General features: G+C 41.4%; 10 protein-coding genes, 2 long non-coding RNA genes, 1 other non-coding gene and 1 pseudogene across 97 annotated transcripts; 7 read left to right on the top strand and 7 right to left on the bottom strand.

Moving 5' to 3' along the window:
- Window positions 1-2,981: 2,981 nt before the first annotated feature.
- DNTT (DNA nucleotidylexotransferase) lies at window positions 2,982-68,933 on the bottom strand. Of its 2 annotated transcripts, none has more exons than XM_004049860.5 (11): window positions 36,985-37,187; window positions 23,023-23,197; window positions 22,160-22,288; window positions 20,763-20,933; window positions 18,829-18,900; window positions 17,169-17,292; window positions 13,957-14,089; window positions 12,730-12,835; window positions 8,925-9,170; window positions 5,568-5,651; window positions 2,982-3,408 (listed from the first exon to the last, which is right to left on the bottom strand). In XM_004049860.5, exons 1-11 carry the CDS (start codon window positions 37,185-37,187, stop codon window positions 3,322-3,324), a joined length of 1,530 nt encoding a protein of 509 aa, XP_004049908.3. In that variant the 3' UTR covers window positions 2,982-3,321. The 2 variants fall into 2 exon arrangements, with proteins under 2 accessions (XP_004049908.3, XP_018890506.2); XM_019034961.4 differs by lacking the exon at window positions 36,985-37,187 and adding an exon at window positions 68,693-68,933 and having other exon boundaries at window positions 2,995-3,408.
- A 1,172-nt stretch (window positions 68,934-70,105) lies between these two features.
- Window positions 70,106-151,894, top strand: BLNK (B cell linker). 2 transcript variants are annotated; one of them, XM_004049850.4, is made up of 17 exons: window positions 70,106-70,331; window positions 94,619-94,684; window positions 98,884-98,933; window positions 110,722-110,762; window positions 113,990-114,146; window positions 117,557-117,720; window positions 124,826-124,907; window positions 126,159-126,227; window positions 131,642-131,711; window positions 133,670-133,697; window positions 134,516-134,558; window positions 136,950-137,034; window positions 137,478-137,509; window positions 140,515-140,591; window positions 141,411-141,494; window positions 144,497-144,652; window positions 149,158-151,894. In XM_004049850.4, exons 1-17 carry the CDS (start codon window positions 70,285-70,287, stop codon window positions 149,275-149,277), a joined length of 1,371 nt encoding a protein of 456 aa, XP_004049898.3. In that variant the 5' UTR covers window positions 70,106-70,284; the 3' UTR covers window positions 149,278-151,894. The 2 variants fall into 2 exon arrangements, with proteins under 2 accessions (XP_004049898.3, XP_004049899.3); XM_004049851.3 differs by lacking the exon at window positions 126,159-126,227.
- On the top strand, window positions 151,026-151,888 carry LOC101138745 (nucleophosmin-like; annotated as a pseudogene).
- Window positions 151,895-177,369: 25,475 nt separating the features above from the next.
- On the bottom strand, window positions 177,370-211,259 carry ZNF518A (zinc finger protein 518A). 4 transcript variants are annotated; one of them, XM_063710338.1, is made up of 7 exons: window positions 208,632-208,655; window positions 207,658-207,723; window positions 189,732-189,882; window positions 185,927-185,977; window positions 185,256-185,379; window positions 180,898-185,106; window positions 177,370-177,474 (listed from the first exon to the last, which is right to left on the bottom strand). In XM_063710338.1, exons 6-7 carry the CDS (start codon window positions 184,978-184,980, stop codon window positions 177,376-177,378), a joined length of 4,182 nt encoding a protein of 1,393 aa, XP_063566408.1. In that variant the 5' UTR covers window positions 184,981-185,106; window positions 185,256-185,379; window positions 185,927-185,977; window positions 189,732-189,882; window positions 207,658-207,723; window positions 208,632-208,655; the 3' UTR covers window positions 177,370-177,375. The 4 variants fall into 4 exon arrangements, with proteins under 4 accessions (XP_063566408.1, XP_055208588.2, XP_063566407.1 ...); XM_055352613.2 differs by lacking the exon at window positions 177,370-177,474 and adding an exon at window positions 210,563-211,013 and having other exon boundaries at window positions 178,531-185,106; window positions 208,632-208,716; XM_063710337.1 differs by lacking the exons at window positions 177,370-177,474; window positions 189,732-189,882 and adding an exon at window positions 211,197-211,259 and having other exon boundaries at window positions 178,531-185,106; window positions 208,632-208,716.
- Window positions 211,260-228,436: 17,177 nt separating this feature from the next.
- Window positions 228,437-228,541, bottom strand: LOC115936076 (U6 spliceosomal RNA). The gene has a single exon (XR_004071660.1). It is a non-coding gene; the product is annotated as a U6 spliceosomal RNA (small nuclear RNA).
- Window positions 228,542-251,134: 22,593 nt separating this feature from the next.
- On the top strand, window positions 251,135-281,655 carry LOC109028610 (uncharacterized). Of its 3 annotated transcripts, none has more exons than XR_010135272.1 (3): window positions 251,135-251,430; window positions 252,108-252,149; window positions 281,580-281,655. It is a non-coding gene; the product is annotated as an uncharacterized lncRNA (long non-coding RNA). The 3 variants fall into 3 exon arrangements; XR_008668951.1 differs by lacking the exon at window positions 281,580-281,655 and adding an exon at window positions 256,088-256,422; XR_010135271.1 differs by having other exon boundaries at window positions 251,195-251,800; window positions 281,580-281,636.
- Window positions 280,621-298,184, bottom strand: CCNJ (cyclin J). Of its 4 annotated transcripts, none has more exons than XM_004049847.5 (6): window positions 297,800-298,184; window positions 297,057-297,166; window positions 291,062-291,272; window positions 284,521-284,820; window positions 284,274-284,433; window positions 280,621-283,659 (listed from the first exon to the last, which is right to left on the bottom strand). In XM_004049847.5, the coding sequence occupies exons 2-6, from the start codon at window positions 297,123-297,125 to the stop codon at window positions 283,248-283,250; spliced, it is 1,152 nt and encodes a 383-aa protein (XP_004049895.1). In that variant the 5' UTR covers window positions 297,126-297,166; window positions 297,800-298,184; the 3' UTR covers window positions 280,621-283,247. The 4 variants fall into 4 exon arrangements, with proteins under 4 accessions (XP_004049895.1, XP_018890611.1, XP_055208587.1 ...); XM_019035066.4 differs by having other exon boundaries at window positions 284,274-284,397; window positions 297,800-298,124; XM_055352612.2 differs by having other exon boundaries at window positions 284,521-284,625; window positions 297,800-297,997.
- Window positions 298,185-307,753: 9,569 nt separating this feature from the next.
- CC2D2B (coiled-coil and C2 domain containing 2B) lies at window positions 307,754-432,538 on the bottom strand. Its single transcript, XM_019034433.4, is given in 35 exon segments — window positions 307,754-309,662; window positions 314,032-314,209; window positions 316,458-316,516; window positions 321,551-321,673; window positions 322,033-322,167; window positions 325,062-325,175; window positions 327,506-327,595; window positions 328,654-328,851; window positions 329,016-329,198; window positions 331,463-331,561; window positions 337,196-337,292; window positions 345,227-345,336; window positions 346,090-346,210; window positions 348,716-348,886; window positions 349,951-350,042; window positions 353,066-353,158; window positions 357,828-358,031; window positions 359,535-359,673; window positions 367,501-367,648; window positions 369,459-369,609; window positions 372,790-372,967; window positions 375,392-375,504; window positions 375,696-375,798; window positions 379,707-379,847; window positions 386,171-386,268; window positions 391,555-391,764; window positions 401,131-401,259; window positions 401,351-401,487; window positions 401,867-402,065; window positions 412,717-412,812; window positions 415,207-415,272; window positions 415,663-415,739; window positions 417,988-418,048; window positions 429,121-429,179; window positions 432,420-432,538. Coding segments are annotated over 34 exon segments (4,338 nt in total). The 5' UTR covers window positions 429,157-429,179; window positions 432,420-432,538; the 3' UTR covers window positions 307,754-309,473.
- On the top strand, window positions 432,307-468,349 carry LOC134759232 (uncharacterized). The gene is made up of 4 exons (XR_010135270.1): window positions 432,307-432,699; window positions 435,493-435,601; window positions 464,745-464,887; window positions 465,744-468,349. It is a non-coding gene; the product is annotated as an uncharacterized lncRNA (long non-coding RNA).
- Window positions 464,146-655,138, bottom strand: ENTPD1 (ectonucleoside triphosphate diphosphohydrolase 1). 21 transcript variants are annotated; one of them, XM_055352604.2, is made up of 13 exons: window positions 654,866-655,016; window positions 651,262-651,371; window positions 638,048-638,285; window positions 637,160-637,304; window positions 522,719-522,846; window positions 506,281-506,398; window positions 503,598-503,748; window positions 501,457-501,616; window positions 500,498-500,737; window positions 498,386-498,646; window positions 480,755-480,868; window positions 476,475-476,612; window positions 464,790-464,876 (listed from the first exon to the last, which is right to left on the bottom strand). In XM_055352604.2, the coding sequence occupies exons 4-13, from the start codon at window positions 637,194-637,196 to the stop codon at window positions 464,790-464,792; spliced, it is 1,434 nt and encodes a 477-aa protein (XP_055208579.1). In that variant the 5' UTR covers window positions 637,197-637,304; window positions 638,048-638,285; window positions 651,262-651,371; window positions 654,866-655,016. The 21 variants fall into 21 exon arrangements, with proteins under 21 accessions (XP_055208582.1, XP_055208579.1, XP_055208580.1 ...); XM_063710332.1 differs by lacking the exon at window positions 464,790-464,876 and adding an exon at window positions 470,250-470,567 and having other exon boundaries at window positions 654,866-655,015; XM_055352593.2 differs by lacking the exon at window positions 464,790-464,876 and adding an exon at window positions 473,425-475,161 and having other exon boundaries at window positions 654,866-655,098.
- Window positions 655,134-684,654, top strand: TCTN3 (tectonic family member 3). Of its 5 annotated transcripts, none has more exons than XM_019035346.4 (14): window positions 655,134-655,542; window positions 655,710-655,833; window positions 656,150-656,268; window positions 661,492-661,619; window positions 661,852-661,960; window positions 662,048-662,163; window positions 662,677-662,712; window positions 663,568-663,648; window positions 664,580-664,705; window positions 665,577-665,684; window positions 666,026-666,105; window positions 666,402-666,555; window positions 668,600-668,737; window positions 684,235-684,654. In XM_019035346.4, the coding sequence occupies exons 1-14, from the start codon at window positions 655,287-655,289 to the stop codon at window positions 684,466-684,468; spliced, it is 1,809 nt and encodes a 602-aa protein (XP_018890891.3). In that variant the 5' UTR covers window positions 655,134-655,286; the 3' UTR covers window positions 684,469-684,654. The 5 variants fall into 5 exon arrangements, with proteins under 5 accessions (XP_018890891.3, XP_018890890.3, XP_055208561.1 ...); XM_019035345.4 differs by having other exon boundaries at window positions 666,011-666,105; XM_055352586.2 differs by lacking the exon at window positions 684,235-684,654 and adding an exon at window positions 670,375-671,391.
- A 6,808-nt stretch (window positions 684,655-691,462) lies between these two features.
- ALDH18A1 (aldehyde dehydrogenase 18 family member A1) lies at window positions 691,463-742,496 on the top strand. Of its 2 annotated transcripts, none has more exons than XM_019035200.4 (18): window positions 691,463-691,774; window positions 695,010-695,125; window positions 705,203-705,417; window positions 710,960-711,109; window positions 711,199-711,303; window positions 714,774-714,932; window positions 715,374-715,464; window positions 719,930-720,054; window positions 720,833-720,977; window positions 721,643-721,716; window positions 722,963-723,056; window positions 727,156-727,376; window positions 731,799-731,936; window positions 734,275-734,470; window positions 734,573-734,694; window positions 736,997-737,183; window positions 738,146-738,241; window positions 741,497-742,496. In XM_019035200.4, exons 2-18 carry the CDS (start codon window positions 695,038-695,040, stop codon window positions 741,676-741,678), a joined length of 2,388 nt encoding a protein of 795 aa, XP_018890745.3. In that variant the 5' UTR covers window positions 691,463-691,774; window positions 695,010-695,037; the 3' UTR covers window positions 741,679-742,496. The 2 variants fall into 2 exon arrangements, with proteins under 2 accessions (XP_018890745.3, XP_004049887.3); XM_004049839.5 differs by having other exon boundaries at window positions 691,499-691,774; window positions 714,774-714,926.
- Window positions 742,497-753,165: 10,669 nt separating this feature from the next.
- Window positions 753,166-753,741, bottom strand: LOC101130553 (small ribosomal subunit protein eS1-like). Its single transcript, XM_055352582.2, has one exon. It carries the CDS (start codon window positions 753,739-753,741, stop codon window positions 753,508-753,510), a length of 234 nt encoding a protein of 77 aa, XP_055208557.1. The 3' UTR covers window positions 753,166-753,507.
- A 32,629-nt stretch (window positions 753,742-786,370) lies between these two features.
- SORBS1 (sorbin and SH3 domain containing 1) lies at window positions 786,371-1,036,281 on the top strand. Of its 50 annotated transcripts, XM_063710330.1 has the most exons (34): window positions 786,475-786,606; window positions 856,780-856,865; window positions 906,584-906,638; window positions 910,206-910,271; window positions 913,044-913,139; window positions 915,174-915,302; window positions 925,800-925,826; window positions 925,944-926,056; window positions 933,160-933,528; window positions 937,226-937,370; window positions 941,842-941,871; window positions 948,804-948,976; window positions 950,716-950,779; window positions 952,928-953,002; window positions 953,326-953,388; window positions 963,719-963,766; window positions 963,890-964,019; window positions 966,212-966,326; window positions 971,960-972,043; window positions 975,969-976,034; window positions 976,589-976,690; window positions 980,311-980,360; window positions 990,171-990,343; window positions 993,040-993,125; window positions 996,655-996,822; window positions 1,001,598-1,001,644; window positions 1,006,391-1,006,505; window positions 1,006,659-1,006,784; window positions 1,008,757-1,008,951; window positions 1,010,748-1,011,521; window positions 1,025,257-1,025,316; window positions 1,026,043-1,026,101; window positions 1,029,631-1,029,743; window positions 1,032,937-1,036,281. In XM_063710330.1, the coding sequence occupies exons 3-34, from the start codon at window positions 906,629-906,631 to the stop codon at window positions 1,033,002-1,033,004; spliced, it is 3,939 nt and encodes a 1,312-aa protein (XP_063566400.1). In that variant the 5' UTR covers window positions 786,475-786,606; window positions 856,780-856,865; window positions 906,584-906,628; the 3' UTR covers window positions 1,033,005-1,036,281. The 50 variants fall into 50 exon arrangements, with proteins under 50 accessions (XP_030870812.2, XP_055208529.1, XP_055208526.1 ...); XM_063710331.1 differs by lacking the exon at window positions 953,326-953,388 and having other exon boundaries at window positions 786,476-786,606; XM_031014940.3 differs by lacking the exon at window positions 1,025,257-1,025,316 and having other exon boundaries at window positions 786,476-786,606.
- The last annotated feature ends 598 nt before the right edge of the window (window positions 1,036,282-1,036,879 follow it).

The following is a 1,036,879-nucleotide window of genomic DNA, read 5'->3' as shown; positions in this document are numbered from 1 at the left end:
CCTCCTGCCACATGGGCCTTTTCTCTGACACCATGGTCCTTGCACCACATGGCTTTTGCACATGCTATTAGTGAGATAGAGCTGGAAGTCCATGGAGGCCAAGGTGAATAGAATTTGCAGGGCAGAGTACTGGAGAGAGAGTTGCACAGAGACAGAGGAGACCTCTTGATTATTCTATTGATCAGCATATGCATGTGAGAAAACTACCCAAGGCTGGAGAAAGAACCACACAAAGGGATTAGAGGGAACAATACCCTAAGATCTAATGGGCCAGGCCTCTCAGTGGGAGGCCAGAAACCGTGCCTGTTCCCGAACAGCCAGAGTAGAAAACACCATAATTCACCAGGCATCAGGCAGAACACTGAGAAAAGTATTGCCTCAGTAGTGGGGAAGAATATTAACCCTGGATTAGACTACGTTAGTGCTGCCTAACAAAGCTCAAAAGCAAGGTGAGGACACATCAAACTGTTTCCAAGTAAATTAACCACATCCTGGAACAAAGTTTAAGAATATTAACAGGAATACAAAAATATCCAGGAAAAAATTCACAATGTTCACAATGTCTAGAATCCAATATAGAATTACCAAGCTTGCAAAGAGGGAGGAAAATGTGACCCATAATGAGGAGAATATTCAGTTAATAGAAACTGACTCAAAATTGACACAGATGATATCATTAGTAGACAAGGACATTGAAACAGTTACACTATATTCCATGTATTTAATAAGCTAGAGGAAAAATTGAATATGTTAAATAGAAGCATGGAAGATAGTTTTTAAATCCTAACTCATACATCTAAAGATGAAAACTATAATGTGTGAGATAAAATACTGGAGAGGATTAATGAAACTAGACATTGCAGAAGAAAAGATTAGTAAACTTGAAGATACAGCAATAAAAACTACCCCAAATAAAACACAGATTTAAAAGGCTGGGGAAAAAGTGAACAAATAGAGCATCGGTGATCCATGGCTTCTTACATATAGTTCCAATGTTTTTAACAGATAATCTGCTTCCTACTTGATCTGCTATATCATACTGTGCTTGCCTCCAAGGGTTCTTCTGTCAGCCATCAGAGGGCGCTCTGCTGCCAAAGTAGGAGGCACTGGCGAAGGCTGAGTTCTGGTAACTAGTCACCACAATAATTGAAAAAAATTCTGGCCTACAGCAAAAAAAAAACCATATCCAGAACTGATAAAAATTCTGGCATACAGCAAAAAAGAAAAAAAAGACATGGCATTTGTGGAATCTCCAACAGGCCTTTTCAAATAAGGAAAGTAGCATTTAGAATCTGTGAGGTTCTCTGATGGGGAAACTCCTCCGGCATGGACCTCCTGGGGCTATTGTGTCGTGGGGACCCCCAGAGAACAGGGCTGGGGAGTTGTTCAGTGAAGGCGACAAGGCCACCTGCACATTTCCCAAATGTCAGCCACCTGCGTCCCTCTCTCCTCATTCTTGCCACACCCCCATTCCACTGGTAATATTTCCTAAATGATTTCCCTGACCTTGAGTCACTTTTCTTATATAAATAAACCTACTCCAAAAAGGAAGCTTTATATCACTACCATCAATAAGGAACCATTTTCTTAACATCTTTCGAACACAAATAAACACCTTTCTAGAACATAAGCTTTATGCTTATAATCATACAGGCAGAGATTTTTGACTGTTTTGTTATCTTTTCTATGCCCTGTGCCTAGAAAAATGACTGACATACTAAGCACTCAATAAATATTTATTGATTATATCAGTATGAAAATATTCATCTACTTACTACCCAGAATAATCTTGAGTGTCATAACTGGGAAACACTGGGCAGCAGAAAAGACTAGAATACTTTGTGGATTTGGGGATTTGAGGCCAGTGGGGGTGGCTGCTGTCCACCCTCTTGTTGTCCCCAGCTTTTTTTAGCCATCAACTCAAGATGTGACATGCATACACACCATCTGAGGCCCTTTCAGTGTGTTAGTTTCAGCCTGGACTGTCTGGGTTCCAGGATGGGCAAAAGTTTTCACCCGCCACTTCACACCCATTAAGACAGCTATTATAAAACAGATAATGCAGAAGATAACAAGTGTTGAGGATGTGGAGAAATTGGAACGCTTGAGCACTGTTGGTTAAGAATGTAATATGGTGCAGTTGTTATAGAAAACAGTACAGTGGTTCCACAAAGAGTTAAACATAGTATAGAATAGCCATTGAATCTAGTAATTTTATTACTAGGTCCCTACCAAAAGGATTGAAAGCAGGGACTCAAACAGATACTTGTAGGCCAACGTTCACAGCAGCATTAGTCACAATAGCCAAAAGGTATTGTATCTCCCAATATCCTCTTCCCAGAGGGACTGGAAGGAAGGGAAAACGGTTGTCATGGGCCTCCCAGCTCTTTAGCAGGCTGAAGACACGGAAGCAGCTGGAACAGATGACCTGTTAATTCCCTTCAAGGCAAAGGGTCTATGCCTCCTGGAGGAGGCAGGAGGAAAGAATGGGTCTGGAGCCTGGGAGTTCCAAAATTTCCCTCAGCCAGGGCTCCCTCCCTTCCCTTGGGTGCCCTCAGATGAAGAAGCCAAGAGAGACTGACTTCCTGAGAGAGACTGAGCCATAAGGTGTAGACAGAAGCTCCAAGATGGAAAAAAGAGGGAGATATTTCTTTGATGGTTTAGGACATTGTCTTTCCTTCAGCATGACGGCAGGGAGAATACATCCTTTACGTGGTCGTGTGCTGGGATGCTTAGGGAACCAGCTGTACGATGGCCGGGAAGGAGCAGGCACTGAGCCGAGCTGAGCCACTCCAGAGGCAGCACCCCTCCTCCACAAACTCCAGAAGGGACCCAAATCCCCTCTGGAATCTCTGCATGTTCTAATTAAACCTGTTTGTCCCCTTAAGACAAACTGTAAGCTCTTTATTCTTCCACTTGGTTACACTTGTGTTTTAAAATAGTTTATAATATTTGAGTGAAGAAAAACAGATTCCATCATCTTGTTTCCTCCTGTTTTTATTAGAGATAGACAGTATTTCAGCTACACTGTGAACAAAGTGGGCTTTGATGAGCTTCCCTGAATGAGCCACCAATGACAACATCATTTCTCTTGAAAAATGCATTGTGAATTCTATGCAACAGTCATAAACATGGCCTATTAGAACCTTACCCATTACCGGTGGCGCCTTCCCATGTTTCCAAAGTTATTTATTTCTAGTAGCAATCTGCATTTCAATAAGATCTAAATAACCCAAAACTCTCCTATGGCATCTTTTACTAATATGAAGCATAATTTATTTAACTTGAAGAGAATAGGAAAAAAATGTTGACAACATTTTCCTAGGCATTTCTTTCCCATGGTTCAATATAATCCAATCCCAGATGCGCAAAAATTTCTTCTTCGCTTTCTGCTTTGAGGAATATCCTCTGAAAACATAACAAGAAATATGTGCATTCAGATATTTTTCATAAGCACCATGGTGTGGACACAGTGGAAGTGTTACTTATAAAATTGCCTTGTCAGAATGAATTATAGCCCAAACATAATTCCCTGCTTCTGAGTATAAAAAGTCATTTTAACTGACTTTCCAAAACATGGTACTAAATGAATTAAAGTAAAATCATAACAGCTTTAACATATTCAGCAAAGGCCATTTGGATATTTTTCCTACGGGCTGTAGTTCTGAACCACAGCTGTTTATTAGAACAACCTGATGGAGTTTAAAAAATAAACATTGAAGCTTGAGCCATACCCCAGTCCAGTGAAATCAGAAGCTCAGGAGAGGTCTTATAATCAATCTATTTGAACGCACTGGGTAATTCTAACATGCAGTTATAATTTTGTACTGCTGGTAATTATAGGATAGTTGTATGTGTTGGGTTTTCCTTAGCTTTCCATGCTTGCCTCTAACCCCAGCAGGATCCCACCCTGTGATCTCTTTAAGACCAAGCAGCTCTTCTCCTCCATCCCTTCTTGTACATAGCACGGTGCTAGGCACATAGAAGGTACTTGCTTACATTGAACTATTTAGAATGTATTAATTTGTAAGTGTTCCTTCATTGTACTATGTGAATCTGCCTTCACCCACATGCTTAGCATCCGAGGCTTTCCTGCCGGCATCCACAGCCCCCTCTTCTGTGAGCAGCAGCTGGATTTTTCTATGGGAAACCACTCCTCTTGACTCTCAGTCCAGGAGGGTTAGGTGGAGCTGCTCCCAATTCCAAGAAGAAGCACATGACCCAAGTCTAGCCAATCAGAGCCACAGTAATGAGTTCAGGGATAGGCACATGACCCAGGCCTGGCCAATGAGCATCAGGTAGGATTCTTGGGGGAACTATTAGGAAACAGGCTCTTCTCTGTTGAAGTAGCTGGAAGAGTGGGACTTATGGGGAAACCTGCCTGAGAATAAAGGCAATACTGAGGGACGCCTGCCTGAGCACCCATATTCGGCTGCCCCTGAACACTTAGATATTGCAGTATATAACCCAAGTTCCCTTTTTTGTTTATGCCACTTTAGATTTGATTTCTAACATTTGTAACTGAGACAACTCTAACTGAATACATCTCATTTAGACTACAAGCTCCTAGAGGGAAATGATCATTACTTTTTTTTTTTTTTTCTGACACAGAGTCTCACTCTGTTGCCCAGGCTGGAGTGCAGTGGTGTGATCTCGGCTCACTGCAGCCTCTGCCTCCTGGGTTCAAGTGATTCTCCTGCCTCAGCCTCCCAAGTAGCTGGGTGTGTGCGAGCCGCCACACCTGGTTATTTTTTGTATTTTTAGTAGAGATGGGGTTTCACCATGTTGGCTGATCTTGAACTCCCGACCTCAAGTGATCCACCCGCCTCGGCCTCCCAAAGTGCTGGGATTACAGACGTGAGCCACTGCGCCTGGCCAGTACCATTACTTCTAGTTATTTTGAGTTTTCTTCCCCCCGGAGCCTATTTTGGTGTCCTTGATCACTGTAAGAAGAGTAGCCCTTAGTACTGTGGATTTAACAGTTGGATATTTAACTCTTCTAACTTCTACAGGCATCTATCGTTTTGCTGAGGGATGAATTGGATCATGACCACAGTAAGACTAGCACACCAAATGAGTGACATGGGTGGTCAATGAGACTAGCTGGATGCTCATTTATGTCTCAGGGCAGCTCTGTTGCTCTCTTTCTTGCAGGAGACTGTTGTTAATGGCCTACATGGCCACTCAAAATGCCACTGCCCCCTGCATTTGAGGGGTACACAAGTAGTATTTGTGATTTCTGGGGATCCCTGGTTTACTCTGGAGTTACTTATTGCCAACACCAAGGATATACCAAACCCAGTTAATGTTCACTGCTGGACTTGTTCTGGAAGCCCAATTAGCTCATCATGTTTCAGCCAAAAGCTCTCGAATTGCATTCTGGGCCGGGTGGAAACTGTGAGTCTGTGGAAATCTTTCTTGCTGCCCTCAACTATGATCAACTGGAAATAGAACACAGATAACAAAGGAAACCATACCTGGATACTAAAATCAGTTCATGAAAAGAGCTCAGGGGCCAGCCCTGGGGATGAGGATCAAAGTAGCCCCTTTTAGGAAGAGAACTGTACCTTGGTCTTGTCATATAAAGCATGGTTATCCAGAATCATCTTCCGCTCATGTGTGGCATAGCGCCGGAGGTCTCTCTCAAACTGCTGGATAGGAGATAGTTAAAATAAATTATTAACACGTCTAGAATGTCTTCAATATTAGGTGGCTACATCCCTCTAGTGAAATATCTAACTCCACTAAACATTCTCAAAGTGATTTTCCTCCCCCAGGGCCAAATTCTCTGGTGACAGAAGTCCGTGCTCCCATGAGCACACTAGAATGTAAGCTCTGTGAGAGCAGGAACCTGGTTTGTTCTGTCCACAACTGTATTCCCTCAAATAGTGCCTCGCATGTAGAAGATGTACAGCGAATGTTTTATTGAATGAATAAATGAATAGCGTGAGCGTTGTACCAGGATAATGCCTGGTCCAGAGTAAATGCTGGATAAATACTAGTTTGGTGGGTTTTAAATGATTTGGAATATTGTTATTGTAAAAGAGGATGGAGGAGTCAGGGAACCCATTCCAGCCTGGATATTGTCCCTACCTGGCTGTGCATCTCCTGTCAAGTCATCCAGACTCCCTGAGTCTTGGTTGAGTGAATGAAAGGATGGAGGAAGGACATGATTAAGACTCCCTCTGGCTTTAACCTCCTTTCACACTGAGATGCCATGAAACTGATCGTCTAAGTCAACTGCTCCTGGATGACATCTCCCACAGTCAGGAATGGGCTCTGAGACTGAAGGGAGCAATACATGAAGCCTAAGACAGAGGACAGGAACACCTTGGGAAAGGAGGGCAACGAATTGTCATGGAGACTAGTTTTCCTGAGAGAAACACAATCTAGAAATTTTGTCCTCTTCATGTGGGATTAGGGAGCAAGCCTGGGATACTGGTGCCCTCTAGTGGTAAGGAACAATTTGCTATTTTAGGAAAGCTAACCCGGGATGGTTGAGGAGATGGACTTTGCAATCAGAAGTCCTTTATATGTTTAAAGTCACCCAGCTAAAAAGCAAAAGAGCTTAGTGCTCTGCCAGTGCCTTGCAGAACCAACAGCAACAATTTCTGAGAACTCTGAGGAAACAGACTAGAATGTGTTGAAAATGGGCAAATGTCAACCACTTCAGCCAGTGATGCTTAACTGGCATGACATTGCATAACCAAGGACTTCTTTCTGGAACTTTCCCCTTTCTCAATCAACTATGTGTTCCCAAAGATTTATGTCTATCAGAAAAGTTGTATTTATGATATATTTTTTCTTTTCTTCCCCTTTTTTTAGGAATGAAAGAAGCATTCAGTTGTCAGTCAACATTTGTGATTAGAGTAAGAAATCCCAGTGCTAAGATGCTGTGCTGAATTAATTACAGTCCAAAGCAAAGACACCTGACATTTAACCCAAGGCTGAGAACAATTAATTTGTGTTATGTCATTCATCTGTATAAAAAACCCTCTACGAACTCATTTCACTCAAAGCAACAACCAGCTACCTGGGAAAACAGGAGAAACAGGGTGAGGTGTTTAGTTGGGAGGGTGGAACACATGTGAATGGGACTCAGATCACAGGTGTCCTCTCCTGTGAGTGACAGGATATGGAAGCTACTGCTTATCCAGTACTGGCCACGTGCTGGCTTGGTGCTGAAGCTTTGAGAACATCATGTCACCTAATGTCTCTGCAACTCAGGGAAGTAGCTAAGGTCATCGTCCTCATTTTCCTGATGGGAAAATTGAGTTTTACAGGATATAGGGAACTTGTCCAAGATCACCCAACAGTAAGAAGCAGAGCAGGAGCTTGCAACCAGGTCTGGGATGAACTCAACTTGTGCTCTTTCAGAAAAATTTTATAGCTTGATTTTATTTTTAATTAACATATAATAATTGTATGCATTTGTGGGTTATAATATGATATTTTGATACATCTATATACATTGCAGAATGATAAAATCAGACTAATTAGCATGTCCATCACCTCAAACATCTACCATTTCTTTGTGGTAAGAACATTAAAAATCCTCTCTTTTAGCTACTTTGAAATATACACTTTTATTAACTATAGTCACCATACTGTGCAATAGAACAGAGTTTATTCCACCTGTCTGACTGGAACTTTGTACTTGTTGACCCTTTTCCCTGTCCATTTTCTGTCCTCATCCCCCAGCCTCTGCTAACCACTATTCTACATTCTATTCTCTACTTCTACGAGTTTGACTGTTTTAGATTCTACATATACAGAAACGAGATCATACAGTATTTGTCTCTCTGTGCCTGACTTATTCCACTTAACATAATGTCCTCTAGGTGCAATCATGTCGTCTCAAATGACAGAATGTCCTGTTTTCAAAAGGCTGTGTCATACTCCACTGTGCATATACTACATTTTAAAAATCCATTCATCTGTTGTGGATGCTTAGGTTGTTTTTATATAATATCTTGGCTATTGTGTATCATGCTGCAATGAACATGGAAGTGCAGACCTCTCTTTGACATACTGAGTTCATTTCCTTTGGATATATACCCAGAAGTAAGATTGCTGGATCATATAGTAGCCCTGTTTTTAGTTTTTTGAGGAACTTCCATACTATTTTCCAAAATGTGTAATTTACAACACCACCAACAATATAAGAGGGTTCCCTTTTCTCCACAGCCTCACTAACACCTGCTGTCTTTCATGTTTTTGATAATAGCCAATCTGACGGATGTGAGATAACATCTTATTGTGGTTTTAATTTGCATTTCTCTGATGATTAGAGATGTTAAGCAAGATGGCAGTATCTGCTTGCCATTTTTATGTCTTTTTTGAGAAATATCTATTCAAGTCCTTTGCCCATTTTTAAATAGGGTTATTTGTTTTCTTGTTATTGAGTCTTTTGGTTTCCTTGTATATGCTGGATAATGGCCCTTATGTGATGTGTGATGTGCAGATATTTTTTCCCAATCTGTGAGTTGCCTCTCCACTTTATTAATTGTCTCCTATGTCAACCCCCTTGCTGGTTTCTGTACTTCAGTGGTTCTCCTACTTGAGCTGCATCAGAAACACCTAGAAGCCTTTTCCAAACACAAATTTCTGGGCTGAAATCCCCAGAGATGCTGATTTGATTCCATAGGTTTGGAGTGGGGTGAAGAATTTCCATGTCTAACCTGTTCCTGGGTAAGGTTGCTGCTGCTGATGTTGGGGACCACACACTGGGAATAACTGTTCTAAATTAATCTGTCATACTTGACCATGTGTGGACAGGATGCCTTGAATTAGAGGTTTCTGGGTACTGGCCCCTCCCCTGTCACCCAGCCTCTGTTGCCATAATCTCTCCCCTGGGCCCAGGTAGACTTGACCTACGTCTTTCAGAAAGCTAACATCATCCCATGGGTCCATGTAGCACTTACCCGGGAGCCAGTCCATCCCAACAGGGCGAAGGCACGACGCTCGTAGGGGCACAGAACTAAATCCACACGGATGGCCTTCCAGGTCTTTCCCTCCTGCCAGCTGGACTGGTCACTGTCCACTCTTTGACGAGGCAATTTGAAAATCAGAAAGCACTTTTGAAAATGATCCAAAGCATCAACCTTCCTGCTAGGCAACCTGAGCTTTTCAAATGTTGACTCCACAAGGTCATAATATAAAAGTAATCCCTGAAAAGAAACAGAATGGCATCAGGAAAAGGCCCTGATGAAGAAGATCTATGATTTAACACTGGATTCTTAATGAAATCTTTTCAGATTCGAGCAGAACATGGACATGTGTTTGGCCTTGCATTAAAGGCCCACCTGCAAACACTAGGAGAAAACACTAAGAAAGTGGCTGCATTATCTTCCCTTTACGGAAAAGGAGTTTAGCGATGAGAGAGGCTGAAGCAAAGCCACTTAATGGCAAAACTGCAAGAAAATCTCCCTCTCCACTTCTGAACCTCAGCTAGTGCTCTGGGCTCTCCTCAGTCCTTTAAAAACAAACCAACCATAAACAAAAAGCCACGCTGCAGGAATTTGAGACCAGCCTGGGTGACATAATAAGACCTCATCTCTACATAAAATTTTAAAATTAGCCAGGTATGATGGCACGTGTCTATAGTCCCAGCTACTCAGGAGGCTGAGGTGGAAGGATCCCTGGAGCCTGGGAGGTTGAGGCTTCAGTGAGCTATAATCACACCAGTGCACACTAGCCTGGGAGACAGAGCAAGACCCTGTCTCAAAAATAAATAAATAATAAAACTTAAAAAATCATATTGTTTCTGGGGAGCAGCTTTGAGTTAGTGTCTGCTATAGTTTGGATGTTTGTCCCCCTAAACCTTATGTAGAAATTTGATCCCCAATGTTGGAGGTGGGGCCTAATGGGAGGTCTTTGGGTCATAGGGGAAGATCTCTCATGAATGACTTGTGCCGTCCTCATCCTCATGGTAATGAGTGAGTTCTCACTTTGTTAGCTCCCATGAAAGCTGGGGGTTACAAAGAGCCTGGCCCCTCCCCACTCTGTCTTGCTTTCTCTCTCACCCTGTGACCTCTGCACCTGCCAGCTCTTCCTTGCCTTCTGCCATGAGTGTAAGCCCCCTGAGGCCGCACCAGAAGCAGATGCTTGGTGTCATGCTTCTTATACAGCCTGCAGAACCATGGGCCAAGTAAACGTCTTTTCTTTATAAATTACCCAGCCTCAGGTGTTCCTTTATAGCAATGTAAATGGACAAAGACAGTGTCCCTTTATAGTATACTGATGACCAGGTTTAACCAGCCGAAAGCGTTGTGGCTGGAGGCTGAGTCTAACTTTGGGGCAGGATGACTTGCTATTTCTAGGTAGCACTTGGGAGACTCTTTCTCATGAGAGTGTTAGTCCACCTGCCTTGGAGAAAGTGGGATAAAGTTAACGACACATGTTTCACCTAAAGTTGCCTATCCAGAAAGTGGACAAGTGATTCTAAGTTGTGCCCAATTGAGTTGCCATTCTTGGTGGGAGTTCCTGATGGCAGAGGGCAGATGTGGGGACGGGAGACAGAAACATGCTAGCAACCACTAAATCTGGCAACAAAAACAGCAAGTAACTCTCAAATAATGTCATCAAGCTACTGGGATGTGTGATTTGTTACCGTGTACTCTTTAGGTTAGATGTTTAAAAGCTCTATCATCAGAAGCAATTGGAAGGTTTGCTAAAGCTCAGTTTGCAGGGCTCTGTCCCCAGAGTGATGCAGGAGGGGCAGGGAGGGCATTTCTGACAGGTTCCCAGGCAATGCTGGTGTTCCCAGACCAGGGACCACACTTTGAGCGTCATTGGTAAATTGATTATTGTTAGGAATCATGCTTTGCATTTCTTCTACAAACCTGCACAAGACATTATTTCAATTCAAAAAGATACTTTTTATTTTGTTGACCTCAATAGAGGGCACTCTTCACCCTTCAACGCCTTGAAGAAAAAAACACCATTTGAAGGGGGAAGCACTAATGTTAGGAAGAACCTCTGGAGGAGGTGGTAGATGTTGCCGTAGTTAACCTCTAATCACCAGCTCAGGAAAACACAATTCCACTTTTTAAGGAAACTTGCTAAAACTAGTACAGAATAGCAGGCTTTTGTGTAAATTTCAATTATGTAAATTTGAAAAAGGAGATATAAAACATATGAACAAGTCTCACATGAAAGCCAAATTTGTAATAACACACCTTCCCTTAAAAAAAAAAAAAAAAAAAAAAAAAAAGCCCACAAAGCTGGATTCCTAACAGTAAACTGTTCTTGTGCTATTGCCACATGGTGGAGTCACTTGGTGGGTAAGAGAGAAATGGGCCATTCTTTATTGGGTTTTGTCTTGAATTTTGCAAGGTGTTTGAGAATGCATCCTTGAACGTAATGCTCCTGTCTGCATATTCAGAAGGTTGTCTGCAGCAGGCCACAGTTGTCAAACATGCACACAACCCCTGATGCCACCTCTAGATCTCCAGCCCCGGCTATCTACAGGGCAGCCCTCTGGGCTCTGGCTTCCCCATCAATACCCACTGGTTGACTGAATATTTACATCAGCATGTTCTTTTATTTTTCCTACTGGACACTGAGAAACTCCTGACTAGGAGGAGGCATTTCCCCACCTCTCCATCCCTCCCATCCTCCCCAGGGTACAGAGCGGCCAGTTCTCAGGAAGAGAGCTGTGGGGCAGGAGGGAGATGCACTCAGCTTGACCTCCCACAGGAAGGCTCCATTCAAATTTAGTCTCAGGTGCCTTCTGAGGAGGGTTGCAAGGCTGAGTGTGAGGCTCTCTAGCCAGGATCCCTTCCCTGCCCTTCGCTTCTAATTCCCTCCAACTCCTTCTGGGAAGACTCGATGCCCAGTATTCAAACTCATGTCAGTTTGGATCTGGTTCTAAAGTTGAGTCTTCACTTCCAGTGCCCCTGGCCCTAGGGTTGTGTTTCTAGCTTTTATTTTCACTTTATCTGAGGTTTTCCTTTTCTGGGATATCAGTAAGCTTGGTCCACACCCAACAGACGCAAACTACTCAGGAAGGAGGAAGCTGTGAGGAGAAACACCAGCCCACCCAGACCTATCTACAGGTCCCAAGGGTAGGACCCTCTGGTCTCTCTAGGAAGTGAGGCTCTCACTAGAGTTGTACAGGAGTCAGGGCCTGCATGTGGCTCTGGCTGCAGGGTTAGCTTAGCTTACTTTGGTTTCCTCCACCAGGCAATAGGCCTGTCACAAGTCTGATCTCTGCAATGTATGGGGGCTTCTGAGCCATGACCTCTGCAGGGCTCAGCTTGCCCTCATTAGTTTCCTTCATTCCATCTCAGCACGAAGTGCCTCGAATCTATCGAGGCACTATCAACACCTCTTAGACTGATTTTATCCCAGTCTTTGCAGTCCTGCCCCCTCACCCAAGCTTGCAGCTTTCCAGCTTACATTTCCCAGGTCTTCATAGTGCATACTTTTCACTTTGTTTGGGTGCTTTAACGCCTCTGCATGTCAAACACAAATGCATAGCCACCCTTGGCCCTGTTGGCAATAGGGTAAGTATAAATAAACAAGATACAGGACATATTCATAACATGTACTCTAGGACCCAAAACAGGAAAGTCTTATTATAGGTCATATGGCTTTGTATAAGCTGCCACAAATAATTGAGAATTGATTAGATGGTCATTACACAATTATAAGGCAAGTAATGTGCAAAATTCAAGTGTTAACATAATGTTTGAGTGTGCATGTATTTTTCATCTTTCTTCTCACCTTATTTTCCCATAAGTTCATCACTTTCTGTAAAAGTTGCTCTTCATCCTCTGTTGATCCTGGGCTGGTAATTAAAAAATCTACATCATGCCCCATCTTCTTACCCCTAATTTTCAAAAGCAGTATAAAATGGAAATCAATTAGATATTAGTCTTCATTTTTAAAAAATCACCTTTGTTTCTATGCCCTATGCTTAAGATTTGCAACATAGAAGGTTCTTGACTTTTTTTTAAGAAACAAAATATCCTTGGTTACACATCGCTGTTCCTTACAAAATAAATTTATGACACAGAAAAAGTCATATATAGCATGTATCTGATTATGTACATCAAGGCAAAAAATAACAAAAAAATTTATTCTACACACTCACACAAACCTACACGCACCCACACATACACACATGGAGACAAGCATGACAACAAGCAAACCAAGAATTGTATTCACATAATACAAGGTAGCGCTCTTGGAATTATGACATGGAGTAAAGGCGTTATCTTAGATTTGATCTTCTCTTACTTTCTTCCTTGCCCCAAACCTATTTTGTTAGAATGGCCAAAAGCCACCAGGTGAGAGGGCTGGAGAAAGAGGTAGAGGAGGCTGTGGGAGGAAAGAAATCCCTTTCTGAAATGTAGGCCTCAATATCCAACAACAACATACATCCTTGTGAAGCATTCACTCATTCATGAATTCATTCAGTCAGTCATTTATTGACTCAACCAAGATTTCTTGAGCACCTTCTTTGTGCTAGGCATCATGAACTAGTCTTGCTGAGAACTAAGCTCTACAAACTTAGTGGAGAAACCACACACAGGAACAAATCACTGTAACTCTGTGGGTCAAGGGCTTTGCAGGTATTCAGGGAGCATGGAAGAGGGGCACTAATCCAGCATGGAGAAAGAGGGAGTCAAGGAAGGCTTTCTGGAGGAGGTGCCATCTAAATTGAGTCTTAAAGAATGAGGGGAAGTCAGCCAAGCGACAATTTGAGGAATGGCAGTCAAAGCAGAAAAGTCTGAGTAAGCAAAGCAACAGGCAAGAAACAGCTCTGAATGTGCAGGGGATGACAAGCCATTTGGGGTTGCTGAAATGAAATGTGAGAGGCAGGAGATAAAGCTGTAGAAAGAAGCTGGCACCAGATCACAGCCTTTTGTGCCATTTCAGATGTCTGTCCGAGTCAGGGAGCCACTGAAGTATTCGGGCAGAGGAGGCAAAGCCACCCAAGTTATTTACCTCCGGAACCCTCCTGTCATGGTGACGAAAGCATCCGGAAGAAATGCCCAGACAGCCTCTTTAACCAGCACACTGACGGCCTCTGCTTCTGCCCTGGTCACACAGCTGACAAGGTCTTCATAATACAGAAATCCTGAGAGGCCATTTGACAGGTCAATGGAGAGAGTGACACGTGGGTGAAACAACCAGCCCTCGGTAGAAGGGGATTCTGTCCCCACAGTAGAGCTAACATGACTACAGGCATCAACACCAAACTCCATTCCCACAGAGACAGAATAATCCATGTGGTTCTCCTGGTTGTGAATTTTTCAGGGTAACAGTGGTTCTTTGCTTTCTAACCTAGAGGCTTACAATTTCCTGAGAAGGAGACAATATTTCACATCCCTCTGGAATCCAAACTGTTCAGATCTGACTTCCTACTGAAGAACCAGCCTTCTTGATCAATAAGCTGTGTCCTACTGTTTTTTAAAAGGTAACGCATAAAGAGTTGGGATGAGGAGATTTAGAGTTGGAAGGTGATGGATCCATTAAAAAATTAAAGTCAAGAATAGGAGCAGAGTAGATGTGTGTCTGAAGCAAGGCAGGAAATATCTTAGGTGGTTTAGCTTGTTGCTTCTTTGCCTGACCAGCATGAATTAATGAAAGTTCAGAGTTGTTATGATGAAAAGCTAACTTGTTGGTTCCCACAGAGCAGTGTGGAGGGAGATTTGGAAAGAAAGAGGAAAGGAGAAGGGAGGCTTATCTCCAAGGATTGGGGTGAAGTATTGGTGAGGAGATGAGCCTGGTGATTAGATCCATAGAGCCTGAGGGACATCAAATCATGCTTCAGCATCGCTGCTCTCCTATCTAGGGTCTCCAAGAGGGGGCCATTCAAACTTTGCTTGACTCTAATAATGGGGAACTCTGATACCTCCAGAGGAGCCTGTTTCCTAATTGTAAACTCTGTTGTGCCAGTTCTTTCTTTTGAAAAGCCTAAGTCTACTTCTTTGCGATTTCACCTACCACTGGCCCTCTGAAATGACAAGAGTAAATCTATTGGTCCTTGTTTCTCACCCTGGGATTGTGGAAGGGAGGCAGCAAGGTGGCCATTTGGCTTGCACACTCTGCCAAATTTCCCATGTTATCTCTAATGGGGACAGTCACAGAAACATGCTGGCAAGACCAAGAGAAAATGGTATTCATATGAATATACCTATAAACTGTGTCCAGTACCAAACCATGCCACTTGTGGAACACTACTTTCTTCATTTCAATATGATACTTATTTTTTATTTTTATTAAAAAGCCACATTTCTAAAAATTATTGCAACATGGCCATTTTTGTGAGCATGAGGAGTTTGATCTAAGAAGCAATGCTCTATTAGGCTCTAATACAGAAACTGTCATCATGACTAATATTCAAAGTACAACTCACTGGGTAACCACAAACACCTGTGCTTATGCAGTGATATACATGATCCAAAAGTCAGGATTCACAACTATTTCTTTAAGAAGATGTGCAGCTATCAGGAATGAACATGTAAGACTATGATGATTTGTTGACATCCATGAAAGTAATTTAATTGGCTTTCCTTTTTGGTATGGCAAGGCGACTAACTTATTACAGGAAACTTATCACACAGTATAAGGTTAAATATGTGCTGCTATAGTTCATAAACTGACTTTTCAAGACAAACGTGGCATGTGTATGCTCAAGCCTCAGGGAACTGCAATCAAGTGCAAATATAAGTAAAACTGGATCAGGTTATCCATCTGACCCATGAACTGTCCTTTCAATATGTTCAATTAGCTTACCCTTCACAGTATTCTAAGCTATTCCCATGGGCAATTCCATTCATTGTAGTGCTGCTCCAAGGGGTGCCTGTAACTACTTGTGGGGGTATAAGTATAATGGGAGGGCATTCCTTGATTTCTGCATAGAACTGGTAGCATTAAACAGTTAGATGGAAATCACTGATTGACTAAATGAATAAAGCTGTTTCATTCAAAGGGTTGGAAAAGCTCAACAGGAAGAGCAAAAATCCAGTTTACAAAGCTAGGAATTGGAAGCCCTTAGATCCTGAGAGCATTGGACGTCATTTGATAAGGGTTTCATCCAAATGAAACACTATATTGCCTCCCAATTTCTCTCTAAGCATTGAGAGTCTTTACTCATCATTCCAAACCATTTACTTGCTACTTATGTTTAATACTTATTTAAATTTCTTTTGAATGGCATCTTGAGAACTGGTGTAAATCATCCTTATTAAACGTGTGTTTTCAGGGTCCTGGAATATAAATACTGGATCTTTTTTTCTTAGACTCTTTTATTTCCTATGTGGCATTGTATTATTAGCAATCTTTCAAAGATTAGCAACTTTACAAAAAATGAGTAGGGACTGTGGCTGTGACTCCCTTTTGAATCACAACTGTATTGTATTTTTATTGCTTGTTAAAAGTAAACATTTTTTTAAACATACAATTTTTTTCACACTGTATTGACATTCCTTCATTTTTAAAAAACTTACTGGGAGCCTCATAAATGGAAGTGACCAGGCTACCTTCAACCTCTTAGAGGCCCTGCCAGGCTTTCAGGTGGGTGATGACAGCACTCATGTCCCACCACAGTCTTGTCTTAGGCTAAAGAGTCCTGGTTGGGTATATCAACCCTGTGCCTAGATTTCCACCAGTTCCCTTCTATTTTCCTGGTGTTTTACAGTTTCTAGGGCATCTTCACATTTGTGCCAGGCAACAACTCTGTTCAAGTATTCTTTAGCAGCCAACCCTTCTGTCTTTGACTCTTCACCCTCAACTCTTACCCAGGGAGACAGCCAGGACCCAATGTCCAGAAGAGTCGGTAAGGACCAGATCAGCAGCACAACCTGGCTTGACATTTGGGTGAAGGACCACGAACAGCCACAGTGGAGGGTGCCTTTGCTCTGTGTCAGACACAGTGCTGAGGCATTGCCTGCATTATCTGATTGACTTCTCAGCTAAGTATCAATGTTATCTCTCTTTCATAGATTAGGTAACTAAGGTTCAAAGGTTTTAACCAACTTGCTCAAGATCACATAGCTGGAAACTGCTGGAGCTAGGATTTAGATCCAAGCATCAATGGACATCAAAGAAGTGTCCCAGCTCTCTCAGATTGGAGTTGCAGTGTAACTGACTTAGAGCTCCACCACGACCCGACCAGCCCATAGCAACAATGACTTTTAGGAGAGACAATTTACCTGCTTTCTGCATTCGTGTAAATTTCAGGCTTTTGTCCGACCTTACTTTACTCAGAGTTCTGAAACCCATCCTGAACCACTTCTCAGAAGTCTTCAGCCCCACTCCAAATACAGAAGTAAAGAGCTAAAATGGAGGGAAAGGCATGCCATCAGTCTCTAAGATAATCATTATAGCATCCGATTCATGACCCTTTCTAGGTCTCAGGCAATGAAGAAAAAGTATAAGCAAATCTTTGACCTAGTTTCTCCTGAATATAACGAGCAGGTGGGTGATGGTTATTTTTAAGGGCATTTTTTATTTCAGGTGAGTCCTTTCTTGACATGTGGCATTACAAAATGAAACAGAAGTAACAAGCAGGTTCTGGCACCTGTGCAGGGCTAAGGTATAGTCTAATTGACAGCCTGCCTGTGCTGTCCATGAGTGATACGCTATCTCTACAGAGCTCTCCCTTTTGCTGGGTCTCTCACTGACATTCATGCTCTGCACAGGTACCCTCACATTTTGAAAAGAGATGCTCATGTAGGTTATATAGTTTCTCCACCATCATACAGGTGGGAAGTGGCACAGCCCAAACTTAAACCCCGGTCTATTTACACTCCAAGCCTGTGCTCCTGCTCATGGCCATATTTTAGGCCTGTACATCACTTTTGCTTTGAAGGGACTGGTGGAAGTCCCTTCCACCTGCAACTCTAAGGTAGGGAAAATTGGGAGGTAATAAACCCTGCTTCCAAGTAAATGGATATGCAGTAAGGAGATTTTCAGACACAAATCTGCTCTTTAAGAGCAGTTCCGTCCTGTCCCCACCAACCCCCCATGGTCCTCATGTCCCATGATGTTTGTACCCATGAGTGACAGACTCTTGGAGGGTAAGACAATTTGTACATCATGACAGCATGGCAATAATCTGGGCACCTGAATTTATTTAGGCATTTTCTTCCTAGACCAAAGCTATGGACGGAATTCCCCCTCCCAACCCATTTGTATGTTGAAGTCCTAATCCCCAGTATGACCGTATTTAAGACAGGGCCTTTGAGGTCATGAGAGTGGGGCTGTCATGATGGGATTAGTGTCTTTTTGTTTGTCTTGTTTTTGAGACAGTCTCACTCTATCACCCAGGCTGGAGTACAGTGGTGTGATCTCAGCTCACTGCAACCTCTGCCTCCCAGACTCAAGCGATTCTCATGCCTCAATCTCCCAAGTAGCTGGAATTACAGGCATGCCCCACCACACCTAATTTTTGTATTTTTGTAAAATGATGGGGTTTCACCATGTTGGCCAAGCTGGTCGAATTCCTGGCTTCAAGTGCACCCGCCTTGGCCTCCCAAAGTGCTTGGATTACAGGCATGAGCTATGGTGCCCGGCCCAGGATTAGTGTCTTTGTGACACCAGAAAGATTGCTTGTTCTCTCTGTCTCTCTCTCACCATGTGAGCAGGGGAGGATGTGAGGACACAGCAAGAAGCCAGAAAGAGAACCCTCACCAGAAACTGACCCTGCTGACGTCTTGATCCAGAATGGTGAGAAAATAAATTTCTGTTGTTTAAGCCACCCCATCTCTGTATTTTGTTATCGCAGCCCAAGCTGACTAATACAACCAGCCAGAATAAGTAATAAGATTAACTGAAAAACCATTTTCAATAAATATATGTAAAATCACTTACTTTGAAGGATTGATATCGTTCATCATTTAACACAGCTTTAACTTCAGAACTTTCTCCGTCTTCAATAATCTCCTAATGGACAGTTGAAAAATATTTTAAATTAGTGATGTTGGACAATTACTGTCTAAGACTCTCAAATTCACGGACCTAGTAGTTTGGTTTCTCATGAAATATGCATGCATCACATGCAGGGGTATTTCCCTAATTGATCTGGAGAAAACAAGACATTTCCCTACAATCTTGAAAATGCTAGCTCATCATATATCCAAGGACCCCTTTACGATCCTTAGGAACAAAGATACAAATGGTTAGGATCCAGATCTACAGAATCCCAAACCAAAATATTCACTGAAAAATGTATGTCCAAATATTGGTGATAATTTTCTCTTCAATGAATATGACCTTACTGAAATAAGAAGACTTTTCCATTGACAAGGTTAATTTTGGACCCACCAAAAAGCCAATCTACGTTCAAGCCCTTGTGATGTCTAGCTCAGAGCCCCCTTCCTCTGAGTAGAGTTGGGATAATTGTCCTTGAATAATATACCTTGCACTTGACTATACAGAAACTTACTAGCAGATGACCAACTTGCTTTGCTGGGGAATCCCTAAACACCGTTCAGTAAATAAGCACAACCTCTGGCGCTCTCCCTGGAGAGGTGTAGAACCACCTCCACTTCATGTCAAACGCACCACTGCTGTAAGGTGGCGCCCTCAGGTGGAACTGAGGGAAATCAGACCATTTCCCTGCTGTCAAGATTTAGGCCACTTGAGTCTTTCACTGTGATTAATAACAATATGGGAGAGTTCTGTTTCTACTAGCTGGTTCCATGTAGCTCCAGCTGTGATAATATTAGGGTATGGATTATAAATAACACGTCTCTATCTATTTATATGTTAAAGTAGGTAGCTAGTCAGGCATGAGCAGGGCAGGAGAGGGCTCCCCCCTTCAAACCAGGAATGTCAGGCGACCATCAGGTGATGGTCCAGGAGTTATCACACTGTCTCTCTAAAATGATAATTGATTGCAGCCAGTGCTAGAGAGAGGCAATTCCGTGATGGTCTGGCAGTTGTCACCCTATAAAATGATTAGTCACAACTGGCGCCAGGGAGAGGCAATTTCCTAATAGATAAAAACACTTGAAATTGGTAATCAGCAGCTTCCATTAAAATCTCAGGAATTGGGCGAGTGGGCATGAGCATGCACATTAAGAGACAAAATGGCAGAGTATGACTTTCCGGAGCATTCCACCGGAAAAGGGAAGAATGCCTCAGGTGAGCATGCATACAACTCCAGTAGACACACTGCGCATGCTCCCCTCCCAAGCACAAGGAGGGCACTGTGCACGCGGGTGGCTCACCCTAAGGGAAGAATCATGGGAAAAGTGACGCAGGACCCCAGAAGTATGCCAACGTATACCCCAAGTCAAAAGGTCAAACGCTGCACTTGTCCTCCAAGTTGCCCACTTGGGTCTCTTCCAAGTGTACTTTCCTTTCTCTCCTGCTCTAAAGCTTTTTAATAAACTTCCACTCCTGCTCTGGAACTTGCCTCAGTCTCTTTTTCTGCCTTATGCCCCCCAGTCGAATTCTTTCTTCTGCGGAAGCAATAATTGGGGTTGCTGCAGACCCGAACGGATTCACTATCAGTAACTCTGACACCTGCCACCACTAACGTATTTTGGTGCCATGTGACTAGGATATTCACAACCCCTAACATATATATATGTGTATGTGTGTGTGTGTATGTGTATAAAAATAAACACACAGAGAGAGAGAGAGAGAGACAGAGGAGAGAGAGAGGAATATGTATAAAGGAAAATTTGTGATGTACACCACCTCTACATAGTTGACAGGAAAATCTGTTAGCTACATCTCTCTCTCCCCCGTTCCCACCTACCTATTGGGAAGTGGGACAAATCCCATTTCACCCTTACCTCTATGATACCCTTCACCTTGGACCCCAGGCAGGGAATTCCTTCTGTGTCCTTCATACTGATGATTGTGAATGGCAGAGATTTCAATACAGAAGCTGCTCTCATAAATGTCACACAGGAGTCTTCATTTTCTCTAAACTCACAATTTTCAGCCAGTATATCAAAGGCATCCTGAAGGATAAAACCAGATAAGCAAGAGATTTGCTTCCAAGCCCCTGAGCCAGTGGTCACTCACAAATGCCTCTTGCTCTCCTTTAAATATTGGAATACCACTTGCGTGTTTCCTTCTAGGTCAGGATGGGGTCTCCCATACCCTTGTATTCCTCTCTGGTGTCATGGAGTAGAGTTGAATTGAAAAGACAGGTACCAGAGTGCATTATACGGAAACTTGGAGTACACTGCTATTAAACATTCACAGATGATTTAACTAAAAAATGCTTTGGTGCTCACAGCATCTTGCTAGTCATGACTCAGCATAATCCCTCCTTCTGTACTATCTTCCCACTAGCCTGTGGCTAGAATTCTGCCTTGATCACTGAGCATCCCCATAAAACACAGCACTTAACACAGGCTTGTTGAATGAATGAGTGTAGTCGCAGGTCACACAGACCCAGAGCCAGGATTATTTAAGGTAGGGCATGTTTGTATTTCTAGCACGGGAGGAAGCAGCTGTAGCTGTGTGATCTCATGTTCAGCATATCCAGTAGCTACAATTTCCTGGTCTTTCCAACACAGACATGGAGCTGGAAGTCTAGAAATGAGAAGCTCTGTATTGATCTACTACTACATGTTTCATCCAGCTAACCACTGACTCTAGGCTAGCAGACAAGCAGTTGTGGGTTTTAGGGCCATTCAAAACACAATTACCGATCTGAGGGCTGAGTGGAGTTTAGATATGATCCATCCAATTTCTTTTTGAATAGATGAGGAGACAGGCTCAGAGAGAGAAATTGACTTGCCCAAACTAGTGAATATCAGAAAGGCTGGAATCTAGGTTTGCTCAATTTTTTGGTTTCCCAGCAAAAGCTGTTGATGTATTGTTACCATTTCTATGTAATTTGCTCTTACTATGTTTTGGACTAATTCCAGTATTTGTTTTTTCAGAATATTTGCTTTTGACAAGTGTTGCGCCCATTAATGACAACTCTCTGTAAATAGTAATCCGCTGTCTCTAAAGAATATAACCTAAATGTATTTGTCCATTTCCAGGAAGGAAGGAGACCCAGCCTCGATAGAAAGAAGAAGGATAGAAGGATCAGAGATCAGGCTAGGGCTGCAGGTAGGTGGGAGGAAAACTTTCCCAGGTTTTCAGAAAAATTTATAATTTAATTTGCGGTCCACAGAAAGAAGCTGCAAGCCCTTCGTTTGCCTTGGGTGTTGATGTAAAGTCCCGTTACCGTGAATATCTGGTTACAGTTGTTTAACGTGGTTCTTCTCTGACACGCATACTGGGAGATCTTTTGTACAGCAATTGGTGGAGTCTTCGGGGGGCCTGGGTTGGTGCTATCTGAATAGTCTCTTCTCACCTAAACAAATGCATAAGCATCCATTTTCAATAAAAATTAATAGTAATAACAGATATGTATGGAAAAAATTTGGAAGTAGTTGTCTGTAGTTGGAGGATAACATTATAGGAGACTCAAAATTTATGTTATATACATCTCTAATATTTGAACTTGCTATTATCAACACGTATTATTTTTGAAATCAGAAAAAAAATGAAAAGACCTATCAATTAAATATCATCTTCCTTTTCTATGAACTTCTGCAGTTATGGTCCAAGCCTTCTTCCCAAAGATTCTAGCACAGTTGCTCAAATATTTGGAATTGAGAGCTTAACTTTTTGTTTTGTTTGTTTTGTTTTGTTTTGTTTTCTGAATGATCACAGTGAGAGAAAAAAAGGAATCTCCTGCTTTTCTGGCTGCTAGAATATCAAGGCTTAAATATTTTGAAAGATTTGTGTATAAATGTGTTCAGGAAAATAGCGACCACTGGTTAGATGCCTGCTATACTCAACACATTGTGTTCAGCGCTTTACATGTATGTTGTTCTAATCTTCATGACCATTTTGTGAGGCTGGCATTATTGTTATGTCATATTATAAAGGAAGAGACTGAAGCTCAGTAAAACTAAGTGACTTGCCCAAGGTCACACAGGAAGTAAGCAGAGAATTTAGGGTTCACCCCAGCTCCGTTGATCCTAAGCCTATGTTCTTAACCATCAAGCAAAGAACAGTGAAAATCACACCCATGACACTTACAACAAGCTGGTGCTTTCCTGTCATTTCCACCGGTTTCCCTGCTCCTATGCATTCTATCAGCCAGGAGACATCGAGGAGCTCAGGTTGTGAGCTGACTTGTATTTTCTGTACTTGAAGCCACTCCAGAACATCCGAACCCGAGTTGTTCTCTGCTACAATGTGGGTGACAGAATCACTGCAAAATGCAAGACAGAGTTACCAGCTGAAACATCTTTCAAAATCCAAAGCTCTCCTCTTTCCTCAAGGTTTCTGAGCATTCCATCTGATGGAGAAAGACACATGCTAGACCTAACCATAGGTGTGGAGAATTTAGGCCTCCATGCAAGGGAATTCTCTCTACATTAATTAGTATGGCAACAGTGGTCTGGGTTACATGTCAGATGCACGAAAAATAAAGACAACATTAGCAGGACTGAGGTGTTGATGGAAAACCAAGGTCCAGAAAAGATGGAAGATAAAACTGCTCTTAAAGTAGCACCTAGCATTCCACATGAGGTTTTGGCACGCTGCTCCATTTTTACTAGTGGAGGACTTTAATAATCCAATGGCCTTCAAACTTGTTTGACAGTGACCCACAGTTAGAAATACGTTTTATATTATGATCCAAAGTAGACATAGAAATAGGTACAGATGTAGCTATGCTTACACGGATTAAGCAACTGTCTTAATCCATTTAGGCTGCTATAACAAAATACCTTAGACTGAGTAATTTATAAACAACAGAAACTTATTGCTCACAGTTCTGGAGGCTGGAAAGTCCATGATCAAGGGGTCGGCAGATATGGTGTCCAGTGAAGGCCCATTCTTCATAGACGGCACCCACTGTGTGTCCTCACATAGCAGAAGGGGAAGGCAGCTCTCCTGGGCCTCTTTTTTAAGGACATTAATTTCTCATTCACTAGGTGGAGCCCTCATAACCTACTCACCTCCCAAAGGCCCCACCTTCTAATATCATCGCTTTAGGGATTAGGTTTCAATTTATGAATTTTGGGGTGACACAAATATTCAGACCATAGAAACACCCCATTAAATGATCTCACAGTTTATTATTAATAATAAATTAATTATTTATAACCAGCCTTCAAGAAATTTTGATTTACATGTTTTCGAAGCATGGACAGGGATCTTTTTCTTAACAGGTACTAAGCACTTACCATGTTTAAGCCATTGGCCATGTGCTTTACCTACATCATCTCATTTAGCTCCTCAATAAGTGTTACATCATTCACACTTCAAAAATGAGGAAACTGAGGAACAGAGAGGTCGAGTGACATTCTAAAAGTCACACAGCTGGTAAATGATACTCATCTTTCTTTTATTGTTTTTTCTGGGCCAGATATGTTATTTCTAGTTTTTAATAAGTCTTCACATTCAGCATTATATTATTGGACCCAGTGATTTTTAAGATCCTTTCAGTTCAAATAGTCTATAAATCTGAGCAATAGCATGGGCACACAGCATACCCAAGCATCGAAGAGAAAACAGCAATATTTTCTCTTTCTCCTCCTATTTTGTTTCCTTGATTTCCTCTTTCTCCATCTTCTTTTTTTGATAGAATCTGATTCATGAGGTATTTTTAAATTTGCTATTATATGCACAACCCTAGATTCCTTGTGATAGTGGTGGCAGTGATGGTAGTAGGAGGAGGTTGGGTACCAAAGAAGAAAAAGGAAGTTACTAGACACTAGTATGTTACACGAAACAGATGGCTTATGATGTGAATTATGACAAGACATGAGGCATGAAGATCTGCCATGTTCAGAGAAGGAAAAAAACATGGTGTAAGCTGGGAGAGGCAGCTGGTTGGTGGCAGAGCTGGGATTGTGTCTAGTCCTGAATGACACACCTAAAAGGCAGAACTTAGGGTTCTCCTGGAAGAAAAGGGTCAGGGGCCAGAAGGACAGGGAGGAGAATGGCCTGGGTTGGAGTGGAGAGTTTATATTGGGAAGTAATTGTAGAAGTGGCTGAATTCGTAGGGACAACTACATTCTAGAAGGTCTTAGAAGCCTGTTGAGGAGGTTTGATCTTATTTTCTGGGGTTGTGGGGCCAGCGAAGGCTTTTGTGAGCAGAACATTGATAGCACTACAGTGTTATTTTAAAAGACGAGTCTGGTACATACAGTGATTTGGAGGGGAGCGTAATGGGGTAGGGAGGGTTGGGGAACTACTTAGGAAGATGAAATGATAGTGTAAGTGTGAGATGATTTTAACCCAGTCTGGCACAGAAAAGCAGAGGAGAAATATGGTGGACATCTGCATCAGCTCACCTATGAAAGATGAAGTCAGGGAGGGAGTCAAATATTACTCCAGCATATTAATCACAGTAATGGCACTTTTGGTAGAAATCAGATTTAGGAAGTTGCGTCTCTTTGGGGGAAGGGGTGGAGCAGTGGAACTGAAGTTTATTTCAGGCATGCTGCATTTGAAGGACAGCAGGAGATCCAAATTAAAATATCTGGTTGACAGTTGGGATCTGAGGTTGGTGCTCAGAGAGAGGTGTGGGCTGGGGTCAGAGCTGAGACCATCTGGATGGCAGGATGTGCCCAAACAGAAATAAGTCATGGCAAAGCAACATTCCACAAGAATTAAAGGAAGATGGATAACCACTTCCCTATTGCAGATCCATATTATTTCAAAATTTATTTATAATAAAATTCCTGAAGGATTCTTTGGATCAAGGATTAATAGGAAGTGTTATTCCATCTATATTTTCCATCTATATTTCTGCCCTTTGGAGGGAAAAATTATTATTATATTATTATACTTATGATACATTATTATTTATTATAATATTATTACAATAAATAGAGTTTTACCTAACCCTGAGAGGGAGAAGGGTATGTTAAAGAGGAACCCTGGGACCCCTAACCACCTACACTCTTACCACTCCCCCTACTGCCTCTTCTCCTGGGATTCTCTGAGACAGTGTGAGAATGTCTGCGCTCACATTGTTGGGTGAGAACCATATGCATTTCTTAATTAATGCAAACAAATTTGTGGATGACAGGCTGTACGTCATATGAAGGAAGACTCTGATTTAAACTCCCACTTCCTGCTCATTAAGCAACTAGCAAACAAAACAAAATAGCGATAATAATCTTAAGCACACACAAAAACCAAAAAGTCAAACAAAACCTCTTAAGCCAATGCTACTCAGAGCTCAGTATTGGTTGCCTCTAGTTCCCAACAAGGTAAGTTCAGAAATTGTAAGTCAGCATTTAGAAACTTTAATTGTAATTTGACATCACCAGAATAGTTTTACTGTGGCTTAAAAAAAAAAAAAGAAGCATTGGTCTTCAACACATTTTTTGAAAACTGGTCCTTTGCCACAAATAATTTAAGAAATTTTGTTGACAGAATCTCTGTTGTGGCCCAGACTGTATTTCCCATCGTCTTGTGTTGCCTGAGTTCAGCTGATCCTCTGCATGTGGCCAGCTAGATCTGGGCTGTGATGTGCTTCCTCGTGTCGGGGTTGCCATCAGCCCCTCACAGGCAATTCACAGTCTCTGTGTGTTGTTCACTTTCAGCTCCGAGCCCTTACCGAGCAGTATTACTAAGGAGACCCATGGCCTCTAGTGTGCTCTGCTGATACTTTCTTATCACTATCTTGTGGCAGCTGTTTGTCTATTTGCTGGTACAGTGGTTTTCTCTCTGCTCTGAACACTCCAATACTGGAAATGTTAACAATATTAGAATATTACTATATGCTAGACACTCTGGTAGGCATACTTTATACATCATTTAATTATCAATAATGCCATGAGATAGATATGATCATCCCCATCTAAAAATGGGAAGAGAGGCGGGGCGCGGTGGCTCACGCCTGTAATCCCAGCACTTTGGGAGGCTGAGGCGGGCAGATCGTGAGGTCAGGAGATCAAGACCATCCTGGCTAACACGGTGAAACCCTGTCTCTACTAAAAATACAAAAAATTAGCTGGGCGTGGTGGAATGTGCCTGTAGTCCCAGCTACTCAGGAGGCTGAGGCAGAAGAATCACTTGAACCTGGGAGGCGGAGGTTGCAGTGAGTTGAGATTGTGCCACTACACTCCAGCCTGGGCGACAGAGCGAGACTCCATCTCAAAAAAAAAAAAAAAGGGGGGGGGGAAGAGATAGCCTTGGAGATGTTAAAAATTAAAAATTTCACCCAGCGAATAATTAGTAGGTGGAGCAGGGATTTGATCCTATGGCTGTTCTCATCAAAGTCTACGTGCTTGGCCATCCATGACTTTGTGTCCTTTGGAAAAGGAGGGAGCTGCTCACTTCCTCTTGTTGCAGAGGGAGTAACATCTGGATGGGTATCATAATAATAAGAAAACCGATTTCCTCCCAAGGGCAGAAATACAGATGGAATAGCACCTCCTATATAACAGCAGTAAACGTATTGCCTTGCTGCTGCCACATAGAATTTGTGTTTTGCTATTTTATGTACAATATTATATGGACTAAACTAGACTACAGGACATGTAGAACTGCCCCAGAAAACTTGAAAGAACAGTTGCCATAGCCACACATCAAGACGGAGCAGCCACAGGGAGGCTGTCAGGCTCTCTGGGCTCTGGGTTTTCCCTAAACCTCTGAGGGAGATGGACGTGTCAAGGGGGAGCCCTGGACTCATCGTCCAAATTCTGGCCTGTCACCATCCACTCCTACCCTGCTGCTCCATCGCCACCATTTCTCCACCTAGGATTCCTCTGGACACAGCCCTGCCTCTGATGGGGACATTAGAATGCTGGGGAGTACAGATGGGAGGGGGCTCAAGGAACTATTAAGTAACAAACAATAAATACTGGCATATAAAGGGAATCAGACTAGAAAGAAATACTTGTGACTATTAGCAAAGATTATGATAATGACATACACACGTGCAGATATTCTTACTTAATCCTCACAACAGCCTAGCACAGTAGGCAATATAATCACAGAGGAGAAAACCAAGCCTTGGGGAGCTTACATGAAGCCGAGGTTCAAACCCAGGTGTGCCTGACTCAAGCAACTATTAGCAACGATAATGATAATGACACACACACATATGCAGATATTCTTACTTAATCCTCACAACAGCCTAGCACAGTAGGCAATATAATCACAGAGGAGAAAACCAAGCCTGGGGGAGCTTACATGAAGCCGAGGTTCAAACCCAGGTGTGCCTGACTCAAGCAACCTCTTAACGTTCTGCTAGACTGTGGTTAGATGCCTGAGGGGGGCTTTGTTTGTGTGTTTGAAATGTTTTTCTTTATTTTCTCATTTTCTGTAATGAACTATCTATGGTCACTTTTCTACTTGGGGGAAAATATACATGAATGTCATTTTCAAGGGCAAATGAATCTGTGATTGAGGCTGAAGTTGTTTCTGCCTTGCCCACAGAGACCTTGGCTTCCTTCTTATAACAAAAGGTGACAGAAACCCTCTGGCAGCCAACCTCAACCTCAGAGATCCCACAGTTCTGCTGAGATGGCTATTTCCAAAATATCAGTGAATTCAATCTTCTCCTAATTTCTTGGCCATGACCAATTGTTAGTGCTTTGGACTAAGTTTGGGAGGTCTTGAACAAATTATAGCAATTCTGAGAGAACTGGCATTGGTCCCTCAGTCTCCTACAGGGAAGAAGATTCAGGGTCTCCTCCTTCAACTAGTGCTTCACTGTCAGGTGCCCAGCTTGGTCCTTGGTGTCCCTGAGAGCAGGGACAGTGGCATGGTCTCTGGGTTATGCCTGGAGCCCAGCACATGGCCAGATTTATAGTAATGGTAAAAAGATGATGGTAGACTGGATAGATGAATGAATGAATAGCTCTAAAGGAATGTCTCTCAAACTCTAGTGTCTACCAGAGACATCCAGGAAGCTAGGTTAAAATTCAGATTACTGGGTCCCATTATGAGACTTCAGAATCCCTGGGGAATTGCACCTGAGGCCCAGGAATATGCATTTTGACAAGCTCCATTGGTGATTCTGATATAGTCAGTCTGTTTTCGTTATCTACTGTTGCATAACCAGTGATCCCAAAATGTAATGACTTAAAAAGGCAACTATTTTATTATATCTCACAATTTCGTGGGTCAGGACTTCAGGCAGGCTTGGCTGGGTGATCTCTCTGCCCTGTATTGTTCTGCTGAGGTGCTGATGTTCCCTGTGGTTCTACATTCTGCCACCTTGGTGAGGATGGCTGGAAAGCTGGGCTCAGTGCAACATAGGGACTGGGGACCCAAGCAACTTTATGTGGTCTAAGAGGAGGCGCCAATGTCTTACATGAGGCTCTGGGGTCCCAGAGATTGTGTTCCAGGGAAAGACACAGTCTCACTTCCACTGTACCTTACTGGTTGAATCAGTCACCAGCAAGGTGCAAAGGACGGGGAAATTGCCCCTCCCTCTCCACAGGAGGACCTATGTTTTAAAACCACCCCACAGCCCAAGAACTCCACTTTGAGAAACACCACTGTAGAGAAAGATCTTTTCTATTGAACTGCCCCAGCCTAGATTTGACTCCCACTTGAGCCTTTGGCCTCAATGACAGCTGTGTTTTCCAACATGGTACTCGTTTCTCTGCAGGTACGTGACATAATTTTAGGAGGTACACAACTGAACATTTAAAAGGCTTATGTGTTTATTTATATCTGTATTTTAAATTATGCATCTCAGATCATAGGTTTTATGGATATTATTCCTTAGAACAAGGCTAATTTTATTTTAAATGAGTCAGTTTAGGGACAATTAAAAGAAACACACTGGCCAGGTGTGGTGGCTTTTGCCTATAATCCCAGCACTCTGGGAGGCCCAGGTGGGCGAAACACTTGAGGTCAAGAGTTCAAGACCAGCCTGGCTAATATGGTGAAACCCCGTCTCTACTAAAAATACAAAAATTAGCTGGGTGTGGTGGCACGTGCCTGTAATCCCAGCCACTCGGGAGGCTGAGGCACAAGAATCGCTTGAACCCAGGAGGTGGAGATTGTAGTGAGCTGAGATTGCACCACTGCACTCCAGCCTGGGTGATAGAGCAAGGCCCTGTCTCCCCCCAAACAAATAAACAAACAAAATAAACAGATTACGTATATATTATAATAACAGATGTGGTAAAAGATATTACAAGAATCGTGACTGTGGCACTCAGATGTCTGAAAAGCCCTGGGTTATGGAATTAACTCACGGACTTCAGTTCTGCATTTTTTTCCTCAGGCAACAATTTCCCTGTTCTTCCTGTCTTTCTTTTCCTAGTTGATCCTGCCTCTCATGAAGTATAATTAGAAAAACCGTCCACGAGGAAAGTGGCAGCTATTTTTATTTGCCTGGGTATAGACTCCTTCCCACCCTCTGTCTGACTTTCTGGATCCTCATGGATGGTCACCTGCTGTCTTCTTCCCAGGGAGAGGTCATTCCTGATTCTTCCCATCTGATATAGGACTTATTTTGTAAACAATGACTTAAATAGTCATTTACAGTTAAACTGACCTGTTTACAGTTTAAAAACCCTTCTACCAATTTCACTTAGCAACTGATCTGTTTCAGTATCCTTGGAACAGAAAGATCATGCAGTTTTGTTTGGTTTTATCGCAAACTCTTACTAGCACCTAGCACCACTAAGGACAGGTTTCTGTCTCCAGCCCTGCTGTACTTATGACTGAGATGATCTTGCCTCGATTTTTTTTGGCCCACCTTAAATGGGATTAAGAAAATTTTTATTAATTTAAAGCCGCAAATTTTGAAATACAAAGTAATTTGGATCAGAGCAAGAAAAAAGTTTATATCTCATGCTCATGCTCTTGAATTTATAAAAATAAAATATTTATTATGTTGCTGATTACAAAAGTAATACTCATGCATTGCAGAAAAAAAAATTCATTACAAAAATTACTCTTGGTAAACACAAGTTCCTTGGGCTGGTTTTATATTCACCAGATAAATCATTCTCTGAGCAAATATTTCTTGAGGCCTCCTATGTGAAACAAAATTGTCTAAGTCTGTAGATGAGGTCTACACGTGGCTTGTGGAGTCAGAGAGGGGTAATTGGATGAGATTAAGAGCCTTTGCTCATCAAAAGGAAAAGCTGGGAGCCCACCCTTGGCAGTGACTCCCACCAGCATTCTAGGGAGGAAAGCTTCTCTCTGGGGGCTTTCAGGAGTCTAAGGTCTGGGAAGCAGAGAGGTAAAGGGAGAAGGCACTCAAGGTGGTAGGGAAAGAGCAAGAAAAACTGTAAAGAAAACCAGGGAATCTGTGTTTGGATTCTGGGCCTGGCCTGGAGAGTGGCCAGTTCAACTTTTATTTTCTAGAGCAGGAAACTGACCTCCTTCAACTGATGTTCTGTTTATTTTGCAAACAATGACTTTGAATATTTTGATTTCAGACACCATAAATTTGAAGTGTAGAATAGAACATTGCCAAAGATTAACAAAGCTGGACACTAGTTAAAGTGGGAAGGATGGTTATATTCAGTCATAATGATGGCAATAGGAAAGAGGCCCCAGTGTGAAGTGAACTCAACTTTATGGGAACAAAAGGCATGAGACTTTTAAAAAACTGGGGTGTGCTGCTAGGGGAAGGGTGTGCCCCTGAGGGGTAGCAGGGGGGTTGGTCCCTGTGACTAGGCCATCTGGGTTTGTTAATTGGAGCTTTCCTGGAGGAGAAGCAAACTTTTGTGGTGTAAATTAGAAGAAGGTCCTCTGAAGTTAGGCCCTCCCTCCCACAGAATCTGAAAGTCAGAGTTACCTCCTTGAAGGGTTGCTTTTTTCAGATCCTTGGAAGGCAGTTCTGGATGGTTAGAAGATTTACATCTCAAAGGGACAGAGAAAGGATTTATCATTGCAACTTTCTAAAGTAACTGCTTTAAGAGAGGGTTCACGGGCCAGCTCCCTATTGCCTGCCTTTGGCTAGAATAAACAGGACATTCTCCTGGCAGTGATGAACTTTCTCAGGCAGGCATTTTAAAGGGGGCCATCCTAGGGACATGGCCTTAACTGCTAGAAGCCATGCTACAGTTTGGTCAAGGAGAGAGTCTTTACCAACATTCAGGTGGAAAAAAATAATGCATTTTACTACCATGAGATTGCCAGGGACTTTTGGAGGCGATGGTTTTGGGATAATGAGTGAGACAGAATCCACATGTCAAACATGATATAATGACTGAATGGAAAGGGCAAGCAGCCAGTTTAGATAAAACTAGACCAAAATAATACTAGAAGACTAAAAGTAAAAAATGAGCAGGCAAATGCTAACTTTTTTTTTTTAAAGAAAACTTGTTCAAACTTGGAATATATGCTATGCTACTTTTTTAATTCCAGGTGACAACAAAGGTACAATTCCTGACTTTCCTGTCTGACTGTAAACTCCTTGTTTGCAGGACTCATGTCTTCCACTATTTTGTGTCTCCACAACCTGACAAATACTGCACAGAGTAGGTACTAACAAAGCCCTTTATTGGTGATGACATGATGCTGCATCTTGCTTTCACTGAAGACAATGTCTTCCAGTGGCATCCTTGTAGATAAACTATGGAAGTCTAGGAAGGATGACAGTATCCTCTGGTGGGTGTCAAGCTGCTTGAACAATGGAACTTGGCAAGTGTTAAACGGCTAGGTAGATGCAAAGGTGGAGAGCCAACCTTCCTGGTCGTGCATTTTCTTCCTCAGCATCAATGATTTGGGTCAAGACACAGAGAGTAAGCTTAACTAATTGTCAGGCCTCTGAGCCCAAGCTAAGCCATCATATCCCCTGTGACCTGCACGTATACATCCAGATGGCCTGAAGCAACTGAAGATACACAAAAGAAGTGAAAATAGCCTTAACTGATGACTTTCCACCATTGTGATTTGTTTCTGCCTCACCCTAACGAATGTACTTTGTAATCTCCCCCAGCCTTAAGAAGGTTCTTTGTAATTCTCCCCACCTTTAAGAATGTACTTTGTTGAGATCCACCCCCTGCCCACAAAACATTGCTCCTAACTCCACCGCCTATCCCAAAACCTATAAGAACTAATGATAATCCCACTACCCTTTGCTGACTCTCTTTTCAGACTCAGCTCGCTTGCACCCAGGTGAAATAAACAGCCTTGTTGCTCACACAATGCCTGTTTGGTGGTCTCTTCACATGGACTCGAGTGACACTAATGTGTTTATGGAGGAGGGTTGATAACAGAATGAAATTTTAAAATAGCTCCATGTATTGGAACCCAGGATGAAATAAGAAAGTGACAAGCAGTAGGTTCTGATCCTTCTCCAGCTTGACCCGGGTGACAAATTGCTCTAAAATTTAGGAAGTTAGCCATGGAATAAAATTCAGTATTCTTTTCATAAATATGCAAAAATGCCTCAAGGGTTTTAATACTTTCCCTGATCTACATTTTAAGACCAGCTTCCTATGGCACATTGAATGGCACGTATTTTGCAATACAGCATAAATGTTAGCAAAGCTCCACCCAATTATGTTGCATGCATGTTGCAGAATGAAATAGCTCCAGACAGTGCAACACTTTGAGGTACACCATTTCTAATTTGTGTGTTCAGGCCCAGGTAAAGCAGGAATCAGGTTTCTTCTCTAATTTAATCCTCCTGACAGCCAAAGAATGTGTTAGGAACAATGAAAACTGTTGCCTATCAACTGAAAAAACAGCTTTCTTTGTTATTTTTATTTTTAAAATACATGCTTATTGTAGCCTGGGCACGGTGGCTCACACCTGTAATCCTTTGGGAGGTGAAGGCAGGAGCTAGGAGTCCGAGACCAGCCTGGGCAACATGGCGGAACCCCATCTCTACAAAAATTAGCCGGGCATGGTGGCCTGCATCTGTAGTCCCAGCTACTTGGGAGGCTGAGGTGAGAGGATCCGTTGAGTCTGGGAGACGGAGGTTGCAGTGAGCCGAGATGGCACCACTGCACTCCAGCCTGTGTGACAGAACAAGACCATGTCTCAAAAAAAAAAAAAAAATATATATATATATGCACACACACACATATATATATGCTTATATATATATATATACACACACACACACATGCATATATATATGCTTACTGTAAAAAATATACTGGAGGCCAGGCACGGTGCTCACGCTTGTAATCCCAGCATTTTGGGAGGCCAAGGCAGGCGGATCATGAGGTCAAGAGATCGAGACCATCCTGGCCAACATCGTGAAACCCCCAACTCTATTAAAAATAAAAAAGATTATCTGGGCGTGCTGATGCGTGCCTGTAGTCCCAGCTGTTCAGGAGGCTTAGGCAGGAGTATCGCTTGAACCTGGGAGGTGGAGGTTGCAGTGAGCCGAGATCGTGCCACTGCACTCCAGCCTGGGACAGAGCGAGACTCCGTCTCAAAAAAAAAAAAAAAAAAAAAAAAAAAAAATTGGAAAACCCAGAAAATAAAAACAGCCATAATCTCTCCCTACTAACCCCCACTCCCAAAAAACCAGTTATAACATGTTGACGGGTTTCCTTCCTGTCTTTGTTCTATTTGTTGATATCATTTGACCTTGTTCATATTGTGGAGGGAGAGCCCGTTCCTTAGGGTTTTGCTGTAAAGGTCAATGGATCCAGCAATTCACAAGAAAATAATTACACTTTACATTTGTCTAACTGTTTTAATTTATCAAAGCACATTGACATGCATTATCTCATTTGGTGATCACATCAGATAGGCCATTTATCAGGATATTAAAATCAATCGGGAGAGAGGGGACCTTGTCCCATACCCCATGGCTGGGGAGGCTCAGAGCCAGGATTTGAGGTTTCTAAATTTCGTATCTAGAGATTTGTCCCCTACAATAATTTTTATTTTTCTATCCAATTAAAGTCTATATATCTATGCACAGAAATTCCGTTTGAGACCTAGGACTTCTACTTCCTGTGGTTTATTTTGCGCCATAGAGCACATTTGTATTTAATGTGTCTTCTGAGCTACCAGCCTGGGAACTTTGCCATCATCACATGCACAGCGGCAGTTTGCTCACCATGCACCAGTTAGCTTCCTCCGCCGCCTGAGCAGCTGGGCTTGGTCCCTGGCAGCAGGCATCTGGGGCATGTAGCTGCCTCTTCAGCTGTCCTGCCAACAGAAGAAACTTACCTCCCATCATCTCCCTGAGTGCCTGCCTCAGCCGCCTTGTATGTATTCATTGCTGTGTCTATAATAAATCAGCGGGTCCTTGCTGGAAGCTTGGACGTTTCAATGGAGAGCTTTCCAGTAAGTGGTGCTTCTGGTTCTTTCCTTCTTGCCTAACCCTTGTCAAATTTCTTTACCATGAAAAGCAGTTCCATATCTGCTAAGGCTTTTAATTTCTTTTTTAAAAAATCTATTTTTGGCCAGACGTGGTGGCTCATGCCTGTAATCCCAGCACTTTGGGAGGCCAAGGCAGGCGGATTACAAAGTCAGGAGATAGAGACCATCCTGGTCAACATAGTGAAACCCCATCTCTACTAAAAACACAAAAATTAGCTGATTGTGGTGGCACGTGTCTGTAGTCCCAGCTACTTGGGAGGCTGAGGCAGGAGAATCACTTGCACCTGGGAGGCGGAGGTTGCAGTGAGCGGAGATTGTGCCACTGCACTCCAGCCTGGGCAACAGAGCAAGACTCTGTCTCAAAAAAAAAAAAAATCTATTTTTTTGGCTTCTTTACCTATATAATCTTCCTGTCTTCTCCAACTCTAGCCTTCTATGTAAGTCTGTAAGATCAGGCAGGCTTAACAGTTAGATGAAATCTAGGATTTTCTTGGAAAGGATGTTAGAAAATGAGATTCAGAGTGGCTGTAGGAGGTTACAAAGAGGCAGCAAGAGAGAAAAGGAGACCTTGCAAAGAGAAATCAGGTGGAAGAAAGACCATAGGAAATTCAGGAATTTCTGAATGGGGCATTTTAGCAAAAAATGAATGAAAAGTCAATGTCATATGAATCACAGTGTTGCGAACATTAACATATCTGAAAATGGACTTTTGAAATATGTCTCCTCAGCACTTGGAAGCTGACGTTTCTTCTGCATGACGTGCTCCTCAGTTTCATTTTCAAATATCAAAGACTATTTATACAATCAAAATGTCCTTTCACATAAAATTTTTATAGTTTTGCCTGAAAATTTGTGGTCAATTTATTTCTTGCACAGTCAAAGCGGTCAATTGCATAAATCATTACTCCTTCATTGCAAGCCCCTTAACAGTTTAATCCAGAACCATCACTTATGTCAAGGTTCTAATACTATTTGTTTCTGGATTTTGTTTGTTTTCTCTTCATCTATTTGAGATCAGTGAAGAGCTTACATAGAAGTTAGAAAAACAACAAGAATAATTGCTGTTCAAGGTAAGTGGATTAGTGAGTGAACCAATCTAGGTGGTCCAAATGCTTCTATCGCCTCCTTGCCTGGGCTCTGATTACATCTCACTCAGTGTGATGCCTGTCATCCCTGGACAGAGCTGTCTTAACAGTGAATACATCTTTACCTAGCATCTCTCTTTCTAAGAACCCCACTAGGACCGCTCTTTGGAAAAATGTGATCAAGGCCACATCGGGGTGCCTGTGGTAAGCTGGCTAGTCATCCTCTCCCACCACAGATGCTAGCTGCCTTAGCACGCCCAGATGTATAGGTAAGAACCAAGCAACCAAATCATCTTTCTGCATCAAAGTAGCCAAAACTTTTTTGTTGAACTCAGTGATACTTTGTTCAAATTGGTCAAGAATAGAATTGAGTGGTTCAGCATTAAATTTTCCAATTAGTGTTCTGCTTATCATCCCTAAATAACACATCTCATAGGAGTGAAAAGCAAAAAACAAAAAATTTATCTCATCTTTTGGTGTCAACTAGTTTCAATATAATTATATTCAGTCCCCACTTATCTCGTTTTCCTTAACTAGTTGTTCTTTGATTTCAAATCTGCTGTTCTCCCAGTGGGAAGATCACCTCTTCCACATGTGGAAGAAAACACAGGTTCCTTGGGTTCCCAAGAAGCTGTTCACAAAGCCTCTGCTTATTTACAAAGCAAGATCGATGCTGTCCTACCTGAGCTCATTTTCAACCCTGAACCCTTTCCTGCGGGCCAACTCCATGAGGAACGCTCTGCGGGTGGTTCCCATTTTCTTCTCCAAAATGAAGACGACCAAATCTTGAAATTTGATGTCTTGAGGAGAGGAGGCCATCAAGGCACCCGTCTGCCGGGGTCTCTTCTTCCGAGGGCTCAAGTGGGACGCTCGTGGTGGATCCATGGGAAGAGGCTGCTGCTGCCTCTGGCTGGCCCATCTGGTGGTGTCTCCAGAAGGGAGGGAGACTGCCACCCTCCTACACGAAGGGTTTTGATGTCATCTCACCAGCAGACTCTGAAGCCAGGCCAGGGCTTCACAGGTGCTGCCCTGGCAACAGCTTCCTGCCAAAGTGTGATGGGGAATTTTTATCTCTGTTCAGTTCATTTGTCCAATATGGAGATCATAATGAAGACAGTCAATTAACTTTTGTTTTCATACGCACAATCTCATTAGCTCCTCAGAGTAACCTCGTGAGGAAGGTAGGGAAGCATCATTGTTTGCATGTTATTTATGTCTAAATGTACTGAGGCCCTTCTGTGGTCTTTATTTATTGATCCCTTTTAAACCTCCCAACTCACTTGCATTCTCCTCCTTTTGTAGACAATCATTACACTGTACTGGATGTCTGTGATTTGCATGGGTGTTATATTCTGCTTGTGGTTGTTTTGACTTTACATAAATGGCATTGTTACATTTCTCATTTTGCCAATCACCTTTTTATTTCACTTGGAGCTATGTTTTCCAGGTCCGTATTCTAATTGCTCTGTCGCTTCTAACTGCTCCATAGTATTTCATGGTGGGTATTACCACCTGTTCACTTACATAGGTACATTTTATAAACAAGAGAACCAAGGCTCAGTTATTCAAGATCACAGAATAAGGGGCCAAGCCATATCTTGAATTCAGTTCTTTGGATTCCAAATGCTGTATGCATATATTAGTTTTTTAAGTGGATTAAGGTTGTCCAGAGAGTAGTCTGTTATAAATGCTAAAACATTTATGGCAGTGATGAGAATCACTGCCATAAGGAGACATTTTCATAACTTTATGTGCAAAATTAAATTTGTCTTTCACTAATACACTCTATAGATCTCATTTCCTGAGCAGCTACTACACGGCCAAGGCAAGCACCTACCAGCCTTAGCTGACAGGATCCTCACAATACCACTGTCAGGTGGTCCTACCTTTCTCATTTGGCTAAACAATTTGCCCAAGGTCACAGAGCTACTGAATTTTCACAACTGAGAAATGATTGAGCTAGGATTTGGACTCAGATCTGTCTGATTTTAAAAGACTACTCTTAACCACCAAGGAGCCTTCCTCTGTATTGTCTTCTCCAATAACCAATCTGAGCTCTGCTCACCCTTTGTCCTTTTTTTTTTTTTTTTTTTTTTTGGAGATGGAGTTTCGCTCTTATTGCCCAGGCTAGAGTGCAGTGACACAATCTCAGCTCACTGCAACCTCCACCTCCTGGGTTCAAGCGATCCTGCTACCTCAGCCTCCTGAATAGCTGGGATTACAGGCGCACGCCACCACGCCTGGCTAATTTTTGTATTTTTAGTAGAGATGGGGTTTCACCATGTTGGTCAGGCTGGTCTTGAACTCCTGACCTCAGGTGATCGGCCCACCTCGGCCTCCCAGAGTGCTGGGATTACAGGTGTGAGCCACCGTGGCTGGCCGTCTGTGCCATATTATTTGAGACTTTTGCTATCTCCAAAACATGTGAACACCTCACAACCGTATTAGGGGAAGAGTCATGTGACAGCTGCCTTAAGGCATGGGTAAAGCACTCTGTGTTGCTCAAGAAAGCAAAATCAGAAATCTTCAGGTGGAAATTGTAGAGTAATAGATTCCAGTTCTCCGCAAGTAAGACCTGTTTAGTAACTCAGCTGTCTAAAAATATACAGAGAGCAGCTTTATACAGTTGTGTGTTACAAGTCATGAAGAGTATTCAAACAGATGCTGGATAACTGTTTATTGAGCTGTAACAGAAGGGAATTCAGACATCTGGTAAGGGCCTATAATGCAGCCCTGAAATTCCTGGATGCTATGACTGTTTGCTAGAGATCAACTGGGAGATGAGAGTCTATTTTGACCCTGACTATTATGTGTTTGATTGCTGAAGAGCTGAATGCTTCATGTTAGAATGCAGTCTTAGCTACCAAATGGTGCTGCAGCAGGGAGTAAGTAAATGATTCTAGCAAGAGTCTGGGATTGTTGTGTTCGTTCCCAAGGTATAGCCACCTAATAGTAAAGGCGCACCATCTAAGCAGTAAAGGGAATGGGGAGGTAGTACTGAGATGTGGCTAACAGCTCAGGCTTCGTCAGGCTGCCCATAAAAATTCTGTCTCTATTGCTCTGAAGCTTCAAAGCAAGTTGCTTAACTTCTTTAAGCCTCAGCTTTACCCCATCTGTAAAATGAGGACTGAGATAGCCCACATAACCTGCTGGGCAGAGTGCTTGACACAAAGGTAGCACTTTCAATAAATGTCAGTTCGTAGTAATTTATGTTTTGTTTTTAGAGACATTCCAGTTCAATCTGAAATCGGATATATATGTTTTGTAAAACTACTAAATCATCAAAATATCATATTAACCAATGTCACATTTTAATTTGCTTTGAGTCACTGGTATTGAAAAGATTACCAACAAAAATTTCAAATGTACTGATGCCTGTCTGGTTATCAGGCTATCATCTCTCAGCTGCAAATCTACCTTTTTTCTGGTGGATTCCATGAGGTTGAGGCTGGGACTGAGCAAATTCTCTTTCTCATTTGCCAGCTGACTTTATGTCAGGCTCTGCCAATGGTGATACCAGAGGGAGACCGAAAGTCTAGATAGGAGGAAAGAGGTGACCTTTTTTGTTTGCTTGCTGCTACAAAGGTCAGGGTCCTTCGCAGTAATGGTTCTCTACTCAGACAGCAGTGGTTGGTTCCAGTCTTTAGCTTTTTTCTTTTTCTTTTTTTCTTTTCTGCACAACCAGACCCAGGCTTACTGTACACTTCAGAGGTATCAATACCACTTAGGTGACATCTCCTCAAAGGTCTGAGTCCCAGCTCTGCAGAGGTTTCCCTATGAAATTCTATGGCACCAGGGACGACAGGCAGCACTTCCTTATTAAAGATCTGTGTTCCAGCTCCATGGGAGCCCTGCTCCAAACTTCCAGTTTTCAACAATCCCAGCTCCATCCCTTTGTTGCTCCAGCCCAGTGGTGTAGCGTGCTTCTTGCAGTTTCTTTCTCTGAGTTACCTCAATGTCCTCTTTTTGCTTTTTCAGCAATTAATGTCTGTTAAACCAATCCCCTGTGGTGAAGGGAGGTGTGAAATAAGGTCCGAGAGCACAGATGTCTCATCGCCTTCTCAGGAACTAAATTAAATCGTGCTCATGAAGTGCCTTGAAAATAATAAAACACTATACAGAGTTCTCTTATGCTCTTTGGCATTGCTGCCAATAGCAGGAATTGATTTCTTCTTACTATACTATAATTTTCTGAAGCTCTTTGCATCAGATGTTGAGCACTCTCCTTGATCTACTAGATTGGTCAATAATCTCCAAATCTCAGTGTCTTAACAAAAGTTTATTTGTTTATGCTACTTGGTGGAGAATTCTGCTCCATTTAAGACTCTTCAATATGAACAAATAGAATACAGGTGTTAGGAGCCAGACTACCTGAATTCAAAACCTAACCTTTCTTTGCTTTATTTCCCTTATCTCTGCAATGGGGGTTAGAATGATTTCTATCTTACAGGTGGCTATGAGGACTAAAGCACTTCAAAGACCACTGGCATGCAAGTTCCAAGAACTGTCCATTGCTATTGTAATAGTGCAGGTTTCTCCTTGTTCCCCCTTCCCTTCCCTGTGTTCCCATATACTTTGTAGGTAATCCTGTCGCAGTCCTTCCCAATGGTCTTTTGCTTTTTCTAGACTCTTCCAAAAGTGGTGCCAGCCCGCTTAGGAAGAGTTGACACAGGAGGATCACTTGAGCCCAGTAGATCGAGGCTGCAAAGAGCCCTGTCCATGCCACTGCTCTCCAGCCTGGGTAACAGAGTGAGACCCTGTCTCAAAAAAGAAAACAAAACAAGACAAAAAAATAAAACAGACCTAAGACTCTAATGAGACCAGAGGGGTGTCCTGCAATGATTTATGGGAACACTGGTCCCATGAAGTGCTCCAGGCAAAACAAAAATTCTGCAGTGAATTAAGTGTAGGGAAACCAGAGAAACTCTATACAATGTATGTTAGAACATTAAAGGTTTGTAATAAACTGTGTTCACCCACTGTATTCTCAACATGCTTACCTTTTCTTTGTTTGTTTCGTAGAACACCTACAGCACCCTTTTGAATGCAACTGGAAGTATTGGTGCCTCAGGAGCTACACAAGCCTGAACCACCTGCTACTTACCAGATGTATGAGCTTGGGCCATTCCCTTACCCTGTGGGGTGTTCGCAGCTTCCAACATGTAAAATAGCAGTCATAGTGCCAACTTCTTCACATTGTAAGTGATGAATAAGATAGCATGACAACTGCCTGCCTGGTCCACATGGGAGCTGGGCCACTGTTCTGTCCTCCCTCTCATGCTGCCACTCCCATGATGCTGGCAGATGTGACCAATGCTCCTGCCTGTTCAGGTGATGATGGCTATGAGGAAACAAAGAACACAGCTGCTCACTGGCTTCCATGCTGATGCTCCCAGGCAGCCACTTCTCCCCTTAGTTCGGGATTATTTTTAAATTTTTTCCATTTTGGGTAATATTTAGTCTCCACATGATCATTCTTAGAGATCTTTATTGAGTACAAGTGTATGGGGCAGGAAACAATGGGGAGGATTTTAGGTTTTCCATGGTTCAGTGGAGAAGCAGCCCTCTTCCCATCAGCAAACACTATTTTTATCCTTAGGAGTCCTGTTGTTATTCTCTGTGCACGTTGGAGGAAGTCAGTTTGAGAGAGAAAACTTCTGTTTCCGGCACTTTCATTTTCTTTTATATCAAATATCTTGTATCTTCTATTCATTTCAAGGTGTAGATCTGGGACCTGTGCCATCCTCAAATGTGCGGGCAGGGTTTTGTTTTGGTTTGGTTTTTCACCGAGCACCAGCTTCCTCTGTTGCCTGAACAGCTGTGTTTGGTTCTTGGCAGCAAGTGTCTTCTGGAGCTTAGAACTGCCTTGCCAGGAGCATGTGTAGAGAGTCTTGAATGAAAAATAAACCTTGGAAAATTTGTTTCTTGCCATTAAGAAGCATTTGGTAGCTATATATGTTGGGTGCCTAACAAGTACAAGAAATTTCTATATTTTAGTTATAACAGGGGTTCACCTTCATCTACAACGTGAGACGTGATAGAACAATGGAACTGATGGACAACAGCAGCTTATTTGTGACTTCTAGTCTTTATTCCAAAATGTTTATTAAACTTAACTGTATACAAAATTATGGGTGACAGCATGAATATCAGGCATGGAGGGGAGAAAGTACAGGGATTTGCCTCAAGGACAAATTTGAATAGGACAGTTGGGATTTTATTTGCAAAGAGTTAGGAGCTGCTGAAAGTGTTTAAGCAAATACAGAAGGTGATCAAAATGGTGCCTTAGGGAAATTAATCAGGCAATAATGAATGGGGTGAATTGAAGAGGGAGAAAAAAGGGAAGGAATCAGGAGACAATTATAATAAGATATGACTTGGGGCCACTGGAGAGAATGAGAACAGAGCCTGGGTGAGATGATAGACGTTGTGCTGTGGATCAGTGGTTGGGGCCATGGCTCCTGGGTATCCGGGGGTAAAATCCTCCAGTCCTGCCAATATCCCATAACTTCCAAATCTTTATCTCTAGCCCATTTCTCTCTCTTCAGCACCAGGCCCGTTTACATTCCACTGAAAAATATTATTCAAAATGCCTGAAACAGAACTACTCATCATCACTCCCCAAACTGCTCCTTCACTTCTGTCACCAGATCCTTTTAATTCTTTTTCTTGACCGATAACGTCTCTAAGGTAAGCAGTTAAACACATCTTTCTCTCCTGCAGCTTATGAACTGACTGCAAAACAAGCATGGGTCAGTTGGCAGTGGGGTGCATGTGAATGTTTAGCAGCCGGCTCGCAGAGTTCCAGAACATTTAGCCATGGGTTCTTGTGAGCTGGCAGCAGCTGACTCCAGCACACCACTGTGACCAGAGTCACAAGATCAGCTTTATTACTGGTAAACTGGAGAATGTGGCTTGATGCTTTAGCTCCAACCTTCCAGACATCTATTACTGAATTGAGAAGTTTATGATACAATAATACTATCATGACATACTGGTAATAATAATCATCTCTAAAGATGTTAGGCTTCGTGAAATGCTTTACCATTTATCCTCACATTCTTCAGAAGGCCCTGGAAGATGTTTAACTTGCCCCCTTACACTCATCTGCTGGAGGAATTCAGAGGAGGGCAGGAAAGGGTGGCAGGAAGGGCACTCACATGAGAGGGAGCCTGTCAGGGGCCAGGAGGGCTGGAAGGATTTGAGCAGATGGGGGAAAAGGAGAGAAGTTAGGTTTGGAGCAGACCTCAGAGACCACCCAGAGCCTCAGTTGGCACTGAGAAGTCATGGGAGCTTCTGAGCAGGACAGTGGCAGGCTCGAGGCAGGGCCACAGAAGGCAGCCCTGCAGTGATGTGTATATACCGTGGTCCAAAACGGGATGCCTGGAAGGTGCAGAGAGCTGAAGCTGCTACTCCAGCTGGGTCACTATTGCAAATGGCCAGAAGAGAACCGTGAAAGCCTCAGCTGGGACCATTCATTCATTCAATGCATATTGACTGTGCCTACTATGTGCCAGGCACTTCTAGGCATTAATAATACAGAGTGAATAAAACAACCCCTGCCTCATGGGATTTACATACTTGTCTGTTACTAGAAGGAAACAGACAATAAATAAAATTATTCAAGAATCTCAAGCAGGCCAGATGGTGATAAATGCTGTAGAGAGAAATAAAGGGGACAGCGCATGCCAGGGGTGGGATGGCAGTCTAAGATTATCCAATTAGGCTTTATTGAGGAGGTGACATTTTAGCAAAGATCTGAAAGAAACTAATGATGGTAGCGATGGAAACAGGCATAAATGTGCCAGACCAAGGAGGCACATCATAAAGAAATCATTGTAAAAGGAGAGAGGATGGGTACATCAAAAATCTCAGAAATCACACCTAAACAACTTATCCATGTAACCAAACACCACTTGTTCCCCAAAAGCTACTGGAAAAAAAAAAGACTACCTTAAAAAAAAAATTGAGGCCAGGCTCATGCCTATAATCCCAGCATTTTGAGAGGCTGAGGTAGGAGGATCATTTGAGACCAGGAGTTCGAGACAAACCTGGGAAACAAAACAGGACCCCATCTCTACAAAAATAAAAGTAAAAAAATTAGTTGAGTGTGGTGGTGCACGCCTGTCTTCGCAGCTACTCAGAAGGCTGAAGCAGGAGGATTGCTTGAATACAGAAGGTTGAGGCTATAATGAGCCATGACTGTGCCATTGCACTCCAGCCTGGGCAACAGAGCCAGATCTGATTTCATAAATAAATAAATGAATAAATAAATAAAGAGAGAGACAGACAGAATCTCACAATTATTTAGACAGTGAATTGGAAAACAATAGTTTTGGGTTATAAAACCAAAATTGTAAAATAGAATTAAACTAAACTTGAAATGTGTTTGACCTTTATGGTTTGAAAAGAGTCAGCTAAATATTTCAGCTATTCTTTACTGGATCTTATGGAGGACATTTTATGCTATAGTAGTATTTGTAGTGTTTATAACACTAGGGGATTGAGATGGTCTTATCAGAGTGAAATGAATAGCAAATAGAGACTGATCATAACAATACGCTTCAGATTCCCCAGTTACTCCCAGTGCCTTAGTAATGTACCTTTTTCCCTCGTGCTATAAACATTTATCCTTGGCCCAGGCACAGTGGCTCACACCTGTAATCCCAGTACTTTGGGAGGCCGAGGCAGGAGGATCAACTGAGGTCAGGAGTTTGAGACCAGCCTGACCTACATGGTGAAACCCTGTCTCTACTAAAAATACAAAAATTAGCTGAGCATGATGGCACACACCTGTAATCTGAGCTACTCAGGAGGCTGAGGCAGGAGAATCACTTGAACCTGGGAGGCAGACGTTGCACTGAGCCGAGATCGCACTGCTGTACTCCAGCCTGAGCAACAGAGCAAGACTCCGTCTCAAAGAAAAAAAAGCAAAACAACAACAACCAAAAACACATTTATCTTCAAGGTCACAGATCTCCCTCTATAGTGGATGCTGTGGTGAGCTGCCCAGAGACCCCTTCAGGATGGAGTCACCATTCCTTTTGCTACTGACAATGGCAGAGCTGATGGCTCACTGACAAAGAGAGACACTTGCCTAAGGACAGACCCCTCCACTTATTGGTCAATGATCGGGGGAAGGTTACAAAGGTCAGGTAATCTCATTTCAAGGGGTGACAACTCTGAAGGGCCAGCCTAACTCCAGAGCATCCTATTAGATTGGCTGAGATCTGTACTACAATCATATAGTGGTTCAACTCTTTCTCTGCCCAATCTACTCCTTCATGCTCCCATAGATGATGATCCCAAGGGCATCCCCAATAGACTTCTGCACACAAATTCCCATCTCAGGGCTGGCTTCCTGGGAACTCACCTCAATAACACATTGTTGATACTTACCCTGTTTCAATTACCTTCTGCCCCTGACCACCTTCCTTTATGTAGACAAGTATGGCTCGTCTTCCCATTTAGAGTGTAACCTTCTTTGTATGTCTTAGAGGGCTTAGCACATGTCTTTGTACATAGATGACAGCCCAAAGTATAGGCTGTGAACACCATTCCTCTTCCATCCAGAGAGACCAGTGAGAATTCTGTCAGTGACACACCCCTAATGCATAGAAGGGGAGAGCTCAGGCCCACAAGTGTTTGTGCCAAACCATTTATCTAAAGCTGGTTTTGCTGGGGATGCAGCCAAAACCCTCTCTTATTCTTTGCCAGGAAGTGAAAGTCTTTCATCACCACCTGGGAGGAAAAAGGGGTTCAACGGCCCAGCAGAAACAATGTCACATCGTGAATTTGGTACCAAACTCAGCTCTCAATGCAACGAATTTGAGATTTATTTTAAACGTGTGTTTCTCAGAGAGAATAATTTGATGGGGGTAGGGGGAAGTAGGGACTCACTTTCAACATAGTAATCTTTTTTTATAAAGCTCTGTGAGTAATTGTTTACTTTTTAAAAATAACAAAATCTCATATTCAATATTTTTAAATTGTGGAGGTAATAGTTTATAATTGGGTGCTAAATGGTGTGATTATATTTAACTGAAATGTTTTAACTTGGTGAAAAAGGGCCTAGCTCCTTTCCAAAGCTTCTGAGAGAGCAGGTTACTTATTCTCAGCAGAAGTAAACCTATGTACTACTAGTAAATCTCAGCTCTATTAGAAAGGGCAGAAGAGTGTCCAACAGAAAGAACTTCTACTGGAGGAAGAGGTTTGCCTTAGATAACTTAGGAGGAGGGCACAGGGAGAGAAGGGGAAGAGTGCCAGGAAAATCCAAGAGGAGGCTGGCAGCTCTTAGAGGAAAACTAGGTAAATTCCACACATTGGAGTCTCCCAGATCACCAGGGTGTCTTAGTCACTTCGGGATGCTGTAACAAAATTACCAGAGAAGTTTATTTCTCTCCATTCTAGAGTCTGGGAAATTCAACATCAAAGTGCCAGCTGAAAAGTTTCCTGGGGAGGGCACTAGCTCTGGTTTGCAGATGGCCACCTTCTTGCTGTATCCTCACATGGTGGGGAATGAGATCATCTCTCTCGTGTTTCTTCCTTTAAGGGCACTAATCCCGTTCAGGAGGGCTCCACACTCATGTCCTAATTACTCCCAAAGGTATAACTCCAAATACACCTAATCTCAAATGGGAGATTAAGGCAAAAACATGTGAATTTGTGGATGAAACAAACATTCGGTCCAGAGCAATGGATACAAAGCAAAAACAAACAAACAAAAAACCGGTTTGCCTGTTACATGAATACATTGTTACATAAATATTTGTTCTCTATGTAGAACTTTGGTTCACAACCCTGGCTACACAATAAACTACCTGAGTTTTTAAAATATCAGTGAACAGGCTCCATTGCACACTAATAGAATCTGAATCCCAAAGGGTGGGGGTGGGGATGAGTATTCATGTTTTTTACAAACTCCATAGTTATCCTCCTGTGCCACCGACCTTGAAAAACCACTGGTTTAGAATATTTGTTGAGCACGGCTGAGATGGATAACTCCAGTTGTCCTCCTTCATGTAAAGCTAAAAAGATAGAGAGGCATAGACTCCTTCCCTACTCTCTATTGATATTTGGGTTTGTTAAATTAAACAACTACTTTTAATTGGTGGGGCATTTTCCTCTATAGTCTGGACAACTCAAACTTGCACCACCAAGCCCTTGCCAGATGGCAGAAAGCAGGGCATTGGAACGTATTTTCTCCCTGTTGAGTACCAGCTCCACTTCACCAGCCAACCCATGAGACAGTGTTCTACAATGCCACAAAGACAAATAGCCACATGCGTCTCCCATGTACCCGGATACCATCTTGAAGGGAAGGGACAGAACTTTGAAAGATATTACATTTCCTGAAGTTATCAAAGCAGAGAAAACTGAATTATCTGATGGGACAGTTAAAACTATTGAATTGGACTGAAATGGCAAGATGGAACTAAGCTTTAGTTCTTTTCCCACATCCCAGCAAGAAGAAAGTAAATCAGCTCTTCTATAGACAAAATAACAAAGCTCACATTTTCTCTGTATACATAAGGAAAGGTAAGGGATTTTGGGCCCTGAAACATGAGTTTATGAATATACACATGCATACATCCATTTGCATGTGCATATGTGGATATGCACATTCACGCACTGTAGACCAAGGCAGAGAAAACTAGGACTTAAGAGTGCAGCCAACAGTGGGCTGCACCTGGCGTGTTCTGGGATTCTGGTGGCAGAGAAGGAATACCAGCTTCTTGGGAGCAAATCCTGACATACAAGTGTGGGAAATGCGGCAAAATGAAACTTGTTGAGCGCTGTTGACAAGACAATTTTTCTGGGAACTAGTGCAGTCATTCAGTGAGCCGGCCAGACAGAGCAGAGTTCATTTCAGATGTTTCTATTGTCCCAGACATGGGAGTTCTACTTGTCACCATTTGGTGTCAGTATTTTCTATCCTAAAAGTCCTCTGGGTTATAAAGCAAAGGCCCTGTTGGAGAAAGTCTGGAGTATTTTACTGTGAATAACTAACTTTATTTCAGAAAATTTTAATATTCCTTTTAGCCTTCACTGCTTTGTTTTCTGCTTTGTAATTGTTTTTCTTTGTGCAGAAAAAAGGCAGCATTCTCTTTATCTGCAAAGGCAAACATCAGAATTACACCATTCATTCATTTGACCAACAAATCTTGAGGACCAGCATCTTGTAACACGAGTCCCTCCGCCTACAGAGCTTTTCGGATTCTAGAGGGCAGCATGCTCAGGGCAGAGGCAGCTGTTGGAGGCAGCAGTTCTGTAGAAAGAAAGGCTAGCCCTGGCTTTGAGCCTGGTTTTGCCACTTAGCAGCTATATGGCTGTGGGCAATAAACTTAACCTCTCTGAGCTGCAGTCTCTTCATACATAAAACATACATAATAAACACTTTTCTTCCAATTTTATCATGAAAATTAAAGAAGTTGAGGGATGTCTAGGCAGAGCACAGGGGATGTTTAGGGCAGTGAAACTACTCTGTATGACACTTATAATGGTCATTATACGTTTACCCAAACCCATAGAGCATACAACACCAAAAGCGAACCCTCCTGTGTAAACTACGGAATTTGGGTGGCAATGATGTATCAGCGTAGGTTCACCGATTGTAACAAATGTACCACTCTGGTGGGGGACGTTGGGAATGGGGGAGGCTATGCATTTGTAACGGCACAAGGTGTGTGAGATATCTCTTTACCTTCTGCTCAATTTTGCTGTGAGCCTAAAACTGCTCTAAAAAATAAGTCTGTTTTTAAAAATTGAATGTGTTACAATGGTATGTTTGTTGCAGAACTATTCACAACAGGAAAGATATGAAATCAACCTAAGTGTTCATCAACGGATGATTGGTTAAAGAAAATGTGATATATATAATATATACAACGGAATACTACTCAGCCACGAAAAAAAGAATGAAATTATGTCTCTTGCAGCAACATGGATGGAACTGGAAGCCACTATCTTAAGTGAATAACTCAGAAACAGAAAGTCAGATACTGCATGTTCTCACTTATAAGTGGGAGCTAAATCTTGTGTACACATGGACCTAAAGAGTGGAATAATAGACATTGGATACTTGGAAGGGTGTGGGACAGAGGGGGAGATATTATAAAATTACTGAATGAGTACAATATATACTATTTAGGTAATGGCTACACTAAAAGCCTGGACTTTTTATAACTATGCATTATATCCATGTAACAAAACAACACTTACACCCCCTAAATCTATAGAAAAATTTAAATATTAAAAATGGAAAATGTTATTTGCATTCATAGGTACATATTAAATAGCTGTTTAATGTGTAGGTAGAGGCTGCTCTGGTTGTGTAGTCTTCCAGCTCTGGACTGTGCCAATAGCATGGGGTTTGGAGTCAAATCCAAGTTCTATCATTTATACTTGATGGCTTTTGATGACAGATAATTTGCTTAAATCCTCTATATGTGCATTTAAGTTTGTATAGCTATTGCCAATCTGCAAATTGCTCTCCATTGACGATGTACCAGTTTACACTCAGATTACACACCGGAGAGGTGATGGGCCCGTTGTCTCACGCTCATCACACATGCTGTACTGTCAAACTTTGGGTTGCTTGCAAATATGAAATGTAGAAGAAGCTATCCCAGTGGAGTTTTCATTTGCTTTTTCTTCAATAAGAGTGAGGTTGTGCATCTTTTCAACTATTTAAGGGCTACGAGTATTTCTATAAACCATCCTTTCTATCTTTTGCATATTTTTTATTGGGTGTGTGTGTTTCCTTATTGATTTGTGTGATTTGCTTATATATGACAAAATTAGTCTTCTTCCTGCGTATAGGTTTCAAATACTTCCCCCGATTTGTTTTCTGACTTCTGACTTGGTTAATGGTGGTGCCTTTTAAACATGCAGATCTTTTAAATGTAGTCAAATATATCAATCTTATTCTTTATGGCTTCTCTGTTTGTGTCATACTTAGCCCTTTCCCACTCAGAGATTCTAAACCCTAAGCAGCAGCGGGTGGGATGGGGTGGAGTGGGATGGTGAGGGATGGGAATGATGTTCTCTTCTAGGTTTTTTAGGGATTTATTTTCACATTTAAATCTTTAATCCACTGGAATTTATTTTTGTGTAACAAGTGAGGTATTGGATCCAAGTTTCTCTTCCCCCAAGTAGCTTCCTACTTGTCCTAGATTCTTTTATTAAATAATCCATATTTTCTCCACTTATTTAAAACCTAGTTAACTTTTGAAAGAATACACGAAGGTCCATGACTTCTAAATTTGGCAGCAGGAGGATGTCTAAGCTGCAGAATGTTAGACGAGGCTCTTAGCTCTTTCTGAATTGTATCTGTTGTTATTTGGAAAAAGAAGAAATAAAAGTGCATTGATCTGAAAATTTAATTCAACAAATAGCTGTGTGGGAGAGTGGAAAGAACACAGGCTCTTAAGTTAGAAAACCTGACTTCACTTCTCATATTGACTAATTGTGGGGAAGTCATGCAACTGCTGTGTGCCTCAGCTTTCGCCTCTGTAAAAATGGACCTAATAATGGCATCTATGCCATAATATGCTGTGCAGTTAAAGTGCATTGGTGCTTTATAGACTGTACAGGACTACAGGCACATGAGCTGTTATCTGAATTTTTACAAGGTGGTACAGCATTGCCAGTTAACTTCTACAACACAATTCTAGATTTGTGAATGTTTCACCATTCTTGAAATCCTTTCAGCTTCTTTGAAGATGATTAGCTTCTTTCTCCTTGCTGGGGAGTATTCTAGGTTTGCTAGTTTTAGTTTGGTTAAATGTGTTTTCTGACAGCATCTGAGTGGCAGTGGGGGGTTGGTAGCAAAGGAAGAGGTGACCGGGAAGTTAGAATCATCCACTGGGTTTCGAGGGAAAGGGAGCTGAGGCCGCACCTGGAAGAATGATCTGGAAGGAGGTAGAAAATAGGAAACCATAGGGAGAGTGAATTAGCTTATTTAGAATCTTGTATATATAATGATTATCTAGTTAAACTTTTGTTTTATAATTTATAGCAAAGTTTTGTGGACAGTACAGAACAATGGTGAGAGTCAGTTAATGCAGTGATTGAATCACAATCCCTCTTCTTATTAATAGTTATTTAACCTCTCCAAAGCCTTTTTCTCATCTGTGCCCAAAGGATTATAAAGATTGAATGAGACAACACTCATTTCTCATGCTTATGTGACTCTAGATAGGAGGTTGGAGTGGGCAATTGAGAACAAAGTGTAAATTCATGATGGTGACTTGTGTTTGCCCTTGGGAGATGCAGTAGAAATTGTCTGCAATCGAGAGGTGCAACTGGAATCTGGACACTCACTCTTCCCCATCCCACAGACAAATGCTCTACCTCACTTCAAAGGCAACAGAAGCCTAGGAGGAAGAAGATGCCTCTAATACCCTGTCAAGTTTGCAAGAAAGGACATGGGATGATGACTCCATTATCACAGGGGAAGGAAAAGTGTCCAGGTGACAAGGGGTGGGGACAATGAGTGGGGGCTTAAGGGGGAGGGGGCATCCATGGGACCAGCAGAAGGATTGGGAGAAAGTGAAAACAGATATGGGTCACTAATTGAAGAAAAATGTGACTGTGATTTAATTTGTTGGAACCAGAAAAACCTGCTCTTCAGAGTTCTCTTCTGCAAGCCTGGCCTTATCAATACATCAATCTGGTCATCCATCCATAACATGGTGGCTGCTGTCAATCATGGTTCCCTGCGCTGGAGCCCTCCACACACAGTATTACAAATGCTCCCAGCCCTGAGGGAAAGGTGGCTCTAAAATTCCTTTTCTGTCGAGCACATTTTGCGTATGCTTATTAAGTTTTAAAAATTTGAAAACGAGTTACCCAAAACACCCCACTCATCAGTTGGTCCTGGTGCTGTAATGAATTACAACAATATTTTCTCTCTGTCAATGATGGTAAGTGAATTCTCAGGAAGTATACTGGAAACCAGCACAGGATACTTTAGCCTTTTTGATGGGGGTCACGTGATTTAATTTTCATGGTGAATTTTGGTTAATTCTATACTAGTCTAGAGAATTGTACGTGTGTCCGTGTGTGTGTGCTCTCATGAATAAAAACCCACCCACAGAGCCCGCTCCATGGACCTGGACCTGTGCAGTCACAGAGGGCCCTACATTCAGAAGACTCTCACCTTGTCTCACAATTTGAAGAAGGGGACTCACATCTTCATTTTACACTGGATCTCACAGCATACATAGCCAGTCCTGCTCTCCATGAAATATTGGACTTTGTTCAAAAACACAAGCAAGTTTTTATGTTTTAATTAAATTAAATTAATTAATTTATTTAGAGATGAAGTTTCACTGTGGAGTGCAGTGGCCTGATCTCGGCTCACTGCAACCTCTGCCTCCTGGGTTCAAGTGATTCTCCTGCCTCAGCCTCCCGAGTAGCTGGGATTACAGGCGCCTGCCACCAGGCCCGGCTTATTTTTTGTATTTTTAGTAAAGATGTGGTTTCATCATGTTGGCCAGGCTGGTCTCGAACTCTTAACCTCAGGTGATCCACCCACCTCGGCCTCCCAAAGTGCTGGGATTACAGGCATGAGCCACCATGCCTGGCCACAAGCAAGTTTTAAAAAATTTGATAGTTATCAGTATTATTAAAATACCTACCATTCAGGGATATAGAAAAATCATATACCAATGCATGCAGGGAAAAATGCTTCATCATGCCAGTATACACAAACATCATGAATCTTGAAAGAACAGCAGTAAAGAAATGGTTTTGTTTTGAAAGGATAAAAAAAACTATAGTTAATTTTTTTTTGTTTGGGAGTATTAATTCTCACTATATCATATCCTGCTGTTAGAGGAAGTGAGAGAGAAACGAAAAGACTGAGAACAGAAGATCAGTCAAGGGTGTAGAAAAGAAACAGGAATCAAGGAGTGGGAGATTGAAACGAATCAAGCACTAAGCCCTGTCGTCTTCTTTTGATGCAAAAAAGCAATTTGCATGGTCACTCCTTCTGATGGGGTCACCCTGATACTGATTTATCGGGGACACAGTTTATGTACTATCTTCACAGCGTGCTTTTAAAATTTTTGTTCATCTGGGCTTGCTTTGAAAGAGACTAGAAACCTCATCGTGGAGATCTCTTTGGGTTGCTGGACTCAAAGTAAAACCAAGCTGTGCAGGAGGCTTTGATCTCTGAACTTTCCCTATGGTTGCAGGCTTGCCTTAATCTGTAATAATAAAGTTTTAAAAATAAGTTAACCTCTTTTCTTATATTGTGCAAATATATCTTTCTCCACTAAAGTTTCAGTGTTGCTTTTCTTTTGTGGCCCCTGCCATTTCTTTCACCTTTTCTTTTAAACAGATACATGTTCACTAAAAAAAAAGACTCTGTTGCTTTAAGAAGAAAAAAGTTACACTCGGTCAGTCTGAAAATGCAACACCTGGCGCCCGTATTTAGAAATGTTAAAACACACACACATACATACACACACACATTAGCCTTTGGCACTGAACTGTGCAAAACATTACAGGAAGCTCATTGCTTAAGGGCAGTTGAGTTTAATCATTTATTTGTAAGTCAGTTGTTTGGTACTTAAAAGCACTTCTTCCCATAGAAGCAAAGCTATAAATGGTGTTTTGGTCCCCAGGCTCAAAAGACTGTTGGAGAAACGTCTGCCCTGGAGATGAAAATAGAAAATGATTCTGTGCTGATACAGTAATTGAGCCAAAAAGAAAAGCTAACAAAGCAAGGAATGGTTGGCCTTGAATGCTTATACTGGAAGAGGAATGGATTTCACCTGATGTCGTGGTGGAGGCAGCTGGGGATTTCCAAGGTGCCTGTGGGTCCTTCCAATGGCCCAGGCTCTTTGCGTGTTCAGTTTAAAGCCTGGGCATGTTCTTCATCCTCCACACCAGTCTGCATTCAGCAGTGCTTTTGTGTCGCTCCCATGTTTGGGTTCTATTTTGGCTCAGAATGGTAAAGAGAGTGAGAGAGGAAGGGAAATCTTTCTAGGGTGTCTAGGGTGTTGGAAAAAGGGTGGAGTAAAGGAACCCAGGTGACCTTGTCGTACCTTAGCTCTCTGAGTTCCTTTGGAATGGAACATCTTCTCTGTGCTCCTCTAGCCACACAGGAAACCTCCTATTTGGATGTAAAGGTCCAGCTCACTTATGTCCTCTTGTCTGGGAGTCTGTCCCTAATTTTCTGAACTTCCCCAGTGCAGCTTTTCCATATGTCTGTGAAAGCACACTTTACATCATTTGGTTATTATTTATTTGTATATGTCTCCTCCATTTGACTAGGAACCCCTCAAAAGGAAGAAATAAATTCATGTTTTAAAAAATCTCAGGAACCTACACAACCTATAAATGCATGCTCCATTCATCTAAGTTGGAGCCAAGCTGTGAGCATTAAAAAAAAACAGGCCTGAGGGAGAAGAGAGTGGGGACATCATCCCACCAAAAAGAGAGGTTGGGGGTTATGGGGAAGAGATCTGCACCAGAACCTGCCCATCTCACCCCATTTACCAGAGCTTCATTGGTCCAGAACCACATGCCTCTTATCAATGAGGAATGAAAGAAGGAGCCCTTGAGACCATGTGTAAGCTACTGCTTGACAACTATGGTGGATATACTTTGACGTTTCCCCAGCAGCCATTTTTCCCTTCTTCCAGTGACATCTCCTGATAGTCATGGAGTGATCACCCTAAATATATAGGCTTGGGTGTGTACTAACCTAGCTCTAGGATGGAGGATAGGGTATTACTTTCCCTCTGGCTTTGGTGTTTGGCTCAGAGATGGAAAGTCAGACAAAATATCCAATCAGGGTGAATCTCATTACTTTTGAGGGTGCCATCTCTATCCTGCTGTACTTGAACCTGAGGGGCTGTGAGTCCAGGGCAGCTGGAATGGTGGTGGTGAGTATTTAACAACTGGCTCTCAAAAAACAACTCTGATTTGTAGCATTTGCCAACTCGTGTGGTGGAAACACTTCCATCATGCTGATTTCAAGCTCTAACATAATGTTGATGACCATTATAGTATTTCCATTGTAGACATAAGTACAGTAGATGAAACTCACCTCAACAGCATAGAAAATATAAAATGTAAAATAGGAAGACATGAATTTTGCATATTTATAACATTTTAAAAATATAATTTATTGAATTATAATCTTATATAATTTATTGTTTTCAAATAATGGCTGTGTTAAAAATAGATTCACAAACTTTCTGAAAATTTAACAATTTTCTCTGAATAGTTGATATGAGCTAGATCCAGCAGCACACTGAGCCAGAGCCAGCTGGCCACCTTTAAGGAATAAATTAGCTACGACTCACAGAGAGTGAAAAAAATGGTCCTAGCCATAGCGTTTGGTTCCTAAACTCTGCAGCCTGCTCAGATGCAGCACATTTGGATATACCAACAATTTCCTTTCTTTTTTAATCCAGCCTGAGTTGGGCTTTCTGTTACTTGCAGTTAAAAGAGTCCTAAATGAAACACAAATATTTTTTATATGTTTGACATTTGTAAGTAAAACTACCATCTTACAGTATATAGCGGGTTTGATGCAGGACAGGCAAGCCCTCAAATTGGGGCTTAGCCTGGGAGCCTTCTTGGCATCACCTAGGAAAGAATTCAAGGGTGAGCCAGTGGTGTTAAACTGCAACTTTTATTGAAGCAGCGGTGTACAGCAGCAGCAGAGGTTCTACGCCATAGGCAGTGTGCCCAGAGCATCAGCTCAGAGATAGTGCAGCATTCATATTTATGCCCACTTTTAGGGGCGGTTTATGCAGAAATTTCTAGGATGAGGATGGTAACTTCCAGGTTGTCAGGTCATTGCCATGGAAAGGGGCAGTAACCTTTGAGTGTTGCCATGGCAACTGTAAACTGACACAGCACACTGTTGGGCGTGCCTTAGCGGGAGGTGCTTCTGCCACGCACCTGTTTTAGCTAGTCCCTCAATTTGGTCTGGTGTCAGAGCCCCGCCTCCAGAGTCCAGTCCCACTTCCTACCCCAGGTTGAATGATAGTCCTCCAAAAGATAAGTCTACTGCCTAACACTTAGAACCTGTGAATGTGACATTTTTTGGAAAGCGAGTATTTGCAGATTTGATTATATTAAGGATGCCAATTTGAGATTATCCTGGATTAAGTGGGTGGGCCCTAAATTCAGTAACAAATGTCCTGATAAGCAACACAGAGGAGAGACTTGGAAAGAAGTGAGAAGACCATGTGAAGACAGAGGCAGGGATTTGAGGTATGCAGCCACAAGCCAAGGAGTGGCTGGAGCCACAAGGAGCTGGAAGAGACAAAGAAGGATTCTTCTCCAGAGCCTTTGGAGGAAGCATGGCCCTACTGACACCTTGATTTCAGACTTCTGGTCTCCAGAACTGTGAGACAATAAATTTCTGTTTTTTTAAGTCACCATATCTGTGGTCATTTGTTATGGCAGCTGTAAGGAACTTATACAAAGCAGTTATATTTTACCTGTACACAAAGTATGTTTCCAATTTTTACTGTAATTTAAAAATAAATCCAAAGATCTTAAGATTTTAAGATTCTTTAAATTTAGGAACATTTTTTAAGTGGATATGATAATCACCCAGAGAGAATCACACTTAGACTTAATGTATCAGTGTGTTTTCCTTTGTGTTTGTGTGTGAGATTATAAAACCTGAATCAAACTATATGGACAGTTTCAGGCCCTGCCCTTTTTTTTTTTTTTTTTTTTGGGTCCATTGTGAAGATTTTCCTATATGGTTATAGATTATTTGAAAACACTGTTTTTAATGGCTGCAGAGCATTCCACTTATGGCTATATCATAATTTATGAAGTTATTATATTATTGTTGAATGTTTACATCGTTTCTAATTCTATACTGGTATAAATAATTCTACACTTAGGAAAAATTAATAAAATTTTATATTTTTCTTTTAAGCATATGAACATTTTAAGAATCCTGATACCTAGAACCAAACTGCCTTCTAGGAAGTTTCTATCAATTTGTTGTCCCGTCAGTGGCAAGAGCACCCATTTAACAATGCCTTTGCCAAACCTGAATTTTATAACTTTTTAAAAGCTTACTTTGGTAGGTTAAAAAATCAGTGGTATTTTATACTTGGTTTAATTTGCGTTTCTTTGGTTTAGTGGGATTGTGAGCTAGTTTATATTTTTATCAGCCATCTGGATCTCTTCTCTTGTGAATTAACCTTTTGTGTTCTTTGCTCATTTTTCTATTGGAATATTAGCCAGTTACTTATTGATTTGAAAGACAGTAATGTTATAGAATATCCAAAAAGATTTCTTCATAAAAAGTGGCTTTCTATAAATATTTGTTACACTTTATATACCGGGTCTTCTCATTTGTAAAAAAGCAGAACGTTGAAATCACACAGATTGGCAGTCGTGGTCTGGAAGGATGGTAGTGACGCATTCAGTTCCCTCGCTCCAGCTCCACATACATTCTTTGATATTTCCAGTCTGTCCAGTCTTTGGTTTGCCATTTCTTAAGAAGGAATTTGAATTATTCCACTCAGATAATCTCAGGTTGGAGATCTGAGAATTTCCTTAAGCCATTTCATCCTAGAGGCCCAAATTATTTGGCTAAATAATTAATAGAAAACATGTACAAAATTTTTTTTTCATGAGAAATTTGCTTCCTTGTACTGATTCAACACATCTTGACCACAGACATTGTTGTTTTTACACATACACACACAAAAAACATTATACATGGGTCAGGAGTAAGGAGATCTTAGTTCTTTCTGCTCCTGTTTTTTTCTGGCTTGGGGTTTTTCTCTAAAATGGACTTTTGCAAGTCAGTTCACTCTCTGGGCCTTGGTTTTCTCCTCGTGGTTTCCCAGATGAAGGACAGGACATTATGCAATATTTGGGATGTGCTTTTACTGAAAAAGCATTGTTTATCTAAAGTGTAACTAGGCATCCTGTATTCTTATTTGCTGAATCTGGCAGCTCTCTCTCGAAGGCCTATTCCAGATCTGTCAAATTATGACTGAATGCTGGGCATAAAATGTAGTCCAATATCACAGCACTTTGAAGCCGAGGGAATCTGGGTCCCATACTGCAGGGGATACCATCGTCCAATGGAGGCTGTTCCAGGGATGATAGTAAAGGAAATGCTGATGAAGCCTGGAGAGTCCAGGGATCCGTTTGGACAGTTAGGGGACTAGAAGTAGAGTTTGGAGGTAGGTAAGACGTGCAAGTGGAGTCAGAAAGACAATATGAAAGAGACCGTAGTACCGGCGTTAATGACAGATGGTGAGTTCTAGGAGATGGAAGTTTGATTCCTTACTCTTCTCTTTGGACAGTCTGACAAATACATTTCTGCTGGACTGTCTGCTCTGGGTACTTAGCAGTGACTTCCTGAACACGTTTTGAAAAGGACTCTTAGTTTATGACCAGGCTCAGTTGAAAGAAATACTGTGATTGGAAAGCAGGGCTTCCATGGCCATGTAGTTCTCCATTCGGCATAGGTAAACTATTAGAATTTCAATGATTTTCAACATCAATTCAGTTCCTGAGTTTGAAAAGTAGTTGCATCTCACAAGTATTTTTTTGTTGATGTTTTTAAATAACTTCCACATTTAATTCAGAACATATTTATTCTATACAAAGAATGGTCCAGTTTTGTGCTTGCCACAGAGAAAGACCAAAGAAATAGAATATAGTCGTTTCACGGGGATGTTTATAATTTTATCATGGTAACAGGATATATACTTATGAAAAATAAGTCAAAACTATGGTCAAAAGACAGGGAGATAGAGGAGATCAGAGTAGAGGCCCAAGTGGACTAGAAGGAAATAGGAAAAGCTTCCAAAAGAAAGTGGGCCTTGATGGTGAGTGAGATTTGGACAGGCCACGAGAAATAAGAAAATGGTCAAGATTGGCACAATATTTGGGAGATGAGATGACTATGACAGGAGGGCCCCAGCCAGGATTCTTCCTTGATGGAAAGAGCACTGATGAGGAGGCCTGGGGCACCAGGCAGTTCCAATATCCCAGATGGCTCTCTGGAAAGGGTTGAAGGTTAGAGACATTTCAAGTCCTGCCATTTTTAAAACTCTTACATGAAAATTTCAAATATGTAGCAAAGTTGAAAGACTGGTACAATGAATACCCTTACACTCATCACCCAACTTTGATCATTGCTAACATTTTTTTGAACCATTTGAAAATTAGTTGTAGACATCATGACACTTAAACCTTACATTCATCAGTGTGCACCTCCCAAAAGTATCCGAATAAGGATCTTCCTCTACATTATCATGGTACCATTACCATACCTAAGAACATTAACAATTCCCTAATACCATCTAGCATTCTTGGTCTTCTAACATTAAGAAGACCAAGTGTTAGTCTTGTAGAATTTCTACATCTGGATTTTTAAATTATTATAACTGTTTTCTCTTAATGCTGTTCAACGTGTTCCTGTATCCCCTTTATTTCCTATAAACCTAGCAGGATCTCACATTCCAGTTTGCCTAGGAATGTCCTCTCTGTTTACACCTGCAGTCCTGCTATAATTGTTGGTTAAGTCTTCTTTCACTCCCAGAGATGCCCTACTTTGGATGATTCATTATATGTTCACTCTGTATAAGCTGGAAGCTAGATTTAAAAGTTGATTAAATTGAGATATTTCATAGGTGAGATGTACTTCATTTTGCATCAGGAAGCAATATGGATAATGCTGAATTTGATCACGTGAGTACCAGTCAGCTGTCAACTCTGTAAAGGTCAGCTTTGCAATCAGCCAGCAGCCTCGGGCATGGGACTTTGATACCTTGTGATGTCATAAGGATATGATGCTCCCCAACAACATTTTACCTACTGGTTTTAGCATTAATTGATGATCCTTGCCTAAATAAATTCTTCATTTGGGGTTGCAAAATGGTAGTTTTCTAATTCTATCATTCATTCTACATTTATTAGCTAGCATTCTGTGAAAATTGAGGATTTTTAATTTCTCCTAAAAACATCAGGAAAATTGCTTTATTCTTCTTTAATTTCCAACTGATTTAATTTTTTACATTTTCAATTAAAAAGCTGACAGAATAGTTACCTTCAGTGTTGGCAAATGACTTTGTTTTTTGGTTATGTTTTTATGGACTAGTGGATTTTTATTTTTTCCATGTTTTAAAATAAATTACAGTCATTTTTTATAAATGCTCAAATTGTCCCAAAATTGTCTACTGGACTCTCTTTCAAGGATCTGCTCTTATGTGCCTCTTTCAAAGATCTGCACCACATTAGCTGGGCATGGTGGTGCGTGCCTGTGGTCCCAGCTACTCAGGTGCTGAGGTGGGAGGATTGCTTGAGCCCAGGAGATTGAGACTGAGGCTGCAGTGAGTCATGATGGCGCCACTGCACTCCAGCCAGAGTGACAAGTGAGAACTTGTCTTAAAAAAAATCCAGGGAATCTATCTAATTCCAATCACTTCTCCACTATTTCCAGCTCCTTTTGCTCCCATGGGTGACTACTTTTATGGCACAAGGTAGTCCAGGTTCACCTTCTATTTTCCCTGAAATCAACCCTTTCTTCAATGAGATCCTGGTTCCTTTTAGTGGAGAATCCTTTTCTTACTATATTTGTAATTGAACATATTTGATGCATGTAAAATTTGGACCGTCATTACTTCTATGACTTTTCAGTGTCCAGTGCTAGAAAAATCATAAGTTCAGATTGATATTTTCCATTAAATTTGAAATTACCACGTTTTTTCTTTGATTTTATATTTTTACTTTTTTCTCTTATACCAAAAATCTTCATTCCTACTAATTTTTCATACCATATACAAAATTTCACTTCAAACAGCAAAACCCATAGTTTTACTACTAAAAATAAAAATACTGAGTAAAGTTCAAGATTTCTTTGCAGTTATTTTTATTCTTAGAATAAGTTTCACAGAGAATGCTCAGAGGACTGTGTTCAAGAGTCACTTGAAATAATTCTCTCCTCTGTGATATGTTACCATCTAAGTTCATTTTTGTCCTTAAGATTTGCCTTTTTTTCTTTGCCTTAATTTTTTTTTTTGTTTATGTCAAACGGTTACCTAGTTTAAAAGACAAAACTTAATAAAAAGATAGATCCAGGCAGGGCACGGTGGCTCATGCCTGTAATCACACCTTTGGGAGGCCAAGGCGGGCAGATCACTTGAGCCCAGGAATTTGAGACCAGCCTGGGCAGCGTGGTGAGACCCAATCTCTACAAAAATCACAAACTAGTAGCTGGGCATGGTGGTGTCTGCCTGTGGTCCCAGCTACTCGGGCACTGAGGTAGGAAGATCACTTGAACCCAGGAGGTTGAGGCTGCAGTGAGCCTGATGCACTCCAGCCAGAGTGACAAATGAGACTCTGTCTCAAAAAAAAAAAAAAAAAAAAAGATAGATCCAGAGAATCTATCTAATCCCTATCACGTCCCCACTATTTCCAGCTCCCTTCTGCCTCCCATGAGTGACTACTTTCATTAGCTTCTGATTTACCCTTCCGGTGTTTATTGTTGCAATAACAAGTGCCTGTGTATGTGTGTATGTGAATACACAAAATGTATTCAACCAGTCTCCCATTGCTAGACATTTAGGTGTTTCTGATCTTTTGCTATTGCCAATAAAACTGCAATAAATGTGTGCAGATGTTGCATATGTAGGTGTATCTTCAGGATAGGTTCCTAGAATTGAGGTTGCTTGGGTCATAAGGTAAATTCAAGTAATTTTATTAGGTATTGCTGATGTAGGACAGACAAGCCCAAAATCGGGGCTTAGCTCCAGAGGGTCCTTGGCTTTGTCCAGGAAAGAATTCAAGGGCCAGCAATAGTGTTGAACAACAACTTGTATTGAAGCGGCAGCCTACAGCAGCAGCAGAAGTACTGCTCCTTGCAGAGCAGGACTACTTATAGACGGTGTGCACAGAGTAGCGGCTGAGAGGCAGAGCTACGCTCATATTTATATCCACTTTTAATTAGATGCAAATTAAGGGGTAGTTTATGCAGAAATTTCTAGGAAAAGGGTGGTAACTTCCAGGTTGTCAGGTCATTGCCAGAGAAAAGGGTGGTAACTTCTGGGTGTTGCCATGGCAATGGTAAACTGACATGGGAGGTGCTTCCAGCCTGACTTGTTTTATACAGTCCTCAATTTGGTCTGGTGTCCAAGCCCCACCTCCTACCTCATTGCCAAATCCCCTCCTAGGGGAGTACAACATTTTGCAAGCAAAGGGTGTCTTTTCCTCACAGCCTTAACAACAGCATCATCAGACTTTTAGATTTTTGCTTATCTGAAATATTTCTTCAGCATGATTATAATAATCATCTTTCTCTTAATAGGAGTGTGGTTAAGCATACTTTTCATCCATTTAAAGTCCTCCTGCCTTTCATGTTCATGGTTTTGCCCACTTTTTGTCTAGTTGGTTTTTTTTTTTTTTATCTCAAAGTTTAGGATCTCTACCTATTAAGGAGATACTAGCCTTTGGTTCTGTGATATATGATGCAACTCTTGACTCCCAATTTATCTTTTATCTTTTGATACTGCTTATGGTGTTTTTTGCTATGAAAAAATTTTTATGTTTCTCAGGTTAAATTTATTAAGATTTTCTTTTATTAGTTCTAGATTTTAAATCATAGATAAGGTTATAAAGAAATTTAACTGTGTTTTCTTCAGGTATATTATGGCTTCATGTTTTACATTTAGATTTTTGATCCATTGGGAGTTCACTCTTGCAAGTGATTTGAGGTATGAATCTAAGTTTTGTACTTTTCCCAATGGCTGTGCAATTGTACTGTTTATTGAAAAGCCTATTTTTCCTCATTAGATATGCCACATTCATAATATGCTTAATTTGCTTATAATCTTCTATTTATCTACATATTTTCTCATTACTTCCATTGGTCATGCAGCAATACCATGCTGTTTTTATTAGAGAGGCTTCATACTGTACTTTAATGTCTAGGAAGGCTAGTCCCTTCCCATTCCTTGATTTTCTTTTTCAAGGGTTTCTTGGCTATTCTTGCTTGTTTATTTTTATAAAGAAACATTAGAACCAAGTTGTCTAGATCTGGCTTGGGAGGAGGGAGAGGATCCCCTTGGTATTTTTATTGGGATCACGTTAAATTTATACATTGAATTGGAGATAAGGGAAATCTTTATGATATCTTTATGATGGGATTGGGATCACAAATATATATTGAATTGGAGACAATGGAATATTTAAGAACATAAAATATTTGCTCAAGTCTGCTCTGCTTTTGTTTGGGGACCCTTTGAATCCAGATGGACTGCCTAAGTAGAAAGACTGGGAGACTAGTTAAGCTTCATCAGATAAAAGGTAACAGAAAATGATAATCAACAGCCACAGCATTTGCTACTGAGGACATAGGGCAGATAGAGTGTATTAGTCCATTTTTACACTGCTGAAAAGACATACCTGAGACTGGGAAGAAAAGGAGGTTTAATTTAACTTATAATTCCACATGGCTGGGGAGGTCTCATAATAATGGCAGAGGGTGAAAGGCACTTCTTACACGGCAGCAGCAAGAGAGAATGAGGAAGAAGCAAAAGTGGAAACCCCTGATAAACCCATCAAATCTAGTGAGACTTATTCCCTACCGCAAGAATAGCACGGGAAAGACTAGCTCCCATGATTCAGTTACTTTCCCCTGGGTCTCACCCGCAACACATGGGAATTCTGAGAGATATAATTCAAGTTGAGATTTTGGTGGAGACACAGACAAACCATATCATAGACCCTCACCTCTTGGAGGCCATGAGTGTTATCTCAGCTTTCCACATCTCTGATACACCCATTCCTTGGACCGAAAACTGCCTCTCCACACTTGCCTGCTCTTTGGCTCCATAATGGCCCTGACTGATGAAAATTACCTGGACTCCTGATTTCCTAAGGCCTTGTGTATCTGCTTCTTCACTTCTGGGTGGTGGTTCTGACTAGCAGCTGGGCCATGTGACTGATGAGGAGAAAAGAGTGTTTGATGGCCCGTCTGACTAAAGGGATGGTCACCTGCTGGGACTTAGTGAGGAATAAGATGGACCATCAAGGAGACTCAGTCACAGTGAGGCATGAATGACATTGGTACTTGGTTCTAGAAGAAAGGAAATTTCTCTGAGGTCCTTAAGAAGGGTCAGTAGCTGGAGGCATGGGGATGAGATTGGGGGTGGATCTCACTACCGAGAAGTAGCAAGAGGCTGATCAGTGAACCAAGTGGGGGCCTTGGCTATAGTGACAGCAGGGTAAATGTGGAAATATTTCCAAGGAGAATCTTGGCAGATTGGCTCTGAGGACAGAAGGCAAGGGAGGAGGTAAAGATGACACATAGGCCATGAGTTGCCCATCCCAATATTAGGCTATTGTAATGTTCTTGCCAATAGAGGCTGGGCTGGATGCAATGAGTAAATGATGTTTTCATCTGAGTCATTCTCCTAATAAAACAGATGCCCACTCCATGCCAATCTGATGTATAGAATGTTGAGTTTACTGAACAGATAAAATAGGGAACCAATTTGTCTCACAGAAATAAAGCCTTGAGCCTAAAAGGGCCTTTGCCCATTTGCTCAAGTCTCAGATGTCTTCTCTTCTTCCTTCTTTCTCCCTTGTCTCCACAAAAAAGAAGAACAGAAAAACCACTGCCAGCACCTGCCACGCTTCCTTGTCTGTCTTTGCCTTTCCCTAGTCTCTTCTGCTGTTTTCCTCCACTGGTTTACCCAGCCTCCTTAGCTTCCTCCCAACCTTTTTCCCTCTGGCTCTTCACTGGCACTGGCTGAGAAAACCAGGCACGGGCCTGTCCATCTGCAAGCTCCTGACACTTTGGCCCGCGTGCGTGGGAAAGCTACTGGGTCTGTGATTGCTGCAGGATGCATCCCTGTCCCAACCCTGAGAAAGGGGGCCAGCACAAGAAAGGAAAGGAGGGTGAATGGTTTGGGGGCTAAAGGCCCTAGCTCTGATGTCAAGAAGATGGGTGGCCTTAAGTAAGTTTTGTCACCCTTCTGAGGATCAGACTTCACATCATAAAATGGGAATGACCATAGTACCCTTTGCCCCCATGGAGTTGTTGTGAAGCTGAGCCTCTTGGAAACAGGTTATAGTTCTGCATAGAACCAGACTGCATAGCACCAACATCACACCTTGCCAACTTCCTATGGCAGTTTGCCTAAACTGGCCCTGGCAAGAGAAAAGCCATCAGTGCGTGGGTAGCAGAGAAGATAGTGAACTGTGCCTGACTTTCCAGTCCCAGTGAGGACTTGGACTCCCTCCAAGGCACTGTAAACTGCCACAGCCACTGAGCACTTCTTTGGGAAGCAGTCTAGTAAAGAGAATTCAAGACTTCTCTTCTAAAAGCTCTGAGAATGTTTCCACTGGCACTAACCAGTTTCTGTGCACATTGGCAATGTCCAGATTCCAAGTCAGATGGAGCCCCAGCCCCTTTGAATCCCTTGCTCTAGAGGTAAGAAGTTGAGGTGAGGGAGACTAAAAGACTTGCCCAAGGTCATGGTTAAGTTGGTGCCTGATGCCAGAGCAGGCCTGTCTGCTGAATCACAGAAAATCTCTCTTGCAGTGGCAGAGTCTATGATTAGTAGCTTAGACTATGGAAACAGACTGGGGTTTGAATCCCAGCTTTTCCATTGATGAGTGGTGTAACTTTAGACGGGTTTACTTAGCCTCTCTCAGAATCAATTTTTTCACATGTAAAATGAATGTCATCATAGTAAAGGAAACACAGAAAGCATTCAATAAACATGGTGTTGTAGTTGTCATCCACAGATGCAAGTCAAAGAGCCCAAGAGAAACCAGGGCTGGTGGGGTCTCAACCCCAAGAAGCAGTACAATCCGTCTTCTTGTTCTCAAGTCTCATCATCTCACAGAGATGGTGGATCACCACCATCTGACTTAGGTTTAGGCATGCTATCTTGACTTTGCCCCATAATTCTAGACCAGATATTTTTTCTTTTTTTTTCTTTTCTTTTTGTTGTTATTACAACACAAGTTCAAAGATAGATCAGATCTTTTAAAATTTGTGTTAAATATATAATACCTACAATATGTATAAGATATAAAGAATAACAATAAAATGAACACTTATACCCACCATTCAACTTAAGAAATATACTACAATTGCTTGGAAGCCCTGCATGTCCCTTCGCTCCAATCCTGCTCCCTGGTGACTTATTCATTTTTCATTCCCTTGCTTGGTTTTACCATAGATGTACTTATCCTAAATAACATATTACTTAGTTTTACATGTCTTTAACCTTAATATAAAAGGGATCATACACTTCTTTAGCTTGCCTTTATTGCTCAAATTATTTTTGTTATTTATCCATACTGATGCAACTGGAGTTCACTCATTTTCACTGTTGAATAGTACTCCATTATGAAAAGATGTCACAATTAATTTAGTTGTTCTCCAGTTGATGGACAATTGGATTATTTCCAGGGCCATTTTCTTCCCCTATTAGAAGTGGTGGCTGGGCTTGGTGGCTAGGTCGGACGTGGTGGCTCATGCCTATAATCCCAGCACTTTGGGAGGCTGAGGTGGGTGGATCACCTGAGGTCAGGAGTTCGAGAGCAGCCTGACCAATATGGTGAAACCCCATTTCTACTAAAAATACAAAACTTAGCCAGACATGGTGGCATGCAATTCTATTCCCAGCTACAGGGGGGCTGAGACAGGAGAATTGCTTGAACCTGGGAGGCGGAGGTTGCAGTGAGCCAAGATCGCACCATTGCACTCCAGCCTGGGCAACAGTGTGCGACTCTGTCTTAAAAAAAAAAAAAAGAAGAAGAAGAAGAAAAGAAAAGAAATGGTGCTTCAGTGAAAATTCTAGCGCATGCTTTGATATACACAGTTAGGAGTGCTCCGCAATATCTGTGATCCATGCTGGGTCATAGGTATGCATGCCATCAAATTTATTGGAAAATACCAAACTGTTTCCAAACGATTGCACCTTATACTTTTAGCAACAGTGTATAGGCACTCCAAATTTTCTTTAAGGTTGGGATTGTCAATTTCTCATCTGTGAATCTAGTGATTCATTAATTTCCATGTCCACTGTGCTATGTAGACCGACCTTGAAGGCTTATCATGGTATATCGTTCTGTATGCGCTGTGGAACCACGTTGTGTGGTCTCATTCCTTTTATAAGTTACCAACTAAGACTTGGTATCATCAGTTTCCATCTTTGCATTAACCTTTTTGGTAATCCAGTTATGGGGCCTGTCATTTGTATTTTGACTTTCATTTATGGTGCATTTGTCACATAAAAGTTTAAATTTATATATATCTAGACTTACCACTGTTTTTCCTTTTTGTGTTTTGCTTAAAAAGGTTTTCCCCGGCCAGGTGTGGTGGCTCACATCTGTAATCCCAGCACTTTGGGAGGCCGAGGCGGGCGGATCACGAGGTCAGGAGACCGAGACCATCCTGGCTAACACGGTGAAACCCTGTCTCTACTAAAAAATACAAAAAATTAGCCGGGCATGGTGGCGGGTGCCTGTAGTCCCAGCTACTCAGGAAGCTGAGGCAGGAGAATGGTGCGAACCCAGGAGGCAGAGCTTGCAGTGAGCCAAGATCATGGCACTGCACTCCAGCCTGGGTGACAGCAAGACTCCGTCTCAAAAAAAAAAAAAAAAAAAGTTTTCCCCACTTCAAAATTAGAGTCAAATAATTTAAAATTTTCATTTAGTCATGGAGCAACTTAGAAGCCAAAGTAGTTGTGGCAGGCCTGGAACATTAGGCTGTCACACTGTATTTCACATGGGGTAAAATGTCCAGTCTGGAAACAGTCTCTCATTTTCACCATGTTAGACTAAATACAGTAAAAAGAAGAAAGACAAGTGGCTGTAAAAAGAAAAAGCAGAAGTGTAACCTTTGCCTCTGGTCTTTTTCTCTGGGGAAATATGAAGTTGTCAGCCAGGTGTTGAGCAAAGTTGTTGGTGGAGAGAAAAGTCAAGTGACTTATGGGGTGCATTTTACAATAATTCAGAAAGAACGAGCTGACTATTATCATCTCATTCAGTGAAGCCTGAATTTCCTGATCTTTGATGACATTATATGTGCCTTTACCATCCTAGTCTACTTGTTTCTTTCAGTTAGGAACTATGGGAGAAAAGGAGGCAGGGTCTAGAGCTCCTTCAGGATGCACTGCAAGAAAATTGAGCAGCCAGATTGGGGAAAATGAATGATGGCAGGAGACAAGCACTTGCATTTTTCTCATGCAACATTGTCTGCTCTCTTGCTGGCCTGGCCAAGTCAGCGGCATGGCCAAGTCAGTGTCCTGGCCAAGCAGAAGGGCCCCACCCTTCAACAGCTCTGAAGATTCTGCTCCTAAACATCTAGTCAAACCAGAAATTCATAGGCAGTGATGAATGTGAATAATCAAGGTTACCTGGAGGAAGACAGAACATCCATTTGTGCAAAGAAGAGGCACAGGAGGGAAGAAATCCATCCATGGTTTCCACCTCTACCATTGCCGCTGTTCCTTCTCCCCCTTCTCCTCTGTCTCCTCCTCCTCCGCTTCTTCCTCCTCCTCCTCCTCTTCCTCCACCTCCTTCTCCTCTTCTGTCTTCTCTTTCCCCACTGTCTTCAGCCAGATCTTGGGTCTGCAACAGGAGAGGTAACTGAGAGCTCTTTACTTTGTCCCGCTGTGTATTCTGACCCAGGAGAAGACTGGTTCCCTTGATAAATGTTGGAAACATGTACTTTTTTCCACAAGGGTGAGCAGGGCATTCTCAATGGCTGCAGAAAAGTGTGTCCAGGTACAAAAGGTCCCTTCCCTCCCATTTTCTTCCTCTCTGACCCTGGACTGTGGGCTGCTCTTTAAACAACAGATAAATCAGCATTTTTCAGATTAGGCAGAAGGAAATATAAAGTCTTCCAGGAGGGAAGTAGAGTTCTCTGAATAGGTTCAGCCCCTACAGGTATGGCTCCCTCCTCCCAGCCTCACCCCACCTGTCTGAGCTTGAGATGGCCTCGTGTCTGGCGTGTCACTGGGTGTGATGAGCAAGAGGTGGACAGGACAGAAAGAGGCAAATGCAAGGAGGGGAATGGCATTCTGCTTTTAGGACTTCAGAATGGCCTGATGTAGGAATTGCATTGTTGTGAAACTGTTAGATTTGTTCTCATCTGACTTTTGGGTACGTCGTGGTTTGTTTGAAAGCATCTGGCTATCGGCAAGGTAACTCCTGACTCTATCAGGCAATAAGGAGGCTGCACATCTGACGATGGAGTTCATCTCCCCTTTCCTGAGTCATCCATCCCTACCCCCAGATGAGCAGAGAATTGCCCATCCCATTTTAAATAGAGCTCCAGAAAAAGAGAGACTCTAATTCTCTGAGTAAACTGTTACCACCATGCCACTGACAACCTGATATTTATTTTTAAACGTATTGCCCGCATCGGGGGTTAAGAAAAAACACAAAAATGCCATTTTTATATAATGGTTCTATAAGTAGAAAAAGCTTATCCATGACTTTATGCAAATAAGCAGAAAATCTCCAAGAGAGGTTCAGATGGACTTGATTACTCTGCTTTTCCTTCAGCCCAGGAAGTTCCCAGTTATAGCATGCACCTGCTGGAAACGGACTATATGTGTTTGGGACAAACAGGAAGTAGTGACCAGCCAGAAACTTGTCCTAACCTGGTTACAAATCTGATTGTAAAAGAAAGCAGCTGGAAAGAAATTTGCCTGCCCAATAGGTTTCATTATTAAAGTTTACACAAAGTGGAGTAATCACCAACCTGGCTGGCTATCCAGATCACATGATTATGTAGAAACATGAAACTTGACTATGTGCTCGGGCAAGTTTTACTTCTCCCTAGAGCAGGGGTGTTTGCCAGCAGCCTGCACTCTCAGAAATCAGACTTGAGTGGCCGGAACACTTGAGACCGGAGGCTTACCATGCTGCTCCCTAGGAGGGCCAGGAACTGCTGAGGTGACCACCGGACAGTTATTCGTGTCTCTTACAATTACCAAACAGAATGGACAAGCTTAATAAAATAACCGTCCCCGCCAGTCAGAAGTTGAGGTAAGATTTTCCCCACCCGATACCCTTCTTCATCTCCTTTTTTTCCCCCCAATGCTCTTATGGCATCTCAGAAATACTGAAATCCTGGAATGCTTTGCTAGTTTCCAGTGGGTGGCACTTACTATAGGGAAGTGGACTGAGCTTTTAGGGAAAGCATTGGGTGGCACTTGCTATAGGGAAGTGGACTGAGTTCTTAAAGAAATGTGTAGAAACAAGAGAGACTTGCTTTAGCTGCCTCTTACAATAAAGTGTAAAGCTCTGGAAAGATAATAAAACAAATGCCAAGGGCTTAGATTCTACTGAAGGTCAACTTTTAGAATCTGAATGCAACCAACTTTTCTAAGGAAGGGTTTCTCTAAACTGAGTTCTCACCCATTTTATTGCAGGTTACTATTTAATTTTAAGGATAGCTGTAATCATTTGTTATTCATTGTTTTATTGTCTCATTTATTTTGTGGGTGTATATAACAAGTGTGTTTGGGGGGATTAGATCTGTCTTTCCAATGCCCTCATGTCAATGTAACAATATCTATAACAAGCCTCTCAAAAAGAATAAACCAGAAGGCCCATGGGCGTGAGTCAAGGAGCTATGGAAAAGACAACTTACCCAAATTTTGCTTTTGAAGGTCTTCTTTTTGTCTCATTGTAATGGCATCATGGCTTTCAGAGACTGGAACTTTTAAAGTTCTGGGAGTGCGTTTTTTTTTTTTCACATTTTTTAACAGTTTTTTTTATTATACTTTTAAGTTCTGGGGTACATGTGCAGAAGGTGCAGGTTTGTTACATAGGTATACACGTCCCATGGTGGTTTGCTGCACCCATCAACCTGTCATCTACATTAGGCATTTCTCCTAATTCTCTCCCTCCCCTAGTCCCCCACCTTGACAGGCCCCGGTGTGTGATGTTCCCCTCTGTTCAGGGAGTGTTTTCTATTCTTACTACATATTGGAACTTAGCCAAATGTTCAGGGGGTGATGTGACACATGTAGCAGACAAGTAATCACAGATAACAATGAGCCAGAGAATTGAAGCTTTTGAGACAATATTTAAGAGAAAGTCTGGAATTGGCAGAGGGACAACCCTTCACAGTAGAATACAGGTCTTATGCCTAGGAGGTGCTTGGTAAAAGGTAATGTGAAATGCATCAATGATCTGGGATCAGTAGGCAACATCAGCTGCGTTCAACCATTTCAAGAACATGCTGTTGAGTGCTGCTGTGTGATCAGCACTGACGGGACAAGAAGGCACCTCATTCTTGCCCTTGGTCTCAAATAGCTACACCCTCATAAGGAGCAGGGGTGATACAATGGAAGCTGTAAGCAACAGAAGGAATGTGAGAAGAGACTTAGAGTAGCAGGAGGAGGTTTCATAGAGAAGATACTTTTAAGAGGTAGGCTTTGAGAGGTGGGTAAAATTATAAAATACTGGAGAATTGGAGGAAACATGTTATGCGCTGGGAGGGAGGAAATACAGAGGCTGTCACTCAAAGCTTAACACAAGTACGGTCCATTTGTGGGATGGTGAGGAGAGTTTTCTGTCCAGCGGAAACTAAAGAGTAGGGAATGTGGGACCTGAAGGTCCTGGTATGATTGGACAAATAAGGTGGGTCCAGGTTGCAAAGGATGGTGAGTGCCCTGACCATAGGGAGTTGGAGAACAGGTTATGCTGTTAGCTGTTAGCAATGTCATGACAGTAGGCTTAAAGGAGCTTGGTAGGATGCGTTGGAGTGGGAGGGACACTGGAGGCAGGGATCTGGTGGGAGGGAGGAGCGCTTAAGTAACCCAAGCATCCAGGGTTGTAGGCCTGGACTTGGGACATGGCAGTGAGAAGGAAGAGGGAAAGAGAGGGCAGAAAGACATGGCAAAGAAACTAACTAGGCACCTTCCTCTGAATGAACAGGAGGATTCCAAATGTTTTTTTTTTTTCAGACATATTCCATAATGTAGAACTATACAGAAACGCATTCTCTTTCAGAGAATCCAGATGGGAATTTAAGTAAAGGTGCTAGAACTTAAATCATTTTATGATTCCTCCCTTTGGGACAAAGTCAAGCTTGATCACAGAGTAGCTGATGGGCAATATGCAACCATAGATTATGGGATAGAAAACCAAAATTATACCATGGATAATCATACACTACACTCATCTGCTTACATAAAAGTAAGCATCTGCTTACATAAAAGTAACTTTTTTTCCACTCGATTACTCAGTTGTCTTTATAGAATCATCCTGTTGTGGTAAAATGTACTGTTGACGTGGAACTTTTCAAAGAAATGAAATTGTAAACTCAATGGGCTTGAAGCACCATCTTAACTCTTTTCCATAATTAGATAGATGGGATGGTGAGGAGTCAATAGATGAAATACTTGCCTCCTGTGATTTGTGTCCTCTGTCCTGACTGGTTGACATCAATTCTGAAGGTTGATTAACCATGTAATTATTTGGCACCAGATGACCATAAAAGTGGACAGTTATGTTTATACTCTTAGGCTTAGGTGAGAATTTGCTCAAATTCTTAGCCACAAAAATAGAAGAACAGTGAGTGTCCATCCAAAGGACTGAAAGGAATGACCTTGATCCAGGGAGTATATTCCCAGGACTGAAAAGAGAGTGGAGCAGAAGGAATTACTAGGAGGAGAGGGGAAGCAGAGTCATCCAAGGAAAGGAGGGCATGCAGGATTGGAAGGAGACAAGGAATTCTCAAAATGAAGAAGAAAGGGAATGTTCTGGATGAACCCAGTGGGGATGGGTCATCACCTTGAGAGTTTCTGCTGTATAAGAATAGAGATAAGTGAGATGGCTAAGTTGCTTGCGACCACAGAGAGGTGTGAGCACAGATTCTCATGTTTTTGCTCCCACCGAGGCCTGCTAAAGTAGGCTTCTCTGTTAGTAGGAGTCCATAGACACTTAGGGTCTTTTAGTTGATTCCTAGCCATGATTTTCCCTTAATTGTATAAGGTAAAGATATGATCAGAAACCTGGCTAGAGCTGGGTTTCAATCGTTCCACAGTAAACATTCCTACGATCATAAAAATTTCACCTTTCTAGGGGAACATTTCAAAATTTACAATCCTGAATCACTTTGCAAACATCCCTTTTCAAATTAGTAAAACTAACTTGAAAATGAAATGTTTAGTTTTTAATAACCTCCCAATTGATTCATCATCTGTGCTTGTGTATTTTTCTTTGTAGCATAAACAAACACATACCTGCTCATTTTTACAACTAGAAAAGGTCTTTGACACAAGTGTGGTCAAATCGGGTCTCCCCAGTTATCTTATTGATTAAAGAGTATGGCATTTTTCCATTAGAAAAATCAAGATTTGTGTGATTTTAGGCAAGATTGCCTAATCTCCTTGGTTTCCTCACCTGTAAGATAAAGATAATAATAACAGTACCAATGTTGTAGGGCTATTGTAAGGTTTAAATAAATTTTTCTGTGAAGCAACTGGCACATAGTGATTATAGGACTTTTAAAATAGTAGCTATTAATATCATTACTGTTGTTATTCTAATTCTATAGTTGTGTAATTGATTTTCTGAAAATAAACAGGGACTTTCCATTGATCCCTGATAAGTTTCATATTGGTTCCATTTCTTCTTTCTGACTATTTTGACTATTTTGTCTATTGATTCTGACGTCTGTGACACTTGGCTTTGCATGGACTGCAGATGTGACAAACATTCCTTCTCTGCGTTCATCTAAGTGACTAATAATGTTAAGCATGACAGAACCCTGCCGTGGGTGTCTGGGTCTTCCTGGTAGGGGTCTCACTGAGACCTTATCTAATGGATTCTGAGACATGCCTTCTCTTCTCAGGGTTTGGAGTTTTCAACTGGAGTTTTTACTTCCTTGATTTTTCTGGTTCAGTTCTTCAGAAACAAATTCACCTTCTGTTCACCTTTCCACAACTAGCTGTCTCTCAGATCCTCCCTGTTTTGGTCGATGCTATCCTCGTCAGCCCTCACACTGACTCATCTTTCCCTCTCCACCTCAGCTGACACCCACTCACCTACCACACCCTGCAGGTTTGCTTTATGGCTCTTCCATATATGGCTTTTCTTTCCTTTTCTTCCACAACATCCCAGATAGGTTATTAGCTCCCCCATGTCCCCTATGTTTGTTTGGTTCAAACTACAAAATGAGAACATTTCCCAAAGTCCCTCTCAGCTCTGATGCTGTGATCCTTTAAGCACAGAGACCACATTTGACATATGTTACATTCTCGAAGTCTACCATTTTATCTCAGGACTCTCAGGAAATATTTCTTGATATATTTAGAAGGACCATGCCACTGGGGCCCAACAGGGCTGATTCTAATGGCCAGTTACTAGCTGAAGCCATTCAGTTTCTCTACACCTCAGTTTTCCCAGCTGCCAAACGAAGCTAGAGATGCCTTCCTCACAGGCTTGTGTGAAGACCAAATGAGACAACATGGACTGAAGTTCCCAGAAGAGTATTTGCCACTTAGTCAGTATACCAAGTCAATAAAAAGCAAACACAACCACCAGTACCTCAAACCACCCAAGCCGAGTGGCATTTGCTGTCTCTCTTGCTCTTCATATTTGTGGTTCCAACTCCTTTTAACTGGAGTGGCAAAGTTCAGGGGAGCTGCAGGCAGGAGGCACAGCATCTAGTGGTGGAGATTAGATCCACTTCCTGGACAGTCTGGTTTCCCATCCCCTCACACTGCCTACCTGCATCCCATTGGATGAGAAGCCACTTAACTGGACCATCTTGCGGCACACCAATGGATGGACTACCCAGAGCAGCTGAGAAGGGTTCTTTCTCCCTGTGGGCAAGCCACATGGGAGCCACGTTATCAGAAACTGGCTTAGTGCGAGTGGACTTCAGAGTCATCAGCCAAGAAAACTCAAGGCAACTTCCTCACCCACTCTGGGCATGGCTGTGCTAGGAAAACCCTAAACCAGAGTCCACATGTCCGAGGAACCTCTCTTCTGGACCCAATGATTGTGTACCATGGCTGAACAACACCTTCCTCTTCACACAACATGTTTCCAAATGGACTATGATACAATCGATTAGGTTTCCAAGGACCAAATCACAGTTATTTTCCAGCCCTGCCTCCTAGATTACTGGATTGAAAAGAACTGGGCTGGTGCCAAACTCTTCAGGCACGTATTTACAGACGATCTCTTGTTTTCTCCCTACAGGTGATTTAACCCCATCTGTTCTTGGGAGAATTTATCAGCTTGGTTCATTTTCAAAGAAGGTCTTACATGAGCAAGAAAAAAAGGGAGAGAAAAATTAAAGGATAGCTTGTTCTAGGGAAATTAAAACACTTTGCTTTCTTTGGCTTCTTAATAGATTCCACAGAAACATCCTTCCCCAGCCTCCCGCAAGACATAGCTGGATCATTTCAATCAATGGTTCTCCATCAGGGACAATTTTGTCCCCTAGGGAACATTTGGTTGTCACAACTGGGGAGTGTTACAGACACTAGTAGTTAGTCCCCAAGGATGCCGCTAAACATCCTACATTGTACAGGGCAGTCTCCACAACAAAGAATCATCTGGCCCAAAATGTCCGTATTGCCACTGTTGAGAAACCCTGATTCAGACTAAGAGAAATGTTCTCTTCAGAACAATAAGCAAGTATTCATTTCTATTTGCTTATAGTGACAACGTGTATTTAAAGTTCAGAATAGGCAATACATATCTTTGCCATTGTTGTGGTCTTTGCTCAGATCACACTGGTTTTCCTGTCTGGGATGGTTTGGATGAGGGATTGCCTAGAGGAGGGGCAATAAATCCTTAGGCCTGCATTTCAATTTGATGTTCCTTTTAAAAAGTTGTGTCAAACAAAACTAGATTCCATGAACTATATGCACCATTGAGGTATAAGTTGCTCTCTCCTGGGTAGAAAAGTGAGAGCAGGAAAAGATTTCCAGACATAAGGTCATCTTGGAATAAATAGTCTGTTTCTACTTCTTCAAGTAGACTGAGCAAATCTTGAGTGGAAATTCTTAATGTTGAGGGAAAAAGCATATTATGTGATAACACAGCCATTAAAAAGTTCAAGGGCTTGTGAGTCTGATCCAATGGCCAAATTCTGGCTGGGTGTAGAGAGTCATGCCTGCAATCCCAGCACTTTGGGAGGCTGAGGCAGGAGGATTGCTTGGAGCCAGAAGTTCAAGACCAGCCGGGTCAACATAATGAGACACCCATCTCTACAAAAATAAATAAATAAATAAATAAATAAATAAGTCTGGTGTGGTGGCATGCGTCTGCAGTCCCAGCTACTTAGGAGGCTGAAATGGGAGGATCGCCCAGGAGGTTGAGGCTGCAACGAGCCAAGATCATGCCACTGCACTCCAGCCTGGTGAAAGAATGAGACCATGTCTCAAAAATAATAATAATAATAAGGCCAAATCCTGGACAGAGGTGCACACACTGTGCTTATCCTAGAGCAGAATATGTTGCCTAAGGACATTGGATAAAAGACAAAGCAGCTGGTGGAGGAGAGATGAAATGCGTTTGCTTGTCCATCCTTTAATCTTCTTGGTTATATATGAAAATTCTGTGGCATTGTCCAAGAGGCATGTATTTGGAATAATCCTTCCATGAGCTGGGAGAGTTTCTGGAGCAGGATTCACCCTGTCTTGTCTGGTCTCCCTGTGGCCAGTGTGTATATATTTTTTTGAAACCGATGGGTAGGTTTTAAGGGTTCAATCTTTTTCATTAAAGACTTTTTTCCAGCTCTATTAAGCATTTCTATGTCTCCCCGCCCCCCTCCAAAATAACTCTTTAAATTGGTTTCGATTGTATCTGGATCTCAGGAAACACTTTGTGTGATTGTTCTGCATATTAGGAATGATGAGAGGAGGTCTATGTGAAGGACCCAGGTTCCTGTGCTCAGAAGAGTGCTGTCTGTTGTAATGTCAGATGCTCAAGGCTCTTGGGTAATCCTGCCTCCAGGCTTGCAGGGCTGTGGTGCTCTTGCCCACTGTAGACAGAGCCTCACTAAGGAGGCCTTTTAAGTCCACCTAACCAAGACTCCGTCTCTGCAGATTGGAGGTCAGAGAGGTACCGCTACTGCCTCCCATTGGACACCCTGTGTCTCTGGATTGGTGATTACATTCCATCAGGTCCCCCTTAAATCTCACAGACTTGGGGCCATTCTGCTTCTTGAGGGTGACCTTGCTTCTCTGTGTTTGCTCTGTCAGATGTTGAGGTTAAAGCGCTCAAAGGCAGCCTTAGTTTTTTCATTCCACGTTTATGCTGGGCTTCCTAGGCCCCTAGGAACCATGCACATTATTAGGAATTTAGAGTATGTTTCACCTGTTGCTCCAGAAATGGGCCTCACCTGCTGATGGGGTGGAATTCCAGCCCCCACCCAAGTCCCTGCTCCAGATCAAGGGAGCAGAGAACCCTGAAGCGTGATGCTGGCTGCCGTCCTCTAGGTCCCACATGACCTCGGGGTTCCCCAGCACAGCTGTAGGGAAGCAGCTTTTGTGTTGGGCTGACACTGGACACTGGCGTTGGCTGCTGCGGTGGAAATCCTCTCTCAGGAGGTTGCTCCTCTTCACTGTGTGTTGAACCTCCTCATTACTGGCGTATTTGTCTCCATCCAGCAATGAGCAAGAAAGTCTGACTTCACCTCCTTCCTCCCTGTGCTTTGTTCCAAAAAGAAAAGAGCCCTCCCCACAAGCCCCTCCTCCTCCTTATTTCACCACCTTTTCCTACCTGTCCTGCCTTCACCTCCCTTCTGAAAGGGAGTCCACCGGAAGCTACACCTGCAGCCTTTTTTTTTAACCTGATGTTTTCACAACCCTTTTGCAGCACTGTGGTCTAGGCCTCCAAACAGACCATTTCCCTCAGCCCAGCATGGCTATTTCAATGCTTATTTCAAAAGCAAGACAAAGAAGCCAGCTTGAGGGACATGTGGTGACTGTTTGCTGAGCCACACTTCTCTGTTGGCCAGTTTCCTAAGGAAGGCTCTCATTACCCCAGGAGCATCCCTGCCTCCCATGCTGGCTGGGGGCCCCAGACCTACTCCAGATTCCCTTCCTTCACACATTGTAGGGAACACGCAGCACAGGTCCCTAGCTTCCTGGGCGTGTGGCCATACAGTCACACAGGGTCCTGTGCTCAGAGCTTCTGCCTGGTTTAATGCTCTGCTGTTGCAGTCCTGAAATGCTTAACAATTTCGACCAAGGGGCCCTGCATTTTCATTTTACACTGGGCCCCAGAAATTATGCAGCCAGTGCTGGTCGGGGGTTCCATGAGGACTCAGGCCTTGCCTGCTTCTACAATGTGCAGAGACACAGGCTTCCATGGAGAAGCACAGAGATTCGCCTTGCGAGGACTGAAAGGACACCTCTCCAGCCCCTTTATTCCACAGGTGAGAAAGGTGAGGCCCAGAGAGGCCAGGTCACCTGTTCAAGCTCTAGACGACTCCTCCATGTCTGCCTGTGTAATTTATGGGCCAATGTAACATTCAGGCTTTGTTTTTCACTTTTCATAGACGTTTGTTTTAAAATTTAAAAAGCAGTCACTTACTAGTCAGAAAGCCTTCTGAGGATTCCTGCTGTCAGTATTTCAGACAATTGTGTGTTCCAGGCCCAAACTTGAATTCCACACTGACTCAGGTGTGTCTGGTATCCTACTGCTATATATTTTGCAAAGAATGCTCCCACAATCGTTCATGTAATCTGAGAGTGAGTTATAATTATGAAGAGCAGAGCTGGTCTTATATACAGACCAAGCACACAGCACCAACGTGGTATTTTAAGAGGTGCCCTTGGAAGGTGTTTTTGTCTTACTGAAAAGAAAGAATCAGGCAGATGTGGATTTGAACATTTGCTCTGCACTTACCAGCTTGTGGTCTTTGAGAAGATCACTGAATCCCTTTTAGCCTCAGGTTTTTCATCTGAAAAATGGGAATAATAATATCTCAATAATATATAACATAAAGCAGGGGTATTAGAACAGTACCTCTGTATACCGGAGAGTAAGAGCTCAATGAATGCCCCCTTCCTCCTGGTCTGTGCTTCCCTGATGCCCTGGATTGTGTTGTTAGAGAGGCATCTACTTGGGATATGGCAGTGTCTCAATGTTCTGGTTCAAAATTAAACATCATTAAGTGTAATAGGTTCAGGCACTGAGTCATCTGTCACTAGCACCCACGCAGGACTCATTTATCTGATAACCAACTCAGACCAAGGGGGCAGAGAGCTCTCCTACCCACTCACAGAGGTGGTTCAATCAACAGTCTAGCTGGATAAATGGAACATTGTTCAGGAACATGGTGATAAGAAGGAGGGAAAGGCCAGAGGTGGGAGACCACACCTAAGTAAACGGGAGTTCCCCAGAGGGAGGCTATGACCAAGGGTGCTTGGAGTAGAAGACAAGAAAGTCTGAGCTTGTACCTAGAGTGAAATGACCCCCAGCCCCATTCCATTTTTTACCCCTTCATTTTACAATCTTACTTGGTTCAAAGTATAAAAACTTCAGTATGAAAAATAATTTTTTAAGCATAAAAAGTGTATTAATGTCCCTACTCAATATTGAACATACTAGGAAGGAAAGAGTATTTCATTTTAGTGCAAATAACTATGAGAATCACATACAAACATGAGAACTATAATTTCAAAAAAGAAAATGGCAAATGTAATACAAAATCATTGAAAAAAATGAACTCTCTACATATATATGATTGTTTTGGCTTTTAGATGATCTTTACAGCCTGTTCAAGGTCAAAGTTCTCTTTTTTACCATGGCAGGACTTCAGATTTCACATCATCTTCATACTCGAAGATCATCACAGTTGCCAAACCAATCTTAGATGATTAGGCTTAATATACCCGATGCTACCTATTAGGGTAAATTCTGTTAACAACCTCTTAGCATGATGAAAACAAAAGCTATTCATGAAAATACCTCAAAAGTAAATTATTTTGAAAATCTGCTTTAAAATTGCTAATGACTGCTTCATGGGTCTGGGTTTTATTTAGGGGTGATGAAAATATTCTGGAACTAGGCAGTGGTGGTGATTGCACAATATTGTGAATTTACTAAATGCCACTGAGTTGTACAATTTGAAATGGGTGAAATGGTGAATTTTACATTATGTATGTTTTAACACAATTTAAAAATTGATAATTAAACAATTTCCTATATTTACCATAAACGAGTGTATTTTGGGGACCTATGATTATATATTTTTTTGACCCACTAGATATTGTTGGCCAGGCACAGTAGCTCATACCTGTAATCCCAGTACTTTGGGAGGCCGACGTGGACAAAGCCTTTGAGCTCAGGAGTTTGAGACCAGTCTGGGCAACATGGCGAAACCCTGTCTCTACAAAAAATACAAAAAATTAGCTGGGCATGATGGCACATGCCTGTAGTTCCAGCTACTCAGGAGGCTGAGGTGGGAGGATCACTTGAGCCAGGGAGGTTGAGGCTTTAGTGAGCCGAGATAATGCCACTATACCCCAGCCTGGGTGACAGAGTGAGACCCTGTCTCAAAAAAAAAAGATGAGACCCTGTCTCAAAAAAAAAAAAAGGTATTGTTTCAAAGTTTTTATTTAAATGTATTATTGACAAACATTTGTAGATGCTTTTAATGAATTACAATGCTTCCTTTCACCCCTACCCCTACATACAAGACACTCCCAATATCTTTGTTTTCTCAGAGCTAAGAAGAATTTAACTGGGTCAAACTTTTTCAATATATGAGTTCTTGAATGCCATCCCTCAAAATCACTCTTTACTTCCTGAAAATATCTTTGCTTTTACCTGCAGAAATGGATGCCAGGACAAGTAGATGACAATACTATATATATCATGCTGTGTAGATATAGCCAAAGTTCCTTTTTCCCCCATTAAGTTAATTTTTAAAAGAACATATTCAAATTCTTAAGACACTTTTATTTTCTGGAATTATGTAGAACTGCATTTTCAGAAACATGACTAGAACTACTTATCAGTCGCTTGGTTTTACAAACCTATTGGCAGCTGGTTCGATTTAAGAGACGTCAGTTTTGCATTTTTATGCTGGTAGAGGACAGACAGTGAACACATGCACAGTGCAGCTGTCAGCACCTCATCAGAACAATGAGCACATCAGAGTCAGACACAGTGAAGGGACTGAAGGACATGACCTCTTAGTGTTCTTCCAAACCCAAGAGTCTGTGTCATCTGTGAACACAGGAGTCTCCCTTAACTTTTTTGGTTTTTGCAATCTGCTTTTATGTAGTTTTATGAGGAAGTTTTCCTTTATTCAAGACCTCTGCCAGGTGGGTGGTGAGAGCAGAGTCCAGCAAGCATTCCAATGTGCTAAAGGAAAGAGAAGTGTTGTATCCCTGGAGGCCCCAAGGACCACTGGCCCCTAAAGTCAGAGAGGGGAAGGGCCATGCCAATTTCAGCTGTCAAATCAAGCGACAAAGCTTCTAAGAACTTCTTAAGGCAGGTATAGCATCATTTCCTTGCCATCTCATCAGTCTCAGGGTGGTGTGCCTGATGCATAACTGCCTCTGATAGGGTTTTGAAGGACACAGGGTATTAGTGGAATCATCCCTACTCCTGCTTGTGCCAAGTCAGCCCAATTTCTGACTGCTTATAACCAAGCTCAGCCGTTCAGACATGCCAAAGACTACCACAAAATATTTGCAGATCTCAGTAGGAAAAAAAAGAAACAAGCAAAAAAAAAAAAAAAAAAAGGTTGGGTGTGAACTGTTTGGAGAAACTTATAAATTACTTTATACGGTTAATAAGTGGATAGTAAGAAACAGCCCTGGCAGCAAGATGCTCGAGTGTAAGGGAACACAGCCCCTCCCCTCCAGGACCCTCAGGGGGTCTTTCTGCCTCGGGTGTTGAGAAAGGATGCACAGATTATGGTGGTGTCCTTCCAGCTGCTCTGTTCAGCCACCCTACTTCTGAGCACATTCCAGACCCCAGAGGGCTGCTACCGCATTCCCTCCTGCCTCCCACGTGCCTTACCCCCTCTCCTTCCCATTTCCCCTGACATCTGTCTCTTCCTCTTTTTACTCTCCCTCTTCCTCCCAAAGTCTGAAACAGGCCCTTAAGAGCTGATGCTCCCCTCTAGCAAAATGTCTAACCTTGGGGACCAATAGCAAGGCAGGGGTGGGGGCACATGTGTCACAGTAAACATTACTGGGTTGGTAGAGGGAATGGGTGCTGTCTCCAGGGACAGAGAGGAAGGTATCCAGAGAGGCACGTAGGTGCTGAAGCCAGTCGCCTGCCCTGGTGAGGGGCCAAGTTGAAACAAGTTAGCCTGTATCATCCAGAGTGAGTTGAGAGCATAGGCTCTGGAATCAGACCTGATTTTGAATTCCAGCTCTATCACTTATTTGTTGTAGGATCTGGGCAAATTATTTAACCTCTCTGAGTCAAATTTTCTCATCTATAAAAACAGGGATAACTACAACTATGTGAATATATTAATGCTATTGAACTGGATACTTAAAAATGGTTAAGGTGGTAAATTTTTTGTTATGTGTTTTTTATCACAATATAAACATGGGGATAATAGGACCTCCCTCACAGGGTAGTTGTGAGGGTTAATGAGATAATGCACACAAAGTACCTAGCACATAGTACATGCTCAATAAATGCTGGCTTTTACCGTTATTGATTTTCCAAGTCTGATCACTGGCATGCATGACGCTTCTTTCAGCAATGGCTTACTGGGCTTGTACTATAATCACAGCTCTGAACTATGGCATACAAAGGTGGGGGTTACTTCTGGCCATGGAGGTACCCCCCACCTTCTCTAGCAGGGGGCTTGAGTCTTATGTGGAAGGGAAAGGAACAGGTATGACTAAAAGAGTTGGAGGAGTCCTCAACTAAATTAATCTCAGGGCAATCACAAAATTTCCCTGGAATTTAATTTCCTCCCTTGGCATAAGAGGAGGTTGACACAGGATATTCCCAAAGTCTCTCTCACTTCCAAGTTTCTGTGACTACCTTAATTATAGGTAAAATTCGGAGTCAGCTGTATAGTCTGAGACACTCATGATCTCTGATCTCTTTGGGCTTCAGTATCTGCATCTGTGAAATGGAGGAGAAGGCCACTAACTCAACCTTGAGGGGCTTGTTCACATTATCACACTATGGAAGGGACTGCCAAAGCTGTCAAAACTCTGCCAGCTCCACCATGAGCTCACTCTCCAGAAGGAAGCAGCCTGCAGGGCTGAATTCGCAAATCTAAATATAATTCCTGTTATTTCATAGCAAGGCCAGGCTGGAGGAAGTGAGCATTAGGAAGCCGGTGCCAGAAATGGACAAGGCTTTAGAAAGAGTGGAGGGGGAGAAGTTGTCATAGGAGTCCTGCTGCATGCAAGTAGCAGGATAGTCACTAAAAAGTATCATGCTGCTTCAAAACGATGAGTTGGTGGCCGAAAACTTCAGCTTTAAGACAGAAGTGACCTGAGAGGAGGATGTTTTGTGTGAATCAGAGAATTCTCCGGTCTGCCTATATCTGTCCCCTGGCTTCACATAGGCCAGAAGGTTTCTGTCATGTGATAAGGTGGTGAAAGGGGCCCCTTTCCTGCATTACAAGAGGGTCGGGTTTGTGTTCAGGTTAGCTCTGTGGCCTGCATGTGCCATGCCCAGTGTGCAAACACTGAATATTTGTGGAATAAAACAAAACGAGTCATGTATAAAACAGCAAATCATGACATTAAATTTTAAGGGGTAACCCTCATTAATAAATTGATACAAATAGTATTTAATATAATATTTTAAAAATCCAAATGAATGCCCAAAAATCCATGATGAAGAAACTACTGGAATTTTAGATGAAGACAGAATCAGTCCTGCTGATTTACGTTGTCTCAGGCCCCAGTATGGCCAACATGGCACTTTGTCTCAGTAATGTCCTCTTTGAGAGTTGTTGGTCCTTTCGCACAGCTGAGGCCCACAGGGCACTCCTAGTGTTATTCCATTGCCTTTGGTACCATGCTGTCCGAGCTCGAGGCTTGGGCCTGGCACAGCTGCCTCCATACTGGTGTCCCAGCCACCACTGTCCCAGGCCGAGGTCCTCCTCCTTCTTCCACCCTCATCATGACACACCCCAAGGAAAGGTCTCCAAGGGCTTCCAGCAGGAAGCCTGTAACTCCCCATCTCCTTGGCCTAACAGGTCCCTTGACTATCTGTCTCTGTTCCCAGCGGTCTCATCCTTGTCTTGTAAACATCCTCTCAACACCTACTTTCCTGCCACTCTTAGCTGCTCACTGGACCCGAAACATCTCAGACAGTTTCACCTCTGAGCCTTTGCACTTGCTGTTCCTGATACCTGGCTGCTGTTCCTGATATCTGGCTGCTGTTCCTCACCCTTTTAATGTGACTAGAGATATGAGATGAAGAGTCAAAGAGAGAGAGAAAGGGTTAAAGAACATTCAGAAGTTTCAAGCCTGAAGATCCAAGGATGCCAGCTTATAAACTCCATTTGCTTCTTCTTCTGCTGCTTTTCTTTTTTTTTTTTTTTTGAGATGGAGTCTCACTCTGTCGCCCAGGCTGGAGTGCAGTGGTGCAATCTTGTCTCACTGCAACCTCTGCCTCCCGGGTTCAAGTGATTCTCAGGCCTCAGCCTCCCAAGTAGCTGGGATTACAGGCACACGCCACCACTGCCAGCCGATTTTTCTATTTTTAGTAGAGCAAGGGTTTCACTATGTTGGCCAGGCTGGTCTTGAACTCCTGACCTCAAGTGATCCACCCTCCTTGGCTTCCCAAAGTGCTGGGATTACAGGCATGAGCCACCATGCCCGGTCCTTTTTCTTTTTCTTATTGTCAGTTTTCAATTTTCTATCATATAGCTGTTTTAAAATTTAGTAACAAAAATAAAATATACTATATTAGTAGCATCTTAAAAAGAAACCCAGAGTCAATTATATTAAACACCTAAAAAAGGAGGAAGTCAACTAGAGAATCAGCAGACCTAATGATGAACATTAATTTTTTTATTTTTAAATTAAATGCATTTAAATGTATTTAAATTTTAAGTTTAAAAAAGTGTTTTTAAAAATCCATTCATAGTAAAAAGTATTCATGGATGCATTTTTGTTTCTATATATGCCAAGGAAAACATTACAGAGATTTCTACTCCAAATTGATTTTAGAAACATATAAATTGGAGATACCGGGTCAATTGCACCAGCACAGATGTTCTAAAGATACCCAAGTATATGTGGATAAAGCAAAGGGCTGAGCCAGCAGCCCCCAGGGGTTCTTGCAGTACTTGAACTCCTGACCTCAAGTGATCCACCCTCCTCAGCCTCCCAAAGTGCTGGGATTACAGGCATGAACCACCACGCCTGGCCCTTTTCCTTTTTCTTATTGGCAGTGTTCAATTTTCTATCATCGAGCTGTTTTAAAATTTAGTAACAAAAATAAAATTTCTATATGGGCATGGAGCTCAGGGTGAGACTGAGTGACTGAGCCATGACAAAAAGCTCAGGCTTGATTCAGTAGATACCGGGGAGCTGCTGCACTCTTGAGGAAGGAGTGATCGTTGAAATCCAGGTTTTAGAAACATTTGCTTAAAGAGGCCCTAACAAGCCCTCACAGCATGGATGGGAGGGCCCTGCTGCCAGCTGCTGCATTTTCCTGTTGTAAAGGGGAAAGTGTAGGCTTAGATCTTGGCTCAGAGAGGAGGACCAGCCTATGAACACTGAAAGGATGAAACTCAAGAACTGGACCTGAGGTTAAGATGCAGGGGATGAAGAAGGAAGGATTTATTTGTTCTGTTTGTTTACAAAGAGTCACTTTCACCTAAGACACTCTTTAATCCATTCCTACATGCAGATTAAACAGGGATTTTCTCTGATTAGCAATACTTTGCATTCCACCCTTTCTGAAAGACAAATGAAAAAAAAAATCCTGAAACCTGCCTATCATTGTCCTCTGTGACAGCACTAAAGAGCTACAAGGAAAACAAGATGTTTTATGATCTTCTTATTTCTACTAAACTTTTTAAAAAAGTACTTCTTACAGATAATATCATCTGTTAAATCATCTCCTGTATTTAATAAAAATTATTGGAAAAGTGTTTTTGTCAAATATGTAATTTCTTGGACACCTCTGGTGATCTGGCCAAAATATCTGCATGCAGCTGCCCTCCCCGTGCCCTCTTGGCCCTGGAAGAGCTCGCTGTCCTTAAACTCCATCCTTCCTGAACTTGTTTATCCTTCTATGTGCCTGGGGCTGTTCTCAGTCTGCAGATACCCTTCTGTGGATTCTCACTATGGATTCCTCTCCTTGTGCTCTCTTGGACAGACGATCTTCCCTGGGGTATGTACAAAGTTCTCCTATCCTGATAACACTGTCAGTGGTTCTTAACCTTGGCTGCACATTGGATCCCCTGAGAGTCAATGACTCTGGTTTAAATGGTCGGGGGCAAGGTCTGGGTGTCAAGATTATTAAAAGTCCCCTAAGTGATTCTAATGTGCAGCCAAAGTCAAGACGATTTCTTTAACCTACCTTTTCATCCAAGAAGGAGATGTAGAAAGACTGCCAATTGATGTAAAGTCTAAACTTCAATTCATAAAAGACTCATTGAAGGCGCCAGGTGTGGTGGCTCATGCCTGTAATCCCAGCAATTTGGGAGGCCGAGGTGGGCGGATTACCTGAAGTCAGAAGTTCGAGATCAGCCTGGCCAACATGGTGAAACCCCGTCTCTACTAAAAATACAAAAGTTAGCCCGGCGTGGTGGCAGGCGCCTGTAATCCCAGCTACTTGGGATGCTGAGGTAGGAGAATCGCTTGAACCTGGGAGGCGGAGGTTGCAGTGAGCTGAGATCGCGCTATTGCACTCCAGCCTGGGGGACAAGAGCGAGACTTCATCTCAAAAAAAAAAAAAAAAAAAGACTCATTGAAGAAGGCTGGGCTGTATACAGTCAGCTCCTGGGGTTAGAGTCCCTGCTGTGACACCAGGCTGCCTGGGAAGAGAAGGCAGGCAGGCTGGAAGCATCACTGTGCCGGACTTGTATTAATCTGAGTCCAAGTAAAGGTGAATGCCTGGCCATTGGCAACCACAGCTGATTCCTTCTGCTGTCTTCCCCTTGTTGAAAGCAGACGTCATACCACTGACTAAAATTCCATTGCCAGTGTCTTTCCTTTCCTGGGGAGAATGCCTGGGTAAGCCTTTGGCCACTCATTATGGAGAAAAGAGTAAGATTTGTTGTTAAAGCTATTCCAGGCTATGGTGGATGGGGGAAGATACTCTGGAGGTTGGGAAGTCGTCTCTTTTGCTCTTTCCATTTAAACTTAGCCTAGAAGGGGATAAACCTGGCCTAATCCTTTTTTTTCCCCCCTTTTTTTTTTTTTTGAGACAGAGTCTTGCTCTGTCGCTCAGGCTGGAGTGCAGTGGCACGATCTCGGCTCACTGCAAGTTCCACCTCCTGAGTCCATGCCATTCTCCTGCCTCAGCCTCCCGAGTAGCTGGGACTACAGGTGCCCGCCACCATGCCTGGCTAATTTTTTTTTTGTATTTTTAGTAGAGATGGGGTTTCACCGTGTTAGCCAAGATGGTCTCGATCTCCTGACCTCATGATTGGCCCGCCTCGGCCTCCCAAAGTGCTGGGATTACAGGCGTGAGCCACCGCACCCAGCCTGGCCTAATCCTTTAAAAATGGCTCTCAACCTTCTGTGTGCATAAGAGTCACCAGGCCTAGAAAATTTGTTAAAAAGCAGATTGCTGGGCTCTATCTGGAATTTTTATTCTATTGATATGGTTTAGGGTCCAGTGATCTGAATTTCTAACAAATAAATACAGGCAATCTTTAGACCTTACTCTAGAAAACACTGTTTCAGAGGGTGATCTGGAAGAGAGGCTGGGTTTGAAGGAACAAGAGGGAACCTGAGATTGTCCCCTCCCTCCCTGCCCCTGAGGTCCAAGCCTCTTGATCCCAGGCTCCCAGAAGCAAGGCATTCGGCACTTATTTTCACACAGCCTTTGCTTCTCCTGGTCTCAGATTGCCATGTGGTCTGGTCATCTCTCTGCTCCCTCAAGCTGAGGGGTCCTGATTCACTGCTTCTTGTCATGCCTACTTGGATCAGAGTTTCAGCTATTTAAAAGCCCCTCAGTTTGCAGAGGAAGGAAAGATGCAGATAAAGCCTAAGGATGGTGCTCACTTATGAAAATATTCACAATATAGTAAGTGGAACACACAGATTTCAAAATGTCAAGAGTGATCTTAGTTGTGTAAAATCTGTACATCTTATGCATGGGTAGTAAAAATTGGAAGGCTATTCAATGGGAATCCTTCTAGAAGATTCCTCTATTCAACCTGCAGCACAGGGACCAACAACCAGAAGGCCCCGGGAAGACAGGAAACATCACAGTACCAAGCCTGAGGCCTGCCTGCCACGTCCTCATTTTCTTACATCCTTTTTCTAGGTTGGAGTCTTTGCAGGATGAGTGACAGCAAAGACAGCCTATCCCCCACCAACAGGGATGAGGTCGAGTCTTAGTGCCACCGCCACTGCATTCTGTTAGTCACTTAGAGCACCATATTATAATAGCAATGGCAAAATGGTCCCGACCATGGCACTCTGCTCCAAGAAGGGCCAGTCCATTTTCCATTGTCACGCAAGGAGAGGGGCATGTTCTGCCTGCAGTCACTTCATCTACATTCTACAGTTTTGCAAACTGTGGCTCAAGAAGAAAGTACATGACTATAAAATAAATTAAAATATATAGGCAGAGGTTAGTCTGAATTCATACAGAGAAAAGCCAACAGTCCTGCAAAGAAGCTGCAGACTGAAAAGCACACACCCAAATCATGCTTCCAATTGACCACCCAATTTATTTGTCTGAAACTTTGCACTTGAGTTAATGAGAACTTAGTTTTTCCCCCAAACAGGTATTTGCTTTACTTGGGTACAACTAAAAGGCCCACAATAGAAAAAGGCATGATCTATCATAGTCATGCACAAAGGATGGTCTCCCAACTGGTAGCATCAGCACCACCTGGGAATTTGTTAGAAATGCAGGAGCTGGGCATGGTGGCTCATGCCTGTAATCCCAGCACTTTGGGAGGCCGGGGCAGGCAGATCATGAGGTCAGGAGTTCAAGACCAGCCTGGCCAACATAATGAAACCCCGTCTCTACTAAAAATACAAAAAATTAGCCCGGCATGGTGGCAGGTGCCTGTATTCTCAGCTACTCGGGAGGCTGAGGCAGGAGAATCGCTTGAATCTGGGAGGCGGAGGTTGCAGTGAGCCGAGATCACGCCATTGCACCCCAGCCTGGAAACAAGAGTGAGACTCTGTCTCAAAATAATAATAATAATAAAAATAAAAACATAAATGCAGATTTTCTGACGCACCACAGACAACCCAATGAGAATCTCCAGGGGTGAGGCCCAGCGAGTTGTGGTCCAATAGCCCTCTTGAGATCTATCGGATTCTAAAGTAAGGCACTTTAAAGGGAAGAAACTGCTGTAACTTTCAAATGGTGACTTTTCTACTCTCAGTGCTTCCTGGAATTTAAATCTCTCAAGATTCAGACTTACCCAGGGTCACACTACTACAGTGTGACTAAGTTACGTGTCTTAATTCAAAAGCTTGAAAATTAAAAACAAAAGAGAGAATATAAAATTTGATTTGGTTTACACAAGTATTATAATTATTTATATGACCTGCTCACCATTTTTAAATACCAAAATGCCATACTGCTTAAAATTACCATACTTATATATTTTAAAACATGTATTAGATAAGCTTTGTTCTTCATTTTATTTTGTTACATGAGCATGGCTCTCTCTCTATGACTTTAGAAGATTAGGACATTGTGACCTTATTATCCATCTCCCCACCATGGAAGGATATCTCTGAATGAGATAATCAAAGTGAAGCTGTTTTATGCCCTACCTATCTTTACCTACACACAACTCATCTCAGTAAAAGGATTGCTGTTTGAATCCAGAACAACCCCTCCTGGAACAGACCAGTTGTGCATTCTTTTGCTATGGCATGTGCTATAAGTTGTAATAAGGAGCAAAAAGCACTCCAAAATGAAATGGCCAATACTAGAGAGCAGCAGAGCTGTGCATCACCAGATGCGTGGACAGTTGACATAATGAGTTAACAGCATCACAGCAAATCTTGGTTTTGGGTCACTATGTCTTCCCAGATCACAGAAGTTTGGCAGCTGTAACAAAGCAGTCTATAGACATCAGAATTTGTGTGAACGAGATACAGAGAGAGAAGAAAACTTTAAAATATAAAAAGTGTAATTTATCTAGGGTGACTATAGTTAACTATAATTTATTGTATATTTCAAAACAGCTAGACGAAAAGATTTGGAATGTGTTCAGCACAAAGAAATGATAAATGTTTGAGGTGAGGTGATGGGTTTCCCAATTACCCTTATTTGATCATTACACATTGTATGCATGTATCAAAATATCACATGCATCCATAAATATCTACTGCTATTATGCATCAACTTTAAAAAGTATAGTTTATGTAACACTTCAGTAACTTACTGTAATTATATAGTTACATAGTATAATTGTTATTGTTATAATAATACACAATAAAAAGTAATTAGGAAATGCCAAGAAGCACCAAATGCCAAATTGAGCCAATGACAAAATTGCATCCAATTCTTTTGCAACATTTTGCATCTGTTTATTTACATCCATAGCAAAATCACTTATGCAAATTGGCCCCTGGTTCCCTATTACTCTGCCGGTGTCCCATTTTTGACACATTTCTGATAGGATTCTTCACTGCTGCCTCATTTTGCTCCTCATCCTGGTTAAGCATTAACTTAGCCTAAAGATACTCCATTCAGTTACAGTCAGCTTACAACCAGAGCTGCCCTCTGCCCTCCATATGAAATTATTGAATTTCCTTGCAGTCAATCCACTTCAACCTCTCTCTCTCTTTCTCTCTTCCTCTCTCTCTCTCTCTCTCTCTCCCCCTCTCTCTCTGTCTGTCTCTCAATCTCTCTTTCTCCCCACTGCCAGACCCCTTATTTTCATTTCCTTCTTTCCTCTATCTCGAAGATTCTCTACAGTTCCTCAGGAAAAGGAGAAAAGGGTTTGGCATAGAGTATATGTGAACAAATTCTAGAAAACTGTGAAGTTCTGAGGCAACTCAAGGGCCCATCTGAGGGACCCTCTGTGTGTCTCTCAACCATCCTTTTCTCTTTGCTACTGAGCCCATAATATGTGCCTGGCTCTTTCCTGAGTTCTTACACTTGTATCATCAGTGTGCCCGGCCTCCCTAGCTAGGGAGTATAAAATATGGTCTCATTTCCTTTGTTACTCAAATTACAATGACTTGGCACCAGACCCCTGACACATACATTTGAACGTGGGTCCCTCAGTGGGTCCCTCACTTATGTAGATAATTCTCCAAGATGCAGCCATACGGCTGTCCCAAAAGAAGTTTCTCCTATCCTTCTACTTCACACTCCAGCCTGTCCTCCCTCCACCCTTCCATGCCAGTGGAACACTCTCTTCCCCAAGGCCCAGCTGAGGCTGGGCTGCAGCTACTACAAGATCTTACTGAAGATTCAGGGACAGCAGAGAGGGATTATGCGGTTGAAAATAGCTAGCGATGGCTCTGGCTATGGCTTTTCTCAGAGCAGAGGCCCAGACCCAGCCTCAGATTCAGGGCTACCACCCCCCGCCATCGCCCAAACCCCCACCACTGAAAATCCCTCAGGTTTGTCTGTGCTCTTCAGCACTCTAGCGCCTAACAGCCATCAGCCCTAGAAGGAGAGAGATCTCCCCAAAATCCGCAGCCTAAGTTCCCATTTTACGTTTGAGCAATCTCCCTTTTCCCAATTCCCTATCCTGTAAATTTCACTCCACTCCCTAAGTGCTAGAGGCCTGCCCTCAATAGAGCAGACCCGGCAGAGCACCAGCATCGCTGCATTGTTTAGCTTTAAATTAACACTTGGTAGAGGACACCCACAGGCCCGCTCAGGCAGAGTTCTTCTGACAAGCTGTCCTCTTACCCTCTAAACTGCTCCACTGCTGCACCAAAAAGTAACCCTTCCGCCGCACGGGCATTCTAAATTCACAAAGGGCCAAGGTAGTATTTCTCCCAGATGTCCTCAACCAACAGTTTCCTAGACCTATGCTAAACTATTTCTATTACCTAACCCAAGGCCTAGCTCCCAGAGTCAGAGAAATCTGCTTTCAGGATTGTGGGGAAATCACCATTTCCTACAAGAACAATAGCTGTGTACAGTTCATTATCTAAAGGGTCCAGTCAAATAGTTTTCTCAGAACAAAGGAAGCATTTACCTGAAAGGTGAATTAAAACGTCCTACTCTTTCAGGGAAGAACCACGTGAAATTTTATTATACATTTTTTAAGTCAGAAAATTATTATGAGGAAAATATAACATGGCCCTATCCTCCCATTATAATATTTTTCTCCATATTTGTATATAACACAGATAATACAAATGATATCTACACATGCTATAAAAATTCAAATATTTTAAAACATCATAAAGTAATAATCCCCTTTTTAGAAGTAGAAGTTTCAGGCAACAATATAGATGTATATTCCTCTTTTTTTTAGGGGTCTGTGGCATTCCATTGCATGGATCTATCATAATTTATTTAACTAGTTCCCTTTTAATGATTAATGAGCATTGGGTTGTTTTCAGAGTTATGGTTGTGGGGAGGGCAGAAGAAGCAGGGAGAAGATTAGAGAGTTCTTACACATCACGCTGCAATAAACATGCTTATATGTATATACTGATATCATTTTGTGACCATTTTCATAAGACAAATTCTTAGCAGTCCAATTGCTGGGTCAAAAGTCACGGACGTTTTAAATCTTGACAGATTTGATTGTAACAATTTACTTTCTCAACACTGGATATTATCACACTTGTTATGTTTTGCCAGTCTGATAGGCGAAAAGACATCTCACTGTTGTTTAGATTTAGATTTGTTTAAATATAAGTGATGTTCAATATCTTTTCATTGGTCTATTGACCACTTGTATTTGTTTTCTGTTAGCTGTGTGTTCATATCTTTTGCTCATTTTTCTATTGAACTATTTCTCTTTTTCTTACTGAGTTGTAAGATTTCTTTGTAAATTGAGAAACGCTGGTGCAAAAATAATCGTAGTTTTTGCCATTACTTCCAGTGGCAAAAACCGTGATTACTTTTGCAGCAAACTAATATGTAGTTCTTATTATTATTACTATATGTTGCAAATATTTCTTTCAGCATGTCATTTATCTTTTGATTTTGTACATATTCTTACCAGTGGAGGGTCTTGATACATATTGTTACCAGTGGAGGGTCTTGACTATGAGTCTTCTAGGTTCTTGGCCTTTTGAACACAGAATTGGACAAAATGCACAAACAAAGTAACAGAAGAATGAAACAATGAAAGCATAGATTTACTGAAATGAAAGTACACTCCACAGAGTAGGAATGGGCTTGACCAAGTGGCTCAAGAGCACTGGTTACAGAATTTTCCTTCTAGGGGTTTCCCATTGGTTACTTGGTTACATCCTATGTAAATGAAGGAGTGGCCCACGACCAGTCTGATTGGTTGCAGAAGGTGATCAATCAGACGCTGAAGTTAAGGTACAAAGTTACACAGGAAGACCTGGCCTGGGACCAGTCTGATTGGTTACAGGAGGGGATCAATCAGAGGCACTTTCCATTTTTCATCTATAACGCAGTGCAAAGGTAGTAGCCTCTGATCCTTTTGTTACTTGTGCATGGAGAGGTGGGGTTTTCCATTTGATTCAGTTCTAGGAAGTCAGTGCAAATTGGCCTTAGGTTCCCTGCCTCCAGACCCTATTCTCCTGCCTCAATATTACTTTTTGTTCTACAGAAGTTTCAAATATCAGCCAGATTTAATAGTCATTTTCTTTATGACTCCTAGGTAGGAGTAACTTTTAAATGGAAGTTTTAATAGATGCTACCTACTAACATTTAATAAAAAAGAACCTTGGGCCTGATTGAAGCCTCTGCTATGTCCACAGAGTAGCATCTATCTTCGTAATGTAGATGCTCTAAGACAATGAGCAAGGAATCAGAATATCTTTCTTCACAGCCTGAGACTGGTCCAGACATCCCAACGGAGGGGGACACAGCCCAGTGACCATATTCCTTATAGAATCAGTCATGCTTCTCCTTTGCTAAAGTAGCAGATGGTCAATTTAATTAAATACAATATAATTCATCCTATTTGGAGGTTGTTTTGATAGAGTTTTTTCCCCTTTTTTGTATTCGAGAAGAGTAGAAGACTTTTTTTTAAAAAGTCAGACTGGTTATTAATATCTTATGTTTAATTTTGTTTTTTACAGGCAGCTTCAAAAGATGGTCCATGATATTAAAAACAATGAAGGTGGAATAATGAATAAAATCAAAAAGTAAGTTCACCTCTATTTAAATACTTAATTATATAAAATAAGTCAACATGTGCTACATGGAAGAAAACAAATTTCTCTGTTACCTGGATGAGAAGTTTCTACCTCTTTAGCACGTAACCCTTCTTTACTATTGGCTGGAATCCATGGTGGCCAGGTCTACATTCTGGAACAGGACAAGTGAGAGCAGTTGTACTCAGTGGACTTTGATTTTCCTTCTCACTGCAGGGAAGGTGAGCTATGCCCATTCAAGGTGCCTAACAAATGTCAAAGCAGGAAAATCATTTCTATAGCCATTTAGCTAAGGGCTATGAAAACATGTATGGAGAAATCCAAATGAAAAGTTACAAAACACAGCCCTAGCTTCTTCAAGATGCCATGTGAGTTTTCCTTTTTTTGGGGTTTTGTTTTTGTTTTTTTTTTTTGTTTTTTTGAGACGGAGTTTCGCTCTTGTTGCCCAGGCTGGAGTGCAATGGCACAATATCAGCTCACCGCAACCTCTGCCTCCTGGGTTCAAGCGATTCTCCTGCCTCGGCCCAGCGAATAGCTGGGATTACAGGCACGTGCCAGCATACCTGGCTAATTTTGTATTTTTAGTAGAGACAGGGTTTCTTCATGTTGGTCAGGCTGGTCTTGAACTCCTGACCTCAGGTGATCCGCCTGCCTCAGCCTCCCAAAGTGCTGGGATTACAGGCAAGAGCCACTGCGCTCAGCCAGTTTTCCATATTTTGATTTCTGCTTTTCAAATTATTACCTGAAAATGAACTTTTCAATTGGCACTTGGAGAGGGAAAGCTAGCATCTCAAAACTCCTTGTACATCAAAAACTCTTAAGCTTTTTTTTTAAAAGAGAATAAAAATTGTATATATCTGCATTTGCCACTCAAAATCTAAGGTAGACGTACCTTAGTAGGTCTTATATACCTTAGTAGGTAAGTCTCTTTCAAGAGAAAATGGGAAATGGTATTCTGTTAAGTCTTTAAATTTTTAAAATAAAACTAATACAGATTCACCAGGGAAAAAAAATCAAAGAGGCCAGAATTATATGATGTCAAAATCTCCCATTTCCCTATATCTCCATCTTAACCCACTCCCCAGAAAGGGACATTGTCATGGTAAGTTCAATGTGTGTATATATATGTATGTATGTGTGTATAAGTATGTATATATGTATGTATGTGTGTGCTTAAACACATACATACACACACTGACATTGTACATACTATACACATACATTTTTGTCATAAATGGTATCATAGTGCATACGCCATTCTACCAACTTGCTTTGTTGGTTTTACTTAAGCTATTTCATGGACATCTTTATTTGTTACTAAGTAAAAATTAACCATATTCTTTTCTGAACAGATGATTTAATAGTCTACCTTAAATATATTACAATTCAATTAACTAGCTATATATTGTTGGCCATCTTTAAGGGGGGATTTGAATTTAAACCGGTACAACATTTTTGGATAGCAATTTGATAATAGCAATCAAAATTCTCTGGTTGTTTCTTCCAATTTAAATGTCATGAATAATACTTTAATAAATGTTCATTGCAGACCTTGAATATACCAGTAGGCTAAATTCCTAAAATGAAATTTCCAAATGGAAGAAGTTGTGTCCTTAAAGTTTTAATTGCTATTACCAAATTTTTCTCCCCAAATTTTGGACCAAAAAATAGCTTATAGAAGTTCATTTCTCTATGCATTCAAAAGAGCATCCTTATTCTTTTTAATCTATGCTAAAATTAAAAATAAGAAATCACTTTTGGTGGTATTTCCAGACTATGAAATGTAAATGAGTCTCTATGCATAAGTGATCATCATAAAACATAAATGGCCTTCTGCTTGTGAGGTGGTGGTCATCTTACAGAGAAGGAGAATTTGGCTTCATGTTCTGTCTGATGAGTGGGAGAGGTGTGTGATGATTTTCGCTTATTATTTCTGCTACAGATAGAATCTCATTCTTTATGAGACAGTCCTTGTTACAATCACTAGCAATTCTAGTTGCCAGTTTTACAATTCACCAGTTCTCAATAGCATGAAGCCTCTGCATAAAATGTTTCTCTATTCCATGGCCCCCAGTTGCCAGTTTTACAATACACCAGTTCTCAATAACATGAAGCCTCTGCATAAAATGTCTCTCTATTCCATGGCCAGTCATATTTACAGCAGCTGTGGAGCACAAGTTTTTTCTAACAGCCTCTATTTCAAACATTCTGCCCACTGGATGACCAAAGCACTTTTACGTGACAAACCATGTTTCTTCTCAGCCTGGAAATTATGGCCACCATAGTCATTACCCTGGGTGACGTCAGGGGCCCTTTAGCTCAAAGTGACTTGCAGTTACACTTTTACTTGAAGCCAGGCCACAGGTGCTACCCTGAACGGAGGAAGCACACTTGAACACGCTGGTTCCCTAACACAAGACTGTGACAGAGTTTTCACTGGTCTATGGCTGCGTGAGAAAATAAGGACGATGAAGTGTTGGGGGTTGTGCGCAGCAGCCAGCTACAGAGCAAAGTTCAACTATGCCTTTTATTCCTAGTGTTGAGTGGCCAACAGTCCTTTAGTGAGTTTTTCCTTTATTCTGAGATGATTTGGGGATATTAAAATACCCTTCCTTTTCTTTTATGAAATGATAGTAATAATGGATAACAGGTGGTTTGTGCTTTTGGAAATTTTACTATTCCTTGAACCAACCTGGGCACCAGACCCAGTTTTGTTTTTGTTTTTCTTCCTTGCAACACCTTGGATGATCTCTGTCTCTATACCTCATCATGGGCCTAATGATAGTATCTTCCCAGCCCACCCTACTGGCTTGTGAGGAGAATTGAATGAAATAATAGATATTGAGAGCCTATGAGAAAAAGAAAACCAGAATTTCTATGTAAATATACGTATTGTTATTTTTGCAAATTACAATTTTGGTTTGTAAATTCTTTTTGTGTGCATTTTTTAATCAAACACAAATTTCTATGCTTTTTTTTTTCAAAACATGAAAAGTTTGTATATAATAGCAGTTATACTGCTTCTATAGAAGGATATGATATTTTAGTAAATAAAGGCTACTGGATATAAGTTTTATTTATGTATATTTTAAATTTCATTAAGCAAATAATTCTTAGTTAAAATGGGTAATAATTATTAAAAATAATTGACTATAAGCCTTACTCATTTCAAGTAGTGGAAAGGGAGGTATCAGAACTTACAAAACTTGGAATAGTTTTCTAAAATGTAATTTCAATTTTCTTCTTTTATTGAATGAAGAAGGATTGTGACTAGCACATTTCATATGTGCATAAAGGTACTAAAGCACCTTTACTTTAGTAAAGTTTTGAGAGTGCTTAAAACAAGTTGAATACTAAATATGCTAAGTCTCATAATCTCCAATCCTGAGACACTCACTGTTCACTTGTTCGGCTTTTTTTTCTTTTTAAAGACAGTGTCTCCCTCTGTCGCCCAAGCTGGAGTACAGGGGCGTGATCATGGCTCGCTGCAGCTTTGACCTCTGGGGCCCAAGTGATCCTCCCACCTTAGCCCCTCAAGTAGCTGGGACCACAGGTGCATGCCACCATGGCTGGCTCATTTTGTTTATTTTTTTGTAGAGATGAAGTCTCACTATGTTACCCAGGCTGGTTTTGAACTCCTAGGCACAAGTGATCCTCCTGCCTTGGCCTCCCAAAGTGCTGGGATTACAGAAATGAGCCAGTGTGTCTGGCTTATTTGCGTTTTTAAGATGGTGCAAACATAATTTTAGCCCAACCTACAACCAAAATGCTTATTGTAGCTGATTTTTTCCTGTTAAACATTTGTAAGTCATTAAAATATAGTTCATCTTATCTTACCTTCTTATCAACACTTACCTTACCAACCAATCAACATTTATCTTCCTTGAACCTCTGAACTCAGTGCTTACTATTATCATATTCTGACCTCTCTGAGCCCTTCTCCACCTGACTTCACCTTTGCCAAGTCATAGCCACATTGTGCATGCACTGGGGAGATGGGGAGAGGTGGAAAACCCCTGACTAAGGGATTCACTACATTTACAATACATCAAATCTGTCCAGTGATGGGTCCAAGAGAAGCCATTATGCTATTAGTTGTCTATCTATTCTGTCTATATCAGCTTCTAGCATCGGCTTTGACCATCATTGTTCTGCTCACTGACCTTTTGTCTCATGGTTGTTACTTCCAGGCTAAAAGTCAAAGCACCTCCAAGTGTTCCTCGAAGGGACTACGCTTCAGGTAAGGTATTTCTCAGATACTTTAACTGACTCTTGACTAATTTAATGTTCATATTTACATTTAGGCTTATGGAAAGGGAAATATGCTATCCTCATTTGAAAACAAAAGGTATCTTTTCTAATTTCAAGAATGACTAAATCTATTAGGCATTTTGACCACAATGGAGATGTAGTTTTTTTATCCATCCATCCACCCACCTATTTATTGGTCACTTATTAAACATATTCCATGTGCCAGGCACACACAGATCTGAGGCAGGAATACAGTGCTAAAAGTTAAAGATAGACTCTACATTTGAGGAATTTATAGTCCAGAAGGGAAGATAGATTATTGTATTAGTCTGTTTTCACACTGCTGATAAAGATATACCCGAGACTGGGTAATTTATAAAGAAAAAGAGGTTTAATGGACTCACAGTTCCACATGGCTGGGGGGGCCTCACAATCATAGTGGAAGGCAAAAGGCATGTCTTACATGGCGGCAGGCAAGGTAGAATGAGAGCCAAGAGAAAGGGGAAACCCTGGATAAAATCATCAGATTTTGTGAGACTTATTCACTGCCACCAGAACGGTATGGGGGAAACTGCACTCATGATTCAATTATCTCCTACAAGGTCCCTCCCACAACATGTGGGAATTATGGGAGCTACAATTCAAGATGAGATGTGGGGGGGTACACAGACAAACCATATCAATTATGTTAAAAGTAATTATAGGCCCAGGTGCAGTGGCTCACACCTGCAATCCTAGCATTTTGGGAGGCTGAGGAAGGCAGATTGCTTGAGCCCAGGAGTCTGAGATCAGCCTGGGCAACATGGCAAAACCCTGTCTCTACAAAAAATGCAAATTGTCCAGGTGTGGTGGCATGCAACTATAGTCCCAGCTACTCAGGAGGCTGAGGTGGGAGGATCACTGAGGTCAAGCCTGCAGTGAGATGTGATCATGCTACTGCAATCCAGCCAGGGCAACAGAGTGAGACCCTGTCTCAAAAAAGAAAGAAAGAAAAGAAAAGTAATTACAATTCAGTGATAGGGGAAGCACAAAGTTCTGTGGAATTCCACAGCAGCACTAATGAATCTAATCTGTGGCTGGGAGTGTGGGGTAAGTGGGGAGGAGACTACTTCCTCCATCAAAAGCTGTTTAAATTGATACTTGAGGATTGTTGAAGGGGTGGGGGTAATAAATTATTGCTGGCACATTGCTGACTCTCAGTCCTCTCCAAGTTTAGCCTGCAACCTCATTCCAACTAGGATCAACTTTGGCAGGAAAGAAGGGTTAGTTTTGAGATTTGTAGTGTTTCTGGCAGTGGTGAGCCAAGTAAAATATTCAATACACATTTCTTTATTAGAACAAATACGTTGGAGGATAGTTTTAAAATCTCTTTCTATAGCATTAATTATAAAGATTTCCTGAATATCCCTCAGTGAAAACCACAGAGCTACAGACATCATTGATGATTCTCAACAGGGCAACAGCCTAAAACCAAACCATAACCTTAAATGATGCTTACTATTTTATTTTATTTTTTCGGCCACTGATCAAGATAGCAATAAGTCAGATAGTGCAGTTCCTCCTAATGGTATCTTATCACACTGAGAAATGCTGACCAACCTGCCCAAGTCTGGTTACAGGCCTGTTGGACCACTCACTAATTCACAGAGTAGTTATTGGCATCACCCTGCCAATCAGTCAGCAAGTTTAGACAGTTGGTCAGGGGATAGCAGTACAGTCTGGCACTAAAAGAGGGACCTTGTTCTGGGCTTTAATATCTACCTAATCAATAAGTCGAGGAAGCTTCCTAGTTATATGAGAACAAACACATTCTTCCTTCCAAGTTCTAAATAAAGAAAAGAAACCAAAGCAGACTCAACCTGTTAAAGAACTAAATAAGTTTGATGGGAAAATTGTAAAATCATGGAGTCTCGGGTTTAAAAGGAACCCCAGAGGTCGTGTAGACCAATATCTGATCCAGGGCTTAACCCCTATCCCACCACCATTCACCTCCACATACAAGGCCCAGCTTCTGCTTGGACACTTCCTGTGATGGTTTCCCATGGTCTAGCAAGGGACAGGCAGCCCTGGCTGGATATAGATACAATCCATTTCCTTGTGACTTCCTATGTCTATCCTGATGGCCACACAGTTCAAGCCTTTAAGTATTAAGAAGAGTAGAGCCAGGCACAGGGGCTCACACCTGTTATCCCAGCACTTTGGGAGGCCAAGATGGGAGGATCGCTTGAGGCCAGGAGTTTAAGACCAGCTTGGTCAATATAGCGAGATCCCATCTCTTAAAATATAAGAAAAAAATATTAAGAAAAATAGAAATAGAGTTGTCCTGTGCAAATTCAAAGGAGAGAATTAAGAAGTTAGGCCATCTGAGTGGTTTCTTCTCTGGGATAAACATCTCCAGGTGCTTCAGCTGTTTCGCACATTTTCTGATTCATTCAACACATGTTTCATGAGTGTGTCCTGTGTGACTGCCACTGTGCTAGATCTGGAGTGGGGAACAACATAAAACCCCTGACCTTACAGTGCTGAATGACTAGTGGGGAGTCAGATAAGAAACAAGAAAGCAAACAGGTAAATATAAATTAGCAAACATGGTACCTGCTGTGAGGGAAGATGGAAGAGTGCAATGGTGGGGAATCAGTGTGGGGTAGGAGAAGAGCTTAGGTGGTATGGGAAGATCTGTCTGAGAAGGTGACATTTAATTTGAGGATTTGGGGACAAATGTGCAGGAACATTTGCCACTTTTAGATGAACCAACAGCATCAGAGATGCTGGACACAGATTCCAGGAGTTCAGAGTCAATTGTTGGAAACCTAAGTGGACTGACATATCTGATTTCAGGGTGGACCTCCCTCCTGATTGTCCCCTCACACTCACCTGTCTGCCTGCTGATCCACCCACCCAGGCCCTCTCCTTTCCCTCTATTTCTGCGTGGGGAAAAGGGAGGTAGCATCCATCTATTATTCATACTTTTGCCTAACCCGCACACTTGGGATCAACCTTGATGCCTCCTTTTCCCTCACCTTCTACAAAAATTAATCTCCAAATCTCATTGATTTGCTCTTAAATGCCTCTTAAATATTTTTTCCCTCTCTATTCCCATTGCTACAGCTAAGGCCTTCATCATCTCTTGCTTGTCCTAGGGTAGAAGGCTCTAAGTAATCTGCTTAATTCCTGATTGCATGTGGTCCTCTCAACTTCCACCAGAAAATTGTTCTGAAATAAAATTCTCTTTAAATCTTTTCATGGCTCTACATTGCTAACAAGAGGAACTGCAAACCACTGAGCCCACATACAAGGTCTTTCAGCTTAGCCACTAACTGGCTGTGTAATCTTGGGCATCTCATGCTCCTTTCCTCATCTATATTATGCAGGCCTGAACTAGAAGATCTGTCAGGTCCCCTCTAATACTAATTGTTCCGCACTCCTGCAGAAACACAGATCTCTGGGGCTCAGGGCCCAGTGATAAAGTGAGCCTCTCCTAACATTCCCTGGCTTTAGGCATTCACATCTTCCAATATCCCTGATGCTCTGAAGTGTTCTCTTTTTTGTCCTCAGACACCTGCTCCCTTTCCTGGAACCCTTCCAAATAGTCTTGATGTCAGAACATTTAATCTCTCCTGGAATGCAGAAGTGTGGCCCAACAGGATCTTCTAAGCCTTTGCAACACAAAGTTTGATTCCCAGCAAGACAGCATCAACCTCATCTGGAGCTTGTTAGAAATGCAGAATCTTGGCCCCACCCTAGAACTACTGGATCAGAATTTACATTTTAGCAAGATCTCCAGGGGATCTGAATGTAAATCATATTTAAGAAACACTGCTATAAACCACCATCTCTGTCCCTATTGCCTTTCCTGAACTGAAAGACAAGTAGATTTTATTCCCTCAATCCCTGACCCCTGCAAATCCATTGATGTTCCAGGGTCTCGGAAATGCATCTTATTGCTTTGCCAGATGACTGGGGCCTTGCCCAGTTTCCCCTGCTCTTACAGTCAATCCCCGGAAATGGTCCAAAACCACCATCACCACCTGCAGTTAGCATCCTCCCTTGCTGTTCTCTCCCCCACCCCAGTTCACATCCCAGGAGCATTTCCAGCTGCTTCCCCTGAGCCTTGAGGTTTCTGCACAGCTGCATGTCTGGGGCCTCAGAAATCAGCCCTGAGAGCTCCTCCTGAACCTGGGGAGTCTTTAGGATCTTGGAAACTGTAGTGTGTGGAGGCCAGAGCCCACCAGACCTCCTGAGCCTGGGAGGCCAATCACGTGCCCTGTGGAGCACTTGATCCACCAAAGGCTCCTGAAATGCTCCAGCCATTTTCCCCCCACACATTGGATTTATGTCCTCTTTCCAGTTCTGGAAACAAATGGCTTCCCAAAATCCTCTAAGCCAAGAGTGTGTTGACCTTGGTGATGCTGACCTTCAGAGAGCAGAGGATAGAAAGGACCAGCAACTGCCCCACAGGAGGTCAGTAAAAGAGTCACCATACCCTCTTCCCTAGTTAGAGTACAGAAGGACAAAGCTTGAATTACACAAAGAATGGAGACCTGGGTCTCCTCCAAGGATGCAGGTCAGGCCAGTGTGGAGCCTGCTGCCTTCAGTTCAGACCCAGCAATCCCAGTTCAGTCTTTCCCTGAGGAGGAAACATTGCCCCTAAGGAACTGCTGGCCCACTGGGCAGAATGCATTGCCCCAAGCAGCTGGCATTGCTGTGGGAAAGGAAGATATCCAAAATCTGTTGAGTATTGACTCTGTTCTGGGCATTAAGCTAAGCTCTTCACAGACATATCTCATTTAATCTTCTCATTAGCACCGTTATACAGAAATTACGATCTCGGTTTTGCAGATGAGGAAAATGTGTCTCAAGGACATTAAGTATCCTGTCCAAGGTGACTGCAGCCACTAAGAGGAAAACCCATCCCAGACTCCCATTTTGCAGCTCCTTGCTTTGACCCAAGCTCAAGTGTTCATGCTTTTGGGGGAACTTTTTTCTTATTCTGAAGGCACTAGAGCTCCTGACATTAATGCAAGAACTCGCTTCCCAGTTCCTGAGCTTTCACAGTTGAACAGCCTTTGGTATCTTTGAAGTCTGAGGTCTGGCTGGGGATGGAGGTCAGGGAGAGACCAGTCATGGTGCCCGAGAGTCTGCTGGGATCACTGCAGATGCCCCATTGGTTACCCTACAAGTCCTTGAGGAGTCAGAACTGAACAGAGCCCCTCTCTTGCACTCTTGGGCTCTGATGTCCAGGGCTCTGATGGGGTGGCATCCCTGGGAGGTCCACGTGTGACTCCTCTGGCTCTGCTATCATGCAGGGGGGAGATCAGAGCAAATATAGGGTAGAGGGGTGGCAAACTCACTTACATGGAAAAAATAAAAATCCAGAGCAAAGAAGGCACTTGGACAGGGATTCTTGGGTAAATGCCCACACAGAAGTATGGGGTATGCATAACGATCCTTTGTCCACTAAAGAAGTGAGATTTAACATTGCTTTTGTCATGGGCCTGGTGCTCCTAGTGGAGCCAGCATTTACCTGGTTTTCTGTCTCCCTGTCCATATTCCCCTGGAGGTACTGGTCTTATGCTGACATGGGAGAGCTGTATCCAACATCAGTCCTGCCATAGGGAACTAAGAATAGAGGAATGACACTTGGGCTCAAAGGTATTTTAAAGCTTAGAAAGTCCTGAAGGATTGCCCAACCCAAGCTTCTCATTTTAGGAATAACTGGAGACCAGAGAGGCAAAGTGACTCCTGAGGTCATGCAGTGAGGTGACAGCTGAGCCAGGACTATGTCCCCCATTGCTGTACCCCCACCCCTCTGTTAATGATCCTGTGAAGGGATGCATAGACATACAGACAAAGGGAGTTTCTACGATGATAAGTATTTCTTTTTTCTTTTTTTGAGACGGGGTCTCGCCCTGTCACCCAGGCTGGGGTCCAGGGGTACAATTATGGCTCACTGCAGCCTCAACCTCCTGGGCTCAAGTGATCCTCCTGCTTCAGCCTCCTGAGTAGCTGGGACCACAGGCATGTGCCACCATGCCTGGCTAATTTTCTAAAATCTTTTTTGTAGAGACAATGTCTCACTATGTTGTCCAGGGTGTTCTCAAATTCCCGGCCTCCAGTGATCCTCCTGCCCTGGCCTCCCAAAGTGCTGGGATTACAGGTGTGAGCCCACCATGCCTGGCCTAAGATGTTAAGTATTTAGACTCAGAACACCTCTCCCAGCCAGGCTGAATCTGGGTCTTGTCCTCAGTTCCCCACATTAAATCATGTCCCTTTCTCCTCTTAGGGCGGCACTGGTGGGACTGGCCACCCACCGCCTCCCCTGCAGCCTCTGTAGTTCTGCTTTCTGTTCCTTTTCGGTGTCTGTCCCCACCACCACAACCGGCCCACCCTCCCTCTTTCCTTCCTTCTGTGTCCTGCTGCGGTCTTCCCGCTGGCTCCCTGCATGCCACCACCTGCTCTGTTGGGGGAGAGATGGGCAGGGTCTGGCGGCCGGGTAGCCTCCAGAGCAGGATCAGGGCTGCAGCTGAAGCAGAATGTCAGACATGCTGTGATGCCACCAGCATCTGCCCCAGGGGCTCTGGTGCTCCTATGGACTCAGAACTGAGAGGCTGGATTCATACTCCCTTTGCCCCAGCCACCACCACAGAGTCCTGTACTGTCCTTCCAGCCATCCCTTCCCATTCCCAGACCCCCTGGTCTGGATCAGCTTTCGTCTTTCCATGCCTGAGTTCCTAAACACCAACCTCATCAGCTCCCCATCTCAGCTTGTCACTGGAGCCTGCGGTGTCCACTATGGCTGGAGCCCCCACTGGCCGGCAGCACATCAGATTTGTGTGAGCGCTCAGCAGAATCTCCTGTCCCTCTCCAGCCCAGCGCATTCATTCTGCACACATCTGCCTCTAAGCCCTGCTTCTGGGGCTGACACATAAGCCCCTCTCTCAGATGATGGAGGAAGACACACTCTTTCATCCTTATTCTCTCACCCAAATCCTGCTCATCCTTCAAGGCCCCATTCGGCCCCACCTCGGGCACATGGCCTCATGCAAGTTTTTGGCTGTCACTGGGCACAGCTTTCTCTGAACTTTCCCCACTCCTGGCAATGATTCCAGGTGTGGGGACATTTCTCAGAAAACTACATGGCTCTGAGTTGTCCTCAGTCTCATGTGGTCATTCTTCTGGCCCTTAGTCTTTATTTGTATTATGAAGTGTGGCTTGGTGAGAAGACCTTGGACTCTGAGGTCCTTTAGGCCTGGGTTGGAATCCTGGCTTTGCTCCCTAAGCACTGTGTGAACTTGGAACAGTTTTGTAATTTGAGTGAGCCTCCAATTTCTGACCTGGGGATAAGAATACCTATCCTTTAGATTGTTCTGAGAATTGCAGAGACTGTAAATTCATTGTAATAGCTAACATTCATTGAGCCCTTTACTCTATGTCAGATACTCTTCTAAGCATGATTAATAATGTCCATTTTAGCAAAGGGGAAGCTGAGGCCCAGAGGTGAAGCAATTCAGCTAAGATCTCACTCCTAGAAAATGGCAGAATAAGGATTCTAAGTTAGGCAGTCTGACCCCAGAGCTTAAGCCCAAATGTGGGCCGCTGTGGCCATTCTCACATCTCCTTGTGTCTGGTGCTGTGCCCACAGGCTGGGGAGGGCTACATGAATCTTAAAACCTGGGTCAGGCAAAGGGAGGAGTCCCTCTATTGTGTGGCATGGGATTATGACATGGTAAATGGAGCATAAGCCCCAAACCAGGTAAACCACACCATAGGAAAGGCTTTAACTGACAAGAGGGCCCACCCAGGATCTCAGCTTCCTGGCAGAGACCATGGAATCACACAAACAAAATCAAACCACCTGGCCCACATGAAGCTTGAACTTCTCCCCCAAATTTTACTCACTACAATAGAGGCTTTCTTGGATCCATGCCTTTGTGGTAGCCATAGTGTGTGATTGACGTGGGAGTAAATTAGAATCAGTGGTGTTTTGAGTGTTAATTGAGGCATTCTTTGCAATGCTCAAGATGACGGTAACATTACTAAAGCATTACTGTGTGCCAGGCTTTGCTAAGAGCTTCAGATGTATTTTATTATTTGATTCTCACAAAAACATGATACAGGCACTGTTTTTATCCTTGCTTTACAGGTGAGGAAATGAAGCTTTAAACAATATTAAATTATTGGTCCAAGACCAAGCAGCTTGTAAAGGTCAGAGCCAGGATTTGAACCTAGAAAGCCTGGCTCTAAACTACCACCTGTGCACTTTGGGAAGCTCCCTGAGATACTGGAAAACTGACTACTGTTTTGGACCTAATACCTTGGACTCCCATGCTTTTTAGTCTTGGCAATTGCCTGCAAGACTGTAACTTTATGAATATGATGCTGTGAGTTGCACTTGGGACCTGAAGTAGATAGTCTAGCTAGGAATCGATGGGGCACCAACAAACAACCTCTATCCCATACCGTATGATGCTTTTCTCTCTTTTCTGTCTCCATGTGCCAAGATGTCTGGATTGGGTCATTCTCGTTTCACCAAGGTTTTATCTAAGTGCTCAGCAGAGGGCTAAGTGGCTCACATGAGATTTCAGCTGCAGGAGCCAACACAGCCTGGCTTCCAACCCAGCTCCCAAACTCACTAGCCAAGTAGCCTCAGGCAGGTTTTACAACCTCTTTCAAAACCAAGTTTCTCCACTGTAAAATAGAGATAAAAATAACACCTACCACATAGTGCTGTTATAAGAATATACTTTTATAACACTTAGCCTGGCACCCAGCACATAGGAAGTGTTCAGTAAATGGAATCTATTGTTGCTATCCTAATGTTCCTTTGTTTGAGTCATTTATTAGTTCACACATTTATTAATACATTAATTACAAATGCAAAATTCTGTCCAGATGCAAAGATAAATTAGATAGGCCTTATTTTCAGTACAGAGAGACATGAACAACTTAAATCACAGCACAGGACAGAACGAAGTACATGTGACATCACGGTGCCACCAGCTTCCAAGAGGGCCCAGAAAAAGAAGTGATTGATTATGACAAGAGATGGTGGTAGACTTTGTGGAGCAGGAGTGATAGGGATTTCCATGGAAGAAAGAAGATGGGCTGCAGGAACGGCAAGAGCAGAGCAGAGAATCAGCAAAGTGCACAATGGGAGGAGGAAGCTGTCTGGTGTTACTCTTAGTGAGCGTGGGAGCCTGCCGCAAGAAGTCGGTGGTGGGACAGAAGGCGGAGGCATTGGAATGTGTTGCCACAGAACCTCTACTTGATTCCATAGGGAGTCACTGATGACTCTTAAGGAAAGGAACAGCATAATCCAAACTTTATTTTAATAAAATAACTACAAACAGTAGGATGGATGGATTGGAGAAGAAAGATAATGGAGACAGGGACACTAGTTAGATGGCTAATGCACTACTTTCACCAGTGACTGATCATAAAATAGGCCCCCACTCACTGAGAAAGGGTGGAGCAAATGCAGTTATCCAGGCAGGGAAGTGGGTTTCATAAAGCCATTTTATAAAGGTTTCTATTTAAATGGTTGTTACAAAAACTCTTGCCATCTTAAGTGTTGATCTTCAGTGATCCCCAGACTTAAGGTATTAGAAACATATTGACCAGATGCAGTGGCTTATGCCTGTAATCCCAGCACTTTTGAAGGCAGAGGCAGGTGAGTCATTTGAACCCAGGAGTTCAAGACCAGCCTGGGCAACATGGCAAAACCCCATCTCTACAAAAAATACAAAAGTTAGCTGGGCGTGGTGGCACGTGCCAGTTACTCAGGAGGCTGAGGTAGCAGGATCGCTTGCACCAAGGAGGTTGAGGCTGCAGTAAGGCATGATTGTACCACTGCACTCCCACCTGGGCAACAGAGTGAGACTCTGTCTCAAAAAAAAAAAAAAAAGACTAGAAAAGAAAAAGAAACGTACTCCCCCATTGTGCCAGGTAATCATATTGGGAAGAGGATTTATTCACCCAATCTTCTAGAGTTTCTTGGCCAACCCCAGTGATTGCAGTACACTCTAATTCAGCATTAGTCAACCCAAAGAATAATGTAAGAATTCTTTTCTGTTCACGTCAAAGTGTGACCCATGTTTGGCTTGTAGAGTGAGGCTCTTTCTTAGCACCTATCATGTTTTTCCCAAAAGAGGGTGCTGCTGCCGCCATTGCTTAAAATGTGGCCACTCCGATCCCACAGTATCCTTCCTGACCCCATTTCACCTCTGCAATTCCTTGCTGGTGCCTCTGGAGACCCCAAATGTTTGACTCTCTGGAGGCCGGTGGTCTGCTGTGGCAGGGGTAGAAATAGCAAAAACATAAAAATAAAACTAGAAAAGGTTCTGTTGAGGTTCTGGGGAATTTAGGAACATCCACTGGATCCTCTGTGGCAGTGGCTGCTCAGCGGGGCAGGAGGGAGCTGGGACCCTCTGTGGTGCTGTCATGGAGCCACTCTGCCACATGGGCCTGTGTCTGCTTGATTCCTACACAGCAGAGTGAATCCCGTTTAACCTCTAAGGTCAGTTTATGTGATAGGCTAGATGCTAAGTTTCTCATACTCTAAATGTGTTTTGGAGGGAAAGGGGTCAAATATTCGCCTGGGCTGTCATAATTCAGACTTATTTTATTCTACAAGCTCATAAACTACTTAAGGGCCACAACCTGTCATATCCATTTTTCTATGCCCATGCAGAGCCCAGGACGGCACGTCCTGCCCCTGGAGCGAGGCAGCACCATGTGGGGGCTCAGCGCATGCCCGTGGAAGGCAACCTGTAGGGTTCAACTCCTGGCTGTGCCATTTATTACACTATCCGACCTTGGGCATGTGACTTATCTGCTCTAGGCCTCAGTTTCCTCACAAGGTTTAGGTGATTTTTTTTTTTTTTTTTGAGACAGGGTCTTACTCTGTCATCCCAGCTAGAGTGCAATGGCACAATCACAGTTCACTGCAGCCTCGACCCCCTGGGCTCAAGCAACCCTCCCATCTCAGCCTGCTAAGTAGCTGGAACTACAGAAATGGACCACCACACCCAGCTAATTATTTTATTTTTTGTAGAGATGGGGCCTTGCCATGTTGTCCAGACTGGTCTTGAACTCCTGGGCTCAAGCAACCCTCCTGCCTTGGCCTCTCAAAGTGCTGGGACTACGGTGCTGGGATTACAGGCATAAGCCCCAACGCCCAGCCCCTCACAGCGTCTTTGAGAGGGCTAAAAGACGGCAAAGCTCTGATAATATTGCCTGGCACATACTAAGACATTGGATAATTTTTTTTAACAAGAAAAGTCAAAGTTAGAGCCAGAGATGATCACAGAAATGATCCCCTCATTGTATAGATCTGGAAACTGAGGCTCAGAGATGTTAGAGATCTTGCCCACACTCCAACGCATTCGGAGCAGAGCCTGGATAAGAACTTAGGTCTGTCTGATTCCCTGTCCTGTGCTGTTCCTACTACGCCATCCTCTGAGGTCCTTAGAAGCCACATAGTATGAATTGTAGGTCTCTACTGGGGGACCCAGAAATGTCCCTTAACAAAGCCCACACATGGATCAGACGCACATTGCTCTGCCCGGTGGGACTTCTCTCTATGCTTTGAGAATTAATATTTTTTAAAAAGTCAAAAGCAAGTGAACATATGATTGTAGTAACTAACCCAAGGTCAAGTATATGGCACCAGAAAGCCCAAAGGGAAGGGAAGGCAGGTGCGAAATGTGTGTGGATGGGCTGGGGCTGGCCAGCTGAGGCTCACACTTGTGCCTTCTGCTTCTCCCCTGCTGTTGCAGAGAGCCCCGCTGACGAAGAGGAGCAGTGGTCCGATGACTTTGTAAGTATTTGCTCCTGGGACCAGGAGGGCATCAGGGTCCCATGGGAGGCCTTTTGAAGATCTTATTTCTGAATTACATGCTGGTGGTCAGCCACACGTCCCAAGAGGGAAGACTTGGAAAGGTCACCTACAGGCAAGGCATACTGCATACCAGCTGACTTGACTGGCACTCAGTGTGCGCCTGGCTAAGAGCTTTCCACACATAACCTCATTTAAACCTTTGAGGTAGGTGTTCTTATGCCCAGCTTCAGTGCTGGTGTTCAGAGTACTCATCAGCACATCCAAAACAGGTGTAAAAATGTTTAAATGTTTCCATATCAGTTAGCAAATGCCTCTGCCCTAAACTCCCCAGTGCCCATCACTGCCTGACCCCTGCCCAGGAGCCCTAAACGAACCAACAACTAAAGAATAAGTGTCTGGCACATCAGGGGGCCTCCAGGACCAAGGTATAGAAAGTTTCAGTCACTTGCAGTTCCACAATTCAGACCCAGGCCCTCAGATCTCAGGACCAGGCTCTTTGCCACCAAGGTGCTTGCTGTGATCAAGAGAACATTAGCAGAGCTCCGGAGCCACAGAGAGAGGGACCTGGCCATGATGACACTGGGGATGTTGTATCAGAATTATCTCTTTGAGGTAGCTCTGAAATGTGCAAGGCCTGACATCCTAAAAACTTTTCTTCACAATAATTATTCCTCACTTATATCAAATTCATCCAGAATGTTAGCCTGCTCCAACCTGTGAGTTTTAGATCTGGAAGGGATCCAAGAAGCCTTCCATACAACCACATACCCATTTCACAGATAAGAAAACTGAGGCCAAGAGAATGAAAATCACCCAGTTCAGTGGAATGAGAACCCAGGACTCAGACCTCCAGTCCTGTGCCCAGCCCTGGGCTGTGCACACTACCTGGAGTTTATACAGAGTCTCAGAAGACAGGAGTTCCTCCTTCTTCAACTGCAGAAAAAGAAAAGAAAAATGAGGGGAAGGGGTGACTTTTCTGCCTATCTCTTGGTCATGGAGCTCCTCCTGGGGCCCAGCAGCCACAGCTCCCTGAGATGCACTGCAGCTGCGCCCCCTGCTGGCTGCGCACGCGCGTGCACACACAAACACACACACACACACACACACACACACACAGCCACATGTAAAGCAAAGAAATTGGTTGGTCCACATGCAGAGGTAAGAGAAGAAAACTGAGCAAGCTGGCTGGATGAAAAAGAGCACACAAGGGAACTTAGAAAGCACAAAATAAAATCAGCCTGGAGAGGAAGGAATTACTTGCCCCAAAATCAGACAACCAAAATGAAGATACCAGCTGTACTAAAGACTGAGTAAGCATTCACTCACAGCTCTTTTGACTTCAGTAGATGGATCCCCACTGCACGCAGAATGAAATCCAGGCTCGTTAATAAAGCCTCAAGGATTTCTTGATTTAAAAAAAAATCCTGCTATATGTTCTCATTCATTTGTGGGAGCTAAAAATTAAAACACTTGAACTCATAAAGACAGACAGTAGAATGATGTTTACCAGAGGCTGGGAAGGGTGGTCAAGGGAGCAGCAGGTGGGGGGAGGGAAATGGGGACAGTTAATGGGTGCAAAAATATAGTTAGGATGAATAAGACCTAGTGTTTGACAACAGGGTAACTACAGTCAACAATAATTTATTGTACATTTAAAAATAACTAAAAGAATATAATTGGAATGTTTATAACACACACAAAAAATGAATGCTTGAGTGATGGATACCCCATTTACCCAGATGTTATTACTACACATTGTATGCCTGTTTCAAAATATCTCATATACCCCATACATATATATACCTACTATGTACCCCTACAATTCTTTTTTTTAAAAGACCAACAGGAAAAGAAATCCTGCTATATAAAATTGCTTATGAAAGGCGACAGGCCAAAGAGCAAGTGGAAAGTCATGTACAGATCATGCAATGTGATAGGCAGAGTGTGGGGGCGGTGGACACAGAGGCCAGAGGACCTCTTATGGCCTGAGTCAAATATTTCCTCCACATGAATGTATGTACAAATGGTACATACATAAACTACCTCTGAAAAACATGCACAAGAAGCCTAGTAACTCTTTCTGCCTCTGCGGTGAGAAGCAGAGAGGCTGAGAAGGAGACTGCACTTTATATCCTTCTAAGCCATTTGGACTTCAGACCATGACAATGTATTTTCAGTGTGGACTTATATGAAATGTGGATTTTAAAAAAACAGGCCGGGCGCGGTGGCTCATGCCTGTAATCTCAGCGCTTTGGGAGGCCGAGGTTGGCAGATCACCTGAGGTCAGGAGTTTGAGACCAGCCTGGCCAACATGGTGAAACCCCATCTTTACTAAAAATACAAAAATTAGCTGAGCGTGGTGGTGCAATTTGTAATCCAAGCTACTCGAGAGACTGAGACAGGAGAATAACTTGAACCCAGGAAGTAGAGGTTGCAGTGAGCTGAGATCCTGCCACTGCACTCTAGCCTGGGCGACAAAGCAAGACTCGGTTTCAAAAAAAAATTAGCCAGGCACGGTGGTGCATGCCTGTAATCCCAGCTACTTGGGAGACTAGGGCAGGAGAATTGCTGGAACCAAGGAGGCAGAGGCTGCAGTGAGCTGAGATTGCGCCACTGCACTCCAGTCTGGGCAACAGAGTGAGACTCCATCTCAAAAAAAGAAAAAAAAAAAAAAAAAAAAAACAAAGACAGCGAACTCTGAGTCCATTTGAAGCCTTGACCCTGCAGCTTACCAACTCTGCTTGAAATTTTTAAAAAATCTCATCTGAAAGATATCTAGCTGGCCCTGTGTGTCTCCTCACCCTCTTCGTATTAAACCTATTTTCTCTTCAGTGATCAGCATTCATAATAGATAAAACCCATTGGTTATTCTATTTTATTGGGTCCTTTTCCTATCTTTTAAAAATATGTTTTATTATCTCCTCTTGTTATTCGTTGTGGATCTACAGAGTGTCAGCTCCCATTAGCGTTAAGTAGTTCCTGTGTCCCCCCAGGACAGCGCAGTGGTGGAGACGATAAACTTTGGAGGCAGAAAGGCCTGCTTCAAACCCCAGCTTTGCCTCTTACCGGCTGCCTAGCCTTGTGAAGTCAACCTCTCCAAGCCTTGTCTCCTGTCACTGCTCTGGCCTCCCAAGGCAGGAATGGTCCTGACGGCCAGGCAGCACAGATGGGGATGCTGAGCACAGTGTCTGCATCTGCACTTGCAGGACAGCGACTATGAAAATCCAGATGAGCACTCGGACTCAGAGATGTACGTGATGCCCGCCGAGGAGAACGCTGATGACAGCTACGAGCCGCCTCCAGTAGAGCAGGAAACCAGGCCGGTTCACCCAGCCCTGCCCTTCGCCAGAGGCGAGTATATAGGTGAGGTCCCCCGCAGACCTGGGCACTCGGCCTTCCAGGCCCATGGGGAGGTGGGGGTGTCCAAGATTGCAAGGTGGGGACAAACCTGGCTGCTGCTTGAGGGCCTCTGCCAGCCGCCCGCTCCTGCCACCTCCAAGCAGGGGATCTGGGCTCCGAGGTAAAGGATCCCAAGCTGTAGGGCTTTCCCATTCCAGGGGAAGAGGCATCTTTCCTAGATCGGGAACATTGAAAGCAGGCATAAACAAACAAACAAACAAACAAACAAAACCAGCATACCCTGATGGTTGCGCTCCCGCCCAACACTCCAAGGGAAAGCAACCCTGAGATTAGTCCCACTTTTAGGGCTTCGTGTGCTCAGGGTTCTGGGATTTCTCTTAAGAAGTCTGTACAAAACAATGACCTTCGAGGATCCCAGTGTCTGCCTCACCTTCCTCCCATGCCTAGTCCAGACTGTGGGGTTCTACCAGGGGATACAGGTGCTCAGGAGCCCCAAGCCTGGAATAAGCCTCATGGGTTAAATGGACACAGCTTGGGTCTGGCCGAGTATGCTTTTTTTTTTTTTTTTTTTTTTGAGACAGAGTCTCACTCTGTCACCCAGGCTGGAGTACAGTGGCATGAACTCGCTTCACTGCAACCTCTGCCTCCTGGGTCCAGCCTCCTGCCTCAGCCTCCCGAGTAGCTGGGTCCACAGGCACCCACCACCACACCTGGCTAACTTTTGTATTTTTAGTAGAGACAGGATTTCCTCATGTTGGCCAGGCTGGTCTCAAACTCCTGACCTCAAGTGATCCAACCGCCTCGGACTCCCAAAGTGCTGGGATTACAGGCATAAGCCACTGCGCCTGGCCCCAAGTATGCATTTTAATGCCCATCTTTGTTCCAGTCTTGGCAGGTGACTAAGTTCCCCAAAGGTTCAGAGAGCAAGTATGTCTGTGATGGTCATGGTGATGCCAGCATTTGTATGGACCGGCTCTACATGTAATATCTCACTGCCATTAACCCCCTCCTTACAGTGTACCAGGCACTGCTCCTTGCTTCACTGAATGAAAGTAAAGTGAAGGCCAGCTGGGCTTACTGGGTTGCCACAGTTGATCTTTTGAGCACCTGCCGTGCACCAGGACTATGCTAAGCACTGAGCATTCAGCTGCACTCAAGATGCACATACTCCCAGAGATCTAATTTACAGTTTAGTGCTTTCCCCTGGGGGTCTACTTAACCTCCTCGATAATCCTGAAAGAGGTCAGAGGAGTGAACTGACTGGGCCAAGATTCTCTAAGTGATGAAGCTGGGATACAAGCCAGGGCTCTCAGCTTCCGAAGCCCAGCTCATCACAACTCTGCTCTGTGCGCCACCCACCATACTTGGTGAATGATCTTTTTCAATTATCACAACAACCCTGGGGAGGAAAGGGCTACTGCAATTCAGGGTGGTTAAGTGGCTCATTCAAGAACACACTCTTGGCCAAGCGCGGTGGCTCACACCTGTAATCCCAGCACTTTGGGAGGCCACAGTGGATGGATCACCTGACGTCAGGAGTTCAAGACCAGCCTGGCCAACATGGCAGAACCCCGTCTCTATTAAAAATACAAAAAAATTAGCCGGGCATGGTGGTGCATGCCAGTAATCCCAGCTACTAGGGAGGCTGAGGCAGTAGAATCGCTTGAACCCGGGAGGCGGAGGTTGCAGTGAGCCAAGATCGCACCACTGCACTCCAGCCTGGGCAACAAGAGTGAAACTCTGTCTCAAAAAAAAAAAAAATCACACTCTTCAAAGCCTGTCTCCTGTGTTTTGCTACTTCTGATGGGCTTAAATATTACATTAAATATTTGTTTACTCAGAAATCTGAGTAAACTCCAGGAGCTGCAAATAAAACTGACAAGAGTTATAGGCACAGAAGGAAGGATGCCCTCACGCCTGAGTACAGCCACACCACCAGAAAGAGGCTTCTGAGGAGGCAGCGGAGGTGAAGTTAACCACATACCTTCAACAAGGAGTGAGGGCTGAGGGCAGGGGCAGGCACCAGGAGCATAGAGGCGGGGGCCTAACAGGCAAGGACAGCTGCACCAGGCGAGGTGGGGCTGTCACAGGAAGCAGCAGCAAGAGGCCAGTGATGCAATCCAGAGGCCAGTGCTAGCACCTGTGCTGTTCCCAGTATGAAGAACACGCCACGTTATTCCTATGCTAAGATTTTCCTAAAACACATCAGTCTGAATCTGCTCAGCTCACTGAATCACTGGGTAGACTTGAGGCCGCCTAACGCCTCTTTCACATGGCACAGGTGATATAAGTTCTACTTATTAGGCAGTCACACTGTACCTACTGCCTTCACTGCAATCTTCCTAATCCTCACAAGATCTCTAAGGTCGATATTATGATCCTCATTTTAAAAATGAAGAATGTTGGCCAGGCGTGGTGGCTCATGCCTGTAATCCTAACACTTCAGGAGGCTGAGGTGGGTGAATCACTTGAGGTCAGGAGTTCAAAACCAGCCTGGCCAACATGGTAAAACCCCATCTCTACTAAAAATACAAAAATTAGCCAGGCATGGTGGTGGGTGCCTGTAATCCCAGCTACTTCAGAGGCTGAGGCAGGAGAATCACTTGAACCTGGGAGGTGGAGGTTGCAGTAACCAGAGATCATGCCACTGCACTCCAGCCTGGGCAACAGAGCAAGACTTTGTCTCAAAAAAATAAAAAATTAAAAAATTAAAAATAACAATGAAGAATGTCAGTCCCAGAGAGGTTGAATAACCAGCCCCAAAGAGCACAGCTAGTGAGTGGCAGAGCAAGGGACAGAACTCAGATCCAGTTGGCCTTAGAGCCTGACTCCTTTTCTGATACCTGCTGAGAAGGACAGTCCTGGACCAAAGGGATCCCACAGATTCCCTGTGAATGGAGCGAAACCACTGAGGGAAGGAGCATGGACGTTGATCCACATGAGTAATCACCACCTGGATACACTTTAGCATAACCTGGGGAACTTTTCCAACCTGTAATGCCAGGCTCCTCCCGAGGAGTTCAAACATTGCCAGGCTGGGGTGGAGCCTAGGCCTTGGCATTTTTAAAAGCCAGGAGCACCTCACCCCCACCCTGTGCCCTCCAGTGCTGCTTCCATCCCCTCTGTGTGGCCAAGTGTTGGGTTGTTGGTTCTCCTGAACCTCTGGGTGTCCATCACTGCCCCGGAAGGATGTTTTTAATGAGGACATTCTTCCAGTTTTTGTCGTTTAAGTCAATAAGCAGTTGAAATTTTGGGCCTAACATTTCACTTTACTCTTTCAAGGAATGCCCCGTGGATCATTTGTGGCTACATAGACACCCGTGGTTTTATACTTTCTGGATCTCAATGGCTTCCACCCAGGAAATGATCCAGAGCCTCTTTTATGTTATGTTTTTTTGTTTGTTCCTTTCAAGACAATCGATCAAGCCAGAGGCATTCCCCACCCTTCAGCAAGACACTTCCCAGTAAGCCCAGCTGGCCTTCAGAGAAAGCAAGGCTCACCTCCACCCTGCCGGCCCTGACTGCTTTGCAGAAACCTCAAGTCCCACCCAAACCCAAAGGCCTCCTTGAGGATGAGGTAAAGTAAATCTGTGCCAAAGGCTTCCCAGGACACAGAGGGGAGTGGGGCAAGCGACCAGGACAGCCTGCCCGCTGGCTGTCCTCCTTCTTTACAACTTGCTATTGACTGCCCCCTCTAACTCTCCACTATTATACCAAAGGGACTTGGTTTTCTCCAAAATGGCTTATTGTAAATATGTCAGTTTACTAGAGGTGTATGGTAAAATATCAATACTGAGTCTGTGCCCCTCATATTATCCCCTGCTTCTTCCCTGGTGTTTCCTGTGAATCTCTTCTTTCCTTCCTAAGATGTTCTTCCTCTCTCTTTATTCTCCTTTGCTTCTCTGTCCTGTTGTTACTGACGGCAAATCCATATGGGTCTGCAGCAACCTCAATTCTTGCCTCCTGGGCGTAAGGCAGAAGGAGAGACCAAGGCAAGTTTCAGAGCAGGAATGAAAAGAAGTCAAGTACACTTAGAAGAGGGCCAAGCGGACGACTTGAGAGATCCAGTGCGCTGTTTGACCTTTGAGTTGGGGTTTTATACACTGGCGCACTTCCGGGGTCTTGTGTCCCTTCTCCCCTGATTCTTCCTTTGTGTGGGCTGTCCGCTTGTGCAGTGCCCTGCTAGCATTTGGGAGGTGAGCATGCGCAGTGTGCTTACCGGAGTTGTATGCACGATCCCTTGAAGCATTCTTGCCTTACCAGCTGAATGTTTCTAGAAGGTCAAGTACCAGTTAAACGCTGCCATTTTGCCTCTTAATGCGCATGCTTGAGCCCACTTGCCCAACTCCTGAGATCTTATCGGGAAACTGCTCATCACCAGTTTCAGGTTTTTTCTATCTGTTGGGAGACTGCCTTTCCCTGGCGCTGGCTGTAACCAACTATTATTTTAGAGAGACAATTAACAGCCACCTGACAATCACCTGATGGTCTCCTGACATTCCTGGGGCAGGGGAGCCCTCTCCTGCCCTGCTCATGCCTGACTAGCTATTATACCCACTGTAACACTGTCGCCACCTTGCTTTCTTTCCTCCACCTTCTTTTCTCTCTGCTCCTCCACTTCCCTCTTCTCAGATGCAGAGGGTGACATGGGCCAGGATGTACAATGGAGATAGCTAGTCTGTAAGGTACCCCGCACAACCTGTGGAGGAGCTAATCCCTCACTTCCCTTTGACAGCTCTTGCTTCTCACTTCCTCCCTCCCCACAGCTGCCCTGCCCCACCAGGTGTCCAGAGACCCACCTTTTCAGATGGCCCAGCATCCAACTCTGGGTTTACCTCCTCAATCTTCCCTGTCTCAGCACCTAGCCCTTTGTGTCGTTTTCCCTATGAAATAGCTCCTATTTGAAAATGAATAGGTAAACTCATCCAAGCTGTTGTAGTAACTGATAAAGCCTAATGTTTTATGGCTCCCAGAGGTCCCTGCATTTTAAATAAGGACAGAGACCAGCCTGCAGCTTCTCTAAGAAATAACTTGCCTGTACAGGATAAAACTTATGGCTTACACACATGTTGTGAAATGACCTTCATTCCGCCTTTATAAAATTTGCAGCCCAGCAGGAGATGGAAAAGATGGACTTTTAAATAAAAATAGATGCAGCATCTAGGCCCAAATTCCTGCTTTGGCCCTTCTAGGTGTATGATTTGGGGCAAGTTAGACAACTTCTATGAGTCTGTTTTTCATCTCTGTTATTTTGAGAATTTAATAAAAGAACATATGTACAGCACTAAATACAGTGCCTCACACACAGAGGGGTTTAATATATGTCGGATTCCTTTCTACCATATTCTAGAGCCTTGACAAAATCCAGTTTTCTAGTTTCTTCTGAAAACTGAAGATCTAGCAATACCAGGCCAGCCATGGCCTCAAAGCAACTGGGCCCCAGGGCATCCCCCTCTCTCTCAGCTGTGAATCCTGGTCTCTTTTTTGATTTGTCATAGCTCCCACAATGCATACAGTGCATGTACACACCCTCACCCTGCACACACTCCTTCTTACTATTACCTACCCATCTGAGAGGCGATGTTGTCCTTTCAAGGGTGGGAATAGGGTGGCAAAGAGAAGCTGAGCAGGGGAGGGGACAGGATGGGGAGACCAGCTGTTAGGGTCTCACTGTAAATTATTTCAGCATTTGGCAATTCCACATGAAGACACAAATTCAGATATAGAATGCAAATGAATACTGTGGGTTATGTAAGGCTCTTCATTTCTGTAAATAACTGAGAATGGACCCCAGGGAGGCAGGGCAGAGGTTTGCTAATAGCAGCCTTATGGAGGTGGCTCAGGCAAGTCTGCACCAGTGGGAAAAAGAGAAGTATGAAGGCGGGGGCGTTCTGGAATGGGCAGATAGAGAGCCAATATAAGAAAGAGGTGTAAAAACAAATAAACAAACAAACAGAAGCCAACATTAAGATATGGCTGAACCATTAGTTGGGAAAAGAAGAAGTCAAGTACAAGCATAAATAAAAGTGTTTAACCCTGCTCTACAGGTTATAGGCAAAATACAGAGATACAGGCTAAACAGAGAGCTGGAGGTGGGGCAAAGACATTTAGGAGGAAGGAGCATCTGTGCTATAATGAGAGAGGCTAACACTTGGTGAATGTTGTGTATCCACTGGTGTTCTGAGCACTTTGTATGCATTATCTCATTAAATCCTCACACTAACCCTATGAAGTCTATCATCAGCCCCACTTTACAGATGAGGAAACAAAGGTGTAAAGGGGCTAAAAAACCTGTCCAAGGCCACAGAGGGAATATATTTAGAGGGTATTTTTATAAGAATTCAATAAAATAATGTATGGAAAGCTTTTAAGTGCTTATATGAGTGGTAATGAGGATGCAGCTCATGTGGGCATTTAATAGCTAATCAAAATGACTCCTGCTAAGTAATAGGGTATGAGCTGATGGGAAAGTGAAAATAAGATAAATTCACGCTACTCCTATTTTTCAAATCTGTAGTCCTAGGGGGAGGCAAACATGTAAACACTTATGATAAGTGTCTTATTAATACTGAAACATCTAAACATTGGAGTTGATCTAAGATGATTTTTAATCTATTTTTAATTGTGAATCATGTCGTTGTAATAATTGAAGAAGGATTTCTAATACCTGTAGGTCATGGTGGTATAATAATCTACCTGGCTTCAAAAGACCAATCACTGATTCACTAAAGTCAAGTTTTTGTGTTTTGCTCATGAAATAAGGGGGTTGATATTAAAACACTGCAGCAATGTCAAAGTGGTCAATAAGACCACATTATGTCCTAATAAAGGATATAAAATGTGATGGTTCTTGGTCATTTACTTATTTCAGCAATAACAACGTTAAAGCATTGAATTGCAGTGCTGGGAATATACATTTTACATTCCTTCTCCTAAAACCCTATAAAGATGAGAAAGTTGGGCAGACACTACAAACAGCATTTGTTGAGACTGGATCGAGTCTTTTTTCCTATCATTCTTCTTTGGGAATACAAATGTCTCCATTCCAGAAATATCACTGAAGTGGCATCGTTGTCTGGGGTAAATACCTGGGGTTCGTCGTCTCGCACTGACAAGATTAATGACATGGACACGTGTGGGTGGGTTAAGGAGCAGAAAGTTTAATAGACAGAAGAAAGGAGAGAGGAGAGCATCTCTCTCTCTCTTGCAAGACAGTGGAATCTGAAGGGAAAACCAAGCCTGAGGTGGACCACAGCAGATTTTAGAGGCAGGCTTCAGGAGGTGATATCTGATTTATATAGGGTCCACAGATTGGTTTGATCAGGAGTGACATTTACATGGTGCAGAAGAGGCTGGTCACCCCACCCTAATCTTATTATACAAATGGGTTTTCTACTTGGCCAGTGCCATCTTGTCTGCTCCTTACTGTACAGGTGGCTGGCAAAGAGAGGGGAAGACAGAGCCACCATTTTGATCATGCCTAGTCACAGGTAGCATTTTCCTATTGGCACAACTGGCAGCATTCACCCATGCAAGCTTCCAGCTTGCTTCTCTATATCAGCAGCTTGATTTTACAGGCTGCTCTTTGTTAGAAAAGAAAATGATTTGGGGGCTGCTTTTTATTAAAAGGAAAACCTTACCAAGGACATCTTACCCTCACTATCTGTCTAAGTAATTTTTTCTTAACTCCTATATCATCATGACTCTAAACAGCTCAGATTCTAAACACTGCAGATAAAAACATTTTCTGTAATCAAGCACTGCTGAACAAAACAAGTACAAAATTAAGAATACAGAGGAAAGAATAAATTTTGAAGTGGTCAAGTAGGACTGGGTTAGGGCCTGGAGCTTCCAATTTCCCTATGTCCATTCAGGCATCATTGCCAAGTGTCAATACCAATATTCTGTGTTCAGACATAAGATATTTAAGGATTTTGTTGACTACAGGGTTTAAGAGGGTGGCATGCCTCCTGGGGGCTCAGCCTCTCCTTTTATAGGAACTAACGCCTAGAAGAGAAGTTGGGTTCTTATAAAGCATGTCACTCTGGCTACTAATGAATCCAAAAAGGTGAACCCATAGAACCAAAAAGGTCCTGCAGGGATACCGCAGCCACTCAACATCCCATTATTCAAAGCTGCTAAGTCAGCCCATCCCAGCCTTGGCTATTGGGTTAGGCAATTTCAATTCAATTCAGTGAGACACTTGACTGGCCAGGCACTGGAAACACAAACACAGAGAAGGAGAAGGCCCTGTCCTTCAGGAGTTCATAGTTTGACACTGTGGGGCCAGAGACGAAGCAGAGATGAGGACCAGGTTCCCTGTGCCACAGAGGAGCAAGTGCCCACCTCTGAATGGCAGAATCCAGGAGAACTTCCGATGATTCAGCAATTAACTCCCCCACAGGTCATACATCTAGAAAAGACCCAAGCACAGATTTCCTCCCAGGTCTGTATGATTCCAAAGACTCATCTCCCTCAGCCAGATCATCTCTAAATATAACTGCAGATTGAGATGTGTGAGTAGAACTCCCTGGTGCCTCTCTGCCAGCTTCAGAGGTAAAGAAAGAGATAAGAAATAGCAATTAAATAAAGAGAGGGTAGATAAGACAGAAAGAGGAGGGGGAGGATGGAAGGTACTAGAATGTGGTGGATAAAAGTATGGGTGCTAAATTATTGAACTGCTTGAGTTCAAATCCTGGATCTACCACTTTTTTTTTTTTTTTTTTTTTTTTGGAGACAAGGTCTCATTCTGTTGCCAAGCGCAATCACAACTCACTGCAGCCTCAGCTTCCTGGGCTCAAGCAACCTTCCCATCTCAGCCTCTGGAGTAGCTGGGACTACAGGTGCATACCAATATATTTGGCTAATTTTTCTATATTTTTTGTAGAGACAGGGTTTCACCATGTTGCCCAGGCTGGTTTTGAACTCCTGGACTCTTATCTATCCACCTGCCTCAGCCTCCCAAAGTTCTGGGATTACAGGCACGAGCCACTGTGCCCTTCTGGGTCTACCACTTTTAAACTTGACAACTTGAGCAAACTACTTAATTTTTCTGTGCCTCAGTTTCTTCATCTGGAAATGGAGCCAATGGTGATATCTCTCTTATTGTGTTGTTAGAAGGATTCAATGAGAAAAAAAACATGTAAAGTACTTAGAAGAACACCTGGCAATAAATTTTTGTTTTTGTTTCTCCTAGTACCCTTCTTGGCTGCCCACCAGGGCAGGTGGTAAAAACCAGTTTGGAGATCTGGTTACCTCATTTGTGTCTTGTCAATATAAAATCTCTCCCTCCCTGCATTTATTGTCATTTAATTATTAACAAAAGTGCTAAGACAATTCAATAGAGAAATACTTTTTTAAAACAAATAGTGCTAGGTAAATGGTGCTAGATGTATCCACAGGCAAAAGAATGAAACTGGACTTCTAATCTCGCACCATACACAAAAATTAACTGAAAATGTAGCATAGACCTAACTGTAAGAGCTAAAACTATAAAACTCTTAGAGGAAAACACAGATATGAGTCTTTATGGCTTTGGGTTAGGCAATGGTTTCTTGGATATGACATCAAAAGTACAAGCAATAAAAGAATAAATAAAACAGACTTCAAAATTTAAACATTTTGTGCCACCAATGATACCAATAAGAAAGTAAAAAAGCAACCTACAGAATGGAAGAAAAGTTTTATAAATTGTATATCTGATGAAGAACTTATAACTGGAATATATAGATAACTCTTATAACTCAATAAAAAGATAAACAACCCAATGAAAAATGGGCAAAGATTTGAATAGACATGTCTCCAAGGAATATTCAAAAATTGACAATAAGTATATAAAAAGATACTCAACATCATTAGTCTTCAGGGAAATGCAAATCAAAACTATAATGAAATATCATTTTGCACACACAAGGATGGCTGTAATAAAAAGGATGATAACAAGTGTTGGTGAGGATATGGAAAAACTGGAGCCCTCATACATTGCTGGCAGGAATGAAAAATGGTGCAACCTCTTTGGAAAACAGTTTGGCAGTTTCGCTGACTGTTAAACTTAGAGCTACCATATGACTCAACAATTTCACGTCTAGGATATTCCCAAGAGAAATGCATGTCTACACAAAAACTTGTACATGAATAGTCATGACACCATTATTCATTACAGCCAAAAAGTGGAAAAAAACTCAAATGTCCATCAGCTGATGAATGGATAAACAAATGTGGCATACTCATAAAATAGACTATTATTTGGCCATAAAAAGACTGGAGTTGTGATACATACTATACCACAGGAAAACCTTGAAAACATTATACTAAGTGAAAGAAGTCTCAAAAGACTACAGATTGTGTGATTCCGTGCATATTCAATGTCCAGAATGGGCAAAATCTATAGAGAAAGAAAGTAGATTTGTGGTCGACTAGGTCAAGGGAGCGGTGGATGGGGAGTGACTAATGGGTGCAAGGTTTCTTTTTGGGGTCATAAAAATGTCCTAAAATTAGATTGTGGTGATGGTTGTATATGTCTGTGAATAGTCTAAAACTCACCAAATTGTACAATTTACATAGTAGAATTTTATGGTATGTGAATTGCATCTCAATAATGCTTTTTAAAAAAATCACTCCCTCCCATACAGCCAACTATGAATGTACAGCATTCTTCTCATTCAGTTTTATATTTCTGTTAGGCTGATTATGTGGTCCCCGTGGAAGATAATGATGAAAACTATATTCATCCCACAGAAAGCAGTTCACCTCCACCTGAAAAAGGTAAGAGTTTGTCGCCTTAAGCACCTGAAAATTTTTAGCAGTTGATCAGGATGTACAAGAGTATTTGGTAGTAAGCACTAAGAGGCTCAGAAATGACAGTGCCCAGGACTTTCTCCCCTGGGCCACAGTGTGTGCTTCTTTGGCTGGTTGGGCAGACAGCATCAGTGACAACCCATCTCTGTGTATCATAGCCCTTCCCTGCCTTCCCCTTCCTCTTCCATGCTTTAATCTTCCCATCTCACATTATGAAAGCACCTGGGTAGTTCTCTTCAGCTGCCCTCGCTTCAAATGGATTTCTCATAAAACCTAATACAATGTCGCAAGCCACCATGTTGGCCTTGTAAACATTGCACCAAGAACAGTTTCTGCAGAGGAGTGAAAAAATGAAAGAGTGAAATATGCCCTGAGTCCTGGTTCTTTAAATTTAGTAGTATGATAGGCCTATGAAACATTTCATCCGTAAACCCTTCACAGAACAACAAATGCTATGACGAATGAATTACCTTAAAAAGCCAGTGCTACATAAGATTAGGCATGGAAACAGGGTATGTTTACTCTGAATATAGTCACTATGGAGAATATGATCCAGTACAAGTGATACCTCTTCAGGTAACATTACTCATCTACTACTCTCAACTCCATGGTAGCCATATTCAGGTTTCAGTCCGCCATCATGTAGCAACCCTCTCCCGTACTCCGTACCTATCACCAACAGCTTCAAGCCCCACCTGAATTCCCAAGCCACCCATTACCACAAAACAACAAATACACATTCCCTCCTTACCAACCCCTCTTTAAAAAAACAAAAAAGAAAAGAAAAAAACCCATGAAATCCCAGAGCAATGGTGTGTATTGCATCTGGTAGGGGAGGTGGAGCTATTAATTGGGCCCCTCCAGTAAAGGGTTCAATACACTCTTGATGAAAAACAAAAACAATAAAACTCCTTTATCTCTTAGACCTCCCACTTGGCAAATGAAATTCGAAGCCATTATTCACTTTAACAAGATCTCTATCATCAAATAATCAAATAATAATATATCAAATTATGAATCTGTCATTGATATTCCCATTCTAAAGATGTTTCTTCTAAGAAGACTTCTTTTATTGGTTTGTGTGTCTAATAAGTGTGTCTCCCATTCTTTGCAAATTCTCTGGTCTGGTCATCATTTTTCCCTGAGTGTGAATTTTCCTCAATGGCATGTATCTGTAATGGTTTTATGTATATATATATATACATTTCTGTGTTTAAGCTCCCATAGTGAATAGATCAACCAAGCCAAATTCCTCAACGCCCGCTTCTCCTCCAGGAACAGCTTCAGGTAAAGTGTATGTGTGATTTGGTTTGGTTTTATGTCTATTTCAAATAAGAAAAACAGATCAACTATGAAGAGTAATCACTTGTATTTCCAAATGTCTTAATAATGGGAACAGAAGGCCAGTCCTCATCCTCATGCACTGTCTGGTGGCACATGTGTGGAAGTGGCCATTTCCCCAGGCCTTTTGGCATCTGCTAGACAAGTTCCGGTTTTCACCCTACCTTCCTGGACACCTTGCTGGCTTCTCTGTGTCCCCTTCCTTGACTGAGGGGGTCCCAGAGTTTAGCCCTCAGCCCTCAACCCACAGTTCTTTCAGAACATCATGATGGTTACAAGCTTGGTTTTGAGCCAGACAGACCTCGGTTGGAACCCCAGTGTGCCCCGTTACCAGCTATGCCACCTTGGGCTTGTACTTCACCTCTCCAAGCATCAGATTTTCTTGTCTGTAAATGGTGCTCATAGCCCCTACTCTGTGACAGGAGAATTCTGCAAATGTGAATGCGAAACTCTTAATGAGTGCCTGGTACACACTAAGTGCTGAGGAGAGAGAATGATTTTTCATTTCTGTAGGGTTCATCAATTAATCTGGCTTCATGTCTCAAGTCTACACTGGTAACTCCCTGGCGTCCAACCCCGACCTGACTTCCCTTCTGAACACCTTGATGCTCCCACGCAGGACTCTAAACTCACTCCTCCCTCCCCTGCGGGCACCCCTGTTTCTCAATGTGTAGAGCCTCCAGGCCACATGCTCCAAATCCTGCTTTTTTTTCTCCTGAATTTGCTGTTCCATTTTAGCTGTGACCACCCTAGTCTGGGCTTTCGTTACTCAGCCACCTTGCACCTTCTTGTCCAGCAGCCACACCCCTGCCTCTTGGCTCTCTCCTCAGTGACAAGGACTGAGCCGCTGAACTCCTCCAGATGTTACCAGTTTCATCTCACCACAAAGCTAGTTTTTGCCATGTCACCCCTACCCCCAAACCATGAATGTTCCTGGTTGCTCCTATAGGTTTTGGCAACCCCCAAGGCTGAGCCCAAGACACTGAGGGGTGCCCATGACCCCCATTAACAGCACAGAGAGGTGTAGGAGCCTGCTCTCCAGCATTCTCACGGGCATTTCCTCTCCCTCTCTCCCCTCGTCCCTCTCCCCTAGGCACACATATGCGCGCGTGCACACACACACACACACACACACATTCATACACACACACTCTCTTCTCTCACAGAGCTGAACACAAGTCATTGAGAGGCTGAGCTCTGCTTCCAGAGACAGGCTCCTTCATACAAAATGAAAGAAGAGTCGAGTATTTTAAAAATCTTTTCCTGGACTCATGTCTTGTGAAATTAGTCACTTTCTTCACAAGTTCTGGTTTTACTTAACCTCTCCTCAGAACCCACAAGCGCTTTATAAGTGGGGAGTGGAGCTCAGAGCCATCTTAGCCAGCTCATCTTACCCTCTGGAGAGACAAAGGTCAAACATGCCAATCTAAAACATCGTGATCAGGTTGCTTAGGCCCCAGCAGAAATGGAGACTCCTAACTCCCGATAACTCAGGATGAGGGCTGTTGTTACTGGAATAGAAAACCTTTAGCAAATAAATAAATGAAGACCTCAACCCTCCTTTAGAGAAATAGATTACTAACATCTGGTGTTTACCTCTTACAAAGCTCTACTTGCCTTACAAGGACCTCCTCTTCCTAAAACACACTGCCTTACAAGCACCTCCTCTTCCTAAAACACACCCAGTACTCCAATCAGCCTGTATGTCACGGGTCTTGCTTCTTGGTCTTTGTGTTCTCACTTTTAGGACACCTAATCCTACCCATCCTTCAAGGCCCAGCTTGAGGCCTCCACCTCCAGGAAGACTCCTCTGGTTTCTGTAGCCCTCAGAGAGCTCTCCTTTGCAGGAAGTCTCTTCCCCCTTACACTTAGCCCATACTTATTCCCTAATTACTTTGTGTCTCAGTCTAATCGCTTCCTAAGTACATTGCAAGCTCCTTGGAGACCTTGCCTTCAATGTCATTGCTCAGGAGGCTTTACCTGGCCCCACGCTGGGACAGATCCCTCTAGTGCCCTGCACATGCCCTGAGATTTCTGTCTTTCTTTGCTCACAGCTGTTTCCAGGGCCTACCCCAGGATCTGGCTCAGGGGAGGTGCCGAGACTGTGGAGGGGTCAGTTGGTTGAGAGGGTGAATGAGTCCTCAAACACTGGTTGTATTAAATATTTAAAGAATCACCAACAGGGCATTAGCCAGCTGGATTTATTACTCATAAGTTTGCTATTAACCTGGTATAGCTGTATTTTAATACTAGAGTCATCAGATGAAGAAAGCAAATCTAAACAAGAAAATAATTTCCTGGTTATGTGATTATCACATACAGGTGGGAGTACCTACAGGAGGGGGGAAGAAGTGAAATAGTTTTGAAGGGACAAGCCTAAACAGCCCGAGTGAGCTTCCGAGTGTGCAAACAGTGAAACCTTCAGAGATTATTTTTACAAAAGAAATGATCAGACTACTAGCCTGTGTCTTTGAATAACCATCCATTCCCCTTTAAAGGCTTCAGATAGTCCCCCAGTGGGCATCACAAAAGTGTCCATCAGGTGCCTACTTGGTGTTTCTGTCAAAGCACCACACCACGTCCATTTCCTCTGGTCAATATTGCTCTTGGTCCTTTGATAGCCAGTAAGGTGCCTGCCGAGGGTGATACAGTAAATCTGGTGCAGTGACAGCCCCTGCCCTCCCCGTTGTGCTTGAGAAGCCAGTAGAATGGATTTAGCTGACTCCAAAGCCAGAGGTTTAGATCCTGGCTCTGACATTTGCTAGGTGCTGGACTTTGAACAAGTGAAGTCATCTCTGTTTCTTAGTTTCTTCCTCTGAAAAAATGGCACCTATGCCTAGGGGTATCATGAGTAGATATCATGAGAATTAAGTGACTCAATATAGATGACTTGCACTCATAAAATGCTAGTGCTTTGTTATTATTATTGTTATTATTCAGAATCCCTTGTTCAACCTGCCTTGATCCATGACCATTCTGGCAGATATTATCAGGGAACAATATTGTTTCATGGGTCACTGGCCCATGAAATAGAAAAGTCATGCTCCATCCTTCCCTAGAACTCTGTCTTCCTGAGGCAATACCATAGGCTTCCCACCAGTGTCCTCCATGACAGTGTTCCACCATGACAATCATGCTGTCCTCTGATTGTCAGAAGTTATTTATAGGGAAGGAAAGGAAAAGGAAGGTTTTGGCAGACTATTCTGAGATATGCAAGAAAAGGAAGCATAGTAGAAAAGCCAGGAGGAAGGTCTGACAAAGATAATATAGTGGCCAAAGGAGCCCTTAACATTTCAGAAGAGGGAAAACCCCTGGGATGAAATTCAGACTTAGACCTTCTTTCTACTTCCTTATTTTTCAGACAAGATTTTGTTCCACTTCCCTGAGATCTTCCATCAAATTCTATGGTAGTCAAGGGTACTTTAACAGTGTCAGTCTTAAGTATTCAATTTGATACACCAGTTACTTAGACACAGTGAGACTCCTACTACACATTCAGGTGACATTTCAGTTTATTGTTTTCATGTTGTCACATGAAATGTAAACATTCCAAATGCAATCTCTTTTCCAAAATGTTTCAAAAAATCAGACCCAGTTCAGGTACCGTGGAAGACAGCTGTCATGGAGGAGGCATTGCTTCCCAGGGTACTGGGGAAGGCTTCCAGGTACAATCCACACCACCCACTCTTTGCTGTTGCTCCCATCCTTGAGGGTTTAGGAAAAGAGTCAGTGGGCTCTGAGTGGAAGCCTGGGGCCTCTCTCCAGTGACATACATGGGAAGGAACTTCCTGAACTCTATTTCAATACTTTTTGAGGCCTTTTCTTTTTCTTGTTTGTGTTTGGATGAAATGATATGGGGGTGCACGTATCTTCCCTGTTATAAATTCTGAGAGGGCAGAGGCCTATGTCTGCTTCTTCACCTCTTCCTCAGCCCCTAACACGCGCCTTCATGTGCTTTACATGTACCAAGTCCTCGATAATCCTTGGTAATGGATTATTATTTCAATGCGTGCTTATCTGTGCTCTATCTCATAAACTTTCTTAAAGTACAGACTGAGGGCAGCAGGTCCAGCCTGTACTTACAGAGTATGCCCTGTAAATCCATTAGGAATTATAGGCCAGGCACCGTGGCTCATGCCTGTAATCCCAGCACTTTGGGAGACCAAGGCAGGTGGATGGATTGAGTCCAGGAGTTCAAGTCCAACCTGGGCAACATGGCAAAATCTCATCTCGACAAAAAATTAGCCAGGTGTGGTGGTGCATGCCTGTAGTCCCAGCTACTCAGGAGCTACTTAGTGGGGAGGATCACTTGAGTCCAGGAGTTTGAAGCCTCCAGTAAGCTGTGATCTTCCCACTGCACTCCAGCCTGGGTGACAGAACAAGACCCTGTCTCAAAAAACAAAACAAAACAAAACAAAACCGGAATTGTGGACTTGTATGTGTAGTAAGTTCTTAACAAAACATTTATTCAGTTCAGTTAAGTTAATGAAGAGCCTCATGAAGAGCCCCCTTGGTCTCACTGAGCAATGGTGTCCAAGCAGGTGAGCATCATGTCCGAGGCAGCCAGGGGATGCTGAGGGGGCTGGCTCATCTCTGGCCTCTCCCCTCCTGGCCTGCCCTCTGTCCCACAGTGAAGATCCATCCTGCTTCTCTCTCACTTCCTCCCTCATAACGATTGTCTGGCATCTATCTTCAGGTACAGGAAGGGAGGTTGGGTGCAGGGGACAAGACCCTTCGGGTCCCTTCTATGACTTGAGAAGTGAGATTTGGGCAGCAGCCTGCACTTGTCTCAATTTGTCCATTAAGGAAAACCTTGAGAACTCAGAGATGAATGAGTAAATATCCTCTGAATGTGAAGTTAGAGGTATTTACTGTATTTAAGTGTGCTTACAAAGGAGCACTGTCTGAGGTCTGTGTCAGGAGTGGTGGGTTGGAGCCTCTGTCTCTGGGCACCTCTGCCGTGCACATTTGTGCAGTGTGCACAGATGTAGGTGTGAGCTGTTGGCTCCCTTCCTGAAGGACCTCTGTGGGGGTCCTCACTGAGTCCTCAGAATCAGTGGGCTCAGGACTTGCCCCATGGGGCAGGGGGCGGGTAAGGAGAGGGTCCTTTAGAAATGTTAAGGTGGAGTCCCTAACCCCCATCCCAGCTCTGAGCTTATACACTGACACTTTTAAAATGTGTCATCACCTTTGCCCACAAGTTTTCCTTAATAGCTTCAATATAACTACCTATATGTGCTTAACTGAAAGCAACACAATATGTGCAAATATTTCTGAGCCTGCCAGAAAGGCCAGCCTCACTGTGAGCATCAGCCCCCGGTTCAGGACTTGGGGACTGAGTAGTGTATATGTTTGTGCAGGTCGAAACAGTGGGGCCTGGGAAACCAAGTCACCTTCACCAGCTGCACCATCTCCGTTGCCACGGGCCGGGTAAGTACCTGTTGCAGGAAGCAGCTTTTGAGGTCTGGGGAGTGAGGATGGTGATACCCCACTGCCCTGTTGACTTCATTAGAAGTTCTCCCCATGGCAGGCTGCAACTTGGACCAAGAGTAAGGAGCCCTGCTAACATCAAATGAGCCAGGCATGGTGGCTCAGGCCTGTCATCCCAGCACTTTGGGAGGCCAAGGCGGGCAGCTCACTTGAAGCCAGGAGTTCAAGACCAGCCTGGCCAACATGGCGAAACCCCGTCTCTACTAAAAATACAAAAATTAGCCAGGCATGGTGGCACACACCTGTAATCCCAGCTACTTGGGAGGCTGAGGCAGGAGGATCACTTGAACCTCTGCAGGTTGCAGTGAGCTGAGATCACAGCACTGCACTCCAGCCTGGGCAACAGAGCAAGACTCCATCTCAAATAAATAAATAGATAAATAAATAAATAAATAAATAAATAAATAAATAAATAAATCTAGGAGTATTTCCTCCTGTGAAGTTTTAGTTAAGTCTTGAGTTCACTAACTTACAGTGTTCCACAAGACACCCTGACTTTCAGAATCTCCAGCACCTGAATCATTTTCAGAGCCTCTAGCAGGTTTTGTCTTTACTTACTGCTGCTCAGTTTTATGGTCTGTAAATAAGTGTGTAGATATATACTATGTGCTGGTCATACCAGGGCACTCCCTCAAAGCCATACGACTGAAGTTCCTCTCGAAAGTGACAGTCATTCTTTCTTATTGAATTTAGAAGGGCTTTGTAAACAGTCAGGTGAGGATTGTAATGTGTTAATATTACAAACGTCACCCCGTAAAATTATGTTGGCTCAACAGGTTATTTGGAAAGCAAATTTAAATATGTCTAAAGCTGGCCTGAATGGCTCTAATCTTATTTCTGTCTCTGTGTAAACCAAAGAAAGCCTCCATGTTGAAGGTTTATTAACCAAAACTCTGCATACGTCTCTCTTAGTTCAGCTGTATCACTTTGGGCAAACTACTTCGTCTCTCTGAGCCTCAGTTTCCTCACCTTAAAATGTCACTGTAAGGTTTAAATAACATCTGAGGAGCCTAACCCAGTGCCAGGCATCTTACAGGTGCTCAGGAATTCTTAGTGTTCTTCCCCCACACTTCAGCTCTCAGCCAAAAACAAAGCGAGAGAGAGATATGGTGAGGGTTTTTAAATTAAGAAATTTAACACAGAAAAGGAGCATACAACCTTACCAATATTAGACTCCAGTCTCTATTGGAATCTTGAGTTCATTGACTTACAGTGTTCCACAAGACACCCCGACTTTCAGAAGCTCCAGCACCTGAGTCATTTTGCAAACTAGAATGTTAGTGCAGGCAAGTACCTTCAGGACCACACATCAGTGGTTTTCAAACTTGTTTTGGTTTCGGATCTCTCTGAAAGAAAGCCTGCACAGAAGACAGTGGAGAATAGTCCCTAGAGACAGGGAGGAAGCTGGAGTGGGCAAGTGCAGCTGCAACCTCACCTGCTGGACCACCCTTTTACCTCTACCCTCTGTCCTGGACAGTAACCCCCACAGGGAGCTGTTGGGGAAGAGGGGGTTCCACAGAAACACTGAAAATACTGATCCTGGTCCTCAATTGACAGGTGAGGAATCTAACCTCACACTCAAGACAAAGAGGCCCAAGGTCACCCGCCAAGTAATTAGTGCAACTGGTGCAAGAGTCCAGTTCTGCCGGTTCCCTGGCAACTGGTGCCCTACTTTATCCCCAGTTGACCCCTTCCCCATCTGTCAGCAGACTCCATCTGAGCCTAGGAGGATCATAACTAAATCCCACTTCCATCCCTCTCCACCCTGCAAGGATAGTCTTCTACACACTCGTATCGCTTTCATAATTCTAGCTTAAATTTGAGACTAAAATAATGGTAAATAGCTCCATTTTGTCTTCGTTATGTTTTAACAAAGCTCATCTCTTTTTATTCCCCAGGAAAAAACCAACGACACCACTGAAGACAGTAAGTTAATTTTGCATTTAAAAGTGCTTCATATTTCCTGCAGTGTTTATTCTTATCCATTTATTTAAAGTTGAAAATGCTTCCAGCTATGGTGAACACAGCAATCTTAGCAACTGACATTGCTGCCCAAGCAGTCCAAGGGAAGCTTCAGATCCTCAGGTAGCCAGGGAGGATGCTCCTCCCTGGAGCATAGAAGGAGCTCATCCTCACTTGATCCCAGCAGCTTCACTGCGTGTGCGCAGCAGATCAGAGGGGCAGCCAGGTTCCCTGCCCTCTCCACAGGAAGTGCCTGTGTCCACTCCCCACCACAGCTAATGGTAGACCATTGTGTATCAGGCACACATATGCCTCACTAAACTCAGATTCTGGCCAGAACATGGTGAACCTGGGCCACAACACTACATAAGGGAGCCCACCTGGACCTAGTCCCTACTGTGAAGGCTGACATTTACAATCATTTAGCAAACACACAGAAAGGGGGGGTCATGAGACCAAAGCAGATGCCAGATGCCTGCTGTACATGGGTTACTATGTGGCAGCTGCTGGGGGGTCATGATTTCCATCAACCCTGTTGACAAGGCAGGGAGGTTTCTGCACCACAGTGACATTGCTCCTTCATAGGACACTTCTGGCTGTTTGTTGCTTAATGCAAAGGTTGAACTAGGGACTGTGGGTTTGTAATTGTTGTCATGATTCAAAGAATAGCAATGCATCAAAGAAAAGTGCTGCCAAAATATTTATTTTAATAATATTGCTCTGATATTTATTTCCACATTCTGCTATATTGAATATCCTTGCCTTTTTTTTCTTTTATATAGACTCCAGTTGCCTCTCAACAGAATGCTTCAAGTGTTTGTGAAGGTAAAATCTATTATTTTGAAGGATGAGCATGTCCTCTAAAAGTTATTTTAATTAAGGATTTATATATACACATTTATTACATTATTTTTGGGGCAATTGTAAACATGAAACTCAATTTTCTAAACAAAATAGTTTTTGCAATGAGCAATGAACAGCAAAACTAGCTCAGAACCTCAGCATGTTTAGAGTAGGCTACAGAATGCATGCAAAAACCTGCCTGTTGGCAGACAGATATGACTTGCCAGGCAATAGTGCTAGGACCTTACATAGATGTGAAAACTAACGTACAGCCATTCACATGTTTTAGAACTAATAGCTTACTTAAAGTAATGAAAATTTTAAAAATCTGTTTATTTGAACAAGTTCTTTTGCTAAGTTTTCAAGATAATGTTTTCAAAGTTCAAATGTCTGTCTTAGTACATCTTCAATTGTTTTTCTTCCTTTTTTTTTTTTTTTGGAGTTAGGGTCTCACTTTGTAGCCCAGACTGGAGTGCAGTGGTGCATAATTATAGCTCACTGCAGCTTCAAATTCCTGGGCTCAAGTTGTCTTTCTGCCTCAGCCTCCTGAGTAATTTAGAATTTCTTCCTTTATCATCACTCAAAAGTCTTATATATATTTTTAGAAACTGCTCATGTTAAAAAAAATTGTGTTTGGAAATTACTGGAAAAAAATAGAAGAATCATCTATAATATCAGCACTTAAAACATTATATAGAAGTTCATGCCCTGTACCCATTTAATTCCATACTTGAAGATACCCAGGGTTAAAAATGTAGTGAGTATTCTCCCTCTTCCCTGAGTTGATGTGCGTATATCTACATAAAGCACTCTCCTTTCTCTGATGATGGACAGTGGATCTTTTCTGAGCATGCACTGCAACTCACCTCTCTGCTTTAATGACGCCATTAGGTTTTTTCATCCTGTCTCCCATATCTTGCTTCCCTAGGCTATTTCTGAGGCATCACCCCTTTTCTGCTGTATTGCTTTCTTCTGCCTTCCCTTTGAGGCTTTTGTCTTTTCTGTCCTTCCATTCCTTGCAGCCTCTCAGACCTGCTGAGTCCAGATTGTGGAGTGATAGTGACTTCAGGGGCTCTGAGCATCTGTAGGAAGTAAGTACAACCTGTGCAGACTTCATGGCTACAAGAGCCTCCAAAACCCAGGAAAGAAGCAGGGCCCAAGGCATGTCCACTGCTGCTTAGGTGTCCTCATTCTCAAAGGGTTCCCAGTACAGGAGCCTGCCAGGCATGCCCCCTCCTTTGTTATTTATTTCAAGAACATAGGCAATTACCATCCAAATGCAAAGTGAGTGAGTGGCCTCTACTAGCCTAGGAAGGAATCAGGATGGCGGAGGCAGAGCAGGTGTGGTCAAAGCTTATAGGCTGGCAAGACCTAAAGTGTTCATTGTTTCTCCTTCTGAAATTACCAAGTTTTAATGTCATGAGCAAAACATCTAACATAGAGGTTTGAAGTAGCTTGCCACAAATTCAAAATACAATCTTCAGAGGTTCAAGGTTTCCAAGCTTTAGTGCACCACTGAATGGTAAGAAACCCTGACGTCTATCTTACCATTTATTTGAATCTTTGAGTTCTTACTACTTTTATTTCTTTGGGGTTTCTGTAGTTCTCAGCCTTTCTTCCATGCAGACTCACACATGAACATACCAAGATTTTAACACACCCCACCCCCCAACGACAAATTTGAGGGAGAGTAAAGTATTAAAATAATTTGTGATCACATTTATTAATGGTTCAGCAGTAGAGTTCACTATGGGCTTCAACATAAATTTCTTACACTTCAGGTTTATGCTCATTTCCCACCCTTTCCTCTTCTGCTCAGGAAAACACTGAAATGCAAGTGAGATTTATATTATTATAGGGATAACCTTGAATTTGATCCAATTAATTTTGCAAAAAGAGATCATTTATGAACTCAGTAGTGTGCCTCTTATCAGTAACACACTGCTTATACCACGTCTTATGACTAATCAAGACCCACCAGGGTGTTGTCTCCACCTGTGTGGAGGCCACATGGCAAGTAGAGGGTGAGTTGTTTAGAGGGTGGCTAAAATGTTCTCATCTTCTGGCTTCCACCTATACTTACACACTTAAAGTTTCAGGGCTCGTGGGTTCAGTCTCTATGTACATTGCCAGTGGATGAACGCAGAAGTGGTAGGATGTACCTGTAACACTGCTGGGAGGGAGTCCTGGTCCTAATAGCACAACCACATCAACAGACTGGCAAGTGCACAGATCCATGACATCTCAGTAACTAAGACATGTTCCCGGGAAGACTTCTGATCACATTTGGTTCTTCTCAGCTGATGTTGCTGGGTTTTGGGATGAGAACAGACATTTCACTCTAATCCTAATATGATAATTTTCCTGATCCAGAAAAACCTATACCTGCTGAACGCCACCGAGGGTCAAGTCACAGACAAGAAGCTGTGCAGTCACCAGTGTTTCCTCCTGCCCAGAAGTAAGAATCCTTTCCTTTAAAGATCAGTTTCCTCTTGTTGCTGCAGGAATTAACATGTGCATTGTTTCACTGCACAGTGACACTGATTTGCAGTGCTAGGTAAAAATCCAACATTTCATTGTTTTGCAGTTACATGTTAAAAGGTGTTGAGCAACTTTAAAATAACTGTGTAGAGTTGCAGAGACCTACTAATTGGGTTAATTATTGAACTTGACTAAAATACAATACTTTAGTCAAGATTTCCTCCTTTTTCAAAACTAAAAGGAAGAGTCTTACTTATCTTTAAGGTTTTGGTGCCTCTTTTATCTTTAGATACATTTTATTGGCCATTTGTATTGATTTATTTGTGATGTGCCTGTTCACAGCATCATCAGTGTAAACAAAAAGTCAAACTTACTCATATTGTGCTTTGTCCTTTAATTATCTGAATTTCTTTCTTGCAGACAAATCCACCAAAAACCCATACCTCTGCCAAGTAAGTACAACGAAGCCATGTAGTATATCAGGGAGTGGTCGAGGCTGGATCCTAGAGTCTGATAGGCCTGGGTTCTAACACAGCACTGTCGCTTCCAGCTGCGTTATCCTGGCATCTTCTCCCACTTGTTTTCTTACCTGTAAAATGGGGCCAAGAATGTTTATTTCACAGAGTTGTTTTGAAAAGTAAATATATTTGAGGCAATTTTTAATTTTTTTAGTAGCGATTTAATATTTTACTGATCATGCATCCTTTTTTAACTTTTTTTTTTTTTACAAAAACAATACAGCTGTTTTCAAAATAATAAGATCAAGTAAAACAACATATGGGAAGCACCAGCTATAGTGTTTGGTTCTAAACAAATAATACCGATTTAAATTAAGTCAAAATACATTTTAAAGATCACAAAATATGTCTACAAAAGGTACCTTAAAAAGAAGATACGGCAAATATCTGGATAATTTTTCCAAGGCAAACATCACCCTAAAAATATATGAATCGGATAAGTCAGGCTCACAGAACGTAACTGCCCAAACCTTAATTTGCCTGTAACTCAATGTGGGAAAAAAGGAAGAAAAAAACTCTGCTTTACATAGATAATTTGGGATATATTCCAAAATAATAAAGCTTAAATCCATTTAAATAAACAGTAATTGTCCACATGCAAAATTTTTATGCATTTTTTTTACTAAACATAAATTGGCTTTTTAAATTTTTAATAATATTCATCTTAAATAAATGAAACTTTTACTAGTTTTTTAAAAAAATTCTGACAACACAAAGTGAAAATGACTTGGCTACAGAAATTTATTTTTCATTATTTAAAAAGGTTTATTATACCTTTTACCGTTTTTCAAACCAAGTCATTCATTCAGTTGTTAGTGACCATATGCCGTGAGCCAGGCATTGTTCTAGGCACAGGAGATACAAGGATGAACGAAACAAATAAAGACCCTGTCCTCATGAAGCTTATATTCTATTGAAGGAGACAGAGAGTAAAAATAAACGCACAAATAATATCATATCAGGTAAATGCTGAAGTGCTATAAAGAAAAATACAGCGCAGCAGCAGGGGTGGGTGGCAGAGAGTAACGGAGGCAGGGAGGGCTGCTGCTGTAGACAGGGTGGTCTGAGAAGGCCTGTTCCATAAAATGGGCATAATAGCTCATTCCACAAAGAGCTGGTGAAAGGACGAGATGCGCGCATGTTGAAAACAGAATAGGCCTAGCACATTCGGGTGTCAGAAAATATTAGCCATGGGTACTCTTCCAACTGCCAGAACTGCAGAAACCACCAACTGCCCTGCACTGTGCACCTAGGGAAAGTCTGTTCACTCACTCACCTTTGCTGCTCTCACCTGGGAGTGCTGTTCCCCTCCTATTAGAATACATCCTTCCTTTTGGCCCATCTTTGTTGGGCCTGCCAAGCCCTCACTGCCCCCTCCTCTTACAATGGTGGCTGCCTTCTCTAAACATCCAGGGCACTATTATCTGAAGCACTTAGTTTATCCAGAATTCTTTCTCCTGCAGATTTCCCCATCTTAATAAAGGACAACTCTGGTTGCTGTTGTCAAAAACCTTAGAGTCACCCTTGACTTCTCACTTGCTTTCTTCACACACCTTCCAGCTATTCCTTCAGAATAGATCCAGAATCCAACCACTCTCACTACTTCCACTGCTGTGATCTGTCCAAGTCACTGTCATCTCCTGCAAGAACACCAAACTGGCCTCCCCCACTCTGCTGTTGCCACCCTCTGTTTCCAGCCCAGCAGCTGGAATGACCCTGTTAAAAGATAGGCAGATCATGTTACCCCCCTGTTCAAAACCCTCCAAAAGCTTCCCTTATCATGTTCATTACAGCTCTTGAGTCATGTTAAGGGTCCACCAAGTCCTATAAATCTGGTCCCTTCATTGCCTCCTGTCTGACTGTATCTCTTACTCTTCTCCCCTTTTCTTACTGTACTCCAGGCACAGTGGCGCCCTTGCTGTTCCTTAGATATGCCAGGCCTTGCCTTCACAGCTCCCTCTACCCGGGACATTCTTTCCTGGGATGTCCAGTGCCTCCTCCCTCTCCACCTGCAGATCTCACCCAAATATTCTTCCTTTCCTGATTTATTTTTCTTCATAGCATTTATGACCCTCTAACATTATATATATATTTTTTACTTATGTCTTTATTACCCATCTCAATCCATTAAAATTTAAGTTCCAGGAGAGCAGGGCATTTTGCTGTTTTGTTAACTGCTGTATATCCCCAATGCCTTTGATCCATGGCAGAGAAACAAGAATGAATGAATGAATTAATGAATTAATGAATTAATGAATGCAGATAAGTCTTTTTCGTATTTCACATGTTTCCACATTTAGACTGTAAACTCTTTGAGGGAGTTGATGCCTGAAGTCAGCAATTCTCAGACATTTTGGTCTCAGAACCACTTTAACACTCTTAAAATAATTGTAGACCCAAAGAGCTTTGGTTTACATGTTTCTATTGATACCTAGTATTTTAAGAATTAAAATTGAGACTTTAAAACATTTATTAATCCATTTAAAAATAATATTAAACTCATTACATGTTGACATAAATAATATGTTTATGAAAAATAACTATATTTTCCAAACAAAAACAATTTAGGGAAAAGAGTGGCATTAGTTTACATTTTGTAAATCTCTTTAATGTATGTTACTGCAACATAACAGAGACTACTGGATTCTCATCTCTGTTTCTACATTTAATCTGTTGCAATGTTTTTCTGGTGGAACTACATGAAGAAAATTGGGTTTCATAGTGATAGGTAATTCGAAAAGAAAAGACCTCTTGAACCACCTGAAAGGATTTTCGGGATTTCCAGGGGTCCTTGGACCACACTTTTGGAACCATTGCCTTAAGGATTTTTTTTTGGTGCATGTGTCCCCGGCAGCACCTAGTACAGTGTTAGGGTATAGGCATAGAAAGAGTTCAAGAAATATGAAGATTAATTGAAGGACTTTTCTGATCCCTTTCAGGATTTACAGAAGGGGGAAACCCAACTGTGGATGGGCCCCTACCCAGCTTTTCATCTAATTCCACTATTTCAGAACAGGTATGAAATGAACTCTTGATGTCACTAAATTGTTACCAGGAAACTGCAGGAAAGAGCATGTCTTCTGAGAAGAAGACATTTGGAGTGAACCTTGAGAACAGAGACTGTATTTTACATCATTATGTGAACTGTCATTTGGTAATAGGGACAGAATACCCAGTTGTTTTTTTTCAATGACTAAGACATTGCTCCAGTTAATGTTTCCTCAAAACTAGCAAGGAAATGTGTTTTCATTATTCTTCCTCTCACATAGATTTTACTTAAACTTTGTAATTTCCTCCAAATAGATCTGTAGAGGCTGATGATATTAAATCACATATAACACAGCACAGTTTATAAAGGGACAGAGAAAGGACTCTGTGTGCCCTTGGGCAAGTCTTTCTAAGTTTCCGTAAAAATATATGTAAAAATGTAAAATACGGATAATAGCATGTGTCCTTCTTGCCTTCAAAGAAGGCATATATCCTTTCTTGCAAGAATCAAATAAAATAATATTTGTAAAAATGCTTTGGAAATTGTAAAGCACTCCACAAAGTAAGAGCAATAAGAGCACAATGGAAAGGGGGATTATTACTTATTTAGGAGAAAGAAAGAAATAATTCAGGAACCTAGCTAAGGCCAAATGAAAAAAAATACAAAAAACAAGTTAACTGTATAATCCTTGTGTTTGATCAAAGGAAAAATAAAACTCATCTTAAAATTATTGGTCTAAATGTAGAGGCCTGTCTTGATAATGCAAATGGGTCTTTGTTTCTAGTACACAGAAATTAGAGTTAAGTAGGGACCATCCCATGCTGACCAGTGCCCTCCATTTCACAGGAAGCTGGCGTTCTCTGCAAGCCATGGTATGCTGGAGCCTGTGATCGAAAGTCTGCTGAAGAGGCATTGCACAGATCAAACAAGGTCTGATCATTTTTATTATTTATTATTTTTATTTTATTTTATTTTATTTATTTGTTTTGAGATGCAGTTTCACTGGAGTGCAGTGGCTCGATCTCAGCTCACTGCAACCTCTGCCTCCCAAGTTCAAGTGATTCTCATGCCTCAGCCTCCCAAGCAGCTGGGATTACATGTGTGTGCCCCCAAGCCCGGCTAATTTTTGTATTTTTAGTAGAGACGGGGTTTTACCATGTTGGCCAGGCTGCCCTCGAACTCCTGACCTCAGTTGATCTGCCTGGCAGCCTTGGCCTCCCAAAGTGCTGGGATTACAGACGTGAGCCACCGCGCCCGGCCAAGGTCTGATCATTTTTAAATCACATGTTTTGCCCTCAGCCTGTAATAGACGCAGTTGTCGTCCTTATGATATGCTAATTAAATAATTGCAACAAGTGTAGATACAAGGATCTTTTTCCTTTACTTACTCAAGGGAAACTGCTATCCCCTCCTCTCTTTCAAGTTCCTCCATCTCATTTCTACTTGTCCTTTCATCTCCTCAAGGACCCACAGCCTCCACTGCCCTCCAAACAGTGGGAGACGAGAAGGCTCCAGGGGAGGTCTATGGAAGGCTTGGTGCTGCATGAGCTCCACTGAGGAGTGAACAGTGACAGGCTATTTTGGATCAATGTGCAGGATTAAAAATTTGAGTCAAGATGGCAAACAAACAAACAAACAAAAAATACCTGGAAGTAAATGTTTGGAGAGCCCAACTTCAATCATGTAGGAACACCAGGGACAGCTTGGACAATTCAAGATTAAAGTGACACTTCTTCTTTCTCTCTTCTCCTCCCATTTTCTTTTTCTTTGTTTTCTTGCACTCCACTTTGTCAGAATATATAGCATTTACATACTGTTCTTCCTCACCCTTGTTTTAGTCCTAGCTCTACAAGTAAATATATTAGTGTGTTCCGTCAGTCCTTTGGTGGACTTCCACCATTGTCTCTTTCCTTTGATGAAGTGAACCTGTAGTAGATTCTGAGGAAAAATCGTGTTTACATTATTCCCTGAGTTCTTTCATATTCAAAACTATTTTCTCAGCCAGGCGCAGTGGCTTATGCCTGTAATCCTAGCACTTTGGGGGGCCGAGGTGAGTGGATCACTTGAGGTCAGGAGTTTGAGACCAGCCTGGCCAAGATGGCAAAACCTCATCTCTACTGAAAATTTAAAAATTAGCCAGGCATGATGGCGGGCGCCTATAATCCCAGCTCCTCGGGAGGCTGAAGCAGGAGAATCGGTTGAGCCTAGGAGGCGGAGGTTGCAGTGAGCCGAGATCATGCCACTGCTCTCCAGCCTGGGCAACAAGAGTGAGACTGCTGTGGGGGAATAAAAAGAGAAAGAGAGTTAAAAAACTGTTTTCTCATATCCTAGTAGTTGAAAGAAATCTTGGCTGGCTATAAAATCCTTAATTTGAGTTTGAAAAGTGTTGCTCCACTAGATTGTGTTGTTCTGTATGAAGCTCTTGAGAAGTCTGATACCAATGTGACTTTCTTGCCCTTCTATGTAATTTGATACTTTAGTCTGGTGGCTCTGCAGACTTTTTGTTTTTAAAGTCTAATCATTTTACCAGAATATATCTCTGAGTTGATAATTCCAAATCAATTTTCTCAAGTAGACAGAAGCCCTTTCAATACGTAGATTTAAGTTTTCTCTTATATCCAATAAGTTTTCTTAGATCGTAGTCTTAAAGGGTTGTTCTGTTCCCTTATTTGTTTTTCTTCTGCAAGCACTCAATTTACATGCGTTTTGGATCTTTTTTTGTCATTTTTTCTCCCATCACTGTCTTTGATTCTATGGTACTTATTTTATTAAATCCCATTTTCTCTCCTGGTTGTTTCCACACCTTCCTTCAAGTGTCATTTCTTAAATCTTCATTTGAAGCTCTCGTCCCTTGCACATCTTATAATTTTTTCTTTGTTGAGATAGGCTTGTCTTTTTCTTCAGTTTCTTTCCTGAGTTTGATCAACTCTTGTTGCATTTCATTCTGCTTTTTGTCCATCTTTTGTTCGTAATTTTTTATTTTATGATTCTAAATATTTTTATTAAAAAATTTAATAAAATTTGAATTACTGTGTTACAGTTTGGGGATTTTTTTTTCTTTTTCTTTCTTTTTTTTTTTTTTTGATGTTGTCTCGCTCTGTCACCCAGGCTGGAGTGCAGTGGCACAGTCTTGGCTCACTGCAAACTCCGTCTCCTGGGTTCACGCCATTCTTCTGCCTCAGCCTCCCGAGTAGCTGGGACTACAGGTGCCCACCACCATGCCCGGCTAGGGATTTTTTTCTTATAAAAGTTCTTTGAGGACAGAATTTTCATAATGAGGTCAGTCTGACCCAAGATTTTAGTCCAGGGGCAAATATAAAATGAAAGTTTTGATTCCCAACCTCTGTTTTCTTCTTATAGTACTTATGAATGGAATTTGTTTGATACATTTTTTTTCATAGACAACTGGTGGCTATGGTTCCCAGTTCAAGAGAGTCCTCTAGATTTGATCTTAATGTGTCCCTTCACATATTTCTAAATTTTATAAACATAAAACCTTATTTAGCACATTAAAAAGCTAGCATTTAGCTGGGCATGGTGGTGCATGCCAGTAGTCCCAGGTACTCAGGAGGCTGAGGTGGGAGGATCACTTGAACTCAGGAGTTCCAGGCTGTAGTGAACTGTGATTGCACCACTGCACACCAGCCTGGGCAACAAAGTGAGACTGTTTCTAAAAATAATTAATTAATTATTACCTTTTTTTCAAAAAAGGCAAGCATTGATCTCACTCAGGATTTTCTATGAGTATATATTTTCCTGGACTATTTTCTTAGAAAATAAGAAGACAAGCGCTAATCAATAATAAAAATAATGTAGCTAAATAATTTACCTTTGGAATGTAATATAGGTGTTCTTCACAAAATGATTTTTTGAACCTGTAGAAATATAAGTAATACTAACCATAATTATGTTTTTTAAAAAAAATTAAACAGGATGGATCATTTCTTATTCGGAAAAGCTCTGGCCATGATTCCAAACAACCATATACACTAGTTGTATTCTTTAATAAGCGAGTATATAATATTCCTGTGCGATTTATTGAAGCAACGAAACAATATGCCTTGGGCAGAAAGAAAAATGGTGAAGAGGTCAGTGATTTCTTTTTAAATTCAATTATATAACTATGCATTGAGTATAATGACATCAAATACTGTATTAGATGCTAGAGATGAGGAGAAAGGATACAAAAGTACTTGTTCTAATGCTTGGATAAATGTCATAGAGAACAAGATAAAATACTATATTTAGGCAGTATATCCTATAAGAACACAGAAAAGGAAAAAGTCATGTGATGTACATGCTAGTCCTTTCATTCAGTTATTTAATGAGGTCAGTCTGACCCAAGATTTTAGTCCAGGGGCAAATATAAATCAAGGTTGAAATGTCAAGTTGAATTAAGGTTGTAAGAATTAGGGTCAAGTTCCAGACCTCCAAAGTCAAGACCTAAAATCTCAACTCAAGTACCAAGGTAGGTTACCAAGGAAGGATCCAGAAGAGATGCAGAAACTTGAGTTAAAACATTAGACTATAGCCCTTGTACCAGAATGAGCTTATGGGCCTGGAGCAAGAAAAAAAAATCACATGGGTCTTAAATATTAACCAAACATTAACTTTAATGCCTCTTTAATCTGGACCAAACTCAGTGCTTACCATATCTCAGTTTAGCCAGCCTGCTCCTATAAATGAACCCTGAAATATGAGCTGGAGTAACCCATGAATGGTCTAGAAATGCAGTGATACTTATTCTGGTTTTGAATTACGGGTTGAATTTAAATGGGTAGAATGTAAGTTGGAGGGAAGGAGAAGGAGAAAAATGGGAAGAACAATCTATGCAGAGAAAATAGCATAAACAAAATTCAAGGTAAGAAATATTTACTTTCAAGATTCCTTCAGAAAAAGGTACACCATTCCAAACCCAGCACCTGCTAGAAAATATTTGAATTGTTGGAAAGTGTCATGATTGCTGAAGTGTCTGTCTTCCCCACTACATGAAGCCAAGGACAATGTCTTTTCATCTCTGTATTTCCAGAATCAGAGCACAGTAACTGGCTTCAGTGTACACTTGATAAATAATTATTAAGCAACTGAATTGATTTGGTTGAGTGATTACAGGCAGGAAAATAGCATTTGCAAAACAAACTGAAAAAGTAATGTGTATTCTTTATTTTGACTTTTAGACAATTGTGGTTAAAAAACCACATATAAAATTTACCATCTTAATCATTTTAAGTGTACAGCTCAGTAATGTTAAGTATATTTACATTGTTGTGAAACAGATCTCCAGAACTTGTTCATCTTATAGAGCTAAAACCCTATACCCACTGAACAACAGTTTCCCTTTTCCCCCTCCCTTCAGCCCCTAGCAACCACGCTCTATTTTTATGAATTTGAATATTTTAGATACCTCATACAAGTGGAATCACACAGTATTTGTCCTTTATGACCAGCTTATTTAACTTAGCATGATGTCCTTGAGACTCATCCATGTTGTAGCATGTGTTAGGATTTCCTTCCTTTTTAAGGCTGCATAGTATCTCATTGTATCTATATACCACATTTTGTGTGTCTAACATCCATCAGTGGACATTTGTGTTGCTTCTACCTCTTGGCTATTGTGAATAGTGCTGCTATAAACACGGGTGTGCAAATCTCTCCAGGACACTGCTTTCAATTATTTGGGGGTATATACCCAGAAGTGGGATTGCTGGATGATATGGGTATTCTATTTTTAATTTTTTGAGAACCTCCCATACTTTTTTCCATAGCAGTTGCACCATTTTACAGTTCCACCAACAGCACACGAGGGTTTAACTTCTTCACATCCCCACCAGCACTTGTTATATTCTGAATTGTGTTGTTGTTTTACAGTAGCCGTCCAAATGGGTGTAAGGTAATAGATAGCTCATTGTGGTTTTAATTTGCATTTCTCTGATGATTAGTGATGTCGAACATTTTTCATATGCTTTTTTGGCTACTTGTAAGTCATCTTCAGAGAAATGTCTATTCCATTTTATAATCAGGTTATTTGATTTTTGTTGTTGCTGAGTTTTAGGAGTTCTTTATATTTCTGGATATTAACCCCTTATCAGATAAATGATTTGCAAATATTTTTCCCACTCCATAGGTTACCTTTCCACTCTGTTGATTGTGTTATTTGCTGAGCAAAAGCTTTTAAGCTTGATATTGTCTTGTCTATTTTTGCTTTTTTTGCCTATGCTTTTAATGTCATATCCAAAAAATCATTGCCAAATCCAGTGTCATGTTGTTTCCCCCCTACATTTTCTTCTAGAATTTTTATATTGGGGAATTTTATTTTGCTTTTAACAAAGTCTCAGATAATTTTAAAATGCAAAACTCTTGAATCTAAGGGCACTAATCAAGACCAATCTTTGGTTTTAAAATGTAGACTGCATTATCATTTAACATCCTAAAGCTTCTCCAGCAGTCTAGCTTTTCTATAAGAGGCTTAAGGGTGGGTGAAGAAGCTGTCCTGTTTCGAGGTCCTGAAATTCTCTCACAAATTTTGAACTCCCTGAGGGGCTCTGGATTTCGTTGTCCTGCTAGGAAACTCTGGTAAACAGGAATTCCTCTTGGCCTAATGAATCTTCATCTCCACTTTAGAATGAATAGACTAGAGCTTCACCTCACTTCCAACATATTCAGCCTATGGATTCCAAAATAAGTAATATATTACGGTAATAGCATCTGGAGGTACTGACAGTCAATTAAAACTCTTACTTAAAGTATCTATAATAAAAAGATTATGTCCCCTATACACTGAACATCTGAATGGAAAATTAAAGTGTTGGTTACTTGATGTCAATCATGTGGAGTTTTTTTGAAAGTCTGTGTGTATTTGTGTGTACATGGCTAGAAAAAGTAACCAATTCATCAACTATTTAACTGTTCATGCAGCTATTTTGGCATTGTGTGATACAATATTGAGTAATTTTACAGTTTTGACAACTGTCTGCTTTATCTTAGTGGCCAATACGTTGTTTTTCTGTCCACAAATACACTGAATGTATCTGTCTCAAATACACTGAATTAATAAAAACAGAAAAAAAGGAGAGTGAGGGGAAGCTGTAACTATGTTATGCCCAATTCTTTTTAAAATTAAATCACAAATATTCTTCAACTTCATTCCCTACTTCAAATGTTTCAACTCAGCTCAACTCCCTACTGCACACACTTCAATCCCCGAACACCACAACAAGGCAATACTCACAAATATTCAGGGACTAGAGGGACGGAATGAGATATTTGTTTGTGTAAGTACAGCAATCCTCTCCTATGCTTCCTAGGTTCAGGACACACTTTTTCCCTTGTAATCCACTTCAAAGAGATTGTGCTATTTCATTTTCTGGCCCTTGAGTCCATAACTTTAACTTTCAACTGCATTTGGTTTAGCAACATATTATGCCAAACAAGCAGAATGAATGTTTAATGGAATTTATAATGAAAGAATTTCTTTGGCAATTGCAAGATGGCTGAATGATTGAATAGGAAGTAAAGAATAAAGACTAAAGGTATTTGAAAGTCCCTGTCTCTTACCTCTCTCCCTGACTGAATATTCAGCTAGCCAATTATCTAAAAGACAACTGGTATTTCATTTGAAAATGTTGGCCAATATTCTGAATATTTTACTTTATTCAATATGTAGATACTTGGAAGTCATCCAAACAATTAATAAGCACTTAAAAATTTTACTGTGGATGTTTGTCTTTATCTAAAAAATCAAGAAAATAAAATCAATTGATAGTAACTGCTAAACTCATGGCACTGTTGTAAAGCAATCACCACTTTTAAAAAGTGATTCTAAATACATTTAATGAGTGTGAACTTGTAGCACTTTTGTATACTCAATGAATTTAATTTCATGATCTGTGTTACATTTGTTTTTATCTTTCCTTCAAAACTTTAACTATTTTTCAGAACAAAATTTGTGATAATTTTAAATTAAAACCCATAGACAACAAGGATCAAAATTTGCAAAAATAAGTATGTATGGAGAGAGCCTAGCATGAAATTTCATTATTAATTAGGCACTAAGTTAACTCTAAGCTTACCAGGAACCAAGTAAAAATGGAAATATGAAGGTTTATAAAGCTTTCTTTATTTGTTTAAAAAAGAAAACAAAACATAATTTTGTTTAGGAGATGACTATTTCCTTGTACTAAATTTCTAAGGTTAATTTATTACAACAATTCTTGTATTTCAGACTTGTGCAAAGTAAGAGATGATCTATGTTTTGTAAAGAATGTAGAAAAATGCGTTGTATGACAGTTTTACATTTAACAGTAAATAAAAAGCAATATACTATAGTATTTTATCATAACTCAGTGAAGTAATCTCTCTAAGTAGCTATGCTAATTGAGGCTATCAGTGTGTTTTTCTTCGTACTTAATACAGCAAAGTCCAAAGTCTGCCACCTTGAAGGTTACAGCCTTTGTTAAACTAGATTTTTTTGTGCAGAATGTCAGCTGGGGTGTAATAACTTTTACTAACTTGAGAATGAGAGAAGATGGGAGGAGTGGAGCTCAAAGTTAACACAAATGCCAATGTATAATTCATCTATGTTTTCTTCCTCTAGTACTTTGGAAGTGTTGCTGAAATCATCAAGAATCATCAACATAGTCCTTTGGTTCTTATTGACAGTCAGAATAACACCAAAGATTCCACCAGACTGAAGTATGCAGTTAAAGTTTCATAAAGGGAAAAAAAAGATCAATACCATTGCTTCAGACACTTTCCCAAAGTTTCTCCTTTTGAGAAAAAGTCCCAAAACTTCATATTTTGGATTATGAATCATCCAGTAATAAAATGGAAGATGGAGTCAGCTATTGAAGTGGTCATCCATTTCTTTTTAAGAAGCTCATGTGGACTTGTTCTACCTATTGCCTGACCTGATGAACTGTTAATATCTGGTGAGGTTGAGTTATCATGCTACTAATATTTTCCAAATAAATATTTTTATTTTTAAAAATAAGTGTAAAGTATATTATCAAAATAAGAAAATAATGCTCTTGCATAAAACAAAGTGGCTGGAAATTTAAACCTCCACAATGATCATTGGTACACTAATGTAGCTGGGCTCTCCACTGCCAATGCTTGACAATTAAGTCTTGGTTAAAATTTTAATTTGTAGAAAATAAGGTATTAAAGGTAATGTATGATATCTGTAAGTATAGGCAAGAAGGATGTAATGGTTCCTTTTTGTGAGCACTCTCAACCATGCGATATATATATGGATATGAACTTTCTGTAAGTTCTTGTCTAGGAGTATGCTGTTAGTTTTGCTTACTAAAGATAATTATACCCTCTTTGATCTACATGTCTATCAAATAGAACCTAAACTTGATATGAGGTTTGTATTAGTCCATTATCACGCTGCTAATAAAGACATACTCGAGACTGGGTGATTTACAAAAAAAAAAAAAAAAAAGAGGTTTAATGGACTCACAGTTCCACATGGCTGGGGAGGCCTCACAATCATGGCAGAAGGCGAAGAAGAAGCAAAGGTATGTTTTACATGGTGGCAGGCAAGATAGCATGTGCAGGGGAACTGCCCTTTATAAAACCATCAGATCTCATAAGACTTACTCACTATCACAACAACATGGGAAAACCTGCCCCCATGATTCAGTTACCTCCCACCAGGTCCCTCCCATGGCACGTGGGGATTATGGGAGCTACAATTCAAGATGAGATTTGGGTGAGGACACAGCCAAACCATATCAAGTTTCAAAGTGGAATGACAGCAAAGCTAGACTAAAAGCCAGTTCCTAGAGAAATATCCCACAAAACAAGAGCAGAAAAGCAGACATTGGTGAACGCCAAGGAATAAAAGAGATACCATCGTGGAGAATCAGGTCCAAGGTCTTAGATCATCCCAGAAATGTATCATACTTTGTCATATATTTCTACTGTGTACTTCAGACAGCAGTGAAATGATAAAGCAGCTAATTAAGTCTAATAATTAAATGGGGAACACACTTGGCCACTGCATAAGATAGCAATCTATGAAAGTATGTTGAAAGGCCAGAAGGTAATAATTTCAGGGTAACTCATGACTCACTTCTAAAGATAATTGTATATTTAAATGTCATAAGCTTTCATAATTGCCACCTATGTTACAGATTGAATTGTGGTCCCCCCAAAAAGATATGTTGAAGTCCTAATCCATAATGCCACATATCTCAGAATGTGACTTTATTTGGGAATGAGGTCTTTACAGATGTAGTCAAGGTAAGATGAGGTCAGTAGGGTGGGCCTTAATACAATGGCTGGTGTCCTTATAAAATTAGGAAATTTGGATGCAGGCACAGAGAGAAGACTATATGAAGAGACACACAGGAAGAATACTACTGGCGTGATTCCATCCTGTATGGCTGTTCTCTTGAGCAGTGGTCGTTTATCTCCGTCTGCTTTCTCTCCCACCAAAGTGTGTGCCGCCACCTGATGGAAGATTCGATGGACATGGACGTGAGCCCCCTGAGGCCCAGAACTATCTTTTCAGTTGTGAACTAAAGGCTGACAAAGATTATCACTTTAAGGTGGATAATGATGAAAATGAGCACCAGTTATCCTTAAGAATGGCCAGTTTAGGGGCTGGTGCAAAGGATGAATTGCATATTGTTGAAGCAGAGGCAATGAATTATGAAGGCAGTCCAATTAAATAACACTGGCACCTTTGAAAATGTCTGTACAGCCAACAGTTTCCCTTGGGGTCTTTGAAATAACACCACCAGTGCTTTTATGGTTGAAGTGTGGTTCAGGGCCAGTACATATTAGTGGACAGCATTTAGTAGCTGTGGAGGAAGATGCAGAGTCAGATGAAGAGGAGGAGGATATGAAACTCTTAAGGATATCTGGAAAGTGATCTGTCCCTGGAGGTGGTAGCAAGATTCCAGAGAATAAAAGTAAAACTTGCTGCTGATGAAGATGATGATGATGATGATGATGATGATGATGATGATGATGATTTTGATGATGAGGAAACTGAAGAAAAAGCACCATTGAAGAAATCTACATACTCCAGCCAAAAATGCACAAAAGTCAAATCAGAATGGAAAACACTCAAACCCATCATCAACACCAAGATCAAAAGGACAAGAATCCTTCAAAAAACAGGAAAAAACTCGTAAAACACCAAAAGGGCCTAGTTCTGTAGAAGACATTAAATCAAAAATGCAAGCAAGTATAGAAAAAGGTGGTTCTCTTCCCAAAGTGGAAGCCAAGTTCATCAATTATGTGAAGAATTGCTTCCGGACAACTGACCAGGAGGCTATTCAAGATCCTGGCAGTGGAGGAAGTCTCTTTAAGAAAATAGTTTAAACAATTTGTTAACATTTTTCCATCTTATTTCATTTCTGTAACAGTCAATATCTGGCTGTCCTTTCTATAATGCAGAGTGAGAACTTTCCCTACTGTGTTTAATAAATGTTGTCCAGGTTCCATTGCCAAGAATGTGTTGTCCAAAATGCCTGTTTCATTATTAAAGATGGAACTTCACCCTTTGCTTGGTTTTAAATATGTATGGAATGTTATGATACGACATAGTAGTAGCAGTGGTCAGAACATGGAAATGGTGGGGAGACAAAAATATACATGTGAACTAAAACTTGGCATTTTAATAAAGTAGCATGGTTTCTATTGAAAAAAAGATTACGACATGAAGATGAGGGACTGGAGTGATGCATCTGTAGGCCTGGGAGCACCAAAGATTGCCTGCAAACCATCAGAAGCTAGGAAGAGGCAAGAACAGACTTCCCTCCGGGTTTTAGAGGGAGCATGGCCCTGATGGCACCTTGATTTTGGACTTCAAGTGTCCGGTACTTGAAGACAATAAATTTCTGGCTTTTTAAGCCACCCAGTTTATTATGGCGGCCATAGAAACCTAATAAAATTTATATGCATTTTTTACATTCAGGTATATAGGGGTTTGGGAAATTTTGTATGGAAAGATTTTTTTTTCTCCTTTTAGGAAAACCATTGAATCATTTTGAATGTACTAGAAAGGATGACTCACAATTTAAACTGGGAAACTGGGGTAATTTTTTGGTAAAGCAAAGCATCTGTTTGTAGTATGTGGCATCAGCTCTCTAGCTTCAGTTTTCCTCAGTGTTACATGGAATTATTTTCTATTTAAGTAAATCCTCATTAATTCCCACTGCTACCACAGCAACCCTGGCTCTATAACAACCTCTTCTGCCTCATTCTTCCTCTCCTCCTCCAAGTGTCCTACTCCAGCTAGGTAATAGCATAGCTGTTAAGATTATACTAATCCTCAGTTGGTTGACATACAGTACTGCGTGGTGGATTTCTTGGAGCAGAGGCTGGGAGAATTTCTGAGAGATAGGCCATTCTCTGCTAAGGGCTCTACTCCTCCCCAAAGCTGGGAGAACTACCCAATCCAACATGCCAGTCTTTTCCCTCATCTTGCAGAAGAGTCCACTGAGGGTGATCCCACCTGCTTCTCTAAAGCCCACCTCTGCAGGTGGTATTCTTGATGAGATTAGAAAAGTCTTTAAGAGGCTGGGCATGGTGGCTTACACCTATAATCACAGTAGTTTGGCAGGCCGAAGCAGGTGGATCACTTGAGGCCAGGAGTTCAAGACCAACCTGGTCAACACAGGGAAACCCCATCTCTACTAAAACTAGAAAAAATTAACTGGGCATGGTGGCACTCGCCTGTAATTTCAGCTACTACTCAGGAGGCTGAGGCATGAGAATCACTTGAACCTGGGAGGCAGAGGTTGTAGTGAGCCAAGATCATGCCACTGCACTCTGGCCTGGGCCACAGAGTGAGACTCTGTCTCAAAATAAACAAATAAGAAATTTCAAAACACCTGTCTGTGATCTCAATGTCTCAATGGCTGACAAACAAATGGTTTTGCATAAAGAAATTTTCAGGCAAGCTAGGTGGTGGAATAGGAGACACTAGTCAAGAAGTACATGTGTAGCAGCTGAAGAAGGAAAAAAAAACCACACCCCAGTTCTTGTCTTCTGTTGCAAAGTAGATTGCAGCTATGGTAGTAGGAAAGATTTTCAAGATTGTTCAAAAGGACAATAGACATGAAAAAGCTACGCCTGTGTCCAGCACAAGCCTGATTGTGTTATCATAAGTTAGCCAGGGCAATGGTTTGGAGACCTTGCACTCTGGGAGCTAAACTACTCTTACTGTAGTAGCTGGGATAGTCTTGCCTAAAAGAAAGTCCCAGAGAACAGAATTCAGTAATGTGAGGCAAAACCAGCACTACCTGAGACATGTTCTTAAAAAAGGACTGAATTCCTCTCCTTCAAAATGGTCTTAAGACACCATATAACTCAGCCTCTATTTCTAGGTAAGGGTAAACAATATTTTTCCAGTAATGATTCAAGAGCTTAAAGTAAGCTAGTTGTGCCTGATAAACATTACCTCCTACTCCCCTAACCAAAATCTTCTTTGCAGACATAAAAAGTGATCTGTGGATAACTCTTTAAATGAACCCATCTATAAATATTTTAGAACACTTAGTAATTATAATTGTGTATTAGGAAAATCTCAAATATTTTCTCTACATCTGTGGTTCTTAATCTTTTAGTAGTTACAAAATTCTTTGAGAATCTGATGAGAACTATGGGTCTTTGGCCTGAGGAAAAATTCATTTATGTATATACACAGAAACTCACATCAAATATCATGAAATTCCTGGGCCTCTGGGGCCTATCCATGGACAAAAGAGCCAAACATCCAAGACTAAGGACTCAACATTTTTCTTAACCTTTGATGCATCAAGATGGACATATTATTCTACTAAATATGTGAATGACCCTAAAAGTAACTCCTCCATTAGACGAGAAGGATATTGCTATGGTTTAGCGCAAGTTATTTGGTGTAAGTTGCAATAATTCTAATCCCAGCTTTACCAATAACAGATTGTGTGAACTTGGGAAAGTTATTTGTTTTGGTTTCTCTATTTGTAAAATGAAGATAATAATGCAACCTAGGCCAGGCGCAGTGGCTCACACCTGTAATCCCAGCACTTTGGGAGGCCAAGGCGGGCGAATCATGAGGTCAAGAGATCAAGACCATCTTGGCCAACATGGTGAAACCCCGTCTCTACTACAAATACAAAAATTAGCTGGGCATGGTGGTACATGCCTGTAGTCCCAGCTACTCAGGAGGCTGAGGCAGAAGAATCAGTTGAACCCAGGAGGTGAAGGTTGCAGTGAGCCAAGATTGTGCCACTGCACTCCAGTCTGATGACAGAGAGAGACTCCGCCAAAAAAAAAAAAAAAAAAGCAACCTACTTTATGTTATTGTTCCATGAGCATATTAAAAATTTTAAAAGCTAGTTCATTCCAAGATGGCTGAATAGTAACAGCTCCGGTCTGCAGCTCCCAGTGTGATCGATGCAGAAGACAGGTGATTTCTGCATTTCCAATTGAGGTACCTGGTTCATCTCACTGCGACTGGTTGGAGTGCAGCCCATGGAGGGCGAGCCAAAGCAGGGTGGGGCATTGCCTCACCCAGGAAGTACAAGGGGTCAGGGGATTTCCCTTTCCTAGCCAAGGGAAGCTGTGACAGACTGTACCAGGAAAATCGGGACACTGCCATCCAAATAGTGCACTTTTCCAATGGTCTTAGCAAATGGAACACCAGGAGATTATATCCAGCGCATGGCTCAGCAGGTCCCACGCCCACGAAGCCTTGCTCACTGCTAGTGCAGCAGTCTGAGATTGAACTGCAAGGCAACAGCCTGGCTGGGGGAGAAGCGTCTGCCATTGCTGAGGCTTGAATAGGTAAATGAAGCAGACTGGAAGCTCGAACTGGGTGGAGCCCACAGCAGCTCAAGGAGGCCTGCCTGCCTCTGTAGACTCCACCCCTGGGGGCAGGGCATAGCTGAACAAAAGGCAGCAGAAACTTCTGCAGACTTAAATGTCCCCCCCTGTGTAGCCTAACTGGGAGACACCTCCCAGTAGGGGCCGACTGACACCTCATACAGCCGGGTGCCCATCTGAGACAAAGCTTCCAGAGGAAGGATCAGGCAGCAATATTTGCTGTTCTGCAGCCTCTGCTGGTGATACCCAGGCAAAGAGGGTCTGGAGTGGACCTCCAGCAAACTCCAGCAGACCAGCAGCTGAGGTGACTGACTGTTCAAGGAAAATAACAAACAGAAAGGAACAGCATCAGCATCAACAAAAAGAACATACACACCAAAACCCCATCTGTAGGTCACCATCATCAAAGACCAAAGGTAGATAAAACCACAAAGATGGGGAGAAACCAGAGCAGAAAAGCTGAAAATTTTGAAAGCCAGAGTGCCTCTTCTCCTCCAAAGGATTGCAGCTCCTCTCCTCGCCAGCAACGGAACAAAGCTGGATGGAGAATGACTTTGATGAACTGACAGAAGTAGGCTTCAGAAGGTCAGTAATAAAAACTTCTCTGAGCTAAAGGAAGATGTTCAAACCCATCACAAGGAAGCTAAAAACCTTGAAAAAAGATTAGACAAATGGCTAACTAGAATAAACAGTGTAGAGAAGACCTTAAATGACCTGATGGAGCTGAAAACCATGGCACGAGAACTACGTGATGCATGAACAGGCTTCAGCAGCTGATTCGATCAAGGGAAGAAAGGGTATCAGTGATTGAAGATGAAATTAATGAAATGAAGTGCGAAGAGAAGTTTAGAGAAAAAGAGTAAAAAGAAATGAACAAAGCCTCTAAGAAATATGGGACTATGTGAAAAGACCAAATCTACGTTTGATTGGTGTACCTGAAAGTGACAGGGAGAATGGAACCTAGCTGGACGACACTCTTCAGGATATTATCCAGGAGAACTTCCCCAACCTAGCAAGGCAGGCCAACATTCAAATTCAGGAAATACACGGAATGCCACAAAGATACTCCTCAAGAAGAGCAACCCCAAGACACATAATTGTCAGATTCACCAAGGTTGAAATGAAGGAAAAAAATGTTAAGGGCAGCCAGAGAGAAAGGTCGGGTTACCCACAAAGGGATGCCCATCAGACTAACAGCAGATCTCTCAGCAGAAACTCTACAAGCCAGAAGAGAGTGGGGGTCGATATTCAACATTCTTAAAGAAAAGAATTTTCAACCCAGAATTTCATATCCAGCCAAACTAAGCTTCATAAGTGAGGGAGAAATAAAATCCTTTACAGACAAGCACATGCTGAGAGATTTTGTCACCACCAGGCCTGCCTTACAAGAGCTCCTGAAGGAAGCACTAAACATGGAAAGGAACAACCAGTACCAGCCACTGCAAAAACATGCTAAATTGTAAAGACCATAGATGCTAGGAAGAAACTGCATCAATTAACGGGCAAAATAACCAGCTAACATCATAATGAAAGGATCAAATTCACACATAACAATATTAACCTTAAATGTAAATGGGCTAAATGCCCCAATTAAAAGACACAGACTGGCAAATTGGATAAAGAGTCAAGACCCATGAGTGTGCTGTATTCAGGAGACCCATCTCACGTGCAGAGACACACATAGGCTCAAAATAAAGGGATAGAGGAAGACCTACCAAGCAAATGGAAAGCAAAAAATGCAATCCTAGTCTGATAAAACAGACTTTAAACCAACAAAGATCAAAAGAGACAAAAAAGGCCATTAAATAATGGTAAAGGGATGAATTCAACAAGAAGAGCTAACTATCCTAAATCTATATGCACCCAATACAGGAGCACCCAGATTCATAAAGCAAGTCCTTAAAGACCTACAAAGAGATTTAGATACCCAACAATAATAATGGGAGAATTTAACACCCCATTGTCAATATTAGACAGATCAACGAGACAGAAGGTTAACAATGATATCCAGGACTTGAACTCAGCTCTGCACCAAGCAGACCTAATAGACATCTACAGAACTCTCCACCCCCAAATCAACAGAATATACATTATTCTCATCACCACATTGCACTTATTCCAAAATTGACCACATAGTTGGAAGTAAAGCACTCCTCAGCAAATGGAGAACAGAAATCACAACAAACTGTCTCTCAGACCACAGTGCAATCAAATTAGAACTCAGAATTAAGAAACTCACTCAAAACCGCTCAACTACATGGAAACTGAACGACCTGCTCCTGAATGACCACTGGGTAAATAACAAAATGAAGGCAGAAATAAAGATGTTCTTTGAAATGAATGAGAACAAAGACACAAAGTACCAGAATCTCTGTGACACATTTAAAGCAGTGCGTAGAGGGAAATTTATAGCACTAAATGCCCACAAGAGAAAGCAGGAAAGATCTAAAATTGACACCCTAACATCACAATTAAAAGAGCTAGAGAAGCAAGAGCAAACACATTCAAAAGCTAGCAGAAGGCAAGAAATAACTAAGATCAGAGCAGAACTGAAGGAGTTAGAGACACAAAAAAACCTTCAAAGAATCAATGAATCCAGGAGCTGTTTTTTTGAAAAGATCAACAAAATTGATAGAACACTAGCAAGACTAATAAAGAACAGAGAAGAATCAAACAGATGCAATAAAAAATGATAAAGGGGATATCACCACCGATCCCACAGAAACACAAAGTACCGTCAGAGAATACTATAAACACCTCTACACAAATAAACTAGAAAATCTAGAAGAAATGGATAAATTCCTGGACACATATACCCTCCCAAGACTAAACCAGGAAGAAGTGAATCCCTGAATAGACAAATAACAGGCTCTGAAATTGAGGCAATAATTAATAGCCTACCAACCAAAAGAAGTCCAGGACCAGACAGATTCACAGCCAGATTCTACCAGAGGTACAAAGAGGAGGTGGTACCATTCCTTCTGAAACTATTCCAATCAATAGAAAAAGAGGGAATCCTCCCTAACACTTTTTATGAGGCCAGCATCATCCTGATACCAAAGCCTGGCAGAGACACAACAAAAAGAATTTTAGAGCAATAGCCTTGATGAATATCGATGCAAAAATCCTCAATAAAATACTGGCAAGCCGAATCCAGCAGCACATCAAAAAGCTTATCCACCATGATCAAGTTGGCTTCATACATGGGATGCAAGGCTGGTTCAACATATGCAAATCAGCAAACATAATCCATCACATAAACAGAAGACAAAAATCACATGATTATCTCAATAGATGCAGAAAAGGCCTGCAACAAAATTCAACAGCCTTCATGCTAAAAACTCTCAATAAACTAGGTATTGATGGAACATATCTCAAAATAATAAGAGCTATTAATGACAAACCCACAGCCACCATCATATTGAATGGGCAAAAACTGGAAGCATTCCCTTTGAAAACTGGCAGAAGACAGGGATGCCCTCTTTCTCACCACTCCTATTCAACATAGTGTTGGAAGTTCTGGCCAGGGCAATCAGGCAAGGCAAAGAAATAAAGGGTATTCAATTAGGAAATGAGGAAGTCTAACTGTCCCTGTTTGCAGATGACATTATTGTATATCTAGAAAACCCTGTTGTATCAGCCCCAAATCTCCTTAAGCTGATAAGCAACTTCAGCAATGTCTCAGGATACAAAATCAATGTGCAAAAATCACAAGCATTCCTATACACCAATAACAGACAGAGAGGCAAATCATGAGTGAACTCCCATTCACAATTGCTTCAAAGAGAAGAAAATACCTAGGAATCCAACTTACAAGGGATGTGAAGGACCTCTTCAAGGAGAACTACAAACCACTGCTCAACGAAATAAAAGAGGACACAAACAAATGGAAGAACATTCCATGCTCACGGAGAGGAAGAATCAATATCATGAAAATGGCCATACTACCCAAGGTAATTTATAGATTCAATGCCATCCCCATCAAGCTACCAATGACTTTCTTCACAGAACTGGAAAAACTATTTTAAAGTTCATATGGAACCAAAAAAGAGCCCGCATTGCCAAGACAATCCTAATCAAAAAGAACAAAGCTGGAGGCATCACGCTACCTGACTTCAAACTATACTACAAGGCTACAGTAACCAAAACAGAATGGTACTGGTACCAAAACAGATAGACCAATGGAACAGAACAGAGGCCTCAGAAATAACACCACACATCTACAACCATGTGATCTTTGACACACCTGACAAAAACAAGAAATAGGGAAAGGATTCCCTAATTAACGGTGCTGGGAAAACTGGCGAGCCATATATAGAAAGCTGAAACTGGATCCCTTCCTTACACCTTATACAAAAATTAATTCAAGATGGATCAAAGACTTACATGTTAGACCTAAAACCATAAAAACCCTAGAAGAAAACCTAGGCAATACCATTCAGGACATAGGCATGGGCAAGGACTTCATGACTAAAACACCAAAAGCAATGGCAACAAAAGACAAAACTGACAAATGGGATCTAATTAAACTAAAGAGCTTCTGCACAGCAAAAGAAACTACCATCAGAGTGAACAGGCAACCTACAGAATGGGAGAAAACTTTTGCAATCTATCCATCTGACAAAGGTCTAATATCCAGAGTCTACAAAGAACTTAAACAAATTTACAAGAAAAAATCAAACAACCCCATCAAAAAGTGGGTGAAGGATAAGAATAGACACTTTTCAAAAGAAGACTTTTATGCAGCCAACAGACACATGAAAAAGTGCTCATCATCACTGGCCATCAGAGAAATGCAAATCAAAACCACAATGAGATACCATCTTACACCAGTTAGAATGGCAATCATTAAAAAGTCAGGAAACAACAGACGCTGGAGAGGATGTGGAGAAATAGGAACACTTTTACACTGTTGGTGGGAGTGTAAACTAGTTCAACCATTGTGGAAGACAGTGTGGCGATTCCTCAAGGATCTAGAACTAGAAATACCATTTGTCCCAGCCATCCCATTACTGGGTATATACCCAAAGAATTATAAATCATGCTGCTATAAAGACACATGCACATGTATGTTTATTGCGGCACTATTCACAATAGCAAAGATGTGGAACCAACCCAAATGTCCATCAGTGATAGACTGGATTAAGAAAATGTGGCACATATACACCATGGAATACTATGCAGCCATAAAAAAGGATGAGTTCATGTCCTTTGTAGGGACATGGATGAAGATGGAAACCATCATTCTGAGCAAACTATCGCAAGGACAGAAAACCTAACACCGCATGTTCTCACTCATAGGTGGGAAGTGAACAATGAGAACACTTGGACACAGGCAGGGAACACCACACACTGGGGCCTATTGTGGGGTGGGGGGAGGAGGGAGGGATAGCATTAGGAGAAATACCTAATGTAAATGACGAGTTAATGGGTGCAGCAAACCAACATGGCACATGTATACATATGTAACAAACCTGCCCGTTGTGCACATGTACCCTAGAACTTAAAGTATATATATAAAAAAAAGATGAAAAAATTGTGAAAGCTCAAGGCTGGGTACAGTGGCTCACACCTGTAATTATAGCACTTTGGGAGGCTAAGGCAGAGGATCACTTGAATTCAGGAATTTGAGACCAGGCTTAGCAACATAGCAACACTTCATCTCTATTAAAAAAAAAAAAAAAAAAAAAAAAGAGGCTGGAGCTGTGGTTCATGCCTGTAACCCCAGCATTTTGGGAGGCCAAGACAGGCAGATCACCTGAGGTCAGGAGTTTGAGATCAACCTGGCCAACAGGTTGAACCCTCTCTCTACTAAAAATACAAAAAATCAGCCAGGCGTGATGGCAGTTGCCTGTAATCCCAGGTACTCAGGAGGCCAAATAAGGAGAATTGCTTGAACCCAGGAGGCAGAGGTTGCAGTGAGCCGAGGTTGTGCCACTGCACTCCAGCCTGAGCTAGAGAGCGAGACTCCATGTCAAAAAAAAAAAATGAAAGAAAGAAAGAAGAAGAAAAAAAGAAGAAAAGAAGGAGGAGGAGGAGGAGAAGGAGAAAGAGAAGGAGGAGAGGAGGAGGAGGAGGGGGAAGAATAAGAAAAGGAAGAAGAAGAAGAAGAAGAATTGTAAAAGATTCAAAAGTGTTATTTTTTCATTCAACCAGTGAACATTTATTGAGCCTGCTGTATGTCTGTCAGTATGTATGTTAGGGTTTTGTGTGGAAGTTTCTGTGTTTTCATTCCTCTTAGAAAAAATATCTAGGAGTATAATCCTGGGTCACATAGAAAGTACATGTTTATAAGAAACTGCCAAAATGTTTATAAAGTGGGTGTACTTTGGATAAACTCTATGGGGACATCAGCAATGTATGAGAGTTCAGTTGCTTCACACCCTAATCAGTACTTGATATTGTCAGTTTTAATTTTAGCCATTCTACTAGCTGTGTAGTAGTATCTTATTGTGGCTTTAATTAGCAATTTTTTGATGATTAATGATACTGAGTATCTTTTCATGTGCCCATATATCCTCTTTTTTGAGGAATCTGTTCCTTTGTCTATTTTAAAAATTAGGTTGTCTTTTTATTAAATGGTAAAAATGTTATATTTTCTAGACATAAGTCCCTTGACAGACATATGTATTGTGAATATTTTATTTTTCTTGCCTGCAGTAAGCCCTATTTAACATACAGTATCCGTTTTATATATTGCTGGGTTTTTAATGCTAATACATTAAGGATTTTAACATAGACATCCATAGGGAACACTGGTCTGTAGTTTTCTTTACTTACAATGTCTTCATCAAATTTTAGTATCAGGATAGTGCTGGACTCATAAAATGACATAAAAATATTCCCCTATTTTTTGAAAGAATTTGTGCAGCATTGATATTATTTATTCCTAATACATTTGATAGAGTTCACCAATGAAGCCATCTGGGCTGGAGCTTTCTTCGTGTGAAGGTTTTCAATTATGATTTCAACTTTTTAACAGATATAGGCTATTGTGATTTTCTATTTTTGTTTTGTTAATTTGTCTCTCAAGGAATTTGTCCATTTCAACTAGGATACCAAATTTATTTGTATAACATAGTCTAATATATATTCTAATATAATGCTTTTAATATATGTCAGATCTGTAGTAATGTCCCCTCTTTAACATTTTTCTCGATTCATCTAGCTAAAGGTTTATCAATTTTATTGACCTTTGCAAAGAACCAAGTTTTCATTTCATTAATTTTCCCTATTGTTTGTCTGTTTTCTACTCATTGATTACCATAAATAATGTTATTATTTCCCTTCTTCTGCTTATTTTGGGTTTAATTTGCTCTTCTTTACATACTTTCTTAAGATGGAAGCTTACATAATTGACTATAAACCTTTATTGTTTTCTAATACAAGTATTTGAAGCTTAAAATGTCCCTCCAAACACTGGTTTAGTAACATTCAATGAATTGTAATATAGATTTCTCAATTTCATTCGCTTAAAAATATTTCTAAATTTCCCCTGTGACTTCTTCTTTAACTCATGGGTTAATCATAAAAGGGCTGTTTAATTTCCATGTATTCAGGAATTTTCCAAGGATTGTTCTGAGATTGATTTCTAATTGAATTCTGTTAAGGATATAACATACTCTGCATGAATTCAATCCTTTTAAATTTATTGAAACTTGTAAATTTAGTGGATGTTCTACATGGACTTGTGAAGAAGGCATAGTCTGCTAATTTCAGATGGAATGTTCTGTAAAATCATTTAGTTCAAGTTGACTGATAATATGGCTCGAGTCTTCTATGTCATTACTGATTTCTTTTTGCCTAGTTGTTCTATCAATTACTGAGAGAGGAGTATTGGAATAGCTAACTATAATTGTAGATTTGTCAATTTCTCTCTATAGTTCTGTCGCTTTTACTTCATGTATTTAGAAGCTTTGGTATTATATGCATAGACTTTTAGGATAGTTATGTCTTCTTAATGAATGGAACTCTTTATCATTGAGGTATTTCTTTTTATCCCTAGTATCATTTTTTTCTGGTCTACATATTTTTTATCCTGACAAATTTCTGCCTTTTAATTGGAGTGTTTATAACATTGATATAATTGGGTTTAAAGCTGCCATCTCTGTTTTCTATATTTTCCCACCAGTTTTTGTTTTCCATTTTGTGCCTTCTGTTGGCTTGAGGTTTTAAAATCTATTTTATCTTCAATATTCTCTTAGTAATTACATGTTTTTTACAATGGTTCCTCTAGGCTATACAATACACATATGTGACTTATCACAGTCTATCTTCAAATATGACAGTACTCCTCCATTTCCCCTTCCCTGCCTTTGTGCTACTGTTGTCATACATTTTACTTCTACATGTAATAAATCCTATAATATTATTTTTGCTTTCAATGATTTTCTTTAAAAGAAATTAAACAATGAGGGAAAAGTCCAGTGCTCTTAATTTCTTTGTGTAGATAAGATACCATTTTTCTTCTATCTAAAAAATTTCTCTTAATATTTAAGGTAGTGCAGTTGTGCTGAATTATCTCAGATTTCTCTTATGTTAAACTGTATTTGTTTTGTCTTCATTCTTGAAAGATGATTTCACTAGATATAGAGTTCTAGGATGACTTATTTTTCCCTTCAATATTTTAAAAATATCATTCCACTATCTTCTGGATTGCATAGTTTCTGATGTAAGTCTGCAGTAACTCTTATCTTTGTTTCTCAACACATATGTGTACTTTCTTCCTCTGGCTTCTGTTAAATTTTTTATAACTTGCTTTCAGAAATGTGATTTTTTTTTTTTTCTTTTTGAGACAGAGACTCACTCTGTTGCCCCGGCTGGAGTGCAGTGTGGCATGATCATGGCTCACTGCAGCCTCAACCTCATGGGCTCAAGTATCCTCCCACTGCAGCCACTGAAGTAGCTGGGACTACAGGCATGCACAACTACACCTAGCTAAGTTGTTTTTATTGCTTTTTGTTTGTTTGTTTTGAGACAGAGTCTCGCTCTGTCACCCAGGCTGGAATGCAGTGGCACGATCTCAGCTCACTGCAACCTCTGCCTCCTGGGTTCAAGTGATTCTCCTGCGTCAGCCTCCTGAGTAGCTGGGATGACAGGTGTCTGCCACCACGCCCAGCTAATTTTTGTATTTTTAGTATAGATGGAGTTTCACCATGTTGGTCAGGCTGGTCTCAAACTCCTGACCTCAGGTGATCTTCCTGCCTTGGCTTCCCAGTGTTGGGATTACAGGCATGAGCCACTGTGCCCACCCTTGTTTTGTTTTTTTGTAGAAACAAGGTCTCACTATGTTTCCCAGGGTAGTCTGAAACTCCTGGCTCAAGTGATCCTCCCATCTCAGCCTCCCAAAATGCTGGGATTATAGGCACTCAGCCAGAAATGTGATTATGTGTTTGGGATGGTTTTCTTCATGCTTTTCCCGCTTGGGCTTCATGTAGCTTCTTGGACCTTTAGGTTTATCATTTTCATAAAATTTAGGGAAAATTTTCAGTTATTATTGCTTCAAATATTTTTTTCTCCCTTTTCTCCTCCTTTTCTGGGACTCCAGTTACATAAATGTTTTACTACTCAATATTGCCCTATAGTGTGGCATTCATGGAGGTGTACAGCTTGGATCTCCCTTCAAGAAAAAATTTATAGGCTGAGTGTAGTGGCTCACATCTATAACACTGCTTTGGGAAGCCAAGGCAGGAGGTTCACTTGAGGCCAGGAGTCTGAGACCAGCCTGGGCAACATAGACCCTGTCTCTACAAAAACTTAAAAAATAATAACAACCAGGCAGGGTGCCATGCACCTGAAGTCCTAGCTACTCAGGAGGCAGGATTGCTTGAGCCCAGGAATTTGAGGTTACAATGATTGCACTGCACTCCAGCCTGAGAGATAGAGTAAGACCTATCTCTAAAAAACAAAAGAAAGGAAGGAGGAAAGAAAGGAAGGAAGGAAGGAAGGAAGGAAGGAAGGAAGGAAGGAAGGAAGGAAGGGAGGGAGGGAGAGAGGGAGGGAGGGAGGGAGGGAATACTTGTAATTCAGCTGCAAGGAGTGCAATTAGGTTGACAGCCACTAGCTATTAGGGCTTTCAGAATCTGTCTCAGGATTCAAGACAAATATATGGTCTTCCTGAGCACCCTTCAGTCTACATTTTTGCCCAACATGGAACTCTTCTAAAAGACAGACTTTGACCTGAAATACCCATTGGGTTGGCTGACTGTATATGAGATGCATGACAATCTGAGACTCTCTATAACCAATGCGGCTTCCACTCACCAACCCCTTTCTTTCTCCAGTTATCAGACCTGCCTTATGGTTTGCAGGCTTTTCTTAAACTCAATCCTCCTCCCTCTCCTTTAAATTTTCCCAAGCATTACTGCCCAATAAACTTCTTGCATTTCAAACTCCACATCAGCATCTTATCCAGAAGACCCAACTGACAGAGTTAGTACCTAAAGTAGTCCAAGAAAGCAGGAAGTAAAGATGAGGTTTTGGGACCAGATTACTCATCACCCAGCTGGCAATCAGGACCCATCCTGTGGGTATGTAAGGCATGAATTGCCCCAAGTACAAAGTGGTGGCCCAGATACTAATGTCTTGCAGTGACTTATTTTTATATGTCCCCAGGCTTGATTTACTAGTCTTTATTGCATCTATATTCATAAGGAAATTTTCTTTAGATGTCTTTGGCCTCATAGAATGAGCTGGGAAGTGTACATTTCTTAATCAGGTCTGGGTGCTATAACAAAAATATCATAGACTGAGTGGCTCAGACAACAGGCATTTATTTCCCACAGTTATGGAAGCTGAGAAGTTTGAGACCAGGCGGCCAGGATAGACGGGTTCTAGTGAGGCCCCAATTCCTGCCTTACAAATGGGGACTTCCTGTTGTATCCTCATGGCAGAGAAAAAAAATTATGCTGTCCCTTACTCTTCTTATAAGGGCAATAATTCCATTGTGAGGGCTCTATCTTCACGACCTCATCTAAACTTAAGTATCTCCCTAAGGCCCCACATCCTAATACCTTAATTGGAGGTTAAAGCACCAACATATGCATTTGGGGGAGTGGGGGACTCAAACATTCAATATATAACACCTATTCCATGTTTTGTAAGTTTGTAAAGAATTGCTATCTATCTATCTATCTATCTATAATTTTTTTGGTAGAGTTTACTAATGTATTCTGAAGCTAGCTAAACCTGGGTTTTTCTTACAATTTTTGTGGTATCATTTCAATACCTTACTCGTCATAGGTTTCTTCTGATTTTATATTTCCTCTTAAGCCATTTTTTAAAATAGTTTTTGTATCTTTCTAGGAATTTGTCAATTTCATCTAGGTCATCTAACTACTGGGCATTCAGTTGTTCATAGTATTCCCTTACATTCATTTTCATTTTGTAAGAGCAGTAGTATTGTCCACTCTTTCATTCTGTTTTTAGTAATTTGAGTCTTATTTTCTTGGCCAGTCTAGCTAAAGCTTGTCAATTTTGTTGACCTTTGATAAGAACCAAATTTTGGTTTCCTTAATGTTCTCTATTGTCTTTCTATTCTCAATGCAATTTCCTTTCATCTCATTTTTATGATTTTCTTCCTTTGGCTTGCTTTGGGTTTACTTTGCTCTTTTTTTTCTTGTTCCTTAAAGTATAAAGTTATGCTATTAATTTGAAATCTTTCTTCTTGTTTATTGTGGTAAGTATACATAAAAGTTACCATTTTAGCCATTTTTAAGTGTACAGTTCTGTTGCAGTAAGTTTATTTTTTAAATGTACTCACAGATATAAATTTCCCTCTAAGCACTGCTTTAGTCACATCTCACAAGATTTGGTAGGTTATGTTTTTTCTTTTATTAACCTCAAGAAAGTTTGTTACTTGATTCGTTGATTATTTATGAGTATTGTTCAATTGCCATATATTTATGAATTTTCAAAATTTCCTTTGTTTTTAAGTTCTAATTTAATTCTGTTGTGGTTGGAGAACACACTTTGTATCATTCCCATCCTCTCAAATTCACTGAGACTTTTTTAATATGGTATATCCTGGAGAATGTTCCATGTTCTTTGGAAAAGCATATCTGTTCTCCTGTTTTGGAGTGGATTTCATAGATGTAGTAGATCTAGTTTGTAGTGCTGTTCAAGTTTTCTATTTCCTTGCCAATCTTTTATTGTTATTTTATTCATTTATGTAAAGTGGAGTATCAAAGTGTCCACTTCTCCCTTCAATTCTTTACTTGTCTACTTCTCCCTTCAATTCTGTCAGTTTTTGCTTCATGGATTTTGTGGTTCTGTTATTAGGTGCATATATGTTTAAAATTGTTATAGCTTCCTGATGAGTTGACACTTTTACTGTTATAAAATTTCCCTCTTTATAGTTAGTAATGTTTTTTGAAAATAAATTCTTGTTGTTTCATCCCCTCAGTCTATGGTATTTTGTTATGGCAGCCCAAAATGACTGAGACAACATGTTTTTCCATTTTTAAAATTTCAACCTATTAATATCTTTGAGTCTAAAGTGTAGCTCCTGTAGACAGAATGATTTGTTCAGATTCATGGGACAAAAACTAGAACTGTGATCTCCACAGAGGGTGCTGGTGAAATCAGCTCTCTTGGTCAGGGGTTGTAAAAAGCCCTGGTTTGTATCTGTTGCCAATTTCCATAATATAAACAGTTGTCTCTTAGCCTCCATGGGGGACTGGTTCTAGAAGCTCTTGTGGAAACTAAAATTATGGATGTTCAAATCCCTTATGTAAAATGGCATAGTATTCACACATAACCTACAAATATCCTCCTGTATATTTTAATCTCCAGATTACTTATAATACCTAATACAATGCAAATGCTATCTAAATAGTTGTTATACTGTATTGTTTAGGGAATAAGAAAAAAAGTCTGTACATGTTCAGACACAACCATCATAAGCCTAACTACATTTTTGATCCATGATTGATTGAATCTGCAGATGTAGAACCCACAGATATGGAGAGTTTACTGCACATGAATCTTATTTATCCAGTCTGAAAATTTCTGCCTTTTGATTGGACTGTTTAATCCATTCACATTTAATGTTATATTAATATAGTTGGATTTATGTCTACCAGTGTGCTTTTGTTTTTTATAGGTTTCATTCCTTTTTTGTTAATTTGTTTCTCCTTTACTGTTTTCTTTGGCTATTTTAAAATAAATTTTAATCCCTTTAATGATGTTTTATTTTTGAGGAATTTTCTTAGTGGCTGCTCTAGGGCTTACAATATACATCTTTATCAGAATCTATTTCAGATAAATACAAACTTAATTCCAGTGAAATATCAAAACTTTACTACTATATGGCTCTGTTCCCTCCCCCACCTTATTGTTACACACAATAGGTTTACATATGTTACAAACCCAAGAATAAACTGTTATACTTAACTAATAATTTTGTGTCTTTTAAAGGTAATTAAAAAATAACAAGTATATATTTATAGAGTTTTTCATATGAGCCTTCTTATTTACTATTATGGTTCTTTTCACTTCTTCCCGTGGATTTGAGATACTATCTGGTGTCATTTCCTTACTGCAAAATAGCTTTATTCCCATCTACTTTCCTTGTGTTGTTATAACATTTCTGCTATTGGCCCCAAAATACAATTATATGCATAATGTTTTATTTGATTGCCTTTTAAGAGAAAGGAAAATAAAGATGCAATTATATTCTTTTATACTTAATTACTTTCATGTAATGTCTTTCTTTTTTCCTGTGAATTCAAATTATTCTCTGATGTCATTTGCTTTCAGTCTTAAGAACTTTTAGTATTTACTGAAAGGTAGGTTTGCAACCAATGAATTCTCATTTTGCTTATTTGAAATATCCATTTTGCCTTCAATTCTGAAAGACAGTTTTGTTTCTATTTCAAAACTTTGAATATGTTATCCACTTCCCTTTAGCCTTCTTGGTTTTGGGGAGAAGTCAGCTATTAATCTTATTGGGGGTTCCATGCATCATTTTTCTTATGATAATTTCAAGATTTTTTTTTTTGTCTTTCAACATTCTGACAATAACATGTCTACTTTTGAATCTCTTTGCATTTATCCTACTTGGAGTATGTTGAGCTTCTGAAAATATGTTTTTCACCAAACTTGGGAAGTTTCTAGTCATTGACTACTTAAAAAATTTTTCATTACACATATGTTGCCCTTAATGGTGTCCCACATTATACATGTGTCTATGTGTGCTTACTATCATTTGCATACCATATAATTCACACATATAAAATGTACACTTCAATGGTTTCTTAATGAATTCCCAGAATTACACAACAATCACAATTTTAGAACATTTTTATCACTCCTTGTCCTTTAGCAGTCCCCTCTGTATTTCCTTTAAACACCTTTAGCTTTAAGCAACCACTACTAATCTACTTTCATTCTTTGTAAATGTGCCTATTCTTGACATTTCATATGAATGGACTCATGGTTTTGTTACTGGCTTCTTTCACTTAACCTAATGTTTCCAACATTCATCCAAGTTGTAGCATAAATTACTATCTCATTTATTTTTATGATTGAATAATATTCAATTGTATAGATATACACATTTATTTATGCATTCATCAGTTGATGGACTTTGGGTTGTTTCCACTTTTAAGGCCACTATGAATAATACTGCTATTAACATCCTTGTATAAATTTTTGTGTGAACACCTGTTTTAAATTATTTGGGGTATATACTTAGGAGAAGCAGCTCTGGGCCACAGGGTAACATTACATGTAACCTATTGAGGAAGTCCCATACTGTTTTCCAAGATGGCTGTACCATTTTGCATTCCCACCAACAGTGTATGAGGGTTCCAAACTCTTCCTGGCCTCATCATCTGGGTTTTTTTTTTTTAGTACCCATCCAAGAGGGTATAAAGTGGTATCTCACATGGTTTTGGTTTTCATTTCCCTAATGACTAATGATGTTGAGCATCTTTTCACGTGCTTTTTGGCCATTTGTATATCTTCTTTAGAGAAATGCTATTCAGATCTTTTGCCCACTTTAAATTGGGTTACGTCTTCTAAGTTGTAAGGGTTCATTATTCTAAATTAAAATGCATAATCAGATATATGATATACAACATTTCTTCCCAATCTGTGGGTTGTCTTTTCACTTTCTTGATGATATCCATTGAAGCAATAATATTTTTCAAATTCCGATGAAGTTAAATTTATCTATAATGTGGTGTCAGTGAAAATAGCAAAGACTTTGAAATTCTGCCCTAACATAAAAGCAATTAAAAGTCTGGCAAACAAACTGTCACAATCAACTTTTCTGGAACTTTTTAAACTAATCAAAAGCTTTTAGCATCCCAGGAACTGCTTACCCAAGAAAAATGGCTGAATCTCAGAACAACAGCTTTGTGGTATTTTAAGTTACTCTAGTCTCATTCTCCACTCCTCACCTCAGCAACAGCACTGTAAATAACAGCCCTCATTCCCAGTACTAGAGGAAGAACAGCCTTCAATCACAAAATACCTTAACTATTTATACTGACCTGTCTGGTGGCTCCCTGGAAGTCCAGCTCAGAAGGCCTGTCTTTATTTTGCCTAACTTGGAGTTGGTCCAGAGCTAAAGTTGCTAACTAGGGGTAATGTTTAAAATATTAGCAGCCAAATGCTTTATTTGCTGCTGCCTGGGGTGACAGACAACAACTGGGGCAGGCAACAGACTAACCAAAAAGCTTGGAAGAAAAGCCTGGGAAATGAGATGTCCATAGGGACTTTGTAAAGCTTTAACATACTCCTGAGAATCTAGAAGGTCACACTCATGCCCAGGGCTGTATGTGTGCTTAGAAAAGATGTGAGAAGGCACTAAACTCTCACAATGGCCAACCTGGAGGCTGAAGGTGAAGGCAGAGTTGTAAGCCACCTGGCTGAATGTTGATGTGTCACAAAAACACACAAGTCCCTTAGCAAACACTGGAAGATTTATTCATTCCAGGTGTTTATCTCTGTCTACTTATTAGCTGACCATTAAACTCACAGAACAAAGACTTTCATGGCCACAAATGGCAAAGAATACAAGCATTACAAAACCAGTTCAGAAAAGTCACTAGACAAGTACAAAACACGGTAAGAATAACAAACCTGAGAGGTTGGAGGGGAGAATCTGATTTTCAGTTGTCACATTACAAAATTCATACTTTTAAATTCTTCAACAACAACAAAAAAAAAATGAGACATGCAAAGAGGAAAGTATGACCCATACATAGAGAAAAAAAGCATTCAGTATAAATTATCCCTAAGGCACTGTACATTTTGAACAAAGACTTCAACTCAGCTATCTTAAATATGTTCAAAGAACTAAAAGAAACCATGTTTAAAGAACTAAAGAGAATTACAGCTTAACCAAATAGAGAACATCAATAAAGGGACAGAAATTATTAAAAGAACCAAATTGAAATTCTACAGTTGAAAAGCAGAGTAACTGAAATAAAAATTCAATAAAGGGGCTCAACAGTAGATGTAAGCTAGCAAAACAAAGAATCTGTGAACTCTAAGATTGATCAGTTGACATACAGTCTGAGAAACAGAAAGAAAACCAAAAAACGAACAGAGCCTGAAAGACGTGTATGATACCATGAAGAATATCAGCATATGGCCAAACACAGTGGCTCACACCTGTAATCACAGTGTTTTGGGAGGCCAAGGAAGGAGGATTCCTTGAGGCCAAGAGTTCAAGACCAGACTGGGCAACACAGTAAGATTCTAACCCTATAAAAATTTTTTTTAAAAGTTAGCTGGGCTATTTGGGAGGTTGTGGTGGAAGGAATGCTTTAGTCTAGGAGTTCAATGCTGCAGTGAGCTATGACTGCATCACTGCACTCCAGCCTGGGCAACAGAGCAAGAACCAGCCTCTCTAAAATAAATAGATAAGTTAGTAATAATACCAGCATACCCATAGGATGAGTCTCAGAAAGAGAGAAAAAAGAGAATTCATCAGGGAGAATATTTGAATAACTGAAAACCTCTCAAATTTAATGAAATAAAAATGAGATTTAACGAAAATTAATCTACCATTCTACAAAGCTCCAGAATCTCCAAGTAACATAAACTCAAAGATATGGATACTGGCACATCATAGTCAAACTGTTGAAAGACAAGGACAAAAAGAGAATCTTGAAAGCAGCAAGACAGAAAGAAGTGAGTCACCACATCCAAAGGTCCTCAGTAGAATTAACAGCTGATTTCTCATCAGAAATCACGGAGGCCAGATGGCAATGGGATGACATATTAGAAGTGTTGAATGGAAAATTAAAAAGAAAACAAAACTGTCAACCAAAAATTCTATATCCAGCAAAGCTATTCTTTTAAACAGAAAAATTAAGATATTCATATAGACGAAAGCTGAGTTTGTTGCTAGCAGAATTGCTCTACAAGAAAAAAAAAAGCTAAAGGGAGTATAAAGCTAAAATGAAAGAACTCTAGACGGTAACTCGAACTCACATGAAGGAAAAAAAAAAAAAAACACTGGAAAGGTAAATATATTCACCAGCACAAATAAACATAAGACAATGTATTTTTTTTTTTAACTTGGAACACAAATGCTTCATTTAAGGGTGCATCACAATTCCCGTGTGGTGAGCAAAAAATAAAATAAAGGAGCAGATCGTAGCACACCATTCCCACTGGCCAAGTGGTTGAACCCTGCATCCAAGACCCAGTGAGTAGCCAAGTGAGGTGCAACCTCTGGGCCTCTCACTCATGACTCCAACAGAATTAGCACATCGCCCTTGTGCATGGGGCCTTTTACATTGCAGATTTTGGAGCAGCAAGACAATGTATATCTGTTCGTAACTCTTGTTCTTCCCTCCTGATTTTTAAAACTGCGTAATTATAAAACTATGTTGATGGACATATAATTATTATAAAGATGTAGTTTGTGACAACAGCATGGGCAGAATGAAGGCATATAGAGCAAATTTTTCATTACTGAAATTGAGATTAATCTGAAACAGATAGACTAGTTTTACAACCTCCTGTAATAAAAACGCTGTCTTTTAAAACAAATTTATCTATTGCACTTTTTTGTTTTTGGTGTCACAGCTATGAAAGCTTTGCCTAGAGAATTATCACAAATACTTACATTTTTTCTAAGTTTTACAGTTTTTGCTTGTATTTAGGTCTATGATCCATTTTGAGTTAATTTTTGTGTACATAGTGTGAAGAACACTTTTTCTTCAAACTTTTTGTTTCAGATTGCATATCCTCTATCAATCTGCAGGTTTGCTGATTCTTTCTTCTGCCATCTCAAATCTAGTATTGAGCCTTTCTAGTAACTTTTAAAATTGTAGTTATTGTACTTTTCAACTCCAGAATTTTCATTTAGTTCTTTAAAAAAAATTTCTATCTCTATGTTCTCTAGTTGGTGAGACATTAGAATACTTTCCTTAATTCTTTACATCTGGCTTCCTTTAGTTCTTTGGGTTTACTTATTTATTTTGAGGTGGAGTCTCGCTGCCTCCCAGGCTGGACAGCAATGGTGCAATCTCGGCTCACTGCAACCTCTGCCTCCTGAGTTCAAGCGATTCTCCTGCCTCAGCCTCCTGAGTAGCTGGGACTACAGGCGCCCACCACCATGCTTGGCCAATTTATTTTTAGTAGAGACGGGGTTTCACCATTTTGGCCAGGCTGGTCTCAAACTCCTGGCCTCAAGTGATCCACCCACCTCAGCCTCCCAAACTGCTGGCATTACAGGCATGAACCACTGCACCCAGCCTTTTGAACATATATTTGTAACAGCTGCTTAGCATTTATCCTAAATTTGGTATCCCTCAAAACTTTATATTTCCTACACTTCTCTGTCATATAGGACACATACTTTTCTGTTTCTTTGCATATCTCAATTTTTGTGTTGAAACTGGACATTTTAGGTAACACAGATCTCTACATACTGATCATCTTCCTTTAGTGACTTGGCTTGACTAATTAATGTATGGCTTGAAGACTGCTTTCACTACTTAGGGAGTTTACAAGTTTGCCCTTCATTTGGCCAGGAACTTGTAGTTTAGAAGTTCTCTCTGGTCAGTCCTCTGAGATGGCAGCCTTCAGCATGCACAGTCTTCCTGATCACAAGGGATGTCTGTAGTTTTATCTAGGTTGTCTCTTTCCCTGATCCTTTCTTTCTTTTTGAGACAGTCTCGCTCTGTCGCCTAGGCTGGAGTGCAGTGGTGCGATCTCGGCTCACTGCAAGTTCCGCCTCCCGGGTTCACACCATCCTCTTGCCTCAGACTCTCGAGTAGCTGGGACTACAGGTGCACGCTGCCACGCCTGGCTATTTTTTTGTATTTTTAGGAGGGACGCAGTTTCACCGTGTTAGCCAGGATGGTCTCGATCTCCTGACCTTGTGATCTGCCCGTCTCGGCCTCCCAGAGTGCTGGGATTACAGGCGTGAGCTACCGTGCCTGGCCTCCCTGATCCTTTCTTTAAGCTTCTGGTTATCTATTGGAATGACCTGGCAACTGTTGAACCTCCACTGTTACTGACTGCTCTACTGTTTTCTACAATACTCTGAAGTCTGTTACAAATAAAGTCAGGCCCTGTGACAGTTAATTTTCAGTGTCAATTTGAATGCATTAAGGAATACCTAGACAACTGGTAAAACATTATTTCTGGATGTGTCTGTGAGGGTGTTTTCAGAGACTGGTATGTGAGCCATTACACTGAATGGGGAAGATTTGCCCACAATCTGATTGAGGCACAATCCAAACAGCTAGGAGCCTGGACAGAAGGAAAAGAGAAAAAGCTAATTCTCTCTCCACTAACTTCCTCCCCCCACGCCTAACGCCATACCCCAGGAGCTGAGACAGCTTTATTTTCATGCCCTTGGACATCAGAACTCCAGGCTTTCAGGCCTTTGGATTCGAGGACTTAACACCCGTGGCCCCTTGGTTCTCAGGCCTTCTATCTCAGTCTGAGAGTTACACCACCAGTTTTCCTGGTTCTGAGGCTTCTGGACTTCGACTGAGTCATGCTACCACCATCACTACGTCTCTAGCTTGCAGACAGCCTAGTGTGGGACTTCCTAGCCTCCATAATTACATAACCTAATTCCCTCAAGACATGCCCTCTTATATTGGTTCTGTATCTCTGAAAAACCCTAATTCAGGCCTCTTGTAATAATGTGTTGTCAGTTTTTGAAGCTTACTCCAACCCTCCACTGAACAGAACCTCTGTACCTTTATGCTATGGAACAGCTGGAGGATAGAAAGAATGGGAAATCAGCTCTTTAATGAATGCCCAAACCACAATCCTCCCTGTAGAGCAGCTCTGTTGGAGGAAGAGGGTAATGGGGGTAGGGGTGGGGGACAAAGTTCTAAAAATGTAATCTGCTAAGCGGGTATATTTAGTCTTCCACTCAGAAATACTATGTATCTCCCAGGTACATCTTACAGGTTTGGTTTGGTGTCTGGTTTTTTTTTTTTTTTTTTTTTGGTTGTTGTTGTTTTTTGGCAGGCTTGTATTATTTTGTGCCTCTTATTATAGACGGGTCTTACTGGCTGGGCATGGTGGCTCATGCCTATAATCCCAGACTTTGGGAGGCCAAGGCAGGTGAATCACTTGAGGTCAGGAGTTCAAGACCAGCCTAGCCAACATGGTGAAACCCCATCGCTACTAAAAATATGAAAATTACCTGGGTATCATGGTGGGCACCTGTAATCCCACTACAGGAGTGGCACTTGAACCCGGGAGGCAGAGGCTGCAGTGAGCCAAGACTGTGCCACTGCACTCCAGCCTGGGGAACAGAGTGAGACTCCATCTCGAAAAATAAATAAATGGGTCTTCTTTTATTGTTTCCCAGTTGATTACTGTTAATTGTTCAGGAAAGTAACTAATTTTCAGTGTACTCCTTTAAACTTCCAAGATATTAAAAGCAAGTCATCTACAAGAGTATTTTGGTCTCTCTCCCAAATTTAACTTTCATTTTGCTTTCCTATTCTTTGACATTAGCAATAGCTTATGATGTAATTGATGATCGCAGGCAACATTTCACTCCTTAATTGAAAGATGTATTTCATGAGTTGCCACACAAACATAACCCTTACTTTTGGTTTAAGCACTTTGAAGTATATGGAAAAATTCTTATTTTAACACATTAGAAATGTCTTTACTAGGAAAAAGTATTTAAATTAAGCACATTCTTGGCATCTCCTAAATTCATGACTTCTAAAATTGATGTACATTATATTTTTTCCACACTATTTACTTGAAAGTTTCCACTCTTGTAACAATTATTCTCGTTTTAAAAAGATTCCTAAATTTGGAGGCATTAACAGAAGCTTTGTTAAACTAGTCAAAAAGCACCTCAAAGATGACTTCATGAAATACTTCCTCCAAGATACTAATTACTTCTCAATTCTCCAGTTATTGAGAGGCATACATAAATTAATAAACATCAAACTCAACCATTTCAACTCTCCATTACAGGAAAAAGTTTCCACTAATGCCATACTCTGCTAACTAGCAACAAATACCACCCTGAAAAATCCCCCCAGTAAGTTTTGCTAGATGAGATCCTCAATGGGTCAAGGTAGTATGCTGAGAGCAAGGATCCTAACAAGTTGCTAAGGCAAAGAACAGAGCCAACGCCCCAAATGGCTCTGTTAAGAAAGTTAAGGAAGGAAGTAGATGTCAATGGTGAAAAGGAATCTTATTTTTAAAAAATCAAGATAAGCTGTATGGAATTAATATATAATATTCTGTTTTTAATTCACCTCCATTTTCTCCCACCCCAAGAACTTCTATTACTTTTTCTTAACGGCTATTTCAAATCACTGAAAGAATATCTAAGTCCTTTTCCCATCTAACCTGGACATAAATTCTCACAGCATTTCTGCTCTATCTCATTTTTAATCCCTTCATAAGTTGCACTACTCTTAGCACACAAATGACCTATTTTACCCACTAACCATTTTCATTACATTTACAGTCTCTTCACTGTTACACAAATACATCTATACTAGAAACTTTATATACATACATTTTAGTTCGTACTTTGTAGCTCTTTTACACAGGTGAGGTACATCACGAAACTTATCAAGCTTGTGTTTTTTAAATAAAAATCCCATTCTGAAAGCAGACTCTAGGGAATTAAAGCAACAGTTAGTAAACTATGTCTGGTGGGCCAAATTCAGCCCACTTCCTGTTTCTATAAATTGTTTTATTAAAACATAGCCACACTAATTCATTTACATATTGTCTATGGTTTTTTTCTGCATTATGAGAATTGAGTAGTTAGGACAGAAACTAGAAGGCCTACGAAGCTTATTTATCTGACCCTTTATTGAAAAAATTTGCTAACCCCCCAATGAAAATATTTTCCATTAAAAAAACTATTACATTTCAATTTGTGTTACTGAATACTTAGCAAGATAAATTCTTTGAAAAGTGAATTATGTTTTTTAAGTACTTGCCAAATAGTAAGAAACCCATTTCAGTGGAGATGGACAAACTGGAAAAAATAAAACAAATTCCTCACCCAGAAATTCAACTGCAAAACTAAAACTAACTCTTCAATTGTAATAAGAACCTCGAACTACTGAATATCATATTTTGGAAAGCCCTCTTTGGAAAGTCACACACAAAAAATAAAGGATACAGGCTTTTGTTTTGGATTTTCTGCAATGGCAATAATGAAACTCTAAGCAGGTCTGCCTCCCTCAGAATAACTTAACAAAATCAGAAAAAGTTCCAACTAGAATATCTGGAGCACAAAGCTTACTTTAAATGGCTGTTAAAACTTTAAGGCAAGAAGTACATATCTCGACATTATTTTCCTGATATGGCTATTCTGAAATGTAATTTTATAGTGCTGCGAATATTAGCAGGAAAGTTCCTTCTCTCTCCTTGCTATTTACAGCAGATGATGCCTCCTAACAGATCTATATGTAACAAACAGAGCATTTTAATTTTATTGCTGTTAGGGTACTGAAGACTATAAGCCTCTCTATGGCTCACCTTGCCAGCATAACCATAGTAAAATTATGGTATATGTTACCTTTCTTAAACAATATATCATCTATGATTTTGGGAAGAAAAAAAATCCCACACTTTTATCTATCTTGTAGAGTTAACTAGCATTGAAAAAACACATACACTTTAAAATCTGTATTTCCTAGAGAACAAAATTTCCATTAGATTTTAGCACAGTAAAAAAATTATTGTGTAAACACAAACAAGATAAATTTAATTGAAAATGTTCATTACAGAAATTAACAATGCTTACCATTCTTTAAACACCATATACATTATTAATATATACTGTATATTTCCAATTAACTCCATTCTTAGGCTCAATTTAAGAAACACAATTGTAACATTTTATACAAAAAATACTTCACTAAGAAAGTAGACAAACTGCACAAAACAGTACAAGTATAATGTGCATAGCAAGATAGCTTGAAGCATTCTATGTATGGCTTTTTTTAAAATAAAACTATTAGGGGAATGGGCCCATTTGGGACCTACTGTTACAGTTGACATATGTAAACTGTTTCACATCTTTTTTAGGCACTTGCTAACAATAGTGTTCAATCCCTGAAGAACGAATTTACCTCAAAAACAAAATCTACATCTGAAATAAAAACCAAGAAAATAACATGGGTAAAGTCTTATATATTCCTTTTAAATTAAACAACCAGTTTTATTAGTGCATGCACTGAACTAAACTGAAAGAAAATAAACTTATGCCAAAAATTTCTGTGCAAAATTTACATAAAAGGTACAAAAATATGTACAGACTTAATTTGTTATATACAGAAAAGAAGCCCTGAAGTTTTCGTCCATTAATGAAAATGTCATTAACACTTGTAACAATGTAACAAAAAATCATATAGCACGTAATTTTTTAACACAAGAACTCCATTATCCAAAGATCCAGCAAAATTTGATCCAAACTTACAAGGTGAAAAATCTAAATCTATGATTCTGTTGTCATCATGAAAACATCCATTTTAAAACTCTGTTGGGCATGTCCCTTAGGAATCGGAATCTATCCTAAGGTTTTATGCACTGCCTCTGGGTCCACTATTGATGCTTCCTTTTTCAAATGCCAACAATCTGTATATATGTTTTGGGTTGTCAGTCACACTGAGAAGCAGCTAACAGAAATGCTTTGTCCTAATTTGGACATGTTCAAATAATAAAGTGAATACAGACAAAAATATGATCTTGCTTCAAAATACTGTTTTGGTAAAAAATTTTAACTTTCAAGAAAAGCCACTCCCTTGGAAGTGCTCCTATGTTCCATTCTTTTTAAAGGGATGGGAACCAAGAAGAAAAAAATGGCCATTTGTTTATGGAGGACAAACAAATGAGATAAGCATAGTTCTGTGCAAGGGGATCATCAGATAATATAATCAAATTTAGAAATATGTTCAAGTTCTTTAACCAAACTTTCAATGAGACAAAGAGTTTAAATTCTTCTCTTGAAGCTGCCCATCTACTGCAACGTTTGACACAGTCACTCAGCAAAAGAAAATCACCTTGGGAGAGTGTTCCCAATCTCTAACAAGTGAGAGTTCAACTGGAAAAAAAAATTTACTTGCCAAAAACTCTTCAAGCATTGTATGAGGTGTAACTGTAGTGAGTTAAATGTACTTTCAAGGAGCCTAATATCCTTCAAAATAACTATATTTAGCAGATATAGAGTGACTTCTTTACCCAGGTTCTCTCAAAGTATCTTCACAAATGTGAGAAACTCCTTCAGTTCTATGATGAAAGAGCTCTCCATCGCCAGAGGAGCTACACTTAGATGCATAAGGCTGGTGGAAGAAGAGAGGGAATGGGGGTGTCAGCCATTACCCTCTACTAAGAGTCACTAAAGAACTAAAGTGGGAAAATTGTTTTATCAAAATTTTCTTTAGCCCTAACTTCCCGAGAACACATGTTTAAAAAATTAAATCAAGGTACTTCTGTGCTGTGATTAGTTTCTTTCAAAACTTTTGAGTGCAGGGATAGCATTTTCAAATATCATACATACAACTTTTACTCTTCCACAGAAATACAATCAACTTTTAAAATGTTCGATTTCAGGTACTATACTGAAGTAGAAAATGTCTGCATTATGGTAATTGAACCCATTGTTTTCTTCTAAGGTAATTTTACTTTTCTTTTCCTTGGTAATTATGGTAAACTATTCTAACATGTTCCAATCCCGAGTAGCTTCCATTAAATGTCTCTGCCCATGACCAGCCCAAGTATCCTGATTGTCAAATACTCTACCACAAAACCAACAGTTAAATTTAGCCTTCAAAATATTTTCAGAGGTAGTCTTCACAATCTGGTAATTGTTTTTGCTTGTCTTTTTGAGTGTTAATTTTAGCACAAATCTTTCTTTCACAGAACTAACAGGTTTAAATGTTTTGTGCCTCTTGGAAAAATCATCATAAGTTGTTTTAGGAGGGTTATAACAAACTGGTTTCAGTAAAGCATTTATAGTTCTTTTTGACAATGAAACCTTAAGTACATGTCCATTAAATTTAGCAATAGTTTTCATTACACTTACTACTTCTGGTGCATCTGCGTCAGGATGATTCAAAACTACAACTGGTTGGTTTCTCCTAGGACATTTCACAAGCTGTTTAGAACTAAAAGGGAAAAGCCGCAAAGTTCTGATGGAATCTTTTGAAAGCCTAGGTCTGCTAAATCCAAATGTTTCACGGACATCTTCAGGTTTTGCCTTTTCTTTACACTTTCTATGCAATGTTGCTTTTCTTCTTGGAGGTTCTTGGTAACTATCCCTACACTTTCGTTTACAGTTTCTGTTTCTAGATACAAAGGCAGTTTCAGAGTCTTTACTTCCATGAGTTTTTGTTTTTGAAAAAATTTTTTTGGAAGTCTTTTTTCTATTGAAGTTCCTCTCAATTGTACAATTTGTTTTACACCTTAATACCCTGGACTCTGAACAGTCACTGACACATATTGGTTCCTCAGAAGATTCTGGGCATGTTGCAGTAGAAGTTATCACAATTTCATTTGCTGGCATTAAGTCATCTAGTAAGAAGGGTAAGGCATCTCTAGAAGATTCTGGCTCTTTCTGCTCTCCTCCTATAATCTGATTAGATGGTATGTTGTCTTTTTGCAATGAGGATGCAGAGTTGCTTACTGACAGATTATTAGCAGCAGTCACATTTAAAACAGGGTTAAAAATTTTCAGCAATATTCTTTGTGGTGTTCCTTCAGGTTTCTTTGGCTGTATATTTTGATAAGTACTATTTTGGACTAATTTGGGCTTAAGCAGCTCAGTTTTATTTGGCATCACACACTTTAAAAAAACAGCTTGTTTGCCATCAGGCAAGAAGGTATAAAGAGGTGGTTTTGGAAAAATCTCATTCTGCTGTTTTACTGAATCGGAGATATTCAACTTAGTGCTCTGTTGCTCAGATAGCATGTTAGGAATAAGAACAGCTTTCACAGAACTCGTTGGTTTCAAAATGTAAGGGCCTTTTAATGGCAAAGCATTTTCTGAGCTACTTTTCATGCTCAAACAACTGCCAATGCTGGAACAAAGTCCAGGTGTAAGACAATTATTGTTTGGTTCTACCTTCAAAATAGGTGTTTTGCAAGGCTCCTTAGTCACAGTTCCACAAGCTGGGGCACCCTCGGCTTTAACAGCGGAAACACCTTCAAGTTTCCCATTATTAAGTGTTAAAATCATCCCAGGTTTCTTGTTTACAAAAAGAGAAGCAGGGATACCTTGTGAATTAACCAATGGAAGTGCATTTCCAGGAATAACCGGTAGCCCAGGCTTGTTAGCAATGTTCAATGGTATTAAGAATCCTTTTGAAGTCTGAACAATTATAGTTTTTTTTTGTTCTGAATTTAAAAGTGGACTCTGCATATAAAAAGAACCTAAATTTTGTGTGGTGGCTCGTAGTTTGTCTTTTACAAGCTGCTGTGTTATTATCGCATCTGACTGAGTCTTAAGTAATGTGCCAAAACCTGAAATTCTAGGCATCTTCTCTGAATCTCTCACATCTTGTGGTATTGATGACACTTGTTTTTCTTTACCAAATTTCAAATTCAAATCATTTGTAGGCACATTAATACCCACACTGCCAGGTGGAACTGGGAAGATGCCTTGCACTTTGAAATCTTTCGAAGATTCAACAATTTTGCCTTCTCTCTCGTGTTTTTGAAATGACTGGTCACAATGAAGTGGCAAGCCTTTATTTGGAGTGTTACTAGAGTCTTGTTTTACATCAGGTTTTATTTTCAATACATCCTGAAGCAATTGGTTTACTTCAGGTGGCAGAAATTCTGATGCCTGTTGGCTCTGGAGAGAGAAAACAGATGTGATTCTAGGCATCATAGGTGAATCGACATTAGAAAAGTCTTCCCATTTAGATTTTTCAGTCGCACACTCTAAATTTTGATTTTCATTACTGTACAGGTTTTGTCCATCAATGTTTTGTCCTTTTTCTAAAACATACTGTTCTTCAATTTCAGATTTTGCTTTTAAAGTTCCATCTTTATCATTTAAAAGGCTAATAGATGCTAACAGGCTATCTGGTTTTGAGCTCTCCTGCCTCACTAGTGATAAAAATGATTCACTAATTGGTTGTTGGACAACTGTTTTGCTGGATGAAGATTCTCTTTGAGGGTTTTCATACACTGCTGTTCCTGAAAACCTACGACGTTTATTAGAATTATTCACTTTTGAGTAATTATGAAAAGGTAATGATCCTTGGTTGGAGGATTCAACAGGTAACTCAGAGTTGCCATAATTAATGCAATAATTATGCATATCTCCACTGTTGTATGCATTTGGTTTGGCAACACAGTTGACTTTATCTGGACTTTTAATGGTGGTACCTAATACCTCGGGGTGACTCTGAGTGGGATGATTTCCCCAGAAGTCAACATTATCTCTTGTTTCAAATTTTGTGGTCAAATTCACTGATGCTGTAACCAATTCTGATGTTGCTGACAAAGAAGATACACTTTTCTCATAATCCATTGTTTGAACCATATTATTCCTTTGAGATATCAAAGTCATTTCTTTTTCTGAACTTGCTTTCCCTGAAAGTATAGAAGATGAACATGAAAATGGAGTAGCTGCTTTCATATAAACTGTGTCATTTAACTCAGTTGTTACTCCTGTTAAAAATCCATTAGTGTCCAAAGTCTGGGGCTGCAAATTAGCAGTACTGTCCTTTGCAGCACCTGACTGTGAGCCTGGTGAACATACATTTTGTTTGATAGGCACCAATTTTAATACAATATGCTGTTTTCCATCCATCATCTTGAAGCCCATAAACTTAGCATTATAGTTAGGGGAAACTGCTAGTTTATTATTTTTCATCATTACATTTTTCATTGTAGGTCCTAGTACAGCAGTCTTCATGAAACCTGAACTAGCGTTTGGTCCCTCTTCAGCTCTATTACCTTGCCCAGTGGACAGAGGAGTTGGCTTCTCTGACTCTGATTCAGGGGCTTTATCATTATTCTCACAGTGTAGTCTTTCATCCTTTTCTTCACTTAAATGCTCTTGAACAACATGGCTCTGGTCTTCAGATTTAGTCTGTGTTTTGTTCATTTTCTTAAGCACTTGAGTGTTCTTTTCTATACTTCTGTCACTTCCACTGTTAATTTTCTTACGTTTCCAGAACGTCTTCCTTGATGCACCTATTTTATATCTTTTCAGTATTAGCTTAAGTCCTGCAGAAGTCTTTGCCATTCTTTTTTCATATTTGTCTTTTTCCAGTTTTTCTTTTGCATATAAATGTTCTTTGTGCAAAGTTATAACATGTCTTACAAGGTGTTCTCTCCTGGTGGCACCATAGCTACAATATTGACAAGTGAAGGGAAAAGTACCAGAATGAATATGAAGGTGCTTCTGAAGCTCTCCTTTGGTAAAACATACATGATGACATTTACCACACTTATAATGAATTTCATTATGTCTATGAATGTGCTGAACAAATGTGCCAACATCCTGGGTGGAGAACTTACACTTTTCACATTGAAAATTACCATTAACACAATGTGTGGATGTGAAATGCTTTGTCAAGTTCAGTAAAGTATATACACTCTCATTGTTACAAATGTCACATTTTACTAAAGTGCTTCTATGGGTTCGTCTGTGTTGTTTAAATACCTGAAAGTCATTTGCTGAAAAGTTGCACATTTCACAAGGATATGAAGGTAATTCGCCATGGTGCCACATTTGAAAGTGTTTCTGCAAATCATTTGGGCTATATCGAGTGTTGTCTCGGCATTTTAAACAGCTGAAATTGAGTATTTTTGCAGACATTTTTACACCCTCTTCTTCAGCTCTCTCAGACTTATGAAGCAATGTACACTCCTCTACACAGCTTACAGTCTTTATACTGATAGATTTTCTTGCAGTCTGCTGTTTACTCTGAAATAATTTTCTGTATTTGTCAACTTCATGTTTCAATAGGACTTCATTTGGAATATTTATTTTTGGCAAATCAATTTTCACATTTTTTAGTTCATAATGAATACTTTCTGAAATTTTTGGTTTAGGTGCCGACCTATCAACTATCTCATTTTTCACATCATAATCTTTTTTTAAAGTAGTTTGTTTTTCATCACAAAATAACCGTTTCTGTTCAGATGGCATGATTTAACCAAAAAAGTCCCAATTTCTTTTTTTCTGAAAACTCTTGAAGTTATCTGTAATTTAAACAGGAAACGATACTGTGTAGAGACATCTTCAATATACAGGATTTTTCCCACAATAACTCACCTAAAATTAAACAAAGAATTGAAATTCTCATCACAAAAATAATAGTAAATTTCGATCTGTAAGTTCATTTTGGCACAAAGTAGGAATGTTAATCAAAAACATAAATTAAATATACAAAAGACTTTTTAAGTATTTTAAGAACAGCTTACCAAGAAGTAATAGTTTGAAGTAAAAATAACACTAATTTGGAAGTCAGGAAATGCAAGCTCTAGTTCCAGCTCTGCTGTGTGACCTTGGGAAAACTTCAACTTCTCTGGACCTCAGTTTCCTCATCTAAAGAAAACCACAGTTGGGTAAGTACGCTCAAGCGCTAAGATTTTTATATTAAGGTGATAATACAGTTTTTAAACAAGATTTTAAAAATCTTAGAATCCTAAAAAGTTCCAATTACACACATGTGGTTTATCCATATACTATTAACTTTTTCATTTGCTTAGCTGATCTAATAGCTATTCCCTGTGAGAATCCCAACAGACTTCTCTCCAGATTTTCTATTTCCTTAGTTCCTCAGGGATAATCTACAGTTAAAACAAAAGCTTCATTCATCTAACAGAAACAACCAAAGACGGTATCTGCTTATCATTACTAACAAGTTAGAAACCAAACAAAAAGAACAAAAAGGAAGAAATTAAAAAGAACAGCAGCACCATTTCCCTAGTGTAGTCCTAAAGTCCATCTACTCATTACCTTTCTGGTTCCCTACCATTTTGGCTATATGAATTTATATCCTCAGAACTCAAGCCAGATGACAGCAAGGAAAAGCCCTTGGCAGATTAGAACATACCCATCACTACCTACCTGCATTAATTCAAGCACTTACTGGTCATGTTACTTTAGACAAGTCTCAACCTCTGTGTCTCAGTTCCTTCATCTGTAAAATGGGGGGAAAAATTAGTACTTCCCCTATGTCTTTCACAAGGTTGTTGTGAAGATAAAATGAGAAAATATATGTAAAAATATCCTTTAAAGTGCCATATAAATCACAGCTACCACTATTACTCTATGTGATTACCATGTATGGGACATAACAATATATTGTTGAGACAGGAATCTGAGTACTGAAGGTTCAGTCATTAATATATCAAACTGTATTATTAGAAAAATTACATGTTTTTAATTTTGTGCTTTATATATATATATATGAATAGACAAAATCAGATAAGCTAAACAAAACATAGTATAAATCACATTAAGCTCCTCATCCATAATGTCTATCCAAAGGTCTCAGCTTTAAACTTCAATTAATCTAAATACCTACAAACTTTACTGTTTTAGAAATCCTTTACTGAGAGAATCATTAAAAGTTGAATTACTTACTTATTAAGAGATCTATAATAAATTAATTAGAAGGGTACCAATTATTGAATTGTTTTACATGCCATGACTAATACAGTAAAATGTGAATCCAGAATGGGATGTTTGTCATAAAACTTTAGTATTACAAAGAAAAGGTAATACAAGATGAAGGCCTCATGAAGGGTTTTTAGGGCCCTAAAAGAAGAAAAGCTGAAAAAGTAACTGGAACTGTCAGGAAACCAGGAGAAAAGGCTGAGAAGAATTATCTGATGGCTATTCTTAAACTAAGATGGGGCTTACAGATGATTTCAGAATGACTAGCCAAGCAGAGCACTTGTCTTTCTAGGAGAATGAACTAGACACTAATTGAAGGCTCTACAATCCAACAGTCAGGTTTTAACTCACTGCTTTGTTAAGAGAAAAGAAAAGAAAAAAAAGAAAAGAAGGCAGGAAGGAAGGAAAAAAAAAGAAAAGAAGGAAGGAGGGAGGGAGGAGAAAGAAACGAAAGAAGGAAGGAAAGGAAGAAAGAAACAGAGAAAGAGAAAGAAAGAAAAGATTGATGACAGGGTCTCACTCTGTCGCTCAGGCTGCAGTGCAGTGGCACCATCACGGCTCACTGCAGGCTTGACCTCCCCAGGCTCAGGTGATCCTCCCACCTCAGCCTCCTGAGAGCAGCAGGGACTACAGGCATGCGCCACCATACCCAACTAATGTTCTGTATTTTTTGTAGAGATGAGGTTTCGCCATGTTGCCCAGGCTGGGTGTAGAAAGAATTATATGAGTTGATTAAAAAGAAAATAGTATTACTAAATCATGTGTTCAGTTCTCCTTCAGGGACTAGGGCAAGAGTGGGGAAATGGAATATATGAAGAGGTAGGAAATCAAACTGTCTAATCTCGTAAGATACTCTAATATGTGACTCAGGAGTCAAAATGGTTGTGAAAACATAACAGACAGCTTTTCCTTCTCTAATAATGCCTCACTTAGACCTTGAGAATAGGATTATTAAAATGTAATACATACTTTTTCTGTTTCTGGGTATCAAAAGATTTTAGGTGTCTAGGAGATGGAAACTCAGTATTTCCACTGCTTATGTCCTATTTCACACTTGACACCTCTTCTGTCCTACTCGAGTTTTCATGTGTTTTCACTAGTTTCAACTTCAAATACAAGGGGTTCAAAAGCTTCATTGGGAACATTTTTGTAAGTCAAAAAAATGGCATAACAATAAGGATAAAAGAGACCATCTTATTAAGAAATCCACTTAGCCCTTACTTAAGCTTGGTAACTGTTAAATAAAGCTGAATGTCAATCTTTTTTGTATTTAATGTATGGCATATACAATATGGCATTAGAGGAGTTTGTATTTTAGGTAGTTTGGGGTTTGTTATTTGCCCTCAAATTTTAAGTTTCTCTAGAGAGTCTACTATGTCTTCAATTATGTTCAACTTGTTGCATGGGGAAGCAATCTGTGATGGTTAATTTTAGGTATCAACTTGACTGGATTAAGGAATACCTAGAAAACCAGTAAAACATTACTTCTGGGTTTGTCTGTGAGGGTGTTTCCAGAGACCAGGATGTGAGTCAGTAGACTGAGTGGGGCAGATTTGCCTCAGTGTGGGTGGGCACCATCCAACCGGCCAGGGGCCTTGACAGAACAAAAAAGGAGAGAAAAGGATTTCCCCTGCCTCTCTCTTGGAGCAAGGATACTCTCTTCCTCCTGCCCTTGGGCATCAGAACTCCAGGCTCTCTAGCCTTAGGACTCCAGGACTTAGCCCAGCAGCCCTGCTTTAGCCAGGCCTTTAACCTCAGACTGAGAATTGGACCATTGGGTTCTCTGGTTCTGAGGCGTTTGGACTTGGACTGAATCATACTACCAGCATCCCAGGGTCTCTAGTTTGCAGACAACCTCTTACAGGATTTCTCAGCCCCCATAATCACATGAGTCAATTCCCCTAATAAATCCCCTCTCATGTATTTATATATCTATCAATCAATCTATATATAGTCACATGCTGCATAATTATGTTTTGGCCAACAATGAACCAAATAAACAAATGTGGTCCCATGAGATTATAATACTGTAATTTTGCTGCATCTTTTCTACATTTAGATACACAAATACTCATCACTGTGTTACATTTGCATACACTATTCAGTACAGTAATACGCTATACAGGTAGCCTAGAAGCAACAGGCTATACCATATAGCCAAAGTGTGTAACAGGTTTACCATCTAGGTTTGTGTAAGTGCACTCTGATGTTCACACAATGACAAAATAACCTCATGACTCATTTCTCAGAACGTATTCCCATCGTTAAACAAGGTATGACTGTGTATGTATCTTTCTGGTTCTGCATCTCTGGAGAACTCTTGACTAATACACAAACATGATATCTGACAGCAATTTATACTAAGGTTGCCACGTATGGACAAAAAATGTTGGCATGTTGTGAACGTCTGAACATAAAAAAAGAAAAATTTTATTACAATTGTAATCCTCCAACCTATGAGCTAATGCTCTTTTTACTACAGTCCAATCTCTACCCACCAACAAAGATTGCTGGTTTTACTTATTTATTTTGAGACAGGGTCTCGCTGTCGCCCAGCCTGGAGTGCAGTGGCGTGATCTCAGCTCACTGCAGCCTCAACCTCCTGGGCTCAAGTAATCCTCCCACTTCAGCCTCCCAAGTAACAGGGACTACAGGTATACACCATCACAGTCCGCTAATTTTTGTATTTTTCTGCATAGATGAGGTTTTGCCATGTCGCCCAGGCTGGTGTTGAACTTCTGAGCTCAAGCGATCCACTCGCCTTGGCCTCCCAAAGTGTTGAGATTATAGGTGTGTGCCACAACGTCCAGCCCAGATTACTGGTTTTAAATGTGCTATTTAAACTACTGCCTTCTATATATGTATTATTACAGCATAAGACTTGACCAACATCTCAATAAGTCTTGAAATAATACAATTTTGTAAAAGTATTAAAATAATCTGTAGTTTCCTATATGAACATGGCAACTGAAAACATCTGACTTCCTCCTTCTCCTAACTGCCCATTGAAACAACCAAAAAATATAATTTAAAAACTCCTACAAAATGGCTAGGAACTAGAAAAACATTCCATATACATATGGCAAGGTGTCTGACAGGAAACAGTCTGGTGAGAGGGGAGTAAAAACAAATGCCGACCCACTGCCAAACACCATTTTTAAAAAGGGAGTTCACTAGGAACATTCATCCAATCAATATTTAATGAGGATCTGCCCATTATGCCCAAGTAAGGAAGTGAGAGACATACTTCTGCCTACAACTTCCCCTAAACATACCTTGGAAGATAAAGTGAGGCCTGAGTGAAAAACCAGCTGGAGCCCTTTGGGTGACAGAAGGCTCAGGCTGAGGTACAAGGAAGAAGGAAATGAATCCAGAACTTCAAGCTAGATCCAGAGGCCAGACAGAGTAGGGGATTGCTAGCACCAACTGTTAGGAGAGATGCAAAGAGGACATTATTTCTGAACAAAGACGAATCTTCCTACACCCATGGCTATCTTCCTCTGCTTAAGAGCCCTGTCCTTTCGCCACATAACTGAATTATCTCTACACTGTAAGAAAAATAAATGAGGTTAACTCTCAACTTCCCCTTCTCCTAACAAAAACACTGAGAAAATCTTGACGTATTCTTTAGGAATTCATCCCACCCAACAATGCCAACAAAAAAGATAAGTAGGCAGAAACATCACTGGATGCAGCAGCTCTAAAAAGAGAAAATAATCTGAACCCTAAGAGAAACCTCTCCCCTGTTCTCCCATCCAGCAGTGACCATAATGAAAGTTACTGCAGTAAGGCTGGGAGTGCTGGCTCACACCTGTAATCCCAGCACTTTGGGAGGCCGAGGGGGGCAGATCACCTGAGGTCAGGAGTTTGAGACCAGCCTGACCAACATGGTGAAACCCCGTCTCTACTAAAAATACAAAAATTAGTCAGGCATGGTGGTGGGTGCCTGCAATCCCAGCTCTTCAGGAGGCTGAGGCTCAAGAATTGTTTGAACCTGGGACGTGGAGGTGGAGACTGCAGTGAGCCGAGATCACGCCACTGCACTCCAGGCTGGGTGACACAGTGAGACTCTGTCTCCAAAAAAAAAAAAGAAAGAAAGAAAGTTGCTGCAATAAAAAAAAAGAAAACTTAAAAAAAAATCAAGTAATAACTAGCAACCTCAGTAAGATCTAGCATATTGAAAAAAAGAGCATACTGACTGTCATAAAAGAGAGAACAAAGTAGATGCGGGAGGAATAATGATTTTGAAAATGAGAAAAAATTGTACCTAGGTTTTTTTTTTTCCAAAAAGATCTGAATTTTTAAAATCAAACTCTCTCCAAATACCAGGCAAGATTAGAAGCTCAGTATCTACAACTTATTCTTGTAAAAATTTTTAGCTTAAAAGATAAAAATGAAATGCTATCCAAAAAGGTGGTAATAGTTACCTTAAAAAAGGGATTTTTCATCAGAACACCACCTTTAATCAGACACCAATTTTTTTTTTTCCGAAATGGAGTCTCACTCTGTCACCCAGGCTGGAGTGCAGTGGTGCAATCTCGGCTCACTGCAAGCTCCGCCTCCCAGGTTCACACCATTCTCCTGCCTCAGCCTCCCGAATAGCTGGGACTACAGGAGCCCACCACCACGCCTGGTTAATTTTTTTTTTTTTTTTTTGTATTTTTAGTAGAGACGGGGTTTCACTGTGTTAGCCAGGATGGTCTCGATCTCCTGACCTCGTGATCTGCCCGTCTCAGACTCCCAAAGTGCTCAGATTACAGCCGTGAGCCACCACGCCCGGCCCAGACACCAATATTAATCAGACATTTTATTCACAACTCTAAACACGAGAAGACAATGGAGTAACATTTATATAGAGTTCTGAGGTAACCCAAGATTAATTTCACATCCAGAAAAGCTCCCATATGTGAGGGAAAAGCACAATTTTAGATATGCAAAGATTCAGAAAATATACTACATATGTACTCTTTGAGGAAAATATATACATTGAATATAAACATTGTTATTAATATAGTTAAAAAAGCAGAAAAGACTGGATGGAGAAAAAGAACACCTGTGACATCAAATATTTAGAATCCCTTACAGCAAAATTCACAATGGAAAACAGAAGAGGGAGCAATAGCAACAAAATTTTGGATACTGAAAAGCAGATAAATGACCTTGCAGACAGTTGGGAAAGCTAGGAACTAACACATTTTACATTCAATCTTTACGGAGGCCTAAGAACTGCCAGCTTGTGGGAGGAAGGAGGAAGGGGGAAGCTAAAACAGAAAGAAATTTGGAGAAAGTTAGTTGACTTATAGTTGGATGCTAAGATTCTCTTCCCCACTCTATCATGCTATTGGTTACTGTTGTTTCCCCACTACAGAAGTCTAGAGGCTTACTCTCTACAGTGGGTAAAACGAATCTTTGTTTTAGGGGAGACCAGGCACAGGGGAGAGAGTAGGCACTATGCCAAAACCAAGAGGATTAAACGACCATATACATGAGACACAAACCCTCACCTCATATCCCCTTTTTTTCTGCTTCTAAGTTGGCTCCTAGGCGACAGCAATGCTCCTTAAACTATGGTCTGCTGATGGTCCATAAGCCATCTATCACCAGTCCATGACAAGGTAAGTACCAAAACCGAAAATAAACATTTATAAACTTTTCAGAGTTAGACTTATCTGTCGAATCTAATAATAAAAATATGTACTTATGTTTTGTATGTCTTCATTTTTAAAATTTCATTATTCTGGCAATTTATTTTTATTATGCTTTAAAATTATCAGCTGTAACAGACTGAGGTAAAAGAAAAAAAAAAATCAGGCCAGGCACGGTGGCTCACGCCTGTAATCCCAGCACTTTGGGAGGCCGAGGCGGGCAGATCACCAGGTCAGGAGATCAAGACCATCCTGGCTAACACGGTGAAACCCCGTCTTTACTAAAAATACAAAAAATTAGCCAGGTGTGGTGGTGGGCGCCTGTAGTCCCAGCTACTCGGGAGGCTGAGGCAGGAGAATGGTGTGAACCTGGGAGGCGGAGCTTGCAGTGAGCCGAGACCATGCCACTGCACTCCAGCCTGGGCGACAGGGCGAGACTCCGTCTCAAAAAAAATCCTGGAGCTTCACTAGTTGGAGAAGCACTGGGCTAGATTCTGGTGCCTGGCCCAGCCCAAAGAGCTCCCCACAGTGGGAGTCAAAACCTTGTGTTACAAGCCCTTCTGTGGGTTCAGACAGGGCTTTCCATGAGCTTCTGAGACACAAGCAGACAGCCAAGGATTACTGGACATCTGAGAAAACCCTCTAATATTAGTTCAAGATCCAGACCAATTAAATTAAAAAAAAGTAATTTGTTACAAACTGAGACTATGTACTAAGACAAAACATTTTTTTTCTTGAGACGGAGTTCCACTCTTGTTGCCCAGGCTGGAGTGCAATGGCACGATCTCGGCTCACCGCAACCTCCACCTCCCAGGTTCAAGCGATTCTCCTGCCTCAGCCTCCCTAGTAGCTGGGATTATAGGCATGTGCCACCACACCAGGCTAATTTTGTATTTTTAGTAGAGACATGGTTTCTCCATGTTGGTCAGGCTGGTTATCGAACTCCCGACCTCAGGTGATCCACCCACCTCGGCCTCCCAAAGTGCTGGGATTACAGGCGTGAGCCACCGCGCCCGGCCAAGACAAAACATTTAAAACTCATTGATTTCTAGGGATATAAGAAATAAGAACAGGATGCCACAAAAAGGGAACATCAAAAGAACAAAAAGAACTCTAAGAAATAAGAAAACATAACTAAAAAGGGGCAACAGAAGGGCTATAAGGTAAAGGTGAAATAACCTCTCAGAAAAAAACAAAACACAAGAGATGAAAAATAGGAGAAACAAGGTAAGAAAGAGGAGCAATCTAGGAGGTCTAACATTTGACTAACAGGAGGGCAGGAAGAGAGTACAAAGGGGAAGGAAATCATCAATAAAATAACTTTTTAAAGTACTGAGCTGTAGGAAATCAGTTTCCAGGATGATAATGTCCACCAAGTGCTCAGTGTAAGGTACGCAGGCATATCATTGCAAAGATTCCTAACAGTAGAGACAAAATCCAGTTTCTAAATAGAAACAAAAAAGGTCAGAAAACAAAGGATTAGAAATCAAATGACTTTAGATTTCTCAGCAACAATAACAGATGGACAAAGACAAAGGGGCAATACCTTCGAATTCTGGCATAAAGCTTTCAACTGAGAATTCTACATTTTGCCAAGGGTCTAGGTATAAGGGTAAAATGAAGACATGCAAAATCTCAAAATTTACCTGCCAGACATCCTTCCCCAAGTTGTTACTATAAGATATACTCCAGCAAAATGAAAGAATAAACAGAGAGAGAGAAAGACATGACATAATACGCATTGGGAGATCAAATGGAGGAGAGAGAAGTAAATAATATCCCCAAGATGACAGTAAAGGGAAATACCAGGATAACAAACAGTTGGACCACAGATCACATGCTCCTGTCAGTCCAAAGACAAGACATCTTTGACATCAAAAGACACACTGAGGACTTCCATCACCAAAAACGTCACTGACACTGTACCATCTTTTCAACCATTGGACAGAATCCCCAGGTAAGCCTGGCCCAGATTCTCATCTGTATTTGGCTTGTATTGACATAAACTCATGATGTTCCTGCTTTTCCCTCCATACCTTTATATCCAGATCAACTGCATGGTGAGCTTAGAAACCAAAATTACAGAGCAGCCTCTCTCAGACATCCACTATCTGGTCTATACTCTGAGCCTGCCAGATTCTCTGCTTACAGTGGGCCCTAAGGTTGCTAGGATTCACTCATGATTTACCTAGACTTCCCCAAAAGTGGCTCTGATAAACTCCAGAGAAGCTAAAACCAGACTATGATCCAGGTATGCTGTTACCTTAACTTCTCCTGGGAGCCTTCATCTACTAGTGGCACTGTTACCTTTTCACTGTATAGCCAGATTTAGGCTTGCTACCAAATTTTCAAAACTAAACAATTTGTTGTTTATAGTCACCAAAATACCAAAAGTCAGAATGGTAGTTTCATATTCGTTAGGAGCAGAGAGGAGAATATGACCAGAGAGAACACAATGAGGGTAGAGGAAAGGAGCTTCTGTTTCTTAAATAGTTGGTATGCAGGTATTTGTTTTATCTTTAAACCACATACATAGTGTGCATTTTGTCCATAAACACATTTCATAATAAAAATAAAAACAAGTTACAAACTAGGCAAAAGACCCAAAGAAGAAAGTCACAGAGGAATATAAGTGAAAACATGCCCAACTTCACTAGAATTCAAAACAAATAAAAACAAGAAAACTTCTGCCAATCAGATTGCAAAAGATGTTACATATTTCTAATACCTAGTGTTGGTCAGTGAGGGAAAAAAGGCACAATGATATACTAATGATGGAGATAAAAGCTGGCATGACCTTTATAAAGAACAGTTTGCAATACATACATAAAAAGTCTGGAGAAAAGGCATACAACTTCTGATTCACTTCTAGAAATGCATCCTAAAGCTAATAATCAGAAATATTATTTGTGCCATCGTTTATAAAATCACAAAATTAAAAATAAGTGTCCACCAATAAATAATGATTAAATCAATTACAGTATTTTAAGGGAATATTATGCAATTTAAAAACCAATACTGTAAACTCACATTTATTAACACAATGATATATAACATACCTTAAGTGAAAAAAAAATAAACAGCAGACATATAGAGTTTAATTTGTTCAAATACTGATAGATGGATAGAAAATGGATAAACAAATGCGTAAAAAGTTAAAAGTCAAGAAGAATACACATACAAAAATGTTCCTAGTGATCACTGGTTACTCTTAGGTCAGTGTTTCATAAAATGCTGTCTTAGATCACCATGGCCTCCACACTGGCATACTACCTTATGATAGCACAAGCAAACACCTTACATTTGGACTTTGTGAGAACAGCAATCTTTTTGTCTCTAGACTGCAATTTTATGAAACTTTATGAAAAAGTGGCATGATGCAAATTCTCAAACAAAGCAAGTGATTTCTGTGGTAAACCAACTGAGTTTTTCTTAAACTCAAAATAATATACTTGCTGCCAGTATAAAACAGATCAATGTTGACACTAAAGGTGAAGAAGAGATCAAAACAATATAGGTATCATTCAATTCTGTGTTCTCCATATCAACACACACGTACCCAGTCATACCACTGCAGAGAACACTTTAACACAAGCGTCAAAGTTAATGGTAAACACTCAAGAGAATGATGAATTATGTTACTGAATTTCATTCATGCTATATAAATTCATGCTATAAGAGAAGTGTTTTTAGTCGGTTTATTTAACAATTAATTTGTGAGGAATGAGGCTACCTAAAAAGTAATGGGAATTAATACAACCAGAATAGCAGTTATGTATGCAGTGTTGTTACATAAATAAAAAGATGCGGCCAGGAGCAGTGGCTCACGCCTTTAATCCCAACACTTTGGGAGGCCAAGGTGGGAGGATCACCCGAGGTCAGGAGTTCAAGACCAGCCTGACCAACATGGTGAAACCCCATCTCTACTAAAAATACAAAAATCAGCCGGGTGTGGTAGCGCATGTCTGTAATCCCAGCTACTCGGGAGGCTGAGGCAGGAAAATCGCTTGAACCCAGGAGGTGGAGGTTGCAGTAAGCTGAGATTACGCCACTGCACTCCAGCCTAGGCGACAGAGCGAGACTCCATCTCAACAACAACAACAACAACAACAAAAAACATACATGTATTTTATACGAAAACAAATGGTATTCAACTAATAATATGTTTCCTGATCTTGATACTGTTAAAAGAAATACTAAAAATTGTAACACCAACCTAATTTTGCCTATATATTTATTTCTATATGCTATACAAAGAAATGAATAGCAACTATAATGTTGAACTATTTTTGCAATATGCAGCATATTATTCTTTAATAAAGTGCTGAATTTCATCTGACAAAGTGTTATTTAGAATTTTTTTTTTTTTTTGCCATCTATAACAGTTTTGGTAGTGGTATTACAGAGGATTTGTAAAATGGATTGGAGTACTTACCACTATTTCATCTGCTCTGAAATAGTTCACTAACCAAACTACTGACAACAGTTTAATTTTTGTTCTTTCCTTAAAATTATACAGACTGCACCAAGAACACCATATGGACCTAGTAACACTTCAGATTTTTAGACCTTACAACCTTTGCAAGTTCTTCTATGATTCTGGGCTCTTTAGATTTTCTACTGCTTGAGTCACTTTGGTAATTTATATTTTCCTTGAAAATACTCAATTTTGTATACTCACAAAAACCTCACTTTTAAGAATATCCTCCCCCTCAACCAAAAAAGCATAACATATAAATATGGATATATCAGTATCACTTAAATGCCCAGAATAGGAAAATTATAAAATTACAGAACATCCACATGAAATTATACAGAAAGAAGTATGTGTATTGAATTGACTTGGAACAGTATTTATTCCAAGCAATTCTTTTTTTAATTTTTAAAAAGGAAGTTGTAGGCTGGGCATGGTGACTCATGCCTATAATCCTAGCACTTTGGGAAGCCAAGGTGGGTGGATGGCTTGAGCTGAGGAGTTCAAGACCAGCCTGGAAAACATGGCAAAACCCCATTTCTACAAAAAATACAAAAATTAGCTGAGCATGGTGGCATGCACCTGTAGTCCCAGCTACTCGGGAGGCTGAGATGGAAGCATTGCTTGAGCTTGGGAGGTCAAGGCTGCAGTGAGCCGTGATCATGCTACTGCACTCCAGCCTAGGTGACACAGCGAGACCTGTCTAAAAAAACAACAACAAAGGAAGCTGCAGACTGAGGCACAGAATACATTTTTAAATTCGGAGAAACGATCCTTGTTTTCATGCTAAGAGGAAAGATCTTATAAGCATACGTGCGTATAAGCACAGATCTGCAGAAGGATATCCTCCAAACTACTGACAATAGTTTAATTTTTTTTAAAGAAATGACAGCATGGTATAGCAAAAAACAAACCAGAAAACCAAATCAATAGGAGAAAAATCATCAGCTCTCCTAAGAACCCTGACTGAAACCAAGAGGGCAATGTCACCACCACAAGCCTTTATGAGGTCTACCTATATATTCCTACTCTTGAATTCCAGGAAATCCTGTATCCTTAAAATAATCCCCCCTTTCAACATAAGCTAGTTCACATTGGTTTCTACTGCTTGTAATCAAAGGCTTCTTACGTACTACAGAAAGTTGACAAATCAACGATGACTGTGTTTACTTCACAGAAAGGTAGGTTTTGTGAGGACCCTTTAAAGAGTAGCAGGACTTAAAACATGTAAGAAAGGAGCAAAGGCAATCTAAACCACAAGAACAGAATAAAGAAACAATGGAAGAAAAGTATTTTTCTCCTAAGGTACCACAGGGTCTAGATGAAAAAGAGAATGCACGATGGGGAGGTTAAGTGAGAACAGACTATAGAGGACAGATCTGAACTGGAAATGAAAGGTAAACAGAAGCAATTAATTTAAGAACAGAAAAAAGTTATAAAAGCAGTACATTAGAAATATTAGAAGGGTACTAGACAGCAAGATAAACTGGAGAAAGAGTAAAAATAGAAATGAGGAAATTAAGCGACTAGAGTGACAATCCAAATAAAAAGTGAGGAGCCAAGGAACTGGTAATGTTAACATACATAGGTCAGAAATCACGGCTGGGAGCGGTGGCTCATGCTTGTAATCCCAACACTTTGCGAGGCCAAAGCGGGCGGATCACCTGAGGTTAGGAGTTCAAGAACAGCCTGGCCAACATGGCGAAACCCCATCTGTACTAAAAATACAAAAAGTTAGCCGGGCATGGTTGCGGGTGCCTGTAATCCCAGCTACTCAGGAGGCTGAGACATGAGAATCACTTGAACCCGGGTGGCAGAGGTTGGCAGTGAGCCGGGATCACGCCACTGTACTTCAGCTTGGGCGACACAGCGAGACTCTGTCACAATAAAAAAAAAAAAAAGAAATCACACATTGGGTCCGGAAAGATTTTTAAAAGATAATTCCCAAAGTAAAATGCCAAAGATAAGGAAGATTTGAAGAGTTCATCAAAAGGCAACATTCCTAGACAGTTATATTTGCTTTCTAAAATAATTAAAAGTCAAAGGCATTCTACAGAGTCTAAAAAGGAAGAATCTATCTGCTACTTAACTATATTCAAGTTGCTTAAACACCAAAAAAAACTAAAAACTCTAGTTTTAGCTTAGCTATATTCATGACTCAGCATGTAGCTCTGTAAGTTGTCTCATCACATAAAAAACTACTGCATTCCTTAAGTCATTCAATCCTTTTTCTGCAGATACAGGCAAAACAGTCATATGAATGAATATATGAGCGGTGATCAAACCAAAGAGGCATGTAACAGTAAAAGCTTACTGAAAAATATAAGGTTCTGCTAAAAGGAATCTAGAAACACACACACACACACACACACACACACACACACACCCTAAGAATATTACTTTCAAAGCAGAATCTATTTTAGTGCCCTCAAAATAACTATTATCTATTCATGACTTGAAACAAACATTTTGGGCTTACTTTTTTTTGCAGCTGTTTTAAGTTTTCAAAAAGTTTACCTGAGAGACTAATGCCTATCACATTTTAAGAGTGCAAGAAATGGTTGTATACAGTTTACATATGTAACCAAAGCCAGCTCCTTCCAAATCACTGTGGTCTAACGAACAACTTAAGCATAGAAAAAGAAATGTAGGCTGGGCATGGTGGCTCAGGCCTATAATCCGAGCACTTTGGGAGGCAGAGGCAGGAGAACTGCTTGAGTCCAGGAGTTCAAGACCAGCCTGAGCAATATAGCGAGACCTCATCTCTACAAAAGTATTTTAAAAATTAGGCAAGTGTGGTGGCATGTGCCTGTATTCTCAGGCACTCAGGAGGCTGAGGTGGGAGGACCCCTTAAACCTGGGTGGCAGAGGTTGCAGCAAGCCAAGCACCACTGCACTCCAGACCAACAGAGCTAGACCCTGTCTCAAAAAAAAAAAAAAAAAATGAAGAAGAAAAAAAGAAACGTAGGGTTAAATATGCAAAAGTAATTAAATATGCAAAAGTAATTAAATACAGATCTAGAAATGTTCAAAATTCTAGTGTATCTGTGAGTCACATACCATTCTGGTATGCAATTGATATTGGTATACAATTATAAAGGAGTTTAAAATTAAAAATTAAAATACAGAAGCAGTTCTTGGTTCAGGTAAACCTTATTCTTTATTACTCCCTGAAACTATGACTTCTCACTGTGCCCAATATAAAAGATGCTTACCCACACATACACCTTTATTTACCTTTGTTCTGTTCATATAGTTTTCGGTCACCAGGCATGGCATCTCCTTCCTTCTATCTAAATTCAACACTATTCAAACTTCCTTTCAAATTCTGCTTCCTATAGGGACATGTAACCTTTTACAATACACACTAAATCTCTCCGTTCTCTGAGTATCCACTTAAAGAGTAGCCAGTGCTCACCATTTATTACACATTGCTTTATACTATTACATAATTTCATTATTTAAGTTTTACCTCCCCAGATAATTTATAAGCTTCCTAAATGCAAGTTTTACTTACTATTTCTCATTTTTCCCTCACAAAAACCAGAAGGCTAGGTACACAAGTGCCTAACCCATATATTTTTAAGCTATTCATTCTCTCATTTTCAAATCAAATATATGACTATGATTTTAGATTAAATCACTTTCTAGCAAACTTCAAAGAGCATGTAAACTTTTTTGCTGCAATAATTTGGAACTTGGTTTAAAACACAGAGTCAGAAATCACTCCCACAACCCCCCATCATTTTTTTTGAGACAGGGTCTTACTCTGTCTCCCAGGCTGAAGTGCTGCAATGGCACAATTACGGCTCATTACAGCCTCGCCCTTCTGGGCTCAACTGATTCTCCCATCTCAATTTCCCAAGTAGCTGGGACTATAGGTATGCACCACCATGCCCAGCTAATTTTTCCATTTTTTTTTTTTTTTTTTAAGAGATGGGGTTTCACCATGTTGCCCAGGTTGGTCTTGACCTCCTGGTCTCAAGCAATTTGCCTACCTCAGCCTCCCAAAGTGCTGAGACTATAGACATAAGCCACCACACCCTGGCAGAAATCACCTTTTTAATAGGTAGGAATTGGGAGAAAAATCTGAACTAATTTGTCCAAAGTGACATAAGGACCATTGAATTCAGTACAGAAAAGGGATTATTTTCATCTTTTGCTCTTTTCTTTTTCTGTTTGTCATTTTGCTGCGACAGTGATTTAGAATAGGCAGATTTTGATTTGGAATACATGAGGGGAGGGAAGAAAATCAAAAGATGTACTGCTATTTGCTGGGAGAACATGTTATCATGTGATCCATTCTTACTCAGCTTCAGAAAATAATATAAATGGTTTAATTTTTCTCTAGGTCTATACAGCACCTGCCTCCATGATTAGAAGTTACACTCCCTGGATGTCCCCATCTTACTATATGGCACTAAAATTCATACAGTTCCACAACCCAGAAATCAAGACTCATCCTTGATTCCTCCATCCCTTACTCCCCACATTAATCCATAAGCAAGCCTGGTCAATTTCATCTCAAAACCAGATCTTGGGCCGGGCAAGGTGGCTCACGCCTGTAATCCTAGCACTCTGCGAGGCTGAGGCAGGTGGATCACCTGAGGTCGGGAGTTTGAGACCAGCCTGACCAACACAGAGAAACCCCGCCACTACTAAAAACACAAAATTAGCCAGATATGGTGGTGCATGCCTGTAATCCCGGCTACTCAGGAGGCTGAGGCAGGAGAATCATTTGAACCCGGGAGGTGGAGGTTGCAGTCAGCCGAGATCACACCATTGCACTCCAGCCTGGGCAACAAAAGCAAAACTCCGTCTCGAAAAAACAAAAACAAAAACAAAACCAACAGATCTTGTATTTATTTCCCTTCCTCTCTTCCTATCCACTGTCATCATCTTAGTCCAGGCCACCATCATTTCTAACATGAATGAAAACGTCCTCCTAACTGGCATCCATGCTTCCACCTTGTCCACCACCCTCCTCTGAGTCCATCCTCCACACAGGAGCAAATGTTCTTCTTAAAATAAAACATATCACAAAGCTCCCCTGCTTAAAGCTCCTTGGTGGTTTCCCAAGTGTCTTACTCTGTTCCGGCTGCTGTAACAGAGTACCATAGACTGGGTGACTTATTTCTCACAATTCTGAAGCCTAGGAAGTCTAAGATCAAGGCACTGGCGATTTGGTGTCTGGGGAGGGCCTACTTCCTGGTTCACAGGTGGCCATCTTCTCACTGTGTCCTCACATGACAAAATAGAGCTCTCTGGGGTCTCTTTTATAAGGGTACTAATTCCATTCATAAGGACTCTGCCCTTATGACCTAATCACCTCTTAAAAAGGCCCCACTTCCAAATGCCATCACACTGGAGAATAGGTTTCAATATATCAATTTGAGGATGGGGAAGGGGGACATAAACATTCAGCCTACAGCAACAAGGCACTTAAAATAAAATTTAATCTCTTTACAAAGGCCTGCAAGAAACAGCGGTATCTGGTCTTGGGTCTTTTTCTTCAACTTCATCTCACACCACTCTCCCCATTGTACATATACTCCAACAAGCTGCCACAGATTCTCAGCTCCTCAAATATTCTTCCTATCCATCCTATCTCAGGCCTTTGCACCTGCTGTTCCCTACTTGAAATGTGCTTTCTTCCATTCTTCAAAAGGCTACATCCTTCTCACCTTTTAGGCCTCAGCTCAAATGCTACCACCTCAGAAGCGCCCTTCCCTATAAACCATCCCTTCCTCAAAAAAAAAAAAAAAAAATTCGCCACTTTATCCTTTTCTATTTCTTTTTTGTAACACTTAATATCTCTGGCAATATTTTATTTATTTGCCCATTTATTTTCTATCTGTCTCTACCACTGGAATATAAGTTGCGTAAGGGTGAGAACTACATCTGTAATGTTCTTTACTACATCACCAGCATGTGGGATGCTGCCAGACTTGTAGCTAGCACCACATCTACGTTCTAAGCATTGGGAATATGGCAGTAAACCAAACAGACAAAAATCCCTCCCCTCACGGAGGTAACATTTTACTGATTATTTAGGTAATAAACAAAGTAAGTAAATTATAAAGTATATTCAAAGGCAACAATTGCTACAGAGAAAAATAAAGCAAAGACAGAAAGGCAGAATCAGAGTGTTGTAATTTTACATATTAAGTCAGGGAGCCCTCACTTGAAAAGGTCTTATTGGAGTCAGTATCTTAAAGAGCTGAGGAAGCCAACAATCCAAGAAAACAAAAGTTAGTGACATGACCCTGAGTGTGCAATGTGCCTAACACATTTGGGGAACAGCAAGAAAATCAGTATGACCACAACAGAAAGCATTAGAGGGAAAGCTAGAAGATGAGGTCAGAGAAGTAACAAGGGGACAGAAACAGGCCCTGATAGAAACTGTAAAGGCTTTGGTTTTATTCTGAATCAGAGAGGAAGCTACTGGAGCATTGTAGGCAGAGAATTACCATGAGTCGAATTACTTCTATCACTTGGGCTGCTATGCTAAGAACAGAGTATTCAGGAGGGATTAAGAGTAAAGACAAAGACTACACAGTACAATTATCCAAGTAAGAGTTGATGGTGGTTTGGCTGAGACAATGAGGCATGGTCAGATTGAATATATTTTGAAGCTAGCACCTACAAGATATCCTGACATGCTTTCTCTGAAAGAAAGAGACATGTCAAGGATAACTCTAGAAGTTCTGACAGCATTGGAAAGAACTGAGTTGCTATTCACCGAGATATAAAAGATTGTTAAAGTAATAGGAAAGTTTATCAAAAGTTCCATTTTAGGCATGTAACATCTGAGATGTCTATCTGACATCCAAGAGGAAATGTGGACTGTGTGGCTGGATATAGAATACAGAGGACTAGGTGGATGATGAAATTGGGGGAGTTATCGGTGTGTGTATATGTACATATGTACTTTCAAGTACTTGGAGCAGGATGAAATCACCAGGGGGAATAAACAAAAAGAGCAGTCCAAGGCCTGAGCCTCAAGATTCTATAACACATCCAACAGAAAGAGATTAAAAAGAACCAGCAAGTGAGACAGAAAAGAAATGACCAATAAGAGTTAAGGTAAATCAAGAATGTGGTATCCTCAAAGCAAAATGAAGAAAATGTTTACTGGATAAGGGATTGAACAACTCTGTCAAGTAAGAAGATGACTAACTAGACTTAATGTGAAGATCACTGGTACCATGGATTAGAACAGTTTCAGTGGAGTTATAGAGGAGAAAGGCTGACAAGCTTGGATGTAAGGCAAAATGGGAAGAGAGGAAGTAGTGATGTAGTGCAGACAACTCTTTCAAGGAGTTTTAAGATAAAGGAGTTGTTTTGTTTTGTTTCAATTTATTTTTTGTTTTTTAAAGGTGGGAGGAATTACAGTATGACTGCACGCTTATTAAAATGATCTAGTAAAAATAAAAAAATTGATGATAAAGGATAGGAAAGAAATGCAGCAGTGAAGTCCTTCAGGTTAGAACGGACGGAATCTAGTGAACGAGCTGAAGAGGTGAACTTAGAAAGGAGCAAACATGATCCATCTATAGTAACTAGAGGGGAGGATAAATAAAGATGCTAGCAGGTGCGCAGATGTGACTGAGAGAGTTTGTGGAATGAAATGACAGCCTGTGGGCCAAATCTGGCCTGCTGCCTGTTTTTGTAAATTAAGTTTCACTGGAATACAGCCACACTCACTCATTTACATATTGCCTATGGCTTCTTTTGTGTTACAATAGTTGCATCAGAAACCATATGGCCCACAAAGCCTAAAATATTTACTATCTGGCCATTTACAGCAAAAGCTTGCCAACCTTGGTATAATGGAATAATCCAACTGCTACTCTCTGAGTTGAGGGCCAGATGCGAGGCTATGAGGAAAGAAGGTAGGCAAGGACATAGGAAACTACAGCATTTAATGAGACAATGACACAACAATAAATTCTACATCATTCCTAGTTCTGGAGCCCAAAATGAACGTTCTATGAGCAATCAATCATCACTTTAAGTCTGTTCCTTATCTTTAAAAACATTTTTTTTTAAATAGAGATGGGGTCTCACTATGTTGCCCTGGCTAGTCTTGAACTCCTGGGCTCAAGCGATCCTCCCAGCTCAGCTGCTCAATGTGCTGGGACTACAGGCATAAGCCACCTCATTAAAAAGCCACATTAAAACGCCTTTAAATGTTTTTACATCTATTGCTACATTCGTTTCAAACTGGCTTTCTCACTAAGGAATAGGGTATGGCTTTGACTATTACTAAGAGATCTCTCAAAAAGGGAAAGGTAAGAAGAAATAAATAAATATATATAACATTTCTTCTTACCTTTCCCTTTTTGAGAAAGGTTATATATACATATTTATAAATCGGCATTCCAAGTTAATTGCTATTTTTAAAAAATCTTCAAGACAGATGAATAAAACAAAGGTTTTTGCCAAAATGAGTAATTTTACAGTATTTCATCACACTTAATTCATATTTTAGCATACAAAAATGAAATTATATGAAAAGAAATATACATTTTTTCAAAGAAATCTCCATCTTAGTAGAAAGGGCCAAAATTTCTGCTTGGCTTTCCAAATGCCTCATACATAGATTTACCTAAAACAGTCACCTTATTTTCCACTACCTCATTTCCAAAGAACACATATTGTTACAGTGAAACCAATCTCCACTCCAACCTGGATCAGCCTATAATCATTTTTAACTCCATCCTTTCTTCAGTTATTCTCTGTGCGTATCAAAGCCACATTCATAAGCAGAAATACATTTAAAGTTGTATATTCTTCAGGAAATCTTCCTAAATGGGCCAACCTGCTCACTTCCTTCCCATCAAAATTCACTTAAAATACAACTGTGCATTCATTTATCTGTTTTTTCTGTTGTGTTTGCTGTATATTAATACGAATTCCTTAACTAGAAGCACTTCCAAGACAAGGAATTCTTCTTGTTCTTACATTATTACTTAGATACCAAGCACCACAGTCATTATTCTCAACACACGCTTATTAATCTGTGCACCAGAAATAAATAAAAATATGCTATATATCCACCATCCACTCAGTCTAGTACATATAATCTTGCCTATCCAGGCAGTTGCACATACTTGTACATAGTGGACACTCAAAAAAATGTTTGTAGGTTGAGTGAAAGTAGATTGAATGCATGCACAAATGATGAATAAATAAAGGGAACTCTTTATAAGGTATAGGAAAGTGGCGAACTACAGAACGATGTGAATGATCAATCTGAAACTTTAGACCTTAAATTCATAAGGGCCATATATTCATCAGAACACTTTCTGCTGCAATCCAATTCAAACCAATTTACACAAAAAATTTTGGCACAAGGACTGAGAAGGACACCAGGATAGTTCACAAAATCAAAAGAAAAGTAGGTACCACTTACCATGTTCCCTGAGATTGAAACTGGCACTACCACCATCCATCTCCCATCTCCTTATGGCTTCACTTTCTCCCACTACACAGATGCGCTTTTCATACACGTGGTAAAGAATGTCACCAGCACCTTCCCAGATTAACAATTTCAGAGAAAAGGTAGTATCTTTGTCCTAGCATTCAACCATAAATTTCAAAAAAAGGATTCTGACTGGCTCTGCATGAGTAACAGCAATCACTGTTGCAATAGGGATGACCAAGCTCAGGTTATAAGACAGTAAGACTGACGGACAGCCCACCAACCACTCAGAATAGGGGAGGGGTGGTTCTCTAAATGAAGAGATACTGAGTTGACAAAAACAATATATGACACGTCTTTTACCAGCCACAACCTTCAACAAACCATTGTTAATCAGGAATTGACGATAAGCTTACTACATTTTGAAATTATTTGACTTTCCTCATGAAATGAGACCTATGTGAAGCCCACTTAATTTTCTGAAACTTCACATCATGTACCTTCATTCTAATATTCTGACACTTGTTTCATGCAGCCATACCAGTCACAACTTTAAATTTTTAGTCAGACTTTGCTCACAAGTTTTCAAGATAAATTAATACAAATCGTTTTGGTCAGTCATCACACAGCAGTCTCCTATTTACTTCACTACAACTACAGCTTTCATTCTTCATTACATTACTTTTTCTGAGTAGTCTGGCTCAAATAGTACAAACCGAATATTCCTTAACCAAAATGCTTGGAAGTAGGCCGGGAGCAGTGGCTCATGCCTGTAATCCAGTGGCTCACCCCTGTAATCCCAGCACTTTGGGAGGCCAAAGCAGACAGATCACTCGAGGTCAGGAGTTCTAGACCAGCCTGGCCAACATGGCGAAGCTTCGTCACCACTAAAAATAAAAAAAAAATTAGCCAGCCATGGTGGCATGCGCCTATAGTCCCAGCTACTCGGGAGGCTGAGGCAGAAGAATTGCTTGCACCCGGGAGGCCGAGGTTGTAGTGAGCCGAGATCACGCCACTGCACTCCAGCCTGGGTGGCAGAGTGAGACTCCGTCTCAAAAAAACAAAACAAAACAAAACAAAAAAGCTTGGAAATAGAAGTGTTTCAGATTTCAGATTTTTGTGGATTTTGGAATATTTGCATTACTTACTGGCTGAAATATCCAAAATCCAAAATGTTCCAGTGATGATTGCCTTTGAGCTTCATGTCAGCACTCAAAAAGTTTCAGATTTTGGAGTATTTTAGATTTCAGGCTTTTAGATTTGGGATGCTCAACCTTTAGGAAAATTCTTAGCATTCAGAATTACTTTATCTCTTCAGGAATAACACAGTACCCATGTGAATCTCGTGGTAGGAAGTCAAACAAATATTATATAGGAAAAAGTTACTTAATGACATAAACGATAACGTGGTACCTCAACTCAGCTCTACTGCTCTCTACTCAATGTACATTATTTTCTGACAAAATAAAAATTCATGTCTTTGTAAAAAAATGGCCCTGAACAGAAATCCATTTGCTGGTGAAGTTCAGGGAAGAACACGGTTATTATGATAATTAAAGCAATACTGTAAGGTGGTATAGTCTACGTCAGCTATTTCAGCAGTTACATAAATAATCTTATTCCTAATTTACAGCTATACTTATGTGTATACTTACTGCATTTAGAGGAATTTTATGATACTGTGGTATCCAAGAATCTTAGCATTTCAAAGATCCCAGGACCTATCCAACACAAACAGTAAGAGACATCTGTGTTTTGAGGGTAGAAAAAACATGTTTTTTTACATGGGTACAATATTTTCCACTACATTTCCAAAGCTTTCCTTATAATACCATAGATTTGTTGGCATATTTTTCCTCCTTTTTTGTCTACACCCAGACATTCACATGATTGTCTTCAAGAAACCAATCATAACACTACAGTGATTCCCAAGTCCCTTTCCTGATTCATAATGAAGATGCTATTAGTCATAATATAAACACATATCAGATAATTTTTCTTTAGGTACATTGCTTTGCACTTACTGGACCAAAACCACAATCTTCTGGCCATTCATATAGCTTTGAAACATCTATCTACCACCTTTATCTCCACTGTTCATTACCCAGAAGACTTTAATGCCACTTTTCTATTTAGAAGGATGATACAGTTAAAGTTATATTTGGATTCCTAATAAAATGTTAAGTAATAAACTATGAAACCAAAAATTACTTTTTTTGCTTAGATTAAAATGAAAACTCATGTTTAAGTATTTTATTTTAGCCAAAAAATAAAACTATAACTTATATAACTTATGAAAACTCATGTGTATGTAAACTACAGGTTGAGTGTCTCTTATTTGAAATGCTTGGGAACAGAAGAGTTTCATTCTTTTTTTCTTTTTCTTTTTTAGGATTTTAGAATATTTGCATTATACCAGTTGAGCATCTCAAATCCAAAAATTCAAAATCCAAAATGTTCCAAAGAGCATTTCCTTTGACCATCATGTCAGCACTCAAAAAATTTTGCATTTTGGATTTTTGGATTTGGGATACTTAACCTATATTTTACTTTATTTAGTCCAATATTAAAACATACCAACTTACTACTTAATAGACTATATACTCCAATATTTCAATCTTTACCATACCTCTTTCTTCAGGAACAAAAGGCACACAATTTAACACTTGCACAATGTCACAATCAGGAACAGTGATCAAAAGAAGAGATGATATCTGGAAATGAAGACCAAGATTTTAAAACTTTTGACGACAAAAACTGTTCAATTACACTTCACATTCAACTTAGGTGTATAAAGAATGTAAAAAAAAAAAAAACAAAAAACTAAGAAAAAACTTCTATACACTTAAGCATACATCATTGATGACCAGTGATAACATGTCACAAATTTGCAAAAGTCACAACCTAAAGCTTAGAATCAATCTAACTCAGTATCTTCATTTATTACAAGAAAAAGAAAATGAGCCTTGCCCAAAGTCACAAAACTAGAAATAATATCTGGATCCGGTTCCAATTCAGTTATCTTACCACCACAATACTAACCCTTAATACTCATTTCTGGTATCTAATATGCCATGAAAACTGTTCACCATGAGAAGCCAATACCCCATATAGAACTGAAATACTCACAGCCTACACACCTGGGACCAGATAATAAATAAAAATTTCAAGACGGTGTTAAAACCTTTTTCTTCTGCTAATAGCACTTTGCCACAAAACCTTCAGTAGCATACCTGAAGGAATGTGGGCAAGATTCAAGTCTCCTATCATTAAAAAAAAAAAAAAAAAAAAAAAAAAAGTAGTATTAAGTGCTCTAAAGTATGCAATGTCACAATGCCTCAATGAGAACAATTCTAAACAACTATAAACAGAAAAGTAAACAACAAAAATACACTTAAAGGGTATTTAAAGCATATCCTGAAGTCAAATTATAGATCTAGGCTAAAGTATAGTCCCTCTGTAATATTTCAAAATATAGAAACTTCTGGGATTACAGCATACTATTACCAGAGAGACTAGAACAGAATCCGAAGTGTGACCATGGCAAAAAATTGAAGCATTTAAAAGTTCACACATTATCAATGCACACAGTGGGTGTTCATTGTGGTTACTGTCTTTTGTCCTTCCATAAAACCAGATATAAAACGTTTTAATTGGTAATTATACTTATTTTCACTGCAACAAACAGGAAACATTTGGTTGTGTAACATACCTACATTTTATTCTCCCCCTTTTGTTGGCAATTTTCTGTATCTAGGGATGATCTAACTTACAGTTTCTATGGCAAAAATCAACATCGTTTACTATGCTTACCTTCCCCAGGAAATCCCAACACCCTCAAAGTGTTAACAGAACGCAATGTCTCTTTATAAATTTCAGAAAAGACAATTTTGCTGAAAGGTAGTGAATGCATTTCTATAAATTTGCAGTTAAACTCAAAAAATGTTAGGAAATTTCACTGAATCAATTTAAATGTTTTAAATTAAACCTGAGGATATCAACCTTAGAGTACACTCAAATCAGACCCCTTGCTGCAGAAAAAGCAATTCAACAATTACCAGTAACTAGATCTAACATGCACACTTTCAAGTTAATAGAATTCCTATCCTGACAGTTTGGTGTCTTCATGTTTTATCACTGTGACAACTGTACAAATTCCAACATTCTTATGAATTCCTTGAACATTGACTTATTTTATTTTTCTAGGGTTTTTTAGACGTTTGACAACATACTCAACAATGTTTGCACTAAAACAGCTCACATACACTACTTGCTCTCAAATTTAAACCTAAAAAGAAAACTGAGTCTTAACTGTTGTATTCTGAACTTTAAAGCTACATCTGTTTGATCGGTCCACTTAAGAGTTAAAACATTTTTCCTTAAATACATTTCGCTCTATGTACTTTTCAATTACCACAGCCACCTAGGAAGAGACTGTCTACTTGACAAAGAGGACACCATGTAAAGAATAGAGTCAAAATGAACCCTACATGTGAGAAAGCCAGTTACAAAGAAATCCAACTGCCACTGGGTGTGGTTAGGGTCTGCGGGGAAGAGCACCTTTGGCCAACTCTGGAGAAGAGCGAGCGCGTCAGGGAGCAGGGCATCTCTGCAAGAAATGGCCCCCAATGACCATACGCTGGGCCAGCAATAGGGACGCCGTCGAGTCGGGCCTGCGAACCTATAGCTCGAGGGGTGCGGTCTGCGGGGCGCCCTTGCTGTCTCCACCAACCACGAAACCCGCCGAGTGAGTGCTTCGAGCGCCGCGCGCCCAGCTGCGCCCCAAACACCGCGCCCGATCCGCCCCTTCCTCCGGGGTTCGGCTGCCCCGCGGGGAGCGCGGAGGCACACCGTCTCCTACTCCCACCCAGCTCCTAGAATGTAGGAGAGTGTAGAGTTCAAAAAGCCCGGACGTAAAACAACCCCAGGTTAAGAAAGTAAGGGTAAGCTCTAGCAGTCGGCAAAAGCGCTCGGCAAAAAAACCCCGACTTCTCCAGAAAAACTTTGCGGCAAGTTAAGCGGAAGCGCTGAATGGCCGGGACTATTTAACTCGCGCTTCCTCTCACAAGAGGCGGATCCCTGGACCTGTTTGGGGGACCCTGACGGTCCACAAACTCGCCATTTGCCTGCTGGGTGGCCCTCTAGAAGTTCTGACATCCTAAAAAGTCTGGGCAGTCCCGCTGACGGGGAATACCTGTCGTAGTCCCCATTGCCTGCGAGTCCCTGATGGCGGCCATTACACTTCCATCCGGGTATTGCCGAAAAGCTGATCGCAGCGCTACCGGGAACGCACGCTGCGGCGGAGGGATCTGCGCTTTACCTGAGACAAGCGGAAGAGAACGGAGGCCGGCAGGGTCCGCGCTCGGTCTGACGAGACTAGGCCATGGAGCTGGGTTCGCCGCTGACCTCTCCATCTAGCGCGCGGCCCCGGCGCCCACCAGTCCAGTGACCCACTACTACCTCTTTGCTCACCAGCAGCTGCTGATCCTACTGCCGGTGAAATGGCAGACAAACGTCTACTCTGTGCTCTTCAGAGTAGACACCAGGAGCAGGAACTGTATGCACTTCCCAAGCCCTTGCTGACTGGGAATGGTCTCCACCCTGAGATTTTAACCAGTTCCGGTTTAGCAAATGGCGCCTCCCCATCTCTGGCTTCTGGCACGCAGGTTTTAGCAACCATTGTAGCCCACGTCAACGAAAGAAGCTGCCGCCAGTAGTTCTAGAAGACATACTGAACTCCAAACCTGTACATGTTGAATAATTGATCAAAAACTATCTTTACAATGAGGGAGGCTCACATCTCCCTCAAACGAATACTTCCTCTACCTGACAACAGGGCTGGACAGTTAATATGGTTGGCTTTACCCCAAAGGCCATTGTGGCTCCTCTTCTGTTCTTTATAAATCCAACCTACTAATTGATACCTCACTTTCTACATAATTCTACATAAATTATCTTCATTTTAAAATGTGGGGAGGGAATAAGTGGCGGCAAACGTTTAAGCAACAACAAAAAACCTTGGCGCAGAAGGATATACCAATAAATTGAAAGTGAAACTATGATCAGATTTTTCATTTTTTAATGTTCCGTGTTTTCTTAAGTAGCATGTATGACATTTATAATTTTTTTAAAAATTTTAAAATATGTGTATGATACATATTTTTCATTGTCTTAGGGTAGGCTTTTGAAAATGTCAACCTGTAGCCAAATGCAAGATTTTCTCCATCCTTTAATAAAAAGCACACTGAGAAATCCTCACTTTGTCTTTAGGAAGCCTTCTTTATTATTGTGTTTATTGGGCTACACAATTCCACCTAGAAAAGGCGAATGAGCGGAAATTCACATTAGTCATACTTATGCTTGTGTAAAACACACAAGGAGAAATCTTCTGTAAATACCAAAGGGGATGCCATTATGGAATGAAGAACATGTTTACAAAGTGGATTTTATTCCGCATCGTACATCACCCACCTCTCTTCAGGTCCTCATTTCTGTGCAAGCCAGACATGCACACACATCACAGCAGAAAGAGAGAGAACGAGATTTTTCTTTTAATAACAAAAAACGATGATAGTTTGGAAAAATGGACAGAGTTTTTTTGTTCTGTGTTTTGATGTAGTTTTTGTTTTTTAGATTAAGATATTGCATCCCCCCCCACAGTATTCACATTATAACTTTATTTTTACTTCTACATATACATTCACCTACAAAACCTTGCAAACCTGCATTTATGTTATAGAAGAATTGGAGAAAGTTAAAATAAATTAAAATATTAGTCAGACTTACCTTATCTCTTCCCCTTTCTCTTCCACCATTCATATCACCTCTTCCACCATTCATATCACCTTTTTTTTCTTGCTAACCTCTGTGTTCAAAACCTGAAAGGTTTCTCTTGATCTCCTTTCAGGTTTTGAACATATTGGTTAGCAAGAAAAAAAAAAGTGGAAGTGGGGTGGTGAGGGAGGAGAGGAGAGAGGAGAGTGAATCAAGAAGGAAGGGAAGATGATTAAAAGGGAGAAAAAGATACAAAGGGGAGAAGGCTAAATCATAGCTTAGGAAAGGATTCTGGAATACTTTTTTACTTGAGAAGGATAGTTATGGGGATAGGACATCTAGATTAATGCTTTAAATAGTTGATCCCTCTGAAGACCTTACTACTGCTTACTAGCTGACAGCATTTAACCTCTGAGCTTCTCAGAGCTGTGCAACATATAACTAACACGTTATATATTGTTTAATAGACTGAAGAGAGTACTCAACGCCATTGCACCAAGAGTGTAATGGAAATGATAAAAGTGATGATGGTGGTGATAGTAATGAAGTTTCTATCTTGATTACAAACCTCTTTCTGCTTTTCAATATACAACTGATGCCAGGTGCAGTGGCTTGTGCCTATAATCCCAGCGATTCAGGAGGCTGAGGTGGAAGGATAAAAAAAAAATATGCGTACGATTCATGGACACTGTGTCATAAAGCAGCTCACTTTAAGACAGTGAAATTTTCTCCTAAAAATAATATATAAATGGAAATTCATTTCTCTCTAAGGATTCTCACCTGTAAATCATACTTAAATCAAACTTATATTTGTTCTTACAACAATGTAGACATACTTTTAAGACATAGATAAGTTGGTACATCATAAGCACTATGATAATAAAAGATTAAATGATATTAATTTGGATAGTAAGAGTCTCTAAAAATGTCTCTCTTCTTTTTGCTGATCTATGAACTCAAGCCCAGGTTCTCTACCCCCAACAATATAATCAAGTGCAATCAGAATTGGGAAAAAAAAAAAAAAAGAGATACGAAGAGGCTGGGTGATACAGCATAAAGTGGTTACACATCTTGGTCAAAGATATGGCTTAATTACTTGTGGCAATCTATCATACAAGTGTTAGTTGATCTTTAAGTATTATTCTTCTCAATGTTCTTTTCAATTTTGTTGTTTAATATTTATTCAGCAGACATTTTCTTGAATACCTATTATGTGCCAGAAACTGCTAGCAATAAATAAGACATGATTTCTCATGGAGGGCCATCAGTTCAATGAAATTTTCTTGAATATTTGAAAGATTTTATGATCCAACAAAGCAATTCTAAAGATGAGATTTCAGACACTGTAACACAGGATGAGAAAGATTTTTCTTTAGGTTGGCATCCCTGACAGTTCCCTTTCAATTCACACTTCTTAGATGACCAAGACATTTTTATTAAGTTTTAATGAAAGATATAGTCCCTCTTTCTTAGTTCTTTTCATGGATACTATATTCAAACAGAAAGAACATTAAAATGAACTGTATAAACTATATTGGTCTTACCTAAGTATTTTAGGGTACCTCTCCCCACCCCTAATCACATCAAATTCTTCCTAAGACTGTCTGCATCCTGAGCGTAATGTAATAGATAGCACAGTTAATTCAAGTCCTTAGAAAAAGAAAAAAGAATTCAGTGGAATACTTGTTAATTACATTTAAGAACAAACCTGGTACACATATATGTTATATATACTCCTTTATTTCTCTTGTATATGCATAGAACATTTCATTATTTAAAGTTTTAAAAGAATAAAAATGTATAGGGTTTTTCTTTTCTTTTTTGTTAGTGCAGATTAATTTGTTTTTTTGTCTAAAGTAGTTTAAAAGATAAATTTGATTTCTGAGATCAATGCCATATGGACTATGTTAATACCAATAAATTATACTTGAGAACTTGTAAAAGTAGATTATTATGGCTCATTACATCTTAAGGCAAACTTTTAGTAAAAGTTTGATGGTTCATGGGGTGTCCAGCAACAGACATAATGAAAAAAAAAAAAAACTCACCCCTGATACATTATAATGAAATTGAAGAATATCAAAGACAAAGCGGAACTTCTAAAAGTTTCCAGAGATAAAAAGATCACTTATACAGAACAAGAATCAGATTGAGATCATGTGGCTATCACAGCACCAGGCATTGTATCCTCCCTCAGCAGTATATTAAGCAGGAAGAAGTGAGAAAAAGCAAAAAAAAAAAAAAAAAAAAAAAAAAAAAAAGATCTTCTCACACTCTTTCAAATTTTACTGGAGAGAACAACCTTTTCTAATGAACTTCTTATATTTCATTTGCCAACATGGAATCACATACTCATCTCTAGAACAAATTGATGGTAAAGAAAAACAGCATTGTTGTAATTGACTCAAACCAATCATGATTTATACCCTGGGACTGGGCAAATTGACAACTGAGCAAAATAGTAGTTCTGACTAGCAAGGAGGAAGGATGAATAACTTTTGGTTGGCATATAAAAATGTTTGACATCTGTCAATATCACAAAAAAATGGGAGAAAACCAGTCATTATGGGAAAACAAGAGTGCCTATAGTATTACCAATTCACAGGAATTACAGAGGTCAGTGGAACATACTAAACTACACAATGAGCACAATCAACTTTGTGAAACTGTGTAAGACAAATGACCTGTTTTTTCAACCAAACAAAAAGTTGCACAGAAAAAAGAGATGAGAGAGAAAACCTATAGATTAAAAGAGACTTAAATTGTATATCAATCAATCATCATGTGTGGAAGTTACTTGGATTCTGATTCAAGCAAATAGACAAAAACACATTTATGACATGTATGAGACAACTGGAAATTTGAAAACAGGATATTTGATTATATTAAGTTGTTTTGTTAATTTTTAGATGTAATATATTTGCTGTTATGTCTTCAAAGTTTATCATTTAGAGATACATGCTGAAATATTTACTGATGAAATAGAAGACCACATTTCATGTATGTCCACAAGTTATAGGTCCTCACTTTAACTGATCCTGTCACCAAGATGACCGATGTTCTTTAAAGACAAGAAAGCAGAGATATGGCAAAACGAACTGACCCTCTGGACAAAATGCAGAGATTCAACAGATTTAAATGAAAAATGCCCCTACGTAGACAGAAATTACCTCACTCCCTTTTTTTTTTCCCATCTCCCCAACCTCCTCAGGCAGCTGAGTAACTGAAAAATAGAAACTATCAACATCCAGCTCCTAGCTTAAAGTCTGACACAATAATTCAAACAGTTGCTAGATAAACAGGAAAGGGAGTTAAGAGGACTGGGCCTATACAATTATTGACACAGAAAGATTAATTTAAAAAATAATAATAAAAATCACTAATAAAACTCATGGGGTACAGATAAATAAAATTTCTTCCCCTCCAAAAAACAAAACCAAACCAAAAAGACTTAAGAAGAAACGTTTTTAGGAGAGGATTCTGGGAAGATGGCAACATAGGAAGCAGCAGGAATCTATCAACAAGTGGTACTGGCAGGATATGTCTGATGTAACAATTTTGGAACTCTGACATCTATAGAAGGCTTGCAAGGTAAATTGCAGTTTCTGTCAATTTCAGCTCTTAGCTCCGCAATAGCTACCATCCCCCACCCTGTAGCCTCCAGCCAGGCAGCTGTGCACTTCTTCCTGGAGTCCCTTGCTTGCAGTTTGCTGGGCTTGGGTGGCAATAAGGAGCAAGTACTCATCCTCCAAATACTGGGGATCTGTGTTCTGACTGCTGATTGCTACTTCTGATCCTAGGAGTGTCCGCACAGAGGTGGACAGCCATTGTTGCACCACCACCACCCAACCCCTCCTCCAAGGTGGCAGGCAAGTCCCTCCCCCTCAGGCTGAAGCAACTGCCAGGAGACTTAAAGGGCCAGCGCCTTTTTCCTCTCCTTCATTTGCCTTTTTGCCCTTTTGGAAGCCAAACATTAAAGACTAGGACATTCAAAGGCAACTGCATATCCAGGGGAAATAAGAAAGTCACCACACATGCCCAGGAAAAGACACAGGCTCAGAAAACACCTGAGGAGACCCTAGGTTTACACCTTAGGTTGATCCTTGGCTTGGCATGAGTACAGGCTACAACAACCAAAACTCAAACAACAAAAAACAGCAAACCCTGTGGGAATGTGGAGGACTTTGACTACCAGCTGCCACATTATTAGATTCCAACTTTCAACAAAGAAATCACAAGGCATACAAAGATATAGGAAAGTATGACACAATCACAGGGAAGAAATAAACAAAACAAAAATTGCTCTGCAAGAAATGCTAAAGAGAGTTCCTGCAGTTTGACATAAAAGGACACTAGACAGTAACTCAAAGTTACATGAAAACATAAAGCTCTTAATGAAGATAAATATATGGGCAATTATTAAAGCTAGTTTTATGGTAACAATAACTTGGTTTTTTGTTGGTTTGTTTTTTAAGACCAGGTCTCGCTCTGTGGCCCAGGCTGGAGTGCAGTGGCGTGATCTCAGCTCACTGCAACCTTGACCTCAGGCTCAGGTGATCCTCCCACCTCAGTCTCCAGAGTAGCTGGGACCGCAGGCATGTGCCACCATGCCTGGCTAATTTTTTGTATTTTTTGTAGAGATGGAGTTTCACCATGTTGCCCAGGCCGGTCCCAAATTCCTGGGCTCAAGCTACCTGCCCGCCTCAGCCTCCTAAAGTACTGGGATTACAGCCATGAGCCACCACGCCAGGCCAACGGTGACTTGTAATTCGACTTTTTTTTTTTTTTTTTAAGACCGAGTCTCGCTCTGTCGCACAGGCTGGAGTACAGTGGCGCGATCTCTGCTCACTGCAACCTCTGCCTCCCGGCTTCAAGCGATTCTCCTGCCTCAGCCTCCCAAGTAGCTGGGAGTACAGGTGCCCACCACCATACCTGGCTAATTTTTGTATTTTTAGTAGAGAAGGAGTTTCACCATATTGGCCAGGCTGGTCTCGAACTCTTGACCTTGTGATCCGCCCGCCTCAGCCTCCAGAGTGCTGGGATTATAGGTGTGAGTCACCGCGCCCAGCGTAACTCCACTTTTTGTTTTCTATGTGATTTAAGAGACTAATAAATTAAAAAACAATTATTGGTCTAAAAGCTAGTATTCTTATAACTTTGGTTTGTAAATCCATATTTCATTTTCTACATAATGTAAGAGACTACTGAATTTTAAAAACCAGTGACTAGTTTATGTTTTCGGATGCACAATATATAAAGATGTAATTTTGTGACATCAATAATAAAAAGAGGTGGACATGGAGCTGTAAAGGAGCAGACTTTTTGTATGCTATTGGAAGTTAATCTGGTATAAATTCACATTAGAGTGTTATAACTTTAAGATGTTAAATATAATCCCCATGGTAACCACAAAAATAATTATAGAATATACACAAAAAGAAATGAGAAGGGAATTAAAACATTTCACTATAAAAAGTCAACTAAAGATAAAAGAAAACTGTAAGGCAGGAAATGAGAGACAAGAAAGTTATGAGTCATATAGAAAACAAAGCAAAATGACATCACAAAGTCCCTCCTTATCAGTAATTACTTTAAATATAAATAAATTAAACTCTCTAATTAAAAGACAGAAATTGGAAGAATAGATAAAAATACATGATCCAACTGAATGCTGTCCACAAGAGACTCACTTTAGATTCAAAGACACAAATAGGTTGAATGTGAAAAGATGGAAAAATACATTTCATGCAAATAGTAAAAATAGAATTACCATATGATCTAGCAATTTCACTTCTGAGTATATACCTAAAAGAATTAACAACAGAATCCTGAGGAGATATTTGTATACTGTGTTCATAGCAGCATTATTCACTATAACTAACAGAAAACATAAAAAAGTAAAACCTAACATCCAGGTAATAGGAGCCCCTCTTTTCCATGAAGAGAAATGAGAAGAAATTATTAAACAAATACAATAAAATGCCCTAGAACTGGAGGATATCACTTTCCATACTGAATTTCACACTGAATGTCACCAAAATGACAACGCTAAGATACATCACTATAGATTTTAGAACATCAGGATATAAAGAGCCTAAAATCTTACAGAGAGAAAAGAGAGGTCACATGCAAAAGATTGTAAATAAAAATAAAATCAGATTTCTCAACAATTACACAAATAACTAGACAACAATGGAGTAATACCTTTAAATTCTAAGGCAAATTGAACAATTAAACATAAGAGTAGAATCAAGACGTTTTTAGGAAGGGAAATGCTCTAAAACAGCTTTCTTGCACTTTTTCCCAAAAAGGTAATGCTTCACTAAAATTCAGGGAGTAAATCAAGAAAGAGTAAAACTCAGAAATCAGATAATAGGAAGTGTAAGTCAGGAGAAAGTGTAAGAAAATCTCAGAATAATAGAAAAAGGAAGTACCAGGAACAAAACAAAATTATCCACTGGCTCTCCAGGGAACTGTGTTAGCCTCAATTTACTCTAGAACAGAGGCCTGTCATCTGTAATATAAAATCTTGTTTCACCCTGAGGGACTGGGGTAGGCTAAGAAAGACAACTTAAAAATAATTAAATGAGGGCCGGGCGCGGTGGCTCACGCCTGTAATCCCAGCACTTTGGGAGGCCGAGGCGGGCGGATCACGAGGTTAGGAGATCGAGACCGTCCTGGCTAACACAGTGAAACCCCATCTCTACTAAAAATACAAAAAATTAGCCGGACGTGGTTGCAGGCGCCTGTAGTCCCAGCAACTCGGGAGGCTGAGGCAGGAGAATGGCGTGAACCCGGGAGGCGGAGCTTGCAGTGAGCTGAGACCGTGCCACTGCACTCCAGCCTGGGCGGCAGAGCGAGACTCCGTCTCAAAAAAAATAATAATAATAATTAAATGAGGAAGAGTGAGCAGAGAGCAAGAGTGAGAGAGAGAAAGAAAGAATGCCCGGGCGGGGTGGCTCACGCCTGTAATCCCAGCACTTTGGGAGGCCGAGGCAGGCGGATCACAAGGTCAGGAGTTCAAGACAAGCCTAGCCAAGATGGTGAAACCTCGTCTCTACTAAAAATACAAAAAAATTAGCCGGGCGTGGTGGCGGGCGCCTGTAATCCCAGCTACTCAGGAGGCTGAGACGGAGAATTGCTGGAACCCTGGAGGCGGAGGTTGCAGTGAACTGAGATGGCGTCACTGCACTCCAACCTGGGCAACAGAGTGAGACTCTGTCACAAAAAAAAAAAGAAAGAAAGAAAAGAAGAAAGAAAGGAAGAAAGAGAGAGAGAGAGAGGAAGGAAGGAAGGAAGGAAGAAAGGATAAACTTCCTACACAAATTGACTCTGCAAATTTAACTCCAAACCCCATAAAGTAATCTAATGCTATGAAAGTAGCCAATAAATCAAACTTCAGAATGTAAGTTCACTCCAGAAGAAACTAAACTGTCTTACAAAAAGGTAAATGAAAAAATGGTGTTATTAAAAACAGCAAGCAATGAATTAATAAGCAGGCAGAAATGAAGCACAAGTAGAGTGATATTTTAACAGAATGTATTAGAATTATAATTAGAAATCTTGGAAATAAAAAATATAGCCATTGAAATATTATAAGTTAACAGATGGAATAAAGCCTACAGTGGTTATAATAAAGAGAATCAATGTGAAAATAGCCCTGAGGAAATGCAGTAAGGAGAAACAAACACATTGAAACACATGAAAGAGCTTTTAATAGACATGGAGAATAGATTGAGTGTTTTCAACATACACCTGTTATAGGAGTGCATGCAAGTGTGTTAATGGAAGAAAAGCAGTATTGGAACAGATAAAGGCTAAGCATGTTTCTGAATTGGAGAAAACACAAGATTCCTCTGGGGTGGGCGGCAGGGATGGCAGGGAGGTGGGGATAGTTAATGGGTACAAAAAAAATTGTGAGAAAGAATGAACAAGACCTAGTATTTGACAGCACAACAGGAGGACTATAGTCAATAATAACTTAACTGTACATTTTAAAATAACTAAAAGTATAATTGGATTGGTTGTAACACAAAGGAAAATGCTTGAGGAGATGGACACCCCAATTTCCATGATGTAATTACGAATTGCATGCCTGTATCAAAATATATACATGTACTATGTTCCCACAAAAATTAAAAATTAAAAAAAGAATAAATTGTAACAAAAAACATAAAAAGAAAAGAATCCCCATTTGAAAATGTGCTACAAGCACTGGGTAGGATAAATAAAAGCATACCTGGATACACCATAGTAAAATTACAAAAATAAAAAAAGTAAAGAGAATTCTTTTTTAAGTCACCAGCAAGAAAAGACAGATTAAATACAAAAGAATTAGACTAAAAACAGAATTTTTCAATACCTCATAGATATTATAAGACAACATCATAATTTTTTTAAGTGGTGAGAGAAGATGACTGTATATAGGATATCATACCTAGCTGAACTATTGTTATAAGGGCAATTTTAAAGATATTTGCCACCACATTTAAGGAGTAAGTAAATTTACCTCCAAATATTCTCTGCAAAGGAATATTAAATAATGAACTTCAGCCAGAAGGTAAGTAAATCAAGAGGAAAGTATAAAATATAGCAAAAATGTTGAGTTCTGAAACTTACAAAATATGTGAGACAATTAATGGATTCTTCAAGAAAACATTTTCTAATCTTCGAGAAAAGTTGAAGCTAAAGTGCTATGCAACAATTACAAGGTTTAGAGTTGGTCTTGATGCTCAGTGGATAAAAGTCATGTGGTATTCAGAAGAAAGATAGAAATATTGGGTAATCACATGTTGGCTCACACCTGTAATCCCAGCACTTAGGGAGGCCGAGGCCGGCGGATTACTTGAGGTTAGGAGTTCAACCATCCTGGCCCACGTGGTGAAACCCCGTCTCTACCGAAAATACAAAAATTAGCCAGGCGTGGTGGCACACACCTGTAATCCCAGCTACTTGGGAAGCTGAGGCGGTAGAATCACTTGAACCCAGGAGGCAGAGGTTGCAGTGAGCCGAGATCAAGCCACTGTATTCCAGCCTGGGCAACAGAGCGAGACACTCTCAAAAAATAAAATAAAATAATAAAATAAAAATTGAGTAATTACAGACATTGTTAGAAAAATTTATATGTAGTTATGTACATCAAATATTAAGGGTTCCTGTTAAAAGAACAGAAATATATTCTATAGCTTCTAAGCCAAGAGAGGAATCAAAAGGCAATACATTTTGTTTCTCAATCCAATCTAAGGAAGGAAAAAATAAAGACACAGTGATAAAAGATGGTAAACAGAAAATGTAAATGTAAATATTATGATAAACATAAGTTCATCAATCATTTTAACACAGTAAGCTTACATATTGAGACAGATAGATCCTCAGAATATATCTCAAAAACAAATTCCATCACTGTGTTGCTTACAAGAGAAAATAAAAAAACTATAAAGTTTGAAAGTAAAAGTTAGGTAGATACACCAAGAAAATATTAAACTAATGGAAAACGGCGTTACCAGACCAAACCGGGCTAGTTTGCCTGTGCAACACAAAGCCAAACACGGAAGCACCAGGTTTTTGCAACGTGAAAGGGTTATTGTGACTGGACTGGCAAGTAGACGGGAGGAGGAAACACTCAAACCTGTTTCCCCAAGCTGGGGGTTGGGCCAGGTTTTTGTTTTGTTTTGTTTTGTTTTTTGTTTTGTTGTTGTTTTTCAGACGGGGTCTCGCTCTGTCGCCCAGGCTGAAGTGACACTCCCAACTAGCTGGGATTACAGGAGCATGCCACCACGCCCCGCTAATTTTTGTATTTTTTTGTAGAGCCGGGTTTCACCACATTGTCCAGGCTGGTCTAGAACTCCAGGGTTCCAGCGATGCACCCACCGCGGCTTCCCAAAGTGCTGAGATTACAGGCATGAGTCCCCAGCGCCCAGCCTCGGTCGGGTTTTTTTAAGTATAGGATAATGAGAGGTGATCCGATTGGATCTTGCAATGAGTTGCTGCTGGGGGTCATGATGTCAGTGGTGTCTGCTTCTTAATTTAGTCCCTGTTCCTTGGTCTGAGCATTTAGGTTCCACCAGTGGTTGCACACTTGGTTCATCTGCGCATGCTCAGGTTACATGACTTTGAACCTGGGAGGTCCATAGCAACTGAAAAGCAATTCACAACCTCGTTACATAAAAGTTGAACCCAATTGGTCTGGTTCAGTTACAATAGGTTAAAAATACTAGTATGAGTCCAAAATATCATTTAAAGACAAAAGCTTTAATAAGGATTGAAAATAGTCACTGCATAGTAATAATAAAAGGAGCTATTAATGAATAAGGTATCATAATCCTCAACTTATAATTAACAATATAAGATTGGAATTTATAAAGTAAAATCTAACAAAAGAAAAAAATTGAGACATCTACAATCATAGAGGAAGATTTTAATACACCTTTTTTAGAAACTGATAGGGCAAGCAGATTAAAAAATTTGTGAGGATATAGAAGATTTCAACAACAAAATCAGTAAGCTTAAACTAATTTATATACTCCTGCACTTAAGCTGACAATAGATAAATGGAATATTTACAAAACTTGAACACTTTTTTTCAACACCTTTCCTAGAATCAACACCATGCAAACTAGAGATTGTAAAACTAGGACAAAATAACAATATAGAAAGAGTTGTGTCTTATTTCATATAGTATTGAAATATTAGTGAAGATGGGTGTTTTCTTTAAAATTTCCAAGATTAATAAAATTTTTAAAATAGAAAAGCTAAATATTAAGCACATTTCAAACATAACTTGAAAACATATAAAACAGCATTGCAAAACACATTTTTAAACATGCCTATCACTCAAATAAAATTTTTAAAGCAATAACTAAAAATAACGCATTAAAATACTGAAGCACTACCCCAAAATGGATAAAAGTTTATTTAAAATGAAAGGTAAAAAATGAAGTAATATTTGATGATTTTTAAAAAATGCAATCTTCAAAACAAAGTGTGTGTCAATAGTGTGTCAACGGTAACATCCTTGAGTTGCAAATATATTTTGCATACATTTATTCTGGCTGTTTCTTCTCTTTTTTTTTTTTAAAAAAAAACCCCTCATATCCTAGGACCAGGTATTTCTTCTTGTGTCTATTTTATTGTTATATTTTCCTAGATTTTGTCCAGTTTTTCTTAAATGGCAAATTTACTGACAATACAATTTAATCATTTTCCCATCTGTAGGATATATTTTGATATCCCCTTACACATTGCTGATATTATTTGTGATTTCTCTGTCTTTCAAAATCATTATCCCAGAGATATTTCTTTTTCTTTTTTTTTCTTTAAGTCATTTTAAATAACCAAGCTTTTGGGTAAGTTGATCTTCTATATTTAATATTTGTTTTCTATTTTATTCACTTCTGCTATTTATATTATTTCTTCTTTGTATATCCTTTGGTTTAATTTGTTACTTGGTACCTAGCTTCTTGAGAGGAATCTCTAACTGATTTCAGTCATTCTCCTTTCTTACGCATGCAAAGTTATAAATTTCCCTCCAACACTACTTTAGCTATATCCTACAGTTTTTGATTTGCAGTATTTTAATTAACATTGAATTCAAACTATTTTTAAATTTCCATCGTGATTTCTTTTTAACATGGGCTATTTTGATATGTATGGTTTAATTTCTAAACACATGGTGTTTTTTTCCTTTTTCTCTTCTACTGTTTACTTCTGTGTGTTGTTTTTGTATTGATCTCAAACTCAGTTCCCTTGTGATCAGGAAACATGTATTCCACAATTTCAATTCTTTGAACTGTATTGAGATTTGTTTTATAGCCTTGGATATATGGTCAATATTTATAAATATTTCATGTGCTCTTGAAAAGAATGTGTATTCCATGGTAATGGGTGTAGTGTTCTGTGCATGTCTCTTGGGTGCATTTAAATCATTGTTTTCACTCCTATATCTTCATTGGTTTTCAAAAATTTTTTGTCTGTTTATTTTTTCACTTACTGAGAGAAGTATCTTTAAAACTCCCAGTATGATTGTTGATGTGTCTCTTTTTCCTTGTTGTTCTGTTATTTTGCTTTATGTGTTTTCAGACAATGTTATTTATGCACATATAATTTTAAAATTATTATATCTTCCTGATAAATTAGTTTTATCTTAATGAAATAGGACTGTATTTCTAGTCAGACATTTTTTTCTTGAATTTTACTTTATCTGAGAGTGATATATATCTATACCAGTTCTCTTTAAGTTAGTGTTTACATGACATGACCTTTTATCTTTAAGCTTTTCTTTCATTACAGTTTGTCTCTTACAAACAGCAGATCATAGTTTCTCTTCCTAAGAAAATGGTTTGCTCCTAGCTGGACAATACAGATCATTTATACTTAATATAATTAGGTAGGGATATATGTGAACTTAAATCTACTATCTATTTTTTTGTTTTTTCTACCTCTTCCACGATCATTTTTCTCCTTTTCTTCTTTTGGATTGATTAGATGTTTTATTATTCCTTTTATCAGTTTTGTAGTAATCTCTTCTTTACTTGCCTTTAAGTGCTTTATTATAGTTTATATTATTTACCCATGGCTTATTAATAGCTAATGTACATCAGTACTTTTTCTTTTTTCTTGTCAATGAAGAGAACATTTTAACTCAGTTTAATCCCATCTTTCCTACTTTATGTGCTATTGTTCATAAATTTTAATTTTCTCTCTATCATAAGCCCCAATAGACATTGTTACTACTGCTTTGCATAGACATAATTGCATAATTGATTCAGATTTACTTCTACATGCTTTCCTAATATCTTGCAACTCCAAGCTTCCATCTGGGATCCTTTCTCTTCTGCTTGCAGGGGTGAGGGGGGAAACACTTGATCTTTTAGTGTGGGTTTGCTGGTGATAAAGCTTTTTGTTTGTGTTTTCTTGAAATGTACTTATTTCACCTTCATTACTGAAAGATAGTTTCGTCTGTTATGGAATTCTAGGTTGGCAGTTATTCTCTTGTACCACATTGAAGATAACTTTATGGTGCCTCTGACTTTCATTGTTTCTCTTGAGGAGTCACAGCTATCTATTCAATTTTTGTTCTGTTGAAGATAATATGTGTCTTTTATCTTTATATGAACAGAATTTTGCTTTTAAAAATTTCCCTGTCTTTGATTTTAGCAGTTTGGTTCTTATGTCATTTCATATATTTATCCTTCATGTTGTTTTTCAGAGAAAAACCCCCTCGGTTTTGGAAAAAAATTATGTTATTAGCTATCTATAGCTGCATTTAAAAATTACCTTCAAAGCTTAGCAGGTAAAACCAATAAACATTTATTATCAAGCTGGGCACTGTGATGTATGCCTGTAGTCCCAGCTGCTCAGGAGGCTGGGGCAGGAAGATCGCTGAGCCTAGGAGTTCAAGGCCAGCCTGGGCAACATATACTCCGTCTCTTAAAAAAATAAAAATACATTTATTATCTCATAGCGTTTATGTTGGAGGGACCTAGAAGCAGCTTAGCTAGGTGTTTCTGACACAGAGTCTCACATGAGATAGCAGTCAAGATGCTTGCTAAGACTGCAGTCATTTAAAGGCTTGACTAAGGTTGAAGATCCACTTCCAGGGTGTCTGATTCAGTGCTGACTATTAGCAGGTGGTCTCAATGCAATGTCACATGGACTTCTCCGTTGGGCTGGTTGAGTATACCCCTAGCATGGCAGTTGATTTCTACCAAAGCAAGTGATCTAAAAGAACACAAGATGGAAGCCACATTGTCTTTTATTATATTGTCTCAGAAGTATGAGTTACAGAGGTCAGCTGTATTCGGAATGAGAGGGGACTACCCAAGAGTTTAATACCAAGAAACAAAAATCACTGGAGGTCATCTTGGTGGGTAGCTACCACATTCCACCTTCTCTAACCCAATTATTCATGTCCCTCTCATATGAAAAAATAGTCACCCTCAAAAGTTTTAATCCATTACAGCACGAGCTCAAAGTACAAAACTTTATATCGGGTCCAGATATGGGTAAGTCTTCTTGGGTGTAGTTCTTTCATAAAAGCTCAAGTATGGTTCCTTTCAATCTGAAGTCATATGAACTAAAGTGACAAGTTATTAGTGTCTCCCATGTCAAACAGTATGGTGGCACAGGCAAAGGATAACTGCTATAGATGCTCCTCTTTAAAAGGATGGGGGAAGTCCACAGCAATTCTGAAATTCACCTGGACAAATTTTTAAAGTCCTTGATTGGAATTCACTGCTAATCCTGCACAGGAACAATTCTCCATATCTCTTGGCTCTACCATCTGGGCTCTTGATTCTTTTCTTTGAGTTATTCTTCCTTTTTCATGAAAACACTATCATTGGTTTTGGTTGCATGATTTTCTTGGCCTATTTCATGCCTATAAATGTTTCCAAATCCAAGGACTTATTTTCCTTTTTGCTATTTCTGACCCATTAAGTCCAAGCTAGTGGTGTTTCCACCAATATAAGTATCTTTAAAACTTTGTGGGTATTCTGTGAAAGTTCTTGGATTTACTCTACTAAGCAAAAGCCACACCCACAAATCTCATTGAAGTGATCCCTTTTCTACACTGGGCTTCCACTGATGCTGCTGGGGACAGCACACCTAAGAGTCACATAACCTTTATTCTCTGATTAAAAGTATCTAAAGCGTCACCTTGGATCCTTCTGAGATCTTTAAAAGGATTTTACAGGCACACTCTCAGCTTCATCTGTTAGACCAGGTTTTTCTCAAAGTGCCTTAAATTTGACTTTTGTCTGGAAGCCATTTGTTAATTTCAGCATTCTGTGTCATTTGGAGAGGCTGAGAATGTTCAAATCCAGTGATTTCTGGCTTCTCTCACTCAACTTTTTAAAAACAATTCTATTTTTTGCTTATTCTCGCCTTTCACATTTTACTATAAGCAAAATGAAGAATCAAGGAGGCACACAATACTTTGCCTGAAAATTCTTTTTAGCTAGATCATGTAGCTCATCTGGTATGTTTGCTACTTTCCATGTTACTGCAGGTACTAGTTTTGCTAAACTTTGTTTTTACATAAGGAAGATTTCCTTTCCTCCAATATTCTGCAAAATTTACCTCCCTTTCATTTTAAGTCCTCACCTGCAGTCTCCTAAAATGCCATCAGGTTTCTGCTAACAAACACCTAAAGGCTCTTCAAGGTTTTCACCATTTTATGTTCCATATATTGCCTAGTTCCAAAGCCATTACATTTTAGGTTTCTGTTACAGCAGCACTCCAACTCCAGGCCTCAAAAATCTGTATTTGTTATTTGTCACTGCATGCAAATTAGCCCGGACTTAGTGGCATAAGACAATCAACAGTTACTATCTCCTACAGTTTATTTAGGGTGAAAAACCTGGGAGTGGCTTAATGATTATGGCTGTGACTCAGGGTCTCTCTCTTTTTTTTATTTTCATAATTGAGATTTTATTGGTTGAGAATCAGTACAGACATTTCAATTTGTACACAATTCTTAACATACGTAATGAAATTTTAAAAAGCCATGTATTGTAATTCTTTTTAAAAGTTATTCCAGTGACTTTCCAGCTTAAAATTTGGAAGCAAATTTTCCTTAAGAGGCTATCAAGTACCAGTATCTTCACATGTTGGTCAGCTGTTACATACGGCCCACCAGTTCACAACTGAATAGCACATACTAAAAATATGGAACGCTTCACGAATTTGCGTGTCATCCTTGCTCAGGGGCCATGCCAATCTCTGTATCGTTCCAAGTTTTAGTATATGTGCTGCCGAAGCGAGCGTGACTCAGGGTCTCTCTTAAGGTTGAATACCAGAAGACAGCTAAGAATGCAGTTATCTGAAAGTTTGACTGGGCCTGGAAGATCTGCTTCCAACATAGCTTACTCAATTGGCTGCCAAGTTAGTACTGTTTTTTGGCGATAGGTCTCAATTCCTGCCACATGGATCTCTCCACTGGGCTACCTGAATGTCTTCATGACATGGCAGTTAGCTTCTCTGAGAAAGTGATCTGAGAGAGCAAGATGGAAGGTGAAATATCCTTTATGCCTGGCCTTGGAAAGCACACTCCATCCTTTCTGCACTCTTTTATTGGTTATACAGATTAGCCCTCTGCAATGTGGGAGAAAACTATATATGAGGAGAGAATACCAGGAGGCGAAAATCACTGTGGAAATCTCTGAGCCTGGAGATCGCTTTTCAGTTTTAGGAAAATCTCAGCCATTATGTCTTCAAACATTATTTCTGTACCATTCTCTTGCTCCTCCTTTTCTGGGACTCCAATACAAACATGTTATACAATATGCAATGCCTTTTCATTTTATTCCCTAGCCTCTTAAACTTTTCTAAATATTTTCTTTTTTCTCTTGGTATCTTATTCTTCTGATGTTTTTCTCTGACATATCTTAACGTTTACTAGTTAATTTACTAATTATTTTCTTCTTTTGGATGACTCAAGTATTTTTATTTTATTTCCCCTTATTAGTTTATTATGCAGTCCTAGTATTTACATTATATATTCTTGACTTGTTAGAGCCCCTATGAAATTAGTAATTTTATCTCTTCACAAACAATGAAAGAGCTTTACAAATTTTAAATCCATTTACCCCCCCAGTTTGTCCTACTGTTGTCATAGATTTCATTTTATAAATATTTTAAGCCCAAGGCATTATTTTTGTCATTTGATAAAGTCAATATTCACTCTAATATACCTACATATTTACTCTTCACAGCACTCTTTATTTCTTTTTCTATTCTGTACTTCCACCTGGGACCATTTCTTTTCTCTTTGAACAACTCCCTTTAATATTTCCCTTAGTGAAAATCTGCTGGCAATATATTCTTTCAACTTCTTTGCCTGAAAATATCGTTATTTTGCTTTTTAATTTTTTTAATTGTGAAGAATTTTTTTGCCAGTTGTAGAATTCTAGCTTTATGGATAGTTTGTTCCAACAACTTAAAGACATTGCTCTACTGTTTTCTGCCTTCCGTTGATCCTATTGAAAAGTCATTTATCTGGCTCCCCTCACTCAACTGCCCATTTGAAAGAAACATCTCATTTTTCTCAGGTTGCTTTCATAATTTGCTTGTCTTTGACTATGCTGATCCCAAGTGTGATTGTATTTATCTTACCTATGGTTGTTAGAGAGATTTTCAAATCTGTGGTTTGATATATTTCAGCAGTAGAAAAATATTCTCAGCCAACATATTCTGAAATACTGCTACTATTCTATTCTCTCTCCTCCTATTCTGTGATTTATACACAAGTCAGAAGATGTCACCATGTTCTATATATTCTTAACTTTGTTATGTATTTTCCATCCTTTTTTCTCTGTGCTTTAATCTTGATAATTTCTAGTCATATGTCTTCCAGTAAAAATATCCTGTTTTGATATGTCAAATCTGCTATTAAACACATCAACTTATTTCTTAATTTTAGTTATAGATTATTTTCAATTCTAAAACTTCCATTTGACCTTTTAAGTAGATTCCAAGTGTCAGCTGAAATTCCGTCTTTCCCTTTGTTCTACTGACTATCTTAATCATTTTTAGAAACATTTTTTCTCTTTTTTCTTTTTGATCAGCAATTAAACATGGATCATTATTATTTTAAAGTCTCTGTCTGCTTGAAATTCCGTCTTTCCCTTTGTTCTACTGACTATCTTAATCATTTTTAGAAACATTTTTTCTCTTTTTTCTTTTTGATCAGCAATTAAACATGGATCATTATTATTTTAAAGTCTCTGTCTGCTAACTTCAATATCTGAATCACTGTGAGGATATTTCTACCATCTGTTTTAAATTTGTTTTTTCGTTATGTGGTCCTTCTTATAGCATGCCTCATAATTTTTACTGAATGCCAGACCTTGTGTATTAAAACTGTAAAATGTTTAAATAATGTTTTCTCCTTCCTAAGTCAGTTTTCTTCTGACAGATGGGACAGATTATCTTAATTCTATATAGGCCTGGTTTTAGGCTTTGTAAAAGATTATTCAGTTTTTTGTTTTGTTTTGTTTTTTGCCCTTACTCCTAGGATATGGCTTTCTGTGGTATCTTCTAAAAGTCTGTGGTATTTATATAGTTTTTCCACCTTTGCCAATCTTTTTAACTTGAACCTCTGTGTCCCTACCACCCCAAAGCTACTGAAATCCCTGTTCAGCTCTTTAGCCTCAAAGATGCTTCTTTATCTGGATTTCTTGAACTTTCATCTTGTGCATGTAAAGCTTAGCAACTGGCAAATGTCTTGAGGGAAGATGACATGCAAGTTTTGGATATACTTGCCTTGATTTTCTCTGCTCTGATATTTTGTCTCTCAATTTCTATTTGTTTGTCTCCTCAGCCCAGTGGCACTAGTACTTTTTGTTTGAATCTATCTTGTCTAATCATCTATGTTAAAAATTGCAAATTTCCCTCAGGTAAAATTCCAAGAGTCTATCAAAACTGGCCAGAGAAGTTAACAAAGTACCAGGTAGAATTTCCAAAAAACAAAAACATAGTAATTGAAAATTAAAACTCAGGAACTGGACTAAACTAAGTATTAAAAACACATGAAAAAGTAAGTGAAAGATAGATCTGGAAACATTTCCTGAATGCAGCATTGAAAGTCAAAGGGATGAGAATAATGAAAAGGATGTAAAATACATAGAAGAAAGACTGGGAATTTCAACACCTGTCTAATCAGAGTTCTAGTAGGAAAAAAAAAATGCTGGAGAGGCAGTATTTGAAGAAATAACCACTAAAAATCTCTATCATTGATTTAAAGGTACCATGACCAAGTGGGATTTATACAAACTATGCAAGGCTGATTCAGTATTTGAAAATCAATTACTGTTATATCCATCAAATCAACAGGCTAAAAAAGAAAAATTATATAGTCTTATCAATAGATGCAGAAAAAACATCTGACAAAATCCAATACCTATTCATGATAAAAACTCTCAGCAAACTAGGATAGAAAGGAACTTCTCAACTTGATAAAGAACATCTACAAATACCATAGCTGACATCATACTTAATGATGGTAAAGTAGATGCTTTTCACTAAAATTAGGAATGAAGCAAAATTGTTCCCTCTCACCACTTCTGTTCAATATTATATTGAAAATCCTAGGTAATTCAGTAGGTCAAAGAAAGAAAAGAAAAAAATATACAGATTGAGAAGGAAGTAATAAAGTTTTCTTTGCTTACAGATAACGTATTTATCTATGTATAAAATCTCAAATAATTGACCAAAAAATGCTAGAACTAATAAGTGATTATAGCAAGGTTATAGGATACAATGTTAATTTACAAAAGTCAATTGCTTTCCTATATACCAGCAGTGAACAATTGAAATGTGAAATTAATAACACAATACTAACTTATACCAACCACACTCTTGGACCACAGCACAATAAAAATAGAAATCAATACTGAAATAATCACTCAAAACCACACAGTTACATAGAAATTAAACAACCTTAAGACTGTTCTAAGAAACTTCTAAAAATATGTCGCACTTAAAGGAATGGCCATTTTCTCTGAAAGAAACTGCTTTGATAGCCATGATCTTATTGCTAGCTGCTTTTACCAAAAGTCTTTTGTTAAAACTACCACCTACACTCTTTAAACAAGTAAAAACTGAAACCTCTTGCTAAAAAAAGGAAAAAAAAAAAGGAAAGAAAGAAAAAGAGAAGAAATTAAACAATCTGCTCCTGAATGACTTTGGGGTAAGTGATGAAATTAAAGCAGAAATAAAGAAATTCTTTGAAACAAATAAGAACAAAGATACAACATACAAGAATCTCTGAGACACAGCTAAGGCAGTGTTAAGAGGGAAGTTTATAGCACTAAACACCCACATCAAAAAGTTAGAAAGAGCTCAAATTAACTACCTAACATCAAAATTAGAAGAACTAGAGAAACAAGAGCAAACAAACCCCAAAGCTAGCAGAAGACAAGAAACAACCAAAATCAGAGCTGAAAAAGGAAACTGAGATGCGAAAAACCATACAAAAGATCAACAAATTCAGGAGTTGGCTTTTTGAAAAAAATAATAAGATAGTTAGACTGCTATCTAGACTAATAAAGAAAAAAGAAGATCCAAATAAACACAATCAGAAATGATGAAGGGGACATTACCACTGACCCCACAGAAATACGAAAACCTTCAGAGACACCTACGAACAACTCTATGCACACAAACTAGAAAACCTAGAAGAAACTGATAAATTCCTGGATGCATACAACCTCCCAAGACAGAACTAGGAAGAAACTGAATCCCTGAACAGACCAATAATGAGTTCCAAAATTGAATCAGTATAAAAAGCCTGCCAACCAAAAAAAATGTCTAGGACCAGATGGATTCATAGCTGGGTTCTAGCAGATGTATAAAGAAGATCTGGTACCATTCGTATTGAAACTATTCCCAAAAACTGAAGAGGAACTCCTCCCTAACTCATTCTATGATGCCAGCATCATCCTGATACTAAAACCTAGCAGAGACACAACAGAAAACAGAAAACTTCAGGCCAATATCCTTGATGAACATAGACGCAAAAATCCTCAACAAAATACTAGCAAACCAAAACCAGCAGCGCATCAAAAGCTAATCCACCAGCTTTATCACTGTGATCCAAGATTGGTACAACACATGCAAATCAATAAATGTGATTCATCAAATAAATAGAACTAAAAGCAAAATCCACATGATTATCTCAATAGATGCAGAATAGGCTTTTGATAAAATTCAACATCCCTTTGTCAGAGGCATTCAAACCAGATTGACTCCATCTTGAATAGGGGCTGGGTAAAATAAGGCTGAAACCTACTGGGTTGCATTCCCAGGAGGTTAGGCATTCTAAGTCACAGGAAGAGATAGGAGGTCGACACAACATAAAGGTCATTAAGTCCTTGCTGATAAAACAGTTGCAGTAAAGAAGCTAGCTAAAACCCACCAAAACAAAGATAGTGATGAGAGTGACCTCTGGAAGTCCTCACTGCTCATTATATGCTAATTATAATGCATTAGCATGCTAAAAGACACTCCCACTAGTGCAATGACAGTTTACAAATGCAATGGCAACATCAGGAAGTTACTCTAGATTGTCTAAAAAGGAAAGGAATCCTCAGTTCCTGGAATTGCCCACCCCTTTCCCAGAAAACTCATAAATAATCCACCCCTTGTTTAGCATATAATCAAGAAGTAACAATAAGTATCCTTAGTTGAGCAGCTCAAGCACTGCTCTGCCTGTGGAGTAGCCATTCTTTGTTTCTTTACTTTCTTAATAAACTTGTTTCACTTTACTCTATGGACTTGCCCGGAATTCTTTCTTGCATGAAATCCAAGAACCATCTCTTGGAGTCTGGATCAGGACCCCTTTCTGCTAACATTTTCATGTTAAAAACCCTCAACAAACTAGGCATTGAAGGAACATACTTCAAAAGAATAAGAGCCATCTATTACAAACCCACAGCCAACATCACACTGAATGGGCAAAAGCTGGAAGCATTCCCCTTGCAAACCAGAAGAAGACAAGGATGCCCTCTCTCACCACTCCTATTCAACATAGTACTGGAAGTCCGGCCAGAGTAATCATGCAAGATAGAGAAATAAAAGGCATCCAGCTAGGAAAAGAGGAAATCAAACTATTCCTGTTTGCAGACAACATGATTCTATACCTAAAAATTCCCATAGTCTCTGCCCAAAAGCTCCGTAAGCTAATAAACAACTTCAAAGTTTCAGGATACAAAATCAATGTACAATAATCAGTAGCATTCTTATACACCAAAAATATTCAAGCTAAGAACCAAATCAGTAATGTAATCCCATTCACAATAGCAACAAAAAAGAATAAAATACCTAGGAATACAGCTGAGAGGTGAAAGATCTCTACAAGGAGAATTTCAAAATGCTGCTCAAATAAATCAGAAATGACACAAACAAATGGAAAAACATTCCATGCTCATGGATAAGAAGAATCAATATATTGTTAAAATGGCCATACTGCCCAAAGCAATTTACAGATTCAATGCTATCCTTGTCAATCTACCAATGACATTCTTCACAGAATTAGCACAAACTATTTTAAAATCCATATGGAACCAAAAATGAGCCCAAATAGCCAAAGCAATCCTAGGCAAAAAAAAAAACCAAAAAAAAAAAAAACAGAAAACAAAAAACAAACAAACAAACAAACAAAGCTGGAGGCATCATGCTACCCAACTTCAAACAATACTACAAGGCTACAGCAACCAAAACAGCATGGTACTGGTATAAAAACAGACACATAGGCCAATGGAACAGAACAGAGAACCCAGAAATAATGCTGCACCCGCACAATCATCTGATCTTTGACAAAGTTGACAAAAATAAGCAATGGGGAAAGAACTCTCTATTCAATAAATGGTGCTGGGATAACTGGCTAGCTATTTACAGAAGATGTTTGGTTTTCCCAACTTTATAGATTCAATGTAATACAAATAAAAAGCCCAGCAAGCTATTTTGTGGATATCAACAAATTCAAATTTATATGGACAGCCAAGAGACCCAAAATAGCCAACACAATACTGATAAGGCAGAATAAACTGGAAGAATTAACACTACTTGACTTCAAGGCTTAGCATAAACGTATAGTAATCAAGAAAGTGTAGTATTGGTAAAAGAATAGACAAATTGATCAATGGAACATAATAGGGAGCCCAGAAATAGATCTATACAAATATACTCACCTGATCTTTGACAAAGGAGCAAAGGAGATTCAACGGAGAAAGGCTAGTCTTCTCAACAATTGCTCCTGGAACAACTGGCCATCCACATGTTAAAACAATATATATAGACACTGACTTCACACATTTCACAACTCATAATTCAAAACAGATTATATACCTAAATGTAAAGTGCAAAACTAAAACTTCTAGAAGATAACATAAGAGAAAATCTAGGTGACCTTGTGTTTGGTGATAACTTTTTAGATACTACACCAAAAGCACAATTCACGAAAGAAAAAATTGGTAATCTGGACTTCACTTAAAGTTAAAACTTTTGCTCTGTGAAATACACTGTTAAGAACATTAAAAGACAAGCCACAGACTGGGAGAAAATATTTGCAGAATACATATCTGACAAAGAACTTGTATTCAAATATACAAAGAAGTCTTGAAACTCAATAATAAGAAAACTAAGAACTCGATTTAAAAAATAAGCTAAAAATCTGAAAAACACCTCCTCAAAGGAAATACACAGATGGCAAATAAACATATGAGACCACATACACCATACACCATATACCTAATGACATAATAACACCTTATGTCATTAGGGAAATGCGAATTAAAACAAGATACCACCACACGCCTATTAGAATGGCTCAAATCCAAAAACTGACAATACCAAATACTGGGGAGAATGTGGAGCAATGCAAACTCTCATTTATTACTGGTGGAAATGCACAGTGGTATAGCCACTTTAGAATACTGTTTGGCAGTTTCTTACAAAGTTAAATATAGTCTTACCATAGAGCTCAGGAATTGCACTCGTAGGTATTTGCCCAAATGAGTTGAAAATTTACGTTCACATAAAATCTGCTAGGAATGTTTATTACAGCTTTGTTCATAATTGCCAAAGACTGGAAGCACCAAGAAGTCCTTCCAAAAGGTGAATGGATAAACAAATTGTAGTATATCTATCCATGCGGTGAAATATTATTTAGTATTTAGCCATTAAAGGAAATGAGCCTATCAAGCCGCAAGACCTGGAACAAACTTAAGTACATATTGCTTGATAAAAGAAGCCAATCTGGGCTGGGCGAGGTGCCTCACACCTGTAATCCTAGCACTTTGAGAGGCTGAGGTGGGTGGATTGCCTGAATTCAGGAGTTCGAGACCAACCTGGGGAACATGGTGAAACCCCATCTCTACTAAAATACAAAAAATTGGCCGCGCATGGTGGCACACGCCTGTGGTCTCAGCTACTCGGGAGGCTGAGGCAGGAAAATTGCTTTAACTCAGGAGGCGGAGGTTGCAGTGAGCCGAGATCACGCCACCGTGCTCCAGCCAAAAAAATAAAATAAAATAAAATAAAATAAGAAGCCAATCTGAACATGTCTAAGGTCTCCAATGTAATCTTGAGTAGTAATGGTAATAGAAAATATCCATGCATCTATATAACATCCTAACTTTTATAAAAATGCTTCTAAATGTAACCATTAATATGTGTTTATGGGTTTTGCATTGATGTCAATCATGACATTAAGAGGTGTCTTTCTTTTCCTCTTTTGCTAAGAAGTTTTTGTTTGTTGTTGTTTTTTAAGAATCATGAATAGATTTTAAATATCATCAAACAGATTTTCCTTATCCACTGACCATTAAAATGGCCACATTTTAAAATTTGATTCCTTAATATGGAATATGAGTTACAATGATATAATTTTAGTTGTTGAACCACTGTTGTGTTTCTGATGTAAAGTTGTCACAGTCTATTTTTTAATATGTTGTTTGATTCAACTTGTTGATATATTTACTGTGTTTACATCCATGTTCATAAGTGAAATGTGGCTATAATTTTTTTTTCCTTGTTCTTCTATGGTCTCAAAAAATTAATAGGTCGTGTTTCCTCTTTTTTTTTTTTTTTCTTTTTTTTGAGACAGAGTCTTGCTGTGTTGCCCAGGTTGGACTGGGAGTGCAGTGGCACGATCTTGGCTCACTGGAACCTCCACCTCCCAGGTTCAAGTGATTCTCTTGCCTCAGCCTCCTGAGTAGCTGGGATTACAGACACCCACCACCACGCCCGGCTAATTTTTGTATTTTTGGTAGAGATGGCATTTCACCATGTTGGCCAGGGTGGTCTCAAACTCCTGGTCCCAAGTGATCTGGCTGCCTTGGCCTACCAAAGTGCTGGGATTACAAGTGTGAGCCACCATGCCTGGCTATGTTTCCTTTTAAAAGAAATTTTTTTTAATAACCTTTTAGCAGTTTGTGTAAGATGGGGTTTAGTTGTTTCTTGAACATTTGTTAAGACTGCCTATAAATCTATATACAGATAACATCTTTATTGTAGAAGGTAGACATTTTAATATTATTATTTTTGAATGATTATTTGCTCAGATTTTCTAAGCTTTATTGGTGACTTATATTTTCATAGAAAATAATCTATTTCATCTAGGTTTTACAAATTTATTGAATATGGCTATTCAAATTATCTTTCTAAGGCTTTTTAAGTCTCTACTATAGCTGTTTTTCTTGTTTTGATCCTTTATGTTTTCCTTCTTTTTGTCTCTATCTTTATATTGGTCTGTTTATTATTATTCTAAAATATAAAAAACTTTTGGAGGTATTATCTCTTTTTCTGTTATTTTGTTTTCTAAATAATTAAATTCTACTCTCATGTTTATTTTCTTCTATATTATCTGAGTTCATTCTATCTTATTTTTAACTTCATGAATTAAGTGCTCGGTTTATTTATTGTTTTTTATTTATTGTATTCTAAAATGTAAAGCCTATCAAGTTCCCTCTAAGTTCCATTTTAGCTGCACTGCACCTGTTGTTTATCTGGAGTGATTTCACTATCTTTTGATTTCTTAGTTGGACCTTGAGTTGTTCGGAAGTAAGGTTTTGTTTTCACAACTAATTTTTAACTATTTGCATTGATTTTTAATTTTATTTCACGTTTGTCAGAGAACATTGTTCCTATAATATCAGCTTTAAAAAAAAATAGAGACGGATTCTCACTCTGTCACCCAGGCTGAAGTACAGTGGCATAATCACAGCTCGCTGCAGCCTTGAACTCCTAGGATCAAGCAATCCTCCTGCCTTAACCTCCTGGGTAGCTGGGATAACAGTCATGTGTTACCATGCCCTGCCAATTTCTTACTTTTTTTTTTTTTTTTTAAGAGATGGGGGTCTCTCTATGTTGCCCAGGCTGGCCTTGAACTCCTGGCCTCAAGTCATCCTCCTGCAGGTTTGTTTCATGGTTGTGTGATGCTGAGGTTTGGGGTATGATTGAAGCCGTCACTCAGATAGCGAGCATAGTAACCAACAGGTAGTTTTTCAACCTTTTCTCTCTCCTTCCTTTCCCACTCCTGTAGTCCCCAGTCTCAACTGTTCCCATCTTTATGTCTAATCTTATTTTTTTAAATAAGCATACTTTTATTTGCTGACGCCATTACACAAACTGATTACATTAGCAACAAAAAAAGTGTTTTCTTGAGTTGAAGTCAGAGGCAGTTACTTCCCAAAATGTTGAGTAAAACAGGGTACGTACCCAATGTTTAGCTTCCATATATAAGTGAAAATGTGGTATTTGGTTTTTGGTTTCTGCATTAATTTCCTTAGGATAATGGTCTCCAACTGCATCCATGTTACTGCAAAGAACATAATTTCATTCTTTCTTATGGCTGCATAGTATTCTATAGTGTACATGTACCACATTTACTATTTTTAATTGAATCTAAAAATTTTTTTAAATGCTTTCAATTAAATTGTGACATGCCCTTTTATCAAGATTTTTATTGTGTGCTTACTGAAATATACCTTTTTGATTTACTTAGACATGTACTCAACTATGTATAATTTTTGTTCATACAAAAAGAAATATGTAAGCAAAACAAATCATTTAAGGTATTTCTAAAATTTCTTCACATTTACATTTGTGTTCAGTCACTTTAACTCAGTGGCACAAATATCTATTTTTCTATCCAGTATCATCCCATGTACCATAAAGAAAGTTTGTGATGCAGCATTTTTAAAAAGTGCTTCATTATTAACCTCTGGGATTTTCTTACAAATTGCTGACACTGGCTCAACAGGTTTTAATGCTGGCTATGACTAAGGGAAAAGAGTAAATTAGTATTGATTCTGCATAGGTATGGATCTAGATAAAATTTGGGGCTCTGTGTGCATAGAAGGGGAAAGAGGATACTGGGGGACAACTGGCAGTCTCAAGAAAAATGGTAGTCATTTCCATATTATATACACAAGGTAAATGAAGCCCAGAGAAGTAGACTAATTTGCCCAATGATGCACAATTACTGCCACAGAGCCAGGATGAAGTCCAAATATATGCAGCTCAGCAATCCTACCTGAAACATAAATCTAGAGTTAATAAGTAATAACAAGTGTTGGGTAACCCCAACACTTTGGCAGACTAAGTGAGGAGGATCGCTTGAGCCCAGGAGTTCAAGACTAGCCTGGGCAACACAGGGAGATCCCGCCTTTGCAAAAAATTAAAAATTAGTGGGGCACAGTGGTGCGTGCCTGTAGTTCCAACTACTCGGGAGGCTGAGGTGGGAGGATCACTTGAGCCTGGGAGGTAGAAGCTCTAGTGAGCCATGATTGCACCACTGCACTCTAGCCTGGGCAACAAGAGTGAGACCCTGTCTTAAAAAAATATGTAAATGTGCTTCTCCTTAAACTCAACTGTTCCTCTGGAATTTAGTCTAAAAATACCAGTACAAATGTGCAAACACATATAGGATCTACATGAGGGAGTCACTCTGCAGACTTTAAATTGGAAACTAGTGTCGTAAATAAGGGTGGAGGGTAAGGTGGCAGATACATGGAAATTGAAGAGTCAGCAGTAGCAGTATCATTATTGGTGCAAGCAATAGCATATATAACCAGCAAGCACAGTAGTGATGTTCCCACTAGACCAGTTCCACAGTGTGATTTTGGGAATTTGCCTTGGTAGGCCAGTCTCCAAGATGGTTCTTTGCCATCCCAGAGATTCTGTGAGTTGCTAAGCATCTTTCAATAAATTCTCTTCCTGCTTAAACTGTTATATTGGTTTCCATTGATTGCAAGAAGTCTAACTGATACACTGGCCACCTCTAGACCAGTTCCACAGTGTGATTTTGGGAATTTGTCTTGGTAGGCCAGTATCCAAGATGGTTCTTTGCCATCTCGGAGATTCTGTGAGCTGCCAAGTATCTGTCAATAAATTATATTCCTGCTTCAACTGTTATATTGGTTTCCACTGATTGCAAGAAGTCTAACACATACACTGGCCACCTCTCTTTTCCTCCAAACTGCCAAGTTGTTACCGCCTTAGGATCTTTGCTTTCCATGTTCGTCTGCCTTGATCACACAGGGCCCATTTCTTTGTATCATTCAGGATTTAGGCCAAATATCACCCACCTTGCAGCAGAAACGACCCAGATCCTCCTCCTTTTTTTTTTTTTTCTTTTTATTATTATTATTATTTTTTGAGATGGAGTTTCGCCCTGTCGCCCAGGCTGGAGTGCAGTGGCGCGATCTCGGCTCACTGCAAGCTTCGCCTCCCGGTTTTTTTTTTTTTTTTTTAAAGAGACAGGGTTTCCTTCTGTAGCTCAGGCTGGGGTGGCACGATCATGGTTCACTATAGTCTCCATCTCCTGGGCCGGGCATCAAACAATTCTCCCACCTCAGCCTCCTGAACTCCTGAATATCTGGGACTAGAGGAGCATGCCATCATACCCAGCTAATTTTTTTATTTTTAAATTTTGGAGAGACAGAGTCTTGCTATGTTGTCCAGGTTGTTCTCAAACTCCTGCACTCAAGTGATCCTCCCCGCTTAGCTCCTCAAGCACTGGGACTCCATTGGTGTGAGCCACTGCTTACCTCCCCAGGTCCCCTTCTGAAGAAGTTCTACACCCACATCTTTCCCTTTGTATGAAATCTCCCTGTTTTATTTGTCTTCACAGAACTTATCACTAGATGAAATTATTTAGTTCACATGTATTTTTCTTGTTTATTTCTTCCCCTCTCTACCAATAGAAGCTTGAAAAATTACTTGCCAAGAAAATTGTCTGGCACGTAATATGGGCAATGTATTTCTGTTGAAATAACAAATGAAGCAAAGAATTTTATATCTTTGTTTGGTAATACCACTAAATTGGGAACATCTTTTGAATATCTATCAATAGGAAATTAGTTACACAGATAGGGGTACAACCATACAACACATCTACTAAAAAGGTAAAAGTGTATTTTCTGTATCTTGACACAGAATTCTGCAATATAACGCTGAGTGAAACAGTGATGAAAGTAGTTTATAAATATATAATTTCACATGTGTAATATACATAGAAAGAACACGGAAAGATATTAAGAACACTGTGGTGAGAAGTTAATACTATAATGAGAACAGTAAGGTAGAAGGAGAGGAGAAAATCCTGCTTTTTGCTTGATAATTTTTTGTATTTTTTTTTGCAACAATCATGTATGCATTGAGACTTCCTTATGGTTGCAAACAAACTAGGCTGAAAATATAAATATACTGAAAAAATATCAAGGTATGATATTCTTCATAATGAAATGAAGGGTTGAATACACAGTTACTGAAACGGTACACGTAACACTGGGTCTCAGGAGATCCCAGAAACAGTGATATAAAAATTTTCAGATTTCTTCCCATCAATCTCCTATCTCAGCTTCTCTTTACATGTCAGCTTTATCTCACTGCAAAAAATTTTTTGTCCTGATAGTAAAGAATGTTATTGTTTCTAAGTCTTCCATGTGATCTCATCTACCCTCATTTCTCTACCAGTTGAGAAAGACTAATCTGTCTTTTCCAGGCCCAGATTGAAAAATCCCAAACTTTTGGCTGGGCACCATGGCTTAAGCCTATAACCCCAGAACTTTGGGAGGCTGAGGTGGGCAGATTGCTTGAGTCCAGGAGTTTGAGGCCAGCCTGGGCAACATGGCAAAACCCCATCTCTACAAAAAATACAAAAAAATTAGCTGGGTGTGGTGATGCAACCTGTAGTCCCAGCTACTCAGGAAGCTGAGATGGGAGAATCATCTGAGTCTGAGAGTTTGAGGCTGCAGCAATTGCACCACTGCACTTCAGCCTGGGTGTCAAAGTAAGACCCTATCTGAAAAAAAGAAAGAAAAGAAAAGAAAGAGAAAAGAGAAGGATTCAAGCGATTCTCCTGCTTCAGCCTCCCGAGTAGCTGGGACTACAGGCGCGTGCCACCACACCCGGCTAAATTTTTTTTGTATTTTTAGTAGAGACGGGGTTTCACTATGTTGGCCAGGCTGGTCTCAAACTCCTGACCTCGGGATCCGCCCACCTCGGCCTCCCAAAGTGCTGGGATTATAGGCGTGAGCCACCATGCCCGGCAGACATTAACACCATTTCTATTCAACATTATATTTTGTGTCTTCACTGGTACATAAAGCAAGAAAAATAAATAAAACCATAAAGATTAGAAAAGAAGAATTCACAGATGACACAATTTGGGATATAGAAAATTAAACAGAACCTATATATAGATGATTAAAAGTAATATGAAAGTTTAGCAAAGTTGCTGGATATACAAAATCAACATATAAAAAGTGTTGCACTCCAATCAAATAGTTAAAAATTAAAAACTTAAAGATGATGCCATTTATTATATCATTAAAATATGAAATACTAGGAATAGATGTTTAAACAGTATGTAAAATATTTGTAGATAAAACTATGATACTTCAGTAAAAGACACTAAAGAACAACGAAATAAAAGGAGAAATATACAATATTCATGAACTGGAAGACGCAAAGTTGTAAAGATGTATTTATGCCTAGTTGTTGGGTAAGCAGGAGGGTACAGGCAAGCTCACACTGGTAGGTGGGTGTTAGGCAGGAAGTCAAGTGCACAGAACAAGATAGAGCACCACTGTGGATGCTGCTGGAAATGGGAGCTACAGGAAACTAGTGCTTCTGCGTGTGGCTTGGACAAGGGCAGCTCTGGGCAGCTGCACAGGCAAAGCTTGGGTGGCTGGCTCACTAGAGCCAGGGTAGCGTTGCTTGCAGGGCTCCTCACAGCCAGCTTGCAGGGCTCCAGGCATGTACACATTGTGGGTCTGAAGAATGGGCGAAGAGAGCAGTGACCTGGGAAGGCACAAATTCATGCCATTCTCCTGGCTATGCCTCTGCCACCCAAGTCTAGAGATTGACACAGTGGCCACTAGAGAAATCTGCCTCCTTTAGGTACCTCATACAGGAGAAAACTACACAGGCCAAGCTATAGAAAATAAAAGCAATAGAGAATAGAGGCCAAGCAATAGAGAATAAAAGCCACCAGGACCAGGAAGGAAAACTTCCTCCTCCTGCAATGTCTCTCCAGCTCCCACTTCTTAAGAAGATTAACATCATGCCCACTGGCTAAGGAAAAATATTTCAAGGACCCAGGTCCATGTTTACTGATCAGGCAAAAAGGTAAATTTGGGGCTGAGAGCCAATCAGTTGATAACTGGCATAGCTGCTTGATAAATACTGCCTAACAATGAGTCATCTTATAGTAGAAGGTATATCTCAATAAAACATTTAGAAAAGCAATGAGAAGTAGAACATCTGGATGCCTAATGCTTTTACAGTATGTCACTCATGGTAGGAGAAAAATACTAGTACGCAGGGGGCCTTCCTCAGGCTAGGTAGCATTTAATCTACCAGAAGGGAACCAAATATGTTCTTAGGGGCATCATTGAAGACTTCTTAGAACCATTTACAGAGCCTGTGCAGTTATCTGTGGTTTGTCCTAGGTGAAGGAGGAAGTGATTTCTAAAGGAGGAGGGAAATGATTTCTAAAGAACCAATATGTGGCATTCAAATTAATACCATGAGTTCTTTTGCCTCACTGGACACACATTTGAATAATACAAATGATGTGAGATTTCAGTGATAGACATTTACAGTGACAACTTTTATATCTTCATCAGGGTAATTGCTTCTGTCCTCTAGATCATCCACATTTTTATGTTCACACAATCTCTAGGTAATTCATCTTTAAACATTGCTTCGAAGAATTCCACAAACTGGATATGGAAACTAGTATGTGATCCTTTGAATAGGTACCACCAATAGCTATACTACTATAGTATTTCTCATGATGACCTTGGTTAAATCTTAATCACATTTATTCAGATGATTGATATTTTATGCCATATTTTTTGCCCAAATTAGCCAGGCCCATCAAAATCCATAAGGAAATATTTTAAGGCTGTAGATGTATTAAAGTAGGCTACCTGCTATTTTTGTTTTTGTTTTACTTTCGTATTTTAACAGAATAAAGGATTATTGCTTTTTCATGTCCCGGTCCAATATGGGTTAACAGACATAATGAAAGGGTTCTACTCCATGCAGTCATTCAGGGACCTAAGTTTTTAATATCTAGTAGCTCCACCTTCCCCAAGAAGCAGAGTCCTCTGAATTCTCCACACCTGGCCTTCAGAAAAGGAAAGTAGAAAAATAAGTCAATGTCCATATTTAACCACTACAATCATGACAACCATCACTTCTCACATTCCACTGGTGACATCTAGTCACATAATCCTATCTAAGTACAAGGGGATCTGGGAAATATAGTCTAGCTGTGTGCCCAAAAATAACAGGAGGAAACTGATATTGGTTGTCACTACTGATTTCTATCACAGTTGATAGAAAGTTGTATTTTTCAAGTGTTTATTTCTAATAGCCACCTCCTTTTGGCATGAATAATGTCATGGCTGTACAACTGTTTTAGCAGGTTCACATTCTGTATTAGTTGCAAGTTGCCTTTGTTTGCAAGTATCAGAGACCTAATGCAAAATAGCTCAAATAAAAAGGAGGATTGGCTGGAGTGGTGGCTCACGCCTGTAATCCCAGCACTTTGAGAGGCCAAGGTGGGCAGATCACCTGAGGTCAGGAGTTCAAGACCAGCCTGGCCAACATGGCGAAACCCCGTCTCTATTAAAAATACAAAAATTAGCTGGGCATGGTGGCACGTGCCTATAATCCCAGCTACTCAGGAGGCTAAGGTAGGAGAATCACTTGAACCTGGGAGGAGGAGGTTGCAGGGAGCCAAGATCATGCCACTACACTCCAGCCTGGGTGACAGAGTGAGACTCTGTCACAAAAAAAAAAAAAAAAAAAGAGGATTTATTCGCTCACATAATAATCAAACCTCAGATAGGAGAGGGATAGAGCAAATCTTAGGGACAACCAGAATAACAATGGGATTCTCTCTCTTTCTGATCTATTATTTTTTCCCTGCATATATTTATTTATTTAAAATATAGGAGATATGCATTCAGATACAAACATGTTTCTGAAGGTGGGAAATTGGTGCAGTCACATTGGAAAATAGTCTAGTAGTTTCTGAAACGGTTAAACATACTTTTACCACAAGACCCAGTAATTTTACTCCTAGGAATATACCCAAGAGAAATGAAAACATATGTCCACAAAAAAATGTGTACATGAATGTTTATAGAAGCATTATTCACAATAGATGAAAGGAAGAAACAACCCAAATGTCCATCAACTGATGAATGAATAAACACCCAGTGGTATATCCTTTAATGGAATATCTGGCCACAGAAAGAAATGGAGTACTGATACATGCTACAGTATGGATGAATCTTGAAAACATTATGCTAAGTGAAAGAAGCTAGACACAAAAGACCCAAATTATTGTATGATTCCACTTACATGAAAAGTCCAAAGTAGGCAAATCTATACAGACAGAAAGATTATGGGTAGCAGATATGGGGGATTGGAGAGATACCTAAAGGTCGTGGGGTTTTTCAGGACAATGGAAATGTTTTAGACTTGATTGTGGTGATAGATGCATAATTCTGTGAATGCTAATAGCCACTGAATTTTACACTTTAAGTGGGCAAATTGTATAATGTGAATTATGTCAATAAAATCATTTAAAAGAACATGTAGACATGGACGACAGGTAAAATGAGCATGGCTGTGTTCCAATAACATTTTATTTATAAAAACAGGCAACTCGCCAATTGGCCACCATTTGCTGACCCTTGTTATACAGTAATAAAAACTAATTTTTTAGCTGGGCACTGGCTTACCAGAAAATAAAATACCACCTTTTCCACATGTCTTGCAGAGGATTGTGTGTAACATTTGGGAACTATCCTGAAATGAAACAATTGTGCTTTTCTTTGAATCCCCTAGTCTTTCCTGTTCACTGGAATGGCTACAGCTCTAACAGCCATCTTAGATCATGAAATTACCTTGGAAAATGGACACCACAGATAGTGGAGCAACAAGATAGGAGGAGCCTGGAATCCTCACCCCAAGAATAACTGTACGAACTCTAAATTGATTTCATCTAGACGTCTTAAAAGAAAAAAAATTAATTGATGTCATGTTTAAATAAACTTATTTTGAAAATTTCTATTACTTCCTCATAGCTGAACATAATTCCAACTATTATACCCCTTAAGGAATTAAAAAAACAGCTATACCTCCTGGAAGGATCAAGTGGATGCTAAAGGAAGCTCAAATCTATGTCTGTCTTTTTTTTGTTTTGTTTTGTTTAACAGCAATTCATTGTTAATATACTGGCCTTTTAAGCTGGAGTCTTACAACTACTTGAGTTCATATTTGTAAAAAAGATGTAAGAGGATATATTCTCTGATTAGCCAATCCTGTGTTAACTTTAAAAAAATCAAATTTCATAAATAGAAGCAGTAACATATCCCTTATCAGAACAGTTCCACTGTTTACTAAGTCCCTGTAGCTAAGTACAAGCCCCAGGGCTTAGCCCAAGTCTTGATCACTATGTACACAGAGTCTGTTGTGGGTTTCCTCATGAGTTCAGTAGTGTGAACATTAGCGTGTGACATCCTCTGCTCTGCAGAACACAAAAATAACAGGGTCCTCTGGGTATCCAACTTTCCTTGACAAGATTAAAGTAATGTCTAAAGAGCTCTAAAAGTGTCACAAACGATCTATAGACATCATATTTACATTTGTTCATAAAGATACATGGCTGCAAAGTCACCATAGCATAACTTCTCCTTAAGAGTGTGAGACATAAACACAGACCTAATGTTCTCATGACCGCCCCTACCCAAAAAAGGTATCTCTGTGTTGCAGAGTTACACTCTGTGATGGATTGAACGTTTGTGTGCCCTTCAAATTCATACGGTAAAGCCCTAATCCCCGCTGTGGCTATATCTGGAGATGGGGCCTCTAAGGAAGTAATTAAGATGAAATGAGGTCATAAGGGTGGGTCCCTGATCTGACAGAATTAGTGTCTTATAAGAAGATACACCAGAAAGTTCTCTCTCTTTCTCTTCCATGCCTCTTCATCTTGAGTATGTACCGAGGAAAGGCCATATGAGGATATTGTGAGAAGGCAGCCAGCTGCAACCCAGGAAGAATGCCCCTCACCAGAAAGCAAATTGGTCAAAACCCTGGTTTTGAACTTTGAGCTTCCAGAACAGTGAGAAAATAAATCTCTGTGTGTAAGCCACTCAGTCTATGGTATTTTGGCTGTGTCAACAGACTAATACACACTCCAAAAAAAGAGTGTGAAGAAATTTTTGTTTCAGCGTCATTTTCCAACTGTCCTCTGCTAAAATCTACTTTAATCCCGGCATGGTCATAAGCTGGTTTTACACTCTAGACCTGCTTGAAACTTAAACTTGGCTCACTCTCACGGGTGATTTTTAGGTTCATTGGATGCTGCAACTCCTATGACACACAGAATGATCAAACATGGATTCCTGGGACTTGGGACTTTTGGTACTAAAGCAGGGAAAGTCCAAGGACACTGGACAAGTTGGTCACTCTAGATAGGCAATACATTCTGTTCCTCCAGCTATTGCTCCATCTACAGCTATGGCTTCTCTAATAATCCATACCATACAGATTCTCTCCATACACAACAGTCAAAAAGGTCTCAGGCCAACTTTCTCTTTTTTTCACGTGGCCCACATCTGCTGCACAAGAAACACTCAGGCATCATTTGCCTTGACAAACTACGGCAGTGACTACAGATCCCAACATAGCAACTTTCCTTCACTCTTATGCCAAAATTCTCACTGGCCCATCTCTCCTACCCCTGGGATTTCCCAGATGTGAGTCACGATACTACTGTACCTCTCAAAACCCAGGGAATGCATGTCAAGTTCTCTGAGTATTGCTATTGAAGCCCCCTTCACTAGACTTGAAGGTGACTGGGGAAGCATATAACAATGGCTCTCCCCAAAACTTCTCCTCATAACATCTCTTTCAACATCTTCTTTTAACCCATGAAACTGGTGAAAGGTTCCAATAGCGGCAAAACCAGTTTTTGGACTGTGGCTGCCAATACAGGGAGCAAAACTGATCAAGGGCTCTAGATGCTTGCTGCACTCTGAATTCCCTGGCCACATTTTCACCCATGGGCTGCTCCAGCCGGTGACTGAGAGCAGCACAGATAATAAGGCAGGCTGGCTCCTGAAAGAAGGACTCCTCTGACAGGTGATTTTGGCTTGAGGATTTCCAATAGCCTTTCTAAATCTTGCTTAGACTGTTTGGCAGTCCAGGAAACTTCCACCACCCTTCCCTCTCTCTCTGCTTTACTCAATTTCAGGCTTGCAGCCTCTCCCAGCCTTGCTTGGCTCCCTCCCATTCTCTCTCACAGGTGTTTCCTCTAATAAAATTGTTGCACATTTAATCCCATCATAACAACTTCTCATCAGAGCCAGGCTAATGTAAAGACATTTCTTTGGAAAACATGCATCTTGTCAGCACCTCACTTTGGCGTTTCATAGTTGTTGCTTTATAATGCTGCAGGCAAAACTTCCAGTTTATAGTTATACTACTAACCACAGGACGAATGAATGACATGGTAAGATAAAAAAACAGGACAAATGATGGGATTTTACTTTACATTTCTTGTTGTTCAACCCCTCCATTTTTGTTAAAATATATGTCTAATTTGAATGCGCATCAGGATGAATTTTTAGTAAGACTTATCACTGTGGGTGCTGAGTATGTGAGCAGGAACATCACAGATGCTAATTTACCTTTTAGTAGGCAACCAGGCCTGTGCCAGGACTTGGATAAGAAGGCTGTTACATGCTACCCTGGAGTTCCAAAGTAACCCCAACCCCAATATCACCATCTGTCTTTTGTTCCTCCACATTTTCTTCTTCCCGTGATCCCTTCTCATTTTTCCTTTCTATCTTCTTTTACTTGTTTTGTCACTGCTTTAGAAGTCACTAATAAGCAATAGTGGGAAGTAGAGTATGTGAATAAAGAATGAAGCTTTCTTTGGCAGTCTGCAATAAATTGCTTAAAACTGTACCCCAAAGCAGCCAGAATAAAAATAGCTTTTTATATTTGTTCTCCAGCATTTCAAGTACCCAAACACCCCACATGACTTGACCCCTGCAACTTTGTTTTAGGGAAGACTTTTGGTGGTAGCATACTCTCATACGAAAGTGTGTGAAAAACATCAATTTGCTTTTTTACTTTTCCTGTGAGGATTATAGAACCAAAACAAAATATTGAAAATTTTGAGAATACACTGACTCACAAAAATCCAATGCTTTTCTAGTCAAACAGGATTTCTCTACGTGATTTGTATCAAGGACGGTCATTTATCAAAATGTGACAACATGCCTTTGCCGTCATTATAACGGCAGGCAATTAAAAATGTTTTTACCATAGCCAGTTTGCTTATTTTTCTATTTTAAAAGGGTTTTATAGCAGATATGCAAAAGAGAAAGCAGAGAGAAAAAAATAAAATCACTCTCTATTCAAACACTATCACTGTTAATTTTGATGTATTTCTTGTGTTTTTCTAGGCTTAATTTGTTTTTACAAAAACATAGCCTTAGTGGCTAGTCCCACTTTATTATGTGAGTACTGGTCAATGCAGAAAGAAGACTAAACAAACGACAGATTGGTTTTCAGTCATATTCTAAAGAAACAGAAGCCAAACAAACACTTGGTCTGGTGGAAAGTCCAAGATTATGGTCCTTGGCCCTCTGTTAAGGCCAGCTAGAGTATCTGGTGATGGTGAGAGGCCTCCAACTGTCTTAGTCCTGGATTTAAAAGGGCCTAAACGGAGCTAAAATGTTCCCCAGAGCCCAGCAATCATTGACAGTTTCCTCAGGTAACCAGCGCTGCAGACGGAGAATGCTGCAAAGGCAAGGTGTCAGAAACCAAGTGAAATCCGAAGTTCAGCCAAGGGCACCCAGGCACACAGGTGGGCCTTGTGTTCACCATAAAGAGCATACTGGCTACAAGTTGGCCCCTCTCTGGGCAACAGACTGCCTAACTTAAAGGGGCTTACGAGGATGCCATGCGCCAACAGCTCTGGTTTTACAAAATGGAGTCACCAGGGAGAACGCGGTGTCTGGGTTAGACCACGTTCACCAAGTACCAGCTATACGATCTCGGACAAATTTACTTGCCCTCTCTTAACCTTAGTTTCCCCATATATAAAATGTAAGTGATACATTTCTGACTGCTGGGATTGTAAGGAAGGGATTAAATGGCTTGCCAATGAAGTGTTCAGCACAATGCCTGCCTAACACGTAAAACGTGTTGGGGTTGGTTGGTTGTAAGACCCACAACCTCTCTCCCCACTCTACCCCCGCCCCGCCACCAGCAGCCCAGCTGCAGCCGCTTCCGGGAACCACTTCGCTTCGGTCTCCCACAGCCGAACGCGGATCCCTCCGCGTTGCGTCACTTCCGGGAGACTCTGGCCGTGGCGATTCAATATATCCGGAAGCAACTGTCATGGCTGCTGTCAGTGAGGGCCCGTAATGGAGATCGAGTCAAGGGTTGCCCAGGGACACTTAAGAGCCTTCGGCTTCAAGGAGGCCTCTCAAAGGACAAAGGATGAGACTGCCTGGCGGCAGAGTGCCCCCCACAATCGTAGGAACTGTGTCGCCGCGCTTCCCGTTAACTTGCCGCTAAGTTTTTCTAGAAAAGTCGCCCTTCTTGCCAGGGTGGGACCTCACTTCTGACCCAGCCTTTCTTTGTGTACCAAGTTTTTGTTTCCGTCATTTCCCGCAGCCCGGGAGCTCGGCGGGCGATCCTGTGGTAGCCTGGGAGGAAGGGGCGGGCCGGATGCTGGAACCGAGAGAGGTGGGGCTCGTCGAGGAGTCACGGGCGGCCGAGGCTGGAGTCTCCTGAATGCAACCTTGAGCTGTTCCACCCTTTGGTGCTTGGTCTGTTAGCTCGAGGTGCTCCTCACCGTGGAGGCGTTTAGAGCTGGTCATAAGGCTCTTACCTGCTGACCCAACCACCCTCAACCACAGCTTGCCCTGCTCCAGATAGACTTTGATCCTAGAAAATATCTAAGATGGGCGTAGTGCAGTATGTTATTGTTTTAAGTCTCAAACATAAGCAAACTATTATTAAAAGTTGTAGAATTAATAGGCAGAGTTCACATATTGGATCGTGTTATTGTTTTAAGGTTTAAATTTAGATAACATGTTAGTACTTGTTGAGATTTTAACAAAAGCATTAAAAAAAACATGAGAAAATAGATTAATCTTTAGAATATTTTAAGTTTGCTACTGCGCAGTGGTAACATGAAGACACCTCATAATAAGTCTTTGATTACCAGAAGCTTCTGAAAGTAAAATTATGGATATATTAATGTGAGTTTTCCTCTCTGCAGGGTGTCCTATAGACTTTGTCATGGAGTGAAACAGAAACAAATGTGAGTTAATCATTAACATTTCCTAGTGGTTAAAATTACTTTTTAAGCGCTTAACTGTGTATTTTTTAGATTGAAGATTTCAAATGAAATTTTGATTTGACTGAAATATTTAATATGTGATGAGTTGATATTAAAATACAGAAGATTACTATTTTTATAGAAACAATGTAGAAACTAATATTTGAAGCAGGTTTACTCCACATACTGTGTTATAATTTAAATTTTCACTTAAACTCTCAAAATCAGAAGAGCTGACCTAGTAAGGCTTAAACCTCTAAAACTTGTGGTTTTAACGAGGCTTAATATATGTAGTTATAATAGTTTTTAAAAAAATTGTTATCAAGTTCCTCAGGTGATTCTGATATAGTATTTTAAAGAAAGCAAAGAGAAATGATCTGTTTATACATTTTAAATATTTTGTTCCTTATTTATGTGTTGAGACTGTGCTTATAAATGCATTCACACGCATTGAAGTACATAATTTGATCGTCATGCCAGCCTGGAATCTTGCTTTTTGTATGGTTTCTTGCAGGTAGGTCTATTGGGTTCTTGGCATAGTACCTGGACAAAACATTGTTAAGGTGGAAATTTTCATTGTATTTATCACTTCAAACATTTGACCAGTTTATTTAGTTTTCAAGTGCTTTAGACAACTATATGTGGGCTTGACTTAGTGTATAATAAATGTAAAGTTTGATCTCAAGTAGTTGATATTTATGGAGTATTTACCATATGCCAATCTTTGTGATAATTGCTAGACATATTTTATTTAATGCTTACAGCAGTACTGTGAGTTAGGTTTGTTAAATCCCTGTTTTAATAGATGGAGAAACTGAGGCAAGGACAGATTAAGTTACAAATCCGTCTTTGTAACTTAGAGCCATCTTCTTACCTACTTGTTTTGTATGACACCCTTTTCCTCCATATAACTGAACACTGGTAGAAGAGTGAATGACTGTAGAAAACAGACCTGGACTCTATTCTACCTGTCCAGCTTTGTAAATTAGGGCAAGTTGTGTGACCACTCTGAATTTCACTTTCCTCACCTATAATAAATGAAAACTTTGAACTATTATGTTTTATTGAATCTTGAATCATCAGAAATCCTTAAGGCTGGGTGTGGTGCTTCACGCCTGTAATCCCACCACTTTGGGAAGCCCAGATGGGAGGATTGCTTGAGGCCAGGAGTTTGAGACCAGCCTGGTCAGTCAGCATAGCGATATCCCATCTCTACCACAAAAAAAAAAAAAAAAAAAAAAAAAAAAAAAAATTCCTTAAAATGGTGCCTTTACCATTGAACCTGGGATTTTCTTCCAAGCCCCTCGTGCTCATTCTGAGTTTTGAAGTTTTGATGCACGTGTAGGCAGTGCCAACTCCATCTCCATTGCTGTGTAGTCTAATCACATTGTAAGATGTGACTGATTTCAGAGATGTCAAAATGTAAAATAATGTGCATCTTGGAATTAATGAGCTCTTTTTCAACCCTGACTCTGTAACATCTGTGACTTTTTAACATTTTATTGCAGGATTAAGTATTTTTGAATGTAAATGATTCAAGATAACACATAGATTCATTTGATCACATCTGCAAAATAAATTTTTAAAAAATTTGGGCTTCATGATAATGGAAAAGTAGAAACCATGTTTGTCTTTATCACCTGTGAATCCCCCATATTGAGAACATGCCTGGCACATAGTGAGTGTTCAGTAAACATTTACTCAATGAAGTAAACAAGTCTTCATTTCTTTTTTCTTTGTTTGAGACAGAATCTCACTCTGTTGCTCATGCTGGAGTGCAGTGACGCGATCTTGGCTCACTGCAACCTCTGCCTCCAAGGCTCAAGTGATCCTCCCGCCTCAGCCTCCCAAGTAGCTAGGACTACAGGCACACACCACCGCACCAGTTAAGTTTTGAATTTTTTTGTAGAGACAGGGTCTTACCATATTTCCCAGGCTGGTCTTGAACTTCTGGGCTCAAGCGATCTGCCTGCCTCAGCCTCCCAAAGTTCTAGGATTACAGGCATCAGCCACAGTGCCCTGCCACGTCTTCATTTCATATTACAAATACAACATTAAAAAATTGTGTTTGACTTGAATTAGACATAAAATACACAGTCATGCATCGCTTAATGACAGGGATACATTCTGAGAAATGTGTTGGGCGATTTTGTTATTGTGCGTGTACTTACATAAATCTACATGGTATGGGCTACTACATATCTGTATGGTATGGCGTATTGCTCCTAGGTTTCAAACCTGTATAGCATGTTACTGTACTGGATACCATAGGTGGTTGTAACACAATGGTATTTGCATATGTAAACATGTCTAGACATAGAAAAGGTACAGTAAAAATATTATAACTTTATGGGACCATCAGTGAAATGTCATTATGTAGCACATGACTGCAATAGTATTAATAGTGCAAAAATATTTTGCACTGAAATTTTTTGCATTTAGAAGTTCACTGTTGTAAACTGTCTTTCTTTCCAAATATCTTTTCTTCTGCTGATTATTGTTGATTGTCATCAAGTATGGGGTATATTTTGTTCCTTGAAGAGTTAATGTAAAAATTGAAATGCTGGCTTATAGACTTTCCAACAAAGAATCTGATTTATTTTTAAAGTGGCCAAAGTATAGGAACATTATTTAATTTTTAGAAATCTTGATTGTAAAAAAAGTTTTAAAAATGTGATTTGGTAGCTTATTTAATTTTTGTGAGTATTCTGGAGGTGATTAGGCATACTATCTTTCCTAGTATACAAATAATATTGAATATTTCTGAGTTATGAACAATAAAAATAAACTACAATTGAAATTATGTCATAATTGAAATTATGTCAGTGGGCAGAAAAGTGTTCCAAGTTTTCGGGTGGGCAAGTGTAAGAATAATGTTAACAGGAGAAATTATTCCAACCATAATTATGGATGTCTAATAGTCTGTACTTTCGGTTAGAACCAGGAAGGTGGCACAGGAATAATTATAGAGTTGTAGACTGTTCTCTGTAGATAATCAGCTGAGTTTTGTGCTGTGGCCAGAAAAGCCAGTGTGTGAGGTATCATCAGGAAGGGATTTGGGAAAATTAACAAAAAAAATTTTACCCTCAAATAACACAGTGTTTTAACTAAACATGAGATACAATAAATTATTTTATATTCATAATCCAGATGTTAAAAATCGTTTCAATTGTTAAATGTGATTATGGCTATAATTTTACTTACATAATTCTGTAAAGGGTATATGCCTGTATATTCAATTTTTAAAGACCAAATATAGGAGTAAAATCATTTACATAATTACAAAAATTCCTGCCACTAAAATAAAACTCTGTACCACATGATAGCACTTCATTACTGAGTGAACATTGACCATGAACATCTTGGAATTTTCACTATCAATTTCCTTTTCTCAGAGTCCTTTTTTACAGAAAACACAAAGTTTTTATTCTTTAGTTATGCCTGTGCAGTAATGAGGAGGGAATAGTATTCACTTCTGTTAGTACTTACTTCCTTGCATAAACTTTGTAATGTATACTTTACTGAGTTCTCCAAACCCAAAGGAGAATAAGGCCAAGGGCCTATAATAAATTATTTTGTGAGTCCAAAAAAGTAATTCATTTTATGATGTTTTCACAGAAGTTTATGCTTATTAATCAAAGATTTCAAGTTTAAAGAACTGAAGGAGAAGTGATATCATTAAATTTGGAGCAAATATGTTCTTTCAATAATTTTTTAAGTACCTAAGGATTGTTTTGTACTACCCTGAAAATTGTTTTCCTTTAAAATTTTTATTATTTCCACACCGTTTTTCTCCATCTTTTTGTTTTCCTGTAAACGAATAACAGTAAACCCCCCACCCTAACAAAATGTGAATTCACCTAGGCTGAAATCGTAAGATATATTCACTTTGTTTTCCCTACTTTTTCTACGTGTTCAAGAATTTATATCAAATACGGATTAATTTGAAAATTTGACATTTGGAGATAATCTCAGTGACTAAAAAGAATAAAACAGGCATGGGACACTTGCAAGGAGGAACAGAAACAAAATTTTAAAACCCTCTCATTACTTAACCTACAGCAAAGATGAATTTATAAGCATCTCATTTAAACTCTAGGGTAAGTAAATTTTTAAAAAGTTTTTAGAGAATGAGGAATACAAAGGGATTTTGCTAATTTAAGACGTCGTCGTTTTTAGTTTAGTGTACTGGGTAAAGGATTTTCCAAGTTAACTAACAACTTTATTCTCCAAATCCTGAGTTTTTACTTTTAGGTGTCAGCCATGACTTCTTCTCATCAGGAGTATTTAAAAATGTTATCCTACCAGTTGGTGAAAAAATATCACACCTCCTTTCTAATCTTTATTGGAAAATCTCCTTTTCTTTTCTTTTTTCTTTTCTGTTGAGGCCTGGTCTCGCTCTGTTGCCCAGGCTGGAGTGCAGTGGCGCAGTCTCTGCTCACTGTACCCTCTGCCTCCCAGGTTCAAGCGATTCTCCTGCCTCGGCCTCCCGGGTAGAGGGGATTACAGGCACCCGTCACCACACCCAGCTAAGTTTTGTATTTTTTCAGTAGAGACAGAGTTTCGCCTGGTCTCGAATTCCTGACTTCAAGTGATCCACCCTCCTCGGCCTCCCAAAGTGCTGGGATTATAGGCATGAGCCACCGTGCCCAGCCAGAAAAAAATCATTCTTTATAGTCAAAGCTTAAATGCTTCATGACCCATCTTCATAGGAGAGTATTCTTTTTATGCTCTGTTCCCTGATTTGGTGACTGTGAGAACTCTTTTATAACATTTATGAAGTGCTTACACAGCATTAAGAGATAGGCATGAAAAGATGACTACATCTTGCCTCAGCCCTGCGAGTACCTATGGGAGAGTGACATTTAAATGTATACATGTAGCTAGGTGTGGTGGCTCATGCCTATAATCCTAGCACTTTGTGAGGCTGAGACAGGAGGATCGCTTGAGGCCAGGAGTTCAGACCACTGTGGGCAACATAGGGATCTCATCTCTACAAAAAATAAAAAAAATTAGCCAGGTGTGGTGGTTTGCAACTGTAGTCCTGGCTGTTCAGGAGGCTGAGGTGGGAAGATCACTTGAGCTTAGGAGGTCAAGGCTTCAGTGAGCTGTGATTTTGCCACTGCATTCTAGCCTGGTGACAGAGTGAGACCTTGTCTCCAGTCGATCAATCAATCAATCAATAAAAAAAAATACATAAAGTATGAGCCATACTGTGGTGGACGTATGTGTAGGGGTAGAGAGAGGACACAAATGATCCTTCGAAAGGGCTTCAGAGATGCCATGACATGTGAAATAGCCAGGCTTCTTTGAGAAGGCACTCTAAACAGTTTGATGGCTATATTTCTCAGCAGGAGCGGTAGTAACATTTTGGATAGGTCAGTTTGCTATATTGTCATTATACTCTCTTAAGCATTGCAAGATATTTAGCAGCCTTGGGTCTGTGGTCTTTTCCCACCAGCTAGCATCAGTTGGATCTGGGGAGAGCAGCTGGCATCCTTCTTTAGATGTGCTTATACAATATGACTTTATTATTTTCTGAACTTCCTGTCCCTGCCATTCCCATTCATTTCATTTCATTCACTGAAGACTTTGGCACCTGGCTTATAGTTGCCCTCTTCTCCCCAAGTCCCATCCTTATGACGGTCACTTCAAATTCCATGTGGTTAACTAAACCAACATCCTGGCTCTCAACTGCTTGACCTCAAATTTAGTGACCTTTACCTTTTCATGAAGCCACCCAGTCTCTGAATCTTATAATTATTTATGTCAGCAGCTACACCCTTAAAAACTTAAAAAACTCTTCTGCTCTTTGCCCATTTTTCTAGCTTTTTAGCTGAATGACTTCCAGTGCATCTGTACTTCAGCTTCAAGAACTCCAATCCCTTGGCTGTTCTCTCTCCCAGTCAGCTTCCATCACTTCAACCATTACACTCTTGCACCCTTTTCCCTCTGTTAGATCTACCCAGTAAAACACAACCCTAGGTCAGAAATTATATTAATAGCTAACATACACTGAGTGCTTATTGTATTCCAGACACTCTTCTAAGTTTACCTGGTTTGTCTCCTTTAATATTCTCAATGGCGCTGTTATCTCCATTTTGTGCGTGAGGAAAGTAAAGCTCAATTTTCTGTCTACTGTAGTAGGATATAAACCCTAGAAGTTTGCTCTTAGAAAATGTGCATTTAACTTATTTAGACTGCGTTTCAAAACAGCTGTCTTCTCTGCTTCCCCACTTGGACTGCTGTACTGTTTTCAGGACAGAGTAGGTTTGGCTAGGTGGAGAGTGTTGAAAGCACTCATCTTAAACTTTGGCTGTGTAACTAACCCTTTTGGTAGGCCTCTAGCCAAGCCAGAAAACAGATAAAGAGGGAAGTAACAGTGATTAGGTATTCAATGTCACCAGCTGCTTCTGGGTGTCTGTAGACAGAGGGAGAAGAAAAGCTAAAGAGAATAGGCATCAGTTTGGGGATTGAGTGTGATGTCACCTTTGCCTGATGACCTACTGAACATTAGAGACTGAACTGACTTAAAATTGGTAGAATAGGCATGAGAGAGTCCTCCATTTGTTTGTTTGTTGTTTTTAATTTTAGGTGAGTCTGAGTGATTATGTCATGTATATGTATGTCTTGGCTGATGGGCTGAGGACCTCCATTGCCCTCTCCGAGGCTTGGCTCAGCTGGCCTGGAGAGATGTGCTGGGGAACATGCACCCTCTTGTTACCTTCCATCTCTATCTGTTTTGAGAAAACCACTCTAACTAGTCTTTGCTGTGGATTTCTCTCTCTAGATGTCCTTCCTTTTGTTCTGGATTTGTTGACGCTGACATTGTCACTTGAAGTGACAGGGTAAAGCTTTTGAGAGCTGATTGCTTCAGTTATTAGGTCACCTGTGGGACTCTCTAAGTACCGTCATGCATCACTTGACTGTGGTGATATGTTCTGAGAAATGTGTCATTAGGTGAATTCACCATCATGTTTATTTACACACACATAGCTGGTGTAGCCTACTACACACCTAGATTGTATGGTATAGCCTGTTACTCCTAAGCTACAACCCTGTGCAGCATGTTGCTATACTAAATACTGGAGGCAATTGTAGCACAATGGTGAATATTTGCATTTCTAAACATATCTAAACATGGAAATGGCACAGTAAAAATACAGTATAAAAGTTGTTTTTGTTTTTTAATACACCTATATAGTGCAGCTCCATTTTAATCTTATGGGACCAGCAGTGTATATACTGTTCATTGTTGACTGAAACATTGTTATGTAGTGCATGATGACTGTAATTAATTTAGGGCTTTGTTTTGACAATGGTTTTGTTTGTTTGTTTGTTTTTGAGAAGAGTCTGGCTCTGTTGCCCAGGCTGGAGTGCAATGGCGTGATCTTGGCTCATGGCAACCTCCGCCTCCTGCGTTCAAGCGATTCTCCTGCCTCAGCCTCCTGAGTAGCTGGGGCCACAGGCGTGCACCACCACACTGGGCTAATTTTTGTATTTTTAGTAGGGACGGAGTTTCACCACATTGCCCAGGCTGGTCTTGAACTCCTGTTTTCAGGTGATCTGCCTGCCTCAGCCTCCCAAAGTGCTGGGATTACAGGTGTTAGCCATTGCACTGGCCTTGACAATGGTTTTCATTTCCCTGTACACAGAAACTTTCCTGTCACCATTCTTAGTCCCTTAAAGAGGCAAACTTTTATTTTCTAGGTATTTAAAATAATACCAATAACTTCCTATAATTTTCAGATTCACCATAATTTCTGCATGTGATACTCACATAAATGTATTTCCACCACAATTTTGAATGTGAATTTAAGTCACTCGACTTTATTCTCACTCACAAGAGATAAGGCAGCCTCTGGTGGCAGGGATTTTTCTTAGAAACCCCTTTCTGCTCGAAAGACTTCTTAGAGAGAAATCACACATTGGTGAAAACTAATAGCATGACATTTATGTTCATGACTTTGCCTGGCAATTCTTCTCTTTCCCATTCTCCACAGGAGCTGATTTAAACTTCTGCTGACCTTAGACCCTTCCCTGTGTGCTCACTAGATCTCCTACTTTTTCATTCTCAGCAGATTATTTTACCTCCCGTTTTCTCAGAGAAAACAGAAAACGTAAGATGGCAACTTTAGCAAATTAGTGCTACCAAACCTTCAAACTTACTTCATTGATAACCCATTTTTGTTCTTTTTTTTTTTTTTTTTGTCCTTTTCTCCTTGCACAGTGGAAAAGGTGATCCTCTTCTGGTCCAAGCCTCTGGATCTCTTCCCATTCATTCCTACTGTTTAGGATTTTTCTCGTTTACTTAGGTATGGCTCCTTCCCACTGGCATTTAGGCATTCTCACATCTTTTCTGTCTTAGAAGAAAAAAATAAAACCATCCTACACCAATTTGCCCCTCTCTCTTCTGTTTCATACCTCTCTGTCCACAGACAAGTGTTCATGAAAAAGTTGTCTTTACTCACTGTTTATTTCCGTGAACTTCCTGTTTATTCTTCAACCAACTGCAACATTTTATCTTAGCTGAAATTACCAGTTTTAAAGGTCACTAACTACCACTTCATTTCTAAATCCACTGGGTATTTCTCAGACCCTATCTGACTTGACCTCTGTTCAGTCCAGTGTGACAGTTTATCCACTTTCTTCTTGAAACCTTCTTTTCCTTGGGCTTCACTGACACCAATGTTTCCTGGTATTAAATAATTTACTTCTGTGGTCATTCTTTTGAATGTCTTTAGAGCTTTGCCTTCATTCATTCTCTCATCCTTTTATTTGTGTATTTATAAAGCATTTATTACATGCCAGGCAGCATACTAAGTATTGGAGACTGAGAATCTGAAGCAATACCTGGACTCTTTCTTCAGAAAAATATACTCCCAAACATACACTGAAAATTTGGCACACATTTTCAAGCCTCTCACACAGTGTTAAATACATGCATATCACTCTAGAATCTTGCTTCAGGGCCTCCGAATTATCTTAGCAGAAAGTTGTTTTTTTTTTTGAGATGGGGTCTCACTCTGTCACCCAGGCTAGAGTGCAATGGCACAATCTTGGCTCACTGCAACCTCCGCCTCCTGGGCTCAAACGATTCTGCTGTCTCAGCCTCCCAAGGAGCTGGGATTACAGGCATGTGCCATCACGCCCAGGTAATTTTTGTATTTTTAGTAGAGATAGGGTTTCACCATGTTGCCCAGGTTGGTCTTGAACTCCTGACCTCAGGTGATCCACCCGCCTCAGCCTCCCAGAGTGCTGGGATTACAGGTATGAGCCACCACGCTTAGCCAGAAACTTTTATAGAAATATTTTTTAAAACTGCCCCAAGAGGCTTAAATTTTCTTTTAAAGCCCATGGAAAGTGAAAATGAAAACAATTTTTCCCAGAAAAAGATTTTGCTACCGTTAGAAATTTTCTTCAAGGCATTAAGACTAAACAAGTTCTTTCAAGCTAACATTTGTGAACAATCTACTTTTCCCCTTCTCCCTCCAACCCCTACTCCCATATGCTTTGATTGGTGTCATAAGAATACAATTCAGGAAAGAGACTTAACCCATCCATGAAAAGGAGAAAATGGAATTATAAGAGCTGATATCTTTACTTGAGAGTAGATTGAATAGGGTTCTCACATCTACCAGGGTTCAAATGGTGGATAGGATACCAACTTCAGAGAAGGGGTGGAGGCAAGAGGTTGAGTAATTCCTCATTTGATGAAGTTATTTTCATGTCAAGAGAAGGAAATGGTCCTGGTGTTGATATCTTGTGGTTACAGGTAATAGAATATCTGCATTCTGGGCACTATCCCTTTATGTCATCTATGCTTTACAACCCTCTTCCAAAATGGGTGGGTGCTAAGAAGATCCAGCCCCATCTTCCTCATGTAACATATATTTTAAAAAAGAATATTCTAGCCAGAGACTTGTTATTGGGGTTCTTTCGATCGCTGGAAACAACTAGGGAAAAAAGATGGTGAAATTCATGTTGCTTTGGGGGCTATTTTGTAGGAGATAAAACATTTGCCAATGTTTTCACCCAGTGAATACATATTGAGCATCTACTCCAACAGAGGGCTTGTAAATGGTGAGTAAAAGCAGGTAAAACCCTTGTCCATAAAGCTGATGGTTTAATGTTACAGATCACCAGTAGCCAGATAATCACAAATACAAAAATGCAAATGTAACAGGTGTTAGGAAGAAGCACAAGTTTCTATAGATCACCAGTAACCAGATAATCACAAATATAAAAATGCAAATATAACAGGTATTACAAAGAAGCACAAGTTTCTATGAGAGTCTGTAACAAGAGAATTTGATTTTGTTAGATCAGGGAAGTCTCCCTAAAGTGATGCTCAAGCAGAAATCTGAAGACATGAATAAATGTTAACAAATGAAGAGGGAAGGAATGTGTGCCCCTGATAAAAGGGCTAATATATGCAAAGGACCTGTGGTAGGAAAGAACATTCAAATATAGGTATCAGAAGAAAGGCCAGTGGTCAGAGGGGAGAGAACGGGGAGGAGATGACACGTGAGACCAGGTTTGAGTTTTGAGAAGATCTCCGTGGCCGCAATTGGAGCAAGGATTAGAGTGGGGCAGAGTAGACCTAAGACCAGTCATCCAAGCATGAGATAATGGTAACTAGGACACAGGTAGTGGGGATGGAAATTTAAGACATTGATTGTATTTAATACTTGGTAATTGGTTTTGAATATTAGATTAGATTATATATAATTGTTTGCTAGTATTTAGCAGAAACAGTTTGACTCTTTTGGTATTGAAATAAGAATTACTGGTTTAAAAAAGTGTGTGTATGTATGTGTGTATATATAAAAGTATATATACTTTTTTTTACCTTTTGAATATTGCTATATGTATTTATTACCTATTCAAAACATTCTTAGTTCTAAAACCTTTTGTAAATATTAATTCAGGGATTCTCGTTGAATTGGTTAAGAGCAGAGACAAATGCTAAGCAAATAAATCAATTCATAATTTCCAAGTAGAATTCTACCAAACCATAGATCTAATTGGTCATTGCAGCAAAGTTTCTTCTTTTTATTTGGGAAGAGCCTAAAAATATTCTTCCCATATACCAAAGGACAAGGGGCAGTCAGTGAAGACACCTCCACTGCCCTCCACACAATCTTCAAAAGTGCCTAGAGAAGGATTTTGTTATACAAAAAGAATCAGAAACTATAAAACATGGTGTGTCGAAGTCTTAACCCCCGTTCTGCTGTCATGAAGATTTAGAGGAATGGGGTTGACTTAAGAGAGGTGGGGCAGGCCTCCAACTCTCCGGATTAAGGAAAAGTGTTGTAGGTTGAGGTTGCTGTGAAAGAGACTGTGAGACAGTGATTTGGCTATAGGTGGCTTAATGAGGAGGATTCTTGGGTGTAATATGAGTGAGGGAGTAAAGGAAGCAGAATTAGGCAAAAGAAGGAGTTAGTTGAGCTGTGATGCAGTCACAACAAAGATGTAAGGGGATCCTACAAGGGCACTCCGGAGTTGGGATGGCCCTTCAGAGTTGTTGCAAGTTGGGGCAAGGGCACAAAAGTACACGTACTTTTAAAAAGTCATAGAAGACTGTACACTGACGCACAAGCCAGTCCCTCCTTGAAGCCTATTACATCCATCAAATATGAATAACTAAGCCTTACTTTTGAGAAAATTGAGTCTTGGACCTTTGAGAATCAATCTTCAAACTAAAAAGTACCTCTGTGATTTTAAAAGCAATTTTTATAACCAGGGTTGAGATTATTTAGCTTGTTTAGATGGGCTAATGGAACAGTCTTTTGTTAGTATTCTGCATGATTCCCTCCCTTACTGACATTCATTTTATAACCGTACCCAACTCTAATTCAAATGCAGATTTAGATGTGATACTTAAAGACCTGTGGTAAAATTGCAGGAAGAGGGTGTTTGTCTTTCTCAGTGTGTTTTCTATAATAGTGAAGGTTTATTGGTTTCTCACTTGCGTGCCACCAGCATGCTTTGAATAACAAGACTGCTTACTATCTCTATACATATGGCTGAATTTCTAAGGTGTGCAGCTTCTTCATATTAATTGGTTTAGGACATTCATAAATTACAGCACCCAGGTGGGTAGGTATAATTAGCTAAAATTTTATTTTTTGCTTCAAAAATCATGGTTCAGTAGCATTCACAACCTTAAGAGCACTAGCAGCTGTAGCGCAGGAGTCACGAATATAACACATCTCAAAAGACATGGGAAGTATGAACATCTTAACCTTAAGAAAAGTAAAGAGGGGTGTCTGTGTATGTGTGTGTGTCTGCGTGTATTTATGCATGTGTGTAAAATATCAGAATATTCCCAGAAATCCAAAAGGTAGCATTTTGAGGAGGGCACAATAAAATGTACACATATCTGACCGTATTGGAGAAGAATACAGGAAACTATACAAAGATGTCTGTATCAGTTACAATGCTTTTGGCAGCAAGTAACAAATCCAGACTCCAAGAAGATTAAATAGTAAAATTAACTCATTGATGACAGGAACTCCAGCTATAGGGTAGGCTTTGCGGCTTGGTTGCCTTTATTCACTGGCACAGTAATGTCATCAAGGGCACAGGTTCTTTGCAACTCTCTGTCATATTTTATGTTACAATTGGTTGGTGAAAGTATGTAATCATGACTTCAACCTCAAGCTGTAGCAAGACAGCTGCAGCAGTTCCAGGCATCACATCCAGAGCTGGCAACATTTGCTCACATTGTTAGAAAACTTCTAGAATCCTCCCAGCAGAGTTCTTCAGTGTGTCCTATTGGCCAGATTCTAAATGTGCCCATTTCCTTTTTTGCTTTTAGAGACAAGGTCTCGCTCGGTTGCCCAGGCTGGAGTGCAGTGGCATGATTATGGCTCACTGTGATCTCAAACTCCTGGGCTCAAGCAGGGTAGCTGGGAATACTGGCATGAGCCACTATACCCAGCTAATTTTAAAAAATTTTTTTGTGTGTAGAGACAAGGTCTTGCTATGTTGACCAGGCTGGTCTTGAACTGCTTGCCTCAATTGATACTCCCACCTTGGCTTCCCAAAACGCTGGGATTACAGGCATGAGTTAACGCACCTGGCCTTGTGCCAGTTTCTTGAACCAAGCACTGGCAAAGAAAATGAATTACTTTTAGTTTTCTAAGTCCTCTCCCTGTAATTGAGGGCAGGTTCAGCTTCCAGTGTTGATGTGGGGGCGGGGGAAGGGCACATGACAAATCAAGCTTCTGTTAGAAGGAAAAAAGGAGAAATGGATGCTAGGGTAGGCAAACTGCATCTTCTGTAATACATCTATTGTCTTCAAAGCTCTTTGATTAGAACAGTGCACACCAAAAGTAGGGGGGCAATGAATGAGAAAGCTGCTTCATATTCTACCAGTGGACCACAGAGTTAGAAAGCTACTGACCTAATAGGCTCATTAAGAAGTCATTCTTTTGTCAGGTAGCATTTAACAATATATTTGACAAAGAAGGTTAAAGGAGCGTGGATTGGCTGCTAGTAGAAGAAACTAGAGCTGTTTTGGAGTTGATGAAAGTTCACCTCATCCCTTTAGCAGTGGTTCTTAAAATATGGACCTCCCAAAATCTGAATCAGAATTTCCCAGGGTAATTATTAAAAAATGCAGATTCATAGGCACTGTCCCAGACTTACCTTACGAAGTTGGGATAGGGTGTTAGGAGCCTGCATTAATTAGCTCTTTGATTAATGCACACTGGCATTTAAGATTCACTGCTCTGTAGACTAGTATCATATATAACAATAATGAACTTCTTTCCACTGTGCTACAAATAAACCATTCATGCTGGATTGTTCAAACAAAATCAATTTGTAACATATTTGAAGACCAGTGCCATGAGCTAAAGGGTCACTCTAAGCAAGGAGCCCAGATCCTGAAATAAACTTATATACTGTACCACTGAAAGATTCTGGCAATGGCTTTCTCTAACACCCCTCCCCCAAATCTCCCTGCATTTTAAATCTCCAGATAGCTGACTGTCTCTGTCATTCAAGCTAGCATTTTACCTCATCCAAATAATATGTTCTGTATGTATATAGGTTAGCATGAATGAAATCTCTACTACTTAGCTAATGAAGGGGCTGTGAGATCTTACTTTTTAGAGGAACTTTCCAGAGTCATCTTCACATTTAATGTTCTTATTGTTGCCCTATTCCTTAAAAAAAAAAAAATCCACTTAGTGACCAAACAGTTTTAGGGTATTTGTAAACAGAAGTGTTAGAGGAACTGTTTCTCTTGTTTCCATAGTGGGTATGAGTTTCTACTCCAGTCCGTAGGGAGAAAGAGGAGTGAGAAATACTTTCGGCCACTTCCCCTCCTCAGGGTAGGAGGGAGACTATATGATCTGTGAGTTGAGGTTAAGGAAATAGGCATGTTTGGCTTCTCTCCCCTTCTGATCTTCACATTGGCAGAGGGGGACATGTCTGGTTTACTCATACATGCAGGAAGTTTATTGCAGTAAGCCTATTCTGGTAGGGAAGGCCTACAGTTGTCCTGCCCTGCCTGTGCCTGGTTGGGAATACTGAATTATGTGGTAAAGTATCTGTTAGGTCACCCACTGAGATAACACATCTAAGGCATGCCCTTTGAGGTAGGTTTTATTAGTTCTAAAGCTGATACTTTGATCTTCATTCCCATTTTTATCTGTGCATTGATCTGACTTTTCTCCCTTTTTGGGGAGGAGAAGAAAAGGGTGATATTTATTAGCCCCCTGGAACCTAGAATAGAATCATGATCAAATTTCCTTGTCTCCAGGGGCACACATGAGGTGAGGGAGCACGATGGGGAATAAGGCTCAAGGAAGATGATATGACTCTGGCTTCCCCTGAGAAATTGTGCTTTACTCAAGCTTTGGAGCTTGAGGGTGCCTTTTGGCAGGGACTGCAAAAGTTATCTGTCTTTATCTTGTCTTATAATTAGTGGGAGAAAGTTCATAATTATGATTTTATGAGCATGAATCCATTTGTTAACAAAAGTAAACGTCCCAATTGTGTATGATATTTTTGGAAGTCTCCAAAGATCTTACTTAGTGTGGGCTAGGGAAGGTTGTACCCATCTAGTGGAATGCTTTTTCCATTCTCCACTTTATTACTCACATTGCCCTGTCTGTGCCAGAGTCATCCCGAGGCTCCCTGCAGACATCATCATGAGAAGCCATGGTAGACACAGCATACATATTGCCTACCCAGTATGTATTTATTCCATCTTTCTTGTTATTGAAACCTCAATTTCGCTTGGGATAACAATTGCCAGCCTCAGTCTATGAGTCATGATTCATATGTGTCAGTCATAACCATCTTATTTCATTTTGCAAGACCCTCATTGGCCTTCTTGCAGATGTGGATGGTTATGTGACCCAGTTCTGGTGGATGAATCATAAGAGGAAATCTGCCGGAGGCTTCTGGGAAGATTTTCTTTTCTGATAACAGTGACAGATGTTTCTTAGCTCTTCCTATCTTGAACATGGACATACTATCTTGGCTGCGCCATCTTACCTCATTCTTATGACGGAACAAAATAAACTATTCATGAAGTCTGCAAAGAACATTGAGACACTGGGTGCCCAGCCATGTAAGTTTAACACTGCCCCATACAGTTTTCACATAGATAAGTAGGGCTACTATTGAATATTACACAGAATAATCTTTTTTCCCAGGATCAAAATTAGGTACATGATCCCAGAACCAACTGTGCAGCTTACATTTAACCAATGGCTGACACATTGCCTGATACATAAAAGGCAATACTACAACAGAATTTGTGGAATGAGAGAAAAATGAATCATTGAAAATATGTATGGGTGAATGAAGTAACTAATGAGCCCAAATACCATTTATCATGAATTTCTAATATGATGTAGTTTGGTTTCGTTCACTGCTGAGTACAAACAAAATAGTACTGTACTCAGCACTAAAAACAAACAACATGGATGAACCTTAAAAACAGTATGCCAAATGAAAGAAGTCACACCCAAAAGAGAACATCGTGTATAATTCTGTTTGTTTGAAACTATAGGAAAGGCAGACTTATTCCACATTGGTAAATCTTCATCTCATGGGTGTTTCTCTCAGTGGTTGCCAGGGCCAGGGGCTTGGATACAGGGAGGATGGAGTGGGAGGGGCACAAAGAATCCTTTTAGGATAATGGAAATGTTCTGTATCTTGGTTGTGGTGGTGGTTGCATAGGTGTCAAAAGTTACTGAGTATGTGCATTTTATTGTGTGTAAATTATACCTCAATAAATTTGAATTTTCAAAAGAAAGCTCACTTCTTCAGGACCAATAGTAGGGAGAGGCACTGATGCTGAGTGTGACTCGTAATTCATGCAGCCGTGAGAGATCCTCATAGAACAGGAGGACAGAGGTGAAAAGGTTATCTGCCAGACAAATTTTTCTGAGTCTACAAGGAAATGGCCTTAGACCAGGTCATTTTTGTAGGTTCCCTGCATCTTTGTAGGCTCCTTTGTAGGCTTCTCTCTACTTGAGCCAGAAAAGGCCCAAATTTTGTTGTATATCAAGAGTTAGAAGGTTCTCTTGGAATGAGGTCTTTAATACTTGAACCATTTTATTTTTTAAAACCGAAAAAAACAATATCTGCACAAATACCTACTAAGGCTTTTATCTAGAACCTGCTCTAAGATATAATGAAATCAGTCTACTTTTTGATCTAAGAAGCTTTTTTTTCCTAAAAAAGATATATTTTCTCAATTGTAAAAGTAATCCATAATTACAGTAAGAAAAGTTAGAAAACACAAATTTGCAAAGGCAAAAATAAAAATCATCCATTTTCACTACCCAGCAATAACTATGATGACCCTTTGACAGACATCCTTTCAGATTATCAAATTAAATTAGTTGTCTTTGAATCAGTTAAACATACCCATTAAGCTACCAGGAAGTGGCTTGTGAATAAGGGAGGGCTTTCAGCCTCTCTGTAATCAAAGACTACTTTCACTTAGTACCTTACTAGAAGACATATCTGTAAAATGTGAGTCTTACTAAATGTACCAGTTGCTAATATGGTAGCACATACCCTAACAATCCTTTTAATATATATTTCTCAGTGCTATTTCTTGGAGAGCATGGTTTCTAGGATTCTAGATTTAACTTTTATTTTTCCATGCCTTGATATGAGACCCACAGAGGCCATAGTCCTTAAAAGACATGAACAGTGTTTCCCTCAGGTATGTGAAGGAAGAGAAGTGTGAAATTGGAGGATATGGTCACCTTATCTCAGGCTCTGACAGGCCCCCTCCCTGGTGTCTAAAACCCATGAGGTACCTCTGCCAAAAGGAAAGACAAAGAACCTTTGCTGAGCTATTTATTGCCTTCTGTGTGTTGGGAGAGGGGGTAGTGTTGGTGGCTGAGTGTGAAAACTCCTGGGACAGTCATCTTTTTATTTCCACTAGTGCCCACCACAGTGCCTGAAATGCAGTAGGTTAGTGGTGTATTGAATGAAGGTATTAACAATTGTGTTAATAATCAAGGTCAAAGAGAACTCAGGTCATATGAGGTCATATGTTGATACCAGCTCACTTCTGATGACTCTTAACTGTGTAAAAGACCCAGACCTTAGCCATGGCTGTTACCCTTCCAGGACCTGTCCCTAGCCCGGTAACCCAGTGGAGTGGAGGTCGGTACAGGAATAATCTGCAGACCATTACAAGAACATGGCTGCATTCTCTAGGCCCATGCCATCCAGTCCTGCACTTCTGTACTGGGGTGGCTTTCCATGGCAAAAGTTTGTCACTCGCTATCTTGGGAACCTTTTAGAGAAGGACATGCATGTATATGGAGCATAGTTTTTCAAGTAGGCCTCAAGACTTTCTCTATTAGAATCACCTGTAATGTCTTTTAAAAATATAGATTCTTGATTCTTATTCAAGATTTACTGAATTGGAATCTTTTGGTCCTGAGATGCAGATGATTCTTATGTACCCCATTTGAGAACCCAGGACTAAGTAGTGTATTTCAAGCTTTTTGGACTCTGACCTAGAGTTAGAAATAAGTTTAGTAAAAACAATATTTGTACTTACTAGAGCAGTGTAATCTTACAGTTTCTATTTGCTGTTTTTTTTTTTTTTTTTGTTTTGTTTTGTTTTGTTTTGTTTTGTTTTCTGTTTAATTTGCTGGCTGCGACCCAGTAATTTCTTTTCTTTTTTTTTTTTTTTGAGACCGAGTCTTGCTCTGTTGCCCAGGCTGGAGTGCAGTAGCGTGGTCTTGGCTCACTGCAACCTCCGCCTCCCGAGTTCACACCTTTCTTCTGCCTCAGCCTCCCGAGTAGCTGGGACTACAGCCGCCCGCCACCATGCCCGGCTAATTTTTTGTATTTTTAGTAGAGATGGGGTTTAACTGTATTAGCCAGAATGGTCTCGATCTCCTGACCTCGTGATCCGCCCGCCTCAGCCTCCCAAAGTGCTGGGATTACAGGCATGAGCCACTGCGCCCAGCTCTGTGCTTATTCTCATCTACATGTTTAAATATAAGCATGTATTCATGTACTGTTAGTGTACTTAAAAACACCTTGAAAGTAAAATATGGTTCTAAAACATAAGTCATCTTTTTATATATGCAAACAATAACCAGATAAAATACAGTGGAAAAACAAATTTCATTCACAGTTGTGGTAATTTTTTTTTTTTTTTGAGAAGGAGTCTCGCCCTGTCACCCAGGCTGGAGTGTAGTGGCACGATCTCAGCTCACTGCAACCTCCACCTCCTGGGTTCAACTGATTCTCCTGCCTTGAGTAGCTGGGATTACAGGCGCCCGCCACCATGCCCAGCTAATTTTTGTATTCTTAGTAGAGATCGGGTTTCACCATGTTGGTCAGGCTGGTCTCGAACTCCTGACGTCGTGATCCGCCCACCTCACTCTCCCAATGTGCTGGGATTACAGGCGTAAGCCACCGTGTCCAGCCGGTAATTATTTTCAAAGGGTAAGATACCCAGAAGTAAACTTAAGAAATGTGTAAGATCTATATGAAGAAAACGTAAAGATTGTACTGAGGGTCATTCAAGAAGATTTCAATACACAGATATATCTTGTCACACTCGGGCACTCCAGCCTGGGCGACAGAGTGAGGGGAGAGACCCTGTCTCAAGAAAAAAAGAAAAAGGAAGATATATTTTGATAGGAACATGTCCCCCCTACAGTACAAGCAAGGGTAAAAAAAATGTTAACTGGTAAAAATATTTGTAACAGGTAAAATAGCTAATGGGCTAATTTCTGACTATTTGGAGTGCTTTTTAAAACCAAGAACTAACAACCAAAGGAAAATTGGTAAAGGAATGAACAGCTATTTCATCAAATAAGTATAAGTAGTCAGTACACTCACGCAAAAATGGTCATCTCTACTGAGAATTTAAGAAATGCTAATAAAAACAAAAATGAGATATTTTTACCTGATATATTTACAAAGATGAAATCGTTTGATAATAATGTCTGTTGTTGAAGAAGTGTGGTAAAAATATGTATTTATTAGAGCATATTTAAATCATTTCAAAACATTAGAAAATGATTAAAATATATTCTATTCATATAATTCGTATGGCCAACCCTTCCAAAATATTCTTTGGATATATTTTAATTTCATGAAAAAATATTGTTGCTGATATATTGTGAAGTACAAAAAATATAATACAAAATTACATATTTAATATGCAGTCCATGTAGAAATAATATATGTGTGTACAGGAAAGATCCTCAAAGCAAATGATTAGTTATGCCCCCTTTTTTTTGTTTTTTTGGGAGAGGGTCTCACTTTGTAGCCCAGGCTGGAGTGCAGTGGTGCAATTTCGGCTCACTGCAACCTCTGCCTCCCAAGCTCAAGCGATCCTGCCACCTCAGCCTCCTGATCCCGAGTAGCTGGGACTATAGGCATGTGCCACCATGCCTAGCTAATTTTTTTTTGTATTTTGGTAGAGACGAAGTTTCTCCATGTTGGTCAGACCGGTCTTGAACTCCTGAGCTCTAGTGATCTACCTGTCTTGGCCTCCCAAAGTGCTGGGATTACAGGCATGAGCCACCATGCCTGGCCCGTTATGCCCTTTTGCTTTATATTCGTTTTTCAAATTTTCTTTTTTTTTTTAGACGGAGTCTCGCTCCGTGCCCAGGCTGGAGTGCAGTGGCACGATATCGGCTCACTGCAACCTCCACCTCCCTGGTTCAAGCAATTCGCCTGCCTCAGCATCCCAAGTAGCTGGGATTACAGGTGCATGCCACCACGTCCAGCTAATTTTTTTGTATTTTTATTAGAGACGGAGTTTCACCATTTGGTCAGACTGGTCTCAAACTCCTGACTCAGGCAATCTGCTCGCCTCAGCCTCCCAAAGTGCTGGAATTACAGATGTGAGCCACCGCACCCGGCCCATTTTTCAAATTTTCTATGTTGACCAGTCAGAAACAAACAGTGAAAATTAATAAATAAAAAAAAAGAGACCTCATGTGATCCTGTAAGCATTGGTGTAATGGTAGCATACTCTGTACTCTGATATGTCTTGGATATCATCCATACCAATGAGTATAGAGAAATATTTTGTTCTTTTAATGCCATTATAATAGCAAAACAGAGTCCCTATGGATGACCATTTAAGTTGTTTCTCATCTTTGCTCTTATCAGTAATGGTGAAATAAATAATTTGTACCTATCCCATTTCACATGTATATAACTCTTACCTGTAGAGTACATTCCTAGAAGTGGAATTTCTGGGTCAAAAGATTTTTGCTTTTGTAACTTTGATATATATTGCCAAATTACCTTTCATAGAATTCGACCTATCAGACACTCATAAGTAATGTAGAATAATGCCTACACCCTCACCAACACTGTTACCAAACTCTAAGATGAGGCTGAATATCTTTTCTTCAGAGACATTTGTATTTCTTTTTCTGGGAACTGCCTGTTCATATATTTCCATCTTTATATGTTAAGGAAATTATCCCTTTGTCTGGAGATTAATTGCAAATACTTGACCTATGTTGTTATTTGTCTTTTGACTTTGATTATGATGATTTTTGCCTTGTAGAAAATTTTGAAAAATTTATATAAATTTTATTGCATTGGTATTCTTTTTTTTTTTTTTTTTTTTCTGAGATGGAGTCTCACTTTGTCGTCCAGGCTGGAGTGCAGTGGTGTGATCTTGGCTCACTGTAACCTCTGCCTCCTGGGTTCAAGTGATTCTCCTGCCTCAGCCTTCTGAGTAGCTGGGATTATAGGCACATGACACCACACCCAGCTAATTTTTGTGTTTTTGGTAGAGTCAGGGTTTCGCCAGGCTGGTCTCGAACTCCTCATCTCAGGTGATCCACCCACCTTGGCCTCCCAATGTGCTGGGATTACAGGCAGCCACTACACCCAGCCTGCATTTGTATTCTTACACATTCTGTCTTTGAGGTTATAAAATAATTCTTCCATGGTTTCTTTTTGGTCAGAATTTAAGTGTTTTATTTGTTTATTTAATTTTGTTTTAAGAGATGAGGTCTCACTCTGTTGCCCAGGCTGGAGTGCAATGGTGAGATCATAGCTCACTGTAATTTCCAACTTCTGGGCTCAAGCGATCCTCCCACCTCAGCCTCCCTAGTAGTTGGGACTACAGGCATGCACCATCATGCTTGGCTAATTTTTAAATTTTTTTGTAGGGATGGGATCTCACTGTGTTGCTCAAGCTTGTCTTGAACTCCTGGATTCAAGTGATCCTCCCACCTCAGCCTCCATAGTAGCTAGAACTACAGACACGTACCACTACACCTGGCTAATTTTTGTATTTTTTACAGAAACGAGAGTCTCGCTATATCACCCAGGCTGGTCTCAAACTCCCGGCCTCAAACAATCCTCCCACCTCAGCCTCCTAAAATGCTGGGATTACAAGCATAAGCCACTGTGCCCAGCCTAAAACTTAAATTTTTTGAGGTGTGGAATCCAAATTTGTTTTTCTAGGTGGCTACCCAGTTGACCTAACTCAATTTATTGAATAATATTTATTTTCCTCTACTAATTTAAGATACCACCTTTATTATATAATAAATTCTAAATATGTTTATTTTGGGAATTTCTGTTCTGTTTCACAGAATTGTGTGTCAACTCATTTGCCAGTACCATTGTGTTTTATTTTTTATAGATTTGTAATATATTTTAATATGTCATGGGGCTTTTCTATATTCATTATTCTTTATTTAGGTAATTTAAAAAAATTACCTTGTTAGAGTGTGTTAAATTTATAGATTAAGGACAATTGACATCTTTATAAAGTTTACACTTTCTATAAAAGTATATGGTATGCCTTGTGCAACTTTCTTTTGTGTCATAAGTATTTTAGAGTTTTCTTTATGTAGATCTTGTGCATGTCTTGTATTTATTGCCATTTTGTCTTATTTTGGTGGCCATTATAATTGAGTATATCTTGCATTAAATCTAATTGGTTGTTGTTTGTATATATGAGAGCTATTTTAATTGTGTAGCCAGCCAATTTACTAAATTTCCTTATCACGTGTGATAGTTTTTCAGTTGATTACCTTGCATTTCCAGGTATACATTGATTCTGCAAATAGTTGTAATTTTACCTCCTCCTTCCCAATGTTTAAACTGTATTTTATTTTCTCTTGTTTAGTTGTATTGCATGTATAGGTAGGTATTAGTTTTTTTCTTTTTCCCTTTTATAATTCATTTTTACTGCTTTTGTCTTATTTCTTTCCTCCTGCTTTTGTTTGGTTTCTTGTTCTTAAGACTTTTTCAGTTGGATGTTAATTTTATTCTGAGCATTGCTTTAGTTTTATCCCAGAGCTCATGATATGTAGAATTTTTGTTACAAGTGATTTTCTAGATAATTTGAAATTTCAGTTTCGATTTCTTATTTGACCTAAAGATTATTTGAGTTCTTTGGTCCTATTACATATTTCTTTTTAGTCACATTTTCATCAGAATATGTCTTCTGTAGTAATTCTACTTTTTGGAATTGTTGCAGTTTTTTGGTGGATTAATACATAGTCAAGTTTTGTAAAACCTCACATTAGAGTTTGATATTATCCAAGAAAACTTACAGAAATATAGTCAGTTATTAGTATACTGTTGTGTAAAGTGAAATCCAGTAATGGATTGACCTCATCTAACAAAGGCAAAAGTGGAAGTGTTTTTGCAGTTTGGAAACCATGAATTTTATTTTCTCTAGATAAGCTGCAGATTAGCTGGTAGCTAGCAAAGAGGCCAGTAAGGATATTCTGATCTCAGGCACCTAGATGGGTCAACAAAGAAAGCAATTTCAGTTATCTAAGGACTCTTTAGAAGACAGAATTTTGCTGTTGGCATGCGTGACAGGCTATCTCTGTACATCTGGTGGTGTACTTTGTTTTCTCTGCCATCTTTGTTATTCCAGGTCTGCACCATTTCCTTCTCAGAATATCTAATATGTGTCCATTAGATGAACCATAATGGTGTGTTGGGGTTTTGTATATCCTTGCTTTTTTTTTTTTTTTTTTTTTAATGTTACTGATCTGTCATGGACTTAGAGAAATAAATTAGTTTCTTACCTACCATCTTTTTTTTTTTTTTTTTGAGACGGAGTCTTGCTCTGTCACCCAGGCTGGAGTGCAGTGGCGCCATCTCGGCTTACTGCAAGCTCTGCCTCCTGGAGCTTTCTTCTGCTTCAGCCTCTGGAGTAGCTGGGACTACAGGCGCCCGCCACCACACCCGGCTAACTTTTTGTATTTTTGGTAGAGACGGAGTTTCACCATGTTAGCCAGGATGGTCTCGATCTCCTGACCTCGTGATTCGCCCGCCTCAGCCTCCCAAAGTGCTGGGATTACAGGCGTGAGCCACCGCACCCTGCCCCATGTTTTTATTTCTCCGTAAAACCTTTATAGTTTTTGCATAATATTGCTACAGTTATTTGATCCAGAAGTATTAATAACTTCATCCTTATCATGAACTGTAACCTTTAGCATTATAAAGTGCCCTTTTTAAAATCTGGTTTAATACACTTTGGCCAAAATTCAGCCTTGTCTGTTATTAAGATCTTGATCCTTGCTTTTTGTTTTTTTCTGGTATCTCTACTTTTTCATTGATCTTCAACCTTTCTTAATCATTTTATTTTAGACCTGTCTCTCATACAACATAGATTTGAGTTTCACTTTGTGATTCAGTCTGAAGTTCTTTTTCTCTTAATAGTTGAGTTTGTTTTCATTTATTGATTTGATATGTTTGGACTTAGTTCTGTCAGATTATTTTGTTATTACTTTTGCTATTTATACCTTTAAAGTATATTTTACTATATGGAAAGTTTGCTTTGTTTTATTCCTTCTTTTAATAATTAGAAAGCTTTGTGTTTTTGTTCCTGTAGTTAACTTTGTAATACCGATTGTATAATCAGTATTTCTGTTTTCTATTTAGCCGGTATCTCAGTATCTGTAATTCACTTTTATAAGTAATAACAGAATTAGTATATTTCCTTTCCTTTATTCTATCCCTCAATTCTATCAATTTTGTTTTCTTTCTTAGGGTTTACCTTTGTACCATTAAATATCCATGTACCATTCTTACTCAATTTGTCATTATTGCAGAAAGCTTTCTGACTCCCATTTTCTCTTACTAACCTACCCTGATACTGTCAGATCATTCTTCCTAAAACCACCATTTTCTAAAATCATTATTCTTTCTAAAACCAATCTTCCTAAAATCATCATTCTTCCTAAAATCACCAGTATCATATCACAAATTCTCAGCGATATCTCTGACCCCACAAAGTCTGTATTCTCTTCTGGCTTTCAAAACTCCATAACTCAACCTCATTCTACTCACTCAACTTTATTTCCTCTACAACTTCTCAATGAGTCTGCCCTCACTGTCCAACAATTGAGCTGAGAATATAAGAAGGGAAGGGCTTCAGCCAGGCTAGTGCAGTCTGCTTTGTGCCAACACTGGGGTGATGACTGCCCTAGTCTAGCTGAAGCTTGTCCCTTCTTTCTACACCCAGCTCAAGTCCCAGGTCCATAAAACCTTTAGAAACTCTTCAGAAACTCTTTAGAGCTTCAGAAGCTCTTGAGAATTGGAAGATGTTTACACCCAAGTTCAAGGATTACTTCCATTCCATTTCTGGTCTATGTCAGGGGCCTCTGTTAACTAGGAACTCAGGAACTCTCAAAGCAGCACTACTCTGTTTGTAACATTCTGGCTTATTATTCATTGAAATGTGAGAAACTTTGGACCACTGACTTAATTCTGCCCTTTGCAGTAATAGGACTTCTCACATCTGGGAAGACAAGCATTTTACCTTTCCTTAGGCTTCCCCAGGTGAAAACACCACCAGTTCCTTCACTTGTTACTCATATAACATGATTCCTGGACCCATCACCAGCTTGTGGCAAAACTTGGGTTTATCACCATTCCACTTAAAATTCAGTTCACAAGATTTTTGTAGATACGATCTAACCAGTGCTGAATCTGATGGGACTGTGCCTTCCTATGATCAGAGTACTCTACTTTTTAAATCAACCTAAGGCAGCATTTGTTTATTAGTCACTGCCTACTTTTACACTGTATTTTTGTTGTTGTTGTTTTGTTTTGGTTGTTGTTGTTTTGAGACAGGGTCTCACTTTGTCACCCAGGCTGGAGTATAGTGGCACAAACATGGCTCACTGCAGCCTCGACCTCCTGGGCTCAAGCAGTCCTCCTGCTTCAGCCCCACAAGTAGCTGAGACTACAGGCACACACCACCACGCCCAGCTAGTTTTTTTATTTTTTGTAGAGATGGGGTTTTGCCATGTTGGCCAGGCTGGTCTTGAACTCCTGAGCTCAAGTGATCCACCCACCTTGGCCTCCAGAAGTGCTGGCATTACCGGTGTGAGCCACCGTGCTGGCCAATTTTTTGTTATCTACATCCCAAGAGCCTATGATGTGCTATCATACATCAGATCCCTATCACACACAGGGGCGTAAGATGAGTAAGACAAAATCCCTGCTCTCAAGAAACATATGTTCATTCTATGAAATACCTAACTGCGATTTTCAGAACTGTCGAGGTCATCACAGACAAAGTCTGAGTAACTGTCACAACCCAGAGTTGCCTAAGACCTGAGTGCTAAAGGTAATGTGATATCCTGCATAGGAATCTGGGAGAGAAAAAGGATATTAGGGAAAAACTAAGGAAATTTGGATAAAGCATGGATTTCTGTTAGTAATAGTACATCAGTACTGGTGCATTGTGACAAATGTACCATCTCAATATATTAATAAGAGAGACTGGCTGTGGGATATATGGGGACTCTCTGTACTATCTTAGTAATAATTCTGTACATCTAAGCTGTTCTAAAATTAAAAATCTTAAGAAAAAAAAAGGACAGCCTGGGTAACATGGCAAACCCCCACCTCTACAAAAAATTGTAAAAATTAGCCAGGCATGTGGTGGTGTGTGCCTACGATCCTAGCTACTCAGGAGGCTGAAGTGGGAGAATTTTTTGAGCCCAGGAGGTCGAGGCTGCAGTGGGCCATAATGGCAACACTGCGCTCCAGCCTGGCACACAGAGGGAAGATATGTTTGACATAGTTTAGATATTTGTCCCCACCCAAATCCATGTTGAAATGTAATCCCCAGTGTTGGAGGTGGGGCCTAGTGGGAGGTGTTTATGTCATGGGGGCGGATCCCTCATGGCTTGGTGCTGTCCTTGTGATAGTGAGTTCACTTCATGTGAGATCTGGTTAAAGTGTGTGGCACCTTCGCCTACCCCCACTTGCTCCCACCATGTGAGATTCCTGCTCCTGCTTACCCTTCTGCCGTAAGTTTCTTGAGGCCTCCCAGAAGCCAAGCAGATGCCAGCTCCATGCTCCCTGTACAGCCTACAGAAGCATGAGCCAGTTAAACCTCTCTTCTTTATAAATTACCCAGTCCTGAGTATTTCTTTATAGCAATGCGAGAACGGCCTAACACAAGGTTCTAGTAGGGAGAAACTAGAAAGTAAATGGATACAGGACAGTCACTCTTACATTTTTAATTACAGGTCCCTTTGAGTAGACAAAACTTTAAGAATAGGGGAAATCATTACATGTAAATTGCATACCATGTCAAGGCTTCATGGACTTAAGAACTAACAAATTCAGGGTGGTGATGCTTACCTGGGAGGCAGAGGGTGTTATGGGAGGAAAGAGAGTGGTAGTCAGGCAAGGATAGGGTAGCAGGTGTCCTTCCCATATGATCCCTGAGCCTGGTCTTTATGCTGTCAACTGACTGTACTTGCTACTTTAAAATCTAAGGGATTGAAAAATGAATGTTGAGTGATTCCTAAACTAACACGATATTAAACCGAGTTCCAGACTACACCAGCCTAATTTTATTTAGTGGCAGACTCTAGCTCTGTTGCCCAGGCTGGAGTGCAGTGGTGTGATCTCAGCTTATTGCAGTCTCCACCTCCTGAGTTCAAGTGATTCCTGTGCCTCAGTCTCCCAAGTAGCTGGGACTACAGGTACGTGCCACCACACCCAGCTAGTTTTTGTACTTTTAGTAGAGACAGGGTTTCACCATGTTGCCCAGGCTGGCTTCAAACTCCTGGCCTCAAGTGATCCGCTGGCCTCAGCCACCCAAAATGCTGGGATTACAGGCATGAGCCACCGTGCGGGCCTCTACTAGCCTAATCGCTGCAAGTGTGCTAGTCTTCAAGTGTGCTAGTTGTATTTATCAAACTAGATGTAAGCTGCTTGAGGCTAGGGAGGCTTTTACCACGTGCCTGAGAGGCAGTTGTTGGTTATAAACTTGCCACATGGGGCTCAGATCACCTCAAGGCAAAGCTACCTGGCCTGGTTTGGAATGCTTGTTCTTTTTCTTAAAGTCAGCCCTAAAGAACATGGTATATTAACTCTTGAGGGCTGCTAAACCCTGGCACTGTGCCAGAACAAGTGACGATACGATAGTTTTGAGACTAATTTCAAAAATGTTTTTTAAAAAGGCAGTGTAAATTCCTAACCCGCTTGTACAAACCTGTTAAATTTTACTTTTCAAAACAAATTCCATCTGCTAAGGTTTGAGTTGAATTAAGTAGCAAATGATATTTATACTCAGGTAAATAGACCATTCTCACTCACTGTAGACCCTATATTCCTTCCCATAGCTTTAACCACTTTCTGTGTCCCTACTTTTGACATCAAACTTCAGATATTCTGATGCTTGCATGATTGTTGAATAAATTAGAATCTATAGTTGCTAACATACTAACAAACAACTGATTTTAAGCTCAAAAAGGCAACAGTGGTGTCCAATATACTTTTGTGGGCTTTAATGCTCAGTATGGAATACGTAATGAACGGATGTTTTATGCCACATTATAATGGCTATATTCTACATCTTGATGGCTTTTAGTAAATAAAATCATGATTCCAAGTCTGAATTACATGATGAGATGGTTCACTAGAGCTGCAAATATACAAGTTTGTATTTAAAACAAAAATACCAAAGCCATTTTACTGAAAACTAGTTTTATTTTAAAATTAAGTGCATAGCACTCATCTAATTCCATTGGTGTAGACTTTAGCACCATACTTGCTATTTGCAATTAATGTCGTAACACAGATACATTTTGGTTTGCAGTCTGTACTTGAGTAGTGTTTATTTAGTGGACTTTGGTAAAGCCCTTCATACATATTAATCTCTTCACAGTACACATTTAATGATGGTCCAGTATTCTCAAAAAAAAAAAAGCCTACTTTAAAGACTAATCAATAAATTAAACAAAACAAAACCCACACAATGTTCCCCCACCCCCCAAAGCTAGCAGTTGTGAGTTGTATTTATATTGAAACCTAATGTTTTAAAAATAGTTCTGGTTCTCCAACCACCCCATCCCACCCCGGGTATGCAGCAATAGTAATCAATTATTTTATTCTACCCTCCCAAAAGATTATTAATCCAGTGTTCTTTAGCTTTTTAAAATATAAATTGGGAAAGTGTTATTAATAAGCTTTTTTAAAAGGCATATTCTTCTATAACAAGAATGGCATATAAACCAATCAATAAAAGTATTTGACAAGACATTAAGTTACCACAGGCACTGGCTGTTGTTTCAAGTTGGGATCTCTATCCCAATATCTTACATTCATAGCATTATTGAGGTAGTTAAAATACTGAAAATTGGACTCCAGGTTGCTGGGTTCTGAATGTGAATGTGAAAGATATATTCTCTTTTGAGCCTACTTTCCCCCAAATAATTCAAGTTTTCTTGAGGTAAGAACTACCAAAATCCAATTAGCAGCCTTCTTTAAAAAGGAAAAGTGATGATACTTTCAGAAAACAATTTTCATGTTTAAAAACTGCCATGAGTGAGTGTTCTTACCTGAGTGGTTTTTCATTTTATCTACCAGACTAATAAATCCACATCATGCCCTATGTACTCTAAATATAAAAGTTATTTTCTTTTTAAGGAAAGGATATTTCTCTAAGCATTCATACTGACAGAAGCTATCCGCCCACATTCATCCCCGGGAGCCATCTGGATCAGTCCATCACTGTGTTGAGCCCCTTCCCTTCCTGACAAAGGCCATTGGTTTGATTACTGAGACTCCTGCTGCATACCCACAACATCTTTATAGTAAGTTAGTCTTCAATGCATATTGTGGCAGTCACATATCTGCCATGCAGTTTTCCCTTCTATTCAAGTGCTATCTTAAAAAAACCAAAAGGACACACCTTACTAATTTTTAAACCAGAAAGCTTCCCTCCACCAAATCTTTCTTCTCCCACAGAAAGGAGCACAATGTATACAGTTTATCAGTTATTACAATGACTTTTTAACTTTTTAAGGTTATTCCTCTAAAATGCTTTACCTCCAAACTGCCCTTGCTGTAATGACAATTATTGCTGTTTGCAGTTAATACCGGTACAGTGAAATGTCCCAGGGCAGCTGTAGGGTCAATCCAATGAAAGTAGCTGCTGAAATTTAGTCATCAGTTACCTTTGCCTGCTTAGACTGACTAGAGCTGGATTCAAAGGTTGCTTAAAAAACCTGTCTTCCACATAACAAAGTGCTGCTCTAGCACAACCTGAGAACTACCCTGGCCACAGTCCCTTCCAAAATAAACCTACAGGACTTTATTCTAGCACTGACCTCTTACAGTTATGCCATCCCTTGAAATAACTTTTTAAGAATGTCGATTCTGAGTATAAATCACGGATTGCACTGAGATATGCAAAACCTACATATGTATTATGAATCACAGGAACTACCACTTCATTCTGAGCTATAATATTATGTTCTCATTTGAAAACATACCCTAGCAAGCGTATTTTAACCTATGTTATAAAGGTAGTTCACACTATAACATTCCCAAGGCATGTTGCATTACAGTTAAGTGTTTCCAAGTAGTACAAATTCCCTGAGTTAAATGTATTTTAATTCTAAAAATTTGAGGTTGATCACTTAGGGAAAAAAAGAAAAATTATGACCATGATTTAAAAAATAAGATCTTCTCCACCCTTAATTTTAGTATATAAACCCAGATACCTACACTATTTGTGAGACGAAGTTATATAGAATCATCTAAAAAAATTGTTTTTACTGCACAGATTGGTATAGCATAACAATTCATGAGTTTAAACTTAGTCAAAAATTCATGTGTAGAACAAAAATAAAAAATTGCAGAATAAAAAAAACCTTTTCAAAAATTAATACTGTAACTTTCCTTCATAAAAGACTGGCAAGTCCATAGATGAGATAAACATTTAGTCTTTGACTTAGAAGCCAACATTAGGCCCAGATGCTACCACAGGTCAAATCTCAAAATGGCAAATTGAAGTCTGTCCAAATTTTCTGTTGTACTGAATATTTTTGAAATATTTGGACCATCAGCCAGGACTTGAACATTTTTGTCATACAGGGATTTGTTGTAACAGAATTTGACATACTGTTAATTTGCTTAGTTCTCCCAGGATTCATGGTGCATTAAAAGGGATATTCAGTCTTCCTGGTGCTGGTACCTGAAGAGTTCTGATGTCATTTAGATCCCTTTCCTTTTGAACAGAAGTTTACAAAACGCTTACCCATAGCTTCATGTCACAAAGCAGTCTGAGTCGGTTATCAGCTTCACACATAATCACCTTTCAAAACATGGAGTAATACAAGGGTAATGTTCATTTATCTGATAACTCCGGTTATAAGAAACACTCAGACAGGGCTTAACTTCTACTGGTATTGCCAGTGACATCCCAACACCAGTCTGCATGTGCCCAAGGCCCTGAACACTAGTTTGGAAGCCAGCAGGACATGTCTGTAGTGTGTAAGATGAGGTGTGTGTGGTCGATACAATCTGCTGACAGCTTGGTTGTTCTGACGTAGGATGGCGATACTGCAGTGAGGTCTGATGTGTCTGATGGAGATACTGAGGTTGCTGAAAGTGAACTGGCCGTGATGGCTGGGAGGCTGTCTGAAATACACTTAGTTGCGCTGACTGAGGTCCTGCTTGCCCTCTCTGTTTGTTTGCTTCTTTCACATCATTATCATGAGCGCTGAAACGTGGAGAGAAAGGAAACTATTAAAAATATTACTTGAGAAGAATCTGCAAGAAAATCATGCCCCATCCCCAACTCAACAGCTTCTTCCACCACCACTACCCAGGTAGCAGTCACTGCACCATAATTCCAACAACAGTGAGACCTCGCTTGTGTCCTTCTAAAGCTATTTCCCTTGATGTGACCCTTCCTGGTAGCTTTGAGGATTATTTCCAGTTTGGGAGATGTGTCCATAATAAGCACGTAAGTGTGGCTGCCAATTTGGTAACATCCTGGTGGCCCCCAAAATTCAATGATGTTAGGAATGGGGCAAGGCTGGCCTGGACTGATCTCAGTGTTACAGACTTACAGACACACACAAGCAGCTCCTTTCCTTATCGTGTGCCCAGAATTATTCTAACAATGACACCTTCTAACTGGTTAATGGCCAAAAGAGACTCTCCTTCCCTAGAGTTCTGCTCATACATGGGCTTGCTCATGGCAGCAAGTAACTGCTGCCAAAAGCAAATAACCTAGGAACTCTGTGCCTTTCAGAAGCTGTTTTCAGGGCACCTCATACATGAAGAAAACTGTTAATGAGAAAGTACAAACACAAGAATAAAAAGGCTTACATCAACAGTCGTTCAATACACTGCACTAAGAAATCCCAAGAGTAGGCAGTAAGACGATGTAGTCTTGTAGGCCACGTTGGAGAAAGACGAAGTATAATCCTCGAAGAAGCCACACATGCAGCAGCTACTAAAGAAGGTGCATAATTTAGAAAGGCATAATCTGTGGAGACACCAAAAATGAACTTAAGGAACAGAATACACGAGTCACAAGTGCACAAGTCACTTACTGGTATTCACAACAACCCACCTTGCAAAGATACTTCCAGGAAGTAATCTGCATATTTGGCCATGTAGAGTTTAGTCTTTTCCAAGCAAATCATTGGCCAGCCGTCATGAAGATCTGTTTCGTGTACTGCTTCAGAGAGATAATACTCAATGAAATGGGCAGCTGTTGGAAGGCAGAGATTCCACTGAAAGGTTTCTAATAATAATAGTTCCATATGTAGCAAATTTTGTTTTGTTAATACTAGATTCATATTAGTCATACAACCCAGGCTGTTGAGCTGCTCCAGCTTAGGCACACTGTCTTCTTTTTCTTCAAATTTACCTTATAAGAAAAGGGGATGGGAGGGGAGAGAAAATGTTAGGCAAGTGATCATTATTGGTCTAGTCAGTAAAATGGGATTTGCTGTCTTATTGCCAGGATTTAGATCCAAAGACGTACTTACCTTACACAGATACAATTGTGCCAGAACCCTGTGTTTTCTTTCCCAGTGCCACCATCCCCAACCTTTCCCCAATCCCCTAAAAAAAAAAATGCTTGAAATACATAAACATTTTGATCTGTGTTCTAGTATAGAATGGAAATAGTCATGTGCCAGTGAAAAAAATAACTCAAATCTCATCAGCTGAATATTTTCAGGAAATTTTTTTTGCAGGTGGGTGGTAGCTGGTAAAATAAATTATTTGATTTTAGAGTAGAAGATAGTTTTGTTTTTTTTTTTTTTTTTGAGGAGTCTTGCTCTGTTGCCCAGGCTGGAGTGCAGTGGTGTGATCTCGGCTCACTGCAAGCTCCACCTCCCGGGTTCACGCCATTCTCCTGCCTCAGCCTCCCGAGTAGCTGGGACTACAGGCGCCCGCCACCACGCCTGGCTAATTTTTTGTATTTTTAGTAGAGACGGGGTTTCACCATATTAGCCAGGATGGTCTTGATCTCTTGACCTTGTGATCTGCCTGCCTCGGCCTCCCGAAGTGCTGGGATTACAGGCGTGAGCCACTGCGCCCGGCCAAGAGGAGAAGATAGTTTTAACAATTTAATGTCATAGCTTTATCTGAAGTAAAAAATAGTTAAGCTCCAATTGTTTCATCTTGGCATCAACATAATCTCAATTCCAGAGAGAGACTGGAGGGAAAAACTGGGTGAACATTTAACACAAGCACTATCATTCCACGAAAAGCCCCATCCCCCACTTCTTCTGAATTCAAAACAAAAATCTAGTCTGTTAAAGAAAAAAGGGGCATGGGGGAGATAGTTTATATCTGCTTTTAAATTCCCTTACTGAAAGCAGAATAGGAGTAAAGACAATATGATGGCTGAACATTATTCAAAGGGATTAATTTCTTTTCTGGAAATACCCATCTATAAGGTTTCAGCTATGCACAGCTGAAGAATAAGATTCTCTTTCCAGCCCCAGAATGTTTCTATAGATTATGTACCATCTTACACTTCACTTTCCAAACATGCATTTTACTGTCTCTCTATATAAAGGCTTCATTTTAGTAAGTATTTCTAGAATTGATGGCTGGAGAACATTTACAAACTATTAAGTACTACTATGATTTTCCAGATGCAGCAACAGAACCAGAGTTGTCATCAAGCCTCTTTGGGTCTTTGTTCCATGGTGGTCCACAGAAGAAAGGAAATTATAACTAAAGCTCCTATTACTGTGTTCTATTTTAGATTTAAGGTTTAAAACCATCATATTATGCCTATGCCAGGAGATTCTAAGCTCATGTGTTGTGAAGAATCTAAGCCCAAGGAAGCAGGAGTGATGGCAGAGAGGTGAACTTCCTTAGATATAAACCACTCTAAATATTGCTGCAGGTAGAAGTTGATCCCAAACTTAGGTAATTCAGACTTGAATCTAGATAGCCCTTCCTAATTAAAATCACATAAAGATCAATTTAACAAGTTTTGCCAATAGCAAATACTTAAAGTTGAAAGCACTAAAGTGGTCTGTATGACATAGTTATCCAGCTTATTGCCTGAAAAAAGAAGAGGAAACCAGTGTTCCTAGTATGAAGTGAAATTCTTCAGAAGGAGAATGACCTAGGAATTTAGTTCAGTGTCTCTGGATGAATCATTACAGCTTTCAAGCACCCTGCCATTTGTGAAGCAACAGCAATACTGGCAGAATACTTCAAAGGAATACTGTAGAAATTAATGAGTTTATTTATATTATGCTTAAAGTTCCTTTGAAGAAATTAATACATCATAATTCAAAGAGCAAGAATGTTTCATATTATCTCCTTGAAATCTTCAACATTGGGAAAAAAAATTGCATATGATCAATTTCACTGCTCAAAAACCAAGGTAGTGAGGTTGGCCAATCCATTTAAGGTCAGATAAGTGAAATCAAACCAAAAATGGAAGCCAAAAGGAAAATTTATGTTTGAATTTCCAAATTTGCACTTCTAGACCAGAACTGACAGATTTCTGTATTATTAAGCATCTATGGGATGTTTATATTTATAAAATATTTGGCTACTACAAGTGTGAAAGACTTTGCATATTATCTTGCAAAGTTAAGAATAATCTGATTCTGAATAAATAACCATACTTGGGGTTTTAATTCAGGGTTCAAATTTTTTGGAACTTTTCCATTATGTATAGTAATAAATATTCAGATACATGGATATTAAAAGATTTTAAAAAGTGTGATAACGTCAATTGAGTACCTGCATTCCTATCTATAGTTTTTGTTGTGCTCACTGCTATGCATATGTTCATTTTAAGTTTACTTATCCACATTACCACACACAGTTCACAAAGAACAGTTTCTTCAATTGAAAGGAAATAACAGAAGCCATGTGATTATATTGATAAAGGCCCCAAATAGGAAATAAGGGCACAGGAAATTCATATCTGCTTCCCAGAAAATAAAGAATTAGAGGCCACAGAAACAAAAACACTGGGTTGTCTTTCCTTTGTAGGATGTGTTCATATCAGCCATGGAAACCAACACATTTTCAAAGCCAGCAGTGAATAGTAGGTATGTGGTAGAGAAGATTTATATACTGAATAGGGCACGGATCAGATGTCACCGAGTGCTCTGCCAACCCACATTCTATTTTTTTATTACTAAGTAGGGGGAAAAAAGTCATCCCTAACATACACTAAGAATTATCACAAATTTATAAAATGAATCTAATATAAAAATGGGCAAAGAAAAGAAAAAGGTAATTCATAGAAAAAAATTCTGAGCTCATTAAAAATTGAGATGTAAATTAAACCAACTGTGAGATATAAATTTTCACAGATCAGTAAAAAGCTTTGCTAACCCAGTGTTGGTTGGCAAGGGGAAACAAGCACTTGTTACAAATTGTTACTACTAAAAGCCTCGTCTCACTTTTCACTTTGTCTTGACTCCAAGATCATTTCTTAGTTATGTAAGATCTTGAGCAAATTATGAGAAATCTTATCTCCAAGATTACTTCCACATGCTCCATAAATGTAATGTTGGTCACAGAAGCCAAGGGAAGCCAGGGCATACATGTGAAAGAGTTGGAATAGGAGAAATTCCCTGGACAAATTAGGGTCCAGTTTGAAATAGGTCAAAACCTTTAGGGTAAAGGAGGCAGGCTAAAGGTAACAGAGCAACTTATGGAGGAATTAATAATTACCATGCTAATCTTTTAATGTTTCCATTTCCTACATGCTTTTAAACATATTACCCCCACTTGATCCCAGAACAACTTTGTAAGGCATCTTTATTTCCATCTTATAAAGAAATAACCTGAGATTCAGGGGTTGTTGAAATTCATATTGCTGATGAGATTCCAACCCAGGGAATCCATCACTATGGTCATTGCTCCAAAACACTACACATAGCTCTCCAATCAGAGATAATCTGTAGGCCCTTTCTTCTTCTAATAATGTAGACATAAGCATTTGCTTCTAGAACTTACAAGGTATGCTCCATCTTTGGCCAAACCACCTACAGCTTCCCATTACAATGAACTCCACAAATTTAAAACAGGAATCAGACACTGAAAATAGTTTATCAGTTTATAAGAATCCTAAACTCTTCTGCTGTAAAGTTACAGACTAGGGTTGGGGGGCAAGGGTAGAGAGACTGCTGCCTACTAAGGGCTAACCTCTTCAATTCCTGACCCTGGTGTAGAGCTGATAGCTCAAACTCTTTTGAACAACTTGCTACTTGGGAGGAGCAGAAATCCTGAAGAATACCTCACATACATTCCTACTCTCCAGTGCAAAAGGAAGAATGTAAAAGCAATTCTTCCCTCAAGGAAAGGGAAATCAGGAGGCATCAGCAGAAAAAGGAGGGAGGTATCCAGTTCTTTCAGTAACAGGTGATAATTCATATTTGAACCCCAGCAAATACAGATCCTAATGCCTAATTACTGGAAAGAGTCACAAATAACTACATCTTACCACTGATATTAATCCAAATAGTTCAATAAAATAAATTGTTCATGACCTTAAACTAACAGAAATACACAATTTAAAAATAAGAACAATTGAAAACTCCATTCCAACCAACCTAAGATGGTACACAAAGATGAGCTTCCCACTTGGCCCACGCTACACTTTAAAAATCACAGGCATAGAGCAGGTGGTAGTGTTAAAATGACAGTGATGGCCACACAGTTACTTTCCATTAATGATATCAAGTTTTTAAAATAATCTAACTTGCATGTCTGATTTCCAGTGACACTCTACTGTAAACTGATTCTATAATAAACATTCTGTACAATAACAAAAATCCATTTTATTTGTGGACTCACACATCTAAACTGTCAAGTGTGAGCTTTTCCAATCTCATACAAACTATTAAACCCCAAAGGGCTTCACAGCCAGTGATTAAACACATACAGTATTACACACATGATTACTTATGAGCATGAAACTTTAATTAGAGGCTAAATTAAAGGTTAATTATAAATGTTCAAGCATTACCTCTCTGGCTCCTGGGTAGGGGGATGAGGGATGAGTGAAGTGTCTGAATTTTAGAGAACAGTAGATTAAGGGGAAATGTAGATATTCAGGAAGTAAATGGTATTCTAAGAATTTTGCTCAACGTACATGGGGATGAGACTGGAAAGGTGGCTGGGTCCAGATGAAAGATTCTAAACACTACATTAAGCAGTTTCCACCTTAACATATAGGCAGTGGGAAGTCATGCTGCAGCTGTGTTTTATTTACATTCAGCCTGGTTCTACAATGGATCTGAAATAACTTACAAAGGGACATTCCGGGGACAAAATAAGTAGTTGAGGTCATCAGATCAAAGGAAGAATAAAGGTCAGAAAATAAAATCTGAGAAGAGATTAGTACCAGAAATGATACTACATAGGACTACATTTGGTTTTAGATTTATAAGCAGCCAAGCACAGAAGTGCTAAAGAACTCTGGTGGCATGGATATAGGGGGAATGTTCCTTATTTCATCCCAGCCATATTTGACCCCAAAACCTCAAGGGAGAGTTAGAGGTGAAGGTTATCAGTATATCTACATACTACTTGAAGATTCTATTATAATGACATGGATAATACAGAAACTACATTACTGATTTAACTTCAATATCAAATACAATCTTTATCCCTCAAGTGAGAGTTAAAAGTGAAGGTTATCAATACATCTACATACTATAAATTTCATTGTAATAACATGAATATAGAAACTATATTACTGACTCAACTTCCATATCAAATACAATCTTCCACATTATTAAAAGAAAAAAACACAATTTCAATTCCTTTACGTGCCCTATCTTCAGTGAGAGTACCAACGAGCAATGAAATGAGGTATAGGAAGATGTAAAGAGAAAGAGGGGCCAAAAGATCCACCAGTATATTCTGTACTAAGTAACAAATATGGTTGTATCAGATTGTATCTTGGAGCCTACTACACAGTTGGTCTAATGCATAAGCAAAAGTTTTCACATTTATAGTAGTTGCACATTAACTTTTAGTTCATTAAGCCAACTCATTATTTAGTCAGTAGAAAGTATTCTAATATAAGAATATGGTACTTTTAAGACAGTTTCTCAACTTTAGCTCCATTGATGTTTTGGGACAGATAATTCTGTTATGGGAAACTGTCCTGTACACTACCGGATGTTTAACAGCATCCCAGGCCTCTATGTACTAGATGCTAAAAAAGCATCTCCCACTTTATCACCAGATGTGACAACCAAAACGTCTGTACACGTTGCCAAGTGTTCCCTGTGGGACAAAACTGCTCCTGGTTTAGAACCACTGCTTTAAGACAATGGTTCTCAGTTGGAAAGGTAAATCAAAATCACCTTTGGAACTTTTTCAAAAAGTTAAAAAATACCCAGTACCCATTATGTAGATTTTGTCTTAGTAGATCTGGAGTGGCCGAGAATGTACGGCTTAGGCACATGTTTTTAACAGGCTCCAAAGCCATTTTTCAATGTCTGGTTAAGAATTATTACACTGAGAAGCACTTTTAACATAAGCTTCTTGATACTAGTGAACTGGAATGAATGGGATTTGATGATATTTCACTGAGTTCTACATAAATTTATTTTATTATATAAACATCAGAAATTTCCAGTCATGTAAATCAGATTCATACTTACTTGCTAGAAGCAGGCAGGAAAGCGCAACTAAATGCAGCTGCTGGATAGAGATGTCATAGCGGTCCATAAACAGGTCCAGTAAATAGACAGCAAGATGGCGGGCAGAAGGGCAGAGTGTGAAGCGATTGCTCACAATGGCAATCAAGTCAGCAAAATACCGTCTGAGACTTAACTGAGGGGACTGGCCTTTATAGGAGGGCAACGTCAGCTCCTAAGTCAAAAGGAACAACATTTAGTCTGACCTATCTGTAGGCGTATCCCCATAAGGCAATGACTTAACATTGTTTTTCCAATATATTAGTATTACAAGTGCCTAAAACATACTTTTCTTGACTGGAATACAAAAATGAAAAAGTTAAGTGGAGGGATAATGAATGACATTTAAAACCAAATTTTTCTCCTTACTCTTAACCACTTCTGATGTGAACAATTATAGGTGTTCTTGTTTCTTGCTTTCTAGAATGGATACATCCTACAAAGATTTTTAATAAGAGAATCCTGTTTTCCCTACCAGGTGTTTTCAGAAAAACATCCCTGACAAACCAACCACATACCACACACACGCCCCTACACCTCTCCAAGATGCTCAGAACTTTTGGTTAGAAGGTAATAGATAAATGGATATGCTGCATACAGTATTATACTTGCAATAGTGTAGAAACCAGTACCTTTCCTCTAGTATCTTCTAATTTTGTTTCCCTTTTAACAGTTTTATGATCTGCCCTTTCCCATCATCCTCTCATACATCTAAAATCACTTCAATCTCAGGACTATATCAACTTGTTTTTTAAAAACTGGAAAAATTCTATAATATTAAAATATTTCCAGAGCATAGAGAAAGATGGAAAGCTTCCAAATTCATTTTATAAGATCAGCATAATACTGATACTAAACCCAACAGGTATCACAATAGAAGAAGTAACAGGGATACGATACCAAAAGCAGAACTTCCCCTACCCTGCAAAAAAAAAAGAAAAAGAAAAAGAAAAGAGAAATGGGATTTTAACAAAATTAAAAACTTTTGTTTAACAAAAGATGCTATCAACAGAGTAAAAGGGCAACCCGCAGAATGGATGAAAATATTTATAATCATATCTGATAAGGGGTAAATAGCTAGATTATATAAATAACTTATACAACTGGATAACAACCAAAAAACTTAATTATAAAAATGGGCAAAGGATTTGAATAGACATTTCTCCAAAGAAGATACACACAAATGCCCAACAAATATCATAAAACATGAAAAAGATGTTTGTTCAGCATCACTAATTATTAGGAAATGCAAATCAAAACCACTAACAGCACTTCACACCTAGTTGGATTGCTATTATCAAAAAACAAAACAAAACAAAACCAGAAAATCATAAGTGTTAGCTTGAATGTGGAGAAACTGGAATCCTTGTGCATTCCTGGTGGGAATGTAAAATGATGTAGTTGTTACAGATAACAGTATGGCAATCCCTCAATAAATTAAACAGAGTTACCACATGATCCAGCAATTCCATGTTTAGGTACATACTCAAAAGAACTGAGAGCAGGGACTTGAAGAGAGATTTGTACACACATGTTCAAAACAGGATTACTCACAATAACCAAAAGGTGGAAACAATGCAAATGCCCACCAGCAGATGAATGGATAAACAAAATGTGGTATATACATGGAGTATTATTCAGCCTTAGAAAATTCTTATAATATACTACATGGTTGAACCTTGGAGACAGTATGCTAAATGAAAAAAGTCATGAAAGAACATTTATTGTATGATTCCACTTAATGAGTTACCTAGAATAGTCCTATTTACAGGGACAAAGTAGAATAGTGGTTATCAGAAGCTAGAGGGTGGGAAATTGGGGAGTAATCGTTCAATGGGTATGGAGTTTCAGTTTGGGAAGATGAAAAAGTTCTAAAGATAGATAGTGGTGACAACAATGCAAATGTACCTAATGTCACTGAACTGTACAGTTAAAAATGGTTAGAATGGTAAGTTTTATGTTATGACAGCTGCTGGCAAGGTTGTGGAGAAAAAAGGAACGCTTTTACACTGTTGGTGGGAGTGTAAATTAGTTCAACCATTGTGGAAGACAGTGTGGTGATTCCTCAAAGACCTAGAGGCAGAAATACCCTTTTACCTAGCAATCTCATTACTGGGTATATAACCAAAGGAATATAAATCATTCTACTATAAAGACACATGCATGTGTATGTTCACTGAAGCACTATTCACAAGAGCAAAGACATGGAATCAACCTAAATGCCCATCAATGATAGACTGGATAAAGAAAATGTGGTACATAACATACAGACCATGGAATACTGTGCAGCCATGAAAAGGAACAAGATCACGTCCTTTGCAGAGAGATGGATGGAGCTGGAGGCCATTATCCTTAGCAAACTAATGCAGGAAAAGAAAACCAAATACCGCATGTTCTCACTTATAAGTGGGAGCTAAATGATGAGAACACATGGACACATGTTGGGGGGAACAACACACACTGGGGCCTGTCGGAGGGTGGGGGTGGGAGGAGGAAGAGGATCAGGAAGAACAGCTAGTGGATGCTGGGATTAATACCTAGGTGATGGGATGATCTGTGCAGTAAGCCACCATGGCAAACGTTTACCTATGTAACAAACCTGCACATCCTGCACACGTACCCCTGAACTTAAAAGTTGGGGAAAAAAAGTTTTATGTTGATACATTTTACGATAAACAAAAAAGGGAAGTTATATATTTACCTAACTTAATATTACCTAAGATAAATGGATAAAATAGTCAATGTAATTTAGTAGTGTAGCCAAAGAATACATCAATTGTTGTTTTTTGAGACAGGGTCTCCTGTAGCCCGGGCTGGAGTACAGTGGTGCCATCTTGGCTCACTGCACCCTCCGCCTCCCAGGCTCAAGCAATCCAACCACCTCAACCTCTGGAGTAGCTGGGACTACAGGCGCTCACTGCCACGCCCAGTTAGTTTCTGTACAACAGGGTCTCGCTATGTTGCCCAGGCTGGTCTCCAGCTCATGGACTCAAGTGATCCACCTGCTTTCAGCCTCCCAAAGTGTTGAGATTACAGGTGTGAGCCACTATGCCTGGCCAAAAAAATTTTTTTTTTCCACATAAAGGGAAGATGCCGATTTCTCATGTAGTTCCTAGGATTTTTCTTTTCTCCTTAACTGTTTCTTTGGATCTTTACAATGGTGTAAGTGAGTTGCAACTTTACCTTTGCTGCCACCATGTGACATTTATTGAGCATCTCCCATGTAGCAGACACTATACTAACCCAGGCATAAAAGCTGGAAAAACAGTCTCAAGCCTATCTCTAGCAGGTGAATCAAATACAGAGCTTATCACACAATATAGTCATCACAGGTTATTATGGCAACACCTAGGAAGAAAATCTAACTTAGCTCAGGGATTAGGGAGTTGGGGAAAAAAGGCAAAACCAGAGCAGGTTTTCCCAAAAAGTGGCCTGAACATGGTGTTAAGGACTCCCTGGGAAACACCTGGAAAACACTGATGGACTTCACTTTCTTAATGTTTCTCACAAAGCTAGAATTGTTCCCATTTGTCATTAAGGCTCCTAAAAACTTTCCCAAACAGCCTATGACACTAACTATACACAGCAAAATAATGAGAAGAAAGGAGACAAAAGGGTGTAAGGTGACAGCTGCTTTGTAGGGGTTTTTTGAGGGAGTGGATAGTTGGCATGATTTCCATTCATTGTCATTTTCACTCTTCCCTAGTAAACACAATGCTAGTCACACCAAATATTTCTCCACAAACCTAGGGCCTAAACATAGAATACCTTCCGCAGTATCTCAATGGCAACTGCCCAAAGGAAGACCTAAATGTGGATGCTCTAAATTATAGATAAGGTTAGACTATGAAGGCAAGGATCATGTCTTGTTCACTGTTATTGCTCTAACACCTGGCATGATATCATGTATGTCATAAATAATCAACATGTTGAAGAAAAACAGATGACTATCCGACTGAATCACCAATTAATAGCCTGGAATTACCACGTCTTTTCTAGGAGAAAAGTCCATTTTAAGTTTCCTTCAGTGTATTACAAACAGTGGTCTCTCCAGTTCCACAAGTTTAAGTTTTACAGATTAATGTAAATTCTTGTATAAAGTGTTGCCAGTTAAGAACCATGGTTTGCATAATACTTAAACATAAAGACAACCCAGGGCAGTAGGCCATAGGTGGCTCAATAAAACTTTCAGTGGCATTCCTTCACACCCTGTGCTACCTTGTCCTCTGATAGTTCATAAGCAACTTGAGTGAGTATAAGGTTGGGTCTTATGCCTTGGATGCTCCAGAAACTAATCCACAAAAGCCTTCAACAAATCTAAATCTAGGAGAAAAAACAAAAAAACAAAGAACCCATGTCCAAACTCAATTGACAAAATGCAGATAATCACTCGCGAATTAAAATGATCTACACATAAAATGATTGAAAAGTATGGAAATTACCAAGAAAAACCTTTTAAGTTTCATGCCAATTAAAAAATATACTCTTGGCTGGGCGCAGTGGCTCATGCCTGTAATCCCAGCACTTTAGGAGGCCGAGGCAGGTGGATCACCTGAGGTCAGGTGAAACTCCAACTGAAAAAAAAAGTACTCTTAATATCAACTAATTAATTTCACTACATACCAGAGGGATAAAAAGGCTGACACTTAAAACACTTTTCAAAATATGTGCAACTATATTAATTTTTTTAAAAAAGAAAACATTTCACATTGAAAGATGACATCTGCCAAAAAAAAAAGACCAAAAGTGTATCTGGACAATTTTCCAAGAAACTGCAACTCTTTCCTAACTAACACTCCAGAGATCCCATTAGTTAGAATTTTTATGTGGTATAAACCATCTCCTAGGGGGCTGAACTGTATTTTAGTGAATCTAAGAGACTGAATGTCAGAATTAGTAAGTAGCATTTAGAAATCTCAGGCCTAGAAAAGGGTAACAATTTAAGTCAGAATTAGGTTTTCCAATCTACTTGACCTGGTCAGAAACTCAAGATAAAAGTTCATTATCATTCCAGGATCTCAACCCCAAGAGTCAGAATCCTTTTTATTGAAAGAGTCAGCTGTTTTGCTTCTTTCTCAATTTTCTACATTTAACAAATGGCTTTCTTTATCCAAGGTGAAACTGAGTTAAGCTAGAGATCATTTTGGATCTGGTCTCTCTTTTGGTTATCGAAGAGGCAGAAATGTCTCATTAATCTGCCCTGCCACATGCAGAGTAAAACCGTTACTTAATAGCAACAATACACAGACTTTGCTTTGTGTTGGAAAAGTATTTTTTTCCAATATCTATTAAGTCTACTTTCTGCCTTTGATATCAGCAGGAAGGGGCAGCCAACTCCCTCCACTTTAGGGCTTTTGAACAGCCCAAATCCTGAGGGGTAAGTGATAAGAAGTTAACACTTAGTGCTTACTATATACCAAGAGCAGTTTCTAAGCACATGTACAGTACTAACTTAAGTTTCACAATCGCCAGAATCATAAGGCACACTCATTACTCCTCATTTTACAGATGAGGAAATCAAGAAACAGAAATTTCACTTGTCCACGTCTCACGGCAAGTTAGCGGAAAGGCTGAGGAATTTATGTACAAAAGCGACTTAAACTGGCTGCATGCAACGGCAACTCTCGAACAAAGAGGGCTGTTCTGCCCAACAAAAATTCAGTGTATATATCTTTTAAAATACAAGATCAAATTCATGACCCACCTGGAAGTCAGAACGCCCCTTTCCACCTTCCCTGGCCCAACTACCATCTCCCTACTCATTCAGGTTGCAGGTTCTTTTGATACATCCCAGAGAAGGAGCCAAGAAGTTAATTAACCTTGAGCAATCGAGCAAACTCGCCTTTTCTGGCCCGGAAGGTAGTGAGTAAAGAACCTGACTAGACCTTCTAGAGAGCCGAGATTCAGAACAACTGGCGCGAGACACAGAAGGAGAAGGCAGGCCGGGCCTCGGAGTTACCTTGTAGCGAAGCGCTTGGTGAATATCGGCGGCCAGCTGTCCTCGCCACCACTGCCCCTCCAGCTCCATGGGACCCGGCGGCGCGCCCAGCCCGACGCGGCAACTCGAGTCTGTAAGACACACCCCAGGCGCGGTCACTGCCGGCTCCCCCGCGACCCTCTGCGCCCCCTCCCCGGGGGGTGTGACCTCAGGCCACCCGGTGTGGCTGCTCATCTTCACTTGACTCTTCCTCAACCCAGCCCGACCCGAGTCGTTTCCCCCAACGCCACACGCGAAGCCGGGTCTGCCCCCGCAGGAAGAGCCGAAGGACTCTGAGACTCACTGCTCGACTGTGTGTCGGGCAAAAGGGGATACACTCGGGCCCTGAGTTGCCAAAGCGCGGAGCCAGGTGCGAGCTCGGGAAGAGCTGGGGGAGGCCCGGCTGGGGCTCCCTGCGTCCGGGGCTGGAGCTCTCCCGCCCTCCCTGAGGAGCGGGGAGAGGTGACACGCTCATAGCCCCGCTGAGGGGAAACGCTCCCATGGCAAAGCCCGGGGGTGAGCGTCTGCCTGGCCGCGGGTCTCCGCGTAGACGTCGGGAGCCTGCTCCTCCCCGGGAGCCCCGAGAAACGCACGTTCCGCGCGGCCTCAGAAAGGGGAACAAAAGGCCGAGCCAGCCAGGCTCTGCGCCTCACCCCGGGAGGGTCCGCTGCCCCACGCCTACCCCAGGCCTGCCGGGCCGCCCGGCCCAACGCTGGCTCCCTTACCCGGAACCGCGGCCCTCACAGCCCCAGCCCCGCCGGCGTGCGGCGGACGCCGGCCCCGCTCATGCTGCGGACAGTCGGCAGCTAAGCGCCGGCCTCAGCTAGAGCCCAGCGCCTGGACGCTCGCGCCGCCCATTGTTAAAGGACCGGCAGGCGGCTCCGCATACAAAGCCAGCGCGGGGGCACTTGAGGCCCCGCCGCTGCCAATCTCGTCTCGCGATACAGCGGGGTCGCCCCGAGCCGTCCAATCGGCGGCCGGGCCGGGCCCAGGTGCAGCGCCAGGCGGCGGCGCGGCGGCTCCCGCCTGGGTAGGGTCAGCATCCCGCACGGCGCGGCGTGGCCTGGGCTGGCCTGGCGCTTCGGTTGCCGGGGCGCTCAGCCGCCACCTACTGCGAAGCCGGCCTGATCGCCGGCTGAGGTCGGCAGAGAGCGCCGGAGAAATTGTAAGGTGGATCACTGCAGTGACCAATCCAGTTAGGCCACTCACCTGCTGAGAACCTTCGATGGCTCCTCGATGCCCGCGGAGCAAAGTTCCGACGCCTCAGTTTGGCGTTTAAAAGTCTTCATGGCATGGATTCGGTTTGCCTTACTTCACGTTGCACCAACTGCTTCCATCCCAGGGGCTGCTCCGTGGATCATCAAGCCCTCCAAATGTGCTTTAGCTGTTTCTGCAGCCCCTGAAGCGTTTTTTTTTTTCCTGTGAAATTATGCTTTTTAAGTTCCACCTCAAACTCCACCTTTCTTCTAGAAACCTAATTAATCTCTTCCCCCTCCTTATTTTCGTTGCTGTAGGGATTCCCAAGAGCTTTGAATGAAGACATTTAAGATTACTTCTAGTAACCTTGCTTGTCAAACCCATGGTGGATGTAATTAACCATCTGTGCTCGTAAATCAGGAAACTGCAAAACTGTGAGAACACTCCGACGTCAATTGAGGTGATATGGGGGCTGAAATGTGATTAGAGGAAACCTAATCAATTGTATTTTAACCTCTTTGGTGGATTATCACAAAAGAGGTGGATGGTAACCCTAGGACAGTGAGACTGCCCACTTTTCTGAGACTGGAGATCAATCTCTTAATAGTAAAACGTAAATATTTTTAAAACTTCACCCCTTTTACTTTGAATCCTTTGTCCAAAAAGATACATGATGATAAAGAACTACTACAAAGTGATAAATACATGTTATGTGATTCTGGGTGGCATCTTCATTTGAAGATCATCAGCAGACATGTATATGAGCCGTACCCTATCCATAGACGATGCTTAACCCAGGAGAGCAGGCCCGCAGGAACCAAAGGCAAGAAAAGGGAAACTCAGCTGAAGTTGGCAGATCCTGGCCTAACCCGACATAGTCCAGGGAGAAGGCTGCCCTGGCCTGTCTCTCAGTTGCAGGGTCCTCTAGAGTGAAGGTAGACACATCAGGCTAAAAGTTTCATGCCAGGCATTTAAATAGTGTCTACATCCTTGGGTTCCATTTCATGACTATTAAACAACTTTATGATAATTTGGCTTCTAAATAACTGTCCAGGGCCTATTTAAGAACACTTTCAGAAAAATGGGGCACAGACTGTAATCATTAGTATAAGAAGTAGACTGTATTTATTGCTTCTACTTCGAAAATAGTGTTCACTGGGATATATTTGTTCAGAAATCATTATTGTTTTCTGGACTTGCCTTGTGATGAGAAGACTTTAATGTCCATTTCCTTTTATGGATTAATGTTCATTTTACACATATATTTTGCCATAGTGTGTCTTAGATAGTAAATCCTTAAAATGCAAAGTTCAGACTTACTATGATTTATTTAATTCCTGTAGAGCAAGGTGGACACAGTTAAGGTATTTACTTAACTCCTAAAGTCTCTGCTCTCATAGAGTTTTTATTCCACTAGAAATAGAGATACAATGAACAACAACAAAAAAACATATCACATGGTGACAAGTGATGTGAAGAAAAATAAACAAAAAAAGGCTAGAAAGTGACCATGGGTGGGCTGGGTGTGGTGGCTCATGCCTGTAATCCCATCACTTTGGGAGGCTGAGGCCAGCAGATTACCTAAGGTCGAGAGTTCGAGAACAGCCTGGCCAACATGGTGAAACCCCGTATCTACTAAAAATACAAAAATTAGCCAGGTGTGGTGGTGGGCGCCTATAATCCCAGCTACTCGGTAGGCTGAGGCAGAATTGCTTGAGCCCGGGAGGTGGTGGTTGCAGTGAGCCGAGATTGCGCCACTATACTCCAGCCTGGGTGACAGAGCCAGACTGTGTCTCGGAAAAAAAAAAAAAAGAAAGAAATGGGTGGACTTTGTTTCATGATAAGGTAAGGCATGCAAAGGCCTGAGGGAAGTGAGAGAGTAGGTACGTATCAGGTGGCTGAGCATTCCAGGCCGAGGGAATTGGTACACGCAAAGACTCTAAAGTGAAGGCATGTTTGGAATGAAAATAGAGGCCACTGTATGTCTGGAGTGAAGAGGAGATAGGAAAGACGTTCTAAGTCAAGGAAGCACTGATCACCAACGGTATGAAAGAATGGAAGTAAAAAAGGCAGAACATCTATATAAAGGGCAGAATAGGGAAACTGCAGAGTCCATTGTGACTGCAGCATAAGGCACAGGTAGATTTGACAAGAGATGAGGTGGGACCAGATTCTCTGGAAAGCTTCTGTAACTCACAGAACTTTACGCCATGGAGAAGCACTGATTTTTAATTGTTTAAGTTTTTTAAATGAATGCATGAAAAAGCTAGAAGATTTCAGGCCATAGAAGACTATACAGTGACTAGCAAGTTTCTTTCCCTCCCTGGTCCCAGTTTTTTCCAGAGGTGACACCATTACTCTTTTCTTTTGTAGCCTTCCAGGGATATCCAGGTATTTATAACCATGTATATATATATATATGAAACTCCCTTGCCTCATTTTATGTACAAATGGTAGTATGTTACATGCTCTGTTGTGTACCTAGATTTTGTCATACAGAATATTCCGGTGAACATTCCATAACAGGACATCCAGGATTTCTTTTAATGGCAGCAGCATATTCTACTGGATGCAAAGGCCTGGAAGCCAAAAGCCCTGGGCTCTGGTTCCCGGTTCTTGATTTGTTGCTATTTGTAGTATTCAACTCATTGCAACTACTATTCATATCCACCATCTCTCAGTTACACTTGTACAGTAGTCTCTTAACTGGTCTTATTGCAACTACTCCTGTCCTTCTTGAAAATATTCATCACCTAGTAGTTGGAGTGGTCATAAAAAGGTAAATCACATCTGAGCTTGATAGTCAAGAGTTCCTAGATCACATTTCCAAACTGTTTTAGCATATTGAACAATGTTAAGGATAGTTTTTAAGTCTACTTTATAAAAAATTAGTTCCAGGTATTTGTAATCACAGATATTTGTAATCTGTAATTTATGAAAAATATTCCAAATTTTAAAATGCTATATAAGATTCTATTTCTGGATAAGATGAATGTGACAGTTAATTTTATGTGTCAACTTGACTGGGCCAAGATTGGGTGCGAGATATTTGGTCAAATATTATTCTGGGTCTGTCTGTGAGAGTGTTCTTGGATGTGATAAACATTTGAATCATGGAGTAAGTAAAGTGGATTGCCCTCCCTAATGTGAGTGGTCCTCATCCAATCAGTTTAAGGCCTGAATAGAATAAAAAGATTGACCCTTTGTCGAGGAAGAGAGAATTCCTGCTGCCCAACTTATTTGAGCTGGGACATCGGTCTTTCCTGGCCTTCAGACTCAAACTGAAACATCAGCTCTTCTTGCATCTTGAGCCTGCTGGTTTTCAGACTGGAACTACCTGTCAACTCTCCTGGTCTCCAGCTCCTGACAGCAGATCTTGGGACTCCTCAGCCTTTATGATCATGTAAGATATAGATATATAACTATAGATATAGATATAATTCCTTAGTTTATATATCTGTATCTCTGTGTATATGCATATACACATATACACACATATATATGCAGATAGATAGGTAAATACATATGCACATGCACATTCTGTTGGTTCTGTTTCTCTGGAGAACCCTAACACAATGGATTAAGCCAGCTTCACCCTGTCTCTCCCACCGAATGTAACTATAAAATCTGGACAGACTGCATGAGCAGCTATTTGAAGACAATGTAAAGTAAATAGTAGCAGGCAACTGGGGAGGAAGACCTTAATTTGAAATATCAGCAAACTGGTAGTGAGTTACCCCTTCTTCCTCCAGGATCCCCCAGCCTGGATTCAGGAAGCCTGAAATCTAGAAATGGGCACCAGGGCACAGAAAGGGAGAGCCCTAGGAGAATCCCTTTTGTTATAAGGAACAGCAAAGGAGTCTCCTAATGATCAGAGTGAGGCAATTCCCATTTATTTATTTTTTCTTTCTTTCTTTTCTCTCTCTCCTGCTGTAGCCCCCAGGCATTCTTCAGCACATTGGTGGTAGCCACAACAGTGGTAATAGGGGCCAACAGGTGCCGAAAACTTAGGAAAGGAAAGCCTCTTATCTGATCAGAACAGCTGTGGTTGTTTGTTTTCCTTTGTCTTCCCACTGCCTTACTCTGGATGGAGGTACAATAATGGGAAGTGTGGGCAAAGAGGTGTAACTAAAAACCACAGCTTTATGGCTGGAGAACTGAAAAAGGGAGGCCCAGGGAACTGAAAAGTACTGGGGAGACTGTGGAGAGGGAGGAGCAGCTTTGGAAAATGATCCCACAAAGTGCTTATGAACAACTGGGCTTACCTCTGAGTTGTGCATACATAGATCCACTCTGAAAAGACTAAAAACTCAGAACTGCCCAGAGCAGTGGCTGGCCACTAAGCAGCACACATATGTGACAGATCTGAGTAGCACAGAAAGACTTTGAAAATGGACCTGACATCGAAACCACAACCCACAAAAGGCTAGCCAGAACTTGCAGCCTGAACTCAACCAGATTGGTTCCTGGCTACAACAAAAAACATCAACATTCTCCAAAAGATTTAAGTAAGACGTAGATCTCCTAACATACAGCATATTCAAATTGCCCTGGATACAACCCAAATTACTCAGCCTATGAAGAACAAAAACAAATCTCAAATTCTCATGGGAAAGACAATCAACAAACACACTAAGATGACAGAGAATTATTTGACAAGACTTTAAAATAGCTATTATAGTAATGCTCCAAGAAGAGAAAACTTTCTTGAAATGAATGGAAAGATAAGAAGTTTCAGCAAATAAATAGAATACATAAAGAAGAAATTAGATGGAAAATTTATAACTAAAAAGATAGAAAAAAACAAAAAAACACTCATGGGATGGGCTCATTAGAATGGAGATGTCAGAGTAGTCAGTGAACTTCAAGGTAGATCAATAGAAATAGTACAACCTGAAAAAAAGTTGGAAACAAATGAACAGAGACTTGGAGACCTGTGGGATAATACCCAGTGGTCTAATGCTTATGTCATTGGAGTCTCTGAAGGAAAGGAGAAAGAATATGGTACAGAAATATTTGGGAGAATAATGGCTGAAAATTCCTCTAATTTGAGAAAAGACAAAAACAGATTCAGAAAGTCACGTGATGCTAACAAGGATAAACCCAAAGAAATCTATACCCACACACATAATAAAACTGCTAAAAACTAGGCTGGGCACAGTCGCTCAAACCTGTAATACCAGCACTTTGGGAGGCCAAGGTGAGTGGATCACTTGAGGCCAGGAGTTTGAGACCAGCCTGGACAACATGGTGAAACCCCATCTCTACTAAAAATACAAAAATTAGCTGGGCGTGGTGAGGTGCACCTGTTTTCCCAGCTACTTGGGAGGCTGAGGCAGGAGAACTGCTGGAACGTAGGAGGTGGAGGTTGCAGTGAGCCAAGATTAAGCCATTGCACTCCATCCTGGGTGACAGAGCAAGACTCTGTCTCAAAAACAAAAACACACACAAAAAACCCTTCTAAAAAACTAGAGAAAAAAATTGAAAACAACCAGAGAGAAACAAAACATTACTTATAGGGGAAGAATGAAAAATTCAACATATGGTGGGTCCCTCACCAGAAACCAAGAAGACCAGAGAGAAATAGAACAAAATTTTTTAAATGCTGAGGTGCCACAGAAAAGAATGAAATCATGTCCTCTGCAGCAACATGGTTGTAGCTGGAGACCATTATCCTAAGTGAATTAATGCAGGAACAGAAAATCAAATATCACATTCTCACAAGTGGGAGCAAAACATTGGGTACTCATGGACATAAAGATGGCAACAATAGACACAGTGTACTACTAGAGCAGGGAGGGAGAGAAGGGGGGAAGGACTGAAAAACTAACTGTTGGTTACTATCCTCACTACCTGAGTGATGGGCTCATTCATATCTGCAACCTCAGCATCATTCAATATATCCATGTAACAAACCTACACATATGCCCCCTTAATCTAAAATAAAGGTTGAAATTTGTTTTTAAGTCCTGAGAGAAAAGAACTGTCAGGCCCAGAATTCTATATCCTGCAAAAATATCATTCAGAAATGAAATTAAAGACATTTGAAGATGAAAGAAAACAAAGACTTGTTGTCAGTAAACCTGCTCTAAAAGAATTGCTAAAGGACATTTTTTAAACAGAAGGGAAATAATACCAGAAGGAAACTTAGCACATCAGGAATGAAGGAAGAACAACAGAGTGATAAATGTTTGTGTAAACATTCTTTTCCACTTGAGTTCTTTAAAATACATTTGATGGTTAAAAGCAAAAATGTGAACATTGTCTTCTAGTGTTTTCAGCATATACTTCAACAGATACAATATATTAGACAATTATACCATAAAGGCAGAAGTACAAAAGAATATGTGGTAAGATTTCTACATTCCACTTAAAAGTGGTAAAAAGTAGATTCTGTATAGGCTGTGAAAAGTTAAATGTGTATTAGGATAATCCCTAGAAAAACTTAAAAAAAATATACAAAAACATATAGTCAAAAATATAATAGATACATTAAAATGAAATACTAAGAAATGTTCAAATAACCTGAGAAAGCAGGAAAGAGGAAACAGTGGAACTGAAACAGAGCAAATGAAATGCAAATAATGAAATGATAGACCTAAGTCCAAACATACCAACAATTACATTAAGTGTAAATTGTCTAAACACACCAATTAAAAAAGATTATCAGAGGGTATAAAAAATATCATAGGCCGGGCATAGTGGCTCACGCCTGTAATCCCAGCACTTTGGGAGCCTGAGGTGGGCAGATCATGAGGTCAGGAGATCAAGACCATCCTGGTCAACATGGTGAAACCCCAGCTCTACTAAAAATACAAAAAATCAGCTGGGCACGGTGGTGCACACCTGTAATCCCAGGTACTTGGGAGGCTGAGCAGGAGAATTGCTTGAACCCAGGAGTCGGAGGTTGCAGTGAGCCGAAATTGCACCACTGCACTCCAGCCTGGCGACAGAGCGAGACTTCATCTCAAAACAAAACAAAAAAATACCGTAACTCAGGTATATGCTGTCTACAAGAAACTCATTTCAACTATAATTATATAGGTATGTTAAAAATAAAAAAATGAAAATATGTATACCACACAAACCCTAATCAAAAGAAAGCTGGAGTAGCTACATTAACATCAGACAAAACAGACTTCAGAGCAAAGAAAATTACTAAGACTAAAGAGGGACATTGTGTAATGATAAAAGAGTTAATTCATTAAGGAGACATAAATCCTAAATGTGTGTCCATCTAACAATAGAACTTAAAATACATTAAACAAAAACTAACAAAACTGAAAGAAGAAATAAACTCCCTGGCCAACATGGTGAAACCTCATCTCTACTAAAAGTACAAACATCAGCCAGGCATCGTGGCAGGCGCCTGTAGTCCCAGCTACTCAGGAGGCTGAGGCAGGAGAATCGCTTAAACCTGGGAGGTGCAGGTTGCAGTGAGTTGAGATTGTGCCACTGAACTCCAACCTGAGTGGCAGAATGAGACTCCTTCTCAAAAAAAAAGAAATAGAGGAACTTACAATTACAGTTGGTAACTTCAACACTCCTCTTTCAGTAATAGAACTCATAGACACAAAAGTAGCAAGGATATAGGAAAAATAAACAACATGTCAACCAAATGGACTAAAAGAAATTCCCATCAGTAGGGGAATGGTTTGAATAAGCTGTAATAAATAACATTTACAACCAAGGTTTCTACATACTACACAACTCTAGGGGTCTTTGCACATAAACTTTCGAGTCATGTGGTGCATAACCTCCTTAAGTGTATGCAGTGGTCCTGCCCACACTGTAGAATGTTATGCATCCTTTAGGAAACATAAATAGTTCACTTGGAGGTGTTTTACTATTTTTGAAGGAAAAAAACAATATGCAGAAAAACATACATCATGTCATCTCATTTTTCTAAGACAGTAACAGATGCATATATGTGCATATGTGTGTGTGTCGGCATATGAATATTTGAGAATGTTGGTGAAGTGAAAGGATACATGCAACATGGTTGGTAAGAAGGTAGAAGAAGTGAACAATGTGGGTGGGGAGAGGAGAGCAGTGGACAGAGACTCAAGCGAAAAAAAGAAAAATAAAACCTGCATTTCAAAAAACATGATGACATTTATGCACTTATATAAAATAATGAGTATCTGTAAAAAAGTTTTTAAAGTAATTTCAAATATAAAAAAGAAAAATATTATTTTATTCAGTTGCTTAAAACTTTTCAATGATTTCCTGTTGCACTGTAAATAAAATCCAAACTCTTTACCAAGACCTACGTGATCTGGTCCTATCTACCTCTCCAGACTTATGTGCTACTACTCTCCCCTCCCCAGGCAAGACTCTTTTTGGACTGAAGGACTTCACAGTCGCAGTTCCCTCTACCTCAAATGCTTTTTGCCACTGTTCTTTGCATGACTGGCTTCCTCTCATCTGTGGCAGACTCTGATTTGCCTACCCAACAGCCACCCTCTCCTCCTTCCTTACCAATAGGATACTGACTTTAGTTGGGAGAGCAATATGTCCATTTAAAATACTTGATCTCCCAGGCTCCCTTATGGCTAGGAGTGATACAGTTCTGGCCAAAGGGATATAAGTAGAAGTTACTGGCATGGCTTCTTGGCAAGCTTTCTTAAAAGAATGGAACCAGTTGGCATCCTCTGTCTTCCCTTCCTTTTCTACATTTTTAAGCCATGAAAATGGTTGTGAAGCTAGAACTGAGGTTCTCAAAGTGTGGTCCCCAGATCAGCCGTCTCAGCATCACCAGGGAACTTACATGTGCAAATTATCAGGCATCACCCTGATAATTTCTGAATCAGAAACCCTGGGGGTGGGGCCCAGCAATCTGTGTTTCAACAAGCCCTTCAGGTGATTTTTATACCTGCTGAAATTTGAAAGCCACTGGGCTAGAAAATAGAAGTCTCTTTAGAGATCGCAAAGAAATTGGATGAAGTTAGTAGGCCTCTTGCACCAAACTTGGACTGCCTCCTCTGGACTTGGAGATATGTGAAAAATAATCCCTATTTCGTTAAGCTACTGTGGTTAGGTTTTTGTTACACGCAACTGAATGCAATTCTAATGTTAAATCATTTTTAAAATATCAGCTTAAATGTTATCTCCTTAGGCCTTCCCTGACTGCTCTGCTTATACCCTTCATCCCCACCAAAGTCCTTCTCTATCATCCCATCCTATTTGTTTCCTTTAGAGCACTCATCACACCCTGAAATCTTCTCACTTACTTGCTGTGGTTTGTTTCCCCTTTAAAAATGTAAGCCTCACACTGGTAGAGTCTTTGTCTTTTCACCACTGTGCTCCAGCACATTATTAAATAGATAATACACAGTATCTGGCATGTAGTGGATGCCCTGTAATTATTTATGGAATGATATAAAGAACTTTGCAATTATACATTCCACTTAAAATCATGTATTTTTCAAATGTTTTCATGAAAAAAAGATTCATTACAGATAATTTCATGATTTTCAGGAAAAAATTTAATTGAAAAAGTAACACTCGTGTAAAAACGATACAATATAAAAAGGTCCTCCATGCTTTCCTATGAACACTTGCTATCCTACTCTTAAGCAGCCTGTCAATTCTAAAAACCCTGAACAACGAATAAAATAGCTATGTAAATATTCAAAGCTGTACAGAAATGAGTTGCATGAATTCAGTCTGTCTTTGGCATCCTCATCTTTCCATCAGCATCATTTTGTGCTAAATCAAAGTGGGGGACTTGTTTAATAATAAAACTTCACATTAAATTTAAACAAAAACATTCAAATAAAAGTAAAAATTCTGATCAGTTTTCTTATGCATGCCACAAGACACATACAGTTAGGTTTCAACCTGGGAGAAAAAAACATTCCTTCACCCATGTCCCTACTTTGCCTCTTCTAGTAATCTCAAGCTTGGTCCAAGACTAACATCACCAGAAATAAGTGAGGCCTTTTCTGGCACCAGCCCATGCACATTTAGGAAACAGATACAGATTGGGTATTCCCTGCAGATACATTTGGGGTCTCTGCTCTCTGCTTGTGGGAGTGAACCAAGAAACCTCAGTGGTTCTTCAATGGGAGAGGTGAATGTTCTTTTATCTTTACCTCATACAAAACTGCTCTGGTCAACCTTTGGAAATCCATACTCCTTGATTATTTCTTTTTGATAAGTTATTTTGTCATATGTAAGTAAATTATATAAACACATTTCTTTTAATGAAGGACAAAACAATCAACTAGAAGAAAGTATAGTGCTTCCTACTTAGACCCCTGTCCAGTCTTTCTTGAGGGGCTCTTAGGATCTAGATAAGCCACTACTGAGAACGAAAAGCAGCAAAAAGTGCCAGAGGCAGAGTTGGGGGCTGCTCACTAAGGAAAAAAAGAGTCCTGAGATTTGTCAAGACCATTTCCTCCCTCACAGAATTGGGAGAAATTAGAGTTTCCTGGGAGTTCCTTCCAAATACTTGGAGCTGTAAGAATTTCATGTCAGTAGCATCCGAAGTGCAAACTTTTGAGAAGCTTCCAGAAGCCAACATCAGCCCAACATGGTAGATTTTATTTTTTTTTCTTTACCAGTGAAATAACATTTTATCCATGAGAGGCAATGACCTTAGTTTTCCACTTGAGCAGCTTCCATCTGAAATTGTATCAGACCCAGCATCAAACGTACCAGCCTTAGTTTAGTAGTGACAACATTCTATAAGGCTGGGCTCTCCCTCATAACAGTGCATCAGAATTATCTGGGGAGCCTGTTGAAAATAATGCAGAGTCTGTAGCTTCACTCCCAGAGGTGCTGATTCAGTGGGTCTTGAGGAGGATCTAGTAATCTGCATTTTCAACAAGGCTCTCCAGATGATTCAAATGGAGGTGGTGTGTATTCTACAATTTGAGAAACATTGGTCTTAGGAGAAGAGGCCAAAATTGCTTCTTTCCCAGAATAAGACCTACTGCAGACAGTGACCCAAGAAAGCCAGACTATCCAAAGGTCCTCCCTGGAGAGGTCTCTGGTGAGAAGCTCATCTAGACTCCTCCTCAAAGACTCACTCAGGGGTGCGAGTCTCCATAGTGCCCAGCTCTGTAAGTGAATCAAAAATTGGGCCCAGCACTTAGCTGGACTTGAGAATAAACAGCAAAATCTCAAGGTACCAGAAAAGTTTTTGTTGGTACTAGAGGACTATAGTACAATCTTTTACTTTGCTCTGCTTCCTTTTCATTGATGTTGAACTAAGGAAGCCAAATAGACCCACACAGATAATATGTTGTTTGGGTATGGGTGAATGTATACAGCTAAAGCAAATTCTGTCTGGGGAAATTCAGCAGAGTGAATTCCAGTTTGATAAACAGCATCAATAATTGACTGTACATCAATGTATGGCATCTGGATGGGAAATCCCGTGACCTGGATCAAAGACAGAACAGCACATAAACCCACATTACAACTGGGTAATCTGGAATTACTGTATGCAAAAAGATCACAAAAGCCTCAAAGAAATAGTACTCATAAAATACTATAATAGTTGTCTGTGGGTGCCAAATTATGTTCTAGGTACAGCTAAATGCTTCACATATATATTTAATCCTCAAACAACCCTATGAGGTAGGTATTACTATAATCCTTACTTTACAGATAGGAGCACAACCAGGTCTGAGTCCAAAGCCTGCACATGTAACATTCCACAAACTTTCTAGAGAGCAAACTGCTGGTGAGAAAATTACTTGATTCTACATATGGGGGATTTAAGTGAGAATTTCAGAACAATTTATTCAACATCGATTCAGTTTATGTTTACTAAGTGACTACTATGTGATGGGATTAAAGGATTGTGGAACATGGTCCCATCGAAAATTACCTGTTTAATAATACATAGATGACAACCATTCTTTCACACTGTAATTGCTTAGCTCAGGAGGATTTTCCTGATCCTTAAATCTGTTCACACGCTCTTCCCATGTAGTCGTGTAGCACACTGTCCTTCCTTGAGCTTACTTAATAAAATATATTGCAATTACCTGTTTTCTGGTCTCTCTCTAACTAACCCATAATCTCTGCATATGTACAAGACTGTATCTGTCCTGTGTACTACTATAACTCCAGTGCCCAGCATAATGCCTGGCACATAGAAGAAAAAAAATAGATAGCATTTACTAAATACTTACTAGGTGTTGGCTGCCATGGTAATTACTAACTCACATAATCCTCAAGACAATGATAAAATGATAACTTTTTTTTTTTAAATTCCTGTTTTCTAATGGAGTAGAGGGTATAGAGAGATTCGGTCACTTGCCCTAGGTCAAAGCTACTGAGTAGTTAAACTAGGATTTGAGCATGGGCTGCAGGGTTTAGTCCAGTTTTATTGTAGACTATGTATTACTAAATTGATTATTTTACATAGGTACTCCACATTTTAAACCTTGGCTTATATTTAACTATGCTTTATTATCTGTTTATCTCCTAATTCTACTAAAAACAAAGCAAAACCTACCTTACTTCTTCTACCATATGAGGAAACAGCAAGAAGGTGTATTATATATACAAGAACCCCTTTTCTGCCAGCACTTTGATCTTGGAATTCCCAGCTTCCAGAACCATGAGAAATAAATTTCTATTGTTTATAAGCTTTAAAATAAAGCAAAGCAAAGCAAAGCAAAAACAACTTCCTCCCTATTCATGAGTGAATAGTGCCTGTAGATCCCTCCCTCCCCACCTAAGTACTCAACTCCCAATAGATTCCTTACTTCATCTCAGAGAGTTCCCTAGCAGACACCCTCTAGTCTATTGCATGGTAAGGGGAAGGAGTCTCACTCTTGGGAGGCTGAGGTTTTCAAAAACCCACTGGGCCAGTTTATAGGGAAGAAGAGGTGAAAGGATGCCCAGAGCTTGGGGTAGAGTAGGAGAAGGAAAGGAGCACCCTAACAATATACTAGATGCCCACCATGTTTGTTTATGGACTTGCTGAGTTTGAGATGTCTTTTTACCATCCAAAAAGATGTCAGTGGCCTGGCTGAATGTATAAATTTGGAAGTACGGTTGGTCCTTCACATCCATGGGTTTCGCATTTGAGGATTCAACCAACCACAAATTGAAAATATCCAGAAAAAAATAAAAAATAGCAGGCTGGGCACAGTGGCTCATTCCGTAATCCCAGCAGTTTGGGAGGCTAAGGCTGGAGGATCATTTGAGCCCAGCAGTTCAAGACCAGTCTGGGCAATATAGTGAAACCCCATCTTTACAAAAATATTTTAAAAATTAGCCAGGCATGGTGGCAAGTACCTGTAGCCCCAGCTACTCAGAAGGCTGAAGCAGGAGGATTGCTTGAGCACAGGAGTTTGAGGCTACAGTGAACTATGATCACACCACTATACTCCAGCCTGGGTGACAAAGTGAGACCTCGTTGCAAAAAAAAACCAAAGCAACAATAAAAAATAATACAAATAGAAAACAATATAATGTAACTATTTATAATTATTACTTATAATACCTAACTATTGTGTGAGGTTTTACATAGATTATATGCAAAGACTATGGCATTTTATATAAGGGACTTGAGCATCTCTGGATTGTGGTATTTGTGGGGGTCCTGAGATAAATCTAATGATACCAAGGGACCACTGTAATTTGCATGTAGAAGATATTGAAGCTTGCCTGGAGTCCTCTTGCCCAGAACAAATAACAGGGAATTGATCTACTACTAGAGGTTTTTTTTAGTTTTTTAGTTGCAGAGTGGTTTCCTTTTGGACATCTCTTTGCAAAACCTGTAATTTATACATCATAAAACATATAACTGGTTCCAAGTTAATGCCATGCAACATGGTCCTAGTAATAATTCTTCAACACATTTGAAGTTTCTTGGTTTATAAGTAAATGCATTTTTAAAAATTTTTAATTTTTGTGGGCACATAGTACATATATAGATATACATATATATATATATGGTACATGAAAAGATATTTTGATATGGGCATGCAATGATGCAATGCATAGTAGTCACATAATGGAAAATGGGCTATTCATCCCCCCAAGCATTTATCCTTTGTGTTATAAACAATTCAATTATACACTTTTAGTTATTTTTAAATGTACACCATAGTTACCCTGTTGTGCTATCAAATACTAGGTCTTATTCATTCTATTTTTTGTATCCATTACCCATTCCCCACCTCCCTCTGAACTCCCACTCCCCTTCCCAGCCTCTGGTAAGCTTCTACTCTCTATCTCCATGAGTTTGATTGTTTTGCTTTTTAGATCCCACAAATAAGTGAGAACATGTGATGTTTGTCTTTCTGTGCCTATCTAATTTCACTTAACATAATGACCTCCAGTTCCATCCATGTTGATGCAAATGACAGGATCTCATCCTTTCTATGGCTGAACTGTACTCCATTGTGTATATCCACCACATTTTCCTTATCTGTTCATCTATTGATGGACACTTAGGTTGCTTGCAAATCTTGGCTCTTGTGAACAGTGCTGCAACAAACATGGGAGTGCAGGCATGTCTTCAATATACTGATGTCCTTTCTTTTGGGTATATACCCAGCAGTGGGATTGCTGGATCCTATGGTAGCTCTATTTTTAGTTTTTTGAGGAACCTCTAAACTATTCTCGATAGTGGTTGTACTAATTTACATTCCCACTAATGGTGTACAAAGGTTTCCTTTTCTCCACATCCTCTCCAGCATTTGTTATTGTCTGTCTTTTGAATAAAAGTCATTTTAATTGGGGTGAGATGATACCTTATTTAGTTTTGATTTGCATTTCTCTGATGATCAATGATGTTGAGCACCTTTTCATATGCCTGTTTGTCAATTGTATGTCTTCTTTTGAAAAATGTCTATTCAAGTCTTTTGCCCATTTAAAAAATCAGATTATTATATTTTTTTCTTATAGTTGTTTGGGCCCCTTATACATTCTGGTTATTAATCCCTTGTCAGATTGGTAGTTTCCGAATATTTTCTCTCAGTCTTTTCACTTTGTTGATTGCTTCCTTTGCTGTGCCGAAGGTTTTTAACTTGATGTGATCCCATTTGTCCATTTTTTCTTTGGTTGCCTGTGCTTGTGGGGTATTACTCAAGAAATTTTTGCTCAGACCAATGTCCTGGAGGCATTCCCCAATGTTTTCTTGTAGCAATTTCATAGTTTGAGGCCTTAAATTAACTCTTTAGTCCAGCTTGATTGGATTTTGCATAAAGTGACATATGGGGGCCTAGTTTCCTTCTTCTGCATATGAATATCCAGTTTTCCCAGCATCATTTATTGAAGAGACTGTATTTTCCCCAGTGTATGTTCTTGGGGCCTTTGCTGAAAATGAGTTCACTTAGGTGTGTGGATTTGTTTCCGGGTTCTCTATTCTGTTCCATTGGTCTATGTTTTGATGCCAGTACCATACTATTTTAGTTACTAAAGCTCTATAGTATAATTTGAAGTCAGGTAATGTGATTCATGCAGTTTTGTGTTTTTTTTTGCTTAGGATAGCTTTGACTATTCTGAGTCTTTTGTGGTTCCACATAAATTTTAGGATTGTTTTTTCTATTTCTGTGAAGAATGTCATTAGTATTTTAATAGGGATTGCATTGAATCTGTAGATTGCTTTGGGTAGTATGGACATTTTAACAATGTTGATTCTTCAGTAAGTGTATTTTAATGCTATAGCATCTATCTTTAAGGATCAAGATAAAAGGCCTTTCAGAAATATTTAAGACTGCTATTATTTAGCAATTAACAACATATATAAAACAAATGTCATTAATGCATTAAATCATATACAAACCCAATAAAATTGTAGTATTCTTTCAAATTCATTATCTCCTTCAGATGAAACAAAGCTTCCTATGCCAAATTCCAGCTTAGGAAGGATTTGTCGCAAAATAAAAGTACACTGTCGATTCCAATGTGTTGGGTGTTTAGGTCGCCATTCCATCACTTTACTCTTCAGAGTCCTTTCGATCCTAAGGTAAGAATCCAAAGGTAATTTTATGACAAGTTATAACTCATTTGGTAAATGTAATAAGAGTTTTGTGACTTTTTTTTTTTTTGAGACGAAGTCTCGCTCTTGTCCCCCAGGAGTGCAATGGTGAGATCTTGGCTCACTGAAACCTCTGCCTCCCGGGTTCAAGTGATTCTCCTGCCTCAGCCTCCCGATTAGCTGGGATTACAGGCACCTGCCACCACACGTGGCTAATTTTTGTATTTTTAGTAGAGACAGGGTTTCACCATGTTGACCAGGCTGGTCTCAAACTCCTGACCTCAGGTGATCCGTCCTCCTCGGTCTCCCAAAGTGCTGGGATTACAGGTGTAAGCCACCGTGCCCAGCCTGTGACTTTTATTCAAGTATGAGAATGATACTTTTTGGACTTAGGAGGAAACCAGACCTCTATAGCTAGAGGTGTCTGCCACCATTCACATTAATGAAGCTGGGGAGAGGCAGGCTCTTACTTGGCTTGGGAAGACAAGAAGCCTCTTGGGGATAGCCAGCAATTAACTCTCCAAGGCACATCTCTTTTCCAGTTACCCGTGTGTAGGCAGCTGCCTACTGGGTGTGATTTGACAACACCTACCATCCGATTACTGGGTTGACATTCCTACTCTTCAAGACCCTCCCTTGACTTGGACATTTTGTTTCCAAGAAACTGCCCTTATGAAAGTCCAGACATCTGGTCTGGGATGATGTTAGCAGGGATGGGATTATTACATGAGTTAATTTGGCAAGCAGAGTTGGGAGGAAACAAGGCATTGAACAGGTAAGTTTGGTGATCAGCTTCCCCCTATTTGAATGTAAGCTCCATAAGGGCAGGCATTGTTACCCATATATATCCACCCCCTAGAACAGTGCCTGGGGATGAATATGCCAGGGAGGCGAGAGAGGGGACACAGTGTGGGTTGGTTGATGGGGCTCTCCTGAAAAGCCTCTCTGTGCAGGATGATTGTGTGGCATTGATTCTCTAACTGCAGTGTATGTTATAGAAGAAGGTGCTGGAGGTCTCTTCTTAGCTGAGTTTATAGTGCAACTAAGTAGTTTGGAGTTTGTAGAGGGTCTCAATAGCGGCTATGCATCAGAATCACCTGTAGCGCCTTATCAAAATGTTTCACCTCCAGATATTGATCCAGGGATGCTCACACCTGTATTTTTAAATAGTTCTATAAGCGATTCTAATGAAAATCAGTTGGGAACCATTTCCCTATTGCATTTCTTCCTTTTTTGTTAAGAACTGGGAAATGAGGAGTAAGAATGACAGCTGGGGGGCTGGGGGGAGATGTGTGCTAGTGAGAAAGGGAGTGGTAAAATTGCTTTGGTCATGCTCTGTGTTGCTTGCTTTGTAGTGGCTTCCATGACAGCCTGCTATGTGAGTGTGAGCCACTGGAGGCAGTCAGATCTAGAAGCCTCTGACACACATGGCCTGAGAGCCAGTCCTGCTGCAAAGCCTGTGGCCCTTTGGGCTTGACTGACTGACTTCCTCAGGCACTTACGTGTAGGTGCTTGGGAGGCTGGGAGTGTCCAGCTGTGGCAGTACTGCCGTTTCTACTGCCTAACTGGGACATTTTTACCAGATGTCAAGTCACGGGTCATTTACCTTCATGTCCTTTCAAGAAGTGTTGGCTACTGCATTATTATTACTATAGGCTCAACAGGCATCTATGTTGAGAACTTTCCAGTGGTGGCCCACAATGTTTCCAGAGTTAACTTAGTCTGTCCTATCAAAGAATGCCCTGGGTGGCAGAGGGGCCACTTTTCCATGGATGTACCAAGAACCAGGTGGTTCAATGGAACTTTTTTTTTTTTTTTTTTTGCAAGGCCTCACTCTGTTGCCCAGGCTGAAACGCAGTGGTGTGTTGTGTGATCATACCTCATTGCAGCCTCAAAATCCTGGGCTCAAGCGATCCTCCCCCTCTTAGTCACTGAGATTACAGGTATATGCCATCATGCCCAGCTATATATATACATTTTTTTTTTTTTTTTTTTTAGTAGAGATGACATCTCCCTATGTTGCCCAGGCTGGTCTCAAACTCCTGGGCTCAAGTGATCCTCCCACCTTGGCTTCCCAGAGAACTGGGATTATAGGTGTGAGCCACTGGGCCAGCTGGAAATATTATAAACTCCTTTTTCATGTTTCTGTTGCTGATCTAGCAGGTATTTTGAATGGGTGGGTCAGAAGACTGAAAGGTAACCCAACAAGAGATTAGGGGAAAACACAGTACCTATTCCTTAGATCTTCTACCATGCTTTTATCAGTTTCAAAATAAATTATTTCTTCAGGCTGAAATAGACAACCAAAGTTAGAATAGATTCTAGAGACCATGTTTACATCACAGTCACTCCTGGAATGCCAGCTATAATAGGAGGAAGACAAACCAGGCTTCTGTGGCAAAAACACTCAATTCCATAGGTAACATGCAGACCACAGCATTTTCTTTTATTTTCACACTGCTTCACGAGAATAGGGGATGGGGGATGGGTTTACAAAAGATATATTTTCATGGGTAAAACAGACCTGGCGCCCCAATTCATTTTTCAAACAGGCATTTGACACGCTATGGATGCTACTACCAAATAATCTTTGGCAGCTGCACTGGTGTCTTCCACTGTGACCTTGGCGAAGTCTTCACCTCTCTGTTCTGAGTCTTTAAGATAGGGATAATAATAGTGCCTACTGCTCTAGGGTTTTGTGAAGATTTTAAAATAAAGTAATACATGTAAAGCCTGGCACATATGGAATACTCAACAAACATCAGATATTATTATTATTCTAACATGGTTGATCATCTTCCTTCTTTGATTATTTGTTTCTTTCAGCTGGAAGAAGCCAGTTCTTTGTGTATGTATGCACACATGTGCATGCATACACACACACACACACACACACACACATGCACATACACAGAATCCATTTCAACCTCCCCTGTCTCCAAGCCTTTGCCTGGAACAGTGCTATTCCATGTTTCTTCCAGTTCCCTTCCTGGGCAGGATTTTCTGGGAGGAGAGGACTTCTCAAGTTCCTTGCCAACCCAACCCTCAACTCCTTGCAGGTCTCACGTGGACAAGAGTGAGGGGCTGGGTTTAGACAGTTTTTACTTTGGGTATTCCTGAGCTGAGGAAGAGGCAGCTGTAGGGACAGGGACAGATGTTCCCCCCTCGTGAGTGGAATGAGGGTTGTGTAAAAAGGAGGCAACATTTGATAGGCCTCTAGGTTCCTAAGTGTGGCCTCCAGACTGGCAACCTCACATCCGGGAACTTGTTCGAAACACAAATTCTTGGCCCTCACCTGAGATCTACTGAATCAGGAACTCTGGGGGTGAGGCCCAGCAACCTGTGTTTCAACAAGCTCCCCTTCCGCTGGCTCTGATGCCTGCCATGGTGGAGGAGCACTGGATTAGAGATGGTCCCAGGCACAGGGAGGAGCCCCACAGTACAGCATGGTAGGAGACGGGAGATACTGAGGAAGGGAAGGATGACTTTGTGTCATCTTGCAGGAGCCGGCAGCTATCTCACACAGGATAGGTGGACGGAATTCCCTGATTACTGTCACCAACGGCTGTCTACTCCTCACTGGGCAACTCCTGTGGATTAGTTAGGCCACCTTCAGGCCTGAAAAAGAGGCCTGGTTTATGCTGACTTGAGAAGTTTATGGTGTGTTTATCCTTTCCTTTTCTGGCAAAGGCCTCTTTCTTTCTGGGCACTCATGTCCTTCAAAACTTCAAGGGGATTTCCCTGTTAACACCACTTCTGAGTACCCACATTCTCCTCATGCACATTCAAATTTGTGTTCACAATTGTGTGTAATAGTGTTCACTCTAGATAGTGGTTTATTCTGGGATGTATGTGGCAAGGCAGAAGATGGAGGGCCATGAACCCACAGGAAAGAAGTAGAGATACAAGCTAAACACAACTATGAGTTTTATATTTATAGATTCAACTTGGCAGAAGGCTTTAGTTTCAGCCCTAAGTCAGAGTAGCTTTTACAAATACAATTTTGATCACAGCAGCCCTTGCCTTAGAGATGCTGGCTTCTGTCTGCCCTGAGGACAAAGGCCCAAACTCTCACCAGGACTGTCCACCCCAGCATTGGCCAGCCTGGCCTTTCAGCTCCTGGACAGATATCTCCTCGTCACTAAAGGTCTTCCCATTCGCTGTTCCTGCTATCTGTCGGGACCATTCTCATTCCTGACTTTTATCTAGGCCAGCTCCTGCTCACCCTTCCTCACTCATGTTTCTCATCACTCTTTCCCAGGAAGCCCCTACAACTCCCCTCCCTCAGGGCCTCCTGCTGTGCACTCCCCAAAGCACCATCATATCTTCTGTAACAGCATTCATTGCTCTGTACTGCACTTGCTTGTTCCCTTCTGTTTCTTCCTCTAGAATCCAAGTTCTAAGAACACTGAGATATGTCTTTTTTCTTGTAGTATCTACATCTAACGTAACACTGGCTCATAGTGGGAAATCAATAAATATCACCTGAATGAACAAGAGAATGATTATGTATTAAACAAACAAGAGCCTCATCTTGAAATAGATTATTCTCCCCCTAGGAGGCATCAATGCTTTGGTCACAGCTTTGGGATGGGCAAAGCAAGGTATGGGCTGTAGAGGCTTTAAATGTGGCTTGCTCAAGAGAGAGAAGCACTTTTCCCTTTCTTTAAAATGACTTTTCAAGTAGGAAATATAAAAATACCTACCTATGCTTGCATCTGCATGGAGAATGTTAGAAGGATGCACAAGAAACTACTGACAGTGACTTCTTTGAGAGCGGGAAAGAGATATTGAATAAGAAAGAAACCCATCACTTTTTTTTTTCTTCGACAGAGTCTCACTCTGTTGCCCAGACTGGAGTGCAGTGGTGCAATTTCAACTCACTGCAACCTCTGCCACTCTGGGCTCAAGTGATTCTCCTGCCTCAGCCTCCTGAGTAACTGGGATTACAGGTGTGCACCACAACATTCAGCTAAATTTTTTTGTATTTTCAGTACAGATGGGATTTCATCATGTTGGCCAGGCTGGTCTCAAACTCCAGACCTCAAGTGATCCACCTGCCTCAGCCTCAACAAAGTGCTGGGATTACAGGTGTGAGCCACCGCACCCAGCCAGAAATCCATCACTTTATACGCTTGGGCCCTCTTTGATTTCTTCCCCCACAGCCACCATGCATTCTTTTTGATAGTGTGAATTGCCTTGAATCTATACAAGCAAACATAGAGAATAATGTAATGAACATCCACCTAGCATACCTACCACCTAGCTACATCTGATCTTTGCATTCTTCCATATTTGTTTTAGACTTTTAAAAAATAAGTAAGATACTACAGACAGACTTGAAGTACTCTGTATACTGCTCCTTGATCCCATTCCTTTTTTTTCTCTCCCCAAAAGTAACCTCTAATCTGAATTTGGTATTTATCATTCCCATGAATGCTTTTCTACATCACCACATATCTATGTATACATAAACCATGTACAGCTTTCAAACTCCACATAAATGGTTTTGTACTGTATGTGTCATTTCGTGTCTTTTTATTTTGCTCAGCATTACATTTTTTATATTCTTTCACGTAGATATGCATGACTTTTGGCCAGTGATTCTCAACCTCGGCTGCACATTGGCATCAACTGGGGAACCTTCAAAGCTCCTGGCATGTGGGTTCCACCCTCAGAGATTGTGATGTAATGCACTGACAGTCAAATTGGGAACAACTGTAAATTGGCTCAGTTCATTCATCTTTTACTGCTGTACAGAAGATTTCATTGTATAAGTACTTCACAACTCATGTACTGATTTCTAGTTGATGAACTGTTTCAAATTTTTGTTATTTCAAGCAATTCTCTAATGAATGTTGTTGTACTTGTCTCCCCGTGAATGTTCCTCTGGGGTATATACTGAGAAGTTTGAATTGGCAGATCAAAGGTTGAGCATCTTCACCTTTACCAGGTATTATCAACATATTGTTTTCCAAAGCATTTACAGAAATGTGTGCTCCCACCACTTCTCTGCCTCTTTGACAACACTCAGTATGATCACACATTTTTTTTTGACAATTTTATGCATGTGAAATAATTTTATTGTTTTAGTTGTTTATTTATCTTAGAGAAAAGGTCTTGCAGTAGGCTCCTAGGGTGGAGTGCAGTGGTGTGATCATAGCTCACTGTAACCTCAACCTCCTGGGCTCAAACAGTCCTCTCACCTAAGCGTCCTGAGTAGCTGGGACTACACTTGAGCATCATCACCATGCCCGGGTAGTTCTTTTGTTTTTATTTTTAGAGACAGGGTCTTGCTATGCTGCCCAGGCTGGTCTCGAACTCCTGGCCTCAAGTGATCCTCATGGCTTGACCGCCCCAAGTGTTGGGATTACAGGCATAAGCCACCATGTCCAGCAATGGTTTTATTGTTTTAAATTGTATTTACTTGATTATGAGTGAGGTTTAGCATGTAAGTTACTGCTTCTATGAATTGTCTTTTCCCTAATTTTTCTATAGTTCTTTTGCTCTCTCTTATCCTTTCTCTCTCTCTCCCTCCCTCCCTCTGGGCTCCTGTCTCCTCATTTGTGGACTGTGCAATTGCCGACACCCTGCAACAGCTTGGCCCTCAATCCAGAAACAGCTGTTGACATGGTATTTCTAGTGCCTTCCCAAAGTAATACTGAGTACATCACAGATCCATTAGCCAACCCATGTAGAGATTGAGTTACTTCTTGGTCTCCTGTACCCTGAGCCCCAGACAGTGAGTCTACAGCTTTCCTTCTAATCTCCTTTCAAAAATAGGGAAGTAAAGTAGCCCCACCACAGTCCCTGTCTTTAAAAAGTGATGCTTGCTCTGGTTCTCTGGCTTTCATGAGCATTTTCAGATCTTGCTGCCATCCCTGCTCCAGCCTACTCACTGCTAGGGTTTCTGTCCTGTTTCTATTCCATGAGACAACTATCATGGTTGGGAGTCCAGAAAGCTTTTTGTCAATTTTTCTACTTGATCCTTACCATAGATATGGCGCAGGAGGGCTAGGTCAGAGTTAGAACTTAGTACACATCTTGAACATTATATGTTATGTTTTATGATGAAAAAATTTTAAATTCTATTTTAGCATCTAAATTTGCATTTGAGATGTCACTTTCTTCTCAATTTATTTTTTCTGCAAGTAGGGGAAAGAGCCCGTGAGCTGGATGGCAGAGAAAACTAGTTTTTAAATTAATATTGCCAAATATTTCAGTAACCAACCAACTATAAAACATAATAAGAGCTGTCACAATTAGTAAAGATTAGAAGCAATGGTAACTCTCATACAGACACCCCTGGGAAAATATGATTTACCTGTATGCTTTGTATTTTTGTTCCTTGAACGTTTTTTGGAAGCAAATGCTTCCAGAAACTTTCCTTTGAATAGTCAAAAAATACAGCCATTGGTGTATTATTTTGTTGAATATTAAACCAGACCTATGAAAACATTAACATAACATTAGTGTAGGTCCATAGGAACACAAGGCCCATTGTTGGTAAGGAAGGAGCAAAATTTTACAGTTACTCAATGAAGTGGCAGAATCCCAGCGGGGTTCTGAGGCAGGAGAAAAAGAGATTCTAGGGTTTCATGATCATTAGACTACCTCAATGGTTCTCATCCTTGAAGGCACTACACAATCACCTGGAGGAGCTTTAGTGATAAAAGATTGCCCCGGCCCCATGCCCTAGGGAATCTGATAGACGATCTATATTTGAAGTTCCCCAGGTGATTCTAGTGTGTAGCCAGGGTGACTCTTGAGGAGATAACTCAAGATTTTTTTTCCCCATATACTTACATTTCTATCATCAAACAAACAATCTACACTTTTTAAGGGACAAAACGGGTCAAACTGCTTATAACATTGGCCAGTTGATGGATTCCAAAGCAAATATTCATTAGTTTCTTGAGTTACTACATAAGCCACATGCCCCTGTATGAGAAAAAAGAAAGTAATTTTTGGTGGATTTAAATAATTTCTATATATGGAAATTATACTGTGATGATTCTGATTTTTAAAGCCTTTTTTAGTGGAGTGTGGTGGCTTATGCCTGTAATCCCGGCTCTTTGGGAGGCTGAGGTGGGAGGATCACTTGATCCCAGGAGTTTGAGACCAGCCTGGGCAACATAAGGAAACCCTGTATCTATCACAAAAAAATTTTTTTTAAATTTGCTGGGCACAGCGGCACACACACCTGTAGTCTCAGCTACTTGGGAGGCTAAGGTGGGAGGATCGCGTGAGCCTGAGGAGTCGAGACTGCAATGAGCTGTGATAATGCCACTGCCCTACAGCTTGGGTGACAGAGTGAGATCCTGTCTCAATAACAAACAAACAACGAAAATAAATAAAAGCCTTTTTGAGGGCTTTTACATTTTCTTTGAAATAAAAAAAAAAGAAAAAGAAAAAGAAAAAACAAACCAAAGCTCCAGAAATCCTCAGCCCCAGGTTAGCATGAGGATTCAGATGAAAGAACTTGTGAGCCAGTGCTGTCATGTATGGTCCTGCAGAGTGTGCCCTGATGGCAACACAGCTGCTGTTTTAACAAATCAGTGCATTACAAGGGTTTCCCAACAGATAGTACTGCAGTGTTTTGAGGTAGGGCACTTTTGTCTAATTCATACAAGATGCTATATGGACTATCCCTGCTTTGGTTAGAATATATTTGGAGACTGAGGGTGAATACCAGGCAGAGATAGGAAATGGAAACTGGCTTAAGGCTCTGACAAAACCAAGTAAAGTTAAAAAGCCATTAAATTAAATTTGGGAACAAGATTTGCAATTAGAAGCTAAAGGGAAGTATGCAGGAAACCAGTCTGAGGAATAAAAAGTAGTTATTATGTTGTTATTATTTTACTCTGAAAGATAAGACCTTTTGTAGTGTAAGCCTATCCTACCAAAGAATAAAAATTTTTAGGTAATAATAATAATGAGACTATTTAATTTATTGAGTATTTATGTGCATCAGATATTATGCTAAGAATTAACACTAACTTTGTCACTTTCATTCACTCCAGATTCTGGGAGGAAGGGTTGATTATTATGCCCATCTTTCGTATAAAGAATCAGAGGTTAAGAGCCTTGTCAAAAGAGCCTGTGAGTGGCATTACTCCTGTCTCATGAGGAGGTAACTGAGGCTCAGAGAAGTAAACAAGGCTGAGATCATACAGTTAGTGGCATTGCTGGGTTTTTTGTCTGTGTGTGTGACAGGGTCTTGCTCTGTTGCCCAGGTTGGAGTGCAGTGGTGCCATTATAGCTCACGGCAGCCTCGACCTCCCAGGCTCAAGCGATCTTCCCTCCTCAGTCTAAGTATGTGGGACCACAGGTATGTGTCACTATGCCTGGCTTATTTATTTATTTATTTATTTATTTATTTATAGAGGTGGGGTCTCCCTGTGTTATCCAGTCTGATCTTGAACTCCTGAGCTCAAGCAATCCTCCCTCCTCAGCCTCCCAAAGTGCTGGGATCATAGGCATGAGCCACCATGCTCAGCAATTGCTGCATTTTAAACCTGTGACTGACTGTCCCCCAAACCCATATTATTAAAACTACGCTGTGCAGCCTGCTCTCCTCAACTTTACAGCCATTGCTCTTGGTCACTGTGCTCATCATCTTTATAGTAAAGAGGAGGCTTTACCTTAACCCCATGGCTGAGGTGAAACTGTGCAGGGCTACCTCCTGCAGTGCTGGTCCACAGGTACTAACGCAAATAGTTGCCAAAATATTGTTGACTGTTTACTGCCATCTAGTGGCACTTACAACTACGGCAGGAGATCATATAGAGGGAATGAACTTCTATTGATAGTTAACAAGCTTGGCAATGAAATAATAAATAATGCCGAGAGGATACAGGGAAATAAATCATCATGACAAAAACCATAAGGCAAGACTGTAAATACTGACACTTAGCAAGATACTCATGGTAGGGCTAGAAACAGTTCAGAAATGATAGCTTTCTGGTGGTACAAATGTAGAAGAAGCATATAAATTAAGCTGTAAACATTTCAGATAGGGAAACATTAATTCCTGGCTCACTTCTTATAAGATCAAAACCTCAGCAATGGAGCATGAGGAGAAGTGTTTTTTTTAGAGATCTTAAAATACACTTATTAGAAACATATGATGGGCTGGGCACAGTGGCTCATGCCTGTAATCCCAGCACTTTGGGAGACCAAGGCGGGTGGATCACCTGAGGTCAGGAGTCAAGACCAGCCTGGCCAACATGATGAAACCCCATCTCTACTAAAAATACAAAAAATTAGCCGGGCATGGTGGGTGCCTGTAATCCCAGCTACTCGGGAGGTTGAGGCAGAAAAATCACTAGAACCCGGGAGGCAGAGGTTGTAGTGAGGCGAGATCACGCCATTGCCCTCCAGCCTGGGCAGCAAGAGCGAAACTCCATCTCAAAAAACAAAAATAAAAACAAAAACCATATGATGATCATGGTGGTAAGGATGGATAACAGCTGCCACAACTACACTTTAACTATTACTACATTACCACCACCATCACCACCACCTTTATTGAGTCCAGGTGCTGCTCTCAGTCACTTAATATGTACTAAGTAATTTAATATTCCCAGTAACCCTATGATGTAGCACTATTTTTAGTACTCTTTTACAAAGGAGAAAAGCAAAAGGAAATCAGTCTTTACATTGTAGAAATTTTGATGAACCAACATTATCCTCTTAACTAATCATTGCTTGCCCATGAAATTCCAAATTAGTTTGTGAAGAGATGGAAACCTGGGTTTGAAGTCTTCTAAACTTGCAGCTGAAATCTGATTTCCTTTTGCTTACATTATTTCAATATGAACTCCAGCACTTACTTCTAACACTGATGTTCCCAAGAGGACCAGTGCCTTCTTTCCAAAATACAGAAAGAAATTACAGAGAAGGATGGCATGCTCCTCCTTATTTCCGATAGCTAAACTGATGCAGTGCTAAGACAAAACAAAAGCAATAGGAACAAAAAAAGAAAAGAGCGGGAAAGTTGAGTAACGCAAGCATCCAACTGATGCGGAGCACCTGTACTCACTCCAGTTCCAAACACATTTATTTTTACCAAGTTGCTAAGTTGACAGCAGAGCAGACAGCTCCGGCTTTGCTAGGGCATTAGAGGAAGAGAACATTGACTTGGAGCATTGGGGCCACCTTTATTATAGAACACTTAATGTAGATATTGTATAGAGTGACCAGATAATTTATACCCAAAATGGGATGTTTTTGTTTAGGACAAATATTAAAGTGCCCTGGGCAAGCAGGGACATATGGACTGGTATTTCGAGGAATCTTATCTGATAGGGAATCATATAGTGTTTGTAAGAAGTGATCCTTTGGGCTGTGGAGCTACATTCTGTCCTGTACCAATACAGTACTGTCAACTCAAAGAAAGGAAGAAATCTGAGTTGGATGTTAATCAGGAAAAGTGACTGAAACGTCTTCAACTCAAAGAGCTGAACAGCTGAGCAGGGTGTAACAGATCAAATAGAGAGTGCCCAGTAAAGCACAGCAATATAGCAGGGGAGAAAAAGTATAGCAGAAGTAGCCAACCGGTGGTCTATGACTTAGTTCTAGTCTACAGGTGTGTTTTGTTTGGCTCCCAGAACGTCAAAAAAAGAGAGAACATTTTCTTAGAAAACTCTAGATTTCTGGATTTTGTTGAAAAAACAAAAACAAAAACAAAAAAACTCTAGCAAAGACTTAGGTCCAAATGCTCAGATGGCAACAATCTGTTGCTGACTAGTGGCTACACCATTTAAATGAGGCGTATGGCCAGGCGCGGTGGCTCATGCTTGTAATCCCAGCACTTTGGGAGGCTGAGGCGGCCAGATCACGAGGTCAGGAGATTGAGACCATCCTGGCCAACATGGTGAAACCCCATCTCTGCTAAAATACAAAAAAAAAAAAAAAAAAAAATTAGCTGGGCCTGGTGGTGCATGCCTGTAATTCCAGCTACTCAGGAGGCTGAGGCAGGAGAATTGCTTGAACTAGGGAGTTAGAGGTTGCAGTGAGTCGAGATCGTGCCACTGCACTCCAGCCTGGCGACAGAGCAAGACTCCATTTAAAAAAAAAAATAATGTGACATGCACTTTCCAGTTCAATACAGTCCCTGAGAAGGGGCTGTGGGGGCCAGGGAGGTGGGGGTAAGGGGTGGGGAGGTATAGAGCTCATGGCAATGACTATTTACCAATCATTATGGAAGCATTGCAATGTTTTAACAACTGATATGGCCCTATCAGTGTGCATTGGCTGAACCTGATGGTGAAGGATGGGGGTTAGGGAGGATAGTTAAGGAGGCCCTTCTGAAAGAACAGTGTGAACAGGTGAGCTAAGGGCAGAATAACAATAGTCTTCACTGTCAGGTCAAGGAGGTTCTGGATTTTATAAGAGGAGTAGGGAGAGGATGACAGTAGGGAACTAAGTTTTCCTGAGGTCCAGATGCTTTGCATGTTACTACATTTAGTCTTTTTAAAACTCCTCTATGACATAGACAAGGAAATTGAGGTCCAAAGAGGTTCACTTATCTTAGGTCACACATCTACTAAGTCTTTGAACTAGGATTTGAACCAAGGTTGTTTGTTTGTTTTACTCCAAAGACTGTGTGTTAGGTGAGAGAAAATAATTCTTTTCTTGTAAAACTGAATCAGTCATACACTCATGGTTTATGACACAAACATGATTTAAGCTGAAATGGAAGAAATATTCTAAATACTCTACTTAGGGTTGCCAGACTTGAAAAGAAGTTATAGGATGCCCAGTTAGATTTGAATTTCAGATAAACAACAAATAATTTATTACTAAAAGTATGTCCTGAATATTGCATGGGGCCTGTATTTTATTTGGCAATCAGACTAAAGAGGACTTTAATCTAAGTGCTAAGGAAGAGCACTGTTCTACGAGCTCTTCACTCAGATGGGGGTGATGGGGGAAAGCTTTTGGGAAGTGACAGTGCTTGCACAAGACTTCAGGGTCTGACCAACTCCATAGTGACAAGTCACACTGCTCTCTGGAGAATGGCATAATATTATACTCCTGGAATTCCCGTTGAGTCAAAATATTCATGAGCTACCACTTAGAATGTTGAAAAGATTTTTGGTATTCATGAATTATTTCCATAGATTGTTATGGAGCTGAAGATGATGTATAAAATTATCAAATACTTTTAAATTTCACAAGGCAAAGTAATACATAAATACATAATATTTTTAAAAGGTTTCCTTAAAAGAAATACTATATATTTCAATTATATATATAAAATGTAATCTATTACCTCTGATGTCATCCATATATCAGAGCCATCATTTTCATCTGGTGTATTAGGCACAAAAGGAATCAAAGATACAAATCGAGCAATGAGGTCCTAGAATAATATTCACATTTATTGAGTGTGTGCTATATGTCCATCGCTTAGCACAATGCTTTACATGCACTGTCTCATTTAGCATATAATCTAAGCCTATAAAAGTAGACACTATTATTATTCTAGTATTACAGAAGAGGAAATAAGCTTGGAGTAATAAAATAACTTGCCCTGGGTTCCATGGCTAATACAATATGTGAAGTCTCTGGGAAACTGAGCCCAAGTTGGGCTGACTGCACAGGGTGCATGTAACCATTATATTTTATTTATATTTATTTATTTAGTAATTATTTATTTAATTTATTACTAAAATTTTAAATATTACAATAATATGTTTCCACATTAAACATGTACTTTAAAGTACAACGGTTAAAAAATTTTAAGATATTGAAGAATAGCAAAGGTTTTTTTTTGGTTCAAAATCTATCACAATTATTTCTGTGAATATAACTTTATTATAAGCTGCTGCAGCAGGGAGATATTAGGGTAGTACAATGTGCTTTCTCAAACAATAGAAGTTATACTATGGATTTTTCCCCTATAGTGCTGGAGACAAAGACTCAGACTAATCTAGGAAAGGAGAAAGGGGTGCAAATAAACAATGTATTAACATAGAAAGTTCATGAACTGATGTTGAATAGCTGCCATTTATGTGCCATTATGACCCTCTACACTGGTGACTTCATGCAATTAATAAACAAGACTCACAATCCTTGACAAGCAAAGGAGCTCAGATTTGTACATAGTTTTTAAAAGATAAAGATAGCCTTTGAAATAGATCTGAGAGCACTATTACCTCCTTGGATATTGGGTGTCAGGACACACAGGCAGAAAGAAACCCATGATGGAAAAGCGGTGTAGCAATAGGCAATCTAGATTAGAACTTTTGATTTTAGCTTAAAGAGTCCAGCTAAGGAAGCTTTATGACTCACAAACAGTACAAATATTTTGAGGACAGACAACTCACTAGATTGAACCCAAATACACAAAAGGTAAAAGTGATTCTTCACAGATGCCCTTTAATCACAATGAAGATGTTAAAAATAATTATAACTTACAAATGTTGCATTAGAATTGTGAAGAAATATATCCAGAAGTTGCTGAGGTGGATTTAATGCCTTGATATATCTTGTGACTAAGAACTGTATCCCTTCATCATTAAAAACAGTAGTTACGATTCTTCGGTTGGGAAACATTGCCTTACAATTCTTTTTAAAAATCTGTGCTCTCTGCAAGACCTCTGTTTGATCTAAAAACTACAATAAAATGTAAAGTATTTCAGAATTGTACTATATTGTTCTCACAAGAAAATATCAAGAACCAATGTTTATTTTTGCCATCTTTGAAATTATTACTGGTTTTTAAAATAGTTCATACTTCTTTGATGGTATATATAAAAGAAATTCAATGTAAAACCTACCTTATCTAGTGTTGGATTACAGGTGACATATGATATTTGAGGTTCAATGGTAGCAAAAATATTTAAGAATGTACATTCTTTTAAATTCTGCTCATTGGAATCTTCTTTAGGAAATACATAAGTATTACTCCAAGTATACCCGAGCAAAACTGGTGGAATAGTCACTTGAAATGTTCCACTAATCTGAAAGAGTATATCAGTATAATGGATTATGCATGATGAAAATAAACATCAGTCAAATATTAAGGCCCAGCAGAGTCCACTCCATCACAGAAAGCTTGCTTGCTTGCGTGAATGGGCTTCTACTCATTTGCACTTGCCCAAGAATGAGCAGGTTCTCTGTGGTGATGTGTTCATAGGCACCCTTGACACCTTGGGTCCCTGCCTAATATGTACTATGTAGAGAGGGTAGGAGTAAGAAAGGAATGGAACAAAGAAGCAAGTTACGATACCAGCGATAAAGCTCTTAGAAAATCTAATGCAGGCTCAGAGAAGAAGCTAAAAGATCATGTTACATTTTGTATTGGGTCCAGAAAGAGAAAATATGTAACAGCAAGAAAGACAACCCTGAGGTCCACAGTAGGAGAAATTGTGTGTGTGTGTGTGTGTGTGTGTATGTGTGTGTGCGTGTGTGTAAGAGGTAAATAATAATAAATATTAGCTGGGAGTGGTGGTGCACACCTGTGGTCCCAGCTACTTAGGAGGATGAGGTGGGAGGATCACTTGGGCTTGGGAGGCTGAGGCTGCAATAAGCCATGATTGTCCCACTGCATTCCAGCCTGGGCAACGCAGTGAGATGCTGTCTCAAAAAAATGCATAATAGCTAATAGTTACTGAGTGCTTACTAATGTGCAAGACCCTGTGCCAAGTGCTTGATATAGATCGTATCATTCAATGGAGTAGACACTGCCCTTATCTCCATTTCACAGATAAGCAAACTGAGGGTCAGAGAATTGAAGTATTTGTGCAAGATCACAAAAGTAATGAGTCAGTGGAGCCAGGATTACAACCCAGATGTGTCCACCTTTGAAGCCCACACTCTTACCTACCACTGTATCCTGCAGTCTGGCCTGAGACTGAGCAGTGTCCACAGGGACTTAAAAACATAGGAATCCCTGTAGCTGTACCTCCAACAATGTCTATTCCTATTGCCAGTCTTTGCAACACGTGCCGTCATGACTTCATGTGATTGCACATTGTGCAGGCACCTCTACTCTCCTACCTGATATTCGTTCTTTCCCACTTCCTTACCAATAGCTTCAGTTGGTAACATGACAGCCAGGTAGTAGGAACAGAAAGTTCATTAACACTTTAATTAGTATACGATGGCAGCCATTTATGTACTACTATGACACTGTACAGTGGTGACTTCGTGCAATTAATAAACAAAGCTTACAATCCTTGACAAGCAAAGGAGCTAGGATTTGTATATATTTTTTAAATGATTGTCTCTGAAATAAATCTGAGAGCACTGTTATCTCCTTGGAAATTGGGTGTCAGGACACATAGGCAGGAAGAAACCCACGATGGAAAAGCAGGGTAGCAAAAGGCAATCTAAATTAAGCCCTTATTTGCTTGACCAATTTGTCAAGCCCTTATTTTCTTGACAAATTCATCTTTAAGGACTTAATTCAAAAGTTATCGCCTATGTTAAGTTTTCTTTGATCTTTGATTCTCCTCCTTAGTCTCCTCTTAACTACCAAACTCTCTGAACCACTCCCCCGGCATTTCCACTTGCAACCCAGGAAGAGTAAAGTACTCCCTACTGTATGTTCCCATGTACCTATCTCATACCTTTATTAAAGCACTACAGCATTATCACATTGTACTGAAATGTTAGTTTTATTCCACAGACAGTGAACTCATTGAGGTAGAAAATTCATTTCTGAATTTTCACATTTCCAGTGTCTGGCATGGCGTCGAGATGTCAAGTGCCTTGCCTATCATCACTTAGTGAAGAAGTAACAGTGGAGTCTGGGCTGGGGCTTTTCTACTTTGCTAGTCATGTAGGCATTTTCCTGCTACATAATAACCCAACAGCAGAGCCCTCTGAGGGTCTCACAGAGACTAGTGCAAATCATAGGTCTTACCATTGTCAATAAACAGTGTTGACAAGCTGAAACTCCTGGTACCCATGATTACAAAGAAACATCATTAATCAGAATGTTTCATGAATCTGATCTTATAGAACTCTTATATGCAAATATAAATGTTGTTTTAAGACCTAAGACTAGTTTTCCTATTCTTTGTTAGTTAACACTCTAAAGAACTGTCCAGAGACAGTTCAAATCTTCAAACACTTCAAAAGCCCAGAACATTCTAATACAGGATCATCTTAACTGACCTACCAGCCTGCCAATCACAGAGTCTGATTCAAAGACAACAGAAAGTTTTTCTATTAGCCAGAGGTCAAAACTTAGAATGAGCAAAGAAGCATTTTCTCTTACCTCAGATTGTTGCAGAAGAGCAGAAAAAGGGAAGACAATGGATCCAAGCCAATTCTTTCTTATATATGAGTGACCACTACAGCTCTTGAGACAGTGATCCTATGAAAATAAATAATTTTTTATTACTTACTTAATATCATGTGATGAATAGTTTTATAAACTCACAGGTAAATATAAAAAGTCATTCTCTTTCTTTTAAAAAAGAAATCAAAAGGTAAATAGAAATGATCTGTTTTTCTTGCTTTTTAATTTCTTTGAAAGGTAACTATTTAAAGCAAAAATAATAGTCTGAGAGAAAATTATCTGTTGTGGAGTTTATGACTTGTGTAAAGTAGAATGTATGACAACACTAGCACAATGCAAGGAAGGGGAAATGGAGGCATTATATTATAGTATCCTGCTCTTACACTATATGTGAAGTGGTACTGTATTATGTACAGATAGTCTGTGGCAAATTAAAGAGAATATTGTAAACCTGAGAGCAACAGTTAAGAAAACAAACAATTATAGCTAATAAGCCAATAGTGGAGATAAAATGAAATCATAAAAGTATTCCATCAATCCACAAGAAGGCAGGAAAAAAGAATACAGAACAGTTGGGATAAGCAGAAGATAGATAGGAAGATGGTACACAGCCAGGTTAATAATTATGCAAAATGTAAATGGTCATACATTCAAAGGCAGAGATTGTCAGAGTGGATTAAAAAGCAAGACTCAACTGTATGCTGTCTAGAGTAAACCCATTTTAAATATAAAGACACAGCTTAAAAGAAAATAAAAAGATATGTTATACAAACACTAATGAAAAGAAAGCTGAGTCACTATATTTATAACAGTCAAACCATATTTAAAAACAAGAAATATAATCAGGAATAAAGAGAGATATTTTATACTGATACAGGAATCTATTCATCAAAAAGAAATATGTATGTAATATGTAATATATATCTAACATGTATGAACCTAGAAACAGAGTTGCAAAATACAGAGCTAAAAAACATGACATCAAAAGCAAGCTGATAAATTTGACTTCATTGAAATTAAAAACCTTGCTCTTCAAAACACGCTGCTAAGAAAATAAAAAGATAAACTACATATTGGGAGAAAATATCTGCAAATCATGTATCTGACAAAAGACTTGAATACAAAGAACTCCCAAAATTCAATAAGAAAATAACCCAATTTTAAAAATAGACAAAAGACTTGAACAGACACCTCACCAAAAAAGATATATAGATGGCAAATAAATATTTACATGGAAGGGTGCCTAACACCATTAGTCATTAGGAAATGCAAATTAGAGCTACAATGAGAAACCACCACACAACTATTAGAGTGGCTAAAGTTTAAAAGTTTGACCAAGTGTTTGTAAGAAAGTGAAAGAACTGGAAGTCTCCTACATTATTGGTGGGCATAAAAAGTGGTACAATCACTTTGGAAAACAGTTTAGCAGTTTCTTATTCATTTACCATCATATCCAGCTATTTTTATTTACTAAGAGAAATGAAAGCATTTGTCTATAAAAGGACTTTACACAAATGTTCATAGCAGCTTTATTTATAATAGTCAAAAAATGAAAACAACCTAAATGTCCATCAACAGGTGAATATATAAACAAGCAATGAAATGCAATTTTATCAATGGAACACTGCTATATAATAAAAAGAAATGAACTATTTGATAAAACTACAACATGAATGAATCTGAAAATAATTTTTCTGAGTAAAAGAAGCAAAACCAAAAAAAAAAAAAAAAAGAACACATACCATAGGATTCCATTTTCGATAAAATTCTAGAAAATAGAAACGATAGTGACAGAACACAAATCACTGGTTGTGGGCAGGAGGTAGATAGGCCAACAGAGCAGGGGGATACTTTTGAGGGTAATGGATATGTTTATTATCTTAATTGTGATGCCAGTTTCATTGGTATACACATATATCAAAATGTCAACTTATACACTTTAAATATGTGCAGATTATTGCATGCTAATCATTCCTCAATAACACCATTTCCAAAATTAGAGGAAGTATTCATAGTAGGGAGAAGCAGGGATTAGGCATAAAAGGGATTGGCATTCACTACCACCACCACCCCTCCCATTGGCAGCACCCTATGATCTACTCCACTTTTGGCGACTTATATTTTTCATTTCATCAACAAAAGGCCAGAGAATCTAGGGAAAGTGAAAGAAAATAGCTGAAGTTTGAAAAAAGCTGCTAAAACCCCGATTCCTGCCTTTAGTTAATAACCACTGCTTTGGACATTAGGAGCCCTTCCAACTTTTTGCACTTAAGAAGTTACCCCATCCACTTACCAGACAATATGAGAAGTGTCTTTTAAATCCAGAGGCTAACCAGCAACAACAGAGCTGAGCAAGATGGACTGTGCTGCTCTAGTCTAAAAAGTAATAGGCACACTTAGGTAGCTTTGTAGGAATCAAGTCCTTGGAATTCTGACTGATGTGCTCTCAACTGCATTAATCTTTCCATCCTAAGTCCCAGGGATGCTGGAGGCTTCTTAGGTCTACCTTGCCTTAGGCTATTTATTATAGCTCTATCAAGGTTCACTTTAGAATTAGTTCCCTACATGGATGGAGCTGGAGGCCATTATCCTTAGCAAACTAACACAGGAAAAGAAAACCAAATACCACATGCTCTCACTTATAAGTGGGAGCTAAACGATGAGAACACATGGACACATAGAGAGGGATAACACACACTGAGGCCTATTGGAGTGTGGAGGGTGGGAGGTGGGAAAGGATCAGGAAAAATAGCTAATGGATACTAGGCTTAATACCTGGGTGATGAAATAATCTGTACAACAAACCCCCGTGACACAAGTTTACCTGTATAACAAACTTGCATGTGTACCCCTGAACTTCAAAGTCAAATAAAAATAAAAAGTATGTAAAATTAGTTCCTTATGCATCCTCTCTGAGAAGCAATGAAGGAATTTTAAGATCAACAATATGAATTATATATGAAGCAACCTTTAAGGAATCTATTAGTATAGGAACTGTATGTATCAAGTAATAAAAAGAAGACTTAATATCTGGAGCTATAATGTGTATGTGGTGAGTCTGCATATCCTGGTGTAAGTTGAAGCAGGGCCAGGCACTCTGATGGTTAAATGGTGGAAGAGGTGCTGCTATGATTGGACCATCTCTTTAAATAACTCATATAAATAAAACTCAGATATCTGTATATTTAGTCTCTCAATCCCTTGTAAATCAAACGAACCCCTTCATCTTTGTCCTGGAAGATAATTTCTTTGTGAGCAACATAGCTTGTCCAATAGGGTCCCTTATCTTGTCATCAGGAGGAACATCTTTGTATGTTAATCAGCAGTCATAGAGTTGGGACAGTGGCTTGACTAAATGAACCATGGACTAAAGGCTCAAATGTACAGCATGACTTCCACAAGGTAATAAAACTGAAATTTAAAATCAAAAGTTTACACAAAAGCCTTTCAAACATTTGACAATGCGAAGATACAGTATTAGAAGACTGTTAGGCCAAGCAAGAAAATGTTATATATATATATATATGTGTGTGTGTGTGTGTGTGTGTGTGTGTGTGTGTGTGTATATATATAACAAGCAAGAAATGTTATATATATATAAATTCTATGTATATAATATATATTACATATATAAAATAAAAAATAAGTCACTAAATATAAAATACATAGTCTAAGATGTTTACCGAGATAAATTTATAGTCTCAGAATGTTTCTATTATTCATGAGAAGGCAAGAGATCAAACGAACTAGGCATGCAATACATTTGGCCAAAGTAAGTACAAAAATTGTAGTCCTGGAGGAATAGGGAGAAAAAAATAATTAAAATACAAGTGGAAATAAATGAATCAGAAAACCAAAAAAGTGAAAAGTAAAAACAATTTCAGTAGTTGGTTCTTTAAAGAATAGGCAAACATCTTCCAAATTAAATAATTTTTTAAAAAATTGAAAGACATGGTTGGATAAAGTTAGAAACCAGATGAGAGTAGATAATAGCAAGTCAAAAATTATGAGACTATGATGAAAATTTATATGCTAATAAATTTTAAAATCTCGAAAATAACTATTTTTTTTTAAAAGTATTTAAACCAATATCTGAGTTTTGGGTTAGTTTAAGGTCTTTCTGTGGCTACTGGGATTTTTGTTAGAGTTTCAGTTAACCTAAGTTTTAAATCTGGAGTATGCATGGGGCTTGCTCTGCCTGTTCCAAAGGCAGTTCAGTCCATTTCTTTCATGCCAAGCGTTAGAAATAGGCTACGTGTCTGTAAGAGTTCCAATTCTTCAGCTTTCTGCTAATACATAACTGAAGAAAGGGAGATCTGTGGGAAGTAAGAAAACAGTTGATAGCAGGAAGAAAATATACAGGAGGGGCACAGAGAAAAAAAGAGGAAAAATGAAACATTTCTAGACAAAATAATGTTCAGTGATAACTTAAAACCTTCTTTCAATTGTGTGGCTATCTTGGGGCTCAGCCTAGCTCTAGTCATTTAGAAGACAATGGAATGTTTTGGCCCATAGCTACCCTAAAACCTTGTCCATGAGAGGAGGACAAGAATGCAAGGCCCTTTCCTTTTTTAAAGAGCATGCCAATATTGTCACAAACAAGTCTGATACCTAAAGCATGTGGATCTCATTCCAATAACAACAATCTCACTCTAATAACAATGCAAAGCACTTTCAAGGGTTCAGTTGTTAATCAACTGCTATTCAATTCTGATCAAATTAGTCTTTGAGATAATTCACTTTTGAGAGAAAAAATTTGTTAGACATTCTTTTGGGTTTTCTAAGCTTTACCCGTTACCAATTTCGATCATCAGAACACTACTCAGTTTAACTCCTTGGAGAAAAGCTATCATCAAATTATTGCTCAATATTTTACCTTCAGCATTTATCATGGTTGATTTAAAGTTTCTTTAATAAGAATGTGTGTTGTATCTCCTGGAAAACTGGGTTGGAAAACATAGCCAGTATGATTTGCAGTGGTTTTTACAGAAGGCTCGTTCCTGAACCTTTCTCTTCAAGGTCTTGTTCAACTTCTCTGACATGGATCCCCAGGACCTCCAGGTAGAATTAATTGCTCCTTCAGTAGCATTGCCATAGAATTTGGAAAACGTTTCTATTAAAGCATTTAATCTACATACTTTAAAAGAGTAGATACTGTGGGTATGCATCTTTATATTTTTAGTAGCAAGTTCAATAGGGAGGAAACTAACGTTTATTTTGGAGCTTGCTAGGGTGCTGGGCATTGTGCTAGGAACTTTTACACATCTATGAGGATGACAGTCAGTAATTTTAGAAATTAGATTAAGTAGAACTGAATTTTAGCCTTAGGAATAATTTGATCTCTTTTGCAGGAGTGGTATATTTTCTTTGATCAGATAATGAGATATATGTAACCTATTTCTGTTTATATTTCTGTATTGGCTACAGGAAGCTTACATTTAATTGTAATGTTCAATTGCAGAAACCTACTTCTCCCAAGTTCTTGATATATTTATTCCTCCTCCTCCTGTATGTGGTTTATGATCTCTGCTATTTTTGAACTGACTTGTTATATGTCTGATTTTATTGCAAATTGCCTCAAATCCTTTCAAGAAAATGTTGGATGTAGACATTGCATCTAAAAGCATATTTACAAACATGTTAGTAGACTTCATTCAGTTTGACCTTAGAATTATTTCATCATTGGCTATTGTAATTATTCTACTTTACCTCATGTTTTTCAGTCATCATTTCATCAAAAATGTTGATATATATGTTATCTTTTATTTTAGATAAGCTTGAGAAGCTATAATCATGTCCTGGTGAGCTGCAAATAAGAAAAATATATTCAAATGCTTAATTTTCTCAAAATCGACTTATTTCCTAAGAGCACTATTCATAAAGAACTATAAAATTACCTGTGTTGTTTTCTTTTATGAAGTATAAACTAAGAAAAAGCTCTAGGTTCTGAAGACTGGCTGCTACCTTTCATTAGAGCCAGCATGTGCTTTGTAATTTACATGTCTCTTAAGATGAAAAATAAAAATGTTTAAGTGTTGAACAGAAAGGCTTTCACTATAGCTATCAATTGCAAAGATTCTTTGAAGTATTGTATAGATTTTTCAACTATCTTAAATTCTGATAGTTTCTGCTAGTTGACACATAGAGATAAAATGCTCTTTTATTCCCAGTTAATAGATATGACTTTAAATACAGAATTTACGGCCCGGCACGGTGGCTCACGCCTGTAATCCCAGCACTTTGGGAGGCCAAGGTGGGTAGATCACCTGAGGTCAGGAGTTCGAGGCAAGCCTGGCTAACATGGCGAAACCCTGTCTCTACTAAAAATACACACACACACACACACACACACACACACACACACAATTAGCCGGGCCTGGTGGCAGGCGGTTGTAATCCCAGCTACTCAGGAGGCTGAGGCAGGAGAATCGCTTGAACCCGGGAGGCGGAGGTTGCAGTGAGTCGAGATCACGCCACTGCACTCCAGCCTGGGTAACAAGAGCAGAACTCCATCTCAAAATAAATAAATACATAAATAAATAACAGAAATTATTCTCTTTCCCATGTTAATTTTCTCCAAGCAGAAACTGGGATAATGGAGTGCATTTAATTTTGCAAGCTGTCTGCTGATGGCATTCTTGATTAGGTACATTTTGGAGGTAGTTGAAAGGGTAGTGTATATCATGAGCAATGAACTTTCACTCTCAGCTCCAGTTTGTGCACTGAATCTCCATCAAACATTTAACAGTGATGGAAATCTCAATCCTGTACAATAGGTTACTTTACACAGAGAAACTGAAGCTCACAGAAGTTAAATAACTTACTCAAGGTAATGCCACCAGCAAATCACAGAGCCTGATCTGGACATAGCTTTTCTTCTTTTTAATATTTTTATTTAGTTTATTTCTTTATTTATATATTTTATATACATATATATATATATATATATATATATATATTTTTTTTTTTTTTTTTTTGAGACAGGGTCTATCTTTCCCAGGCTGATCTTGAACTCCTGGGCTCAAGTGATCCTCCTACCTCAGCTTCTCAAGTAGCTGGGCCTACAGGTTGTACCACCACACTTGGCTGGACCCGGTTCTAACAAACTCCAAAGACCAGGTCTTTTCATTATACAGCTGCCACTGACATTACTTGTTGAATCTTGTTGCTTAAGGAAGCAACCACTATTTCAAAGGATCTTCAACAGCTTCTCTAACTTTCTGAAGCCTACAAGCAATGATGATTGAAAAATGCTAGTTGAGTTTAGAGAACAATTTTAAGTGGAAGTTTCCTTATATTTCCTAGTGATAAAATAACTAGCTGACTCCCCTACTTTGTTCCTCAAGGATTTCCTTTCATGTTGCCAGAATCTAAGAAAGGGCGGGGGAGGCAATATTTATTTACAACATTGCGCTAGCAGGAGAAAGGACAACTGTCATCCTTACAACATTTTTTAGCTTGTTAACTTAGTATATTCCTGACATCACTTAAGTCCTTCTGCATTATTTTGCATTCTGTATTCTGTTAAAATGTTCTTCAGATGTTACCATAATTCTTCCTCCAGAAAGGGCTCATGGAGCTAATTATTTAATATTATTTATTACTTATAAATATTATTTATTATGACTACTTATCCATTTGCTTGTGGTTTTTATTCACTAAAATGTCACAAGAAGAGGGGAGCTGGGGTCTTGTATCAGAGGCAACAAAAAGTAGTAGCTGGATGGTTTTGCCTTATCCAAAGCCTCTGATCCACTTGGTTGTACTCCACATTGTTCTTGGCCTATTTCACTGCTATAATTGCAAGGATGTAAACACTCCCAAGTCTTCTCATTAGTTCACTTATAAGTTTATGTATCTTATTGACTGTTTTATGTTCTCCTAAATTTATTTAATACAGTATATTTCTTCTAACTCTAATGTCTACATTAATATTCCAAATATTTGCAAACACACATGACCACACATTTTACATTTACAAACTTTTCAAACAAATACATTTTATATGTTAATTATTTAACTTGATATTATACAATATTATATAACAGATTTCCCTTTAAGTCAATAATTTCCTTCACACACAAAGAATAAATAGTTCAAGAAAGCAAGTGTCAGAAAACAAGGCAAAGTGAGAGGTACAAGATTCAGACAGGCAGCCAAATAACAAGAATATCTGTTTAGGAACTCTGGCCAACGACTCTGAAAATATAATTGAGCCTATGTTGAATCTGGAAGAACAAATTTTATTTCTGCTAATAGCAGAAGTTCCATAGTATCTAAGCTAACAAAATTCTAAGGCGTGCTTCCTTATAGTTCCCCTACCCCTAATTTGAAATAATGGCATAAACAGGGTCTCCCTTTCCTTGCAAATCCTGTTTAGGATCTGAAGCCTTTCACTTTCAGAAGGGGTGGCTGGGATGTGAATGTTTATATAGCCTCCAAGATGTCATCACATATATGCAAGTGATTATGTCGGTTCTTCTGAGTTCCTTTAGCCTTTGTTAGTGGGGGATATACATTAACATAGGCTTCAGATAAAGCATAGAAATCCTATAAAATCACATAAATGATGAAAACATGAAATATAAAATATTCGTAGGAAATTATAGAAAATAAATTATATAAAAAAAAGATGGCTAATCCACAACAATCCTGCTCTATGTGTATGAATAAGAAGTCAATTTTCCCACCTTTCAAAATAAAAAGAAACATATTATTTGAAAAAATGTTTAGATGTTTAATAGCTACACATACCTGCTCATGAGAGAAATTTATACCCAGCAGTAAAGCATAGCAATACTAAAGGAAGTGGCAATGGAATTAGATCCATTTTACTGGGCCTGTGTGTGTGTGTATGTGTGTGTTCCTAAACACCATGTAAAGGATTATTCTAGTCTATATCTGTTTTATTCCTTCTTGGTAGCAAGCAGGAACATAGGTGTATATTTATTTTTGGATTTAAAAATCTGATTTATTAACTATTTTAATTAAAAATACTTTTATATACAGGAATATTATTGAAAAAGATATCCTCACTCATTCTTCAGAAAATGCAATGGTCTAAAATTTTAATGCAAGTTGACATATGTTCTAAAGTAAGGAAAGTAAAGGAAGACCACTATTTATTAAAGAAGATTTTTTTTAAAAGGACATACCATAAAGGAAAGGACTGGTACAGTTTAAAACTTCTTTTCATCAAAATACATCATAAAGAAAATGAAAAGTCAAGCCATTAGGGAAAGATAGTTTTAACACATATAACTGACAAAGGGCTGGTATCCATAATATATAGAGAATTGCTTTAAAAAAAATAAAGACAGGCCGGGCACGGTGGCTCACACCTGTAATCCCAGCACTTTGGGAGGCCGAGGCGGGATGATCATGAGGTCAGGAGATCAATACCATCCTGACTAACATGGTGAAACCCTGTCTCTATCAAAAATACAAAGAAATTAGCTGGGCGTGGTGGCAGGCACCTGTAGTCCCAGCTACTCGGGAGGCAGGAGAATGGTTCGAACCTGGGAGGCAGAGCTTGCAGTGAGCCCAGATCGCGCCACTGCACTCCAGCCTGGGTGACAGAGCAAGACTCCGCCTCAAAGATAAATATATAAATACATTTTATTTATTTATTTATTTATTTATTTATTTATTTATTATACATAAATAAAGACAGACGAACAATAGAAAAATAGAGAAAAGTATCCTTTCGGCTGGAGCAGCCATCTTCCAGTAATTCGCCAAAATAATGAACGCAAAGGAAAAGAAGAAAGGCACCTGATGTATGTTCTCTAGGCCTTTTAGAAAACATGGAGTTGTTCCTTTGGCCATGTATATGCGAATCTATAAGAAAGGTGATATTGTAGACATCAAGAGAATGGATATTGTTTAAAAAGGAATGCCCACAAGTGTCACCACGGCAAAACTGGAAGAGTCTACAATGTTACCCAACATGCTGTTGGCATTGTTGTAAACAAAGAAGGGCAAGATTCTTGCCAAGAGAATTAATGTGCGTATTGAGCACATAAGCGCTCTAAGAGCTGAGATAGCTTCCCGAAACACGTGAAGGAAAATGATCAGAAAAAGAAGCCAGAGAGAAAGGTACCTGGGTTCAACTGAAGCGCCAGCCTGCTTCACCCAGAGAAGCACCCTTTGTAAGACCCAATGGGAAGGAGCCTGAGCTGCTGGAACCTATTCCCTATAAAGTCATGGCATAATTGGTGTTAAAAAAAAAAAAAAAAAGACCTCTGGACTGTAAAAATGTTTCTCTTCATTGAGAAGAAGTGTGGTGTCCTCTCTCTCAAATAAATATTTAAAGCAAATTTTAATTGTGTCCTAATTCATTATATAATGTCTTTACTAGTCAAATTTAATGTATTTCTTGCTTAGATGTGAGGTGGCTTATTGTGCAACAAATTACTCAATTGGTTAGAAAACAGTCAGATATTATTTATGAAATATTTGTACTGGTTTGAAGATAGTCCCTCTAAATCATCATGGAAGAAATAAAATAATTTCCAAAAAGAAAAAAAAAGAAAAATAGACAAAAGTAATGAAAGGTCATTTCACAGAAAAGAAAATACCAATGACCAATGAACCTATGGAAAGAAGCTCAATGTGGATAAATAAGTAAACTGTGATACATCCATATAATAGAATATTATGCAGGGGTAAAAAGAAGTAAGCAATCAAGCTATAAAAAGACATGGAGAAAACTTGACAGGCATGTTTTTCATGGAAGAAAGCCAATCTGAAATGGCTCCATACTGTATGATTCCAACTATATGACTATGATGGCTAATTTTATGTGTCAACTGGGCTGAGCCACAGTTTCTAGATATTTGGTCAAACATTATTCTAGATGTTTCTCTGAAGGTTTTTTTGTTTGTTTTTTGTTTTTTTCTTTGAGACGGAGTCTCCTTCTGTCACCCAGGCTGGAGTGCAGTGGCGCGATCTCTGTTCACTGCAACCTCCTCTTCCTGAGTTCAAGCGATTCTCCTGCCTCAGCCTCCCAAGTAGCTGGGATTACAGGCATCCACCAGCACAGCTCACCATCTTGGCCAGGCTGGTCTCAAACTCTTGACCTCTAGTGATCCACCCGCCTCGACCTCCCAAAGTGCTGGGATTACAGATGTGAGGCACTGCACCTGGCCTCTGAAGGTATTTTTTAGGTACAGTTTAAGCCAGTCAACTTTGAGTAAAGCAGATCACCCTCCATAATAAGGGTGGACCTTATCCAATCAGTTGAAGGCCTTAATAGACAAAAGACTGACCTCCCCTGTAGAAGAGGGAATTCTGCCAGCAGATTTCCTTCAGACTTAAACTGCAGCTCTTTCCCAAGTCTCCAGCTTGCCATCCTACCCTGCACATTGTGGACTTGCCAGCCTCCACAATCATGTGATCCAATTCCTTAAAATAAATTTCTCTCTCTCTCTCTCTCTCTCTCTCTGTCTACATCCTATTGTTTCTGTTTCTCTGGAGAACCTTGATGTACACAATGACATTCTTTAAAAGGCAAAACTGCGAAGGCAGGAAAAAGATCAGTGGTTGGCAAGGTTCCAGGGGGAGGGAGGGATGAATAGACAGAGCACACAGGATGTTTAGGGGAGTGTAACCATTCTGTGTGATACTATAATGGTAGATACATGTCACTGTACATTTGTCAAAACCTATAGAATGTACAACACCAAGAGTGAACCCTAACGTTCAATATGGACTATGGTTGATAATGATGTATCAATGTTGGTTCATTGATTGTAACAAATATCACACAATGCAGATGTTGATGCTGAGGGAGCTGTGTGTGTGCTGTGGTGAGGGCGTTTGTGGGAACTCTGTACTTCCCATCCAATTTTCTTGTGAGCCTAAAATTGCTCTAAAAATAAAGTCTCTTAATTTAAAAAAAAATTGAAAAAAACCTGCCTCTTTAAAAAGAAATTATAAATTAAACCACAATGAGAATATAATTTTAGATCCACCATATTGAGAAAAATAATTTTTAAAACACAAAATATTATGAAGACATGGCACAAAAGGAAATTGTATATACTACTGTTGGGAGTGTATATTGATATAATCACTTTAGAAAAGAGTTTGGCATTGTCTAGTAAAGTTGAAGCTAACTTCAGCTACAACCTAGCAATTCCACTTTTGAACACATATCCTAGAAAACAGGTTCTCAAAGTGTCACCTGACTAGTAGCATTAGAACCACTGGGAACTTGCTAAAGATGGAATTATCAGACCCTACCCCAGACCTACTGAATTAGAAACTACAGAAGTGGGCTTACCAATCTGTGTTTTAAGAAGCAGGCCAGGTGTGGTGGCTCATGCCTGTAATCCCAGCACTCTGGGAGGCCAGGCAGGAGGATCATTTGAGCCCAGGAGTTTTACACCAGCCTGGGCAACATAATGAGACCCTAGTGCTACAAAAATAAAAATAAATTAGCTGGGTGTGGTGGTACATTCCTGTAGTCTCGGCTACTTGGGAGGCTGAGGCAGGAGAATCACTTAAGCCCAGGAGTTTGAGGCAGTGAGCTATGATTATACAACTGCACTTCAGCCTGGGCAACAGAGTGAGATCCTGTCCTAATTAAAAAAAAAAGCTGTCTAGATGATTTGAATACATAAAAAAGTCTGAGAGCCACTGTCTTAAAAAGAAACTCTTGCACATGTGCTCCAGAAGACAAGTACAAGAATGTTCAAGGCAATATTGCTTGCAATGGCAAAAATTAGAAAAAAGACAAATGTTCATCAACAGAAAAAAGTATAAATAAATTATGGCATTTTTATACAACAGAATACAATATAGAAGTAAAAATAAATAAATAACAATGTCTTAGTTCATTTTGTGCTGCCATAACAGAGTATCTGAGACTAGGTAATTTATAAAGAACAGAAATTTATTTCCTACAATTATGGAGGCTGCAAAGTTCAAAATCAAGATGTCAGCATCTGGTGTCTGGTGAGGGCCTTCTTGCTGTGTCTTCACATAGTGGAAGGTGGAAGGGAAAAAGGAGACAAATGCTGTGTCCTCACATGGCGGAAGAGTAGAAGAAAGTAAACCCACACTGCAAGCCCTTTTTATAATGACATTAATCTATTCATAAGGGTGGAGCTCTCATGGCCTCAAATACCTCCCATTAGGCCTCACTTCCCAACAGTGGGAGTTAAGTTTTCAACACATGAATTTTGGGGAGCACATTTAGGCCACAGCAAACAGCTACAAGCATGAACATGGATGAATCTTTCAAAATAATTAAAGAAACAAGATTGCAGAAGAATAAACAAATATAACTCAATTTATATAAAGTTGAAAACATACATAAGTAAATAATACATACTTAGGGATGAATACCTATGAAGTAAAGTCATACAGGAGAGAAAGAATGATAAACACAAATTCATGGTTATTACCTCTGGGGAGAAAGAAAGAAGATGCCGTTAGTAATGGCACAAAGGGCCTTCTAAGGTGTTGGTAATATTACATGTTTTTAAGCTGGATGGTAAATACATAGATATTCATTTTATACTTTTCTTTAGAACTTATGTTTATATACACATATAGATTATATATTATGCTAAACAGTATACATTATGTATTAGTTTATGTGCATGAAATATTTCAAAATTTAAAAGCTTAAATAAAGCCTATTTCAATAATTATTTTCAATAAGTGGCTCAAGAAAATAATTTTATTATTGCTCTTTTTTTAGGAGCTATGGAAAAATGAACTCCAACTTACACAAAATCTACTTTAATTTCTTCATTCCAGCATGGATGAGATCCACTTGCTGTATTGGTTTTGTATACAGTGTGCTGGAAAGAAACTTCCACGAATGGATGTACAGTATCCTGAAACACATAATAAACATTGACTAGATTTTGAAATACTGTATATAGTTGATAAAGGTAGAGGCCTAGGAAATTACTTGGCAAATGTATGGCTTAAGTTTTCTAGTTTTTCAAATGACCATTATTTATTTATTTATTGAATAAACATCTACTGGGTCTATTCTATATCAGGTACTTTTCTAGGATCTAAAGATAAACAGAACTTTCTCTTAAGGATTTTAAAGTCTATCAGGGGAAAATATACAGGTAAATAAACAAGTGCAATGAAATGTGAGAAATAAGAGAAACATCTTTAAGGTATGAAAATTATTCAGGAAAAGGAATGATTAACTTTTGGGGGTGACAATAAGGAGAGCATCATGGAGAAAACATTGCTTGAGCGTGTGCTTTGAAACTTTAAGTCGTAGATCCTTTGGACAATAACATGGATATGCGTCGAGGCCATTCCAGGCAAAGGAAACAACTAGTAGAGGCCTCGTAGAACAAGGAGTAGCATGATATGCCTATGGGATAGAAAGAGATGAGGCTGATTGTAGGCATGGGCCAGATGCCTGAAGATTTTGTAGCCATTTTAAGGAGCTTATACCTTATCATATAGACCCTGAGAGCAGGGAATGAAATAGTTAGAATTACATTTTATAAAGGCCACCTTTACTGTGTCATGGCAAATAAACTGGAAGCCAAAGAAAATATAGATGGAGAGATGAATTAATAGTCAATTGTAATTCAGAACAAACATAATCAATATTATACTTTATAGAAGTGTTAAATACTTATCTCATGTAAGATCTCATCTGAGGCTACTGATTTGATTGTTTCTCTATGTCTGAGGCAAGATATAGATGATTTCGAACAAGTAGGCATATCCAAGGCTCTTCAGGAAAAACAATAGAGAGACATACACCTTAATTAGTTTTAATATTAGTTTTGGTAGGAGTGGGTGGGTTTTTCCTGTGCTTATGAAGATATATAAGTCAGTTTCTCTGGTTCTTACTGAGTTTGCTTTGAATTGCCTTATCATGTGTGGTTACAGCTAAACATTTGATAATTACTACTCTGGAAGCACAACTCCTAAATATTGAACTATGGATTAGATCTCGTCTATGATAAAATATTCACAGGTATTCAGAAAAAGGGGAAGAAAAGGCAAGTTATTCACGATGGATGTCAATTAAAATATATATTGTGGGTGGAGGATTACCCAGGTGCTGAGGCAAGAGACTGAAGGCACAAACTGTTGCAGTGTAATAAGGAAAATAGTTAAAATAAGAATAGTTATAATACAGATTAGATATAGAGATGATCATGGACATTATCAGTCATTAGTATAAACATTAATAATTAGCTTTTAATATTACTCTTTTTGTATTACTAATATAACCAAGGAATAACCGGCGGGTATAGGGTCAGATGCTGAAGGGACATTGTGAGAAGTGACCTAGAAAGGAAGAGGTGAGCCCTCTGTCACACCCGCATAAGGGCCGCTTGAGGGCTCCTTGGTCAAGCGGTAACGCCAGTGCCTGGGAAGGCACCCGTTACTTAGCAGACCGTGAAAGGGAGTCTCCTTTCCTTGGAGGAGTCAGGCAACTCGCTCTACCAGCTTCTTGTGGAAGGCTGGATATTATCCAGGCCTGCCTGCAGTCTTCCGGAGGCCTAAACCCCTCCCTGTGGCACTGTGCTTCAATGGTCATGCGCCTTGTCCGCTTTCATGTTCCTCCCATACTCCTGGTTCCTCTTTGAAGTTCTTAGAAGATAGCAGTAGAAGAAATAGTGAAAGTCTTAAAGTCTTTGATCTTTCTTACAAGTGCATAGAAGAAAACACTGATGTATGCTGCCTTCCCTGTCTGCTTTGGCTACCTAAAAGGGAAGGGCCCCCTGTCCCATGATCAGGTGACTTGCTTGACCTTATAATCACTTGGACGACTCACCCTCCTTACCCTGCCCCCTTTCTTGTATGCAATAAATATCAGTGCGCCCAGCCATTCGAGGCCACTACCGGTCTCCGCATCTTGGTGGTAGTGGTCCCCTGGGCCCAGTGGTTTTCTCTTTATCTCTTTGTCTTGTGTCTTTATTTCTTACTATCTCTCGTCTCTGCACACAGGGAGAACACCTGCTAAGCCCCGTAGGGCTGGACTGTACTATATATATATATACACACACACACACACATTCTCTCTCTCTCTATATATATACACTCTCTCTCTCTCTCTATATATATACACTCTTTATATATACACTATATATATTCTCTATATATACACTCTGTATATATACACACTCTTTCTATATATATATATGACAAGTTATACTTTAAGAATATATCCCTCCTACTTTTTTGGTGTTACAATATTCTTTTTTTTTTTTTTAGCAGCATGATGCTTATAGAAAATGGTGGTGATTTTATATGTCTTTATTTCACAAAACAGCCTTTGAAATATGCATTTGTTTTGAGCATACTTAATTCTTTTAGATGAACAAGGCTGTAATTTGTAAGACACTGGCAAAACCTTTAACAGATGTTAACTATAGATTAGTAGCCAGTAAGCAAAGCATTTGTTTTTCATAGGAAGAATTCATGAGCTGTGGTAGGCATAAATGTAAGCAAGCAGGGCACATGTATTGAACACAGACAGAGGGGAATGCCTAACATTCTTAAGGCATTTGGGTATAAATATTAGTAATATATAAATCATACTGACACTACATATATGAGACACTAAATATCCAGGATACACTAAATACACGTGGGCACTTAATATTCATGATGCTGTACTTTGCCCACCCACTGGTGATGTCTACTCTGGCCCCATGTATCCTCTGCCCCCAAAACACAAATAAAACCCAATGGGGCACATACAATTTGTAGATGTTACCTAAAAATAACAGGTCTAAAACAGAGCAGGGTGTAACTGTAGCAATTCTGATTTTACACACCATTCCACATTTGCTTCACAGCTTTCCTGGGGCATTTCCCAAAACAAAATTAATGTCCCACTCATTTTCTCCAGCTTTCTGCTTCCAGTACTGAGAGAGTCAGTGGCATGGAATAGGGCAGTTGACGGCAGAAGCTTCAGAATTTTCACAACAGGGAATAGAGACAAAGGAATTTACTTGATACAGTATGAGAAGGTGAGCATGCAGCTAATACCCTCAAAATATACATGTTAAAGTTACTCTGGGAATCTTGAACCTCAGAAAACTCTTAATACATGGCATTGACAGTAGGTATGACTATGCAAATGAAGATTTCAATTTTCATTCATTTTATGTATATGGAGCATTAACAAAGTGCAAAGGTTTACAAATAGAACAGCATGGAGAATTCTCACATTTAAAATAGACCTTTTGCAACTCTAAAAATTGGGGCATATTGCCTTACCCATTAATTGTTGTTTTTCTGGTAGGAATATTATAGGCCCTCACTATTCGGACAAGAATCTTAATATCTCCGTCAGAGATCGTCTGCACTGTGACTTTTTTCCTTTCTTTCCTCTGAGGTTTTAACTTTCTCCGTGGTTCAACAAACTTACAAACTGCATCTGTCAATTGGCTAAAGAGTAAAAAATGATCATTAGCCTTGTTTACGTTTTCTTGGTTTTAAAAGATAACAGTCTTTTGAGTAATTGAAATGAGACCATTATTCTAAACCATATTCTGTGCATTATGGAGGGGAGACAGAATTGTCTTAAACTCAAGGAGAAATATTTTTCTTAGCATAGGAAGGAAGAGATGCTATGTTCCTTCATGTTGACAGAGACTGTGATTGCTCCTTGCCCCTTGGGTACATGGTCCAAACAGATACGTGGACATGGAGAGGTAAAGCCATGAAACATGATGATCTTTTGGAAGATCATTCATTGTTCAGGAATCATTCTCTTGAAAGTGCCCGAATATTAACATTTTATCCATGGCTCTGAAACTAGAATTAGTTATATATGCCGCCAACCCAGGCAACACAAATCCATAGAATTATAGTTTTATGGTCACACTCATTTTCCCCTCAAGGACTGAAAAGTAAAACACAATAGAGTTCAGCATCCTAAACCCGTTAAAACCTTACTGATCATTCCAGGAGTCTGCATGTGGCCTCCAGGGAGTTTTCCCAGAGACAGCCCTGTTCCTACCCTTAGTTCACAGATAGGACAGTATGAGAATTGAGTTACTTCAGCAAACGCTCCCCCAACTGCTGCCTGTGGATCTCAGTACCTTTGTATAGCTGAGGATTCTCTGTTTTGCAAAGGGGTGATTACAGGCTTAGCATGGTGCTAGCAGCAACAACTTTTCCTATAGCAGTCTCAGGACAGGAAATCTTATGGCGAAACTAATTTGGGACAAAGGTGTTTCTTTTATTTTTCTTTCTTGCCCTGAAACCTGTCTAAGGAGAGGGCAAAAAACTGCCCCCAAATACTATATAATTGAAAATATATCATGTAGAGATCCCAAAATGCAACTTTAAATTGACCAAATATTTTAAATCATTATATTTCATGTTATGATCTGAAACTGCATCTTTTGACATATGGCTTAATTAAAATAAAAATAGAGAACTTAGAGGATTTTAAAGATATTATCTTAAAGGTTTATATTTCATACTTAATAGTTTTTAGCAATTACCTTGTAGATACAATTTCTTCATAATCAGTCACAATATCTGACAAGTTACATTTGCTAATTTTAACAATTCTCTTCATTATCAACCTTCTCACCTAAAAAAAATTTAGAATTTAATAAAAAATGTATTGTTTATATTTTAAGGTTAAGTATTTACAATGCTACCGGTGCCAGTGTATTTTACTCCTAATTTTTGCAAGCAATGAATGGAGTAGGAGACTAGACAAGTGAAAATACTCTTCTGTTTGCTGCCATTATTAATTTCCAACTTTGACACTGTCACACCAAAGCTAGTTTATTTCCACTTTTTTTTGTCTTTCTACATCCAGTTCATCTCATCCTAAACTCTTTGCTCTCTTATTTTTTTCAACTAACTCACAGTGTATGTGGCCAGAACTAGTTTTCACCAAAGGAGACAATTGCCCTATGAATCCACTTCTACAATAGCCACTAGTAATGGATATGAGTCTTGATCTACAAACCCAAGGAATTTTGATCCCATTTCTGTATTTCCTTCAAGTCAATCCTATTCTGACTTTAAGACCTCATTCTGGCAGCCTGGCAAGAAAGTCAGTGCTTGAAGGAAGCCATCTCCCTCTTCCTACTTGGAGAACCCACAGATCTTAGTTCCTCCAAGGACTCTGAACATCTCCTTTTTAGTCTGAGGAAATCCTTCCCTTTCTCCTCTTACCCTGTCTTTAGTTTTTCAGATATGAAACCAGGCAGAAGCATGTCTGGAGGCAATTTTCTGCTTTCTGTCCTGTCAAAGATCATTCTGGAGACAATGTAATCTAGACCCTAGTTAGCTTCTTGAAGCGGGTAGGGAAATGGAGTGGTGAGAGATGAATGGGAAAAACATAACTCCTAAAAATTATCCTGCCACACGGACAACAAATTGTTTCCCTTGAAGGTGAACAAGACCCCGGTGGCCCCTTCACTGGCCACTCTCTCTCTTCTCCCACTTTCCCTTGGCACGATGCAGGCTGAGCTCCTGGCTGTTCCTCCCACAGGCCAGGTGTGCTTCTACGCCGAGTTTTCTATGCTGGGTTCCATCAGCCTAGAATATTCTTTCCCTAAACTTCCATGGCTAGCTTCCTTGTCTCCTTTAGGTCTTTTGCAGAAGTGTTACCTTCTTACTGGATTCTTTGACCACTTCTATTTAAAATCGTGCCCTTACTCACCCCAACCCCTCCCCTCCACCCAGAACTCCTGTTCTCTCTTCCTACTTTATTTTTCATAGCACCTTTCACTCTGTAACATACTAATAATGTGTTTCCAATTATCTGACTTATAGAATATATACTCAAGGAACTCAGGGATTATAATAGGTGCTCAATAAATATTTGTTGAATAAATTAATGAAATGGACAGACTGAAGAGATGTGCTACCCTCTTAGAGAAAACGTTTCAGTAAAAACTTTAGTAATATTTGAGACTACTGGGACCTCATTCTGTACTGCTGTAATCCTGGCCTCAGCCATCACTGACTCCAGTAACACAGCAGGAAATGTAATGCACATAACTCACAGTTCCATGAGTTCCTCTCATAGAAGGATTTAGGTACCTATGGCCGTAATAGGCCTCCAGAAGCAAACTTTTCCAGTATCTTTGATTATAGTAATTATCCCATGAAACTACCAAACCTGTAGTTTCATTTTATTTTATTTTTCAAATCTGTAGTTTTAAACTGTCCTCAGCAAAGAAGTCTTCACAAGGAGTTAAAATCTAAACACAAAATGTTTGGAAAGTGCCTTTCAGGGATTCCTGTAGGAAGTTCAAGCATACTCAGATATTTGCTCTCTTACATCCTTCCTAACCCTCATGCTACCCTCCCTCCTGGGCTTCTCCTTACATAAAAAAGAAGAAACAGGATAAGGAGGATATGTGTTCTCTTTTCTTATAAGCAAGAACACTTCTTTATTTCCCAAGACCACAAACTCACTATTAAAGCACATCCCAACTTAAAACATACAGCAAGCTAGTAAAGAAGTAAGAGAGGCAGGGGATGAGTGGGAAAAACAGCTGCCAGTGATAAAGGGGGCTGTCTTATGCATGGGAGAGCTACAGCGGTCCACATTCCATCTCACAGTTATGGTGTACGAACTAGAAGAACACTTGCGGTTTGATCTCGTTTGCCCCTCACATTGGATGTAAAGCAAAGCAAGCATTAATATTGTCCGTTTTTGTAAAAAATAAAGTGGGACTCAGTGATTTGGTTACTTGCCAGTGACACACAGGGTAGTAAGAACAGGTCTTCAGACACCTGCCTGGGGCTCTACTAGCTATACATGGTTGCCTCTCACCTGTCCCCATGAGGGATCTGGAATGTATCTCTTAGATCTTTCCATAGCTTTCCTTGCTTCTTTTCAAATTACCCTGCAAGGCTGCACTGGTGCTCTACAGCAAAGAAGATGTAGGTGGGTAAGAGTCTACTTTTGTAGGAGTTGTAGAAACCACCTCAACTCCCATCCTTTAATTCATTAATTTCTCAAACATTTATCAGCATTTTCTCAGCGTAAGATACTATGCTAGGCACTAAGGATCTGTAGATGTCGCCCCTGCACTAAGCTTCTAAGTCTAGTGGCATGATGAGGGGTTGATAGAAATCAGGCATGAAATCCAGTGAAGGATTCCACTCAAACCTGGTTAAGACTCTACTAGAGTGTTTTGTAAATATTCACTATTTGGCTTTGTTTCAAAGCATATCTATTTTTCTAATACTGTCTGTGTGCCTCTGGTAGCTCCTTCATCCCTTCGTCTCCTGAATTGCTATAGTCCTTGACATCATGAGGCACCAGTAAATATGAGTTCTGGCAAAATGCTGGGGTATCTCTCAAGGTGAACTTTTAGAGTCAAAGAAGAGATGGGAAGTCTTTAAAATTTATGTTTAAACAGAAAAGGTTGGGATGTGCTTTAATAATGAGTTCACTGTCAATGAAGTAACCTAACTCTCAAAAAGAGGTCTGAAAAGAACAGAAAACTCCTCAGTGATCTGAAAGAGGTGACGAGTGAGTGGATTCGTCCATCTGACTCTCTGGAAGGACTATAATACCATGGATCTAGCAGACCAGTTTTCACAAAAACAAATGCAAATATATTGATAATACTGTGTTGTTACCTTTTTCAGAAAATTGGCAGAATTAATCCTTTGTGCTGTAATAGAATTTACATCTGAAATGGATACCTCCTTCTCTTTCTGACTTTCATACTCCTAAATACAGAATTGTTAGTTTCACTTCTTGAATGTAACAAAGAGTTCACATATGACACATTGCAATAAATATCACTAGTCACTTCAGTCCATGTGTAAGACACTGGAAACATTCTGAGACTGACAGAAGAAAACATTTCTTTTAGATTCTCCCACTGAGGATAGGCTAAAAACCAGTTTCTAACTATATTCTGTTTGGGTCTAGATTGAAGTCCATTCATCTTTTAAATTAGAGTAATGATTAAGAACAAGATTTGTGACTGAGAAAATGATTTTTTAAAAAAGTGAAGAGGATTGAGAAAAGATTCTTCATGTATGCATTTGCCCTGTATCACTAAAAACAAAATAAGTGGTTAAGAGCATGGGCAGTGGAGGCAGACAGTCCTAGGTTCAAGTTGGCCCTGGCATTTACTAACTGTGTGGTTTGGAAAAGTTGATTAACTGCTCCAGACCCCACTTTCCTCTTCAATAATAATAATAATACCTCTGTCACAAGATTGTTTGTGAGACTTAATTGAAATAATATCTGTAAAGTGCCTGGCATATACTAAGTAGTTAATGTGTGTTGACTATAATAAATAATTTTAATATTACATATATAGTCAGTATAAGATTGTCACGATGCTTCATCTAAATAAAGTAAATTTGCATTTGTTATTTATGCATTTTCAGTATTATATATCCCCAATGCACTTGGAAATGATTTTATATTATAGATATTATTAAAGACTATACAAAAATAATGAAGTAAATACTTTAGAATCTTCAGCCATGAAACAACGCATGCTCATTATCTGAAGGTAAGTTACTTGTCCTTCTAATTATCCATAAGAAATCCTGAAATTAATTCTTTTGCAAGTAACAACTTTTATTTAACAAAATATTATATTGCCATTTCATATCACGTTATTTACATTTTTTTTTTTGAGACAGAGTCTCACTCTGTCACCCAGGCTGTAGTACAGTGGCACGATCTCAGTTCACTGCAACCTCTGCCTCCTGGGTTCAAGTGATTCTCCTGCCTCAGCCTCCCAAGTAGCTGGGATTACAGGTGTGTGCCACCACACCTGGCTAATTTTTGTATTTTTAGTAGAGACGAGGGTCTCACCATGTTGGTCAGGCTGGTCTTGAACCCCTGACCTTGTGATCTGCCCACCTCAGCCTCCCAAAGGGCTGGGATTACAGGTGTGAGCCACCATACCCAGCCTCATATCACTTTATTTACTTTTAAAGTATTACGTTTTAGGAGTTAACACAATACTCTGGATATTAATATTTTAATTTTATATATGTTGGGAATAACTTTTCTAATCTGTAGGTTTTTAATTTTAATGTTATAAAATTTATTAATCTGGCCAGGCACTGTGGCTCATGCCTGTAATCCTAACACTGTGGGAGGCCGAGGCGGGCGGATCACTTAAAGTTAGGAGTTTAAGACCAGTCTGGGAAACATGACAAAACCCTGTCTCTACTAAAAATACAAAAATTAGCCAGGCGTGACGGCGCACACCTGTAGGCTGAGGAACAAGAATCACTTGAACCCAGGAGGTGGAGGTTGCACTGAGCCTAGATCACGCCATTGCACTCCAACCTGTGCAACAAAGTGAGACTCCATCTCAAAGAAAAACTAATTAATCTTCTTTATAATTTATACTTTTCATGTCTTATTTAAGAAATACCTTTGTATCCCAAAATTGAAATGCCCGTTTCAAGTTTTGCTTTTCACAAGTAATCTTCACTACACATGGTATTTATTTCTTTTCTGACGTCTGAATCTAATTTTATTTCTTTCCACATGTATGAATAACAATTCCAGAACCAGTTAATGCATCCTTCATTCTTTTCCAACTGATTTGTTATCAGGGGAACCCACTCCCGATAATTCTACATGGGTTCTTTTCTATTTCCCTAAGTGTTGGCCAGTCTGAGAAATAAAGGGAAAGAGTACAAAAGAGAGAAATTTTAAAGCTGGGTGTTCGGGGGAGACATCACATGTCAGCAGGTTCCGTGATGCCCAGCTTTAAAGTTTCTCTCTTTTGTACTCTTTCCCTTTATTTCTCAGACCGGCCAACGCTTAGGGAAGTAGAAAAGAGCCCATGTTGAATTATCAGGGGAACCCGCCCCCAATAATTCAACGTTATTTCACGTAGGTTCTTTTCTATTTCCCTAAGTGTTGGCCGGTCTAAGAAATAAAGGGAAAGAGTACAAAAGAGAGAAAATTTAAAGCTGGATGTCTGGGGGAGACATCACATGTTGGCAGGTTCCGTGATGCCCCCTGAGCCGTAAAACCAGCAAGTTTTTATTAGTGATTTTCAAAAGGGGAGGGAGTGTACGAATAGGGTGTGGGTCACAGAGATCACATGCTTCACAAGGTAATAAAATATCACAAGGCAAATGGAGGCAGGGCGAGATCACAGGACCGGGGCGAAATTAAAATTGCTAATGAAGTTTCGGGCACGCATTGTCATTGATAACATCTTATCAGGAGACAGGGTTTGAGAACAGACAACCGGTCTGACCAAAATTTATTAGGCAGGAATTTCCTTGTCCTAATAAGCCTGGGAGCACTACGGGAGACCGGGGCTTATTTCATCCTGTATCCACAACTGTAAAAGACAGATGTCCCTAGAGCGGCCATTTTAGAAGCCTACCCCTAGGCACACATTCTCTTTCTCAGGGCTGTTCCTTGCTGAGAAAAAGAATTCAGTGATATTTCTCCTATTTGCTTTTGAAAGAAGAGAAATATGGCTCTGTTCTGCCTGGCTCTCAGGCAGCCAGACCTAATGGTTATCTCCCTTGTTCCCTGAACATTGCTGTTGTCCTGTTCTTTTTTCAAGGTGCCAGATTTCATATTGTTTAAACAATTTGTGCAGTTAACACAATCATCACAGGGTCCTAGGGCGACATTCATCCTCAGCTTATGAAGATGACAGGATTAAGAGATTAAAGTAAAGACAGGCATAGGAAATCACAAGAATATTGACTGGGGAAGTGATAAGCGTTCATGAAATCTTCACAATTTATGTTCAGAGATTGCAGTAAAGACAGGCGTAAGAAATTATAAAAGTATTAGTTTGGGGAACTAATAAATGTCCATGAAATCTTCACAATTTATGTTCTTCTGCCATGGCTTCAGCTGGTCCCTCCGTTCGGGGTCCCTGACTTCCCACAACAATTTGTAATGACAATGCTGTCAAATATAAAATTTCCACATATGCATAATAAGTCTATTCTATTTCTTTGGTTGGGAATTGCATTTCTATATTTACAGTTTAATATGGGTAGAATTGGCAGTTTACAATGTTGACTCTTCCTGTCAATGAACATTTACTCAGATTCTTTCGTATATCATTCAAAAATATTCCAAAATGTTATCTGTTGAGTTTTTGCATAACTTTTGTCAAATATATTCCTATGTATCTTACAGTTTTTATTGCTCTTACAAGTGATATATTTGTTAAATTACATTTTTAGTGGGTTTTTACTGGTATATTAGATGCTATTTATTTTTGTTTAAAATTTTTTCGAATTTTCAAACATATAGAAAAGTAGAAATATATATACACACACATGTGTATGTAGGTGTGTCTGTAATTTTTTTTTTTTTTAAAGACAGGGTCTCACTCTGTCACCCAGATTGGAGTGCAGTGGCAGGAGCTCAGCTCACTGTAGCCTTGACCTCAAGTGATCCTCCCACCTCAGCCTCCAAGTAGCTGGCACTACAGGTGTGCTCCACCATGCCCAGCTAATTTTGTTTATTTTTTTGTAGAGATGAGGTCTCACTATTTTGCCCAGGTTGGTGTCAAACTCCTGGACTCAAACTATCCTTCTGCCTCAGCTCCCCAGAGTGCCGAGATTACAGGCATGAGTCACTGCACCTGGCTGAAAAAAAGAAATTTTAAAATCCATATCTCTACCCCATTGATTAAATAATTAATATTTTATCATATTTGTTTTATCTGTTTTTATTTATTTTATTTTTGGCTAACATATTCTCAATTACAGTCATGATGACACTTTAAGCATCTCTAGATAAATACTTCAGCATGAATCTCCAAAGACTAAAGACATGCTTCTACATAACCACAATGCCGTAAGCACCACAAGCAATTCTCCAATATTATCTAATATTTGATCCATATCCAAATCTCACCAAGTAGCAAACTTAAAGCAACTAATATGAAAAGCTAGCCTTATTTGATAGTGTGCTAGACCTGGCTGGCACCAGCTAGTGAGAAACTATTGTGCATCCCAGCTTTTGTTTTCTTTTAGAAATATTTTAAAGATTCTAACATTGAGATGGGCCTTATAATTAATGTTTAAGTTTACTGTGGTAGTGTCTCTCCCCCTTACTCCCAAAGCCGCTTTTAAATTGGTGATACATTTTATGATAACAAAAATATAATAGTTACATAAATTTAGAATATGCCTAAAGGATTTTGGCTGCTGAATACTGAATAGACTGTTTGGACAACACTAAATTGTAAAGTCAAGCTGAAGAATTTCTGGAATTTGGGAGATACGTATATTTTTAATGCCTAAAGAGAAGGGAGGAAATCTGTCTACAGATTATTAGCTTAAAAAAAAAGAAATAAATTAAGATAGGGTTAAAGCAGCAAAACGTTAACTTTATCATACAATAAGCCATATTCAAATAGAAACAAAATACCTGGAAGACTAAATCTGGAATCTCTGTATCATGGAGGGGCATTTGCTGTAGAAGGAAATTATCTAATTGACCTGCATTTCTAAGTTGCAATAGCTGGAAACGTTTACTCTTTGCCATTTCCTCTTCAGAAACGAAGTTAAATTCATCTTGCAACTGTTCAAGACGAAAATACTTTGGAATATCCTGCCCCTTAAGTCTCATGTACTGTAAAACATAAAAATGCAAAGTCTTTAGTTAAAATATTAATTTTTTTTAATTCAGGAATTACTTCAAAAGACTTTTTCCCCAACTGTGAGATCTGAGTGGCAATATAAGTAGGAAATGGAACAACTGAATTTGTAGTCTAGAACATACAAAAAACAAAACAAAACAAAATAAAATCCAGCCTTTGTGGCTTTCCAACCTTTTCCCAGTCATGACTTACAAAGAAAACGAAAATATTCGCACTGAACACTGAATTTTGTATTGTACACTGATAGGGCAGATGAGACTGTTCGTATCTGGTCGTCCTGAGTTGAGAGAGGATCAATACTTCTGTATACCTATAACCAGTTCTGCACCTCAGCTGAGAAGCTCTAATCTAGGGAGTTTACTTGCAGCAATCTAATCTATGGGTTGTTTTATTCAACAAATGCAAATATGAGTGCATAGTACACACAAGGAATAGTGCTAGCTGCCATCAGAGAGACACAGATTTCTTAGCTGTAGTTCCACAAGGAAAAATAAAATATATGAATGAATAACTACAGTAGGCTGGGCGCAGTGGCTCACGCCTGTAATCCCAGCACTTTGGGAGGCCATGGCAGGTGGATCACCTGAGTTCAGGAGTTCAAGACCAGCTTGGCCAACATGGTAAAACCCCCTCTCTACTAAAAATACAAAAATTAGCTGGGCGCAGTGGCGCATGCCTGTAATCCCAGCTACACGGGAGGCTGAGGCAAGAGAATCGCTGGAACCTGGGAGGCGGAGGTTGTAGTGACCCGAGATCGCACCACTGTACTCCAGCCTGGCAACAGAACGAGATTCCATCTAAAAAAAACAAACAACAATAACAACAAAAAACAAAAAAAACCTATAGTAAAAGGCAGAATGAATTAGAGTCATAAGTTGATTTTTTAAAAAAGAAGAAGAAAGGTTAACAGGAAAGCAAGGAAAGAAAATGTGGTGCCTAACTGAGGTTACGAGGGAAGCATTTATTAGACTTGCAGGGTGAATAAGATAACCACTATGGATACCCTTCTAGGCAGAGCAGTGGCATGAATAAAGGTATGAAGAAAGCATGTGTGAGGTACATAGAGCAGTTCAGTTGGCTATAAAGAAGAGTAGAGGTGACCATATAATGGAGTCTGAGAGAAGGAGTGTGTTTATAAATCATCTCGGTATCTTCAGTGTCTAATACCATGGCTGGCACATGGTAACTGCCCAATAGATGTTAGCATAAAAGACTGTCGGATGTGCAGTGGCTGCTAAGTAGTGGCAGAGGACCATCCAACAGGCCTAAAGGAGGAATTATCTCAGTTGCTGAGTTTCTAATTGTCTTTACAGTCTTGTACACTGGTTGAAAATGGTCTCTGTCCTCAGATTTACTTTTACATAACCACAAGAGCCTAGAAAAATATACAGCAAACTATGGGGGAAACTATACTTTCCTAAGTAGAGCTTAGGAAATAGAATATGTTTACAGTATTGATATTTGCTTTAACTTACTGTAACAGATTCCATTAAATCAGAATATTCTGGATTATTGGGATCAATTCTGACTTCATTTGCCCATTCAAAAAGCTTCTGTTCATTCATGAGCCTTGGAATTCCAGGAACACTTCTTGCATCTACATTCCTTAACATACTAACATAGAGAAAATATTTTGTGAACTTGCATACAATATAAAATATATGTATTATATATAATACACTGTAATATAGGGTAAAAACATACCCATTCTGGGTATTTGAAGATAAAATTTATCCATCCTCTGTATTTATGGATAGAATAGAAAGTTGAGATGTGATATCTCTCCTAGTTTTCACTCTAACTTGTATCACAGCTTTTTGATAAATGTTTATAAGAGACAATAACCTTATTAAGAATAGTCTGTAAATATTCATCTTTGCCATCTATATTGTATGTAACAGCTAAAATACTGTAGATGCTTAAATGAATGGTGCTTATGGGATGTATTATGTAAACCCTAAGCATAGTAACTTATTAAATGTTTTCTTTTCACAGGATGCACAATATTGAAATTTAATCAAAATATTCACTTAAGCAAAATTAAGAAAGCACAGAAAATAAAAACCACATTTAGGCTACATATTTACAGTGGAAACATAATAGAAAGTAATGCAATTAACTGGGTAAGTATGTGCCAGAGGACCATCCTTGGTCATATGAGATAATCTTTTTTTTTTTTTTTTTTTTTTGAGACGGAGTCTCACTCTGTAGCCAGTTGCCAGGCTGGAGTGCAGTGGCGCGATCCCGGCTCACTGCAACCTCTGCCTCCCAGGTTCAAAGCGATTCTCATGCCTCAGCCTCCCGAGTAGCTGAGACTACAGGCACGTGCTACCACGCCTGGCTAACTTGTGTATTTTTAGTAGAGAGGGCATTTCACCATGTTGGCCAGGATGGTTTCAATCTCCTGACCTAGTGATTCGCCCCCCTCAGCCTCCCAAAGTGCTGGGATTACAGGTATGAGCCACTGTGCCCTGCCATGAGATAATCTTAAAAGTTGGAAAGCTGTAAAAGATAGGCTAGACTCATAATATATTCTTAGTGACCTTAGCTATAGACTAAGTGCAAAAGGAATTCAACCCTAATGAGTAAGGATTTCTTTAGAGCCATCAATTATCCCAGCTATTTAATCTGTCTCTTCATAGAGAATTTGTCTTATCATGTGTAACTAGAGGAATTTGGACTACAATCCAAATTTCTACAATCCTTTCTATAAAGTAGTCCAGAAAGGTTCCTGTCTATAAATTGGGATTCCAGAAATACAGTTCTGACACGGATTCAACAATGTCTTAGCCCAAACACGAGCACACATTTTATACTGTCTCCTTCCCATTTGTTCATATTTCTTTGATGATTCTTCTGAGGCTATTGCTGCAAAAGCCAATGTGTGGTATGGTAAGATGTAAGGAAAATTACAAACAGGTGAAGTTTGCATATTCTTCTTTTCTTTTGCTTCCCATGTCTGCCCTCATTTTGAACTGTTTTGATATCTATGTCGTAAGAGATCGCTAGGACCTGACACCCTTGACACCATCATGTAATAAATTTTCCTTCTGAAACAGTCTTAGCCCAGATCACCTAGAAGACAGCCTCAGGTAAAGCTTAAATCTTAACGAATAGATTAGAAACTTTTCCCATTATATCCTTTAACAACAACAACAACAACAACAAACAACAAAGAAAGTTGTAATTGAATTTCAACATAGTCCCATGGTTTCTGCCTCAGAGAAAGTAATAAAAATCTCAGAGCCTTGCTACAATGATTCCCCCAGCTGCTCCTATACACGTTTAGCTGTAGGCTATGGCTCACAGCAGTGCTGTTCTTGGGTCAAAACCAGTCAAATGATTGAAGATTTTTCCCTCCCTCCTTCCCTCCCTCCCTCCCTTCCTCTCTTCCTTCCTTCCTTCCTTCCTCCTCCCTCCCTCTTCTTTTCGATTGAAGATTTCTACTTTGGTGATGGAGAGCTGGAAGCAGTACTTTATAAAAGGCATGGGAAACTCTTTGATTGCTGTCTATCTAATGCAGCCCTGACATTTACATCTTGTTTCTGACAAAAGAATCAAAGTATAGCATGGCCCCAAGAAAGAGGCGAGCTTTAATTCTAGCAGGCCCCAAGACCTTGGCTTATACACCCAAATGCAAGGCCACAGCCACCACGTTTGTAAATTGAGGTAAAATATACATAACATTTACCACTTTATTTTAAAATACACAATTCAGTGGCATTAAGTACACTCACAATGTTGTGCAACCATCACCACCATCCATTTCCAGATTGTAATGATGGTTGTACAAGCCTGTGAATATATTAAAACCATTGCATTGCATGTTTTAATTGGCTGAATTTTATGGTTTGTGAATTGTATCTCAATAAAGATGTTAAAAAATAGTTAAAAATATAACTGTGCTGAGAGCTAAGATAAACATTCCTGTGAACCAGAAATGGAAAAGAAAGGCAGAGTGGTGAGTGGGGATAGCACTGTGGGCTTGCTGGGCTTCAGGCCTAGGAGCAGTCCATGGTGGTTGTGGGCTCAGTTCCTGAGACAGGGAACTAGCACCAGGCTTATCATTTTAAGCCAAAGATTTGGGGGGAACTTTACTTAAATAAAGAGACCTTTAAAAAAATACTGACCACTGCATGGGGCCATGGCTTTTAGAAAGCTATGAGTCTAGAGAGGGAAAAGGACACAGACACTGCCCCATAATGAGGAACTGAACCAGGCTCACAGCTCACCAGATACCTAGATCTGTGATGACTCCAATAGCAACCCAGTATAACAACCCAATCTCCCAACCTACCCAGTAAGTAGGCTTACAGCCCACTTCTGGATTTAGGAGGACAGATGAAGTCAAATTCAGAACCATTAGGTAAGGAGGGGTAGATACAGAAGGAGAGAGAGGAAAAAATAAAAAATAAAAAACACCAAAAACCCAGAAACCTACAAATCAAAATCACCCAAAAGTTCTCCAAGTCAAAATGACACTGCTAACCAAAACTTCTGAGCAAAGAAGCCATGCTCAGAAAAATAATCAACAGTATCAACTATCAGAACATAAATTAATTCTAGTTGAAATTCATTTTATGAAAGTCTGCCAAACGCATTTTAATGAAGTATGCTTAAGATGTAAAAGCAAATGAAAACTAATAATTCACTTTTAAATGCAAGAAATAATGGAACAAAATGCCGAAATGAAATAAGAAAATGTAGATATGAAAGAGAATCAAACAGAAAACTTGGTAGCAGAAAATAAAAGTAAAAATTATAACATAAAAATCAAATAAACCTTATACTGGACAAAGTTGAATAATGAATTAAGGAACTAAAAAATAGTACCCAGAAATTCACCCAGGATGCAGATGAAATAAAAACATAAAAATGTGAAATAATAGGTAAGAGATGTGGCTAATAGGCTGAGGCTTGGCTGGGCTCAGTGGCTTAGGCCTGTAATCCTAGCACTTTGTGAGGCCAAGGTGAAAGGATCACTTGAGCCCAGGAGTTTATCAGCCTGGGCAACATAGCAAGACCTCCTCATCTCTTAAAAAGAAAACAAAGAAAGCAAGAAAAAAATTAGCTGGATGTGGTGGCACCTGCCTACAGTCTCAGCTACTCGGGAGGCTGAGGCAGGAGAGTTGTTGAGCTCTGGAGTTTGAGGCTGCTATGATTACACCACTACATGCCAGCCTGAGTGACAGAGTGAGACCCTGTCTCAAAAATAAATAAATGAATAACAGACCAAGAGGCTCCAATACAAATTCAATAAGAAATCCTGAAGGAGAGAAGAGTGGGAATGGTGAAGAAGTAATATTTGAAGAAATGGTGGCTGAGAAGTTTCGGTAATTGATGAAAGATGTGAGGCTTTAAACATGAAATTTATTCTGCTAAGCAGGAAGAAGAATAATGATAAATCCACACATATACAGTATAGTAAAATTTCAGTACTTTAAGGATACAGCAAAATTTTTTTCATGGCTCAAATGGCAGTTTCTTCCTTTTTTATTAAGGTTAAAGATACATAATATAAAATTTACCACCATTTTAAAGTGTACGATTCAGTAGTATTACGTATACTCATGGTACTGTATAACCATCATCATTACCTATTTCCAGAATTTTTTTCTTCATCCCAAACTGAAACTGTACACATTAAACAATAACTCCTCATTTCTCCCTTCCCCATCCCTGGTAACCTTTATTCCACTTTCTGTCTCTGAATTAAAGTGAAATATTTCAACATTATCAGAGAGAAAAGATAGCCTATAAAAGCCCAACATTTAGACCAATAGCAGACTTATAAATAGCAATGATAAATCCCACAAGATAATGCAGTACTGTAACAGCTTCAAAGTGCTAAAGGGAAATAAATAACATCCTCAAATTTTCTACTCACCTAAACTATTAAGAATGAGGGCAAAATAAAGACATTTTTAGATCTAGAAAGGCTAAAGAATTTTGCTATGCATAGAAACTAACTGAAAGAATCATTAAAAGAGCATGCTTTCAGCATGAAAAGTAAATCGAGAATGAAGGATGGGAAATAAGAAATAAGGTAAACATAAAAGTCAATGAACTATGTTAAAAATTTCATTAACTAGTGTGTGTAAGAAAAACTGTTTCATGTTTAAAAATGAAAACTCTAGACAACGATCATTTAGGTTAGAGAGGTGTGGTGTTTTGTTTTTTTGTTTGTTTGTTTTTGGTTTTCTGATTTGTTTGTTTATTGAGACAGAGTCTCACTCTGTCACCAGGCTGGAGTGCAATGGCATGATCTTGGCTCACTGCAATCACCGCTTCCCAGGTTCAAGCGATTCTCCTGCCTCAGCCTCCTGGGTAGCTGGGACTACATGCGTGTGCCACCATGCCCAGCTAATTTTTGTATTTTTAGTAGAGATGGGGTTCCACCATGTTGGCCAGGCTGGTCTCAAACTCCTGACTTCAGGTGATCTGACCACCTTGGCCTCCCAAAGTGCTGGGATTACAGGCGTGAGCCACCACGCCCAGCTGGAGAGGTGTGTTTAATGTGGTATTAAAGCACTAAAGCTGGGCTGGGTGCGGTGGCTCATGCCTGTAATCCCAACACTTTGGGAGGTGGAGCCAGGCGGATCACCTGAGTTCAGCAGTTTGACACTAGCCTGACCAACATGGAGAGACCCCGTCTCTACTAAAAATACCAAAAATTAGCTGAGCTTGGTAGCGCATGCCTGTAATCCCAGCTACTCTGGAGGCTGAGGCAGGAGAACTGCTTGAACCAGGGAGGCAGAGGTTGCAGTGAGCCGAGATCGCACCATTGCACTCCAGCCTGGGCAACAAGAGCGAAGCTCTGTCTTAAAAAAAAAAAAAGCATCAAAGCTTTCTGAGACTCTCTTTCGGTTCACTACTTTATCTCCAGTTCAGTCAGTGTTTGATGAATGAGTAAGTGAATGAATGAGTAACAAAACTGCCTTTCAGCTCTCCTTTGGCTTCATTCTCTGACTTCCACAAGTCAGTCCTGCCCTCTGGAGCACCCATCCCAATTCCTAGAGCCTACTGCTCAGAGCCAGTCCTTGAGCTGCCACAACAAAACTGTGGGAAAGTTCTGTAACTTCCTCTAATTGTAAAGTTTGACTTAGAGAGGGCCCTGGACTTTGAAAACCTCTTTTGCAATTTACTTCCTGCTGAAACCTGTTATCTGTCCCACTCTTGCATGTAACTGTTTTCAATCTTTTGTAAGCTTGAGTTTCCAAGTAATAGGAATTGTAAGACAACGGAGACAAGCCAATGAATATGGCTTGAAAGTCACTTGCTGGTAACCTTCAGTGACAAGTGGGTAGGGTTAGGAAGGGAATGGGTGAACAGAAAGTGGAGGGAATGTATGCAGACCAGTAGGCCACACATAGGAGAACTCTGGCAGGAAAAAATCTAGCGAAAATGGGCTTCAGGATTTAATCAGGTGCTTGAGTTTTTGCTTGTTTGTTTTAAAACAAAGAAGGCTTTTGGTACAAAAGACCAACAGCCTAGGGAGATGGACAAGTTGAAGATAATGGAAGAAAAAGATATAAATGCATCTGTAGAATTGTAAAAGAGAGTTGCAAATTACCTGCATAAAAGTTAGCCTCAGAGTGAGGAGGACAAACATCTCACTCCAAGAAAAATGCAAACAATATTATGATGAGGCAAAGATTAGGAATAGCTGCTGTGGAGACTATGCTAGAGAAATATTAAGAAATATAACAAAATAATAGTTCTAGGTATTAAAAACTTTTCCACTGGCTCCAAAATGAATTACCTTTAATAACTGTAAGATTTGCTCTTAAAATGACCTTCTCCAGGTCTCTAAGAAGATGACCTCATTTACTTAGCAAAACAAGGACATCCATCAAAGTTCCATTTCTGTTTTCATAGTGATGACTGTCCCATTCCCTGAGTTGAGGAAGAGAGAGTTTCTCTTCTCCAGAACCATAGTTATTCACTTGGGTTCTGGTTTGATACCTTCCTGACTCTGAAGGACCTTATACTCTTTCCAATATATTGGGTCTTTTTCCCCACTGATTTCAATCTTTTGTAAGCTCATCACTTTTAATCACTTCTTTTAAGAAGATAAATATGGCCCCAATTTTTAAGAAATCTGTACCTTGATTCTTTTGTCTTCTGTTATTTTTTAGCATTTTTTTATTGTCAAACTCCTTGGTAAGTAAACTACCCCCACTACGTCAGTTTCCTCCATACCAACGATCTCCTTGTGCTACTGCCATTTAGCTTTTTTCTCTTTCAGTTTCTTACATACCGAAGAAAAGCATTTATGAACTCTTACTATGACTCTGGCCATATGCTACTGGTTTTTATATATAATGTTCTCCCTGTTCTTTTTTAAACAGTCTCTAATTTCAGTTTTGATTTTCCGTTTAATCCAGTTATGTGTAACAATTTTCAAAACTATAATATTTTTAAAACACAATTTTTTAGAGAAGTTTTAGATTTGCAGCAAAATTGAACAAAAGGCACAGAGAGTTCCCATGTACCCCATCCCCATAAACATGCACAGCCTCCCCAGCTGTTAACATCCCTCGCTGGAGTGGTACCTTTTTTTTACAATCCATGAACCTACATTGACACATCATTGTCACTCAAAGTCCATAGTTTACATTAGGGTTCACCCTTGGTCTTGTAAATTCTGTGGGTTTTGACAACTGTGTAATGACATGTATCCACCATTATAATGTTATGCAAAATAGTTTCACTACTCTAAAAATCCCGTGTGCTCCAACTATTCATTCTTATCTCCCCCTGGAACCTCTGGCAACCACTGATCTTTCTACTGTCTCCATAGTTTTGCCCTTTCTAGAATGCCATAAGTTGTATGAAGCTTTTCATTTCCGTTTATTTTTAAAAATATGTGTTAAGATGGGGAGGGGAGAGGATATCTTTTTGTTATCATTGTTCATTATTTTAAGTGATGAAATAAGCTTTTTCCTTTATATTTACCATTTCCCTCAAACATAGCACATTATAGAAGCCAGCATTATCATCATTTTCATAGAATTTACTGTACTTATTTCTAGTAATCCCACAAATAATTAATCTGAAAATTAACCCCAACCCTTCTGGGAACTCCCAGAATGATGATAATGCATAAATGATTCTTTGCTAATCCAGAATGACTGGGAGATATACAGGCCCCAGAAATAAAGTCTCTGGGAGTTTGACCTTTGCCTACAAGCGAGGGACTCTGGAAATGCCTCTCTCATCATCTGTGTGGCTATAATTCCAAGTATTGAAGGGACACATTCTCTTACATATAAATACACATACTGCCTTAGTAGAGTGATTTAAATAAAAGATAAATCAACATTCAAATAAACTAAACTCTTCCTATTGCTGCTCAAGTTTTCTCTTTTACACATAATATGTTTTGTGTGATGCTTTGCTGAGACCTGGCATTATTTTTCAAAGATAAAAGTTTATTACCTGCAGTAAGAAGATCTTAATGACTGTGACATAGGTATCAGAGGAAGACCATTTTCATCTAAGCTCCATGATAGAGAATAACTAAGTTTTCCTGATGTCAAAAGACAGAGTTCTTCAGTTCCATTTCCCTCAAGACGAAAAGGCACATCTGTTTATAAAAGGCATTAAAAACATATGAATTGTTTTAAGTGCAGTTGAAGCACATTGTGGGTTTTTTCCTGAGTTTTACTTGTGGAACTCTAGGAACACAAAGGAAGATCTGTGCTAACCCCACTCTTTTTTTTTTTTTTTTTTTTTGAGACAGAGTTTCGCTCTTGTTGCCCAGGCTGGAGTAAAGTGGGGCAATCTCGGCTCCCTGCAACCTCCACCTCCTGGGTTCAAATGATTCTCCTGCCTCAGGCTCCCAAGTAGCTGGGATTACAGGTGTCAACCACCACGCCTGGCTAATTTTTTGTATTTTTTAGTAGAGATGGGGTTTTACCATGTTGGCCAGGCTGGTCTCGAACTCCTGACCTGAGGTGATCCACCTGCCTGGGCCTCCCAAAGTGCTAGGATTACAGGTGTGAGCCACCATGCCCGGCCCTAACCCCACTCTTATCTTAGTGCTCTCCCTCATCTCCTCTCTAAGATCCTTCAAGGACTACAAAAGAGAAGGTAAAGATTGAGATGAATATGTAGGGATGAATATGTAGGGATGAATATCACGATTTTCTTCCTTTTATGCCTGGAGGCTTCTTAACCATTCTCTGTGGGAGTGGGTTCCAGCAAGAAAGGACCATTGGCAGCAGAAAAAGAGGCCAGCAAGCTGTTCTTTCTCCTCTTTCCTTACATTCCCAAGTCTTCTGCATCTAATCTCCAAAGAGTTTAACAATACTTCTTAAAACTTTTGCTGAGTGCCCAGTGTTCCCTAAATTTTTTGAGTCCTGAGTCTTTTGTCCCGGGTATCCATAAGCTTATTTTTCTGCTTCATCTGGACTTGAAGCAAACTCCGTTCTTCCCTCATTCTCTGCTCATTTTTTTCCTCCCTCTCTCCTCCTTGCTCACTTGTTCATACTTCCTTACTTTTCACCAAATAGGCCCAAGTAGTTTCCAAACCCCTGGGAAGGTGAAAGAAAGGAATAATGGGGAGAAGGAGAGGAATGACAGTGATCTCAGAGACGCACTAACTTACATTTAACCGTATAAGAGGAGTAAAATCAATTGAAAAACAACTAACAGAAACATCCCTTCTTTCTTCTCTCCTTTTCTCTGTCCCTCCCTCTTTCCTTCCCTCCCTCATTTTCTTCTTCCCTTCCCTATACAGTTCAAAGACAAACCCATATGTCTGCGAGCACCTGTAGGTTCACTAAAGGAGAGGTCGAGGCAGAGCAGCCAGCCCACTCAAAAGCAGAGCTTGCTTTCCAGACAGCATTCTGTCCTTGCCTTGGATGGCCTACAAAAAGCGTGGGTGCTAACTGCTCATTTGGAATTTCCCAAAAATCTGACCCAAGACAAAACTTTAAACAATCTAGTTTAACATCTGAATGAATAATTTAATTCATTTTTAACAGAATAAACACAGGGCCAGGTGTGGTGGCTCACGCCTGTAATCCCAGCACTTTGGGAGGCTGAGGGGGGCAGATCACCTGAGATCAGGAGTTTGAGACCAGCCTGGTTAAAATGGTGAAACCCTGTCTCTACTAAAAATACAAAAATTAGATGGGCATGGTGGCAGGGATCTGTAATCCCAGCTACTGGAGGCACGAGAATTGCTTGAACCCGGGAGGTGGAGGTTGCAGTGATCTGAGATTGAGCCACTGCACTTTATCCTGGGTGAGATTCTGTCTCAAACAAACAAACAAACAAAAAAGAATATTGTAAATACAGGATTTTGTACTTATGTGAGTGAGCCAGGGTCACTTAGGAATATGGTACTCAGGAAGAAAATAGGGGGAATGTAATATTTTTAATAAACTCACTGCTTCCTACTTCTCCATCGGCAGGCATGACCAGCTTATCAGAGCTAAACTCTACATATTGCAAAACGGTTTTGCCTTTCAGCTCTGTGTAGTTAGGTAAAGGTAAATACAGTTTTGCCAGTAAGCTTGTCCTTTTACTTTTTTCATAAACCTAAATATAAAAGAAATGGCTGATAGATCACTAAAAATACAACATAGAAAAAGGAAAAAATAAGCACCCTTAACAACATATATATTTTTTTAAATACCAGAATATAAAATAAGTATTGCTCTATAGCATTTCATCCACATGATTATGAGAAAAGCAGCCAGTCATGTCCTTGAAAGTGTACTGCCTTTTACTGGCTCCATAGAAAATGAATTGAATACAAGGGATTATGAATACAGTTCTGAGAATAAATATATGAGGTACATATAACATAATATCATAGCAATTTTGAATAGCACTTTAAAAATTATTTATCTCATGTAAATCTGATAAAAATTATAGGAAATAAATATTATTCTCATTTTATAAGTGAGGAAATGGAAGCTGTATATGAAAATATGTTTGTTTTTATTATAAGTGGTTGAGACTCAGGTTGAATTGCTTAGGAAAAAGGTAGTGATTGGTCATGAAATTCAAGGATGAGTTAAACAAGCTATGGGAGTGGTGAGGGAGGAAAAGCTCCAGAAGAAAGGAAAAGGGGGTGCTGAGTAGACAGTCCCATAGAGGTTCACTGAGCATGAAACCCAGGTCTTCTAATTCTATATGGTGTGTTTTTTACTACAATTCCATGTAAGTTTACTGCCATAACTATAACTTTTTTTTCTTTCTTTCTTTCTTTTTTCTTTGAGGTTGAGTCTTGCTCTGTTGCCCAGGCTGGATTGTAGTGGTGCAATCACTGCTCACTGCAACCTCCGCCTCCTGGGTTCAAGCAATTCTCCTGCCTCAGCCTCCCAAGTACCAGGGATTACAGGCGCCCACCACCACGCCTGGCTAATTTTTGTATTTTTAGTAGAGACAGGATTTCATCATTTTGGCCGGGCTGAACTCGAACTCCTGACCTCAGGTGATCCGCCTGCCTTGGCCTCCCAAAGTGCTAGGATTACAGGTGTGAGCCACTGCACCCAGTCTAAGCAAACTTTTTTCAATAAAAAATCTTATTTTGACCTATACTGTGTTGTCAGTGCTTGGGAAAACAGTGATATGAGCTCTAAGAAGGAAATCAGAGGGGAAAATTGCTCCTTGAAAGATAAGAAAGAATGTGCCAATCAAAGTGATGACTTATTAGCCAAGAAAGCAAAGAAAAAGGAAAGTCAAAGAGGCACATATTTTTTCTAGTTATTTGGTTTTACTTCCTTGTAAGAGAGAATTTAAGACACCACACTGGTCCCTTTGACAAAGGCATCCCTACTGCAGAAAGGTTTGTAGGAGTTGTAGCTCTGTGAAATAAGTTTCTTATTGTAAATCAGTAAATGGGTTAACTTTCAGAGAACATGAACTGATAAATATATTCAAATGTTGAGATGGCATTTACACTTCAGCCTTGTGAATTTGCTTAGGGTATGTAGGATGCATTCTCAGTGGAATGTCAAACCCAGGTTCTTGGACTACAGGCTGGAGGCCAGCCCCTGGACAGCAAGGTAAGTGTACTGAGATAGAGAATTTTATCAGTTGAGAGTTCCTAGGAGCCAGTCTTGTCCCCTGATGACAACTGTCAACACCATGATGCAGATGAGATTGAGCATCTTAAAAGTGGTCAGAATGAAAATGGGTGTTTTTAAATGGAGCAGCTAACATGTACAAAAGCTTAGAGGTAGGAAATTACAAGCACGTGTGGGAAAAGACAAGCAGCTCAGTTTGGCTGAAGTGATGAATGAATAAGGAGGAGTAGTAAGAAATGAACTAAAGGCGGGGCATGTTGGTTCATGCCTGCAATCCCAGCACTTTGGGAGGCTGAGGCAGGCAGATCACTTGAGGACAGGAGTTCGAGACCAGCCTGGCCAACGTGGTGAAGTCCTGTCTCTACTAAAGATACAAAAATTAGCTGGGCATGGTGGTGGGCATCTGTATCCCAGCTACTTGGCAGGCTGAGGAAGGAGAATTGCTTGAACCCAGGAGGTGGAGGTTGTGGTGGCTGGGATCGCGCCACTGCACTCCAGCCTGGGCAACAGGGTGAGACTTCATCTCAGAAAAAAAAAAAAAGAAGAATTTAAAATGTAGGTTAAAGTCTGTTAGGCTAGGGCATATCGATTTATTTTGCAATTTTTGCATTTGCTAATGGTGAATTTATCTCTTAACTAGATTCCTCTCCCTCCCTGCCTCTTAGTTTGTTAGGCTCATATGCTAAGTGATAGGATGATAAAGGACTCAAAATACACATTTACCTATTTGGGAAGGCAGATTTTAAACTTCAAGTGATTGGATTATTATATCACAATTTACTTTAGGGACAACAGTAGGAAAGTATAGTTCTTTTTTTTTTTTTTGTATTAAGAATTCAGTGTGGAAAGTAGGCATATTTTTAATGTAGGAATTTCAACAGAGGGACATTGTAAGAGAGTGGAAACCTGAATACATGAATAATGAATAGAACATCTATCAGGAGAGAATAAAATTATTCTCGACATTATAAAAATAATTGTGATTTATATTTGTAACTACAATTCTCTCCCTACTCCTCAAGTGCCTCCCTTCTTACACACAAATCTTTATTCCCTCCTAATTTTGTTTTTCAAGTCTAGCTTTAAGTTTAACCCCATTTTTAGCCACCAGGACTTCTTGTCTAGACTCCTTTGTTGTCTCTCATTTTTCTCCATCATCCTATTTTCTTCTTCCATTAGTGTGGGGGTTCTTACAGTGGGATCTTTGCACAGAGACTGGGGGTCTTTTGTGTGTATGTTCTTTCATCTGATTCTTAGAGGGCTCTAAAAATCCAAAAAAGGAGGAAGAACAAATACAGCAAGAAACTGAAGCCACCAAGTCAGGAATGTGGAAGTTCGTATTATAGAAATCATTCAACACTTAAAATAGCTATGCTACTCATTATCCTGTAAACAGCACTTTTCCACCTCATTGCAATGAATAGTAGTGCTGCATATCCAGGGGTGCAGAAATTTTAGCAGGAGACGAGTATTTGGAACACTACAAATCAAATAACTTTGTACTTACAGCATAAAAGACTAGTGGTGAATTATACATTTATAAATATCTTATCATCTACACATAAAGATCAGTCCATCTCTTAAAATCAAAGAAATTACTTATCACATATAACTGTAGCTAACAAAAATTTTTAAATTATGTATGGCATAAAATCAGATACAAAAGTAAATGACAATGGCATACCTCCAAACAAATCACTTCAGGCCAATACATTAACTGAATATTGAAAATTTGCTGAAACATGACTTTAAAATCAAACTGTAGGGGAGATACTGAAGTACAAGAAACCTGTTTATTGTTGTAAAATATTTTAATAAAGTATTTGAGCTTCTGAATTTTGGCTCTTCTTTTTTGTTCATGCCTAAAAATTAAACAAACCTTGAAATCACCCTTAAAAAGTACAATAGACATAACATATGTTCTTTCAAAATGTATATTAGCATGTTAAACAGAAGATAATTTCAGAGGACAAATGTTTTTACATCAAAAAACACTTGTCTACATGCGGATAAAAATTTCTTCTTCCCAGTCAAATGTTTTTAATGAAAGAGATGTACTCAACATATGTATTCAAAAATAGAAGAACTAAAATCAAGGTCCTATAAATCATTCAGCTCTTATTTTACTAAATTACAATTTAAAGAGATTACAGCACATATCTACCAGATGTCTTATGAGAGGAAAAAACTGAGGGGCTTGGGAATGGGGAAGGGAGGTTGAATCAAGAATTTAAAAATATTTCCTAACTTTAAAAAGACACACACATAGACTATATACACAAACACACAACCCTCCACACACCATGTTGTCAATAACTTCAAAGATGTGGCTCTAAGGCAACAGGCTTGCTGTGTCCTCTTAAAGGTCTTTGTAAATCACCTTAAGCTTTAGGCTGTGTACCCCTTTTCTCCAGGACAGTGGGGAAGCCACCCTATCTCTGAACCCAAAGATCAAAGGAGCAAGCCAGGTTACTTCCCTGGGGGAAACACTTGTTGAGGCATAAGTTGATCCCTTGACTGATATAAAACTCCTAGAGTCTTTCATTCGTTGTTTAATTCACTCAACCAACGTTTATTGAATATTTTCTTAGCGGCAAGAGAAATGATCTAATGATGTTTAAGACTTGACACTCTTTTTCAGAAGGGAGAAGGCTGGGTGGAAGATAAACCCTAAGTTGAAACATAAAATCCCCTTCTGCTCCCCAATCTAATCACCCTGTGGGCCCAGTATGTCCCTGCCCTATTATCTGTCCATCTCTGTAACCTTCTCAAAGAGTTAGGGGACAAAAGATTACCTATTCTTATCTCCCTGTTGGCCCCTTTCGACCATATTCCCAATTACCTTTCAAGAAATATCTAAGTAAAAGTTACCCTTTCTGTTGCCCTCTAAAAGTATTGATTTTAAAAATTTGAATTTGATTTTAAAAATTTGTTGAATTGATTTTAAAAATTTGTTTATTCAGGGTTATAATTATCTTCAGGAAATCTTGCCTTTCTCTTCACCTGTAAACTCTTTTTAATTTTTCTCTAATCTCTGTATTCTTTTCACTTCTATCCTCTATATCGACATATTATTCTTTTCTGGAGAATTAGTTTTTATTCAACTGGGTGTGTTATTAAATAGATGACAGCAATGCTATCAGATGGCAATGGCTTTGCAAAGATATAAAACACCATACATCCTTTTGCCTTGACTTCCACTAAGTTTTAGTCTAGGTTTTCCAGCACAAATATCTTCTTCCTCCTCTTTCTTCTCTCTCCCTCCAACTTTCATTTTATGGCTCCTGTATTCTTCCCCTTGTTTAGATAGTCTTTTTATATGGGTGTCCTACATAATAAAGTATCTCAGGCCCTTTTTGGAAGAAGGTACAGAACAAATAAAGGATTTCTCCACTGCCGCACTTCTCTGGTCAGAAAGTGGGTGGTGATAATTGTGACTTTGTGTCTGCTGCTCTTTTGGTTGTTAATGTAAGCATCCATTCATTCACTTAATATATATAAACATTTATTGATTACCCAGTATGTTCCAACACTGCTGAATGATGCACATTCCCAATACTCAATGATGGACTGGTACCAAGTGTGCCATGGGATAGAGATGTTGAAAAATTAGACCTAGCACTCTAAGTTGCCATATCCTCTTTAAGGGAGATGGGATCCATAGGCCTAGTAGATGGAGAAATGGGGTTACCTATGATGTCTGTTTTTGCATAATGTTCTAGGCATAGAGAGAAAACATTACAGCTCAAGGAAGAAATCACAACTGTGAAGTAAAGAAGTTTGTAATGTCAAAGAAGAAAATTGTTTAGGGGGCCCTCTTGATGTGAAGTAGTTTTTATGAGAGCCAGAGTTCCTTTAACAAGCAAAGACAATGGTATATTACTTTTTACAGTGCCTTTATATCTCACCTATTTATACCTGAACGAAAATTACTAACATAGCAAAACAAAACAAAAAAACCCTGCAAATTATCAATATATGAAGACTAGCAGTGAAGATATCACAGTTTCTATAGAACACCAAACTGGTTTATGTCCCACCTCAGGCATGTATTAGATGTGTGAACCTGGGCAATTTAACTGCCCATAAGCTACATTCCTTCTTTAAGATGAGGATAATATGGAACTCTATAGAGTTATGGTGACAATTGAATATGAAAATGTGTTTTTAAAAACTTAAGAGTGCCTGGCATATGGTACTCACCCAAGAAATCCCACTTTATTATTAAAAACAATCCAATTAATAGACAATATATAATAAAGAAATAATTATTTAAACATGCTTACAATGAACACTTGGATAAGCTTGTTAATTCTGCAGTGAAAGAAAGTTGTGGCCTCAGGGTAATTGGCTTTATTCTTTCAATTTCTGTTTCGTCTGAAGCTAGATATGAGAGGCTCTAGAAATCAAAAAATAAATATATGATTTGCCATGTACATCCCTGTGTAGGACATTTATTCTTAAAATTCATTTATTTCTTGTATTTGTCATTTTGTTGGATAACTTTTAGAAATACCAAGATTTCACATTCTATCAAAAAATAAAATATTATAACTAGTTGAGTTTAATGTTATTTTGCGATATAAATACCTCCTGTTTTTTCCCATTCTTAAGTTCTTTTCCTTCATTTTTCTTCTCAGTTTCAGACATTTCTGAGATTTGCTCTTGTTTATCACATTTATTCATTTTAATCCTAATTAATAATAAACAGAATTATTGAAAGCAGAAATAATGGAGGTATTTGAGAGTTGTTCGAGTTTTTGCCAACACACACACACACACACACACACACACAAAACCAATGTCTTACAAGTAATTTTACATTCTAAGGAAATTACCAATTTGATAAATATTTTAAAAACTTTATAAGCTTGTTCTCGGCTTTCAGATATTTCTCCCTACTCAGTAAATTTACCATTAGTGTTTACAGCCCTTTCTAAGGGCATCAAGAAACCTTTCCTCTGGTGAGAATAAGTAACAGGGGAATGGGGAGATAAATATTCAAGGACACATACCCTGTTTCCTCTCATTTTTCTTTCTCTCATATTTTTTAAGCTGTGAGAACCTGAGCAGGTATAAGGGCAGGTGATCATGGTGATATTAAGTAGTAAATCATAGCTGGTGTTTATGCATAAACAGTAAACAGTTCATGGCATTAGCACTATTGCCACTGCTGCTGCTACTACTACTACTATTACTACTACTACTAGCTAATCCTTATATAGTACTTACTAAGTATGTGCCAGGCAATAGTGTAAGTACTTTACATGTATTGACTGATTTAATTATCACAACCCTATGAAGTAAGTACTATTATTCCTCTTTTATTAGTAGTTCAATAAAATCTCAGTTATCTGAACAGTGTCAGAAAATTATTGATGTAGAGTCAAGTTTTTCTGATAATGTAAAAATTTCTTGTTTTCAGTATAAGGTTTTGTTTTCCATTTTAATCATTTAAGAAGGAAATCCTTTCGTAAAATATTACATGCTCTGTTGGGAATGTAAAATGGTGCAGCTGTTTTGGAAAACAGTCTGGCAGTTCCTCAAAAATGTTAACTACAGAGTTACCATATGACCCAGCAATTCCACTCATATACCCAAAAGAAAGAAAAGCCTATGTCTGCACATGTGAGGAGTGACTGCTAATGGGAAGATGGTTTCTTTTGGAGGTGACAAAAACATCCTAAGATTAAATTGCGGTGATTGTTGCACAATTCTGGGAATTTATTAAAAACCACTGAACTGGAGACTCTGAATGGGTGAACCATATGGTATGTGAATTATATCTCAAGAGAGCTGTTTAAAAGCTATTATATGCTTTTTGCCTTCTGAAATAGAATATAGGGGACTAAGTGCAGATATCATCTATATGGTAGTATCCTGGGCTGAAAACCCAGCCCCATTAATGGCACTGCAGAATCTGGGTAAATTACTTAAGAACTCTATGCCTCACTTTCCTCATCTGAAAATTAGGTTGTTGTGAGGATTAAATGCACTAATTTAAGTAAAGTGCTCAGCCCAGGACTTGGAGTAAAACAAACACTTAATAAATGTTATTATTATTTTCTTCAGATTCAGGGCAATCAATATGACATCAGTAAACTTGCTGTTCTTTAATACAATAGCTTTTAACCTTTGTTACATATTAAAATCACCAGGGAAGCATTTTAAAACTCATGATGTCCAGACCATACCCCATACTAATTAAATTAGAACAGTCATTTTTAGAAATTCCTAACTGATTTCAGTCTATAATAATTTGGGGAATAAGTGTTACGAGTAACTTAGACAATAGGTGTTATACCCAGATTTTCTTCTGAGGGAAACTATTGAAGCAGGGTCTATAGCTTCCTCCTTTCTATTCTGAGCCAAATGACTCTGGGAAATGATGAAGGTCCTGATGCTATTTTATCAAATGTTGTTGCATTTCCTGCTTGCATAGCTTGCACTTTCTTTCTCATTTTAAGTTTCTTTGGCAGTTATCTGAATCTTCTCCAGGTAGGCAGTGCCAAACAGAGAGCACAAGTGAAGACAATATAAGAAATCTGGATTCTCTGTGTTATTTGCCAGTGCTGTGGTTTGGGTTCAGGGGCAGAAGAAAATACAATCTATCATCTATAGCGACTGACCCACCCAGTCTCTCTAAGCTGAACGCAGTGTTGCTAACAGTTAACAAGGAGAGTTTGCCACCTGAACGAGAAGACAGGGCTATCTCCTCAACTTCCTGTTACCTCATTTCTGCCGCTGTAACTTTATAAAACTTGCTCTAGCTGAGATTATCAATAACCTCCATGTCAGGAAATCCAGTGAACATTTTTAGTAGTGAACTTAACTGATAATAACTGCTAACCACTTCCTTCTACTTAAAATACTCCCGTTTCCTTGCCTCTGGGGCAAAATACTCTAACGGGTGCTTCTCTGTCCCTCCTCTGGTTTCTCCTCCTCTACCATGCCATTCAAAGCAATTTCTCAAGACTCAGTGCTTGGGGTCTCTCCTCATCTTATTCTCTGCCTTCTCCCTAGGCAGTTTCATGCACACCCATGGCTTCAATTATGCTTATTTACTGTGTCACAGACCATGCACCTAGCTGCCCACTCAATTGCCTTATTTACAGATATCTCAAAGGCATATCAACTTCAAAATGCCCCAAACCAAATACATGATGAAATGATAACCTGAGCTCAGTGTCTAGGTACCAGGCCTTCATCATGAGTACTATCTTTCCAGGAAGCCTAGCTACAAGTTTATTCAGTTAGGGCTCACAAGTACCAGTTATGTTGTGAGGTCAATAGTGGTAAAGTTGGCCAGGAAACAGTTCCGAGGAACATCTTCAAACAGATAGCTTCTCCAATTGATCAGAATGATATTTTTAACTGCTTAAACTAAATGCCCCAATTTAGGATCGCTGGGGCTACCCCAGCTGGGGCCAGCCTGGTGACTGACAGTGTGGTATTTAGCTGAGAGGCAGTCTGGAGAGACGAACTGAAGCCAAAGTCAGCTGGAAAAGTTGAATGTCAGGAAGAACAAACGCAGAGGGCCTCAGGTGGGACTGGAGTTCAGAATAGTGGCAACAAGAGTTAGTGGTGAGCAGGCAATATGGGTCCAGAGCCATTGTTCTGGGTAACCCTACGACATCTGTGTCTCCTCTTTGTTGCTCAGGGATTCATGATGCATGGGTGTGTCAGGTTGGTTTAAAGGATTAGAAGCAAGTCATTACATTTACATTAATTTAGGAGTCTAAGATAAAGTTCAATGCTGGGTTTAGGTTTAGAAACTGTCCAGAGCACTTTTGGTAAAATAAAAAAAAAAAAAAAACTACTGCAGCAGGAAAAAAAATCAACAAAATAAACATTTTTCTTATTTGCCTGAAATTATACTAACCTTTCATACTTTTGAAAACCAAAAGACGCAGGACAATGGGTTGTGGGGAGAAAATTAGTTATTTCCCTGTGAATTCACAAACAGCTTAAGTGTTTGGGTTTGAATTATTTCCTCCATAAGACATGGTTTTATGATTTTATCAAATTATCTAAAATGCATTTCATCTAAAGTATGATTGCTGGCTCCACATTTAACTTTATAAGAATGTGCCAAACTGTTTCCAAAGTGGCTGTACCATTTTGCATTCCCATCAGCAATGAATAAGTTTCTATTGCTCAGCATCCTTTCCAGCATTTGTTAATGTCTTGTCTTTTCTTTCCTTTAGTTTTGGATTTTAGCCATTCTAATAGGTGTGTAGCACTGTTTCTTTCTGGTTTTAATTTGCATTTCTCTATTGACAAATCAATAGAGAATGACATGACAATATTGAGCATCTTTTCATGTGTTCATTTCCCATCCATACACATTCTTGAGTGAAGTGTCTGTTCAAATCATTTCCCCATGTTTAATTGGGTTTTCTTAAGTTGTAAGAATTCCACTTTATATATTCAACATATATATGCATATATATATGTTTATGTATTTAAGATACAAATTCTTTGTTCACTACATGGAATAGTTGCCTAGCTTCTGGATGTCTTCCTAGTCACTGTGAATTTCCAGTTATTCATGAGCAGTTCCTCAGGAGACCAATAAGAGCAAATAGAGCAGCCACTTACCTCTGAACCTGTAACTTTATTGGGGTGCTTGTAAACCCTTGCCCATGTCGAAGAGATTTAATCTGTTTCCAAGTTCGTAATATACTGTGTAGTAGGGAGAGGTCCTTTCCCCTTTCTAAGTCATACATCTGTTTTGTATTACTACAACAAAAATGGCAGAGCAAAAATTTGTCAGTGGCTTACAACTAAAAGCCTTCAAAAGTGGCATGGAAGACTGTATTGCAATAACTCTTCTGAACTCCCTCCCCACCTTATTCTTTTCATTTTATACACATCTGAACCCCATCTTACTATATTTTATGTTACCCACTGCAATTCCATTAGAAATTTGTTCCTTTATGACTTAATGGCTTTTCACTATTCAAAAGTGCCCTGCTAAAATGCAAATGCTTCTGAGAAAGGAAATAGCCTAGCTAGAATTCTACGAGATTTTTTTTTCTTTTTTGAGAGAGTCTCGCTCTGTTGCCCAGGCTGGAGTGCTATGGCACGATCTCAGCTCACTGCAACCTCCATCTCCTGGGTTCAAGTGATTCTCCTGCCTCAGTCTCCCAAGTAGCTGGGACCATAGGCATGTGCCACCATGCCTGGCTAATTGTTATATTTTAGTAGAGATGGAGTTTTACCATGTTGGGCACCCTGGTCTCAAACTTCTGACCTCAAGTGATCTGCCTGCCTCAGCCTCCTAAAGCACTGGGGTTATAAGCGTGAGCCACTGAGCCCTGCCAGAACGCTACAAGATTCTGAAGTACCAAAGAGAGAAGAGCAATGGTGGAAGAAAGGAGCAATAAAAGAAAGGGAGTGGAAAGCTCCTACGTTTGGATAATTGTGCTTGCTATCTATTCAGGATTTAGTTAATTTCTGGTTGGCACTTCGCTATTTACAAAAAAGAAGATGCAAACCAGCTACTGCATGTCCCTTCCAATACTTTGGTGCAGTATGATGCTCCCACAACTTTTATTTTGCCACCTAAGTTCTATTTGGATGGTTCCAAAGCCACTGGTGAGGGATTGGCTTAGATTAAGGATGCCAAAATCTCAAGAGGTCTTGATGGGAAAGGATGGTGGTAGCCTAGCACCATAGAGTTTGAGTCACTCTAAGAAAGTGCTGCGGAGGGATTCTTATTTAGTTAAAGTGCATGAAGATAGAAAATATGCATTTCAAGGCTGAGCATGGTGGTGCATGCCTATAATCTCAGCATTTTAGAGGCCAAGGTGGGGTGGATCACTTGACCCCAGAAGTTGAAGACCAGCCTGGGCAACATGGTGAAACCCTGTCTCTACAAAAGTTACAAAAACTAGCCAGGCATGATGGTGCACACTTGTAGTCCCAGCTACTCAGGAGACTGAGGTGGGAGGACCACTTGAGACTAGAAGGTTGAGACTGCAGTGAGCTGTGATTGTGCCACTGAGCTCCAGTCCAGGCAACAGAGGGAGACCTTGTCTCAAAAAAAAGAAAAAAAGAAAATACGTATTTCAAAACTCAGTTTATATCACTTCCTCAGTACAGCCTTGCTTGAAAACCCCCACAACAAAATTAATATATCTCTTCATGCTTTTCCTTTTAAATATTCATCACACTTGTAATAAGTCATTCAACATCTGTTTCCCCGTGTGATTTCAAGGTTCAGGGTACTTCAGGACAACAGGTGTATATTGTAAATGTTACCAACATTTTTTGTAAGCCTCCATTACCTCCCAATCCACTCACATAGCTGAAGTGTGAAACAAGAATACTTAAAGGAGTGTGGTCATTTTGAGTAAATGCCATAAGAAGTGTGATGCAGTAGAAAGGATAGCAAGATACTTGGAGTCAGACAAGCCCAGTGTTAACTGTGGTTCTCCAACTTACTTAAGAAAACTGCTTAAGTGTTCTGGGTCTTCACATGCTCAATTTTTCTTCAACCTCCTGACACCTATTTGAATGAAGTACCTCTAAACTGAAAGCAATGGATCAAATTATTAATCAGAAAATAATAAAATAAATACACTATTCTCCGTATATTTCCAGATTTTCTGGAAATTGTATAATGTATTTGTTACACTTTTTTCAGGTTAACAATTAGAATATTGCTTCAAATTTAGAGGTACTTTGCCTAATAGGCTAATAATCATATTTTTAGAATATTGAAGTAACATACTGTTTTAAAAAAGTGTCTTCTGTGTTTCATAACTTTGCAAACACATTATATTAGTATGTTAAATTACACTAATCAACACATTGTATTAGTATGTTAAGTTACACTAATTAATTTCTAATGTTGAACCATCCTTGCATTCCTTGGATTATTCCAAATTGGAATAATCCAAATTTGGTTATAATGTATGGAATAACCAAATTTGGTTATAATGTATTATTTGATAAAATTCTGTTTAGTACATTAGTATCTACGCTCATGAGTGAAATTCAGTTGCAATATTTTGATACGGTTGCCAGGTTTTAATTTCAAGGATACTGTAACCTCATTAAACGAGCTGAAAATGTAGCCTCTTTTTCTTTTATTTGAAACAGTTTGTGAAGAATAGTAGTTATCGTTAAATAAGAGGTTGTGAAACTTTTTTGTGCATCAGAATCACCTGGAGGGCTTGCTAAACACAGATTACCAGGCCCTACCTGTAGAGTTCCCGATTCAGTGGTCTGTGGTAGACCTGATAATGTGCATTTCTAACAAACTCCCAGGGGAAGGTGATGACACTGGTCTGGGGACCATACTTTGAGACCCACTGCTTTAAACGTTCTAGAAAGTACTCTAGTCATCTGAGCCTGGAGTTTTCTTTGCAGAAAGGTTTCAAATTAATGGTTTGATTTCTTTAACAATTATTGAATTACTTAAGGTTTTTTTTTCTTGTCTTTCACTTCTTGAATATGTTTGATTAGTTGTATTTTGTGTAGATTTGTCTTTTCCATATAAATGTTTACATTCTTTAGCATAGTTATTTAAAATATACAGCATCTATAGTAATGTTCCTTTTACTTTCCTGACATTGTATATTTGTGCTGTTTCACTTTTTCCACTTGATCAGCTTTCCCAGAGTTTATCAATTTTTATCCAACTTTTGAGTGTATTGATTTTCTCTATTATGGTTTTATTATTAATTTCTGTGTATCTCTTTGTTATTTCATTCCTCTTACCCTTTATCCTAATTTCTTTTCTTTCTCTCTATCTTCTCCTTTTGAATCTCCTCCACTGAATATGTTGGTCCACTTAATGGTGTTCCACAGGTCTCTTAGGCTCTGTTTGTGTTTCTTCAATATTTTTTTCTTTCTGTTGCTCAAATTCAATGATTTACATTGTCCTATCTACAAGATCACTAATTCTTTCTTCTGCCTGCTGTAATCTGCCTTTGAATCTCTCTAGTGACTTTTTCATTTCAGTTATACTTTTCAGCTTCATTCTCTTTTTCAATTTTCTATCTCTTTATTGTTACTTCCATTTTGTTTATATGTGGTTTAATTAATTAATTAATTTATTTATTTATTTACTGAGACAGAGTCTCACTCTGTCACCCAGGCTGGAATGCAGTGGCACAATCTCAGCTCACTGCAAGCTCTGCCTCCCAGGTTGAAGCAATTCTCCCACCTTAGCCTCCAGAGTAGCTGGGACTACAGGTGCACACCATGACACTTGGCTAATTTTTGTATTTTTAGTACAGTTGGAGTTTCACCATGTTAACTAGGCTGGTCTTGAACTCCTGGCCTCAAGAAATCTGCTCACCTCAGCCTCTCAAAGTGCTGGGATTACAGGCTTGGAGCCAACACGCCTGGCCTATTTTGTTTATGCATGGTTTAATGTACGGTTTTCTTGACTTTCTTGACATCTTTCTTTAGTTCTTTGAGCATCTTTATGACAGTTGTTTTCAAGTATTTATCTGGTAGATCTGCCATTGAGTAGGTCTTTATCTAGTAGGGTTTTTTTTTGGCATAGTTTCTGTTGATTTATTCTTTTCCTTTGGGTTGGCCATACTTTCCTGTTTCTTTGTACACCTTTGTGTTTTTTTGTTGTTGAAAACTGGACATTTGAATCTAATAATGTGGTAACTCTAGAAATCACATTGTCCTCCTTTCCCAGGGCTTGCTGTTTTTTGTTATTGTTATTTTTTTTTTTTTTAAATCATGGCCAGGTGTGGTGGCTCACACCTGTAATCCCAGGAATTTGGGAGGCCAAGGCAGGTGGATCACCTGAGGTCAGGAGTTCGAGACCAGCCTGGCTAATATGGTGAACCCCCATCTCTACTAAAAATACAAAAATTAGCCAGGCGTGGTGGCACACACCTGTAGTCCCAGCTACTCAGGAGGCTGAGGCAGGAGAATTGCTTGAACCTGGGAAGTGGAGGTCGCAGTGAGCCGAGATTGTGTCACTGCACTCTAGTCTGGGTGACAGAGCAAGACTCTGTCTCAAAAAAAAAAAAAAAATCATTGTCAGCTGTCTCTGTGCCCAGGATCAGGCTGAGGTATAAACACAAGGTCCTCTCCAGTCTTTTCTGAGTTGATGCCTTTCCCTGGGTATGTGTGGTCACTTTCTAATTTTCCCTGTATATGCAGTTGCTTTTAAATGTCGTAGTCTTTAATATCTGGCTCCCAAAAGAGGAAAAAGAAACAATGAAGGGGAGGGGAAGGGGCACCAGCCTTTTAAATCCTCTGGAAGTCACTTTATCCAGAGATAGAGGGGCTTGCAACAATGGGGAAAAGTACAACAATAATGGTCCCCCTCTCATTGCACCTCTGTGGTTAGAAGTAAGCAGTGATCAGAGCACAGGTCCTCAATATTTGTAGGATAAGGTCCTTTTTGCTTACCTTGGGCTCCTGAAAAATGTGTGTGGATTACTCTAGGAACATGTACACAGCTGCCTGCCATGGGGCTGAGGGTCAGGGGTGGGGGGATAGCTGCTACTGTGCTAAGAGCTGACATTGACCAAAATTAACCCCAATTTACCACCCAAGCCTTCCTCTGGATGCTGCAAGCCTTCAATAGACTCCAGAGTTCCAAAATATAGGCTTTTCATATCCATGAGTTCTGCATCTATAGATTAACCAATCTCAGATTTAAAACATTTTTTAAAAAGCCAATAAAAATAACAATACAAGAGTAAAAAATAATGTGAATAAACAAATACAGTAGAACAACTATGTACATAGCATTTACATTGTAGTGGGTATTATAAATAATCTAGAAGCGATTTAAAGTATATGAGAGGATGTGCATAAGTTATATGCAAATACTATGTCCTTTTATACAAGGGACTTGAACATCCATGAATTTTGGTATGTGTAGGAGGTTCTGGAACCAATCCCTTGCAGATACTGAGGGACAATTGCAGTTACATCAGACAGGTTCTCTGCTAGTACAACTGTTGTCTGGGTGGGCAGATTAATTCCTAGTGCTTCTTCTTCTTCCATCTTCCTAGAAACTCCTTCCATTGAATTTTTTAATTTTCATTTTATATTTTTCAATTCTATAAATTCTCTTTTGTTCTTCTTATATAAAAATAGCTCAAGAAGTACTGAATTATTTACTATATCTTGTTTGTAGATCATATTTTCAAGCTTGTCTTTTATTTTTAAATCATATTTTAAAAGGTATTTTCTATATTTGATAATTCTATTTTCTTAAGCTTTTGCTTGTATGAGCCTTCTATTATTTCTGCTGGCTCTTATTCATGCTGTCTTTGTGTGTGTGTGATAGAAGAGGTTGTAAACTGTAAGCTCATGTTCCTTAAAATGTTATATCTTTGAATAATCTCTGAGCTAGGATTAAAATTGTGCTCTTTCAGAAAAAAATATGTATTTGCTTTGCCAGTTGTTTGGTGCCAGTGCCAATCTGGGACTACTTTAAGTTAAATTCTAAATCTGAGATAGATTTTAGGCTAAATAAGTTGTATAAATTCATGTCAGAAGTCTGAATGAAGGCTGTCTTCTGATTATGAATACCTTCCAGTGAATTTTCCTGCTTTTAGAGATTCTGTGACACATGAATATGTTTTGTCTTGGAATTACTTTCCCAGTTATTTAATACTTTCATAACTTCACTTTCCAGTCTATAAGCCAATGGCTCCCAACTTGTAGACCATGCTTTTTACAGGGGTCCTTAAATTCACTACTTGTGAAATATTGTCTTTAGACTGAAATAATAATATATCTTGCACATGTGTAAATGTGCACTAATTCTCAAATATATACTAACACTTCAGATCAATATAATCCAAGTCAATTTCAAAGTACTCATGAACTCATAGTTCTTCAACTTTTTAAAACAAATCAATGGATGTTAAAACCAGAACTATTTTCACATGGCACCCCTGTGAAATATTTTTACAAACGTGGGTCTTAAAAAAGATTGAAACCATTTCTGTAATCGCCTAAAAAGTAAGGATTGTGTACTTTTCTTTATCTTCCATAGCAAGTGCAGTACTTTGTCTAAAGAAGTTACTTAATGAATGCTTGATGAACATGAATGGCTCAAAACCTACCTTATTTGCCAATAATAATCTTGTAAAGATTTTCTGGTCAGCTGGTTTATTTCTGAATTTTCATTTGACAATTTGGTAGCATCTGTCAGTGCTTTCAGCTATAACAAAAAAAAAGAGCTCTTTGGTATATTTTATCTGCCTGTTACCATTGATCCAGTTCACCTGTAGGTCAAGGTGTGTGCAGCAGCAGAACAAATGTATAACTTTGTGTGTATTATTGGCTTATCTTCCACAATATATTTCATATAAGCACCTTGGGGAGGAACTGAGAAAGGCCTCAATATCTATGTAGGCAATAAACATCAATTTAGTATCTAATAACATCTAGTATCTTGAACATTACTAGACAATTGATATAAAGAAATGCCATTAGATCAAGAAGGCATACTGAGCACAGGTATCAATCTTATCTTTCACCTAAAATCCCATAGTTACAGAAAAAATATGTCTGTCTTTATCCACATTCATTGCCATCACATTCATATCTACATACATATATTGATAACTATCTTTATGGATAAGTGCATAATGTAGGAAAACAAGAAGAATAAAATCAAGAAAACAAGATGTACTGCAGAAGGTATAAAACAGAGTAACATCCATAGAGCAATAGAACTGGAGGAAACTAGGCCCTAAAACACATAAAGGAGACGTCTGTCACAGTTGGAGGTAATTTGTGGGAACTTCAAGACTAGAGTCAATTGATATAAACTTTTACTGGAAGACACACAAGAAGACCTAAACATAGGAAAACAAACTATATTCCTGGAAGAGGAAACCCAATTTTTATGAGGATCAAATTTCTTTCAAAATTAATGTAACAGTACAACACAATCACAATAAAGATGGTAACAGGGTTTTAAAAATAGAAGGTGACAAGCTAATTCTAAGGTTCATGTAGAAGATAAAATCTATGGGGTATCCAAAAACATTCTAGAAAAGAACAACGAGGAGGCACTTGTGCTATGACATATAATTTAATAATTAAATATGGTAATGAAACAGTACGGAACTAGACAAATATGTCATATGAGGAACAGACAGTCCTCAAGCAAACCTATATATTAATAAATATGTGCAGCTGGTATAGGATTAAGTTAGTATTTTAAATCAATAGGGAAATAAATGATGGTATTTGGATATTAGGCTGCTCTTTTGGGAGAAAGAGTGGAGTTGGAGCCCAGTCTCACCTGAGACACAGATATAAACTCTAGATAGAAAAGGCTAGAAATAATACACACACATGCCCTTTGACACACACACATATACTCACAAATCCATATGTATACACATACACAAATACATATATAATATATACCATAAGGATATATAAAAGGAAGTCTTTATAATTTTGGTCTGTCAGACACTATTCATTGCCCTTAAAGGATCATTTTTCTTTGTTGGCAGAACACCAATTTTGTTCAATTGCTCAATCATTTTCCATGTGTTTTTGAGGTAAACTGATTAGTGCAGCTATTTGCAGCAATTTCATTCTTGCCAATGAATGGTTTAGGCATTATCATGCAAAATAATTCTAGTCAATGAAATATCAGGGGAAATCTGCTGCAGGGCAGGAGAGAGATTGGAGAAGGCTCTCAATGTGAGACACTACGCTGCATATTTTGTGTCTGACCAGCATGCCTTCAACTGGAGCAGCCACTTGGTTAGCTTCCATAAGTAGAGCTAACCGCAAGTCAACTTGCTGAAGATGAAGAGAAGGACAGAAAAGGCTAGGGTTGTTGATAATATCGTCGAGACACCAAATTAACCAAACCTAGAGCTGCCCTAACTTGGACAATATAAGGTAATGCCTTTTCCTTATTGTCTGAAGTAACTGAGATGAAGTTCTCCATGAATTGCAAACAAAAATATGCTAATTGATAAACTTGGGGTAGAGAAGGTCTTAGGAAGCTTAGGAAGCAAACAAGAAAATCTAAAATTCACAAGGGAAAAGATGAACAGATTTGACGTCGTAAAAATGTAAAATGCTTGCCAAGCTCAGTGGCTCATGCCTGTAATCCCAACTCAGGGAGCTGAGGTACGAGGATTGCTTGAGGCCAAGATTTCAAGGTCACTCTGGCAATACAGCAAGACCTTGTTTCTTAAAATTTTTCTAAAAATGACCTGGGTGTTGTGGCATGTACCTGTAGCCCCAGCTACTTGGGAGGCTGAGTGAGAGCATCACTTGAGCCCAGGAGTTAGAGGCTGCAGTGAGTTATAATTGCACTCTGGGGGACAGAGTGAGACCTTTCTCAAAAAAGAATTTTTTTTAATTTAAAATGTTTGCCAAAATATATAATAGTTTAGAAGCAAGTAACAGAATAGGACAAAAATATACAAAACATATTTAAAAGACATACTTCTTTTATGGACTTACATCTAGAAAAATATATATATTCTTTTTTAACTTGTGAATTAATTAAAAATAAAGCTAGAGAAAAATACTGAATATTGGTGAAGGCTCTACGAAGTGGGCTCTTTCCTGCCTTGCCAGTGGAAATTCAAATTGGAAAAACATTTGGGAAAGGCATTTTATCACTTTCTAATAAAATTTAAACTGCATATACCCTTACCTTTGACCAGGCAACTTCACTTCTATGGATCTATCCTATAGAAGTTTTCATATATGTGTTCAAATATATAGGTACAAGGATATTCACTGCTTCATTATTAATCATAAAGAAATGACCTAAGTGCCATTGAATGGGAGTCATTAAATATATTAAAATAAACCTATATTATGGACCTGTATATATATATAGTGATACATAAAAAGTTCCAAGATAGAGTATTAATTTCAGAAAACCAGCTGGGCATGGTGGTGCACACCTGTAGTCTCACCTACTTGGGAGGCTGAGGTGGGAGGATTGCTTGAGCCCAGGAGTTTGAGTCCAGCCTGGGCAACATAACAAGATGCTGTATCTAAAAAAAACCAAGTTGCCAAATAATACATATGGTAAGATCCAATTTATGTTAAAAACAATCATGGCATACATACATATAGAAATACAGGGAGAGGAGAACTTTAAGGATGTACTCGAAGAACTAAAGGATGTCCAAACCATGAGGTGAAGAACGAAGTAGGGCTTTCACATCTTGACACTTCTACAATTAATTTTTTCCAGTGAGAACATATTCCAGTATTACTTGTACAATTTTTTAAAGCTAGAGGGAAAAAGAGCAGAAGTCTGCATAGCTGAGCATCCTTTCTACTCTCTCATACTATCAACAACATCCCTCTTTGTTCTTTAAGTGGAAGTCATACTCATATAAAGGAGCATATTTCAGTTTAAGAATTCCTTGGATGCCAATGACTCTTCCACTACTCTGAATTGGTTTGAAAACACTGGGAACACGCAAAGCCATACATTTCACACCCAGGGACTAAATTATCCATGTTTAAGAAATTAATCTTTTAGTGGGAGGCCAATGAACATGCTCTGCACCACCTGGCCTTTTCTTCTCTTCGCCACTGCTCTTCTCTACCTCAGAAGAGAAGATTATGCACACTTCCAAGCACGTTTCTCTTTTCACAATTTACTGGGAGTTAGAGAAAATGTTTACATTCACATAAGAGAATAAATTGAAAAAAAGCAAAAATCCGCTAAGAAATTACATTTGGCTCCTAATACAATAATAATACTGAAACATATTGCAAATAATAACCCCAAAAGTTTTTATTTTATGCAGAGAGCCATGCATATACATGAAAAATAAACCCAGAGTCTATATATACTTTAATAGATGGTACTCCAATAAACTAAAATTGATATTGCTAAATCAGATTTTAAAGATTCTATAATATTGTGGGAAAAAAATTCTATAAAGCATAAATCTGTAGATCAAATCACTTTTTAAATGATCTGCATTTTAATCTGAGTTGTTTCCTTCATTCATTTAAAAAATGGCCATATTTTACTAAAAGTTAGAATATTCAATATTTATTTTAGGAAATATTCTGATATTGCTAATGCATGGTGTTCATCTATTAAGTTCTCCCACACAATTGCTTCATCAAATCAAATAGATTAACTCCTGGCTGGGCATGGTGGCTCACACCTGTAATCCCACCATATAAGGAGGCCGAGGCAGGCAAATTGCTTGAGCCCAGGAGTTCAAGAGCAGCCTGGGCAACATGGCAAAAACCTGTCTCTATGAAAAAGAAAAAAACTTTAGCTGGGTGTGATGGTGCACATCTGTAGTTCCAGCTACTTAGGAGGCTGAAGTGGGAGGGCAGCTTGAGCCTGGGTTGAGGCTGCAGTGAGCCATGATTGAGCCACTGCATTGCAGCCTGAATGAGACCTTATCTCAAAAAAAAAAAAAAAAATGGATTAAGTCCTGTGGGTTTTAAACTTATATTTTAAAAAGCACATATTAGCCAGGCATGGTGGCTCATGCCTGTAATCTCAGCACTTTGGGAGGCCGAGTTAGGCAGATCACCTGAGGTCAGAAGTTCGAGAACAGCCCGGCCAACATGGCAAAACCCCATCTCTACTGAAAATACAAAAATTAGCCATGCATGTGGTGGGCACCTGCAGTCCCAGCTACTCAGGAGGCTGAGGCAAGAGAATCGCTTGAACTCGGGAGGTGGAGGTTGCAGTGAGCCAAGATCACGCCACTGCACTCTAGCCTGGGCGACAGAGCAAGACTCCATCTCAAAAAGAAAAAAAAAAGCAGATATTTATGAAGGTTCATAACAGATATTTATGAAGGTTCATAATTAGTTCACGTCCAGTTTATTGAGACGGCTTTGTGGCTCCATCAGGATTGAATGTTTCATTAAATAGCTTAGAGGGGATTTGATTTCAAATGTATTCATTAGTTGAATGAGACATACTATCAAAATACCTTTCCCAAGAGAACACTAGTCAACAAAATGCTCATATATCAGAAAACTAGCAGAGAGTTTAAATGAGGCACAAGTTTATAAAAGTAATCAGTGGGTACTCCTTCTATTTCTCTTCAGACTTCATATACCCCTCATGATGTCATGAGATGACTGTTTGGATTAATCATCTTCAGACCAAGACTCTTCAGGTTTGTTATGAGATTCAAGATTTCTAATATTTTAATTAAAATACTTTAAGACTTAAAACAGCCACATGGCTCTTTTCAGTAATAATCATTTCAAATACTCTTCTTGAGTTATAGGACCAAGAATACCATTGATTAGTAAACCATTTGTGGTAAATAAATATCCCATAGGATATATTTAAAGCTTTCTCCCCAGCCAGTCAATTCCTACAGTTTCTTTTTAGAGAAACTGAAATTGAACCATTGTTCTACTTAAATATTTAGAAAATGTTCTGATAATTTGCTCTGCACAAGGAATTTTTTCTTTTTCAATATTAAATGTTTAGCTTTATAATGAAAGCCATTCTCACCTTCTCATAAAGCAGCTGAGATACATTCTGTTGCTGCCTGTCCTGAAAACATTCATAAAGTTGGAGAAGCCTTGCGCATAATACTTGTTCTTGATTGAAGAGATGATGATGGCTGAATTGCAAACCCACAATGTTGAGGTCTAACTGGTATATTTCCCTTGAATCTTCCATTTTATTCATAAATGAACTTCCCAGGTCATATTTTACTGCCTTTTAAAGAAAAATAAGTGCACGATGTTAATTTGATTCAGTTTCTTTTGAAATTATAAGTAACTTTTCCTTACAAAAGTAACATTTCAATTGTAGGAAAATCAAGAGATATAGAAAAACAAAAAATAATAATTTGATTCCTTTTCCTTAAATTATGGCCCTTAATTTCATCAAATATATTTATATTACAGCATTTTAATCATCTTGCTATTAACTATTGTAATCTATCTCACTATTGTGTGCTGGTGGAGTGGAAGTTGGACTTTCAAGTTATAAAACCAAAAATAATTTCCTATAGAAACACTATGACAAATGGTGTTTAGAACCGTGGGCCAGAGTTAAATGAGAATTACTTATTAAAACATTGTTTATAAATGAATACACTGGTGATCCTCTGGGAAATTATCTTCAGGAGCCTGGGCCCTCTAAGCAATTCCTATAAGAAGAGCACCTGTTTTTGTACATGAGATTGTCTCCATTTGGATACCATATTGTCCTTAAATTTCTGAAGTCTGTAGGCCTTAGATCATATGGAAGATGATTCATCTGTTTTAGTCCATCTTTTTTTTTTTTATTTTTTGAGACGGAGTCTCACTCTGTCTGGAATGCAGTGTGCAGTGGCGTGATCTCAGCTCACTGCAACCTCCACCACCCAGGTTCAAGCGATGCTCCTGCCTCAGCCTCCCAAGTAGCTGGGACTACAGGCGCATGCCACCACACCCAGCTAATGTTTGTATTTTTAGTAGAGACGGTGTTTCACCATTTTGGCCAGGATAGTCTTGATCTCCTGACCTCGTGATCTGCCCACCTCGGCCTCCCAAAGTGCTGGGATTACAAGTGTGAGCCACTGCACCTGACCACCTTTTTTTTAAGTAAAAGCAAGTTTATTAAGAAAGTAAAGGAATAGGCTGAGTGTGGTGGCTCATACTTGTGTAATCCCAGCATTTTGGGAGGCCGAGGCAGGTGGACCACCTGAGGTCAAGAGTTCGAGACCAGCCTGGCCAACATGGCAAAACCCCATATCTACTAAAAATACAAAAATTAGCCGGGCGTGGTGATGGGTGCCTGTAATCCCGACTACTTGGGAGGCTGAGGCAGGAGAATCGCTAGAACCCAGGAGGCGGAGGTTGCAGTGAGCTGAGATCACACCATTGTACTCTAGCCTGGGTGACAGAGCGATACTTTGTCTCAAAATATATATATATATATTTTTTTTTGAGTCCACTATTTTGAATTTATGCACATGTTTGAATATGCATGTGCTCAATATCATTGGTTTCAGTAATGCAATTTATGAGGGTTGGTGAGTTACTTAGCATATGCAGCCTGATTCATCAATGCCTAGCCACTCCTGATAAAAGCCATGAATGCATCAACCCAAATAGGAGCACACTGAGCCCACTCTCTGGATCAGTCTGGTGTAATACGATATGCTCGTCAGTCTGTGCCATTGCTGTTACACCTAATGTTGTCCCACCCCTAACCTGGTGTGGCAGACCCAATGCTCCTCAAGGACTGAAAGCCATCTGTATGGTGCCTAAATCTCTGCCTCCTTATTTTTTCCTGAGTTAGGAACCTTTCCTTCTTCCTTACTGGGTTTCAGGGAGGCAGACAAACAGCAATAAAGCTTGTTTATGGCTGGTAAGTCTTTGTTCTCTATGTAAGAGCCAACCCATAAAAGGGGAAACCTGCTCTTGATTTCACCTGAGAGATTTAGACAATTGGTAATAAGTTGGTAAATTGGCCATTAAACAGGAAAGAAAACACCAAGGAAAAATCATTTTCCATTTAAAACAACTAAATTGTAAATGAACTTTTGAAAATTAAAGTTCCTAAGCTAGAGAATCCTCTCTTGTTAAGCAGATCCAGCACTGGTTGAATAACTGTGTTGCTCAGTTGCTTTGGGTTTCTAATGGAGTGACACAAGCCTCTGCCCTTGGTCCTGTCCTCTTCAGCACCTACTGACTACAGTGCTAAGAAGCTACAGGAGGATAAATGAGGTGGTGGAATATCTAACAACAACCAAAGGAGGCAATTTAGACTGGAGAGCAAAAACTAAAGGTGGAAGTGACAGTAGGCTTCAAACATTTGAGGAGGTGTCACATAGATGAAGTACTTTATGTGTTCCTTATGGCCAAAAAAGGTCAAATAAGTAGAAGTGACCTGGAGACAGACTTTAACAACAGAAAACAAAGAACAATTAGAACTGTCCGCTGGGCGTGGTGGCTCATGCCTGTAATCCTAGCACTTTGGGAGGCTGGGCGGGCAGGTCTTCTGAGGTCAAGAGTTCAAGAGCAGCCTGGCCAACATGGCAAAACCCCATCTCTACTAAAAATACAAAAATTAGCCAGGTGTGGTGGTGCACACCTGTAATCCCAGCTACTCGGGAGGCTAAGGCAGGAGAATTACTTGAACCTGGGAGGCAGAGGTTGCAGCGAGCTGAGACTGTGCCATTGCACTCCAGCCTGGGCAAAAAGAGTGAAACTCCATCTCAAAAAAAAAAAAAAAAAAAGTCCAACATTAGAATGAATTCTTTTGAGAGGTAGCAAACTCCCTGACACATTGGTTAAAAGCAGCACTTGACCGAGTAAGTTAAGTAGGCTTCTAGAACTAGGTAAGTGTGTTGTACCAAAAGCATAAAGATTTGGGCAACAATGAATCAAAGGCTACATAAAAGCACAAAAATATCCAAGCTGGTTGACATATAAAAATCTATGTAAATATATAAAAAAAGTGCTAGAAATGGGAGCAGAGGGAAGGTCATAGTCAAATGGTCAGACGAAACTAATCAGTAAATAGCAGGCAAATAGGGTACCTGGGATAGTAGAGGTACAACAAGCTGTTAAAGTACCTGGCAGAGGCAGAAGCAAAGACAGGACTCTGATATGCATACAACTATTATATCTACCTTGGTTGCCCTTATATTTATTCTGGTGAGAGACCGTAAATCAGCTTTTCCTTCAAGGCTGGCTGGGCAACACGAAAAATGTGAAGAAGATAGAAGAGAAAGGCAGGTAGAGGCATTTGTCTGACACAAAATCTAGAACATGATCTGTTAAGGATGCTACTGTCTTAGTCAATTTGTTCTACTATAACAGAGTACCTGAGGCTAGGTAAGTTACAAAGAAAAGAAATTTTTTCCACAGTTCTGGAGGCTGGGAAATCCAAGATTAAGACACCACATCTCATGTCTAGTGTGGACCTTTTTGCTGTGTCCACTGGAAGGGAGGAATGCTGTGTCCGCACATGGCAGATGGTGGAAGGGCAAAAGCCCCTTTATAAGGGCACCTAATCCATTGACAGTAGTGGAGGGGCCTTAATGGCCTAATTGCCTTTTATAGGTCCTACCCCTTAATGCTATCACATTGAAAAAACCTGAATTTTAGAGGAGACACATTCAAATCACAGCAGCTGCAAGAAAGAATTTTAAAACTCAATTTAGACAGTTGGTGAGATGGCCTTTACATTTTTTCCAAATTATAGCAGTCGTGAAGTCCTGTAATTGTGTTTGGATGAAGCTAGAACAGATGCACTAAAAGAAAGTTACTTGTTCAGCCCAGTGGTTTCCAACTTGGGATTCTAGATTATTACAAAGGTTAACCTGAATGGTGGTTAATATTTCTTCAATAATTGTAAATTATGCATTTACTTTTTATGATGCATTTGTTCATTTATTCATTCATTCAACAAATTGTCGTTGTTTCAAAGGCCTCTCTCCTAAAAGCAATGATCCCAGATAATTACACCAAAATATCTCTGCTATATCTGGAGCAAAATTTAGATAAAATGCATTGTCACTATAAAGTCTAGAAATTATGCCACATAATATCAAAGAATAAGATAAATAGCAGGGCTTTTCCCTCCTCTTTTATTCTTTTATGTTTTTATATTTTAATGGTGATAGATTCTTTTATAGTAAGCCAACTGGGAAAATACATGAAGATATTGTAATGTTTGGTATGGTGGTACCATTTATAAAATCTTGACAACTGTGTTCCACTATGAATTAGGATGGGGCAGAGACATTGCTAGTCTCTCATGGTATGATAAGCACCTTGTAGGAAATAACATTTTCTAAGATTATGCCAGTGAACTTCTTCTGTCAGTCTTTATCTTCTAAATTATATTAGGACCCTAAAAGCATACAGTGACTGAGGTGATGAGTTCTATTACAAATAATATAAGCATTCGTTCAATGCTAGGCATTTGGGTAGGTGTTAGCAATAAATTATAAAACAAGCCAATAAAACAAAACAAAAACCCTGCCCTGCTTGCAGTCAAGCAGAGAAAATACTAGGTAAACGGAAAATATAGATACAGAATGAGCCTTAACAAAACTGTAATTCAGTCTTTAAATCAGTTAAGTCCCTGGTTGGATGAAGATGATCATCCTCAATACGCTTAACAAAGCAAAGGATGGAACATTTCTGGTGGAAGATAACATCATCTTGGGCTTCTATAATTTTTCATATATAATAATGTAGAATACAATTTTAAAAATCGCCTATCATAATAAGAGGCAAGACTAAATGAGCAAAACCAAGAGAAAAAATAGATAATAAAAAGATTCATAGTGATCCAAATATTGGAGTTACCAGATATGAACTTTAAAGTAGCTATTATTACTGTATTAAAAATAGCAGCAAAAACCCATGAAAAGACTAAATATATCTCAAGAAAATTAGAATATTTACAGAAGAATTAAATGTCAAATGAACACTTTCAAGCAAAAAATGTATTGAAAATATGTAAAATTAAGAAGTCAGCAGATGGGCTGCTCTGAAAATATGGTGGCAGTACAGTTTTAGATCTTCCCAAATTCCTATATTAAAAGAGGCAGAGCAACTAGACAGCAAAACCAAAAATCCATGGACAAGATTTATAATAGAAGTAGTTCTCAAGAAATGCCTCATGAAATCCAAAACACAAGTGAGTGAAGACAAATCATCAATATTCAGAAGGTCTGAATAGCATTGGCAATTGTGTGGGAGATAGCAGAGAGAAGCAATGGAACATCTGATAGACCTGACGAGAGTCCAAAAGAGCCAACAGAAATGCACCAGAAAGTACAGCAGGCCAACTTAAAAACAGCAGCTAAAATTGGAACAGGTTTTGTCTACTCCAGTTGTGGATGGTCGGGTTAAGGACTGAAGGAGCTGCAGGAATCTAGTTCCCAGGAATTTTCAGAATGAGGCTTCACACTGAATAGAAACTACTGGGAGTGAAATCGAAACTAAGAAGTACGGGGACCACAGGAATTAAGGAAAGAGGAGGTCCAGAAAAAAATCTGGGGGAGGGAATAGAGCCAAGACATTTCAGAAATCCAGCCACAATATATTTTAACACGACACAAAAACAACAGGTCTGTGAAAATAGAAAAGTTATTTGAACTGAGCCTTTTTATAAAAGTTTAGGAAAAATAATTTTATATAAAAATAAGCAGTAGAAAAGGATCAAGATTAAATCCATCAAAGTTTCTATAAGAAAAAAGAATAAACAGCAAAATAACAGCCTACAGGAAATCAAAGCACACCAGAAAGGTATCCAAAACCAGATAAAAATAGAAATGTGGTTTTCACAGTGAGCTGAATTTATATGGAAGTTATATGACATTTAAAAACATAAATCAGAATTAAACTCAGAAATTAGGTGAAAGAAAATGGCGAAAAATTTAAAATTTAGAAATTAAGCCTATACTAGAAAGAACACAAGGGCAAATAAACACTACCAAATCTTTTTCTTAAGGTGAAGAAGAGGATATTTTAAACATATAAAAGAAATAAAGGGAAAGAACTCATTGGGTGGATTTAACTGGAGATAAAATATGGCAGAAAATTATATAAGTGAATGGTTAAGACAGGTCAATAGAATATATGCAAACTAAAATTCAGAGAGAAAAAAGAATTTTTTAAAAAGCAAAAGTAGAAGACAAATTAGAGAAAATATAAAATCTGAATGGTCCTATTTTTTGTGGTAAAAAATACAAAACATGAGATCTACCCTCAACAAATGTTTAAGTTTACAGTACTATTAACTATAAGCACAATGTTGTACCATAGATCCCTAGGGCTTTTTCATCTTGCATGACTGAAATTCTATACCCTTTGAACAGCAACTCCCTATTTCTCTCTTCCCCAAGCCCTGGCAACCGCCATTCTACCTTCTGCTTCTGTGAAGCTGAACTACTTTGGATACCTCATATAAGCAGAATCATGCAGAATTTGTTCTTCTGTGATTGACTTATTTCATTTAGTATAACATCTTCAAGCTTCACCCATGTTTTAGCATATGACAAGATTTATTATTTATGGCTACATACACCATGTTTTCTTTATTCAACTGTCAATGAACAGCTAGGTTGTTTCCACCTCTTGGCTATTGTGAATAATGCTGCAATGAACATGGGAATGCAAATATCACTTCAAAATCTTAAATTTAATTTTTCTGGATAAATACCCAGAAGTGAGATTGTTGGATCATATTACAGTTCTATTTTAAATTTGCAGAGGAACTCCATACCATTTTCCATAGTGGTCGCACCATTTTACATTCCCACCAACAGTGTACAAGGGTTCTAATTTCTCCACATTGTTGCCAACACTTGTTATTTTCAGGGGATTTTTTTTTTTTAAATAATGACCATCCTAACAGGTGAGAAGTGATATCTTATTACGGTTTTGATTTGCATTTCTCTGACAATTAGTGATGTTAGGCATGTTTTATATGTCTGTTGGCCATTTGTATGCATCTTTGGTTTTTTCTGGAGAAATGTCTATTCGAGTCTTTTTCCCATTTTTTAATTTATTACTGAGTTAAATAAGTTCCTTATATATTTTGGATTTCAATCTCTTATCAGATATATGGTTTGCAAATATTTTCTCCCATTCCATAGGTTGCCTTCTGTCTCTGGTAATTGTTTCCTTTACTGCAACAGATGCATTTTAGTTTGTTGTAGTCTCACTTCTCTATTTTTGTTTTGTTGCCTACGCTTTTGGTGTCATATCCAGGAAACCACTGCCAAGAACGATGTTATAAAGGCTTTCCTCCACGTTCTCATCTAGGAGTTTTATAGTTTCAGGTCTTGTTTTTAAGTCTTTACTCCATCTCGAGTTGATGTTTGTGTATGATGTAAGATAAAGGTCTGATTTCATTCTGTTGCAAGTGGATGTCCAGTCTTTCCTGCACCATTTGTTGAAGAGACTATCTTTTCCCCATTGTGTAGTCTTGGCACCCTCTTGAAGATCATTTGACTGTATATACGTGAGTTTATTTCTGGGCTCTTCATTCTGTTCCATTGGTCCATATATCTGTCTTTATGCCAGTACCATCCTGTTTTGATTAATGTAGCTTTGTAATATATTTTGAAGTCAGGAATATAAAGCTTCTACCTTGAAGGTCCTTTGTGGTTCCTTATTAATTATTGGATTTTTTTTCCATTTCTGTAAAAAAATGTCATTGGGAGTTTGAAATGGATTGCTCTAAGTCTGCAGATCAGTTTGGGTAGTATGGATATTTTTAACAATATTAAGTCCTCTAACCCATGAACATGGGATGTCTTTCCATTGACTAGTCCTTTATTTTTAAAGACATAGATGGTCAGCTGACTAATGTCAAAGATGACAATGAATTATAATGAGAAAAGGTTTATTGATTTTTTTCAATAAATGGTACTAAGTCAATTGGATATCCATGTGGATGAAATGAAATATGACCCCCTACCTACCACTATACATAGAAAGTACTTTCCAGATGGGTGGTAACTCTAAATGAGAAAGGTACAACAATAAACTTTTTAGAATAAAAACAGAAGAATACTTTTGGGACCTGGAGTAAGCACACTTTCTTAAACAGGCTATAAAAGGTGCTAACCCTAAAGAAAAAGAAAATGGTAAATTATACTACATTAAAATTAAGAATATCCCATCAAAAAGCACAATTAAGAGTGATATGGTTTGGATCTGTGTCTCCACCCAAATCTCATGTTGAGTTGTAACCCCCAATGTTGGAGGTGGGGCTTGGTACAAAGTGATGGGATCATGGGGGTGGGTCCTTCATGAATGGTTTAACACCATCCCCTTGGGGTTGTTCTGGTGACAGAGTTCTCATGAGATCTAGTCATTCAAAAGTGGGTGGCACCTCCCCTCTTCTCTTTCTTCTTCCTACTCTGGCCTCGTGAAGTGCCAGCTCCCTCTTTGCCCTCCACCATGATTGCAAGTTTCCTGAGGCCTCCCAGAAGTTTCTTGAGGCCTCCCCAGAAGCCAAGCAGATGCCAGCATCATGCTTCCTGTACAGCCTGTAGAATCATGAGCCAATTACACCTCTTTTATTTATAAATTACCCAGTCTCAGGTATTTCTTTATAGTAATGTGAGAATGGACTAATACAGACAGTGAGAAAATTAGCCATAGAGTACATTATATGAGGGCTCACATCCAGAAATCAACACATCAATAAGAAAAAGCAGGCAATCCAATAAGAAAAAAATGGTAAAAGTCTTAACCAAGCTTTCATAAAAAAGGCTGTCCTAATAACCAACAGACATGAAAAGGTGTTCAGTTTCATTAGTCATTAGGGAAATGCAGATTAAAACTTCAATGAAATACAATTTATGTACAATTTATGATTTAAAAGACAGATAATACCAAATGTTGACAGGAATATAAAGCAGCTGAAACTCTCACACACTTCTTAGTTTGTGTATAGTTTGGTACAACCACTTTAGAAAATCATTTGGCACTACATAGTAAAACTAAACATATACAAACCTATAACCCAGCATTTCTACTCTGAGATACTTACCAATAGAAAATGCATACACACACAGTTATCAGAAGATGTGCAAATTTTCATGGTAGTGTTATTAGTAATAGTCAAAACTGGATGTAACTTATATCCATCAATAAAAGAATGGTTAATAAATAAACGTATTTTTCATACTATGGAGTTCTATACAGCAACAGAAATGAACAAGCTATTGCTGTACACAACAATATAGAGTACCTATTCTATTATTCCATTTATATAAAATAGGTAAAACTAACAGACAAGAGTAATGTAGTGGTAGAAGTTATAATAGTGGCTACCTTGAGTATCATTCATTTATTCATTATTTTTGTAAAATTAGCACCATACATAATTTTGCATTCTGCTTTTTTCACTTCAGATTTTATTTTGAGCATTTCCCCATATCATTCAATATTCCCTGAAACTATAATTTTAAGGGCTATTTAACATTTCATCATGATTTAGACATTATATTAGTAGACTTAGTATCTTTAAAGGATAAATCAACACCATAAAACCACCAGCTATAATTGATATTACAAGAATTTTAACCATAATTACAAATAAATTGTTGTTGGTTACCTTCCTGTATATGGTCTTAAGTAATGGATTTAAAGGTTCCTTCCTTACGTTTAGTCTGAAATTCCATGACTGTTTAATAGGTGTAGGTAATGACATTATTTCTCCACTTTCTCCAAACCAACATTTTCCCTATCAAAAATATTTAAGTATAGTAATTAAATATTTTGCTAAATAAGTCACATAGTAGCCAGTGTTTTAACTTGTTAGGTAGTGCACTTGCCTCTTCTAGTTTAAGCAGGCGATTTTCCATTTTGTTGCAGGTCTTTTTATATATTTCTGGCTTTCTCTGAATATAGAATCCTTCATCTTCTAAAATACGTGGCATCATATCTTTTGGCAGTTTGCGCTGGTTGACCACTTAATAACAATAAAACTTAGATATTACTTTAAAGTCCAAAATATTAAATGGATATTGACCAAATAAGTAGTACAAACAACTATAATTACACCCTACTACTGAAGTCTAGCAGAAAGCCTCTCTCTCACTTTCTCTCACTTTCTCGCTCTCTCTCTCTCTATATATATAAATACATATGCCTATATATGTACATTTTTTAAATGAAGAATGAGTTCTCTTAATCAGTTCCCTTAATTCACGGAAGTCATGAAAAACAAATATAGAAAAGTTACTATAATTTTAGATCAGTACTTTTTATTTATCCAGCATACAGTAAAGCTATTATCCCATAACATAATTCATTAATGACTTGAATATTTTACTGGGAAAGAATGTTACCTGGAGAACTACTTGGTACAAAAATATTTGCCTTCTGTTTTTTTATTTGTTCTTGATCATCTTCATAGTCAGCAGCTTTTACTTTGAGTATATCTGTCAAAATGAATTCTTTCATAAACTCTTCCTCTTCACTCTCAGCAACATTTTGTAAATTAACACCAAGTGAAAAGCATTTGGGATAACTATGGTTTACTGGTCTCTGTTGAATACCAAAAAGGAAAATAAGTTTACATGCTTGTCTCCAATGATTAATATGCAAATAAATGAAATGTACTGGAACCTTACTGTGAACTGTGCGTCTGATCCTGCCACCCACAGAACAAGTTCCAGTTGAACTTGTGTTACAATGAAATTTCACTGAATTTAGAACTCATTTAAGGTTTAGTATTACACAATATGATTTTTCTATAGCCCATCTTTGCAATTCTTCACTGAAAGACTGCTGAAATAGCCTTTCCTCCCCTATGGAAAATATTCTGAGATACTCAACTGTAATATTTCAACTACTGAGAATACACAGTGTAGGGCAGGGTCCAAAGATATCAGACCATGTGACCCTAAATCCTTTTTTTCCCCATCATTCAGAAAACAGTACCACCTAAAGTGCTGTAGAGTAGGCATGCTTTTTTCTACAAGGTATTCATGAAAAAAAAAAAAGAAAGAAGAAAGAAAAGTAAAGATTCAGCATAGAAGTCTAGTAGAGTGATTATAGTGAAATTCTGATATATGATATACATAAAGGTTATAAACAATTTGAACATAGGTGTGGAAACAGATACATTACTAAATATTAAAATGAATATATCATACTCATAAATTTAATATGAGTCTATTCATGAAAGCAAAATCATTATTTTGGATGATTTTATCTGTCTAATTTGAAATATACACATACTGAACAACAGAGACAGTGTATGAGTCAGACAAAAATCCCTCAATTTTCAAAAACACACATTTAGGGTAAATAATAAAATTTAAAAAGTTAATCACAGAATTCCTTTGACTAGATAATCTCTACATGGCCTCGATCAATACTGACAAAGTTAAATAAGTAATGTCATTAAACATCAACTAGGTTCATATAAAATCATATCATCATACCCTCCCTCCTATATCCCTGCCATGAAATCAGGATAATATTTTATATCCAGAAATCTTCATGATATCCTTTTCAGAATTTAAATAAAGTATGCCAACATCTAGGAGCAAGATTTGGCGGATCTCCACATGGGGGCTCTCTTTGAAGATCCCAGTTGTAGACTACAAAGCCTCTTTGCTCCAACTGGAGCTCTCATAACCAAGCTTCCTTTATAACACCCCTTGTGTGGGCCAGGGCTTTCCACCTGCCTTCAGAGCTAAGGTCTGCCCTGATGGTAGACTATGTTGGGCTCTCATCTTGGACTCTAGCCTCTGAGTTATGACTCTGTGGGTCTTTTTTTATGAGCCCTACCCAATCTGCCTATATTTTTAGCTTGAGACAAGCTGTGATCTGGACCAATACAAGTCCTACCTGCTCAACTGTTCCTCACTTAGTCTGAGTCCAGCTGCTATCCCAGATCACTTTCTTGGTCTTCACTAGGAAGCTCACAGCAGAGCAATGTGTGTGCTGTTGGCTATTGTGTGATAGGGTGAATGGGGTCAGAAGATATAAGTCTAGATGGATACAAGTGAGTTTTGTGCAGTAAAAAAGGGGTAGTGTCCCTGCCCCTTCTCACAGGAACATGCCTTGTTAACTGTGGTGTGACAAGCAGAACCTTCTGAAAGTAACCCCAGGCCTCACTCTGGGTTGCCCAGATGAGATATCTGGAACGAGGGCTCCCCTTTCTCCCAGCAGGAAGGTGCCACACTCAAACTCAGCCTCTTACAAAAGAAGTAGCATTCTCCTTTCTGTGATGGGGACAGTAGTCACTAGCTGCAGGGCAGATAGCTTTTCCAAACAACTTCTCTAAACAGCTCACATCTAAACCTTGACTTCCTCATACCCAAGAAGCCCATTTGCCCCACTCTTTACTCCTACTGACCTAATATCTTTATGCTTGCCCTACAAGAAGGAAAAGTGGCCACAGCCACAGCACCTAGCCCTGGCATACTCTGCTGGGTGGGAGGATCAGAGACACGGCCTACTTTTGTTTTTCCAGAAAAGCCTATCTTAACCCAAATTGTGGGATGCTGGGAAGTCAGATGACTGATTAAGAGCATAGGAAAGTTTGATACCCATTTAATCAATATTCATTCAAATATTCATTGTGTGCCTAACATATTCCAGGAAGAAAATAAACAAATAGACACAGAAATATACGTTAAGTGGTGATAAGTGTTATGAAGAAAAATAAAGCAGGGTAAGATGATAGAGAATGCTGGGCTGGGTAGGTTGGGGGTACTATTTTAGACAGGGTTGTCAGGCATAGCATCTATAATAATATGTCATTTGAACAGAAATCCAAAGTTAGCGGAGGACACAGCTTACGGAAAAGGAAAGGGCTTTCTAGGCAGACACCTTGGTACAAAGGCCCTGAGGCAGGAGCTTGCTGTAAATGAGAAACAGGAAGGAAGCCAATGTGGCTGGTGTTAGACGACAGACGGGAGAGTAGTGAAAAATGAAATAAAGTCAGAGAGGTGCTAAGGGGACCAGGTCCCCCCTGTAAGGACTTTTATTGTCAATGAGGTAGGAAACCATTAGAAAGTGTAAGCAAAAAAAAAAAAAAAATCTGTCTCAGATTTTAACAAGGTCACTGTGATGACTGTATGGTATGGAAAATGGACTACAGGGACAATAGTGAATACAGAGGGAGACAGTGGCAGTGATTCTGATGAGAGGCTATGGTGAAGTACCAGAAAGGCTGGTGAAAAGTGGGTCCGATTTGGGAATACTTTGAAGGCAGAACCAACAGGGTTTGTAAGAAATTGGATTTGAAGCATTTGAGTAAAAGGAAATCTGAGGATGAGACCAAGGTTCAACTGAGCAACTGGAAAAATGGAATTGCCATTTACTACTGTGATTCTGTTTATATAAAACTGTGTGGCCAGATGTGGTGGCTCACGCCTGTAATCCCAACACTTTGGAAGGCCGAGGTGGGCAGATCACCTGAGGTCAGGAGTTTGAGACCAGCCTGGCCAACACAGCGAAACCCCATCTCTACTAAAAATACAAAAATTAGCCAGGTGTGGTGGCACACTCCTGTAATCCTAGCTACTTGGGAGGCTGAGGCAAGAGAATCGGTTGAAGCCAGGAAACAGAGGTTGCAGTGAGCTGAGGTCATGCCACTGCACTCCAGCCTGGGTGACAGACCAAGACTCCATCTCAAAACAAAACAAAACAAAACAAACAAACAAAAAACTCTGTGGCTGGCAAGATGGTGGAATAGGAACAGCTCCAGTCTGCAGCTCCCAGCAAGACTAACGCAGAAGGCCGGTGATGTCTACATTTCCAACTGAGGTACCTGGCTTATCGCACTGGGACTGATTAGACAGTGGGTGCAGCCCACAGAGGGTGAGCAGAAGCAGGGTGGGGCAACGCCTCACCCAGGAAGCATAAGGGGTTGGGGAACTCCCTCCCCTAGCCAAGGGAAGCCCTGAGGGACTGTGCCATGAGGAACACTTCTCCCATGGTCTTCTCAACCTGCAGACCAGGAGATTCCCTTGGGGGCCTACGTCACCAGGGCCCTGGGTTTCAATACAAAACTGGGTGGCTGTTTGGCAGACACTGAGCTAGCTTCAAGAGGTTTTTTTGTTTGTTTTTTGTTTTTTGTTTTTTTTTCATACTCCAGTGGTGCCTGGAACGCCAACAAGACAGAACCGACAGAACCGTTCACTCCCCTGGAAAGGGGGCTGAAGCCAGGGAGCCATGTGGTCTAGCTTTGTGGATCCCACCCCGACGGAGCCCCGCAAGCTAAGATCAACTGGCTTGAAATTCTCACTGCCAGCACAGCAGTCTGAAGTCGAGCTGGGACGCTCAAGCTTGGTGGGGAAGGGGCGTCCGCCATTACTGAGGCTTGGGTAGGCGGGTTTTCCCCTTACAGTGTAAACAAAGCCACGGGGAAGTTCAAACTGGGCAGAGCCCACCACAGCTTGGCAAAGCTGCTGTAGCCAAACTGCCTCTTTAGACTCCTCCTCTCTGGCCAGGGCATCTCTGAAAGGAAGGCAGTAGCCCCAGTCAGGAGCTTATAGATAAAACTCCCATCTCCTGGGACAGAGCACCTGGGGAAGGGGTGGCTGTGGGCACAGCTTCAGCAGATTAAACGTTCCTGCCTGCCAGCTCTGAAGAGAGCAGCAGATCTTCCAGCACAGTGCTCGAGCTCTGCTAAGGGACAGACTCCCTCCTCAAGTGGTTCCCTGACCCCTGTGCCTCCTGACTGGGAGACACTTCCCAGGAAAGGTCGACAGACACCTCATACAGGAGAGCTCCGCTGGCATCTGGTGGGTGCCCCTCTGGGACGAAGCTTCCAGAGGAAGGAAGAGGCAGCAATCTTTGCTGTTCTGTAGCCTCTGCTGGTGATACCCAGGCAAAGAGGGTCTGGAGTGGACCTCCAGCAAACTCCAGTAGACCTGCAGCAGAGGGGTCTCTTACAAGGAAAACTAACAAACAGAAAGGAATAGCATCAACATCAACAAAAAGGATGTCCACACAGAAACCCCATCCGAAGGTCACCAACATCAAAGACCAAAGGTAGATAAATCCATGAAGATGAGGGAAAAACGGCAGAAAAAGGCTGAAAATTTCAAAAACCAGAACGCCTCTTTTCCTCCAAAGGATCACAACTCCTCACCAGCAAGGGAACAAAACTGGACAGAGAATAAATTTGATGAATTGACAGAAGTAGGCTTCAGAAGGTGGGTAATAACAAACTCCTCTGAGCTAAAAGAGCATGTTCTAACCTAATGCAAGGAAGCTAAGAACCTTGAAAAAAAGTTAGAGGAACTGCTAACTAGAACAACCAGTTTAAAGAACATAAATGACCAGATGGAGCTGAAAAACACAGCACAAGAACTTCGTGAAGCATACAAAAGTACCAACAGCTGAATCGATCAAGCAGAAGAAAAGATACCAGAGATTGAAGATCAACTTAATGAAATAAAGCATGAAGATAAGATTAGAGAAAAAAGAATGAAAAGAAATGAACAAAGCCTCTAAGAAATATGGGACTATGTGAAAAGATCAAACCTACATTTGATTGGTGTACCTGAAAGTGACAAGGAGAATGGAACTGAGTTGGAAAACACTCTTCAGGATATTATCCAAGAGAACTTCCCCAACTTAGCAAGACAGGTCAACATTCAAATTCAGGAAATACAGAGAATACCACAAAGATACTCCTCGAGAAGAGCAACCCCAAGAAACATAATCGCCAGAGTCACCAAGGTTGAAATGAAGGAAAAAATGTTAAGGGCAGCCAGAGAGAAAGGTCAAGTTACCCACAAAGGGAAGTCCATCAGACTAACAGTGGATCTCTATGCAGAAATCCTACAAGCCAGAAAAGAGTGGGGGCCAATGTTCAACATTCTTAAAGAAAAGAATTTTCAATCCAGAATTTCATATTCAGCCAAACTAAACTTCATAAACTAAGGAGAAATAAAATCCTTTACAGACAAGCAAATGCTGAGAGATTTTGTTACCACCAGGCCTGACTTACAAGAGCTCCTGAAAAAAGTACTAAATATGGAAAGGAAAAACCAGTGCCAGCCACTGCAAAAACATACCAAATTATAAAGACCATTGACACTATGAAGAAATTGAATCAACTAATGGGCAAAATAACCAGCTAACATCATAACGACAGGATCAGATTCACACAGAACAATATTAACCTTAAATGTAAATGGGCTAAATGCCCCAGTTAAAAGATACAGACTGGCAAATTGGATAACGAGTCAAGACCCATTGGTGTGCTGTATTCAGGAGACCCATCTCACATGCAAAGACACACATAGGCTCAAAATAAAGGGATGGAGGAAGATTTGCCAAGCAAATGGAAAGCAAAAAAAAGCAGGGGTTGCCATCCTAGTCTCTGATAAAACAGACTTTAAACCAACAAAGATGAAAAAAGACAAAGAAGGGCATTACATAATGGTAAAGGATTGATGCAACAAGAAGAGCTAACTATCGTAAATATATATATGCATCCAACACTGGGGCACCCAGATTCATAAAGCAAGTCCTTAGAGACCTACAAAGAGACTTAGACTCCTACACAATAATAATGGGAGACTTTAACATCCCACTGTCAATATTAGACAGATGAATGAGACAGAAAATTAACAAGGATATTCAGGACTTGAACTCAGCTCTGGACCAAGTGGACCTAACAGACATCTACAGAACTCTCCACCCCAAATCAACAGAATATACATTCTTTTTAGCACCACATTGCACTTATTCTAAAATTGACCACATAATTGGAAGTAAAACACTCCTCAGCAAATGCAAAAGAATGGAAATCGTAACAGTCTCTCAGACCACAGTGCAATCAAATTAGAACTCAGGATTAAGAAACTCACTCAAAACTGCACAACTACATGGAAACTGAACAACCTGCTCCTGAATGACTACTGGGTAAGTAACAAAATTAAGGCAGAAATAAATAAGTTATTTGAAACCAAAGAAAACAAAGACACAATGTACCAGAATCTCTGGGACACAGTTAAAGCAGTGTTTAGAGGGAAATTTATAGCACAAAAAGCCCACAGGAAAAAGTGGGAAAGATCTAAAATCAACACCCTAACATCACAATTAAAATAACTGGAGAAGCATGAGCAAACAAATTCAAAAGCTAGCAGAAGACAAGAAATAACTAAGATCAGAGCAGAACTGAAGGAGATAGAGACACAAAAAACTCTTCAAAAAATCAATGAATCCAGGAGCTGGTTTTTTGAAAAGATTAACAAAATAGACCACTAGCCAGACTAATAAAGAAGAAAAGAGAGGAGAATCAAATAGACACAATAAAAAACGATAAAGGGGATGTCACCACTGATCCCACAGAAATACAAACTACCATCAGAGAATGCTATTAACACCTCTACACAAATAAACTAGAAAATCTAGAAGAAATGGATAAATTCCTGTACACATACACCCTCCCAAGACTAAACCAGGAAGAAGTCGAATCCCTGAATAGACCAATAACAAATTCTGAAATTAAGGCAATAATTAATAGCCTACCAACCATAAAAAGCCCAGGATCAGACAGATTCACAGCCGAATTCTACCAGAGATACAAAGAGGAGCTGATACCAATTCCCTCTGAAACCATTCCAAACAATAGAAAAAGAGAGACTCCTCGCTAACTCATTTTATGAGGCCAGCATCATCCTGATACCAAAACCTGTCAGAGACACAACAAAAAAAGAAAATTTCAGGCCAATATTTCTTATGAACATCGATGCAAAAATCCTCAATAAAATACTGGCAAACCAAGTCCAACACCACCTCAAAAAGCTTATCCACCACAATCAGTGGGCTTCATCCCGGGAAGCAAGGCTGATTCCACATATGAAAATCAATAAACATAATCCATCACGTAAACAGAACCAATGACAAAAACCATATGACTATCTCAATAGATGCAGAAAAGACCTTTGATAAAATTCAACACCCTTTCATGCTAAAAACTCCCAATAAACTAGGTATTGATGGAATGTATATAAGAGCTATTCAGGACAAACCCACAGCCAATATCAAACTGAATGGGCAGAAGCTGGAAGCATTCCCTTTGAAAACTGGCACAAGACAAGGATGCCCTCTCTCACCACTCCTATTCAACATAGTATTGGAAGTTCTGACCAGGGAAATCAGGCAAGAGAAAGAAATAAAGGGTATTCAAATAGGAAGAGAAGAAGTCAAATTGTCTCTGTTTGCAGATGACATGATTGCATATTTAGAAAACCCCATCGTCTCAGCCCAAAACCTCCTTAAGCTGATAAGCAACTTCGGGAAAGTCTCAGGATACAAAATCAATGTGCAAAAATCACAGGCATTCTTATACACCAATAACAGACAAACAGAGAGCCAAATCATGAGTGAACTCCCATTCACAATTGCTACACAGAGAATAAAATACCTAGGAATACAACTTATAAGGGATGTAAAGGACCTCTTCAAGGAGAACTATAAGCCACTGCTCAATTAAATAAAAGAGGACACAAACAAATGGAAATATATTCCATGCTCATGGATAGGAAGAATCAATATCGTGAAAATGGCCATACTGCCCAAAGTAATTTATAGATTCAATGCTATCCCCATCAAGCTACCATTGACTTTCTTCACAGAATTAGAAAAAAATACTTTAAAGTTCATATGGAACCAAAAAAGAGCCTGGATAGCCAAGACAATACTAAGCAAAAAGAACAAAGCTGGAGGCATCACGCTACCTGACTTCAAACTATACTACAAGGCTACAGTAACCAAACAGCATGGTACTGGTACCAAAATAGATATATAGACTAATGGAACAGAACAGAAGCCTCAGAAATAATGCTACACATCTACAACCATCTTATCTTTGATAAACCTGACAAAAACAAGCAATGGGGTAAAGATTCCCTATTTAATCAATGGTGTTGGGAAAACTGGTTAGCCATATGCCGAAAACTGAAACTGGACCCCTTCCTTACACCTTATACAAAAATTAACTTGAGATGGATTAAAGACTTAAATGTAAGACCTAAAACCATAAAAACCCTAGAAGAAAACCTAGGCAATAATATTCAGGACATAGGCATGGGCAAAGGATTTATAACTAAAACACCAAAAGCAATGGCAACAAAAGCCAAAATTGACAAATGGGATCTAATTAAACTAAAGAGCTTCTGCACAGCAAAAGAAACTATCACGAGAGTGAACAGGCAACCTACAGAATGGGAGAAAATTTTTGCAATCTACTCATCTGAAAAGGGCTAATATCCAGAATCTACAAATAACTTAAACAAATTTACAAGAAAAAACAACCCCATCAAAAAGTGAGCGAAGGATATGAACAGACACTTCTCAGAAGAAGACATTTATGCAGCCAGCAAACATATGAAAAAAAAGCTCACCATCACTGGTCATTAGAGAAATGCAAATCAAAGCCACAATGAGATACCATCTCACACCAGTTAGAATGGCGATCGTTAAAAAGTCAGGAAACAATGGATGCTGGAGAGGATGGGGAGAAATAGGAATGCTTTTACACTGTTGGTGGGAGTGTCTTCCACCATTGTGGAAGACAGTGTGGCAATTCCCTAAGGATCTAGAACCAGAAATACCATTTGACCAAGCAATCTCATTACTGGGTATATACCCAAAGGATTATAAATCATGCTACTATAAAGACACATGCACACGTATGTTTACTACAGCACTGCTCACAATAGCAAAGACTTGGAATCAACCCAAATGCCCATCAATGATAGACTGAATAAAAAAAAATGTGGCACATATACACCATGGAATACTATGGAGACATAAAAAAGGATGAGTTCGTGTCCTTTGCAGGGACATGGATGAAGCTGGAAACAATCATTCTCAGGAAACTAACACAGGAACAGAAAACCAAACACCGCATGTTCTCACTAATAAGTAGGAGGTGAACAATGAGAACACATGGATACAGGGAAGGGAACATCACACACCAGGGCCTGTCGGGGTGGGGGCGAGGGGAGGCATAGCATTAGGAGAATACCTAATGTAGATGACGGGTTGATGGGTGCAAGCAAACCACCATGGCACCTGTATACCTATGTAACCAACCTGCAAGTTCAGCACATGTATCCCAGAACTTAAAGTATAACAGTAATAAAAACGTGTGTGTGCATGTACAGGGCTAAGCATAGAGAAAAGTATGAAAAAATGATAATAGTGACTATCTTAGGGCAGTGGGATTTCAGATGATTTTTATTTTCTTCCTTGTGTCTTTCTGCATTACATTTTTATACTGTGTATGTTTTACTTGTTCAAAATTTTAAGAGTTTTTTTTTTAATTGTGCGAAAAACAACAATAACAAAATGAGAATGAAAGGACTGGAGCAGAATGCAAAGAAAGGAGACTGGAAGAGACTGGGAGGTGGAAGTAGGAAGGCAAATGGGGGTCCCAGAGGGACTTGACAGGGGGACCTGAGGGATCTGGAGGGACCAAGAAGTGTCAAAAGACATTATGTAGAACTACTGAGAATAAGAGGTACTGGGTAGCAGGGGGCTCAAGAAAACTGTAGGGAGACTGGAAGGTACACAGGAATTGAAGAAAGTGTCCAGGAACAAGAGCAGATAGGGAGACAAGTCAGGAGGAAATGGGAAAGACCAGTGAGGCTAAGTAGGACTGGAGGAAAGGGCAACCCCAGGGAAACAGGGAGACTACACAGTTTGAGGGGGACTGAGAGGGACTGACTAGAAGGAGGGCTTGGGATTGGATTAGGAGAAATGAAGAATGAGGAGACCATGAGGAGTAGTAGAGATTGTGGAGAACAATGTAGGGCCCTTGGAAAGGATAGGAACAAAAAAAAAAAAAGAAAGAAAGAAAAAAGAAAACACAGGCTTTTGAGCTGACAGCCTAGACTTTCCAGCTGTATCAAGGCTTAACCCTCTTTGCTTGATTTTCGTTACCTGTAAAGATAAGCATAATGCCTGCCTCACAGGGTTAAGATGAGGATTGAATGCTACAATCCGCGTTAAAAACTTAGTAATCACTGGGCATTCAGAGTGCACTCAATAAATGCTAGGTTTTATTATTATGAACAGCTTCTTAATTCAAAGAGAAGATGAAGGCACAATAATAAAACTTCATCTCCCGTCCAAGTATTTCATTCTGCACTTTTAATATAGAATCATTTTTTCCTGAGAGCGAGATGGTGGGAGGGAGGCAAACAAATCCAACCTGCTCTGAAGACTTGCCCAAAGCTGAACCTTCTTCACCACTCAGAATGAAAAATGAAAGACTTTCATCCAATGAGACTTCAGTCTGTGGAGACAACTATGATAAACCAGTATTTAGTGTTGAAATAAACACTCTTTCTGCTTATAAGTAAAGGAAATAGTTTTCTGTAGTATGGTAAACATAATTGTTATCTCTCTAGCAAACAGGGAGCACCAAGGCAAACAATATCAAGGTATATTTAGCTTTGAGTCTGTTTGGTTCATGAGTTTTTATTTTTGTTTTGTGTCTAATGTTATGGTAACTGCAAGAAAAGCCAGAATATACAGCCAGAATCTTCTCCATCTTCCCAAACTATCTCCTCACTCTAGTCTGGGTGATAAGAGTTTGACCAAAATGCTGGCTCCAGTGGAACTTTCTTTTCTCTCCTTGTTTTTGGTGCTGTCCTGTTGAGGCGTGCGCACACACACACACACACACACACACACACACACACACAGAGCCACCTCAGCCCACAATCTTTCATGGAGTTAGAAGCAATTAAAAGTCTGAAAAGTGGTATATTCTTGGTTGTAAACCCGCTGACAAAGAAGCTCTCATTTTTCACTCTTGTCTGACTCTTTGAATTGATAAATCACTTCTTTCTCACACACATATATTAAAATGAAATGTTTTAAGGAAGGCTTGGGAAAGGAATCAATTCTATAATAAGTAAAACTCATAGTTACTAGGAATGAAAGAATTTAAAATATGTAAAATATAAAATTATAAGATATAACTTTATATAATTTTATAAAATATAAAATTATAAGATTTTATCAAATATAAAATTATAAGATTTTATCTTGTAAGATAAAAGCTTATCTTTATATTGTCTGTATCTACACTGTAGCCATCATATTAACTTAAAAGTTATTCACCTTGTAACAATGCTGCTTATATGAATTGTCAGTATATACTTTTACCCCCCATCACCTCTGCACATCTCAAAATCACTTGCTAAAATCTTCTGCTTCCTGAGCAAATATCCCTGTGTGGTAATTGGGATCGTGTTTCTTAGAAGCCAATTTCTCTTCCTTTTAACCCCTTTTCCTGATACTCAATGGATTGACCTTGACAAACTTTGTAACTCTTTATAGTTTTTACTACTCGTAGTGAAATTAAATCCAATTTAGGCATGTTTTAATTCATGTGTTGAGTGAATAACATGCACATAAACATCACTTTTTAGTCTGCTTTTACCTTTACATTTAATTAAAATAATTTTTATTAAGCACCTAAGAGGGGCTCTGTGGAGGAGCCAAAGATAAATTAAAAAAAAAAACCCTTGCATTTTAAAATTTGCAGTTAAATACTCTAGGTCCTTGTGGCAGAAACTATTAGTTGCTCATTACAGTCTTTTCTCCCATCTCTAATAGTAGAACCTAGACACTTCTTCCACATTCATTTGGTGGAAATGATATGATATGCAGTTTCCTGGTCTTGTCCCCTAAAAGATCAACCTAAAATCCTTTGGTTCTTTCTTCCCCACTTCCCTTTTGCTAGCAAATGGAAAACTACAGCTTTGCCATTGGACTTACGGATGGAAACCACATATTGGAGATGGCAAAACTCTCCTGTCAGCCCCGATTGCTGATTTGTTACATTAGAGAAAAAGGAAACTTCTATCTTAATGAAAACACTTTACTTTGAATCTTTTTGTTACAGCTACTTAGCTTGTCCTCTAAATAATATAACTCTCTAAAAATATGAGTTGTTTTGTCATTTCAAGTTCCAAATATGTGATTACACATTGAATTTTCAAATATTGATTACACATTAAATTAAAAATCTGTAAGTTGGATTAAAATCTGTAAGTTGGATATCACCTATAACATTGTTAAAATAATTAATTGGGAGGCTATTAGACTGAAGCAGCTCTAGGGCCCTGAGTTCCTATGTAAGCAAACCAAACCCAACTCAGTGTGAATGGTCCTATCCAAGGAAACTGTAACTTTAGTTTTACCAATCAGAAACTGCCAACTAATCTGTAACTAGGATCTTTAAGGCTACTGCTCCGTTCTAGTCAATCAATGTTTTCTTTGCCTTGCTTCCGCATGCACCGTTTAAAAGTTTTCCCTGCATGCCCCTTCGGTAGAGCCCTAACCATCTGCACAGTGGTACTCCTCAATTCATGGATTGTTGCCTGTTCAAATAAACTCTTTAAACTTTTAATATTCCTAAGTTTATCTTTTAACAATATTTTATTATAATTTTTTTAGGATAAAAATTATAGAATAAGTAAGAATAGAGGGTGATTGCAAATGGGCAATCACTGATAAAGAGGAATCTTTTTTGGGTGATAAAAACTAAACTGTGGTATTGATTGAACAATTCTGTAAATTAACTAGAAATCATTGAGTCATATACACTTTAAATGGGTGAAGTTTTGCTATGTAAACTATACTTCCATAAAGCTGTTTTAAAAAGTAAAAAAAGAGAAAAGTTATTCACCTTGGACCTTTGATATATTTTGCTATCAATAAGCTGCTCAGTTGAAGATTTTTCACCTTTATTAATCTGAAACACAACATAAATAAATCTTTACAGAAATAGACATAATTGTGCTCATAAGTCTTTTGTCCAAAATTTATAAATATCAATACTTTGCAATGTTTTTCTTTTAAAAAGTGTGGTATGTGTACATGAAATATCAGCAGACATACTGAAATGTCATTTATAATTACCATGACCAAATCACCTAGCTCTTCTTGGCTTTAGGTTTGACATTATAAGGATGTTATGAGACAAAAGGAAAATATATATATATAGAGAGAGAGGAAGACTTTAGGAATTAAGGAGCTATATTAACACTGAATTTCAGCTCTCTTTTGACAAAGAAAACTTTATTGTGTTAAATGTCTCATTTAAATAGTAAATTTGAAAACAGGAAATTTTAAAAAGCATTACCTTAGAAATTTTTAGCTTTTCTCTCACTTTGCCTCTCAATGTCTTTACTACATTTTGATTTTCTTCTGCATCTAAATCTATCAGGAAACCAACATAATAAAGAGTTTATGACACTTTATTATAATTAAACAACAATAGCAGCAAAAGTATTTATTAAATTCTTTAATTGCATGCATTTCTAAGCCTCATGACAATTATGAAAACTAGGTTATTATCTTATGAGAGCTTAGAATCTAAGACCAATAGATGTCCTTTCCCCTTTTCCATCTGGAATAAATACTTTCACCCATTCAGGACTGATTTTTGTTTTTCTTTGTGACAACTTTTCTATCCTCTATCACCTTCTTTTTTATTTTTTTTATTTTTTTTGAGACAGAGTTTTGCTCTTGTCACCCAGGCTGGAGTGCAGTGACACCATCTTGGCTCACTGCAACCTCCCCCTCCCGGGTTCAAGCGATTCTCCTGCCTCAGCCTCCTGAGTAGCTGGGATTATAGGCGTGTGCCACCACACCCTGCTAACTTTCTTTTTTGTATTTTTAGTAGAGATGGGGTTTCGCCATGTTGGCCAGGCTGGTCTGTTTCCTGACCTCAGGTGATCCACCCACCTCAGCCTCCCAAAGTCCTGGGATTACAGGCATGAGCCACCGCGCCCAGCCCTCTTTTTTAAATTTTTAATTATCATGGGTACGTAGTAGGTCTCTCTCACCTTCTTTTGTTGCTTCCTCAGCTACTGGCCAGAGCCCTTCTTTGGCCAAAAACAAAACAAAACAAAACAAAAACAAAGCTCAGATTTTAAAAATCTGTGAGACATCTCTGTGAAGTATACTAATACAAAAATATCAAAGCCTGGTTACTTGAATTTTATTAAACTGAAAAGACAGGAATCTAAAAAAGAAGAGTGATAAGTCTCTGGATACCCATTTTAATTATGATAGTTTTGTAAAATCATTATAACACTTCTGACCCCTACTTTTTCCAGCTATTAGAGAAAAGGAAAGTTTTGAGGGTATAAAGGAGGCTTATGCCTGCAATCTCAGCATTTTGGGAGGCCAAGGCAGGAGGATTGCTTGAGGCCAGGAGTTTGAGACCAGCTTGCGCAACATAGCAAGACCCTGTCTCCACACACACACACACACACACAAATTTGGGGGCCGGGCACAGTGGCTCACACCTGTAATCCCAGCACTTTGGGAAGCCGAGGCAGGCATGTCAGGAGTTCGAGACCAGCCTGACCAACATGGAGAAACCCCATCTCTACTAAAAATACAAAATTAACTGGGCGTGGTGGCATATGCCTGTAATCCCAGCTATTCGGGAGGCTGAGGCAGGAGAATTGCTTGAACCCGGGAGGTGGAGGTTGCGGTGAGCCGAGATCACGCCATTGCACTCCAGTCTGAGCAATAAGAGCAAAACTCCATCTCAAAAAAAAAAAAAAATAACATACATGCCTATAGTCCCAGCTACTTGAGAGGCTGAGGTGGGACCACCGCTTGAGCCCAGAAGTCTGAGGCTGCAGTGAGCTATGATCGCACTACTTCACTCCAGCCTTAGGCAACAGAGCAAGACTCTGTTTCTCAAAAAAAAAAAAAAAAAAAAAAAAAAAGTCTCAAGCCCTTGTGTGTACTCTAAGCCATGTGTTATTTTCTGCTCGTTTGCTGGATGGAATGAAAGAGATCATGCAAGATCATGCAATCCTAGGTACAGTAAAAAATTGAGGACCTATTGATCACTTTGCCTTGCTTTTTACTTTTTCTATTCCCTGCCTTTGAGTGCTTAAAGGTTACATAGAAGTTTGTAGAAGTAAAGGGTAAGCATAAAGCTAAATAACTAACTATAGGTCATGAGAATCTTCATGTTTAACCACAGTATTCCTTGGTAAAATTTAAAAATTACTAGTTGGTTTTGTTTATACTCTATTCCCATAACTTAGAATGGCAGATGGCATATAATACATGCTCAATAAATATTTGCTTGATGAATGAACCAGAGCTCAAACATTATTTATGTATTTTCCTCCCTGAGATTTGAAGTTTGCTGAAGCAGGTTCTGCACCTATGTATCTTTGTGGTCTAAAACAGTCTCACCGCCAGTGGAATCTCCATGTTTGCAGTGACAAAAAGAAAATGAAATTCAGGTTTATTACATCCATTGACTTTTCTATTTCCTTATGCCCATCTTGTTTTATTTAGGAAGTTTAATTTCTCTTTAAACTGATTCCTTAGGAAATTTGTGTTCCCAGCTGAAACCCTGGCACAGGGTTAATCATTTACATCTTTTAAAAATAAAAATGAAGAGTATCAGAGTTATGGTATACTTATTGAGAACCTTTTTGGAGATGCTTGTCTATAATTTCTTCAGCTGTAATATTATCCATCTCTTCTGACATCTGCAAAAAAAGCAGGGAGGGTTAAACTTGCATCTTGTTTTGTCATTGAACATCTTTTATTATTATTATTATTATACTTTAAGTCCTAGGGTACATGTGCACAACATGCAGGTTTGTTACATAGGTATACATGTGCCATGTTGGTTGCTGCACCCATCAACTCGTCATTTACATTAGGTATATCTCCTAATGCTATCCCTCCCTCCCCCAGCCCCCCACCCCATCACAGGCCCTGGTGTGTGATGTGCCCCGCCCTGTGTCTACGTGTTCTCGTTACTGAACATCTTTTCAAATATTCGTCAGCCCTTTGAACATCATCTCCTTTAAAATGCCAGTTCACAGATTTTGCTTGTTTTCTTAAATTTCACCTTTTTATCAATTTGTATGAGCTCTTTATATATTGTGAAATTACTCTCTCTTACGAGGTAAAGCAAGGTGGCTGGATAGAATCCTCCAGCAATCATCTGCACTGCAGGAACAACAAATTGAACAACTATCCACATAAGAAGCACCTTCACAAGAACCAAAAATCAGGTGAGCAATCATAGTGCCTGGTTTTAACATCATGTCAAGGAAAGAGGCACTGAAGAGAGTAGGAAAGACGATCTTGAATTGCCTATACCACCTCTCTCTCATCCCCAGGCAGCATGGCAGGAAGAGAGAATCTGTGCACTTGGGGGAGGGAGAGTTAAGTGACTGGGGGACTTTGCATTGGAACTCACTGCTCCCCTAACATAGCGGAAAGCAACACAGGGCAGAATTTGGCCAGCGCCCACAGAGGGAGCATTTAGACAAGCCCTAGCCAGAGGGGAACTGTCCATCCCAGCAGTCAGAACCTGACTTCCAGCTAGCCCCACCACCATTGGCTAAAGCACTCTGGGGTCCTAATAAATTTGAAAGGCAGTCTAGCCCACAAGGACCACAATTCCTGGACAAGTCCTGGTACTGTGCAGGGCTCACAGCCAGTGGACTCAGGGTGACATGATCCAGTGAGACACCAGCTGGGGCAGCCAAGGGAGTGCTTGCATCACCCCTCCCCCAACTTCAGGCAGTACAGCTCACAGCTCCAGGAAAAGAGGGAAGAGCAAAGAGTACTTTGTCTTGCAACTTGGATACCAGCTCAGCCACAGTAAAAGCACCAAGCAGAGTCCTAAAGCCCCTACTCCTGGCACTATCTCCCAGATAATATTTTTAGATGGACACCGGGCCAGAAGAGAACCCACTGCCCTGAAGGAAAGGTTGCAATCCTGGCAGAATTCACCATCTGCTGACTAAAGAACCCTTGGGCCTTGAATAAACATCAGTGGTAGCCAGTCAATAGTCACCACGACCTTGGGCGAGACCCAGTATTGTGCTGGCTTCAGGTGTGACCCAGCACATTTCCACCTGTGGCGGCCACAGTGAGAGACACCTTCTGCTTGAGGAAAGGAGGAGGAAGAGTAAAATGACTTTGTTTTGCAACTTGGTGATATGATTAGGCTTTGTGTTCCCACCCAAATCTCATCTTGAATTGTAATCCCCAGGTGTTGAGGGCGAGACCGAGTGGGAGGTGATTGGATCATGGGGGTGGTTTCCCCCATGCTGTTCTCATGATAGTGAGTGAGTTTTCACGAGATCTGATGGTTTTACAAGCGACTGGTATTTGCCCGGCTTGCATTTCTCTCTCCTGCCGCCATGTGAAGAAGGTCCTTGCTTCCCCTTCACCTTCCACCATGATTCTAAGTTTCCTGAGGCCTTCCCAACCATGTGGAACTGTGAGTCAATTAAACCTCTTTCCTTTATAAATTACTTTTTAAAGGGTACTATCTTTATAGCAGTGCAAGAATGGACTACACACTTGGGTATCCAGCTCAGCCACAGTCAAATAAAGTGTATCAAGCAGACTCCTGAAGTCTCTGATTCCAGACCTTAGGTCTTGGTGGGCATTTCTAGACCCATCCTGGGCCAGAAAGGAACCTGCAGCTCTGGTGGGAGAGAACCAGGCTTGGTAGGACTCACCAACTGCTGATTAAAAACCCCTTGGGCCTTGAATAAACATCAGTGGTAGTCAGGGTATAGTCACCACTGGCCTGGTGCAGTGGTGCCCATAAGCAGATAGCCCTTCTGCTTGAGGAAAGAAAAGGGAAAAGCAGAGAGGACTTAGTCTTACAACCTGGGTACCAGTTCAGCCCCAGTAAAATAAAGCACCAAACAAATTCCTAAAACCCCTGACCCCAGGCCCTCACCCTTCAGTGGCATTTCTAAACCCACCCTGGGCCAGAAGGGAACATGCTTCACTGGAAGGAACCTGCTTCACTGAAGGGGAAGACCTAGTCCTGGCAGGATTCATCATTTGCTCACTAAATAGCCCTTGGGGCTTGAATAAACATCAAGACTCTCAGGACTCTCACCAACAGGCCTTGGGTGAGACCTAGCACTATGCTGGCTTCAGGTATGACCCAGCACAGTCCCAGTGGTGGTGGCCATGGGAGTGTCTGCATCACTCCTTCCCCAACTCCAGGCAGCTCAGCATGGAGAGAGAAAGACACTTTGTTTGGGGAAAAGGGAATAGAACAAGAAACCCTGCCTGGTAATCCAGGGAATTCTCCCTGATCTCCTTGGTCTTCTCCCAAGACCACCAAGGCAGTACCTCTACAAGTCTGCAAGAGTCAGCACATTACTGGACTTGGGGTGCCCCTTAATGCATTTATGGTTGCATGACCAAACAACTGGATCACAACACTCAAAATTATCTTTGAATACTTACTAATCCTTCTCTAGAAAGTTGGGTACAAACAAACCCAGACTGCAAATATTAGAATAAATATCTAACTATTCAATGCCCTGACACTGATGAAACCCACAAGCTTCAAGACCATCCAGGAAAACATGACTTCTCCAAATAAACTAAATAAGGCACCAGTGACCAATTCTGGAGTAACAGAAATATGTGATCTTTCAGGCAGTGAATTCAAAGTAACTGTTTTGAAGAAGCTCAGTGAAATCCAAGGTAAGACAGAGAAAGAATTCAGAATGTTATGAGACAAATTTAACAAAGAGATAGAAATAATTAAAAAGAATCAAGCAGAAATTCCGGAGCTGAAAAAATCAATTGAAAAAATGAAGAATGCATCAGAGTCTCCCAACATTAGAACTGATCAAGCAGAAGAAAGAATCAGTAAGCTTGAAGACAGGCTATTTGAAAATACACAGTCAGAGGAGACAAAAGAAAAAGAATAGAAAATAATGAAGCATGCCTATGGTAGCTAGAAAAAAAGCCTCAAAAGGGAAAATCTAAGAGTTATTGGCCTTAAAGAGGTAGAGAGAGAGACTGGAGTAGAAAGTTTATTCAAAAGATAATAACACTTTCCAACCTAAAGAAAGATGTTAATATTCAAATACAAGAAGGCTTTAGAAAATTGAGCATATTTAACCCAATGAGACTACCTCAAGATATTTAATAATCAAACTCCCAAAGGTCAAAGATAAAGAAATAATCCTAAAAGCAGCAAGGGAAAAGAAAAATAATAACATAAATTGGAACTCCAATACATCTGGCAGCACATTTCTCAGTGAAAACCTTACAGGCTAAAAGAAAGTGACAGAATCTATTTAACGTGCTGAAGGAAAAAATTTTTATCCTAGAAAATTGTATCCAGTGAAAATATCGTCAAAGATGAAGGAGAAATTGAGACTTTCCAAGACAAACAAAAGCTGAGGGATTTTGTCAACACCAAATCTGTTCTGCAAGAAATGTTAAAGGGACTTCTTCAATCTGAAAGAAAAGGACATTAATGAACAGTAAGAAATCATCTGAAGGTACAAAACTCTCTTGTAATTAGGTATACAGACAAATACAGAATATTATAACACCATAATTGTGGTGTGTAAACTACTCATATCTTGAATGGGAATACTGAAAGTTGAATCTATCAAAAATAATAACTACAACAACTTTTAGGCTGGGCACGGTGGCTCACACCTGTAATCCCAGCACTTTGGGAGGCTGAGGTAGGCGGAACACTTGAGGTCAAGAGTTCAAGATCCACCTGGCCAATATGGTGAAACCCCGTCTCTACTTAAAAATACAAAAATTAGCCAGGTGTGGTGGTGTGCGTCTGTAACCCAGCTACTTGGGAGGCTGAGGCAGGAAAATCATCTGAATCCAGAGGTGGAGGCTGCAGTGAGCCGAGACCATGCTGCTGCACTCCAGCCTGTGTGACAGGGCAAGACTGTCTCAAAAATAATAACTGCAATAACTTTTTAAGACACAGACAGTATAAGAAGATATAAATAGAAACAAAAAGTTAAAAAGCAGGGGGGATAAAGTTAAAGGGTAGAGTTTTAATTAGTTTTCTCCTTGTTTGTTTGTTTGTTTTTGCAATAAGAGTTAAGTTGTCATGAATTTGAAATAATGGGTTGTAAGATGTTGTTTGTAGGCCTCATTGTAACATCAAACAAAAAACCTACCACAGATACACAAAAAATATAAAGCAAGGAGTTAAAACATACCACCAGAGAAAACTGCTTTCACCAAAAACAGAAGACAGATGGACGGATGGACGGACGGAAGGAAGGAAGGAAGGAAGGAAGGAAGACAGAACAACCAGAAAACAAACAACAAAATGGCAATAGTAAAGTCCTTGCTTATCAACAACAACATTGAATATAAATGGACTAAACTCTCTAATCAAAAGACATAGAGTGGCTGAATGGATAAAAAAATCAAGACTCAATGACCTGTTGCCCATAAGAAACACATTTCACCTATAAAAACACATAAACACTGAAAAGGATGAAAAAAGATAGTCCATGCAAATGGAAACCAAAAAAGAGCAGGAATAGCTATAATTATATCAGATAAAATAAATTTCAAGACAAAAACAGACAAAGAAGGTCATGATATAAAAGGGATCAATTCATCAAGAGGATGTCATAATTGTACATACATATGCTCCCAACACTGAAGCACCCAGATACATAAAACGAATATTATTAGAGCTAAACAGAGAGATAGACAACCAATGCAGCAATAGTTGGAGACTTCAACAGCCCACTTTCAACACTGAACAGATCATCCAGACAGAAAATCAACCAAAAAATATCAGACCTTATCTACACTAAAGACCAAATGGACCTAACAGATATTTATAGAATGTTTCATCCGATGGCTGAAGAATATACATTCTTCTCTTCACCACATGGATCATTCTCATGAATAGACCATATGTTAGGCCACAAAATACATCTTTAAAAATTCAAAAACTTTGAAATCATATCAAGTATCTTCTCTGATTACAATGGAATAAAATCAAAAGTCAATAACAAGAGGAACTTTGGAAACTATACAAACACATGGAAATTACACAATATGCCTCTGAATGACCAGTGGCTCAATGAAGAAATTAAGAAAATTCCTTGAAACAAATGAAAATTGAAACACAACATACCAAAACCTATGGGATACAGCAAAAGCAGTACTAAGAGGAAAGTTTACAGCAATAAGTGTCTATGTCAAAAAATTTTTTAAAAGAAAAAAATTAAAATAACCTAATGATGCGTCTTAAAGAACTAGAAAAGCAAGAGCAAATCAAACCCAAAATTCATAGAAGAAATAGTAAAAACAAGAGCAGGAAATAAATCACATTAAAATAAAAAAATACAAAACACCAATGAAACAAAAAGTTGTTTTTTTGAAAAGTTAAACAAAATTGACAAATCATTAGCCAGACTCACTAAGACAAAGAGAGAGAAAACCCAAATAAATAAAATCAGAAATGAAAAAGGAGACATTATAACTGATACTGCAGAAATTCAAAGGATCCATTAGAGGCTACTATGAGAAATTATATGCCAATAAATTTAAAAACCTAGAAGAAATGAATAAATTCCTAGACACATACAACCTACCAAGATTGAACCATGAAGAAATCCAAAACTTGAACAGACCAATAATAAGTAACAAGATCAAAGCCATAATAAAAAGTCTCCAAGCAAAGAAAAGCCTGGGACCTGATGGCTTCACTGCTAAATTTTGGCAAACATTTAAAGAACTAATATCAATCCTACTCAAACTGTTTCAAAAAATAGAGGACAAGGGAATACTTCCAAACTCATTCTACAAGGCCAATATTACCCTGATACTAAAACCAGACAAAGTGACATCAAAAAAAGAAAACTACAGGCCAATGTATCTGATGAACATTGATGCAAAAATCCTCAACAAAATACTAGCAAGCCGAATTCAACATCATATTAAAGAGATCATTCATCGTGACCAAATGAGATTCATCACAGGGATACAAGGGTGGTTCAACATACACAAATCAATCAATGTGATACATCATACCAACAGAATGAGAGACAAAAACCATATGATTATTTCAATTGATGCTGAAAAAGCATTTGATAAAATTCAACATCGCTTCATGAGAAAACCTTCAAAAACTGGGTATATAAGAAACATACCCCAACGCACTAAAAGCCATATGTGACAGACCCACAGCTAATGTTATACCAAACAGGGAAAAACTGAAAGCCTGTCCTCTAAGATCTGGAACAAGACAAGGATGCCTACTTTCACCACTGTTGTTCAACATGTACTGAAAGTCCTAGCTAGAGCAATCAGATGAAAGAAATAAAGGGCATCCAAATTGGAAAGAAAGAACTCAAGTTATCCTTGTTTGGAGATGATATAATTATGTATTTAGAAAAACATAAAGACCACAAAAAAACAATTAGAAATGATGAACAAATTCAGCAAAGTTGCAGGATACAAAATTGATACACAAAAGTCAGTAGCATTTCTATATGCCAACAGCAAACAATCTGAAAAAGAAATCTAGAAAATAATCCCACTTACAATAGTTACAAATCAAATTAAATAACCAGGAATTAACTTAATCAAATAAGTAAAAGATGTCCACAATGAGAACTATAAAATGCAAGAAACTGAAGAGGATACACAAAAAATGGAAAGATATTTCATGTTCATAGATTGGAAGAATCAATATTGTTAAAATGTCCATTCTATTCAAAGCAATCTACGTATTCAATCCAATCCCTATCAAAATACCAAGAATGTTCTTCACAAAAATAGAAAAAGTAATCCTAAAATTTATAGGGAACCTAAAAAGACTCATAATAGCCAGAGCTATCCTGAGCAGGAAAACACAAGACTCGAGAAATCACATTACCTGACTTTATTAGTCCATTCTCACGCTGTTATGAAGAAATACCTGAGATTGGGTAATTTATAAAGGAAAGAAGTTTAATTGACTCACAGTTCCGCATTGCTGGGGAGGCCTCAGGAAACTTGCAATCATGGCAGAAGGCAAAGGAGAAGCAGGCACCTTCTTTACAGGGCAGCAGGACAGAGTGAGTGCAAGCAGGGGAAATGCCAAACACCTATAAAACCATCAGATCTTGTGAGACTCACTCACTCACTATAACAAGAACAGCATGGGGGAAACCACTCCCGTGATCCAATTCCCTCCATCTGGTCCCCCCATTGACACTTGGGGATTATGGGGGTTATAATTCCAGATGAGATTTTGGATGGGGACACAGCCAAACCATATCACTGACTTCAAATTGTACTACAAAGCTATACTAAAAGCCAAACCATAACACTGACTTCAAATTGTACTACAAAGCTATACTAAAAGCCAAACCATACCACTGACTTCAAATTGTGCTACAGAGCTGTACTAAACAAAACAGCATGGCACTGGCATTAAAATACACACACACACACACACACACACATCAATGGAACAAAATAAAGAAACCAAAAATAAATCTATACATCTACAATGAAATCATTTTCAACAAGGTGCCAAAAATACACATTGGGAAAAGACAATCTCTTTAATAAAGGGGGCTGGGAAAGCTGGATATCCATATGCAGAAGAATGAAACTGGACCCCTATCTCTCACCATATACAAAAATCAAATCAAAATGAATTAAAGACTTAAATCTAAGATCTGAAAGTATAAAACTACTAAAAGAAAAATTGGGGAAACTCTCCAGGACATTGGTCTGGGGAAAGATTTCTTAAGTAATACCCCAAAAGCACAGGCAATCAAAGCAAAAAATGGACAAATGGTATCACATCAAGTTAAAAAGCTTCTGCAAAGTAAAGGAAACAATCAACAAAGAAACAGCCCTTAGAATGGGAGAAAATATACGCAAACTATGTATCTGATAAGGGATTAATAACCAAAATATACAAGGAGCTCAAACAACTCAATAGGAAAATGTCTAATAATCTGATTTTAAAATGGGCAAAAGATCTACATAGATATTTCTCAAAAGAAGACATACAAATGGCAAACAGGTATATGAAAAGATGCTCAACATCATTGACCATTAGAGAAATGCAAATCAAAACTACAATGAGACATCATCTCACTCACTTAAAATGGCTTTTAACCAAAAGACAGGCAATAATGAATGCTGGCAAAAGCATTGAGAAAGGGCAACCCTAATACACTGTTGGTGGGAATGTAAATTAGTACAGCCACTACGGAGAACAGTATGGGGTTCCTCAAAAAACTGAAGATATAGCTACCATATGATCCAGCAATTCCACTGCTGGGTATATACTCAAAGGAAAGAAAATCAGTATATTGAAGACATACCTGCACTCCCATGTTTGTTGCAGCACTGTTCACAAGAGCCAAGATTTGGAAGCAACCTAAGTGTCCATCAACAGATAAATGGATAAAGAAAATGTGGTATATATATATATGCAATGGAGTACTATTCTGCCATAAAAAAAGAATGAGATCCTATCACTTGCAACATCTTGGATGGAACTGGAGGTCATTATGTTAAGTGAAATAAGTCAGGCACAGAAAGAAAAACTTTGCATATTCTCACTCATTTGTGAGAACTGAAAATTAAAACAATTGAACTCACGGAAATAGAGAGTATAATGATGGTTTCCAGAGACTGGGAAAGGTATTGGGTGGGGGGCAGGGAATGGGGAAGGTTAATAAGTACAATGCAATGAATACGATCTAGTATTTTACAGCACAAAGGGGTGGCTATGGTCAACAATAATTTATAGTACATTTTAGAATAACTGAAAGAATACAATTGGAATGTTTATAACACAAAGAAATGATAAAAATGCTTGAGGTAATGAATAACCCATTTACCCTGATGTGATTATTACACATGGTATGCCTGTATAAAAATATCTCATGTACCCCATACCTATATATACCTACTGTGTATCCATAAAAATTAAAAATTTCCAAAATGAAATTGTTCTCTGGAATATAAAAAAAGGCCTTTTAATGATAAAATCCAACAGTTAGTTCTTAGTGTTCATGTATTACCACTTCATGTACCTTTTAAGAAGGTCAAGTGAGATCAGACATATATGAAAATACTTTGAAAATTCAATGCTATACTAGTTTTAGCTATTACTTGATTTATTACCCTGCAGCGTGTGGCAACGTTCAGCAACCTTATTTTTTGAAAACTTTATATATCCTTGCCCTCTACCCTTCTACCTCTGTGGCCACTTATTTCTGTATCCTTCAATGGTCATACCTCTTCATATCCTAAATGTTGGGTACATTCCAAAGCTTTGGAGGGTGCATATATTCCCATGGATTCCCAAATCTGTGTCTCCAGCCTTCACTCTCCTAAGCATCAAAATCATATTTCTAGCTGACTTCTGGTAATTCTAGTTGAATGTTGTATCATCAACAAAAATTCAGTATGTTAAAATAAGCATTTCTTTTCCAGTTTTTATAAACCTCAATATTCTATAGGTAAACTATTCTAGCAGTGTTAAACCCTTTTCAGAATGATATGGTTATAAGTTTCTTTTTAATTTTAATGCTAAAAAATATAATAGCAAAGACTCCTGAAATAACAACTGTACATGCTAACCAAACTAATGCGCAGTTGGAAATCTCAAGCTTTCTAATCACAGTAAAAACATGAATTTGTGTCAAAAACCAAAGCAGGCTATTGACATGATCACAGTTAAAACATCATAAAAAGAGCCCAGTCTATAAACTTTCCGAAAAAACTTCAAAATCTACTATTCGTTCTTGTACCACTATTAAAAACTACCGAATAAGGTCAACACAGACTACAATGTTCCCTTACATCTTATTCAACCTTCAGTACCTGCCTCAAGACAATAAAAAATACCTAATTCTACTCTTGACCAGGGGATAGCAACCCTTAAGGTATGATAGAACAATTCTGGCAAGTAATTGATAGAGGGTCTCCCTTATTAGTTCCCAAATATCTTGCCCACCATTCCCAGAATCATGTATACTTTTTCATAAGTTCTCATTTCCATCTAGAAGGTAGGGATAAAATATGAATCTTAATTGCAGTTACTCTCAGCGACATGTAAATATTGCTCCTATATAGATTTAACTCACTGACAAACATCTTTTTTTTTAATTTTAAATTTTATTATAGAGTTAACAAGTTTTGAATTTTTTATATAGGAAAAGCCTAGTCAATTCAGATGCTTTCTAGAAAAATTAACATTAAAAAACAAATAGAAATCCATGACTAAAGGGGGAAAATAACTTTCAAAAGTTACCAAAATTCTAATCATATCAGAGACCATTATAAATTTCAAACAGTAGAACTCTTTAAGGTAATCCTTTGGGATAAAGGATCCTGGGAAGTTCTCTCAGGTAAAGAAAGCTTACAGCAGATTTGTAATATATGTCTGGAGAGCTATTTATAAGAAATTTAAGAGGATTGTTTTGTTTTCCTTTATTAAAGATTTAAGCCTTTTTACTTGACAAACATCTTTTTTAACAAAGCAGGGAATGGCTTGTTGGCTAGGTGAGAGAACATATACACAAATAGATATTGAAGTAAGAGATTAAATAAATACATATATAAATAATTCATCTTATTAAATAACTTACAGACCAAATAAGAATACAATTCATCCCTAAACTCTCCTATTGTTTCTTTTTTTACATATGAATTTATGATTTGTATATAGAAACAAATGTATCACATTTATCAGGATTATCCCCCATTTACAACAGGGCTATTTGGGATAATCAAAATATTATAAACTCCATTAATACCTTACCTTTTTAAAAATATCTTCTCTTTGAGATTTTTTCATGATGGTCCTTTTATTTCAACTTTCTAAATAAATAAGAAATATTATTGAGAATGACATATAAAAAAACTGACTTGTGATACTTGAGGTTAAAAGTATGCTTTTTAAATTTTTTAATTTAACAAGAGACAAAACAGATATACTATCACTTTTACTATTTCATATTTGTATTTGGTCACCTTCAGTATTTAATAGAAATCCCGGTTAATGCAATAAGATGTGCAAAAGAAGGAAGTAAGAGGTGTAACTCTTAGAAGACAAAAACAAAATTATCATTGTTTGTAGATGATAGGTTTTTATACATGAAAAACCCAAAAGACTAAATAAAGTTTAGACATAATTAGAAAATTGGAATTGGCAGAATACAAGAGAATATATGTAAAAGTCAGTATCTTCCCTACATGCTAATGTACTAGAAAAAAATCACTTTCACAAAAAGGGTACTGAAAAAAACTTCAAAATACTAAGGAATTATTTTAATTAAAATATGTATGAATTCCCTTCCCCCAAAAAGTATAAAACTTTGCAGTAAGAAAAAAAAAGGATCTGATTAAATATACATTTGATCTTAGCCAAAAGGCCAAGAAGCAATGATTAAATATAGATATTCTATGGAGGCAGGGAAATTGATTAAAAGGCTATTAATAGATACTAGAGATCCATTTGGATGTTTGTCTCCTCCAAATCTCATGTTGAAATGTGATTCCCAATAATGGACATGTGGCCTGGTGGGAAGTGATTGGATTGTGGGGGTGGATACCTCATGGTTGGCTTAGCACCATCCCCTTCATAATGAGTGAGTTCTTGCTCAGTTAGTTCACATGAGATCTAGTTGTTTAAAAGTGTCTGTCTAGGACCTCCCCTCTCCTTCCTTTATTTCGTCTCTTGCCATGTGACATGCTGGCTCCCCTTCCCTTCCACCATGATTGTAAGCTCCCTGATGCCCTCACCAGAAGCAGATGTTAGAGCCATGCTTATATAGCCTGCAGAACTGTGAGCCAATTAAAACTCTTTTCTTTATAAATTACCCAGTATTCTTCTATTGCAACGCAAGAATGGCCTAATACAAGAGTATCATTCAACATGACGGTTAAATGCAAGTTCATGCAATTCCCCAGACATTTGTAGAAACTAGAATGCCACACAAGTTTTTGTTTATCTGTTTGTTTTTTAGAGACAGGGTCTCACTCTTTCACCCAGGCTGAAGTGCAGTGGCAGGATGACAGCTCATTACAGCCTCGAACTCCTGGGCTCAAGCGATCCACCTGCTTCCACCTCTTGAGTAGCTAGGACTACAGGCATGTGTCTCTAAGGCTCGGCTAATTATTATTATTGTTATTATTATGTACAGACAGGGTCTCGCTATGTTGCTCAGGCTGGTCTCAAACTCTTGGCCTCAAGCAATCCTCCTGCCTCAGCCTCCCAAAGCACTGGAATTATAGGCATGAGCCACTGCGCTTTGCCTAAACAAATTTCTAAATCAATTCTGCGGGCACAAGACTATGTGGATCCCTGAATCAGCACAGACTTCTTTTTGGCACAATTTTCAGTCACCTTGGTTACCTCTGTCACAGGCCATTTGGTTTCAGGAGTGCTAGCAAAATAAAACCACAGAAAAACCTCTAGCATGTGGAAATGGTTACACAATGCATATCTTAGTAAATAGTAACATATCTTTAATTGTGATCCAATCAGAAAATTGGTTCCCTTTAATCTTCCCCTGGCTCTTGTTAGAAATATTTCTAAATGTATTAATGCACTTTCCTTCCTTAGCAGATCTGAATTCAGACCAAAATCCAATTTTATCTTTATCTTAGTTCATCTATTGTCACATAGTATGATGACACCTTTCTGAACTCTCTTACAGCAATGTTTCTTAAATGATGCCTTCCAGACTTAATTTGAATTAGGATGCTATGTCCAGAATTAAGGTCTCATTCACAGTTACGATGTAATTAAGGCAACAATAGCATTTTGTAAAAATAATCTATTAAATATATGGCACCAGCTACCCTTTATTGTTATTAGGATATGGAAGAAGTGGAATTTAACTTAATTCTTTACTTAGTTAAGTGGAATATAGCAGTATTTCACAGTGTTCTACAAAAAACATTGACTTCCATGTATTGCATTAACTGGCAAGTTTAAAAATTAACTTAACTGTTATCTTGTTTTCCAAAATCAAAACCTAGGAACAAATGGCGTGACAAAAGATTTTCTGATCTGTGAATTTATTTAAGTCTTCGAAAGGCAACAAAACTAAATCACCCACTGCTCTCAGGACCAGTTCCCAAGTCATCATGTCCTGCTCCTGTAGATCAAGAAAGATTCGGGCCCACTTCTCTATCTTGGGACTTCTGGTACATGAAAACTAATGTGGAAACAGGTTACAAAAACTATCATATTATATTTTGAAAATTTACATCTAACACACACCATGCAACGTAGTTTTGCTACTCAAAGGTGAATTACAAGATTTATAAAAATGTATTAATTCTTAGAGCAACCACTGGCCAGGAGGCCCAGAAGCTCTAAACAAGTACTGTAATGTTTTTTATTCAAACCTGAAGATGTATCTCTGTGTCTATACTTATAGCCTCAATTAGAGAGAAAGTCAACCAGGAGGCCCTTTCTGAAAGTGAAGCCAAAAAACCCTCACATCACTTCCCCATCTAAGCCGCAGTGACCACTCTCCAACATTGACCACTCTCCAACATAACCCCTCAACTATAGCTGGATGGAGTTCTTGTTTATTCTCCCTGGCATCTCCATCCTTTAATTTTTACAACTTCCCCGCAAATGGATAGCATTCCGTGTTTCTAAGGCTGATTCAAACTCCACGTCTTTCAGGAAGTTTTTTCTAACTCTGTCTCTTGATCTCCAACAGCATTTGTAGTTCATAATGCGAATTTTTGTTCATTACATTCTACCTTGCAAGTTCATCTTTCTGCTTATCCTAATGTGAAGATCAGGACTAAGGCAAGGTGTTCAGCACACACAGTAGGCACTGAATTAATAACATGCCGACCCGTATTTGATGCAAATCAAACACTGCTCTCGAGTGATTTTCAATTCTACTCATTCCCGAATTGGCTAACGAACGGGTCGGCCAGGCCCCCGAACTACAAGTCCCAGCGGCCTGCGCGGCCCCGGCTCCGGTTATCCCAGCCCAACTAATTCTGCCCACGGAGCAGAGCTCCACAAAAGTGCGGGAATGTCTGACAGGGAAGAATCAGAGAAAGCTTCACCAGCAGCCCGACATTCACCTGGACGGACAGTGCACTTTTCTTACGTCTGGACAGCGAAGGCAGGGCGCACCATCTACCGCAGGCTAGGATGATCACCAACCGCCCCACCGCACCCTGCGCCAGCCCTACGGCGCCCGCGGACTGCAAGTCGCGGCGACCCAGGAGCATGCGCGCTGCCGCCCCTGGCCTGCCAGGACCCAGAGGGAGCGGAGCACGCGCCTTCGGGAATCTTCGGTGCGCCGAGTCTGTTCGCCGCCGGGGTCTGTCACCCCCGCCCCTCGCCTCTGCCCGTGAGCGTGTGAGTTGTAGCGTCCCCTGGGGTCTGTTCTGGAGGAGGCCTGAGAGGGGGGTTGCCTGGGCGTGGGTCTCTCATCCCTCTCGTCCTGGTGAAGAAGAAGAGTATACCCAGCGGGTGAGTACTGGCCGCGAGCTCCCGGCTGAGCGGGCGTCCCCGGGGACGCTGCGGGGCGCCGCTGTGGCAAGAGCGGTCGCCCGCGCAGGGCATGGAGGCGCGAGGCCGGGGGACGCCAGCCGGCAAGTTGCACGGGTTGCAGCGCCCCGGGACCTACTTTCTCTTTGCCGTCGTCCCTGCTTTGCTAGGAAAAGAGGGGAGCTTTGACTTCAGGTGATTTCCTTTGTGGCTTCCAAAAGAGCCCCCTAAATATGCAAGCGGTTCCTTTTATTTCCAGAGCTTGCCGTTAGCGTACTAATGTACTATGTTTAAAGTCTTAAATAGGGAATGTCAGACACGCTCACCCATGTGTCGTCATTCATCGCTTAATAAACAGAGTACGGTTCTCATTGTTTTTCTTTTTCCCATTGCCTCGCTCCGAGTTAAAATAACGAGATAAACTAAACGTGATGCGGTTGGGAACTTGTTCAGGGAAACCGGCTGGGGCGAACTTCGGAAACTTGCTAGTGTAGAGAGCCGCACGGTGGTGGTTTGTATGCTTTCACTCATTCAAGCTTTCCACAGTGTTTAACTGCGTTCTGTGTCAGGCATTATGCCCCAACAGTCGTCTTGTGTAAGCCTTCCATGCATTTTTAAGCTTTGCTTTTATTTTCTAAATGTACATGTTAATAGAGAATAAACATTATTAACCTCTTTATTCTGATATTAATTGCTTAAGTTTCGTAGGATTGTCTTTATTTTTTAATAGTATGGTGACCAAAAGTAATACTAGTGTTTAACCTTAGTAAGCAAAATAAAGTCCCAGTGTCTCTGACAGCTTGGCACAGTTTCATTTGAGACCGTAAATCCCACCCTGTCTATAGTCTCTATCATACTTGGTAACAACCCAGATAATTTATCCCTTCTCGCAGCCTCATTCCCACACCTTCTCCATCTGCTAATCGTCTCACCAGCTGCCTTCTTCTGGAAACTGCAAACTCTTTTTCTAGACTCCCCATATGTAAACCCCTCTATATCTTTTTAAAATTTTTTTATATATATATTTTATCATACTTTAAGTTCCAGGGTACATGCACACAACGTGCAGGTTTGTTACATATGTATACATGTGCCATGTTGGTGTGCTGCACCCATTAACTCGTCATTTACATTAGGTATATCTCCTAATGCTATCCCTCCCCCTCCCCCCATTCCACAACAGGCCCCGGTGTGTGATGTTCCCCTTCCTGTGTCCAAGTGTTCTCATTGTTCAATTCCCATATGAAATACTATGCAGCCATAAAAAATGATGAGTTCATGTCATTTGTAGGGACATGGATGAAGCTGGAAACCATCATTCTCAGCGAACTATGGCAAGGACAAAAAACCAAACACCACATGTTCTCACCCTTCTATGTCTCTATATCTTCTTGTTCACAAAACATTCTTCCTTGTGATATTGGGTACCTGGCTCTCTCCTGAAGACACTGCTTTCCCAGCAATTCACCACAGCGAAAGCCGTGCCTGCCCACGCCCCCCGCCCCCCAGAGGTGGTATCTGTATTCGCCATCTCCTCACGGCCATTGCTAGGCCATTCCATCCCACCCCAGGACCCGGAGCTGGTATCTGTGTTCGCCATCTCCTCATGGCCATTGCTACGCCATTCCATTCCACCCTTGTAAAACTTACCAGAGACCCTTCTCTAATGAGCCGTTTTCCCTCTCCTCACTGTTATTTACCAGCTGCCTGGTCACTCATGTTCATTAAGGAATTTAGTACCCAACTCAAGTCTTTTTTTTTTTTTTTTTTTTTGAGACGGAGTCTCTGTCAGCCCAGTTTGGAGTGCAGTGGTGTGATCTCAACTTACTGCAACCTCTGCCTCCCAGGTTCAAGTGATTCTCCTGCCTCAGCCTCCCAAGTAGCTGGGACTACAGGCGTGCACCACCATGCCCAGCTAATTGTATTTTTAGGAGAGACCGGGTTTCACCATGTTGGCCAGGCTGGTCTTGAATTCCTGACCGCAGGTGATCCACCCGCCTCGGCCTCCCAAAGTGCTGGGATTACAGGCATGAGCCACTGTGCCTGGCCAGTCTTTCTTTCATACTCAATTGCTACAAGGTTCTGGGGGGACTAAAGCAGTCATGTGCATCACAGGTCCAGCACCCCATATTCCCTTAACTTACTGCCATGACTGACTGACTGCAGGACCATGATATCTAAGACTGTTCCATATTAACAATCACGAACTCTAGTATTCTCCTCTCATCTTCCTGTTTCTTTCATCTCTTCCTCTCCCTTATTCTTCTATACTTAATCCCTGACCTCATGAAGACGCTGTCCCTTGGTGACTATTTTGTCATCATCAGCCTCTACCTCCATTGACTTTCTTCCTTGTCTAGCCCACACTCCTTGTTTTATTATTTACCCACATCAGTATCCACAATTTCTTTGCCTTTTGTGTTTCTTCCACTTTTGTCCAGCATACCTATTATTCTAGTTTAGTCTAGCCATTTGCTTTCTCTCCTCATATTAGAAAGGTAATTGTATTAGTGAAAATCATGTAACCAGATTATTGCCATGATGATATGGCACGGTCCATAATGTAGCTCAGCCATTCTTTTCCTTTCTCACCCACAGCTACTATTCTAACTTTTATCGTTCCTTAAACCTTCTACTCTACTTTTGACCTTGTACTTTCAGCAGCTGGCTTGGCTTTTTCAGAGGAAACAGAGACTCTCAGACATGAATACTGTGACACTGACCACCAGGCCAACTTAACATCAGCAGATATCCTGTCTCAGATGAAGAGGTATGTTTGGTTTATTTCTTTTTTTTTTTTTTCTATCTACAGATGATCCAATATATGTCCTAGATCCCATTCATTCTGTCTCGTCTAGGGCCTTATTTCATCATTTAACCCTCCCTTTTTATCTTCAGTATACCCTTTTCCCACCTCCCTCCCCTGGCTTTATCTGCCCTATCCAACAAAACAAAAACAAAAAGAAAAACCATCCACTGGGATTATTCTCAGATTTCTTCTCTCTCTCCTTTTTTACAGCCACATTTAGAGAAAAAGGTAATCTTTTTTTCCCTTCCCTTACTTGTTAACTCTTCTACCCACAGAGTTCTGGCTTCCACCACCTAATCATGCCACCAAGGACTTTGTGATTGCCAAACCCAAAATATCTTCTTAGGCTTCTTTTCTGCACTTGGCTCTGTAGACCATTTCCCAGTCTTGAACTTTCCTTGTTTCATTGTTTTCGCAAACATCAGTTTCTACCATTCTTCTCCCACCTCTTAGGTTATTTTAAATTTGCAGTACCAGTTCCTCTGGGATCTTGCTCTAATGTGGGGTATCCAATTTTTTGGCATCCCTGGGCCATATTGGAAGAAGAAGAAATGTTTTGGGCCATACATAAAATACACTAACGATAGCTGATGAGCTCAAAAAATAAAAAGCTGCAAAGAACTCTCAAAATGTTTTAAGAAAGTTTACAAATTTGTCTTGGGCCACATTCAAAGCAGTCCAGGGCCACATGGAGCCTGTGGGCTGCAGGTTGGACAAGCTTGCTCTAATACCTTTTCTATGCTTTTGTAGTCATTTTCTTCTCCTTGGCATCTAAACATGTTGAAGTTTGTCATAAAAATAAACAAACCTTTTCCTCTGTCCCCCTTCCCGCAGTTGTTGCTCTGTAAGGTTTTGTCCTTGATCTTTTTCTCTTTTCAGTTTCTATTGTTCCCTGTGAGTAATCTCATAGCTTCAACCACCAGTTTAGGGAAATGACCTCCAAATCTCTCTTTAGCCTGGACTTCTTACCTGAGCTCCTGACGGTGACACCCTTACCCCAGTACCCAAAGTACCCGAAGTGTATAGAGTTCAAAACCAACCTTCCCTCCCCTGACTTATTCCCTGTGTTTCCTGTTTCGTGAATGAGGCCAGTATCTGTTCAGTCACCCCAGTGAAAACTAAGAACAATCCTGAAATTCCATTTTTTAAAGTCATTCCACACACATTCAGCAGGTTAATTCTGCTGCCTGAATAGCTGTTCTTTGGAGCCTGTCTTTGTCCTCATGGCTGTGCTTTAGCAGCCAGCATCTCTTGACATTCACTGACTAACTGACTTGTCTCCCAGTTATCTCCTTCTTGTTTCTTTCATTATATTATCACCAGAACTATGTTCCTAAAGTGCAGACCTGATCCCCTGCTTCAGTTCCTCCATATAGTAAAATCTGAGCTCTCTGCCTGACATATATGAACTAGCTCCTTTCTTCCAAAACTTTGTTTTTCTGCCATTCTCCAGCATGCACACTGTGCTAAAACCATGCCAAACCATTAACTGTATCCTGGTCACAGCATGTAGTTTTCTTTGCACAAGCCATTCCTTGCTGGAATCCTGTCAACTTTTCCCCATAAAGTTTCTGCTCAAGCATTACTTTCTTTGTGATGCCACCACTAATTCCTTCTGTATGGCACTGTATAGTAATTACTCATCTGTCTCTCTCTCCACCAGACTAAAAACTGAGGGCTGACACTGAATTTCTTCATTTGTTTGTTGAATAAATGAGTAGCAATTAGCACAGTATCATCTGTGAACAGTGAACCATGATTCCTGTGTACTTTAGGTGATCAAATATTAACTTTGGGAAGGACCTCAAAAACAATGTAGGTCAGCTCTTCTTTTATCAGATGCAGAAACTGAGGACCAGCAAAGTTAAGGACCTTAAGCACCTGTTCCTCAGGCACATGATGGACATTGATGCCATCATGCCTTTACTTCTGTTCTCTGCCTAGAATGGACCGTTCCACCTGGCAAAACACTACTCTACTTATCCATGCACCTTGCTTTTTCAGTGTTGTTCTTGGACTACCAGCATCAAAGTTATTAGGAGTGTTTATTTAAAATGCAGATTCCTGAACTCCATCACAGAGTTTTTGAACCAATCTCTGGAAGGGAATCCAGGAAGTCCATTTTAAGTGGAGTTTCACTGTTTTAACCTAAAAAAAGAACGGTCTCTACTTCCCGCTCTGCTTTCTCCTGCAAAACAAACACACAAGAAGAGAGAGACAGATGGTCAGGGATGGGGGCTGGTAGAAAAGAATAAATACTGATTCCAAAATGAGAAAGGAACTGTCTTTGCATCTAGGTTTTAGTATATGCTGCCATAAACAGCTTTCAGTAAATCTTTTGTGATTTTCATCTTTGTTACTTACAAAATGAACTGACTCAAAATTATATAGCAATAGCACAAAAAGTAATTGAAGCTTAAATTTATTATTGCTCATTCTTTAGCAAAACCTCACTCCAAAAAAATACTATTCAGTTCAGCATTCATTTTCAAAAGTTGGGGGGTGATTTTCAAAGGGATTCTTTTACATTTAGTGGTTGAGGGTAAGACCATTCTGAGACCCCAAAAGAGAACAAGGCCCAGCTTATTGCTGACATTTTACCATGGAATTGTAGGTGTCCTAAAGGGTAGTTGATGCCCCCTCACCTAACTTAAGACAAAGGTGTGAACAGGGTTGCTGTCTGCTGCATAAGTGAATGTTAGTTTGACTCATTCTTCCAGCTCAAATCAGTAGCAAGCAGCTGAGTTTTCCTTAAACCCAGGTTCTTTCCTGGCAAGAAGAATGTGGCTTAAAGAAATTTATACTGTCATCAATTAATGGTTTGGAGTTGAACAAAGTATTTACCTCCCCAATTTTAGCAACTGTATATTCTTGGTAGTACCTGCTTTTGATACATTTTTAAAAGTGTGTGGCTTATAGAGCTTTTATGTTAAGTTGCTCTGTAATTGGATCTTGATTCTCTGCATAAATCTGACTTTTCATATTATGAATAGTTGCAAAATAATCTGAGGAATTTTTATGTTCCTCAGATTAAATTTAGACCCTGATATTTACCAGTGTTGCCCAGTAAAACACTATTTTGCTTGCTTCTCAATTCACTTTATCTTAATGAAAAGCAAGTGAGATTCAAATATAGCCATACTATTGACCTATAAATCAATCTATAGATCAGTTTTCTTGATCTATAGATTTATAGAGCAGTAGTATACCTATTTTGTGGGAAGTTCTGTCAAATTTAATATTTTGTTATGCACAGCTTACATTGACCTTTGTTTTAGTAGACAGTAACTAGTTATAAGTCGCATAAACTTAATATATACTTCAGTTAACTGATGTTTCTATAAAACCTGCATTTTTCTTTTTTTTAAAATTATACTTTTTAAGTTCTGGGATACATGTGCACAATGTGCAGGTTTGTTACATAGGTATACATGTGCCATGTTAGTTTGCTACACCCATCAACTCGTCATTTACATTAGGTATTTCTCCTAATGCTATCCCTCCCCCAGCCCCCACCCCCCCACAGGCCCCGGTGTGTGATGTTCCCCTCCCTGTGTCCATGTGTTCTCATTGTTCAACTCTCACTAACGAGTGAGAACATGCCGTGTTTGGTTTTCTCTTCTTGTGTTACTTTGCTGAGAATGATGAAAACCTGCATTTTAATAACACTACAGATAGCAGATATCTTGGCAGATTAAATACATGTTTTTAAAAGTGCAAAATAAGACTATCCTGGATTCCTTTCAATGTGAATCTAACCATTTACAGCTTTTAAATGAACTGTGTGCATACTCCTGCGTAATTATCTTCAGTACACTGATAACATACTTTTACTTTGCAAATTAGGAGTGGCCTCAAGGGGCAGTTAGGATTGGTGATATATAAAAGTTCTCTAGTATCAAGTCTTCCTCTAGATGGAACTCTTCTATCTAGGTAAGAGTTCTAGTTTCTTATCTTGCTCAGTAAGATGCCAGCCTTATTGTCTAATTGGCTTTAAGAAAAAATAGTGACTGCTTACCAAGTGCTACATACTGTGGGTTTGCTCTTCATATCTGTGGGCCTCTAATTTGTATGGATCCATTCTTAAGCAATATAAAACACCAGCACATCAGATTCTTGTGAGAGAGTAGAATCTAGAATTGTCCTTCCTAACTTTTTCTCAAAAGTTTGGCTGAAAGAAGTATTATTGCAGAAGGTCATTTAAAGACTGTGCAGTCCGTTCATCACTCCCTATGGATCAAGCTGGACCACTCAGACTTATGTACTTGGACTATATTACCTTAATTACTTAAAGCATTAGTTTCAGTGAGTCATGCCAGTCATGTTAAATGTCATGTCCAGTCACATGAATGGTATCTTTTAGGATTCAGTAGTAAAAAATGCTTTATTTTGGATATTTAAATATTGTGTGATATATAAATGATTTCCCTTTTTAAATTTTTTATTTTTTTGCTTTTGCTTCTTGGACGCTGAGAGGTGAATGTGAAATTCAGTTAACATCCAGACTGGTCTTTATGATCTGTATTTTTTTAATGTTTACATGTTCTTTATTTACTACTTAAATTTTATTTGTATTTTAAGTGGCTTTAAATTCTTTTTGAAATAAGTAAAATATATGCTAAATTGAGTCAAATGTCTGGCATTTCAGTTCACTGTAATAGGAAGTTATTACTACAGTGTTAAATAACGCTTTGATCGCCAGATTATAGAGTGGGATGGGAAGTAGAATGAAGTCCTATGTTTGAAATTGCTTTCAATAAATGAAGAAAAATGCAGTTAAGATTTTATGCCTCTCTCTCATTATTCACTTGAATAGTTAAGTTACCACATTAGCTGACAAGTTAATTTTCAGTTCCTTAGGAGCTTTAAAAATTCATAATATTCTGAAGATATCAGAGTATATTATACTGCTTGGAAATTTTAGTAAATGATATATGTTCTGACCTAGATTATTTCAATTATAAAGCTATGTACATGCAATCTAGTTCTATTGGAACCTATAGCCAAGAAACATTGAAAAAAAATTCGTCATTCAAACAAATAACCACTTCATATAGGTTTAGAAAAGGGAGAGATGGCTATGGGTTATGTTGGCTGGAGGTTTCTTATAGGATTTGAGTTGGGGTTTGAAGTGAGAGTAGGAGTTAGATCTAATTTGTATGGATCCATTCTTAAGCAATACAAAACACCAGTACATCAGATTCTTATGAGAGAGTAGAATCTAGAATTGTCCTTCCTAACTTTTTCTCAGAAGTTTGGCTGAAAGAAGTATTATTGCAGAATGTCATTTAAAGACTGTGCAGTCCATTCATCACTCCCTATGGATCAAGCTGGACCACTCAGACTTACGTACTTGGACTATATTACATTAATTACTTAAAGCATTAGTTTCAGTGAGTCATGCCAGGGTGATTTTGTCCACCAGGAGACATTTGACAATGTCTGGAGACATGTTTGATTGTCATAACTTGGAGGGTTTGGGGAGGGGGTGCTATTGGCATTCAGTATGCAGGGGCCAGGGATGCTGCTAAATGTCCCACAATGCACAGGACAGCCCCACAACAATTTTTCACCCCAAATATTAGTGCCCAGTTGAGAAACCCTGATTTAGATGGTCAAGGAGCCTAAGGAAAGGTACAAGACACAGAAAGAGGAATGAACTTAATGTATTTGTTGGACTCTAAGGAGAGCTGCTGGACTGGAGAATGTTTCCAGGTGGGATCTGTGGTGAAAGGTAAGACTCAATATATGGATAAGTCTGTGTGTATACGGCCTTAAAGAATCACAGTAGATTTGAAGTTTATCCTGTAATGACAGTAGCATTTACAGAAAGTTTCTGTTGGAAATAGAAAAAAATGGAAAACATATGAGTATAGAAGAAAAACAATTGAAATTCCACTTTTAAAATAGTGATATATTTTCTTTCTCCCTACCCCTTCAAAAATAAATCAGAATAACACTATATGTAAAAGTTTTGTGATGTGATCTTTATGTAACATTTTGAGGATTTTTCCTTATTGAATAGTCTTTGTGGCTAGGCATGGTGGCTGGTGCCTGTAATCCAAGGACTTTGGGAGGCCAAGGTGGGAGGATCACTTGAGGCCAGAAGTTTAAGACCAGCCTGGGCAACAACATAGCAAGACCCTGTCTCCAAAAAAAAAAAAAAAAAAAAAAAAAAACCTGGGTAGGGTAGTGCCTACCTGTAGTCCTAGCTACTTGGGAGGCTGAGGAAGGAGGATCCCTTGAGCCCAAGAGTTCAAGGATACAGTGAGCTATGATAGCACCATTACACCACATCCTAGGTGACAGAGTGAGACCTCATTTAAAAAAATAATAATCAATTAGCCAGGCGTGGTGGTGGGCACCTGTAGTCCCAGCTACTCGGGAGACTGAGGCAGGAGAATGGCGTGAACCCGGGAGGCGGAGCTTGCAGTGAGCCGAGATTGCGCCACTGCACTCCAGCCTGGGTGACAGAGTGAGACTCTGTCTCATAATAATAATCATAATAATTTTGATAAATGTGATTTTTAACAGCAACATGATATTCCAATGTGTTTCTATTATACATAATGTTGCAGTGAATGTTACGCCCAAACTCTTTTTCCCCAATATTTCTGATACTTGCCTTAGGATAATTTCCAAGACATGAAATCACTGAGGCAAAGGATGTGAATATGTTTAGGCAATTTGTACAGCTCTAGTTAGTTAAAAGCTTGTCAATATTCTTATGCTATGACATTTTCACCAAGTCTTTTTATTGTCTTATGTTTTTTCTCTTCCTTGTTCCATGTTTAATGTTAACATTTTATCTGTATTTTATAACCTTATTTTTCATTTTTCATCATGGACAGTTAATCAGAGACTTACTCCAACCCAGAAGTTTATATCAAAAGACTTGATTAGCGCAATAAAAGCACTAAATGAGGAGCTCGGGTTAATTATTGATTTAACATACACCACAAGATATTATGAAGTTAAGGTAAAGTTGCAAATGTATATTGTTATCATGGGTAGGTCTTAAAATAGAAAATTTGTTTTTTGTTTTGTTGTTATTTTGTTTTTTTAAGACAGAGTCCTGCTCTGTCACTCGGGTTGGAGTGCAGTGGCGTGATCTCGGCCCACTGCAACCTCCGCTTCCTGGGTTCAAGTGATTCTCCTGCCTCAGCCTTCTGAGTAGCTGGGATTACAGGCGCCCGCCACCACGCCTGGCTAATTTTTATATTTTTAGTAGAGGTGGGGTTTCGCCATGTTGGCCAGGCTAGTTTCAAACTCCTGACCTCAGATGATCTGCCCACCTCAGCCTCCCAAAGTGCTGGGATTACAGGCGTGAGGCACCACACCTGGCAAGAATTTTTTTTTTTAATACTGCACTTGGAAAGTGAATTAAGATATTCTCTTGGTTATTTTAATATTAATTTCAGAATTGCCCATGAATAATCTCTTAGCAATGTTTTTAGTCCTTCATATACTCATACAATATTCTTTTTCTAAAAACCATTGGTTGTGCAAAGAGGAAAAAAAACACTGAACTTATCCTTTTAAAAAAGCAAAATAACTAGAAGGAAATATAGTTGCAAATAGGAAAAGTGAAAAAGGGACAGAGAAACAAAAGGAGGGAAAGACAGCAATATGATGAAAACAGAAGAAATAAAAACGTAAGTGAGATGGGTATTACAACAGCAGTTTTTGAACTTTAACAGAGAAATCTTTCAATTAAATCTTGCTCCGAAGCCCGTTATATAAAGCAGATACGGTAAGTGGGGAGTTGGGTTGGTTGAAGCAGGGGATTGAGGATCCAGACTCAGTCCACTTGACATCATAATTATTCTCCTTCCTTCACTTTCCACCCACAGACTAAGGGGCAGAAGGACACTTCGAAGAGCAGAATTTTAAAACCCTGCTCTAGAGGAAAATAATTCTTAGACCTTATGAAAAAACTAAAAATTGCAGTGACAAGATATGAAAGCATCTGTCTTAGCAGTTCACATGAAAAAGTGGAATTTTACTAGATGCAGTATGATGCCGGTGATTAAAAAGCTAATGCACTTTTAAAGTCTGATATTTTAAAGTTCCAGATTTAAGTCAAAGGAAATAGTAGTTTTACTATACATGTGGATGGTTCTACCATTTTTCAAGTGTTGAGTTCAATGGTAATACTAAATTTTCTTTCTTTTTTTTTTTTTTTTGAGATGAAGTCTCGCACTGTCTCCCCGGTTGGAGTGTAATGGTGCGATCTCGGCTCACTGCAAGCTCTGCCTCCCGGGTTCATGCCATTCTCCTGCCTCAGCCTCCTGAGTAGCTGGAACTACATACAGGTGCCTGCCACCACGCCCGGCTAATTTTTTGTGTGTATTTTTAGTAGAGACAAGGTTTCACCGTGTTAGCCAGGATGGTCTCGATCTTCTGACCTCGTTATCCACCCGCCTCAGCCTCCCAAAGTGCTGGGATTGCAGGCGTGAGCCACCGCACCCGGCCTATAATACTACATTTTAAATCACTAAAAATTCAAGATGGATAATGACTGAGTCTCATGTCTCCTATAATATAGTAGTAAGACAGTTAAATTCTTTCAAGACTTCAGTTTTTGACCTCCACAAAGACAGCAATTAGAAATTGATTTTCTGAGGTCCCCTTTGGCTCCAAAATGCAATGATTAAAGTTTTCATTGACCCTGCTTACTGCCTTTATAGAAATAATTCCCAATACGTGGAAAGGGAATGCGGAGAATCTTGAATGGGACATAATCACTACAGTTGTTTGTATTTGGAGTATATAGAATTAGGGCCAATGACAACAAGGTGGATTTTTTTTTTATTGTTTAGTTTAATACTTTTACAACCTTAATTTTAAGGGATAAGAGACCATTTTCAGCTTAGGTGTTGATAGTGCTAGAGTTTCAAAGTGTGGAATATGTGATAAAGGATTTTTATGTAAAATTAGACATAGTATTAAAACCAGAGCTAGACAGTAAAGAAAGCAGTAAAAAATAGATTTTACTCAGGAACTATTGCAGTAAAGTAAGGGACTTGAGTATAGAACTGTGCTCAGTTCTGAAAAGAAGAAGAATAAGGGGGGATTCATACCAAGGAACAGAGTGGGGTCAGTGGATGGAAAATTCCTAGGAGGAAACATCAAGGTAAGAGGTAATTCTGGTTAAACAGACCTAACAGGATTCTTGCTGAAGGCAGGCCAGGATGATCAGACAACACCTGGGGGGCAATGGAGGATGAGGAATTTGATCAGATACTGAGGGAGGTCAGATATGAGGATGGGATTCTTACAAAACTGACTTAACAGGATTCTTGCTCTTGAGGACAAGGCCCAAGTACCGGGCCTAGTAGAAAATGGGCTCAAAGGAACCTGACTAAATTTTGCTTAAGGAGAGTCTTTGTCAGTAGTCATCATACTTAAATTGTTTATTTTTGCCAAGTACCTCTTAGCAAAGCTTTATAAGCATTTAATTGTGCTTCTCATTATGAGAACAGATAAAAGAAAAGGCTATTAAAAGAAAAGGAATTGTTATTAGCCAATTCATAAAGTAGGAGAGAGTTGTTAGACCCAAGATTTCAGAGTAAGAAAAAAAAAATGACACCACTGGGACTTCTGCTTTCAGATAAGAGGAAGTAACAGGGACCAGATTAACCCTCCCACCTGAAACAACAAAAAAAAAAAAAGTGAAGAAAATATATGAAACAACAATTTCCAAGAAGTTGGATATCAAGCAGTGAAGGACAGTGATCTCTGAGAAATGTCCCAGCTTGCTGCCTTGAGAGAGTTTCCAGGTCATGGTGCAGAAAGTGGGAATCATGATGGAGCAAGTCACTGCCAAGTTAAGGGGACAGAACTGAGACGCCTGGGAAACCAAGGCAGCTAGCACTGGACAAGAGAGTACTGCCCAGGGAGAGTATTCTAGGGTACGCTTTACTAACCCTCAGATACTTTCCTGGAATGCAGAAGGTTTCCCTGCATTTCAGGAAAGTACCTGAGGCTGGAGAAAGAGCTACTCTAGAAGGTTAGAAGGAACAGTACTTGGAGCTCACATAGGGCTGGCAATAGGGACTTTTCCCACCAGCCATTATGAGGTTATGGAAAACCTCATAATTCACAGGATACTGGGTAGCATTCAGAAGAGCCTTGTCTCAATAGTGGGAAATAATGAGCCCTAGACTAAACACTACTCTGATCTATGGAAAACCTCATAATTCACAGGATACTGGGTAGAGTTCAGAAGGGCCTTGTCTCAATAGTGGGGAATGATGAACTCTAGACTAAACACTACTCTGATCTTACCTAATAAGTCTTAACAGCGAGACCTGAAAGGATCAAACTGTTTCCAAGTAACTGCCTCCTGAAACAAAGCTTAAGAGTATTTATAGGAATCCAAAAAAGATACAGTCCTATGAGTTTGGGTTACTTTTCTCCTTCTAATTTTTCTGTTTCTGTTCTGAAAATGTGGGAGGTTGCATGGGATAATGAAAAAAGTATTAGATTCGAAATCAGGAGAGCTGAGTTTTTGTCTAGTTCTGCTACCGACTTACCATGTGACCATGGTCAAGGTTTTCTTTTTTCTTGTCACAAGTGACCCCAGTACATGGAGGGATTTGGATCAAACAAATTCTGAAGAATTCTTAAACTCTAAAATGAAATTGTCTTCAGGCCTTCTATATTTGCTCAAAAGAATCAGGAACACTAAAATGCAGAAAAGATTACTTGATTCTACTTAGTTTTACTAATTGTTTTATCAAGCATAAGGGATTCTAATTTGTTAACAAAAATTTAAATCATTTAAAATCAATTTGTGAATTTCTCTTAAAGTTAGTCATTTACTGGATAAACCAAATTATATATGATGTTTATTCATTTTAATATTTTTTATTTCAATAGTTTTTGGGGAACAGGTGATGTTTGCTTACGTGCAGAAGTTCTTTAGTGGTGATTTCTGAGATATTGGTGCACCCATCACCCAAGCAGTGTACACTGTACCCAATGTATAGTCTTTTATCCCTCATCCCCTCTCCCAGCCTTTCCCCCAAGTCCCCAAAGTTCATTGTATCATTCTTATGCCTTTGTGTCCTCATAGCTTAGCTCCCACTTATGAGTGAGAACATACGATATTTGGTTTTCCATTCCTGAGTTACTTCACTTAGAATAATGGTCTCCAGTTCCATCCAGGTTGCTACAAATGCCATTATTTCATTCCTTGTTGTGGCTGAGTGGTATTCCCTCGTGTGTGTGTGTGTGTGTGTTTGTGTGTGTGTGTGTATACACACCACATTTTCTTTATCCACTCGATTGATGGGCATTTGTACTGGTTCCATATTTTTGCAGATTTTGCAATTGTGAATTGTGCTGCTGTAAACAAGTGTGTGTAAGTATCTTTTTTGTATAATGACTTCTTTTCCTCTGGGTAGATACCCAGTAGTGGGATTGCTGGATCAAATGTAGTTCTACTTTTAGTTCTTTAAGGAATCTCCACACTGTTTTTCATAGTGGTTGTACTAATTTACATTCCCACCAGCAGTGTAAAAGTGTTCCCTTTTCACCACATCCACACCAACATCTATTTATTTTTATTTTTTTGATTATGGCTATTCTTGCAGGAGGAAGGTAGTATTGCATTGTGGTTTTGATTTGCATTTCCCTGATAATCAGTGATGTTGAGCATTTTTTCATATGTTTGTTGGCCATTTGTATATCTTATTTTGAGAATTGTCTATTCATGTCCTTAGCCCACTTTTTGATGGGACTGTTTGTTTTTTTCTTGCTAATTTGTTTGAGTTCCTGTAGATTCTGGATATTAGTCCTTCATTGGATGCATAGATTGCAAAGATTTTCTCCCACTCTGTGGGTTGTCTGTTTACTCTGCTGATTATTATTATTATTATTATTATTATTATTATTATCTTGCTGTGCAGAAGCTTTTTAGTTTAATTAAGTCCCATCTATTTATCTTTGTTACATTTGCTTTTGGGTTCTTGGTTATGAAGTCTTCGCCTAAGCCGATGTCTAAAAGGGTTTTTCCAATGTTATCTTCTAGAATTTGTATGGTTTTAGGTCTTAGATTTAAGTCTTTTATCCATCTTGAATTGATTTTTGTATAAGGTAAGAGATGAGGATCCAGTTTCATTCTTCTACATGTGGCTTGCCAATTATCCCAGCACAATTTGTTGAATAGGGTATCCTTTCCCCACTTTATGTTTTTGTTTGCTTTGTTGAAGATCAGTTGGCTGTAAGTGTTTGACTTTATTTCTGGGTTCTCTATTCTATTCCATTGGTCTATGTGCCTCTTTTTATACCAGTGCCATGCTGTTTTGGTTATTATGGCCTTATAGTATGAAGTCGGGTAATGTGATATCTCCAGATTTGTTCTTTTTGCTTAGTCTTGCTTTGACTATGTGGGCTCTTTTTTGGTTCCATATGCATCTTAGGATTGTTTTTTCTAGTTCTGTGAAGAATGACAGTGGTATTTTGATGGGAATGCATTGAATTTACAGATTGCTTTTGGCGGTATGGCCATTTTCACAATATTGAATCTACCCATCCATGTACATGGGATGTGTTTCCATTTGTTTGTTGCTTAGGTATTTAACATACCATATAATTCACCAACTTCAAGCATACAATTTAATGATTTTTATTAAATTTACCTATTTATGCATCTATTACTGTACATCAGTTTTAAAACACTTCTATCTCCCTAATAAGAACCTTCATGTTCATGAATTGTTCATTCCTATTCCCCCACCCCAGGCAACAATTAATGTAGTTTCTGTCTCTAGAGATTTGTCTCATGTGGACATTTCATATAAATGGAATCATACAATATTGGTCTCTTGTGTTTGGCTTCTTTCGTTTATCATAATGTTTTTGAGGTTTGTCCATGATATACAGCATATATCAGTAGTTCATTTGTGTTTTTGCTGAATAATAGTACATTATATGGATATACCACATTTTGTCTACCTATTCATCAGTAGGTGGTGTGAAAGGAAAATTAATCTTGGGGCCCCAAAATCACTAAGCTAAAGGGAAAAGTCAAGCCTGGACTGCTTAGGGCAAACCGGCCTCCCATTGTATTCAAAGTCACCCCTCTACTCACTGAGCTAAATGCATATCTGATTGCTTCATTTGGAGAGGCTAATCAGAAACTCAAAAGAATGCAGCCATTTGTCTCTTATCTACTTATGACCTGGAAGCCCCCTCCCAGCTTTGAGTTGTCCCACCTTTCCAGACAAAACCAGTGTTCATCTTATATATTTGATTTATGTCTCATGTCTCCCTAAAATGTATGAAAGCAAACTGTGCTGCATCTTGGCCACATGTCATCAGGACCTCCTGAGGCTGTCTCACAGGCACATGTCCTCAACTTTGGCAAAATAAACTTTCTAAATTAACTGAGACCTATCTCAGATATTCAGGGTTCACAGTGGACATTTCAGTTGTTTCCCATTTTTGGCTACTGTTAATAAGGTTGCTAAGAACATTCATATGGAGGTCTTTGTATGGATATATGTTTTCATTTCTCATGGATTGATATCTAGGAGTGAAATTTCTGGGTCATATGGTAAATTTATATTTAACTTTTAAACAAATTGCCCAACTATTTTCCAAAGCGAGTTTTAGCCTTGCCAATATTTGTTATTGTCTATCATTTTTATTTATTATTTTAGTGGGTTTGAAAGGGTATGTCATTGTGCTTTTAATTTGCATTTCCCTATTTATAATTTGCATTTTGTATTCCTGAGTGGCTTTCTGCCATTATCCCATTTAGATTGATTCTTTACAATAAAGCTTAAGATTATTGGCAATAGAATTTAATTATCACTATAAGAATAGATCACTACCCCATTTCCCTTGTTATTAGTCTTTGCCTTATTCTTAGAAAAATTTTCCTTTTTTTTTTTAAAGAAAAAAATCTTTCATTTCTACAGAATGTGATTCCTTTTTAGCTCTAGGATCTCACTGTCCCTATCACTTTCCTCTCTGGCATCTTAAATCTCCCTTGCCGCTTTCCTCTTGCTTTCAAATATACCTAGAAGTATTCTGTTGGTTTCCATTCTCTTGTATGAACTACTATTCCACTTTCTTGTTGTGCCTATTGTCAAACATTTGAAAACACCTTGTCTGTGATCACCACCTCCATTTCTTTACTGTCCCATTCTCTTCTTAAATGTGTGGTTTGTTTTCACCACTTAATGAAATTGCCTTCTCAGAAATCACCAACAATCTAGCCAAATCCTGCAGCCTTTTCTTTGCAGCATCTGGCATCTACACATACAGATTGAGAATGCCAAATCCAAATATCTGAAAATTGAAATGCTCCGAAATATGGAACTTTTTGAGCACCAAACTGACACTCAAAGGAAATGATCATTAGAGCATTTCAGATTTCAGATTTTGGGATTATGGATGCTCAACTGGCATAGTGCAAATATGCCAAAATCCACAAAAATCTGAAATCTGAAACACTTCTGGGCATTATGGATGAGGGATCCTCAACCTGTACTTACATTTTTTTTTATTTTGAACACAGTAATTATCCAGGTTTGCCTCTTTTCTGATAGCTCTCAATCACTTTGGTTGTCTCCTATTCTTCTCACTGTAGAGGTTTTATAAAACTCTTTCTTTGGCTTTGCTTTTATTCCCATTCTCTTGTCACTTTGGCTGTCATGTCTGCCAGATGACCCCTAAATGTTTCTCATACCTCAGTTATGTACAAAATCCCCACTTCTCTAAGGAACACTTTCTTTTCAAATCACAGGTCTTTGGGATAGTTTATATAGCTCATAAAAAGAATGAATGTTTTATGTATATTTGTTTCTTTGACACCATATCTGTTTTGTTTGCATTATGGTCTTTCAGTGTTTCATAAGCTAAATAAAATCAAACCAGAAACTGAATTTTGCCTGAAAGCTAGGGATTTCCTTCTCAGTATTTATTCAGGTATTCTGGGAGGAAAATTTATTGGTTACTAATTTCTTATAAGAGCTGCTTGATTAAATGTTCTCTCCTTATAGTCTTCTTCCCTTGGCAACCTTTTACTTGTGCTTGTTTTTAGTCCCTACCTAAAGAAATGTTCTTCCCAATAGATGACATCTGAAAATTAACAATACCAGAAAATTAACTCTGGGGATCTTTTACTAGAATTCATATAAGTCATTTTCTGAGCTCATGTCAACATTAATATCCATCTAAAGTTGTGATTGCTATTTATAGATACTAATATATAATTTTTCCCTGAGAAGATTGCTTTTATAACATGCCTGGATGTCAGTTTTCTACTTTATGAAACTAAACAACACTGGAACAATTCAAAAATCTTAGTGTCTTTTAGCCTAAACTCAGTGGCATATTCCTAAAGAATACTTTCCATTTCATTTTATCTTCTCTAATGAAGATAATGGTATTCATGCAACATCTTTTATATGCTGTATGGTACTCAAGCAACATCTTTTATATGCTGCTTAGCAACTCTGTTAAGCACCTTTATGTGCCAGGCATACAGCTCAGCACTAGACCTACAGAGGTCAGAAGGAGCCCTTGCCCTCAAGGAGATAGGTAAGTAAACCAGCAAATAGACACTTTATCCATTCCACAAGTGTTTATGGAATACCTACTGTGTCCTGGCACTCTGCTTAGCTCTGAGGATTCAGCAATGAATAAGACAGGTGTGAAAATAAGTAATTCAAAATCTAAGCTGTTGGAACTCCAAACTATTTTGAGCCTTAAAGAAATGTGATTATGGGGCCTGAGTCACGTTACAAGCAGCTGTAACCTGGGAAGCTGTTATCTTTGTTTCTATGATTATAGATTAACCTTCCTCCTTGCTTACATTGTTGTACAAAATGTTACAAATGACTAAAGGGCTCCAGGAAAGACCCCTTCCCTGTTACTGTTGATTTTTATTATAGATTAACTTCCCTTTTAGTTTCTCACCCAAAGGTTTCATGGCTATCACACCATGTTAAGATGGAGTGTTAAATACCTCTTTTAAATCAGAAAGGAAATGAAAACCAACTATAAAGAAAACAAGCCATACAGAAAAGAAACTCATAAACTAGCCTTCTAGAAAATGTTATAAACCTACTAAACTTCTTTGTTTTCTGCCTATATATGCAATGATTTAACTTTGAACTTTGGAACACTGACTCTATTTCTCTGGAGTCTGTGTCTCCCAGCTGGCTATTCCCAGCTTTTTACTTGAATAATCTCGACTGGATTTTGATCCTTTTGATTATTTCAGGTTAACCCAGACCAGGCCATGAAGATTGTAAATCTGTGTGGGCTTGCAAGGCCTTACATGATGGGATTTTGCACTTGCTGTTTCCTCTGCCTGGAATGCTTTATCTTTGCATGGCTCGGTTCAAATGTCACCTTCTCAGAGGGCCAGCCTTCCATGACTGTCTTATTTAGTGCTGTTCCTTTCTTCTAGTCACTGTTGATTGTATGATCTTGATTTCCTTCAAAGTACTTATTACTATCAGAAATGATGTGTGTACTTGCTTTTGGTCTGTCCCTCTTGAGGACAGGGACTTTGATTGATTTGGTATCTCTAAGTGTTTAAACGGTATCTGGAATATTTTGGGCACCTAAAACACATTTGATGATGGGATGAAACAACAGATGTGTGGATGGTGCTGGAGAAAGGCATTCAACAAATAAGGCAATTTCAGATAGTGAAAGTATGGGTACTCAGAGAAGGTTAATGGAGAAGTGGAGTCAGTATTCTGATGTCTGAGCAGAAATGTAAAGGAAGAGTTGGCTACGCAAAGAAAACAATGTAAGCTGGATCACAGAGGTGTGAAAGCATGGCGCATGGGGGATTCACAAGTAGTGAGAATGCCTAGATTATAGGTTCACCTAGGGGCAGATAGCAAGGGTGAGAGCTCCAAGGAGCTGACTTGTCTTATGAAGATTTGAATTGCAGCCTAAAGGCAAAATGTAGTCACAGAGGCATTTTATGTAGAAGTCACATAATAAGTTATGTATCTTAGATCACTCTGGCACCAGAGAGTAAGATAGATTCGAACAGATAGGTTACATGTAGGAAAAAAGGTGTTTTCCCTGCTCTCACACAGCTACTCAACACTTCTGACTCCAGATGTGTGGGGATTTTCCCACAAACATCAAGCAGTTCTGCTATGTACACCATCTGGGTGTCCGCTAATTCAATTCTGTTGACACTATCTACCTGGAGATAGCATCAGATCCCATAGGTTGAGGACTTAGTCTTACAAAACTGTCCCCCACTTCAGATGCCAATCACAAGCCCCAGGTTGCAGTCTGTACTTCTAACAACTATAAATCAGAGTTCCCACAACCCCTCCTAAATCATTCTATTAATTTCCTAGAGTGCCTCAGTATGCGGGGAAACACTTATGTTTACCCATTCATTGAAAAGGACATTGCAAAGGATACAGAGGAACAACCAGACAAGAGATGCACAGGGCAAAGTACGCGGGAAGGGGAGCCAGGCTTCCATGCCCTTTCCAGGCAAGCCACCTTCTAGGAACCTCCACATGTTCAGCTATCCAGAAGTTGTCCAAACCCAAGCCTTTTGTATTTTTATGGAAGCTTCGTTAGGTAGGATGATGGATTAAATCACTGGCCATTGGCGAGGAGATTAACCTACAGCCTTTCTCCCCTCCCCAAAGGTTGGGGGATAGAGCTGAAAGTCCCAACACTTTAGTCCTGCCTTGGTTTTTCTGAGGACCAGTCCCCGTGCTGAGGCTATCAGGGGCCCCAATCACCAGTCATCTCAGTAGTATACAAAAGGCACTCTTACTACTCTGGAGATTCCAAGGGTTTTGGGAGTTGTATGTCAGGAAATGGACTATGACCAAATATATGTTTCACAGTATCGAAGAATGGAAGTAGGTTGGGGGCACAGAGATTAGTGTGAGAACAATTACGGAAATTAAAGGAAAAATTAATTAGGGGCCTAATCTAAGGCAGTGGCAGAAGAGATGGTGAGGAAAACAGTTGAAGATTTTTAAAGAGAGACTTATTAAAATAATGGCAAAGAGATGTAGGTGAGTGAGTTGGGGGGAGGAATGGGTTGATTCCCAGGTTTCTCACTTGGTAGCAATCACCCAGGTTGATGCATTATGTAGAGAGGAGATATTTAGCTTCACCAGCTCTCAAAGTCATTGAACTGCTGGGGCACAGGTGCCTGCAGTTGTGTACGTAGTCCTTTGGCTAAAATCTGAAGGATAACTCTTGTAATGCTTTAATGAAACACAGCTTTGCTCATCTTGGCAACCTGTGCTGACTGCTGTCTATAAAACTTCTAGCTGTACCAATTTGGGTGTAAGGATATGGTGTTTGTCTTGTAAGAAATCTTAGCTACTGGCCAGGCACAGTGGCTCACACCTGTGATCCCAGCACTTTGGCTGAGCCAGGAGGATCACTTGAGCCCAGGAGTTCAAGACCAGCTTGGGCAACATAGGAAGATCCCACCTCTACAAAAAATAAAAATTTAGCTGGGTGTGGTAGTGTGTACCTTGGTCCAAGCTACTTGGGAGGTTGAGGCAGGAGGATCACTTGAGCCTGGGAGGTTGAGGGTGCAGTGAGCCATGGTGGTGCCACTGTACTCCAGCCTGGGTGACAGAGTGAGACTCTGTCTCTCAAAAAAAGAAAAAGTCCTGGGTACCTATTAGAGAACAAAGTTATTCCCTCAACAGGCAATTCAGATGCTTATTTTCTTTTGTTCCTAGAGTTTTGAATTTAATTATACATTAGAATTTATCATGACTTTTTTTTAACCTGATGTCTGGTCCCACCTAAGAGCAATTACATCAAAATTAAAAAGTGATCATTTCATGTACCCAAGTCTGAGAACCTTCTAGATTCACTGCCCTCATGAATCAGAGTTCTATTTTACATCCCTACTTTTTGGGTTGATACTTGGACCAGAGAGGAAATTGGAAATTTGAGTTTGTGATCAGTGCCAATGGGTTGATTTTCCATTGCTGCTATTACAAATTATTGCAAATTTAGTGGCTTAAAAAACCTTACAGTTCCGTAGGTTAGAAGTCCAATGAGGGTCTCAGTGGGCTAAAATCAGGTGTCACCAGGCCTGCATTCTTTCCTGGAGGCCCTACAGGGGATTTGTTTCCTTGCCTTTTGCAGTTTCTAGATGCCACCCACACTTCGTGGATATTGGCCCCTTCCTTCATCTTCAAAGTCAACAACTTTGCATCTCTGTGTAACTTTCACCCATAGTCACATCTCCACAGCCAGAAAGGTTCTCCAGTTTTAAGAGCCTATGTAATTAGATTGTAAATATGGACCAGCTTTGACTAGCCCTTTTAGATCAAATACTACTTCTGTTCTTCATAAATATTTGTTGGACTGAATTGAAAATATGAGGTTTAAGCGTTTGTTTGTCTAGTTTAAAAGGATGACACTGGTCTTGGGGACCCACAAATGACTACTTTTGTTGTTTTCCCACTGTCTATCTTTAAGTGATCTGTCTTTTCTGGGAGACATTTTTTTTTTTTTTTTGAGACAGAGTCTCACCCTGTCACCCAGGCTGGAGGATAGTGGCACGATTTCGGCTCACTGCAACCTCCACCTGGGTTCAAGCGATTCTCCTGCCTCTGCCTCCCAAGTAGCTGGGACTACAGGCACACACCACCATGCCTGGCAAATGTTTTTTTTGTATTTTTAGTAGAGACAGGGTTTCACCATGTTGGCCAGGCTGGTCTCAACCTCCTCACCTCAGGTGATCCACCCACCTCGACTTCTCAAAGTGCTGGGATTACAGGCATGAGCCACAACACCTGGCCCACTTTTCTTATCTATAAAATGAAAAATTTGGATTTGATGATTGCAAGGTCCCATGAACATTTAAAATACGCTTGGGTAATTCTAGGACCCAAATATTGGTTACATACTACTGCTTACATGATTTTGATTTTCTGTGAGGCTGTAGAGCTAACATGAAAATAAACTGCCTGAAAATTTTAAGAAACACCTACCAGGTCTGGGTTCCAGTGAATGATAGCTGAAAAGGAAATTCAGGTGTCTAGGTAAGCTACAGCTCAGAAAGAGGAAAGGCTTGTAGAGGGTGAGTATCAAGATATTTCAGACTAGGGCTGGATGCAGTGGTTCATGCCTGTAATCCCAGCACTTTGGGAGGCCGAGGTGGGTGGATCACCTGAGGTCAGCAGTTCCAGACTAGCCTGGCCAACATGGTGAAACCCTGTCTCTGCTAAAAATACAAAAGTTAGCCGGGCATGGTGGCAGGCGCCTGTAATCCCAGCTACTTAGGAGGCTGAGGCAGGAGAATCGCTTGAAGCTGGGAGGCAGAGCTTGCAGTGAGCCAAGATCATGCCATTTGCACTCCAGCCTGGGCAACAAGAGCGAAACTCTGTCTCAAAAAAAACAAAAAACAAAAAAAAACAGATATTTCAGAGTAAATGTAGTCCTCAGAAAAAGGCAGGTCCTGCTCAAGTAATTTAGAGGTCAGTATTGGAAAGAAAACTAGAGTTATCTGGGAGGATTTATTCAAACCAGCCAGAAATAATTTGAATTAGGAATAGATTAGACTTAAGTAAAATTTTCCTGAACTCATGTTGACTCATGTACTAAATAGAACAGGGCTGGCCACTGCTTTGTACTTAAAATCAATTACCTCCTTGGAAAGAGGCAATATAACTTTTTGGCTGTCTTAGTGAAGACTGCTGTTAACAAAAATACCATACACTGGGTAGTTTAAACAACAGAAATTTATTCCTTACAGTTCTGACAGCTGGGAAGTTCAAGATCAAGGTGCCAGCTCATTCAGTTCCTGGTGAAGGCTGTCTTCCTGGTTTGCAAACAGACACCTTCTTGCTGTATCCTCACATATCCAAGAAAGAGATCATCTCTTTTATGTCTCTTCTTATAAGAGCACTATTCCCATTCACGAGAGCTCCACCCTCATGACCTAATTACTCCTCAAAGTCTCCACATTTAAATACCATCACACTTGAGGATTAGGACTTCAACATATAAATTTTAGGGGCACACAAACATTCAATCCATAGCATTAACTAAGAACATGGGCTGCACAGCCAGAAAGCCTATGTTTAAATTTCACTGCTTCCACTTTATGATTTTTGTACTGCAGTTTTCTGAACTATAATATGGAGATAATACCTCACAGGTTGTTGTAAGAATTAAATGAGTTAATACAAGTAAAGCTCTTAGCACAGTGCCAAATATGGTAGGAGCTCAATAAGTGTTAGCTATTAGCTCTGAGATTTATACCTCAAATAGTCATTGCTTATGTACTAAAGGACTGTACAGGAATCCCTATCCAGCTAAAATTCCTTTTAAACAAAATTATAATATGCATAATTTTTTCTGTAGAATTTCAGATTGATTATATGCATCTTATAAGTGATGAAGTAAAAACATGTTTAAAGTCATGGGATACTTGTGTATTATCTACAACAAGAAAAAAAGGGAATTTATAACCATCTATTGAAGCAAGAGTTCTTGAAAAGTCTCTAGTGAAGAGAGGAATAGCAAGCAAAATTAGTACTAAATTTCCACTATTAAAGATATTAAAATGCCATTATTATCTTGTATACTGTTTTGATTATATTTTGGCAAAGCTAAAAATACTTATAAGGGCTCATTAGTTAATTCAGTACTTCAGTACCCATAACCTATTTCCCACTTCCTCTCTATCTCTTCCTTTAAACTTTCCTCATAGTGCCTATTCTTTAAACCCCTAATAATTTTTATGCTCTCTTGGCCACAGGAGAAAATGGGTATATCCTAACAATTGAAAATACTCTCTAAAATTGTGCTCGATGATGTATTATTCTTGTTTCCGCTACGACAAATGGCAACATATCTATAGATTCCCAAGATATGAATGGTGTATAGATTTGCCTTTTTCTTATTTTGTGTTCAACTTACGTTTCTAAAAGCCTATGACTGTTTCTGATTGAATTTTAAGCTTCTGTTGTTTGTTGATATTTTTCTTCTAGTAATCTTGGAATGGGTGTCTGGGGTTCAGATGAAGATGCAAATCCCCCAACCAATAATTCTATGGAAGAATCCAGAGAATAGCCTCCAAATAAAGACTTTCATGGCATTAGTAACATGATTTTAAATGAATATTTTATAAAAATTATGAAACATTTTTTAAATAATAGCAGAGTAGTGGGGGAAATCCATAGGATTGGGGATCAGGAAATTTGGATTCAAATCTTAGCTCTGCCACTTGTTAATTGTATGTGACCTAGAGTAAGTGATAACTTTTTTAGGCCACAGATATTTAATTTATAACATACAGGAGTTGGACCAGATCAGTTAGCTATTCTTATGCTGTATTCTAAAAACATAGTGTTTCATGAGATATTGTTAGTTTTACAGGAATAAAAAGTATTTTTTTAAGTCAAATAAGTTTGGGAAATGCAGCCCACTATGATCATGAACATTCACTCATTAAAAGCATTAGAAATCCTGAAGAAATTTATTAAATTGTATTTAGCCCAGCATTTTCCCAACTTATTTAAGCACAGAACTCACTTTTTTTCCCCACAGAACAAGCATTATGATATGGGACAGTAATGTTCTCCAAACTGGGAAATGTTGAAATAGATAATCTCTATGCTCTTCAAAATCTAAAATGCTATGATTCTTAGTAATAACTTGTATTTATTCTACCAATATATCAGAAACTGAATTAAGGTTTATCAAATGGTACTAGAATCTCTTCTATGACTTTCACATGTAATGTCTGTGTGTGTGTATTTATAAACTGATAGAGACAATAGAAAAAAATCTTGCAGTCTTCCTTATCTTTGAAAAGTTTTTGCACTCTGATGGCATTTTTCTCTATAAAACTAATTTCACAATACACAGTACTAGTTTAAATGTAAGAAATAGTTTGTGTTTGTCTTTGGTTTGATTTTTTGAGAAAAAAATGAAATATAACTTATTTTTTTATTATTATTATACTTTAAGTTTTAGGGTACATGTGTACAATGTGCAGGTTAGTTACATATGTGTACATGTGCCATGCTGGTGTGCTGCACCCATTAACTTGTCATTTAGCATTAGGTATATCTCCTAATGCTATCCCTCCCCCCTCCCCCACCCCACAACAGTCCCCAGAGTGTGGTGTTCCCCTTCCTGTGTCCATGTGTTCTCAATGTTCAGTTCCCATCTATGAGTGAGAACATGCGGTGTTTGGTTTTTTGTCCTTGCGATAGTTTACTGAGAATGATGATTTCCAATTTCATCCATGTCCCTACAAAGGACATGAACTCATCATTTTTTATGGCTGCATAGTATTCCATGGTGTATATGTGCCACATATATAACTTATTTTCAATACACTGAGACTATCTACTGTGAACTGATTTAATACAAGTTAGAACAGACACAATTCTGAATTTTCTGTTTCCCAGGAGAAGGAGCACTTGAGCAATGCCAGGCACTGTTAGGCATTAGCCTCACAGGACATAACATGCAGGAAGGGTGTACAGAGCTCAACTTCCCACAGCACTTCATATTGCCTTGACACAGTTCCTTTCCCTCACACAATCTCTGCTCTCCCATTCCAAGGAAGCATTTATCTTCAACATTGAAAATAACTATTATATTCCTGTTTCTTATAAATCCTTGGGAAAATCCCTCTTAGGAGTTAGTGCCAGAGGCCAGGCGTGGTGGCTCACACCTGTAATCCCAACACTTTGGGTGGCCAAGGAGGGCAGATCACGAGGTCAGGAGATTGAGACCATCCTGGCTAACACGGTGAAACCCTGTCTCTACTAAAAATATAAAAAGTTAGCTGGGCGTGGTGGTGGGCACTTGTAGTCCCAGCTACTCGGGAGGCTGAGGCAGGAGAATGGTGTGAACCCGGAAGGCGGAGCTTGCAGTGAGCCGAGATCGTGCCACTGTACTCCCAACCTGGGCAATAGAGCAAGACTCCGTCTCAAAAAAAAAAAAAAAAAAAAAAAAGTTAGTGCCAGAAATCGGTTGGCTTGTTTTAAGGTGATATTGTGGGGCTTGGAGGGTTATTTTTGTTTAGGTTAGGTTTTGTTTTGTTTTTTAATGAAACTTTCCTTTATGTTCTTGTTGCTAGGAAGCACAGTTCTAATTTGTGGTCAGTTATAGTATCTTATCCTAGGTCTTTAAAAGTTATCTTTTTTCATTCTAACTGATATCTATTCTTTTTTATCTCTATTTCAAGTTGGAGTGTTTTTTGTTATAAAACAGTTTAGCAGTTCCTTATAAAAATAGAAACAGACTTAGCATATGACCCAACAGTTTCACTCTTGGGCATTTATCCCAGAGAAATGAAAACTTTTGTTCACTCATAAATCTGATATGAATGTTCATAGCAGCTTTATTTATAGTAACTAAGAACAAGAAACAGCCCAAATATGTTATTTATATAATAAATATTTTATGTTATCAGCTGAATGTCTTTAGGAGTAAGTTATATTTTGATTGCTTCTTCTGACATGAAGTCAGTACAATAAACCAGCATGTCATCAGCCATATTTGTAAGATTACTTCTTTAATGCATCAAATTATAGTAAAAGTGACCTGGTTATGACACATTCCTTTAAATGAAAAGATGCCGGGAAATGTGTTCACCAGTTTTTACTAAAAATTTATTGTTTAACACCAAAACAAGTTTGGAATTTTTAAAGCTTATAGTTATAGGCTGATAGCTGATAGTGATACAGGAGATAGAGATTATTTAGGCAGATAGTGAGGGCAAAAGAGTCCTTGGCAGACCCCTCTCTGTAGCAGAGAGCTATTCTTTCACCTGTTAAATTTCTGATCTTAACCTCACTCTTTGTGTGTCTGCATCCTTGATCTCTGTGGCCGTCAGACAGCAAACCTCAGGTGTCACCCCAGACAACGAGGCTGCTTCAGTGGGAGGGTGTTTTGGGCTCACAAGTAGATAAACAGGAGAAATGAAAATGAGGCATAACCCAATTTAGGACACATCACACCAAAGTCATCTTGTGTCCTGCTGAATTGGGTAAAGGGAGATACTGCTAATACCATAGCATTTATCTTTTATTTATTGTTAAAATACTGGGAATTTATAGCATATTTCCCCTGCCACACATGGTCTGGGAAAAAGTCAAGGCTTCTTAATGATCAATACCCTCAAAATGGTATAAAGATAAAGAACTATGATTATGCCAACAATGAACCTGTCCAAAGGCATAGGGATTTTGATGAATACCAGTGTAGTGATAGCATAGCAGAAAAGAGACACTTGAGAGACTGGGATTTTGCTAGCAAGGGACTAGGATCAAGATGTTCATTTTTTTTTTTTTGCTAATCATCAGTGTTACAATGTCTCCCAAGAGGAGATGGAGTTCATTAACCGGGTGCCTAGAACAAAACCAAGACCATTTAATGATCACCAGCCTCACAGTGACCTCCATGAACCAGACCCTGGAGATGATTTTGATTTTGTTAGCAAAGCTTGTAGACAAAAGATGCATACTGTTCATAACCAGGCCTATAGTAACTTTCAGGAACACTTCCAATGAAAGATTTTGGTTTTGTTAACAGAGGCTGGAGATAAAAACAACTCTTCCATATAGCTGTGAGTACTCACCTCATGGGGATTTTCAGAACCAGTTACCTGGACAAGGTTTTCATTACTTCAGTTGAAGTGGTTTGCAAAGGTAAAGACCTTTCCACCAACAATATTCTTATGATGAAATGAATTTGGAAGATTTAGAATGTACTGATGAAGTATCAGGTCATACACTGGGACCTTTATATGATCATTCCAACAGTGATTTTTCAGAGAAAATGCCCTTGAAAAAATGTGTTAATAGTGGTTGTGGACAAAGATTGCCACCTTCTCAAAAATTTCAAAAACAAATGGAGTTAAGAAATTTTGTTTTCAACAATGGAACTGGACCAAGGCAAATATTTTACTATTACCACCCACCTAGTGAGCCACAAGAATAAATGCCATCAGAAGACTTGGACTTTGACCAAGAAACATTCTTTTTTTTTTTTTTATGAGACGGAGTCTCGCTCTTTCGCCCAGGCCAGACTGCAGTGGCGCTATCTCGGCTTACTGCAAACTCCACTTCCCGGGTTCACGCCATTCTTCTGCCTCAGCCTCCTGAGTAGCTGGGACTACAGGCACCCGCCACCACGCCCGGCTAATTTTTTGTATTTTTAGTAGAGACCGGGTTTCACCATGTTAGCCAGGATGGTCTCAGATCTCCTGACCTCGTGATCCACCCGCCTCGGCCTCCCAAAGTGCTGGGATTACAGGCGTGACCACCGCGCCCAGCCCCAAGAAACATTCTTAAAACGACCAAGATCTTTTCAGGACCACCGACTTCCTGTTAACATAAATCTTGATTGGTATTTAAACAAGTCAGTCATTTTGTTCTCTACACTAAGGAATGGTATTTTATTTCAATGAAACACTCAAACTTCTTTCAAATTAGGGCATTTGTATAAACATTCAAAAGTGGTATAAAATTATCACTCAATATTTGTTGCGCTATAGATTCAATTTACAACCGAGGTTATTTCTGATTGCTATGAATTGAAAATACCCCATTAAGTTATTTCTTAGGATTGAAGTAAATATAACTTATATTTAAATAGTTTAATTCTTGACCATAAAGAATATCAGAAACAGGCCAGGCGCAGTGGCTAACATCTGTAATCCCAGCACTTTGGAAGGCCAAGGCGGGCAGATCACCTGAGGTCAGAAGTTTGAGACCAGCCTGGCCAACAATGCAAAACTCTGTCTCTACTAAAAATACAAAAATTAGCTGGGCGTGGTGGCAGGCGCCCGTAATCCCAGCTACTTGGGAGGCTGAGGCAGGAGAGTCACTTGAACCCGGGAGGCAGAAGTTGCAGTGAGCCAAGATTGCGCCACTGCACTCCGGCCTGGGTAACAGAGTGAGAGACTCCATCTCAAAAAAAAAAAAAAAATCAGAAACATAAATGTAAAGGCCATGATTTTTAGACAAGGGTCTTAAAAATATTCCTTATAGATGTGCTACAAAAAATATTTTTGACATACACAACCCAGTAGTCCTTTCTTCTATCATTCAGTAGTTTTTAAATCTGTATCACTTAGGTGAGAGCATTAGCAGATCACTGCCCTCAGAAATTGAAGTGCAAGGCAAGGAGAAAAGTAAAGCATGACACCCTAAAGGGAAAGAACAAGAGAAGGAAGGATATAAAAAGGTATAGAAATCAAAAGAAAAGTCAGGAAAAGAGAAGTGCTGGAATAGAAAAACTGGAATAGAAAATAAGGCCACAGAAGAGAGAAAAGGTTGAAGGGACACAAAGAGGTGTATAGATTTACAGTATATTTTCTCCAGTTATCTATGACATTATTCTGTATATACCTGGTTAGATGTTAACTGCTGCCTGAACCTAGTATGGGTTATTTTGGTATTTCTTCAGAGACTACTCAGTTTTTCTCTCATAACTTTTCTACTAATATCTCATCTATCTTCCTCACCTTCTTCACTTGACAGGAATCTTGGTACCAATAATTGCAGAGGTAGAAGTCAGAGGTAAATATTGATTTAGCTATGGGATAATCTTTCTCAACCCTATCCCTAATCACTCCCATTGATATGTAAACATGTTAGAAAACAAGTGTTTCATGAATTCACACATATTCAGGGTTTAGATACAACCTCTACAGAGGTTGGCCAGGACCTCTTGAAATGACTGTCACTTCTCCTTCATGGCTTGGGGTTGCAAAACTGATCAGTTTATCTGTACCTAGGTTTCCAGTAGCTAGCAGTTGGTACCAGTTAAACCAGAAATTGTTTCATTTCCCTTATGATAATATAGCTCTATTCCATAATTATAATTTTACACCCTAACTCCAACCCACTGTCTTCCATTGAACAAGATAAAAGACAATGCTGGTCAATAAAAATTCCTTGCTTCTCTTAGGAAAACCTCTCTATTACTGATGGTGGGTTGGGTTAGGAATTTTATAGTATTCCAAAGAGAACATGTAAAAAGGCCTTTTCTCAAAAGCCTTCCTTTTTCTTCCCTCTTGTCACTCAGTACCAGATATGGGGTTGGGGTTACAAGTACACTATATGAAAGAATGAGTTTCAATATAAATGGATATTCCATGTTGAACTAAGCTACTCTATTAAAATCAGATTCAAGTTTTTGTTTCAAATTACCAAGTTTTTCATACTTCCCTAATTTCTTCATCTACTATTGACAGGATTAAAATGACTCAAAGGTATTCCAATCAAGTGGAGAAACCTAAAGGAAAAATTTAGTTAGCCTAAAAAGCCTTGGCCTAAGAAAAAATAAGGCAGATGACAGCCAGGACAGGATTCCTCCTACCCTCTTCCTTTTAACTAACCTACTACTGACAGATCCATACAATACAGCATGTTAGAAATTTGGGTTAAGAAGGGATTGCAGTTGGAAAAAAATAGAGTTCTCTATAAACACTATGAAACAGTTACATTTAAAATATACTAGAATTGTCCCACAAATGTATATTTCAGAAGAAGTTTATTAAGAGGTTTTAGGCTTTAAGCATATGTGAAAAGCAAAAATTACATTTTAAAGTATATAATTTGTTTGCATTTTCCACCTTCTCAATGCCAATGAAATATTCTAGGAGACTCTATAAGATAACCAATTGATTTTCTACTACTCCCAGATTTTAACTTTGTAATTTAAAGAGGAATAGGCAAATAGAGCTGCTGTGGTTCTGGTTCTCCCTGCAGGATGAAGGGGGCCTGCAAAATGTCTCCTACTTCCATTCTAGTCATTCAGGAAGGTGCCTTCCTCTGGATGCACTGTCTGTATACTTTTGCCATGTTGCATCACATAATGATTCTGCCCACCTTCACCATTTGACTGTCAGTAAAAGAATGTATGTGCTCATTTCTTCTTTTATTATAGCGCAGTGCTCTTCATGAAGTCTGAATCTTGTTTCATTTGTGATTGTAATCAGCACTTGCTTCTTCAAGACTGGCTGAATGATGATAATCAGTGAAGTTCTGTGATGGGCACATGGATGTGTATTATATTTTTCTACTTTGGTTAATATTTGAATATTCCAATAAGTTTTAAAATAACTTGTTTCTGTTATTAGAATGGCCTGTCCAGAAGACAGCCAAATACATCCTTCAAACAGACTTCACTGCAGGAGACAGAGTGGATTCATCCCGTATTCTCCACGTAGACTTCCATCTTCATGAATACTCCAAGAAGATGGTTCAGTTGACTATTGCAAAGGTAAAAATCCAAGAGATACAGATACAGAATAGGACAGAGAGACATATTTTTAAGCTATTGATTACAATTATGGTATGCCTATAGATTGCAGAACCGAGGAGAAAGGGAACATTATGATTTACCATCAAGAAAAACTTAGAATTGGTGCTGAGTAGTTCATTCTAAGAATTATCATTTATCTGTATTTGCCTCCATTTTCATTGTTACTAGGCCAAAAGTCATTTCATAATTAATAAAATAAGTTGGATGTCAAAATCAACTTTTGCTATTATAAAATTAGCAATCTACATTATGTGTTTCTTTACATTTTTATAGGAGTATTTATAAATATACCTAAGAAAACTGACAATGTGGAGTACAAATGTTGCATTTTCAAAACTGGGAATCTGTTTATTGAGGCTCTATTTTTAGTTATGTATGATAATAGATTGAATTTCAGGTTTCAAACCTTGTAAAAATAATTTCCTTATGATATGTTTACTCATTTTGCAAATAATTATTGTGGCATATAGCAAGAGATTGTACTTCCATTCAGCTGGTTAAAGTACAAAATCATTGATATGGTTTGGCTGTGTGCCCACCTAAATCTCAACTTGAATTGTACCTTCCAGAATTCCCACAGGACCCAGGGGGAGGTAATTGAATCAAGGGGGCTGGTCTTTCCCATGCTATTCTTGTGATAGTGAATAAGTCTCACGAGATCTGATGGGTTTATCAGGGGTTTCTGCTTTTGCTGCCTCTTCATTTTTCTCTTGCTGCTGCCATGTAAGAAATGCCTTTCACCTACTGCCATGATTCTGAGGCCTCCCCAGCCAGGTGGAACTATAAGTCCAATTAAACCTCTTTTTGTTTCCAGTCTCAGGTATGTCTTTATTAGCAGCATGAAAATGGACTAATAGTACCAGCAGAGTGGGGCATTGCTGAAAAGATACCCGAAAATGTGGAAGCAACTTTGGAACTGGGTGTTGAAATAATCTGGAGGGCTCAGAAGAAGATAGGAAAATGTGGGAAAGTTTGGAACCTCCTAGAGACTGTGAATGGCATTGACAAAAATACTGATAGTGATATGAACAATAAGGTCCAGGCTGAGGTGATCTCAGATGGAGATGAAGACCTTGTTGGGAACTGAAGTAAAGGTGACCCTTGTTATGTTTTAGCAAGGAGACTGGCAGCATTTCACCCCTGCCCTAGAGATTTGTGGAACTTAGAGCTTGAGAGAGATGACTTAGGGTATCTGGTAGAATAAATTTCTAAGCAGCAAAGCATTCAAAAGGTGACTTGGGTGCTGTTAAAAACATTCTGTTTTAAAAGGGAAACAAGAGCATAAATGTGGAAAATCTGCAGCCTGATGATGCAGTAGAAAAGAAAAACCCATTTTTTTTTAAGGAGAAATTCAAGCTGGCTGCAGAAATTTGCATAAGCAGCAAGGAGCCTAATGTTAATCCCCAAGACCATGGGGAAAATGTCTCCAGGTCATGTCAGAGACCTTCATGGCAGCCCCTCCCATCACGGCCCAGAGGCCCAGGAGGAAAAAGTGGTTTTGTGGGCTGGTCCCAGGGTCTCTGTGCTGTGTGCAGCCTAGGGACTTGGTGCCGTGTCCCAGCTGCTCCAGCCATGGCTGAAAGGAGCCAACATAGAGCTTGGGCTGTGGCTTCAGAGGGTAGAGGCCCCAAGCATTGGCAGCTTCCATGTGATGTTGAGCCTGTGGGTGCAGAGATGTCAAGAATTGAGATTTGGGAACCTCTGCCTAGATTTCAGAAGATATATGGAAACACCTGGATGTCCAGGCAAAAATTTGCTGCAGGGGCAGAACCCTCATGGAGAACCTCTCCTAGGGCAGCGTGGAAGGGAAATGTGGGGCAGAGCCCCCACACAGAGTCTCTATTGGGGCACTGCCTAGTGGAGCTGTGAGAAGAAGGCCACAGTCCCAGAATGGTAGACCCCAGAATGGTAGATCAACCACCAGCTTGCATCTTGTGCCTGGAAAATCTACAGACACTCAACATCAGCCTGAGAAAGCAGCCAGGAGGGAGGCTGTACTCTGCAAAGCCACAGGGGCGGAGCTGCGCAAGACCATGGGAACCTATCTCTTACATCAGCGTGACCTGAATGTGAGACATGGAGTCAAAGGAGATCATTATGGAGCTTTAAAAATTGACTGCCCCACTGGATTTCAGACTTGCATGGACCCTGTAACCCCTTTGTTTTGGCCAATTTCTCTCATTTGGAACAGCTGTATTTACCCAATACCTGTACCCCCCATTGTATCTAGGAGGTAACTAGCTTGCTTTTACAGGCTTGTAAGTGGAAGGGACTTGCCTTGTCTCAGATGAGACTTTGGACTGTGGACTTTGGGTTAATGCTGAAATGAGTTAAGACTTTGGGGAACTGTTGGGAAGGAATGATTGGTTTTGAAATGTGAGGATTATGAAATTTGGAGGAGCCCAGGGAGGAATGATATGGTTTGGCTGTGTCCCCACCCAAATCTCAACTTGAATTGTATCTCCCAGGATTCCCACATGTTGTGGGAGGGACCCAGGGGGAGGTAATTGAATCACGGAGGCCAGTCTTTTCTGTGCTATTCTCATGATAATAAGTCCCACAAGATCTGATGGGTTTATGAAGAGTTTCTTTTTGCTTCTTCCTTATTTTTCTCTTGATGTCACCACGTAAGAAGTACCTTTTGCCTCCCACCTGATTTTGAGGCCTCCCCAGCCATGTGGAACTGTAAGTCCAATTAAACCCTTTTTGTTCCCAGTCTCAGATATGTCTTTATCAGCAGCATGGAAACGAACTAATGCAATCATAGTTTTTAAAAACCAATCTAAATGTAACTCTTGAACATGATTAGCTGTTTCATCCCTAGTAGAGTGACAGAAGGAAACATCCATAGACAGGAATAATAAGAAACCAGCTAAACTTCTAAACCATTTTTAAAGGATGCGTGTGAGCTGGCATAACCTACCTACTCTTTCCTATGGGCCTCTACTGAGAGCATGGAGGTAATACACCTAATACACTGAAGACCAGGGCAAGAGAGCTGGAAGAAATCCCTCTTAAGCACTCCAGGCCTTCACTGAGTATGAGGTGCTGGTCTCCAAAGGCAGAGGGCAAGGCAAGGCAGAGAGGGATCTCCTGGGGCACAGACAACTGACAAAAGAAACACTTGGATTGTTGTATAAGAGGAGTGAGCTTTGTAAATGCCACGTTAGCTGGCCCGCTGTGGAACAGACTGCCTATGAATGACAGCAGTCACGTAGTGGATGAACACTGATCTGAGAGCCTGTAAAAGAAACTCTTTGGAATGATAATGTCATCTAGACCTTTGATACTCAAAGTGTGATTCCTGGACAGATGTATTGGCTTTACCTGGCAGCTTGTTGGAAATGTAAAACCTCAGGCCTCACCCCAGACCTACTGAATTATTTATATTAATTAAAATTAATTTTTATTTCAACAAAATCCCTGGGTAATTTGTATTTACATTAAATTTTGAGACGCATGATCTTTTAAGGTTCATTCTAATCCTTAAAATTCTGTTTTAATAATGTGTACAATGAAGTGCTGCATGGCAAACTACACAGAAACTAAAGGCATGTTCCAAAAAGGAAAAGTTCCATGTGGCTAGAGGAATAAAAGCTTCATCAGGGAACCAGGAGTTGGGCTGGTTCTTAAAACCTGGAGGAAGAAGATGGTTACATCAAGAGATAAATAGAGTGAAGCAGAACTAGTGGTGCGGACCAGCTCGCCAGCAACAGAAGGGTTTGTAGTCAGCCTGGCAGTGGACAGGGAGGTTGGCTAGAACTATTACCTTAGGTCCTGCTAAAATATCCCTGAATCCAACTTTTCAGAAAGAAATAGGTAACATATTTTGCACCAAGAAGCTTCACCCAGACACTGAACAGAATGGTCTCAGTGCACTAATGGAGGCTCAGGTAAAGGGTTGTGGTAGCACAAGGAAGAGACATTCTGACTTGGAAATTTGGAGAAGGCTTCACAAATGAAGGGGCATTTGAACTGAGCTTTGAAGGTGCAAGAGTATTCCAAGTTGAGAAGACAACCTGAGTGGTGTTGGGTGAACAGTCATTCTACCTGGCTGTAGTGTAGTATAGTGTAGTGTAGTGTAGGAAACATCAGAGGATTGGAGTGGGATATGAGCCTGGAGAGAGCTGGCAGCCATGGATCATTGAAAGCCTTGAATGTCTGATGGGGAGGTTGACTTTATTTTGTAGGCAATGGAAAGCCACCAGTGGTTTTAGTTGAGCAGCAATGAAATTAAGCCTGTGCTTTGCAAAGATTAATCTAGCAGCAACAGATTGGAAGCAACACCACCATTCCTGGTATCAGTCCAGGTGAAATATATTACAGCTCTTTACTGGAGCAATAACAGTAATATTAGAAGGAGAAATAAAAAAGAAAAATATTGCACAGGCAGAATGGGGAGGTCCCAGTGATGGAGCTGATCTTGGTTCATTGAGGCAGGGGTGGCATTAATCATGTAAAACACAGGAGGAGGAACTGGGTTAGGAGTAATGGTAGAGTTCAGTTTAGGTAATTGCAAATACACACTATTCCCTGACTAGCTCCCAAGACTTTTTCTTCCCTCTCTTAGAACTTCATTAGAAGAGGTGATGTTATTTCTTAGATGAGAGTATCTTACTTACCACTGACTAATACATGTTCTCTGATGAACTTTGCTATTCAACATACATGCAAAGGGGTTATAAAAACAAAAAGTCAACTCTAGTGCTGATGAGGGTGATCATCATCACTGATCATGGTGTCAGTTGATTATAGTGTCAATTTATAACTTAATTTATCTAAAATAGAGCAATGCAAAAGCCATAGCAATCTTCACTTCAAATGAAGAGTCTTGAATGCCACTTTTCTAAAGAGAAGGCTCATGGAGGCACCTCCTCACTATTGAAAAATCCATTATACCTGTGATAAAACTGATTGTGTTCAGTTGTATTAGACTTGTATGCAAATAAAAAGTTGGGTAATTAGCTATACATTGTCCTAAACGTATAAAATAAGAAAAATACATAGATGTATGGTTTCCTAGGACATCTACCAGTTTAGAATGCGAGGCTAATGTGGGAGCTGCCAGAGCATCCTGATTAAGGCTATGGAAAGAAGTTGCAGACTGATGATGTCTTAGAAGTAATGACATTTTTTAAAGATAATATTTCTTTGGTGAGATAAGCAGATTATATTTTACAGTAAACATTTTATATTTCAGTTAATAAGACATTGTATATTAAATAATTGCATTTAATGCTTTACTTTTTTCCTGTGTTAAAATTAATCACTCATGGCCTTGGCCATATGACTTTGCCATTCCTCCCACTGTTTATCTGACTTGTTTATATTTTATTGAGCTTGTTCATATGACTTACAATAGCCTGTGACAGAAGTGACAGGAGACCCCATCCTGACCAAGACCTTAAGAGGCATCCTAGTTTCCTCTCACTTTCACGAGCCTCTGCGGGGTTCATCATGAGAACATATCCCTAGAAACCACTGGACAAGGAGAACAAGAGGTATATGGAATAGGTCTGATCCACCCTTACCACCTGAAGTAGAGCTGCCCAGCTGGCTTGCAGACTCACAAACATGAAAATCAATGTTTACTGCAGCAATTCATGAAACTTTGAGGCTGTTATAAAAAGTAAAGGACCTAATACAAATGGAAAGAAACATGGTTAGTAAGCAAAGCTAGTTATGAGCAACTGTCATGTTCTAACAGTTGGAATTTGAATCAGAGCAACTATTGGTATTTGAATTAGAGACGGGCCAGACCAATTTGGGTGAAACTCAGTTCATCTTTTAAACGGACAATAAAGGGAATATATTTTCATAGTAATTTTATCATTATGTGGCAAACTTTGTTCTGTGAGCTATTAAAATATTCATCTTGGCCAGGTGCAGTGGCTTATGCCTGTAATCTCAACACTTTGGGAGGCCAAGGCAGGAGGATTGCTTGAGGGCAGGAGTTCGAGACCAGCCTGGACAACACAGGAAGACCTTGTCTCTACAGAAAAAAAAATAGCTAGACATGGTGGTGCACACCTGTAGTCCTAGCTACTTAGGTGCACACCTGTAGCCTTGCTTGAGCCTGGGAGGTCGAGGCTGCAGTGAGCCATGATCATGCCACTGCATTCCAGCCTGGGCAACAGAGCAAGACTAGCTCCAAAAAAAAAATCATCTTTATTTTAATATTCATATTTACATTTTGAGTATGGAATGTAAGCATCAAGAATTAATCTTTAAATCCAGATGAAACTTTCCCAAGGTCTCTCGTCATGCATCTTGGACTGAATAACAGGCATCCCTGCCTTCACATCTTCACGGGAAGGCAACAAAACCTGAGGAATACAACCTAGGATCTCAAAAGCTTTTTTAGGAATAATGTCATGTATAATAAATAATAGCAAGAATGTTACAGCATCTATAGCTCTTTAAACTACCTCCCAAGGGAAAGACAATGAGGGCTTAGTTCCTGTGTCTTTTAAACTTTAACTTTACGTGTATTTTTCTGGACATGTGCTGTCCAGTATGGTAGCTACAAGCCACATGTGAGATGAACACACAGCTAGTCCTAATTAAGATGTGCTGTAAATGTAATATACACAAAATATTTTGAAAACTTAGTATGAGAAAAATATTAACAATTTTTATATTGATTCCTTGATAGTATTTTGGATTTAGTTGCTTTCTGAAAACTCTCCTGTGTTACCCAGTTTGAGTGTACCATACCATCCATCTCTTGCAGGGACCTTGACTGATACAACATTAAAATGAAGTGTAATTTTAAAAAATTTTATTTATGTATTTCTTATTAAGAATTGGATGAATTGAAACTTTTATATTTTCTTTCTCTTTCTTGTCACACAGAAAGCCTGATTAAATAGCATTATTCTTTTGTCTACAGAAGTAACCACTTCTGGCCAGGCATGGTGGCTCACTCCTGTAATCCCAGCACTTTGGGAGCCCGAGGCAAGTGGATCACCTGAGATTGGGAGTTGGAGACCAGCCTGGCCAACATGGTGAAACCCTGTCTTTACTAAAAATACAAAAATTAGCCGGGCGTGGTGGTGGGCACCTGCAATCACAGCTACTCGGGAGGCTGAGGCAGGAGAATTGCTTGAACCCAGGAGGTGGAGGTTGCAGTGAGCCGAGATAGCACCACTGCACTCCAGCCTGGGCAATGGAGTGAGACTCTGTCTCAAAAAAAAAAAAAAAAGTAACGACTTCTGCTGATCTTTTTTCTCCCCTATAGGTTCATAGAAAAAAAACTCCCACCTTATAAAGGAACAGGGTTAGCAGAACCAAGTTTTGAGTCCTGGGTGAAAATCCAGGGGAGAATGGTAATCAGTGATAACCAATGGCCAATCCAATATTAAAATTAGTTAACAGTGACCAATCTTATTTCACCTACCCCACCCAGAGTGGCCCAAAGCAGATTGCTGGATCTGCCTCTAAACCAACCTTCCCGCCAAAATAATTGGGGTTAGGTTGTGTCTGCTGATTGTCTCCATAATTTGAGATTTTAACAAGTGGAGTTTGGCTCCCAAATACCTTAAAGGATTTTTTTTTGGCGTCTCTGGGGAGGGGCAGATTGGACGTAGGCAACCAAACAGGAATGGAATAAGAAAAGATTTGTGTTCTCTGAAGGACACTTGTGAAGTCTAATTCCAACTTGCTGAGGGAAAGTGCTTAGAAAAGAAAAAGCAATAGGCTTTTCATAGACATGAGTTGGAGTATCTGCTGTGCCATGTAGTAGTTTGTGTGATCCTCATTTGTAAAATGGAAGTACTATTTACACCCTTATGGGTTGTTGTGAGGGTCAGAATAGATTGTGTGCATGACAGTGCTTTGTATACGCAGACAGAAGGAAAAAAGGGGCTGTTATTGGCTCAACTTATTTGACCTTTATTTTCATCATCATCGGCCACTATTTGATGTCAATCTACTATGCTGTGAGCAAACATTAAAATTAGGAAGCCAGGGGTATGGGAACCACTGATTAGCATCATATGCCAGATGTGCTTCCATCCAAAGCACATGAACAGAATGATATTAAATTACAAGCCTATCAGGAACAGACCAGCTTTCTGCCTCCCTTTCTATGAATACCATGTCCCATGAACCTTGTATTCATGTGGAGTTTTAAGTGCATGCTTGGAAGTTATGAGGAGACAGCCTGGTATGTTCGGGAAAGAAAATAAAGGTTAGGTACATGGCAGGCTTTGGCTCAGCCATTTGGGCAAATGACTTAACCTCTCTGAACCTCAGTTTCTGTTTCTATGAAGTGGGAGTGGTAATACCTACCTTCTTCGGATTGTTGTGAGGATTAAATGAGAAGATGAATGTAATACCCTTGAGCACACAGCATGGTACACCACAAATGCTCAACCAACAGCAGCGATGACAGTATAGGCAACTACCACAAGAAAGAATTCCCAATTCGAATTTTGATTACTAATCAAGATCTAGTGAATTTAACTCTAAGTAGCAGAAAAGAAGATTAAGAGTTCCTTTCCACAGCTTTATTAAGTTTTTATATTCACCTGGCTTTTGTCAAAAGTGACTTGATCATTCAAGAGATATGGGGACATTTGGCTTCTGGTTGTGTGAGAGTTTTTCTTTCCCCATCAGCTCAACAGTCAGTCCCCAGATCTAGAGATGGAGAGCTTGGGACAAGGTCAGAATGAAACATCACCAGTCAATCCTGCTCAACAGGTAACTCTTGCAGCAATCCTTAAGGAAAGGGGTACAGGGTCTCTTCATGTTTCCATGGTAAGGTCCATAGCTGCTGCTTCATGGAATAAGCAAACAAAGCCCATGTTGTGTGACGGGTGGCAACACTTTCAGACTTGGATCCTGCACATTCTGATGTGTAAATTCCATGATAGGGCAAAAGCATGCCACTCCACACTAATGCTGCCCTCTCACTAAATTAAACCTTGGAAAAATAAGATGTGGCTTGGCTTTAAAACTCAGTGAACTATCTTTATGGTACAGTTGGTTTCCATAGCTGTAAACACAAAAGATCTATGGTTTCTGCCTACCCAGGATAGTCTTGTCTCTAGACAATTTCTTGATGATGCAAATGTTCTGGAACTAAATAGTGGTGATGGTGGCACAACACTGTGAATGTACTAAATGTCACTGATTTGTACGTATTTAATATGAATTAAATGTTAAAATGGTGAATTATATTTATGTATATTTTACCATAATAAAAATATGCATTGGAAGATGCATTTTTTGTGACCCTGAGTTGTAACTGTATTTTTCTTTGTGACATGTATATACCACCTACCTCATAGTAAGCCCTGATGTTTGAATGCATATATTTACATCTGCTTTTTGCAAATCTCAGGTCTGAGTGTTCCACTCTGTAGCATTTGGGTATCACCTAGGAATATGTGATTTATTGACATCCCTGCTTTGGGTGGGATTGAGAACTGTATTGACTGCATGAGCACATATATTTCCTTATAAAACTCTTTGGCTTTAGCACATACTTGCCTACTGTAGAAAATTCTCCTACCCACAGAGCAGGCTGGGAATGGAATGTGTGTCTGCCTTCTCCAAAGGCATCATATGGCTTTCTTAATGGATGGCAAACAGGAGAGAGAAAGGGGTTCTTAAAGAGTACAACTGAACCAGTTCCTGAGATTCTTCTTTCAGCCAGCTCAGCCTCCTATCACAGGACTCAAGACTCTCAGTTCTTCTAGACAAAGTCAATATTGTTCTTTTATAAAGCAAAGATTATGAAAGGTGTCAGGTCTTTAAAACCTATACAAGCACAAAGTACAAAGGAGAAAGGTGTAGCTGGGAAAAACTCATGAAAGAGACAGTATCTGCCGGAAGTCCTTGAGGCAGAGGATGTTGAATACCTCCAAAAGAAAGGCTTCAGTAAAAGCCAAGGAAGCTTCACACTCGTCAAGACTGGCCCTGGCAGACAGGGAAGGATGGCCTTGAACACTGCGATGGAGGAAAATGCTCCCTGGACGATTTTTTTCCTCACTCCAGCCAGCATATTTCAGCTGCTTTTGCTATACCATATCTTTCCAGAAATACGAAGGCTTGTGAAAGATAAGCAAGCCTATGATGGCCACTGTGAAAAGGACCAGGGAGAATAGAACCATGAGGAAGACATAGGTGGAGTGGGAGAGAGGTGTGGACAATGGTTGCTCAGCTGGGATCATGTTGGTCAGGTTCAGCATGTAGCCCAAAGTCCAGCCGGCGTCGCTGCCCTGGATCTGCAAACAGGGAAAGTCTGTTGTTTGTGGTTGGAGGAGTTAGAGGAGTTATCACCTAGGGCTTAGAATTATTGGATCATGCACTGGAAGAGTTCAAACAATATAAATCACTGGCTGGGCACAGTGGCTCATGCCTGTAATCTCAGCACTTTGGGAGGCCAAGGAGGGAGGATCACTTGAGGCCAGGAGTTTGAGACTAGCCTGGGCAACATAGTGAGACCCTGTCTCTCCAAAAAATAAAATTAGCTGGGCACGGTGGAACATGTCTGTAGTCTCAGCTACTTGGGAGCCTGGGTGGGGAGGATCATTTAATCCCAGGAGTTTGAGGCTTCAGTGAGCTGTGATCATACCACTGCACTCCAGCCTGGGTGACAGCGTGAGACCATGTCTCTTAAAAAAAAGTATATACACACACATACATCATGACTACCTCGTGTGTCAGTCCTAAATTTGACATAGGTATAATCTTTCAAACAAAATAAACTGCTGGAATTAAAGGAAGTCTGGAATATTATAACAAGGAAAAGATTTAAGTTTGAATTAGCAAGATCAGCACTGACAAGAGTGTAAGGACACTGTTATCCTCAGGCCTGCTATAGCCCTCTGTCTCAATGCTTTGTTTTGCTTGAAATCACCATATTTAATACAGGGGGTAAAATGTTTTCCCCACTAGTGAGCATGGGCTTAAAAAGGTAGAGACACACTGCTCTGGGTATTTTTGGTCAAGCATGAGTCGCTCAGCTGGGTTCTCTATTCCTGGATACCTGCAGGTGGTGCTATGGTAAAGCACAGCATTGAGGTTGCTTCTCCCGGACTCAGGCTAAGCCTGGCTTCTAAACAACGGTCTCATCATTCACAGCCACTCAGTCCCCTTCTTCACACAGAGCTTTCAGATTGGTCAACCTTGAAGTAATAACCAACAAGGATGATGAAACCATGATCATACTTTCCCAGCTTATGGAAGGGGCCTTTCAGAGGGCTGCTGAAGTCAGCACACAGAATCACTGTAGCTGCTGAAATGCTGTTACTTTAATATATCTCGTTTTGTGTTTTGTTTTGTAAGCAATTAGTCACTGTTATGTGGGAAGGTGCAACTGAAAATGCAAGTAGCCGTCCTTAGAGAGGATGCTCACAGTGGGCCAACAGACCCAGGAGGGCTTGACACAGAATGCCAGGGTTCGAAGCAGAATGGCAGAACAGGACATCAAGCCAAAGCTACACCAGGCTGACTCCCCCTTTTTCAAGCCCCAAACTGCTTCAGTCACTACCACCGAACCCCAACCTCCCCCCAGCCCAATAGGCCCCCAAATTACCTTGCCAATGAAATGGATGTGCTCCCAGGAATCAGCTGTGAAATGATAGCCTTGCAGAAGGAGGGAGAGAATGTAGGTACCAGAAAAGCAGTATTCACTCAGGTACTTCTCCTTTACTCCAGCGTAAGATGTTTTTATCTAGAAGTGAAGTGAGGGGGAGATCATACTCGTATGATAGGCACCTCTCTGTGGCCCTCTTTTTCTCTACTAGCCCTGATGAAGAGAGGGGAAAGCCCCAGCTTCAGTGCACCTGAAGGTTGGCCTCTTCCAGAGGGCTTTGGGGGTGGTGCTGCACTCCTTCAGTGGGAGCAGGGTTTTATAGTTTAGGGTCTCTTAAGGAAGCTTTTCCTGCACAGGCTTCTATGAGATAATAACAGGTACTCCAGGAAAAAAGTAGTTCCTGTGGTCTAGTAGGTTCTGAAACACTAAATTTCAGTACCTCTGTTCATGCCCTAGACTTTGTTTAATCTGAGTTTTCTATATGCTCTTGACCAGAGCCTTTGGCCCACAGCCATAAAAAGCCTTACCACTCACTTTAGTCCCTGGACTGGCAGCATCAGCATCACTTGGGAGCTGGTTAGTCCTCACCTTAAAACTACCAATTCAGAATCTGCATCCCAATATGATTCCCAGGTGATTCACGTGCACAGTAAAGTTTGAGAAACACAGCTCTGGACACAGTTTAGGCAGCATTTTGCTGAGGACTGCTAGCACTGCCAACATCTCACCTTCTATCTTCTGTCTTAATGTCTTTTTTTGCATCTGAGTCATGCAAAGTGGTTGTTTCCTTGAGTCCTTCCTATGTTTACTCATCCTACTCCCTACTAAAAATATTAAGAGCTGCTTGCCATCCCTTGCCCTTACCTAGCCTAGCTGTTGTGAATATACACCCAGATACCCACAGCCTGCTCTGCAACTCTCCTGCCCTCAATTTGAGGACAACAGGCCAGGACCTCTCTAGTTCAGCCTGGACTTCTGTCTGCTGCCCCATTCCTCAGCCCTTCAGATAGGCATTCCCTCCTGGACACCCTTGGCAGAGAGAGAACATTTGTTATGCATGCATCATGTACCATCTGGAACTATGCCAGATATTTTATATGTAGTATCTCCTTGATGCCTAAACCACACCCCTCTTTTCCCAGATTTCTCTCCCTTCCGTGGGTCCTAACCCATATGCAAATCCTAACCGCTGGCTGGGGTCTGTTTCTCACTTGGTTCTTGCCTGTCCCCAGTTTCTGGAAGGATAAGTCCATAACTAGACTGCCTTGTCTTGCTCTGATGAAATTCTCAGAATGACCCAGCTTGGAGCTTGTCTTTTCAGCACAGTTCTGGAAATTATCCTTTGATTGATTCCTCTGCATATGACATCCTCTTGAGACCTTGGTGTGGACATCAGTTGGCATTGCCTGTCCAGGTTCCTATCCCTTCCTTTCAGTCACTGCATTCTGCTTTCCCTTTGTGAAAAGACCTCCTCCCCTACTGAAGTAGTCTTGGGCCTGTCAATTGAAGGATGCCTATGGGACACAAAATCCCAAGAATCTACTTAGGTCCAACTTGAAAGTGCTGAGCCCCTGTAGGTCCTTGAAGGCTGGCCTATCCCTTGTGGGGGGCTGGGAGATGCCATTTTGGCCTAATTTCCCTGAATTCTTTAATACTCCTATTCCCCTCCTCCTTCTGGAAATCTGTACATTGGCTATGCAGTCTGGCCTCCTGAAGGTTATGATAGTAGCCAAAAATATAGAAGCCAAAAAGGCATCCACCTTCTTCATCAATCCAGAATTGATCATGCTTATGCCTGTGGGTGGATCACTATGTGCTCTCCAAATTGGGAGGGGAAGTCTACTCTCCTCTCTCCTCTCTCTCTCACCTTCCCCTCTCTCGTCTCTCCTTTCTATTCCCAGGGCAGTGGAACATGATGAGGTTCTTTTCCCTTCATGGATATCCTCTTTCTGCCCTCCACATAAAGGGGCATTGATGGATCTTCAAGAATGGGATGCCTTTCCCTAGAAAGGCTAAATATTCATGAGGCTGAATGTGAGGATCCAGAGTACACTGAAATATAACTGGTCATCGGTACACATAGAATCTGATCACATTGTTCACTTGGGCTGACCAGATCTTGGATGACCAGATTTTCAGAGTAGAAAATTGGCTGTGTTCTGGCTGCTGAAAGATTCTACTAGCCCTCTAATGAAGCTGCCAGAAGACAACCGTGGAGTCTCCCTTCTACTCACTCTCCTGGTCTCTCCACTTCAGAGACCCAATGGCTTCAGGCACCTGACTGAGTGTCAGCAGGCGTGGTTTGCATTTTATTTCCCTTGCCAAAGCAGGGGAAGGCAGCATGATAGGATATGCATGAAGCACAGCAAGCAAATGTCCACCACTGTCAACACATAGTACATGCTTAAACATTGTTAATTATCTCTCTACCAAAGGTGTTCAGGAGGAACATTCCCAAACACAAGCCATACTGGAGTAGCAGTCCATGATGAAGTTAGGAGGGAAAGAAGAAAGAGTCACCTTCTAACAATGTACTTGACAAAACTATGCTTTCTACCTGGGTGGACGGTGCAGCTTGGGAAAGTGAACCCTGGGTCATAACATCCACCTCAATGCTGTAGGCTCTGGGTGAAGACAGGGGTCTAACCCTGCAACCCCTTCCCCAAATGCTTCAGGAATTCTCCCAAATGCAGGCCCTTCTTAGCTTACTTCCAGGGCCTCTGAACAACTCCCCACATGACTTACCTGAGCAGAACTACAGGTCTAAATATAAGCATTCCCAGCCTAACATAATCTTATGAAGTAAAAAATGAGATGTGGATAAGAGAGGAAACCTGACAGAACTTTTTTTTTTTTTTTAAATTTTTGAGATGGAGTCCTGCTCTGTCACCCAGGCTGGAGTGCAGTGGCACAATCTCGGCTCACTGCAAGCTCCGCCTCCTGGGTTCATGCCATTCTCCTGCCTCAGCCTCCCAAGTAGCTGGGACTACAGGTACCCACCACCACGCCCGGCTAATTTTTTTTGTATTTTTAGTAGAGACGGGGTTTCACCGTGTTAGCCAGGATGAGAACTTTTAATCTAAACCAGAAGTAATTTTTTTTCAAAGAGCAGCCTAAATCTGCTTCCTCAGCAGCCACATGTAGGCCTGGTCTCAAATTGCCTCCACTCTAACATGCTTATCTTCCTCCACAGATCACCGCCAGATGCAAAAAACCACCGCTAAGCATTTTGTAAAACGCTGAGACATATTTGAGCAACTCTTGATGAAGTCCCTGACCACATTTCTTTCATGTTCTAGACAAAATACCTGGAGAGAATGGCAAGCTTCCAGGCTCTTGCTCAGCCTTTCTTCCCCCTTGTCAGTGCAGTCAGGGATAAGCATCTATTTTTAATTAATAGTATTTCTTAAGAATGAAAACACCATTCACTTTTGCAACTGTCAACTTAAGTACAGCTGCTGTTTTGAGCTATGTCTTTTATAATCGGAGTGGATTCCATACCTCTCATCCCTGGATTTTCATCTTGTGGCACTGGATGTTGAATGGCTCAGTGCCTCTGATAAGAAAAAAATTGTGCTTCAAGTTTATGAATAAGTAGGAGATATCTTGGACCTGGGAAATGGAGAGGATTTTACCACAGTCGTATCTGTGGCAGACTCTGCAAATTGCCTGCTTTCTTGCTAACAGAACTCTGATTTGGGGACTGAAGTAGAAGAGTGGGCCACAATGTGCCCAGCTCGAGGCAGTGGCTCATGATAGGTCTAAGCTCTAAGCTGCTCACAAAATTCTGCACCTGGTTTTCCCAGTCAATCCTGGCCATTGAGATATAAGGGGAAGACTGCTGAGTCTGGGATAGCTTTTGCTTTCCTGTAAAAAGGAACAGATGTATCTGGTTCTACCCCTTTGCTGACCTTTCTGAACATGGCTGTGATGCCTGAAGCCACAGCCACCATCTTGTGTCCATGAAGAAACAGGCACAACAGCAGAGCTGAAGAAGCAATGGCTGAGATAGAGCAGAGCTGCTGACCCCATGCCAGCAGCTGCCTACTGCCAGACTTTGTATTAGGTGAGAAAAAAATAAGATCTTATTTAAGCCACTGGATGTCAAGTTATCAAGGAATGCTGATAAATTCATTCCTGAGTCCACCATCTGGTCTTCTCTAACACATTTGCTGGATCTTGGCCAAACCAGCAGGAGTTTCAGAGCAGACTCACATCCTCTGCATCAGCAAGGACACAGGGCACTCATGCTGTTAGAGCTGCTGTGCCTAGTCACTTACCTCCTCCCAAGGCTGAGCACAGAACTTTTTCATCATCTCAGTCACCTTTTCCTGAGAGACTTTCTCTGATGTCAAGTTTAAAAACTTCATCACAAAGTAAAAAGCTGAAAATGCCTACAAGAGAAAATTGCAGTTTTAGGCTGTGTTCCACACAGAGGGATGCCAACTTGCTCTCCTAAAGGCAGCATCCCTTGTGCAGGTGCCTGGAAAGTTCTGCTGAGTAAATTAACACACAAAGTGATATTGCAGGCCCAAGAGCTGTTTCCTTCCTGGAAGAGGAGCCACTTTGCTGCTGACACACATTTCTAAGCCACCTGGCAGTTACTTTTCTCCATAATTGTAATAGAAGAGTCAGGGAGAAAGAAAAATGGGGAAAGAGAATAAGAAAAGAGAGAGAAAGGGGTTGCAAAAATCCCATTTAAAAATACTATGTACTACATATGAATGTTTAATAAATATAAAAAACTGGAAAATTCTATACAACACTATTGAGTTATCTCTGAGTAGCGAAATTGGTTTTTTCCCCTTGTGCTTATTTTTTGCCTATTTTCTATAATGAATATGTACTGCTTTCCTTTAAAAAATCCATCTTTATTCAACAAATATTTATTACAGGTCTACTATGGGCTAGGTACTACTTTAGACACAAGTGAAATTTTTTAAAAATCATTATCATCATCAAACATAAGAACTATAAAAAAAGTTAAAAGTTCAAATCAGTAAAACAAAAAAAATTCTATTAAAATGACCTCTAAATTCTACTACTTAGTGACAACTGCTATTAAATATAGTATATAGGCTTCTAGCATTTTTCTCATTCTATGATACATATATAATGTTTATTATACTTCATACCACCCTATAACTGCCTTTTTTACCCTTTTAATAGAGCATAATTTAAAGGGGAAAAAATAATTGAGCAGAGCTTGCTAGATGAGGCAATTCAAACCCCAACTCTAGTGCTTTTCCTCTTTCCTACCCAAAAAGGTGCCAGTTTTTAGGGGGAAATCATGTTGGATATTAAAGGAGCACATCATTTGTTCATTCAGCAAACACACTGAGCTCTGTTTGCTAGACACTGTGCTGAGTCATAGTTTACTGAGATTATTTGAGGGGGGCATAAAGTTTTCCCTGTGGCAAACACGGTTAGATTGGGGATTATAATTTGCCTTCTGTAAAATTACTTAACTAGAAGTGAATGTAGAAAGCAAATGTGATTCCCAAAGTGTAATTCGCATAGGCAAAGAAACAGAGTTTTGGTAGGCAAAGAAACAGGAGGTAGCAGAGATCCCATTGGGGGCTCACTGTGACTCAGAGATGAGGAAAAATATCCTCCACCAGGCAATTTCCTGCTGCAAACAGGCCGTATGCCTCAGTTCCAATTGACATAAACCCAGTGCCAGCTTCTTAAAAGTTGCATTTTTCAATATTCTTATACATATATATCTAATAACATAAGTGTGAGCATATTAGTCCTTTTTAATAAATTTTCCTTTTTTTGGCTTGATTTTTTTTCTTCCACTTTCAGTCCCAACAGGAGTTCATACTAACAACTTAATATGAAGCCTTCCATTTTTCCCATGCTCCTATAATCATATACAAACACACACATATAAAGGGTTTGTTTTAGAAATGAAATTTTAAACAGATTCTTCATCTTGCTTTTCTTAACAATCCTTTATAGAAATCCCTCCAAGTCAGCTGGGGCCACTCTAATGGCCACATAAGAGTCTACGGTGTAGATGTATCTTAATTTATTCAACAACTCTCTACTGGTAGATATTCTCCTGATTTCCAGCAATTTATAAATACATTTAGCCTCTGAACTGGTATGCTCATTCCTCTAGGAAGTCGAGCTCTGCAGAAACTGGAGAGCCACCATATGCCCTGAACTCAGGAATTCCAGCACTTCCATTATCATTGTATCCCAGGTGCAGAAAAAGATCGTGGTATGGTCCTATTTCTGCCCTCTTAACCCAAGCCACTATCATCTCGTGTGGATACTGCAATGGCCTCTTAATTAGTCTCCACATTAGCTTTCTGGTTCTAGTCCAACCCATCCTACAAACAGCAGTCACAGGAATCTTTTAAAAACAAATCTGATCATATCACTCCCCTGCTTAAAACCTTTGGTGGCTCCTAATTATACTTAGAATAAAAATCAAATCCTACAAGGTCTCCCAGGCATGTTCTAGCCCTGCCCCCATGCCCACCATACCCAGCACCCTGGCTTTCAATCCCCGCCAAGCCTTTCCTCCCCTAGAACCTGTACACTTGCAATTCCCTCTGCTGGAATTCCCTGGACTTCCACTTCCCCTCCTTAGAGGGGTCTCTAGGACCCTCTGTTATCTGCTTTCACAGGACTGTCTCTTTCTTCCCAGCAGTTACTTTTTTTTTTTTTTTTTTTTTGAGATGGAGTCTTGCTCTGTCGCCCAGGCTGGAGTGCAGTGGCGTGATCTCGGCTCACTGCAAGCTCTGCGTCCGGGTTCACGCCATTCTCCTGCCTCAGCCTCCCGAGTAGCTGGGATTACAGGCGCCTGCCACCACGCCCGGCTAATTTGTATTTTTAGTAGAGACGGGGTTTCACCGCGTTAGCCAGGATGGTCTCGATCTCCTAACCTCGTGATCCGCCCGCGTCGGCCTCCCAAAGTGCTGGGATTACAGGCGTAAGCCACCGCGACCGGCCCCAGCAGTTCCTTTTGATTTGCAGCAGTCGGATTTGCCTTCGTTTGTGTTTCTGGTCTCATGTCTGCCTGCTTTCTAGAATGCCAACTCTGTGATGGCAGGCACGGAATTTCCCTTGTTCTTGGTTGAATCTGCCCTCACTAACATGGCACTTGGCATATGTGAGTGCTCCGTAAATAAGTGGCAGAAAACTGCTCTCTCTCTAGTTCCTAAGGCACAACAATCTCTGTTAAATCTGGATAAATTTATATATGCTTGGATTCGCATAGCTAATGCCTGGAAAAGTTCTTCCTGTTTATTACAACTATTCCTCATTTTTCCTCTAGTGAACTGATGGTGGGGTGAGAGGGAGAAGAGACCTTTTAGTTTTTACTTTAAGCTTTTTGTACAGTTTTTTTTTTTTATAATGAGCATGTAATAAAGCACTAATAAATATATATTTTTTTTTTTTTTTTTTGAGACGGAGTCTCGCTCTGTCACCCAGGCTGGAGTGCAGTGGTGCAATCTCGGCTCACTGCAAGCTCCGCCTCCCGGGTTCACGCCATTCTCCTGCCTCAGCCTCCCGAGTAGCTGGGACTACAGGCGCCCGCCACTGCGCCCGGCTAATTTTTTGTATTTTTAGTAGAGATGGGGTTTCACCGTGGTCTCGATCTCCTGACCTCGTGATCCGCCCACCTCGGCCTCCCAAAGTGCTGGGATTACAGGCGTGAGCCACCACGCCTGGCCAATATTTTCTTAAATTGTTACATTTCAAAAGACTTTCTGAAATTAATCCTAGAGCTTATTCTATTAGCAAAAGTCTCAATGAGGTAAGCATCTAGAAACTCTCTTGCTTTTGCTAAGTAGTGACATTTGCTTTATAAAGAAAGTACAAATTATAAAAAACAGATCAACAAACAAAAAATTTCTATGAGGTAGATTTAGCAACATATTCAGCCTTCAGTAGGATACATAGAGATCAAGTCAGCAGGGCCTCCTGGTCCATGCCACCTCCAACCCCCCAAGACACTACATGCCATGGGCTCTTGAAAAATTTCCCATGACCTTCAGAAGCCTCCCTCTGGCATCTCAGAATCTTGCTCTTATTTATTTCTCAACACATGAAGTTTCCCTATTCATTTCTTTTCCTTCAAAATAGAAATGTCTTTAAAATGCTGGCTTATTCAAAAAAAGACATGTTTATTATATAGAATTTAAATAATACAAGTTAAAAATGGAAGTCCCTCCTTAATCTAACCATCCTCTAGAGATGCACACTTTTTAACAATTTACTGTTTAATATCTATAGCAAATAGATATGTAATAGAAAATAGTGAATACATATTTATATAATTATATATGTGTATATGTATATATATAACCTAAATATGATGATACTAGACAAATTTTTTATAATACTGCTTTGTTTTACTTAATACATCATGTGTCCTTGATGCAAATGCCATGATTTCATTCCTTTTTATGGCTGAGTAGTATTCCATAGTGTGTGTATATACATTTATGTGTGTGTATATATATATATGTATACATATATATATTTACCACATTTTCTTTGTCCACTTGTTGATTGATGGGCATTTGGACTGGTTCCGTATTTTTGCAATTGCGAATTGTGTTGCTGTGAACATGTGTGTGCAAGTGTCTTTTTCATACAATGACTTATTTTCCTCTGGGTAGATATCCAGTAGTGGGATTGCTGGATCAAACAGTAGTTCTACTTTTAGTTCCTTAAGGAGTCTCTATACTGTTTTCCATAGTGGTTGTACTGGTTTACATTCCCACCAGCAGTGCAAAAGTGTTCCCTTTACACCACATCCATGCCAACATCTATTATTTTTTGATTTTTAAATTATGGCCATTCTTGCAGGAGAGTAAGGTAGTGTCTCACTGTGGTTTTAATTTGCATTTCCCTGATAATTAGTGATGTTGAGCATTTTTTCATGTTTGTTGGCCATTTGTATATCTTCTTTTAAGAATGGTCTAGCGAAATGAATGAATTGAAGTGAGAAGAGAAGTTTAGAGAAAAAAGAATAAAAAGAAACGGACAAAGCCTCCAAGAAATATGGGACTATGTGAAAAGACCAAATCTATGTCTGATTGGTGTACCTGAAAGTGACGGGGAGAACGGAACCAAGTTGGAAAACACTCTGCAGGATATTATCCAGGAGAACTTCCCCAATCTAGCAAGGCAAGCCAACATTCAAATTAAGGAAATACAGAGAACGCCACAAAGATACTCCTCGAGAAGAGCAACTCCAAGACACATAATTATCAGATTCACCAAAGTTGAAATGAAGGAAAAAATGTTAAGGGCAGCCAGAGAGAAAGGTTGGGTTACCCACAAAGGGAAGCCCATCAGACTAACAGCAGATCTCTCGGCAGAAACTCTATAAGCCAGAAGAGAGTGGTGGCCAATATTCAACATTCTTAAAGAAAAGAATTTTCAACCCAGAATTTCATGTCCAGCCAAACTAAGCTTCATAAGTGAAGAAGAAATAAAATACTTTACAGACGAGCAAACACTGAGAGATTTTGTCACCACCAGGCCTGCCCTAAAAGAGCTCCTGAAGGAAGCACTAAACATGGAAAGGAACAACTGGTACCAGCCACTGCAAAAACATGCCAAATTGTAAAGACCATCAAGGCTAGGAAGAAACTGCATCAACTCACGAGCAAAATAACCAGCTAACATCATAATGACAGGATCAAATTCACACATAACAATATTCACCTTAAATGTAAATGGGCTAAATGCTCCAATTAAAAGACACAGACTGGCAAATTGGATAAAGAGTCAAGACCCATCAGTGTGCTGTATTCAGGAAACCCATCTCACGTGCAGAGACACACACAGGCTCAAAATAAAGGGATGGAGGAAGATCTATCAAGCAAATAGAAAACAAAAAAAGGCAGGGGTTGCAATCCTAGTCTCAGATAAAACAGACTTTAAACCAACAAAGATCAAAAGAGACAAAGAAGGCCATTACATAATGGTAAAGGGATCAATTCAACAAGAAGAGCTAAGTATCCTAAATATATATGCACCCAATACAGGAGCACCCAAATTCATAAAGCAAGTCCTTAGTGACCTACAAAGAGACTTAGACTCCCACACAATAATAATGGGAGACGTTAACACCCCACTGTCAACATTAGACAGATCAATGAGACAGAAAGTTAACAAGGATATCCAGGAATTGAACTCAGCTCTGCACCAAGTGGACCTAATAGACATCTACAGAACTCTCCACCACAAATCAACAGAATATACATTCTTTTCAGCGCCACACCACACTTATTCCAAAATTGACCACATAGTTGGAAGTAAAGCACTCCTCAGCAAATGCAAAAGAACAGAAATTATAACAAACTGTCTCTCAGACCACAGTGCAATCAAACTAGAACTCAGGATTAAGAAACTCACACAAAACTGCTCAACTACATGGAAACTGAACAACCTGCTCCTGAATGACTACTGGGTATGTAACGAAATGAAGGCAGAAATAAAGATGTTCTTTGAAACCAACGAGAACAAAGACACAACATACCAGAATCTCTGGGACACATTCAAAGCAGTATGTAGAGGGAAATTTATAGCACTAAATGCCCACAAGAGAAAGCAGGAAAGATCTAAAATTGACACCCTAACATCACAATTAAAAGAACTAGAGAAGCAAGAGCAAACATATTCAAAAGCTAGCAGAAGGCAAGAAATAACTAAGATCACAGCAGAACTGAAGGAAATAGAGACACAAAAAGCCCTTCAACAAATCAGTGAATCCAGGAGCTGGTTTTTGAAAAGATCAACAAAACTGATAGACTGCTAGCAAGACTAATAAAGAAGAAAACAGGGAAGAATCAAACAGATGCAATAAAAAAATGGTAAAGGGGTATCACCACCGATCCCACAGAAATACAAACTACCATCAGAGAATACTATAAACACCTCTATGCAAATAAACTAGAAAATCTAGAAGAAATAGATAAATTCCTCGACACACACACCCTCCCAAGACTAAACGAGGAAGAAGTTGAATCTCTGAATAGACCAATAACAGGCTCTGAAATTGAGGCAATAATTAATAGCTTACCAACCAAAAAAAGTCCAGGACCAGATGGATTCACAGCTGAATTCTACCAGAGATACAAGGAGGAGCTGGTACCATTCCTTCTGAAACTATTCCAATCAATAGAAAAAGAGGGAATCTGCCCTAACTCATTTTATGAGGCCAGCATCATCCTGATACCAAAGCTTGGCAGAGACACAACAAAAAAAGAGAATTTTAGACCAATATCCTTGATGAACATTGATGCAAAAATCCCCAATAAAATACTGGCAAACCAAATCCAGCAGCACATCAAAAAGCTTATCCACCATGATCAAGTGGGTTTCATCCCTGGGATGGAAGGCTGGATCAACATACGAAAATCAATAAACATGATCCAGCATATAAACAGAACCAAAGACAAAAGCCACATGATTATCTCAATAGATGCAGAAAAGGCCTTTGACAAAATTCAACAACTCTTCATGCTAAAAACTCTCAATAAATTAGGTAATGATGGGACATATCTCAAAATAATAAGAGCTATCTATGACAAACCCACAGCCAATATCATACTGAATGGGCAAAAACTGAAAGCATTCCCTTTGAAAACTGGCACAAGACAGGGATGCCCTCTCTCACCACTCCTATTCGACATAGTGTTGGAAGTTCTGGCCAGGGCAGTCAGGCAGGAGAAGGAAATAAAGGGCATTCAATTAGGAAAAGAGGAAGTCAAATTGTCCCTGTTTGCAGATGACATGATTGTATATCCAGAAAACCCCATCGTCTCAGCCCAAAATCTCCTTAAGCTGATAAACAACTTCAGCAAAGTCTCAGGATACAAAATCAATGTGCAAAAACCACAAGCGTTCTTATACACCAATAACAGACAAACAGAGAGCCAAATCATGAGTGAACTCCCATTCGCAATTGCTTCAAAGAGAATAAAATACCTGGGAGTCCAACTTACAAGGGATGTGAAGGACCTCTTCAAGGAGAACTACAAACCACTGCTCAATGAAATAAAAGAGGATACAAACAAACGGAAGAACATTTCATGCTCATGGGTAGGAAGAATCAATGTCGTGAAAATGGCCATACTGCCCAAGGTAATTTATAGATTCAATGCCATCCCCATCAAGCTACCAATAACTTTCTTCACAGAATTGGAAAAAAATACTTTAAAGTTCATATGGAACCAAAAAAGAGCCTGCATTGCCAAGTCAATCCTAAGCCAAAAGAACAAAGCTGAAGGCATCACGCTACCTGACTTCAAACTATACTACAAGGCTACAGTAACCAAAACAGCATGGTACTGGTACCAAAACAGAGATACAGACCAATGGAACAGAACAGAGCCCTCAGAAATAATGCTGCATATCTACAACTATCTGATCTTTGACAAACCTGAGAAAAACAAGCAATGGGGAAAGGATTCCCTATTTAATAAATGGTGCTGGGAAAACTGGCCAGCCATATGTAGAAAGCTGAAACTGGATCCCTTCCTTACACCTTAGACAAAAATTAATTCAAGATGGATTAAAGACTTACATGTTAGACCCAAAACCATAAAAACCCTAGAAGAAAACCTAGGCAATACTATTCAGGACATGGGCATGGGCAAAGACTTCATGTCTAATACACCAAAAGCAATGGCAACAAAAGCCAAAATTGACAAAAGGGATCTAATTAAAATAAAGAGCTTCTGCACAGCAAAAGAAACTACCATCAGAGTGAACAGGCAACCTACAGAATGGGAGAAAATTTTTGCAACCTAATCATCTGACAAAGGGCTAATATCCAGAATCTACAATGAACTCAAACAAATTTACAAGAAAAAAACAAACAACCCCATCGAAAAGTGGGTGAAGGATATGAACAGACACTTCTCAAAAGAAGACATTTATGCAGCCAAAAAACACATGAAAAAATGCTCATCATCACTGGCCATCAGAGAAATGCAAATCAAAACCACAATGAGATACCATCTCACACCAGTTAGAATGGCGATCATTAAAAAATCAGGAAACAATAGGTGCTGGAGAGGATGTGGAGAAATAGGAACACTTTTACACTGTTGGTGGGACTGTAAACTAGTTCAACCATCGTGGAAGTCAGTGTGGCGATTCCTCAGGGATCTAGAACTAGAAATATCATTTGACCCAGCCATCCCATTACTGGGTATATACCCAAAGGATTATAAAGCATGCTGTTATAAAGACACATGCACACGTATGTTTATTGCAGCACTATTCACAATAGGAAAGACTTGGGACCAACCCATATGTCCAACAATGATAGACTGGATTAAGAAAATGTGGCACATATACACCATGGAATACTATGCAGCCATAAAAAATGATGAGTTCATGTCCTTTGCAGGGACATGGATGGAGCTGGAAACCATCATTCTCAGCAAACTATCGCAGGGACAAAAAAAACAAACACCGCATGTTCTCACTCATAGGTGGGAATTGAACAATGAGAACACATGGACACAGGAAGGGGAACATCACACACCAGGGCCTGTCATGGGGTGGGGGGAGTGGGGAGGGATAGCATTAGGAGATATACCAAATGCTAAATGACGAGGTAATGGGTGCAGCACACTAACATGGCACATGTATACATATGTAACAAACCTGCACGTTGTGCACATGTACCCTAAAACTTAAAGTATAATAATAATAAAATTAAAAAAAGAAGTAACTACAGACAAAAATTGAAAATAAATACAATAAATTAAAAAGCTTAAAAAAAAAGAATGGTCTAGATCATCAGAGTGAACAGGCAGCCTACAGAATGGGAGAAAAATTTTGCAAGCTACCCATTTGACAAAGGTCTAACATCCAGAATCTATAAGGAACTTAAACAGATTTACAAGAAAAAAAAAAAACCATCAAAAAGTGGGCAAAGGATATGAACAGACACTTCTCAAAAGAAGACATTTATGCAGCTAACAAACATATGAAAGAAAGCTCATCATCACTGGTCATTAGAGAAATGCAAATCAAAACCACAATGAGATACCATCTCCCACCAGTTAGAATGGCAGTTATTAAAAAGTCAGGAAACAACAGATGCTGACGAGGCTGTGGAGAAACAGGAACACTTTTACACTGTTGGTGGGAGTATAAATTAGTTCAACCATTGTGGAAGATGTGTGGCAATTTCTCAAGGATCTAGAACCAGAAATACCATTTGACCCAGCAATCCTGTTACTGGGTATATATCCAAAGGATTATAAGTCATTCTACTATAAAGACACATGCACACCTATGTTTATTGCAGCAGTATTTACAATAGCAAAGACTTGGAACCAACCCAAGTGCCCATCAGTGACAGACTGGATAAAGAAAATGTGGCACATATACACCATGGAATACTATGCAGCCATAAAAAAAGAATGAGTTTATGTCCTTTGCAGGGACATGGATGAAGCTGGAAGCCATCATTCTCAGCAAACTAACACAGAACAGAAAACCAAACACTGCATGTTCTCACTCATAAGTAAGAGTTGAACAATGAGAACACATGGACACAGGGAGGGGAACATCACACACTGGGGCCTGTCAGGGGGTTAGGGGCTAGGGGAAGGAGAGCATTAGGACAAATTCCTAATGCAAGTGGAGTGTAAAACCTAGTAGACAGGTTGATAGGTGCAGCAAACCACCATGGCACATGTATACCTATATAACAAACCTGCACATTCTGTACATGTATCCCAGAACTTAAAATAAAAATAAAAATTAAAAAAAGAATGGTCTAGAATACTTCCATTTTTAATCCCAAGAATTATACTGAAGAACAAAAACTATCTTCTTTTAATACCCCAGGAAAATACATTGCTCAAAATCAGATGGTTCAAGGTCACATCACCAAGTTCCTTCCTGTGACCGAGGTGGATGACTCTTTTTAAAAGTCTTTAGGAATCATCCTGATCCTGTTTTTAGGGTAAGGTTTTAGGGATTCAATCCCACAGGTGTTCTTTTGCCAGAATGGACCCAAAGCCAACTCTTGAGGGAAATACTGACTCAGCTCTACGAATTCCCGAGTTTGCCTTTAGATGTCAACGAGATGCTCCACCACTGAAGTCAACATCTGTGGTCAGCTCCTTAATGTCCATACTAGAAGTCACCCTTACTTGATAATCCTTACTTGATTGGTATCTATAACCCATGGGTACGTATTAGGTTCATGCAAAAGGAACCATGGTTTTTGCATTGTTGGAATTTGCCCTTCGATGCTGGAATACATTCTTAAATAAAGTGGTTATGTTATACATCATTTTAATGGGCATCTCTTGCTTTATGCTTTTTTGCTAATGAGTTATTATTTGCTGTTTATTTTAGATTATGGAAATAATGTTAGGCAAAAAGCAAATCTGAGCGATTTTCTTATTCGAGTTCAAAATGGGTTGTAAAGTAGCAGACAACTCACAACATCAACAAAGCATTTGGCCCAGGAACTGCTAACAAATGTACAGTGCAGTGGTAGTTCAAGAAGTTTTGCAAAGAAGACAAGAGCCTTGAAGATGAGGCGCATAGAGGCCGACCATCGGAAGTTGACAATGACCAACTGGGAGCAATTATCGAAGCTGATCCTCTTACAGCTGCACGAGAAGTTTCTGAAGAACTCAAAGTCGACCATTCTACAGTTGTTCGGCATTTGAAGCAAATTGGAAAGGTGAAAAAGCTTGATGAATGGGTGCCTCATGAGCTGATCAAAAAAAAAAAAAATGTTGTTTTGAAGTGTCATCTTCTCTTATTCTACGCAACAACGAACCATTTCTCAATTGGATTGTGACATACAATGAAAAGTGGATTTTATACAACTGGTGATTACCAGCTCAGTGGTTGGACCAAGAAGATGCTCCAAACTATATCCCAAAGCCAAACTTGTACCAAAAAAAGGGTCATGGTCACTATTTGGTGGTCTGCTGCCGGTGTGATCCACTACAGCTTTCTGAATACCGGCAAAACCATTATATCTGAGAAGTATGCTCAGCAAATCGATGAGATGCAACGAAAACTGCAACACACCTGCAGCTGGCACTGGTCAACAGAAAGGGCCCAATTCGTCTCCATGACAATGCCCTACCACATGTCACACAACCAGTACTTCAAAAGTTGAATGGATTGAGCTATGAAGTTTTGCTTCATCCACCACATTCATCTGACCGCTCTCCAAATGACTACCACTTCTTCAAGCATCTCGACAACTTTTTGCAAGGAAAACACTTCCACAACCAGCAGGGTGTGCAGAAAATGCTCTCCAACAGTTCATTAAATCCCGAAGCACAGATTTTCATGCTACAGGAATAAACTTATTTCTTGTTGGCAAAAATGTGTTGATTGTAGTGGTTCCCATTATGATTAATAAAGATGTGTTTCAGCCTAGTTATAATGATTTAAAATTCATGGTCTGCAAAGAGAATAAAATACCTAGGAATCCAGCTTACAAGGGATGTGAAGGACCTCTTCAAGGAGAACTACAAACCACTGCTCGATGAAATAAAAGAGGGCACAAACAAATGGAAGAACATTCCGTGCTCATGGATAAGGAAGAATCAGTGTCATGAAAATGGCCATACTTCCCAAGGTAATTTATAGATTCAATGCCATCCCCATCAAGCTACCAGTGACTTTCTTCACAGAATTGGGAAAAAATACTTTAAAGTTCATATGGAACCAAAAAAGGGCCAGCATTGCCAAGACAATCCTAAGCCAAAAGAACAAAGCTGGAGGCATCACACTACCTGACTTCAAACTATACTACAAGGCTATAGTAAGCAAAACAGCATGGTAGGGGTACCAAAACAGAGATCTAGACCAATGGAACAGAACAGAGCCCTCAGAAATAATACCACACATCTACAACCATCTGATCTTTGACAAACCTGACAAAAACAAGAAATGGGGAAAGGATTCCTTATTTAATAAATGGTGCTGGGAAAACTGGCTAGCCATATGTAGAAAGCTGAAACTGGATCCCTTCCTTACACCTTATACAAAAATTAATTTAAGATGGATTAAAGACTTACCTGTTAGACCTAAAACCATAAAAACCCTAGAAGAAAACCTAGGCAATACCATTCAGGACATAGGCATGGGCCAGGACTTCATGTCTAATACACCAAAAGCAATGGCAACAAAAGCCAAAATTGACAAATGGGATCTAATTAAACTAAAGAGCTTCTGCACAGCAAAAGAAACTACCATCAGAGTGAACAGGCAACCTACAGAATGGGAGAAGATTTTTGCAATCTACTCATCTGACAAAGGGCTAATATCCACAATCTACAAAGAACTCAAACAAATTTACAAGAAAAAAACAAAAAACCCCATCACAAAGTGGGCGAAGGACCTGAATAGACACTTCTCAAAAGAAGACATTTTTGCAGCCAACAGACACATGAAAAAATGCTCATCATCACTGGCCATCAGAGAAATGCAAATCAAAACCACAATGAGATACCATCTCACACCAGTTAAAATGGTAATCATTAAAAAGTCAGGAAACGACAGGTGCTGGAGAGGATGTGGAGAAATAGGAACACTTTTACACTGTTGGTGGGACTGTAAACTAGTTCAACCATTATGGAAGACAGTGTGGCGATTCCTCAAGGATCTAGAACTAGAAATACCATTTGACCCAGCCATCCCATTACTGGGTATATACCCAAAGGATTATAAATCATGCTGCTATAAAGACACATGCACACGTATGTTTACTGCGGCACTATTCACAATAGCAAAGACTTGGAACCAACCCAAATGTCAATCAATGATAGACTGGATTAAGAAAATGTGGCACATATACACCATGGAATACTATGCAGCCATAAAAAATGATGAGTTCATGTCCTTTGCAGGGACATGGATGAAGCTGGAAACCATCACTCTCAGCAAGCTATCACAAGGACAAAAAACCAAACACCACATGTTCTCACTCATAGGTGGGAATTGAACAATGAGAACACTTGGACACAGGAAGGGGAACATTCACACACCAGGGCCTGTCATGGGGTGGGGGGAGGGGGGAGGGATAGCATTAGGAGATATACCTAATGTAAATGACGAGTTAATGGGTGCAGCACACCAACATGGCGTATGTATACGTATTTAACAAACCTGCATGTTGTGTACATGTACCCTAGAACTTAAAGTATAATTAAAAAAAAAAGATCATCCAACCTAGATTAATGTATTGTTAAGTTTTTGGGGATTTTATTGGTGTTATTTTCTCTCCTTTGTTGAACTTGTGAATATTTATATATTTAGTACTTTTCAAAAAAATTAAAAAAATAAAATTCATGGTCTGAAACCACAATTACTTTTGTACCAACAAAAATATAAATATAAATAAATATAAATATAAATATACACACATTTATGTATACATATGTAAACAAATATGTTTTTAATGTTAATTCCAGTTTCCTATTGAACTTGTTTCTTCCCTTTCTTATTTATATAAACAGCACAATGTGATCTTTAAAAATAATTTCTAAATTACCTCATAAGTAATTCCCTACAGATGTTCCCTCTTTCTTGTTAGTGTTTCTAATTTGCCCACAACATTGGATTCTGTTTAGCAACCAAGGCTACAGTGTAGCCAGACTGACTAAAGCAATGACAATTTTTAATACCATATTTACCAACTAAGAATCAGATCATCAGTGCTGAATGCAACTGTGGCAAAAACTCTCTCCCCAACAAATTCTCTGTGGCTTGAGCACACCCAGGCTAACTAGATCTGGAAAGAATGGGAATGAAACTGGATTTCTGTGTTGCACGTAGCTATGCTTCAAGAGGCAGGACTCGATAACAGGAACTCCCTGCAGGAAGGACAGCATAGAATGAAGACTGCTAGGATAAAGACCTAACCTTTTTAAGGGTGGTGCTGGGGTATGCCCACTTTTTGCTATTCACAGTGGTGTGCTGGAGCTGACTCTTTCTTATGTACTCACAAGAGCTGATTCTTAAAATTTCCAGATTTTTGTGAGCCAGTTGATATGTTGATAGCTTGAAATAGGCTGTGGTAGAACTACTTACACCATGGAAACTGGTAAGTGCTACAAATCAGCTCCCCATTCCCCGAGAGTTGGTTGTTAGACATTTCCCAGACCATCTCTGCTTGTCTGGCTCACAACTATCAATGAGGTAGATATTACTGTCCCCATTGTACAGATGAGGAAACAGACAAAAAAACTTTGGGTCTTAGGGATACATTACAGAGGGCATAAAACAAAACAAAACAAAAAACATCAAAAATCTGAAGCAGAAGGAAACTGCCAATGCAGAAATCAGGACAGGACAGTCCTGACCCTGAGGGCTGTATCTAGAGGAGAAAGATCCTACATAGAGGCAGGCAATGCGATAGTCTCAGGAACTGCCAAACTGAGGTTCAGAAGGCTGGGAGAACAATCTCAATGAGGAACTAAGGGATCAAACAGAAAAGCCTCCAGGGGGAGTTCAAGACTCCTCCACCCTTTTCCAGCCCCTATCTCTCCCTGCTTTGGTTGGATGAATCACATTCAAAGGCAAGAAATTCCAGTCCCCTAAGGAGGAAAGTTTTGCTCAAGCTTGAAGGCAGGAATTGGCCATGTTTCCCAGGAAGTGAAACTTTCTGAGAAGTTACAAACTCAAGACACAAGGGTATGTTCATTGACTTTAGATTTACATCCTCGCAGTGACTGGAATGAAAAAGGCCCTTGGACAAGGTGGCACCCTCCTTCCTCTTCAAGGAGTTCAATCTAAGGCAAGGGCCCTGGCCCAAAAAAAGTCCAAGGTGAAGAGCCAGTGCCAGCTCAGCCACAGGGCATTCAAGTGAGGTTCAGTTTCTTCTGAATTTGGGTTTGCAGCCAACTAATAACCAAATATTACTCTGCCAGTCATTGTCTTGTCATGTATTTCCCTCAGGAACCTTGAGGGGAGGGTAGACTGTGGTTTGGACCATGGTTAAGGTAAGTCCGGATCTATGGCATTACCTATTGTTTTCTCAGAGACCAAGAAAATGAAGAGCTCATACAGTTCATAAGAAGCCAGAAGTAGAATCAGATCTGATTACGACAGTGCCTATGTTCTCTTCTAGAGCTCTGTCTTGGGCCAAGCCAGGTGACCTTAGGAGAAACTCTCTTGCTGGGATCCTGGAGGGGAGGAGCTGAACCTCCCTTCTTACATGCTGATCTGTTTTCTGAAAAGGGAGAAAGCATGAAGGCAGGCAAAAGCCTTGTTTCTTTGAATATCTTGAATCAATAAATGAGATAATATACATATAGTGCTTAGTCAATAATTGGCATTTGACAGATGGTAGCTAATTTTTCAATATGCTACTAAACTATGATTATAATAATGCTCAGCCTCTGGGACCAAAATAAGAAATTTGAAGACTGAGTCAATTAAGAGCCATCTCTTCTGCCTCTGCTCAAATATTTTATCTTATTCTGGAGTTATTAAGAAAATAAGGAATTTGGAGCTAGGATTCAAATAATCCCCCAACTCTTCAAAACATAATGACAATGATGTTATCTTCAATGTTTCTTTGGGATTTCCTGAGTTTCTACTTCCTAAATGTCTTTATAGAGGAAAACCCTCAGCCGTGTCATCTAACTGCTGCTCCTCCTCCTTCTAACATTTGAGAAGCCACCTATGGCAAACTCTAACAGGCACATACCCCATAGCTAGCCCCCTTCTTCCTCGCTTATGAAGTGCTGATTTTACCCAAGTAGAGGAAAGCAATATCCTCAAAAACGACTCCTCAGGTGATAAACAATAATTAGTCTAAACTATATTAATCCATTTCTCTTTATCACAGATTGGTTTAGAGTATATATTTCACCAAGTTCTGGCCAGCAGGATCTGAAAAGATGTCAGTTGGCACTTCTGCAAAATGTGTGTGTGCAAGAGATGTGTGCAAGGAAAACCTTAAACATCTTTCCTGCTTTGGCTTTGCATGTGAAAGAAAATATGATGCTTGGATGTCTGATTCCAAAATGGCGGCATGGAAGCAAGCTGGCTTCATGCCCTCCAACCACAGACAACCAGAAACAAATGTACAGCACTGAGATTATCACCAGCAATATCCCAGAAATCAAATATGAAGATGAGACAGTTCCTGGGGCCACAAAGAAGTGAAAAAACTCCAAGCAGATGGGAAGATAATCAAACTTCCACATCCATGTCACCTCTCCCCCGATTCTGCCTGACACCAAGCTTGTGGAAAATTTCCCCCAAACTCACAATTTCTACACTGGAAAAAGTGAGATCAAGGTGGACAATCAGCTTCCCCATGATCCTGGGTTCCCTAGCAGGAAACCTGTCTTTGTCTTAACCCACAGTAAGCATCGTGACATCCTGAAGGGAGATATCCCTGGGGACAGGCAGAGACAAGGAAGAGGCAGATTTAGCATCCCCAGCCCTGGGAAGTCTGCTCTGTCACTTGGCCAAAGGAGATGCCACATCAGAGTGGCTGTTCTGTGGCTGTAGGAGGTCTGTCCCACAAGGTCCCCTGGGCACAACCCCCTAGTCAGTTTTCCCACACTGCTAGGGCTAACCTCTTTGGGACCTCCCCCATTCCGGAAAGGCAGTACTCTTATTGTTGACTAGAATGGAGATGAACCTGGGCTTAAGGTGCTGCCTAGAGCCAAAAAGGAGGCAGTGACCTAGTGATATGGTGCTTGGAGCAGTAACATACCTTAACACAAAAAGATCACAAAGATAGTGGGAAAAACTGATCCCAAGTTCTGACATAGTTGAGCTGAAGAACCAACCCCTAATCATCTACCTCAAGACATTATGTAAGAGAAAAATGCATCCTATTATTTAAATCTTTTGTAGGCACATATTCTATAACTTGTAAACAAGACATCCTATACCTCATCATTTCACAAACTTACCCCAAAATCCCCCTGGAGTGGTGGCAAGAAGATCCCATTGAAGGCACACTGGGAGTAAGGGCAGTAACTGGTGTTGAAGAGCTCCAGGATTCTTTGATGGCATTGTTGATAGTTTCCAATACCCTGGATTTCAAACTGCTGGAATGGAAGAGTCATCTCAAATCTCTTGGTGCAGGGGGTCTTGTAAAGGTCACTTACGTTCACTACCTTCTTATATCCAGGATGAAAGCATGGGTCCCTGAGAATTTCATTACTTGAAACCTGAATGGAAAAATCACTTGAAAGCATCATGTGTGAACGCTTTGGATACAAAAGGCACAGTCTGACTTAATCAATATGTAGGCACTGTACAACATCCCACCACTTGGTATTGGCATCAATATGTCCTGCCCTGCCTTTTTACCCTTAGGAATAAATATGAAAAATGGATTTGTGTAACAGGCACCAGAAGTGGTATCAGATATAAATGTATTTGGCTAGTCAAAGAATGCTGATGTAGTTAAAACTGGGCCCAGAAATGCCATTAGTTTGAAATGTCCCTGAGTGCTTAGTCCTAATCATCTAGGTCAGGAGCAAATTCACAAGGAAACTCTCAAGGTTGTCAGAAATTTGGGCCTGGGGGTAGTTCTCCAGGAGCCTACATAATTTAAAAATTATTTAAAAAATTTTTTTTTCTTCTTCAAGCATTCTCCTATCCAAGAAAAATAATTTTTTTTTTTTGAGATGGAGTCTTGCTCTGTTGCCCAGGCTGGAGTAAAATGGCGCAATCTCAGCTCACTGCAACCTCAGCCTCCCAGGTTCAAGCGATTCTCCTGCCTCAGACTCCTTAGTAGCTGGGATTACAGGTGTGTGCCACCACACCCAGCTAATTTTTTGTATTTTTAGTAGAGACGGGGTGTCGCCATGTTGGTCAGGCTGGTCTCGAACTCCGGACCTCAAGTGATCCACCCGCCTCCGCCTCCCAAAGTGCTGGGATTACAGGTGTGAGCCACCGCGCCTGGCCCCAAAAAAAGTAATTTCTAACCCACAACCTACTAGGGAAGAAAGGAGGCTGCTGTGGATAAGAAGGTTAGTGGAGCTTTGAGGCTCAGTGGATGTCTCTCAGCGCCCCCTACTCCCAGGACCATCTTATTGGTAGTGGTTTTGAAAACCAGAGAGAATGCTTTGGAGGAGAGCAGAGAACTTGTTATCCTTTCAGTGGAGACAGGGAACAGCTGGATATGACATCCTGGCTTTGTGTTTACTTGTCAGGGTGTGCCTGGTACTCACATGATGTTGAGTATGTTTAACTTTTGTTTTCTTTTTCTTTTTATTTTCTTTTTTTTTCTTTTTGAGATGGAGTCTTGCTCTGTGGCCCAGGCTGGAGTGCAGTGGCACAATCTCGGCTCACTGCAACCTCCACCTCCCAGTTCAAGTGATTCTCCTTTCTCAGCCTCCCAAGTAGCTGGGATTACAGGTATGTGCCACCATGCCCGGCTAATTTTTTTTCTTTTTTTGTATTTTTAGTAGAGATGGGGTTTCACCATGTTGGCCAGGCTGGTCTCCAACTCCTGACCTCAAGTGATCCACCCACCTCAGCCTCCCAAAGTGTGTTTAACTTTTCTTGTCTTCAAAATGCAGAAAGCATCTGGGGACAAGATGACAAGATTTGAAGTGTCAATTGATACATTTTGTGTTTCTCCTGAAGTGTTTTTTTTTTTTCCTTCTCCTCTCCAGGTCATTTCTAACAACTCTGTTTTTTTGTAGTTTGTAGGAAAGGGAGCTTTAAAAAGTGGTCTAAAAGAGCTTATAAATTGCAATTCCCCCTCCAACAAACAATATTCTACCACATAATTTTCATTATCAACCCCACGAAGGGGAGAAATTATTTCCTGAGAGAAGATCTCAGTTGTGTCTGTGGAGATAACGCAGTAAACAAACATGGGAGGGGATGTCTGACTGAAACAATGTATAGGGGTCAACCAGATGTAGTTCAATATCCTGCCTAAAAAGGTTTGGAAAGTACAATAACCACGTTCAGACAAACTACTGAATTTGAAACAGAAAACAACAGGATGTGGGGGCTGGAGGTGCAGATGTGAAGAGGGCAGGTCTGGATTGAGTTATACTTGCCTGAATGTCCTTGGCCAGTTTCTGCCAGAGTGCCTGATCCTTCCCATAGCACAAGAAGCTATGTGTGTAGACATTGTAGTCCTTGCCATAGAGGCGAAATTGCAGAGCATTATCTGGGGACTCGATAGTCTGGTTTTGGGGTACAAAAGTGATTTGTGTAGAGGCTCCCCCAAGGTCCAAAGCTCCAAAGGTTTCCTGATTATTGGTTTCATATGGGACTATGCTGAACCACCTTGTTTTCTGAAAGACAGTACAGTTACCAGTGCTAGAAGTCTCTGGACACCCTGCTTTTCATACTATCTATTGGAGTCAGGGATTTCCTAAGGCAAAGAAACAGGGGCATAAAGGTGAGGCAAAGCTCACTAGAGGCTCCTGATCTACAACAGATTATCAGCAAGAAAAGAGGGGCTTCAAAGACATAGCTCAGACTGCCGGACATAGAAGCAGTGTAACTGGTGTTTAAAAACAAGAGGTCTGAGGCCAGACACATTCAAGTTCAAATTCTCACTCAGTCGCTTGTTAGCTGTACAGCCATGGGCAGACTAATTACCCTCTCTAGGCATCGATATGGGGCTCTAAAATGGGGATGATGTAGTACCTCATACTGTTGTTCTAAGGATGAAATCAGAGAAAACATGAAAAGTGCTGAGCACAGTGGGAGACACATAGCAGAAGGCAAATGTTAGCTATTCTAATTTTTAATGATAAATTTTTAATTTCCTTTATGCCTCCCTAAGGTCCTAAGACATGTCCTTATTCTCCCAATAGTAGAAGGTCTTGTAAAAGAATTATACCTCTGGTGACCCTTACAAATGTGAGAGTAAATTCATTCATCCAGTCATCCATCCATCCATCCATCATTCATTCATTCATTCTGGCTAGCGACCCAAGTACTGCCTGAGATAGCAATGGCATTGGCCTCCAGAGAGCCACCTCCATGGATGCTGTGAGATATTCACCTGACTGAATTTGCCCAGCAGATAGTTGATAGTAATCCAGCCATAGGCACCTTCCTCTTGGCCAGTAATGATCCTGGCGCCCTGGAAGTCAAAGGGGTAGTTGCTGAGGCTCCTCTCCACCACATCCAGAACCCTGTCTGCCAACTCTTCACTTTCCATCCTGTACAAAGGAAGAGCTGAGGTTATCATTTTTGTTTTAATAATTATATTACATTACCCATTTCAGCTACAGCATCCACACAGTGCTACTAAGAAGTGAACCATAATACCCTGGAATAAATGAAGAGATGGGGATCTTCACACATAGCTGTCCAAGAAACTCCTTTTTTGGATGAGGCAGAATTAATATTTTGTTCATCTCTCTCCAAATCCACATCCTTCCAATCCTTTCATAGGTTGGTTTTCCTTAAAATACCACTTTTGTTCTGAAGTTCCCTGGCTCAAAAAGTTATCAAAGGCTCTTAAAATTACTGTGGTGGTGATAGCTGGGTATGGTTTGATGACCATACCTGAAGCTGATGTGTGCTATATTAACCACTGTGGGTGGCTCCTAGCTGGTTACATGGCCAGACTCTGCTCCAGGTTTTTAATTAGGGTTCTAGTAGAAACCAGGTGGCAAATGACCTGGAATAGACATCCAATCTCCTCTGCTGCCAGACTGGGAAAAATCTTCCTCATATTACAGCTCAGTTCTTGGGTCTGTTTGAGACCTTGAGACCTAAAGAAGGAATCTTCCAGGGTTGTCTTAATGAAGCTGGGATGCAATTGCTTCCAAGATCTAGGCTACCCAACACTGGGAGTCTCTGAGCGAGAGGATGCTACCTTCCAGCTGGCATTAGGCCCCTGTCATCTCTCATCTAAATGGCGTCCACACCTACTAACTGCCTTCCTTTTATCCCCAGCTTTTCTCCTCTCCAATCCATCTTCTCTACCAGTGTCACCAGTTGTGTAGCATCCTTTAATGGCTTCCTACTATCTCTAAGATAAACTCCAAACTCCCTAGCATGGCCCCATAGGGCACTTTGTGACCTGGACCCTTCCTTTTCAGAATCCCACTCAGAATCCTGGCTCCACCACTTCCCAGGTGTGTGACCTTGGGTGAGTTACTTAACATTTGTAAGCCACAGCTTCCTTATCTTGTTAATAATTGTTAATTTCATAGAGTTGTTATGACAGTGCAATTAAGTGCTTAGCGTAGTGCCAAGAACATAGGAAGGGCTCAATAAATACGAGCTGCTACTATTATTATCATTATTATTTTACACTACTTACCTATCTTCTATCTATGCAGAACTACTTACAGTCCTCTGAATATGCCTCTCACACTTCCCTACCTTTGCACATCCGGTAGAACACAAGCTCCATGAAGTCAGAGACTTTGTCCTGTTCACTGTTGTATCCTCAGTACTTAGAACAGTGCCTGACATATAATAGGTGCTGAATAAACATCAGTTACTGAATGTATGCTGTCTGTTCTGCTGATAAAGCTGTTCCCCGATCCTCCAACTCATTTTTCATGATTCAGTTCAGGCATCCCTTCCTCTAAGTCTTCCTGACCTCCTCTCACCCTGGGCAGGGCCAAATGTGCTCCCATAGCAGCTCTGAGCACTCCTCTATTAAAACACTGATCACCCTGCATTGAAACTGATTTCCTTGAGGGTTGAGTTTTCATATTCTGGATAGAGCAGGCACTATATGCTGAATGAATGAACAAGTGAACAAATAATTCACACAGGTATCAAGTGATATAAAGATGTGCTAGTTGTGAATATTTATGACCTGGGATGTCTATGAGTCTCCTCTTATCCTCTTCCTCCCAGATATTGAATAGTTAAATCTGTAGCCCCAAACCCCAGAGTATACGGGCCCAGTCTTTCTCTCCCTGTGCCCCTTCCCCCTTGAATCCCCCATAGGGAGATGCACAAGGGGGCTTTTTTTTTTAACATACATAAAATCCTACCCCTATATATACTAAGAGTTTGAACATTTTATTCACTTACTGAAATATCCTTTCTTAATTATGGACTTGGGTGTGTAGAACTTGGGGTATTAGGGAGTGTGGCCCTTTCCCATAACTTCAGAGGCTGTTTCACTGCCAAGCCTAACTCCCAGATACTCTTGGTCCCTACATGCTGCTATACCTGAGCAACCGCATGCCTGCCGTGGCTCCCAGGTAAACGGGTGTCTCTTGGTGCTGGGACCTTGGAATCACTTCCCTAGCTCTTTCCATGCAATCAGTCAGGTAAATGCCTATTTCATTTACTTTCTGAACAAATTTTGAGATTCCAGGACCTAGGAAAAGATGTAGAAGATAACAATCTTTTAAAAAAAATTATAAAACATACCTTGACAATAGTAGATCAAAATATGGTGTTTTGAAAAAAATACAAGAAAACAATTTCCTGATGTACTATACGTTAGGTTATTGTACTTAGAGGGTAATTCACTGGACCTAGCCTTCAGAGGATTTAATTTCCAGACTTTAAGTTGGGTCTGTCCAGTGTTCAATAATTCTGCCACTGGATGGCGCAATTTCATATTCAACTGCATAACATTCTCAGACTTTAATGGGGATCTTATAGATAGCTACTGTTAGCTGCTTTTTGATATTTCCTCCGGAACACTGTAATTAATGACACTAGTTCCTAAAAGACCTAAAGATAACACTTAGAATAAAAATTAAGCAGCAGACAAATTGGCTTTTACTAAAAAGATGGAAGCTGCCACTAACTAGTTATCTGATCCTGGCCAGCACCTTAAAGTTTCTGAGGTGGAGTTGCTTCCTGTTACAAGAAAGAGGAACAGAATCTATGTCTCTTCAGTGACTTTTCCACTCCGATATCCTGCCTCCCTAGCAAAACTGTTTTTCCAGTTTTAGAGCAAAACTGACTGTTGCTATGGAGGATTAGAGCCAAGATTCCTTAAGCTTTTTGAAGTTATAACAACACTTTCATCTCACATTAAGATAAATATCTACACTATCAGTGCTTCATAGCAGAGTAATTGCTTTAAGGATAATTATTCAAATAGGTTATCCAGATCATTCACAGGTTTTCAAACAGCCTAATAACCATGAGAAAATCAGCTCTAAGTTACCAGCTAATTGTTTTGATTCAGAAAATTCGGTGTTAAATATTTGATTAACTAGAGAACGCTCTCTTTTGAGAGGGAAGAATCCTTCATTGTTAGGCCAAACGCTCATGGGATAAGTCTCAGAAGAAGGACATCTGCTAGATTTTTTTTTTTGAGACAGAGTCTTGCTCTGTCGCCCAGGCTGGAGTGTAGTGGCGCGATCTCGGCTAACTGCAACCTCCGCCTCCCGGGTTCAAGTGATTCTCCTGCCTCAGCCTCCCTAGTAGCTGGGACTACAGGCATGCACCACCATGCCCAGCTAATTTTTTTGTATTTTTAGTAGATACAGGGTTTCACCGTGTTAGCCAGGATGGTCTCCATCTCCTGACCTTGTGATCCGCCCACCTCAGCCTCCCAAAGTGCTGGGATTACAGGCATGAGCCACCGTGCTTGGCCATTAAAATAACTTTTAAAAATGGAAGGCAGTGTGTTAAATAAAAGCCAATAAAATGAGGCATTTGGGCTTTAAGAAAGGCCAGAAGTACTGTCTCAGATGGGGCCAAAGTGTCAGTATTGATGGGGCTACTGGGTAGAATGACTTGCTCTCTTGGAAATATCTCCTCTCTACTACTTTCTTGACGACCTATGAAAATTAGTGGATTCTACAGGCTATCAAACTGAAAATCAATTATCTTCTAGGATCTAGGCTATCAGTCTGACTAAAAATAAACAGTGGGTTCCCAGCTCAAAAGGCTAAGAGAGATAAAAGTCAGAGAGATTGTGGTATAATGGTGCATGGTAGGGTACTGGGTAAAGGGAGTGAAAGCTGAATGTCAACCACTCTAACATATTATGACCTTAAAAGAAAAAAATTATTGATATATAATGCAGCAGCTCAGAGTAGCAGGAAACCTAGAGTGTAATTAGGAGACCTAGATTCTTGTCTCTATTCTGTTGCTACTTTCAAGGCACTAATCCTCCAGGTTTTTGTTTCCTTCTCTGTGAAACAAAATTTAAACGATCTGTAAGTTCCTTTTCCCAGCCCTAAGAGCCTATAATTTGGTCTTTCCTGCCTACACAGAAGCTGAAAGCTTTGAAAAATGTCTTCCAAGCTGTAGATCAGGGTACAAAGATTAAGAGAGCAATAAATCTCTGAACCAGACAGATTAGCATCACCTAGGAACTTCTTAGAAATACAAATTCTCAGGCTTCATTCCAGATCTGCTGACTCAGAAACTCTAGGGGATGGGACCCATCATCTGTGTTTTTAACAAGCTCATGCAAGTTTGAGAAGCACTGGCTAAGATGTAGACTTGAAGTCGGGCAGAACTTGGTTTGAACCGCAGCTCCATCACTTACTAGCTTGAGTAACAAACAAGTGGTATAACCTCTCTCAACCTCAGTGCCCTCATTTTTAAAAAATTAGTATAATAATGCATACCTCAAAGGGAGATTATGAGGGTATACTGAAGTAACCCATGTTCAGTACTAAGTACATAGCATGCAGAAGTGTTCTGTTGATGGGAGCTACTATTAATTATATTTATGTGTGTTTATTCTTAGGTTTTGATCATTAACGACTGATTTCAATATGTTTTCTGTAACGATAACATAACAACAGCAGCTGCACTGTTTTCTTCACTTGGCTTCCTATGCGTGGGACTCCTTTTTCTCTTGTGTTCTACTGGTCATACACCTCTCATGTTCTCATGCCCCACTGTTGGCCTCCCCTTCCCTTGGTCTTCATCTTACCTTTAACCCTGCATTCTTCTACTTGATGCACCACCCCTGTGTCATTCTCCTTTTCTGCTGGCCACTTATAGATGTATAAACTTGTGTGAGAAGAACCCGCATCCAGCACAATCCCATACTGAAAGCAACACAGACCAAAAACTTATCAGTATCACATCACTCATCTCCATATTAGGCTTGCAAGAGAAAGGACTGGAATTTTCAAAAACATGAGGAGAAAGTATTTGAGAGGAACATTGAGGGGATGGCACTGGAGTCACTCCGATCACAAGATCTACCAGGACAACAACCCTGCTAGAACGGGGCTCTTCATGCTGTTTGCATGTTAGAAATATTCAGACCTTATGCAGAACAGGGCCCAAGAAGCAGTATTGTTTAGAAGCTTCTTAGGTGATTCTAATGTGCAGCCAAGATTCAGAACCACATGCTGAAGTAGCTGAGACACTATGGAAGGAATAGAAAGCCATTAATCTATAGTCCCCAAACTTGTCTACACATTGGAATCATACGGGAATCACCTGGAAAGCTTCAATGGCTACTGATGCTTGTGTCCTAGACCCAGGTATTGTGATCTAATTGATGTGGTATTGTGTCCTGGGCTTTGGAATTTTTATAAGGTCCCACATGATTCTAATGTGCAGATAAATTTGGGAACCACTGAGTTACTCCATTGAGTGCCAGTAAGACGTAATAAATATGTTCATCTAATTTTAGTTCAATAAATGCAGAGTTTGTTTTAAGGAGAGGTGTAAAAAACACTAAATACACTCACTTTTAAATTATGAATATAACTGTAAAATTGCATTTAATATATTTTACAATATATGTACTTAAACTTCATGTTTTTAGCTTTACGAGTAGGGGGAGATGAAAAGAAGAAAAAAAGGAGGAAAGAAAGTCAGCAGAGGAGAAGAAGGACAGATGACAGCAGGAGAAAGAACTAGAAACAGAAACTATACACAGAAACATAGAAGCAAGGGCTGGGCAATAATTTTCAAATTGGTGCCCCCTTTTAAGGACATTAAATGAGGGGTAGCTACAGTAAAGTGTGCAAATACTAGGCATACACCTCAATAACTTTTTGCATATGTGCACATCCATATAACCACCACCCAGATCAAGATACAGAACACATTCTAGCCCTCATAAGGCTTCTCAGTGCCCCTCTCAGTCAGTTACCACTGTCTTAACTTCTACCACCATGTATGAGTTCTGCCTGTTTTTGAACTGCAATGTATGAACTCACATAGTATGCCTCCTTTATGTCTAACTTCTTTCACTTTACACTATGTAAGATGAACTCAAACTGTGTGTATCAGTAGTTCATCTTTTTCCATCACTGCAGAGTATTTCATTATACGGATATACTATATTTTTATCCATTCAACTGTTGATGGACATTCGGGTTATTTCCAGTTTGGGGCTACTGGAAATATAGCTGCCAGAAACATTCATATGCATTTCATTTTGTTGAAATAGGCTCTCATTTCTTTGGGGGTATCTACCCAGGAGTAAACTGCTCAATGCCCATTTTGATCAACTGATAGTCATCTTTGGTTATATCTCTGGGCTTACTCAGGATTAAAAAATTCCATGATTGATTAATGACATCTGACATGAACTTGGGAAAAGAGCATGATGGCACATGTGCTTTTAAATCTTCCTTAGAGAAGAAACATAGAGGGAAGTAAATGGGGAAGCGAAAGGAAGAGAAGAAGGAGACGCTTGTCACGTGGCTGCTTATTTAAGCTGCAGACCTCAAAGTATGGTCTGCCACTTTAAAAATGCTTAATTTAGCTGTGTGTGTGGGTGTGTGTGTGGGTGTGGTGTGTGTGTATGTGTGTGTGTGTGAATCTCCCTACGTATATAAGCTAGGTTGCATGAACAGAAGCAGTGGTCTGGAAAGAGGAACAGTAGAAATGACCTTGTTTGGTTCATGGAGACACCAATGAGGGGCCCCAGTGAAGACCTGAAAATGTAGGTGGCAATGGGTATATATATCATCTGCTATGAATCTAAGAGACTCCAGGGAGAAAAGAAGATAAGAAATAGGATTTAAGAGACCTCCCTGGACCACTAGGAAAAGCTAAAAGTAGAGCCTATTGAGTGTCAAACTCTAATCCATTTCACTAGACCAGGGAGTACCACCGTGCAGACCTTGTGAGGACCCTTGACCTGCCATAACCTCCACAGTGTTCTCTTCCTAGTTACACACAGTGGGGATTCCCTCCAGTAATTAGCATTATGCCTTTAGAAAGAAAAGGGCCTGTATGCTGGCTTTGGGCACAGCAAGGAAGCAAGCTGGACAGACTTCTCTGCAGCTAGGCTTGCAGTGAAAGGAATCCAAGAAATGGCTTAGGTGGTGGCCATTGTGGGCAGAGAGGAACACTGACTAAGGTCTGGGGCCACTGGACCCTTGAGAAACCTCCCAGAGTGGAGAAAGAGGCTCAGGAATTACATGGCAGAAAATTCTGTTGTTTCCTAACAGGGCCCCTGATTTCTTCCTGCCAGAAAATGTTCCAACCACAGCAGCATACGACAAAAACTGGCGAGGTAGAATCAGCAAGCAGCATTTATCTGGGATCAGGACATTTTATTCTAACATTGTTGATATGAAAGTCATTCTTCCCATAGAGCCAAAGAACCAGGCTTGCTTCTGTCAGCTTGTTTTCTCTAAGGCCTTACTTACACAGTGAGGTAGTTGAGAAACAAAAGCTTTTACTACGTTTCATTTGACAAGTGTTTGAGAAGGGGGTAAAGCATATTTTAACACAAATTGAAGACATTTCATCTTGTGTACACAGTACACTAGCATGCTAACCTGTGCAACTGTGCCAAACATTTTGTCTTCTAAAATGGCTTGCAGAATAAAAAACTGGCATTGTTTGCTGCTTGAGAGACAGATAAAGCTTGACTGAAAGTTCAATTTGAGCATTTGGGGAGTTTGCCTTTCTTTGTTACAACATCCATCAGAGCCCAGGTAGCCACAACGTTTTGTTCTCTTTCCACCACACCAGCATTTTCCAATGCACAAGAGTACGAGGCCTACAAGGGCTTCAGTAAATAAAGCTTCCCAGAAGTCTGGAGAATGTTCATGTTCTCTCTGCCTCCTGGGCTCAAAAGTCCATTAGCTAGTGAATGCCTCAAAGTCTGGCAGTGGAGAAACCCAACATTTCTCTGTAGCTTATATTTAAATATTTCCAAAAGTCCCTATGAGTATATCCTTTAAAGAAAACAGTAAGATTTAGGTGGTAAGGAAGAGATCTGACACTCCCTTGGGATTATTTCAATATTATTTTATATTTTAAGAGTACTAAAAGTTTCTTAAATATCACTTATAAAATGAAGTAAAAAAAAGATGTTTAAGATTCTACTAATTAGATATCACTTTTATTTTTATTTATTTCCTTCCAAGTCTTTTTTGAATGCGTAGTATTGCCCAAAGAAATCAAAGAATTAGAAAAAAATCTACTCTAAAATTCATACAGACCAGAAAAGAGCCCAAATAGCCAAGGCAATCCTAAGCAAAAAGGATAAAGCCAGAGGCATCACATAACCTAACTTTAAACCACAAAGTTATGATAACTAAAACAGCATGGTACTGGTACAGAAATAGATACATAGATCAATGGAACAGAATAGAGACCCTGAAATAAAGCCATACACTTACAACCAACTGATCTTTGACAAAGCTGACAAAAATAAACAATGGGAAAAGGACTTCCTATTTAATAAATGGTGGTTGGAAAACTGGCTAACCATATGTAGAAGTATGAAACTACACCCCTACCTCTCACCATATACAAAAATTAACTCAAGGTAGAATAAACACATAACTGTAAGACCCTCAAACTATAAAAGTCATAAAAGAAAACCTAGGAAATACCCTTCCAGACACTGGCCTCAGGAAAGAATTTATGACTAAGTCCTCAAAAGCAAATGCAGTTAAAACAAAAAGCGACAACTGGGACCTAATTAAACTAAAGAGCTTCTGCACAGCAAAAAAAACCAGTGACAGAGTAAACACACAAAAAGTGGGTCAAAGACATAAATAGACACTTCTCAAGAGAAGACATACAAGTGGCCAATACACTTTTGAAAAAATGCTCATCATCACTGGTCATCAGAGAGATGAATGTTAAAACCACAATGAGATACCATCTTATACCAGTCAGAATGGCTATTAAGAAGTCAGAAAATAACAGATGCTGGCAAGATTGTGCATACAAGAGAATGCTTACACACTGTTGGTGGGAATGCAAATTTATTCAGCCCTGTGAAAAGAAGGTTAGAGATTTCTCAAAGAACTAAAAATAGAATTGCCATTTGACCCAGCAATCCCATTACTAGGTATATACCCAAAGGAAAACAAATTATTCCACCAAAAAGACACCTGCACTTGTATATTTATCACAGCACTATTCATAATAGCAAAGACATAGAATCAACCCAGGTGTCCATCAATGATGAATTGTATAAAGAAAATGTGGTACATATGCACCATGGAATACTATGCAGCCATAAAAAAGAATGAAATCATGTCCTTTGCAGCAACATGAATGCAGCTGGAGGCCACTACCCTAAGCGAATTAACACAGGAACAGAAAACCAAATACTGCATGTTCTTATAAGTGGAAGCTAAACGTTGGGTACACATGAACACAAAGATGGGAACAATAAACACTAGGGATTCCAAAAGAGGGGAGGTGGGGAGGAGGTCAAAGGTTGAAAAACTACCTGTCAGGTTCTATGTTCACTACTTGGGTGACAGGATCATTAGAAGCCCAAACCTCAGCATCATGCAATATACCCATGAAACAAATCTGCACATGTGCCCCATGAGTCTAAAAATAAATTAAATTTTTAAATTTTTTTTTTTTTTGAGACGGAGTCTCACTCTGTCACCCAGGCTGGAGTGCAGTGATCACATGAAGATCATAACCGATCTTCATGAGCTAGGTTTCATGGATAGAAGTGCTGGTCTGGAAAGAGGAACAGTAGAAGTGACCTTGCTTGGTTCATGGAAACACCAATGCAGGGGCCTTGGTGAAGACCTGGAAATGTAGGCACAACAGACCCTAAGCTCACTGAGACTGGAGGCCATATAGACATGGGGCAGATATCTCCTTAGGATGGAAACAATTCTACCTACACAAATGTCATAGTACCAGGCTTCTGGGTAAGTCTATTTAGAAGCAGAAAGAAAGAGAAACTAGAGCATCAGACAGCCTGCTTCCTGGCTCCACAGAAGTAGAATATTTCACCCTCTTCTAATTCAGAAAACACCTCTGGTGGAACTGGCCTGCTTGCAGTTGCCCATAGGTCTCATGGTTTCTGCTCCAGGGACTTTACCGAGAAAGCTCTTCACTTGACATCTCAGCCTTCTCTGACCTCCTGAGTTTAGATCCTACCCTCCTGATCAGAATGCCTGTATTTTCCCTCTAAAGACGGTACTGGCCACATGGTGTAATTACATATTTATGCAGCTATTTGGTTAATATCTATCTTTATTATTAGATTGTAAGCTACATGAGGGCAGGTCTACTTTGTTTACCACAGTATATACAGCATCCACGATGGTATATCCTACTATACATTAGGCACAGAGAAAGAATTCACCAGATCATTATTGAATCAAATGGATAAATGAGGGGGTTGGAACTGGATGGTTCCTAAATTCCTTCCAGCCCTAAAAGAGGTTAATATTCATTGTCTAATATAAAGTAGTACCACTGGAGTTGTCCTACACCATCCCCAAAAAGCTCATAAGACAGATGCTGTGGTTTGACTGTTTTCCTCTCCAAAACTCATGTGTTGAAAACTTCATCACCAATGCATCAGCATCAGGAGGTGAGCCCTAGTGGGAGGTATTCAGGTATTCAAGTACTCTGCCCTCTTAAATGGATTAATGCCACAATTAAATGGGGTTTGGGGAGTGAGTTTGCTATCTCCTACTCTTTTGCCATTGTGAGGAACAGCATTCCTCCCTCCAGAGGATGCAGAGTTCAAGGCATCATCTTGGAAGCAGAGACCAGGCCCTTACCAGACACCAAGCCTGCCAGCACCTTGATCTTGGGCTTCTTGGCCTCCAGAACTGTGAGAAAAGTAATTTCTGTTCTTTATATTAATAAATTACCAAGTTTGTCACATTCTGTTACAGCCACACAAAACAGACTAAGACATCTGGTAACACAGGCAAGTATGATCATTAACTTTTCATGGTCCCTTCAGACACAGTGTGTCTTCAAAATCTTTCTTAAAAGTTCCTGTAGCTTTAATGGTAACTTCAGCAGCCTCATCAGTCTGTCTCAGTGAGCTTGGGTTTATAAACAAAGCTTATAATTTTAGTAAGACTCTAGTACTCTATAAACAAACCAGATTAGCTACAGAGATGCTAGTAGGGCCTATAAACATTTAGAGACCATTTTCTTCCTTTCCTTTTTCTTTAATTAGAGTTACTAGATCTTTAATACAAACCACAGTTCTGTTATTGTCTTATTTTTTAATTGCTGTAAAACACACATAACATAAAAGTTACCATTGTAACCATTTTTAAGTGCAGTTTTGTGGTATTAAGGATATTCATATTGTTGTGCAACACCATCTATCTGCAGATGTTGTTTTCTAAAACACACATTAAAATCCAATAGAGTAAAAATAATACAGATATTTCCAAGCGTATTCGAGGTTGGAAATCAGAGCAAATCTTTCCAAAGTCTCCATAAAAAGATAAAATCACAAATGCTTATCTAAGAACAGCACTTTTGTTCATTTTGAAAAAGCAGATGCATGAGGAAAGGTCATTACCCTTTAACAGAAGCTGGAAATCCTGCAGAGTACTGGTTCAGTGACCATAATACACTAATAGCTAAGGGCCTTCCATAGGACATATCTTCATTAAAGCAGGTAGTCTCCATTGAGGACCTCTGATGTGTTCATCACTCTGACAATTAAGTCACTTGTATTATTCCATTTAATTCTCACAACCATATTCTAAGTAGGTACTATTACTATCTTGATTTTACATATAAGGGGAGGCATAGAGAGAATTTCTTGCCCAAAGTCTCGGCTAGAAAGTAGCATATCTGGGATTAAAATCAAAGTGGTCTGGTCCCTGAGCCTGCATTCACAGAAGAGGCAGCGTTTAATGAAGGCTAATTGTTTGGCATTGGGTCAGTCTGGTGCTTGTGTGACAGAGACTCAGTGTGTGCCGAAATGTGGAATGTTTGTGCTAAAAGGAATATCTGACAACCACTAACTGCCACTGTTCAGTTATGAGTAGACAAGGAAGTGGGGAACCAAGCAGACGTCAAAGCTACCGCCCCACCTAGGTCCACCAGAACAAAGGTACTTTCCCAGGGGGAGTCTTGGGTACAGCTAATGACTCTTCAGTTCATTAAGGCTATTTTTTTTTAAGTTCTCATTGTGTCTCACAGGCAGTGGTTCACAGACTTCAGTGGCATGAGAACACCCCAGGATGCCTGCTAACACATGTAGCTTCTGAGGCCCTGCACTCTGGAGGTTCAAACTGAGAAGGCTCTGAGGGTAAGAGTGGGGAACTAGGATCTCTAGAGAACTCTGAGGCAGAGGTCTGCTTCCCTCACTGACACTGCCTGGCTACCAGGTTGGTCCTGGGTTCTTCACATACAAGGAGGGAACGGTTTTATCTGTTCAAGGTGCTTACTCTATTCAGAGTCAGCAAACTTCTCTGGAGCAACTACCCAAATCAGATGTTGTGCTGGCTGTAATTTAACATTTATTTTATGATTATTTGATTAATGATTATCTCCCTCATTATACTGTAAGTTCAAAACAAGGGTATAATAAGTTTGCCCATCTTGCTCACTAATATATGCCAGGGCCTACAATAGAGTTGATGTTCAATGGCTATTTGTTAAATGAATGAATGGAGTCAATGAATAAATAAAATGCAAACAAAGATAAATGAAATCCATTCCCTGTCCTCAATGTGCTTATAACCTTTTAGGTAGCTGGGCAAGTAAACATTTCAGAACAATAAAGAGTTCTTGCTGTGTTATGCCACATGTGGCCCAGGCATGAGGGCACTATCTCCCCAGCAGGGCTGAACCCAAACTAGGTCAGGCAGGAAGATGACAAGACTGGATCATCAGCATGGGTGGGCTGACCTGAAATGGGCTAGACAAGGGCAAGTCAGATGGGGAACAGTGGGAATAAAATAAAGATAACTGTCAATTTGTCACTAAGGCAGGTAAGCTGCAAAAATGATAAGACATGAGTTATCAATCACTGAGTGTCTGCAGTGGGCCAGGCCTTCTGCTCTGGACTCATATTTGCATGTACTTTATCCCACTGAATTCTCACAGTAATCTTACAAGAGAAGAAGCATCAGTTCCATCATATAAGTGGAGAAACTAAGGCTTAGAGAGGTTAACTCCTGTGACCCTAAGAGCACAGCGAAGATTCAAACCCAAGGCAGTGTGAGTCCATGGCCCATGTTGTGTTGTACTCTAGGCAGGCAGAATAATGATCCCTGCAAGAGGACAGGGATGACAAATCAGAGGAAGTGAGTACAGGACAGCTGAAAGTCTTCCCATGTATGAAGTTGCACCAACAGAGGCTTGTGGCCACCACCCTCTTTAAACAGAAGCATTCGGAGTTTCTCTCAGCATTAACCGTCCCAAGGTACCTGTTCCATCTTAATCTTAAAAGGTCCTCAAAGGAATTTTGTCACAAAGATCTGGTCAACCCAAGTGTCTTTCACATTATCCCCTCCCCTTACCCCACAGACAATGCCTTAATTCTGGCCTCGCCTGCCTTGCCTAGACCATGGCAGGAGCATGCTAACTGGTCTCTCCTCTAATCTGCTCTCCAGCCAAAAGGAATCTTGGGAACACAAATCTGGGCATCACTTCCTTGTATGAAACCCTTCAAAGCAGTGGTCTTCAATCAAAACTACTCATTAGAATCACATGGAAGATTTTAGAACGTATCAGTCCCTGGGCTTTTTTTTCTTTTTTTTGAGACAGAGTCTCGCTCTGTTGCCCAGGCTGGAGTGCAGTGGCGTGATCTCAGCTCACTGCAACCTCTGCCTCCCGGGTTCAAGCAATTCTCTTGCCTCAGCCTCCCAAGTAGCTGGGATTACAGGCACCTGACAACATGTCCAGCTAATTTTTGTATTTTTAGTAGAGACTATTCACCATGTTGGCCAGGCTGGTGTCGAACTCCTGACCTCAAGTGATCTGCCGGCCTCAGCCTCCCAAAATGCTGGGATTACAGGAGTGAGCCACCACGCCCGGTGATCTACAATATTTTGAACCATTTTTATTTAACTGTAACCTCCAAAGATGATTTAATTGACCTGATATGGGGCCCAGCCATATTTTTGAAAAGCTCCTCAGGTGCTTCTAACATGGATCCAAGCTTGAACACCACTGCAGTTTAATGGATGAGATGCCCACTTTTAAGCCAAAAATACTAAGCTCAGACTTGGACCTCCTCTTCCACCTCTCCTTCCTGCCCCCATATTCAACAATCTAACCATACTGAGCTGCTGATTCCCCAGGGATTGCATATGATTTCAAGCTGTCACTCTTCAACACATGATATAATCTTTGTCTGGAACATGTCCTATCCCACTTTCTAGAAAACTCCTTACCATTTGTCTTAGTCCATTCTCTGTTGCTATCACTGAATACTTGATACTGGGTAATTTATTTAAAAAATAAATGTATTTCTTACAGTTCTAGAAGCTATGAAGTCCAAGGTCAAGAGGCAACATCTCAGGAGGGCCTTCTTGCTGGTGGGGACTCTCTGCAGAGTCCCGAGGTGGCACAGGGCATCACATGGCAAAGGGGGCATACTGAGAGCCAAACTAGCTTTTAAAACAGACTTATTCTAATAATAACTAACCCACCCTGTGATAACTCAATCCATTTATCCATGAATGGATTAATCCGTTCATGAGGTCAGAGCCCTCATGACCCACCACCTCTTAAAGGCCCTGCCTCTTAATACTATTATACTGGGGATTAAGTTTCAACATGAGTTTTGGAGGGATCAAACATTCAAGCCATAGCACTTAAGACTCAGCTCCAAGGCTACCTTCTCTGTGAAGCCTCCATGTAAACAGGCACAATTAGCAGCTTCTTTCTCTGGGCTTCCATAGCACTGTCTCTGCATGAATATATCTCTATTATATTGAAATTATTTGTACGAAGAACCCTCACCTCCACAAAAATCAGGAGGTGCAATGATACTTCAGATACCTCTTGTGACCATTTTACATCTTGGCCAACTTTTTACTCCAGCCCCAGCAGTATCTCCTTATCTCTCTATTTCTGCCCAGCAGCTTCTCTCCTGCTGCCTAAGTTGTCACCTGTGGTACCCACATGGCCCCTCTGACACACGTGCAAACCTGGAAGTGACAGGGACTTAACACCAGATGGGAGCAACCCTTGACCAACAGATAATGAGAACCAGGGGATAAATCCCCAGGGCAGACAATTCTAAAGTTCACTCTCCACAGCTCTTGAGAGGGTCCCTGGGAGGATCAAGCCTCAGTGGCCCAATGTGGTAATTTGCTCCTAACTCTCTCTTTCCCTCCTTCCTTGTTTCCTTGGAATCACTTCCCAAAATAAACATCCTGCATGCAATTTCTGTTAATAGGATGTACTGTTTGGAAAAACTCACTAAGACAAATGGAAAGAACATTAGTCTTTGGATCAGAAAACTGGATTCTAGTTTTAGCTCCCCCTCTGCCTTGGGTGAGAGAACATCTAAGGCTTTGATTTTGTTATCTATAAAATGGGGATGGCCAGGCGCGATGGCTCATGCCTGTAATCCCAGCACTTTGGGAGGCCGAGGCAGGCGGATCAACTGAGGTCGGGAGTTCAAGACCAGCCTGACCAACATGGAGAAACCCCGTCTCTAGTAAAAATACAAAAATTAGCCGGGTGTGGTGGCGTGTGCCTATAATCCTAGCTACTCAGCAGGCTGAGGCAGGAGAATTGCTTGAACCTGGGAGGCAGAGATTGCGGTGAGCCGAGATCATGCCACTGCGCTCCAGCCTGGGCAACAAGAGCAAAACTCCGTCTCAAAAAAAAAAAAAAAAATGGGGATAACCTTCCATTATTCACAGTATTCACGGGAAGAAGAAATGGAAATGCATGTGGAAATGATTTATAACTGCAAAGCACTAAATAATGTTATCATTATGCTTTAGGAGGAATTCTTTCCCTCTTCACCCTTTAAATCAGTGGTCTCCAACCTTTTTGACACCAGGGACCAGTTTCTTGGAGGACAATTTTTCCACAGACCCAGAGGTGGTGAGGAGGGGGAAATGGTTTTGGGATGATTCAAGTGCATTACACTTATTGTGAACTACCTTATTTCTATTTTTATTACATTGTAATACATAATGAAATAATTACACAACTCACCATAATGTAGAATCAATAGGAGCCCTGAGCTTGTTTTCCTGCAACTAGACAGTCCCATATGGGGGTAACGGGAGACAGTGACAGATCATCCGGCATTAGATTCTCACAAGGAACACGCAATCCCGATCCTACATATGTGCAATTCGCAATAGGGTTCGTGGTCCTGTAAGAATCTAATGCTGGCACTAATCTGACAGGAGATGGAGCTCAGGCAGTAATGTGGACGATGGGGAGCAGCTGTAAATACAGAAGAAGCTTTGCTCGCTCGCCTGCTGCTCACCTCCTGCTGTACTGGTCCATGGCCTGGGGGTTGGGGACCCCTGCTTTAAATGATAGAGCTTCTCAGGACTTGGACCTTGACTCTCTTCTCATTTTATAACCCCATCCTAGATGACCTCATCCATTTCTAAGGCTTCAGTCAATCAATGCCATCAGAGACATAGCTTTAATCTAGGCCTGTGCTATTTAACCAGGGTAACAAATAGCTGTCAATTGAGCACTTGAAATGTGACTAGTTGGAATTGAGATATGCCATAAGCTAAAATTTGAAGATAGTATGAAAAAAGAATGTAACATATCTCATTAACAATTTTTTCTTGGCCGGGCATAGTGGTGGCTCATGCCTGTAATCCCAACACTTTGGGAGGCCAAGGTGGGCAGATCCTGAGGTCAAGAGATGGAGACCATCCTGGCCAACATGGTGAAACCCCGTCTCTACTAAATACAAAAATTAGCTGGGCATGGTGGCACATGCCTGTAGTCCCAGCTACTCAGGAGGCTGAGGCAGGAGAATTGCTTGAACCCGAGAGGCAGAGGTTGTAGTGAGCTGAGATCGCACCACTGCACTCCAGCCTGTGCTACAGAGCAAAACTCCGTCTCAAAAAACAAACAAAACAAAACAAAAACGAATTTTTTTTTTTTTTGAGACAGAGTCTTGCTGTGTCACCCAGGCTAGAGTGTAGTGGCGTGATCTTGGCTCACTGCAACCTTCACCTCCCAGGTTCAAGGGATTCTCCTGCCTCAGCCTCCCAAGTAGTTGGGACTACAGGTGCCCACCACCACGCCCGGCTAATTTTTTTTGTATTTTTAGTAGAGACGGGATTTCACTATGTTGGCCAGGCTGGTCTTGAACTCCTGACCTCGTGATCCACCCGCCTCAGCCTCCCAAAGTGCTGGGATTACAAGTGTGAGCCACCGCGCCCAGCCAACAATTATTTATTTTGATGAAATGTTGAGATAATATTTTGGATGCATTGGGCCACATAAAATATATTATTAAAATTAATTTCACCTCTTTTCTTCTACTTTCTAAAATGTAGCTCTTTGAAAATTTAAAATTTGGCTTGTTTTATATTTTTATTGAGCACAGCAGTAGATATCTGCTTAGAAAAGAAAGGTCCAAATCTGATTTTCCAACTGCTTTCTTGACATTTCCCATTGGCTTTCCAACACTCAAAACAATTCTTCAAAAACTGAACCCAAAGGCTCCCCCTCCTTCCACATTTTTCTTGTAGCCTCTTCATGGTATCCTCCTACATCTCATCCTCCTCTAATTCATTGAAATCAGAGTGATCTTTGCAAAAACAAATCTGATCATACCACTAGCTTCCCACTACTCTTAGGATTAAAACTGAAATCCTTAACCTGTCTTGCAGGGCCTGCACCACGTACCTCCCCATCTTTATATAACACGTGGCCCACTCCTGCTCTCCAACTAGTTCCTAGGAGATATCCAACTCCTTCTTGTTTCAGGACTCTTGCACCTGCTTTCCTTCTGCCTGGAATTTTTTTTTTTTTTTTTTTTTGAGTTGGAGTCTCACTCTGTAGCCCAAGCTAGAGTGCAGTGGCAGATCTTGGCTCACTGCAACCTCCGCCTCTGGGGCCCAAGTGATTCTCGCACCTCAGCTTCCCGAGTAGCTAGGATTACAAGTACGCGCCACCATACCAAGCTAATTTTTTGTATTTTAGTAGAGATGGGGTTTCACCATGTTGCCCAGGGTGGTCTCAAGCTCCTGAGCTCAGGCAATCTGCCCACCTCGGCCTCCCAAACTGCTGGGATTACAGGCATGAGCCACCGTGCTCGGCCCTGCCTGGACTACCCTTTACCTACGTCTTTCCCAGCTAACTTCCAATCATTCTTCAGATATTATTTTAGTATCATTTTTTCAGGGAAGACTTGCCTGGCCCCAAAACTTTCATTTGGTGGCAATTTATCACAATTACAATTAATAATTTGTGTTATTAAATATGTTTGCTTCCCCAGATGGTAAGCTCAGTCATATCTATATACTGGCTTCCCTATTGTGTAGCCCAGTGCCTAACACAGACAATGAATATTTTTTATTTTACTTTCTTTGAGACAGAGTCTTACTCTGTCAGCCAGGCTGGAGTGTAATAAATAATTGTTGATGCATAAATTTATAAAAAATGAATGAAGAACTGCTGAATGAAGTATGGTCATAAAGTCATGTCATTGTGTGCTCTCAAAACACATGTATCAGCCGGGCACGGTGGCTCACGCCTGTAATCCCAGCACTCTGGGAGGCTGAGGCAGGCAGATCACAAGGTCAGGAGATCGAGACTATCCTGGCTAACATGGTGAAACCCCGTCTCTACTAAAAATACAAAAAAATTAGCCGGGTGTGATGGCGGGCACCTGTAGTCCCAGCTACTTGGGAGGCTGAGGCAGGAGAACGACGTGAACCCAGGAGGTGGAGCTTTCAGTGAGCCGAGATCGTGCCACTGCACTCCAGCCTGGGCGACAGAGCGAGACTCCGTCTCGAAAAAGAAACAAACAAACAAAAACCCCAAACAAAGAAACAAAAAACAAACAAACAAACAAAAAAACATGTATCAGTACAAATATCCAAATAAGTGTTATCTTTAAAATGGTCATTTTTGGAAGCAAATACATTTATTTCAATAAACTACTCAAACCAGTTTAGTAGCCCATGATATTTGGGATGATCCTGGTACTAGTTTCCAAACCATGCAAGAAAAAAAGTTTTTTTGTTTCTTATTCTAGATTTTATAAAATGTTTTATCATACACCCTATTCATTAAACTTAGTTTTGAATGACTTCAGAGTTATCATTCAAGAGTATGCTTTAAAGTGGCAATGTCCAATAGAACTTTCTACAGCAAGGCAATATTCTATATCTGTGTTGTCCAATACAGTAGCCACCAGCCATGTGTGGCTATTGAGCACTTGAAATGTGGCTAGTGCAACAGAGGGACAGAATTTTTAATTTTATTTAATTTTAATCGACAAGCGTAAAGAGCTGCATGTTGCTAGTGGCTATCAAACTGGACAGCACATCTGGTTTAAAGCCATCACCAGAATACAAGTTCCTGAAATATTTTGCCCCCAATATATGTCAGGAATCTTACTAAAATTATTGTATAACCTCAACAAATGGCTAGTTTGCATATATAAAACTATCTTTGTATAAAATAAATCAGTGATATTATTAAAAAGATTCACTTCAGATGCCAATGACTGCTCTTCAATACTCCTACCTTTTATTTAAAGAATGCCAAAGACCTTGTTCCATTTTGCCAGGCCCATATAACAATGCAGAAGCACAAGAGACTTAAAGGAGACCACTGTGAATGAGGGAAGGTCGTCCATGACCACACATATTCTTGGGAACATAACTCAAGTTTTGTCATGGATTTTGCCTCCTAGGCATCCCTCTCTCCAATGATGCAATACTGAACATGTAAAAAGGTCAAATTAAGAAGGCAACCATGTATTTTTGGAGCTGGTAAACAAATAATGGAACCAAGATGCCATGAGGCTTCAACTGTGAGTGAAGTTTTGCCAAGGAAACAACATCAGTCAACATTAAAAGGCAAGCGACCCTTAACAATGAGATAGTATCAGCCTTCTGTCTTGACAAAGGGACTGCTGTACACAGCACCACTGGGTTGAACTTGACAAAAAGATGCCAGTGTGACACCCACGCCTCTGCTATACAGTGATTTGGGTGGATGGCAAAAGTTTCAGAGGCCTGGCATACGCAACCATCCTTCCAGGCTCCCATTCAGCATCTTCAAATACAAGAGAATATACTTCTACACATGTATTCCCAGGCCTCCATGGTCAAGTTAACTTCTAGATATATTACTGCCCATGTGTACATACATGCTTATTAGCATATTGGTATCATCTGGGACCTTATATATTTGTCGACTATAATTTCAGTGAAAGTTTAAAATGGTGTATTTATAGTATAAATTTTTATTTACCACATGCTTTTTAATTAACAGATTAAAAAATATAATGACCATATTACAAAGTACTTGTGAGATATTCATGTCTGAAATTTTACTTTGATGAACTGGAAAGAAAACATAAATAAATTAAAGTTAATGATCCTAATGATCTTTAATGATATTAACTAGTTGTTCAAATGTAGAAATGTCACAAGAAATCTGCCTATCCATGAATTCATTTCAAATGACTATACCTGATACATGTATATGTTTTCTGATTTGCTTTTATTGATTTTGTTGATTCTTTACTATATCTAGAGATAAGAAACATGTCTTCTCCTCAATCTCTGACTTCCAAAGTACTTTATACAGAGTTATATAATAAACGTTATTGTTTTGGTGATAGTGATAATAATGAAGTAAAAAGAACAAAGTGCAGTATTGTGATTCACCCATGATGAAGAAGTGGAAATACACTAGAATATAGAATCTTGGCATAGTATTACACAGATCTGGATAAGGTGAATAAAGCATTCATCTCTGCTAGCGTATCAATTTAATGAGTTTACTAAACAATCATAAAGGCAATTAACTTCCCACCACTAATGATTCAAGGCATTTACTCTTCTAGAATGAGCATCTATTTCCATTTTACTCCCCTAATCCAGTGGAAATTGACTTGTTCCTGGGCTGTTAGAACCTCAACTCGTCCCCTATGCTCTATATACCTTAACCCTCCTCACCCTGTCCCACCCAGATCCCCTCTTACACACACAAACACACACACATATTTGACTTACCTTAACGTTTTCTGGCAATGCTTTGTTCTGGGTCAACCCCACAGCAAGCAAAGCTATCACAGCTATGATAGAGGAGAAGCCAAGGATGGCTAGGATATTCTTGGAGCAAAATGTCTTCACGTTAGACTCTAAAACCAAAAGCAGAAGAAAAAAATACCAACAAGAAATCAAAAACACTGATTTTCCTCCCCTTTCTGTCTGGTCTTGTAATGGCTACCTGGAGACATCAGAGACAGATTAAAAGCCAATCTTTTTTATCAATGAGGTACTTACAAAGTAATTGGGAAATAATTCAAGAACAAAAGGATTTGTTTGTACTTTGACAAAGGCCAAGACTGAGTTAGTGTCTGTGGCAAGGACAAAACTAGGTCAGTGATCAGATATGGAATGAGGAGTGAGAAGAGCCCCAAATTGGCTGTTTAACAGTTCACACAGATCTATCAAGGTAGAAGTAACAAATAACAAAAAACAAGAATACCCCTCCTCATTTTTGAAATCTACCACAAAATGTTTATGATGTTAAAAAGTATTAAGAATGTATCATCAAACAACAAATCCCACTATTCCATGACATTTCCTGGCTTGACATATATACCCCTTCCATTTAAACCACCCTTACATAGTAAGCAATTGGTAATGGCATAGAGGCTGAGGAGTCTTGAACATTTTGGATCATAATTCATATTATCTTATTTATTTCGTCTTTAGTCTCATTCTGTCATGGGACATTAGAAAAGCTCCAATAGTAGAATTATATAAAAGGCAAAAGTGGCCGGACACGGCAGCTCACACCTGTAGTCCCAGCACTTTGGGAGGCTGAGGCAGATGGATCTCAAGGCCAGCAGTTCAAGACCAGCCAGGTCAATATGGTGAAACACCATCTCTACTAAAAATACAAAAATTAGCCAGGCATGGTGGTGGGCACCTGTAATCCCAGCTACTCGGGAGGCTGAGGCAGGAGAATCGCTTGAACCCTGGAGGCAGAGGTTGCGGTGAGCCAAGATCGCACCACTGCACTCCAGGCTGGGCGACAGAACAAGACTCCATCTCGAAAAAATAATAACCAAAAACGGGTGCCGTGGCTCACGCTTGTAATCCCAGCACTTTGGGAGGCTGAGGCAGGTGGATCACGAGGTCAACAGATCGAGACTATCCTGGCCAACATGGTGAAACCCCGTCTCTACTAAAAATACAAAAATTAGATGGGCATGGTGGCGTCCACCTGCCATCCCAGCTACTCAGGAGGCTGAGGCAGAAGAATCACTTGAACCCAGGAGGCGGAGGTTGCTGTGAGCCAAGATCGCACCACTGTGCTCTAGCCTGGAGACAGAGCAAAACTCCCTCTCAAAAAAAAAAAAAAAAAAAAAGGCAAAAGCTACTTTGGTCAGATGTAAACAGACTGCATAGAGGAAGTGAACAGGAAATGAAATGGTTGCACCATTCCCTCCATTTTGACAACTCAACCTGCTCCTGTCTCAACTCCCCAAACTATTCCCAAACGTAGAAGCTGGCTGGGCACTGAAATGGGAGCTCTCTCTGAAGCTCTTGAGCAGAAGCTTAAACTTAATCCAAGTCTAAGCTTGGATTAAGGTATGGGTCTCCAATCCACCTCAATCCCCAGAATCTTGAGGCAGTCTTTACCCATCATACCAAACAATACAAAATTTAGGAGAAAAAGTTTTAGCAACATCATTATCTATTGCTTCCAAACAAGGAAGAGCAGATGAAATATACAGCACTTCCCTGCTTCTCCCTTCCCAAAAGAACCTCCATTTTGTTCAGATGCTTGCCTTTCCCCCAAGCTCAGGGATGGACTTGTCTGTGTAATTTCATTCCCTCACCAGTGACTGGTTTAATAATGAGTATGCCACCTAATTATGGCCCATGTGACCCTGGAGGAAGTCTTCTGGGGCAAGTCTAGGGAAAAAAGAAAACATTCTCTCTTCATCCTCAAACATTGTCTTGCCTGGAAGGGATGGCATCCAATGATGGCAGAGCAGAGAGATGTAGAGAACGTGAGTCCTTGATGGCATTTTAAGCTGCTAAATCAACAAATGCTGAGCTCATCCTTCCATAAAACTTATTCTTTGACCCAATTAGAGTCAGGATTTTAACTACTTGAAGCTAAAACGTCTGGATAAAACTGGTATGGGGGAGATGTCCTCTTTGATGCCAGTGTTCTGGAATCTGGAAAAGAACCCTCTAAGGGCACCCCACTTTGGTTCCCAACGTTGTGATGTTGACAAACACAGCCCTAAGCAGCATGTCCTTTAGATAAGCAATTATAAATAAAACAACCAATTATAAATATAACAACAAACAAACTGTAGCAATGTTTCTACCATAATAAAATTTTGAATGTTTTACTCCCTCAAGCTATTCAACAAGGTCTACTTGTTAACTTCTTTTGTTTTTGTAAATATGACAATCTTGCAATCTCATTTTCCTTCCATGGCCATTTCAGGCACTATTCTTAGCATCCAAGTTACTACAATAAAAAAAGAAAAACTGATAAGGCCCCTGCTCTTTGGAATTTACAATCTAGTTAGCAAGACAGATAAACCAGAAAAGCAGCACATAAATAGGTGATTTCAGGTCACAATATGTGCTAAGAAGAAACTCAAACCAAGGAACGTGATAGAGTGACTTGCGGTAGAATTGGGAATGAAGGGAAAGGTATCAGATTGAGGGTCAAGAAAGCCTCTCTCAGAAGATGACACTTGAGCCGAGACCTTGAAGGTGACATTTGAGGAGAAAACACCAGCCTGGAGAGGGAGTAAGAACATAAGAGGAAGAAGGAACAGAAACTGCAAGAACCCAGAGGTGGGAACCAACTTGATGTGACTATAATTATTTCTTCCTTTTCCTAACGAGAAAGTTTACTAACTTCTTCTTGTCATTGAGGAGTTAGATGTACACTTTTCCACATTTTCCCAGCTTTTGCAATGATATCCAGGTTACCAGAATATATGCAAGCCTTTCATCCTACTCTTATTTCTTATTAAAGATATAAGAAGAAAAAGATTTTTAGGTCAGAGAGAAAATTTAGGAATTTTTCATACATGATTTTTCAAATGTTTTTATTACCAAAAGAACCCACAATGGTTAAGTTTGTTTTTCATGTAACTGACTACATTACCCAGAGAGCAGTCATTAAAATGCTATCTTCCATGGACTATATGTCAGCCAGTTTTCAAAAGCCCTGACCACATCCAGGAAGCAGGAGAGTCATCTCAGAAGTGGTGCCAAAGAAGAGGTGCTAGAGGTGGGGTGCAGGTTGACATATCTTGGATGTGTTCATAAAAAGAGAATTACTTAGGTAACTGCCCCTTCTTCTTAGACCCCCAGAGTGCTTTCAGATCCCATGACTGCCACAGTCAAGCTCTATTATGGAAAATTCACATTGATTGTCTTCCCCCTGAAAAGCCCTTAATTTGCCTTGTGGATAACAGAAATGTGGTTTCTGTCATACAATGTGAAATGGTATTTCGAAACAGAATTTCAACAAATGATTTTACCAAAATATCCAATGGCAAAGTGTTGTCATTGTTTTCCCTTTGAATTGGCTTACTGTACTGGAGAATTTAAGACGGCCACTTCCTTTGCATTTTTTTGTTTTCATGTGATGTGACAAGGGAGGGGAATTTTCGGCTTAAAGTGAGAGAGCAAGGTAATATTAACTTCAACTCTTCACCTGACAGAGAGATAAAACTGAAGGAAACCCAAGCTTTGAAAAAACACAGGGTGATTTCAAGCCAATTAGCTGTGTCAGAGGAAAAATACCTTCAAGACTTTTATAAGAATCGAAGGAAGCAAAGGTTCTTTTGATTCTTATAGAAACAGCCATCATGATGTCCTGTTATAATCATACTAAGGTGAAAATCAAAATTATTTAATGTCGGCAGGGTGCAGTGGCTCACACCTGTAATCTCAGCACTTTGGGAGGCAAAGGTGGGTGGATCACTTGAGTCCAGGAGTTTGAGACTGGGGGGTAACATGGTGAAAATCTGTCCTACAAAAAAAAATACAAAAATTAGCCAGGCGTGGTGGCATATGCCTGTAGTCCCAGCTATTTGGGAGGCTGAGGTGAGAGGATTGCTTGAGCCCAGGACACCAAGGTTGTAGTGAGCCAAGATCACACCACTGCACTCTAGCCTGGGCAACAGAGTGAGATCTTGTCTCCAAAACAAACAAACAAATTATTTAATTTTGTCCATAGTCAAAATTCTGTTGTACAGAGAAATCCCAGCATTGCTACTCTGTGATAACAAAAATATAACATCTTAAAATTTTACTCCATTAATAAACAGATTTGGGGTGTTGACAGATGTGGTGGATTTCAGGCAAAAACAAGTTTTGCTTTGCAGATCCAATGTGACTGACTAGATTCAAATTGTTTCCAATTTGTTATGAGTCACATCTGGACTAAACTTTTCTTGTCATATAGAGAACAAAACAGCAAATGTGGACAAGCATTGGTGAGCAAACATCCAAGGAATGTTGTGGTCCTTCCTGTGTTTACATAGCCTAATGATGGAACAATCACTGAAGCTCAGAAGACTGGTCCTAATCTGGCGTTGTCATTCCTCCAACTCACAGAGTCAAAGTCTCCACACCACCCCTGCTACCTTCCTTCTTCTCCATCAGGGAACTCTTCTTGAGGATACATATGTAGGTTGTTCTCACACTCAGGGGCTTGAAGATCCTCTCTCAGTTATTTCATCCCAAGCCCCTTAGACCCACCTTCTTCTGTAGTGATATCCACATCCCCTGATTCCAGTCACCCTTACCTCATATCTGATCTTCTACAATGGCCCTTTCTGGTGACTCCCACACTTCCTAATTCTCTTCCCTATCAGAATCCCTCCTTCATGTGGCTATAGAAATCTTCCACAATTGACGTTCCTAAGACTCTACCTTATCAAGAACCTATGTCCTGCTGTGTGCCAGATGAAAGCTACACTGGTCTACCTAGACCTCCAAGCCCTTCAGAAATTTCAGCCCTTCTCATTTTACCATTCCAACCAACAGATCTGTTTGGGTCCAAGATGAGAATTCTTGACATTATGACTACTAGAATGTAAGCTCCTTAGGGCAGGGACTTTTTTCTGGCTTGTTCATTGGTATATCCCATGTTGTATGAATGAATGAATGAATGAATGAATGAATGAATGAATTTTGGATTCTCTGAACTTTTTTCAGTGTGGGACTGCCTTCATTTGTAATTCCATTCCCCTCATTCTCCAAGTCTTTTTGTCTCCTTCAAAATCAAGCTCAGTTGGAAGCTATGCTCCCCCTATACTCTACAAAGCTCAGTTATGTCAGTAGTCCTTTTCATGTGCTACCTCTAGATATAGCTTGAACCATTTCAGTTTGGGAGTGCTATAGTTGTTGGAGAGGGGACTATGCCTCATTCATTTTTTCAATTGGTCACTCAATAATTACTTATTGAACACATTATTACTATGAACTAGACCTGCCCTAGGCTCTGAGCTACAGCAATAACCCAAAGTGAGAAATGTCCCTATCCTCATGGTGCTTATATTCTAGTTGGGAGAAAAATACAATAAGCAAGATAAACAAATAAAATTTACAGTGTATTACATAATTTTAAGTGCTGAGGAGGAAGAAAAAGCAAGGAAGGTAAAAAGGAAGGATGCAGTGATTAGGACTGGCCTGAGAAGGTGATTTCTATCACAGGGAGAAAGCCTGCATACCTCTGAGGCAAGAGCTTTACAGCATCTGGAACTGTACACAGAAAGGCCCTGAGGGGAGAGTAGTAGGAACTGGTCAGAGGATCAATGGGGTCCCCTGCTCATAAGGCCTTGAGGGCACTAGTGAGGGCTTTGCCTTATTCTGAGTGATGTGACTTACTTCTAAAGTCATTCATATAATCTGTGCTCAGCAACTTAGGGGTGAACAAGGAACCACTGGGGGCTGTTGAAGTCACTGGAGACAGAGGGTGTGGCCTTTTAGGGTGGCACATCCCTGCCTCTTGTGGTAATGATGTGCTGAGGCTACTCAAATGAGGTCAGGCCACACAGCCAAGTGTGGACAGAGCCTGGCTCCATCAGAGCAGAGCTTGTGCCAAAACCAGGTCTGGGCAGACGCATCCAGGAGGAGTAAACATAATCACATGAGACAGCCTTCTCAATGCCTTCTAGACTTCTTAATGGCTCAGCACTGGAGAGTCTTTTCTGAGAGACCATCATCAGGAAGGGTCACCAAGCCAACAATCATCAGGATCCATCAGCAGTTAGTCAAACTCCGCAGACTTCTGGGGGATGGTTCAAGCTAGAGCAGAGTTCAGATAAGCTTACCTTTGCTTAGTCTCTGTAAGCCTCCATTTCCTCATGGGCAGAATGGGAGTCACAATAGTATCTGCTTCATAGGGTTGCTATGTAAGGTTCAATGAGCTAACAACACGTCATAGCCTACACTAAAGAGTTCTTACTATAGTCCAGATTCTACTCTTAGCACTTTAAATGCAGCCATTAATTTAGCCTTTACTACGATCCTATAAGGTGCACGTAATACTATCATCTTCTCTATAAAATCTGTATTAGTTTTTTAGGGCTGCCACAACAAGTTACCATGAACTTGCTGGCTTCAAACAGAAATGTATTCTTTCATAAATCTGGAGGCCAGAAGTCCAAAAGTTAAGGTATCAGCAGGGGCATGCTCCCTTTGAAAGTTCTGGAGAAGATGTCTTTCTTGTCTTTTTCAGCTTCTTAGCATTCCTTGGCTTGTGGCTGCATCACTCCAATCTCCACCTCTGTCTTCACATGGCCTTTCCCCCTGTTGCTCTTTGTGTCAAGTTTCCTTCTCCTTTCTCTCATAAGGACACCAGTCATCAGATTTAGGGCCCACCCTAAATTCAAGATGATTTCATCTCAAGATCCTTAGCTTAATTGCATCTCTGAACACCCTACTATATTTCCAAATAAAGTCACACTCACAGTCACTATTATAATTATCATTATTGTTAGTTTACAGATGAGGAAACTGAGTCACAGAGAGATTAAGTAACTTCCCAAAGTTACACTGATGTAAATGTTGCGCTGTTACATGTAGTTAGACAGACATGGCAGGAAAGGGCTCTTCTCCCCCACCAACTAGAAATGTCAGGTGATGGTTTGACAATTATCACATTGCCTCTCTAAAAATGATAATTTGGCAGCTGGAGCCAGGGAGAGAAAATCTGCTGATCCACAGCTGTAACATTAAAGTGTTAATTGAATTCAAGCACCAGGGAGAAGCAACTTCCTGGGCATGCACATTAAGAGACAAAAGGTGGAAGATGACTTGCTGGGAGCACTCCACCGGAAAAGGAAAGAAAGCCTCAGATGAGCATGCACACAACTTCCTAAACACACTGTGTGCTCAAGGAGGTAAGGAGGGCACTGTGCGTGCAGGCAGCCCACCCTAAGGGAAGAATCACGGGAAAAGGGCTCAAGATGGCAGCCTATAAAGTCCTAGGATCACAGCTGAACATGTTGTTTGTTCTCCAAGTTGCCCACTTGGATCTCTTCCAAGGGTTCTTTCCTTTCTTTCCTGTTCTAAAGCCTTTTCAGTAAACTTCCAGTCCTGCTCTGAAACTTGACTCAGTCTCTTTTTCTACTTTATATCCCTCAAATTCTTTCTTCTGATGAGGCAAGAATTGAGGTTACTGCAGACCCGTATGGATACACTGCCAGTAACTCAGATAGCTGCCACTGGTAACAGGGCCAGGAATTAAACACGGGCATTCTGGCTTCAAGGTCCAGGCTTTTAACCAGCACCCTACCCTACAATACATGACTGAGGCTCATACAGTGTCTGGGCTGTGCAACCAGTACTGTTATGTGGTAGCCAATCTCATTATCCAGAAATAAAAAGTGACCAACATTGAGGATTTGGCTGGAAGGGTTGTCTGGACTGTTCTCACTGAGGACACCAATGTCCTACCTTTTGAAATCATGAATCTCATCCCTGACAGTCAGAAGCTTACAGTTAAGTGACAAAAGGCTGAGATTGTGTTTCTCAGGAAGCTTAAGGGACTTGCCCAAGTCATGCACCTTGCACGTGGCAGAACAGGGATTTGATCCAAGTGTCTCAGTTCCACTTCAATGCCTTAAATCATTGTCCTGCATTAGAGACGCGTAGAAATTTTTCAGTTTTATTCTTTCTCAGCTGACCCAATGCAAAAGCACTAGTCCAAAATTCTATCTAAATGGAAAGGTCTTATTCTACCCCAACCCCATATTTCTCCAATTAACCAATCCAGAGTCACATTCAAGGATAAAGCAGTTTAATTTAGCGGGCTTTTTCCTGCCTATATTTTACTTAAAGAAGTCAGCACAAACATCAATAGAAACACAACTGCTAAAGACAAACTTTGATCCTAAAGATCTCAATGATAACCAGTTAGTTAAAGGGCAAAAGGCAAAAAAGAAGGAGGAAAAATAAGATGGACATTGGGTTGGGAGACAGGTAAGAAAATAGAGCCAGGAAATAAGAAGGAAGGGAAGGGGTGGGGGTGAGAATGAAAAGAAAGGTAGAAAGACAAGGTAATTCAGTAAATAACCCATGTCCTGTTCCACTGATCTCTTGAACCACAGACGTCAGAGGAAGTTACTGGCTCTTTTTAATGCTATTTTATTTCCACTCTTTGAACTTTTAATTAGCCAATTATTCTCAGTTCACAGCTTCTTAGTTAGAAAACAATTGCATTTATCTTAACAATGTAGCCTGGCTGATACTGAGTGACCCCTTGAGATTCAGCTTTGGGTGGGGAGAGCCTATTTGGTGACATCCAAATAGTGTAGATGTGGGTGGGGGTGCAGAACAAGCTCTTCCTGCAAATCAGATTCAGCCAACCTGAGGCTCCCCACCCACAGTTCTTGGGCAACACACTCTTCTCAGATTAGCAGCACGTAACTAACAAAACTGACTTTGCACTTGGTTATACCTGACTCTAAAAATGTTAATGATCGCAAAAATCAAATGCTGACAGAGGCTCTATGTGTGGGAAATGAGGAAGCAAAGGAGTCCTCTTCCCTGATTCTTCTCACTTCCTCCAACCAAACCATCCATTCTCTCTTGCCCCCACCCCTTCTAGCCTCCCTCAAATTCTTTTGCCCATAGATTGCATTGAGAATAATAGGCCTTTGTGGTCAATGTGGAATCCCATGTTTAAGTGTAGGTTGGCAGGGAGGAAGGCTGTTTCCGGCAAAGTGATGTCACTGACACTGCAGACAGGAATTCCCTGTGTCCCAGCCAAAAGGCGTAACAATCTGGTGTATTGATGGCCTCAGCAATAAGCACATTGCTTCCACTAAACGAGTCTTCTTCCACATCTGAAATCGAAAAATTGTGCCCTGGGGACTCTACCCTTTCTCAAAGCAGCTGCATTTGTCAACAAGCCTTGGTTATTTGCAGATGGTGAGAATAAGCAAGAAAATCTGTATTGGCCATGCATCGCTAGTGTTGGATAATAGTGGAAGCAGGGTGAACTGACTCAACCAGGGTGCCTAGCCTTATAGTCTTGTCTTGTATACCTTGCCTTTATAAACTCTCTCATTTATACCGCCTTATTTTTGCACCAATGAGGTACAAAATTTAGAGGTTACATACAAATATTACTATAGAAAAATGTGCTATAAGCTATACAAAATAAAATTCTAAGCCCCCCAACTGACCAGACCATCTTTTGGCCAAGGGGACCCCAGAGAAACCTAGAAAACTGCGTTCTCGGCCAAGATGGAATGGAGGGTAGGAGGGGCTCAGACCCTCTCCCTTGCTAACCAGGAGTAGGCTTTCCTTCTCAAGGGCCTAACAGAAACCAGCCCTTTCAAAAGGCTCCACCACTGATATCAACTGACTCCCTGATGCTGCCCCATCTTTTCTGCCTGATAAGAGACCACTAACTATGGGGTGGTTCTGGCCGGTCTATGAAGAATAGGCAGCTAGTGTTTTCACATCCTCTGCTTCATGTTTTGATGTCAGAGGGCCAAAAACTCCACCTAAGATCACCACCATTTTTTGAACATGGAGAAGCAGAAGGCTCAATTACACATGCAGATGGTTCTCCCTTCATAAATATTCATGACTCCTTCTATAGCTTATTGAATATGTATATTTGGCCACCAGCTCTGTGTAAATTCCTGTTCCCTTTGCCCCTCCCTCCAAGTATGTTTCTGGCTTCTGACTGGAGGCTATACTTCCCAACCTGTCAAAATGGCCATCCTGCACGCTGTAACCTTTTATAAGAAATAAAGTCTCCTCTTCTCTTCAAAATTTGTAAATTGTATTTCTGTAAGTTAACAAATCAAAGTAAAAAATGACAAAAAAAGTTTGCAACAATTATGAAATAGTTGGATTCACTAATATATAAGCATCATTTTAAAATCATTAAGAAAATGATCAGCTCACCTAATAGAAAAATGGCAAAGAAGATGAATAGGCAATTCAAAGAAAAAGAAATATGTGTTATCAACATATTAAATGTATTCTAACTACCCTTAATTAAAGAAATGTAAATAAAAAAATAATTTTCAGAATAGCAACATTTTTAAAGTTTGATAAATACATAATATTCACTACACACTTATTAGAATGGCCAAAATTTTTTAAATATTGACAATATGAAATGTTGGTAAGAATGCAGAGCAACTGAAACACTTGTGCCTTGCTGCTAGGGATGGGAAATAACAAAGCCACTTTGAGAAAGTGTTTGGCAGTTTCTTATAAAGTTAAATAAAAACTCACCATAAAATTGAGCAATCCCACACTGAGGTATTTACCTGAGAAAAGCAAAGACCTATGTCCACACAAAGACATGTACCTAGATATTTCTAACTGCTTTATTCATAATTGCCAAAACCTCAAAACAATCCAAATGCTAGCAACTGGCAAATGTATACAAATTGGGAACAATCATACAATGAAATTCTACTCAGCAATAAAGAAAAAGAATAAACTACTGATAAATGTAACAATATGTATGAATCTCAAAAGCATTATGCTAAGTAAAAGAAACCAGACTCAAACAGGCTATTTACTTTGTGCTTTCATTGATATAATATTCTGGAAAAGGCAAAACTAAGAACAGAAATTAGATCAGTAGGCAAAGGCTCAGGATGGGCACAGAGGATTGACTACAAAGGGCCACAAAGGAGCTTTTGGAAATAATAGAAATATTCTAGATTTTGATTGTGATGGTGGTTAAATGACTTTATATGTTTGTCAAAATTCATAGAACTTTACACCTTAAAAAGGTGAATTTTACTGTAAATTCAGTAAAGAAATTATATATGTTGACAAAGATGTGGGAAAACAGATACTTCTTGTATGTTTGTAGGAGTAAAAATTTGTAGAACCTCTTTGATGGGGAGGCAATTGAGTAACATCTATCAAAGGGTAAAGCACATATATCCTTTGACTGAAGAATTCTAATTCTAGAAATTTAACCTGCTGATATACTTATGAATATGTGAAAAAATGGTGCATAGACAGCGACATTCAGTGCAGCATTGTTTGTAATGGCAAAAGACTAAAAATGACTAAAAGTCCATCAACTGATGTCTGGATATATACATTCTACCACATTCATAATACATAATTCTATGCAGACGTGAAAAAGACTAAGCTAGATCTATGAATGTTGACACAAACTGTCTTCAAAACATTTCATTATGTGAAAAGCAAGATGTGGGGCCAGGCGTGGTGGGTCATAACCCCAGTGCTTTGGGAGGCCGAGGCAGAGGCAGAATAATCACTTGAGCCCAGGAGTTCGAGACTAACCTGGGCAACATAGGGAGAGACCCTATCTCTACAAAAAATTTAAAAATTATCCAGGTATGGTGGCGTGTGCTTGTGGTCCCAGCTACTCAGGAGGCTGAGGCAGGAGGGGACTGCTTGAGCTCGAGAGTTCTAAAGGCTTTGAATTAAAGAGGAAAAAATGTACAGAGGGTTTCCAGTTCAGAGTAAAGTGGCAAAGATGATAGGAGCTGGGAAGGTGAACATTGGGTACATAGGAAGTTGTGCGCTGGTGGTTTAATGTTGACTTTGCCCACTCTAGCACCCTGTCAGCCACTCACCAACCTGATTAACTCAAGCAGCTACCTTTGGGTTCCCATTCATTCTTTCTTGCCAGATCAATGTAATTTCTGTACTCTTTGGGCAGAATTGTAAAGTCTCACTTGGTAGACTTTGGGTGGACTCAAAGTTCTATTTTGAGGGAAATTTGACATCTCTCCCTCTGCCCCTCCGGGGTTATGTATCAGTGTAAGCGAGAAATGCCATCTGGATAAGATATGGTCATGCAATTAAATGTCTATGGTAACACTGTCACAGATCATCTGACACCTAACCAGCTGGCTTTCTCTTTAACCATCAACACAGAGTATCTCCACTTTAGATACATGAAAACTCAATCTTATAAATTGATTAGTATCTAGTTCCTGTCAAAATGTGACAGATACTACTGATATTTCAGAATGACAATATCAGGGTCCTCTGCGTTTTTTTCTAAGCATATTTTCTGTACCCATTTAGTGAGGAGGAAGGTAGGTGGAGTTAGAGAAAGGTTCCTTTACCTTGGAAACAGGAACTTCCTCTGAAAGCAAAACTAGTAAGATGAATATATAATAGATGAGAGTAGCTTTTAGCCAAATCACCCACAGTTTAAAAGTTCTTTCAGTCTTGTGGCTTCAGTATCTCCTCAAATCCAGCATATGACTCAGAAAGTGGTGTCCTACTCAATTTTGTACCTGAGTGAAGAAGGAATATGTGAATATGGTGGGGATGGGGTCATCTACACAGAATAAAAAAGGCAACTAAACCCCGTCTGGGAAGTGAGGAGCGCCTCTGCCCGGCCGCCCCGTCCAGGAAGTGAGGAGCCCCTCTGCCTGGCCGCCCCATCCGGGAGGTGAGGAGCGCCTCTGCCCGACCATGACCCCGTCTGGGAGGTGAGGAGCGCCTCTGCCCGGCCACCCCATCTGGGAACTGAGGAGCGCCTCTGCCCGGCCGCCACCCCATCTGGGAGGTGAGAAGCGTCTCTGCCCAGCCGCCACCCTGTCTGGGAAGTGAGGAGCACCTCTGCCTGGCCACCACCCCGTCTGAGATGTGAGGAGCGCCTCTGCCTGGCCGCCCCGTCCGGGAAGAGAGGAGCGCCTCTGCCCGGCCGCCCCGTCCGGGAGGTGAGGAGCACCTCTGCCCGGCCGCCCCGTCCAGGAGGTGAGGAGCGCCTCTGCCCGACCGTGACCCTGTCTGGGAAGTGAGGAGGGCCTCTGCCCGGCCGCCCCGTCTGAGAAGTGACGAGCGCCTCTGCCTGGCAGCTGCCCCGTCTGGGAAGTGAGGAGTGCCTCTGCCCGGCCGCTGCCCCGTCTGGGAAGTGAGGAGCGTCTCAGCCCGGCCGCTGCCCCGTCTGGGAAGTGGGGAGTGCCTCTGCCCCGCCGCCCCGTCTGGGAGGTGGGGAGCGCCTCTGCCTGGCGGCCGCCCCGTCTGGGAGGTGGGGAGCGCCTCTGCCCGGCGGCCGCCCCGTCTGGGAGGTGGGGAGCGCCTCTGCCTGGCCGCCCCATCTGGGTGGTGGGGGGCGCCTCTGCCCGGCATCCACCCCGTCTGGGAGGTGGGGGACGCCTCTGCCCGGCATCCGCCCCGTCTGGGAGGTGGGGGGCGCCTCTGCCCGGCCGCCCCGTCAGGGAGGTGGGGGGCGCCTCTGCCCGGCCGCCCCGTCTGGGAGGTGGGGGGCGCCTCTGCCCGGCCGCCCCGTCAGGGAGGTGGGGGGCGCCTCTGCCCGGCCGCCCCGTCTGGGAGGTGGGGGGCGCCTCTGCCCGGCCGCCCCGTCTGGGAGGTGGGAGGTGCCTCTGCCCGGCCGCCCCGTCTGGGATGTGGGGGGCGCCTCTGCCCGGCCGCCCCATCTGGGAAGTGAGGGGCCCTTCTGCCTGGCCACCACCCCATCTGGGAGGTGTACCCAACAGCTCATTGAGAACGGGCCATGATGACGATGGCGGTTTTGTCGAAAAGAAAAGGGGGAAATGTGGGGAAAAGAAAGAGAGATCAGATTGTTACTGTGTCTGTGTAGAAAGAAGTAGACATAGGAGACTCCATTTTGTTCTGTACTAAGAAAAATTCTTCTGCCTTGGGATACTGTTAATCTATAACCTTACCCCCAACCCCGTGCTCTCTGAAACATGTGCTGTGTCAACTCAGGGTTAAATGGATTAAGGGCGGTGCAAGATGTGCTTTGTTAAACAGATCCTTGAAGGCAGCATGCTCGTTAAGAGTCATCACCACTCCCTAATCTCAAGTACCCAGGGACACAAACACTGCGGAAGGCCGCAGGGTCCTCTGCCTAGGAAAACCAGAGACCTTTGTTCACGTGTTTATCTGCTGACCTTCTCTCCACTATTGTCCTATTACCCTGCCACATCCCCCTCTCTGAGAAACACCCAAGAATGATCAATAAAATTATTTAAAAAAAAAAAAAGCAACTAAAATAATCTGTCAAAGTATCTCTAGCATGGTCTGGGGAAAGAAGGTGCCTTGGCATGTGGACTCAAGTATACCATTTCCTTGAAAGTTTTTTTCCCCTACGGTGATGAAGAATGCCTCCTCTAAGATAATCAAACTAACTCCCCCACTTCTGATTTCATGTCTACCAAGCTATCTTGCCATGTCAATTTTTCTACAAGGTAAAAAATGAAGACCTGGTATCATTCCTGCTGAAACTATTCCCAGAATAGAGGAGGAGGGACTTCACCCTAACTCATTCTACGAGGCATATGAGCATCATCCTGATACCAAAACCTGGCAGAGATGCAACAAGAAATGAAAACTTCAGGCCAATATCCTTGATGAACATGGATGCAAATATCCTCAACAAAATACTGGCAAACCAAATCCAGGAGCACATCAAAAAGTTTATCCACCACAATCAAGTAGCCTTTATCCCTGGGATGTAAGGTTGGTTCAACATAAGCAAATCAATAAATGTGATTCATCCTGCAAACAGAATTAAAGACAAAAACCACATGATTATCTCAATAGACACAGAAAAGGATTTCTATAAAATTCAACGCCTCTTCATGTTAAAAACTCCCTGTAAATTAGGTATTGAGGGAACATCCCTCAAAATAATAAGAGCCATCTATGCCAAACCCACAGCCAACATCATACTAAATGGCAAGACCTGGAAGCATTCCCCTTGAAAACTGGCACAAGGCAAGGATGTCCTCTGTCACTACTCCTATTTAACATAGTATTGGATGTCCTGGCTAGGGCAATCAGGCAAGAGAAGGAAATAAAGGGCATCCAAATAGGAAGAGAAGAAGTCAAACTATCCCTATTTGCAGACAACATGATCCTATATCTAGAAAACCCCATGGTCTCAGCCCCAAAGCTCCTTAAGCTGATTAACAACTTCAACAAAGTCTCAGAATACAAAATCAATGTGCAAAACTCCCTAACACTCCATACACCAACATCAGTCAAGCTCAGAGCCAAAGCAGGAAGAGCTCTCCAAGGAGAACTACAAAACACTGCTCAAAAAAGTCAGAGGAAGATCCATTCCAAGATGGCTGAATAGGAACAGCTCCAGTCTGCAGCTCCCAGTGTGATTGACCCAGAAGACGGGTGATTTCTGCATTTCCAATTGAGGTACCTGGTTCAACTCAATGGGACTGGTTGGACAACGGGTGCAGCCCACAGAGGGTGAGCTGAAGCAGGGCGGGGCATCGCCTCACCTGGGAAGCACAAAGGGTTGGGGGATTTCCCTTTCCTAGCCAAGGGAAGCTGTGACAGATTACACGTGAAAAACAGGACACTCCCACCCAAATACTGTGCATTTCTCAAGGTCTTGGCAACTGGCAGACAAGGAGATTCTCTCCCGTGCCTGGCTTGGTGGGTCACACACCCACGGAGCCTTGTTCACTGAAAGTGCAGCAGTCTGAGATTGAACCGCAAGGTGGAAGCCTGGCTGGGGGAGGGGCATCCACTATTGCTGAGGCTTGAGTAGGTAAACAAAGTGGCCTGGAAGTGCGAACTGGGCGGAGCCCACCACAGCTCAGCAAGGCCTACTGCCTCTACACTCCACCTCTGTGGGCAGGACTTAGCTGAACAAAAGGCAGCAGACAACTTCGGCAGACTTAAACATCCCTGTCTGACAGCTCTGAAGAGAGCAGTGGTTCTCCCAGCATGGTGTTTGAGCTCTGAAAATGGACAGATTGCCCCCTCAAGTGGGTCTCTGACCCCCACGTAGCCTAACTGGGAGACACCTCCCAGTAGGGGCCAGCAGACACCTCATATAGGCGGGTCCCCTTTTGGGACGAAGCTTCCAGAGGAAGGATCAGGCAGCAATATTTGCTGTTGTGCAATATTTGCTGTTCTGCAGCCTCCGCTGGTGATACCCAGACAAACAGGGTCTGGAGTGGACCTCCAGCAAACTCCAACAGACCTGCAGCAGAGGGGCCTGACTGTTAGAAGGAAAACTAACAAACAGAAGGAAATAGCATCAACATCAACAAAAAGGACACCTACACCAGAATCCCATCTGTAGGTCACCAATGTCAAAGACCAAAAGTAGATAAAACCACAAAGATGGGGAGAAACCAGAGCAGGAAAGCTGAAAATTCTAAAAACCAGAGCACCTCTTCTCCTCCAAAGGATCGCAGCTCCTTGCCAGCAATGGAACAAAGCTGGACGGAGAATGACTTTGACGAGTTGACAGAAGTAGGCTTCAGAAGGTTGGTAATAACAAACTTCTCTGAACTAAAGGAGCATGTTCAAACCCATCACAAGGAAGCTAAAAACCTTAGGTTAGATAAATGGCTAACTAGAATAAACAGTGTAGAAAAGACTTTGAATGACCTGATGGAGCTGAAAACCATGGCACAAGAACTATGTGACACATGCACAAGCTTCATTAGCCGATTCGATCAAGTGGAAGAAAGGGTATCAATGATTGAAGATCAAATTAATGAAATAAAGTGAGAAGAGAACTTTAAAGAAAAAAGAGTAAAAAGAAATGAACAAAGCCTCCAAGAAATGTGGGACTATGTGAAAAGACCAAATCTATGTCTGATTGGTGTACCTGAAAGTGACAGGGAGAATGGAACCAAGTTGGAAAACACTCTTCAGGATATTATCCAGGAGAACTTCCCCAACCTAGCAAGGCAGGCCAACATTCAAATTCAGGAAATACAGGGAACACCACAAAGATATTCCTTGAGAAGAGCAACCCCAAGACATATAATTGTCAGATTCACCAAGGTTGAAATGAAGGAAAAAATGTTAAGGGCAGCCAGAGAGAAAGTTCGGGTTACCCACAAAGGGAAGCCCATCAGTCTTACAGCGGATCTCTGGGCAGAAACTCTACAAGCCAGAAGAGAATGGGGGCCAATATTCAACATTCTTAAAGAAAAGAATTTTCGACCTAGAATTTCCTGTCCAGCCAAACTAAGCTTCATAAGTGAAGGAGAAATAAAATCCTTTACAGACAAGCAAACGCTGAGAGATTTTGTCACCACCAGGCTTGCCTTACAATAGCTCCTGAAGGAAGCACTAAAAATGGAAAGGAACAACCAGTACCAGCCACTGCAAAAACATGCCAAATTGTAAAGACCATCGATGCGAGAAAGAAACTGCATCAGCTAGCGGGCAAAATAACCAGCTAACATCATAATGACAGGATCAAATTCACACATAACAATATTAACCTTAAAAATAAATGGGCCAAATGCCCCAATTAAAAGACATAGACTGGCAAATTGGATAAAGAGTCAAGACCCATCAGTGTGCTATATTCAGGAGACCCATCTCATGTGCAACGAATGCACATAGGCTCAAAATAAATGGATGGAGGAAGATCTAACAAGCAAATGGAAAGCAAAAAAAAGGAGGGGTTGCAATCCTAGTCTCTGATAAAACAGACTTTAAACCAACAAAGATCAAAAGAGACAAAGAAGGCCATTACATAATGATAAAGGGATCAATTCAACAAGAAGAGCTAATTATCCTAAGTATACATGCACCCAATACAGGAGCACCCAGATTCATAAAGCAAGTCCTTAGAGACCTACAAACAGACTTAGACTCCCACACAATAATAATGGGAGATTTTAACACCCCACTGTCAATATTAGACAGATCAACGAGACAGAAGGTTAACAAGGATATCCAGGACTTGAACTCAGCTCTGCACCAAGCAGACCTAATAGACATCTACAGAACTCTCCACCCAAATCAACAGAATATACCAAAGACAAAAACCATATGATTATCTCAATAGAGGCAGAAAAGGTCTTCGACAAAATTCAACAGCCCTTCATGCTAAAAATTCTCAATAAACTAGGTATTGATGGAATGTATCTCAAAATAATAAGAGCTATCTATGACAAACCCACAGCCAATATCATACTGAATGGGCAAAAACTGGAAGCATTCCCTTTGAAAACTGGCACAAGACAGGGATGCCCTCTCTCACCACTCCTATTCAACATAGTGTTGGAAGTTCTGGACAGGGCAATCAGGCCAGAGAAAGAAGTATCAATTAGGAAAAGACAAAGTCAAATTGTCCCTGTTTGCAGATGACATGATTGTATATTTAGAAAACCCCATCGTCTCAGCCCAAAATCTCCTTAAGCTGATAAGCAACTTCAGCAAAGTCACGGGAAACAAATTTAATGTGCAAAAATCATAAGCATTCTTATACACCAATAACAGACAAACAGAGAGCCAAATCATGAGTGAACTCCTATTCACAATTGTTTCAAAGAGAATAAAATACCTAGGAATCCAACTTACAAGGGATGTGAAGGACCTCTTCAAGAGAACTACAATCCACTGCTCAATGAAATAAGAGGACACAAACAAATGGAAGAGCATTCCATGCTCATGGATAGGAAGAATCAATACTGCCCAAGGTAATTTGTAGATTCAAAGCCATCCCCACCAAGCTACCAATGACTTTCTTCACAGAATTGGAAGAAAACCACTTTAAAGTTCCTATGGAACCAAAAGAAAGCCCACATTGCCAAGACAATCCTAAGCAAAAAGAACAAAGCTGGAGGCATCACGCTACCTGACTTCAAACTATACTACAAGGCTACAGTAACTGAAACAGCATGGTACTGGTACCAAAACAGAGAGATGGACCAATGGAACAGAACAGTGGCCTCAGAAATAACACCACACATCTACAACCACCTGATCTTTGACAAACCTGACAAAAACAAGAAATGGGGAAAGGATTCCCTATTTAATGAATGGTCCTGGGAAAACTGGCTAGCCATATGTAGAAAGCTGAAACTGGATCCCTTCCTTACACCTTATACAAAAATTAATTCAAGAAGGATTAAAGACTTAAATGTTAGACCTAAAACCATAAAAACCCTAGAAGAAAACCTAGGCAATGCCATTCAGGACATAGGCATGGGCAAGGACTTCATGACTAAAACACCAAAAGCAATGGCAACAAAAGCCAAAATGGACAAATGGGATCTAATTAAACTAAAAAGTTTGCACAGCAAAAGAAACTACCATCAGAGTGAACAGGCAACCTACAGAATGGGAGAAAATTTTTGTGATCTACCCATCTGACAAAGAGCTAATATTCAGAATCTACAAAGAACTTAAACAAATTTACAAGAAAAAAACAACCCCATCAAAAAGTGGGCAAAGGATATGAACAGACACTTCTCAAAAGAGGACATCTATGCAGCCAACAGACACATTAAAAAATGCTCATCACCACTGGTCATCAGAGAAATGCAAATCAAAACCACAATGAGATATCACCTCACATCAGTTAGAATGGCAATTACTAAAAAGTCAGGAAATGACAGATGCTGACGAGGCTGTAGAGAAACAGGAATGCTTTTACACTGTTGGTGGGAGTGTAAACTAGTTCAACCATTGTGGAAGACAGTGTGGTGATCCAAGGATCTAGAACTAGAAATACCATTTGACCCAGCAATCTAAAAAGCCAAAGATGAGACAAACAAATGGAAAAACATTCCATGCTCATGGATAGGAAGATTCCATATCGTTAAAATGGCCATACTGCCCAAAGCAATTTATAGATTCAATGCTATTCCTATTAAGCTACCATTGAGATTCTTCACAGAACTAGAACAAACTATTTTAAAATTCATATGGAACCAAGAAAGAGCCCAGACAACCAAGGCAATCCTAAGCAAAAAGAACAAAGCTGGAGGCATCATGCTATCTGACCTCAAACTATACCAGCAATACCCAAAGGATTATAAAGCATGCTACTATAAAGACGTATGCATACGTATGTTTATTGCGGCACTATTCACAATAGCAAAGACTTGGAACCAACCCAAATGTCCATCAGTGATGGATTAAAAAAATGTGGCACATATACACCATGGAATACTATGCAGCCATAAAAAAGGATGAGTTCATGTCCTTTGCGGAGACATGGATGAAGCTGGAAACTATCATCCTCAGCAAACTATCAGAAGGACAAAAAACCAAACACCACATGTTCTCACTCATAGGTGGGAATTGAACAATGAGATCACTTGGACACAGGGCAGGGAACATCACACACCGGGGCCTGTCATGGTGTGGGGGGTTTGGAGAGGGATAGCATTAGGAGAAATACCTAATGTGAATGATGAATTGATGGGTGCAGCAAACCAACATGGCACATGTATACCTATGTATCAAACCTGCATGTTCTGCACATGTACCCTAGAACTTAACGTATAATTTTTAAAAAAGAAGGTGGGAAATAAATCATTCAAAACAGAAAAAAAAAAATTTCATGGATATGCTAATTACCCTGAAAAAAGAAAAGAAAAGAAACTTTTTACAACCTGCTCTCTCTCTCTGAGGTGTGCTATCTGAGAGCTTCCTTTGCACAATAAAACTTGGTCTCCACAATCATTTATCTTTAACCTGAACATTCCTTTTTATAGATCTCAGGTCTTTTGACAAACTCAAGCAATTGTCAAACAGAAAACATTTAAATGTACCTATAGCCTGGTAGCCCTCACTTTGAGTTCTCCTACCTTTCTGAAACAAACCAATGTATTTCTTAAATGTATTTGATTGATGTCTCATGCCTCTCTAAAATATATAAAACCAAGCTGTACCCCGATCACCTTGGGCACATGTTCTCAGGACCTCCCGCGGGCTGACAGGCCATGGTCACTCACATTTGGATCAGAATAAATCTAAAAAGTCAGAGATGACACAAACAAATGGAAAAACATTCTATGCTCATGGATAGGAAGAATCCATATCATTAAAATGGCCATACTGCCCAAAGCAATTTATAGGTTCAGTGCTATTCCTATTAAACTACCATTGAGATTCTTCACAGAACTAGAACAAACTATTTTAAAATTCATATGGAACCAAGAAAGAGCCCAAATAACCAAGGCAATCCTAAGCAAAAAGAACAAAGCTGGAGGCATCACACTATCTGACCTCAAACTATACTACAGGGTTACAGTAACCAAAACAGCTTGGTACTGGTACAAAATCAGACACATAGACCAATGGAACAGAATAGAGAACCCAGAGGCAGAGGTTACAATAAGCAGAGATCACACCATTGCACTCCAGCCTTGGCAACAAAAGCAAATCTCTGTCTCAAAAATAAATAAATAAAAATAAAAAATAAATAAAAATAAAAAGAATAGAGGACCCAGAAATAAGGCCACACATCTACAACCACCTGATCTTGGATAAACCTGACAAAAACAAACAATGGGGAAAGGATTCCCTATTCAATAAATGGTGCTGGGATAACTGGCTAGACATATGCATAAGACTGAAGCTGGACTCCTTCCTTATACCATATACAAAAGTTAACTCAGGATGGATTAAAGACCTAAATGTAAAACCCAAAACCATAAAAATCCTGGAAGACAACCTAGACAATACCATTCCAGACATAGGAATGGGCAAAGATTTCATGAGGAAGACACCAAAAGCAATAGCAACAAAAGCAAAAATTGACAAATGGTATCTAATGGAACCAAAAAGCTTCTGCACAGCTGTTGCGGGAAGTCAGGGACCCCAAACAGAGGACCGGCTGGAGCCAAGGCAGAAGAACATAAATTGTGAAGATTTCATGGACATTTATCAGTTCCCAAAATTAATACTTTTATAATTTCTTATGCCTGTCTTTACTGCAATCTCTGAACATAAATTGTGAAGATTTCATGGACATTTACCACTTCCCCAATCAATACTCTTATAATTTCTTATGCCTGTCTTTACTTTAATCTCTTAATCCTGTCATTTTCTTAAGCTGAGGATGTATGTCACCTCAGGACCCTGTGATGATTGTGTTAACTGCACAAATTGTTTGTAAAACATGTGTGTTTAAACAATGTAGGGGTGGGTTGCCCCTACACACCTGTGGGTCTTTCTCGTAAGGTGGAACGAGAGACTTAGGAAAGAAAAAGACACAGAGACAAAGTATAGAGAAAGAAATAAGGGGACCCGGGGGACCAGCGTTCAGCATATGGAGGATCCCGCCAGCCTCTGAGTTCCCTTAGTATTTATTGATCATTCGTGGGTGCTTCTCGAAAAGGGGGTTGTGTCAGGGTCACAAGACAATAGTGGGGAGAGGGTCAGCAGACAAACACGTGAACAAAGGTCTTTGCATCATAGACAATGTAAAGGATTAAGTGCTGTGCTTTTAGATATGCATACACATAAACATCTCAATGCTTTACAAAGCAGTATTGCTGCCCGCAGGTCCCACCTCCAGCCCTAAGGCGGTTTTTCCCTATCTCAGTAGATGGAGCATACAGTTGGGTTTTATACCAAGACATTCCATTGCCCAGGGACAGGCAGGAGACAGATGCCTTCCTCTTGTCTCAACTGCAAGAGGCATGCCTTCCTCTTATACTAATCCTCCTCAGCACAGACCCTTTACGGGTGTCGGGCTGGGGGACGGTCAGGTCTTTCCCTTCCCACGAGGCCATATTTCAGACTATCACATGGGGAGAAACCTTGGACAATACCTGGCTTTCCTAGGCAGAGGTCCCTGCGGCCTTCCGCAGTTTTTGTGTCCCTGGGTACTTGAGATTAGGGAGTGGTGATGACTCTTAAGGAGCATGCTGCCTTCAAGCATCTGTTTAACAAAGCACATCTTGCACCGCCCTTAATCCATTTAACTCTGAGTTGACACAGCACATGTTTCAGAGAGCAGGGGGTTGGGGGTAAGGTTATAGATTAACAGAATCTCAAGGCAGAGGAATTTTTCTTAGTACAGAACAAAATGGAGTCTCCTATGTCTACTTCTTTCTATACAGACACAGTAACAATCTGATCTCTCTTGCTTTTCCCCACAAAACAATATAAAATCAGTGCACCCTGAAAAATAACAGAATTAACAGCTATTTTCAGGGAACGAGGAAAGATAACCATAAGGTCTGACTGCCTGTGGGGTCGGACAGAATACAGCCATATTTTTCTTCTTGCAGAAAGCCTATAGACAGATGTGTGAGTAGGAGAAATATCGCTGAATTCTTTTCCCAGCAAGGAGTAACCCTGGGGAAGGAATGCATTCCTGGGGGTAGGTCTATAGACAGCCACTCTGGGAATGTCTGTCTTATGTATGCAGTTGAGATAAGGACTGAAATACGCCCTGGTCTCCTGTAGTACCCTCAGGCTTACTAGGATTGGGAAATTCCAGCCTGGCAAATTCTAGTCATACTGGTTGTCTGCTCTCAAACCCTGTTTCCTGTTAAGATGTTTATCAAGACAATGCATGCACAGCGGGACATAGGACCTCATCAGTAATTCTAATTTTGCATTGCCTTGTGACCTTTATTACTCTTTGAAGCATGTGATCTTTGTGATTTACTCCCTGTTCATACACCCCCTCCCCTTTCAAAATCCCTAATAAAAACTTGCTGGTTTTGCAGTTCAGGGTCGTCATCACAGTCCTACCAATATGTGATGACATCCCTGGAAGACCAGCTGTAAAATTTCTCTCTTTGTACTCTTTCTCTTTATTTCTCAGACCGGCCAACACTTAGGGAAAATAGAAAGAACGTATGTTGAAATATTGGGGGCTGGTTCCCCCGATACACAGCAAAATAAACTATCAACAGAGTAAGCAGACAACCTACAGAATGGGAGAAAATTTTTGCAACTTATGCATCCAACAAAGATATAATATCTGACATCCATAAGAAATTTAAACAAATGTACAAGAAAAAACAACCCCATTAAAAAGTGGGCAAAGGACATGAACAGACACTCTTCAGAATAAAGCATACATGTGGCCAAAAATCATATAAAAAAAGCTCAACATCACTGATCATTAGAGGAATGCAAAACCACAGTAAGATACCATCTCACACCAGTCAGAATGGCTATCATTAAAAAGTAAAAAATAACAGATGCTGGCAAGGTTGTGGAGAAAAAAGAATGCTTATACACAATTGGTGGTAGTGTAAATTAGTTTAACCATTTTGGAAGACAGTGCAGTGATTCCTCAAAGACCTAAAAACAGAAATAACATTTGACCCAGAAATCCCATTACTGGATATATACCCAAAGGAATATAAATCATTCTATCATAAAAACACATATGTTCACTGCAGCACTATTCACAATAGCAGAGACATGGAATCAACTTAAATGCCCATCAATCATAGACCAGATAAAGAAAATGTGGTACATACAATTCAACAACCCTTCATGCTAAAAACTCTCAATAAATTAGGTATTGATGGGACGTATCTCAAAGTAATAAGAGCTATCTATGACAAACCCACAGCCAATATCATACTGAATGGGCAAAAACTGGAAGCATTCCCTTTGAAAACTGGCACAAGACAGGGATGCCCTCTCTCACCACTCCTATTCAACATAGTGTTGGAAGTTCTGGCCAGGGCAATTAGGCAGGAGAAGGAAATAAAGGGTATTCAATTAGGAAAAGAGGAAGTCAAATTGTCCCTGTTTGCAGATGACATGATTGTATATCTAGAAAACCCCATCGTCTCAGCCCAAAATCTCCTTAAGCTGATAAGCAACTTCAGCAAAGTCTCAGGATACAACATCAATGTACAAAAATCACAAGCATTCTTATACACCAACAACAGACAAACAGAGAGCCAAATCATGAGTGAACTCCCATTCACAATTGTTTCAAAGAGAATAAAATACCTAGGAATCCAACTTACAAGGGATGTGAAGGACCTCTTCAAGGAGAACTACAAACCACTGCTCAAGGAAATAAAAGAGGATACAAACAAATGGAAGAACATTCCATGCTCATGGGTAGGAAGAATCAATATCGTGAAAATGGCCATACTGCCCAAGGTAATTTACAGATTCAATGCCATCCCCATCAAGCTACCAATGCCTTTCTTCACAGAATTGGAAAAAACTACTTTAAAGTTCATATGGAACCAAAAAAGAGCCCGTATTGCCAAGTCAATCCTAAGCCAAAAGAACAAAGCTGGAGGCATCACACTACCTGACTTCAAACTATACTACAAGGCTACAGTAACCAAAACAGCAGGGTACTGGTACCAAAACAGAGATATAGATCAATGGAACAGAACAGAGCCCTCAGAAATAATGCCGCATATCTACAACTATCTGATCTTGAACAAACCTGAGAAAAACAAGCAATGGGGAAAGGATTCCCTATTTAATAAATGGTGCTGGGAAAACTGGCTAGCCATATGTAGAAAGCTGAAACTGGATCCCTTCCTTACACCTTATACAAAAATCAATTCAAGATGGATTAAAGACTTAAACGTTAGACCTAAAACCATAAAAACCCTAGAAGAAAACCTAGGCATTACCATTCAGGACATAGGCATGGGCAAGGACTTCATGTCTAAAACACCAAAAGCAATGGCAACAAAAGACAAAATTGACAAATGGGATCTAATTAAACTAAAGAGCTTCTGCACAGCAAAAGAAACTACCATCAGAGTGAACAGGCAACCTATAAAATGGGAGAAAATTTTCGCAACCTACTCATCTGACAAAGGGCTAATATCCAGAATCTACAATGAACTCAAACAGATTTACAAGAAAAAAACAAACAACCCCATCAAAAAGTGGGCAAAGGACATGAACAGACACTTCTCAAAAGAAGACATTTATGCAGCCAAAAAACACATGAAAAAATGCTCATCATCACTGGCCATCACAGAAATGCAAATCAAAACCACAATGAGATACCATCTCACACCAGTTAGAATGGCAATCATTAAAAAGTCAGGAAACAACAGGTGCTGGAGAGGATGTGGAGAAATAGGAACACTTTTACACTGTTGGTGGGACTGTAAACTAGTTCAACCATCGTGGAAGTCAGTGTGGTGATTCCTCAGGGATCTAGAACTAGAAATACCATTTGATCCAGCCATCCCATTACTGGGTATATACCCAAATAACTCTAAATCATGCTGCTATAAAGACACATGCACATGTATGTTTATTGCGGCATTATTCACAATAGCAAAGACTTGGAACCAACCCAAATGCCCAACAATGATAGACTGGATTAAGAAAATGTGGCACATATACACCATGGAATACTATGCAGCCATAAAAAATGATGAGTTCATGTCCTTTGTAGGGACATGGATGAAATTGGAAAGCATCATTCTCAGTAAACTATCGCAAGAACAAAAAACCAAACACCGCATATTCTCACTCATAGGTGGGAATTGAACAATGAGATCACATGGACACAGGAAGGGGAATATCACACTCTGGAGACTGTGGTGGGGTGGGGGGAGAGGGGAGGGATAGCATTGGGAGATATACCTAATGCTAGATGATGAGTTAGTGGGTGCAGCGCACCAGCATGGCACATGTATACATATGTAACTAACCTGCACAATGTGCACATGTACCCTAAAACTTAAAGTATAATAATAATTTTTAAAAAATGTGGTACATACACACCACGGAATACTATACAGCCAAAAAAAAGAATGAGATCATGTCCTTTGCAGGAACAGGCATGGAGCTGGAGGCCATTATCCTTAGCAAATTAATGCAGGAACAAAAAACCAAATGCCACATATTCTCACTTATAAGTGAGAGCCAAATGATGAGAATACATGGATATATAAAGTGGCATAACACACACTAGGGCTTATTGGAGGGTGGAAGGTGGGAGGAGAGAGAGGATAAGGAAAAATAACCAATGAGAACTAGGCTTAATACCCGGGTGATCAAATAATCTGTACAATAAACTCCCATGACAGAAGTTTGCCTATATAACAGACCTGCACATGTACCCCTGAACTTAAAAGTTTAAAAAATGAGCTGATATTGTTAATCCCTAAATGGGTATTATGCCTTACACACCCATCTCTTATGTGTTCGGTTTCACATGATTCTTATTCTTTTCATTCCATCAGGTGAAATAGATTGTCTGTCTGTATAAAACCGGGCTACCTATAGAACACAGAAGCAATGTGAAGACCACTGAAGCCACATACTCAGCAAAATCTGTGTGCTTCTTGCTCACATGCAGGTGGTCTGTTTTCTTATTTGCTCAGATTCACAGAAGTAGGAGTAGTGCAGCCACAGAAGGAAGGCCAATGCAGACAATAGTAATTCCACATGCCTTTTCTCCTTCAGAGTTACAACAATGTTCTGAGTGAAGGAAAATGTGTCTCTACCTTAACAAAAGCTTGAGATACCAAACTGAAGGAAGAATATATTATGGTACTTGGAAATGACTTGTAAAATATTTGAAATTCTTTGTAGAAATTCCTAAAAACCCAAAGACTCTGGGGAACACATGAGTTAATGAGGAAAATTTTACCCCACCTTCTGGGAAGGTCTTGTTGCCTGGAACTGACCTCTGGGAATGGCTTGTCCCATCTTTAGGGAAAGGATAGCTGGTAAAGACAATATTTGGATAACAAGACAATATTAGGCCTACCCTCCACCCATTCTCTCAGGATTGGGTGGGGTGAAGCCACATCCTCTCTTCTCAGAGCTTTTTATAGTGTTTATTCCACTTCTCTCCCCTTCGGTTCTCTCCCTCTGGCATTCCCAGAGAGCTGATCCATGCCACACTAGTTCTTATTACTTGACTTTCTCTAACTTGCTTTTTTTTTAAATTCTCCTGGCAATAAGTGCCTTTCTAAACTCCACCTCCCTACTTGCTGAACCCACTGTATCTGGCTCCTGACCCCATTCCACTAAAGCTGTTCACACAAATATCACCAACAACCTCATAGTGCCAAATCCAGTGGACACATCTCAGTATCTACATTTCTTGTGCAATCTGACATTTGACATCTTAGTACATAAGCACTCTCCTTTCCTGGCTCCCATGACACCAGGTTTTTCCAATAACCATCCTACTTCCTTTACTTTGCCAGCTTCTCTTTTACACCATACCCTTTAAATATGAATGATCCACAGCGTTCCATCTTGGGATGTTGGTTCATCTCATTTTATCTACATATGCCAACTGAATGGTGATGACTCCCTACTCACTATGAGGATGGCAAGTCCTTAATCTCTATGAGGACAACTCCCCAACCTCTATAGGAATGACATCCTATCCTACTCTCTATGGCGATGATGCACAGTCTGGATGTTTTCCTCCTCCAAATCTCATGTTAAAATGTGACCTTCAATGTTGAAGGTGGGCCTAGTGGCAAGTTTTTGCGTCACAGGGGTGGATCCCTCATGAATGGCATGGTGTCCTCTCCATAGTAATGAGCAAGTTCTCGTTCTGTTAGTTCACACAAGAGCTGGTTGTTTAAAAGAGCCTGGCACCTCCTCCTTTCTCTCTTGCTCCATCACCATGTGATATGCCCATTGCCTTCTGCCACAATTGTAAGCTCCCTGAGGCCCTCACCAGAAGCAGATGTTGGCACTATACTGCTTGTGTACAAGCGCCATGTTACAGGCTGAACCTGCAGGACCATAAGCCAAATAAACCTCTTTTCTTTATAAATTACCCAGTCTCAGGCATTCCTTTAAAGAATGCAAACAGACTAACACAATGCCCTAGTCTGTATGAGGATAACTTCCTAATCTCTATGATGACAAGTCCCCAGTCTTTATGGCCGTGATTCCCTGATCTGTATTTCCAGCCTAGGCCTTTCTCTTGAGCTCAAAATTTATAATGCTAGTCACCTACTGGACATATCTGCTTGGATGTTCTATGGCCAAACTCACCATGTCTAAAATTTAACTTTTTACCCACTCTAAATTAATCTTTTTGCATAATCGGCTAAGTAAACATCACCACTTTCCCTCTAAGTCCCCCTATATTCCCACTTCTCCCTCAAATCTCCAAGTTTTGTTGATTCCACCCACTAAATATCTCTCAAATCTATTTGTTTATCTCCTTATTTTGTTTTTGTGTTTTTTTCAGATAGAGTCTTGCTCTGTAACCCAGGCTGGAGTGCAGTGGCATAATTATAGCTCACTAAAGCCTTGAACTCCTGGACTCAAGTGATTCTCCTGTCTCAGCCTCCTGAGTAGCTAGGGACTACGGGCGTGCACCACCGCACCTGGCTAATTTTTTTGTAGAGACAGGGTCTCAATATGTTGCCCAGGCTGGTCTCAAACTCCTGGCCTCAAGTGACCCTCCTTCCATAGCCTCCCAAATAATTGGGATTACCAGTATGAGCCACCATGCCCAGTCCATTTCTCTCTGTATTTCTTCCCTGGACTCCTACAATAACTTCTGTAGAGTCCTCCCCACCTCTAGGTACTTCCCCTTCCAACCCATCACTACTTAAAAGCTAACATAGTCGTCCTAAAAATGCAAACCTCAGTATGTGGCCCTAACCAGTATGAAGTTCTTCAATTATGCCTTTATGTCCCTCAAAAGCCAAACTCCAGCAACAATTTTAAGGCCATGCTAACCATCTAACCACACAACCCATGTGTATTAAGGTGTTGGTCTCTAAATGGGGTCTTTTTTTCCTATCCTCCTGCCTTATAGTAAAATGTTCCTGTTTCTTTCTTGTACCTGAAACAGTATTCTTTCCTCTCTTATTTATCTAACTAACTCTACCTTATGAAGAAATTGAGGCTCAAATTGTTAGTTTATGTGTTACCACTTCCAGGAAGTCTTTCTGAGAAAGGCTTTCCCCTTCTCTAATGATGGACGAAATACCCTCCTTTGCAATCCTCTCATAGCACCCTTCTCACAATGCTATAATAGCCTTTAACTTGTGTCAGTCTCCCCTGTGAGACAGAGCACCTTAAGAACAAGGAGTGCCTCTCCAGAGCCCAGCAAAGGGTCTGGCCTGTAGCAGTGTTACATATGTCAGTTGAATGAGTGAAATGGATTTAGACTTTTAGTACACAATGTTTTCCATCAAAAAAGTGGAGGTATATATTTGACTACTTCAAACGTGTTTTAACTTCTCAATTCCATGGTTCTCACTATTTTTAGTAAGCTTCCAGGCAACCTCAACTTCAGTTTCCATGTTTTCTAGGAAGCAAGGGGACAGATGTTTGGGCAGTAAACCCAAAATCTGGATCTCAGAGTTTAATCATAAACTCCATGGGATATTTTTTCACTGACTTTCCAAGAATAGTAGACTCAAATGCCATGTTTATAATGGAAGAAAATATACACTCAGCTGGTCATTGGTCATTCCTTAGCAAACATGGTTAACTCTCCATTGTATCTGAGAATCAGTCATTCTGATTAAGGAAATGCAGTATGACTAGGTACTGAGGCATCTCCTATGAAATGGGATCTCAACCCTGCCTCTTACTAGCTGCATGACCTGGGGAAGTTATTTAACCTGTATAAATTTTCATGTTCTAGATAAAATTTTAAAGACGTAACTTATTTAGGTAAGTTGACATGAAGACGCAGTGAGCTCTGTATGAAAAAATGATTAGAGTGATCTCACCGGACCCCATGGTCTTAGTTACTGTCCATATGTGGGAAATACTCTATATTTGGTCCAGACATATGTATTATTGAACTTTCAGCTGCCTCCTTCACCTTTTAACTTGGATATCTCACAGGCACCTTAAACCTATTGTGCCCAAACAGAATTCATGCTCTCCTTTCCTCTGCAAAACTGTTTCTCCTGCAGCTTTCTATAGCTCAATATTCACAGCTCAGTGAACATCACCACTCATCCAGTTACTGACACCAAGAACAGCGGCATCATCCTGTATTCCTTCCCCACCCTCACCCTTTATATCCAAGCAACTCACTAATTCAGCAAATGTCCCTGAGGCCTTGTACCAAGTCTTGGAATCTCCCAAAAATTCAATGCCATGTAACCCTCTCCATCACTCTAATGTCTTCTTAGTCCCATCATCATGCCCTCCCACAGAAGACTCCTAACTGGTCCCTCTGCATCCACTCTTACCTATCATCAATCTGCTTTCCAACTACGGCCAGAGTAATCTTCTCAAAGGGTGTATATAATCACATCATCCACTAGTTACTTAGAATACTTCATAGCTTCCCATTACTCTTATAAGAAAGAACACAATCCTTTATCTAGCCCGTATGTCCTGTATGTTCTGGCCCCTCCCTGGGTCTCCACTTCTCTAATCACCATATTTCCTTCACTGTTTGCCCCCTTTCAGCCCCCATTTCCCTATGCTGTCCTCACCCAGAGCCCTAGCACAATTTATGTACTCTGCCTAGAACATTCTCTTCCCATCCTCTTTGCTTAGCTATTTCCTATTTACCCTTCAGATCCCAACAGAAAGTCACTTCCTCAAGGATGCCTCAGAAAACTCTACCCTGAACCCCACACTAACTGGTACCCTTCACAACACTCTGAGCTTTTTCTTCATAGCACTTAAGGCTATTATAATGAATTGTTTACATATGTAAGTCTTTCACCAGAGCAGTCCTTAATTCCGGATATATACATTAGGTTCACTGGAGACCTCTGTAAAAATGCCAACGCTGGGGTCCCATCTCAAAGCAATTAAATCAGAATCCCTCGGGGGCTGGGGGCCTGGCACTGACATTTTTTAATGGCTCCCTGGTGCCAAGTGCAGCCAGGGTTGGGAATCACTGGGTAGGAGGGCAAGGACCATGTCTGCCGCTTATCCATGACTTCATCCCCCATGCTGAGCACTCAGCAGTGTCTGCACAGAGTAGGCACTCGATAAATGGCAACTGTACTTATGATTGTTGTTTTTGTTATGGTTGATAGGGTTATGATTACAAAGATCATTAAGCCATATGACTTTTTTTTCACATTTTTGGCCTCTGTGATTCTTTGCTACAGAACTCTAAAAAATAATAATAATAAAACTGTAGTAGCCAAATCATCTTTTTAAAATTCAATGAGTTTCTATTTTCCTGTCAACATAGAGCTTCAATTAAGGATTGACTAGAACCTACTGGACATGTTTTTACTAAAAGCTATGTCTCCAAAATGAAACAAAATACTGTATACTTAAAAATCCAATTCATATCATACAATGCCCTTTTATGCAGATATATATTAGAAATTAGTCATTAGTGACTTTCTAATTTTGTAATGATATGAATTAATTGGATTGACCACTGTAACATCATTCTGATCCTATCTGATTTCACAATTCTCTGTTCATTTTTCTTTCCTGTCACATTAACTGTCTTGTCACATAAATGTCAAACCACCACCCACCATGGCTCAGTGGTTAGTTCTGGTTTCTTCTGCTTGCTGCTTTCCTGTTCAGCCCTATGTCAGAGGGTAGGCCCTGGACTTCTCTTTTAAAGAAGCTTCTAAAAACATAGTTTCTCTAATCCAATTCTTAACCATAAACCTGCATCAGAATCACCTGGAAGGCTTATTACAACTGCTTGACCCCATCCTCAGAGTTTCTGATTCAGTAGGTCTGAGGTAAGGCTAGGGCATCTGCATTTCTAACAAGTTGCTAGGTGATGCTCTGCTGCAGGTCCAGGGACTACACTTTGAGAACCACTGCTTTAATTCATAACACACATAAGTAACCTCCTAATTAATGGCGGATGAGAAGGGGAGAAAGAGACTGAAGAGCAATTGTGAGGCCTTTTAGGGATACAGTGGGTGAAGATTACCCAAGTTATTCTCTATACTTAAAGCCCAACAAGGGGCCTTTTCCCCATAATTTTAGGGGGATTTTCCCTTCATTATTTTTTATAAACAACTCAACATATCCCATCCATACTTCTCTTTTTATAAGGAAGAGATTATGTAGGGGCAGCATGCCTCCCGTCTATTCCTTATTAGGCAATTCCCTCAGTCACTATCAGCTTGCTTTTTAGAAGCAGTCCTAGTTCACCATCCTTGAAGTCAGCCAGTTTAATGAAATTGCTTTGGCACTGTTTAGCACAATGGTGGGAGGGGAACTGAAATAGCAGTGAGGAAATTGCTAAGAAGCTATTCAAAGAAACAAGCTTCAAAATCACTTCAGGAGGTTTCAGCTGGTGTTGGGAGGAAGCAATGACGTAAGGAATCCCAAGGCACCCCAAAGAAAGCATAGTAAGCCCAAGACCAGCACCCTGGCAAGATGCTGGACACACAAGCATGGTACTATGAGTGGAATACGTGGCCAGAGTGAACATGACATTTCAGCTTTTGCAGTTATGCACACCAAAGCCATGAATTCAGATGAATGCAGAGCACATCTTTACTCTGCAGGAAGAGTGACTAGGATAACAAATGCTTTCCCATGCTGCCTTCATTTATGGGTGTTCAACAAAAATTATAGGAGGTCACTGTTTTGGACTAAACCCCTGCACTAGGCCCCAACAGACCAGCCTAAAAACCAAAATAGAGTCACTTATCTAAGGTTCTGCTTCTCCAAACCTTGAGTTTGTTATCTGGTCTTCCATGAAATCAGGAGAGAGAGGCAACAGCCTAATTTCCCAACAGGCCAGTTTCAGTCTTCAACTGGCAATCATGAAGTTCCCTCTGTTTTAATTCTTACAACAGAGTAACCTGATGTTAACCAATCAGTTATCTTTCCATCTTTCTATCTCCCTATGCCCACAATGAAAGTAACTTTGAAATGTCCAATCTACTTTTTGTTCTTTGTTTCTGCTTTCTTCAGCCCTTTCTCTGTCTAGAAAGCCTGCTGCCTCTGGTCAACTCATTGGAACACTTACTCTATTTTATGGAATGAAGTGTTGCCCAATTCTAAAATTGCAATAAAGCCTATTGAGATCTTTAAACTAAATTTGTTGTAATTTTGTCTTTTGACAGGGGCTTATGGGGCACTCGGGTGACCAACCATCCCAGTTTGCCTGGAATTGTCCTGGTTTTAACACTGAAAGTGCTGTATCCCAAGAAACCTCTCAGTCCCAGGCAAAGCAGGGTGGGTTGTCTGATGGACACTCCTGTCTTCTTCAGCCACGCTCTCTTCTCCTAATACCATTCCCACTCAGTCTCACTTTTTTTGATGTTTTTTTTTTAACTATGCAAGGCACCCTCTCCTCTAAGCTTCTCTGTCTCCTGGTAAACTCTGGCACTTTTAGTCTCTCTTAAGCAATTCTCTTTACTCCCCTGAGTTCAGTTTTGTGCCTGACTTCACTGTCATCTTCAGGTTTTCCACCATGCTGACTTCTAAAATATCCCCCATGAACATGATTTCTCCTTTTCAAACCAAAAAAAAATCTCAAAGTTAAAGGATCCTTAGAGTTCATACACTCCAGAGTTCCCTGGGGACTCTCTGTAGTCTCACCTGGGACAATTACATCAGAATCTCTCGCATGGGGCCCAGGCACTGTTCACTTTTAACACGTCCACCCCCAGCTGGGTGATTCTAATGTACAGCCAAAGTTCTCCCTTGTGAACCTCTAACTTAGTCCAACTCCTTCCAAGTGGCAATCCTGTTTAAAAGATGGTATTTACCCTCTGCAGTAAAATTCTCCACTGATGGGACAGAAGTGCATATCCAGGTAGTCTAAGCCATTGCCAGACATGTCTAACTGTTAGCAATCTATCTCGACCTAAGTTCAGTTTCATTCTAACTTCCACTCTCTGATCCCAGCTCGAAGCTACAAAGCAAATTAGAATTTGTTTACTTCATTAAAAATTTGTTTTTCAAGTCCTCTTGGGTTGCCAGTATATAAACCCCATCCTCAAGTCCCCTATTCTCCAGGCTAAATAGCTCCAGTTCCATTTACCATTCTTTACATATCATGATTTTCAGATTTTATGTCACCCTAATTACCCTCCACTAGATGCCCTTCAGTTTGTAATGTCCTTCTCAAAATACATTGCTCTGAACTGAATATAGCAGATACAGTGAAGTTATTATAGCCCTTCACCTGGAAACTAAACATTAACACTGTTTAAATATGACTCATCATTTTAGATACTCATCCTGAGGGCTATGGGTCTAGTAAAACCTACAGATCTTCACATGAACTACCTCCAAGTCAGGAATCTCACCTTGTGTGTATCAATTAAATGTCAACCTATGGTTTCAGCTCATTTTTCCAGCCTGATGATACTTGATGCTTTTATGTAATACATTGCAGTCTCACTAAAAGCTATGTATTGTTAGCAAATCTGCTAAGCGTGCTTTGTAAATTTTCGGCCATATCATTGATAAATCGTGCCATATAAGACAACAACAAGGACAGAATCTTGTAGTATATTTCCCTACCACCTTTCTTCAAGGTAGATTTCAAACTATTTATCAACATGATTTGGCCATGGTTTATGTTAGTACCAATCCTTTTAGTTCATTCTTATCCAATCTCTATTTCTCCAACTCATCTTTGGGCATATCATGAAAGACTCTGCTATACATTTTTTTCATACTGAAGTACTTACAAGTAAAATGATATAATATCTGAGATTTGCTTAAAATATTCCAAAAACAGCAAAAAGGTATGGTTGGGAGGAAAGTGACAGATGAAACAAAAAAAAAACTCAGAATATTGATAGTTTGTGATGATGGGTAATAAGTATACAGTGGTTTATTATATTACTCTCTTCATCTTGTATTTGTTTGAAATTTTCTACAACTAAAAAACATTTTAAACTCTTGATGAAATAAACTTCAGTTAGACCTTGAACAACATGGAAGTTGGGGGTACTGACCTCCACGGAGTTGAAAATCTGCATGTAACTTTTGACTCCCCAAAAACTTAACTAATAGTCTGTTGACCAATAACACACACAGTCAATTTACACATATTTTCTATTTTACATGTATTATATGCTGTATTCTTACAATAAAGTAAGCTACATAAAAGAAAATGTTATTAAGAAAATCAAAAAGAAGAGAAAATACATTTATAACCCTGTACTGTATTTATCGATATGGTAAGTTTGCAAGATCCCCATCTATGAGATGAATCATCTGTCTGAAGTGGTGGGCAACCACCGCTGCAGACATCAACCTACAGTTCATATGAAGCAATTCAACTTTTTCTTGTAATGTCATGAGTCATGACTTTTCTCTGCTTCTTGAGAGCACTTCCAATATCACTCGTGGTACTTTGAATGGGTCCCATGGTGTTATTCAAAGTTTACAGTGTTGTACTAAACACAATGAAAAATACTCAAAATACTTGAGAACCATTAGAGATCACTTTTTACTGCAATATGCAATTTATGGCATTCTAGGCAGATACATGCAACACCTGAGCTCACTGTAATAGCAAGAGGAGGTGGCTACAAAATTATTACAGTAGCATAGTATGTAATGCAGTTATGACTTAATACTGCATCTTTATATTTGTTTAAATTTCTGTCAACTGTAAGTGGTGTCATGCATGGTCTGCAATTGTGTAAGCTTTGATAAATGTTAACTTTTTATAATAGATTTGTGTATATTTCATGGTAGTAATGATAGATTAATATCTACACATACTTTATGCATTCATGACATACCTTTTACCTATTTTTTTTTCAGTTTTTCTAGGCTATATGGTTCATCTTTGAGTTTTTCCAATTGTTGCAAAGTGGACCCATATAATTCAAACCTGTGTTGTGCAAGGGTCAAATGTACACTGTTTCTATGAATTTGAGAGACTGCCAAAATTTTTAACCCTAGAGCCCTTCTAAATATTTTACAAATAAGAGTAATTTGATATAAGTTGATTCAATAAATGCATGCCATTTTCAAGTGACTGCAGCTTTCTTTTTCAGGTGTTAACAAATCTTCCATATTTAAGACTTTGCCACGTATCAACTCATACAGAGTTTCCTGGATCCATTCTCTTTCATCTTTTGCTATTTAGATTACCAATTCCAATAATTTAAAGAGCATATCTCTCTAAAATTCTTTAAACTCATTTAGAAAAGTCAAGGGCTCTCAATAAATTCTCATCCATTTCAATTACTTCTTAATTGTGTATGTTTTACTTTGTACTGACTGAATTCCATTTTTCTAGATGGAAGCAAAATAGAAGTTCAGAGGTTCCAATTCCTTTGCATCATCCATGATCACTATGCATCCCTCTTCCTGTTCATGTTCTTGCACTGAACTGTAACCAAAATAACTTTTGTTATCTTTAGCATTTTTTCCTCCATGCCTCATCGCCAACAGATATTTAGTCCAAGTGATGCTACTTTTAAAAGAATTCTCCTAGCTTCTAAACATTCTTCTCGATTACTTGCTATCCCTTTCTCTATTGTACAAATCCTCGGGGGAAAACTGTTTATTTTATAAAAGCCATAGTCACCATAGAGATTTTTAGAAAATAGAGAAAATAATATATAAGAAAATTAAACTCACCCATACTTTCCCACCTCCTCGTAAAGTTCCTCTGATCAAATAAGTGTTTTAACTGCTTTTCGCTTTTCTCATCCATTATGATTATTTATTATTGTATAATCAGATTTCTCATTTAGTTATTTCTTTTTTAGACTCGCTTTTTTCTTTTTTTTGGACAGAGTCTCACTCTGTCGCCCAGGCTGCAGTGCAGTGGTGCAATCTCAGCTCACTGCAACCTCCACCTCCCATGTTCAAGCGATCTCCTGCCTCAGCCTCCAACGTATCTGGGATTACAGGCACCCACCACCACGCCCAGCTAATGTTTGTATTTTTAGTAGAGATAGGGTTTCACCATGTTGGCCAGGCTGGTCTCGAACTCCTGACCTCAAATGATCCCCCAATTCAGCCTCCCAAAGTGCTGGGATTACAGGCGTGAGCCACTATGCCTGGCCTAGACTCATCTTTTAAAGCCATATTATTTTTAGTAAATTTGATCATGAGAATTCGTCTATCATTTTTTCTGGTTTTGTTTTAAAATTTTATTTATGCATGTATTTATTTTTAAATCTGCCTTCTTAAAAAATTGAGGCCATGTGTCTGGTTGCCTTACAGTTCCCTCTTTTAGGACTATTAATGCCTAAATGAACTAGTCAGTCATTTCTCCTACCTTGTCAATCATATCTTTCTTTTGAATTAAAATTAAACTAAGGAAGACAGGCACTAATATCTTCCTCTAACTTGCAAAGGTATCTCCAAGGAAAAATCAAGAATTCTTCACATGTTCTACTTTTCGAAAAGTAGATATCCAATAAATATATAGGTAAAGTTACAGTGTTTCAGAATTTTCATAACTGAAAGTAATTTGGGGGTGGGGGTTGATGGAGGAAAGTGTTGCCATAACCACTGCAGCCTTCTTTATGACAAGCACTGTAGTAGGCACTTCACATACTTTTTCTTGTTAATAGTCTCAAAGATTACATATGGTAAGAACTGTACTGTTTTAGTCCCATTTTGCAAATAAGAAAAATGCAAATAATATAGGTTAAGCAACTTCCCCAAGATGGAAGAATATCTTTAAACAATAATAATTTACATATCCAGTGTGCAAACTCCCCTCAAGATACTGCATCAACAGTCTACATTGCTTCTGTCCCAGCTCTGTCATTTGTAATAGAAATACTTCATCCAGAGCCTGCACTTAACTGGAGTGGTTTATCTTATATTCATACAACAATGTCTTTCTCACTTTCTCTCCTTTGTATTCTCTCACCCAAAGCCCTCCACAGAGCTGCCAGTCTCATACTTCTATATTTTCATACAGCCAAATACTATCTTTAACATCCCCTCTTCTTCCTAAAACATCTATATCTTTAAATAAAAAAATAGACTTTGTTGCTCTGTACCAATTAGTAGGCCCATCCTTCCAAGCCCTCTTGTAATATGTGGAGCTTCATGTTTACACAGAGTAAAAGAAGCATGTGTATTTTAACAGATTAAACTTTGGTTTGAAAATGATCAAAATAAAGCTTGGAATACTACGCTGATCAAATTTCCCTAAAAGTTGTATCAATAAATCATATTCCCCCTTTTTTTTCCCTCAACTCTTTTCCTGGAAATTAATATATCTTATTATGCTTTATTGGAAGATGCAAAGACCATGGCCCAGCACCTTTCTATGCATCATTCTAATGTTGGTAGCTCATTACCTAAATTGAAAACAAAACCAAAGAGCAAAACAAAACCTTGAGGTTACTAGCTCTGGGATCTTGAGTAAGTCACCTTTTCCACCTTGTTTCCTCAGCTGTAAAATGAGGATTAATGGTAATACCTACTTGACAGAGTTAAGAGGATTAAAGTAAATTGAATAATGTATAAGAAACTGCCATATGAACCATAAATTCAATGATTATAATGATGATTATAATGGTTTGCAAGGCCACAACTCCGTTTGTAATCAACATACAAAATCAAATATCTAAATGTGCAACACTCAAGTAACCAGAGGCTTTTTATATTTATAAATGGTGTTGAAAATTTTAAGTTTCCCAGATTTCCAGGTTTCATCTTTTTCCCATGGCAGAAAAGTCTAGGTTGGATAAGGTGGTTTCTGTCATTTTAACATATGCTGAAACTTTTTCTCACTAGATTTGGTGCTTTCTCTGCTGACAGTGGGCACAAAGAGCCAGAATCTAGGACTGCACTTGGCTTGGTGGGAACCAGTCCTGAGCTGCCTTCCTCCTTGGGGAACAACATTAGTCTCAGATTCTAACACCAGGGTTCGCTTTCTCAGGCAAAGGACGGTAGTGCAATACGGAAGCTAGGGATATGCATTCCTTCTCCCTCCCCTACTGAACCTGCCTCTCCTTCAACCTTGTCTTTCAGGCTCCTTTTCAGGGCAACATGGAAGTCTCTGTGCTCAAAGTACCCTCCATCCTCCATTGCTTATTGCTCCACTAATTTCCAATTTGGTGGAGTTAAAAAGAAATACCTCTGGTGGCCTTAAAGTCAAAGGAAGCTGTGTGGTCCTTCTCACCAAAACCTGGCTGTGGCAAAGCTGAACAGAATGAACAGAAGTTTTGAGTCATTATGGGAAGGGGAGGGGCAAACCATCCCTAGGGAGTTTGGAACAAAGTGCTTTAAGCAGCACCCAAGCACTGGGTAGCAGGGTGGGAGGACATAAGGGGTCAGGAGGTAGAAGTGAGGCTCAGATATGAGGCCGGCCCTCAGATAAACACATCTCTTTCACCTGCATCCAGTTTTACCAAGTGCCCACTCTTGTCTCCTTCCTGCCTCCTTAGATAACAAGAGCAGCACCACCAGATGCTAGGCCAAGAAAAACGCCTGCCATCCTCACAATCATCCTCTTCCCCATTTGTTATGTTCTTACTGGGTAGCAGGCACTGTGCTAAGCACTTTATACTCATTGTTCATCAAATTATCACAACACCATAGATATCATTAGCCTATTTTGCACTTGAGAAAACTAGGGTCCAAAAGTTTGATAACATATTCATGGTCACACAAATGGTAAGCACAGAGCTGGAATTTGAGGACAAGCCTGTCTGACTCCAGGGATTCTAAGCTTTTAATTATTAGGAGGCATTGACACTCATTTAACTCTTCTCTTTTATTTCCCCCACCTATCCACCTCCCAACTTCCTTCAGCCAAATGAGGCCAGTTTACATAGCCACCTTCTGAGAAAAGTTACCACAGATGGTTTCTGCTTCATAAGTTGCTGGGTTGGTTTTGTGGCCAACCTTGTGTCCTGAGACCTTATGATCTTGGCCACAATAGATTGTTCCAACAACTGCTGCTTAAGCCAAAGTCAACTATAGGCTGGACTTGCATTATCTCATTTAATCCTCATAACAAAGCTTTAAATTAGGTACTAATACCAACTGCATTTTACAAGCGGGAAAACTGACATTCAGATAAGTTAACTTACTTGCCTAAGGTGGGACAGCTAGTAAGAAGCAGAACTATGATTGGAAGGTAGGTTTATCTGAATGCTTGAACACTGTTCTACCTCCCATTTTTTCAGAGATCAATAGAGTTGGCCTGGAACAAGAGATGCCCTTGAATGCAAGTTGTAACAGCTGAGAGAAATTGCCCAGACACTGCAACAGGAGATGCCGACAAAGTAACAGAGTCAGAGAAGAGCTGAGTCTTGGGAATGAAAAAGTGATGAGGGGATGACTTCCACAGTGGCTATCCGGTCATTTGGGCTGCTGCTCTGCCCTCATCAAAGGGATTTCCACTCCGTGAGTCTCTGATATGCAGCTATAGAACCTGTTGCCTGTTTCCTGATTTATCCATGTGGGCCTGTCACCCTCATCACCTCAGGTAACAAAGTCCAGTCCTTATTACTTTGTGCCTCACACATACACTCCCTTAGGCCTAAACTCTCTGCAACGCCACTCCCGCCAAACCCCCATGATTGTCCTGGCCTGATGGAGTGAAGTAATGAGAGACTTGAAGCTTTGTAGACCTGAATGCTCATATCTTGCCACTACCCCAGCCTCCAGCTTTACTTCCTCCTCCAATGGGTAGCTCTCTCTCCTCCTTCCTCATTGTCTGCCAGCCTGAGGGAAAAGAGTACTGAGGCCGATAGGTGTTTTCCAAAAGGCTCTGGGTGCACTGGATGTACACCAGATGTTTCCTGCGACAACAGCAAGACAAAGGCAGTGGGCATGCAGAAAGCCATATAGCAATTGGTCTCTGGAACTGCTACTTCCTGGGTCCACAAGGTCTTGGGGTGACTAGGAAACACAGCCTGAGTTTTTCTCCCTAGGCCTTCACACTCTACAGTTAGCCCCATTCTCTACACAAGACAATGGAGCTCATAGGAGTCCCCATGTCTCTGAGCTTGGCTAGGGCAAACAGTTAGAGAGTGGCTGCTGGTGAGAGACAGTGCTGAAAATGCTGGCAGCAAGCCATATAAGACATTTTTAGTGGCCCCATAATGTCTATATACTCTAAGGAACTTGTATTTGTGAGCAGCTGGTGCTACATCATTAGATGTCATATGTGACAGGCTGTTCCAAGAAAGATCCAGGAATACAAGAAGCTGGATTTCCTGACTTCAGTGTCCCTGGGTTTTTAATGCCTACCCTATCTTATGGGTAATTTGGCAAATGGTCAAATTGCTACGCTGATCTTTTCTACAATCAAAAAAAAAAAAAGAACAAGCAAAGCCCCTGATTATACAAAGCATCTTACTACATTCCTCCTGCAGGAAGGCAGGATATAGTAATAGAAAGAGACAAAAGAAAAAAAATGACTAGGAACCTACATTTTTGCATAGATTTTCTACCTGCTTTCACCCCCACCTCTTCCCAGGCCACCTGCTATTCTAGTTCTTGGTCACCAATTTTGCCTCATCTTAAAATTTGTTCCTCTTTCCCATAATCAGTAGTAACTAGAAGCTGAGTTCCCCAGGCAACCATAAATACTTGTTATTCTTTTTGCCATGTGACTTGCCCTAAAAATAAATTCAAATATTTTTCCTACCATCAAAATGCCAGGAAGAATTGGATACTGTCTTGAAGAAGTGGACACTGTTTTTTTTTTTTATGCCTACCTGTGAAATAGAGAAGGCCTAATGCTACTTAGCCAAAATTTTTAGGAATCCTAAGAAAGTCCTAACACAGAAGGTAATATAAAAACCTGGGTGTTATCCTATCTTGAAAATGGGACAAGCAAAGAAGGGGTTGGGAAAAGAGAATTAGAACAAGCTGATACACACATGCTCACACAACCCAGACCAGTATAATTTGTTTTTCTTTTTAGAAAGAGAGTAGCAAAGAAAAGAGTGCGTGTTTGCTCTGAAGTTTAGTCAAGATTTTGCCACTTTCTTTGAAATGCCCCCTTGATGTGCCAGCCAAGGACCCTTAGAGACCTCCATTTGAAGCTGAAAGTACTTGAAGCCAATTAACGAAAAAGATTTGCTTTCTAGTCTCATGTGACTCTGGGGTGGATGACCTTTTGGAAATCATGGACAAAGTCTCCATTTAGAGCTCCTACAGAGTGATGACCCCACTACACAAATCATTGTGAATTAGGGAGCTTCCAAATTAAACTAGATTCAGCAAATAGAACAGCGACAATGGTAACAATGATACTCATAAAACTACATTTAGATGCTCTGAAAAACAGTTTACAAAATTCATTTTTGTCCACTCTTTTTGATCCTCAAAGAAACTCCCTAGGAGACAACGGATACATACACACACACAAACACACACACACACTGCTTCCATTTTATAGGTGTGCAAAAGCTGAAGCTAAAGAGCAAAGCAACTTGCCCAACCTGTATGTTGCTGAGTGTAAAATTCAACCAAGGCTTCTACTTCTAGCTCAGTATCTTTTTAACCCAGACATTCTCCTCCCATGCCTCCATCCCATTATCCCCAAGAATCCTGAAACCAGTAGTTATCCAGATGACCAGGAGCTGAAAACGCAGCCTTAGCACTTTTAGAGAATCAATTCAAAAATAGATAAAAGAATAGAAAAACTGTTGGGGTTGGGGGAACAACAGGAAGAGCTGAGATGAACTAATGCAGGATGGAATCAATAAGGCAAGGGGGAAAATTCTCTCTCTTCTTTTTCCTTCACATCTTCCCTGTTCATCACCACCTAGCCTAGGCGCCAGGACTTCCTCAAATGGCCCTAACTCTTTTGCCCAATACTGGGTTGTTTTTACCAGGTTCACGTGATAGGCTCTGAAAATATTTTAGCTAAACCTTCTGATTAGCCAGGAGCATGTTTCCAATTTTTTCTTGGAACTACTAGCCCCAGTCATATTCATTTTTACTACCTCCTTTGACACATGTTCCTTATATGACATAGTCTCTGCATCCTTCCTCATTCTGGACATACCCACCCAGTTTGACAATGTCTCACTTCAGATGTGATACAAAAAAGGAAATATACTACCCATAAAGTGATTTTCAGTTCTTCACTCAATAAATCAACCAAAAAGTAAATAAATATATACTGAATCACAGGAAACATTTTAGAATGATAGAATGCTCTATATCTTAATAGGGCAATTTAAAAATTGTTGTTGTAGGGGTAAACAAGGTGGTGAAAGTCAAGCACTTAACACAGAGCCTGGCACATTAGTCCTTTATAGATCACTGCAAACCAATGCCTTCATGGCACTCTATCTGCAGTATTATCTTCAGCTCAGAGCAGTGTATTTTGGAAGTGGCATTAACAAACTGGAGGCAGAAGTTCTAAAGAAGAGAAAGGAGTTTCTACTCACAGAACTCTCATCAATAATTTGTCCCTTTCTGTTCACCCTTATCCAGCTCTGCCCTGCCTTGGTGAAGGCATAACAGGCTTGTTTCCTGAGGCTCTGTCTCACCTAATTCCTGGAATATATTATGGACATTTTTGCGTTAGTGGGAGAGCACCTGAAAACCCACCATCAATCCCATGCCTGGGGTCAAGTGTCCTGGAAGGAATTTAACATCACCTATGGGAGAATCTGGGCAAACCTCCTTGGCTAAATCCATTTCAGAGTATATAACACAATTGTGAACTTTGGTCTGGCTACCAAGGTCCTGGCCCTCTTTTCGTTTCCACCCTTAAGACTACAACCTGACCTAAACTGTTGACCAGATTAGTAGGAGACTGGCTCCCTATGCTGATTTTATTTTTATTTTTTTATTTTTAATTTTTATGGGTACACGGTAGGTATCTATATTTATGAGGTACTTGAGATATTTTGTTACAGGCATGCAATGCGTAATAATCACATCAGGATAAATGAGGTATCCATCACCTCAAGCATTTATCTTTTGTATTACAATCCAATTATACTCTTTTAGTTATTTTCAAATGTTCAATTAAATTATTATTGTCTATAGTCACCCTATTGCAAACCAAGGCAATAGGTTTGATAGCACCCTGTTGCGCTATCAAATACTAGGTCTTATTCATTTTTTCTAATTATTTTTTGTACTCACTACCCATCCCCTTTTCCATTCTACCCAGCCCCCACTACCCTTCCCAGCCTCTAGTAACCATCCTTCTACTCTCTCTCAGTTCAATTATTTTAATTTTTAGCTCCCACAAATAAGTGAGAACAAGTGAAGTTTGTCTTTCTGTGCCTGACTTATTTCACTTAACATAATGACTTCCAGTTCTATCCATGTTATTGCAAATAACAGGATTTTATTATGTTTATGGCTGAATAGCAGTCCATTGTGTATATGTACCACATTTTATCCATTCATCTGTCGATGGACACTTAGGTTGCTTCCAAATCTTAGCTATTGTGAATAATGCTGCAATGAACATGGGAGGGCAGATATCTCTTCTATGTACAGATTTTCTTTCTTTTGGGTGTATACCTAGCCATGGAATTGCTGGATCATATGCATGCACTGGTTTTAGTCCACTCCTGTCACATAAGATCTGAATTCAGTTTCCCATGTCTCCATGGTGCTAAGACAGACTTCCCTGACCAAGGACTTGGACACAGACCAAGAATGTACTTCCCTGATGCCCCTACAGCTGGACCCCACACCTGGGATCAAAGCCCTTGAATACAGTCATGACCTGGATCAAACATGAGTTTGTTCCTCTCTTGGACACAATGATCTGAATTGCCTGGGGCAACTTCCTTTTAGTCTTCCATTTGCAAAGAACTTCAGGCACATTTCATGTCCATAGATATTCTATTTACAATGACAGGGAGAAGGGAAAAAATTACAAAAAGCAGACACATAGACTCATAAAGCAAAACAGTTTATAAAAGATTTAGTGTAGTGGCAAGTAGTTCTAAAAACTTTAATAGACCTTGAGGTCATTGCTGTTTTATAACTTCATTGATTCATTCATGTACTCATTCAATACACATGTGTGCAGTGATTTGAATCACAGTTGCCTATAATATGCTTGGCACTGTCTATACAAATATAAATAAGATTCATATTTATAGGGCCACATATTTATTCTTACTTAAAGGGCCACAAAAATTAATGTTCGATGGACAGTTAGGTTGCTTCCAAATCTTAGCTATTGTGAATAGTGCTACAATGAACATGGGAGGACAGATGTTCAATATCATCACCTCAACCTATCAAATAAAAGTTTTTATGTTTGGTATGTTCTGTTAAAGATGAGAAGTATGCAATACACCTCAGCAGATTATATAATTCCTTCCAACAACATCAGCTATAATTGGCATAAAATACAATATGTGAGCTTCATTTCTGTGGATAACAGCAGTATTAGTCTTGAGTCTGGTATGTTTAGTTCTGCAATACACCTCTGGTCCTCCTAGTTGTATCGAACTAGCCACACCTCCTCACATCTAAATTGAGAATAACAGCAGTTCTCACCTCATAATGCTGTTATAAAAGCCAAATGAAATAATATATACCAAGTGCTTAACATGGTGCCTGAAAAGCCCCCATTTACATTGTATTTTACTTCTCAAATATGCACGATAGTGTTTGTTTGTGCAATTTAAATTAAGATATTTCCATTTTTCAAATCACCTTAGCACCTCCACTTGGGCTTAATAGCTAAGGTTAAGTGAAAATGGCCTTGAAAAAAAGACCCTAGGAGGTAAAAGCAGTAACCAGTAAGGACAACACACACACACAACCCTAACTAAAAAGGAGTAAGTAGAAGTAGGCAGCTCAGAGTCCTAGAAATTATAATTTGTGAGAAACATCAAAAGTATTACTTTCTAGGAAAAGAAGTTGCAGCACATGAAACTCCTCAAATTGAAACTAAGCCAACTCCAGCATACATTAATAAAATGACAGTATCCCATTTGAGGTTAAGTCTTTCAGAGCATATCTAGACCCTATGTTAAGTTATAGACACACACTTAAAGTGAGACTTTGACAGAACATGGTCCAAAGCGTTCCAAAAATGTTAGCCAAGCAGAATTTCACAAAGGTGCAGAATAAAGTAGGCAGAACCAGGCCTCTTCAGGCTGGGGAATGGCAGATGTGGAGGAATCATGACATTATCATTTCAAATATTTGAGGGACTATCTCCTATGGAAGGAGATATAGAAATGGGAGAGGATCTCTATGGTCTACAAGGCAGAACTAGTTCTAATGACAGTGGAAAGGTAAAGGGAAGGAGAAAGACTTTAATTCAACTTGGAAAAAATTCTAACAAAGTTGCCTAATATAATGAGACAAGTGTTGGGGTTAGGGAGGTGGTGAGGAGAGATTTTAAGGATTCAACAGAGAATCCAACTAGATTAAGAAGCTGGACTGTGGATTTGGCTGGTCTGTGACCAGTACTTTTGGTCTATGACCAACAATTTTTTCAGCTGCCCATGGTAAGAGAAATAAAACAATGATACACTCTCTAAGACTCATTAACTATAAAACAAGGATAATAATATTAACCTGATAGAACTGAGTGAAGATTAAGTAAGATAATATGTGAAAAGTTCTTCAACATGAAAGACATAAATGAAAAGTTAAAAACACAGTTAAAAAAACAGAGGAAACAAAGAAGAAAACATTAATTACTATCATCAGAGAGAGGAGAAAATATTGCATCCATGATACCAAAAAGTGTACAATTTTATTTAAATAAACTATCAGAAAATAAAAACAAGCTTTTAGAAATTTAAACAGTAATAACCAAAATAAGAAATTTTAACAAAAAGGTTAAAAGATAAGGTTGAGGACATATCCTAAAAAGTACAGCAAAATGTCAAATTTTATCCATTGCATTCTAGCCAACAGTTAGGGAATATTAGTTTCCTCACATCTTCAACAACACTGGATATTAAGAAAAAAAACTTTGCTTTTAGGTATGTGAAAAATAGTACCTCATTGTTTTAGTTTACTTTGTTTGCCTACCAGTGAAGTTGGATATTTTCTCGTATCTTTTAGCCACTGACACTTCCTCAACTACAAACCACCTGTTGAGCTCTAACAAGAGTCAAGTCAACTGCCTGGGTCTTGTCAGTTTTCTTTTCCCTGTCTGTCATTAGAAACATCTTGGTTCCAAGATGGCCGAATGGGAACAGCTCCAGTCTGCAGCTCCCAGCATGACTGACAAAGAAGACAGGTGATTTTTGCATTTCCAACTGAGGTACCTGGTTCATCTCATTGGGACTGGTTGGACAGTGGGTGCAGCCCACGGAGGACGAGCTGAAGCAGGGCGGGACATCGCCTCACCCAGAAAGCGCAAGGGATCAGGGGATTTCCCTTTCCTAGCCAAGGGAAGCCATGACAGATGGTACCTGGAAAAACAGGACACTCCTGCCCTAATACTGTGCTTTTCCAACAGTTTCAGCAAACGGCACACCAGGAGATTATATCCCACACATGGTTCAGTGGATCCCATGCCCACAAAGCCTTGCTCACTTCTAGTGCAGCAGTCTGAGATCAACCTGCGAGGCAGCAGCCTGGCAGGCGGAGGGGCATCCGCCATTGCCGAGGTTTGAGTAGGTAAACAAAGTGGCCTGGAAGCTCGAACTGGGCAGAGCCCACCGCAGCTCAGCAAGGCCTACTGCCTCTGTAGTCTCCACCTCTGGGGGCAGGGCATAGCTGAACAAAAGGCAGCAGACAACTTCTGCAGATGTAAACGTCCCTGTCTAACAGCTCTGAAGAGAGCAGTGGTTCTCCCAGCATGGCGTTTGAGCTCAGAGAACAGACAGACTGCCTACTCAAGTGGGTCTCTGACCCCCATGTAGCCTAACTGGGAGACACCTCCCAGTAGGGGCCAACTGACTCTTCATACAGGCGGGCACCCCTCTGGGACAAAGCTTCCAGAGGAAGGATCAGGCAGCAATATTTGCTGTTCTGCAATATTTGCTGTTCTGCAGCCTCTGCTGGTGATACCCAGAAAAACAGGGTCTGGAGTGGACCTCCAGCGAACTCCAACAGACCTGCAGTTAAGGGACCTGACTGTTAGAAGGAAAACTAACAAACAGAAAGGAATAGCATCAACATCAACAAAAAGGACATCCACACTAAAACCCCATCTGTAGGTCACCAACATCAAAGACCAAAGGTAGATTAAAACCACAAAGATGGGGAGAAACCAGAGCAGAAAAGCAGAAAATTCTAAAAACCAGAGGGCCTCTTTTCCTCCAAAGGATCACAGCTCCTCGCCAGCAAAGAAACAAAGCTGGATGGAGAATGACTTTGATGAGCTGACAGAAGTAGGCTTCAGAAGGTCGGTAATGACAAATTTCTCCAAGCTAAAGGAGGATGTTCGAACCCATCGCAAGGAAGCTAAAAACCTTGAAAAACGATTAGACAAATGGCTAACTAGAATAAACAGGGTAGAGAACACCTTAAATGACCAAGCTGAAAACCATGGCATGAGAACTATGTGACTCATGCACAAGCTTCATTAGTCAATTTGATCAAATGGAAGAAAGGGTATCAGTGATGGAAGATCAAATGAATGAAATGAAGGGAGAAGAGAAGTTTAGAGAAAAAAGAGTAAAAAGAAATGAACAAAGCCTCCAAGAAATATGGGACTATGTGAAAAGACCAAATCTACATTTGATTGGTGTACCTAAAAGTGATGGGGAGAATGGGACCAAGTTGGAAAACACTCTTCAGGATGTTATCCACGAGAACTTCCCCAACCTAGCAAGGCAGGCCAATATTCAAATTCTGGAAACACAGAGAACACCACAAAGATACTCCTTGAGAAGAGCAACCCCAAGACACATAATTGTCAGATTCACCAAGGTTGAAATGAAGGAAAAAATGTTAAGGGCAACCAAAGAGAAAGGTTGGGTTACCCACAAAGGGAAGCCCATCAGACTCACAGTGGATCTCTGGGCAGAAACTCTACAAGCCAGAAGAGAGTGGGGGCCAATATTCAACATTCTTAAAGAAAAGAATTTTCAACCCAGAATTTCATATCCAGCCAAACTAAGCTTCATAAGTGAAGGAGAAATAAAATCCTTTACAGACAAGCAAACGCTGAGAGATTTTGTCACCACCAGGCCTGCCTTACAAGAGCTCCTGAAGGAAGCACTAAACATGGAAAGGAACAACCGGTAGCAACTACTGCAAAAACATGCCAAATCATAAAGACCGTCGATGCTAGGAAGAAACTGCATCAACTAATGGGTAAAATAACCAGCTAACATCATAATGACAGGATCAAATTCACACATAACAATATGAACCTTAAATGTAAATGGGCTAAATGCTCCAATTAAAAGACACAGACTGGCAAATTGGATATAGTCAAGACCCATCAGTCTGCTGTATTCAGGAGACCCATCTCATGTGCAAGGAACGCACATAGGCTCAAAATAAATGGATGGAGGAAGATCTAACAAGCAAATGGAAAGCAAAAAAAAGGAGGGGTTGCAATCCTAGTCTCTGATAAAACAGACTTTAAACCAACAAAGATCAAAAGAGACAAAGAAGGCCATTACATAATGGTAAAGGGAGCAATTCAACAAGAAAAGCTAGCTATCCTAAATATATATGCACCCAATACAGGAGCACCCAGATTCATAAAGCAAGTCCTTAGAGACCTACAAACAGACTTAGACTCCCACACAATAATAATGGGAGATTTTAACACCCCACTGTCAATATTAGACAGATCAACGAGACAGAAGGTTAACAAGGATATCCAGGACTTGAACTCAGCTCTGCACCACGCAGACCTAATAGACATCTACAGAACTCTCCACCCAAATCAACAGAATATACCAAAGACAAAAACCATATGATTATCTCAATAGAGGCAGAAAAGGTCTTCGACAAAATTCAACAGCCCCTCATGCTAAAAATTCTCAATAAACTAGGTATTGATGGAATGTATCTCAAAATAATAAGAGCTGTTTATGACAAACCCACAGCCAATATCATACTGAATGGGCAAAAACTAGAAGCATTCCCTTTGAAAACTGGCACAAGACAGGGATGCCCTCTCTCTCACCACTCCTATTCAACATAGTGTTGGAAGTTCTGGCCAGGGCAATCAGGCAAGAGAAAGAAATAAAGGGTATTCGATTAGGAAAAGAGGAAGTCAAATTGTCCCTGTTTGCAGATGACCTGATTGTACATTTAGAAAACCCCATTGTCTCAGCCCAAAATCTCCTTAAGCTGATAAGCAACTTCAGCAAAGTCTCAGGATACAAAATTAATATGCGAAAATCACCAGCATTCTTATACACCAATAACAAACAGAAAGCCAGATGATGAATGAACTCCCATTCACAATTGCTTCAAAGAGAATAAAATACCTAAGAATCCAACTCACAAGGGATGTAAAGGACCCCTTAAAGGAGAACTACAAACCACTGCTCAACAAAATAAAAAAGGACACAAACAAATGGAAGAACATTCCATGCTCATGGATAGGAAGAATCAATATCGTGAAAATGGCCATACTGCCCAAGGTAATTTGTAGATTCAATGCCATCTCCATGAAGCTACCAATGACTTTCTTCACAGAATTGGAAAAAAACTACTTTAAAGTTCCTATGGAACCAAAAAAGAGCCCACATTGCCAAGACAATCCTAAGCAAAAAGAACAAAGCTGGAAGCATCACACTACCTGACTTCAAACTATACTACAAGGCTACAGTAACCAAAACAGCATGGTACTCGTACCAAAACAGAGAGATAGACCAGTGGAACAGAACAGAGGCCTCAGAAATAACACCACACATCTACAACCATCTGATCTTTGACAAACCTGATAAAAACAAGAAATGGGGAAATGATTCTCTTTTTAATAAATGGTCCTGGGAAAACTGGCTAGACATATGTAGAAAGCTGAAACTGGATCCCTTCCTTACACCTTATACAAAAATTAATTCAAGAAGGATTAAAGACTTAAATGTTAGACCTAAAACCAGGAAAACCCTAGAAGAAAACCTAGGCAATGCCATTTAGGACATAGGTATGGGCAAGGACTTCATGACTAAAACACCAAAAGCAATGGCAACAAAAGCCAAAATAGACAAATGGGATCTAATTAAACTAAAGAGCTTCTGCACAGCAAAAGAAACTACCATCAGAGTGAACAGGCAACCTACAGAATGGGAGAAAATTTTTGCAATCTACCTATTTGACAAAGGGCTAATATCCAGAATCTACAAAGAACTTAAACAAATTTACAAGAAAAAAACAACCCCATCAAAAAGTGGGCAAAGGATATGAACAGACACTTCTCAAAAGAAGACATCTATGCAGCCAACAGACACATGAAAAAATGCTCATCATCACTGGTCATCAGAGAAATGCAAATCAAAACCACAATGAGATACCATCTCACAGCAGTTAGAATGGCAATCATTAAAAAGTCAGGAAACAACAGACGCTGGAGAGGATGTGGAGAAACAGGAACGCTTTTACACTGTTGGTGGGAGTGTGAACTAGTTCAACCATTGTGGAAGACAGTGTGGCAACTCCTCAAGGACCTAGAACTAGAAATACCATTTGACCCAGCAATCCCATTACTGGGTATCTACCCAAAGGATTATAAATCATGCTACTATAAAGACACATGCACATGTATGTTTATTGCAGCACTATTCACAATAGCAAAGACTTGGAACCAACCCAAATGTTCATCAGTGATAGACTGGATTAAGAAAATGTGGCACATATACACCATGGAATACTATGCAGCCATAAAAAAGGATGGCTTCAAAGCTTCAAAGGACAGGATGACTGTCTTGTTAAGGGATAATGAAGCTAGTGACTTTAAGTTTAAGCCATTATTAATTGACCATTCTGAAAATCCTAGGGCCTTTAAGAATTATGTTAAATCTGCTCTGCCTGTGCTCTATAAATGGAACAAAAAAGGCTGGATGACCATAAATCTGTTTACAGTAAGGTTTACTGAATATTTTAAGCCCACTGTTGATGTCTGCTTCTCATAAAAAAAAATTCCTTCCAAAATATTACTGTCCATTGACAATGCACCTGGTCATCCAAGAGCTCTGATGAAGATATACAAGAAGATAATGTTTTCATGCCTGCTAATACAACATCCATTGTGCAGGCTATGGATCAAGGAGTGCTACGGTTTGGATATTTGTCTCCTCCAAGCCTCATACTGAAATTTTATCCCCAGTGTTAGTGGTGGGGCCAAATGGGAGGTGTTTGGTCATGGGGGCAGATCCCTCATGCATAGATCAATGACCTTCTTTGGGGGTGAGTGAATTCTTACTCTATTCATTCCCATGAGAGCGGTTGTTAAAAAGAGGCTAGCACCGGCCTCTCTATACCTTGCTTCCTCTCCTACCATGTGATCTCTGCACACTCTGGCTTCCCTTCACCTTCCTCTAAGAGTGGAAGCAGCCTGAAACCCTCGCCAGATGCCCAATCTTGACCTTTCAAGCCATCAGAATTGTAAGCCAAATAAACTTTTCTTTCCTTATAAGTTTCCCTGTCTCTGGTATTCCTTTATAGCAACACAAAACAAAGTAATTTTGACTTTCAAGTCTCATTTAAGAAATATATTTAGTAAGGCTATAGCTATCATACATAATGATTTTTCTGTTGGACCTGGGCAAAGTAAATTGAAAGCCTTCTGGACAAAAATTACCATTCTAGGTGCCATTAAGAACATTCATGATTCATGGGAGGAGGTCAGAATACCAATATTAACAGGAGTTTGGAAGAAGTTGACTCCAACCCTCATGAATGACTTGGAGGGGCTCAAGACTTCACTGGAGAAAGTGACTGTAGAAGTGATGGAAACAGCAGGAGAACTAGAATTAGTAGTGGAGCCTGAAGATGTGAATGAATGGCTGCAATCTCATGATGAAACTTGAACAGTTGTGGAGTTGCTTCTTATGGATGAACAGAGAAAGTGGTTTCTTGAGATGGAATCTACTCTTGGGGAAGATACTGTGAACATTGTTGAAATGACAGCAAAGGATTTAGAATATTATGTAAACTTGCTCAATGAAACAGCAGGAGTGCTGGAGGAGGATTGACTCCAATTTTGAAAGAAGTTCTACTGTTAGTAAAATGTTATCAAACAGCACCACATGCTACAGAGAAATCTGTCATGAAAGGAAGAGTCATTCAATGTGGCAAACATCATTGTTGTCTTCTTTTAATAAATTGCCACGGCCACTCCAACCTTCAGCAACCAACTCCTGATAAGTCAGCAACATAAACATCAAGGCAAGACTCTCCACCAACAAAAAGAGTACCACTCACTGAAGGTTCAGATGATTGTTAGCATTTTTTTAGCAATAAAGTATTTTTAATTAAGGTGCATTGTTTTAAACATAATGCTATTGTACACTTAATAGATACAGTATAGTGTAAACATAACTTTTATATGCACTGGGAAACCAAAAATTCATACTACTCTTTTAATCATGTTACTTCCTTTGTAGCAGTCTGGAACAAAACTTGCAATAACTTTAAAGTATGTCTGTACTACAGTGAGTAAGATTTGAGAGAGAAAATATATGACCAGTAAAGCTAAAAAGAAGTCAGGAAAACTCCAGGAAGCCTTTGGATACATGAAGGAATATCTAATGGGTGGCAGTTCTTGACTAATGGGAAAACATTTGTACCCCTAAAGAGAAAATGTATCTGAGAAGTGTACATCTTCTCTCATGAAAAAGGACATCTCTAATTGTTCAGAGTTCATGCCAAGAGATACACTGGGGGACTAGTTTGGGATAAGTGAGAGCCAAGAGTTTTCAGGAAAAGGTTAAATGTCATCAAGGTCCAAGGAGTCATACAGGACATCACTAAAAGGAGGCTGAAATGCTATAGAAAGCATGGTAGGAAGAAAAGGAGAGGGGCTCTTTCAAAAAGGCAAGGGAACTGGGCACACTCAGCCACCAACCAGTTGTGCAACATGAGCACATTCCTTCCCACCTCAGGACTTCAATGTTTCTATCACTCTTACACTGCTGAAATTTGGAAAGAAGTTTGGAAATTCCGCTTTTAGGAATTGATCCTAAAGAAACTGTCAAAGATGTAAAATGAGATTAATCCACAGAAGTTATAATATAATTATGTATTTGGAAAATAACTTGCAAATGTTTTTGAAAAATAATTTGGAAAGTAACTGGAGGTTTCTCAAATGTTTCCCAAAAGGAAATGGTTAAATAGACATATGGTACATGTTCAAATGATGGAATATTATATGCAGCCATTAAAAGATCATATGGTAAAAGCCATTCAATTGTCACGACAAACTGTAAAGTAAAATTGAGGATTACAATTGGTATGCATAACATGGATCCAAATTTGTAGAAAATAAATACTAAAAAACAATAAAAAGTAAGCCAAAGAGAGGGAACAAGAGAAAGACTAAAAAGTCATATGACAGAGTTATGAGTAGTAAACTTGCACAAATTTTTATTTTCTTATTTATTCCTTATATATTCTAAATTTTGTTATAAACTTGTATTATTTTTGTAATTAAAACAGCAAATGCAATTGATTTCATTTTAATTAAGAGATTTGAGGATATTTAAGTCTCTTCTAGCACTAAAATCCACTGAGTCTTTTTAAAATGCCAAATGCATAGATACCTACACCATATTTGAAATGTGATCTTCTACTCCTCCCCAGCCCTAATCCTCCATTAGTTTTGCAAACAGATCTGCTCTCTGAAGCCATAAGGCAGTTCTGGGAAGAGTAACAGTAGGTAGGGGCCTGGAGTTTGGGCTGTCTTCACAATGTGAATCTTAGAGCAAGCTTTTTGAGAAAAACACAATTGAAAAAGACCATACTTCCTGGCCCTGAAAGGCCTCTGGCTTTTCTTTCACAGAAAATGTCTGCAGTCTGGATGGACATCAGCACCAGGAAGTTACACACCTCTCTGTAAATATTTCCATCCCTAAAAGACTTCCTCTACCTGTGAAATCTTTACTAACAATCTTCAACATTCACTGTGCCAAATGCCAGGGTCAATTCTCAGTTTCATCTTATTTTACCCATGAGCAGCATTAGACCCAGTTAGACCCAGCTGAAACACTTTTCTCTGATGGCTCCCAGGACACCATACTCACCTACCTAGTTTATCCCCCTTCCACCACTCCAACACACACACACACACACACACACACACACACACACACACACTCACTCTCTCTCTCTCTCTCTCTCTCTCAATCTTCTTGGACGGTTTCTCTTCCTATCCCCAACCTTTAAAGTTGGAGCATCCGGCTCAGTCCTTAGAGCATTGTCGTGTTTTTTTTTTCTAGTTACACTCACTTACCCAGTCTCATTGGACTTAAATCCTCTCTCACTCAGTTTAAACACCATCTGATGACCTAAATTTATATCTCAAGTCCAGTCTTCTTCCCCAAACTCCAAATTTGTATATCCATCTGCTCTATTTGAAAGACCCATGTCAAATAGGCATCGGAACATTAACACACCCAAAACCGAGATCCTGATCTTCCCACTCAAAACTATTCCTCCTACAGTCTTCTCATCTCAAGGCAACTCCATCCTTCTAGTTTCTTGGAAGGCCCAAAACCTTGGAGTCAAGTTTCCTTCTCTCTTGTTTCCCATCCAAATCCAACTAGGAGATTTTATTGGCTCTATTAGATCCCAAATCCAATCACTTTTCACCATGTCCACTGCTACTACCTGGAAATGGACACCATCATCTTTTACCTGTATTACTGCAGTAGTCTCCCAACTAGTCTCTCTTCTGCTTATATCCCTTTATGTCTGTTCTCTGTAATGCAGCCAGAGTGATCCTATTAAAACGTGAATTGGATAAAGTCACTCCTGTGCTCAACACTCACAGTGGTTTCCCATTGCTCTATAAGTAAAAGCCAGAGGCTATACAGTGGCCTGCAGGATGCTAGACATTCTGTTTAGGCCAAACCTACCTCTCAGCTCTCACCTCCTTGCTTTCTTCACTCCAACCACACTGGATTCTTTGTTGTTTCTTAAACACTTAATTTCTCCTCAGGACTTTGTACATGTTGGTTCCTCTGCGTGGAATGTTCTTCACAGAAACAGCCACACTAGCAGCCATATGTTACCACAAGTCTAAAGAGATCTTAGAAATGATATCCAAAAAAGCCTGAGGAAAACTGCTAAGCAGTGGAACAGGAGCTCACTCCCTAATTCAACAGAGGTTTGCTCTCAGTGGGGAAGGAGCAAAGGCTCCTTCCTGAATGAGTTTATGCCTCTGGACAACCATATTGACAGAACTCTGACAGCCCTAGTCACTCTATCTTCTGGAACATGACTACTGTACATGGCGAGAAGACTTTTGCCTTCTTTCCTGGGTCTGAGTGAACTTTTCTGCCTGGAGGATTTAGATGTCTTCTCATACTTAGATGGGGATCTAGCATTTGGTGATTGCATTTTTCCAAGACCTGAACGGAACCTAAGGGAGCCATGGGCAGACTATGCATTCCATCCATATCAACATTAGACTGGGATAAATCTCCCCTAATACATCCTTAAATACTTTTTAGAATAAGGTGAAAAACACATTCATCCATCCATACATACAAAAGGAATCTCTTTTCTTTCAAGGATAAGGCCTTAGATTAAATAAATTTTGCAAGAAAATAGAACAATGAAGGAAAAGCTTGCCTCTAAAATAGATATGAAGCAGGAATAGATGGAAATCATTTGTTTTTTTGAACTCTGTACAAGAGGATGTTGCCATAAACAAGCTAAAATAAAAGATTTCATGGAAGCCAAAAACACTGTAACTGAATGAAAGTTTATACGGGAGATAGTTAAGGAAAATTGAATCAGTGATATAGAGGAAATTCTTAGGAAAATAGTCTCAGAATGCAATGAAAAATAAATGAAGAAAATGAAAGGAATAAAGAAGGAAGGAGAAAGAGAGAGAAAGAAAGAAAGAAAGAAAAAAGAAAAGAAAGAAAGAAGAAAGAAAGAGAGGGAAAGAGAAAGAAAGAGGGAAGGAGGCAGGCAGGCCACAGGCAGGCAATTTAGAGATAAGAGATCCAAATAATAGGTCCCTGAAGAAGAAAAAAAACAAACAAACAAAACAGGAGCATTAATCAAAGTTGTGACAGAAGAAATCTTTCTTGCTCCTAAATAAGTCCTAAATTTGGAAATCAAGAGGGTTTACCATATCCCAGGCAAAAATTTTTGAAAGGAAGTCTATACCCAGTTATCTTATTGTGAAAGTTGTAAATTTCAGAAATGGGGAACAAAAACCATTCAGGCTAAAAAACAGTTGTCCTCAACTTCTGAGTCTGTTTTGTGCTGCTACAACAGACTGAGTCATTTATAAACAACAGAAGTTTATTTGGCTTACAGTTCTGGAGGCTGGGAAGTTCCAGATCAAGGGGCCAGCATCTGGCAAGGGCCTTCTTGCTGTGTCATCCCATGGCAGAAAGCAAAGGGCAAGAGAGCATAAGAGCAAGAGAACAAACTCACGGCTTCAAGTCCTTTTATTATTGGCATTGATCCATTCATCAGGGTGGAGCCCTCATGACCCAAGCACCTCCCAGTAGGTCTTGCCTCCCAACATTGTTATACTGGGTATTAAGTTTTGAACATATGCTTTTGGGGGAACATATTCAAACTATAGCCAACTTCTTTACAGCATCAAACTTCTCAAGACAATGGAGGAATATTTCCAATAACTTGAGGGGGAAAGATTGCTATATTTAAGAGAAGTTGTCTCTCTTTTATAACACTGATCCCCTTTCTAAAAAATTAATATGCTTACTAGATCATTACGAAAGGAATCAAGATTGGGGACCCAAGAATGGGGAAAGGCATAGTGAGATAAGAACTATATTAAAATTCATTAAATTCATGGATGGATGAATTTGATTATTAATATCCAAATAAAGAGAAAAAATCCTGTGAAATAAGCGACTAACATAATTTTTACTATTTGAATTTATAACATTATCAAATTAAATATTTAAAATAAGAAAAAGGAGGACACAGGGACACAAAAACTCTTAATCCTTCTCTCATAATGGGGTCAAAAATTACTAATTTCACTTTGATGTTAAGATAAATTTAAGCTCAGGAATGCTTTGCTTTCCTTTTTTCTTTTCTTTTTTTTTTTTTTTTTTTTTTTTGAGATGGAGTCTCGCTCTGTCTCCCAGGCTGGAGTGCAGTGGTATGATCTCGGCTCACTCAAGCTCTGCCTCCCAGGTTCACGCCATTCTCCTGCCTCAGCCTCCCGAGTAGCTGGGACTATAGGCGCCCACCACCACGCCCGGCTAATTTTTTTTTTGTATTTTTAGTAGAGATGGGGTTTCACCATGTTAGCCAGGATGGAATGCTTTTCTTTTATTTCCACAGCCTGGGCAACATAACAAGACCCTGTTTCTACAAAAAAAAAAAAAAAAAAAATCAGCTGCGTATGGTGGTGCACGCCTGTAGCCCTAGCTACTCGGAAGGCTGAGGCAGGAGGATCACCTGAGCCCAGGAGTTCAAGGTTACATTGAGCTATGATTATGCTACTGCACTCCAGCCTAGGTTACAGAGCAAGACCCTGCCTCAAAAAAAAAAAAAAAAAGATTGCTACAAGTACAATTAAAAGTAAGGTGTCCGTTATTCACAACTTTGTGGAAATATAAAAACAAATAGCAAAGTCCAGCGTCTGTATAGCAAAAAGCATAACAGAAAAAAACATTAAACACTAAAGAGAATAAAATGAGAAAAGGCAGATAAAATAAATGTGAACTGTTTACATTCCTTTATTAAAACAGAGAATCAAATTGGATTTAGAAAGATTAAAAATAAAGATGGACAAAATATATCAGCCAAATGAGAAGGGGGAACAGAATTTAGGACTAAAAAAGTAGATAAAAAGAGTTATTTCAATATTTTATCAAAATATGAACTGCAAAAACATACAAAATATGAGTAGAGGTAAATAGACAACAATTGTATTGAATTAAATGAATCTTAATTGCATTAAGAGCATGAAGTCATTATTATTTGAAGCACTGTTAAAGAATCTAAGAACTTATGAGGAATATAGTATTGAGCATAATTGAGGTTAAAAGTAAATCTATGATAACAATTGTTTGACCAATTAACAAAATTTGATTATGGACTACAACTGAAAGTATTCTATCAGTGTTAGATTTCCTGAGTTTGACTACTGTACTGTGGTTATATAAGAGAATATCTTTGTTCTTAGGAAATACATACTGAAATATTTAGGGGTAAAGGAACATAATATATACAACTTATTCTCAAATGGTTCAGGAACAATACTATATGTGACTGTTGTGTGTGGGAGAGATATAAAAGGGAAGAGAGAATGATAAATGTGGCAGAATTTTTTAAATTGGTGAATACTTGTGAAATGCTCTTTGAATTGTTCTTGTAACTTTTCTGTAATTTTGAAGTCATTTTAAAATAAAAAAATCAATACAACAACAAAAAAAGTAAATCTATGATAACAAACCAAAAATGAAATTTTAAAACAATTATATTTATAATAGCATCAAAAAGAAAATCATACTTAGGAATAAATTTAACAAAAGAAATACAAAAGTTACACTCTGAAAACTACAAAATATTACTTAAGGAAATTAAGTAAGACCTACATACACAGAAAGACATCATATGTTCATGGATTAGAAGATTTAATATTTTTAAGATGGCAATATTCTCTAAATAGATTTACAGAGTTGATGCAATCTTATCAAAATCTCAGCTGGCTTCCTTGCAGAAGGTGACAACCTGATTTTAAAATTCATATGGAAGTTAATGGGACCCATAATACCCAAAACAATATTTAAAAAATAAAATGAAATTGGAGGACTCACACTGCCTGATTTCAAAACTTACTACCAAGCTGTAGTATCAAGAAATGTGGGATTGACGTAGGGCTAGATATATAAAGAAATGGAATATAACTGAGAGTCTAGAAAAAAACGCTCACACTTATGGGAAATTGATTTTCAACAGGGTGCCAAAACAATTCACTGGAGAAAATAATAATCTTTTCAACAAATGGTGCTGGAACAACTAGATATTCACACACAAAAACATGAAGTTTGGCCCCTACCTCATAACATATACAAAAACTAACTCAAAGTGGATTAAAAACCTAAATGCAAGGGCTAAAACTATGTAGCTCTTTGAAGAAAATATAGATGTATATCTTTATGACTTTGGATTAGGCAATAGTTTCTTAGATAGGACAACAAAAGCATAAGAACCAAAGAAACTATAGATTGAATATCATCAAAATTTAAAACTTTTAAATTTTGTGCTGCAAACAACACTATCAAGAAAGTGAAAAGACAACCCACAGAATGGGAGAAAATTTTTGGAAATCATATATCTGAAAAGGGAATATATAAGGAATCATTGCAACTCAATCATAAAAAGGTAAACCTATTTAAAAAATGGGCAAAGAGGCCAGGCGTGGTGGCTCACGCCTGTAATCCCAGCACTTTGGGAGGCCAAGGCAGGTGGATCACCTGAGGTCAGGAGTTCAAGACCAGCCTGGCCAACATGGTGAAAGCCCGTCTCTACTAAAAATACAAAATTAGCCGGGTGTGGTGGCACATGCCTGTAATCCCAGCTACTCCGGAGGCTGAGGCAGGAGAACTGCTTGAACTCAGGAGGTGGAGGTTGCAGTGAGCCAAAATCACGGCATCACACTCCAGCCTGAGCAACAAGAGCAAAACTCCACCTCAAAAAAAAAAAAAAAAATGGGCAAAGGATCTGAACAGGAATTTTTCCAAAAAAGATCCACAAATGCCCACTAAACACCTGAATAGATTTTCAAAACCATCAGCCATTAGGGAAATACAAATCAAAACCTCAATGAGATACTACTTCACACTCATTAGGAAGGCTATAATAAAAGATAGGTAATAAAAAGTGTTGGCAAGGATGTGGAGAAATTGGAATCACCATATATTGCTGGTGGAAATGTAAATGGTCCAGCTACTTTGGAAAACAGTCTGGCAGTTCATCAAATGGTTAAACATAGACATACAAGTGACCCAGCAATTTTGCTCCTAGGTATATAACCAAAAGAAATTAAAAACAAGTCCACACCAACACTTGTCCATGAATGCTCACAGCAGCATTATTCATAATGTCAGAAAGTAAAAACAATCCAAATATTCATCAACTGATGAATAAAATGTGGTATATACATTCAATGGGATATATGCGATGAAATGAATGTCCAGAATTGGCAAAACTGTGGGGACAGAAAGTAGATTGGTGTTTTCCTAGGACTCAGAACGGTGGGGGCCATGCAGGGAGGAAATGGGGTGCCCATTAATAGGTATGAGGTTTCTTTTCAGGGTGATAAAATGTTCCAAAATTGATTGTGGTGGTGGTACACAATCCTGTGAATATACTAAAACCACTGAATTGTCGACTTTAAGTTGGCGAATCGTATGATATGTGAATTGTGTCTCCAGATAATAAGATCAACAACTATGGATTTGAATCTCAACTTCAACACTTACCAACTGAGAGACTTCAACAATTGAGTTATTTAACAGTAAATAATACCAACCTCCTAGGATTGTTGGAGAACTGAATTAACATCTGTAAGGTGATTAGAATAGTGTGTGAACCAATGTCCACTATAAGCCTGTGTGTTAACTAACTAAAGCCACCAGCACTTCCTTTCATTAAACACTTACCGTATTCGTTTTCTTTGCCTGCTATAACAAATTACCATAAAAAACTCAGTGGTTTAAAACAACACACATTTATTCTCTTACAGTTCTGGAAGTCTGAAGCCTGAAATCAGTTTCACTGGACTGAAATCAAGGTGTTGGTAGGACTAAGCTCCTCTCTACCCATCAGAGAATATTATGGTTGGAGATAAATTACCATATAATTGAAAAGACTGGATTGATTAATAAATATCCAATTTTATATCCCAAAAACATACAGCTTTTTCACAAGTGTTCATAGATTTACACAAACCCACCATATGCTTAGTTACAAGGAAACCTCAGAAATTATAAAGCCATATTCTCTAACCATCATGGAAAAAATGAAAAATTAATTATAATGGCAAACAAAAATAAAAATCATTTACAATCTTTTAAAAGTAATATTCTGAGCTACAGAGAATAAAAATGTGATGTCAAACTATTTAGAAAACGATGACATCACATATAAAAATGTGTTGGATCTATTCACAGTAAGAACAGATTCAGAAAAACTATCAGAGGCCGGGTGTAGTGGCTCACACCTGTAATCCCAGCATTTTGGGAGGCCTAGGCAGGCAGATCACTTGAGTCCAGGAGTTTGAGACCAGCCTGGGCAACATGGTGAAACCCCGTCATAACAAAAATAAATAAATAAATAAATAAATAAATACAGAAAAACTATTATAAGTATGGCAGGAAAACTTGAATACCTTTATATGATAAAGCATGCACATAAGTTGATTAAAAACATCAAATCCAAATAAGTATTATAATAAACAGGAAAAGGATGTAAAAAGTATACAAAAGAAGTATATCATGTGAAAAATGTCAAATTTACTGTAATTGAGAAATACAAACTAAAACAATCTAAAAATTGATAAAATTATTTAAAAACAAAAACACCAAAGCTGTTAGGGATGCCGCAAAACAGGAACTGCTTTTGAGAGCATGAAGGACCCAACCTTTGGGAATGCAACCTGGCAACAGTAATCAAGAACTTTAAAAAGCATTAACAAGTTTCAATCTAGTAAGTCTATTTCTGGGATCCTGTCCTCAGAGTGCAATCCTACATATGGAAAAAACTTCCTGCACGAAGACATTTATTGGAAATGGAAACATCCTCAATATTCAATAACAGGAGAACTGTTAAATAAACTATGTGACTATAAAAATTACGCTAACAAAGACCACGCTATAAAATGGAAAATACATGTGCTTCACTGCTACAGTAAAACCAGGCTTTAAAACTGCATATATAGCCTAATGATCATGGTGCCATCTCATAACTTTTCAAGGTCCTATTCAAGTGAATGCCAAATGAGAGAAACAACCCAGGCATAGTAAAAAAAAAAACTGCCAGGAAATGGCACCAAAATATTACAAGTGATTGTTTTTCTTCCCTACTGTAATCTATAGCATCATGTTTTCTTTAATGGGCATGTGCTATGTTACTTGTATCCTCACGGACATAAAGCAATGCTTTACATCCTTCCTATGAATCAAAAGGAAACACTTCTTTTTTTTTTTTTTTTTTTTTTTTTTTTGCTTCTTTTTAAATTTTTTTAAACCAAGCAGTGGTTATGGAAGGAAACACCTCTTTGTGTAACAGGGCATGTACTGCCATTGTCGGTCTCTAAAGTCACTTTGATATTCTAACAAAAACAGCATGTTTCATACATGTTAGACAACTTCTACTCTGGATTTTTTTCTCCAACAACTTATTTTCTCTTCACAACCCCCTCAAGTTTTCAAGCCTAAAGAAATTCCATCGGTTCTCTCTGCACCCACTTTCCTTGCTTTGCTCCTAGAATTATTCCCACCTTTCTTCTGCAGAGCGTAGACAATGCCTCAGGCACACTGTTGCCAGTCTCAGAGCCCTGAGTCCCTGCTACCTCTAGCTCCCTGGGACTCCAACACCCAGCACAAGATTCTGCAGGCAGCCACACATTCTGCTCCAGTACTTCTCAAGTTGAAGGCAGAGAATAAGGGAAGTTTAGGGAAGCTTGGAGCCATGGAGAAAAGGTGGAGACGTGTAGGAAATCTAACACAAGGCCTTTTTGTGTAACAGTAGTTTTTGTGTGCTGAAGATTCCAGTTTCTAGGATTTGGCAAATTGGGAGCCTCAATTTCCTGTTCTAGGGCATACATTTGCTGAATGAATAAATGAATTAGGCTTCCCATCATCCTGCAATGACAGCTGACCAGTGACTAGAAGTGGCAGCTTGGTGAGGGAGTAGAGGGTGGGAAGAGCTTGGTCATTTAGTACCAAAATAAGCCCTGAGACTAAGGCATGCGATGACCCTGCCACATTGCCAGTCAAAGTGTGGTCTGTGGAGGGGCAGCATTATCATCGCCTGGGAACTTGTTAGAAATGTAGACCTACTTCAGAGCTATTGGATCAGAATCTGCATTTTTAACAAGTTCTCTAATGATACATATCCATGCTAAAGTTTGAGAAGCACTGCTTCAGAACATACGCACACACACATGCACACACACACCAAAATCACCAAGACAAACAAGTGACTCCACTCTTGCACACTTCACCAAACCATCAAGACATTTAGTGATTGTTCACCACAGGGGCTGCCCTTGATTTTGGCCTTCCTCCAAAGTACTTAAAAGAATAGACTCTATGGCTGGGCGCGGTGGCTCACGCTTGTAATCCCAGCACTCTGGGAGGCCGAGACGGGCGGATCATGAGGTCAGGAGATCGAGACCATCCTGGCTAACACAGTGAAACCCCGTCTCTACTAAAAATTACAAAAAATTAGCCGGGTGTAGTGGCAGGCGCCTGTAGTCCCAGCTACTCGGGAGGCTGAGGCAGGAGAATGGCGTGAACCTGGGAGGCGGAGCTTGCAGTGAGCTGAGATCGCGCCACTGCACTCCAGCCTGGGCGACAAAGCGAGACTCCGTCTCAAAAAAAAAAAAAAAAAAAAAAAGAATAAACTCTATGTAATTTACTCCAGGCCTCACCTTCACTCTACACAGATGGAACCCATCACCTCTGGACAGTAGTTGGTGCGATTAAACACTAGTGCCCTTGAGCACCATTACCAGTTATAAAGAGCGGAGAAACAACCAAAAAGACAACACAAGAGGGAAAGCACTCTCAAAATGCAATTTGACCAAGTAAAGGCAATACCAATCACAATGATTTATAAAAACTGTTTACCAGATGTATGTTATTACCCCGCAGTGCAATCATGATTAAGGAAATCATTTAATGTGCAGCTGATTGCTTTGTAAAGGCTTATTTGATTACACGACCCATAGTGAAGGATAAACTCTGTACTTCTGCCTTCAAATCTCCAAGATGAACATGTAAGTAGGTTGACTGCTCAGAGCTTGGGAAAAAAGGGGGCTTTTTACTCTTAAATCTACACTATAGTTAAGGTAAAAGAGAGAAAAGATCTTCAAGCACTGCTGGGAGGGTGAAGGGGCTTGCCATGGGCACCAGATTCTACTCATCTTTCTAGATCCAACTGAAGTGTCCCATCCTTTGAGAAGTTTCTCCAGAAGCCATCGCTCCCTATTCTGCTTCTCATGGCACTTTCTCTTGTATTATCATTTTTTATTTTTATTTTGTTAGAGACAAAGTCTCATCATGTTGCTCAGGCTGGAGTGCAGTGGTTATTCACGGGTGCAAATATAGCACATTACAGCCTCAAACTCCTGGGCCCAAGCTATCCTCCTGCCTCAACCTCCTGAGTAGCTGGAACTACAAGCGTGCACCACTGTGTCATGGCACTTTGTTTAGACTTACATTACAGCTCTTGAGGAGGTAGAACGTATCCATTAGGATCCCAGACTTTGCAGCCTAACCACATCAGTCAAAATTTTCCCTCTGCCTATTATTAGCTGTGTGACCTTAACCAAATGACCTCCTTCCACAGCTGGAAGATGCAGAAACCAATATCATGGAATTTTTGTAAAGATTACATGAGACAACACACATTACAATGTTTGGCACATAATAAATAATCAATGTTAGCTATTATTATTAGCACTTCCCAGCTATTATTATTAGGCTTCCCCACTAGACCGTGAGCAAACTGTTTATCCAAGGATCTGTGTGGCATGGGAACTTACAAATGGTAGACACACAATAATATTTGTCAAAATGGTTTGAAGGTATGCCAGGAAGAGGAAAGGGAGGGCACTGGAAAAAACCATAGCGTACTTTATGATTTTTCCCAGGGCCAACTTCTGTAGTGTTTGTTTTTATTTCATTACCAGAGTACATTATCTCAGACAGCAAGGTTGCTATAAAGTAGGGCTAGAAGGACACTATTTATGGAACCAGATGTTCTGTTCAGAGAAAGCAAAGTTGGCTATGAGGCATCTGAAATCTCCAGTTTGGCCCTTGGCTGAGCAGGGAGTAGGGGCTGAAGTTCAGCCAGAGCTTCACTAGCCCAACAGCGTGCCCTGGCATGGGGTTACATTAGCTCTGAAAATCATCCACCCAGAGGGATGCATTTTGTTTTTCAGTGTATCCACATAGAGGGACGTCTTTACAGATTGTGCCAAAGATCTATATGTACCAGTGGGGAACCCTACTGCAAACTCAAAGGTCCCCTTTTAAACAAGCCTCTTGAAGGTCTCAAATGAGCATCAGCTAAAATAATAATGCTTCACTTACTAAATATTTATTGAGTTCCCATTAGGGAACTCAAGGTGCTAATGGCTGACAAGGACCTTTTGGACTTGCACAAGAGCCTGGTGTGTACCACCTTCTAAGGAAAGCTTGGGATGTTCTCTGAGAGGAACACCAAATTCAAGAACCTGTCCCGGGGCTGATGAATGTGGCTGCCAAGCTGACCCACAATAAGTACGTCAGAGGACCTCACAGACCTCATGGAGAAGTTCATTGAAACCTGACACCTTAACCATTGGTTGCTGAATGACATGTGCTCTTCCTGAATCAGTACTCAGCATCTGTCCACTTCCTGTGTGGCTTCTGGCCCTCTATGACTGCTATATGGTCATCCTCTGTGGCTACCTCCTGTACCCCTATCATGACTGAGGCCCCTCCCCCACCACTCTGCCCACACTGATGAGAAAGTTGCCATAAGTTTAGAGACTAAAAATAAAATTGCACTAGACACTGCAGATCTAAAGGTGAATACAGAAAATATAATTGGAAGGGAGAGAAGGTGATGCAGAGGGCAGGAGCATGGACAAGTATGATGAGTGCCACCTTAGGCATAACTGATGAGGTACTATAGAAGCATCCAAGATGGGGGCTAATCTAGACTTGAAGGATTAGAGAAGGCTTAAAGGGGAATAACACCCAATATGAGGCTTCAAGCAGTGATAGCAAATGTTAATATTTATTTAGCAATACTATACATCAGGCCCTGTTCTAAAAACTTTGCATGAATCCCTCATTCAGTCCTTACCACAACCCTGTAAGATAGATGTTACTGTTATTCTCTTCATGTTACAGATGATGAAACTAAGGCACACAGTAAATGGTGGAGCTGAAATTCAAACCCAGGCAGCTCGGCTCCAGACTAAAGGGGAAGCAGAGTACCAGATAGGCCCTTAAAACAGAAGAAAGCGCCTAGCTGCAGTCTGAGGAAAGATGCAGTTCCTTTGGGGAACTGAAAGCAACTCAATGAGGCGCAGCTTGGGGTGGGGACAGACGTTCAGAGATGACTGGGTCTGCTCTGTAGGTTGGAAGAAAAACCAGAAGCAGAGGGTTTCAGATCCAGTCCAAACCTTTTTTTTTTTTTTTTTTTTTGAGACAGTGTCTCACTCTCGCCCAGGCTGGAGTGCAGTGGTGCAACCTCAGCTCACTGCAACCTCCGCCTCCCGGGTTCAGGTGATTCTCCTACCTCAGCCTTCCAAGTGGCTGGGACTACAGGCGCACACCACCACACCCAGCTAATTTTTGTATTTTTAGTAGAGACAGGGTTTCATCATGTTGGCCAGGCCGATCTCGAATTCCTGACCTCAGGTGATCCGCCCACCTCGGCCTCCCAAAGTGCTGGGATTACAGGTGCGAGCCACCACATCCAGCCCCCCAGTCCAGACTTTTGACAACTAGCTGTGACTGGTGTCACCAAACTAACCCCTTCTGACCTCGGTTTCTCCTTTTTGCAAAAGACCATAATAACAATACCTGCTTCTCATAGAGAATGGCCATGAGCACCAAATGAGGAAAATGTATGTGAACTTGAGTGCAAAGTACAAATTCCTTCACAGACTTAAGATTTTACCAGTATCACTTCCCCAGTAGCTTCAAGGATTTGCAAACCTGAAATCTACAATGTCAGGGCACCAGAAAAAGCAGAGAAACAGTATTGGGGAGTGGAAAAGCCCACCAGCCCTGCCTCAGACCACCTCCATCCACACTCAGCCCTTACTAACTATGAGATCTCAAGGCGAGTTATCCTCTCAGTACCTCAATTATGCCATCTGGAAAATGGGAATGTCAATGATAGCACTTGTAAGGTTCATGTGACAAGTAAGTAGCACATGTAATATGCTAGGTGCAGCTCCCAACACAGAATAAAGACTTAGTCAACATTAACAGCTATCATTATTGTAAGTATTAAGAAATATGTTGGCTACTCATGCTATTCTTCCATGTTCTATACGGCATAAGAATGTGGGAATGTTAGAAGTTAGAGATGATAAAGAAGGAGGAGAAGGAGGTTTACAACCCTATACTCCCTCACTGCTGCAGAGATTCTTCCTGGCTCTCACACGCTGGCAAGCAGCTGGCTCTCCGTCCTGGCAGAAAATGCCCAAAAGAGGTAAAAGATAGAGACTGCACACCATCTGTGCAAACCAGGCTGCTCTTGTAGTTTTTAGACAAAATCTAAATGTAGTCAGATGTGACCTGCCCTTTTAAGATAGAATTATTCTATTTCCTCCCTCTACCCGTCCCCGTCCCCCACTCTGTCCCGCACATAAAACTCCCCCACATATCTCAAGAAACTTTCAGCATTTTGAAAGACATACTCTGGGGTCCTGTTGTGACAGCCTTGTGCCACATTAACTTCTGTGTCTTGTTCCCAGCAAAGAAGCCTTTGCTAATTTCACAACAGGAAAGCATGCAAGAAATTCGAGAACAAAACAAATACACGCAGAGCCCAGCATCTTCAAGCAAACACCCTGAGGTACAGACCCGAGGCTAGATGAGTCCGGACTGCAGATGAGGCAGCTGCCTCTTAAACTGCAAAGGGACTGAAAAAGTCATTTGCCTCTAAAAAACCAACTCTGAATACAAATTGATAATGAATATTCATGAGCCCCTCCAGCTTGCTCTAGAGCCACCCTTGGCTGCAACCCTGGACTCTGCTTCCTAAAAAGTTTCCCAAAGCTCTTTCTCTGCCTCCTCTCAGAAGGAAGAGGGTGGGAAAGTTCATTCAGGGCTTTTTGCCTCCAGCTTTCAAGTACTTGCTTTTTGGTCTGGGCTTTTATTTTTCCTTCTGTTTTTTTTTTCTTAAGGATTCAGATCAAATCAATTTTGGTCTTACCCTTTGTATCTTCCATAAGTAGCAGCTTTTGTTTTCCTCCTCTTTCCTCGTCTTTTCCCCCCCCAGCCTCTGCTTGCTGTGGTCCGTCTCCGTGAGAGAGGTCCTCAAGGAAACAGAGATATAACAGACCCTTGGGCTCGTGGGAGGGGCTAAATTAGCCGGCCCCGTTTCGGAAGGAACCTCAAACCCTGTCTTTTTCATTGACTAGAAAGGACAGATTGACTGAGGAGTCCAGCAGCTCATTTTCCTAAAGTTACTCGAAGCCTTTTCCAGGTTGTAATTTTTTGCATCCTTGAAGCAATGTATATTCAAATCTCTCTCTCTCTTTCTCCCTTCTTCCCTCTCTCCCTTACTCCCTCCCTCTTCATCTCTCTCTCCCTCTCTTCGTTATAGAAATCCCTTTTTCTCCCTTGAAAAAGTCATCTCAGCTGCAAGCAAAAAAAGCTATTTCCTTACTGCAATTATGAAGCTAGATAATAAGAAAGTTGTTACCTTGAAACCCGCTCGAAAAACTGAAAGTCAAGAACAATTCTTCCCTCCCCATAAAGCCTCTGGTCCCATGACCAGCAATCCTTTCTCAAGGCTCATTAGAGCAAAGAGCAACAGGTGACCCAAGCGATGAGTTTCCTGCAGGAGACGCTGCGTTATTGGTTGGAAGGCTGGGTGGAACCACAGAGGAGCTGCTCAATGGGAACCGCTGCCTGGCTATGAATTGATGAAAGTCATCCACCGTTTCCCAACTTTGACTTCCTACCTTTGAAGTCTAATGAGCATGAATTGCCACATCCAGACCGTCAAGATTACCCCAATGTAGATGAGAGCCTGACCAAATTACTTTTAAACTGTGTAACAAAATTATTTTGAAATCAAAACAAGGGCTAATCCTTTGAAAGGAAGGTAAGTCCTCAAGTCCCAAGGCGACTTGGCAGCTTCTCCCTCCACAAGGCTGTTGCAAACCGTAGCATTTCAGGTCTGAAAGATACCTCAGACATCGAGTCTAAAAGAGGTTAGAGATGTGGAGAGGTTAAGCCACCTGCTCATGCTCACATACATGGTCTCTCTTATTTGCTACCATGTTCCCCAGCACCTAATAGAGTTTCTCTCACAGCATGGGCTCTCAATAAATATTTGATGAATGGTTGAAAAAAATGAATGAATTGCAGCAAAGCAGAAATGTAGATCTGTTTTCCTGTTTCCTAGTTCTTGATTTTTCTACATTGCTTGTCTGGCATGTAAATTTGTATCTAAAGCCAGTTATACCATATAAATCATTAAATTTGTGAGCCCGAAGGACTGTTTTGACTCTATGTAGAAACTATATTCTCCAGCGAGCTTTCAGTCATACTTTAATAAGGACAAAGGATAACCTTTTAGTTTAGGCATCTCTGTTACTTTGCACGGTGCCACATGGTATATACTCAATAGGTTTTTTATACTTTAATAAATTTGGAGCTGTTTAACAATACTTTATTTCCGAAATGCTTTATAGTTATAGGATTTTGCATGTATGATAACAACTAATTACACTGAATGAAAGACTCAATGGATGTCTTCTCTCGAGTCAGTTTAGACTACATCTCTAATAATGAATATCGGTCTGATATTCATCCTGTTATGATAAAACTGGTTTTTGGTGATATGATGGGATTTTTTGTAAAAACCAACAATATAATTGGTTTATGACTGCCTTTGTACTATTGTTTTGGAGAGAAATTTGAAAAGAGCATGTCCACAAAATAGTGTGCGAATTACAGAATGGAAACCAAAACATCAAAGCTAGAAAGAGAAAAGAATGATCAAAGGGAAGATCCAGAGTGGCTGAGGGGTAGGCAGGAGAAACAGACAAACAAGTACCTGAGCTTGTCAATGAGAGACACACTTTGGTGGGTGCTGTGGCAACGGTTCTCTACTTTATTACATTAGGATATTAGGTTCTTTTTTTTTTTTTTTTTTTTGAGACAAGAGTTTTGCTCTTGTCTCCCAGGCTGGAGTGCAATGGAGCCATCTCAGCTTACTGCACCCTCTGCCTCCCGGGTTCGAGTGATTCTCCTGCCTCTGCCTCCAAGTAGCTGGGATTACAGGCGCCCGCCACCTTGCCCAGCTAATTTATGTATTTTTAGTAGAGATGGGGTTTCATCATATTGGTCAGGCTGGTCTCGAACTCCTGACCTCAGGTGATCCGCCCGCCTCAGCCTCCCAAAGTGCTGGGATTACAGGCGTGAGCCACCATGCCCGGCCTATTTTACTACATTCTTACATTCTTTTTTTTGAGACAGAGCCTCACTCTGTCATCCGGGCTGGAGCGCAGTGGCGTGATCTTGGCTCACTGCAACCTCTGCCTCCCAGGTTCAAGTGATTCTTGTGCCTCAGCCTCCCGAGTAACTGGGATTATAGATGCGCATCACTAAGCCCGGCTAATTTTTGTATTTTTAGTAGAGATTGGGTTTCACCATGTTGTCCAGGCTGGTCTCAAACTCCTGGCCTCAAGTGATCCACTTGCCTTGGCCTCCCAAAGTGCTAGGATTACAGGTGTGAGCCACAGTGCCTGGCCACAGTTCTCTATTTTAAACAAAATTAAAATTCAAAGTCACTTCAGTCATGTTGTATCAGACGTTGTCGACAAAAGGTTACTTTGACAATTGTCTCATTCTCTTTACATTTCATCAGGGAGAGAAAGAGTTAGTAAAAAGTAAATTGTTCTAGTACCCAACTTCTGGTTTAACCAGGAGAGGTAAAATCTCATTATAGTAACTAGCACTTCATAAATATTTGAAGTTCATCCAAACTGAATATGGAGTAATAGAAACATAGTTTTAACCCCTAATTCATATTACATGAGCCTTTTGACAACATTTAATGCTTTTTATGGTAATATGCTCTGTGCTACAATTTTAATCACGTTGTCCAGGTTCGCACCCTCCTCAGCATCATGAAAATACTATGGTTAAGTATATATTATCACCAATTCATACAAGAATAATTATAAAAGAGATGGGAGTTTGTGTGTATCTTTCTAAAGGCCTCAGAATTTATCTTAAAAAATAAATCGTCTTTCTCAACAAAAAATTATCATCAATTTTATTTTTTTTGTAATAGAAAGTAGAAAATTAAAACTGCACTCAGAAAGATGGAAGGAGTTGTTAGAAAGGGGTAAAGATATTTGTCTGTCTTTTAATGATGAAATGGTCTTATAAAGTTCTTAGAATGTTAGAATTTTCATTTTTCCTACACCTTCATCCTCTTTCACTGTACCGGTTCATCCCCCTATGCATATAAAATATTTAAGTGATTCTCATTCTTAAAAACAAATTCTGTTGTTTAATGGTATGGATTATTAGTGTTGCAAGATGAATACATTCTTGAGATTGGCAGCACAACAATGTGAATGTACTTAAAAATACTTAAGTATACTGTTAAAAATGATTAATATGGGCCAGGTGCATTGGTTCACCGTGTAATCCCAGCATTTTGGGAGGCTGAAGCAGTAGGTTGTCTGGAGGCCTGGAGTTTGAGACCAGCCTAGGCAACATAACAAGACCCCATCTCTACAAAAATAAAAATAAATTTTAAATGATTAGTATGGTAACTTTTTTTTTGAGACAGAGTTTCGCTCTTATTGCCCAGGCTGGAGTGCAATGTCGCGATCTCAGCATCTCGACTCACCGCAACCCCTGCCTCCTGGGTGCAAGTGATTCTCCTGCCTCAGCCTCCCGAGTAGCTGGGATTACAGGCATGCACCACCACACCCAGCTAATTTTGTGTTTTTAGTAGAGACAGGGTTTCTCCATGTTGGTCAGGTGGCTGGTCTCGAACTCCTGACCTCAGGTGATCTGCCCGCCTCGGCCTCCCAAAGTGCTGGGATTACAGGCGTGAGACACTGGGCCCAGCAATATACTAACTTTTATGTCTATTTTATCACAATTTTTAAAAAATTAATTAAAACAAAAACAGCTCCTTCACAAACAAGCTACTTGAGACCATGGTCTACCTTTGCCTTCCTTCATCACCTCCATTCTCTCCTCGTTCATTTACTCCTCCTTCCATTGCATTCCCGTTTCTCACTGCACCATGCCAATGAAACTGCCCTAAGATTGCCAATGGCCTGTAAAGCAAAGACCAATTTTTGTGTTTTATCTTCTTGGATCTCTGTAGCATGGGCCATTGTTGGCCTTCCTTCTTTCTTGAAAATTGATCTCTCCTTATTTTCCAGAACCCCCCTCATGTCTGATTTTCCTCCTCCATCTGTGTATGATGGCTCCTTTTCAGTCAACTTTTGTGTCTTGTAAATGTTGGTATTCCCTAGACCTTCACCCTTTGCCTTCTCTCCCTACTTCACTTATTCTACCTAGGTCATAACTTCTTATGCCTTTACATTTCTGCCAAGTCCACTCCCATGAGCGCCAGATCCATATTTCCATCCACCTACTGGGTGTCAAGAGAATATCCCACAAGCAGCTCAAACTTAGCATCCAAACTGTACTCTGTATCTTTACTTCCAAATCTGCTCCCATCCAGTACCAGTATTCCCTACTTTTTTTTTTTTTTTTGAGACAGTGTCTCACTCTGTCACCCAGGCTGGAGTGCAGTGGCACGATCTTGACTCACTGCAACCTCTGCCTCCCAGGTTCAAGCGATTCTTGTGCCTCCGCCTCCCGAGTAGCTGGGATTGCAGGTGCACACCACCATGCCTGGCTAATTTTGTGTTAGGAGAGACAGGGTTTTGCCATGTGGTCCAGCCTGGTCTCGAACTCCTGACCTCAGGTGATAGGCTGCCTCGGCCTCCCAAAGTCCTGGGATTACAGGCGTGAGCCACTGCGCCCAACCCCTACATTAGATAATGGCACTACCATCCACCTAGTCACATAACCCAGCCACCTCAGGGTCCTCCTAGACCCCTCCCCACATCCCACATCTTATTGTTTACCAAATCCAATTGTTTCCATACCTTAAGATCTCTCAAATTCATCTCCTCTCTCCATTCCCGTCACTTCTGCCATAGTGCATACTCTCTCATCTTTCTGAAATCGATATCTGATAATGTCATTGGCAGACTTTAAAAATTCTAGTCTCCTTATCATGCATAAAATAAAATTTAAATTCCTGTCATAGAATATGTAAGGACTCTCTCTACCTCTCTAAACTCATTTCCTGTTACAGGCTTCCTGCACTCCAAAAACCGAATCTAATTCCAGGACCCATAATCCTTGTAAAACTCCGAATTTTTGTTTTGTTTTGTTCTGAGATGGAGTCTCGCTCTGTCACCCAGGCTGGAGTCCAGTGATGCTATCTTGGCTCACTGCAACCTCCGCCTCCCAGGTTCAAGCAATTCTCCTGCCTCAGCCTCCCAAGTAGCTGGGACTACAGGTGCGTGCCACCACGGCCGGCTAATTTTTGTATTTTTAGTGGAGATGGGGTTTCACCATATTGGCCAGGCTGGTCTCGAACTCCTGACCTCGTGATCTGCCCGCCTTGGCCTCCCAAAGTGCTGGGATTACAGGCGTGAGCCACCGCGCCTGGCCACAACTCTGAATGTATACAAGCTATTACCCTGCTCAGAATGCTCTTTCCCCTCTTATCCACCTGGTCCTCCTATATATCTTTCATGACTCAAATATCTGGTCCCCTGTGTCAGGCCATTTTTGCATTGCAATAAAGAAATACCTGAGACTGGGTAATTTATAAAGAGAGGTAATTGGCTCATGGCTCTGCAGTCTGTGCAAGAAGCATGGCACCAGCATCCGCTTCTGGTGAGGACCTCAAGAAACTTACAATCATGGCAGAAGGTGAAGGGGGAGCTGGTACATCACATAGCAAAAGAGGGAGCACGAGAGAGAAAGGGGAGGTGCCAGACTCTTAAACAACCAGATTTCAAATGAACTCATTTTCACCAAGTCATTCATGAGGGATCTGCCCCCAGGACCAAAACACCTCCCACCAGGTCCCACCTCCAACATTGGGGATCACATTTCAACATGAAATTTGGAAGTGACAAATATCCAAACCACATCATCCCCTGTGAAGTTTTGCCTGACCCATCCCCGCTCCTTTCCCACAGACACAAACACTGTGCTGACCCACAAAAGAGATGCCACTCGTGTTATCATGTTTTATAATTTCATTTACATCTCAGGCCTTAAACCTTGGAGTCCCATTTGAATCCTCTTTCCTTACAATCCAAGTCTAATCCTTTAGCAAATTCAGCGGGTCCTATCTTCCAGATACATCCAGGACCTGACCTCTTCTCATTACTTCTACTGCTACCACACTGATCCAAGCCACATCATCTCTCACCTGTATCCTGTATTATTGTGATAGCCTCCTCACTGGTCTCCTCCCAGATTCTACTCTTCAAACTCTTCAGCCTATTTTCAACCCAGAACCCATAATAATTCAGTTAAAAATTAAACAAAACAAGATTATGGAACTCTTTTGCTCAAAATTTATAAAAGGCTCCATCTCACCCCAAGAAAAGCCAAAGTCCTTCCAACTTCCCACCAGGAAGTTGGTCACCTCTATTTCTTTCCTACTACTGTCCTCTTCTTGCTCCCTCAGCTCTAGCCTCCAAGTCTTTGCATATGCTGTTCTTTCTGCCTGGAATGCTGTCCTCCCGAATATCCACATGGCTCATTCCCTCCTTCCCTATAGGTTTTTACTAAATCATTACCTTCTATCCCAGCACCAAGATGGCTATTTCTAAATGCTATTTTCTACTAAAATGGCCTAAGACCCTTTGGAAAAATAGCTAACCAAGTCTGGGGCAGGAGGTATACCAGAAAGCAAGGACACTATCTAAAATTACTAGGGTTGTGTCAAAAGGATTCAGGAGCTAACTTTAAGTGGCTCCTACTGGCCAAAGTAGAAGAAAAGAAGACATTTGAGCAGCAATAAAAAGAATAACTGCAATGGATTGAAATGTATCAGATATATTGAGATCCACATAGTCATAATGACCCTATGAAGAAATCACTGTTCACCTTTAGAACGAATTCATTATTGTGAAAACACACAAGGCGGATAATAGCAACACTCAACCTCCCTTTGCTGCACAAACTGTACCCCAGGACAACAAAATCATTGATGGGGAAAAGTGTCTTTAAAGTATTCCAGATAATGAAAGACTAAAATTGGTAGCATTTGGGTATCACCATCTTGCAATACCTCACAAAGGAATGAATATAAACAATAATCATCAATGACTGTTCACATAACAAAAGGGGGTATAAACATTCATTCTCTGCCTTCTGATGGAAGCACACATCACATCCTCTGAAGCTGTCTTCCCAAAAATGGAAGCTTCTAAACCTAATACCACTTTGTGGGGAAAAGAGGGCACGGATAAACACGTTAAAAAAATACAACAGGAATGCAATCAGTAAAATCCAGTTTGTAGGAGACTAGATTAAAACAATCAATAAAACAACTCAACTTCTTGAACAAATAAACTGCAGAGAAGAAAAAAGAGAATGAGTTACCTATAAATTAAAAGAGATTTAAAAGATATACCAATAAAATTAATACCAGGACCTTGAAATTCTGATTCAAACCAATGTAAAAGAAACTTAAAGAAAATCAAAGAAATTTGAAAACTGACTAGATATTTTATAATATTATAGAACTGTTAACTTTTAAGGTATGATAGTAGTATTGTGGCTATAATTTTTCCAAAGCCCTTATCTGCTGGAGACACACACAGAAATATGTACAGATGAAATCTGAGATTAGTTTCAAAAAGAGGAGGAATGGGTGAGGTACAGATAAAACAAGATTAGGGATGACATTATAACTGCTGAAGCTGGATGGTATGTGGGGATATGTTTTATTATTCTCTCTACTTTCTATGTTTGAAATTTTTTGCAATAAAAGGCAAAAAAGAATCCTGGTGAAAAAGTGGGAGATTATTTGATGATATGCAGTGGTTATATGGGGTATTATTACTGTTATTTAAGGAATGTAACTGAATGTTTCCTGAGTCAGTAGACATATGCAAAATGGACTTGGGTAGTTAAAAATAATGCTATAATTTGGCAAGATGATACTCACAAAATAGGCTATTTCACTTTAGGGGCAAATAGAAAAAAGAAATAATTTGGGCCGGGTGCGGTGGCTCATGCTTGTAATCCCAGCACTTTGGGAGGCCGAGGCAGGCGGATCACGAGGTCAGGAGATCAAGGCCACCCGGGCTAACACAGTGAAATCCCGTCTCTACCAAAAATACAAAAAAAATTAGCCCGGCATGGTGGTGCATGCCTGTAATCCCAGCTACTTGGGAGGCTGAGGTGACAGAATGGTGTGAACCCAGGAGGCAGAGCTTGCAGTGAGCCGAGATGGCGCCACTGCACTCCAGCCTGGGTGACAGAGCGAGACTCCGCTTCAAAAAAAAAAAAAATCATTTGCCAGAAAAATATAAGTAATTGAACAATAAACTGATCAAAGCCAAAAAAAAACTGTTAAACCAGTGTAAGCAAGAAAAGTATATTCACCGTGCAATTTGTCTGTAGTGTAATAATCAGGCAGCAATATCAAGGTTTCCTTAGATTTCCCTGTGGAACTTAACATCAGATGTAGAAATCAGGAAGGACCATACACAATGTCCAATATGCAATATGCTATTGTGGTTTGATGGTTTAAGGCACACTCCATAAACCCAACAGTGACCAAGCAGGAACCACATAAATTGGACTAAGTAGTAATGGTAGTTTCTGCATCACTAGGGGCCAGATAGGGGGGACAGAAAGGACAGAGCTAGTCGGATAGGGTGGAAGATGAGCATTCTGTTCTCTATATTGTTTCCAGTTCTCCATTAAAACAGAATTCTATTGATAAAACTCATGAGAGGTGGTACTCTGGTTTTACATATCCTAAAATAAATGCTCAAGGTAACTATTGTACGAAATGACATGTTTTGCCAATTCCAAGAATGCCTGTGTTTATGTATTCAACTTTAGTTATAGATGAATATATGAAGAGGTTCTTCATAACGTATGTCAAAGTGTTCAAAATATTATGACATTTGAACATTTTGATTTGAATCAAAATATTATGATGCTCATGGTCAATTTCAAGGTTAAAAGCAGACTGTAAAATAATGAATTTTTATAATTGAGATGCCATAGATATGGTAAATCGCAATACTTCAATAATCTTGGGGTAAAATGTTACATGTTATATGGCAATCAACAAATCTAATCTCGGGAATTCAAAATTATTTTCCTACCAGCAATAGATCCATGCCCCATCTTTTTTATGATCCCTACAAACCAAGATAATAAGTCAGTACTATTTGGTGTTGGTGAATGCATATTCAACAAACCAAAGTTGTCAACAAATTTGGAAAACTGTATCAAATTTTCTTGACACTACTTGACATTGTGCTTTGACAGTCTATCAGCACTACATATATGTGTTTTATCAAAAGAGGAATGCTGATTAAATTAATTCAATTGAATTTGTATTTCTCCACTATCAATAACAACCTCTCTCCTCATTCCATCTGCTTACTTACAGATATCCAGAGATGAAAAGGACACTGTGGTGCAGGGTAGGAGGAGCAGAGAAAAAGGGATGGATCTGAAAGTGTTCCAAGAGTATTTAGAATGCACACTCGTTCAAAAAATGCCCCGTCCCTTCTTGTGGAAAGTAGTAGGAGTGGCACTGCCTCTTTAGTCAGAGCCATGGTTCTCAACTTCAGCTGCACACTATAATCACTTGGCCCAATTATAAAAAATACTAATGCCCATCCCAACCCTCAGAGATTGGAATTTAATTGGGTTTGGGGTAGGTTTCAGCCACGTTTTTTTTTAAAGGCCAAGATGATTTTAGAGTGCTGCCAGAGCATTAAGAAGATCTGGATTCAATTCTTTTTGTATGATCTTAGACAAGTTAGTGAGCCCTTCTGAACCCCAATGTATCCATAAAATAAAGGTCTTTTTTTAAATCTACTTCACAAAGCCATGTTGGAGGTAAAAAAGAGAATAAATATGTGAGAACTCCCAACACAGACTCTGGCACATAGGTGGCACTCAGTAAGGGTGAGTTCTCTTCCTCTTCACTATGCGCTAATCTATGTTCAGATTAAACAAAACATTGCCTTTTGTACTTGTGTCTCTTGCTTTTTCCCCCTCTGATATCTTCCACTTATTTTTCAGAAGTAACCTAACGGTACTTGAAGGAAATGAGAGTCAAAGTCCTTTCCCTTCTATAGCACAAAGGGCCTCTCCACCCCTTTTCCCAAAGTTAAGTGATTCTATGTATTCAACCAGCAGCTGTGGGACTGAGGCCATGTTGGGAGAGGGAGTGAAGTATGACATGAGATCACCCATGTCTTCCTATTTCCAGGTAGTCAGGGAGGAATGCCCTAACTGAGCTTGGGGAAGCCCTTGAATGTGGCAGAATGGCCAACTCTTCCAAAGTGAAAGTTTACAACTCAACATGGCAGCAGGAGAAGGTAAGCCTAGAGTACACAGCACAGCAGCTTCAAGCACAGCAGACATTCAATGAGAGTTTGCTGAACTGAAATGAAGATCCTATGCTACGGCAAATATCTAACCCAATGCTAGTACTCAATGAAGTCAGTGCTGTGTAGGCATTACCTTAGTTTTTTTAGCTATAACTACTACCTCTCTCTTGCCTTGCATGAGTGGATTCTCTTACATAAATGTTCTGTTGAAATATCCCCTTTAACTCCTTTATCCTACTCCCCACATCAAGTGCCTCAATTTGTCTAAATGTCTCAAAGGTCTGCAGAGATAATAAGTGACTGTCACTTCATCAAAAATGGTAAGATTGGCCAGGTGCAGTGGCTCAAACCTGTAATCCCAGCACTTTGGGAGGCCAATTCAGGAGGATTGCTTGAGGCCAGGAGACCAGCCTGGACAACATAATGGATCTCGTCTTTAAAAAATGAAAATTAAAAAATTAGCTGGGCATGGTGGCTCATGTCTATATCTCATCTACTTAGGAGGCTGAGGCAAAAGGATCACTTGAGCCCAGGAGTTCAAGGCTGCAGTGAGCTATGATTGTGCCACTGCACTCCAACCTGAGAAAGAGAGCAAGACCTTATTTCTAAAAATAAAAAACATTTAAAAAAAGTAAGATGTTATTGCTGCTTCAAAACACAAATCCAAATCTGTGAATTGCAAGTATAACTGATAAAAGCTATAATTTCTTTAAGGTCAAAGATACTCATTTTCAAACAAAGTACTCATTACCGATGAAAGACCAATCAACTTATTAGAGCTCCAAAACTTAAAAATATTTTTAAAAATTTAAATTTTTTAAAAAACTGCTAAATTTAAAGAGAGACAATAAATAGATGAGTGATTACCAAAGATTCATCAGGGTAGGGAAAGGTTGAATAAGTAAAGCAGAGGGGATATTTTCAGATTGATAAAATTTTTCAGTATGATACTGTAATGATGGATACATGACAATATGCATTTGTCAAAATCTACAGAAATTTAAATCACAAAGAATGAACCTTAACCCATACAAAGTTTTCAAAAATTATTCAGGAAGTCAAGGGAGCCCAGAATGAAATTTAAATTCTGACAAAATAATGGAACTGTATTACAAATGTGTGAAAAAACCTCACAGAGGGAGGTAGAGGAAAAGGGTGCTGACCTAGTCACTTTTTTTTTTTTTTTTTTTTGAGACAGTCTTACTCTGCCACAGAGGCTGGAGTTCAGTAGCATGATCTTGGCTCACTGCAACCTCTGCCTCCCTGGTTCAAGCAACTCTTGTGCCTCAGCCTCCCAAGTAGCACACCACCAAGCCTGGCTAATTTTTGTATTTTTAGTTGAGATGGGGTTTCACCATGTTGGTCAGGCTGGTCTTGAACTCCTGGCCTCAAGCAATCCACCTGCCTTGGCCTCCCAAAGTGCTAGGATTACAGGCATGAGTCCCCACTCCCGGCCCCAAGTCACTTTAGATGTGAGTAAAGTCTACAGGACCAAAGGCAAAAGGAACTGTATAAAAGTACATTACTCTGTCTCCCAAGATTCATAATTCTGAAACCACTATACATGTATACTGGAATCAGAAATTACGTAAATGGATGACAGACAATAGGAGTCAGGCTTCTCACTGTTGGAGTGGAAGGTTATAGACAAGTAAGGGGAAATGGCTAGAATGATCCATGTGGTAATGGATTAACGTTAGAGACATCAGTATGAACTCAGGTTTAGCTTAATAGGGATACATATAAATAAATGTAGAACTATTTACAGTTGTGCATATATATATATATGGTTTAAAATACATCTATATTTTCTTGCTCTGTCAGCAGAGTGGGCCTATAAGCAATGATACTGCAGTAGCAATAAGCACATCTAACCCCCAGATTTTTGTTTCTATAACCGTCCTCCAGTAAAAGGAACCAGAATTCCCCTGATAAATAGGTGACTCTAGGCTGGGGACAGGAAATATTACAAGGTAATCCTGGAGTATCTTATGGGGCCAGAAAGTAATTAAGAAAAAAAAAGCTTACAATGATGGGGTGTGTCAAAGTGACACAGGAGCCAATAGAGCTTCCAATAGCCAAAATTAGAATAATTTGAACAATAAAATAGAACCATATTCAAAGATAATCCAAAGTATAAAATAAATATCCACGAGTCTATACTGAAATAGACTATTAGTGTATTTATGAAATAGAATATTTAACAAATGAATTATTAAATAAACAAATGGGAGAGAATAGACAAATCCATACAGGATAATTTCAAATGAGTTACATAAATACTCCACTCTCTAGGAGGTAAAGCATAACTCCTCACTCCTTAAGTATGGCCTGCATAGTGACTTCTTTCCAAAGAGTGCAGCAGAGAAAAAGAGTAAGAAAGAGTGACTTTACAGTGGAAAAACCTGACAAACACTACCTCAGCAAGGCCATCTAGATTAACATCAACAGTGATAAATCATGTTGATAACACATATCTTTGGTATGATGTGATGAAAATGGCACTATGTGGTCTTCCTCCAAAAAGTGCATAACTCGAGCCTAATCATGAGAAAGATATCAGACAAATCCCAATTGAAGGACATTATACAAAATTTCTGACCAGTATTTCTCAAAACTGCTACGGTCATCAAAAATAAAAAGTCTGAGAAATTCTCACAGCCAAGAGGAGCCTAAGGAGTCATGAAGATTAAATGTAATTTGGAATCTTGGAACAGAAAAGAACATTGGGTAAAAACTAAAGAAATCTGAATAAAGTATGGACTTTAGTCGATACTAAGGTATCAATATTGGTTCATTTATTGTATCAAATGTACCACACTAATGTAAGATGTTAATAATCAGGGAACTGGGTAGAGAGTACCTGGTAACTTTCTGTACTATCTTCATAACTTTTCTGTAAATTGAAAACTATTCTATAATTAAAAGCTTATTTTAAAAAATATGTTAACAGTGTACAGATATTTAACTGCAGCTGTTGTACCGGAAACCCCTTGTGAAGCCCATCTTTATTAAAGTAACTGCTTTAATGACGACATGATTTTGCAAAAGCATTTGTTACACATGATTTCTTGTTCAAACAGAATTCATTGTATCCACATCAAGCAAAGCAAAGTTAACTCAGGCTGTGTGCCAAGACACGGAAATGGCCTTGTTACATTGAATTCAATGTGCAAACACAGTAGTATTCAAATCTTTCCATCCACGACACACAATATTCCCATTGGTCTAAAAAAAAAAAAAAGAAGAAAAAGAAGAAGAAGAAAAAGAAAAAGAAAGTTTCTAAGTTGATTTTCTAGTATCTTAAAAAGTTTCCAAATACATGTCACTGGAGAGTAGTCAGCAACTCTAGGGGGAGGACAGGAAGGAGTAGCGACTGCTGGTTGCAGCACTTGAAAAAAAAAATAACTAAAGGAAGGAAAAGGCCTAGGCTTCTCCAGACGGGGTTACCCTTATTTGGGAACATTGCCAGACAACTTAAAGTAGCTCTGAGATGCAGAAAAGCTAGTGTTAAGCAAAATTTACTATACTAACCAACCGTTAAGTGCCCCAGAATTGTATTAATACTTGCCAAGCAATCAAGACTCCAAACAGCATAAATCTCTGTCTTCTACTTCTGGACCTTGCTGGGCCTAAGAGTCAGTGGAAAGTTTTGAAGAACACATGGCCCTTAGACTAATGCCGATGACCTTATCAGCATGGCCCACACACCCAGCTTTTGAGGACAATAATATCCCACAATACCAGAACAGTCTATAGCAGGAAGCTCCTATGTTGCTGTTAACGCCTCCGCCTTTGCAGAGATCAGCCAGGGGTGACAAATCTTTGAGGTAATGCCAAAATCAGGCCTCCTATTCTCCTTTACATTAGGCCCTTCATCCTCTGGGGGCAGCAAAGTCTGAAGAAATAGGAAAACAGAAAAAGATAATAGTAATAGCAATTTTTATACTTTTGAGATCATTACTTAACCTAAGATGATTGTCTCAGCTCATCCTTCAGGGTCTGGCTCAAACCTTAAATCTTTCAAGTCTTCCAGTTAACCCTCTCTCCTCCAAATTCTAAGAGACTTTCATAAGTGCCAAGCAACCTGGGAACTGCTTAATGCCTCACACTGCTGATTTTTCATATTCTATGTTTCTTACAGGCATACACCACTTGCTTGTGCTTGGCTTTATTGTGTTTCACAGACGTTGCAATTTTTACAAATTGAAGGTTTGTAGCAACCCTGCATTGAACAAGTCTATCAGTGCCATTATTGCAGTACCATGTGCTCACTTCATGTCTCTGTATCACATCTTGGTAATCCTTGCAATATTTAAAATTTTTCATTATTATTATACTTCTTATGATGATCTGGGATCAGTGATGTTTGATATTAAAGTTGTAACTGTTTTGGGGCACCATGAACCATGCCCATATAAGATGATGAACTTAATTGATAACTGCTGTTTGTGGTCTGATTGTTCCACTCACTGTCTGTCCCACTATCTCCCCCTCTCCTTGGGCTTCCCTATTCCTTGAGACACAATATATTGAAATTAGGCCAATTAATAACCTTACAATGGCCTGTAAGTGTTCAAGTAAAAGGAAAAGTCACACATCTCTCACTGGAAATCAAAAGTTAGAAATGATTAAGCTTAGCAAGGAAGGCATGTCGAAAGCTGAGACAGGCTAAAAGCTAAGCTGCTTGCAGAAAACAGCCAAGTTATGAATGCAAAGAAAATTTCTTTAAAAAAAGTAAACACAGTACTCCAGTGAACACACAAATGATAAGAAAGAGAAACAGCCTTATTACTAACATGGAGAATGTCTGAAAGGTCTGGATAGAAGATCAACCCAGCCACAACATTCCTTTGAGCCAAAACCTAATCCAGAGCAAGACCTTAACTCTCTTCAGTTCTGTGAAGGCTGAGAAAGGTGAGAAAGCTGCAGAAGAAAAGTCAGAAGCCAGGAGAGGTTGGTTCATGAGGTTTAAGAAAGTAAGCCACCTCCGTAATGTAAAAGCGCAAGGTGAAGCAGCAAGTGCTGATGGAGAAGCTGCAGTGAGGTATCCAGAAGAGCATGCTAAGATCATTGATGAAAGTGGCTACACAAAACAACAGATTTTCAATGTAGATGAAATAGCCTTCTTTTGGAAGAGGATGCCATCTTGGATGCCACATTAGGCCCTTCATCCTCTGAGGGCCAGTAGAGTTTTTCATAGCTAGAGAGGAGAAGTCAATACCTGGCTTCAAATCTTCAAAAGAGAGGATGACACTCTTGTTAGGGCCTAATGAAGCTGGTGACTTTAAGTTAAAGCCACTGTTAATTGACCATTCTGAAAATCCTAGGGCCTTTAAGAATTACGTTAAATGGGCCGGGTGCAGTGGCTCACGCCTGTAATCCCAGGACTTTGGGAGGCCAAGGCAAGCAGATCACCTGAGGTTAGGAGTTCGAGCCCAGCCTGGCCAACATGGTAAAACCCCATCTCTAAAAATGCAAAAGAATTAGGAGGGCTTGGTGGTGCGTGTCTGTAGTCCCAGCTATTCGGGAGGCCGAGGCATGAGAATCACTTGAACCTAAAAGGTGGAGGTAGCACTGAGCCAAGATCATGCCACTGCACTCTAGCCTGGGTGACAGAGACTCCATCTCAAAAACAAAAAGGATTATGTTAAAGCTACTCTGCCTGTGCTCTGTAACTGGAATAAAAAAGCCTGGATGACCGTAAATCTGTTTACAGCATGGTTTACTGAATATTTTAAGCTAACTGTTGATGGCTGCTGCTCAGAAAAAATATTCCTTTCAAAATATTACTGTTCATTGACAATGCACTTGATCACCCAGGAGCTCTGATGGAAATGTACAAGATGAATGTTATTTTTATGCATGCTAACACAACATTTATTCTGCAGCCCATGGATCAAGAAGTAATTTCAAGTCTTATTACTTAAGAAATACATTTCATAAGTCTGTAGCCACCATAGATAGTTCCTCTGCTGGATCTGGGCAAAGTAAATCAAAAATTTTCTGGAGAGAATTCACCATTCTAGATACCATTAAGAACATTCGTGATTCATGGGAGGAGGTGAAAATATCAACATTAACAAGAATTTGGAAGAAGTCAATTTCAGCCCTTATAGATGACTTGGAGGGGTTCAAGACTTCAGTGAAGGAAGTAACTGCAGATGTGGTGGAAATAGCAAGAAAACTAGAATTAGAAGTGGAGTCTAAATGTGTGACTGAGTTGCTACATCTCATGATACAAATGGAGCAGATGAGGACTTGCTTCTTATGCATAAGCAAAGAAACTGGTTTCTTGAGATGGAATCTATTCCTGGGGAAGATGCAGTGAACATCATTGAAATGACAGCAAAGGATTTAAAATGTTACATAAACTTACTTGATAAAGCAGCAGCAGGGCTTGAGAGGACTGACACCAATTTTGAAAGTCCTACTGTGGGTAAAATGCTATCAAACAGCATCACATGCTACAGAGAAATTGTCATTAAAGGAAGAGTCAATTGATGTGGCAAACTTCACTGTTGTCTTCTTTTAAGAAATTGCCACAGCCACCCCAACCTTCGGCAACCACCACGCTGATCAGTCAGCAACTATTAACATAGAGGTAAAATCCTCCAACAGCAAAAAGATTACAACTCACAGAAGGTTTAGATGATCATTAGCATTTTTAACAATAAAGTATTTTTAATCAAGGTATATACATTGTACTTTTGCAAATAATGCTATTGCACACTTTATAGACTATAATATAATGTAAACATAATTTTTATATGCCCTGGGAAACCAAAAAATTTGTGTAACTTGCTTTATTGTGGTGGTCTGGAACTGAACTTGCAATATCTCTGAAGTATACCTGTGTATACAATCCAAAGTGTGACTTCAAATTCTCGAGTCTGAGTGTAAATTCTTTTTCTCTCCTCCTCATCTAAATCCTTCAACATCCCACAGCACCTAAACCAGAGTGTGCCTATGTGCTTAATAAATAGGTAATCTTCTTTGGCTATTGTGATCTGCCTCTAATTGTCATTTTAAAAAGTGTAAATTAGATCTCTTTTCTCATCTTACCCTTCTGGCAAGCTACTCAAAATAGTCAGGAGATCATCATGATTATGTATAGCCTATTTATGGTGAGTCTTGGTTTGAGGTGAGAAGGAATATGTCTTCTCCATCTCACCAACAGGGTATGCATTTCTCTGACGAATTTTGCCTTTCTTGACCCTGACCACACACAACTCCTTGGCTCCCTGCTGACTGCCCACTATATCCAGCTTTGGTGCAGGAAAATGATGGGATCTAAGCCTCTGGACAGTGACTCCTGATCTGGCCAAGCAAGGGGCCTCCCTCACTTCAGTTTTGGCCCTAGGTTTGCCTACTGCCGTACTTCATTAATATCTGACAATTACCCCATCCTGGGAAAAGCTGGTTCATATTCTTATCTGAGCCCTTACCATCTAGAAATCAAGGCAGGCACAGGACATTACCAATCTAATCACCAGACTACCATGCACACATAGAGATTCCAGGGGCTAATACAAAACAGTGTTTTCCACCTATGAGGCTGCTGAGCAGTCCATGTGCAATATATCCCTGCTGAGCATCATTCATGCAATCCTTTATTCAATAAATATTTACTGGACACCTACCATGTGCCACAGACTTTTCCAGAACATTGGGATCCTCTCCTGGTCTCCTTCGTCTTCCCTCCCTTCCTTTCTCCCTACCCCAGAAGTCCCAGCCCTCAACTGATTTGTTCCACCAGGTTTTCCTCTTACAGAGTGGTGGTGGTGGTGGTGGGATTCAGATGCTCCAGGTACCCCAGCATGATACATTTATAAGTCAAACATTTTTCCAGCTAATTTGGCCACCTATCATAGTTATAGATTTTCTGTTGTTCCATCATAAGGGTTTGAGAGGAATTCTGCAACAAAGGTGGCTGTTCCACAGTCATTGCAAGTTAGAGCAAAACTCAATTCCAAGTCTATTCAATTCAAATAAATACAAAACAAAATTCTTTAGAATGAATTTTAGGGCTGTGTAAATAATTTAAACATTGGGGAAAAGTTTTAATTTTTAGGCCAGTTGCAGCAGCTCAAGCCTGTAATCCCAGCACTTTGGGAGGCCGAAGCAGGTGGATCACCTGAGGTCAGGAGTTTGAGACCATCCTGGACAACATGGTGAAACCCTGTCTCTACTAAAAACACAAAAAAATTAGCCAGGAGTGGTGGCAGCCACCTGTAATCCCAGCTACTCAGGAGGCTGAGGCAGAATAATTGCTCAAACCCAGGAAGCAGAGTTTGCAGTGAGCTGAGATCACACCACTGTACTCCAGCTTGGGGGACAGAGCAAGATTCCATCTCAAAAAAAAAAAAAAAAAAAAAAGTTTTAATTTTTTTTTCTACTGTCAATTCTCCAGAGAGGTTTTTCCATTTCTAAATTAGGCCCCCAATTAACTCTCACAGAGCACCTTCTATTCACTCTTCATAGCACTTATTCAATTTGCAAAAATTTACATATGACATCATTGCTTAATATCTTACTCCCCCACTAGACGAGCTCCACAAGGGCAGGAACCATTTCTGTTTTGTCCTGCACTGAATAGTAGACTGTACACAGAGCCTGCACATAGTAGGAAAACAGTAAATACTTGTTGAGAGGACAAAGATTCATTTGCCTAGCCCCCCATAAATCCTTCTTCATGCTTCTAGCTCCACTACTTTATCTCAATATTGTAGAAAGTGGCTTAGTTCAACTTCAGTAGACTCAAGTGGAGGCTCTCTTTCATGCACACACACAGACAAAATTACTTTTGGTAAATATATAGAATATATTACACAGTTTTATATTATAGCATTGTTTTTAGTGTCAAAAAGCAAAACAAAGCTGAGAAACTACCTGGAGTAATTGACTAAATTATACTGATGAGGGGTCAAGAGCTGAAGCTTATATTTTTGCACCTATCAGTCATTAGTTAAGGGTTGGGGGGTGGAAGCATAAATTCAAAGGCACTTATGGCCCCCGATGTGCATAAATGAAGCACATTCCAGTAACCTGAGGGTCACTTGCTCATAAAGTGATGCAGGGCTGGGCTCTTGGGAGGATAACTACACCAGGAGTTGGAGTGCACAGAAATAGTGAAGATATCTGAGGGGGTGTGCGTGCAACCATCATTGCTACATTTTAACAAAAACCTATATATGCACATCATGCAAGAGCATGAAAAAAGATGAACAAGAATCCTCTGAGGGAGGAACAGAAGAGAAAATGGCTGGAGGGGTGGGAAAGGGGTTTATTAACTTTTTCTTTATGTATTTTCATATTATTTCTATTAAATATTAAACATTTTAATAAACATTTTAGGGGAAAAGGTTAGCTAGAAACTTTTAATAGATGTACCATTCCCAAGCAAAACTCCTCCTCAGCACACGAATTGGTCACACACATTGCTCAAAACTTTGAAAATTTTCTAGCTGGGCACGACAGCTCATATCTGTAATCCCAGCACTTTGGGAGGCCAAGGCAGGTGGATCACTTGAGGCCAGGAGTTTTCAGAGCAGCCTGGGCAACTTGGGGAAACCCCATCTCTACTAAAAATACAAAAATTAGCCTAGCATGGTGGCATAAGCCTGTAATCCCAGCTACTCTGGAGGCTGAGGCAGGAGAATTCCTTGAACTAGGGAGGCAGATGTTGCAGTGAGCTGAGGTCATGCCACTGCACTCCCATCTGGGCAACAGAGTGAGACTCTGTCTCAAAAAAAAAAAAAAAAAAAAACTTTGAAAATGTTCTAAAATTGACCAAAGTATGTAACAACTCCTATTGTTTTAAAATTCATTGTTCAGCTAAAACAGGCAATCTTCCATATTAAAAACTAAAGTCAGCCGGGGGCAGTGGCTCATGCCTGTAATCCCAACCCTTTGGGAGGCCAAGGTGGGTGGATCACCTGAGGTCAGGAGTTAGAGACCAGCCTGGACAACATGGTGAAACACTGTCTCTACTAAAGATAAAAAAAATTAGCCGAGCATGGTGGTGCACACCTGTAATCCCAGCTACTCAGGAGGCTGAGGCAGGAGAATCACTTGAACCCGGGAGGTGGAGGTTGCAGTGAGCCAAGATCGCACCATTGCACTCCAGCCTGGGCAACAGGGCGAGACTCCATCTCATACAAACAAACAAACAAATAAATAAATAAATAATTGTATTAAATATTTAAAAGGTTTTAAAAGCCAATTGGAGGTCTAGAATTAAATTAAAATTTACCTGCATCAACTACTGTTACAAATAACTTATCTACTTTGGTGATCAGATTAAATGATATCTTCTATGAAATACTACACATACTTGTGCACAATGACAAACACAGCATAACTTGAGATTCTCTGGAAACAAATAGATTTCTTTTGATTTTGACTGAAAGACACATCTTGATTTCCAAACACTAAAAATCTATTTTTGCCAGGCGTGATGGCTCACATCTATAATCCCAGTCGAGGCGGGAGAATCACCTGAGGTCAGGAGTTCGAGAACAGCCTGACCAACATGGTGAAACCCCATCTCTACTAAAAATACAAAATTGGCCAGGTGTGGTGGCACACGCCTGTAGTCCTAGTTACTCAGGAGGCTGAAGCAAGAGAATCGCTTGAACCCTGGAGGTGGAGGCTGCAGTGAGCCAAGATTGTGCCACTGCACTCCAGCCTGGGCAAGACAGAGCAAGACTCTGTCTAAAAAAAAAAAAAAAAAAAAAAAAATCTATTTTCATCAAGTGCTTTGGAATCCAGGAAATACAGATTCAATGTAGAAAATGCCTGTAACCCTACCCACCCAACTGTAATTTCTCCCACGAAAAACAGAAATTGCACAGAGGTCTCTGCTCTGAAGTCTGCACAATGACAAAGGAGTCTGTGAGATGGAGAACTAAAAGAGCGAAGGGATCTTCACCCTGTGTGCCATGATGCCTTGACACTGACACCAAACAATGTTGTGTCTGTCTCTATAATCCAGAGGATGGGCAATATGGATTTTGTGACATAAAAATCAGTGTGACATATGACTACCATAAAACAAGGAATTAACAGACTAAGTATTTTCTTCATACTTGACTAATAAACATTTACTACATGTACAGTTACTTGTTACTGTACTTTATGTTATGAAATCGGAGCAAGCAAGAAAAGAATCCAAGAGAAAATCATTCCTTCCCCCTTCTCCATTTAATTGTTCTTTCCTCTGCCCAGCTGGAAGAAGCTCTGTGGAGAAGAGCCTGCAAGGTTTCCAAATTGCAAATAACATGTCATGATTTATTATAGCTACATTCCATTGCTTAGCCTCCCCTAGAGCCCTCGCCATATTCTGCCCTTTTTGTCTCTGTTTTTTATGCATGGAGCAAGTTCCATCTTAATCCATCACATATAGGTGTCCAAAAAATTCTGCTCTTTATTTTCTTTATATCAACTTAAATTCATCTCAAGTCTCTGGCTCTCTGAGCTGGCAAGAAATTCAATCTGTCATTACTGGAGTCCTCTTACCTCCTTGGCTTACACCAGAATCTGGGGAAAGTGCATCTATAGAAACTGGGAGAAGGGTTTCTAATCTCACACCTAGCTTGATCCTGTCTGATATTCTCACTGCCCAACCTTTCTTTCCCCATGCTAAGTAGGAAAGGGGGAGTGTGGTGAGAGGACTTTGCCTCAGCTGGACACCCTGGTGCTTGGAGTGGAGCATCTCTGAGACACCATGCAGCTGTCCTTTCTGACGTATTACCCAGCAGGACATGACCACAGAACAGGCAAGAGTCCCCATTACCCATAGACCCACGAACCTTCATCCCTTCCCAGTGACCCAAAACTTCCACTCTTTCTTGGTCTTCAAAGGTACCCCTTTATTCTTCCCTATTACCTTATTGCTTTAGGGAAGCTTGCATAATTTTGACAATGAGCCAGGGTAGGACTGGGAACCCACAATAATTAACATCTTAACAAAGAATTCTGCCACTCACACTTATGTTATCATTTCTTCCCACACAGAATTTCTCTTCACTCCTCACCCCATCCTCCATTACTACCAAACCTGGAGTTCCAGAGAGAATGTTGTGGGAAGTCAGGGACCCAGAAAAGAGGGACTGGCTGAAGCCATGGCAGGAGAACATAAATTGTGAAGATTTCATGGACATTTATTAGTTCTCCAAATTAATACTTTTATAATTTCTTACAACTGTCTTTACTGCAATCTGTGAACATAAATTGTGAAGATTTCATGGACATTTATCACTTCCCCAATCAATAGTCTTGTGATTTCCTATACCTGTCTTTAATCTCTTAATCCCGTCATCTTCATAAGCTGAGGATGTATGTCCACTCAGGATCCTGTCATGATTGCGTTAACTGCAAAAATTGTTTGTAACCATGTGTGTTTAAACAATATGAAATCTGGGCACCTTGAAAAAAGAACAGGATAACAGCGATGTTCAGGGAACAAGGGCGATAACCATTAGGTCTGGCTGCCTGAGAGCCAGGTGGAACAGAGCCATATTTCTCTTCTTTCAAAAGCAAATAGGAGAAATATCACTGAATTCCTTTTCTCAGCAAGGAACAGCCCTGAGAAAGAGAATGCATTCCCAGGGGTAGGCCTCTAAAATGGCTGCTCTGGGAATGTCTGTCTTTTATGGTTGCAGATAAGGAATGAAATAAGCCCTGGTCTCCGGTAGCGCTCCCAGGCCTATTAGGGCGAGTAAATTCTCACCTAGTAAATTTTTAGTCAGACTGGTTGTCTGCTCTCAAACCCTGTCTCCTGATAAGATGTTATTAATGACAATGCGTGCCTGAAACTTCATTAGCAATTTTAATTTCGCCCCCGTCCTGTGATCTCGCCCTGCCTCCATTTGACTTGTAATATTTTATTACCTTGTGAAGCATGTGATCTCTGTGACCCATACCCTATTCATACACTCCCTCCCCTTTTGAAAATCACTAATAAAAACTTGCTAGTTTTGCGGCTTGGGGGGCATCATGGAACCTGCCGACATGTGTGTGTCTCCCGCGGATACCCAGCTTTAAAATTTCTCTCTTTTGTACTCTTTCCCTTTATTTCTCCGACTGACCAACACTTAGGGAAATAGAAAAGAACCTACGTGAAATAACGTTGAATTATTGGGGGCGGGTTCCCCTGATAAGGGAAGAGTCTGTTTTATCTTACTTATCTGTTTACTTATTTTATCTTTCCTAAAATACCTAACATGGGGATTCACGACCACTGCATTTGAGAGAGCAAATCCCTCCCAGCAGCACCTACAAATTTTCATTGATATGTAAAAAGAAAATTTTTATTTTTGCTACAACTGAGTGTAAATATTGTCACAGTAATGCCTGAGATGAGAAACAAAGTAGGTTAGATGGCTGGGTGTGGAATAGCTTTGTTGTAACTAAGACGTACATGGTTAGTGTGTCATCAGGTTGGCACTACAGAAAAATTGCAAGAACTTCGCCTCCATGAAGAATACAGCTAGGGCAGAACAAGCTGTTCTCTAACAGCCACCATCCTGACAGCCACCAATAACCCCAACCTTGTACTGGCATTATGGTGGCAATAGCACTGTAATCATTGCTGGCCTAATTAGTATTGTTGTCAATCATTTAATTATCTCATGTGTCTCAAAAAAGCATAGTATTCAAAGCATGCCTCTGTTGCAGTTACTAAAGGATGTCCACTCTGGCCGGACACAGTGGCTCACACCTGTAATCCCAGCACTTTGGGAGGCCAAGGCAGTTGGATCACCTGAGGTCAGGAGTTCAAGGTCAACCTGACCAACATGGTGAAACCCCATCTCTACTAAAAATACAAAAATTAGCCGGGTATGGTAGCAGGTGCCTATAATCGCAGCTACTCGGGAAACTGAGACATCAGAATAGCTTGAACCCAGGAGGCGGAGGTTGCAGTGAGCCAAGATCACACCACTGTATTCCAGCCTGGGCGACAGAGCAAGACTCTATCAAAAAAAAAAAAAAAAAAAAAGGATGTCCACTCCTCTAATTCTTACCTTCTTCCTAACTAAAAGAATATCCAATGTTAGCCACACTCGGCATTTGGGGCTCTGTCTTGATAGGGACCCCCTGGGAAACAGCTGTAAAATACAGCTCATAGCTGTTCCAACTCAGGGGAACAGAAACAGAGATATTTATCCATCAGTTCCTACACATCATTCATTAAGGGGTGTTCCCTGGAGAAAGCAACTATCCAGAACCTCTGGCCGGTCCTGTGCATGGGCTAAGCATGTTTCTATGGCCAGAAAAAGCCATCAGGCAGAGAGTGGCAGGTATTTTCAAAAGAAGAAGCCACCACCATTCATAAGGAACGGTGAGGGCTGAGGGTACATGGGTAGGGGGCCCAGAAGGTCGGCTACATCTTCAGTTAAAGAGTACAGCCACTACTCATCCATGGCCCAGCAGGTAAGGAGCTGAGGAATAAATACCAGATCTTGCTCTGCTCCCAGCCTCCAATCTCCTGCTGAACCTAACCAGAAGCCCCCTGATGTAGTTCACTCTGGCCGGTCTCCCAGGACCCAGAGCAGGGTGGAGGAGAATGGAGAATGAATACAGAATATCCAGCACACTAGCCTTCAGGCATTCTCAAGTCTCAAGATTTAAAATCTCAGACAGCACTGTTTGGCTATAAAAATATTATGACATGTTTATATATTAGCTAAAACTAGTGAAACTGGAAAAGATCTTGGAAAAGTTACCTGAGAGTCCAAAGAGTTGAAGAAAAATCCTAAATAAGAGGAGACTTGAATTCTAGTTCTGGTGCTGATAATTATTAATGATGCTACTTTAGGCAAGCCCTTAGCAGCATGGGCTGTTTCCTCACCTTCATAGTAGAGTAAGATCTATTGACCTAATGAAGCTATTATGAAAATCAAAAGAATGGGAAAATGCTCTGTAATTACAAAGGTTATACAAGTATGAGGTATTAGTATACCTTCACTTTTCCAGACAGATAGGAAGCAATTCCATTGTTAAACACAACACTGTTAAAAAGAAATGCCATTATTTTTGTTTCATTGTGTTTTTCAATTAGGAAGACATTTACATAAATATTTACCACCACATATCTTTTTAAAAATAAGAATGGCTATAAATAAATAACACATATTTACTTACAATTATTTTCTTACCACTAATCCCTCACCAAAAATCTGCATTCTAATTATATATCAGTTTCTAATAAAGTCATAGTTTTTTCCCCATTATTTCCTTTTATTTTTCACCGTACTTTACTTTTTCAGCCACTTCCTCTTTTGTCCTTATATGCTTTAACATTTCTGATGACCCAGTAATTATGCCCAAGATTATGATTGATTCTTTGTCCTTTCTCTTTTCACTTCCCTTTTAATGTAGAAATATAAGCCAAATGGTAGTGGCACCACTTGATTATAGTGGGAAATACTGGCGCAGTGGCTCACACCTGTAATCCCAGCATTTCAGGAGGCTGAGACAGGAAGATCACTTGAGCTCAGGAGTTTGAGAACAGCCTGGGCAACATGGCGGGACCTTGTCTGTAACAACAACAACAAAAAACACAGAAATTAATGAGGCGTGGTGGCACACATACCTGCAGTCCCAGCTACTCAGGAGGCTGAGGTGGGAAGATCACTTGAGCCTGGGAGATTGAGGCTGTAATGAGCTGTAATCGTGTCACTGCACTCCGGTCTGGGTAACAGAGTGAGAACCTATCTCAAAAAGAAAGAAAGAAATACTGGGAAGAATGGCTTCTGTGTGCAATAATCAAATCCAGTGAATTAGGAAAAATATTATTAATGTTCCTAAGTGGAGATTTCAGTGTTTCTGACTTGCTACAAATCAGGAATCAAGACATCACTAAGTTAGAGAAATTCATGAAACAAAAGGCAATTATTTCCTCTAGGGCTATCTCGCTGTTACTGTCTTAAGATCCTCCCAATGTAAAGTCACTCTTTTGGCTGGAATAAAGTTTTTGAAAAGGAACGTTAGGGGAAGGGAGATTGTTTTTAAATGTACCACTACTAGGAAAATAAGCATTTGTCAATTCTTACCTACCCAAGACAACATAGAGTGAGGTAGAGACTTAAGGAAACAAAATTAGAAACTTCATAAAAGGGAACATAAAGTTGCCATTCTTATTGCTGACTCTATTGTTTCAAGTCTTTGCAGTGGGTGGGAGTAGGAAATTTTTCTGGGAAGGAAAAGGTTTTGCCCGCTTCCTTAAAGCAAGTCTACTCTATTTTAATTAGCTTTCTAGCTGTTATCTCTTTACTTCACATAAGGAACACTGCCAACACTCCATTTTGACACCATCCTGAGGAAACAGATAGTGCCCTCCTGAACTTTGGTAAGAAGCATAACACATACAGCAGCTTAAGACTGACTACTCCAGGAAACAAAGTTTTTGAGTAGAACCTCCTTCCCAATAAAGTTAAAGGAAATTACTTTCTAAAAATCTCTATGAAGTGATAAGCCACTTTCCATATAGGTACTTTTCACGCTTCATACTGTGTTTCTCTGAATATAATTTGTAGGAACTCCATTTAAAATGTTAGGATATTTGATGTGTTTAAGGACAGAAATAGAAAGGCTGGAGAGAATTCAAGTACTTTTGAACAACTCAAGTTTGAACTTTGAGAGTCCACTTACATGTGGATTTCAAAAAATATATATATATTTTAAAATTTTTAGAAATTTGCAACAATTTGAAAAAACATGCAGATGAACCATGCAGCCTAGAAATATTGAAAATACTAAGAAAAAGTTAGGTATGTCATGAATGCATAAAATATATGTAGATATTAGTCTATTTTATCATTTACTAACATAAAATATATGTAACTCTATTATAAAAAGTTAAAATTTATCAAAACTTACACAAACACAGACTATACATAGTGCCATTTGCACTTGAGAGAAATGGAAATAAACATAAAGATGCAGTATTAAATCATAACTTCATAAAATTCACTGTAGAACATACTGTACTATTGTAATGATTTCATAGCTACCTTCTGTTGCCATTGTTGGGAGCTCAAGTGTTGCAAGAATCTGCTTAAAACACTGTGTGACGATCATCATCTCTGTGTGAGCAGTTCATCTTTCCAGTAAATTGTGTGTCACAGTAAAAACTGATCTCTCATGGCTCTCACATATTTTTCATTGTGTTTAGTGCAATACTAGAAACCTCGAATAACACCGTGGGATCCATATAAAGTGCCACTAGTGATGCTGGAAGTGCTCCCAACAAGCAGAGAAAAGTCATGCCATTACAAGAAAAAGATGAATTGCTTGATATGTACCATAAATTGAGGTTTGCGGCTGCAGCTGCCCACCATTTCAGATGGACAATTCACCTTATAAACAGACAGCATAAACTTACAGTATCCATAAATACAGTATAGTACTGTAAATATATTTTCTCTTCCCTACAATTTTCTTAATAATCTTTTCTTTACTTAGCTTACTTTATTATAAAAATACAAAATATAATACATATGACATACAAAATATGTATTAATCAACTGTTTATGTTATCAGTAAGGCTTCTGGCCAATAGTAGGCTATTAATAGATAAGTTTTGGGGAAGGCAACAGTTACATGCTAATTTTTGATGAGGCTCAGCGCCTATAGCCCCCACATTGTTCAAGGGTGAACTGAAATATGAAACAAATTCAATAGTTAGATAGCCTAAATAAGCTATTATTTTCGTATTCCCAAACTTGCTAAAGATTGCTCCAGTTTGTAATAACTAAAACTACAATGAAGTTGTCTTAGAATTTAAAAAATATTTTGGATGGGAAGGATAATAACTTAATAATAAACTTAGATAATTTAACTTATACAAAATATTTATGTGAATACTGTGATGTTTGTACAACTGTCACTCCACATATAAAAATTCTAGATTTGTTTAGATTTTGGCATCAGACTGCTAGGAGTAACCATTTAGGTAGATGATATCATTGCAGCATTATTTTTAACATGCTGCTAAGAGAACTTCTATTAAACAACGTCTATCACTTGCCTGCTGACATCTTAAATTTTTTTAAACATGGCTAAATTCATTTACTCCACAATTAGTTGTAAATAACCATGAGAAAAGTAATGCAAGCATATATCATTTCTAGGTTAAAATAATAAAAAAATACATGTGCTTAAAGGAGTTAAAACATTGATCTCACAAGCAAATGGTGGGATTGGAGGTAGAGAGATTGCATTCTTCCCACGGCACATCTTGAGTCCTTATAACTGATTGACAAGTGAGGGAATTCTTTCCACAAAGAAATGGGTAATAAATGAAACAAATCTTTATGATTGAAAAATATGAATCACATATAAGTTATCAAAGGGATTTCCTAGACAACTTCCAAACAGGAGGTAGAGACCTTGAGGTCATCTGTAGACTGAATTTTGACCACCATTCTCAGATACAGAGAAAAAATTTCTAGAGAATAAATATGAATGGAAGCCTTATGCTTGGGAGGTTGTCTAGGCTTGTTAATAATACAAGAGTTGGTCTTGATTAAATGAGTCTCTCCTTTCCTTTTCCTCAAATAAATGGGAAAATTCAGTGTACCAAAACTATGACTCAAATCGAGAGGTCACACTGTGAATCTCGAAATGTTAGAGCTCCATGTTTTGTCCAAACAAATCTCATAACCTGACTAAACTGCTTGGACTACATGGAACAAATTGGCATTTCATCAACTTCTGACCCTGAGCTGGGGCATAATTTACTGTGGAAACACTGACGAAGGAGCTTCATGTTCTTGGGAGCTCTCTGGATTTTAAATTCTAAACTGGAGATAGCAGTGAGCCAGTGACCCTAACCCGAGTTTGAAGGTGGTGCCACTTCTCTGGGAGCACAAAGTTCAAAAGGATGAATTTGGGAAAAAGCATCACTTCTGGTGGGCACTTCTGTCACTCAGGACCCAGTGTGCAGAGATGATACTGGGAACTAAAACACCTAAAAATTCAAGAAACTGAGTGAACCCTCTCATAGATAAACCCCCCAAAATGCACCAAAACACATCAATCATCAAACTTTTGAAAATTAAAGACAAATAAAATATCTTGAAAGTAAAGAGAGAGAAACAACACTTTACTTTTAGAAGGAAAATAATTTGACTTACAGTAGCTTTCTCATCAGAAACCACAGAGCCCAGAGAAAATAGCACAGTATTTTTCAACTACTAAAATAAAAGAATTGTCAACACAGAATCCTATATCTAGCACAAATATTCTTGAGGAATGAAAGGAAAAGTAAGACAGTCTTGGATGAAGGAAAATGAACAGAATCTATCACCAGCATATATACCCTAAAAGAATAGTTACAGGACTTTTCTATGCAGAAAAGAAATGTTAAATAAGAATTTTTGGAAGACAAGAAGAAAGGAAGAACACAACAAAAATATGAATAATTATAAAAAGCTTTCCTTCTCTTTAGTTTTTAAAATTATATTTGATGAAAGAAGCAAAAGTTATAACACTTTCACTATGGTTCTAGTATATGTAGATGATATATTTATGAACATTATAAATAGAAGAGGGTAAAGTGATCTAAAGGGAGGTAAGGTTTCTATTATCAAACACAGCCATTTCAGTGCACCAGAAATTGAGCAAAGGCAGACAACAAGTTGAAAAGCATTTATTCATGAAAAGTCTCCAAAACTTTGGGTAACAACAATGGGAAACTATGACCTGCTTGCCAGGGATGACTCCCCTTTAGTCTCTACCCATAACATGGACACAGCTTGGCAAGATAGTAGTTCAGCCATGAAAACCAGCAGCTTTCCTCCAGAGAGGGCAGGCTTAACCCAAGGTGGGAAGAGAAAACCACTTTTGCCAGCTAGATGTGAACAGGGAAAACCCCACGGTTTTGTAGTTCCAGTTGGGATGTGAAGTGGACCAACCAAAAATTTAATGGAATTATCTGAGAAGATATAAGCATTCCACATCTCTCTCTCTGACCTGTGTGTAGTGGAAATCCAAGACAGGCTAGCAAAAAGTGAAAGCCAGAGATTTGAGAACTGGCTATAACTTTGAAAGCATTCCCTAACTCACAAACAGATTGAGCAGGAGGGGGTGGAATCCCTGTGGACTCAGTTTTTTTAACACAACCTCTCCTAAAGTGTAGGCTGTCCACTAAACTAAAGTAGACATGAGGGCAACTTGCAGAAAGCCAGGCTAAAAATTAAGAATAAAAAGCTGAGCAGAGGTATCAGTAGCTACACACCACAGAGAAGAGAATCTGCAATTTAATCCCAGACAAATTGGTAGAAAACAACAATCCTCAGAAAAATAAAACAGAATCCCGAGTTGCTATATTAGTTCATATGTCCAGTATTTAATTAAAAATCACTAGATATGCAAAGAACTATAAGAGTATAACCCATACTCACAGAGGGGGAATAAAGAAGTCAGTATAAACTGACTTTGAATGGGGCCAGATATATAGGATTTAGCAGAGATTTCAAGAAGTTATTATGATGTTCAAAAATCAAAGAAAAATATGATAATGATTCAGCGATAGGAAATATCAATAAGAAACAAAAGCCATAGCAAAGAATCAAATAAAAATTCTAGAGAAGAAAAGCAAAATAACTGATATGAAAAATTCACTAGATGGGCCCAAAAGTATAATAGATTGAAGGTATCAGAATAAGGAATCAGTTAATTTAACAGTATATCAATAGAAAGGATCTGATTCAAGTAACAGAGAGGAAATAGATTGATGAAAAATAAAAAGAGCCTCGGAGATCTATGGGACCATTTCAAGTGTCCCAACACACATGTAAGAGGTGTCCCAGACAAAGAGGAGAGAGAAAAAATGAGCAGAAAATGTACTGGAAGAAATAAAGGCCCAAAACTTCTCAAATTTTACCTTTAAAAATTAACCTGGGCAACCCCCTTTGGGTCCCCTCCCATTTTATGGGAGCTCTGTTTTCACTCTATTAAATCTTGCAACTGCACACTCTTCTGGTCCATGTTTGTTATGGCTTGAGCTGAGCTTTCGGTTGCCATCCACCACTGCTGTTTGCCACCATCACAGACCCATCACTGACTTCCACCCCTCTGGATCCAGCAGGGTGTCTGCTGCACTCCTGATCCAGCGAGGTGCCCATTGCCACTCCCAATCAGGCTAAAGGCTCGCCATTGTTCCTGCATGGCTAAGTGCCCAGGTTTGTCCTAGTTGAGCTGAACACTAGTCGCTGGGTTCCATGGTTCTCTTCCATGACCCACGGCTTCTAATAGAGCTATAACACTCACCACATGGTCCAAGATTCCATTCCTTGGAATCCGTGAGGCCAAGAGCCCCAGGTCAGAGAACAAGAGGCTTGCCACCATCTTGGAAGTGGCCCACCATCTTGGGAGCTCTAAGAACAAGGACCACCCCGCCCCGGTAACATTTTGGTGACCACGAAGGGACATCCAAAGTGGTAATATTGGACCACTTTCACTTGCTATTCTGTCCTATCCTTCCTTAGAATTGGAGGAAAATACCAGGCACCTGTTGGCCAGTTAAAAATGATTAGCCTGGCCGCTGGACTTAAGTCTCAGGTGTGAAGCTATCTGGGAAAGGGCTTTTTTTTTTTTTTTTTTGAGACAGAGTCTTGCTCTGTCACCCAGGCTGGAGTGCAGTGGTGCAATCTTGGCTCACTGAAAGCTCCACCTCCCAGGTTCACACCATTCTCCTGCCTCAGCTTCCCCAGCAGCTGGGACTACAGGTGCCCACCACAACACTCAGCTAATTTTTTTGTATTTTTAATAGAGATGGGGTTTCACCGTGTTAGCCAAGATGGTCTCGACCTCCTGACTTCGTGATCCGCCCACCTCAGCCTCCCAAAGTGCTGGGATTACAGGCGTGAGCCACCTTGCCTGTCCTGGGAAAGGGCTTTCTAACAACCCCCAATCCTTGTGGGTTGGGAGTGTTGGTCTGCCTAGAACCAGCTTCTGCTTTCAATTTTCCTGGGGAAGCCGAGGGCCAACTAGAGGCAGAAAGCTGTTGTCCCAAACTCCCAGCATTAGCTGGTTCAGATCATGGCACAGCCAGAAGTCTCTACTCAACAGGTGCCCATGTGTGTGCCCCTACCTTTCCTTCTGACCCATACCTCCTAGGTCCCAACCACGACTTTCTTGAAAGTGCAGCCCCAAAATTCTCCTTACCTCTGAATCTACTTCCTCCCATCCCTGCCTCCTAGGTACTAATGGTTCAGAGTTTCATTTCCTCTAGCAAGTTGTATCTCCAAAGGGATCTAAGGGAGCTCTACACTGCATCCTTAGGCCCCTAGGCTATGAATCCAGAGAGTCTTGTCCCTGGTATCCCTCCCAATTTAGGTATACAGCTCTCGACATGGACAGTTATGTGAGACCCATTCCCCACCACCCTTGCCAGGGACCCAAGTTTGTAAAGGGCTAGGAGAAAAGAGAGAGAAAGAGAGAGACAGAGGGGAGAGAAAGAAAGAGAGACAAAGAGGGAGTCAAAGAGAGAAAGAAAGAGAAAGAAGTAGTAAAGAAAAAACAGTGTGCCCTATTCCTTTAAATGCCAGGGTAAATTTAAAACCTATAATTGATCATGGAAGGTCTTCTCCATGACCCTATAACACTCCAATACTACCTTGTTGTCAGTGTAAACAAGAGCATAACAGCCTGAAAACACTGAGACCACTGACAGTGTTCCCATCAAAAATCTTTAACCCAGTAACCCGCAGATGGCCCAAATGCATTCAATCTGTAGTGGCAACTGCTTTGCTAACAGAAGAAAGTAGAAAAATAACTTTTAGAGGAAACCTCATTGTGAGCACACCTCACCAGTTCAGAATTATCGTAAGTCAAAAAAGCAAAATGGTAGCTTACTAACTCAAATCTTACTCGTATGGAGCTATTCTGTTAGAAAAGGGTGATTTAACCTTAACCACTGAAAATTCCCTTAACCCAGCAGATTTCCTAAGAGGGGATTTAAATCTTAATTACCATACAGAGGTCCGACCAGACCTAGGAGGAACTCCCTTCAGGACAGGATGATAGATGGTTCCTCCCAGGTGATTGAGAAAAAAACCACAATGGTATATCTCCCAATGCTAACCCTCCCCCCTCGCCCCAACCCACAACAGTCCCCAGAGTGTGATGTTCCCCTACCTGTGTCCATGTGTTCTCATTGTTCAATTCCCACCTATGAATGAGAATATGCAGTGTTTGGTTTTTTGTTCTTGCAATAGTTTACTGAGAATGATGATTTCCAATTTCATCCATGTCCCTACAAAGGACATGAACTCATCATTTTTTATGGCTGCATAGTATTCCATGGTCTATATATGCCACATTTTCTTAATCCAGTCTATCACTGTTGGACATTTGGGTGGGTGCAGTGCACCAGCATGGCACATGTATACATATGTAACTAACCTGCACATTGTGCACATGTACCCTAAAACTTAAAGTATAATAATAATAAATAAATAATTTAAAAATTAAAAAAAAACAAAAAAACAATGAACTTGAGATAATAATAATAAAAAAAAACCACAATGGGTATTCAGTAATTGATAGGGAGACTCCTGTGGAAGCAGAGTTAGGAGAATTGCATAATAATTGGTTTGCTCAAACGTTCGAGCTGTTTTCACTCAGCCAAGTCTTAAAGCACTTACAGAATCAAAAAAATCTATCTCAATCCTGACTCAAAATGTTACCTACACCCTCTCTGACACAAATTTGCATAAGAACTGTTTTATTTATTGGAATGTATCTTGATGGGGCAACTAGGTTGTTATGAAATACTCAGGAAACCAGCCCAGCTCTACAACTCACCCCTGAGCACAAAGGCAATGTTGGGCATGCTGTAAAGGACCACTAGAATACAGCAGCCTGGACCCTTTTCTTTGTGGTCAAGAAAGGCAGGAAAAGGGGTGCAGGACTGCTACTCGGTAAGTGTAACTAACCCGATAAGCAGAGGTCCATGGGTGGTTACGCACCCTGGAAAGGAATAAGCATTAGGACCATAGAGGATGCTCTAGGACTAATGCTCATCGGAGAATGGCTAGGGGTGCTGGCATCCCTGTGTTTTTTTTTTTTTTTTTTTTCAGATAGGAAACATTACCCCTAAGGCAAAAACGCCCCTAAGATGTATTCTGGAGAATTCGGCCCAGTCAGAGTGTATGTACCTTTTTCCCTGTCAGACTTAAAGCAAATTAAAATAGACCTAGGTAAATTCTCAAATAACCCTGATGGCTATATTGATGTTTTACAAGGGTTAGGACAATCCTTTAATCTGACATGGAGAAATATAATGTTACTGCTAAATCAGACACTAACCCCAAATGAGAGAAGTGCCACCATAACTGCAGCCTGAGAGTTTGGCGATCTCTGGTATCTCAGTCAGGTCAATGATAGGATGACAACAGAGGAAAGAGAATGATTCCCCACAGGCCAGCAGGCAGTTCCCAGTGTAAACCCTCATTGGGATGCAGAATCAGAACATGGAGATTGGTGCCGCAGACATTTGCTAACTTATGTGCTAGAAGGACTAGGGAAACCTAGGAAGAAGCCTATAAATTATTCAATGATGTCCACTATAACACAGGGAAAGGAAGAAAATCCTACTGCCTTTCTGGAGAGACTAAGGGAGGCACTGAGGAAGCATACCTCTCTGTCACCTGACTCTACTGAAGGCCAACTAGTCTTAAAGGATAACTTTATCACTCAGTCAGCTGCAGACACAAAAAAAACACTTCAAAAGTCCACCTTAGGCATGGAGCAAAACTTAAAAAACCCTATTGAACTTGGCAACCTCGGTTTTTTATAATAGAGATCAGGAGGAGCAGGCGGAACTGGACTAACGAGATAAGAAAAAGGCCACCGCTTTAGTCATGGCCCTCAGGCAAGTGGACTTTGGAGGCTCTGGAACACAGAAAGGCTGAGCAAATCGAATGCCTAATAGGGCTTGCTTCCAGTGTGGTCTACAAGGACACTTTAAAGCAGATTGTCCAAACAGAAATAAGCTGCCCCCTCGTCCATGCCCCTTATGTCAAGGGAATCACTGGAAGGCCCACTGCCCCAGGGGACGAAGGTCCTCTGAGTCAGAAGCCACTAACCAGATGATCCAGCAGCAGGAATGAGGGTGCCTGTGGCAAGCACCAGCCCATGCCATCACCCTCACAGAGCCCCGGGTATGTTTGACCATTGAGGGCCAGGAGGTTAACTGTCTCCTGGACACTGGCACGGCCTTCTCAGTCTTACTCTCTTGTCCCGGAAAACTGTCCTCCAGATCTGTCACTATCCGAGGGGTCCTAGGACAGCCAGTCACTAGATATTTCTCCCAACCACTAAGTTGTGACTGGGGAACATTACTCTTTCACATGCTTTTCTAATTATGCCTGAAAGCCCCACTCCCTTGTTAGGGAGAGACATTCTAGCAAAAGCAGGGGCCATTATACACCTGAACACAGGAAAAGGAACACCCATTTGTTGCCCTCTGCTTGAGGAAGGAATTAATCCTGAAGTCTGGGCAACAGACAGACAATATGGACGAGCAAAGAATGCCTGTTCTATTCAAGTTAAACTAAAGGATTCTGCCTCCTTTCCCTACCAAAGGCGGTACCCCCTTACACCCGAGGCCCAACAAGGACTCCAAAAGATTGTAAAGAAACTAAAAGCCCAAGGCCTAGTAAAACCATGCAATAGCCCCTGCAATACTCCAATTTTAGGAGTACAGAAACCCAATGGACAGTGGAGGTTAGTGCAAGATCTCAGGATTATCAGTGAGGCCATTGTCCCTCCATACCCAGCTGTACCTAACCCTTATACTCTGCTTTCCCAAATACCAGAGGAAGCAGAGTGGTTTACAGTCCTGGACCTTAAGGATGCCTTTTTCTGCATCCCTGTACATCCTGACTCTCAATTCTTGTTTGCCTTTGAAGATCCTTCGAACCCAATGTCTCAACTCACCTGGACTGTTTTACCCCAAGGGTTCAGGGATAGCCCCCATCTATTTGGCCAAGCATTAGCCCAAGAGTTGAGCCAGTTCTCATACCTGGACACTCTTGTCCTTTGGTACGTGGATGATTTACTTTTAGCCGCCCGTTCAGAAACCTTGTGCCATCAAGCCACCCAAACGCTCTTAAATTTCCTCGCCACCTGTGGCTACAAGTTTTCCAAACCAAAGGCTGAGCTCTGCTCACAGCAGGTTAAATACTTAGGGCTAAAATTATCCAAAGGCACCAGGGCCTTCAGTAAGGAACGTATCCAGCCTATACTGGCTTATCCTCATCCCAAAACCCTAAAGCAACTACGAGGGTTCCTTGGCATAACAGGCTTCTACCAAATATGGATTCCCAGGTACGGCAAAATAGCCAGGCCATTATATACACTAATTAAGGAAACTCAGAAAGCCAATACCCATTTAGTAAGAAGGACACCTGAAGCAGAAGCGGCTTTCCAGGCCCTAAAGAAGGCCCTAACCCAAGCCCCAGTGTTAAGCTTGCCAACGGAGCGAGACTTTTCTTTATATGTCACAGAAAAGAGAGGAATAGCTCTAGGAATCCTTACACAGGTCTGAGAGACCAGCTTGCAACCCATGGCTTACCTAAGTAAGGAAATTGATGTAGTGGCAAAAGGTTGGCCTCATTGTTTACAGGTAGTGGTGGCAGTAGCAGTCTTAGTATCTGAAGCAGTTAAAATAATACAGGGAAGAGATCTTACCGTGTGGACATCTCATGATGTGAACGGCATACTCACTGCTAAAGGAGACTTGTGGCTGTCAGGCAACCATTTGCTTAAATATCAGGCTCTATTACTTAAAGGGCCAGTGCTGCAACTGCACACTTGTGCAACTCTTAACTGAGCCACATTTCTTCCAAATAATAAAGAAAAGATAGAACATAACTGTCAACAGGTGATTGCTCAAACCTACGCCACTCGAGGGGATCTTCTAGAGGTTCCCTTAACTGATCCCAACCTCAACTTGTATACTAATGGAAGTTCCTTTGTAGATAAAGGACTTCGAAAAGTGGGGTATGCAGTGGTCAGTAATAATGGAATACTTGAAAGTAATCCCCTCACTCCAGGAACTAGTGCTCAGCTGGCAGAACTAATAGCCCTCACTCGGGCACTAGAATTAGAAGAAGGAAAAAGGGTAAATATATATATACAGACTCTAAGTATGCTCACCTAGTTCTCCATGCCCACGCAGCAATATGGAGAGAAAGGAAATTCCTAACTTCTGAGGGAACACCTATCAAACATCAGGAAGCCATTAGGAGATTATTCTTGGCTGTACAGAGAAACCTAAAGAGGTGGCAGTCTTACACTGCTGGGGTCACCAGAAAGGAAAGGAAAGGGAAATAAAAGGGAACCACCAAGAGGATATTGAAGCCAGAAGAGCTGCAAGGCATGACCCCCTCCATTAGAAATGCTTATAGAAGGACCCCTAGTATGGGGTAATCCCCTCCAGGAAACCAAGCCCCAGTACTCAGCAGAAGACATAGAATGGGGAACCTCACAAGGACATAGTTTCCTCCCCTCAGGATGGCTAGCCACCGAAGAAGGAAAAATACTTTTGCCTGCAGCCAACCAGTGGAAATTACTTAAAACCCTTCACCAAAACTTTCACTCTCACTGCACCTCCTCCATGCCACTGTACTACCAGTAGCTCCCCTTACCAAGAGCTTCCATGGAGAATGCAGCTTCCTGGAAATATTGATGCCCCATCGTATAGGAGTTTTTCTAAAGGAAACCCCACTTTCACCGCCCACACCCATATATGCCCCTGCACTTCAGGCCATACATTTCAATCCCTGTATGTTTAAGCTCCTTGTTAAGTTTGCCTCTTCCAGAATCGAAGCTGTAAAATTACAAATCGTTCTTCAAATGGAGCCCCAGATGCTGTCCATGACTAAGATCTACTGCAGACCCCTGGACTGGCCTGCTAGCCCATGCTCTGATGTTAATGACATTGAAGGCACCCCTCCTGAGGAAATCTCAACTGCACGACCCCTACTATGCCCCAATTCAGCAGGAAGCAGTTAAGAGCGGTCGTCGGCCAACCTCCCCAACAGCACTTGGGTTTTCCTGTTGACAGGGGGACTGAGAGACAGGACTAGCTGGATTTCCTAGGCCGACTAAGAATTCCTAAACCTAGCTGGGAAAGGTGACCGCACCCACCTTTAAACACGGGGCTTGTAACTCAGCTCACACCTGACCAACCAGGTAGTAAAGAGGGCTCACTAGAATACAAATTAGGCTAAAGCAGGAGGTAAAGAAATAGTCAAATCATATATCGCCTGAGAGCACAGGTGGAGGGACAATGATCAGGACATAAACCCAGGCATTTGAGCAGGGAGCGGCAACCCCCTTTGGGTCCCCTCCCATTTTATGGGAGCTCTGTTTTCCCTCTATTAAATCCTGCAACTGCAAAAAAAAAAAAAAAAAAAAAAAAAAAAAAAAACCCTGCAGATCCAAGAACCTCAATGAACTTCAATGAACAATGTGTGTAAGATAAACACAAAGAGAACCACATCTAGGTAGCTAGGCGAATTGCTGAAAACAAATTTAAAAGGTGAAGGATTTGGGATTGTAGCTTACTTAAAGCTTACAGTTATCCTGACACTGTCTCATGGAAACAGGCAGAAGACACAAGATTCCTGCATCATAAACAAAAGACTTTATTACTCACAGAACAGCAAGAAGAATGCACATCAACATATTTGCCTAAGTTCCTTATGCCTAAATCCCACAGGGCCCATGCCTACCCACACAGTGGGTTGCAACCCAGGCAAAGGGCCCAACACTTTTTGAGCAAGCAGCAAATCAGTTTCCCTGCCTCTCCTTAGGTAGTGAGCAGGGACACAGTACCACTCTATGGTCACCTTGACCAGCTAGTTGACTATATGACTAGCTACAGAAATGGCTCAGTGTCAGAAGATGAATAAAGCTTGCCATCTGTCACGCTCAGCAAGAATATGCATGTTTTAGTTCATTTTACATTGCTATAATGGAATACCTGAGACTGGGTAATTGATTTTAAAAAGAAGTTTATTTAGCTCATGGTTCTGGAGACTGGGAAGTTTAAGACTGGGAAGCCACATCCGACAAGGGCCTCACGTTGCATCATAACATAGCAGATGGCATCACATGGCAGGAGCACACATGACAGTGGCAAGCAAGCATGTGCAAAAGAGACAAAACATGAGAGGAAACTTCACTTTATAACCACCTGCTCTCTCAGTAATTAATCCAGTACTGCAAGAGACAGAACTCACTCACTCCCACAATATGGCATTAATCCTTTCATAAGAGCAGATCTTTCATGACTCAAATACCTTTTAAAGTCTTACCACCTCTCAACCCGTTACACTGGGGACCAAGCCTCAACATGAGTTTTGGTGGGGACAAACCATATTCAAACCACAGCAATGCAGGAACAAATAGGAACCAAAGGACTGCCTTTCACAACCAAAACCAAAAGGAGAGAACTGAGCTATAGTGGAGCAAAGTTGCCATATCTTATCACAGGTAAACCACCATTAACCTGAAGTGGATTTTAAGTTAAAGTTATGAAGTTCAAGAAAAATAAAAATCCCTAGAGTAACCACTGAAAAATGAACTTTAAAAATATACTTAAAAATGAGCTGGGCACAGTGGTTCATACCTGCAATACCAACACTTTGGGAGGCCAAGGCAGAAGGATTGCTAGAGACCAAGACTTTAAGACCAGCATGGGCCACATAGTGGGACCCCCGACTGCACAAATTTTTTTTAAATTAGCTGGATGTGGTGTCACACATCTGTAGTCCCGGCTACTCAGGAGGCTGAGGTGGAAGGATTGCTTGAGCCTGGGAGGTCAAGGCTGCAGTGATCCATGATCACACCACTGCACTTCAGCCTGAGTGACAGAATGAAACCCTGTCTCAAACAAGCAAACAAAAATACAAATATAAATAAGTAGTTGTCAGGGGATGAGGGAGAGGGAAATGAGAGTGGCTGCTTATAGATACAGGATTTCTTTTAGGAGTAATTAAAATGTTCTGAAATTAGATAATGACTCTATAAATATACTAAAAACCACTGAATTGCACACTTTAAAGGGGTGAATTTAAAGGTATGTGAATTATATCTCACTAAATGAATTAAAATATTGATTTAAAACAAAAGAAGGCAGTAAAAGGGGAACAGAGGAAAAAGAAGAAATAAGACATATAGAACAGAAATAGCAAAATAGACAAATCCAAACATACCAATAACTACACTGAATGTGAATGAACTAAACAGTTCAATCAAAAGACAAAAATTGTAAGGATGTATTTAAAAAAAAAAAACAAGATCTAACTACATGTTGCCTAAAAGAAACACAGTTTAGATTAAAATATACAGTAGGTTGAATAGCATGCATAAATAGCTGCTATGAAAGAGCTGGAATGGCTATATGAATATAAGACGAAATAGACTTTATGACAAGGCACATTAAAAAAAGGAAGGACATCTAATCATAATAAAAAGGTTAATACATCTGAAAATATAACAATTATACACATATAACACCTAACCACAGAGCCCCAAAATACATGAAGCAAATACTGACAGAATTGAAAGGAGAAAGAGACAAGAGGGTATGACTCAGTTATCTGAAATGACTCCTGATTAAGTAAAGTTCACAAAAAATAAATATTGTTATCGTGAAGTTCCAGGAGAAATCAAAAAGGCAAAACAAGAATCATTGCATAAACCTTTTATTTAAACAAGTTTATAAACTATAACGTTTCCAGATTCCAGGGATAACCAAGGAGAATAACTCTCTCCAGTGAAAACTTAACGATTCTTTTCATTCCCGTCGTCCTTTTGCAAAACAATTCCAAGGCCTACTGAAACAGTAAGATAGTATCCAGAATGTACATTCTCACAAGATGTAAGAAAGCAGACCTGAAAATACTATTTTGATAATATGTGGGCTAATCTTATTCTTAAACTGTTGTTGCTGCTGCTGTTGTAGTTTTACAAACACTGCATATTCTAAAAAAAAAATTTTTGAAACTCTGTTTGAAAAATAAATAAATAAATGATAAATATATTCCTTCCATGAAGTAAAGTAATGCACAAATGAATAAATAAATGATAGCATTTGTGCAAAGGTTAAGAGGTTGTAAACTTATTTAGTTTCATCTCTGTTTGGTATAATATATAATATCATAAAGTGTTATAAGCTATTCTATCTTTCAACATAATCTTAAACTCAAGAAAAAATTAGCTTCTTTACTGCTAGACTGCAAGTTGGCAACAAACACATGGTTTAGTAGACAAAATAATACATTTATTAAGGCACTATGCCTCCAAAAGAGAACAGTGGTTAGTTACAATCCAAAACTGAGACCTGAAAAGAAGTAATGTATTACTAATTAAATAAGAAAAATAACTGGTAAATTAAGTTTTCAAACTTTAACGTTTATTTATTTATTTATGTAAATTTTATTTTTATTCCTTTTTTGAGACAGGGTCTCATTCTATTGCCCAAGCTGCAGTAGTAGTGGTGCAATCATAGTTCACTGCAGCCTTGTCCTCCCAGGCTCAAGGGATTCTCCCACCTCAGCCTCCCAAGTAGCCAGGACCACAGGCCCATGGCACCACATCCGGCTAATTTTTGTATTTTTTGTAGAGATGGGGTTTCACTATGTTGCCCAGGCTGGTCTTGAACTCCTGAGCTCAAGCAATCTGCCCACCTCTGCCTCCCAAAGTGCTGGGATTACAGGAGTGAGCCATCATGCCCAGGCCTCAAACTTTAACTTAAGAAAAATGTAGATGTCATTTCTGTGATAATGGTGCCATTATTCTAGACTGTAAATAAATAAAATAGAGACTTACTACACTTTGATCTGTACAAAAATTTGGACTTATGCCAAAATAGCTGTAACTATTTAAATTGATGAATGGATGGATGGCTATATGGATGGATATAAAAATAGTTGATAGATTTTTTTTTCCTTTCTGCTGCTGCTTCATGGTAGAGCTAACCCACCCCTTGTCTCTCACTCCAGCTGCAGTGGATATCCTGTCTACCTTTTTTGTGGACATTTGTCCATCAATAACAAATGGGTACCCCAAAAGTCAAGAGTCACACAAATATTAAACCAAGTTTTATAAATGTTTGTGCTGTTGAGTTAAAGAGCTTACAAGTACTACAGGGACTGATTCTCTGACAAGGAAGCAAACCCAGGCCACAGGTGTGAAAGCACAGAATCTTAGCCACTGCACCACAAGGTGGAATGCCTTATTTGTAAATCCCACAGGGAATTCAAAGCAGGCAGTTTGAGTGTACAAAGGATTTTAATTTTGTTTTGGGTTAGATTTTTGCATTTTAATTTTGTCAAGACAATTTCTAAGCCAAGACACTATTGTGTCTTTCTTTAATTTGATTGTCCCATAAATACAAGTAAGACAATTGTTTAGAATGAGAGATCTCCAAAATCTTCTTTTTAAGAAAAAAAAATTAAAGTTCTTTCTAATTTAAAGGATCCATCTTTTGGCCACTGATGATTAGAATTTCCAATGGTTTACAAATTCCAGTAGTGACTCAACAATAAGCCTCTTCATGAAAAGTCCAGGAGATAATTTTCCAGGTTTAGAATAAGTTTTTACTATATAAACAAGAGGTGTTCCTTGAGAGCATATGGAGGAGACAGTCTCCATGATCCCCGAAAATTCACTCAGAAGTAGACTTAAGATAACAAAGACTCTTGCCGCCACAGCCTATTTTTTTTTTTTTTTTTTTTTAAGACAGAGTCTCGCTCTGTCGCCCAGGCTGGAGTGCAGTGGCGCAATCTCTGCTCGCTGCAAGCTCCGCCTCCCAGGTTCACGCCATTCTCCTGCCTCAGCCTCTCGAGTAGTTGGGACCACAGGCGCCCGCCACCACACCCGGCTAATTTTTTGTATTTTTAGTAGAGATGGGGTTTCATTGTGTTGGCCAGGATGGTCTCAATCTCCTGACCTCGTGATCGGCCCACCTTGGCCTCCCAAAGTGCTGGGATTACAGGCGGGAGCCACAGCGCCCAGCCCACCACAGACTACTAAGGCTGGTGTTTGTGCATATGGTGCCACTAGTAACCAACAAATTTGCCAGGGACCACCAGTCACAGACCCGTTAATCCACTGGCACCAGGTAGGCCCTCCTGGGATTAGAATTTTCCCAGCCTAACCAGGCAACAGGAGCCCCTTACAGATGGAACTTAAGACAAACTCCCCTGAGAGCTTGACATAGTTGGAACAAAAAGTATACTGCTTAAAATCTTATGTGACCAGCCATTTTTAGACTGGTCACCTAATGTGACCTGAAAACCATGCTCCCTAAAATCGCAAGGACCAAGAGAAAATGCTCTCAAAAGTCAAGGTCTTATACGGACATGAAATAAGACAATAGGAGAACTTCATCTGGTTTTTATTTTGGGGACTACAGCAAAGTTTATAGACACAGGTCTAGTCAGAACCGCAAAACCGATCAGTCTGCAGTGCCAGCTCAAATAGAGAGTTTATGGGGGTTTAGGCCCATGTCCTACCCTATGGCATCCTTCTTTATGACACAACAACACGGAAAGACAAAGACTATTTCTGGAAGGAAAGGGACCGAACAATGTGAATATTCATACCAAAAAAGGACACCAGAGTCGCTACACCCAAAACTAGTCACACAAATCCTTTTTTCCCATTAATCAAGGTTTTGGAGATGAAAATGAGACAAACAGTGATTTTTACCATCGGCTCTACCAGATTCCACAGAGGGAGAGAGGCCGGGAGCCTGACTGGTAAGAATTTCTTACCCTTCTGCTGGCTTGTCAGGTCCTTGGTTCCCTTCATTGCAGCTTCCAGAAGAACAGAGCAGCTTTGGTATCCTGTTCACAGCACCAAACCTGGAGGGGCCAAGGAAAACTTCCCCTTTGCCCTCTGAAGTTTCACTGACAATTGCTGACAAAAAAGGCAGGTTAATAGGAGAAAAGGCATACAAATTTATTTGATCATAATTTTACACGTACACAGGAGACTGCAGAATGAAGACCTGAAGGGGAGGCTGGGCACAGTGTCACATGCCTGTGACCTCAGCACTTTGGGAGGCTGAGGAGGGAGTATGCCTTGGGGCCAAGAGTTTAAGGTCAGCCTTAGGAACAAAGCAAGATTCCATCTGTACAAAAAATTTTAAAATTAGCCAGGTATGCTGGGCCCAGGAGTTTGAGGCTGCATGAGCTGTGATTGTGCCACCGAGCTCCAGCTCGAGTGACAGTGTGAGACCCTGTCCCTAAAAAAAGTGAAAATAAATAAAATAAATAAAAGATACAGGGGAAATTGTCCACTTTTATGCTTAGGTTCAACCAAGTATGAACAGCCATGTAGAAATATGACGGGATAAAAAAAGAGTGTGATCTAATGCTATAGACTGAGTGGGAGAAACTCAGCAATGCTGTCTATCTAGATTCTTCTTGACCTGTGTGCCTTCCTTCCTTCTGGATGTGGGACAGGACCCACTCTGCAATGGGATTCAACAGTCTAAATGTGGGGTAGAAGCCTCTCCAGAATGGGTTTCAACAATCTGGAACAGTCAAACGAGGCAGGTCAGATCATTTCTTTATGGCCAGTTTTTATACAGAAAGGCTGGGAGAAAGAGAAAGTTAAAGTGATATTTTTAGGTTTTGTTGCTGGCTTCTATGACCCACCTGGGGGAAGAGGAATTCTAGTTTCCATGCCTCGGGGGAGAATGAGAGGCCAGAGACAGAAGGGCACGAGAAAGTCCGAGAGGGCACCAGCACAGTAAAGATCCAGGGCAGTTCTGCTTCAGAGGCCTTCATTTGTGGCTATCATTTTCTGGGATCCTGGAATAGCCACAGCTATCTGCGAAAGTGGCTGGGCAATGTCATCTTTTGGCTATATTGTGCTCAGTAAAAAGCTGGGGCTCTGTTTATTTGAGAGAAGAGAGAACAAATATATAGTCAGCAATAAACCGTTTCTGCCATAGAGTCAAAATTACACAGATTCAGAACTGGACAAAATGTGGGACTATAGACAGTCTCCAAGGGATGAAATGAGGAAGAAGAGCAAAGAAAAAAAGAAAAGGAGTAGAAACCCCTCTTCCCTTGTTATTAATACTACTTCCCTTGTTATTAATACTAAATGGCTAAAGAAAAATTTTTAAAAAGGTTTCAAAGTGAAAACATACTTCTTTCCTCTACAATGTATTCATTGTTTATTAATCTCTTAAAAAGCAAGGAGATGAATTCTGCCAGAGCTACTAAACATTTGTTTTCTGCTAAACATGTAGACACCGTTTATTCAATTTACTTAGATAAATGCTTGTGAACAATAATTTAGATAAATTACATAGTTATTTTAATCATGAGTATCATTAAAAAAATTTTTTTTAAACGGTCTGGCTCTGTTGCCCAAGCTGGAATGCAGTGGTGTAATCTCTGCTCACTGCAACCTCCACCTCCTCTGTTCAAGTGATTCTCCTGCATCAGCCTCCTGAGTAGCTGGGATTACAGGACGGCACCACCACACCCGGCTAATTTTTGTATTTTTAGTACAGACAGGGTTTCACCATATTGGCCAAGCTAGTCTGGAACTCCTGACCTCAAGTGATCTGTCCGCCTCCGTCTCCCAAAGTGCTGGGATTACAGGCATGAGCCACCGTGCCTGGCCTATCATGGTTATTATAAAAATTAATGATGGTTTAAAATTACGTTTTGGGGGCTGTGCACAGTGGCTTACGCCTGTAATCCCAGCACTTTGGGAGGCCGAGGGGGGGGGTGGATCACCTAAGGTCAGGAGTTCGAGACCAGCCTGGTCAACATGGTGAAACCCTCTCTACTAAAAATACAAAAACTAGCTGGGCGTGGTGGCACATGCCTGTAATCCCAGCTACTGGTGGGGGCGGGGCCGGGACTGAGGCAGGAGAATTGCCTGAACCTAGGAGGTGGTGGTTGCAGTGATCTGAGATGGTACCACTGCACTCCAGCCTGGACAACAGAGGGAGACTCAGTCTCAAAAACAAACAAACAAACAAACAAACAACAAAAAAAAACACTGCATCTTGGGGAGCAGGAGTGGGAAAAGAAAGGTGGGTTTGGTTATGAAAAGACAAGAGGCCCGGGCACGGTGGCTCAGGCCTGTAATCCCAGCACTTGGGAGGCCAAGGCCGGCGGATTGCCTGAGGTCATGAGTTTGAGACCAGCCTGACCAACATGGTGAAACTTCGTCTCTACTAAAAATACAAAAATTAGCCGGGCGTGGTGGCAGGCACCTGTAATCCCAGGTACTCGGGAGGCTGAGGCAGAAGAATCGCTTGAACCCGGGAGGCGGAGGTTGCAGTGAGCCGAGACCAGGCCATTGCACTCCAGCCTGGGCAACAAAAGCGAAACTTCGTCTCAAAAAAACAAAGAAAAAACAAACAAACAGAAAAAAAAATAAGGAAAAGAGGAGAGATTTTCAGGGAGACAGAACTGCTCTGTATCTTTACTGTGGTGGTGGAAACATGAAACTACACATGCATTAAAATTTCATGAACTAAATATACACACACACACAAATAAAACTGGGGAAATCTTGAAGATTGGTGGGTTGTATCAATGCCATTATTCCACTTGTGATATTGTATGATAGTTTTTGAAGTGTTACCTTTGAGGGTACACAGGATTGCTCTGAGTACTTTCAATTTCCTATAACTTCATGCATCTACCTGAAGGTTGTAGGTTGCATTACCTACAACTTCATCTATCATGAAATAGAAAATTTAATTTTAAAAAGTCTCAGCTGATGAAAATGATTCTACAGGTACTCAGTTAAGTTTTTAAAAATGAAGAAATGCTCAATTTGTAATTATTGTATTGAGAGAGCTCTCACCACTGTTCTTTTGCTACCAGAGCAGAATTTTTTTCACGAAATTATTATTAACTGTTTTTCAAAATCTAAATACCACACAACATACATACTACCACACAAACATTGTTTAACTTTTTATTAGACACTGGGTTAAGAGTTTAAATGTGCCTTTTTTAGTGTAAATGATAGTATGCTCTGTGTACTGTTCTGTAACTTGGTTTTTTCATGTATTTGTCTTGGAGATATTTCCATTTCACTAAATAAAGAACTACCTCATTCTTGCTGTTGCAGAGTATTCCATAACGAATGCATCATAGTTTATTTATCCACTCTGCTACTGATAGACATTTACATTGTTTCCAATATATATGCTTCTATTTGCCTCTTCTACACTTGTGTGGATTTCTCCGGAATAGCTATCAAGAAGTTAAATCTCTGGGCCAGGCGCAGCAGATCATGCCTGTAATCCCAGCACTTTGGGAGGCCGAGGCAGGCGGATCACAAGGTCAGGAGATTGAGACCATCCAGGCCAACATAGTGAAACCCTGTCTCTACTAAAAATACAAAAATTAGCTGGGCGTGATGGCACATGCCTGTAATCCCAGCTACTCGGGAGGCTGAGGCAGAAGAATCACTTGAACCAGGGAGTCGGAGGTTGTAGTGAGCCGAGGTCACGGCACTGCACTCCAGCCTAGGGACAGAGTGAGACTCTGTCTCAAAAAAAAAAAATAAAATAAAAAGAAATAAAAATTAAAAAAAGAAGTTAAATCCCTGAATAAAGGGGCATACGCATATAAAAACTTAATAGATACTGACCTATGGCCCTCCAAAAAAGGCTATAACAGTTTACATTCCTAATGCAGTATGCCCATTTTTTTATATCATCATTTGATGTCATCAAACTTTTTCATTGTTGACAATCTAACTTGGAAAAATCTAGTATCTTTTTTTAAGTAAACTTTTTTGTTGAAGTATAAACATGAATACAGAACAATGCATAAATCAAATGTATATATGGCTCCACTAATTTTTACAAAGTGATGGCTAGGAGAGGTGGCTCACACCTGTAATCCCAGCACTTTGGGATGCCGAGGTGGGCAGATCACTTGAGGTCAGGAGTTCAAGACTAGCCTGGCTAGCATGGTGAAACTCCATTTCTATTAAAAATACAATAATTAGCTGGGCATAGTGGCACATGCCTATAATCCTAGCTACTCAGGAGGCTGAAGCACGAGAATCGCTTGAAGGCAGGAAGTGGAGGTTGTAGTGAGCCAAGATTGCACCACTGTACTCCAGCCTGAGACACAGAGCAAGACTCTGTCTCAAAAAACAAAACAAAACAAACAAACAACAAAAAAAGTGAGCCTGCCCATGTAACCCTAGCCCATTTGAAGACATGATTACCACCAGCTCAGAAATATCCATTGTATTCCTACCCAGTCACTACTCCTCTCAAACTTAACTGATGGCAGCGGATGCTACCATCACACTAGCTGCAGCAGGGAGGCCCCGCTGGGCCTGGGCACTCCATGGAGCCGGTGGGAGGCCTGCCCTTTCTGAATTGGGGTGGGAGCTACCCAGGTACCACTGCAGCCCCCCCAAACTGCGGCTGCAGACCCAGGCCTCATGCTCTATGGAGCAGGTAGAAGCTCCACCCTCCTGGGCAGGGCGGCAGCCGCCCAAACCATGGCTGTGCATCTGAGCCTCCCTGTGCTCTTGGAGGAGGCCAGGAGCAGGCAGGATCTGCCCTCCCGGGTGCAGCTGCAGCCCCCACGACCAATAGCTGCAGACCAGGTCCCCGCTGCATGGAGCAGGCAGGAGTTGGGAACAAGCGGGATCCCTGAGTTGGCAGGGCGGGAGCTCCCAGGTACAGCTGTGGCCACCCTCCCAGGCACAGGACCCGGGCATCTCTGCAGCCTGCACCCTCGGGTGCCCAGGAAGGCGCCCCCCTCAGTCCCTGCAGGCTTAGGAGTGTCTGCTCCCACTGCCTGACCTCTCTTCTCTCCCAGCGCCTGCTCAGATCTCTCCAAGTGGGGTTGGGCTGAACACCCGGGCCATGAATGGCAGCGGGAGGCAGACAGGTTGCTGGGCAGAAGGGGGTGGGGTCCCCAGTAAGGCACCACCTTCAGGCCATGGAGGGCCTGAAAGCTGAGGGCCAGGCCACGAGTCCCACACACCAGAGTGGGGACTCCCTGCTGCCTATGGCCACCCATGGACCAATCTGCATGTACTTACTACCCTATGAGCCACAGGACTAGAGAGGATGGCCAGAGCAGGACAGAGGATGCAGAGGACAGAGATGAGGGGACGACCAGCTGCAGAGAAGAGCTACCATCTGCTGACAGTTTGAGAGGCCTGCAGAGACCTCCAAACAACCTGTCTGCAGAGAAGAGCCACCCTCTCCAGGGCCTCCTGTCTGCTGAGAGCAGCAGATGATGGGACGACCAGCGGGCAGAGAGGAGCTACCCTCCCCAGGGCCTCCTCTATGCTGAGAGCTGAACACTTGACTGGAGGATCTGCAGAGAGGAGCCACCCACTGAGGGTCTCCTCTGAGCTGTTCTAACACTTAATAAAGTTTATCTTTGCCTTGTTCATCCTTCACTTGTCTGTGTACCTCATTCTTCCTGGACGCAGGACAAGAACTTGAACAAAGGCGCTACTGGCCACAGAGGTTTCTAGGAAGAAAATTGACAACCCAAAGATCCCATAACATAACCACTGTCCAACATTCTAATAATATAAGGCAGTTTTGCCTATTTTTTGAATTTTATACAAATGAAATAATATAATATGTTCTTTTGTGTATCTTGCTTTAGATCAACATTATATTTGTTTTTGTTTTTGTTTTTGTTTTGAGACAAGGTCTCACTCACTCACCCAGGCAGGAATGCAGTGGCATGATCACTGCTCACTGCAGCCTTGACCTCCCAGGCTCAAGTGAACTTCCCACCTCAGTTTCCCAAGTGGCTGGAACTATAGGTGCATGCCATCACACCCAACTAAATTTTTAAATTTTTCATAGAGACGAGGTCTCACTACATCGCCCAGGCTGGTCTCAAACTCCTGAGCTAAAGCAAATTCAACCACCTTGGCCTCCCAAAGTGCCATGAGCCACCATGCCTGGCCAAATCAACACGATTATCATTTAGATTGTCTAAGTTGGCCTGGCGCAGTGGCTTATGCCTGTAATCCCAGCACTTTGGGAGGCCAAGGTGGGCAGATCACCTGAGGTCAGAAATTCAAGACCAGCCTGGCCAAAATGGCGAAACCCCATCTCTACTAAAAATACAAAAATTAGCCAGGTGTGGTGGCAGGCGCCTGTAATCCCAGGTACTCAGGAGGCTGAGGCAGGAGAATCGCTTGAACCCGGGAGGTGGAGGTTGCAGTGAGCCGAGTTCACGCCATTGCACTCCAGCCTGGGTGACAGACTTACACTCTGTCTCAAAAAACAACAACAACAAAAAAAATTGTTGTGTGGCAGTACTTTGTTCATTTTCATTGCAATATTATTATTCCATTGTATGAGTATACTACAATTTATATACATTTTGCTTTTGATGGATAATAAGGTTGATTGTAGTTTGGTGCTATTTTAAATCATGCTGCTATAAATGTTGTCATACAAGTCTTTTGTTAAATATATGTATTTACCATACACACACACACACACACACACGCACACACATTTTCTACTGGGTATACACCTAAAAGTGTATATTTTGCTGGGTCATAGGGTATGTATATGTTTAGCTTTATTATATGAAGCCCAACAGTAAATGGTAGCCCCAATTTATACCCCTATCAGTAGCAAATGAAATATCCAGTAACTCCATATCCTCCACCTTCAAAAAGTTTAACCACTTTAAAAGATATGGAATTCTATCTTATTATTGTCTTCATTTGAACTTCTTTGATAATGATGTTGAGTTTCTCTTTTATGTTTATTACTCATTTATATATCCTCCTTTATAAAAAGTCTGGTCAAAATTTTGGTCAATTTTTTGGGGGATTGTACATGGATTCTTTACGTATTCTGGGTACAAATCCTTCTTTTTATATGTGTGTATGTGTATATTTACATATATATACATATATATATATAATATTTTACCATTGAGTAGCTTGCCTTTTTACTCTCTTAATACTGTCTTTTTATTAAGAGAAATTCTCAATGTTAACAAGACACAATTAAACAATCTTCTTCTTTATTGTCAGTGATTTTTGTCCAGCTTAAAAACCCTTTGCCTACCTCAGGATTGTATTATCTTACATCATGTTCTAGAAGCTTTATTTTTTCCCTAAGTGTAAAATCTATGTAAAATTGATGTTTGGGTATAGGTAAGGTAGGAGTACAGATACACTGTCATCCCTATAAATATCCAATTGGTACAGCACAGTTTATTGACAAAATCACCCTTTCCTCACTGTACTGTAATATTACCTTTGTCACAAATCAAGTGACTACATATGTGTGGGTCTTTTTCTGGACACTATTCTTTTCCAAATCTATTTGTTGATCTTGGAGCCAAAGCGATACCATTTTATTCTAACAATTATTTTATCTTAATAATAAGATGTGATATCTAGTAGGTAGAGGCCTTCTAGCCTTGTTCTTCAAGATTCTCTTGGCATTTTTGACCTTTTGAAATTACACGTAAATTTGAAATCAGCATGTCAATTTTCACCCAAAAATGCTGAAATTTTTACTGGACTGTATGAATCTATACATGAATTTGGGAAGACTTCACATGTTTTCATTAATAAGTCTTTCTAGCCATGAATTTGGTGCAGCTCTCCATTTATTTAGGTTTTCTATTATTCCTCTCAGAAATATTATATATTTTGATATGTAGTTTTGTTTTGTTTTGTTTTTTTGACAGAGTCTTGCTCTGTTGCCAGGCTGGAGTGCAGTGGCGTGATCTCAGCTCACTGCAATCTCTGCCTCCTGGGTTCAAGCAATTCCCCTGCCTCAGCCTCCTGAGTAGCTGAGACTACAGGCATGAACCACCATGCCTGGCTAATTTTTTGTATTTTAGTAGAGATGGGGTTTCACCATGTTGTCCAGGCTGGTCATGAACTCCTGACCTCAGGGGATCCACCTGCCTCAGCCTTGCAAAGTGCTGGGATTACAGGTGTGAGCCACTGCGCCCAGCCAGATCTTTTTTTTTTTTTTTTTTGAGACAGAGTCTCGCTCTGTCGCCTAGGCTGGAGTGCAGTGGCACGATCTCAGCTCACTGCAATCTCTGCCTCCTGGGTTCAAGTGATTCTCCTGCCTCAGCCTCCCGAGTGGCTGGGATTACAGGCGCCTGCCACCACGCCTGGCTAATTTTTGTATTTTCAGTAGAGACAGCGTTTCACCATGTTAGCCAGGCTGGCCTCAAACTCCTAACCTCAAGAGATCCACCTGCCTTGGCCTCCCAAAGTGCTTGGATTACAGGCGTGAGCCACTGCGCCCAGTGATATGTAGAGATCTTATACTATTTCAGATTTATTCCTGTGTATTTAGTGTTTCTTCAGGTAATTGTACATTTTATCATCTAAAAGTTTTACTTTATTATGGCTATAACATAGGAATACAATTGAACTTTCTATATTGACGTTATATTTATTCTTTCCATTGCTCTTCATTTATTTCTGCATTTCCGTGCATCCATCTGAGATCATTTTTTCTTTAGCATGAAGAATTCCCTTTAGCAATTCTTTGTGTGGGTCTGTTAGTGGTAATTTTTCCCTCAGTTTTTGGTTTATAAATACATTTTTATCTTATCTTCATTTTTGAGGAATCTTTTGCTGGGTATACAATTTTAGGTTAGCTTCCTTAAAGATATTCGACTTTTTATAACTTCCATTATTTTTGTTGAAAAGTCAGGTGTAGGCCGGGCGCGGTGGCTCACGCCTGTAATCCCAGCACTTTGGGAGCCCGAGGCGGGTGGATCACGAGGTGAGGAATTCAAAACCAGCCTGGCCAAGACGGTGAAACCCCATCTGTACTAAAAATAAAAAAAAAAAATTTAGCCTGGCGTGGTGGCAGGTGCCTGTCATCCCAGCTACTCTGGAGGCTGAGGCAGAGAATTGTGTGAACCCAGAGGCGGAGTTTGCAGTGAACTGAGATCGCACCATTGCACTCCAGCATGGGCGACAGAGTGAGACTCTGTTTCAAGAAAAGTCAGGTGTTATTGTTGCTGTTTCGAAGGTAATATGTCTTTTTAAGCTATACATTTTAAAGATTTTCTCTTTGTCAATTTTTGGGATTTGAGTAAGATATCCCCATGTATTATTTTCTTTTAAATTTATCTTGTTTGGGTTTTGTAGAGCTGGAATCTACAGATTGATAACATTCATTTATTTGGGAAAATATTCAGCCAAAATATCCTAATATATTGCTGTGTCTACCCCATTATCTCTCTCCTTTCCTTCTGGGGCCCAATTACATATCAGTATTTCTACCACTCTCCCCACATTGTCTCTTACATTCTTTTCTGAATTTTCAACACATTTTCCCATGTTTTATACTAGATCTTAACAAATAATCTAGTTTTTCAGTTCACTAATCTTGCCCTCTGCTGTGTTTAATCCACTGTTAAACCAATCTAAGGGTTCTCAATTTCCATTATTGTACTTTTCAGTTCTAGGATTTACATTTGATGCATTTTCATAGGTTTCAGTCTCTGGTGAAATTCTCCATCTTGTCAGCTATTTTACTGAATATATATTAATCATATATATATTTTAAGTCTATACCAATAGTTATGACCTCTTATTGGGACCTAATATTATTAATTTGTGTTTTTTAATTTGATCTTCTAAACATTTGTCTGTTTATCTTTTCACATAACCAACTATTGGTTTTATCAATTACTGATTTTTTATTTGTTTTTAATTTTTAATTTCCTCTATTATCTTTATGAATTCTCTTCTTTATCTTTTAATTTGTAATTTGTTTGCTTACTAAATTGTAAGATTAAGTTTAGGATTATTTTAAATATTTCTTTTTAAAAAATAAAAGTACTTGAAAATATAAAAGTTCTCTAAGTTCTATTGGCTTTGTTCTATGTATTCTAGTTGTTTAACTTTCATTTTTAATTAGTTTGTAATTTTTGTGTTTATTTTCTTTTAACTCAAGATTTATTCAAAAATGTGATTTTTTCCCTTAATTTCCAAGAGGTTATTTTTGCTGTCCTTTTATGTTAATTTCTAATTTTAATGCATTGTGGCAAGCAGAATGTACTATAAAATCTTTGCCTTTTTTCTCTTCATTGAGATTTCATTGTGGCATGGTCAATTTTTGTCAATGCTCCAAGTATGATTGAAAATAATTAGTACTATTTGCTTATTAGGTTCAAGTTCTACACCATCTATAGATAAATTGAGAATTTTAAAATCACTTATTTAAATCTTTTTCTCTATTTTTATTATTTAATCTATCTATTTATGGAAGAGGTATGATAAAAATCTTTTACTCTGATGGTGGATTTACCTAGTCTACTCTTTCCACTAGTTATTTGCTTTTATATTTTAAAAATGTCTTTAGATCCACAGCGATTCATTAATTTAACATCTTCTAGGTAGTCTGTAACTTTTATAAAGATGAAATATATATTGCCCTTAAATATAATTCACTTAGAATTTTATTTTTATCTTTATATTTTTAGGATAAGGTCTCACTATGTTGCCCAGCTGGTCTTGAACTCCTGGTCTCAAGCAGTCCTTCTGCTTCAACTTCCCTTCCTGAGTAGCTGAAATTACAGGCACAAGCCACTGCACTAGGCTGGAATTCTATTTTGACTGTCATTACTATTACCACATCTGTTTCCTCCTTATTAGCATTTGCCTATTAAGATTTTATTTCTGGATGGGCACGGTGGCTCAGGCCTGTAATCCCAGCACTTTGGGAGGCTGAGGCGGACAGATCACCTGAGGCCAGGAGTTCGAGACCAGCCTGGCCAACATGGCAAAACCTCATCTCTACTAAAAATACAAAACATTAGCCAGGCGTGGTGGTGGGCACCTGTAATCCCAGCTACTTGGGAAGCTGAGGCAGGAGAATTGCTTGAGCCAGGGAGGTGGAGGCTGCAGTGAGCCGAGATCACGCCACTGCACTCCAGCCTGGGCAACAAGAGCGAAACTTGGTCTCAAAAAAAAAAAAAAAGAATATACTTCTTAATAGATGAATTAAACTTACTCATATTTATTGTAATTATTTATATATTTGGACTTATTTGTTTTATTGTTTTTCCATTTTCTTTTCTTTTTAATAGAGACAGAGATTTGCTCTATTGTCCAGGCTGGAGTGCAGTGCCGTGATCATAGGTCACTATAACCTCAGTTTCCTGGGTGCAAGCGATCTTCCCAACTCAGCCTCTTGTGCAGCTAGGACTATAGGCACGTGCCACCATGCCCAGGTATTTTTTTTCATTTCTTGTAGGAACGGGGTCTCACTATGTTGCCCAGGTTGATCTCAAACTCCTGGCCTCAAGTGATCCTCCAGCCTCAAGCGATCCTCCTGCCTCAGCCTCTCAAAGTGCTGAGACTACAGGTGTGAGTTCCTAATATTTCTTTAACCAATTTAATTCTTCCATTTTCTTTTTTTTCCTGGAACTCATATTAATCAAACATTGGACTTGTAGATTTAATCCTCAGTGTCTCATATTTTCTATTTATTTATCTTTTTGTTCAATAGATTAGATGTCCTTATATTTATCTTCCAAAATTTTAAACAAAAAAGTTAAGGTCAGTAATCATATTAATAGTTTTAATTTCCAAGAGCTCTCTCTTATTCTGATTGCTCCTTTGCCAAATATTCTGCTCTCATGAATGTTTTATTGATTACTTCTCAAATCTCTCTGATATTAACTAAAGAGTGTATCAATTTCTAGAAAGAATTCTCTATTTTTTCCTCAAAGAAAATATCTAGTTATAGGTCCTTTTGAGTACAAAGGCAAACTATTCCATATACCATATAGACCTTCGATGTATTTTCTTGATTTCCATCAACTTTACCTTTTATCTTCTCTCTTACTTGCTATCGCTAGTTCTGGCTACTCTGTGGTATTCTGCTGGAAGGCAGCTGTCTCCTTTCGCTGCAGTGCCTTTCCATGGATATTCTAGGCTGCTGCTTCTTCAGTCAATATCCTTCCAATTTCTTCAAAAATGTATGAAAAATCTTCCATACTGACCATGCTGATGGTCAACCACACCTCCTACTTTTTGTTTTTATAAATATATACCCTTTTAAGTCTTTTAACAGGTATTTTAATAAAATTTCAAAAAAGGGGTCAAATGTGCATCTTTCTTTCCTTCTTACCTCCTTTCTTTTCTTCTCTCTTTCTCTCAATCTCTCTCTTTCTTTTTTTTTCTTTTTTTTGGACAGGATTTTGCTCTGTCACCCAGGCTGGAGTGCAGTGGCACAATCAAGGCTCGCTGCAGCCTCAACCTCTTGGGCTCAAGTGATCCTCCCACCTCAGCCTCCTGGGTAGCTGGAACTACAGGTGTGCACTACCACACCTGGCTAATTTTTATTTTTTGTAGAGACAGGGTTTCACCATGTTGCCCAAGCTGGTCTTTAACTCCTGAACTTAGGCGATCACCCTGCCTCAGCCTCCCAAATTGCTGGGATTATAGGCATGAGCCACCACACTTGGCCCAAATGTGCATTTTTCTTCCATCTTTAATCACAATTCCTAGTTGATTCCTCTCTAATAGATGCAAAATTCTCATGTCTCTCTATAAATGTTAATTATATTTGTTCTAAACTATTTTTCTAACTTGTCCTTTTTAAATTTTTTTTCCTTTTTCCTTTACTTAGAGACTTTGTCACCCAGGGCAGAGTGCACTGGTGTGATCATGGCTCACTGCAGCCTCAACCTCCCTGGCTCAAGCGATCCTCCTGCTTCTGCTTCCCAAATGCTAGGATAACAGGTGTGAGCCACTGTACTTGGCCTTGGGTTTTGATGTTTCTTGAATATTATACCCTTTTTTTTGTTTGCTGGGTTTTTTCTTTTTCAAATGTAGATCTTTTGAGTGTGTGTCCACCTTGGTAACTGAGATTCCCTGTTAGCCTATGCACAGGTGGGATCTGCTTATTGCATTCCACCTGCAGGATTTTTGAAGAAGAAAATGGTAGATGTGGAGTTTGACAAGGTGTGTATCTTAGTCCATTTTCTGTTGCTTATAACAGAATACCTAAAAATGGGTAATTTATAAAGAAAAAAATTTATTTCTTACAGTTATGAAGCCTGGGAAGTCCAAAGTCAAAGAGGCATACCTGGTGAGAGCCATCTTGCTGGTGGGACTCCCTTGAGGTGGCCCTGGGCAGTGAGCCTGTGGAGAGTACCCTGATCTGTCCTCTGAAACTATTCTGTCCTCCTATGCCTCTGGGCCTGTGATGGGAGGGGCACCCTCTAAGATCTTTGAAATGCCTTTGGGATCTTTCTTCCCTTGTCTAAAGGAATGGTATCTGTCTCCCTTTTATCCAAACTAATCTCTTTAGCAAACAGTCACTGGGCTGCACCCTTGGTTTCCTCTGCTGAACATGCTTTTTTACTCTTCATGTGGTCAGGCTGAGAGTTATCCAAATCCTTCCACTCTGCTTCCCTTTTCATGATAAATTCTACCTTTAAATTATTCCTTTGCTCCTGAATATCAGCATAAGTTGTCAAATGTAATCATGTAGCTCCTTCTATATTTGGCTTAGGAATTTCTTTTGCCAGATACCCTAGTTCATTAATCTCAAGTTTGGCCCTCCACAATGCCCTCAGGCATGGACACAGTTCAGCCAAGTTCTTTGCCAATTTATAACAAGGATGGCCTTTACTCCATTTTCCAATACCACCTTCCTCAGTTCCATCTCAAATCTCAGTAGAATGGCCTTTACTGTCCATATTTCTATCCGTATTCTAGTTACAATCATTTAACAAATCTCTAAGAAGTTCCAAATGTTCCCTTGTCTTTTTGTTTTCTGAGTCTCGCCAGAATCACCCTTAATACTCCATTCACTGAAATACAGTCACTTTATAGCCTGCTCCTTCAAACTCTTCCAGCCCCTGCTCATTACCTAGCTCCAAAGCTGCTTCCCCATTTTCAGGTATTCGTCATCAGCAAAATCCCACTTCTTGGTTCCAATTTTCTGTCTTCGTTCATTCTCTGTTGCTTATAACAGAATGCCTGAAACAGGATAAGTTATAAAGAAAAGGAATTCATTTCTTACAGTTGTGGAGGCTGGGAAGCCCAAGGTCAAGGGGGCATCTCTTAAGAACCTTCTTGCTGCTGGCAACTCTCTGCAGCATCCCAAGGCGGCACAGGGCATCACATGGTGAGGAAGCTGAGCGTGTTAACTTGCTAACTCAGGTCTCTGTTCCTCTTCTTGTAAAGCCACCAGTTCCTCTCTCATGACAACACATTAATCCATTAACCCGTGAATGGATTAGTCCATTCATGAAGGCAGAGACCTCATGATCAAATCACCTCTTAAAGGTCCCACCTCTCAATACTGCACATTGGGGATTAAGTTTTGAAATGAATTTTGGAGGAGACACGCAAACCTAGTAGTGGGCTAGGACCAGTCTCAACGTGTGGGGCCTCTCTCTTCCTCCTAAATGTCAGAAGCCATCCAGGGCACTGTCCTGCCTTTTCAGTAAAAGTATACATGGACTGCCTCCCGCCACCCCCACCACCACCTTTAGGGGAAAATTCTTCTGCTATCCACTGCAAGCACAAGTAGGGATAAGCTTGAGAGGCTGACCTAGCTCTTCCTAAAGTGGTACTTCAATCAGTAACTCATAGAATTGTCTAAGGGCCACTGTTGATAACAAATACCTTCTTTCTGTGTACTTAGAGCACTCCAAGAGTCACTTCCATTTCTGTATAAGGCCTTTATTATGCAACTGTTGTTTGTCCACCTTCAATTCCATCCCATGTGCCTTCTATTTTTCAAGTATTCTTATAATGTCTGGCCCATGAGAGCACATCTTCATGTATTTCAATTCTGGGCATGTTCATGTATGCACAAGTGTGTGTGTATCTAAGTTTTCTGTAATTTTCAGAGATTTTTGGAAAAGGGGGGAGAAGTGGGAAAAGGACAGAACTTGTTCTTTGTCTGCCATCTCAATATAATCTCCTTGCTAAATTTCCAATTACATATTAAACTCTTTTAATCCCAAACACAGACAACTGCTAGTATCATATGATCTAATTTGGAAATCTCTGCTTCTGAGATGATATCAAATGATCTCAATTTAAGACCTGGTCCCCATACTAAACCTGACATCTGCATGACACATGTGAATAAATTTCATTCTTCATCCACAAAATTATCTTTCAGATTTTAATACTGGATCTCAAAAGTATTGAGAGTTCTATATTACAAAGATTCTTACAAATACAAAACAGCAATACATGCCAGGCACGGTGGCTCATGCCTGTAATCCCAACACTTCGGGAGGCTGAGGCAGGCAGATCACTTGAGGTCAGGAGTTGAGACCAGCCTAGCCTTGTAGCCTACTACAAGTGCAAAAATTAGCTGGGTGTGGTGGGTACACCTGTAGTCCCAGCTACTAGGGAGGCTGAGGCAGGAAAGTTGCTTGAACCTGGGAGGTGGAGGTTGCAGTGAGCCAAGATGGCGCCGCTGCACTCCAGCCTGGGTGACAGGGCAAGACTCTCTCAAATAAGTTAATTAATTAATTAATTAATTAAATCAATAAATAAAACAAGTATAAAAAACAGCAATACAAATAATCTTTTTGCTTAACTATAACAAAAGAGAAAAAAATAACTTTTCTAAAAAAAAGTTCTGTTAAAATTCAAAAATAAGAAAAAGCAACTCAAAAAGATCCGGAAACATTACTTCCTTATCACTCATCTCTAAAATTACTTCAACCAACAGTCTTTTGCCAACGCTAATAAATTCAGAAATAATTTAACACTATTTGAGAGTTGCCATTTAAATTCCAAACTTTGAAATCTAAAATAGCCTCTGATCAGATGTACAATGGAAATTTTATAGAAAGATCATTACATGGTAAATTGGTTGCAAAAAGAAGAAATTTTATAGAAAGAAATACAATCCTGAAATAAAATAAACTAAAAATATTCCTAAGGATTAATTCTAAAGAGTTCAACAAAACAATTTTTAATATATTTTTAAAATATTTAATGCACATCTAACATGTCCCAGACACTGTTCTAGGCATGGGGATATTTCAATGAACAAAACAGACAAAACTCACTATTTTTGGAATTTACATTCTAGTATATACATATGATCATATAATCTGAATAATATGAACTTGGCCTTTTCCTATAGAAATTACTAATAAGGTAAATAAATGTTTTAAGACCAAACACATATCTCCCATAGCTGTCTATCACACAACAACATAAAAACATATTTGAAAATATTTATAACACAGAGAGACTTTTAGCTACTGACTTCAAAACATTAGAAAATAAAGATCTTGTAAGAGAATGCAAGTAAAGTCAAATGTCCTAAAACTTACCTGAGTTAAATGATTCACTTGTAAAGGGAGGTATTGACCAGATTTTAGGTAAGTGTACTAGATTTTAGATAACTCTTAACAGATGTTAATTTATATACTAAAACTAAATATCCAAAATAATCCAGATGTCAGAACCGTGGACATAGGAAAATACTGGGTCTAGGAGGAGCAAGATTTTGATCATCTACAGTCCCACTGTACAATATGGTAGCTACTCACGTCTGTGGTTAACTTTGAATTAATTACAATTTAAAAATTAAAAATTCAGGCCAGGCACAGCGACTCACAGCTGTAATCCCAGAACTTTAGGAGGCCAAGGCGGGCGGGTCACTTGAGGTCAGGAGTTCGAGACTAGCCTGGACAACATGGTGAAACCCCATCTCTACTAAAAATAAAAATAAAAATAAAAATAAAAATAAAAATAAAATTAGCCGGGCGTGGTGGCACGTGCCTGTCATCCCAGCTACTCAGGAGGCTGAAACAGAAGAATCACCTGAATCCTGGAGGCAGAGGTTGCAGTGAGCTGAGATCACACCACTGCACTCCAGCCTGAGCGACAGAGCAAAACACCGTCTCAAAAAAAAAAAAAAAAAAAATCAGCTCCTCAGTCAGGCTAGCCACATTTCAAGCGCACAATTGCCACATAAGGCCGGTGACTACCATGCTGGACAGTGCAGCTACGGTACATTTCCAATACTGCAGGAAAGTCCCATGGCCCGCGCTGCTGTGGGGAATCAGAAGAGGCACGCCATTCCCGGGAAGAACAAAAACCTCCTAGAGAGGCTTAAAAAATTTGCCATTAACACGGGGAAAAAATCTTCTACTTCCATTCCTCCATCTTATTTTCTCACCTCCTAGACAATGTTTCTTTTTTTTATTATTTCTCTCCCTATTTTCTCACATTTTTCCTACACTTTTTTCTTATTTTTCTCTCACTGCTTTTTCTAACAACAAACATGCAGTCCATATTTAATGATTTGATGCATTTCTTTAGGGTTTTCAAAATTTCTCAATGTTAAAATGTAAGGAGCTGAATGAACATTATTTCTAATGTGTCTAAAAAAAAAAAGCCATATTTAGAGGAGACTGTTTTTTTAGGTATGTGACCTTAGGTGTGTTTCCCCCACCTGAGAACATTATTCTTCCACAGAAAGGGTTTCTCACCGTTGGAATCCGGGGTGAAAAAAAATTTGCAATTCTAGTTCCGGCCTCTGGGGTTTCCTTGCACCGGAGGCCGGGCTCAGTCCTCTGGGCCGCGAAGTGGGCGCGGAACCTCTCCGTCCGCCGAACTCCTACCGCCACCTAGCGGAAGGAAGGCGCAAGGGCTCCTTCGTCACTGACGGTTGCCAGGCAACGGAGGCACGGCCCGGCCCGCGTTAAGGAGGAGGGCGCAGACCGAAGGACACCGAAAGATCTGTAACAACCCCACTTTCGATTGGCTGAAGAGCTCTCAGCCTTCTCATGAGCCAATGAGAAGAGGCACGCGGATGGCGTCAGACGCTATGCGACTCCTCCCACCCACGCTCTGGCAACGCGTCTGGAGACCGCGGAGGCTTACGTCGGACCCGGAGGGCCTGAATGCCCCATGGGCGCCCCACAGCTCGCGCTCCTGCAAGTGTTCTTTCTGATGTTCCCCGATGGCGTCCGGCCTCAGCCCTCTTCCTCCCCATCAGGGGCAGTGCCCACGTCTTTGGAGGTGCAGCGAGGGACGGATGGCGGAACCCTCCAGTCCCCTTCAGAGGCAACTGCAACTCGCCCGGCCGTGCCTGGACTCTCTACAGTGGTCCCTACTCTCGTGACTCCCTCGGCCCCTGGGAATAGGACTGTGGACCTCTTCCCAGGTGAGGGAAAACGTTGTGGGGGTGGAAACTTACTTCTGAGATCTAAAATTCTGTGAGCAAAGTTGAGCTGCCACAAAGCAGGAGTGGGGCTGTCGGAAGAAGGAGGGTGAGCACTTGGGAGAGTTTGGGGATCTTCATCCCACTCACTCTGTGTCGTACTTTCATAGTCTTACCGATCTGTGTCTGTGACTTGACTCCTGGAGCCTGCGATATAAATTGCTGCTGCGACAGGGACTGCTATCTTCTCCATCCGAGGACAGTTTTCTCCTTCTGCCTTCCAGGCAGCGTAAGGTGAGCTTCGTTGCTCAGACTGAATCCTAAAGGGGATTGGGGCCTACAATGGGTAACATTTGGATGTAAGAAGAGTTAGTCTTTGTGCCTCCCACCCGTACTTCCACTCCTAGGACATTCCCTTGGTTTCTCCTAGGAATTGCCTTTTCTGATTCTCTAGAGCAGGGCTGGCCAGTAGAATAAGACCTTCGTGTCGTCCTGTAGGTGCTCAAGGAGTCCTCTCTTTGGCATCATCTGGCCGATATTGCTGGGACACTCTTTTTTGGACCTGCCCCGCCCCTTCTAAATATATCTTCTCCCTCCTCTTTCCTCAAAGGTCTTCAAGCTGGGTTTGTGTAGACAACTCTCTTATCTTCCGGAGTAATTCCCCATTTCCTTCAAGAGTTTTCATGGATTCTAATGGAATCAGGCAGTTTTGTGTCCATGTGAACAACTGTGAGTAGAAACATGTTGGTTGTTCTCATTTTCTAACACAGGAGTGTTATCTTTTGTCTTCCCTGGCCCACATTGGAAGAAGAATTGTCTTGGGCCACACGTAAAATACACTAACGATAGCTGATGAGTTAAAAACAACAACAACAAAAAGAAAGCAAAAAAAATGTCATAATGTTTTAAGAAAGTTTACAAATTTGTGTTGTTGGGCTGCATTCATAAGCCGTCCTGGGCTCCATGCGGCCGGTGGGTTGCAGGTTGGACAAGCTTGGTCTAACATTTATTGAGAATTGGCTTTTATTCTGGCCTTTTTTCCATTTCTTTTTTTTAAACTTTTTTTTTTTTTGTCCTTTGAATCTCTACGCCTCTTTCTGCCTCTTCTCTCTTATTACGGAATACATTTGCATTTTTTTTTTTTTTTTTTTTTTTTTTGAGACGGAGCCTCCGCCTGTTGCCAGGAGTGCAGTGCAGTGGCACGATCTCAGCTCACTGCAACCTCCACCTCCCGGATTCAGGTGATTCTCCTGCCTTAGCTTCCCGAGTAGCTGGGACTACGGGTGCGTGCCACCATGACCAGCTAATTTTTGTATTTTTAGTAGAGACGGGGTTTTGCAATGTTGGCCAGGATGGTCTTGATCTCTTGACCTCATGGTCCACCCACCTCGACCTCCCAAAGCGCTGGGATTACAGGTGTGAGCCACCGCGCCTGGCCACATTTACAGCTTTTTATGTTCTGTTGGCTGTGGATCAGAAAACTCATAAAGAACTTTAATTTCAATCCTTTTAATCATTCCTTTTAACTCAGATAATCACAGATAGACTATATTCCCCACTTACTACAATCTCCATGAGGGTACTAACTGAATCCCCAGTGCCTAACACATAGTAAGCACCAAATAATGTTTGAATGAACATCTTTGATAAATGAGTCTATGCCAACCTTATTTTCATTTCATGAGGCAACAGTGTGGGAGGAGCATTAGATTAGGATCTCAGTCCTGCCATTTCCTTACCAGCTATACAGACTTGGGCAAATCCCTTAGCATTTCCAGGCTCGTTTCTTCAACTGTAAAGTGAGAAATAATATCATTGGCTTTGTATATGAAAGTGCTCTACAACTGTAGAGTACAGTAAAGATTAGAGGTTATTATTATTGGGGATGGTTAGTGGACTTAGAAATTTGCTGGTGATGGCTATAACATTTCTAAAGATATGAAGCTAATCTATCTTTTTAAAATGTCTATGAAGCAAAATAATGTTCCTGCACAAAATGGATTTAAATGTCTCTTGCATCCTGGAAGTCACCTCATCCTGATTTCATCTGACTTAATAAGAATTGCAAAACTATATTTGTCTCAGAAAACAACCAGTTTTTGGTTTTGGGGGACTTGAATTTGAAAGCAGTTATCAGAAGCCTTGTGGTTACTTAGATGGTAATAGGGTAAAGGGAACAAGATGAATACTTCATTTTCAGATAAGGTTGTGGCCTGACGCGGTGGCTCACTCCTGTAATCTCAGCACTTGGGAGGCTGAGGTGGGCAGATCACTTGAGGTCAGGAGTTTGAGACCAGCCTAACCAACATGGTGAAACCCTGTCTCTACTAAAAAAACAAAAAATTATCCAGGCATCGTAGTGGGCACCTGTAATCTCAGCTAGTTGGGAGGCTGAGGCAGGAGAATCATGTGAGCCTGGGAGGCTGAGATTGCACCACTGCACTCCAACCTGGGTAACAGAACGAGAGTCTGTCTCAAAAAAAGATAAAGTTGTCTCTTCTTTTCCAAACATTTTACTGCCTTTTAAATCCAGCCTTATGATCATGCTCCAGGGTTATTGCAATGGCACCTACCTGGTGCTCCCTGCTTTTGATCCCCACTCCTGCTCCCCACACCATCCTGCACACTCCTTCAGGATCAGTGGATCTGAACTTTCTTTAAACACCTGAGGGAGGAATATGGCCACTTCCAATAGTAGTTATGGTTCATTACATCAATGAACTTTTCCCTGAACGAGGGTGGGGTGTACATTCATGTTTAGTATGAAAAAGGCAAAAATTTCCCTTTGGTTCTGATTATTTACCTACCTTCCTCACATATACACACATAGCATATACACACAGTATACACAGTTGTGGAGAATCACTTCACTAGATAAATCTTTCCATAACATTGCATTATGTTGCTTCCTTACTGAGAAACCTCCATTACTTCCCACTATCCATAAAATAACATCCAACTTCTTAGCCAGCCAGTCAAATCTCCTATTTGATCCAACTTAGTGTTCCTGGCTCTTTTAGCATTACTCTGTACTTGACCCTCTGCTTTGGCTGAACTCATCTACTCGTCCTCAAGATATGCCCTGTATTTTTCCCAAGTTTGTATTTGCTTTTCTTTCTGACTCTATAGTTCCTTTTTCTCTTTGCATTTTGAAATACCTGTATTTTCCACGAGTGTTTTCTTGCTTATCTTTTGGAAGTAAGCCCATCCTCAGAAGTTCTAAAGCATTTATTGTTTGAGTCACCGTCTTAGAACCTATAGGATTTCTTATATTGTTATTAGTTTATGTAAACATCATGTCTTTCCAGGTAAATTGTCAACACCATGAAAGGATGGACCATATCTTTGTTTCCCCATGGTGCTTAGTATCTATTGGTGCAGCCAGGCATGGTGGCTCATACCTGTAATCCAGCACTTTGGGAGGTCAGGGCAGGAGGATCGCATGAGCCCAGGAGTTCGAGACCAATCCTGGCAACATAGCAAGACCCAGTCTTTACAAAAAATAGGAAAATTAGCTGGGTGTGGTGGTGCATGCCTGTAGTGCCAGCTACTTGGGAGGCTGAGGTAGGAGGATTGCTTGAGCCCAGGAGTTTGAGGCATGCAGTGATCATGCTACTATACTGCAGCCTGGGCAACAGAGTGAGATCCTATCTCAAAATAAAATAAAATTCAAAAAAATATGTATCTACTGATAATGATCATCAGTAAATTATGTTTTTAGTCAAAGTCTGTACAGCATGATGGAATGGGGAAAAAACACCAGGAATAGGAGATCTGCAATCTACTCTTGGCTCTGCAAGCTGGCCCTCTGGCTTTTTGCTACCCTTTTACCTCTGAGGATCCAAATTTCCTCATGGGATTAGGTCAGATGGTCTGTAGGCTTCCTTTGACATCCAAAATTGTAATAGAAATCTAAATACCTTTAAGCTCTTTTAGGTGTAATATATCATCTGTGATGGTAGAAATTTTAGGCAAAAATTCTACTTAGCCTATATTTACCATCACTACCGCCAATATCTTTGCACTGAAGTGAGAGACAAAATGTAAACTTTCTCTTATTCATTTAAGCCATGAAAAAATAGCCAGATAGATATTTTGCCATCTCAGTTCACCTTCTTTCTTAGCTTAACTTTAACTTTTATTTCATGTATAAAGATACAAATAACTGCATTTTACATGAGGTAAATATCTCCTCCATGTGGTTTTCAGGGTATGAGTTCTGAAGGAAATGTTTAAATAGCTCTTGGAAGCGTTAGGGTTTGAAGATTTCAGATCAGAGGTGGAAAGTGGCCCACAGAACAGCAGCATCAACATCACCTGTTTCAGAGCAATGCTTTTCAAATTCTAATATGCATACACATTACCTGGAGATCTTGTTAACATGAAGGTGTTGACTGAGGTCTGCGGAGTGGCCTGAGAGTCTACATTTCTGAGAAGCTCCCAGGTGATGCTGGAGCTACTAATGTGTGTACCCCACTTTGAATAAGAAGGATCTAGGAGATGTGTGGAGAGTGAGTAGTCTGAAAGGCCCCAGAATTGAGAACTCCATTCATGCTGACTTTTCAGCAGCTGAAAAGTTAGGTAATTAAGATGTTATCCATTATCACAGAGGGTAAAGGTCAGGTTCATTTAACGTGGACTCCTCATTTGCTTTCAATGATGCAGGTATTGTAACCTCTTTTACTCTGTACAAATGACCATTACTTATATGAAGAATGAAACTGGCAAGGGGCATGTTTCCCTATGTTCTTTTTTCAATTTAGCAGACTTGGAGTAGTAAAGCAGACAGAGTGTTGTCAATCACCTGCCATCCTCTGGGCAGGGGACAGCATCACAGCCCTTTTCCTACATCTCTCTATTGGTTCTGAAGTGCCATAAAGAGATGACTGCAGGAGTTTCGGTAGATTTATACATTGCTATCATAGAAATTAGAGAATTCTTCCAGAAAATACCCTTTTGAAGTATCTAAAATCTTGAATGGAGGAATTATAAGGCTTAAGGAATAAAATGCAACAAATCTCTAAACTTGAGAGATGGCAACATTGTTAGGACTCGTCAGTTGTTGTTAGGACTTGTCAGTTGAAGTGTAGAGGAAACAGGAAGATTTGGAAAGGACAGATCAAATAATTGTCATAATTGTCTCTAATTGTCCCATGTTCCTATGGAAATAGTGCGATTCTGTTAGAGACTCATCTGGTATGGGGCAGACATGAGCATTATCGAGCTTCCTATTTTCTTTTTTTTTTTTTTTTGAGACAGAGTTTCGCTCTTGTTGCCCAGGCTGGAGTGCAGTGGTGCGACCTCGGCTCACTGCAACCTCTGCCTCCCAGGTTCAAGTGATTCTTCTGCCTTAGCCTCCTGAGTAGCTGGGATTACAGGCGCCTGCCACCATGCCCGGCTAATTTTTTGTATTTTTAGTAGAGATGGGGTTTCAGTATGTTGGCCAGGCTGATCTCGAACTCCTGACCTCAGGTGATCCACCTGCCTCGGCCTCCCAAAGTGCTGGGATTATAGGCCTGAGCCACCACGCCTGGCTGAGCTTCCTGTTTTCATTACAAATTGCTGATCATACACATTCTTGACCATCAATGACTTGAAACTGACTGGTATTCATGACCATATTCTTATCTCAGATCTTCATATTAAAACAATAATTCAGTTAGTAGATTGTGAATAAATTAAGAAGTGATGGAAATCAGAATTGTTATTTCTGGAGATGGAGTATTGATTGGGATCCTTCTGGGGAAATATGATTGGGAGCCTTCTGGGGAAATACTCTTTAACTTGATCTGGGTAGTGGTAATACAAGTATATAAATTTGTAAAAATTCTTTGAGTTTACACTGAAGATTTGCATCTTGGATATTATGCTTCAATAAAAATATTTTTTAAAATTAGTTACTTGGCATGTTTTTCTTTTATCTAAACGCTTTTTCTTTTAAAAAAATTTTAGCAAACTTAAACTATTTCCAGAAGCTTCAAAAGGTCAATGCAACCAACTTCCAGGCCCTGGCTGCAGAGTTTGGAGGCGAATCATTCACTTCAACATTCCAAACTCGATCACCACCATCTTTTTACAGGGTGAGCCTGGGGAAGGGGATGGGATTGTTTGGTTTGGTTTTTACTCTCATAGCAGACAGCTGACAAGGTAACTTTGCAGCACTACCCTGCAGCTAGCTAAACCATTGTCAGCTCTTTGGAGGGCAGTACTGTCCACGTAATCATGCCCTTGAGTTAACCTTGTTTCTACTCTTTTCTGTTGTAGTTTAGTCCAGTCTCACTGTGAACAAAGTTTCTTTTATATTTTATTCAGGCTGGGGACCCCATTCTTACTTACTTCCCCAAGTGGTCTGTAATAAGCTTGCTGAGACAACCTGCAGGAGTTGGAGCTGGGGGACTCTGTGCTGAAAGCAATCCTGCAGGTGAATCCAGAGCAAAAGTACCAACCTTTTCATTCAATTTAAAACAGGCTTTCTCATTTACCACTCTCTTAATTATTTGTGTTTAAGGTTTCCTAGAGAGTAAAAGTACAACTTGCACTCGTTTTTTCAAGAACCTGGCTAGTAGCTGTACCGTGGATTCAGCCCTCAATGCTGCCTCTTACTATAACTTCACAGTCTTAAAGGTAGGTGTCCTTTCTCTCCCTACACTGTCACTACTATGAAGTTGAAGTGAACATGCTTCTCACTGTTGTGGGTTGTGGAAAGAGCATTGAATAAAAGTCAGAATCCCCAGGAGCCACGTAAAAGACAGAGGGCCTGGAAACCACATCTGAAGACAAATGAAATAATTGGGGATATATATGCAGGATAAGAGATCATCACCCTTCTCACTAATGGGATTGGCTTGCGAGGGTGGAAGGGGGAAAACACCCATTTCACCAAACTTCTTGCTTTTGCTATTCAGTAGAGCCCTGTCAGAGTAAATAGGCATCACAGTCTGTCACCCTCCTGCCAGGCTCCACTTCCTGGCATTTTAGTGTAAAGAAGAGTCAGGTGGAATAGAGGAAGTAAATAATTCTAATATATTGACTCCCCTGCCTGCCAAACCAAAGCCTATTGGTAGTAATATGAAACCACAAGCTCCTGGTGATTTTTGGTAAGGTATATGCACATTCATGTCCCTGCTGTTCTCCTAGGTTCCAAGAGGCATGACTGATCCACAGAATATGGAGGTATGATGCTGTTGTACCAGGAAAAAAAAAGAATATTTGGCTCCTCTGCATCTGAGGCAATTTTAGTCTAAGTTGTACTGTTGAAAGATAAATTTAAGCGTGATGTAGCAAACAATTAAGTAGGGATCTAAAACGGTGCCTTTGCAAGTACGTCCTATACAGTTAATAGCCTCGTATGAAACCAGGATCCATAAGGTGTTAGATAAGTTTGTAAACATTGGGTTAAATAAACTATATTTAGGGTGGGCTTCTTAATTTTTTTTAGAGACAGGGTCTTGCTCTGTCACCCAGGCTGAAGTGCAGTGGCACGGTCACAGTTCACTGCAGCCTAAACCTCCTGGGCTCAACTAATCCTTCTACCTCAGCCTCCCAAGTAGCTGGGACTATAGACATGTGCCACCATGCCCAGCTAATTTTTTAATATTTTGTAGAGATGGGGATCTTGCTATGTTGTCCAGGCTGGTCTTGAACTCCTGACCTCAAGCAATTCTCCTGACTTGGCTTCCCAAAGTATTGGGATTATAGGCATGAGCCATCTCACCCCTCCTGGAGTCTTTAATTTGCTAGAGGGCCTTATTAATCTCTAAGGGGAATACTGAATATAGTATTTCTAACAATTATTTGACTATGGAACCCTTGTTTTATATTTAATAGAACTAGTGTTCTGAGAAATAAGTTTTGAGAAGTGCTCGTTTAGAAAGACTTGAATTTAAGTTGTTGGCTGGCAGTGGAAGAAGAGAGAGAGAGGGTGGTCAAGGGGAAGGAAAAATACTCATCTTAGCATGATATCTATTAATAGATACAAGACAAAATACCGCCTTCAGTTTTAGTTAATTTGCTTCTTTTCGTTGCTAGTTCCAGGTTCCTGTAATACTTACCTCACAGGCTAATGCTCCTCTGTTGGCTGGAAACACTTGTCAGAATGTAGTTTCTCAGGTAGGGATACTGACCTCAGATTCTGGACTGATGTGTGTTGATCAACACTGCCAGAGGTGCCTCATCTTCCACTAAGTATCAGACTGACGCAACTGAATTTTGTTTGCATTCTCAAACAATGTTGGGAATGCAAACTTGTTGTATTGGTAGATTCTTGGTTGTAATCCTTGGTAAAAGTAGCATATTGTGAATTTCAACAATTCCCAACAAGTTTGAAATTAAACTTGTCAATAATTGAGCCCATTATCCTCCCTACCACGTTTCAGTTATTTCCATCACCACCATCCTCCAGTATTTCAGGTCCAGGACATTAAAATTATTTCTGACACCTCTTCCGTTGCCCACTTGCAGTCTGTTACTGATTCTTACTGACTGACCACATTTTATTCTCTTGACACAGTATCATCTGAAACTCTGAAGTAGAATAATCAACTTCTATTCCTCTGTTCTCTAAACAGTCTAACCTTAAAAAGTAAGAATTATCTTAAAGCATCTTCTTAAAGACTATGCTCAGAAATTTAAGGTTACTTTCAATTGCCTGCAACTTGTATCCCCAGCAATGATCTTTATTAATTCTCAAACATTGTGAGAGCCAAGTAAACCAGATTTCTGTTCCATGCTCACCTCTGCCTGTTTCTACTTGCCCTCCTCTGTCCCTAATCAACTTATTTTTCTTCCCTTTCAATTCCTACCAAAAACTCACGTACCCGTGAACCCTTTTAAAGAGCTCTATCCAGTTTCTTTTTCATATACAAATATAATATGAAATCATCTTTATCTTTCATAGTATTTGTGTTTGGCATTTTTAACATTACTGTTTCAGTCTGCCTCATTTAGTTATAATAACACCCTTGAAGACAGAAAATCTTCTGTCCTAAACATATTCGGCCCAATAACTACTTTTTATTAATTGATTCTTTTTGCATTTCAGGTCACCTATGAGATAGAGACCAATGGGACTTTTGGAATCCAGAAGGTTTCTGTCAGTTTGGGACAAACCAACCTGACTGTTGAGCCAGGCACTTCCTTACAGCAACACTTCATCCTTCGCTTCAGGGTTAGGGCCCTTCTCTTATAGGGGATTTACAGGGGAAGAAATATTGGGTTAGAAATAATTTCTTTGCTTCTGTAATACATGTGAAATAGAATAAGAATATGAAGGCCTAGTTCAGTCTGTCGATTGAGGCCTCAACATTTAATGTTCCATAATTTTACTACAAGTTGTGGTTATTCTACAAGTGTTTACTCATTAAAATTTTCTCCAATTCTCTATCTGGCCCCCAACAAAGCAGGACTTCAATCTAAAATCAAAACTTTTTTTATAGTCATTTTGAATCATAAATTCAGCCAACACCTACAAAAATTCTTTAACTAGCTGTTCTCATATTTCTGGGCAGTCAGCATTTTACTCATTTCCCACTTAATCTGAGTGTTCACTCTTAACCACTGCCATTTGGCTTTCTGCTACTTCTTTCCTCTTTTTGAACCCAGCATAGATTTTCTCAACTCTACCCTCAGGTGATCAACCAACTGCTGTGTCTCTCAGAGCTCATCTCTGGAACATCTATAGTTAATTAAAATATATATATTTTTAATTACATTTAAATTCTTCAGATTTTAACCAGGCTGTTGTTATTATTGCTAAATTGCTAGTAATTTTTAAGGGATCCTTAGTAGATTCTTGGTTGTAATCCTTGGTAAAAGTAGCGTATTGTGAATTTCAATATTCAGATCATGAAGGATTTATTTTAGTAAATTAAAAAAAGTGAAAGAAGCAAAATGCTGCACTGTGGAAAGAAGCCAGATTGTTCAGTGTAGCTCACTTATTGCATTTCCTTGCCTTAAGGAAGGGTACGGTGAAGCCAAGCAGTGGGAGGTGGGAAAGTATGCTTACCTCCATAATTGACTTCTCTTCCCTCTTTCTGCAGGCTTTTCAACAGAGCACAGCTGCTTCTCTCACCAGTCCTAGAAGTGGGAATCCTGGCTATATAGTTGGGAAGCCACTCTTGGCTCTGACTGATGATATAAGTTACTCAGTATCCTTTTTAGAGCTGGGTGGCTTGTTGCAGCCTAATGAGAAAAGCTGCAAAGGCTTTCAAACTTATGTTAGACTAGCCAAAGGTGAGGAATTTTTTGTTCATTATAATGAGGTACTTATATACTAATATATGGTTAATCATTTTTGGAATCTAGTTGTCTCTCTGTGGTTTTCTGAGGAAAAAAATCACAAATTTGTGACTCGAACATTATGATAGTGATACAAAATAAATAGCATTAAAGGAGAATGAGAACATAAATTTTGCAATGCTGCCTCCTTTTTTTTTCTGTTATGATGTCCTTGATCATCACTTTTCCACCTTGGATGACCCTCTTACAGAGCCAGGGTAATGGAATTTGCTCTGTTAAAAGACATGAAGTACAGTTTGGAGTGAATGCGATATCTGGATGCAAGCTCAGGTAGTTCTTTGCTTCCGCATCATTTCCTGCAATTTCGGGAATATGTAGGGAATATGTTGATATGGTAACTTTTATATTTTTAATGACAGTTCGGAAAATGCTAGTCAGGAATAGTCTTTTAGTCTAAATAGTGTTGATATTGCTAAGAGTTTTCTGGCAATCATTAATACCTACTAAGGATTATACCCTCTGGTCTATTTTATATTATTTCCAATGTTTGGTTTAACATACCGTACTAATATAGGTATATTATTATGTTAGCATTGGACTGCAGCCTCCATGGTGTTTAATTATAGGTTGAAGAAGGCAGACTGCAGCCACTTGCAGCAGGAGATTTATCAGACTCTTCATGGAAGGCCCAGACCAGAGTATGTTGCCATCTTTGGTAATGCTGACCCAGCCCAGAAAGGAGGGTGGACCAGGATCCTCAACAGGCACTGCAGCATTTCAGTAAGGAGAGAAATATACTTTCTGATGAAGACTCATTTTTACCCCTTTGTAAATCTTGGATAGTAAGTTTAAAACCAGCCTTGTCTCCATAGATAATGCATTTGTCATAGAAGGAAGAGTATAAGAAATCATGCCCACTTGAAGCCTTTTTTTTTTTTTTGAGATGGAGTCTTGCTGTGTTGCCCTGGCTCGAGTGTGGTGGCATGATCTCGGTTCACTGCAACCTCCACCCACCAGGTTCAAGGGATTCTCCTGCCTCACTCAGCCTCCCGAGTAGCTGGGACTGCAGGCACCTGCCACCACACCCGGCTAATTTCTGTATTTTTAGTAGAGACGAGGTTTCACCATATTGACCAGGCTGGTCTTGAACTCCTGACCTTGTGATCCGCCTGCCTCGGCCTCCCAAAGTGCTGGGATTACAGGCGTGAGCCACCGCGCCTGGCCTTTTTTTTTTTTTTTCTAAGTCAAGATCTTGACCTCTTACCTAGGCTGGAGTGCAGTGGCACGATCATGGCTCATTGCATTCTCAACCTTCTGGGCCCAAGCTATCCTCCCACCTCAGCCCCTCGAGTAGCTGGGACCACAGGCACATGCCCGCATGCCTAGATAATTTTTTGATTTTTTTGTAGAGACAGGGTCTCAGTATGTTGTCCAGATGGTCTCAAACTCCTGGGCTCAAGTGATCCTCCTGCCTTGGCCTCCCAAAGTGCTGGGATTACAGGCATAAGCCACTGTTCCCAGCCTGAAGTAGTTATTTCAGGTTAGGTTTAAAATACCTAATGTATTTTCCCTACTTAGAAAAAAATTTGAAGGCAGATAATCTACAGATTTCTGTTGTTCAAAAATCTCATATATTTCAAATATTTTATATTCTTGAATATTTGGTCAGCACAGAGTTTCATGAGGTTAAAATTGTGCTCTTTCTATTGTAATTATAAAAATTTACTTTTTTACAATTATTTACATGAAAATGCATTATCTGGTTAAAAATCAAAACCATATAGAATGATATGCCTTTCTGCATTTTGCGATTAATCCTCCTGGAGTACTGCATTAGGTATACCATATTTCTATTCCAGAAACTTTCGAGGCTCTCTGATGGCTTCCAGACTACTTGGATGCACTTCATAATCTAACCCTTAGGTATCATCTTCTTTGACTTTACACTGCTCCTGTATTCAAATCCTTTACTTTAGCCACATGATCTGCTCAAGCCAGTGCCTACTAAGCACCTCACACATAGGAGATACTCAGTAACTGTTATTTAAATTAATCAATGAAGCCAGGTGCCATGGATCACACCTGTAATCCCAGCACTTTGGAAGGCCGAGGCGAGCAGATCACTTGAGGTCAGGAGTTTGAGACCAGACTGACCAACATGGTGAAACTCTGTCTACTAAAAATACAAAAATTAGCCAGGCATAGTGGTGGGCATCTGTAATCCCAGCTACTGGGGAGGCTGAGGCAGGAGAATCGCTTGAGTCCAGGAGGCGGAGGTTGCAGTGAACTGAAATCACACCACTGTACTCCAGCCTGGGCAACAGAGTGAGACTCCATCTCAAAAAAAAAAGATCAGAGGTCGGGTGTGGTGGGTCTCGCCTGTAATCCCAGCACTTTGGGAGGCCGAGGCAGGCAAATCACAAGGTCAGGAGTTCAAGACCAGCCTGGCCAACATGGTGAAACCCTGTCTGTACTAAAAATACAAAAATAAAAATTAGGTGTGGTGGGCGCCTGTAATCCCAGCTACTTGAGAGGCTGAGGCAGGAGAATCGCTTGAACCTGGGAGGCAAAGGTTGCAGTGAGCCGAGATCGTGCCCCTGCACTCCAGCCTGGGTGACAGTGCGAGACTTCGTCTCAAAAAAAAAAAAAAAAAAAGATCAGGAATAATAACATAGTCTTATTGTGAACTTTTGTGTTCTTCCACTAAGCTACATTGCCTTCCTTATTACTGAATAATGCTTAAGAAACAATGGCTTAGTACTTGGTGATTGACTATAGGCAACCATCAGGCAATTCAAGCAGATGCTTCTTTACCCTTCTGCAGGCTATAAACTGTACTTCCTGCTGTCTCATACCAGTTTCCCTGGAGATCCAGGTATTGTGGGCATATGTAGGTCTCCTGTCCAACCCGCAAGCTCATGTATCAGGAGTTCGATTCCTATACCAGTGCCAGTCCATACAGGTAAGTCATGGCTCATAAAGGATCACTAAACCTTGCAAAGCCTAGATTGTCTTATCAGTCATTTGTTAACCAAATAATTTTTTACCTTCCAAGAGCTAATTTATGTTAGCAACCAATGTTTGTTTAAAGTGAGCTGACATAATTTGTCAAGTCTATTCACCCTGCCTGATTACTGAAATTAACATGATGTCATGAATACCACTTATATCCTTTTTTAAAAAAAATCTGACCCCAGATTATAGTACAGGTTAATTTCTTTTCAGTGATCCTACCATTATTACTATTCTGATTGATTCAACCACAGAAAACACCTTCCATAATTGTTCAGTCTGTCAGCCACACAGTTATATGTGAGTCCCTGAGCCTGTTGATTGTGATTAAAGTTACCGCTGTGACTAGTTTATAGTTACCAGCTCTTGGTTGTATCTGCTCCATTAAATGAACACTTTAAATCTGTAGCAAACATATACCTATTGTTTATTATGCGCCTTAGGAGAGCTTTAGCATCTGCCTTGGTGTTTAAACCAATCTTTAGCTATAGAAGTTTAAAAACATGGTATTTTCATATTACTTAGAAATGACTAGGTCCTAGTGAAATTATTCACATATAAACTGGCATGCCAATTTAGTAACTTATAATGAAAATCAAACAGATTTAAATTCTTACCTGTTGCACTGTACTTACATCCCAGAAATAAAGTAAACTTGAGACTACATTTAGGTCAGAAGTAAAATACCTTTGGGTCTCCCTCACAACAGGGTTGGGCAAGTTATTTCTCTTTGCCTAGAAATGGGGTCAACACTCAGGTTACCAGAAACTGTATTAATGAGAACATTCAATTGTATTTTTTAGTTACTGTGTTGTTTGGAAAGATACCCACAGGACTGTTCACTGTGTATTTCCACATCTCTGGTTCCTTTAGGCGTTGAAGTCACTCAGTACCTTTTTTTTGTCTGGGTATTTTAACTGATAGCTTTTTCTAGTATTTAGCAGAAGTTAGCTTTTCAGGTTAGTTTGTCCCCTCTACAAAACCACACTACAGTCATTCACTTTAACTGGCCTAAGTGGGCGAGAGTTGAGAATTTTAGCTGTGCTTCATTCATACATAATTGAAGAAACATTATCTGTTCCAATTATTAAGTAAAAATTAATTGTTTGAATGTATTAAGATGTGGTATGATATACACAAAACCACGTTCCTTTACTAAGTGTGATTTGAGGGATTTGCAAAGGTAATTTTGTGTAAAAATTTTCACTTTATGGGCTAACCAGCTCATCCCCATGAAAGACGCTATGCTCCTATAAAAGTATAAGGAGTTATGAAATGATACTTATAGTGCTTACAATAAGCTTATAATAAAACATCTTAAAAGTATCATTTCATACTTATATGAAACTTATATCATAAAAGTTTATCAAATGCAAGCATTTCCTTCTATAATAAATTTTTTTTACCTCTTCAATCTTGAATGCAAATTTTCTCCAGAAGTCAGATAAACATACTCACTTTTTCTTTATGCATTTATGATTATTTGTCCTTAACTTGAAATCATTTCTCTATCCACACAGGCTTTTGTCTAGGACATCTTGTGAAATTTTTTTTTTTTTGAGACAGTGTTTCACTCTTGTTTCCCAGCCTGGAGTACAGTGGCGTGATCTCGGCTCACTGCAACCTTCGCCTCCCAGGTTCAAGTGATTCTCCTGCCTCAGCCTTCCGAGTAGCTGGGACTACAGGCACCTGCAACCACGCCCAGCTAATTTTTTGTATTTTTAGTAAAGACAGAGTTTCACCATGTTGGCCAGGCTAGTCTCGAACTCCTGACCTCAGGTGATCCACCCGCCTCAACCTCCCAAAGTGCTGGGATTACAGGTGTGAGCCACCACGCCCAGCCTCTTGTGAAATTTTTTTCTCAGAATAGCAATAGCTTATCCAAAGAAAGCTAGTGTACATCTTCCAGAGCTTTTAAAATAAAAAAGAGGAGGAGTTACACTTGCAGAATGTATATCTTCTGGGATGCTTCTCCCTACTCCACTGGACACCGTTTGAAAGTTTGTAGTTTATAATATTCTTACCTAGGCTGTGTTGGTCAGCTTGGAATATCTAAGTGATAGGATAAAACTAAAGCTGAGTGGCAAACTGCCAGTCTATGTACTGCATTTAGTCTATAGACTTGTTTTGTTTGGCCCACAAAGCATTTTATTATTTAAGTTTATGCCAACATTTAAGAATCAAGAATTTGCCCAGACATTCAGATTTCTGACTTCAATTGAAAATCTGACAGTATAAACCCTATTATATTCCTGCATGGCATAAAATCTTCAGTTGCTGAATGGTGATATCCACTTTTAGAAAGAGTACTCTACCCTGTTCTGCATTCATACAACCTAAGCCAACCCACCCTTCACCATCCCACTTCTCTTTCAGGTTATCTGCTTAGGCTGGTAGGCATTTGTGTTTATAAACCTTGAACTCAAGCTGCTAGATGGTCAGTTGCATTGTGAACTGAACTATCTGAATGATTTTTCATTGTAAATATATAGCTATAGAAACACTTTAAATTCCTCTTTCTATAAAAAGTGAAGTAGCAAAATTTTTGGACCATTCCCAAGGACAAACAATAAAATAGAGGGAAAATACAGCCAAAAAAAAAAACTGTGTAGACTTCACTATCTTCTTGTATGATTATTATAATATATAAACATTTATTGAACATTTACTGTGTGACCGATACTAGTAGTATTTTTAATCAGTGTTTTTTGTAAGTGTTGAATTCTCACAACAAACCCATGAGGTAAACAGCATTTGTTTATATGGTATTCTGCCACTTACAATTTTATACTATTTAGGGTTCTAAAGGGATCTTTAAATTTGAGAATTAATAAAACACATCATATGTCATGTCTACATATAAACCCTTTAAATTAAAAAATATATCTCTAGGAAGAAACAACTAGTTTTAAGGAATATGCAGTATCAGTTGAAACCAAAACAATAAGTGAATTTAAAGGACAATGTAGCATCACAGGACCATGGCTCTAAACCTTTCTAAAATTATAATATTTGATTTGTGTTTATCACCAAGTGAATCATCTACTCTTTAGATTATCTAGGAGATCCATTGTCTGCAGTTTATATGGTAAGCATGGGCTTTGAGTCAGACAGACCTAGGTCTAAATCAAGTTATTTTACTTCTCTAAATCTGTTTTCTCTTCTATAAAATGGAAATTAATAATACTCATTGGGTTGTACAGATTAAGTGAGATCATTAAAGTAAAACAGCACAGTTCCTGGTACGTAGTATATATTCAGTAAATATTACTCTTGATATCATTATTATCAATTTTATCATCATTAACTTTTTTGGTTCCAAGCTTCTATAGAAGTAGCGTATCAAGAAGTTTTGAGGCAAAACAGAAAAGAGAAAAGCAGGTATTAAAGCAATGTTTTTCAGCCTTTGTTGACTATCACCCATGGTAAGAAAATATATTTTATATCATGACCGAGTTTGCAACACACATGTAAATAAAATAGACACAAAAGTTTTATGAAACAATGCCCTTACTATACCCAGTGCACCCACAATTTGTGATTTTCAGTATCACAACAGAAAATGTGATATTTTCTGGCCAGGCACAGTGACTCACACCTGTAATCCTAGCACTTTGGGAGGCCAAGGTGGGCAGATCCCTTAAGTTCAGGAGTTCGAGACCAAGTCTGGCCAACATGGTGAAACCCTGTCTCTACTAAAAATACAAAAATTACCTGGAAATTACTCAAACCCGTGAGACGGAGGTTGCAGTGAGCAAAGATCCTGCCACTGCACTCCAGCCTGGGCGACAGAGCAAGACTTTTTCTCAAAAAAAAAAAAAAAAAAAAAAGATATTTTCTATTCTGGTTTATTCTGGTTTGTTTTTGTATTTTAAATGCTAGACAAAACCCACTAGTGGGTCACAATTTGCAAGTTGAAAAACACTTTCAGAGGATACATCTCTGACTATATTTCATAACTGTTTTAATAAACATCTTTTATTTATTATAATTGAAAGTTGGCTATGTTTTATACCACAGTCAAATAACATATGCTAGAAAAATTGCCAATCTAGCTGTCTGTCGTAGTGGTTCTGAATCTTATGGACCCCACTGAGAGAATCTATTTAACACTATTGACTTACTAGAAGAATGCAGACATGCAACATTCCTTATATTGTTCCAGGGATTATTGATTTTTCGAAGCCAGGCTAAGAACCTCTGCCACAATCTTGTAATTAAACAGGCAGCATACTAGGAAAGATAAGGAACAATAATTAAGAGTAATTCAACATTAGATTTTAGAAATAATTGCTACAGTAGAAAGGACTAGGAAGTGACAGGATTAGTAAGAAGGGATTCTCTTTCTCTTTTTTGTTAATGTCTTGGAGAATACTAACTGACTTCTCTTTCAATAAGGGACAGTTGCAGCACCACCAGTAGACTTAATAACTATGACTCAGTAGTTTCTGTCACTGAAATCTTTCTTTCACAAGGATCAATCAACCACTATTTGCTTTTATCTCTTAATGAACTATTAGACTATAGAAGTACTTTGCCTCCTTCTGTGGTTTCCTAATAGCTAGCATTGAAGAAACTGACCTAGTTCATTCAGCTGGGGTTTATTTTTTAATTATTTTATTACCTTTTTTTTAAAAGAACTTTTCAAAGTTTGCTTAATGTTTCCTATGTTAAAATATATAACCGGCCAGGCATGGTGGGTCACACCTGTAATCCCAGCACTTTGGAAGCCGAGACAGATGGATCACTTAAGGTCAGGAGTTTGAGACCGGTCTGGCCAAAACGGCAAAACCCTGTCTCTATTGAAAATACAAAAATTAGCCGGGCATGGTGGCACACGCGTGTAATCCCTGCTACTCCGGAGGCTGAGACAGGAGAATTGCTTGAAGCCGAGAGGCGGAGGTTGCAGTGAGCCGAGATCGCGCCACTGAACTCCAACCTGGGTAACAGAGCGAGACCCTGTTTCAAATAAAATAAAACATATAACCACTTGAAATCTCTCCCTGATACATGACATTTAACCACCTTTATCCTGTAACATACTCATTCTCAATGACTCCTTTGAAAATTTGGATAACTTCATTGACATCTTTAAAATAAGTTAGGGAATTTAAAGATTTTCAGTAGCTTCTCTCTCAAATATGTTTATCCCTAAGGAAAAAAAAATGGAGATATTTAAAGAAAAATTACCTTTCCATGGACATTTACAACACGCTTTATTTATTGATTTATTCATTCATTCATTCATTCATTCTAGAGATGGGGTCTCGCTCTGTCACTCTGGCTGGAGTGGCAATATGCTTTATTAAATAAAGTCTAACATTCATAATAGAAATCACCATATCTGATTGTGTTAAATTAAAAGAGACTTGTAGATATAACATACAGATACAGTTTATGTTTTTGGATAGGAGTCTGATTTGGACAAAGAAATGTAAAGCACCTTTTGGGATAGTTAAGGAAACTTGAATATGGACTATATTTTAGATAGAAATGTTATTGACATGAAAAGGTAGACACTATTTTTTTAAAGCAGATTACAAAACAGCCTGTACAGTATGATCTCGTGGTTAAAAATATACATATGGATATCCGTGTGTATAGATAAAATATAGATATTAATAATGGTATTCTTAGCGGTAGAAATATGGTTTTATTATTTTTATTTATATTCTTTAACTTTATTATTTACTGCTTTTGTAAAATTAAACTTAAAGTCACTAGGAAACTCTAAAAATAACTAGATGTTATTTAAAAATGAATTTATTCAGTTTCATTTACAATACCATGGAAAAATTACTTAGGAACAATTTAGCAAAAAGATGCAAGACCTCTTCACTATAAAACGTTACTGAGATAAAGGAGATCTAAATAAATGGTTCATGAAGAGGACTTAACATTAAGATTTCTATCCTCAAATGGATCTATAGATTTAATGCAGACCCAATAAAATCCTAGAAGGCATTTTTGTAGAAATTGATGAGCTGATTCTAAAATTTAAATGGAAATGCTAAGGGCTTAGAATAGCCAAAACAATTTTGAAAAAGAACAAAGTTGGAGGACTTACAGTACTTGATTTAAAGACTTACTCTAAATCTCAGACAGAGTGGTACTCTAGTATAAAGATAGACAGACCAATGGGACAGAAGAGAGTTCAAAAATAGGTTCATAAATCACATCAATTCAATGGGAAAAGTTTTAAAAAGTATTTATCTATTTAATTCTTAGAGACAGGGTCTTAAATTGTGTTACAGCCCAGGCTGGAGTGAAGTGGTGCCATGATAGTTCACTGCAGCCTTGAATTCCTAGGCTCAAGTGATCCTCCTGCCTCAGCCTCCCGAGGTAGCTAGGACTCCAGGCACATGCCACCATGCCCAACTATTTAATATTTTGTTGAGACGAAGTCTCACTATGTTGCCCAGGATGGTCTCAAACTCCTGGTCTCAAGTGTTCCTCCAACCTTAGCCTCTCAAAGTTCTGGGATTACAGGCATGAGCCACCTGCCGTGAAAAAAAAAAAGTTTCTTTTTTTTTTTAACAATTGGTGCTGCTGAAATCTCAGAATTCGCTATTAAAGAGCTCATCCCTGTAACCAAAAACCATCTGTACCTCAAAAACTATTGAAATTTTTTAAAAGTTGGTGCTGGAACAACTGGATGAATCTGGAACTACTGGGTAAACATATGGGGGAAAAATGAACTCTAACTTGTATCTCAGTCCATACATAGAGTACTTATGTCTGGATCATAGACCAATACATAAAATCCAGAATTATAAAGCTTCTAAAAGAAACATAAGAGACTGTAAGTTTGAAGAAAGCAAAGATTTCTTAGACAAGAAACAAAAAAATCATTGACTATAAACTTTAAAATTGATAAATTGGACTTTAGCAAAATTAAAAATCTCTGCTCACCAAAAGATACCATTATGAAAACGAGAAAACAGGCTAGTTTGGGAGAAAAAGTTTCTCAATAGTTTATCTGACAAAAGACTCATATCTAGAATATAAAAAGACCTTTTACAAATAAACAATACAATGACAAACTAAAAATGGGCAAAAGATTTGAACAGATACTTCAGCCTGGTGCAGTGGCTCACACCTGTAATCCCAGCACTTTGAGAAGCTGAGATGAGCGGATCACTTGAGGTCAAGAGTTTGACACCAGCCTGGCCAACATGGTGAAACTCCATCTCTACTAAAAACACAAAAATTTGCTGGGCATGGCGACGCATGCCTGTAGTCCCAGCTACTTCAGAGGCTGAGGCATGAGAATTGCTTGAACCTGGGAGGCAGAGATTGCAGTGAGCCGAGATCATGCCACTGCGCTCCAGTCTGGGCGACAGAGCAAGACTCCTTCTTAAAAAAAAAAAAAAAAAAAAAAGATTTGAACAGATACTTCACAAATGGAGATAAACAATTGATCATTAAACATAGAAAGGTATTCAACATCATTAATCATTAGAGATATGCAAATTAAAACCGTGCGCTACTACTTCATGCTCACAAGAATGGCTAAAACAAAAAAGACTGACAATCATGTTCCAAGAATGTAGAACAACTGGAATTCTCATACATTGCTAGTAGATATGAAAATTGGTCTAAACTTTTACAAATGCATCTTCCTTATGAATCCGCAATTTTACTCCTAGGTGTTTACCCAAGAGACATTAAAACATATGCCCCAAAAAAGGCTTGTGCAAGGAAGTTTATAACAGCCCTATTCATAATCACTCAAAACTGGAAACAACCCGAATATCCATCTTGAGGAGAATGGGCAAATTATGATATATTCACACAATGGAATACTACTTAGCAGTAAAACAGAATGAATTACTGATACACAAAACAACATAGATGAACGTCAGAAACATTTATCTTTAGTGAAAGAAGCCAGACACACACACACACACAATAATAATAATTAATTTTTAATGATGAAAGTCAGAAAGTGGTTACTTCTGGGAAAGGGACACGAAGGAGCTCTGAAATGATGGACATACTCCAGACCTTGCTTTGGGTATTGGCTATAAAGCATATATAATTGGCAAAACTCATTGAACTAAATACTTAAAATGTATATATTTTATTGTTTATAAATTATACCTCAACAAAAATATTAAAACCAAACAAAAAAACATTTAAAAAAACATGAGAGACCAGGCACAGTGGCTCACGCCTGTAATCCCAGCACTTTGGGAGACCAAGGCGGGCGGATCACCTGAGATTGGGAGTTTGAGACCAGCCTGACCAACATGGTGAAACCGTGTCTCTACTAAAAAAAAATAACAAAAAATTAGCTGGGCGAGGTGGCACATGCCTGAGTCTGTAATATATGTGTCTGATAAAGTTCTTGTATATGTAAAATAAGGAACTCTTACAGCTCATTAATGAGTTACACACTTGTACCAAAGATGAATTTGTTCTAGTTGATAGTCTGAATGCAGCTACAAAAACACACCTAAAAGTTAGTATCCACAATTTTTTCTTTAATAGTTTTTATTTGTACTGATTTTACGTAGGGTATTAGCATATAATGGTTTAAAAATCGTGATCATACAGATGTAATGTATAGGGTGTACTTGTTATTACCAAAGCCTAACGTAACCTAATCCAAGCTCTTCATGTTGTTACGAAGTAAATCTTATTTTGGGACAAAGGATTTTATTGTACTGTAAATTGAATTGAAGCAAATAACCCCCCAAACTTTACAAAGTGTTAAAACAAAATTGCTGGTGGCAATTTCTTAAGTAAACATCATGAAATATAGCTTAAAGTAGAAATAAATTAAGTCAACCATACATAACAGAACTGGACCCACAGTAAATGAAGTGTGCTGACTGGGCTATGTATCTTTTGTCTGTCTTGATAAAAGAAATGAGGTGACCAGATTTTGAGGGAGTTATTTTTCCCCAGTGCTCTTCCTGTTGCACACACTAAATAAACAGTGAATTCTCTAATTTTGCCTATCTATAACTTTTAAAACACAAATGGAAAAATTTAGACTTGAGAATCAAAATAAAACACACTGAATATACTCAAAGAACCTTGTTCTTCATGTGATACTAAAACTCAAATTCTAAAATGGGTCAATAGGCTGGTGCAGTGGTGCACACCTGTAATCTCAGCACTTTGGCAGGCTGAGGTGGGAGGATCACTTGAGCCTAGGAATTCAAGACCAGCCCAGGCAACATAGTGAGACCCCATCTCTACAAAACATCAAAAAATTAGCTGGGCATGGTGGCAGGCACGTGTATTCCTAGCTACTCAGGAGGCTGAGGTGGGAGGATTGCTTGATTCTAAGAGGTCGAGGGTACAGTGAGCCGTGTTTGTACCACTGCACTCCAGCTTGGGTGACACAGTGAGACCCTGTTTCAAAAAATAAAATAGGCCAGGCATGATGGCTCATACTTGTAATTCCAGCATTTTGGGAGGCAGAGGCGGATGGATTGCCTGAGTCCAGGAATTTGAGACCAGCCTGGGTAACATGGCAAAACCCCATCTCTACTAAAAAAAAAAAAAAAATACAAAAAATTAGCTGTGCAAGGTGGCACACGCCTGAGCCTCAGCTACTTGGGAGGCTGAGGTGGGAGAATCACCTGAGCCAGAAGAGGTCAAGGCTGCAGTGAGCCAAGATTGTACCACTGCACTCCAGCCTGGGCAATCAGAGTGAGACCCTGTCTTAATAAATAAATAAAAATAAAATAAAGTAGGTCAATAACATTTGGTATTATCTGGTTACCTAGTAAGTGCAATGTAAGCTCCTTTTAATTGGAGTATCTACTAGGCTGCATTTACTCCAAACTTCTATACAATTATGGAGGCAATTTTAAAAATAAATGCAGAATAAACATTTCATTTGAAACATTTGTTAATAAATACATTAATTAAGCACAACCATTAAGATCCTAATTACCATGTGATGGGAAGGAAAAAGGGTCAAATAGATCTGTAACTGCTAACTCTTAAATAGCTGTGACATAGTTTCTACTTTGTGATTTATTAATCTCTTATTATGTTAGTTCCCTACCTCCAAAAAAAATCTCCACTCATTTGTTTAAAAAAAAAAATCTTTATTGAGTGCTTACTCTGTGCCAAGTACTATGCCTGGAACTAGTTATAGAGAGGTGAAGCAGATAGACATCATCCATGGAAGGTCTGAGACACCCCTGAGGTGAACAGTTCTAATCTGTGTAGAAATTCACCAGCAGATACTGAAGGCCTGAACTTGGGTGGGAGTTTGGAGGGCTTTGAGAAGTGACAGAATTCAGATTTAGAGATGCCACAGGTTAGACTTGGCTATGTATATGTGGAGGTTGAGGGGGAAGGAGTCAAGGATCCATGTGTTGTTATTTTGATAAATTCATACACTATGTGATGATCAAATCGGTATTTAGGATACCCATCACCTTGAACATTTGTCATTTCTTTGTGGTTGGGAACATTTAAAATCTGCTCTTCTAGCTATTTTGAAATACACAATATATTGTTATTAATACAGTCACCCTACTATGCTGTTGAACACTTACTTATCCTTGACTTACCTGTTTCACAGATAATGTATTGACTTTCTATTTTTGTAGGTCGGTTATTTTCCTCCTACCCCTCCCACTACTCTGCCAGTGTATTTGCATCAAATTATTAAATCAGTATTCAATGTTTCATCATGATGTTTATGTAAATATGCATGCTGCGGCAAGTATTCAATTTTTGTGGAACTTTTTATTTTTCTGAAATTAATAATTACCTATTTCACTCTTAGTTTTCTTTGAGCTAATAGCTAAGGCTTCTCACACTCTTCAACAGCTCTGTAAAATTTCTGTCAATGCAGTTTTTCAAACAGTTGAACTTGCCATATTATCTATCAGTTCCACATTTTCCTGCATATTTTCTTCATGGAGACCTCCATAACCCCATAACCTGATGTAGTGTGGACTAGTTGCTGCCCCGCAGTGGTCGTGGGACTTTCTTGTACTGCCATCTAGGGAATTATTCTTACTTGTCTTAGATTCACTGTTTACTGGACACTACTTCGTCCTTTTTCTTGGTTTATTCTCTTGTATTTATGGAGCTTAGAGTCTAATAATTTGGGGGGGGGAAGATGCATGTAAAGTATTTTTTTTCTTTAGTTCACATTGTCTGAAAATATCTTTATTCAATCATCATCATCCATCGTCATTATGCTTAAATGATCATTTGGTTAGATAGAACATTCTAGATTGAAAACTATTTTCACTCACAATTTTGAAGGCATTCTTTCATTGTCTTCTAGTTTCCAATATTGCTGTTCAGAAGCCATTTTAAGATCTTTTTATTCTTAATAGTCTGAAGTTTTCAAAAGTTTATGCCTTCAGTAGATCTTTTCTTCATTCATTATACCAAATTTTTTACTCTGAAACTCAGTTCTGAGAATTTTCTATTATTATTACATGATTAACAATTTCCTTCCCACTCTTTTCTCTGATAATCTTTTTTTTTTTTGGCACTCCTATTAATCTGTTAGGGTGTCGCTAGATTGAATCTCTATTTCTTTTTCTTTTCTCTCGTTGTCTATCTCCTTATCTTTTTGTTCTTCCTAAAAAAGATTCTCAACTTTATCTTTTAACTTTTTTACTGAATTTTTTATTTTGGCCATCAGATTTTTAATACCTAAGGTCTGTCTTATTCTGTTTCTTTTCATAATATCTTTTTTCATGTATCTCTGAAGATACTAACAACTTTGCATCTTCATCTTTCATTGTCTGTGTTTCCTCAGAGTTGTTTATTCTGTTCATTTGGTACAGTTTTTCTCTTTATTGTGAGAAACTTTCCGCATGTTTGTCAATCTTCAACTCTCAATCCAAAATAAGAGTAAGCTGTTAAGCTGACTGAAAGCTCTGTGATTGTGGGTGACACTGACTGACTTGTGGCCTTCACTGTGGAGCAGTTAGTATCTTTGTGTCTTTGCTGGAACTGTTAATTTTTTCCAGAGAAAACTCTCTAGTCTCCTGACTGAAGGGTATGGGTGTAAAACCATCTTCATCTAAAATGAAGTAAGCATTTTAGAGCTAAATTAGAGAAGGGATAATTCCCCATTTTTCGTTACATGCTTCACTCTGTCCTTCTTTATGCCCAATGTCCCTGAGTCCAGAATTTCTCTGGCTTAAGTGGTTTAGTCTCTTGTTGAGGGGGAGAAGGAATAGTTGCCTGATTGCATTGAAGGGATATCATTCAGTAATGATTTTCCATCTGCCCCTCATCCCTTCCTCTGTTACCTCCTGTCACTGAGTCTTTAGAGTTCCACAGAGAAAATCTGCTTGTGTCTAGTCTCTGAAAACTTTCAGGTTTGGCCTTCTTTCTCTCTGTTAAACCTTGCTGCCATCTGCTTTCTGTTTTTGCATATTATGATGTCTCCCCATTCCAGTGAACATGGAGTTTTTGTATCTGTTTCTTGTTGGATTGGAGTGGTTTTAAGATATAGAGGGAGAAGACATATCTTTATGCTGCTGTCTTCAAATCTAGTAGTAGCTCTTAATGAGCACATATTCTGGGTGACTCTGAAAGAACAACTCAGTTCGAACAATTTTTGTCATATGGGGTTTCTCAGCCACTGAAACACCACTAGAAAGATATTAATATATATACTTGAGCAGACATTGGCCTAAAGTTTGCCTTCTTGGGTTAATAGTTATATTAGAGTTCAATTCTGGGTATGGGATGACCTCAAGGATACAGAAATTCCCTGATTTGGGAGTTTGAGGAGGCTAATGATACTCTTTTTCCCTGCCTAAGTTTGAAACCAATTAAAAGGAGTCAGATAAAGATAATCAAATATCAGTTTTATTACTAATTAATGCTAGGTGGATATGATTTGGGTGTATAGCAGTGTTCAATACCACACTCTTCCATCATGAGACCACTATCCCAATTCCAACCACAGCTCCTTTGGGAATTCTCCTGGGACTGCTAGTGGGCAGTTTCAAATCTGCCCCCCTCCTAAAAGCTCTGAAATAACTTAGAATAACACATTGATTCAATCAACTTCTAGACGACACTGACCCATAGCTGAAAAATCATTCCCTATTCCGTTTCCCATCCCAAAGTATTTCTCACCATTTCAGCCAGTATAGGTCACCAGGCATTTTGCAGTGAGTTTACATAACAATATTAACATGCTTCAATAATGTCAGCTATAAAGATTTGCTCCAAAAATTGAATATATGTCCTCTCCCCATTATAAAATTCCTGAAGGAAAACTAAAGTCCTAATAGTAAATCCTTTTGTAAGTTTAAGTCAAAAGAAAGTTTATTATTTATTCATAGGTAATACGTTCTTATCCATTTTCTTTCTCTGATTAGTCTCAGCCAGTCTTCGATGCCTGGCTGGAGTTAGGAATCCCTCGGCAGCTTCAGCCCGGGCTGGCCATCCTTGTAATGTATGTGGTTCTTTCAGTGCCTCAGAAGTTATATTTATCCTATGCCAAGTCCCTCATGAGCCTCACTATGTTAAAAAAAAAAAAAAAAAAAAAAGGCTGGGCGTGGTGGCTCACACCTGTAATCCCAGCACTTTGGGAGGCCGAGGCGGGCGGATCACTAGGTCAGGAGATCGAGACCATCCTGGCTGACACTGTGAAATCCTGTCTCTACCAAAAATACAAAAAATTAGCCAGGTGTGATGGCGGGCACATGTAGTCCCAGTTACTCGGGAGGCTGAGGCAGGAGAATGGCGTGAACCTGGGAGGCAGAGCTTGCAGCGAGCCGAGATCGCGCCACTGCACTCCAGCCTGGGCGACAGAGCAAGACTCCATCTCAAAAAAAAAAAAAAAAAACTAAAGAATTAATTTGAATGCAAGATTAGCACAGGACTGAGTCAATACCCATTTAAAAACAAACTTTGGGAAGCTGAGGCAGGAGGCTCACTTGAGGCCAGGTGTTTGAGATCAGCCTGGGCAACATAGCAAGATTAACATGGAAATTTTCCTAGGACTATAAACAGCTATTTTGTTAAACTTGAAGATTTTCTTCATTCACCCTCCTTCATTCTGATGCACATATTATGCATCAGAGAGGGCAGTTTCAAATATACCCTCCTAAAGGCTCTGAAATGAGTTAGAATAGCACATTTATTAAATCAACTTATAGACAACACTAACAACTGCCTCTACAAAAAAAATAATAATAAAAATTAGCCAGGCCGGGCGCAGTGGCTCACACCTGTAATCCCAGCACTTTGGGAGGCCGAACTGGGCGGATCACTTGAGGTCAGGAGTTCGAGACCAGCCCAGCCAACATGGTGAAACCCCGTCTCTACTAAAAATACAAAAAAATTAGCTAGGCATGGTGATGGGTGCCTGTAATCCCAGCTACTCGGGAGGCTGAGGCATGAGAATCACTTGAACCCGGGAGGCAGAGGTTGCAGTGAGCCAAGATTGTGTCACTGCACTTCAGCCTGGGTGACAGAGTGAGACTCCATCTCACACACACACACACACAAAATTTAGCCAGGTGTGGTTGTGCACTCGTATAGTCTTAGCTACTCAGGAGGCTGAGGCAGGAGGATCACTTGAGCCCAGGAGGTCAAGGCTGCAGTGAGTGATGATTGCACCACTCCACTCCAGTCTGGGTGACAGAGCAAGACCCTGTCTCTAAAAACAAACAATCAAGTGACAGTCCCTAGGAGAGTTATTCCAGGCAAAATTATGTTCCCAGAGCTTGGTACTTACTGTTGCCAAAGACCACAGCAAATGCATAATATGTTCATCAGAGTGAAGGAGGGTGAAAGAAGAAAATCTTCAAGTTTAACAAAATAATTATTTACTGTCCAAAAATTATAATCAAAAGTTTGCTTGTTGAGCTGAGTCAAAACAAAGGGAATTCATTTTAGATAAACATGATTCCAGACATCATCAGGCTGCAGCCATATCTACCAAAGCTACATCTGTTAGGTCAGATACTTGAGTCAGTCTGACAAGATCCCTTCTTCTAGGAACATCTGTTTTATTTGGCATGAATTGGTGGGTGGTGGAAGGATCCTTCCAACCCTGAGAGTCTGTGAGTGACCTTTCTTTCTGCCATTGGAGAAGGAATAGAATTGCTACTACTACTTCTACTTGTACATATGTACTGTTTCAGAGCCTGGAGCCTTCTGATAGAGTAGAGCTGCTAAGCACCTAAGAGCAGCAGTTTTGCCATGTGGCCTCTCTGATATCAGGCAGCTCCCCAGCTAGGGGAAGCTAGAGTCAGGGTTTAGGTAGGTGTAACTGTTCAGTTCTGCTATCATTGACTATTGCTAAGATATTCATTTCCTTGTGTCTCACTGAAAGAGAACTACATAGGACCAATATGAGATAAAGGTATATCTTGCTTAGAATAATTCATTTCTCTCTTCAGGGAAAGTAATAATAACAGCCAAGTTAGAGTGCTATATGAATGGGTACCAAGCGCTGACCTGTCATTGACTTTCTTCCCGTAGGATTCTCAGCAAGTTACAGAAGTATCTTTGACAACTCTTGTGAACTTTGTGGACATTACCCAGAAGCCAGAGCCTCCAAGGGGCCAACCCAAAATGGACTGGAAATTGCCATTTGACTTCTTTCCCTTCAAAGTGGCATTCAGCAGAGGAGTATTCTCTCAAAAATGCTCAGTCTCTCCCATCCTTTTCCTGTGCCTCTTACTACTTGGAGTTCTCAACCTAGAGACTACGTGAAGAAAAGAAAATAATCAGATTTCAGTTTTCCCTATGGGAAACTCTGAGGCAGCCACTTATCTTGGCTAAATAGATCCTCACCTGCTCATGACCAGAGAGCATTTAGGATAATAGAGGACCTAACTGAAGGAATCCTTGTATATGAAAGGAGTTATTTTAGAAAAGCAATAAAAATATTTTATTCATCATAGGTCTCTGCTTTGGGCTCTGCAGGCCACCAGATACACATGAGGCCCCTACTTCTCAAGCTGGGAAGGCCAAGAGCCTTCCTTCAGCCTTTCTGGTTATGTTACACCTAGCTGAATGTTTACAGGGTCTGGATCCATCAGCCCTCAGGCACAGTTGGGCCAAGCAGAAAGAGAGAAACACTTCTGCTGTCACCTTGAGTGAACTCAGGAATAGCTTCCCTCTGGACTGTAGAGGAGCTAACTGTTTGGAACAGAAAACTGCTGGCTGTTGATTTTGTCTGGTTCCTTTGCCAACATCTGGGCACACCCTTTGCCCAGACACGAGTGGGGAAAGCAGTTCTTTTTCCTCAGTTTCCAAAGTAAATGGGGAATCCCATCTTTCTTTTCTACTAGCAAATGACCCTACCATTTATTTCTGCCTTTTTCTTCCGTTCATTGTGAGGAAAAATAAAACTGGTTGAGAGCTTTGTTGTACTAATTCCAGCAGCATGGTAGAAGGCAGCTGACCTGTGGTCTGCCTCCTGATTATGCTTCTATGTGTGTGAGGTTTGGGGAAAAAAAGTCCGGGTAGAGTGGCTCATTCCTGTAATCCCAGCACTTTGGGAGGCTGAGGCAAGAGGATTGCTTGAAGTCAGGAGTTCGAGACCAGCCTGAGCAATGTAGCAAGACTCCATCTCTACAAAAAATGAAAAGCTGGCCGGGCACAGTGGCTCACACCTGTAATCCCAGCACTTTGGGAGGTCAAGGTGGATGGAGCATGAGGTCAGGAGTTCAACACCAGCCTGGCCAACATGGTGAAACCCCATCTCTAATAAAAATACAAAAATTAGCCAGGTATGGTGGTGGGTGCCTGTAATCCCAGCTACTCAGGAAGCTGAGGCAGGAGAATCGCTTGAACCAGGGAGGCAGAGGTTGCAGTGAGCCGAGACTGCACCATTGCACTTCAGCTTGGGCAACAAGAGCGAAACTCCGTCTAAAAAAAAGAAAAGCTTAGCCAGGCATGGTGGCACACACTTGTGGTCCCAGCTACTCAGGAAGCTGAGGTGGGAGGATCACTTGAGCCCAGGGAGTCAAGGCTGCAGGAAGCCGTGATCATGCCACTGTACTCCAGCCTGGGCAACAGAGCAAGACTGTCTCAAAAAAAGGGTGGGGGGTATGCAGGGAGGGATGAAACTTTCATAAATACACCATAGCATTTAAATCAGGGGACTTGGATTCTTTTCCTTGGAGATATACTCTGAAGACCCCAGTATTGTGACTGATATTAGTGAGTTCAGCATAAAATTATTTTTTTTTAGCACCAGGCAGTGGCAGCTTACAAAGGGCCTTGCCTGCCCTGCCAATTCAGAGATTCTGGCTTGCAGAGAAAACAAGGTAATTTCCTATTATTCTTGGGCGGGTAGGAATTGGTTGGGAACTATGATAGAAAACATTAAAAGGTTTAGGCCTGGAGCAGAATTATGCTAGCCTTGTAATTAAGGCAAATTTTTGGTGGACGATATCAAATGTACTTGTTTTAAACTTTAAATCCATTTTACAAAGAATTGAATCTAAAGAATAGAATGTACTAGAACAACTTCAGTGAAACTCTGAAATGTGGAATTGTAAAGTGCAGCTCCTCAGTGACCCAACAACTCAGTGGGGGAAGATTGACGTAACACAGGAGACTACATTTGTTCAGAAAAGCAAACAATCAGTGTGGCCTAGACTAGTGAGGGGCAAGTTTGGAACTAACATGGCAGGATGTAGAGGATTGGGAGAGTGAGTGGGAGGGAGGTGATCCCAGGAGCCTAGAACAACCCTCATGAAGGCCCAGGGTTTTTCATGGGCAGGAGGGTTCAGGGCCTGAAGTGACTGTAGTAGAAACACTGAATGGGCCAAACAGCCAAGATAAGCAGGATGGCAGCTCCTTTTGTGGGGACTTGAAAGTCAGACAGAATTGGGAGATAGTTTGGTTTTCTTCACAGCATATTAATGCTCTGAAATTAAAATTGCCTTTTAACACAGCATATACTTAGTTATAATCCTGCTTCATGAGAAGAAAATGCTCATTTGTAAAGTCATCTCTGACTGGTTTATCATTTTGCCCTTTTCCAAAACACTTGGAAAGTAACCAGTTTCCCCGAAAGAAAAGGCAAAGTTTTGAGCAGTTGTTATTAAATTAGAGGAGGTGCTTCTGTACAAGGGGAAGTCGGTAGCTGGGAAGCTGATAGCACAGATCCCACCATAGTCCATTTCATAGACATTTAATTCAGTAACCCTGCCTCCGAGGAGACCTGTAGTAAAACTGACCACAAAGCTAATGGAATATTTAAGTTTGGGCTTCTTAAAGGAAAAAATATGTGACAACTCATCCTCATCTATGGGGCAGCAGACATCCAGTCCACTGCTGACAGACTACCTGCCCCTTTCAGAATCCGGTCTCTCTTACTCCCTGATTCAGATCCTTAGCCTCATTCCGAAGTGCTTTGAGACCATTCTGTGCCTTTAGACAAATTATATGTCAAGTATAATTCACATACCATAAAATTCATCCTCTTAAAGTGTACAATTCAGTGGTTTTAAATGTATTCACAGAGTTACACAACCATCACCAGAACATTTGCAGTCCCAGCTATTTGTGAGATGGAAGTAGGAAGATCGCTTGAGCCCAGGAGGTTGAGGCTGCAGTGAACCATGATCATGCCACTGCACTCCAGCCTGGGTAACAGAGTGAGACCCTGTTTCAAAAACAAACAAACAAACAAACAAACAAAAAACTCAACTTCTTGTGTATTGTATGTAATACTCTATGAGTAACTTCCCTTTTTTATCATTGTATTTGTTTGTTCAGTATTCTGGGTCTTTTAAAGCAGTGGTTCCCAAAGGTTAGTCACAAAGTAATCTTTTAGGGTGCTTTATAAAAATACTGATTCCTGGGCCCTACTCCTAGAGATTCTGAATCACTGGTGGAAGAGGCAGATCTAGGAAGTGGGGACTCCAAGATCTGTATTTTGTAAAGTTTTCTAGGTGCTTCTGATGTGCAGCTTGGTTTGTGAAACTATGTGATGTTGCATAGTGTGGCTGAAACTGGTTTCATTTAAGGGTCCCATCATTGCCAACTCCTGAATATGTCCACTATTTCTCTGAGAATTCCAACTGCTCAGAACTTTGCTTAAGGAGGGGAGGGGACAGCCTCCGTCTTTCCATTACATGCATGACTGGACCAAGAATGGAGTCCTGAACCAGTCTAGGCCAGTACAATTTTCTCTCCCAGGAACTTGGAATTTAGACCAAGATTTGAAATGAGTCACGAGTGGGTACTAACTGGAAAGATTTTTTAGAGCTAGGGAAGCCATTTTCCACCAAATGTTCACTAATGGAGACTATATCTTAAAGGAAAAGTGGAGAAAAGGAAACAGATGGGCAAAGAAAAGTGTCAGAAAGAGACTTAGAGATAGAGAACCATCTTGATTACTTACTTTCCAGTTTTCTTGTCCCTGCCCCTTGTGAGACCCAATTTTACCTCCTGCCTTTGGAGACTATAAGTTACTGCTTCTAGTAAATTGTCTTGTTTGAATGAGTTTCTGTTTTTACAATTAAATAACTTGAGATGAAGGTAAGTTAAGCCTAAAACAATTTAGATGGCATCTAAAGAAGCACTTCTCAATCCTGCATTCTTATAGACCAATACTAAATGTCCCACTTCCTATGTGACTGTCTGGTCATGTCCAGCCTTATTTCTAATTGCTGAGACAAAAGTTAAACCCCTCCAGTCAAAAAAAGAATCAGTCTTTTTATCATACACAGGAAAAATATCATAGCTGAATTACTTCCTTGACTTCTATGGAGGGAAAAACTAGCTCATATGTCCGGAATTTAATTTTTCCTAATCCATAGTTACATATCCCACTACTTTCTCCTTATTGATGGAATAGAATATTAGTAATAAAATAGTAATAAAAATAAGAGTGATAAATAAAATAGAAAATGTCTGTACAATGTTAAAGGATTTTCATTTTTTATACTCTTCACAACCCTATGGGATAGACAAGGATGGTGTCATTATCCCAATTTCTTAATTTGAGAAAACTAAACCAAAAGTAGTTCATTTTATTTATTTATCGAATATCTATTGAATATTTCTTATGTTCCATGAATATACTTCCCTGTTCTCAGGAGCTTATCTTTTAGCAGGGAAGGCAGATAAGCTATTACCATAAGGTAATCTGTGAGTTAAGAGAAGAACCAGAACAGGCCTTCTAAAGTGAAGGCCCCTGTCCCTTGGCTCTAGCTATACCCACAGTCATCTAATTCATTCTAAGTACGTGATGAGAATCTTAAAAGATGAGGTACCAGATATAACTTACTTGAGGGAAATTTAATTTCTTTTGTTTTTTTCTACCCTACTGCAAATTCAAAATGCTCCACATTTAACACATTTCGTATTCTCATTCCTCACGCAAAAGAACTGTTGTTCCCCATTCACAGTTCCACATGGCTGGGGAGGTCTCAGGAAACTTACAATCATGGTGGAAGGGGAAGAGGCACGTCTTACATGGCAGCAGGCGTGAGAGAGCAAACCAGTGAAGGGGGAAGAGTTCCTTATAAAACCATCAGATCTCATGAGAACTCACCTCATAGATTTCCTGATTCATGGTATTGCAGCACCATCAGATTCCCAAGCACTGCTCTTCTCTCACTCTCCCACTTTGAATAAGTGCTGTCAGCTCTCCCTCCTTTTTGTTCCCCATTCCTCTGCTGGAGCCTTTTTTGGGCCACCATTTCTTACCTGGGCCTTTGCAATAGGCTAACCAACATTCCAGCTCTAGGCCTCTTTACTGATTTCTGGCACAAAAATCGGATCATACCATTCCAGCACTTAAAAAGTCATGTTTCTCTGTTTTTAAGGATTATAAAATTCAAAATCTTTAGCATACCACAAAAAACCCTTTGTAAGTTTAGGATACCAGCCAGACCCCTCTCCTGTCATGTCCTACTGCAAGTAGCCTCTTTTCATGGGGTGTCTCACACCTCTGCATATATCATTCCCTTATTCCCTCTTCCTCATATGATCCTGTACTCCTATCCTCTTTTAGGTAAACTCCTTACTTCTAGTGCTTCAAAGCACAATTTGAATATCAACTCTTTTTAAAGCCATTGTATTAGTCTGTTTTCACACTGTTACAAAGACATACCCAAGACTGGGTAATTTATAAAGAAAAGAGATTTAGATGATTCACAGTTCCACACGGCTGGGGAGGTTTCAGGAAACTTACAATCATGGTGGAAGGGGAAGAGGCAAGTCTTACATGGTGGCAGGCAGGAGAAAGCAAACCAGTGAAGGGGGAAGAGTCCCTTATAAAACCACCAGATCTCATAAGAACTCACTATCACGAGAACAGCATGGGGAAAACAGTCCCATGATCCAATCACCTCCCATCAGGTCCCACCCTCCATAGGTGGGGATTATGGGAATTACAATTCAAGGTGAGATTTGGGTGGGGACACAAAGTCAAACCATTTCAGCCATCCCTGAATGTCTGGCCATCCCATTCTTTAGTATTTATCACATGGTATTGTAATTATTTGCTCATATATCTCTCTCTTCCATAAGGCTGTGAACTCAACTATGTCTTCTTCCACACCCAGGGAATGCTTGGCTGTCTCAGTCCATTTTGTGCTACTAAAACACAATAACACAGACTGGATAATTTTTAAATAATAGAAATTTATTTCTCACAGTTCTAGAGGCTAGGAAGTCCAAGATCAAGGTGCCAGCATCTGGTGAGGGCTTTCTTGCTGTATCCTCACATGGTGGAAGGGCAGAACAGAAGAGAACACCCACCTCCACAAACCTTTTGATAGCAGCATTAATCTATTCATGAGGGTCACTCTATTCATAAAGGTGGAGCACTCTTGACCCAAATACCTCCCATTAGGCCCCACCTCCCAATATTCTTGCATTGGGAATTAAGTTTCCAACATATGAATTTTGGGGGACATATTCAGACCATAGCAGTAGCCAGTGTTTAATAAACAAGAAAATGAATAAATAGGCTTAGTAGTGTTATCAGGGACAACAGAAGGGCATGATGCCTTTCTGTGCCCAACCTCCTATCAAGTGCTGCCCTCCCACCACCCAGCACTACGTGCCTATGCAGGAATGTGTCCTTTGAGCAAAATACAGCAAGGAAAGAGGGAGAAAAATCTGTGTTTTCACTTTTTTTCTTTTTCTTTTTAAGAGGTGGGGTCTTGCTGTGTTGTCCAGGCTGGATTTGAACTCCTGGGCTCAGGTGGTTCTCCTGCCTCCACCTACGAGTAGCTGGGACTACAGGCACACACCACAATGCCAGGTTTTTGTGGTCTCTCTTTAAAGGTGAGTCTGCATTCACCTTTGGAATAGTTCTAGTTGTCAGAGATTGAATATCCTATTTGAAAATGCAATATTCTTACAACTGCCTTTGATGAAAGGGAGTTGAGATGGGACCATTGGGGAAACCTCCAGATGACTAGGGGGCAAGTAATTTGATTGCAGTGCCAAAATGCTTCCATTTAAGGAGCCAAAGTTTGCAAATGTGTGTAAACTGATCCAGTCTATTCCCAGGATGTGCCTGGAGTAACTAACATATGTAAGTTGATCCAACCTATTTCCGAGGTGTGCCTGGGATATAAATGGTTAACATTGACAAACACACCTTATGAAATCTACCAGCAGCTGAGGGTGCCAGGTACCTCTTCTACCTCCCTGGAAGGCCCAGTGGGGCGGCGTTTCGAAGCTGTCTTCGCCCCTGTCCCCGGCCCCTGTCCCCTCCCGGGACGTGGGCGTTCCCCCTGAACTCGAGTCCCGCCTCTTCCAGGCTGCCGGGGCCTGGTGGGCTGGCCCGCCACGTGGAGCGCTGGCCTGATTCTCGAAAGGGGCCTACGCCATTGCCGCGCCGCAGCTCCAGGACAGGCCCTCGCCCCACGTCAACAGCGTAGGGCCGGCTGCCCAGGTTTACTCTTACGCCACTGACGTAACGTCATCGTGCGGGACGTGGACGGAAGAAAAAAGAGAGTGAGCGAGCGCCGGAATCAGCCCGGCGTGGAGTGCGGACCCGCGGTAGTGCCAGGCGGCGAAGGCGGCGGTGGTGAGGAAGGTACGCGGCGAGCGGCGGGCGGCGGGGATGGCTAGGTGCCCGCGTCTCTGCGGAAGCTGTTGCGCGCCCAGGCTCAAGCGCGAGGGGCGTGAGCGCCGGGCCGCTGGAGCGGGGACGCTGCCGGAGCAGGTGCCGGGGCCCGGGGATCTGGCCCATGGGTAGGTGTGGGCCTCGGCCGAGGGATGGCGGCTGCATCGGGCCGCCCAGGGCGCGCTGCAAGACCGTGGCGCGCTCCCATATGCCGGTGCGCGGCGGCCCCGGGATCTACGGATGGCTACGGGCCCTGACCTCCCCGGCCTCCCCTGGGTACACCATGTGAGGAACTGGGCCAAGTGGAGACTTCAGGCATCCGCGGGCCCCTTCTTTCCAAGAGTATGGAGCCTGCACTGGTGGATGGCGTGGGTGGCGGTGGTGGCAGCGCCGGGATGCCGCGGGTTTTAGCTGGCCGCACGCCGACTCTCAGGGGCCTGGGTCCCTAGTTCCCCGCGGCGCTCCAGGCGTTCGTCATCCCCTCCTCAAAGCCAGACTCCCTTTGCAGTATGGCATTCTCTGTATGCTGGGGTCTTCCTGTTACAGGAGGACGCACCTACATACCCCACCTCATCCTTCCCCCATCATTGTCCCCTGCCCTCTGAGGTGGTGAGGCCCATCGGATCTTTGTATTTAAGTGGTGAGCCATATACCGAGCATGTGTTTGTGGGTGAACCATGCTGGGACTGAGGTTCACTTCTCTGTTCAAATCAGTTAGATAAGGGCTTTCTGTTTAGTCTGTAAAGAGATACTTGAGAAATGTCTTGAGTCAAAACGTGAAAACTTTCTTCAACTGATGATATGGAGTCTAAACACACACACAGAGTCTAGACACCGTCACACGGATCTAGACACGAGTCTAGATACACACACACACACACACACACTCACACTCTCTTTGCTCCTTGGGATCAACTGTGTGCTTCTCGAGGGCGTAATACACTCCGGCAGGGTGAGCTATCCATTGCAGTGACAGAGTAGATGTAACCTCCGAGGTCAGTCAGAGATGGTGGTACAGGGAAGAGGTCAGGAGGCTTGGTTTCTACGTCAGTCTTCAATCTCTATTTCAGTGACCGTAAGTGTTCAGAGCTTTCAATGACTCTTGGTTAATAGAGAGGTAAACAGTCAGTCAATATATGTGTGTGATTGTATCTAATAGTGAATATTCGTTGAATTCTTTGTTCCCGTGATGGGTCTTGAAGGAAATTAAGGAAAAAATAATTGTAAGGCATCATTAGTGCCTAAAAGACAAAAGGAGGAAAACTGACATTTACTGACCATTTGTTGTACCCAAGCACTTTCCACGCATTATCTCTTTTAATTCTCACTATAATTTCATGAGGTCCATAGTGTTAGTATCCCTGATTTATAAGTGAGGAAACAGAGGCTTAGAAAAATTGGGTAACTCTTACATATGTAACTAACCTGCACATTGTGCACATGTACCCTAAAACTTAAAGTATAATAATAATAATAAAAAAAGAAAAATTGGGTAACTCTCCACAAGACACACAGCAAGTGCAGAGCTCGAACCCAAATCTGACCAATTTCAAAGGCCTTGTTCCTCATCGTTTTTGCCATATTGTCAATGGAAAGTTTGTAATCCAGATGGGAAAAGCAGTAGTCATGAGCTATTTAAAAGCTAACCTATGGAATTATATCCAGCTGTGAAGACTAGCCTTGCTGGGGAAGGTTTCTTAGGGAGGTGGAACTGGAATTTGATTGTTTTACCCTTTGGCTCTTCTGTAGTTATTTTGGAGAATTCACAAGTAAATAATTGTTTAGCAGCCATTATTGAAGGAATTTATATAAGCAGCAAACTTAGATCACGTGCTAAAATCATACTTCAGTGTTATGAAAAAATTGAAATAACAAAGATCAATTAATACTTTCTGTTGCCTACTAGATGCCATATGTTTTAGAACAGCTGTATCCTGCCATTCTCTTCTCTGTCCCATTTCGGTGCCTTTGTGCAGTATAAATTGTAAAGCAATAACACCATTCCTAATTTTTCTTCACTATGGGGCTAAATGCTAGTCTTCTGAGGCACATTTAAGAGGGCTGGGATATATCCACCAATCCATGGAACAAAAGTTAAAAGGAGGCCCACAAACAAAGAAAGTGAAGTGTTTTTCTTACCTTGTGAAAATAGCAGTGTCTCTGTAGCATAAAAAGAGCTACAATATTGGGAGGCCGAGGTGAGTGGATCACAAGGTCAGGAGATCGAGACCATCCTGGCCAACATGGTGAAACCCCGTCTCTACTAAAATACAAAAAATTAGCCAGGCATGGTAGTGCGTGCCTGTAGTCCCAGCTACTCAGGAGGCTGAGGCAGGGGAATCGCTTGAACCCGGGAGACAGAGGTTGCAGTGAGCCGAGATCGCTCCACTGTACTCCAGCCTGGCAACAGAGCAAGACTCCATCTTAAAAAAAAAAAAAAAAAGCTACAATAATGAATGGCTTGTTCTCCCTGTACATATAGGAAGAAGTTCCCTACTTTTTTGTGAAATAAACTATTCTTTGTCTAAAGTCTCAAATTTGACCCAGGGTGAGGAAATGCCCATAACTGCCTTATGTTCTCAACCGAGATTTGTAGCCATATTCTCTTCCTCCACAGGATTAAGATGTTAGCCAGTTGTAGGCATTGCCACTGCCTTCCAGGGGTACAAGAGTTATTTTGTAATCCTGTGGGCATCAGGAAGAAAGACATGGCAGCAGCCTCTGGCCTTTCCTCTTGCTTTTCATGGCTGGCTGGCAAGGATCAAGCTGACATTTCAAATAGGTGCATTTCCTGGTTCTGTTGGGAGATGTTAGCAGAAAGGTGGACATGATTGCTTTAGGATGTTGGATCTGTTACAGGAATTATATGAAGATTTAGTATTAACACATAAGCATTGCACCTGAAAGATTGTTTTTTAAATTTGGAAGATACCAAAAAGAGCAGGTGTCTTTTGTGTCTCAAAATATTCCTAACCCTGCATTATTATTTGCTTACATAAAAACTAAGATGGTTGAGGCCTAGAAAGGAGCCAATTACTTTTTCTCTCTTTTCTATAATATAGAGGAGGTGGGAGTTTCCCTAATACAGAGGAGTTTGGAGCAGGAGAGTCAGATTTTTACTCCGAGGGTAAGGGGAAGTAGAGGGAAATAAAATGAATTGTCCAGTATTTTTCCTTACTCACTTTTTAAAAAATGTATTCTGCAGATACTTTGGTCAGTGACCACATCGCAGCATGTTGAGTCAAGTTTACCGCTGTGGGTTCCAGCCCTTCAACCAACATCGCCTGCCCTGGGTCAAGTGTACAACCGTCATCAGATCTCGTATGTACCATAGAAAACTTATGAGTATGTGGGAAGTTTGATAGTCAAAGTATGTTTCAACAAGGTTTTCAAAGAGAAAAAAGATGTTTGTTTGTTTGGAGACAGGGTCTCATTTTGTCACCCAGGCTGGATTGCAGTGGCACAAACATAGCTCCATACAGTCCAGACCTCTTGGACTCAAGCAATCCTCCTGCCTCAGCCCACCAAGTACTTGGGACTACAGGCACACACCACCACGCTGACTCTAACTTTTCTATTTTTTGTCCAGATGCGATTTTGCCGTGTTGCCCAGGCTGGTCTTGAACTCTTGAGATCAAACAATCTGCCTGCCTTGGCGTCCCAAAGTGCTGGGATTACAGGCGTGAGCCATCGTGCCCAGCCAAGAAAAAAGGTTTAAAAGAGAGAGAGAGAAAAAAAAGATGTAATTTGGCAGAATTGGACAAAATTCTGCCAAATAGCAAGGAGGCAAAGAGGTAGTCTCCTGGTGAAATGTTCTCAGTGTTTGTGTCAATAAAGTTGACCCCCAAATAAATTTTTACATGCTTTTTTTTTTTTTCTTGAGTCTCACTGTGTCTCCCAGGCTGGAGTGCAGTGGTGTAATCTCAGCTCACTGCAACCTCTGCTTCCCAGGTTCAAGCGATTCTCCTGCCTCAGCCTCCCAATTAGCTGGGATTACAGGTGTGCATCACCACACCCAGCTAATTTTGTATTTTTAGTAGAAATAGGGTTTTGCCATGTTGGCCAGGCTGGTCTCAAACTCCTGACCTCAGGTGATCTGCCTGCCTTGGCCTCCCTCCCAAAGTGTTGGGATTACAGGCGTTAGCCACTGTGCCCGGCCCCATGCTATTTTTGTTCATTACTCTTTTTTTGTAATTAAGTTTTAGATTTTGAGCTAATTATAAATTCACTTGCAATTTTAAGAAATAGTACAAAAAGGTCCCTTATACCCTTTACCCAATTTCACCCAGTATCTGAACCAAGGTATTGACATTGATACTATCAAGATACAGAACATTTCAATCACCACAGGATTTTTTATTTCTCTTTAACAGCCACTGTCCTCTTCCCTGTTACTAACCCCTGGCCAACATTAATCTGGTCTACATTTTTATAATTTTGTCCTTATAAAAATGTTATATAAATGGAATCATCCAGTATGTGACCTTTTGGGATTCTGTTTTCTTCAGCATAATTCTCTGGAGATTCATTCAAGTTGCTGTGTGTATCAGTTAGTTCCTTTTTATTACTGAGAAGTATTTAATGCTATGAGTATATCACAGTTAGTGTAACCATTCACCCATTAAAGGACATCTGGGTTGCTCTCATTTTTTGGCTGTTACGAATAAGGCTGGTATGAACATTGACGTACAGGATTTTGTGTGAACATAGTTTTCATTTCTGTGGGATAAATGCCTAAGAGTGTAGTTGTTGGGTCAGATTGTAGCTACATGTTTAGTTTTTTACATAGTTTGAATGTATGTCCCTACCAAATCTCATATTGAATTGTAATCCCCAGTGTTGGAGGTGGGGCCTGTGGGAGGTGTTTGAGTCATGGGGGTGAATCCCTCATGCTTTGATGCTGTCCTTGAGATAGTGAGTGACTTCTCACAAGATCTGGTTAAGTGTGTGACACCACCCCCTCACTCTCTCTTCTTGTTCCCTCTCTCGCTATTGGAGATGCCTGCTTCCCCTTTGCCTTCTGCCATGATTATAAGCTTCCTGAGGCCTCACCAGATGCTGAGCAGATGCCAGCACCATGCTTCCTGTACAGCCCACAGAACTATGAGCCAGTTAAACCTCTTTTCTTTATAAATTACCTAGCCTCAGGTATTTCTTTACAGCAATGCAAGAATGGCCTAACACAGTTTTATAAGAAACTGTCAAACTGTCTTTGCAGAGTGACAGTACCATTTTACATTCCTACTAGCACTGTATGAGTGATGCACTTTCTCTGCATCTTTACTGTCATTTGATGTGGTCACTCTTTTTTATTTTAGCCATTTTGATAGGTATGTAGTGATAATCACATTGTGGCTTTAATGTGCCTTTCCCTAATAGCTAATGATATTGAACATCTTTTCATGTGTTTATATCCTCTTCAGTGAAATGTTAGTTCATGTCTTTAGCTCATTCTTTTTGTTTTTTTTTGTTTTTTGAGATGGAGTCTTGCCCTGTCACCCAGGCTGGAGTGTAGTGGCGCAATCTCAGCTCACTGCAACCTCTGCCTCCCGGGTTCAAGCGATTCTCCTGCCTCAGTTCCTGAGTAGCTGGGATTACAGGTGCCCACGACCATGCCCAGCTAGTTTTTGTATTTTTAGTAGAAACAGGGTTTTACCATGTTGGCCAGGCTGGTGTCAAACTCCTGACCTCAAGTGATCCCCCCACCTCAGCCTCCCAAAGTCCTGAGGCATGAGCCTCCACACCTAGCCTTCAGCTCAGTTTGAATTGGAAAGTTGTTTTTTTTTTTAAACTATTGAATTTTGAGAATTCTCTATATCTTCCTGTCTTAGTCAATTTTTATTGCTATAAAGGAATATCTGAGGCTGGGTAATGTATAAAGAAAAGAGGTTTATTTGTCATGGTTCTGCAGGCTGCACAAAAAGCATGGCACCAAAAACTGCACTGGGCGAATGCCTCAGGCTGCTTCTGCTCTTGGAAGAGGATGAAGGGGAGCTGTTGTGTGCAAAATCAGATGGCCAGAGAGGAAGCAAGAGAGAGAAAAGAAAGGGCCAGGCTCTTTTTAACAACCATGTCTCATGGGAACTAAGAGTGAGGACTCATGCATTCCCTCTGAGAATGGCACCAGGCTGTTCATCAGGGATCTGCCCCCGTAATTCAAACACTTCCTACCAGGCCCCACCTCCAACACTGGGGATCAGATTTCAACCTGAGACTTGGAAGGGCCAAAACATATCCAAACCATAGCACTTCCAGGTATTAGTCCTTTGTTGGATAGGTGGTTTGCAAATGTTTTCTCCCAGTCTCATAGCTTGTCATTTTATTCTCTTAACAGGGTCTTTCATATAGGAAAAGTTTTTCTTTTGATGACGTCAAATTTATCAGCTTTTGTTTTTATGGATTGTACTTTTGGGGTCAAGTCTAAGAACTCTTTGTATAACCCTATATTCTGAAGATTTTCTCGTATGTTTTTTTCCCGAAAGTTCGATAGTTTTATATTTTATACTTAAATCCATGATCCATTTTTTTTTGTTTTCTTGAGACAAGATCTTGCTCTGTTGTTACCCAGGGCTGGAGCATAGTGGCACGATCAAGGCTTACTGCAGCCTCAACCTCCAGGGCTCAAGTGATCCTCCTATGTCAGCCTCCCAGGTAGCTAGGACTATAGGTGTGCACCACCACACCTAGCTAATTTTTTTCTTTGGTTTTTTTATTTTTTATTTTTGTGACAGGGTATTGCTCTGTCACCCACGCTGGAGAGCAGTGGTGCAGTCATTACTCACTGCAGCCTCAATGTCCCAGGCTCAAGTGATTCTCCTGCCTCAGCCTCCCAAGTAGCTGGGACTATAGGCGTGCACCACCACATCCAGCTAATTTTTATATTTTTTGTTGAGACAGGGTTTTGCCATGTTGCCCAGTCTTGGCACATTTAATTTTTTAAAAAATTTTTCGGTTGGGCCTGGTGGCTCACACCTGTAATCCCAGCACTTTGGGAGGCTGAGGCGGGCAGATCACGAGGTCAGGATATCGAGACCATCCTGACTAACACAGTGAAACCCCGTCTGTACTAAAAAACACAAAAAATTAGCCGGGTGTGGTGGCAGGTGCCTGTAGTCCCAGCTGCTCGGGAGGCTGAGGCAGGAGAATGGCATTAACCCGGGAGGAGGAGCTTGCAGTGAGCCAAGATAGCGCCACTGCACTCTAGCCTGGGCGACAGAGTGAGACTCCGTTTCAAAAAAAAAAAAAAATCTGTAAAAATGGAGTCTATGTTGCTCTGGCTGGTCTCGAACTTCTGGGCTCAAAAGATCCTCCCACCTTGACCTCTCAACGTGCAGGAATTACAGGTGTGAGCCACTGCACCCAACTTCATGATCCATTTTGAGTTAATTTTTGTATAAGGTGTGAGGTTTAGGTCAATGTTCATCTTTCAACTTTTAATATTAGTTTTTCCAGCATCATTTGTTGAAAGGCTGTTTGTGATGTTTTGAGTTGGCTAGCTCCTTGATATCACCTAAATCTTATCAGTAGTCCATTTCCAAGCTTCATTGCAAGATGACTTGCCAATCAACTAATCAAGCTTGTCATTAGACAGAAAAATCTCTTTCCTATTCATGTAGAGTATAAGGGCTGAAAGTTCAGGTTTTGGAACCAGTTCCTGGGTTTTTAAAACTAGCCCTTCTCCTTATGAAGTAACTTCGTAGCTTAAAACAACTGTCTGTTTAGGTCACAATTCTGTGGGATGGTATTTTGGACTGGGCTCAGCTGCACAGTGGTTCTGTGTCTGTGTCAGGTCTCAGATTGACTTAGGGCTGATTGTTGGGGATGAAGGGGCCTCTGCTGGGATGATACATCATGTACATTCCATGTGGCTTCTCATTCTCCAGCAGGCTGTTCATTGCTTCTTTGCATGATGCTTGCAGGGTTCCCAAGAACAGGAAGCATGGTAGCTACAAGTCCTCTTGAGATGTAAACTCAGAATTTATACACTGTTCCTTCTGCCACATTTGTCAAAGCAAGTTACGGGACCAGCTCAAATTTAAGAAGTTTGGAAGATTGACTCACCTGTTAATGGAGAAGCTGCAAAAGGATTGTGGCCATTTTTGTAATCTGGCAATGCTGGTAAATTACTCAGTTACTCTGAGCATCAGTTTCCTTATTTATAAAATGGGGATAATAATAATAATGAACTCATAATAATACCTAACTTATGAGGCTTAATTCATGAGAATTCAGTAAGATGATGATGATGATGATGATGATGATGATGATGATGATGATGAAGGTAGAATATGGAAAAGCTCAAACTATTTTTCCTCTGCTCTCACTCCATAACAACAATCAACACAGAAGACTTCTGTGACCAAATGTATGGGGGTTGCAGTGGACATCAGTTGGGTATCCTCCAATTCAATTCTGACACTGTCTCCCTGAGGACAGCCCACAGGTTGAGGGCTCAGTCCCACAAGATCATCCCCATCTTCCTAGTAGTCCTGAGTCCAGGCTTCTGGAACTTCTGACTGACTGGCTTCAAGTTGGGGTTCCCACAGTGCCCTCTTTGGGCTTGATTGATTTGCTAGAGTGATGCAGAGAACTCAGGGAAACACTTAGATTTACCAATTTATTACAAAGGAAACAGATGAAGAGATACGTAGGGTGAGGTGTGAGGTAAGAGGCACAGATCTTCCATGCCCTTCCGGGGCACGCCACCCTCCAGGAACCTCCACATGTTCAGCCGTCTGGAAGCTCTCCGAACCTTGTCCCCTTGGACCTCTTATGGAGACTTATTGGATAGGCATGATTGAAGTATGGGCAACTGTGTCGAAATGTGATTGAACAAAAAGAATGTGACCTGATACTAATAGACTGAGTGGGGTAACCCAGCAAGGCCTGTCTGTTCAGATTTTGTCTTGGTCTTCCTGTGCAATATTTCTTCCTCCAAGGTATGGGCAGGACCCTCTCTGGATTGAGGGTCTTACAACCCACAATCAAATTAGAGTCCTGCCTTGAGTAGGTGAAAGGAGTTCAGGAGAATATCAGAGAGATTCTGTTTCCTTACACCAACATTGTAACAAAAGACTGTAAAAAGGATTATTAGAGTTATAAGCCAGGGACCATGGATATATATGTCATGTCACAGTAAGTAACACTTTTTTTACAGTACCAGTTAATATTCATTGAGTATTTTGTGCCAATCTCTGTTCATGCATGAACTTGTTTTATCCACCCTACCAACCTTATGAGATAGTTAAGGAGACAGCAAGTAAGTGAAGGGGTTGAGATTTCACTCAGGCAGTCTGGCTCCAGAGCCAACACTTGTCCTTTTTACTCCTGTAGAAGGTGTATGAATACTTAGCACAACTCCTGGTATACAGTAAGTGTTCACTTCAGTATTTTTATTATTGATACTTATCCTCATTAGACTCATTCACAGAAGGAGGCACTTTCTAATTGTTTCCCTAGGTTTTTGAATTTGGGGATTTGGATTTTTCTGGAACGTGGAGCTCTTTCACTGACCATGATAAGCAGAATAGCAGAGGGAAAAAAAAAGAAAAGAAAGGCAAAATGAGAACGCTTGTGGAGACAAACAGAGAAGGCAATGGAAGGCCAGAGAGAAAAAGAGTAGTCATGTCAGGGTCCCTTCTTGTTGAGGCCTGGAACACAGCCTCATTGGTTACTGGGCATAAGGACTCTGATGCTGAAGAAGTAAAGGGTTCTCCTCTGTCAGAGTGGTAAGAGTATAATCCGTGGCCCTTAAGAAGAACATGGACAACCCCTCCCATCCCCCACCATGCCACATCTGTACATACATACACCTCAGTATGCCCTCATACCTACTAAGAGGGGACAGATTTTCTTTGGAACTTAGAGCCTCAAAGTTCCTTAGAAGATGGGAAATGATTATTTCTCTAGAAGCCTTGAATTTTCCTAACTAATCAAGGCCTTCTCAGTTTTCAATATGGACCCTAACAAGTATAATACATTGTAGAACATTAAAAAAAATACCCCCAAGAAAGGTAGGGTCAGCCTTGGAAGGTAAAAGGCGTTGTTCAATAGGAAACCCAACAAGCCCTGAGTCCCCTGAAGCTCTCCTTTGTGCTAGAACCTCTGGATTTGACTGAGTCAACTGCATGAAACCTTGTTGTTAGTGGTGACCTCCTCTTGAACCCTAACAGGCCTTATCTACTGCTGTTACCCTATTGTCTCCAGCCAGAATGACCCTTGACTACCTGGCACTGAGCCATGCGACCCACCCTCTTCTCCTGATACAGACTGTGGGTTAGCCTCCTTCATGCTAGCCTGGCTGCTGGATTCTGATTGGCTTCTACCATTTGATCACCTGGACAGACATGCATGCCACTGCCTGTGTCCCTGAGGTACCCTCTCAGGCTGCTCCACCCATGCTCACCACCCTTCCAGGTCAGGATAGGCCCTCCAGCAGACAGGAGAGAAAGCCAGAAAGCCTAGATCTGACAGCTACCAAAAGGATAATACATGATACTTGGCATAGCTCTAAGCTCTGCAAACAGCCTCTGATGATCCCTGGTCCAAACCCTAGGGGAGTAAGCCTGTCCCTCCACCACCCTTCTCTCTGGCAGATCAGTAAGACCAAACCATTAGGCATACAACTTTTAAACTTAAGACTTAGTTGTACATATTGCTTAGGATAATATTCCTGAAAGCAGAGTAGGGTACCTATATTATTAATAATTAACCCAGTGAAGGAAAGTAGCACTCCATAAAACTTAGCCTCAACAACAAACCAGTCTTTTAGTCCCAGGGACTCCCACAGCAGGAAGAGACCGTGCACCTGTGGATCCAGCAATGTCATCGGAATCCCAGTTCCATCCCAGATGATGGCTTACCAAGCAGCTCTGTGCCAGGATCTAGATGCCAAGCCTGTTGTGAAAAAAAATCATATTATCTTTCTTATATCTCCACAAACCTGAAACATAGTCACTTGAAAAATGGTTATTTAAGGAAAGGCAAAAATGACTATTACTTTGTTAGAAATGTTCTTTCTAAGATTTGTGTGTGAAGGAGGCAGGAAGGGAGGAAAACCCATAGTCGCCTTCCCATTCATGAGAATAAGGTCCTGCCTGCTTTACCCACCATCAGTAGATTGTGATTAGGGAGTGAGTTAGTGGCCAGGAGATAGAGTCAGAAGGTCTAAAGAAATTTTGAGAAAATTGCCTGTAATTTATAGACAGACAGTATAAAGGGAAGTGATAATGGTTCAAGTGAAGTTAGTTAACTCTCTAATAAAGTTATAGAACAGTGGTTCGAAAGGTGGCTTGAAATGATAATTTTAGTAATTCATTCAAATATTTATGAGTTGCTTGTAATGAGATATAGAAAAGTCTTTCCAGGGAATTGCTTAAAGCTTAGTCCTGCTGAGAACCTATGTTACCCACCTTGTCTTGCTTCTTGCTATCAGGGAGGAACGTCTATTTGCTTAAGTGCTCCTCTACCCCCCACTGATTGACAGCATCTTATCTCCCATGTAGGCCTCACACAGTCCATCTGCCTATGCACTCATTGTCCTTCTGTGTCAGTTACAATTATGTGCATGTAGCAGGAAACTCAGAATATTCATGGCTCAAACAGGATAGAAATGTTTTTCTCTCTTTCTCCTGAAGGAAGGCTAGCAGCCCTGCAAGAAGGTAGGCAGTCCAGGGCTTCCAGAATAGCACTGTGAAATCCATCAGGGATCCCTGCTCGTTCTTTCTTGTTGCTTCACAGTTCCTTCTAGTCCAAAATGAATGAATGAGCTCCAGCCTTCATACCCATGTTCCAAGCAGCAGTGGGGATGAAGGGAAGAAAGCATGTCTCTTTTAAGTTCCTAGAAATCCCACATAACATTTTCACATGTATCTTGTTAGCCAGACTTGGTCACATTGTCCTGTCTACCTGAGCAAGAAAGGCTGGGAAATGTAGTCTTTCGACTGGTGGCAGTGTGCCTGGCTAATACTTGGGGATCTGGTAATTGTGTGAGAAAGGGCGAATGGGTAAGTAGTAAGCAGCTAAGCAGGAGGTGTTGGGCCCATAAGAAGTATTGAAGGGGTTCTGTGCCTGACATTCAGCTTTTACTCTTTTACTTTTGGCTTTATGCAGGTATCTATTTGGCTTTTAATGAAGATTTTTTTCCTCCTTAGAAATCTTGTAGAATTTTTGTTTGTTTGTTCATCTGTACAAATTATCTGTAATCTTGTACAGCGTTACAAGAAAAAGAATCAGGAAAGAATTGGTTAGAGGCAGATGTCCAAGGGGATAGAAAGTATCTGACTCTAACATTGCTTTTCCTTCAGAAAGCTCTCTGGTTTCTTTGATCATTGTTACAGGCATCTGGATTCATCAAAGAGAGAAATTGTAGGTAGACTAGTTGAGATTTTGTATTATTCATACACTTACTTTGTTCTTTACTGTCTTTGCTAATCAGGCTCTTCCCTCTTTTTTTGTTTTTTTTGAGAAGGAGTCTTGCTCTGTTGCCCGGGCTGGAGTGCAGTGGCACGATCTTGGCTCACTGCAACCTCTGCCTCCCGGGTTCAAGCGATTCTCCTGCCTCAGCCACCTGAGTAGCTGGGATTATAGGTGCCCACCACCATGGTCGGCTAAGTTTTGCATTTTAGTAGAGACGGGGTTTCACCATGTTGTCCAGGCTGGTCTCGAACTCCTGACCTCAGGTGATCCTTCTGCCTCGGCCTCCCAAAGTGCTGGGATTATAGGCATGAGCCGCCATGCCCGGCCGGCTTTTTCCTCTTTTTATAGTAATATGGTTTCTTTAGAAACACCCATATTTTTCTGATTATGAAAAAAAATGCATCTTTACTGCGTAAACTTGGAAAATCTAAGAAAGAACAAAGAAGAAAATTTAAAATTGCTTATAATCCTATCAAGAGATAAAATATTAATTTTTCATTAATTTTATCCATCTATGTGTTTATACATGTATATGAAATTAACATGTATTTTTCTACATTATTAAAAATTCTAAAAATGTTAATCTTTTTCCCTTTATCTAACATTTACTCTGCTTCTGATTTTTCTGATAATAAATAACAGTGATGAATAGCTTTCTGATAAATCTCTTTTTTAGAGAACTTTTTTAAGGCTTTCGATAAATTTGCCAACCTGTCTTCAAGAGAGATTAATTTGTTTGTACTCTTCACCAACAGCATTTGAGCGTGCCTATGACCTGCATACTGGGTGTAAACTCCATACAATACTAAAATAAGAATACGCTAGATAGAGCTTTTGATATACTGTGCTAGTTTTACACAGTTGATAATGATAATGCTATTTTTTGGTATCTAAACTGGTTAATACTGAGCATGTATATTTTTATTGAAAAACTATATTGAGTATTTCTTTTTTTCTTGCATTTGACTTTGATGGCTACAGATTGTATCCAGCCTTCAGTCATCAGACATGTTCGTTCTTGGAGCAACATCCCGTTTATCACTGTACCCCTCAGTCGTACACATGGCAAGTCCTTCGCCCACCGCAGTGAGCTGAAGCATGCCAAGAGAATCGTGGTGAAGCTCGGCAGTGCCGTGGTGACCCGAGGGGATGAATGTGGCCTGGCCCTGGGGCGCTTGGCATCTATTGTTGAGCAGGTGATTGCCAAGATAGAAATTATGCTGTACTAAAATTGGGTTTTTAAGTCGCTATTTCAGATTAGGTTTAAGTTGCTCATCAACTTAAAAAAATAATTGTGATTTCAGTGCAGTAGATTTAACCCAATGTGAAAACTGTTTCCCATTGTAGACGCCAGTGAGAGACGACATCTTAGGGCAAGAAAAGGAGATGTTAAGGAGTAGGGGTGGTTTCATGCAGTTCATGTCTCAGACTTCTTAGTGATAAAGAGCTGTTTCTGTCACAGATTCTTAGTTCTGACTACGCAGTAGAATCATCTTGGGCCTGGAGATGCCTGGGCTTCACACCTAGCCATTTAAGAGGTATCTCTGGGATGAAGCAGCTGTGTTTGTTTGTTTTGAGAGGATCTCACTCTGTCACCCAGGCTGGACTGTTGTGGCATGATCATGGCTCACTGCAGCCTGGACCTATCGAGCTCAAGTGATACTCCCACCTCAGCCTCCCGAGTAGCTGCAGCTACAGGCACAAACCATTATGCCCAGCAAATTTTTGTATTTTTCGTAGAGACAGGGGTCTTGCTATGTTGCTCAGGCTGGTTTCCAACTGCTGGGCTCAAGTGATCCTCCCACCTTGGCCTCCCAAAGTGCTGGGCCTGCAAACTTTTTCTGCAAGAGGCCAGATAGTAAATATTTTAGTTTCGTAGGTTATATGGTCTTTGTCTCAACTACACAGCTCTGCAGAAGCAACCATAGATAATATGTAAATGAATGAGCATGGCCGTGAGCTGATAAAATTTCATTTACAAAAACCAACAGCATGCCAGATTTGGCCAAAAGTAAAAATCCAGACATCCAAGCATCCCACAGATAAAGCAAGAGCTCTTCCATGGCAGCTGAAATCTTACACTACCTTGTAATTAAATTTTCAGTTTTTAAAAAACAATTTCCTGAGGCGTTAATATTGGGAAATTGCTAACCTGAAACTTGATACAATTTTTTTCTTATATTTTCTATTCTAAACAATTATCAAGCCTGAGCAACAAAGTGAGACCCTGTCTCTACAAAAATAAAATCGGTTGGGCGTTGTGACTTGTGCCTGTAATCCCAGCGCTTTGGAAGGCTGAAGCAGAAGGATTGCTTGAGCCCAGGAGTTCGAGACCAGCCTAAGCCACATAGTGAGACCCCCCATCTCTACAAAAAATTTTTTAAAAATTAGCCAGGCATGTGGCACGTTCCTGTGGCCCCGGCTACTCGGGAGGCTGAGGTAGGAGGATTGCTTGAGCCTGGGAGATTGAGGCTGCAATGAGCTATGATCACGCGACTGCACTCCAGCCTTGGTGACAGAGCAAGACCCTGTCTCAAAAAGTTCTGACTTCTTGGTAGGCTGAGACAAGGGGATTGCTTGAGCCCAGGAGCTCAAGGTTGCAGTGAACTATGATAAAGTCTCTGCACTACAACCTGGGCAACAGAGCAAAACCCTGACCACCCCCCACCCGCCCCTGCAGAAAAAAAAAAAAAAAAACACCCAAAACAACAGCAATGATCAAACCCACCTCCCAGATTGAGTCCATCAGATAAATTTTAAAAATATTTATCAAGAGACTACACTGTGAGGGGCACTAGCCTCTCTACCCTCTCTACCTTAGAAACATAACAGTCTTTACCCTTTGCGAGCCAGAACTGGGACTCCCCACACATTAAGGTGACTGTTCAGGGCAGTAAATATCCAAATAAGTGGGCCCAAATGACAGTGAGCGATGGGTCCAGAGGTGGGAAACTCAGATGAGAGTATGGTTGTTCCTGGGGCTTCCTAGGAGAGCTGGAACTCAGCCTGGGCCTTGACAACTGATGGGATTTGCACAAACAGGGGAAAAGTTCCATGCTGCTAAGTACACAGTGTGACTGGTGCCCCTGCAGTTGTGCAATCCAGTGGTTCTGGGGAAGGGACAGGCTCTAGGAGTGTATTCCAGATAGAGGACAGGCAGGAATGAGTATGGCATGCTGTGGGCCAGGGAGGAGACAAGCTGGAAAGCAGAGGTGGTGGTCTCATTAGGAAGAATGAAAAATAAAGTGGATCATTCCATTAGGCAGAGCTCTGAAGCCAACTAGGTGAGTTGGAGTTCAGTCTCAAAAGCAGACTGAAGATTTTGAACGGAGGAGAAACTTGATGAAAACGGTAGGAAAATCCTGGTAAAGGTTTGCGTAGGTTACCAGCTTTCTTTCTAGGGCTGCGTGTGGACCTAATGGAAGAGCTGTCTCCATCAGGGCCTGCCTAATAGACATCTTATCATGTCAGATGGACTCAGGAGCCAACTTAAAGTGGCTTCCACTGGCCATAAATGGGATGATATAAACATCAAGAAAGGGAATCACAGCTGGGCACAGTGGCTTACACCTGTTAATCCCAACACCTTGGGAGGCCAAGGCGGGCAGATCACCTGAGGTCAGGAGTTCAAGACTAGCCTGGCCAACATGGTGAAACCTCATCTCTACTAAAGATACAAAAATTAGCCAGGAATGGTGGCACCTGCCTGTAATCCTAGCTACTTGGTAGGCTGAAGCAGTAGAATTGCTTGAACCTGGGAGGCGGAGGTTGCAGTGAGACAAGATTGCACCACTGCACTTCAGCCTGGGCGAGAGTGAGACTCAGTCTCAAAAAAAAAAAAAAAAAAAAAGGAATCACTGCACAATACAACAAAATATGTTTAAATCCATGAGTTCATAATTATACTTAAAAAAAAACTTCATTGGCCATTTTTGGAGGCCACCAGAGAAGCTACTCATATTGAAAATGGATGAGTAAAGGGGAAGAGACACACATTTGTCCTGCTTTTCACAGACAAACTGTACCTCAGGGTAACCAAATAGTTGGTAAAGGAGAGTTTCCCTTTTGGAATTATTCCAGATTATAAATGAAGAAGGAATCATTGAGTTAGAGTGTCAGCATTTTGCATCTCCTAATGGAATAATGGATCTTGGCAATGATCATCAACAGATGCTAACATCACAAAAAGAAAGATAACCAGGCATTATGTATGCGCTTGATGAACATGTACACCACAACTTATAAAGACTTGTTGGGGAAAAAAAAAAAAGCCTTCATACCAAACAGCAGTTTATAGGGTATACAGAGAGCAGTATTAATACCATAAGGACACAATTGGGAAAATGTAGGCTGGGAAATCCTAAAGAATAAACAACTCAGTTTAACAAAAAATTACAAGGGGGAAAACTGATGGAGAAGGGAACCCATGAATGAAAGAGACTTGAGAGACACTTCAATTAATTTGTAATGCAGGGTTTAATTTGCATCTCAATTTGAGCAAGCTAAAAAAAATTGGAAAAATATGAACACTGTCTATTTGATATGAAGGAAATCATTGAAATATTCCAGATAATGGATTTGTGGAGAGAGAAAGACATATAATTATATATTATATATAATATATATGATTATCTTTTAGCAGTTATTACTGAGCTATTTACAGATGAAATAACATGTCTGTTGCCTGGAATTTGTATTAAAACAATGGTGAGGGTATAGAGGGGTTATTGGAGAGTGGGAAGTTGGCCATGAGAGATAGTTGGTGAAACTGGGTGGTATGTACATGGGGATTTATAATACTATTCTCAGCACTTTGGTTAAGTATTAAATTTTCTTTTTATTTTTATTTTTATTTATTTTAGAGAGAGGGTCTTGCTCTGTCACCTAGACTGGAATGCAGTGGTGTAATCATAGTTCACTGCAGCCCTGAACTCCAGGGCTCAGTTGGGATCCTTCTTCAGCCTCCTGAGTAGCTGGGACTACAGGCACATGCTACTTGGCTATTATTTTTTTTAATTTTTCATAGATATGGGGTCTTACTATTTTGCTCAGGCTGGTTTCGAATTCCTGGCCTCAAGCAATCGTCCCACCTCAGCCAGCTGAAACTTTCTGTGATAAAATATTATTGTCGGGGCCAGGCACAGTGGCTCACACCTGTAATCCCAGCACTTTGGGAAGCCAAGGTGGCTACTCAAGGGGCTGAGGTCAGGGGGTTGCTTGAGTCCTGGAGGTCAGGGCTGCAGTGAGCCATGATTGTGCCACTGTCCTCCAGCGTGGGTGACAAAGCAAGACTGTGTTTCAAAAAAAAAAAAAAGTTATTATTGTTTTAAATCATGGTTTATCATAGCTGTCTGTGAGTTCCTGGACCAGTTAAAAGGTCTCAGACATCAGAAGGAAAGGACAGTTTAGGAATATTGACTTTATTGCATCTTGAGTCTTTAATTTTTTCATGTAGGTCTGCTTAAGGTAGGAAACAAAGTGACCGCATTTGGTCCTGGGCAGACAGAGCAGAACAAGGTCAGCATGTGCCCCTGGTGTAGGCAGAGGCAACCCATAGGATTAGACATGCCACCAGAACAGCCTCCTTTACCCGGGTTAAGCCTTAGAACCTGAGAAGCCATCTACTGAGTCTGTGTTGCATTTCCTACCTGCGGACTTTTATTCTGGGCTTCATTTCTTGGAGCAACTAGGCCTTCTGCATTACACGCTCCCTGCAAATATTAGGTTGGCACAAAAGTAATTGTGGTTTTTGCCATTACTGTCAATGGTAAAACTGCAATTACTTTTGCACCAACCTAATACAGTCAAGTCCTATAGATGTCAAACTTGGCTACACACCAGAATTTCCTTATTAAAAATGTCTTACTTAGGCCGGGCATGGTGGCTCATGTCTGTAATCCCAATGCTTTGGGAGGCCGTGGCAGGAGGATGGATTAAGACCAGAAGTTTGAGGCCAGCCTGGGCAACATAGTGAGACTCTGTTTCTACAAAAATGTGTTAAAAAAGAAAAATTAGCTGGGCATGGTGGTATGAGCCTGTAGTTCTAGCTACTTGTGAGGCTGAGGCAGGAGAATCACTTGAGCCTAGGCAGCCAAGGCTGCAGTGAGCCACATTCATGCCACGGCACTCCAGCCTGGGCGACAGAGCAAGACTCTGCCTTAAAAAATTTTTTTCATAGGGTTTTTTTTTGTTGTTGTTGTTGTTGTTTTTGAGACAGCATCTCTCTCATTCTATTGCCCAGGTTGGAGTGTGGTGGTGCGATCATGGGTTACTGCAGTCTTAACCTCCCTGAGCTCAGGTGATCCTCCTACCTCAGCCTTCCAAGTAGCTGGCATGCACCACCATGCCTGGCTAAATTTTGTACTTTTTGTAGAGATTGGGTCTTGCCATGTTGCCTGGGTGGTCTTGAACCTCCTGGGCTCAGGCATTGTGCCTGCCTTGGCCTCCCAAAGTGCTGGGATTACAGGCACGAGCCACCATGCCCAGCCAATTGTTTTAATTAAAAAATAAATTAAAATGTCTGATTTTTATCTGCCACCTGCTAAATAGAAATTTGAGACAGGATGTAGGAATCTGTGTTTTTACCAATCTGGCTGATTCTTCCAGAGTCAGCCACATGCTGGTTCATAAACCAGCATTTGGGATCTACTCGATAGTCCACCCTACCTCCATCCCTTGTGAAGAGATGAAAGAGACAGTACAGTGACTTACGGTCCCCTTTCCTTTCTCAATGCCCAGGTATCAGTGCTGCAGAATCAGGGCAGAGAGATGATGCTGGTGACCAGTGGAGCCGTAGCCTTTGGCAAACAACGCTTGCGCCATGAGATCCTTCTGTCTCAGAGCGTGCGGCAGGCCCTCCACTCGGGGCAGAACCAGCTGAAAGAAATGGTGAGTGCTGCTTCCCCACACATTGAAATGGATCTTCAGGTCTTCTTCCCTCATTCCCTACCACACCTTGTCTCATTGGTATATTGCAGGCAATTCCAGTCTTAGAGGCACGAGCCTGTGCAGCTGCCGGACAGAGTGGGCTGATGGCCTTGTATGAGGCTATGTTTACCCAGTACAGCATCTGTGCTGCCCAGGTGAGAGGCTGGGCTTTGAAATGGGTGTGGGACCTGTGAGGGTGGTTGTTGTGGAACAAAGGGGTCTGGAGCCAGACTATTGGAATATGGTGTCAGCTTCATCACTTGCTACTTGAGATCTGAAGAAAGTTTCTTATCTAATCTTTTTGTGCCTCAGCTTCCTCATCTGAAAATGGGGATGATATCAGTGCCTATTTCAGATAATTTTTGGAAGGGCTCAGTGAGAAAATATATGAAAAGCATTTAGTATAGTGTTTGGTACATAATACACTGTCAGTAAATACCAGCTCTTGTTACACTAATAACTTAGGATTCCAAGTGCTAACACTTCTGAAGACAGAGAAGTTAAAATGTCTTTATTTCACTGGCTTCTTTGATTTCAGGTGGCTTGCTTCTCTTTGCACCTGGTTGGTTGCCTTTTATAGCAGATATTTATTAAGCTTTGAAGGGAAAGAGGAATGCTGGTGATTGGTTGGGTTTTCACTCATTTAGCAAATATTTATTGAGCACCTATGGTGTACCTAGCAGTCTTGGGCATTGGGGATACTGTGGTGAACAAATCAGACATGATTCCAGTCCTCATGGGACTTACGAATTTTTGGTGGCTACCCCTAAATGTTCTGGAACCTTCTTTCTACATTGTTTCATTTTTACCTGAATCTCCTGAATTTTTTTGAATTATATTCTTAATCAACTGTACAACTACACACTAGAGACATCTCAATAACAGTCACTTCAGGAAACAACTGAAAAAAAAAAATCTAACTCCCAAATTATTTTATTTTGAAATTCCTTTACCTGTAAAGATGTAAAATAGCTGTTATTTTATATTATGGATATTATTTTACATGTACACTACATGCACAGATGTTATTTTACACAGGTGATATTGTTATATATACATATATTGTTTCAGGTTTTGCTTCTTCATTTCCTGTTACTTTTTTTTGTTTCTCCATCATTTGCCTGTTTGTACCCACAGTGATGTTCTGGTATTACACCAGAGTGTCCTCAAGTCAGTGAGGTAAAACAGAAAGGCACGGACTTGTCCCATTGCCTATGGCTGGGGACCCCACTTTCTGTAGTCTTAGCTTTTTTTCTGTTAGTATAAATACAGTATAAATCTCTATTTATATCACTCTAATTTATTATTTGGTTTCTCTTCACAGTCCAATGACAATTTTGGTCTTTAATTTTTTTAAAGTGCCTGGAGCCAGGTGAGGAAGCTCAAGTCAGGGAGCTATGGTTTTGCTTTGGTTTGGTTTTTCCCAGGGATGAAACCTTTTGAGAGTTTGTTTTTTTATTTTGTTTTGAATGACGGTAGCATTAAGAGTCCATGCAGCATCAGCCATTGTTTCCATTTACATTGAGTGAAAGAAGAGCCCTGCCCCCTCCAGTTCCCAACAAGCTTCAATCCCTGGGCTCTTTCCTCTCACACCTGTGTCTTCCCCCAAGGCCATCATATCTAGAGAAAATATTTGCCCTTTGTACCTTTTCCTGTGGTTCCTTATTTTCTTCAGTAATCCTACATAGAAGACCATTATCAGTGGCTTTTGAAAATTTCCAGTAGGTGGTTTGCCAGGTTAAAGACTTAAACACTTAAAACAGCTTGTTTTTTCTTCGTAGAAGGGAAACTGATTTTCCCTCAACAGATTGCGCTTGTCTAAACACGTACTTTTCCCTCTTGGGACTCTTTATCTCCTACCTTCATGCTGAGATCCCCAGGCCATGTTTGTGAAGCTATTTTGGTGACAGGTATTTTTCCTGGACCTTTAGACCTCCTGCTTGTCTCTCCTACACACGGGTTTATATTAATTGTTTGCTCTTTCACCATCGTGACTAGAATCTATATGTTCAGCTTTGACCTAGTCCTGTGTCCAACAGCACTAAGCTTTTCTGAAAAGGAGTTCATGATCTTCCCTTTCAAAAATATGCTCCATTTTATTTTTCCCCAAGACATCAACATTCTTATTCTCCATTCCAGCGGCTAGACCCTGGCATTTCAGAGGTACTCAACAAATTTTTTATCGAGTGAGTGAATTATTTTTCTATATGTATGTTTCCTGTGTTTTATATACCATTAAGGCTACTGTTTTATTGCTATATTCTTCTCAGTTACCATAGCCAGACCCTTAACCATCCTCACTTTGACTGTTTCAGTGCCTGCTTTCTTTACTATTTGCTTCCAGCTTTCCCTACCTCATCCTGCCCTACACAGCAAGAACGCTCTTCCGTAAACATTAGAGATTACATTATTTATTGTTGAGCCTCAAGGTTTGTTGCCATTTAGTTTCTTGCTATCTCCATTCACCCATTTATCTTTTTCTCCTAAACATTGCATAAAATTCTGATTCAAGCTAGAAAGCAGAGCTGTTTACCAGCCCACACACCAGCTCTCCATTCTACCTTTGAGCACCTTATGCTCATCTCCTCCCTTGAACCAAGCTGTGTTCTGCCCCTCTTTCAGCTTGTGACCAAAGACTAACTTCCATAAATTTCTCAGACTAACCCCACATGCTCACACACAATCTTAGTTAACTCCAGTAATAGTCTGCTTCAGAGCAAGAGCAGTGACAACACAGCCCTATTCCATTTTGTCTAACACACTTTTCTAAGCAGGGTAAATAATTTATTCACTCACTCGCCAAATATTTAAGGGCCTACTATGGCCAGGCCCTGAATCAGATCCTAGAATACAGAGATATTTTAGAAATTGCTGGGGCACAGCGGTGTGCATCTTTACTCCCAGTTACTCAGGAGGCTGAGGTGCGAGGATCACTTGAGAGTAGGAGTTCAAGTCCAGCGTGGACAACAGAGTAAGACCCTCTCTATAAAAAAAGAAAAGAAATTAATGGATAATCACTGATTCCCCCAGTATCCCTCTAAAATAGATACATTAATTTTCTTAATTTTGTAAATGGATGAGATTTTGGAATTTGGTAGCTCTTTGAGGATTAAAGTACTTTTGCAAGAAGTCTTGAACATTCTTAAATAAATCTTTCAGATTATTGTAATTTTTTTTATCTCTACAAAAATTGGGGCCAGGTGCAGTGGATCACACCTGTAATCCCATCACTTGAGGCCAGGAGTTCGAGACCAGCCTGGCCAATATGGCGAAACGCTGTCTCTACTAAAAATACAAAAATTAGCTGCGTGTGCCTGTAATCCTAGCTACTTGGAAAGCTGAGGCATGAGAATTGCTTGAACCCAGGAGGTGGAGGTTGCAGTGAGCAGAGATTATGCCACTGCATTACGGCCTGAGCGACAGAATGAGACCCTGTCTCAAAAAAAAAAAAAAAAAAAAAAAGAATTGGATAGCACCCAGATATGTGTATTTCATTCTAATCTTCTAATCTGTATGGGGCCCCAGAAACCTAAAGTTTAACTCCCTTGCTCTTAGCATCTTTTGTATACTGGGAAGTTTAGCATTTTTCTCCCTCATGCATTTTCCATCTATTTAATCCTTTTAGATTTTGGTGACCAATTTGGATTTCCATGATGAGCAGAAGCGCCGGAACCTCAATGGAACACTTCATGAACTCCTTAGAATGAACATTGTCCCCATTGTCAACACAAATGATGCTGTTGTCCCCCCAGCTGAACCCAACAGTGACCTGCAGGGGGTAAATGTGGGTAAAGTATTTCTAAGGGTTTAGCATGCTGGAGACACTAACACCATGCTATGCTGCATGCACTAACACCGGAAGTTTGGCATAAACAAGATGGAAAAGTTGTGAGAGAAACTTGTCATGGAGCAGTGACTGCATAAGCTCTTCTGAACTCGTGGTTGCATTCAACAGGGTGAGGTGCTATAGTCACTTAAGATGGTGCGATGAGCATGGCTTGTATATTTCAGTGGCTAGAAGACTGCATGTTTGGAAGAGGGATTGCCAGTAGACGGTGTGTTTTGCAGACAGAAGGGGCCTGCAAGAGCCGTCATCTACATATTTGGGTTCATTGGTTTTGCCTGATCCTAGCTTGGTTTTGCCTGAGCTTGGCTGCGTTCTTCCATGAATTTCTTTTTGGACTGCTTAGCTCACTCACTTATGACTTTTTAATCTGCATTCTAGGTTATTAGTGTTAAAGATAATGATAGCCTGGCTGCCCGACTGGCTGTGGAAATGAAAACTGATCTCTTGATTGTTCTTTCAGATGTAGAAGGTACAAAGTAATGCTTTTTTCCTTTATCTGCCCTTTGTTTTAAATGCTACATATGTGAGCACATGAGTTTCCCTCTTTCTTTGAGTCCCTGTGATGTTTTTTTGCTATAGATCATGAGCCATATGTTCTGACAAAGGACTTTTATGACTCAAAACAGGGTGGGTGAGTCTAAGAGATGTCATTTGAATCCTGAAATGTTACTTCCAGGTGCTTTCAGTTGTTTTTCTTAAATAACAGCTTTATGGAGACGTAATTCACATACCATACAATTCACTTATTTGAAGTTTACAATTCTGTCCTGGCGTGGTGGCTCACACCTATAATCCCAACACTTTGGGAGGCCAAAGCGGGAGGATCACTTGAGCCCAGGAGTTCAAGATCAACCTGGGTAATATAGTGAGTCCCTGTTTCTACAAAAAATAGAAAAGTCAGCTGGACATGGTGGTATGCGCCTGCGGTTCCAGCTACTCGGGGCTGAAGCAGAAGGTTCACTTGGAGCTGGGAGTTCCAGACTGCAGTGAGCTGTTATCGTGCCACTGCACTCCAGCCTGGGTGACAGAGCGAGACCCTATCTCAAAAATAAATAAATAAATAAATAAAAGTTTACAATTCAGTGATTTTTAGTGTATTCACATAATTGTGCAACCAAAACCACAGTCATTTGTAGAACACTTTCCCTTTCATCACCCAAATAAGAAATTCCATAACCATTAGCAGTCACTCCCCACTTCTACCCAAACTCCCCATCCCTAGGCAGTCTCCAGTATATTTTCTGTTTCTATGGATTAACCTGTTCTGGAAATTTTGTTTAAATGGCACCATATACTATGGTGGCCCTTTGTGACCGGCTTTTTTCACTTAGCATGTTTTCAAGGTTCATCCATTTTACAGCATGTATCAATACTTCATTTATTTTTATTGCTGAATAATATTCCACTCTGTGGATGTACCATGTTTTATTTATCAGTTCATCAATTGATGGAGATTAGCTATGAACATTCATGACACATTTTTGTGTGAACATGTTTTTATTTCATCTAAGAGTGGAATTGCAGGGTCATATGGTAACTCTGTTTAAAAGACTTTTGAGGAACTACTAGACTGTTTTCCAAAGTAAGGCCCCTTGTACCATTTCACATTCTCACCGGCATTGTATGAAGGTTCTAATGTGTTTACATCATTGCTGTTATTCAGTTGTTGTTTTTTTTTTTTTTTGAGGCAGAGTCTTATCCTGTCACCCAGGCAGGAGTGTAGTGGCACAATATCGGCTCACCACAACCTCCACTTCCCGGGTTCAAGCGATTCTCCTGCCTCAGCCTCCCGAGTAACTGGGATTATAGGCACCTGCCACCACACCTGGCTAATTTTTGTATATTTAGTAGAGATGGGGTTTCACCATTTGGGCCAGGCTGGTTTTGAACTCCTGACCTTGTGATCCACCTGCCTCAGCCTCCCAAAGTGCTGGTATTACAGGTGTGAGCCACTGCGCCCGGCCTATTCAGTTGTTTTTATCTGCCTTTTTTATTATAGCCATCCTAATGAGTGTGAAGTAATATCTTATTGTGGTTTTGATTACTTTCAGTTTTTAATGTAAACCATAGGACAGACTGTGGATTTTTTTTGTTTTTGTTTTTCCTTTGTTGGGACAGATTGTTTTAAGTTGGAGCCACTGTAGAAGTCTAGGCTATCTGGGTACCATATTCGTATATGTTACTCTGTTCTTCTCTGCTGTTCCCTTCTTCCTGGAGGGGCCACTCTTGGCTCTAATATGTCTTTCCATTCACTCTTCTCAAGCTTTCTTAAGCTATTTCCATTTCACAGTCTGACCCATAAGAAATATAGTAGCTGTGTCCAAAATCTAGGATTCCAAAAGTCCCCTGTTAACATTCCCAGAAGGTTAGAAAACCTCTACTTAATTCCCAGCCCACACCAAGGCAGGTTAACATGGCAGGACCTGTTCTCTGTTTTACGCTCAAGCAGTTGTGAGGTAAGGGCAGGGACTACCTAGTGGAGGCAGGGGCAGACATAGATGAATTGATCTGTCTCTGCCCATGTGAAAAGTCAGAGATACGACACCTACATGTCAATATCTTTACCTGTAAGAAGTCTTAGTCCTGTGTTATCCACAGTAATTTGAAGTCCCAGGATAGGAACAGGTAAGTTGGGGTAAGTGTGAGCCACCCTGGAGAAAAAAGGCATTTTGGTTCATCAACAGGTTTTCTATTTATTCATTCCCCCCACCCCCCCGAGATGGAGTCTTGCTCTGTCACCCAGGCTGGAGTGCAGTAGCATGATCTCGGCTCACTGCAACCTCTGCCTCCTGGGTTCAAGCGATTCTCCTGTCTCAGCCTCCCTAGTAGCTGGGATTACAGGTGCGTGCTATCACGCCTGGCTAATTTTTGTATTTTTAGTAGAGAAGGGGTTTCACCGTGTTGGCCAGGCTGGTCTTGAACTCCTCACCTCGTGATCCTCCTGCCTTGGCCTCCCAAAGCACTGGGATTACAGGCATGAGCCACGGCGCCTGGCCAATCAGCAGGTTTTTATTGAATTTCTAGCATGAGCACATAGTGTGCTAGGTGCTTGATAAATGTAATTTATTCAATCTTTATAGCAACCCTACAAAGTAGGTAGTAGGTAGGCTAACCCAGTTTTACAGATGAAGAAATTAAAAATTAGGTTCAAGCTGGGCACGGTGGCACATGCCTGTAATCCCAGCTACTTGGGAGGGCTGAGGCAGTAAGATCACTTGAGCCCAGGAAGTTGACGCTGCCGTCAACTATGATCATGCCACCGCACTGCAGCCTGAGTGACAGAAACAGAGACCCTGTCGGGAGAGGAGGGGGGAAAGAAGAAGAAATAATTTTTTTTAGTTTAATTTAAAATTAAATTCAGATCTATTAAATGGTGTATCTAAAGTCACATAGCAAGTGCTTGACAGAGGCCAGTTTCAAATCTGAGTCTGTTCAATTAAAAAAGCTACACTCTTCCTTCTCTCTTATACTGCTTGACAAGGTAAAAAAAAAATGTAAGGTTTTGAGATTAATTTATAAAACCCAGTTTGAACAAGACTCTAGCAAATCGTTTTGATGCAGCTTCAAGCACCAAAATCGGGTCATTGGTAGACTGGCATTCTTATTGTGATTATCCTAATTCATTTTCTACTGAGTGTTGATTTTTTAGAACAGTATCTGAATTTTAACTATGCTCTTGGTGGGGTAAGGGGAAAAGAGGAGTAGGCACATTATCAGAATGCTGGGAACCCCTCACTGTCTTTGGAGAAGGTTTGGCTAGAATTGTCCAATCTTTCCTATGCTAATATATGAAACTGAAACAGCTTCCAAATCTAAATCTGTGATCTCATAGCACTGTATCTTCTGGGAAGATCCTAACCCTAAATCCTGGAGAGTTGTGGAGTAGTAGGTTGAGACTGACAGATTGTGAAAGGTTATTTTTTCTTTTCCTGTAATAATTTGCACTGCTTATAGTTGTCACTGCTTTGCTCTACAATGGGCATTGATTTCCTCACTTCCCTGATTCACTTACTCCTGCAGAGAGGTAGTATGTAGCAAGATTGTCTTAAAGATTTGGAATAATAGAGGGGAGAGGTATATTATAGCACAGGAAAAGCAGTAACTTGAAACCAGAAAAATCACTGCCCAAAATGTCCTTCAGCCAGTCCCCAGCCTCCCCATCTGTGTCCACTTTAGGTCTTGATTTAACTCTAGTTTCTCAGCCCTTTCTTACCCCCACTTTTTCTTGTCCAAGCTCCTACTTACTCTTTTTCAGAGTGAAATTGTGAGGATTTTTCATCTTGGATTGTATGCATGTAACATTTCAGGTAACTATTTTATGTCACTCCACTTAGTTATAAAAGGGACATACACGTTATGGTAATAAATCCAGACTGAATGCCAAGAGTCATGCACTCTCCTGCTGACTCAGCCTAACCTCTACAGTGACTCACTCATAAAACTGGGAGTGTAGATTAGTGACTGTTTCAAAGGGTACTGTGAGAGTTAATGAGTACCTCTGTTGCATTTCATCCTGCTTGGAAACAGTCACATTAAACAGTATATGGCTGCTATGCTGTTTCTGCAATAGCCACCCTTCTTTTTCAGTTCTGTCCTTAAAGCACAGCATCATAAGTAGCAATGGCAGAATTAAGGACACCTTGCCAGGAATATGGGCAGGGCTAATAAATGTTGTGCCGAGGATATGGCCATGGTCTGATGTTGGGAAACATTTATTTATTAAGCCAGGTTATAGAAATATGTAAGGTGAGTCTTCCTGGAGCTGTTTGTCAGTGTCGAATCCCTTGTTCTCTTTTTCTGGTTAAAGCAGGTGGTAGTGCAGTGGAATTCATTTGGATGAGTAAAGTACAGAGTGATTGGCAGGTGCCCTGGGGAGACCTGTCTTGGAGACACTTCCATCAAAGCAGTGTTACTGACTCTTGTCTATTTTTTAGGCCTTTTTGACAGCCCCCCAGGGTCAGATGATGCAAAGCTTATTGATATATTTTATCCCGGAGATCAGCAGTCTGTGACATTTGGAACCAAGTCTAGAGTGGGAATGGGTGGCATGGAAGCCAAGGTAAGAATCTGGCGCCTTAACTGCCTATAACAATTTTAAAGCCCAAACTATATTGTATCCTTTTTACCTTTGTAATTATTTGGGGGTTAATGGTTCAGATAATAGGCACATACACACTTAAATATGTACATACCTAAATACAGATTTAATGAGTGTTGCATTCCAACATTTGGTTATGTCTGTGTATGTGGGTTTTCTCATTAATATATGAACAGTGTGTTCATGTTGTAAACTCTGCAAGGGCAGGGCCTATATATTTTTCATAATTCATAAATCTCTCATTTATCAGTTCAAATATTTCTTGATGAAATCTTTCAAAAATTGTGTCCCATTAATTGTTCTTAGAAGTTATACCCGTAAGGTACAGCATCACATGTATCAACAGCACAGATGAGGACAAGACCCCCACTTAGAAAAGCCAGAAGTACTCAAGATCAGACTCTGGTCAAACTCCAGCCTGTTGGTCTACTTAGTTGTTTCTAAGTTGAGGCACAGTAAATCAAATGTCAAAGTTATGAGTCCCATACTAGAGAGACTGAAGAGAGAACAGACTGGAAACAAAGGATAGGTTGGTTTACCTTTAAGTAACACATGCCAAGGTTGAGCTGGAAAGTGTGTGAGCTGTTATGTGTTTTCAGAGCTTCTAAGCTTTTAAAAACATTCTCTCATATACTTAAGTTGTTCAATATCAACTTGTATTTTATATCTTTTTGCAAGTTTAAAATGTGGGTGAATAGGTCTGAATCTCATCTTTATTGGATCTAACCTGTCTCATTAGGTGAAAGCAGCCCTCTGGGCTTTGCAAGGTGGCACTTCTGTTGTTATTGCCAATGGAACCCACCCAAAGGTGTCTGGGCACGTCATCACAGACATTGTGGAGGGGAAGAAAGTTGGTACCTTCTTTTCAGAAGTAAAGCCTGCAGGTAAATAGTTCTTCATAAGGTCCCAAGGCCTGTGATGTGAACTAGTGACACCTGGCTTAGTTAGAGATCACAAAATTGATATGCTAATATTATGAAATATGGCATTGTTTTGAACGCTATTTGCAAAATCGGATTTTGCTTTGCTTTTGTGAAATTCTATCTAACCTGCCTATCTAGACCTATTCTCTGCAAAATCACTCGGTTAAAATATATAAGCATTGATTTTCTCAAGAAACATTTGCTAGGCCTATGTTAGATGCCAAGTGCTAAATAAGCACTAGAGATGCAAAGATGCATATGATACAGTATGTGCTCTCGAGTGTTCACAAAGGACAGAATTGCCTCATAATCTGCATTCAGAAGTGTAAACACATTAAAAAATATCGCCAAAGTGGAATTCAGAAGAATTCTAGAAAACAAAGTATATTGTCTGCCCCAGAAATACAGGCAAGTTCTTATGTTTATACCTGAGTGAATCTGGCACATTCTTTTGCTATTTTATTGGTCATGGTGATCCCCTCTGTGAAACAAGCATACCAAGACATCATGTGTTCCTTCTGTGGGCGTGATGAGCTTGTGCATGTGCTGGTAGTTCTCTCTCTAGTAGTAGAACTAGAGAGAGAACTAAGGTGACCATGACCTGATATTTGCACATATTCTTGCAGGCCCTACTGTTGAGCAGCAGGGAGAAATGGCTCGATCTGGAGGAAGGATGTTGGCCACCTTGGAACCTGAGCAGGTAATAACTTTAGGTGATAATATTGTTATAGTTTTCAGAGTGAGTCATGCTGTATGGTTACAGGAGTCAAACCTGCTGACTCCATCTTTATTCCTAGTGAGCCACAGAGTTATCTGAGTTACAAGTCTGATTCAAATTTGCTCTGCCTTTTTTCTTTTTCTTAATTTTATTTTCCGTTTTATCTTTTATAGACAGAGGCCCAAGATAACTTTTCATCACTATGATGTTTTGATCAAGAGCATCATAAAAATGATGAGATTAGGAAGGTTACCTAATTCTGCCACATACTGGGCATGGAAATGTGGGAAGATTACTTATCCCACACCATTCCAAATCCCCTGACTTGCCTAGAAGATGGGAAGCTCGAGAGCCTGCTCCATAGTTGGTAGCCCTGACCTGTCTGGCTTGAATTAGTCTAAGTAGCAGACATGATGAGGCTGGAAGTGGTGAGGAGGTCAAGTAGAAGCTGGGAGCTAGTCCCCCAGGGGTTATGTTGTCAAGGACGGATTTGAGAGTGAAGATGTATGTGGGTTTATACTAGTGAATCCTTTGGCCTGAGAAAAGAAAAAGTAACTCCAACGGCAGAGAAAGGAAAGCAAAGGAGGAGCCTAGCTTCCCTTTCAAACCACTTCCCTCTGCTCCTCCAATAATCAGCATACTGATTTGCCACATTTCCTCATCTAGCAGGGTCAGGTTTGGGGTGTCTTCAAGTACCTAGGACTGAATTTTTTCACTTTGATTAAATGCATTAAATAAATAATTTACAAGGAAGAACCAGATGTAAAAACTTACCTGGAAATAAACTAACTAATGATATTAAATATGTAAGACTCTATGTAACATGTTAATTCAAAGTACTGGCCCCTGTACAGTTACATAATCTCCTACAGATTATACAGTCTCCTACAGATTGTATCCATCATGCCCCTTCCCTCCCCTTTTTTTTCTTATGACTCCTGATTATTATTATTAGCCATGGTTTGCTAATTATAATAATCAGGAGTCATAAGAAAAAAAAAGGAGGAAAAGTAAGAAGTGACCTAGAGGTTGGCAGTGAGAGAGGAAGGAAGAAATAAGGGGAGCAGTGGTGGGAATAAGTGATGGGAAGTCAGGAGATTTCAACTGGTGATGACCGTGGAGGTGGGAGCAAGGCCTGGCACTCTCAGAAGAGTAGGTTTAAAAACTGTGGTGTGCATTCTTCTTGGATTAACATCTCTGTTTTTTTAATGGTGTACCTTTCTTCTAGAGAGCAGAAATTATCCATCATCTGGCTGATCTGTTGACGGACCAGCGTGATGAGATCCTCTTAGCCAACAAAAAAGACTTGGAGGAGGCAGAGGGTAAAGACCAGGCAATTTAAAGTCAATGTTGTGGAGGGGTGTGCATTATTTTGGTTTTTAGTTTTACTGATAATTCTTATGTCTGCCTAAAGATAAGGATTTTTATAAAAGAAATTGTACATTGTATATGAGGGTAGGTGGGTGGCTGGTATTCTCCTTCCCCAGATACTTTAGTACAACCCCCAGAGGAGCTTTTTTCATTCCCCACAGGTCACAAGCTGTGGCTACTATGGCGGTCAGGACAAAAAAGAACAAGATTGAGAACCCCACTGCTTAAGACATTCAGCTAATAGCTAACATTTATTGAGGCCTTTCTCTATTGACAGGCACTGTGCTAACGGCTATGCAGTCAGGATGTCATTTAATCTTCATAACATAGTGCCTCTGAGATAGCTACTACTTATTATCCCCATTTGACAGAGAAGGAAACTGAAGCTCAGAGAAGTTGTCACTTGCCCAAATCCACATGGTCAGTGATGGACCAGGATTTAAACACAGATGGACTGTACACGTGAAAGAGCTGTAGAAATAGTTTGTGCAGCCTGTGAAGAAAGATAGCTTGTTTCTTAGTTAATTAACCAGTCTTTTGTCTTCCCTGAGTTAGCACCAGGTGCCATCCAGAAATACCCTAGAGGTGCTAATGGTAAAGTAAGATGTTGAATTCACATTGTGAACACCTAGACATGTAGAGAGTCAGGGCCCTGACTCTTTCTCCTCTTTTTCTTAATTCTGTCTTTTCCCCCTTAAAATAATAGGGATTGATTTTATGGGGTTTTGAATTTCCTTTGCATTATCTTGAACATCCATATTAATGGTGTTTCTTTCAAAGAAATTTTGCAAGGTTCAACAACGTTACTTTCATTCCTTAAAACATTTTTGAACCATTGTTTTAGAACTTCCTCTAGAATTTACATCTCATTTTTATAGTATTACAAAATGTAAAATAGATTTTCAGAACTGGAAGAAATCTTTGATACTATCCACTCATTAATTTAAAGTAAAAGAATTAAGACCCACAGAGGGTAAACCTGTTGTTGCCCAAGGTTCCACAGCTTGTTGTTGGCAGAAGACTCCTGATCCCAGCTATACCTCTCTGAACATGCATAAGGACACATAGTGGGTTAAGAACAAAGCCGTGGGTATACATGAGTGTGGCTTAGCAATCCCAGTTCGGGGAATTTATCCTCAAAAACTATTTCTAAAGAAAATAGGTCTTTAGGCCAGGCACGGTGGCTCATGCCCGTAATCCCAGCACTTTGAGAGGCCAAGGTGGGCAGATCACCTGAGGTCTGAGTTCAAGACCAGCCTGGCCAACATGGTGAAACCTTGTCTCTAATAAAAATACAAAAATTACAGCTGGGCGCAGTGGCTCATGCCTGTAATCCCAGCACTTTGAGAGGCCAAGGTGGGCGGATCAGCTGAGGTCATGAGTTCGAGACCAGCCTGGCCAACATGGTGAAACCTCGTCTCTATAAAAATACAAAAATTACAGCTGGGCGCAGTGGCTCACGCCTGTAATCCCAACACTTTCGGAGGCCTAGGTGGGCGGATCACCTGAGGTTGGGAGCTCAAGACCAGCCTGACCAACATAGAGAAACCTCATCTCTACTAAAAATACAAAATTAGCCGGGCTTGGTGGCGCATGCCTGTAATCCTAGCTACTCAGGAGGCTGAGGCAGGAGAATCGCTTGAACTCGGGAGGCAGAGGTTGCCATGAGCCGAGGTGGCACCACTGCACTCCAGTCTGGGCAACAAGAGCAAAACTCCATCTCAAAAAAAAAAAGCCGGCCGTGGTAGCTCACATTTGTAATCCCAGCTACTCGGGCAGCTGAGGCAGGAGAATCGCTTGAACCTAGGAGGCAGAGGTTGCAGTGAGCCGAGATTGCACTACTGCACTCCAGCCTGAGCGGCAGAGCAAGACTTCATCTCAAAAAAAAAAGAAAGAAAGAAAGAAAAGAAAATAGCTCTTTATCTAAGGATTCTTAGAGCAAGATTTATCACACTGAAAAACTGGAAACAAGCTGAGCATTTAATAACATAGGTGTGGTTAAGTGCGTTCAGCTGTATCAAATTAATGGAATATTTAGTAGTAATTAAGATAATTTTTGCAACATGGAAAATATACTCGCATTGTGAGGTGAAAAGCTAGGATGTAACGTTTAACATATACTATAATTAAAACTTGTTTTTTAGCATATGGGGAAAAGTAAAGAAAATTAATTAATTTGTATAATTGGTTGGTAGAAAGATGGTTTAATTTTTTTTTCTTAATATAAGGTCAGTTGCTTCCCCCCAAGGCAGAAATCTTTTTATTATTTTATCTTGATGGCTATGACTGTAAAAAAAGGAAAGGGAAAATTTTTGTAATCTCAACATTGACCACAGTAATGATTTGTGATATATGATTTCAAATGGTCTTCCTGAGTATATACATGTATATATATGAATATGTACGTACATGTTTGTGTGTGGAGAGAGGGAATCACATCATGCATACTACTGTTTTTAAAATTCTGGGCCGGGTGCGGTGTCTCATGCCTGTAATCCCAGCACTTTGGGAGGCCGAGGTGGGCAGATCACAAGGTCAGGAGATGGAGACCATCCTGGCTAACACGGTGAAACCCCGTCTCTACTAAAAATACAAAAAATTAGCCGGGTGTGGTGGCGGGCGCCTGTAGTCCCAGCTACTTGGAAGGCTGAGGCAGGAGAATGGCTTGAACTCTGGAGGTGGAGCTTGCAGTGAGCCGAGATTGCACGACTGCACTCCAGCCTGGGCGACAGAGCGAGACTCTGTCTCAAAAAAATATAGAAAATTCTGCGTATGAGCTTGCCATAATCCTATTTTTTTTCAGCCAAGCATGGTCGCTCATACCCGTAATCCCAGCACTTTGGGAAGTGGAGACAGAAGAATCACTTTAGCCCAGGAGTTCGAGACCAGCCTGGGCAACATAGTGAGACCCCTATCTCTACAAAATATGTTTTAAAATTAGCCAGCCATGGTGATACGTGCCTGTAGTCCTAGCTACTCTGGAGACTGAAGCAGGAGGATCACTTGAGCCCCAGAGTTCAAGGCTTCAATGAGCTATGATTGCACCACTGCAGTCTAGCCTGGGTGGCACACTGAGACCCTGTCTCTAAAAGAAAAAAAGGAAAAAAGTTTTCTTTTTTAAAATTCTGTTCTCCTTCCCAAAATATTTAACATTTTATTTTAGAAGAAAACATCTTTGTTGGTTCTGATTATAAAAATAATTCACTCATTATAAAAAAAATAGAAAGATTATTACTATTCTGGATGCGTTCCAGATTTCTTCCCATGCACACATATATGTGCAGTGTTTGATAAATAGGATCATATCATACATGCTGTTTTATAGTTTGCCTTTTTCGTAGACTATATCCTAGACAGCTCTCCATGTCAGTGAACCTAGATATATTATTTATAATAACTGAATTATAAACCATTGTCTGAATATTTAGGTAGAATTCAATTTCTCAGCATTACAAAAATGCCATGGTAAGTATCCTTATTACATGCCTTTCTGTTCATACAAATGATAAATTTCTGGAACTGAAATTGCTGGGACAAAGGGTATCAGGGTACACAGCTTTACATGATGCTATGTACTACCAAATGGACCCCCAAGAAAGACAGTTTAAGTGGCATGTCATTGTCTTCCCAAGTCTGTTCCTAATGCAGTCCCACATGTTCAGTAAAACATCAAGACACATCAGTTGGGCCAGGCATGGTGGCTCGCACTTGTAATCCCAGCACTTTGGGAGGTCGAGGCAGGTGGATCACTTGAGTTGAGGAGTTCGAGATCAACCTGGCCAACCTGATGAAACCCCATCTCTACAAAAATAAGCCAGGCCTGGTGGTGCATGCCTGTAGTCCCAGCTACTAAGGAGGCTGAGGTGGGAGAATCGCTTGAACCCAGGAGGCAGAGGTTGCATTGGGCCTAGATCATGCCACTGCACTCCAGCCTGGGCGTCAGAGTGAGACCCTGTCTCAAAAAAAAAAAAAAAAAAAAAAGACACATCGGTTGGTAGCTGTAGCCTGCCAGGTCTGCTACTTTATCATATCCTCTTAATGGCTTTTCAGGGAGACTTGCAGCTCCTCTGCTGAAACGTTTAAGCCTCTCCACATCCAAATTGAACAGCCTGGCCATCGGTCTGCGACAGATCGCAGCCTCCTCCCAGGACAGCGTGGGACGTGTTTTGCGCCGCACCCGAATCGCCAAAAACCTGGAACTGGAACAAGTGACTGTCCCAATTGGAGTTCTGCTGGTGATCTTTGAATCTCGTCCTGACTGTCTACCCCAGGTGTGTATATACCCCAGGAGAATAAATACCCTGCCACTGGGGGCTGGTGTGGATATTGGAGGAAGAATATATTTTCTTTTCTTTTTTTTTCTTTTAAGTTCTAGGGTACATGTGCACAACGTGCAGGTTTGTTACATAGGTATACATGTGCCATATTGGTTTGCTGCACCCATCAACTCGTCATTTACATTAGTTATTTCTCCTAATGCTATCCCTCCCCCAGTCCCCCACCCCCCGACAGGCCCCGGTGTGTGATGTTCCCCACCCTGTGTCCAAGTGTTCTCCTTGTTCAGTTCCCACCTATGAGTGAGAACATGCATTGTTTGGTTTTCTGTGCTTGTGAGAGTTTGCTGAGATTCTCTCCAGAGAATCATGCAGCTTCATCCATGTCCCTGCAAAGGACATGAACTTACCCTTTTTTATGGCTGCATAGTATTCCATGGTATATATGTGCCACATTTTCTTAATCCAGTCTATCATTGATGGACGTTTGGGTTGGTTCCAAGTCTTTGCTATTGTGAATAGTGCCACAATAAACATACGTGTGCATGTATGTGTCTTTACAGTAGCATGATTTATAATCCTTTGGGTATATACCCAGTAATGGGATGGCTGGGTCAAATGGTATTTCTAGTTCTAGATCCTTGAGGAATCGCCACACTGTCTTCCACAATGGTTGAACTAGTTTACAGTCCCACCAACAGTGTAAAAGCGTTCCTGTTTCTCCACATCCTCTCCAGCATCTTGTTTCCTGACTTTTTAATGAATGCCATTCTAACAGGCATGAGATGGTATCTCATTGTGGTTTTGATTTGCATTTCTCTGATGACCAGTGACGATGAGCATTTTTTCATGTGTCTGTTGGCTGCATAAATGTCTTCTTTTGAGAAGTGTCTGTTCATATCCTTTGCCCACTTTTTGATGGGGTTGTTTTTTTCTCGTAAATTTGTTTGAGTTATTTGAAGATTCTGGATATTAGCCCTTTGTCAAATAGGTAGATTGCAAAAATTTTCTCCCATTCTGTAGATTGCCTGTTCACTCTCAGGGTAGTTTCTTTTGCCGTGCAGAAGCTCTTTAGTTTAATTAGATCCCATTTGTCTATTTTGGCTTTTGCTGTCATTGCTTTTGGTGTTTTAGTCATGCCCATGCCTATGTCCTGAATGATATTGCCTAGGTTTTCTTCTAGGGTTTTTATGGTTTTAGGTCTAACATTTAAGTTTTTAATCCATCTTGAATTAATTTTTGTATAAGGTGTAAGGAAGGGATCCATTTTCAGCTTTCTACATATGGCTAGCCAGTTTTCCCAGCACCATTTATTAAATAGGGAATCCTTTCCCCATTTCTTTTTTTTGTCAGGTTTGTCAAAAATCAGATGGTTGTAGATGTGTGGTGTTATTTCTGAGGCCTCTGTTCTGTTCCATTGGTCTATCTCTCTGTTTTGGTACCAGTACCATGCTGTTTTGGTTACTGTAGCCTTGTAGTGTAGTTTGAAGTCAGGTAGCATGATGCCTCCAGCTTTGTTCTTTTTGCTTAGGATTGTCTTGGCAATGCGGGCTCTTTTTTGGTTCTGTATGAACTTTAAAGTAGTTTTTCCAATTCTGTGAAGAAAGTCATTGGTAGCTTGATGGGGATGGCATCGAATCTATAAATTACCTTGGGCAGTATGGCCATTTTCATGATATTGATTCTTCCTATCCATGAGCATGGAATGTTCTTCCATCTGTTTGTGTCCTCTTTTATTTCGTGGAGCAGTGGTTTGTAGTTCCCCTTGAAGAGGTCCTTCACATTCCTTGTAAGTTGGATTCCTAGGTATTTTATTCTCTTTGTAGCAATTGTGAATGGGAGTTCACTCATGATTTGGCTGTTTGTCTGTTATTGATGTATAGGAATGCTTGTGATTTTTGCACATTGATTTTGTATCCTGAAGAATATATTTTCAATACTGGAGATAGGTTTCCCAAAGACAGCTGTGTGTGTATGAAGGTCTTTTAACCAAAAAAAAGATAATTTTTGAGACTTTATTCTCAGGTTGTTCTTGAGGTAATATACGTTCTTGATTCCTCCAGTATCCTAAAGTAGTTGTTCATATGTCCATTTTAGAGCTGGAGAAACTGAACCTCATAGAAGGTAATATTCCTGTCACACCTGTAAGGTGCAACTGGGACTGTTACCCAAATCAACCTACCATACCACAGTGCAGGAGCAAATTTCCAAATATCTTAGCCTGTGGTTCACTTTGTTCTCTGACCACAAGTCTCTGTTAGCCTGCTGCTGTCGTTCATGAATAACTGGCTTGGCCCATGTGAAAAGGACCCCTTTATTGTCAGTGTCACTGATGGCTTCCTATAAGTACATCTGTTAGGAAAAAGAACTTTCAGTAGTTAATGGAAATTAGAATGCAACCCTCGGCTGGGCACAGTGGCTCACACCTGTAATCCCAGCACTTTGGGAGCCCCAGGCAGGTGGATCACAAGGTCAAGAGATTGAGACCATCCTGGCCAACATGGTGAAACCTTGCCTCTACTAAAAAATACAAAATTAGTTGGCATGGTGGGACCTGTAGTCCCAGCTACTCGGGAGGCTGAGACAGGAGAATCACTTGAACCCAGGAGGCAGAGGTTGCAGTGAGTTGAGATCGCGCCACTGCATTCCAGCCTTGCAACAGGGCGAGATTCCATCTCAAAAAAGAGAAAAGAATGCAACCCTCTTTAAGCAAGTTGACATATCACAGCCTCTGGTTGAGAAAGCATGCGTTAAAGTTCTTGCCAAGCAGCCATGCTGGGAAATACAAGGTATCATTAGAGAGTGGCCCCACTTTATTACCCTAAACTGCCTCCCAGAATTCTGGGAGCATTTCCCCCACTGGACTGTCCTATAGGATACCAGCTATTCCTTTGCACTAGCCCCAAAGTCTCAAAGGGAAATTCTATTGTAAAAACAAAAAACTAGCACCTCTTTACTATAAGACATAGGTGACTGTGGAATCTGGAATGCTCTGTGAAGGGTACTCTCTGACATCCCCTAAAACCAGTGTGTTCACCAAGGGACTCCCATACCACTGAGGCCTATCCTCAGTCCCTGGCTGATGCTGGCACACTACCTCTCTGGCCACATACCTGTCTTGCAGAAATGCCCCAGTGATGACTGCCAAACTCACCTCTGCTAGTAGAAATGGGCCTAAGTCTCTCTGTGGACTGTATCCGTGAATTTTCTTTGCTACCACTCATCCATACCAGCTGATACCTCACAAGGAGCTGATACCTCATTAGCTAACTACAGCTAAGGCTCCTCATCTGGACTCAGCCCTGGATGGTTTCACAGAATCCATGAATCCTAAAAATTGTGTGCAATATTCTGTGTGTTTATGTCTGGAGAAAGTTTACTTAACTTTTATAAGAGGTAGAATGATCAGGTCAGTGTCACTCACTCTTTGCTCTAACAAGGCAACTAGCCCTCCTCCTGGATGGTTTACGTTTTCCTCCCCAGACAGGCATGTGGGAAAAAGACTCTGTTCTCAGCAGTCTCTACCACAGCTGTCCAGGGGCTGGCAGGAGCTCTGGTCTTCTCCAGGTTCTTAGCACCAAGCACTTAGAGCTTTCAGAACAATTCCAAGGCCAGAGTAGGATGTGGCCAGAGGAGCTGCCCAGCCTCAGCCTGATCAGATGAAGCAAATGCTTCCTTACAGAGGTGGCTGAAGACCCTGTTCTCCACGGTGGAGGGTGCTGTGTGGCCCTGGCCACTTCACTCAGTTCTCTTTGCTTTATTTGTTTGTTTGTTTGTTTGTTTGTTTGAGACGGAGTCTCACTCTGTTGCCCAGGCTGGAGTGAAGTGGTGTAATCTCGGCTGACTGCAGCCTCCGCCTCCCAGGCTCAAGAAAGTCTCTTGCCTCAGCCTCCTGGGTAGCTGGGGCTACAGGCACCTGCCACCATGCCCAGCTAATTTTTGTATTTATAGTAGAGATGGGGTTTCACCATGTTGGTCAGGCTGGTATCAAACTCCTGACCTCGGGTGATCCACCCACCTCGGCCTCCCAAATTGCTGAGGTTACAGGCGTGAGCCACCGTACCTGGCCAACTCAGTTCTCTTTGCTAATGGTCCTAAGGAAGCCATATAGTTTAGTTGCTAAAATCCAGTGGTTTGTTCTGGAGTCAAACCACCTCAGTCTGGCTCCCAACCCTGTTATTTATAAGCTGTGTGACTTCGGGGAGTCATCAACCTCTCTGGGCTTCAGTGCCCTTATCTGTAAAGTAGGGGATAAAACAGGCACTTAATTCACTGCAGTGTTGTAAAGATGAAACAGCATAGACCTTATAAAATGATGAACACAGTGCTTAGCACAGAAGGAGTGCTTATGAATGCTAACATCACTGTTGCTATTACTGTTTGTCTCCTTTGATCCACTGCTCTCCCTTTGATCTGCAGGTGGCAGCTTTGGCTATCGCAAGTGGTAACGGCTTATTACTCAAAGGAGGGAAGGAGGCTGCACACAGCAACCGGATTCTTCACCTCCTGACCCAGGAGGCTCTCTCAATCCATGGAGTCAAGGAGGCCGTGCAACTGGTAGGTCCCTGGGAATGCACCAAGTCAGGCCCAGAGGGGCCAGATCAGGTGTTTGGGAATTTAAAGCAAAACGTAGGCCACATAGAGCCAAGACACTACTACAAGCAGACTTGACACTCCAGCAGGCCTGTGAGCCTACAGACTTTAGGCCATTCTGCAGAGCCAGATGGGTCCTCAGTGGCTTAGGAGGCTTAGGAAGGCCCCTCCCTTATAGCTGCGTCTTGGCACTATTTATTTACAAGAACGTCAATTAGACCTTCATTCTTTGGGTCACAAGGCAGCAGGAGTACCAGACCTAGAGTGTGAGGCCTAGGTTCCCGTCATTGGCAGAGTGATCTAGGGTAAGTCAGATGAGAAACTTTACAAAAGTTTGTCATAAACTGTCATGCGGTATGTTGAGTATGAGATCATGCTGTTATCACTATTATTATTAAGGTCATTACTTTAACTGACCATTTCTCATTCTCCTCAACTGTCAAATGAAGTTTGATAATAATAGCTACTACTTGTTGAGTACCTACTATGTGCAAGGCTCATTTTATCCGTTAACTCATTTGATCGTCACAGCAGTCCCATAAGGAAAATATCATTAATTATTAGACTCATTTTCTACATTGGGAAAAAACAGATTCAGAGGTAAAGTAATTCCCCAAGAGTCACATGGTGTGTGATAGAGTTTAGATTTGGACCTAGGCTGACTCCAGATTCTTTTTTTTTTTTTTTTTTGGCTCATTTGCTCCAACATTCCAGGATTCTGTTGGCTACTGGGAGGATGTCTACAAACCTGCTCATTACACACTCAGTGACCAGATCTGGTTTTTTTCTTATGCCAACATAGTGGTTGGAAAGAGCGCAGATTTTAGGGATTCAAATCCCAGCCCCACCACTTCCTAGCTTACACAGGTGCCCTCCCTCCTTTTCTTCCTATTGATGTGTAACATACGTACAGTAAAGTACACAGATCCTGTGAACCACTCTGTGACTGTTCACACACACACATGTATAACCACCAGCCATATCAAGATACAGAACAGTCCAACATCCTGGAGGGCCCCCTTGTGCCCTTCCCAGTCAATATGTAGCCCCCTTCCCCACAAACTACTTTTTTGACTTCTGTCACATTAAATTACTTTTGCCTTTTTTTTTTTTTTTTTGAGACATGGTCTTGCTCTGTTGCCCAGACTGGAATTCAGTGGCACAATCTCGGCTCTCGGCTCACTGCAGCCTCGGCCTCCTAGGCTGAAGCAGTCCACCCACCTCAGCTTTCCTAGTAGTTGGGACTACAGGTGTGTGCCTCCAGACCTGGCTAACTTTTGTGGTTTTTTTGTTTTTTGTTTTTTGTAGAGACAGGGTTTCACCATGTTGCCCAGGCTGGTCTCGAACTCCTGAGCTCAGGCAGTCTGCCTGCCTCAGCCTCCCAAAGTGCTGGGAATGTGCCACCACGCCCTGCCTTTTGCCTATTCTTGAAATTTATATAAATGAGATCAAACAAAACACACGCTTATGTTGCCTGTCATTTGTTCGTTATGTCTGTGGCATTCATTCCCATTGTTGCATCTAGCAGTAGTTTTCTCATTTAATTGCTGGGTAGTGTTCCATTTACCTGCATATACTACAGTTCATCTTTTCTTCTCTTGATGAATATTTAGATTGTTTCCAGTTTTGGGCTATGTGGAATAAAGTTGCTGTGAACATTCTGGCACACATATATATTTGTTATAAAAGTAATATGACCATATGGAGAAAAATTAAAAATCAAGAGAAAACAAAATGTCCATAATCTCAGTATCCTCACGCAGGCTCTTTAAGTCATTCCAATCCACATCCCAGGGTAGAAGTTGCCATCAGAAGTCATGAGAACCATGACTCCCTAGCAAGACCAACCCAACATTTCCTCAATGCTGTGAATAGAAAATCAACAGAGAAGCCACTCCCTTTTGTGATCTTCATGGCCTGGAGTAGTGTACTGCATTTAACCTCCATAGATACCCCTTTGTGCTGCTTCTGGCATTTTAAAAATTGTCTGCCCTATATTATGGCTAGCAGTACCCTAGTGCTGCCTTCCCTACTTGATGCTGAGCTCTTTGATGGCATGCAGTGTCCTGCGTGATATGTGATGTGGAGCACAGCACCGAATATATAGTGTTTGATAAGCATTTGCTGGACAACTTTTTGATTCCCATGATCGGGAACTTAATTTTGTTTTTAGAATAAGTTTTCGCAGTGTCTCACTTAGTTCTCAGAGTATACAGATGTTTATCTGTAAAAGGGAAGCTGCTGTTTTTATATTTTGTGTGGTCAGATGTCATCTTTATCTTTTTCTTCTTTCCTTCTAAAGGTGAATACCAGAGAAGAAGTTGAAGATCTTTGCCGCCTAGACAAAATGATAGATCTGATCATTCCACGTGGCTCTTCCCAGCTGGTCAGAGACATCCAGAAAGCTGCTAAGGGGATTCCAGTGATGGGGCACAGTGAAGGGATCTGTCACATGTATGTGGATTCCGAGGCCAGTGTCGATAAGGTCACCAGGCTAGGTGAGCTGGATGGGGTCTTCTCTTTCACAAGGGAGAAATATTACATCCTCTGCAGCTCTGGATCGTGTCAATGGAAACAATTCTTTGCTCATCTTCTTTCAGTCAGAGACTCTAAATGTGAATATCCAGCTGCCTGTAATGCTTTGGAGACTTTGTTAATCCACCGGGATCTGCTCAGGACACCATTATTTGACCAGATCATTGATATGCTGAGAGTGGAACAGGTAAGAGCTCCATAGGACTAGTACATTACTTCCTGTCTTAGAAGCCTGTGGAATTAGACCAGGCACAGCCATACCATATAAGGCAGTTTAAGAAACAATATTTTTTAATATCTTCTGTGTACAAAGTTCCATGCTAAGTAAAGTGTGAGTAAAACACACCCCTGCCCTCTAGTAGTCGAACCAAACCAATACACAAATAGCTTTATTACAAAGTGGAATGTGTTGTGTGCTAAGGAGGGTTCAAAGGTAAGACAGACCACATGGCACTATGCTGACTGAACTGTTTCTGGCAACCTTTTATTCACGTGTCGAGGTGTTCCCAAGCATATATTATTTTTTGGATTTGATTTGAAAAGATGGTGCAGAAACGTTTCAAACCAAAAACTTACGTACATTCACTGCCTGCCCCCAGTGTCTTTGGTTACCAATATTAGTGTACTTAATGCAGTGATATTTGGGATTCAGTAATTTTTAGAATGTCTCCCTGGATTATGTTTTTACTATATTGTTAAGGTTGTAAACAAACCAAAAGCCAGTAAGTTTCAAATATAAAGTTGTGCTGTGTCCTAAATTCATGCCTGCAAGAAAATATAATAGATGCCCTCAAGGCAAAAATGGGCAATCTGTTAAACTCTCTGCATGGATGCATTTTAAGCTTTAATTTCTGATGTCATAGTACACTTTCAGAATTATATAAACCAGCATGGCAGTAGAGAAGGTGCTTGTTGGCCTTGGTTGCTTTGACTCTGAACATGTGTCTCTTCCCTTCCATCCTTTGACTGGAAAGGAAGGCTCCAGTTAGCTTATAAATGTGGCATGGTCCCAGTGAGAACTGGAAAGAATTGTTTTAAAAATGAAACTGTACTCCATGGATTACAAGGAAGTTAGATCACATGGTCATTCATGTTCGGGGACCTTACTTTACTTTGGTAAGGAAGCCTGTCGATTGGGCACCTGTGTTTGCCAAGCACCACAGTGAACTGGATTAGACAGGAGGAAAGCTCTCCTTTAGCCAGGACTAAATCCCTCCCCAGACCTAATTTGAACACACCAGTGGTATCCTCAGTCATTAAAATGAGGATGGCCTTGAAATTCCAAATCAAAATGAGTCAGTGTGTGTACTTCGTACAGCACTTTTGGATGGCAGAAAGTAAAGCTAGAAGGATGACTTGCACAGGGATGGGGTTCCAGTCCCCAAGGAACACGGAAGAAGTGAGATCCCAGATAGGAAACAATGGCAGGGCCTCGGGAATCATGAGGATAAGGCAGACACCACTTATAACTTGAGCCAAGGCAAAAGCTTGATCCCAAAGAATCAAGGCATGAACCCTGTCCTGGGGATGTCTCAGAGAACAAGGTTTAAGTGGGATCCAGCTTGTGATTGGGATCCTCGGTGACCAGCCTCAGAATCCTTAAATTCCTCTAACCAGCAGCAGGATTAGAGCCAGAGCCTGGGGCTGAGCTGAACCTAGAGGTGGGGCCAGACTGACACAGTTGGAAATCAAACGAGTAGCCACAGTTTGAGGTGCTGAAAGCACCTGACCGAGTACTGCTTACCTCTAAAGCAAACCTGGGACTTCGCTAGGGTACAGGGAGTAGGAATGTTTATGTGGCACCTCCCTTTTTCCACACGAGTCTAGTGCCTAGGTACCATATGCAGGAACTGGGATCTTTATTGTCAAGTATTCATTTTAGTAAAATGCCAGAAGTCAAGCCCTTGTGTTGATAGCCCACTAAACGCCTTGCACATTCTTTTTTATTCTTTTTTTTTTCTTTGAGACGGAGTCTTGCTCTGTGCCCCAGGCTGGAGTGCAGTGGCACAATCTTGGCTCACTGCAACCTCTGCCTTCCAGGTTCAAGCAGTTCTCCTCCTGCTTGAACCTCCCAAGTAGCTGAGATTACAGGCACCTGCCACCATGCCCTGCTAATTTTTTTAATAAAGACGGGGTTTCACCATGTTGGCCAGGTTGGTTTCGAACTCCTGACCTCAAGTTATCCACCCGTCTCAGCCTCCCAAAGTGCTGGGATTACAGGCGTGAGCCACCACGCCCGGCCCACCTTGCACATCCTTAACGTTCAAGGCTTCCTGCTTCAATCCCTGTTCCAACTGTCTTGAGGGCCCATTGCTGGCAAGTGGCCAGTCAGATCATGCTGGAGGGAGGAAAGTAGGACTAGTTCAGTTGTCGAGGCTACAGGAGCCACTTTGGGCTGTGGTTTTACAGGCTCACCTTTCTGTTCTATCCTAGAACTTGCTTATTTCAGTTGTTTTTATGTTGTTGCCCCTGGACTTCCTCTGTTCCAGGTAAAAATTCATGCAGGCCCCAAATTTGCCTCCTATCTGACCTTCAGCCCCTCTGAAGTGAAGTCACTCCGAACTGAGTATGGGGACCTGGAATTATGCATTGAAGTAGTGGACAACGTTCAGGATGCCATTGACCACATCCACAAGTATGGCAGCTCCCACACGGATGTCATCGTCACAGAGGACGGTCAGTGTCCAGATGCTTCCCGCATACAGTGTCTGCCTTTGCTGCTTTCTGATCCTGCTCCTCTTAGCCCCCCTTGGGCTGCAGAAAAACATCATTTGAGTAGGCTTATGGTAATGTTTAGTAGTGGTTGCATTTGGTACTTTGATGAGTGCTTTCACATCACTTTATTATTTGTCACAGCCGGAGGAGGAGGGGCAGGGATGATTAGCTCTGCTTCGAAGATGACTAACCCTGTCAGAGGCACTATCATTTAATGCGTGCAGCAAATCTTACAAGGTAGTTAAAATAAACCCATTTTACAGCTGAGGAAACCAAGGCAGAACCAACTCTGCACATTCATTCATTCATTCATTTATTCCACAAATATGTATGCAGGGACACTCCTGGGTGTCAGATACTGGAGCCTCAATGGTGGAGGATGCCAGTAGGGCCCCAATGAGGAATTTACAGTCAGCTAATTAGGGCACCAGAGCAGTACCACCCGTATTAACAGCCAACATTTACCAAGCACTCACTGTGTGCTAGGCACTAGGATGAGTACTCCCCAGGTGTTTCATCCTCTCTACAACCCTATCAGCTAGGTCATGTTGTAAGTCCCTTTTGACCCAGACACAGAGAGTTTTGTACACCTGCAGAAGGTCACAAAGCTAGCAGGTGTACAGCTGGAGTTCAGGCCTAGGCAGTCTGGCTCTGGAGCCCATAAGTAGGAAGTTTAGGCAGGTCACCTGCATGGGAGGTCTGGATTCCAACTCAGTCTTTCCACAACACTGTGATTGATGAAGCTAACTTGTCTTCTTCCTGTTGAGATTTTTCACAAGCCTGAGTATTTAATATGTGAGAACACATGGAGAGGCCCCAGTGGGGACCCAGACCCTGCCCTGATCTGTCACCAGTCAATGGCTGGAAACAGGGATGTTCTCTGGGTATCATCCTAACTTGGTTTCTCCTTCTTTACCCTGCAGAAAACACAGCAGAGTTCTTCCTGCAGCACGTAGACAGTGCCTGTGTGTTCTGGAATGCCAGCACTCGCTTTTCTGATGGTTACCGCTTTGGACTGGGTAAGAAAGACTCTGGTTGGGAAGAAAGAAGTTCCTTGTGAAGCACTGTTTGGTCCAGGGGTATGTTGAGGTGGGGAAGACACCTCGCCTTGACTGTCAGTCACATGCTTGGTCAAGATAAGAGAGAAACAGGCTGGGTGCGGTGGCTCACGCCTGTAATCCCAGCACTTTGGGAGGCCGAGGTGGGTGGATCACCTGAGGTCAGGAGTTCGAGACCAGCGTGGCCAACATGGTGAAACCCTGTCTCTACTAAAAATACAAAAAATTAGCCAGGTGTGGTGGTGCATGCCTGTAATCCCAGCTACTCAGGAGGCTGAGGCAGGAGAATTGCTTGAACCCGGGAGGCAGAGGTTGCGGTGAGCCCGAGATTACGCTACTGCACTCCAGCCTGGAGGACAGAGTGAGACACCATCTCAAAAAAAAAAAAAAGAGACAGATTTCTGGCAAGGTAGGATTATCAGGGAGAATAATTAATGAAACCTCCCATGAGTTGGTGGAAGGCCTACCTTCTAAGCATTTCACATGCTAAGAAGGCAGGTACTTGTATTCATTTTTCATAGAGGGAGAATGAGATTCAGAGAAGTATAGTAACTTGCCCAAAGTCCCACAGCTGGCATTTAGACCCAAACTTGAGCAAGTCCAAAGCCTGGGTTCTCCCGCTACAGCGTGGGCAACCACAGCCTGCCTTTTTACACAGGCTGCGCCAGAGGTACATGCTGTGTCCCTTGAGAGCACTCCTTTTACAGACTTATTTCGTCAAAATGGCACAGCCAGGTTGCCTCGGAGATAGGAAACCCCACAACGGTAGGACAAAAGAAGGTGCCGTGGGCCTAAGTACCAGCATCAAAACAAACAGGCCAGCCAGAAGTACAAGGTTACCTTCTACAGCAGACCTTGAAATAAAAAGCTTCAGAAGGGCACTTCTGTCCCTTTCCATTAGGTATAAAATTTCGAGCCCTCTGTCGTGTTGGGGTTATTTGGACAGTCTCTCGTTTTCAGGGGTACCAGTATATAAAACTCCAGAATGGGCGCAGTGGCTCACGCCTATAATTCCAGCACTTTGGGAGGCCAAGGCGGGCAGATCACCTGAGGTCGGGAGTTCGAGATCAGCGTGACCAACATAGAGAAACCCCATCTCTACTAAGAATACAAAATTAGCTGAGCATGGTGGCACTTGCCTGTAATCCCAGCTACTCGGGAGGCTGAGGCAGGAGAATCGCTTGAACCTGGGAGGCAGAGGTTGCAGTGAGCTGAGACCGCACCATTGCACTCTAGCCTGGGCAACAAGAGCTAAACTCCATCTCAAAAAAAAAAAACAGACAAAAAACCTCCAATAATACATTTATGACATGTTTTCTGAATATTTGAGAATTATTTCAACCACTCAAAACATTTTAGGCCACGGGCAGTGGCTCACACCTGTAATCCCGGCACTTTGAGAGGCTGAAGCAGGAGGATCTCATGAGTCGGGGAGTTCGAGACCAGCCTGGGCAACGCAGCAAGACCTCCTCTCTACAGAGATGAAAAAATTATCCAGGTGTGGTGGCGTGAGCCTGTAGTCCCAGTTACTCAGGAGGCTGAGGCAAGAGGATCCCTTGAGCCCAGGAGTTCGAGGCTGCAGTGAGCTAAGATGATGCCATTGTACTCCAGCCTGGGAGAGAGTGAGGCCCTATCTGTATAACAAAACAAAACAGAAAGACATACATTTTAATCCTTCTGAACTTTTTGAGTAGATGATCTGCCTGGAGAAATAATTCTCACCAAATTGTTAAAAGGTTATGAAAGGGAATTTAACTCAGTTATTCTTAATCATGATACTCTTTGTTTTTAGTTCCCCATTTGTATTATGTTGGGATTTTGATGTAATTATCACATCACTTGCATTGATCTTTATACTCTCCATGTACTTGAAAAAGAAATAGCAACATATTTTTAAGGGCTGGGGCACCCAGCATTCAAATGAAAATCCAGGATGAAGGAAGAACAAAAGATCATTTCATTGTCCTTCCAACACCAGCTCAGAGTGAAAGCTGGTTGAGTTAAATTCCTTGTGAAATGCATTAATGACAGTAACAGATTTTACTGAGCATTTACTACATTCCCAGCACTGTGCTAAATGTGTCGCAAGCATGCTCTCACTTCATTCTACAAAATGAATTCTCATTTTCCAGATGAAGAAACCGAGGCATGAGACATAAAGTTAGGTAGTATGTTCAAAGTCATGTGGTCTCTATGCTATTGAACCAGAATTTGAATCCTGCTGGTTTCACTCTCCTTGCCAACCACTACCCCAAGCACATCCCGCCCCTACTGTGTCTCGTACTTGCTCTTCTCTCTGCCTGCAGCACCTCTGTCTGGTTTTCTCCAGCCAGCTCCTTCTCACTGTTCAGGTCCCAACCAAAAGGCACTTCCTTAGGGAGGCTTTCCCTGACCATCCTACCCAGCGTGTCCCCAGCTCCACCACACAACCTCTGTCATAGCACCCATCACTGCACTTGAGCACCACAGGAGACTGTTTACTCACCTGTCCTTCGGCTGCCTCGCCTGCTATAATATCAGCTCCACAAAAACAGGGCCTTGTATCTATTATTCACCACTTTATCCCCAGGGCTCAACACAGTGCCTAGTACATAGTACATGCTCAGTAAAGTTGTGATGATTGAGGGAACCCTGCCTCCACTGTATACAGTGCAGAACACCAAGCCAGGCCCAGGAAAACCCCTGACGTTCCCTAGGTCTGAGCTGGGAGCAAGAGGAAAGGGAATGAACAATAACCCTTTGATGTATTCAGTAACTGTCTAATGAGTCCCTTGTGCTAAGACTTCTAGGGGATACCAAGAACATGTCCCTTTCTTTCTAAGATTTAAAGAGTATTTGAGGAGGTGAAACCATCATGGTAAACATTGTCGTACCCCTCAAAACATGCCCAAATGTCAAAATATGGTATGCAATTCAGATGCTAAACTGATAAAAGAGACAGCACTTGTATTAATAGCATTGTCAAAATGCACTGGGGATAAAATACAGAAGAGGAGTCCACACACTGTTTCACGAGAAGGAGTGTATCATGATTTGTAGTAACCGAAGAACATGTTTATGGGAACAGGGTGACTCAGCTCTCCTGGGGAGGATGGATGAGGAGTTAGCAGGAAGAGAGGGTACCAAGTAAGGGGAAAGCAGCAGGGTGGGTCTGGGGCATGGACAGGAAGGCAGAGGCTGGGAAAAGCTACATCTTTTATTCATGCTTTTTCACAGGAGCTGAAGTGGGAATCAGTACATCGAGAATCCACGCCCGGGGACCAGTAGGACTTGAGGGACTGCTTACTACTAAGTGGCTGCTGCGAGGGAAGGACCACGTGGTCTCAGATTTCTCAGAGCATGGAAGTTTAAAATATCTTCATGAGAACCTCCCTATTCCTCAGAGAAACACCAACTGAAAAGAGCCAGGAAAACCCGGGAATGTTCCAAAAGGTCTTCACTTGTCTTATCTCAGGAGAGAGCCCGCTCTTGTCTCCCAGTTCCTGGTAGGGTCTGCCTGTTGGAAAGTGTACCTGGATGCTTCTGGGCTCCGTTTGGCAATAGCAATCTTGGCTGATGTGCACAGTCTGGCTCCCAGCTCACCCTTTTTTTTTTAAAGTAAGAAAATAATTGCTACCAATAGGGACTTTGCCAAGTCCAATTATCTTCTAGGATTGAAAGGTGCATTTTCCCCATAAAAAAGGCGAGGAAAACCCATGGCTGCTTTGTATCACCTCAGTGACTTACAGTCCCCCTTGGCATTTAGTTGGTACTAGAGCCAGTCATCCTTAACAAATCTTTTCACATTTTATTTCTTTCACATGTAGTCATCTTCAAAAAGGAAAGATTTGGAATTTTAGAAAAGGGGCAACTCTTCTTTTTAGCATTCTCATCAGAAAGTCACAAAAATCGATGGAATCGTTTCCACTGGGAAGATTGACCTTTTGTATTTATTTGTGGGGTAAATTAATAAGCATTCCAGATGCTTGCAGCTTCCTGCATCCAGGAGATGCTGTGTTCCCCGTGATGCAGCTGGAACCCAAGCTGCAGCAGGAGGTGCAAGTTTCAGGATGTTCCCCACTGAGTCGGAGAAATATCTACAGCAGTGATGCCTGAAATTTTTGTATGAATTATTTTGTCGTCCTACCCTTTTCCTCCAAAACAAAAATTAGAGGATTATTTTAATACTTTGGATTCTTCCCCCTTTTCTGAGAAATAAAGTTTTTTATGAAAAGCCTGTGCATGATTGAAGTTTTCTCCCTTAATTGTTGTTACCGCCTTCCTTTTACTCTCTTGTGACCCTCGTGCCCTGCTTGCGGGCATGGTCTCTTCTCAGGAAGCTGTCTGGGGAGACAAGACATCTGCCTCAACAGTGTTTGTTGGTGGAAGCAACATAGGCAGACCGCACAGAGGGACTCAGATGGGGAGACAGGAAAGGAAAACAGGAGATTAAGCCCCAACAGCTTGAAGACTAAAAGTGCGGTGAAAGTCTGAAGTTGCTGGGGTCCGACCTGAGCGAGCTCCCGCGGTGGCACATAGCCCCAGCTGACATCCTTAGTTCACTGCATCCCCCCAGCTCCTCCCTGCCAGTCCTGTTGCCTCAGGATCACCTGACAGCTCGGACCCTCCCCACTCTCCCTCCATCTCTAGCTCCTGTCCTTAGGGCCCCTGGTGCCTGACAGTCTGCAGTTGAAACATTTCATGGGGGCCTCCTAAAGAAATAAGCACTCGCTTACGATGCTGCTGCTTTTCCTCTGAGGATGTTTTACCAGCACAAGAATGATGGTGTCGTGTGGAACATGTTCCCAGGCTGGCTGCACAACCTGCCTCTCCTCCAGACCCTTACATGGTCTGGCAAGTCACCCTGACTGCCCTGCCCTCTGGATGAGGAGTTCTGGCATAGCTTGCCTGAAAAGGCTATAAACAGTCCTGCCTGAAACTGTCACAAATACCACAATGAGCTCCCAACCAGACAACAAATGCCCAGGAATCTTAAATAGAAGGCAGCCCAAGAGAGCTGGGGCCCTTGGGGAAGACCACTGAGAAGGCAGGCCTGCATCTGGGCCCTGAGAAAGACCACTATCATCATCAGACAGAAACCCCAAGCTTCACTCATTAAACTGGCCTGCATCAATCATTGCTATAAATGCACACATTGAGTTGAACTGCATGCCACAGAAACTTCAAAGAATTGGGGCTTGAACTTGATCATTCCTTTTTCTCTCATGTAAAAAGAGCTCTGGAGGTAGGCAACTTCAAGGCTGACTTAATGCCTCCATGAAGGCCATCAGGCACTGGGGCTGCTTTTGATTTATGCTCTTCTGTCCTAGGGTAAGGCTGTTGTCCACATGTTAGTGGCATTCCAACCATCAGGACTGCATTCCAGCCAGCAGGAAGAAGGAAAAACCATAGGCAGAAGAGTGTCTGCCAGCTGCCCCTTCTAAGTGACATTCCAGGAAGACCCCCCTGCCCAGTGGCTTGACCAAAACTAGCTCATGGCCTACCCTCTCTAAAAGGGATCTGGGAGGTGTAGCTTTTTTATTTGGGCACATTGCAGCTCCAAGAAAGTAAGGGTTCTATTGGTAAGGGAGGAGGAAAATGGGATAGGGGAAGAAGATTATCCTAATTGATTCATGGAGCTGAGAGCAGGATTCATTCACCTAAACAGTAGGGCTGCTGGAGAATAAAAGAGGGCTGGGATGGTGGCCAGAGAGGTAGCCACAATGTCCCACTGCACTGCCTGACAGAGGAAATGGGAGGGAGAGGTGAGCAGACACTAAAGTTTCATGGTGCTCTTTGCAGCCCAGTGTAATGGAGGGAGCACTGAACTGGGACTCCAGAATTTTTTTTCCAGCTCTGTCACTGACTGGCATTGTGACCTTGGGTAACTACTTCAACATTTTTGCCTCAGTTTCCACACTCATGAAATGGGAGCTTGGATAAGCTTTCTAGTTAGATGGAGGTGTGGGAAGCTCTTCATCACTAAATTGCAAATTAGCTGAACAAGGTGTTTTTTATATCTGACATCCACAGCTGGCCAAGTCTTTGGTAGGCATTGAAAGCAAAACCCAACATCACTGACCCGCTCTTCACACACACACACACACACACACACACACACACACACACACACACACACACACACACACACCCCTCTGCTATTTGCTGTATATGTGGGCCTCAGACTACTTCAAACTGTGGTTCAAGGATCATTGTAACAGAATGACCACAGGGCCTAGCTAAAACTAGATTCCCGCACCCAGACCTGCTGAGCCAAAATTTCTGAGGGTGGGGCAAAGAATTGGAAATTTTAGCCCCTTATATGATTTATCTCAGCATTACCACTACTGTAAGTAACCTGAGAGTTTTGTTTTTCTTCCATAATGAGAAGTCCAGAAGTAGCTCAAGACAACAGGGCAACTCTGTGAGGCCATTAGGAACCCAGACTCTTTCCAACTTTCAGCCCTGACATTCTTAACTCCGCAGCTTCCCTTGCACCGTGATGGCTGTTCCATCTCCACACCTGTGTTCCATCTATGTCCCAGTCAGGAAGAAGGGCAGGGGAAAGAGGCATGCACAGCTGAGTTCGCCCAACACACCCACATTTAAAGAGCTCTCCTGGAAGCCCCAGTCAGTGACTTCCCTTACATCTCATCAGGAGGAACTGTTTATTGTGGCCACATGAGCAACTATAGCTGCGAGGACTGGGAAGTAGAGTTTTACAGCTGGGTACATTCCTGCTCAAACAAAAATCAAGATCCTCTTTGTGAGGAAGAGGAGAAGATAAAAATCGGGTAAGCTACTACATTAGGGGGTAGCGATGTTAGGTACAGTTACCCCTAGTGACTTTCCAAAGAGATTTTCTTGGAAGGCTCTTTTGTTCCCTTGAACTCATTGATGAGTTTTGTAATGCGGGTTTATATGGGAAAGCTGAAGTGCTCTATAAGAGGTGGAGAAAAGACAAAATTCCCAGGCAGTTTTGGAGAGGAAAGAGTGAGTTGTAGGCCGGTGCAGTGGCTCATGCCTGTAATCCCAGCACTTTGGGAGACCAAGGCGGATGGATCACCTGAGGTCAGCAGTTCAAGACCAGCCTGGCCAACATGGTGAAACCTTGTCTCTACTAAAAACACAAAAATTAGCCAAGCTTGGTGGCAGGCACCTGTAATCCCAGCTACTCGGGAGGCTGAGGCAGGAGAATCTCTTGAACTGGGAGATGGGGGTTGCAGTGAGATGAGATCGTGCCATTGCAGTCCAGCCTGGGTGACAAGAGTGAAACTCCGTCTCAAAAAAAAAAAAAAAGTGAGTTGTAGACTTGCCCTAGGCAGAGGCTACAGACTAAGGGTCAGTAGGAAATGAGGCTAGAGAAAGCTAAATGTAAGAAACAAAGTATAGGAAAAGCCATCTATTTTTAAACTGATGGCTTGTTGGGGGTTGTTATGGACTAAATGTTTGTGCCCTTCCCAAATTCCTTCGTTGAAGCCCTACCCGTCAATGTGATGGTGTTTGGAGACGGGGCCTTTGGGAGGTAATTAGGGTTAGATGAGGTCGTGAGGGATGGGGCCCTCATGGTGGGATTGGTGCTTTCGTAAGAGATGCCACGTCTCTCAACAAACTGTTGAGTAAAAAGTAAAATAAGAGACTCTAGAGACATTGACCTCCTGCCCTTCATGTGAGGACACAGTGAGAAGACAAAACAGTCTCCTGCAAGCTAGGAAGCAGGGCCCTCACCAGGAACCGAACTGGCCAGCACCTTGATCTTGGACTTCCCAATCTCCAGACTGAAAAATAAATTTCTGTTGTTTGATCCACCTAGTCTATGATATTTTGTTATGGCAGCCCAAGCAGACAAAAACAGGAATAATTGTCTTGGAGATACCTGCATTTTAGAAAAGGATTCCTAATATTTCAAAGAATTGCCGAGTGGCATAGTGGAAAGAGTATGGATTTGGGAGTCATATGACTTGCACTCCCATCTATAAATTGTGGGAATTTGCAGGATTTTTTTTTTGCTGCAATGAGCCTCAATTTCCCTATTTGGAAAAAAGTAGACAGTTAATACTTACTTTGAAGATTCCTGTCAGTAAATAATCAGATAATGGACTGGACACCTAGCTCATGGAAGAAGCACCATCCATGTTGGCCACAATTAGCCACATCTGGCATATCTGTCTTTGTATCCCCCACTGAGCCCAGCAAAGTGCAATGCACACAGATGCTCCTGAGTAGCTTTGAAACAGGCTACTTGGGCAGAGCTATAGAGATGGAGGGGGCTTTCTCTGAGATCCATGGACCATTAGGGACACTGGTATGAGGCTGGCAGTCTAAGACAATCAAGTCGTCCCTGACCCCAACTTATTTCTAAACCACTGAAGAGTGTCATTGTTCTCTCTTCCTTATGAAAGTGTCCTGTGGAGTCTCCTGTAGTAGAATTGAGTTAAATGTTACAATGTCTTTTCCACTAGCACTTCTGGCAAAAATCGATGAATAACTTCATAACTACCTTAAGGGCACCTCATTTAAGTTTGCAGATCTCTGCTATTTTAAAGAACTCTGCTATTAGTGAGAATGAGATTTTAAAGCCTCATTCAGTATCCAGTGAGCACCCACTACGTGCCAGATGCTGGGGATAAGAGACATTCCCTCCACCTGATGGTCCAAACGTTGATCTGTCTGAGAATTGCTGCTCTAAACTCAGGTAATTCTTATCCTTAAGTCCCGCCCTTTACAGCCTATTTTACCCTAATCCCTAGGAGAAACCCTTTGGCCAATAGGAAAACACCAAACTAGACAGATATGATCCCATGCTGAAGGCAGGAGGATTCACCATAACCTAAGAAAACCAACTTGCTCTTTATTCCATCTGGCCCCAGGATTCCTCTAACGCTAGAGGGCAGTCGGGTCCCATGGACCTAAGGAAGTCGGCCTGCTCTTCCTCAATGCCCAGCAAATTATCCCCTCCCGATCCTCAGGCTGCTCTCCTGGAAATGAAGTGCTGGATCAGTAAAATAACTTCCAGAGATCCTCTTACCTACAGGGTAAGAGCACAGGCCTTTTCAGTTTAGAGGCAGAATAGGGTTTGGACCTTGATTCTAACACCTACTAGTTGTTTGACCTGGGGAAAGTGTCTTAACTTCTCTGAATTTTGATAATACGTATCCATAAATGGTTTTGCGAGAGTAAATGTAAAGCACTCAGCACAGTATTCAGCATATGGTTAACCTTTAATAACTATTGGCTGTTACTGTTTACGATTCTAAGGAATGGCTTTCTCTTAGTTTTCAACATTGCTTTTTTTTCCCCCTTTGAGACAGGGGTCTCACTGTCACCCAGACTGGTCTCAAACTCAACTCCTGGACTCAAGCAATCCTTCTGTCTCAGCTCCTGAATAGTTAGGATTACAAGTGCATGCCACCGCACCAGGCCCTACGTTTCTCTTTTATTTAAAGTCCAAGCATCAATTCCTAGGACATAAAGTGAGGACATTCTTAGGACAGATCTACTATGTACTAAGCACCATGTACTAAGCATCATAGTAAGGGGGCTAGATGAATTATGCATGATGACACAATAATCTGAGTAGGGGAATTGTTACCCCTATTTTACAGGTATAGAACCTAAAGATCAGTAAATTCCCCAAGATCACACTGTAGTGGAGGAACCTGGATTTGAACCCAAGACAACAGAGCTTCAAAACTCTTCACCACCACAGGGGGCATAGCAGTAGTGTTTTCCCAGAAGCTTCTTGTACCTTATCCCAAAGGCAAGTTGTAAGGCTGAAGAAGGAGGTTGCCATAGCTACTAACTGGACCCCTTTTCACGTAATCAGATCCTCAGTCTGCCCCAGTTTTGCAAGAGGAGCTGCTTGTCTGGAAACTCTCCTCAACACCTGCCCCTGGAGGGAGCCGACTGTGCCTGAATTATTTAGAGAGTCTCTAGACACTTGATATAATGAGCAGGTGTGGATGCTTCTCTGACTTCCCCCACATGCCTTTACTTACCTCCTTTCCCCTCCCCCCAGTTGCCTATGAGGAAAAAGGAGGCATCATCTTTTTCCTCACTGTAGATGTGTCTGCCTCATCTTCATTTTTCATCCCGAAGTCTACTTGTAAGAAGTGGACCATTTTCTTTGCAAATATCAAAAATCATACTGATTTCCATTGAAATTGGTGGTGTAAATTGACCCTAACTAGTAAATTCATAACTTGGCCAGGAGTGGTGGCTCATGCCTGTAATTCCAGCATCTTGGGAGGCCAAGGCAGGAGGATCACTTGAGCCCAGGAGTCTGAGACCAGTCTAGGCAATATAGTGAGACCCTGTATCTAATTTTTAATATTTTTTATTTTTTTTGAGACTGAGTCTCGCTCTCTTGCCCAGGCTGGAGTGCAGTATCACGATCTCGACTCACTGCAACATCTGCCTCCCGGGTTCAAGCGACTCCTCTGGCTCAGCCTCCTGAGTAGCTGGGACTACAGGTGCGCGCCACCATGCTCAGCTAATTTTTGTGTTTTTAGTAGAGACGGGGTTTCTCTATGTTGGCCAGGTTGGTCTTGAGCTCCCAGCCTCATGATCGGCCTACCTCAGATTCCCAAAGTGCTGGGATTACAGGCGTGAGCCACCGCACCCAGCCAAAATTCTTGTTTTTGAAGAATATTTACTGACGTGGAGAAGAGACGCACTAGAAAATATTGAATAGGAAAAAACTAAGCTATAAAACAGTATAATTAAAATTTCTCAATTATATATATTTAGTTAGAAAAAGACTGGAAGACAATGTATCAAATAATATTGTGCGCTGGGCACAGTGGCTCACAACTGTAATCACAGCACTTTGGGAAGCTGAGGCTGGAGTATCACTTGAGGACAGGGGTTCAAGAGAAACCTAGGCAACATATCAAGACCCTATGTCTACAAAATTGTTTTTTTACTTAGCCAGGCATGTTATGTGTATCTGTAGTCCCGGCTACTTAGGAGGCTGAGGCGGGAGGGTCTCCTGAGCCCAGGAGGTCGAAGCTGCAGTGAGCAATAATCAAGCCATTGCACTTCAGCCTGGGTGACAGAGTGAGACCCTATCTCAAAAAAAAAAAAAAGATATGTATATATATAGATAGAGAGAGAGAGAGAGAGAGAGACTCTCGCTCTGTTTTCCAGGCTGGAGTGTAGCGGCGCGATCTCGGCTCACCACAACCTCTGCCTCCCGGGTTCAAGTGACTCTCCTGCCTCAGCCTCATGAGTAGCTGGAACTACAGGCACACACCACCATGCTCGGCTAATGAGTGATTTCTACTGAGCAGTGAGACAAGTGAGTTTTATTTGTCATTATACTTTTCTAAGTTTTCTACTTTATTTTAAAATTTTCATAGCTATTAATATTTCTTTCTATGGGAAATTATTGGTGCAGACCAGGCATGGTGGCTCACACCTGTAATCCCAGCACTGGGAAGCCTAGGCAGAGGATTGCTTGAGCCCAGGAGTTTGAGACTAGCCTGGGCAATATGGTGAGACCCTGTCTCTACAAAAAGAAAAATAATACAAAAAGTAGCTGAGGATGGGCCGGGCGCGGTGGCTCATGCCTATAATCCCAGCACTTTGGGAGACTGAAGCGGGTGGATCACAAGGTCAGGAATTTGAGACCAGCCTGGCCAACATGGTGAAACCCAGTCTCTCCTAAAAAAATACAAAAATTAGCCGGGCATGGTGGCATACACCTGTAGTCCCAGCTACTCGAGAGGCTGAGGCAGGAGAATTGCTTGAACCTGTGAGGCGGAGGTTGCAGTGAGCTGAGATCGTGCCACTGCACCCCAGCCTGGGCGAAAGAGCAAGACTCTGTCTCAAAAAAAAAAAAAAAAAAGTAGCCAAGCATGGTGGTGCACATCCATGATCCTAGCTACTAGCTACTAGGGAGGCTGAGGTGGAAGGATTGCTTGAGCTCAGGAGTTTGAGACTGCAGTGGGCCAAGATCGTGCCACTGCACTCCAGCTTGGGCCACAGAGTGAGACCTTGTCTTGAAAAAAAAAAAAAAGAAAGAAAAAAAGAGAGAGAGGAAGGAAGGAAGGAAGGACGGACAGAAGGAAGGAAGGAGAGAGAGAGTCAAGAAAGAAAAAGAAGAAAGAAAGAAAGAGAAAGAAAGAAAAGGAAAAGAAAGAAGAAATTATTGGTACAATGGTGAAAATAAAATTTGTGATAATAATTTTTTAAATTTATAGACAGGTTTATTTTCCATTCCATCCTTCTTTGTATTCTATCCTTTACAGATGAAGAAATCAAGGTTCAGGTGACATAGCCAGTTGAGGGGAAAGTACAGACTAGACGCCAGACCGCTACACTGGAGGGAGAGAGTGACCTCAAATGGGAGACTGGACTAGTGACTTCTAAGGTCCCTTCCAGCCTGAGGCTGTCTTTCTCTTTGCTGCTGTGCTGGTTTCACCCCCTGCATTCACAGCCCTCCCAAGGTAAGAGAACTTCAGAAACTCATGAAGTGCTTCTGCCTCAGGTACTTCACTGAACTCTAGTTTTCTTTCTGTAACTTGCAAATAGGGCTACAACTCTGACTCTGTGTTTCCAGATTCTGTTTCAATGCAGACAATTAGATGGTAAATAATTCAAGAGAACGGAAACTGGCAAAGTGGTGTGTGATGTCCAAACAGCTATCTTATTTATTCTCTGGTGTAAACTTCAGGCTCATCTGCAACTCGGGAGCCCCAGGAGTAAGTGAAATGTACGAACACAGGAATCTCACCTGTTTCCATTCCCCCCATTTTTTAATATTGTCTGGGGGTGGGAATGCAGTTTACTTTAATCAAAGATTAAGGTAAGACGGGTTGGCTTTGGACGGCAGATTCAGACAACTTCTTAGGCATATCTGAATTTCTTCCCATGGTGGAGTAGAGTGATCAGAATCTAGAGGCATCAGTTTCTCCTTGGCCTGAGGATTCGTGATCCAAAGTTGTGGTCTCAGAAATATCACCATTCATCCTCTTTCTCTTCCTTCTGTGCAATGAGGGAGACACATTTCACCGGACCCTTCTAAACCTGCCCCACCATTAAAGAAGTAGTCTTAGTTAAGACTCGTTGAATTACAGGTAACATAAACCACCTCTGCCCTGCCTAAGAAGAAAAGGATAATGTATTATATAGACATAGGGGTGTCTTATAAAGCCCAAGGGCAAAGAAAATAGAGATGGTCCAGCCTCTCAAGAAACTGGAGCTAGAGGCATCATGTTACAGGACTTCAAAATATATTACAAGGCTATAGTAACCAAAACAGCATGGTATTGGTATAAAAATAGACACATAGATCAATGGAACAGACTAGAGAACACAGTCAACTGATCTTCAACAAAGGTGCCAAGAGCTTACACTGGGGAAAGGACACCCTCTTCCATAAAGGGTGCTGGGAAAATTGGATAGCCACATGTAGAAGAATGAAACTGGATCCTTCTCTCTCACCATATGTGAAAGTAAATTCAAAATGGATTAAAGACTGAAACATAAGATCTAAAACTATAAAAATACTAAGAAAAACTCTCTTGGACATTGGCCCAGGCAAAGAATTATGACTAAGACCTCAAAAGCATAGGCAACAAAAACAAAAATAGACAAACGGAACTATAGTAAACTAAAAATCTTCTGAACAGCAGTTGATTGTTTCAATCAACAGAATGAAGGGACAACTTGTTGAAAGGGAGAAAATATTTGCAAACTATTAATTCAACAAGGGACTAATATCCAGAATATAAAAGGAACTCAAAAATCTCAAAAAGGAAAAAACAAATAATCCCATTAAAAAGTGGGCAAAGGACATAAATAGACATTTCTTAAAAGAAGACATGTAAATGGCCAACAGGTATATGAAAAATGTTCACCATCACTAATCATTAGAGAAATAAAAATCAAAACCACAATGAGATCTTACTCCAATCAGAATGGCTTTTATTAAAAAGATAAAAAAATAGCATCTTGGTGAGGATATGGAAAAAGGGGAACTCTTTTACACTGTTGGTGGGAATGTAAACTAGTACAACCACTATGGAAAACAGTATGGAGATTTCTTTTTTTTTTTTTTTTGGAGACGGAGTCTCACTCTGTTGCCCAGGCTGGAGTACAGTGGTGCAATCTCAACTCATTGCAACCTCTGCCTCCCGGGTTCAAGTGACTGTCCTGCCTCAGCCTCCTGAGTAGCTTGGATTACAGGCACCCGCCATCATGCCTGGTTAATTTTTGTATTTTTATTAGAGACGGGTTTTCACCATGTTGGCGAGGTGAGTCCCGAACTCCTGATCTCATGTGATCCACCTGCCTTGGCCTCCCAAAATGCTGGAATTACAGGCATGAGCCACTGTGCTTGGCCAGAGATTTCTTAAAAAAACTAAAAGTAGAATTACCATTTGATTCAGCAATCCTACTAATGGGCATCTACCCAAAGGAAAAGAAATCAATATATCAAAAGGATATCTGCAAACTTGCATGTTTATTGCAGCACTATGGACAATAGCTAAGATATGGAATCAATCTAAGTGTCCATAGATGGTAGAATAAAGAACATGTGGTATATATACGCAATGGAATACTGTTTAGCCATAAAACGAATGCAATCATGTCATTTGCAGCAACATGGATGGAACTGGAGATTATCATTATTTTTTTTCATCACAAATAGGACTTTTTATTTGCCACTATTATAAGTCTGAACTTTAAACAGATTCTTGGACTGGTCATTCATATCCATCAGCTCATTCGACTTTAGCACCTGTCTTGTCCCCAGTGGCTTTTTCAGAACTACTGCCTTCACCATGAAGCTCCATGAGTTTTCCCAATTCAAACTTGAGCTTCTTCAGCATTTTTACTTTTCTAACAAAGACACCGTGGAGAGGGTAAATAGATTGGCAAGCCTTTTCTATGTGTTTTCCAATGCTGTCTAGAATCAATTTATTGACCACTTCTTTCAAGTCATTTGTCTGCACCTCTTGGGTCATGATTTCCATCATCTTCTGGATTTGGCGGATCTGTTGGTGCTGAGCATAAGAGGTCTTCCGTATCTGATTGTTGCTTTTTTTAGTAAAACCAATACAGAACAGACAAAGCAAGTAACCATGAGTAGTCTTAACATCAACGTGAGCTTCAATCATTGTCTGCCATTTTTTGACCATGGAACACATTTTGTCACGAATAAGATCCATGCCATGGAAGTTAGTCAGGCAGTTTTTGCCCTGAACATCTTCAGTAATCAGCTTGAATTTTCTAAATGCAACTTAATCATTCTGCAAATCAACAAGACTCACTTCAAACACACGACCCTCGAGGCCATCGGATGCAATTTTGGTTCCTTGGGTCCTGGTGACTAGTGTCTTTCCAATATTTCTTATATTGAACGTAGCAGCTGCTTTCACATTATACCAATCTTTCTTAGAAAATGGATCCATCACTTTCTTCTTGGCTCCCTTTTTGCTGCCTTTTGTAAGGTGCTTGTTCTTGCCAACCACCATGGTGCTGCTCAGAGAGCCACAAGGCCTGGAGGTTATTCTCTTAAGTGGAAAAAGCCAGGCACAGAAAGACAAATATTGCATGTTCTCACTTATATGTAGGAGCTAAAAAAATTGACCACATGGAGCTAAAGAATGGAAAAACAGATAATAGAGATGGAAGGGACAGTGGTGGGGGGCAGGCGGATAAAGAGAAGTGTTAAAACATACAAATATACAGTAAAATAAAAGGAATAAATTCAATATTCCACAGCAGAGTAGGATGACTAAACTTAACAAAAATGTGTTGTACTCACATGACAGACACCCCGAATGCCGCTTCTTGATCACTATGTATTATATACATATAACAGATTTTCTCATGTACCCCATAAATATACACAAATAAATTTTTAAAAAAATAAACTGGAACTAGCTTAGGAAGAAAAGGGAAGTATGTGGCTCAGGTAACCAAACCACAGCAGGAGCAAGTGACTGGAATCAGGGACTCCAACATCCCCTGGGTGCTCCCAATGCCTCTCCTTTCCGTGGAAGGGCTTCATTTCCTCCTGCTGGAGACTGGCCTCTTCCATGAGCATGGGGCATAGCCATTGGAAGCTTCCAGACTTATTCTCACAGCTTTGTCAGACTTTCCACCCACTGTAAAAATAAAAAGGCTCATGGTCCCCAGTTTCACTGCAAAAAGACTTTAGTCTGCTTGGGCCACCTGTCCTCACTGTAGTAGAGGTGTGGAGCAGGGGCCATGGTATGCTCTGGGTTGATTCAGCCGTATATACCTGGATGACCTCACCATGGTTAAACGTTGAAAGGATTTCAGAGGGCTTCCTCTTCTGGATAGGATGTATATGTAGGAACAATCCAACACTCCTGCTGAAGCAACTAGAAAAAACAGAGTAAGTTACAGAAATCACCTTTTTAAGACACTGCAGAGTTGTGCCATCAATGAGGACTAATGAACTGAAATTGTGGAGAGGAAAGAGCCCTTTCCTTTTTTTTTTTTTTTTTTTTTTTTGAGACGGAGTTTCACTCTTGTTGCCCAGGCTGGAGTGTAATGGCACGATCTAGGCTCACCGCAACCTCTGCCTCCTGGGTTCAAGTGATTCTTCTGTCTCAGCCTCCCGAGTAGTTGGTATTGCAGGCATGTGCCACCACACCCAGCTAATTTTGTATTTTTATTAGAGACAGGGTTTCACCATGTTGGTCAGGCTGGTCTCAAACTCCTGACCTCAGGTGATCTGCCCGCCTTGGCCTCCCAAAGTGCTGGGACTACAGGCATGAGCCACTGCGCCCGGCCGGAAAGAGCCCTTTCTAAATGTGCTGATTGTCTCTGACCATTTTCTTCCCAGGGGGTATTTGCCAAATCTGTGCACAGGCCAAGGATAGGACTTGACCCAGGCATAGGGTCTCTACTGGGGCAAAGAGAAGCTGGTAGAGTTTTTGATGATCAATGTTATCTGGTGTAATGTTAGAATCTAGAGCTAAGCTGGAGCTCCTAAGAACAGAGCTGAATTTTCCATAGGCTTTCAGGGATGAGAAGACAGAGACATGCCAATGAAAAGCTTGAGTGGGCTCCATCCAAGGAATAGTGATGACGCAGAGGTGGACTGGGACTAACCAAGACTGCAACCCAGCCTCAACCCAGCTGAATTCTTGACTAGGTTAAGGTGATCAGTCCCTCACCCCATCTGCTAACAGAAGAAAAAGAGATTCATCACTGGAGGAAAATAATGTCATCTTTTGCCTCTGTTTTCTTTTATATAATTATAAGGCATGCAAAGAGCAGGAAAATGTGACTGATAAGGAAAATAAGCAGGGGCCGGGCGCGGTGGCTCATGCCTGTAATCCCAGCACTTTGGGAGGCCGAGGTGGGTGGATCACCTGAGGTCAAGAGTTTGAGACCAGCCTGGCCAACATGGCGAAACCCCGTCTCTACTAAAAATACAAAAATTAGCCAGGCGTGGGGGTGGACACCTGTCATCCCAGCTACTCAGGAGGCTGAGGCAGGAGAATCGCTTGAACCCGGGAGACGGAAGTTGCAGTGAGCCAAAATCGCACCATTGCACTCCAGCCTGGGTGACAAGAGTGAGACTCTGTCTCAAAAAAAAAAAAGAGAAAAAGGAAAAAAGCAGGCTGGGTGCAGTGGCTCATGCCTGTAATCCCAGCACTTTGGGAGGCTGAGGTGGGTGAATCACTTGAGCTCGGGAGTTTGAGACCAGCCTGGGCAACATGGCAAAATCCCATCTCTACTAAAAATAGAAAAATTAGCCAGGTGTGGTGGCACATGCCTGTAGTCCCAGCTACTTGGGAGGCTGAGGTGGGAAAATCACTTGAATCTGGGAGGCAGAGGTTGCAGTGAGTAAAGATCGCACCACTGCACACCAGCCTGGGTGATAGAGCGAGATTCTGTCTCAAAAAAAAAAAAGAAGTTAAAAAATTACCTGGGTGGCCGGGCACGGTGGCTCACGCCTGTAATCCCAGCACTTTGGGAGGCCAAGGCGGTTGGATCATGAGGTCAGGAGATCGAGACCATCCTGGCTAACACAGTGAAACCCCTGTCTCTACTAAAAATACAAAAAAAATTATCCAGGCGTGGTGGTGGGAGCCTGTAGTCCCAGCTACTCAGGAGGCTGAGGCAGGAGAATGGCATGAACCCAGGAGGTGGAGCTTGCAGTGAACCAAGACTGTGCCACTGCACTTCAGCCTGGGGCGACAGAGCCAGACTCCGTCTCAAACAAACAAACAAACAAACAAACAAAATTACCTGGGCTTAGTCACAATACCTGTAGTCCCAGCTACTTGGGAGGTTGAGGAGGGAGGATTGTTTAACCCCAGGAGGTCAAGGTTGCAGTGACCCATGATTGCACCACCATACGCCAGCCTGGGCAACAGAGCAAGAACCTGCCTCAGTAAAAAAAAAATAAAAGTAGAGAAAGAGCAGGCAATAGAAGCAGACCCACAAATGATTCTGATATTTGAGTTAGCAGACGAGGACTTTATAATAAGTATTATAAACATGGTAAATAGAGAAAATAGTACAATAGATGAAAAATAAAGAATTTCTACAGAGCATTCGAATCTATAAAAAAAGAACCAAATGGGCATTCTAGAACTGAAACATGCAATATTTGTAATTAAGAACGCACTAAGTGAAATATTTCCATAGCTGTTGGTAAATACCTACTGGCCCAAGACTCCTAAGTTCCCTGTCCTCATCTCCTGGCCATCCTGGACCTCCTTGGGACACCCTGGACTTCCCCATGGCCCAACAACTAAGAGTTAACGGCTAGCCCAGCCAGGGGCATTCAGGAGCCTGCTTTGCCACTGCTGCAAGTGTCCCTTGTGATTGGTTGGTGTCTGTGCTTTCCCATTGTTTAACTATTTTGATTTTAATGTCACCTCTGACTAATTGATTGACTGATAGAGTCGAGGGTTTTTTTGTTTTTTGTTTTTAGACTGAGTCTCGCTCTGTCACCAGGCTGGAGTGCAGTGGCGTGATCTCGGCTCACTGCAACCTCCGACTCCTTGGTTCAAGCGATTCTCCTGCCTCGGCCTCCTGAGTAGCTGGGATTACAGGCATGCACTACCACGCCCGGCTAATTTTTGTACTTTTTGTAGAGACGGGTTTCACCATGTTGGCCAGGAAGGTCTTGATCTCCTGACCTCGTGATCCACCCGCCGCAGCCTCCCAAAGTGCTGGGATTACAGGCATGAGCCACTGCGCCTGGCCTGAGATGAGATTTTACTGTGTTGCCCACGCTGGTCTCAAACTCCTGGGCTCAAGTGATCATCCTGTCTCGGCCTCCTGAATAGCTGGGACTTGATGTCTTGGTACTGTCACTGGAAGTCCCTATCAGAACCAAATAAATGAAATTGGGTAGAAAGAATTCCCCAAAGGTGGCAATACCAATAAGAGGAGATGTGGAAGGACACAGAAAGGATATTTGTTCACTTACGATGCCCACTCCGAAAGCCAGATATCTAAGACTGAAGCCTGCTGTTTGCTGAATTGAGCTTCTTGTAAGTTTCCTCACCGCTGTATTTGAGGAGACTTGAGTGAGCCAGTGGGGAACAGATTCAGTGAGGCTAGATAAGTTTGCTATGTGGCTTAGTCTCCTGAATATGATCTGTTTGTAGCTCCTACACCAGTTATTTTCATGAAATAATCACGACAGCGTTAGCAACTTGAGTTTCTCAAAGGCAAAAGAATTTAGTGTGGACTAACTGCCTCCCAGAATACAGGTTGAAAGAATAGATTTTAGAGATGGACAGTTCCGGATTCAGACTCCATATATGCAATTAACTGGTTGTTTGACCTTGGGCAAATCACTCTACCCCTCTGAATTACTCATGTGTATCTCGAAGTTTTGCAGCAGACACTGTTGGTTAACTACCGAATGGGTTCCTCCCCTTTTCTTTGCTGAAAAATATTTTTTTTTTTTTTTTTGAGCGGAGTCTAGCTCTGTCACCAGGCTGGAGTGCAGTGGCGCGATCTTGGCTCACTGTAATATCCGCCTCCCTGGTTCAAGCGATTCTCCTGCCTCAACCTCCCAAGAAGCTGGGATTACAGGCACGCGCTGCCACGCCCAGCTAATTTTTGTGTTTTTAGTAGAGAGGGGGTTTCACCATGTTGGTCAGGATGGTCTTGATCTCCTGACCTCATGATCCGCCAACTTCAGCCTCCCAAAGTGCTGGGATTACAGGCGTGAGCCACTGCGCCTGGCCAGATCTCATTTTTCTTTTTTTTTTTCAGAGTGTTTTATCTCTTCCTCTCTCAACTCAGGGGTGAATTATGCTTGGTGTAGGCCCATTGCAATAATACCACTTTTGGGTCAATGGTTGGATTAAGCATGCATGTATGACCCAGTTCTGGCCACTGAGATGAGAGGGGTGATCAACTAGAGGCTTCTTAGAAAGCTTTTCTTGTACTTAAAAAAGATACAAGGAAGAGATCGTCCCTCTGCTAAATACTGTCATGTCCAGATGGGATGCCTGGAAGTGTAACAGCCATTTTGTGGTCACGAGGGTACCCAGGCTGATGATCCAAGCCAACTAAGGATGGCAGAGTGAAAAGATGGCAAGAACTGGGGTGCCTAATGACATCATCAAGCTTCTAATTTAACCAACCCTAAAGCTACCCCTGGTAGGGACTTATTATTACATAGAAAATAACTCATTTCCTCACGTTTAAGCTATTTTTATTTGGGATTTCTCTTACATGGAGTCAAAAGCATCCTAACAAACCCAGAGTTGTTTATGAGGATTTGATTCAATAAAATGATTTATGTAAAGCACTTAACACAATTCCTGGTATAAAAGGTGCTCAAAAAATAAGTATTATTATCATCATCATCATTTTTTTCTCATTTTTATTTCCCCTTATTGCCTTGGTTCTGGCTGTAAGCAGAGGATAATGAGTCTGGGATTTAAAGACATGATGACGGGGATGGGGGAGTCAGAGGGAAAGGGATGAATTTAGGTGCCTGGGCTCTTCATCCAGAGCACCGTTGAACAGTAATTTTAGTTAAGGGTTTTTCATCTGTGTGTGGATGCAGACAACAGAAACTGACTTAAGTTAGCTCGAATGAGCAAAAAGCCATGTTTTTTGAAGGGTATGGAGTGTGTCACATAATTGAAGGAAAAGATGAACAGCAAAGATTTAGGGAAGGAAGGAATTAAGTTTCGGAAATTCTCATCCTCGGAACATCCCTCTCTCTTTGGAGCTCTCAGATAAGGAAATTTGGGCAAGGTGTCTGCACTGTGTTAATCAGCTTTGATCAAGGGGCAGGGGCATACGGTTGTGGTAATTGAGAGGGACTATCCTTGGCTATCAGGACCTTTCTGAAAGAAGGAAGAACCCAAGATGTATCTCTTGCTCCTAGATGCTTTTCCAAAACTGCAGGTTTCCCCTAACTTTACACAAAAAGCGGCAGCCCCAAGCCAAATTCTGGACATGCTCAGAATTCGGTAATGCCAAAGGTGGTCTGTTTTCCATGGTGACTGGGAAAGGAAAAGAAAAAGCTGGACAAGGGACTAGCTTGGACCATGAAGTCTAACCAGACGTCCTCACTTGGGGCATCCAAACACTCACTTGAAATGCCCAAGCCAGAAGGACCAACACTGCCCCGGTGTTTGCAAAAGTGCAAATATTGTCCCATGTGACAAATGTCTAAGTGCTTAAAAGCTATAAATCGAGTTATGCCCACCTCTATCTGACATTCCCAACCAGGCTTTTCCCTCTCACAAAGCTCACTTCTTTGAGTCTTGGAAGCTAAAGGAGACAGATTCTGTCTGTGTCATTCCTTCCACCTGGATGCTTGAGTTGTCATACCCTGGTTATGCAGGGACAGGGCAGGGCAGTGCAGAAGCTGGCCTCAGGCCCAGGACTCTTGGGTGGTGACTGGATCCACCCAGTCTTGGGATAGGGACTGACTCAGTCAAGCTCTCTTTTTTGCCAGGGTGGCCAGGTTACCTTCCTCACACCTTACTTTTCCAACTTAGGATCTCCAGGCATTTTTATGTGCCTCCCCAAACTACACTACCCTAACTGAAGAGCAGGGAGTGGGGAAGAGAGGGTCGGCAGGAAAGTAGTTACAGGGAATCAGTTCTGTCAAGACATGCACTTGGGTTGATTTGAGGAGATGACTTGAAATTGAAGCAACCACTCTCTCCCTTATTTCCCAGGACAGAGCTGTTATTCTGTCCCCCTACTCCCCACCCCCACCGCACTTTCACTGACAGCCTCAGGCCTCCTCCTCTAGCCTGAGGAGATGAGTTGGGTTTACACACACCCTCTTCCTCCTACCTTTCATAAATCTTTCCTGTAAGACCCAAGAAGAAAATAACCTTTGTGTCTCAATGTGTATACTATATGAGGCCAAGGATGGGCTCTATTGTTTGCTTGATCTGAGGGCAGGACTAAGAAGGACCTTAGAGATTATCTCAGAAGTTGAGTTCACAGAAAGTAAGAACCTATCAAACACCATGGAGTTGGGTCAAGAGGGCTCAGGAGCAAATTAAGAGATCCCCACAGTCCCACTGGCCAATGGTAGAAGAGTCAATGAGGATTATAATTTCATTGATCTCAAACTCATTAAATATATTAAACCCATGAATTTTTAATGACACTTGGAAAAAAAACAGCCTCATTTGTCATCTTTTGAAGGATGCTAGGAAATCAACCTATTATTTTGAAACTGACAAGGAAGGAAAAGAAACAGCATTGATTCTGCCTTTTCCAACTGTGTGTCATGATAACCAAATAGTTGATAAGAAGATGATTTTCTTTATAGAAACATTCTAGCTAATAAATGAAGAAGAAAAGAAGCTAAGAAATGTTAGCATATCAACATTTTGCATATCGAAATTTTGCAACTCTTAATGAAATAATGGAGCTAGGCAATGATCATCAATAGCTGCTAACATCAAAAAAAGAAAGATAACTGGGCATTATGTGCCTCCTGATGGAAACACAAAAAGCTGGACCGGGTGCAGTGGCTCATGCCTGTAACCCCAGCACTTTGGGAGGCTGAGGCGGGCGGATCACTTGAAGTTAGGAGCTCGAGACCAGTCTGGCCAACATGGCGAAACCCTGTCTCTACTAAAAATACAAAAATTAGCAGGCATGATAGCGCATGCCTGTAATCCCAGCTATTCGGGAGGCTGAGGCAGGAGAATCGCTTGAACCAGAGTGGCAGAGGTTGCAGTGAGCCAAGATCGTGCCACTGCACTCCAGCCTGGGTGAACAGAGTGAGACCCTGTCTCAAAAAAAAAAAAAAATTGTATGACGCCATCCGTGAAATTTGAACATGCAATTAACATTAAATGATATTTGACGAGGCTGGGCATGGTGGCTCATGCCTGTAATCCCAGGACTTTGAGAGGCAGAGGCGGGAAGATCACTTGAGCCCAGGAATTCAAGACCAGCCTGGGCAACAAAGTGAGACCCCGCTGTCTACAAAAAATAGAAAAAAAAAAATTAGCTGGGGCATGGTGGTGTGTACCTTTAGGCTGAGTTGGGAGGATCGCTTGAACCCAGGAGGTTGAGGCTACATGCCACTATACTCTAGCCTGGGTGACAGAGCTGGGCCCTATCTCAAAAAATATCATAATGATAAAAAATGATATTTAAGGAAGTATTATTAACATTTTAGGTCTGATAATGATTTTGTGGCTATATTTACATATTACTTATCTCAGAGTGACATACTGAAATATTTGTAGGTGAAATTATATGATTTTGGCACTTGCTTCAAAATAGTCTTTGGGATATTTAGAGGTCAGCTGATGGGAGCATAGAAAAGCTAGACTGGGCTTGAGGGATGATTCTTGGGGCTGGGTAATGGGTGCATGGGAGTCTACTATGTGTCCTTTTCATGTGTGTGTTTGAAACATAATGAGCACTTCATGGGTGTGTGTGGTAAGAAGGCACTGTGTTAAGGATTCTAAAATGATGCATCACCATCCCTGCTCTAGAGTGACTTCAGTCTGGTTCCCAAACTCTTATCACTGAGCACCTATTTTATTTTTCTTTTCCCTCATGAGTCCTGTGTTTGGGAGATTCTCATCACCTAATAAATGTATTTATTTATTTATAAGGCAGAGTCTCACTCTGTTGCCCAGGCTGCAGTGCAGTGGTGTGATCTCGACTCACTGCAACCTCCACCTCCCAGGTTCAAGTGATTCTCGTGCCTCAGCCTCCCAAGTAGCTCGGATTACAGGCACATGCTGCCACACCCAGCTAATTTTTGTATTTTTAGTAGAGATAGGGTTTCTCCATGCTGGCCAGGCTGGTTTCAAACTCCTGGCCTCAAGTGATCTGTCCTCCTCGGCCTCCCAAAGTGCTGAGATTACAGGAATGAACCACTACGCCCAGCCAATGCATTTATTATGTAATAATTTAAAAGTACTCTTTGTGGTGTGTCCAAACATTTCTTCTTTTGTGAAGTCTTAAGGGAAGACTGGGAACCCCAAAGTGGCCCAGCCTTTTAATTTTACAGAGACAGAAATTGAGGCCTAGACAGGGAGACTGCCCAGGCCACACACATTGGCAGAGGTGAGGCTGGAGTCCAGTTCTAGAACTCACTCTTCTGCTTGTCCAGTGCACCACCACTGGCTGAGCACAGATGGTGTTTTGGAGTGTGTAGCTGATCTAGTTTACAAACTAGAAACAGTCACTATATTAGCCTGTCAGCTTCTGTTTTTAAGACTCATTGATGCCAATTTCTTCACCTTTTCTTTTTAAATTTTTTTTCTTAATTTTTTTTTTTTTTTTTTTTTTTTGTAGAGACAGGATTTCCCTTTGTTGCACAGGCTGGTCTCAAACTCCTGGGCTCAAGTGATCCTCCCACCACGGCTTCCCATAATGCTGGGATTACAGGTGTGAGCCACCACACCCAGCCCAACTTTTCTTTATAGATTTTCTTTACTTTCCACCTTCTGAGACTATCCCAAAGCTGTCTGACACATTGTGTCAATTTAAATTTTCTCTTTATGACGGGTTCCTGAGGACTTATTTTCTTCACCCCCTGTAGTGAAGAAGGGAGCTAGAAAAGAAATCAAGCACAGTGAACTCCTGGTTATCCCAGGGCAGGATGGCCAATTTTCCATCAATCATGCTGAAAACAAAACAAATGCAACTACATGATACGGGTAGAATAGCAATCAGTACATGCCACACTGGGTAACATTTTTTTTTTAAGACTGGTGAAGCGCAGTAGTGAGAAGGTGGGGAAGGAGTAGAACAAGGAGTATGGGCCAGGCGTGGTGGCTCACACCTGTAATCCCAGCACTTTGGGAGGCAGAGGCGGGTGGATCACGAGGTCAGCAGATCGAGACCATCCTGGCCAACATGGTGAAACTCTGATAAGCCAACCTACTTATCACCCTGCTTCCCTGACTTTCAGTGCTCGATTTCCCACCTAGAAACTCTAGTCTAATAACCACAACTACATATTATATAAGCTTAGCAAACTAAAACTAAAAATACAAAAAATTAGCTGGGCATGGTGGTGCATGCCTGTAATCTCAGCTACTTGGGAGACTGAGGCAGGAGAATCCCTTGAACAAGGGAGTCGGAAGTTGCAGTGAGCCGAGATCATGCCATCGCACTCCAGCCTGGGGTACAAGAGCAAGACTTCGTCTTAAAAACAAAAAACAAAAAAAGAACAAGGATTTCGATCTGTAACTGACTGAACAATCAATTGAGTTACCCCACTACCTTTGTACCAGCCCACATTGTGAAGCTTTGATGTTAGAATGTCCATCCTTTCACCAGTCCCACAGTATGTGCAGGTTGGTTTACTGAGAGATGCTTATATCTGAGTGTTTAGTGCTTTATTTTGGATGCTTATCACAAACACTTTTACTGAGATGTTTCCAGTGTTAAGTGCACCTCATTAATGTTTCATCTGCAACCTCCTCTCCCTCAGAACAATTTTCATGTCCTCCTTCCCAGCCTCTCATCAAGCTGACAATGTACTGTAAGCAACCAACCTCACTTGCCAACATTCTCACATGCAAGATTGAAATCTTTAAAAGCCCTTTTGGATGGTACTGTGGTCAACGCTTGTCTCCATTGGGAATTATTTGGTTTCCTTCCTGAATTTCCATCAGGGAGAAAAAGAAGCTCGATCTGCCCATAGCAAGAACAAGAAGTAGCTTTCACAGCGCTGATTGGAATGGAAAACCAGCATCAGATCCACCTCCAAAAAAGCTTTCACTTGAAAAGGGATGTAGTTTCAGTTATTTGCTCCAATTTTTACCAAAAATCTCCTGGAAAATCCAGAGTTGCTTATATAAATTAATAAAAGAAGAAGCAAGAACTATAACTAGAGCTTCGTTTTGTCATTACTACACTCAAGGGTCACCTGAAATCTGAATTGCAACATCTCAGTTAGTTTATGAGCAGTGACTATCGGCACCATGACAGTCCCTCAGGACAGGATTCTCCATGCCCCAGCCTGCCCACTTGGCCTCAATTCTTTCTTCTGATATTCCCAGCCCAGGATACCTCCTATGCCAACCTCCTTATCACCCTGCTGCCCTGACTTTCAGTGCTCGAATTTCTACCTAGAAACTCTAGTTTAATAATCACAACTACATATTATATAAGCTTAGCTAACTAGGCACAGAAGAGATCTCCCCCCAATTGGATAAAGACTGTTTGGTACAAAACCTAGAAAGAAACATAATTAATGGCAAAAGATTAAAGGCATTTCCATTAAAGTTAGAACAAGATAGACAGCTATAACTGTAGTGGAGATCTTTGCTATTACAACAGGTAAGAAATCAGAATCATTCATATAGGTGAAAGGGAAAGAGAGTTTTCTGGTTCTTCTCTGTCCTCACTGCTGACTGCTTCCCTTCCAACCTGGATTTTTACCTTTCCATCTGTGGCAAGGAGCAGATGAAAAATGGCCTGCAGCTTAAGATGCCTAAGTGATGAGAAAATGAGCATTTACTAGCCAGGTGCAGTGGCTCAAGCCTGTAATCCCAGCACTTTGGGAGGCCGAGGTGGGCAGATCTCGAGGTCAGGAGACCGAGACCATCCTGGCTAACATGGTGAAACCCCGTCTCTACTAAAAATACAAAAAATTAGCTGGGCATGGTGGCGGGCGCCTGTAGTCCCAGCTACTCGGGAGGCTGAGGCAGGAGAATGGCGTGAACCTGGAAGGCGGAGCTTGCAGTGGGCCGAGATCGTGCCACTGCACTCCAGCCTGGGCGACAGAGCAAGACTCCGTCTCAAAAAAAAAAAAAAAAAAAAAGAAAATGAGCATTTACTGATTTTACTGTTACCATGTTGATTATTTCCTCTCAGCTATCTGCAGCCAAGGTAGAAGGCAGAATAGAAGGGGAGAATTTTTTTTTATGATCTTACTGATTAGAGTTTTCATGCTATAAAGAAAGATGAGAGGAAAGAAAATAAACAAGAGAGAATTAACTGAGCAAGAAAGACACATAAAAGAGAAAGGGAGAATGGCTATGTGGTGGATACATGAATGAGTAGTAATGAGGAAAGCGGAGAGGTAGGTGGAAAATGAAATGAGAAAATGGGAAGAAAAATAGTCAGGAAATCACCTAGAAGCTTATCATGACTGAAAAAGTGTGGAGGTGGGCCAGGCGCGGTGGCTCACACCTGTAATCCCAGCACTTTGGGAGGCTGAGGCAGGTGGATCACCTGAGGTCAGCAGTTCGAGACCAGCCTGGCCAATATGGTGAAACCCCGTCTCTGCTAAACATATAAAAATTAGCTGGGCATGGTAGTGGGTGCCTGTAATCCCAGCCATTCGGGAGGCTGAGGCAAGAGAATTGCTTGAACCCAGGAGGCGGAAGTTGCAGTGAGCCAAGATTGCACCATTGCACTCCAGTCTGGGCAACAAGAGCAAAACTCCGTATAGAAAAAAAAAAAAGTCTGGAGGTGTCCAAGACAGAGCTGGGGGGTTAACAGGAAGATTTTTTTTTTTTGACAGTCTGACTCTGCTGCCCAGGCTGGAATGCAATGGTGTGATCTCTGTTCACTGCAACCTCCGCCTTCCGGGTTCCAGTGATTCTCCTGCCCCAGCCTCCCTAGTAGCTGGGATTACAGGCACCCGCCACCATGCCTGGCTAATTTTTGTATTTTTAGTAGAAACATGTTGGCCAGGCTGGTCTTGAACTCCTGACCTCAGGTGATCCTCCTGCCTCAGCCTCCCAAAGTGCTGGGATTACAGGCGTGAGCCACCGCACCCGGCCAACAAGAAGATTTGACTGGGAAAAATGGAGCTTATAGGGGCATGGAGAGCCATTTAGGTTAGAGGTAAAGTTTGCGGAAGCTCTGAGTCCTTAAAGCTGTGGCAGGCACTCTGCTAAAAGTGGTTTGCATTTCTTGTCTTATTTAACTCTTAGAATAACTCTGTAATATGGATGCCCTTATTTTTCCCATTGTACAGAAGAAGAAACTAAGGTTCAGAGAAAGTAAGCATTTTGCCCAGGATCAGTCTTTCAATAGCAAGTGGGGCTGAGATTCAGTTGTGCTTGGATCTGCTGACTCTAGAGCTCTGGCTGGGTTATCTCAGCTTCCCTCCTCCAAATTCTTGTCGCACTTGACCCAGTTTCTCTTCCAAGATAGGGTGTATTCAGGGTAATATGGGAGGGATTGCTATGCATTTTATGGGGACGTAAAAACTTATGGATGCCAATGGGTACAAAATCCATGTCAAGTAAGGAAACTTTGGAGGAGCTAGAGTTGATTAGTCTGGATGAGAGAAAGTTGGGACATTGGATAGCCGAAGCACAGACATAGAAGAAACAATAATCTCCTGAGTTGTTCCAGAGAGATCAGTTGGTGCAAATGACAGGGAAGTGGATTACAATTCAGTCTTGGGACTGAACTTCAATTAAGGCTTTCTGAAAATGGATGAGCTGCTACATGCTGTAGAAGCTCCCAATCACTGAAAGTGTCCAAATCAAGGTCCCATCATTCATTCATTGATTCATTCATTCATTCCTACAAATTTTTGTGGAAGATCCACAATATGTCACCTCTGTTCTAGGGACTGGGGTACAAAAGGCAACAAGACAAGCACTACTTCCTGGAGGTTTTAGTGGGGACAAACAAGGATAGAGACAAATAATTACACGAATTACTTGTAAACCATGACGTGTTCTATAAAGGAAATGAACAAGGGTCTGAGATAAGAAATAAGGGAGGGAACTGGAGTTGATCCTGTTGGTTGATGCTCTGCTGAGGTTTTCTTGAATCGCTTTTGCAGTTTTGATGTGCTGGTTCCCCAGCTTCTGTGTGCTTTCATTTTTAAGGGCTGGGCACATACAGTTTTGTTCCAAGGGTAGCCCTTCAGCTACCAGAGCTCTTTGCTTACATGCACAGAAAGCCTCCTTAGCCAAGCACTCAGCTAGTCAGGTGAAGGCACGAAAGCCCAGCCCCATTATGTTTAGGAGGAACAAGTTCTGGCTGCAATTTATTCTGCAGTTTTCCTGAGGAATCAGGCTGAGGCTGGGTCTGGGCCTGAAATCCAGGCTTCCAGACTTTTCCTTGCCTGATGTATTCCACTTCCCTGTCCAGCTTTCCCTACTTTCTTACCAGTTTCTGCCTGGGGCTCTTTTTAAATAAAACACTTGCTCATGAATTTCTGTGTCAGGGTCTGCTTCTGGGAACCCAGCCTAGGATAGAGAGAGAGTCATGATCTGATTTACATTTTTAGAAAGTACCCTGGTTCCTGGGGAAGAATAGCCAGTAGGTCTATTAGGGACTAGCTGCCTACGTGTGGGGTGAAGGAGGCTTACTCTAGGAGAGTGCCAATGGTGCTAGCAGGAGAGGAGAGATCTAAGATCTTTTTTGAACATAGAAACAAGGTTTGCTTGGGAGTGGCCGAAGGAAAGGGAGGAATCCAGGATATCCCCTAGATTAGACGAGGACATGTAGAGGTGTTTTGCACAGAAATCCCCTCATTGGTGGGAAGTAGAACTAGGTGACTTCAAAGGCCATGTATCCATTTGAAAATCCATCTGCAATGGCTGGATTCAGCAACCGAAAAAAAGGTAGGAGCTAGAGGTGGTTACACATGAGAACAAACATGAACACAGAGGACATACATATAGGCTGGCAGATAGCTTGCAAAAATCATTAAAGTTGCCCAAATTCCTTTTGAGTTATCTAATGGGGTGTTCCTATTTTCTGCTCCTACAGTGCCCCACCCACTTGAATCCAGGCATGCCTGCCTTGGTGAAATGTGCTGGGCTTTTCTCTAGGTGGGAGTGTCAGTGTGAGACTCATGCTGATCTTCTTGGCTTGGCTATCTTATGCTCTCAGTGACTACTTTCCTTTTTAAAAGAACAGGTGCTAAGCTTTATTATCACTATCACCATTATTATTGCTAGCATTTACCAAGCACTCACTAAGTGCCAAGTACTTTGCACATATAATCTCACTTAACCATCACAACAACTTTTATATTCCCCCTTCTGGGGTTGAGCCATCATGGCTTAGCCATTTGCCCAAAGCCAAATAGCCAGAGAGTGATTGAGTGGGGTTTTGAACCAGAAGTCCCATACTAGATCCCAAGTTCTCAACCAGTGTGATAAACTGACTAAAAAGAGTAAATGCTCTCAGAGGAGCCTGCGGACTTCCTCCATCTACATAAAACTCCAGCCCCTCATGGCTACTGGGCTTCAGGGCAGTAGTGCTGGGCTCTCACTTTCCCACCCTCCAGATTCTCTGAGCAGACACACCCACTGCCCACTGTCCCCACCCAGTCTGTCATCCCAGTTCTTCATAGCGTCTGTCTTGCTCTGCTCCACAAAACAGGGCACCCTCTTACCACTCTGGTGTCTTTCTTAGTTCCTAGTGTACGGTACCAGCTCTTAAGGAGTCAGCACCCTGTGTGGCTTGAGAATTTCCTTAGAGGTGACTCCAAAGTGACTTGTTGCAGGGCAAGTTGGATCCATTCCACCGTGTTCATCAATACCTGCTCCATGTGTTTGGCAATGAGGGGAGAAGTGGTTGACAATGTCCTTGACTGCCGAGAACTCACACTTAATGTCAAGCATGTCATACAGGTGACACATATCTAGAAAGGTATTTCCAATAGCCTTATATCCCCCCTTCTCTGGAGACTTCAAGGGCCTTTTCTAGTTTAAGAGGGGATCCTCAAAGCCAGGAAAACTTCATGCCATAGGTGAAAGCCTAATAGTCTGAAAGTAAAGGATCGGTTAGCTCACTAATTTAATCCACATCGTGAAACATTCTTGTAGACTTTAAAAAAAAAAAAAAAGAAGAAAACTCCTGAATTACGTAGTTTCATACTATGTTGTTAAGTGGAAAAGAAAGGCAGTATAATATTTTGCACACTATGATCCCATTTACATGAAAAAAGTAAATCGTGTGTATGGTTAATAGTGATTATCTTGAAATAATGAAGTTTCTGATGATTTTTGTTTTCTTCATTGTGGTTGGCTTTCAATTTTTGATTTAAAAAATAAATGATTCAGGAGCCTATCTGAAAAGACACACTGTGTGATTCCAAGTATGTGACATTCTGGAAAAGGCAAAACTGGAGAAAGTGGAAAGATCAGTGGTTTCTAGGTGTTTGGGTGGACGGAGGGATGAATAGGTGGCACACGGAGGATTTTTAGGGCAGTGAAACTACTCTGTATGACACTCTTATGGTGGATCTATGTCATTATACATTTGTCAAAATCCATAGAATGCATAATACAAAGAGTGAATCCTAATGAAAACTGTGGACTTTAGCTAATAATAAGGTATCAATATTGGTTGTACAATCATCGGTTGTAACAAATGACCCACAGTAATGCAAGATGATAATAACAGAGGAAACTGTGAGGTGGGAATTTAAGAAGAAACTCCCTGTACTTTCTGCTCAACTTTTCTGTAAACCTAAAACTTCTCTAAAAAATGAATACTACTAATTTGAAAAATAATGATGTCTATATTTCAAACATGCAGAAAAATACAGACTATAAAGAACACATTTATTCATCACAGATTTAATACATTTTAAGGTTTTGCTATATTTGTTTTAAATCTTTTTAAAAGAAATAGCAGGCTGGGCGCAGTGGCTCGCACCTGTCATCCCAGCACTTTGGGAAGCCAGGGTGGAGGATCTCTTGAACTCAGGAGTTCAAAACTAGCCTGGGCAACATGGCGAAACCCTGTCTCTACAAAAAATACAAAAATTAGCCTGGCATGGTGGTGCATGCCTGTAACCCCAGCTACTCAGGAAGCTGAGGTGGGAGGATGGCTTGAGACTGGCAGGCAGAGGTTGCAGTGAGCCAAGATAGTGCTACTGTACTCCAGCCTGAGAGATAGAGCCAGACCTTGTTTCAAAAAAAAAAAAAAACCAAAAAAACAAATTACAGAAACAATCAAAGCTCCTTTATACTCCTCCTTAATTTCAACCTGTTTCCTCTTTCCCTGCAGAAAATTTTTCCCATACATTTTCTATACTTTTTTTTTTTTTTTTTTTTTTGAGACAGAGTCTTGCTCTGTCGCCCAGGCTGGAGTGCAGTGGCGCAATCTCGGCTTACCGCAAGATCTGCCTCCCGGGTTCACGCCATTCTCCTGCCTCAGCCTCCCGAGTAGCTGGGACTACAGGCACCCGCCACCACGCCCGGCTAATTTTTTTTGTATTTTTAGTAGAGACGGGGTTTCACCATGTTAGCCAGGATGGTCTCGATCTCCTGACCTCGTGATCCGCCCGCCTTGGCCTCCCAAAGTGCTGGGATTACAGGCGTGAGCCACCGCGCCTGGCCCAGATTTTTTTTTTTTTTTTTTTTTTTTTTTGAGATAGAGTTGCCATTTTGCCCAGGCTGGAGTGCAGTGGCACAATCATGGCTCACTGCAGCCTCTGTCTCTCAGGCTAAAGCAATCCTCCCACCTCAGCCTCTGGAGTAGCTGTGACTACACCAGCTAATTTTTATATTTTGGTGGAGACAGAGTTTTACCATGTTGCCCAGGCTGATCTCAAACTCCTGGGCTCAAGCGATCCATAGGCCTTGGCCTTGAAAAGTGCTGGGATTACAGATGTGAGCCACTGCTTCTGGCCTTAGAGCTTTTAACTTCTCAAAAATGACATTGAATTATATATTAATACCTGGCTCTGCAAATTACCTTTTTATTAACCTTATATTAACAATTATTTGTGTTGCTACATGAAGCTCTAGTTTATTCATTTTAACGGCTATATAGTATTCCGTTTCATAAAAATACTACAGAAAAAGGTTTTAAAATAATGTTTTGTGGTTTTTTTTGTTACCTTCTTCCCCCTGAAATGCCACAGTAAAATAATGTTTTGGAATATATCTTAACAATATGAGGAAATATGATATTAAATGAAATAAACAAGATGTAGAATGTTATTTACAGTATGACACAAAACACATATATGCAAAGTAAAATACTATAACAACAAATTATAAAATGTTAGCAAGCAATGCTTTTTTTTTTTGAGACAGAGCTTCGCTTTTGTTGCCCAGACTGGAGTGCAATGGTGCGATCTCAGATCACTGCAACCTCTGCCTCCCAGATTCAAGTGATTCTCCTGCCTCAGCCTCCCGAGTAGCTGGGACTACTGGTGTGCACCACCACACTTGGCTAATTTTTTGGTATTTTTAGTAGTAACGGGGTTTCACCATGTTGGCCAGGCTGGTCTCGAACTCCTGACCTCAGGTGATCCACTCGCCTTGGGCTCCCAAAGTGTTAGGTTTATAGGCATAAGCCACTGTGCCCGGCCACTTTTTTTTTTTTTTTTATAGGGTCTTGCCCTGTTGCCCAGGCTACAGTGCAGGGCACTAGCATGGTTCACTGCAGCCTTGAACTCCTGGGCTGAAGAGATCCTTCCATCTCAGCCTCCTGAGTAGCTGAGGCTGCAGGTGCATGTCACCATGCCTGGCTATTTACTTTTATTTACTTCTATAGAGGCAGACAGGGTCTCACTATGCTGCCTGGGGTGGTCCTCAATGCCTGGCCTCAAGCCATCCTTCCACCTTGGCCTCTCAAAGTGCCGAGATTACAAGCATAAGCCACCATACCAGCAACAATGCTATTTTTGGATTGTGGGATTATAGACACTTTCCCATATTTCCTAAACCTTGTACAATGAATAAGCATTGATTTTATAATTTCTTAAAAGTTACAAATAAAAGCAGGCAGTACTACTGAAACTGGAGTTTGAGCTATGTAATCTGTGAAATTATCACGTCCCTCTTCACCACCATTGGCAGAGCCCCTCCATAATCTCTAAATAGCCCCGCCCTACTTCTGCCCAGGGGTCTCTCAGGGGCAGCAGCTGCCTCTACAGCTCCCATATCTCCCTGGTCTCTCTGTGGCACTTTGGATTGGTTTTTCTGATGCCTGATACCCGCAGCACAATTGCAGGATTGGCTATAATTATGCCTGCAGTGATATTATGGGATTGGATATAAATATTCTTGCTACATGTGAACAGGATTTATTTCTGTCCACAGTTTACCATCTGGTTGCAGCACACCCTTTTCTAGCTGGGACGGAGGGAGAAGAGCACTTTTCAATCCAGAGGTGAAACGGGAGTTGGATTAGAGGTTTTAAGTAATCAGCTTCCGAAAAATCATCTCAACATGTGTGATGCTGATGGGGCCATCGTGTCAGGAATCACAGGAAAGAGGCAGAAGTTCGTATCAGGTTTATATTGCACCTAATGTAGAGGGGGCAGGCAAAGAGATCTCCATTTCTGTTCCTGCTCTGAGCTTGGCATAAAGCTCAGTCAGGTTGGCTCAGAGCTTCCTAAGTCACAGTGCTCCTGTGGAGGTGACGCTCCCCTGTGCACAGAGGTACCCACATCTCAACCTTCTGTCTTGACCTCCCTCTCCAGGTCAAGTCCTACATTTTCTCCTGCCTGCTGGATAGTTCCATCTGCCTGCCCTGCTGTACCGTCAAACTAGATTCGGAATTATTTGTTCTTAGATGCCCAAACTAGTTTTTTCTCCTGACTTTGCTATTTCTCTTAACAGCAACACCATGGTCTTTGGTCACCTTCAGCTAGGACCTGGTATTCCAGCAGAAGGCAAGCCGTGCCACACCTTCCTTGATGAACCTAGTGGCTGATCTAGTAGAGTTCCTGGTTGTCAGTGATTAACAAATGCTTGTTGGATGAATGAATAAGTTGATGAATGAAATGTCTCTTCCTTTCCATTCTTCATGGTCACCTCCCTCATTCCAGCCCTTATTACTTCACACATGGACTATTGCAGCAACCTCTCAACTGGTTGTTCTGCCTCTGATCTTTCTCAGTTCCAGTTCCTCCTGCTTCTGCCACCAGGCAGGTTGTCCTTATGCATGACCTGCATCTCACCAGTTCCCTGTTTAAAAACCTTGGTGACTCCTCACTGGCTACCACATAAATTCAAAGTCATGAGCTTAGCTTTCAAAGCCACTGCACTCCAGCCCCAATTAATATCTCTAGTGTGTGACTAAAATTACTCACATTCCTGACCCTGTTTCTGTTCTCACACATCTTTCACTTGACCATCTCCGTGGCTATGCTCAGGCCATTCTCTTAGTTTGAACTGATGTTGCCATTTCCATCTGTTCTCCAAAGCTTCCCATCTTTCAGAACCCAGCTTACATTCCTTCCCTTCCACCAAGTTTGCTCAGGTTATCCCACCCCTGAATTCTTGGCCTAGGACTTACTGTCTATGCTATTGTTGGAAAATTAATCATGTTCTGCCTTGTGCCATGTTTAAATAAACTTATTGTTTATTCCTTGTTTTTGTTTTACCCTTTTCTATGCTTGTCTTAGTTTTCTAACTAGATCATACAATCCTTGCAGGGGAGACTGTGCTGTCTTAGGGACATTTTTGTTTGGGTGCTTTTGTGCTTTATCCATCCCCTCCTCCATGTCCATTTCCCACCGTGACATGTGACCTGGACCAGACATTCATAGTACCCAATCCCCTTGTCACATTGATTATTCCAGGGATGACTCATCATGGTCCATGACCCCAACTCATCCAACCCTGGTCTTTTCCCAGTATTTGTCTCACTGAAGCTAGTGGGGAAAGACATCTCACCTCTGGGTTCCCAGAAGTGGAAAAGTATGAATCTGGGACCACCAAGTTCCCCTTCAAGTGGAAAAAGGTGGAGGTATCCTGGTTTGCAGTAGGAGAGGATAGGGCCAACACCCAAAGAAAGGCAGTCAGAACTGAAAAGAGAGAGCTCTGACAATGGCTCTTGGATTGCTGGATCAAATTTTGCCTAAAGCTGGATTTACCCTTAACATTTTAATTACCAAGCCAGCAAATATCCTATAGAGGCTAATGCACCTTACTGAATGAAAAAAAAAAAAGGGGGGGGGCTTTTTAAGTTGATTACATATGTGCCATTTTACTACTTTATGTATTTTTATTAAAATTTTCTGAGGATAAGTGTGCTGTTAATAATTTTAGACAGTTTTGAGTGCAGAAAAGTTTAAAGAAAAAAACGATAATCATCCATAACCCCACCAGCCAAAGTTACTGCTGTCTATATTTGGCATGCTTTTTAAAATTTAATCCTTTTTTCTATGTATATTTTTTGTAAAGCAATGTCATTGTACTGTATGTTTGGTTTTATATTCTGCTTTTCTTTCTAATCACTATATTGTAAGTAGTTCAGCATTCACTGTTTTATAAACTAGTCTTCAAGTTGTTTATGTTTTTCTCTTAAAACTGTTTTTATTTTTTTTTAACATTTGAAGAAGGGGCTAAGATGAGAGAGAGAGGGAGGGAGGGAGGGATTGAGGGAAAGATGAGACAGTTGCCAAGGAGAATACGTGAGAGAGAGAAAGAAAAGAAAGCAGAGATGACCCTTGTTTGCTTTCTTAGAAGTCCATATTTTATGCTGTCTGGTTCCAGAGAAGATTTAAGGTACTATTGTCCTTGTAGTCTTAGAACAGCTCTCCAGTTTCTTTTTCAGTGGTGGTGGCTGCAGTGGCGGCTGTCGTTCCAAGTGTCTGTCCCCCTGAGGCTGAGCCAGAGCCGGCTTCTGCAGGCTGCAATTCAAGATGGCCAATTCGCAATCTTAGCAAAATCAATCTATTGGAAACTAATGAGGCACAAATAGTTCATGCACTTTGAGGCTGATCTGCCAAATGAGATAAACAGGGCTCAATCAGCAGGGAAAATCAGTGATGCAAAAATTCATTTCAATCTAGCATTATTTCCCCCTGGGATGCCCACGACATCACATTCTATTGTTTTGATGTTTCTGTGTCAATTCTTGTCTAAGCTTCTGTAGACCAGGCCAGGAGAACTCCCTCACTCAGGGTTTTATGCTTCCAGAGGCTGGTAAATGTTGAGATTTGATGGCTAAGACTGGGAGGTCTGGGCAGCCAATATGTGCAAGAAGCAAAGATTTTCTGTTTTGTAAACAACACTAACCTCTGTTTCTAAACCATTTTCTGTATTAGGCAATGTAATTAGCAAATAATATGATTATGAACTTTGTAAGAGAGCAAATGACAAAAGTATTATACAATTAATTCACATTTATAACACAAAATATAGAGTAATATTTTTAAAATCCTATCATTTTTGTGCCACTAAGTTTATTTTTCCTTAAATGTTATACTAGCAAGATATGATCATCACAAAAAATTTAAAAAGTACTGATGAGCAAAAATAAAAAAATTAAGTCATCTGTATTTTTTCATTTTTTATTTTTGGAGACAGAATCTTGCTCTGTTACCCAGGCTGGAGTGCAGTGGTGCAATCTCGGCTCACTGCAACCTCCACCTCCCAGGTTTAAGTGATTCTTGTGCCTCAGCCTCCCAAGTAGCTGTGATTACAGGCATGCACCACTACAGCCAGCTAACGTTTGTATTTTTAGCAGAGACATGGGTTTCACCAGGTTGGCCAGGCTGGTCTTGAACTCCCGAGTCAGACAATCTGCCCTCCTTGGCCTCCCAAAGTACTAGGATTATAGGTGTGAGCCACCACACCCGGCCTCTATTATATATATTTTTAGAAATAGAGTTCTGCTCTCTTTCCCAGGCTGGGGTGCAGTGGTACAATCATAGCTCACTGCAGCCTTGCACTCCTGGGCTCAAGCAGTCCTCCCACTCAGCCTCCCAAAGAGTTGGGACTACAGGCTTGTGCAACTATGCCTGGCCAATTTTTTTTTTTTTTTTTTTTTTTTTTTTTTGTAGGCACAGGGTCTTGCTATATTGTCATGCTAGTCTTGAATTCCCGGCCTCAAGTAATCTTCCACCCTCAGTCTCCCAAGGCGCTAGGGTTACAGGTGTAAGCCACCACACCTAGCCCCTCATCTCTATTAAATTTTATTTATACTTGCCAAATTTCTTTCCATGCAGAATTATTTAAAAAATAAGATCATGTGATTCATGCTGTTGTATAACCTACTTAAAAAAATTGTAATATATTGGAGTTGCCTATTCTATAATAAAGAGGACTTTTCTGCTGTCATAATGTTGCTTGGATGGGTAAAGCCTCTGTTGATGCCCTGTGTGTTCGGAAACCCACTTGCTTCTTCAGAGGCCTGATTAGAATAGATGGTTTGGCTCAGAAAAGTGGGGAAGGAATCAGGAAACACCAAGTCTGATCCTAGATAAGGAGTGTCCTGCTGAAACTGGGTCCCAGGCAAGGAGCTAAGTCTGACAGGCCTAATCAGTAGGCTAGCTCCACCACAACAACTGGGGATAAATGTCCACCCACTTTCCCCTATGGGGTCATCAGGTGAAACCCAAGGATGGCCAGCAAACTGAGGTTTGAGATCCAAGGCCCAGCCTAACAGAGAAGATGCAGGGTGAGGCCATGCTGGGGTCCTGTAGAACCTGTGGGGAATGTGAAATCATTGACCCATCACAGATCCTTTCCTTGAGAGTGAAGACTGAATCAATTTGTACTAGCCTCAGTGCCCGGTAGAGGAGAAATTCAGTAAATATTTGTAGAATACAGGAATGATTGTTCTACTTCTTCCTAATTATCCTTCTAGTTTTGGCTCAGATATTATCTCCTCCAGGAAGGAAGCCTTCCCTAAGCAACCACCCCTTTATTCATCATTTCTACCCTCATTCTTGGATAAATGCTCTCCACTGAGACTCATACAACTCAACAGTCAAAAGACGAATAATCCAGCTAAAAAGGCAAAAGATTTGAATGGACATATCTTCAGAGAAGATATACAAGTGGCCAATAAGTATATGAAAAGATGCTCAACAACATTGATCATTAGAGAAATGCAAATCAAAACCACAATAAGAAGCCAGGCAGGGTGGTGAGTGCTTGTAGTCCCAACTACTCAGAAGGCTGAGGCGGGAGGATCACTTGAGGCCAGGAGTTTGAGATTGCAATGTGCTATGATTACATCTGTGAATAGCTATTGCACTCCAACCTAGGCAGCATAGAGAGACGCTGTCTCTAATAAAAATAAAAGAAAAATAAAAAAGAAACCAACCAACCAGAATGAGATACCACTTTATACCTGCTGAGATGACTATAATAAAAATTACACACAATAACAAGTATTGGTGGGGATTTGGAGAAATTGCAACTCATACATTGCTGGCGTGAATGTAAAATGGTGCAGCTGCTTTGGAAAACAGTCTGGCAGTTCTTCCAAAACTTAAACATAGAGTTCGCGTATGAGCCAACAACTCCACTCCTAGGTATACACACAAGAAACTTGAAAACATATGTTCATACAAAAACTTGTACATAAATGTTCATAGCGGCATTATTCATAGCAGCCAAAAAGTAGAAACAACCCCAAATGTCTATCAGCTGAGGAACAGATAAATAAATTGTGGTATATACGTACAATGGAATATTATTCAGCCATAAAAAGGGGCAAAATGCTGATACATGCTACAACAAGGATGAATCTTGAAAACATTATGCTAAATGAATGAGGCCAGATGCAAAAGGCCACATATAATATGGTTCCATTTATATGAGATGTCCAGAATAGGCAAATCTATAGAGATGGAAAGTATATTAGTTATCACCAGGGATTAGTGGAGAAGGAAAATGGGGAGTGACTGCTAATAGATATAACTTTTTGTGCATGTGGTGATGAAATATTCTAGAATTTGATTGTGGTGATGGTTGCACAATCTTATGACTATACTAAAAACTGCTGGATTATACACTTTAAAAAGATAAATTTCATGTATGTGAATTGTATCTCAAAGAAAGAGAAGAGTCTGTTTATCACATTGTCTTGTGATTGACTGTATATTTGTTGGTCTTTTCACTCAATTGTGTCTTCAGGATAGGGTCCTTATTTTCTGGTTCTCCAACACTGAGACCTGGAACACAATAGGCCCATGATGTTGGTTAACTGAACAGTTTGAGAGTTCTCTTTCTACAAACCCAGGGCCACCTGTCTGGCTGCTCCCCACCCTCTGAGAACTATTTGGGAGTTAACAGCCCTAGTCCAGGTATAACATCCTCTGGAATCAAAAAGTAGGCTTCATCTACCCAGCAGCCTATGGTTTGTATACCAACTGGGGGAACCACGTTGTTTAACGTATTGAGCCTTGTCGATAGAGGCCACACCAAGCCCAAGTAAAGGGGCTGCCACTGACCCCTTGGGAGCCCTTACTTTGCTCCTGTTGGAGGATTCACTGTGAATAACCCTTCTTCTCTGGAGGAGGCAGCTTGGGCTGCAACAGGTTCTGGAAACCTGGTTCTAGCATGCTCTCTGTTTCTGCTCTACTTCTCCTTCAAGGTCAAATGAAGAAGTCCTTGGTTCTTTTGGCCTAAGGGAGGAGATAGGTATCTCTGTCCAATTCTCCCATCTACAAAGTCCAGTTGCCCTCACTCCGTTTGGCTGTAGGACATGGTTCTTTCAGAATATCTATTTTTTACAAACTGAGCCACAGAAACAGGTAGGTCATGCAAGCATGGCTTAGATTTGTCCATTTAAAGAGGGTTCCAAACATCCCTGGAAACAAAGGACTTTCCCAGGCCTCCTCTGAGAGACAGCCTATGTACACTTGAATGAACCACTTGGTTCAGACAGTTGGGTGAGCAGGTGGTAAGATCCCTATGGGGCATGGCCAGGTGACCAGAGATGGTTACTAAACTGCCCTTCAAGAAAGTAGGTCGAGGTAACTCAAGGTTTAGGTTTTGCTGAGAGGGGGCAGGCAAAGCAAGTTCAGGGACAGGACAGACTTGCTGAGGTAATGGAGAAGGGGCTGATACCCAATGCGCGGTCCAGCCACCTTCACTTCTGCCCTCCCCCACTCCCCCCAGCACTCTGCATCTCCACTTGAGAAACGCTGAAGAAGTGGAATTAGCCTTCCCAGGGCACCCCTGTGACTTGATTTGGTCCTGTGTAATGAGTTCCCTCAGTGAACTGTTCCAATCACCTCTGACAAGCTTCCAGCAGCTTCCAGAACATCAGTTATTCTCTTAACACCATTGTCGTTGATTTTTTAACCTTGTTAGGGTTATATTAGTGAGGCTGGTTGCTCTGTTTCTGAAGCTGCAGTTTTTCTCTCAGTCCATCAAGATGATCTCACTTTCTCTGGCTCTCTCCCAATTTCCCTGTGCCACCTTCTTCTTCCTCCTCTCTCTCTCCTTATTCCTCCTTCCTGGCACCTCTCCTCATCTCTTCAGTCTCAATCACAATGCCTCTCTTAGAGTTATCAGCTGTATCCTCCAACCTAAAAATGGTTTTCTCAAGTAAACACTTCATTAATGTAATTAATTTAGAGTAGGAAGTCTTCTAAGGTAAACTCAGCATGTTCTAACCAATAAATCCCCTGCCCCAGTCAGAAAAAAAAACTGATCTCTCAGCAGCTGCCTTCAGATTGGCACCTTGTGTTACCCTCTCCCAAACCCCAACCTTCCATTGACACAGTAGAAGTTGACAGAAGTGCATTCTGTACTTGTAATTTCTCTCAAAGGTCCATTGAGGTCAACTTCCTTCTTTCCCCTTCCCTCTTTCCTTCCTTCCTTCCTCCCCTCCCCTCTCCTCCCTTCTTGTCCCCTCCCCTCCGCTCCCCCCTCCCCTCTCCCCTTCTCTCCTCTCCCCTCCCCTCCTTTCTTCTCCCCTCCCATCCCCTCCCTCCCTTCCTTCCCTCTTTTCTTCTTCTTTTTTACAGGATTTTGCTTGCCTGCCTGCCTGCCTGCCTTCCTTCTTCCCTCCCTCCCTCCCTCTCTCCCTCCCTCCCTCTTTTCTTCTTTTTTTTACAGGATTTTGCTCTGTTGCCCAGGCTGGAGTGCAGCGATGTGATCATGGCTCACTGGAGGCTGGAACTTCTGGGCTCAAGGTATCCTCCTGTCTGAGCCTCCCGAGTAGCTAGGACTACAGGTACATACCACCATGCCCAGCTAATATCTATGTTGTTTTTTTTTTTGAGACACAGTCTCACTCTGTTGCCCAGGCTGGAGTGCAGTGGCACGATCTCGGCTTACTGCAACCTCCATTTCCTGGGTTCAAGCAATTCTCTTTCCTCAGCCTCCCGAGTAGCTGGGATTACAGGCACCTGCCACAACGCCTGCATAATTTTTGTATTTTTAGTAGAGGTGGGGTTTCGCTGTGTTGGCCAGGCTGGTCTCATCTCAAACTCCTAGCCTCAAGTGATTCACCTGCCTCACCCTCCCAAAGTACTGAGATTATAAGTGTAAGCCACCATGCCTGGCCTTGCCCAGTTAATTTTTAAAATTTTATTTGTGGAGATGGAGTCTTGCTATGTTGCCCAGGCTGGTCTCAAACTCCTGGCCTCAAGTGATTCTCCTGCCTCAGCCTCCCAAAGCACTGAGATTATAGGAATGAGCCACTGTGCCTGGTCAGGTCAACATTTTAAATGTCTTTATTTTGACTATCTAATAGCATAAAATAATCTCCAAGCCAAACCTTGGATATTTGGTCAAATACAGTACAATATTTGGGGTGCTATTATGTGTACAAGTTTTCTCCCAAGCAACAACACAAGACACACTGGAGCAAGTGTTTTTATTTTTATTACCTTTTAGATACAGCATCTTGCTCTGTTATCCAGGCTGGAGTGCAGTGGTGCAATCATAGCTCACTGTAACCTCAAACTCCTAAGATCAAGTGACCTCCCAACTCAGCCTCCCAAAGCACTGGGATTACAGGCGCGCACCAGTGTGCCAGCCAGAGCCAGTGTTTATAGACTGATAAACAGAGGCCCTGTGACCAGAGTCCTGGGGTTACTCATACTCATCCTATCCCTGCTTCCCAAGCACAGCAATCCCTCCTACTCCTCTGGTTTTCTACCTGGCCCTATAGACTTCTCTTGATCAACCTCCACCATTTCACCAAACTTCCCTAAAGCATTGTCCACCAGCATTGACCTCTAAGGAATGTGGAATTCTTGGCTCGGGCATTCCATCATCTTCAAATCAGTTCCGTGCCCTGAGGCACGCGTTTGTAGATTTACTTTTTTCTCAGTAATTAATCAGTAAGAAACAAGACAATCAGTTATTAAGGAGTTTTGCTCTTTCCACTACTTGCTTCGCTTTCTGCAAGATGCTACAGAAGGCATTAGACAAAAATCATCAAGGGGTGTTTGGTGATACAGCAGCAAAACTCTTTGATTCATAACTCTCTTTCTCTCATTTGGTTTTCTTCTTTTCTCCTGGCATTCTCCAGCATGGCATCTCTGAAAATGACTATGGTCAATATTTCGGGTAACTGGGAAAACAACTTACCAAAACCAACGTATTCTAAGAAGGTGTCTTTCTCAATACTGCCTCCTAGTAATGTTAAAATAATATTCACTTATTGATGCTTATGTGTGTCAGGCAGTGTGTAGCACTATCCATGCACGATCTCATCTTCAGCTTGCAAGTAAACCTATGGAGAGTTGTGTTTTCTCCAGGTTACAGATGAGAGAAGTCTGCACACTAGGCACTGGAGCTAGGATTCTGCCAGGTGTCTCTGGAGCCCGCAGCCTTAACTGTTATGCTACTGCCAGCTCCAGGGCCTCTAGTTTATTTCCCTCTCTCCCAATCTGTGTGGCTCTGAAGATGAAGTAAAGGCTGATGACTCTGGGCTGTCCTCTGAAAAATCCTGCTCCCTCCTTTCATAATTCCTCACACTTATGACCTGCTTGGGGGATGCATCCCACAGCATGTTTATGATCCTGGTTTGTGTGCATGACTCTCTGCCTGATATTTTAAATTCTCTCCAACAGTGGAAGGACTGCTGGGAATAATCTGATACACATGAAGAGAAAACGAGGAGTTACTAATAAGATTAAATTAAACTTAAGCACATTTTAAACAGCGTGTAAAACACAGGACTAAGCACTGTTTGAGATGAGCAGACACAAGGCACGACCTCATGGAATTTACAATCTGCTGGGGAGAGGAAATGAGGGATAAGACTACACACAAATATACAGGAGTTTATGCCAAATATGGCAAGTTCCATGAGAAAGGAAGAAATGAAGCACTGTAGAGCTGGAAGGCAGGAGTCCTCCCGTTTCCCTGGGGACCCAGGTTTAAGAGAAACGGTGGAGACTGAGACTGGAGAACAGGAAGTTTTACTGTTTTACTCAAGGGCCAGTCACTGATGCACTGACAAGGCCTCAAGGTTCACCCTCCCCAGGACAAGTTACATAATTTACAGGGCTCAGTTCAAAAATTAAAGGCAGGGCCCTTTGTTCAAAAATGAAGAATTTCAAGATGGTGACAGCAGAGCATGTAATCAAGTGTGGGGCCCTCCTCAGCACAGGCTGCATCCACACAGGGCTGGCCCTGCCCAAACGAACCTCCCTGGGCCTCTGGTTCCCTAGGGCTCACCTTTGGGAAGTAGGGAGCCAGTATCTCTCTCACCACCTTGTAGCCAGCACCTAGCTCAGGGCCTGCTGCCGAGATGAATCTATGAATGACTGGAGATAGGATGAACTGACACGATTACACCTGATGATTTCTTGGGTTGCTTTCAGTGTTAAAACATTGAAGGACTGGCCAGGTGTGGTGGCTCACGCCTGTAATCCCAGCACCTGGGGAGGCTGAGGGGGGCAGATCGCTTGAGTCCAGGAGTTTGAGACCAGCCTGGCAAAATGGTGAAACTCTGTCTCTACCAAAAATACAAAAAATTAGCTGGCCACAGTGGCCCATGCCTGTAGTCCCAGCTACTTGGGAGGGTGAGGCAGGAGGATCCCTTGAGCCCAGAAGATCAAGGCTGCAGTGAGCCGAGATTGCGCCATTGCATTCCAGCCTGGGTGACAGGAATGAGTGAAACCCTGTTTCAAAAACAGAAACAAAAGCAAAAACCCAACCCATCGAAAGACCGTGACTTTCAACATTCCTTGGAGGAGACACCTGAGATGAGTCCTGAAGGACAGTAGGATTTTTCTTTTCTTTTTTTTTTTTTTGAGATGGAGTCTCGCTCTGTCACCAGGCTGGAGTGCAGTGGTGTGGTCTTGGCTCACTGCAACCTCCACCTCCTGGGTTCAAGCGATTCTCCTGCCTCAGCCTCCCGAGTAGCTGGGATTACAGGTGCGTGCCACCATGCCTGGCTAATTTTTTGTATTTTTAGTAGAGAGGGGGTTTCACCATGTTGGCCAGGCTGGTCTCGAACTCCTGACCTCGTGATCCGCCTGCCTCGGCCTCCCAAAGTGCTGGGATTACTGGCGTGAGCCACCGCGCCTGGCCACCAGTAGGATTTTTCTTTCTGTTTTCTCCACTTTCCTTCTCTCTTGACTTTCCACTATTTTTCCATTTCTTTCATAAATCCTAATGGCAATGTTATGCCTTACAGTGAGACATGCAACAGTGACACAGACTGGAAACAGCAGAGAGGTTCAATATTTGAGGGATGACTTGAAGCCTTAGGCCTCCCTTAAGATTCCTTGAGATAGTGTAGATGAAATCTTCATTGATAGAGTCTGGTTTTTCATCTTAAAATTATTTTCATTGGACAAGTTGGTAGATGTTTATGAAGAAAAAAATCAGAAGACTATGGATGAGCAAAAATAATTACTTGCAATCCCATAAGAATAGTTCTAATGGGATTGCAGTATAAAACTAGTTTTCTACCTATTTTTCCATTCAATAATCTGAGCATCTTTTTTTTTTTTTTTTTCTTTTTTTGAGATGGAGTCTCATTCTGTTGCCCAGGCTGTAGTGCAGTGGCACGATCTTGGCTCACTGCAACCTCCGCCTCCCAGGCTCAAGTGATTCTCCTGCCTCAGCCTCCCACAGGTGCACGCCGCCATGCCCAGCTAATTTTGGATTCTTTAGTAGAGATGGGGTTTCACCATGTTTCCCAGGCTGGTCTCAAACTCCTGAGCTCAGGTGATCCACTGCTGCCCACCTTGGCCTCCTAGAGTGCTGGGATTACAGGCGTGAGTCACCACTCCCAGCCTATTATGAGCATCTTTATGTGCCAATAAACCTCTTTATTTTTTGTAGCTATTAATATATGATATTCTGTCATATGGTTGTACTATTATTAACCAATGCACTCAAATTGGATATTTGGATTGTTTTGATTTTTTTTTTTTTTTTTTGGCTATTCTAAAATGGTGTTGCCCTGAATTTGCTGGGTAAGTAACTAGTCTCTCTACCCTTTGTTTTCCACCTCTGTGGATAACCTCAGGATAACGATACTATTCCCACCTGGGGTCGTGTGGTGGATGTGAGTTAACGCATGGAAAGCTCTTAGCACAAGTATAGTACGGTGCATAGCAGCCTAGACGTGCTCAATAAATACTAGCTGTTTTATTACTTTATAGCCCAGAGAGAGCTGTCTTACACAGATTGTGGAGTAAATAAATAGGAGAGCCGGGAAAGTGTTCTTTGAAAAGCTGCAGGATGAGGTGCAGATAGGGGAAGGCCGTGGGCTGGGGGCTCCCTAGGTTGAGTAGTTCCCCAGTGTTTTCTCATTTATAGAGTAAGCTTCCAGATGGCTAGGAGTCTTCTTTTTTTTTTTTTTTAATACACAGCAGAGGACACCAGGTGGTCACCAAAGACTTGTCACCGTTCCCTGACATCTAAGAATCTTTGCTGATGAGTTTCCGATCAGTCTGTGCAGTCATCAAGGCCAGTCTTTACCCTGCCACCCACAGCCTGTTCACTGGGAATGTGCTCTGGCTGAAGATGCTTGCAAGGGCAGCTGACAAAAATCAGTTGTGCTCAGCCCAAAGGGCGAGTGTCTTATCTTCAGGGATGTGGGAAGCTGGGCATGGAGGGAGCAAGTTCCAGACCAGTACTTGCTGGCTCTGCGACCTTGGGCCAGCAGATTCCCCACTCTGATCCCTGTCTCTGTTTCCTTTTCTGTAACTCTGAGGGGGACTAGAGGAGGTCAGGAGAATGGCATAGCACAGTGGTTAGCTCTGAACCCCATCTAACCCAGTGCCTTCCCCCCACTTGCAATGACCTTGTTGCATTGTATGCACTCTACTTTTCACATTGTAGAGGATCTTATTTATTTACTTGTCTCCACTAAAATGGAAGCTTCCTAAGGGAAAAGGCCTTACCTGTCTTGTTCTCTGCAGTTAACACCGGGGTCCAGCACTGCCACAGAGTCTCTAAATATATGTGTGTTGCATGAGTGAAATCTCAGAGCCTGGGTTCAAATCCTGGTTGCACCACTTGCTGTGTGACCTCGGACAAGCCACTTAAACTACACCTCAGTTTTCCTGCATAAAAATAGTAATTATTTTCAGTTTTCTCACTAGAAAAATATGGATTAGTAATCGTTCCTCTCTTATCAGGCTAAGAGGATCAAATGAGGAAATATCCGGGAAGCATTAAGCACACTGGCTGGTACAGAGCACACGAATGACAACAGCAAACGTTTATGTAGCACGACGGCCAGGCACTGATCAAAATGCATCACCTATGTTAACTATGTTATTAATCTTCACTAGATTTTACGAAGTCGGTACTATTATGCCATTTTACAGATGGGTAAACTGAGGTCCAGGAGTTAAATAACTTATCACTGATATTTTACGTCGAAGGTTCCTTCCAAGCTCCCCGTGGACGACCCTTCTGAAGGACCAGAAGGCGCGCCAGGCCAGCGTCCGGCCCGGCCAGGACGGAAAGGGTTACTAGGCCCGCGCGCCCGTTACCGGCGGAGGCCGGCCGGCTCACAATGCCAGGAGCCGGGCGCCGGACGCTTCTTCGCCTCCCATCCGCGCACACGCCCCTTCCTGTCACGGCCGGGCCCGGGCCCGGCCCCGCCCCCGGCCCCGCCCGCTGGCCGGGCGCTGCCAGAGTGGACGGTTCCAGAGGCATGCTAATGAGGGGGCGGGCACCGCAGCCCATTGGTTGTCCGCGGAGTGTCGGTGAAGTCAGCGCTGAGTCCCAGAAAAACAGAGCGGGGCCAGCTGCAGCGTGTAGTGCGAGTGGGGCGGACGCGCGCAGCCCGCCCGCCCGGCGACCAGCAAGGTAAGCCCGCGCTCGCCCGCCCGGCCGCGCTCGCCCGCTCGGCGGCGGCAGCGCCGGGGGTGTGCGCGGCTTGGCCCCCGCGGGCGGCGCCTTTGTTCCGCGCTCGGAGGAGGCGCATTTAAAGGGCCAGCTGTTGGAGGGACTTGGGGGACCCCCCTCCCCCAGAGCATCCCCCCATGGGCACAGGAAAAGCGGTGGTCCCTCGCGGCCGAACCGTCCATCCTGCCTGCTCGGCGAATCCCCAGTCTTTCAAGGAAAGTTCCCCAGGGTGCGGAGGATCCGGGGGCTTCCAGGGTTGGGGGTTTTAAAATTTCCTTTTTTGGTGGGTGTGGGGTAGTACGATCATGGCCTCTGCTAGGAGAGAATGTCCGCCCGTCTCAGGGTGGCTGCAATTTGGGTGGGTGGAGGAGACATCAAAGCCCGAATGGGTTTGTGCTGTAAAGTGAAACTACCGAGGAGGGGCACCTCTGCAGCAGCCAGAGGAAGGCGGAGGGAGCGAGCGGCGGGATGGAGGCATCTCAGGTGTGTTCATTCATCAGCATCCCCTGGAGAGGGCGGCGGGAGGGGCGCAAGGACGACGCGGTTGGCCGGACCCGCCTGAATGAACGGGGACTAGTATGCGCCGGGGACACCGCGCCTGCCCGTGCCGCCCGTGCCCCTTCTTCTCCCCGAGTGGCTGACAGCATCTTGCTAGGCAGCTCATCACCGACATGGACAGCAAGCAACTCCTTTCTCCGAATTCCCCGGGCATCCCCTGCTACCACCTCGCTGCTTTCCGATGTGGCTTCCTTGATACGTGGTAGCGCCGTTCAAGATAGAGGGGAAAGAGGCTTGAAGTCATTATGTTTCCTTCATGGGGGAGTGTGCTGTCGAATTCTGCATCCCCATGCATCCGCTGTCGTAAGATGGCTTTGAAATTCACCAGTGCATGCTTTCTCCAGGCAGACAAGAATTTATTACGCTATTACATTGCTACATAAAAGCAGAAGGGATCCCACTGAGCATGGCTCGTTTTGTTCAGTCCTCGGTTTTTCCCAGCATGTTCTGGGCGAGCCCTTGGATTTTTGTTTTAAACACTGAGCGTTGGGGTGCCCCTGTTGTCACAGGGCCGACCTGCTGAAATTGCTGGAATTGGTTTCATCGTCAATAGGAGGGAGGTTCATCTAGAGACATCATGGAACCTATCTGGCGTGTCAGGCCTCTGACTCCATCTCTCCCCTCAACAACACCCCCCCCCCGCGCCCAGCCCCCCGCGCCCTTTTTTCCTCTTAAGTGGAGGCGGGGGATGGATTGGCTGTCTTCACTCTCCTTGTGTTTTGAGCTCCTCTGCTTAGATTCAATTCTGTGTTTTTGGTTGGAAAGGTATCTTGGTGGTGATCGAAGAGAGGAGGGTTAGATTAAAAGTGGGGTGGACACAGAGGGGTCAGCAGCATCAATGACAGAAAACAGATGATGGACATGTCTACAGCCTTCAGACACCGATGAGGTAGATGGCTGTCTACAGAGTGAGGGGCGTGTGTTTGGGCTGTGAGGGGGAGGGGTGGAGGAGGAGGATGCCTCCAGCAGTTTTCTGCCCCGCCCTCTGGATGCTGCCTTAAATAGCCCCTTGCCAACCAAGCTCTGATGTCTCTTTCTTGGCCTGAGGGGAAAGAAGGGAAGGGTTGGTCTGTTGGCACCTTTGCCCAAGGCACTGTTGGAGCAGATGGTTAGGAAAGGGTTAGTTCTCCAGGGGTTGCAGAGAGCACATTTCTCAGCTGGAGGGCCCTGAGACCACTCCTTTGGCGACTTCCCTGCAGGGAATTAGCAGCTGAAATGAACTGCTGTCTACCCTGTGGGGTAAAGAGTTGGGAGGGTATTGTCATCTTGTGGACGATACCCGCCTTGTTGGCCTTTTGCTTCTCCTACCTGCTTTCATTTGTTGTAGTTGGAGAGTTTCTGTAAAGTTTTCGGAAGAGATTGGGCATATTGGGGAGTGGGTAGGAGTTATGGGAAAGGATGAGCAAATTCTTCCTGGCAGAACAAAGCACTATTCAGCTGTTCCTCTCTTTCCCCTTCTCTAAAATAGAGTTCAATACAGATAGCAGAGTCTAGGGTTTTCTTTGTAAAGAATGAAAGGGCAGGGCCAGGAAAGAAAGTTTTTATTGTGCAGCATTGATAATGATCAGGTCATCCTAACTTATCTCCAGACCCCTCCCTGGATGTGGAGATAGATTTGCTGTAGAGGGCACTCTATGGTAATTTAGGATTTGACCTGTCTCTAGGAGAAAGGCATGGATGGTCTCAAAAAGCTTTGGTGGAGAAGGTCTGGACCAGAGGCAGGACAGCTAGCTTTGGTCCTGGCCACCAATCTTTGGGCTTTGGGCTAGTGGCTTCTGCTCTCTGGGCCTGTGTCCTTGCTGATGAAGTGGAGGATGATAGGGCAGAGGGTCTTCCAGGGTTCCTGACAACTCCACTGTTCTTAGAGTCACAGTTTGTGATGGCATTTTCAGGTTCTTTCCTGTTTGCTAAATTGATAATAAATTCAAAGTATTGCACAATGGCATAGAAGAAGCATTCTAGGATGCAGGCTTCTGTTGGATCCACATCTACCTTTTCCTTGATAAATGTGATTTGTGAGGTTTTACTGTAAGTACGTAAACAATTCAGAGCTAGAACGGTCCAGAGTGAGAGGCACAGACCCCAGAGTGAGTGGTTGTCTGTGGGAGATGAGGGTGGGATGATCGATTGCTGAGGAAAGGGAGTTTCTGTAATTTGTTCTCTTTCCCTGTGGATGTTTAACTTGCTGGTTTATTCATGGTTATACAGGTGAACGTTTACCTATCTAGAAGATGAGAGTTATAAAAGACCTCTGTGATTGCCATGTTCCGCCCCCTCCCCCGCCAAACTGAGGAATTTGAGGGGTTGGGAGGTTTGGCCATTTTTCCAAGGTTGCACAGCTAGCAAGATGTGGAGCTGGGGTGGGAACTCGGGGGGATAGATTGTAGATCTTGTTTCCAGATGTATCTGGGTTTTTTGTTTTTTTGTTTTGTTTTGTTTTGTTTTTTGGTGGTGGTGGTTGTTTTGAGACAGGGTCTCACCTGTCACCCAGGCTGGAGTGCAGTGGCACAATCATGGCTCACTGCAGCCTCGACCTCCTGGGCCCAGGCAGTCATCCTACCTCAGCCTCCCGAGTAGCTGGGACCACAGGCACGCACTAGCACACCCAGCTAGTTTTTGTACTTTCTGTAGAGACAGAGTTTTGCGGTGTTGCCCAGGCTGGTCTCAAACTCCTGGACTCAAGCGATCCGCCTGCATTGGCCTTCCAGCATGCTGGGGTTATAGGCTTGAGCCACTGTGCCCGGCCTACATGTATCTGTTAAGCCCCCTCTTCCTCTGAGAGAAATGATTCTAAGATGGAATGGGGAAACATGAGGAGGAAATAGGAGCACAAGAAGAGAGAGATTGGAGAAACAGACGAGAAAGTAGGAGGCTGGGGACAGATTATGTGGGGAAGGGAAAAACACAGAAACCAAGCTTGGAGGAGAAAAGGATGGAGCTTGAAAGGGGGAGGCTCTATTGTCTCTGAAACAGCTGAGCTCTTCTACAGCCCTTGGGGTGAAGTGAGGGGAGGTTTGGTAGACTAGGATGGGGGGTGGGGGGGTGGACTGAGAGTTCAGCCTCAGCCTGAGACTGTCTTGGAATCTCCTTGGGATTGCTCCTGTTGACCCTCAGATTGCAGAGTGTCATGGAGGCTGCTTAGTTTCAGGGCCAACTGAGGCCTTTAGATCCACGGGAGCATGCAGAATGTGGACATGTGGGAAGTCAGGTGTGCGGGTGGTGATGCTGGCTGATGCTGAGGTGGGACTCAGTTCTGCTGAAGTCCCGGTTTTTTTGTAAATGCAAAACTCAAAACACTTTTCCATGGATTTCGTTTCAGTGCAAGCAGCATTTTCTCCTTGGATTTTCATCGGTGCTTTGAATGTTTTATGAGATAGTGTTTCGAATACTCCCTTTTCAGAGGAGACACTTGGAGATGAATGATTTACTGAATTGTAGCTCATTTGGGGGAGCTTCTGGCTTGTGACCTAAGCTAAGCCTCAGAATGTTTCAATGAGCAATTAAAGAGCTGTGAACAGTGGTTGACCAGAGCACTAACCATTCAAAGGCAAGGATAAAAGGTGATAATAGTTCAAGGTCTGGAACTACAGCCAACAGCTGGCCATGAACAATGTAACTGACTTTGGCTAACTCTTAAAGCCCTAGAAAGTGTCTCTGTGGGTCGTTTGGTGGCTCCCCTTTTTTGTGTGCGGTTAGGCATGTGGACCCGTCCCTGAATCTTGCTGTCTCCCATTCTTCTTTTGCTACATCTCCCTCCACTATCCATTTCTTTTTCTTACCTCTTTCCCCTTGCCCTCCTCCCTCATTCTTTCTTTATTATCAACAATATATCTTTGTAGTTTCTTTTAATCTATTGCCATTAAAATTTCATGTTCTCTGTTCTTCATTTCAAATCAGTCGAGGGCCAGGCAAGGTGGCTCATGCCTGTTATCCCAGCACTTTGGGAGGCTGAAGCAGGTGGATCACCTGACGTCAGGAGTTCGAGACCAGCCTGGTCAACATGGTGAAACCCCGTCTCTACTAAAAATACAAAAATTTAGCCGGGCGTGGTGGCAGGCACCTGTAGTCCCAGCTACTCGGGAAGCTGAGGCAGGAGAATGGCATGAACCTGGGAGGCGGAGCTTGCAGTGAGCCAAGATCGCGCCACTGCACCCCAGCCTGGGCGACATAGCAAGACTCCGTCTCAAAAAAAAAAAAAAAAAGACAAAAATTAGCTGGGTGTGGTGATGGGTGCCTGTAATCCCAGCTACTCAGGAAGCTGAGGCAGAGAGAATTGCTTGAGCCTGGGAGGTGGAGGTTGCAGTGAGCCGAGATTGTACCACTGCACTCCAGCCTGGGGGACAGAGTGAGACTCCATCCAAATAAATAAATAAATAAAATCAGTTGAATTCAGTCTTTTTTGAATGTGTATGTGTTTTACACACAAAACAAAAAAGAGGCAAATGAACCAAATCCAACTAAATTGCTTTTTACTTCTGTGTGGCCTTCCATTGATTTATCCCCCCACTTCTTCTGTGGTCAGCAGTGGCTTTTTATAGAAAAAAAAGTTCCCAGGTCTCTGTCATGCAGTTATTGTTTTCACAACAATAGAAAAAAGTTTCCACCCTTGTATTGTGGACCACAAGGGACACCCTCTCTCAAGGGACGTACCCTGTTTCTAGACTTCCTTCCATGGAAAAAGTGTCTTTAATGCATTCTGTAACAGAGGTCTGTACTGTAAGGGGTTAGGGGTGCTGATAGTGGAGGTGGGGCTCTTCTCAGTGATTGCGGTACTGCTTAGAATAGGGGCTGGCAGGCTGTGGCCTAGAGAGTATATCTAGGAAGAATTAGCATCGTTGTTTTCTCTCTTTCCTCAGGCTGAGCTAACCTAACTGGCTGTAGCAGGACCCAGACCCTTTTGGAAAAGAATGAGATGCTTGTTAACTTTCTGATTAGTGTTGAGTGGAACCTAAGGTATGTCTTCTGCCCACCTTGGGAGGGTGGGCACCCACCGACAGTTGCTGGTGTAAAGTTCCCGGATTCTTTGATGGATGGATGCTGTACCGCTTTATGATTTTCTTCTGTCTCTAATTAGTTACAGAGAGGATTGACTCTTGATGCTCAGTGGTCAGCAAGTACTTTAGTATCTAAAGTGGGCCTTGCAAACAAGAAGTCACCTTGTCACATTAGGTTTGTATTCTCTGTACTATATGTGTGCTGGTTTTAGTATAAAAGTATTTAATTTGCTTTACTGTTGAATACAATTGATGTTCTACGAAAATGTGTTTATCGTGGGCCCTCATTTGTCCCAGCCCTCCCTAAATATGCATATCAGTCTCTTACCCCAACTGGAGAAGCCGGGGATAGGGTAGGCATCAAACCTGCTGGTGCTGAGAACCACCCCTCCATGCTTTCCTGCTGGCTCTGCCAAACCACCAGATGCCTAGTCATTCCCTACTCCACGTCCCCAAAGGCCAGGCCCCCCTGCACCCCCCACCAGGACTGGTTCCCTCACCAGAAGGCCTTTTTCTGCATTTCCTGGCTGATGCCTTCTCCCCTCAGACTCCCCTCACATTTTAAAGAGATGCCTTTCAGCTGGGCGCGGTAGCTGTAATCCCAGCACTTTGGGAGGCCGAGGCAGGTGGATCACCTGAGGTCAGGAGTTCGCGACCAGCCTGGCCAACATGGTGAAACCCCCTCTCTACTAAAAGTACAAAAAATTAGCCGGCGTGGTGGCGCATGCCTGTAGTCCCAGCTACTCAGGAGGCTTAGGCAGGAGAGTCACTTGAACCTGGAAGGTAGAGGTTGCAGTGAGCCGAGATCGCGCCATTGCACTCCAGCCTGGGTAGCAAGAGCGAAACTCCATCTCAAAAAAAAAAAACAAACAAAAAAAGAGATGCCTTTCTTCTTGTGTTCAGCTTTCTACTTCTGTTGATATTGCTGGTTCCCTTGTCTGTTTCCTCCCCCATATTGTGAGTTCTGGGAATAGAGTGAGTCTGTGTTTCTTCTCTTTTTAAATTAAATTTTAATTTGTATAAAACTTTCGCATATGTATGTGTGTGTGTGTGTGTGTGTGTGTGTGTGTGTGTACACAGAGAGTTTCTTTTTTGTTTGTTTTGAGACAGAGTCTCCCTCTGTTGCTTAGGCTGGAGTGCAGTGGCATGATCTCAGCTCACTACAACCTCCACCTCCCGGGTTCAAGCGATTCTCCTGCCTCAGCCTCCCTAGTTTCTGGGACTACAGGAGACCACCACCACCCCCAGCTAATTTTTTTATTATTAGTAGAGACAGGGTTTCACAATGTTGGCCAGCCTGGTCTCGAACTCCTGACCTCAAGTGATCTGCCTGTCTTGGCCTCCCTAAGTGCTGGGATTACAGGCCTGAGCCACTGTGCACCCCCGCCCCACACAGAGTTTTGAAAGACAAATAGGCTGGGTGTGGTGGCTCATGCCTGTAATCCCAGCACTTTGGGAGGCTGAGGTGGGCGGATCACCTGAGGTCAGGAGTTTGAGACCAGCCTGGCCAACATGGCAAAACCCCATCTCTACTAAAAAAATACAAAAATTAGCCAGTCACGGTGGTGGGCGCCTGTAATCCCAGTTAATCTGGAGGCTGAGGCAGGAGAATCACTTGAACCAGGGAGGCGGAAGTTGCAGCGAGCTGAGATTGTGCCACTGCACTCCAGCCTGGGCAACAGAGCCAGGCTCCCTCTCAAAAAAAAAAAAAAAAAAGTCAATACTACTAGAAAAATATAAAGGCTGCCTGGGCGCAGTGGCTCATGCCTGTAATCCTAGCAGTTTGGGAGGCTGAGGCCGACGGATCACTTGAGGCCAGGAGTTCAAGATCAGCCTGGCCAACATAGTAAAACCTTATCTCTGCAAAAAATACAAAGAATTAGCCAGGCATGGCAGTTAGGATATAGACATCCTTGAGGGGCTGCTGTTACTCTGTTTACAACAGTTACTTCTAATGCACTGAGCTGTTTCTCCTGATATTACTATCATATTTATTGTTACCTGCTTACAATGCTGTTTTCTGATTGTCCATTTTAGATGTTATTTTTATTTTTCCTTATTTTTCTTTTTGTAGAGACAGGGTCTTGCTATGTTGAGACCCTGCTTGAGGCCAGGGTGGACTTTAACTCCTGGCCTGAAGCACTCCTCCTACCTGGGCCTCCTAAAGTTCTGGGATTACAGGTGTGAGCCACCATGCCCAGCTTAGAGGTTACTTTTAGATGTTATGTCTTGATGTCTTACTATGGATTAGATCCTCTCCTCTGCCCTCCGATACTTCCCTTTCTCCCTATCCTCTCATTATAGATATATCACAATTTTTGATTACATTGATATTTGGTGCTTACATTATTTTGGCTGTGTAAATAGTGTTCATGACAGAGCCATATAGTATACTATAATATTTTCTTTCTTGTACATTTTTTGAGTTAATAATTACCTTACATTTTCTATTTACTTAGTTTCTATGTACTTATTGCTAATTCTCAAAGTATTTGACAGCATCTTAAGACATTTGTTTTATAACATGTGTTCCTATTTATTTATTTATTTATTGAGATAGGGCCTTGCTCTGTCCACCAGGCTAGAGTGCAGAGGTGCGATTGTAGCTCACTGCAGCCTTGACCTCCTGGGCTCAAGTGATCCTCCTGCCTCAGCCTCCTGAGTAGCTAGGACTACAGGCACCACCATGTCCAGCTAATTTTTAAAGTTTTTTGGTAGAGATGGGGTTTCACTACATTGCCTAGGCTGGTCTCTAACTCCTGCCCTCAAACAATCCTCCCTCCTCAACTTCTCAAAGTGCTAGGATTACAGGCATGAGCCACCGTGCCTGCGCTTGTTCCTTTTTATTTTATTACTGTTTTTTTTTTTCTTTTTCACCCCCGCTTGGAGACTTCCCTCCTATAGGCCTCCATTCTCTCTCCTTTGTTCTTGCCCATTGACCTCTAGGCCTGTGGCACGACTCATCCTGGGAATTCCCTCACCTTATCCTGGGTGGGATCCTGTTTCCTTTGTTGATTTATTCCTCCACAAGTTTCTGAGAGAGGTTCTGTGGAAGTTGATCACTTTAAGCTTACAGGTCTGAAAATGTTCGTATTCTACATTCATATTCGATTGGTGATTTGATTCATCTAGAATTTGAAGTCGAAAGCCATTTCCCTTAGAATTTTGAAGCCATCATTCCAGTGTCATCTAGGTTCTAATATTGGTATCAAAATTCGGATACCATTCTGATTCTTGATCATTTATGGATAACGTGATTTCTCACTGAAAGTTTTTGGGATCTTCTCTCTTTTCCTATATTTGAAATCTCCTTGCTTTAAAAATGATTGGCCTGGGTCTTTGGTGTGTGCCTTTTTTTTTTTTTTGAGATGGAGTCTCACTCTGTTGCCCAGGCTGGAGTGCAGTGGTGCAATCTCGGCTCACTGCAACCTCTGCCTCCCGGGTTCAAGCGATTCTCGTGCCTTAGCCTCCCAAGTATCTGGGATTACAGGCGCATGCCACCACGCCCGGCTAATTTTTGCATTGTTGGTAGAGATGGGGGTTTCACCACGTTGGCCAGGCTGGTCTCAAATTCCAGACCTCAGGTGATCCACCCACCACGGCCTCCCAAAATGCTGGGATTACGGGTGTGAGCCACTGCGTCCAGCTGGTGTGTGCCTTTTTGATCTGAAGGTTGACGTCTTTCAGTTTGGGGAAATTTTCTTAAATAGATATATTTTAATAATTTCATTTTCTCCGTTTTCTGTGTTTTGTCTTTGGAATGCCTATTAGCTGAATGTTGGACTTCCTGGAGCAAGTTTATAATTTTAAAACATTTTATTTCCTTTTTTCATTTTGTTATATTTTTGTCTTTCAGAGAGCTATCTCCAGCTTTATCTTCAACTCTTTTCCATTTTTAACTGTGCTTTCATGTGTTTACGTGGAACATATTTGCATGTTTTACTTTCTAAGAGCTCCCTAGTTCTCTGAATACTTGCTTTTCTTTTTTAGATGACATTCTAGTTTCATGGGTGCAGTAAATTCCTTTACATTAAGGGTTTTTTTTGTTTGTTTGTTTTTGTTTTTTATGGTTTTCTGCTGTTCCCTGCTGTCCCTTGGAAGATGTTGTTTCTTCCAAGTCCCTTTTTCCACTTGTTTTGGTTACTGTATCTTCCATTGCAGCTATCCTTCCATGCATGCTGATCCTTGACTGTCTATGTATATTTTAAGAATGGACACCGAAATGCTGATTGGGCATCAGTGCCACAAGGAAGGGACTCGTTAACTTCACTGTAGAGTGATCCAGCAGAGAGCCCCCTTTTTCTCTACTGGAGCAGCCTAGATATCAGCGCCGGTAGATCTTTTTTCTGGGGCTTTCCTGGATAGGGCTTTCTTGGAGAGGATTTTACCTGGGTGTGGGGTAGGGTGGGGTGGGGTGGTAAACAGCCTGGCCTTCCTGCATTCTGGGAGCCTCCATGGGGAAAGGGGCTAGGTATTAGTCTGTTTGATATGCAGACTTTCACTCAGTCCCTGGGTCTTTTGAAAGTTGCCCCCACCTGCCATCCCTCTCTCCCATCTCTCTGCCTCCCTCAGCTGTGTCCCTCCCTCGGCTGTATCTCTGGTGTAAGTTACCTGATCAGTGGATCTCCACCTTCTGCTAGCCGAGGCAGGGAAATCACCAGGCTGAGCAGACTGCAAGAGGGACCCTGGGTCTGACTGCTCTTTGTACCAACTTGCAGGCAGGCACCCTTCTTTTTAGCTTTACCCTGCTTTTCCCTTTAGAGTCCTTGGTGCCTCCACTTCCTGAACTGTCTTTGTGTTCTGTGCCATGAGTTGGGCACTTGTTTAGTGGCTCCTGCTCTGCTTGCGCTTAGCAGAGCAGACAATGCGGAAACCTAAATCAGCTACTGCATGGTGGTCAGCTCTCCACTGCTGTTGACGTATCTCATCTGCTGGGGTCTCTTTTTTCATTAAGAAACTCATCTGTCTACTGTCCTTTTAGTGGGAGTCCAGAAGAGAGCAGAGATAAACATGGGTGTTCAGCTCTCTGATTTGACCAAAAGTTTGTTTCATTTCTTCATTCACACACTTAAATTTGTGCCTGATATAGGGTATATTCTCAAGAAGTGTTTGTTAAATGATTGAAAGCCCGTTCCTAGGATGATATGAGTACATTTAGTCATCAGATTTCAAGACACCCAAACATACAGTGTTGCAAAAATAAATCCGTCGCTTATTCTGAGATAGACATAATAATAGGCATCAGATCCTGCCTATTCTCCCCATGCAGTGGAGGATAAGACGCACTGGGAGAGAGACAGTGTAACAGAGTGTTGCTGTCTTCAGCCCTGTCAGTAACTACCTGAGTCAGTCACTTTGAGAAGTCCCTTAACCTATCTGGGCCTTGGTTTTCCCAGCCTTAAAATGAGATGTTGGTCAAGGTTTGATTCAGTTCTCTGCATTGAGCACCTGCTGTGTGCAAGCCACGGTGCTAGGATTCTCTACATGTCTCTTCTAAGGCAGCCACTGTGGTGTTTTGTATGTATGTTTGTTTTGGCATGGGCCACACTGAGTTGATTGTGTTTGGTTTATATGTCTTTCTCCTGGCTTAGTTCAGTGCCTTGTACAAAGTAAGTCCTCTGCACATTTTGACTCTCCCTTTTTCTAAACCGAGGGCTCCTTGTGAGTATCACGTCGCCATCCTCTGTATCTCCTGTGTCTACCACAGTTGTTGGTACATAGGAGGTATGTAGGAAATATGAAAATGTGAGTTGTTCTGCCAGAATCCCCAGACCCTGCTTGGAGAACAAGCCTAGCTTGTTGAGGGCCTAGCTGCACATTCCCTGGCCCACTTATGGAGTTGGGGGACTCAAATGCATTGGTATTAAAATCAATGGAGACAGCAATTCTGGACCACAGCCTTGACACTAGAGGATTGTTTTCTCCCAAACAGATAGTAGTCATATATTCATTTCAAACAGCGCAGTGGAGCGGAGAAAGACTGTTGTTACCAGTTAAGATCAGATTCATCTTAACCATGAAAATGAATTATAGATGTATCCCTGCATTCAGGTGTTTAAAAACATTTAAGTGTTTTTTCATAACTTCTTTTGGTTTTCCCACACTTCTGAGTTTATGTGCCAGGACTAGTAGCTAGAAATTTTAGGGAGATTGATTTAGCTCAGTGGAAGACATTTTTTATTGTAAGAGCAACTCCCTACCAGACTGCTTTAGGAAGCCCTGAATTCTGTGTCAAGCCAAGGCTAAATGTCCACTCTCCAGGGAACATGAAGAATCGATGCCTGTGTGGGAGATGAGGTACTATTAGAGCACCTGAAAAGTCCTTTGCTTTTGATTTGTTCATCAAATAGTTATTGAGCACCAGTTATAGACCAGCGTCCATGCTGGGCTCTGGGAATATAGCAGCGAACAAAGAGAAATGGCACCTTCCCTCTTGGAATTTATAGACTAGAGCTGAGCTGTCCAGTATAGTAGCTAGTAGCCACATGTGGCTATTGAAATTAATTAGATTGAAATACCATTAAAAATTCAGCTTCTCGGTCATGCTAGCCACAAATGCTCTGTAGGCACGTGTGGCTAGTGACTGCCCTATGGTCGGCATGGGCAGTTATAGAGTGTTTCTGTAATCTCAGGAGGAACTCTTAGGCAGGCTGATCATAGAGCTAAGATTCTGTGTTTCTAGACCCGACATTTATGATTAGCATTTCATGGTGGAGGCAACTGAGGCACAGAAAAGCCATTTGTTTAAGACTGAGCTGGGAACAGGTCTCTTATCTTTGAGTGTGGCTCTTCTCTCCCTGAGGTGAGGTAGGGCAACTGAGAGTATAGTCTTTGCACTCAGGCTGCCTGGGTTCAAATCCTGGCTTTGCTACTTCCTAGATTTAGGTCTTAGGGCAAGTCACTGCCCTGTGCCTCAGTTGTATCACCTGTGAAATGGAGGAAGTAATAGCACCTACCTCACAGGATTGCAGGGAGGATTAGATGACCCAGTCATTCAAGTCTTTAGAACTAGGGGCTGGGCCTGGTGGCTCACACCTGTAATCCCAGCACTTTGGGAGGTCGAGGTGGGAGAGTCAGTTGAGCCCAGGAGTTCGAGGCCAGCCTGAGCAACATAGGGAGAACCCCATCTCTATAAAAACTTGAAAAATTAGCTGGGTGTGGTGGTGCAAGCCTGTAGTCCCAGCTACTTGGAAGGCTGAGGTGGGAGGATCTCTTGAGCCTGGGAGGTTGAGCCTGCAGTGAGCCAAGATCACAGTACTATACCACTCCAGCCTGGGCAACAGAGCAAGACTCCAACTCAAAAAAAAAAAAAAAAAAAAGGAAAGAAAAGAACTATGCATGACACATAAGTAGTAATAATTCAGTAAATTCTGGTTACTATTATTGAGACTGAGAAGGGGACAGAAGATATTGGGAGAGCCAAGGAGGCATTTTCAAACAGCAGAGTGGAGTAGAGAAAGACTGTTGTCAGGAAAGGCTGTGCTTGTAGAGCTGACTGACCACCTGGGGAGGGATACCTAATGGAATGTTTCTCAGCCAGGGGCTGCTTTAGTCATGTGAGCTGATGTGAAAATGCCAGTATGTCCACGAAGTCCTCTGAGTGTCACAACCGGTCACTGGTCCTCTGAATAAGGATCCTTTCAGTATCTCCTTTCTCCTGGCTTGCCTGCACATAGGCTGGTCCCCACAGCCCTTTCCCCTGTCCCCATGCATTTCTTCTCCCCTCACTACATCTCCATCATGGAATGGGTGGAACATTTACCATCACCCCTGTGGAGCAGCGGGCTGCATCGAAGGAATGCAGAAGAGAGCAGGGACAGAAGCCCAGCTGGGCCCTGGTATTTTCTTGGAGGTTTGCATCTCTTGTTGGTGTCATTCCCTCTGTTGCTCAGTCTTTCACAGTGTTTTAGGGGTGCCCCATTTTGCTGCATGAGGAGAAAGAGAGCTCTGATGTTAGCCCCAGGGATGGGAGGGTGCCCCATTGGGTAGGTAAATCTCTGCTTATATGTGGAACTTTGGCTTAAGAAATACTTTATTTATTTATTTTTTGAGATGGCATTTTGCTGTTGTCACCTATGCTGGCATGCAATGGCGCGATCTCGGCTCACTGCAACCTCTGCTTCCCGGGTTCAACCTCAGCCTCTTGAGTAGTTGGGCTTATAGGTGCCCGCCACCACACCTGGCTAATTTTTTGTATGTTTAGTAGAGGTGGGGTTTCACCATGTTGGCCATGCTGGTCTTGATCTCCTGACCTCAGGTGATACACCCCCTCGGCCTCCCAAAGTGCTGGGATTATAGGTGTGAGCCACTGTGCCCAGCCAAGAAGTAGTTTAACAGAGCAGTCTCATCAACACTGTAGACATGGGCCCCACCCTGCAGGTGTTTATTTCTTCATGAACACCCAGAGGGCAGGGCTCTTGTCTTCCCCAACAGACATCAACAGTGCATTTCAGGCTATGAAATAGGAAGGTTCTAGTGTGATACACTGCGTGTGGAGGTGCAGGTAGTGAGGGTGCTCTAGAGGTACATAATGGATGTGGCACCTTGCCTCAGCCAGGGGAGGCACACAGGGAAAGTACTATAATAGGCCAGTGATGTATCTGAGGTCAGGTGTCTAGTAGTGGCCGACCCTGAGCTGACCTGTGAGGAGACTGTTCCTAGCAAGCCTGATTCTCAGCATGGCATAGAAATACAGGTTCTCCGTGAGTACCAGTGATCAGGAGTATTGAGTGCTTGGCTGGGTGCGGTGGCTCACGCCTGTAATCCTGGCACTTTGGGAGGCTGAGGTGAATGGATCGCCTGAGCTCAGGAATTTGAGACCAGCCTGGGCAATATGGTGAAACCGTGTCTCTAATAAAATTAAAAAAATTTGCCAGGTGTGGTGGCACATGCCTGTAGTCCCAGCTGTTCGGGAGGCTGAGGGACGAGAATTGCTTGAACCCAGGAGGCTGAGGCATGAGAATCGCTTGAACCCAGGAGGCAGATGTTGCAGTGAGCAGAGATCATGCCACTGCACTCTAGCCTGGGCGACAGAGCAAGACTCTGTCTCAAAAACAAACAAAAAAAGAAGTATTGAGTGCTTGAGGCTTCACCTATGGTACAGTTTGGATGTGTGTCCCCACTCAAATCTCATATTGAAATGTAATTCCTAATGTTGGAGGGGGGCCTGGTGGGAGGGGATTGGATTGTAGGGGCAGTTTCTCATGAGTGGTTTAGTATCATCCCGTTGGTACTGTCCTCATGATAGTGAGTGAGTTCTTGTGAGACCTGGTCATTTAACAGTGTGCAGCCCCTCCCTCTTTGCTCTCTTGCTCCTGCCCCGGCCATGTGACATGCCTGCTCCGTGCCTGCTCCTCCTTCACCTTCCGCCTTGATTGTCAGTTTCCTGAGGCCTCCCTAGAAGCCGAGCAGATGCCAGCATCATGCTTCCTGTACAGCCTGCAGAACCATGAACCAATTAAACCTCTCTTGTTTATAAATTACCTAGTCTCCGGTATTTCTTTATAGCAATGCAAGAAAGGACTGATACAGCCTGTAACTGGCTTTGCCAATCCATTCTTGTTTGGGCCTTGACGTTCCATCATCTTGGGTGGTGGTCTAGCTTATAACAGTTATGATAGGAATGGGTGTTTAGTAGATCCCGGAATTGTTCTTCTGTTTGCATGTCAGTGTGAAAGCTCATTACGCATTTATATAATAGCTTATGCATTGATCATTAACATCAACCTGTGGGCTGACCTTGGTTTCCTAGTATGAAAGGCCACTAGGACATACCTTGTGAAATTCAGTTTCTCTTATTGCCTGGAGTCTGTGTGGAACCTGGTGGCTGAGCATATGAGCAGTATGTCTGATGTGTAAAAAGATAATTCATTTGCATATTGCTTTTCTCCACTTAGAATTTATCTTCAGTTGGGGCAGATCCAGTGTTGGGGGACTGTTTCCTGTGAGCATGGAATTATGGCCAGGGGTTGTAATTGCTTATAACAAATTGACAGGGAGGAAAATGGGACTGTTTGCCTGGTACGTTGATGTAAGGGAGTCTTTCCAGTGCTGCTGTAAGATATACAGTGCTGACTCTTCTGGGCTTGGGCCTTTGTTTCTCTCCCTTTTTTTTTTTTCGAGATGGAGTTTCACTCTGCCACCCAGGCTGGAGTACAGTGGCATGATCTTGGCTCACTGTAGCCTCTGCCTCCTGGGTTCAAGCGATTCTCCTGCCTCAGCCTCCTGAGTAGCTGGAACGACAGGTGCCTGCCAACACTCCCGGCTACTTTTTTTGTTTTTAATAGAGACAGGGTTTCACCATGTTGACCAGGCTGGTCTCGAACTCCTGATCTGCCCACGTCGGCCTTCCAAAGTTCTGGGATTATAGGTGTGAGCCTTTAATTGTAGACAGTGCACACAGGAGGCTGGCGATAGGAGACTGGGCAGAGTCTAGAAGCCAGGGATGAGGTAAGAAAGGCTGGAACTGGAGCTGGGAGATCTGAGTCGCTGCCCCAGTGGCCTTGCCAGTGGGGAATCTGGGTGGAGAGGTGAGGCAGGAGTGGGAACTGCTTTTAAGCAGGACAAAGTGAATAGAGGCTCTGGAGAAGGAAAGCAAAATCCCAACAGGGACAGAAATGAGAGTAGCTGGAGAAAGCTGGGGCTTGGGAGAGCTGAGGGCCTAAGCAGGGTTTGGTGGTTGCTGAAAATCAAGTTGCCAGGCCCATGAACCGAGGCCAAGGCAGTGTTAGGCCTTTTAGGACTATTTTGTGTTTGCTTTGCAGGGCCTCTATGTTGGACGTGGTACATTAGTGAGCCAGCAATGGCAGGTGTGAGGGGGCGAGGCCCCCTAGGAACTGGGAAATATTAGTCATGCCTGAGCACTGTTAGAAGATACGGCTTCTCATCAAGACAGCTGCTCTGGGAGGAGGCTCTGCAGCCGCCAGCCTGCATTACAGTTTATGTTCTTGGTTTTGTCTTTAATTATTAAAGGCACGGGCTATTTAAATACTCACCTGAAGCATCATTGTGAGTAATTTTCCCTTCCTGGGGTCAAAGGAGCTCCAGCAGGGAAGGGGTTTGGTGGCCTATGGTTCTGGGTTCTCCAGGTGCTTCCCTCAAGGAATGCAAGGATGTCATGAGGACATTGTAAGATGCCCTTGACAGTAGGGTGCAGACCTCCCTGGGCTGTCTTGCAGATTGGCATTTATTTTGAGTGAGTCCTTAATTGGAGGAGTATAGGGTGTTCCCTTTTATCATAGGCAAGGAAGAAACAGTGCTGTTAGAAGATGTAAAATATTTAACACTCTCTTTAAAAAATTAACTGTCCAGGAACCTTTGATTGCTGGTGCCTATGGCAACATGCATGGTTTTCAGGAGTGTCTTCTCGGAGTCCCTGGGCTCCTCAGAAGGGGTGATGTGGGGGTCCATGGGTTAGGGGTGATGTGAAGGTCCAGTCTTGGGAGGGCTGGCTGGGAGGCCAGGAGCCCACCTGTGCTGCTTGGCTTAGAGGCTGGGCAGTAGCAGGGCTGAGCCACTGCCTCAGAGGGTGGTAGTCGGGGGTGGTCTGTTTTGACAAGTGGAGAGGAGTGAAGGGGAGAAGGAGAGCTCACCATCCTTCTTGGGCTTGCTGAGTTTATGCATTTGTTTTGTTTTACTGGCCTCTGTTAGTCCCTGGTGCCTACCGTTCTCCGTCCAGCCTCAGGACTTTTGCGCGTGTGGTTTCCTTAGCCTGGAATGTAAAGGGAGCCTTCCTCCCTTACCTGGTTCGTGCCTCCTACCCCTCAGATCTCACCTGGAGCGTCATGTTCTGGGGAAATTATCTCTGGCCCTGCTTCCTAGGTGACACTCTCCTGTTTGAGGGCTCTTATGGTTCGGTGGTCTTTGTTACACTTTTTTGGAAAATCATTGTTTGCCCACCATACCAGCCTGTAGGGTTATGACAACAGTGGCCAGGGCTCTTTCTTGTCACCAGTATGTCCCCAGTACCTAGCACGGGCCTGGCCTACAGAGGGGCCCCACTATCTGTTAAGTAAATTAATTCATTTTTTCATTTATTATGTTTTGGGTTTGGTAGAGATCCTGGGAATACAACGAGAATGAAACACCCCTGCTGTCCTCACCGAGCTCCTAAACTAGAGCAGTAGATAAGCAGTGCTCAAGATAGCCATTGAGGGCAGGAAGAAAGCTTTATCAGTTGGAGTTCTGTTTATGCTTTAACTAAAGGAAAGACTTAGCTTTCCTATTTATAGGAGTACAGATTTATAATTACTTTGTAAGTATCCTCAAAACTATTTCACAAATAGGAAGGTGTGATCAAAAAGTTTGGAGACTACTGGTCTGAAGGGAGAGGTAGGAAAATGAAAGGTTTTTTTTGTTTGTTTGTTTTTTGTTTTGTTTTGTTTTGTTTTTTGAGACGGAGTTTCTCTGTTGTTGCCCAGGCTGGAGTACAATGGTGCGATCTTGGCTCACTGCAACCTTCGCCTCCCAGGTTCAAGTGATTCTCCTGGCTCAGCCTCCTGAGTAGCTAGGATTATAGTCGAAAGGGTTTTTATGCCAAAGTGTGATGAACAATATGTTAGGGCAAGTACAGGGTGCCATGAGGGCATGTGGGTTGGGGGGTGAGCTGGAATCCAACCAGAGGACAGAGGGACCGGCACATGCAAGGGCAGGCTTAGTGGATTGGGAGAAGGGCACATACTTTAGTAAGGCAGGAGGAGGGCTTGCTACTGGGATTGGGAGAGGTTAAGAGTTAGGATTACTAAGAGAGATGAGACTGGGCCCCTGCCTGCAGCATGGGCATAGTCTAGCAGTGGTGCAAATGTGCCTTAGGAGAGACACAGCATGAGGAATACTTGGCATTCAGAAGAGGGTGTATATTTTGCTTAGCAGGGATTGGGCCTGGTCATGCTTTAAAAATGGAACATGCTCAAGATCACAGAGGCCCCTCTCTTCATTGTAGAAGGGGAAGAGGAGGGTGCTGGAGGTTGACTTCAAGGCTCTTTAAAGCCCATCTCAGGAGAATGACATTCTCCTTGGTCTCCTTCTACCCAGTGGGATTTTTATCCTAATGTGATTTAGACCCCTCCTCAGGTTTTATTCTGCAGGTTACAACATTGTATAGGAACAAGAAAATGGCATATGGTATATGTAAATAAGCATATTTGGTGTGTTTACTTACCTGTGTAATCACGCACACTCCCTTCTTTTCTTTGTTTGTTTTCAAGTCCCAGGGCTTGAAGTAATTACGTAATTAGAATCCACAAAGAGTATGGCGAGATAAGGTGTAATTAAAGAGGAAAGCCTAATTTTGGAAGAATGATAAGAGGTCATTTGACTCGGTCTGGGCCCAAATCCAATCTTGGAAGAACAGTGAGAGGTCATTTGGATGTAGGCAGCTTGAGGCCACCCAGGAGCCCAGACTGGCCTCAGAATTGGACAGATTCTGTTTCAGTTCACTGTGAAAGCCACTCATTGAGCATCCTCTTGGTATAGGGTATTGTGGGAGGCCCAGCTATGAGTAAGGAACAGAAGTCCTAGATCTCAGGGAGGAGATGGGGAAATAGGGCCTGAGAGTAAAGTGGAGAGATGACTCCTGGGGACAGGGTGGGGGGCGGTGTGGGGAAGGATTCACAGAACAGGTAGCATTTAACTTGTGCTTTGAAATGTAAGGAGGGTTTCAAGAACATGGACAAGAACTTTCTGGGTCTATTAGAGACACTCAGATAATATTTGTGGAATGAATGCCAGGCTGAGGTTGGAGGCAGAAGGAACATGGCCATATTGGTGGGTGGTCATTTTGCAGTTTGGTGATGAGGTCAAACTTGTACAGCTCAGACAGTGTAGTGACAACTCGCAGCCGGGAGGCCAACAGGCTTAGGCCCTGAGTGTGTAGTGAGGATCGTGTGCAGAGGAGTCAGAGAGCACTGCGGGGGTCATAGGAGGCCTCCCTGTGGAGGGAAACTTGGACAGAGCCTTGAAGGACCAATAGGAGGGAGGAAAGGGGAGAAGGAAGGACCCTCCAAAGGAAGGGAATGACATGGGTACCTAGAGAGGGATTAGAGAGGAGATAATCCCCGCAAGAGGGGAGGGGTACATAGGGGAGCAGGGTGAAACCAGCTTGGCAGGGGTGGGTAAGACTGGTTTCTGGGGGTTGGGCGTGTTGGGCAGGACAGGATTGATCCAGTGGGATAGAGGAGCCATGGCAGATTGTTGGACAGGTGAGTGGCATGAAAAAGGCATGTTAGGGTCAGAGGAATCTGGCCCTGGTGGGTGGGATGGGCTCTGGGGAGCTCAGCCTCAGCTCCTGGGCATGAGGTGGTAGGGACCAGGCAGCAGGCTTGGGAGGTTGGGGCCCTCTGCAGTTTCTTATCATGGAAGGGTTCTGATCTTGGATGAGAGAAATAAGGCAAGGGAGGAGCTGGAGGTATTTGCGAGGTCCCAGCCTGGGAGAATGGAGATACTTGAGACAGGAGGGGTACCCGCTGTTGGGGAAAGAGGGCGTGAGTGGGGACTTGGTATGTTGAGGGCCCCAAGATCCCTCTTCTAAGCCCCAGTTGTGATCTAGTGGAGAGACCTCAGGCCAGTCCCTTCATCTCCTGAGCTCCATTTCATTGTCAGCAGGAGTCGCTGCCTTTACGGTTCCATCTCATTTCAGTGCAGTCATTGCAGCCCTGGGCTCAGGCAAGGGGAAGGGTCTAGGCTGAGGATTTGTGAGGCCATCCCTTAGAGGTGAGAGAAGAAACACATTGTCCTGTTCCTTATTCTCCTGGAGTGAGCAGGAGCCTGGGGGAGGGCCTCTGGCTGACCAGCTTGGATGAGGAGTTGTGGGGAAGAAGGGGCTGTCCTGACTCAACCAGCCCATCTCAGGGTGGTTTTGAGACTCTTTGACGAAGGGGTGTATGAATTCTAAGTTTATGCAGATGTTGAGGTACGTGCACTATTCTGGGGCACAGCAGGGAAGGGGTTAATCTTCCTGAATTTGCAGAAAGGAAATTCTCAAGGTAGGGAACTGGTGGCTAGTGACCTCCTACCTAACCTCCACAAAGCTAGTCTTTGGGAAACTTAAGGCCTTGGGTCTTTAGAGACAGAGTCTACAGGGAGGGCTTCCTGGCAGAGGAGGACTTGGACAGAGCCATGAAGGATGAATAGTATGTGAGAAAGGAGAGAAGAAAGAACTTTCCAGAATGGCATGGAGTTATAGTACAAAATTCACAGAAGAGATTCCAGAAAGGAAGGCATATGTTTTTTGAATACCTAGTATGCCTACCAGCTCTGTTTGCCAGGTGCTTTCATGATCTTTGTCTTGTTATCTTTACACCATTTCTGCCTCTCTTATTAGCCCATGTTACAGATAAGGCAGTAGGATTAGAGGGGTGAACCACTTTGCCAAGGTCTCAATGGTAGGGTGGGATTTCATTTTATTCAGATTTCCGACTCCAATGGCAACAAATAGCCATGCCACTATATTCTGCTGGCTCTCTGGGAATATAGGAAAAACAGATAATGATTTGTCTACATGACTTTATTCCCAGGTTAAACACTTAACTAAAACGTGGCTGCGGCTGCCACCCCTGCTGCAGCTTTGCAGTACTGTGCAAGACCTTAGAGGCCAGTGATGGGAGGCCGTTAGAGCTCCTCTGAGTCTGAAACCCTCATTTATAGATGAGGAAACTGAGGCCCACAAAGGAGAAGAGAATGTGCCAAGGTCAGGGGCAGAATGGGAATGAGAACTAGAGGAGTCTGGAGACTTCGGCGCTTGTGGCTGTTTAAAGGCCCCCTAGGCTCCCTGTGTAAAAGTTTGTTTTTAGACAACAATGGGAACCTTTGTCTGGAGGGTTGGTCTGACCAGGGTTGAATATGAAAGGGTCTGTGTGTGTGTGTGTTTCTTTCCTTTGCTTTAACCTCAGATACCTTTGAACTAGCAGGAAGGATTCTTTCAGACCAAAGGTTAAGACTAAAGGCATTTAACAGGTGGAAAGAGCATAGGAAGGAGGGGGAAGATCAGAAGCCACAGAAATAGAAGACTAAACTCCAGGCTTGGATAAAAGGAATTTTCCAAGCCTGTAAATAATCACTAACGTTTATTGAACACCCACTGTGCCAGGCAGTCTTTACATGTCATTTTATGTAACTGCCATCACTTCCCCATGAGGTAGGTGCTGTTTAATTGTTCCCATTTTGCAGATGAAGGAACTGAGGCTCCAAGAGTCTAAGTGACCTATTTAAAGTCATGGAATTAGTACAATGTAGAGCCAGGACTCCAACTCACCAGATCCTAAACTCTCCCTTTAACTCCCAAGGCATTTTATTGGACTAGGTGCTCCCAGGTGCCTGAGCATATGAGGATATATGAAATAGCAAACTTAGGGAGGTCATCCTTTGGCAATGGTTCTCACGGGGATGTGGATTTTACGCCTAGGAGACATTTGGCAGTGTCTAGAGTCATTTTTGGTTGTCACAAATGTTACTGGCATATAATAGGTAGAGGCCAAGCATGCTTCCGAACATCTTAGAGTGGACAAGATAGCTCCTTGTAACAGAGTTACCCCATGCAGAATGTCAGTAGTGCTGAGGTTGAGAAACTCTGGCCTTTGGGATCCTGGTTGTATCGTTACCACTCAGAGCACAGTGCTAGTGGAAGGTCCCATCTGAGGAACTTGAGTTATTGCTTTAGCGCTAGAGACTTAAATTGTACCTTACTGAATATTTATAGTTTGGGTTTGTCACTGACTGAGACTTGATGGGCCAAGGTGGGGGTAGTGGTGGGTAGAGGCTGGAAAGAAAAATTCTAGCAAGGTGTGACCAGCCATGGTGGCCTAGGGCTGCATCTTAGTTGCAGCAGGTGAGAGGTGGTTGCGGTCCACTCCAGGCCGCTGAGAATTGATTTGCTCACTTCATGTGTAACTGAAATAAGAATTCAGATGCAGCTAATTGTGCTTTTGTAAAATTTATTTTTATTTTTTTGTGAGACAGGGTCTCGCTTTGTCACCCAGGCTGGAGTTCAGTGGCACAATCACAGCTCATTGCAGCCTCAACCTCCTGGGCTCAAGTGATCCTCCTGCCTTGGCTTCCCAAAATGCTGTAATTGTGCTATTTTTTTAAAAAATTAAGTTATTGCTCTGACTACTCAGCATCAGAAACCTCTGAGGAAGGGTTACATGTTGCAGATACACTCGGATACAAGTATGCTGCTTGCCAAATTCCTCTGTTACCAGTTACTGTTTAATCTAACTCGAGTCAGCCCCTATCCACTTGGAGAACTGCGCACAAATGTGGGGAGCCCCAGGACCCTTGGCTTTTACTGGAGCCTCCCATGCTGAACTGGTCAGGCAGAGCAGCCCGTCTCCTGAGGGCAGTGCTGAGGAAAGGGGCCACTGCGTTACCCTGACTGCTGTTGCTTTCCGCTCCCTCTTCCAGGTCAGACATGGAAAGGTGGCTCTGTGGACATGTCTCAGATGGTGACCTCCCCAGGCCTAATTTCTGCCCCAGCACAGCCACTCCCTCTGTAACACTGATTGAGTGCTAGCACTGCCTTGTCAAGCATCTGCTGTGGCCGCAGACACATAATTATGGCCCTGCCTTCACCTTGCCGGCCACTTCCTTTCTATCACCTGGGACTCACCCCAAGGCCTCTTTCACGAAGCTCTCTGATCCCTCCAACTAACAGTGTCCCTTCACAAGCACCTTTTTTTTTTTTTGGAGACAAAGTCTCACTCTGTCCCCCAGGCTACAGTGTAGTGGTGCGATCATGGCTCACTGCAGCCTCAACCTCCTGGGCTCAAGTGATCCTCCTACTTCAGCCTCCCAAGTCACTGGACTGCAGGTGTGAGCCACCATGCTTGGCTAATTTTTTTTGGAGAGATGGGGTTTCGCCATGTTGCCAAGGCTAGTCTCGAACTCCTGAGCTCAAGTGATCCGTCCAGCTTGGCCTTGCAGAATGCTGGGATTACAGGTGTGAGCCACCACACCAGCCTCTTTTGGCTTTTTATCCAGTCATTAAATTCTGAGTCTTTCCTGGATCACCTTCTGACCTCTCCAGTGGCCCAGCCACTCACTAGCTGTGTGACCGCAGGTGAAGCAGCACAGCACTGAATCACTTCCCTTCCAGCTTCAGGGTGGAATGAGAGTCATAGTTGTGGGACCTGGGGTGTTGTTCCTCTCAGGTCAGCGGAAATTCAGGTTCTCCTTTGATCTCATACAGATTAATGGAGAATTGAGAACTAGTTGTTAGCAAACTCTCTTCAGATTAAGTAAGTAAGCTTCTTTAATATTAATTCTTCACCTAGCAAATGTTTGTTGAGTACCCGCTCTACCCAGGGGCGTGTGATAGGTTCAGCAGGGGTGGGAAATGGACCTCTTCGGCCTAGCCCTCAAGGAGCTTACTACAGCCTTGTGGGGTGGTGGTTGTGTCTGTTCAAAACCATAACAGGGTAGCTTTTCCAGCATGTCACTCTGTGTCTTCCTTAGGACCAATTATCACGGTTATGTGAGTGTGCATGCACCTCCCCCAACACTTGAATTAAAGTTCCAGGGAGATGGAATTTTTTCAGTCTTTTTCACCATGTGCCATAATAAGCAGGCAGTACATATTTGTTGGATGAATGCAGTAATGAATGATACTAGTTAAATTCTGTTTTGAATGCAGGGTGAGATTTAGACCTACCTAGATGGATAAGGGGGCGTTACAGACTGGTGGGGTTGGGGATGGATGGAGGCAGGAGGAGGGACTGGCGTGAGCAAATGGACAGAGACAGTGAAGCCCAAGGCATGCTGGGCACCTGCAGGCCCACTGTGATTAGACCATGTGGCACAGTCAGAATGCAAAAAGACTGTGAAGTAAGTCGGGCCCAGATGGTGGAGAATCTTGAATTCAAGCCGTTAGAGGGATTGGATTTATTCTATATAGTAGGATGACCTTGTGGTCCAGTTTCCCAGGGTGCTTCGTCCCAATGTGACTATTACTAGTGCCCCCTTTTCCTCTCAAGTGTCCCTGCTTGGATGATAAATTACATGGTCTTGCAATCCTCAAGGCCATATGGCACCCCTGAAGGTTTCACAGTGGGCCATGGTCAAGCTGGTCTTAGGAAGGTCAGTGTCCACAGTGCCTGCTGGAGTCTAGGGGCAGGAGATGAGATGTCCCCTGGTCTAGGCACTTCAGGCCTTAGCTGGAGGAGCTGTAGTGACTTCTGAAAGGAGGAGATGGTTACAAAAGAGATTAAAAATCCAAGTGACACCCACACATGGTCTCTAAAAAGGCTCCAAAGTGGCTCTTCAAGGATAGACCCATTCTAAAGTTCAGGGATCCCGGACAGGCATTTTTCTAACTTGAGGTTATGACTGATTAAAAAAAACCCCAAAAAAACCAAAAAAACATTGTGCCCACTTCCTGAGCAATTAGAAGTTAAGAGAAGCTTCTGTCCAGCCTCTAAAATGGCCTGGTGGAACTCACTGGTATTCACTTTCCTAAACCCCGGCATTGTTCCTTGGAATTCAAAATAGGTTATGAATGTGCTTGATGTCAGGAAAGATAAATCTGTGAGGAGGACTGTAGTCAATACATTTCCTTTTTAAGTAGAAACAATATAAAGAGCTTAATTCAGCCCTGAATCAATCTCACTTTGTTGCCATGATTGTGTAAAACCTGAACTGCTTTACGTCTGTCTTACAATGTTTATATTCCCCTGATGTTCCCCGTCTCAGCCGGCCCTGCAGAGTCCCAGCCTTTTTAGGCCATGTACGGCTCTCTCTTCTTGAGGCTGTTTTCTTGTGTGCTGCCAAAGGGCTGTGCGATGAGCAGTGATTTCATTTCATATCTAGGGGTTCTCTTCAGGGTGGCTATTCAGTGGTGCCCGCAAATGAGCTTCCTTGTCTAAGCAAGTTGGAAGGCTAAATTCTTTTGCCTTTTCCTTTCCATTAAAAGATTATTAAATGTAAAAATAGTTTGGTACATACACATGGTTTGGAAATTAAGGCACTATAAAAATGTATATATTGAAAAATTTCATTCTTAACCCTGCTGGGTCCCCTATACTCCCTCCCTCACCTCACCCCCATTAGCTGGAATGAACCAGTTTGTCCAGAGCAGTTCCGGTTTACCTTCTTTGTTCCAGTGAATGATCAATCACACCCTCTTTCATTTTCAAAAGTGTCCCAGTTTAGGTGATGAATTATATATTATCCAACAGATAGGTAGTTACTTTTATCAGTTTCTTGTGCATTCTTCCAAGATTTCTATATGCAGATACATACATGGGGAATGTGTATAATATATATATTGCTTTTGCCTCTTAACAATGGATCCTAGAAAAGTCTTATCAGTACAAATGGAGTGTCTTCATTCTGCTAAACTGTCTTTGGAGAGTAATGTTTGTAGAGACTGATAGTTGCCTTTCCCTTGGTTTATCAGTTTAATTGCCATTTAGGGCCTGCTTCTCTTTACCTAAAGAGAAATGATAGGCTATGGGAAGTGAAGGCAGATTCCTTCACTTAGGAAAACCCAGTTCAGTAGTAAACCCATCCAGGATGCATTTATGAAGCACCAACTTTATGCCTCCCTAACATGGTACTAGGCACTTTGGATGAAGTGGTCTCTTCTTCATCTCCACTTGTTCACATCCTTCAAGGTCTAGCTGAGATGCCTTAGCCCTCATGAAGCTTTCCCTGATTTGCTGGCCAGAATTCCTGGGCATCTGTATCCATCTACTCATCCATCCATCTCTCCACCCATCATCCATCCATTCATTTATCCATTTCATCAACCAGTGCTTATTGAGTCCCTCCTTGTACCAGGACTTGTGCTAGATATATGAGGATGAACGAGATGTTGAGTCTCTTGCTACGGGAGACAGAGACAGATATGGTGCAGTGTGGTAGCTGCAATGATAGTTATATGCCGAGGGTGTTGGGGAAGCACAGAGTGGAGGGTGCCTGATCACTGAACTTGGGAGGGTAGGGAGGTCTTCTGAAGAGGACGCTTCCCCTAATGGGACTTGCTTTTCACTTTCTCCTCTGTGTTTGCCTTATCCTCACTGTTAGACTGAGATGCTTCGTGCTTTCTTCAGCTCTGGCCCCCTCCCTTGTCACTGCAACCCCTAGTGTAGTCTTCTTCATTTAATAGTCACTCAAATACTTATTGAATGGGGAAAAAAAGCCAAAATGAATTAAATAGGCCTACCCGAAGGATCTTAACATCAAAAAGAGCAGGTGAGATGTTCTTTGCTGCCCTTGGCCTTCACGGTTTATTCACACAACTCATGTCCTGAAAGGGCTTCTCTAAATTGGTGCTGATGCCTCCTTCCAGTCTCCTTTTATCCACACCACACAGTCTCTGCCCCCTGATCATCCCTTAGCATTGCCATGGTAGGAAACCCCTATGACTCTGACTGGTGTTGAAGGAGCTGCATGGGCCGGGCGCGGTGGCTCATGCTTGTAATCCCAGGACTTTGGGAGGCTGAGGAGGGCGGATCATGAGGTCAGGCATTTGAGACTGGCTTGGCCAGCACAGTGAAACCCTGTCGCTGCTAAAAACACAAAAATTAGCTGGGCATGGTGGCAGGCACCGGTAATCCCAGCGACTCGGGGGGCTGAGGCAGGAGAGTCGATTGAACCCGGGAGGCGGAGGTTGCGGTGAGCCGAGATCACGCCACTGCACTCCAGCCTGGGCGACAGAGCTAGACTCCATGTCAAAAAAAAAAAAAGGAAAAAGCTGCATGATTGGGGGCCCCAAGTCCCACCCCCTCTCTGGTCTTGTTTTATCCTTGGAATTAAGGGCATAGCTGTGACCCCTTAGGATTTCTGGATTTTTGACATTTCAAAAACAATGATTTCTAGACAGCCTGGTGGCTCAGCCAGCTCCTTTTTTTATCTTCTTCTAATAAATCCAGCTTCCTTTGCCATTTCCTGGTGCCACAGGGGGTGATCTGTCCAGGATAAGAGATAGCCAGGCCAGGAAAATGACCTTTTAATAAAGTTAAAATGGCCACCGGGAGAGCGGGACGGCCAGTCATGCGGCCGTGAGCCTGTTTGCTGTGCTGTGTGCTGAGGTCCACAAGAAAAGAGGTCCAGGTAGACTCCAGCTGTGCAGCTGTGGAGGCAACCAGCAGCAGTGGGTTGTCCTGGGAGAGAATTTTGGCTGAATGTTAGCAGACGGTTTCCTAAAACCACGCAGAAGCAGCCTTTTAGGGGAAGAGGTGCTATTTGTTTGACAGCTCACACTCCCCTTTTGGTTGTCCTCATCTGTTCTTTCTGCAGTTTTTCACGAGAAGTGAAAAAGTGGGATGGTGTTTCTCTGGTAAGTCCATTTTGGACTGTGGCATAGTGTTGTCTGTGTGCCTGGCATTGCACTGGACATCTCTACATTCCGTTAAATCACTGGTTCTTAAACTTGGGGAGCATAAGAATCCCCTGGGGTGCTTGTTAAAAATGCATATTACTCTCTGGTGGACCCAAAACTCGTGATTTTTAATATATTCCCTAGGTTATGCAGGTCATACCCAGGTTTTTTCAGCTGCAAGTCAGAAACCCTAAGTCAGATTGGCTATGTTCTGCAGTGGGCAGGCCTATGCGAACCTACCCCCAAAGTTCAAGGATGCTGAGAGGCTGAAGAAAGAGGCTGATTTATCTAGTTTCTCAGAAAGAAACATTCAATAGGGACTTATGAACAGAAACCATGTCTGTGTCTCGGACGGTGGTCAGACAAGATGGTGGATCCCTGCGCTATTACCCCCTAGACCCAGGGTTTATATACGGTACCATAGGGAGGGAGTGACTTACGAAGGGATGTGTAGGACATTTGAAGCATGATAATATCAAGGTTGTTTTCACCTAAGGGCAGGATTTATGTACAGTCTCTTAGACAAAGAAGAACCGATACACTGGAAATCTTAGAGGCCTTCCATGAACAGTGGTTAATCAGAAGTCAATGTGATGGATTAACATTCAAGATGGAGTTGTCTAGCCTGCACAGGATGACAATAGGGAAATTCATTGTCTTTCAAACAGGAGTGGTTTCATGTGGACTGCAATGTGAATCATGCCCCCTGGAGTTGTGCAGTGGGGCCATTCTTAATCCAGACACTGGGCGGGTTTGGGATTGATTGTTTCAGTGGCTTGGTGATGTCAACAAGACCCCAGCTTCTTCTCATCTCTGTCATCCTTGGCATTATCTTCATTTGCAAGCTGGGAATGAGACGGCCACAGCATTTCCAAGCATCTCAGACACAACATTCTTGGAAAGAAGGGTATAAATGGATTCTGGCGCTTCTTCTCAGGAGTCAGGAAGCTTTTGGAGGCACCACCAGCTCTCTTCTCATCATGTCCTCTTGGCTGGAGTTGGGTTACATGTCTTCCCTGAGTCAATCACTGTTGACTGAAAGGGGATCCCATTTCCTGAGCCATCTGGAGGTGGGGCAGGTACCTGAACAGAGTGGAGACTCTGTCAGGAAGGAAGGAGCAGGAACCAGAGGCCGGGAAGGTTCCCAGCAGGGCCTGAGGTGCAGGTGGTGTACAGGCCACCCTTGGAGAAACCCTTCCTTCCACCATCCTGGACAGCTGGGGGTTGCTGAGGTTATCTGTGTTGTGCAGATGAGGAAGTGAGGCTCAGTGAGGGTTAGTGGCTTGTCTTAGATAACAGGCCTTGTAGGTTGTGGGGGTTGGGACTGAGGGAACCTGGGGCATTTGAGAGGCCTTTTTAGCCCCAAGAGAGTAACCATCCCCTTTTGCCTTCCTAAGGTGTCCAAGCTGCCCCCTTCATTTCTGATTTCTCCTCCATGACTGTATTTATTTGTGGCAGGAGGCCTTCCTGAGTATTTCTTATGGGACGAAATCTCAGGGCATGAGAAAAATATATATACTGTGTTTTCCCCTCCAAGTTGACTTTGCCTGAAAGTAATTGAAATAATATCAGTTCCTATTCGGGGAGGGAGTTAAAATAATAAAACGTAACTTAAGAGGTCGTTGTTAGGATTTAAGGTCACACAATGCACATGTTGGCCCCTGTGCATGTTATCTTAAATCCTAACAACAATCCCTTAAGTTAGGTTTTATTATTTATATTGTGTGGTGGGGAAACTGAGACCTGGGAAGGTGAAGTTGACTGTGGTGGATTGCACAGCTCGTCGTCGGGGGTGGACCCGGGATGGGGGCTGCCTCGTTGAAAGTCCGTGCTGCTTCTCCATGCCACACTGTGGCTTATCAGCAGCCGCCAGCCTTGTTTTGCCCCTGAAGGCAGGTTCTCAGGGAAAGAGGTTTTAGTGTCAAAAGAGTTCCAAATGAGCTGAATGTTTCCTATGGGAATAATTCTCAGAGCATTAGGAAAAAATATCCTGAACATAATAAACACAAGAAAGACTCAGGAAATCTGGTTTGTTATATAGCAGCTAAAATGCAAATAGGGAAAACTCTCAAAAAGGTTTCAAGGGCTGTTGGCTTTGAAAATGGAAGGCCCCAGTTAAGACGGTGAGAAAACCATACTGGGTCCAGGAGACGACTGATACATGTGGCCACTGTGGCAGCAATGAGTGGAAAGTCTGCACACCTCGCTGTGAGCCCCAGTTCTGCTGCTGTTGAGCTGTGTGACCTCCGGCAAGTCGCTTAGCCTTTTAGGGCAGTTTCTGCACATGTGAAATGGGGCTCTGGCTGGCAGTTTGGTGGGCAGAGGGAGCCTGGCCAGCTGCACAAGGCCTTGCAAAGGTGAAGGAGTAGCAGGTGTAAACCACAGAGTTGGCACCTCTGAGTTGGAAGTTTAGTGCTGCTCTACCTGGCTGCGAGCTGGTAGTTGCCTAGAGTGCGGGGATGTGGCAGAGTGTGGCAGAGCATGGCAGAGCAGGCTGAGGGCAAAAGTCTGGCTTTGACTTCTCAAAGAGAAACCGTCTTTGCCTGAAAAGCCCTTCTCTAGCTCTGGATGTCTGGAGAACCTCCCTTGGTGCTTTGCCTGGCCTGTGCACCAGGGAGTATTGTATGGGGACCGATGTCCTCCACAGATGCCCCAGGGCAGGTAACATGTACAGGGTGGGCAGAGATAAGTGCTCGGTTCCCAGTACAGACCTGTGGGAAGGTCTGAGGCTCGGGAAGCTCTGGCTAAGCAGGGAGGAGGGAGTTGAAGGAATGTGTTGAGGGTGGACCACAGGTGTGTTGGGGTATTGACAGGGGAGGACCTTTCCAAGTGCTGCCAATACAACTCTCTGATCATGGTGGCTCTGGAGAGAAGGTGACTTGACTTTTCAGATTTGAGCAGAGGAAATACTAAAGTATTTCTTTACCCCAGCAGAGCACATCTACAACTTTGTAGGGTTTTGAGTCTGTAGTGAGATATGTTAGATTAGTGTCTCCCTTTCATTCTTCCTGCCTCCCTCCGTTTGTTGAACACCTTCTAAACATTTGTTGAGCAACTTCTGCATGGCAAGCTGAGCTAGGGGCTGAGGTTTCAAAGACAAAATCATTGCTCTCAAGTTGTCTCATAGGTAAACAAGATGATTACAAAGCTGTGTGATAAGTACTAACAGGTAAGTACAGGGTCCTCTGAGAGAGGTAGGAAGGAACACCTGGTTGTGTCTGATGGGAGGAGGTGACACCTGAGCTGGAGCTGGGATGAAGGGAAATGCAGCAGGTGAACCAGCATCTTGGAAGGCATTCTATGCAGAGGGTGGTAACAGCGTTCATTCTTGGAATAAAAGAGTTCATGAAGACTTTCTATGTGACAGTGGTGATGCAGAGATGGATGGGACCCAGTCCCTGCCCTGCAGGTGTTCACAGTCAGGTGAATAGGAAATGGCAGTGCAGGTGACAGTGTTTGGGGTGTAGACAGAGTTCTGTGGCAAGAAACACAGGGGCCCTGCTGAATCCAGTTATTGCTATTTGCTTATCAGTCTTCCTTCCAGGGGACTTCTTTTGCAGGTTCTTTCATTGGGAAGAGGCTCTGTTTAAGGACCTAGCTTGCTGTCTGCTGCCCTACGGGTTGACCATGCTTTTCAACAATTTGGGTTATAATGTGAGGCATCTATTCTTATTTCTAGCTTTCTTCCTTGTGGAGCCATTATTGGACTTAGGAAGTTGGACTTGGGCAAGTCACTGCACTACTTTGGGCTTCATTTTTCTTACTTACAAAAATAGCCCATTGGACCAGGTCAGCGTTTCCTCAAGAGTTGTCTAGGGACCACCTACCTTTGAAAGGCATGGGGTGCTTACTGAAATATGGAGTCCTTATGGGGCAGTGCCTTTTTTGCATTCATACAGTTAGCCTCTTTAGGGGCTGGGCCTGGGGTTCTGCATTTATCAAGCACTCCAGGTGATTCTTAAACATCTTAGAGTTTTGGGACCTCTGGGCTACAAGATTTCAACCTGCAATCTTTTCCTCCCTAATCTCCTCAGCTGTATGTCCACAGGAACTGGACAATAAAATGTTAGCTTTTTGAATGTTTTATTGTTGCAATGATGCCCTTGGCAAACTGCTTCGTAGTTTAAGTGTCCAGAATCTTGACAGTGTGTGCTTATGAACTGTTTCTGCAGGCTGTTTTTGATATTCCTTAAGGAAGAAAAGCCTTGTTAACAGGCACCTGAATGTGGCTGTCAGAATCTGTTTAAGAGCTGAATCATGACAGCAAACACTCATCTCAGCCTTTCATCTCTGGCTTTGGAGTATATGACTGGCTTCCCTTTTCTGAGTCATTCTCTCTTGGCCTCCTGCATTCTGAAGAGGTCATTTGCATTGTCTAACATGGGAGCCAAAGGTTTCAACTTCTCTGACAAATGGAATCTCCACTTTGGTTCCAAACTGACCGTCTTTGTAGGGTCCTCCAGGGAGTTCTCAGTGTTTTAATAGCTGCTGTGTGGGTTCTCATTTGTTGGTACTGTGTCTGTGGAAACAGTTTTTTTTTTTTTTTTTGAGACTGAGTCTTGCTCTGTCGTCCAGGCTGGAGTGCAGTGGTGCGATCTTGGCTCACTGCAACCTCCACCTCCCGGGTTCAAGCGATTCTTCTGCCTCAGCCTCCCGAATAGCTGGGATTACAGGCATGTGCCACCATGCCTGGCTAATTTTTGTATTTTTAGTAGAGATGGGGTTTCACCATGTTGTCCAGGCTGGTCTGGAACTCCTGACCTCAGGTGATCCACCCACCTCGGCCTCCCAAAGTGCTGGGATTAGAGGCGTGAGCCACTGCGCCCAGCCAGAAACAGTTTTTAATATACAAAGTAAGTAAATAAAGAGTCTTAGGCTTTATATGGCTGCCTGGGAGTCTTCCCCAGTTTCTTATCCTTTCCCCTTGGAAATCTAGTGCCTCTAAGACTTCACAGTGTTGGTGATGTTGAGAAGCTGTTGCCTAAGAACCACTCTCAGGATGACCCCTTTATATCATTCAGGTGTGAGTGAAATGGATTTTGGACAAGGGCTGGGCCAGGCACAGCACTGTGTTCTGACCCGTTACGAAGAGGTAAACCTTGACAACTGGTATCCTAGACCTTAAAAATTAAAAATTTTCGTCTGGGTCTTGGTTCACTCCTCATTCTATTATTCTGTGTTTTGGTTTTCCTTGATGAAATCAATCTGTAAACACAGCTCTGCACTAGTAAATTTTAATGAATCCCTCGACATTACCCAGGTGGGGGAAATTCAGAGCTATCTTTAAACAATGTGGTAGATGCAGGTACACACCCAAGAAGGCAGAGCAGGGCATGAGCCTTCTCTGTATTCTCCAAGGGTCTTGCATAGTGTTCTGTCCACAGTGGGTGCCCAGAAAGTGGCTGTTAGAAGAATGGACTTTTAAAAAATAATAGACTGATAATTAAACTGGCAAAGGTATGGAATTCGAAGGGTGGCTCAGTGTGGTTTTGAATTTGCCCTTGGTTCTTCCTCAAGTTTAATTTTCATGGAGATATCAATTAGATGCAGGATTAGTTGCAATGCAGAATGGCAGAGAGGGGAAAAGGCAGACGTCGTATGCATTTTAAGTTCTTGGGTACATCTGTTAGTTGTTTATTATTTGCCAGTCACTTTGTTAGACAATCCCAAGAGATTGACAAACCACTTCCTTTTATGTCCAGGGAAATTGAGGCTGAGAAGTGCAACAATTGGTGTAAACTTATGTAGTGAAGCTATTGGCAGGCTTGCTGACCAGTAGTCAAGAAGGATTCATAGAGTGCCGCCTCTCTACTGGATCACACAGGAATTAAATTTAGCTTTGTGAAAAATATTAGAGGTGATGGAGGTCAACTATACATTGTCTTGGGGTGTATAGTTGCTTTGTGACATTTCTGTTACATGGCTATTTGGCCTCTGCTTGCATCTTTCCAAGGACAGGGAGCTCACTACTTATTGAGTCAGTTCATTTTATTTTTTGAATTATTTTAATTGTTAAAATTCTTAATTAATTAATCATTTTTGAGACAGAGTCTCACCCCATTGCTCAGGCTGGGGTGCAGTGGTGTGATCTCGGCTCACTGCAACCTCCGCTTCCTGGGTTCAAGTGATTCTCCTGCCTCAGCCTCCCGAGTAGCTGGTATTACAGGCACCTGCCACCATGCCTGGCTAATTTTTGTATTTTTTTTTAGTAAAGACGGGGTTTCCCCATGTTAGCCAGGCTGGTCTCGAACTCCTGAGCTCAAATGATCTGCCCACCTTGGCATCCCAGAGTGCTGGGATTACAGGCATGAGCCCCTGCGTCCGGCTAATTGTTAAAATTCTTTCATATGAGCTGAAATCATCCTGTAATACAGTTTTCTCGTTTAGAACCCATGTCACACTAGTTTTTACACCCCATGATTCATTTCGTCATTCAAATGTATGTATTGAGCACCGACTGTTTTAGGTTCAGGAGGAATACGAGTAAACAAGATAGATAAGGTTTTTGCCCTCTTGGAATTTAGAGCCTGGTGTTAGTACAGTGGAAAGAAGATTGAACTATATGTCAGAAAACCTAAGTATAAGCCAAAGAATTTTACAGAAAGAAAGAAAAGAAGTGAAGATTATATAACACTTATAAACTTGGCTAAGACACTTGAGTATCAGTTTTCACTTCATTTAACAGAGGACATTATCCCATTGGACCTTCCAGAACAGTGAAGGCTCGCTGGGATAATGTACCTTGAAAGATGTTAATTGCTATGTATTACTAAGAGGAGTAGTAGTAGCTCTTGCTTCTGTAGAGTAGTTCTTAAAGCATGGTTCTTGGACCACCAGCATCAGTATCACCTGGAAACTTGTGCAAATTCTCCAGCCCCACCCCAGACCTGCTGATTCAGAAACTCACAGGGTGGGGGCCCCAAAATCTTTTTTACAAGTAATCCAGGTGAATTCGATGCCTTTCCTAGTTGGAGAACTACTGCTGTGGGTTAGAGCAATAATTCTCAGCCTTGCCCGCACATTGGATGCGCCTGAGAGAGGGGGGCGCTTTCAAAACTATACCTCTTCCCCCCACCTCCCCTCAAAAGTTAGATCAGGATCTGTGGTGGGGCCTGTGCAGAGGCTGCCCGGGTGATCTGCAGGTGCGCCAGGTCTGAGAATGCTGCTGTGGCCACAGGGCCCAGCCCGGAGGGACAGGGGATTAAGATAAGGTGCGGCAGCCTTGGAGTTACCTGGGTTGGTTTGAGTCTGAGCTCTGCCCCTTCCTGGCTCTGTGGCCTTTGGCAAGAGGACTCTGGCCTGAGTTTCCTTATCTGCATAGTGAGGATAAAAATGCCCATCTCTCAGGGTTGTTGTGACAGTCGATGAGATGATGTATGCAAGCCTGCAGGCGTGTGTCAGGCACAGGGTTGGTGAAGGAGGACTGAACTTATTGATGGTAGCTGTGGGTATCTGAGGGTGATGGTGCTCATCTTTCCCTGCAGCCCTCTTTGCTCCATATTAAGCCTCTTTAGTTCTTCCATCCGGGACATAAATTCCAGCCCCCCTTTTTAGAAAACTCCATTTTGTCCGTTTCTCTCTTTAAAAGGTGGTATCCAATTAGACAATATCTATCAAAATTACAAAGATACCCACTTTATCCTATAATTCCACTTTGTGGAATCTGCCCTACAGATATACCTGCATATGTGAAAAAAGATGTGTGTCCATTTCTGACAGCATTGTTTGTGGTAGCAAAAGACTGGAAAACCTAAATGTCCATCAGTATAGCGTCTTCATGCAATCGAAGACTGTGCAGCCACAGAAAGAAATGAGGCAGCTTTTTAAGTACTGACATGGGACTCTGTAGCGTATATTTTTTATGTGAAAAAATTGTGTTAAGCTGTATGGTATGCTATCATTTGTGCAAAAACAGGACAGGACATTTGCTTGTATGTGCATATACTACACCTGGAAGGGTACAAAAGCAATGGGTAATGTTGGTTGCTTTGGACTTGGGGGTGGAGTAGGGACTTTTCACTATAAACCATTGGGTGTCTTTTAAATCATGTGACTGGAATCTATTAAAAACAATACATTAAAAGAAGTGTGGTGCCCTGAGCTGAATCCTCCACTTGTGGCCTGACCACAGCAGGGGTACAGTGTGAGTATTACCATTTTTTCTGTGAACCGGATGCTGTCCTACTTTTAATGCCTTTGAAGATTGTATTACTCTGGGCACTGTGGGCTCTGATGAACCTTGTGGTCAGGATGGCACCCTTCTCTGTTTCCCATGAATGGTTGCCAGGGCAGGTCTCGTGGACTTCAGGAAGTTTAGACCTGCCCCCAGCCCGTACTTTTGCACAATCGCCTTTGTTTTTCGCCCAGAATGCTGGGCTGTTAAGGTCATTTGAATCTTGATTCTGGCATCTATAGCATTAGCTCTTCTTCCCAGTTTTGTGCCATCTGAAAGTCAAGTCATTGTTAAAAAGACAGTGGACAGTGTGTGCCTAAGAATTGAACTCTGCGTCATTCCACCAGTAACCCTTCTCTAGCTTGTCATCAAGTCATTAGTGATGCCAATGTATACATTTACTCACCAGATGTTTATTATGTGCCCATTATGTGCCAGGCACTGTGCCAGTGCCGAAGGTGTAAAGGAGTAAGACAACTGTCCTGCCTGGAAAGAGATCATCAGCTTGAAAAGAGATCATGATTGGCACACTTTTTCTCTAAAGGGCTAGATGGTAAATATTGTCAGCTTTGCGGGCCATACATTCTCTGTTGTAAATATTCAACTCTGCCATTGTGGCATCAAAGTAGCCATAGACAAGATGGAGACAAGTGGCGTGGCTGTTCCTATAAAACTGCAAAAACAGGTGATGGGCTGGGTTAGGCCTGTGGGTGTGTTTGCTGACACCTGGTCTAGTAGAAAGACAAGTAACTCAATCAAGTTTAATAAGTGCTCTGAGAGCATATGCACAGAGCACAATGGCGGCCCAAAGGAGGGAGTGATGTATGGTCAGTGGGGTAGTAACCACCTGGCTACATAGACAGTAGTGCAAGCAGCTTCACTCTGTTTCACTGTCTTATCTGCAAGTGAATCGTAGGAGGTTTTTCTAGATGCTTTGCTGAAATCTAGGTGCATGATATCTTTGGCATCTCACCTGATCTACCAACTTGGTAACTACAAGAGAAAAATCGATTGGTTTTGGCATGCCTTTGTCATTGTGGACGCACGTTGCCTTTTCCCAACATTCACATTTTTTTCAAAATGTTCCCAAACCATTTGTTCTATAATTTTGCCAGGAGCCATTATTGGTCTGTAGTCGTCCAGGCTTATTTATTTGTAGATATCAGGATCACCCACTTTCCTGCTTTAAAATTGAGACATTGGCCCATGTCTCCTACCCTTAGACCCCGAACTTTGTGTGATTTTGAAGTTGATCAATAGCAGTTCTAAGAAACTTTTATAATCAGTAAAATATGCACGAAAGAAATTATATGTTGTTGAAAGAAAAGTTGGAGCCACATCAAAAAGTGGAAATCAGCCATGGTCTTGCTGCTCCAGTGTTATCCCTGCTAACATTTTGGTGTTGCTTTTGCCAAATACATGAGAAATAATCAAAGCTCACAATCATATCGCTCTGGAAGGGGTATGGCTTATAGGGGGAGCCTGATGTGTAAGCTACTTAACCTTTTAGAGGGGCACAATTCATGTGTGTTTAAGGGATGGTGAAGGCATAGAGGAGAAGTGTTTGTTTCACCTGAAGAAGTGATTGTCTGGGAAAGGCACAATAGGACAGGTGACCCTTGATAATCAAGTAGAAGTAGTTGAAATAAAACAGAATTGCATATGGGCTACGGTTACAACCATGTGCTAAATGTATTTTTTAAAAACTGCAGGGAACTGTCCTAAAATAATACTGTGGTTGGAATGTTGATGAATGTGGTTTTATTTTCTCTGGGTTTCCAAATGGGAGTCTATTGCCTCTTATAATTATTTTTCTTAATGCAACACATGCATGTTCCTGTCCTCAGGAACTCAGGGCTGCAGAGCTTGGCTGCAGTCTGCTGCAGGGTCAGGGAGCTTGGAGCCATGTTCCATGCACCCCTGTCTTTTTCATTAGTGGTAGCTGAGGATGAAGTAGAGAATCTAATAATTCTCTGATAGCCTAGCCCTGGGAGTAGTCTAGTCTTAGGCGTGGAACCTGAAAGTTTTAGACAAATCTTGGAATATAACTCGAATACAGTAGTGCAGATTGCTTCTTTGAAACCCAGTCTGAATAGGTGAGACCTTGCTTTTCCGTGCTGAAGTATTTTACTTAGCAAAGAATTACTTGCTTTTAAACTGTTCAAGTGCAAAAGCATGAGGTAATGGTTTGAGAGGTAAGTGACATTATTTAGGGCATAGAGAAAATGTTTACACGTTTATTTCTGACACACAGATTTCCCATCCCCAGCATTCATTCCCACCTGCCTTATCCACAGGCAGAAGAGAGGGCACCCAGAACTGAGGAGGGTCTCCAGACATTCTGAAGTCCTGTCTCACTCCTGTCCACCTCTGGGGAAAGGAGAAGTGTAGTTGTTGGATTGTCTAGGGTCCAGATTTTAGTGCTGCTTCTTAACTTGCTGTGTGACTGTGGGCAAAGTCTTGGAGCTCAGCTTTTCTTCTCCAATAAATTGGGATGATAAAATTGGCCTCAGTTGTAAGGATTGATTGAACCAGATAATGTATGTAAGCACCAGCTTAATGCCTGACCTATAAACAGATACCCAATACAGGATGGCTGCTTTTACTCATTATTACTGTTCGATTGTTAGTGCCAGCCTTGGAAATCGGCTCTTGTGTGTCCCCTAAGTGGCCATGCAGAAAGAACTCTTGCCAAGCATTCATCATCAGTATTTTGCACCCATATGAATGATCTGCCTCATGGTTCTGAATATTGACATGAAGTTGGTGGGCACTAGTGGGATTTGTGGTCCAGCAACCCAAAATAATGTTCAGTGACATTTCTCTTCAGGGATTATTTTTCACAAAAGGCTTTCTATAAGATTGCTGAAGGGTTGTGTTCATAAAATGTCAGGTGCTATGTGTGTGATGGCATTATGTTGATGAAGGCAGTGTTAAACTGGGAAACATGCATATGTTAAGTAGGGACTCAAGAAATAAGTATGGGTTGAATAGAAGAACAAAAGGGGAATAATCAGCAACAAGGAGAAGGAAAGGGAGAAAAGGAGGCACCTTTCGGTTGGGCCTTGGGACCCTTTCAGAACTTCTGCACCCTTCCTGTCTCTCTTTAACCTATAGAACCACACTGGCACCTGGCTCTGAGCTTTATGAGGCCTGGAAAACTTGTGTTCTTGAAGTTAGTGATGTGTCTTCATCCTTTTTCCAGACACCCCCATTTTCACTTTTCTACCACTCTGAGATTCTACTAAATTCCAGATTCAGTCTTATTGGTGACCAGAAACAAGATAAAATTAGAGAAGGAAGTCTGGGTGTGGTGGCTTACACCTGTAATCCTAGCACTTTGGGAGGCCGAGGCAAGGGGATCACTTGAGCTCAGCAATTCAGGACCAGCCTGGGCAATGCATATTGAAACCCTGTCTCTGCAAAACATACAAAAATTAGCTGGGCATGGTGGCGGGTGCCTGTAGTCCCAGCTACTCAGGAGGCTGAGGCAGGAGGATAGCTTGAGCCCCGGAGGTTGATCTGCAGTAAGCTGTGATCATGCCACTGCACTCCAACCTGGGTGACAGAGAGTGAGACCCTGTCTCACAGAAGAAAAAAAAATTATGGGAGGAACCTCTGTCCTCAATCAGGAAGGCCTGAAGGGTGGGAAGATAGGCTTATAAGTTAAGAGAGAATGCCAGGCATGGTGGCTCACGCCTGTCATCCCAGCTACTCGGGAGGCTGAGGCAGGAGAATCCCTTGAACCCTGGAGGCTGAGGTTGCAGTGAGCCAAGATCGCACCACTGCACTCCAGCCTGGGCGACAGAGCAAGACTCCATTAAAAAAAAAAAGTGCTAAGAGAGAAAGGAAGATGAAAGAGTTACTTTGTCAGCCTCTTAAGATGAAAAAGGATGACTTAGGGCTGACATGCTCCTCGGTTGCACTGAGCTCCAAGCTCTCTGTGTGCCGTTCACCTCTGCCTGCTGGTAAATATCAGCTGTATCTGAAGGTGTGGTATGGCATTCAGTCCCTCTTCATTCTTAACCTATCATGGCCATTGGCGACTAGGAAGACAAAGGGTCAGGCAAAGGGGGTACCTTATTAGCACTGAGGTCTGGCATATAGTAGGTATTTAATAAACATTCGTCTGTCTGGTTTTCTGGTTCAGAATCCATCTGTGGTAATTACTTTGAATTCAGGGCATGGATAGAACTGGAACCATTCTTTGTGTGTGTGTTGCTTTTAAAATATATTTGAGCAGTAGGACAGATGGTATTGAGAGTACTGAAGTTAATATATAAAAAAACACTTTAAACATCTTTTTGTAGAAATGTCCATTTTAGCAAATTTCACAGAGAGTAAAAGTCTGTTGGTTTCAGTTTAACTGCCAACTACCCTTTTCCCTAATTTGGAAAACCATAGCTAGATCTAATAGATGAGATTCTCAGTCTTTCTGCATTCTCTTAGGCCCCCAGGCATTTATGGCCAGATTGTGGGAGCATGTTGTGCCCTTTGAGTATGAATGCATAACGCTTCCTTTATTTTTAAATACCTTAAAATTTTAATTTCATAAAGCTGCATTTTACTATTTAATTTGAAGGGGTTTGCTGAAGTATATTTAGGCATTTATAAGCTTTTCTTTTGGAGATGGAGTCTTGCTCTGTCGCCTAGGCTGGAGTGCAGTGGCGAGATCTCGGCTTACTGCAACCTCCGCCTTCCGGTTCAAGCAATTCTCCTGCCTCTGCCTCCCAAGTAGCTAGTAGCTGGGACTACAGGCGTGCACCACCATGCCCGGCTAATTTTTGTATTTTTAGTAGGGATGGGGTTTCACCATGTTAGCCAGGCTGGTCTCAAACTCCTGACCTCAGGCAATCCGCCCACCTCAGCCTCCCAAAGTGCTGGGATTATAGGCCTGAGCCACCATGCCTGGCCTAGAAGCTTTTTTTTTTTTTTTGAGATGGAGTTTCGTTCTTGTTGCCCAGGCTGGAGTGCAATGGCGTGATCCAGGCTCACTGCAACCTCCACCTCCCGGGTTCAAGCGATTTTCCTGCCTCAGCCTCCCGAGTAGCTGGGATTACAGGCATGCACCACCATGCGTGGCTAATTTTGTATGTAGAGATGGGGTTTCTCCATTTTGGTCAGGCTGGTCTCGAACTCCTGACCTCAGGGGATCAACCTGCCTCGGCCTCGCAAAGTGCTGGTGTGAGCCACCGTGCCCAGCCTAGAAGCTTTTTATAAGAAGCTGGAAATGTCTTCAAATTCTGTGTCTGGTATTTATGGTGGTCCACTTAATATTTGTCAGTTCGCTTTTCTGATTTTGCAGGAGATTGGGTGCTGACTTAGTACAATTATTTTGTCAGGTTTTGTTGTGTTTTTGGTGTTGGACGGTTAGAGTGGAATTGCAGAACTCCCTTTTGAAAGGCCTTGGTAAGTAGGGGGAGAGGAGAGCAGGACCAAGGCTACGAGGCAGCTTCAGGTTGGGATGACTTAGCATGGGACTTTCTCTTTACACTGTTCCCCTTTCTGTATTTTTCCTTCTCCCCCTCTTTCTTTCCCTCATTTCTCCCCACTTTCCTGCTCCTGAAATATTTCATATACATTGCTGGATTTAGTGCATCTAGGATTATGGTAAAAAAGAGGGATTTTCCTTCCTTCCTCCACTCCTCCCCTTCTGCTCTTGCTTAAAATTCAGGTTTTATTTTGACGAACATTTTACAAAGTATCTTTGGCCATTTCCTCCATACCCTGCCATACATGTAAAAGTCAGTATGGGTTTTGCAGAATATAGAGCTCAGGAGTCATATAAAAATGGATGTCAGTTCTTTTGTGACTCCTATTTTGGTTCTAGGGTGTCTGTGCTCACTCTTAGTGGGGACAAGCAGGAGGTGGTAACATTCACAGGTGCTGGTGGCAGCACTGGTCTGTGTGCTGGAGGGGACCAGCAGGAGGTGGTGACATCCACAGGTGCTGGTGGCAGCACAGGCCTGTGTGCTGCTGAAGCCTGGCCAGCACCAGGCGCCTTGGCTCCAGCTCTGCCCGTTGCTGATTGCATTTGGCTGTTGGGTTTTTTGGCTTTCTGATGTGTCGTTTGTATCGGCCATTTAGCCTGTTCTGTTTCACAGCCTTTTCATCCTAGGAATCATACAACTTGAGCATTTTTGACCTTGTAAGGCTTTGTAGAAGAGACTGTAAATTCCAGATCACTCTGTACAGCAGTGCAGGGGTTGAAGTGAGGGAAGATCTGTTACTTGGACGGATGGCCTTGGCCTCTGAAGGCAGTCCCTGCAGTTGGTCTTGGGTGTATGTTGAACACATCCCAGAGGGAGGTGGGGCTGCACAGAAGACTGCTGATGGGTGTGAGCCCATAGAAGACTTGGAGACTGACACCTGCTTCTTTTGCAGCATATGGTATTTTTTCAGTTCTCTGCAGGAGGGAGGGAGGTTTAGATATTTAAATGTATGGTAAACAGTCTCCTTTCCCTTATTACTTATCTTTGGTTCATTCCAAGCCAGTTTCAGGGGGCCTAGTAGAAAAGTAAGTGTCCTCTGTCATTCCTTCCCTCCCTACCAGAAAGCTCAAAGTTTCCGGCTAACCTCCGGTTTGGATGAGAGATTTCTGAGAGGCAGTGTGGCTGGGTCCTAGGTAAAGGCCAGGCAGATGTGGTTTCATGATAGGTTCTAACTGGCACATGTTTTTGTGTGCTCAACAGCATCCTATCTCTTCTCTTAATGGCCATCTAGTTCATTCTTTAACATTACTGGGGAGGAAGCCTCCCTGGGGCCCAGGGAGGTGAAATGACTTACTCTGGGTCACATAGTAGTAGAAGATCCCACACTAGAATTGTATCTCTTTTCTGTTTTATATCATGTTGCATTGAGTCTCCAAGGTCTGTACATCCTTCACAGACTCTTAGAGAAACTTATACCTAATATGGTGATGGATAGCTGAATATGGCTAAGAGCACACACTTTGCAATCTGATTTGGGTTCTATTAATAGTTCTGGCTCTGCTACTTATTCACTATGTGATCATGAGTATGTTCCTGGTCTCCCTGAGTCTCAGTTTCTTCATCTGTAGAAAGGGGACCATAACTACCTCATTAGGTTTTGAGGATCACCCAGGACTATTGCTTGGTACATGTAGACACTCAGTACATTGCAGCTGGCAGCATTATTTTCCATACCTTGCTGTAGAGCTCCAAGGTGTAGTGAGGCTGCCAGCTGTGATGAGGCTGGCATCCCTCCACTTTGAGATTGAGGTAGGGAGAACTGCAGCACATCTCAGACCTGCCTGGATTCCTGTGCCATTTTGCTTCATTCAGCACATGCCCTTTGAGCAGCCTGGGGCATGTGCACCCATTGGAAGAGGATGCCTTTGGGTTTAATAACTTGTGCGTTTAATAATCAGCCTTTTTGGCTGAGTGATATGGCAGCAGCAGATTGATTTTATTGGGGCAGAAAAAGAGTTGTGTGCTTCTCCGGGTAGCCCTGAGTCACAGACCGCCAATTTGTTATCTGCACATATGTGCAGTCAGCTGCGCACAACCTCCTCTTCCCTGCCCAGCTGCTCTGGTGTGATTCATTCTACAAATATTTGAGTACCTACTGTGTTCCAGGCACAGGACAAAGTACCAGGGGAAGATACATTGATGAGCAGAAACAGACCTGAGCCCTGACTTCATGGGCTTTGCGAGGTTGTGGGGAAAACAGGCATTAAGCAAATGAGGGTAACATTATAATCAGTGTAAGGCTATGAAGAGCAAGTACATGGGGCTACTGAAGCAGGTACTAGAGAGATTTGACCTAAGCTGGAAGTCCAGGGAAGGTTCCCAAAGAAGCGGCAAGTGAGCTGAAGGAAGGCCAAAGGTGTGAGGAGTGGGTGAGGGCCGGACCTGACTCTTGTGCCATCCCCTGAGCCCAACATCCTTCCTTCTTTTCCTTGGTCCTTTAGGAGGCAGTTAATCCTCTTGCAGTCAGCCTTGTTGTTATAATTTCAGATGTATGCTATTTCTTTTCAATTGCATAGGTTTCAGGGCAAAAATAGAATATGGCCTCTACTTTAGGAGTTCAACAACAATGCAGCCACTTGTTGAATATCAACTGTGTGCCAGACCCAGTATGCATTTTCATTGAATCCTCTCAACCCTGGAAGGTCAGTATTAGGATTCCCAGGCGAAGAAACTGAGGCTCGGAGAAAGGCTAAGTAACTTGGGCTTTTGTCTCATGTTGGTTACTGATTAGAAAGCTGGGATTTTAACCCTTTGGCCCATTGCCAAACACTCTTGTGTCCTCTGCCTCTCCCTCTCACAGACAGCTTTGTGGCTTGACTTGGGGATCCAACAACTATCTCCATGTCACGTCCATGGGAAAATGCAATCTGAGTTCCAACCCTCCAACTTGAAAATGAACTTTTGGCGCATGGCCTGTTTATCGGTTGAGGGCTGTTGTCTTAATTCTGTGTCAGACTGGCATTGAAAATCCAGAATTAATGGAAGATGGTCTTGGAAATAGTCACTTGAGGTGAGTAACAATGGACCAGATAAAAAGAAAGTCAATTTCACCCCTGTTGCGGCCAGTATCCCTGTGGAGCGTGGGGAAAAGAAATGGGTGTGGGCTGGTAACTTTTAATTATTTAGAGTTAAGTCTCTAATTTTCGTGCGCTTTTTTGATGAGTGGGCTCTGGGTAGGGGTAATCTATGCCAGTTACTTCATCTATCTGAGCCTCAATCTCCTCTGTAAAATGGGATAATGCAGCTTATCTACTTCAGCACTGCTGTGAGATTCAAATGAACTACAGAGCCTTAGGATTAGAAGAGGGATCAACATTTGATATATTATCAAATGTGTTAAGATAATACACTTGAAAGTGTTTTGTAGGCCTGTGTATATGATGCTACTTTTGTTGATTTACCACCGTGGTTCATGTTATTATTAATAGCACAACACACTGGTTCTTAAACTTGAGCTGGATCAGAATGACCTGGAAGGCTTGTTAAGACACAGATTGCTGGGTCCCTCCTCCAGAATTTCTGATTCAGAAGCTCTAGGGTGGGGCCAGAGGATTTTTATTTCTAACAGGTTCCCAGGCAATGCTGCTGGGCTGGTGACCACACCTGAAGAACTACACCACCCAGATCTGGAGCCGCCAGGCCCAGCTGATACCTCAGGCCTAGACAGTGACAGGTAAAACCCACTGACCTTGGTGGGGGGTGGGTGTGGATATCAATTCAGGGCTATCGTGTAGCCAGACAGAGCTGAGTTGGCATTGGCAACCCTAGGTCAGGGACTGTGATGTCTGGAGTAGGGTGGAGGCAGCTACTGTGCTCCCTTGGGTCCCTCAGGACTTAATATGGCCGCTGGCAGTCACCATTTCTCGGGGCTATGATGTATGGTGCAGAAGGTACCTCTCTCATAGGGTGCGTTAGGCCAAATTTGGATAGACCTGTCCACACTGGTGAACTCCTTCATTCTTGAGGCTAACTCTGCTCCATCCAAGCTCAAGCACCCTTGGGCTTCTGTAAAGAAATCACCTTCTTTCTAATGATTTTCCAAGGGTGCAGTAAAGGGAGCAGCCCCATTAATTCTGGGGCTGGGTGGCTGATCCTGTCTCATATCCTGTCCCTCATCCTAAGAGATTTCCTACTTCCTGCTCCAGCCACACTCCTTCCTGCCCCCCAGGCCGTGTGTGATTTCTGCTTAAATCTCTTTCTTAGTTGAGATAGACAACTTTTTAAAAAATTACCCCCCATTTCAGAAGAGGGCAGGCTGGAGCAGGCTAGCAGCAATTTTTGTACTTTTGGGATCATATGGAGTGGGATCATTAAAGTCACCCCGAGAAATGGTGACTGCCAGTGGCCATATTAAGTCCTGAGGGACCCAAGGGAGCAGAGTAGCTGCCTCCACCCTACTCCAGACATCACAGTCCCTGACCTAGGGTCGCCAATGCCAACTCAGCTCTGTCTGGCCACACGATAGCCCTGAATTGACATCCACACCCACCCTCCACCAAGGTCAGTGGGTTTTACCTGTCATATTGAGTGGCTTGCTAAAGATGCAGATTCCCTGGCTATCCCCTCAAAGGTTTTAATTTCTCAGGTCTGGAGAGATCGCAGAAATTCTGATGCAGGGGTCTGAGAAACATACTTAGGGAGATAATCCAAGAGAATTGGACCTGCTTTTCAGTCTGCTGACATGTGGATACCACTTTACTCCAGCTACCCAGAGCCCACGAGCCCCTGCTTGGACATCTGTCCTCTTTAGAGTCTGTGCCTGAAAGCCTATACCCCATATTTGAGAGATGAAGCTGTAGTGTGGGAGGGGAGTGGGGCTTGCTTAATGGTTGCCTTCTTGGTTAGCCAGCTTCAGAGTTTCCATTATGGCCTGTAAAGATGTCTTTTTACCTGCAGTGTCTTCCATCGATATTCTGCCTCGTATACACTCTACTTCTGCCTCAAGGCCCAGTATGAATCTGAAGTCGAAGTGAATTTTGTAGCCCATACTTGGTTCCTGCTCACAACTTCTCTATGAATGATCATGGGTCTTCTGGTTTTTCTTTTGCCTTGTATGGCTGTCTGATTAGCTTCCATTGGGCTGATTTTATCTCTGAAATTATATTGTAAGCATCATGGAGGTTGTGGGGTCTGCATGGTGTTGGGCATACAGTTATCGATGATTATGGATAACTTGGTTCACCGTGATGTTTCTGGGGTGGAGTGACCACTGTTTGATACCTGGTTTGACAGATATCAAAACCATGGCAATAAGGGTCTAGAATTGGCTTGATCTGCGCAGTATCTCTTAGATGCAAAGACGTTTTAGGTATAGGGCTTTGAGTATCAGTGCCATCAAATAGTACTTCCAGGGGGATCCCCAGACAAGTCTGGGTCCTAACTGAAACCAGAGGTTTTAGCCAGAAATAAAACAGCATCAGGAAGGGAGCTGGTCAAACACTGTTCCACTGCATCAGTGGGTGGCAGCGGCTGCTGGCAGGACAGAGTTAGCTGGCATCAGTCATGGCAGAAGATGACTCATAAGGCTAGTTGAATGTGTGTGTGTGAGTTTGTGTGTGTCAGAGAGAGACAGAGAGGAAAAAGATTCTTACTTCAAACGCATTCTTCCTGTGTCTCCCGAGGATGTATTTTTTCCCCTCAGATGTTTCTTTTTTTCTACATAATAGTCAATGTTCAAGATTGTGTAAAAAAAAAAAAATTAGGAAATAATCCAAGAACCCAATATTCAAAAGGGCCTGGGCAGACTGTCAGCATTTTGTCAATGGCTCTTTCTAGCCTGGGTTGCTTGTGTGGTGGCATGCCAGATCTATCCAACAAGATTGCCACTTGCTTTGCCTGTTCTTTGCTCTCAGTCTAAATAACTTCTCAATTCATTCTAGTCCTTTTAAATTTTCATGGCTTGCTGCATTTCGTTAGCTCACTTAAAATGAGAACATGGAATCAATACAGTACAACCACAGACCCAAAGATGGTTAGACTTAAAAGAGTCCTTTCTAGATGGTCCCATGAGGCCCACAGAGATCTTAAGCTCCTTGGTGTAAAGGTCCTCAGCCCAGGTGTCCCATGTCTGGTGAATTTAATTTTCTTCTTCCAGCCCTGCACCTGCCATCCTTGCGATCCTGCTTTCCCTCTGTTCTTCCCTCAGCCAAACTGATGTGTGGTCTATAGAGAGAAATAGGTTTCTCAGGCCTGAGGTAGCTGGAACCATTTAAGTACAAGGAATCCGGTGTGGAAAGGGGTGTTGTTCAGATTGCATTTAAAAATGAGTTGGGAATAACACTGGCTGTGAAAACATTATCAAAAATCTCCAAAATCAACACTCTTTCTTCCTGGTAAACATGAAGGGCTCGGCAGCTGCACCTCGCTCACATGTGTTTGGCCAACTGCTGCTCGGGACATTGTGCCTCCCTCGGCGGCTCATGGGTGCTGATTGGAGCCAGGATTGGCTCTTTGCTGGATGGAAAGGTGTCTCAATGCTCTGAAATGCCATACCAGTCAAGGGTGCAGTTGAACTTAACTGTAGCGTATACCCGTCCATCTGGGTTACATGGACACTTTGATGCGCCCCACATCCCTGTTGAGGTTTCACTGCGTCAAGACCCAGGGCAGGCAGAACTGACCCTCCTGCTTAGGCAAAGGTGACTTATGGGTGATTTCTTTCCATCAGAATCCTCACCCTCTCAGTCACCGCATAACCTTATACAAGAGAATTTGTTTATTTCGGAGAATCAGCCCACACACAGGTTTGAAGCAAGTCCAAAAGGAACATTTGCCACTGTATGAAACTTGTCTCATCTTGCTGCTCTTCGGTGAGAACTGGTCCACTACTTCTCCCTGACCCCCTAAGTTGCCAGTATCATTTGTGGAAATCTTACTGTTTGGAAATTTACTGGTTTCCCAGAACAGGAGCTATTTGCCTGAGTTTCTTTTAGAGAAAGCTGAACTGCCTTTTTGGCACTCCTTGTCTTCCTTTTTTTTTTTTTCCCATGTATCTTCATAAGGAGATGGCTTGGAAATAGTTACCAAGAAGAATACAGCTGTGTACTCCAGTCTAATTTCCTGGAGCGTGAGCCATGTCAAAGGGCTCGGATTCTGTTTTTGACATGGACTCAGGGATGTGCTGCAGATACAGTAGCAGGTGGGCTGATTTCAGGGGAGCATCTAACCGGAAGAGCATCTAACCGGAAGAGCATCTAACCAGGAACCTGTGGCTGAAATTGGATGTGGGGGCTGGATGATAAGGCTACAGGTAGATGCAGTGTTCGCTGAATTATTAGATCAGATTTACATCCTCGATTCAGAAAGCTTCTTATGGTACTTAGAATTGTGCCTGGACCTGTCCTGGTCTTTTTTTTTTTTTTTCTTTGAGACAGTCTCGGTTGGTTGCCCAGGCTGGAGGGCAGTGGTACAATGTCGGCTCACTGCAACTTCCGCCTCCTGGGTTCAAGCAATTCTTGGGCCTTCAGCCTCCCAAGTAGCTGGGACTACATGTATGCGCCACCATGCCTGGCTAATTTTTGTACTTTTAGTAGAGATGGGGTTTTGCTCTGTTGGCCAGGCTGGTCTCGAACTCCTGATCTCAAGTAATCTGCCTACTTTGGCCTCCTGAAGTGCTGCGATTATGAGCGTGAACCACCACGCCTGGCTGTGGTCATTTTTGATCAGACACTGGAGCTCTGGAGGGCAGCCCTGTGAAGTGGGCAGATCTCTCAGAGCTGGGAGAGAGAGCTTACACTTCAAAGAGTGATCAGCACCTAACAGCTCTTTTAACATGTGTCTAGCATCTAGGTTACAAAAAAATCCTGTATGTGTAGGATGGGGGTGACCTGATTTTTAAAGAAGCCCTTGTGAAGAAAGACCTATTTTGGATGACCAGAAAAAGGAGAAGGCCCTTCTTAGAGGGCTGGAGGAAGAGGTGGTTCTTTAGCAGCATGCTCTGATAGCTTTGGGTTTGTCTTCTGGGGCAGTTGACTCTCCCGAATGGGGTGATGCTGGGCTGGTACCTCAGGAGCAGAGTAAGTTGGCTCTGACACTAGCCCTCTTCCTACTAGCCGTCTCTCTAGAAAACTACCCTCTCCCTGATGCAAGGCCTCTTCCATGTCTATACTGGCTTCTCCAGGCGGGAGCCAGGGCTTTTCTCATTTCTGTGAGTTTCCAACTCAGTCCCAAAGGCTGCAACTGCCTTTGATGTTGAGAAACGACAACAACAAAAACAAGCAAGAAACAAGGCAGCAACATAGGCTTTAGGAGACAGACGTATCAACAGGCTGGGCGTGGTGACTCATGCCTGTAATTCCTGCACTTTGGGAAGCCAAGATGGGAGGATCGATTAAGGCCAGGAGTTCGAGACCAGCTTGGGCAACATAGTGTGACCCCATCTCTGCAAAAATAAAAGTAGAATTAGCTGGGTGTAGTGGTGAATGCCTGTAGTTGGAGTTACTTGGGAGGCTGAGGTGGGAGCATGGAGCATCCCATGAGCCCGGGGTGTTGAGGCTGCAGCGAATTATGATCTTGCCGCTGCACCTCAGCCTGAGCAACAGTGTGAGATCCTGTTGCTCAGGAAACGAAAAAGAAAAGTTATAAACAGAAGGCTTTGTATTTCAGTTTATAACTTAAAAATAAGGAGCATTTAATTCGATTCTGCAAATGTAAAGTAATAAGAATGTGATCTTAGTTCCACATTGCATCAGGTTACAGGTGGCACAGAAAAGATACAGGTGTGAGAGCGGAATAAAACAGGAAGTTGGGGTGGAGAGGAAAGCTAGTGACAAGTAGGGTTGTAGGGAGAAGGAGAAAGCAAAGACAGGCTTGCATGGAACGAGATAAATGTGCATGAGCAGGCTTGTGAGCAGAGTTAGAAAACAGCACAATATGAGGTGGAACCAGTTTGTAGTAAGGATCTTCTCTTAATGCTGTAATTTATGTCCAGAAATTCTGAAAAATTACATCTTCGCTTTCATTTTTTTCCACTTTAAAAATAAATTTTTGACAGAGTCTCACTATGTTGTCCAGGCTGGTCTCAAATTCCTAGGCTCAAGTGATCCTCCCCAGTAGCTGAGACTACAGGTGTGAGCCACCATGCCTGGTAATACCTTCACTTTCCAAAAACTTTTGACAACCTGACATACCTACCTGTCCTTTTAGGATGAACGCTTGATACTGACTGGTGGTACTGTAAGAAGCAAAGACCCAATTTATTTAATAATCTTCAAAATAAAATGCTTTTTCTCAGGACTTCAAGACCAGCCTGGCCAACATGGTGAAATCCTGTCTCTACTAAAAATACAAAAATTAGCTGGGCATGGTGGCAGGTGCCTGTTATCCCAGCTACTTTGGAGGCTGAGGCAGGAGAATCACTTGAACCTGGGAGGCGGAGGTTGCAGTGAACTGAGATTGCACCACTGAACTCTAGCCTGGGAGGGAGAGTGAGAATCTGTCTCAAAAAAAAAGAAAAGCTTTTTCTCCCCCAAACAAAAACCTTATTGTCTTTAGATGAGCCCAAAGAGTTAAAGAAAATTGTCTGTATTGATACATGAATATAAATATATGCATACATAAAAAGAGAAAAGGAAATACTTTCATATTATCCAGCAGTTTTTTTCTGGGTGGTAATTTTATGACTGTTTTTTCTTTTTTTGGTGGGGGGAAGAGTGAGTTATTTTCTGTCTTTTTAAAAACAGTGAACAGTATTACTTTAATCAGAAAAGGAGTTATTAAGATATAGTGCTCTGGTTGAAACATATGGATAAACAATATTTAAATACAGTATTATTATTTACCTAAAGTGTTATTTACTTTTTATAGCTTAAGTTTGGAAATGCATGCATTTAGTGTATATTAGCCCTTCCCCTGCTTTCTTCTAGCTTTTAAAATTTGTAATTTTTACCAAAGTTACACAGGCATAGAGTTTCAAGAATCCAATATTTCTACAGGACTGCAGTCTCCGACACCGTCACCGTTAGCCCCCTGCTGCCCCGGTGGCAGCCACTTTAAAATCTTAGCTGATTCTTTTGATATTTACTTCCACATTTGATAGTAACCTGTATGTTTTACTACCTTTTGGACATCATCTGTTAACTTATCACCATGTAAGATGAAGATTTGGTTCTCTTTTCCTTTCCCTTCTCATCCTTGTTTTTTTTTCTTCTTTTTTTTGAGGAAGAAAAATCCTGTCTTCTCTGAAAATCTTGGGTGTCAGGCCTTATCCGAGAGGGACAAGGTTTCCTTATTTGGAATAATATGTGCATTCTTTGGCCTTTTGTGATTTTGCCAATAAGACTTTTAAAGTCTGCTCCAAAACTCTAAGTTATTGGCTTGAACTGGGCCATGTGTTGCTATGAGCTCTGTAGACCAAATAAAACCGGGGGATTGTCAGAATCTGGATTGAATTTAAGGCATCTCCTGGAGGTTGTTTTTTGGACCAAATTACAGATTACCAATTATTTTATCCTTTGCTTTGGTCATAAAAGTAGAGTGTAGAGAAAATATACAACCCTAGTTCATTGTTTGCTGGCCTCTGGAAAACTTCGGGCAAGGGGGCGGTCCTAGAAGGTACCTTCCTTGAGCTCTCAGTTTCAGGAAACTCTCAAAAGACGGCTTCTGTTCATATTTGGTGATGTACAGGGTTTGTGAGGCAGTGTGTGGGGGACCCAGCTGGATTTGTATAAAGTCTCAAGAAGTGCCCCTTTTCCAGAAGGGCTGCTACAATCCAATCTCAGGAACGTGGACTGTTATCTGAGTTCTGACAGTTTCACTTTGTTCCCAGGGCCACCCCCAGTCACCTCCAAATTCTTTGTATAATTCCAGAGGCCATTCCTCTGGGCTTATCCTGCTTCCTCCACGCTGGTGAATAACTCCCACCTCCTGCCCTTTGTCTCTCTATTTATGGCCCTTCTGAGTTCTGGAGAAGACTTCACTGGGACTTACGTCAGTGAGCTTAACATCTTTCTCATTAATGAGGAATGAGAGAGAAGGCAACAGGACAATGCCCCCATGGCTTCCACTGTAAGAAAGTTGAAGACTCTGAATCTTAAAGTTATTAGAGCAGTTGGAAGCCACACGGTTTTAACAGCTCTACTTGTGTACCTCTGGCAATGAGGAACTCACTCTCTAGGAGCCACTCTTTCCATTGTTGGATAGCTCTTCTCATTGGAAAGCTCTTTCCCGCTGATCTGACATTCTTGTCTGGAACTTTCATCCATTTCAGAGGATAGGAGCATTCTTGATGGTACAGTTTGTCCAACCAGTCAACACATTACTCTTCCTTTTGTTCTGACATAAGTGGTATAAAATGAGGTAATAGATGCATTTTGGAAAAAGTAATGGCACTATACAAATGCAAGAAACGTTATTGATAGGCTTTTATGGCTTAGATGAGTCTAACTTGAACTTTCAGCATCATATACTCCATTAGTTGAGAACATTGCAGTGACCTTTTTTAGGAAGCAGTTTCCTGGAGATTTAGTCAGTGTAGAAAAATACCATATTCAGCCTTTATTCCACAAAAGTTTCAAATATTTACATGTCTGAATAGTCTGGGCTGGGTGTGCCGGCTCACACCTGTAATCTCAGCACTTTGGGAGGCTGAGGTATGAGGATTGCTTGAGCCCAGGAGTTCAAGACCAGCTTGGGCAAAATGTCGAGATCCCGTCTCTACAAAATACTAAAAAAAATTAGCTGGGCGTGGTGTTGCACCCAGAAGTTTGAGGCTGCAGTGAGCTATGATCATGCCACTGCACTCCAGCCTGGATGACAGAGTGTGACTCTGTCTCAAAAAAAAAAAAAAAAAGTCTGGGCCACTACTGTTTTGGCTTAGATGCCCTTTAATTTCTTCCTTTTGCTTTCCTTTTTTTTTTTTTTGATGGAGTCTCGCTCTGTCACCCAGGCTGGAGTGCAGTGGTATGATCTTGGCTCATTGTAACCTCTGCCTCCTTGACTCAAGTGATTCTCCTACCTCAGCCTCCCGAGTAGCTGGGATTACAGGCACGTGCCACCACACCTAGCTAATTTTTGTATTTTTAGTAGAGATGGGGTTTCGCCATGTTGGCCAGTCTGGTCTCGAACTCCTGATCTCAGGTGATCTGCCCTCCTTGACCTCCCAAAGTGCTGCAATTACAGGCGTGAGCCACCGTGCCTGGGTGCCCTTTAATTTCTATGTGTCCCGTTTTGTTTTTCACATATCTCCCTCTATGTGATCATGTGTGTGTGTTTAGTTTTAAAATTCTGTTTTTTTTTGAGAGAAGAAAGATATTAAGAGCTAACTATGATACCTTTAAAAATGAAATTCTGAAGTTGAAGATTAAATTACTTATACATTTTATTAATTGATATCTTCCAGGAGGAAAATATCCTGTTTTGTGCAAGGGAAGATCAGGCTCTTTTTGATGAAGGGATAGCAGAATGGTTAAGAACAGGCTTTCTGAGTGGTGGCGGCTCTGTAATCCCAGGGCCTACCCATCCCTCACCTCTAAGTGCCTGTATTCCTTCCCAAGTCCTCACCCACCTGTGACTAGATATGGTTAGGGAGGAGGACCAGTTTTGTAAATACCAGAACAAGTATCTTCTAACTGTATTTGAGTCTTGATAAAAATGAGTCTAACACGCAGCTGTTGGCGGGGAGCAGTGGCTCACACCTGTAATCCCAGTTCTTTGGGAGGCTGAGGTGGGCAGATCACCTGAGGTCAGGAGTTCGAGACCAGCCTGGCCAACATGGTGAAACCCCGTCTCTACTAAAAATATAAAAATTAGCTGGGCGTGGTGGTGTGTGCCTGTAATCCGAGCTACTTGGGAGGCTGAGGCAGGAGAATCGCTTGAACCCGGGAGGTGGAGGTTGCAGTGAGCCAAGATCATGCCACTGCACTCCAGCCTGGGCGACAGAGGGAGACTCCATCTCAAAACAACAACAGAAAAACCATGCAGCTGTTACACGTTCTCCCACCTGCCCTAGGATTTCTCTTACCTTCGCCCTCAAACGCTTTCTCTTCGGAAAAATCACTTGGGTGCAGTTTGTTGAAACTGGTCAGCAAATTATTCTTCCCATAGCTCTGGCATAAGTCTCATTAGAAATGGTTTTATGAGGCAACCTTAAAAGGAGCTGGTTTTCTCAGTATTTAAGAAAACTCTTGTTTTCTAAGTACTGAGTGTATTGCCAGAGGTTCAGTTTTGTTTTTCTTACTATGATTTTGATTTATTTGAGTCTGATAGAATGGTATCAGTGACATGAGGAATAATTACAGCATCTTTTGAAATTCTATCCTGGAACCCCACCAGGAATCGACCCAGATTGGTGCCAAGGTACACATAATAGGTTTTAGGTTTTTAAAAATACTTGTTGGAAATGCTAGGCTTTTTGATACTTAAAGAGCATTGTCTTAGTGGGTGGAGTTCTTTTTTGATCCTCTAAGTTTAAACTTCTTAGTTCAGGGGTGGCCAGTGACCATCCTGTGTTGTGAGAGTTTAAGAGGCCTCTGAGAGGCAAGACCTGCACGTGTATGTGTGTGTGTGTGTGTGTGTATGTGTGTGCACATGTGCACATACACACTCACATTTGTACTTCTTCATTTTGCCTACAAGTTTTAAGCTTTTCTGGACTTTCTGCTTTTACTGAATCTTCAGAGATGCTTGCTATCTTAGGAAATTTAGTGTGATATTAAGTCTTTAAATAAAGATAAAAATAATTTGCTTTAAACCAAGAAAAAGAGACAGAGAGAGAGAGAGATTGGCAGCAATAAATTAACATGTTAACATTGGTGGACAGATTCTTGTGTTTTCTTTGAGACTTCCTTTGTTTTCTCAGCTTTCTATGATTAACATGTATTACTTTTATATTAGAGAAAATGATTTGTGAAAAAGCATGGTTGCTTTGGAATTCATTCTCAGTCTGCCGATCGGATAACAAGGTAGAGAATACAGGAGGGATGACAGATTGGAGCTTAGGGACGTCAGGAGCCAGGGCTGCCATGGGAACTGTTGTTCCCAGCCTTTTTGTCATCAGAGACGCCCTCTTTTGTTTTTATACTTATTTATTTTTCTTCTAAATACCACTTGCTCTGAAAAATTTCATCAAACCCAACACCATGTTTATTAAGTAATAATATATTTCCCCACTCTTGATCAATCGAAGATAGACTTAACTGCCTATTAGAGTTACCTGAGTCTTAATGGAGTTGATACTGTTCCAGCTGAGAGTAAAGATGTGTGGTATTTGAATTGACTCTTATGTTAGACATTCATCTATGTCCTCCACATTCATTTCTACCTGAGTGGAATTTTCTGGCTGTGGACCCAAGGCTGAGGCTCTGCAGTTAGAGCTCTTCTGTGTTTTGGACCCAGGATCCCTGTATTCCTTCTGACACTGGAGGCAAGAAATAGGCATTTCTGTGGCTGGGAAATGTCTCCTCCAACCCTTTTTGGTCCTAATCTAAATGAGAAAGGAGAGAGCCAAATCCCCCAACTCCAGCATCCACGTACAGGAATAAGCCCACTCCCATGGAGTCCCGCAGAACGCGGGAGGAGGAGCTTCTGGCACCGTTTCCCAGCCCTGCATTCCAGTTTTCTGGTCACCTTTTCTGAACCTCCTGCTGAGGAACTGTGAAAACAAAGAATGGTAACCATACAAGGAAGCAATCCAACTCAAACATAATAAAAATTAATTTAAAATATTAGTGGATCTCTTGTTGAACACCAAAGGGAGGGAATTACATTATTAATGCCTAGGAAAATAACTTTAAAATCCTTTCTCTTTCTCTACCACTTGGTATCCTGTACACGACGGCAGCTGCTCCTCTAGAAACTCCCTTTTACTTTTCATCTCCTCACTCTCCCCAGCCCTCCAGGAGTAGTGGGGCATAGAAAGCCTCCCATCCCTTTCATCTGGACAGGTAAGGAAGCTAGAGGGGACACTTCTCTTCTTAGAGGATGACCTCAGTTCCATTCCAAGGATAGGGTGTAGAACAAGAGTTTTTAGTTTTTATTGGAACATGGACCCCTTTGAAACTCTGATGAAAGCTTTGGATACTTTTTCCAGAAAAATTATATGATAATAACTAACATTTATGTTGTAGACATTGTGCTAAGCATTTAGGTGTATTACTCTTTTGATGCTCGTCACAACCCTGTGAGGTGTAGGCACTGTTATCTCTGTTCTGCAGATGGGAACACTGAGCCACTGAGATGTTAAAAGATTTGTCCAGGGATACACGTATAAAAAGTGGTGGAGTCTTTGCATATAGTTTTAGTTGGCACTCAGGTTAAGATCTTCAGCTCTAGATTATGAGCCACCAACTGCAATCACTTAAAGACAGATGTCTGCACATGTAACAGGGTAGCGGGTGGATACTAACCCCCAGGGCTGGTGACCAACCTGCTTGTCAGGGTGGTAAAGGAAGGGAAAGGCTGCTCTTGGCTCCCCTTTTGCAGAGTCCTCCCCCGTCCTCTTGCACCAATTAGGTGAGTCTGTGTGTGGGTTTCTAAGTGTCTATGCTTTGCAGTGATCCCACACAGTTATCTAATTGGCATTTAATGTGAGCTGGGAAGACAGACAATCTGGGCTTCTCTCTTGGTTTTGCTACCACCAAACTGTGACTTGGGGAGTCATTCAGACCCTGTGCGCTCATCTGCAGACTGGGGAGAATGAACTCTGGACTTCACTAGGATTGGGAGGGTCTTGCTACAGTGAGAGGAAGTCACTGCCCTTAATTTGTCTTCCTGTGGCCCATAAGTGAATGGCCTGCTATAGTGTGCACATCTTTCTGTTATTAAGATTAGGGGTCCCAGAAACTGGCCTGTGACTGCTGACCACACTTGACACCTGCAGTTTTTGGAGTTGCAGTGAATGTTTTCTTAGAGCTCCAATCCGTGATCAGTAATAATTAAGATTTTGCAATAGCTGTACTCCCTCTTCTGTCTGCCCTTCTTCCCACCCGTTTGGCCATGACCCCCATGGCAGGTATCCTTAAAATCACAGAGCTGTGAAACGGCAGTGCTGGAAAGGAACTTGATCACCTATGGCCAGCCATGCCATTGTGCAGAAATGGAAATAGGCTCAGAGAGGTGCAGAAACTTGCCCAAGGCCACACAGCTAATCCATGGGAGTAGAGGCTGGGTCATATTCATCATAGTTTCTCTGTTTTAGTCCTCACTGCCTCCCAAACTTCCTCAGTGCATGGAGAGTGACGGAACGAACTATTTGTACAAGCAGAGCTATTTTAGAAGTTCTTCATGGTGCTAGGCCCACAGTTCCTCATATTCAGGTAATTGTTAACTTCTCCGAGCACCAAGATGAATCTCTGCTATAGACAGAGACCTGGGAAATACCCCTCTCTATTTACTGCGTTATCCCAGGTAATGTAGAGATGGATATAGCCAGGCAGTGTGCTGAGAAACTTTTGGAGGTAGGGTGGTGTGGTTTATTAATGGCTGTGCTGGGGTTCTGTCTGCAGCAGAGGTCTAACTTGGATATAAAGAGCATCTTTTCTGAAGCTGGGCCCAGCTGATCTGAGTGGTGACATTTAGCACTACTAGGCATTAGCTTCTAGCATCCACCACCTCTTGCCACATGCCACTGTGAGTGTTCATGGACTTTCTCCTCTTCTCTCTGCAAAAGAGAATTCTATTGTCTATTACTCAACTTTCCTAGTAACACTACCTTCTAAGGAGAAGTTTCTCTTGGTTAGTTTAGTGCCTGGGCCTTTTTCATATGGAGTCAGGGCAATGAGTAGAGGCTGAATTAGAGAACTAGGAAGTAGGGATGGTCAGAGTGTTTGTGTGTGTGTGTGTGTGTGTGTGTGTGTGTGTATTTGTATGTGTATGTGTATGTGTGTAAGCACCTACTGGCATCTGAAAGGGCCAATACTTGTAGGTGAGAAGAGAAAATGGAGGCCAAAGGAAAGGAGGAGGGAGAGGCAAGAAGTGTTTATCAGCACAGGAGATGAAAAGTAAAAGGAAGTTTCCAGAGGAGCTGTCTGTGTTTAGGATATCAAGTGGTAGAGAAGGAGAAAGGATTTTGAAGATACTTTCCTGGCATTAATAATTTAATTCCCTCCTTTTGGTGCTCCACAAGCGATCCCCTAACATTGTAAGTTAATTTTTATTATGTTTGAGTTGGATTGCTTGCTTGTATGGCCACCAAGTAGACACTGGGCTACATGGAGACCCAGTTATGTTCAGGCGACACTGGTCTGTTCTATCTGGGGCATAGAACAGAGGATGGTGAGGCAGTAGAATGTGAGAAGCACACTCTGGAAGGTGAGTGATGGGGGAAATGCTCTGTGGCAGGGGACCTGGGGCTGATCTGCTGGAGTCAGCGTGTGCTTGGTGTTACTTCATTCTGCACAAATCCCAGATCATTTTCCTGTGTTAAAAATAAAGAAATATGTCAGAGTTCTCAGATTCAGTGCTTATTTACTTCATACCCTGTCTTCAAAAATAATTTGAGGCAGTTTGAATTTAGTGGGGAAATGTGGCAATTCATTCAGACTGTATTTTTTCCATAAATAGAAAGGAAATTTGCATTGAGAAGGAAGAAGAGGTTGAGTTTCTAGGCCACATTTTACTGACAGAAATATTATTGGGGAAGGATATTTTAATTTTTGTTCTCCAAGAAATTGCTCTTTTGTACTGCTTTGAGGTGGAGGTGGTTTAGCACAGAGAGGATTTTTAAACCAGGGGAAGGAGCAGTGACTGTTTGGCTTAGATAAAGAGAGTGCTTTCTTCTGTCTGTGCCTCCTGGGGTCGAATCGATCTGTGTGAGCTGCCTGTCCAACATTCACGTTCAGTGAGGTGACTTCTTTGAGTGGCTAAAGGCCCCAGAACAAACAGCCTGCTGGGACTTGCAGGTCTGTGCATGGAGCTTCTTTCTGTCGGCTCCTAGAAGGGCAGAGCAATGCTTCTGCGGAAGAGTAACATCCAGAAGACTGACACTCAGAATGTTCAGGCAAGAGTACCAGTCAAGGGCAGAAAAAAAGACCCGCCTGGTACTGCTGGTAAGTAAATAAGCATCGCAGTCTTATTTACTTATTATTTATTTGTTTTTTTAGAGACAGGGTCATGCAATACTGCCCAGGCTGGAGTGCAGTGGCTGTTCACAGGTGCGATCATAGCACATTGCAGCCTTGAACTCTTGGCCTCAAGCCATTCTCCTGCCTCAGCCTCCCGAGGAGCTGGGACTACAGACCCACACCACCATGCCTGGCTTCAGCAAGGTCTTTTTAGCCCAGTGGCCAAGCTGTTGGTTACCTTGAAATTGTCTGTATTTTTTGACTACCTTAAGGGGCCTTGTGTGAGGACAGAAAATATCAGCTGCCTTCTGATGTTTGAAGCAGTGCCCAGGGCAGATGATGATTCCCTGCCTAGGTTTGAAAGATCTCAGGAAAGCAGCCGTCTGCTGGGAAAAGGCCTGTGACCAGTTCCTGGTGTCTCCGTGGGTCACACCTGCCTTGTTGAGGCTGGTCTTTCTGACTGGCTGGGGAGGTCCCCAGGGAGTCTTGCCGATATTGGTCACAATTTCTCAGCTGTGTCAGTGTTTCTCAAAGTGACTTCTAGACCCCAGGCATCAGGATGTTCTGAGATGCTTGTGGGAAATGTGTATACCTGGACCCATACCAGGTGGACAGAGTCTGAATCTCTGGGAGATTTGGGCTTCCCAGGTGATTCCTTTTACCCTGTAGATGGAGAACCACTGTCCTACTTGCTGCCACTGTGCAGAACTGGACGTTGTGGTTAGTAAATTTGAAGCCAGATGATCTAGACTCAAATTTTGTGTCCTTAAGGAAGGTGGGGAAGGAAGAAGGGCCGGCAGTGTGCAGGTGTTGAGTACCAGCTGGGAGAAGATGCGTGGTTAGCGCTTCCAGCTCTCTTCTTTTATGTGCGCTCAGCAGCAGCCCAGGGTGTGGATGTTATGCCTGTGTACAGGGGAGGAAACTGAACATCAGAGATTGAGAACTCGTTTAACATCACACAGTTGGTAGGTGGAAACCAGCGTGGCCAGCCTTCCTGCGTTTTTAGTTATGACTGTAATCCCCACTCTAGAATGATGAGTGTCTCCTTGAGTCTGGCTGTGCAGTAGAAATATGATATGAGCTACAAAGGTAATTTAAGACTTTCTAGTAGCCACGTTAAAAAAGTAGAAACAGACAAAATTAATTTTAACAACACTTTTTTTCTAACCCAGTATATCCAAAATATTATCATTTCCATATGTAATTGCATAAAAAAACTCTCAGATATTTTACATTCTTTTTTAAAATTCTGAGTCTCCAAAATCCAATGCGTACGTGACTCTTACAGCACATCTCAAGTCACACTAACCATATTTCAAGGGCTTAATTGCCACCTGTGGCTAGTGGCTGGAGACGTATGTCCTACCCTGCTGTCCAGGTAGCCAGGGGTCAGAGTTTTCTAGATCACTGATTTCCAGGCACCCCAGGATGGATTCATGCTGGGCAGACTGCATGGGTGTCACCTGAGGAGAGGATATTAAAATTCCTCCATCAGGCTGGAGCCCCAGGTGATCTTTTTGTGTAACCTGGTTGGAAATGGCTATGCTAAAAACATTCACTGGCAATTTACTTGGGTTGTCTGTGACTATGCCCGCCCCCTTTTCAGGGACAGTTGCATTCTAAGCACGTTCTCCGGGAGTGGGTGGGGTGGCGGGGTGGTAAGAAAGGTGGGGGAACGCACACCCTAAGGGTCTTTTCCCTGCCTTACTAAATAGAACTATAGTTTCAGTGGAGAAAAGAAATCCTGCTTGTTTTTCTGGATGTGATCTTGCATAAGGGGTGGAACCTTTCCTTTTGATGGCTGAAAGCGGGATCGTGTGTTCTCAGGAAAGGCAAGATGAAAGAACCAACATACTTAGGGGAGAATGAGATATTGTGTACTTAAGCTGTGTTCTTTTCCAGTGGTTTGATTTTAAAGTTTATTTGCTGACATAGTAAGAAATTTGGTCCAAAAGAGAGTCCGGGAGTCTAAACCTCAAATGCTTCAGAGGTCAGGCAGGTAGCACGAGATGAAGGGTAAGAGATTGAAGACCAAACTGTTAGGAATGTTGTCCTCACTCACAAAAATGTTGTGGCCTTCCTTTTTTCTGGAAACATAAGACTCTTGACCTTTCATTTTCCTGTTTTTGATAGATAAATATTTATCTTTTGTAAGAGAAAAACCAGTGCATGCAACTGGGATCAATGGCAGCAAACACTCAGCTTTGGTGTTTGGGAGATGAATCGGAGAGCCTTGGCCATTCACAGGGCAGCAGCTACTACCCGGCTCCATCCAGTTGTTATTCTTGAGGCCCTGTGTTGCCAGATTCTGTTATTTTTAAAGAGAAGCCACATTTGGAAATTATAAAATGTTTGGCTTTATAAATGTTATTGTAATTTAAAAATCATTATAAGGCCGGGCATGGTGGCTCGTGCCTGTAATCCCAGCACTTTGGGGGCTGAAGCTGGTAGATCACTTGAGGTCAGAAGTTCGAGACCAGCCTAGCCAATGTGGTAAAAATGTGTCTCTACTAAAAATACAAAAAGTGGTGGTGGAGGCCTGTAATCCCAGCTAGGGGAGGCCGAGGCAGGAGAATCGCTTGAACCCAGGAGGTGGAGGTTGCAGTGAGCCAAGATTATGGCACTGTACTCTAGCCTGGGCGACAGAGCAAGACTCCGTCTGAAAAAAAAAAAAAAAATCATTATAGACTCACAGGAAGTGGCAACAAATGGTACAGAGGGATCCTGTGTGCCCTTCACCCCACTTCCCCAGTGTTAATATTTTATGTAGGTATAGTATGACATCAAAACCAGGAAATTGACAATGCTACAATCTTATTCAGATATCATTTGTGTTATATGTACTCATTTGTGTGTGTGCACATGTGTATGTAGTCCTGTGCAGATTTGTATAATGACCACCATAATCAAGAAAACCTTTGAGGCTGGGCGCTGTGGCTCATGCCTGTAATCTCAGCACTTTGGGAGGCTGAGGCAGGAGGATCGCTTGAGCCTAGGAGCTTGAAACCAGCCTGGGCAACATAATGAGACCTCATTGCTATAAAAAAAAATAATTAAAAAGAAAATCTTTGGCTTTTGAATTGTTTGTGCAAATATAACATTGAAAGCTTTATTTAGGTCTAAAGAACATGCCATAGGCCTGGTGTGGCCCGTTGGACCTCCAATTTTCAACCTCTGTTCTAGTCTAGCCCTTTCTTTCTTTCTTTTATTCAGATAAAATTCACATGACACAAAATTCATTTAGCCATTTAAGTAGACAATTTTTTTTAAGTATATTCACAAAGGTTTGCAACCATCACTACTAATTCCAGAACATTTTTGTCACCCCAAAAAGAAGCTCCATTTAGCATTTTCACCCCATTCCCCTCTACCCCCTTTTCCTGACAACAAACAATCTACTTTCTGTCTCTATGGATTTATCTATTCTGGACATTTCATGTAAATGGAATCATACAGTATGTGACCATTCGTGTCTGATTGGGCCTTTTATCTTACAGAGGAAGAAAGTTAGGGCCAGAGAAGGAAGGTAACATGCCCATAATTATGCTGCTGGCAACTGCCCTAGTCTGGACTTGAACCCAGAACCAGTACTCTTTGTACCATACCTTTCTGCCTGTTAGCATTCAGGTCTTCAGTTTTATGATGATGGTGATAAAACTACCACCCCAGCTATTTCTTATCAGTTGGCTTAAGTAAGCATGCGTAATAACAGAATATTTCTGTTACTTGTACTGAGTATTAACATTATGCAAAGAGTCACTTTGGAAATGGGAATTGTCAAGGAGACAACAAGGTAGTTTAGTTCAGTGTATGTTTATTGAGTGCCTACTATGTGCCAGGCTCTGGGCCAACAGGGATGAATTGGATGGGTCCCAGCCATCAAGGGGCAGTCATTTGGGGGAAACAGAGAGATTAAACATAATTTCCAGATGTTGAGGGCAAATATGACTGTGGGGCAGAGGGAAAGGGTATCAGTTCTAGCCTGGGGGTGGGGTGGTGGTGATGGTGAGGGATGATTTAAGGGGTGGAAGGAAGCTAACAGGTAACGAGGCAGCAGAAAGCTGTTTTAAGCAGTAGAGACCTGAGCAAAGGTTTAGGCATGATGGATCCAGAGAGCTGAGCTGTGAGTGAGCTCATTGGTGGTGATGGAGGGCGAAGTGGGGTATTGGAGATATGGTTCGAGGGGTGGGCTTGGGTCAGATTCTTGAGGGTCTTGACGTCATAAAAAGTCAGACACCGCTCTGGATGTCTGAATTTTTCAAGCTGAGGATGGCTGAATGGAGGCAGAGTAAGAGAAGCCAAACATGGGAACTGGGTTTCCTGGGAAATACCCAGGTCTGAACAATTGGGGTGGAGTCAGGGGTGTATTGTGGTGGAACCAGTATCTAAGTAGCAACAGACTTGAGAAGAATCAAGGCAAGAGAAACCAAGAGACCCATTCTAGAGGCCATGATGAAGTCCTGCCCATGCTTCATGCCATGATGAAGATGCCATGGGGCATCTTTAAAGGGCTCTCAGACCTGTTCCCACTGGCCTGCCTCCTCCTCCTTGTTTACCCGCCCACCCACTCAGCAACATTTTACTGAGTACTTGCTATGTGTTGTGTTGCTGGGGGTACAGCAGTAAACAAGTTGGGCAAGATTCTTACCCCCTAAAGGGAAATAAGGATAAATAAGATAATTACAGATTGTGAGAGGGTCTACAAGGAAAGCAGCTTTTGCTGGTGAGAGTAAGGTTAGGGAGTCTGGGCTGGCCCCAGTGAAAAAGCATATTGATCTGAGCTCTCAAAAGTGAGTGCTCTCTTTCCCTGGTGAGAAAAAGGGAAAGAGCTTTGTAGGCAGAGAGAACAGCAAATGCAAAGACTGGGGAAGGACCTTCTGGCATGGGGTACCCTGGGCTTTGTCGAGATTTTTTCAGGGGGTCTCAAATCAGATAGAGCAGGTTTCTGGAGATCTGGCCCTACACTGTCTTAGGGAGGGGAGGAGAGAGAACCATTAGCTTTGGGAGGAAGAATACATATCCTAGTGGAGGAAAAATTGTGAAGTCATTGTGAATCATTGAAAGTAGGCATGCTTTCTTTTTTTCCTTTTTTTTGAAGGGAGAGCTAAACTCATTTTGTTATTTTCAACTAATTTTGTTATACTTTATGAGCTTTGTGTCATTCAGAGAACTTGGAAACATTCATTCTCCCTCCTACTGAATCAGTGGAGTAGGTGGAAGAGCTTTAAAAAGCTCTTGAGGATTCATCTTCCTTTGCCAATGGATACAGGAGGAGGACAGCTGGGCAATGGGAACACAGCCAAGAGGTGTTTGGGAAGTGGGAGCCACCTCATCATTGAGCACCCAGGAAGCTTCAGTGGGGTTCAGGTCCTAGAGATGTTGGCACCAGTTATGGCCCCAGTGGGTTTTGTTATGGAAAAGAGAGAAGTCTTTTTCAAAGTCAGAAAAGGGATTCATTTTGCATATTAGAACTTCATCTTAAATAAAATAATGCAGTGTGATTTAAAAAAACACTGCCCATGGTGGGGCACGGTGGCTCATGCTTGTAATCCCAGCACTTTGGGAGGCCGAGGCAGGCGGATCACGAGGTCAAGAGTTCGAGACCAGCCTGGCCAACATGGGGAAACCCCGTCTCTACTAAAAATACAAAAATTAGCTGGGCATGGTGGTGCATGTTTGTAGTCCCAGCTACTTAGGAGGCTGAGGCAGGAGGATCGTTTGAACCTGGAAGGCGGAGGTTGCTGTGAGCCAAGATCATGCCATTGCACTCCAGCCTGGGCGACAGAGTGAGACTCTGTTTCAAAAAAAAAACAAAAACAAAAAAACACTGCCCAAACATGAAATAGATAACTTCTGATTTGTTTCCTTCCCAAACTGGTCAGCCTCAGGGCCAGTTGGGCATTTTCTCCCCTGGACTGCCTGTGTTTGTTGATGGAAGAGTTGGAATTTGTGGAGGGAGAAGGAGAAGAGAGTATGTCGTGAGCTCAGAAAGCAGCTTGGGCCTTGGATCTGGAACAAGGAGAGAGGGACCAAGTCTGAGCTGAGTGGCATGAAATTTGAGGTGTATTTTGAAGGAAACCAGAGGGCTCCAAGGTACTATATTGGGATACAGTGAGCCATCAAACAAAGACCCCTTAAAATTTTAAAACAACAGCAGTAACAAAGCAAAGCAGAAATGATTATATGGATCCCTGTCCATATATAGGTTAGTGGGACAACAGTGTGAAAATATAAGTGATTCATGCTAGGAAGGAGAGATACATGGGGCTTTGAGAACTTGTAACAGGAGAGGCCAGAGTGGTCCAGAGTGGGTCGGGTGGTCTGGATTGATGTTTGGTAGGAATGAGGGTGGCAGAGGTGACTTTCACAATGGTTGGTATTGATCTGTATTCTTGGGATGGGGGATGAATTAGGGAGTGATGGTTTGAGGTCTTTGGCAGGGCCTGGGACAACTCTTGTGAAGTCTTTTGGGGGGTTGGGACAGAGAAATGTCTTGTTTTAGGCCAGAATATAACAGTACTGTAGGGAAAATTAGTGAATCTTTTAAAAATTGAGGACCACCACCGGGTGCGGTGGCTCACACCTATAATCCCTGCACTTGGGGAGGCCGAGGCGGGTGGATTACGAGATCAGGAGATTGAGACCATCCTGGCTAACACGGTGAAACCCCGTCTCTACCAAAAATATAAAAAATTAGCTGGGCGTGGTGACAGGCACCTGTAGTCCCAGCTACTCAGGAGGCTGAGGCAGGAGAATGGTGTGAACCTGGGAGGTGGAGCTTGCAGTGAGCCGAGATTATGCCACTGCACTCCAGCCTGGGTGACAGAGCAAGACTCCTCAAAATAAATAAATAAACAAACAAATAAATAAATAAATAAAAATAAAAATTGAGGACCACCAAGAGGGGGCAAATTATGATCTTGAGCTTTTCCTAAACTTCCTCCTCCACCATGCTCTTCCAAGTTTGCATTATGGCTCACATGGAGGATCCTTAGGTTGATGGGGACACCTGCCTGTTTCCTTGTTCCTTGGAAGGATAGTATGGATTGCTGCTGGGCCTTGCAATCAGAAAGGCTGACCTTAGTCAGCTGTGGGTTTCTCTGGTGCTGGCTGCCTGAAGGTCACCTATTGGCACCTTGTAATGTTGGGGGAAGAGATTTCTGCAGGCTGGTGCATTCAGGGAGCCAGTTTACTCCGATCCGTCTGTCATCTTTGCGGTACACGGCATTTACTTTGCCAGTCTTAGCTTGAGATTGCTCAGGTCGTTACATGACCACAAAGTGGAGATCTGGAAAGAGAAGTGCTCAGCCAGACTTGGCAGGTTTGCAGGCGCTGCATTGATCGGTAGAGTCCTGCGCTTTGGTGGGCAGGAAGGACCTGATCAGAGTGCTCTGTGCCTTGGAGCTATTCCTCGAAGGCCACCTGAATGACTGGATGCTCCCACATCCTTTGTTCTGCCAGAGCAGTGAACCCACACAGGTGTATGAAGGCTCAGATCTGCTGCTGAGATTGGACATCCCCAATCGTTTACCAAGAGGCACTGACATTGGGCCATGATATACAAGGGATGGGGGCAAAGAGGAAGGTCACTTCACTTACCCATTTGCTATTCTGGCTGCTGGCATTCCTTTTTTTTTTTTTTTTTTTTTTTACATTTATTTAAAAGAAGTTGTGGTTGTCATAGTGTGATGCAGAGAGTGGGTAAACATACCAAGGATGTGCTACTCCCCTAAAGATCTGGATCCTTGGCTCTTTCCTGGAGGATGCTGAATTCATGTCCTTGAAGAGGTTTTGGAGCTTCTGAGACCTCTGGGTGAAATACACTCGTTTCATATTGGACATCACAATCACCTGTGAGGAGGTTCTGGACAGTGCTTGGACCTCTAAACCATAGATTTTGATTTAATGGCTGTGGTACATAGGGGGTTATTTTGTTGCTGTAGTTCTGCAGGTGTTCTAATTTTCAGCCATACTCGGGAACCTGCCCACTAGTTACTGATTCAGGGAAGCTCTTCGGATTCTTCAGGTGAATTCTGCCTGTTTGTTTCCTCATACGGGCCTTGAACCGTAACCCTACCCTTGACCACATGTTTGGTCTTTACTCCTCTGTGTGCTGCTTTCCAGCCTGTGTTTTGGAGTGCTTTTCCCCGGCTTTGCCTCAGCCTAGATCAGGGCTGGTGACTCACTTCTTTCTTATCTATGAAGAAAGGGAGAACTCCATGTGGGGATTTTGATGGGCAGATATTCTGGAACATTTTTCACAAAGCTTCCTGCTTGAGGCTCAAATGCATAGTAGCTTCTTGCTGCGGAAATCCAGGCCCTGGGGTGGAGATAGACAGGGCAGCCTTGTGACTGGTATGAGAAAAACATCTTTATTTACTGTCTTTTGTCCATCATGAAAGGCTTAGTATTTGTTTATTTCTTTTTTCTTTTTTTTTTTGAGACGGAGTCTCACTCTGTCGCCCAGGCTGGAGTGCAGTGGCGTGATCTTGGCTCACTGCAAACTCCGCTTCCCTGGTTCAAGCGATTGTCCTGCCTCAGCCTCCTGAGTAGCTGGGATTACAGGTGCGTGCCACCATGCTTAGCTAATTTTTTATTTTTTGTAGAGATGGGGTTTCACCATGTTGGTCAGGCGGGTCTCAAACTCCTGAACTCATGATCCACCCATCTCGGCCTCCCAAAGTGCTGGGATTACAGGTGTGAGCCACTGCGCCTGAAGGCTTAGTATTTCTACCACTGTGTTTCTTAGGCCCTGCAGACTCTGGGACAGCAGACTCCAGGGAGTCATAGGTAGGCATTGCCAGGGAGCAGGGCTGAATTAGTGACATTTTTAATATGGACACTTGTCAAGATAAACTTCTGTAAGTGCATATGTAGGGCTGTGGATCAAGTCCAGCAGATGTTGGGTCACGTGGCATCAGGCAGGGGCTTTTAAGACCCAGAGCTAATAGGAGATCTGGACAAGACCAAATTGTAGGGGCTGTTCTCATCTCCTTGCTTTTGCCTCCATTGTCGTCCATTTCTCCCTGTGCCTGTTCCACTCCCATCCAATCTTTAGGATTTCCTGAGGCCTCTGTCCATGCTAGGAAGTATCTTTTCACCTCCACTGCATCAGGTGCCCCTGCTCAGTGCTCCCATAACACAGGTGCATACTCAGATCACTACACTTACCGTAGAGGGTTTAGCTCAGGGGTAGAGCATTTGACTGCAGATCACTACAATTACCCATTATTTTATAATTCATTTTGAGTGTCTGGATCTATCTTTTATTCAGATCAACTTGAGGGTCTTGTTCACTTTTGTATCTCCATCACCTTGCATACTTCCTGGAGTGTAATAGGGCTCAATAAATATTTGTTAAGTGAATGAATCAATAAATTCTTTGTGGGAGTGATATAAATAAGTACTATCAAGATCTTATTGTTGAACATTGCTTACTTATTACAGTGCTGTTACCTTGTACATAAACTTATTTACAGTCTTGTATTGAAGATGCATGTTAGGGGAGATTTTTCTAGCATAAAGAGTACTCCAGACCGTTTAGGACACTGAGCACTTTTGATGTATGGCAAGCATTTTAGTGGAAAGTGGGGTGCTTCAACTGTGTTTCCTTGACTTTAATACTTCTCTGAAAGTATTATTTTTGATAATTATTTTTAAATAGTTAATTGTGTGTGTATACTTGTTTATTGTATTAATTTTTTTGCTTAATAGTATAAGACTAGTATGTAGTCCAGCATAGTGAAAGAGTCCTGGATTAGGCAATCGAGAGACCTAGATTGACCTCTGCATCTAACTATGGGAGTGGGCAAGTCAGTTTCCTGCTTACATTTAATTCATGTAAAGTGGGAGTGTTGTACTTCTTTGGGGGTTGCAAATGTCTACAGGAGTGAGGCTACCAACTTGAGTTATTATATGGGCTCTACCATTTTTTTTTCTTGGAACTAGGCCCCTTTTGTTTTCCCACTTGTGTTAGAATTATAAGTAGAAGAAAATATTTCTGTACCACAAGAAAAACAATAATGCAAGGGCAATGACTAATGACAACCCCAGTTCTTCTCTGTGTGGAGGAGACAATAGGGAGTGGTGGGGACTGTGGTATATTGGAGCGGCCAAGCCTGCCTATGAAGGGTGACTGCTTTTAATGCTTAGCACCACCTGATCATTTTAAGACATAAATGTGGGCCATGTTGACAGGTCTGATTTTTTTTTCTTTCTTTAAGAGAAGCCAGAAATCTGGGTTTTTGTGTGATAGCTCTGATTTTTATGTTTGGCTCAGATTTTCTAAACATATCCATAGATGAAATGTAACACTTCCACAGGCTGGATGTCACCCCTTGTGCTTTCAGTTTGTGATCTCCATTAAAGATGATCTCTAAAGCTGCCTTCTGCCCAAGATCCTGTGATTCTAATGGGGACCATTTCAGCTGGTGAATTAAAGATCCTTGTTCTACTTTGGGAAGTCAGAGTGGGGAAGGAAATCGGGCTACAAGAAATAGGGGTTTATGCCTAAATTGCCTGGCAAATGGTGTTTAAATGAGTCCCGTTGGGGAGAGGCCACAGGGTGCCTGTGATTCACACCAGGTGTTTTGTACATTTGTCATTGCAGGAGTTGGCATCCTTTGGAAGAGTTCGTGAAAGCTTTCTGCCCAGAGCTCCTGGACCAATGCGTCTTCCCACCACCTTAAACCACTGGTGAATACATGTGTTTTTTTCCTTCTTCTCAGTGAAGGGAAATGCTTTGTTAACTGTAGAATGCGATTTGCAGAGAACTATGCTGTCCTTTCTATTATAGAAGGAAGTATACTGGGCTGGGCCTAGGCATATCTGGGTTTTGGTACTTACTTGGTTCTGCCATTTTTACTGTGGGATTGTAGGTGAATTCTTTGACCTCCCAGGCCCCAGACAGAGAAACATATCCTGCTGTTTACAGGATATGTTTGCTTTGCAGACTAAAAGAGATAATCTATGCAAGAAGTAATGTATGCACGAATGCTTATATTTTCCCAGGGAGAATAAAGTCCTGGGCAAATAGAAGGTAATACTGTTTGGCTCTGAGATGTAGAGCAAGATGCCTTGCTACATTTATTAACTTTATTAACACACTTTTTCAAGTTGGAATTCCAGATATAAGTGTTACAGTGTAGCTGCCATGGTCAGCCCAATTCAACTGACCACCAGTTAGAGGCTTCCTGCCTTGACTTTTGTGATGTTCATAGACACCTTCATCTGCCAGTCTCATAGGGGTTTTCAAGCAGGGCACTTCTGAGCCAACAGATACATTAAAGTGTGAAACTGGTATGTTGGAAATAATGGGTTTTAAATACTTATTTTCTGAGACTTCCAGAGTGGTTCTTCAAGAGATTTCCATTCTTTTTTTTTTTTTTCCCTTCCTACCAGTATAGCTACCATTTTCTTGAAAGATGAATTAACGACATTTCACAATTACCTTCATTTTTATTTGAGATCAGAGAATTTCACAGTTAACAAATGTTCTTCCTTTTTTGAAAGAAACTTAATTACTCATCACAGCAGGTACACGTCTTGCCTCTATGACAGTTGAAAGGGGCAAAAATATGTCCTTAATAACAATGTGTTCCAGTGCTGAGGTGAGAGTGCCTCCAGGTATGACAGCTAGTGGATGTTGGAGGTCTTAGGTGAGATATCGAGGGAAAGGACCACCATGGGCCAGGGACGCTGAACAACCCATGCATCTTTATTTGAGCTACTCTTTGTAGAGAAAAGCTGGCCTGTTTATCACTACCTGGTCAGCTCCTATGATGTGGATCAGGTGCTCCTGTGACCCACTGAGACAGATCCCAGTGGGATGGCCACTGGTGAGTTTGCAGGATGCTGGGGGTTGGAATAGGAAGGAAGGGCAGTCAGTTAGGTAAGCAGGCCCAGGATTAGGGAACCAGATCAGCCACAGGAGGCTGGCTGTCTAGACTGCCCTGTCCAAGGGGACACAGTGACATTCTGAGTCCCAGAACCTGAATCCCATCTGGTAGGCAGGAAGGGCTCTGTAGTGGAAGTCCTCAGGGAAGCAGATGGCATCAGGTAGCAGGACACTTATGCATTCAACAAATATGTATTAGTGCCTGCTCTGTGCCAAGGCACTGTTCTGGGGATTCAGTGGTCATAAGACAGACTGTGCCTATGCCTCCCTGGATCTTAGATTTGAGTGGGAATGATACATAAGAATGTGAGCTCCATGAGGGCAGGGGTCTTTGCTTGTCTTGTTCCCTGTTGTATCCTCAGCTCTTAGAACAGCACCTCACACCTGATGGGTGTTCACTAAGTATTGTGAGCAATACTTATGAAGAAAGCAAATAAATAACTAAATAGACAATATAATTTCAGGTGGTAATGAGTGGTATGAAAACAGTAAAACAAGGTGAGGGGCTGGCGGGGCTCTTTTTGAAAGAATGGTCTAAAAAGGCTTCTGTGTATGTGAGAGAGAAAAAGAAGGAGATTGGTTTTGTGCAGAGACCTGAGTGGAGTAAAGGAACCAGGGGAGGAGGAGTGTTCAGGCAGAGGGAATAGCAAGTGAAAAGAAAGGCCTTTGATGTAGCATAAGCTTGGCTTAGTAGAGGAACAGTTTGGCTGGACTTGGGCTGAGGGGTGTTCGCAGGGAGGGAGAGCGATGTGAAATAAGAGCAGTAGGTGAGAGCCAGACCCTGTAGGCCATGGTAAGGAGTTTGATTTTTACTCTGAGAGTGATTGGATTCCATAGTCCATGTGATCTTCTTTGTGCTTTAACATTTTTCCTCTGGATCCTGAGTGCAGAATAGATGCTAGGGGCAAGAGTAGAATCTGTATAACCTATCGGAGGTCCTTCCAGTGGTCCAGGCAGGAGATTAGGGTGTGGCTTGGATTAGAGTAGTGATGATTGAATGATACGAAGAAGCGGTCAGGCTCAGGATACATTTTGAAGGTAGAGCCTTCTAGGTTGCATGTGGCATGTGAGTAAAAACAAGAGTCAGGATTAGTCCAGTGTTTTTGGCCAGGTGAATGACGTTGCCGTTCACTGAGATAAGGAGCAAAGAGGGACCCTAAGGGTTCTGTTGGGCCGTCTTAGGTTTGAGATGCCCATTCGATATTCCCATAAAGATGTAGAGTTGGCTGGGGCTGGAAATGGTATCTCTCATAGTCATCGGCATATAGATGATATTTAAAGCCATGAGACTGAATGAGATCATCTAGGGAGAGAAAGGAAGAGATGCGTAGGATTTTTGACAGAGGAAAGAGGGAAGGCGAAGGCAAAGGGTATATTTTCCATATAAAGTCCCTACTAAGAAGTAAATAAAGACATGCTAATGAATATGGTTTCCACTTTATGCAAATATGAATTATACAAATGAGATAATATGATATAAAAGTAGTCATGATGTCTCACCTTATGTAAAAAGTTTGAAGTGCTGTGACTTCCCCAAATCAAGAAAATTAGTTTCAAGATTGCATAATTATAAATCTGGTCAGCTGAGTGAATTATTAGCAAGCAGGAACATCCAGTAGCCTTTGCCAATAGCCTGTAAGCTACATTGCTCTTAGGCACTGGAACTTCTACAAGCCATTTCAATGACTAAATTTAATTTACTGTTATTACATTTCAGGTATTTTTCTCATTCAATAGTTATATCATCCAAAAGTTCATTGAGGGTTCACTAAGTGAAAACATACCTGAAAATCAGTAATTTTGCAATGAAAAGTTAGACATCGTAAAATTTTCTGAAGAAGGCCAAACAGGCACCATGATTTATAGGGCTAGAAGTTAGAAGATATTTATGATTATCTTCAAAATATCAAGGATAAATGCTACAAGATAACAAATATACTGTGATGGTTGTGGTAGATGTATGCATTCCACCTGTACCCCTCAACTGCCATTGACTGATACGAGAAAATCAGTTCTGACTCATGCACATCTTCATCTATTTGTGGGCTTCTGGCATAAAATGCAGCTGTCCCATATTTGCTTTGTCTGTTTCCCAGACAAATCGTCTCATTGAGCTTCTTCCATCTTCTCGTTGGGCGCCTTAGTTTTCCCATTTTGAGGCTCCTAGTGAGTTCCTTTAGTCTTGCAGTCTCCAGCTGCCATAGACATTTTTGCCTCTTCCCACCATCACTGGCTCCAAAGCCTATTTGCCTCCTCCTCCCTCTGACTGCCTATGTGAGCCTTCCTCCATCTGACTGCCTTTGTGAGCCTTTCAGTTTAGGAACCCCCCAATCCCCCTGCCCTTAAAGCTTTTGAATATCCTCACAATTTCCTTCTTTGAAAACATTTTCACTCCTTCTCTCAACCCCAACCCCATGTGGTCTTCTCAGGCCTTTTGTGGAAATGATGATGAGAGAGGGCAGGGTGATCAGCAGCATTCTAGAATGGGGTCTGGCCCTCCCGTGGGCATGGGCAGTGCTGACTTGCTTCTACATGTATTTCAAGACTCCCCAGCTTGAGTGAAAACACTCTGAGTGGTACTTCTGGAACATGTAATCTCTAGAAAATGAACACTAATTGTGTAGTGTTCTGTCTATGACCAGCGGTTTATGGTAAATGAGGGTTTCAGTGGAATGGTATTTATAACGAATGGCATCAACCCTGGTTTTCATTTGTTGTCTTTTCTCACAGAGTGGAACTTAAATAAAATTAAAAAGAATGAAACTTACTGGCAATCATAGGGGGAGGATTTTTCCTTCTGATTCCTCCTTCAGTAAGTGATTTCAGGAATAAAAAAGGTATGGGATCTTCCTATGCCCCTGGAGACTTAGAGTGGTGGGACATTACAAAACTGGTGGTGTCCTTCTTAAGTTAAACACACACACAGACACACACAAACAAAAAAACCGCTGAGGCTGTAGAATAGTCTTCAGTGCTTGTATATTTGTAGACCATCTCAGGAGGAGAGGCCTGAGATGGGTAGCTACTTAAAATTTTTTTGTGTGTTATGTTTATATATTATATTTTAAAAGGATAATAATAGTATCCCTTTTATTCTTTATAAATGATCTAGAAACATTGAAAGTTTCCTCACCAGTTGGTTTATAACTCCTCTTGCTCAATGTGTCTTTTGATTGAGGGCATTGCCTGTTCACAGTGCCTTTAATTGGTCTGAGGCTTCACATTCATTAACAACTTGGGACTAGAGTACTTTGACTTGAGTTTCAAATTTTGCATGTATGGGGATATGTCAGGCCAATTTCTTTCTTCCATCCTTTCCCTTATTTCTAAAAAGGATTTAAAGCTGTTTGTGCTCAATATTTTCTTTTTTCAGCAGCTTTAGACAAATATGGATTTGAAATGAGATGGTCGCCATGAGTTGAGCCACAGATTATGGCCATTTCAACTGAACGTCTCACTGCTGCCCTTTAGAACAAGGTCTTCTTGCATTGTGGAACAGAACAGGATTTGGAATCCTTTGTGATTGATAGTTTCTAACCGCGGAGTTCAGACAAATTAAAAAGCAATCCAAACCCATTTTCTTTATCTTAAGAATTCCAGCTACCCTAGGAAAATGCTCAAAATAGAATTTGTATAGGTTGCCACCTCTCTGAAAGAGTAGGGTGGCAACTGAATTCTAATTCAGTGTCCAGAACCAATGATGCCAGTCACCACACTGTTGTTTGGAGTGTGTGCTATTGGGGGCAGCTTCTCAGGGGTCATTGTCTAGAAGTATCTCCCTGGGCTGCCATATTGCTTTATATCACCAGAGGTTCATAAGGCCACTTTCTGGCCAAAGTTATTGTGACCTACAATGACATGATATCCATTTCACGCAACAGCGACATCTGTTAGGTGTTGGTGTTTCTCCAAGAGATTTACACATTTGCATTTGTACTTTTTAAACAAACAGGAAGTTGTAGCACATTTGCCAGCCACATGTAAAAACAAGATACTTTCTCTTTTTCCATCTAGTGACTACAAATAGAGAGTGGAATACATTTTTTCTCTTTCCTTTTTTTTTCTTTTTTTTTGCCCTGGTTTGGAGAAGTAAACATTAACTTGTGTTGGGGTCGTCACTAAAACAAGGAGATCAGCATCATCTCCGGTGATTACTGCTCGTCATGGGAAGAAATCATTCTGATTGTTCCACTGACTAATTTAGACAAGGCACCATCTGATGCCTACTTCACAGCAGTGCCCTCATCTTGCTGTCTCCTTATCAACATAGAGATGACTCACTCCATGTTTTTCTCACTCAGAGAGAATTTCTCTAGTCTACTGATTACGGCAGTGATTAAATAAAAAATGATTCCTGCAGAGGTGTGCTTGAAAAAAATGATTGTATTATTTGTGCTTGTTGAACTTTGGATAATTCAGCATTCACTATTATAATCAGTAAGATATTGGTTTTTAGGCTTTTTGGGTAAAGGGTCAGGAACCGCTTTAAGGTACATATGCACGTACACAATTTCCATATATAACACTTCTACATTTTTAGGAGATGACATTCCCCTGCCCAGTTACCATGCTTAGTCACACATCCCATGCTAAACGTGCTTCTGGATAGCTCTGTGGCAGGTAGGTGCCTGCTGTAAAAGATGGCTTTTCTGATTAGATCTAGGTGAAAGACTGGGGAAGATAGCTATGTTCAAGGCAGCCTAACTTCAATAAAATTTACAACTTCCAGAATTGTCCCAACATGGACTCAAAAGTTGGAAATAGTCTCTTATATGAGTTGCTAATCCTTTTAATTTAAAAAGGAAGCAGAAGCACCTTTACACTTTTTGTTTCCTTTCTATTTGAGACAGGGTCTCGCACTGTTGTCCTAGCTGGAGTGCAGTGGTGCGATTATGGCTCACTGCAGCCTCGACCTCCCAGGCTCAAGCAATCTTCCCAATCAGCCCCGTTAGTAACTGGGACTGCAGGTGTGCGCCACCATGCCCAGCTAATTTTTGTATTTTTTGTACAGACAGGATTTCACCATGTTGGCTAGGCTGGTCTTGAACTCCTAGGCTCAAGCTGTGCACCCACCTCTGCCTCCCAAAGTGCTGGGATTACAGGTGTGAGCCACCACGCCCAGCCCCTTTTTGTTTTCTAACAGCTAATTTCATTTTCCAGCAGATTTCATGTTTCTAGACATTGTATTTATTTGTTCCCTGAATTTATCATATTTATAGCATTTTGTCTTCTGTGGCCAGATTGCAAGCTAGCTGGCCACAAAACACCAGTGTTTTAAAAGTTTTTAAAGTAGTGGCCAGAGTTTTAAAAATCAGAAAATCTTACATAATTTGATTTCTAACTACTCATGAAAAACTAGAATATCTGGCAGTACTGGGCTCTATTCTTGCATGGGACAGTGGGCTGGAATGGAACAGAGGTTGCCCCCTCAGGAGGGAGTCCAATTTGCTGTGGTCCCCACATCACCTGTTTGCTACCTGTTTGATCCTCTCAGGCTTTTGGTTTTGTCACCCCTGACTTACTATTCGTTTAAAATCTTATCTTAAAAAATCAAGAAATCTTTAGGTTCAACAAAACAACCTTTTTTTTTTTTTTTTGAAATGGAGTCTCACTCTGTTGCCCAGGCTGGAGTGCAGTGGTGTGATCTCGGCTCACTGCAACCTCCGCCTCCCAGGTTCAAGCGATTCTTATGCTTCAGCCTCCCCAGTAGCTGGGACCACAGGGTGCACCACCATGCCCGGCTAATTTTTGTATTTTTAGTAGAGATGGGGTTTCGTCATGTTGGCCAGGCTGGTCTCGAACTGGTCTCAACCTCAAGCTATCCGCCCACCTCAGCTTCCCAAGGTGCTGGGATTACAGGTGTGAGCCACCACGCCCAGCCTGATACCTCTCTTTTTAAATAAGGAAACTAAAATTTAAATGATAGGGAAAAAAAATGTTGGGACAGTAGGGTAAAACAAATATTTTTTTCTTTAAAGAAATTTGTGTGTTTTATGGCTGGGCCTGGTGGCTGATGCCTGTAATCCCAGCACTTTGGGAGGCTGAGGTGGGCGGATCACCTGAGATCAGGAGTTCAAGACCAGCCTGGCCAACATGGTGAAATCCCGTCTTTACTAAAAATACAAAAAAATTAGCCAGGCATGGTGGCGGGCACCCATAATCCCAGCTATTCAGGAGGCTGAGGCCGGAGAATTGCTTGAACCTGGGAGGCAAAGTTTGCAGTGAGCCGAGATGGCGCCATTGCATTGCACTCCAGCCTGGGCAGCAAGAGCAAAACTACGTCTAAAAAAAAAAAAGAAAGAAATTTGTGTGTTTTTAACTAAGAGGAAGGAAAGAAAGCAACAATGTAATTTTTTAAAAGTATTCTTTACAAATATCAAGTCATTATATTAGTTTTGAAACATATAATGTCCTTTGTATAATGTGATTTACTCATAAAAATACCATGTTGGGAACATTTATACAAATTTACTAATTACATTTGCTCTTAAATATTTTCATTTTATTTTTCAAATAGAAGTGAACTACTGAACTCAAAGGAGTTGAATGTTTCTTAGGTTTTTTTCCTTTTAATAGTCAGACAAAAATATAAAACTGGACAACAAGTCACCAGTGTTTTAATGAAACAAAGAATTAGTTTTTGGGTCTGGTACCTTCTAAAGCATCTGTAGATTCTAGAAAAGGAATTTCACACCACCACCACCACCAAGAAAGCCCAACCAACCTAAAACTTGAATAACTGAACTTAATCCGAGTCATTCCTATTTTATGAGCCATCATGATCCACAGTTTCTGTTTCTTCTCATGTCGTCGTTTCCTTTCTGAAATCATTCTTGTAGACTGCTGAAGACTAAATGCTAGCCCAGATGGAGACTGAATTTCAACCTTTTTCATTTTTGGCTTCTTGGTTTTGGGGTGAGAGTTCATCAGACTGTTGGTATACGTGACTTGCCACCAACTCTACAGCAACCTGCTGTCTCTGAGCTTTAGTTGTTTCTGAGATAAATGAGATCATGTCTGGGCCTTCCTCAAGCTCTGACATTCTAGAATTCCGCTATTCTGTCACATACTGCACATACTCAGTGCTGGGGAAACCTGGAGTACTGGCCATGTAACAACTTCTGTGGGGTTCAAAGGGCAGAGTCTCAGTAGAGATGGGTTCCTAATGTCATCGTTTATTTCTCATGGCTGCCAGTAATAAACACGAAAGAAGAACTAAATATAGTGAGTTATGTACTCACCAGCTCATGGTATTATCCTGAACTTGCCGCACTGAGAGGAAATTCTGTTGCTCTGTTTAGTAGATGGTACAGAGTAAACCCCAGGCAGAGAGTTTTCATCTTCTTGTCATCCCGCAGAATATTTCTGATGACTAGAGCTCTGAGGTCTGTAAGCCTACCCGTGTTCACCGGTGCTCATGAGACTTGGACTACCCTAATACTTGGATTTTACAATCCTAGGTTATATTGTTTCTTAATTTTTTTTTGTGGTGGGTCCAAAGCCAGTTGAACACCATCTCTTGGCTCTGATGAGTCAAAATTGTGACCAGGACAAAAATTAAATGGCACAGAGGCTTTAGCAGAGAAAACAAAACATTTTGTAGAACATGCTCAGCACAAGATGGTGTAATGGAGGCTGCAGGGGGTGTTTTGCTGTGGGCCTGTGTTAGCAGTCATTGGCTAAGAGCTTATAATGGCACTTAGAGCATGGTACAAATGTATATACACACCCACAAAGTATAGTGTACTATATGTGCAATATCCTAAACCTGTTGTGCTTGTATTTTATACTAAATATATTGTTTTAGGAAGTTATTTCCAAAATAGCCAAAATACATCATTAAAATGATTCAGCACTGCTCAGGTTGGCATTAAGTGGGCTGTGTGTGTAGGAGCAAAGGAGGGACCAGAGTTTTGAAAACTCTGGTTTTAGAAAGGATCTTCTTGGCTGAATTCTAGACTGCATTCCTGGTTCCTAAGCCTGATAATACTGTGTATTTTGCAGCTCTTTAGATTGCCTCAAATTCATTGATTTGTTTATTCATTTATTCAACCAACACATATGGAGTAGCTCTAATATTTACACAGGGCCTTTTGGCATGCGGAGTACATTCATATACCTTATCCCACCTAAGTGTGCTTGTTTCAGAGCCCAGTCACATGCATGGGCAACAGCCTGCATTGATGCATTGATTGATGAATGCAGTCTCTATTTCTTCATAGAGTTTTTCTCTTTGCTTTCTGTTGTGCTTGTAAGCAGAGATATCCGTGGTTTTGTCTGCACCATGTAGAAAGGAACTTAGGACAGGTGGGCAGGAGGGTTGCTATGGGAGTTGTGCTGGACAGTCATTCCCAGGAACAGAGGAGGTAGGAATCATCGACTAAGCATGAGATTGGGGTGGGTGGGAGGGATGTGACTGTGGCTTTGAGGAAGATGGAAACTATTTGGAACAGCTGACATGGGTTGGGCATTGGGGGCTGAGCAAGAGCTGAAAGCAAGGCCTGCTGGGTGACTGAGTGGAAGCTTCTGTGTCAGCAGGTGTGGCCTGGATGTGCAGGGTGGCAGGTGGAGCTAGATGAGACTCAGGGACAAAAGGAGAGGGCTGGGGGCAGGGGTGGGATGGTTGCTTGGCTGTTGACATAAGGGGACTTGGAGGAGCTGTTTCTGACCCTGATGTGGCCATATAGGGAGTTGTTGAGGTGAACAACAGCAGGGGAGGTACAGGGGCCCCGGGGGTGCTTGGCAGTAGCTTTTCTTAGTTTGGCTTATAAGGCCTTTGATCTCTTAGCACTCCTCCCACCCTACATGCCCTACTGGGCCATTCCTGAGTGCATACTGTCATGTGTACATACTATTCCTTTTTTTCTTTCCTTTGGCCTAATTACCTCCTACCTCAAGTGTTAGCCCAGGAATCACTTCCGGGCAACTGTTTCTGATTGCTGTCTGCCCTCTCCTCTGCTGGAACCCTTCACCCTATCCATGCATCTCTCCCTTTGTACTGTACAGACTCATTTGTAAGTCTCTCGCATATGTGGATTGGAAGGTTCCTTGGGTGCAAGATTGTGCCTCGTACCCAGCGGAGGACCTGGCATGCAGAATGTGTTCATGAAATGCTTGCTGAGTGGATGCGTAACTCTTGTTGCATCATTAGTAGCATAACAGAATGATAGAACTGAAAGACACCTACAAGATCAGCTAGTCTAAGTCATTTGTTTCATAGTTCACAGAGAATTGAAACTCAGAGGGTTTGAATGCCTGGCCTGATGTCACACAGCTTGTCCTAGGCTGAGCCAGGACTCAAGTTCACCTCCTCTGACTCCAAATGCCATGTTCTTTCCACCATACCACAGTGGTCTCCAAATGTCTTTTATGTGTGTGAAGACAGCAGCCCTCTGCCTCTGCTTAGTGCCTGGATACAGCCTAATATCACTATTCATACTGTTATCTAACTTTTCTCATCGGGAGGAAAACTAGGTCTTGACCACGCGGGGAGCTTTTCCTCTGTGTGCATGGAGCCAGGTTTACAACAGGCCTTACCTCACTGCTTCCCCTTCCCTTTCCGGTTTGTCCTAGTTTATCTTTGGGCAGGGTAAGCATCAGCAACTGTTTCTAAGTAAATAGAGGAATTGCAGATTCAGGATTTGTGGTTTCAAGTATTCAGTGTCTTTTGCTTCAGCCCATCCCCTCCTGGCTGCCATCACTGCCTCCCCTGTCTCCACATTGCCCCGATTTAGCATGTGTTGAAGACTGGTAGTGCACGATGGAGGTTTCTTTCTTGGGGCAAGCAGAAGAACCGACAGAGCATTGAAAAGGGAATCTTTGAGAGAGAGAGAGAGAGAGTGGGCACGTCTCCGAACCATTTTGTGTCAGTTAAAAAAAAACAAACCAAAGTATATCTGCTGGTTTCTGGACCCATCCCTGGAAGATGGCATACAAGACGGCCACCTAGAAATGCTTGTTTGTACACCTCCCTTCTCCAAAGCGCGTCTCCGAGCTTTTGAGCAACACTGATGTTTAGTATGTTCTGTTTAGGGTTAAATTTGCAGCGTGACTGAGGCTGGGGTGTGGCTAGTTCCCTTACAGCCTATCCATGGATGACGCAGTTTTGTGAGGTTGGTTCCAGATCGCCACGGATCATCTGACCTCTCTCCCCATCACCCTGGTCTGAAGTACCTCAGGGTCAGTTCCAGGACTGAATGCTGGGAGCGGGGCTGATTAGTTTGAACCTTTGGTCTCCTCTGTTAATTAACTAAACAGTGCATGGCTAAAAATGTCTGCTTTGGGGAAAAGGGCTCTGAAGAACAGTCTTTAAATCCTTCACTACTTTAAGGAGCTCTGCAATACTGTTTCCCTTAGCGCTTGTATATTCCCCTCACCTTTTTTTTTTTTTTAAAGTAAGAAGATGATGTACAATCTTCTCTTTAGCTTGGAAATCCTATGGCTTGGAACAAGCCCGGTGTCTTCAGTCTTAGAGATTTCTGAAGCCACTTTGGACCTTCTTCGCTTCTAGCCACATGGGAGCCTGTGTCTGATCCTCCCTGGGCTGGTCTTGAGTTCCAGGCATTGAGCTGGAAGTACATCAGCCAAGGATTTGGCTGTGTCAGGAAGTATTTTGATTTGCTATATTCTCTGCTTGGCATCTACTCATTTCCTTCAGGGACGTCCCCTTCCTTGGAAAAAATAGCTCCAAAGATGCTTGTCTCACTGATGAGCTAAGAAGGAGTTCCAACCAGGCGTTTCCATTCAGGGATCTTGGCTTGGCAGTAACAGGTCACTGAGTGAGAAGGGTGTCACCACACTTAAAATATTCTTAACATCCCCCTTCCCCTCCCGCCAGCAGTGGTCTTTATGCTGGCTAGTTTTGAGAATGACAGTCTGGAGACTGATCCAGCTTGGACTAGCAGGCCTTAACAAGCATGTATTTCTAAGGTGTCAGCCATCACACTGCTTGGCTGTGACCTTTAGGGGATATCCTAAGTGGCAGCCTTCCTTGCACCCTAACCTCAAGCTGTCCTCTCCTCCAGATGTGCATAATTTTCCTGTGTGGTGCCAGGGAACTGTGGTTATAAATGAGAGAGAAGGGGCTCTGTGGGGGTCCCAGAACTGTGTTGAGATCCTGTCTGTGAAGTTACGCTCATCTGAGCTATTGGTCTAATTCTATTTTTAAAAAGGGAAATTAATTGATACCTTTTGACAGTAAGCCTGTGTCAGTTCTTGGAGTGACACCAAAATAGAGTCACCACTTTCTTTTCATAGGTATTCATCTATTTAATATTCCAGGCTAGAATTCTTCAGGATGTTGACCCCAAGCTTCTTAGTGTATACTTCTAGACCCTTCTTAGTGTTAATTATTTAGTTCGTCAATTTCCATCACCTTTCCTTTTCTCAGAGGTTTCTGAAGGATTACTGATAGTGATTCATCAGTGACAGTTCAGATTCTTTTAGCTGTCTATGGATGTGGTTCACCTGAGCCTCAAAACCCAAAAAGGAGTAGCTCTCACTCAAAGGGGCTGCGACTCTCCTAGCTCCACACCTGTCTTCTGCCTCAGTCACCTCTTACCAGAGTCTCCCTTTCCAGTAGGGTCATTCTCATAGTTGGTGGAGGTGGAAACAACACGAGGAAGAGTGGCTTCTCTTATAATATGACGAGGGCTTCTTCAAGCAGGTCTGCTATCATACGCTTTGTTTTCTTTTTGGTCTGATCATAGATTTTTAAAAAAGAACCTCCAAAACAAAAAACCTAATGGTTATTTCAATTTCTTATGTTTTAACTCTTCCCAGACCTTAGAACAAGCTTGTCCAACCCAAGGCCTGCAGGCTGTATGTGGCCCAGGACAGCTTTGAATGTGGCCCAGCACAAATCTGTAAAGTTTCTTAAAACAATATGGGGTGTGTTTGTGTGTGTGTGTGTGTGTGTGTGTGTTTTGTTTTGTTTTAGCTCATCAGCTATCACTAGCATTAGTGTATTTTATGTGTGGGCCAAAACAATTCTTCTTCTTCCAATATGGCCCAGGGAAGCCAAAAGATTGGACACCCCTGCCTTAGCCTTTTGGACTTTCCTCTGACCATAAATGCTGCTGTCCTTTGTTCAGCTTTGACTCCATTCCTTCTTCCTGTGGCCTAGACATGCAAATAGGGCATTCCAATGTTAGGAGTGCTTTGCAGCCCCTTAAAAGATTTTCTAGTGCTTTCCTGGCTCCCAAATTTCCCCACCCTCTTTGGACCACAGAGTTTTTCTCCAAGCTCAGATAACCTCTGACTCCTCATTTGCCCTTCCAAAAACTTTGCTTCTCACCATGGTGTTCTCTCTAATTTTAAGCTGTGACTGGCCTTCTGGGCTGCCAGGCATAACCATACAGGGCTGAGTTAGTGACTCAGATCAGGATTCAGCTGTGCTGACCACCCAGAACTTATTCCCACTCCTACTCCCCAAGAGACCAGCTCTTCAGGACTCCCACCCAGGGCAGGGCTGGGTGGGTCCACCAATGCCTCTGCCAGGGTTGAGTTCTCCAGGACCATCTGGGCCTCTCCCTGAGCTGAGGTACAAGACCAAGGCTGCCCAGCCCCTAGGTCAGAGACTAAAGGAAGGAACAGGCTAGGGGTGGGCTGGCAGAGAGTTCAGGCTCCCTGAGCTGGGAGTATTTGGGGAAGGGAAAAGAGGAGGAGGTCGGAAAGTTTGTGATGACTCTGAAGACTCTCAGGTTTGTCCCGGGGGGACTCAGGCCGCCAAACTGTTCACTTTTCTGCAGCTCGGTGTTGGGAGTGTGCTCTCTTTTGGAGTCACCCATCCTATTTTGGGATGACTGAGTCAAAGGAGTAGCTCTATCTTGGTGCCTGGAAGTGCCTCACATTTCCTCATTTTAGACTTGCCATTCCTATAGAGAAAAGCACCTTAATTCCATTATTAAAGATTCAGGATCATTAAGACTCAGGCTGGATTGAAATTTATCTCTTTACTGTCTATGGAAAAAGATTTAAGGAGAAAAATCACTGTGAGGGATGTCGATTTAGGAAAGCTTTCTAAAGAACCCACTTTAGGAATGTGCATTTGCATACAAACAATGAAAGTGCTAATTAAAATGATTCTCACATCATCATTTTAGCAGTGCAGGGACTGCTGCTTGGCAACACTTATGAAGTGGAAATGAGTGTACTTTGAAAATAATAAAATATTGTTCCATCCATTGAATCCACTAAGACATTAGGTCCTTTTATTTGCAAGGCACTGTGCTAGAACCACTGTGTGTGTTTGTATTGGTCAAGAGTATAAAACCTAGTCCTTGCCCTCTAGGGTGACCAACTGAGGGATTTCCCTGGGATAAAAGACTATCAGGAAAGCCCGGGAAGAACCAGGTTGAATTGGGCCAAACCTACCTCGGGAGTTGAAAGGCTGGTAGGACTGAACAATGTTCCTCAAATATTTCACCTGTTGAGATAGGCCACACCTGTTCACATTGTTTTAGAAACAGCATTTTGCCCTGTAGGATGTTTTTGCCCTGGAAATTGAGTAGTCTAATTCCCTTTTAAAGCAAGAGCCCAACATTTAAAATATTTCTGTCATCATTGTCATTATTGGCATCAGCTATCACTGGGCACCTGCTGTTTGAGGCTGGGACTTTGCCCTGGAGAGTGGGGGTGGGGCTGATCTGGCCTGGAGATGATGTGAAAACCTTTTAGCTCCTGGGCGAATAACTGCCACCTTATCTTTTTTTTAAAAAAAGAATAGTGTTTTAGAACACGGAGCCTGGAGCGCAGTAGATGCAGAGTCAATATTTGTGGATTGAAGTTTATTAACTTTGTGGTTGAGAGTTCAGGGTCTGCAGTCACATAGACTTAGTTTCAAATCCTGGCTCTGCCATTTGCCTGCTCGATGATCTTGGCTTGTGACTTACCTCTCTGAGCCTCATTTTCTTCATTTGTGAAATTGAGATAAACATAAATTTAGTTATTATATAATATTAATGTTCATATGATAATTATGACAGGCTGCATGTTGTGGTATATAGTACCACAAACTCGAGTCAGGCTGCTAAAGTTCAAATCCCCCTTCCTAGTATCATAACTTCCAGCAAGTTATTGAACCTCTCTGGGCCTTAATTTTCTTATCTACAAAACAAGGATAATAATAGTACCTTTATCAGAGGGTTGTTAGATGTGAGAATTGTCAAGCACCTCATCCCAGCCATAAGAAAACATTATATACATGTTTGCTAAACCTTAAAGACTGTGAAACTATTATTAATTATTTCATTTTGGTTCTTATAGGAATCCTGTGAGGTTAGATACAGGGCAAGTATTACTCCTCACTGCCTCATTCCCTATTTGTTGTTATTGCTTGTTTCGTATTTGAGGGGGAAACATGGAGCTCTGAAAGGTTAAAGTGGTTGGCTGAAGGGAACCTGGCTAGTAAATGTTATAACTGAAACTAGAACCCATGGTACTTGCTATAAAAGATACAGGTGTGCCTATACACATTTATCGAGGGCATGAAGATATTAAGGCTTTACTGTAATAAATCTGAAGACAAGTGACTAGTGTATCTCCCTCTTCTGCACCACCACCCCCACCACCATGTGCCAGATCTGCTGGCATACTGCTAACTGATGTTCTTTGTGAATGATGGCGTTGAGCTTGTGCCCTCTCATTGGGTCTCTGGGGCTTACTAAGGTGGCCAGTTTAAACCTCTTACAGATTCTAACTGCATTAAAGTTAGTGTTACCTGCTCTCTGGCTGGACTTCCTTTGGAGACCAGAAGATTCTACTATATTCCAATACCTGATTTCAGAACCTCTTAGGGGAGCCATGTCATTTGCGGGAAGCTCAGGCTTAAATAGGAATGCTCCCCTCCCCCTACCTTTCTGTTTGCAATAGAAACTCTTTATTGCTCTTGAGAAACTTAATTAGGAGAACCATATATCAGGGAGTGTAAACATAGCTTTAAAACACTTGCCAATCTCTTGTCACCTAGGCAGTTATCTTTAGATTAAAACGTTCTCATGTTTGTTCACAAACATGGGCACTTTAAAACATGCTGCCACATGAGGGGTTAAAACATAAATATTATCCTATATGAGCAAAGAAAGGTGCTTTAGTACTTAAGTCCTATTTTTGAGTTGTGGAATTCAATTCCTTCCTGTTGCCAGCTGAACCTGGGACTCTGATGTATTAGATGAAAATATATTCCTATCTTCAAACGTGGACAACAGGACATTCTGTCCTCCAAATTTCAGTGTTTGAATTGGGTGTTACAGGAAACTTGGCACCCTCTCTTTTCAAAATAATAAACAGACATGATGTGGCTTCATGTTTCATCTGATGGGGCTTAGATGCTATTGCCTCATAAAGGCTGATTCACAGACAAATGGAGACTAATTATAGTAGCTTAAAAATAATATCCCTGTTTAAATTTGGCAAGGCAAGATGCCTCGCATGCTTTGTAGGACACGAGAGACTCCGTTTCTTTGGTGGCATGGAGGTGACATACCCATTTCTATTTCAGCCACACAGTGGTGGTGCTGGTTCATTACCTGCCATGTTTATTTTTTTTAAGGATTTCTTATGATCTCTCACATATACCCACACACAAACATTGAACTCTCTCTTCCTATAATCTATACATGGAGTTCTTTCCTGCTGTCTGTCCACTGCATTTTTAAGAAACAAATGTCTGGGCTGAGGAAAGTGAGTGGCTTTTTGGTTTTTTTTCTAAGCATTTCAGAATCTCTACTGTGAAAAATTGCAGGAAGTTATTCACTTCTCTCTAAGGAATGGATAGAGGATGTCTGTCATAAGAGACCATTCTGATTACTTTTATTCTATCCATCTTCCCCAAAACTGTGCATTAGGTTGGAAAACAGTTTTAATTTGTTTTTGAATTTGCTTTAAATAAGTAGGTGATATACAAAATTGACCATGTGCAAAATTTAAAAATTAGTAAAAATGTTTTCAGTGAAAAGTAAATCTTCTACCTCTCTCATATCTAGGATCTAGGTACCTCTCTTGGGAAGAAATCCTGAGCACCATTTTATTCTATACTATTCTGGAGATTTTCTAGATATTTATAAATATGTATGTGTGTGTGTATATATATATTATATGTAGTTCATACAAATGGCACATATTATCTACAATTTTTTTTTTTTTTGAGACAGAGTCTCACTCTGTCGCCCAAGGTAGAATACAATGGTGTGATTTTGGCTCACTGCAACCTCCACCTCCCAGGTTCAAGCGATTCTCCTGCCTCACCCTCCCGAGTAGCTGGGATTACAGGTGTCTGCCACCGCGCCCAGCTAATTTTTGTATTTAATAGAAACAGGGTTTCACCATATTGGTCAGGCTGGTCTTGAACTCCTGACCTCAGGTGATCCACCCACCTCGGCCTCCCAAAGTGCTGGGATTACAGGTGTGAGCCACTGTGCCCAGTGATCTACAATATTTTGAACCATTTTTATTTAACTGTAATCTTGGAGATCATTCCACATCACACATTGAGATACCTCATTCTCTTTAACAGCTGTCTAGTTTTCCATTGAGTAGAAGTGCCATAATACATAAACAATTGCCTATGAACGGTAGTTAGGCTGTCTTAATCTTTTGCCCATAAAATCATTATATAATGAATAATTTTGTACATCTACTGTAGGATAGGTGGTCTGTCTCAGTGGTTACAAGCAGGGCTCTGGAGCCCAAGGGCCTGAGTTTAAACCCTAGTTTCTTCGTTTACTCTTTTTTTTTTTGAGGTGGAATCTTTCTCTGTCACCCAGGCTGGAGTGCAGTGGCGCAATCTTGGCTCACTGCCACCTCCACCTCCCAGGTTCAAGCAATTCTCCTGCCTCAGCCTCCTGATTAGCTGGGATTATAGGCACACGCCACAATGCCCGGCTAATTTTTTTGTATGTTTAGTAGAGATAGGGATTCACCATATTGGCCAGGCTGGTCTTGAACTTCTGACCTCAAGTGATCCGCCCACCTTGGCCTCCCAGAGTGCTGGGATTATAGGCGTGAGCCACCGTGCCCGGCTCTTCATTTACTATTGAAGTATATATGGTCTTGGCCAGTTACTTTATCTGTCTGTGTCTCAGTGTCCTCATTTGTAAGATAGTATTTATCTTGTAGGTAGGATGTAATGGTTAAAATCACTAGTCTATCTAAGCTTATAGACCTGTGCTGGACATGTAGACAGGCCTGTTTGTATTTGCTAGTGTTATTTCATATGATCTGGAAGCACATGAATCCTAAGCTGTTCTTATCTCTGCATGTTTCGGAATCATCTCAGTAGCTTTCAGAAGCCATACCACAGTTGGGTCTGTGGGTTATATCGGTCTCCTTGATTTATTCAGATGTCACATTTGTCCTCCTGTCCTTCATCATTCCCTTGTTACTTTTGTGTAACATCCTGGAGAATAAGGAAGATGGTTTTTCAGGCCACTGTACTCATGGGTTCAAACCCCTTTAGAGGCATAAAATGTATTGTCAGTGGTGATAATTTTAAACAAACGGTCTGACTCCCCTCCCCTCCCCCGCTGCTGCTGCTCCATTCATAGTTAATTTAGAACCTTACAATACTTAAATATTTACATTTAGGCAAATATATAGCTCATGTGTATGTATGTCTCAATATTTAGTGAATTATTTCATCATGTTTTAAGTTATAAGTTGAATCTTTGGAAAAGACTGCAAAGTGTCCTCACCCTGTTTTAGTCGACTTTGGAGGTGGATGTTCCAGGGCCTTACATCACCTTAAAAGACTACCAGTTGGATTTAGACAAACCAGAGCTAAAATTGCCACATCGGGGTTTGTTAGCTATCTGACCTTGGGCAAGTCACTTAAGCTTCCAAAGCTTTGGTTCTCCATTTACAAATTGTTCCACCTCATGGAGCTTTATGAGGATAACAGGAGAGAGTAGGTGAAGGACTCAGCAGCGTGCAGCACAGGGCAGGTGCTCAAGGGCCATCTGTTCTTCCCTTCCCTCTCCTGCCTTCCACTTCCTCCTGTCACTGCCTCACGGTCCCCTAGAAGTACCCTCCTTCACCCTTTCTTTTTGACACAGGATCTTGCTCTGTCACCCAGGCTGGAGTGCAGTGGTGTGATCAGAGCTCACTGCAGCCTCACCCTCCCAGGCTCAGCTGATCTTCCTGCTCAGCCTCCCAAGTAGCTTGGACTACAGGCGTGTACCACCATGCCCAGCTAATTTTTATTTTTATTTTTCATAGAGATGGGGTCTCACTATGTTTCCCAGGCTGGTCTCAAACTCCTGGGCTCAAGCAGTCCTCCCACCTGGGCCTCCTAGAGTGCTGGGATTACAGGTGTGAGCCACTGCTCCTGACCCCTCCTCCACCCTAACCTCAGTGTTCTTCCTCTCCACTCTCCTCCTGACTCATGCCCTGTGATTTACCAGTGTGCTTTTTCTGCCTTTACTGGGAGGGCAGTTTACAGCTCAATTGTTGTCAATAGCATCCTACCTTAAATGTTAACCAAATGTTCAATGAATGAATGCCTGTACATGAGTGAATTAGAGGCAGGCTTATCATCTCCCTACTCCAAGGAGGTCATTACTATTTCTCTGACAGCAGTAACTAGCAACAGCTTGGCAAAATCAGAATTGGGGGCACAGTGGTGAATGGTAGCCCCTGAAGTGATAATAGAGCATGGTATTTTCAACCTTGATTATTCCTTTGAAGCATTTTGCCATGGCCCACTCACAAAATCCTTTCCCCAGATTTTTTTTTTTTTCCAAGACAGAGTCTTGCTCTGTCGCCCAGGCTGGAGTGCAATGGCGTGATCTCGGCTCACTGCAACCTCTGCCTCCTGGGTTCAAGCAATTCTTCTGCCTCAGCCTCCCGAGTAGCTGGGATTGCAGGCACCTGCCACCAGGCCCAGTTAATTTTTTATATTTTTAGCAGAGGCGGGGTTTCGCCATGTTGGCCAGGCTGGTCTTAAACTCCTGAATTCAGGTGATCTGCCCACCTTGGTCTCCCAAAGTGCTGGGATTACAGGTGTGAGCCACCGTGCCCCGCCCTTTCCCCAGATTCTATTGCTTGTTGTTTGGGAATGTGGCAGGACATAGAGGCGATGTCAAGAAACTGTTTCATCTCATTGAAGCTCTATTAGAAAGGCACTTGCATGAGAACTATTTTGACTCCTTTGGTCCCCACTTTCCAAGGAAAGCATGAACTGTTGACTTGCAGATTTAGTGGTCCTTGGTTTAGGTTGTCAGGGATGGACTACAAGGCAGTGGGGGTGGTGACCTGAGGAAGTAAAGCTGCAGATGGAAAGGGAGCAGGAAGACCTTTGCTAACTCCTGCAAATCACTTATTTGTAGAGGAACTACTCTATTTTGCATTAAGTGTTTTGCTGTGAATTTTTGAGATAGCAGTCACACCCATATTTAAATGTAAGAATTAGAGTGTTTTCCAAAGACATACAGGCCACGTCTCTTCCAGCTCCAAAAGCTATGATTTTACAAACACAAATATTGGGATAATAGGAACCATTGTTTCCACTTGGAATGCTCTTCCCATTCTTCATCTCTTTCTTATACAGACCTTTCTATCCTTCAAGATCTAGCTCAGTTCTGTCTAACTTTTGTAGTTCTTTGACTCTGGAATTTTTGGCAGTTAGTTAGATATGGCATTGTATGTTGAAGTGTAGTTCCTTAAACATACATTTAAGGAACTTTTGTCATTTAGGTGTTTTCACGTGTTTATGCCTCGGCCACCCACTAGGTCTTTACTCTTTAGGGCAAGGTGCCACCCATCTCCTGTACCCCTACAGATGGATGTAGTTCAGTGGTTCTCGACAGGTGCCTTGTAGCAGCAGGATCACCTGGGAACTAGTTACAAATGCGCTCATACCCACTGAAGTAGATAGAAAGTCTGGGGCCAGAGCTCAGCAGTCTGCCCTTTGACAAGCCCTGCTCGTGGCTGTGCTGTATGCTGACTTTTGAGAACCTTTAGTGTAGTGATAAGAGCAGGGGACTGAGGGTCTAAGAGACCTGGGTTTGAAGCCAGCTTCACCATTTACTTTCTGACTTTGGGAAAGTGAATTTGTCTGTCTTCTCTCCCCTTCTAGGGGTATTTTATGAACATTTATGATGCAGGATGTTAATGGGTACCCTAAGGGTTGGGGTGGGTGAGGGGCTCTGTGGCCAAATAAGTTGGTGAAATGCTGCTTTGGCTAATTTAAATAGGATTCTTTTGGGCAAGACTTTTCAGATGCCCAAATATGTCATTGAAAGTCTCTGAGAGTCTCCGTGGATGTTGCAAACTTGCGAGACCCTGGAACACATGTTCTGCTGCATACCTGCTAACTTTTCAGGAAACACACAGTGTTTTGTGGAACACATTTTGGGAAATGTTGGCTTAGCTAATCTAAGGGTGCTTTGACCCTCGAGATTTTATGACCTTGTAAATCAGTGAGACATTTAGAAACTTCAAATACAGATTTAGTCAGACATGGTGCCAGAATCTATAGTTTGGGTAAACCAGGCTTATAGAGCAAGTTCAACATTGAGATGATATGGAAGTAATTAAACATTAGAGAGTAAAGGGTTATATTTTTAAAAGAAGTGAGTTTTTGTTAGGTAGAAAATGGCATATTAGGGGCAAGGTGGGGAAGATAAGGAAAGGAAAATGTCATTTACTGAGCGTTTTGGAGGCCTGGCAGAAAACATATGGCACATTTAAATCAGGTAATTTAAGGCGATTTTAATGAAGGAACTATTTATAAGGGGTGTGGGCAGAGCTTTGGAAAAGCATCGGCAATGACAAAGGACTTGATTCCTCTGTGTACCTAAGGTTTTACACATATCACATTGTCATTGTCATAGCCCCAAAGCTGGTCTTATTATTTCATTCCTTGCAGAAGAGGTGTGAAGCCCAAAGAGGCAAAGCAAAATGCCCTTAGATAGGACCTGAAATGGAGGAGGCAGAACTCCACTCTGCCCTGTCCGGCCCCCAGCCTGCACCTCCTGGTTCACATTTCTTTAGGCTGAGCCTCTTTATTTCCCTTCAGTCCTTCTCTATGTAATGAGGCTGAAAACATTGCTTTGTAGAAGCTCATATTTGGAGCTAGATGTGTTGCACTGAGCAATCAGTAGACAAGAGAAAATAGCACCTTAGGCAAATATATACATTAATAATAAAAGAGTGCAGGTTCCATAAGTGGGAAAGAAAGAAAGATCATAAACACAAATTTTCATGTCTGGGTGAGTTGGGGCTGTGGAAATCTGTCATCCATTCTTTCTTAGGATCCATCCATCCTAGAAAATCTTTCTGGAGGAAGTGGGAGCCGTGTAAAGGACATGATGTGGCAGCTTAGCTTGTAGGGGCTGGGAAGAGGGAGAGGGAAAATTTTTCAGACAAGGGGGTACTGCTCGGGGAAGGCCTAGCAGTGAGAGTGGAAGGCAAGGGTGCTCCTTGCGTGGGTACCTTAACAAAATGGCAGCGTGGGCGGTTTGGAGAAAGGGTCACCATGGGATCTGAGGGGGCTGCTGACTACCAGTTTTTATATCTGGGCCGTGCTGTTCCAGTGAAGTCTCTTTAGCCTAACACCTTTGTTAGAAGATGGTAAAGGGCTGGGCACGGTGGCTCACGCCTATAATACCAGCACTTTATGAGGCTGAGGCGGGTGGATCAGTTGAGGTTGGGAGTTCGCAACCAGCCAGAACAATATGGAGAAACCCCATCTCTGCTAAAAATACAAAATTAGCCGGGCCTGGTGGTGCATGCCTGTAATCCCAGCTACTCGGGAGGCTAAGGCAGAAGAATCGCTTGAACCAAGGAGGCGGAGGTCGTGGTGAGACGAGATCATGCCGTTGCACTCCAGCCTGGGCAACAAGAGTGAAACTCTGCCTCAAAAAAAAAAAAAAAAAAAAAAAAAAAATGAAGATGGTAAAGGTTGAATTTTCTAAGAATTGATTTTGCTTCCTTTGGGAAGTTTCAGGGTATATGAATGCTCAGTTTCTCTTAAGCCCAAAGATAATTTAGAAGTCATGTTTCTGTGGAGGTTTCTTTCCCCATTGTGAGTTTAAATTTGGGTTGGCTTTTAATGCTCAATTAGAATACTTCTTACGGTTAAGTACTTTCTATTCCAAAAAACAAAAACACCTCTCAAATCCTCTGCACAAGACCTGCCTTTGAAAACATCTGGTAAAAATAACAAGTCACTTGGAAAACTGTGATTCTCAAATGGACCCCCGCCTCTTGGTTAGTGGGAAGTCACTGGGGTAAACCTTTATTTCCTGTTGCTTCCACACAGCCGGCCCTTCACGGAAATATTTCACATGTTTCCTCAGGCAGCAGGGAACCTTGAAGGGCAAACAGAGGGCTGGGGCCCCAGATAGGAACACAGTTGCTGTCTTTGCCCAATAGCGCCTCAGGGTGTGTGGAGAGCCAGCCTCTGCCTTTGAAGCTGGGCCGGCTCCCTGCCCCTAACTGCTGAAAACCCCAGCTCTCCCCAAGGCATGAGCAAGGCCTTTTTGCAAGAGAGATGTTTTAAAATAGTCTTAAATGTCAGACATATTTTTTTTCACAACATGCCTCAGACATCTCATAAATTATTCTGCAGTAAAACTTTAATAGGAATGCTTAGAAAATGAAGAGTTCTAGTCAATGGAGTTTTTGGTAACTTATACAACCGTTAACCCCAAATCGCCCTACTTTTTCTACCCCAGAACTCATTGAAGGAAATAATTTAAAAATAGAGATGATTTTTCTGAACCCATGTTAGAGGCTGTCTTTGATGACTGAGGTCTTATGTTTCTTCATAATGCTATATGTTAGTTTGAACAACGTGATATTCCAATATTTGACTATTTTTTACTTTAAAAAGTTAATTTGAGATGGTTCAGTCTGATAATATGTAGGAAGTATAGGAGTTGGAGTTCAGTGTTTTCTGACCAGAATACACCGATAAAGTTGATTATTTTTTCTTAGAAAAAAAAAAAAAGAAATCTGCGATATCCACCTTTCTTGCCATTTGCTTCCTTCTCATGAATATGGGCAATTAAAGATTCTGGTTGCAGAATTTGCATTGTTGCTCAAGCTGTGTCTGCTGTCACATTGGCTCCACATTGGGGCTCTTACAAATATGTGTCACATCTATAGCTGTAGATCTAACGAGCTCTCTTTCGTGTGCACATGCTTCTGTACATGAGCCTGTGAGCCCTCCTTCCTTTTGTGGTTTTTCAGTGTTGTGGCTTAGATTTATTTCTATTTATAATGCTTACTGTCTTGATTTATTCAGTTACTAGTTCCTGAAAAGTTGGAATTTGGGAAGTTTTTTCTTTTTTCTTTTTTTTTTTTGGAGATGGAGTCTTGCTCTGTTGCCAGGCTGGAGTACCGTGGCGTGATCTTGGCTCACTGCAACCTCCACCTCCCGGGTTCAAGTGATTCTCCTGCCCCAGCCTCCTGAGTAGCTGGGATTACAGGCGCCTGCCACCACAGCCAGCTAATTTTTTGTATTTTTAGTAGAGACGGGGTTTCACCATGTTGGCCAGGCTGGTCTCGAACTCCTGACGTCGTGATTAGCCCACCTCGGCCTCCCAGTGTGCTGGGATTACAGGCGTGAGCCACTGTGCCTGGCCAGAATTTTTTTTTTTTTCGAGTCTTGCACTGTTGCCCAGGCTGGAGTGCAGTAGCGTGATCTTGGCTCACTGCAACCTCCGCCTCCCATGTCTAAGCGATTCTCCTGCCTCAGCCTCCCAAGTAGCTGGGATTACAGGCACCCACCAGCATGTCCAGCTAATTTTTTTGTATTTTTAGTAGATACGGGGTTTCACTATGTTGGTCAGGCTGATCTCAAACTCCTGACCTCGTGATCCGCCTGCCTCGGCCTCCCAAAGTGCTGGGATTACAGGCGTGAGCCACCACGCCCAGCCCAGAATTTTTAATTATTGGGACAGAGATAGATAATTTGAGCTGGGGCTGTCCTAACAAGTCTGGAATATGTGCTGCATCACAGAATCATGATCATCAATGCCCAAAGTGGTGCTGCATAGATGCCTTTTTGCCCATAGGAAGATTCAATGATATTTAGATGCTAGCATACTTCGTTTCATGATATTTCTCATTCTTTAAAAATTGGACTTGCTAATTTACCAGTATATTTCATTATCTAGAACATTCCATTAACTCTATTTGGCAAATGTTTGAATTGAGAAGAAATTTCAAAAGTGAGGGTATATTTCCTAGTATCTTTTTTTTTTTTTTTTTTTTTTTGAGATGGAATCTCACTCTGTCGCCCAGGCTGGAGTGCAGTTGCGTGATCTCGGCTCACTGCAAGCTCCGCCTCCCAGGTTCACGCCATTCTCCTGCCTCAGCCTCCTGAGTAGCTGGGACTACAGGCACTCGCCACCACATCTGGCTAATTTTTTGTATTTTTAGTAGAGACGGGGTTTCACCGTGTTAGCCAGGATGGTCTCGATCTCCTGACCTCGTGATCCGCCCTCCTCAGCCTGCCAAAGTGCTAGGATTATAGGCATGAGCCACCACGCCTGGCCTCTTTTGCCTTTTTATGTGAAATCAAAGCAACAAAATTGTCTCTTGCCCCTTTACTTCATCCAGGGCACCGTGTTAAAATTCAGAAAGCGTATTTGCAGTGACTAAAGAATTTTGCTTCTCTTTAAATGTGACACTAGCATGATGTTCTCCTTACCATTTGGTCTGTAGGAAGGCAAAGCTAGCTATCTGTGACTTGACTCAGGACAGCATCCTTTGGGGGAAACGGTGCTGTGTTGAAAGGTAGAGCCCTTGTTTCATTCCTGTCCAGGTCCCAAGCTCACTCTGACTTTGTGGGTAGATCTGAGTTTGTGGGTAGACTTTTTCCTTTTCCACCTGGACTGCTTCCTCTTCTATACAGTGAAGATGTCAAACTAGATCATTTCTAAGGTCTTTCACAACACAGTAAACCCAACAGTGTTTTTTATTGACTACTTTCCACTTCACAGGGTCCTGAGATAGTTCCAACTGTTAAGAGAGCATTTCACACCTGGGTGTTTTCAAAGGTCCCTCATAGATAAGTAAACCAAGAAAATATGTTTGTTGGCCATTCTGCAAGAGCAGAGAGACTGCCAGAGTGTGCAGAGTATTCAGCCCTTCCTTCAAAGAGTTATGCGTGGCTTGGAGAAGAATAAATGATACAGGACCTGTCACATGTGTGGGACAAAGAGTGGGCTAGACAGCGAGCACCCTGAGTGACAGCTGTTGTTTATCAAACACTTGCACCATCCCCGACTCTGCCAGGTGCTTTTAATTGCTTTACCTATAATATCCTATCAAGCCTTGTAGTAACCACATGAGAGGAGTGCCCTGTTTACCCTGTTTTACAGATGAAGACACCAAGATAATTTGCCCAAGTTTCCATAGCCAGTAAGTGGTGGAGCTGGTACCTGAATTTGAGCCTTTTTTTTTTTAAGACAGAGTCTCGCTCTGTCTCCCAGGCTGGAGTGCAGTGGCGCCATCTCTGCTCACTTCATCCTCCGCTTCCCGGGTTCGAGTGATTCCCATTCCTCAGTTTCCCAAGTAGCTGAGATTACAGGCACGTGCCACCTTGCCTGGCTAATTTTTGTATTTTTAGTAGAGGTGGGGTTTTGCCATGTTGGCCAGGCTTGTCTTGAACTCTCCTGACCTCTAGTGATCCTCCCACCTCGGCCTCCCAAAGTGCTGGGATTACAGGCGTGATCCACTGCCCCTGTCTGAGCCTACATTCTTAATTGCCTTGCCTCTAAGAAAAAAGATGAAGGCACAGACAGAGAGAAGAAACAGGACTCTCTCGTTAAAGGAAAGCATGGAATTGCCAGGGGTTAACAATGGCAGGAGAATGGGACATTTGTGACCATGGGCTACTTAGGTGGACCCATTTCCTGATGGTTCTCTCACCTTGGTTACCTGTCACTGCCTTGTGGGCCCTGGGGGACACTGCCTCTCTATTAAGACTCTGGCTCAAGCTTGGCCAGAAAAACCTCCTGCCAGCCCCCCTCCAGCACTCTGCCAGTGCTAAAAAGAGCCTTGTGTTTACTGGAACTTGGGATATCTTTTCCACTTGAGTTGACCAGAGCCAAGTCAAGGTAGTAAACAGCTGGACTGAAACAGCCACTTGGGATTGGAGGGTGACCCCAATAGTATAACTATACAAAGGCTTTAAAAATCCCTTTCCAAATTTTCCAAAACTTGGTTTTACTTTAAACTGGTATTTTCCTTTTAATGCCTCCATTTGCAGAACCAAAAATTCTCAGTTTTGGAATTTGTGCTGTGAAAGGGTCAGAGTGAACAATGTGAAGCATCCTCATTAGCTCTGTTTATTTCTTGGATGGAAGGGATCACTTGTATCTGCTCATGGGGCTCAGGACAAACTTCTGTTCACTGTCACTCTCTCAGCAGCCATCATCAGTGGGACACTGGCCAGGCATCACATGGCTTAAAAAAAAAATCAGCGTCTTGCTTTTAAGCACCCTCTGTGCCTTGGATTATAAGACCACTGCCTCCTTGAGGGGCAGTGATAATGTTCATCTCCGTAGCCTGGCACTGAGCACAGCATGTGGTACCAAGGAGACACTCCATGAGCACTTGGCATATTTGTTGAGCACATTCTCTTAATCACCATGCAAACAAATGCAATGGAAAGATGTTTTTAAAATGAGGTGAGTACAAGGAAGGGAAATGCATTGCAAGGCACAGCTTTGTAGTATGAGGCATGATAGTTCTTAAGAGCCCTGGGATTTAGGGTGGGATAGATTGGGTTATACATCACAATTCCACCACTTAATGGTAGGGTGACCCTAGAGAAGATCATTGCCTCCTTTCTAAATTGGTAACAGTGCCTACATGGTAAGGCTACTAGGATTAAATGAGATATTGTATGTAATGTGCTAAGCATGAGGGGAGGCTCTTGATGATAACAATAGGGGTTTTTTCCCCTAGCAATAAATACATCACATTTAGCTGCCCTTCAAAAGAAGTGGGAAGGAGAACTTGTGTATATGCCCCCTCCCTGACCAAAGAAAAAAAGTTTGCATGTTGCACAGTGGTATAATACTGAATGTTTTGCAGTTACCTGGATCAGAGGCAAGTTCAGCAGGATATGAGTGGTCGTTGTGGAAATGTAGTTCAACAGATTTCTGAAGTCTGGAAAACTCTTTATATAGAAAACATGCAGAATTAGAACCATATTTCAAAGCTTTTATGGCAAGAAGAAAAATACTTATGAGACAATACTATACATATACTGTGAACCTAACCAGATAATATAAAGAAAGATTACAGGGAAATTCAGCAAATAATGAGATTGTGTTAGGGTGGTGACATTATAGATCTTTTTTTTTCATTTTCAGATGTTTAGTTGTGTGCTTATATTTCTTTTGTAGTTTAAAAAACGCTTTCAAAAATAAAACCTATTCAAAAAAAGCTTCACTCTTGAAATGAGGTGAAAAAGAGTCTTCTTAACAAAAAGTTTGATACTTGAATGGCTGCTTTTGAATTTTTTAGTTTTAATTGCTTTTCCAGTTGTTTTCTTTAAGAAACTTTTTCTGTTGCTGAATAATCATAAAGACTATACTTAGTGAAAACACATCGAGAAGTTGGAATTTAAGAGTTTGATGCAAAATGGAAATTTTCCTTTGAAAATAATATGATAGGATAAAGTATTAATGGACTATTAGAAATCAAAGCCTGTCTAATTAAAAAGTAAACACTTGGTCTTTAGATGGCATCACAGATGTGTCAAATATATCCATTTTTTAAGTTATAGTCATTTTATGGATTATGATATGAAATAGTCTTAAAGGTAGGGTGCATTTCAGTTCTTTGCTTTCCTAAACATCCAGGCTTAGAAATATTTAAGTTAATGGATGAGTATAATCCTAGTAAACTTCTCACTTGGAAACCCTGTGCCAGACTGCGTGCAGATGGGGCAGCAGTCATGACTGGCAGGCCCAGCAAGTGGAATCACATTTGCACATTGTTTTATTCACTGTGAACATTTTTGCAGGAAAAAAAGGAAAAACTGTCTCCCTGCTTAATGCAATTCTGACGCGATCAGTACAAATTATAAATTACATTTAAAGTGATGGTACAAATTGGTGAACATTTCCAGCTTTGTATGACAGTTTGGGGTTGAGCATCAGCGTTTAATACTTGGTGTTGCCGTCACTTGGTTGTATTGACCAATAATTCTCAAAGTATAGCCCTAAATGACATCTGCCCGAAATGCAAATTCCAGGGCCCCCTTGGAACTTCAGAATCAGCATATCTGGCTGCAGAACTTATAATCCGCATTTTAAATAAGTGCCTCCCCAGGTGATCCATGTAAAGCAGTTTTGTTGAGGCCCTCTAGTACAGTGGGAACGTTTGCAAAGATTATTTGTTATCTCAATTTAAGATACTTATTTTTAAATCCAGAGAATACAAATGTATAATGAAAGTTTGAGAGCAAAGCTGACTTATTTTGGGTCCATATTTTTACTTATGAGTGAGATTTGAGACTTCAAGGCACTGTGGGTAGTGTCTTCAATTTGTGCAATAAAATTAATTTTCAAAGTACAAGTTAGAAATTTAGTTGAAGGGCACATGTGAGAATAATTTTAAAATGCTCTTGCTGTTTTTCCGAATTCTCCACCTCATCAGAGTTGACTTAGAACAGCATTGCAAGTAGCCATTTAAAATACTTTCTCAGTATCAGTAAGAAAACTTGCATTTGAGAAAATCTCTGATTATTAAATCATTTGTGAATTCATAAAACAGTAAATTTGGAGAAAAAGGGACGAAGACAGAGACCCAATGTTATATCAAGGATTATAACTAATATTTAGTTCAATAATTATAATTGGGGGTAAAAGCAAAGATAATATTCATTCAGTTATCTGCAAAAGAGATGATGATGGTTTTATTAGGGTCTTCCAACCACATACTTACATGAAGCAGCATTTTTGGTTTTTAAAGTAAAGAAATCAAAGCCAAAAAGGGGTCAGTTTGTTTCTGGCTGTACTCTGCATAAAGTTATTATTATTATTTTTTTTTTTTGAGACAGGGTCTTGCTCTGTCTCCCAGGCTGGAGTGCAGTGGTGCAATCACAGCTCACTGCAGCCTCGACGTCCTGGGCTCAAGCGATCCTCCCACTTTAGCCTCCTGAGTAGGTAGGACTACAGGCACACACCACCACGCCCGACTAATTTTTGTATTTTTTGTAGAGTTGGGGTTTCACCATGTTGCCCAGGCTGGTCGCAAACTCCTGAGCTCAAGTAGTTCACCCGCTTCATCCTCCCAAAGTGCTGGGATTATAGGTATGAGCCACCACGACTGGCCTAAAGATATTTTTAAAGGACTGACAATTGGGATTAGAGAGAAGCAATCACTTTGAATATCTTAAAACTTCTTTGAGTTTAAAAGTGATCTCACATAATGTATCTGTGCTTAAATATAATTTCTTAATGTCACTTGTGTAGACTTCAGTGATAGAAGAAATAAGATTTAAATAAAACTTTAACCCTCTGTTTAGTGAATAAATTTATATGTATATTTTTACCTTTATAATTTTAATGATTCTTGTAACGAATTGGTCTTTCTTTTTCCCCTGCTGAAACAATGTTTGGGCTGGGACACATTGGTCTCCTTTTCATCCCCTCTGTTTTGCTTGTCTTTGGGGACTCCTCACCCCTGTGTCTCATTTTCCTCCATCTCCTGTCCCTCCTTGGCAGCAATGGGGTCAAGGAGACTGAATGTGGACCTGACACATGCTACAGAGAAACCACACTTTGTTTCCAGGCAGGATCAGAAGTACTTGACTAGGCAGCATTTTGGTTTTGCAGTTCCGAGGCAACCCCAACGCTGCAAAGGCATCTTCACATTGGAAGAGGCACACTCTAAGGATGATTTCCTTATCTTCCTGGCAGTTGCCTGAAATCTCCCTTCTAGCACTGTGATCTATGAGCTCTCAGGCACTCAATTTATTTTCTTTGCTAGGAATTTCTAGAGCCATGGCTGGGTCACCCTTTGCTTTCCTGGCAGCTGGCTTCACTCTGAACTTAATGAGGTTGCAGAGCTGAGGGGCCACGGAAGGGTTTCCCCCGTTGGAAGGACTCTGCTGCTTGTCCCTATTAAAAGAGTAAATGCTGACTGCTGGGTGACTCCAAGGAAGGGCTTTTCCAGCTAGTTTCCATGTGGTCAGTGTCTAGGGCACATTTCGGAGCCCGCCTGCTCCTCCTTTTCTTCTCTTTGGACTTTAGTGTAACCAGCAGTGAACAAGGAATGTATTTTAAATCACATGTAGATGTAACTTTTGGAGTCGCTGGGATTTTCTGTCCCTATCCACTGGTCAATTTATCAAAGTCTGTTGGCAAACTTGTGTAGCCACCCCGGATTTCATGCTACCTAAGGCCTCCCTGCACCTGATTCTCTGCATTTGAGCTTGCTGGTTAGTTGTTAGAGCTGCGATATTAGCAGAGGGGAATTTGAAATGCTTCATTACCATTCTGAGAGTTCAAGTGTTTTTTATTTCTGTTTTTAGTAAGTGCTTAAAACACATATTTTAGTTTTTTTTCCCTTACAATCTAGTGTATAAAAATCTTTTAAACTTAGGCTTCACATTCTTACAGAAGAAAAAGCTTATTTATTTTTGTACTTTTATTATTAAACAGATAGGAAAAAAGTCTACAATTACATGCTTCTTAAGCTGGATTTCCTCCAGAAGTGTAATATATTCACCAAACTCCACAAATACCAGAGCTCCCTTTAAGCATATTGGGAACCAACCCAAGAGTTCTAAAGTTACGTTTTTCCTGAAGGATTTTTGTTGCATACTTGGAAAAAAAAAAAAAAAAGGTGCAGGGGAGGTGAGGTGGGGATTCTTGTATGGGACCTTTATCCTTTCCCCCATCTCTATAGTCTTCTTAACATGCCCTCTGTCAGACTTTTTGATGGTTTGCTCTCTAGATATTCAAGATATAAATTTAAACAGTGAGATCCACTATTCAATGCCCCACATTTAGTTCACATTTAGTGAACTTTTACTGAATGAATGAGCTCAAAAGCACCAAAGGACATTTGTTTGTGGACTTGCTTTGGAAGTTAAGGATTTTTTTTATTTTTCTTTCTTTTTTTTTTTTTTTTTTAGGAGAAAGCTGACCTGAGCAAGGTGGTGCATGCCTGTAGTCTCAGCTACTTGGGAGGCTGTGGTGGGAGGATCACTTGAGGCCAGGAGTTCAAGGCTAACCTGGGTAACATAACAAAGCCCTTTTCTCTAGATAGCTAGATAGCAATTTATGCGCCAACTCGGTACTTGTATATATGACTTTAGTTTTAGAGACACTTGGACCTATATAAATGCTAAGAAACCTTAGATTTTAATTCTCAACTGCTGGCTTTTCCTTTTTAAGAGAGGAAGGGAATGCCACAATGAAATTTTAAAAGCAATTTAGAAATATTTGAGTGCCCTCGTGACTGAACAAACATCATACAAGCAAACATAGATGACTGTCTTCAGGGAGTGTAACATCTAGAAAGCAGAGCAGGACTACAGACATAGTAATTGTAACATCTGCTGACATGGCTTGCCCCTTGTCCTGTTGGAAGGGCTTGGCAGGATGAGAGTTCTTTGTTTTAGGGAGGACGTGTACCTGGACATTGCATTTCCTCATGTCAGTGTATTGATCAGGACTGTAAAGCCCATGACATTTGGAAACTGTTTTTTTCCAGCCCTGAAATGCTTTTTCTTTTTTGGTAGGGATATTTTATTCTTTTATAGACTTAGGGGTACAAGTACAGTTGTATTACATGGATATATTACATAGTGGTGAAGTCTCCAGCCTTGAAATTCTATGATGCTCTGAGTCCTTTGGCCTCATGAAACATTCTTAAAGATGATATTGCCTTGTTTTTGTTCTTGTTTTTTTTAGATTGAACTCAGTTACTGGCCTGTTTTGCAGACAGCCAAGGGCACTGCTGTCCTGTCGCCTGTAAAGTTCTGCACAAATGCAGGGTGCTGGATGGAGTCACTACAAGCTTTGTGTTGAGTTTTCTCTGCCCAAGGCAAAAGCCTTCATTCCTGGCAATGCCCTTGTCTCCATGCAGGGTCCAGTACATTGTTGTTAAAGTAAAACAGTGACTAACTAGAGCCTTTTATTAACCAGGATTCCCACTTCTGACTCTTTTCACACTTCATTTTGGAGTTAGAACAGGATAAATAAACAAATTATGTCAATAGGTGACCATTTACTGAGTTCTTCCTGTGTGTCAAGCACTGTGCTATGTGGGTAAATGGTTATCTCGATTAATCCTCACAACAGGGAGGTTAGTGCTGCTTTTATTCCCGTTTTGCATGTAGGGAAGCTGTACAGCGGTAGCGTCACTGCCTGAGCACCTAGAATTCTTTGCTAACAGGGTTGTGTGTGAATAATTTAATTAGTCTCTTAAGATCTCAACACACTCCCTCCCTGGCCCCTGCTGTAAACATCCCACACTGATTGGAATAGAATACATAGTTCTTTTCTTCCAACATGGTGTGTTCTATTGATACAAGTTGTGAATTGTGGCGACAAGGCCATTTTGTATTGAGAACCATTCTCTTTAACATTTGTTAGTTTGGAAATGATCTAAACATCCCTAACTCTGTCACCTTTTATTCCATTGTAGTGGTTGATATCGTAGTGTCTTTATTTAGTTATAATAAGCGTCTTTGAGTTCTAAAGGATTTTTCGACACCTTTTATTTTCTGATAATTTTATCTTGTCATCCACCAAGGCAATTGGGCAGAAAAAAAGCTTCACTGTGGACAAAAGTGGCAAAATGTGATTTAGGGAGTATACTCAGAAAATCAGATTCTCTCTCAGCAGCAGTTTTTGCTACCCATAAGCAAGAGAATACAAATGGAGAAACTGTCACCTATGATTGCTGCCAGCAAGGCTTCTATGGAGTTTTCACAGCCAAATGAGCAGAACAAGTTTGCTGGGAGCTCCTCTCCTGGGCAGAGAGGGTATGTATGGTTGAGGCGTATTTCTTTTTTGTTTTTTTGGTCTCATGAAAAGCACTGGGCACCATTGCCCCTCCTGTGGCCCAGCCCACTCACAGCAGTCAGCCTGCATGCTCTCTCTGCCCCAGGGCCCCACCTCTACAGTGCATTCTGCCTGCTTCAGCTGGATCAATCACTGTCTTGTTTCTTGCTGCATAACAGAATACCACAGACTGGGTAATTTATGAAGAGTAGAAGTTTGTTTGGCTCACAGTTCTGGAGGCTGGGAAGTCCTAGATTATGGAGGGGTCGCATCTGGTGAGGGCCCTCTTGCTGCATCATAACATGGTGGACTCATCCTTTTATGAGGAGCCCACTCTGGCAGTAACTAACCCACTCTCTTGATAATGACAGTAATCTATTCATGAGGGCAGAGGTTTTATGAGCTAATCACCTCTTAAAGGTCTACCTCTTAATATTATCACAATGGCAACTAGATTTCAACATGAGCCCTGGAGGAGACCTTCAAACCTTTGCAATCTTGAATTTGAAAACTTCTCTTCTGCAGAACTCTCCTTGGTTTCATGGCCCAACAGAATGTCATTGCCTGGCATTCAAGGCCATTTTGTGGTCTGTGTACACCATCTACATAATGTTATTTCCATATACTCTGCAATACAAACCCTTTGCATTAACTGAATTGGACTTGGGTCTATTCTGTGTGTGTTCTGTGCTATGTTCTAAACATTACCTATGTGAGAATTGCTTTGGAAACTCTAGACACTTTGTGAGGAAAACAGTTTGTTAAAAGCAAAAGACATGGTAGACAAGTTTTTGTTTGTTTGTTTTGAGACAGGGTCTCATTCTGCTACCCATGCTGGAGTGCAATGGTAGAATCATGGCTCACTGCAGCCTCGACCACCCAGGCTCAAAATCAGTCCCCCTGCGTCAGCCTCCTGAGTAGCTGGGATTACACGCACACGGCACCATGCCTGGCTAATTTTTATACTTTTGTAGAGATGGGGTTTCACCTTGTTGCTTAGGCTGGTCTCAAACTCCTGGGCTCCAGTGATCCACCCACCTCGATCTCCCAAAGTGCTGGGATTACAGGCATGAGCTGCCACACGCAACGTGGAAGACGGGTTTTGTATATCCTGGAGGAAGTGGTAAAGTTAAAAAAAAAGTTTTACATGTAAATGAAGTGATACCTAGCCAGTAACATCCATGAGTATTAACTGTGGGGAGAAAGAGGAGACTAGTTACTTTACTTCTTATGGAAAGTTATGAGAAGATTGTGCTTTTGGGGAAAGACCAGACATGTCACCTCATGAGGGAGAGAAAGGTGCTGTAAGCTCTTCAAAGGAGCACTGACCGAGACTGTTCTTTTAATTAGCTTGGAAAGACTCACCTCTCTATGGTGGGAATAGAACATCTGCTGCTACTCAGAGAAACCACGTGAGGAGAAAGTGGTTCTGACCCCCGCCCCAGATGCTATTGATGATGAGGATCATGCTGAAAGCAGCTAAAATTTATTAAGCATTTTCCAACGTTGTAATAGGCACTGGATGTACTGAATCTTATTTAATCTTCACCATAATGCTATGAGATTGATGGCTGTTATTATTCCCATTTTATAGATGAGGAAACTGAGGCTTAGCAAGGTTAACTGACTAACCACAGAAGACACATTTAGTAAGCGTCAGAACAGCAACTCAAATCCAAGTTATACTAAGTCTAGGTATGTTAGTGGGTGTTGTTGCTTCCTAAAGTCTGTTAGAAAATTCTGTAGGTGATCTTATTCCCTTTTAACTTCCCCTAATGAAGATTTTCTATAAAGAAATTGATATCATGAGAACTATGGGCTATTTTGTGCTTTTGTCAGCATGTGCCTGGGTGTTTCCCAGGTAAGTTGTGAAGCTTGGCATTCTCTTAGCTGGAAGATTCCTGCAGTAGAGGGCAGTCCATGGATACTCTTCCATGCTGTTTGTAGTGGCTCATCAGGGTTTCAAGGGTTACCCTTATCTCTCCAATTAGAATATAAAGTCTCTGAGGGCAAGCACCATCTCTTATCTTGATTGATAACTTCGATAATTTTATTGCCACAGCTGGATGAAAAAGCACCCAAAGACGATCCGTTTGTCTTTGTTTTAGGTCTGTATATTCTCCAAGCAACCTTCGTACACAAGAGCATCTTGCTGCAGGCAGGGACTGTTTTGTGTCTCCTTGGCTGGGTTCATGTGGCAAAGTGGAAGGAGCCTGGGTTGAGCAGCCGGAGCCAGGACCTGTATTCCAGCCTTCCCGCTTGCTTCTGCAAGACTTTTCAATGAGCCTTCTAACTTTTATTGAAGCTCAGTTTCTCCATTTGCAGAACACCTTACTAGGTGTTCTGAGGATTAAAAATGACATGATGTGTCAAGTGGCTGGTTCACAGTGAGCATTTAGGAAATGAAGAGATGGTTCTCCTCTGCTTCTGTAGTGTGAGCACAGGGCCTTGCACAGAATGCATACACAATCAGTGTGTTTTGATAATAATGGTTTGGTTCTTTGGCACCTGAACCTAAGGAGGGAGCAACTGTGAAGGCTTTTAAAACATGATGCTTTTTATCAAGAATGTCCTTCATTGCCAGACTTGGCATAGGAAGGCAGACCTGGAAACTGACTGTTTTGTTCTTGAATCCTACTTCAGTTCATAAAACCTGATGTTTGGTACAGGTAAGTATTGGTAATATCAACCTCATAATCAGATATACAATGATCACATTCATTAGTCTGTTAATAAACAAAGGATAACAAAGAATAGACCCAATACCTTTGCTAGAATACTTTTCCTTTTATAACACAACAATTTACAGTGTTTCATATATACAGTTATCTGTCAGTATGCTATAGAGATTGGTCCAGGACCCCACGTATACCCAAATCTGAGCAGACTTATGTCCTGCAGCGGGCCCTGCAGTACTCACATATAGGAAAAGTTGGCCATCCACATATGCAGCTTCCACATCCTACAAATGCTATATTTTTGATCCAAGTTTGGTTGAAAAAAATCTACATAAAAGTGGACCCTCACAGCTCAAATGTGTGTTGTTCAAGGGTCAACTGTATTTTAAAATTTAATCTTAAGAACAACTTAATGGGCTGGGCACGGTGGCTCATGCCTGTGATCCCAGCACTTTGGGAGGCCGAGGCGGGTGGATCACCTGAGGTCAGGAGTTCGAGACCAGCCTGGCCAGCATGGTGAAACCCTGTCTCTACTAAAAATACAAAAACTAGCCAGGCGTGGTGGCATGCACCTGTAATCCCAGCTACTAGGGAGGCTGAGGTAGCTGAATTGCTTGAACGTGGGAGGTGGAGGTTGCAGTGAGCCAAGATCGTGCCATTATACTCCAGCCTGGGCAACAGAGCAAGACTCCATCTCAAAAACAAAACAAAACAAAACAAAAAACAATTAATGTAAGTAGGTTTTTTGCTTTTGTTTTTGTTTTTTTGAGACAGAGTCTTACTCTGTCACCTAGGCTGGACTGCAGTAGCACAATCTTGGTTCACTGCAACCTCTGCCTCCCAGATTCAAGAGATTCTCATGCCTCAGCCTCCCAAGTAGCTGGGACTACAGGCACGCACCACAACACCCGGCTAATTTTTGTATTTTTAGTAGAGACAGGGTTTCACCAGGTTGTCCAGGCTGGTCTCAAACACCTGACCTCTAGTAATCCGCCTGCCTTGGCCTCTCGTAGTGCTGGGATTATAGGTGTGAGCCACCATGCCTGGACTAAAGTAGTATTTTTAATTTCGTTTTATGGATGAATAAACTGAGGCTGACAAATTAAGGGACTTCTCAATTTGCACAGCCCTGCCAAAGTTTGGATTCAAATTGAGTTCTTCTTACCTGGCTTTTTGTTGCTTTCCTGCAGCCACCAGGCACATATATAACTCAAGTCAGAAGTGTGTGCCAGACGCCGACTGAGCCAGAGTCCTTGTAAGCCTATAATATAGGCAAATTGTATGTGTATGTGTTTATATGTGTGTTTGTGTAAATATAAACACAGAGAGACTAATTTTTATTTATTAATATATAAATGTATAATGCCAACCTATTTCTAGGTAGTCTGGAAGACAATATAGATTTAAAAAAATACTTTCATTGAATTTTTGCTGTGAGCTTGATATTATGTTGAATGTTTTAGTGGTTTCATCTTGGTTTGAAGAAAACTGATTACAGAAATTTGTATTGTAATTTCAGTGGTTGGATGTCATGCTTTTATACCTGATATATTCAAAAATTGCCTAAAATTAGGGTAAAAATAAACAAGGGTAGATAAAAGTAGCTAATGTGATATATTCACTGGATGAGTGATGGGAGCCAAGGTCTTGCATTTATTACAGTGAGGTGCTAATGATCTGATGTGGTCCGTGGCCTCAGAGCCTGTGCTCAGGGATTATTGATTTTGGGCCTGTATATATATGTTCCACCTCAGTTGTTAAACAAATGCCACCGAGAAGAGTGGTTTTCTCAGAAAAGATGGTGTTTGCAGTGTTTTATATTACCTTTTTGGTAGGTTAGTATATATTCAGTTACAAGTTCAAAACTTCTTAAGGAAAATAAGCAATTCCTGAACAAGCCAGTATTATGAACTGAAGTATTTAAGTTATGTATTTGCTAAAGACCCAAAGTCTTTTTACTGAATGGAGCCTCTGTTCCCTCATTCCTGAGCATGGTATGGGTCTGTACTGCAGATGTCTGTATAATATATGATGTGGTAAATACATAGCCTCAGGGATTTTGTGGTTTAAAAGAAAAGTTGAGAGGGAACTGTGGACTGTCTGTAAGAGCAGAGACCTCTCCTGCCATATCAAACCCACCCTGCTTTCCCATTTTCAAGCTCTAACAGACTGCTTTTCAGCTTTTTAACATTTTTTTTTTCCCAGCCATACACAGTACTTCTTCATCTCATTTACCTATATTGTGGACTATGGCCCTACCTTGATTCTCCTGAGAATCCAAAATGCTTTCATTCATGGCCTCTCACTGGTAGACATTGTATAGCGACTGCTTCAGAAGAAAAATGGCTCTGTGTCCTGGGCTTGTGTTTATTATTTTGAGGTTATATATTTATGATTTAAACAGAGTTAAGATGTCTTGCTTTTATCTCATGAATTTCAGAATCTGCCCTATTTTGAGTTATCTGGATTGTCTAAGGAGAAGGCTCCAAATGTGCTGAATGCCACAATTAGACAGCTTTGTTTTGGTTCTGTAGACACAACCATATTTGGGAAACACAAATAGGCCAGTTTTTGCATTTAAGACTTGTCTTGGTTAACAATGCATATTTTAGAAACTGTGTGTGCCCAGAGTTTTACATATAAAGGATTTGAGAAGGAGTTCAGGGCTCTGGAATGCCATGAAGCTGGGACTTGGCAGTGAGCAGGCACTGGGAGCAATGGGGGTAGTTTGTGTGTTGTCACCTGGCAGTTCCTGCTGACTATTTTAAGATGAAATGTTTTGGTGCGATTGCTTCTTTAGGAAATCTGGCTGAACAGTCGAGTCCGTTTATTGCCCCCTTCATCCTCCTGAGGAACTTCGTGGGAGTAGTTTGGCTTTCATTAAACAAAAGCAATCACTGATGGTGAATGTTAGAATCCCACAAGTTCCGTGGAAGATGGCATCAGGTGGCTCTGCCATGTTCTAATGGACATGACTGTCGGTGGCATTTTTAGCTTGTCTCCTAGAATTTTTTCTTTCAGGTTCTAAATATTACACAATTGCATATCAAATGTCACGTAGGAGCTAAAAAGGATATTTGTCATTAGCAAAGAAATGTATTATAAGCACATTATAAACAGTTTGGAAAATAGAAAAAAGAAGTTACCCATAATTCTATGCTACCACAATCACTATTAGAATTTGGATATATTTTCTTTTTACTATATACATGCGTTTTGCCTATTATATAATTATAACCACAGAGCTGGGCACAGTGGCTCATGCTTGTAATCCCAGCACTTTGGGAGGCTGAGGCAGGCAGATCACCTGAGGTCAAGAGTTTGAGACTAGCCTGGCCAACATGGTGAAACCCTGTCTCTACTAAAAATACAAAAATTAGCCAGGCGTGGTGGTGTGTGCGTGTAGTCCTAGCTACTCAGGAGGCTGAGGCAGGAGGATCGCTTGAACCCAGGAGGCAGAGGTTGCAGTGAGCAGAGATCGTGCCACTGCACTCCAGCCTAGGCAACATCTCAAAAAAAAAAAAAAATTGTAATCACAAATGTCACACAGACTTATACCCTGCTGTAGTCACCTAATCTTATGAGAAGTCTTTTCCCATGTTGTATGGTCTATGTTAGTTATTCTCATAACTGTTCAACAGTCCCCACAGTGGGTATGTGGTCAGGTAATTAGCCCTTGTGTTATTGAACACCAGAGGATTTCAAGGCTTTCACTATTACTAATAAAGCTATGGTAAACATCTCTGTATGTATAGCATTATTGTCATTCAAGCTTCTTTCTTTAGACTAGATTCTCCTAAAGCACAGGGATACGAGGTGCATAGCTCTTGGTGTGTATTGCTGAAGATAATGATAAAAATGTAGTGTCATTGGCTGTGTAGGAAAAAGCCAGTGTCTTTGCATTTGCCCACATTGTTAGTTTTAAAAAATTTTTGGACTAATATAAGAAGTAGAAAAAATGGTTAGTCATTATTTTAATATATTTTTTAACTAGTTGGGTTAAGTAAACGTTTTCTCATAGATTTGTTTATTATTTGCATTTTGTCTTCTGGGAATCATTTCTTCATGTATCTAAAAATATTTTTCTTGGCAATTAGTATGATTACATTAGATTAAGGATATTAACCCGTCTATTTTGTTTGCTGCAAGCCATGCATTTTAATATGTTAGACAATGTAATATATAATTACAAATTATCTCCTAAATTCTGTTTGAAGCACAAATAATACTGCATTTATAAGACTTGAAACTGTTTGGGGGGCTGAATTTGCTTATTGGGTTGGAAGTCAACATTTTATATTTATTTAAAAGCTCCACTCAAGTATAAAAGGTAAAAAAATAAAATGATTGCAGATTTATTGGTGGTGAATGTTCTAGCTCCAGATCTGCCCCTTCTCTGGCATGGACCTGGAACGAGAGTTTGATATTGGTAGTGGAGTTTGGGCATGGGCTTTCTGAATATTGTGATCATAAATAGGTCTTATTAAAATGAGTTCTTGGCTGGGTGTGGTGGCTCACGCCTGTAAATCCCAGCACTTTGGGAGGCCGAGGCAGGTGGATCACTTGAGGTCAGGAGTTCAAGACCAGCCTGGCCAACATGGTGAAACCCCATCTTTACTAAAAATACAAAAATTAGTCAAGGTGGCACATGCTTATAATCCCAGCTACTTAGGAGACTGAGGCACGAGAATCACTTGAACCCAGGGGGTGGAGGTTGCAGTGAACCGAGATTGTGCCACTGCACTCCAGCCTGGATGAGAGGGCGAGACTCTGTCTCCAAAATAAAAGAGTTCTTCATCTTCATGACTTTTAATAGGGATCAAAACCAAAATTATTTCTAGCCAGTGTAACTACAGAAAATAAAATAAAATAAAAAGTAGATGAAAATAAAAACCTTTAGTTTTTGTTGGGCCAATGCATCTGGCTATTGGGATTGGCCTTAAATTTGGGGAGATGAGGGAAAGGGCATTAGTGGGAAGCAACAAGGTTAAAGGCTTAGAAATGGGAACTCTTGTCAGAATTCAGTAGGAATAGCAAGTGTGGTACATGTGGAGTTTAGGGCTCATGGGAGGATGTGAGGGAGATGAGACTGGAAAAATAACTGGGACATGATCCTGCAGGGTCTTATGGCACATTAAATTAGGACTTGAATTTTTAGATCAGTGTTTCCAAAAGTGTGACATTTGAGGTGATTTTAGAAGGTATGTCATTGAACATTGGAAAATTTTGGTATTTACTCATTCCTTATTCTCTCTGTCATGCAGAATTTATTCCTTTTCCTTTTGTGCTCCCATGACACTTAAGCCAGATTGCTAGCAGAAGGGTTATCCCATTGTGTTATATTTAAATGGACCACATCTGCCACCCTACAGCCCTGTGTTGGCCTCAAAGACAGCAATCCTGTCTGATCATGTTGGTCTCCCCTGGGCCAAGCACTTTCCTGGGTGCAAAGTAGGTACTAAAGAAATGTTTTTGAACTGTATCATCAGGCCTGTGTTTTAGATATAATATTCTTTCCGGAAGCTTTGCTGCCTTTCCCTTGCCCGCCATACTGCCCAGCCAACCCCTCTTGAGTGTATAGGAGCCCTGCGGAATTTTTTTCCCCATTGAAATTTGACCCAGGTTGAAGTGAAAGTTGGGGAGTGCATAGGTGGGTGCCAGCACAGTGGCTGGAGGGGGCTCATGGAACCTCCTTCCAACACAGCTGGAAAACCAGGAAAATGGGCTGGGTAACCTATATAGATGCTTCTGGTTCTAAAGAAGTGAGCATGTAGTTGGAACAGAATAAAGACCAGCTGAGGGCCCTCTGGCTCCCTAAACTCCTGAAGAACTGCAGAGGCCCTGTTCTAGAAGGATCCTCATGGCCCAGTGTAAATCAGTTTACAGTGACACTTAGAAATCAAGACCAGAAAGTGGGGGGAGGAGGAAGGAGTTAACTGTCTTAAATGCAGTGGAAAGATCAGTGAAGCCCGGACCAGTGCAGAAACCGTTGGACTTGGCCATGCGTGTGCACTGGAAGCCTTTCTGAAGGCCATTTCAGATAATTGGTTAGAACGGAAACCGAGTTGGAGGGACTCCAGGAGGAAATGAGAGGATGTGGAGGATGGCCTTTCTGATGTGTTTTCCTATTGCTCCCTCTCCAGAAACATTGGTCTTTTTACAGAAACTTCGTGCTTGTTGTGTTCTGAGCTCCCAGGAGTGTCATGGGATTCTAGACTGAAGTTAATGTCAGGGTCAAGTTTATCCCACTTTCTTCCCCCTTGAACGGAAGTATCAGCGACTCAGTGTTTATCCTTTCTGGCTTTCTGAAGAGCCTTCTGCACCCTTTGCAATAATGTAGAGGGTGCATTTGAAGAGAAGTGACATTAATAGAGATTGAGAAGAGAAGGAGCTGTTGAAAAATTGGAGAAACGTGGCTCTGCTAGTGGATCTGCAAAGTACAAAGAAATAAGGCCAGGCATTTATTCTGGGGCTCTGTGCGCTGTCTCTATTCTTTTCAAGCTGTTGGAAGTAGCTGTACGTATATAACATCAAGTCCCAGATTAGATTTTTTTTTTTTTTTAAATACAGGGTCTCACTCTGTTACCCAGGCTAGAGTGCAGTGAGCAATCTTGGCTCACTGCAACCTCTGAGGCCTCCTGGGTCCAAGTGACCCTCCCACCTCAGCCTCCAGAGTAGCTGGGACTACAGGCGTGCACCACCACACCCAGCTAATTTTTGTATTTTTGGTGGAGACAGGGCATCCCCATGTTACCTAGGCTGGTCTTGAACTCCAGACTCAAGCAGTCTGCCTGCCTCAGCCTCCCAAGTGCTGGGATTACAGGTACGAGCCATGGCGCCCAGTACCAGACTGGGTTTTTTTTGTTTTTGTTTGTTTGTTTGTTTTTGTTTTTGAGACAGAGGCTTGTTCTGTCACTCAGGTTGGAGTGCAGTGGTGCGAGCTCAGCTCACTGCAACCTCCGCCTCCCGAGTTCAAGTGATTCTCCTGCCTCTGCCTCCAGAGTAGCTGGAACTACAGGCGTCCACCACCATGCCCGGCTAATTTTTGTATTTTTAGTAGAGATGGGGTTTCACCATGTTGTCCAGGCTGGTCTTGAACTCCTGACCTCAAGCACCGGCCTCCCAAGGTGCTGGGATTCTAGGTGTGAGTCATTGAGCCCGGCCCAAGATTGGATTTTAAAGCTAAGGCATAACCAGCATTTTGTTCAAGTGGGGAGCTGGCTCCCTTTTAAGGAGCCATGGTGGAGTTAAGGAGGCTCTTGATTATCTTGAAGGTAAGACTCTGAAGTTAGGTTCTGAAGGTTAAACAGAGGCGAGAGCAAAGGCCATGACTGAGCACCTCCTGCATGCCCAGTGCTGAGGATGGTGCAGTTTTCCTTTCCAGATATTTACAATCTATTGTTGGGGATGGGGGAGCTATGGAGGCAAAACACCATAGTGCATAGGAGAAGCTGGAGCATGCTGGCTAGGAGATTTAAAGGCTGTTTGTTTTCCAAGAACCTTTGCAGGACCTTGAATTCATTTTTACAGACATACTCAATTTCTTCCTAGTCGTATATCCCTAAACTATCCATATAAGGACCTTCTTTCCTTTCCCAGTAACCAACCCATATTTAGTTGATTGTTTTTCAGCTGGAAGCATGAGTATAACTTTGGCTTTTTAGTAATTAATCACTTTGTGTCATCAAAACTTATCTTAGAATTATAGGGTCATGGAATTGGCGGGGTGGGGGGGACAATATGGAATGATTAATTATCTGGATGCTTTCTTAACAACTCTGGCCACTTCACATCTTGTTCTTCTCGTGGAATGTCTGTGTTGATGCCGTGGTACTTTGACCAAGTATGGCAGGTCCAAGCAGCTCAAAGCGTGGAATGGCGGTTTGACTCCCCGCTGGCACACCCAAGCTGTGACACTGCATAGGTTCCTGCAACTCACTAGGGGAATTTACTGCCCACTTGCAGTTGTGTCATTTTGCCACTAGATGGTACACTGTTCGTCCTTTTGGCTTTTACCCAAAGGTGCCTGGCTCATTTGGAGGGGACTTGTAAGAGGCATTCCAAAGACGTGCCATCATGTACTCAACCAAATCAGGCTCTTTACAGCTTAGTTTTTAAATAAATATTAAGTGTTAGAGGTTTTTATGTAAAATAAACTCTCAAGTTCTCATCTGATTGTAATGGCCCATATTATCTCTAAATAAACAGCAGGGACTAGACTATGATTTTCAAAGCTTTCAGTGTTCCAGTCAAGCTCAATTTGTGTAGTTTCATGGATGCGTCCTCACTGCCCAGGCTCTGAGCACTTAAGGTTGTAGAGACACAACCACTGCCGAGCCACTTGGGATTCAGATCTGGTCAGCCTCATGTCAGGAGAGAGGAATGAAGATTCTCCTCTTCAGATGAAACCTTGGGGACTTCTCCCTCCCATCTTCTGCTGGTCAAGGTTCTTGGGTGGCAGATAACCAGAAACCACCTCTGGTGAACTCAAACTGAAGAGGGATTTATTGGCAAGATCTTGGGTAGTTCACGGAGTTTATGGAAGGTTGGAGAACTGCACTCAGAACTGGGGCAGGAATTCCAGGAGGCTGAGTTGGCTGGGATCAGAGCCAGAATCAGGCCCTGGAATAGTCTGGATAGGACGTTGCTGCTGTTGCCACCACAGGGGAGGACTGGACGCAGGGCACTGTCCTTGGCACTGCTGCCGTTGCTGCAGTTCCTTTTCTTCAGTCAGCCCATTCATCCTCAGCACTTTTAATTTTATTTTAAACTATCCCTTGTTTGTTAGTATCACCTGCTGCAGATTTAATCACCAGAGTGAGAACACACAACAGAACCTGCTACTCAAAAAGTCCTCGTGTGCAAGAGCTGGTACTCACCTATGCATTGTCATTGTCACGTACTATCGTCATACTAGCTCTTAAAATATCAAAGTAGTCTGTTAACACCCAGGGTCCATTCTCCTTCTACCCTCTCAGCATCCAGCCATTAAATGGTTAATAGCAGGCACAGGGAGGGGCCTCCCAGAGAGTGCTACAACTGGTGTCTGCTCCAGTTGGTAGACATTTGTGGCAAAATGATGGTTAAATATTTTGAAGATTATCCCTGACTGTGTCTATTTTAGGTTAGTTTGTAAGTAAGGGGGCTGACACTTAGAAGTTAGTAGTTTCTATATTGAGAAATGTGAAATGTGGAAAGGGCTACCCGCATATGACAGTGATTACTCATCATGTATGAGTTGAGGTATCCTTTTTGTTTGGTTCACAAGACATCTCCATTCATTTCTTCTCCAGCCTAAGAATGCTGTGTGCTTTGTACTTGTTTTTTAAATTAAGACGAATTAAACTATACAAAGGGAATTGGTAAATGGATTATGGAGTGTTATTACAATGAAATACAGCCATTAAAATGATGGATATGCTGACTATATAGAATCCCAGAAAAATGTTCATGAAATACTTGATTTAAAAATTAGAACACAAAGCTGTCCAGATATTATGTTTACAACAACGTACATGCTATTTATGTATCTAAAGGCTAGAAAAAACTTATAAAAGAATGAAAATAGTTTCAGTTAAGATAGCTTCACAGTGGAAACAAAAAGATTTCTTCAATAATGCTTTAAAAATTGAGGAAAGGCCAGGTGCAGTGGCTCACACCTATAATCCCTGCACTTTCAGAGACTGAGGCAGGAGGATCGCTTGAGGCCAGGAGTTGAGGCCAGCCTGGGCAATAGAGAGACCCCCATCTTCACAAAATAAAAATTTTAAAAATTAGCCAGGTGTGGTGGTGCATGACTGGTCCCAGCTACTTGGGAGGCTGAGGTGGGAGGATCGCTTGAGCCCAGGAGGTTGAGGCTGCAGTGAGCCGTGATCACACCAGTGCACTCTAGCCTGGGTGATAGTGCAAGACCCTGTCTCAAAAACAAAAACAAAAATAAAAATAAAAATAAGGAATAAAAACCTTAACGTAATACAATTGCTCATGAAAATTATTTATAAAATAAAAGCATTTGGATGCTATCACAACAACCCTTTTGATCCTGGGAGGCAAACTAAGGTATCAAAAACTTAGGATTGGAAAACATGAGGACATACAGATAACAGCAGGTTGTGTGTTTCTCGATTGAAAGAACAAATGTTTCCACAGCTTAGAGAACCGTCTGTGGGGACAGCTATTGAAGGTCATAGATAGTCTCAGATGTATTTGACAGTGACAGAGGCAAAGTTACTGCTGATTTGGGCTGCAGAGATGGACTTTGAATGATTTCCTCTTCATCCCTAGCATTCTACTCTGTTAATTACAAGGACAGTAAGGCAAAGCAACCATCCAGAAAGGAAACCAGTGTCCAACTTCAGCTTTTTTAAAAGAAGAAGCTAAAGCATGTCTCCTTTTGCAGACCTTCATACCATATCTTCACATCCCTATTACAGAATTCGTGAACCGGGGGTTTTCTCTGTATCATTGCTTCTCACACCTTAAAATGCAAAGGGAGCACCTGGGATTTTGTTAAAATGCCCATTCTGATTCAGTAGGTACAGGAGTCTGAGCTTCTGCATTTTCTTTACTTTTTTTTTTGGAGTTGGAGTCTCGCTCTGTCACCCAGGCTAGAGCGCAGTGGCACACACGAACTTGGCTCACTGCAACTTCTGCCTCCCAGGTTCAAGCAATTCTCCTGCCTCAGCCTCCCGAGTAGCTAGGATTATAGGCACCCACCACCACACCTGGCTGATTTTAGTATTTTAGTAGAGACAGTGTTTCACCATGTTGGCCAGGGTGGTCTCAAACTCCTGACCTCAGGTGATCCGCCCGTCTTGGCCTTCCAAAGTGCTGAAATTACAGGTGTGACTCACCACGCCCGGCCACTTCTATGTTTTCAGTAAGCTCCCAGCTAATGTGAATGCTGCTGGCCTGTGGACCACACTTGAAATATCAAGGTTCTGCATATCCCGAGGACTTGTTTTTCAGATTGTGTGACCTTCAGATGTGTTCAGTAAGACCTTATTAGTTGAGGTATGTACAAGACTTGCACTTTGAAAAAACTATAAAACATTACCAAGAGAAATTAAAGGAGTCCTGGAAAAAGGGAGAGATAGGTCATACTCATGAACTGGAAGACTCAATATTGTTAAAAATGTTAGTTTTCCACAGATTGATCTATAGATTCAACATGATTCCAGTCAAAATCTCAACAGACTTTTTTAGGTAGAAATTGTTAAGGTGGTTTTAAACTTTATATGAAAATGCAGAGGACCTAAAATAGCCAAAATGATTTTGGAAAAAAACTCAAGTTGGAAGACTCACTGTATTAGGCCATTCTTGGACAGCTATAAAGAAATACCAGAGACTGGGTCATTTATAAAGAAAAGGGGTTTAATTGGCTCACAGTTCTGTAAGCTAATGGTAGAGGAAGCATCTGCTTGGCTTCTGGGGAGCCTCAGGAAGCTTCCCATCATGGTGGAAGGCGAAGGGGGAGCAGGCGTGTCACACGACAAGAGCATAAGTAAGGGTGGGGGAGGTGCCACATACTTTTAAATGACCAGGTCTTGTGACAACTCGCTATTGCAGAGACAGCACCAGGCCATGAGATATCCACCCCCATGATCCAAACACCTCCCACCAGGCCCGCCTCCAACATTGGGGATTGCATTTTAATGTGAGATTTGGGCAGGGACAAATATCTAAACTCTATCACTCATATTACCTGATTTCAAGGCTATGTAAAACTACAGTAATCAAGACAGTGAATTATCAGGTAAAGAGAGCGCACTGAAACAGAAAAGAGTCCAGAAATTGACCCAGCCATATCTAACCAGTTGCTTTTCAGAAGTGTTATGCTAAACGAGAGAAGAGACACAAAGGATTACCTGTACTATGATACCATTTATATAAAATCCTGGAAAAGGTAAAGCAATAGTAACAGAAAGCAGATCAGTCGTTAACAGGGACCTGAGATGGTACTTGGCTGTAGAGATACACATGGGAACTTTTTGGGGTGATGGAAAGGCTGTATATTGTGATTGCGGTGGTGGTTATAGGATGTATATATTTGTCAAAACTCATCGAATTGTACAATTAAAATGGATATTTTCGGTTATATGCAAACTATAACTCAATAAAAGATCTGGATATATATTAGGGCATTGTCAGTACAATTTCAGCTTTCTTTGAGACCCTACTAAATTAAGGGGTTATCCATTTGAACATCAGGGATTGGTTCCCACCTCCAGGTGGTAGAGTACAGTGCATAGGAACTTGGGCCAGAAAGTCAGGCTGTCTGGGTTCCAGTATCAGCTCCTCCACTGCAGCAAGCACACAGCTTCACCTGTCTGTGTCTCGGTTTCCTCATCTGTGTAAACTAACCTGACATTAGTGGTTACCTCCTAGGGTTGTGAGGGTCAAATGCATTAATATATTTAAAGCATTTAGAACATTTCCTTGTGCATAGTAAGCTATATATAAGCATTCAGTATGATCAGTAAGTTCTCAAATCAGTTTGTGTTTTGATTTTACCTCTTTCTCCTAAAATGTGTTTTTTCCCCTTTCCTTTACCCTCTCTTTAAACCACGTGCACTCATGTAGCTTGAGGTTTTTAATAGAATGTTAGAGCTGAAAGGGATCTCGGATAACATCAGCACCAAGTATAGGCAACAAAACTGAAACCAGCGAGGTTGAGTGATGTGCCCAAGGTCACAATAATATGTGGGTGACCACAAACCAGAAGCCTGGCCAGGTGACTCCTGGTTCAGCTCTGTTTTATCAAGGGTTACAGTGTTTGCATTTTTAATACTAACCATTGGGATTTATCGCGAACCTGCCATTCATCAATTGCATTGTGTGGTGTTTGTTTTTCTACAGAGCAGTTCAGAGCCCCAGTTGCAGACGACTTGTCCTGCCACCACCATGAGTTCTGGTAAGTCATTTTAAACTCATCTTCCTCTTATCTACCAAACTGGGCAGTTTACCCAGATTTCCCACGCACCCTGAAGGCCCCACTCTGGCATTTTATTTTTTATTTTTTGCCACCTGGGTGAGTGCCAAAGCTTTGTCATAAGTTGTCATCATCACTCTCATCACCTTCATGGTTAATGATTTTTTGAGTGCCTACTACTATTGCCAAAGAACTGTGCTATACACTTTACATGCACATTAGCCCTCTCTTTATTGAGATGTAACTGGCATACTATAAACCACAGATATTTTTAGTATACAATTTGATAAAATTTGACATATGTGTACACCTTCATGGCATTTCTTAATCTGGGTGACTGCAGCAAAAGTAAACTGATTGGCCATAATTGCCCAAGGATGTGAACTAATCTAATGCTTCCTTCATCTAGGCTAGTAGAGCAGTTTGCTCCCTCTTTTGCTTTGCCTTTGGTAGTAAAAGTCAAGACCTAAAGAAATAATCAGTTTTGAGTATTTTTAGTTTTGAGCTGAGGTAGAAAACGTGGGTTAGGGAAGACAGAGATGGGAACAGATCCCTGCTCATCATGCAGCTAAGAGCTGTCAGCTTTCCAACCCAGAATTGGAGCAGAGAAGTTTCCATCTGGAGATTCAGCCCCACCTAGGCTACTGAGCATGCCCTGGAGCCTCCTGAGACCTGCAGGTGGGGCAGGCTGTGGGGTGGGAAGTTGATCATGTGGATATCTCATTCCGGAGTCTCCCAATCCTGCAGTATTTCGTGAGTGTTGTCAGTGACCTCTGTGGATTAAAAATCACTCTTTTCCATTTATTTGCATACAATGCCCTTTTAGGCAAGTTCTGAGCAGGACAGTATGTAGTTCAGACCTAGGAAGGCTCTGGGGTGGAATAGCTGAGGCCCACACCCTGACCTCATTGTTTACTGGCTGCATAGCCTTGGGCCTGTGGTGGACCCTTCTCCTCTGCAAAATGGACATAATAAAAACACCAGTTCATTGGGATTTAGTGAGGATTAAGTGAGGCAATGCTTTTATTTATTTTTGAGACAGAGTCTCGATCTGTCACCCAGGCTAGAGTGCAGTGGCGTGATCTTGGCTCACTCCAATCTCTGCCTCCTGAGTTCAAGTGATTCTCCTGCCTCAGCCTCCCGAGTAGCTGAGATTACAGGTGCCCATCACCACGCCCGGCTAATTTTTTTGTATTTTTAATAGAGACGGGGTTTCACCATGTTGACCATGTTGACCAGGTCTCGAACTCCTGACCTCAGGTGATCCGCCCATCTCCGCCACCGTGCCTAGCTAGCCTAAGGCAGTGCTTTTAAAATGCTGAGCTCTGTGTCCAAGGCATAGCAAGTGCTTCATCTTTGGGCTCTTACTGTTATGAGCTGAGTTCCTCCCTGCAAAGCCAGGGACTTGGCTTCTCAGCAATTCCTTGAGTGCTTTTGTTGTGTGCGAAGAGGCCGTGCACCTTTTCCCCTCTCAGCAGGCTCGGGTACTGCCAGTAGCTCCTGCTTCGTAACTCATTTTTTGTTGTCTCCTTGGCTTTTTGCTTTTGTTGTCATTTAAAATAGGCCATGATGTTTTGCTTTATTTTGTTTTTAACTTTTTCTCTGTAGCCTAAAGCTACTTTCTCGTCCAGTGGCAGAACTGGCCTCACTTTGCTTTACTACTCTTGGCATCAAGGGCCAGAGAAGGAGGAAGGGAGGGGCCTTGGAAGAAGAGTATGGGTGTGGAAAAGCCCAGGAGACTTCTCCCCAGAATCTCTCTCTCAGGTGGGGGGTTGGAAGGAGGCGTTGCCTAGGAAGAGTTCAGAAATTCTGGAGCCTTTGACCTGATGATCCCACTCTTGGGAATTTCTATCTTAATTCCAAGGAAACAAAAATATCACCCACATGAAGGGGGGGTATGAGTAAGTACGTTATGTGTATTTACTTGATGGAATATTATGCCGCTGTTAAAATGGTCATTAGGAGAAAAGCAGCTACATGGGAAATATTTGTTTTAATCACTGGTGGAAAGAGCAGTGTAAAAATGGTGGATTCTTTTTATTCCAAGTTTGGGCTGGGCTGCCAGTCACTGGGGGAAGTACTTTACCTATGTGATCTTGTTACATTCTCCTGGAAAACCCTCACAGGTGGGGCGTGGTTTGCCACCTTCATTACACAGATGGAAAAACTGAGGCCCTGAGGGGTTAATAATATGGCTGGGATCACTCAGCTAGCGTGTACTGTTGCTGAATCAAACTCAGGAAGCTGGACACCAACATTGTGCTGCAGAGGTTTGAGTTTCAGGAGATGGAGTTACTAATTTTTAAATACCTTTCCAAAATTTCTTCAAGTTAGGTTGTTACATTTAATTAAAAGAAAGGAAGAACATGGGGCTGGGCCTGCTGGTAGCTCAGAGGCTGCCCCACACTAGCTTGGGGAGGCCTGGAGCAAGGCCTACAGTCACAGGAGGAACTAGAGCAGGTACTTGGATTTCTGGCCTTCTCACCAGCACCCTTCTTCCACCCATCTCAGAAATCAGAGCTCAAGGGGAGACTCAGACATCTAGGAGAATTAGCCTTCACCTATAGGTGGGTGTGGGCAATTAACAGGCCACAGCCTGTGGGGCCAGCATGCGGAAGCCCAGGCACCAGGTGGGGCAGTGGCCCTGCTCATGTATGGCCCACAGGCAGCATCCAGACTGGCCTGTCAGTGTGGTTTATAGCAGGCGACCCCCCTTTTGGGAGGCTGATTGTTAAGGGCCTAGGTAAGGTGACTTAGTCTCAGCCTAATGAATTACAGGGGTGTGGGACTAAGCTTCAGTCCCAGCATTTGGAGAAATAGAATATATATATATATCAGGAAACCCAAATGTTTATCCCATTTGGGGAGGAAGAAGATGAGCTGTAAGATGGGCAGACCAGAGTTCATATTTCAGCCTAGTGATCTTGGGCAGGCCTGGAATCCTCTCTGCCTCAGTTTTCTTATCTATAAAGTAGGCATTCCTAACTCCTAGTTCTGGAGGTCTGGGTCTTCAGGATAGAATGAGATGCTAATTATGGAATGCTAAGCATGGATCCTCACACCAGGCAAGTCAGTGTTTAAAAACCCATAGCTAGTCATGATTATGTTTGTAGCTTGGTTAACTTTGGGCTTGGAGGGGTTCCTCCAAGCACACATGTCCCAGGGCGACAGGGCCTGCCGGCCTTCCTTCCTTGGCCTGCCTTTATCTATTTTGGGATGGGGACCTGGGCGGGGCTTAGGCTACAGGGGAGCAGGGAGGATCTTAGCTTGTGTAACTGAGCAGAACTCAGGAAAGTCTCAGCCAACACAGAGGACATGACATCCGAGGGGAGCCCCAGGGATGCGTGGAATTTCCATCAGGTGAGAAGGGAGGAGGAGGCATTCTCGGCAGAGGGCCTCATAGGAACCAAGGCCTAGAGGTCTGAAAGTATCTGGGCAGGACCCCTCTGCTTCCTCCTGATTCTGACCCCAGCACCTCGTGCCACACAGGACTCAGTAAGTGCTGGGGCAGCTTACTCACAAACCTCATGCTCTCTTTCTTTCTTGCAGAATGTGATGGTGGTTCCAAAGCTGTGGTGAATGGCTTGGCACTTGGCAGCAATGGGCAAGACAAAGGTAAGGTTCTTGGAGAGAAGTCTGGATTGGTACTGGAAAGCATTTCTAAAGGTGCGGAGTATGTCAGGCCGGGGCCATCCCATCTGCCTGGTGCAAACATCATTGGCCTAACTAAGCCATAAACTGGTGACCTGTTCCCTACACTGATTTTCTGAGACCTGGAGCCTGTTGTTGCATTTCGGGAGTCTGAGGCTGCCATTTTCCCACTGTGAGGTATTAAAAACTTTCCCTAGCTCACAAGGATGCTGTGAATGACAGATCAGATATGTGGACCAAGGCATATTTCATGCCTGGTACAGATGGCATTTATCAGCCTGAAATATCCCTTGCTCAGCCTTTTACCTTCACCTGTAATAAACAGTGATGTGTTCACAGTCCTGTCCCTAAGGCAAGAGCCTAAATCATTAAAATAAATTATTTCAGTGGCATTAATTTAATGCACATCCTCTCATAGTTTCAGTTTTTAAAATTTTTAGGATAAAAGATTTAAATGTGAAATGAATGATGGATGCAGTGACCTTTGAGGTCCTGCTTAGCCTGGAAACTTTCATTCTGACCTCAGTGTGGCTGCACAGATAGCCTGGCTACGGGGCTCGCGGTGCCACTTTTATTGTGTTGTGTGATGGACGCTGAAGCTGGAGTGACAAGGCATGGGTTCAAGTCCCAGCTCTGCCACTCATGAACAGGACATCTTGAGAGGCCCTTTATCTTTGTGGGTGTGGGTTCCCTTAGCTATAAGATGAGGGAATTTATGATCTGCCGTATTTATTTCTGCTTCAAATTCAGAATTGGAATGAACGCTCATCCCAGTAAATTTTCTGGTATCCAAGAGGAAGGGCCAGAATCCTTGCATTGGGCATTTAAGTCAAGATGCATCTCAAAGAATAATTCCAAACAATTTGGCATTTTGATCTTTGTAATTTCCATCTGGGTCAACAAAGTGTTCCTTTTAAGACAAGGCAAAGTGTGAAAGGAACCAGCCGTAGAGGGTATGTCCAGAGACTAGGAGGGGCTGGGGTACAGGGCCCAGGTGGTGCGGGGGTGGGTTCCTTGGTGGCCAGAGGGGACCTGCCATGCTCCTGTTCTTGCCTCCCTGCCTGGTCGCCCCTCTGCACCCACGGTGTGGGGCCCTGGACAGTCTCGACCAAGTTGCACTTAGGGAACTCTGAGGGGCCGTGCCTGTGGAGTGGCTGCAGGCATGTGTTTAGCATCCAGTGAGGAGCATGGGGAGGGGTGGGGGCCCTATTAGTTTAAAACCTGTGGGGTCATCGACCCCATCCATGTGAACTCATTTATACAAGAGACTTAAGGTGTGTGGGGGAGGGTGGCAGGTGGAGTGGGTCCCACTGTCTCCTTGGTGAGACTCACCTTTGTCTGCAAACAAGCAGGCAGGAGTGACTGAAGGGCATCAGGGTGGCCTGAGGTCACTGAACCAGAGCAGGGATAGCTGAGCTCCAGTCTCAGCCTTTCCGCTTGAGAACTGAATGAGCCTGAGCAGTTCACTGAGCCTCTTGCTTCTTCCTCTGAAAATGGTTACAAAAGTCTCCCCCAAGCCCATCTCCCAGGTGGAGCAGACAGGAGGATGTTGTGAGAGCACACTTGTGTCTTCATCCATGCAGTAGCGTCCTTAGCAACCTAGTCATTGATGGCCAGGCGCCGTGTGACTGCCCCATGCCTTATGAGGTGAGCTGACAGCAGGATGGACTGGAAGGTGCACTGTCTCTGGCCGACATGCCTCCCTTCTGTTGCCTTCACAGGCTCACCAGCACGATGCTGACTTTGCAGTGGAGGTCTTGTTCCCAGACAGCCCCACCCGCTGTGTTTCTGTAGATCTGTGGCCACAGTCGACTCTGGCACCTTCACACAGAGCTCCCATCCCTCTTTATGTGCTGCCCTTGAAAGAGAGGACGAGGGGTGGCCTCACAACAGGCTCGGTGTGAGGAGACTTAGGGAACGTGCCTACCATGAGATTACAGAATCTGGGCAGGCAGGGAGCCCAGAGACTCTGCAGATAGATAAGTTTGAGCACCCAGGCTGTTCGAGCGGTAGCCTTCACCACGTCCCAGGCAGGCATTCCTGCTCTGCCTTAGCTCAGCTGGGCATTGGGGTCCTGGGCTGTGCACTTGGGTGCTGCCCAGAGACTACATATGCACTTGGACACTTGGCACCTCCTGACCAGGAAAGGGTGGGTTTGAGCAAGGCCATCTGCTGTTTAACAGATGGGGGCTTTGATTTGCTTGGGGCCAGAGGGCTGCAATTATCGGAGCAGGCACAAGACCCCGGAACTTATGCTATGGGGGAAGTAGCTCTGATGGCTGAAGGGACCAGACAACTCATGATCTTGTTCCTTCGTTCTTCCACTCATCTGGAGCCCATGAGCCACAGCCCTCCTCCTCGGAACCCACTCCCCAGCCTTCTCCCAAGAGGCCCTGTGGACCCTGAGTGCTCTCCCCTTCTTCTGTTTGCCAGGCCATCTGTGTGCCTCTGTAAATCTTTGTCCAGAGCTTTGGCAAGCTCCTGGTGTGGCAGGAGGCACCGGTCAACACTGACCAGCTGTATTTGGGTGATAGTTAGAGGGGAGGGGTCTGTTGTCTTGGCCTAGAACTCTAAAGAGAGAAAGCAGGTTATTTTTAATTACTGCATCTACTGCCCTTTGTATTGTTCTTGTTGTGTGGGCGACTTCCTCCTATTGTCCCTGCCCAGTTCCTCAACTGCCTGAGTGTTTCCCAAATGTTCTTTCTGGATGCACCATTTACCCTTTTGTGTTTTCAGCAACTGCCGACCCTTTACGCGCACGCTCTATTTCTGCTGTTAAAATCATTCCTGTGAAGACAGTGAAAAACGCCTCAGGCCTAGTTCTCCCTACAGGTATCTCCTTGGGTCGGTCGATTTTCTCTAACTGTGAGCGGATCATGGCATGGTTTTCCTTTCTTCTTTTCTTCTAACACGAACTTTGAGCTGAATCGTTGCATGTTTAGGAGGCATTCCGTCTCACTTCCTCAGCTTGCTCCCTTACTTCCTCTGTGTATGTGAATGTCTGTGTGCGTTTTCCTGGGAGCCAGCGAATGTGGGGAAGAACTGAGGACAGAGGCCTTGCCCCTCTTTTCTTTGGGAGAAGGGTCAGTCCAGAGGCTCAGCTTTCCCTTTGGGATGGGTCTGCGGTGCATGGACATCCTAGGCTCTCCCTAGAGGTTTCCAGCCCCCAGTACTTTAGCAAAAACTGCAGTCTCCCTGAGAATTAACCTGGTCTCACAGAGAACCTCTGAACTCAGCTGAATTTGAAGCAGCTGCCCTTAGGTGCCCAACCTAGATTTGCCTCTGATGCTCACCGGGCCATCCCAGAGCATCCCCTTTGCCTTCCCCAGTTTTACCTGCAGCCACTTCCTGCCTCTCCCCTCCAGAGGGTGGGGGAGTACAGTTCAGATGTCAGCTCTGGCTCATCGCTTCCTTCTGTACAAAGCGGGGACACATGAGGCCTACACAGTACTTTATCCAGTGGCACTTTCAGAAGTAACTGGGCTGTGTGTCCAGGAACCTATGGATGGGCGGCATCCCTCAGTGTGCCCCTCATCCTTTTGAAGTGACTATGAACCAGTTTTCCCAATAGTTTGGTGACATCAGTCGCTTAGCCTCTTGATAGAGTTGGATAAGTCAGATGCTCTCCAAGGCTGATGCTTGCTCTGACACATTGTGCGTTTCGTGCATTGCGTTCAATACAAGAGGTGCTGACGAGGCAGGTCCATTCTCTTGTCTAACGCTAATGATCATTCTCCCTGAGTTGTTGGCAGGGGGCTGCTGGCGTGGAAAGAAAGGAGAGAAGAGGCTTTGCTTCTCTCTGCCCTCGGACGGGAATGGGGATGAGTTGGATGTTTGAACTCACATCCTGCCCAGACACACACTGAATGTCAACCTGTAATCCTAACTGTGACAATTTTAGGTCAGGGATCTAGGCTGTGAGCAATTTGAAAACAAAACAAAACTGTGGCGTTCTGCATAGCTCAGCTGCACATAAAGAAACACTCTGCATGTGCCTCCCAGAACTGTGTGGTCTGCCCTGGTTCCCTGCCTCCGTGACTGATTTCCTGCAGGATGGCATTCAGATCTTTTGAAGCATATTTTGAAATCTTTCTCAAGGAAACTCTCAAAGTTGACCCGGGTCTGTTATTAGGCCCTAGTGAAACTGTAGGAGACGCCAGGACCCTGTGAAGACAGCTGAGGCTCGGTGGACACTGGTCATTGAAGGATTTAGCCTTCTGAGTCGTTTTTGTTGCTGTGAGTTTTCTTTGTTATATTTGGAAAGTGAGACTGTCACTTGTGAGCTTTCTCGCCAGGCAGCATATCCTTCTGTCTCAGCATTTTGGGAGTCTTGACTTGCTGATCCAAGGAGATTTGCTTTTCCTTTTCCCACTGGAAAACTGCAAGGGGTAGTTGTTCTCCATGGGACCACCCGCCCCCACTCCCCACCACTTCCTTAGTTGCCAACTTGGTCTTCAACGAGAAGTATGGTCTGGAAGCTTGAAACATCTTTCATAAACTCTTTCTTGAACTGTGCCTTACTAACTGGTCAGAAGTCTGCTCATCAACCTAAACTTCATTTAATAAAAGGAATAAACCTGCTTTCATTTTGAAATGTTTTCAGCTGAGAGTATAACTCATCCATTTACTCAGAACTCACCATTGCCGCCATGTTCCCCTAACTTCGTGATGCACAGTAAACCTCTGAAAACTTGCCCCTCTTCACCACCCACAGATTAATTTCATTGACCACAAGTGTTCAAAGACTTCGCATGGCTGTAACCAGGTTCATCTCATTCCCCAGCTGTAACAATTTGCTAACCAACTGTCCTTTAATCCTTCAGGAGTCTTGGATTCAGTCTTCAATTTTGGACCTTTTCTTTTCAGACATGGATCCTACAAAAATCTGCACTGGGAAGGGAGCGGTGACTCTCCGGGCCTCGTCTTCCTACAGGGAAACCCCAAGCAGTAGCCCTGCGAGCCCTCAGGAAACCCGGCAACACGAAAGCAAACCAGGTGCGCGGAAGCTAGGGAAAGCTGTTCAAAGCCACGTGGGAAGGGCGGGAGGAGGCTCTGGTGTTTTTGCTCAGGAGAGTGTGAGTTCCTCAGATACCTCTGGGGTCTCTTAGGGTCCCCTGGGACAGTCAAATCATTTGGATGGGTAGTGGTCAAAGCCTCAAACTGACAGTCACATGCTGCAGATGAAGGCACAGCAATAACCACACTTTATGTTAGCTTTGACTGAGCAGGTCATCCTGTGACCACAGCCAGTGCTCTGCAGACTGCTCTCATGCAGACTGAAATAGCTTAGGGCATGGGGGGTAAGTAAGTGGTGCGATGGGCTAGAAGTTGGGCTTCTCAGAGCTCATCCCTGCTTCCTAGAGGTTCACTGTGACCTGTCCAGGCTGGGCTGGAGTTGCAGCCAGGGGAGACTGAGAAGTGTGGATGACTCAATGATCTTGCTCCTGGAAAGGCAGAAGTGGGGAGGGCTCAGGCCTGGGATTGGCCACCAGCCAGCTGCGGGAGCAGGATCAGGAGAGTAGCTCAAAGGCCCAGTGTAAACTAGGAGCAAAGGGAGATCAAAGAAGCCACATGAAGCCCATCTCCCCACCTTAACCCATCACTTGGGAAACCTGAGGTATTGAGGTTTAGAACTGGGACCTCAGAACCGGATAGATCTCTGTGCACACCCTGTCCCCACCACCTGTCAGCTGTGCGACTTTGGTTGAGTTATTCACTGTCTCTCAACCCTGATGAACTGTAGAATGGGGTTGATAATTGCATCTGCCTCAGGATTATTGTGAGGAAGAAGTGTATGAAGTGCTGTGTATCATGCCTGGTGGCATGGAATAGACTGTTAGATGTTAGCTGCTATTTGATTATGATTAGATTATTTTGGCCTCTCCAGAGATGACTTTGCACAGCCCAAGTATTCTGGTAGTTGGCAAATGCTGACTTTGAGATCAGGCACAGTTAGTTTAGGGTGAGACAGCACCTCTCCACTCTGTAGGGCAGTGACTTTCACACTTTAGCTGCATCAGAATCACTTGGAGTAAAAAGGTAGGTTGCCGGGCCCCAGCCCGGAGTTTCAGAATGTAGGGTTCCCACTTGCAGGTCTGAGGTAGGGTCTGAAGGTTCACATTTCTGACAGGTTCATGCTGATGCTGCTAGTGCAAGGACTGCATCTGAGAGCCGCTGCTGTAGGGGATGGGAGCTTGCTTTCTTGAAGGAAAGGGAGGGAGAAATGGAATGGAGGGGAGGACCATTCCCTTGGGACCAGAGAGGCTAGGCAGTAGGGTATGCAGACCCCTCTGGTGCAGCGGGAGTGGTGTGTTGTGATAAGACAGATATGATATGTAGGATGGAAATGGCCAGACCTAGCATCCTGGAAACTGATTTTCTTCCTTCCCAGCTACCCATAACAGGTGCCAGGGCACATGCTGGTGGATGAAGCCAGGCTAGAGTTTGAGCACAAACCCCTTTCTGGTGATGTTGGTCCCCGTGAGGGCTTCTTTGTCCTTAGGCTGAGGGCAGGCCCGAGCAGCCCACAGCCCTAAAAGTCAACAGAGTAGCTTCTTGGTCCTGCATTCCTGAGCCCAGCCCTGACTCCTGACCCGCTGGAAAGGTGGGGGTGAGGAGAGAAGGCAAAGTTATTTTATTCTAAGGCTAACCTCATCCAGCCTCTCCAAGCCTAACTGGGACGACCCACTTCCAAGCTAGAGAGCATTTGGAGAAGAGAGAATCCTAAGGGATGATGCAAAGAGAAAGGCTTTATGTGCAGTCCCCTGGCCCAGTCAAATAACCTTACAAACCAACTGTCCCATCCTCTGGCAGCAAATGGAGGTGGTGGAGAGGGAGCTTGGAGCTCCCTCTAGTGCTTACAGTGTGGCATTGACGTAGAACACAATGCCCACCAGGTGTACGCCTGTGCTACCAGTACCGTGTGTGGATTTGTTTTTTTTTCTGTTTCGTTTTGTTTTTTTGAGACAGGGTTTACTCTGTTGCCCAGCTTGGAGTACAGTGATGTAATCATGGCTTACTGCAGCCTCGGTCTCCCGGGCTCAATCTGTCCTCCCACCTCAGCCTCCCAGGTAGCTGAGGTGCACGCCACCACACTTGGCGTATTTTTGTATTTTTTGTAGAGACAAAGTTTCTCCATGTTGCCCAGGTTGATGTTGAACTTGTAGGCTCAAGTGATCCACCTGCCTCGGTCTGGCAAAGTGCTGGGATTACAGGTGTAAGCCACCATGCCCGGCCCCGTGTGTGGATTTGAGGCACTTTTGGAAACACTCTCTTATCCCAAAATACGTTTGTGTCTTACAAATTTCTACCAGCTAATTTGGTGAAAAGAAATTTCACCACATCTTTTTCACCAAACCATCAGCAGATTGTTTTAAAATGCAAATACTGTACTCGGAAGAATTAAGGGATAGTTATCAGTCATTCACACCTTACAGTAAGTTCATCTTTGTAAATTGAGATCATCGAATCCAAATAAGCATACATTCATTCAGCATTATCTATGTGCCAGGTGCTGCATGAGTCACTTGGAATTGTGATGAGAAAGGAGGAAAAGAGAGCAATTCTAGGTGCATTAGGTGAGGGCAAAAGGCAGTATGTTGCAATAGGAGTCAGGTGTGGACTTGTAGTCAGCCATCTTCCTTTCGGGCTGTGGGTAAGTCCTAGTGACTTTGAGCCCATATCAAGTATGAGGAACTTGGGCCAGATGCTTTCCAAGCCTTTCTAGCTCCAGAATGCTCTGCGGCCTTAGGAAGTTTGGAAATTAGCCTAACAAATGGAATCCCTTTGATTGGTGATAAATTTAAGATGGTACAGGAGGGCAGTTTGGATGAAAAGGAACAAGCTGGGTTTGAGTAGAGGAAACAAAAAAAAATCCACGTGCTCGTTAAGTATACAACGCAGACTAGAATAAGTTAACACTGGGGAGTGGGCTTAAAAGAGGATGTCAGTAAGCCGGGCGCAGTGGCTCACACCTGTAATCCCAGCGCTTTGGGAGGCCGAGGTGGGCAGATCAGTTGGGGCCAGAAGTTCGAGACCAGCCTGGCCAACATGGTGAAACCCCGTCTCTACTAAAAATACAAAAATCAGCCAAGCATGGTGTTGCACGCCTGTAATCCCAGCTACTCGGAGGCTGAGGCAGGAGAATTGCTTGAACCCGGGAGGTGAAAGTTGCAGTGAGTGAGATCATGCCACTGCACTCCAGCATGGAAGACAGAGCAAGATTCCATCTCAAAAAGAAAAAAAAAATGAGGATGTGAGTATAGGTAATTCAGGAATGGGAATCTTGTCCCCTTACCATGCTGCCTATTGGCTAACATCCTGCTGGCTCTTGACTCTGACAGTGTCCATGTCACCCTCCAGATTGACAACTTGCTGGCCCATACCAGTCTATTGTCCTATCCTGGGGCCTAGGAGCCCCTGGGCCTTCCCTGGCTTCATAAAAACAGTTTTCAGCAGTATTTGCAGAAAGCCAAGCCCAGTCTGGACTGGGAGCCCAAGTGTGAGGTAGTGGATGGCTCTTGCCAAGGATTGCTTCCTACTCCCAATGCCTTTGCAGATAGCTAATGTCAGATGGCGTCTGGCTCCCTCCCTTCTCACCAGGGACAGCATTTGTCCCCCAGCTGCTCTGTCTGCTTCCTCTCTGACTTGCTCCCTGTTTGCCACCTTCTTCAATGCCTATAGGTGTCCAAGTTGTTGATTATTTGCCTGGACTGGAAGGTCCAGTCCCTACCTGGTCCCCTGATACCCACATTTCAGCAGTGCCCCCTATTTCTAGTCCTTGTCCCAACCCCCTCACCTGGGAGAGATGATATAGTTCTGGTTTCACACAGTTCTCTACTGAGGCTGAGCACTGCCACTTACTGTCTTTGCGGTATGGACAAATTACTCCACCTTACAGGGCTTCAGTTGCCTTATTTGTAAATTGGAGATGACCATAACAGAGTTGTTGAGATTAAATGAGCTCTTTCTTCTTTTTTTTTTTTTGAGATGGAGTCTCACTCTGTCACCCAGGCTGGAGTACAGTGGTACAATCTCGGCTCGCTGCAACCTCTGCCTTCTGGGTTCAAGCGATTCTCTTGCCTCAGCCTCCCAAGTAGCTGGGACTGTAGGTGTCTGCCACCACATTCGGCTAATGTTTTTTGTATTTTTAGTAGAGACCAGGTTTCACTGTGTTGGCCAGGCTGGTCTTGAACTCCTGACCTCATGATCCACCTGCCTTGGCCTCCCAAAGTGCTGGGATTACAGGCATGAGCCACCACACCCAGCTAAATGAGCTCTTTCATGTCAAGCATTTGGCACAGGCCCAAAGCAAGTGCTTTTTAAGAGTAACCATTCTAGTTCCTACAGGTCAAGAGGCTTGTTAAAGATTTGAAATAATTTCAGTTTGAAGCCATGAGGGCCTCACCCCTAGCATGGTGGCAATGGGAGTGAAGAGCAGAGGCTGAGGGTCAAAGTGTCTTTTGGAGAATGAAATGACCAGGGCTCCTTGTGGTGTATTTAAGGACCACAGAGAGGTAAGACTCCATGTGGCCCAGGAGATGCCTTCCCTGGTTGGCTAGGAGAGTAACTGTGGCACTCATGGAGTTGGGGGGATTTGTGAAGAGTGCTGAAAAGAATGTTGAATTCCATCTTTTGACATGTCGAGTTTCTTGGCAAGGGAAGGACTTCCAGGAGAATGTTTCTAATGGGAATTTGGAAATTTGGAGTCCAATGTGTGGATTTGGAAGCCATCTGCATCCACATGAACTTTGAGAGAATGGAGACATTCTTGGTGGAGTGACAGAGAGAGCCCTTGAAATTGCCCAGTTAACACTCATTCTCCAGACTCCTCCATTCAAGTGGTGGCTTAACTGAAGATCCCTGACCACAGCTTCCCGATCAGCCTCCTCATCTCTGAATGTGGACCTTGGTTTTTGGATCAGAACCATCTGAAAGGAATGGCAGTAATCTTAGTACTGACTCCCTGCCCCCAGGAGAAACCTCATCACCTTATCCCTGCCTCCCGACCTCATTGCCACACCAGGTCTGAGCGTTGGCCATGTTGGTTCAGAGTGACTTGATCATGTCCCAGGTCAGGATGTTTTCACTCCAGACAGGGAGCCTGAGTTGGTGGTGAGTGTGATACAAAGCTTTCTGTCTGGTATAGTCTAAAGATCTTGTGGCTTGATATATCAATTCCTGTGTTCTGACTTAGATGCCAGGGTCCAGTTCAGCCCTTATATTTTGTTAATTCTGTACCAGTTGGCTCCAGTCCTTACTGCCTGATTCTTGAATGCAAAGTTAGCTTTGGACATAAAGATTCTTGGACCTGCAGTCCAATTATTTCCTCTGGTTTTGACTCTCACATTTGCTCTCCAGGAATGGCAGTAGCAAAAAGATACTATAAGAAGGTTAACATTGAAGCAGTTAAAGGTACCCCGTACCTCCATTAAATTAGAGTCTTTTTGATGAGTACATGTGTGAGAATTAGGGCCAACTGAGAAGTTGGAGGGAAAAGTCTTCACAAGAGTGCACCCTCCCTTCTGACACCAGCTGCAAGTTCAGGGGATTCACAAAACCACTCTCAGGTTTGGTACAATGCTGGAGGGACTCACACAACTTACTGAAAGCTGCTACACTCCGGGTTATGGTTTATTATAGGGAAAGGATACAGATTAAAAAAAGCAAGAGAAGATGCACATAGGCTGGAGTCTGGAAAATGTACCAAATGCGGAGCTTCTGTTGCCTACTCTGCGTGGAGAGTCAGGACATATTATTTCCCAGCAGTGATGTGTGACAGTGTTCTCAGAGCATTTTCAACCAGGAAATGTACCTGAGCCTTTGTGTTCAGCGTTTTTACCATGGCTCCATCACATAGGCATGATCCACTGCCCACAGGGCAGTTCTCAATCTCCAGTCCAACTTTGTAATCGATTGAGCTCCTGGTGGCTCAAAGCCCCCACCCCAAGTCACATAATTGGTGTGACTCAAAGCCCCAGATAAACAAAGTCACTCCTATCAGGCATGACTTTCCAAGAGCTCAGAGATTACATCCCAGAAGCTGAGGGCCAAGGCCAGACCTCTTTTTGGATAAAGTTAAATTCTGTACTGTACAGTGTGAATACAAAATAAACACAAATAAGATTTGGGACACCCTTAGACTTACTATTAACACCTGTCATCTACCTCTTAAATACTCTTACCACATCAAGACTCACTCAATGAAAATTATCCTAAGATCCCAAGAAGAATTGACTGATCAGCAAAAGGCTTTAAAACAGGTCAAAATGAAATTAGCATAGAATGAGATGAGATAAAATAAAATATCAGGAGGCTACAGCCACAGGCCAGAAAAGATTGCAAATAAAGAACAGCTGGAGGAAAAGATAAGGCAAAGTAAATTATGCTGCTTGCAGAAAGGGTAGGTCTCTCAGGACTGCAAAAGCTCTCTAGGATCCGACTTTCCGAGGCACTCCCCCCACCTTGGGAGCTCTAAGGTAACATTTATTGAAAGAAGCATTTTGACAGTCTCTTCAATCAGGAGTTAATAATGGATGATCATGTGTGCAAAATTTCATACTTCTGCACATAGGCACAAATGGCCCTGGGCGGCTACCAACCTTCCAGGTTCAGAAGATGAGGTAATAGATGAAGGATGATAAGATGTCAGAAATATAGCTCTCCTTTAACAAGGAAGAGAGGAACATTTAAGAGGTCCTGAGAACTGCCTTTTGGGGGTAGGGGAAGGGGAACAGTTTTAAAGACTTGGAATGAGAAGAAAAAGTGGATCTATCCCTAAGGATCTTATGTTCTTAAAGCTATTTATCACATGGCAGAGATCAACAATGCTCATTTTTTTCCATGGTTTTTTTCCCCCTTATACTTTGAATTCTGATTTTGCAAAGCACATGCTTTATGCCAAATACTTTCATTTAGTCCTCATGATTCAAAAGAGGTAGATATTATCTTCATTTCACAGACGTGGCCAGGTCATTTGCCACAGGATATGCAGTTAGCAAGATAGAGACTCAGGGCTGAAACTAGGCAATCTGATGTCACAGTGATGGTCCCTTCATGATACCTGGAGATTTAGAAGAACAGTTCACATTTCAGCTTTCCATGACATAGCTGTTTGCTAGTGTCACTTGAATAGAACCAACCCTACTGAGAACCAGAAAGTGGGCAAAATAATGTGTCCCCAATTCCATGTAAGAAGTTTACATCCTTCATTAGATAGCCCTTCACTCAGAACCTGTTGATGTTAGTATATGCATAAATCTAATAAATTTGATAGACTTATTTGACAAAGGTGGACTAGAAATAGCAACTTAGTAAAGAAGATGGAACGGTAAAAGTGATAGCTGTGAGGGAAGAAGTGGACCATTGTCATGGCATGTCACCAGGTGTTTAAGGGCCTGCCAGGTGTGAGGGGAGCTCTGGGCCAGGGAGCCGTCTGGATGCGACAGGGAGTGTGGTGCACTCAGAGGTATTTTCATGTACCTGATCTTTGATTCTCAAAGATTCTCCAGTTCTTCGATTGGAGAGAATCAAAGAATCATACTCCCTGTGAGGAGTATGGGGTAAGGCTTATATTTTATAGATGAGAAAAGTAAAATTTAGCATGGCTAGTGAACTTGCTCCTGGTCATACAAGCCGGTACATTGCAGTAATGTGAGCAAAACACATGTCCTGTATGTACCTTTCCCAACTACAGTTGTCCCTCAGTGTCTGCCAGTGATTGGTTCCAGGACCTTCACGGATACCAAAATCTGAGGATGCTCAAGTCCCTTATATAAAATGGCATTGTATTTGTACATAACCTATGCACATCTCCTGTATATTTTAAATAATCTCTAGATTACTTGTAATACCTAATATAAGTGCTATGTAAATAGTTGTTATTCTGTATTTTTTAAATGTTGTATTATTATTGTTTTCTTATTTTGTGTTTTTTCCCCCAATATTTGATCCACGGTTGGCTGAATTAACAGATGCGGAATCCGTGGATATGGAGGGCTGACCGCACGCAGTTTTTGTGGGTTGGAGAAGACAAACGGCAGTGAATTGTCTGTAAGGAAGTGGCAGAAATGTAACAGGCAACCTGCTAAAAGAATATGTAGCTAAATTTAAAAACTGTTTTAAAGGGGAAAAAATAAAATGGATACAGCTAGTTTTCCAGAATAAGGACGTTTTTGAGTGTACCTCTCCTCAGTGGTTCTCCAGGTGTCGGTTACGGACTGGCAGTCTCAGCATCACCTGCAAACTTGTTAGAAATGCAGATTCTTGGCCGGGCGCAGTGGCTCACGCCTGTAATCCCAGCACTTTGGGAGGCCGAGGCGGGTGGATCACGAGGTCAGGAGATCGAGACCATCCTGGCTAACACGGTGAAACCCCGTCTCTACTAAAAATACTAAAAATTAGCCGGGCGTGGTGGCGGGCGCCTGTAGTCCCAGCTATTCGGGAGGCTGAGGCAGGAGAATGGCGTGAACCCAGGAGGCGGAGCTTGCAGTGAGCCAAGATCGCGCCACTGCACTCCAGCCTGGGCGACAGAGCAAGACTCCGTCTCAAAAAAAAAAAAAAAAAAAAAAAGAAATGCAGATTCTTGGGCCTCACCTCATACTTACTGCATCAGAAGTGCCAGGATCCAGGCCCAGCCACCTGTGTTTCAGCAAGCCCTGATGCAGCTACACCACTGCTATATGTGAATGCCAATCACTTGGAACCTTTACCCTACCTTGCCTTCTGCTCCAGCTCTTTTTGGCTCCCACCACCTCTCTGAAGCATAGCATCCACTTCATGGCCGATGGGGAGGCTGGTGGCTGTGGGGGTGGTAGGCAGAGTGCTAGGTTTGGATTCTGGAGACTTGGGCTGACTGCTTTGTCACTTCCTGGCTGTGCGACTTTGGGCAAGTCAATTGGCCTCTGTTTCCTCATCCATGAAGGAGAGTGATTACCTACTTCACAGAGTTGTTGTGTACACTGAACTAAAACTAAATGGGCATAACAGTGACTCACAGTGGCACTTAGAGAGGTGTTCAGTAAATGTCTGTAAATCTCAACTTGGCATCTGGAAAGCCCATGTCTAGCACCTGAGGGACCCACACTGAAACGGAGGGTTGGGCAGTGAGACTGCAGTGTTAGTCCTTCTTTCTCTACATGGTGAGGCAAGAGGAGGCAGCCTGGGAGAAGAAGGGGTTAACGCTTGGCTAGATTAGGGATTGGCAAACCGTGGCTGTGAGCGGAATCTGGCCTGTGCCTTTTTTTGTACAGCCCTCGAGCTAAGAATGGCTTTTACATTTTTTAGTGGTTGAAAGAAAAATCAAAAGAAGAATGGTATTGTATGCCACATGAAAATTTTATGAAATTCAGATTTTAGTGTCCATAAATAAAGGTTTATTGGAATACAGCCATGCTCATTCATTTACATATCATCTGTGGCTGCCTTTGTCCTACAATAGCAGAGCCAAGTAGTTGCATCTGAGACCATATGGCCCATAAAACCTAAAATATTTACTATCTGGCCCTCTATAGAAAAAAGTCTGTGGACCCCTGGGTTAGATCAAGGACAGAGAGTAGAGACAAGAGATGATACAGAAGATGATAAATAGCAAACATTTTCTGAGCTTTGCCAGGCACGGTGGTAGGCATTTTGCACGCATAAATGTTCTTATTAACAACACTTATAAAACAGGCATATCATTATCTCCATTTTTCAGATGGGCAAACAGGCTTATAACTTGCCCAGGGTCATAGAACCCTTAGGTGGTAGACCCAGGATATGAATTGAGGCCCAGCTGCCTTTCCAGTCGGGCTTGTAACCACTGCACTCTGCTGCCTCATGGTGCTATGTGCTATGTGGATCAAACTAGAAGTTTAGAGTCTCTGAAATGCATCAGGCAGTGGCTGGGAAGGCTGAAGGGAGACAAGGGTGCTTTGTGATGTGATGAACACTCAGGAAGGGTGATTAGATTTTGAAATGTTTATGTGGCTCATTTAATGGAAAGAAGAAAAGCAGGCAGGGAGAAAAAAAAAGTCTTTATCGCAGCAGATACCTCCCAGCTTAAGTCATGTTCTGCCCCTTAGCCCAGCACCAGCACCCCTGGAAAAAGTGTTTATCCACTTCTCTCTCTCCTGGGCCTGTTAGTTGGTTGGGAGTGGTCATTCTGAGCCCACAGCAGGCTCAAGGAAGGGGAATGAGAGTCAGTGAGTAGGGACTGGACAGTAGAGAATTCTGTTGCCTTTTTGTCTGTAAAATAAGAATGTCAAGTAACAATTGTTTCTTCATCCCTGTGAATGTGAGCCTTGTGTTTTCAAAGGTCAGTGCCTGTGAGCACATCATGGTTTCGAGTGGGTTCCTATGGTAATCAGGCCATCGTGACTGAGGGCATTTTGTGTCAAACAACGGGGTGCTGGATTTTCAACCTTCTATGCAGTTTCATGCTTGTTTCCTGCAAATGTAACCATTTCTGTTTTTCCCCTTTTCTTGTTTTCATCCTTTCTGCACCACGTGTAGGTCTGGAGCCAGAGCCTTCTTCAGCAGGTATGGCTTCTCTTGCATTCTCACCTTTCTGGCCTTCTACCAAGGACCCCGGAGTTACAGGGGAACCAGGGAGTTATTCCCTGTGAGTGAGAGATTTTTTTCCTCCCTATTTCTCAGATGAGTGGAGGCTTTCTTCCAGTGCTGATGCCAATGGAAATGCCCAGCCCTCTTCACTCGCTGCCAAGGGCTACAGAAGCGTGCATCCCAACCTTCCTTCCGACAAGTCCCAGGTAGGCATGTGCCCAAGGGCAGGGTGGGGCCTGGTGAGTGGTACCTGTTCTTGAGTCTCTTAACTTAGACTGGTGACTTCCTGCTTCCCCAGTTGGATAACGGAATAGGTTTCAAGCTTTTGGACAACTCTGGATAAGCTCTGCAAGGACCTAGCTAAGGGAAAGTTGGGGTCAAGGGGAGCAGAGGCATGGAATGAGGTTGGTCTGTACCAGGGTGTTGGAAATAGGCCTTGATGCCTATTTAGGTTTGTTCTGTATGTAGAAGTGTTCTGAAAGAGGGAATTCATTTAGCCTTGGCTATGTAGGAAAAAGGTCTGAGATGTTTTTAAAAAAAATTCTTTAGAGTATAATATTCAAGAGAAGAATGCATCTTGTGTTTATTCCAATTGTTTTCTGGGGATGGGGCTGTAAGAACTCCAGCAACAGTATCCTTACAGATTAAGATCAGGTAGCTGTGGCCAGACCCTAAGTCCAGCAGCCCAGGAACAGGCAAAATGGCAGTACAGCCCAGCTGTATCCTACAAAAGAAATCCCCCAAAGCTGTACAAATTGGAGTAAGGATACTTTTGCTTAAGTCTTTCCCCCTAGGTGGCTTTCCTGATCTTTTCTTTCTTCCCTCTCCTGTTGTTACTTTGTCATTTTGATGAAGGGAATAGACCATGTTTTAATTTAGGTGATCTGTGATGAACATTTTTGCATATAGGAGCCACAACTGTGGAATCGACTACTACTTCTCTCTCTCTCTCTCTCTCCCCTCTCTCTCTTTCTCTCTTCCTCTCTCTTTTTTTAAGAGAGGGTCTCTATCTGTTGCCCAGGCCAGAATGCAATGGTGTCATCATAGCCCACTGAAGCCTCCAACGGCTGGCCTCAAGCCATTCTCCCACCTAGGCTTCCCAAAGTGTTGGGATTATAGGTGTGAGACACCACACCTAGCCTAGTCCTTTCTCTTAAAGGAAGCTGTGCTGCTCAAAAACTATAGCAGAAATGTGTTCCTTGTGTGGTCCGCTTCCCTGTGCCTTCCTTCTGTGAAGGTGTTCCCCGAACTCACAAGGAGTCTGGAAATTCTGCAGGTCCTTCCTAGTTCCCACCCCACTTCTCCAATGATCCTCTGGTTCCTGTTGTGAGGATGTAAAAACGCACTTGCTGCTGAAATGAAGCTGAATCAGAGATGATGTTTTTCTCCCTCTCTACAGATGCTTATCCTCCTCAGCATGGAATTGGTTGCTTAATTGTCTGCCTTGTATGCTGAGCAACAAACACATTTAGCCTTTCTGCCACCTGCTATGACTTGTCTCCCTAGGTACAGCCATATGCATCCTGGGTCACTGGTTAGAACCAGGAGCTGCGAATGAGCCTGGCTTTTTGAAGTCTTCATTAGACAGAGGGACTGGGGAGGTCACTTGTCCGGTAAATGACTTGCCATGGTTTTCCCATCCCTAAACCCTTTCACAGTGTATAAATGTGCTGCCTGTGGCAGACATACTTCTTTTCAACCATCTCAAGAATGGATGCCATCAGCTCTATGCAGATCAAGAAACAGTGCTGATTAATTCAAAGCAAATGTAAAAGCATGTCCTCTTCCACTATCAGTGACTTAGTTCAAAGGGTAACTCAGTAATTCTTTTTGGCTTCTTAAGCAGCTCTTTTGAAAAGACAATTTTAAAAGCATGTGAAGTAAATAAAAATTCTTTTAAAATTTATTTAACACAGCTTTATTGAGCATCTCCGTGGTGTTCAGATCGCTGTGTGAAACATTGCCCTCAAGAGGTTTATAAGGGTGAACATCCTATAATATCTGTTACAAAGTATGTTTTCTTATCTGTCACTATCCAAGAATTTTCTTTTTACTGGGGTTCCCTTTAAGGAAACCTGGTAAATTGCTCATAAAGAGGTTTTATCCTTTATATTCAATGTAAAATCAGCCATTCAAATTTCAGGAACCTTTAGGTCATGCATTACCTCTTAGGTGTGTTTTCTGAATGGAAACATGACTTCTTGTCTATACAGTGATTGCCAGAGCTGTAAGTATGCACTGGCTTAGAGGAGGGAATTGGTAGTTTATAGAACTGTATAAACTATAAACATACCAGGATTTTCCAGAAGCCTCATATTTTCACTGACCCACCTTCCGAAAAGATAAATAGAATTTCATTTATAGCCAACTGGGCAGAATGCAGACTGCCTGTGTGGTTCCTGCAATGTTTACAACAAAAAGTAGTTCCCTGCATGTAAAGTCACTGTGCCTATCCCCTTTCTTCTTCAGGACTAAAAGAAGCCCCAGGGCAGGAGACCTTTGGATCTGAGTGCACTGTTGATGCTCTGGGGAAGCGTCCTCTCTACAGGGTCAAAGCCCTGGGAAGGCTCATGCCTGATGTAATGCACCATATATGGCGAGAGCCAAAATAAGTTAGAAACTCACTGAAGCTGATTTCTATCTTTGGACAAGAAGAAATCACATATGGGACATTTGAGCTGAAAGTGAAAGTAAATCTGAGCTCAAATCAAAATGATCTTTTGCTTACCTCCCTACTGCCATTATCAGCATACCCGCCAGTCCCTTTGGTGTGTGCTAGCCCAAGTGTTTTGTTTCTAGAATCGTTTAGTCTGTAAACATGTTCACTGAAACCAAGTGAGTTCACCTGAAAGCTTTTGCTGTTGCTGAATACTAGAGAGGGGCTATTCATTTTGTTTTTTTTGGCTGGTGCATATTCACTGGCACTGCCATGGGTGCCCTGTGGAAAGGATAGGCATTGAATTAGTTAAGGATATCCAAATGAGCTGCTTCTCCAATGAGCTTATATGTGTGCCTTGAAAACTGAGTTTAAAGAATAGGTTATTTACTGTTTCTGGGTTGATGTTCTAATCCAGACTCAAAAAACTTTTTTTTTTTTTTTTTTTTTGACAGTCTTGCTCTGTCACCTAGGCTGGAGTGCAGAGGTGCCATCACAGCTTACTGCAGCCTTGACCTCCTGGGCTCAAGCAATCTTCCCTCCTCAGCCTCCTTAGTAGCTGGAGCTACAGGTGTGTGCCACCACACCTGGCTATTTCTTTTTTAAATTTTTTGTAGAGACAGAGTCTCGCTGTATTGCCCAGGCTGGTCTCAGACTCAAGTGGTCCTTCTGCCTTGGTCTTCCAAAGTGCTGGGATTACAGGCTTAAACCACAGTGCCCAATCTATAAAACTTTTAAATATTTTTCACCTATTCACCCTTTCTAACATTCTTTCTTCTTGCCACCTGTATGCCACAAATATAAGAATGAAATAGGCCAGGTGCAGTGGCTCATGCCTGTAATCCCAGCACTTTGGGAGGCTGAGGTGGGTGGATCACCTGAGGTCAGGAGTTCGAGACCAGTCTGGCCAACATGGTGAAACCCTGTCTTTACTTAAAAAAAATACAAAAATTAGCCAGGTGTGATGGCAGGCACCTATCTATAATCCTAGCTACTCAGTAGGCTGAGGCAGGAGAATCGCTTGAACCTGGGAGGTGGAGGTTGCAGTGAGCCAAGATTGTGCCACTGCACTCCAGCTGGGGCGACAAGAGCGAGACTTCGTCTCAAAAAAAAAAAAAAAAAGAATGAGATAAAATTGGCCGGGCGCTGTGGCTCACGCCTGTAATCCCAGCACTTTGGGAGGCCAAGGCGGGCAGATCACTTGAGGTCAGGAGTTCAAGACCAGCCTGGCCAACATGGTGAAAACTCGTCTCTACTAAAAATACAAAAATTAGCCAGGTGTGGTGGCACAGGCCTATAGTCTCAGCTACTCAGGAGGCTGAGGCAGGAGAATTGCTTGAACCTGGGAGACGGAGGTTGCAGTGAGCCAAGGTCACACCACTGCACTCTAGCCTGCGCAACAGGGTGAGACTGCATCTCGAAAAAAAAAAAAAAAAGAATGAAATAAAATTAAAAATAAATTCAAAATAGACCCAGATCTTGCACCCTCCCCATTTTTGGTCAAAATTCACTTACCGATATTGATCAGACTCTAATATACTTCACTTGCGTAATTTGGAGGAAAGTTCTGGTTTTCTTCTAGAACTGGGATATCTTTAAAAATAGGAGCCATTCACGCCTGTAATCCCAGCACTTTGAGAGGCCGAGGCAGGTGGATCACAAGGTCAGGAGCTCAAGACCATCCTGGCCAGCATGGTGAAACCCCGTCTCTACTAAAAATACAAAAAATTAGCTGGGTGTGGTGACATGTGCTTGTAGTCCCAGCTACTCAGGAGGCTGAGGCAGGAGAATTGCTTGAACCTGGGAGGCGGAGGTTGCAGTGAGCCTAGATCGTGCCACTGCACTCCAGCCTGGGCGACAGAGTGGGACTACGTCTCAAAAAAAAAAAAAAAAAAAAAAAGGAGCCATTAAAGAAAACCTAGGCTGGGTGTAGTGGCTCACTCCTGTAATCCCAGCACTTTGGGAGGCTGAGGTGGGCAGATTACGAGGTCAGGAGATTGAGACCATCCTGGCTAACACGGTGAAACCCCGTCTGTACTAAAAATACAAAAAATTAGCCGGGCGTGGTGGCATGTGCCTATAGTCTCAGCTACTCGGGAGGCTGAGGCAGGAGAATCACTTGAACCCAGGAGGCGGAGGTTGCAGTGAGCCGAGATCGCGCCACTGCAGTCCTACCTGGGTGACAGAGCAAGATTCCATCTCAAAACAAAACAAAAGAAAAGGAAATCTAGCAAAATGAAGTTTCCTCATCTCATAGTCTAATTCCCAGTTGAGCCGCAGATTGCCAGATGACTCTTGTTGACATGAGGATCAGACTGGAGGGTCATCCCATTTCCTGACCCTCTTCTCCAGTGAGACCCAAAGAAGAGCAGTGTTGAGAAGAGAGGGATACTGTGTGAGCCTCTGGACCTGCAACCAGAGCTTTGGGCTTAAGCTGTGAATCTGAGGCTGATCATTTACCTCTGGGACTGATTCCCTTTTTGTGGTGGTGGGCTGGGTGAGATGGGCATGGGGCTAGATTTTGAGAAACTAGGCACAGTCCAATCCGGTAGAGGCCAGTTCAGTCCTTCATTGCCTGGTCCCCTTTTTTGTGTACATCAAAAATGGGAGACTGTGTGCTTTTAATCTCATGCTTGTCTTCCTTCTAATAATTAGCTTCATCAAATTCTTTCCTCTGAGAAAAGAGCACATGTGTATTCAAAAATCCTTAGCATTCTCTTCTTAGGGCGCGTTAATTTGTTATGCTTATGGAATTGAGTGCTAAATCTCAGTGACTCAATTAAGACATCTGTCTCCTGTGAACACAAATAAGGACGGTTCTTCCAGTTCTCCTTTTCCTAAAGGAAAAGAATGAAAGGCACTCAAAAGAGTTCCAGTGAACATAAACTTCTAAGGCCAAAGGCTCGAAGATAAATCTTGAGGGAAGGAGGTTTGAGAGGGAGTTGGGGGCTTTGGTGCTTCTCCCACTGGTGTTTAGTTCACGTGGCTCCCTTCTTGAGTCAGTACGTCTAATAAAGATGCAGTCAGCCAAGGATTGGTGTCACAATTGATGTAGCATGTGGCCTGCTATGGGCTGGGCTCAGCCTCTCTGGATGCAAAGGAGAGTCAGGCCTACCTCTCCAGGTGAGTGGGATTCAGTCTTTGGCTTCACTTAGAATTGTGGATACTAGGAGGAGTCTAACCTGAGGATGTGCTGAAAAACGTGTTAATAATTGTTTTTGCTTGAATCATGTTATGCTGTCGTTTCTAATGATCGTCCTTCTTTCCATTTCCCCTCCTCTTTCTTTTTTCCCTGTTTGATAACATATCTTGAAAATATTGCTAAAGGTTCTCTCTCCCCCACGCCCTCCTCTCCCTCAAAAGGACCGCTTTGCATGGCAGTCCCCCACCATCCACAATACCTATAAGGATTCCCTCTACCTGAGCTCACCAAAGCCTTATGTCCCACTCGGCACCCCCAGCCAGCAGAACCCCTCACAACCCCAGCCCATCTCTGTCCTCCTGGCAGCTGGATCGGCTCCCAAAGGTGTGGTGTGCCCTGGTTCCTTGCTTCCGGACTCCACGTTCCCCAGTGCTTCATCCCAACCCCAGCAGCGCTATGCAGCCACCAGGACAGTTTATCATAAGAATGTGAGCTCTAACCCATGTCATGAGGCAGTTGGGATTAAAAAGGTCAGCAGCTTATATGTACCTTGTTTATCCAATAACATTTGCCTGGCGGCGGCGTCAGAAAACTCCTCTCGTGTTGCACGTGACCCTGCCGAAGGCACTCCCTCGGAGGCTGCGGGCACCCGAGCACCGGCTCCTGGCCTTGTCTCCCGCACAGCCGGCACAGGAAAACCACCCCCTGCTCCTCCTCCTGACCCTCCCAAGCTATTCTTTGATATCCGTAAAGATGCCGTTAACCGTGGCGAGAGCCCTTCCCTGGGGACTCAGGCTTCGTTCCCAGATGTGAGACCACCTGTGCTAGGCCCCCGGGTTACCTCTGATCCCGAAAACCGGAAGAGCAAAGAATCTTACCTTTTGCAGCCGAGTTATCCAGCCAAGGCAAGAAATTAGGAATGTTTGTGTGTCTTCTCTACTGTCTCTTTCAAAACTGATGCGAGCAGCTCATTGTTCACTGGGCTGCCCTACCCTCGCTTTCCTCATTAATGTTGTGGCTTGAATCCCGAATTCTTCTGTCTGAACCTCTCAGCACAGTACTCTCTTTGTCTGTCTCTCTTTTCTGTAAATGTGTAAGTGTGCCGGAGCGTGGAATCCAGAGACTAATAACATGGTGAGAAACTCATTGTTCATGTTTTATTACAAGGTGCCAAAGAAATTGTATTTACTCCCAAGCTTTTAGGCTCTATGGTGGTGTGGTGGGGTTAAACACAGCCTGCCTGCCTGTTCTGTTCTTCTTTCTCTCTCATAAAGTGTTAAAAGGATTCAAAAATAGATGGATGAAAAGCGGAGTTGGATGGGGTTCCCTCTGTGTCATGGAGTGTCAGAAGGCCAGCTGGCCAGCTCCGACTGTCTCATGTACTCTGAGGAAAGGGCACTGATTAAATATTTCTCAGAGTACCTCACTGCATGCCCACTCTCAACCGTTTAAATATGGAATTCTTTCCTCATATCATACCCCTTTCCATAACGACCCCCTTATTTCCACAGGATGCCACTTCCTCCAGTGCAGCCCAGCCGGAGGTAATAGTTGTCCCTCTCTACCTGGTTAATACTGACAGAGGGCAAGAAGGCACTGCCAGACCTCCAACACCTCTGGGGCCTCTTGGCTGCGTCCCCACAATCCCGGCGACTGCCTCTGCCGCCTCACCTCTGACCTTCCCGACTCTAGATGATTTCATTCCCCCTCATCTGCAGAGGTGGCCCCACCACAGCCAGCCAGCCCGCGCCTCTGGCTCCTTTGCCCCCATTAGCCAGACGCCACCATCCTTCTCACCACCACCTCCGCTGGTCCCTCCTGCCCCGGAGGACCTCCGCAGAGTCTCGGAGCCTGACCTCACGGGAGCTGTTTCGAGTACCGTAAGCTTTCTGGACTCCCCTCCTCACGGCTTTTCTGAATGTCTCCTCCCAGCAGTCACATTCCCTTTCTCACTGAAGCACTGAGCTCTGAGGACAGCACTGGCTGCCGCTGTGCCTGTGTGATGACTGGAGCCGTGTCCCCTGTCACTAGCGTGCATGCTTCCCGTGTGTCTTCCGTGGGTCTCTCGGGGCTGTTCCCCATCTCTGCAGTGCCTCGTCTGCTCTGTCCTGTTGGAAATGCACATCTTTCTCCCTCAGAAGACAACATCTGTGGCCTTCATGTTGACTGGCCATGCTTTTCACAGGCCAGGTCGGGGGTCGTGTGGAGAGCTGAGGAAAGCTAAGAATTATGGGGAAAAGCAATGGCAGGCGTGGTGGGTGCTGCTTACCAGGGAGCGGGGAGATCTCGGGGAGGAAACGATTCTCTGATTCTGTTGTTGACCTAGTGAGTAAATAAACTCTGTGTAGTATACAGAAATGACAGAGACTAGGATTTTTTTTTTTTTTTTTTTGTGAGAGAGTTGGGTTTAAGTGAGCAAGTGGGTCTGAAAGCCCTATACAAATGTTAGGACTTTTATCTCAAAAGGCAGGCAATTGCTAGGGCCCCTGAGGAGAAGGTCCCAGGAGCCTCTGTGGCAAAACAGTGCACCAGTGGTCACAGGAAGTCAAAGGGCCCTGCTGCCTCAGGTCCCATCCTGCGGGTGGGGGAATGAGTTCCCATCACAGCCGGGAAAGCCCAACTGCTTAGAGAAAACGCTGAGTCAAAGTGCTTGGGTCTCCTTTTTCCTTAGGAGCCCTGGGAATTGAGAGAATCTGATAACTTCATTGCGAGTTGTAATATGGGAATACGTGAATCTACTCACAGGGCTTCGGGTTCAGTAGGATCGAGTGTAAAAGTTCCTGTTATGGGGCTTGACATAGAGAAGGTGCCTAGTGAATGTTAGCTATGTTGCTGAGGACTTGCCCTGGCAAATGAGGGCCAGGGTCACTCAAAAGCAAGTAACTGGTTAGTTAACAATTCATCGAGTTTCTGCCATGGTCTAGGCATTCTGCTAAGTACCCTGGGTACAACCATGAGTCAGGGTCTTGTTCTCAAAGGGATTTTTGGAGTAGGAGGTCACTTCTCAAGCTTTGTGTACATGGGATCATCTGAGGGTCAGGGAGGCTTGTTTAAATCGTCACCCTCAGGTTATACTCCTAGAATTTCTGACTGAGTGGGTCTGGAGAAGAGCCTAGGAATCTCACTGGGTAGCAAGTGCTCAGGGGTTTCAGATGCTGGGGTCCACACCCTACATTTTGAGATACAGTCATGTAGTGGGTCATGCAATTGGCTGATGGAACTAAGCGTTTACTGACATCCCTTTGTGTAAAGATGTATGCCTGCAAAACTGTTCCAAATGGCTTGTTAAGCTGAAGCCAGTCATGCAGAAATCAGGAAGGAAACTTTTTATTTGGCTTATTAGATAAATTATAATGAGGCATCAAACACATCAAAGCTGAGAACCGTTACATCCTGAGCTGGGGCCTGTTCTGAGATCTCTAGTGCTGTGCAGTGTAGTTAGGTCAGCACCAGGCCCAATGTGACCCATGGGCTTGGATATCCTTCTAGCTTTGAATTTTGCAGCTCAGTCCCATTGGAGAAAAATGCTAGATGTTTCCCTGGTCTATTCCCCTCTACCTTCAGCTGAACTTAGAATTTAGAAGCCACTCTTGTTTTGGGGAGTTCAAGCATCTTCCCTTTGACACAGATTATGTTTGCCTGGAGTAGCAGGTAAGGTGTCTTATGTTTAGTGTCCTCATAGACCATTGTGAGTAGTTTGATTGTGTATTCTATAATTTATTTGTGTAGACCTAGGTTTTCATATCGAGTTGGTTTTAGGTGTACCAGGACAGATTCGTTGGGAAGGGTCCTCAATTTCTCAAACCTGACTCATCAGCCTGGTGTAGACCTCCCAGAAGGACCTCAGTTTGGCCTGATAGCTTCGGGTTTGGCCCTGGGTAACAGAGGTGAAAAAGGAAACTACTTGGATTCCTCTTCCTCCTCTGTCAAGAGGAGGAGCCTCTGTGGATGGTGTCTGAGCTGTGAGCTGATGCCTGCTCCATCTGTAGCTAGTTGAGAGAAAGAAGGAAGAATAAAAGTCATGTTAATTGATCTGAGTTATTTTAATCAATAGCTGTTTTTGTGATGTTCCAGAAATAAGACACAAAATAAAATCTGTAAAGTGCTTAATGCTCATATGATCCACCCAAACATCACATTAGGCATTTATACTTTAAAGAGCCGTATGCCTGATGTTTTGTGTTTCTTGGATGCATTCAGGCAGTTTTTAATGATATGTCATTTATCATAATTATATCACTTTGGAGATAAATTAGGAAAAGTGTAGTTATTTTTCACTTTCTAAATGGAGGAATCAAGGTGAGGCACTTTTGTATAAAATCATACTGTGCTTCTCAAGTCTTGAGAAAAGGTTTTATTCATGACGTTGAGCTGCCCCTCATAACTAAATAGCGGCGGCTATTTAGCGAACTTTCAGAAAAGATAGACTGACCTAGGCAGTGTTGTGAAGTTCCTACTGTGTGTTGGGAGCTGTCCTGGGTGCTGATGCCCATATCCTCTTTTGATAAGCATTTGTTTTCTTGCTACAAACATTTGCTCAGACACAACATTGCTGAAAGATCCTGCCTGTCAGTCACGTGGCATTTACTAGCACCTGCTATCTGCGGGGCATTGGGCTAGGTGTGAGTGAGGAGGTGGCCCTCATCTTGTGGGTACGTTCACAGGAGTTGATCTTTGATTATTGCTTCAAGATAATTATTGCCTCAAAAGTAACTATTTAAAATCTTGTTCTTAAAGCCCTTTAAGAAGAGCATCCTCAATTTATGGTTTATAAACTCAAAAATAGAAATGTATAGATATCATGAAGGAAACTGTCTAAATATTCTTAGTACCTTTTGGGGTCTTATTTTGTTTTAAAAGACTGGCATTATGCCCAATATGCAGATTATAATGTTAGTATTAATAATTTTATTGGTATTTCTGGCAGAGACCTCAGGTTTTTAAAGTCAGGATTCTCACAAGTCTTAGGGATCTTTGTCACTTTAATATTAGAGTGAAAAAAATGTCACAGTAGGATAGGATAATATCCAAATCTCAGAAGCGAGCATCAGTAAAATTGCTCGGTGATGCCGATGCTAAGAGTAGGTTTCTGAAAAAACTGTTGCTCAACTCCTCCCTGTTCTTACATTGATGTCTTCTTGTCCTCACATTGTCTTACATTTCTCTGTACAGTGTACTAAACTTCCCTGATTTTTCCCAATTAAACCAGCTCTTGTTCTTGGATCGCATTTGGAATTGCATGGGTTTTGCATGTTATTCTACTTGGATTTGAATTTGGTTTTTCAGTAACCAGATTGACCCACAACTGTTAGCAGGTGGACCTAATGAATGATGTTGCTGAGACTTGCAGTAACATTCACCTTCTCTCTCTCCTCCACCCCATACTAATACCAACGAAGAGAATAGGCATTCCGGCTTAAACTTCTAACTGGAATTAATGATACGATGTATCTCATTGATTGCATTTCTTTTTATAATTAATATCATTGTAAAGCTTTAAATTTCTTCTTTTTAAAAAACATTAACACTAGCTTTTTATATTTACAGTTAGTTACATTGTTTGTTTGTTCGTTTCAGGATTCCAGTCCTCTACTAAATGAAGTTTCTTCTTCCCTTATTGGAACTGATTCCCAAGCCTTTCCACCAGTTAGCAAGCCTTCATCTGCCTATCCCTCCACAACGATTGTCAATCCTACTATTGTGCTCTTGCAACACAATCGAGGTAAGAGAGGCTTGTGCCCCACTCTCAGCCCACTGGAATCAACATAGCTATTCCATGATACTTGGGTCAGAAATTCTGTTATTTCACAGAAATTTTCACAAATCCCGTTGTTTCCCAAGGCCATTTGCCCCAGTTTACTCACTCTCGTGGCCCATAAAATAAATCCCAGCAGACAGACAGAGGCCCCTGATTTGAGGTGATATCAGGTGTCTGAATAAGTAAGCTGGGTTCGTTCCACTTCTTGGGTGTTCATGATTGTCTTCTTCAAATCGTAACACCAAAAAAAAGGAGAAAGGAAAAAGTTTGTGTCTCTTGATGGTAATAGAGATTTAACTTCGAAAATCTAGGTACAATAATACCTCTTTTAAGTAGTATCTTAAATGATTTAGTTTTTTGACATAATGAAATTTAGAGCAGAATTTTGAGTATCAAATTTAAAAAAGAAAACATATTGTGTAGAAAATTTTCTGGAATGTAAAACGCATTTTTGTACCTTGAAAACAGAGACTATTGAATTTTTCTTGAAGACTCACTGGACTTCATTCTTGCCAGCTGTTTGTCTCTGTACTATGTGGCTCTAGGCAGCTCTGCTTAGAGTTTTCATGTTTGTTTTCTGTAGGGTCTCTGACTGCTTCTGGTTGGTTTTTCTGCTTCTCTGAAAAGCAGAGAAGCTTTGAGGTGGGGTGAAGCGGAAGTTCTTTGGGTATATGTTGACCCTTCTGCTTTAAAATTCCAGACGATGATTCTAAATCCCAAGTTTTCCTTTTTGGAATTCCATACAGGAATAAACTTTGTCTTTACAAAAGTCCTTTGCAGCATGAAATGTAAAGTTTTCAAGCTGTTTCCTCATGTAGAAAGGGCTCGTTAGTCTGAATTTCTGATAACAGTGGAGGTTTAATTATTTTGTTCAGAGCTCACATCTTCCTTTTGACTCTGTGCTCTCTGACTTCATAGTTTTCCTCCACTCCTCCCCCTCCCCCTTCCTCTCTGCATTAATTTGAATGAGAATGGGACTGGAGTCTATTTTTAATTGTTTTCCATGCTAAATAGAGTTTTTCTGTTTCCTGCTTCTAACTTGAAAAGCAGATGAATAAAACATTTTCTTTCACTTCAGATCTTTCCACTAAAATCTTAAGGTTGTTTTAGTAGTTTTGTATTTTTTCACTATGTGTGGCTCCTGTATTAATTTTCACCCATGAATCTGGGTTCTTGAGAAAAATGGCCCCGGCTCCCACACGGAACCATGCAGGAGCCCATTCTCCTTCAGCGGTGCCATGCCCCTTACTGGCAGTGGCTCTCCTTGCCCGTAAGTGTCTGTAATGCGGGACAAAGTGAAATTTTGTTTCTCTGAACTTCCTTGTGACTCATATTAAAAAAAAAAAAAATTCAGTCAAACAGAGTTAAGTTAGTTCCCAGAAGGACAGGCAGTTTCTTTAAAAATGGGATTTATTCCCAAGGCAACTTGGTTTTTGGGAAATGCCAACTGTAATGTCAGCTGCTTCTGCCAAGTCCCTCTGATGACACCTAGTGAGACATCTTTGGGCACAGAAATGCCTGTAGTTCCTTTTTGTTTCTTCCTTGAATAGATGGATTCCTTTTATTTACCCAAATGCCTTTGGTTCTTGCCTTTCTCTGTTGTCCAAGTCCTGCCCTTGGGTTTAAAAATCAGAATTGTGCAGCCTGAGACACACATCCTTCAGAAAAGGATACAAGTAATGACATTCATTGTTTGGAATTAAATGATAGATTTCCATAAAGAGCAAAACCATATGTTCACTAAGCAGGTGGGGCAGGAAGCGTCGAGAAGAAGAGAAGAGCCTCACTGGCCCAGCCCTGTATTACTAATCATAAATGGGGTTTAGGTCAAGTGTTTTTGGCATTGCTTTGGAATTTGCCTAACCTGGCAGCTCTGCTTTGCTTCATAAGCAGTACCCATAAAAATAATTTCTTAATTATTGCAAAGTCTCCTGAGGGAATAACTTTACTCCACTTCTGGAATTCTAGTTTTGTCATCCTAAAAAATGCCTCCCTCCCCGCCCTTTTTTTTTTTTTTTTTTTTTTTTTTTTGCCTAGACTGTCCCAGGGCATAGTGTGGCAATAATCCTGTCTCTCCAAGCCAGCTTACCCCTACTAGAAACAGAGGGGCACTGAGCCTCTGGCCTGGCGCTGATGGTTGTGAACAACACAGCCCTTTCCCCTTCTTTCCTGAGTTTTCACACCGCATGGGTATGAAGGCAAATCACTTACCATCTGTCTGGGAGGGAGGCTTTGAATCGGAAAACTCTCAGGATGAAAAGAGGTGCGTGGGTCCCCTTGCTTAGGGCTTCTCAGTCTATGTGCGTCGGATCCTGAGAGTCTTGTTAACTTGCAGGTTCAGCCTCAAGAGGTTTGGGGTGGAGGAGATGAGATTCTACATTTTCAGCGAGCTTGCTAGGCATACCAGTGCCACTGGCCCACCGACCACATTGAGAACTAGAGCTCAGAGGTTCCCAGACTTACGGACACATGAAGCAGTCTAGGGATCACCCTAGGGTTTTTCATTCTAATGCTTTAAAATAACACCACTAGAAAGTGGCCACTGTTACCTGTGTTGCATGTCATCCTGTGAAAGAAAGGCCATTTCACACCTCAAAACTGGAGACAACGTAGTCTTTTTTTTTTTTTTTTTTTTTTTTTGAGACAAGGTCTCACTCTGTTGTTGAGGCTAGAGTGCAGTGGTGCAGTCATGGCTCACTGCATCCTCAACCTCCCAGGCTCAGGTGATTCTCCCACCTCAGCCTCTCGATGCCAGTAGCTGGGACCACAGGCGTGTGCCACCACACCTGGATAATTTTAAAATATTTTTTGTAGAGACGGGGTTTTACCGTTGCCTAGGCTAGTCCTGAACCCCTGGGCTCAAGGGATCTGCCTGCCTCAGCCTCCCAAAGTGCTGGGATTATAGGCATGAGCCACCATGCCTGGCCAACGTGGTCTTTTTCATGTATTTATTTATTTATTTTTTGAGGCAGGGTCTTTCCCTGTCACCCAGGCTGGAGTTCAGTGGCACGATCTTGGCTCACTGCAACCTCTGCCTCCCAGGTTCAAGTAATTCTCATGCCTCAGCCTCTGGAGTAGCTGGGATTATAGGCGTGTGACACCACGCCTGGCTAATTTTTGTATTTTTTAGTAGAAATGGGGTTTTGCCATGTTGGCAACATGATCTTTTAAGTGGAATACATTCACTTCTGCCAGCTGGAGCTCAGCAGCCTTCAGCGTAGTGTGTGGGAACCGTAGGTCCCCTTAGTACCAATAGGGCCCTTTGACATAACAGACAAGGAAACTGAGGCCGAGAGGTTTAGTGAATTGGCCATTGTCATCTGAAAGTTGCTGGCAGAGCTGAGGCCAGAGCTGCACTGGGCTTCTGCATGTTCAGCCAGTACGAACCTCATCCATGTGGCAGAGGTGGCCACGTACCGCTTCCCAGGCTCTGAGCTCCTGAGCTGCTCGCTGTTTACTTCTGGTTCACACTGATTGTAGCAGGAGGGTGGGAACGCAGCCAAGGGGAATGATGACGGTACCCACGGGTTGGCAAATGTTCTATTTTTATCTATGTGGCTGCTTTATATTTAGCAGCTGTGGAAGGTAAAGGTCATTTTTGTGCTCTCATCTCATAGCACGTACACATAGGACTCCACAAAGGAGATGTGGCTTCCCTTCCACGTGAGTGCCCAGGATGGCGAGAAACCAATAACCCTTCAGTGCCAAGGACCAGCAAGGTCTTGATGACTAGAATTGGAATGAATTCTGGACTAGGAGTCAGGGATCCAGGTTCTAGATCCAGCTGATTTTCAGTGTTATCTTGGGCGATTTGTGCCCCTTATCTGAAGTTTCTCTGCCATTGCTGATTTTTTAAGGATTTTTCTTGTACTCTGGACAAGCCAGATTACTATAGTGACTAAGGCCAGGCTTTCGTTTCCTCCTCTGTACAATGGGAAAGAATAATCATACCCAACTACTAGAGTTGTTGCAAAGTTTACAAGTGTTATTTGCAAAAGCGCTAAAACAGCGCCTGGCATTTAGCAAGCTCTCAGGAGACGGTCACTGTCATGGTTGTGATTATAATTACATTTCCCTCAAAAGGTACCAAGACTGGGGTCATATAAGGCCTTGCTCACTTGAAGCTGGAGGGTTGGATGGATTCCCTTCTATGATGGAATCATCTTGAGATAAGATATAAACAACTGGAAAATTGTGGCAGTCCCCTGAATCCTGGTGTAGATCTGGAAGCGGGGTGGGGTGGGAGACACCACACTGGCATAATGGGAGCCATGCTAATACCCCTGCAGTCAGCTGGCTGCATGCACATTGTACCATCTAAGTCCAGAGGACAGTGAGGACTCAGGGTTGAGATCCTAACGAGTTATGCCAGGGCTTCTTGGTCTTACTATGTGCTGTATAAATCTTACTTACACTGTGTGTTCTTTTATCACAGAACAGCAAAAACGACTCAGTAGCCTTTCAGGTAGGTGAGAAATATTTATTTATGTGTTAATCCCTGTTCCTGTTGAAACCGTCTTCCGGTCACCGCCTGATATTCAATCAGCAATATCTTCTGAGATCCTCTGATGTCTTGGAGAGACTCTTTGTTGCCGGACTACCAAGATGATGAAAATAGGCATAGTTCCTGCCTCCCTGGAGCTTGCAGGGTGGTGGACAGACCAGACCAGTGAGCCACACTAGTAAACATGTCCCATGGAACTGTGATAAGGGCCTTGATGGGTAAGAACAGGATGTTCTGGGTTAAAAAGAACCAGGAGTCCAGCTTTAGATGCAGTGTTCATGGCAGGCCTCTCTGAAGAGGTCATCTTTCTGCTGCTTCTGTCTCCCTTCTGGATGTGAGGAGTCAGGGGTTGGGAGATATGGGCAAGTTCTCTCCTTTTTGGGTGGCAAGCCCAAATGCCAGTAGATGCCCCTGGGGTGGTGGGTCCAGGTGAGAACCTTCCGACCAGCAGTGCCCAGAAGACAGTGTGAGAAAACTGCTTCTTGAATTTGAGCAGGCATCAGAAATTCCTGGAGAGCTTGTCGAAACTCAGATTCCTAGGCCATCCCCCTAGAGATTTGGATTTAATGGTGGGTATGGGTAAGAATTTGCATTTCTTTTTTCTTTCCTTTTCTTTTTTTTTTTTTTTGATACAGGGTCTTGCTCTGTCACCCAGACTGGAGTGCAGTGGCGCAATCATAGCTTACTGCAGCCTTGAACTGCTGGGCTCATGTGATCCTCCTACCTCAGCCTCCTGAGTAGCTGGGACTACAGGTGTGCACCACCATGCCCAGCTATTTTTTTTTTTTTAAGTTTTTTTGTAGAGCTGGAGTCTCACTATATTGCCAAGGCTGGTGTCAAATCCTGACCTCAAGCAATCCTCCTCCCTCAGCCTCCTAAAGTTCTGGGATTATAGGCACCAGCTACTGTGCCTGGCCAAGAGAATGTGCATTTCTGCCCAGCTCCCTGGTGATGCCAATGCTGCCCTCTGTGCTGACCACACTTGAGTGTGGCAGGTGGCAAGAGTTGACAATGGTGGGGAGTGACTGCAAATATAATCAGACATACACAAATATAATTAGCTCACCCCTTGATAAAGTGTGTAGGATTGGGACCATGTTAGAGTAGGGAGGGAACCCAGGAAGGGGAATGTGTAGCTATTTCCTTGTGGCTTCCTGTAGCCATTCTGCTTTGAATCCTGGGTCTGGTGCTGCCTCAGGCAGGTTATCTAAGTCTCTGGGCTTCAATTTTCTTACTATCAAGTGAGGAAAGCTGTAGTGCCTCCCAGGTTGTATGACAATCAGATGAGATTCTGCTCATTAACAGCTCAGCACTGAGCTGCTGCTTAATAGATGCATGACTTAATAGATGTGCATTCCTGTTACCAGGCGGTGCTCTGTGGGTTCACTTACCATTGTATTCAGGGCCTCCTTTGTATCCTGCACTGGGCGGGGCTCTGAGGCTACATCAGGGAACTGTGCTGCCCTTGAGCTGCTAATAGTGTGGTGCAACAGTGTGTAACTTTTCTTTGTTAATGGACTCCTTGAGAGAAGCTATTGAAGGCAATAGATTGATTCTAAAAAAAAAAAAAAAAGCCACACACGTGTAAACATGTGCACATGATTTCTATGGATTTGCACACACTCATGAATTTCAGGGTTCAGAATCGCTGATTGGTGGATAACAAAAGCCACTGTTTTCTGAACAGCTACTACATGATTTCTGTGCAACTTCATGCCACTGCTGTTCTGTGATTGGTGGCGAGCCTGGGTGGGGAGGACATGGGGTTCTCACACCCTCTCAGCCTTATCAGGACTTGGCTCTGAGACCAAGACAGGCTGTGGTTGACCTCAAGGTGTCCTTGGCTGTCCCTCCTCCAGCTGCCACTCTCCAGCCCACCTCATTCCCTGGCCCCAGCCGAGGTTGCTAAGAGTGGTGGCTCTGAAAAAAAAAAGTGGCTCCTGTGGGCTCCTTCCTGTTGGTGGGAATTTGAAAGAAGGGTAGAATAGATAAAAAAGGCCTCCAGCCATACGTTAGGAGATGCAGAGTTTGGTCCTAGCCCCTTCTTCTTGGAGCTGTGTGTTTCTGTGTGAGTGACTTCATCCCTCTAAGCCAGTTTCCTCATAGGGGAAACAAGGGTGGTAATCCTTGCCCCAGCCTGGAGGAGGTGTTATTGTGACAGGAATGGGGAGGATGTTTTGTGCATTGAGAAAAGACATGTAAAAATTTGAGGGTGGGCCGGACGCAGTGGCTCATGCCTGTAATCCCAGCATGAGATTAGGGAGACTTAGGGAGGCCGAGGCAGGTGGATCACAAGGTCAAGAGATGGAGACCATCCTGGCCAACATGGTGAAAACCCGTCTCTACTAAAAATACAAAAATTAGCTGGACATGGTGGCACGTGCCTGTAGTCCCAGCTATTTGGGAGGCTGAGGCAGGAGAATCGCTTGAAACAGGGAGGCGGAGGTTGCAGTGAGCCGAGATCGTGCCACTGCACTCCAGCCTGGTGACAGAGTAAGACTCTGTCTCAAAAAAAAAAAAAAAAAAGTGAGGGTGGCTCCACCGTGCTGGCAGCTCAGGCTTATTCCTTGGCTCTAAAATAAGACCGATGCTATCGCTTTCCCTGAGTTTTGGGACAGATCCGCTGATGATGTTTGATAGAGTGGGGCCTAAAGTAGGTGCTCACTAAATATTAGTTTATGCTTTAAAAGAAGTAGTACAGCTTTGTTCAGGAGCTCCTGAAAGAGAGAGGGCTGGCTGGGTTGGCAATCTCTAGTCTCTTAGAGCAAGTAAGGCTTAGCCATCACCTGTGGGGACGGGACTCCAGGGCTTCCAGCCTCCCTCTCTGTAGCAGATTTTTGTTGAGTCTCCATGAGGCTTGATGTTCAGGGAGAGTCATCTGGGAATGAAGCCTACATGGTGTTCTCAGGTACCTCTCAGTCCCCTTGGGGAGACAGATGGGATAATAAGATAAGGGCTGGGAGAGAGAGGCTGGCGTAGGGTGTAGAGGCCATCGTTCTTCTGCAGAGAAGTGTGAGCATTGCTGTAATCCTCAGTCACCAGCTCTCAGTGTGAAGAGAAGGGAAGCTATCCCACCTCCTTCAAACAGAGGCCCCATCTGAGGTTGTCGGTATTGTCATTTATTTAGTGGCCCAGAACCTTCCCTTTTAAAGCACAGTATAAAACTAGAAGGAGGCTAGATTTGCAGTGGCTCACACTTGTAATCCCAACATTTTGGAAGGCCAAGATGGGCAGATTGCTTGAGCTCAGGACTTTGAGACCAGCCTGGGCAACATGGTGAAACCCCGTCTCTATAAAAAAAAAAAAATACAAAAAATTAGCTGGGGCCAGGTGCAGTGACTCACACCTGTAATCCCAACACTTTGGGAGGCAGAGGCAGGCAGTTGGGAGGCAGAGGTGGGCAGATTCCTTGAGCCCAGGAGTTTGAGACCAGCTTGGGCAATATGGCAAAACCCCATTTCCACAGAAATACAAAAAAACTAGCCAGATGTGGTGGCGCACACCTGTAGTCCCAGCTACTTGGGAGGCAAAGGTGGGAGGATCACCTGAGCTCAGGGAGGTCAAGGCTGCAGTGAGCCATGATCATGCCACTGCACTTCAGCCTGGGTAAGAGAATAAGACCCTGTGTAATTAGAAAAAAAAAAAAAAAAAGACTAAGAGGAAATGCCCCCAGGATGTCATGTGAAGGATCAGCATTTTCCTACTGAGAAAATAGCAAGCCCTCATTGTAATATGGATGTCAACACCTGGCCCTGTCACCTGCATGGTACAGTTAAGTGTCACTTTGGGTTTTCATTATATAAAGTGACATGTTTTCTTCAGGGGCTCTCTGTATATTGATATCCACTCAGTGACGAGTCACATGACCACAGGCTTTCAAGTAAAACAATTCAGGGCTAAATTTTATAGATCAAAAGGACACTGGCAGCTTTAGGAGAAATCCATGGACTATCAGCCTGATTTTTGCAGTCAAGTGTGATTGTTGTTAGAGTCACCTGCCTTGACCCTGAGTATGGCATGTCTGTGATCCTCACCATGATCTTAAAGCACCATGTAAGACTGAGCTTGAACTCAGCCTCATCTGCTCCTTTCTGCTCACATTCAACAGAAGGCCTTTCCAGGTGGGAGGAGAATGTTCAGCAGAGCCACATTAAGGGTAGACTTGGGTAACTCAAAATCCCTTTACACTTCCAGGCTTCCTGCCAAATCCTTGGCCTTGCGTTGGAATTTTCTGGGAGCATGAGAATTCATTCCATAAAGCCAATCTGTTCTTAACATCCTTTGACATTGACGGTGATGATGCCAGGGATCAGGCTTTCTGAAGCACTTACCAAGCCTTGAAATCATTTGAATGTGGGCAGTCACGACCCCATGGAGGAGAATGAAAGTTGTAAAACCTGAGCATGCTGGAGTCATTGTTTCCCCCACTTCTACAGCGTCTCCTCCACTTACAGACATCTCTGACTTTGTCACAACTTTGCATGTGTCCTCACATTCTTCCTTTTCACCCGAGTGTAGTCCCCCAGCCAGCAGTCTGCACCTGTTCCTTTCTCAAAGACGAGAACCTGTCCATAGTCAATCAATAAGCAGGTTTTAATTGAGCACTTACTAATTGCCACAGCACATCTTGATGCCCTTCATCCTTACCTCATGGGCCTCATTCTCACTGATAGGATTTTGGGCTCCCTTGGCCTAAACTTTTTTTTTTTTTTTTTGAGACAGAGTCTTGCTTTATTGCTGAGGCTGGAGTGTAGTGGCATGATCATGGCTTACCGCAGCTTCGAACTCCCAGGCTCAGGAGATCCTCCCAACTTAGCCTCCCAAGTGCTGGAACAACAGGCATGTGCCTGGCTAATTTTTTAATTTTTTGTAGCGATGGGGTCTCGCTATGTTGCCCAGGCTGGTCTTGAACTCCTAGGTTCAAGCAATCCTCCTGCCTCAGCCTCCTGATATGTTGAGAGGCATGAGCCACGGCACCCAGCCAGCTTAAACCTTTTTGCCCCTAATCCTTTGACCTCTTGAATTACCATCTAGCACATTCCTTCCTCTGTGCTGAACTCCCCACTCACTCCCCCAACTTCCTGCTTACACCTTCAACCCTCTGTGCAATCTGGCACCCACCCCCACTGCCCTCCTGAAGTTGCTCCCTCAGAGTGTTCCTGTGACTTCTCTCTTGCCTAATCTAATGCCGCCTCCTCCTCTGCTTCAATTTCTGGGTTTTTTTTTTTCTTTTGAGACATTTAACCACCCACTTCTTGAAGTTCTGTCTTCCCTGGTTCAGTGGCACCTTGTGTACTTTTCTGGTTCATCTCCTGTCCCTCGGATGACTTTGCATCACTTTGGGGATTCTTTTGCCTTGCAGCTGTAACTGTGGTGTCCTTCCATGCATGACTTTAGCGCTTTACTCTGGCCTTGCTTCTGTCCACCACTGAGCTCTGCCATCTCCCTGGCATCAGCCATCACTTTTGGGCTGATGCCTCCAAAGTTGCACTCCTGTTAGGGTGTCTCACCTGGGCCCCTCCATAGTTCCTCTAGGGGTCTCCAGGGCATTCCTCCTTGAGTATCTTGCTGTCTTCTCAAAGTTACCATAGTCCAAATGGAAGCAGCCATTTCTCCCTCCCATTCCTCACCCAATTCTAACTTCTCCATTTGGCTTAGGCCAGGCTTCCAGACTTGAAACCTTGGTACCATCTTTGAAAGAGGCAAGACAGGATGTGGTTCATAGAGGACTGCTAGAGTCAGGTGGACATTAGGCCACATCACAGCTTGGCTATGAGCTGGTTGTGTGGCCGCAGGCAGGGTACTTTAACTTCTCTGTGTATTGATCCTTTAACTATTAAAAAAAAAAAGGTGATAATAGTTTCTTCCTCATAGATCTTTGGGAGGATAAAATGAGAGAATGTAAATGAAGAGTTTATTGCATTGCTTGGCACATAATTAGCTCAGTAGTCCAGAGGCCCCCAAGCATTTATTTAAGCTGTTCCTCTGGAGCACCCTTCACTTCCTGTGAGTCTGATTGGCTTCTCTTCTGAGAATCGGCCCTTGTCACCCTGCATTCTCATTGCTGGCTCACTTGGTTTTTCTGCCCACTAGACTGTAAGCTCCCTGAAGGCTAAGATTCTGGAATGCTCACCTTCATGTCCACAAGGCAGAGCGCAATGTCTGCCCAATAAATAAATGTCATAGCTTGGGAGCCAGATTCTATTAAGTAATTTTATAATCTTAGGTCATATGTGGTGTCTTTGTTAGTGCTCTGTATCTTCCAATCTTGAACAAAAATAATCTATAATGTATACTTAGCAATGTACAGCTTCCTGAACACTTTGCCATAAGTTATCCTGATAAGTCCTCTCACCACATTGCTGTGAGCTTGCCAATAGAAGTGTTATCCCTGTTTTTGGATGGGAAAACTGAGGCATGGAAAAGTTAAGTGACTTCCTCAAGAGGAATCGAAAACTTTCAAGTAATGTTAGCCCCATCCTGTGGTTCTACCTGTTCCTTAATTTCTAGAACAGTCAGAACTATTCAGTTGACCAGAGCACGATGTGCATACCTCTGCAAAGCTCTGATCACATTGTTGGCAAGCCTTTTTTTTTTTTTTTTAAGGACCAGATGATAAATATTTTAGACTTTGCAGGCCATATGGTTTCTGTCACAGCTACTCAACTCGGCCATAGTAGTGCAAAAGCACCCATAAATAATATGTAAAGGAATTGGCATGGTTGTGTTCCAGTAAAACCAGCCCATGGGCCAGTTTGCTGACCCCTGCTCTAAGCAGAACTAATTCCAGTTGAGAATTAGCAGACACGCTTCCCCCCAGTTAGCCTGTTCAGGAGTGTTTTGTTTTGCAGCTACCAAAAGAGCTTCAGCTAACAATTGCTTTTCATTTCCAGATCCTGTCTCAGAAAGAAGAGTGGGAGAGCAGGACTCAGCACCAACCCAGGAAAAACCCACCTCACCTGGCAAGGCTGCTGAAAAAAGAGCAAAGGATGACAGTAGGCGGGTGGTGAAGAGCGCTCAGGACTTAAGCGATGTTTCCATGGATGAAGTGGGCATCCCACTCCGGGTATGTATATTGACTTAGAGGTCCTTCTTAGGCTTCATCTTAAGCTGTGACAAGTGTACACTCTGAGTACCTGTGAACCCCATCACACCATCGTCTCTGTAAGCCCCATGAGTGCCAGATCCCCCAGAAGCTGTGCTCCAGACTTGGTGTACAACAGCTTTTCCCAAAGTGGGTGTTGGATGTTATAAGTCCTATGAATAAAGGGTTTCGTGGTCAAGTAAATGTGAGGAAAAGCTGGGTGGGACCAAGTCAGAGAGATTTCTCTGCTGTAGACCTTTTCAGAGGCTTTGAGTATGTGAGTGTTCTAGGGACAATGTTATGGGCAGTCTTCCTTCATTATTGTTCTGTGTGGAGCATGTTGAGAAATTCCTGGTCCAGGGTAAGAGAATCCTGGGGAGAGTGTGAGGCCCAAGGTCCCTGTTGACAGGTTCAGGAAGATCTCCCTGGATGGGAGATCACGTGTCATCCAAAGTGAGTAGGGAACACTAAGGGAACCTCAGAATGGATTCCGCCAGCCAAGCCTCCAGGACAGAGCAGGTCTCATGGCATCCCTGACCCAGCTCTCCCTGGCAGCACAGGCCTGCCAGTCCTGCAGGCCCTAAGGAATTCCAGGGAACAGGCTCCAATGGGCAGGAAACATTTAACATAAAGCTAGGCAACTTTTGGAACTGGATTTGGGTGAATTCCATTCTTTTCCACGTGTCTACTAGACCATTGCCTGCAATATGTTCCACTGTGATTTCCATTTAACAAATACGTCCCTTTGGAAGAGGCCAATAGAAACCACAGTGGACTAAGCCTCAAAATAGCTCTTCTCTGGTCCTAAGTAGTAATACAGAAGGAGAGTTATTCCTAAGAGAAATCACAGCTACCATTTGCTGAGTGCATTATCTCATTTAAGCATCACTCATCCAAGTGAGTAATGGATACTAATATCATTTCCATCTTATAGATGAGGAAATGGGGACTCAGGGATTTGTTACTCATCCAAGATTGCACAGCTTGTGGGTGACAGAATGGTCTATCTGACTCCCAAACCCTTACCCCTAACCATTGCGTTGGATGGCCCTTCCACTCACCTTCTCATCAGCTCTGTGACTTTGGGCAGTTCGCTTTGTCATTCTGTATCTCATTTCCTCTTCTGTAAAGTGGGAGTGAAAATATCTAGCCACCTATCTGTCACCTTCCTTGTTTTATTTTTATCTTAAAAAAAAAAGCCCAACCATTCCAACTTTGTGGTTAGGGTGAAAACTCTGGCAGTGGATGCTATAACGAGTTATGTTTTAATGTATGCATTCTAAATCTGGCCCTATGCAAGGTGACTCGGATACATTGCTGTTGAATAATCTAGAATGGTTGGGGGCACAGCATGATAAGCAAATATACTTTGTCTCTTATATTTCTAGGAGACTTTCCTTCAGTTTGGCACAGTCAATATACGGAGAGATTCTATCTAAAAGTGAAATTTTAAAAATTTAAAAATGGATACCTTTCAAGTGTATCCTCATCCACTGTTTTCAAAATCTGTATCCTTTCAGCCAAATATTACACTGTAGATGGAGGTTTGGGACTCTTGGTTTTTCTCTTTCTAAAAAGTTTTGCCTTTTTAAAAAAGATAAATGTGGCTGAGTTTTGAATTCAGATATTGTTACTTTCCATTTTGATTTTGAAATCATAGGAGGTCTGAAATGTGTCAAGATATTCATTTAATTTTGCTTTTTGCCTTTGTTTTTGTACAGAACACTGAGAGATCAAAAGACTGGTACAAGACTATGTTTAAACAGATCCACAAACTGAACAGAGGTACTGATTTTCATTTGTAGAAGCTGTGCTGTGCTATGTGCCAATACACGTTTTGTGGGCCTGAACTCACTTTGCTAGGATGCCAGAAGACTGGGTCCTGCAGTTGGACCTCATTAGGTACTGGTCTGCCTGAGCCCAGCCATGCACCTTTAGAGCATAGGAGGGAGGAAGCACTTGTGTGCCTGCCTCAGAGGTGGAATTTGAGATCTGCTCTCAAATCCTTCCTCCCAGATGTGGAATGCAGCAGGCTGAGCCCAGCATTCTGCCTGTGCTCCAGCATCTGTCTGCCTGGGATGTGAGCAGCTCCATCACCCACCTGCTTCCAGCTTTAGGTACATCTCCCTGTGTCAGCCCATGACTGCCTTGTGGGCAGAGTGAGTTGAGAATGCACCGAACTGGGAATTAAGAACACTGTTCTCTGGCCGGGCACGGTGGCTCAAGCCTGTAATCCCAGGACTTTGGGAGGCTGAGGCAGGTGGATCACCTGAGGTTAGGAGTTCGAGACCAGCCTGACCGATGTGGAGAAACCCCATCTCTACTAAAAATACAAAATTAGCTGGGCGTGGTGCCACATGCCTGTAATCCCAGCTACTTGGAGGCTGAGGCAGGAGAATCACTTGAACCCGGGAGGCGGAGGTTGCGGTGAGCCAAGATCGCGCCATTGCACTCCAGCTTGGGCAACAAGAGTGAAACTCTGTCTCAAAAAAAAAAAAAAAATGTTCTCACCTGGATTGAGTCCCCCAAGCACTCAGGTAACCTTGGACCAATCATGTACCTTTCTGTGTTTGTTCTGCTTCCCTTCCTCCGGAGAATGTCACAGGGTCTAAAGGAGAACACATTTGGCCTTGTGAAGTAGAATGCATAGTACGCCTCTCAGGCTGTGTTAATATGAACAATAATCTTCCCCAGCTGAGAGCCAGCCCTTGGCAGGTAGCCCTGAGAGTCAGTCAGGAGCTGACACACCAAAGCCCGCTCAAGCTGAAAGAGCAGCGCTTCCAAATCAGATGCCGGCTGGGCTATCAGCAGGTGACCCAGCATGGAGAACCGCAGGCCAGTGCTTGGGCAGGACATGACCCCACCGGCTCCCATCGCTGCCTGTGCCGCCAGTCAGCTGATAGGCAGGATGTAGCTGCACTGTGGGAAGGGTACCACTTCTCCCACAGGCAGAGCATCCTGCCCTTCCCCTTACCCACATCCAGTCTGGCTGCCTGGCATGGATGACACATGAAGGCAAAGAGAAAGTGTTCTGGTCAGTGTTCCCACCTAAGTGCAATCTCTCTGATGAGCTGCGGATGCCAGCTAACATCACTGTTAATTAACTCCTGCTGGGTTCAAAGTGAACTTGGGTGTGCCCCTGTTCAAACTGTTTCTAAATATCGAAGTGCTCTAAATATTGAGGCGTTTAGCATTTCCAGTGAAGAGTAAATCCACTGTGGTTGGGTGGATGAGCGTGGTCACAGTGGTGAAACTAAATGCTTGGATTTCTGTGATCAGATGGGGTCACCTCCACTCATCACTTCCTGAAGTCACTGCCCATTTCGTCTTGCAATCTGTGACTGTCACCTTTAGACCCAGCTTTGGAAGCCTAATTGCAGAGACATTAATGCATGTAAATGTGCAAAATATGTAATTTTGCCCCACAGGCAGCTTTGGTGTCTTCTCATGTTATAGTTCTTAATCTAAATTGTAGGTGCTAAACAAAACTACCTGCCTTAATGGTAGGCAGAGGTATTTGAAAAATTAATGATCTACTTGTTTGCTGAATGTCCACAATACAAGCTTTGATTTAAAAAAATCATGTTAGGATAGCATGTTTATTACATACTATTTATTATCATACTTAATATTTCTTGCCTATCAAAAGTAAAAACCTGATGCTTTATGTTAAATGTTTCTTGCCCATTGGAGCCTGTTCATGGCAATTCTTTGTCTAAGAAGAGTAATGGTATTGTCCCTTTTGATGTGTCTCGGTAATTCAGGCAAAAGGACTGGATTTTTAAAAGCAGTTTGAATTTCTTTCATATCACTAGTGAAGCTTAGTATGTTCCAGAATTCAAGGAGCCTAAATTGTATGTGGATTCCTACTCGTTTTTTCTCTCCATTTGTATCTTCCTCTATTCTCTCTCCCAAACCTGCTCCTCTGCCTAGACACTCCTGAAGAAAACCCTTATTTCCCTACGTACAAATTCCCTGAACTTCCTGAAATCCAGCAAACTTCCAAAGGTACCATAAACTTAGACAGCATATCTGTTGTCCGAGCTTTAAATTAATTCTTATAGTTCCATTGTAGGCATAAGATTTGGGCTTTTAGATTTTACTTTCATAGTCATTTTTGGCTGGTGAAAATTTTATTTCACTCATTTGCATGATGTGCTATGTTAAAATAACTAAATCCTTTCTAATTCATTAATCTATTTTTAAGTGTGATGCCCGTGTGCTTTAATAACACTAAAATAGGTAATCAGTCATTTGAGTCAATTGGGATTTGTCACTTCCTCTACTTCCTGGTGGATAGTTTCAAAATCCACTGCTTTTCTCTGCTACAGAGGACAATCCTTACACTCCCACCTACCAGTTTCCTGCATCTACTCCTAGTCCTAAATCTGAAGGTAATTAAAGGAAAATTGTGTGCCTCTCTTTGTACTGGTGCTGCTACTTTCTTTTTTACCTTGGGGTTTTTCCTGGTGGCTAAGGGCTGTTTCCCAGTCATTTGCTTCCCTCTAACCTTGTGTTTTGTGGTGGTGTCTCACTCCTTGCTGACTGTATCACCGGAGTGTATCCAGATGGTATTTTAGTCCTATTCCCCTGGGGTTTACATGATTAACGGGGTAGCCAGTGTTAGCTTAGTTACAATGCTTTGAACATGTGGGGCTCTGGTCAAAGCTGCCTTTACCCAACTACCCAAGGCTTTGTACCTGAGGTGGTCACCTGATGCTGGTGGTTGAGCAGTGACTCAGGGAAGCTGAGTCATTATAGCGGGTGGGCAGGAGGTAGATCTGCAACCGTCAACAGGAAAATTACCCAGTTCTCATGCCTGCAACTAACTCTTTTCATGAGCCCTCAGGGTATCTCTCTTTGGTAGGGAATTCCTAAAGAGGTATCCGGGTATAAGATTCAGTCATAGTGGGAGATGACATTTCTTGAAAATAAGGGTTTTAGCTAAGCTGGAAAACATTTAATGAAAGAGCTGGATAGGAATTTGTACCTGCTGGGGAAGACAGCCACATTTGTGTCTAAGAAATATTATTTCTGGGGAAAAAGTCTAAGTGTCAAGGAAGTTTCTAAAATGTGAGTTAGGGGCAACATCTTGAGAATTATCCTAATAGCAGGGATTATCTGATCTTTGGATGAGTAATCTAGATGAGGGTGAATAGATATGGTATGGAGGAGGAAGTTTTGTTAAATACTGTTCTAGGATGAGATGTTAAGTGCTCTGAACTTCATTCATTCAAGTAGTATTGAACACTTGCTGTGTGCCAGGCACTGTCGTTGGAAGTAATGCCATGAATAGGACATGTACCCCATCCTCAGAAGTTCCCATCTGGCAGAGAGTTCAACAAGGTCACTTCAGCTGACTGAGTCCAGTGTGGGGGCAGTTGTGAGAGCATGTGTCCAGAACGCAACCTTGCCGGCACACAGTGGGCCCTCAGTAATACCTGGAAAACACTGATGATGAAGGCTTTGGACTGTGGAGCCAGAGTTCTTTCTTAGGGATGAATGCCAGTGCCACCATCTTGATGCTTCTCTGCCCTCATCTGCTCAGCAGACCATCCCTCTCAGCCCTTCTCATCATTGGTAAAGTTGTTCATTCAATCATTCACCAAACTCTTATTGATCAGTCATATATGAGATGACACACTGGGATGTGTTGGATACAGTTAAAATACCACAGGCCATTTTTGGTCTCTCATATGCCCCAGTAATTGGTTTCCAACCATTTCATACGTGGGGCCTATTTTGAATGAAAAGAAAGGTCTACCAAACAAACCCAGACTTACAGAACTAAAAGCTGATAATTTAATTCTGATCAGTGACTTCCTCAAGGCCAAGAAGAGTCTATTTGGTGTAGAGAGCGCAGTCTTTCTGTCTCATGATACTGATTACCACACAAAAGCATTGGTGAAGAAACAACTGACTGAGTTGAGTTAGGGAGTTTTTTCAGAGTAATTTTGACTAGTTGCAATTTTTGATTTGTGCTTTATTTGGACTTGCAAACCCAGCCAAACTCGTAAGATAAGAGTTTCCTTCAAGGCAACAAGCACAGAGCGTGCAGAAGGCACAGTATCCCACGGACACAGGCAAAGGAAGGCCCACTTGAAGAAATCCTGTGGAGAGGAGCAGTGGCTCCCATCAGACTGAAAGACTGCCTTAGGCCTGCCACAGGCAGCACCCACAGCTTCCACAGTCAGCTTGGCTGTTGATCCAAAGACAGGGTTTCATGGCTGCACAGCCAGAGCTCCCGTGTCATCAGCCACCACACCTAGCAACCCCTGCTGACGATCATGGCTGATTTTTGGCATGCATGAAGTCCAGCATATGGGGAACTGGATTTATTTTGCATAGAGGCATAAACAGTAAGGGATGTCATGATAACTTATCACATATAATTTAGAAGCAAACCTTACTATTTTTTTATTTTCAGAGACTGAAAGGAAGAAATAGTCTTAAAGAATAAAAAGGAAAAAATTAGGTTGGATATAAAAAAATTAATAGCAAAGATGATTAGACTTTAACACAAGTCTCTAAAAAGACATCCTCCCTGGAGATCTTTTAAAAATAGGGTAAATTCCATCTCACGCCCCCACTCCTGCCTAGATGACATATCCAGGCATAGATCACTGATGTATTCAATTAGATCAAGGCTTCTTACAAGTGAAGGAAACATTTGAGCTAGATCATTTTAAATAATCACAGGGTTTTTGGTTTTGAGGTTTTTTTTTTTTTTTTTAAACCATTTCAAGAGAGTCTCTGGATTTCTTGATCCTTGATTTGTTGTTTTCATGTTGTCTGTGAGCTCCAGCAGGGCCTCATCAGCCCTGTCCGTGGTGCTGCTCCAGCCCTGTGCTCCCTGATAGGTGGCCCTGCGCTCTATGCACATCCTTCTTAACATAGGAAAGATGTATGCCTTTCAAAGAAAGGCATTCAAGACAGATCAGCACTGAGTGGAGGCTCTACCCACAGATGTTAATGTGCATTAAGAAACAGCGTTACTGAGAAATCTGAGCCATCATTCCAGAGTCTCTCTCCTGGGGAGAAGTTTGTTTTTACTGCTGGGTTTTTTTGTTTGGTTTTAATTCAGAATTTGGAACTAGAATTATTTGTAATAAACCTATCAAAGCCTAGCCTAAGGGCTGCCATCTCTGTCTAAATTCTAGTTGTTTATACAGTATAAAAAAGACATTTCTAAAGATCTCAAGGCTGATCCTCCTCAATAGTAAGGGACTGTGTGAAAGTTTGTTTATGCTGGCTTAGCAACCTTCTTTTTTCTCCCAGCTACAGTGAAAAAGCAAACTTTTGGCCAGACTTTTAGACTATAAATAGAGTTATCATGTCTCAGTCAATGAGGGTTAAAATGTTCTTTTTAAAAAAAGAAAACTTTGGAAATTCCAAGAAGGGGCAGTCACTTTTAATCATTTTGTAATCTTGGAGACTGCTGTCTACGGGACGGAAGAGATGTTAGCAGAAGGGAGGGGGCAAACTGTGCAGAAACAGCTTCAGAAATGCAGTCCCCCACCTTCTCCCCTGCTGCTTTAAGGAACAGCAGTGTGGTGGCCAACATCTCAGCAGCCCAGAGTGGTAATGCTATTAATAATAATAGTCTTACAATGACATAACCACCACCTCAGTGACTACGTGGCTGTCATTAATTGAGCCCTTGCCACATACAAGTTTCTGTGCTGAATATATCACTGTTGTTATCTCATTTTCATTCTCCCAGCAGCCCCATGAAGTAACTCTTCATTTTATCAATGAGGAGTATGAGGTTCAGAGAGATTAAGTAATATATGCAAGATTACACAGTAAGTAGCAGAACCAGGATTCAAACCTAGGTGTTTGGGGCTCCGTTAACACAGGCTTTTACTCAACGCTGCTATATTGCCCTGCAGATTCCTTTCCCCTTCCTGACTCTGTGTTCTTGCTTGTCCCCTTCTTGTCCAGAGGCTCTCTGGTACCTGACTGCAGGCATTCAGCTTCCCCTGAGTCAGTCCTGCCTCAGTCTGCTAAGCCAGTACCTCCCAGGTGGTGCCTGGAAATATATAGTTAGGGACCCAGCACAGTGGCTCATGCCTGTAATTTCAGCACTTTGGGAGGCCGAGGTGGGCGGATCACCTGAGGTCAGGAGTTCGAGACCAGCCTGGCCAACATAGTGAAACCCTGTCTTTACTAAAAATACAAAAAAAAAAAATTAGCCAGTGGGCGTTGATGGCAGGCGCCTGTAATCCCAGCTACTTGGGAGGCTGAGGCAAGAGAATCACTTGAATCTGGGATGCAGAGGTTGCACTGAGCCGAGATCGCACCACTGCACTCCATCATGGGCAACAGAGTGAGTCTCTGTCTCAAGAAAAAAAAAAAAAGAATATATAGTTAGGAAAACTCCTCAAGTGATTGACAGACAGGATTGAGAACCACTGGGATGGGGAAATACCACTCTTTCCCAGCCCCCAAAAAGAGATGAAGAAAATTGGCCAGATGCAGTTTTGGGAATATGGATATAGGATGAGAATGGAGAATGCAGATTTTATAGAATTAGCGCCCCCTACTCTGAACACGCCCAAATGATGTTGGCTCACTTGGCATATTTGATGTCAAGAAGAGGGAAAATATTTTCAAATAATGGCTCAGAATTTGCAGCAAAACCAGATAACTGGTATGTTACTTCATGGTCCATGGCTTCTCCTGACTTTCCGTGACCTGTGAGGACCTCCTGGACCATGTCAGTGAGAAGGCGAGTCCAGGAGAAGCCCCAGAGACCAGCTTTTTTCCCAGGCTTTGTGATGCCTCTTCTACCACTTCAGGCTGGTGGTGGCCACTGCCACCTCTCGGTGATGTCACTCAAGACACCACCTCTAGGCATCCCCAGGTTGTGGTGTCAAAATGGCCTGTCTCAGTGCTTCTTCCTCATTCCTAGAAGAGATTGCACTAAGGCAAGGATTTAAAGAGGCGCATCTTCTCAGGCACAGCTGTAGTTGAGTTAAAATAATTCTCTACTGGCCTTACAGGATTTGTAAGAATAGCTTTGTTTTGCTTGAGTTCAAGCAAATAATTCTATTGTGAAGATGCTTGGCCAGGATCTGTGCCTCCTGCCCCAGACTCCAACCAGTACTGCCCAGGGGAGGGGCTGAGTCGCTCTCCTAATGAGAGCTTCCCAGGAGATCTCTGCCTAGCAAGTGCAAAAGGCATTGACTGGCCTGTGGGACAGTTAAGAAACGGTAGCAGTTACTCCCTTTCCACCTTCACGGCCCAGGAGTTCGATAGCAGATGAAGACGGTGAGTCTTCTTCTAACCCTATGGTCCTCCCAAACTTTCTCCTTTAACTTATTTTTTGCCCCACCTCATTCTCTTCTTCAGAGTTCTATTTTTTTCTCTATGTCTTCTATAACTACTGTACACCCTATCCTGGTCTTTTTTTTTTTGCATTCTTTAGAACTTGATTGCCACATCTGTAATCCCAGCTACTCAGGAGGTCAGGGCAGGGGGATCACTTGAGCCCAGGATTTTGAGGCTGCAGTGAGCTAGGATCACACCACTGTACTCCCTCCAGTCTGGGCAACAAAGCGAAACCCTGTCTGTTAAAAAAAAAAAAAAAAGAACTTGATGGCCTTTAACTAAAACGTAGACAGCTTTGTAATGCTTTCCCCCAAGCTCTCTGGGCTTCCTGATGTCCTTGCCCTTTTGTTTGTTCTTCCTTTCCCACCCCACCCAGACTCAGTACCCAACTCTACATCTGTGTCTTTTCCCCTGACTACTATTTTTGTTCATGGGGGTCATGTATGACTATCTTTACTCTTTTATCCTTTGTCTTCCTAAGTGTGAGGGGTAAAGCCAGAGGAGGATTTAGGTTGAGCAGTGGAAGAAAGATTGTGTCAAAAATGAGCCATTAATATTTGGAAAATTGTTTTAAGTTTAAAGGCCTGAGAAATGCATAAAATTGAAATTTAATTGATATAGGCAAGTGGTTATGCAAATGATTTTTGCCCATCCTCCCATTTTAGTCAGGCAGTTTTTTAGAACAACTTTCAACCAGTACTTTCTTCAGTTGTCTTTGAGATTTTTATAAATTAAAGAAAAAGAAAGAGGAAAAAAAGTGATTTGGAAGCTCATTTAAAGTCACTGTGGTTGAAAAGGCAATTATGTGGCTCCTGGCAGTTGTAGGAGAGTGGCTGTCCCCAAATTGAGCTACCAAGGACAGATTGCCAAAGCCCAGAGAAGAATCATTGTGTAAACATTAGAGCCCAGCTGGACCTTCAGAGGCCTAAGTGAGTTGTTTACCCTGTGTAAATCCCATGCAGTGTTACAGCTTCCTGCAAATCACTGGCATAGGAAGGTCTGAGTGTTGCTGCCAAGGTTTGATGTCTGCTGCTTGGAGCTCTGAGGAGCACAATTAGCATGTGGTTCCACCATGAGCAGAAACCACAAGATTTCTGCACAGCTGAGCCCACTCTAACATTGTTTTAAAGGGCCTTTGGAGAAATACTGAACAGAGCTTCAGGTGCTAGGTAATAGACAATTTGAGAAACATTTCATTTAACATGTCTTAACTATATTGAGCACACTTGTCCCATTTGGCTGGCTCTAGTGTGGAGAAATGCAGACATGCTCCTTACACTGTTTTCCCATTCCTTGGTATTTCTAACTGCATACCCATCATCCCCAGTGTTGACTTAGCTCCCAGGAGAAGGCAGCAAGGAGCAGCAACTATTAATAGAAGGTGTAGAGGCCGGGCAGTGGCTCACGCCTGTAATCTCAGCTTTTTGGGAGGCTGACGCGGGTGGATCACCTGCGGTCAGGAGTTCGAGACCAGCTTGACAAATATGATGAAACTCCGTCTCTACTAAAAATACAAAAACTGGCTGGGTGTGGTGGCAGGCGCTTGTAGTCCCAGCTACTCAGGAGGCTGCGACAGGAGAACTGCTTGAACCCGGGAGGCAAAGGTTGCAGTGAGCCAAGATCTCACCACTGCACTCCAGCCTGGGCAACAGAGTGAGACTCTGTCTCAAAAAAAAAAAAAAAAAAGAAAAAAGAAAAGATGTAATAAGAGTGACTCAGTGTTATCCATTGTCCCTGGAGACCAGCAAGAGGAAAACTAGAAATGTGAGGCAACTCAGAAAACTTGCTTAAACATCACTGAGGGTGAGGGGATGCAAAAATCGGGCAAAGGCTTTGGGGGCTGGAAATTGGCCTGGCCAGCAGTGCAGTGCATGCCTTGAGTTTCAAGACAACATCTTTCTCTGCCTCTTCCATAATAACATGGTAATAGAATAGCCAGTCTTTCAGCTTTCCCAGGATTGGGCAGATGAAGCTGGGGTGAAAGAACACAGTAGGCATCTCTGTCACGGGGCTACTAGATGACATAGGGAAGTGGAATCTGAAAGACCTTAAATCCATTTCTGCTTTGTCTGTCTCACTCTGCAGCTAAGGGCAAATCTTCTCAACCTACTTGGGCTTTCATTTCCTTGTCTGTAAAATGAGGTATTTAGTTCTTCTTGCAGTTTTTTGCAAGGTTGAAGTGAGATGACATTAGTAAATTACCAGCCATTGTTAGTCACTTAATAATGGGAGCTACAATTATTATTTTTATTCATAAGCTGAGGTAAAATATTCTTCCATTAGATTTACAAGACAAGCATCAAAAATTAAAATAATGGATTTTACAAGCCCTAGAACTTGTCCTGTGTTATAGTTGTTCAGATGAATCTGTATGACTTGTTTGTCCTGTTAAAAGTTCATGAGCTGAAATCCACATGTCAGAACCTGTGGACCCTTTGAGAGAAATGAAAACTTGTTCACAGAGACTCTCCTGCCCTGTGTTAGCCTGGCGTGGGTGAGATTTCTCTACTGACACCGAATAAGAAACAAGTGTTTTTTGTTTTTTTTTTTCTTTAGAGACAAAGTCTTGCTCTGTCATGTCACCCAAGCTGGAGTGCAGTGGTACAGTCATAGCTCACTGCAGCCTCAAACTCCTAGACTCAAGCAATCCTCCCACCTCAGCCTCCCAAGTAGCTAGGACTGCAGGTGTGTGCTGCCATGCACGGCTAATTTTTAAAAAATTTTTTGTAGAGATGGGATCTCGCTATGTTGCCCAGGCTGGTCTTGGGTTTCTGGCCTCAAGCAATCTTCCCCCTCTAGCCTCCCAAAGCACTGGGGTTACAGATGTGAGCCACCAGGCCCGTCCAAGGAAGGAGCTTTAAGCACATTCAGTTCCTCAGACGCCTCTGTTACCTGCATCCCCCAACTCCAACTTTCCTGCTTCTCCCTCTCCTTTTCAAAGTACTTACATTGTTAAACTTCCCAAGTAGTGCTGTTTTTTTCCCCATCTTATAAGAACTATTTCTCATTTTCTTCTTCTTCACTTTTTTTTTTCTTTTTGAGACAGAGTCTCACTCCATCAGCCAGGCTGGAGTACAGGGGCACAATCTTGGCTCACCCCAACCTCTGCCTCTGGGGTTCAAGCAATTCTTCTGCCTTAGCCTCCCAAGTAGCTGGGACTACAGGCACATGCCACCACGCCTGGCTAATTTTTGTATTTTTGATAGAGACAGGGTTTCACCATGTTGGTCAGGCTGGTCTCAAACTCCTGACCTCAAACGATACACCCACCTCAGCCTCCCAAAGTGCTGGGGTTACAGGCGTGTGCCACCACGCTCAACCAGTATTTCTCATTTTCTTCTAATAAACCTTCTAGAGTTCCACACTAGAAAGCTCTAGATAGAAACATTTTTTAAAGAGCTCAGGCTTAAAAAAAAAAAAAAAAAACTGAATATTTAAATGCCACTCCTCTCCACCCAGTGAAAACTTTGCTTCTTACTTCATGAACCAGGTAATAGTTATAAATTAACCTTCATCTTATCATCTACTGATAAGCTATAATTTCTCCATGATTCAGAGATGTACAGGGTTTTGAGCTAAAATGCTAGGCTACATTTTAAGCAATGCATACATCAGCTTCTAACTAAGCTAACTTTTCATTTGGGCATTTTCATTGCAGCATTTTTTCTAATCAAGTCCCTGTAATCAAAGCTCATTTTTAGTTTTCTTTGACATCATGGCATTTTGTCAGTATAATCAGACGTTCTGTTTAAAAAAACAAAAAACTGTCAACACACAATTTTTCAGAATAATCTTTCAAAAAATCTTTTTCTGGATCCAACTTTATCTCTTTCCCCTGTTCTATTTTCAGAAGATAACATAAATAAGCTTACACACTCAATTTAAAATAGTGAAAGGCTTGGCTATGTTGGTAGAAAAAAACCTTAAGCCCTGTTCAACCTTGATATTGATACATTCTTGAAAGTGAGGGAAGGAGGTAGGGGAAAAGGTACCTTGGTACCTGATGCCTGTCCCTTATGTGGGCCAAGGGAGACCTGAGACAAATAAAAATGGGGAAAAGAGGGGACAAGAAGGAGTGATTGTTAGAGAAGCTGTCTGAATAATACTTTATCAAAATAATAGCAATGTTAGCTTATTTATATTTCATAAAATATTCTGGCCTTGTCTCTTCTGAAACTTAAAATGATTTGCATAGAAACAAGGACTTGATTAACACGAAGTCACCACCATACGGTGGATTCTTTGACTTGTCTTTGCAGGTTAGTTCATGTGCTTTCCTAAAGTTGTCATGAACTTTAGGGAAGGAATTGGGTCTTCATTCCATGTATGTGAATTTTGAATCCAGATTAGCAAGATGTTAGAAATGGGAAAGGCTAACTATTTCAGACTAACTCTTTTTGGTGTAGTGCTTTGGAGGGACCATCATGGATGTAGTGACTAGATAGAGTGCATTTTCGGGACAGTCCCACTTTAAAAACCTGTTCCCATCAATGTGCCTGTGGTCTGATTTTTAGTTCAGAAGATACAGCCACTTCCACAAGGGCTTCAGGTCTTGTATAGGTTCTGCAAGTTTTAGAACCCAGTGTCTAGCCTACATAGGGATGTGTGTCATGCCTTTGGAGAGTCACCTCCCACCATAGAGACACGCGGGAGTTTGATTTGCTCCAGAGATGCAGTTTAGATACCCACTCCGAGTAGTACCTTTGCAGAGGAAGCCGTTTGACCATGGGTCTGTTGTGTTCCCAGGAAACAAATCTACTCAGGGAACCAGATTGAGGTGGAATCAAAACAAATTTTGATGAGGGTTTTCTCAAATTCTTCTCTTAGCTGCAGAACTTCTTTGTTAATGATGTGTATGAAAGCTTACCATATAAAACAGGTCAAAGCTGAGGCAAGAAGCTAGAAAACCCACCCTCTGGGCCTCTCCTTCCCATCCAATAGCAGCCCGAGGCCCCGGTAAGAGGCCTTTCAAGACACTGTTGAACTCGGTGAGCTTAACCGTACACTGAGCTGGTGCAGCCGGGGATCCATCTCAGCCCCTGCTTCCCACTCAGCCAGACCCAGACCCTGCATTCCAGCTTTGGTTGTGTGGATTCTCTAGAGGAGGACCCTTGGCTGTTTGTCCCCATGCATTTCTTGATGTCAGGCAGCAGCATCTGCCAGTTGTGACTGTCCTGCCTGGACTACAGGTTTGGTTGGGTGTGCTCTACAAACCTTGCTCCTCTCAAACGTGCTCTGCCGTGGTGTAGCTTCTGGCGCTTCACTCTTCTCTCCGCTGGGATCCCTAGGGGGGCTGGATGCTCGTACCAGACTGTGGAAATGGGGAACATACAACTTGGTTCTCTTACCTTAGCCAGACTTCTCCTGACTACATTTTGTTTTGTTCAATAGATGATGATTCAGATCTGTACTCTCCCAGATACTCGTTTTCTGAAGACAGTAAGTGACTTCAAATAACCTGGTTGTGGGGGAGGAAGGGAAAGTGGTGGATGAGGGAAGATAATTGCCCTGTTCTCAGTTTTCATGAGTTTTAAGTCTTTTGTCTGCACTGTCTTTCTCCAGCAAAATCTCCCCTTTCTGTGCCTCGCTCAAAAAGTGAGATGAGCTACATTGATGGTGAGAAGGTAGTCAAGAGGTCGGCCACACTACCCCTCCCAGCCCGCTCTTCCTCACTGAAGTCAAGCTCAGAAAGGTAAGTGCCCGCTTGTCTCATTCATTCAGCCTGGGCCTTGTTGTTCATTGAGACCTAGGAGCCTCCATTCTTAGGAATGTGGAATTTGAGTCTGTCCCTTGTCACCTATTAGCAGTGACTTCTTATTTCTTAGCCTCAATGTCCTCCTCTGTAAAATGGGGATAAAAATAGCATGATTCCTAGTAAGGATAGTGCAAGGTTAAAATGAGATAATACATGTAAACATTCCTGGTAGCACTTGGCTCCTAGTATGGGAGCCAAATTAAGAGTATGGGCTTAATTAATATTGACTATCATTATCATAACTTTTTACATTTTCACAAGAGAAATCTTAACTGCAAGATTTGTCACATGTCGTCATATTCTTTTTGCATACTGTGTTCACATATTCATAGCAATGACTAACTTTAAAAAGAAGCCACACTTTTTAATGTCCATTTACTCATGCAACATGTATTATTGAGACATAAGCCTTGGACTTGTTCTAGTGACAGCATTAATAAATCTCTTAAAATGCCTGCAGCAAACAAAACAGTTTTCTTTTTCTTGAGCTTTTTTTTTTTTTTTTTTTTTGAGACGGAGTTTTGCTCTGTCATCCAGGCTGGAGTACAGTGGTGTGATCTCGGCTCACTGCACCCTCTGCCTCCCAGGTTCAAGCAGTTCTCATGCCTCAGGCTCCCAAGTAGCTAGGAGTGCAGGTGCACACCACCACTCACGGTTAATTTTTGTATTTTTTTAGTAGAGACAGGGTTTCGCCGTGTTGGCTAGGCTGGTCCCAAACACCTGACTTGAGTTCTTATCTCTAAAAATGCCCTCTGAAGCAATCTCCTCATGCTATTTGGACAGGAGTTCCGTGCATCTTCTAGCCCCAACTTACACCACTTCTCAACACACAAAAGGCTCTGGCCAAACAAAATTATTTACTTCTTCCTTAAATACACATCCAATTTCACACCTCTGTACCTTTTCCAACCTCACAGACAAATTAATGGCTGTTTTTAAAAGCACCACACGAACTTAAGTGGCCTCTACCTGAGGAGTTTGATAATTAATTTGAAAAGAAACCTGGGTATACCCACAAATCCTTTATAGTTGCCTTCATCCAGAACCCACTGGGTGTATTCCCTGCAGATTTAACCATATATCATGGAAGGATATAGGTATATATAAATCATTGTCTGTGCCTTCAAGAAGTTTACAGCCTTGCATGAAAAACTTAATCACAGTGCAAAGTACGGTAATGCACAAATAAAAAATTTGCAAACTAGAGCTTATAGTAAACAAAACAGCTTGGTACTAGCATAAAAACAGACATATAGACCAATGGAACAGAATAGAGAACCCAGAAACAAATCCACACACCTATTGTGAACTCATTTTCCACAAAGGTGCCAAGAACATACATTGGGAGAAAGACAGACCCTTCAATAAATGGTGCTGGGAAAACTGGTTATGCAGAAGAGTGAAGCTAGACCCCCATCTCTCACCATATACAAAAATCAAACCAAAATCGATTACTGACTTGAATCTAAGGTCTCAACCTACAGTTACCTCTTCCCTATTCCAGTGTGGAACAGGGAAGAATGCAATTATGGTAGCAGCTGACATTTATTGTGTGGTTACTATGGGCCTGGCACTTTGCTCAGTGATTACATGTGCTGTCTCATGTAAATTGTTTAGTCCTTACAACAACCCCATTTTTCAGATGAGGAAACTGAGATACCAAGAGGAGAAATACTTGTTTAAGATCACCTAGTTAGCAAGGGGTGTGGCAGGATTTGAACCACAGTCAACTGGCTCCAGGACCTGTGTTCTCTCTCACTGCTCTGGTGTGAATGGGAAGTACAGGCATGTCTGTGGAATGAAAAGCCCATAGAGCGAAGCAAGGTGAAAGATTTTTCCAGAGCCAGCTTTGCTGCTGCCGCCTCTGTTCCTGTTGCTTTGTCCGCTCCCCTTCCTGGTGCCTGGTTTTGAGCACAGGACATCTCAAGCCTTGTGAGAAGCGAACACCAAACTTTAACTGGTTGTTTTGAGAAGCAAACCAACACAACTAAATTGTTCACCCTGACTCCAATGTTATGCTTTGGATATAACAGTTCTTTGATTACACTACAGCCATCCAAAGTCAGACCGTGTCGGAAGCTAATGCTAGTTGTCATGAAAATAGCTCTAATAGAATTTTCTTTCTGCAGAAATGACTGGGAACCCCCAGATAAGAAAGTAGATACAAGAAAATATCGTGCAGAGCCCAAAAGCATTTACGAATATCAGCCGGGCAAGTCTTCCGTTCTGACCAACGAAAAGATGGTAATGTGCATATTAAAGTTATTTTGTCTCACTGTGCCCATGTTCTTTAATCAGAATGCATTGTGCAGTTGGATTACATTCTTTCCCCTTGAGATAGACTTGCTTTGTTTTGAAGATAATGACCAAAATGAAGTACTTTTACCCTTTTCATTTTTGCAGGTGTTCATAAAATAAGTCCCGCGAATCTGCTTTTAAAAAATCCTCTTATTGTGGCTCTGTTGCTTTTTTTGTGCATGGTTTTAACTAATATTAATTTTCTACTAACGTAAAGATTGATTTTGCTGCTGTCTTTTTTTAAATGTCTAAGTGTTCATTTATCAGGCTTGTCATTAAGTGGACTGAAGTCCAGTTTTTTTTAAGTGACTCTGAACAGGCATAAATTTTGTACAAGTTACTAGAATGTCATTAAAAGCTACATAACTAATAGGATGTTGTGACTTGGAAAAAAGGCCCAGGCTGTTAGAATATATCTTTTAGGTCTTCCTTTTTTGACAAGTGCAATATTGAGGACAAATTTCATATTCGACCTGGTTTATGATTCCCTATACAAGTTCACATCTCTGAGCAATTATGAGTGGGGAAAATGGTTTGTATGCATATAGCAGACCACCCGGGAAAAGCAGCCTCTTCTGTGAAACAGGAAGAATTCTTACACATTGATTAGTTTCATACCTGCCAATCATGCATCATTTTATTAACCCTTCATTAGGAAAAGCTGGTTTGGAATTGTGATCCTGGTTAAGGGGTTCTCCAAAGCTCCATAAACATTGCAGTCCTCTAGCAGGACAGCAGGATGGAATTATTATGCTGGAGTTTGGTTTTTATTAAAATACGGTCACCACAATGTCTACAGAATAAGCAGGCCTCTGAAATGCAAGCTCAAATTATGTTCCCTCCGCCTCTTTGGCTCTACATGTTTTGAAAGAAGAATCGTTTTGACTTCTACTGAGATAAAAATGTGACATCTCTAAAAGCACTGAAGGATAAGTCATTTTAATTAGGAAAAAAGGTCAACAGGTCACAGAAATACTTAGAGTTGTCATTCTTCAGCATTCACTATGCACCAGTTATTTCAAGCAGAAAGTTCAGAGAGGAGCACAGAATTTTGCCTTCTCCCCACCACTGCCCTTCTTTGGAGGTTCTCTGCTGTTAGAAGATACTGTACGTAAGAAACATAGAAGGTAACCTTGCACCCAGGTGCTCCTGCAAAGAAAGTCGTGCTCCTTGGGTTTATTTCCAACACTAATAATAAGTCTGGGACCCACCATTACATATGAATACATTTAAATGATTTCAGGGACTCTGTAGACCTTTGAGTGTTTTTGTTTTGGCAGTATCACCATTCATAGATTTTCATGGCTCTTACCGAAGGCTCCCTTTTCTTAATTTCTCCTTTGTTTCCAGCTCCTTTCCCTGGTTCTTAGTCATTTAACCACTACTCAGAACTGGGAAAAACAACATAGTTTAGTTTTTCTCATTGATGCCGCAATAGTTTACGAGGATCTTCCATACCACAGTTCTTGGGATCATTTACGTTGTTTTTACAAACCCTGAAAAGTAACACATAGTGCCCCATGGGGCCTTCTTGCAGAATGGTGGTGAGCATGTACATGGATTGCAAAGCTCCTCTGTGTAGTACCAAGCCCTAAGCCAAGCCACTAATGGGGCATGAACACCAAAGGCAGGCCAAGGAGGAGTAGGAATGTCCAATAGTTTCACCCAATTTAGCTCTGTTCCTCCGAAGAGAAGTTTTAGTTGAATCTTAATCTTTTGACAGTCTGCCCTTCACAGTAGTTGAATTCATCCTTTATGTTCGATTTTGTTTCCTGCTGTTTTTATCACATGGACAGAAAAGGTGAAGTGTGAGTTTCAGCATGTGAGTCTTGGCTTTTGGTATCTAGTATCTGGTTTGCCAGAATTTGAGCATACACCCCCATAGCCCCAAAACACACACTTCCATTGTTAACTGTGGGTAAGTATACTAACTAGTGACAGATGTAGAATGTAAGTCTGCTCTCATATATGCACTACCTCATTTTAGGAGAAAAAATGCTTTTTCCATTTGAGGTACTTATGTCTGCTTAACTCTGGCAATTTAAATTGTGACTTCATAGGCACATCTATGCATGGTTAGCAGGAGAGGTTGCCCTAGAGCTCACCTTGCCCTGGAGCATACTCTAAATCATTCCAGAAAGGTGAAAGAAACACTGTACTGCCTTCAAAACCCCCTACAGAAGACTTACAAACTTGATGACCTAGTCATCTATTTGAAAGACTCATATGAAGGTCTTTTTTTTTTGAGATAGGATCTCACTCTATCACCCAGGCTGGAGTACAGTGGTGTGATCATGGCTCACTAAAGCCTTGACCTCCCAGGCTCAGGCAATCCTCTCACCTTAGCCTCCCAAGTAGCTGGGGCTACAGGCCCGCACCACCATGCCCGGCTAATTTTTATATTTTTAGTAGAGATGGGGTTTCACCATGTTGGCCAGGCTGGTCTTGAACTCCTGGCCTCAAATGATCCACCCACCTCTGCCTCCCAAATTGTGGGGTTACAGCCATGAGCCACTGTGCCTGGCCCAGCTAATTTTTTATATTTTGTAGAGATGGGGTTTCACCATGTTGCCCAGGCTGGTCTCAAACTCCTTGGCTCAAACAATCTGCCCCTCTTGGCCTCCCAAACTGCTGGGACTACAGGCTTGAGCCACCAAACCTGGCACGTATGTGGGTCTTTATCTCTACGTGGTCCCCTCTTATCCTAGTAGGATACTTTTTTCTCTTCTAGCCTTGGAATTGGAGATCTATTGGTCAGTCCTTGCTTTGTCAGAAATGGCCTTTTTCAGGACTCATTCTTTTATACCTTCCTCTAAGTCTCTTACAGAAGTTCAGTTCAGTTAAATATATACATACATATATATATACACACACACACATATATATATATATATATATATGTGTAGTAGGACGGACAGATATTAAAAGAGGGATTACAGACACAGTGTACATTGTGGAAGTGTAAAACAAGGGGATTTCCCCAGCTTGGTTTCTTCCCAGTTCATCCTCACTTTGCATTCCTTTCCTGGCTTTTCAGCATGGTCATTTAGCCCTGCTTTAGCTTGGTGTCATCGCAAACTTAGTGGGCCTGCCCCCCTGTCATGTGGAATATGAAAAGGGGAATATGGTATAGTGTAAAGAACACTGGACTAGGAATTGGAAGATGGGGTGGGTCAAATGTGATAATATGGGTACAATAACTGAATATTATGAAGTGCTACACAGACATACCACATTCAGGCGACTTACTTAATTGGAATTTGAAGCTGGTCTCTGGCTTCCATTCAAGAAGCAAAACTGTCTTTGAGGAGAAGTTGGCATTTTTCTGGTGAGTTACCTGCCCTTTTCCAAGGATTTTTTTTGAGCTGGGAGAATAGCCTGTGGTACTAAAGAACTTTGTCAGGCATTATGGAATTTTTCCCTGTCTGCCAGGCCAGAGTTCCTGCTCTGTGTCCAGAAGGATGTTTTTCTATTGGTCTGTTCCATAACAGGATCCACAGCTGAGTTATACTTGGCAAAATTAAATGCAGATGTGAGGGCTGTGTGGTATCACCTTTTTAGCTTTATCTCTGGGCAGCTCAAAGGACTGAGGCTGGTTGCTCTCACCCATCGCTGTTTGACATAACCTCCTGATTCTATTATTGTCACAGCATTAACCTCCACAGTAAAATGATCTGCAGACAACCTTTGGGAATAAAATAAGTTAATTACTTCAGGATCATGAGTACCAAAACTTTCAGGCAGTTTCCCGAAAGAGCTGGTACATTTTATTTAAGAAAAAAAAAAAAAAAAAGCCTAACCATTGCCAGAGGGCAGTTTATAAATAGTCTTTGTAAAAATAACAAACATGAAATAGATTTCATGAAACCCCATCATATTAGGATCTAGAAAGTCCCAATGTCTAAATTGCCACTACTGAGTAGTTGTGTTTTTGTAGGTATTGTACCTCCTTTCACTGAATTGAATAAATATAGAATCCATTTACTACAGGGAGGGCAAGGCTTCTCCTTCAGGATTTAAACTGTAAGTCCCTAAAGACATTTGGAGGAAGTCTTATCTGGATGCAGGAGGACAGACCTTGTGTTTCAGTATGATTTTCCCTCCGATTTCAACCTAGCTTGGTTTCAGTTAAAAGAAGGTTCCCTGCCATATTTCCATAGTCCTCTACCTGTAGCAAAAGTGAAAGTAATGCTAAAGATTCTTTTAAAGATCTTAGAAAAAGGGATTGGTAAAGGTCACTAAGAAAGTTAGCAGCCATTTCTACAAGCTGCAAAGGGGATGTTAACTGCGTTGTAAGTAAAGTACAAGAAGAGCTGCTTTGTGAAGCACTAGCATTAAAGACCTGCACACCAGACATGGCAACCCCCTCCCTCAGATGTTATAGCCCAGAAGTAGTGAAGTTTGTTGTGCAGTGTTTTCAATCTCAGTAGAAAGTGTATGCATTTTATATTTCAGGTTATTGTAGAAAATCACCCCAACTCTCTTTTTGTGATTATCAATGTTTTTTGAAACATATATACATATTTAATTAGTCATGAACCTCAAACACTTTTCCCTGATGTAAACATTTCTCCAATTTATGAAGGGGAAAACATGATTTGCTTTGCACACATTCATTTTCCAACTAGTTATTTCCAGAAACACGTGTTATTCCATGAAATAAGGTGCCAGAACTTTATACTTATTTGGTTAAATATTATATCCCATGAAATCAAATTATCAGTCTATTGATACCTCATAGTGTTATATAAAGTGAGAAATCTAACTTATTTTTGTCATATAACCCAGAAGTTTTTTCCCCTTTGTTCTGTTATCTGTCTTGTCTAGCTTTTCTTTCACTTTATTTTTTCCCAATTCTTTAACATTTATTTGTTAAAACACGAAGTATATTCTGTCTGTATTCATCCGCCATGGATACTTGTTTAAAATGTTTTTTCACTGTGTCCTCTGTCTTTACTTATATCATTTTTCACTTTCACTTTACTGTGTACGGGACATGGTTTCCTACCTACTCATGTGCCATTAAAGATGCAGTATTAACCAATTGGCTTTTATAAAGTGTCAATATTTGCGTTTATTTCGAAAACCTTAAGGCAGCTTTGCAAATAAGTACTAAAGTTGTACTAGCCCATAAAAATCTGCTCTACTCAACTGGCATAGATGGCTAAATGTTTGGTGTGCTCACCGGATAATTTGCTCATAACTAATAGTTCTTTGTAAAGGGCTTTCTTTTCTTCCACATTACTGAAAATTATTGCAGAATGCTGTTATGCCCAGATTCAGACTTGTTGTGTAGGCAGCAGTGTGGTGCAGAGTTGTCCATCTATAGTCCATTTTCCTCTGCCTTAGGGCTGAGAATGATTCACTTACTGTTCCCTGCCTCAATTTCCCTGTTTTTATAAACCCATCCTCTCCCTCCTGTTTTTGCTGTTGTCAGTAAAAACAGATGATTGCTGCTGTTGAATGCAGCTCCTGTATATACCTGGAAACCACTGCATCTCTACTGGCCTGTTCCTATGTAATCTTTGCATAATGTTATCCTTCTCTTTCTTCCATTTCTCTATCACCAACCCCTATAGAGTCGGGATATAAGCCCAGAAGAGATAGATTTAAAGAATGAACCTTGGTATAAATTCTTTTCGGAATTGGAGTTTGGGAAACCGGTAAGTTTAATAGCTTCAGTGGTTATACACCTTTTAAACTAATGCTGTGGATGCATTGTTGCTGCTAAAGAATCAGATGTTTGTAAGGAATTCAGAAAGTGGGGAGCAGTCATGTTGGTTGTCCATAGTGGGATTGTCTCTTCTCACTACAACCTCTGAGCTTTCTTTTGCCTTACTTCACTGAGAAAGGATAGTGAGCTCTGGAAGTGTATCTTGCTGGAATATCCCAGAGAAACACAAATAATCATTGCTTGTCTTAGACCTCCCCCACTAACAACAAGTACCACATGCCTTGCGGATGGCATTATTTCAGCCATTGTTTTCACTTCCTTGACCAAAGGCTTTATGGTCTGTGAAAGACAAGCTGAAAATGTGTTACACACTGAGAAGACCAGCATTGTCTCTGCTTTAAATAGCATTTTTAAAAGCACATATGTAAATGAAGTCCCAGAGCAGGCCAACAAGGACCTCTTTATGCAGATGTGACCCACAAATGCAACCCCATTATAGGTGACTTTTAGGGAATGATTTCTATGATGTAGGATGTTTCCCAAAGTTTGAAATGGGAGTAAGGAATTCTAGCATCTTTAGTATTCAGCCTACAGTTGCCCCATGATATCTCTGAATTGGCTTTGGTACAAATCGACTTTTGGCACTTAAAGGAGGATTTTCTTAGCCTTGCACCCAAAGGAATATAAAATAGAAGGGAGACTTGAGCTCATCCTTCCTCTAGAGATAACTGGAAACTGACTTTAAAACTCTAGTTATTTTAAAGTCTTAATTATTACAGCTGCAAAAAGAATTTACAGGTAGAGGAGTTAAGTGTATAAACACATTTTATTCAATGATTGTATGAGACTTTAAGCATTGGATCCAGCTTTTGAGTTTCTGTGGTCTGGGATGATAGTTTTATTTGCAGACAGGAATGTAGTTTATAGTTGAGTAAATAAAATGTTTTAAAATTTTTTATTAAAACAAAGACAAAGAGAAATTAAGCTGGTGCTTAGGAATTGCTCTTTGATTTGGCAGTGCTGAGCTTTGAAAGTTCAGGCATCTTCTGAGTTAAGAGCACCAGACTTGCAAACAGCCTGCTTGTTCCTCTCTTCTGGTCCCTCCTAGACACTGTCTCCCGATAGCAGCTGAGCTGTCCTGGATGAACAGCGCCACCTAGTGACCAGTGGAGAGGGAAGCATCTGACCCAAAGTCTGCACCCTCCTTCTCCCCTCCCCAAAGCATTGGTGCACACCTCATTTCTTCTCCTTTCTCTCCTTTCTTTTTTTCGCCTCTGCTGTTCACCATTCAGACATCAGTTAAATCTACCTCAGGCAATCTTTTCCACATGCAGTATCTAACAGTATCCTAACCCTTTCTCTTTTCTCCTTTTCTTAAAACCTGGTCAGTTATGTCACCAAAAAAAGCTTCTGCTGTGTGTAGTTGTCTCCCCACCCCCAAAACAGACCATGATTAGTATATGAAACAATAATGCCATACTTTAGTCAAGGAAAGCAAAAGCTATTAAGTTATGTTTAATAGAGTCCATGCCATTGATTTTTGAAGTCTGTTTCAGAATCCACACATTTCTGCCCATCTCATCTGCCAAACAACTAAATTAGTTTTATCTAAAATATTAGCTTTCAGGAAAAATGGTGGAATTTTTTCCCTAATTAGTTGTGATTGTTTTACTAAATCTATCATTACAAATAATTTTTGAGGATAATGTATAGTATTTTAATACCAGCATACATTTAAATAGTCTCCATGCATAGCTTGATAAATTAACAGTATTGCTGCCAAAAACTTCACTCCAGGTACCACACAGCTAACTTCAAACAAATGTTGAGAACACAGTCCAGTTGTATACTGGGGCCTTCCTCTAGCTTGTCTCCCCACCCCATTGCTCTAACAGCCTCTTAATTATTTAAAGACTCAGAGATGCTTTTTCAAAGTAGCATTTTCTCTGAAGCCACATGCATTCTTTGCACAGGCCTCAGAGTTCTTCTAATGAGACTGCTTCTTTTTGTGTAGGTCTTACTTTAAAAGATAATACTTGTGAAGACTTGCCAAATTAACTAAATAAATGCCCATATCCTGAGGAACAGTCCTGAAATGAACAGCTCCTTATGGTCTGAGGCATCCTAATGGTGGGCTTATTACCTAGTTGAACTAACAGGGTTTGGGAGGAAGGTGTGGTAAGGATAAATTTTTTCTTCACTTCCTACTGCAACCACTCTGCCACAAAAGAGTAAGAGACATAAATAAAAGTGGCATAAACCATGGAAGTTGTTTTGGAAAGCTTTTCAGCCATTCAGAAGCAGAGTCAAAACTCCTACCAGATCATGGGAATCAGCATTTCTACTTTTTTTTTTTCTCACACCAACTGGGGACCACTTTCCCCAGTAAAGCCTGCCAGAACTTTGACACTAGACATTTACCCTGAACTCCTTGCTTCCTCCACCCCTTCGCTTTAGCCACCCAAAATGAACTGAAATTTCAGCAAGATCCTGACTAAAAAGATACCTTTTTAGCTCCAACAAGTTGTTAGAATAGCAAATAATTCAAGACTCCAGGGACCAATTTTGGACAGATTATTTAAAACCAGTTTAATTTGTAAACACTGCCCTGTTTATTGCAGTAAAGAAATGATCGTAAGTCATCAGGCTTTAAAAAGTCTACTTCTGCAGATGAACAGTCCAAGTGTATTAAGTGCTTAAAGATGAATGGTAATTGCTAATATCACTTACTTTACGAAATGCGGAATATACATGTGCAGAGATGACATTACTGACCTGTTGCTGTCAGTGGTGAACACACCTTGGAATCAGATTACTTCTCGTTTGCAGATTTATTACAAAGAGCCTGGGAATCAGCTTTTTTTTCTGAGTTGTTTTCCTCTAATTTCTATAGAAATTGACATGATTTCTATATGTAAGAGCAAGTCAAAATTTCACAATGTAAACCAATTTGAATGCTTCCATGGAGTTGGCTATAATGAAATTTGCACAAAATTTTAGGAGCTATTAATGATCTCCTATTTCTTATCACCCTAGAGGTCATTATGTAAGAAAATTCAAGTCTAAATAGGCAGAACAAGTAGAAGAGAGGATCCAGAGTTAGAAGTCACCTGTAACCTCTGAATGTTCCACCCTCTGGACTCTTCCCTCATTAAACTTACAACAATCTTTTGGCAAATTTCTGTCTTAGGAATGCAGCTGTAAATCTGACTTGAAGAGTTAAAAGACAAAACAAAAATAACCTTACAGTCCCCTCTTTAAATTCTGGGTTTAAACTCTGTTCTCTAAGGGGGATGAAAAGTATGTCTCTACCATTATCAAGGTCTAGTTAAACTGTAAAAGGAGATTTTAAAACTACTGGTATGAAATTGTCTAGTGTACTATTTAACACCCATTTTATATATGAATTTCTTTGCTACAAACCACAGAAAGTACATTTGGTTCAGTCTGTTGACCAAACCTCTAGATTCACACATGTGTTAATACACAATGAATTTTACAGCAGAAGACTGCCTCAAAAATGTAGAATCTTCAGTGTCAATCTTAGTTTGAAGAGAACAATGAGGAATTTAAAAGTTTCTATTTTTGTTCAAATTTGTTAATGCTTTTTTTTCTTTTTTCTCCCCCTTCTTTTCTTAAGTTTTCAATATTTAGAATCCAACGATGATTTGCTCTTGAAACATAGACGTAGAAACAGACTTCCTAGGTAACAGTCCCAGCTCCCAAATCCTCAGGCTTCTGCTCCAGCAGGCAGCCTTGTGTCCGTAGGCAGCACCCACTCCCCTTGCTTTTGAGTTCACCTTTCTGTGTTGATACAGTTCTCCCAGTGTGCCCCTCCTTGTTTGAGCCAGTCTCCATGTTTGTCTTTATGTCTTTATGCTCATTTCTTCATTTCCTCCTCTGCTTCCCGTCAGCCTCCCAAAAAGATATGGGATTATACTCCTGGAGACTGCTCTATCCTTCCTAGAGAGGATAGAAAGGTAATTCCGCTGTGCCTCCTCCGTTGGACTGTGTGTGCTCTCTAGCCTTGGTTAGTGTGAGTGTGTTGTGGGTTTGTTTGTTTGTTTGTTTTCTTAAATCACTTTTGAAAAAACTTGATGCTTTTTTTTTTTTTTGGTTAGGTAATAAAACTATGTAACAAATTCTCTAAGACATATACTAATGTTTAGAGGTTTTTAAAGCAATTACGTATTCTTCTGACATATAGTATTTGTCACTGTCACCACACTCTGAAAAAAGAGAAAATAGGCATTTCCTTAAAGGTAGGTTTTTGTAGTTCTCCTTAGCAAGTAGAATAGCTTTTTGAAGCTCTGATGACTTCAGGATTTCTGCTTTATATGCCTAATGTTACATTCTCTGTTTTCATGTCTTCAACTAATTTCCAGTGAGCTCTTGTGTTTTAATCATGCTATCTTGGCCGTATGAAAGTATAACACTAAGAAAAAAATTCATTTTTTTCAAACTTAACCTTCAATTCTTTCTCCCTTTCCTCTAGACTAAAACCTTCTTTCCCATCTTTTCTTTCTTGAACCAGACTAATCTAGACAAAGATCTCAGCCTCTGCCAGACAGAGTTAGAGGCAGATTTAGAAAAAATGGAGACGCTTAATAAAGCACCCAGTGCAAACGTGCCACAGGTATTTCCTAGTTTTTCTCATGCCATCAGTTCCTTTTCAAGCTGTGCTTTGTTTTCTTCTTTGTTCTATGGTTTTTGATGTAGTTGAGGTGACGGATGGTGATGCTGGCTATTTTAGGCTGCATGGCTTTCTGACTACTGTTTTAGACTCCTTCCCCCACACCTACCCAGTTCATTTTTGCTTGGTTTTCTTTTGAGCTTGGCATCTTCCTTAAAGGGGATTCTTCAAATATATGCAGAGAGGCTGCTGATTGAAACTACTCTCCCACCTTATTCTCTTCCTCTGCTTTCCAGGGGCGACCTTTTAAGTTCCCTTCCTTTGCCTCTGTCTGCCTTCTCTGAATTTTCAGGGAGCCATTTTTGGCAGTTTCCCTGTCTTTTTTGCAGCCCTGGGAGATACCAACCTCAAAGATCAGTTTCAAAAACTCAGCAGCAGTGCCTTGGGTACCCTTTCTGTGCATGGCGCTCTCAGAGTAGTAGTGTTTGTCATTTTAAAGTTCAGAAAGTTCTCAATGAAAAATGCACTCAGAGGTCAGATGGCCTGGACACACAAAAAAAATGTTTCAAACTGAGTCTGCCTTGATATTTTAAAGGGAGCTGTGTCAAAATGTGGTTTATTAAAGGGTATATGAGAGAGAGTAATAGAGAGAGAGAAAGACATCATGGTAAGTAGGTTTCCAAGGAGGAAAAAACCAAATGTTCATAGAACTGCCTGGAGGGCTCCCTGACAAAACAAAAGAGACTCTTAAAAGGAAAAGGTATCTTTAGAGAAGGTACAAAAGGAGGCCGGGTGCGGTGGCTCACGCCTGTAATTCCAGCAATTTGGGAGGCCGAGGCAAGTGGATCACTTGAGGTCAGGAGTTCGAGACCAGCCTGGCCAACATGATGAAACCCAGTCTCTACTAAAAATACAAAAATTAGCCAGGCATGGTGGCAGGCCTCTGTATTCCCAGCTATTTGGGAGGCTGAGGCAGGAGAATCGCTTGAATTCAGGAGGCAGAGCTGAGATCACATCTCTGCACTCCAGCCTGGGTGACAGAGCAAGACTCCGTCTCAGGAAAAAAAAAAAAGATACAAAAGGAATATGGAGCTGAGGAGGCCAGGAAGGTCCACAAACCATGACAGGAAAAGTGGAAACTGCTGATGGACCCATGCCACACTTAAGCAGAACCAAGACAGATCTCCAGCCCCAGTGACTTGGGCACAAAAGTCATGAGAGCAGCAGAGACTCAAACCAGGGAAGGGGTGAAGAGACCAGGGATTTGGTCTGGGATAAGAGAGTCAGGAGCCAAGGAGCTGCAGGTTGCTTGAGGGTGTTAGGAATTGGGGATCCAGAGACAGCAGAGCATGAGGAAGCCAGCAGGGCCAGGGGTTAAGCTCAAGCTCTCCCTCAGCACTTGAAGGAGCCACCAGAGGCACTGCACACATGGGTGAGGCAGACAGGTGATGGGTGGGGCAGGTGGGGTGGGGTTAGGGGCTGAGTTTCCAATTAGGGTGAAGGAACCAGATTAGCCACTGTGGAATTGAAGGTCCCAGGTGAGAAGAGATCACAACTAGCCCTGGAGTGAGAATGGTGACTGTGGCTGTGGTGAGAGCCCTTGCTGGGTGTGCCAGCATGCAGTGAGGAGGGCAGATGCAAGCCAGGTCACTGAGGATGTTGCAGTGGGATAGTTTAATTAACTGGTGTAAAGAGCAAAGAATTGGGGGATGGGATTAAGACAAAGACAACCTTAGGGTTTTGGCCAGGCAGCTGGAAGAATGAGGATGTGAGCACGTCACAGAGGACAGCTGGGAAGAAGATCAGGGCAGAGGCAAGGTGAGGGAGTTGGCTTTAGGTAATTGACCTTTGAGGTGTTGGTTGGGTGTCATATAGGTAATATCCGGTAGGCAGTTGGAACTCTAAAACTAGAGTTCTTGGAAGAGGCATGGGCTTAAGATGGGGATTGGAGTCACCTGAGGAGAGGCGATGGTTGAAGCCCTGGGGGTAGAAGAAGACACCCAACTAGGGAGTAGATGAAAGACTGAAGAGGGAATTGTGTTGAGAGAAAGGGTGTGAAACCAAGAACTACCCATGGGGACGTTGGGGATGTGGAACAGGAGAAGGGGAGAGGGAGAGAAAGGAGAGTTCACAGAGGCGGAGGGAAAAGCGAATGATGGAGCAAGAGGAGAAAGCATGAGATCTTCCCAGATGTCCAGAAAGGTGGACTCCCAGGAAGGTCAGTGGATGTGATGACTAAGATGTTTCCAAAGGCTTTGGAGGTTGCTGGGTGAGTAGTTCTTGGGAGTTAGAGTATATGGCAAAGAATCTGGAGCCTGCAGAGGTATAGCACTGAGTGAAAAGATGTGGCCGTGGGAGGAAGGAAGGGAGGGGAGTGTTCCCAGAGGACTCTACAGGGTCAAAGTTTTTTCAAGGTGGAAGACCGGACAGGACAGGTGTTCAGAGATAGGAGACTCAAGAAGGAGAGGATGGGCAGGCAAGACAGTGCAGCCAAAAGGGCTGGAGGATGGATGTGAAGGTAAGAGGGGTGTGCTCTCTGAGGAATAATGGGGGTGATGTGGGGTACAGTCCTCATCCCAGAGCAGAGGTGCCCTCAGAAATGAAAGCATACAAGCCCAACAGGTTTCAGCAGGCAGGGGGCTAGTGGGTGAGTTTGCCTCTCCTTCCCTGTCATTTCCTTTTCTCTCTTTCACAACCTCTTCCTTTTCTTTCTGTCCTTTCCTTAAATGTCTCTTCTCCAAATAGCTGGTTTTTCTTAAAATGGTCATTATTAGAGATAAGGCCATTATTTAAGGTAGAAGTATCTTTAAAATTAACCTTTGCATTGATTTATTCAACTACTCCCTTATTTTTAAAAACAAGCATATCAAAGCATTTGCATTTTTCTCTCCAAGACAACAGAAACCCTAAACTACAGAATTATGTTGCTTTTTCTCTGCATGTAGCTCTTGGTTGTTTTCTTCCTTTTGCGTGGTGCCTGGTAATTTTATAAAGCATTCCCTTATTCATGCTGAAGTGATCGTTAATGTGGTTGGTGAAATTGCATTTCTCCCCATTTCTGCACTCCTAAATTTGCAGGCATACACAAGTTATCTAAATACAGTGTGGTATTTTAAAGTATGCTTTTGTACATGCTGGACCTAAAGTGTTGGGTGACCCTCTCTCTGGATGTGGCATTTGGGGTGCATGAAGGGCTCTGCATTGGGCTCAGAGAGGGGTCTGAGGGCTGTGGAGAAGCTGGTGGAGGATGTGCTGTCCATGTCACTAAAGCATGTTGGCCCACGGTGGGCCACTGCCCAGTGACCTGTGACAGAAAATGAGTATGAGCCAGGAGGCCTTCTCCTGACCCACCCAGAGGGCCTTGGCTGCATCCACTGGAAGGCAAAAGACCAGGAGTAGGAGAGCCCACCTGCCCATACATTCGCCTTCCAGAGAAAGAGCACCGCCCTCCACCAGCACCGAAGACCTTTTCCTTCCAGCCCCCCTGACTTCCAGAGGTCCTGATCTAAACTAGGAAAAGAAATTGACCTCTCTCTTTTTCCTCTTGGCTTGAAACATATGAGTCAAAATAAATCATCTACATTATTTTTTTCTTCTTTTTTTTCTTTTTTGGACATTTACAGAGCTCAGCCATCAGCCCTACTCCGGAAATTTCTTCAGAGACTCCTGGATAGTAAGTTGCCATTTTATTTTGTTTACATTGCTTACTATGTTAAATGTCAGAAATGGGAAGAGAGAAGTTTATATTTTGGACCCAGAGTGTGTTTTGTTTGTATCAGCCTAATGGCTCTGAATGATGTACAGTTTGGTGATAAGAAGTGATCTAATTATAGTCTTCAAATTGTTTTTCTTCTGTTCTGTCCTCCTCTTCCAAATTAATTTTGTGATGATTTGTATTACCTTTCATAAAGTTTTCCCCATTTTAGCATCTTCACCTTTAGAATGGGAGTTTATTTGTCTAAGTTTAGAATCCAAGTTCTTGACTGGCATGGTGGCTTTTGCCTGTAATCTCAGCACTTTGGGAGGCTGAGGCAGGAGGATCACTTGAGCTCAGGAGTTCAAGACCAGCCTGGGCAACATAGACCCTGTCTCTACCCCCGCAAAAAAAAAAAAGCTGGGTATGGTGGTATGCACCTATAGTTCCAGCTACTTGGAAGGCTGAGGCAGGAGGATCTCTTGAGCCCAGGAGACTGAGGCTGCAGTGAGCTGAGATCGTACCACTGCACTCCAGTCTGAGTGAAAGAGCCAGACTGTGTCCCAAAACAGAAAGAAAAAAAATCTCATTTGCTGGTTCTTATGGGGAGGGGAGTGTGACTGAGACAGGCCACATTTGGTGTAAAGATTGTGGGAGGGGGCTAGGTGCAGTGGCTCACACCTGTCATCCCAGCACTTTGGGAGGCTGAGGCAAGCAGATCACCTGAGGTAAGGAGTTTGAGACCAGCCTGGCTAACATGGTGAAATCCTGTCTTTACTAAAAATGCAAAAATTAGCTGGGCATGGTCCTAGCTACTTGGGAGGCTGAGGCAGGAGAATCACTTGAACCTGGGAGGCGGAAGGTGCAGTGAGCTGGGATTGCACCACTGCACCCCAGCTTGGGTGACAGAGTGAGACTCCATCTAAAAAAAAAAAAAAAAAAGATGGGGGGAGGGAGGTGCTGAGAAGGGGCTAATTTACCTGATTCTCACATAGATGGGCATCTGTTTTCCTCTGTCAGTTCTTAGGACTCTGGATGATGCATGCATACCCCACTCCTTCGTGGGGTGCCACCAGCCTCTTCCCCTGCCAAACCATCCTGAATCCTATAGCAGATTGCCTTTCTCAGCACTTTGCTGTGAAGCTGTTATCCAGCTGAAAATGTTCAGTGCTACCCTCAACTCCTGTTCTATATGTGATAAATAGCAAACATTTTAGCTTGTATAGATAGGCCCTCGTGGAGCCTTCCTGTACCCAGGCTCACGTTAGTACCTGTATGGCCCTTACTTCTGTTGCTGTATACCTGACATATACTCTTGTATTTTTATAATTGCTAGTGTATTATAAACTCCTCAAGGGCAAGGCCCCAGTCTTCACAGTGCCTGGTGCACCCAGTGAATTTAGGAAAGGAGCTTGTTCTGGTAGGAGCTTTTCTTATTTTGTCACCATTGCATCTGTGTCTTGTTCTTTGAAATATGACAATGAGGGGAAGACACACCTATTACCTATTCTAGTAGGGTTGGATAAATCCACAATGAGCAGAGTTGCTGAGTGTATAAGGTTTTTTTTTGACAGATATTGTGGTGTCTGGGACATATCCTACCTACATTGCTGGAGAATGTGCTTTACAGGAAGAGTTTCATTTGAAAGTCAGCAGGGATTTGGGTATTTTGGTGGAAAAATGGAAAAACTTTAATCTTTTTAGGGTAGTGATCAAAAGCTCTAGCTAGATCCATCATGTTAATTTTTCTTCTATAAATTTGTGTATTTCATGATTAATATACCCAGGAGCATAAGAAGAAATTAAGAAGACATATTAAGACATCAGCTAGAGAAGGACTGCTTTAGGGGACAGTTCCCACCTTGGAGAAGGACTGGTGTAAAGTCTCTTGCATTCACTGTGGGGTTGGTGACCCAGTCGCCAATATGACAGGTGTCAGGGCTCAGGTGTAGCATCAGAACCCGTGTCTCCTACTCTGGCTCTGCAGCTCACTCCCTTTTAAAGAGCTTCCAATTGAGCCGGGCCTTCAGCTCTAAAAATGACAATAAGTCACAGGTCCTCTAGGTCCTAGGATGTGCCTTCAGAGATGAAGCCCACCAGATGACCCTAGGCTACCTGCAGATAAAGGGTGTCCTCAAGGCCACAGCTCCGAGCAAGCTCTCCTTGGTCCCCCAGGCCACCTCTTTATTCTCAGCTTGTCACTTTGGCAGTCCCGACTGCCCATTGTTAACCCTGCTGCCTGCTCTCCTCCTTTACCTCCTCACCTCCATCCCCCTAAAGTGCACAAGACGGAAAGGGCTTCATGGGACAGCTGGCAGAGTGAATTCCCTAGCTCTACTGGATCCAAGGCACTAAGCTCTGTTAAGCTCTGTATTCTAATAGGAATATAGATATAGTCTCTTAATAGTTTTGGGACAAAACACACACACACACACAAATAAGGTTAGTAAATGAAAAGGCCAAGTGGCAAATGCTACCACAGGCAGTCAGGATAAAGGAGCACAGGTGTTGAATAACATCATTTTAACAATTTATCAGGCATTTACTATGTGCCAGGTCCTGTGCTTGGTATTTTATCTACCTTACCTCATTTAATCCTCTGAACATTCCAAGATGAGGCATTATTTTTAATCCCCATTTTATAGATGAGGAAATAGGCACATCAAAGCAGTGTAATGCCATAGTTCCTCAGCAGGTTCAGGGCAGAGCCATATCCAGATTAGGAACGGTGAAGCTCTAGGCCAAGGGACTAGTGTTGGCAGTAAACTCTCACCTGCCCCATACTGATTCAAAATTTTGTAATAAGTTAGCAGAAGATATACTAAGGTTTAATGTTTTCAAGCTATTAAAAAACAATTTAGACCTGGCATGGTGGCTCACGTCTGTAATCCCAACACTTTGGGAGGCCAAGGTCGGGGGATCACCTGAGGCCAGAGTTCAAGACCAGTCTGGGCAACATGGCAAAACTTCCTCTTTACAAAAAATACTTTAAAAATTAGCTGGGCTTGGTGGTGCACGTCTGTAGTCCCAGCTACTCAGCAAGCTGAGGTGGAGGATTGCTTCCCCGGGAAGCGGAGGTTGCAGTGAGCCAAGATCGCACCACTGTACTCCAGTCTGAGTGACAGAGCGAGACTCTGTCTCAAGAAAAACAAAAAACAAACACCCCCCTACACACACACAATTTAAGCAACTATTTATGATATTGGGTTAGCAGGATTGGAGGGTACTAATGTAAGCTGACTAAAAGAGCAAATTGTTTTCAGACACTGTGAATGTGCGTGAAGATATTCAATCTGTTAATTTACCAAGAATTCTTATTTATATCACTGAAAATAGGTCTTCAAAGCCTCTGTTTTTCAGCTCTCATGAAATACTTGGCAGGAATAAATGAGTTTTTTCCTCCTGCTATTCTACCATTTGGGGATTTTTCAGTAATCGGGCTTGGTTTTCCCCCAGTTTATCCAAATGAATAAGATTTTTTTATATCTGGAATTGGTGAGGAACCAGCCTAAATGGGGTGCCTGACACAAAGGAAAGCATACAGTAAATGTTTGCTCAATGAATGGATGGATCCGTAAATCTTAATTAACTGAAATCCAACTTGGTTAGCACTGAGGCAGGCAGCTTGTAAGTTGAACCTAGCGCCTTTCACTGGTTGGACAGGAATGATGTGTAGGCAGAAACATTGGCAGGACTTGACCTTAACCCAAAGAATGAAGGCGGAGGAGTCACAGGTGGCCCAGGTTCACAGTTTTGTGGCAACTGGAGAAGTGATGGTGTTGTTTTAAGTCCACTTTAATAAATTGGACAGACTTCAATTGATAATTTTATTAACTAACACTGATTACATATGATAATATTAAAAGAACTGGGAACAGAGAGGAATTCACCCATAGTCCCAATATCCTAATACAACTACAAGGCCTTGCCTTCAATATATATATTTTTTATAATTAACATCACAGTGTGTGTCCAGTTTTGTACTTTATTTTCCTAGCATTTCTATAAATCAGTAGTGGTAACTACTCATTACTTTCGTTTCAATGTATTTCAGCATTGATTAACCTTCTTTGCCTAACCAAAGAGCTTTACTCTATTTGACCAGCAGGTGGCACTCAAGAACAAGCTGTTCTTCCCTATATGGTGATGGTAGACTAGCAAACGCTTTTTCCCCTTAATCTGATTTGAGAACAAAACACAGATCATAACCTGAAGAACTATATGAAACAGTAGAGGTCCTCTGGAACTTTACAAATGTGTCAGAAATCTGTATGCATATAGACATTTAATTTTATAGAATCATTTATTCCATTAATATTTATTGAACAACCATGCAAGGCACCAGATATGCAAGGATTAAGAAGATAAACTTTCTGCCCTCAAGGGGTTCCAGGTGTAATAGGGGAGACAGATTTGTAAATAACCAGAGTCCAGTGGGGTAAATGCAATGATGGGGCCCAGGAGGGAGGAGTGAGCACCTATTGTTTTGTGGAGGAAGAAAGGTTAAGCTTTATGGAGGAGGTACAAATAAAATGTGAATAACAATATCAGTATAAATATAATTTTTTTCATGCAATACAAAAGGCTATAAAATGAAACTTCCAGAGGATTATCTAGACTCCTTCCTGCAAAGCCACAGTTAACAACAGTTAGGTTTTTTTTCTTCTTCTTCTTGAAATAACTAAATTATTTTGAATGGTAAATGTAAGCTTTATGAGGCTGGAACTTTTTGTCCGTTCTGTTGCCTGTTGAATCTTCACCTAGGAGAGTGATTGACACTTAATAGATGCTCAGTAAATATTTGTTGACCGAATAAATGAGCAGTAGAATGACATGATGAGATCTTTTCTAGCCAGAGATGACTGGAGGGCATCAGGGCTGGAGACTGGGGGAGCAATGCGTGTTTGTTGCACAGTTGTAGGTGAGCGATGATAAGGCGGGAGGTGGAGAGTAAAGGGCTTAATGTGAGCTGTGTCAAAGACAGGGAAGAAGCAGGACTTGGTGACTGATTAGGCTTAAGGAGCAAGGAGAGAGAGAAGGGGACCGATTTCCTGAGCTTTCTGGGTTGTGTGATGGAAGATGGTTTGGGACATGTTGAGTTTAAGATGCCTGAGAAACATTCAGGTGGATGTCTAGAAGGCGGTTGAATGTATGTGTTTGGAGCTCAAAAGAAGGGTCTGTGTACATAACAGATTTGCAGGTCGGTTTCTTGTACAATCTCCCCATGCCTATTAGTTTTGCAAGTGAAAGAAATTGAGGCCAAGAGAAACAGACTGTTCGCAAGTGTTTAAACAAGAGTGGGTTTGCCTCTACTGATCCACATTCCTTGCTGGAGTCAGGTGGGAATCCCAGTCTCCAGGACTCTGTCCACTGCCTCCGGAGCCTGCCCATTAGCACAATTGGAAACAGTTGGCCCTAGGATGATTGCTCTGTTCTCTCACTTTACTCTTCCAGTGAGTGTGTTTTTGTTGAATCCCCTTGAAACTCAGCAGCCAGCTCTGCATCTTAGCCAGAGGCTGAATTCTCTGTGCTAGCTCTTCTTGCTTGCTCTTCCTGAACCAAAATCTGGGTTAATCAAGGCTGCTCAGAGCTGAGCTTCTGAACTTAACTTGTTTTGTTAAGTACTCAGCTGCTATTCCTGATTGGACCTTTCTCAACCAGCTGAGGGGATAAGGCTGCTTCTCTCATCCTCTCTGGTACACTTGGACAGAGCAAGTACTCTGTGACCTTGGGCAAATGCCTTTGACATTCTGGTCTTCAGTTTCCCCTTTTGTACAGTGAAACAAATGGTCTCTCTTCAACATTAGAAGATCTGATGGATATGATACACTTAAAAACATTGTTGTGGCTGGGCATGGTGGCTCATGCCTGTAATCCCAGCACTTTGGGAGGCCAAGGCAGGAGGATCATGAGGTCAGGAGCTCAAGACCAGCCTGGCCAACATAATGAAACCCTGTCTCTACTAAAACTACAAAAAAAAAAAAAAAAAAAAAAAAAAAAAAAATTAGCCAGGCGTGGTGGCAGGCACCTGTAGTCCCAGCTACTTGGGAGGCTGAGGCAGGAGAATCACTTGAACGTGGGAGGCGGAGGTTGCAGTGAGCTGAGATCACTCCACTGCACTCCAGCCTGGGTGACACAGCATTGTTGTAGAGCTCTTGGGTATTGTTTTTAAACAAGGAGTGCCTCGGTTTCAAAATGTTACCCATCTGGAAAAAGCATGTTTTGTTAGCTTTGGTATCAGAAAAAAAAAATTGGCTTGGCAAATCCATTCTGAGAGATTTCCTGAGTGCTAGTTTATCATTCTGGTAGGAAGCAGGAAAAAACGGTGATAATGGGTGGAATAAGGCCAGAGAGTGAGGTGGCTGAGGGGTTGGGGTGGGGTGAGATCTGACTGTTGGTGAGGTAGAGCAGAGGTGTGAGGTCAGGCAGCCAGTTATGGTCAAGAGTCATGACTGAACAAAGTTATTTGGAACTTAGGAAGATGGCTTAGAAGTTCTGGACAGGCTGGGCGTGGTGACTCACTTCTGTAATCCCAGCACTTTGGGAGGTCAAGGTGGGTGGATTACCTGAGGTTAGGAGTTTGAGATCAGCCTGACCAACATGATGAAACCCTGTCTCTACTAAAAGTACAAAAATTAGCCGGGTGTGGTGGCGCATGCCTGTAGTCCCAGCTACTAGGAAGGCTGAGGCAGGAGAATCACTTGAACCCGGGAGGCAGAGGTTGCAGTGAGCCAAGATGGCACCACTGCACTCCAGCCTGGGTGACAGAGTGAGATTCTGTCTCAAAAAAAAAAAGTTCTGGCCAAAGCTGAGGCAATTCAAAGGATAGCAGGCACAGCAGAATGGAAGCTGCTGTCAGTCACTCTGTTAAAAGAAAAACTTTAGACAAATTAAATTTAGCAGATTTATTTAAGGCATAGAAGGATTTATGTTCAGGCAGCCCTTAGAACCAGGGGCAGTTCAGAGAGCTTCACCCAGCAACATGGGCAGGCAGCATTTATAAACAACAAAAGACAGCAAGTACAGCTACAGCTGGATTGGTTGCAGCTCCACAGTTGCCTATTTGGGCATTTATATAGATGTGGGCTGATCAGTTGGCAGCCTGGGATTGGCTGAAGCTTGGCTGCTGTGATTGGCTGAGACTCAGCTACTTGTTATAAGAGCATACTCTTAGATTGTAGTTTGTTTACATAGTTAGGTTGCAGAAGAATAGGAACTCAAAGTATGGATGCAGCCTCAAGCCCAATTTAGTTTACTGATCTCCAATGCTTAAGGAGGTGTGGTAGCCCCAAACCAAGGTGGGAGGGGCTTCAGACACCATACCTTCAAAAGAGACCTCAGTCACCACAGCTGTTGGTCAGCAAAGATAGAGGACATCTATTCATGGATGTTTTTGCTGTTGAAGTTATACAAAAGAGAGGAAACATAGCATAAACTGAAGGGCAAAATCAGAAAATGCAACCAAAGGGAAGAGGGTGGATAATGAATAGGAAATTTAGAAAAGGGACATATTTATTTTTAATTAGGAAATTCAAAATTATAAGCCAGTTTAGATCAACTCACATTTATTTAAATTGGCATATGGTGCCACAGCCTTGCAAGCTACCCTCAGGTTCTTCCATCTCCTCTAAGTAAAGAGGAAAAGCATTTGACCTCCATATCCAGGCCAGAGTGAATGAAGAGGGCCCTGGGGGAGCTCTGACCCCCACCCTCGGCAGTCCCCTGAAATAGGGTATATAAAGCCCTCAGCCCCAGGTGGGTACAAGGTGAGGCTCAGTAAGTGGCAGCTCTGCGAGGGGATTACCAGTGCCAGAAGCAATAGTATTGCTCAGGGGACTTTATTATTCTAAGGTGGAGATGTCGCGGTATTCTACCAGAGTCCCCACCTCTTTTCCATTTCTGACTCCTGTGTCTGGTGCCGCTTATCTTAGGGGTGTATTCATGGTGAGTAACACTCAGCAGTGATGGTGTATATGGAGCTGGAGCATCCCTGAGCTCCCTCTGGTTCCTGTGGTGTGCAAGCCACTGCCTCCTCAGTTGTAGGAAAATGTTGTATCTATTAATAAAACAGCAGCTGAAGGTTGGCACAGTGGCTCATGCCTGTAATCCCAGCACTTTTCGAGGGCAAGGTGGGAGGATTACTTGAGGCTAGGAGTTCAAGACCAGCCTGGGCAACATAGTAAGACCCTGTCCCAACAAAAAAATAAATTAATGAGCAGTAAAATAAAACAGGAGCTGAGAGAGAATACTATCCGTGTAGTGCTCAATGACCTGGTTCAAGTTCCAGCCCTGCCATTCTGCTAACCCGCCTACTTTGACAAGTTACTGAATCTCTCAGTGCCTTGTTTCCTCGTCTAAAAAATGGCAGAAGTAGGATTGTTAGGATTGAAGTGATAATGATCAATAGGCACGGTGCCTGCCACATAGGACGCCTCACCAAGAGGTGTGTAGAGTTGTTTTTGCTGTCATTATCAGTGACCATGGGGACTCAGAGGCTGCAATTATGCACAGAAAGAAAGGCCAGTTTCCCAGAATGTAAAAGCATCACATTATTGATCGTTGCTGGTTGAGTAGAGGAAAATATAGCTGGACAGATGTGTGATCAAGCAGTCACAGTTTGTGGCCCCCATAGAAGCTAGGTGGGGGGAATGTGGGTGTTCACTCTGTAATTCTTTAAGCTGTTCTATATGTTAGTTGATGTTCACAATGAAACAGAGGGATGAAGGAATTCCACCTAGCAATGGGTCTTCAGAGCTGAAAAGTCTATTTTGATACCAGTAACCTGAGTTGGGTAGGAATAAAAGAAGCTCAGGAGAAGCCTATGTGGTTCTGCGGGACAGGAGTCATTCACTTAACTGAGAAATATGTGTGTGTGTGTGTGTGCATGCGCGCATGTCTGTGCATGTGTGTGTCTGTGTGTGTGTGTGAATGACAGTGTGTTAATGGCAGGCATAGAAAAGTGGGATTAGAAGAAGGGAGGGACTCGGTGAGTAAGTACCCTTAATTTTTTTTTCTGTGCCTCACTTCATTCCAAAAGGAATTTGTGGTAACTTGCAGAAATACCTCGATGTTAACAAGATAAAAATAAATGGAGGCTATAAAGGAGCAATCGTTTATGCTTGTACTACGTGTCAGGTCATAATCTTCTGAACACAAACTTTGAAAGAAGTGAGTGCAAATGTGGCTGTGATACTAAGAGCCCATAGAATCCCAAGTTCCAATTTCACTTGGTCACTGATTTTTTGGGAGACCCAGGACAGTTGGGCTTCCCCCTTTCATTGATGATTTTATATTCCAAATGCTTACGAAGAATAACCAAGAAAAATAATCCAGGTAGTGGACTTGAAGTAGCTGACACTGCCTGGCTACGTGACAGAGGCACTACTCATGCCCTTGACTGCACCATCTTGCGTGCAGCCATTGGGTCCTCCTGCCCTCCCCTATGTGTGATCCTCCCCATGTTCTCCCCTATCCTTCCTCCAACCCTTCTTCCCCAGGCAGCGTTCCACAGAATTTTTCTTTTAAAGCACAAATGTAGCCATTTCAATTAGAGAACTTTGCTGTTCGGGCAAGATTCCTGAGCATTCAGGGCTCCATGGGCCTGTCTGTAGAAATGTCTGTCTAAATAAGAGCACTCTTTAGAAAGGACAGTTCTTGATTTGGATACCAGGTGTATTTCTTGTCCTCAGCAGGTAATGTGCTGTTTGAAAAATGTTAAAAGCACTAACTCCTATTCTTATCTTTATTTTTTCCCTTTTCTCTCTTTCTTTCAAAATTACCTGTTCATAGTATATATTCTTCCAACTTCCATGCAGTGAAGAGGGAATCAGACGGGACTCCTGGGGATCTCACTAGCTTGGAGAATGAGAGACAAATTTATAAAAGTGTCTTGGAAGGTGGTGACATCCCTCTTCAGGGCCTGAGTGGGCTCAAGCGACCATCCAGCTCTGCTTCCACTAAAGGTAATTAACTGGGTGAAGCCTGCAGGCCTCTGTCTCCCATCCACCTCCATTCACTGAGCGTCGGCCGTGGTGAACCTCCAGCAATGGGGATAAGTCCTGCCTTGTTCAGACCCACATTCAGGCCTCAGAGCCCTCTTAAATTCCCTCCCCTATTTTCTTACCGGCCATTTTTCTTTCTGGTTTTAATAGTTTCTGTTCCTTTGACCCCCCAACCTTGCTCTCCTTCAAGATTTCTTTCTCTCTCTCTCTCTCTTTCTCTTTCTCTCTCTCTCTCTCTTTCTCTTTCTCTCTTTCTCTCTCTCTCTCTCTCTTTCTAATTACCTTTTCTTAGAAATTAGCTGAGCTTTAGCCATTCCTAACTCTAGCAGGGTAGCCACTTTTTTTGTTGTTGCATCCTTGCACCTGCTTTGCAGCACAGATTATTTTGCTTCCGGACATCGACTGGAAATTTTTTAAAAGCCCTTATGACAAATGAGCATGTTACCTCTCCTTTTTCTTTTTAGCAGCTTTCAGCTTTAACCTAATGGGTCTATTTATTTTATTCTGCATGCTTACCAGTGGATCGTAAAGGTGGGAATGCTCACATGATTTCTTCATCTTCAGTCCATAGCCGAACGTTTAACACTAGCAATGCGTTAGGCCCTGTGTGTAAGCACAAGAAGCCCCTGTCAGCTGCGAAGGCCTGCATTTCGGAAATCCTTCCTTCCAAATTCAAACCCAGGCTCTCTGCTCCCAGCGCTCTTTTGCAGGAACAGAAGAGTATCCTCTTGCCCTCAGAGAAGGCTCAAAGCTGTGAGAACCTTTGTGTTTCTGGTTCTTTGAATGATTCCAAAAGAGGCCTCCCCCTCCAAGTGGGAGGGAGCATTGAGAACCTGCTCATGCGCTCCCGACGGGATTATGACAGCAAGTCGAGCAGTACCATGAGCCTCCAGGAGTACAGCACCAGCGGCAGGAGGCCCTGTCCTCTCTCAAGAAAGGCTGGGATGCAGTTCACCATGCTTTATCGGGACATGCACCAGATCAACCGATCTGGCCTCTTCCTGGGCTCCATCTCCTCCTCCTCGAGTGTGCGGGATCTTGCCTCCCACTTTGAAAAGAGTAGCCTGGCATTGTCCAGGGGTGAGCTGGGCCCCAGCCAGGAGGGCTCGGAACACATTCCCAAGCACACCGTCTCTTCCCGCATCACCGCTTTTGAGCAGCTGATTCAGCGGTCCCGTTCCATGCCATCCCTGGACCTGTCCGGAAGGCTGAGCAAGTCTCCCACACCTGTGCTGTCCCGGGGCAGCCTGACCTCAGCCCGCTCGGCCGAGTCCCTACTTGAGTCAACCAAGCTCCGTCCCAAGGAGATGGATGGGATGAACTCCAGTGGGGTCTATGCTTCCCCAACATGTAGCAATATGGCACACCATGCCTTGAGCTTCAGGGGCCTTGTGCCTTCTGAGCCTCTCTCCACCTGCTCTGATGACGTGGACCGCTGTTCAAATATCTCCACTGACAGCAGAGAAGGCAGTGGCAGCAGTGTTCATGGAGATTTCCCCAAACATCGCCTCAACAAGTGCAAGGGCACCTGCCCAGCCTCATACACCCGCTTCACCACCATCCGGAAGCATGAGCAGCAGCAGACCTCTAGACAGCCTGAGTGGCGCCTGGATGCCAGAGGGGACAAGAGCACCCTCCTCAGGAACATCTACCTGATGAGCCCCCTTCCTTTCCGGCTGAAAAAGCCCCTCCACCACCACCCCAGACAACCTTCCCCTGGTGACTCCTCAGGCCTCCTGGTGGGCCAGAAGCCAGACCTCCCCAGTCAGCCCCATCAGGACCAGCCCCCTTCTAGGGGGAAGCCCGTGGTTCCCACACGCCTGTCTTCCCGACACACCATGGCCAGGCTTAGCCGCAGCTCAGAGCCCTCTCAGGAGAGACCCACAGCCCTGGAGGACTACCCAAGGGCCCTTAATAATGGAAACTCCGTGCCATACTCAGACCACAGCCTGGACAGGAACAACAACCCACAAAGTGAATTGGCACCATCCCGCGGAGGTGGCATTTTGTGTGTTTGCCTAGTCTCACCTGCCCGTCCCTCCACTTTGCTTGCATTATCCCGTCCTCCTCTGTGCCCTTGGTGCTCATTTTCTGGTCTGTCCTTTGTTTTCTGTTTGTTTTGCTTGGCAATTAATCATGGCTCGTAGTGGCTGCACTTCTTTAAAAACAAAGCCCCCATGTCATTTAGACTAACCACCAAACTGTGTTTCGAAAGAAAAATTGGCCGTTTAGCTCAACTGAGAAATGTGTTCATTTGAACTCTTGAACCCCTTGCTGTTTGCACCAATCCCCAACATACCCCATGGTTTTTTGAGAGGCAGCCTCTCTCAATGGCCCTATATGTGTGTGAGTGTGTGCCTTGTCCCTATAAGGTCCTGCACGCCTCTTTGTAGGGACACTTTACAAAGAAAGTTCTCTCATTTTGCTCACCTTTTGCCTTCTGAGTAGTTTTCTTTGCATTAAACTAGTTCACAAATAAATCCAAAAAATGGGGTGGGGGGTGGAATTTTTTTTTCCTTCAGAATTCGACCGTTGATCATTAATCAAGAATGACTTCAAAATTTTGATATTTATAATAGATGAAAGGTGAACTCTTTTCGCAAGCTGGTTTCCAGCGAAATCTTTGCCTGTTTTAACTCTACTTTGTTGTTTTAAAGATTCAGAATCGCCAAGACATTTTATACCAGCTGATTACTTGGAATCCACGGAAGAATTTATTCGAAGACGTCATGATGATAAAGAGGTAAATCCCATCTTTTAAATCCATTAGTTTTTGCTTGGAAAAATGTATGAAGAAAGTACAGATTCTAGACATCTATCAGAGAGGTGACATGATCTAGCAATTAGAGGCAAAAATTGAGGCTTTCATAAGTGATTTTTTCATATGACATAGGCTCAATCATGCCTCTTTTAGTGGACTTTTCCAAAAAGCAGGACTGATTTCCCCACAGGCACTAGGTTATAAATGCCAAGTCCAGCCAGCACTGCTGCATGGGAGATACAGAAAGAGATTGTCCATGGCTGCACTTAATGCCCTGTAAGCTAGAAACCAGAGTTTGCTCTTTCATACCCGCTCAACCCCACCCTTGATAATCCCTAAAGAAATCCGCCTGCATATTTCTCCAATACTGCCCACCCCTCTGTTGGCACAAAGCATTGTTCAAATTGAGAAGGGTGCAATAGGAGAAAGAGGAAAATGAAAAATAGTAATGACCTTGATACATTTTATAAAACAATTTGAGGAAGTTGCCTATAACTCTGTTGCCTTCGATTCAGAAGAAGGCAGATACACCAAGAAATGCTGGAAAACCCCAGCCAAGAACTTCAAAATGTGTATATTTTCTTATAGCTACTGAAATGCCTGTCCTGCCATGGGGTGACTGTCAAGGCCTGAGAAAGAGCCCCTTTTCTCGGAGATTTGGAAAGAGGAAGTTCTTCATATCAGCCAAATGGGCAAAATCACAAGCTTCTGCTGGGATAAAGCATTGTGATGATACATGCTTTCTGGGCCTCACATCCCCAAGAAAAAGAGTCCTAGAGATTAAACAAGCTCCCAAGCCCATATTCCTGAAATGAATTAAGAGCTGGAAAAATCACCTTGACCTTGAGCAGTGGGGGAGGGTGTGCGTGTGTGCACAACTCTTTCCTGTTCACGTTCAAGTCTGAAGCCCTTTTTCTCTGTTGTTCTGCTTTGTTGAGTAGTTCCAGAGTTTAGGTGGGGTTTCCCGAAGGATTTAGGATAAGGCTGACTTGGGGATGAGTAGGATGATGATAATTATTGCCACCAGATGGTGAAACAAAAGACAAAAATGAAACCACTGTGGCCAGGTGCAGTGGCTCACGCCTGTAATCCCAGCACTTTGGGAGGCCAAGGCAGGTGGATCACTTACTTGGTCAGGAGTTTGAGACCATCCTGGCTAACACAGTGAAACCCCATCTCCACTAAAAAATACAAAAAATTAGCCGGGCATGGTGGCAGGTGCCTGTAATCCTAGCTACTCAGGAGGCTGAGGCAGGAGAATTGCTTGAACCTGGGAGGTGCAGGTTGCAGTGAGCCGAGATGGCGCCATTACACACCAGCCCAGGTGACAGTGCGAGATTCCGTCTCAAAAAAAAAAAAAAAAAAAAAAATGAAACCACTATACCTCTCCCCATCTCCAGGCACAATTGAACAGTATTCAATAAGAAACTTGCACCTGTCCATGGAAAGAAACAAGAGGAAGCATTTGATGTACAGTTATTATTTGTAATAACTCACTAATGATGAGTGTCCATCAGGCCATAGAGCAGATTCATTTCTATAGCTCTTTGTTAACTATTTCCTGCCACAAGATATAAGATTCCCATGTATGTAGGCCAGGGCTGCTATGATGAAGGAAGGTGAAATTCCATTTTAGTAATATAAGCCCTAGTCTCTAACCTAGAAGGTTTTATGGGACAATTCTTGCCTACCACATGGGAGGTGTAGTGTATCTAGTGGTTTAGCAATTGATATATTAGAAGTTGCATAAGAAGGCGAGCAGTTGTCTCCTGAATAACACTGGCTCATAGATTCTTAAAAGTTTTGTGTCTTTATCCATGGTTTTTGGCTTATATGGTTAAACTACAGGGCTGAGGGACTTACTAAGGTGAGATTCAAGTACTGGATTGGGAGCTTTGCCCCATTCGATGTCCACTTCCACTGATTATGTTTAACTCCAGCCAGAACACAAGGGGCCTTGAGTAAGAACTGTGGCAGTTTCAAGCATCACTCCATTCCCGTGGCTACAGAAACAGCTCACACTTCCCAGCTCATGGGGTGTCAGTCAGGCCCTCCCCATTGCAAATACTTTATCATTAACATGGATTTTCAGAAAATGAGACATATCAGACTTGGCAGGAACATTAGTGGTCATGTAGCGAAGACCCTGGTTTAGTCCAGGAAGGGACCGCAGCAAGGTAGTAACTTGCCCAGGGCTGGATGGTAAGTTAACTTATACCGATAGCAGAGCTAGAAACCAGGGCTCCAGATGCCTGGACCAGCACTCTTTCTATGGCACTGGGTTTCGCAGAGGACTTTCTCATGTCTTTTCTAATTTAATCTTTACAACTTATTTGAGTACTGGAAATCCCACAGCCATTTGATGAGTTGTCACTTCGTTATTTGTAGTCTTTGGAGAAAAATCGGGCCCACCCTCCTTTAGGGGTGCAAGTCACATGAGGCATTTAATTGCCTGCTGGACGAAGCCTACTGTCTTCCAATGCTAAGAATTATCAGTTCTAATTCATGCTTTCCTACAAGGAAAGTTAATCCCAGGAAAGTAAGATTGTTTAGTATCAGAAAACACATTAAAATTCTATTCCATGGGGTCATTTTAATGGGCATTGAGGGCATTTGGTAAAAAGCAACATTGTTTGATTTTTCAAAGAAGCCTTTAAAAATAGAAATAGATGACTTTTTCCTTACTCTAAGAGAGAATATTTCTTCTAATCCCAGGTAGCATTATTCTTAGGGTTTTTTAAATATTTATATTCTCTGTCATTCCCTTTAACTCAGCTCCATTTCACCCAGTGAAGAAATCATTCAGTAAAAAAGTAACTGATGCTGTCAGCCACATAATTAGCCTTTGGTGCATATCCTAAGGCCTTCTAAAAATTGTGCCTAGGGGAAGAGTTGGCTGCCTAGAAGGGGCATCATCCTTTCTGAAATGGGCTGCTCCACTCTGTCAAGAGCATATTAGAGTAATAGATACAGGAAGCACAAAAATGACCTGGTGCCATAGACTTCACTAGCAGAAGCCTATAGCAGGTTTAATAGGCCTGAGATGGGCAGGAGGAATTGGCCAGCCCTGGTCCTGCCAGGGGAATATGCTGTGGGAATATACCCCTGCCTAAAAACAGGGTAGAGATGGCACTTCCAGCCTCCTGCTGCCAGCCCAGCATGGTTGGGAATGCCCTGGATGTGCCCCCTGGCTCACCTGGCCTTTTGCTGAGAGAAGCAAGAGGCTTTGGGCTGAGCCGGGGGTAGGTAGTTTGCTGGACAGTGTAATCATGTGGAATCATCCTTCCCCTATCCCGGCTTTTCCAGTGAAGTGCTGCCTCCTTTCTACAGTGCATGGAGGGTGGTTATGATGGGAGTGTAATAGTTGTGGCTCTGAAGCCATTCTGACAGCTGACTCTTAAAGCTTCTGCCCCATTCACCCAGTACCTCCTTCCCTAATTACTTTTGTTGGCAGTTTTCTAATATGCTGGAACAGATGATTCACTGCCCATTTTATGCAATTTTATGGCAGAAACTTTTAGCGGACCAGAGACGACTTAAGCGCGAGCAAGAAGAGGCTGATATTGCAGCTCGACGCCACACAGGCGTCATTCCGACGCACCATCAGTTTATCACTAATGAGCGCTTTGGGGACCTCCTCAATATAGACGATACTGCAAAAAGGAAATCTGGGTCAGAGGTCTGTTTTGGTCACCTCAATCTGCTGCTTGACCCAAAGCAATATTTGCCTATTTGCCTCCCCTCAGCATTGTCCTCTGTAGGCCAATTTAGTTCTCCAAACAGCATCTGTCATCCTGGCCTCCCTTAGGCTTGCTTTGGCTTCTTGTGGCTGGTAAATAGACATGACCCCATTATGTCCTGTGCTCTGTATGTTCAAGCATGCCTGGCTGGGGGACCGGGATCTGCTGGCACATGCCCCTGTTGCATGCCTTAGACCATTGGCTGCCTTCATGAGTCCAGCCCTCCACATCCTGCATTTTATCATGCTACTGTGTTGCCTGTGCATTCTGCTTAGAAACCTTATACCTGAGTCCATATGCATTGGTAGCTATGGTGTGGACAGTTACACAATTCTTCTTTGAAAAGATGGTTAATGAAACTTTACAAAAGTTAGCTTAACAATAATTTATGCCATTTACAAAGGCCTCCAAATTTAGTGACATTAATTTTGAAATATAGAACAGTGCTGCTGCTCACATGTAGGTGGATGAATTGTGTGAAGTGTTCAGCAGTGCTGCAGTAGTGCGCCTCACTAAAGAATTTTGAAGCCCAAAGACTTTTGCAGTTAGGAAAAACCCACAGAGGGTAAGAGAGTTCTCCAAGGGACATTTCGTTTCTTCTTTTAGTTTTGACATTTCCAAGCCTAGATTATGAAAGCTTAATATTATAAGAGGAAAGAGAAGAACAAACTTTGAAGTGATTTTTATCCAGATCTTGGCCTCCTGCACTAAGGTCAACATGTCGAAATTCTCATGCTAGCCAAATGCTGTATCTTGCGTAAGAGTTTATGCTTTGCCATGTAACCCTTAAGTAGCGCTGCTGAAGATGATCTGTTTTAGGGAAAATGGGTAAGTCTGGGATTTAGGGTGGGAGCTAGGGGAATAGGGGAATAACACCCGAAGTATGTACTGTTTTATAACCTTTCAGTACAGTACATTAATATTTGTTTCTATCTTTTTTATTTTATTTTTTATTTATTTTTCTATCTAGAGTATCATTGCCTATCTTTTTTATTTTAGAAATATGACTGGGCATAGTGGCTTACACCTGTAATCCCAGTACTTTGGGAAGTCAAGGTGGGAGAATTGCTTGAGCCCAGGAGTTCGACACCAGCTTGGGCAACATAGTAAGACCCCCATCTCTAATTAATTAATTAATTAGATAGATTGGTAGATAGCCAGGTGTGGTGGCACATGTCTGTAGTCCAAACTACTGAGGAGGCTGAGGCAGGAGGGTTGCTTGAGCCTGGGAGCTCAAGGCTGCAGTGAGTCATGATCATGCCACTGCACTCCAGCCTGAGCAACAGAGCAAGACCCTGTCTCAAAAAAAAAAAAAAAAAAAATGTGTCTGGGAAGAAGAGGTAGTGAAAAGAGGGAACCAAATTAAAAGAAAGAAAGCTGGCTGGGTTTAGTGGCTCAAGTCTATAATCCCAGCACTATGAGAAGCTGAGCCAGTAGGATCACTTATGGCCAGGAGTTTGAAACTAGCCTTTGCACCATAGGGAGACCTCGTCTTTACAAAAAAATGTATATATATTGAAAAATTAGCCAGGCTTGGTGGCACATGCCTATAGTCATAGCCACCTGGGAGGCTCAGGTGGGAGGATCACTTGACCCCAAAAGTTCAAGACTGCAATGAGCTATGAACACATCACTCCAGCATGGATGGCAGAGTGAGATCCTGTCTCAAATTTAAAGAAATTTGAGGCTGTCTCAAATTAAAAGAAAAAGGAAAGCTGGGGAAGAGAAGGAGACTCTAAAATGATGGAGAGAAAGAAAATCTATCAAGGAAGAAGCAAAAGTTAGCGAATGTTAATTGCAAGGGAAAGATAGCCCTTGAGCCCTCAACATTCCAGCTCCTCCTGAAAATGGCCCGTCTCAGAAGGCTCTGGGCATGGTTTGTCCTCACTGACAGTCCTGCCTGCTTGTAGGTAGAAGAAGATGGGAACAGGTGAAGGCACTAGGGCTGCACACTTACACATGTACATGATACACGCAAACAGAAATGCACCGTGGGTGGAATAACCACAGACAGAGGCAGGCAAACTCTGCTCAGTGAGCCTGCCTCCCTTCTAGAGCAATGCTTCTCAAACTCTGACAAGTGCGTTAGCATCCCCTGGAGGGCTTGGTAAAATACAGACCCTGGGTCCTATCTGCAAAGTTTCTGATTCTGCAGTGGGGCCTGAAAATTTACATTTTTAACAATTTCCCAGGTGATATTGATTATACCAGTTTAGGGACCACATTTTGAGAATCACTGCCCTAGAAGTTGACTGTGGACTAGAAAAAGTAGAGACCAACACATCCCAGGTGCACCACACTGTGTCAATGCACTTCAGTCCCATTCAGTAGGACTTGGGTGACCACAGGTTCTGTGTAAGACCCTATGGGAGGCAGAAAGAATTCAGTCTCTGTGCCCTTGGGGAGCTGATAGTGGAAGTCTCCCTCTTATACAGTTATCTCTGTCCTGTAGTAAGTAATACAATACTGTGAAAGCCAGAGGAGGGAAAGATGGATTTAGTCTTGGGAGCTATAGGGAGATAAAGAGGGAGAGGATGTTGCTTCCATCGATGACTCACATACACGTCTCAAGAGTTCGATGGAATCAGTGAATTTTAACAGGCCTTTAATGAAAAAAATCTCACCACCCCACATTATTAACCTAAGTCCACTTACAAAGTAATCATAAACTACACACCTATATAATTATATTGATTTAAATGATAGGAGATATTGTTTTGACAGAACTCAGTTACCAAAGTGTGAATGTGGTGCTGCTTTGGTATACATTTTTTAAAGTTCACACAGCTCTACAGCTGGGTGACATGAGGTAACCTACTTCCTTGTGTTTTTCTACTGAAATCACTGTGAAATTCTTATCCTTATAATTTTGGTCATTTAGTTTTCTCTTGTGAACTTGTCATTTATCATTAACCCCACATCCATTCTTTTCTTGTTCACCTGCAACTGTGAAATTATGCCCTTTGGTTACAGACACAAACACAGGTATTGAAATTGTGTGGCTTTAACTTGATTATAAGGTGATCATTCACTTGGCCCCCGTACGTTTGGTATAGATAGGTAGATAGATGAAAACATCAATGTGAAAATGCAGACTTTAAAAATACCTGTGGAAGGCTAGGCACAGTGGCTCACACCTGTAATCCCAGCACTTTGGGAGGCCAAGGCAGGAGGACCGCTTGAACCCAGGAATCTGAGACCAGCCTGGGCAACATCGTGGGACCCTATCTGTATAAAAGTTACCCAGGCGTGGTGGTGCATGCCTGTAGTCCCAGCTACTCAGGAGGCTGAGGTGGGAAGATCACCTGAGCCTGGGGAGTCAAGACTGCAGTGAGCTGTGATTGTGCCACTGCCCTCCATCCTGGGCAACAGGGCAAGACACTGTCTCAAAAAAAAAGAAAGAAATTCCACAGCCGGGCGTAGTGGTTCACACCTGTAATCCCAGCACTTTGGGAGGCCAAAGTGGGTGGATCACTTGAGGCCAGGAGTTAGAGACCAGCCTGGCCAACATGGTGAAACCCAGTCTCTACCGAGAAATACAAAAATTAGCCCAGCGTGGTGGCACATGCCTGTAGTCCCAGCTACTCGGGAGGCTGAAGCAGGAGAATTGCTTGAACCTGGGAGGCAGAGGTTGCAGTGAGCTGAGATCGTGCCACTGCACTCCAGCCTGGGAGACAGAGTAAGACACTGTCTCAAAAAAAAAAAAAAAAAGAAAGAAAAGAAAAGAAATTCCAGACAGAGGAGGGGGTAGGAGGGGGTTCAGCTGAGGTGTAGCAAATAGATTTGACTGGAACAGGAACAGTGTAGTAGAGATAAAGGCAATTCCATAAGAGTAGGGAGAAACTACCCAAAGGCCTTCATCTATGGCAGGAATTGAGATTTGAACTGAGGGAAAGTTGAGAGCAGCAGCCAACTTCAAAGCAAGGAAGAGATGTGAGGAAGAATGTTAGGAATGTTATTTGTGCTCCCGGGTGACAGATTAGAGTGAAGAGAATGTGAAATCAAAGGAAGCTTTGTGTCAGTGGAAACTAGACATCAGCTTTGAGCAACAGGGTTGTGGAGGGATGGAGGTGTGGAGGGAGGTCCCTCCTGACTTAATGACACACTTGATCAGGAAGTGGAGAAGGGGCAGAGGCTGACTTGGACCTGGGCATCTGGGAACAGAGGGCTACCCAACAGGATTGGAAGTCTTGGCAGGAGTCATTTGAGCTCAGGGACCACTTTATCTGGCTTTTTGGATGATGTCACAGACCGTAAGAAATATATGGAGTTGGAGATGATGTGAGAAGTGAATCGGCATTTCATCTACTTGCATATCGTAATTTAAGCAAATAGATGTCTCTGAGGAATAAGACAGTAGATAAGGAACATCTTAGGACTTCTGGCTGACTTTGTCTTTTTGTTTGTTTGTTTTTTTAATAGCCATGGTTCACATGTTTTGAGGAACTGTTACCTCAGCTTTGGGACCTTTCTAACCATCTCTTCCCCAGATCTGGCTGTTTTTAGGGGGATTCTCATGAATGACATACATAGTTGACTGAACATTTATCTAGTGTTCTACTAAGGTCAGACAAATGCAATTTTGCCCAGATTTCTACACTAGAACAAACTGGCTAGAGTGAATTTTTCTGCTTTGCTTTCTAGAAATTTGTGAAAATGTGTCCTTGTTGTCCATGAATCCTGATTTTAACTTGTCATTGTTTCTTATGTTCAGATGAGACCTGCCAGAGCCAAATTTGACTTTAAAGCTCAGACACTAAAGTAAGTGCCACCAGTTATATTTATTTATCTTTTTAGCTGCCTTTTTGAAACACAGCAGTTTGTTTGTAGAGAAGAGTTGGAGAAATAACAATTATAAAAGTTGTTGTTAAAAAAAAAAAAGAACAAAACAGTAGTTCATAGAGTTTGCTATGTGCCAAACACTATTCAGAGTACTTTGCTTATGTTAATTCCTTATGGAGTGGGTGCTGTGATGATCCCCACTGTTCAAATGAAGAGACCAAGAGACTATAAGGTTAAGGAACTTGCTCAAGCTGGTGTGATAGAGTTGGAATTCAAACCTAGGCAGAGGTTGGGGTCTTATACCCTGCCCCACCCTGCCTCCTCCTATGTAGGGGCTCTATTTGCTCCAGTGGTGGCTTGATCTGACCCATCTTTTCTGTGGAAGGATCTAGACCAGTCTCTAGGGAGATAACTTTACCCATTTTGCTACAACATCCCAAGAGATGAAAGTCTTACATGAACCCACAGGAAACTAGCGTTTCTCTTAAGTGTGTTCCTCAGAGTGCTAGCCCTGTAAAATTTTTCTCAAAAAGAGGGTTCTGTTGTAGAATGAGTTGGGAAACACTGCATGCTATGTCTATACCTCCCACCCCCTTTGAAGAGATACTTTGTTGATGACATATTAATAGCTCCAGAAGTCTTTCAAGAAAGGAACCTGAAACACGATTTGGGAGATGCTACCAAAGACTGGGTTCCATAAGGAAACAGCTGGCTTTTTATCTAATTATGGATTTAAATAGTCCATGACTTCTCATTGGCAGCTAAAAGTACAATGGTCAGTGGCCACCCCATTGTCCTGCAGATGGTTGGTTGTGCATCTGGTGATCAGAGGGAGAGCTCCCTGTCCTTAGATGCTGGGAAATGCTGTGTGGAGCTAACCAACCATGGTTCTGATCTCCTGCATCACAAAATGAGTGACCAGGCCACAGTGTCTAGAGTCTAGGCACAAATCTGGTATAGTTGGGTTTGTGTGTATTACTCCAGTCCTTTAGTTGGTCAGCTAAAGGAGGTGGCTGTGTAATATACTGCAAAGATTGTGGGCTTTAGAGTCAGGAAGTCCTGTGTTCAAATCCTGAGTATGCCACTTACTATCTCTGTGACTGTAGTCTAGTTATCAACTTCTCCCCCACTCAATTTTCTTTATCTGCGAGATAGGGGTAAAAATGCCTCTCTTGCGGGGAAGCTGGGGTAATACCTGTAAAACATTTTGCATAGTGACCAAAATTTAATACTCAAAATATGTCATCCTCTTCCCCCCTTTTTTTTTAAACCAGAGAGGATAACAGAGATATATAAATTAATTTGCAATTTAATTAATACACTTATTTCTTTGAATTGAGGAGTCTATGTAAGATTTATTAAATGGTATAGTGATGATAATATTACATTTTCCCAGATTTCATAAAGAGTCTTAAAAACAATTTTTTTTAGAGCAACCCTGTCAAATAGAACAGGTGAGAAAGCTTAGATCCACAGAAATTGTCAACTTTTATCAACATTGCTAATGCCGGAGAGAGGGCTCCTTCCTCCTGACTCAGTGTTTTCATCACGACATGCTGCGTCCAAAAAAATGTCCACAAAATTTAGTGAAAAAAGTAAATTCTAGCTCCGTGGTCTTTTAAGCCCTTCAGTCACTTGGTTTTACATTTCCCCATAGTCAATTACTCAAAAAAGCATGCTGTCGGGGCCAGGCGTGGTAGCTCACGCCTGTAATCCCAGCACTTTGGGAGGCCGAGGCTGGCAGATCACTTGTGGTCAGGAGTTCAAGACCAGCCTGGCCAACATGGCGAAACCCTGTCTCTACCAAAAAATACAAAAATTAGCCGGGTGTGGTGGCAAGTGCCTGTAATTCCAGCTACTCAGGAGTCTAAGGCATGAGAATTGCTTGAACCCAGGAGGCGCAGGTTGCAGTAAGCCAAGATCATGCCACTGCATTCCAGCCTGGGGGACAGAGTGAGTCTCCATCTAAAAAAAAAAATAGCATGTTATGGAATACTTGGTTCAACAAAGTTAAACAAGTTTCTTTCCCCGTGGCCTTCTCAGAGCCTCTGCTGTGCTGATGTACACCATGATGCTCCAAAAAAGATGTAAAGCGAATCATATTTCTCAAACCCTCTCACCAGCAGTGGTTCTTTGGGAGCTAGGGGTATAGTCCACAGCAGTGGAAGAATGGGGCCCCAGATTTCCCATGGTAGTCTTCCATCAGCCACAACTACAGACCCCTCAGTTCGTCTCTCACACACAAGTGGGTCCTTTGCTTAACAGTAGGACCATTATGTTCCCATCCCCCTCCACAGCTGCGAGATACTTAGTATAGCAGAATCAGGAGCCTGCAGATCGCCACAGGGGTGAATATGCTGAGGGTCTTGCTCATCTATGTGCCTGTGGTTGGGGGTGACGGGAGGGGGAATTCATAATGCCCCCCAAAGAGGGCTGTGGCAAAAATGTGGCCCGAGACATTCCTTCTCACAGAGACAAATGTCCATATCCCCTTTACGGACCTCTTGAGAGTTAGAATCCTGTCTGCTAATGTGAGACCCACAAAGGCTGCCTTGTGCTTTTATTCAGCACAGAACTGACTTTCTGTAGTTTTCCAGATGTGCCCTCATTGTTCGGCCAGCACCCCTCACATACCGTGGGACTTCCTGGCATCCTGCAAAGTGAGCACACCCCTTCCAAGTTACAATTGGAGACCTTTCCATCCTATTGGTTTGACTCAAATGAAAAAGATCTAGGTCATTTTTTTTTTTAATTCAAGAAAATGTTACAATTTTAAAATTATTTAATTCAAGAAAAAGTTATAAGGGCCAAGTGCGGTGGCTCACACCTATAATCCCAGCATTTTGGGAGTCCGAGATGGGCGGATCACCTCAGGTGGGGAGTTTGAGACCATCCTGACCAACTTGTAGAAACACCGTCTCTACTAAAAATACAACATTAGCCGGGCCTGGTGGCGCATGTCTGTAATCCCAGCTACTGGGGAGGCTTAGGCAGGAAAATCCCCTGAACCCGGGAGGCGGAGGTTGCGGTGAGCTGAGATCACACCATTGCACTCCAGCCTGAGCAACAGAAGCGAAACTCTGTCTCAAAAAAAAAAAAAGAAAAGGTTATAATTTTTATCCTTCTTTTTTCATTTTGTTTAAAATTTGGCTTTGTCTCATTTTTTTTTTAAAGAGTCCTGGTTAAAAATTAACATAATCTGGGCCAGGCACGGTGGCTCACGCCTGTAATCCCAGCACTTTGGGAGGTCGAGTCAAGTGGATCTTGAGGTCAGGAGTTCGAGACCAGCCTGACCAACATGGTGAAACCCCATCTCTACTAAAAAACACACACAAAAAATTAGCCGGGCGTGGCGCCTGTACTCCCAGCTACTCGGGAAGCTGAGGCAGGAGAATTGCTTGAACCTGGGAGGTAGAGGTTGCAGTGAGCTGAGATTGTGCCACTGCACTCCAGCCTGGTGAAAGAGTGAGACATCGTCTCAAAAAAAAAAAAAAAAAAAAAAAAAAAAAAAAAAAATAATAATAATAATAATAATATCATCATCGTTATTAAGGCAAGCAAAGGAATGGATATGGAAACGTTGCAAAGGGTCACAAAGAGCATTTGAAGGAAAATCTACTTTTCTTTCCAACATCACTTTTCCATGTTAAAAAGCAAAGGAATTAGGCCAGGCGCGGTGACTACATGCCTGTAATCTCAGCATTTTGGGAGACTGAGGCAGGAGGATCACTTGAGCCCAGGAGTTCAGGACCAGTCTGGGCAACATAGCAAAACCCCATCTCTACAAAAAGATACATAACAATTGGCCAGGCATGGTGGTGCATGCCTGTAGTCCCAGCTACTCAGGAGGCTGAGGTAGGAGGATCACTTGCGCCCAGGAGGCTGAGGCTGCAATGAGCTGTGATCATGCCACTTGCATTCCAGCCTGGGCAGCAGAATGAGACCGTCTCATGAAAAAAAGTAATGGAATTAACATTTATTGAGTGTTACCTACCTGTGCAACAGGCACCATCCTAGCTGTTTATTTTTAATTTGTTGAAACATTCTCCAGCAACTCTGAGTTAGCTCCAAGTTCAGCTAAAGAAACAGTGTCTCAGATTAAGTATTGTGTCCAAGGTCCCAGAGCTACTAAATTTCAGAACTGGGTTTTGGACCAGATCTGCCTAACTTCAGAACCTTTCTACTGCATGATGATACAAAGATGGATGGTAAAATGGATGGGTGGACAAATGGTGAAATTGATGGAATGATAGAAGGATATCAATATATCACAAATAATTTGAGGGCAGTTTAAAGCAACGAAGGCATGCTCTGCTAGGGCATAGAAGAGGATAGTGAAGGTATCCAGAAGGAGACGTTTTGTTTAACAAACATCAGTTAAGGCAGCTGAGTGCATTGCTCTGTGTTGCATAAATATTCTAAGCATAAGACAACATTCACAAAAAATGCATTTAGAAAACCACAACAAATTAATAAGGCCTCTGAGCACTTTCAAGGGCTAGTCAATTTGAATGTTAACATCCATCCTGCAAAAGAGTGGAAAAATGCCAAATGTGATGTAATTTCCTGAATAGTGGGGTTCTTACTTCCAAATATGGAGGCCCCTCTCTGGAATTTGTACCCTTTGACCCCACTTAAAAGTCTCCTTTTGCTACAAAACTGAAGTGTCTTAATCTTACACATATTGAAACATCTGCTAAAATGCCGTTGACCTTCTGTCGACAGGGAGCTTCCTCTGCAGAAGGGAGATATTGTTTACATTTATAAGCAAATTGATCAGAACTGGTATGAAGGAGAACACCATGGCCGGGTGGGAATCTTCCCACGCACCTACATCGAGGTACCGCAGCCCCTTTTCTTTCTAAGGAAAAGCCTGACCGTGCCCAAAGCACCATTTATTTACCAAATGCTTATGTTTTGTTTCCTCCTTTTCCTCTTGTTTCCCTGCTTTCTTCTCTTCCCTTGTTCTCTTTTACCTCTTTCCCTTTCTCAGCTTCTTCCTCCTGCTGAGAAGGCACAGCCCAAAAAGTTGACACCAGTGCAGGTTTTGGAATATGGAGAAGCTATTGCTAAGTTTAACTTTAATGGTGATACACAAGTAGAAATGTCCTTCAGAAAGGTAAGCTGCACTTCTCATGCCTTGCTTTGGGGCTCTCTTGGATGGCGCAGCTATGTGGGGAAGTGTGGTGTTGCTATCGCACCCCAGTCTGGGGGTGCTGTCTGTACCCTTAAGAGAAGTATGCCAATCAATAATTGCATTAAGGGCTGGGCACGGTGGCTCATGCCTGTAATCCCAGCACTTTGGGAGGCCGAGGTGGGTAGATCACTTGAGGTCAGGAGTTTGAGACTAGCCTGGCCAACATGGTGAAACCCCGTCTCTACTAAAAATACAAAAATTAGCTGGGCATGGTAGTGGGTTCCTGTAATCCCAGCTATTGAGGTGGCTGAGGCAGGAGAATCATTTGAACCTGGGAGACAGAGGTTGCAGTGAGCTGAGATCGCTCCACTGCACTCCAGCCTGGGCAATAGGTCTCCAAAAAAAAAAAAAGAATTGCATTAAGGCCTGTAATCCCAGCACTTTGGGAAACCAAGGCAGGAGGCTCGCTTAAGGCCAGGGGTTCAAGACCAGCCTGAGCAACATAGCAAGGCCCCATCTCTACTGAAGGAAAAAAAAAAAAGAATTGCGTTAAGGGCAATTGGAGAATTTTCTGAGGTAAGGTATTTTTAAAATAAACCCTAGGCTAATGTCAGGGTTTAACTATATTGAGCTCACTGATTAAAGATAGTATTTCTGGAGTCTTAGACATCTTTTATAAGCTGTTTTCAACCAACACTTACCAACTAATGATGTGATAATGCACTGTGTTGGGGACTGGGTTTTACAATATATTGGTGTGACCTAGTGGAAAAAACAGGTCCATTGATACCAGGAGAAGTTTGAAAAGCTTTGAACCCAAAAGGCACAAACCAACTACGCAGAATGTGGGAGTTAAATACTTTTTCCAAGCTACCATTTTCTTATAGAAAAAAACGAAGATATATGGCTGTCTCCTAGGTGGTTGTAAGAGACTTCGGTGAAACAACTTATGTGAAGCCCCCAGCATGACACATGGTATCTAGTTGGTGCTTAGTAAACAGGAGATGCCAGTATTATTATTATCACCATCATGCTTATTCAAAACATAATTACATTGTGCAGAGAAGTTGTTCTTTCTAGAATCCAAACACTCTACATGGCAAAATTCTCTGGCTTGCTAAAGTTACTAAGTTACTGATTTTATTGAGGATTGAGGGAAGTGAGCACATTGCTAGAAAAAGCACTGGAAGCAACCCAGTTGCCCAACAGCAGGGGATCAGTAATTAAATCATTATATGTGTGTGCGACAGAATACCCTGCAGTGGTCCATTAAGCTATGCAATGCCATTAAAAATCTAGAATTCTATTTCTTGATAAAGAAGGAGGTTTACTATGTGCTGTTAAGTATTTTTTAAAAAGCAAGCTGGAAAAGGGAAACACAGTTCATACTCAATTTTTGTAAGAAAAAATATGTGCAGGTTTAATTCACATGCATAGAAGTAAATCTGGGGAGTCCATATACCAAATATTAAGTGTTTATCCCCAAATGACTATGTGATGGGTGATGATTGTTTTCTGCTTTATGTTTGTGTTCTGATTTTTCTATAATGATACATTATAAGTATCTATAATGCTACAAAAGAAAGAAAAAGTGAAACCCCCCAAAATCTTTGCCTTAGAAATGAAGATTGGGTATCTGTTTCACATTAAATGAGTCAAAAACACTACATTTGTTCCCTGGCTTAGGGACACCAATCTGATGTTCTCCTTTACTAAAATATTTAAAGAACCAAGCTGAACTTCCCAGCATCAAGGTAGCTCCTCTGCCATTAGCATCCTCATCCCAGTGGTGTTAATTCCCTCCAGGTTCAGCAGGGAAGATTTTTCCTGAGCTAAGGATGTGATAAACAATGAAGGACATTGAAGCATGCAGGCAGAGGCCCCAGGCATGCAGAGGCCCCAGGCATGCAGAGGCATGCTAGGACAAGGACCCTCTCTTTGCTGTGTCTTCCAGGGTGAGAGGATCACACTGCTCCGGCAGGTAGATGAGAACTGGTACGAAGGGAGGATCCCGGGGACATCCCGACAAGGCATCTTCCCCATCACCTACGTGGATGTGATCAAGCGACCACTGGTGAAAAACCCTGTGGATTACATGGACCTGCCTTTCTCCTCCTCCCCAAGTCGCAGTGCCACTGCAAGCCCACAGGTATCTAAGCTTCTCGTCACTGGTTTTCATACTCAGCATGTGAATTTTTGTAGACAACAGTGCTGATGGCACACAGCCTCTCTGGGGAGGTTTTTGAGCACTGCAATTAAAAACTGTCTGCAGGAGGCCGGGTGTGGTGGCTCACGCCTGTAATCCCAGCACTTTGGGAGGCCGAGGCGGGTGAATCACCTGAGGTCAGGAGTTCAAGATCAGCCTGGCAACATGGTGAAACCCCATCTCTACCAAAAATTCAAAAATTAGCCAGGCGTGGTGGCGGGCGCCTGTAGTCCCAGCTACTCGGGAGGCTGAGGCAGGAGAATCGCTTAAACCCGGGAGGCGGAGGTTGCAATGAGGCAGTGAGCCGAGATCATGCCACTGCACTCCAGCCTGGACGACAGAGCGAGACTCCGTCTCAAAAAAAAAAAAAAAAAAAAAAAAAAAAAAAGAAGATATATCTCAGGGGAAAAGGAATAGTCAAGTAATTGCTCTGGGAATAAGGTGACTAGGGAAAGAGAAATAGAGAAACAAGAGCCTTTATCAGTTGGTCCCTCCTGGGTGAAGCTGTTGGTGTGGGTACCACCACTGTGTCATAAATCCCATGGTCCAAATGTGGTCCTCAGTCATCTTGGCCAAAGTTGACCTGCAGAAGACAAAGGCTGAAAGAGAGACTTACACCTTCTCATCAGCCATGTAGACCAGATCCAAAGTATTATTTGCATTCACTGGAACCAGGTGATTGGAACAAGTAACTTACAGCATCTCAGTCTCAGTGGGCTGAAAGGATGTAGGTTTATAGGCGTAATAAGATGTTGGCTTTCCCAAACATTAATTATGAACAAACCTGTTTAGAAATATAAACTATTCCTAAGTGATCCCCACTTTCCCAAAGCCAAGAAAATGTCAGAACCTTGAGTTCAGGGTGACACGGTGGGGGTGACATCCCTGTGAAAGAGCCTGGCCAAACCACCATGTATGTTGTAAGGAGGTTGGCAGAGGAACAAGAGTAGGACCTGGGGGCCCAGGTTGACCCTGAGACGGTGCCTCTTGTCGGGTCCTCTAATTGTTTCCTCCTCTGCCACCTGCTCATCACAGACCCCAGTAGAGGGTTCTTGGCAGAAAACATTAAACGGGCTGACCCAGGGCTTCCTGGACAGTGATAGCCACATCCTGTTGTCTTATAGGACAGAGTGTGTGACTGGAGCGGGACATTCTTCTTTGTAAGGATGCAGGGAACTCAACTACATTTTTCACTTGACTGTAGCCAAGAGTGATTGTAAAACAAAACTAGTACACTACTCATACTCCTTTCTGGAAGACTCTGCTGAGCTCCCAGAGAAAATAAAACCCCAGGGAAGGGCCATGGCAGTGTGGGGCCACCTTTCCCCGTATGGTTCCGGGTCAGGGATCTGGATGCACAGGGGCTGGGTTGGCTGGGATGGGGAGCTTCCAATGTGTCCCTTTGAAAATCTGATTCTGCAAAGCAGGGCGGCCTCATCCGTCACTACTCTGACGGGAACCTCTCCCCATCTCCACACCTCTCACTGCTTCCTCCACCCCCTGCCTGCACACATCAGGATCACGCTCGCACATGCTCAAATGCACACTCACCCATCCCGGTTTCTCCCCAGATGTAACCCGAGGATTTCCTTTTTGGACACCAGAGTGTCCTTGCTCATCCTCTCCATTTCATTCCTCTTTATATACCCCTTGTGATTATTTTCCTTCTTTTTCCTTTATGCTGACACTTGTACCTTTTGCTTCTTTCTTTTGTTTTCCTCTCTCTTCTTCTTTTTAAGTTTTCCAGTCACAGCAAGCTCATCACGCCAGCCCCCTCATCTCTGCCCCACTCCCGCCGAGCCCTGTCCCCCGAGATGCACGCTGTCACCTCTGAGTGGATCTCACTGACTGTGGGGGTCCCAGGCAGGCGTTCTCTGGCCCTGACCCCACCCTTGCCTCCTCTGCCAGAGGCTTCTATCTATAACACTGACCACCTCGCCTTGTCACCGAGGGCCAGTCCCTCCCTGTCTCTCAGCCTCCCCCATTTGAGTTGGTCAGATCGTCCCACCCCACGATCAGTAGCTTCTCCACTGGCCCTACCTTCCCCACACAAAACCTACTCCTTAGCACCCACTTCCCAGGCCTCCCTTCACATGAATGGAGACGGTGGTGTCCACACGCCATCTTCAGGCATCCACCAAGATAGCTTCTTGCAGCTGCCGCTTGGGAGCTCTGATAGTGTTATCTCCCAGCTTAGTGATGCCTTTAGCAGCCAGAGCAAGAGGCAGCCATGGCGCGAAGAGAGTGGACAATATGAGAGGAAAGCAGAGAGGGGGGCAGGCGAAAGAGGCCCTGGTGGACCCAAGATCTCTAAGAAGAGCTGCTTGAAGCCTTCAGACGTGGTCAGGTGCCTGAGTACTGAACAGAGACTCTCAGATCTCAACACCCCTGAGGAGAGCCGGCCTGGCAAGCCCCTGGGTAGCGCTTTTCCAGGAAGTGAGGCTGAGCAGACAGAGCGGCATAGAGGTGGCGAGCAGGCGGGGAGGAAAGCTGCTCGGAGAGGTGGGAGCCAGGTAGGACTGCAGCATGCCGCGTGTGCACTTGGCGTCTCACTTGGCAGGGTGGGCTGCACGTCTCGCCCCTGGTCCATCTACGGAGGCCAAGTGAATGCTGGTGAGACCATTTGCTTGCCTCAGAAGCAAAGAGATGGCCCCAGAGGGAATGGGGGGACATGAATTCAGGTGCCAGGACTGGATACAGTTGGAGGGAAAGGACAGGCTATATCTGGCCACTTGAGGTCATTCGGAAGTTATCTCTACTTTGAATGCCTCCTGGTCTGCTGCAAGGGCCTCTGAGAAGGCAGACCTTCCTCACATCCCATGTATGCCTTAGAGATGACCCTCAGTTTGCTTTGACTAACACAGCTGAGAACACCAGGCTTTGGTGTGGTGTGGTTTGCTTTTATGTAAGATGCACTTTGTTTCCATAACCCATGGTGCTCTGCTAGTGCTTGGCTCTGTCAGGTCTTTGTCCTGTCTCGTGTTTGTGTGGGAGCGCGGGGCCTTTGTTTGCCATGAAACAAAGGTGTTTTGGTTCTGGAGAGGAGAATGCAGGTCTCCTGGGGCCCCGACTGACATGGGGTATCCTTGAATAGCCATGCCAGGTTTTGGGGTGAGTGTACCATCTTCTCTCTGGGTCAGCTACAAAGAGTGCAGCATTTGGACAAAGGTAGCCTTAGGGTGTTTTGAGACCTGAAAATTTTTTTGGAGAAATGAACTTAGCAACTAAACAAATCACAATTCTGATTTTGGCTATGCTGTTGACTACTGCGAAAGTCAGAGACTTTCGGCAGCTTCTCAGAAGCAACCAGGTTTGAATGCCAGCTCCACCTCTTACAGTCTAGTGACTTGGGAGTTGCTTCCCCTCTCTGAGACTCAGTTTCCTCGTCTGTAAAATGGAGATGATAGCACCTACCTCAAAGAGTGGTTGAGTACAAGGGCTTATGATCCTGGGAACATGGTCAGCACTTTATAAACGGAAGCTATAGAGCCACCATCTTGGGTGATCTAGAACTGCTGCTAGAACTGAGAATATTTTTAGAACTTCCTTAGACCCAGATTGAGTTCCTGAAGATGTCTTCAAGCCATTTATTAAGTATCTAGTATGTATGATGTCCACAGTAAATAGTGCTTAACCCTTAGGCTTGCAACCTCAGTTTCCCTTTGAGGCTGTAGTTATTCAGTCTATGAATAAGGCCTGCAGGTACCAGCCTCTGGGCAGAATACAAAGGTCATTTGTCTCTCCTCTTGAGAACCCTAAGTTCAAGGCTCCTCAAAACAAGGAGGAGCCTAGCAATATCACTAGGGCAATAATAGAGGCATGCTTGGGGGACACAGGAGCACAGAGTCTTGAGACACACTAGGCCAGACTTCCAGCTCCAGCCAAGCACATGTGGGCCCATGGGTGGGCCAGCACATCAGGAGTGGGGATCACTGAGGGTGAGCCAGCATGGGGCAGTTTATAAGAAATCAGGCTTAGCCTTTTGCTAGAAAGCCACTTAACCTCTCACATGCTAAGCAGGAGTGGAAGCAGTCCATCCCTTGTAGGGCAGTCATAAGGATTCAGTGAGGTAATTCATGGAAGTTGGTGCTTGGCATGTGCCAAGGCTCCATAGGTGGGGTCACCCGCTGCTGTGTAGGGCTGTAGGAAAGCAGCAATACCTGGCAAAGGCTTTGCCTGGCCCTGGAACAGGTTGAGGAAGGAATAGAAGAGATGGTGAAGTGGCTAGTTGAAAAGAATTAAATGTTTCTGACACAGGAACAATTCTATAAACATTCTAAGTCAACCCAAGGCACCCGGGGACATCCTTATCGTCAGTGTTGAGTCATCATCCCGGCCCAATTCCAGGATCCTGTGTGTATAGGAAGTGCGCACGGTGCCGGATCTCCGAGTAAGGTTAGGGATATACGCTTCCTGCTTCCTAAGGCAGGATAGGAGTGGAGTAGCTGGCAACACTGAAGATTATGTTGATTGGAAAGCCAGGCTTGTTGAAACTTGGTGTTCCTTTCTTGGTGGGCCTCCAGACCCCAAGTGTACCACTTCCTGTCCCCTCCCTTCCTCCTGCCCTCCTGGCACAAGCCCCTTCTCCATGGGTGTGCACAGGCTGTGGCCTGGGGCTCGCTCCCCCTTGAGAGCTGGCATTTGTGTGAAAAGGGTTGCTGCCCACACCTCCCCTTCAGCCCCCTCACTTTCCCCTCCTATGGCTGGAGCAGGAGCTGACAACTCTGGAAACGGGGTCCTTCAGAAGGGGCTCCTGTGTCTTGGGCCCCCTTTGGGTGACAGACATGCTAAAAATGGGAAGGACTTGTATGACAACTGTTCTCTGGCAGCCCCATCAGGATGACGTGACCACAGGCTGTGTTGCTTATTTGGAAAAATGCATTCCAGACCAGTTTGTGTATCAAGAAAATTGTCAGCCATTATTCTCCTTGCTGAACTAAAGAGCTGAAACAAAAGTTCACTTTTATTGTAGGTATTGGGGAGGTAGGTTGAGAATCGGACCAATAATGGGAGGGAATTTTACCTGAGAACCTTAAATGAAAAGATATTCTGAAATGTTATGATCATTTACTCTTTGAAGCATTTAGGATATTCCAGGTACTTAGCTGCAAGAGATAGAGAGAGGTGAACATCATCAGGGCTTCCATTTAGATGTAACTTCTAGGAAGCTGTTGGGGCCAAGGGAAAGTTTCCCTTTTGTCCTTGAAGTTTCCCTAAAAATTACTGACAAGAAGCAAAAATTTTTTTCTTTCTTTTTTTTTTTTGAGACAGGGTCTCACTCTGTCACCCAGGCTGGAGTGCAGTGGCACAATCTCATTGCAACCTCTGCCCCCAGGTTCAAGACTCCTTCAACCTCAGCCTCCTCGAGTAGCTGGGACTACAGGCACATGCCACCATGCCCAGGTAATTTTTGTATTGTTTGGTAGAGACGGGGTTTCACCATGTTGGCCAGGCTGGTCTCAGACTCCTGACCTCAAGTGATCCTCCTGCCTCAGCCTCCTCGGATTACAGGCATGAGCCACCACGCCCGGCCAAGAAGCAAACTAATAGGAGAAAAGGCATACAGATTTATTCGATCATAGTTTTATGTGACATGGGAGCCTTCAGAATGAAGACCCAACCAATGGGGTGCAGAAGCTTATACCATCTTGAGGTTACAGAAGAGTGGGGGCTCAGAGGATGGCCAAAGACAGGTTATGGTGGTAAATCAGATTTTAAGCAGCAAGACACGTTATGGGAGGGAGAAAAGTAAGGCTTGGCTAGCAAAGGGGTCTTGTTATTTAGATGAAAGCTCACAGGTAGCAGCCTCAGAGAGAATAGATGGTAAATGTTTCTTTTAGGCCTTTAAAGGTGTCAGACTGTCAGTTAATCTTTTCTAGATCTAGACAAGGGAAAGCCTCAGAGAAAACCTGGCTGCATCAATGCAGATTTTCCTCTACAAATACAAATCTCCTGCACAAAAGACAGCTTTGCAGAGCTACCTCTTTTTGCTGGCTCTCTGACAGCCATGTCAAAATATGTCAAAAAAATATATTTTGGGGTAAAATATTCTGATTTCCTTTAACACCTTTCCTGACAGCCTCCCCAACCCCTGCATGAGTGGATTAGTGCTCTGACTTTGGGCTGCCATAGCCCCTGCAATGGTCTGTGTGAGCCTCTCTCAGCCCCCTTTGCTTCCCTGTGTTCCCATAAAGTATCAGTGCTCCAAAGGTGGGACCGTGATACCTAATGTATGGAAGGCACTTCAGTGAATGTTTGTTGAATGAAAGAAAAGGCAAGCCAGACACGGTGGCTTACACCTGTAATCCCAGCACTTTGGGAGCCTGAGGCAGGCAGATCACTTGAGGTCAGGAGTTCAAGACCAGCCAGCATGGCGAAACCCCATCTCTTCTAAAAATACAAAAATCTCTTCTAAAAAAATACAAAAATCAGCTGGGTGTGGTGGTGCATGCCTGTAATCCTAGCTACTTGGTAGGCTGAGGTGGGAGAGTCACTTGAACCCAGGAAGCGGAGGTTGCAGTGAGCAGAGATAGGGCCACTGCACTCCAGCCTGGGTGACAGAGCAAGACCCCGTCTCAAAAAAAATAAAAAGACAAACAATGACTGACTCCAACTAAAGGAGTTTAGGATCTTCACCGGGGGAGTAAGACCTGTTCCCAAATAGTTATAATGCAAATAAGGAAAGAGAGTCACAAACAGTACATCCTGGAAGATCAAGATGGGGAGAAATAATAACCGGGAAGGAAGTTGGTTGTCTGGAGACTTCAGGAAAAAAAATGCCAGGCAGGGTGTCAGAGCCCCAGCATGAGGAGGTGGTTGACTTGAGTGTTGGTAATAAAAATTGACTGATAACAGTATAGATTTGAAGAAGGAAAGTTTATTAGAAAGAAAGAACGCTGCAAAAGGGTGCAGCAGGGCACTCAGTGAGAGAGGACTGAGCGCACTGCGGTGGATTTTCCTTAGGAGCATTTATGGACCTTAAGGCAGAAGCTTAAGGGCAATTTGGACCATACTGGCCACATAGGTCATGATACATGATTACATCTGTAGATGTTTTGGTGCCTTAACGTCAGCAAGGGTTGCACAGTGAGTTTCAGCATGCCATTCCAGAGATGTGTAGAAATTCTAGTTACTTATAAATTTGGAGGGAAAGAAATCTGGGACCAGATGCCTGCTTTAAATGATAGGGAAGTCTAATTACTTCTGATTTTCCCAGATAAGGAATTTGGCCTGTTTGATGGTCACCAGGTGGTCATTGCTCCCTTCTAAATTCCTCAGATAAGGAGTTTTTGCCTCTGGGGCTTGCTGGATGGTCACCAAGTGATTTTGCTCTCCTCAAAAAAGTAGCATTTAATCTGAGCCTTAAAGAATAAGAGGTTTTCTCACAGATGTACAGCAGGAGGGTGGGACTAGAGGCAAATAGCTCAAGCAAAGGCCCAGAGGTAGGACCATGAAAGGTGTACATAGAGAATGATGCATTCCTCGTTTGGGTGAGGCTTCTGGTGTCCATAGGTGAATAGAAAAGGGGGTTTCTGGAGAAGGGGCTGGGACCAGAAGTTATGTCAGGAGTCACGGTGACCCTTTGAATCAGTCACCTGCCCACCTCCCTCAACTCTGCAGATGTGTGGACACTTCCTGTGAAATGGTTTGACTTTTCACTCCTAAACTGTTTCACATTGGGTCAGTTGCCCATGTTTTTAGGTGTGTTTTTTCTCTGAACAGCAGAAGAGTGAATGAAATGGATGCAGGGGTCTTCAGGGAAATCAGGATGGGGTGGGGAAGAGCACTGGATTGAGAGTCAGGGTCCCAAGTTCTAGCTCTAGCTCTGCAATTGGCTTGCCAAGTATCTTTTGTTGAGTCACTTCTCTTTCCTGGCAGCTACTCTGTCCGTAAACAAAAGATTCAGACAAGAGAAATGCCATTCTTTTTAGCTTTGATATCCTTTGATTAGGTAAAAATCCTGCATGAATTTTAGTTTAAATGAGAAAGAAGAACACATACAAAAATTTAAGTCAGGGGTTTATTGTCAACTTACAGACGTTCACAATGGAAAAATAGAAGTTTTGCCTTTTAGTTTTTGTTCCGAGGGACAACTTAACTTATTGGATGAAAAATGTGCATACAAAATGCCCAAGCAGTCAGAATTATCAACCAAGTTCTTGGATTTTCTTGGGCACAATTTTGGCCAACAACATTTAGAACAATTAAGAAAGTAGGCTGGGCGTGGTGGCTCACACCTGTAATCCCAGCACTTTGGGAGGCCGAGGCGGGCAGATCACTTGAAGCCAGGAGTTTAAGACCAGCCTGGCCAACATGGCGAAACCCTGTCTCTACTAAAAATAGAAAAATTAGCCGGGCATGGTGGTAGACATCTGTAATCCCAGCTACTCGGGAGGCTGAGGCATGAGAATTGCTTGAACCCAGGAGGTGGAGGTTGCAGTGAGCTGAGATCATGCCACTGCACTCCAGCCTGGGTGACACAGCAAGACTCTATTTCAAAAAAATTTTAAAAAGTAAACAAAAAAAAAAGAAAGTAAGGGGGACAGGTCTGATGGTAGTCAGTTATCTCAATTCATTGTTCACAGTCAGTTACAGATCAAACTGGTTGTTCCACTAAAAAAAAGAAAAAGAAAGCAAAGGGAAGATCATCTTGAAAAATCCCATCGTTTGCATGATCAAATATTTACTGAGTTTCTCTGTGACAGAAGCACTATTTGTTGACTGGCATCCAGCCTTGGTTTTTAAGTGTTTTTACAAATTGTGAGAGTACCTCCTAGAATTTTTGAATTAAAGAGAATATTTAGAGACCATCTACTCCAGTAACTGACAACTTTTTCACAGAACCTTTGAGAATCTGAGGTCAGCCAAGGACTCTAGGCCAGTAGTTTGGGGAGGAGAGTGACACACAGTTTTGCATCATTTCAAAAGGCCCACACCCAAGTCTACCTGTGACAGATCACCAGGTTAAGAGCCTCCAGTCTTTTACAATGAGATGAGGAAACCAAGGCCTGAGGAAAGTGACAGAAATTTTGTGATGTCAGTTTGGTTCCTAAAGGGAAGGAAGCTAATCAAATAAAATCTCAATATACCGGAAAGCTATGTGTCCTTAAAGCATCTCTCTGAGAAGCATAAGAACAAACTATAGGCTTAGAGAAAGGAGAAGGAGGGAAAGTGACTCAACTTGAGACAGAAAGATGTGACTTCAGAGGGAACACTTCTCAACACAAGGAAACTAAATTAGTTCCCAGAAAGATAAGAACAGAGGCATAGGCCTGCCTTGAGGATGGAAATCAGAAATAGAAAAGGAAGCTGTGATGGAATCTGCAAGAAAAAAAGAAATTTTAAATGTTAAGATACTCAAGTAAATATAGGAAACATTTTCCTTTGACTCACTCAGAAGGGAAATCTCTAAATAGAGGGCGTTTAACAGCTTATGGGATGGGGAGAGACGTTGGCTGCAGTACTTACAAAAATAAGCAGCAGGTATTCTCTCATCACTAGCGGTAGGGAACTGGCCAGGCACGGTGACTCACACCTGTAATCCTAACACTTTCAGAGGCCAGCACAGGAGGATGTCTTGAGCTCAGGAGTTTGAGACCAGCCTGGGCAGCACAGGGAGACTACGTCTCTACAAAAAAACATTAGCCAAGTGTGGTGGCGAGTGCCTGTGGTTCCAGCTACTTGGGAAGCTGAGATGGGAAGAGCACTTGGGTCTGGGAGGTCAAGGCTACAGTGAGCCATGATCACACCACTGCACTCTAGTCTGGACAATAGAAAAAAAAAAAGGGTAAGGGACTAAGACCAAAGCTAAAGTGTCTACCCTTATAAAGGTGTTAGGAGAATGGAGCATGTCAGTAGGAAGTGCCAGCCACAGGGTACTGGACAAATTAAGGTGACCTGTTGGTGAGCATCTCTCTGTAGCTCTTCTGATATCTTCCTCTGGCAGAGCACAAACCTAGAAGTTTGGGGTGTGGTGGAATGTGCAGAACTTGGAGTCTGAGAGACAGATGTTCCAATACTAACTGTTCACATTCCCAATTCACACACGGCAGGTCTTCGTTTTCTCATTTGTAAAATGAGGTCAATGTTGACCACCTTCTTGAGTTACTATAAGAATTAAATGAAATATAATAGAGATGAAAGCAGCTAGCGCAGAGCCTGTAACGGGACCATAAATACCTGTTGTGTGATGTCGAGGTACCAGGGAAATGAAACAAAAGTAGTTTACTTTATCCACCTTACCCTATTCCACCTAAGAGAGAAAAATGGTGGGCAGGGAGGATGGGAAGAGAAGAAAATAGAGAATGATGGGAAAATCATTTTACTTTGGGTTACACAAATCGAGAATTTAGAAAATTTGGAATTTGTGCTCCCCAAATTAGTTTATTCTACCTTCAGTATAAAGGCATAAGCTATTCTTGGAAAGCCTTTGGTTTCTTCACAGTTGAATATGTATCTGCCATTACCCCCCTAACTGTCTTACGAAAGGAAGAGAAGACTGTATGATAGTCTATGAAGAGAAGGCTGAGCATTGGTTGAATATTTACTGAGCATTCAAGTTTAGTGTTGTAATCAGATTCAAATTACAACAAAGTTAATGTGTTGTCTAGTGAGTGATTTGCAAGGAGATAAAATCTAGATGGTAAGCAATTGAACTAGTTGTTTGTAATTAGTTTTATATTTAAGCTGTGATCTTTTTCTCAGTAAACTCAATAAGATAACTCAGTGGAGTCAGAGACTGTTTTGAGGGTGCTCTGGTGGTTTCCTGGAGCTCAAACCCAGGAGACTGACTCATTCGGGCCTTTCTACTCCTCTGGAAGAGTTTGCCCATGACGTTCCAGTAGGTGCAAATCCATCACTATTTTGGGGCAGTCACTTGGGATACTTCCAGAAGTGAGCACTCCATCCATATCTGGAGGCTGAAGTCAAAAGCCTTCCTCCTCCCAGTCTTCAGTAAGCAATGAGTAGAGTGCTGCCTCCCTTAAGCCAAGTCAGCCCCTACCTACTCCTACTTCTTAACCCATGGGACAGGCACATTGCAATCATAGAGCATTAAAGCCAAAAAGACATTTATGTAAATTATGTCCAATCCTCTTATGTATTTTAGAACTTGAAGTCCTAAGACATTAAGCAATTTGTTCACAAGACAATCAGTTAGTACAGAGCATGGCCTGGAACCTGGATTTTCTCACTGTCCTGCTGGGAGGTCAGGGTAGGTCACCAGAAAGGTGGGGTGGGGTCTGAGAAGACTTGGGATGTGAGATGACTAGAGGAGTGCCATCTCTGTGAGACTCAGGCAGGTTAGGGGAGCAGCAGAGCGTCGTGCTGTTTCTAGAGGGGATTTGGGGCCAGGGAGAAGTAGAGTTTCTCTGTCCTGTCCACATCTTCAGGACTTCCTGCTGTTCTGTAGCTTGTGTGCAATCTATTTGGGCCCACAAGGCTTTGGCACACACCCAAAGCTGGAAGCGGATGCTTAGTAACTCCACAGTAGCGCCAGGTGTTCTGTGGATCCAGAGGGATTAACAGCTCCAGGGAGGCTAAGATCTGATTTCTGGGGGATTTCTGTGAACTGAAAGTAGAAGGGCAACAGCAAGGACGCATGCAGGGTCACCCACTTGAGGAGAATGAAGCAAGCTCCAGGCCAGGAGAGGCGACTTGTGTACAAATACAGAAGAAAGCACTGTCTGGATCAAGGACTGTTACCTGCTTCCTATTAATGGGGGAAAGGAGGGGAGTGCAGTGTGTGTGTGTGTGTATGTGCGTGTGTGTGTGTGTGTGTGTATATGTGTATGCGTGCGCTGGGCTGGTTGTTTTTGTAAACACATCAAAAACTGGAATGCCGTCACCAGAGTTGGAAATGTCCTTAGCATTTTTTTTTTTATTCTTAACTTTATTCTTTTTTATTCTTAACACTAGATGAAGTCCTTGTTAGAACTTGTATCTTTCTCTTAGGCTTAAATAAGGGCAGATGCTGAGGACCTGGGGAGGGTTCAGAGAGGCATTGTCTAGTAGAAATATAATGTAAGCCACATGTGTGATTTTAAAATGTTCTAGTACACACAGTAAAATGGAACAACTGAAATTTTAATAATATATTGTAACCCAATAGATCTAAAAATTATTACTGAGATTTTACATTCTTTATTTTGTACTAAGTTTTTGAAATCCAGTGTATATTTTTACACATAACACATTTCACTTCATACTTGCCACATCTCAAGTGTCCAACAGCCACCTTTGGCTACTGGCTACCATCTTGGACAGGATAGGTCCAGAAGAAGCACTGTACAAAGCTGTAAAGTGGTTAGAAAATGGGGACAGGAAAAGAAAACATAACTAGAGGGGAAAAAAAATCTGAGGATAAACAGCCTTCAAAATGAAGGGCTGATTCTTGTGATAGATAGTAATGGTTTCCATTTCCACTGAGGGTCTACCCCCATGCCATGTCTCCGTCCCCTGAAAAAAACTGGTTTACATTTCAGTTATATGAGCTATTTCACTTAAATCTAAACAGAGAGAAATTGAGTCTTAACTAATAGAATAAATGTTTATCTTGCCTTCTTCCTTCATTTATTCAACAAACGCTAAGTGAGGCACCCAGTCATCCCTACCTCTCAGGAATGGGGTTAAGTTTGTACTATACAGATGTTAAAGCTATGATGATGATTATCCTTAGCTTTGGGCATGGCCTGAGACCAAGGAAGGTACAAGGTAGACCATCAATATCCCTTCCGGTACTATAGTTCACAATTAATGATTGGACGCTATTACCATACACCGTATCTTTTACATAAGGAAATGTCTTTGAACACCTAGAGTAAAAAGTATTCAAGAAGAGAAATGATAGATAGTGCCTGTTTTCAGACAAGGCAGAAATTGGGTGTTGCTATCATAGTTACACAAGCAATCTAATCATGATCCAAGAGGGAGGTGGCAGGTGGTATATGGAGATTAGATGTCAAAGGGCTCAGCTCTCACACTACCTTGTACAAACTTCACAAGGTCAGGTCCCAGCCACCTGGCAAAGGCCCAACATCCTGAGACATTGTAGAAGAAGCATGAAATGGCCTATTTCGTTTTGTCTCTTCCTTTACCCCTGTCAGAGTCCGAGGTGACTGATTTGAGTGATTGCAGTTTAGAAGGGGTTTGGAGAACTTGAAGATGCTTCCCAAAAGGACAAGAGTATAGAAGTGGGGTCGGGCACAGTGGCTCACGCCTGTAATCCCAGCACTTTGGGAGGCCGAGGTGGGCAGATCATTTGAGGTCAGGAGTTTGAAACCAGCCTGACCAACATGGTGAAACCCCATCTCTACTAAAAGTAAAAAAAAAAGCTGGACATGGTGGCCCACGCCTGTAATCCCAGCTACTTGGGAGGCTGAGGCAGGAGAATTGCTTGAACCTGGGAAACAGAGGTTGCAGTGAGCCCAGATTGCGCCTGGGCAACAGAGCAAGACTCCGTCTCAAAAAAAAAAAAAAAGAAAGAAAAAAGGAAAAGAAGTAGTGCCTGGGATGGAACTCCTCTGAGCCTTAAATTCCTTATTCTGCACTCCTCAAGTCAGAGGGTTAGTACAAAAGTCAGATATGTGATGGATCTATATATGCTTGTAAAATATCAGGTTCTTCTTACTATATTTGATTCACTGATCCTCTTTTCAGCACCAAATTGTTTGCTAGATAATTGATTCCAGTCACTCCTTTGGGATGAATGAAGTTGAGTGGAAGGAGGCTAGGTTTCTGTAAACTATGGAGATCTTGCCAAGAGATTGTCTACATCCTCTCTTTATACCGCATTTGACCTGAGGTCATGAGGCCACCAGCTGGAATTTGGAAATATTTTGTTTTTTATGAGAACTTTTGTTTTCATGAGGTGTGACCCAGACCACCGGTCTTGGCATACTATAGCCAAAGAATCTCAGTGTAGGGCAGTTGAGGTCCTCTGCACCCTTGCTGCCTACAGTTGGTCTGTGAACCAGCAGTGTCAGCACTACCAAGTAGAAATGCAGAATTTCACAATACAGCCCAGGTGTATCAAGTCAGAGTCCACATTTTAACAGGATCCCAAATGATAGCTATATACATTAAAGTCTAAGAAGGATGGCTCTACAATATCCCAGTTAGTCATAGTCCACAGCAGCCTCAGCTTTAACAGCTGCCGTGGCAGCCAACTCATTTCCACTTGAGGCAGCCCCTTGTATTGTTGGATTGTTTGGAAGTTCTCCCTTCTGTCATGTTAAAATCTGCATGTCATTGTCACCCACTCAAGGTGACATTTCAGACGTTTCATTCTTCTGAAAGCCCACGTAGAAGGTACTTGGAAATGTCCATTTCTTTCCTTTGTGATACGGACACCTTAATCCAGAGGCAGTGAGTGGAGGGTGGGTGGTGTTGGAGCCATACAAGGTCAGCTCCCAGTCACCCGGCAAAGACCTAACGTCCAGAGTCATTGTAGAAGAAGCATGACGTGGCCCATTTAGTTCCGCCTCTTCCTTTACTCCTGTCAGAGTGCAAGGTGACTGGTTTGAGTGGTTGCAGTTTAGAAGGTTTTTGGAGAACTTGGGGAGGCTTCCCAAAAGGACAGGGGTATTGAAATGATGCCTGCAATGGAAGTTAGTCCTGCAGGGCTTGCTAACGGTTGAGGACATTTCCAGTGGAGGTGAACAGGAGAGGGTGGTCTGGTGGAGCGGAAAGAGCAGCCGAGCCACTTTACCTCTTACTGGCTGTGTGATGTTGAGGAATGCATGAAACCCCTCTGAGCATCAGCTTCCTGGGTTTTTAAAGAAAACAATGATAAACGCTGTCCTGCCTGACTCCAGGGTTTCTGAGGGACTCACTGAAGATGAGGTCAGTGAGCACACTTGATAAGGCAGAAGATGGTCTGAGGATAAAAGACAAGGTCAGATGGGACAATAGATGAAGCCAGGAGAAAAGCCTACCACTGACTTGATGTGTGACCTCAGGGGAGGCTCCCACTCTTTCTATGTCTCTCTGTGAAACAAGTGGGTCATGCACAAAAGATTTCTATGTGCCCATCTAGAAGGCCCTGGAGTTGTGGCCTATTGCTTTATTTTTTTATTTTTGAGACAGGGTCTTGTTTTGTCACCCAGGCTGGAGTGCAGCGGTGCAATCATGCTCACTGTGGCCTGAATCTCCTGGGCTCAGTTGATCCCAAGTAGCTGGGACTGCAGGTGTATGCTGCCACATCCGGCTAACTTTTGTATTTTTTTGTAGAGATGGGGTTTTGCTTTGTTGCCCAGGCTGGTCTCCAACTCCCAGGCTCAAGCAGTCCTCCTGCCTTGGCCTCCCAAAATGCTGGGATTACAGGCATGAGCCACCATGCCTGGCCAGCCTGCTGCTATTATTGCATGTTACCTGGAGGATTTTTTCAAGGATGGCTCTTCAGGGTATTTATTTAGAAAAACTTCCTAGAGCTTGGAATTGAGTCCTGTCTGGGGGACATGGTTCCAAACACTCTTCCAGTGAAGGCCTGGCCTCTACAATGGAAGCCCCACTCAAAAGGCGGGTTTGCTTGGCCATGTTTGCACCTGTGTTTCTATGTCAGCATGTGGTACCTGGGTTGGTAAGTGAAGAGTGACAGTTTCGTCACACACAGTCCTATTTCTGGAAGCAAGCTCTGTCCTACAAGCTATCTGAATTCATCTCATACCTCACTGGAGTGTGTCATTTGCAGATTTTTCCAGGGGAATGGTCTTGGTTGATACTTCATATATATATTACCAAGGAAGTTTTTAAAAATGTTATTCCCTTTTTCAGTTTTTATAAGTTTCTGAAATACAGCAGACTCAATGGTTCTATGGGCCTGCTCTGCTAGAGGGGGCTTCCAGTCAACAAAATAACCAAAACTGGCTTTGGGTTCAGCCACCTTCCCTAGATGCTTACTAGCTGAGCGTGAGGGGACCAATATGTGTGAAGGGACCTGGCTAAGATGGCCTTTCTGAGTCTCTCTCCTGCCAATCTGGGGACCCTGTGTTGTTCATCCTCACCTCACTGCAGCCATGTTTCCAATTTCCCATTTCATTTCCTGGATGCTTGCTTCTAACTCTACATTTGCATTTTCTTCTGTGCACCCACCCTGTTGTTGTGGAGACTTGGTGGCCATAGGCCGCCGGTATCTGGTGTCATCCAAGCGTGATGGTGTGGTACGTGGATTTGCTCATGCTTTTATTTTGAATCCTTTCCAATGTGACATCTGCTAAAATGTCTCCCTTATAATTTGCTTGGTGATCACAGCTTTCTCATCATTCATTGAGAGCAGGACCAGATCTCACAGAATCTGAAAAGAGCTATGTGGTAAGATGCCTGTTGAATAAGACTGCAGCTTTTCTAAAGAGAATTTTTACTGATCCTTACTTCTGGAATCTAGACTAGAGTGATGCCTGGTTAACCCACAGAAACATTATTTACAAGAATTCTGTGGCTATTGTAGTACAGCAAGATGTTAGGCCACTGCATTACCCCCAGCCCCTGGAAAAAAGCAGAGGAATTTAGAGACGATATTTCTACTCTGCCTATATGTGGGATTAAATTAATGTATTAGTGCATGATTGGGGATACATACTTGCATTTCTACCCTAAAGTATTCCATTTGTAACAGTTACTCACTAATTTCAGGCTTTTATGCTGCTGCCTTTTTTTTTTTTTAATATTCTTACTAAATTCCAAATTCTTCTGTATCTTACCTGTTTTTCCATGCTTACGCCTGGATCCCTCCTGCACTCCACTACTGGAATATCTATTTTTTTAACCTGGATCTTCAACTCTGTTTTCTCCCTGGACTTATGTGCTTCGTCTGGAATGTTACATCTCTTCCTCTCTTTCTTTTTTTTTTGTCCCCATGTTGACTGTTTTATTGGGGTTTCTGGATATCTCGGGGCCACCTCACAGGAAGCAGTTTGCAATGAGATCATAAACATTGCCGAAAAATCTGTTCATTACTGCAGCACTGTTTCTCATCCCCTTGACTTTCATCACAAGGTATCCCCTTCTGACAATAAATCATCTTTAATCATTTCTCAGCAACCTCAAGCCCAGCAGCGAAGAGTCACCCCCGACAGGAGTCAAACCTCACAAGATTTGTAAGTACTCCTGGTGAACTTCGATTCTCATGTTCTCAGAGGACTGTTGCTCTTAGAAAGTGGGTCGCTGGCTGAATATGGGGCAGTCATTTGCAGGAATGAGTGAATTACACCCAGGTTCTCTCCTGAGGATTTCTAGTGAAGGCCATGTTCTGCATCAGCCAAGGTGAAAACAGGTGGCAGGTAAATAAAGGCCATCATAGACTGCTGGGAGAGAGAGACAGGTAAAGATTAACTGCTGTAGAATGTCAAATGAGAGCTGTGCTGACTGGTTCCAGTGCTAGTATAGTGGGAATATAGAGGAAGGAATGGTTAATTCTGACCAGCCGTGAATGAAAGGGTTGCTTCATTCATTCATTCATAAAAAATTATTGGGTATCTCCTATGTTTTAAGCACATAGGAGAAAACTCTGTGCACAGAGAAAGAGAGATTTGGACCAAACACTGAAAGACAAATTAGATTCTGAGAGCTAGAAAAGGGAGGAAAATATCTTCCCAGAGGTGAGGACCACATGTGCAAAGGCATAGAGTGGGTGGTATTTGGAGAACTTGAAAGGGCCCGTGTAGCTGCAGCATATGGTTCATGGAAGAGATAGAGATGAAGCTCAGAGGTGGGATGGGACCAGATGGTAGATTCCAGAATGCAGTTGAAGTAAGTTTGGATTTTATTCTGCAGGTACTAAGGAGCCATTGAAGGTTTTTGAAGTAAGGAACATATTGATCATATTTTGTTTTAGGGAGATAACTCTGGCAACAGAGTGGAGGGTAGATTTCATAGATCAGGGACAAAGATGTTTGTTAGAAGACATCAATCCAGCTAAGAAGCCATGAGGGCCTGAGCCAGGACAAAGTGGGCATTTTGTAACCGTGGAAGTGAGTATAATTACCAACAGAGATACAGGTAAAGAAGCCTAGCCAGCCACAGAGACAGAGAAGGGCAACAAGAGATGCCAGTGAGGGTCTAAGACGTTCACTTTCACAGAACAGCTACAGCATCTGGTCAGCAGTGTCACCTGCCCCAGAGAGGCCAAGAATGGGAAATGAGAAATGTCCGCCAGGGATTTTCCATGGCAACTGGAAAAATCCCTGGTGACCTCTGATATGGCAGTATTAGTGTTAGTAGAGGTGGTGGCAGGTGCTGTGTTAGGAAGGGTCAATGGTGAGTGGAAGGCGGGGGGCTATAGATCAAGGGAATAGCCGAGGCAGGGGAGGTGTTTTTAGGGTTCAGAGACAAGCAAATTTTACCAGAGTAGAATGCCAGTTAATGCAAATAAGATGTAAGTGAGGCCAGGTGCGGTGGCTCACACCTGTAATCCCAGCACTTTGGGAGGCCAAGGTGGGCGGATCACAAGGACAAGAGATCGAGACTGTCCTGGCCAACATGGTGAAACCCTGTCTCTACCAAAAATACAAAAATTAGCTGGTCGTGGTGGCATGCGCCTGTAGTCCCAGCTACTTGGGAGGCTGAGGCAGGAGAATCGCCTGAACTCCCGAGACGGAGGTTGCAGTGAACCAAGATTGCGCCATTGCACTCCAGCCTAGAGACAGAGCGAGACTCTGTTAAAAAAAAAAAAAAAAAGTAAGTGAAGGAAGAGCCCAGGAAGGGGGTTCAACGTGGCTTGGAGAAGGGACCTTTCTTTCCTCACATGTGTGAGCAGGGGCAGGAAGGTGAGTGGAGGCACAGAGACTTAAATCTGGAGGGGAGGAGGATTAAGGTGCTGCCCACAGCAAGCTTCCATCTCCAGAAGTGGGGGCAGAGTGAGAGCTCTTGGCTGAGCGTGGGGCACCAGGATTGGCAGGAGAGCTGGGGGAAGGACCCCATGGGACAACGTTCTGAGGAGTATGAAGTTCATCCCAAATTAGAGCTGATTGGGGTACCCAAGCAGCAAGAGTGTGGGACTTTGTCCAGCCAGTCTCCACTGTCTGGGAGTGAAAATAGAGAAGCAGATATTGGAGTTATTTCCCAGGGCTGAGGCTGGCAAAGCAGCCATGGTGGGAGTTAAAGGGCCCAGGCATTCTAAGAAGCTGGCAAGGGGCATGTGTTGGGAGGCCAGTAGGGGACTCCAAATTGAGTAGGAGACAGCAGGCAAATACAGAAACATGAAAAAAAAAAAGTATTTATTTACCAATTGGAAATTGATCTGCATCTCTTAATTCCTCGTTTGAGACCTTCCTTCTGGCAACCAGATCCATCCTCCAAATTATCAATACATTTGGATAAATATGGAAAGTGAAGTTGTCCCTCTGGTTTTAGCAGAGCAGAATGAACCTCTTGTTTTTGGGAACTGACTCCACTTGCTTGTTTCTAGTCTTTCTTGCTTGCACACTGGAATTCATTGACATCTGCTGGAAATGGTAGATGACTGGCTCATTTACAGTTTTGCCTGCTACTGTCTTGTCTCAAAATAGTAAACAGAGTTGTGAAGTTGGTACATAGTAGGTGCCTCTTATGTATTTGTTGAAGAAATAAATAAAAACAAAGCTTTTCCTTGATGCCAAAGCAAGGATCAGATTTCACCACAAGCAGTCCAGCTGTCTCCAGTGGCTGCTAGAACAGACAAAACAGCACAGACCCAATGCCTTAGGCCAACTAGCAAGTAAATAAAAATCTTGCCCTCAATGCTCACTGAGATAGAAAAAAGAAAAAAGCTTTCAAGGGTTTCAGAAAAATGACATCCACATTTAAAAGCAGTGAATGAAATGTGTTTAGGCATGTAAAGAAACTCAAGATAGTTTCGCTAAACAGTGAGGCAATTGGAATGTACTTTTAATAGCATATATATAGCTATTATATATGGCTATTATACACACACTTTTTTTTAAAAAACAAATGTTTTATGTTCTCCATATATATGACCAGAATGTAATGTCTCTGGGCCCAAATAACTTCTGATTATGCTTGATAATCTACATATATTATCCTATGTTAAGGAAAAGGCTTAGTTTACTTTAAAGCAGGGGTCCCCGATCCCCAGGGACTACCACCTGGGCTCTGCCTCCTGTCAGATCAGCAGTGCATTAGATTCTTACAGGAGCGTGAACCCTATTGTGAACTGCACATGTGAGGAATCTAGGTTACGCCCTCCTTATGAGAATCTAACTAATGTCCTGATGGTTTCATCCCAAAACCATCCCCCCCACCCCACCCCATCTGTGGAAAAATTGTCTCCCACAAAACCAGTCCCTGGTGCCTAAAAGGTTGGGGACCACTGCTTTAAAGGCAGAGGTCAGAGTAGAGTAGGAAGTGCTCTAGATAAAAAGGCTTGGCTGTGGTAACCAAATGAAGCTAAGTAAGACTGATCATGGCTTGCTTGTCAGAAGTTCTCCATCCCTCAGTCTTAATTATATGTTGAATGCATCTCCCCAAATGCTAAGTTATTAGGGAAATAGTCAATAAAATGCTTTTATCCCTACTGATAAGTAGGAAACACTACTGAAAAGTTTATTGAACTTGAAATGGAGTTTAAAAATTCCTTATTTAATCCTGTCGACATTTGAGTCACTTACTATTCATTTTTTTCATGTATAGATTTAGCTATCAAGCATTATATAGCTATATACCACAGAATGATGATGAGTTGGAACTCCGCGATGGAGATATCGTTGATGTCATGGAAAAATGTGACGATGGATGGTTTGTTGGTAAGAATCTCATCATGCCTTTCTTACTAGTTGTGTATTGAGGGAATAACAGGGGGCGATGAGCTATGCAAAAAGCAAAGCAATTTCCTCTGCACAGAAAGAAGAGCCTTCTCAGATTTTTACGACCTTGGAAATTCTGGGCCACCAGTCTGTGTTGCTATTATGATGGTGTGGATGTTGCTAATGTTGAACCTGAAACCAAATCTGCTGCACAGAAGAGCAGTTGTCAGATTTATTAATTGGGTTTCCATTTATTTATTTATTTATTTATTTATTTATTTATTTAGAGACAGAATCTCACTCTGTTGCTCAGGCTAGAGTGCAGTGGTGTGATCTCGGCTCACTGCAACCTCTGCCTCCCGGGTTCAAGCAATTCTCCTGTCTCAGCCTCCCGAGTAGCTGGAACTACAGGCGCCTGCCACCACGCCCAGCTAATTTTTTTATTTTTGGTAGAGATGGGGTTTCACCTTGTTGGTCAGGCTGGTCTTGAACTCCTGACCTCAGGTGATCCACCCACCTTGGCCTCCCAAAGTGTTGGGATTACAGGCATAAGCCACCGCACCCGGCCCTAGTTTCCACTTATATTTATATTGTGCATGTGTCTATTTTGCATTTGGAAATTTTATTTTTAAAACCCTTATGAAATAATGCAAGAAAATGTTGACTGAGCCTATGTCTCTACCATGAAACTCAGGCATATGTGTAGACATTCTAAAGACCTTATTTACTCCAGGCTTTCAATAATATTAATCAAAGCAGCCTGCTTAATTAAAGGATTTGCCTTTACAAGGAGAGAGATCAACATTTATTGAGATTCTGTTACAAAGCAGACACTGTGTTTGATATGCTTTTATTGACGTTCTCTCAACAAACAGCCCTGTAAGATAAGAATTATCCTCATTTATCAGATTCAAAAACTGAGGCCCAACGAAGTTAATTAACTATGCCAAGATCACCAGGGTAGCAAATAGTGGGGCCAGGATTTGAACTCAGGCCACCCATCTCTCCTGAAATCTGTGTTCTTTCTGCTCAGGCATGAATATAATGTTGGGAGATATTGACCCACTCTGCCTCAGTTTCTCCCTGTACAAGTGGCTTCACCTTCACCTTCTTTCCAAAGACCAGCCCTTCCCTGATTTTTCTGGCAAAGCTTTGCTAAAGCAAAGTAATATCAGGGCTGAGGTGGTAAGGACAGCAAGACCTCAACATGAATGAGAAGTCAGTAAGATTTGCCTTGTCCTGACCAGCCTCTTAGAGAACTACCCCATCCTCCCAAGGTCCGCTGAAGCCCATGGCCCTCACTACTTTGAGTCGTCTGTTCAGTAGAAATCAGGTCTGAGAAGTCAGTGACCACTCTGGTGCAGTGCAATCCAATAGAAACGCAATGTAAGCCATGTATGAAATTTAAAATTTTCTAGAAGCCACATTGAAAAGAAGTAAAAAGAAACCAGTGAAATTAATTCTAATGTATTTTGTAAACCCAGTGCATTCAAAATGCTACCATTTGAACATGTAGTCAATATTAGAAATTGTTAATGATTTATTTTACAGACATCTTTTCATACTAAGTCTTTGAAACCCAATGTGTATTTTATAGTTACAGCACAGCTCATTTCAGACTAGCTACATTTCAAGTGCTCAGTAGTCACACGTGGCTATCATTTTAGAGAGTGCAGCGCTAGTATGCAATAGCTGTTAAACTCGTTCAGGAATATATATATATTTTATGAGAACTTAGGTGTGGGAAGGAGCACCAGTTCTCTAATGAAGGCCTGCCAGGCAGCTGGGTAAAGGAAATATTTTGGGATGAGTATCTTGCTTGCATCCCTGAACTCTTCACTTGCTTCTTTTTTTTTTTTTTTTTGAGATAGAGTCTTGGTTTGTCACCCAGGCTCGAGTACAGTGGCACAAACTTGGCTCACTGCAAGCTCCACCTCCCGGGTTCAAGCGCTTCTCCTGCGTCAGCCTCCCAAGTAGCTGGGACTACAGGCCCGCATCACCACGCCTAGCTAATTTTTATATTTTTAATGGAAATGGGGTTTTACTATCTTGGCCAGGCTGGTCTCGAACTCCTGACCTCAAGTGATCTGCCTGCCTCAGCCTCCCAAAGTGCTGAGATTGCAGGCGTGAGCCACCATGCCCAGCCTCCTCGGTCACTTTGAAAAGTAGCATTTTCAAACTACAAATAAAGTAGCCGTAGCAGAACTCATTTTTCTCATCCATAAGGAAAGATACTAACTAGCTATGTGGCCCTAGGCAAGGTTCTTATTATCTCTGGACCCTACCATCTTAGTTCTCTAACCTTCTTGGCCATTCTCCATAGGAGTTCAACTAGATGTTTTAGGTTTCCTAAGCTTTAACATATTTTTTTAGCTTAGAAGTTTCACTTTGGGTAGTAATTCCAACCCACTGGTAGTGGCTGCTTGAGATGTGTACAACAGGACTCCGAAGCCAAATCTAAGCCAATTGTGATAAGGGTGCAATTATCAAATTGGGATGTCTGCTAAAGAAATGATAATGATGATACAACATATATTTGCCACTCCTGCTTTAGAGAGAGAATCCCAAGGGAAGGAACTAGATTAAGGATCAGCAGTGCTGCATCTGGAGCAGCCCAGGAAGGGCTTTGTTCCCAGATGGCTCAATGCTCCTGGCTTAGCAGGAGCCCTAACAAGGTTAGTACCAAAGATAGGGACTCAACTGGGGGCTTAGGCACAAGCTGGATAGGAATTTCCTTTTGATGGGTGGCCGTAGTCAGTGGGCTTTTAGAAACTGCATGGTTTAGAAAATCTAAATCTCAGGTATCTTCTTGTGTCAGATAAATGTATGAACTCCTCCACAAAGCAGAAGTGTTGGAAAGAGCAATGGACTGGGAGTCAGAAGACCTCGGTTCAGATTCTGCCTCTGATAGTTACTAAGCAGTGGGACCTCAGACATGTTACTTCTACTCTCTGAACCTGGGTTCCTTCTTCTGAAAAACAGGAGTACTAGAAATGCCTACATTGCTTACCACCCAGCATTATTTGGCAGCCTAAGTGAGATAAGATAGGGGAAAGGACTTTGGAAACCATATGGTATTCTCTAAGCTGCAGGACTGTTACAAGGGGTTTTGGAGCAGAAATCTCTGCAGCGTGCTGTCTCAACTCAAGCGAGTGGGTCTTCTCATGTTTTGTATGTGTGTGTTTTTTCATAGGTACTTCAAGAAGGACAAGGCAGTTTGGTACTTTTCCAGGCAACTATGTAAAACCTTTGTATCTATAAGAAGACTGAAAACCATGGAGATTATTTTTATTGGAGGAGGAAGCATCATTCATGAACCGATCTTTTTAGTTGAGTCAGTAGGAAAATTAATACAGTGGATAAAGTAAGAAGCGAAAGACAGGGACAGAGAAGTGTTGTGTTTAAAACCCAAGCCTGTCTAAGGTTACTATGTATTAGACAGGGCCGAACTAGTGTGCCGAGCAAAAAGAATTGAAGCAAATTGTATTTACTTAGCCGCTTCTGGGAACCACTTCAGCCTTTCCCCTCCCCTCCACCTCTTGGGTAATCTGACCTGAAGCATAGTCCAGGAGCAGAGTTAGCCAGAAATGCCTCCTGCTGCCCCAGCCTTAGAGAGCTCCCATCTCAATCATTGAGCCTGAAGGCTTCAAGCCCAAGAATGCAACAAGACCCCCAGCCTACATTTCTCAGCTCCCCTGGAGCCAGCTGATCCTCTACGCTGCTGGAGGTCAGTCTGAGCTACCAAGACTGTCCCTAGACAAAGGTGGAGTCCCCCACACTGCCCAAGACCAAACCCCTCACTCAACCTGCTGAGGTGTGGATGGGGAAACGGAGGCAAAACTGAGGCACCTGATGCATTCAGCCTGCTGTGCAGCAGTGCCATTGACTGCCCTGATGTTCAGAAAGAAACGCACACAAGGTTTGCCCGTGAGAATTGGGGAGCAGATGGCCAAGCAGATAGGTTATGTCTGTTTTCTGATGAAGTCAGGAAGCCCTGTGGCTCTGGAGGCCACTTGTGGTTCATTCTTTTCCCATATCCTTGGCTTTTAGAAATGGTTACCTTCAGGACAGTGCAGCTGCATTTATCAGAGCACTATTGCTAAGTTTTCTTTTCTGGCTTGTGTTTGTCTGGGACAGTTTAGAATTGGGAGGCCTATTCTCATAGAAAACCAAAAATGATGTTCAGTGATTCATTTAACATACACCAATGTACTCTGGCTGCTGGGGGGACAACCATAAGCAAGACATGCCCAGGGTTTGCCGTGGCTCCAGATCTACTCCCTGTAGGAGTTCAAGGATCACACAAACTGTAGTAACCAGGGTTGTGAATCTGAGTACACCCTGGCAAGGCTTCTCTTCAGACTGAAGCAGCAATTCTGCCACTACCAGCAGCAACCAGGACATCTGTTCTTTGTGGGGGCCAGATCAGAAGAGAGAGGCCCCTGTGACGCCCGGGCTGCTTGGTCACAACTCTGTCCAATTCAAGGATGTTTATCGGCCTCTCTTAGATCCTGAGTGAGACAAATACAGAAATGACCCATTCCCTGCCCACCAGAAACTTAGAGGTGATTGGGGAGACTGACACAGGAAAACGAACTTAATCAAGAGAGACTGTGATATGTGCTAAGAAGGGTGTGAGGGAGGGAGAGATGAATTTTCCCTGGAGGGATCCTAGAAAGCATTGTCATATTGCCATCTCCATTAGCTCACTTTTAAACAACGAGGGTGCTGGAAGAACCTTTGTCTGAGGGTAGTTCATAGCTGGAAATACGTGGAATATTTTCCAGAGTCTCTAAACTCTCATCTTCCCCCACAGATACACATCCAAGCTCACAAATAGGAGTAGCAATTCTAGGTGGTAGGGTTGTGTACGGGACCCCTGGCTGTCTGCATATATCTCAGAATTACCCCAGGACCATTGTCCCAAAGTCTAGAGTCTTTACAGGTAGGCAAAATTTGTTTTCAATGCCTGTGCCTCAGCTGCTGTCACAAATACCCATCTTAGGATCCCATCAGCTTCCCATCCCCCACCAGACAGCCACAGTACCCTCACTTTCTCCCTATTGTTCTTTCAAATCCTGTTCTCAGGAAAGAAACTGCCACTAATTCATTCACACTAAGGTGTAAATGATTGATGATAGGAATGAGTTACCTCTTCCCACAGACATTTGTTTTTAAGTATGACAGAGCAGGGCCTTAATCCCAAGGGAAAAGGTTATGGAACTGGAGGGGGTGAGCTTTCTGGGTAGAAGGAGACTTCCTGAATTTCCTTAAAACCCAGTAAGAGTAAGACCTGTTGTTTTGGAAGGTCTGCTCCACCATCTAAGAGCACTGTTTTTTTTTGTTTTTTTTTTTTTACTGTCTCTGAGGGAATATAGTAAAAATGCATATGCACGTGCAGTTTGCACGGCAGCATTTCACCGATTTTGGACTGTATTGGCTAATGTGTTTCCTGCTCTTTAGATGCAAACCATTAATAACGCTATCTTATCTCATAGTTTTTTCAGGGGTGCTTCTTGATTAGTAGGTAATTTTGAACACCTCTTTAAATACAGCTAGAAAATAAAACCAATTTGTAAAGCCACATTTGCATATGATGCCAGCCTCATGCATTTGTATATCTCCAGAAATTCAGGTATGCCTCACCAATTTGCCCGTCTTTAATAAAATCTTGTGTTAAAATTTGCATCACGTCGCCTTCCTATGTATGACGAAACAAGAAACAGAGATTTCCAATTGCTCTTTTGTCTTCAGACATTTAGTAATATAAAGTACCTATTTTTATGCTGAAATGTTTATACAGGTTTATTAATAGCAAGTGCAACTAACTGGCGGCATGCCTTGCAACACATTTTGATATATTAGCCATGCTTCCAGGTAAAGGCAAGCCCCAAACTCCTTATCTTTTGCAGTCTCTCTGGGATCAGTAAAAGAAAAAAAAAATAATGTGCTTAAGAAGTGGGACTGTAAATATGTATATTTAACTTTGTATAGCCCATGTACCTACCTTGTATAGAAAAATAATTTTAAAAATTTGAATGGAAGGGGGTAAAGGAAGTCATGAAGTTTTTTTGCACTTTTATTTAAATGAAGGAATTCCAAATAACTCACCTACAGATTTTTAGCCCAAAAATAGCCATTGTAAAGTGTTAAAATTTACAATAAGTATTCTATTGGGGAGGGAAGGTAACTATGATCTCAGTTACAGTTTTTTTTTTTCCTTTTTAATTTCATTATTTTGGGTTTTTTGGTTTTTGCAGTCCTATTTATCTGCAGTCGTATTAAGTCCTATTGCTAGAATAGGTTACTACAAAAAAGATTATATTCTGAAAGAAAAATAACTGACATTATATATAACCAATTAATTTAAAGTATTGCCATTTAAATTACACACTGAGAGCATGTCCTATGCAGACATAGATTTTTCTGTTCATTTATTTTTCTTCATTGCAGTGGATTGATTTGATAAATAGATGTGTTGAATTACTACATTTGCTGTACATATTATTTAATAAACTTTATTCAGAATTGCGTGGCATATGTTTGTTCTGGTCATTCATTGTTTCTTTCCTTCCTTTGCCAAGCTTCTCAAATGAGGCTTAAATTCACTGCTTCAATTTCTTATACCCTCCTTTCCATTCTTAATCATTTACCATCTGCCTTCTGCCACCTCCTTGAAGACACCACTTCTTACCTTACTTTTTTCTCAATAACCTAACTCCTGACCCTCTGAATTAATTGATTACTGTTGACCATTTTGCCATTATTTCTAAAATATGTTCGTATTTGTTCTGATAACAAAAGTAATGCACAAATGTCTTTAAAAACAAAAGTAAAACATTATAAAATATGTATAATGGGTCTAGATTTGCTTTATAAAACATGGGTATGGGAAATGACATAGCACTTTGTTTTTCTATATCAAATTAATCTGGCTATGAGTCCTCTCTTGGTATGGGTGGGCGAAAATGCAATCTGTCCTTTTTCTCCTCCAAACCAAATGTGTTAAGGCACTAGGCATGCAGTCTCCCCTGGCATCCCGTGGCTACAACTACTGCCATCTTAGTCTGGGATGGGGTCTGCTGCACACAAGGCATGGATCTGTCCACTAATAGGAAAGCTCACGCCTCTACCCT

The sequence above is a fragment of the Gorilla gorilla genome, chromosome 8, assembly GCF_029281585.2.
Source record: "Gorilla gorilla gorilla isolate KB3781 chromosome 8, NHGRI_mGorGor1-v2.1_pri, whole genome shotgun sequence".
NCBI classification, from domain to species: domain Eukaryota; kingdom Metazoa; phylum Chordata; class Mammalia; order Primates; family Hominidae; genus Gorilla; species Gorilla gorilla.
Note: the sequence above shows the minus strand (reverse complement) of the source record. Positions and strands in the feature narration are given on the sequence as shown.

Excerpts from the sequence above, each read along its gene's own strand:
- DNTT (XM_004049860.5), bottom strand. The coding sequence starts at position 37,187 with ATGGATCCACCACGAGCGTCCCACTTGAGCCCTCGGAAGAAGAGACCC. Across the intron at positions 20,934-22,159 it reads ACTGTAACCAGATATTCACG|GATGCCTTTGATATACTGGC; the intron begins GTAACGGGACTT and ends TTTATCCTTCAG. Across the intron at positions 18,901-20,762 it reads AGGTGAAGGGTATCATAGAG|GAGATTATTGAAGACGGAGA; the intron begins GTAAGGGTGAAA and ends ACTGTCCATTAG.
- BLNK (XM_004049850.4), top strand. The coding sequence starts at position 70,285 with ATGGACAAGCTTAATAAAATAACCGTCCCCGCCAGTCAGAAGTTGAG. Across the intron at positions 131,712-133,669 it reads TCTCCGTTGCCACGGGCCGG|GAAAAAACCAACGACACCAC; the intron begins GTAAGTACCTGT and ends TTTATTCCCCAG. Across the intron at positions 134,559-136,949 it reads TGCTTCAAGTGTTTGTGAAG|AAAAACCTATACCTGCTGAA; the intron begins GTAAAATCTATT and ends TTCCTGATCCAG.
- ZNF518A (XM_063710337.1), bottom strand. The coding sequence starts at position 184,980 with ATGCCATCTGAACAGAAACGGTTATTTTGTGATGAAAAACAAACTACT.
- CCNJ (XM_004049847.5), bottom strand. The coding sequence starts at position 297,125 with ATGGAGCTGGAGGGGCAGTGGTGGCGAGGACAGCTGGCCGCCGATATT. Across the intron at positions 291,273-297,056 it reads ACCAAGCGCTTCGCTACAAG|GAGCTGACGTTGCCCTCCTA; the intron begins GTAACTCCGAGG and ends CTTTTGACTTAG. Across the intron at positions 283,660-284,273 it reads TGTATTGAACGACTGTTGAT|CGCTCATGATAATGATGTGA; the intron begins GTAAGCCTTTTT and ends TCCACGTTTCAG.
- ENTPD1 (XM_055352589.2), bottom strand. The coding sequence starts at position 593,441 with ATGGGGAGGGAAGAATTGTTCTTGACTTTCAGTTTTTCGAGCGGGTTT. Across the intron at positions 522,847-593,389 it reads TTTTTCGAGCGGGTTTCAAG|AGTCTAACGTGAAGACATTT; the intron begins GTAACAACTTTC and ends TTTTGGTTTTAG. Across the intron at positions 506,399-522,718 it reads CATTGCCAGAAAACGTTAAG|TATGGGATTGTGCTGGATGC; the intron begins GTAAGTCAAATA and ends TGTTGCTTTCAG.
- TCTN3 (XM_019035345.4), top strand. The coding sequence starts at position 655,287 with ATGGGCGCCCCACAGCTCGCGCTCCTGCAAGTGTTCTTTCTGATGTTC. Across the intron at positions 656,269-661,491 it reads TTGTGTCCATGTGAACAACT|CAAACTTAAACTATTTCCAG; the intron begins GTGAGTAGAAAC and ends AAAAAATTTTAG. Across the intron at positions 668,738-684,234 it reads ACCAGTGCCAGTCCATACAG|GATTCTCAGCAAGTTACAGA; the intron begins GTAAGTCATGGC and ends TTCTTCCCGTAG.
- ALDH18A1 (XM_019035200.4), top strand. The coding sequence starts at position 695,038 with ATGTTGAGTCAAGTTTACCGCTGTGGGTTCCAGCCCTTCAACCAACAT. Across the intron at positions 711,110-711,198 it reads AGAACCAGCTGAAAGAAATG|GCAATTCCAGTCTTAGAGGC; the intron begins GTGAGTGCTGCT and ends GGTATATTGCAG. Across the intron at positions 715,465-719,929 it reads TGTTCTTTCAGATGTAGAAG|GCCTTTTTGACAGCCCCCCA; the intron begins GTACAAAGTAAT and ends TCTATTTTTTAG.
- LOC101130553 (XM_055352582.2), bottom strand. The coding sequence starts at position 753,741 with ATGGTGGTTGGCAAGAACAAGCACCTTACAAAAGGCAGCAAAAAGGGA.
- SORBS1 (XM_055352543.2), top strand. The coding sequence starts at position 889,200 with ATGCCTGTAGTCTCAGCTACTTGGGAGGCTGTGGTGGGAGGATCACTT. Across the intron at positions 926,057-933,159 it reads TTCCTTCCGACAAGTCCCAG|GATGCCACTTCCTCCAGTGC; the intron begins GTAGGCATGTGC and ends TTATTTCCACAG. Across the intron at positions 972,044-975,968 it reads AATTGGAGTTTGGGAAACCG|CCTCCCAAAAAGATATGGGA; the intron begins GTAAGTTTAATA and ends GCTTCCCGTCAG.